Source organism: Drosophila virilis, chromosome 2 (genome assembly GCF_030788295.1).
Source record: "Drosophila virilis strain 15010-1051.87 chromosome 2, Dvir_AGI_RSII-ME, whole genome shotgun sequence".
NCBI classification, from domain to species: Eukaryota; Metazoa; Arthropoda; class Insecta; order Diptera; family Drosophilidae; genus Drosophila; species Drosophila virilis.
The window spans coordinates 13,130,267-14,154,125 of record NC_091544.1 but is presented as its reverse complement, the minus strand read 5'-3'; the positions used below and the strand labels follow the sequence as shown (position 1 = coordinate 14,154,125).

Below are 1,023,859 nucleotides of genomic sequence, written 5' to 3'. Positions count from 1 at the left end.
TTTTTTTGTTTTTTCCAAATCGACCCGCAGCACGTTTTTCGTAGTTTTGTTGTATGGAAAGTCCGCTAAGCGTGTTAATTTACAATTTTATTGTCTTTTAATATTTTGGCGAAACATTTAACTGGTTTCTCGCATAGTACCAAATGTTTGTGTGCATTATTCTTGGCGTTTAAACGAGCATTCGGAAAGCATTGCCCAACGCGAATGCAAACGTAAATGTGAGAATGATTTGCAATATTAGAAAATGGCGCTTGACTTAACCGTTATTTAATAATCATAACAGCAAGTGCAACAGCAACAACAACAGCACGATGCATGTGTTGCTGCAATGTGGCTTCAGCTGGCTTCAGCTGGCTTCAGCTGGCTTTGTCTTTGAATTTGAAGCTTGAAGAGCTATTGAGGCTCTGGCAGCGCCAAATAAACGCATCAATCATTGAAAATTGCACAATGTTAGGCCAGGGGTGCGGCTAGAGGGGGGGTGGGGGGGTGGCAGCAGCTGCCAGTTACTGCAACTTTGATTTTCCGTGGCTGCAGTAAATGTTAGCTTGCCCTAGAATATATACAACTATATAAATATATATATATTATTAATATTGCGGCATATTTGGGCATTTTACAAAACGCGCAAAAGCACCTAGGCCTTGAACTCCGCAGTGCTAGCATGTCTTATTATTGACTTTTAACTTAATAACTGGTATATGCTTAAATAAGGTCAATGCTCGTAACGTGTTTACAATAAACAAACAAAAAGTGCCAAAATATATATCTTCAAGCTAAGCAACACCCACAAAAACCAGGCCAAAAATGGACAACGGCCTTAGCATCCGAAGCATCATCTGCCAAACCACAACTAAATAAATTTCAAAAAAAAAATAATCAACCGATCCTCACTTGACCAATACATATATATATATGTATATGTAGTCATTGCTTAAGCGCCTGAAGGTTGCATAATTAGGCATACGCAGTATATGAACTTTAAAAAGCATTATTTCATACACTGGTCAATACAACAGTTGAACATTTTTTTCGTTTTTTGGCCACACAAAATGTCATTGTACCTCAAATGATTGTTGTTGCCTTGTCCGCACCGGAAGCTACAAAAAAGACACACACGCACACACGCACACACATACGGATCTCTGATTGACGAACAGAGTTGGTAGCAGGGGAGCAGAAGCATTTCAATCAGATTGAGACGAAAGATGGAGCTATAAGCCTGATCTGTAAGCCCGATGAGAACCAGGCTCCTGATAGAAAAGTGCACGGCAAAGTAGTTGGTTGAAATGTGTGAAATGTGCTGTAGCAATGTTGAAAATGTTAAGCTTTATATTATTATTAGTAATTGGGCTCAGCGTCCAAATTGTTGTTGAGGCATTGAAGAACAGTACTGTGCATATTGCATAATTTAAAGCGCAATAGATCTGGACGTTATGCAATCTTAACAATGATTTGACAATAATGTGAGCTGTTAGAAAATTAATAGGTATGACATACTTTGCGAGCAAATTCGAAATATACTCTAATATCTACACGTGTTCGATTGAACAATTCGAAATGCGAAATGAGATGCAAGTGCTGTTAACTAACCAAATGGTTAAAATGCATTAATTAAATTTTGAAATTAGCAATGGCAATGTCAAAGTTGGCATAAAACTTAATTTAAATCGCAGACATTCGAAAATTAAGCTTCATAATGGATTTCGTTTCGTTTATGATCGAGGAAGTCGCCGCTGCCCATCGAAGGTGGGTTGGCTGTTCTGATTTTGTCACAGCACGAGAGTTATTTTTTGTTTTCCTAATATTTTTTTTTCAGTTGTTCGATGAGCATTTCCGCGGTTTCGGTCATCGTTTTCGCTAAATGAACTCAAATACATACATACTAAAATAAACAATAGAAAAATGCGGCCAGCTACACATGTCGTAGTCTTCGTCTGGGTCTTTATCAGGAATTTGAAATGAGCGCAAAACTCCGAAACTGGTTTCTTCTCATTATTTATTTTCATCGATATTTAATGCACAGCTCTTGCATATGTTTATTATTATTATTATTATTCGTTTTTTTTTTTCGTTTTTCGCAAATATGCTATTTATATATTGATTTGATTATTTAATATTTGCATTCATATGCAGTTTCTTTCAAAAGTCAAATGTAGTTTCTTAAGAGCTCGCTATGTCGTCAAGGGTTAATTTATGCCGTTTCATGAGCTTTCACAGCACTTTGCACTCTGCGCTCATCGTAGCTCAAAAAATAATACTTGATAACAGCTCAATAATTAGCACTGCCCTTTTGTGTGGGTGCAAAGGCAAAAACCCAAAGAGCAACAAACAAAGAGAGAGAGAGAGCGCGCGAGCGAGCGAGCGAGCTCAGCCGAACAAGTCAAACAAAGCTCGAGAGCAAAGTCGAATGCGATTGCTCGGCAGCAGCATCCTTGTCCGAAAACTCATACGCAGCAGCACAAAGTGAGAGCGCATCGCAGCATACGCTCCGAAATACACATGGCAGATATATGAAACGCTGACAGCTGCTGACAACCTGTTGGGCTGTTGTGCTGTGAACTGAAGCTGCGCTCAGAATTTATCAAAAGCTTCGCTTCGCTCACCAAAAACGCCAGCGTCGACGTTGGCGTCGCTGCCGCGTTGCCGCCTCGTATAAAAGTAAAGCGACAACGAGAAATCAAACTTATTTCAGTGTTTTTGATTTGAATGGTAAAACGTGCGCTCAGCCAGGCCCCGGTCGAGTCCAGTTAACTCTAAAGACACTAGAGACCAAAAAAAAGAGTCCGCCACCAGTTAGCAGCTGATTTGACAGTTGGCCATCCGCAGCGAAGTTGGCAAAACGTTAGGTTAGATGTGACTGTGATTTAGTTAAAGCATACTAATATTCAACATTCAATTGAGAATACATTTAATTGAATATATGAATTGTGTTGTGCACGTGTTCAATCAACAAATTTAATAACTGTTTACAATACAAGTATTAAATTCCAATGCAAGCCCAAGGATAATAATAGTGTTTAAATAAATGCATTGAAAATTCAATAGAAGTGAAGCATTTTGCGTGTCGCTCAAAGCTTGAATAATTGCCAGTGAAATAATAATATTACACGTGCTGGAAAATTCATTCGACTGACCTCAAGCGGATCCTAATAATTGTACAAAAATGGTGAGTGCTAAAAAAAAAAAAATGAAAATGCTCAAAATTTACATGTTTCTGCCAGTAAGAATAGTTAAAAGTTAAATTAGTTTTGTTAAATTTGATTTTTAGTCAAGTCATGGCTGGAACTTTGACCAGCTAATAAATATTGATAAATATTTATATTGTAGAATTTTGAACTTTAGTTCAGTAATAATATGGAAAATTACACAATCGCAATTTGTATAAGTATTTATAAACTGCAATACCTTCTGTGGCACTGTGTCATCTTTTAGCATATACGATAAAATAAACACTTGTACGTGGTCATTAATCGTTTATAGTTAAAGATGATTAGTCGTTGTGTAAAATCTTTTATTTTCAATTTTTAGCACGAGCACATCAGGGTTTTTCCGCCCAATGTCAAGTTCTTTATATCTCTCACCTGCGTTTCGTTTCTGCAGAAATGCAAACAAGTGTAGAAAATACACAATTCATATTTATCAAGTACAAATGTTCAAAAGTTTTCAATGCCTTTACTTATAAATTTGCAGTACTGTGCACTTTTTGTTTTCATTTCTCTTTCTTTCATATTTTCATATTTCGTTTTCTACGCGACTTTGAATTATTCTCGCAGTCATATTTTGTTTTTCTTTATTGTGGTGTCTGGTTTTAAGGTATTTGCATGTTCTGTTTTGCTTAAGCCTTTCGCACTTGAACTTTTCTGCACACACACACACACGCACACGCACACACATATGCACGTACTGCACGTTCTTGCAGTAAATGTCCGAATTGCATGTTCTGCATTATTGTTTATTTGGCTGCGACTGTTGTTGACCAATCGAAGGCTGTGCTGCTCGCCTGGTCTGGCAACACTGGCTTGGGGTAGCTGCCGGACTGACAACATTTCACACGGAAATGCAATGCAACGGTGCTGACCTTGAATCTTAACTGGATAACTGGATAAGTTGCTACACGCTGTGCCATTTGTGGCCCCGGCACTTAAAACTTTTTGGCCTTATATTGCGACCATTTGCAGGTGATTGGCGATGCCTGATGTCAGGTGAAATGGATATGATTTCATGGTCAGCGTTCGGATTCGAGTTTGAGTTCGAGTCGGGACGGCCGATTGCAGCAGCCACAGCAGAAACAAGTGATTGCCTCAGTTAATGCTGTTGTTGTTGTAGTTGTTGTTGTTGTCGGTTGCTGCTGCATTGTTTTTGTCGTGCGTTTTGCTTTGCTTATTCGCCATGTTGGTTTTTTCCCTTTTTACTCATCATTGCGCTCGACTGATGCTGCGGCTGCCGTGTAGAAATCCCGTGATTTTCATTTTCATTCAGCTGCTTTACTGCAAATTCGACAAAACAAAAATACAAAAAAAAAAATAAATGAAAGACAACAACAAAAAAATGTGCCTTTGGTTAACCAATCGCAGCTAATGATCCAAGCGCGCCCATTGCACCACTTTACAAAAATGTATTCAAATCTTTGGCTTGTTTTGGTGTGTGTGTGTGTGTGTGTTGGTATTTTTCTTTGAACGATTACACCATAATTATTACAGACAGCTCTATTTTATTTCTTTCTTTTGTGGTATTTTTATTTTTTGAGATATTTTTTTTTGGTAATTTTGCATTGCGCTTTTGACACTGAAAACTTAAAGATTATAAACACGCTGACGGGGCGTATGGGCATGCTGGGTATTGGGTATGGGCCATTTACTAGGCCAGTCGCCCCAAAGTGCCAGTAATTATAATATAGAAAAATAAAAAAAAATATATAGATTTTAATCAAGCGATTTGCTTGCAATTGCTGTAAGCAACAGTTCGCCCCGCTGCCACACATAAGAGAAACAGTTTGGCGACGCTAGCGTTGACGCCGACAGCGACGTCAGCTTCGCGGCCACTGCGGCGTCTAGCGCTCAGCTGTTGCGCTATTGAGAGCGAGAGCGCGAGAGAGTGGGAGAGTGCGATAGGCTGTTGTTGTTGTTGTCAGTATTGGTGTTGGCCGTGTCGCATGTGACTCGATCGGCTTACTTCTGTTCGCTCCGTTCGTACAACGCGACGTATGCGCGATATTGTCAAGTGTCCAAGCTGCATCTGTATGCACATATATGACGAGGAGCTGCATTCGCCGCGTGTCGCAATAATATTTGCAATTTGTCCAAAGGTTTATTGTTCAGCATTGAAACTGTGCGTGCCTTCAGCATATTTTTTTTTTTTGTCTATTCACGCATACGTATGCACATTTATTATTGATTCTCTGTATGTTTGTGTGTGTGCCCAAACAGTTAACTCTATTTCCAATTTGTGCTGGTATTGGTGTAGATTCGCGCCCAAGTGCTAAAAACTGATAAAAAGTTTCGTTTTTGTTTTTGTTGTTCTCAAACAAAAAACAAATAAATAAAACAAGAGAGAGAGAGAGAGAGAGAGGGAAGAAAAACGTGCGCAATATGGCTGGGACATCGGCTTCTTATCGTGCTGTCATTGAAGTAAGTTTGTGTGTGATAATTCAATTCAATTATTGCTGGCTTAAGATTAGGGATATATATAAGAGTCGACACGTTAGTTAATGCTTATAGATAAATCGATTAAAGGGGATTGATTACATTATATTATTAATATTAAATATTTCAGCTTTTTAGTGAATATATTATTATTATAATAATTATATTGAACGGGGACGTAAACAATTCTTTAAAGAAAATTCTCGATTTCGCTCTCAACAGTCGTTTAAAATGTCAAAAAATAAATATAAATTCCGATTTTGAATATTAATTATATTGAACGGGGACATAAACAATTCTTTATAGAAAATACTCGATGTAGCTTGCCCTTAAATAAATATCAATAAATATAAATTTAAATGTGTTTAAAACTTTCCGATTTTGAATTTTAATTAAGTTGAACGCAGACAATTCTTTAAGGAATATTATCGATGTAGCAGAAGCCTTTAATAAATATCAAATTAAAAAAAAAACACACACAATTTCATTAGACTTGTATTCCGAATTGTATTATTATTTTTTTAAAAACCAGTTGGTGAAACATTGCTTAATAAATCATTAAAGACCAAATGCAAATTGGCCAGAATATAAATCGAAAGGTGTCAGGCGAGCTTTTAAATATGCACAAATTTAGCATTTGCAAAATACAACTCATGAGTATGTTGGGATTGGTGTTGAGCGTATCTGGAATGCGGGAGCGACCCCAAAAAGGCGCTCGTTTTCGTGTCAAATAAACTGGCTAATGCATTTCTCAAGCATGTGCAGCTGTGCACTTGACTATCAACTAGATTTTATTTATGAACTCAAGCAGCGGCACCGGCATGCGGCAAATTTTGAGCAACATGCAACTTGAAACGCGCCAAAAACGCGCGCGCGTTCGTTGCAAGCAACTGAATGCATTGCAACAAGCAACAACATCAGCAACAACATCATCAACAAGAACAACAACTGGGGTGTCTTGCACCAATTACGCGGCATTTTAGGCCAAAACAACGCGGCGTCCAAGTCCGTCCGGCTGCCTGATTGCCAAATTAACGCGATTTAGTTGCTCGCAAAAGTCGCGCGCGCTCAAAGTCTTCTTTAGCGAGCAGACAAACTAGATACGACAGATATGTTTATATATATATATATATTTATTTACGTAGTTCATTCTTTTTGTTTTTGTTGATTTTGGTGCATTTATTGCGGCAAGTGCAGCAGAGCGGTTTTTTGCTGAGGTGTTGAAACAATGTCTGCTATGCAGAGTCGCCAAAGTCGCGCGCAAAACGCTAGCGAATGTGGATGTGAATGTGAATGTGAATGTTGTGTGGATCGCGTTGCATTTTCAACTTGACCCACAATACGGCTGCAATTGCAACAAATGCAACATCGGCACAAAAATGCTCATTTGTGTTAATGTTTTGTTTTTTGTTTTATTACTCAAAATGTACTCAAATAAATGGGCGGCTAATTGCATGCGGTTAAGGCGTTTTGTTAAAGCCAACCAAGCAGGTGTGTCTATGTGCGTGTGTGTGTGTGTGTTGGTCCATGCGCTGTTGCATAATTTATCTTATTAGACAAGATGCCGCTGGAGTAAAAGTCTCGGACTGAACCTGAATTTTGGCTTCAAAAGCCCGCACACACACACACACAGACACACACACACACACACACACACACATGCATGTGTGATCTGTGTATGCGCTGCGCTCAACTTGACCTATAAATTGATTTTGATGTTGTGCAGGTTCCACAATTCGTTTTTTTTTTATGTGTTTTTCTTTTCATTGTCTCTTTCTTTCCTTTTCATTTCATCGCCTTATGCTTTTTGCGTCTATTCAAAGTAATTTTGGGTATTTTAATTTGTAATTTGCTTAAATAACCAAAAAATTGACCAAGTGCGACAAGAGTTTTGTTTAAAAAAAAAAAAACGCCGCTTTATCAATTGGCCAAAGCGCTGCAATCGTTTATTCAACTTTTATTTTCATTACTTTTATACACATATTTTAGTTTTTATCTCTCTTGTGGGTTGATTTAAAGTAAAAGTGTTGAGTCGCGCAATTATACGCTTTTACAAATGTATATTCATATATTTTTAATAGCATGGCAAATTACTTAGTGCCGCCCGCTGCCCGATGATACTTCTTATATAAAGGGTTCGCCAGCCAGCGCACATTAAAATAAATCAAATTCAAAATGATGTGAAAAATAAAAAAAAAGTAAATTCAACACGAAGAAGCTATTTAGCCGCAATTCCAATCCCATCCAACCCAAGACTCCGCATCCGAGACGGCATCCAGAGATATTGTTGGCAAAAATACCACAAAAAAAATCAAGTAAGAGCCCCGACTAAAGGATACCGTGTACGTTATTCTACAAACATCAAATGCAGCTCGCATGAGGTGGGTGCGGGGGGCGGCTGGAGGGGGGCATACTATTCTATAGCTATCTGTTAAATTTGGTGACTCTAGCTCATAAAACCTAAGAGATTTGCTCAAAAAACCGAATTTCGATATCGATTCTTATCGATTGGTTTCGAAATGGTGCAAGCTATCGATTATCGCAAACAAACTCGTGCAGCGTGGACTTTAGGAAGACCTACGTTCAATTCATGTCTCCAGTTCATATAGGCTGTTCATAAATACGGACAGACAGACGGACGGATAAAGGAACGTCCAAATGCACAGCCAGACAGATGGACACACAGACGGACATGACTAGATCGACTCGGCTATTGATGCAGTACAGGAATATATATACCTTATGGAGTCCGAGTTGCTTCCCTCTGCCCGTTACGTACATTTGCACAAAAACAATATACCCTTTTTACACATTTTCAATGGCTTCAGGGTATACGAAAAAAAAAAAGAAGTAACATAAAAGCCAGTCCAACTGCCTGGCCGGTTGGCCTTGTAAAGAAATATGGGTATATGGGCACAATACAAAAATTTGGACTGTCCATGTTACTTCATCGCCGCATCAACACCTTTTGATCATCTTGGCTGTGCGTGTGTGTGTGTGTGTGTGTGTGTGTGTGTGTGTGTGTGTGTGTGTGTGTGTGTGTTGTCTTCCAGTTGATGTTGCTGTCTGCCCAGTTTTGCATTTGAAACTTGTTGTTGTTGTTGTTACTTTCGGTTGGACTATCAATCTGTTGGATTCAGTTTGGAGACTCGGATCTTGATTTAATTAATTACCCAGCTGTTGTAATGTTAATAATAATATTGTTTGCAACTTTGTTGCTGCGCTTATTTATTTCTTTTAATTTTTTTTTTGTACGCCTTCATTGTTCATTGTTGCCCTTTATTAATCTTTGAATTGTTTTATGGTTTTTTGTACTTTCTGCATGCACCAAAAATGTATTTAACCTTTTATTTTGTTTTTTTGTGCATCTTTGTTGTTTGATTTATTTATGTTATTTATGTTCGCATTAAATTGAGCAAGCGCGAATAATTAAACAATATACGAAATTTATTCGTTTTGTAAGCTAGTCTCATAATTTATTAAAATATGTATTTGGTTTGTTATATTTAATTAAAAATATATTTATAAAAATATGTTTATAATAATTATGTATAAATTAATATGAGCGAGCTTTGCGCTCGCATGAATGTAATAAAAAAAAAATATTAATTTTATTTTGTCAGCTTTCAAAGCAACATTTTGAGTAAGTTTAGGACAAGTTAAATTTGCAATTTTGCGGCAACTTCAGGTAGACAGTTGTTAACATCGCTGGCAGCTGAAATGTAAGATTTGCCTGAGAGCTTTAATGAAAGTTTAAAGCTCACCGGCTTAAGACAGTTGCTGCGCCAGCTGGCGGCTATAATGTAACATTTTGCCGGAGGCTTACCTAGAATTAAGTAAAAGCTATATGGCTGAAAGCAACAATTTAAGTTTATCTTAAAGCTGAAGATTTAAGCTCTTATCTAGACTTTACAGATAGCTTTAATGAAAGCTTAAATTCAAGTTTTACTTAAGGCTCAGCGGTTCAAGACAGTTGTTGGGCCAGCTGGCAGCTGTAATGTAACATTTTGCCTCAGGTTTAGCCAGAATTAGGTAAAAGCTTTGTGGCTAAAAGCAACAATTTAAGTTTTTCTTAAAGCTTAATGGCCTAATACGAGTTGTTGGCTCAGCTGGCAGCTGTACGATTTTGCCTGAGACTGTAAATCTTCAATTAAAAAATTAGGCCTTAGCTAGAAATCAGTGATAAGATGATTAAGATTGAGATTTTCTTAAAGCTTACGGGTATGATGCTGAAAAATATGTAATAAATATAAAATCTTGTCAGTCTAAAGAGAGATGTATTTATTCCATATCATAATATCTGTTCAAATGTTACGTTAAGGCTTTCTATGTTAAAAGCTGCAGAAATTTGATTAAAGCTTTCCAGCTTAAGGCAGCGCTTGGACAAGCTAGTTGCTTTTCAAGCTCACAATTTTTACATATGAGTGACTCTGTCCATGCAAATTGTTATTTTAATAATTATTAGACCACAAAATTGAACAAGTAGCTGAACATTTAAGGGCTTACATCGAAGTTGCGATTAAAGCTTACTGCGAGCAGTCGATAATTAGAGGTACAATAGGATTTGGCCAGTTCGATTGGCATCAAAAAGACCTATTGTGCTGGCCATGCCAAAACGAATGTCTTAGTCATGGCCCCAAAGCTATTGCATTTGTGGGTTAGGCCCAGCTGAGCAGCTGGCAGTGGTCGATGTCGCCACAGCCAAACAATGCCGATGAATGATCAACGCCATCAACATGGGCTGCCGTCGCGGTGGCATCAGTACCAATAATTGACATGGTAAATTTTTAGCTGTTTGTTTGACTGCGTCTTCCGTCTACCGTCTTTCGTCTCCGGCAACTTAGCGCGCTTATGGCGCATAATGAAGCGTTAAAATGTAACGCGCAACGGCAGCAGCTGCTGCGGCGGCCACAACAATTACAAATGCCTTTTTTTACACTTGCCGCTGCTGACGGAAGCATTTTTGTGTGGTTGCTGCTGCTGCTGCTTCTTCTTCTTCTGCCACTCTTTGGGAAAGCATTTGGCAACGCGTGTGAACCAAAGAAAGCGAAAAAAGGGTCAGACAAGAGATGCTGCTTACGCAAACAGCGCCCGCTGACCGCTGCCCGCTGCCCGCTGCCCGCTGGACAGTATCTGGCTTTATGTAACGCCTGGCCAGTATAGACAGAGCTGAGGAAAATAAAAGACAAAAAATTACATTTATAACTGTGCAGATTTGCGGTGCAAAGTCCACGGCAATTGGGCGGCAAAATTGGCAAAAATTCTGACATGAACAAACAACATCAGCATGAGTTGGCAAAAATACAAATGGCAGCAATAATAGATTCTTAATATGTGTCTCTCTTCGTGTGTGTGTGCGTGTGTGTGTGTGTAGCAGACTAACGCTTAATTAATATACATTTTGTGTGTGGTGGCAAGAATTTGTTGGCCAGAACTTCCAAGACTCTTGACTTAGTTTTGTTTAGCGGCCACGCTTTGATTTCAATTATATAATTAAATAGTGAATGTTAGCCGATATTTATATAAACCTGTTTATTGTTCATTTTGAATATATTTTTGCGTATTTCGATTTGTTGAGACAAGTTCAACAAACCATTTGATGTCTATTTTATGATATAATTCAGCTGGCGGCTTGGCTTACAAATAGCCCAACAATGAGCTTGTTTCTTGTTGTTCTTCTGCTTGTTACTGTTTTGGTGCTCTGGGCCACCCAGAATACGATTGCATTTCACATTATTAACAAAATGTTGCGCAATTTATTTGGCCAGAAAACAACAACAATAAATTGACGCAGTGTGTCAACAAAGATTTTGCATAATTTTTGTTTAAACGAGTGCTTTTTAAATGAGTCAGAATGTGCGTAGCATGTAAAATTGCCTCATTATTTGTACAAAAAATTTGCCACAAAATTGAGGCGCTGACTCTCAAACTGTAACCGAATTAATGCGGATGTTTATTGGGGAAATGCAAGGCAACAGCAACAACAACAACAACAACAACAACAAATATGACTTGCGGGTTTTTATTTCTGTTGTTACTACGCACACCCACACACGACGCCCTACACTCACACACACACACTCACACACACACTTCACACACCTGCTAAATATCTGTTAACGGGGCAACGATCAATGAGCGTCAGCAATTGGCAAGTTCGTGTTCGAAGTCTTTTGTGTTCTGCGCGTGTGACTTTGTGTGCTGATGAAATCTTGTCGAATCGCTTGCTTAAGGGGCTTAAGCTCATGTTATACTGCGTATTGCATTGTATATTGATTGATTAGCTGCCCGCAGTGGCAAATTTCCGTGTTCGAATTTGTTGTGCAAAAAATTAAAACCAAATCAGTTTCTAAAATGCAAGCCCGCCAGCCCATAACTGGCTAACAGATTCTAGCTAAGGCGGCAGCATCTACGCGGAAATGCACTAACTAAACTGGCGCAATTGTTGGCCCCACAGACTGACACCGGGACAGAGAAACAGGCAAACAATTAAGTTTAATTACGCTAAGTGGCCGGCGTTGACTACGATTTAATACCAGTTAAATGTATATTATTATTAAGGCCTTAATGTGTTGACAGTGGCTGCAAGTGTGAGAAAAACTGGTTTAATGACGCGCCCTGCCCTGTTAATAACTCTCTAGTAATTTTCCTTAATCAATTTGACATAAAATATGCGAAATTAATACGTCCCGTAACTGACCTACGTTGCATATTGAAAGATATATATATATATATATATATCGATTCATATAGAACGTCTAGACGCTGGGCATTGTGTAAAAGTTTTGAGGTAAAAGCCGCGCCAAGCGGAAACACCTTTATCAAATTGAAATTTGGATTTCTTTTTCCTTTTATTTTTGTTGGTAATTTAAAAATTCAATTAAGCAGCCCGAAACACGCAGCTGATCTCGTAAGCAGCACCAGCCGCCAATTGGCCAAAAAAAAAACATAAAAAGGGAACAAAAGTGAAAATCTGTGAGCGTAATTAGATGCAATCAGCAGCGGCAGCAGCATCTTTGGACCCGGCAACTTCGGATGATAGCTTTGCGTCCCGCTCATGAGTCACGGACACATGAATCACGAGCCATGGTGACAGTTCGATATGGAGCTAGCAGCGTTGCCTTATAACGCTTCACTGGCTGCCGTACTCACAAGTTGCGACATGGCTGCTAAACGAATATTTTGCCAGTCATGCGAGAGGCATACGGTGCGTATGTGCAATGTGCAATGTGTTGTGTGCTGCCGAGCTGATATCAACCCCCTACTAGAAGTCGATTGTGCAAAAGTACAGTTGTTAAAAACTCAAGTACAGTGAAGCTCAGGCGGTCATTAAGCCAGCTAAATACAAGTCTTGCCACACACACACACACACACACACACACACAGAGACTGCATTAACAATAAAAATTACCGCACTGCCAGCCAGCCACGAATGCATCACGTAAAATGCCAAGCAAACAAGCTGATGCGGTTCTCTAACCAATAATTACACCGAACAGCTCCTCGGCACTGACCACACCCGCACAGCCTCCAGGCTGGCCTGTGCGCTGCCTAATGGCAGCCACTGTGCATTAATAAACCAAGCAAACTCCATGACTTGCCGTTGTGTGTGTGTGTGTGTGTGTGTGTGTGTGTGTGTGTGTAGTGGAAGTGGCGACAAATAAGCATTGTTTTCTTTTACTTTTGGCACACACAAACTGACCAACTGACTTGGCTCCGCATGCACATGTCTTGGCCTCGCATGCAGATGCATATGCCAACAATTGGCCAATGGCTGCGCCAAAAGGCTAAGCATGGCAATTAAGTGTGACACGGACAAAGTGCAGGACAATTAAGGCAATCGGTGCTCGTTGATTTTTGCAAATTATAAAATGTATAATTTATCTACACATATTTGACGTGTGGAATTCTTTACAAATTGCTAACTAATAAATTAGAAATTAATTTATGTTACAAAGTGCAGAACAATTGACTTGTTTAATGTGCTTAAATTGTGAAAGAAATAAAAAAATTGATTTAAGTTCGTGACAAGTTGCATTTTTAAATTAAAAATAATTTCAAATCACAAAGTGTAGAACAAGTCAATGCTGCTTGTTTAAATGATGGCAATTAAAATATATAAATTTTTTGTTAAAGCTGAATTTGAAAATTTTAGTTTTATTGGTTATTGGAATTTATGTATATTGACAGCTTTTTAATTAATAATAAATGTTTATTTTAATAACAATTAATTGCAATTTTATTAACCAATAATAATAATCGGATATAAATTCAATATTTTGTAAACAACTCAAGTCAAATCAAATGATCTTTTTTCCAATAACAATAATTCGTAATTTAGAAATTTAGATTTCGGAATAAAAGATCTCAACTCAACTAGGAATAAAGTATAATAAAATCTTAATATCTAAATTAAATTCTGAGATGTGTAATAAAACAAAACAAAAGAATATTCAAGCATGAAATATACATACTTGAAATTTATAATGCAAAACAATTTGAAATTTATTGCACAATATTTGTTGTTCATTATAAATAAAATTGTTTATGCAAATACTTATAAAAAATATCCACTTAATTTATGTTTATCAAAACGTCTTTGTAACTAGATAAAACAGATAGATAAGCTATCTTTGGGAAATTCCACTTGCAAGTGTGAAACATGAGCGGAAAACGATTGGATAAAATGTTTTTTTCTGTCAGCCAATCGGCCTTATTTTCAAAGGCAATGAAATTCACTTTTAAAAGTCTTTCACGTTTCCTGCTGAAAATTGAATGGATTGAACTCAATTTCAAGAAACTGTATAAAAAAAAAATTCCTTCACAACCTTTGGCAATAAAAAGTTCGAAATTCTGTTGCATATATATGTATATAAAGTTATCTGTGGTTGGACATCTTGGTTTGGATTATATCAACATCCATTAATTATTTAGTTTTTTTTCCAGTCTTTCCAATCTTCTCAATATCTCGATATTTCACTTGCAAGATCGTGCATACCTTACATTCCTATCGTGAGACTCTTATAAATACCGATTGTTAACATGTGTATTTTGACAATTGACATTGCAATTATTATTAAAATGGGTGGAAATTGCAAAACAGGTGAAAAATTGATGTCTAAGATTAACGTAATACATTCGTTATGAATGAATGGAATTCTTCAATGACTTGCAGCTGGCATTAGTCGCAAATACACTATCAATTAGATACGAAAAAAATTCCAGAATTTTGATTAAATTACGCTCAAGAGTAGATTCGATAACAGGCAACAGAAATTGATTTGTATTTAATTGCTTTGTATGGCAAATTACATTTGAAGTAATTGCTGCTTTTCCATATTTTTCCTAACTCATTACAATGGAATTGGTTACATTTTTCTTCGGCTGCTGACAAATGAGCACATGTCAGATATTGATTATAGATGCAGCAAATCAGAAAAACAGGTCCTATACAATTGACCCCCCCACCCCCTTCAGGCGGGTCACATGACACAAGGAAACTCACGCCTCTGCAATTTAAAGCTAATCAATTTAACCCCTTCTTGGCAGTGGGAGAAACACAGCCGTGTTTTTTTTTTTTCTTACTTTCTGTAATTACCATTGGCTCGACGATTTAGTCAATGATTAGCATTAGCATAACTGGTTTAGCACTTAGAATTTTAAATGAAATTCATAATTCAAATCACCGAGTGCTAAAGTTTTTCCTGTTCCTGTTGCATATCGAATTGTCCATTTGGCCCACTGTCAACCGCAATGCCGGGCTATTCTTTGAGCCAAGGCTGTTGCAACAGTTCAGTTTTTCAGACCAGTTTATTTTATTTTTTTTTTTTTTTGTATCTTGATTTTTATTTTGGCAACTCGCGCGCTAATCGCCAAAACGTAAATTGCCGTACGAATAGTATTATAGAAAATCATGGGGCCACATTGACTGCATACGGAAATTCACTGAGAATGTTGTTTGGCGCGCCAATTTTTCTTTCCGTCCAGTCGGGCAGCCGGTTTTTTGTCAACACACACACACACACACATGCACATATGTTGCACAAATGATTCGGTTGGAGATCAATGGGTAGGTGGTCAGCCAGACAGCTCGTATTAGCGGGCAGCTTTAATTTTGAGTACATACAATGGGCACATGATTGCACTCGACCCACGTCCAATCGTGATGGATTTGCCACAGATTAACAGGTGTTGCAATTGACTGCATTTATATAGATTTGACATTTGAACCCAGTTGCTTAAGCGCTTGACTAATGAGCATGTCTCTGTTTTTATCTGTCTTCTTGCAGGAGTATCTATCACAGTTTTACGATGGCTGGCGGGATCTTATGGACAACAAATCAGATCCCCGCACCCGTGACTATCCGCTCATGAGCTCGCCGTTCCCAACGATAGCGATCAGCTTGGCATACGCATACTTCGTGAAGGTGAGTGAAGGGGGAAGCACCCGGCCGAAGCGTTCGCCAGCTATAATTATCGTGCTGATTGTGGGGGGAAAAAACCCAAATGAACACGCAGCCAACGGCCAAAGATATGGCACTTAAGGCAATATCGGCCCGTTCTAGTTGATTCTATAGAAGCTGCATGCATTCACATTTGATGAGCGGGCATTGGCACGCGGATGCAGTCGGGTCCTGCGTCATGCAAAACTAGTTTTCGTTTAAGGCGTTGCAAAAAAAAAAAAAAAAAAAACAGAAAATGTGGAGAAAAAAAAATGTAAAAAACATGTAAAACGATAAAATAAGTTCAGGGCCAAACGCCCCATTCAAAATCAAAGCCAATCAGCGCCAAACGAACAGAGTTGATGTCGAAATTGTGACCCAAGTGGGCCAAAATTACATATGCAAAAAAAAAATAAAGACTCAAGGGGTAAAAAGCAACCGAAACGATTTCTATTTAGGTTTGCTTTACATTTTTATATACATATGAATGTAATCATTTAAATGCCTTTCACACACACACACACACGCATACAAAAGACTTAGGCAACGAACTTGTCCCAAAATCAACAAACAGCCACCGCGGATTGATTTGATAATTGCAGCATCGCACCTTTGTTTGATTTTGTATCTTAAAACGGGCAACGGGCAACGGCAATTAAAAGCAGTGCTTGCCCTCAAGTGGCATCTGCTGGCTGTGAAACGTTTTGGCCATTTGCATTTTGTGCTATTTTGAGCATTTATTAGATTTAATTAGGACCGCAAACAACTTAGAATACAAATCTATATAGCTTAAGCCGGATCTTCGAAATCTGCTAAAAACAAGAAGCGCAACAAGATTTCATTTTGGTTTTTTTTTTTCCGGTTCCACTAGACTCACATTAACATACCAATATAAACATGTGTGCATAGCATTAATTTATATTCATTATTTATAAAAATTGCAAACGGCTTTGCTTTTTAAATATTTCCTTAAGACTTCTAAATTGAAGTCTAGACAGCAAATGTTTCAGGGTGAAGCCAAAAAGCTGAAGAAAAAAAATTCTATACAGAATTGCTGCTGATAAAAAAACTTAAGATATAAAAGTTTCATTGGGAAATTTAGAGATAAACGAGAAATTAGCGATATCAGAAATTTGGCTATCCAAAGCTCGTGATAAAAAATTCTTGATAAATTGAATATTTTGTCTTGTCCGATATTGACAAGGTTTTGCATATATATGAGAAGCAAAGCGAAACAAGATATCTGGAAAAACAAAGATGGAAAACTTCTTTTCGATCGATAATACCTACGAAAACTATATGATATAGTGGTTCGATGTCAATGTTGAGATTAGTATAAGAACTGCCTGCAGTTTCTCAGCTCAGTTTCAAGATAGCTTTAAGACTGAGAGACGGACGGACAGACATCAGGTCTTTGAAAGCTGATCTAGTATATATATACTTAATATATGTACTTAATATCTACCCATTGCTATCGTCAACAGGTGCTTGGACCCAAGCTGATGGAGAACAGAAAACCCTTCGAGTTGCGCAAAGTTCTGATCATCTACAATGCAGCACAGGTTATATTCAGCGCGTGGCTGTTCTACGAAGTAAGTGCCCCAGCTCCGAACTAGCCCTGAAAGAGCAAAAATTCCTAATTAAAGAAAACAACAACAACAAAAAAAAACACTTCACATTTATAGTCTTGCATAGGTGGATGGCTGAATGGCTACAGCTTGAGATGCGAGCCGGTTGATTATTCCTATTCACCGCGAGCGATACGTGTGAGTATAATAAAGTGCTGTATATTGTTGTCTATATTTATGTAAATGGACATTTGGCATATGTAAGCGTTCGAATTTATGATTTAGCCAGCAAATGTTTGTTCACTGTGCCAGATTTATATACCAGACATAATGGCAACCAGTTTTTGGCCTAAACAAAGACTGGTTCTTATGCTAATCGATTCGATGACAAATGTCTGCGCCAATGCCGGCCGGCTACATGGAGCTAATTCACTAGATTGAAGTCTCACGTGTCGGCAAAAGAAAGTGCCAAAACAGAGCTTAGAAAGCCCAAAAGATATTTGCAAAAAGTACAACAACAACACGAACTTTTCTCTATTTCTAAACATATCCCTATATACATATATATATATATACATATATAAATATATGACTTTTGACAGACTGCATGGGGCTGCTGGTGGTATTACTTCTCCAAGTTTACCGAGTTCTTTGACACGTTCTTCTTTGTGATGCGCAAACGGTACGATCAGGTGTCGACGCTGCATGTGATCCATCATGGCATTATGCCCGTCTCCGTTTGGTGGGGCGTCAAGTTTACGCCTGGCGGGCATTCGACATTCTTTGGATTCCTGAACACATTCGTGCACATCTTTATGTATGCGTACTATATGCTGGCCGCGATGGGACCGCGAGTGCAGCGTTATCTCTGGTGGAAGAAATATCTGACCGTGATGCAGATGATTCAATTTGTGCTGGTCATGGTGCACTCGTTCCAGCTGTTCTTCAAGAACGATTGCAACTATCCCATTGGCTTTGCCTACTTCATTGGCGCACATGCTGTCATGTTCTACTTCCTGTTCTCCAACTTCTATAAGCGCGCCTATGTGAGGCCCGATGGCAAGGTATATATCTATACATCTATTTATCTATATATATACATACGAGGCAGCTGTCTAATCGATTTGGTTGCAGGACAAAGCCGCTGTCAAGGCTAATGGTCATGCCAATGGCGCCGTCAAGCAGTACAAGGATGGGGATGCTGCGCCCCGCAATGGCCATGCGGGTGGCCCCGTCAATAGATTCCACAATACGTTCTCGAAGTTCACGACCCAGATGTGCAATCCGGCGCTGAACTCGTCCACGCGACAACGTGTCCTGATCAATGCGGGCAACAAATGAAGCCGTCGCTAGCCAAACAGCCAGCCAGCCAACCAAGAAACAAAGCATAAATTAATTAAATGTAACAATTAAATTACCGTAACATTAAATTAAACATAAGCATAGGGAGTCCAAGCCTAATTCTAAGCCAAATCGACAAACGAAATTTATATTGAAACACAAAACAAACAAAAAAAATAAATTCAAGAAAAATAGAAATCCGATTTGTAGCAATTGCACGTCTAGGCCTAATCTATCTATCTATATACATATATATCTATATCTATATCTATACATATATAGCTGCATCTAGGAAATCAGAACAAAATTTGATAAGCATAGAATTTGTATGTACATTTTATATTATATTATAGTTGGATGATGATATCTTGCTATACGCTTTATACCTAAATATTATTACAAAATTTCGAGCTTTTACTGTTTTTTATCTTTTACATTTATTTTAACGGTTATGCAAGTATCGTTGGATTTTTTTGATCAACTGAAATGTGTTTTTTATTTTATAAATAAAATCGAGATTGAAAGAAGCAGAGTGTCTTACGGTACTGTTGCCGATCCCAAATAAAAAAAAGTAAACAAAAATATAAAAAAAAAATAAATTCAAGAAAAGAAAAAAAAAACATATATTGTCATAGAAATCCAATTTGTAGCAATTGCACGTCTAGGCCAAGCAATGATGTTTTTATTAATCGTGTCAATCTATCTATCTATATATATATTATAGCTATGCATACATATATAGCTGCATTCTTGGCCGCTTTCACATCGGAAAAACAAGCTAACTACTTTAACAATTTGTAAGGCATCGAATTTGCATGTATATTATATTATATATAGTTGGATCTGTATCGATATGATGCTATTCGCTTATATTATTTGAAAATTTCAAGCTTTTACTGTTTTTATCTATTTTACATTTATTTTTCGGTCATGTCACAATAGTTCTTATACGCGTTTATTTCGTTGGGTTTTTTGATCAAAAATCGAAATCGAAATTGTAAGAAGCAGAGTGGTTTACGGTACAGTTAGTTAAGTTGCCAATCCCAAAAACTGTAAGCAATTCGGCATGTGTTTTTCTTTGTTAAATGGACTTTTGTTAAATTTTTGTTGAATAGCTTTAGAGTTCTGAAAGTTTCTGGTAAAGATAATATGTCGTTAATTAAGATGCCTGCCCGAATACAACAGCCATTGGAGTAATATTGAAATTAAAGGGGGAGAGGGGCGGGAGGCCCAGTTACACGTATCACGATGATTAAGCACATGCCAGCATAAATAAACACTTTAAAGACATAAAGTAACTGACTAGGCACATTTAATTGCAGGTATTTGTGCATAACGAAGTACAATTTATAATCTATGCATGAATTTGGCTGACAATGCTTTAGGCAAGCGTTTTTTGCTTAACCAAACGATCTATTAGCACATACTCCTTCAATATACAAATATAAAATACTAAATTTTCAATTTCATAACTCTAAAAGCCGTTAAAATGTGTTTCTGATCTTTCGTACAGTTAGTTTTAGTATTTTAGTATATTTTTAGCATTAATATTAATTCAATTGCACAGTACGGTCACTCCATTACTTTAGTAGGAGCTGCCACATCATCGAAAAAACTTGTCGCTATAGTGTATGGTCGGATGCGCTCTCTTTATCAAAATACTCAACACGATAAAAATAAATGTTCAGAGCACAGAGAGCGCTCTCTTAAAGCGAGAAAGCATGCAAGAGTGACGTCAAAAGCGCTGCGTACACAATGTTTGCGCTCAAATAAAATGGAATTAAATTAGACAATACTATTAAATTATTATTTTATTTTTGCGATCATAATTTTAATTGTTCATTTCAATAATGTTAACTAAAAAGTTATGAGCCAATTAAGTGAAAAAACGCAGATTACTTTCGCGCTACCTTGTCAATATATGACCGCATGCATTCTCTGGCTTTTGTCGTTTTTCTTTTGGGTTTATTGTTTTTGTTGTGCGCTTAGTTTCATTTTAGACTTCCTTGTGCATGGTTGTTGCCGTTGTTGCTGCGATTTCTGTTCGGATATAGTTTTGTTTAATTCGATTTCTGTGCGTGGGGGTACGTGTATTATAATTAATAATACAAAATATATTAAAACATTTGTTGTCAGTATCCAGCATCAAAGCACCTAACGGCAAAATTACCGCTGTGTTAAATAAACGCGTAACGTTTTCTAAATCATTTAAACGCGCGACGATCACTTTGATATTGTGTGAGTGTGTGTGATATTCTTGAAATTTAAGCAAAATTCCAACGCTGCACGTTCGTAAAGTTCGCCGGCCTTAAATCATTGGCGGTAAGTTCGCATCGATTTTCTGTTAGCAACTTGTTGTGCACTCACAGAATATGCGTACAGTGGAGAAAATTAGTCATCAGAGTAGTTGCTGCGTGGTTTTAATTAAAATAAAAAAAAAAAATACAAAAAAAAAACGGTCTCCTGTTTCCCGCCGCGCCCAGCAACGCGCCGTAAGAGTGGCAAACAGGAAAGCAACAGCCAATGTAAGAGAGGAAGAGAGTGCACGTGCATGGGGCGCATAATTCGCTCTTTGCATGTGTGCCTGTGTGCCTGTGTGTGTGTGTGTGCGATTGCGCTAGAATGAGAGGGAGAGCACGTTAGCACGTTAGGTCGTACGTGTGCGGCGTGCCCTTTAAGAGGGGGAGCTGTAGGTGCGTTAATAACTGTTAATTGCTGTTCAGACCCGCATGAAATAAAACCACACTGGCCACAGCTAAAAAGGCAGCAGCCCTTGCGAATACCAATGAACGTTTCCTTAACAACAATATAAGTACAATATGCAAATGCGGTTTTTGACTCCGCTAAAATGCTGCTGTCAATTGCTTGGCACACATTCAGTTATGTCAATTCACATTTGTTGCATCATGCGCCTCTCCCCCAGTCAACGTCAAACTGTCAAGTACGAGTGCGAATGCGAACGCGCGCCTGCGCAGCCCTGCGGTTGCATTTTCGTTTTTGTCGATCAAAAAAAGTTTCACCTGTCAGCAATGCGGAAATTGTTGGCAATCGACAGTCGCAAGTCGCCAGTCGATAATCGAAATCGCAATCGCAATCGAGTTCATGCAATGCAGAAGGTCAGCCAGTTAATGCGCCAAAGAGTGGAGCGAATGAAAGCTTGGGGTTTTTTTTTTTTTTTGTTTTCTTCTTTTTTTTACGAGAGCTTTCGCAAGTGCGTTGTGCCATGGCATTACAACATTGACTGGAAAAAATGGCTCATTAGCAAACTGAATGTAAAAAAACAATAACTATAAAATGTATAAAGTGCAGTATGCTAATTGAATTCTAAAAATGTTGCGCATCTTAACCGAATAGCTTAACACTTGTAAATTGTAAAATAAACAAATTAAAAAAAAAAAAAAAAAAAATTAACGCTAAAACCGTTTGCCCAAAGTCAACAAATACCAAATCGAAAGTCCTAAGGTTCAAGTTCGCCCATATACACACACACACACACACACACACATACATGCATATATCGTTTTTTTTTTTCTTCTTCAGTCTGTTGATGAGATCTGCCGCACTTTTGCCTGAGAGCAGTCGCTGCACTCGCTGCCAATTGGGAGAGCGCTCAAAATATCGTATCATATAGAAATTTCATTTTAGCACCGCAGCGTCCAAAGTCCAAGCCAACTGGCTGCCGAATCGGCCATACGAATGTGTATGTATGCGAGCGAGTGTGCGTCTGTATGCGTCTGTATGTGTGTGTGTGTGTGTGTGTGTGTGTGTCTTGGCGTGGCCTGGTCTGATGATGTTTGATGCCAACGTACGCGTAAATGTATGTAAATATATCGCTTATATGTAGGTCTGAGCATCTCATGCTTGATAAGCACTCTTTGGCATTGCCTTAGCCATTGGCTTGAAGTTCTTTCAACCGGTTTACCCACAAGAAATTTGAAGAGAGCTTTCGGCAAAAAAAAAAGAAAAGGAAAACAGCTCGAAGACATAATTCCCTGTTATTGGGCTTGAAGCTTTTACTGCCCTGGAATACGAATTCGTATTCGAATTTTGTTGTTACGAAATTACGTAACAAATAAAAGGTGTCATTGTCAACTCCATGAGCTGAATATGAGCATATATATGAAGAGTTAAAACGAGTGTCTCAGTTTTGAAACATTGCCTCAGTTGACCGAATCGAAGCTTTCTATATACATATATACCATCTGAGTCTTTCGATAAAAAACTAACTATGAAAAACTAAGTACATTTTTCTATATATTTTTTGGTATGCTCGCAATATATAGTTTCTTTTCCAAAATAAATACATAAGTATGTGAATATCCAAATTCTATCCTTAGATATAGATATATAGATTAAATGAACATCGTTTTTTGTAGTACATATTTTAATATACCGCACATTTGCTGAGTATCTACAAGAATTTGTAATTTCAGGTGTTTACAAAAATTTGTTTATCTCTTTTCTTTCGACTTGCCTTTATAAATGTTCAAGAACTTTGTGTTATATATATATATTAAGCAGTATAAAATAAACTAAAAACATGTTGAAATACTTAAATAACGGAATATATAACTTGATAATCATGTTAACTGTAGATCCTTCAAAGTTCAAGTGCAGAATATAGCTCAAATTTGGGTCCGTCTTCTGCTGTCTTCCGTCTTCTTCTTATGCTGATCAAGTAACTATGAGCTTATCATGCCCCTTTTCCATATATTATGCGAGGGTATTCAAAAGTGATTCTTATTGAAATCGATCCGATTCCATGCTGGTTGCTGCGGCACGTCTTTACAGTTATTGTGTTTGACCACAAACATTTGAATAAGTCACAAAGAGAAGTTAAGAACAGTGCCGACTTCTCGACCACCTGTTGTTCGATTGTGAATACAAAAGATGCCGTTATATGTGGCTGCCACAGCACTTGAGAGTTTTCGGCGTTGCCACCCGGTTGCAAACACAACATTTGACCTAATAGGGCTTGAACATTTCAGGCGGTCGAGAAATTTGCATAATGTTTTAGAGCTAAATAGTAAGAAAGTTCTTTACCGAAATAGGTAAAATTAAAGTTTTGTCCCTTAATAGATTTTTTGTTTATTTCAGGTTTGCAAATCTTAACTGAACTTTGATCAACGTTTTGGCCATCTGCAAACAGGTTAATAGGCGAACCATCTGGAAACTGTTGCATTTCGTTTTAGCAGTGTTTGGTTAGTCTTCGATTTAAGTCTTAAATGGCTTTGACTCAATTCAAAAATGTTCGCACAATAATTTGCTGGCCTTCGCTTTGGGATTGTCATTAATTATGTATTCGCTGTGTCTTCAGCCTAACCTAGTCTGACTTTATTTGTAATTTTTTGGCACAATTTTGTCTGGTTTTTATTTATTTTTTTTTTTTTTGGCATTATGCAACACTCCAGCTGGAAGTTTCTTTTTCTCTTTGCTTTATCCTAGAATGCCGCAGGGGCGGCAACATCAATATTGGGGCAAGAGGCAGGCTTTTGAACGGTAAATCAATGTTATGCATATGGTATATGTGTATGTACAGTGAATGCTCTACTAACGAACAGTCAACTTGTGTTTCGGCAGGCCAACTTTATTTCATTGCAATCTTTTACCCATTTCAAAAGAGTACACTTGACCGCAAGGGCTTAATCAAAGAAGATTTTCAAAATGAAAATAATCGATAAATTGTTTTTCTTTTCAACAAAATTAAAAATGTTTTATCATGTCATATCTCTTAAGCTATCTCAGCTGAGATTTAAGTTTCACACAGAGAAACTCAATTGAACCAGAAAAGAAGTTCTAGGCAAATAAGCAGAAAATGATGATTGTTTGTGGTGTTATCGATAGTCGATGGTGTTATCGAAATCGCTTAAAAGGTTCTTCTGCTCCATCTGAGTTTTCCGCTGAGCAACCCAGCTGAGAGCTCAGTCTGTGTAAATTCAGGACAAAAGACTTACTTGCGTACGCTCAAGTGAGCTTTCACTGTACTTGCCCTGCCTGTGCCAGTGCTGCATAATTTCGATATTGTAAGCAAGTGAAACTTTTGATCGCTTTTATCAAAGGACTGCTCGCATGAGTATCAGGTATTCGGGCCATATTACTTGCGCTTTCGTTACAACATCAGTCAAACCACAAAAAACGGAGAAGATGAAGAAGAAGCTGGGTAAAATACAACAACAACAAAATGAAGTGAAATAAATAAAAGCTCGCTGCTGCTGCTGGGCGAATCGTTGGAACGATCGAACGATCGGCCTTTATTGTTATTAACTTTTGAAACGCTGGAATGCCAACTATTTGAGCACATTTTGGCTGTAACCTCTTGCTTGGCCTAAAGCCGCCCAAGCGTCACGCACTTGAGCTCTTTTTGGGCGTTGGGCTACTTTTGGCCTGTTTAGCTGTGTCTGTGCTTGATTTTTGTTTTACTCTGCGGCCTTTTTCTGGCCAAAAATATTTACCAATTTTTTTCTTTTTATTTTTTTTTTGCGTTTTTGCTGTTGCCAATAAAGTTTATTACTTGCGTTTATTTTTAAACTGAAACTTTTCAGCAAACACTTTACATATTTCATCAAGAGTCTTGTTATTTATTACCTTTATACAGCAGGAATTTGAATAAAGGCGAATAAATGAAATATAACTTCGATTTCTCATTCAATTTATTTAATTAATCTAGATATTAATTGAAATGCTCGCTGATATGTTTTGTGTTTAAGCGATAACAACATTAACATTTTTATCTTTTAGCGATAAAACTCGATTGTTTATTTAACTTATGGCCTATTGTCAATGGGCTTAAATAATTCAGATAGTTTTCGCTTCTTTTAAGCACTTAAATTCAGTTGGCTACAACTCCAAAGCTCAAGTGCTTGAATTTGGTTAAGAAAGTAAACAACTGTGTCAGGCATTTGAACTGTGCATTTATTTAAAAACTTTACCGACCTTAATAGCTGCTTATACATATTTAATTGCCAGCCAGGCTAAGCTTTTTTTCCGCCCAGTTTTCTTCTGTTTTGCTCTTCTCTAGCGAAATCGCTGTTGAACTCATTTCTTGCGCTAATTTCGAGCGCATCAAAAATTAATTGTCTTTGTCATTCCATACATGAGTGTGTGCGTGTGTGTGTGTGTGTGTGAGTACACAGGTAGTTTTAATCGACCTCCATATGTGTGTATGCCGAACTCATTCATGATTTAAACAACATCCACAACGACGTCCACATGGCATCCACTTGTTTCCCGATAATAATGCCTGCGAGTACGCCATTTTGTTTGCATTTCAAATCAGCGCCATCTAGCGCTAATGAGCCGTACACACACAGGCCGAAAAAAAAAATCAAAAACCAACAATCAAAAGTCAAACGAGTTGAGGGTCAGCAGTTTACATACATTGCTCATCTTCGCCTTTAAAAGACACATGTACATATATACATGTGTATGTATGTATGTATGTATGTATGTGTGTATGTGTTTTCGGCATTTGCCCTGATCCAAATCTGACCATGAAATTCATTTGCTACGTGTCATAGTTTCCGTTTTGTAAGAAAGCCAATTTGCTTTTAATGCGTCTTCTGTTTTTCGTCTCTTGTCTATGCGATTTGTGCAATTAATTTCGCACATGCCCTGCCCGCCCCACCCCCTCCCACTCTCCCACTGCGCGCAAGCAGATACACATAATACATATTTATGTAGTTTTGACTTTGACCCGCTTCGCGTGCCATATTTAATTACACGATATACACAAGTCGAACAAATATGAAAATTATTACTGACTGTAACCAGCTTGAGGGAATTTCCGATTTGTCATCCATTTTAATAAATGCTTTAGTTCTTTTACTGGTTTAAATCATAAATTGTGAATCAATTTGGCATGTGTTCCAATTAGGTTAAGTTGAATGCAGGCATTTTATTGTCCTGATTAATTATTAATTTCCTACCCGTATTTATTTATTGTGTGTGTGTGTGTGTGTACCATAGAAATTGATTGAAGTTCAGTTATGTTATTAACTGCGGTATGTATTTTTACTCTATTCTAGTATATACTATATTCTATACACACATATGACATAACTTTACACTTGAACTTTGTTTAGCTAAAAAACGCAGCACTCGTGCGAGCGTTGCCAATCGTTTACAAAATGGACAGCAGTCGACATTTGCAGCGCTAAATAAACAAATAACTGGCAACGCCCGATGCATAAATTAATAAGTACATATTCAGTTCAGCATTTGCATTTGCATTCTCCTTAAAAAAACAACAAAGAAAGATTAGAAAATAAATGAAAATACCGACGCGACATAAAAGAAATGACATTTCTAGTTGAACAAGTCTGCGCAGCTAGACACATGCCCAGACAGACCAGAAGTCAGATAACAAATTGGGTCTCTACCGTATGCATGTAACGGTTTTTGTTGCTGTTGCTGTTTCTTGAATTCAAACGAGTTCAAGCCGCGCTCAGCTCTCTCACCAATACAACACAACACACAACACACGACACGCAAACACATAAAAACTGTGCTTTCTGTGCATTCTGACGCTCTCAGCAGCATTGGTGTGGCATATTTTGAAGTCCGCTGGCTTTTAGCGGTACTTGTTGTTGCTGCTGCTGCTGCTGCTGCTGTTATGGTTTTTTTTTTTCTTATCGTTTGTTTTATTTTTTTTTTGCACACCTGTTGTGATGCATGTGGCACAGTTAACCAACGGCTGTGTCCCACCATCAAAAGCGTTTATAAACAAATGTACAAACACGAGTACGTGGACAATCATAAGCCGGAAAGCGAAAGTGATTTTGTTAGCAGCTCTAATAGCCTCAAGCGATATGCTGGCCAAAACGAATGCCTAGACAAATGGCCAGCAGCCATGCCAGTTACATCAACAGTCAACATTGCCGCAGAAGATGGCGACTTGCCACAAAATGCCTTAATTCACATACACACACACACACACACACACACACACACAAACTTACATACACACGCGCATCTGTGCATGCATGTGCATGCATCTGCATGCACGCATGTGTGAGTTGAGCAAAGTTTTCTTCTCTTTTGAGTCGCCTTCGCTTTTGCAATGCAAGCACGACTCAGCATAAACAGGGACTGGCCAGCGCACAGTCCCAGCCCCAGCAGCAGCAGCAGCAGCAGCAGCAGCCCCAGCAGCAGCAGCAGCAGCATTGGCCACTGTGGCAATAGCTCAGTTGTATTTTTGGCACGCTGGCCAACGGTTCAACAAGCGGTTGCTCTGCGCCGTCGGCTTTGTCCGCTCTAGCAACAGCGGCATCGTTAAAGCTTTTGATAAACAAACATAAATTAAATACAAAAAAAAAAAAAAAATAAATAAAGCAGTAAAAGCTGCGATTGAAACTGTTATTCTTGTTCTTGTTATTCTTGACGAAGGGTAAGATTCTATCTTGCGCGCGTTCTCTCCCTTGTTTACTCTCCCGATGGCTCGTTAGGGCATGATTCACCGTTAAGCTGTGTAATCGCTCTGCTCGTGCGCGCACTCACTGATCGATTCGGCACGTCAGTCGTCGTCGTTGTCGTCGTCGCCGTCGTCGTCGTCGTCGTCGTCGTCGTTGCCGTTGCCGCCTGATAAGGTTCACAGGCGCATCCAGCGAGCCGTCAGTTGGCTGAATAGCGCGCAAGGCGAAGCATCGCGTGAACGAAACGGTAAACGTTACCAAAACTGTCAAGTGTTTGTTGTCACGCTGCGTGTGCCTGTGTCTGTGTCTGTGTCTGTGTGTGTGTGTGCGGCCAATGTTGCTGTGATTATCTAATCGTCATAAAGACAGCAAAATACATACATACATACATGTAAACATAAAATAAATACATAATTAAAAGAAACCAAGCCAACGCCAAAAAATACTAGCAAAGAAAAGCGGACAACTTTCCAAAAAAACAGATACATATATACAGACATACATATATGTATATATATATATATATATGGTATATAAATATTAAGAAACTATAACGAACGACACAAGCGTCAGGTGCGTGGTCAAACTAACGAACTTTGTAACCAGCTTGTAACTGTATTTGTGCCCGTATGCGTGTGTGTGTGTGTGTGTGCATGTATATATGTATGCAATTGGCATTGTATAATCGCATCAAGTACGCAAACGTGCCTGGCCTGCAAACCTAACTGTGATTAGGGCGTCCGCAAAGCCAAAAGATATACATACATTCATATGTAAACATATACTAGCAAGTATTAACCGGCATTGTCCGGGCAAATGTGTTAATCGCTTCATTTAAATGTTGCACTTGCCAAAATCAACAAAATCATCAGCTTAAGGCTGTTAGAACCTCTTAAACCCTCCGGAAGGAGAATCAAATTGTGAAAACTAATCAAAAGGCAAAGAAAACACTTTAAGCAGAAACACGTGCATTTTTCTAACTTTAACGGTTCATAAAGCGATCGACAGACCGTCAAACTGTTATATTTATAACACATTTCTGTATAATCTGCCGTAACTGGCCTAATCTTTCGACTGGCCCAAATGGCTCTGCGCGACGGTTTATTGTCGTTCCAAGTAGCCGCTTATTAGTCACTTATTTTTTTCACTTTTTATCATTTCTTTGTTATCATTTCATTGCTTTTTTTTTCGTAGCTTTTTGTAATCACTCCCCAAATCCAATTAGCTCAAGAATCGTAGCATAAAAATATCATAAGCCGGAGCAGCCCAATTGGCATTGATAACTGTTTGATTATGGCCAATTAGCTAGCGGCGCTTGCCTCAAGGCAAATAGCTGTTTTTTGTTTTTTTTTTTTGGCTATCTTTTGCTGCCTGACTCAGCCAAATGGCTGATTCAAATTGGCAACGATAAGAAATTGGCGATCTCATAACCGATTATCGATTGGGCGCGAAATCGACCTATCTGTAGGCCGAGTCGTGTGACTCAGTTAACTGTTTGCTGCGTCACAAGGCTGCCTGCCGTTGCATTTGCCACTTGAACACGCCGCATTTATATATATATATTTTTTATATATATATATATGAGTTTATGCATCGATTTTGCGCTCAATTAAGCTTTCTAAACGAGCGATTATGCCAGATAAGGCACATCGCAAAATAACAATGGGTCGCATAATCCAATAGTTCATTTAGAACGCCCAAACACAACCCAACCTACCCCTCTCCCAGCCCCTTGCTGTGGCTAATTCAACGCTCGCCGAGATTGGATCAACAAACTTGAAACTATTTCTGCTCGCGTTTTTAGCACAATTTTTATATATATATATATACATGTGTATACATACCCTGTACTGTTGCAAAATGTGAGTCCATTTCTATTCGTTTTTTGTTTTCTCCAAAATTGAGTAATCCTTGATCTGGTCCAAATTCTTTTCGAATCATAGTCAGAAATGTGGCTTACGGACTTGCAGATATGTCCAGACCGATTTTCTCCTATAGAGCCCTTCTCTTGGTATGCCTTGGAATATACAGAAGATTATTATATATATATATATATATATTTAGGTTTGGGTTAGTGTATTCATGGAAATGATGTTATGGTAACTCCTAGTCGGGCATTCCTGTCTAGAGAATTGCAACTTTTTCTTGTCGTGCTCTAATTAATATGGGAAATGCAACAATGACAACAACAAGAACAACAACCTACGCTGCATGTTAACATTGCGTGCTGCTCTACATCCCCAACCCCAATCCCCATCCCCCATTCCCCATTCCCCATTACCCATCCCGATCTGCATGCCAGTGCAACACCCAGTTCTCGCGATTAATTTGCCCAGCGGCCGTGGAGCCACGGTGGGTGCGCTTGGCGGTGCACACAGCCGGAAGCAACAGGCGTCTGGCAGCGTGCGGCGTGTGGCCTGCGGCGTGCGGCATGCAACGGAGGTGGCGGGTGACGGGAGGCGGGTGACGGGTGTCGGGTGGCGAGTTGTTGTACGCCAGTTGCATGGCTCATTGATTGTTTGCTTGGGCGCCAACAATGACGATGACGTCGCGCCTGGTGACACAGCAAATGTGCAAAACAATGATAAAATAAAAAAAAAAAAACATAAACAGGAAAGAATAGCTATATGCCAAATGCCGAATATGCAATACACTTACTTTCGAAAATAGTTAACAGTTAATAGTAATCTTTAATAAATAGTAAATAGATAATGTTGATGAGATATTGGAGTCTTATAAGTCTGGGAATCTTAGCTGCAGAAGTTTCCTTAAGATATCACGAAAAACAAAATTGAATTTTCGAATGGAGTCGTCAACTTGGTATCTATTTTATGTGACCATATATACTGACATACTGAAAGTCTTTTTCAATAGATATCTCGAAATACAGAAAACAATATACCCTTTTAAACCATTAACAAAGGGTTAAGGCTAGATTAGCTCAGCTCTTATCAGCTTTATGCCAAGGCGTTACATATTGCACGACCCAACTGGCATGCTCTAGATAGTGTATAAATTTACAAAAATACCAAGAAAGATATCATCGGCGGCGCCGCAACCCGCAAACCATTTGCCCCGCCTCTTTGTTTGCCAATTTTTATTTGCTCCACTTTGAGTTGTAATTCTTCTGGGCCTATTATGTAAGCCAAGCCAAGCCAAGCCAAGCCAAGCCGAGCCGAGCCGAGCCAAGCTGAGCTGATGCTGCTGCTGTTGTTGTTGTATCTGTGTATCTGTGTTACCTGGCGCGATTTATGATGGCACAGCCCATAAATGTTTGCCTTGACAATTTGAACTGTCAACCGGGTGCGAGCCAAAACGAACTGTGACGAATCACGCTCCAGCGCAGTGCAGGTGGGGCAGGTGTGCGGCAGAGGCTGGCCGTGCCCATCAATGCCGCCTCTCGTCAATATTTCATAATTCGCAGGCAGCACATTTATTGACTTGCTTGCGCATTTTGGAGGCTGTTGCACACGCACACACCTTCAATGGAGGTACACAAAACTTGCCACTGACCCACACAACAGGCGCACCACCAACACCAACAACAGCAACAACAGCAACAAATTGCGACAACTGCTGGGACTGCGACCAAGACTGAGGCAATGCCAACGCCAACGGCAACGGTTATAATAAAACAACAACAACAACAACAGCAACAACAAAAAAACACAACCCACAGACTAGTGGCACATTTTTGTCAACGTTTGAGGCGATTGAGCAAGCGGCGCTTACGTCGCTGCCAGCTGCAATGCCCCCATACCCCCGGCCCCATCGCCATCGCCATCTCCAGCGGCAGCAACACATTGCCCCATTGCCAGTCATTGTTCATGACATTCAAAACAAACTTCAAGTGGCCACAGCCACAGCCACAGCGCACGAGTACATTGCCTCTGAATTGGCATTAGGCGACGACGACGACGACGACGACGACGACGACGACGACGACGACGACGACGACGACGACGACGACGACGACGACGACGACGACGATGATCACGGTCATGGGACTCTGCGGCAGCCGCTGTGGAAGGCCATTGGAACATGTGCGAATTGTTGCCTGGTTTAGAAGTCAATGAATTCTTATAAATTTGAGCCAATTGTTCAGTGAACATGATTCTATAATAACAAACGAGCAAGTAGTGCTAACTTTGGCACGCCGACGATTTAATACCCTTGCAGACATTTCTTTCCTTTGAGCACAGACAATTTTGTCTTAGAAGATCCTGCCATGCCACCGATCTCTCCTATAGAGCAGCTATATTATATAGTGGGGCGATGTTCATAGAATAGGGGGCATAGTAAAACCTTTGAATGCCAAGTGTTCTGTGTGCAACACAAAGGGAAAGTTTCAGGACGAAAGCTTTTCCTCGGCGCAACTAGTTCGCATAGAAACAGACAGGCTTTGGATACTGATCTAAGATATATAATTTATGGGGTCGCAGATGTCTGCTTCTAAGCCTTATACGTTTCATGACTAAACTATAATACCCTCCGCAAGGGTATAGAAAGAATCTGATCGGGATTGCTAGATTTGCAGATATCCTGTACTTAGTGCAGCTGCACGCACACAATGCCTTATTTCCGATTGTTTTCCGATTTTTAGATTTAACTAAATAGCTATCTGTCTACATATCCAAAACGAAACTAGGGTATATTTTTGCTTGTTTTGAGTTTTTGCATGGAAAAGGGCATGTTAACTTAAGTATTCAGAAGGCAGTTAGTTAAACTTGAGGATACTTTTGAGAAAAGCGGCTGCTTTTATCGATAACTTATCGACGATTGCAGGTAAACCTTAACAGCGATTAATTCTGATGAACATAAAAAGCGCAAAATGTTTCAGATTCGTTAAATTCAGCTTTTATAGCCGCAAAGAGACGAATATGTTGACTATGCTGCTTTTGCTGATGCGGAATATATTAACTTTTCTTCTTCATGCATATCTGCACAACGAAATTATATATTTTTGTTTTTTTTTTTTTTTACCAATTTCGAATGACCTTAAAATGGTTTTTATGTCGAACTCGCGGCAGCTCCAATAAATGCGAATAAAACCAACGTTTGCCAAAATCATTAGCGCAGTCGACTGTGAATCGAATTGGCATATTGAAAGTGGGAGAAATAGTTGGACATGTTTAGTATTTGGCTATATCAATAATAAGACTGCTCTAGTCGGCAGTGCCCGACTAGGAGATACCCTGAACCGCCTTCCACCGCGCTCCTGCTCCTTAGTATTTGCCTTATATTATCTTGCCTCTGCCTGTTACATACAGATGCACAAAACCATTATGCCCTTTGAATGAGTTTAGGGTATATACAAAATGAAAAGATATTAAAAATCTGGAAAGTTTTTGATAAAACTTAAATACTGATACAAGCTTTAATGCTGCTGCAGCTGTCAGCATTTATTCATTTCAATGTAAAATGATGTCTGATATGATTATTTTGAACAATTGACACTTTTCCATTCCAACATTGATTCAATTATCGATTTAGATGATTCTCGCTTCTCGCCTCATCAATCAAGGCGCAGTCTTAAGTGTAGTCTCACAGCATTGCATTTCTTTGCCCTGGCTAAGAGCACTTAATTGAACCATCTTTCGTCAGAAATGTGGCCGCAAAGTCGCTCGCTTTGAGCTCGGACAAGGGCGATTAATGAGCGCACGGCTGGCTTTGCTTTTGCTTTGGAAATGGAATTCCAAATGTCACCCGCTGCTTAAATTGGCTAAGGTCACAGCTTCCGCTGGCGGGGCACAACGTGCAGTCTTTGTCTATTCATTGGCATTTTAATGAGCGGCCCGACTAACTAAAAAAAAAAAAATAAAAAATACAAAAAGTACAAATAATTATATAAAATGCTCACATTATGCAATTTCTTCAAGTGAATTCCGCATCGATACTTGTACTTTGGGCACGGAGTAAATGCAACAACAACAACAACAACAACAACAACAAAGTACACATTTACCTTTCACACCCATAAATATTATTTTTGTTGAATTAAGTGGTTGATCGCTCAATTGCATAAATTACGTTAGATTGTCTCTGTGTGTGTGTGTGTGTTTTTTTTTTTTTGTTTTATAATTTTTATTCCCTATTGCAATTAACTTGTCGCGGCGGGGAATTACTTAGCCCCAACATATTGATTTGTCATTGCAATTTTGCTTCCTTTAAAATTTCATGCGATTCATTGCAATTGCCTTAGTTTTATTTTTCAACTTAATTTGTTGTCAGTTTTTCAGAATTGGCGAGCTCTAAGAAGAAGAAAATGCATAAAAAATAGCTTAAAATAATAAATATAAAAAGCAACTGAAGCAAGTCTTGATCAAATTAGAGTCTGTAGACGTTAACAGCGCAATAAATTACCTTTATGCCATAGCCAGATGCCAGATTTCAATGAAAAAGTCTTCGACACGCCGAAGAGTTAATACCCTGGTAGACATAGAGAATATGCGAGAATAGTCAGGCTCGCAAATGATCTTGTTAAATTGAATGGCAGCTATTTGATAAAGTGCTGCGATGTTGATCATACGAAACATAATGTTGCTTGCCTGTTGATGCTGATCTAGAATATATATATTTTATATATTCGTCGATGTCTGCTTCTATGCGTTACACGTTTCATGACTTAAGTATAATAGCCTCTGCCAGGGTATAATAATGCAAATTGCTCTAGAATTTGTTTTAATAGATGTTTAAATAGACGTTGCTTTATGGTCTACTAAATTCCCTTTCACTTTTGTAGGCTATGCCACAGTATTATTACTTTTATTATTCTAAAAAAAAAAAGTACTCTGAAAAACAAATACACATTTACGTACTTAAATTGTTGTCTAGCGTTGTCAGACGTTGCCTGAGGTCGGGCAAGCTTAAAACAATGAAAACATGTATTTTTTTTCCTGTATCCCGGAATTCTTAATTTAAGCCTATTTTGAGCGTAATCAGCTTCATTTGAGCTAAATATGGCTTAGCCTTAAGGCAAAAATGGTATGGGATCAAGACAGGCAGGTATTGATTTAAGCGCAAAACAAGTCTGTTTACAAGTCCAAAACAAACTGCGTTTATCTTAATTACAGTTCGTTTTGACTTAATCCCAATTTAAGAAGTGGGGCATAAGCATGAGCTTGCTTTAAGTAAACTCGTGATTAAAGCTTTGGCTTACGGCTAAGACATGCAGACACCTGGCTGGGATTCACCTGCACAGACGACTGGTTTACTTTGGCACATTGCCCGGGGGAAGTTCTTAAACTGAATCTCAATTGAAAGTCAATTTGTGCATTTAACATTTGAAGTTGCGGTTGTATCTAAGGAATTGATTTGACGGAACAAAAACGCAGTAGTAAATGTCATAAATGTCGAAATGGAATTCCATTTTTTTCATTAACACATTAGAAACTAAATATTTTTTAAGACCATAAAAAAACACACAAATTTAACAATGTTTTAAATTAAATTGCAGCTTTTAATTTTGGAAGCCAAACAGCAACTGAAATAATAAACAACCGACAACAGGCATTTCTGCAACAACAACAACAACAACAACAACACCTGCAACTCCAGCAACAACAGCAACAACAGCAACAACAGCAACAACAGCAACACCTGCAACAACAGCAACAACATGGATGTACTCGTGCATGATGCGTTACATTGGTACAGAGACCTAATGGACAATAAAAGTGGTCAGTATTTGGGAATTGTTTCTAAGAGTTTCAAATTGATCAAACTTAATTTGTTTATTCGTTTTTTTTTTTTTTTTTTGTCGTGATAGATCCGCGTGTCAAGAACTTCTTTCTGCTGTCATCGCCGCTGCCCACACTTGGCTTGTGCATATTTTATGCGTACTTTAGCAAATCCCTTGGGCCCCGGCTGATGGCCAATCGCAAGCCCATGGATCTCCGCAAGGTGCTGGTCTACTATAATGCAATACAGACCATATTCAGCGCGTGGATTTTTTATGAGGTAAATGATTCTGTTGTTATATTCAATTAGTTGAATGCATTTAAAAGCTGCTTATCTTTTATTCATCAGTACTTAATGAGCGGCTGGTGGGGTCATTATAGCTTCAAGTGTCAGCCCGTCGACTACAGCAACAGTCCCATGGCCATGCGGGTAGGTTACTGGCGAACTGTTCCATAAATTCAATCGTTTGTTAAATAACTTTTGCTCTTGCTATGTAGATGGTCAATATTTGCTGGTGGTACTACATATCAAAGTTTACGGAATTCTTTGACACGCTCTTCTTTATATTGCGCAAGAAGAACGAGCACGTTTCAACGCTGCATGTCATACACCATGGCTGCATGCCGTTCTCGGTGTGGATGGGCCTTAAGTTTGCACCGGGTACGTGGCCTTTGCTCCATATCAACTGTCACACATGTGTTTTATAATAAATATTCATTTGGTTATTTATCGCAGGTGGCCATAGCACTTTCTTTGCCCTGCTTAACTCGTTTGTGCATATTGTGATGTATTTCTATTATATGATTGCTGCCATGGGTCCAAAGTATCAGAAGTTTATCTGGTGGAAGAAATACCTAACCACCTTCCAAATGGTATAGGGTCACAGTTGACATAGCCTGGCAAACTGACTAACTGAATACTTTCCTGTTGCAGGTGCAATTTGTGGCCATATTTACGCATCAGTTCCAGCTGCTGTTCCGCGACTGCGATTACCCCAAGGGCTTTATGGTCTGGATTGGTCTGCATGGCGTGATGTTCCTATTTCTGTTCTCCGACTTCTACAAAGCCAAATACCTAAATGCGCAACGTCGTCGCCGTGAGGCCATCAAGGCCAATGGCCACCAATCCAACGGCGTTCACACGAACGGCAAAGTCAAGCATTTGGGCAGTGGCGATCCCCAGCTAACCAATGGCGGCCACAAGGGCGCCTGTATGGTAAGTTTTAACTGATATCAATTTGCAGGCGCAAAACCAAAACAAAAAAAAAAAAAAAAAAAAACAAGAAACATCAATAAACGCGTGGCGTAGGTAAGCAACATTAAATCAAGTAGCCCTTGAAAGTTATTAGCCGTGGCTAAGCACACAAATCGACGACGCCCGTTCCAAGTGCAGGGCCCCTCAGTGGAGCCAGGTGAGAGGAGTGCCAGTCTATGCGTGCTAGAGTTGGAAGCGTGTTGTCTTTTTTTTTTTTTCTCTGTGTGACATGATCACGCACGACGTGTTCGTATACAATTATTGTTGGAAGCCGAATACAATTTCGAAACATTCCCAAAGCACTAGCGAGTCCTTAGTTAAATAATATATGAATCATGTCTATTATATCACATCTAAATCAATTGCAGAAAAACTTCTTAAGCTCAATTTATTAGAATATTTTTGTTTTTCTTTTTATTAAAATCAGGCTAATAAATGTTGCTTTTATTGATTATTCAATCGATTATATTATCATTGTCAAACGTATACCAAGCAAGGTTCCGCGTCCTAAGATATTCCTTAACTTGCGTGTTTCTTAATTGCAATTCGCGTTTTAAATATCCGTTCTATTCCATCTCTAATGCTTACATGAACATACATGTGCGTAGTTGTTGTTGTTTTTTGATCAACTTAAAAATTCTAACTAGCTTAGTTAAACAAACAACACTCGCACACACGAGCGCAGCACCCGCAAACTCTCAACACTGTGCGGGGGACATTTCAATTAGCGTAAACATGTGAAGCCGGATGCGAAGGCCCAATCATATTGGCTGCTGGCCATTAGGAAGGCTGTGTGCCTTGCTTTGAACTTTAGCTGGAGGCCAGTTCCAAGGGGGTGTTGAGGCAGGAGAGAGCGGCAGACACGTGCTCGTCAAAAACGAATCTTACAGCATATTAATTTAATCTTTATTATCTACATACACTTGCAGCCCGTTTTGGAGGATGAATATGTGAATAGCAATGGGCATGTGAATGCCTATCAGGATGGTTACTTCAAGGAGGGCGTACTATCTAGCAATGATGCCATCCTGAATCCGGACAGCAGTAGCTCTAGTCTTCATCAGCGCAAAGTCAAATAACTACTACTAAGACGTACTACGATGATATTCATTATGTTTACTTTAAGTGTTTAGCAAGTAACTGAATTTTGATAGAGCAGATCGAAACAGGCTAACGGCAGAATAATAATGCATCCGTGCAATTATGACCATTGGCAAAAAGAAAACAAAACAAACAAAAAAAAAAAGGAAGCAACAAAAATCAGCAAACATCTAAAAAGCAAAATATTAAACCATTATTTGATTTTAGTAATTTATGATAAATACGATTGTAAAAGCAAGCCAGATGTTAGTGTATAATGTGAAGCCACATGCCTCCACATATATATATATATGTATATATATGTGTATGTGTATATGGGCAGACCAAGAACCAGAAGCAGAACCAGGGAAGCTCATTTCCCTCCACCAACAAGACCATCAGCACCACTGTAGCCGAAGCCGTCAGATAGATTAAGGAGAGGATAGCAGAAGAGAAACTGTTTTAAGAAAAAAATGTTTATATATATATATATATAGTGACATATCCATAGTCGCACCCACCCTTTAACATATCTTAGCACATAAGCATAAGCACAATTATAAACATTTCTAATATTGTAAACAAAGAGCCTGGTGATAACATCGACATTGGTCAAGATCAAACTGTCCCCCTTTGGTAGACATAAACAATTCACCCTAAATATCACGCCACTGTCAATGTTCCCATCAGAGTACTATCCCACGCATAATTGCTGACGCAGCTCAAACTTCACTCAATTTTGACTCAAACTCTCTCAAAGCGAAGTTTGCTAAGCGACCGCAACAGTTAGATAAATCAGTTCTTATTCGGGAAGCAAATCTGAATGTACTCAACAAAAGTAGCCGTTAAGTGAAAATAATAAATTGAAATATATTTTTTTATAGTAACCTAACGTGTAAAACTTAATTGGCGCAGCCGGTAGGATACGTCGGGAAAAATTAAAGATCGCTAAAGGATAATTAATTCCCAGATCTAACGCACAATCGCGACCGAAAGTGTTGTCGGAGTGTAATAAAAATTTTCTCGAATACGTATCCGCACAAGAACCTTCGGGTCATTAGTAGCTTAATAATATTGACCCTTTGGGCAATAAAGCTACTACAGTTAATAACGACTGGCTTTGCATATCGTTTGATCCCTGCAATACGTTATTACTGAGTCTTTTTAAGACACACACACAAAAAAAAAAAAAACATTTGCACAATAATCCATCACAAACTTTAACTTAAAATAAAAGTGCAAAATCAAAGAACAATAAAGTTCAAACCTACAAACTCAAAACTATTCAAAAAAAAGTGTATTACACCAAGATGACAATGGAATTATCAGAACAACACCTCAACCAGGCCCTTTCACAACTTAGACAGGTGCCAAGCTTTGACGGATCAACGGATCAACTAAACGCCTTCATTAAAAGGATAGATTACATCCTACACCTGTATCCAACCCGAGATGTTAGACAACATAGCATCTTATACGGAGCCATCGAATTGCAAGTCACAGGAGATGCTCAGAGAATATCACAAAGGACAGCAGCCAACACTTGGCAGGAGCTGAGAAACGCATTGATTGAAGAATACAAAGTGCAGACACCATTTGAAGAACTCCTTCGACGCTTATACAACACGAATTACCAAGGAAACGTCCGTAAGTTCATCGAGGAGCTCGAGAATAAATCTTTTGTTATTTTAAATAAGTTAGCACTAGAAAATATACCTAGCAATACAACCCTTTATACAAATGCTATGAATAACACAATCAAAGATGTTATTACAAAAAAATTACCAGATAGGCTTTTCATGATGTTAGCCAGACACGACATTACGTCGACACAAAAACTAAAGCAAGTAGCTCAAAGAGAGGGATTATATGAAAATAGCGTTACTGAAAAACCTAAAAATAATAATGTTCAGGGAAATCCAAATAACAATCGTAGGAACATGGGAAATTATCAGCAAAATGCTAACCCAACCACCATTTCAAGTGGTTATTCCAACACGAATCAGAGTTATCACGCACAAAATAAACAGCACAATAAGTCCGAAGACAATCAGAAAGCTCACCACGAGTTCCAACAGAAATTAAGTCAAGGTAGATACCAAAATCCCTTAAACTACCAAAATCAGTCCCATTCACGCTTGAATGCACCAAACCCTCCGACTAAACGTCAAAGAGATAGTAACAGTGGGCAGATGAAAATGGATACATCCGAAAATTTTCATCAGCAAGCCTCGGAACAAACAGAAGAAATCCATTCATAAAATTGATTATGAATGACGAAGTTCTAAAATGTGTCATCGACACAGGTTCAACCATAAATCTAATGAAAACAAACCGCTTAAATTTTCCAGTTTACAACGAAACATTAAAGGTTCACACCATAAATGGTGTTATTGAATTAAAACAAAGTATACGATTAGGAGCAAGCAAAATTTGTCCGAGCAAACAAAAATTCTATATTCACGACTTCTCAGAGCATTATGATGTTCTGATTGGGAGAGAATACCTTGAGGCATGTCAAGCAAAAATAGACTATGCACAAGGATCCGTAACCTTAGGAGAATTTAACTTTTGTTTTAGATATAATGACGAAGAGGTCGAAGAGGACATGACCGCACAAGAGTGCCTTGATCCACCCTCAACAGAGGACAGACCATTTAACTTCGCTATTAATAATGAATTAATAGAAAACAATGAGTTTAGGCTAGAGCACCTAAACTCAGAAGAAAAAGAAAAAATAAAAAAAGTTTTACATGAATTTCGTGATATCCAGTACCATGAAGGTGACAATTTGACTTTCACTAGTACAATTAAACACAAAATTCTAACGAAACATGAGGACCCAATTTACAAGCGTCCATACAAATATCCTCAAATATACGATGAGGAAGTAAATAAACAAATAAGCGATATGATAAAACAAAATATCATACGTAAATCCAAATCCCCTTACTGCTCACCAGTAATAATCGTTCCAAAGAAAAACGATGCATCTGGAAAGCAAAAATTCCGGTTAGTCATAGATTACCGCAATCTCAATGAACTAACTATTAATGATAAATACCCTATCCCGATCATGGATGAAATATTAGACAAACTTGGAAAATGTCAATATTTCACAACCATTGATCTAGCCAAAGGCTTCCACCAAATCCAAATGGATCCTGGTTCAATACCCAAGACCGCATTTTCGACTAAACATGGCCATTACGAGTACACTCGCATGCCATTTGGTCTTAAGAATGCACCTGCAACGTTCCAACGTTGTATGAACAATCTCTTAGAAGATTTAATTTTTAAAGATTGTCTGGTCTACTTAGACGACATTATTATTTTTTCCACTTCATTGGAGGAACACATTTTGTCGCTACAAAAGGTATTTAAGAAGCTTAGAGAAGCTAACTTAAAACTACAGTTGGATAAATGCGAGTTTATGAGAAAAGAAACTGAATTTCTCGGTCACATCATCACAACTGAGGGTATAAAACCAAATCCCAACAAGATACAAGCAATTGTCAAATTCCCAATTCCAAAAACCCCAAAAGAAATTAAATCATTTCTAGGATTATGTGGTTTCTATAGGAAATTTATACCAAATTTCGCTAATATAGTAAAACCATTAACACTTAAATTAAAAAAGGGAGCAAAAATCAATATAAAAGACAGAGACTACGAGCTAGCGTTTGAAAAGCTAAAAGTACTCATAACATCCGACCCAATTTTAATATACCCTAACTTCGAAAAACCATTTTCATTAACTACAGACGCGAGTAATATGGCAATAGGGGCCGTCCTTTCGCAAGAGCATAAGCCTATATGCTATGCAAGTAGAACTCTCAACGAGCATGAGTTAAATTATTCAACGATTGAAAAAGAATTATTAGCAATCGTTTGGGCCACTAAATACTTTAGGTCCTATCTCTTTGGTCGACAATTTCAAATCCTTAGTGATCACAGACCACTCGTCTGGTTAAATAATATGAAAGAACCTAACATGAAATTACAAAGGTGGAAGATCAAGCTAAATGAGTTTGATTTCCAAATTAAATACGTCCCAGGAAAAGAAAATTATGTGGCAGATGCTCTGTCCAGAATTCAATTAAACGAAAACTTCTTAGGCGAAGATACAATTAGCACAAGAGCAACAATACATAGTGCTCAAGAAGACAACAGTAACCATTTACAAATCACAGAAAGACCACTTAATTATTATAATCGACAAATAGAATTTGAAAAAGGAACCGAGAACGAAACAAAAGTTACGAATTACTTTCACAAAACCAACATAAAAATTACGTACAAAGACATGACTAATACGCAGAATTCAAAGAATTAATATTAAAAAAGCACAAAGAATTATTACATCCAGGAATTGAAAAAACTATCAATTGGTTCAAAGAAACCCACTATTTCCCAGATTATCAAAATCTAATTCAAAATCTAATAAATGAATGTGAGATTTGCAACATCGCAAAAACAGAACACAGAGATACAAAATTAACTTTCGAAATAACTCCGGAAATCGCTAATATCCGAGAAAAATATGTAATGGATTTTTACATAGTAGGAGATAAACAATTTTTATCTTGCATTGATATCTATTCAAAATTTGCATCATTAATAGAAATAAAAAGTAGAGACTGGCTAGAAACCAAACGAGCTATATTACAAGTGTTCAACCAAATGGGTAAACCCATCGAAATAAAGGCAGACAAAGACTCAGCTTTTATGTGCACAGCTTTACAATTATGGCTAAAATCAGAAGCAGTAAATATTAATATAACCACTAGTAAAAACGGTATATCCGACGTAGAACGATTTCATAAGACAGTTAACGAAAAACTAAGAATCATTAACAGCGACTCAGACGTCGAAAATAAACTTACAAAATTTGAAACTATACTCTACACGTACAATCATAAAACAAAGCACAAAACGACTAACAGAACACCAGCGGACATATTCATATATGCAGGTACACCAGAGTATGACACTCAAGCTAATAAAGAAAAACTAATAAATAACCTCAACAAAAACCGAAGAAACTTTTAACAATTTAATTGAACAAAGTAAAGAATTCAATAACCTTATACAAATCGAATACCTAGTAGAAAAATTAAACAGAGAAATAAACGGCTTAAAAATAGCCAAACGTAGCAAAAGAGGTTTAGTTAACATAGTAGGAACAGCATATAAATACTTATTTGGAACATTAAATCAAGAAGACAAAGCAGAAATTGAACAAAAAATAAGCAACTTAGCAGAAAACAGCGTTCAGGTTAACGAATTAAATTACATAATAGAAGCTATAAACAAAGGAATAGAAATCATGAACGAACTAGATCAAGAGAAACAAAAAGGAAAGAAATTAGATATCCTTATATTTAACTTACAACACTTTACAGAATATATAGAAGACATTGAGATGGGAATGCAGCTCACAAGATTAGGAATTTTTAACCCAAAATTACTAAAACATGACTATTTGTTGCATGTTAATTCTGAGAAATTGTTGAATACAAAAACTTCCACTTGGTTTAAATCAGATACAAACGAAATACTGATAATATCCCATATTCCTCGAGAAATAATAAAAAGCCCGGTATTCGAAATAATTCCATACCCGGATGAAAATAATAATATTTTGACAGAAATAGCTCATGAAAAATATTTTACCCAAGATAAAAAAGTTTATAGCAGAGAAACAAAAAAATTAATTAATAATGAATGTTTAACAGGAATTTTAAACCAAATAACATCAGAATGTAGTTATACTAAAATTTTGCAAAATTTTCAAATCAACTACATAGAACCAAATATAATTTTAACTTGGAATTTACCAAAAACTATATTAAACCATAATTGTATAAATAACGAAATAACAATAGAAGGAAACAATATAATAAAAATCTTTAATTGTTCATTGCAAATTAATGAAATTTCAATTTCAAACAATATGTTAGATTATACTCAAAGCATTTACGTAAGCAATGATGTTATAAAATTAGAACCACTTTCGTTTGTACAAACGAAACAAATTATAAATGCACATACAAAATTTAACAATGTATTCCAGATAATTACAATAACCATATTTGTAATCATATTAATAAGTTTAACACTGTATTTGACATATAAGTTCAAAAGCATACCTAAGAAATTAATTATAAAATATAAAAAACCCAAAGTAGAAGAAACACCTACAATAATAGGAGATATACCAATTGTAAAAGAAGAAAATGTTACACTATATCCAAACTTAAACACCTGAGGACAGGCACTTTTCTAATGGTTGGGGGAGTGACATATCCATAGTCGCACCCACCCTTTAACATATCTTAGCACATAAGCATAAGCACAATTATAAACATTTCTAATATTGTAAACAAAGAGCCTGGTGATAACATCGACATTGGTCAAGATCAAACTGTCCCCCTTTGGTAGACATAAACAATTCACCCTAAATATCACGCCACTGTCAATGTTCCCATCAGAGTACTATCCCACGCATAATTGCTGACGCAGCTCAAACTTCACTCAATTTTGACTCAAACTCTCTCAAAGCGAAGTTTGCTAAGCGACCGCAACAGTTAGATAAATCAGTTCTTATTCGGGAAGCAAATCTGAATGTACTCAACAAAAGTAGCCGTTAAGTGAAAATAATAAATTGAAATATATTTTTTTATAGTAACCTAACGTGTAAAACTTAATTATATATATCTTATATATTGTCGATTGTATTATTCCCCAAAATAATATTCTTACGCCCACATAAATGAACATATATTTTGTAAAAATATTTGTAGGCTAAATTTGTATTTCTCAAAACTGGCAACATATATATCACATTTATACGATAGGGCAAATTGACAAATCCCCACTTACAACAACAACAATATATATATATACATATATATAAATATATTTACTTATGTAACGACACACTCACACACATACACACACACACACACACACAAATATATAACTAGGCATTATCATTAATATGAGAATTTTGGATAACAAACTAAGACGTCAACCTAACGATAAAAGATAACAAAACATGCTCTTAAGCCTGCTTTAAACTTAAACGTTAAACTAATTCTAGCTTGTTTTTTGTATATTGAAAGATAGAGAGTGCGAGAGAGTGAAAGTGTTTGTTGCAATATTTTGTAAATGGTCGAATAGTTAAAACTTATATATAGTGCGACGTTGTAGTTAGCTAGCCAATTGCAAACAAAAACAAAAACTAAACAAATTTAGCACAAAATGCTAATGCTGCAAAAACAACAGCAACAACAACAACAACAACAACATACATTAATAACAACAAAACATTATGGAGGAATAGCTTTAGACTTTAAGTGTAAAACAGCTGAAGGAGCAGACAATCGGTTCGGCGTTGAGCCCCCCATTTAAAAATTAGATGCAAAAGAAATTTTAGAGAAACTCTCAATACCCAAAAGATTTATATGTATAACCATTTTGTTTCACAATTCATTTTTTAAATATTTCAATTCTCGGTGTGGCTTTTGTGCGTAGTTTATTTTTTTTTTTTTTTATATATATTTGTTACTCTTTATATTTGGTTTGTAAATGTTAAAATAGTTTTTTATTTGGCGCTTAGCGAAATGAAGAAGATTTAAGAGTTATTTGTACTACAGTCTGTTAATCTGTGCATTGGTTTCTTTGTTAAGTTGTGGTTTAAGCTGACAAGTTCAAAAACTATGGAAAACATGAGAAAAAAGCTTATTAATTTATATTAAAGAAATATGAAAACAACAATGTGTTTTTTATTAATTGTTATGCATCATCAGCTCGTCTCAACTTTTGGCTTGATGCCAAAAATGTTACTAAGTTTTTGAGAAATTTGGCTTGCAGACTTGAAGCTCGTATCTTGGCTTGAACCTTGACAATTTTGGCTTTGCTTGACATGAAAACGTCTTCTCCCACTTCGTGGCAAATGATTTCTTAAATTATCCGGGTTTACAAAAACCTCCCTACCAAAAACTAAACTCATTTAGGTCACGGCTCTTCTTATTTTATTTATTTTTTTCAAATTTATGCACTTCACTTCATAAATTCCAAACGAAAACTTAGCTACTTTTCCTGTATAATGTCATATTGTCTGTCTTTGAATCATAAATGTTTTGAAATGACAATTTATCATTAAAATCAACATTTTTTTAAAAGATCTTTCATTCTTTGCTTTGGGTAAATGAGATATACCGACATAACTCCGCCGACATATCTCCGCGCGGAGAGTAGAGAGAGAGAGAGTTTGTAGAACGAAATCATGTCGTCGGTCCGGAAATAGTCTTAAGGAAGCCCACAGATCCTTTTATCAATTGGATTGATACCGGATCTTCAGTATAATATAATTGTTTACTTCTTGTTTTCCAGTGCATAATTTTAGGCACTTTTGGTAATTAGTTCAAAAGAAGGAATTGATTGATCAAGCTACATTTGAGAGGGCTTAGCTCATTTAAGGCAAGCAACAAAAAACTTGTATTTCGTAGAAAACGTTAAAACGCAATTGAAAAAAAATGTTTCTTAGTTTACAGCCTCTTAGAATGTATATAAATTATAGGCAGAAAGCGTTTAAGTGTTAACTATAGTTGAACCCAAACGTCAAGTTCTCAAAGTGCCAAGTCTTAAGGGCTATTGCACAATTCTGAATATGATTTTCCCCTCCAGCTACTTCGTGGCGGTATCAAGTGCACTTGGGGCTAACCTGCGGGTAAAGTTGACTTGCAGTCAATAGACAAAAACACACAAATCGTTTAACACGCTAATATCGAGTCAATAAATATCGGAAATGGGCTGACGTTTTCACAGCTCTTGTCCCTGCCGGTGCCTGCATGGGAATTCCCTTAGACCCGCTCCCCACCCACTCCCACACTGACCTAATGGCAAATGGCAACAACAAGTTAGTACATTGCACCAAAGTGCAGTCGGGACTGAAAGCCAACTAATGAACAACGAAGGTTGTTTGCCGCGCTTGGCTGGCCAAAAGTAAAGGAGTTGCAATTAAGTAAAAGTTAATAACAATAATTTGTTGGCATAACATAAAAATTAGCGATTACTTCATAAACTAATTATTGGCAAACATAAGTGCAATTTATGTTGGCAGCTGGCCGCGTGCCTGGCAAATATTTGCCACCCACTTGACCTTGACGAAGTCGGCCACTGTGTTTGCCCAGTTAACACTCAGTCAATTCAGTTGCGGGGGAGCGCGCGGCTGGCTAGATGGATAGCTACTAATAATGTTGGCAGCATTGTGCATTCGCTGAGTGTCACTCGAAGTCAATTAGATAATCGCTGGCTGACCTGCTGGTCAACTTCGTTGCAAGTTCGTTGGTCTGTTCAAGCACTTGGCAAATGTTACGTCGTGCGCCACCTGTTGCTGTTTACTTGAACTTCAATCTGTTCGAGAACAGGAGCGCACACTAGGGCCAAAGCAATTAGTGTATTTGCTTTGTGCTTGCTTTAAGTGGGGAGGGGTTTGGCATGTTGCGGGGGTTAACTAGCTGCTGCTTCACGGAAAGTTTTTTTTGCGTTGCACTCTGTGCACTCTGTTGTTGTTGCTGTATCGTAAGTTTCCACTGTCAGAAGCTTTTTTTTGTAAGTTTTGCGGCCCAAGTTCTGCGCCTGCTCGCCAGTTGTGCAGCTTTGGCAGCGCTGCCAGCGCCAGCGTCGCAGTCACAGTTGCTGCGCAGTTGCGTCGTCGTCGCATTGCGCGTTTAACAGCCGCACCGCTCAATTTTCGCTCAGTTTCATTCAGAAGTTAAGCTTAAGCGTGTCTCGGCCGCTCGGTCAATAGACTCGCTCTGCTCATTAGCCAATTGCGAAAGAATTTGGATTTTTACAAAGTTCTTGTGAAATATTTACGTATGTTTCGGCACATTCGGCCATACATATGAGCATATAGTTATTTCAGTCTTGTCCGTGCGTTATTTGTGTTGTGGTTTTTGCGGTTTTTCAGTTCCAGTTTCAATTGATTGCAAGCAGGAGCAGCGCCCCCAGCACCAGCAACAGCAGCAACAGCAGCACCAGCAGCGTCAGCAGCAACAACAACAAACGCCAGTAGCCAACACAAATTGTTGGTAAGTTTCTTCACATACGCTTTGTGCTATTACTTCTTTTGCAACTGTTATTGTTGATTTGTTGAACAGGCTGGCAACACTGTGCCGAATAACGCATTGCCCAATATGTTAAAGCAATCACATACAGTATGTCAATAAAGTGTTTTGACTAACGAAAAAAAACTAATTTTTTGGGTTTAGTTGAAAATAAATGTACCTAAAAGTGAGAATTTTTTTTCAATTCTAATTTATTTCGATTCTATATTTTTCCTAGAACTTAATGGCAAAAAGAATTGTTAAATAACATTACCCAAACATTTTATAAAATTAAAAAACTAAAAACATTCAAATTTTATGCTGTCAATAAAGTGTTTTTACACGAAACTTTATTACTAAATAACAATGTTAAAAAAACAGGAATATTTTTTTTTAATACTTTGTGTGGCTGCCATTAGCGTCACATACAGCCTGCAATCGCCGTTTCATTGAAACAATAAGGTTTTGTATGTATGTTTCTGGAATCTTCTGCCATTCTTCCAGTACAGCAGCTTTTAAATCAGTTTTTGATTTTGGACTCCGCTTTGCGACTTTTTTTTTCAAATATGACCACACATTTTCTATTGGATTCATATCTGGACTTTGTGGTGGAGTGTCTAACACCTTTCCACAGTTGTACAACAGCCAAACTCTTACCATATGAGCTTTATGCTTCGGGTCATTGTCCTGGTAAAATTTAAAAATTGGCTTATTGTCCTCATAGAATCCAAATTTCTGTGCACTACTGACGAGATGTGTCTGTAAAATGCTCAGATATTGTCTAGCATCCATGGTATTCTCAATGAAGGTCAAATCTCCTACACCCTTGCTCGAAATACACCCCCACACCATCACTGATAGTTTTCCGAATTTAACGGTTGGAATAATATTGCGGTTTTCCAACGCTGTTAGTGGCTTTCTCCAGACTCTGGATGGCCCATCGTTGTAGAATAGCATCATCTTGCTTTCGTCACAGAATATGACGTTACTCCAAAAATCGTTCGAACTATTTACATGGACTTGAGCGAACGATAGCCGCTTCAAAATATTCGCCGCCGATAGTAGAGGTTTTTTCCTGGCAACTCGTGATGTGTAGTCATTGGAATTCAGTAATTTTCGGACAGTTTCATGTGACACATCAACACCACTTTCTTCCTTGAACTCCTGAGCAATATCCCTAAGCGAAATTTGTGGATTTTTCTCAATTTTTCTCAGAATTTTTCGCTTATCTCTGTCAGAAATTTTGCAGGGTCGACCACATACTGGCTTTGCCTCTAGCCTATCTTCCTTATTGGCTCTGTTTAATATGTTGTATATCGTTGCTTTTGATAAATTAAACATATCAGCCAGTTCCGAGACTTGACGTCCCATCTGATGGTTATAATACACCAGCTGAGCGACTTCAAAAGTTGTTCTTTTTCCTGGCATTTTATTTTTCATAAAATTAAAGCAAAACGTTATAAATTGCAATAGAAAATGACAAGAAAAGTCGAAGACACAAGAGAAGCCAAAACGCATGGGCCCAAATCTAACGGGATCACCCAAAAGAGAACGGCAAAACAATTTACCGTAGCTGTAAAAACACTTTATTGACAGCATAAAATGTGAATGTTTTTAGTTTTTTAATTTTATAAAATGTTTGGGTAATGTTATTTAACAATTCTTTTTGCCATTAAGTTCTAGGAGAAATATAGAATCGAAATAAATTATAATTGAAAAAAAATTCTCACTTTTAGGTACATTTATTTTCAACTAAACCCAAAAAATTAGTTTTTTTTTGTTAGTAAAAACACTTTATTGACATACTGTACATACTTCTACTAGAAAAAAAAAAATATTAAAAATAATCAAAATGCGGTTTGAATGATTTCACACTTTTGGGCCAGCACATAATAATTAATTACATTGGATTCAGGTTTTTGTTTGTATGCAGATTCTTATTATTTATCACCTGTTTTGGCCAGCAACCTGCCGCCAAGTGCTTTAGCCCAAAACTGTTAGCTCAAGCGCATATGAATAATGTTAAAAGAATGCAATATTCAGCATAATTTCTGTCATATTTAGCATAGATGGCATTTTTGGGTTTTCTTATGAACTGAATTTGCATTGCATTTCTCTTGTCTCCCGCCGTCAGCTGATTTCTGTTTACATTTACCAACTGACCAGGGCTGCAATTTGTGCAAGCTCAAGTCAGGGTTTTTGTTTGCATACTTATTTATTCTTTATCTTTCCCCTGATTTTCTTCTCTTAAAAGGAATCATTATATTACTTAACGGAAAGATTGCAAGAAAGCAGACTCAATGCTGCTCTTAGTTTTTGCATGCTTTGTCTGCGATGCTGTTAACTTATTACAGTTAGCTTATTTTAGTATAGAAAATACCCTGCATTATGATCGTTGGAAGATCTGTTTTATTGTCGATGCCAATTCGATAACGTTTTCGATCCAGAATTCAATTTATATGAAGTCTTGAGAAGTTTTTCTGAATGGAATAAAGGACATATAAAAGGCTTTTACGATTTTAAGATATTTGCACTTTGAAAAACTATTTTCGCCGAAGTATGTATGCTATCAAGCAATAACAACATCAACATTTACGACTTTCAGCAACAAATGTATTTAGTTGACGGCATTTACGGGTTAAACGATATTAAGAGCTCTTGTAATTATTAACAGAGTCGCGATAACAGATTGCTTACATTGCTGCAACGAGCTGCAAGAGCAGAAGAGACAAAGCGGCAACAAATTAAGCTGGGCTCCATGCACAACCTTGGACTTGACTCTTGCCACTGATGGGCAACTGATTACCTGGTCGGCTTACCTGCCTGCCAGCGCGTTGTCACATTATGTCTTTTGTTGTTGAGCGGCCTGTGGCCCTGTTGTTGTCGCGTTTTGAACAACTCTTGGAACAACTTTCAAGCTTTTATGATGATGGAAATGGGAGAACATGGCGGAATATTTTATGGCTGGAACAGCCCTTTTTGCTATATCGATCTGATATATTTTTATTTTGATGTTCGCTTCCGCATTGCTAATTTAAGCACAGAATTGATTAAACTCCTTAATTGCTAGTTAAGGAATGCACTGCATGCCGACACGACTAGTTCCTGGTTTGGGTTTTCCCCCTCAGATAGTTCGCATGCGGCCTTTGTCTGGGCACTCGTGCGCGGACTCGTACTCGGACGTGTATTGCGCAGATTTCTTCTGGCTAAAATTGCAAATTACAAATTATTGACTCTTAATGGCAATTGAATGACGCGGATTTTCGCTTTCAAACGGTTACAAATGCAAACATTTACGCTATTCCGCGTGCTTTTTCCCTTCTCGGAATGCCACGCACGTAGACCACATTTCATGCGAATTTACAGGCTTACCCTCTTCCAGTCTACGCTGCCTGCCGACAGCAGATCGTCACTGGAAGATCTGAAGCTTGCGCGAAAGAACAATTACATTCGAGGAGCGGCATACTGAATACCCTCACAAACATAGAATAGCTAGAAATAAAATTAAATCATGGTGTATCAGCTGCTTATATTGATCAAGAAGATATGGCATATCCACTATGCGATCGAAGATACACTTAAAAGAAAGTGTATCGTATTTCGAGACACAATTGTGCTACCTTTTGCTAGGGTATAAGCAGAACAGTCAGCGGTCAATGCGCTGGAGGTCTCCATCCCAACGAAAATTCCCCAAACATTTAAATGTTTAGCACTCGGCGTCGAGGGCTTCACCTGCACATGGCTCCGCTCACTCTCTATAAATAATTCAAACGCACGTTTGTCTAGAACAGGATCCGCCCTGCCAGTGCCCGTTGATCGACAGGGGGGGGCTGTGCGGCTGCCCTGGTGCCTGGCATGCTAATTTGTAAACATAACAACGAACTGACATTGACAGCCAACTGTGATTTTGGGCATTCATAAGCGATCAAAAAAGATACTGCAGAGACAGAGCGCGCCAAAGAGAATGCTTGAGCTAATGTGCCAAAATATATATTTTTTCTCAGAGATTGGCAACATCAAACCGATCAAACTAGTTGATATCACCAAAGCTACACCGATTGATGCGTCTCAGTATTGATGCGAATTCTTATTTTCTAGGGAATAAAAATTCCTAAAGAGTCAAAAGAATCTATACATGCATCTACATACATATGTATGTATACAGCTCCATTAACAGCTTCTAGTCTGCCTTTAAAAAAAGAGTTAAAACATGTTAAATTTAACAGAAACTGTAATCAAGCAATGACTGTCAAACTGTAAGATGTGTTAATATATTTCGAATTTTCTAGGCAATAAAAATTCCTAAAATGTCAAAAGAATCCTATACACGCATCTACATATACAGCTCCATTAACAGCTCCAAGTCTGCCTTAAAAAAGTGTTCAGCAAATGTTAAATTTAACAGAAACTATAATCAAGCAATGACTGTCCAACTGTAAGAGGTGTTAATATATTTCGAATTTTCTAGGCAATAAAAATTCCTTAAAAGTCAAAAGAATCCTATACACGCATCTACATATACAGCTCCATTAACAGCTCCAAGTCTGCCTTAAAAAAAAAGTTCAGCAAATGTTAAATTTAACAGAAACTGTAATCAAGCAATTACTGTCAAACTGTAAAATGTGCGTAGCTAATAAATTTGTGGCTTTACGTTGCGTACTTCATAAAACAGTTAATGCGCACACGAAGTTTGTTTAATGTACGCTTTGTGAAATTATTTGAAAAAAACTCCTGGTCAACAGACTTTGACTGCGGAGTACATACATGCACACATACATGCATACATATATATACGTACGTGGAGAACGTTCCTGTCATGATGATATAGTAAATCTTGCAATCATTGTACGATTTGTAAATATGTGCAAATTTCATTTGTTGCTGTTGCGACTGTGACTGTGGCTGTTCCTGTTTTTTTGTGTTATATTTTGTTTTGTGCTGCTGTTATGACTAATGAAAACAATTAACAGCATTTTATCTGCCTCCGACTACGTGTGCCGCATATCCAAACATGAAACGAACAGCGAGCGGCATCAGCTGACAGATATTACCAGTAGTATCAGAGTTATGGCCATACTTCTAATGCCTAGCAATGGCATCGACGAACCGACTATATAAACAGACGGCGTGGGAGCTTATAAATTGACTGCATCTTTTTCCTTTTTACTAACATACAGACATATATAGTGATGCACATGATGAATCAGTTTGCTGCATTTGGAGAATTAGTTTAACAGCCTGTTTGTAAGATATAAATGGAGATATGTCAAGATATTAACTGTTAATTGTGCTAATTAGCGAGCTAATGCACTTACAAACGAGCCACTCAATTGCAACAATAGCAATAACAGTAACAATAACAAACAATGCCAATGCAACAACAGCAACAACAACAACAACAACAATCGCGGCAACAAAAGCAACAAATTGATTTCAAAATTGTTGCCAGAGTTTACATGTGCACAATACATGCGAGTACAGTGAAAGCTCTCTTAACGAACACTTGCCGCGTGCAAAACTTCATTAATATATTTAAATTGAGCATAAACAAAAATCGCACATCTTGCCTGACATAAGTGTGTTTGTTCGCTCAAGGCAGTCTTCACTGTGCTCAACTATGCATTCGCCGTGTTAGTCGTTTTGTCAGTTGCTCTGCCAACTAATTTGTTAACCTCTGACATGATTAGCGCTTTTGGCAACATTTCCAGCTTGTAATTTGCAGCTAAAGTTAAAGTCAACAACTCTTCGGTTAATTGCGGCAGCTTTTAGCCATGTTTACAGTCTTAAGAGCCATCAAATGACTTCCCTCTTCCCTGCGTCATGACAATGCGTTAAATTCAATTCAAATGCATTTTTGTCCAATTCATTTATAAATATAATCAAAATCTTTAAAATTTTATGTTAAGTGTTGGCTTATTGAATAACTAAAGAGATTTTAGACGTGTCCTTAAGCAATTCCTAGATATTTACCGAGGCATTACCTCTATGAACTCTGTATGCTGTATAGAAACCAAGTTCTTAGCTTCTTGAATAACTAAAGAGATTAAGGGTGTATTCTGTATCTCATCCAGGCTAACTGCTTCTTGAATAACTGAACGGCGAATCCTTGAGAAATTCTCATATATCTAAGATCTAAGTATGTCGCAAAGGAACTTAGTTTCTGCACCTGATCAAGAATAAATATACACCATGAATACTCTCTCTGTTGTAGAAAAACCAGCTCACAGCTCTTCAATTCATGATTCCTTAAAAACTTGTTTCGAAAGCGAAAACAAAAAATAGATAAATACCTACCAAATAAATGGAAAAAAATATGTAATAAAAATATTTATTTATTTGAAACGAGATTTGGTATTTAGAGTTCAATGAATTCAATTGAATAAAACATGAAAGCAAATATGTTTACACTTTAGCTGGGCTATAACAAGGTACTTAACCGATTTTTGATTTCTGATTGAGTTTCAATTTGATTGAATGAATATTTAATATTTGTACAAAGGCGAAAACAAGGTGTTTACCCGCAGCTTAACAAGGTCTTAATGCCAGCTGACATTTAAGCCAGTACCTAAGGTGAGTTCTGACGAGAATATATATATATATATATAAATATCAAATGTAAGATTTCCCAAAAAGGAATTTGCCGCAAAGCCTGAATATACTCTGTGCAGCTTTTGAGCGCGTCTCGAAGCCAGAAAAGTGAAGCAGAAACAATTAGATGCTCTTAAAAGGACATATATAACTGTTGATCGAAACTAAATTAGTTCTGTAACATTGAAACGGGCAACTTTTTGGTATTTGTTAATTATTTGCTTGGCCCAAAAAAAGCAACAAAACTCAATTCAAGTTTTGGCATAACAAGTGCATCTGTGTTGTTTGTTAATGTAAAATTTCCGTTTACATTCGCATTCGCGAGGCATGTATGTAAATACTTTTGTTGCAATAAATTAATTAGGTAAATACAAGTATAAGTTCTGTAAACAAATAACATTAACTGAACAATACAAAACAAACGCACGCGTCGCTGATTTTGCAGCCAACTCATGTTTAATTGTATTGCAATTTGTATACACTGTTCGCAGCGCGCAAAGGAGTATATGCTGTCTGTTGTTGCGTAGAGCGAGGCAAACTGCAAATCCATATTTTTGACTGCAATACAGTTTGCAAGTCACTGATGCAGTTTTAGAGCCACATAACAGGTTGTTTTTTTTTTTTTGACTGCAAACAGAGCATGCTGCCGTCGTCTGTTTGCGGCTGCAACATCAATATTCTCTTATGCTATGCATTTTGAAAGCTTCCGCAAAACAAACACAATTCAATTAATTATACAAAACTGAAAGGTCAACCCCTTTTACAAGCGTCGACAATTGCCAAGTTAACATCAAATTGACGCAATTGTGCGCAAATGTTGAACATGAATTCATATATATTGCCAAAAGTGAAAAAAACAAAAAAAAAAAAACAAAAACAAAATGTACTTGGTTAAGTATTTTTTGGTTGTCAGTTTTTTAATGAACACTTTGCTCATTTGCGCCTACATTCAAGATGTTTAAAACACACGCAAGATACTTAAAAAAAAAAAACTGAAAAAAAAAACAAAAGGAAACTTCTCTTTAAGAGAAGTTTGGCATTGAAAGACCACAGCGCGACGTTGATTAAGTTGTCAAAAAGCAACAACAATTGAAAATCCCACAAGATACATTTTCTGCCGCTGCCACCGCCCGCCCGCCTCACCTTCCCCTGCGCCTCTAGCGCTTCTTCAGTTGACATTGTCTTTGTGCCTTTGCGGCTTGTGGTTTATGCGTTTTGTTTCACTATTGGACACAAAATATTATATGGTATTGTAATTTTCTGGCATATGACAGACTTTGCACACGGATTAATAACTTATTAGCAGTTGAGCCTTGGATGCATGAGATGGATATGGAAGCTGTTGTGGTGCCCGAGCTGGGACTTAGCTTGGCCTTAAGCCTTCAACAGTTAAACAGCCTTAATTGGCCCAAAACATGCTGGCATTAGACCTTCCCTTTTGTCATGTACTTGTTTTTATTGCGCTCAACTAGAATGGATACATGTGCTAGCTATGAAGCAAATTGTTTAGGGAAGTATATAGAGTTGAATAATAACAATATGCTTAATAGTTGTCTAGATAGTATTCTATCTATCTATAAACGGCTTTAAATCTCAGACTCTTAAGCCTGTTTATAGATGCAGTAATATCTGCACCGAAGGCTATAATAATCATCAGTCTATAGCTTTGTTAGAGTGCATAATAAACGAGAAAGTAAATTTATATTCAGCAAGCCGAAAATTGAATACCCTTGTAGACATTTGCCTTGCGGCTCTGCAGATATCTGGGAATAGTGTAACACGCCAATCGGAAAGCACATTTAAGAACTTCATGTCCATGTCAACTACTTATATAGTAGAGTGAAACGATGTTGATAAGATTTTGAATATATTTGAAAAGTAAAGGGAATCTAATAAATTCCATGCTTTGTTTTCTCTTGATAAACAAAGGAGTTTTTCTTTTGTTGTCTCCGTCTATGCACTAAAGAATTCATGACAACATGAATTATAAATTATATAATACCCTTTGCAAGGGTATTGTAATAATTATTTTTAATAATTACCACATTATTTTATGCATTAATAATACATATTTCCGATATACAGGTATAATATTGTTGCTGTTTTTTTTTTTTGTTTTGTTCTTAAATATTTCCACGTTCTGTAAGATACGCATCTAGTATCTAATCTCGTATATCGTATAGATGGCAAGTGCATATTGCAGGTCTCGAAGTGTTTTTCCGTTAATTGAAATTCTTTATTTCAAAATAAATATCAGGTATTGTGATTATATCAGAAGCTCAACGTTATTTGCCCTGTAATTAAGCCAACACCTTGCTGCTTTAAAATTGCACACCCTTCTAAGTTTGATAATTGCCTAACTAATCAATAACTTGTTGGGTTAAAACGTCTGTTAATTTCGCTATTGATTCGGGACTCTTCTGACTGTCTCATTAACAGTCGAGTCAATTAACGCCCTTCAACTCAATTCCAGTTATTATCATCATGCGCTAATGTTACAAAGTGCAGGAAGCGCTGTACCTTGGGGCATTCGGGACGACCGTTCGATATGGACAAAAGTCAGTCAAGACAATAAGTCGGCCAAGACTTAAGTCGAAGGTCCAGTAGATTACGCAAATATGTACACACATTGTCGGCTGTTCTGACGGCGCACATGTTACTAAAGATAGACTGAAGTGTTTTTTTAGTTAGGCACAACACAAAAAGAAAAAAAAATAATGCCAAGTACGCGTTTTAGATAGATTTTTGTTTATCTTGTGCTCGGATAAATAAACTAAAAAATTGCTCCTTGTGCGAGCCAAGACCTAAGCATTTACTTTCAATTATATTCTCATGAGAATTTGATCATTTGATCACAAGTGCTCGACTGAAAGATGCCCTGTAAACAGCTCTAATTGATGCATCATTGTATGCATGCGTGCACATAATATTCGCACCTTTCCCCACCTTCGAAGATATCTAGGAGACAGTTGTTGATTATATGCACACATACACGGGCAGCTGAACTTATTGTGTCTCGAGTTTAAAGGATCGAAATACTATATTGTATCCGTAGGGTCGAAAAGAAGGATCTTGTATGGAAAACTTCTTTGTTTAGCAAGATATCTTGACCAAAATCTTATTAACATCGGGCCACTATATCATAAAGCTGCCATGAGAACGATCGGCCGGTAAGTAGATAGACAAATATATATATATTTTCTTCAGACTCAGCATTTTCGAGCTTTACTATTCTCACGTATCTGCCGAAGCGAAAAATGTAAAGGGTATGCAATCTTCTCTCGTTTACCCATCTTAATAAACCTATTACGACTTGAAGATGGCATTCAAATATATGGATATACCAAAAATGAAGGTTTTATCTTATAAAAAGGTTGTAGGTCTCGAGGGACAAGGGCAAAAGGAATGAATTATTGTCGACTCAGCAAAAAAGTGCGATAAAAAGCAATATTAAGGTACGATCAGTAATCAAAAATTTATAGAGACGAAGGGAACCTTCTTAATTGAGACTAATTATTTATTAATTAATTTGTATTCGATAATTATCGATTTTGGGCTCACGAAAAGTTATCGAAGTTTTATTTGAAATGCTTAGTCTGTTAGTTCCACACTTGAAGCTTATTATGAACACATAGAATATATAAAGTTGAAAAAGTAGTTCATAATAGAGGTAAGTCCTTAGTCCATGGAAGGTTAAGTGGATTTGCGTTCAACTCGCATGTGTTGTACACAAAACCGAGTTCCGCAGTGCTGAGAATTAGTTGTTGTTTTTTTTATTTTTTTTTTGTTTTTTTTTTTTTATAGATCTATGCGATTCTGTTTGCTTGGCAATTGCGAAAACGTAACGCTTGAGCGCATTTTATATCCAACAAGTGCGGAGGCGACTTTAGATGTTTGCAGTCGATGTCCGCCAATTACGCAAACAGCTGGACCATTTTTGGGCGTGTCTGTTAAATATATGTTTATATTGAAGTGCGTTATATATCTATATGCTCACCTGTATGTATTAGCTGCCAAAGCCAGTTAGTACATGCGCTCATTGCGCGCTGCCCATTAGTTTTGGCCAAAATTTCACGCGTTCGCTCGAGGCTTAGAACCCGTTTTGGCTAGATCGCTTGACAAATATTTAATGGGCCAACTTTGATGGCCGCTATTTATGTTCGGTTCACTTTATGTTTGGCTCTCAGGGCTCTCAGGGCCCCCCGTATTTTTAATGAGCATTGAGAAAGCTGCGAGCTGGGCTTTCAGCACTTTCAGCCATAATATTTGGTTTGTTTGCCAAGCTTAATCATTATCATTACCACACATTAGCCAACCGTGCCTTCAATTTTGAAAGGTGTCTTTGTCTGTTGTCGTTTTCTTTCTCTTCGGTGGAACATTGTGCAACTGCAATTGCCCCGGACCCAGTCTCAATCGCGCAGTCGCAGTCGCAGCGCCTGCCACTGCCACTGCCAGCGCTCCGTGCCCCAGATCAAAGCCAAAAACCAGGCTTCGACTTTAATTTAAATAGTTTTCGTTTGTTTTATTTCACTTTGGTTTTGCTGGCCGTCATTGTCTTTGGCTTTGTTTACAGCTGTGCTGCATACATAATTCAATTTACAGTCGTTTGTCATCGTGGCGGTCACACAATCGCAAACGCAATCCCCATCACAGCCCGGACCAGGCCATACCAGGCCAGACCAGACCAGATCAGACCAGGCGGAGAACTGCACACCTCTTAATGAGACGCACTTCACTCTGCTGTTTGCTGCTGCAATGTTTGCGGAATGTTTGTCATTTTTTCTGTACAGATAAAGTTGAACATTTGGCTATAATTGGCTTTGGGTCAGTCGTTAAACGACTTGCTTAAAAATAAGTTTACCAATCATTTTGCAGTCAATCACAAGGTTGGCCTCGTTGCGTACGATGCTATTTATGTAGGGGATATTATAATTTTGTCATGCAATGGAGAAGGAGACATCGCCGACCGCATAAAGCAGAAGATATCCTTCACGTTTTCTCTAAGTTAGTAGAATTATCTTTACAAATGTTTTTAGCTAACACACATTTTTATATTAGTCTGCTTTTAAAACAGCTTTTTAGTTTAGTTACCTTGGTTTTATTCCCTTGTGTTCCCTTATTTTCAATTGTTTTTTAATTGAACTATTTAAATTTATAGCAAGAAAAGATGCTTGATTACGAACACTTTCCCAGCCTGGGGAAACAGCTTTCCCATGGAGTAGAAAGTGGGTATTACTGCTTCTCAGATTATGAAAGCAAAGAAGGGGAAAGGGGGAAGGAGGAGGGCGGCAGGTCGAGCTAGAGAGAGACTTAAGTACACAATGCTCTCTTTGCCCTGTTTGAGCATCGCTTGAGAATGCATCAGAGTGAAGAATAAACAACTCATTACAACATTTGGCAAACATTTGAATTCATTAAATAAAAACAAAAAGAAAACAACAGAAATTGGTTTGCTCAAAATTTCAGTTGTTCGATTTTGACATACATTTTTACATAGTTATTGGCTTTTGCCGAAAGCAAAGACAATTGCTGGCCTCTGGCTGCTGCCACGCCCCAAAGGTGTTGGCAGATGCGATTGGCATGGCAATGCCGACAGGGAGGGGGAGGGGGGGGGGAGTCAGCAAACAAAAACAAACTACGTGTTGGCTACGTAATTTTGTATTGTCAATGCGCTGCCAACGGCGCCCGCCCTTGACTCAATTTGTTGGCCTGGCCGTGGCGCATGCGCAGAATGCAGAGCGAATTGTTGTGGCTCAAGTGGCTGGGCAGACATGGCCAGTGCTTGGGCTTGGGCCAAGAGACATTGGCCTAGGCAGTGTTCGATCCATTAGGTTGCGTTTAAATTGTGCGACTGCGTCTAGCTAAGTTAATTGGAGTAACTAAGCAACGCCCACGACTGGCGTTAAATTGTGCAATGCACTCGGTAATTAAATCAAAGAGTTGTAAATAAAAGACGTTCGCTGCTTGGACTATTTTTAATAGCAGCTGCTGCTGCGCCGCCAAATCCCGTTTGCTTGTTTAGGCAACTGGCGTCGGCGTCGCTGCTGGCATCGCAGCTGGCGTCGCAGCTGGCGTCGCTGCCGGCGTTGATAATGGCGTTTCATTTACGAAACTTATTAATCGATTTATATGCGCCGGCACAACAGGCAAAAGTGGGCAAAACAACAACAACAACAACAGCGGCAGCAACAACCAATACACGGGCAATTTCTTTGACGCACACAGATACAGATACAAATACACACAGATACGCGGAGCATGTGTGCGCGCCCAAGGTGAGATGTAAATGTTGTGCGTGTGTGTGTGTTGGCCTAAACATGAACCGTTAGCGTTTGAGCCATGATGATGACACGAAGTCAAACAACAACAGCAGCAACGACAACAACAACTACAACAACTACAACAAGTGCAACAACATGTTGTTGCGCGCTTGACACGTTTAGTTTTGACATTGTCAAGCCAAAGCCAAAGAATATTGGCCCCGCCCCCCGTCAGCCCACGCGTGCAACATTTCGCAATCATAAGCATTTGCGCGTGCGCAACACTCTTAATATTAGTATTTGATTTCATTTATTTATATCATATTATTATTTTGTTTTCGTTTAATTTGAAAGTGCGTCGCGAGCACTTTGTATCTAACCAACTGAACAATTGTTCCGATTTTTGTTTGTCTGCCAAATTAAACGCTTTGACATGCGCCTTTCAGCTAATGAGCTAATTAGTTTGCCAGTTATTAACCATTTTCAGTCGGTTGCAGTTGTTTGCTTCGATATTATAAACTTTACAGCAGTCGCTAATACAGTGTGTGCTGGCTAAGGCGAACATCAATGAATGATAACAGGACATAAGTTGAAAAGTTGAATCTTATTCACTGAAACTTATTGCTTTCTTTTTTAATGAGTAAAATTCTATTATATTATATTATTACATTACTTTTAGTAAAAGTTCTCTTATCGCAATCATCGTTTAACCCATGTTGCCCCCACAAACTGAGCTGTATTTTGTCAGATGCAGAATAAGCGGGTAAATCCATTTGGCTTAGATTTTATTGCCTCGCTTCTTGGCAATTTCATGGTCTATTTGCCGCATATGATTGTTAATAAGTTTGCGATTTTGTTACTTCTGTCGGTCCAAAAGCATAAGCTGTATACGAAGCCCGCTAACTAAATGGGGTAAAATCATTTCCGGTTCATATCCGCACACCTTCTTCCAGCTAGAGGTGCGGCTCAGTCGAAAAAGGGCAAGCACAGAAGCAGTAAATATCCGTGTGGCAACTGAGCCATGTCCTGCTGGGCCAAAAGGGGTGGTTCGGCTACAAATTGAGGAAAACAAAATACAATGCCAAATAATAAATAAAGTAAAACACAACATCTAAGAAACAACAACAACAAACAGTTGAAAGCGCCAGGCCTCTCTCAACTTGGATGACATAATGCCAAGTGGAGTGTGTATCTGAATACGTGTGTGTGCATGTATCTGTGTACACGCTCGAGTGTAGCTGTGCTTGCAGCTGTTGTTGTTGTTGTTGTTGTTGTTGTCGAACACGCTTACTACAGCAGGCGTAGAGCTACTCGTATTTATTTTGCGGCATTTGTGTTTGGAAAACGAGCAACAACAACAGCAACAGCAAAGAAAAAAAAGAGAATGAGAAAAGTAGGCGACAACCCTTGGAAAAGCAACAAAAATGCACGTATGCCATGGATACACGCTGGCAAAGAGAGCGCCTTATCAATGGCACGCACTAACAGAGAAAGGAAGAGAGCGACAGCCAGAGAGAGAGAAAGAGAGAGAGAGAGAGCGCGAGGAGGCGAGCGAGAGTAAGCGCTTATGGCCGGCAAGCAGCCGGCCTTTTTGCGCCACATCCACATCCACATCCACGAAAATGTGCCTGTCGGGCTGGCTGAATGTATCTGTCAGATACGGAGAGGGCGCGCGTATCTGTGTGTGCGCCCGTTGTATCTGTATCTGTATCTGTATCTGCAGCTGTAGCGGTGGCAGTTTCTGTGTTGGCGCGTGACGCAACGTGTGTAGTGAAACGCGAATGTTGCCAGCGGCCATGCTTCTTCTTCTTCCACAATCGGCCGCTGTTGCGGCTGTCGCAGTCACTGTCACTGCGGCGACTGCCTGTCAAATGCCGTTCCGTCTGCTGTCTGCTTCTTGCCGCTTGCCAGCCACAAGATACAGATACACAGCACTTGGCGCTCAGTGCTCAGTACTCTTTCGAGCACTCTCTCGCTCTCCACCTCTCTCTCTCTCTCTCTCTCTCTCTCTGTCGCGCTATCTCCCTCACTCGCCGTCTCTCTTGCTGACGCACCGCATTCACTTATTTCTCTGGGGTTCGCTCGCTCTTCGCCCAATTCGTGCGCCTCAGTTTGCATTTCGCTTTGGGTTGTGTCTTGTCTGGTTCGCTTTTGGGTCAGGCCAGACCAAAAAAAAAAAAAAAATTAAATAAAATTAAATAAATGAAAAAATTCGCATTCAATTCACATTCGCGCACAAATTAATTCCTAGGCCTGCCTGCCCAACTGCTGCAACAGAAGTAAATTGCCGCAACAAAAAATAAAAAAAAAATAAAACAAATCTAAATAATGATATCATGAGTTATCTTCAATTACACGTGACTAACAAAAAAAAAAAATAATGAAAAAGAAGAAAAAATCCAAACAAATACGTTTTATTAATGTGTGTTAGGTTGATGTGCTGCGTCTTCGTTGAAATACTCGTGCCGCGACCAAGTCGCGTGTATCTCAGAGATACACGTAACATAAAAACTGTTGTCTGCCCGTTAAATGTTCCAAGTGTCAGTTTCCGCCTACAAAAAGACAGCGGCTTATCTATGTGCAACGTTTTGTATAGCCACTCGATAAATACGCCAATCCATTTGTTAAATATATCTACATAATCAGCTGCACATCCACGTAACCAGCCCAGCCTCCAACACGAGCATCCTGCACTCAATTAACTTGCCGTCCAACTCGGACCAAGTTAATTGAGTCGAAGCACTGCTGTCCAAATCGCTGGCATTGCTCAATGTTGGCCCATTGTCACCTGCCAATAATCAGTTTGCCAGCTAATTAATCAACAACGATAACACCACAAACTTCACAACAACAACAACAGCAACAACAACTAGCACATCCGCAGCCAAAGTGCACGTTTCGTGGGCAAGTGTGTGGCATTGGAAGATATGACATAATTCCAAGACATTCACATGCCACACAAAAAAAATTCATCTATATTATATATATATATATATATATATATGTATATATTTATAAAGAAGCAGGCACCCAAAGAGCGCGCGCTTCCACTCGAAGAGCGCTGCCCGCCGAAGAGTACGTCAGGTGCGCGTGTCGACCAATGATCCGAATCCGAACCGAAATCCGAGTCGGAGACGGAGTCGGAGTCGGAGTCCAAAAACCCCAAAACGAAGAATGTCTGTCCACTCCGTCCCCGTCTCTGTCCTTGTCCCCACCCTACGCACACACAATCAAAGTCATCTTGGCATTGCGATTGCAGCGTTGAATTTAATCTGTCTAGCGGAAATGTGTCTGATACACACACCCCCCCTCCCCCTCTCCACACACCTCCAGAAACCCTTTCGAATAACGCCCAACCATAACCTAATTGAAATGCATACCGGCAGTGCCCGTTTCTATATAGACATATATATTAATATATGTATGCATGTGTGTTTGACTGTGGCTTCAGATATATTTGAATATTCGCGGGGGTTTGAATTATTACAAAATTGCATTCTGCGATGGCGACCCAATAAATAACACACACACACACACACACACACACACACACACATAGATACATATACGACTGTATAGATATGCATAATAGATAAGCCATAACAAATTAGATGATTGCGACAAAGGGCGGCGCGCGTCTTAATTTCCATTTCGTCAAGTTTACCTGTTAACCGTTGTTGCTTTCGTTGTTGTTGTTGTTGTTGTTGTAGTTGTTGTTGTTGCAGTCGCTGCGGCTGTTGTTTGGCGACACACATCGCCGCTTTGACCATGAATTCGATTTAATGCAAAAGTCCCAAAAACGTGAATTTATTTTCGGGCGAAAGGAAAACAAAAAGCCGAAACCTATAAAAAAAAACCCAAAGGCATGCGCGTGCATATGTGTTCGTGCGTGTGTGTGTGTGTGTGTGTATGTGTGAAATGCCATAATAATTAATTGATCGACAAGTGCGCAGCTTTGGTTTTTTTTTTCTTTCTTTTTTTTTTTTTTTTTGTATACGGCGCGTCGCAAAGCTGCGACTGCGCGCTGCGCGTCGCGTTGCCGAAATCGAAATCGAATTCGAATTCGATATCTACGAACAGCCGCTGTTGATGGCAGCGCATGTTGTTGCTATTGTTGCTATTGCTTTTTGGGGGGCCCTTGCAACATCGAACCGAAGCCAAGTCAAGCTGTGCCAAGCAGTGCTTGAGCTTGCGACAGCGCTGCTCGCGTCGCTGCCAACGTATTCACCTGTTGTTGTTATTGTTATATCGGCAGCTCTTGGGCGCGCCAATGCATTGCAATTTACATTTCTATGAAGCTCATTTTAATGATCTAAATAAATTTCGAATATTAGCACAAAAGACAGACCCAAAAATAGGAAAAAGAAAAAAAAAAAACACCTACACATACATTTGTGTATGTATATAGACACATATCGCAGCATATTGCATTAAATATCAAAGTCTATAAATTCGTAATCAACGGCGGCGGCAACGCTGGCGGCGCCGCAAGCTCAGCTCTTGCGCGCTCAATATTGCGACTGCGACCGCGACCGAGACGCTGACGCTGACAGCGACAGCGGCCGCAGCAGCGACGATGTCGACTTTAACGGCGTCTTCGGCCTTAGTTAGTCAGCCGTTGCGGCAGCCAGTTAGTCGTGCTTTGCTAGTCGCTGTCTGCGGTTTTGCCTCTCTCGGTTTCTCGGTCAACACGTCTTGTCTCGCCTCGTCATTATTGTCCCCGTCACCGTCAACGGCAACGTCCCAGTCACCGACGCCCCGAGTCTTGTGCCTAGCGTCGCGTCGCCTGCGCCAACCGCGTTAAGCAACTGCATTGCATTTAAAGTGTATTTTGTAAAGTGCTCGGAAGGACACGCGCTTTTCGCTGCCAATTTGGCGAACTTGGCCACACTGAAACAAGACACACACACACACACACACACGCACGCACAACTACATACGTATATGTACATATGCACATAACGGTTGCCAAAGTGTGATAAGCTAGCGCTGCGAGCGAAGAGTGCGCGCCACAAGTAAATGGTGAACTTAATGGCCTTCATCGATTGCCAGGCAAATGTCAGCTGCCGCAGCAACAATTTCAATAATTGATAACAATTCTACAATAACAACAAATGCAGCAACAGCAACAGCAACAGCAACAGCGACGGCAGCAACAACAACAAAGCAACACGCACGCATATCCTTAATGCAAGCGATATAACTGATATTACGATATAACTGATATTACGATATAACTGATGTTACGATATAAGCACACAACCGACGCACACTTATAATTATAATCAATCAAATCGAATCGGAGCTAAATTCAACTGGTTTTCCTCCCAATTTCCATAGCCACTGGCAAATTGTTCACGTTTCTACTCGCATACATGCTTGCATATATTAAATAGTTATTAAACAAATTTTTGCAACAAATTCGAGCAAAGACAATACACAGGAAAAATACTGCTACGCACGCTACTAGGAAAACAAGGTAAATTTCGGATTTAAAGCATTCACCAAATACGATTTTTAATATAAATGTGTCAAATGTTGTAAATCAAATTAAATTTGCATTTTAAAAAGGATTCAGGTTAGCTTAAATTTATGCAAAAATGTCTCTTATAAGACATAATTTCGCAAATATTCATTCTAATTAGTCAAAAGTTCCTTAAATTGTTTTGGCACACAAAACTTTCCAATTCTACCTGACGTTGACTTTCCTGGAACGCACCTATGAATATTTCATTACGCGGATTACATCATCGTCCAAGTGATAAATGCCTTAAAAAAAAAAAAGAGAAAAAAAAACAATTGTCCACATTGTCCACAATTTAAGGCCCAGTCAAGCATATACTAACAAGCCGTTTTTTAATTCATATTTCGTGATTGTTTTCCGTCGAATTGAAAATACTCACGCTCGCTTTATTTGACTCGATGCGATCGTATGCAAATGAATGTTTAATTTCGCATCAGAATGCTTACGATAATCTACGCTAATTTAATGCAATTTTCGATAATTTATTTTCGAGTTCAACGGGACCTATATCTTTATATTGTTAATAACTCGCGCAGCAGTCAATGAACTATAGTAGATTCCTATTTATAATATTTAATTTATGCTTCATGTGTTTACCCACTAAAAGCCTAGACAAAGGGTATTTTAAAGTTGTGCAAATCGTGCGGATGTCATGTAAAGATCCAAAGATCTGGACAGACTACAGACTCCGAATTTGGCATGTAGGCGGAATTTCGTTTTTTAGGCCAAATCTTAAGCACATTTGCTTTATCTGAGCCGTAAATTTACCGATGTAAAACGTGGAAATACCCAAAAATGGTGGCCCAATATAAATAAATTAATAATTAGTAAAGAAACTTAAACTTTGCCGCTTAGAGGGTAGCTCTTAGTTGTGTGCTCTTGGCAACAAGCGTCTTGCTGTGATTTGAGCAAATTTCGAATTCCAATCAATTTTTAACCAGTTTTTTTTTTCTTTTGGCTGCTTCGTTGTGAAAGGCGTTCCATTGTTGTTTTTCTTATGATTTTTGTCGGTTGTCATCGATTTGGTCTATAAATGTCGCAGTAAATAGATATTAAATTAATTGGAATAAATCTCAGCTAAGTATCTAGGCCGAAATGTATGTACGATTTAAGCGAAACACATAAACCTTCGTCTAATTGCCCTTTGTTTAAGATACAGTTCATATGTATCTCATGGATACACGTGCCAGTTGTCAGGGCTAGCTGGAAAGATGTTTAGATGCTCATTTAATTACCATTTCAAATCCATTTCAACCACTTGTCATGTGCGCTGCCATTTGGCAGCAAAACACTCTAGATAATTGCAATTGTAGGCCAAATAACCGAACAACCTTTGACTGAGCCCATTCATTGACCCGGCCCGTCGAGCACTGTCAACACTTGGCAACTACCAAGTTGTTGCCATACAAAAATCAATGGGAAATCGAAAACGCGAGCTGCTTAAACAACCCCAACCCCCAGCCAACAAGCATCCCCTACCCAGTACGACACCCAATAATGCCTGGCTCAGAACGCACGTGACACCTTTTGCTGGCCAAGAATTGAGGCGAGGCCCAGCTCCTCACTTACACTCCCACACACACGCACACACACACACACACACACACGCATAATACGAGCAGCCACAACAAAAACTGAAACTACAACAACAATTACGACGAGCCACGCGTCTTTCAGGCGTCATTCATGGCGTGTTGTTTGCACATTAAACGCGTTTTGTTTTAGCCTTTTTTTTTCATTTTCTGGCAGGGCTGGCAGCAAGTGCCTAACGCTGTGCTGGCGCAGTGCTGCCAGCTGATGAAAAGCTAAAAAATAAAACAGCCAACTCCAGCAGACAGGAAACAACTAAATTTTACTTTAAAAAAATACCAATAAATATGTTTATAATTGGTATTTCACAAATATTTTTGGGTTTTTTGTAATAAGTATATATAATTACATAGCATGCAATTTTTTTTAGAAATTAACAGAGAATTGAAAAGTAAAAAAAAAGTGAACGAATTGCTAGCTAGAATTCACGCTGCGCGCAAACGGCCACACATGGCGGGGCGGGGGGCGGAAAAAGCTTAGCTGGCAACACTGTGTGTGAGTCACACCAACACCAACACCAGCACGGATCCAGGCGCGCTCTCGATAGAGCCCGATTTTCATTCAAGAAATTCGCTGCGCGACTCTGCGCAAAAGCGGACCGCAAAAAAAAAAAGCGAAGCAGAGACCAAAGAGAAACCCTAGCAAGCCGCTGGGCTGAGGGCGCAGGCTTTCATTGGAGCAGGAGTGCGGGCGGCGGGGAATTGGCCGTGGCTGTTACAGCAGAGAGTCGTCATCACGTGATTGTGTCTGTATGTGTGTGTGTGTGCGTGTGCATGTGTGTGTGTGTGTGTGTGTGTGTGACAACGTGGCGCCGGTTAAGCGGCATGTTGCCGTCTGAATTCGGCGCCCTGGAAACTCAATTCGTTGCGGGCTCGGCTTCTGTTTTGCTTTAGGGTTCGCTATGCTTGTTTTTTTTTTGTGCTTTCTGTTTTTTTTTTTTTGGGTGTCGCTTTACATGCTCGTGTGCATTGTTGCTTCATGCTTTGGCTTTTGTGTGGGCTTACATGAAGCACACGGCAACAACAGCAAAAACAACAACAAGCGCGCTGTAAAATCAGGTCAATGAAATAGCAATGTTTGGCACGGCTTTAAAGCGTCGCTGGCATCGCGTTTCGCTGCCTCTTCTTCTGGCCGTGCGAAGGTGAATCTGAGCCGCAGTGGGTCGCCTCCTATTCGTGGTGTCATTTGCTGCGCTTTCAAATCGGGCAAAGCCATTGCCACCCACTCGCACCAAAAACCCAAAGACAAAGACAAGCTGGGGGGGTTGCTTTTTTTTTTGCTTGTTTATTTTTTAGCCCGGTTGACAGCATTTTCCGCTTGCGCGCCTTCAGCTGTGCTTGTTTTGTTGTGGCTTAGTTTGTATCTATTACCAACCATCGTCCTTTGACTTTGAATTTATTTCCATTCAGCTGGCAATGGCTTACTTTCTGTTTGCTGTCGACTGTGTGTTGCCTAGACGGGGGCCTCTTTGCACCTGCCCCACGATAATTGGCTGCACCAAAACTGCAATCAGAACTTGCACACCTTTTGGCATTGAGCATGATCCTGTGAAGATCATCACACATCATACCGTGCTTTGTTGCATTTTTGTGCCAACTCAAGCTTTGATGAATGGGTCAACTCAGGTTTCGAACCGGTTAGATGCAGCCTTGAACCATGGCTGTATTGCCAAAGTCCAATATATTATTCAAAGCCATCATTGCGAAAATGTGCCGTGTAATAATGATTTCTCATGTAAATTTCCCAATATTTGAGTGTGTCATGCCAAATGAACGCTTCGGGCCGCAGCTATTAACGTAAAACCCATTTACAATATTGTAATTTAACGTTAGGCTTGACTTATCAATAAATTGCTGAGCTATAAGTTTTATTATTGCGATGTGTGTATTAACTGCTTAAACACAAGATTATTGCCAGGCACAAAAAAAATATATATATTATAGATACAAATATATATATTCGTGGCCCATTTGTGCAACCTCAGGCCGCAGTCTCTGCAGCAATGAGGTAATTGGACAAGCGAGATTCCTTTCAGCGCATATTATTTCATGTTTTTTCAGCAGTACGCGGCGTATGAGTAATGCCTCACCATGTTTACGTACATGCATGTATATGTATGTGCGTGTGTGTGTTTGTTTGTGTGCAAGTGACGTCAACAATTGCTATTCACTTGGGTCTAGATATTTATTTATGCAGAGGCCTGTCGATTGAGCTAACATGGCTATATAAAGTGCGGCGTTTTGTTTGGGCCACATTTGTAAATTGCTATGCCAAGTGCGTCTGCCATAACCGACAAGGGGCAGTACGCCAAGGGGGGTGGCAACAACGCGAATGCGCCGTCAGCAGCTGCGGCTGTTGCACTTTTCATTTGCCACACAAAATTTGTGTGTTTTGCGGCCGTTGCAAAGAGTTGCCTCGTGCCGCCTGCTTACGTGTATGTGTGTCTGTGTGTGTGTGTGAGTGTGTTTGTTGTGTGTCTGTGTGTCTTTTCGTGTATGAGTGAATGTATTTGCTTGGTCCGCTTGTTGGTCTATCCTTGAACTTTGATTGCACTTTTGCACACAAATCCTATAATATTTACTTACTTTTCGCCTGAGCAATATTTGTACAGTGAAACCCCTCTTGGCTGACCGCCTTTACGCGGTCAAGTCTAATATATTTCCCACATTTTTTGAGCAACGCTTCATTTTTGTCAATAGACCTGTTTATTAGAGCAAGAAATATGAACAAAGCACAAAGCTTGAAATATTGATTAAAGAATTTATTGATATTCACTTTTAAGCATAGAAATCTCTAAAAATGCTCATTTTGTTTCATTTTCTCTGATATATGTCTATACATATCCATCTAGCAGGATAAGAGCTTTAGTTTAGCTTTTAAGCTGCGTTTGCGCTTGGGAATGTGCTTGGACAAATATTACTCATACGCCGCCTTGTACATTTGGGGCTTTGCATGTTTCGTGGCCCCAGGCACAAAATTAATATCGATTTGAGCTTATCTGCATTGATATGCGCTTGATTAGGTGCGATATCGTATCTTCTGCTGGGGCTCAAAGTCCGCGCTTATCGACGGAATCAGAAAAAGAACCAGAACCAAAAGCCCGAAGCCGAAAACGAGAACATCAAATTATAAACAACATGTAAATATGCCGCTCAAATGCTGACTGGCATTTTTATATGAGTGTGTGTGTGTGTTTTTTTTTTGTTTCTTTGGATTTTAGTTTATTAACCTCATTTTATTGCTGCTGTTCAGCTGGCCTTTTTTTCTTAACACATATGCAGGTGCGAGAGAGAGAGTGTGTGTGTGCGTGTATGCATAAATGTATTTAGTTTATTTTATATTTATCTGCATACATGATAAATGTCCAATCGCAATAATTATTGGGTTGAAAGGCGGCCGCCGGGCTTTAGTGTTTTATTTGGTTCACGGTTTAAATGACAAAATGAAAACAAGCGCTAAAATATAGTTTATACATAACTATATTATATATATTTTACATAATTGTAATTTTCTTTTTTGATTTTCTCATTGCAGCTCGACACCTTTTGCATTGCACTAGATGCATTAAACTACTGAGCAGCTCGGAACGAACCACCAATAAAAACAAGAACAACATCCACACACACACAAACACACGCACACACACACACACACACATAGCAACAAAATGGCCTTAATTATGAAATACATCGAGAGCATAAACAGATATATGGACTCACATAGTGGTAAGTTGGCATGTGCGACTAACACTTACATACCTCTCTATATATATACACACATCTATATATATATATATATATATATATATGTTTAGGCCTGCTAATTTGTGTAACCTTGATTGTTGTTGCTGTTGTTGTTGGTCTGTCTGTTGCTCTTCTTTCTCACATTTCTCTGCAAAACGGCAAAGGTTTAACAAATGATTGAGTAATTTTTGACACCAGCTCACTAATTGCCCGGAAAGAAGAGAGCGCGAGAGATACAAACAGCAGCTCTTGGTTTGGGCCAACAAATAATTAACTGATAATGAGAAATTTCAATGTCAGTCAACGTCTTGGCCAGAATCAAATACACCAGAGAGTTACTCTCTTCAAATTTATCCTTTATCAATCTATGCATATGGATAGACATACACATATACATATATATAAGTATATACATATTTGTATATATTCTGTATTTGCTGAATACATTATGCCACACATTGACCCCCCAACCCCCTTCGCAAGCCGTTTCTGACAAATGTTTAGCAATTTGAATGCGCTAAAATTATGTTTCAACATGACATAGATACGACAACGTATACCCAAACGATTTTAGATATACTTATATATAGCTGCCATAGCTGCTAGTTGTTTTCCTGTGCGTGTCGCCAGTCTCTCTTATTGTGTGTGTGCGTGTGTATGTGTTTGTATTGTGGTTATTTTAAGGGCACACGTGTAATATGACTTATTTGCGCGATATCGGAAGTAAAATAGCCATCAAATGCCGCCACTCTGCATGCCACAGAAAAGAAAAGCCAAAAAGACAGGCATTTATTATAATACAGCATTTCTAGAAAATATGGCTTGCAGGCAATCGAAAAGATGGCAATCAGCAAGAATTATTATTTTCAATAGGAGAGAGCATTTGTGTGGCGGAAGATGAAAAAGATACCCTTGCAGATATAAAGTATCTTTCGGATATACGAACTTGTATCTAAACTACAAATACTATGATATGATACAAATACAAATACAAAGATGTGTGATAGGAGTACCAAATAGTTTATTAAAATATCTTTGAGATACAAGTATTTGTAACTTGGTGCTCCACTAATATCCCCCAGCAATATCGTGCAGCAATGAGAGTTAGCAGAAAAGCTGTGAACCATATAAATAGGTTGCACAATCATAAAGATACCTTGGCTCTGTGTCTCTTAGTATATTATACTAGGTATATACACGACGATTGAAAAGATTACACGTGGCTGATTCTCCACATAAGATCATAAGATCAAAGTAATCAAACTATATGTAATATATTTATTGTTTGTACTCATTGGAACTGAAACTTTTCTTGTCATAAGACAAGATCAAGAATATGAATAATACATTGACTATACGCTTAGCTATGCTTATCGCAAATAGTCAGTTGGCCAAGTAGAGTACCTGCAACTAAAGAAAGATAACTTGAATTTATTTGAAGCATTTGCAGACACCTTCAAAAGGTGTATATTAGCCATAAATCGTGTATTGCCTAAATCAATGCATTCTGGCACTTTTATAAGAACTCTCGAGACTTTATGGCCAGACACAGTCGCAACTTGACAGCAAAAGCAAATCGAATACATTTTTAATCGAAGACTTGAGACCGAATACATGTAGTTTATAGTTTGACACTTTACGGCTCGGGTTTGGATTGGGCTCGAGCTGATTGCGATTAGCCAATGTGATAACCAGACCTGTTAGTCCGAAGTTTCGCAATCCATTTATATTTGATATTTGGGCAACAATTTCACTTGGCACATAGCTCTTCAATCAAGTTGGAAATCTTAATTAATATTCGTTTATTAATTTTTTATTTGGACTTTTTCTTTACGGTTTGTTAATCTATTCATCAAACTGCGTCAGTTGTGCGCAGCTCATCAATTTTTGATACTTTTATTATCTAGCCTTTGATTGTTTTTCCGCTATATTGAAATATTTGCCAACGCATATATTTAATTATTATTGATTTATTTATTTATTTTGCTGCTTTTGTTGAGTTTTTGCTTGGGCAATCGAAATTCGCGTGATTATTCGTCAGGTTGCATAAGTTATTCATGAGTTAAACACCCAGCTAAATTTACGCATTTTTATGACAATTATCGCTGAACTGAATGCCAAATGAAGCGAATGAAGAAATTCCAAAGCTGAAAAGATATATATGTGTATATATATAAATGCTAAGCATTTAAATAGTTGGACTTAAAATGTAATTGTTGTGCAGTCCATTAAACAGGATGAGCTGCACGTCTCATCATCATCATCATCATCATCAACATTCTCATTATCATTAGCATTGTCATTATCATTATCATTAGTATAGCTAATGATCGCCTTGGTGACATTGTCTCAAACATGAACGTGCCACAAATGAGGGCCAATGCCCAATGCTAATGATGTACAGATGATAAGAGCAATGTTAACTTGCTTGCTTTCTTATCTAATAGATACTATGTGTATGTGCGTAGTTAGTAAACAACAACAACAACAACAACAATAACATAAACAATGCTTCAGTCAATTCAAACATATGCCCTGTGCTTTGTTTTGATGCGTGTCGACCAACGAACCAGGTTTTACTCTTGGTTCGGATCTAGTTTCTACTAATACATTATTAATATATATAATATTGTTTTGTAACTCTTCTAATTGCACAGATTCAAGGACAAAGGACTGGCCCATGATGTCGTCACCCTTCCCCACACTCGCCGTGTGCCTCACATACGTCTACCTGGTTAAGGTAAGTCGCCCACTCTGCCGAACACGTGTTTGTTTTATGGCCTCTCGATTTGACCATATGGTTAGCCATCTAATACACAGATTTAGGTCATATCAACAAGACCAGCTGCGGCTACGTCTTAATCTCAAGTGCTATTCCCATGCGGAAAACGCACAACGTGGGCGTATCCACTGATAGCGTCCACAGTTTTGTGTTTTTTTTTTTTTTTTTGGGTTGAGCAAGCTTTATTTATGGCTTACTCACAGTCAAACGCACACATATACGCATTTCTAATCATAAGGCGTTTTTATAATAGACCAACCTAATCAGCGCGTTGATAAGAAACAGACAGCACAGTGAGTCAAGCGTTAAAAAAATTCCAGGAGTATTATTCGACGATAAATTAGGACTTAAGTTTGTGGAAATTCTATAAAAAGGTCTAGAAAAACAAGCAGTCGGCAGACAAATGCGTAATAACTAGAGAAGCATCGACTCAATGGGAGAAGTTAAAGCTAAATTCCTTATAAGGCAAACGAGCCCTAAAAACAATTATGGATAAACAGGTCTTTTATATAAACAGACTGAGGATGTCCATATTGAACATGTTTTTGAGTGCATATATTTACGCTGGTTGGGCTCACATTCAGAGTGTGGAAAACAGAGTATTCACATAAACAGTCAGCGGATGTCATGCCTTGAATGTTGATGCCATAAAATATAAATATAAATAACATAAAGAACTTCTTCAGGTCGGATCGGACTAGGCCAAAACGGAATGAACGCATACATCTTTTTAAGAATATTCCCACTTTGCAATGCTAAAATAAAGTCCTGTCTATAACAAACGAGTAAATCATAAAGCGCCGATGAAAACAATTGGTCAAGCATAATATTTCTTACTGTAAAATATGCAAACTATTTGCTGCAGAGAGATTAATCAGTATCTGATCCATCAAATTGTATAGGTTCTCTAGCAAAAGCTATCAGATATTGAGCTTTTGTTAAAAAAAAAAAAAAAACAAAGAAAACCCTAGGAAACAATGAAAATCAGTTAAAGAGTATTACATCTTCGGCTTCTCCGAAAGCAACTGACTTTGTTGTGCATCTCTATGACATAATCATTAAGCGATATTCTCTTGTTTTATATAACAGGTGCTTGGGCCGCGATTAATGGAGAATCGAAAGCCGTTACATCTACAGAACATGCTGGTCGTCTATAATGCGTTACAGGTTGTATTTAGCGCGTGGCTATTCTATGAGGTAAGTGGCACTCACACCAAACCAAATAACACGACCATCAACATCAACAACAATAAGAACAACAACAACAAGAACAACACCAACCACAACATCAATCAACAACAACAACAACAACAACATCGCTGGCGTCGTCGTTTTGGCTGCTTGCTTAACTGACCTGGAAAAGCGTTTAAAGGCAAACAACTTGCTGCTGGGAACTGCCAACTGCCAACTGCCAACTGCCAACTCCCAACTGCTACTGCCAACTGCTACTGCCAATAGGCAACTGCCTTAAGGCAATTGGCAATTGCTGCTGCTTTTAATGTGCACTTTATTTTATGTTTTTCTTATGTTCTCTCTATCTCATTTTCTTTGGCATTAATCTGATTTCGTTTTTAGTGTTTAATGGGCGGCTGGTGGGGTTCGTACAGCTTCCGCTGTCAGCCTGTGGACTATAGCGATAGTGCCACATCTAGGAGAGTAAGTGTCTCGTCTTTAAATGCCAATAAAAATCTATTTGACTGTGTGCAGCAGGAACGCGCTTAGCTCTTCAAGCGTGAAAGTGAAAGTGAAAAGCCTAGGGAAACTCGCGCCCATTTAGCAGACCCTGATTCATAGATTGTCTCCACAGAACGCAGTTATGAGCATACAACTAGGCATTCATATAAATTAATATATATATATATATATATATATATATATATGATATATATATTTTGGAATTAATAATTTAGCTTATGTATATGCAAACGCTTGAGGCACAGCCATATAAATATTTAAGATTAACCAGCATTGCTTTACATAATTTACAATATGTATATTATTATTTTGTTTTGATTTTTTGATTTCTGTAACCATTTTTAGCTTTTTATCAATTAATAAATGCGCCACATACAAAATACTACACGAGGCGAGCAAATGTGTAGCTGGTTTCTAATTAGACATAGAACTGCCCTGAACATATAGCTAAAGATATATACATATATATTAAATATATATATTCTATATACATCATTTGTTTTGTATATAAATGCTAGAAAACAATTGGTAATTAATTTGTGCAAAAAAAAAAGAAAAACAAAAAACAAAAGAAAAACAATGAAAAATATCGCTTACAACTATTTGATGCTTTATTAATTAATACCATTTAAACGCTGTCTACTAACCTGGCCAAAATGTATATGTACGTGTGTGTGTGTGACTGTCTGTTTGTGTGTGTGTCTGTGTGCAATTGGCTAAATATCAATATCAATGTGTGTCTGTGTATGTGTCTGCCATGCCTAATTCTTTACAGCCCACAAACTGGAAGCAGCTGAAACCGAACGCCAACGCAAACCGATGCCAGCCAAAAACTCAAAACAACATAAATCATTTCACAACTCATGCCACAATATCCAAATCGAAATCAAAATCAAAATCAATATAAAAAACAACAAAAAAAAAAAACAAAAAAACCGAAATTCGATAAATAAAAAACCAAAACAAAACAAACACACACACATTTTACACACTCTACATTTGCAGATAGGAGTTTCCGGTTGGCTAACTGGACATTATAGCTTCCGATGTCAGCCAGTTGACTATAGTAATAATCCTAGAACGTTAAGGGTATGTGTTAAACTGACAACGAGCCGTTAAATAACGATATTGATTTGCCTCTACTGATAACGATAAGCTATTGATAACGTATTGGTGCTGTGCTCTGGTCTGTGTGTGTGTGTGTGTGTGTGTGCGCGCGTGTGCATGAGGTGTGCTTTTGTACCTGAATATTGGTTCTGGGCTTATTATATAATGTACAAATAAATACCTCGATACTTACCTTACCATACACATGTACTCAATTCGGGTTAACAGTTGTGGGTCTCACAAGTGTTAAGGTAGCACCTGTACACTCATACACATAAGCAATAACTATCTACTACATAAGTACAACTAATGCTAACCCCTCTACCCCCTTCACCCTCCCCCCAACAAAAAAAAAAAAAAAAACCAAAAACAAAAACAGATCCTAACCCAGATCGCAGCATGTGTATGCCGTAACGCATAACTGTCAGCACTTAAATGTCCTTCAAATGTCACTAAACCGAGAAAGGAGACAAGTCTTGTCGCATTGTCGTTATCTCTTACAGAATATATAGAAAACTCTGGGGCCCCTTTCCCGGCCAACATTGAACACCCCTACCCAACCCACAAGTGGGAACTGTAAACAACTCTCTTTAAACTCTTATAAACCCGTTGTACCCCGGAATATGCATTAAACTCTATTTTATAAATGGCCAGGACTATGATATTTCAAATTTCAAAACCGTTAATCAATTAATTGAATGTGTTTCCCCCATTCTATACTATATCTTCTTGGACTATCTGCTGCATTTTGAAAAATAATATACTTCTAGTTAAAGTTTTGATTGAACTGGAACCGAAGCGTGTGCATGAATGTTTCAATTGAATTGAATTACAAAAAAATAATTTGATTATAATTTAATAACAATAAAAAACATAAATTGACTCCACAAATTGAGCGTGCGCATGAAACAGAAGCGACGGCAGCGCCGCCCTTGATGTATACCCTAATTGATGGCACGAATTTCGCCTGAAACCGAACTGAAATGGTCAAGAGCTGTTGTGCTGCTCAGTTAGGGTATCCAGAAGAGTGTGTGTGTGTGTGTGTCGAATATTTGTTTGCGATCCTCAAAAACAAGCCGAGCTAATCGAATATTTAATCTCTTCTCCGCGCCGCTGTCGCCTGCCCACTCAACAAATCAGATGGTTCACGCGTGCTGGTGGTATTACTTCTCAAAGTTCACAGAGTTCATGGATACGGTAAGTGTGACCATATCTGTCAGTTAATTGCCTTAGCACCCACACACGCGATACCCTTACAGATTTTCTTCGTGCTGCGCAAAAAGACGAGCCAGGTGACGACATTGCATGTCATACATCACGGCTGCATGCCCATGTCCGTGTGGTTCGGTGTCAAATTCACTCCAGGTGCGTTAACCAGGCACGGCTAAACGACCGTCAGATACCCTATAATATATGTCTATGCCTGCATTTAGGTGGCCACAGCACCTTCTTTGGCCTGCTCAATACATTCGTGCACATTGTGATGTACACGTACTACATGTTCTCGGCCATGGGTCCACAATACCAAAAGTACCTCTGGTGGAAGAAGTACCTGACAACGCTCCAAATGGTAAGCTCCTTGTAAACTATGCTGCTCAAACCGAATCGATAACTAGTCAGATAGAAATTGGAAAAGAAACTGAGATACAATCAAATATTTAGTATAATTTCTGGATAGAATATCTCTTGGCATATTTTCGCAATTTTATGTGTTTGATTAAATATTTTTATACCCTGAACCCATTAAAAATGTATGTAACAGGCAGAAGGAAGCATCTCCGACCCCATAAAGTATATGTATATATTCTTGATCAGCATCAATAGCCGAGTCGATCTAGCCATGTCCGTCTGTCTGTCCGTCCGTCCGTAAGAGCTACAGACTTGAAATTTTAGATGTAGGTGCTCCTAGTGCCTGCGCAGATCGAGTTTGTTTCCGATACTCGATAACTTACTCCGTTTCCAAGCAATCGATAAAAATCGATATCGATATCCTGTTGTTTGGGCAATTTTGGTAAATAATAAGAGCTAGAGTCACGAAACATGATATGTTGCTTCTAAAATATTATATTTTTGTCAAGTATCTTTCATTTTATACCTATCGCCACTTCTCGGCTACCACCCCAGAGCTATAAATCCAGTTAATAACCCAACTTTTATTGCCAACCAATTTGAGCCAAAATTTATTTGCAATTGACTTTTTCAGTATACACAAATATTCTTTGATACAATAAGATATACTGTAGAAGATTTCATAAAGATCGGTTAAAAAAAAAAACAAAGTTATATGCAACTGCGCAATTGAATAGAACAGCATCTTTAAGAATTTCTGTATACATGTACAAGCACACATTCATGCGCGTCTGCTTCGCATTTTAACAGCATGGTTATTGACACTTTTTTCTGTAATGCTATTTAAGTTTCTTTTTTTATTATAATCGACAAAATGGCAAGGGGTTACATCACGTTCTTTTTTTTTTCAAAATCGAGCTCGGTGCGAAAATGGAAACTTTTTCGATGATTTTTTTTTAATATCTCGGGTAATAGCTCCGCGCGGAGATATGACGTTCCAAAACAACATAACTCCGCGGAGATATGACGTTCCAAAACGAAATAATATCTCGGGTAATAGTTACGCGGGGAGATATGACGTTCCAAAACGACATAATATCGCGGGTAATAGCTCCGCGCGGAGATATGACATTCCAAAACGACATAACTCCGCGGAGATATGACGTTCCAAAACGACATAATATCTCGGGTAATAGCTTCGCGCGGAGATATGACGTTCTAAAACGACATAACTCCGCGGAGATATGACGTTCCAAAACAACATAACTCCGCGGAGATTTGACGTTCCAAAACAACATAACTCCGCGGAGATATGACTTCCAAAACGACATAACTCCGCGCGGAGATATGACTTCCAAAACGACATAACTCCGCGCGGAGATATGACGTTCCAAAACGACATAACTCCGCGCGGAGATATGACGTTCCAAAACGACATAATATCTCGGGTAATAGCTCCGCGCGGAGATATGACGTTCTAAAACGACATAACTCCGCGGAGATATGACGTTCCAAAACAACATAACTCCTCGGAGATATGACGTTCAAAAACAACATAACTCCGCGGAGATATGACGTTCCAAAACGACATAACTCCGCGCGGATATATCACGTTCCAAAACGACATAATATCTCGGGTAATAGCTCCGCGCGGAGATATGACGTTCTAAAACGACGTAACTCCGCGGAGATATGACGTTCCAAAACAACATAACTCCGCGGAGATATGACGTTCCAAAACAACATAACTCCGCGGAGATATGACGTTCCAAACCGACATAACTCCGCGCGGAGATATGACGTTCCAAAACGACATAATATCTCGGGTAATAGCTCCGCGCGGAGATATGACGTTCTAAAACGACATAACTCCGCGGAGATATGACGTTCCAAAACGACATAATATCTCGGGTAATAGTTACGCGGGGAGATATGACGTTCCAAAACGACATAATATCTCGGGTAATAGCTCCGCGCGGAGATATGACGTTCCAAAACAACATAACTCCGCGGAGATATGACGTTCCAAAACGACATAACTCCGCGCGGAGATATGACGTTCCAAAACGACATAACTCCGCGCGGAGATATGACGTTCCAAAACGACATAATATCTCGGGTAATAGCTCCGCGCGGAGATATCACGTTCCAAAACGACATAACTCCGCGGAGATATGACGTTCCAAGACGACATAATATCTTGGGTAATAGTTACGCGGGGAGATATGACGTTCCAAAACGACATAATATCTCGGGTAATAGCTCCGCGCGGATATATGACGTTCCAAAACGACATAACTCCACGGAGATATGACGTTCCAAGACGACATAATATCTTGGGTAATAGTTACGCGGGGAGATATGACGTTCCAAAACGACATAATATCTCGGGTAATAGCTCCGCGCGGAGATATGACGTTCCAAAACGACATAATATCTCGGGTAATAGTTACGCGGTGAGATATGACGTTCCAAAACGACATAATATCTCGGGTAATAGCTCCGCGCGGAGATATGACGTTCCAAAACAACATAACTCCGCGGAGATATGACGTTCCAAAACGACATAACTCCGCGCGGAGATATGACGTTCCAAAACGACATAACTCCGCGCGGAGATATGACGTTCCAAAACGACATAATATCTCGGGTAATAGCTCCGCGCGGAGATATCACGTTCCAAAAAGACATAACTCCGCGGAGATATGACGTTCCAAGACGACATAATATCTTGGGTAATAGTTACGCGGGGAGATATGACGTTCCAAAACGACATAATATCTCGGGTAATAGCTCCGCGCGGAGATATGACGTTCCAAAACGACATAATATCTCGGGTAATAGTTACGCGGTGAGATATGACGTTCCAAAACGACATAATATCTCGGGTAATAGCTCCGCGCGGAGATATGACGTTCCAAAACGACATAATATCTCGGGTAATAGTTACGCGGTGAGATATGACGTTCCAAAACGACATAATATCTCGGGTAATAGCTCCGCGCGGATATATGACGTTCCAAAACGACATAATATCTCGGGTAATAGCTCCGCGCGGAGATATGACGTTCCAAAACGACACAACTCCGCGGAGATATGACGTTCCAAAACGACATAATATCTCGGGTAATAGTTACGCGGGGAGATATGACGTTCCAAAACGACATAACTCCGCGGAGATATGACGTTCCAAAACGACATAATGTCTCGGGTAATATCTCCGCGCGGAGATATGACGTTCCAAAACGACATAACTCCGCGGAGATATAACGTTCCAGACCGACATAATATCTCGGGTAATAGCTCCGCGCGGAGATATGACGTTCCAAAACGACATAATATCTTGGGTAATAGTTACGCAGGGAGATATGACGTTCCAAAACGACATAACTCCGCGGAGATATGACGTTCCAAAACGACATAATATCTCGGGTAATAGCTCCGCGCGGAGATATGACGTTCCAAAACGACATAATATCTCGGGTAATAGTTACGCGGGGAGATATGACGTTCCAAAACGACATAACTCCGCGGAGATATGACGTTCCAAAACGACATAATATCTCGGGTAATGGCTCTGCGTGGAGATATGACGTTCCAAAACGACATAACTCCACGGAGATATGACGTTCCAAAACGACATAATATCTCGGGTAATAGCTCCGCGCGGAGATATCACGTTCCAAAACGACATAACTTCGCGGAGATATGACGTTCCAAGACGACATAATATCTTGGGTAATAGTTACGCGGGGAGATATGACGTTCCAAAACGACATAATATCTCGGGTAATAGCTCCGCGCGGATATATGACGTTCCAAAACGACATAACTCCGCGGAGATATGACGTTCCAAAACGACATAATATCTCGGGTAATGGCTCTGCGTGGAGATATGACGTTCCAAAACGACATAACTCCACGGAGATATGACGTTCCAAAACGACATAATATCTCGGGTAATAGCTCCGCGCGGATATATGACGTTCCAAAACGACATAACTCCGCGGAGATATGACGTTCCAAAACGACATAATATCTCGGGTAATGGCTCTGCGTGGAGATATGACGTTCCAAAACGACATAACTCCACGGAGATATGACGTTCCAAAACGACATAATATCTCGGGTAATAGCTCCGCGCGGAGATATCACGTTCCAAAACGACATAACTTCGCGGAGATATGACGTTCCAAGACGACATAATATCTTGGGTAATAGTTACGCGGGGAGATATGACGTTCCAAAACGACATAATATCTCGGGTAATAGCTCCGCGCGGAGATATGACGTTCCAAAACGACATAATATCTCGGGTAATAGTTACGCGGTGAGATATGACGTTCCAAAACGACATAATATCTCGGGTAATAGCTCCGCGCGGAGATATGACGTTCCAAAACAACATAACTCCGCGGAGATATGACGTTCCAAAACGACATAATATCTCGGGTAATAGTTGCGCGGGGAGATATGACGTTCCAAAACGACATAATATCTCGGGTAATAGCACCGCGCGGATATATGACGTTCCAAAACGACATAATATCTCGGGTAATAGCTCCGCGCGGAGATATGACGTTCCAAAACGACACAACTCCGCGGAGATATGACGTTCCAAAACGACATAATATCTCGGGTAATAGTTACGCGGGGAGATATGACGTTCCAAAACGACATAACTCCGCGGAGATATGACGTTCCAAAACGACATAATATCTCGGGTAATAGCTCCGCCCGGAGATATGACGTTCCAAAACGACATAACTCCGCGGAGATATGACGTTCCAAAACGACATAATATCTCGGGTAATAGTTACGCGGGGAGATATGACGTTCCAAAACGACATAATGTCTCGGGTAATATCTCCGCGCGGAGATATGACGTTCCAAAACGACATAACTCCGCGGAGATATAACGTTCCAGACCGACATAATATCTCGGGTAATAGCTCCGCGCGGAGATATGACGTTCCAAAACGACATAATATCTCGGGTAATAGTTACGCGGGGAGATATGACGTTCCAAAACGACATAATATCTCGGGTAATAGTTACGCGGGGAGATATGACGTTCCAAAACGACATTATATCTCGGGTAATAGCTCCGCGCGGAGATATGACGTTCTAAAACGACATAACTCCGCGCGGAGATGTGACGTTCCAAAACGACATAACTCCGCGCGGAGATATGACGTTCCAAAACGACATAACTCCGCGCGGAGATATGACGTTCCAAAACGACTAATATCTCGGGTAATAGCTCCGCGCGGAGATATGACGTTCCAAAACGACATAACTCCGCGGAGATATGACGTTCCAAAACGACATAATATCTCGGGTAATAGTTACGCGGGGAGATATGACGTTCCAAAACGACATAATATCTCGGGTAATAGCTCCGCGCGGAGATATGACGTTCCAAAACAACATAACTCCGCGGAGATATGACGTTCCAAAACGACATAACTCCGCGCGGAGATGTGACGTTCCAAAACGACATAACTCCGCGCGGAGATATGACGTTCCAAAACGACATAATATCTCGGGTAATAGATCCGCGCGGAGATATGACGTTCCAAAACGACATAACTCCGCGGAGATATGACGTTCCAAAACGACATAATATCTCGGGTAATAGTTACGCGGGGAGATATGACGTTCCAAAACGACATAATATCTCGGGTAATAGCTCCGCGCGGAGATATGACGTTCCAAAACAACATAACTCCGCGGAGATATGACGTTCCAAAACGACATAACTCCGCGCGGAGATATGACGTTCCAAAACGACATAACTCCGCGCGGAGATATGACGTTCCAAAACGACATAATATCTCGGGTAATAGCTCCGCGCGGAGATATGACGTTCCAAAACGACATAACTCCGCGGAGATATGACGTTCCAAAACGACATAATATCTCGGGTCATAGTTACGCGGGGAGATATGACGTTCCAAAACGACATAATATCTCGGGTAATAACTCCGCGCGGAGATATGACGTTCCAAAACAACATAACTCCGCGGAGATATGACGTTCCAAAACGACATAACTCCGCGCGGAGATGTGACGTTCCAAAACGACATAACTCCGCGCGGAGATATGACGTTCCAAAACGACATAATACCTCGGGTAATAGCTCCGCGCGGAGATATGACGTTCCAAAACGACATAACTCCGCGGAGATATGACGTTCCAAAACGACATAATATCTCGGGTAATAGTTACGCGGGGAGATATGACGTTCCAAAACGATATAATATTTCGGGTAATAGCTCCGCGCGGAAATATGAGGTTCCAAAACGACATAACTCCGCGGAGATATGACGTTTCAAAACTACATAATATCTCGGGAAATAGCTCCGCGCGGAGATATGACGTTCTAAAACGACATAACTCCGCGGAGATATGACGTTCCAATACGACATAACTCCGCGCGGAGATATGACGTTCCAAAACGACATAATATCTCGGCTAATAGCTCCGCGCGGAGATATGACGTTCCAAAACGACATAATATCTCGGTTAATAGCTCCGCGCGGAGATATGACGTTCCAAAACGACATTATATCTCGGGTAATAGCTCCGCGCGGAGATATGACGTTCTAAAATGACATAACTCCGCGGAGATATGACGTTCCCAAACGACATAACTCCGCGCGGAGATATGACGTTCCAAAACGACATAATATCTCGGGTAATAGCTCCGCGCGGAGATATGACGATCCAAAACGACATAATATCTCGGGTAATAGCTCCGCGCGGAGATATGACGTTCCAAAACAACATAACTCCGCGGAGATATGACGTTCCAAAACGACATAATATCTCGGGTAATAGCTCCGCGCGGAGACATGACGTTCCAAAACGACATTATATCTCGGGTAATAGCTCCGCGCGGAGATATGACGTTCCAAAACGACAAAACTCCGCGGAGATATGACGTTCCAAAACGACATAATATCTCGGGTCATAGTTACGCGGGGAGATATGACGTTCCAAAACGACATAATATCTTGGGTAATAGCTCCGCGCGGAGATATGACGTTCCAAAACAACATAACTCCGCGGAGATATGACGTTCCAAAACGACATAACTCCGCGCGGAGATGTGACGTTCCAAAACGACATAACTCCGCGCGGAGATATGACGTTCCAAAACGACATAATATCTCGGGTAATAGATCCGCGCGGAGATATGACGATCCAAAACGACATAATATCTCGGGTAATAGCTCCGCGCGGAGATATGACGATCCAAAACGACATAATATCTCGGGTAATAGCTCCGCGCGGAGATATGACGTTCCAAAACGACATAACTCCGCGGAGATATGACGTCCAAAACGACATAATATCTCGGGTAATAGTTACGCGGGGAGATATGACGTTCCAAAACGACAAAACTCCGCGGAGATATGACGTTCCAAAACGACATAATATCTCGGGTCATAGTTACGCGGGGAGATATGACGTTCCAAAACGACATAATATCTTGGGTAATAGCTCCGCGCGGAGATATGACGTTCCAAAACAACATAACTCCGCGGAGATATGACGTTCCAAAACGACATAACTCCGCGCGGAGATGTGACGTTCCAAAACGACATAACTCCGCGCGGAGATATGACGTTCCAAAACGACATAATATCTCGGGTAATAGATCCGCGCGGAGATATGACGATCCAAAACGACATAATATCTCGGGTAATAGCTCCGCGCGGAGATATGACGATCCAAAACGACATAATATCTCGGGTAATAGCTCCGCGCGGAGATATGACGTTCCAAAACGACATAACTCCGCGGAGATATGACGTCCAAAACGACATAATATCTCGGGTAATAGTTACGCGGGGAGATATGACGTTCCAAAACGACATAATATCTCGGGTAATAGCTCCGCGCGGAGATATGACGTTCCAAAACGACATAACTCCGCGGAAATATGACGTTCCAAAACGACATAATATCTCGGGTCATAGTTACGCGGGGAGATATGACGTTCCAAAACGACATAATATCTCGGGTAATAGCTCCGCGCGGAGATATGACGTTCCAAAACGACATAACTCCGCGGAGATATGACGTCCAAAACGACATAATATCTCGGGTAATAGTTACGCGGGGAGATATGACGTTCCAAAACGACATAAAACCTCGGGTAATAGCTCCGCGCGGAGATATGACGTTCCAAAACGACATAACTCCGCGGAGATATGACGTTCCAAAACGACATAATATCTCGGGTAATAGTTACGCGGGGAGATATGACGTTCCAAAACGACATAATATCTCGGGTAATGCTCCGCGCGTAGATATGACGTTCCAAAACGACATAACTCCGCGCGGAGATATGACGTTCCAAAACGACATAATATCTCGGGTAATAGTTTCGCGGGGAGATATGACGTTCCAAAACGACATAATGTCTCGGGTAATGCTCCGCGCGGAGATATGACGTTCCAAAACGACATAACTCCGCGGAGATATGACGTTCCAAAACGACATAATATCTCGGGTAATAGCTCCGCGCGGAGATATGACGTTCCAAAACGACATAACTCCGCGGAGATATGACGTTCCAAAACGACATAATATCTCGGGTAATAGTTACGCGGGGAGATATGACGTTCCAAAACGACATAATGTCTCGGGTAATGGCTATGCGTGGAGATATGACGTTCCAAAACGACATAACTCCGCGCGGAGATATGACGTTCCAAAACGACATAATATCTCGGGTAATAGCTCCGCGCGGAGATATGACGTTCTAAAACGACATAACTCCGCGCGGAGATATGACGTTCCAGAACGACATAACTCCGCGCGGAGATATGACGTTCCAAAACGACATAACTCCGCGCGGAGATATGACGTTCCAAAACGACATAATATCTCGGGTAATAGCTCCGCGCGGAGATATGACGTTCCAAAACGACATAACTCCGCGCGGAGATATGACGTTCCAAAACGACATAATATCTCGGGTAATAGCTCCGCGCGGAGATATGGCGTTCCAAAACGACATAACTCCGCGCGGAGATGTGACGTTCCAAAACGACATAATATCTCGGGTAATAGCTCCGCGCGGAGATATGACGTTCCAAAACGACATAACTCCGCGCGGAGATACGACGTTCCAAAACGACATAACTCCGCGCGGAGATATGACGTTCCAAAACGACGTAATAACTCGGGTAATAGCTCCGCGCGGAGATATGACGTTCCAAAACGACATAATATCTCGGGTAATAGCTCCGCGCGGAGATATGACGTTCCAAAACGACATAACTCCGCGGAGATATGACGTTCCAAAACGACATAATATCTCGGGTAATAGTTACGCGGGGAGATATGACGTTCCAAAACGACATAATATCTCGGGTAATAGCTTCGCGCGGAGATATGACGTTCCAAAACGACATAACTCCGCGGAGATATGACTTTCCAAAACGACATAATATCTCGGGCAATAGCTCCGCGCGGAGATATGACGTTCCAAAACGACATAACTCCGCGGAGATATGACTTTCCAAAACGACATAATATCTCGGGTAATAGTTACGCGGGGAGATATGACGTTCCAAAACGACATAATATCTCGGGTAATAGCTCCGCGCGGAGTAATGACGTTCCAAAACGACATAACTCCGCGCGGAGATATGACGTTCCAAAACGACATAACTCCGCGCGGAGATATGACGTTCCAAAACGACATAACTCCGCGGAGATATGACGTTCCAAAACGACATAATATCTCGGGTAATAGTTACGCGGGGAGATATGACGTTCCAAAACGACATAATATCTCGGGTAATAGCTCCGCGCGGAGATATGACGTTCCAAAACGACATAACTCCGCGGAAATATGACGTTCCAAAACGACATAATATCTCGGGTAATAGTTACGCGGGGAGATATGACGTTCCAAAACGACATAATGTCTCGGGTAATGGCTCTGCGTGGAGATATGACGTTCCAAAACGACATAACTCCGCGGAGATATGACGTTCCAAAACGACATAATATCTCGGGTAATAGTTACGCGGGGAGATATGACGTTCCAAAACGACATAATGTCTCGGGTAATGCTCCGCGCGGAGATATGACGTTCCAAAACGACATAACTCCGCGGAGATATGACGTTCCAAAACGACATAATATCTCGGGTAATAGCTCCGCGCGGAGATATGACGTTCCAAAACGACATAACTCCGCGGAGATATGACGTTCCAAAACGACATAATATCTCGGGTAATAGCTCCGCGCGGAGATATGACGTTCCAAAACGACATAACTCCGCGGAGATATGACGTTCCAAAACGACATAATATCTCGGGTAATAGTTACGCGGGGAGATATGACGTTCCAAAACGACATAATATCTCGGGTAATAGCTCCGCGCGGAGATATGACGTTCTAAAACGACATAACTCCGCGCGGAGATATGACGTTCCAAAACGACATAACTCCGCGCGGAGATATGACGTTCCAAAACGACATAATATCTCGGGTAATAGCTCCGCGCGGAGATATGACGTTCTAAAACGACATAACTCCGCGCGGAGATATGACGTTCCAAAACGACATAACTCCGCGCGGAGATATGACGTTCCAAAACGACATAATATCTCGGGTAATAGCTCCGCGCGGAGATATGACGTTCTAAAACGACATAACTCCGCGCGGAGATATGACGTTCCAAAACGACATAACTCCGCGCGGAGATATGACGTTCCAAAACGACATAATATCTCGGGTAATAGCTCCGCGCGGAGATATGACGTTCCAAAACGACATAACTCCGCGGAGATATGACTTTCCAAAACGACATAATATCTCGGGTAATAGTTACGCGGGGAGATATGACGTTCCAAAACGACATATGTGTTTTTTTTTTAATATCTCGGGTAAATATTGTCTGATTTTAAAATGTTGATTCCTACCATCAATTGACATTCAATCAAATTAAACATCGATGGATTCAAAATTGTTAAAGAAAAAAAAACCATTAATTCGTAAAGTCAACGTTTTTGATGATTTTTTGGAAAATTTCCGTCAAATAATGTCCGATTTTGGAATTTCATACCATTTTTGACTCGTAAGGATCAGCTCTAACGATTGGCATCAAAAAAAGGAAATCCAAAATTTGGACCCTAATCGACAAAATGGCAAGGGGTTATATCACGCTTTTTTTCAAAATAGAGGTCAGTGCGAAAATCGAATCTTTTTCGATGATTATACCCTGAACCCATTAAAAATGGGTATAAGGGTATATTGTATTTATGCAAAATCCAAATGTATGTAACAGGCAGAACAGGCCTGTGCAGAACGAGTTTGTTTTCGATAATCGATAACTTACTCCGTTTTCCAAGCAATTGATAAGAATCGATATCGATATCCTGTTTTTTAGGCAATTTTGGTAAATAATAAGAGCTAGAGTCTCCAAACTTTACATATAGCTTCTAAAATAGAATATATATATGCATTGGATGTTGGAAAAAGAGGGTTCAGAGTATCCCCTAGTCGGAAGCTCCCGACTAGAACCTCTTACTTGGTAAAATATATTTTATCTGATTAATCGCCGCCTCTTTTCACTTCCCTCTTCCCACTGCAACAGGTTCAGTTCATTCTCATCATGGTGCACGCCTTCCAATTGCTCTTCATTGACTGCAATTACCCGAAGGCCTTCGTCTGGTGGATCGGAATGCACGCTGTGATGTTCTTTTTCCTGTTCAATGAGTTCTACAAGGCAGCCTACAAAAACCGTCTAATGGTAAGAGTCCCAGTGCCCCACAGCCAAGCTCAAAAAAAAACTCACACACACGAAAACCTATTTTTAAAATGCCGCAAGTCCGGAAATGAGACAGCTTTTGAGGTGCAACCGCATCTCACGTCGCCTATTATGATAATTATCAAACATTTAAAAGAAAAGATAAAAAAACCTCGGGCCTAGTCCGCGACTTCCCACGTTGGCTCAAAGCCATTTAAAGCCATGAAATGACAAACATAAAATGCGTTCGCATCCCAGATGCCGGATTGTGAGTTAATGAAAACGAAAACCCAGCGAAGTCTTATATCATAGGCATGTTCGGTCCATGGTTACGGCCGATGTCTGCACCTGTCACGAGAAGGGGGAGGGGGAGTGGGGCAGCCTATTGCAAACATATAACTGTGGTCTAAATTCATTAACGAAATTTCGTCAAGTGGGTCTCGGGGAACTGGGTTTACGAAGTCCGCTTTGTCCGACACAAAAGCGCCAAAATGACGTCGTTTAATGATCGTTCACGTTCATGAGGCCAACATTGACGTCGACCGCGACTGCGACTGCGACGTCGACTGCGACGGCGGCGACCCACAGCATCCATTGAGCGGTGCGGTGCGCAAGTGAAAGTTGAATGGAAAAGAGGCGAAATACAAATGAAAAGGCAAAAAAGAAAACAAAAATAAATAAAAATAAAAATAATAAACAAACGCTGACAAGGCATCTCAGCTGATTGCATAATGTGCGTTTCTTGCTTTTTGTGGAGCGCACACACACACACAAACACACACGGACACATACGCATATATAATAAAATTTACAACAAATGCGAACGCGTGTCGCATGCGCAATATATCTCATACGCACCGAATGCCCGCAACTAAACCTTTTTTTCACACACACATTTGCAGAAGAAGAACGCGCTGCTGGCTAACGGACACGCCAAGCCGAATGGCTACTGCAAGAGCATCAATGCCCACGACGATCTGTTCATGCCACAGCCGGCGGCAGAGACGACGACGGCGTCGACGGCCAAGGCCAATGGCAATGGCAATGCGACGCTCAGCAACGGGCATGCGAATGGCCTGAAGAACGGCTACAAGCCGCTGCCCAATGGCAATGCGGCCGCCGTGGCCAATGGCAGTGCGCACAAAACGAACGGTATCCTGCTGACAAATGGATTTGGCAATGGCAGCGGTGGCTATGCCACCAAGCTGCTGGACGATGTGGCACAGGAGCTGACACACCGGAAGACACAAAAATAATATCGGGATAATGCGGGTCGGCGCCAACATAGAGCTTAGGATGATAGCGGAAAGCACAGCAAGCGCCAGGAGCATCACTATATGCTCCAACAGTCATAAGCACACACACACACACACACACGCCCACATACACACCTACACATACACACACTCAACAAACTGCATTCATTTACATCCACATAAGCATATATATATACATACATGTTTCGGATATTGTATTGACATTGAAATAACTTTTAGTGAGAATGGAAGTGAAACAATAAGGGGCATATTGTTATTGGTACTAATTATTATTACAGAAATTAATAATAGTAATAATAATAATGCATAATAATGATGCTTGTTTTTACAGCGAGCCATCGCACACATTGCATACAATCTGCTGCACACATATTTTTATGTATGTATGCATGTATGTATGTATATAGCGTATGTGCGCATGTTTGTAGCATCTATATAAATAAAATACATTTTTGTTGCTTTTTTTCTCTTTTTAACTACTTTAGTTGTACAAAGCTTTGTATAGAAAAAACAAACAAAAACAAAAACAAAAACAAAAACAAAAAAACAAAAAATCAAAAAACAAATACAATTTATAAATTGAGCCTAATGCTTATTTAACTGAATTGTGTGTGAGCATGGAATTAATCTATGTATTTAAGCATAGAATTTAATTTATATACATACTTATATATATATATATACTTATACACATATAAATAAAGTAAATGGAAAAATTTAGTTGGTTCTGCGTAAGTCAAACAAGTTTTGTAAATGTATAAAGCGAAAAAAATATCTATATTAAAATAAAATATATGTAATTTAATATTAGTCGCTATAATTGTTGAGGAATTTAAACCAAGTCAAGCAAAAACAAAACAGAAAAAAAAACAGTCACAACTATTTAAGTCAAGCAACAAATACTACAAATACCAAGAAATTTGTGCTTCGTTTCAATCATAAACGACCACAAATAAACAAAAAGAAGAAAACAAAAACAAGCCCTACCCACATGTTTAATTAATTTATTACAAATAAATTATGCCACTAAACTGGAAAATTATAAAGTATGCAACTTTAGCTATTTGATAACGTTGCATGCAACAACATACAAAATCAAGAATCCACACAAAAGAAGAAAAAAACCATCTGAAAACCACGAGCATTGATAACAAAAGCAACATTGTTAAACGCATAAAATAAAAGTAAATATAATAAAAAAACAAATAGACTTTAAGTCCCACACTCTAGGTTCTATAGGTATTCAATTGCAATACGTTTTGTATGCGTAGTAGCCATTTTTGTGGAGCTGGAGCAGTATGTAAACAACACTATGTATGTAATTGTAATTATTATTATTATACAGAGATCACAAAAAAAAATACGAAAAACTAAAATTATGTGTAGAAAATTAGGCAGAAACGGAGTGGAGCATTTTTTCAATAAAACACTAAAAAAAATACGCTTATGCAAATTCAAACTTCTTTTGTCTATGGAATTGGGTTTTAATCTCACTTCATTTAAATTTTTAGCGTTCAACCTTTTTTTTTTATAGCTCAATATATTTAACCAAATGACACGAAACGTTTTACCCAATTTTCGGGGCATAAAATACAGTTATAGGTGAAACAATCAACTCGTTAGGGTCTCTATATGATTTTTATTAACATTTATAATTCGGATGTGTTAAGATTTTACATATTCCCGCGTTATACGTCGTGTTGCGTGGCGTACAATCCGGCTGCGGTCTATAATTTTAACTTAAAACTAAGCTTGTTTGCTATGAGCTAAGCTGGGTTAAGCTGTCCATAAGCGGTAGGCAAAAAGTAAAATGTAGAACACAGATGTCAACTACTTAAGTGATGGGCAATCGTAATGCCCTTAGACTTATGCAAGACCATTAAAAACATAAAAATTCTCAAAATAAAAATTATTAACAGCAATTGGTAGTCATTGTACTTATGTAAAGAAGAGTTATTATAAAACGTAATCTGTTTCGATTGTGGTCTATTAGCGTGTGTGTGTGTTTGAAAAACGAGAGATGGTTGCGCTGATGTTGGCCTATTAGAGTTTATCTACGTGAGTAAGCAGCCAACGGCGCCTTGCTTATTACTGTTGAACTGCAGATTGGAGATTTTAAAAACACTTATGTCTATGCCAAAAAACGATTTCAGTTGCGACGAGTGCGGCGACGTGCATTACCGGCAAAGGGCGTGGCATTAGGCGCGCCCGGATGCTGCCCGCTATACAGATTATCCAGAAACTCATGCAACGTGGCCTCACTGCGAATTAACAAATATTGAATAGCTGATCCTGATTGATTAAGTCTGGAGCGCTTACCTCACGCCACTGGCTGGGCCGCCCGGATGATGTGCATGCGACTGTGGTTGCTGCTGGTGTGGATGTTGCTGCTGCTGCTGTTGTTGCTGCTGCTGCTGTTGTTGCTGCTGCTGCTGTTGCTGCTGAGCGCCACGCACAATGCGATACTGTACCATATGCGAATTGGGCTCTAGATGCGAGAGCGCACCCTTCTGACAGTTGGCCCATTCGGTTATGTCATATACCTTGCCATCCATTAACGCCAAATATTTCCAACGCAGACCCAGCATGCTCGTCTCCGCCCATATGTCGCCCTGCCAAATGAAATACAGGTTAATATTAATGCCGAGCGCGTATGGAAGAGCTACTACTCACATCCTTGGCCGAGTGCCGTATCTTACAGGAGGCGCATTCGCGCGCCGCATAATGAGGACGTTCAGTTAGCTTGCGAGGATGGCGCTGCGCACAGGTGCTACATCTATGGGTGATAGAGAAAATGGTTTTGAGCTTGTTCAGCCTTTCGCAATTGCTTGTGTCGCTTACCTTATAGTATTGGCTGCCTCGGTCATTTTGGTTTGCAATTGCGATAGCAAATCGTGCAGCTCCGTCCACGCCTTTTCCGCGTGCAATGCCTCGGCAATGCTTTGGTCATAGGCAAGACGATTTTCCTGCAAGGAATGAATGTAAATGAATACAGCATCTTATCCAAGCAGCATTTTGTTTAACTTACCGGTTCGCCAATCAATTCAAATGCACGCTGCAGCACCTTGAATGCCTCCTCGGCGCCGGCCTGCTTGTTTTTGTCCGGATGCACCAGCACGGCGATTTTCTTATAGTGTTTACGTATTTGCTCCTGTGGGCTATCTGGCGGCACGCCCAATATACTGCAATGAAATATTTAAGTTAGTTTAATATGTATTTTTATTAAGTTGTCCTAACAGTACATACCTGTAGGCATCCTTCCCCTTGCAGTTGAGCAGCGAGTACATGGCCTCTTCGCCAGTCTGTGGCAAGCGACCCGTTTTAAATGCCTCCGCGCTGGCCTCAGGCGGCTTGCGCTTGTAGAAGCGACGCCAAAATGCCCAACGTGAGTTTTTTCTAAAGCGTGCATCAAAGCGACGCCAATAATTGCGCCACCAGATGCTCGGCTTGCCGGAATTCTGCTTCAGTTCCTTGTGCAGCTGGCGTGCATAAGCCACGCCTGCCACATACGCTGTGGTCAGCCGCTCGTACGCCATGCTGCAACCGAGCACAACAATATCATAGACCAAATAGAAGAGCCAGGTGATCAGCTTGAGCGTGTATATCCACCAGGTGTGCAAAATGCGCTTTGCTAGTTCATAATTGCGATTCGAGGCGCTCGCATGCGCTGGCGAATTGGATGACCCATATGCGCCACCCCGATTGCGCTTCGAGGAATACGAGTACGAGCTAGAATTGGAATTTAAATTCGCATTCGATGAGCCGGAGTAGCGTTTCGATGATGAGGAATTGCCATTGTTGTTGCTGTTGCTGATGTTGTTGTGGTGGCTGTTGTTGTTGCTCGAGCCAGATGAATTATTGGAATTATTCGAATTGGCGTTCGAGAAATTTGCATGCGAGCTGCTATTATTGCTGCTGCTGCTGCTGCGATTGTTGTTGCTGGCGTTGTTTGCCTTCCGGCTCGATAAATTGTTATTGCTGCTGCTGCTGGGTAAGCTGCTGTTGCTGCTAACGATGTTGCCACTGTTGTTATTAGTTGCCTTATTGTCGTTGGCTTTGGCGCTGTATCCACTTTGGTTGTTGCTGCTCGTGTTGTTAATAAATTTCATTTGGCCAGGACGCTTCTTTTCGGCATTCGGTTTACCAGACCTCAGCGCAGGCTGCGACTGTTGCTGTGGCGGTGGTTGTTGTTGCTGTTGTTGTTGCTGCTGTTGCTGTTGTTGTTGTTGCTGCTGCAGCTGCTGCTGCTGTTGTAGTTGTTGCTGTTGCTGCTGATGTTGTATTGGCTAGCGACGAATCAATAAAGAACAAATTTAACAGAAAAGTCAATTAAATAATCAACTGACTGGAGAATAGCCCACAAAATTAATGTTAAAACTCTTGGATAATTGATGCCGCAACTGAGAGTTACCTCAATGTAGCAGGGAAATAACAGAAAAAGGGTTTGCTACAGTTAAAGTTAAAGTATAAACTAAAAACTATCCTAACTATAACGTTTATGCCTTTGGATTTACCGCTTGTTGTGGTTTCTGCTGTGCTCCCTGGCGCCTCTTGCTGCGATGTCCTGTAGCATTGCCGGACCCATCTTTGATTTCGTGTAGTGGCGAGCGCTTGGAATTATTGCGCAACTCCCGATTACCGTTGCCATTGCCATCCTCCTTGCCTCCTCGTCGTTGCGTTGGATGCCCATTCTCCAAATTGTTGACTGAACGCGCTTCAATACCCGCATTGCTCCTGGCAAGCATTGTGCCCGAACTACGCAATGTGCTGCCCTTGCTCAAAACATCTGAATAGGACATGGGCATAGGTTTTACTTCGGCTACAATGCGTCTTTTGCCCTCGCTCAAGCCTGGCACGACTATTGGCGTTTTTTTAAGGGCAGCTGGTGTTGCTGTTGCTGCTGCTGCTGCTGCTATTGTAGTTGTTGTTGTAGTGCTTAAAGTTGGATTCGGGTTGACTTCTTTGTGACCAGAGCTACCAGGAGCTACTTCGACGCTTTTGGGCGGAACGACCTTAGCATGATACTCAGCTATGGGCTGCAGCTGCTGCAACTTCACAGGTGATGTCGACTGTGGTGGCGATGTTGTCGATTCTATGGGCGTGGCTTCAACATATGCGTTAGCATTTTCGGGTGGCTCGCCACCAAACTGTATATAACTGCTACCCGTTAGATTTGGCGACCAGTTATTTACAAGATTATTGATAAACAAATTAGCGCTATTGCTCGGTGCAGCAGCCGTAGAGACTGCCGCAGGAACATCATCAACCTGATGGAATTGTGGTGTCTGCTGTTGTTGCTGCTGTTGTTGCTGTTGTTGCTGCTGTTGTTGCTGTTGCTGCTGTTGCTGTTGGCTTACAATATTCATCTCGGGCTTTGGCAGTAACGGATTGGTGGCAAACAATTCATAAAGTGGCGTCTGCTGTGCTGCTGACGGCTGCGCCTGTGCCTGGTTCTGTGCAGCCGTGGCCGCTACTTGGTGATGTTGATGCTGGTTCATTGGTGCCATGTTGATATGCGAGAAATTGGCCGCCGCTTGCTGAGCGTAAACATCGTTGACAGCATTCTCTGGACAGTGATAAACCTTAAGAAAATTGCCATGACCAACAGGCAACACGGAGTAAGTTTCGGTTTGACCAGGTGGTCCGGAGTATGCCAAGTTGTACAGATATTCATTATAGACGTGTGCAGATGGAGCTTGCTGTGGTTGTGGTATCATAGGTGGCTGATGATGATGTGGTTGGTGTGGGTGATGTGGGGGAAATTGAACACCCATGTGTGGCGGCCACATCAAGGGCCCCTGCGCCTGGCCCTGTTGCTGTTGATGCAACAAATGTTGTTGTTGCTGCTGTTGTTGTTGCTGTTGTTGTTGTTGTTGTTGTTGTTGATGCTGATGTGCCAGAAAATTGGCATAATCCGAACTGTGTGGTGGCAAATTGTGGTAGGTGGCGGCAATTGCTTCGTCCTCGACCATACCCCCCGAGCAGATGCGCTCATCCTGATGTGCCCGCGCCGTCATATCCCGCAGCACTGCGCCAAAAAAAAGGCCCGTGCCAGTGCCTTTTCTTGCACTGACGCTATTGTCCTATTAGAATTTCATGCGATTGTGCGTTTCGCTTGCTTGGCGATGCATTTATGAGTTGCTGAAGTTGTTTGCAAATAACGATTGCAAACGCTGCCACACAAATTGAAATACGTTGCTACACTTCTTTCTGCAATCACTTTTAACACAAATAATATATTATGCTTGCGTATGTGAGTGTATGTGGCACCGATGCCACTCACAAGAAACGCATGCAGGGACGCACACAGTATACATTTATCGATTAACTCGAATTTGCGAATTCATTTTTGAATATTCTAGGTGGTAGCTGTTTATATTTGAATAAGTATAATGTTTGTCAGCCCTTTATATTTACGGCTGTTATATATTGAATCTTATCAAAAATGTCTAATACTTGTAGCATTTCATTAGGAGCTAAAACAGGTCTTTTTAATCCGCACAATATGGCAACCTTGCCTATGTACCTGTTACTTTTGTTTTGTTTTAATACGTATTTTTACTTTATTAAAGTTTGGGATGGCTATTCATAAAAAATTTGTAACATTGTAAATAAACGATTATGCGTCAATTTAGCATAGGTAAGTTAGCGACGTTCTAAATTAAAGTGCGTCAAATTAAATTAGTTCAGGGTATACAAATATAAGTTAATAAAGATATTTAGTGGAAAATCTGGTAGTTTTGCACTGCACATCAGGTATTTTGACAGTTCTTCAATATGGTCATACAACTTAAATGAAAAACCCAACACTGATGATTGCTTCTCTCTTGGCATTTTATTCCCTATTCTCATTCGCAATGGCCGCCAACAAGGAACGCACTTTCATCATGGTTAAGCCCGATGGAGTCCAAAGAGGACTCGTCGGTAAGATCATCGAGCGTTTTGAGCAAAAGGGCTTCAAATTGGTAGCAATGAAGTTCGTCTGGGTAAGTAAAGCCGGACACATAATTGAATTAAGAAATCAATAAGTACGCGTGTGCAATTGTCGTGTTTAACCTCAACATGGCATGGGGTCGCTCTTGCTTACATTATAAATGACCGGTTGAGGTTATATATATGTATGCATACATCTGGTTTTAGAGGTCATGAAAATGATAGCATTACATATTTAATTACAGGCTCAAAAGGACTTGTTGGAGAAGCACTATGCTGATCTGTCTAGCCGCCCCTTCTTCCCCGGTTTGGTCAACTACATGAACTCCGGTCCAGTGGTTCCCATGGTGTGGGAGGGCTTAAATGTGGTCAAGACCGGCCGTCAAATGTTGGGCGCTACCAACCCAGCTGATTCTCTGCCTGGCACCATCCGTGGTGATTTCTGCATCCAGGTTGGCCGCAACATCATTCATGGCTCTGACGCTGTTGAGTCCGCCGAAAAGGAGATTGCTTTGTGGTTCAATGAGAAGGAGCTTGTCAGCTGGGCTCCAGCCGCCAAGGACTGGATTTACGAATAGATTTAGCATGCAAGTGCATGAATCTGTACGCCACTCACATAAGTCTAACAGCGATTCTTCTAAAGAATAAAAATTCCACCTTATATATACATACGTATGTTTTATTCACATTTATATCGGGCCCACTCTGCAGTGGGCATATCGGTTGGCAATACCCAACCGTGGGGTATGCTGCTGCCACTCTTGCCGTAACTTATATAGGAATCCCAAATGAAGCTAAATGGCAAAAGACGTGTTAGCAAATTCGGCCACTTTAAATTCTCATCAAACTTACCGCCGTTGTATCAATTCTTGCGTATTTCGCTTTTTGTCCATATTCCCTTGTCTTAAAGACAGCGAAGAGCTTCCAAATATAACTCGGGCCCACTGCGCTTCGCAGTTGGTAGTGGATTCTTTATTGATTTCATCGGTACACTCCTGCAGCACACTTCGCCAAACTGTGCGCATTCTGGATAGTTTTTCAGTCAAGTCTTTGTTGCCACCGCGAGCCTTGTACAGTTTTTCCAGCAAGTCAAATGTGTGCAACATATTTGTGGCATCGTGCTGTTTTTTGAGTGTGATGTGCTCCGCTTGCCTCTGAACCGGCAAATGTGCTGCAGCTGCTACATCTGACTCGGAAGGTAGCGCTTTATCCTTGGCATTTTCTGGATTATCCCTTTTTACGCTCCTTTGCAGCTTGTCTCTTTTTTTGGCCCGTTGCCGTCTTCGTTTACGCTGGAGTTGGATGCGTGCAATTCGGTCACACGGCAACTCATTCAGTTTCGCTAGCAATTTCGTGGTCTGCTCTTTCAACTGGCGAGACTTCTTCAAATCCAAATCATCTGGTGACGCATTGCTCAAACCTTCCAATAACTGTAAATTTGCTATGACATTGCTAATATCTGTCTTTATTTCGCTTAGTTTGTGGACTTGCGGCATTTTATCTACATATAAGTGTTGGTTAACGTTTTATTAAGAGCGGTGTGCTTGTATTGAATTTTAACAGGGAAGAGTAAGGTTATTATGTGGATGCATAGAATCAGCTGATAGCCTAGGATTTTAACGCAGATTCGGCTTCTACTAGCACCTCGGAAGCTTTTGTGTAGGCCTCCGTTTCCTTGAGATCCAGTTCATCCTGTAAATATTTTTGTAGCACTTCGAACTCCTTTTGCAATCTGTAAAAAATCACACCATTATTGTTGACCGCAAATTGGTGTCATTAAATGATGACTCACCTGCGCTTTGAGTCTGGTATCATCATTTGGCACTCCTGTATCACCTCTTCCTGCTTGCGCAGCACATGATCATCGGCGCCTTCATTTTTGAATTTATCCAGACGAGCCAGCTCTGTGTTTATCTCCTTCTCATAAACTGTCTTCTCCTTGGCCAGGCGCTTCACAACACCCGTTTTAATAACCAACTGCCTAATACGTGGATCTGCCATTTCTGTAATTTTATTGGTTTATTATTACTTGTACACCTCTAAATAAGCTTTAGTTGTCAATATTAATTGACGTTTTTAAATTATTTTATAAATTTGTCGCCAATTTCTGCACAGCCGGCTGAGCTTTCTTGTTGTATTGTTTAGAAATGCCGCCTGTGAGTCAGCTTGCAGCGTTGCCACTCTTTCCAGCTTACCTTGTGGCCATTCACAATAGTTGACGTTCTGGAAAAAATGTTACGTATCAAACGAGCGGCAGTTCGAATATTAAATTCAAATAGTTTACTGTTAAAAGTAGATCCAGGTTATAGCTTTTTAATTTATTAACTAAAATATAGTAAGCGGTCCATGGGTTCGACCAACCAATTTTTGACTTTGTTAACAGCGTACAAAAATAAAAGCTAGAACCTGTCAATCGAAACAACCATTACATTGTGTGTAGTTATTACGGTTAAGCATTCTTTATTTTTATTTTGTCAATTAATACATTAAAAGATCATTTTTGTTTGTTTATTAAGCAACGTTTTCTGTATCCATGAATGGTTTTCTGTTGTGGGCTACATTAATAAGTTTCATAGTAATGACAATGAATGCACTATGTAATGTTTTGTTATGTGGTAAATCGTTTATGAGAAACATTTGGTTAAAGTATGGAAATGCCAATGAGACTCGATAAAACATTTAGAATGTTTACAAAACCGCATGATTATGTTTTATGAATATTTTTATAATACTTCTTAAGCATTTGTCTTTTTTTTTTTTCTTTTTTGGGATAAATTTTGAATTCATTGCGAATGTAGTCTTGGGGTTTTTTTTAAGTATTGTTATTAGTTGCAGAGTGGTTTATAACTAAATTCTGAAATTGCTTTATATAATATAGATTTTAAATCGAATGCCTCCGACTGACTTATCAAAAGTATAAAAAGTGTTTAAAATCTTTTGATTGAAATAATGATTAATGATTTAAAATTATGTTTAGTGATGGATAAAGGAGTGACAAGTGGGGTCGCAGTGAGGGGCTGGGCTAGCAGCAAACTCCAGTGGCGATTATATTCTGATTATGTTCAATGCGAGACTGTTTCCTGCGAAACGATTTGCGGTGGCGAAACAAGTTTAGATAGTTATAGTATATAATGATTATGAATATGATGGCGACCGATTTTGAGTACGCATGCGGGAATGATTCCAGACGACCAATGTGTCCAGGCGCCTCCTCGCCGTCATCACGTACAGCTGGCGTGAGGTGGATGGTGGATGTGCCTAGAGGTCGACCCATTATTGTTGGCGTACATATACCCTCGCCAATTGTATGTGTGTTTATAATAAATTGTAATATTTCCTCAAGTTTATATAATATTTGAATGCAGCAGTAAATAGTTGTAGTTAATGATGGTGATTGATACGCCACGGACTTTGTGTTTAGCCCCTGATTCGGTTTTGATCGTCTATGATTAATAGATACTATAAATTTTAAGTGTGTTGTTGCTCTTGCCATTTGTTGTTCGAGTGTTTGAGTGTTGTTGTTTTTGTTGTTATTTGAATTACAAGTCTGCAGACACCCTAGTTATTTCTTCTTCTGCGCCTTCTCAGCTGCTTTTGTTACTTTGCCCGAGGTCGTTTCTTTAAAGTTCACCGACTTGATAACACCGACAGCCACAGTCTGACGCATATCGCGCACTGCAAACCGACCCAGCGGCGGAAATTCTTGGAAGCTTTCAACGCAAAGAGGCTTGGACGGAACCAGCACTATGATGGCCGCATCGCCCGATTTGATGGCCTTCGGTTCGGTCTCGGTGGTCTTGCCAGTACGGCGATCACACTTCTCCTTGATCTCGGCAAACTTGCAAGCAATGTGTGCCGTATGACAATCCAGCACAGGGGTATACCCATTAGCAATTTGCCCAGGATGATTGAGAACAATTACCTATTAAAAACGCAAATATTAAGAATGCAATTAAAACGATTAACTTTCGTATGTAAATCTTACGCACCTGAGCAGTAAAATCGGCAGCACCACGTGGAGGATTGTTCTTCGAATCTCCGGCCACGTAGCCGCGACGCAACTCCTTTACCGAAACGTTCTTAACATTGAAGCCCACATTGTCGCCTGGCAAGGCCTCGGTCAGTGCCTCGTGATGCATCTCAACGGACTTGACCTCAGTAACCAAATTAACGGGCGCGAAATTTACCACCATGCCTAGAACGAAAGGTGGGCAATTTTGTAAGTAGCAACAGAGCTACACACAGCTGGAGTGCTAACATACCTGGCTTGAGAATACCCGTTTCCACACGACCGACTGGCACTGTGCCGATGCCACCAATCTTGTAAACATCTTGCAGAGGCAGACGCAACGGCTTGTCAGTGGGCCGCTGGGGCGGCATAATCGCGTCCAGAGCGTCAATCAAGCACTTGCCCTCCGTTTTGCCCTCTTTGCGTTCAACGGTCCAACCCTTGAACCAGGGCATCTTCTCGGATGGTTCGAGCATGTTGTCGCCATGCCAGCCGGAAATGGGCACAAAAGCGACCGATGCCGGATTATAGCCGATCTTCTTGATGTACGAGGAGACCTCCTTTTTGATCTCTTCGTAGCGTGCCTCGCTATACGGCGGCTCCGTGGAATCCATCTTATTAACGCCCACAATTAGCTGCTTAACGCCCAGCGTAAAGGCCAACAGCGCATGCTCACGCGTCTGGCCATTCTTTGAGATGCCGGCCTCAAACTCGCCGGTGCCAGCGGCAACAATTAGCACAGCACAATCGGCTTGCGAGGTGCCGGTAATCATGTTCTTGATGAAATCTCGATGACCGGGCGCATCAATGATGGTCACATAATACTTGGCTGTCTCGAATTTCCAGAGAGCAATATCGATGGTAATGCCGCGCTCGCGCTCAGCTTTCAGCTTGTCCAGCACCCAGGCATACTTGAACGAGCCCTTGCCCATCTCCTGGGCCTCCTTCTCGAACTTCTCAATTGTACGCTTATCGATGCCGCCGCATTTGTAAATCAAATGGCCGGTGGTGGTCGATTTTCCCGAATCGACATGGCCAATAACAACGATGTTAATATGAATCTTCTCCTTGCCCATGATGCTATGTAATCAACGACTCCTGGGTCTCTGAGCTCCAATTATACGTTGTTTTCCTTTTAGTTGTTTTATAGAACCTGAATGCAAATTACATACACACACATATATATATTTATATATATAGAGAGATATATATATATGTATATCAAATTTTGAGAGTGGGTGACAATATAGAGAGTAAGAGAGAAAAAGCAAAGGCGTGTGCTATAAGGACACGAGTGAGCATAGTCAGGACTTGCATATGTATGTGTGTATGCTTCTAGGTATATGCATGCGTGAGTGTATTTATGTATGACATAGGTGTGGGTGTGGGCGCGACTCTGTTCGCAGTGTAGAGACTGAAATATTACAACTATGTAGGTGTATGTACAGTGAAAGCTTTTCGAGCGGATGTCTACTGTCCTAAGATTTCTGTCCTGCTAGGATGATGTCCCCATGAATGATAACTCAACCGAAAATATCATTTAATTTTTATATTTCTATCAATTGAGACCAACCAAATTGACCGGTTTAAGAAGTTGCACTGTCCAATATTGGAGCCTTCACTGTACACACATTTAAATTGACTTCTTTTGCTATAGAAACTCACCTGAAAATTGCTTGAAATTTAACTTGCTGCTTACAGGCGCTCCAATTGGCGATGCACTGCAAATAGAAACAAAATTATTTACCATTTGTCGAGTAATAGGATATAGAACTTAGTATAAGTGACGACAGTTAAAATTATTATTTGTACGATTTAGTTATATGAATATTAAAATTACCAATTGCGCACGACACGTCTGAACGTTAGTAAAGGCCCGGAAAATCTGGACTTATCGTCGTATGCAAGCAAGTCTCAATGCTCGACAAGAAAAATCAATAATGAACCCAGACAAACGACGAGAGCCTCTGGAGCTGAAAAGCGAGCCAGCCGAATGACGACGTTGCCGAATGCACTCCCCACACGTCCCTCCTCCCCCCTCCTCGACAGCGTGCAGTACACGGAAAATGTACGGCCCGCAACCTTTAGGCCGGCGGCATTTGCCCAAGAAATGAAACCAGGTTAGCTATGCATACACCTGCTGACAATGGGCTTCATAATTGTAGTGTGGCAATAATTAAACAACAATTATAAATCAATTTATTTTAAGAGGCAAATAGCAGGAGGAGGGGGGTAAAAATCAATGCTGGTGGTGAAATCGGATTGCAACGGTATTTGTAAATTTTGCTCACCGCCGGCAGCTGCCGCAGTCGTGAGCTCTTTTCTGTGTTCTGAACGGAAAATTCGCGATTCAAAAGGGTGAAAAACTGCACATGCACACATACACACACAGCCATGCAGAGGCAGAATTGCCGCTGCTGCTTCGTGCTGCACTTGGTGCTCATCGTTTCCGTTGGTCGCCGTCGTCTTTGATAAACTTGCAAAAACAACAAGGAGACAAACATATTTGCATGCATACATATGTGCGTCTGTGTGTGTACTGGCTGTTTAGCGTGATTTATTTTCTAGCCTAGAAACAATTTTTACTTGCACTTTTTCTTTAGTTATTTTTAACTACACACGAGTGTATGTAATTGCATTTGCACACAAGTGCAAATTGAAAAGAAGAAGAACCTTAAAGGGAAATGTAAAAATACTTTGCAATGCAGCCTCTTTGCAGTACATTAACAGCACTTAAATCTGATGAAATATACATACACATGCATGAAGTATGTATGTATGTATTATGTTAACTCAGTTTAAATTTGGCAACATAACTGTGCAGCAAGCTCACGCACTCACACACGCTAACACATGGGAAACTGCAGACTTCTGCAGACACGGCCGCCATTTTGGAATTTGCCAGAGAGCTGGGCATACTTACATATGTATGTACATACATACATATATCTATGTCTATGCATGTATACTGTGCGTAATATATATGTATGAATACATACATATATAGACAGAATTTCTTCACACACATCCATAGATATACATATGTATGTTATGCATTTAAAAAATTAATATTTGTTATTTTTTGCGATCAATTTCGCATGCTTGTATATATAGGCATTTAGATACCGTTACATACATACATAAACGTGTATGAAGGCACGTATTATGCAAAACCTCACAATCGAGACACCGGCCGGTAAACACACGAAATTTAAGCCGACTCTCACACTTTAAACAGTTCGAAATACACAACAATAATAAACATTTAAAGCAGCCGGAGAGCTTTTTTGTCATTAAGCACACAAAAAATTAATCGATGGATATTAGTGTAAGCGTTATTTAAGGATTTTATGAAAGCTGCACGGACCTTCTATGTACGTGCACTTACCTCGAAACCAGAAAACGGAAAGACCGAAACCGTCAGAGACAGGCAGTCGGTTGACGATGAGACCGAGAGACGATCCGAGCCGATGCACGATGATGCAACGCCGAATGGCTGACAGAGTAGCCACCAACTGGGGCAAGGGATAGACATGGGATGACAAAATTGAGAATTGCGGGTAATTTTAAAAGTCAACAGTGATTGACAAGCCAATGTATTTTTGATTACGCTAGCAAGAAGAAGAACACTTGAGTTGCCGTTAGCTGTTCGTGGCGGTCAGCTGTTTTCCTTTTAATGTGTGTAACGAACGTTGATTTTATTACGGTGGAATATCTATCCTCGAGCCAGCATATTTTATTGAACGAATGCTTTCAAAGAAGACATTCAAACGATGCTGTTTTGACAGTATTTTTACACATAAATGCTTTCTGTTGAAAAAAGTATCTATAGTACTTTGAAAGGTATCACATTAAACAAAAATTGAACTTAAATCTTCGGTAATCGGCAATCTGCCATTTGTGGTGAAACTTAAATGGGAATGAAAATTTCCCTTCAGTTTAATCAAAAATTTCTGTAATATACTTTAATATAATCAACACAGAAATAAAATTTCTATCAGAAATTATTTATACATTTGTATACATCTATACGTATATGCTTAAATTCTATTCTAGGCCACAGCAATAATCATTTCCATTCACTGTCCGACTCGTATTCTGGCCAATCTGGCTTAACGCCCGTAGGAAGCTTTTTCTGCTCCAGATATTCATTGAATTGTTCTGGTATTGACATGAATCTACGTATTTTCAATCGAAATTGCCTCCATGTCCATTGGCCATGATTGCGACGATCTGTCACCATGGCCTTGTAGTTGAACTTGTGTTTGTCGAGGAAATACGAGAGCTCCTTTACCACACCCTTGGGTAGTCTAAAAATGCATGGTATTTCTAAAGCATATTAACCAAGAAGAGATATCAAATCGGCTTACCTGAACTCTGGATCGGCTCTTCGATCAATTGCCATCTGTTCTAGGTCTTGGACGACATGCCCGCGTTTTGGTTTTTCAGGCTCTGGTTCTGCGGCCTTAGAGCCTAGCGCCGCCAGCTCCTCTTCATCGAGCTGCTCCTCCGTGAAACCATTTACAATTTTAACAGCCTCAAGCCTTTCGCGCTTATAGTTGGGTATGCCCACCGACTTGTTTGGATCGCTAGCCAATCCCATTTCACTGAAATTGGTACCCACGCGTTTACTTTCCAGCCACAATTTCTTCATTTCGGGACTGCCAAGTGAACATGTTTTATTAAGGGCAACTAAATATGCTTGCGCGCTGGGTAACTTACTCTTTGATGTTTCCAGTGGATTTTCGTGTTTTGTTCATTGTTTTGCGATTGACATTGTAGCGGTAACGCTTACGCACGTGATTCTTGCGAATTTTCATCTTTCGTCTTTAAAATTGTTAACAACGAATGCTATAAAAACAAAACAATTGCACGTGTTGCGGCTGTATGCTATTGAAGTTTGAAACAATCGAAATTAGGATTGCGGCACGTTATTTCGTTTGTAATCTCATTATCGATAGCTTAACAGCACAGAAAGTGACTGCTATCGATAGGCCTCGTTTAAAGTAAACATATCGAAATATCGATGTTAACAAGAAAATATGATTTGAATGGTACGGAATATTCATGCATTTCTATGTTTGATTTAAATGTATGACAAGAATTTATCCCATGATAAGATTATATGCACTTGTGATATGTTGCTGCGATTCATTGATTTTCAAACATCTTAAATGGCGACCAGCAAAGACCGTCTGCCGCCAACATCGATACATCAACGTTTTTAATGTTTGCTCACATCACTAATTTTATATTTATAAGGAAAGATGCGCGACGAGATTTTGGATCCGCATAATTTGGTTAAAAACCGAGAAATATTATACCGGTTAATGATAAGGTAAGCTGCAATTGACCACGCATAACATGAATAAGTTATTTAAAGACTCTATTTGTAGCCAGTTAATGTACGATGGCTTGGAAAAATTTGCAATGGAGCTGTCAATGCTGGTCAAGGCGGATCAATGTGCGCCAAGTGAACGTCTGCTGCATGTCATGATATCGGGCATGCAGACAATGGCTGACAAAGATAAAACCAACACGGATGATGTGCTGCCTGGCATTGATCTAGAATTTGAGCCGGAGGCATCTGCACTGGCGCCAGAGCCGCATTCCTATGAAACTGCATATGTTACGTCGCACAAGCAGGCTTGCCGTGCTGGTGCCTTCAGCTTTGATGGCTCTCTGGTAGCCACGGGCAGTGTGGATGCTAGCATCAAAATATTGGATGTGGAGCGCATGCTGGCCAAATCGGCGCCAGAGGATATCGAGCCTGGTCGCGAACAGCAGGGTCATCCAGTTATTCGCACACTGTATGATCACACGGATGAGGTGTCTTATCTGGAATTTCATCCGAAGGAGCATATACTAGCGTCGGCCTCTCGCGATGGCACCGTGAAACTCTTTGACATTGCCAAGCCTTCGGTGAAGAAGGCGCACAAAGTACTCACCGACTGTGAGCCGGTGCTATGCGTCTCCTTTCATCCAACTGGGGACTACATAGCCATTGGCACAGAGCACAATGTACTGCGTGTTTATGACGTGCACACGACGCAGTGTTTTGTTAGCGCAATTCCATCGCAGCAGCACAAGGCAGGCGTCACGTGCGTAAAGTATTCGCCCACAGCAAAGCTCTATGCAACGGGAAGCTTTGATGGCGATATCAAAATCTGGGATGGCATCAGTGGGCGGTGTATTAACACTATTGCTGAGGCGCACAGCGGGGCGGCCATTTGTTCCTTGCAGTTTACGCGAAACGGAAAGGTAAATCGTTACTGATGATTATATGATTACCAGTTCTAATACGTACCCATTTTTGTTGTAGTACTTGCTTTCATCTGGCATGGACTCGATTGTTTACCTGTGGGAGCTATGCACCAGTCGACCCATACAGACATATACGGGCGCCGGCACCACCGGCAAACAGGAGCATCAAGCGGAAGCTGTATTTAATCACACCGAAGACTATGTACTGTTCCCAGATGAGGCGACCACGTCTTTATGTTCCTGGAACTCGCGTAATGGCTGTCGCTTGACACTGAACTCTCTGGGTCACAACGGACCTGTCCGCTACATAACCCATTCGCCCAATGCGCCCGCTTTTCTCACCTGTTCCGATGATTTCCGAGCACGTTTTTGGTATCGCCGTGCTAATAATCAATAGTTGCTAGGATTCTAATAAAACTTAAAACTATTTTACTGTTTACATTCATTCGTCTTTTTATAATTTTCTGATATGTGGCTACAGTGAACGGTTACAGGGTCTCGCATAAGTATGCTATAAATTCTAATGGTCGACCTGTCACTAGATGGCGCCAGCGTCTCTCTATTGAGTGACTATATATAAAATATTTTAAGTAAAACTAAATGCTATTTGTGTCCAGATTTTGAAATGGTTGATAAGAGATATTATTCTTACAATTTTCTAAGTTTTATTTGTAATCTATTTCAGGTGTTATTGTACTTACTATAAAAAACAATTTTAAGAAGTTTCTGATTAGGTTCAAAATTACTCAAAATTCTTCCAAACTGATTCAGAATATAAAAAAAAATTATATTTTTTCGGAATTATTAGAAATTAGAAAAATGCATATTTTTTATTTTAGAATCTTATTAATATGTTAAGTAGAAGTCTTACTAGTTTAGTGGTAATTTATCTAGATCCAGCCCAGATATCCAGATACTAAATGAAGCATTCGATTGCATTCAAAAGGATATGAGAGTACTTCGTATAGAATCTATTTATTGAGCGCATTGACAGCTTAAGTCGTAATGATTGCTTTAAGTAAATACATTTAAATAAAAAAAAAAAATACATAATACAAATGCTGAGTACTGTTTTTTTTTTGTGCGTACGTTACGTGGTGGATATATGTAGGACACTAGGCAATTATTGGGTAATAGCTAGTTGGTAGTATCCATTGTTGAGCTTAAGTAAAAAATATCAGTTAATATTCACTGGAAGTCCCTTGCGCATTTCGACAATGCTTTAATTACTATATATTTTTAAAATAACTAGACTAAATATGCTATATATATATATATAAAGTATGTGTATAAATCTAGAAAAAGTCTGCTAGAGCATAATTAAGTAGTCGTTAATTAAGTTTACAACATTTCCATGGGTTGGGCTTGCCAAACGTCACGTAGTTATAAATGTTTCACTTTCTTTTCATTTTTTTTTTTTTTTGATAATTGCACAAATAGCCAATTCATTGGATTTCCGGTTTCTTGTTTTACCAATGAAACACACCAATTATTCTACGGTCTTTGAGTATTGAACGTAATACTATATACAACAAAACGATAGACTAAAAACAAAATACAGTTTAACAAAATCACATAAGAAATAAACAAACAAAAAATAAAGTAACGAGTAGAAAGTAGCGGGTAAATTTAATTGGACGGCGCCTACTCGTTAGTTTCAAAAGCACATGTCTGTTGCATGAACGTGTGGCAAAGTAACGAGCACATTTTACTCGTTGCTGCCATTTCGACGAGTACCTAATTGCAACGAGTCACACACAAAAATGTCAATTATTAATTTAAACATAAGTTAAATCCAAAAATTATAACCATTAAGGCAGTGGGATAAAGAAATTTCCTACTAGTTAATCAGTTGCATTTGACTTAACACTAAATATTTATAAGTACATAATATCTATAGAACTAAACGTAAGGCTTTATGGACGGAATCTTGTTGAACTTATTGCTCTAACTGTAAATATTTCGCTTAACTAACGAATTTTGCTAAATGATGCGCACTAAAGAGCCTTAAGGATTAGTATTAACTATTATGCGTTTTGAGTGTTTCAAGTTCTGGCCAAGGGCGTAAGCAAAATATGATTGCAGAGGGGTTGGGCGTTAATATATTTATTATATAATATCAAATTTTTTCATGAAATGTGTTTTGTATTTAAGGAGTTATTCGTTTTTTAAATTAACTGCAGTCATTTGCCTTACACTGCTTACCCCTTTTGCACACACTCTGCCTACGCCCATGGCTCTGACAAGTGCTTAGCATTAAGTAGATTAGTATTTTACAGTTGTTTGTTTTGTTTAAGGCACGCTCTCTTTCTCTCTCTCTCTCTCTCTCTCTCTCTCTGTCTTCCTCACTCACACTGTGTCTCTCAGTTGATCCTAGGCTTAAGTCTTTACGTTGCGGTTTGCGCTGGCGGCAGGCTCTTGCCCTCCGACACCGAGTACATGGCCGGCGGTGATGGGGATGGCGATGGCGAGATTTGTATCTCGTTTTTGATGATGACATCATGCTGCAAACTGAGCATGGCCGCTGCAGCCGCTGTGGGCGTGGCTGGCGTTGGCTCCATATCCTGGTCCTGCTCTGGCTCCTGTTCCAGCTTGACAACATCCGGCAGCAGCAGAGCGTTGTCCTGACAGTCATAGGGCGACTGTTGCTGCTGCTGCTGATGGTGCTCTTCCAGCTGGCGCTGCATCTGCTCCTGCTGCTCCAGTTGCTGCTGCTGCTCCAGCTGCTGTTGTAAGTGTTCCTGCTGCTGCTGTTGCTGCTGCTGATAGAGATTTGTGTGCATATCGCCCGCTGCCGCCGCGGAGATCAAATACTTGAGCGGGCTGAAGGCGCCGATATCTTTGGGCGACGTAAAATTCTCATGCGTCATCTTCAGATGATTCTTCATTTTGTCCGGCCGCGAGAATTCCTTGCAGCACACCGGACAGGGAAACACCTTGCGATGCTTGCCCTCGTGATAGAGAAACGCGTGCCGCTGGAAGCTGTACTTGTTCTTGAAGGTCTTCTGCATGTTCTCCTTGGCGCATTCGGTGCACCGATAGACGCCCTCGACAACGCTCGCATAACGAAACAGATCCAGTCCGCGCACCGACATCTCGGTCAGATGCTCCGCCTGGTCGTCCAGCGTGGACTGCGCTTTGCGTCGCACACGTCGTCGCTGTATGGGTCGTTTGGGCGTGGCAGGCGCAGTGGCAGCCCTCGCTGCGGCGGAGTTCTCATTGTTGGTCAGCGGCGGCTCCTCAAAGCCCGGCAGTCCGGCATTCTCATCCGCCAGCGTGAGCAGCTCATGATCGGTTTCATCGCATTTGTCCGGATTGTTATCGACCACGCACAGCAGCTCCAGCTCCTCATCCACATAGTGTGCTTCGGCTGGCGGCGAAGCATGCGGCGGCGGCGCTGGCGCCTGCTGCTGTTGTGCCTGGTAATAGTCCGCCTTGAGCAGCGGATTCCCTGTGGCGGCCATGTGCAGCAGCAGCTGTTGCTGCAGGCTGGCATTGTGATTGTCGTTGTTGTTGCCGCTGTTGTTGTTGTTGCTGCCGGGCGTCTGCTGCGCCTGCCGCTCCGCCGCATTGGCCAGCGACTGCAACGCGCTGCAGCTGCTCTCCTGCTGCTGCTGCTGCTGCTGCTGCATCTCCATGGCATCATCCGCCGACAACGGCAACGGCGTTGGCACCGCCAGCGGCACCATTTCCGGATCCTTGGCCCCACCGCGCAGCTGCTGCTTGAGCAGCGAGTTGTTGTTGTGCTGCCCTCCCGCCGGCTGATTGCTTGCATTTATCGCGCGTATCTTCAGGCCCAATATGGTGGGCAGATGCAGTGAGGCGGCAGCGCCACTGTCGCCACTGGATTCGCGTCCGTTTGGCGACTCTGTTGCTGTTGTTGTTGCTGTGGTTGTTGTTGTTGTTGTTGTCGCTGTGCCAGGCGAGATATGCGTGGACGTGCCGAAAAGTCGCTGCGAGAGCTCGGGTGTGGCGGTTTGTGCTGTGGTTGGGATCGGGAATACGAAATGTTAAAAAGCATGTAACTAAGCGGAAAGCATGAGTATTCTAGTTGGGTGTGCCCGACTGCATGATACACTGTAACCATCTTTCTTTTACACACACACACACATCATGTGTGTTTCTTCTTCTCTTAACCGCAGCTTATATATGGGAAATGCTTTCTTGATCAGCTTCGGTGTTTGAGGTCCGATCTTTGTGCAATTTTCAGGGCTTAAACATGACATACAAAGCTGTCTATGTACCAAAGCCCAAGGTTCTACTTTTATTTTGTTTATTTCTGGCAAAAAGGGGTTAAGGTAACTCAAAAGAGAAATTTGTTATTTAAAAAGTCAAATAGGAGCTGCTTACCAAAATTAAATTATCTGCTATCTTATCTAAAAATCGATACTTATCGATTTCGTGTAAATAAGTCTATCGATTATTTGAAATAAACTAGAGCTGATCTTAACGATCGTTTCATTTTATTAATCGTTATTTAACTGGATCGAGGTCCAAATATATCCCGATTTATTTAGCTTTTAGTCTCAGAGTTTAGACTCGGCTAAGAATAAACATGATCGGGAATATATATATTCTTAAAAAGATCGCAGAAGCTTCCTTCTCGTGTTATAAACATTAATACAAAAACAATTTACCCATTTTGGGATATATATAAAGAAATTAATTAAAACTCAAACAACTTGTTTCTTTTTCAGAATTGTTTTTTTTTTTTTTTGCGTGTGTGTGTGTGTATTTTATTTCTCTTCACATTTGTCAGTTAATCGATATATAATAATCATTTATCGTATTTCGTAATCAAATATAACAAAATATGTTTTCTTTTTAAATGAATAATATTGCGTGATTTACTAAAATTGATTAATTTTACAAGCTTAATTGTTGTTTATTTTTTTTTTATATTTTTGCATTTTTGCTAAACCTGCGCTAAGGCCACACACGCATGTGTGTCTGCGTGTGTGTGTGTGTGTGTGTTTGTTGTGGGTATTAGCACACACACACACACACACATTACATTTGCCTTTCAACCATATTTAACTGTGCAACAAGCTCTGTTTAATATAACTTTATAATCTTTTTCTTTTGTTGTTTTCTTTGGGCATCAAAAGCATGACTGTTTAATTATAATATATATATATATTATATTATGGAAGGGATTTGATAATAAAAAATATAGTTTTTCGAGTTGGAAGTTTGTTTTATCTTTTTACTTGTTTAGGCGTGGAAATTGTTAGGGGTGCTCCCTCTTTTCTTTATGCGTGTGTGTGAGTGTGTGTGTGTGTGAATGCAAAATAAACATATTTGTATATAAAACGTAAACTAAAATTAAAGTTTAAATAAAGTACATACAATACAAATACATATTGTACATATATATATATATATATATATATATATATATATATATATATATATATATATATATATATATATATATATATATATATATATATGTGTGTGTGTGTGTGTGTGTGTGTATAGCTGTGTTAATGCCAAAAGAAAATAGATATATGTATGCATATATATATATATAGTTATTGTTGGGGTTATCGTATCTGTTGCGATTGTTGGTGGATAGAGCGTTTACTTAACTAAATTGCACTAGCTAACACTAAATAAAGAATTAAAAACAAATTATATTTAATAAATTATTGTATTTAATTATTAATGTTTAATTAATAGCTGTTTTGATTATTCTTGTTTTGTTTTTGTTTCCGATGCCAACAAAAATTGGAGCTGTATTTGTGTTTGTTTATTTACTTTTTTTTTTTTTTTTGAATGCAACAAATTCAATTTCAAATTCAATTTTTTACTCTTTGCTTTTAAACTTTTTTCAAGTTTTGTTTTTTGTTTTTGTTTTTGGAGATCGCGTTTATTCATATTTTGCATTTGTTTTTATTTGAATTGTTTATTTTTGCTGCTGCTTTGTTGAATGTACATGTTTTTCGTTTTATTTATTGTTTGCATTTTGTTTTTATTTTTTTGTTTTTTTTGTTATTTTTATTAATTTTTCTTTTGTTTTGCTTCATTTCTTTGGCGATAATTTAAGCCTCCGATATACAATATAAATTTTAATTGTTTTTTTTTTTTGCATTTTAAATGTAATTATGTAATAAATTGATAAATTATTTGCATAGTTATTTTCTGTTGCATTATATAATAAACATAATCATATTTAATTCATTATCATGTTAATTATTGTATTTAATATTGTATATAATATATATTAATGTTGCTTTTAAAATTAGTTTATTAACATTTAACGTGGACGCACACAAATCGCAACGAAACATTTGCAATCTCTCGTTGCGATTTGTGTTGCATGTTTTATTCAATTTGTTTGTTTTTTTTTTTCTTGCGATTTTCGATTTTGGTTGGGATCAGAGCCAATCCAACTTTTCTTTCAACTAGCTTCATTTGAAGGCAACAAGGTAGAACTGCGCTACGCTTTTCACACATATTTATAAACAAATTTAAACGTAAAACAAAATGATAAACATTATGTTTAGTTTTATATATATATGAATATATATATATAGGGTATATATAAATTAATTAATAGAGCTATAGCTACGCATACCAAAGACACATGTGCACATGTTTATGGATTATTATATAAATATATATATATATGTGTGTATATTATATGTATATATATATAGTTAGCATTTGTCATTAACTAAAATTTAGTTTAGTTTAGTTTTTTTTTTTTTGTAGTTTTTAGTTTTTTATTGCAACTTGGAGCGTTACAAGGATGTGCTTTATAAGGCCGCCGCGGTGCTGCATTCATTTTATCAAAAATAATATGCAAATGCCAAAATTTGCATTTCTTGTTTTTATAACTAACATTATTCTTTAATATTATTAATTAATTAATTAATTAATTATAAAATGTATTTGCTTTATATAATGTTTAAACTAGTTTGAATATAATTGCACAACATAAGTTCGTATAAAAAAATTAAAAGAAAATTATATATATATATATATATATACATATATATATGTATATGTGTATTCATATATAAATATGTATATGTAGATAGAAAGAGAGAGAAATTCTTCATGCTGTTTTTCTTTTTCTTTTCTTTTAACAAAGCCAAGTAAATAACTAAAAAACAAAAATTAACAAATTTGAAATGTTAACGGCCTCTGCTAAAAAAAAAACCCGCCCCTAGTCTATACATAATCCCCACCCTTTCCCCCCTACCCCGCAAGCCACAACCTAACCCCCCACTTAAAGCACATAAGGCACACGTAGCGCCTGGCGCTGCCTCAGGCTTTTCTTACATTCTCTTTTGCTTTTTCTCTTTCTTTTAATAGTTTTCATTTTGGAATATGCGGCTCTGTGTTTGTGTTTGTGTGTGTGTGTGTGTGTGTGTGTGGAGATTACTGCGCCGCGGCAGCAGCCGCTGCTGCCGTTGCCAGCGGCCCCAACGAGCCGCTGGACGATGATGTCGACGACGATGATGAGGTGGATAATGCATTGTTGCTTGTCGCCGGCAGCGATTGATTCGAGTTCTGTGCATTCAAATCCGGCGGCGTGGCTGTGCCAACGGCCACGCCCAGGCCCGATTGATTTGCCAAACTCGCAGCTGCCACATTGGCGAGCGCTGTGGATGGATTCTCGATTTTGTGTATGATCTTAACATGCGCCGTCATGTTATCCTTGCGCGTGAACTCCTTAAAGCAGAACGGACACGGATACACCTTGACGTTGCGCTTGTGCGAGGTCACATAGTGCCGACAGAAGTTGCTAATGTGTGTATAGACCCTGGAGCAGACTTTACAGCGATACGTATGCTCGCCCTCTTTGGTACAATAGTCGCGCACAGAGCCCTCCGTTTCGCCCTCGCCCACATTGCTGCTGAGATTGAGTTTGGTTTTTACAGTGGGCGTAACGGATATGCTGCCCGCGCCACCCGCACTGCTGCTGCTCAAATTGGGCGTGCTGCCGCCCAACAGCTCCGATTTGAGCTTAAAGCCATCGCTGCTATTGTACAGATCTAGATATTCCTGCCCAGCGGCAAACACACTCTTAACATCGCCATTCTGCTTCAGTTTGGGTCGCTTCTGTGCACGCGGCTTGGACGAGGATGACGAGGCGGGCGACACCAGCGGCGTCGATGCGGCATTCACCTTGCCAATCGGCGTCAGCTTCGGTATGCTGACCATCGACTTGCCGCCACCCGCTGCACTAGCTATGCCAATGATGTTGAGCTTTAAACCACCGCCGCCGCCTGCGCCGCCGCCGCCAGCTGTTGTTGAGGCAGCCAGCGCCGCGGTTTCCGCCTGATGTTTCCGCTGTGCTGCAATGAGGAATGCCTGCTGGCGCGCCTGCTCGTTGATGTGTTGATTGTCCGCTGATGGGTTCTGATCCTGCGACGGTGAGCTGTCCGTTAGGGGATTATATTTAAATTCCACGGGCTCATCGTATTCATCCAGCATCAGTTGCGGCTCCATATAGGATGTATCCAGGGCCTCGCCATCGCTGTCATTGCCATCTAAAAAATGTTTATTTCATTAATTGACTGTTGTGCTGTGATGAGTGTGAGTGTGTGTTTGGTGTGTGTGTGTGTGTGTGTGTGTGTGTGTAGTATGCAAAAGAAAGGCAAAAACACAAATGAACGAAGTTTCAAATCGGTTCGGAAAAGCTATAGGGATTTTCAAGCCATATTTCAACACTCTAGCAAACGCGATACGAAAACAAAATTGGTTTTTGCTTTTTGTCAGCATTTTCCATGAATTTTCATCAGCTGGAGTTTTTCTTTTTAGGTGTAACGTTTTTCTTTGGTTTTTTACGCTTTTTGTTTTTACGCGGTTTCTTTTTGCATTTTTAATTTTCAGCTACAAAATTTTGTTCAATCTATTTTGTTTAAGATTTATTTCAAGCGTCGGCCTTTAATCCCTGTGAGCTTCAACCCGATTATCAACTTGACTAATTAACTTTGATTTTCATTTTTCTTGTTCTTTGTTTTTTTTTTTTTTTTTTCTTCTACAGCATTTGTGGATTTGCATTTCTTTGGCATCGTACTAGCGTCTGTTTCTTGTTGATGTTGTTGTTGTTGTTGTTGCATTGGATACACTCACCTGGCGCTCGCAGGATGCTTCAAACCCACACAAAAAAATGCGAAACTCAGCAAATGCGCGTTCATAACGAATTCGTGTACACACTACAAAATTGAACTCAACTTTTCTCACATTTTCTTTTTTTATTTTATTTTTTTTTTTTGGTTCTGCACACCGACGCGAGAAGAAAACGTTTCGTTTTTCTTTTCCTTAGTTTTATTTAATTTTATTTTTTTAATATGAAATGCGTAAATCCCTTTTAGCTTTTCCGATAACACAATTCGAAAATGTTTGCAAATGAAGTTGTTCGAATGTTTTTCGAAAGTATTGCGAATGTTTTTCGAAAGTTTTTCGAATGTTTTTCGAATGTTACGTATTTGTATTGATTTCTTGTGCTGTGTTCCTGGATTTATTGTGATGTTAACTTGATAAGCTGATCTGTTTTGATCGTATCATTAGACTGATTGATTGATTGATTGATTGATTGATGGTGTTTTGCTTAGGACTAGCATAATAAATGTTAAGCTTAGACTAAGGGTTAGTATTGGACAAATCTTGCGCTTTACAATGTTCTTCTTGTGCATTGTTTCATAAATGAGCATGAAATGAGAGAAAAACTGAAACATTTTCCACTCACCGGAAGTGCTGTTGTCGTCTTGTTGTGCCATGCGCTGCTCTTTCCCGCTCTTTGATCTCTTTGTGGGCAGCGAGTCGCGGCTTTCCTGCAAAAGTGAAAAGGCGGTCAAAAGCCCAATCATTAGCCACAATCAACAACAAAAAAAAGAGGGCAGAAGCGGGCCACACTTACATTCAGATCGTCATTGTGCGCAGATTCTTGCTGATTGTCATCGGAGCCATCATCGTTGCCGGAATACGACTCATTGCACAGCTTGCCATTGCCCATATCCGAGTCCTATTTAGTAAATTGGGTTCAAATTAATAAAGACTCAAAGCAATGCACGTCTATAAGTTGATTCGCACAGTCTAAGCCCTTGCAGCAAGTACTTTAACAATTAGAACATTCTCATTCTCTACACTAATATAACTACAAGCTGCTAGGGTATTTGAACTGCGTGCACTTATTGGTTCTTTCTGCGCACTTACATTCATGAGGCCCTCGCGCTCAAACTCGTCGTAATCGTTGCCGGTGCCATTGGAGCTGCCGGAGAGCTTGCGGGGTCTGCCCCGTTTACGTTTGGGCATCAGGGCGGTGCTGAGCAGCGACGGCTGCTGCTGCTGCTGCTGGTGCTGTTGATGCTGCTGCTGCGTGGCAGCTGCTTGAAGAGCGGCCGCTGCGACATTGGCAGACAGCACATTTGGCTGTTTGCGCTGCTGCGGCACCAGGTACGGCTGTATGCGTTGCAATTGGGGCGGCGCTGGGGCGCTTTCTGCTGATGTGGGCTTGTCATCGTTGACCTCGGTCAGGCCCTTGATGCGGAGACTCTCGGCGACGCGCAGAAAGGCGGTGAGTCGCTCCTGATCGACAGACACCTCGCCGCGATACATGAAGTCCAATAGCGATTTCATGTCCGAATAGGGCACATCCTTCAATATGACAATCGGATGCTTTTCCGGATGATTGACAAACAGTGCATTGAAATATGGACTGCAGGCGGATAGCACCATCTGTCAAATACAAAACTAATGTTAGTTAAACATACTAAGTTCCCAGTTGATATGCCTCAATACTACAGCTAGACTAAGGCCCCCCACACGTTCAATTCATTCATTTAATTACCTTGTGCGCCTTCAGGTATTGTCCTTCGACGGCCAGCGTCACATCTGTAAAGGTTTCCGCGTGCAGCAGCTGATCAAAGACAGATAACAGATTGCTCTGATGATTGTTCCAGCGCAAACAAAACCGTTGAGATGCCATCTTCATTTGGAAGCCGTTTTTGGGGTTTTTTTTGTATTTTTCTTTTTTTTTTTCTTTTTTTAATTGTCAGTTGAATCGTTCCTTCAATTGGCGTGGAACTAACTTGGTTCGGACAATAAATTCCTTGCCTGTGTTGTTGTTTACGTATTGCATGCAATTGGTAATTCTCTATTTCATATACAAATATATCCTTGACGTCCTTTTTAGTTGATTAGTTGCCTGACATTTTGACGTTAATATCAAAGAATGCTGCAAAGGAATTCAGAGATTTCAAAGGAAACCAATTAGTTTAAAATAATGAGAATGCTAACGAGTTATTTTGTTATAGCTGCAAATTCAAAATACTTTAACAAATATGTTTTGATCTTCACATAAATGTATCCAAGTGCATAAAAGCCCTGTTCCAAAGTTACGAATCCTTGTTCAAACCATGTCAAAAGGATGGGTTCAAGGAAATTGGTTTAACGGCTGGCGGGGAGCCTACAATGAGCTTGAGCCGAGCTCTGAACGCTTCGTCACTCGCTCATAAATTAAATGCAAACCAAATTTAATTTAACAGACGACCCGCCAGGTCAAATAGACGGCAAAGGTCTGAATATTATGCAGGCAGCGGCAGCAGCAGCGGCAGCTAGGCAGGCAGGCAGGCAGGAAAACAAAACGAAAAAATACAACAACAAAAAAAAAACAACTAAATGAGGAAATCTAAATGGAAATTTCAAATGTGTTTCAAATGGGCAAATTACAACAATAACAACCGCAGCAGAGCAGCAACAACAATAATACACCCACACACACACACAGACACAGACACAGAGCACGCACCGATCACAGCGCCTCGACTGGCATGTGTTTGTTTATGTGTGTGTGTGTGCGTGTGAGTCTTCGAATATGCTTGCCTGTTGCACGACCCAGTTGAAATGGCTAGCATGAAAAGGCACAGTGAAATTCACATGCACACAGGGAAATTTAGTACTCAAGTCAAATTTCCATTCAATATGAATGTCGCAGGTGACATAAGAGTAGCAAAAACTCATTATCAAAATTTAAATATACAAATTTTCAAAGAAATATGTTTGTTTCTTTATTTCTATATGTAAATTTTAAACGTAATATTTGTAGCAAAAGGGTCTAGTCTAACAGTGGAAGAACAAAGTACCATATTGGTGCATTTTTAGTACTGTGGCAACCTTGGGTGTTGCCTTCATTACGCACTGCTTAGTTTGAATGTTGGCATCCATTCACCATTATTATTTCAAACTATGAAAGGAAGTTTGCATAAAATTTCCCAGTTATATTGATGAATTGCTTGAAGTGCTGCCGCTGCTGGGTTTTTGTGGGACGATGTGCGCCTGCGTGCGTGTGTGTGTAGACTTGAAATTTTGCCAAAGGGTGTGGAAGCTTAGAGAAACAAATTAAAGCGAAAACACACACACACACACACACACACAAACGCACGTACACAGCTTTAGCAACAGGCACGTAAATTGTGTAAAGGAGAATCAGCAAAAGTTTACACAGCAACAAAACTCATTAAATTTTCGTATAGCTGAAGTGGCAAAAGTAAAACTTGGTAGAACGCTCCAGATCCGGCATATCCAAGTAGCTGGAGACACACACACACAAGCGCGGGCGCGCACACGTTGATAAATATTGTTCATAGCACTTATCACTTGATTTATTTTGCCTTTTTTTTCTTGCTTTTGTTGAAACTCCTTAGCATGCTCGCACACTCTCATGCACACATACATGCGCGGCAGACACATACACATGCTCTGTCCGTTTTCCTTGCCCCTTGCACTTGTTGCTTATGTTTGCCAACGCGCTCTCCTTATCTTATCGCACGGCTCTGCTTTGTACACTTAATTTAAAATCATTAATTTTACAATTTCACTTGCTGTCTAATTATTACACATGCCTTTCGCTTTTTGTTTATGCTTTTGCTCATTTTCTTTTCTTATTTTCTTGTATTTTGTTATTGCAATTTTCGTAGTAATTGTTATTGTTTCGTAGTGCACTTGTTCAAATTAATTGAATGGGCTGCCAGTCACTCAAACTAAAATCTCAGAGAGCGCGAGAGTGAGCGTTAGACACTTGCCGCATATTTCTACATAAAAACATTGTCGCTCTCTTACTCTTACACACACACACACACACACACTACTGCGAATGGCAGCGGAGAGCTTTTAAAGTTCCATCGCAGCTTTTGCAGCAGTAAAAAAAAAAAATTTGCTTCGCTGATCTAGCGCAGTGGCATTAATAAATAGTTTTTGTTTGTGCGCTTTCATATGTACGTGCATATATTTTTGAAAGAAACAAATTGTGTTGAATTTATTGTTTATAAATATTGAACTTTTTAAAACAAGTGAACTTCTTACATTATGCACATTGATAACTATTTAGTTTATATTCTGCTGAGTTTTAAGTTACGCTTGCCGCTGACACGTCCTCACTTGAGCGGGCCTCACGAGCGAATGAGCGAAGTCAAAACGAATGAAATGAACAAGTCAAAGTCCTCGCGCAGGAAGCCGACTGCGCAGCCCCGACACGCACGCACGCACACAGGCACACACAGGCACATACACACACGCACACGTTCAGGCACACACGGATAGGGCGCATGATAAGCGCTCGTTGCTAAGGGGTGGGAGGCGGGCCTGCGGAGATCACTTTACATGCGCTTATTTTTACACCCCCTTGCGATGGCAGTCGCAGCACACACACACACTCACACACACACACAGTCATGCAAACATATACATACGTAAGCTATATGTTTGTATATGTATATGTGTATTTTCAGGCACTTTTGGGACATGCGCGACTTTTGATTCAATGGGGGCGGCTGGCATTGGCAAAATAATTTTCACGTACTTATTTCACATTTCTTTCTATATGCACCTTTCTTTATTGGCTTCCGTTAACTGCTGACGCCTGCAGTTTTCCTTTGCTTAACTTTTACTTGTATGTTTTTGCACGTTTTGTTTAATTTTAACTTTGAAACTGCTTGTTTTTCTTGCCGTTGTCGGTGCCCAAAATTTCCAAATGGAAATTTTCACAATTTGGTGCGAGTGAGAAAGATAGAGTGGGAGAGGGGGCGCGACCGAACGAACGAGCGAAACGCAATGAAAATCTCTTTGCCGCCAAATTCGTCCGTCTCGTTTGACACCAATACACTGACTGAGCGATCCTCGGCTCCTAAACGACGAGCCAAGCGACGACCGAGGCCTCTGCTGCTGCTGCCGCTGTTGCTGCTTCTTCTTCTTCTACTTGCCCGCTTATTAGCTTCTTGCTACACACACATAGACAGCAATCCTACATCCGTCGGTCGCAGTTGTGTAGTGCGCCAGCTGCGCTGCCAGCAGCGCAGTCAACGTTACGCTCTCACAAAAGGAACGAACAGTTGATCGCCGAGTCCCCAAGTCTCCAAAATGACGCTCTCTCTCCCTCTCTCTCTCTCTATATATATATATTTCTCTACACTTGTGTTGTTTTCGCTGCTCTGCGCTCGCTCTCTCGCGCAGTCGGACGTCGGTTCGCTGCTTGCGCCTTTGACTTTTTGAATTTTTAATTTCCCTTGCACGCGATGGGGCCTGCGAGGAGGAGGAGGAGGGGACAGACGAACGGACGTGCCGACAACGTTGACGAAACGGGGTTAAAAAGAAAAACATGATGGAAAAAGAAAAAGCTAGAAACAACTTTGGGTGCCGCGCCGCAGCAGCCGTTTTTGTTGCCCTCCATCTTCCTCTCTCTTTCTGTGTGCTTGTAATTGTAAGGGCAATAGGCGGCACTTGGGTTGGGCGGCCATCGGGCTGGTCTGGGGTTGGGCCGCAGCCGCTGTCAATGCCTTTGGTTTTTCCAACTGTGTCTGTGTGTGTGTGTGTGTGGTTGGCTTGGCTTTTGTGGCAATTGGAAAAACATGTGGAAACTTGAGCCAGCGACGCAGGCCTCATACAAAAAAAAAAAACAACAAAAAAAAACTCTAATTGTCTGTGTGTACGTGTGTGCATTTGAAGGAGCGTTTGTGTGTGAGCGCTTGTGTTGGTGTTGGTGCGGTATTACGTAAGCAACTGTAAATTCTACAAGTGAAGCGTACAGGCGAATGACGAATTTTCAAATTGGAATCCTATAAGCGCTGCGCAATTGGATTTCTGTTGTTTAGATATTGTTTGCTAGCAGCTTTTAAGCTGCCAAATGTTGTTTTACCTCTCTCTTTCTACGCTGATCCTACACACCTACACACATACTTGGCTGATGTTGTTCTTTTGGTTTTTGTCTATTCTATACTCTAGGCGTAACGGTGCCCGCCTCTGCCCTTACCGCATGCTCTTACAACGGAAGCGAGTGCTTTGCCTAATAGGCTCTCTCTAACACACAGGCGCACCTAGGCGAAGATCCATGCACACAAACACACACACATACACATATACTGAGCGCCCCAACCCAGGTGAAATAGCCACAAATACAAATACATGCATGTTTAAGTGTGCGTGTGTGTGTGTGTGTGTACACATACAGACTTACAACAACAACAGGGTAGCCACTGAATCGTAAATTCCTGTTGCTGGCTCAGCTCAGTTCGCTGCTGACGTCGCTGCTGCTGCCGCTGGCGCTGTTGTTGTTTGCCTTGCCCTATTGCGTGTTGTTGGTTGGTTTTTATTTTTTTATTTTTTTTTTTTTTGCAGTCTGTTTAATTTTTTCTACTTTTGAGTTGTTGTTTTTCTGGTGGAGCTTTACCACGAACGATCGCAGTGCTGCTGCCCATTGTTACTATTTTTTTTTACATTATTGTTGTTCTACTTAGTCGCTGATCTAATATGTGCGTGCGTGTGTGTGTGTGCGCGAGTGTGTGTCTGTATGTAAATGCAAGCGCTCTAACTTCCTCTTTAACTCCTGCTTTTCTGTGTACTAAAACCTTGAGAGCAGTTTCTTTATGTAAAGCTTAGTTGGTAGCCGTTTAAGACTTTTAAGAGCAGAGCAGAGCTTTTAAGAGCAGCCCGTTAATAGGACTTACATGAATTTTTCCCTTAACAAAGTGTTACTCAATATTTGAAGCCCAAAAGTAGGTTGATGCTTTGCCTCCAGTTTTTGTTATTGTTGTGTTGTCTAGTTTTTATGTGGGGGCTGCTGCGTGACACTTGGGACACACATGGCCCACACAGTCGCACATCGCCCCCACAATCAAAAGCCGATCAGTGTTGTCGTGCGGCGACGACGGCAGCGGCAGCGGCCCAGCCTGCGCCGTCATGGAGCTTGCGCTGTTCTCTTAATGTGTGCGTGTACGCGTGTGTGTGTGTGTGTGTGTGTGTGAGAAAGAGAGCGCTGCGTTGGAAGCTCTCAGGGTCTGTTTGATTTCCTACAGCGCTGTTGGCTGTGTAAACAGAAAAAAAAAACAAGAATGCTCTAGTCAAGTGGGCGCGACTAGGAGTTACCCTGTTAAGTTGTCGATAAATGCTCAAAAGATTGCAGCTGATTATCGTCGATAATTATCGTTTTTGGAATAAGCTAAGTTATCGTTATCGTTAGTTGAATGTCAACTTGCTGCCATATTCGGTGCATCTGGCCCTTATGAAGGGATTGTGGGGATCGATTCGCTGATGCTCACCAATAATATTAATATCCTGCTGCCTGGAACACATCTATGCACAAAAGCCATATACCCCTTTTTGGCTAAACATTGTCAATGGGCACAGGGTATACAAAAACACGAGTGAATGAGTTGGCTGCGCGCGACAAAAGCATTAGACGAACATGTCCATATCCATATGTGTATATATGTATATATATGTGTGTGTGTGTGTGTGTGTGTGTGTGTGTGTGTGTGTGTGTGTGTGTGTGTGTGTGTGTGTGTGTGTGTGTGTGGTAGCCAACTGTTGATGACTGCGGCAACTGACTAACTGGCAGGGTTCTGCTGCCGCTGCCGCTGCTTCTGCTGCTGGCGCTGCTGCCGTCACGCGGAACAGGTATCGCAGGTTGGCACCAAACACATGTACCGCCAGCCAGCCAGCCAGCCAGCCAGCCAGCCAGCCAGTCAGCACGCCCCTCCACCCCCCAAGCATCGACTACTCTAAGCTACGACGATCGTTTCGTCTCGTCTCGTCTCATCTCGTCTCGTCTCGACGTCGACGTCAACGTTGACGGCGGCGTCGTCGCTGTGGCCCGCTAACCGCCAACTGTTTCTGGCTCGGTTCCTCGATTGCTCTATGATTTTCTAATGCTTCCTCCGCCCAGCGCTCCTCCAGCGACAATTTGTTGACTGATTGTGTGAGCCGTTTGGCTCTTAACACATACAGACACAGCCACACACACACACAGACACCTATATACATTAATTTTTTTCTCGTCTTCGTTTCGTTTTCTAACGTCGACGTTCGTCATAAAGTCCCGTTGTTGTTGTTGTTGTTGTTGTTGTTGTCGCTTTTTACCTTATTCGCGTTGGCTTTGGTGCGCAAGTGTAGAAATTCCTTTGCACGTAGGCAAAGTGGTAGCAAATACAACAATGGCAGAAACAAAAAGCTTGCCTCAAAACAAAAAAAAAAAGGTCGCCACGTAAGCAGCAGCCCCCATTTACACACAACTACATGCATGCATGCATACACATACATATACATATGTATCTATGGGCATGTGGGCCGCCCAATGCCAGATCATAACAAAACACATGCACACACACGCACACACACACATATTAGTGTAGACTTGCATACATACTAGCAAAGTCCTAAGCTCGCAATGAAAGCTCTAAGCGCTGTCCATTGGGCCGAAACTGTCATTGAAATGTAACTGCGTGGGACACACACACACACACACACACACACACGCATGTTTGTGACTGTGTGAAATGGAGAAATTTAATAATAGACCCCAAAATGCAGCACAGATCAGCGGCGATGTCGCACAGTGGCCAACAACATAAGCAACAATGTGTGCACAACTTTGAAGTTCCTTGGGTACATTTTGTGGTTTCTCAAAGCACATAAAATAACGTATTTGCTTATTATTGAGTATGCACGACTAGCAGTTACCCTGCACAAACATATACATATTTAAAATATTAATATATAAGTTCGAATTTCATATTATAAATTGCATTGGAAACATTTCCAAACAAATGTCTCCACTGTTGCCGCCCTCTGCTTTTGGCATGTAAAGTTTTTCATGTTGTTGGGTTTTTTATGCTAGTTCGATTTGTGGAGGCGTTAAGACAACTAGCCCAAGCTGTGGGCCCTGTTACGGCCGCTGGTCTAGGGCTAAGGGAACGTCAATGGGCGTGTCGAGTGGACGAGTCGAGTGTTGTAAACAGCAAAAACTCGTTACAGGGGCCTGCCGCTTCAGTGAGCCCCACTTGACGACCGGCGACTGGCAACTGACAACTGGATCGTCGACTGATTTGTTAGCTGTTGGCCAACTGTCGATGGCTGGTGGCCAACTTTGGGTATGCCAATAGCGAGGCTCGATTACAACATGCATACCGTATGCAATGCATATGCATACACTGTACAACATTTGAATCTATAAGCCAATATGTTGTCGATATAGATTAGTATCCAATTTCATTTTTGTTTGCATCTAAAATCACTAAAATTAGATAAAATACATATACTATCTTATTATATATAAAAAAAAAACTATTATCTGATGACAACTTAAACGGGCGTCGAACCAGGGGTAACTCGTTTGCCAGACAAACTTATTTTAACAGAGCTGCACGTGCTTAACACGTTCTGTTAACTAAAATGGAATGTTAAATTCAAGAGCGCTGTTAAATTTCGAGATGCTGCGAACTTAATTCATATAGTTCTATATCCCAAGTTATATACTATTGTAAAATTGCATCGAATTCCGAAAAAGGTTTACATTTAAAAGACAAGGAGAAACTAAACTTTAATTTTGTACAGTGTAGGCATTTATGGCTGTAGTTTCGCTGACATTTTGTCAACCATAAAATGTTGTAGACTCACACACACACAAGACGCACACACACAGTGGGCCAGTTGCTGTTGTTTGAGAGAAGGGCGCTTCTTTCAGCCAGTTGCCCCAACAGCTCTGCGACTCCATGTGGCCTGTCAGCATTATTGATCTATGCGTTGTTTTTGTGCCAGCTTCACGCCGCGGCCCACACAACTGTGTCTGTCCCCCCGATGCCTTGTGAGCTTTTCTTTTCTTTTCTTTTTTTTTTTTGTTATGGTGTTGTCCTTAATTTAGACATGGAAATGCGGGTCATGCATTCGCTGTGCGTATACCGTAGAGAACGGGCAGACAGCGGGCAGAGGGGGCGGAGGCAAGTTTGACATAGTTCAGTAAACACGGCGCAAAAAGAGCGTTAAATATTGGAAGAAAGATCGTCGTAGATGGGTGATATTCATATTCAGATCAATGTAAAGTTGTTCATAGCATTCACTTTTTTAACATTTTCACGAACAAGCGTGGAATATGAGTGGTATGTAACATTATTTGAAAATGGAATGAAATAGAAATATAATTAATAATTATATTTTACAAGTCTAATTTATTGAATTTCTGTAGCGTAGTTCTAGTTTTCTCATGGCGATGCGCTCCCTTGATTCGATCTGAAGACGCGCCAGTCGCTCTTTGGTCTGTATTTCAAAGTATTTTAGATCTAGTTCCTTTTCCCGCAGGTGCAGCTCCAGCAGGCGAATATCCTGTTGTGAAAGCGATTTTCGATGAATTCTAACTTCTTTCGCAGCGTCGAGTTTTCCGGTGAGATGCTCCTCGGGCTGCTTTCCAATTTCAATTGATGTAGTATCTTCTGGTTGAGTGATTTGCTTAGTTTCAGGCATTTCCATATTTCCACCTTCGGGAATTTCACTCATTGGGGCGTTTCTGTTGAGCTGCGGCGACTTATCGAAGATGTCGTGCAATTCCTTGTATTGCGGACAAATTTCCAGTACTTCTGACATGGGAAAATTCGTGTTGACATCTATTAGAGTTTTTGCGTTTTTATACGCTTTCACAATTTGCTTGACTTTGGATCGAATTACGTTCGCCTCGAAGTCAAACATAAAGGTTTTCGACAACTTTCTGTAAAAGTCAAAACTATTGGGCTGCTCGTAAGGATTTTTTCGCAAGAAGTTAAGCAACTTTTTAGACTGCCTAGATGTCCATTTGGTTGGCCTTTTACGTTTGATACCAGTTGGTTTCGACATTATTTATATTCTATCTGATGCTGTTGCGTCCACAGCTGCGACTCGACAATTTGTTGGAAAGGTGAAGCGCGTCCTTTTTATAGCGAGAATTGTTGAAATTTACCTGGCTTTTGCGTGGGCCTGCCTGCGAAGTAGATTTAGATTTGGGTAGACTTGAGTGACTTTTTGGGCAATGCCTACTCCTTGTCAGGTCGGGTATACGTATGCATGCAAAGCTTTTATGATCCTTAAGATATCGGCGCAGCTGTTTGATGATCGTTTTGCGGTGGATTAGGCATATAAATACGGCTTACCTGTTATACGGGCATTTCCACAGAAAGGGTCGTCGGGGCGCATTAGGTAATAAACGCTTTTCATCTAGGTTGTGAAAATGAATTTGATGCCAATTTTCAAATTTGTTTTTCCAACAAAAAGTGGATTTTTCGAAAAGTGTGGAACATGTCTCATATGAACTTTCATTAAAATCCTTGCATTTTCCATCCAGCAGTGGGAATATTACAAAATGCCTCTCAAATTCCGTTGTACAAAGATCTTTAAACGAGTGGAAAGCAACAAGTTTCACACAATCGCGCTTTTTCACATTTGCGGGTGGAAATTCCCAAAACCCATTTCGCAAGCTTACAGTTTCAATTGTGGATTGATCACCAGTCCTTTTCGATTTGCTTTTGAAACTAGTTATAACATTAATAAAGAATCCACCTACATAGGCGGTAAATAGGTGGAAGAGAGAAAACCACAAAGCCAACCTGCAATAGGTCCATTCCTCAGGTGGAAGCTATTGATGTATTAAGTCATTTTGGAGTAATTTTCCCCATTTTGAAATATTATGGTGTATAATATAATATATAATAATGGTGTATAATTTCTAGTACTTCGGATGAAGCAAAATCCGTATAAGATCTATCACAGCGTTGGATAGAACTTAGTATTTTTCCTTGACTGTTCCGTTTGTTTATTTAATTAATGCTATTAAGCATCAGACTATGTATGATCCAAGCCCGATTGAAACACATCGAAAGTGATTTATAAAAATGCTTAACAAAAATTATAGTGAATAACAGCTGAAGCAGTGTTATTCTTATGGGCGCTGTTATGTCTTGCTGTTAAGTAACATTTGCCGTTTATTTGCAGCACTTTAACAGCCGTGTGACAGATTATGGTGGGGGGTGAGAATTGTGCTTTGGCGAAATCCAATTTTTTGTGGTTTTCTCAACCCGCAGCACTGATAACGTACGCTTCAAGGAAGCTCACACATACACAGAGGTATGTGCAACTGTATTGCTTACATTCATGCACGCTCTGTACAGGCATGAAAGATAAAAGCCACTCACAACTGCAACTCATGAGCAAAGAATTTTGCTGTGAATTGAAATGAGCAACAAAATATGCCTTTTGCTAGGAGCAGGAGAGCGCGCGATCTTAAAAGCTTCATGCACTGCGACCAGCATTGATAGCAACCGGCCAGAGCGGGAGTGAGCAATAGAAAGCGAATTTGTGGAGAGCGTCTCGCGCTCTCACGCGCACCGGAAAGCGACATATTTAGTTACACACATTTTTTTGGGATTGCCAATGACGCAAAGCTGCGCGCACACACACACACACACACTATTTAACGAGTCTGGGTGTATGTGCCGCTTCCTTGCGTTCTGCATGGCAATTAGAAATGTATATTTTTAAAAAGCTGACCCAAATACAGCGTCCAGCAAGAAATCCTCTGGAAAGCATACATGCGTGTAAATACCAAAGCACACACATTTCTATACTCATAAGTGTAGAGTTTTATTAAAACAGCTGCGTGAGCGGCCGCCGGCATGTCCACCCGCACCGCCCAGCTGTGAACGAGGCGAACATGAGGATCGTTCGGCCCGGCAGCAGCAACAACAAACAAAAGAAACGGCAGAGACAGCGACTATCGAAATAAAAGCACGCAGCAGCGTTCGCCGCTTTCTCTTCGGGTGCTGGGGTTGGCGCTGGGGGCGAATTGACGACGTCGCGACGCGTCGTTGTCGCTGCCTGCGTGTATGTTTTTTTTTTATTCTCCTTATTGCTCTCCTGGCGTGTTAGCGTATATTTGTATGTGTATGTGAGTGCTACGCCTGTGTATGTGTTTGTGCAATCGACGTTTGGCCCCTTGATAAAATTGTGTATGCCTGCCGTTCGCTGCTCTGCTCCACCTTAGCTGCAGCCGCAGTCGCAGTCGCAGTCACCACCACCAGTCGCGCACTCAATTAAGCTTATCGCGCACTGTGCGTGCGTCTGTGTGTGTATGCGTGCGCCTGTGTTGGGGATATGTATTTGTGCTGAGTGCTTTAGAGGTGACTTTCCTCTTGTGCGCGCTCCTTGACGGCTGAGAAAAAAATTTGCTTGTTTCAGTTTGTTTGTCTGCCTGTCAGTCTGTCCGTTTGTGTGAGTGTATGTGTGTGTGTGTGTGTGTGTGTGTTGGTGTCGTGTGCAAAAGGCAGCGACGCAGCGTTAAAAATCCTCTTTGAGAGGATTAAATATACAACACACAGCTTTTGCTTATTGTCATGTGCTCTTTGCTTTGTGCGTGGTGCACAGTGTCACAAATATGCTTTGCTTAGCATAAAAACCAAAATTGTTGGGCATCCTAATTGACAAATACGTTTGTCAACCACTGTGTCTCTGTACGCCCTCCAACTGCACAGTTGTCACTGTTCCATAAACGGACAATGTCCCCTGGCAAGAGCTTAAGGGTAGCAGCGACAGCGGCAGCGGCAGTGACAGCGACGCTTTCAATTACATTTCATTTGCATTTCGTAGTTGCTTATTTGTATATGTATGTATGTGTGTGTTTATTTTTGCTGATATTGCCTTTTTCTGCCCAGGCACATATACACACACACACACACACACATGGATAAGTCCTCAGTGCTTTTTCGCCGTTGCTTTGACCAATCGCATGCAAAATAGGAAACATTTTTTTCGCCTTGCCACAACTGGGCGAATACTTGACGCGGACATTGGACATTGAGCTGCGACGACAGTGACGCCGGCGGCGTTAATTGAATTAAAGCGCTTACAAAATAAATAGGCTTCAGACGGATGTGCGCAACTCTCGCGCTCTCTCTATTGCTCGCTCGCTCTCTCTCTCCCTTTCTATTTCAGTCGTTTGCTGTTTATGAGCTTAGCAAAGCTTTGGCTGGTCACGTGCATGTTGAAATCCTTCTGGCAGACGCTGCAAATTTTCGACTTTTAGCCCACTTCCTTTGCTAAAAAAAAATAAAATAAAGCGAAGAAGCAGCGAAAAGTTTAAAGAAATTCGTAAATGTTGTTCGTCGTTTTGTTGCTATCACTTCGCTTGCTTTTTGCTACATTCTTTTCTGCTTGAAGCTTTACTTTTGTTGTTGTTGTTGTTTTTGTTGGTTTTGCTCAATTGCAAAACATATTTTGGTCACTGACCTTTTCTTTTATTTTGCCTGCTTTTAGACTCTTTTTTTTTGTTGTTGCTGTTTGTGTTCCACTTTTTAAATTCCGCTTTTGCCGTTGTTGTTGTTTTTTTTTGTAGCTGTAGCTTTTCCTTGGGGCGAGCTACTGTTGAGCAACTGTTGCGCCGAAGGCTAATATCGCGCACAAACAATTGCATAAAACCTTAAGAGAACATGCGTATTCATGTGAGTGTATATATGTGTGTGTGTCTGTGTCTGACACAAGTTGATGAGCCGCTTGAGATAAAAGCGCAGCACGTCAAGTGATAAAAATCAGAGAACCATTCAGCAACAACAATGCAAAAAAAAAAAAAACTAAGGAATTCAGCCGAAAGGAAAAAGATGAATACAAAAAGTAGCAGCAGAAGCAACTGATATGGCAATATTCTGGATTTAAAGAGCATTGTCAATAATTCCCTGTTGTTGGCCATTTTTGTTTTTGGGAATTTTTGCTCTTTTGATCGAATTTCTTAAGGCAGAGCCTTACAGCTGCGATGACTTAAATAAATAAAGGCGAACAATAACTAAAAGAAAAGATCAAATTAGTTAGCGAGCGCATTGTGCGGCATTTATGAATAATTTTGTAAATTGTGGCTTAAGCAAGATGTGCGCCAAAAAAAAATCCCTGCAGCAACTAGAAAAAGTCCCAGGCAAGAGTTGCCGGGAGAGCAGGTCTGCATGTTTGCAATGGCTGTGTGTGTATGTGTGTGTGTGTGTGTGGGTGGCAGCGCAGCTGACGTACTTTTGTTTTAGTTTACAGTTGTCATGAATGTTTTTTGTTTTTGTTTTTGTTTGGGTGCTGCAACAGGCAGCTAAACAGTAGCAGCAGCAACAGTTGAAAAGTGTTAGTCATGCTGGCGCGACTGTGTTTTGCGCTCTCTTTAATTGCTCGCGATCACCGGCTGAACAACAGTTATAATTTGAGAATCATTTTTTTGCGCGTGAGCGCAAGTTGTGCGCCGTTGAAAAGCTCGGCCAGAGAAAGACAGAGTGAGGGAGAGAGTGAGAGAGAGAGAGACAAGGCGCTATTATTGTTTTTGCTGCTGCTCTGTTTCATTAACAAAACAACAGCAATATTTATGTGTGATTAGTTGAGCGATTGTTATTATTGTTGTTGTTTGAGTGGGTTTCCTTTGCGCTTACTGCATACACACACAAACATGTCAACATGTGTGTGTGCGTGTGTGTGTGTGTATGTGTGTGTATGTGTGTGTGAAGTAGGTTAAGCTGACAAAAAGCAAATCGAGATTGGAGATTGGGATTTGTTTTTTGTTATTTTTTTTTTTCTACAATTTTAATGTGATTTGCATAATTTGTGTGTGTGGCCCAAACGCACAGGTGTTGTAGCTGGTCGTACGCCAGGGTTGTCATGACGCCGCAGCGGAAGTGATGACGACGCCGCTGCTGGGAATTGCACTAGCAGCTACTTTACACAGAGAGCGAGTGAGACAGTGCAAGAGACGCAGAGAGCGAGAGGCAGCGAGAGGGAGATGTATTAATGCTTATTCGAATGTATGCATGCATGTATTTATGCTGCTCAAAGCATAGATCGCGCTCTCTCTCTCTCTCACACACACGCACACACACAGACACGCACTCGCTCAGTTCATTCAGAAATTACGCGCTGTTGTGTGTTCATACCCTGCACCCATTGAGAACGGGTGGATATGTGGGTGGCTTTTGTGCCATTGAATAAGAGCAAGTTTTTATGTATTTTGACAATGCGACTATTTGTCGCATTATTATAGTTAAATCTACAGTTTAAATCATGTGACTTTTGGCTCTCCAAACAAGAAATACCCTAGTTCTTAGAGAATGCATTTTCCCATGTTGTATGTATGTATGGGTGTGTGTGTCTACGTATAGATGAAAGTAGGAATTTAGGCGAACGCAATTCGTAGCTGTGTGCAGGGTATCGTCTGGTCGATCATGCCCGGCTCAAGTACCGTTGCTTTTGCTATTGTGTATAGACATGGACACAGTGGCCCAGGCAATGGAATGTGTCAGCCAGCTACTGCACGCGAATTGGGGATCTATTAGATTGCTGCCCGGCTGCCCCGCTGCACCATCCCGCGACCTCGCCCCGCGCTTGCAGCGCGAAAGGGGTGCGGCCGAGCTGACTGTCGACGACGACTGACGAGCGCGGGCTGGGCTAGTCGAAACGCCGAAACGCCGAACCGTTTTCAATTGCGATCCGATCCGATTCGATCCGATTCGGATCCGATTCGGAACGTTGTTTGGGATTGGGCCGAGTCGTTTGTGTGTTGGAAAACAAAAAGGAAATGGCAGAGGGAAAATGACAAAGATCACTGAAGCAAAACCGAAAAGCAACAACAAACCAATTTCTATCTATGTATCTATGTATCTTTGTATCTATATAAAATGCACAACTACTTGTTTGTACTATGAGATACAATATGCCCGACTGCCTTCGCGATGTATTACAAATGTTGGCATGGATTTAAATATTTCTATACTTTTTTTCACTTTGACTTAAACTTGAATTAAATATACTAAAAATAAATTTATTGAATTTAAATATTTATTCGAGAATCAAGTTCATCTTAAGGACTAAATAAGATATTATTTTTGAATCCCATAGAGAAAAGTCGCTTTGCATATCGTTTTTTATTTCCGAATGTCGGATATTATTAAAAACATAATATTTATATATTCATATTCAACTTAGATTTAAACAAAGAACAATTCTCTTCTTACCTGAAAGTCTAAAATATATAACTTTCTGATGAGAGTATTTATTTACTTTACATATATTCATTTAAATCCTAAAACCCCGCAGAGAGTAAAGATACATATACTTATTAGCATGTCATAAAATCTGCAACTACTCAAAACATAAAACTTATTTTGCACAATTTAAGCACACGTAAATAAGTTCTAGATACAAATTTGGAGTCACAAGTTGAAGTTGAAATTCTACGAAAAACCCCCAGAGATGCACTAGTTGGAGACCTGTACGACTCTACATGGAGAGGTGCAAAGGTGGACAGGGTCAAAAGTTTGGTTAGGTCGGGTCGGGTCGGGTCGTATTTGGTGTAACATATTCATTCATAGATTTGTATGTAATTGTAACTGTTTGTTGCATCTTTTCTATGCACCAAATAAATAGATACATATGTGTGTGTGTGTGTGTGTGTATATCTATGTACTTACCGTTTCTTGGAAGCTTTAGTAATCCGCTCGTTGCTGTCTTTTTCTGGTTCTTCTTGTTGTTGTTTTTCTAGGCGATGGAAAGTTTTTGCTAAAATAACTGTAAGCACAAACACTTGAGGCACTGTTTCAGATTGGTTTTCTTGAATGCTCCGTTATACTTTGTATTCTTTTACTTGGTTATTCTTTTGTTATTGCAAAAAGCATAGTCAAGAGTTGCAACAGTTGTGAATAAGTTGAAAACGGAATTGGAATTGGAATTGGAAAATAACTTAATATAATTCACAGCTGAGCTGAGCAATTGCCGCGTGCAAGCAACGGCGGCGCACGAATCTCCAATCAGAACTGAAACGTAGGGATGTCGACGCAGACGCCGTCGCCGTGTTGTCGTTGTCCCTGAATGTTAATATTTGTTGCTGTCGCTGCTGCTGCTGCCGCTGGCAGAGTCGCGACGACGTCGGGCACGAACGAGAGCACGATCACGAAAACCGAACTGTTAGCGGACAGGGCGGCAGATTTGGGCTGTCGGTTAGGGGAGGGGCGGTGGTTGGGCGGAAGAGTTGGTTGGAGCCGATGTGCGCCTTAGTATGTGTTCAAGTGTACAAATGAGCGACTGTGTATGTGTGTGTGTGTGTGTGTGTGTGCGTGTGTGTGGGTTTCGAGGGGCTGCCACGACGACGAACACGCGCGCCTGTTTTACGACGTTTGTTGGTGTTGGTATCGATGTCGTCGCCGTTGGGTGGATAATAATATCGTCGTCTACGCTCTGCTCCCGTTTTGTGTTATTGTAATGGCGGCTTTCAAATGTGATAAATAGCCGAGTGTTTGCATGTGTGTGTGAAGCCGAGTCGCAGCCTTCGTGTGCGCTAGAAACCGAAAGAAAAAAAAACGTTAAGTGGGATGTTGACGGACGCGGACGAGCGGATGAAATGGAATGAGCGTTTGAATTGGCTTGGCGGCCAGTAAAACCAGCCAAAGTGCTAAAGCGCCGCAGTCGGCCCAGAGCAAAAAAGAGTGAGAGAGCGAGAGCAAAAGAGCAAGCGTAGCAGCCAGCAACATTGACATTTTGACTTGCCGCTCACTAATACAATGATATGGCGCAATGAACAGCAATAGCGGCAGTTGCCGCTGCGTTGGCGCTCTTCTCTGGCGCTCGCCCTTTACGCTCTTGACTCTACACACTTAAGCGCGCGCTCTCGCACTCTCTGGCCTGATAAGCGCATGTCGAAATCAAGTGAGCGCCAGCCAGCAGCCGCGCACTGCTCACCACTTTGGCTTCCTCTTGCTTGTTCGATGTGACTTGCTATTGCCGCGCTGCGCGTCTCTGCCCCCATGTATGTATTTTCATGCTGTCGCTGCCTCAGCGTATTACGAAATATGACAACAATGCAGTTTTGCGGCAGCGCTCGTCTGCTCGTCCTCGTTTCGCTCTGCCGCTGCCGACGTTGCTTCTTCTTGGTTAGCAGTTACTGCATGCTCAGCATAAAACTGTGCTCTCACGCTCTCCACGTTTCGCTCTCTCCCGTTCCCGCTCCCGCTCTCACTCTCTTCGCAAGTGGGTGGCTCTTTGCTCTTGTTGCTCTGTTTGTTTATTTATTCTCGCATCACTTGCAAATTGATTGCATCTCGATGAATTTTTTTTTGCTCAACAAAATACATAAGCTATAAATAGTAACAGGGAAATTTTCTAACGTGGCGCATTCCGCCACATCTATTTTATAAATGCCATCCCATTATAAAAAATAAAACGGGTTTTCGATCAGAACGCGTGCCCCGCTAGCTGGCGCGCGTCTAACTGAAACCGAAATCAAATTGACTTTTCCCCGCTTCACACTTGAGCTTAATTTTATGTGCATACAAATTTTACAAGCGGGGGAACCCTAAGTCCCTACCTTACCGGCCGAGTCTGTCCGGGGCCCGCAATAAATGGTAATTCAATACAATACAAAAATGTATCGGGGCGTTGCCCAAAACAGATTGCAAGGCCTTAGATAATGCAAGGATCAAAATGCATGAAAGCTCCTTTGGGAATATGGCTATACCCTTTGAAAGTGTGTCGCATAGGGGTATATGCACCAAATGTTGTAGACTCTCATTTATTTCAGTACACATCAGGAATATCTCAAGTTTTAGGAGATAAATCCCTGAGCTTTGGCATGGACACACTTTTGGTACCACATTTAAACCCTTCCTTTTAGATCGCACGAAATACGGGGAATTTATTTACTTAAATATGCAATTTTCATAGTGTGTGGCTGAGGGAAGAAGTTTACTCAAATTTGAAACTGGGCAAAGGACATCTTCTAATCAAGAATTCTCGATATTAGTTAAGCTCTAAATGACCCAAGGCCCTTTCATCGAAATTATATCATGTTAAATTTATACCTATTATCTTCTTGTCTTGTGGCTTTAATTCACGGAATTCTAGATGTAATACCAAACCGGATCTAATCGAATATATATATATATATAGATACAACTTTGAGTTGGGTTCAGTTCATGGAATTTAACTTCTTGTTAAGAGATTTGCACAAACGAGACTCGTCTAAAAATTGATTATTTATTAAGTATTTCGTCATAGTCAGACAATAAGTCAGACAACTAGCAAATGAATCATTTGAGTGAAGATGAATCATTCGATTCGTCAGAAAGGGCGTTTCTAGTACATAGCACAGGCACCCTGTATTTCACGATCAATTGTCTCTAGATTTGCATTATCTTTCAAGCGTTAAAAATCGTGTATTCATACAAAAATTGGCATCTGCTAGTGTCATAAAAGTATATAAATAAATTATATTCAATATATATATGTATATATGTCGGAACAGAGAAATCACTTTCTTTGCAATTAGGCATACTGGCAGTACAGCAAGTCCCGAGTGTCGTTATAGTCACAAAATAATTATATTTTTAGGAGCGAGCACGTCTGTTCTCTATGACTTCCACTTTTAGAATGAATAATTTTCATCGTCCTCGAGCATACTACTCATGCTCTTGTCATTCTATATTCTTCTCTGACTTTTAGTACTGTTAGTGAACATTCAACACTATAGCAAACTGGACGTTATACAACACACTCGGGCCATGCTCGGCAGAGACTATCTTTTTTTGTCTCACACCATGCTTTCAGTAGCAACCCTAATACAAGTAGGACAGTTATGTTAAATAGCAGTACCTTCTGTCAAATTCTCTGATTCTTACTAACACTTAATCGTTAGCATTCAAAATAATACTCACAATAATTTATTGGATACACGACACGGCCTTCCTGACATTTCACACGTCCTCGTGTGTACATTTCGCTTAGATCATGCCATAGTCAAAATTGTTGGGTAAAATTTATTAGTCATTACTTTACTTTAAGAATAGCTTTACAAACAGCAGTATCATCGGTCATTGTAGGTTTTATTTTTTTTTTTTTTTTTTTTTTTTTTGTTGTTGTTCTGTCATCACACGTCTATAGGCTCTTGCTGCCCAGCAACGATAATATGGAGCGGATCCATACAGGTCTTTCAACCTCTGACCCCCGCCATAATATCACCCGCTTCAGCACGCCATGATCGAGCACTTGTGCACGGCGTGAGTATTATGGTGCGGTCTTAGCCATCGTGTATGAGCCCAACCGCACTCTCTCTTAGTGCCACAGTGTCTTGAGCAATGTCCTCAACATTGTCACACTCATCATCTCTCAAATCTATCAACTCCTCCGATACATTGTTGCTTGGAAAAGCTCGCAAATACTCATGTGCATACTTAAACGTGCGCTTACTCGTCAATGACTTTAATAAATATCTGTCTCCATCAAGTATTTCGATTATCACAAAAGGTCCCTTAAACTTGGGATCTAACTTCGTTTGATTTCGTTCTTCCCTCTTGAGTAGGACATGATCACCAAGCTTATATTTTACAATTTTTGCTTTATTTTTATCAAACCTAGCCTTATCATATTTAGCGTTATTCACCATGTTATCTTTCGCTTGTGCTCTTATTAAATCTTTATCAATTGTTTTTTCATCTGATATTGTTATCATTCCTAACGGCCTTGCCTCTTTACCGATTAGCAATTCTAACGGACTATATTTCGTTACACGATTTGTCGTGCAATTTATTGCCAGCTGTATGTCTTTTAAAGCGTCTTGCCAGGATCGCTGACTACTCTCAACCGCTGTGAGCATGCTCTTCAAGGTGCTCATGACACGCTCTACTTGGCCGTTTGCTCGACTGGCGCCCGTCGCAATCAGGTGTAAACCTATCTTCTGCGAAGAACAAAATTCCCTAAACCTTGTGCTAGCAAAACATTTACCCTGATCAGCTATGATGCGTGCCGGCACTCCGAATAGTGCAACAGTTTCTTTGACTGCCTTAATGCAGTTTTCCGTATTAAGGTTCAGCGTATGTTGAAGGTGAACAAATTTTGTGAATGCATCAACTTGAACTATGATGTACTCTTTTAAGTCGTTTTTGCCACTTAATTTTCCGGTTATATCAATATGCACAGTGTGCCAGGGTATGTCATCTTTAGGAATCGGGTGCATTTCTATTTGTAGCTTACCAGATGGTGGTTTTGACACTCTACAGGTAATGCAATTTTCTACAAACTTTTTCACATACTTGGACATCTTCTCGAACCAGTAGTTGGCATACATTTTGTCTAGAGTTTTCTTCCACCCTAAATGCATTATGGCTTCGTGAACATTGTTAATGACTGACCATCTAAAGGCTCTAGGTATTACAGGCAAACATTTTGTGCTGCCATTTCTTTGAATCCTTCGATATAATACTCCTGCTCTCAATTCGTACGACGCTGAGATAGCTTCTCCCATCTTATGGTTTCGCAATTTTAAGGTTATGGAAGCAATGTCAGAATCTCGTTGCTGTTCGGCTAGAAGCCAATCGTCGGTTATCTCAGCTAGGTTTATGTGCATTTCAACCGTTTTCGCTGAGGATTTATAATCAGTAGGCAACGGATTGCGCGAGAAAAAATCAGCATGTAACATGCGTTCTCCCTTCCTGTATTCAATGCTGAAATCAAATGATTGCAGATATGCCCACCATCTATGTACCCTTGGGGTAAGGTTAATTTTTTTGATACTTGCTTTCAGGGAGTTGCAATCTGTATGCACAATAAATTTTTGACCATGTAAATAATGGCGGAAGTGTCTTACTGCGTTGTAAACTGCGAGGGTCTCAAGCTCGTATGAATGATATTTTGCTTCAGCCATTGTCGTACATTTGCTGTAATATTCAATGACTCTGGGTCTATTTTCTATCTTGTGCATTAAAATAGCACCATATCCAATAGAACTTGCGTCTGTATGTAATTCAATTGGCTTTAGTGGATCGAAAATTGTCAAAACGGAGTCATTAGTCAAAATTGATACGATTTTTTGACGAATTTCCTCATATTCCGGCTTCCAGACAAATTTATTATTCTTGGAGGTGAGATTATATAAAGCTTTCATCTGCTCAGAAAATTTTGGTACGAATTGCCTAAAATACGAGGCTAGGCCTATGAATTGTCGCACCTGCGTTACTGACTGCGGTGACGGCAATTCGGCCAACGCTTGTATCTTGCGTGGATTTGGTCGAATTTGACCCGCTTCAACCAAGTATCCTAAATATTCTATGCTTGTTTTCAAGAACGAGCATTTTGTAATGTTAAATGAGAATCCAGCTCTAGACAAGTTTTCCAAGACCGTTTGTAGCCTTTCAAGTGCCTCTTCCTTTGTCTTCGCTAGAATTAACACGTCATCTATATAGACGATGGCATACGTTTGAGCCAAATCACCCAATGCTCTCACGATTGCGCGCTGGAAAATCGAGGAAGCATTTTTTAATCCAAAAGGCATGGCCAAAAATTCATACTGTCCTTCTGGCGTGACAAAAGCAGTGCGCTCGATAGAGTCTGGGTGTATTGGAACTTGGTAAAAACCACTTGCCATGTCTAAACTGGAGAAATATTTGCCTTCACTCAGTCTATTAATTTGATCAGAAATCAAAGGCAGCGGATATTTGTCAGCGACCGTATTAGCATTCAGTTCCCGATAATCGACACATAGTCGATCGGTTCCATTTTTCTTTCTTACCATCAGCATTGGGCTTGCAAATGGAGAGCAACTAGGACGTATAACGTTTGCGTCTAACAATTCTTTTACTTTATTTCGCACGACTTCTTTTTCTTCTATGCTTAACCTATACGGACGCCTTTGTACAGTTTTATTTGGGTCAAGCAGGCGGATTTCAAGTTCACCCGTAGTCACTCGCGTTTGAGGAATACCCTCAATAAATTTATCAGCATAGTTTTGCAATAATTCTAGCAGACGATTCTTATCAGTGTTGCTTAATGCTCTATCGTTATTCAGATGCTCTACGTAACTTATATCTGGCACTTTTATTAGTACATCAACAGTTTTGGTTTTGTACATTTCAAATTTGTCGGCCTCGATGGAGACTCCAAAGCCTAATCCGAGTATATCACGGCCTATCAATACATCGTATTTCAAAAACTTATCCATTATTACATGGAATAATATTTCTAAGGAGTACTGATCAATTTTAACAGTAGCCAAGATTTGCATAGTGCTATACACAGGATTTTCTCCAATACCCCTCAAAACTATCAAATTATTAATTCTTTTTCCGGAAAATTTCTCGGCACAACTCTCTCTGATGAGCGTACATTCCGCTCCAGAGTCAAAACAAAATGGAACGAGCTCACCAGATTGACGCAGGATTCCTTTTGGCTCGGACACACAACAGATGTTTATACGCTTGTCATGTGATCCAACACCGCTCGTAGAAACTCCTTTCGTACATGAAGACGCAATGTGGCCAGCATCGCCACATTTGAAGCAGGTAACGGCAGATCGAACTTTAGGTAATGCTGAGTTTTTTGACACGTTGCCTTCTTCATACTTCCTCTTGCGACATTCGACCATTTTGTGTCCGAGGTTTCCACAATGATGACATTTAATGCCATATGTTTTCGATCTCTTGCGATCTGGTTCCATTGGGATATTTGGCTGTAGACCTCCATTTGACCTTCCATAAGCATAGGCCTTCAGATGCTGTTGCATCTCGTCTTGACTTTTAATATTAGTCGTATATAACATACGTTGCAGACTTTTGTCGATTTTCGATGTATGTGCCAAAACAACTGAGACTGCAATTTCCTCCATGTTCGCTGTCTTCCATTTGGATAAAAGTGAGGTCACAAGACGGCTCGCATATACGGAGAGGCATTCGCCATCATTCGGTCGGCCATTAAAAATGTTCATTAAAGTTGCCGCCGATGTTTCCATTCCCACGAAACGTTGCAAAAACAATTCCTTAAAATTTTGCCAGTTCATTCCAGTATAGCATATTTGAGAAAGCCAGGGCGAGGCGCTTCCTTCTAGGGAGCCGCTGAGGGTCATCACCAGTGTACTGCCCTCAATAGGATTATCGTCAAGTATTATGTCCACAGTTTTGCACCAGGCATTTGCATCTGCGCCTGCAATGTCCGGGTTGAACTTTGGCAACGAGATGCTCTTCTTTGTTGAGGATGCTGAATTTGACATCTGCATTGCTTTAATAATCTCAAGAATATTTCGATTTTGAGATTCCAAAAGCTGACGCCACGAATCGTCAGAATTGCCTCGTGGAGGGGCATCGCCTAATCCCACTTCTGATGTCGGAACAGAGAAATCACTTTCTTTGCAATTAGGCATACTGGCAGTACAGCAAGTCCCGAGTGTCGTTATAGTCACAAAATAATTATATTTTTAGGAGCGAGCACGTCTGTTCTCTATGACTTCCACTTTTAGAATGAATAATTTTCATCGTCCTCGAGCATACTACTCATGCTCTTGTCATTCTATATTCTTCTCTGACTTTTAGTACTGTTAGTGAACATTCAACACTATAGCAAACTGGACGTTATACAACACACTCGGGCCATGCTCGGCAGAGACTATCTTTTTTTGTCTCACACCATGCTTTCAGTAGCAACCCTAATACAAGTAGGACAGTTATGTTAAATAGCAGTACCTTCTGTCAAATTCTCTGATTCTTACTAACACTTAATCGTTAGCATTCAAAATAATACTCACAATAATTTATTGGATACACGACATATATAACATATTAATATCAAATTAATCAAATTTAATAAAAAAAAAAAAAACAACAAAAGGATATATTGCCTCGTGCGTCGAACCGAGGACCTCCCATTTGTCAGCTATGCTTCTTCCACTTTTTCCCCGAATCCTTCTTTTTTAAATGCAACTAAACTTCTTATATAAGATAGATAGATAGAGAGAGAGAGAGAGAGAGAGAGAGAGAGAGAGAGAGAGAGAGAGAGCGAGAGTGCGATTAAAGTGGGAGAGTTAGAGCTTTGGTGTAGAATGCATTCCAATTTTGGGTTTCTCCAAGCCCGAAATAAAAATTGATTTTAAAGGAATTCATATTAAATAAAGGGTAAATTAAATAAAATTGTAAATTGTAAAAATAGTTAAATTTAAATTTCTTTGGTTTAAAATTGCAAGTGTCAGGATACTTAAATGTATAGACGGAAATGAGGGTATATTTCAAAGCAATATAATATATGGGTACTGCCCAGCGAAATACTGGATCTTCAAATAAACTCTAATAGCTTGGGGGATAAAGTACCTGGGTACTGCCCAGCTAAATACTGGGTTCTGCAACTGGGTTAACCGCGTTGTGGGACACGTTGATCAACAGGTTTGTGGGCTCGCGAGCTTGTTTTTTCCCCGCGGCTGATATAAATTAATTGCTTAATTGTTATAGTTGCTGTTGCTGTTGTTGTTGTTGTTGTTGTGCGCTGCTTTAGAGGCATGATTTGATACGAAATTTGCTTTTAATTAAAAAACTCTCCAATCGGCTAGCGGTTCGTGCGAAGGCGTTTCTCTCCGTCTCCCTCTATCTCACTCTCCATCACACTCTCCAACTCACTCTCTGACTCTCTCGCTCTCGCTTGGTGTAGATCAACCTTCGTTGCCTGTGCGTAGGGGTTTTCGTTTTCCTCTCAATTATTTGCCCAACCCCCCCTCTCGCGACGACTCACCCCTTCTTAGACCAAAGTCGTGCACTTCGTTAACGTTTGCCGAATCCGTTTTCGATCCGATGACAAAAACAAAAGCGAATAGGTATTCTGCGTGGGATTCTCGAATGCGTCAACATTTTCACGGACTGTATGGACAAGTCACATACCCTGTATTAAAACAGGGTATGGAGTAGTCGAATGTGATCAGACCCAACGCGACAGAGTCAAAGACTGCTCAAATTGAATTAACGTATATATATATTGTGCATAAATAGGGTATTTGTTAGTCGAACACGTTTTCTAGCTGTCTCATTCGCTTGTTTATAATATGGATTTTTGGCTAATGCCCAGCTAAACTGGTTTGCACTTGGTCAACAACGTTTGCCCATCAAGGAGTCGCTAGACCCAATTTGTTTATTGTTATTTTCGGAACGAAATCGAATGGTTACCAAATTTAAAGCGTATACGATTTGAATTTAATTAAATTCCGTTGCCTGTTTAGAATGACGCACTTTTCATGGATCATTTGGAGATTTCTAATTAGCATACTTCTTGTCTTTTCGATTATTCCCAGTAATAAACATTGGTTAAACTGTCATAGGGATTTTGTTGTGGGACATTTTGCCGAACTCCACACGCCTGAAATTTTCCCTGTTTCTTTTTGTTGTTTTTCCCTGCTGTGTGATGCTTTTGAAACATCTAAATCTACGTATTCCCAGTAGAAATATGTAGGATCTAACTATCTAGCTAATCTATAAAAGATATAAAGCTAAGTCTAAATTATGCAGCATGTAAAGGGAATGCCGTTCGCTATAGTCACAGCAAACTGTGTAAACAACAAGAATACTAAAAAAAAAAAAAAAAAATCAAAATAAAACTGAGAGAGTTCCCTAAGCTGCAACGCATTAAAATGCTTGACCTGAATTCCAGGCCCAACGCGCCGCAGCGAAACTAACCAAAGATGTGGCCAGGGAAATAATGTGAAGCCCAAAAAGTGAGACTAACTTGGCTTTCCTTAACGGAGTTGTTTCAGTGTGTGTGTGTGTGTGTGTGTGTGTGCGCGAGATTTTCCTGCTAAGTTTTCTAGCTTGTGGATCGGCCTGTTCCCAAAAGCTATTCCAATCGGAATGCAATGGGCCAGCTGCAGCGCATTCCCGTTTGCTGTTGTTGCTTTTGGCTGGCAGCCATTTTGCTTTTGCCTTTTTTTCTTCTCATAATGAGCGCGCCCTTTTTAATGCAGTGCTCGCCTAATGTCTAACGGTAAGCTCTCTCAATCGTCTCATAGTTTGTAGCTTGCTGTAATGGCCCGCCTGCTGTCATCTTACACTGTATTGTGACCATGCGGCCTGTGCTTGGCTTTGGCTTTGGCTTTGGCTGTTCTGGAAGCTTCTCTGCTGCTGCTACAAAAAAACGGACGTACATTTTTGCTTTTGACGAAAGCGAACACAAAGTGGAAAACTTGAGTGCGCTCAACTCTTCGCGCTCTTCACTTTGCTTCAAATGGATACATTTCGTGTAAAATAATAAAGCTGCCATCTAACGGTTAAGTGCAGTATGTTATATGTATATTGTCAATAAGCTTTTGACTTCCTTGGCTTGGTAATTGCTGGAAGTTTCGACGAAGAAGCAGCGTTAAGAACCAGAACCAGCTCCAGCTAGACAAAAGGCAATGCAATAATCATAATTACAAGTTAACCTTAAGAGTGACACAAATCCGGCCACAGCCACGTTGTTCGGCCTCTCGCTCGTTCCCAGCAATTAACTTCAAATGACACAAATGCCACCAAGGCACGCCAACAAACAGCCACCCGCCTCTGCCGCAGTCGCAGCCTTAGTCGCAGCAGCAGCAGCAGCAGCAGCAGCGGCAGCAGCCTCAGCCGCCCACATTTCTGGTGAACGGCAACTTTGATGACGCCCACAATGATGCGAAGCAGTTGCGGTTCATTTGATCAAAGCTTTATTTTTTCTCAGCTTACATACCAAGCAGCTCTGTGTAGGACTAGGCAGAGAGAGATAGAGAGCGAGAGAGATGGAGCGAGAGAGAGAATCCAACTAATGCAAAGAGAGCGCAAGCGCATTGTCTTATGAATTTTGTAATTGCCACTCATCTTCGCTTTGGCTCAACATACACACAGACACACACACACACAAATACAAATGAACAGATGTGTAAAGTGCAATTGCAGCAGCTCTGCCGACAACAGCTGCGGGCTGTAGCTGCGCTGCTCAGCTAGCTCAGTCAGCTTCATTGAAAAACTGTGTGAAATTTTGCCAGCGCCGGAGGATAATGTGCATGTGTGTGTGCGTGTGCGTGTGTGTCTAACTATTACAAGTGCTGGAGCTTTGCTTTGTCTTACAATTCGACTTCGACTTCGACTTCGACTGCGACTTTACCTACAACTTCGGCTCATTCAATTCAAATAACTCGTGATTTCGTAAGCCTGTTTTCTGTTACTTGGGAGCTGCAGCTGATTCGAGGCCATTTAAGACAGCGACGCTGACGTTGGCGTCGACCGACAGCAAGTGCGACTGTGAAAAGTTGTTATTGTTGCTTTGGCGCTGCAGTTAGATGCCAAAGCTCTATAGTCTGCATGTTGTTGTTTGTTTGTTTGTTTTTTTTTTTTTTTGTGTGGTATTGCAAGCGTGATGACCTTGAGCCGCTCATTTTAACCAAGTGCTTTGTATAGCTAATGCGTGTATGTGTATGTGTGTGTGTGTGTGTGCTTGTGCATATGTCTGTTAGCCAGTCCCAGTTACTTTTGGCATCTTGTTGAGCGCCGCTCGGTTTTATCTGCTTACCCAGACATTCAAAAGCGATCGTAACTATTTTGTTTTGTTGTTGTTGTTGTTGTTGTTTTTCTTTTCACATTTGCATTTGCTTGTCGCTTCAGGTTTTTTGCTGTCATCTCTTTTGCGCATTCATTCATCGATTTAGTGACCACTTCGTGTGACAGGCCAAAGTGTTGACCATTTGTTGCTGTTGCTGTTAACAGAAATTCTCCACTCTCAAGGCTTGGAGATTTCTTAGATTTCTAACTGTGACAAATCCCATGCTGGCAATTTAAAAAGTTCTCCACCGCACAATTACATTGTGAGCTTTTTTTGTTTTTGTTTTCGTTTTCGTTGTTGTTATTTGTTTTTTTTCATGTTCTTTGTTTCGATACATTCATTCATGAATACTGGGAACAATGTGCGCCAAATGGCGTCACAAGCGGCGTATGAGTACACATATCTTCAATTAATTATTATCCGATCAACGAAAGTTTGAAGTGTTAAAGGGCACGTACTTAAAATAATGAGATAATTTAATCCTGACTAAATATGTATGTGCATCTAAAGTTGCATTCATAAGGCATATATCACAATTTTAATGAAATAAAAAAAAGCGTTTTCCATTACTTCGCTGAGCCTGTTAAGTTGGCTGCGCCTGCTTAGTTGGCTGCAGTTGTTAAGTTGGCTGCAGTTGTTAAGTTGGCCGCGCCTGACTATATCATGGATTGAAGCATAAATATTTTCTTACAGCTACTTTTGTATGCTCTAGATTAATTTGCATAGCTCTGATACGCAAAGGGAGTAATTCCTTACAGATCAGTGTAATTATCTGTGCTAAATTCCAAAGTGATTAATCAGATTAGTTTGGGCAGGCAATTTGATATGAACTGAAGAATATCAATAAAATGCCAATCGGATTTACCGACCTTTAAACAGAGTTTTTTGTAGAGTTTAGTTTACGTGATTTAAGACCAGCTTTAGGAAAATGAAAATGATGAAAGTAAATTCGCTGCATTTGCAGTCCAGAATGTGCGGAGTGCCAAGGCAAACAAACAAAAAGAAGATAAACAAGCCGAGGCAGAGGTAGCAAAAGAAGAAGAAGAAGAAGTAGTAGTGTAAGAAGAAGACGAAGTCAGAAGTGGACAAAAGTCGTTCGCATTATTCGATATTTGTTGCTTAAGCAGAAGTCGTAGCCTCGCCACGGAGAAGGTCGAGAGGGACGGAACGGGGCGGCAAGGGCCCTCCATAATGTTGACTACATTGAAGGTGAAGCTTGACCGTGGCGGGTAGAGGACGGAGAGGGGGAATGGACTGACTGGGGTGAGGCTCGCCTAGCTTTAGTTTGGGGCTGTGTCAAAGCGATTTTCTGGCTGGCAGCGCATTTTTTGCTGCCGCAGTTCTTTTTTACCCAATGCTGTCGCGAAATTGTCACAGCGACTGACCCAAATATCTAGGGCAGAGGGGGGGCAGGGGGCTGGCCCGCTGAAGCTTGGGTTTACTGAGTTAGCAAGAAATGCCGCAAATGTTGCAACTGGCAATCGTGAATAATTGGAGCACTCAGCCAAGTGCGCGGCACGTTTTGTTTTGTGTGTGTTTTGGTGTTTTTTGGGAGTCTTCTTCAGCCATAGGAAGCCGCTGCCAAGGTAAGCGTTGGCGTTCGCATCGCTATTAACGTTGGCCATATGCCCGACCTAACACGGACCCGCCAACCAAAAATCAATATGGTCACAAAACATCAAAAGCAAAAAGGAACAGATCTCTGTTACACGCCGCAGATGAAATACCCTTGCCGAAATGCAGCTGACAATTGAATTCCGAGCAGAAGCTGTTGGATATAGCTTAAGGGGCATAAAATAGTTCGTAGTTCCTTAATAGAATCCATTGAGAAACAAATAAATATTTCAAGCAAAAGATTAACCCTTTAATCATATAGAAGCTATAAGCTATAGTGAGCCGATCCGGCTAACACCCTTATGAATAAAGTAGAGTTTCACAAAGAAATCTTTCAACAGTTTCTACAGACAGGCATGGCTATAACGACTTGTCTGCTGTCATTGATCAATAATATATGCATATGTTTATACTCTGCGGCTTTGCAGATGTCTACTGCAATGCGTTACACAGTTTGTGACAAAATTTGGCTACTCTATGTTAGGGCATTAAAAGCAGCCTGACTGCTGACTGAGGCTTATCGGCAGCGAGGGAGCACTGTTGTCCTGATAAGTCCTGTTGCTGATAAGCAACACGTGCAGATAAAACGCAAATCAGCAATACGCACTTTGATAAGCCAAATCACAAAACACAGGCGTCCTGCTAAGAACAGCTACAAACACACACACACACGCACACACACACACACAAGCACAAATGCTTATCAACAGTTCGTTGATTAACTCCTGCGCCTCATTATTGCAGTTGTTGTTGTTGTTGTTGAGTGTTTCACTTGCCAGCCTGGCCCAGACTGGAGCGAGTGCGTTCACCCAGCTGGACTTTAGATGGGAAGCATTTCTTAAACAAAGAAATAAACTAATTTCAAAAAAAGTTTTGCTTAAGTACCCCAAAAAAATACAACTTTTAAAATCATAATTAAATGATGCAAATATTATTATCAAAGTTCTAATGTGTTTTATAAATTTAGGCATTACATGTCAGGTCCTAAGCAGTGCCTTTTGCATGTATGTGTGTATGTCATCAATAAACGGTAAATATTTTAATGTATTCCTCAAGCATTCTTTTGTCATGTGTGTTTTCATGTGTCCTTTAAGCAGATTATTGTGTTTATAATTTCTTTTCTTATTTTTAATCGCTAGCATTTATTAAAAATTAAAAGAGAGCTCATCCAGAGAACTATTATTTAAAACTTTGATATTTATATTTTTATAGAGACAGGGTAATTGGCAAAATAGCCCTATTATCTAGATATTAAAAGAATGTCTTTCCATAAACTTGACATGCATTCCGCATGCATTCTTTTAGCATGTCTGTTTTCAGGTGTGCTTCAAGAATCGCTGCCTCAATTAGATACATCAAATAGTTAACTCTTTCCGACTGGGTGAGCCCCAAGGTGTCATCGATATGTCTATAAAATGTGTTCGCTGTCCCTCTCCCTACCTCCCTCTCTCTCTCTCTCTGTTTCTCTCTGTGTGAGAGCGAAGCACAAACGTGTTTATTATGCTTGTATCCTGGAACTGTGTGGGTTCCATTTAAAAAGCAAACGAGCCCCAATAAGCTAAGCGCAATAAACATAACTTGTTGTTTTTTATTGCCTTGCAGAGGGTATTTTCATTTTATCGGTAAATATGTAACGCTAAGAAGGAAGTATACTCGATTTCATAAAGTATGCATATATATCTATATCAGTATCAACAGACGAGTCATCTATCTGAGTGTTCGTCCGTATCTATTCAATCTCCGCTTATGTAAGAGTTCGTCGGATTGGATCAGTATAGAATGTAGTTTCCATGGGAATATTTATTTGAATGTTGAATTTTTAGATGATAAGAACTTAGTTAATCTAAAAATTAACGACCATTTCATGATTTTAGTAAACTCTATCGAATTACTTTATTATGAACTCTCCTTAGGTTGAATCTTATGTAAAATTAGTTTCCTTTGACAAACCTTTTCTTTTCACATGATATCTTGATCAATGTTGGCATTTACGAGTTTTGCGAGCATAATTCGTTATAATCTATATCTTTACCATTCAAATTCCACATCTTGACAATATCGGATAGCTCTAGTACAAGTTCCATAAAGAGAATCGATGGAAGAGTAGGAAAAAGTCTTCGGCGCGCCGAATGTTTTTTTTGTTTCACCTATCTTTAGTATGAATCACTCGACTGAGGCACATGCATATATTTCCCTGCTATATCAAATTATTTGCCCAATAAAATGATATTTATAGCTGGAAACGAGAGCCTTGGACCAGCTCGAGGTTTCGTTCGCATTCGTTCAACTCCTGGAAATTATTTTTGGAAATTATCTGTGCGCCTTTTGCGGGCCGTGGCGTTTGAGGGGGGCGTTGACCAAAAGGCAAACAAGCAAATGCTGTTATCAGGCGGTTAAAGAAATGCTCCGATGAGCCGGGCGAATGCATTCTGGAATACGACAAATACGAGCAATGCCCCTGGCTGGAAATCCTCTGCCGGGGCGGAAGACCCGCAGCGGCTTATCAGAATCGGGCGAGAAAACAAAACGCAATGCAGCAAACACAAAGTACGTAAATAGAAGGAAAATGTAGCGAGAAAAACTGTATGTGGAAATTGAGAAAAGTTGAGTTTTCCTTTGCCACAGCGCAGCGAAGCAGAAGCAAACAACGCGAAGGCGATAGGCAAGCAGGAAAAACCTTTACAGGTCGCAGGCAAAGTGCATTCGCCCGAGGAGGCGATGATGCAAGCAGGGGACGGAGGGAGGAGGGGTCATAGAGGGGACATATGCCAGGAGCTGGACAATGATAATGCCGGAGGCCGCGGAGAATCCATTAGCAGTCGATGGATAGCCGGGGAGAGGACGGGTTAAAGGGGCAGCGTTCAATGGGTACGGGACAATGCCCCCCTTTTTGTGCCCCGAGAAGAAGAAGAGGAAGAAGAAGAAAATGCACAGCGACTGTGAGGCAGCAGAAAAACACAAATAAGTGCGTCAACCTATCGAGAGTGCCGACTAGCAGATGCCCTGTAATTAGCTCCCAGCTGGCTCAACATAAGCTCTTACATAATACCTAATCTCTCCGTAAAACTTCTTTTTTTAAATAGCTTGAGTAACTATGCAGGACCTATAAATGATATACATGTATGTGTACATACCCAATATCAAGAAGATATCTCGCTGTTTTTTATTTAATATCGGAGTTTGTTAAACTTTCTTGATATGTCTTCAATAAATATTCACCAATATGCAAAATTTGCTGTCCCAAGCTATTATATATTCTCGAAGATATGATCAATAACTCGATACTAAAAATCGATATATATCGTACTGTAGGAAATGGGATAAGATATTTATCTAGATATCTATCTATTTAAGATATACTAGAATCTAAATTCTAGATGTTTATTCTTGTCAACAAAACTAGGACTAGAAATCGATATTTATTGGTCATAAACTTGTTTGGCACTTGATGTGATGTGATATCGATATTAATCGATTGTGTTATGTAAGAGAAAGTGAATGAGCACACATTTCAAAAATCTGAAAGTTTATTCTCGATATTTATCGATTATTGTGCTATCGGAAAAGAGACAAGCTTGCGCTGCGTATTATGCAAGAGAATCTAAATAAATTGATTTGCCGATGCCTTCTTCTGCCTGTTGCATAGATTAGCACTCAACTAATATACCCCTTTTCACCAAGCACAGGGTATAACAAAAAAACAGTGTGTGGAAATGGAAACGGGAGCATGTGGAGCCGCCAAGTGGCTGCCCAGGCGCAGCGTGCCACCAAGTATTAGTGCTCCCTGTGTGTGTGTGTGTGTGTGTGTAAAGGGTTCAATGCACGATTTCTTTATTTTTCCCAGCCGCTGTCGCTGTTGCCATGGGAAAATGCGACGCGGCAAATGGAAAACTAATAAATGTTGCAACTCAAAATGTGCCCGTGCGGCAGGATCAATTTGCTTGCAACCCCCAAAAACAAGCCGCGCATTCAATTTGTTAATTGCCACACAATTAAAAAGCCGCGCGAGCAGCTCTCAAGTCAAAGCCAAGCCCGAAAATGAAAATGAAGAGCAAATTCTGCGGGCTCTCTAAAGGATCGTCGCATTTGATTGGCCTTAATTGAGGTCAACAAGAGTTGCCTCTGAATAAATTCTTCAACAAAATCATCGCCACACACGCGCCGCCTGACGAGCTGCCGCACATGCAACAAAAATTATGCAGGATCGGGCGGTCGGGCAGGGCTGGCGGGTGGGCAGCCAGTAGCTAATACGGTAGTCGCCGGGCAAAGCATGTGGGCAGGATCGATATTGGTGGGAACTGCACAAAACTCAACTACAAATAGAAGCCACACGGAACAGTTGTCTGTAAATGATAATATTTTGTGGCTCAGTTGACCTTAGTTGAGATTTCGTAAAACAAGAACTACTTTCGAGCGAAATCTCTTTTTTCCATCCGATTGTGCCTATAAGATACATTAGTCCCATTTAATACGAGAGCTCGTAATTCCTCATCCTTCGATCAGGATAAGTCGAAGAACAGTCAAGTCGTCCTCGCTAAAACTCATTTGTTGAACATGCACAAAAAGCATGGTAAGTCTCGCTAATGCCAAGATATCTCCCTATGAGAGGGTCTAAGGCTATACCGGTTATAGCAGAGGTTATTCCAGTTTCTAATATCTCAAATCTATATAGTAATAAATAATATGAATAACAGGTAGCCTAACATCCTCCCGAATTAACCACAAAAGTTGAATGAACCAACTGAAAAAAGATCTTAAGGAAAAACAATGGAAAAACTGGTTACAAGCAACAGCTCAAAGCGATTGTCCTGCTGTGAGGATTAAGGTGTAAACGAAGGCTGCGAGAAATCAAAAGATCAGCAAAAGTTAATCAGCAAGGCAGCATGAATAGGCACAAAAGGATCGAGAATAAGGATAAAAGTGAAAGGATCAGCTTTGTTTGGGAGATGTGCGTGCTGCGATACGCGTGTGTTCCAGGAATAGCACACACACAACACGCCCACGCCTACGCCCAATGAAACTCGAGCCCGCAGGATCTGACAACACTTTGTATACCCTTTACCCGTTGCAAATGGTATGAATGGGGCATGTTGGTTATGTGCAAATGTATGTAACAGGCTGAAGGAAGCATTGCCGAACACAGTGTATTATTAGACATTTTTTAATTGATTTATCGATAGCTGCGCCTATGTTCACAGTATCGATAAATATCGATTAAAAGTACGTGTTTTTTTATATTGCGGAAATAAGTTCTTGACCTAGCTGATCACAATATATTCTCTATTTTATCGATCGATAAATATGCTTAGTCAAGTTACACAGTTTATTAATATTCTTACTTGTATTAAGGAATACCTTACATCTTGTCTGGGTACAGGGTATATTCTAGTCGTGCACTCTCGTTTGAAGCACTCTTGTTTGAAAATTGTTGTCGGTGTTGAGTAATTTGTGTGCCACGCTCACAAATCTGTTAAGCGGTTAACAAAACACAAACAAAAATTGTCTCAGGTTCTACTAGGGGTCTGTTAGGGGTTGAATTAACCCCTAGCACGTTGCTGTTGCTGGCTGAGAGAAGAGGGAGTGGCGGGGGCAGGACTACCGAACGGCGGCTGATCATATGCTGGTGCGCTATTTCTGTAATATCAGGACGGGGCCAGAGTCTCTGTGCGTCTGTGCGTCTGAGGGTAGCGAGACCCACTTGAGTCCCTATGTGGGCAACCCTGCTCGAGGAGAGTTCGAGGCAAAATTGTTATTTATATCATTGTGTGGGCACTGTCAATCTTAATAATGATTTCCTTAATGCCCCTTTTTTCGCTTTACATAAACACAAGTACCCGCAGCTGAGACGATTCTCCTTGGCCAGGATAACCAATGCAATTGCAATTGAAATTCGGCACTCGAAACTCGTAATTCGTAATTCAATTCAATTGAAAGTTCCCACAAAACGCACAAAGGCAGCCATTGAATTGAAGGCTGCTTTGTTTTCTTCCTTTTTTAAATGATGCGTAAGTGATAAATTATTCAGCTGATGTTTTGAGAGAGAAAGAGTGGAAGAGAGGAACAAAAATCTATTGATTTAAATCAAACATATTTTCTATAGAGTATTCAAAGTCGTTGATATTGATAAATGAATCGCATGCGGCTGTGATCCTGTATTGATCTCATACCTATTGGTTTTTATATTTCCTAGTCTTCATCTATATTAGATAGGCTATCTCAAATGATGAGAGAACTTTAGCTCATAGAGAAAATTGAGAGCATCTGCTTTGATTAGAAATTTATTCTAAAACGATTGAAACCATTTATATCGATTAGGGCTATGCCACCCTTAACATAGATAAAGGGCAAGACAATCGAATTCGATAAACAAGCTGATCGATAGTTTTGATATTAATGGAATTTCTGATCCCTACGATCATAATAACTTTTATGGTTTGGTTCAATTGCGCGCTGTTTAAAGAAACTTATCGTGTACATTCAATCGATTAATCGATAGCACACATGGTTGGAGCTTTCCATTGATGAGTGAATTCTAAAAGTTGACTCGATTAATCGATAACATTCATCGATATACATAGTTGAATTGAATTGAATTGAATTAAGATATTAGATACCGCTAGACACGTATAGATAACCAGGACTTTTTTTTTGGTATATATCACATAATTTCGAAGTAGAAAAGCGTTTCTATTAAAAGTAGTTTAAGAAGACCCAAGGATCGAAAATAGATCGTTTGCCAAATAGAAACTTGAATGGATCTTTGATTGATGTAGTCATCGGTCAAAGATCAATTCAAGTTTCTTTTTGGTCTGAGGGCTACCTTTAAACAATTCCAATTTTAGCCATATGCGATGCGATTTGTGTATTGGGATACGAATGGGATGCGTACACTCCATGTATCCATTGGGCCACTTGGAATGCCTAAAATTAGATCAATCGCAACCAAAACTTTTTCTATTTATATGCAAATTAATCAAGCAAGGAGAGAAGAGAGAAATTGAGAGACGCGAGAAAGTGAGAGAGAAAGAGAGGCACATGCGAGGGATACGCGACGGGGCAGCTAAAAAAGATACATTTGCATTTGCATTTACTTTTACGCATACAGATACAGATACAGATACTCAGATACATGCAGCTGAAACAAAAGCTATTAGAGGCGAATTCCTGTTCCTTTGTCTATGCACAAGTTGCCGACAAGAGCTGCTGCCTGCATCCGAAAGATACGCGCAGCTAAATTGCATTTTTATCTATTTTTATATATGCGAGGAAAATGCCGACGTCGCGACGTCAACCAGCCAGCTGAGCAGTGCGGAGGATTATTGAGGAAAATGCATGCACAGTAATTTCCTTCCTGCTGCTGCGCACAAAATAGCTGTAATAATAAAAAATAAAAAAAACCGAACTCAAGCCTCGATGCCTGCGCCTGTTTATGGCCCGACGATCAGCTTTGTGGCTGCTGCTGCTGCTGCCGCTGCTGAGGATGCAGCAAGAAAAGCAGGAAAAACTCCTTGGTCACGGCCACACACAACCAAAGAGGGCCCCCAGTCGGAGTCCCAGTCATAGTCGCCGCTGCAGCCGCAGTCTCAGCCTCAGCTGCAGTTGCAGTTGCAGTTGCAGTTGTCCTCCTCCTATTGCATGTGGCTGCCACAGATCGCTGCTTGCGTGTGTGTGTGCGTATATGTGTGTGTGTGTGTGTGCCTAGCCTGCTGCCTGTCGGTCTGTTGCCTGGTTCAATGAACTGCCGTCACCTCTGGACGCTGCGCTGCGACTGCGACGCGTACAATCCTTTTTCTTTATACCCTTGCCGAGGGCATTTTTATTTTCTTACGATTTAGGTAACGCCTTGAAGGAGAGATACCCAGCGCCACGAAGACTATATATTAGCTAGCTGGATTGTATTTCTGTATCTAATTTCGATCCCACTCTAATAGCTGCCACAGCTGTAATTGAAAAACTATTTTGTTTTTCAAGATATTTTAGCCAAACTTTAAGATACCTTAGATAAGCTCGGGAATTAGAAGACTTTGAATGCCTACAACTTCCATATGAATAATTGGTGGAAGGCGGAAAATTTCTTTAAAACGAACCCTTACAGAATACTTATATATATTTTATGGGAACAATCGTTCGAAAATTAAGTTCGTTTACGAAAAACTTTTGTTTTCTTAAGATCTGGTCATATTTTAACATGCTCATTTGAAAACTGGAATCCCACATAAAGTTACTGATGTCTGAACTGAATTGGTCTTAAGGCCCATCAATATCAAGCAGATCTATATCATACAGTTGCTATAAGCATGTTGCTATAAAAATGGATCACTCATTTGCTTTGCGAGGGTATTCAGTGTTCGGCAACCCGCAGATAAATATTGTGTCTTGTTTTTCTTTGGATTTTTCTTGGCTCACCCTTCACTTGATCTCTTCTGACTTCGCCTCGCCGCATGCCGCTCTCCGCTGCCTGCCTCCAAGGAGCTGTGCAGGAGTTGCTTTCAAGGGTTTCGGTTTATTTCAAGACGTTGCCGATGTCGTTGTTGTTGTTGTTGTTGTTCTTGTTGTTGTCTGGGGGCTTTGGATTTCACTTGGCGTTGGCTTCGCGTGGGGAAATGTAAACATTTCATCGTCGTCATCATAATCGCTGCTCGCCGTTCGCCAGGCTGGTTTATTTTGTGTGTGTGTGTGTGTGTGCGTGTGTGTGTGTGTGTGTGTGTGTGTGTGTATATTTGCCTTTGCTCTTGGTTGCCCCCGCTCCTGTGCGCCTGCCCCCACCCCATACCCTTCTTCTTTGCTTACTCGGCGCGCGTATCCCTTTTTTTTCGCTGGAATGCGCTGATTGTTTACTCAAATAAGTATTTGATCTTCTGTTTTTTGTCACTGTTGATCATTTTTTCTTTTTTTCTTCTTCTTTTTTTCAGATCTTTGCCATCTTTGCGTTACATTTGTGTTTATCTACAAGGATTTTCAAGGAATCGAAAGCGTGTTGATATTTTAACACATTTGAGATCGCGTTTTCAGTTTTTCGACAGAAACTGCAACTGAACAGCTAACGACTCAGTTGAGCAGGATGTGAGATCAGTGGAATATGGAATATATGTGTATATGCATATAAATACATATAATACTTGTTAAACAAATCCTTAATAAATATGGCTTGATATTCACATGCTAAATCTTGTTTAAAACTTGTTTTAAGGCGCAAGTATTTGGGTTTTCAAACTAAATAGTTCTTTCTTAAATTTTACTGTTAGAGAACTTCTTTTTTAAATCCGTAGTAGTTGAACCAGTATAACAGTATGAAACAGATCGAAAGGAAGGCCTTTGTTTTTTTGAGGAAACTATATATACAAATTCCAATAAGGATTATTAGAATGCTTCTCATTTAACACTCATTAGAGCTGGATATAATGTAATTAGTGAACAAAAAGATTTATTATTGATATTTAAAAAAAAAGTATAGTTCCTTGTCTTAGATATTAATTATATTATATTGAGCAACTCACATCTATCTGCTACGTTATAATTTAATAATAATATAATAATAATAATAATAATAATAATAAAAATAATAATAATAATAATAATAATAATAATAATAATAACAATAATAATAATAATAATAATAATAATAATAATAATAATAATAATAATAATAATAATAATAATAATAAAAATGATAATAATAAAGATAATAATAATAATAATGATAGTAATAATAATAATAATAATAAAATTGATGATGATAATAATAATAATAAAAACGATTTAAACTTATGTAGAGTCTAGCACAAATAGAAAGGTAGCGCACTTGACTGGCTGGAGCCTAGCTCCAGTTTGCAGTGGAGGTACAGTCAGCACCACAAACGCTGTCAGTGTAAAGGATCGTGGCAAGGGACGTGCCCTGCAACAAGTCTCAGTCTGTAGCCAAACAGAGAGAGAGAGAGAGAGAGAGACACAGGGAAGGGGGAGGAGATAGAAAGAGAGAGAGCGGGAGAGAGAGAGAGAGTCAAGTGAACAAAGCCAGGCAGACCAAGTGCGCGGCACAGCAAACAAATCGGCTACCACCACTAGCAGCAGCCAGGAGCAGGGGTCGGGGGATCGGTGCAGTGGCAGGGGGCCAGGCAGCGTGGGGGCCTGGACCTTGACTCTGGCACTGGGACTCTGTTGCGCATATCCTCCACGCACGTACACACGTCTTGGGCGATTATTCAAGACTTTATGGACTTGGGTAGAAGGACATTAAAATTGCTTTTACGCCAACTCATCGGCAGGCCAGAGGATCAAACTGGTTCTGCTTTGTATGCCACTCACAGTCGCCGGTCGCCGGTCGCCAGTCAGCAGTCACCAGTTGCCAGTTGCCAGTCCCAGTCTCAGTCCCAGTCTCAGCCCAGTTCCCGTCTCGGGCATAGCCAGAAAGTCGGGCCGCTCCTTTGCCGCATGGACTTGGAATCTGGCGAAACCAGTTTGTGGTCTCCTCTACCTGTTGCCTGGTCGTTGCCTGTTGCAACGCGGCTCCCACGAAAAAAGGGATACTTGTGAGCAAACACACACACCACACACACACACACACACACACACACAAACACACTGGCACACTCGCACACTCAGGCATACCATGACGAAGCCTTGTTTATCCAATTTTATGTGTTTGCCTTTGCGCAATCCTTTCGTCCTCGCCACCATCACAGATTGCCGCACTTACCTTTTGTACGTTACTTTTTGTGTGTGGACCGTGTTCTCCTTTTTGGGTTTTCGTGTACAGTTTCGAGTTCAAATGAAACTACTTGACAGATCTGGATAAAAACTTGGCGCGCTTCAAGTTGGAGCAAACAGGTCTGAAAAATATGTTTAGAGAAAAAATATATATAATATTCAAATCTTTTTGCGAGTCCTTACAAATGATACTTAACATACGATAAAAGCGATATTTTTACCATCTTCCATAATGTGTTCTTAGAGAATATATAAACACTTTTTAAATGATCATTCAAATGTTATTTTTACCTAAGTATTAGTTTTAGACGAGATCTTAAGTATTATATGTGATACATACGAATGACCATTTGTTTATAATTTAGGAATCCGTTCTATAACTGATTTGTAACATAAATAATCAATTCGAATTTAAAAATTAAATATTTCTGTATGATGTACATATTCGATTGAGCACATGATCATTTCGATAAACTAATTTTGTTTAAGTTTTGATTTAGTTAGTCTATTATGATATGTATATATATGATACAGATCATGTATATATGATACACATGAACGATCATTTAATATGTAAACATTTTATTGCACAATTGATGTTTATAACTGATTTCTGCACAAGCCATCCCTAGATCATTTTGCAAGCATTTAGTCAATTATTTGATCTTGCCTGTGATATTGATTTAGAATATATACCACACATGTGATTAAGCAAGTTGATTTGTTTGCCAAATATTATTAATAAATAATTTTCATTGAAAAACACAGTCTATAAGAGATCTTAAGTATAATGAGTATAAGCGATCGTTTGATAAAGTGATCTCTAATATGAAATGCAAGCGATCATTTGATAATTTTGCAAAGAGTCATCTAATTGTTATTGACTGTTATAATGATATACGATATAACTATAAATATATATGTATATAGTATGTGTATGATCAAGCAAATGATTATCATAATGCAAATAAAAGAATATTCCTAAGTATTTGATATTGGATATGATGTTTTCAAAGATAATTTCCAAGCAATTTTATGTATTTATAAAGGAAAAAGTCTTATTAGTGATCTTTAGCGTCATTTGAAATCATTCACAAACGACTTTGTTTTCAGATCTTGGTACAATAAAATGTATTAACTGTATATTATTATTCGATCATATTATCAAATGTATACATAAATATGTATTCATATATATACACAAATTATGATCCATCGGTTTAGCAAAAGAAGTTGTAAATATGTTTTTATTACTTAAGAATTGGTTTTACACTGATAACTAATAAAATATCTAATGAATTGATTAATGATAATGAGCAGGTTTAAAAATGTTAAAGTTATTTTATATTCGATCTCAACAGTATTCTGTATAGAATAACAATACGATAAATAAAATATAAATATTTCTTTATATTATTATTCCATTTTATTTATGAAAAGTATGCACGAATTATGATCGATTGGCAAATATGTTAAATAGAACTTGTAATTATATAATTAATTTTACTTTTGTATACCCTATTCTGAATAAAACTAATCTAGCATGAATCTCTTTAGACGCCACTCACATTTTTGGTGGATGACGTTTTATCTCAATCAGGATGGATTAGCTATTAAGCGCGTAAATGGAGAAATTTGTCAACTTTGTTTGCCTGGGCTCAACTTTGTGCGGTGCATATTAAGTAAATAGGTGTGCATGTGTGTGTGTGTGTGTGTGTGTGTGTGTGGAGCTTCCTCAAATGGCTTCTGCTCTGCAGATAACTCTTTGTTGTTTTTGTAAGCCAAGCCAAATGGCAGTGGGTCCAGCTGTGGAGCTGTGGATCCATGCCAGCAAAAGCCCTCGAACGGCATTTGCTTAGAGAAAGGCACTTGAGCTGAACTTCAACCAACTGTGTATACCCTGTACGCAGAAAGCTCATCAAACAGGGCATAACAATGTTTGGCGAAATACAGAAATATAGCTAAAATATAATAAGCCATAAGCTGAAATTCTAACTAGCTTTGCGCTTAGGTTCTATTGTATTTGGTTGAAGTCTATTTTGCATTTTGTATTTACATTGTATATGCAAATAGTATATCCAAAATTTCAATTGAATTCGTGAAATAATAAAATGGTTATTACAAAAAATGTTTATATTTATGTATGTTGTATTATATTGTTGCATAAGTGCTGAAAAAGTACAGGGTATTTTGCTAGTCAAGCCCACACAGACTCCTCGTGGTTTTTTTTTATTGTTATGGAAAATAGTGCGCAAACGCAAATGCGAGACAGCAAAAAGGCAACGGCAGGGCAGAGAAAATCCACATCCACACAGAGAGCAACAACGGCAACAACAACAACAACAACAACAGCAACAAGAATAACAACAACAACTCGAGCAACAGGCAGCCGTTGGGCGCAGGAAAACAGCAGAAAAGGGCGAAACACAAATGCTGGAAAATATTGTGTGAAAAGTCTCTTCATGTGTGTGTGTGTATGTGTGTGTGTGTGTGTGTGTGTGTGACTGTGTGTGTGTGTCTGGAACAAGTTGAATGCCCTGCTTATGCCTGCATGTTTGCGGGGCTCTAGCCCCAGTTTTGCCGCGGCAATTGCTCGGGTAATGAAGGGTTCTGTGCGCTCCTCGCCTGGCCAGTCAAGTGACACAGCCCAAAGGGAAGCGGAACGGGGTCAGCCGGAGGGGCAGTGTGGGGAAGTTGGGTTAGCCAAGATTAGAAACGTCATCGGCTGCGGTGGTGCTGGTTGGCTGGTGGTTGGTGGACTTGGCAACACTTCACCTGTTGCTCAGGTTCTCAGGATGCCAGCAACAATTGGTCGCTGGTGGCGGATCAGCGCCTGGGAAAGCACTTAAATGGTTTTTCATGCTAAGTCAGCTTTCCCAAGGAAATTGTCTATAGCTCTTGCCTTTGCCGATTGCCAGTTACCAGTTGTTTGTGTTGTTGCCAACTGCGGTTGCATTGAGCAATGCCTCTTGCTTCGATTGGTGGGCTAGTGGTGGGCGGTTGGCGGGGTGTGGGCTGTGGGGGGGCTGCCCCCAGGAAGCTGCTGCCACAACCACAAGCACTGCCGGCATTTGGCTACCCGCTCAGCACCGTATACGTAATTTTGTGCCAAGACCAAGAAGGAATCGCAACCACAGCGCCCAGACTCGATCTGCAACGAGCTCTGAAACCCCATTTGAGCACCATTGCGGCATCTGGCAAATCGGCTGCGAAATTGCTGAAGGAAACGCACGAGTGGTGCAAAAGTGGCGCAGGAGAGAGCCAGAGCCACAGACACAGACACAGTCATAGTCACATTCGCATATGTATGTGCCCTACTCTCTTTTGGTTCATTCAACTTCAGCACAACAGCAGCGAGCAGCAGCTCCAGCTCCACTACTACACTGCGAGAAATCTTATGCCAACTCTAAAGTTTATATTTTTTTGGTTTTCTTGATATTTATATATAACTATAGTATATTCATATTTAATTAATGTCAATCAAATTATTATTTGAAATTATTTTTACAATACAAGAAAGTAAGTAAATATAAAGAAGAGTATCTTGTTTGGCCTGGTTTCATTGAACCAACAATATTCTGTTCTTGAGCTTTTAATTCTTGTGATAGTTTTTTAAGATGAAGTCAAATTTATCAGAGCTATCCAGAAGTTAGCAGCTATTCAACACATGGTTAATATAAACTACTAACGACTATGCAAGCTTTTCATTTTCATAATCTTTATACTTTTGTTTTCTATTTATTGTTGGATATGTTTAATGTTTAATAATTGTATTTTGTATAATCAAAAGTAAATTTTAATAAACAAAAATTTCTATATTTCATCTAAGTTCCCTTACGATTGTCTGGTCTACCAAACAAAAATGTCTTTATTTCATCCAAGTTTCTTTCTGATCGTGTCTGATTTCTCACAGTGTAGCTACAGCAGCTACCTAGCCTAGCTGGATGGCTGCTTGGATGGATAGTCAGTTGGATGGACTGCTGGATGGATTGCTGGATAGATGGTTAGTTGGTTGGTTGGCTGCTTTGGCGCTAGCTGCTTGGCTGACTGCAGCTGGCTGCGCAGTTGCCAGCGACGTCTAATGCCGCAGCCGGCAGCTGGCAGCTAGCTGCTGGAGCCCGGCTGCCAACTGGGAGGTATGACCACACCGAGACGAGAGATCAAGAACCAGAAGGATGGCCAATGGACTTGGCAGCGGGACTGCAGACCGCGTACTGCCGATTGGAAGCGGTGCATTGGCCCGGTTTTGGCGTGGCAGCAACTCAAATTGCAACAGCAGCAGCAACAGTTGCTGCGGCAACAGCATGTTTTACAAATGGATTTCATGTTCAGTGCGTTATGTTTCTTGGAAAGGATTGCTTTGCTTGGCTTGTCATGGCCAAGTCTGGACTTGAAAAAAAAAAAAGTAAATAAATAAAATGCGACACGAGTCGTAAACATGAAACATTCAAATGCACAAATGCGGCTCAGGAAGCGCTGCGGCCATCGCTTATTTGGTAGCTGCCACAAATGTTTGCCACATGAATGCGGCCAGTCGAGATCCTGCCACCAGCAGCCACCTTGGTGGTCAGCTGGGCGCCAATGCACTTTGATGTGCTGCTGCCGCTGCTGCTGCTGCTGCTGCTGCTGCTCCGGGGTCAATTGTCAAAGCCATAAAAACTGTTAACAAAATGCTACCGCGTCGTCTTACTCCTTTTTTTGTTCTTGTTTTAGCCAGGAGCAGAGATAATATATAAAACGCAATCAAAATATATTTTTTATGGCCTTTCCCACAAAATGCACGGCAAGCGCATGTTTTATGTGCAAAGGCAACTGCGTAGGGTTAATTAGGCTGGACCTCAACCTTTCGCTGAGAAAATTTCAAAGGAAAATGTTGAAATGCAAGAAGATGCAAGCGATAAACAGCAGCAGCAGCAGCAGCAACTGTTGCTGTTGCCACAGACAGTAGCAGCAGCAAGAACAACACACAAAATTGATATAAATTCAGGCTGAAATTTCATTAATTCTTGACGTCGGCACAAAACGGGCAGAGGCCATAAAATATTCAAATATCGCGCACGGCCTCATATGCTCACATATATAAATTAAAACGAATTGCAATAAAAATTCAACTCCCGTTTCAACGTGCTCACATGCAACATACACACACACAGACACACATACATACATATATAAACACATACATATATATGTGCATACATACATATGTATTATGCGCATGCAAGGATTGATCGTCTCCTCGAATGACATATTATTTAGCAAATTGAAAAGGAAAGAAAAAAAAACGCAACAAGTAAGAGTTTTCGTGATCGACTAAACGCATACCCTGCAATCAAGCAATATTCAACATGCAGACCTTATGGATAATATGCATGCGAACACACACATGCGCACACATGGCAGTCACTGTACTTGTTCTATTCCTTTCCCCTTCATCACTTTATGTAAAATTCATTTTGAAACATCTCGTGTATTTTAAAAATTAGTTCTATGTAATTTGCAGCACTCATGAGACACAGCTAGAAGTTTCAAACTACTTTCAAAATTGGAATGCATAGACTTGATTCTCGCATGTTATATTAACAGCAGTTAAATGTAAGAATTGGAGTCGTCAGGAATTATCAGATAAATCCAAAGTGTTGTGCCTATAAATTGATTTTGATCGAGTTTGGGACACACAAAGGAACTGTGGAAAATAAGATAAACATGCTCTGCTTATGATCTATGAAAATTTAAGTATAGATCACATATATATATATATAACTGGTGACCAATTTTTGTGGTCTGTAGCTCATGAAATAACCGATATAAACTTAAAATATCGGACCTTGAAATCGATATTTATCGATTTTGGTTTACCTAGCTCTTGTGAACGGAAGACAGACGGACGAATCAGGGCATATCGACCCGTTAGGGAATATATATATGCTTTCTGCTGCCTGCCATAGCATTTGCACAGCTGTAATATACCCTTTTTAAGCCCATTCGCAATTGTCTTAGGGTATGCAAAAAAGTTTTCGAGCTGTGCAATTCGCACGTTACAATTACGGCGAGTCGTCTGTCAGCCGCTTGCCCCTAAGTCGCCTACCCCTTACAGAGAAGGAGACAGGGAGCAGGGCAAAGAGAAAGAAAGGAGAGAGAGAGAGAGAGAGAGAGAGACGCAGAGAAAGAGAGAATAAGATGGAGACAAACAGAGGGCGCGCAACGAATGTAGGGCTTGCTTTTTGGGTTGGGCCCGCCTTGCCACACACTTTGGAATGCAAATCAATGGCTCCGTCGCCGGCCCCGACTCCAACACCGTTCCTGCCACAGTCACAGCCCCTGCCATGTCTCGGGCCCCGTTCCAGGCACAGGCGATAAAAGTATCCTCTGGCTTTCGAGGCTGGCACGAAGCGGTGCGCAAAATAAATAACTTCGGCGCGATCCCCCCACAAAGGCAACAGGCAACAGGCAAAAGCTATAGTTGTGTACTTTTTCTTCTTGTTTTTTTTTTTTTTTGTATCTGTATCTGTAGCTGTGCATTTGTATCTGTATCTGTAGCTGTGTTTGGCCACACTCGGCTGACTCTGCGGCCGTCTTCAAGCTGCACCCTGTGGCGGCGAGAGCCAATTGTTTGCCGCACGTCCTCGCTACGGTAGGTGCTCGTACACACACACACACACACACACACACGCACGCACACTCACACACACATATATATCTCGCATATTTGATCGCTGCTTAGTGCTTGAGATTTCATATGAGCGCAGCCCCAGCTCGCAGCGCCCGACTCCGTCTCCGTCCTCGGCCCAGCCTCATATATATTTGCCAGGGCAACTGGCGACCCCTTCGGCTCCACGCGCTGATTGTCCCTGCGCCTGTTACTGTCCCTGTTCCAGTCCCTGTCCCTGTGAGTGGCGCAAAAGATAATGAAAGTCAATGTCTTGGCAAGGGTACAGGATATGCTGTATACCACGTATATATACATATATATATATACTTCTGCTTCGCTTTCCTCTTTGCTCCACGGGCAAACATCTCGCGCACAGGCACGCAGCGCTTCAGACAGTGCCAGCTCTTTGTTGTTCAAGTGCTCCTCCCCACCCTAACCACTACCCCACCCCTTAAAAAAAAGGCAAAGAGAAGACGCCAAAGCGAAGGGCACCGATCGCTGGGAACTGTTTTTGGGGCGATCGGGCAATTCAGTTTATCTTTCCCATGTAATTCCCTCTTGTGTGCATTGCCTTGAGCGGGCTGCTTGCCCAGAAAAAATTGTTACCGCTCCGGTTCGGGATTCGAACCTGGTTTTGCTCAACATTGAAGCCAGTTTTTGGCCTGACACATTCTATATATATATAGTCCCTTCGACGGACTGATTGCCAGATTGATGATCAGGGCACAGTCAAAGCCGTAAGAGTTAGTTAGTTATAAAAGCTTAATGAAAACGCGTTTCAGCCATTTCAGAAATTTCACCCGGAATTGTGGAAACGTAAAACGGATATATAAAATATCTTTGCTTACAATTCGATCGATGGAAGACCTTGATTAAAACTTTGATTGCGTGCAAAAGTAATGTTTCAGCTTAAAGGGGGAAACAAGTCCCAAGTCCCAAACCTAAGGATATCTTCGGCATGCCGAAGATTTTATACCCTTGTAGACATTTACCTTTTGCAGATATGCAAGAATAGCGCAGCTCGAAAATGCTGAGCTTGTTGAAATACCTTTAAAAACAAAAAATTTTGCTTTATAAGAGTCCACTATTCCACCGATCTATCCTTTAGCAGCTATATAATATAGAGAACCGATGTTAATCAAATTTTGCATACATACGAGAATTATAATGGAGCTAATAAATACCGTGTTTTGAAACTATATAATATATTGGTTCGATTTTGCAAATAATACTCTTTTTAAGTGTATAAAATTTGTAACCCCTTCTGTTCAATGCCAGTTTACAGTCTCGATCAGACGAGCAGTTGAAGATCTTGGCCGATCCGTCAGTAATTACGCAAAGGAAGAAAGAAAGAAAAGAAAGAACAACTGCTGAGGACCGTTTTTAAAAATCAACCAACAAATATGACAAACATGATGAATAAACGAGGTTTATTTTTATGAGGAATAACAAACCCGTTCAAATATTTGCCTGTAATGATGGCCAGGTGTTTATGTCAATATACCAGCTATTTGAAGAGGATCGAGGCTCGAGGATCGAGGATCCGCGTTCCCAGGCAGCCAACGCGACTTAAGAAACTGATTGCGTGTAAATAGCGCTGCGAACGGGGGAAGAACACAGTCGAGGGGGTGAAAAAAGAGCAGCGACAGCGATACATAAATATCAAATTGTATCTAAATCGGGGTTGCATTGATCCTGTGTCAAGGATCGACGCTGCCAAGCGACGTGGGAGAATGATTCAAGCAAAAGAAAAAGACCGAGAACTGGACCCGGGGCTAAAAGTTCGTGCATGTGTGTGTGTGTGTGTGTGTGTATCTGTGTTTGACAGGCCTCAAATAAGGAAAGAGTTGAGTTGAAATGAAGCGAAGTCAAAGGATATGCCACGTCAAGGTACATTAAGTAGCTCCAGGCCCATTAAAATCGAAAAATCAAAAATAAAACCATTCTGTGTATGGCCGACAGGCAAATGCTCTGCCATCAAACTGCTTATGATCTCAACCTCTACTCTTAAAATGTTCCAGTTTCAGTCGATTGTTATCGATTTTGATGGCATGTAGAAGCTTAGAGATGTGCCAAAAATCGATTCTAACAATACAAGTATACAAACACCTAAATATCTAAATGTGTGTCATCAGCCCTTCAAGCCACAGAGATATGTCCATTAAAAACCGATATATATCGATTAAGAGAACATACGAGTGTTTGCAATATCAATTAATATCTATAGACGTACGATGGTAAATCGATAGTTATCGATTTTGGGTAAAAGCAGAAGCTATAGAATAAGGTGAGGTGTGAAGAAACAATATCTAAAAGGTTCAAGCTATCGATACATTTATCGATATCAGATCAAGCTGCTCAAAAAGAATATACACCGATTTATTCTACAAGGAACTGACATGCTGATCGAGGCCACATTAACTAAGCTGACAATCATACTGCCCGCGAATATATATCTCCTGTACGCATGTCATTGTCTCTTCTAAAGTGTACGCTCTCTTTTCGTTCCCTCTCAATATGTAAAGGGTATTCGTAAGGTAAATCAAAATAAAAATGAAATCTTGAGCTGTCGTTCACATGCGAGACTCCTGCTTCTGGGCCAGTTGAGTAGCCCAAAAAGGAGATCATGGGAAATTTTTATTTTGGGCACTTGGCTAACAAAACCAGTTGAGTGTGTCTTGATTTGGCTGTGGCCTGTTGCCCAATTGCGGGCAGGGGTGAAAGTCGCTACTTGTTGGCCCTAATTATGACAGCGTGACGGTGGAGCGATCGAGGGGTGGGCGAAGGGAGACAGGATAACGAGCTGTGTGTGCGCGCAGGTGCCTCTGATATGTTCATTTCAATTTTCACAGGATAATCGGGGGGTGAACGCGACCCAAGACGCGTGAAAATTATGCACGCTCCGTAAATGGACGCAGCTCACCAAGGCAACCCAGCCAAGAATTTTATGGTAATTTAATGGTCCTTAAGATGCGACTACCGGACAGCATGTTGTCTATGAATTTGGTTCACACGCGTTTTACAGGTACAGTCTGTGCCCGGTTTTTGATAGTGCTTGGTCATATCCGGAAGAAAAGGGCCACAATACAATGTTTCCGGATTTAAAGCCCAAAAAACGTCATTAGCCAAGTTAGAAAAGAAGTTGAGTGTGCGTGTGTGCGTGTGTATGTGTGTGCGTATGCGTGTACAGCGCATCGGAAGTTCCCACAAGACGACAATTATGACGCAACATTATTTTCTTTTTGGCCAAGACTTTGTCTTGGGGCAGCAGCTGCTGAAAATGATCCGTTGCGATGACAGAACCAAAAGGCCTGGCGGCTGCGCTTCGACCGCTAATTAAAAAGGAATTTCTGTGTCTTTACATACGCTGTTCGCAAACTGATAAAGGGTATATAGGTTTTATGCAAAGTTTGTTGGACATAACTCTCTGTTAGGAAACTGATCGGAGTATGAGCTGATTGACACTAGGAATAAAATCTACTTTTATGCGTAAAAATATTGAATATTTAATATTTTAGCTTAAAACAACTAGTTTCAAACCCTTAGCTATAACCTGAATCGAACGAACGATAAGTAATGGGTACTTACATATTCGATTTTTATACTATATCTTGTGCTTCAATTGTGAGCTCAATCGTGAACTGAGTCCTAAACCGAAGTACATTGAAATATTACAAATCGATTATTCGAAGCAGTCAAGAACTAGTTTTGATTGTGTAATCGAGCCTGGAGTGAATCTTTAACCGAACCAACGATCTGTAAACAGGGTATTGCGCAGTTGGGTTGCAGTCGGCTACATTGTTATATTTCACTCGTTCTCTTTTTACAAGCAATTAGAAATGTCAAGGGGGTCGGGTGGTCAGGCATAGAGGAGGGGGGCTGGGGCGGGCCAGTTACAGCAATCAGGAGAGTGCTAATTTAGTAATCACAAGTCACAGTCGCAGTCGCAGTCAACAGCAACTGCTGCGGCAGACGCAGACAGCGGCTCGAACCGGTTGTTAGATCCTCAAAAACTACAAGATCTTTGTCGCTAGCCAGGCCCCCTCGACAGAGCCACCCCTCCCCGCTGGCCGTGGTTGTGCTGTGTTATTGTCTCTAACGGGTCACAAGGTGTGAAATATCTGTAGATCTTCTGGTGTTGAATCAGGTGCCGTCTGCTGCCAGGGCGCTGCTTGACGTCGTGAGCACACAATAACTGAGATCCTCCCCCTGCCAAAAACAAACACACACACACGCACACACACAACCGAGTCGATAATTTAGAAATCTTTACAATATAATTTCCAGCTCTGGACAGCGCAGAGTCATCTAAGCGTAGTCTCATCTTCAAAGATTGATAGAGAGAGAGAGAGAGAGAGAGAGAGAGAAGCCGCAGGCCAAAGCTAACAGCGGAACCCTTCTCGAGCTCTAATGTATCTTTGAAGTTGTTGTACCTCTGGGATTCTCGAGTTTCTCGAGTTTCTCGGTTTCTCCATCTTTGTTTTTTTTTTTTGCCATTTGTCTAATTCATCTTTGTGTGAAAAGTTGTTTATGAACATTAATTTTTTTTTTATATCGAGATTATCCCACAGTATTTCTGTAAGAGGAACTGTTACACAGAGTTTTTGTGGATTTGAAAGTTTTGTGGTATTTGTAAGATGCGCATAGAAAATCCAAAGAAACTAAATTTAACTAACTAAAAACTTGGATACTGAGTTAAAGGCTCGAAGCTTCATAAAATTGGTTTGTTAATATTCAGTTTTTTATTAATTTTAGTTTTTTTTATGAGATAAAAACTGAAATGAGTTAAAAATTTTGTGGTTTACTAAAATCTAGTTTCAAATTTCTATGATCAATAGAGAGAACTCAAGACACCCGAATAAAGTATAACAAAACATGCTGTCCAGTCAGAAGAGTGAAGCCTAAACAAATTGGAAACCTTTGGGGTCAATAATGGACTACAGGAAAGTAAACAAAACATCAATATCCCTAGCTATGAAGGGCACAAATGGAATCCTCAACTAATTTACAACACGTGTAATCAGACGGAGGTCGCTGACCGCTGTCGACGTCGCCCTGGGGCACACATCTAGGCAGAGCAACCCAGATTGACAAACGAGACTCAAGCAGAAGAGGAGGATGAAATAGACGAAGTAGACGTTGAAGAAGAAGAAGCAGCAGCAGCAACAGAAGAAAAGTTAGGGAAAGCAGCAGAGCGTAAAGGTAAGGACAGAGGCGAGGTAGGGCGAGCCAGGAGCCTGCCATAGACAAAGTAGCCACAAATGGAAAACAAAATACAAAAGAAGCCAAATGAGCAAGAAGAGAGAGAGAGAGAGAAAGGGAGAGAACAACAAACATAGAGTCATAAATAATATTGTTTACACAAATGGTTCACGTAGGCGGCGCGCGGTGACCATGTCCGCAACTCCTGAAACTCCCGAAACGGGCGCGTTTCAGACAAAAAAAATATGATTTTTTTTTTATTTTGGGTTTTATTTTTGGGTCAATGGCTGTAGATCCTCCACGCACACACACGCACACACGCATGCTCGCCAGCTAAAAATAAAGATGAGCTCAAGTTTTGTTGATTACGAGAAAAGTTATAAAGTTTCAGGCTCAAGCATGAATTCCAGCTAACCCTATTAAATGAGACGGCGCTGTGCGTGTGTAATGGGCGAGGAGCAGGCGGTGTAAAAGGGGAGCAGCAGGCTTAAAGCCACTCAGTTCACATAAAACCAGCAACAAGAACAACAAGAACAACAACAACAACAACAACAACAGGCAAACAACAACAGGTAGAAATCAAATAGAAAATGGAATAGACAAAAGGCAAATGGAGGAAGTGGCAGAGCTAGCAGCAGAGGCAACAGAGTCAGCAGCAGAGGCAGCATAAACAACGGACACCATCAGCACCAAACCACCGGCACGTAGCCACGCACACTTACACACTTACACACACACACACACACACATGCACGCAACTAAGTTTGTCTATCTGCAAAGTTTCATTTTATGTTTTGACCCCTTTTAAGTTCAAGAACCCTTTTCCTCACAACCTCGCACACACACACACATATACACGTAGCCAGGGCAGAGCAGCGCAGCGCAGCATACACGCTCACACACAGCTCTTGAGCGGCAACTGAGCGCGCGCGAGCGACTCGTTAGAGATTTATAATGCAGCTCCGTACGCCAACAGGCAGCCAAGCCCCACGGCGACGCCACACTCTGCTTTATGCGGGCCACACCAATACAACGTCAACTGCGCTGCCACTGCGCCGTCGCTGCCAAGCGTTGAGAGCGCAAGTCTACACAACGCAAAGCTTAGCTCAGCGCAGCTCAGACCTGTGTGTGGAGAGTTGGAGAGCGCTGCCACTGTGGCTTGTTATTGTTTTGGCAGTTGCTCTTGATGTTTATTGCTGTTGTTGTTGTTGTTGCTGTTGGTTTTTGGGGTGTTGTAGAATGCCAAGTCACATTTATTTCGGCTTCGTTTTCAATACTGGGCGCAACAAGTGTATTTCGTTGTTGTTCTTGTTTTTTTCTTTTTATTTCTGATGCGCCTGCTGCTGCGGTTCTGCTTCGAATTATTAATTGATTGATGAAAACTAATTATGTTAATTGGATAATGAAATGAAATGTGTCAAGACAAAGTTTGTGGCTTCATTTCATTCAGGTTACGGTATTTGTTGCTGTTGTTGTTGTTAAAAGCTTTGGAAACGTTCGCTCGACACAGGTGACGCACGCTCAATTGGCAGGAAAAAGCTTGCCGTTGCGCAAGCGACTCTCCGCATAAAGTTTAGGGTGTGCTTTAACATTTGGAAAGCCCTGCTGATGTTGATATCATCAAAAAAGCTTCTTATCTGCGAGCACAGCCCATCTATCTTGTTTCTAATGAACAGTTACATCCTCCGCAACACAAAATCTACACCAACAGCAACAGCTGAAAGAGCCGTTCATGGTCATTGTGCCACAAATGGCAACGAAACGAAATTGAAATTAAACAAATGAGTGGGAACAGCAGACGCGACAAAAGGAAAACAAAACTAACGAACAGCAACAACAAAGAGCAACTCGAAAACAAGTCGTCAAAGTCCAAGTCAAAGATGCTGTCTTGTCTAGCATTGAAGGCGGATGCGCACCTACAAACCAAATGAGGAAGAGGAGCAGCAGCAGCAACAGCCGCAGTCGCAGCAGCAGCCGTGAGCTGTAGCGGATGCTGAGCCAAAGCTTTGAGCTTCAAGTGGGCCAACAAAAAAAGAAAAAAAGAAAAAAAAAAACAAACAAATAAGAACGTTTGAGTCGAGTGCAACCGACTGCGGAATACTCTTCATCGCTTCACTGTGTAACTGCCAATTAAATGAGTCGTAAAGGGTCTGCTTGATTATTCGCTGGTGACTCTAAAACTAAGTAAGCCCATAGCAGCGACTGTCAAACTGTGACGTTGACAAATATTAATTTCCCTGCGTACGAACATTGCATGAAACTAATATACTCTCTTTGCATTTTTGAACAGGGAAGCAAAATCAAGCCACTGCGCAACTGGCTGCTCGTTTGTCTGGCAGGTTCTCGCAGGCCTTGTATTTGTCGCTGGTGGCACTCGCATTGGGCCACATGTCCCACGCGTTAATTTACATATCACGAAAGAAAAAATAATCAGAATCCAAGCAGCCTAACGGTACATTTTTACGCAATCCCCAAAACACAAGAATGCAACAACGAAAGCGTCTCGGCAAAAGGGAGAGAAAGGGTTTCTTTCTTTCAACTTGAACGTATCATAAAAATACAAAATAATAAAGAAATGCGCGACGCTTTTAACATAAAAAACACACACACATACACGCACACACGCACACACGCACAACTTACATCTATAGCGAGACAAATACAGTTACAAAACTGTATGAATGAAAGACGTGGCTGGGCGCGAACGCATGTAAATTGGCAGCGGCCCATGCCGAAGTTACTTTCCACTTTTGGGCCGGCGACGCAGAGTCAGGTGGCCCACCGCCAGCCAACTCAAACGGACCAAGCACAGTGGAGCAAGCGCTATGGTTAATTGGCCAAAATTAGTATTGCAGCACTTTCTAGTTAATTAACAATCCATTTAAGCAAGTTGAGCTTATTTTTGAGGATATATCTCCTATGCATGTAAGATTGCATGCGTAAGTATTACAGTTATCCGATTTTTAGAAAGCATATAAATTCCCAGTTGTTTCCCTGACATCAGATATAAGCATTTGCTAACAAGGCTTTTCTTTGTAACAAAAATATTCGGTCTGTCTTGGAAAGACTCAAAGGTCAATGAAATTTAAAAATACTCTAGGTACTTCTAATGATATAATATTTGGGTTCCCCATACTTTTTCAAGTGTATATATAATATAAAAGATATGCCTCACTATAGCGAATTATAGAATTTTTTGCATAGTTCTTTAAGTGTAGTTTCTATCAGATAACTCCTGAAAATTTTTCGAATTAGAGCGGGATAAATAGATATTTTTCAGTTTTCATAAAGCGTACTTAGTTAAAGAAAGAAACGTATAGCTAGCTTATATGAACATTTTTTGGTTTCCATGCATAACTAAGATTTCAAGACTGTTCGACTATTTCCAGGAATTATTTGTCAATGATTTTTAAGATCTTTAGCTATGTTTTTACCATTAACCGTCTGCCTGACTTAGCAAGTACGAAAGTTTTCCAGTTTCATTTTGTGGGCGTGTGTTCCCATTTATGGCCCTGCCCCCCCCCTCCCCATGCCAGGCGACAAATAATAAAAATACGCGTACAGCTTGCGGGCGGAGTCCTAAGCGCGGCTCTGATTTGAGGCCAGTGCATGACGGACCTGGCCTTACCTACAACAGGTACAGGTTGCAACGCATTATTTGAGGCGCTTTTATATATATACATATATATTTTACTGTTACGAAGTCTCGAAAGCAAAGATCTCACTTCTCTCCTGCTGCCTCGCTCGCTCTCCTCGCTCTCCTCGCTCGCCCAGTTCAATGACCGTAAACGGACGGCCGTCCCTCTTTTGTTGTTGTCGCTTCTTTCGCGGTTCTTCCTGACTGCCTTCTTCGCCTGCTGCTTCGTCTAGCTTTCTATTGTTTGATGATTTCCAAAATAAAAAAAATAGAGAGAGAGAAAAAAGAAACGCTTGTGGGTTTTAACCCTACAATGGGAATGGGAATTGGGAATGGGCAATTGGGTGTGGGGAATGGGAAGCTAGCGCGCTGCCCACATCCACATTCCAACCTGTGTGTGTGTGTGTGTGTGTGTGTGTGTGTGTGTGCGATAGTTTCTTCAGTCTTTCTCTCTATATCTTCTGGTCTTCGCTGAGGATTAATAATGCGAGTGGGCATTTTTGATCTATTGACGAGCTGTTGCCGAAAAAGTCCAGAGATTTGTTTTGGACGCACGGTTCATTGACTTTTACCAGGGACTTTATCAGCTTGTGTATACCTTAAACTGAGTGTGGCCCCCATAGGGTACTCTATGATTAATGGGTTTCTTTACAACATCCAACGAAATTAAATTTTGTGTAGCCTGGCACTCGCATTATTAGTACACACACGTTTACACATCCAGTTAAATGTGATCTATCATTATTTGAAAATCACTCGGATTTCTGAGCGGGAAGTTTATCTTGAAGATCTACTCAGGCTAAACTCCAAACACATATTATATGTTTTGCTTGAATATTTAAATTGCATTTAAGTCTGCTTCGCGTTTTGCCTGGCATCCTCATATATCACTAGCTTAATGTTTTCAATAAAAAATTCCATCCAAAAAACACTGCAAGCCAATTTATATAAAACAAGGTCTCAATAGATCTTTCGGTTGACCAAATGTTCAATAATAAAAACTTCAAAAATACATTTTAACAAATTGGGTTGTCCAAGTTGCTTAATTCCATTCGCATTCTACGATAGCCTTGGCCAGGCTATGCTATTATTATAATTAACATTAGATAGCATTTTTCTCGACCTTAAAGACTCTATACCATATTAAGCATATATGATCTGCTGGATTCTGGAATATTTTCCAAATTTTTACTTTTAAACTTAAAAAACCCTATTAATTTTTATATATATTTTAGCTTTCTAGCTTTTTTAATGTTATCAGATCAATAGCAAATTATGACTTTTAAATATTTGCAATTTCAATTAGTACGATTCGGAATGTTATAAGGGGATCAATGTTTGAGAATTGAATATTTGTTCTTATTCGGTTTAAATAAGTCTCTCCTATCTTGCTTTTTTTTAATTTTATATAGATTTTTAAACAATTTAACAGCGTTGCTTCTCAACTCTGACAACTACCTAGCAATAGATGGCGCCACCAGAACATGCCATTTAGTCTCCAGATACTTTTACTATTATGAGGCAGCTTGGCGTAGTAGATAATGGTTAGTTCGAATGAAAGTCAATGTCTATCAACAGCGTGACGAGTGTTCCTTGGCCAACTCATTAGCATGTACCAAGCACAGAGGCCCATTAAATGAATTGTCTACCCTCATAAAATCAGGTAAAACATTGCGCAACAAGCTCGAAATGCCAAACAGCCAAAAGATTTAACTGCACTCTGTGACCGCCGTTGTCACAGTCATGGGAAACTGTCAGCTAGACCACCTACACCACCAATAAAAACCACCATTGCAACCAACTCCACCCCTCTCCAACTACGGTTAACTGTAACAGGTTCACGCATAGCGCACCGCTCATAAATCCCAGCCCAGGCTTTTCATATGAGAGTCGCAAGCGTAACGAATGCATTGAAATTCAATGAGAACTACAATAAAGTTATATCCGATTTGGCGAATATTAAATACACTATCAGATATTTGAACAGCGGATTTGCAATGCTCAGCCACACAATGAGCGCTAAATGAAGTAACTCAATGTTCCATTTATATAGCCTGAATCCATTGAATTAATGAAATGGTAAAAGGTTTTAAAAGGTATTCTACCTATGTCTATTTAGCCAAGTCTGTCTGCCAACCTGTCCTTAACTCGGAAACTAGAGACATGCAATTTAAGATACATGGATTGATATCTGCTCACGTTTTCCTAATATCGATAAATATTGATGTTGACAAATGCATTTTTAAGCAAAACTCAAGGAATATAAGAAATAGATAACCCAAGCTTTGTAGCTTAGGCATATTTCTGTTTTTGGATACATTTATCCTATTTCCCCCGAAATGGAAAAGAGTTGCGCCTTATTGGGTGCCATAAATATAAGTATATTCTATTTGAACAGCATGTGGTCAGACCTACGGATAAGACTATATCGATGCAGATGTTGGTCAATAATGTAGAAATATAATCTGGAAAATCAGACGTGTTACATATTTAAAGCTAAAATTAAAGTAACCCTCTGCCAGAGTATTAAAAAGCATTTGATTTTTGTCAAGTGAATATTTGAAGAATTATAAATAAAATTAGTTAGAGGCGATTTTTCTGTTGGGGTAAATGCAACTGCAACAGGCGCTGGCTATAGACAAAAACCGTTCTCTGTTTGAATTGGTAACAAGCGCGCCCCTGGCAAGGAATCAATGTAATTATTCACCCCTCGCTGTGAGTGTGGGCATTTCCGTTTCAAATACTAGTCTGGGCATGTTGAATGCCCGCACATTGGACCATGGGCCGGGCCGGGCCGGACCCTCGCATTTGCGCCCAAGTGTCCGGAAATGAGATGCAAATATTATGTGGGATTCATGACCATGTCCTTGTGAAGCTCATAATAGCAACAGCAACAACAACAGCAACAATAACAACATCCGCGAAACACACCCCGACAAATTCGTGCCCCTGGACAGCAACAATTAAAACGGTGCATGCGCCGCTGACTTTTCAACTGAGGGTTGCACATGCCTCCACATGCGCCTCCTCGCATTATTGAAATTTATAAATGAGCTCATCTATTTACCCTATTGTACATATATATATATATATATTGTGTGTATATATACTATGTAGGAGGGCCACGCCCTTTGGCGGACCAAGAAAATTGTCTTAACGTTATGCACGTGCATTTTCCACGAAGCAAACGAAAATTTCCCTGCTTCACTGGTTTTAAACTACGTAATTTAGTCAACGACCGAGAGGTTCCTATGATAAGATCTATGCGAGTAGCTATGACAAAATTTTGTAGAAATTATGCAAACTTCTTGAACAGTTTTCTTTTGATCCTAAGAAATAGTGAGTAGACTTTAAGAGAGAACTTCTGTAGATTATATTCGGTAAAATAAGGATTTTAGTTCTTGAGAGTTTCTTTTCAGATCTTTGAAATCTGTTTAAAGACAACTTGATAATATCAAAAGAAGGAAGCTCTGTTATATGGTAAATTATCATCCGTCTTGTTTAAGAATTGCATAGATGTCAAGTATTCATAGAAGGATGTAGTTTTAGTTAGTGATCCTGAGATTTATTTACTTATTTAGTATTTACTTATTTAGAGCATAATCCAGCGATAAGTTCCTATTCAAATAGTTATAGCGAGCGAAATTATGGCATTTTTTCTTTCAATTTCAAGAAATACTAAACTAAAAATAAACTAGCATAAAATTTGTTTTAGATAATTTGTGTAGCTTTTGACTAGCCAGTCTCGACGAAATGTAAATTGAAAAAGTGTTTTCGGGAACATCTTCTCCAGCTGATTTAGGTCAAACGAATGATTGCAATAAGTAAAAACAGATGAGTTCTATAAGAGATTGCACCAGCTATGGCAAGCCCTGAGAACAACTCCCTGAGTCAACGAATCTTCACAGTCGGCAACAAAAGATTGAGAATGGAGCTGAAACTGGGACTGCGACTGGAGCTGAGACTGAGACAGAGACTGAGACAGGGACTGAGACTGAGGCTGGAGGGGGTGTGAAATGATGTGATTAACAGATTTTCATTGTGTGTACTTTCAAAGAGAGAGAGAGAGAGAGCGTGAGGAAGATCGTCTCATTATTTATCATCCTCAGCAGCAGGAAAATAAGAATCTAACCCCCGATTTGGACTGAGCGGCAATTGCGTCCAGAAACTAGGCGCAAATCAACAGCCGAGAAGTTCAACGAACCTAGCCGCATGTAGCACTCTCTCTCTCTCTCTCTCTCTCTCTCTCTCTCTCTGCTCCTCTTTTTCCACACACATGTGTGAGCAAGCGCGCCTAGATTGTGTCCAAGCGCAACTACAAAAGCATCCGAGTGTGAGGCAGTGGCAGGGGCAGGGCCCGGGGCCCGGGGCAGCGGCGCATCACGGACGAAACGAAAGCACAAAGCGTTACAATGTTAATGGATATGGATACCCCCAAGCCCGAGGCGCTGCCAGCTCCAGCACAGAGCGCACATTCCATTTGGCCCTGGGATTTGTCGCTGCATAGAATTCCATGGAAAGCTCGCCAGCTGCGCATCCATCTGGCATTCACGAGCAGTTCTTAAAATTATCCAAGTTGATCTGATATGTCAACCCCTACTGCCAGACCTGATGTACTTTAAGGGGCTTTAAGGCCAAATAGTTGTGTGAAAGAAAAATTTTGCAGAATACATTTTAGAATATTATTCTAATATTAATCCTGCATATTTCAGATTCTGGTTTCTGATGAGACTAAAATATCATACAGAAGCTAATGAAACGGATAGATAAAAACATCTGTTTATTCTTCTCAGCAATTACGAGTTTAAATATGATCTAAAAAGATTTGCCAAATCTTATCAACCTGGGAGTAAAATATATTGGAATCCAATATGAACAATCATTATGAAATGTACATTTTAATATTCTAGCCAAGCTCGGAGCATACAATAACCAAACTCATAATGAAACTCTACAAAAGCGAATAATGTTATATAAGAAGATATAGGCTGAACTTGTTATCGTAATCAGACTCACAATAACTTTAATTTCTAGAGGAAGGATCAGTGGAAAATTGAGTTTCATACAAATCTGATAAATATCTTCAAGAGTATTAAAACTTCGGCATTCCGAATATTTCATATATTGTTATTCCTGTGAAATGGCTTGTGATTATCTAAAAAAACCAATTATTAGGGCTATATTTTAAATAAAGATATATCTGAACATTTAAATGAAGATTATTCAGTTCTAAAGGAATGGAAGAGTTTGTGCTTATAACAGAAATAGACAACTTAGGAAGAACTGAAAGTTCCTAATGATGAATCCTTCGGAATACGGAATTATTATTGAATACTATTCACAGGTATGAAAGGCTTAAGAGTTTGTACTTAAAACAGAAATAGAGAAACTTGGATAAACTGAAAGTTCTTAATGATAAAAGCACTGCAATACTTCATGTTGTGTAATTAATTCATTTCTTTTTTTAGCACTAATATATATGTAACTCTTTTGTTCTCTTACCCATAAATGTGGTTCCTTTTGGTTTTGTATGTTTATTAGTGCGATTGTGCGGGTCCTTTGAATGGGAAAGTGAATTGATGGGCACATTTGTTCAATTCAGCTTCCCTTTCTTCCTTCTTAATTGCCTGGCATCTATCAAGCGGATAATTTCCACTTTTTCTTCATTTAAATTAATATGCACATATCTCGCTCTCTCTCTCTTTCCCTGTGGATGTGTGTGTGTGTGTGTGTGTAGTTATGTAGTTTTATGAATGTATCAATTGTCAGTTTCCTTTATGCATGCCACTCACTCGCCTTCAACACTTGGCGACTGGCTCCTGACTGTGGGGCACCACTTAAATCTTGAGCGGGTCTCTCGCTGCGTTTTGTTTCCTTAATGCTTTCTCTTCTGCTCCCAATTTTTGTACAATATAATTTCACCATCCGGCATTGGACTCATAATTGCCAGTCGCCATGCCGACATACCCCTGCTGTCGCTGCCTTAAGACCCCCAGCACCCCCCCTCCCACGATAGGGATTGCGACAATCGCATTTCAGTTCTGGTTTTCTGGTCCTTCTGCACTTTGTTTCTGCTGTCAAGTGTTCGCTTCCCCTCTGCTGGCGCAGCTAGAGAGAAAGAGAGAGAGAGAGAGAGAGAGAGGATCAAAATTGGGGCAAAAGTGCAGGAAATATTGAATTAATAATTATGTTGATATCTAGATAAAAGTACACCTAGAGAAAATAGATATTCTAAAGTCAAGTATGACTAAATAAGATATTATCAGTCTCCACGTTAGCAGTACAAATAAATGATATATATTACTTAAATGTATTTTATATTACTTTAATTTAAATAATTTTAATTAAGAAAAAAATAATATATGACTGATTACTGATGTACCATATTTTAAAAAAAAAATGTTAAAAAGCACTTGGACTTATTTCGAATAATAAATACTAAAGCTGACAAACTTAAAATTAGCTTTTATAGTTTTGAATGGAAGTACTAAATTTCTTAGATTAAGCGCAGATCTTTTCAATTTACGAAATAAAATGGTCATTATCTTCTTTATAAAGAATTTGTATATTTGAAGAGAGTGAATCTAAATTTGTTTTAATTTCTTCACAGATTTAATCGAAATTATTTATAGAGATTTTTAAAGTTTCGTAATTTTAGATGCCCGGTAAAAAATTCTGGAAATAATTAAAGTCAACCTTGACTGCTTTCAACCATATTTGTACTTCATTTGGTAGCAAATGCTTGGTTATTTTTCTGAGTGTATATATGCGGATATATGCAATTCTTGGGCTTATGCAGCAACTGCTGCTGCCACTAATTAGGGCGCCGTCTAGGCCTTCGCTAACGGTCGCAATCAGCTCAAGCGCATCCGCTTAGGACTTTGCACTTGACGTGCCGCGACGCGATGTGGCGTGTTGCATCTTGCTGGCGTTCTTCCTGCGGCACCACTGCCAAACCACCCCTGACGACGACGACAACATTTAAATATTCAAACGATCGCTTCACACTCGCAAAGACACTGTGATTCCACCACCGAGAACCAGCAAGGAACCACCATCAATTGCTTACCTGTCTCAGCAGCTGGCTAGGAGGGTTGCTAGACCATCTAATTATCATTTCTTTTCCAGTGTGCCTCTCGAGGCACGCTGAGGTTAGCTGGCTGGCAATGGCTCAGGTGTCGGTGTAGTCATCATCAGGTGTATCTGCTGCACGTCTCAAGGATTTCGGCGACGCACCGCTGCGCACAAACAAACGCTGGCCATGCCCTTTGTTTGCCATGCCACAACAGACCCTGAGTCCCGTCTCCGTTCTCCCGACTCCGACTCTGACTCTGACTATGACTTCGAGTCTGCGGCTGACTTTCGTCCTGACTGCCGTTTCAATTATTTCAAAATGCGTTAATGCTTTTTGCCTCTTCTTCGTTTCGCCTCGCGTTTCTTCAACGTCTTTTGTGATCCTCATAGGCTCCCCTAAAAGGTCGCTTTATCACTCGCTCGCTGGGCTCTTCCCTTTGTCTCGGTCTCAATGCCCGCCATTCCCATTCCCGGTACGTTACAGTCGAATCGGCTGGGCTTTCGTTGTGCCGACATATCTGATACCTGCACCCGCATTGCATATGGGGTAGCTAAGGCTTGTGCTCACAGCTCGGAAACTAACACAAAATAGCAGCTCGATTAATTTTTGAGTTGAAAGTCTGTAATGTAAAATACAAAAAATTAAAAGAAAATATTATTAATATTGAAACATTTAAATTAAATTTTTAGTTTTTGATCATATCAGAAATAAAAACAAGTTTTATTTAATATACTTTCTGATATTAATCAAAATTAGATATTCAAATTAAATGTTTATATTAACAATGCAATATTTTTATAATAAATTGATAATTCTTATTTTAAATTATTTTTCGATACTATATTTTCTACATTTTTTTATTTGTTAAAATATATCATAAACTGTATTTAAATTGATTCTTTAAAAAAAGCTAATAGTATTATTAAATTTATTGAATAAATAGGATAATAATTTATAATAAGCAATAAAAGAAAGTTTATAGTAGCCCAAAAATCAATTTAAATAATTCCTTAGTATAAATTTAAGTGACTTTAACTGAATTGAGAGTCTCCAAAGAGAAGAAGAGAATAAGGGAACAGTTTCCATAGCTTTGTCGTACTGAGAAAATATAGGATCCAAGCTCGAATGCTCACTTTGATATTCCCATCGATATTGCAGACGCTATAAAACATACTTTTTGGAATACATTTTGAATATCTATTTTCCATTCGAATTGGGTGCGGGTATATACAAGTCGGTCAGCGCTGGCTTGTTTTTTTTTTGTTTTGTTTCTTTGTTGTCAATCTGAGTGGCAATTGGCGCTATTGTTGCTCCTGAGCGACCCTCGCTCACGTTTATTTATAATTTTATTTTTTTGAGTGTTGGGCATTAATTTCCTGAGCATCCTGTTGCTTGGTCTTGCGTGAAACAGGATGCCAACGACCGTGTAAATGCACGGGCTTTATTTATTTTTTTTATTATTTTAACTTCGCTTTATTTCTGTCGATTTGGCTTTAACCCCATGCGAGAGAGCATTCAACTGTTGCTAGTTTTGTTTGGTTTCTAATTTGATTGCCTGTTGCCAACAAACTATAAACTTAATTGTTTAACTCTTGTTGTTGTTTTTGTTGCTCTTTTTACAGGGTGTGTTGAGCGGACAATTTCCGCTGGGCGTAAAAACTAATTGACGTTTACAGCTGAGGAGTTGCATTTTAAAATGATATTTGATATATAAATTTAAATAATATTATGATTCATTTTAAGTCTGCAATTCGGCTTTGAATTGCAATAATTTGTGCTCGTTTTTCAATAAATGGGTATAAGGGTATATTGTATTTATGCAAAATCCAAATGTATGTAACAGGCAGAAGGAAGCATCTCCGACCCCATAAAGTATATATATTCCTGATTAGCACCAACAGCCGAGTCGATCTAGCCATGTCCGTCTGTCTGTCTGTCCGTTTGTCCGTCCGTCCATCTGTCCGTATGTATGAACGCAACGGATCTCAGAATTTATAAGAGGTAGAGATCCATATCCTGTTTTTTTGACAATTTTGGTAAATAATAAGAGCTAGAGTCACCAAACTTAACATAGGTTCTAAAATAGAATGTATATATGCATTTGATGTTGGAAGTGTATCCCCTAGTCGGAAGCTCCCGACTAGAACCTCTTGCTTGTTTACTATAAATCCAAACCTAATCCTGAGCACAAAAGAGTTTTATTTTTCGCAAAAAAATTGTAAGTACTAGAAATATGTGAAATTTACAAATGTTAAAAAACTAAAATATTAAACAGAAAATATCATGTACTATATACATACATATGAAGTTTGCAAGCCCAACAAATCCCTCAACTGAACTATCAAAAATATATTTTGGATGTTCAGCTTTTACTTCATTTTGATTATGATTATTATTATTTTATTTTATTATTTACTCTTTAAGTTTTTGCCCAAAGCGTTAGCTTAAACTTCACAAATTGGTAGAAGTTATAAATTTAACCTCAAGCTAAAGGAAATGGCAAATAAGACAAAAACTAACACAAAAACAAAAAACCAACAAATCAAAATCAATTTGTCAAGCGGCACTTGCCACTGTAAATAAAAGCGAATAACAGCAGTAACAACAACAACAACAACAACAACAATAACAACAACAAAGACGGGCGAAGAGCGAACAAAAAAAGACGCTTGAAACGGCAATCAGAAATCAAAACAAAAACCGCTAAAATAACAGAAAAAGTCACAAAATGTGGCTCAAACGAGTTTCGTTCCCAAAGAGCAGCGGGCGGATGGGTTGCGTGGTACGGGGTATGAAGGGGAGGTGGCTTAACGTGCGGCAAGCGGTCAATCGGAATCAGAATCAAAACTTACATACCCTGTAGACCATTAAAAGTGGCCAAACGAGGACATAATAGTTTTGTGCATATGTCTGTAGCCGAGTATATACATAACGTTCATATATATATTTGATCAGAAAGACGCGCAAAATCGATCTAGATATTTCCACATCAATCAAAACTGGCGAGTATTAAGAGTATATATATACTAGAGATTCTGGAAGAAGGTAATGAATGTTGCCCATTCTAAAATTTCAAATGGCATTTTGAAGACCTGAAAGTTTCTGTAAGATCGGACTATAAGAACCGAAGATAACCAGAAACGCATTTTCCATGCATAGAGAAGGGCGGGGGGAAGAAGAAGCACAACAGCAACATGAGTGTGGCCTTTGTAAAGAAGAAAGCTGGATGGTATATAACGTCAGATTGGAGCTGGGTTCAGGGTATCTCCTAGTCGGGCAGTCTCGACTGGAACACTCTTCACTGCTTCGTTTTTTTTTTAGTTTGTTGCCGGCGAGCGGCAAAAGCGTGGCAGCAGCAGCAGCAGCAGCAGCAGCAGCAGCAGCAGCAGCAGCAGCAGCAGCAGGCGCGGCACACAAGTGCAGCTGGCAGGGAGCCAGCGGAGCCCCACGTAGGGCAACCCATACAAATGAGTCAGACAGGTCGCCGCGCCAATTGAAATGGAGTGCGGCGGGGGCAGCGGCGCGGACAGGCAGGATCCGCTGCAGTCGGCAACAATTGTTGAGAAATGCAAAACCAGTGGCCAAAGTAACTGGACAGCATTTACAAGTGACCGGCGGGTAGGAGGCGGGCGTGCTCAAAGCGACAACTTCATTTGTCGCCAATGCCAGAGCTGGGGCATACAACGGAAACAGCAGCACGGGGCAGCTGCAGGGGAGGGGCAGGGGCAGCGGTGGGCAACATGCGGCACGTCGTCAGGCAAATTGAGGTTAAGTAATGCAGTCAAATGCGTGAAATATATCAAAAAGAGCAAAGAAAACGAACAACAATCCGTAATTTGCATGGGCAACAGGAGGAGCTGCGGGCGGATTCGCAGCGCGGTCTCTGATCTAAAAAGGAGGACAACAGCGTGCGCTCATGCGCGCAGCCCAAAAGCCAAGCCCAAAAAAAGGAGGTGCCTTGTAGGATCCGCTGCGTGACGGCAACATGAAACGAGACACGTTGCCGGCAACAACCACAACAACAGCAGCTGCTAGTCGGTTGCCTGACTCTGAGATACCCTGTAGATAGCTGCGAGTTGATTCCAAATGGATTTCTTCTTTCTTTAACATAACTTTATTATTATTTTATTCCCTGTGTTTATTGTGCGATCTTTATGCTCTTGAAATATATGAGATATGTACAAAAAACAACGGCAGCAAATCGATATTTATCGATTTCATTTAAATTTCTCACTGTATCTCTAGATTTAAAGATACCGGGAACGAATAGATGGCTTTGGTTTAATCGATTTAGATGCTGCTGCCAATCAAGAATATGCATACATTCTGTATGTCACATACATCATGTACAAAACGATCATACCCCAAGTCTTAAACACTTTCAATGCGTATAGGGTATAGCAAGTGATGTTGTCATCGTTGTCTGCGCACATTCCTGCAATTGGTTTTTGGGGTCAGGCGAGTTGCTGGTAGCAACAAAAGTGACTCATGTCAGTCACAAGTCAAAGGGGGGCTTACCTCTAAGGCCACTTGCCCCTCCCCGCCCCCTAAACCCAAGCGAAGTGTGGTAATTAATTTTGGCTGGGCACCTACATATTATAGCTGGCACCTGTGCCGCGATCCCAGAATCAGCAAGGCCCCATCCGTTGCAAAACTGGTTGCTCACGCGGCTGCTGTTGTTGCCCCCATTGGTTGCAAATGCCGTTTGCTCTTTACGCGCAACTTCTAATCCGCTGGAATTTCAGACACGCCAAACTGGCACACAGACTGACGTTAGACACTGTTACAGTCGCAGATACAGACTGTGCCAGCGACAGGTTCAGCCCGTTGAAGCTGCTGCTGCAACCGCCTCAAGTAGCTGTCTACTTGTGGCATGGTGGCTGGGTGGCATGGTGGCATGGTGGCATGGTGGCATGGTGGCTTGCTGGCATTGGCTGCTTAAACGTCTGCTGGCAAAATGTCAAAAGATTGTCTGACAGAACTGGGAACATGCATGGAAAGTGCCCATGCAATTGGGTTTTGGCCTTTGGAAAATGTTAATATAAACCCAAATACCAAATTTGCTAGCTCTTGCTCTCTGAGATCAACGTGTTTGTCTGAAGAGTTGGCTAAGGTTAAAATATTGTTTAAGCATATGCCCACATAAACTCAATAATGGCTTTTGGAATTTGTATTTTCCTCTGTCCGTTGCTTACTTTTTTATACCCCGTTTACAATTTATGGACTTACTAGGAGATACATACTGCACAGCTCTAAATAGCTTTGACATATATACTTACATACATACATTCATTATATTGACGGACGACGATGTATGGAAGTGCATATGGAGCAAAAGTAGAGGAAGGGTTGGAGAAATGAGAGGAATGAAGCGGGCGACAGACAGATTGAGAGAGAAGGGCAGAGAGAGAGGGCAGAGATAGGGAGAAAGAGAGAGAGAAGCAAAAAGAGAGTGTGCAAATTAGCAGAGAAAAAGTTTATTAGTGCAACACGGAAACACTTATAATCGAGCCTTTAAGCCCGTAGGGCTTACCACAATTTTATGAGAATCGCAGAGGAAGGTAACAACATACAAAAGAAACATGTATTCCAACCCAAGTATGTGTATACATGCATGCATTCATTCATTCGTACATATCTACACACTTGGCTACATATGTACATATATTAAAACACAAATGTCTATACAAAACAATGAAATACTTTTAGCACAAGCATGAACATCTGCAATGCTTACTTGAATTCCTGAGAATCGCAAAGAAGGACCATGGTTAAAAATACGATTCTTAAATTTGAAGCTTAAACCCCTAGCAGTCAACGGTTGGATTATATATGTGACTTTTCAAACAAAAGAAAAATGTATTAAAACTGTAAATAGATGAGATAATATTAATATTGGAATTTAACGACATGAACCCTTTTCTGTCATGCCTTAGCTTATGCACTCAACCGTAACATGTTTTCAAAACTGAACGAGGCCCAAGAGCAGCTCAAAGCACGCGTTTATAATGGGGTTCATGATAAATAATAACAGCTGTGGGATAGCTCAGACGTACGCCCCCCAACTCCAGAGCCAACTGACAGATATTGCGCAAGCCAAAAATAATAATAAAAATAATAGTTGCAATGATGAAAAAACAGCAAAACCTGAATTTTCACGCAAGTGAAATGAGCAGGCGTCTAGCAAAAGCCAGTTGCACTTTTCCAAACAGCAGGGGAAAATGGAAAAACGAATTTGCCAAATAGCGGCAGAGACGTACAGTGGGACCTTTTGACATTTTTCGTGGCAAAAATCATGGATTCCAATTTAAACAATATATTGTTATTGCTTAAAAAATAGAAATAGAAAATAGATAACAGAAAATTCTCAAATAAAATCAATGATCACACAGGGTGCATAGTTTACAGAGTGTATCAAAAGTTTTTGTTCAAGCTTCTGTATGACGCGCAGATATGCCAAAATTTAAAAGCTATTTTTAATAAAATAAAATTTTAAAATATTTAAATAAATTAAACTAAGTGGTTATTTTTAATTTGAGTATATGTATAACTTTTAATTTTTGCCAAGATTTCGGTCTAAGGCCCCACTGTGCGGCGGCGGCAGCGCGAACGCGCAACCAGTTTCGTATTTTGCGAAAGCAAAAACAGTTTTAATTTCAATTTCATTCGAGTGTCGAACGTTGCGAACGGATTACGCAGCTCCCTAGATAGAAGAATCTGAAGAAAATCAGATTTTCAGAAATCATTTGAATCGAAACATACAAAACCGAAAGATGAAGTTTGCGGATCTGGATAAGCAATATGCTCGCTTTCCGCAAATAAAGCGCGAGGAGATGCAAAAGTTTGTCGATTGGATACATGCCCAGCCGCACATCTCCGCCCAGTTTTCCGAGGAGGAGGCGCTGCACTTTTTCCACGCCTGCAAATGCAGCATGGAAATGGCCAAACAGGTGCTAGACACAAATCTGACGGCACGCACTCACCTGGACGACTTCTTTGTAAATCTGGACATTGAGAGCAACGAACTGAAGCGTGCCATGAAAACGGTGTAAGTTTTTGACACGGATTTGACTATTGTCTCCTCCAGTATTACCTAGTTATCATTTGCAGGTCCATAGTTCCATTGCCAGCCGCTACGCCAGAGGGTTATCGCGTCATTGTGGGCAAGCTGGAGGATACGAATGCATCCAATTTCAATTATGCGGATATCATGAAACTGTAAGTAGGAGAAGAATTGCCAAACATTTAATACTCTATCAAATAACCAGATGAAATGGAAAAACTCTAATATCGACCGATTGTACCCATAGGGGGTATGTGATATTGCAGCCTGTTGTTCATAAGATTTTTATATTATTTCTAGACAAAATCAGCAAGTTTTTCGTACAAAAACAAATCTTTTGACTGATCATTCCCATGAGGGCTATAAGATATAGTGCTGCGATTCGGTGGCTCCGATTTCGTATTGAATATCTTTTATATTTCGATCTAGATAGAAACAGAGAAAGTAGTTTTAACAGACGGACTCCGCTATATCCCGACCATGATTATAGATTCTTTATTGGGTCGTACATACATATTTTCTTCTCTGTGGATCAGTTGGTTAAACGACGAAGCTAAACATGACGCGGATATACGCGAAATGGTAGCTCCCACAAGCGGACGGTTATTTACTTTGAATGCCTTTTTGGATCAAAAAATTGTATTCTTATAAATTTAAATTTCTGCGGCATGTAATTTGCATTTGGTCCACTCAGTAAACCAGCAAATAAAATTAGGAACTGGTTATTTTCAGGTTCTGAGGGTTTCGCAGCATTTCGGTTTGCGTCAACAGCTTACAGTGCAAAATATATATATATTAATTAAATGCAATTAAAAAATTAAAGAAAAAAATAAACAATTTTGATGCTAGCAAAAAGTAATAGCACTGTCATTAGGTTTCCGTTTAGTTTAAGTATGTTTCTTAAAGTTTAATTATTTGTATGACTGACATCTGAAATGTTCAATAGCATTCATAAGTGCTAATAACAACTGCTAGTGGGCTACGTGTTGCGACAAGTCAATTTCGAGTATTGTCAGCCATAATTATGACATGTAAAAAAAAGGGTTTAATACATGGGATCCAAAGATCAAAGTGCTTAAAGTCAGTAGCTGGTGAAAACGTCAGAGCAACAAATCAAAAAACAAAACAAAAAAAAAAAAAAAACGCACAACTCATTACACGACCAGGCACAGATTCAGATACAGTAAGAGATACAAATACAGATACATATGCTGGCACAGATTCAGATACAGGTACAGTAAGAAATTCAGATACAGATACAGATATAGTAAGAGATTCAGATACAGATACAAACACATGTACAGTTAAAACTACAGATACATATTGACAGATGCATAAAATAAAAAAAAACAATCTACTGTTTAATGACTAGTTATTAAATTATTATTGTTTAGTAACGAAAATAATGCAATTGCCGAGAATTAAACCGAGAAAACTCATATATTCCAGCTACTGCATGGTTTTCGATTATTGGATGTGCGAGGATGGCATACAGCCGGGACATGTGATTGTTATTGACCTCAAAGGCTGCTCCTTGGGTCATGTGGCGCGCATCGGTTTGCTTCAGATGAAAAAGTTCCTTTTCTATGTACAGGTTGGTTGCAAATTAAATGTCACATATTTGATATATCTATGTATCAAGGCGAACAATCGACTTCTAAGACCGTAAAAACAAATCGTTTTGATTTTGAGTTTAAATAAAATGCATCTATAAGAATAGCATTGTCTGGCACCGAGAGACTGTTGCACACTTTTGCGCTGCAACTGAGATTCACAATTATTCATTTCTACTGCATACTTTTCCGCTAAAAGGATAGCCCTGATATGTTGCATTAGAATTGTAGGGAACAACTGTATTAAATTGCATTAAATTTGTAATAAAATAATAATTAATTAAGAGCCATTTGGCCCTTAGGTGGCATCCATGCTTTTTACAAATACCTCGACACAAAACCTTGTTATGAAAATTTGTTAACATACATAAAATCTTTCATTTAATATATTTACCCATATCTTAGGAAGCGGCTGCCATAAAGCTGATCGGTTTCCATTTTATCAACATTGTGCCCTTTATGGACAAGATACTGGCGTTGATGAGTCCATTCATGAATAAGGAATTAACCAGCATCCTATATTTGCACAGCGATATGAACGAGTTCTATAAATTTGTGCCGCGCGAGCTGTTGCCGCAGGACTATGGTGGACCACTCGACGAGGCCAAGGTGTTGAGGGGTAAGACTACACAAATACTAAAAATAAAATTATATTTATATCTAATACATTTTCTTAAACAGATATATACTATAAGAAATTAATGGACAATCGAAAGCAAATGCTTGAATTTGAGACACGCCATCAGGTAAACGAAAAGTTGAGACCTGGCAAGCCAAAGAACGTCTCAAGTCTGTTCGGCATCGAGGGTAACTTTAAGAAATTGGATATAGATTAATAATAAGATAATACAATTATTTTGTTTTTTGTTTTCTGAATCTTGGTGTTTTTTAGCTAACAATAAAGTTGTCTTAAAGTAGTAATTAATTTATTCTTTTAAATGATCGATTGGAACATGTCTTCATTTCATTCAGCTTAGAGCTATATATAGTAAGTTCAGTAAAATATTTCAAGATATTTTGATGCCTTGATACATAGAATGAATGTACACATGCTTTCGAATGGGTTTGACGTCTGATAGATAGATGATCTTATAAACTACTAAGAACTAAAATGTAGTTGCCCGCTTGCGGCAACAGTAAATTATTATAAAGTCCATCTTATGGTTAATCATAATTTACGTGCTATGTGAGCCTGATTAAAACTAACAATATATATATATATATATGTCAATATAATAAATGTCGCGTAGCGTTCTTACATCCTAAACAACTAATTATCTATTATTGTAAATGTGGTTAAAACATTCTGTGAATTTTATACAGTTTTGCGCCAGTTTCAGCTTGCGACGAGATCCAAGATCTTCACTTTAGGAAAGTCACCTGAAAATTAATTTAGTTTTAGTATCATTTTAGTAGTATTTTATTAGTGTAAGTTCTAAGTAGAACAGGTTTTAGCCTAGCCGATGGATTCCTGATCTTTGTTTAATATCACAAACCGAATAATTGGAAAGCAAGAATTTGCATAAAAAAGAAACCTCCCAGTTCTTCAGCTATAGGATATAGAAGGTCTACGCTGATATTTTCTTACTCAATTTAATTTTATATGATAAAGGTAATCCGAATTGAGTGAGCAGCGGTGTTGCTCTTTCTTCCATTTGCTCTACACTATTTACGGAAAAATGCAATCTTAATTAGCTACGGTGTTTGAAGTCTCATCTTGATTTAATTTCCAGGGCTCACATATGGTACCTTTGAAAATGTCAGGTATCTGATTTTGGGTGTTATGGAGGGTGGTTCCTAGAAAGTGGGTCTGTCTACTAAATGCCGTGTATGTTTATAGAAAAAATATAAAAAAATATGTCAGACAGACATCGAGCTGATATATGTTTTATCGGGTCGTATATGCTTCCTTCCGGCTTTTGCATACATTTGTACTTATATACCCTTCTAAAAACATTGGAACTCACTGCTGAAAAACGTGATTGATTTGGTTGTGACGCAAGACCTGGGCGTTTGAATTGTTGCTGTTATTGTTAACGGGATTGTTGGGATTGCGAGCACGACTGCTGTTCTTGAGGGAACTGCGGCCCGTGGACTTGGCCACATGCTTCTGATGCTGCTCCGTTATGTGCCCGAAGGGCGCATTGCTGCTGACTGTGATGGGCAGCTACGAAAGACAAACACTCCATTAATTAAGGAATTTCAACTAGAATAGTTTAAACTCACGGGTATATTATACCGCTGCACGGCAATGGGCTGCGGTTGCTTGGCACCGTAGCTCATGTTATTTCGCTGACCCGTCATGATGGTGTTCTGCAGATGTGTGGATGTGGAGGGCGCTATGAGGGTGACTGGGCTAACAATGCTGCCGGTGTTGGCAGAGGGCATTGTTGAGGGCAGCGAGACCGGCCGCAGAAATGTGTTGTTGGGCAATTTGAGCACCTCGGTGGCGGGCGGCGTGGGATTCACCAACGATATCATTGACTGATGCGTCCACTTTTTGTTGGCGTTGCCCACAGTGTTCGCTCTATTCAGCTGCTGCTGCTGGCTGGGATTTGGCGCTGTGCTGGTCACCTGCTTGTGCTTGCCACGCCCCGCATCCGCCTGCGATTGCGTCTGTAGTGTGGCCGCCTGGCCGCAGCTGGCCGAGTGTCGCTGCCAGTGCATTTGCTGGCAGGGATAGTCACAGTACGACGTATTCCAGCAGCAATACAGCTGTGCCTCGCGCATGCAATTCGCGCACCATTGCTTCTTCTTAGCCTCCTCCACCGCACGCATTCGCTCCAGAGTGCTGTGCTGTCGCAGCTCGCTGATCACCCGCTTGTTCTCCTGCTCCATGGTCTTGCGCATCTCGGCGATCAGCACATCTGTCGAACGTTGCATTTCCGCCATCTGCCGTTCGTAGTGCTGCTTGAGCCGCTCGTTCTCCAGCGTTAGGCCAGCAATGCGAGCCTGCAGCACGCTTGGCTCCCCGCCGGCCAGATCGCTCAGGGTGTCCTCAATCACCGAGATGAAGTAGTCCGTAATCTGCGTTAAACAGAATATGAGTATTTAATTGATTGCATGACTGATGGATTGACTGACAGGTTGGTTGATAGACTAGATTAGCTGAACGACTGTTTGACAGTTGCATTGATTATCTAACGGTTGACTGATAGATTGACTGACTGGCTTAAAGACTGATTGATGGGATGACTGATTAACTGACTGACTACCTGATTTAGGGTAGATTGATAGATGGATTATTGGACGCGACTGATAGATGACTGATTGACTGGATCGACCTAATGACCTAGTGACTGATTGACTTACTCATTGAATGACTGATTGATTGAATCGATTTACTGATCTAGTGACTGATACAGTGGCATAGTAATTGATTGATATATGATTATTTAGAGATTGGAAAATTACAACCGTAATTACAGTCTGAAATGCTCGGTTGTTGTTTGTTTAATTAGCTTTAAGCCAATTCTTCAAGAAAACTATTTAAACTTTTTTTTTTAAATGTCACTTTAGGCGTTTTTCCGATTTTAGAAAATCCAACCCCCGATGAGTGGAAATAGAAGTTCAAGAAATAAAAGTTTTGTTAGTTGCCTATACAAAAAATGTTAAAGAATAACACATGGATCGGGCAAAGACGGTTAACAGCTGCAAATAGTGTATATATAGCTTAACCCCTCTCACCTTGTGCGCATTCTCCTTTAGTCTGGTGGATAGCGGTCCCGCCTGTGACGGATAGATGTTGGAGCCATCTGACTGCAGCGGGCCGCACGGGCGCAGCGTTAACTTAGGCGGTCCTGAGCGCAACACCAGCTCACTTAGTGCGGTGGCCACGCCGGGCACGATAGTCTCCGCCGGCGTCGACTCACTGACCAGGGTATCACTGGGCAGGCCGTTCAATGCACTGGCGAGCAAACCAACCGGCTCCGCGCCACCGGCCACTGGCCTTATCGTTGCCGTTGTCGCCGTGGTGAGTCCGGCCAGCGGTGGAGGCGGCAGCGAGGATGAGCCGAATACAGGCGGTGGTAGGGGCACAGCTGTGATGGCTGTCAGCGCGCTGCCGGGCTGTTGCAGGGTACTCTTGGATACAGCTCGCAGTGGCGGCACCGGTATGCTCATCAAATTGGAATTGTTGAGTTGGCAGCCAAGACTGCCGCCGCCGACGACGCCGCTGTTGCTGTTGCCACCGTTGGTGTTGCGTGGATCCATGGGTATGACCACCATGTTGGACTTGAGTAGACTGGATGTGGGCGTGACAGCCGGTGGGTGGGGCGCGGGTGGCGGTGTTGTAGCATTCAAAGATTTGTCGCACTTAACGCGCAGTTGCTGAGCAGCTGCTTGCTGCGTCTTGGGTGGGCTTTGTGCGCTTGGGCGTTGATTGCTGCTGGATTGACTATTACATGGCTTGGGCGAGGTCGTTGAGGGTGTGGGCGTGGGCGAAGCCGGCGCTGAGGGGGGCGGCGTGGAATTGGGCGAAAGCGCCGAAGCTGGCAATGGACCATGCGGCACACCACGCAACGAGCTGCGCTTTGGTGTCGTCGTCTCAGCTCCTTTGGGTGGTTGCTTCTGGCTCAATCTCTGAATGGTCGTGTCACCCACAAAGCGCACAAAGTCTTCTGGAGCAGCTGCAGCTACGGCTGCTGCATCTGTAACTGGATCTGTATGAACTGGAGCTGTTTGGCTTTCACGTGCGGGCAAGGCGACCTGCGGAGGCGGCGGCATTGCTGGCGTAGACTCGTTTTTGTTGTTTTCCGTGTCCATTTCCTCCTCGCTGAGCACCTCTTCCTTGATTTGAACTGGTAGAATTGCGGCAGCTGCTGGTGCTGCTGTGGCTCCAGGTGCAGCGGGCAGGCTAGTTTCCAGCACAGGCTGCTGCTGCTGCTGCTGTTGCTGCGGATGCTGCAGCTCGTCTGGCCTAGGCGGCGCTTCTGTTGTTTGACTGGGCGCCTCTTCGGCATCTTCCGGCTCGGAGAGCACTTCCTTTTTGATTTCTATAAAGGGCACCACCTTGCTGATCAGCTGCTGCTGCTGACGCTCCACAGCACGCTGCTTGGCTACCGTTTCATCCACAGCAGCGGACTCTTGGGACTTGACTGCTGCAGTGGGCAGTTGCGAGCGCTGTAGCTGTTCCTGTTCCTGTAGCTGCGCTGGCTGGGGCTTCTGTTGCTGTAGCTGTGGCTGCTGCTGCTGATTTTGGTTCTGCTGTTGCAACTGCAGCTGCTGTTCCCGCGGGATTTTGGTTATGGTCACGCCTTGTCGGCGACGCACCAGCTCCACTACCGAGTCAACAGCTGGAGTGGGTTCGGCGGCCGTCACTCCTGATGCTGCTGCCTGTGCCGTGTCCAGTTTTGACTCCTTCGTTTCAGCGTCTGCTTCCTTTTCTGTCGCTTGTTTCTGTTGCTCCTCCCGCTCCGCTGCAGCAGCTGTCTTGCGCGCATGCTTGGCCCTTCGTCGCTGCTCGGAGGAGCTGGTGCCCTGCTGACTCGTTTCGCTGCTAGCATCACTCTGGGAATGTTTCCGTTTGATTGTAGACAATGTCTCCCCGGCTGGCATGGATGCCATCTTGACCATGGTTTTACACGTCTCCAGGGATTTGCGCTTGAGCACCACAGTGCAGCCGCGAGATTCCCTTAAAGCGTCGCCAGCTCTGGGTATCACCTCGTAGTTGCTGCTCTTCGGTTTCGCGTGCTCGTTGCTCAACGGCGGTGGTGCCGTCGACTCGGCTGAGTCATGCATGGACTTCTTGATGGGACTAACAGCTGAATGATCGGACTCATTGCCCGATTCGGTGGCCTTTGTCTTCTTCACAATGGATAACTTGTCTCCGGCTGTTTTACGTATGAGAAACTGCAGCGGTGTCTTGTTAGCCGGCGCCAGTTGTCTATTGATTACATCATTCACGCCCGGCATCATTTGCTCCAGCTGGTGTTGCTCCTCTTGCGGATCGTAGGGCATGCGATATGGCGCATAATTGAAGCAGCCAATTTTAGTTTTGATATTCTCAATGTGCACCTCCACCTCGCGTATACATTCGGCCAAATCACGCGCGGAACGTCGACTGGTCTGCGTATTGGGATCCTTTGCCGAATACAGAAAACAATCCTTCACAGGCACATTGGCGCGATCGTGTTTGCCAAAGAACCGGACATTGACCACCGCATTGGGGCCGGCGCCCATGGCCTTAGCGGGCCAATAGGGAAATCCCTTCAACTTGGCCCAGAGCAACAAATGCGGCTGGGTGCACACCTTGACGAACCATTCATCACTGGAGTTGGCGTTCAAATAGCACTCGGCGCAGGTATCTATCTCGTTCGCCTCCTGTCGGCACACCTTGACCACCGCCTTGGAGGCTTGCTCCACTTTAATATCTGCCAGGGTATCAATTAATTAACAATGGTCACATTTGAGCAACAGAGGAGAAGCACTTACCCCCACTGTCCAAGATAAGGGCGTTGTGCTGCATCCACTTGACCTCGCTGAGAAACTCGTCGACGCTGTGAAAGGCGCGATTTTTGATGCGTTCCGCTAAACTTTCAAAGTTCACTGGATTTACAAAGTATTTGCCATAGTTTTCCGGTAACACTTCCTGTGGAGAACGCAGCTTGTAGACCTAAAAGAAAAAAACAGTAAGAAACAAGGTTACCAACTGCGAAATACTCTGTTTATAGTTTATTTACACCGAAAAATAGATCAAAAGGAACTCTTAATTTTTCACTTATTAAACTGTTTTTTGGGATATATACATATATATAAAATTGTTAATCGTCTAATCGTCTGATGTATAAATAACATTTTTGTCCGGCGTCGATGAGCCGAAATACATATGGAATGCAAGATGGACATTGGTGACAGCCAATATACCCTTTTTCACTTTTTAAACGGAGCATAACGAAAAGAGCGGTAAACAGATGAGACTGATAGGTGCAGCACCAGCAGCTAGACAGCTGGGCAGCAATTCGCCGCTTAAGAGCGCGGCAAAGAGAGTCGCGCAATTTCTATTGTAAACAAACAAGTTTGACAAGCGAAGAGCAGCAACAACAACCAAACGCAGAACAGTCAAATGTCAGTATAAGCGCTCACTCCTATGGCTCCGTGCGCGCGTGTGTGTGTGTGTGTGTGTGAGCGTAACTAACCTCAAATTACACAGCGAACATAGCTAAAGCGGCAATGCCAGGCAAATATAAATTGCGCCATTGTAGTCGCCGCACCGCAACCTCCTCTGCGATGACGCTGCTTTCGCTGAATTCTTTTCTGGTTATTTCGCTGCTGCTTTGATTTGCGGCGTGTTTGTTTTCTTCCTGCGTCTATTCCCATAAGCAGACGTACATTACGTACATCAAATGCTTGTGTAGACATGCATACATATCTGCATGCAATGCATCAGCCTGTACATATGTATACATGTTAATTTGTCTGCGGTTTTCACTTTGTAATTGTTTTTAACGCTCATTGCTAACTAACGGTCCAAACATTAAATTAATTAATTCACTTCCCGCACATTTTACCCTAGACAGGGAGAAAGAGAGCGAGAGAGGGAGGGAGAGAGGCGGTGCGCAGCATTAATTTCACACTTTATGGAGTGCTTTTGGCCTAGTCTCTGTTTCATGTTCAAGCATAAAATTGCCCTGACTCCCAACTAAGTAGGAAGCAAAAGCCACAAATAATATCCCTAAGCTTTCATAAACTTGTGTCGAAATGAGCTGCATTTTAACATTGGCATGAAAAAACACGTATTTATTCTACATATAAGCACATGTGTATTTGAATTATCTTTGCATCCAAATTTTAAATGAAGAAGCTTCGTTGAATATGTTCTAACCATAAATTCGCGATACTTGAAAATTGCTATTCAAATATTCTCTGCAATAATTTGCATTTATCAGTTATAATAGGACTACAAATTCTTCTGCCTTGGGTTTTAGTGTTTGCAAATTTGAATTCGTATATTCTGGGCTCTCCGTTGGCATACTAATTACAAATGAATTTCATTTAACCTCTCATCCTTTGCATGCTGCTATTCATAAGATTAATTCTATGCATGACACATTTCTAATGAGAAATATACATACATACATGCATGTGTACATTTGTCATATAAAATTCAAGCTTATTTAATGACATTTTAGTTATTTTAATGTAGCAATGAGTCCCTGTATTTATTATTACAACGGACATATTTGTGTGCATAGATACATATATTGTTAATATATGTCAGCCCAGCAGCAGAGGGAAAATGCCTGCTCAGTAAAACTAAAAAAAAAAAAAAAAAACCCAGCAAAAGCAACGAGAACGAGACATTTCAGGTGTCTACACGTTTCGGCAGCGAGAGACAGCGAGCCGGAGAACGAGAGAGCGAGCAAGAGGATGAGAAAGCGGACCAGCGACGGCAGCAGAGAACGCAAACCGAAGACCTACATACGCATACATACATACATACATACACATAAACACGCAAAGACGAAATAGTCGCCTCTTTATGTAATTGTGTTGTGTGAGCGCAAATATTTCGCGTGTTGTTTTTAAGTGACAAACGAACAAACGAACGAACGAACATGAACCGAGGCAAAGATAATGAAAACAGCGATCGGTTACGGAAAGCGCGTTATATATGCATGTATGTACGAATGTAGTATGTATGTGCATGTGTGTGTATGTATTCACTCACCCCGCGCACATGTTTCATGCGCTCCAGCGCAAAGGTGAGCAGCTGACTGAGCAGATCCACGGAGACATCGTTGCGACGCGGCCTTTAAATCGCAACAAATAAAGGGAAATTAATTGATTGAACTATTGAACCCAACTTGAAATTTACCGCTTGGGCGCGCTCTCGATTAGCACACATTCGGGACACTTCCAGGTGGCATCGAATTTGGTGGATGCGGGTCGCACGCAGTAGTTATGAAAGGAGCGCAGGCATTTGGAGCAGGGTGCCAAGTTGCCGCAGCCGCGGCACTTCCAGCAGAAGGGATCCCATCCATCCTGCAGCAAAGCAAACATGCATATTTAATTATAGGGGGAAATTTTGTACGATAGACATTTATCGATAAATTACCCTAGGCGCTGGCTGCCACACCTCGTTGAGCCTTTGCTGCAGCTGCTCGCGCGCATTGCTGGCACTGGCGCTGGGCGCAGGCTTTGTATCATCCGTGGCATCCGAGAACATGGACAGATTGGGATCCGTGTCTGCGGTTGAGCTGGTGCGCCACTCGCCACTGTCCGCCTCACCCGCCGGCGTTGCCTGCTCCAGCGGATCGAGCGTGTCGTTGATGAAGCGATTAAGGAACGCGCTGCGTTTGCGGGCAAAATCCTCGTTCTCGGAGCGCATATTGCCGCGTCGCGGCTGCCGCTCTTCGCTGCTCAGCGAGACGGTCTTGCTGCGGGAACGAAAGCGTGTGAGGCTGCCGCTGGCCGGCTGGCTGTTGCTGCCCTCCCCAACTTCCTCCTCCTCCTCCTCCTCCTCCTCGCCGGCACTCAGATCAGCCAGCTGCTGCTGCTGTTCATCGCCGGCGAAGACCGCATCATCGTAGGCCACGGAGTAGTTGCGCCGCTTTGTCTGCTGCTTGCTGCTGGACGTAGCCTGCGGCTCCTGCGGCCATTCATCGTCTAGTGAGTCCCACATGGGCGCAGGTATGCTCTTGCTACGCTTCAGCGTTGCCTTGGACATCGTCGTGGCGGGCAACGTGGTTGAGTGGCCGCTCGACGACTGCTTAATGAGCTGCGCTGCAACGGCACGGGATTTGCGCCTCTTCAGCTTGGCGCTGTCGGAGACATAGCCGGTCAGCACCTGGGATTCGTTGTGGGAGCGCTGCAAGGCAATCATCTCTTTTGGCACACGCACCTTGACCTCCTGTCGGGGCGTCGAAGTGTGCGCGGGCTTTGGCTCGGTCTGCTGCGACGTCGACGGCGTTGGCGTTGGCGTCGTCGACGTCGTAGACGTCACCTTGGTCAGCTTCATGGTGAGTGAAGCGTGGCCGCCAGCTGCAGCGGATGCCACTGGCCAGGCGCTCGAGTTGGAGGAGCTGCTGCCATTTGCCGAGTCCGGCGGCGAGCTGACCACGTACTTCAGCCGCTTGTTGGTCAGCGATTCACGCTCCTGGCCAGTCGGCCACAGATCCGGCGGCGGACTGTCAATCGCCGAGGTCGCTTCATAGATGGGCCGCGGTATAGACTTGGCGCTGTCGTCGTCGTCGCTGCTGTCCATGTGCGAACTGTATGTGACTGTAAGGAAAATATATACCATATAGTGGACGATATGTGATTTAGTCAGATGTTAAATTCTGCCCAAAAATTGGCATCATTATGATATACCGAGTCGTTTTTTGTACCCTTTAACAAATCTTTAACAACTTTTTTAACTTTTGTATAAAACAAATTTAGTATTGCATTTTTAGCGCACACAACATTTAATCGGACAGTGTTAGGAAAATATGAAAACCGCAAAACCGCAAAAGCAGGGAAATTAGTTTCAATATTTAAACGTGAACCCAGTAATTTTATTTTACTCGTCAACTGCTCGCACATGCATCGGCGACGAGTCTGTCAATTCGCTGCTTTTCTTTGGCAGCAGCAACATGATGGAGGGGGGAGGGAGGCGAATAAATAAAAGCCTCGCGAATGCTACTTACCAGGATTTGATTTTTAATGTCGCCGCATGCCAGCACACACAGACATACAGTATGTATTATGTACGTATATGTATGAACTTTTACTTTGTAGTCTTTTTTTTTTCTGTTGCTTCTGCTTTGATTTCACGCTTGTGCCTCGTTCTGCATTGTTTTCTCCCAGTTGCTTATTTGTTGTTGTTGTTGGTGTTGTGGTTGCCACTCGGACGTTGCTGTTGTGGTTGTTGTTGTTGTGCTACGTGCAACTGCAATATGTACACAAGATAAAAAAAACGTACAATTGTTATGTACAGGCTTTTTTACGCTGCTGTCTACATACATGTACGTTCGTATGTAAGCATGCACACTTTGTATATGCGTATTTACATACATATGTATATACATACACACATATGCAGACCTAGCGTTTATAATTTGTCTTACCAATCTCCCAATATTTATTTCTGGTCTGCAGTCCACGCCATCAAGTAGCACAGCGGCTGTTGCATCGTTTTCCTTGTTAATTCATTATAATTTAATAGTTATATTACAATATTCTTTGATTTAACTTTGCATTTAGCCGCACTAGAAAAAAAAACAACACCAAACTCAATGCGTCGGCAAAGTGACTGAAAATGAATTCGCCTCAATCGCCCATTTCGCTCGTGTCAGTCAGATGTTGACGCTGTTAGCGCTCACTTCATGCCGCTCTCTCGCTCGCGCTCTTTGCCACTTGCGGCTCAGCTGCTCTTAGGCGGCTCTCTTTGTGCCAATGTGGTGGCATTTTATTTGCTCATCATTGATTATGATAATATATGAAAAGTACATATATATATTTGTGTACATATTAAATAAATACTAATTTCAATATACGTAATATGTGCATTATTAAAGGCACTTTAGTTTCTTTCTTGTTAAACAGATGATGGTTCGATTAAACAGATGTACATATGTATTTATATGTACATACATACATACATACATACATACATACATAAATGTATGCATGCTTATATTGGACACTGTGTACAATCATCGATGGTGTCTATTGTGGCATTAATTTATTGCATTAAGCAAAACTTGCTGCGACAAGTACTTAATCATGTGTATATTGATTTACATGCTGTGCGATGTATATTGTACATATGTATATATACATACACGTGCATACATAATTAGTCAAATAAAAGAATATACAGAGCAATCAATATCCCAAAGTTTGGTAATACTTAAAATAAATTATAGGCACTGTTATTTTAAATAATTAACATGTACTTGGAGGAAAAATCACAGATGTACATATTTTTATTAATCTTCTTCTAAATTTATAATTATTTCCCTGTTTTTTAATACTTAAAGTTGTTAATATCCCTTCTATATCTTGAACTATTTGTGGTTATTTGGAACTTTACGTTTCCCATGTAAGCTTAGTAATTAACTAAGCCTAGGTTAAGTTTCCAGAATGATGAAGATTACAAAAAGGTTTTAGTTTTCCAGAGCGAATTCGAGAATTAACAAAATAATAAACGTCTATACGAATTAATTTTTTAATTAACTGATTACCCAAAGTTCTCCGCCAAGACTGCATAACTTAGACCAAGCAATTCTCACCTTTCGATGTGAAAAACAAATTATTATTTTTGTCGATGCTCTTGTTAAGCTGTCGCCATAAACAATACAAAATTTTGACAGTCTTGGACAACTTTTACCATCCAAACATAGACAAAAAAAAAACCGAATAGAGCAGTTCTCATATATTCATGGCAAATGATGGCGGCGAACCCAAAAAGTTGCCACACATGAACCCATGCAGAAAGGTCGAACTAAACAGAGCCCTTATGCGACCCTATTTCGGCATAAATTCGATATGTGTGTGTGTGTGTGTGTGTGCGTGTGTGTACCTGCTGCTGGAAACATGTCAATGAATGGAGATTACGAGCATAATTTGTATTCCAAAAACCAAAAACTGTTCAAAAAAAAAAAAGTTACTCGGCGCGCATTTTTTACACTCTGCACATAGAGCGAAATGGAGTATATTGGTTGTGATTGATTGTGAATGATATAAAGAGATTTTCAGCTAGGACTATATGCTTGGATCTAGCTGGGTCAGTTTTTTTTTGACTAGCTCCAGGGTAAAAAAGATGAAAATATTGCATAACTATGTCTTTTTATTCACAGTTTGAAAGTCACACTTAGAGTCATCTAGACAAATGTACAACCTAAAACCATCTCCGAAGGGCACAGTTCAAAAATCACTAGTTTAAGCTTACAGTCTAGGAGTCACTTGGCTTATAAATGAGCTAGGTCTCCACCACCCCCACTATAGCCAAATATGTTTTCTCCACAAGTTCGCAGTTTGAAAAGAAATATTTTGATTGTACAGTTGAAGAGTCGTCTATACAAACGATAAGACGAGATATTGACATACCTAAGCCCCACAAATTATAATTATCGAGCTCTTCTAACTTCACAGTTTAAAAGACACTGCCTTGCAGTTTTGGATTCATCAAGTGAGTAAACGAGAAAAACACAAATGTTTAAATAAATTAAATCCCAGTCTGAATGTAACTGCATTGGCCTTACAGTTTTAGAGTCACCAAGCGACTTATTTGGAATTGCTTTCAGCTGTTATAACACTGCGAACAGAGTATTGCGTAGTCGCTTACGCCCGACGCAACGTTCTAACTTGTTTAACATCTTTTTTTTTTTTGGGTTTGTATTTGTGTTTTTTTTTGCACGGGCAAAAGTTAGCTTTCTGCCTTTGCTAGTGTTCCTTGGGGAGCAATTGGGTTAATATTTGGCACATAAATTTGCAAACGAAACACTTTAATCAATGCTCAGTCGGGATGGGTTGAAATGCACCTTTCGGCCGTGGGCATATTGATTTGACAAACAAACAAAAAAAAAAAACAAACATAAAAAGCCTGAGGCATGCAGCTAGCCACGGGTTGTCCTGGCAAGGTTGCGGGTAGTCCTTTAAAGCACAGAAAGAGAGAGAGAGAGAGAGAGAGAGAGAGAGATTCGCCTGCCATTTATAACATATTGCATTTCATTTTGTTGATCTTCGAGCCACAGGCAGCTTTTGGCTGACATTTGCCTCAGGCTTGAAGCGACTCGCATAATCGCTTAAATGGAATTTATAGAAATCCTTGCAGCACCTGAGCCCTAAGCTGGGCCAGCGGCGATGCAGAAACGAGTGGCATTGATGCGGAGAGTGAGAGAGAGACGAAGGCCACCTCACTGACCAGCTGCACTCAGAGAAAAACGTCATTCAAAATGCTTATTTAGCTGCGACATAATTAAAACCCTTTGGTTTCTAAAATGTTGAGCCCATTTTGTTCAATATTCCTTGATTTCGCATGAATCAAGGCTGTGAGCTGGTTTTGGACTAAGCCGGTTAAAATTTCAATATTCGGTAAACTGAGCGTGAAACTAATTCCATTTTTGGCTTAGTTTAAGAAATTTCAATCTTGGTTGCATTTTAAACATGGCTGTAAGTGAAGTAAAAGTATACTCGGTTCATGGTGCAAAATAAATTGGAATTCCGGGCTCGAATCGGTTCGGCTCATAATCGGTTGTCAGTCTTAATTTAATTGCAAAATACTTGCGCTTTTCGCTGAGTGTAGGCATTGCCAATTATTGAGCGCTTGCCAAGTATTGGGGCATACTATATAGCCCAGGACGAGCTGCAGCGGCTGCTGCTGCTGCTGCTGCTGTGGGGCGACGCACTGAAACAGGAGCAATAACTGTTTGGCAAACAGATTTATTTTGCAGCCTCTTCATTGTTGCCGCCTGCTTGCCTGCAGCTGCCTCCGTTTCCTCCTAGCGGCCGTCTTCTCCTCTCTAATGCCTTCACTTACTGCCTGCTGCCTATTCTTGCTGCCTCCTCCTCCTGGGTGTTACCTCCTCCTCCTGGCTACCTTCTCCTCTTGTCTCTTGGCTGCCGGCCTTCTTCTAGCTGCCTCCTCCTCCTCCTCCTGGCTTTCTCCTTGCTACCTTCTCCTGCTCCTGCCTTCTCTTGGCTGCTTCCTCCTATTACTTCTCCAAGATACCTCTTCCTCCTCTGTTCTGGCTGCCTGCCGCCGCCGCCTCCTCCATACTGCTGCTTTCTTCTGGCTAGCACAAATATTGGTTTCTAAATTTTCATTGCCAATGCGGTCTGGCAGGATGTGCGCCTGTTACGACTCTCGACTGTTGCAGCTGCATTAAATGCATGTTTTGGCCGCCGCATTCAGGATTCCTTTGCCTCATGTGGCCTGGCTTGGCGTCCGCACGGTGCAGTGCATCATTTTTGCATTAGAAAAGTGTTCGCTCCCAGCTAGCTGTAAATAAGCCCAACGTTACGATGCCAACTGGCTGTTCCAGTCGCAGTAGTACTCTCAGTCGCAGCCTCAATCCAACTCCCAGTCCCAGTCGCAGTCCCAGCTCCCAATGGCGTTGCCATTGGCTGTTCCAGCCGCAAATTATGCTTGTCAAAAATGAATGTTACATTCGCAAATGTAAAAGGGGCAAAGATGTGCAGGAGAAGATGCTGCTCCCCAGGAGTGGGTGTGCGCCGGTGTGTGTGGGTGTGTGTGGGTGTGTGCGGGTGTGCATATGGGTTTTTGTGGTTGCAAACGCTACGTGCTCAATGCGTCACAATCTCTGGAGGACCCGCAGCCTGCACAAATGAAGCCAAGCCATTGATGGAGCACGGTACAGGCAGCCTGTGTGTGTCTGAGTGTATGTGTGTGTGTTGCTCTGACTGACTTGGTGGTTTGACTTTGCCGCAGTCACCACAGCAGCACAAGCAGCAGCAGCTCCTGCAGCAGCTCCTACAGCAGCTCCTGCAGCACCGGATGCTGGCGGCGTTTCGAGGCAGCTGCTCGCAACTTTGACTAAATGTGTTTTGAGTGCATTAAGATGAAAATGTTATTACGGTTTTTTTGTTTTCTCGCTCTCCCTCTCTCTCTTTCTTTATGCTCGGCTCTCCACTCTCAGTTCGCAGAGTTCTCTGCGGCTTTTTCCCTCGCCCTGGCACTCATTATTGCCACATTTGATGTCGGCGCCACATGGAAGCGGCGGAGATTAAGCGCGGAAATGCTGCAAAATGTGAGTGCAGGAACAAACATGAAACCTGATTGAGACTGTCGAGGAGAAGAGGCAGGGACTCGGTAGGTAAAACTGGTTAAAGGGCTTGGCTGAAGGTTGTCCAAACAAAATCGAACGGAAATTTATGCATACAGTTGCAAGCTAGATCAACAAGTGATAGAAGCCGAAAAGGAAGCGCTTTGCTCAGCCAAATTATGTAGATTAGCCGAAGGATATGCCAGGATATGCAGGCATATGAAGCATAGGAAATTGCCAGTTGCAAGCGCAATTGAAAAAATAAACAGTGCGCCAGGAACTGGAATTGAAATCAGGTACACAGCAGGAGCTGTTCCAGAATTTTTGTCAGATCTAATGAAAAGCAGGTCATGCATTAATTTGAAATATTTTCGAAAGCTCTGCATAAATGCCACTTGCACAGTAAATATCCAGGAAATATTCTGCACAAAGACAATAGACAAGCTATATGTAGCTGCTCCTATACACTCAGAGAAATCTGGCATTTAGTACTCAAATCTAGCGATTTTTTAAATAAATGTCTATTGTATTGAATCAAAAATAGCATAAATATTTAGTACCACACAGGTGATATTCGCCAAGTCTGGTTGGGTCCTTAGGTATTATTTTTTTATTTGGTTTGTACCTCTTCTAAGCCCGGTTCTCATATTACTGCAACTTTAAGCAACAAGCTTGATTTGGTACTATTGAGAAATATTTAATTCTTTTTATACTGCATTACTTTTAACAACCGCTTACCTCTAAGCTCTAGTACATAACCCATCCACTTTCCATCTTCTCAGATAAGTTGCGAGGCTTATAAATAAGGGCGTATGACTTCCTGGAAGCAGGGTCACCTATACATATATCATAATTTAATAATAATTTTAGGTTCTTTGCAGTTTAATTTCATTCTGCTTTGGCATTCTAACGCCATAAAATATGCTTTAAATTTGAATTTAACTCGAATTTATTGCGTATACGCAATGTGCGCATTGTTAAAAGCTGTTTTCTTTACTAGAAATGGAGAGAAAAGCTCTCGATTCATTACAAGAACACAGAAATAATAAATTGTTACTGTATTTAATTTATACTATATACCCATGGGTGTTTGTGATAATATCGAGATTATAACTGAAGAACTTTTATCTTCATATGTATATGTATAAAGGATGTTGATAATGATATAATAATAATATATATATGATAATAATAATGATAATGATAATGATAATGATAATGATAATGATAATGATAATGATAATGATATTGATAATGATAATGATAATGATAATGATAATGATAATGATAATGATAATGATAATGATAATGATAATGATAATGATAATGATAATGATAATGATAATGATAATGATAATGATAATGATAATGATAATGATAATGATAATGATAATGATAATGATAATGATAATGATAATGATAATGATAATGATAATGATAATGATAATGATAATGATAATGATAATGATAATGATAATGATAATGATAATGATAATGATAATGATAATGATAATGATAATGATAATGATAATGATAATGATAATGATAATGATAATGATAATGATAATGATAATGATAATGATAATGATAATGATAATGATTATGATAATGATAGCTTTTCTGATAATATCGCAGGTATACATATGTATAAGTTTCTTGATTCTTTTCCCAAATATATTGTTGATATAACAGGGCATCTGCTGGTCGACCAATTGCGATGAAATCGTCGACAATCAGCAATCAAAATTGAATGAAATCACACATGTATTTTAGTTTTTATTCAATTTATTTCATATTTCCGTTCGTGTTCATTATTTTTATATTTATTTCATCTATGTTAATATAGTGTGTTGTAAAGCTTGACAATCTATACCAAAGAATAATGCTATCTTTATGTATTTGAGTTTACATATACATATATATTTATTATTTATTTTTGGCAATATTTTGTCATGTTTTTCTCTCTATGTGTGTGTGAGTGACTGTGTGAATGTTCTTTTTGATTTTTTTTTTTTATTTTCGCTTAGGTTAAAACATGTGAAAGAAAATACAAATATTCTGAATGTGCGGATTGCCTTTTGCTTAAAATGAACAAAATTCAAAAAATGTATTCATTTTTGCACTTTTTACGCAATTGTTATTTTTTACGTAATTTACGTACGCAGCAGGCGATCCGGAACACCGAGCGACATTTGTAAAGGTAAAAAAGTTATACTACGGATTCTGCATTTGAATTTATTTATTTTCTGCATGCTGATGTAAGTCAAACATAGTTGATTTCCTTTTTTTTACACGCTTTGCATGTTGCATGTTAGCAGTTGCCTCTGTAATTGCATGCGTCTATTACACGTGGGGTTCTGTGTGCACTAGAGTTGAGCGCGTGTCGTTACACTCAGAGAAATGACTAGGGTTTTTATTATCTAATCAAGTAGAAAAGTTGTCAATACGCTCTCATCCAAAAATACCTTAATTCTGGCGAATTAAATTGTAATTGTCTTAAAGATTTTTTAAATCAAATTCAAATTATTTGTGAATTAACATATAGTAATATTTTACGTTTATAGTTCTTATAGTTTCTTAACTTCAAATATAAAAAAAATAAGGGTTTATAGTAAGTTAACTAATAGCCTACAATAATTCATTAATGCAAAAATAAGCAAGAGGTCATTAAACGTGTGCCATAAAGAGTATCAATATGTTTAACCTTTGCATGCGCCTGCCCATGTTCTTTTTCGTGTTTCGTTTCGCGCACGACACGCGCTCATCTCTAGTGTGCAGCTCATTGGCCTTCGATGTGCTCGCACGCATTGTGCGGCGAGTTGATTCCACTTGACTTAATAAAGGGTATTTGGTATATATGGAAGCATGCGGAGCGTACTAAGCAGTGTAATTAAAATTATATTTGCAACATTCGCAATGAGAATGTGTGTGTGTGTGTGTGTGTGTTTTTAAAAGCATAGTTTGAATGTTGTCTTTTCAGAGTTTAGTGCTGTTTACATGTGCTGTTTGCATTCTGGCGGTTACCAACACTTTTTAATTAGTTAAAACGATTTCAAAAGGTAGTACATGGCCAGTTTTTTCTTCTTTTAGCTCGGTTATTTTTTGTTACATTTCATGAGAGGGATATATATATATATATAAATATATATAGTTTTATGTATATATGTACATTGTTTTTTGTTTCTTTTTTTGTTTGTTTGCAGTATATAAGTTGAAGAGGTAAATAAATATGAGTGTTGTAAAACAAAAGCTAATATCAGTTCCATGCCTTATAGAGCCACAACAATTTAAGCAAAAACTATAGAGCTGTATATATGTATAAATGGATAAATGTGTTGAAATCAAATTGTAACTGAATTGCAAAGAATTTTGCATCTATACACTGAGCTTATCTCTCTATCCGTGCAGCAGCTAGGCATTAAATGTCTATATATACGCATATATATGTTATAACTTTTGGAGAACTATGAGATCTGAAGGAAAAAATTCGCTATTTATTGACATTTATCTCTATTGATTTATTATTATTAATTTGTTGAATTTCTCTTTATGTTACGTGCGATTGAAATAGTTTTGTATGTTTCATTGTTTGTTTATCAAAAAACAAAAATCCCTTTGAGCGTTTGCCCACAAAATACCAAAAAGAGGGCGTGTACTGTGTGTAAATATTTGCTTGCATAGTATTGTGTATTCGACGCGTACTCATATTTTTGTAAACAATTTTTTTTATTACATTTTTTTTATTTATTTATTTATATTTAAATGTGTTACTATGTTGCTAGTTATGCAAGATTTTTTTTGGAGTACGTAAATCCGCCTGTATACGACAATTGGCCTTACATTATTTAAACAACAGCTGCTAATGCATATACATATATATATATCGAAAATTGGTATACTCACAGTTGCCTAAAAGCCGGTAGACCTTTTGTGAGTTTGCGAGTAGAGCTTAATATTTTCTGCTTTTTCTCGACTTCATTCGAATCACAATCTAAAATCCGGCTCTTTTTTCATTTGAGCATTTTGCAACACTGGTTTTGAAGGTCTACCATTAAATAACTAGGGACTGGTTTGCCCAGAAGCTGAGAAGACTTTGAAAATTTCGTGTTTCAAAACTGCCCTAATGCACTTTATACAGTTTGGCAGCCAACTGTGAGTACATCAACTATATATGTTGGCTTTAGCTGTCTCTTAAAATGTATTTTATGCACTTAAAATTTAGTTTAAGTTTATAATTTACATTTACATTATCAAGCTCGAGTTGTAAACATTCTACACAAAAATTATTCTGCTGCAATTGTTGGGCTACACATGCGATTATACATGATATACATATACATATATATATATACTATATATAATACGATATACTCATACATTGTTCTTACACCCATGCATATTTCAATATAATAAGTAAAATTTTCGTTTTCAACTAGTTTGGGTTCTTTTTCTTTTTACATCCATATACATTGAATTTGTGTAAGGAGTGCGTAGAAATCAGTAAAATAAATTCGTAATGCAAACAGTTTAAGAAAGTTTTGAGCAGCTGAGGCAAAGATTAAATTAATTCTGTTAAAAAAAAAAAACGTAATAAGTTTTTCTAGATAGGTACTCAATGGTTTTGGCTGGGATTTTCACGTTTGTCTTTGGAAGAACTAGAACCTAGGTGTATATATATCTAAGTGTGCTGATTATGAACTTTTAAAAGCAGCCCGCGGGCGATAACAATTATGTTTAACATTTAAAACAGAGCTTTAAAATTATTTTTGGCATCATTTAGCTTTTGATATTGAGCTGGGCTTTAAAAACAATGTTTTGATTTTAAAAATTCTAAAATTCATCTATTTACACAATAATTTTCTATTTGAAAACTAAAAATATACCCTAGGCATGGCTAAAAGGGTGGCATATATACGTACATTTAGAAAATTGTTAATTTCAAGTTTCAGGTATTATACTTGGGAACTCTAAGGTCTATATATATATATATATCAATGTGGCTACAGTGGATTATACAATGAGCAGTAAAGTTTCTAACACTAAAAAAACGAATTTGAAAATCAAAAATTCTTCAAGCCCATGCAGCTCGGTATTAGGACTATGTCCTTATTTTCCTAATACACATACACATATACACATATATTTATATTTACATATATATGTGCTGTTACGTTTTATACACCTTTTGGGAAGTATTTTTGGTCTAGTATTGTTTTGGTTTTTACGCTATGCATTTTAAACATTTACCAAATTAGACAAACTATGGAATATTAATGACAAATTCCACTAGCAACATTTCAAAATGAATCAGTATCAAACATTTGCCATTCACCATTGGCAATAGCATACCCAAATTAACTGTTATATTTCCCAGTGACTGGCAAAAATATGAATGTTGACCAGCGGAATACGTTTTAAATTTAGGAATGGGTTACCATGAATCTAGATATATATAACTATTTATATATATATATATTTCCATGTGTTTATGCGTCTAGTTAAGCTACGTGTTTTACTTACGAGTGTCAAATAAAATGATTATTATTTCTGCACGCTGTTAACATAACATTCTCATCTTCTCACGGTTGTTTTTAGTGTTTCTTTTTTGATTCTATATAAATTGCTCTTGGATCGCGCGTTCTTCATCTTCTTCATGTACATACAGCTTCATTAAGTCTGCGACAGTCAATAGATTGGTTTTATATATTTCATTAATATTTTTTATACTGAATGTTTGGTTTTGTAAAAAATTACTTGAGAAGAGTTTGCTGATATGAACAAAACGATTGCCACGATGGATTTATTTTTGACTCTGTGAACTGATTGTTTTGGCAGCACAATCTATTGACCGACAGATGGCGCTAGCGCGCCGGCAGCACACTCTATTGGCCGACAGGTGACACGCTTTACACCTGTGTACCATAATACTAGAGGGAGACAAACTCGCCACCGCCAGCATTACCCTTATCCATGCCTGGCGCTGGCTCCGTCGTCTGCATCTGATGATGATGATGATGATCCTGTCCGCCCGTGTTCTCCGCCTCAGCCATGTTCGACTCTGCCGTGGATTCGCTGAACAGAGTCTCGTTCTCGTCAGGCAGCGACAGCGTCGAATTACCCAGCCCGCCGCTAGCGGTGATGCGACGTCCCATATTATCGTATTTGGGATAGGCGGAGCTGTCACGCAACGGCGTCGCCTCCACGCCAATTGGCGGCGTGCTGCAGGCGGACGTGGGTGCATTATTGATGCAGCTGGCGCAATTGGACGCGGACATGGCCGGCGCCGCTGACGTCGGATGATGGCATTGCACCACTGCGGTTACAGCGGGCGGCGGCGGTGGCGGCGGCAACGGCAGCTCCATGTCACTGCTGTTGTTGCCGCTACAATGATAGGCGCCCGTTTCCAGATTGTACGTAACAATCTCGTCATGTGGATAAAGATTCGTGGCCGCTGCCGCCGTTGACGCAGCTGCTGCTGCCTGCAGCGAGGGATCCTTTTTGAGTATGCCACGGCGTGTGGTGTGACGCGGCAGCGTGGCAAACTGTGCCACAGCCGCTTGGCCATCGCCGTTTGTGCCTGCAGCGTTGGCATCGGCTGAGCATTGGACATCCTGCAGTCGTTTGGGTATGTTCAGCAGATCCGGATACATGTTGATGTCAGCGCCATCCAACATATCCTGTGTGACCGAGACGCGTATGAATATGTTGCCAAAGGTGGGATTCGGCACAATGTTGGAGCAGAACTCCGGCGGTGGTGGAAAGACGCCCACATTTAGCGGAAACTCCTCCGACAGCTGGCCATGGCCATGCGAATGAGCGTGCGAGTGCGTCGGATGCTGCAGCTGATGCTGATAGCTGGCCATTGAGGTGGGCACACTGATCAGGCCACAGGTGGGATCCTTGACGGTCATCAGCTGCTGTCGCATATGCTGTACAGCCTGAGCCTGGCTGGCAACGGCCGCCGACTGCTGCTGCTGCTGCTGCTGCTGTTGCTGCTGTTGCTGCTGCTGCTGCTGCTGGGCCAAGGACAAGCCCGTGCGATGGTGGTCGACGGCATGAATTTCGATCTGATTGAAGCCGAGGCTGGAGTCGGTTTTGTTGATGGAACTGGGATTGTTGTCAATGCCATAGCTATCGCCGCGATCATTGGTTGTGGTTGTCACACTCGAATCCAACAGTTTCTTCTCCTGATCATTGAAGCTGACACTGGTCTTGACGCCCGCCTTATTGGCATGCCGATGCTGGCGCGTGGTCCGTTTGCACAGACACACCACAAACGAGATGGCGATGAGCAGAAAAACGGTGCCAAAGATGCCCATGATGAGGCCAAAATACCAGAATGTCTCCGGCGTCTTAACCAGCACATGCTGCACAATCTCGCTCAGATAGATGCTAATGTTTTGGGTCATGGACCCGATCAGATTGCTGCCCGTGCAGGCATATGTGCCCGCATCTAGGCTGCTCACGTTGAACACGGTCAGATTGCTCCACAGTTTGTCGGAGGCAATGCTCTCCGTATCGAAGAGCACATTATCATTGTCCAGAATTTTGCCATTCAGCTCCCAGCTGACCTCGGGCAGCGGATCACCATAGACCAGGCAGCTGAAGGTCGTATTGCTGCCAATGTCAATGTTGGTGGCCTCCTCATTGTTGAAGATCTCAACGCGTGGCGGGCAGCCAAACAGCTCATCGTCCACACTATCCCAGGTGCGATCCTTTTGCGCTGGCGGTCCTTTGCACACCAGGCTCACCGAGCTGAGTCGGCTGCCCACATACCAGCTGCGAAATTTGCGCAACTTGCAATTGCATTGCCAGGGATTCTCCTCCAGGGAGAGCGTCTTCAGATTGCCCATGTGCTGGAACACATACTCACTGAGGCTCTCCAGCAGATTGTTCTTGAGATTGAGAAATTCCAGCAAATTTAAATTGGCCAACGACATGGGATCTATATAGGATATCAGGCAGTCATGCATGTCCAGCGTACGCAAATGCGGCAATATGGGAAATTGATAGGCGGACAAACGCTTCAGAGGATTACCATTCAGATACAAGATGCGCAGCCGATCATTGCCCATAAACGTGTCCTTGTCCAGCATCTCCAGTTTGTTATCGGACAGATCTATTTCCACGAGTATTTTCAGATTGCGAAAACTTTCCTTGTGTACATATTGGACCTCGGATTTCTTAAGATAAATGCGCTGCAAATTGAGCAGGCCCAACGCGGAGAACTCCTCACGATTCAGATATGGTATATGATTATCATTGAGCACCAGCACCTGCAGTTCGGTGCTCAGCGTGGTCGGTATACTCGTCAGCTGTAATGAGCTGCATATGGCCGACTTTTTTCCATTGGTCCACTTGCAGGTGCAGTTGGAGGCGCAGCTTTGCGACCAATCGTCCGCCCACGCCCACCCGAAGAGGCAGGTGAGGCACAGGGCCCAAAACAGCTGCTGCCAGGCTGCAAAAAAGGCGAAAGAGAAGATTTTAAAAGACATAGATAACAGGGCAAAGCGAAGTAAATACGTAAAAAGAAAGAATAGCTAGCTTTAGCATGGCGAAGATTAAATGCGCTTGTTTAGAAGGAATTAAAAAAAAAAAGCGGGTTCTTTCGATTTTATCCAATAAAACAGGAGAAGATGTCAGTTTTTAAGGAGCTCCTAAATATCAACTATAGTCAAAATATCTTGAAAAAAAAATAATAAATTTTGAGCAATATTTTTATTATTATGTATGTCACATTTTCATTCAATTTTAGTTGAGTAAAGAAAATCAATTTAGGCAAAAATTAATATATCTCTCAGATGCTGTCTCTAACAAATCAACTGTGGTTGTTCCTATTTTTTTGCCGCCACTGTAGCTTGAAAACTGAGATACAAGCTTGCATAGACAGAGACAGGCACTCAGACTGACGGACATGGCTATATCGACTCGACTCTCGACACAAATCAAGAATATATATGTTTATTGGGTTCAAAGTTGTCTTCTTCAATGCGTTACACAATTCGTGGCAAAATAATAATACCCAGCGCAAGGGTGGAAAGAGCAATGATTGACGACCTTTGGTTCAGGCTTTTGTTTTATGTGCAACTCACCTGGCAGCCGGATACTGCTACCCCTGTTGCTCCTGCTGCTCCTGCTGCTGCTTTTGCTTCTCCATTTTGCCGCCATGCTGTGCATTTGTCCCGCTGCGTTCTGCCCCACGCCTGACCCTGTTCCTGTCCCTTTGCCTGGACCTGTTCCAGTGCCGGTCGCGACCTCGCCAATTGATGACTCTAAATGGCTTTGGCTGATTCGATTGCCATGTTTCACATCATGTTGCCGTCGCTGGCGAAAGGGGGCTCCATTACATATTACTCGGCACTTTGGCTATTTTACTGGGACAAAAGGCAAATTTTCCGTTGCACTCGACTGCGACAGTTCCTTATCGAATTTGATTTTTTTTTTTTGTGTGGAGGGATGCTCTCTTCTCGCTTCACTAAACTTCCACGCTCTCTTTAAGCTGGATTCAGTGCGTCCAAACTAGTGTTGGCAAGCTAAAAAGAGCATAAAAAATTTCTTCTAGTTAAAATTTGCTGCCAAAATAAGTTTAAAATTTATTATTAAATTTAGACAATATTAGGTTAGCTGCACGATTCGGACAAGCAAGATTTTGTTTTCAATTTTTGGGGGAGATATTCAAATAATAAAATATTCTTAATCTTAATAAATTAAGCGTATCTAGCTCTTATAGTTTTGAGCTATTTACCAATTTTCATCGATACACAAAAAACAAGAGACAAACTCTAAATTGAATATTTTCAGACCCACAGGCAGACAGACATGGACAGATTGTCACAGCGTGTCGGTCTGATTAAAAATATATGTTATCTATAATATATATAATTTCATGCTCAAGTATATATATACTTTATGGGTTCGAAGATGCTTGCTTCCGTCTGTAGCATACATTTTTTAGGGTTCGGCGCAAAATAAATTCAAACGATGATTAAAATACCTTAACATTTTAAAAGTGGGGCTGGATTACTTTCTTATGGATTGGACAATTTATTAGCCATTACTGTTTTAAGATAATTTAAAGCTTATATGATTTACACACGTCACAAGGGTTAACAACCTTTCAACTTAAACAAGTTGAAGCTAGGCAAGCTTATGTACAGAAGCTCCCTTTTGCAAACAACATTTCCACAAGCCTATTACGCCTTTGACTTTGTCTGCAAAAAGACACAAAAAGCTAGAACTAACGAAAAAAAATGAGCGTAATTGGCAACACTGGCCGGCATTCGGATTAGTTTTCAGTGTTGGCAGTGCTCAAAGCTGAAGTTGCTGCTCCTTAAACTCTTAAAGAAGACGAGCATGTATTGCGGAGGCCGCAAAAAATCGGCTTTACTTAGAGCATCATTTTCAGGAACAATGCGCATTGTGTGCCCATGTTGTTGTTGTTGTTGTTGTTGTTGTTTTGATTGTAATTGTAGTTGGCTCATTGGTAATCTCAATTTACCGAAGCTCGGCCAGTAAATGGAATGCCAAACAATGGCCGTTGGGATCGGCCTTTAGCCAAAGCTTTAAAATCGCCTATCAACAACAATTTGTAGTTTGTTGTTCATGCCAGGCGTGGGTCTGGGTTTGGGTTTGGGTTTGGGTTTGGGTTTGTCGATTCAGTGGTTGGGCGGGTGTTTCAATAGACCAACTCATGCCACTTGGTGCCGCACACAGAGAACAACGACGCAACAATGCGGCGCAACAGCCAACAGCTACCCGTGCCACGCCCTCCATTTGCGGCTGGCAAAGGCATCTTCACAAAATCAGCATCAAAAGCCTGTCGAATGATGTTTTTTGCTTTACAAGTTTTTTTCTTCTATTTTTTTTTTTCTTTTCTCATATTTTTTGTTTTTTGTTTACGCTCAAAGTAAAGCAGCAGCTGGAAAATGAGGCAAAAGTGAAATTTGCCCCTTGCTGCAGCAAGAAAATTCTGCACAAACTGCTGAACTACACCTACACACACTCACACACACACTCACACACAGATAGCAGCCCACACACAATGGAAACGTAAAATGCTCTGAAGGTTCATTTGTCAATTTGCCATTTGAATTTGTATTTGAGAAATTCACTTGGCCGCTTTTGCGCTTTGTCCTGCCCGCACACCAGGCCCCCTTTCCCCTTCCCCGGAACATGCATCGACAGCCTTATTCATAGCGCATCTTTCTCTATCTACTTTTCTCCCTCTGTCTCCCTCTCTCTCTCTCTCTATCTCTCTCTCTCTTTCTGACTGTCTGTCTATTTTGCGCTCTGACTTGGCTAAGATGCTTTGGCAATGCGGATAATATTTCCTGTGCCAGTGCAGCAGTTGGCGGGCGCAATTGCAACGGCTGCGCCTGTTCGGGCTTCATCCGACCCCACAGCCAACCCTTCATGACGGCGCCTCTGCCTCTGCTCTGGCAATTCAACTGATTTTCCCCGCCTGCCTTTTGTGGCTGCCACTGTGTCAGTGTCTGTGTGTGAGTGTGAGTGTGAGTGCGAGTGTGAGCTGTGCCTTACAATCGTCGACAGTTTTATTTGTGCAGCTTTATGAGCACTCACACTCGCACTCACACACACACAGACACACACATACTTATATTTATACACTCACTTGAAGAGATCCGCAGCGGTAGACACTCGACGTTGGCTCGTTGATATATTCATAAATGGCCAATTGCCAAGAAAAAATCTACAAACGATTGCAGAATATTAAAAAAAAAAATAGATATATATTATGATAGGATCTGCGTTTATAAATTTGAAGCCAACTGCAGCCGCATGTCGCAAGGCAAATCAATTAACTGATGCACCCAGGCATAAGCTTAGATAAAGATCAATACATTTGTGCTGTCTAAGCAGATTGAACTGCCAAATGCAGTGATATGGTTAGATATAGATATATTTCTTGTAGTTAAGCTCTTGCGAGTGGTTAACAAAAAAGCTGGCCAACAAAATCAGTTAGCCGTTGGCCATAATTGGATTTCTTTGTGCATCCACCAACAATATTTGTGCCTGCCATTGTGCCAAAATAATTTGGTTTACCTAAATTCAGAAAACTAACAAATATGTTGGAAATATATTAAAAAGTTAAATAAACGAAACAAAGTCAATTTGGTTATGCCCCGTAATTTCCTCTATTTGAAGCGAGAATTTCGCAGATTTAAGAACATTTTTTCAACTATATTCCGCCAATCGATTTGATTTCTGTGGATTTTGAAATTAGTTTTATTAATAAACCTTTGGCTCTTCGTAAAATAGCAAAAAGTTTTCATTATTTAATAGAGTGAAGAGAGGAAAACAAAGTTAAATTCGATCAAAACTGTTGCCTATTTAACATTAGCCCAACATTTTTCACGCCGGAACGTGTATTTTCGAAAACTGTGATACACGATTTACAAGAAATTTTACTTAATTCTTTTGAAAATTACAATAAAATCAATTATTGTTTATTTTTACGTCCTTGAAGATGCAATATTGAAATCTACAAATTTTAAATTAAATTTAAAGCCAAGTAAAAAGTATAAATTTACCCATACAAATAAAAGACAAAGTCATTCTCTTACATAGATTTCCAAATTGAAACTACCCATTTGACAGCACATTTGTAGGGTATCGCTTTTGTAAACAGGGCAAGGCAATATATTTTATACAGAATAATAACAAAAGCATCGAATAAAACAAAGCGAATCATTTGTGAAACCAAATCCTCAGAGATTTCAACAGAAACGCTCGCAATACCAAGAAACGTATAACTTTTTAGACTCCATTACAACAATAAGTGCACATATTGAAGTCAATGCGAATGTCGTTTACAATCAATATTGACACGCCCGGAACATTAAATATTAATTGCCATTTGAGCATGTTCATAAAACTGATGTTCGATATGTTTTGCAATGAAAACACACACAGCCAACGAGGCGTATGCGTAACTTAATTAATTGACATACAACTAATTTGTGCGTAGCTAAATAATTTTCGAGTCTAGAGTCTAGACTTTGGGCAAGCATCATGCATGAATAAATCCAGCTAATTAGCAAATGCAATTGCAATATGAAATGTTTGAAGAGTGTTTATACTATTATTGTCATTAACATTCATTTTTAATCATGGTCAAAAATATTAAACTTGAGAAAAAAGCATAATTGTAAATTATATTGAAAGTGAACCTGATTTTCCACATCAATGAACCGCATGTGCTTCTTCTTCCTTTTGCCCCACACATGGTAAATGCATTCGTGATGAACTTAAATTTTTGTAGTTCTTTATGTTTTCAGAGTATATTACTTAAATATATATCTATATAAATAGTCAACATACAATACTCAAACCAAATCGAGAAGCATAAATAGCCGCAATTTGATCAAAGCTCATAAAACCACACAAGATATGGTCTTAAATTTAATTCAATTCAATTGATACCATTTTCTTATAACTTTTTGTATTGAAATAATATCCAAATTGTCTGGCCAGACCCTTGACCTCGGTCGTGCCAGGCGACAGACTGAAAAGACGTCTCTGAGGGCAACAACTCCGCCTCTGTCTAAGTCGTGACGCCTACGGGCCAGCACATGCACCTCTGCCACCTTTTTTTGGCATAAAAAAAATTACATTTCAAAGAATTTGTTGCGTTTCTTTTAAATAAGCTGTTACTCCCAGAGCTGCTTTACAATTTCAAAGAAATTTAAATCAAGGCTGCAAAGCGGCTTAAAACTCAAACGGTTCGAAACAGGAACTTCAAATCTTTTCCAACCAGAGCCCGAATTTAATATGAATCGGCAGCCTAACCAATAGCCCCGTGTAACAAATAAAATTGTTTTAGGTAAGATACAACATTTCTTACACATTTCTGAAAATGTCACATTATTTCAAAATGTGTAAAATGCGGCCTATTCGTTACCCCATAAGAAAACACATTTCACACATTTTTCATTTCATTCTATTGATGTCGTGAAAAATGTGATAGTAACATAACCGTAAACAGCTGATATATCAACGAGGGCATAAGAAAATAAGAAATAAAAAAGAAATTTTAAATTCGAATAATTCCACAGTTCTTAGAATTTCTCAGTGGCGCTTATGTAAATTAAAGCAACTCGATCAGCGGTTTATTTAAAGAAGGGGTACTTTTGCCACTCACATGTTACCGACAATCGGTAGAACACCAATATGTGAAATTAGAAAATGTGACATTATTTAAGCCAGTGGACAAATGGTTAAAAATGGTTAAAAAGGCTATAATGTTTTCGTACAAATGTTTACAACAGGCAGAACGAAGCATCTCCAAACCGAAATTCTGATTTTTAAGCAAATATCTTTGTGTTTAGAAGCTAGAGTTGCCAAACTATACATGTAGCTTATGGAATAGTATACTTATATAGCTAAAAACTTGATTTGTGATTCAAATCATGTATAATCTAACTGCTCCGAATTTGTAAGTTCCTTCTAGTCAGTTGTTGAAAAGCCGTTGAGCGTAACACACAAACATTTTATCTTATTTAAAAAAAAAATATTCAAGTTTTTTTTAAATAAATAATATAATGATATTTGTAAATTTATAATACACATTTTGTTCTACAACAAATTTAATTTACATAGCAAAAAGTCTACATTTTTGAAATAAAAATTTTTCAACAGATATTTTACTTCTTACTTTAAAAGAAAACTAAGAAGAAATGATTTGTTGTACATTTTAGTTGAAATGGCAGCACATCCAATATTCAATATCTACAAATTGAACACATTCATCAAATTGAAAAAGGATTTCACACTATATGCATTCTCCTTTTCTCTCTCTCTCTCTCTCTTTCTCATTTTCTCCTTCTCGTTCACCTTTAATAAAATCCCTGAAGAGCTTATTTTCTATGCGACGCGTTCGTAAATAATTTACGTACAGGGTATAATTTAATTAAAATGCAAGACAGGCGTAATGCATTGAAACCCTCATTTTTTCACGACTTTTACATAATTAAATACATATGTGCACTGTCGCATAACATAAACTTATATATATTTATTTGCCTGCTCCACAATGCCACACTTGGCCCCAAACTTTGGCCGCTCGCAATTCAATTGACATGCAATTTAAACTGCGGCCCTGTATGTAAATTAAAACTTGCCACGCCCCGCTCATTTGTGAAACTAATGAAATTGAAATTCTAGAGAGGCGGAGTAAAATATAAAAAAATAAAACCGAAGCACAATTTATTGTTCAAGGACCAACAATTAGAGGCGTCGCTGGCCGACGCTGCATTACCAAATTAAAACTGAATAAAAGTGCAAAAAACAAATAGTAATAAATAAAAAAAAAAACAATAACAACAACAAAATGTACACGAAGCACACAAAAAATAAACAAAGTTTTGGCAAAAAAAAATAGAAAAAAAAGTTTATACATTTATGTATATAAGAAAACTTTTACTTTGACATCGTCCAGCTCGTACCACGGTGCGTATGCAAATGGTTTTCCTTCTGCCTCTGCCACTTGGCAGCGCCTCCGCTGGCGCCGCCCATTCGCATTGTTCTTGCCGCTGCTGCTACTGCTGCTGCTGTTGTTGTTGTTGCACGCGGGGCGGAGACACAGGCTGAGGCACGTGCGAATGCAAATGGCGATAGAAAACTTTTTAAATTGAGCAAACATTAACGAAAAGGCAAAACAAGCGCTAAAAAAAAAAATTAAACAAATAACAGTGCAACGGTCGAGAGTGCTTGACTAGTAGATACCCTCAACACAGCAAACTACCTTCTAGTGCACAGCTCGAGGCTGGCCATACGAGAATCTATATGCCAACTTTGGTGTCCCTAGCTCTTATAATCTTTGAGATATGTTCCAAGAGACAGAAAGCTGTAATCGATTCTTATCGATATTGGAAGACTAGAAAGAGTTGTCGAAGGGGCCAACCTAAATTTCATTTTATGGAATTAAGTGTATGTATACACAATGTAGGCTCGGAGGCAGCTCCCGGTGCCTGTTGCATGCATTTCCACGAAAACCAGCATACCCTTAACCTGTATTCATTTTTTAATGCGTACAGGGTATATGTATAAGAAAAAAAAATGATGAAAAAGTGGAGCAGGCTGCTCTTATCGCACGCCTATTTGTTTTGAACGCTAAGGCGCGGCAATCTTTCAAGGACAACAAGCCAAGTGTAAACTGCAAAACTTGCCCATAAGCAGGAGGGTAGGGGGGGGGGGGGAGGGAACGGCAGGGGGAGTCGCCTCAGTAAGTTGGCAGGCAAGCAAATCCCCGCATATAATCGGAAAATGTCACAGAAAAATAAAATTAATGACACTTGGCCGCCTCGGGCGCAGATTAGTGACCGTGTTGGGAGTTTTATTGCTGTGCGGAAATGGAAATGGTTTCATAAATACACACACACACACTCATGCACACACACACACACATGCAGAGTGCAATGCAATTATCTGTCAGCAAAGTGCGCGCTGTACGTGAGCAGCAAGAGGAGATGGAGGCGCAGAAACTATGGCAGGACATTCGCCTTTGGAGGCCAACAGCAGGAAGATGCTTAACCCCTGCCCAGCTGTCTGTTGTTGTTGTTGTTGCCTTGTCAGAGCTTACAATTGTTTGCCATTGTGTCCTCGTGGCTAACTGCAATTCCGTTCCGAGCTGACGCTACAGCAGCAGCTGCGCTGCACTTGGCAGCTATACAACTGAAAACCATTTCAGTTGACAACGAAGCTGCCGCCGGACCCGCTGCCGTCTCCAGTTTCAGCTCCAGCTCCATCACCAACTCCGTTTGCTGCTCCGCTCTGCACAACAGAAATCATCGACGTCAACGGCGACGCCAGCGACATGGACATGACCTCAGCGACATGGCACAATTTGGTAGCCAGCAGGCGGCCAGCTCCTTTTGTGTGTCTGTGGCCGTGTATGTGTGCGCAGCACTGGCTGCACGGGCTTTGGGCTTGCCAGGGAGCACTATATTTGTGTGCAACCGCAAAAATACACAACCAAACGCAATAAGCAAGTGTGCTTAAGTTGAGCCTGAACGACTAGCATATACCCTTTATATAAGGTTGCAAAGCCATTCGAAAAATAATGCTCGGAGTCTCTCAAAGCTAAGCATTAGAAATATGCTGTGGACTAAAATTTAGCTGAAAATCGATATTTATCGATTAAAATTAAATAGAGGATCGATGGAAGTACTTCTAATCCAAATTTGCACTTACTAGTGCATAGTCTCCGATATTGATGGACAGGCAGATATGTGGGCATCGATAAATTCAGTCAACTTTATGGAGTAACATATGTCTGTCACAGCCTGTTACAGACTATGGCAAAAATCCAGTTTATCTTTTTTTTAAACGTTTGCCATAGTTACAGGGTATAGACAACAACCACAACGTTGTATCTGTTTGACGAGCAGAAGCAGTTGAGCCAGCAGCAATAACAACAACGTGGGGCAAATGACAATAAACACAACGATTGTAGACGCACACAGACACACACACACACACACACACACACACACAGACAGACAGACAGATATTGTGTACACGGCGGTTATTTGTATGCATACAGCCACACACATGCACACACATATATTTCGTCAGGACAGACAATTACAATACAAACAAACGTGCAACAGAATGTGAAATGCCGCAACCGGAAGTGGTAGATGCAACAGCGACTCTGGCATAAGATGGCGGCAGCGTTGAACCAGAAGAAGAAGAAGCTAAAGAAGCAGCATGCAACAATGACAACGACAGCCAGGACTAAGGCTAAGGCTGAAGCTAGCCGGAGTTCTGCCACAGAAAGATAAGAACATGGCCAGACGTGCGGCCAAAAGGAAGAGGCTAGCCGTCTATTACGACAGTACACATAGTTATCTCACACATACACACACACACACACACACACACACACACACACTAATGCGCACATGGATGCATAGATACATCCATTTTTCACACGTTTGTACATTTGGTTAAACGAGGTATGCTTTACAAGTTTATCGATGCAACTGTCGATGGTTTTTTTTGATAGTCGAAGTATTTTATCAATTGGTTTTTCATTTGATAGTGCAATAGTGCAAAATGCGATAGTCCTTGGCATAAACACTGAATATTTTGTATGGCCCAACTATATCGGAACGTTCTTTCGATACAATAAGCCCTCAATATGTTAATAACATTTATATTGTATAGCTTACTAGTTGGAGAACCCATTTTCGATTGAGATATCGATGGTCTTGATCATTTTTAATAGGTTACCTATAGCAGAAATTCAAATCGATATCTCAAAAGAAGCCTTTATTATTTCCACTTGGTTAACTAAACTACAATTTCGAGATCGATATTGACGAGAATCGAAAGTTCTTCAGATAGACCAATATCCTTAATAGGGTAAGCCGTTCGACTTTTTTTCGATACTAAAGTACAATTAATGTTGTCTAATGAAAAAAATAATATAATAATAATAATAATATAATATAAAAAAGAGTTATAAATGAAAAATGAGCCCTAATTTTGAGGGACATTTATTTCAAAAACTGATGGGAAAAAAAAAGTTAATTGTTTGGAGTTATATGGTACACCTCGAATTTACATAGCTCATTCATACGTAAGAATGTGTACGTACTTATGTAAGTATGTGTATGTGTGTGTGTGTGTGTGAAGCACTGCAGCGGCCATTGAGTAAAGTGGAAGTGTGTTAAGCAAACAGCAGCAGCAGCAGCAGCAGCAGCAGCAGCTGCAACTGCAACAACAAGAACAACAACAATAGTTATTCAGCCTCCGTTTTGCTGCTAACCAAAAAGGATGTTAACTTGGTTTTGAGGAACTGCGGTTATTCGTATAGCATACTCATATATTCATTTACTTGACATGGTCGAGCCCACAGGATTTCAGTCCAGTCCAGCACCAGCCCCAACAGCAGCTGCTGCTGCTGCTGTTGTGTGCGCAAATTTTATGCATGCAGCCTATCCAAAAATTAGTTGCATTTCCTTAGACCCGGTGGGTTTCTATAGGTGGTTCATAACCCGGCCGCAGCGAACTGTGGTGCAGCCCCTGAATGCGGCCAAAGCAATGCGGAAGAATATTAAGCGGCTTTTAAGTGTTGCATATTACAGAAGGTAGGCAGAAAATAAAAAAAGAAAAATAAACAAAATAGAAGAAAAACAAACAAACAATGCCTACAACATTTATGGCTCAGGTCAAGACCCTAAAGCAGTCTCCGGTAGCTGGTCACAACTTTGGATCATTTGGCGTTTTGCAAATTAACTACAAAGCACTCAAAAAAATAACAATAAAATCGAGCCAAGCGGGTGTGGGCGACTGAGAAATACTCTGTATGCAATGTCTCATTACTGAAGTTAATTGAAAAGAGTTTGTTTTATTGTTAGCTTCGTGACTGTAAAACTAAATCAGGGACTTTTAAACTGTAAGAAAATGTAGGTTTGTGGAATTTTAAGGGAAAGTCGTGGGACACTCTAAGACTTAAATCCTAATGCAGTGACTTGAAAACTGTAAGCAAATCTGACAACAATAGTAGTCGTCCTTAAAATTTGATAACTAGCCTCAATGCTTTGTGGTTACTTAAGGTTTAATCTAAAGTAAATTTATACTGTTTTAAGGGGTAGTTGTGGACGTGGCAAAACAGTTTTTAATCATACTTAAGGAGGGTGGCTTAATGACTCTAAAACTGTAAGCCAAACGCAGTGACAAATATTAAGTTTTGGATCAAACGTGGCTTCAATATTTTTGTCTCGATTCTTTAGAATTGTTTATTCGCAAAAATTATTGTTACTTTTTCTAAACCTTTCACAGATTTCGATTTAAGTTGCCTTGCCCCCCATTTGTCTGATGTGAATGTACACAAGAATATCTATATGAAGTAACGAAACCGAATCTAAGCAAACAAAGCCGCATGAATCTTCAAAACTATCATACCCCTTTTCACATTGTGAACAGGGTATTGAAATGTGGCATAGCATGTTGCAGAAACAACAACATTAACTTCAAGTCAAACTCTGATAACAATCATCAACCGGCAGCTACCAGCCAGTTCCTCCATTCCAGCAAAACGGAAGAGTGTGAAAACTTTTCAAGCATTTCTTATTTAACTTTTATTTGGCTTTGTTTTTTCACTTCTATTTGTTTTTTTCTTTTTTTATGTCTCTCTCTAATGCTTCCTCTGGGATTCCTGGTTGCATGCAAAAAAAAACGGAGCGATTAAAATTTCAAACCTTTATTTTTATGTTTTTTTGCCCTAGCTCACCTTTTGCCCCCTGGCTGTGCCTGGCTGTGCTCGTTCGCATTCATTTATTCACATCGGATAAATCACAAAACGTTTAATGTGTCAAATAATTACAGAGCAGCCGACGCCGTGAAAGGGTTGATTTTCAGTTAATTAAAAATAACATTAAAATATATAAAAACACGCCATATAAATAGAAGGAACGAGCTGTGTTATTGTCGCATTTCTTCTAATAATAACATATTTATCCGGACTTAAAGTTATAAATCGCCCGAATCTCATCTTTGTAAAGTTTAAGATTTCATAGTAAATGATTTGCTCAACCTCAAAGTTTTAAGACTTTGTCAAAAGTGAAGCGAGTTTTACTTTTGATATCATTTTGATCATGGTTTGACTTCTTGTCTGATAATAATCATAGTTTCTAATGTAGATTCTGCTTCGGATTTGAATATACAATTGTTAGGTCTTTTTTTTTATACCATTTTATTTTATAAATTAAGATTTTGAATCTTTGACCATTCAATTACTATCTTATCTGCACTTGATTTTAATTAGGCTTAATAATCTTCGTCTGCTTATATATTTTTGTTATTTGCCGGTAGCAACCAAAGGGTAATCCTTTAATTGGCAACTGTTCACTTGAGTGATTTGGATTTCCTTAGAATTGTGTGCATCGGAGACTTCAGTTAATTACAGCACGAATTGCTGGCAACTGCATTGGTCAATGGCCAACCTCCGCCAACTGACCCAATTAGCTGAAGCAGCTCAATGCGCAAAGGCAGCAGGAGCAGCAGCAGCAACAGCTGAAGCCATCTAAAAGCGACATTCATTTCGAATTCTGTTTATGGAGTTTATAGTTAAGTAGTTTCTCATTTTTTGGTATGAAACTTCTAATACCCTTTTGTAGAGGCTATGACCATTTCATCATGCAATTACTGACGTTTCGTTGAGTGTATCTGAGAATCCAGAAAACCTATTTCTGTTTATTTCGAGTCAGCGGAACAATCAAATAATTTATCGACTAAATAACTAAACGTGAGTATAATTTAGTTTTCGACTCGAAAAAGAATAATTAAAGATATACATATTTATATGTCAGTTAGTTTTGTAATAGAACACAGATAGTTTGTACTTTCGATAAGATGTTCGATACATTTTTTTTTTCCTCAAAATTTAGCAAATAATTATAAGAGATATGAAAGCTCGCAGTTTTAAGAACTATCAGATATTTTGCAGCAATTGGGTATAAATCTAGGGAACAAGTCGTTTGTTTTGTATTCCATGCAATCATAAGGCAGTCATTATGATTAGCAAGAGGAATTTTAAAGAATCTATTAATTCCAAAATGTTAATCTCAGCAGACTTCACCTGTTGAACAAGCTGTTCGTGACAATTCCAGTAGCAAATCGGTTCTTCTTGATATTGTTAGGTGTCAACGTTTTTTATTTAACATTTCGATTAAATTTTAACAACTTACATGTGGTCAAAGTTAAAATCGGAGAACTACATTTTGTAATTGATGAAGCTGATAGGGAAACAAATGTTCCGAAACAAAGTTTCTGGCTAACAAAAAATAAGTTTAAACAATTGCAATTGCAAGGGTATTTAAGCGCCGTCGGGTAGATAGGAACATGGCTTTTCTTGCTGTTTCTGCCATTTTCTTACAACGAAGCAGCATTAGATTTCAGTGCATATAGCTGAAGACATGCCATTTGGCTTGTCACTTACAAAAGCAGCCAGGAGGAGCGCAGAGCAGACAACTCAAACTAAGTTTAGAGAAATTGAAAGGCGCAAAACTTGCCGACCGACAACTTTTGTCATATACACGAGCTTTATATATAAATATATCCTCTTTATCTTTTTTTTTGGCACGCTCGAAATTAGCTTTTAAACAGGCAATCTCAACAATACGTACAACTAAATTTGTCGGAGGCGGGCTGCAGGGGCAGCATTCATGCATCTTTCATGCAACGCTTTTTCAGTGGGGCAGGGGGGAGGATCCAGCAAAAATAACTTAACAAAGCTGTAAATATGATGAACTGTTGCCGGGCCCGGACTTCATCATTGTGTGCCACAGTTGCGAGTCTGAAGGCGACAAACTTGGCCAAGTTTACGACTGCCCAGCGGCGGGCAGCTATCGCTCTCTCTCTCTTGCTCTCTCTCTCTCTATCTCGCAGCAGCTAAAAAGCTGAAGATGTAGGCTCTAGCTGTAACTGTATAACAGCAGCGACACGCCCACTTCTTCTGCCGGTTTCTTATGCCCTTTTAAAATACCCTTTCTTATGCCATGTGTAACGCATACTAGGAGACTTTTTCATACTCAAAGAGTGTATATTTATAAGATAAGATGTTGTATATGTTTGCTTGTCTATTGCGGGCAGAATATATATCAAAATGGGCTGCATCGGTACATTATATTGAAGGTGCAGTAGGAATACTCCGTCGAAAGTTCAGTTCTGGTATGACAAAAACTTACAGTTCCTCGTTAAGTTCTCATTTTCTGACAAAACTTGGCGTTTATTAGTTTAGCTGTACTGCTTTTATATGTGTCAAGTCTTATCAATGTCGGATCACTATAGCATATAGCTATATTTTCATATCAACGGATTAGTTATTTAAAATGCATCCCATATACGACCACCTTAAAGTATGGGAGTTAATTTCCAGAAATTTAGAAAGCTAATCCTAAGATTTTTAAACGTGTATTAATGTTTCAACGTTTTCGTCAGCAACACACTCCTGCCTCGACGTTAATTGAACATTTCCGCTTCCCAAGAAAAGAAAAGTCGCTTGTTGGCAACTCGCTACAAGCCTTGAGCTAGCTGTAGCTAAAACCATTTGAGAATTGCAAACGAAAAGGCACGCATTTCTATGCAACATATCTACAAGAGCATTTCATCTTCGTCGTGCCTTAGATAGGTGCTCTTTTGTGTGTGTATTTTTTTTTTATTGCCGCCAGGCTCTTGGCCTCCATAGAGCAGAGGAAACCCAACTAGTTGCCCGGTCTCCAATCGCAACAGCGCCAGCAGTTGCTTTAGTTTAGTTTGATTCAGTTAGTAGTTTGAGAGAGTTAAGTAGTTTTCTAAAGTTTTATGAATTATTAAGAGGATTTTCGAGTTTTCCTCTAGCCTTTCAGTTACCCAAACCGTCCAGCCCCCGCCCCGTGTCGCTCAACCATCCGCTGTCCACTTTTATGCTCGTCAGCAAATGCCTGAAAAGCTGTCGAAATATGCAATTTTCAGTTTGTTTTTTAATTTTTCATGACAAATTCTGGCGCTCTGCTAGCCCAATGTGTCCTTGTTGTTGCTGCTGTTGTTGTTGTTGTTGTTGTTGTCGTTAGGAGCAGCATTAGTTAAAGTGTTGACTTGTTGGTAACTGGTTGACGCCCGCAGCGTGCCAAAAGAGCTCAGAGCTCAGAGCGGCGGCAGCAGAGAGCTCAGCAGCATGAGGCCATCAGATTTTTGGGCCAAAAATTAAATACTTTTTATTGTCAATAAAATTATAAATGCAAATTATAATTTTGTGCTGCCGTTGGCCAATTAGCCAACATTGCCACGCCCACACGCCCGCAGGGTGGGCTGCTGGCAGCAACGAGATAATGCGCGCACAATTCCCCAAACAGCTCGTTGCCCAACACTGGCTCTGGTTCTGATTCTGACGTCAATGCCTGTATTCAAAGTTGAACATGTCGCCGCGACTGGTGTCCTTTTTTGGCTGTGCGGCGGTGGAGAAGGGGCATGGATTTTGGCTAACTACGTGGACGCTGGCATGTTAATTCACTTTGCAAATTGTTGCGTCGTTGTGGCTTTGCTCGGAATGCTAATCATGCCTAGGTGTGCACAACAACAAAAACAACAACAACAACAAATGCGAACAACTTTGTTGATTTGCTAAGTGAAACTTCGATTAGCCGCCGCACACACACAAACGGCGCTAACAAACTGTTGACTGGGTGCACACTTTTTATACACTGTTTACAGAGTGTACAAGAGAGTATATTTTGTATGCTTTATGATACTTGATATAATTTATATATTCAACTAACTGCTTGCTTTAAAGATGGGTTCGTGAAGCTGAAGTTCAAAACCTAATTTTTTGTATAGTTACCAAGTTAGAATGAAATGAATTTTGTTTTAAATTAACAATTGCTCGTTCTACCGAAAATGTTGCAATAATTAAAACTGATCGCTGCGAAAAGTTGACAGCTACCAAAATGTGGTTAAATTAATGCAATTATTAAGGCCTAAGCTCAAGCAATTTGCATTGAAAAAATACATATAGTTCCTTTTTGATTTAGCTTGAAATTCGGTTAGTAGTAAAAAAAAAAACTAAATTTGAACTACGGGTTCGAGTCGGATCGCTTGAAATCCGCTTAGCAGCCTTGGCTAGAGTATTGGGCGGTCGTTTACGCCCGACTAGAACGGCCTAACTTGTTAGCTTCAGCTTTTTGGGCCGGATTTTCTGGCGGCTCAAGCTGCGGCTTGTGGCTGTAAAGCGGGCTGGGCTGTGCATAAACTTACGCCTCGTGAAATTTGTTATGCTCTATTTCGTTGCAAAGCAATTACCGACCCACATATACAGCTGCCTAAACAAAAAAATAAAAATAATACACACACACACAAAAACATTCATTGATAGGCAACCAAACGAGCGCCTATATGGGTGTGTGCGTGTGTGTGTGTAGAGCAGCAATCGCTGCACACACACACACACACACGCACACACACAGAAAAGCACATAGGCAACGGAAACGGCTGTGAAAATTAAATTGGTCCATATATATTTAGCCTTACCTGTAGCACAGTGAAACCAATGCAATCAGGATCAGGCACAGGTTAAAGCTGCAAAGAGAGAGATAAAAGAATGAAATAGAGTAAAAAATCAGTGAAATTTAGAAAGTTAATATAGTTTCAGTGTGTTCGCTGAGCTGCTATCTGTGCTACATGCTAGATCTGCTGACTTGCGATCTATTTATATATACGTATGTATCTATACATATAAGAGCTTGTTCTGTCCGAACACTAAGTTGGGATTGGATAAATTCGATCTGTAAGTGGGTAAAATCTGTGGTCAAAAATAGCAACAGCAGCGCTTCCTTACAAGTTTGTTTGCCGAACGAGAGGTATTAAGGCAGGTGTCTAGACGTTGCACTCAAAGGCAAAAGCGAATGCTGCAAATTTTTAAAGTTAAAATAATTTTTCAGTAGTTTATTATTATTGAATAAATTCACTGTATTCTTTTTTTTTTTTTTTGTTTTTTACATATCTCTGTTTTTATTTTCTTTCTTATTTTATTAATAATTAAAATTGATATTTCGTTTGTTTTGTCAAATGCAATGCTGTCATGCGAATTCAAAGCGAATGCTTGAGGGTAAACTGCGCGGCTTTGTATTGAAATTGTCGTCAAACACACAAACAACTGCGTTAATTTCAATACTCACATTAGAAGCCAATGCTTTCACTTTTTTTTTTTTAATTAATGTAAGCTTGGTATGTCCCCTTATAATTAAATAAAAATATTAAACTCATGCATTTGTAAAAACATTTCTTTTGAATACTTGCAACAATTAAGTCAATCATGTATAAATTTCATTAAATTTAACCTGGGGCAACAATTGAAATTATAAATTGTTTGCGTTTTTCATCAAGCTTAAAAGTCGAGCTCACAAAAAAAAAAGTTAAATTGTAAAAAGAATTAATTATACTTAAAGTTGGCAAGAATTTCAAATGTACAGCAAAAAACTCAATATTCTGGCCTTTTAATGGAGGTGCCTGTTAACACTGTGCGGCACGCGGCAGCAACAAAAAAGAAGATGGAATAAAATAAAGAAATTGAGGGAAAATGGGAAAATTTTGCAGGTTTTGCATTTGTTGCATTACGAGCACTATACAAATAATCGATAGCTTTTACGCAATAGACTCTCCCTCCACCCCGTGACTTTGCAAAAGGAAGCCATCATCGAAATACGATGACGGGGACTGGTTTTAGGCTTGGGGTTGGTTGCCCCACTGTGTGTGGGTGTGGGTGTGTGTGTGTGTGTAGGTGAAAATTTGTGCAGACAAAATTTATAAGCGCATTACAAGAGCTCGTGTAGTTTTTGTGATTTGTGCGAGGGCGCGAGGGCTGGTCGCCCGGTTTCGGTCGCTGGACTGTTAAATGGGGTCGCTGGGGCAACGGCATATACAAAGTGCTTACAAAGCGTTTGGGCGATTAATCAGTTTGGCAGCCAGAGCAGCAGCACCATAGCACATTGATGGTAGCTAGGGAGTAGAGCTATTATACATATACACTCAGAGAAAAGGCAACATATCCTTGTACCCAAATAAAATGCCACCGTTTCTGCAAATGCGAAAAGAATCCTATTTTGCAAATGTACTTTCCAAATGCTAAAACAGCCTAGTCTTTTTGAAAATAAAGAAATACTGAAGTGAGAAAGAATGTTTCTTTTAAATGAATTTGAAGACGAAACATCACCCAACGAATCTTTGTTCCGATTCCAATAAGAAATTATAGATTTCTTTGATGGATCTCCTTGAGCCTTTGTTCAATTGACTTTGAAAAAAGATCATTGATATTTAATTTGTGGTCAATTGTTTGGTAAACTAAAAAGTTGTCTACAAACGTTTTTCGCGATGTTTTCACACTTGCGGGTGGGATTTCCCAAAAGCCCAACTTTACCACATAACATAACTAAGTACAATGAACATTTCAGCTTCCTAGCTTATGCGAAAAAGTAATGAACGTAATAATTGGAGAGCATGAAATCTCATCCATTCAAAGTTGAATCTATAATGCCTTTCTTTTTTCGCTGAGTGTATACACTTATGTATGTATGTATGTGAGTGTGTGTGTGTGTGAGTGTAGGCGAGTGTGAGGTGAGTCCTTGAGGCAGCGCCTGCAAGGAGCGCTGCAAGCACTGGCAGTTCGCACGCAAGCCAACAGCCAAGCCAAACGTCGTTTTGGTGGCTAATTAAGGCAATTATGCACTTAAAGCTTCAAGTGGCGTGCAGCAGCAGCAGCAGCAGCAGCAGCAGACGTTGCAGCAGCAGCAGCAGCCGTTGCAGTTGCAGCAGCAGCAGCAGCAGCAGCCGTTGCAGTTGCGGCCACGCCCCAAATGGTATGGCTGCCTTCAGTCAAACATCAAAGCTAGTCACGCTCGCCAGGCTCGTGTTATGCCATCTCACTCCAACTGACGGACGCTTCTGGGTTTTTTAATAATAAAATGGCTTCGTACAGGAAATAACTCATACGCGCCGTATGCCGCACTCGCCATACATCAGCGACAGTTGCTGTTGCCGCTGCCGTTGTTGTTCGTGTCGTTGTTCTTGTTGTTGTTGTTGTTGTTGTTGGTGTTTGGTGTTGCCTTTGTTGTTGGCATAAGGACGTGTTACTTACTTACGGCCTTCTTATATATTACGTTGCCTATACATATGCACATATACTATACATGCATATATAAGTTGCTATATAATATGTATATGCCTGTACATTATTGTGTGTGCGGGTGTGTGTGGGTGTGTGGCAGACACAAGAAACGATTTATCTCAATTTACATACTAAATGACAGGCAAAGGCAGGCTCATGCAATGCGCCTTTTGCTGTTGGAAAGAGGCTGGGCAGACGGCGACACAGTGGATAAATTGCACATAGCTCGTGTTGTTGTTTTTCTGTTTTTCTTGCAGTGTAATCGGCCTTCAATACACACAAAATGCAACGACATTTGTGAAATGAGGCCCAGGCATTGATATCAATTGCGGAGTAAATGAAATTCATTAAACCCACTTATCGAGCCACAGAAGGTCTGAAAATCTGTTAATTACAAGCTGGTTATATCATTATTGAAGTGCGGCTTTGCCAAAGGCAATTGTCATCAATTTATATATGCATCTATTTATATATATATAACGTGTATATATGTGAATGTTTCAATTTGAATTATTTAAATTTTAATTAATATCGCTTGAGAGTTCAGCATGTTGCATGGCATTCAAAATTAACTTATTTAAAAGGGAAGAAAAACAGATGCTTCATATTAACAAATATTTCTCTTTAAGAAACTATGACTACTTAAACTTAAGCACTCTTCGTCTTAATTTCATATTATTGGATGGTTTCAAGTGTTAAGCGTGGCCATATTACTCTAGTTTATATAACCTGCTTTTTGTCCTTTTGTTTTCTTGCTTTCTTATGTTTTTGGATATCTTTTAACATATTTAAACTTTAATTTTAATATTATCCATCCGATTATGCTATCTATTGTTTAAGTGCAATAATCGGAAACCGAAAAGAAGACCAAAATACGTTATTCCCTTATATTTTCTGGTTTCTATTTATTACTTCTTTACGTATCAAGTAAGAATTTGATGGGATCTAAACAATTATTTATCGAAATTGATGAGGTACATGGGGAGTTGTCTTTATTATTTTTAAAACGCATTAACTGGTAAAATTTGGTTATATTTTGCGTATAGCTGTTATACACTACTGTAATACACCACTGTTATACACCACTGTAGTAGACAACTGTTATAAACCACTGTTATAAATCGCTGTCATAACCCACTGTTATACACCACTGTAGTAGACTACTGTTATAAGCCACTGTTATACACAACTGTTATTTTCCATTGTCTTAACATTTTCGCACACTGTTTGCGCTAGCTTGTGCCACTGTGCAACACCCACGCTGAAAACGCTCGTCACTTGTCAGTTCGCTGTGGATGTAATGAAGGCGTTCGATGTAATAAATGCAAAATTTTTTTGTGACGCCAAAAAAAAAAACACACACAACAAGTAGAAAGTGAGTACAAAATTACGTCGAAACAGCAGTCATCAGACAACAGATAGACGGACAGGCAGACAGCCGGACAGCTGATGGCGATGGATTTCTCATATTACAAAGCTGTCCCAAAGTCGGCAAAAAGGAGAAGAGCAAAACCTCAGACTGAAGCAATGCTTAGCCTGGGCTTTGCACGCTTCAGTCAAAAAGTTCAAGTAATTCCCCCGAGTGGCGGCACGCACATGACTTTTAATAAATATTAAAGAGGGCCCACCACAAGAATTCGTCAATCTGCCAGGGCTGACAAAAATAAAAATAAGAAAAACAAAAAGCGAATGAAACAAATATTAAATTAGACTAATAAAATATTGAGCAATTGTTCTTGTTGTTGACGGCTTCTTAAAGCTGCCAACTTGTGGTTCGGCAATTTGACAAATGTGCCACACACACACACACGTACATTTATTGTTGTTGTGCCCCCGCCCTCACCATTCACATGTTTCCCGCTGGATAATTTAATGGTCTTTTACTATGAGTTTTTGCCGTCCATCTGGGCAGCATTTTGTTGCCCCTTGGTTGCGCATGTTTCAGGCTAGCTTTTTGTAAGCTATTTTCTTTTTACAAAAGAGGCGCAAAGTTGCGTAAATTATTGTTAACGGAGGCGTGTGCATTGGATCCTGCCGAGCGTCCCACCTTTTACGTTGTGTTTTTAATACTCTGTTTATAAAGTATACAGGAGCATATTCGTCCTGTGCTACGTCTAGAGAGCTAGAGACTTGACACTTAAAATATATACTCGTTTCGCATTGAAACGACGTACTCCTCCTCAAGCCCCTAATCAGATAAGCAGATAAATAATGTAGTCTAAAGAGCCAAAAATGTTTTAGCCACGTCTATTGTTCTGGGCTTAGTCATCGAGTCGCCAAGAACAACATTAACCAGACTAGCTGCAAACAAAGTATGGCCCAGTCGCTTACACCCGGTTGAAATTTTGATACTTGTTTTTTTTTTTTGGCCAAGTCGATGGCAGCGCTTTTGTGTATTTGAACTTGGCAGTGCGTTAAATTGTAAAGACCCAGTAAATGCCACATGCTAACACACATACCCGCACGCACACACACACACAAGCATAACAACACACACACGGTCTGGTTGGCATTCGTATGACTCGACTAATCCCAGGAAGTTGCTCAGATTTGGCCACAGAGATTCCTTGGCGCATCGAAAAGTTTGCCCCGGCTCTAAATGCCTTGGTTAATCATTTCCAGCTAAAAATACGACTCGATTAAAGATTATTCTAATGCAGCATTTTGATTAGGCACGTGTGTCTGCGCGCGTGCGTGTGTTTGTGAGCGCACTGGTTGCCTCATGTATCTATTTGCAAGGCGAAGCAAGGCAATTGCAAATACAAATACAAATACAAATGCCCTCAGATCCTTGGCTAACTATGAATATTCATGAGTGAGTGTGTGTGCGTGCGTGTGTGTGTGTGCCTGTGGAGTGCTTAAGTTAGTTGTGATCCACAATGAAACTCGAGCTGCCTTTGACCAGCTTCAATGTCATGTTAAAAGATTAACGCACACCTAATGAACCTATATAAATATCGATTATTGTAATCCATATACCTATAAACGCATTACGGGCTTGCAGAAACTAGGGTAGAATTATAAAGCTCGTAACTGATGGGTTTGCTGAAGATATCTTAAGCGACAAAAAGTTTTCTATACTTATTTTACGACCGATTTTTCCCATACATATGATGATAACATAAGCTCAGGCTTATATATACAAGAAGGATAGTAGAACTTGCACATGATAATATATCTAAATATACCGAAAAAAAAAGGAAAGAACTAAGCCGTTTTTACACAAGAACTACTTATTGTGCCTGGCACGCCCTAAGTGAGCAACAGTTCCTTGACCTCCCTAATCAGTGCTCTCTTTGCTCTGACCTGGTGAGACAATCTCTTTGCCCAGATGCCTGCCTCCTTTCCTGATTTGCATAATTGATCCATCTTCTCCCAAGCAAAACACACAATCTGCGCCAGGGGAGAGGCCTGTGTCTTATGTCATCTCATGAAAGGTTACCAGTTTTATAAGCTAGCTACGAAATGGAGTCTCTTGCTTGAGTAGTGAAGCCAGCATAGATTTTGTGGAGAAGCACAGGAACCAGTTAAAAGTCTTTTGGACCAATATGGAAGGAATCTGATCCGGCTTTTGCAAACTATTTTAGTTAACCAGCAAAGCGTTACGTTTATTTAAAGCATGCTTTTTGGCTAATCCTGGGCACTTACAAAATTTGTAAATATTTGTACGCATGCGTCAAAAATATTAGCATTTATCTAAAGCGATTATTTGAAAGAATATATATAAAAGTATTATTATTTGAATTATTATTTGGTCAAAGTAGAAGATGTGATAATTTGTATTGAATAAATTAATGCATAAAATGGGTAAAAGTTAAATTACGCGTTGAAATTTATTGCAAAAATTAATAAATTATTTAAATTATTTACTTTGCATGTATTTGAAGCTTGAACAATTGGCAGCTTTGTGAAACGCGCAAATTAGAAAATTTGGCAATTTCATCAAGTGCAGCAAGTTGCAAGCTGACGTCCTGACTGATCGATGTGCCTTTTATGGCAACAACTGCTTTGAACTCTTCTTGCCCAAAGCAGCAGCTCTGATGGGTCAGCTTAAGGGTGTCAATCGCACAATAGCTTAAGCTTTTTCGTTTCTTGGTATTTTATTCACTTAATTTAAAAATAACACTGGCAACTAAGCCATTGGACTTATGCCAGAAGGATTTTTTATTTTCTAAATATTTTTCTTTTATTATGCAGCTGGTGGTGGCGCCATCTATTTGTGATGCCAGCAGAATTGGAATATTTGAACCAGCAGCCTGGTATACAAACAACTCCTTATCACAAGACTTTTGTATTTCTATATAAAGGTATTTCTATATTCTATTCAGCTCACATTCGATTCCGTAATTATGCGAGATATAGATCTTTTCAATAAGTTTCTAATGCAATCAAATTATAGTTTATAGCGAAAATGCACTTGGATGATAATAAAGCAATTAAGATATATGAAATTAAAATCCAATTGTTTTCTGAAGAAAACTAAAACGCACTAAAATGGGGCTAAGGAGGATGCGCAATCCTTTTCGCTCGATTGGGCGGCTGGGCTGCCGGTGACGTTAATGACCGTCAATAAAAGCCGTGCTTAAGTGGCAATAACGGGACATGCCTTTAGGACTCGAACAATGCCAAAAAACACGGCCAAGCAATTAATGTCAAAGTCAATATGCCTTATCGTGCCGTTAAATGTAAAGGGTATTATAATAAAATAAATAACGCAAAAATCAGCAGCGCTAAAATTAAATCGAACATCAACAATCTGTGGAAAACAACAAGCGAACCAAACAACTTAACAGTGCTGGCAATCAGCCTGGCAACCACGCAGAGGAACGGTTGAAGGCCACATGGCCGGAAGGCCGGACCGGGTACGGGGTCGACACCGGAGTTGAAGTCGGCAACGTTGTCGTCGTCGGGGCCAAAGGAATCAAGCGAAATCAACGAGGCATCTAGCAACTTGGTTATCCATTGCCATCACCAGCGTCTACGCGGAACGCCACAAGCATTTTCTATACCCTAGCAAAGGGTATTATTGATTGGCACGACATGTGTTACACGCGGAAGGTATATATATTCTAGATCGGTAGCTGCAGACACAAGTTGAAAAGGCTTTCTGTCCATTTATATGGTAACCAAAGCTATCATGATTAGACTTGACAGAGATTTGTCTTCCTGCTTAAGGCAATACAAAGTGTCGCAGTCGACCAAATCGGATAAATGTATCATACAGCTGACATAAAAACGAATTACATTAAAGCTAAATCTTATCAACATCGACGCATCGAATTATCTGAACAATAATCAAAACCTATGTGCTTCAAAATGTTCCTAATAAATACAGCAAAATATTATCACAAAAAAGGAATCTTTTATTCCCAAGTGAAACAAAACGAAATATTTAAAGACTTTTGTTCAAGATATCTTTACCAAATCGTACTGATTTTGGCAATATCGGATTATTATTTCAGAAAGACTCTAATCAAACAATCTGCCAGAAAGTTAAATTTATTTTAAAAACGAGCCTTGTCTATTAACATGTTCTAGTGAAAAATCATACCAATTTTTGCGATTGCACTTTTTTCACACTTTTTTCCTTTCCTTTTTTCAATAACACTTAATAAAGCTCAGTTTGAAAATTGATTTTTGATTTTTGAATTGTTTTCTTGCTGTTTTTAACGAGACATTTTTACATGCAACTTCTGCAAGGGTATTCAAACTTCGGCAGTACGTAAATAAATTTTCCTTAACGTTTCTGTATTTTGTTATTTATTTTGTATATATTTTCTTTCTTTTTTTTTCGAAGTGCAGCTCGTTAGGCACGAACGAGCAGACAGACGAGCAGACAGCGTGGCAAGGACATAAACAGCAATGGCAGCCTCATCGAAGGGGGGGTTTATGGGAGGATGGAGAGGGGGACGTGTTGGCCCCTGAGCTGGATGCTCCTTCCACAAGCGAGCGGGCCAGGGGCGTGTTGCTGGTGTCGACACTCCGCGCGCGCTTTGCCGGCTTTGGCACGGATGCTCACAACTTAAACGTCAATGTTGAGCGCTGCATTTGCCAGTGAAAGCCATTGCCCATTCGAGGCGTCTGTCCAGCAAGGAGCCAATCTGCTTGCCACTTTATCTGTCGCCTCCGTCGTCGCTGCCGCTGCCGCTGTCTCTGCCGCTGCCATTGCCTGTCGACCCCAATTTACAATGCTTTTTGTCTGGCTTCAGCTTGAGATGCCCGCCTCCAGCTAGCAATATTTTGGACTGTGCGGCGAAAATCGCTGACAGCCAGGTCCTGCTGTGGACAGGCCACCACATTGGCAGCTGTTAACAGGTAATCCCCTTACCCAGCTGTTGCGGTGCCACGCCCCGCCATTATTCAAGGCAGCTCACGTAAATTTTTTAAGTTTCGTCATTAAGATTATGGGGGACTAACGAATATTTTCGCCAGAGCATGCACAGAATTTTTCATAAACTCGTTTAACGAACGAATGGGCAAAGAGCTATACGCCAGCGAGAGCTGGTACAATGGGGGAACGCGCACCAAATACCGCTTAAAAAATAAAACTCTCAACAGTTTAGCTGGGACACTAAGAACATAAGCAGCTTAGAAAGCGAAAGCGCTTAAAATTGATTTATTTTCTCGATACTTTGTAATACAGGGAATGCCATTGAAATTGCATGCATTTTAAAGCTAAGAGGTTATCGATAGTATTGATAACATAGCTTTCAAAGTTATTGTAAGTTATCGACAATAAGGATTATCGTTGCATATTGTGAAAAATCGAGATTATAGGAAAGTCACAAAAGCCGCTCTGCCTGACTTTATTATATTGATCGATAAATCGATTTGTTTATATTCTTAAGCTATCGAAAGTTGTAGAAAGTTATGCGTTTACCTTGCCATCACGTAATTTGAATAATCACTGCTGAAAATTGCATTAAGGATACTCCCGTTCTTTATCGGGACTATCAAAAGTTGCATGTAGAATAATCGAATACTTTTAAAGCTACCATAATTATCTAAATTACAAAATAGCCATTGATTAACTGACAAGAGAAGAGTGAAAGCTATACTAAATATATTTTGGCACCTAGCTATGTCTAATGCTAGGTTTTATTTATCGAGACTCTCAAATGTTGCATTAAGGATATTCCCATACATTTTTCCTATCAGCATAGAAACTATATGATGTAACAATTATTTAACTTATATGGTCGAACCTATCGAAGTTTGTTTCGTTACTGCATAAATTGTTTTCTTGCTACTATCAAATGATTATATTTTGAGCATTCTTGCCGGCTTAAAAACTTTCAGTTATCGAGACAATCGAAAGTTGCACTAAGGGTATTCTTATACATTTAGGAAATGTTAATAAATAAATTTTAAATTAACTTTATTGATGAAGGCAAACACCATTCACTCTCTCGTTCTCGTCTATTTCCCTTCCCTTGAGAGACGCACGTCCATGCCACTTAGGGGCTGAATTGAAAAGCTACGAATTTTCTTTGGATTTTTCTACCCCCCCCCTCACTTGAGTATTGTACAGCCAGTGTTCGAGCGAGCGAGCAAGCGACGTCAACACGTGCCGCAAACCTTTTACCAAACCCAAAATGAGAATCCACACCCAACTCAACTTGAGCGAGCGATGCTGTTGCTACTTTCTGTTTCTTTTGCGTTTTCTTTTCTTTCTTTTTTTCGTCTGGTTTTCTTTTCATACCCTGTATCTATTGAATATTTGTAAAAATATGGTATAATGGATTTTAAGAAGTTAGCTGTTTGTATCTAGCCATGTCCGTCTGCCCATCTGTCTATCCAAGGAGAACGCATCGAGTATGACTACTACTTGATTTGGAAATATATATTTTCGTAAGATTAGTTTATTTATTTTTTTTTTTTTATATTTTTTGCAAATTTTAAAATGCCGATAAATATCGATAAGTATCGATATTTAGAAACATGATTTCTTAAGCATCCCTCGAAGATTATACGACTTCGATTCACCAGATCCCTCCTTTAGCTTATTTTTGATATCTCACATCGTCCCTTACTTTAAACACCGAACTGAAGAATTTTTCAAATGCCTTTTTTCAAAGTCTAATTAAATTTTGTCATATAATATAAATTATTTTCCATAAGGACTTTTTTTTTCATAAGTACTTATAGTTTTTGGAGAATAGTTTTTATATATTTTCAGGCCAAAGAAACAAAAAAAAGAAATAAGTTTAATTAAACTACGAAATCAAATATACACACAGTTACTATCAAACTGAATACTTTTTTAATCCTCTGGATCCTGCGTTTTTTACAAAAATGCAACATTTACTTTTTAGCGGAGTCCAGTTTGGTACAGGGTAACTGCCCGTTGGGCACTCTTGACTAGAACACACATATTTGTTTGGTTTTCTCTTTCTGGTTTTTCTTGAACATTTTGCTTGTATGCTTATTCCTGTTGCCGTGGTTGTTGTTGGTTGTGTAAGCAAATTGCCCAATTTTTCGTTGTACTGTGGGGTCCCAACAAGATGCTGGTCGATAGAGGATGTAGAGGATGCTGGCTGCGGGACTGGGGCTATCAACGTATTATCTTGTCAAAGGAGTGCAGTTCGAAATTGTTATGGCAGTAAGAGAAACAGCCGCGGCAACAACAAAAGTTGCCCGTGTATGGGGGTCTATGGGGTGTTGATGGTGCGTGGAAAGTGGATTGGTGGGTTGGTGGACGCGGTGCTAAGGGGGGGGTGGACAACTAAAGTGTGTGGCAAGAATGCGCAAAAGTATCTCTGGCCGCTAGTTGGGTGCGCTCTAGACTAGAGCTGGGCTGTTGCTGGAAAGCAATAATCTAACATTTCAGCACATTTTACAGTTCACTGAATTAAATAAAGAAACTTTGAGCACACACACACACACATTATTAGTGTGCGTGTGTGTGTGTGTATGTGTGTGTGAGAACAAGTTCTCTCAAATGTATCCACAAACTCAAACGGGACAGTTAACAGAAGACAAGCCTGGGCCCGAGCTTCGGTTGTGCCTTCAACTGCGTCTTTGCCCCTAAAACCCTTGCGCTCTTCCCCTCTCGCAGTCGACCCTGGTAACTGCCAAGCAAAGCAATTTTTATGGAAAATGCTACGAAAATTCCACATTATGAGACTCTGAGCTGTGAGCTGGGCACAAGGGCACACACATACACATACAAAAAAATGCTGAGCTAACGATGTGTGATTTTTTTTTTCTGTATGGTTTGGTTTTGGGGCAACAATTGGGCGCTGCTGCCTAGGGCGGGATGTCAGGGTTTGGGTGTCGCGAACCCGGGCATAAAAAAATAATAATAAATGAAAGTGTTGGCGCTGGGCGCAACGTTGTCGCCGACCCCGACCCAACCCACCCCCCCTCCGACGCAACCGAAGCTGCTGCTGCTGCTGCTGCCACGTATAAGTACGCCAAGTTTAATCTCTCAAAATGCTTATGCAAAAAAAAAAAAAAACGAGTAAAAAAGAGAAATAAAAAGGGCAGCAGCAAGAAAAAATTAAGCAAGAACATTTTATTCGCGACTGCACAATACTCTATTTACAGCTGAGCAAAAGCTTTAAAGGGTCATACGCACACACGGCGACTCTAAGACCTTAAGCCCAAGGCAGTGGCTGTCAAACTGTGTCTGTTTGCGTGGGCGGGGCTGAGCGAGACCACAATAGTTTGAGCTTCATAGAATGAGCACATCCTCTTCTAATGATTTGATTCCTTAAAATTAATAATATCGATTAATATCGATTTTTCAAACAAGTAGTTTAGAGTTCGACTACTAGTTATTCAGCATTTCTTGCACATCTGCCCCCATTGTCAGCTAATATGTAAACATATTTTTACAGCGATCCTTAGAGAAGCTCAAAGTTATCAATTCTAGCTCTAGGTCTGTGGTAGCTATCGATTTATGCGCTTTGTGCGCACCCTAATGAGCCAAGTAATGTTAACTCTTTGAGGCAAAAAAACAGCAGCATGAATTTTTTAAGTTTCAAGTCTTTGTACACAACCAACAGACTGGCTTTCACCTTGTTAACAGAGTATAAATATATATATATATATATGCACATAATACTACAGCGAAATGTGAGGGTAATTTACGTTTAAAGCCTGCAAAATTATTCAAATTAAAATTGTAAGTATTCCAATGCGTTGGACTGCGTCAGCAGTTGTAGCAGCTTGTGGCAGCTGGGGCAGATGGGGCAGCTGCGAGCTGAGCCACGCAGCTGGAGCTCGTGAGCTCTCTGGACGGCATTGCTAAATTAGCTGGGACACTTAATTTCTGTTGACGCGCACATTTTTCTATGGAAATTAACGCTAAATAATTTTTGGGGAATCATTTCTGTTGTTGCCCCAAGGAGTGTGCCAGACGGTAGATAGAGGGAGAGGGGTTGGGGCGCGGTGGCTATGTGGCGGCAATTAGGCCCGGGGCGTTTGAATTAGTTTCGTGTTTTAATGAGTTTCATAACTTTTTGGTTCCGTTTTAAATTGTAAAGGCAGAAAATAAACGCACGCACAGCAAACACAGCGAATGAGCAAAATTTGGAGTTGAACCTATTTGTATATGGGTATACATATGTACATATATATATATATATATATATATATATATATATATATATATATATATATATATATATAAGCCCAGTTGACACAACCAGGCAAATGGCATTGGAACAACAACAGCAACAACAACAGCCGCTTTTAAGCCGTGAAATATGCAATGATTTATGGTAAGAAGTCAAGAGTAGAGTCTCAGTTGTGGGGCACGTGCATGTTAATGACATTTTAAAAGTGTCTCCTACGGGGTTTTCATTTATTTATTCTTTTTTTTTTTGCCATATTATGTGGTCATGTGGGGCTTCGCATTGGACTTCCGCTCGCCCACCCTACAATAGACACCGCTTTGTAATATGATTCGCTTTGCATTTAGCATACTTTTTGGCGCAACATTTGTGCTTTGCATTAATTTCAGGTTTTGGGTGCATTTTTACGGTTTTAATATGTGGGACATTTGTATACCCTGTATGGCTATGGGTATATCACGTTATCCATCTCAAAAATTTTAATTCAATTTAAGGTTTTATCTTCCTTCGGCATTCTTTTTTGCTACTAGGCAATTAATCATCGATTGAAATCAATGTAAATATATTTTACCTATTTCTTGGCGTTACGAATCAATACAAATCGATAATAATAATCTATAAAATCACTTATTTTGAATCGATAAAAATCGATGTCAGTATACTCCGACTGAAGTAAAGTCAAGTAAATAGCAATAAAAATCAATTTAAATAAAGTATAACCCATTTATGGGTACTACTAGCCAATACAAATCGATGCTAATAATTGATAAAAATCGATATATTTTTTTAAAGCAGATTATTAATAATCTTTATTATCGATAAGATCGATCTTATTTAATAAAACTTATTTTTCGTTGCGTATACTCAATTAAAACCAAAATAATTATCGATTAAAATCGATGCAAACAAATTGAAAGTCATGTCTTGGTGGCAGGAAAATCGATTATACTTATCAAATCAATAAAATTCGGAGTATATATATATATATATATATATGTATATGCATGTATATACGCACTTATATAAAACTTACTTCAGCGTATCTTCTAGTTAATCAGCATTGGGTCGAGCAATCTGATTTGTTTTGCGATTGGTCTTTCGCCTGCGCTTTATTCACTTATACATATTTAATGCCCTGCAATTGCAATATTTAATGGCTCTCTCATTAATTAAACATTATGTAGTCGAGCATAAGGAAAAAGTCGAAAATGTACTTTAAAAATAAAAGACAGAAAAAATATTCAGCACCCAATGACAAATGGTCCACGTTGAATATTTGTTATAGAGCTTTTGGGCAGGGCACAAATATGCGCAAACTGCGACAAAACAAAAAATAATATAAAAAACAAAAACAAAAAAACAGAAAGAAAAATCGAAAAAATATTTGGCCAGAAAATCTGGCTATCTCATTCGTTCAGTCTCTATGCCTCTCGCTCGCACTGCTGCTTAAACAACTTTTGTTTTTAGTCACAATTCAACTGTAATTACTCGGCATGTCCATTACCCACCCGCTCAGTTAAAGCTATGAAAAATAAGCTGCTTTTCGGGCAAAGGGCACAAAAAAATACTTTGTATTTTCTTTTAATTTTTCATTGTTAAATTGCCGTTTATCTGGTATTTGCCTATATATGGCTAAGTGAGTGTGTGTGTGTGTGTGTGTGTGTGTGTATGTGTTTGTGTGTAGAACGCGCGACAGAACGGAGAGCAAAAGGATAAAGTAAAATACCGCACCACACTGCACCACAGCGTCAAGTACAGTAAAAACAAAGAACAAAAATAAAAAAAAAAGGTTGCCTTTGGAAAAGCCTTTCAATGGCTAATGAAATTGTATAGGAAAACTGATATTGCCGCACAGACAGAACTCGGGGCTAGTACCAGATATTATGGCCATACAGAGAGATACACAGACACAAATACACTTGCACACAGATATATGCCGGCATCGCAAAAATAACCATTAGCAAATACATTTTTTTGAAAAACTTTTCGCTTTGACCTAATGAATGAATCAAAAGCAAAGCACACAAGAAGTACAAGAAACTTTACTGTTGCAAGCATACGAATGCTAAATACCCTGTATGCAACAGCGAGATGTTTTAGTTTTTCCAGGCATCATTATATTAATATGAAGAAGTCAACGAGTTCTCCTAACCTAAGCTTACCTAAATGAGGCATGAAGTTTTATTCTAATTTACAGCTGGCTGGTCTACTTACATAAACTTGGCTTAATCATTCCGGAATGAATAGTTTTTTGCTGTTAAGCTGTTTGGATGGGGAATGGGCATGAGATCGAACAGGCTGAAATCTGATTTTTAACCCAGTATATAGCATTTTGCTTAGCCCCAGACTCGCTTCAAATCAATTGCTTAAAACTCAAACGTAGCATATTTAGAATTAATATGTTTTTCATTATATCAAAATTTTTGTTTGGCTAAATAAATAAATAATAAATCAACAATTAAATAAATAATAAATAGAATGAATAACTTTCATGATTACAGAGAATTTTCTAAATAGGAAAACATCAGGTTCTAATCATTTTTTTTTTAGTGTTCGGTAAACTATTTAATAGGTTTAGTAGTATATGCTGCATTTATTAATAAACTAAATTTTTTGATTAAAAATGTGACGAGCATAGATTCCAACCAAAATCTGTGCGCGAACACCAACAGAAATTCCAATTTTAGGGCAGCTAACATAAAATTGAATATTTAATAAATAATTGTGTAGCATATAAGCAACGAACTCTTTCAGTACAATTGGCAAAATGCGAATATGTGTGCAAACATTTGCGGCACACAAAAGATACAAGATACACACATCACGCGGTGTGCCTGTGCGCCTGTGTGTGTGTGTGCGTGTGTATCTATATGCTGTGGTCCATGCTGCAGGCACTTCTTTTTGAGCGGCCCGCAAAAGAACAAAAATCAATATGTTGATTTCAACTTTTTGCGTACCAAAAAAAAACAACAAAAACAAAAAGGAAAAATCAAACAGCAAAAAAAAAAAGGAAGGCAACAAAAACATAAAATTTTGCTTGTTTTTTGGACCAACAAAATCGAGCAAATAAGTTGTAGAACGGCGCGGAAAAGGAAACTAAAAGACGGTCATTATCTGTTTACATATTCATGCGGCCCGAAATACACTTATATATCTTTTATATATCTATATATAAATATGTATGTTATGTATGCATATACTTGTTCACATACTTAAGCGGATATTTTTGACACTTTAAAAATTGGTATACGGCATATCTGAGGCGCATTGGCGACAGGCAATTTCTCACAGACGAGCAAAAACCTTATCAAAAGTGTTTTTGGCCCAGCTGAGACCAGACCAGGCCAGGCCAGACCAGGCCAGGACCAAGCCAGAAGCAGCTACAGCAGCCGCCTGCTCCTTATGCGCAAATCACAATCGAAACAGATGGGCGATGTTGAGCCGCGCCAGCAGCAAGTGGATATGTCATGTAGATGGGCTCAAAGTCTGCTGTATCAGTTGTGTTTGTGTTGTTATACACTAACTGAGGGTACTACGCATTAGCCATGATATATGCAACGCATAGGGGATGAGTTCTTTTAATGCATACGTACATATACTCTTCCCAGAAGCGTTGTTTTTTTTTTTTTGTGAATCATGTAGAAATTTTTAAGAGCAAATTTTATTTAAAGTTTCAAGATATTCTTGCTAACTCCTGCCACAGTCTCATCCTTTTAGCAAGTTCGACACAGTATATCATAAACATTATTATGATTTATTATAGACACAATTTGTTATTATAAAAGCACAATCGGAGTTAAGTTGTTTCATGAAAAACTATGAGTATAAATTAATTATGAAAACGGGAAAGAAAGAAAATTGATCCGTTGACGGTTCAAATCTTTCCATTATCGTAATCGAATTATTTGTATACTCATTCACAGAGTAAAAAAATTGAAATATTCCCCAAACATTTCTGTGTTTTTGCTAAAAGTCTATGTTTATATATTTTGTAGGTTTGTAGGCTTAAGTTTCGGTACCTAATGAAATAAAAACTGAGATTTTCAGGCTTGATTTTACAGTTGTTAGATTTAAATTTTAGATTTTTTGTATTCAATCGCTTCTAAATAAGGGTATTTAAATATTGGCAGCCCGCAGCTAGCTGTTCTTTCTGGTTTTTCCTATAAACACATAAATACTTCTTTTTTGCGTTGTCTTTTGCGTTTTTATTATTTTGCAAATATCGATAAGAGAATAGCGAGCTGAGAGTTGGATGTTGGGAGGAAAACAGGAAGCGCTTCGCCTGTATCTATATCTTTATCTTGTATCTGTGTCTTTGTTGCTTTGCCCCAATGTTAACTTAATACGCTCAGTAAATAGGTGGCGGGGGGTACATCCATGCCACCCCAACACATTATGCACACATACATAAATTTATGTGCGCGTCTTGCTTAAGCGACATGTGGGACACGCACAAGGACAGAGGAGACGCCCATTTCCCTAGGGATGGAGCGAAGCGAAAACGCTTACGTATATTATTAATGTATATATATTAAATATGTAAATGCGCTCGCGTCAATGTCAAAAGGCATTTTTGATGAATTTCATTATTATATGCATGCATATGCATACATACATAATTGGGTCAAGCACAATCAAAAGAACGCACGCTGCGTATACGTAATGAGCTCCAGTGTATTCAATTGTTGCATGCCACACATAAGCAATACATAAAATAATAACAAGTATCAAGAACACAACACAAACAAACGCTTCAATTTGCTATGCAACATTACAAAACTATTAAAATTTCACATAAATAAATGAAATGCATTTTAATTGTATTTATTGTATTTTAATTAAAATCAATTGTACTCTATAGTTTTTTTCAATCTGAGTAAAAATGTGCTGCACAATATAAAACAAACACTTTGCTAACCGAATTGCTGATGCTCAGACTCCGAAATAAACAAGCCAAACTACATTCGTATACATACGCCCCACCACTCCCACTCATTCACTTTAGCCCTGAATTTTTCAATCGAGCTGTTGGAATTTTGCGTAACATAACATACAGGCATTATGCAACACTGTTTCATGAACTTGCTTTAGTATAGAAAAGCAGAACAAAGTATTTTAAGACTCTTTCTAAGTTGGTTTTAACAAATAATGAAAATAAACAAAATACTTAAAATATACGAAAAATATTATATTACTTTGCGGAAAATGGCTAAAAATCTGACCTCTATATATTTTCAAAAGATTTGATTCCACAAACTATCAGCAAGGGTACAGCAAATTCGGCTAATTGTAGCTAGTTTGCCTGTTTGTGATTTTTTGTTACCAGGCTGGCTTCACACACATATGTGCTTGTGTGCGTGTGCGTGTGTGCGTGTGCGTGAATTGTGATTGTTGTTGCTGATGTTCATTAGGTTCGCCCTCTCCAAAAAATGTGTGTGTATGTGGCATGCAACGCGTCACAGCCATGAAACTGCAGGAAACTGAGGGAAAACAGTGAGCAAATGTTTTGGCCAGCAGCTGCTTAGCGAGTTGATGTTGCCGACGGGCTAACTGGCTGACTGAACAACTGAGCAACTGGCCAACTGGCCAAACGGCTAACTGGCTGACCGAATGAGTGAATGACTGCTGGTTGGGTGGGCTTAAAGCTCTGGCTACTTGCCTGGGTGATTGTTAGATATTATCGGCAAAGTTATTGGTGGCTGCTGCTAAGCATAAAATTTATTAATGCCCCAAACGAGCAGGAGATGTTGTTCTTGTTGTTGTTGCTGTTGTTAGCTGCTTGGTGTTCTGGTCCGGCCACGTAGACGCTAACGGAAGTTACGTGACTCGTGGGAATAAGCCGCAGCAAGCAAATGGAACCACAGCTAGCAGCAAAAAAAAAAAAAAACCAAAAAAAAAATCTCGATGCCACCAACTCAAATTGCACTTTACCTTGGCTCCAGCTTTTGCACTAATGCGGCAACAAAAGGGCGGCAGTGATAAATCCAAGCTAGAGGAAGCTCAAATAAAAATGAAGTAGCCAAAAGTGCTTGGCCCAATGGATTTTATGCGGCTAGTTGGGGACCAGAACATATCATCATAATGCTTGGCATAAAACCAAAAAGCAACAAGGCTACCGATTTCAACCTGGATACAACTTACTTTACAGTGTTCTCTTCGTGTTTAATTTTTAATAATAAATATTATACAAAATTTTTTCTTTATATTTCTGTTCAAAAATTAGCCAAAAACAAATCTGACATAAGTCTTAGTGAATCGAAGGAGTTTTTTTGTTTAAAAGCAAGCCTAAGAAGGCTTTCCTTAAATATAACATCTATCCTGACTGACTGATTGACTAATTGACTGACTGCCTGATTGACTAGCTGATTGATTGACTGATTGACTAACTAACTAACTGCCTAGCTACCTGACTGACTGTCTGAAGGACTGACAGTTTGTTTGACTGATTAACTATGCAACTTATTAAGTACTGGCTAACTAACTTACTGACTGATTGACTAGCTAATTGACTGACTAACTGCCAAACTAACCAACTGACTGAAAAACTATCTGACTTTCTGTCTTTCTACCTTAGCTTTTGTGATATAAATGCACGCTAAGACGGCATGACACTTATTTGCTTATCAGCCAAGGTTTGAGTCTTTACTTAAGAATATTTATATATAAATCAATAAGCATAAAGATAAAACTGGTCAGTCGTGACAGGAAGCCGATAAGCCTGCTAACATCATGCTGAAATGTCTTTCCAAAGGCTTTTTAGGAGGAAAAGAAGCTTAGGAGATGATCGAGTCAGGCAGCTCTTTAGTCAATTGAGATTATTTAGCCGATCGGTTGAAGTGACTCAAAATTCATCTCAAGAGCCCTATGAAATGTGCTGATCCGCAACATACCATGGAAATCTAGTTATTCAGTATGGGTCTGTAATCGCTGGACCCTGCGACGGTGTAATAAAGTGCAAATTAAGATTTAATTTTATAATTTAAGCTTGGATGTCTGTGACGAACCATGACACAGACCAAAACCTGAATTCATGGATGTTGAAAACCAGTTTTGAGATATGCACCAAATCGCTGACAATATTTCTCCTGATTTTCTGCAGTTCAGAAGACAATAACAGGCAAGGACAAACGCGTAAAGTGCTCATAGTTATGTAAATAGCATTGTGAATTACATAAATTGCGTATACGCATCGTTGCCGGCATACGCTATAAATTTTGTATATACATTGAAATGGAAGCACTTGCCAAGCATTTGCACAACATTTAGATACACGACTGTAACCGTGTGTGCGTTTGTGTGTGTATGTGAGGGCCATTGATAAATGTAGAAGAAAAATAAAAACAACAACACAAAAGGCCTGCAAATAGCGGAAAATGTTAAACGCTCGCCGCTAGCGCAGCAGCGTCGGCGTCGGAGGTGCGCAAATTGATATTTTTCTACAACATGCAAATAACAAGAGTAATGCGTGGCGACCTTCCAGCAGCAGAGGCAGCAGCAGCACCAGCACCAACAACGGTCCCGCAGGCTGCCTACCCTAGTCGACATAAATGATCTGATAAGACAACAACAAACGTAAAAATTTATGCATACCAACTAAAATATACACACACACGGGCACACGGACACACGCACACACGCACACACGCACATACACGCCTGCGTGTGGCAGGCACGTGTCGGATGCTGTGGAAAAATGAAATAAAGTTAAACAGGATATTTCAACATTCAAGAACACAAAAACTCAACAAATGAACGCAACGACAAATGAAAGTAAAAGGAGACGCTGGGTTGGTGGTTAGGGGGAAGTGTGTCGGCTTGGGGGGCTGGGCTCTACAACGACGACGGGACACATTCCGATTCGGTGTGTTAAAATGTAATAGCAACGTTAATGAACACGAACGCAGTCGCAGCACTGTGGAAATGGTCACATAAAAAGCAGCGTTTCTTGCAAGGCTGCGACCCGCCAAGCTTCAGCTCCCCCTAACCCTGCCCACTTGCTGTGGTTGTAAAACAAATACACACACACTCACAAGGAGACACTATATGTATACATGCCGCACATTAGGCCGCGTGGGCGGTTCTGCCTGCCTCAAACGCAGTGCATAACAAATCTCAGCAAAACGCACGTACTTGGCAGCGCCACCTAGCGCCCAGCGTCTGTTTTGTTGGTGGCCACACAGTCCCCAGTGCTGTCCATGCCGCTGATTTTCCGTCAAATCTGGCTTTTTTTAATTGCAGAATTTTTGTTCCTTAAAGAAATAGTGGGCCACGAAGTCTGCTTTTCTTTTTTTCGTTTTTCTTAATTATAAAAAAGTGAAAGCAAAATCAAACAAGGAAAAACTTAAAGCTGATATCACCAAGTTTATCAAGTCTTAGCCTCTTTCAAAGCTAAAATTTAGTTTTTTTGCGTAGCAAATGAGGAAAAGCAGTGCTATGAAAAGCTTTCGAGGCGGCTTAGTATCGGAGGCTTACGGATTGGATACGTACGTGACCTAAAGCTGGTCACTGGATAATTCTTCAAATGCTGTTGCTACGCAAAAGAACAGCAAACTCTAATTCTCTATCTCCCTCCCTCTCTCTCTCCCCGTCTCTCTCTACCTCTCTCTCAGTCTCTCTCTCCCTCTCTCTCTCGCATTGCCAAGACAAGAATTTCCTTGCCTTATTCTTGTTTACTGTTTAATTTCACAAATCAACGCCTCAAGAGAAAACATCGAGTTTCGTGCAAGCCGCAGGGCATACTTAAGTGATACCTCTCTAAGAAGACTGAATAAATTTGCAGCAACAGCATTTAAGCTAAGGCTAATAAATATAGATAATAAAGGGTATGTATTTTGAGCAAGTAAAACAAATAAAATACCGACCGGAAGTTTTTTTTTCGGCTTTTTTTTTTTTTGGCTTCGCCGTTAAATACGATTTGCCGCTAGAATTTTCTTTCATTTGCCACTTAAAAGTTGGCACCACTGTTTTAAACAGTCCCGAAAAAGCAATTGCGCCAGCGTCGCATCGAGGCCAACGCAGGTCGCTGTTAACAAAGAAGAAGCAGTAGTAAAAGCCGCTCATCAGAAAACCCCACTTTGCACCCAATACCGAGCAGACAGACAGACAGCGCGCGCTTTTCATTGGGTCTCCGAAACATGCACATACATACACACATACATATACACATATATACACAGATATATTCATTTAGATATGTATATAGAAGGTAAGTTGTGCTTGGAGACGTCGCGCAGTATTCAATGAGGCATTTTACACCATTCGCTTGGCATTTGATGAGCATCTCGCGCCACTTTGTCAATGTGCGCCCCGCTCCCCCTTCCCCCTACCCCTACTCTCACTGAGCACTCTTTGTGACCCCCTCGCAAAAATTGGTCGCCATTGCCCGCTTGTTGCTGCCTATTTAGCCGCCCTTTAAGGCATTTTTATGTCATCGGATGCGTTCACAAAATTTCCAATATGCCATTTGGATTTTCGTGATGCGGCTCAATTTACAAAACCCCGAAAATGACAATATTAAAAGGTTTGCCCTTACATGCGCACAAGTATCATTAGCAAACACAACAGGGGCGTCGCACACGGAAGGGTTTCAAAACGACAACAACTAAAAATTAATTACAAGGCACAACAAGTTGTGCATACATGGACAAAGTTTTCAATCCAACACTTAGCGAAAAAGATAGCAGGTACTTTAATTTCCGCTTAGTTAAAAAATGGGTTAAAACTAAATTCTTATTTTAAGACGTCAAAAATATTGTTATTGAAATATGCCTTTTTCTATTTTCCAACTATTTTTATATTTTTATAAGATTTATAGTAAATTTTTAAGAATGAATGTTTAAAATTCTTCAAAATTTTCAATTTTTTTTTTTTTAATTTGACTGACTTTAAGAAAATTCCGGCATCGAATGTACTTTTTATTCGGGCGTTGAAAATTTGTATCAAATATTCTTAGCATTAAAGTTTTTTTGTATTTTTTCAATATTAACTATAAGTTTTGGAATCACGACTCAAATATTATTTATCATCGATTTTTCTCTCAGTGCATACATATCATTTTAATATCAGTTAAGAATCCGAACTACGCCCCTGGGCCATCAGGTAGCACAGGACAAGCTAAACGTTCAGCATACGCAACAATTTATGAAAGACCCTAATTCAGTTTGTTGTAAAAATGTTTACATGCCAAACAAAATGAAATGAAACAGGATGCTAAGCAACATGAAGCGGATAACGTGTTGCCAGCAACAGAAAGAACAACGACGACAACAACAAGAACAACAACAACAACAAGGACAACAACAAGGATAACGGTGACGTAGACATTGCCTCCGCATATAGCCATCAAATATTAAATGGAATACCTACGTAATTAAAGTGAAATGAATTTAAGTACACAAATTGAACGTCAAGGCAGTCAACCATGCCCCAAAGTGCCCCGCCAGGCACGGTTGCTGCTGCCACAGCTTTGAGTACTTGCCACGTGGACGTGACTGTCCCACGCCGTATGCACACACGGATGTTTGTCTGTTTCAAGCACTCGTATAAGGCAGCCGAGCAAACACACACAACACACACACACACACACACACACGCACACAACAAACAGCGACGTGATTGTGGCCAACATGTCGCTGGGCAAGGAAGTTGCCGCTGGACGCTTCATTTGACTTCGACCAATCAAAACGTTGTTGCTGTTGTTTCGCAGCGATTTTCAGCTTTAATAAGTGGCTATGTAAATGTTTAATCTGTGGCTAAGAAAAAGTTTGTATATCACAGCATGTACAACAGGTGAGAGTGCTCTAAACGGAAATGGCCGGCTTGGAGATACCCTAAGCCCAGCATCTAGCTGCCATTAGCAACATTCTAGCTGCCTTCTATATATGTGACATACACACAGGAGCTCGGCTGTGCTTTTTCACTTTGCCCTAGATTATGGAAAATATATTTTCCTTTGCGTAAACTTGCGAGGTATGAGTTTAAAGTTTCTGATGCCTCATGCTCATAGTAGGCTGACATATGTTAAAATCTTATCTGTCACGAATATACACGAGTATATATATATCAAGTTTCTAGCTAAACTCTCATTCATTTTATGGTTGGGGTATGGGCATAAGACGCCAACCAATTAACCATTGAAGCAATTGGCTAGAAATGCATATGGAATTGCTAGCTAATACTCTCTGGGCTCAATTGGACTTGTTGACGCATAAACACATAAATTTCAATAAAATCCCCAACGTAGATAGATGTGTATGCAAACAGCTCGATGAGCAATCATGTGCTTGATTAAATTCTGTTTGAATATTCTTAACAAACCCGAAAGAAAAATAAAAACAAAACCAAAAACCAAAAACGAAAAGGAATATTTATAATCCGGTTGATGCATGCTTTTTGTAGAACACACACGACGCTTTGCTATGATAACAAAAACTCAATCTTGGGCTCTGCTGCTCGAGCAGCGGCCAAGGAAAACAGTCCAAAATACACACAGACACATCCCAAACAACTTGGTAACACTTTCCGCTGTCGATACGTATGACATACACACATACACACACTTGCACACCCGCACAACAACGTTGTCACAGTGCCGACTCCTACACAGCTTATCGCATGCATTGGCAAATTGTCGCCATCATTGGAGGCCACAAAAGATACCAAGTCGCGGCAGCGATCCACAGTGGCCAAAAACACAGTTTAACTGCAGTAGATGAAATAACAGATGCTTAGAAGAAAACTCCAAGTCAACCTGTAAAATAGTTCTACAGGGTTGCCTGAAAAAGGTTCAATTTAACAAAGTTTAAGTTTCAAATTTCTTAATAATATGTCATTTACATCTGAAAGACTTCTAGACTGATAAAATAACTAACTTAATGTTAATCAAAAAGCACCTACTGGTAAAACATAGGCGAAGCTATCACATGTGCTTATTGTTATCGATTTCAAGAAATCCTAAAGTAGCCTATCAAATTTTCTTAACTCAAAGTAATCTTTTGTATTTACTTACTCAATAATTTCAATAAGGACCAATACATAGAGTTCTTTTCGACTATAGATTATTAACGTTATTAAAAGAAATATATATAATTTATTGAAGAATACATTATCCATCCAAACGATTAACGAAAACCGACTGGTAAATATATCGCAGTAAACTTACCAGTTATTGATTTTCTATTAGACCGCTCGTCTTTTAAGTTTAATTATCGACTTTTAATCGATTAAATGATTGTATAAGCCTAACGTTTATTGACGGAACTCACAGTCTATCATTTCTAGACGTTGCCGTTGAAATAGTCATTTTTGCCTCACTGTGCAACATCGGCATTTACGTTGCCAGCTACTTGAGAAGCGATTTTCTCTTCGTCTTATACTCATTTTGGAACCCCAGCCCCCGCACGCGTAAATGCCCATTCCCAGTTCAACTGCGGTTTCATTAGCCGCGGTCTGTCGAGTTGTTGTTGTTGTTGTTGTTGTTGTTTTTGTGGCTCTAACTGCGGCTGTGGTTGTATCTATGGGCTTTGCTGCTTGGCTTCCTTTCATTTCGTTAAGTTTGGTGGCCGCAGCAACGGCTATTGAAATTTTTTTCGCATTTAATGCCCCATAACCATAACAAGTTGAACCCACAGTGCCAGAGAGCAAGCGTTGCGAAGTTGTTGAGAACTCTACTTTAGTAGCACCGGCACCGGAACAAGCCACCCATCCAAATGCCACTCCCCACCGAGCCACGCCCACTGCCCAGCACCACGATTACAGCTGTGGCTCGTTTTTAGCAAATGCAATTAACAAAACACGCTTCTAGCATAAAGTCATTAGTTATTCCATTTCATGAATACGAGTATGGCCCTCAAATTCGAATGCTTCAATGAGTGCGCCAGCGAGTGTGCGTGTGCCTGAGTGTGTGCGAGTGTATGTGTATGCGAGCATATGTAGCATATATGCGGGCTTCGACCATACGAGGGCCGGCGGTAGAGTAAAAGGGCTCGACAAGATGACCACTACAATGTCTCCTTTGAGAGCAATACACTTATTCTAGCGCTTCACTTCTGCCCGATCTAACCAGTCCTCATCAAAAATGCTTGCTCCTCTAAGTTGTCCAATTTTTAATAGTCGATATCAACGGCTTAACATTTCTCTTCAGTATTGAAAAAGAAAAGCTAGGATTTCTAATAGTTGTGGCCGTGCTTATTCTTAGCCCAGCCTTTGGCAATTGCTTTCTTCATTAACGTTTTTAGATTGATCTTTCAGAACCCAAGCGAGTTAGACCTTTTTCTCATTCTAAAGAGCTTGGTGGAGATATACACAAAGTGAAATATTCCTACAATTATTCCCTGTGTATAATACAATAGAACGTACATTCCAAATTTTGTCGTGCAGATCAAGAATATATTTAGATTAAGTATCCGAGATGGTTCCTTCTGCCTGCTACAAATTTTTGCATAAATTCTAAGAAAATAAGACTCTCTTTAGGCATTTTGAATGGGTTCAGGTCTGGTTGCGAACGCTACTTCGTGTCGAGCCCAATTACTTTTCAGCCTGCCCTCTTATGTGTATATGTGCGTGAGTTTATAGTTACAGCAGTATTTTGGTGGATTTTGGCCAGCGTCCGGGCTGCTGGCCAACAAACGAGCACCAATAGCCAATGGCGACAACCCTACTGCCGGCAACTGCGCGACGACCCTACGCTAAATTGGCGTCCAATGTTGCCCGGCTGGCCGGGTAAAATGTTGTTGTACATAGGCCGTCCGAATTGGTATTCCGGCGCCATGTTGTTTGCTTTCACCTCAAGCAGAGTTCGGGCAAATATTTTGAGGCGAGTGAAAAAGGGATGCCAGCCGGATAAAGTTTTCGGCGTGAGTTCTTACTTATATAGTATATGCAAAAATGGTATTCAATACTTAAAGATTTATGAGTCTATGAATCTTGCATGCTATCTACGTGTGTGCGGGTGTGTGTGTGTATGTGCGGGTGTGTGTGCGGTCGGGTGTATGCATGGCGACATGAAATACTGATACGCCAAGTCCCCATAGTGCCCCGCAATCTGTTTTAGCCAAAGTCCGACGCACTGGCGGCCACGCAGTGGCTCAGACTCAAGCTGCGGCACATATAGGGCTTTGCATAAGCCAGAAGAGCGTCGGCCAAAGCCGAAAGTCTAAAGCAAACACCACAAATTAGTCGACGCAAAAGCAACTCTCGCTCTCTCAACAAAGAAAAAAGCGGTAGAAACAAAAAGAACAAGATATTTAACTCAACTGACTAACTAGCAGTTACCCTCATGGCTGTCGGCCCAAAAAGAATTGACGGCGGCTCGAACCTTGCTCTTTGCAAACAAACACAAGCTCAGGCTTAAGTTTGAGTTTAGGCTTGTCACATATTAAAAAATATTTCGGCTTAGGATTTTGTCTCGGCTGTTAAAGTTTCGTTTAATAGTGCACTTAAGGCAAAACATGCAGGCTTCGAGTCGTTCTGGTACAAATCCGGTTGGCAGCTAAGTCAGTGTCAAGCAACTGCTTGCACCAGGCTTTTACACATTACAGGGTATACGAATCAAGCAAATTCCTTAGGCCCTGCGGCTCGAGGCAAAAACTTTGGCACAGCTTGGAAAAGTAGCAGCTGCCAGGACACATGAATCAGCACAAAGTCCTGGAAAGTTTTTCAATGATTTAATTAGAATTCTTTAAGGTAAATATCTACGAAACGTCCTTTGTGTGTGAGTTTAATTATGAAATTTTCAAGGTGACACAACAAAGCGACAATGTGCGTTTGTGCTTCAGGGGCGGGCGTGCCAAATTGCCAACGTTCACCATTCCTCAAGGTCTTGCGGTAAATTAGCCTGAGATGGTTATATAATGTGTTAACATGAAATGTTAAAGATATACTGTCTTTGATTAGCTAACTGAAATCGTTTTATCAAATGGCGTTTACAAATTAATTGGTGTCTTTAGCTCAAGACATGACCGTGGGCTGTTGCGATTCGAATCGAACTTGGGGGATCGAACCCGGCTGCAAGCAAATCAACCGGATCGAACCGGGCTGCAAGCGAATCAACTGGATCGAACACGTTCCTAACCTTTAATTTTGATTCGTGAACACGATTTTGATTCACGTAACAAAACAATTTTTCTTTGGTGCTGTTCATTGTGCCAATATACGACTTCGCCTTAAGGCCCATTTCGTATTTATGGTTTCCCACAGTACGGACTTTAAACCTTAATTTGTTATTGTGTGCTCAATCAAATTAAATAAATAATTCAATACATAATTAATATCAGCTCTAATTTAAATTTAACTAAGAAGTGGATATCGCCTTTCAAATTAATTTGTATGATGCTTTTAAGCTCACAACATTTAAGTTTAAGGTGGGCAAACAGTTCAAAAGCGCTTTACAGCCTTGCTGGAAATAGATCCCAGCATTCTTAATCAACACGAAATTCAATGAAAGTCGCAAATCCTTTGCTTGCAACCACAGTGTTGATAATTGCAACCCAGCTTAGTTATGCCTCATCTTTCAACTGTCGAAATTTCTTGGAATTTGTGTGCTACCCAGCAGTTTCCAATGACAACACGGCATCAGGCTCTTGACACTGATAATTGGCATCTCATGCCTAGCACTTCGCCTGCTTCGATTAAACTTCAATCTTTTATCGAGTTGGCAGCAGCGACAGCCGTGTGCAAATACGCAAATGGCGCTGGATGAAGGCAAAATCACGTCAAGATTAATGTTTATTGATTTTCGCGGCTTGTGATAATATTGCGCCTGGGACCAGGCACAGCAATCGAAGGGATCCTTTTTCGTTGGCTAAGTCTACTAGGGATTTGCAAAGCCTATTTAAAATTTGTCTTGTGCTTTGCTGAGTTTCGTTTGTATTTACATTTTACTGAATGCTTTTGAAAGCATCTTTTGGTATTGGTTTTAGACTTACTTCAAGTTTGGCGCCCTTGCGAAGAGTATTTCTCGAAGCTCTTTAGCTGTAAGAAAAACAATAGGTCAAAGTCTTTGAAGGGATTTTCAACAGGCAATGATTCTTTAACATTCACGAAAATAGCTGTTAGCTAGCTAAGACCTTGAAATTTTTCACGCATCTTCCACCGCTGGGTGTGGATTTGTAAATATCTCTGTAATAAGTCACATGCGAATTTTGTAATAATGTAGAACGCATAAAAAAAAAAACTATTTTGCCAAACAAATTTTTCACCCACATTCCAATTTTGCGCGTGGAATTCGTTCATATTTAACTTAAGCTTAATCTTAATGAAAAAATAATGTTTCGCAAACAGAAATAATTAATTCCAGGCGATAACTGATAGTTCTCTCTTTTGCTTTATATTTTACATCTGGTGAATATGAATTTATTGACAAGCTATCAACGCGTGCCATTGCTCGGAACTACTTGGATTCGCCTGCCAGACTAAGTGGCTTGTCCAGTATGACTAATAAACCGCACGCGAAATCTAGAAGCTAATCGTTATCTGATGAAGAATTGATATTGATTTTGTCCCAGTTATTGCCAAAGCCGTTGCTAGTTAGTCATACAGCGGTGGCTAAATGATTAGAAATGAGATAATTTGAGGCACATTCTAGTTCAAATTCAATATACCCTTGAAGGATTTTGGGGGTCGTCGTCTACTAAAGCAATGGACATGTTGGCATAATTATTCCTACACTTTATATGAGAAGCTCGATAACCTGGCGTTTTAGCCAAAATTCAGATGATGAATCACTTAAAGTTAATTGTATGTATTATTTGATGTTCATGCTCAATAATATGGAAAAGCATGACTTGATAAGCTATCAGCTAAGGTGCTTCAGCTATATCTTGGTTAAGGCTTCCTACCTCCATACGCCACGCTTATCGCATTATAATGCTTGATATTAGGCTCACATATAAGGGCTGCACCTAACAATACTTTGTCAAATACAAATTCGCACACGACATGGATATAACCATTGGAACGCTGCTGCTCTTCGGGCTGACTTTGGTCAACTCCTTACAACTGGATCCAGCTGACTTGGTCTCCATGAAGGATTACCAAAGGATTATGGAATTTCGTCCACTTGCCGTGGAGTTCTCGCAACACTTTCGGAATATAACACAGGAAGACTTGGATTTAGAGAGTACAAGGTTACCCGACAAGCAGGATTTGCAGTGTCTGGCGGATATGACTCAGCTGATGGCTGGCCTGACTTCTGGCAAACTCTGGACTATAAAAAGTAGGTGTACCTTAAAGACTAGAAGAACTTCAGTTGACTTTTAGGCTTTTACTCTACGGAAACCTGATCGACATGGGAAACTACGATGAGTGCGTCGGGATTAACAAAGCAATTTCCGATAACTATAATATACAAGGAAAATACTGCCGAGCAAAGCTAACTTTAGTCGCACCTACAACAAAGCTGCAAGTGGGAATTTGCTTACCGGCTTCCTGCTCGGCCGCAAATATGAATACATTTCTAAAACAACTGATAAAAAAGCTAATTGGCCTCAACATCAACACCCAATTTGTGAGCGAGGATGCCTGCAGGACTTCCGATCGAGAACCTTTTGACGGTCTAACCATATTTACCATGTAAGTGAAACTTATTTAAAAATCTATCTTCCCTCATTCAGTTTGTTTTCTTTTCAGTGTACTACTTTCAGTATTGGGTGCTGTCGCAGTTCTGGCCACAATTTGCGATTACTTTCTTTTTGAAGATCAAAGTGAGTCCTTAACAAACTAATTACTGAAAATATAAAATTTCTTAATCCCCCGTTTCGTAGAACAACTTCCCTTTTTGGTAAAGGCCTTCTCCATACGCGCCAATTCCCGAACTCTTTTCCGCCTGGTGGAACCTAATTCGAATCCCAATGTCATCGACTGTCTCCATGGCATGCGATGCTTATCCCTCATTTGGGTCGTCTTTGGACATCAATATTTATTAGTCATTCAAGCGCCAATTATGAACATGCTGAACTTCTACTATGTAGGTATTCCTATCAAGGGTGACTAGTACCCAATATAAACCGCATTTTGCTTTAACAGTGGGTAGAAAAGCCGTTTACCAACTTTATAAGTCATGCTGTGTTCTCTGTGGATACCTTCTTATTCCTCAGTGGCTTGTTATTGGTCGTGATTTCCATGCGTTCCCTGGAAAGGTAAGTTTGGAGCGCCCTGCAAATCCATCCATTACAAACCACCTCTTGTTTATCAGAACTAAGGGAAGGTTAAACATTCCATTGATGTATCTCCATCGATATTTGCGACTCACTCCGATTGTGGCTGTGGCCATACTTATCTATATGAAACTGCTGCCTTACTTGGGAGATGGTCCCATGTTTAACAGCATTCATTTTGATGACTATAGTCGCTGTGAACGCACTTGGTTCTGGAGCTTACTCTATCTCCAAAACTATGCCACTGCAGAACTGGTAAGCTAACCCAAGAAGACTGATCAGAATAATCCCAACTCGTTGCTCCGATTTTAGTGCCTCAATCACACCTGGTATTTGGCTGTGGATATGCAGCTTTATATACTCTCACCGATATTTCTGCTAACTTTGTATAAGTGGGGCAAGAAAGCTGCAGCTGGAATATTTGTTTTCATGCTTCTGCTTTCTGCCTGCCTCTTCAGCACGATGATGACCAATAAGTATCCCTCTTATCTGGAGTAAGTTATTGGATTAATAATGCATCTATATGTTTATGTTGCTAATTCCGCCACTCACTCTCTTTGCAGGCATGGAATAATTGGTATTGGCCAGCGAAAGCTATATTTTGCCACCCATAGACATGCAGCTCCTTGGTTGATCGGCGCTCTGTTCGGCTATTTCCTGCATGTGAATCGCCACAAGAATTTTCAGCTGAGCCGCATTATGATCTGGCTAGGCTGGCTCATTAGCTTGACACTGATATTCACCTCTATATTCGCCCTCCACGCATCTGCTCAATGGTCTGCGCCAAACCTGACCTTGCTGGAGGCGGCCTCCTACTATACACTAAGCCGCATCGCTTGGCCTCTGGCCTTGTGCTGGGTGGTGTTTGCCTGCATGAGGGGCTATGGTGGATTGGCCAATAGCTTCCTTTCTTCTCCAATGTGGCAGCCGCTCTCGAAACTGTCCTATTGCGCCTACATCTTTCACATAGTCATACAACAAACCAACGTTGGACGCATACGGACAAGCATTTATTTCTCCGACTACGATTTGGTAAGAGGAACAAAAAAAATGGCTCCTTGATCTGTGATTTATGTATATTTATGTTTTCGTCTGAAGATGCTTATCTTTTGGGGCGCCTTTGGCTTTACCGTTATTTTATCTTACGTGATGTACATCATCGTAGAGGCACCTTTTGGCGTGCTGGAAACCATGCTTATGCCGAATCGTAGAACTCCTCCAAAGGCTAATACCCCAGTCGAGTCACCTGATGTACCTCCAGTTGAAGCTACCCTTGAAGCCCCTAAAACAAATTTAGCAACATTGGAGGAGCAGCATATGGAAGAACACACTTCAAGCACAGTGGCGAATTAAGGCATCCAACTCAAATATAATATTTATATTTAAAGGTTTTAAAGAAGATCCTCCTTACCATTTTCTTCGCTGTTGAAATATATATGTATCGTGTCTTTGGCAGCCAAAAACATGCCAAAAACATGTCAATAGCATAACATATTATGTAAAATGTAATGTTAACTTATTTTGATTAATCAAAAGTTGAATCATCAGTAGATAAGATATTTGTTTTACTACGAAATTACAAGTAATCAAATCCCGAGAAATCAACTCCCGACTAATCAACACCCCGCTTAAGTGTATACAATCTTGGTGTAAGCGACGTGTAAAAGAAAAAGCAAAGGCTATAATAAAATGTCAGGTCAATTACCTTAAACAGCAACATTATTTGAGCAAACATCTTGTTTAAATTCAATAATCAAAAATACATTTTTTTAATTAATTTGATTCCTTATTTTTCAGAATTTTCGACTGCAAAGTCAAGTCAATTACATGTACAACCAAAAGTCCAAATCAGATATAGAATATGAGCTTAAGCAATTATTAGAATATTTTCAACTCTTCAGAATTTCCTTTGAAATTTAAATTTAGTATTCCATAGAACTCATGTTAATTTTTTATTTGATAAATTATCAATACAAGTTCTTTAGCTATAACTCGGAACTGTTTGTATTTACTTGTCAGATGGCTTGTCGAGTGTGACCAATATGACGTATAAGAAAACCGAATAGCTAATCGCTTGATTATTTAGGAAGCGATATTGCTTTTTTCGAGCTGTTACAAAGGCCGTTGGCAGTAGCTTTTGAGCGATAAGGAATAATTAAAATGTTGTAGCGGACACCTTGTTATCGAAAGGGACCAAAGAAATATATATAAAGAAATATACCCTTGCAGTCTTTTGATGCTCTATGCCTATTTGCAAGACATGAAAATATTTGCACAACTGTGTATCAAACCTGTATATCAAATTTAAATTCATGAGCACATGACCTGAAATTTTCTGCCGAAATTTGTATTATGACTGACGTGATGTTGATAGTATTATACAGAATCTCCTCAAGTCAAAAGAATCGGACGAACAATAAAAAAAGGCATTGCTTGATAAGGTATCAGCTATATCTCGATGAAGGCTTCCTATCCCCAAACACTATACTTATCGCCATACTTTGCCTGATATTTTCTGAATATAAAAGGGCTGCACCTAACAAAACTTTGTCAAATATAAATTCGCACACGACATGGATATAACCATTGGAACGCTGCTGCTCTTCGGGCTGACTTTGGTCAATTCCTTACAACTGGATCCAGCTGACTTGGTCTCCATGAAGGATTGCCAAAGGATTATGGAATTTCGTCCACTTGCCGTGGAGTTCTCGCAACACTTTCGGAATATAACACAGGCAGACTTGGATATACCGAGTACAAGGTTACCCGACAAGCAGAATTTGCTGTGTCTGGCGGATATGACTCAGCTGATGGCTGGCCTGACCTCTGGCAAACTCTGGACGATAAAAAGTAGGTGTACCTTAAAGACTAGAAGAACTTCAGTTGACTTCTTATGATTTTAGTGTTCGATTCGTGGGGCTCATTTCCCAAGGGTTTACTCTACGGAAACCTGATCGACATGGGAAACTACGATGAGTGCGTCGGGATTAACAAAGCAATATCCGATAACTATAATATCCAAGGAAAATATTGCCGAGCAAAGCTAACTTTAGTCGAACCTGCACTTAAGCTGCAAGTGGGAATTTGCTTACCGGCCTCCTGCTCGGCCGCAAATATGAATACATTTCTAAAACAACTGATAAAAAAGCTAATTGGCCTCAATATCAACACCCACTTTGTGAGCGAGGATGCCTGCAGGACTGCCGATCGAGAACCTTTTGACGGTCTAACTATATTTACCATGTAAGTGAAACTTATTTAAAAATCTATCTTCCCTCATTCAGTTTGCTTTCTTTTCAGTGTACTACTCTCAGTATTGGGTGCTGTCGCAGTTCTGGCCACTATTTGCGATTACTTTCTTTTTGAAGACCAAAGTGAGTCCTTAAAAAAATAATAACAGAAATGAGTCTATTTCTCAATCGTCCTGTTTGCAGAAAAACTTCCCTTTCTGATAAAGGCCTTTTCCATACGCGCCAATTCCCGAGCTCTTTTCTGCCTGGTGGAGCCCAATTCGAAGCCCAATGTTATCGACTGTCTCCATGGCATGCGCTGCTTATCCCTCATCTGGGTAATTTTTGGACATGAATACATAATAGCCATGATAGCTCCAAATATGAACTTCCTGACCGTATATAGGGTAAGTTTTTCAAACAGCGTGGTCTAGTTCCAAATATATATTTTTACCTAAACAGTGGTTCGAGAAACCTTTTAGCAACTTTATAACTCGCGGTGTATTTTCTGTGGACACCTTCTTATTCCTCAGTGGCTTGTTATTGGTCGTGATTTCCATGCGTTCCCTGGAAAGGTAAGTTTGGAGCGCCCTGCAAATCCATCCATTACAAACCACCTCTTGTTTATCAGAACTAAGGGAAGGTTAAACATTCCATTGATGTATCTCCATCGATATTTGCGACTCACTCCGATTGTGGCTGTGGCCATACTTATCTATATGAAACTGCTGCCTTACTTGGGAGATGGTCCCATGTTTAACAGCATTCATTTTGATGACTATAGTCGCTGTGAACGCACCTGGTTCTGGAGTTTACTCTATCTCCAAAACTATGCCACTGCAGAACTGGTAAGCTAGCCCAAAAAGACTGATTAGAATAATTAGAATAATCGTTGCTCCGATTTTAGTGCATTAGTCACACCTGGTATTTGGCTGTGGATATGCAGCTTTATATACTCTCACCGATATTTCTGCTCGCTTTGTATAAGTGGGGCAAGAAAGCTGCAGCTGGAATATTTGTTTTCATGCTTCTGCTTTCTGCCTGCCTCTTCAGCACGATGATGACCAATAAGTATCCCATTAATATGGAGTAAGTTACTGGGCTTTAAAAGGCATCAATATTGGTATTACTAATTATTTGACTCTCTCTATGCAGGCAAGGACTCCTCGCTGGTGAAGGTCAACGCAAACTTTACTTTGCCACACACACGCATGCAGCTCCTTGGTTGATCGGCGCTCTGTTCGGCTATTTCCTGCATGTGAATCGCAACAAGAATTTTCAGCTGAGCCGCATTATGATCTGGCTAGGCTGGCTCATTAGCTTGACACTGATATTCACCTCTATATTCGCCCTCCACGCATCTGCTCAATGGTCTGCGCCAAACCTGACCTTGCTGGAGGCGGCCTCCTACTATACACTAAGCCGCATCGCTTGGCCTCTGGCCTTGTGCTGGGTGGTGTTTGCCTGCATGAGAGGCTATGGTGGATTGGCCAATAGCTTCCTTTCTTCACCAATGTGGCAGCCGCTCTCGAAACTGTCCTATTGCGCCTACATCTTTCATATAGTCGTACAACAAACCAACGTTGGACGCATACGGACAAGCCTTTATTTCTCCGACTACGATTTGGTAAGAGAGAGAGCACAAGGAAGAAGAATGACTCTCTGGATTGTGATTACATTTCATACATTATTTCTTCGTCCTATAGATGCTACTCTTTTGGGGCACCTTCGCCTTCACCGTACTTATGGCATACGTGATGTACATCATAGTAGAGGCACCCTTTGGCGTTCTAGAAACCATGCTAATGCCCAATCGTAGAGCTGCTCCAAAGGCTACCAACCCCGTTGAGTCATCAGTTGTGCCTACAGTTGAACCCACAATCGAAACCCCAAAAACAAATTTAGCTACAGTGGTGGAGCAAGATGTAGAAGCATCAACAGCTAGCGCAACGGCAAGTTAAGGCCCTTAGCTCAACTCTTATTTAAACTTAGTTTAAGGATTGTCACATCTATAATTTAATAATATAATATTGTGCCTGAACCTGATGTCAATGCTCATAAACGTATCTCATATAACACCAATTCTGATTATTCAAATAATATACAGCTTAATGTAAGCCAATTCAACATAATCTTGTTCGAGATGCTTTTTATGTTAGGTTTATACCTTTTCAGTATAAGAGAGATGAAAAAGCTTTTATTAATCTCGCTATATTACTGATATTTGGTGAATATATAAGGGCTGCAGTTAACAAATGTTGCTGCTCTTTGGGCCAAATTTGTTCAATTGCTTACAACTGGATCCAGTTGAATTAGTCTCCATGGAGAATAACCAAAGAAATATTAAAAACGCCCTTTGCCTCTATATAGAAATTATTCATTATGTTACTGAGTCGTCTCCCGCAACCCAGGTCGAGTTCCGATGTCATCGACTGTCTCCGTGGCACGCGCTGCTTGTCCCTAATCTGAGTCATCACGTTAGATTTTGTTTATTGGAAACGAAACTCAATTAAGCCAGATTTGCTACTATTTTCAGTGATTGGAACCAAGATAGAGCCGCAGACAGCAGCTATCCCAGAGATGAGCCAATTGCGCAGTCAGTAGCTAATCTATAAAACAACAGGTGTTAAGCTCCAAACATAGACTGATTTGTACATAGATATAGTTCAAAAGAATGTTATTTAAAGAGTTCCACGATTCCCAAAGCAAATCTAATCGCGTTCAGTCCATGAAACAGAAAGTGTGTGTGACAATCAGGCGCAAGAAGTAACGTGAGTTCTCTAGTCCGCAGTGCCAGACTAGAAGATGCCCTGTGCAGAGAAATACCGATGTTTTTAAAATGGAACGATATATAAAATACTTTTATGATAAACTCGTTAGATATAGGAGAATATATATTCAAAATTACAAGTCTGTATGTTTTCAAATTTCAGAGATCGACAGACCTGGCTAAATCGACCCATTTTTGGTCCTGATAAAATATTGATATGCTTTTTGGGGTCCAATTGCTACTTACATTTGCACAAAACCATTATACCCCTTTTAAGTGGTTACAGGGTATAACAACCAACTTAACGTTAATGATCCTTATATTAATTATCCTTAATTAAGAAGCCACAAAATTACGCGGCGTAACCCAGGTTTTTATTTTTTATATTATAATCATATTATATTGATATTATTTGGTATTATTATATGATACAGTATATGATACAGTTGTTGGCAATACTAGATGGTCAACTGGGGCCGATAATCAATCATTTCTTTTTTACAACAAAATGTCACTTGTTATTATACCCTGAAACCATTAACCATTAGCCGAGTCGATCTAGCCATGTCCGTCTGTCTGTCTGTCTGTCCGTCCGTCCGTCCGTCCGTATGTATGAACGCAAGGATCTCAGAACCACTTAGAGCTAGCGACTGAAATATTAGATGTAGGTGCGCCTAGTGCCTGCGCAGATCGAGTTTGTTTCCGATAATCGATAACCTATTCCGTTTCCAAGCAATCGATAAATATCGATAACGATATCCTTTTTTTTTTGGGCAATTTTGATAAATAACAAGAGCTAGAGTCACGAAACTTGATATATAGCTTCTAAAATAGAATATATATATGCACTTGATGTTGGAAGAAGAGGTATTCAGTGTATTCCCTAGTTGGGAGCTCCCGACTAGAACATCTTACTTGTTATAATGCTCCTTTTGTTTACAATCAGTAAAATAGTTCAGTGATTATAATCATCTTTAACACTGCAATACTATTAAATGATTATATTATTTATGTACTAACATGACATAACTAAATAAATGGCAATCAAAAAGTCGGTCATTGCGCTTTCCCTTAATGACTCAGCCACATAAATAACTGATCTACGATATACTAGTTAATTTATAGATTAGTCGTGACGTCGAGTTCAATAAAATCGGTCCCTTTTAGATTAGATTAACTGCAAGTTGCACAGACTACCTATTAATTGATATGAAAACGCTCAAGATTGATCTAGTCGGGACTATCCGACTAGGAGCTACCCAGCTCTAAAAGATTCATGCCAAAATTCAGAGGCAAACTCACTCTCACTCTAATCAGCATTATAGAAATATGCTCAGAAAAGTACAACTGAAAATCGATGTAAATCGATTTTTGAGTAATTGGCGGGAGCTTTTGATATAAATATTTGTACTGCATATATTGCAGCTCGTTTACTTTCAGAGAAGAACGGACAGACGGAACAGGATTAATACGATAAGTATTCTTTTTATGCATCCTCAATATTGGGTATCAAAATAGCACTCTAAAACAAATTGATAATAATCTGCACGGTTTGGAAGGGGTTTCACGCCCCGATAAGCCCCTAACTGAAGTACTTCAAATATATCAAGCGTATTTGAGCGAAAGTTTTATTTTTGTGCCAACTTAGAAGCTTATCAGGATTTTTTGGAGCGTATATAACGCGTGTGTTTTTTTAGAATTGGCTCAATACTCACTAAACAGCTCTACTATGGACATGGTAAAAATAATTGTTGCGCTTTTGCTCTTTGGGCTAGCTTTGGTCAGTTCGCTGCAGCTAAAACCAGATGACTTAGTTGCCATGGAGGACTACCAAAGGATGGTGGAATTACGTCCACTTGCCGTCGAGTTTTCACAACACTTTAGGAACATAACTCAAAAGGACCTGGATTTGCCGAGCACACGGCTACCCAGCCAGCAGGATCTGCAGTGCCTGGCAGATATGAGTGAGCTATTGGGTGGCCTTACCTCTGGCAGTTTCTGGGCCATAAAGAGTATGTCGTATACACATTTAAAAGTACTTGAATTAAACTCTTAAGATTTTAGTGTTCGATTCATGGGGCACTTTCCCCAAGGGCGTGATTTATGGAAACCTAATGGACATGGGCAATTACGATGAGTGCATTGGCATAACCAAGGCCATTGGCGATAGCCATGCCATAAAGGGCAAGTACTGCTTTGCGGGCCTATCTTTGGCCCAACTTGGCATTAGGATAAGAACCGCCGTTTGTTTTCCCGCCTCCTGCGCCGCAACCCACATGGATACATTCCTGCAACAATTGCTGCAAAAACTTCTTAATATCCAAATAACGCAGCCCTTGGTCAGTGAGGATAGCTGCAGGACCTCGGATCGTGAACCCAACGACGCTCTAACCATATTTACTATGTAAGTATGCAAATCAATCAGACGCAGTCGCAGTTACAATTTCAAGTTTTTGTTTAACAGTGTTTTAGTCTCGCTTCTGCTTGCCTGCGTCATCTTGACAACTATCTATGATTATTTCTATTGCGAGGATCAGAGTAAGTGGAAAACAAATGGGCAATACTTTTTATACCCTGTACACACTGCGGTTGGGTAAAGAGAGAGAAAAATAAGACAGAATAAGTCAGACGACAAACTGATTCGATCGAGCCTGGCCGGGTGTCCGCTTCACGAATTTTTCGGTCTTTGTGTCCTCCGTATGTCACGGAAAATGAAGATCTTAACCCAAATTATCGATAACTCAACTCAACTAAAATAAATCGATACGAAACGAATTCGATATCCATCGATTTTAAGCACAAGCTATTTGCTATTATAAGCTTAAGAATATCTAAATTTTGAAACGCCTCCTTGAAAATTGCTTTACAATCGCATGAATGAAGCTATTTACAGGGTATGCTCTAGTCAGACATTCTCGAATAGAGCAAAAGTATTTGTTTTTCATTATCTTTAACTCACGCAGCGCAACTGCCTGCCTTGATTAAGATCTTCTCGGCACGTGCCAATTCCCGAGCGCTCTTTCGCCTGGTGGAGCCCAATTCGAATCCCAATGTCATCGACTGTCTCCATGGCATGCGTTGCATGTCGCTCATCTGGGTTATCTTTGGACATCAATACCTGTTCGCTTTGCTAGCGCCGAATGTCAACCAATTTCGCTTGAAATGGGTAATGGTTAACAGCTTGCTGATTGCGTAAATACGGATGCTTTTATAAAAGACTTTTGCTTTCTCTTTTAGTGGTTCGAAAATCCGTACACCAGCCTTGTCCTACATGGTACGTTCTCCGTGGATACATTCTTCTTTCTGAGTGGCCTGTTGTTAGTCATGATTTCTATGCGTTCGTTGGAAAAGTAAGTTTAAAGTGAGCCACAAATCCCCTAGTTTCCAGCTACTCTTTGTTTCGCAGAACCAAGGGAAGATTAAACATTCCATTGATGTATCTTCATCGTTATTTGCGGCTCACGCCCATTGTGGCCCTGGCCATACTCGTGTATATGAAACTGCTTCCACTTTTGGGCGATGGTCCCCTGTTTGATAGCATTAAATTTGATGATTACAATCACTGCAAGAGCACCTGGTTCTGGACTTTGCTCTACTTGCAAAACTATGCGACTCCAGATCTGGCAAGCTTTACTTCTATAGAAACCAAGCGACCCTATGAACCTAACCCGTCTTTTGCTCTCCTTAGTGCATCAATCATAGCTGGTATTTGGCTGTGGATATGCAGCTTTACATACTCTCACCCATATTTCTGCTCGCTTTGTATAAGTGGGGCAAGCAAGCTGCAGCTGGAATATTTGTTTTTATGCTTCTGCTCTCCGCCTGCCTCTTCAGCACAATGATGATCAAGAGATATCCTATATTTTTGGAGTAAGTCCAGAATGAATACGCTAAGTATAAATGCAAATGCCTGTTATTACTTTCCACACAGAATCGGTCTCACTCCAGATGAGGCTCAGCGTAAGCTCTACTATGCCACACACACACATGCAGCTCCTTGGCTAATCGGGCTACTCTTTGGCTATTTCCTGCATGTGAATCGCAACAGAACGTTTCAGCTAAACCGCATTAAGATCTGGCTGGGCTGGGTTGTGTGCTTGGCTTTGATTTTCACCTCGTTATTTGTGCTATATCCCTTTGCCGATTGGAGAAATCCGGCGTTGACCATGCTAGAAGAGGCCCTTTACTATACACTGACCCGCATCGCCTGGCCCCTGAGCCTGTGCTGGGTGGTGTTCGCCTGCATGAGGGGCTATGGTGGCTTGGCCAATAGCTTTCTTTCTTCGCCACTGTGGCAACCGCTGTCGAAGATCTCCTACACTGCCTACATCTTTCACATTTTCGTACAGCAAATTAATGGCAGACGCATGCGAACGAGCACTTTTTTCTCCGACTACGATGTGGTAAGAGGAAATATGCCTACAAACGAGTCTTCCCCTATAATACTCATTCTATATGTATTCCATTGACAGATGCTGATTTTCTGGGGCGGCTTTGGCTTTATCTTGCTGCTGTCCTACGTTATGTATATCATTATGGAGGCACCCTTCGGTGTGCTAGAGGGCATGCTTATGCCCAAACGCAGACTAAATCCAAAGCCTGCCGCCTCCACTGAGCCACAAATGGAACCGAAAATCTCTGAGACGAGCAAAGCTGCTTTGGAGCCACAGCTAGAGACTGATACAACAACAGATACAACAAGCTCTGCGCCTTCCAGTTATCATTCCTAAACTTTTTACTCACTATTCAATTAGAATAGGTTTCTATTTATAAAACAATTTACTTTTATTTTTCTTATCAACTTGTTATAAAATTGTATTTCGGCCTAATTCTGCACTTGTGAGCTGTCAAAAAACTCAAGAGATAGTGTATCGTTTTAGTCTAACTGAACCTTGGACATGATTGTAGGCCTTTGAAAGTTAAATATTTTAGAAAACCCCGCCGCCTGCTCATTTGCCAGCGCCACTTTATCAAACAATTATTACGAACTGATTTGTTATATTATGCCGATTAGTTTATCTTCTAAAAGATTATATTTATTAATACACGTTTTGTAGGGCTATTTATTCAAATTTTAATATCGAACAAAAAATGACTTTCTGCTCCTCTAGCGTTTTGCTGCATCTAAAGCTTATGTTAAAATCCCATTGTTTAATTAATTTTGTAAGTTGTTTCGATCAAACCTTATCCCTTAGACTTGTGCTTGTGTATTTTATTTATTTTCTCATATTTTAACATAAAATAGCTTCAAGTTTTTTCGAAAAGAAGCGCTTCATAAATCCCTTAACTATATATGTTTAAAATCTCTTGAGAACATTTGAATGTCGAAATTTATATTTATGATCTAAATTGCTTGCTGGAAAAAAAAACTAAATGATTTATGAAATATTCTCGAAGAGAAAACTAACACTTTCTTGCTCAAGGTTCAATGTAATCGAATAAATGTTTTGGTAAATTGAAAAGAATAAAAATGATTTTAAGATTTTAAGGATATTGAAAAGCGAAGACTTGGCTGAAGCCATGTTATACCTTTGGTTTTTTTTTTTTTTAATTTAAACGTATTTACTTTGTGATTTGTGGGCTTTTATGCAGAGATATCGGCCTGGCTTTTGCCAAGCCGGGCGCCATAAAAGTAAACAAATAAATCGCCCAAGAGGTAAAATGTGTCAACAGGGCATATTGTTTAACATGAATTTAGGCGAGATTAACTGGAAGTGAAATCGAAACCAGAAAACTGAAAACTGAAATTGCGCGAATTGGCAACAAGGCAAAACCAAAGTCAACCTAGTTTTTGGCCGACGCAACAGACGACAACGAATGCAAAGCGAATACATTTGATATGCTATTGGCTGGCAAGGGTGTGTGTGTGTGTGTGTGGTGCGTGTGTGTGTGTGTGTTGGGGTAAGGGGGGGTCGCTGAATTGGCGCCCTGTGGCGGATTATTGAATTTTCCAACATTTGACTGACACTTGGCGCCTGATGCGCTTCGCTTACCTTATACGCTCTTGTCCTTGTTGTTGTTGTAGTTGTTTGTCCCTGTTCGTTGTAGTTGTTGCTGCCGCTAATGCTGCTGATTTAGATGCGTGCGTTGCGTTGACAAAATTCCAAACGCGTTTTTACATAATTTACATGTTTTTGAATGGCGCAACGGCCACACTAGAATAAACACAATGCCCCTTTAAATACATATATGTGTGTATTTGTGTGTGTGCGAGCGTGTGTATGCGCGTGTGTGTGTGTGTGTGTGTTTGAACGTTCTGATACATGGAGCAACACAATAGGCATAGAAGGGGGGGCAGCGGCAGCCGCAACGAAATGTATACCCGTTTATTTAATTATTTTTTTTTATGCTGGCCAAGGAAGACCCACTTTTTGTTTGGCAAATTCGTAGCGAACGCGTATAATTTTGGCTATTATGCCGCTTGCCATAAAATCTGGCAACACTTGAGACACACTCACGCAAAAGGGCGGCGTAGATGGAGGCGTGCGTACATAGACGCAATTGTTGTCTTTCTCCACCTGATGCGATGCGCAGTGTATGTGTGTGTGAGTTGTTTTCAATTAAATGTGATTTAATTAATACGGGAATTGGCGGCGGCACTGCACACTGGCACGGTCAGCTGCCTAGTTTAGCACTCGACGCGCAACGAACAAATACTGAAGAAACTGGCGATGGTTGGCAAAAGGAGCAACGGTAAAATTCTTTCGTTTGTGCCTGATGCTGCGCGCTCTTTCGTTGCGCAGTGAACAGTGCTGCCCAGCGCGGCGAATTCGGCTTGCGCGTGCCTATACTCGCCGCGGTTTGTATGCGTGCATGTGCGTGTGAGTGTGTGTGTGTGTCCAAGGAATGCGATAAAAAACGAAACGTTAGAATGAAATGAAAATGTAGCATAATTTATGACTGCATTGTCTTTTAAATAATTGCACGCACACATTAATACACACACATATAAACTGGCACACGCTTACAAGTTAAGGTGAAATTGTTATTTTTAAAATGTGTTTGAATTTGTTTGGCAACTCACCTGCACAGCGTAGTCTCATCTTTATAATGCCGTTAACATATTTCATCTTTTCTAATATATAACTCTTATAATTTTTAATATAATTTTATGGTATTTTTCAAAGCTTAACGGTTCTATTTGCATTTTTCTTACATGCTTGTATAACTGGCTGACAACCCTGAAAGTTCGATTTAGAACATTTGTTTTATAAGTTCCATTTATTTTTACGTCTGTTTTCGATTCTACAAGTGTTTTATGTTTTTTTTTTTTAAATAAAAGCCTATTAATAATAAACCTTTTTCAATGAAATTGACAACTCTTTAGTTGATAAGAACTGTTCCAAATTCCGTTTCCGCGTATTTTTCAAAGCTTAATAAGAGTTATGTTTGCATTTATAATTTGTTTTATGAGTTCTCTTCCGTTTAGCTTTATGTCTGATTTCAATTCTTCAAGTGTTTTATGCGACTTCTATATAAAAACCAATTAAACAACAGTTTTTAATGAAAATGGCAACTCTGCAGTTGATAAAAACTGTTCCCAATTCCGTTTCCGTGTTCATTCCACGCAATCATCAAGTACCAAAGAGAATTGAAATTAATTGCATAATAGTCTAGACGAATTATACTTTAATAAAGTCAAGCATATGCTGGAAGAATAATGCATAAGGAACGCACATATTTATTATTAATTCCATTTTGGCATAGAATATTATGTTGAATTCGTAAGGATCTTTATTAAGTAAGTGTAATTTGAAGAGTATGCGTAGCTCGTGGTTAAGCTTAATATACATTCTTCACATTGCTGTTTGTCATATTTGAATGGATCACATTGGGTAACTGTGTAAAAGTTTGTCATGCAAGTGGAATAACCAAAAACCTAATGACGGCAATGATGATTATGTGCTTTATAACTATAATTCAACGTTGTTCAAATTGGAACCGGAGGAAGTGGGCAAGTCAACATCACTGGGCGGCACAAACGTGCCCATTGTTTGGACACCCTCGTGCTTGGCGCTGAGCTTCAGCATCTCCGATTTGAGTTTTTCAAGAATGGCATAGTTTGGTTGATTCACAGCCGCCTTGCTCTGCAACACGGTTATCTCCTGCTCCTCGAGTTTCTTCTCTTTAAACGTTTTGATCGAATTGTTGCCATACAGACGCAGCAGCGAGCCCCAAGTTTGAATGTGCGGATGCAAAATCTACAGAAGAGTGTGGAAAATAGTTAAAAGACATTATACAGAACAATCAATCTTTTCTTGGTGTCCACATTTAACAATGATTGAAGATATTTAGCAGAATATCAAAGACAAGAAGGAATATTTATCCCCAGCAAACCGGAGATTAAATGGCCTAGTAAAGCTTTCTTTCCGACCAATTGTTATGGAATTATTAATGAATAAAATGCTTGCCCATAAAATAGGGATACAATTTTAAGAAACTTTGCTATAGCAGCTTATTAATAAAGTGTCTAGAACATGTTGAAGACTGTGAGACTAGCTTGCGTAGAAACAGACAGACAGGCAAGCCTATATCGACTTTGGCTACAGATACAGATCAAGCAGATCAGATCTTCTTAGACATTGCGGGACATATTTCTAAGACACTCTGCTAGCTTTTACCTGCAGTATGGCCTGCGATGCCAATTGCTTGCCCTCGCGCTTGTTCTTGCAGACCACCTTGGCCGTGTGCTTGCCCACAGTCATCGTGAACTCGTTTTTGTTATTGGCCGTACGATTGATCTCCTGGGTGATCTGCACATCGCTGCCGTAGTTGCGCTGGAGGCAGGTTAACAAGATGGCATTGGGTGAGGGCTCTGTGGTCTTGTTGCAGAACTCGGTGACGCGTGGATCCTCAATGCGTATGTCATCGAAAACCTATAAGGCAATATTCAATTATATGTTCTTTGATATAGATGCCAGGCCCACTTACAGATAGATCGCTTTGGGTTTTCTTCGCAGTGCCGCTTTTCACATCCTTATTATTGCCCGTTATTTTGTCCTTTACATCGGGAATGAGTATCTCGAGTGTTTCGCGTGCTGCCTCCGATTTGGCCTGCTTTTTGCTGGTGCCATAACCCGTGCCGTACTTGAGATTGTTCACCGAAACGGTTGCCGAATAGGGCGTTGCTGCGTTCTGCAGCTCCTTGAATTCATAGGTGGGCTGCGTCTTTAGCGCATGCTGCACATACTCATGCAAGATGCACACAAAACTCTTGCCATTCGGATTCATGATCCACTCTTTTCGTCCACGCGGATTTGTGGCACCTTCTGCACCGCTGGCCGCCAAAATGGGAAACTTGATCAGCTTGGTGCCGTCGGGCAGCGTTGGTCGCTGTATATTCTTGATATGCTTCCGATTTTTTGTGAACTTGCGCCGTGCATTCCAACTACGAAAGCGCAGCACGCGTATTACTTTGAACCGGAAGAGCTTCTGGCAGTACGTGTTCAGCTGCTCCGGTGTCACCGACTCCTTTTGTGTATTCTCATTGACGGTTACGATTTTAGCTGCTGGTATTAGTGACTGCAATGCCTCAGTGCTTGGCTCGCCCGTTTTGGACTCTGCATCAGCCGAATTTTGGTTCTCTTTGCGATCCACATCCATGGGCTGTGCTGCATTTGCTGTCGCATGAGTTACAGGACAAACGCCCGCAGTCATCACCTCATTATTGTTGTCTGTAGTCGGCGCATCGTCCGCATTGCGCAGCTGTTGCTCCGCAACTTCCGTTTCCTCGTCCAGGGCACGTCGATAGTTCAGACAGGGTATGGCACCCAGTGGCACCGCATGTTTGCGTGCACTGCCCGTGCCAAGAAAATATGGACGTGCGGCACAGCAGACACGCGACTTGCGATGCAAAAAGAGGGGCATGCCGCTATTGTGCGTCACCTGCACCCAGCCCTCCGGCAGCACCTCGAAGTGGTTGTGGCGCTTCTCTAAAATGTGCGGAAAGAGGTCAATAAAAATAGTCTGAATCTGTGCAGCATAATTCACACATACCTTCAAGCACAGTCTTGAAGCGCTGTTCGTATTTTGGTCGCTTGGATTCGCGCAGATCTTCGGGTAGCTTTTCATCCAAAAGATTTTCAATTTCTTCATCATCAAAGTCGGAAGAATCATAGTCGCCGCCATCACCTTCGCCCTCCTCATCGTCAGCATAATTCTCACCGTTCTGCTTGTCGCTGTTGTCATCTGCGAAGTGTGTATGGAAATGGTTTTAGATAAGTATATTCATTTGAATCTAAAAGTAAACCTGATTGAAACGTTAGCCTTTCGTTTAGCTCCAGGCGCACAATGGGTATCATGCGCATGTTTGCGCGCAGCTCAGAGATTACGACTTAGGGATCACGTATTACAGACAAGTTTCTCATTGAGCTGCAGCTGCGAGCAGCTTGAAAATATTGAAGCAAATGGGCTCGGTAGATACAATCATCCATTAAATGAATCTGGCTGGAAACTACAGTGAAAGCTCTCTAGAGCCGACAAACTACGATTTGTTTGCTCGCTTTGTTGTGGTAAGCGAGCTGCTCTCTTAATATGTGAAGATAAGACAACAAAATTGACCCTGCTTAAGGCGACCTACGCCCAAATGTTTTCCCGGCCGTTAAATGAGATTTTCACTGTAGTTAGTTATCAGCCTCCTTGGCGTATTGTTTACACAATGATAAGCTCTGGTAAGATCTTCAGATAAGACATGTAGAAGCTGTTTCTTTGCATTTTATGGCTAAGGCCATGTGCCTGTCGTTGGCTAGTCAACAAGAATGTGTATACTCCATATAGTAAATCTCTACTGTGTGCGAGCTTATCGCTTACCTGAATCATCATCCTCACTGGCGGTGCCCACCTCGTCAAGCACCTGAAACTGGCGCAGCTGCTGATCAATGGGCTCGGATAGCAGCTCGGCGTCGCGTGTCTGACGCATTTCCTCAATGGCGCTAAGCGAAAAGCCAGCAACTTTCAGTTCCTGCTCCTGCTCCTCATCCAGACGTGGACGCTTGCGTGTGGTAAGTGGCTCCTCCGTGGATAGCTCTACAGCTGACGATTGAGCTTCAGCCATTTTCTATATGTATGTACTTAGGTGTGTGCTTAAAACTTATGCTATTTTGTTAGGTGTCTTTTGTTGTTTATTTTATTTTTGGTTTCTTATAGCTGTGTTTGGGTTCTTCTGGCCAATAACCAATACTGAGAACATCCAACGATTTCGAATTGATTTTTCATTGGAAGTGCCACATTGGTTAAGCTAGAAAACCCAATCGCTCGCTTTGTCGTCGAAAGGGATTGGCTTTCGAGAAGCTCCTCTCTACTCGTGTTTCAAACGCACTTCACAACATAATTAGAGCATGCATCAGCATAACACGTTTTCTGTTTGGTGTTGTAATTTTTTAGCCGGCTACGCCTTAGCAGCTGCTTTTGCAATGGATTCTGTGCTAAACAAAACACCAAGGCAAAAGTTGCTTAGCCTGACCCACTGTTTTTATATTTATAATGGATTCAATTTGCATAATGTACTATATCTAAAATATTAGTTATACGTATAAAATGCCTTGACTAGGGCCACGCTCAGACATTTTGTAAAAACAGATCAGCTGTAAAGCAGCTTTGCAGCGTTGCCATATCGCTTTAATTTCCCTGCTCATCGTCTGTGTCGCTTTTCAATAGAGCGCTTTTAATTCAAATGTAGACTTTACCACCAGCTTACGGATTCCAGTTTTATACTTTTCTCTTTACGTTTTCTTTTATACATTGCAAATCATAGTTTTTTTTTTGGATTGAAACAATAGGTTTTTATCCTGACTCACTATACTTGCACTTATATATTTGTGTGCTTACAATGCATGAACAGCTGTTCTCTGTGCTTAGAATTCAAATGTCTTCAAAATAATCAATAATTGCTGTTTTTATTTATGGCAGCTTATTCACCAAACGTACAAAATATATAAAATGTTTTCAAGAATATGTAAAATGCCGCAACTTTGGCTACTCTAGGTTAACAGAGCTGCCACCCTGCTCAAATTTCCTCGTTCAGCTTCGACAGTTCATCGCTTATCGATAAGGCGCTCAGGATTCAAATTACGATAAATATGAATAAGGTTAATTACCTACCAACACAACATTAAGTACGGAATGTGATGAGTTAACGGGCTCAATCTGTATAGAATAACAGCGCTATAATCATTTAGAGTACATATATAACTTATATATTCACAGTACCTCGTTAATATCATCTGATACACACGTGCCGGATAGCTCCAGATGAAATGGCAAGCGACGACAATTGGAAGAACGCATTTCGTGCCCCTTCAAGTGCTGGATGATAAAGAATATAAAATCGTTACCAAGATCCGTGCATTGAATGACATATAGCGTGGCCAGGTATTTAAGATGCATGATCAAATGCCGGAAATCATGGTCCCGCAATTGCTGAGCAGATGTTATGCTAAGGACTCGCAAGTTGGCCAATTGAAGGACAACGCCGTTAACGAAATGATAGCAAGGATTGTATATGTTCAGGAGCGTAAGACCACGCAGATAAGCAATGTGCTTGCCCTGCTTCATTGTTATTTCCGAACCAATGCGTAAATGCTCCAAAGCATCCGGACGCAATTCGGCAAATCTCTGGAATAGCTTGTCACGTGGATTTACAAAATAATCAATATCCAAACTTTTGAGACGCCTTAACAAAACCAAAAATTCATAATTCGGATGACTGGCACAGTCAATAACCAGATTCTCCAGCTTATGCAAATGCTTACAAACCTCAATAATTATATCGGGCAGCTTGTGATCAATACATAATATCAGCGAGCGCAGGTTCTTCAGATATACACACACGTTTATCATATGATTGGCCTTGCTAAGCAGCGGCTGCTCAAAATATTTGTCATGCAAATCCGATACGGACAACATGCGCATTTTGTGGCCATTCAGCCTGAAAAATGCCTCGATCTGCTGAGCGGTCCAATTGTTGGTCGGCTCGAACCAGGTGAAACAGCGAAAATGTTGCCTATGCATCATTTCGTAGATGCACATAAAGCGCTGACAGGTAAACGCAAAGTTACACTGACTCATCACATCCAATTGCTGGAGCACCCTCAGCAGGCACTCGTCGGGCATGTCCATAATGTGTAGGGAATCCATTTTTTCCAGAGCAACTTTTAAGATTTGTTTACTTAAAAACTACACGAATATGTACAGATATATATTCTATAAATAGCAGCGACTTAGAAACTATGTGTGCTACGCTTTATGATCTCTAATTCTAGAGTTTATACATTAGTTGGACGACGAATACTTCTTTAAGAGACCTTAAGATACCCTTGCCATGGCCACGAAATGCGCTCATGATTCCAGTTAATATTAAGATATATATAAAGCAAGATCGAACGAGATTTATAAAGAAAAACAGTGTCATAATTTAATATATGTTAGATGTTCTATGAGGCATACGAAATGATCAAATTAAAGCTCTAAAACGGACAGTCGCAGTGCATAACGAAACTTCTAGCTTAAGAAATTGCACGTTAGGTTTCCGCTCAAAGGAGCTGTTTCTATCTGCCTGGCAATTTTGTTATTTGGGAGTGACATACAGAGATTCGAATTCGATATTGTATTAATTGGTTTTATCAGACATTTTCAAATCGAACAAACAATCATTAAAAGAACTACAGCGAGTTAATTAGCCGCATTTAAAATGTATGCTTAGGTCTCAAATGGCAAGAAGCTGCACACCATTGACAAATGTCTCTTAAAATAAGCTTAAACAAAGTGATTGCCACCTAAAACGACTTACAAACTAACTAAGCCTAATTACAGATTCTATTGTAGCACATTTTCTATATCGATGTCCACATTGTTGGCCAAATCAGCGTAATTTTGTGCATTCTGCTCGTGGCCCTTTGAACGGTAATGGGCATTCAGGTGTGGGCGTCGCATGAAAGATACTTTGCATATCTCGCAGCTGTAAAAGATAAACAGAATTTAAGCATTTAAATATAAATGTTTTACGAATAAGCAAATAATCTGTGGGCATTTATAGATTTTTTTTACAATTTAGGAAGAAACGCGCACAGTTCCAAAATAATAAATGTTTCAAGGCAAGATTCAAATCAAAATTTGGGTCCAGTGAATGAAGAAAACCAGGTTCATGAATCGATTTTAAACCAAAAAGGTTTCTATGGGTTTTCACGCCTTATGCATGTTATACTCACTGAAAACTACGCACGCCGGAATGGCTAAGCATGTGCCTCTTGAGCTTGTTGCTGACGACAAAGGCCTTGTCACATTTGGTGCATTTGTAAGGCCGATAATTCGTATGGCGGCTGTGAAATGGTTGCATTATGAGACTTATGGCATAAATTGGACAATATTTGATCACATACTTGCGTTCGTGCTGAATGCGTCCGCTGTGATCGGCAAATGTTTGGCCGCAGTACTGGCAGGGATATGGCTTCTCACATAGATGCGCCAGCTCGTGGCGCCGCAGCAAGTGCGGCGTATAGAACTTCAGGGGGCACTGTTTGCAGGAGAAGTTTTTTACGCCCGTGTGCCGCAGCAGATGCACCTTAAAGTTGCTGGGGCAGGTAAAATGCCGGCCGCACAGCTCGCAGATGCAGTCACGCTTGCGGCGTTCGCGCTTAAGTGCCACTATCTCATCCTCCGACAGCTTGCTCCAGTTTATACGAGGCGTGTTCCTAGCGTTGGTCGCAAAGTTGACCGTGGCATACAGTTTGGAAGGTGGTCTGCCCGGTCGGCGTGGCGTATTTGGCATTGACGCAGGCACATTTGCAGGCGGTTCTAACGCTGGCTCATCGGTTTTCGTGGTCTGCACGGACTCATCGGATTGATCATTCGCTGAGTAATCTTCATTTGCCTCCCCTACATCTTCCGAGCTTTCGTATTCCTCACACTCGTATTCTGTTATGTCCTCATATGTGTTAAATAGCTCCACCTCTTCACCATCTCTCTCCAGCTTGTCCAGCTTGTCCACTTCAGCCTTGTCAATTTTTTGGAACGCATCCGCAATGTTGTTGCTATTTAAAAGCAGCTGTTGTGTTTTTATAATGCGTTCGCGAAATACGATGGCTTCGCGCAGCGCTACTTCGCAGGGTCCGCAAATATGTTCAGGAAATTCCATATGCTCTGGTAGCTATAAATAATATAAGATGCTTTATAAATATTTGCACTTGTTATTGTTGAATTGCATACTGACAAAAATTCCAGTTAACGCTGCAATTTGGTGTAGCATGATGTTGTCGGGCTGTTGAAATAAATTCTTTGAGTTTAGACAATAAATAATTTTGCCACAGGTACGACAGCGCGTCGACATTTTTTAAATCATTTTCCAAATCAAACCAGCTATTTACTTATTTCCCTTAACAATTCGCGTCGTTCGCGGGAATCAGCTGTTTATGTTATCTGGCAACGCCGCGACCTCTGTGAATATCGATATGCGCATTCAATATACGCTCAGCTGTTTTATATAGAACCATACATTTTTAGAAAGATTTAGGTCTATATCAGGAGAAGTATTTATACATCAGTTATAAAATATTTGATAATTTATTTCATTTGCAATCAGAGAAGAAAATCAACTAAATATTGCTCTAATCTAAAATTAGTGACTGTCTATCGATATTTGACTGCCGCAGCGCCCATCTCTATTGTGGAACTTTACTGCATTTGGATTATTGTTGGTGTTATTTTCGAGCCCATGCGCTTAAATGAGCACACAAAACTGCTTGGGCAGCGTGTAATTCTGGTGCCCTACGAGGCCCGTCATGTACCCAAGTATCATCAATGGATGAGCAGTCCTACGCTGCGTAGCCTGACCGCCTCGGATGAGCTCACCTTAGACGAGGAATATGCAATGCAACAGAGTTGGCGACAGGACGATGATAAGCTCACATTCATTGTCCTTTGCGCTGAGATCTATAAAAAGACCAACGATGAGATAACCGCTATGGTGGGCGACACAAATCTATTTGTGCGCCACGATAAGGAGTCTCAGCAATATGTGGCGGAAGCGGAAATTATGATCGCAGCACCCGAGGCGCGCGGCAAAGGATTCGGTCGCGAGGCTATGCTACTTATGTTCAAGTACGCCCAACAGCATCTGCCTCTGATCAAATTCGAAGCCAAGATCGATATGGACAATGCCATATCGTTGCGCCTCTTCGAGAGCTTTCAGTTTGCCGAGGTGCGACGCGTGGAGGTATTCCACGAGGTGACCCTAGAGCGGCTCATAACAGACGACTGGCTCTCCTGGCTGGATAAACAGGTGCAGCTAAGAATTGAGAAATATGATGATGCTTCAAAATGATGTACACTTAGTTAATGTTCTGTTTATTACATTTATATTACAACTACTTTGCCTTTAAGATATTGCATTTCTATCTTTGCTCTGGCTGTAGTCGTTGCGTAAGTAATGCTGTGTGTGTGTGTGTGTATGTGTGTGGCAGGAAGGGCATTGCATAAAATGCAGCCCAACTCGAGTTATCAAATTTATATGAATATATATATCTGGCTGTCTGTATGATACATAAAACTAGTTGACTTAACGTTTTACAGCGTGGTGTTTCAATTTTTTATAAAAATTATTATTAAATAATTAAAGGCAAACATAATTGTAATTGCAAATCAAAACTAAATATTTCATATCCTTTTTTTCCTTGTTTGCACTTTTGCTTAACTTAACGATAGCTGCTCAAATTGTATCCTTAAAACTAACATTTAGACGTGGTGTGCTTCTTGCTATGAATAATAAATATGCTTTTGTGTGTGTGCGTGTGTGTATGTGGGTGTGTGGCTGTATGTGTGTATGGTCGGTTTGGGAAGCGCCATTTTTTCTTATGCAGCGGCTCCATCGATGGGCATAGCATGCAGCACCTCGTCGAGCAGCTGCAGTGCACGATGCAAATGCACTTCTATCCAGCAGGGCGTCTCTTTAATCGATTGACGCGGATAATCAGGTCCCCAGCCCTTCACAAAGCTCAGCCGCAATATGCACAGGCGACGCAGATCATCCACACCAATGCCAGCGGCAGCGGTAATGCCTACAATACAAATAGATATACATATATAAATAAAGTTTGCAATTATCTACATCTACAACTCCGTCGGCTTACTTCTGCCGCCGCCGCCCATTTGTTGGTTGGAGACACCCGCGACGGCAGCCGCTTGCGCTGCAGCAGCGGCCTGTGCATTGGTGGCCAGCGAATGCATCTGCTGATGGCATTGACGCAAGTCGAAGACCTACAGAAAACATGATTCGGTTAGTTATAAATCATAAATTTGCATTTGTTTAGCATTTACTTTTATGCAAGCGGCTGGGTATATTTTGTGCACTGCATCGCCCGGCGTACGTCCCGCCTCCCGATCCAGATAATAGCTTTGTACGAACACCGAATTATCGCTGAGGCAGCGCAGCCAGACATCACCCTCGCCGCGCAGATCCAATTGCACACCCTTGCCTATATGCAGTCTAAAAATGGTGAAAAGTTGTTAATATCAAGAGCAAGAGCAAGCTAGAGTAGCTCTGCTCACCTGGCCCGCTCCGATTGCTCGGTGCGATGCACATTGCTGAGCGCGCCCAGACAGAAACGATTTCCGCCCGACGGATCCACATAGCCGTCTATGATGACGTTCGGTTTAGCCGAGGGCACTTTAAATGTCTCGCCCACTTGTGTGTCCAGCTCAAAGTACGCTATGGAGCACCAATATTCTGGCGCCGGTTGGCGAGAGAGCAGGCGCTGTTGTTGCTGTTGCTGCTGCTGTGGCGGCGCCTGCTGCGGCGAGGCCAGATCGCCGGGCAGCGGCGAGTTCCCTGAAAATGCATAAATGCTCAGCAATTACAGAAGTTGGAAGGGTGTCATCACGCCAACTTACAGTAGCTACCGGGCAATGAGCGCGGATCTGGCGGCTGCATGGACTGTGTGTAGGTAAGTGTATTGGGTCCGGTCCAAGTGCCTGCGGCACCACCACCACCACCACCACTGGCTTGTGCAGCGCCGCCAGCATTGGGTTGGCTACCGGCTGTCGCCTGTTGCTGCGCGGACGGCGTCTGAGTCGAACCATAGCTGCTGGCGCCTGTGCCCTGACCGCCTGACTGCGGCACATAGCCATTCTGTTGCTGGGCATGCACAGTGGCTGGACCCGAGCCGCTGCTGGCGTTGCCGCTAAACTTGCCCACATCGTTGCCCACGCTCTGCATTTGAGCGCCTGTTGGCCCCGCTCCATAGTACTGACCAGCGCTGCCAGCAGCTCCACTCGAATTGCTAGCAACGCTCTGGCCATTGGGTCCCCCGCCACCCGGCGGTGGTTGCTGCTGCTGCTGTTGCTGCATGGCCAGCGTGGCAGGATCTGTGGGTGAGCTGGCCTGTGCATGATGCACGCCATTGCCTTGTGCGCTCTGTGCTTGTGTGGGCGGGGGTGGCGGCGCCATAACTGGACCGGGGCCGGGATTCATGGCGCCCATGCCCGGCATGCCATGAGGTACGGCTGTAATGAATATTAAAACAAAATGTTAATGAAAGCTTGACACACAAAGAGCTAGTCCCACATAGCTAACCAAAATCAAAGAACTAAAGAAAAACGCTTACAAAGAGTGTGCGGCGCTGGCTGGGATTGGGTTTGTGGCTGCTGCTGCTGTGACGCCGCCTGCTGCTGCTGCTGTTGCTGCTGCGCAGCCTGGCTCAACGGCGTCGGCGGATGCCGCAACATCCACGCACTACGCACTGGCCCGGCACTGTCCGTTGGCTCAATTTTTGGTATTGCGCGCCCGGCAGCAAACATTGCACTCATTTGATTAGCATCGGGAACTACAAAAACCAACAAAAGATAAAAGAAAACAACGCAAATCAGGCAAAATCAAAATTAAAGCAAAATCAAGCAACATCAAATCATATATATACATATCTATAACGTAAGCAGATTTCTGGCAAAACAGCAACACAAACTTTATTCGGCGCGCCGAAGATTCAAGACCCTTGTAATACGAGGAGAATTGTAAAGTCCGTAATTGTTGAGTCAAGTAATCTATTAAATGACAGATTTGAGTTCTTGTTCATGCAAGATCTTCATTTTCGAGCGATCCTTGCTGTGACAGATATGTAATATAGCAGTCCGATCCGACCGAACAGAAAGACGAACCTAAGGAAAGGGTCAGGTCATGACTTATAGACACAGACAGACGGACAAGTTCATATCGAGTCGACTGTTGATAGAAATCAAAAAAATATATATATCATTCGCAGTCTCAACAATGTCAACTGCAATAGACTACAATAATGTGTGGCCATACCGTACTCACCGGGCCCGGGGCCCTGTGGCGGATAGCCATAGCCACCCGGGCCGACCATCTGCGTGGGATGATGTTGTATGGTGCCAATGTCGTTGCCATCAATGTCCATGCTGCCAACCAGAGAGCCAGCTGAGTATTCATCTTTGACCAGGCGACTGGGGCCCGACTGCAGGCTCAGACCGGACAGATCGATGCCCGGCGAGACGACGCGCTCGTAGTGGTAGGGATTCACGCACACCGAGTCGCACTTGAGATCGAAAGCAAAGGCGCAGTATTTGACATGCTTTAGCTCGTTCTTGTGCAGATCTGGCCAGCGCCAGATGCGCGCATAGATCACATGAGGGAAGCCCTTGCGACCGGCAACCTGCAGTCCGCCAAAGAGCAAGAAAACGTGAAACGAAAAAATGAAATTAAAATCGAATAGTAAACACACGTACGCGTCGCATATCGCAACCGGAAATGCCACAGCGTAAACAAACAAAACAAATTGAGTGCACTACGCTAGCGTGCAAGACTACGAGATACCCTGTACCCAGTGCAACTGCCTAAAAACTCGTATATACCCAACTCAATAAGACATGAAGATTGAATATTATAAAAAAATTGGTGTGGAAAAGTGAGAAATCGCATAACAATTCAGTTGTCTCTGGCTAGTCAATTGTTCGATACGCTCTAAAAATCTATGCTGCAAATCTATGTTTATCATTATTAACGATTTCATATTATATGAAATAAAGCCTGAACTGAGTATGAAATCGGCTCTCTTGTTATGTTTGTACGATTTGTTTTCCTCTGCCTGTTACATACATTGCTAAAAGTTCCAATATACTCTATTTACACTGGGTACAGGGTATTGTAACATATAGACCCCACACAATGCGCGGCGATAAGAGGCGTAGCTGAAACTGAAGCTGACGCTGACGCTCACCTGCAGTCGGCCGTCGAGCGTGCGCTGTATGGTGACGCATTTGCTTGGATGGGCGCCGTTCGTGGTAATTGCCGTTATCAGCGAATCCAATTCGTCGCGCTTCTCCTTTAGCTTCTTAACGAGCGACTCGATGGCGCGCTTGGCAAAGCCCTCGCTCTCCCCGCCCTGGCGATGGCACATCAGCGAATGGACAATGCTCAGGCAGGCATCCGCTGAGGTGGGCGCATTCGAGGGTGGCGGTGGCGGCATTTGAACCATGTCCCGGACAATTACTATGAGAAGCGGAAACATAGAGAGAGGGCATTAAAAGCAGAACATAATTACGTTTAGATAATGGGCTCCACTTACTGTCCTGTTGCGCTATGGCGCCGTACATATGTGCCGGCGGACCAGCGGCCGGTCCGGCCATGCCAAAGTCCTGGGCAATGCCCAGGCCACCGCGTGCATGTGCATCCACTTCGGCGTTGTTGGTGTCGCCGCCGTCACAAAATCCGTATCCAGCTGATGGCCACAAAGCGAAGCTGTCGCCGCAAGCGTTGCACACAAAATAACAAAAAAGAAAAAAAAAACACGCAGCGACCAGCCGAAACAAAGAGAAGCACGCGAATGTGCGCACAAAACAAACGGCAAGTCAGCGAACGTCCACTCTCTCTCTCTCTCTCTCTCCCCTTGTTACTGCTTCCAGCAGTTATTGTTATTGTTGTTGTTGTAACTTTACAACAGTTTGTGCCAAAGAGAGCGCCTTTGGGGGTGTTACGCACACATTGAAAATGCTTGCACACACACACACACACACACACACAGAGGCGCGCGCTGTTAAACTTGAACTCCCACAAAGCTGCCGTAATTATGGCAACAGCAAGGCTTTTCTTTGCGACTAGGAGTGCTGCTTCTTCTTATCTCTTGCTCTCCGCTCCTCTGCTCTTGCTACTTCTTTAGCTAAAGGTCCGGCAGCAGCAGCAGCAGCAACCGACACAGACACACACACTCTCGCGCAATTAGCGAGCTGTTGTTTTTGTTTGCGATTTTGTTTCTGTATATTTGCACTATTTGTACTTTATTTAAGTTGCAGCGCTTTTAATAAACGGCACCAAAAATGCACTTAATAATTTTCCGTACATCCATAGCCAGTTTTCCACCCAATTTGCTTTTCTATGCTTGTGCTCTTTCTAGAGATGTGTGATTTTTATATGTGTAACTGTTACTTGTACAAGTAACGGATCACAATAGCTTAGAAGTTCGCTCACATAAGAAACGATTCCAATATTTATTGAAATAATTTAATTTATTATCTTGCACGTACACATATTTTAAAAAATATAAATAAAACTTATGCAACATAATTATAAACATTTAAGAAATTTAAATACTGGTTTTGCTTGAGTGCGATTTAGTGTTGGGTGCGTATCGTGTTTTATATCGTTATACAAGCACGCACGAAAAACCCAAAAAATATGTTTATTAAATACATACATGCAAAAACAAAAATATATTAAAAACATAACTTTTATGTAAAAATAATATAGTAAAAATAATTATAATACAATTAAAATATTGATTCCACGATTTAGAACGATATCAAAGAATTTTATAACATAATTTATAAACTTTTAAGGGAACATGGAAAAAATCTAAAAAAATATATAATTTAAATAAGTTCTCTTATTTTAGAAGAATAAAACGCAAACAAATAAAAATATATACATACTCCGAAATTCGTGCCATTCGTACCCATCTCAATTGCGCACCTTGCGCAATGTCCATCGCTTTTTGTTGTCTAGTGCAGCCCTGGTCTAAATTATTCTTCAAGCTGTTGCCACTGACGATTAGAGGCTAAACTATTTTTTTTGTGGATAAAATGAGCACGCCTGCTAAAAACACTGGCACTGGCTTGGAGGATGTTAACATTCCGGGTCAGGCATTTCTGCGCGAAGCGCTCACCTCATGCACGGATCCACTGAAAGCCATCGAGAGCTTCCAGCTGGAGAATGGCGTCCTGTTGCCATCTCTGCGTCCGATGCTGCCGCTGTTGGATTTGCATGGAGTGCGTCGTTTGGACTTTCACACATCGCTGATGGAGGAGCTGCGCGACAAGTTGATTGCGCATATTAACGAACTGGGGCAGAAGGATCCGCGCGAGCGCGAAAAGAAACTGAAGGAGCTGCTGGTCAAGAGTTTTCCTGTGGTGCGCGTCAAATACTTGCGGCCCGTCGTGATGGCCATACTCCGGAATACCCAGCACATCGATGACAAGTATTTGCGCATTTTGATGCGCGACCGGGAACTCTATGCGGACACGGACACCGAGGTGAAGCGCCAGATTTGGCGCGATAATCAATCGCTGTTTGGTGATGAGGTCTCGCCGCTCCTCTCGCAATATATACGCGAAAAGGAGCACATCCTGTTTGATCATACCAATCTGAATAATTTGTTTTTCCAGCCGACGCCCAAGGTGCGCCGGCAGGGCGAGGTTGTCCAGAAGCTGGCCAATATGATTGGCAACAGCGTCAAGCTGTACGATATGGTGCTGCAGTTTCTGCGCACTCTGTTCCTACGCACACGCAACGTGCACTATTGTACGCTGCGCGCGGAGCTGCTGATGGCACTGCACGATCTGGAGGTGCAGGAGATCATATCGATTGATCCGTGCCACAAGTTTACCTGGTGCCTAGACGCTTGTATACGCGAGAAGAATGTGGATATTAAGCGCTCGCGTGAACTGCAGGGCTTTCTGGATAACATCAAGCGCGGCCAGGAGCAGGTGCTGGGCGATCTGTCTATGACACTGTGCGATCCATATGCCATTAATTTTCTGGCCACCTCGGCCATCAAGATACTGCAGCATCTGATCAATAACGAGGGCATGCCGCGGGATAATCAAATTTTGATTCTATTATTGCGCATGCTGGCGCTGGGCCTAAGCGCCTGGGTCATGATCGATTCGCAGGACTTCAAGGAGCCCAAACTGGACAATCAGGTGGTGACCAAGTTTCTGCCGGCTCTGATGTCGCTCATGGTGGACGATCAGTGCCGTAGCCTGCACGCCAAACTGCCACCCGATGAACGTGAATCCGCATTGACGACCATTGAGCATTCGGGACCGGCGCCCGATGCCGTGGAGGCCTACATACAGGAGAGCTCGGTGGCCAGCATTCTGGCCATGTACTATACGCTGCACACGGCTCGCGTCAAGGATCGCGTCGGTGTGCTGCGCGTCTTGGCCATATTGTCCGCCTGCAAGGATGATCGCGCCTATGAGGATCCCTTCCTGCACTCGCTAATTGCCCTGCTCATACCCATGAGCGAAGAGTTCGCCACAGAGGACTTCTGCACCACGCTCTTCGATGAGTTCATCTTTGCGGGCCTGACGCGCGAGAATGTCACCTCGCGCCACATGCTCAAGCTGCTGTGGTATGTCTACAACAAGCTGCCCGTTGGCCGCCTGGCGACACTGATGAAGGCCATGCAGCCGACCACGGCACACAACGAGCACATACACAAGCTCTACGAGACGCTGCAGGAGCGCATCGGCACAGCCGTTGCACCAGAGACGCCCATTCTCGACCAGCCCACAATTGACTTTGATTCGCCACTCAAGAGCGTGCCCACGCCGGGACCACATTATAGCGCACAATAAACTGAATAGCTTATAGATTCTTAGATTTTAAGCACCAAGCTAGTCTTGTCTATCATATAATACCTATATATATATACAATATATACCATAAACATATGAATATGTATGTACGTTAGCTACATACAGAGTCTCATAGGAAAACACGGCATCAATTTGTTTAGTTTATATAGAAACCTGATCAGTTGCTAATTATATAATATATACATACTGAACCCATATCGACAGCCGAATCCCATGCTGGGTTCTATCTATGTTAACAGAATCAAATTATCTTTCTAGACTAAATTCTCTAATTAAAATATTGTTTACGTTCGGCATTAGAGTTATGTAAGAATTAAATAGTTTATACTTAAATTTCGCTGCTCATGATTATATAAAGAAGATCTGACTACTTTATCACGTAGTTTCCATGATCCCAAACAGATTAGTGCAACAAATAAATGAATATACAAATATTTAATTCACTTAAAAAGGCCACAGGGAACAGTTTGTGATTGCTATTCAAACTAATTAGGCTTTAGCTGCCACGTCCAGGGCATTTTTGATGTCATCTATCAAATCTGCGGCGTCCTCCAAGCCCACCGACAGGCGTATCAGGGCATCCGTAATGCCCAAAGTCTTGCGATCCTCAGCGGGCACCGAGGCATGCGTCATAATCGATGGCAATTCGGCGAGACTCTCGTAACCACCAAGGCTCTCGGCCAGGGTGAACACCTTGAGAGCCTTGAGGAATGCCGTAGAATGCGCAAGACCACCCTTGATGTAGAAGGAGAAGACACCGCTGTAGCCATAGGTTTGAGCAAGCGCTATCTGGTGTTGGGGATGAGAGGGCAGACCCGGATGCAAGACCTGCTCGACAAAATCATGTGATTCCAGAAATTTGGCCACTTGCAGTGCATTCGCCTGGTGCTGTTCCATGCGCAGCGATAAGGTCTTCAGACTGCGATTCACCTGATAACAGTCGAAGGGCGAGGGTACAATGCCCAACGAATTTTGCAAAAACTTCAGGCTGGCATGTAGCTTATCGCAATTCATTGTGATGCCGCCCATGACAACGTCTGTGTGGCCATTCATGTATTTGGTCAGGGAATAGCAGACCAAATCGGCGCCCAGCTCGAGGGGTCTTTGAAAGTAAGAGGTTAGGAAGGTATTATCCACAGCAATAACAACCTCGCTGCTCACTTCACGACAGATCTTGACCAAAGTCTTTATGTCAGCCACTTTAATCAAGGGATTCGTGGGCGACTCCAGCCAGACCAGCTTTGTCTCCGGCTTGAAGGCCGCTCTAAAACTCTCCAAATCGGTGGCATCCACAAAAGTGGCCGTCAGACCAAAACGTGTTGCCACCTGGCGAATCAGTCGATTTGTTCCGCCGTAGACGTCATCGCCCATAACGATATGATCGCCACGACTGAGCATTGCCAGGACAGCGGTTGTTGCGCCCAGGCCCGAGGAGAAGGTCAGACCGTACTTGGCATTATCGAGCGCGGCCAGGCACTGTTGCAGGACATTGCGCGTGGGGTTGCCGCCTCGCGAGTAGGCATATCCACGATGCTCGCCCGGCGCATCCTGCTTAAAATTCGTGCTCGTGACAATGGGCGGTATAACACAGGCGCTCTGCCACTGCTCCGGATCCTGGCCAACGTGTATGGCCTTCGTGGCGAAACCTTTTGGTTGTTCCTTGAAGCTCATTTTGCTTTTCGTTTCTGTTGCAAATAATACCGCTACACACTTCGGCAATCAACTTGAGAATAACAAAAGATTGATCAGGCTATCACGCCTTTATCTATTTATAGCATGGAAAATACCACACCTACGAGTAACAGTGGCCATTAACATTAACATTTATGTAACTGTTATCTTTATATCAAAATAAATATATTGTGAAATTCTTTTATCGTTTTAAAATAAATTGAAACAGCTAATTTGTGTTCAAAATTAAACAACAATAAACATTTTGACAAACAATTTAAATTCATTTTGAGCGCAACAATTGTTGGTTCATTCGCTCGCTCCAGTTCGGAACCGGTTCTAAAGAACTGAATTGCTGCTTGCCAGCCCTACGCTAGCTCATTTCATTTAGATATTTACATATATTTGGTCGTGTCGCAGTTCAGAAAAAAGAAGACAAATACTGATTAAAACACAGAGGCATCCGGGTAAGTTATTTAAAAAAGTGTATAAATATTCATCTAACATAATGGTTAACTGTGTTTCAATGCGAAAAACGACTTTGTTGGCGTTAACTTAACTGAGTTTTGCAAGTGACCTGCGCCACGCGTTTCTTCCAATAAGAATGCGTGTGTGTGTGTGTGTGTGTGTCTGTGACGAAATCTAAAACGGAGGTTATTGCTTATTTTTCTTTGAAATATGTCATTTAAGTGGATTGCTATTGAAATATTAATTTAAAATTCTTCGTCGATTGCATTTGTGCATTCGATTTCGGTGTAAATACAGTTTATATTTATATATCAAGCATGTTGCTGCAAGTTTCTGGAAGCACGCACACGCAAGCGAATGTGTGAACGTGCATGTATGTGTGCGTATGTGGAATAGCAAATTCCCTTCTCCCCAACCCCGCTAGTTCATTCAATAAATCGCTTAGCAACAGCTTAAATAAAAAAGATTTTCACTTTTCTCAATAGCAATGAAAATGTACAGTGAAAATTATAAGCATAAAAATACGTCGTAAATATGTTCAACGTGATATCAGGGAAAATTGACAAGTTGAAAGATTGGTAGATGATAGATAAGTATTATGTACTGCTATGTGAATTATATTTATAGTCATTTACAGTAGCTTGTGAAATTAGGTATGCTTAATCACTAATTTTATGAGCATATATTTATGTATTTCTTTTAATCTACACTTTTGGCTGTATAATTAATTTAAAAGAACCGCGCTTTCTAAAGGCTGCCACCCAACGGAGTTTTTAATGCAGGATTGCCAATACGTAGAAAATTTCAAACAACCACCTAACAAGTGGCCATATGTATATAAAAAGTACGTATTTGGACAAATTTGCGGTATTTAAATACCAAATTGCATGTCAACATACGCGCTCTTGTACACAAGTGTCTCAGCATTAGCCAGCAACATTTTCTCGCTCTTTCAACACGTAGCATTCGTAGCAACACAAGTGAGGCAACATTTGAACGAGTGAGGCAACATGCCCGTTCTGTTGCCAAAGTCTGTTTTTCTCCTCTTTTTGAAACGTCAGTTTACATTTGGAAGCAACAAAGCAAAGTACCGTTTGGACTGTAATAGAGCGCGTGTGTTTGTACTTGAATGTGTGTGTGTGTGATTTTGCATAAAAAATTGTGTATAATTTGAATTTGAATTTACTACATGCAAGATCAAATGTATATTTAACATAAAATAAGACAGTAGCAAAGTCCACAATAACAGCAAAGATGTTCAGCTGATGGGAAAAACCTACCACTTTTAAACTAGTGCGTGGGAAAAATCGATCCACAAACTGTTTGCAAAGAACATGAAAAATGTTGGCTTAAACGAGAGACTCTGACAAAAACAACAACAACAACAATTTAACTGTGATACATTTTTGCAGTACAAATTAGATAAAAGAAACACTTAGAATAGAAATAAAGAACTAAACGACAACTCCAACTGTACACTTATTTTTTCAAGTGCAATAATACAATTTTCGCCAAGATTCTCAAGTAACTAATTCATCTCGAAACATTCCTGCGCAACATAAAAACAACAAAATGGCTGTGAAAATGTAAGCATTACTTATATAAAAGAACAAAAATTTCATTGCGTTTAATCAGAAAAGAGGCCTAGTTTGCGTTCCCTAGTCAATTGTTTTTAATAGAGTGTGTGTGTGTATATGTATGTACATTTGCACTCATACATAAGTACATTTGTATGAATGCAAAGCAACTATGTATGAAGAAAAAAAATTGTAGAAACAATTTACGTGTTTGTTTCAATTCTCAATCCGTTTCCCAGCTGTTCGAGCATAAATGTATATGTAGCTGTATGTATGTTCGTGTTCCTATATGCATTTCATTGTGCGTGTGTGTGTTTATGACAATGGGTAGGGGGGCAGTGGAGCAGCTATTCATAGGTGTTGCTGAGAGAGACGTAAGAGAAACTATGCTTGTATCTCAGTAGTAGTAGTACAGTTATCCAAACAATTACGCACAACAGTTGTGCTATATACAATTTTCTTAACTAGCACACATTGATTCTCTGCATATTGAATTAACCTTATACTGTTTTGCAATTTGATTGCAGTGGTTATTTTTATTGTCTTATATTGTTTTCAACGAACTGTGCGAGAGCTCCAACAATTATGGCAGTGTTTCAGTTCCAAATCGTATCATTCGTTTCTCTCTCTCTCTCTTTCTCTGTCAACATATACACTCACAGTGCGCAAACAAAGAGTTTTCTCTGTGTGTGTTATGTTCGTGTTCCCATTTGGTTTTTGCTTTGTATTCTTACACCAATACGAATGTATGTTTTCTGTGTGTGAGTGCAAGCTCAAAATTGCGTCAGCCAATTGAAAAAATTTATTTATACTTGCACATATTTACATGCCCCAAAGTCTGCCAGTTTTTAACTTGTTTTAAGACTGTGTTTAATGTCTTAAAAATATTTAAACCGAACGTAAGTCTCACGGTTTTTTTCTTTAGTTTTTATTGGTTGCTGTCTTGCTCTCGCTCTCTGCTTGATTTCACCTTCAGCGTTTTTTGCTTTCTGGGTCATATTTGTTGATTTCAATTTGTTGGTGTTGTCGCAGCAATCAAAAAATGTTGCTATATTTTAAATTTTGTTTCTCTTTATTTAGCCATGGACAAATAACCTCCATAAGGGCTCCTACACATACTAATTTGCATGCGTTCGTGTGTACACATATATATATATATATATATATATGTACGTGTGTGTGTGTGTGTCTTTGTGTGGGTGATGCTTTGCTTTGCGTACCGTTGTTTTTGTTTATTTCCTCATTTACGTACGCCCCTTTTACATTCTTTTTACATTTGAAATCTTCAACTTTTGCTTTGGCGTCTTTTTGTTGACTTTGAGGCGTTGGCGCGCATTTCGTGTTTGTTTTTTATTGTTGCGTCTTGTACACAATTTGATTTGTAGCTTCCTCGGCTCATTTATGGTTGTGTATGTGTGTGCGTGTGTAACGGTTTGAAAGAGTAAGCGATTGAGAGACAGAGCAGCCATCTTGATCTTGACTGCGGTCAGCCGCCCCTTAAATTGCACGTAAATTCCTCTCTCTGTCAACAGAAATTTCACTTGTAGTGATGCACAGTTATGTTTCGTATCTACCTGTATCTTCGAATACTAGTCAAAAAATATTATTTTTTTTAAATATCCCGTTACTTGCCTGGCAAATTTTCAACAGCTGTCACTCAAGTGAAACTTGAGTCTACCTAAAAAAAAAAAGTTTTTAAAGGCACAAACAAAAAAAATTAACAACACTGGACAGCTGTTTGTGATTTGGGTACAGTGGTCACAAAAAAAAAAGTGACGCATAGTCCAAAATTGCGGAACGGTTTGCTTTTATCTATTCACCAACTCAGCGTAAATGAGCTCAATAAGCATTTCAAAATGCGCACAGCGAAAGTTAATCTATTGTCAAGCCCAGAACCGCCGTTGAAATAGACTTTTTCAACCCCCCGATATGCATATAGTGGTAATCCGAGTTGCCCCTGTCAGCAATAGACGTCAGCTCGTGCCAAGCCAAAACGACTTTCGAGGGTCCACCCCTTTTTCAATAGCTGCTACTTTTTATTGTTGATTTTTTTTTTTTTTTTTTTTTGTTTTGTTTGGAAGGTGCGTCTCTCTAATTCAATTGAGAGGGTGCCAAAGCATTCCAATGCAGCTGCTGGTTTCCAACACTGGCAGCTGCTGGCTCTTCATTCCATTGTTATCGTTCAACGGTTTTGTGCCAGCGGCTATGTACTTGCAACTGGAACTGGAATTGATACTGTGAATGCTAATGAGTCAATCCTTATGTCGAGCGATAAGATCGAATTGTTTTATCTCAGTTTACGTCATGGAATGCTACAAGACTCTGACTGAGTACAGTGGAAACTTTTGAAAGCGGACACCCATTTTTAAATTGAATTCCTGTTGATTTTGCTGCAGGCTGTTCGTTAGCAGAGCTTTCACTGTATATCACTGCCCAAAGTCAACTTTGGCCATAATAACATTTAACTCATTATCACTTCCGGCGAGCGTTTACCTTTATCTAATGTAATAATTACCCAATTAGATTGGAAAGAAACATGCATAAATATTGAAAAACCTGATAAAAGTACATTCAAAGCCCGCTTATCAGCTCTTGTAGTTCGCTTTGTTTTCATTTTGGTCTGGTACAAAGTGCACACAGTTTCGTTAAGTGTAAGGGCTTATCTGGCCAAGTTCTCAAAATGCCTTTTTACCAATTACCTTTAAAATTGAAAAAAAAAAACACACGACTGTCATGGCAATTTCTATGCACAAGAATGCCTCGATGCATTTTTCTCATTCTCATTCTCGATAATGAAAACTTAAGGTATTTGCTTGTGCTATCTTCATTTCGTTTCGTTTTGTATGCCAGCATTTGGTGCATAAGTCAGGCGATAATAGAAATGCAAATATATTCGTGTCTGTGCTATTTAAGCGCGTCCGTTGATAGATTGTCGAGACAGCCAATAGACCGCACATAAAATACGTACATAGGATAGTGAACGGCAATTCCGTCAGAGCGCGGAACTAGCGAGAGGCAAAGTTCGACGAATGAACTTGCGAACGGGTCTGAGCGGAGGAAGTCGCGTGATTTGGAATCAGAAACAATATTCAAGGGAAGGAAGGAAGAGAAAGAGCGAGACGCAGCGTACCGCGACTTTGATAACAAATAGTTGAATAGTATTTTTTTTTGTTTCTTAAATTGTTTAGATTAATTTTTTTTTTTTTTAATTTGTTTAGTTTTTCTGCATTGTTTAGATGCGTACGTTAAGGCTATATAAACATAGGCATACCTACAGACAAAATGAATAGTTCTTCCCTCTTTTGTTTCATTCGGAATGCAATAATTTATCTTCTAGCTCATGCCAGAAGACAGCTGCTGCGCTTGCGTCCTGTCAACGGGCAGCATTTGATGTTTCCGCTTTGGCTGCGTTTCGCTTTCATATTTACATATGCCTGTGAATGTGTGTGTGTATGTGTGTGTGTGTGTATATGTGTACGTGCTAGTGGGGTTGAAAACAAATTTTGGACGTCGCGACGTCTGTTTGGCTTCCTTCCTGGGCCGTGTTGGCAGCAGTCATTGGTGGGAGGGGGAGGGGGTTGCTTGAACCCGAGTCGGCGGGCCCTTAACAGCTCGTTGCACAATTTCGTTTGTTAATTTCATCAAAGCCAAAGCTGTTGCCAACGTGTTGGTTATTTTAAGCTTAAGAGGGTTGGTTGCGCATATGCAAAGCATGGAGGGGTTTTGTGTTGGCGTCCTGTTCACATGTCATGGCCAGCTCCAGCTGTTGTGTACCTGTTTGGCGTCACGTTTGACTGCGAAGTCGCTGCGTGCAGCGTGACGCAAGCAGCGCCGAAACTTCCCGAGCTGCTGCAACGGCTGTTGTTGTTGTTGTTGGCGCAGTTAACTGTTTGCTCGCACTCGAAAGCTGTCTTCGTTTTTTATTTATTTTTTTTTAACAGTAGCTCCAATTGGCTGTCATTTGTTGACCTTCAGCAGCTTTAAATACGCAGCCCAACATCAATTAAGCGCTGATAAATGAATAAACCGTTGAAAGGCAACAAAAAAAAAAAAAAAAAAAATCAACACAAAAATTGCTGAATAACAAATGCTATCTCGCTCGTGCAGGTGTTTGTACGAAACTATACACGTCCCTGTCGCACTTGCGTGTGCGTCTGCATTTGTTAATAAAACAGCGACACAAATAAAAATGATGGAAAATATTTTGCAAGCTTTTAGCTTGCCTTTGTTTTGATTTCGTGCACTTTAGCTAAATTAACGGAGAATAGACAAGCACACACACACACACACAGGCACATACAGACACCACTTTCGTTTTCTAACACATACATAGAGAGTATGTGTTTTGTATGTACTAAAGAGATCAGCGTCTCTCGCTCTCTCTTTCTCTCGCGCTCTTCACTTATTTTAGTTGAAACTCGTTGCATGAGCGTATTTATGCGCATGCATATGCATGTATATACAATCATATTTTCATATTTCACACCTGAGCGCGCCGGACCACGCCCCCACAATCGCTGCCGCCCATTGCGGTCGTCTTCGTTTAACGTGCGTTTGGCAGTTACGAAAATAGGCAAAAAGTGAAATTTTTTGTAACAAGCGCTCGAAAACGTTGGCTAAGTTGTGCAGTCAATAACAATAACAACAAGAAGCAGCCTAGGTAAAGCTCATGTATAAATAAAAACAACTACACACACACAACTGTCACACATACATGCCTCCATATCAGTGTGTAAGTGTAAGCGTGTGTGTACGTGCTTTGCGTCAGCGGCGCGCGCGTAATACTTTTTGTTTTTTTTGTTGACCAAACCAAAAGGCAGAAACTTAAAAAATAATTCAATTTAGAAACTGTTGAATCCAATTGGGAAATGTGTATGCACATCACGATAGATATGTATGTGTGATAGAATATTTTTGGAAAATATGATGAGCCTTGACAAGATCAATAGAATGTGTGCCCCTCTCTCGCTCGCCATCTTTGTTTGCATTTACATCACAATCCAGATTAACAGATCAAGCAACACCAATACAGACGCATGCGCACAACTCTTTTCTCTTCAAGCTTTAGTTTTCTGATCTACTCATTCGCACTCTCATCATTCGCACTGTTTCGCCTTGTGCGCAGCTTTATGCTCGCCGTAGCGTACAGTTGAACTTTGACTGGTGCCGTTAGTTTGTCGCTTGTCAGATTTTAAGCTCTATGGCATCATTGCAGGGCTGCAGAGTCATGCTTGAAGCCCATCTAAAACTAGTTTCTTGGCTTGACGACCTTGAATTGAAATACTGGGCTCTACAGCAAGTGGGTTTATTGTTTTGTTTCGTGAACGGAAGTCAAAAATAGCATGATTCGTCTGTTTTTATTTATAAAGAGTTGAAGTTTTATTTAAATTCTGCATATGCGTCAGATATGTTGGTTATGCCCTCATCGGTTGGGTTCGGCTGATTCACATTCGAAATACGATTAAGGTGCGGTCGGTCGGACTTTTGGCGAAAGTTCAGCCGAATTGATCAACACATTCTTAATAATATGTACATATATACTTTTATATAGAGAAAACACATTTTGAAATTAACTAAAATTAAAACGAACTTGAATTATAGCTCATTTAGGTATTTTAAATTTTGTAATGTTCAGCCTTGTAAACGGGGTCTTAAGCTGCTAGCCATGAGGCAGGTTAATGACAACTGTTTTGAAACAGACGATATACACTTGTTATGGGGTTTTTTCAGGGCTGCATGTTTACAAATTAAAATCCCCCATTCAACTATAAATAGCAGGCAATATCAAAATTGTCTTCAACACCATATCCCGCTGCTACTTTAAATAATATTTCATACGTCAATTGCAGCATAAACATGCATCTCACACTCTCAAGTGGCTCCGCTCAGCTTCAGATTTCGAAACTGTGTGTTTTCTTTGTTTAGTTGCATTTATCATTTATCAGCTAGCCTCTATACGAGTGTTTAGATTATTTAATGTTTTGTTTTTTTTTTTTTTTTTTCGCTTCCTCCATTACAATTGCCAGCACACCAGCATAAGCATTAGAGAAAGCTCGCCTGAGCTGCGGCCCAGCCCTGGTACTGTTGTTATTATTGCTCTTGCTGCTGTGTTATCTCTCAATCCCAGCGTAGCCGCAGTCTTTGTATTATTAGCTGTAAGGCGAACGCTGAATTGGAACAAGATGGCGGCCACTTTGTTAACTCAAGTGCGAGCAATGAGCTTCTTTATTTTTTTTTGTTTTATCTTGTGTTCTTGTTTTTGTATTTATACGAATTTTCAAATCGGAAATCAATCATTGTGGACGCCTCAGGGAAATCAATATTGTCTTAAATTCTTAGACAATATACACAGCCAGGCTATTTAAGTGGTTCGCCTTGAGACGGCGATCGCACACTCCCCCTCCCACATCTGTCACCCCCACCCTCACCCCTTCTCAAGCAGCCTTGTGTCATGTTTGTGATTTGAATAAAAATGTGTACAAATTTTTGAGGTCAGATATAAATCAAATGTTTTCCAATGTCAGAAGTCCGTTTATTACGCCCACCTGTCTCACTGTGCTGTGCACTTGGTTTTATGCTCAGTTTTACGCTCAATCAAAGTTCGTTCAACGCATTGTAAACAGTTGAGTATTTTAAATAAAATACAAAAAACAAAAACAAAAAAAAAACACCAAAGAGCAATGCTCTTGCCATATTAACAATAATATGAAATTAATGAACTTCATTTGACATTTAGCATGTACACTTAAAAAAAAAAAGAACCACGTATTTTTTGTTAACATTTTTATTTATTTATCCTAATAATTTATTTTAATGTGCTTGCATAATTTTTGCAGCTCGTAAGTTTTTATATATTTTAGCTAAAAGAGAGATTTTTCCACTCACTACGAGGAAAAATTTAAGAGCAACATTAATAGTTCAAGAACGAGCTACTAAATAAATACACTGTAACAAATTTTCAGCGTCTCGCGTTTATTATCGTAACAAGCACTGAGCGAACACATAATAAACCACATTGACGCTAGAAATTATATATATTTTTACAAATTTGGTAAAAGAAGACATTTGAAGAACAGCGTACGTTAAGACTGACTGATAGACACAGAATATATATATATATGATATAGATATATGTTCACAATTTGTCATCGTTATTGTCGTTAGTACACTGCGCACATTTGTCACTAATATATATTGATATATATATATATATAATTGTCAATATATATGCACATTTCATTGTTGAGGGCGTTTTGTTTGTTTAACTGTTTGCAAATTGTTGAAAGAATTGCATTAAGGTTTTTGCGGTCATTAACAGAGCTCTAAAACCAAATACGACTCGTATTCGATTTTACAATTTTTAATATTGTTTTCGGCTCTGGGCTACTCAAACCGGTGTGTGCAGCACAAGTAGCAAACAGTTCATTTTATTTTCGGTTGCATTTGCGCCAGCAGTGGATTATAATAATAATTATACAAAAACCTATATATATATATATATATATAATCCCTGAAGCGCTGCATTTTCGGTCTTAATTTCGAGCTGCAGATTGAGAGCGCACTAGTTTTTCTTTTTTTTCTATACAAGTGCACTCGCTGATATCTTGTACTTGGTACTTGGCTTGAAATTACGTTTTGGGCTTTTGCTGAAAATAAAATCATATCAAACAAGTTGTTTAAGGGACAACCCAATTTATTTGGCCTAAACGCAAAGGGATTTTTGTATCGTTTGCGTTTTATTATACATATAAGAAAAACAAAAACCTTGCCATATACAGGTACTAGGCCAGCCCTCACAATGTCTGTCCCTGTACGCTACTCTGCTGCCGCCGAATACGCCGTCGTCGTTGATAGTGGTTTGGATAATACTCTAACCCAAGAAGAGCAATACCACCAACAACAACAACAGCAGCAGGAGCAGCAGCAGCAACTGCAGCAACAATTCGAACAGCAGCAATACGCGCAATACCAACAGCAATACGAACAGGAGCGGGAGCAGGAGGAGGCTCTTTTGTATTGCCAATTGCAGCAGCAGCTGGAGGCGGAGCAGCAGGCGTTGCGGCAGCAGCAGCAGCAGTTGATGCAGCAGCGGTCATCGATGTTGATGTCCTCAACGGCTATGCCAGCACTTGATTTGCCCAATAATAACAGTATAAATAACAACGTCGCCAGCATCAATAACCATCATCACAACAACAACAACAACAATAACAACGTTAATAACATGGATGCAATTAGCATCAATGCTATCCTGGTCGATGATGAACAACCATCAACATCGGCTCAGGCAGCGGCGGCTATTTTAAGGGGCAAATCAATGGGTAATGGCATCGACGGGGGGGATCAGAATGCAGAGATGCCAACTGATTGGATGAGGATTGCGGACGAGGGCCGGTATGGGACACCGGGTGCTGCTGGCTTGGAATATCAAAAGTACGAACAACAAACACTGGAAACTGAAGCTGGAGCCGCAGGAGCTGGAGCAGCTGGAGCTGAGCCGACAGCGCTTAAAAAACTAGAGGATCAATTACATGCGCTCAGCTCGGATGAACTGTATGAGACCCTAAAAGAGTACGATGCACTGCAAGATAAATATCATACGGTATTGTTGCTGCCCAAGGAGTCGAGGGTAAGTCAAAGATTCTATATATTCACATATGTATTTGACTGACTGACTAATTGATTGAAGCCTAGTAGCTCTGAGCACATAATTAATGTATAGGTGTTTCCCCAATTGTGGAATACCTCAAAACCGACGGGCGGGATATGGACGAAAGAGAAACTATATGAATTTTGTACATCTAGAGCTCATATGATGATCTTATTGTTTACAGCGCGAGGTTACCGCCGGCGGACGTGATGGATCAGCGTATGTGCTGCGTTGTCTGAAGATGTGGTACGAGCTGCCGTCGGATGTGCTGTTCTCAGCCATGAGCCTGGTGGATCGGTTTCTGGATCGCATGGCTGTCAAGCCGAAGCATATGGCCTGCATGAGCGTTGCCTCCTTCCATTTGGCCATCAAGCAGCTGGACTTGAAGCCCATACCTGCCGACGATTTGGTAACAATATCTCAGGTATGTCACACACACACACACACACACACACAAATACATAATATCAGGTATATACAATTGTCTACTATTATGCTTATATAGTGTGGTTGTACCGCTGGCGATCTGGAACGCATGGCCGGGGTTATTGCCAATAAACTGGGCGTACAGATGGGACATGCGCCCATCACATCCGTTAGCTACCTGCGCATCTATTACGCACTCTTCCGCAACTTGGCGAAGGAGATTGGCGGTGATTTCTTCAAATTCTATCAACAGCTCATCAAACTGGAGGAGCTGGAGAATCGTTTGGAGATATTGCTGTGCGATGTCAAGACGACGGTCATAACGCCGGCGACTTTGGCTCTAGTGCTCATCTGCCTGCATCTGGATTTCCATATTAAGGAGTCGTACACACGCGGCAGTCCCGAACTGAAGCATGTATTTGAGTACATACTCTTCCTGCAGCAATACATGAGGGTACGTTCAAATAACAACAATTTTATATTATTTATATAATAATTGTGTTGTTCGCCTTGCAGATTCCCGATCGCGTTTTCACCTGCGGTTTTAGCATTGTCTCGGGCATTCTGTCCCACTACAATGGACAGAATAAGGCGCCCTACAAGCAGCGGCTTGTCTGGAAATTATCCAGTCGCACGCTGCGCGTCCTGCGCCCGATCAATCGCTTCTCATCCGATTTGCCCACCATCGAGGAGGGTATATCGAATGCCCTAGATGATGGCCTGCGCTCGAGGTAAGTTCATATATAGAATATGTATAAAACGATTGTTAACGAAATGGCTAAGAGAGAGAGAGAGAGAGTTGTAGCCATATTTGAACCGAACCGGGCCACGACCGGAATCCCAGTTTATTTTTAAACTATTATCTATAAACTATCCGATCCAAAAATGGCAACAATTTGAAAATATATGTATATAAGAAAGGCTTATCAAAAGCCAAGTTCATGGATGACTAAAACCAGGCTCACGAACCGAATTCAAAGCGTAAACCGAACCGAAACCAATTTGTTCTTTGGCTTGCAGCCCTGGTTGTTCAGTTCCTTGGATAGAAGACAAACGCAATATTCCATTCTAGAACATTTTCTGTTCGTTTGTCTAGCGGAAAGGCTGAGGGTCCGTTATTTATTTTTAGCACTCTTTGGACTCGTACGTATGTAGGCGAGTGTATGTGTCGGGTTTTTGGCGTAAACAAGTTTATAGAATTGACGTGATTTTATTATCACAACAGCAACAGCGACAGGAACAACAACAACAGCTAGCATAGAAAATCATGAGACCCAGTGGCTGGTTTTGCCTGCCCAACTCGTAGCATTTGCCAAAAGTGGTCCGACAACAACAACAACAACAACAACAACACCTATAGCTCGACAGCCCAGACACATATGCACATGAATATGTATGTGTCTACTATATACACACACACATACCTTTACATATGCACATGTATTTATATTACTTTGTTTTGTCGCGCTGTGTGCGTGTTGTTTTTTCAACAACAATCTTATCAGAGAGCCCGCCTAAGCAGCAGGGCACACACACGCGCCCAAGCACTCGTAAGAGGGTCGCCGTTACAGTTACCTAAGAGAAACTTTTGGAATTCGCATCATTATGAAATTCTCCCGCCCCTGCGTGTGCGTCAATCGCTTGGCGTGGGCCGTGCTCTTCTGGCGTTCGTCCATCGATTCTTGCTATATGTACATACATACATACAAATATACAAGTTTCAATATCATTGCAAGACCTTGACACTTACGCCCACATACACTAGCCAAAGTGGGCATATCAGATATGACAGCGCGTTTGTGCATTGCTTAGAAAAAAGGATGTGTGCATATGTAAATAGAGTTTTTATAGATTTTTATTAGATATTTGTAGGTTATAGGTTTGTTATTGATGTAATAAATGAATACGGGAAAGAGCATTGCAAAAAAATTACATTTATTATGCATATATGCATATATGTATAGATATAAGTTCTACGTACAATATTATTAGACCTTTTTTTTTTTAAATGTGTTTCAAATACAAAATAAACTGAAAGATTAACCTTTTAACGATTTTTTGCATATGCACAAAACATTTGCAAACATGTTTGTATGTGTGTATATATTTAATTTGTTTTCACATGGATTAATTAGTGCTCTTGACATTGAGTCGTCAGCTTTGGAGCAAAGTGTGCTAAGTTTAAAGTAAACAAAAAACAAATACATATATTTTTTTCAGTTTTTGGCAACGGCATTCAAAATTCAGTGCAATACCAAAAAATTGATTTTATCTTTTTTTATTTTGCTTTGTTAATTTGAAGGCCTGTTGTTGGTTTCTTATCAGGTGAGGTGGGTCTTATGTATATGTATATATATATATATATATGTATGTACATATTGCTTCAGATTAGTCACAAACACGTTCAAGTTCAATGCCCGGTACGACTTTCGCACTGCGTCAAAAAAATGAATTGCACTTGTGCAAAGTTTTGTTCGAAAGCAAAAATCAGCTGATCTGGCCGATAGAGAGTCGACCTTCAACTTGATAATGCTAACAATGATATAATACTTATTTAATGGCACTTCTTTGTCTTTGCAGAACCGAGAGTATTAGCTCCGAGGAGGAGGAGGACTGGCCAACTTCACCCATTATTCCAATTTTCGAACAATGTTAGTAGCACCCAGCAGCAGCAAAGCAGCAGCCCCCAATAATAGGACAACAGGGGCAAGGGATTAAAACAGCAGCAGCAGCAGCAGCGGCAGGCAGGAATCATCATCATCTATGCGCACAACATTAGCAACAACAGCAGCAACAGCAGAAGCAGCAGCGGCAGCAACAAATTGTGGCAGCAGTAGAAAAGACATATCTACAGCTAAAACGAGAACTGAGTAACTGCTCCACAATTCGTGTGCGTGTGCGTGTGCTAGTGTGTGTGTGCATGGAGTGTGCGTGTGTGTATATATTGCTAAAAACAAACAAACAAAATGATGCATCATAATTCGTTTAGCATACGCATATATATATATATATATATTATTTACGCTGGTTCTACCATTTAAGAAACTATTGAAAAATGCGAGGTCAGCCAGTCGTCAGCCCAGCCAGAGCTTGATTTGCTTTAGGCGACAGGCAGCATATAATTTTTCAATTAACATTTGCGGCAAGACAAAACAAAAAATACGTTAGAAAACAACAGAAAAAAAAAAACACAAATGAAATGAAAAAAAAAACCAACAAAAAAAAAACAACTATTATATAGAAATGATGCGGACCATCATACAAAAGATTGATGTCGTTCCGGACCATTTTGAGATCGGTGAAAGAAAACGATATGAGAATTGATAACGAACCGCACGCCCACTAAAAAGGGCGGGCACAGGCATACGGAATATGACAGCAATTTTTTGTTTAAACAATTCGAAAAAAAAACACAAAAAAACAAAAAAAAAACAATCTACCACCCGCGCCACAATTGAAATTAGTTTTAATAACTCTTTGTTCTCCATGTTTGTTTTGTAAACACTTAAAAACTGGACCTAAAAAAAAAACTAAAACAAAAACGAAAGAAAAAAAAATCAACAAAAAATCTAAAAAAGTACAAAAATTCATTAAATATAGACAGACTATTAAAATATAAGTTAAATGTTCAAGCCCGATAGAAAAAACAAAATAGTGTAAACATCATTTTTGGCCGCGCTCAGAATTCAAGAAAAACTATGACTAAGAACTCGTAACAGTTATAATAATTAAAGAAAATCAAAGCAAACTAAAACTAAATCCCCAATATGTAGTTGTGTGTGTAGTCGAACATATTTTTCTGCTCTATATATAACAAAAAAGAAAATTCTTGCAAGCGATTTCGGTTTGCTGTCAAGTAGAAAAAAAAACATTCTTCATGAATTTGTTATTATTTGTTTAACAACAAGAGCTTTTTTTTCTTTGGGCAGGAATTTCGCCCCTTTCTGAAATGTATTTAGAACAATGCAAAATACACAAAAGTGATCAATTTTATATAGATGCATATCTAGTTTTTTTTTATTATTTAAATATGCATATATATATATATTTATAAACTTTTCCATTTCTTTTTTGTTATATAATTTAATAACTATTTAATTTATTTCATGCAAAAACAAAACAAAAAAAAAACACTTGTAAAAACGAAAACAAAAATATAAAACAAAAGAACCATGCATATGTTGTACTAAATATACGATAGATATTATTATAACAAAACTCCAACCAGCAAAAAAAAACAAAAACAACAAAAAATCAAAAAAATTAGCAACTATATCTAACAATATATGTTCTACATTTTTTTTCACAATTGAAGCGCGGCGCTCTCTGATTACAAAATTATGATGCATTATATAGTAAAAAGTATATATATATATACACGTAAAAAAAACTACAAGGAAATCGGGCTCTACTCCTGAGTTGAGCTGGAAGGAAAATCTAATTAAAAAGAAAAACAACAACAACTTGTGCAAGAACTACCCGCAGTATGACAAAAAAAGAAAAACAAAAAAAGAAACAAATTTAAAATTTTCTCTTAGAATTCTTTCATTTTAACAAACATTTAAAGCAAAAATGAAAAAAATCAACGGCAAGAGTCGTGCGATTTCTTACAATTTTCTGTAAATTTGAATAAAATGCGCGTGTCACTGTGCACAGTGGCACACAAATTTCTGATGAAATATTTGCAAAAAAATCCAAATGTTTTATTTACCTTTGTGTGTGTGTGTGTGTGTGTGTACGTGTGCGTGCTTGTGAGTGTACGTACAGCAAACTCCAGCCAGACTAGACGAAGCGACCCCCCAACCCGCCCCCTTGGAAGTGCCGCCTCCCCTCGTCTGACCAAATGTGAGTACATTTCGAAAGCGCAAAAACAAAAACCTAAACAGGTCGCACTCTGCACACTCTACAAATGTAAATAAAACATTATTTTCTGTAAAGTTTGAAAAAAAAAAAATAACATTTTCTGAATGTGCAATAGCTTCATTCTATTTATTTATTAATTTTAAATCTTTGTCTATAAACATTTCAAGGCAATACTCGTGTTTTTTAAACTATTTTAAGTATTTAAGCGAGTCAGAAACAAATTGTTTCTTTTAAAATCTTAGTCTAACTTTTTATAATGGCAAGTGACAAATAAGACAAAGTAACAAAAAAAAAACAACAACAACAACAACATAAGGAAGTATAGACTTAAGACTTTCTACAAAATGCCGAACAAATATGCCGCCAGTCGGTTATTCTGACATTAATTGTAAACATATTTTAAAACTAGCAAATTTTACACATATTAAGTGCGGAGTTAGTTAAATATTTGCAAGGAAAACTATAAACAAAAAACGAATCATTTTAATGAACAAAGTGCATGCAAAACAAATCTATATTAGTATTGTACAATTAATTAATTTATTAGTACAAATAAGAACAAATCATGTACGACACTTGCGCGCATACATTTTATTTATAGTCTTAACATGAGATTTTAACTTTAATGTTATTTTGTATGTTTGATGCACTGCAAACAGAAAAATAAGAAGAAGACAAAATGTACATTTCTCAGCTCTGAGCCTTGTTTAAGTGCGAGAGGTTTTTAGTTTTAATTTGAAATTTAAACTAAAAACTAAAAAAAGAAATCAACTCATCTTGTAAATTATCTATCATTCATTTATTTAATTTATTTGTATGTCGAGTTGTATTTAAGTTTTAAACGATTCATGACAGGAAAAAGAACAATTAAAACAATTGAGGATTGTGTATAGTGTATGGATGGAGCTGTAAAGGAACAACAAAAACTCGTGATTTAATTCATTGTATACACATGAGAACAAATAAATGGAAAAAAAGTATTATTAACTCGTAAATAAATGTTTCAAATTCAATTACTCTGCAACAATAACAAAATGGAAATAGTAGGAATCGATGTTAGATTTATTATCGATAATCAACCAGTGCTCTAAAGGGCAGTGTTGAAAAGTGTGTTAGCAAAGAGTTGCATTAAAGTCTATCGATAGCACGCATGCAGTGTTTTTGCTTGGTGCTGGCAATGCCGTGACACATAACCTTCCTTTTCTAAATAATTTTTGTGCTGTGTACACGTGTTCTCCACAATGGCACCCGTCGAAAAAGCTAAAAAGGTCGCCAAATCGGCCAAAAAGGGCAAGAAGCACCCCCTGAACTCATACCTCAAGGGTGGTATTCTGCGATACTCCAAAGCCCAGGTAAAAACAGACAAAAACACATTCAGAAAATATGCTAACAAATGTTGGCATCAAATGTGACGCGCTTCCTTCGCCTCGTCCCGCAATCGATAAAGTGTGTGGTACTTGTGTTTAATATATTCACTTGCTGGCTTACAGATGTACAAGCGCCGCGCGCTGTACCGCCTGAAAGACAAGAAGCACCCTGTCGTGCAGAAGGAGAAGGTGCCCATCAAGAAGGTCAAGAAGATCGGAGGCCCCAAGAACGGAGGTGAGCGTACCGTTTATCTGCGCAAGCCTAAGGCCAACTATCCAACCAAGACTTTCGTGAAGAAGCGCCCAGGCAAGGCTAATTTCAGTGAGCACAAGCGCAACACGCGCCGCAATCTGCAGCCCGGCACCGTGCTCATCCTGTTGGCTGGCCGTCATCAGGGTAAGCGCGTTGTTCTGCTGAAGACGCTGACCTCTGGCCTGCTGCTGGTCACCGGTCCGTTTGCACTGAACTCGTGCCCACTGCGTCGCGTTTCGCAGCGTTATGTTATTGGCACCTCGACACGGGTGGATTTGGGCGCATTCAAGGTACCCGAGCATCTGAACGACGCCTATTTCCGTCGCCTGAAGGCTAAGAAGCAGAAGAAGTCCGGCGAAGCCGACATCTTCGCGGCCAAGAAGGAACGCTTTGTGCCCAACGAGCAGCGCAAGAAGGACCAGAAGGAGATCGACAGCGCCCTGCTGAAGGTGATCAAGGCCCACCCAGAGGGTAAATTCTTCAAGAAGTACTTGCAAAACATGTTCGCTCTGCACTCTTCCCAATACCCACACCGTCTGCGCTTCTAAGCGTGCGGCCCAGACAAAACTTCAATTTAAGGATTTTTAAATACTTTGATTACAAAAAATTTTGTAAAAAGAAAATAAACTATTACAAAATCGTAACTAAATGTGTCGAGGTACGAGGAAAACGAAAAACTAAGCGAGTGTTAATTATTTTGCAGTTACCTTCCCCACCTGACAGTCTTCATTAGCGGGCTCGGGCACATCCAACTGCAAGTTGAGTGCGGTCATGAATTTGCGCCGCCCATGTATATACCAGAGCATCTCGCGATACGAGCCCGGCAACACTTCATCCACAATAGAATCCGTCTGGTAGGTGAGATAGAATACGTTGGTCGTTGTGTTCTCACCGCTTTTGGCATCCCAGTTTTGAGCAACTGTCATCAATTGGATGTAGTTCTGCGCGGTGTACACAACATGGGCGGTCATTTCCAGGAACGCGGTTACCTGGACCGGCTGCATGAAACTGATGTCCGATATGCACTTCAAGATGGGCCGACCTCTGATATAGATGCTGGCCATTATGAAGCTCAGCTCGACGGCCTGACGCATCACATACCCACCGAAGATGGTGTTGTGTGTATTGCGATTCTCTGGAAAGGGATTCATTATTGTGGTACGCTGACTGTCCGCCATCCAGCGGCATTTGGGCGGCAATATGCGTTTGTTTAAATCGAAGCTATCCGGCGGTGTGGTCAGCTTGAGCAGGCCATACATAATGGCCTGCTCGTGCTCCAGTGGTGGCGAAATGAATACACTTTCGGTCTTGGAGGTTTTGCGAATCTCCTGCCGCTTGTCCGCCTCCTCCCAGCATTGCTGCTCCATTTTGTTGGCGGGCTTTATCTTATTTACCGGTGCAGGGCCCGTGTTGGTTGCATTGCGGGCGACCATCAGAAACAACGCCTTGGTCACGTTCAGATACTCCCCATCCAGCAGCTGGCGCACATACATTGTTATCTCCATGGAGGTGCGACCCGCCCAGGATACAAAACCGCTCAGCTCAAGATCCTTGTTGACCTGCAAATCAACAATGTTTGTGAACTCGATGCGATCCACCAGCAGTGTGACAAAAGTGTACGGCAAGCACACATCCTCGGGCAGCTCCGGCACATTAACGTGCCGATGGCACAGCCAAACTGGCAAGCGAATTGAACAATAACATAAACGGGCTGCTTTTGGTGCTCTGCTCACCCGCAAACATGTCCATGTCCTCCATTAGGCGACCAATACGCATTCTGCCCAGGTGATTGATGTAACGCTCTCGTATGATCTCATCCGCGCTTAGCGGTAAGGTGACCGTCGTATAGGAATCCTGCATGCTTCGCGGCGGCAGCTGCTCCGGATTGGGCTGATGCTTCAGCAGATGCCTTCGTGACTTGGGCACGATATGATAGCCTATTTCCGCGCCCACTCGCTTACGTATCTTTTCCACAACTGCAATTGTATCCAGTCTAAAGTCAGGCACAGCGTTGGTATTGTTGGTATTGAAGCTTACTTTCCGCCATGGTGCCCGAATAGTGGTCCGATTGCTCCTTCAAAAATTCACCCATCTCATAGTGCCGCACAGCATAAGGCAGGCGGAGCCGTGTTTGACCACTGCAAAGTATCTTATTTTCAGAGATTCCAACAGCTAGCTATGCCTCACCTGGACAAATATTGCCAAATTGTGCCCGGGAACATAGGTCGCAGTCCTCTCACACGTTGCATTTTAAAAGTTTGTCTAAAAATTTGTGCCAAGATAAAAAGCAAAATAAAAATGAAAGATTTAAAAAAAAAATAAAATTGATGAGAATATTTGCATAGAGCACTAGACAAAACATTTCTCTTTAAGACGTCGCAGCAAGATAGCGGGGGGGGGGGGGGGGGGGGGGGGGGTGATACCAACTACTCTCGGATCTTATATAGCAGACATATCTCAGGCAGTCACCAAGTCGTCTGTTTATCAGTCTCCAACAGGAGCATTGCAACAAATAGGTTTTATTACAGCAACAACAAAAAATACAGCGTAGTTTTATAAGTACATACATATACAGTGAAACCTGCCTATGCTGACCGCTGAGTATTTGGTTTTTGCTTATACTACAACTGTTTAGTTAAAGCTTTAAGAGTTAAGCTGTTTACTCAGAAATAAGGATTGTCTAAAAATCGGAGTTGACATATTTTAATACCTTATCTAAAATTCGTTTTCTAACTTTGCGAGTGACCACTTTTAAATTAAGCACAGTTTGTTAAGGAAACTTAAGATTTAAGCTATGACATAACATAATATTAGTTTGGCTTGAGAAAAAACAAGGTACGGCATTTGAGTACGGTCAACTTTTGGGAGTCTTCCCTGTGTCTGTAGTATTATTGCCAGCGAAGCGCCTCCTTATCATAGCCTCGCGTAGTATTTAATTATCATTATTCGTTTACAATCCTCAATTTATGTCTTCTTGAGACCCATGCTATATTCGAACTTGCGACGTCCCTGAAGATACCACATGGTCTCGTGATAGGAGCGTGGCAGCACCTCGGTCACCGTATGCGGTGCCGAAAAGGTGTAGTAGAAGGTATTGGTGGTCACCTGGCTGCCGCTGTGCGGATCCAGCACTTCGGCCACGGTCATGATCTGCACATAGTTCAGTTTCGTGTACACCACATAGGCTGTCATCTTAATAAACGAATCCACGCTCACGGGCTTCTCAAAGCTAATGTCCGAAATGTGCTCCAGCTTCGGACGCGTCTTGCAGTAGAGCACCGCAGCCGCCCAGCTAATCTCTAGAGCGGTGCGCATCAGAAACCCACCAAAGACCCGATTATGATGATTACGATGCTCGGGGAACGATGGTATGGTGCTCATCTGATAGGAATCGGACATCCAGCGGCAGTTAGGCGGCAATATGCGTTTGTTCAGCTCCATGGTATCGGTGGGCGTGGTGCGCTTGTACAGCTCGTACATGAGCGTCTGCTCCGGATCGTTGGGTTCCACCTTGAAGATGGACTGTGCGCACAACAATTGACGCTGCCTTTTGCGATCTATGCCGCCGGCTAGAATCACCGACTCCTCCTCGTTGGCTGGCTTAATGGGATTTACGGGCGCCGCCGCCGTATTGGTAGCATTGCGCGCGGCCATAAGGAACAGCGCACGGGTCAGCTTCTTATAGCCGCCGTTTTGCATCTGCTCCAGCCAAACGACCACCTCCATGGAACTGGTGCCCACCCATGAAACATGTCCGGAGAGGCGTATATCCTCGGTGCCGGAGGCAACAGTGTTGGCGAAATCAATACGATCCACGAGTATGGTCACAAAGGTGTACGGCAAATGCACATCTGCGGGCAGCTGGGGCACCACCAAGTGCTTGTGGCAGCACCAGGCTACAACGAAAAGCTAATTACATTGATAAACCAGATTAATTAAGAGAGAGTGAGGCAAACCAGCAAACATGTCCATGTCCTCCAGCAGCCTGCCCATGCGCACATTGCCCAAATAGGTCACATATTTGTCCTGCAGCGAACGATTCGTGCTGAGTGGTATTATGGCCGAAGTAAATGAATCCTGCATGGCACGCGCCGGCAGCTCCTCCAGCTTTGGCTGATATTTAAGCAGATGCTCCCGCGATTTGGGCAACGGCTGATAGCCCGGCTCCAAACCCAGACGCTGCATCATCTGCTGCTTGACTGTGCGAACATAGAGCTTACTAAGCTTATACACCAGAGATTATGGATGGACTTACTCTCCGACATGGTGCCCGAATCGTTGGGCACCGCCGATTGTTTGATGTGCGTGGGCGGCGCATAATGTCGTCTAGGCAGTCACAAAGTTTTCGTTTAGTTAGAGCTGTTATTTAAACACTTCGCTACTCACATGCTCAATATTGAGGTCAGAGGCGCGATATGGGCCGTGCATAATTTCATAGACGCCGCCTGTGTACATTTCCTGTTAACCAGGCCCAAATACTTTTGTGCTCCCACGAAAGTGCGCAACATTTTGATTTTAATGTTGTTAAAAAATTGAATAAATTGCGATTTTTCGTTGTGCGTTTCAGTTTTGACCCAGAACAAGAGGTTGCCGTGGCGTTTATGTACACACATTCAATGCACACATACATATGCATATGTATGAGTATGCGTGTGAACAGCTGATTTTTGGCTGCGCACCGTGGGCCAAGGCAAAACATTGATCGCTTCAAATGCGTTGCGGCTAAAAATTGAAGTATGACTAGATTTTGCTTATAATTTAGTTTTCTCTATTTTATCTTATCTTGTTTGATAAGTAGTCCTTATATCTACATTTATTATCAATTAAAATGTGCCCACTTGCTTGCATGTAATTAAACAATGCGCCTGCAGCTAATTAAATTAAATGCTGTATTTGCTCCACTGTTCATTAGCGGCGTTTCGTGACGTCATTAATGCCGTTAATATTTGTTGATTAGCGATAAATTTAATTTGATTGTGATTGCTCGAATAATCTAATAACAAATCAAATGTTGTTAGAAAAATTAATTGAATATAATCAATATCTGTGTATGTATGTGAACTTCCGCAGATTCAATGGGTTTTTATTTTTTTTAGATGGGTATACCTAAATGGAATAATAGCTGAAAGATAGACAATATAGTGATCCGATGATATGATTTTCTTTATATTGTTAAGTTTTATTTAAGACAAAAGTATTTTTCATATGAAACCCCCCTTTTAAATCGATGGGAATGCTTCTTCACATTTTAATGCTACTCTAATCTTAAGATTACACTAAGTAGGAAAGTATTCAATATGTATTCAAGTTAACAAATTCACATTCTATATATACTGATTGACTCATATGATGCACTAGAGATTCAATTCCTTCAGCGCAAAGTTAAGAACCATTGGTATCAAGCCGGCATCCTCCAGCTCCAGAATCTGCTGGCGCAAATTGTCCACATGTCTAGACGTAATAAGCTGCAAATACAAAACGCGATTATTTAAAGAACAACATTAATGTTATATATATATGTATATCTCATGAACGTACCTTCTTTATCTTTTCGCGCTGTTCGGTGCTTTGACAGTAAATAAGCACCGTAGCGGCCATATGTGGACGATGAATGAGCATGCAGAGCTCGGCAAATTGATATAGATTGAGTGCGTCCACCACAGGGCAACCCTGCAGACGCAGCAGTGTTTTCTGCAATCGCTCCTCCAGGGCAATTGAGCGCGTTTGCACTGCATTCTTGAGCGGATGCGTCAACACACAGTCCCAGGCCAGTGCAAGACCATCTAAATGCAAAAGCTGCGGCTTGCAGCTGAGCACATCGACCAATGCATTTAGCTCGCGCACCATATTGAATATAACCATGCGTTTTAGTATACCATTCCAGATCTTGGGCAAATGTATATCGAAGCCCAGGCAAATGTCAGCCATCACCTCCAGCGAGAGTGGATTCTGTGCATTGCGCTGCCAGACCATCTTCAAGATGTTAATCTTATCGCAGTTGTCATCAGCGAATTTCTCTATATTGGAATTGTAGCCGAGAGCCTTCAATTTGTGTACACACTTGATGGTGATGAACTCGCGCTGATTGATGGTGTTGCTGAAGGAATTGCTACCATCGTTGAGTTTAGAGTAGCACTCGTACATCTGCAGCTGTGTGGAGGTGTTGACAGGGCTGCCAAAGCAGAAGGTTATAAACACAGATACAAGATCACAACTCCGACGGTTGGCTTCTAGCTTACCCGCCCTTAAAGATGAGGCCCACCAGGAACTGCACCGCCTCCGATTTGGGCCAGCTGCTGAGTAAATAAAATGCGCGCACAACATTTTCGCTGGCATTGCCGGTATCATCGCCATGACCGTTGCTGCCATGCTCCGGCCAGTTCTGATCTTCAAGGAAAGTCTCCTCTAAGATAGTACCGTCTGTGGTCTCCATTGTCACCGACAGCCAGTTCTGCAACAGCTTAAACTGTATGTTACTTAGTGTGAGCTCGTGCAATGCACAAATCTCTTTGACCAGCGCATTGATGTCCACCTTGCTGGACTTGAGAATCAGTTCGTGATGGTATAGGCTATGTATTAGCTCTATGGGATGCTCGACCAGACGCAACAGTTTCTCATCGGTCATGCCATAAACGTAGAGCAAATGTTGTGTCTTTTGTATGGGATATCTTCGCTTGATTTTGGCCAACTGATCTTGGCACTTGGGATCATTGGTAAGTGAACCATGGTCCTTGGCGTATTTCCAGCACTCATAGGAGGCCTCCACCTGATCGGCACCTTCAGGCGCATAGCCGGCAACAAAATACAGGATAAGGAACACCTTGCTGGGACTGTGCACGTTCTTAACCAAGCGCAGTATCTGTAAGTAAAAAGGGCTTCAAATTAAACAGCAAGCTGTGGGAAATGAACCTTAAGTTCGTACCGATTTTAGGAATGCATTATTGGTTGGATGCAAGCTCCAGGATTCAGAATCGTTTTTCGATTTGTACTCGGCAATAGAGTTCTTAACGGCTGCCATACAAAAGTAGTCACAATTCTGCGAAATATCCTTGGAGTTCTTCAGCGAAGTGCACATAAGTATGAGGGGGAACCAGCTCTGACAGTTGTCCACGTTCAGTTCGCTGTCTGCAGAAGAAAAAAAATATGCTTTGTAAAAAAATATGCTTTAAGCATCTACGACAACAACCCACCGAGTATGTCTTTCAGAGGCTTCTCCACAATGGGCTTAAAGGGAAGGCGATAGCGCGCAATCTTGGGCAGCACTCCGTTCTCCTTTTGCGACTGCAGCCACATGTCCGTTTCCAGTTGACCAGGTCGATTGCGACGTCGCCTGATCATCTTGTGGCGCAGGAAATGTAAAATATTTATCCAGGTTTCCATCTGCTTGGGCGCTGCATCGAAAAACATTAGAATCTCAATAACGCATAGATACAGCTCATAGAAATAGATGTTGATCTCCTCAATGAACTGCTTCAGCTTAGAGGTGAAGAGCTCTACATTCTTGATTTCATTTATGTAGGGCTGGCACATATCCCGTATCTCGTGCACGTTGCTTAACATGACCAGCTCTTCGTCACCAAACGTATCCGTCTTAATTTCATAGCGCAGCTCTTGTGCATTCAATATGCTCAATATTTGTGTGATGAGCATCTTTTGATAATCCAAGCCAAAATCGGTGCTCATTCGTTCTAGCAGCTGCACGTTGAGACGCTTGTTGTGAAATTCCTTTAGCAGCTGATCAATGTTGTCCACATCAGCATTGAATTTGCCTTTAATACTCGGATCCTGTTGACAGAACTCCAAATAGTAATACAGCTTGTTGCGTCTGTTGAAATGCGAAAGTCGGATTAAACATAACAAGACCCCAGAATTTAACATACTTGGCACGCAATATTTGTACATAATCCATTTCGTCAATGTGCTCATTGTACATGGCGGAGAGCGTAAGAAAATGTATTTTCTGCTGATCCGTTTTCACCTCCATGGACAGCTTGTCCAGCAGGGCCCGGGATTCGGTATCCGCTACCAGCATGGTGAAGAGCTCTGTAAGAGTTTGAATCAATTACAGCGGGAATTAGGAAAACGGTTGAGAGTTTTACCAATCAAGTTGGCCTCTTTGTTGTTCATGGCATTGCGCAAGATGCGGCGTAATTGCAGCGTTATGAAACCCTCGTTAATGATCTTCCCGCTGCGATTCTGTTTCTGATATTCCAGCAGATACTGTGACATTATGTACCAGACGTCGTGCTCCTTGGCCTTGGTCAAATACTCCAGTGACAAAAAGAAATCGGAGCGAGCGCCATCAATATCGCCCTTGACATTCTCCGGCAACAGCTGTTGCAATTGCAACAACAACGAATTGTTTTGTTTTGTCTGAATGGTCATCAGAAGCAGTGTGCGCGCCAAGAACTTGACAATGGGCAGACTACCGGTCATGCGTTTCTAAAGAATATACATATTGTTATCAATTTTATAGTTGACTTAGCGAAATAGCTGTACCTTCTGCTGCGGCTGCTTCTGTGGCTGCACATCGACATCATCGAACATAGACACGGAGTAACGCTTCTTCGTCGTTTGCTCCACAGCCGATTTCACCTCAATAGACTCATTGAGCGCCGTGGAGAAATTTAGCGTTGTCTCGCCCAGTGCAATTGGCGCGCCATCCAGCGCGCGACATATTTGATCATTTATGCTCTTCTCCTTGCCCAGATAGTGCGTCTCTATGACATCCATCGGATAGTGTATGACTGCGACGCGCACATACTTAATCAGCTCATTAAGATCACGCTGGCGACTGCGCTCGTGCAACAGCGCCTCAGTTAACAGCTCGTATGCCAGCGGAAAGCTTAAAGGATCACTTTCGTTCAACATCTTCAGCGAAGAATACATCTCTGTTGCGAGAAAACAAAGTATTTAATTAGTTTACTAACAAGAATTACTTGACTTTCCCTAAGTCTTAATGTGTTTCTGTTAGTTTAAACTAACACTTTTCCAGCTAGTTTTCGTTAGTGGCGCTCAATTTATTCAAACTAAAAAAAACGGATACAAAGGAATTTAAAGCCAATCGGACAAAGGTAGGAAAATTATCCTTTATCAGCTTTCTGCTTGTTTTTCTAAAGTGGACATTGTTTTTACATACATTTGTAAATGAGTCTAGATACGATTATTTATAGATCCATCATTAATAGACTAAATACTTACCAAGACCATTATTCTTGGTCTCGTTAATTTGCTGCACCAGCAGTTCAATGGCAAAGTTGATAAACTCAACGCTGTTCGCTGGCACACAGTCGATGAATTCCAGTACGTGATGAGCCAACGCACAGCTGAGCGGCAGACAGCCCATGCGCTGACTGATGCGCAACAGTCCTTGCACCTTTTGCAGACCAAGTGCGCAGCATAGTTCAGCCATTTCATTGACTATAAAAGCGCATACATTCAATGCGGCCTGAGCGCGTGACATGATCAGCTCGATGCCCTCATCGAGCAGCTCCAGGCGTCTTTGCAGCGATATCAGATCACTGCTGGCGCTTAGCTGCAAATTGAACTTTTGGCGCAATTGAAAGCAATTTTTAATGAGCATATAGCGCTGACTGTATACAGAATCCACATGGGGCAGCAACAGCTTGAATAACTCTAATAGATTAACATGCTCCTGCAATTTGGCTTCATTCACAAACGATCCCGAGCTCATCTCGAGCAGATTGGCCAGGATATCAACAACATCGCTGCCTTGTTTTTCAATATATTTGCATTTTAGCGACTTGAAGAACTCATAGGCTAACTCAATTTGACCACGTCGCGCCATCTGATAGCAGCAATTGAAATTGGCGCTGGTTGAGATCTCTGGCGCCGCTTTTGTCAGTGTATGTATATCGTCCAGCATGTCAGGCAAATTTAGCTTAACAATGCGCATCATAAATAGCTCCAGATTGATGTCAGCCGCGCTATCCGCTGGCCAGCCATACTTGACCTTCATGATCTTAATGACCTGTATCTCGTATTCAGCATTGATCTTCGCGCTCAGCGGATGCGTGGAATTGCGCAGTTTAATAAGCGGTGACAGCGTTTCTGGCCACGGTACTGGGGCGTTTTGTAGTATCGAGAGGGCGCACTCCATGCGACTGTCCTCGTTGTGCAGCAGCTCTATGCAGGCCATTGCGCGCTCCAACCAATTGCTAAGCGATTGACGATTGCCCACCAATTGAGCTATATACTGTTTGATGACATTTAACGGCTGCCGACCTTTCTCCTTATAGATGGGATATAGAAAATCCTTTACCAGATTCTGTAAATTATCCAAATGCACGCGCTGTAATATGCGCAAAGCTTTGTCATCTATGGAATCCTGCATATAGTTATCCAGTGTAAAGACCAGCTTATAGCTCGTTTTTAATACTGATAAATCCTGGAGAGCATTGACCAGATCGCGCAGCTTGCCAATGTTGCGCTCCTGCTGGCGACCCAAATGGCTAAATAGAGCAAAAAGAGTTTCATTTCGTTTCAATAATTATCAGCAATAAAAAACTCACGAGTAGATAAATTGAACTTCCTCGAATATTTCTAAAATATTGCTCGCAAATTCGAGACCAATATCGGGCCAGTGTTCGCTATATTGCAGCTTGCGGGTCATCTCAATGCTCCAGTCGGTAATAAACGGCATAATGGTTGGATGCGTACTGCTGACCATGGGCACGAATTGGCGCAACCACTGTACCACATTAAGTGGTTCCGTATTGCTGGGTATAAAACCCAGCAGTGTGCGCAATTCATCCTCGCTGAGATGCGGCAAAATGCTGCTCGAGTGACGCCGCCAGATAAGACAGGCGGAGGGCATATCATTGCTAAACATGCCCTTGACCACCCTCACTAGATTCGTGTTGTATACGAACTTTTGCCACTCGGTGTTGCACTCATAGGGATCAATGATGGCCAGCGTTTTGAGGCGATGCAGTTGCTCATCTATTTCCAGCATGTGCACCTCATCTTCCTATGTGCGAATATTGAATATATATGTAAGCGAGTTTCGGCAATCGTTTAAAGGCTCACCTCAAAGTCCAATCTCTTCTGTATTTCCTTTAAATAACGCTCCAAAATTTGACGCGAACTTAAATTAATCATGCGATTGTTTTTGATAAACGCTTTGCTCTCAATCTGACCCAGCAATTTAAGCAGCATTTGAAACTTCTCTTCCAGATCGGCGGACTGCACATTGTGGGTATTCGAAGTGCACAGCTCGATGAGAATACGTTTGGCTCTGGCCTCGTAGATGGGCTGCAAACACAGCTCAAATTGCTTGCCAAAGTCCTGAACGAATTCGTAAAAACAGAGATATAATAAAAAACTAATTTTGTACTAATAAGACAAAATCAAGCAGCTACCTCCGCCTCTTCCAGACGTCCCTTAGCAATGAGTTTCTTCAAACGATCACTGGGATCTGTCTCGGAGACCATCATCATTTCCAGCTCGGAAGGAATTTCCCTCTCACTAATCGCCCGGGCCGCCAGATAATACAAATTGACGGCGCTCTTCGGTTGCCGTATGAGCCAGGCGTGCAGCGGCACCTCCACCTCGTTTTTGCACTTGAGCGCTATAAAGTTGACAATCAATCGTGAGCCGGATCAGTAAATCAGTAAAATTTTGCAATTATCTGCTTCGAATATTGGAAACACTTTAAAATTAAGCATCGCTCTCGCTTCTGCTTATGAGAAAACCAGAAAGTCGCAATCAAACCCGAAGGCCAAAAAGAATTTTTAGAAGTTTCCGTTATGCTTTTCTTTAAGTTCGACCTCTAACGGACCAGCTAGTACTATGAGCAGGATCAAATACGAATTAAGTCAAAACTTACAAGGATATTCAACAATTTTAATGAAACGCTCGCCATCTGCTGTGGGCTTGGTAAGTATTAACAGCTCCACATGCTCCTCGCTGCACTCCATGACCAGCATGTCCTCGACGAGCAGCATGCGATTCAACGTCGACTGACTCAAGCTGACGGTTCGCGTGAACGGGCAAATCTGCAGCAGGTGGCCAGAATGGGTCAAGGCAATTCTGCGGGCATGGAGAACATCTAAATTGAAAATATGCAGAAATTTTTATGCTCAAACCTACATATAATGTTCCGCATTGTAGATGTCCTTTATGCTGCCCAGGTGCGTAGGCAAATTGATGCGAGTGACATCATTGGAAGCGCTTTTGAAAGTTAGTGTGCCCTGTGCGGCAGTTATAATCAGATCATGAGCAGCAATCAGCGACTCCTGATTGTTGATGGCATAGCCGAGGCCTGTCGGCTGCTTGAGCAGTAGAGCGCTATCCACGCTGTTGACAGCACGTCCAGCGGATGTGCGCTCAATGCTGATATCATCCAGCAGTGCAGCCATGTTTTCGTTATCATTTAACGTAACATTGGATAGTGATTCCAGCTGGCCTTCGTTGAACTCACTCAGACTAGAAACGTGAAAGTGGCAGAGCGTGATAGTCTCCATATCTGAGTGCGGTTTCTACTCACCAATAGACGCTGCCATTTTTGCAGGTAAAGTAGAAGTGCTGTTCCAATTGCTGTATGCTTGTAAATGTGCCGCTATTGATGCTCACATCCTCCATTTCGATGCAAACACTGAACAGCAGCAAGCCCTTGATATATACGCCATGGACTTCGCCATCCGTTAGGCCGCACACAATCAGATTTCCGCTGTTGGATATGGCAATTGCATCGATCTGTGCACCAAAACTGAGAAAACTGCACTTGGCCACCAGCTCATCCTCGAGCAGCAGCAGACTCTTATCTATAGATATGACCATTTTGCCACTTTGCACGGATGCTTGAATAGCAGGATATTTCGCAACCTAGCAAACAAAATTGTTTTAATAATTGCTTTTTTAGTTTAAAGTGTGTTTCACCTCATCTTCGCTGCTTATTTTGAAAATGCTGCGCGAGGAAAATGCGTTGGAAATGGTCTCATCTTCAACCGTAGATGCTTCAAAGTTGCTCCACATTGTTTAGCACGTAAACTTTTAGTCGATACAAAAAAAAAAAAAAACAAATTTAAATCAGCCAGCGCCAAAATTGTAAGCGTCACTTGCCGATAGAGATGCGAGTTAACATCATCTAATGGCGATAGTTTCGATAGTTCTATTGAGTGGGCATAAAATTGCTACTAACCACTTTTTATGCAACTGAAGACCAAATAGTAAGCAGATTTATTTATATATGTTATTGCTATATGGTTTACAAATTAATGTAAGCCATAAACATGTATAAAGTTTTTGCTTATCGATATTATCTAAATGGCATATCGATGGGCTGAACATGCATATGGATTGATGGTCACCCTAACTATGAAATAAAGAATGGAATTTTGGTATTTGGTTGTTGTCGAAATACGGTCACCTTGGCTGGCAGGCGAGGAAAATTATTTATATTTTAGAATCCACGACGCTTCGCATACGAAAATTTGCCGAATTATTATAGTTACGCACAAATTTTAAACGCATCGGCGTGCAAATGTCCAAGTGTGCCGCTAAACAACCCAAAATTATGTGTTATTTGTGTTCAAATGGTTACGCAGCAACCAATTCACACATAAAAATATAGTCGGACACCGCGGCCATCAACAAAAAACGAAAACCTGGAATGAAATTTGTGTGCGCAAACGGCAATACTGCATGCTGAAAATTAAAAACGTGCAAATCATTTCGGATTGCCGCACATAAGAATGCGCTCAAAATTTGTAGTGTAATTTATTAAAAAAAAAGCAGCAAAATTGCTGCCGCTGCTTTGCGGTGGTGGTGCAAAAAGAACATTAAATCGGTGGCAAGAAGAAGAGCCAGTAAGTGAGAAAATTGTAATTAAAGAAGAAAACGAAAAGATAATCATCGCTGTGTCTAACAAAATCAATTAATCATATCAAATAAAAAAAAATAAATAACAAAACGGTGAATTATTGCAACGTGCAGCCCATATCGCATATTGTGTTATTTGTGCTGCAGGTGCTGCTGCTGCTGCTTGGCGCTACGCTGCTCAGAGACGCTGCCAACGCTGACGACATGCGCGCGTAGAGTTGCCAGCTCTGAAATTGCCAAGGTAGTCGCATTTGTGGCGGCTTCTGTCCTCACAGAGATTTATATATATTTTTTGGACACTTTTCACATTGGGATGCAGTGGTAAATGGTGCAGCAATTAATTAAAATCTATAGAACACTCAAGGAGCTCCTTTTCGCACAGGTTGGCAGCCCCGCTCGGCTAAAGGAAGCAAACATTGAGTGCCGCATTTCCATACAATTTGTATTTTGAATAAACGCGTCGTGATCCCGCGGATCGACGACGCCATTAGATAGAAATTTTCGTTCGCCCCGTAGTTAAAGAAAAGCTGCCACCATTCGGAAGAAAAACACTTCGAATATGACCCACAATATCGGTATGGCGCCATATCGTTTGCCGGGTCCAGCGGGCGGTCTCTGTCCGCCTGATTTTAAGCCGCCGCCACCGACGGATATCATCTCGGCGCCGAGTAATCCGAAAAAACGACGGAAAACATCAAATGCGGCCAATTCGGCGGCGGCAGCTGCTGCAGCGGCGGCAGCTGCGGCGGCTGCCGCTGCCAATTCGATGCAACAACAACAATCGGCGCCGCCAACACCGCAGGATTTGTTGCCACCGCCGCCGATGGGCGGTTTCGGTGATACAATCGTCGCCTCCAATCCGTTCGATGACAGCCCCCAGGTATCTGCCATGTCCAGCTCAGCAGCCGCTGCGATGGCGGCTATGAATCAAATGGGCGGCGCCGGCGGACCCGGCGGCCATTTTGGCCCGCACCCGCATTGGGAGGAGCGCATGGGCATGGGCATGCATCCGCATATGCATCCACATCCGCATCATCCAAGCGCCGGCGGCGGACCCATGGGCCATGGGCCACACGGACCGCATCATATGGGTGGGCCTCCACCCATGCGCGGCATGAGCCCATTGGGACCTGGCGTGAGCCCCTTAGGACCTGGCGTGCATCCGCATGGCATGGGCCCCGGCGTCGGACTGCCGCCTCACATGAATCATGGTCGAGCCGGCGGAGTACCCATGGGCAGTCCAATGGGCGCAATGGCTGGCATGGGCGGCATGAGTCCAATGGGCAACATGGGAGGACCAAGCATATCCCCACATCATATGGGTATGGGCGGACTATCACCCATGGGCGGTCCGAACGGGCCTAATCCGCGTGCAATGCAGGGATCGCCCATGGGCGGTGCTGGTGGACCGATGCCCGGACAGAATTCGCCAATGAACTCGCTGCCAATGGGCTCGCCCATGGGCAATCAAATTGGCAGTCCACTGGGTCCAGGACCTGGGCCCGGGCCGGGCCAACAACAACCAGGAACCCAACAGCAGCAGCAGCAGCCACAAAACCCGCAACAGACGCACATGAACAATGGACAAATGGGTCCGCCGCCCCTGCACAGTCCACTGGGTAATGGGCCAACAAATCACAGTCACATGTCCGGTGGACCAGGTCCAGGCCCGGGTCCTGGGCCGGGCGGTTTAGTTGGACCCGGTGGCATGTCGCCAGCCAACAGCAACAACAACAATAACAATAACAACAGCAACATGATGGGTGGCAATGCGGCCAACAACAACAATAGCAATAATAATAATAATAATAACAATAACAACAATGGCAGCAATCCCAACAACAGCAACAACAATCAAAATCCTCATCCACATCTGTCGCCAGCGGCGGCAGGTGGCCGTCTGGGCGGTGTGCCCAATGCAATGCAATCGAACGGTCCAATGCCAGTGGCGTCTTCGGCAGCATCGACATCGGCGACGACGACGTCAACCTCGGTAACAGCGACCACATCAGTGCCTACGTCCTCACCAGCGCCGCCCGCCATGTCACCGCATCATGCGTTAAATAGCGCCGGTCCCAGTCCGGGCATGCCCAATTCTGGGCCCAGTCCGTTGCAGTCGCCAGCTCTAAGTGGCGGTCCTGGCAGCAACAACAGCAACAACAACAACAACATGAGCAACAACAATGGACCCATGATGGGCCAGCAAATGAATCCAAATGTTCCTATGCAGCAGCAGCAGCAACAACAGCAGCAACAACAACAACAACAACAACAGCAGCAGCAACAACAGCAACAACAACAGCAGCAACAACAGCAGCAACAACAGCAGCAGCAACAGCAGCAGCAACAACAACAGCAGCAGCAGCAGCAGCAGCAGCATGGCCCCATGGGCGTCCATATGGTTGGACCACCGGGCGGACCAGGTGCACCTGGTCACGGCCCTGGTGGTCCCATGGGCATGGGCATGAATCAAATGCTGCCGCCTCAACAACCGCCACACCTTGGAGGACCACCGCACCCGCAGCTTATGAATCATCCGCACCCGCATCATCCGCATCCAGGTGGTCTACCTCCACATCACATGATGGGACCTGGACCGGGCATGCATGGTCCCGGTCCTGGCGGCATGCCACCCCATATGGGCGGTGGCGGCGGTAATCCGCACATGATGGGTCCACACGGCAATGCTGGCCCACACATGGGTCATGGTCATATGGGCGGTGTGCCCGGACCTGGTCCGGGACCAGGCGGCATGAATGGACCGCCACCGCATCACGGAATGCCACCTCACCACGCACACTCACACCCACATCATCACAGCCACGGACACAGTCCGATGGGCGGGCCGAACATGTTTGGCGGTGGCGGCGGTGGTGGACCCATGGGTCCGGGTCCAATGGGTAATATGGGTCCCGGCCCCATGGGTGGTCCAATGGGCAACATGGGCGGCCCTATGGGCAAGCCCATGACAATGAGCGGTGGCAAAATGTATCCACCGGGTCAACCAATGGTCTTCAACCCGCAGAATCCAAACGCGCCGCCCATTTATCCATGTGGCATGTGCCACAAGGAGGTTAACGACAACGATGAGGCGGTCTTCTGTGAATCCGGTTGTAATTTCTTTTTTCACAGGTAAGCAACGTGTCATATAGCATACTAGCAAGTATTGCCCGGCCTTGCACGGGCGACTCGACTCGAAAATACATGCAGCCATTTAGTTTTATATATTTAAAATATTGCAATGTGAAAAATGCAACTTTCTAGATCCTACCCTTTGGGGCAGGATCATGATAATGGATGAATCCTTCATTTAAATGATATTCTATTTTCTAGAACCTGCGTGGGACTGACGGAGGCGGCCTTTCAAATGCTCAACAAGGAGGTGTTTGCTGAGTGGTGCTGTGACAAGTGTGTGTCTTCCAAGCATATACCCATGGTCAAGTTCAAGTGCTGAAGAACCACCAACAACAACAAGAACAACAACGATGATAACAACAACAATCACCACCAGCTAGCACTCATTCACTCTGTATAAATATATCCAAGCATTAACTATTTTAATTGTAGGGTTTAAGCAGTTTAAGGTAACCCCCCACATACATCATACCGCATGCGCTCAGAATAGTCAAAGGTCCCCAACGAAACCCTCAATTTAAATGCAAAGACTCACTATATATATGTATATACTATATATATATGTGTGTGGCCGGAGCAGTGTTGTGATTTTTCGCTTCGGCCAGGCTCAATGCGCGCATCCTTAACAAAAGCAAAATCAAACCTTAAGCGACACTGAAAACACAAGATATGTATGCTAATTGTAATATAGTATAGCATAGTATACATATATATATATATATATATATATAAATCTATATCTGTATCGCATGTGAGACGATTCGTTGTTGTCAGCCTAGAAAGCATGATAAGCAGAAAGTAACGGAAATGGCAGAAAACAAAAGCAACAGAAATCTGAAATACACACTGAAAAAGGCGAAACGTCGATAACGAAAGCCAATATCAATCTACTCTAGTGTGTATTAAAAACAAAAAAAAAAAGGCAAAATTATGAATTAAAAAAAAAAAATCGGGAAATTCAAGAATGAATATAACGTTAAATTCTTAAGCAAAATGATAAGGAAAAGCAGTTTAGAAGCGAACACAAAACGTTATTTTTACAATTTGTTTTCGAATTATTAGAGTTTTAAGTGTGTGTGTGTGGAGTGCATGCAAATACTATACATATATATATATATATAATATACACACATAAGATATCTTTAAAATTAAATATCGATCTGACAATGAGCATACAAATTGTAACGTAAACAAAATTTAGCCGTGTGTGTGTGAAATTGTTTTCAACAAAAAGTCTTTCGTGTGGTGTTTTTTACTCTTGCGTCAATTTTGCATAAACTTTTTAAACAAAAAAAAAAAAACTAAAGAAAGAATACTTAATATGTATGCTAAGCGAAAGAGTATTGACGTATCGATTGAACTGATAAGGCGATTGGGTATTTACAAATTATTAAAGTTCGATAAGCAATATATAGAACACGGAATGCGAGTGAAATCGATTGCGAACAAAAGAAAGCACAAGAAATTATTAAATAAATGCAGCGAAACAGAATTAATTTAAGCATTAAAAGTTAACGCGTGAATTCAAAATGAGAAAATTGTATAAATTGCAACTTAAGTTATTTATAATTAAATAAAAAAAAAAATATACATACGAAGTAAGTTGAAAACTTTTGATCGTGTTTACTCGCAACGTGAGAAAGTGGGGGGAGTACGATACAATCAAAACATGTAATGTCGTGACTTCTCTCAAATGCAAGTAGATATGCCATTTTTTGTTATGAAAACATGTTTTTTCAGTTACCAATTAATAACAAATTACCATAATTTTTTCTATTGCCCAAGACTTGACAACGTTTCTATACCAACCCCTGCTATTCAAACCTATATTCTCGTCGTCTCTGAATAATTGAGTTACAATACTAAATTGTTTACCGAGATGGTTGGCGTATAGAAGGTGAAATATTCAATCGCAAAGGGTATATATATATTCCTGATCACTTTCAAAAGTCGATTCTCATATAGCCATCAATGGCTATGTAAACTGATCCATTAATCTGAAAGCTTTCTAATAATTCCTTGCATAGATCCGTTCCTTAGTTGATTTTAGTACATAAGTTGGAGTTGTCAGGATCATACTACTGTCTCCTATAGTTGTCAGGTACGATAAGCGTCTTTTTTTTTCAAGATATTTTAAGAAAATTCCGCATTTACAAGTTTCATTATCGTTGTATTAAAAGTCTATCGAACATCATGTTGAAACTCTTCAGTTTCTGTAGTGTTCCATTTCGGATGCATCTCCTCTCTCTGAACCCAGAAGTTACCTAGTTTCTGCAGCTACAAAAATAAACTAGTTTCTCTTGTTTGAATACTCCATTTCTTAGTTTATCTTGTATATATTGTGATTGTATTTCAGTTTTGCAATACTTAGACTAACACGCACAGGTTAAATCTTTAATAAACAAATAATAATATAGATTGCTAGAATGAGTTGCTATGGAAAAACAACAAAAACCCTTTTAGAAACTCACACAATACCCACAAATTATGATTTAAGTGGAGACAACTCACAAAAAAGTGGGCGAAAATTGAAATGGTTTTGAGGGCGCCGCTTAAAGCTACATTATATATTTTTTGATTACATTTAACTTTTTCTTTAATATACTTTTCATAATCATAGTATTTGCAGAGCACGCAGAGATCCTATTAAGTCTCTGCATGGCGCGTAGGTTTATCCGATGGCTGCCGTTATGAGCTCGGCCACATCCTGATCTGTGCTACGCACGGTTAGATTCAGCGTGACACCCTCGGAGAGCGCCAATTTGGCACGCACCAGCACCTCAACGCCGCCACGGAAGGTGCCTGTAAAATAATTAGAATTATTATCAAATGCAGGTTAAATAGTTGCTTTTATCATACCAGAGCAGTGTACGGTGTGCAGATGCGTGCCCTCGGGCACTTTTTCGGAAAGATTTGCAGCGCCTAGGCCAAGTATTTTAAGAATAGTGTTGACGGCATCCTGTAGATTGTTAACGGCCGACAGTACAAAGGTGTCTTCGGCTTGTAGCCACTCTGTAAGAAATGAAAGAATAATGTTAGGTTAAAAGTAAGAATGCTTAAGCCAAGCGACGGACGTGATTATCTTTGATGTTACTTCCATCAAACCAAAAAGTGAAACATTCAAGATCTGTGTATGCTTTATGAGAGCTTACATGCTAAATTTGGTGTACTTTTATAAATTTGTAAAATAATCGGGATATCTTGGAAACAAAAATGATTCGGTTCTTTGCCTAATATTATTAAGATTGCATATAAACAAATAGCAGATGGACATGGGTATATCGAATTAGTTAGTGGTACAGGTCTATAATGTATATACTTTATGGTGTCAAGGCTGTCTGCTGCCATTCGCGTATACATTTCATGACAAGCACTCTGCCTGGTCATAAAATTAAATATATATATAAAAAACTGACCCTCACTATCGGCCGCATCCCAGGCCACCTGGAAGTTGTTCTTTTTCGTTTTCTGTATTTGGTCGGCGACTGTGATGTCTAAGTCCTCCAGCATATACTCATCATCGTAGCCCTCATCCGAGTCTGGCTCGCCAGTATTTGGATCGCAATCCTTGACCACAAATCGCAAAGTGGCGCCAAATGTAGCTGTTAAAAAAAAAAAGGAAAATTCAAAAATTGACTATTACAGAAAGTTCAGCTAGGACTATACCTATGGAACTGCTGGCATCCGGCGGAAATTCGACAATTACGTATGTTGTCTGTAATTCGTTGTAGGCCAATTTGGGACAGGATAAGACGGCACGGGCCGTATAGCCCTCGGGTAGCGTCAGCTCGACGCGCACATTCTCCAGGAATTGTTCGGCGAGCGTGTTAAGGCAATCAAATTGGAATACAACATGCTGTGCAAAGATATGCTTTATACACTGAACCGTATACTCTGTTTCGCTCTCGGTTAGCTGTATGGGCGCTGTGCTGCGATGAATGGGACCCAGAACTTGTATGCCCGGCAGCTGAGCCAAACGTGCGGCGCTCTCCTCCTCTCGCGTAATTTTTGGTGCACGCGGCGCACTGGTGACCATCATCACATCGTTGGTGACCTCTGGCTTAACAATAGCGGCCTTGGGCACAATGGAAATGTCAAAGTGATTTTGAAGTTCGCCATTTAAATGATCCGTCAGCGCCTTCTCGAGCAGCGCTATTGAGCAATTCTCGCGCTCAATGATGTAGTTCTTGTAGAGCTCCGGCTTGGCCGAGTTAAGTATGCTTAGATAGTAGGTGGCACGATCGCGCACCTCATCATCCGGATCCATTTGGCAGCGTCCCAGTAACACCAATATGTTGGCCAGCAGAGCGGGACACGAGGCGCCGAATTGGGCCAATGCAGTCACCGCAGCAGCGCGCACAATGGGGCTTTCAAGGATGACGCGATTATAGATGAAGCGTATGTACTTGGAGGGCGTGGCCGCAAATGGACCTTCCTTGCCAAGCAAATGCAAAATGCGTACGGCCAGCGAAACATGCTCGCAATCTTCAATAAACTCGCACAGATGCGACAGACCCGACTCCTTGGCATCGGCATTCTCCTCGATGATCGTTATAATGGTGTCCACAATTGATGTCTTGTACTCCAGACCGCCCTCCTCTCGCAGCATACCGCTCAAGAAGTTCATCAGAACTGTATGCTTACGTGGATATTTGGCGCAGAGTGCGCATATGGCATGCACCACCACCACCTTAAACTCATCGGAGATCTCGGCCACAAATGTGGAGATCTGCTTCATTAAACGCTCCACAGAGGACTCCGCGCCGGTTTTTAAGAGTGTTGTTATGGCCAGCGTGGCCACTGAACGATTCGAATCGGTAATCAGACTCTCCAAATCCAAATTACATGTGGTCACGGCGGCCGGATGTGTCATGGCCACCTTGTTCAGGGTGCGTACAGCAGCAAAGCGCAGAGTGGCCTTAACCGAACTACAAAACAGCTGCAGTATGGAGAAGGCAGGCGAAAGCATGCGTGGATTTGTGTTCTTCAGATTGACAATGGCATGGGCGGCCTCATAGATGACCATTTCGCTCTTGTGCCGCAAACAAGATTCAATGAAGGTATACAAGGGCGAATCTGCGAGCTCCTCGGCGGGTATGTCCTCCTCCTCGATCAATTTGCAGGCGATACGTATCTGTTTGGGTGCGATATTATAAGTTTTAGTAGTTGCAATTTAACAACATCCCATCCAGCTTACCAGCATACACACTGCGTAGGGACTCTTGAGCGAGCCGCGCGTCAATTTGTTGACCAACTTGGAGACTGCCAGGCGATCCGATTTGCGTATATGATAGAGCAGGCCAAGTGCATGATACTGCACCATTATATTATCGCTATTCAAGGCCTCCTGTGCCTCATTCGCCCAGCGTTTGACAACATCGCCGGCGGTGTTGGCCAGACGAAGCGAGCTGACCAAAGCGGCACATGAAACGGCCGCATTTTTATCCACAATGCATTGCTTCATGTAACGCTCGACGGCCTGAAGCATGGTGTGATCTGTTATGCTGCAAAGGGCACGTATGGCAGCGGCGCGATAGAGATCTTCTTTGCCTGTCATGTCCTTGGTCAGCGAACTGGTGACAATGATGACATCCTCGGCTACGGAGCTCAGCTCCTTAATGCCGAGATAGACCATGCGGCGCAGAACAACATCTTTGGACTGGAACAGCTTGGTCATGGCAAAGAAACAATCGGTTGCCTCGCGCGGCACCAGCTGCTCGCCCTGATTCATCAGGTAGAGGATCTTGGTCAGTATGTGTATGCATTTACGTGCATTCACTGGCGTCTCATTGAAAATGCGAGTCTCCTGCAGCACCGAGGTCTTCTCCAGATTTTGGTACGCGTTCGTCGGACCTATGCGTTTGTTTAGCGAGTTCGAAATAAAATATTTCATTTTTTGATGTTTTTTTTGTTGAACCGGCCGTAGGCAATATATAACGTTAGAACTTTAAAGCAGTTTCTATGTGTGTTTTTCGGGTTATCTCTGAGACTGTGTGTGTGGGTGTGTTAATTTTGTTGTACTCCTGTTTTATGCTCTTTTTGGCTGCCAGCAGAGCACCTTCTGCGGTCAGCAGTGTTGGCAGTTGTTTTGTTAACGCTCCGGCGGCACTGTTAGTATTATTTAGTTGTTACCCAATTACTTACCGTCCTCCTCTTCATCCTTCTCGCGGCGAAATGAGCCCATTTTATGTGTTGCTTACTTCAGTAACGTGTGAAACAAATGAAATTGTAAAATTTATTAAAGAAAAATATGTGATTTTTCGCTACGCGTACACGTCACACTACACAGCAAGAAGAAGTTCGATATTTACCATTCAGCTGTAAGCGTCGTTCCCCGCATTAACATTCGCCTAACAGCCGTGTTGCTCATATGTTTTGCATCATCGATAAATTGCTAAAGTCATTTTCCTACATCGATATATTGTTCGATTTCCGTGCTTGAGTAGTGTTAGAAACGTTATAAAATGTATGTAAGTTTAAAGTTTATTTAAAAACTCTTACATGGAAAGTTTGGTTCTAGTCTCAATAGTAAAAATAAGTGCAAGCAATGAGATATCGATGTTTTTGGCATCGTACAAAGCTAAGTTATCTAAATATCGCACATTCTGTTTGCAACTATCGATACATTATTACGATATTAACAGATAGAGTCAAACGTTTGGCAGAAAAATATTTTTATGCGCTAAGAAAACAAATATTAAATATTTCTATATAAAATGCGCTCTCGTAGCAGGAGCCGTTCACGCAGTCCACGCAGAGATCGACCACGTGAGATACGTGACAGCGGCAGATCCCACGTGCGTCCGGACAGGCGGGAAACACACAAGCCGGCGGCTAAGTCTGGGCACAGAGACCAGGAAAGGGAACGGCCGCAAAAAAATGGCTATGAAAACTCACCCGTGCGTCGAGAGGGTCGCAATTCAAAGAGACGAGATTCGCCACGACGACAGCGTTCGCGGTCCCGCTCATCTAGCACGGACAGCAGCAGCAGTGGAACAAGCAGCGACGGCAGCAGCAGTGGTACAAGTAGCTCTACGTCACGCAGTCGGAGTCGCAGTCGTGGTCGTAGTCGGAATCAGAATCGCAGTCGGAGTCCGGTCAAACAGAAACAAAAATCGGTGGAGCGCTGGCCCAACGATCGTTATCACGAGAACAATGATAGGCAAAAGAATCCCTTTAGAGGACGTGCACCGGAAGGCAGCTTTATAAACGATCCAGCCGAACGGCCAAGTCGTAGTCATCACCCACACCGGGGTGGCGGTCATCCTAAGGATTCAAAGGCCTTAAGTGCGCGACGGGCGCAGCGTGTGCGCATTGGCGAAGAAGGCGTTCCAGAAGTGTGGGGCACCAGTCCAACACGGACGCACCATGATGTGGAGCTAGTCAAAGGCTCCTATGTGGGGCCCAAGAAAAAGAAAAATCTAAAGAAGAGCAGTAAAATGAAGAAAACCAAGTCCAAGAAGAAAGCAAAAAAAATCAAAAAGAAGAAAAAGAGCAAACAAGTTTCCAGCAGCTCATCCGACACATCCTCAAGCTCATCCTCATCAAGCTCCAGCAGCGAGTCGAGCTCCTCGAGCGAAGACAGTTCCGAGAGCGAGGATGACCAGGAACTTTGGCTGGAAAAGACAGCGGATGGTATTAAAATGCCCCCTAAAAAGAAAGTCAAGAAAAGCACAAGCAAAAAGAATAAAAAGAACAAAAAGAAAAAGAAAAAACGAAAATCGGAGTCCGACAAAAAATCCTCATCCAGTGCAGCCAGGTCCAAATCGAAGGCGAGTGCTAGCAAAAACGAAGAGGATGTGGGCCCATCCCTGCGCAGCGGCGGCAGCCTGAATCAAAAAGACTTTGGGCGCGCCCTGCTGCCGGGTGAAGGTGCCGCCATGGCTGCCTACATCGCGGAGGGCAAACGTATACCGAGACGTGGTGAAATCGGTCTCACATCGGACGAGATTGCCAACTTTGAATCGGTCGGCTATGTGATGAGCGGTAGCCGGCATCGGCGCATGGAAGCTGTCCGTATACGTAAGGAAAATCAACTATATTCGGCGGATGAGAAGCGCGCCCTGGCCATGTTCAGCAAGGAGGAGCGCCAGAAGCGGGAGAATAAAATACTAACGCAATTTAAGGACATGATTCACTCCAAACTGCAAGCTAAGGATAAGAAATAGTAAATAGTCATTTGTAAAGCAATACAATTAATTTTTTAACAGTGCATTAACTATTTGCAACAAAAAAAAAATAAAAGTATGTATGTGTTTATATAAGTATTGTGTATATAAGAACTTATGTATGCATATATTATGCATTGATGGAATGCATTAATATTTAAATGAATGTATAAATATATTTGGTGTGTTTATATGCAACACCAAGTTTACCACCAGTTTATTTTTACTTCAAAAATAATAAATCCAAAAAGCCGTTAGTTTGGTGTACGATTAACAACCAGCCCGATAATATTGCTATCACAAAACGATAGCAAAGACATAATTTCGATATATCTATGTATCGAATGATATCAATCTCTTTTTCGTCTTTTCGTGCTCCGTAACGCGTGCAAATTGCTTATAAGTTATTTATTTAATTAAAACTTTCCGTGCTGGCAATACAAACATATAATTTAATATTTAAAATAAATCAACCAGCAAACAGTTACTTAAAAAACGTCGAGTACAAATTTATTAAGCGAAATTTATATCTTTTTGCAAAAATTCAATACATGTGCGTGAAACAGAGGCGGGATTACAACACGGCGTGAGCGACGCGGCATTGGTTAGAAAGAGCTAACGACAGATGTACGAAGTGGGTTAGCAAAACAATGAATGAAATGAGAAAAGAAAATTGCTAACCGGCGGATTAGCGAGTACGGGTATGAAGACATAAATTCACTATAAACTAGCAAATGTCACACCGTACATCCACACCCTCAGGCACACAAACACACACACACGCACGCAAACATACATACACGACACGCACACGCACACTGACACCTAATCATACTAATCAAACGGAACAACGAGGCGACACTCCTCTAGCTAGCTTAATTAATTAGCTGGACACACCACACAATCACAAGTCAGTTTATTTTCGGTCAGTCTGGTTTTGTACTTGGAGCGTAGCGTGCGTGGCCGGCAGAAGCGCTCCGCAACACAATGGCGTCCAATGATTTGCAGTCACCGTCAAGCGAGATGGTGTTGCTTACACCGAACACTGAAAATCCGCCCAGCATTGCGGCAGCTGTCACCAAGGATAAGGATGCCACGCGGGAGGGATCTGCGGAATCGGACAACAGTCGTGTTGCGATGAAAAAACAGTTGGGCCTACTTGAGGGCGTGGCCATTATACTGGGCATTATCTTTGGATCGGGCATATTTGTCTCGCCCAAAGGTGTCATACGGGAAGTGGAGGCCGTCGGCACATCGCTGATTATCTGGGTGCTATGCGGTCTGCTCTCCATGATCGGCGCCTTGTGTTATGCGGAATTGGGCACAGCTATACCCAAGTCTGGTGGGGATTATGCATACATCTTCGAGGCGTACGGCTCGCTGCCAGCATTTCTATATCTGTGGGATGCAATGATGATATTTGTGTAAGTATTTTGATTGTATTGCCTATACCTAGCCTCATTTTAATCCCTACACTTATCATATATAGGTAAAAAGGGTACAATGGTGTTTGAGTGTAAAAGCATGTAACAGGCACAGGGAAGCAACTCCACAACCATTAATAATACATATTCACGTTCAGGGCCACGAGCTGGTCGTAGTCATGCCTTTCTGTCCGTTTCTGAAACAGCACGAGCTGTACTGTACCCAGAACGAAGTAAACATATTATTGATTGATCTTGAGACGTTTTTTTTAAGCATAGCTTGCTTTAAGAATAGAACACACATATTATTTCAAGGGTTGAGCCATTTCCCTTGGTATATAATCACAGTTCAATATATAAGAACTAACATAAGGGTGGGACTTTAAGCACCGAAGTCATTTAAGAATGCATGTTATATACATAGCCAAGGGAAGAAGCTCAGGGCGCAATATAAAGTCGGGCACTCCCAATTAGAGCACTCTTCTTATTACATTGGGTCAGACGAACGTCTCAAAGAATTGTGTGGCAGCAACTCGTTAGCTTTTTGCGTCTTCAGTTTCAATTAAGGCATCAATTGAAACTTACAGATTGACGTCTCTCAGTTTTGTATGCCCACATTGAGCCACTGGATAAGCTCAAAGCTGTCAGTTTTCATTCACTTTCATTGAATAATAAATGCTCTTATCAGTTAATGTTTATGTGTGCAGTCAATTGCTGCAAGATTGCATTAACAACTTTATTATTGTTATCATTATGCTATTTTTATTCACTTGTTTTCGATAAGTATTAGCAAAATAATCAGAAAGAACCGCTTTCTTTTGCTTGTCGAAGATTCAACACCCTTGCAAAGCAACACAATAAGGGCTTCTTGATAATGGCTATCTGATAATGTTAATTAATATTAAGCGTAGTCAATCTATGTTTCGAGATTCGTTAAAATATTTCAGACAACAAAATAGTTTTGAGCAAAAAACTTCAGTTTTCTACTTATTGTACCGAAGATAAGTAGAATTGATAAGGGTTCATCAAGATAGCTTTCAGGCTGAGAGAAATGAATAGTTAACTCAGACAGACAGTCGAACGTGGCTATTAGGGCTCGGCTTTTGATAATAGATAATGCATATATATATATGCTTGTTTTTTATGTCTCAATTTGCGTGTGGTACCCATTTCGCGGTAATGTTATAATATCCTCTGCAAGGCTATAAAATTGAAAACATTTCCAAACACTTGCATTCATAAATACTTCTGAAATTTAAGACTAATGTATGTCTGTTTCTTACAGTTTCTTGTTGAATTGATATCATTATCTAAATATTTTCTGCCTTACCACAGGCCCACGACGAATGCTATAATGGGTCTGACATTCGCCTCTTACGTGTTGCAGCCTTTTTTCGATGATGGCTGTGAGATACCAAAACTCGCCCTCCAGTTGCTGGCAGCCGTTACCATTTGCTTTTTGACCTATTTGAATTGCTATTACATGAAAATCACAACGAAAATGCAAAATATTATTATGTTCACAAAAATTGCGGCATTGGTACTGATCATTGTCGTCGGTGTGGTTTGGATGCTAATGGGCAATGTTGAGAATTTCAATCAACCCTTCGAGAATACTGAAACCGATCCCGGCAAGCTGTCGGTGGCATTTTACTCGGGCATATTTTCATATGCCGGCTGGAATTATTTGAATTTTATGACGGAAGAGCTGCGTGATCCATATCGCAATTTACCGCGTGCCATTTATATATCACTGCCACTGGTCACGGGCATTTATGTGCTGGCCAATATGGCTTATCTGGCCGTACTGTCGGCGCCCGAAATGATCGCTTCCAATGCCATAGCAGTGGTATGTAGGACATGATTAACAATTACCATGTGATTTTATTGATTCCTCATTTTTGTTGCTTGCAGACTTTTGGCAACAAGATCATGGGCAACTTCTCGTTGATTATACCCATTATGGTGGCCATCTCAGCATTTGGCGGTCTCTCTGTGCATATTATGACCTCGTCGCGCATGTGTTTTGTGGGCGCACGTAATGGACACATGCCCGCAGTGCTATCCCACATTAGCGTTAAGAGCTATACGCCGCTGCCATCGCTGGCTTTTCTGGTGAGGTTTCGTTTGGATAATTGTTGCACAAAAGAAGTTGCTTAGTTAAACTTGTTTGCTTTGCAGTGCCTGCTCTCGATTGTGATGCTGCTTGTGAGTGATGTGTATGTGCTTATCACATATAGCAGCATCGTAGAGTCGTTCTTTATAATGCTCTCGGTGTCGGCTGTTTTGTACTTTCGCCACACACGCCCCAATATGGAGCGTCCAATTAAAGTGAGTTATGCCCGCTTTTCAAATAGTTGTACACATTTCATATATTTTTCTTTGACAGGTCTCTCTGTGGATACCCGCCGTGTTTGTCATTGTGTGCGCCTTTCTGGTGGTCGTTCCGGTATACGTCGCACCATTTGAAGTCTTCATGGGCTTGATAATAACGCTAATTGGCATTCCATTCTATTTCGTTGGCGTCGAGTGGAAGAACAAACCCAAATGGGTGCATGACGCGATTGGTGCGTATACAAGCGGCGTTCTAACCTTGACAATTGCTACGTTTGGACATTAAAACCTTTATATTTACATAATCGCATATGAACAGCGAAATATCTACTAACCTATGTACTTTGTTCAGATTCGATGACATTCACGTGCCAAAAACTTTTCTTGTCCGCCAAGGAGGAGAAACAGGATTAACCGAATCCCGGATGTAACTGAATTTAGCCTTATCAACATGGGAACTCATCACATATATACTATAAATCACACACAATACATCACAGAAAGAAAAACAGGTGCAAAGACATCGAATATTAGGTTTCTACTAATTTTGTTTTGACGCATTTGTGGATTACGCGAATTGTTACGAGTATCTGCCACATGTGCCACTTATCTGACAAAAATGTTGATCCACTTCACAAAGAGAGAATAACTTGTTTACATAACCAACAATTTGACCATTATTGAAAATCAATCTTAAAACTATGAGCTTTTCATCATTTATCTTAGGATATAATTAAATATTTTGCTAGATCGCCAACATGTGTGAACTTAGCTTTATATTAATTATATTAGTTACCAAAGTACGCCAGTAATATGCCAAAGTCCACAATACATTATTAAATTATTAATTACAGACTTATTATTATTTATTTTCTTTGAAATATTTGCTGCGTTTGATATTAAGTTGCGTTATTTAATTAATTTTTTTATAATTACTCAAACTTGTTAATTTGAGATAAATTAATAAAAAAATTTTATACGGGAGTATTGCCATAAGATATTTTTATATCCATTGTCAACTTTTAGGCGGCACCTCTTGGCACATAAAAAGTATGCTATGGAATATGAATTACAGTAAATGATAAATTTTTTAACAATCAGCCATGGCATTTATTGTTACTGTCAATGTATGCCAATCCATTATAACTGATAAGCTTTATTAATAGAATGTTATTATATTTAAGCTAAGCCCCAGTGATTATAATGTACGATGCTAGGCGATTTGACAGGTTTCTCTAAAAATAAACCCTAACTATTCTCAATACAACATTTTTGGACATGCCTGGCACGTCGCCTGCCATGACGACAGCTTTATGGATTGTGTCTAAGAACATGTACGTAGCACATGTACTCTGTTTATACATATATATGTCAGGCATGGATGTCAATTTCTAGGTGTTTTTAATTGATAAAAGTGTAGTGCAACTTTTGGCTGTTTAAGATGCCATTCAGGTGCTATACATTTATTTATATCTGGTCAAGATTTTTTTTATAGTATTCGCGTGTCTATGGCTGAGTATTTTGTATGGGCCTGGCGCTCACATGCGCCAAATTCAGCGCCGACTTTTGGTTTTTTTTTAATTTTTTTTAATAGCTTTTTAAATATATGCCAGTGACAAGACGAATTACTTAAGTATTGTTAGATCAGTACCATTCAATTTTATGACTTTCTTTTATGTTCGCATAATTGTGCTTTGATGTGCTCATCATTTCGGATGTGGCACGGCTTGCATGCCAAATGAGTGGGCGCTGCGCCCAAAGCTCTGCGGATTTATTTGATCTATACTGACGTTACAATAAGTACTTGAACCAACCTAATCGACTTATATCAATTAAAAAACAAAACTTTAAAGTGTGCCTATAGTTGACATGTTTTCAAAGAATGGATGGGTAGTTATAGAGAAAGCTATTAATCATACGGGAATTTCATCTGAAGTGATTGCTTGTTAATATATTAGTTGCCAGTGTAATGACTTAGTAATAAAATTCAAAAACATTGCGAAAAATTTTTCCCAGATGCAGGGAAATGCGGGGTTCTTTTATGCTTTTATTTGAAGATACCCCTTATTCCAAACTGAACATCCCTTAACTCGAGCACGCATTCATCATATGTCTCCGATTAACACGTTGTAAGGGTATCATTAAAAAAAATCGTGTCTAGTCATTTAAATAACAATTAGCACACGATCCGCGCTATACAGTCGGGCGTAAATTCAAGCTAGATATTGTTTATCAAATTATTGTAAATTTGTATATAATTGATAACTGTTATTCTAATTGCGAAATTTGCAATAAATTATGAAACTCAATCAAAAAAGAGTTTTCGACACAAATAAAATAAAATGTAGGTTATCTCTATTTATATATACATATATACATATATATATATATGTATGTGAGGATAACTACTAATTACTTGAACTGTTTTGCGCCAAGGTCTAGATTGCAGTTCGGAACTGAATTTTATTTAAAATGTCAACTGTTTGCGATATTATCATACAATGTTCAGTTGTATTCGAGCTCATAAGTAGATGAACATTCAAATGCATTCATTTTAGACTTGTCAACCCCTATCAATAGCTCGTTTTGCTTTGTATTCTCCATGTATGTCACGAGTTTCCGACACGCATGTAAATGAAAAGTGAACGAAATTTAAGTAAAACAATCAGAGCATGTTTATGCCAAGAAAATCACGATTACTACTGATTTCAATTAATTTAAATAACATTTGAGAAGAGTCAATTTTTGCTATAACCAAATGCTAAATTGGCTACACTTTACTTTCAAGTGAAGACGTGGCTAAATTTATAACAATTATGTATTGGTGTATTACGTGAGTCTATATCTGTTTACTATTTAATTCATTTTATGCCAGGTTTACTTTATGGATGTGTATCAAATAAACCATATATTTATATTTGTGTCTGTTTTAAAATTAAATAATATGAGGAATTATTTGGAAATAACGTTTACACAGTCTAATGAATTGAGTAAATATTACTTATAGACGTCTGCTTGTCTTGCCACTTCTGATAGTAATATTTATACATGGTATAAACGTAACAAAACACTTACTTATGTTTTAAGCCGAGCAGTAAGCGTGTGAAAATCGCTCAATGAATTTGTCTGGCCCATCGAATTCCATTTGAAGCGATAGCCACGCGATCAATTAGTAGCTTACTGCATGATATTGTCAATATTTGCCCGGTATTAGAAGTCGCGCTCCTCATTCAAGTATATGAAATGTTTGTAGGCAAAACAAAATATTATCGAATGATTGAAAGCCGTTTCCTCTTGTGTTTGCGCTGGGCATTAACTATGTGGGAATTATGACGAATCAAAATTTGAAATTTTCTTTGCTGCGGCACTATTCTAATTAATGTTAAGCATACGCACTGTGGTGCAGTTGGACTACTTCAAATTCAATTTCATTAAGTGGACGCATTACAGAAAAGCTCCAACAGCTCAATACTTCAATACCTCAGACAAAACGATCGATGGATCGTGTGCTCGTCCGTCGTCCGGTATTTTTCGTGCGACTACGATTGAGCATGTGTGCGGCTATACCCTGTACCCAAGTTAAATGTGTAACGAAGTGTCTCATACTTTTTTGCACATATATGTAACAGGCAGACGAAGGCGCTTTGGAGCTAACACAGAACCAAGATTTGACTGATCCGGCCCGATCTCGGCAATTATTTTGACTTGAGAGATTATTGAGAAGATGTCCAGCCTTATACTTATACAATCTCATTTTGTAATTCAAATTTGTAAATAGATTTTATTTCTTAACTATGTCTTTCATATTAAATAAGACGAGATGTTTAGGATGTTATATGATATATTTATATTTTTCTTCTTAATCTTTTTATAAGATATCAAATGTGAAAAACTCTTCAGATCTATTCAAGAATCTACGAATATTTGTTGCGACAGCTCTGAGCTGTGTACAGGGTAACTGCAAGTCGGGCATACACGACTAGAGTATCTTGTTTTTTATGGTTCGTGTCAGAGTGTGGAGCGCGCGCTATACGCGGGGATTTAAGCTTTCGAATTTTCAATTAGTTCGTTGACGCTTGGGGAAGTTGTGAAGGTGCTTCAAACGCCAAACCTCCGCACAGTTTAGAATCAACCGGCCAAGCGCAAGGTGTTGCATTTGCCAAGTGCTCGGGAACAGGAGCTCAGTGGACAAGGAATTCATTACAATAAATTGCAAACAGTTGACGCCTGCCATGCACTTGATAATACTGCAAGCTGTTTTTCTTGTGATCTGCTGGTCTCAAGGTAAAAAAAGAAAAACAATAATATTGGTAATAAGAGTTGTGTCTGTGTGTGTGTGAGTTATATAACAGCTGGCAGCCGGCTGTGGTCATGTGATACTTTTGTCATTGTACCAAAAGTGCAATAATTAAATAAATCAAAGGAAACCAAAAGTGATAATCATATTGAATATACTAGGCAAGCCCAATCAATATCAATTTCAAGCTAACATACAGCCGCACGTTCTATATAAACAAAATATTTTATAGTACCTTATCTTTGATAGTTCCATGAAAAGCGTGCGACCCGCCATATACCAGGCTGTTGACAAATGTCAAGGCTGCCTGAATCATGTGCACCCAAAATAGCTAAAGTTCTGTGGATATTGGCCAACCAATGATATCACGTTTCTAAGTACTCTTAATTACGCATTTTACAAAGTTTATTGCATTGGCTTTATGGCATTTATGCCACTCGAAATTTTTTGACTTTTCGAATGCCAATTAATACATTTACTGCTGTCATTGATTTTGATTAAGTGCACTCCAGTGATATAATATGGGCAGTAGGCAAATAATTATATAATAGACATATCTGTTGCGTGATCTGACAAAAGCTCTTACAAAAATTTAATATACTTAAGTGTTAATTTTCGAATAACAAATTAATTAGCTAGTCTAAAAACGAATGGCCGAATAACTTAGTTTTATCTAAGTTTACAAATTTGTTAACACATTTTTAGAGGTCTTCTACACTCGGGATATATTTATTTAAACATTTTGATCACGCCCAATAAAGGGTTGTAGCAAGTGTCGTTTAAATTTGTAGCTAAAATCATATTCTATGTTACTTGAAGCAATCGAAAAAATGGTCAAAAACATAAAAATGTGTATATCTAAAAGTCATAGTTTGAAGGTCACTGTGTTGGGATTACAGTCTTAGAGCCAATTATCATTATGAAGATTCATTAATCTGCTTTAAGTTATGATATTTTAATTGTTTTCAATTGTTATAATAATAACAATGGTAAGAAAATGATTCAATTGGTATATTGAATTTTTATTATTATTACTATTATCATTATTATTGCTACTATTTTATTATTACTACTTATTATTTTTGGTTTTATTATTATTATTATTATTATTGCTTTTATCAATATTATTAATAATACTCATATTAATCACATCAATGTTACTACTATTATTAATATTATTAAATGGTGATGATTGATGATTATTACTATTTACTTATTGGCTAGCTTAAGGTAATTATCTAGTTCAAATAAAAAGCTGAACATTTGGCCGTCCTCTTATTATTATTATTATTATTATTTATTAATTTTATTATTTATTTTTATTACTATTATTATTTTTATTATAAATATATTTATCATTATTACTATTACTATCATTCTTATAGTAATTATTCTTAGAACAAAGTGAAGACCTGCTTTCGCTAGTCTATGATTTTAACCCTTAAAGTTCAGTTACCTCAGTGTCGCGTTCGCTAAGTCGATCGAAATATATGCATTGCTATATATTTTACTTATTTTCATTATTATTATTATTAATTATTCGAATAATGTCAATTAGTATAAATTCTAAAACAAATACCTTTCTGTCTGCCTGCTAATTGAGAGCCGTAGAAATGTGCAATTGTCATATGATATGCATGCTAATAGTCAGATCGCTTGGCCAAATAAACCAATTATCATAGGCAAAATAGCGCTTAATTTTCCTTTCCAACTGTATGCCATTGTGTGAGACTTAGTCAAACGTGAAGTCAGACAAGTGGTGAAAATTATGGAAAAATATTTACCTTCGACACTCATTATCTATATCAATATCAATAATTGTGCCGATATCTATATTGTGTTTAGTGTGCCCTTGTATTTTCTTTCTAAAATGTATTTATTGATTTATCTATTTGCTGAGCAGCAAACGGTTAACATTTGTTTGCTATCGTCCCATTTATTTGCCATAATTCACAAGTGCTCGTATATGTCAGTGATAAGCTCTATCTGCGGGTTCCGGGGCAGACATTATTGTGCGGGGCACGTGATCGAACGGGCATACAATTCAAATGTTTCGGAACTATTACTAGTATATGTTTACAGTTAGCAGCTAGTGCGCGTCATACGGCAAATATTCATTAATTTCTGATTTCAAAATTTTGATTTATTTTTCTTTCTAATATTTATTATTTATAGTGGTCAACAGTCATGTTTTTGGCTACTCGGAGCCCAACCAGAGGCGTTGGGCGCGTCATCATGGACACTGTGCCGGCAAGACACAGTCACCCATTGCCATCACCTCCAGTCATGTAAGTTTTCTTGAAAGAAAGTACTCGAAAGTAATATAAACCTTTAATTTCTTAAAGTAGTGCACTTTTTACTTCAAGTAGTTTTTTAATAACGAAATTTCTGCATACAATACTTAAGTAAAGTAATCTAGTTAAGCAGTTTTTACTTACATTTCCGGCGTGATTCTTTTTAAATATATATATATATATATCTATTTTTTAAACTGAATGGTGTTGTTTTAATATCCAGAATGTCAAGGACTTTGTTCGTTTGTTCTGTTCCTGTTCTAAGCCAGTTTTAGTTCGGGAACTCGGGTTTTCAGGTCCTTGAACCATTTTTGATATTTACAAATAGAAAATTTCATGTTAATATAAAATATAATAAGTTTGAAATAATACATATTAAATATTGATCCAAAGTTTCCAAATTGACTAGAATTCCAGCTTTAATTTGAAGATTCAAATTACATTAAATTAAATAAAAAAGCAATTAAACAAGAAATGTAATTGCCATTTAAGAGAACAAGACGGTTTAATTTTTAATTGATATCATCAATCTTAATAAGAAGTGCAGTTTTCTCTCAGTGTGACAGCTGCAGCCAACTTAACTAGCTGCTAATTACCCAAAAATCGAACCATTTCAGACAATACCCGTGCATATGCCGGCTGTGGACATGATTGGCTACCACAATCTGCTGCCCTATCCGCTGAAAATGATTAACAATGGTCACACTGGTAAGTCGGATGGCTCAAAGTACCATAATTGCATTGACTAATTAGCCCATTTGGCTCTTTTGACAGTCTCCATTGGCATACCCAAGCTGAATGAGAGTGACGACCAGTTTGAATTCCTGCCCTACGTACGGGGCGCCAAGCTGCCCGGCGAGTTCGAGGTGGAGGGCCTACATTTCCATTGGGGTGATAAGAACAATCGTGGCTCGGAGCATGTCATCAACGATATACGCTACACCATGGAAATGCATATTGTGCATCGCAACAAGAAATACGCGACGCTGGGCGAGGCCCTCAATCATCCGGATGGTGCGGCGGTGCTGGGTTTCTTTTTCAACGTAAGTGTGGCTAGTTTTTGGTAAATACGATGCAGCTAACTTGACATTCCATTGCACAGCTGGATGAGGATGAGGGCCAAGGCTTGGTAACCATCAATCGTCACCTGCATCTGATCGCCGATGCCAATCAGGAGGCGTCGCTTAATGTCACCTTCTCGCTATCCTCGCTAATATCCAATGTCGACGTGGACAAGTTCTACACATACAAAGGTGAGTGTCTGCGGGTCGGATAATTGACTCTTCACTGGGTGCAGCCATACGTTTAGCTGTCACTGTGTCATGTTCGATTTGCATGCCTGTTCGATTGGATCACAGTATGAATTAATAAGCGCCTTAACTGTCACGTCACGTATTATGCATTGCTTGCAGGTTCGCTAACCACGCCGCCCTGCTCCGAGGCTGTTACCTGGATACTGTTTCCCGATCCCATACCCATATCGCCCAAGCAGGTGAGTGCAAGGTGCATGATGCGTGGCGTACAGAGCGTATGAGTTATGCTTCTTCTGTTTGTCTTTGACAGATCTCACGCTTCCGCCAGCTGTCGGATACCCAAGATGGCGCCTTGGTGGACAACTTCCGCACCCTGCAGCCGGTGGGCAATCGTCGCATATTCGCGCGCACTGGACACGTGCGGCATACATCAATTGCGGCTCTAAAGCACGAGGGCGATTATCTCAAATATGATTGGTTCTATTGAGCGGCTAACTGAATGCGGCCCCAGACCGTAGTGCTCTGTGCCATGAACATATATGTGTATATGTATATAGATTAATTTAAACTAAGTTTTTGCATTTAATATTTAAATGTAAGCTAACAACTCTCACTCAATAAGTAAACAATTCTATGCTATTAGCCGTGTTTTGCGACCGTAGAGCACCAGCGAATTGGGTATGTCCTCCACAAAGAAATTGGCTGGCATCACATTGAACATCTTCCTCAGCAGATCGAGCAATGTGTGCTCCAATGTTTCTACAATAAGTGGACGCAGCGTTTCATAGAAATCTTGCCAGTTTTCATTGAAGAACTCATTCGTGCTGCGCTCCACCTCCTTGCTGTGGCCATTGAACAGATTGTCCAAATATGTCCGAACGCGACCCACTTCCAGCTTAACGGTCACCGCGGTCACATTATAGAAAGTGTATCCGCCCTTCTCGTACAGTCGCGTCTTCGCTTTCATCAGTATGTCCAGATCATCTGTCATAGAGGCGGAGGAGGAGGATATGAGTCTCTTTTTTACTTGTAATTTATAGTGTTTAGCTATCATTACCAATCTCTATAAATATGCTACCGGATCCGTGAAGGGGAATTATTAAAATGCGTCCGAGCATCTTGTAAGTGCCATTCATGCGCAGGCGTGGTATATAAATTTTGTCCTCCCAACTAAAATCCTTCTTGCTTACCCTGAAATGTGGATTAATAATTTTCTTATATTTATTTTTTATCGATGAAATATATGAGAGTGGGTTTGTCTGAGAGCTATCCTGTGCATTTGCAGATTTGTATCTTTAGAAATGTTTTAAAAGTCATTTATTAGCTTATTTATCATATTATATCATATCATCAAATATGATACAGACAGAATCTTTGTATTCAAAACAATTTGTTTTTAAGATGTTTTAACCAAGCTTGCTAAATTACGACTTACACAATATTTTAAATATCGCAGTCAAATTTTATAAACATTGATCTTTTATATTTTATAGCACCAATGGGAAAGGTCGGTCAAAATTGAGTTTAGACATGAGAGAAATTCTTGTTTTTTAAGTTATGTTAACTGAACTATTCAATTATTATTATATGCCCCAAAGAACCCACACATGCTTAACATCAGACAACTTAATCATATATCGTAAGAAAATATTTGCATTATTTAAAATCAACAGATGGAAAAGTCCGAAGTTATGTGGCATCATTTGTAAGATTTACTAAACCCGTAACTCTATCAATCAATATATTAATTTTTCTAATTCTCAATTCAGACTAGAAATGGCATGTGTCTATAAGCTTGAGGGAAAAAATGACATTAATGAAACAAGTCGCCATGTGACCTTAACGAGCTACCTTTATTATGCATTAGCTCAATATTAATAGTTAGGCCGAGCCGAGTGCAAAGTGTGCTGAGAACGTCATGAGGTACTCACTTGCTCTCCTTGACAACCATTTTGCCCAGGCCGCGTACTATTAAATTGGTTAGATTTGCCGAAATGGAAGCCACATCGCTGTCCTCCTGCTTGAATGTCAGCTGATCTTGTTTCATTGGATCTAAGGGTCCGAAAGACTCTTCAATTTCGGGTATGCCTGTTTAATTTAAATCAAGCTGTATTTGTGTGGCCTTGAAGCATTCAATTAGCAGCTGCTCACCTTTGATGACCGCATTGAGGAATCCCTGAATGGAACGCGTTGAGCAGTTCGTAAAGTCGGGCTCATGAATGCGACACGATTCGATATATGCGGCTGTTGTTGTTGTAAGTAAATTATTTAATTAATTCACACATTTTTCGATAAATCATAATGTATTTAGGCTGAAAAACAGCCAAATCACAAGCACACACTTTTAATTAATCAGTTCGATATAATTAAATCAATAGCCACTGGACGCACTTACGCTTTTCCGTATAGTATGCCAGCCCCTCGACATATACGAGGCCCACACACATATAGACTAAACCAATTACGAGTATTCGTGTGCTGGTCGTTTTGAACATCGTTAAAATAGGAATAGAAAATAAATAAAAAAAAAAATCCGTGTTTTTTGCCGTCACTGTCACCAGCCAATCGAGTTAGCCGCGTTCAAATGAGATATATTTCCCCGAGTAGCTGAAACTTATATGTCCTATAGCATCTAACTGCATTGACTGGTTTAAGTTTTTATACCCTAAGCCCCTTGAAAGTGAGTAAAGAGGGTATAATGGATGTATGGAATATACAGCTCCGACCATCGATAAATATCGATTATCATTTTGATTTAGAGTTAGATTCAACAAATGTTGTAAGTGGGTTTACGTAAAGTAAATATTCATTTAAAATATTTTACAATTTTTAAATTATGTTTTATGTTGAAAGGTAGCGCCTTGCACTTTGGAATACACACACAGTTGAATGCCATATTGAAGACCTGACAAATTTTAAAATTATCGGACTACATACACCGAAGTTATTCAAGTGGTATATGTGTAAGATAAAGGACAGCGTTATGCGTATGCGCATGTGTGTGTTACCGAGCTTGGTGCTGCGTTTAGGGTATCCACTAGTTGGTCACTCTGTTCTCAAGTGCTCTAGCACTCGGACTTGTTTCCATACTTTATATGAATATTATAACGACTCGACATACTTGCCCTGAGCGCTGACTGAGTCTGTAGCGAGTCGGTCAATTATTTTTATATAATTCTGGAAAATACGTCGACTAGTTGAGCTTTTCTATCTTTGTAGAAACAAATATGTTTTTCATACCTGTACTAAAAGAGTAGATATGCACGATGCGCTAAATTGTTTTTTACTCTATTCTGAATCAGAACATTATTTTAAATTATAAAATATTTTAACTAATCAATGGATATGACGCAAAATGTATGCATATATGGCAGCAAATTGGTTTAAAACCGAACTATTTCGAACGTCGTATAATCAAATTACTGAATCAGGAATAGGTTTATTTTCGCTAAGAAGAAACACGCCTAACCAGATTTTTGTAACAAAAATGTTGTAAAATTAGATAATATTTTCTCAAAATATGAAGAGTGATTAAAACTAAAAAAATATATTTATGAGTGTTTCATAATTCGCGTACACGAACAAAATTGGATTACAGTAAATGTGACGCCAATGCAAATAAGGGGAATTTCTTAAAAATATATTTATATAAATACATAAATGAATGAAAGAAGATAGTTGGTATATTTTTGCAATTAATATGATATAATTGAGTCACACAACAAGTATTTATGTGCTTAAGTTTCCATTTATTGTTTTGTATACACTCCACATGCTTCCTCTAATAGCTGTTAATCGGGCGACTATATATATTACGAGTATGACGTTTCATGGAAATTCCACTAGCCTAGTTTACAGATATTGCTTTAACGATTACTCGATGTTCTTATACTTATGTATACATACGTGCCTCCGTTTTGTTTTGTATTTAGTATATATTTTTATGCGATTGTAGTAAATATTACATGATCATCATTTTCTTTGATACAGAATGTGACATACTTTGTAACCTAATAAAATGGATTCAAAGCTGTTTTTATAGTTACTCTAAACCCCAATTGCAGATATCCAACTGTCACATGAGGCTTGGGCTTTTTTTCTTATTTTAGATTTATATGCTATGTACTTACAAATTGTATTGACTCTACTATACAAGCTGTTGGATAAGTGTATTCAAAGCTTCGGATAGAATGATTAGCAAGTTCCATCGTGGGCTTGAAATGGTAGATATGGGTAGCAAAGTTCAGGCGTTGTCCGCATGGTTAAATTTGCGATAAGAATTCAACATAAGTATACAGATACAACTGCACTGTAAAAAATTTGAATACACAAACATTTTATTTATATAAGTTAAGTTTAAGAAGTTGCCGCAAAGTTGAGAATATATACAGCTTGAATAACTGTTGAAAATAAGAACCAGTATATATATATATATATATATACTTTGCAAACTAGGGAATAAGCGTTGTGTGCAAATGTTGTAACAGGCAGAGAGAAGCTGACTATCGCTCTTATATAAATTCCCGATCGGGATAATGTGATGTGTTTATCTGGCCTCCCGTACGTAAAATAACATTTATCTCTGGTATTAAAGGCATATCTTAAAGCTTCAAGGAGCTGAAGTTAACAAACATTTTACTCAGATCCATAATTGATCACTTGCTGTATTTCTTCTAATATTCTACCTTTATTTCAGCAATAGAATGTTTTCAGGAGAAAATGTATTTATTGTCTTGTATATATGTTTCTTAATATCGATAAATATTTGCACAAGTAATTTAAAGGCATATCTTGGAGATTGTATGCCCTTTACTCAAATCCTAACAAATATCACTTATTGGAATCTTCCCGCATTCTCCATAAAAGTAAACTATAATGTAAGCAGACTAAATAAGTAAGTAATTTGAAAGTATAACTCGAAGTAGCCTCTCCCGTTGGCTAGAAGCAATCTTATTTTGAACGCTTATTTCATTTTCTTGCAATTTTCCTCATTTGATTTTGCAAGTGTAAGATTTTGTGTGCGAGGCGCATTTAGGCGGGATCCAAGCTATGCAAAACATTCTGCCAACTGTGCGATATCTCCACGCTCTCGAATTCTTCCCGCAGTCTCATTTCTTAGTGGATCAGATCGGATCAGAGCATTGCTGCACAATGTTAGTTCGGCATATACTCATACATATTGTATTGCCCAGTTTTGTGTTGGCACAAATTTGTGTCCGAACGGATCATAAAAAGGTTAAAGGCAAAACCATAGTAAGTTAATTAATTAATATAGAATTCTGCCATAAATCATTTCATAATTAAAAACTTAAAAATACATTTTAGAATATAAGAGTAAAGTATTGCTGCACGGGCTATAAACGTCTGACGGGCAACATTTTAAGGTGTGTGCCGCAATGTCGTCAGAATTGTGGCAGCGGCATATGCTCAAAACCAAATACATGCAGCTGTAATAGGGGCTATGAGAATCTCAACCATTTGCCATCCAATCGGTAAGTTGTAGACTTGAAGTTAATAACATCCATAAATCTGATCCTCGCTTTCAATTCCAGTTGCGTGCCCCAATGCAAGGGTGGCTGCACGAATGGACGTTGCATATCGCCGGATAGGTGCATCTGCGCCAACGGGTACGAGCTCGATGGGGCAACCGGATATTGTCTGCCAATCTGCAGCGGCGGCTGTGCCAATGGCCACTGCAAATCACCAGGAAACTGCGTCTGCAATAAGGACTACACCTTAAATATCAATACTAAGATATGTCAACCCGATTGCAAGCCTGGTTTCCAGCTGAACGAGACCTCAAACACTTGCCAACCAATATGTAGTAAGGGCTGCGATAATGGAATCTGTCGTGCCCCGGAAACTTGTGAATGCAATACGAATTATCAGAAAGGTCCCGATAACAGCTGCTTGCCCATATGTAAAAACGATTGCCTAAACGGCAAATGCGTGGCCCCAGGAATATGTGAATGTCTCGCAGGACACGTGAAAATAAGTGACTCCATGTGTTTGCCAGACTGCAAAAATGGCTGTATGAACGGATTCTGTAGTGCGCCAGACGTGTGTACCTGTAATAGTGGGTACACAAATGAGACTGGGAACAATTGTCAGCCGGTATGTGAAAACGGATGTGAGAACGGATATTGCAGTGCGCCAGGTGAATGCACTTGTGACGAAGGCTACAGCAAAGTCAGTGAGAACAGATGTGCTCCTGTGTGCGAGGAGGGATGTGAGAACGGATTCTGTAGTGCGCCAGGGGAATGCACGTGTCATCAAGGATATTCTTCAGTGAGTGCGAACAGTTGTGCACCAGTGTGCATGGACGGATGTGAGAACGGATACTGCAGTGCACCAGGTGAATGCACTTGTGACGAAGGCTACAGTAAAGTCAGTGAGAACAGATGTGCACCTGTGTGCAAGGACGGCTGTGAGAACGGATTCTGTAGTGCGCCAGGGGAATGCACGTGTCATCAAGGATATTCTTCAGTGAGTGCGAACAGTTGTGCTCCGGTTTGCAAGGACGGATGTGAGAACGGATTCTGTAGTGCGCCAGGGGAATGCACTTGTGACGAAGGCTACAGTAAAGTCAGTGAGAACAGATGTGCACCAGTGTGCAAGGACCGATGTGAGAACGGATTCTGTAGTGCGCCAGGGGAATGTACTTGTCATCAAGGATATTCTATAGTGAGTGCAAATAGTTGTGCTCCAGCTTGCAATGATGGATGTGAGAACGGATTCTGTAGTGCGCCTGGGGAATGTACTTGTCATCAAGGATATTCTATAGTGAGTGCGAATAGTTGTGCTCCAGTTTGCAAGGATGGATGTGAGAACGGATTCTGTAGTGCGCCTGGGGAATGTACTTGTCATCAAGGATATTCTATAGTGAGTGCGAATAGTTGTGCTCCAGTTTGCAAGGACGGATGTGAGAACGGATTCTGTAGTGCGCCAGGGGAATGCACTTGTGACGAAGGCTACAGTAAAGTCAGTGAGAACAGATGTGCACCTGTGTGCAAGGAGGGATGTGAGAACGGATATTGCAGTGCGCCACGTGAATGCACTTGTGACGAAGGCTACAGCAAAGTCAGTGAGAACAGATGTGCACCTGTGTGCAAGAACGGATGTGAGAACGGATTCTGTAGTGCGCCAGGAGAATGTACTTGTCATCAAGGATATTCTTCAGTGAATGCGAACAGTTGTGCACCAGTGTGCAAGGATGGATGTGAGCACGGATATTGCAGTGCTCCAGGTGAATGCACTTGTGACGAAGACTACAGTAAAGTCAGTGAGAACAGATGTGCACCTGTGTGCAAGGAGGGATGTGAGAACGGATTCTGTAGTGCGCCAGGGGAATGCACGTGTCATCAAGGATATTCTTCAGTGAGTGCGAATAGTTGTGCTCCAGTTTGCACGGACGGATGTGAGAACGGATTCTGTAGTGCGCCAGGGGAATGCACTTGTGACGAAGGCTACATTAAAGTCAGTGAGAACAGATGTGCACCTGTGTGCAAGGAGGGATGTGGGAACGGAGTCTGTAGTGCGCCAGGGGAATGTACTTGTCATCATGGATATTCTTCAGTGAGTGCGAATAGTTGTGCTCCAGTTTGCAAGGACGGATGTGAGAACGGATTCTGTAGTGCGCCAGGGAAATGCACTTGTGACGAAGGCTACAGCAAAGTCAGTGAGAACAGATGTGCACCTGTGTGCAAGAACGGATGTGAGAACGGATTCTGTAGTGCGCCAGGAGAATGTACTTGTCATCAAGGATATTCTTCAGTGAATGCGAACAGTTGTGCACCAGTGTGCAAGGATGGATGTGAGCACGGATATTGCAGTGCTCCAGGTGAATGCACTTGTGACGAAGACTACAGTAAAGTCAGTGAGAACAGATGTGCACCTGTGTGCAAGGAGGGATGTGAGAACGGATTCTGTAGTGCGCCAGGGGAATGCACTTGTGACGAAGGCTACAGTAAAGTCAGTGAGAACAGATGTGCACCTGTGTGCAAGGAGGGATGTGGGAACGGATTCTGTAGTGCGCCAGGAGAGTGTACTTGTCATCAAGGATATTCTTCAGTGAATGCGAACAGTTGTGCACCAGTGTGCAAGGATGGATGTGAGCACGGATATTGCAGTGCTCCAGGTGAATGCACTTGTGACGAAGGCTACATTAAAGTAAGGGAGAATAGTTGTGAACCAGTATGCGAAGACGGGTGCCCCAACGGTTTTTGTGAATCTCCTAATTGCTGCAGCTGCAATGAAGGCTACATAAAGTTTGAAAATGTTTGCACGCGTCAATGGGATCACACAAAAAGATCAACTACCGGAGCTCCGGCGCAAACGGAAGTAATTGATATTTGTGAGCAACGGTGCTGGAATGGAACCTGTGTGGATGGCCGATGCAGTTGTGGGGAAAATTACAGACTGACAGAAGATCCACGGAATGCTACAAAATTTCTTTGCCTACCCGAGTGCGAGGAGGAGTGCGTACATGGCTATTGTGCATATCCCGGCGTGTGCGTCTGCTATGATGGCCAGACGCCACAAGCAGGTGTTGAATGTCCAAGTTTTAGAGGCACAGAAAATGCAGGTCGAACTGCCAGCATGAATATTTTCATCAAAAATTGGTTATTTTTGGCCTTAGTGGCCGTGGCTGTGGTGCTGGTGGTGATCATATACGTGATCATGTATGCACTTAGGCAACGGGACTACAGAGTGGACGAGAAGGGTGAGTAATATCGGCAAAGCTGCCAGATCTATAACTCATGAGTTCTTCTCTCTTCTCTTCTTTACAGAACAAAGATATGGCGTTTACTTTTCGGCAAAACAAGCTGATATAATACGTGCCTGAGACTACGTAATGTGTGTGTCAATCTTTCGAGAAGTGCACAGAAATGTCGTACTTACCTTAAATTCTAAAAGAAGACAGTTAATGAACTAATTACTGATTGATGTATATGCTTTGGCAAATTATAAGCTATATTATACACATGTGCATTCGAATTAACATCAGTATTACGAGTTTTAAATTTTCTAAGCTGGTTTCTAGTTTTTATAATGAAATATATATTAGTGAGTATTTTATTTTTATATGCACTCTACCCATTGAAAAAAAAATCGAAAAACGCTTGAACACACAGTACAGGCTTGATTTTTAGTTAAATATTCCATTACGATCGGAAAATAAATACACAAGTTTTCATAGTTTTTGTGTTAAACGTAACGAATGTATTAGGCGAAGCTAGGGAATTTCCAACTCGGACACGCTCGACTAAAGCATGCATACTTGTTTTTAGCTGACTGAAAGGTAGCCTGTTTAATATTTATGATTTATCACCCACTTTGCCATAGAGCTGCTGCGGCGTAGGAATATCCTCAATAAAGAAATTAGCCGGTATCAGGTGGAATACCTTTGACATTACATCAAAGAATATGTTCTCTACAGTTTCGAGAATAAGCGGCTTCAATGCCTCGTAAGATTCGCGCCAGTTGTCGTTAAAGAACTGATTCGTGCTGCGCTCCACCTCTTTGCTGCGTCCATTGAACAGATTATCGAAATGGCTGCGCACACGGGTCATATTCAGCTCCACCCGGACGGAAGTCACATTATCGAAGGTGAAGCCACCCTTTTCGTACAGCACCGTCTTGGTGCGCAGCAGTATGTCGAGGTTCTCTGCAAAAACATATTTGGTAATCGAATTTATCCATATACATTTTTGGCATTAATATATACCCACACTTACCCATCTCTAGGAACATATTGCCTGTACCACTTAGTGGTATTAAAAGTATGCGACCAGCCATCTGATACTTGGCATCCAGCCGCATTTTGGGCAGAAAGATTTTGGTTTTCCAGCTAAAGTCCTTTTTGCTTATACTGAGAATACATAAATAATGAATATATTTATATATAGGTTTTTTCTCTTCCATCCATGTATTCTGTGTGCTGTTTTCGTGTCAATTATAATTCGACACTTATTCATATAACAAGTAAGATTGACCCAGTTGAGAATGCTCGACTAGAATATACCCAGCTCACGCAGCAGCTGTGCTGCTTCCCTCCACTATGCGAAACGCTCAAATGTGTCCAAATATCAATGCACAGGACAATTAGTCCAAAATGTAATTTTTGTTTACAATTTCGTGGAGAATGGGGATGGTATATAAGAAATGAAATAATTTTAATCCGTGTATCCCGCATGAATACCTATATAACAATTTTGAAGTATTTAGCTCTTATAATCTTCGAGTATTTTCTAAAAACCGATATGTTAAAGTAGATATTTATCGAGGAAAATGAGCGCAGATATCGCACATGACTAGATAGTTAGTTCCTTGTTCCTGTAACTTTCATTTGCACAAAATTCATTTCACCTCAAAAATCTTGTTACGCACCGGCTTTCTTTGATCTTGGCACTACCAAAACCCTTTACGATCACCTCGGTCAGATTGGCTTTTATGGTGGCCACTTCGTTGTTATCCTGTTTGAAATGAATGTCCCTCACGTGCATGGGATCGTATGTTCCGATGCTGGCCACTATCTCCGGTATGCCAATGGTCAGCTGATCCAATAGCTTCTGTACGCTGTGCGTAGAGCAATTGGTAAAGCCCGGCTCATAGATGCGACACGATGGCAAAAACGATGCTATAATTGACACATAATGTCAGTTGAATTGGCCACAATTGAATTCCATCCATGGCCAAACTTACGCTTCTCCGTGAAGTAGTCAACGGCGACGACTCCATTTAAATGACAAATGGCCAGCAAGCCGCAGCAGAATGCAAGCGTGCCTTTCATGCTGACAGCAGGCGAGTATCTAAACGCTAATCCAACTGGCGGCTACTCGATTATATTCAATCTGGGACCAGACCTTATATGAGGCGAACGGAGTGCACTCGGAACGTTCTCGTCGCTGAGCTTTGAGCGCACAATTAAACAGCAAAATGTTAATGTCAAGCGGTTTTATGTCTACTAGAGATCTACTTAGATATTAGCGACAACAAGGTTCGTCTAAGCAGTTAATACGAGCAGCTATATATATATATATACTATACATGAAAAACCACTATATTTATTCATTGAAAGTTGCCGTTATGTATTTATAATTTCTGATTTGCAAATTTTGAAAATCTTTGATAAAACTGTTGCTTAACATCATGTAAATGCAAAATAAATCTATTAAACGAGTTTATAGATTAAAATCCCCGAAATATTCATATGCATAAGAAAATCTTATTTTTTGTTGTATATTTATTCACAAGCGTTTTCATTTAGTTAAAGCAAATTCGCATTGGACAATCAGTGAAAGTTGTGGATAAAGTAGGTGGCCGGCACATAGGCAAATATCTTTTTGGTACGATCCAACAACACCGTCTCAAAGGTCTGCTCAATGGCCGGTCGGAGTACATCGTAGAACTGACGCCAGTTTTCATTGAAAAGCGTATGGGCTGTGCGATCTAGCTCTGCATTATTGCCAAACAAATTTTTTAGCTTAATGTGAAAGCTGCCGATTTCCCGGAAATACACTTTTACACGCTGCACATCCGCAAAAGTGCCTTCGGGTGCGCTGCGTGCTTTAACTGCAATTTCCAGGCCGACGACAACGTTCTCTGCAATCGTATACAATTGGGGTTAAATTACTTTTTGGTATACTTTGCTTACCAGACTCAAAGTAGCCCTTGCCCTGACCATTTAGGTTTAGGGCCAGCACGTGACCCTTGACCTTATAGTCGAATTCGAATCGCAATTTGGGCACAAATATCAGAGCTTTGGCTACATATTTAGATGGGCTGTAACTGAAAAGTATATAAACAATAAGTTGACGATAAACTGGTTTTATGGTAGAAAGTGGACTTTGGCTTATTTTTTCGTCGCCAATTACAATTCACAACTAGTTATAGCTGCAAATGAGTGGGCATGACGGGTGTGTTGGGAGAAAAGAAATGGATGAAACAGAACTTTACTTGGCCTCCTTGATCGTTAGCTGGCTGCTGCCTATCACATTAACATTCTGCAGGTCCGCATTGAGTGCAATGGCATTGTTGGCATCCTGCGTGAATTTGACGCGCTTCAGAAAGAGTGGGTCCATGGAGCCCACTGTATTGGTGCCGGGTATACCATCCTTCCACTGTACGAAAATGCCTTGCAGATTGGTCGCCAGGCATTTGTTAAAATTGGGATCCTCCAAGACGCAGGGTGTCAAAAAATTTGCTAAATCAAAAAACAATATTCGAATATAACAATGATTAAACCAAATATGTTATTGTTGTTCGTACGTTTCTCGGCTAGATAATTGGAGGCCACGGCAAGAGTTGCCAGCATGGATACCAGTAAAAGGCCCAAGAAATTAAAAATTTGTATATTATTCATTATGAGGCTGAGATCCAATTAAAACTGTTAGCTTGGCTTGAAAGCGCCGAATGTTCTGACGTTTTGGCGTAGAAGTCATTTTATTTTATATTCTAAATGAAATGCAGAAATCCAGAAAGCGTAATATATATCTATGTATATAAGTATATATAAATAAATACATACTTATACTTTTATATATTTAATTTGATTTGTTTTCTTTGTCAAGTTCACAGTTTTGGTTTAATTGAATAAACAGTAAACAAGTTTTCGTGCCATTAGACTGGTGCTTAATATACAGGGTGCCCTTTTAATATGAGCATTGTGAAAACGCACTCTGCTCTATGTCCAATTCGCAGCTGAGTGCCTGCTACCCTTGACATCTTTTGACAGTTAAGTTGCAATTACATCTGTGCTACTGTGCGACCTTGACCCTTAAACATTGTTTAGCTTATGTCTGGCTTCTGTCAATTAGCTTAAAGTAAACTGGTTTTGTGAGCTAATATTAATATTACTTTAACTAAAATTCAATGCTATTCTATCAATTAAATGTAAATATTTTGTTCTAATCATGCAGAGAGATTATGGTTTCTTAGAGCTTATTAGCTTATGATATTGGACATCTATTGGTTTTTATACCCTGTAACTATACAAAATTTGTAAAATGCAGTATGTTGTGGTTGTGAAAATATATGTAATATAGTAGAAAGCATATATAATTCCATAGCATCTGAGACTATAAAAGCTAGAAGCTTGTGTGCTCAGAGTTTGTTAACATTATATTATATATTTTCGAAAATTCGCTTGTTCATATTATTCTTGTTCAAATGGATAAATATTGATTTTGAGACTAGGTTTGGTTAATAAGTAGTTGACTTAAGCATCGATTAAGGACTAGAGAAATCTTATTACACGTAGATTAAGAGTACTGCACTTTACCTGTTCTCCAGTTTCTGACCATATGAATAGAAATAACATCTCTTATAGGCATAGCCCATAACTTTGGTATATTTGTACACAATTGGATGACAGATTCGAAATAGATCGGACAGAAATCGGAAAACTTATACAATAGTGAGTTTTTCAAAAGTCTTTTTCGCACATCCGTATGTTTAAATAAATAGAGATAATATAACAGAAATTCGTGCTTGGGAACAGGGTAACTCCGCGTCGAACACATACTTGTTGCAAGTTTCATTAACATCACATATGATTTACTATGCCACACAGATCAAGGTCTTCGGTTGACGGGTTGATAAACTCTCGCTCTGCTTACAACATATGCATAAGCTGAAGTCGAACCGATCAAATAAAAAGTTTTACAGCCATTGCCGAATGCTTTGCTTGAATAGTTTATTTTATTTTGTTGATGACCAGTCCACGGTGAGCAGCCAAGTGAAGCGGTAGCAATGCAGCTCCATATGCCAGTTGCTCTGTGGTTTAGCCTTCTCGCACCACTGTGGCTTGCTGCGGTGCAAGCGCAACAGTTTTTGCAGGAACCACGTGTGTATTTGCCTTATAACTTATTTGTTTTTAAACTGATTTATTGTCTGCTTTTAGCTGCCTTTATCAAGCCATGCCTGTTAAAGGATAGCCTCAGCAACGACTGTTTGACTGCCAACATAGAGAGCCTTTTCCAACACTGGCGTAATGGTAAGCCTTAACCACAGTTAGGTGGGTAGGAGTTTTTAGTTATAAAATATTTCCTAATTATAAACAAAATAATCTGAGAACGTGTAAGAATGTTAAAAAAAAAGTGCAGTTATCTTGATGAACGTGCGTGCTTTTGAATTGTGTTTCGTTTTGAAAAATTCCCATATTAAGCTTGTACCTTAAGAGCACTGGAAATCCTTTTGTATAATTACAGGCGTGCCGGGGCTGCACGGCGTGGGCTCTTTGGATCCATTTCGGGTGGGAAGATTGCGTATTGCCCAGCGTGTGCCACCAAATGTGGATGTGAGTGTGGAGCTGCGCAATATGAGCACAATTGGCCTAAGCCAAGCCAAAATACTGAACAGCACGTAAGCAGCCAGTGGTTAATTGTGACTTGAAGTATATTGAAAAGCATTAAAAATCTGCAGCACGCTGCTCAACTCTGGTCAGTATACCCTGGGCTTTCATGTGCATCTTACACGGATCAACATCACGAGCAACTATAAGCTGAAGGGACATGTGCTGCTGCTGAATCTGAACAGCGCTGGCATTTTGAGCGCTGATTTGGGTAAGTTTTTCACTTTTTAATTAAAACAAGCAACTGTTTTTAAGTAATAAAATCTTATAGATAATTTGGAGTTCTATGTGGCGCTGAGAATGCGGCCACAGTCGGCGGAGGGACTGGTCTTTATGAATGTCACCGCCATTAAGACGGACATTGTACGCATTGACAAGATACGGGTGAATCTAACGAATCTGTTTGGAGGCAATCAGGAGCTGGAGCGCAGTGCCAACGAGCTCTTCAATGAGAATTGGCGCGTTTTGTTCGATGTGCTGCGTCCGGTGCTGACAGAAACTTTCGATGCGGTCCTCCAGGATCGTTTTACAAAAATATTTCGCTATTTGCCAGCAAAGTATTTGTTCGAGGATTTTGCGTAACACTTATGCCAATTTGTATGACACCTGAGATAAGTCATTAGCATGTAGAAACACTTCAATTAGACCAAACTCACAAAACGAGACACACATATTAAGTATACGCCACATAAAGCAAATCAATTTAAATAAAACAGGAATCGTTTTAAGTGCTGTAGTCGACTTGAAAGTATCCTATATTATATATTGATTCTCAAATCGGTAGTACCACCAGTTAACAAACAGCTCTCAATTTTTGCATTCACATTTAGAAGATTTATCCAAAATCCTGTTGTTCTTGCTGTTGTTGATGCGAATAACCGCTTTTTTATCTTCTATGGGCAGGGATGATATCTTATCTGGCATCTGGAAAATACTGTTGCCTGATAGAAAACTAAAGTTGCTTGGCTGCATAATATTTAGAAGTATCCCCTGGAAGATACATTTACGATAGCAGCAAAAAGTTTATTGCCATTATATACAAATATAAAATGTCGTCAAAAAACAAAACGTTATTCCCTGAACTCATTGAAAATAATCGATAACTAGCCCGTTTCCAAGTAATCGATAAACATCTATATCGAAATCGTCTTTTTTGAGCATAGCTCTTAGGTTTTAAGAACAAAAGTCAACAAATTGTACATTTAGCTCCTAGAAAAATATATATAAACTAAATGTCTTTCATTTTGCAGCTATTGCCACTTTTGGAGGAAGAAGCTTAAGGGTATCCCCTAAATAAATATTTACAGGGTATATAAACACCCATATAAAATCAAATTTGATTTAAATTGTCAGACAAGACTAGACTAGACTATAGATATTGAACGTACATAAGCACAACTTTGTGATACCCTATTGCATGATCATGCTGCGTCCAGGGTATGTATGTACACTATTTACATTTCTTTGGTGCCCTGCTAGCAACCTGTTTTTGTGGCTATTGCCAAGCATTGACTAGGTCAGTGGACTAAAAGTTTTTTTTGTGAGTGCAGTTAGCATTTAGTTGTGAAAAAAAGCCAAAAGAAATTGCCAATAGCTAAAAACTAGAGCCATAAAGTAGTGCGAATATTTTAGCCATTTTAAGCTACTTTGTGAATGGCCAAGAAGCGAGCTGTTCACGCATATGCTTTACATAACTTAAATCGTTTGACTTCTGAGTAAGTGCTGGCTGATCGAGAAAACTTCCGTATTTAATACCCTGCATTCCGTATGCAATACGAGGATAGCTTATGGCATATGCGTGTGCGCGGGCTGACAGCATAAATTGTTAGCGTCGAGAATTTTGTTTTGACTTTAATAACCTGATTGGTGCTGTGGCGTTCTTTTAAAGGCGTTGGGCAGGGAGGGGGCAATCGATAGCTTTCGATTTCTATGCGGCATTCCAAAGCACACGATTCTGCTCGGGCTCAAGCTTCGTATATAACGTGCAGCTGATCGCACAACTTTTGCCCTGCGCCCGCCCGTAGCAAGTGTCCACCTGTCCCATGTAATTTACTCTCGGCCGCCTTCGGCTCGAGAGTTTTACTTGAAATTTATTTATTTTTAGTATTATTTTGTACTCACTTGTTCGATATGCGGACTCGTGGTATAAAAGCGTTGCACGCCCTGATTTTCTTTTGAGTTGTCGTTTCGTTGCGCAGAGTCTCGAGTCGCATTTTCAAGTTAACGCAAGACGTGAGATTGGTGAAAACGATTTGAGCCAACTAAAATGCTAAAAATGGTGAGCAAAACAAATGACAAGAGAAGACAATAAATAATACAAAAGTGTGAAATACGAACTCGTGAAATGCACTTAGAATAAGCAAAGTTTTAGACTGCATACGCAACCGGTTTGACAATTTGTGTGAGATTTATGTAGATCACAAAATGCTGGGCCTTAATTGCAGCTCTTTTAAATATACAATTTGTATATTATTACCAGCGACGACGTCCTTGAAAAGCTGCCATCGGAATGCTGTTAACTGGAGTTAATTAAATATTAAATGCTTATCGATTTAATCCAGCTAATTGCAAATATAATTAAGGAAATACGCGCTTTCAATTTATTTGCAATTACGTCGTAAATTAAAATAAATTGGCATATTTAAGAGTTACACAAACAAACAGACCAAATTGTTCAGCGTTTCATCATCTAATAGTTTACCTAATCAATTTATTTAATTTAGGCTAAGATCATTTGATCTCTCCAATTTGTTAGCAATTCTCATAATAAGTATAAAGTTTATAAAAATCCATCAAAAATCTTGGAGCTTTCCTGAACATTTTTAGGCTACTCAAAATCAATTTTCAATTACAAATTATCTTTTTGGCATAACGAAAATCCGTTCTTAAATCTTTCCAAATTGATTATCTCAAAAAATCTTCAAATATTATCATTTTTATGACGATTTGTTTCCATGCCTCAAAAAACGATGTTTTGCTAAAATAAAACTCACATTTTTAAGCTTTACAAAGTTTGCAAGTGAAAATCTTTAAAAATTTTAAATAATGTATATCTATAATCTATTAAATAATCTAAAAATTAAATTATTTACATTTACAAAATCGTTACTTTTGTAATACTCATGTCTTTCAAGTTCTCAAAGTTTTTAGTTTTACCTAAAAAGAAAAATTCGAACATTTTTGCTATGCAAACTCAAGTACTTAATCCTTTCCAGCGCATTAAGGATTACCTTTTGCTCTTGCTGCTGGCGCACATTGCGTATGCGCAACATCAGGATTATACTACGCCCGTGCCGATATTGAAGCAGATCGACAAACACAATGATGACGGTTCATATACCTACGGTTACGAGGCCGCCGATAAGAGTTTCAAAATCGAAACAAAGTATCCGAATGGAGAGGTCTATGGAAAATATGGCTATGTGGATGATCAGGGCAAGGTGCGTGAGATAGAGTATGGGGCGAGTAAGCGTGGCTTTGAGCCCGCTGGCAGTCACATTAATGTGCCGCCGCCAACACTAACGAACAGCAATCCCTATCCGCTGGGACCCAATGAGATAGACGATGGTCAGTACCGTGAAGATCCGGCTGTCTACTACAGGGATCAGAAGTACAATCGCCCCATTGCGGCCAGCAAGTTTAGCCTGAGCGATTTTGGTCGCGGACAGCAGCAGCAACAGCCGCAATATGCTCCGGCTCCGGCTCCGGCACCAGCACGTCCCTATTACAATCCCACGCCGCAGTACTATAACCCTCCTGCACCACAGCCGCGTTACTATCAGCCGCCAGCACCGCAGCCCTACTATGCACCACAGCAGCAGCAGCAACAGCCATATTCTGGCCAGCCGGAGCAACATCATCCGGCGCTGCGTAATCTGAACATCTATACGGGCTCCTACAGCATCGACTATACGGGCAGAAAGTAGACGTTGGACCCTGGTCAATATTGTGTTGGATGGCAGGCGATTCGCCCCCTCCCAAGAGAGATAGCGACTGATGTCCGTGGACAATGTCAATTTTGTTACTGCCAAATAAATCAGTCACTCCCGATAACAATCTATATATATATCTATATGTCTGTAATTATGAGTATGTGTGTATGTATATATAATGCGTAATATACTGCCGAATAACCCACGATGAGATCTATAAAATAACCACCGGACTCTTTGTTCATTCACAGCTAAATGCACCAAGTTTGGGGTTCCGCTTCAATTGGAGCCGGCCCCAATCAGAGCCCAAATGAAATATCCAGCAATAATCGCGCACATTACGTCAACACTTGGCGCTGTTCGCTTATAAAAAGCGGACGGGCCCAAAGAATGATATAGAAAAAAAAATGTTACCGATTTAGATACCATTAGAAACCAGGTCTGCTTGTTGTTATTGTTGTTGTTGGTAATGCTTGTGGCTGGCCGTTTGTTTGTTGTTGCTGGAATTTGGTGCACTTATGCAATGGCCCAAAACCACTTTCAAATGCACCGCCAGAGCCACAGACAGACAGACAGCGGCCAACAACAGCAACCAGTTAGTCTGTGGGGCACTGGACAACAGCAGCTCCAACTGGGCATGTTTGGGTGTACGAGCATATTATGCAGGGGCGTTTGCTGGTGTCATGCGGTTGTTGGGGGCCTGATTCGCACTGTGGGTACAAGGTAAGAATTTTATGAAAAATTGTTTATGCCTAAAAGTGATTTAGTTAACAGTGGGTAATTGAGCAGAAATTAAATAAAAATTGGAATACTTTAATTATTTGAAAAATCAAACCTATATTTGAGGGCCAAAAAGCCAAAATCAGCAATTTTATCGGTTCTATATAGGTTATCTCTTAGTTTTAAAGCTAGTTTCATAAGGCGTGTTTCTTCCAACAGTATATATATTTCGAGGTCGATTAATCGGATTACTATATCATATAGTTGCCATAGACTATATTCAGATTAGTTTATGAGCTGTTGTATGCCTTTAAGTTTTTCAAACAAAGTTCTGTAAGTGTATAAGCTTTTATTTCTTGTTAAGTTCTATTAATATCAGGCTCCTATATTATTTTGTTCGCAAAGGAAGGATCGGCTAAAATAGTATGTCTTATTTTCAGACCTTTATTGTTATTCATAATACCTTATCCATAATTATCATTTAATAGCCTTCTTATGCTACATTTCATAAAAGTGTATATTTCTTTCAGTATTGACCGCGATATTATATAACTCCCATGGCAAGTTAGAAAGCTGAATTCTAGTGTTAAAAGCATTTTCTTTTATATGGATACCTTGACAAAAAAGGGTATTTATTAGTTTTACTATCCTCTTAACATTCTGGCGCAATCTAGCCAACATCGGAAGACTATATTATAGCTGGCATTAAACTAATCTGCCAAAATTAAATTCAGATGCGCTTTTCAAGATTTTTGATTAATAACGACATATTACATATTAACCAAATCTTTGCTATTTGTGGTTACTATATCATATAGTATTTGAGCTTTATACAATTACGAGCTTTATGATTACCCTAGAAAATTTTCAATGCCTTAAGTCATGTGTTTAAGAGGTAAATTAAGCTTCGGCATGCCGAATTAAGTAATTTGTAATTATATTATGGTCTGGTCTTTGTCATTTTACTCCACTGTGCGACTTGGAAGTTTTTGTAGGCAGCAGCACGAAGAATCAAATGCTGGTTGACTGCACCTATTAAATGCACACACCAACCGTCATACGCTGCACACACACAAATACACACACACACACACACACTTTATGGCAATGGAATTATTTTTGCCAGCGTTTATATAATTTTGTAGAGCAAATATTGCTGTAGCTGCTGCCATGAAAGTGAAACTTGTCTGGGCGCTGCCAGGGCGTTGGCATGCCTCAAGAATTTCCTGCAAAACATTGTATGGTATTTTTATTTATTTATTTTTTTTTTTTATTTCTTACTGACTCTCGACACTGCACAGCAGCTGCTGTTTGGAATCATAAGTGCAAGGCGAGCAGGCATAATAAGGCTTTATAACATTTACAAGTTCAACTCTAAGGAAAAGCGCACAAATATCGAAATAAATGCATTCAAAAAGGTTTTATATAAAAATAAATTCATTTTTAAAAGCTCGAGCTGTACAGATTTTATTCTTCTCTTCAAATATTTGATCACTTGAGTTGGAATTGAGAAAACAAAGAACTATTGCAAATTAATTACTGAGAGGCTTAAAACAAAAATTTAGGCGCCTGTAAAACTCTTGAGAGAACTGAAATGTATTTCGTTTCAAGTTTTTAAAAGACATTGCTTAACAAACTGAATTGAGTAGTCGTTTAGAATGTTTTGTGACATATAAACTTTATAAATTGATTCTGTAAATTTCTGAGAGACCTTACATGGAAAGGAGCTTCCAATTTTCTTAAAATATATTTTTAGTCAGATATAGAATCTATGATAACAAATTCAAGCTTTATTGCAATAATTTAACGACATGCTTACCTTTTCAATTATTGTCAATTTAAAACAACAGGCAATATTTTGTGTTTTCGCTTACATACAAATGGCTGTAATAAATTCTGTAGTACGTTATAGCATACGCAGATATTTTAAGAATTTTAATCGCAATTTATGACCTTCAATATGCGTAGATATGCGTACAAGTTCAGGTGCACACGCAGCTTAAAACTACCTAGCTCTATCCCTGTTCCACTCATGGTATTACCTGGTCTATATATAAAAACCAGTCCAGACCTGAAGCCGCACTCAATACGCATAGTGTCAGAACTATTGACGCAGCAACTGCGTCATGGGTCAGACTCAAGAGTTGTTGTTATTATTTCTTTTTTTTTGGTTTTGGTTTCGTTTCCTAGTGCGCTGGGCGTTGCAATTCCGCCAACAAGTTTAACTAACCCAAGGCATGTATCTGTATCTCACAGATACAGGCAGGCACACATTTGTATCTTGTAGCTGCAACAATAACGGTGACTCGCTCTGTCATTACAAGTAATTCCAACGCAACGGCAAGGCCATGTCCACTTTGTGTGTATGCGTGTGTGTGCACAGCATTTACCGGAGCAGCTTTCAATTCTGTAAGCTATTTGGTCTGTCTGTGCAAATAACATGCCCCTGCCGCGACCACATGATGCTCCTCCCCCCCTCACTTTGTTCATTTACATGCAGCACAAAACGACAGACACAAATCAACGGAAATGTTGGCATTACGCATACGTACCGTTGCCAGGTAGCTGGAGGCAGATGCACAATCAATTTGTGACCACTTGATGAGGCAATCTGCTGCTATTTACATTTGATAACAATAGGGAACTAAGCCAGATATTACAGCCAATAATGCCTTGAGATCTTTGAAATCCTTCTGTATATATAAGAACTGTTTTCATTAACAAACAGTTTTGTTAAATATACTTTAATTTTATTTTTTTAAATATGTGTATAATGTGAACATTTAACATATAAAAAAAATTTTTAGATTTTCTTTGGTTTGAAGATTTAGAGTTACTTTAAAAGATTTTTGAGAACATATATTTTATCCTAAAGATAGAATAGTTAAGATTGGATTTGGAATTTCTCTGGGTTAATCAACTCAAATCAAATTTTTTTTTGTTATTATAGTTTCAAATATCTTTCTGGTTTTATATTGCACGAATTTAATATTTCTAATATTTTCTTAAGCTCTTCAAAGTTGTGTATTTCTGTGACAACTAATGCCAACAATTGGTAATTTGCAATTGCCCAACATGAGCTATTTTTATACCAATATTTCTTTGAGTTAACTTGACTTTAAATTCATTCCATATTGTCGGCTCATTCCTCATTCACACACTCATTCATTAGCTGTGCCGCCGCCTGTCGATTTAAGCAATTTTTCACATATATGGAGCTCGCACTTTTGATTAATTGTGTCTCAATGAGCTTTGTTTGATGTATTTTCGGTCGTTTTATAGCGTGCGAGTTTTAGGAGAAGTATCTGCACTGCTTTTGGCTGTGAAGGCAATTTATTAAATTGTTGGCTAAGTGAATGGGTAGAGACTGCTTTCTAGCGATAAGGTAAGGGGCCTTTAGTTTTATATATATACAATATATATATCTAAAATATATATTTATTTATTGAATCATTTTTTTTGTTTTGTTTTGGGATTGTTGTGGACTCGAGCTCCCTGTGCTTCGAACCGGATCCTTCATGGCAAGCTGCTTGAATTGTCTATGTTAGTTCAACCAACTCTCTCAACTAACTGGGCTTATAATATATTTGATTTGAACATATAATGTCTCATTATAAATTATTTTATATACTATGTAATTTCAACTTATTAAAGAATTTAAATTGATAAGATTACAAATTTGGATATGAAAGACATCTAATCTAAAACTATGAGTTTCGCAGCGCCAACCACTTCTTGGCCTTTCCAGTTTTTGTGGTGGTTGCGGTGGCGCGAAAAAGCTCACTGAAAAGCACAGAGAGAACCACATAAGAGGCAAACTTGCCCAAGCTGCCACTTGTGCTCACTGCTGTGTGTGTGTGTGTGTGTGTGTGTGTGTATATCTAGTGTATGTGCATGTGTTGTTGTTGCTGCGATTGGTCTCTGTCCTTTTGCGCATGCGCCGCCGACTCGTTGGTGAAGTTTTGTTTGTTGGTGTTGGATCCATTGGTATGGAAAAGGTTTTCCTCTGGCCAGAAGCGCGGTATATAAAGCGAAATACAACAACTTGGGCGGCTCAGTTGCTGTCGGTCTCAAGTTAATGTTGGCGCACCGCTAAACGTGATTAATAATAAAAAAAAAAAATAAATAAATAAAAAAATCAACAATTTCAGTTTCAGTTTCAAGTCCCGGTTCATTAGATCAATTGAAAGTGATTTTTGGTGCCATTGTTGTTGCTGCTTTTTGGGGCTGGGTTGTTGCCAGCGAAGGTCTTTTGCAATTAAAGCCGTTTAAACGCTACGAAATAGCTGTGAACAAAGCAAAACGCCAGCTGAAATGAAAGTGGTAGGTTCCAGAGAATGTTGTGCAAATACTGACAATAGGCACTGTAACAGCCACTACATGCTGCACTTGGCAAAGGTTAAAGTTGAGCCCCAATGCGTGGCAAGCCAGGCCAATCAAATGCAGTTAGTTGTAATGCCTGTCTGGCTGGTTACGTCATACGCCTTATAGACAGTGCCGTGTACTGTGTGAAAATATCGCATTATTTGCTATGCAAATCGAGTCAAACCGTTAATTTTGCTCTCCAACCACATAGTCGAGCAATCGCTCGATTTTGTGCACCCAATTTGGTAACTGGATTTTGTTGTACTTTTCTATGCTCATTGAAAATCGGATGCAAAAGGGTATATTGGTTTTGCACATATGTAAGTAACAGGCAGGAGTCATTTGAGAACTCTTGATGTATGTAGACTTTTAATCAGTCCATTTCTATGTCTACCAAAAGAGAGTTTAAAATGTAATTATATATTTGTTGTTGTTGATATTTCATATTCCTGTAATATCGATAAATATCCTGCTCATTAAATGATGGTAGATGAGACTAGATCCTTGCGTGTTGGAATATAAACACAGTTTGGTTTCATGAGAAGCAGAATTACTGAAGTCTTTTAATCCCCTTAAGTGGAGCTAAGGGAAGCTGAAGCAAAGCCCCTGCTTGAAAGCTTGTGTGTGTATGGAAATGGATGCTTTTGTGACAGCGATTCGGCTTCTTGGTTACTTAGGGTATCTACTAGTCGTGCATTCTTGTCTTTTCATTTTGAGTCCAACACATAATTCATGAGCTAGAGCCCCTGCTGTAGACGTGTGTCTCGTAATTGCGTTGAATTCTATTGGAAAAAAAAAATGGTTGCAGGAACTTCAATTTCAGAAAAAGTTGCGCTAACAAGCGCACTTCAGACTGCGATGCCAATGTGCTGCTAAAACAATCTCCAAAACCCGCCCTCTCGCAAGCCCCTCTTGCTCAGAGCGCAAATATCAAAGGCAGCTCCAAATGCAGTTCGCACGCTGCGATTCGCAGCCAGCTTTTACGGTCAGTTGCTGTCAACAAAAAAAAAAAAAAAAAAAAGAATAAAAAATTGCAGAAAAATTGGCATCAACTGAAAACGTTGGCTACAGTAGCTGCTGCTGCTCTGCAGCTACTGCCGCTGCAATGTGGTCCAGTGTCCATGTCCATGCCAGCGGCAGATTGTCCAACAGCTTCACAACTCCATGAGCCAAGGCTATAGCATATGCTAGATATATGGAGCTTCAGTGAAAGGTTTGCCAGACAAAAGCGTAGTTGACATCGAACGGGAATGGCGCATACGTATAGACGGTGTCTTGTTAAGGACCAAACGTCCATTGAATCCATCTACAGTTGGGCGAATTTGTGTGTCTGTTGCTCTAATTTGGTTAGCCAGTACAAGAGCCGCAATCCGTGCGAATCTTGTCAGCCAAAATCTGTCAAGCAACAGCCAAAGAAGTAGTCAATCTGATATACCCTACAAAGCAGTAGAGTATAAATAGTAGATTTTATTTAACACCAAATTATTTGATTGCCCTTAGAACATTATTATAGATACAGGGTATAACACAGGCTCAACTATATAACTATCAGTAACTGTTACTTTATGTTTGTTTTTTTTTTTTTAATAATATCCTAATATCCTTTATTCCCATTTCATTTTAACAGGCTATAGTTATAATTTAATTCCATTTCTACAGGGTATAATAGGAGTTGAAGTTAGTTTGTTACAGACTAGAAGCTGTTTCTTGCCAATTACATGATTTTTAACAACCCCATTTATCACTAATTAATGGTTACGGGGTATAGCAACAGCAGTTGAATGCCGGCTACTTTGGGGTACACCAATACCTGAAATTTATGCTTGACAGGATATAAGACTCCAACTCCTTGGTTGACTGGCTAGATGATTTTTTCAATCAGAGAATTTAAAATGTAAGACTGCTTTATTTTTATGTATATTGGGTATGCTGTTGGTACACCCTGTGAGTATAATGTAGTAAAAGGGATACTTAATTTTAGCCTGAAGCATTCTTTTTCCTAAACCTTTTAAGATTTACAATCAAACGAAAAGATTACTTTGCTTAGTCTCTTGCACAAGCCAGCACAACTCGTGCATACCTATTGCACCAATTAAATGTTTACAGGGTATATGAATCACACAACCTCGTACTCAAGCGTTTGGTACGCTTGTCAAGCTGTCGACTGACAGTCTTCACTTGGCCCCCTCTCTTTCCTCCCACTGTCTGCGGCTTTTGTAATTTCTTTAGCATTTGCATGCTTGAGATGCATCTTTCAGATACTTGTGCAACATATCACCGATTGGCATGTGTGTGGGAAATTTTCCTTTTGCATCTTCTATTCGCTGCAGCGAGTGGAATTCCCGCAGTTGGGCATCATTTGTGTGCACTCGAATTATTTAACCAAATAGCAACAACAACGCGTGGGAGTTGCAACGGGCAAAAATGAAAAATTACAGAAAAAACTTTTCCATGCATTTCACCTGTGGATATTCAATTAAACTTTTGCCCATTGACTGTGGCCATCCGTCGGCATATCGCGTGTCGCTTGGGCTTTATGCAACGTTGCGGCATACCTTATGCCACGTATTCACGTATCTATTTGTCGCCATCGGTTCCTGCTTGGCATTGAGGGCGTCCCAGTCACAATGACAAGCGACTCGATACCCAAGCCGGTGTCATTGGCCAGTGGGCAAAAAAATAAAATGTATTTATATATATTATAAAAAGTGAAAGGTAGCCTGACTTAAGACTTTTGTAGACATCAAACCGTGGCATATTCTTTGCCGCCTGTGCACTGTCAAGGTGTACGGGCTACTCATAGTGGCAGCTGCTTTGTCTGGCAATTAGCAAACCGGTTGCCATTTGAGTGCGATAATCTCACGTTCTCCTCTATTTCCAGCTACAACGTTTACTGTTAATCGGCTGTCTGCTTGGCAGCCTAGTCAGCGCTCAGGACTATCAGGATTACCAGCCGAGTGCACCACGAGCGGCGCCTCATAGACTGCATGCCAGCGCACAGGAGGAGACGCGTCCCACGCCTGTGCCCATACTCAAGCAGATCAACAAGTGAGCTCTTATATCCAAAATATATACAACTTCTTGTGTTGTTTGATTGAACGATTGACTGGCTGACTGAAAATCTAATCAAGTGACTGACTGACGGAATAACAGATAGCTTAACAATGATTAAGAACTGGCTAATGAACTGACTGGTTGATGCTCTGTCTGGCTGATGGACTGACTTATTAAAGAGCTGACTGACTGACTGATGGATTGACTGGCCAACTGATTAATTAACTGACTGATTGACTGGCTGGCTGAGTGATTGACTGACTGGGCTGGCTAGTGGACAGACTTATTGATTGACCGTGTGACTGGTAGACCGACTGATACTGATACTAATTGATTGGCTGGCTGACTGAATGACTGATTGATTAACCGACTGATTAACTGGGCTGATAAATTGATATATTGATAAGCTTGTAAGTCTTTTTGTTCAATACCTAATCCTTAGGTTTTAAGTGATCACTTTCCTTCTTGCACTTTTAGGTTCAAAACTATTAACAATTGCTTATATGAAATCTCTGTTTTTTTTTTTCAGGCACAATGAGGATGGCTCCTATACGTACGGCTATGAGGGCGCCGATGGTTCCTTTAAGATCGAAACGAAGCTGGCCACGGGCGAGGTGAAGGGCAAGTATGGTTATGTTGATGCCGATGGCAAGGTGCGCGTCGTGGAGTATGGCGCCAACAAGTATGGCTTCCAGCCCTCGGGCGAAGGCATCACCGTAGCACCACCCACGCTGGTCGATGAGTCCACCAAGGAAGAACCCGACTACGAGGACGAGCCTGTGCAACGACCCCAGCGTCCCTATGTAAGTTTAGTAAATCTGATCGATTCACTTGACATTAAGCTCTGCTTGCCCCACAGCGCGTGCAACGTCCGCAGCAACAGCAGCAGCATCAGCCACGCCCACAGCCCCCACGTCCACAGCCGCAGCCGCAGCCGCAGCCGCAGCCACAGTATGTGCAGTATGAGGAGGAGGAAGCGGAGCCACAGCGTCGTGTACAATACGCACCCCAACCACAGCCGTCGGTGGGTCCAGCACCACCTCGCCTTCAAGTGCCTGGCGCTCAGCGCACCACAGATGTGCTCTACTCGCCGCTGCAGCGTCCCGCCCGTCCCGAGCCTGATTACACGCAGTCGCAGAGCTTCGGCGAGGGCCCCTCCAATGTGCGCATTTCCCGGCCTGTCTATGCGCTGCCTCCCGCCTCGCCGGCGCCCAGCAGCGCACGCGCCCAGGGCTTTCTGGCACCCGCCTCGGGCGGTCGTCCGCTCCTAGAGCCCGTGCACTTCGGACCCAGCCAGAGTGCCAGTGCACAGCCCGTGCAGCAGCCACAGCAACAGCCACAGCGCAGCTACCAGCCGCAGGCACAGGGTCGCATTGGAGGTGGCGGCGGGGGCAGCCTTCTGGATCAACTGGCGCGCGATTATGCCCTGCCCCAGGGCAATGCTCAGCCGCTGCATGACATTACCTTTGGCTATTACTAGAAGTGAACTAAGGAACTGGTATTGGGTAGTTAGGCGGCGCATTTGCCGCTCCTTTGAGTCAGGTGCATATACAACGATAATCGTGTAGTTCCCCTCCTTCCCCTACCCAAGCTCCTTTTACATTTCTGTTCCAACTATTCGCCAGTGATTCCTTGCTTCTAGGTTCTAGAATCTTTAATCTATATGTATATTCCATTCGTTTTATACTTAATAAAAAATCAAACAAGTTGTGTCAAACAAACAAAAAACCAGCCATCTTTAAGTTGAACGAATGACTTTTGCTATATACAATTTGTATTATTTTATTCAGCCTTGTATATTTTTATATATTTATGTAGAGCCAGAGAGATTCCGCAACATTTAAAGTATTTTTTTTTTGGTATTTTTTGCTTCTGATAAATGTTGGTATAATTTTAGGAAGAACAAAAATGTTACAAACATCTTCAACATACATACAAAACTGAAACGTAGAATATGTCTAGAGCAAATGGAGAATGGAAAATATATAGAAGTGTATTTGACATATAGAATTTTAATATTATCGGAAGCTTCTCAAATAGACGGGAACCTCCCTTTATAGATAATAGAAATTTACATAGTATACTTTTAGGCGTTAAATAAAATGTTAACCATTTTTTTATAGTGTTGTTCAACGATTATTTATTTGTATTATTAATATATATTATTATAACTTTAAATACTTAACAGTAAGATAGAAAATTTCGATATTAGTTCGCAGCCAATAGTTTGTTTTTGTGTGTAGAAGTTGAGAATCGTCTAAGCTAAAGATGAAGTGTGTAGAAAGGCGATTTGCTAAATCTATAGAATCGAAAGTGGTTGTTAACAGAATTGGGCGTGGTCCACAGTTAACGCCCTTAGGCAGGTTGAGGGCTGGAAGAGCTGGTTCCACGTGACGACTACTGCAGATACACTGTAAAGAGAGCGTCAGGTCAGATGTGTTTTCATTGAGTAGAATAGCTGTGACAGCCGGTTGCCAGGTGGTTGTTGGTGGTGGGGATGTTGGAAAATGGGCGTGGTGGTGCAGTGTTGGGATATACATAAAAGCAGTGCAAACAGAGTGTACAAGAGCTGTGGTGCTATAGATGCATGCCGTGTGCATTGGTTTTCAAACTCGTTTATTGCTGCTCGAGCTGCGAGTTCCATAAATATATGTAAATATATATATATATATATTGACTACGCTGGAGCTTTTGGAAATTTTAGATAACATAAATAAATGAGGTTAAGATGAACTATAGTTAAATGCTGCATATGACTTAGTGGACTATTTAACTAGTGTTGAGCCAGTCCAGCGCTGCCTACGACTCCAGCAGGCGATTGAACATCAGCGGATCCTGTATATCATAGTCCTGCACCCGGGACATGGATGTGCCGCCCAGTGGTCGCTTGGCTGCCACATGACGTCGCACCTTATAGCCGCCGCTGTAACTGGGCCTGGGTGGTGCTGGCGGTGCACTGTAGACATATTTGGATTTCTGCACCACAGGCGGCAGATACTGGAATGGCGTCACCTTGTGCACTTGCTTTTCAATGGAGTAGCTGGTGGATCCACTGCTGCTGGGTCCCTTGCGTTTGGCCACCTCCAGGGCGGCTATAATGGGTGACAAATCTCTGAGTGCATTGCTCTTGCTCGCATGATAGTTCTCCACTTTGTACTCGTTGTTGGACGCGGCCGGCGGTGCCGCTGGTGGCTGTGGTGGGTAATCGTAGCCCTCGTTGGGATGCTTCTGTATGTATGCTTCCTCCGCTGTTTGCGGCCGTTTGGCCATCTGATGATAGATATCGGCGGCTCCCTGGCTAGGTGGCGCATATGCCGCTGTGATGGATTCCGTGTGCGACAGAGATTCCAGTGTGCCCAGATTGTTGGGCAATGGAACACCGTAGCTGTTGTACAGATCGGCCTGCTCCACATGAGCTCCACTGGCCACTTGATTCGTATCCAGCGCCACTGTCTTGGATGCGGTATATTCCGTCTTGCCATTCGGCAGCATGCTCAAAATCTCCTGCAGCTGCAGTGCCGCCCGGCGCGCCTCCTCATCTGAAAGTTTCTTGTTGCGTCCATAGACGTTGAAGTCGTCGGTTCCGGCGGTTGGCACTGCGTCCGGGGTTTGGTTTGAACGGTGATGTCGGTTTTGTACGTGTTTATTTGTGTGTGTGTTTGTTGTGGTTTTTGTTGTTGTTGTTGTGGTTGTTGTGTATGCAATGAGTGAGATTTTATTAGATTACCAATTAAATATTTGAGTTGGTTCGTTAAAGTTTCTATTTACATTTTGTTGGCATTTGACTCGCTTTTTTGTGGGTGTGAGTGTGTGTGTGTGTATGTGTGTATGTGAGTGTATGAGATGAGTTTTGGGCTTCGATACAGTTTTGTACAGATGTTCATGTTTTATTCAAGTTTTGGTTTCTATGATATGTTTCTATACATTTATGCCCTTGCAGCAATATATAATACATATATGCACATGATTTTCTAGTGCAAACAACAACTTTTTCTCATTTTGCTTTAGGCAAGAGTTGATTTTTTGTCAGGCCCCTTGCCCACAAGAAAAATCTATTTAACAACGGACCACTATATCTTTTAGCTTCCATCGGAAGGTCGGTCGAACATTTTTTGAATATTTGCTGTTAATATATATGAAAATTTTGAAGCGTCTGCAAGGGTATTTAATTTTCGGTATACCGAAAGCATTTTTTTGCATATTTCGGTTTTAGTTGAAAGTTTCGATTTAGTTGAATAACAATATGCTAGTACTTAAAATAGATACATGAATAAATATAAAATGCATATAAATTTATAATTTTTATTTTTGATAAATTTTTTTTTTTTTTTTTTTTTTAGGGCTTAGGCCATATTATTGGTTTTTAGCCATTTTATAGCTAAATATATACACATGATATTAAGTATGCGACATGTTGTCGCTTTTAATGACGCTTGGAATGTCATGAGTGCTAATGTTGGGCTATATACACACACATATAAATGATAAAATATGTACAAAAGTAATTAATGATATATTGAAGTAGAAATGATTATTACTAACGCTTATTTATTATTATTTTTATGTACATAAAAAACAATAAACGCTGCCTTTTCGCCGCTTGCGCAATGCCATTTAAATTGTGTAAACCGCGATTGAAACTGAAAGTTAAAGCCACGCACAAGTGTGTCATCGAAGTAAACACGCTGCTTGCCATACGGGTTAAAGAGTGCTACACGCTAGATTTCAATACACTGTGCTTGAATCAGCTACGAAAATTTACTTAAAATCTGAATATCAGTATTCGGTAATTGAAATCAAATTATGTCAGATCTATTTCAATGTGAGCAAACTGAAAATAGTTTGAAATCACAAACCCAATTCTTAATTGCCCCAAAGCTAAGCCATATTCATCGTATAACAGACAGATTAAGGCTAAGAGTATGGTTCGAACAAAGAAATTCAGAATTTAAAAAAAGAACATACTTTAATCAAGTTTTTTGTGCTTAACTAAAGTACGAATCTATGTAACTTTTATCAGTGCGGATTTTTAGAATTTGAGTGTGTACAGATCTATGTTTGGAACACAAATTTAACTACAAATTTGATCAGTTCAAGCAATACAAAAGGAGTCCAAAAATATCCAATTCAATTTTCTCTAAAAATAATCCCATACTGCTTCAATGGACACCGATTTTTAGCTTAAATTAAGCAGATTTACGGTTAAACGAATAAATAATTATTTTTATAAATTGAAATTAAATACGTTTAATTGCAGTACATAAAATATGTGAAGGGATTTGTGACATTCCAATTTAAATTACTTTTTTCTAAGACAATCTGACAAGATGGACAATTTTCAGCTTAAATTGAGCTGTGTTACGCTTAAGATGTGCTAAACTAAAGATTGTCAAAATTTAAGCAGCGGTTTATAAGATATTTCTAGTGTATTGAGTAAAAAGTAAGAGAGTTTGATTGTGTGATTGCGAAGTTAAATGCGAATTATATGATTTTTTCTAGTGTAGGGTATTGAGCATAATGTAAGTGAATTACAAATTTAAAAAAAATTAATTTTTTGCTGAAATCAAGCTGATTTGTGATACGGTCAACTTTAAAATTTTGATATTGTAAAAATGTAAGTATGAAGAGACTGTCAAATGAATGTGAATTCTTTAGTTTTTTCCATTGTAGAGTATTGGGGAAGATGTTTTTTTTTTTTAATCTACGTTGGGTTGTTAAGATGTGTATTTACAGTTGTGTCAGACAAATTATGAGCACTTGATGCTTTCACTTTTTATCTGTTTGGGTATGTACGGAAGTGAGACCTCGCTAGAGCCAGCTGCCGGTGGAGCTGGTGGTGCGGTGGTTAACAACAGTGGTTGATGTTTAGCGATTGACTGGACAACGCCTTGTCATTGTTATTGGTATTAAAATGATTGTGAGCGACTGTGGGGTGAACTTTTGGCTTATGGGCGTTTAGTGAGAGAATGCAAAGTATTTACAAAGGGGATGAGGTATATACAGTTTGGTTGGGTTACATTGATTTGCAGACTACGCACCATCTTGTCCATAGGCGGAGGGCAGATAGTTGCTCTGGGGCGCCTCGAATGCCGCATGGCCAATGCTGAACGGCGCACCGCCGCTGCCGCCGCCGCCATAGTTGGAGCCAGCCGGTGGCAGATATTGATGTGTGGCGCTGCTAAATGTTGGCGGCTTCGATGGAGGCCCATAGTTAGCATGTCCCGTCGGTATCTCATATGTGGTGATGGCTGCAACAAGACACGAGAAGTGTGTGTATGTGTGTGTTTGTGTGTGTGTGTTAGTGAGCAGGTATGTGGCAAAGTCAAAACAAACCGAAATAGGCTAAAGCATGCGAGACACGGCCAAAAACCGGGCTTAGGCCGTGCCGCCAGAGAAAATGAAAGTGGAAAAATGCTGCAGGGGGTCAATGCACGGTACCATTTGCAATTGCTACGGCCAACTAGTTGGCTGTTGGCAGTTAGCTGTGGGCAGCATTGGGACTCGCCTCTTCCTCTTCGAGCAGCTTGTTAAACCTTTCAATGTTATGTTGCGAGCGATTTAATTATAATATAGACGTACATATATATATTGTTCAACAGCCGATGGACAATAAATGCGTATGCGTTAGCAAGTTACATAATGACCTTAGTTTACATTTCACGGTCCGCTCGAATTGTGGGGAGGGGGTCAGAAGACAAGAAAATTGATGTTTTGCAGCAGCTGGCGGGCATACTCACTCTCTGAATGGAGCACGGGTCCCGGCGCCGAGGAGGCATGCTTGCTGCCGCTGCTGCCGCTGGATGAGGCGCCCGACAAGGAGCTCAGCTTGGCAAATGGATGTACATAGCCGCCGCCGCCGCCGTGGCTTGTGGCATAGGTCTGTGAATTAATGTGTGCCGAGTTGATGATGGATTTGCCCACATCGGTGACCTTGTCGCCGGAAGCGGCCACCAGATTGCCGCTAGCGCTCAACGCATAGCCGCTGCCCTTGATCAGTTGACCTTTGAGTGCGGTGACGCCGCCCGTGATGGCCTTGACCGCCTGGAAGATGGTGTTCAGCACGGATTTCTTGAACGACCAAGGATCATAGTCCACCGAGTTGCCCTGCAATTGATTGGTTTATTAACTGCCCGACTCAATCTGGAGCCGTTGCCAACTTACGTGGACGACAACCTCGTGGGATTTATAGCTATCGCCGCCGCTGCTGCCGCCGGAGCTGCCGGAGGCAATCGAGGCGGATGCCTGTCCTATGCTGCTCAACAGGCCGGACTTCAGATGCGCCACATAGTCAAAGCTGCCGGACCGTTTGGCTATCTGTGATTCCTTAACGCTCTCGCCCTGCTCATTGTCCAGGTCTGTGTCCTCCAGTGATAGCGATTTGTCAGCCGCTGTGCCGCTTGCAGCCGGATAGGCGTGGATGAGCAGTGGCAGCAACAGGCACAGGCAAAGTACCTGCAACAGGGTAGGGGAGAGCATTAAGTGGCAGCTTACATAATCATAAAACATAATTTGGCTTTTCACTGAATTCAATTGCCAAAAAGTCAGTCGCGTTGCATCATTGCAGGCAGCGTTGCATGCGGCATGTGGCATGTGGCAGCCATTAGCCTGTTGCAGCCATGCATTCATTTGTCAACTGGCACACACACACACACTCGCACACTCGCACACACATGCACAGCTGCCAAAAAATTATTATGCACTTCACATCAGACTCATAATAGCATTCACAAGACGAGTTTTTGAGCACTTGCTGTGGTCACAGCTGAGCGAATTTTGACGCAATTGCCACATATTGGGCGGGCGGGGCGTGGCGTAGGCGTTGCCTGCCACGCCCGAGCGCCTGCTGAGCGCTTTACAACTGTTTCATGGACCATCAAGCAAATTGATTAGACCTGATCTGAATGGCTTCATTTGCCTAAATGCTAAATCAATGAATACGTTAATTATATACACAGAATCGAACAGAACGTATTATTAGTAAAATCTCTTTATTTCCTTTTGAGTTGTCATCAGTTATCTACGGGCAAATATTATTTACATATCTATCTCTTATATCAAAGCCAAGCTTGAATTGCGTAAGAAATCTTCAGCCAGCTGTGAACCAAACTGGTTTAAGCCTATAAACTAATTTTTGTTTTATTATGAAACGAATCTTAAGCCAAAGCAGTTGCAAATAAAAAAGAAATAAGTTTGAGTGGTCTAGTCGGGTGCGTGTACTGCTTCTGTATGGGAAATGAATTCCTGGCTTACTTAGGATATGAAAGTGAGATTTTTCTATAAATCTGAAAACTTGAATAAGGCTTAGTACAATGTGCATATATTAAAGTGCAAGGTTCTGCCTTGAAAAGTTAGTGTTTCCTTGTTTTAGGGGTAATTGGTGTAGACTATACAAAAAATTCACTACAAAGTTGGTGTATCTATACTTAGCGAGTTATGCCGGATAAACCATATCTCAAAATCGATATTTATCGATATATCTAAATATTTCGAGTTGAAGTCGATAAACTAATTACCTAAGGCATCTATTTAAAATCTTGATTTTTTGCTATGGAAAATCAGGCTTACGAGCCGCAGCTTAAGAGGCATAGATGCGGATCGCAAAGTGAATCAGCAAATATATGTTTTTTTTATGACCCTGATAGTTAAAACTATAAAATAGAAACATTATTATGTCAAATATTATAAGGTAATATGTATTGCATATGAGATCCCAACTGAACTTGAATTTAAAAATAATGCAAAAATATATATATAGTACCAATCAAAGCGCATAATCTGAATAGATGTATATATTTGTGATTTTAAGTTATGATCCATTCAAATATAAATTCAAAACGCATAGCATAAATATACATCAATATATGACTTTGACTTTTGATCCATATAAAAAACTGGGTGAATTGTTGTGCAATGATTCGCAAGGCACGCGTTGAAATATTATAAAGGTTTCGGCTAAAAAAGATCATTTTTGTTGAAGCGAATTTGGGTCGCGTAGCACTTGAGAAATGCAGACAATTAGTGTCGAGTATTGGATATATATGTACAGATATTTATTTTGACAAATGCCTTTTCTTTTGCTCTATTTTGGGATTGCCCTTGCGGAACCGCCCTCGAAAAAAAAAAAAACAAACAAAAAACCTTTTCTTTCCCCCAGTCAATGGCTGGTGATTTGTGAAGTCCATAAATGATATTGGGCGCAGAGAGTTTGGTTTTGCCTTTAAGCCTAATTGCTTTAGCCCTCGCCGTGCGTAATTGGTAATACCATTTGCATACAAATGCACAAATTAAATAGCAAACGCACTCTATAGAAGCCTCGGCCAGGGTCTGGACTTGGAGCTGACTAGTGTATATTAATAATGCCTGCGTTTGCAACCATTCAAATTGGCTTATCGTTGTTGCAATGTTTATTCATTTTTTTTATTTTTAAATTTAATTTAATTGCATTTGTTTTATGTGCTATAACGATTTTTTTGTGTTATGTGATGCGCAACGTGGTAATTAATAAAATTCCAATCAGTAGATGGCCAACATTTCATAACCGGTCGCAAATAAAGGCAAATTGCATTTGGTTAATGATATTTGATTATTTTTTTTCCTTTTTTTGTTTGGCCAGCTTAATTGTCTCGGATCAATGGCATATTGAACTCCATGTTGGCCAATCCACTTGGCCAAGACTCTCTTATTTATTTAAGCCAAGAGAGCGCTTCGTATTTGTGTGCTGTCATCGTTTGGCGAATGAGTCTTAAATGAGTGTGTTTCGAATGAGTCGAAGAGAGTGAAAGTGTTGCCGGCTGTTGCTTCTTCTTATATTTTGTCGTCGTTGTTGTTGTTGTTGTTTTGTGTGGCTTTCAATTTGCATGTTGCTCAATTGTTAACAATATGAAAATATTTTGTTTATATGCGCGCACAGTACTCACGTAGACGTCGTTTGGTTATATCCACTAATTGTGGTAGGTTCAGTTTCGATACACTTGCTGTGGCCATTTTAATTATGTCATGCTGCTTGTTCGTTTAAATTTGAGTCTACTAATAGCAACAACAGTTTATTAAATATTAATAAATATTATAATTAAAATTCAAATTATATTTTTTAGTTAAATTTCCAAACAAATTTTCTATATACTTTTAGAAGCCCGGCGCTATGGTTTGTCCTGAGATACACAAATTTCGAGCCTTACAAACCGTTTTAATAAATAAAAACAAATCTTTTTATCTCAACTTTTTTTCGGATGTCAATCTGAAGGCTGACTGGAGCTGATTTGTACAGAATATTGTAATTATGTAATTTTTATTTAAACATTGCTTAACTTTACTGTCGTTTCAAAAAAATATTCAAAACTCGATATATGTTTTTTTAAAGCTCTTTTACAACTAGCTCATAAATGTTTAATTATATTGTTTTTATTTATGTACACGGCAATTGTTTGGCAACTAAATGAATAAATTAATAACAGAAATCGGGCTAATAGTAGGCAGTGAATATTTACATATTTAATTTTTTTGCTTCTATTTGTTCAATATAAAAATATTGCGAAGAGCATTTGCAATTCCAAAAGTATAACGATTTTACATAACAGTTCAGATAACTTGCTGAGCTGTGCCAGAAAATTAGACGAGTATTCGGGGTGAGTGTGAAAAATGAAAAGAAAAGATTGTAGGCCTTATAAATCAAATTGCACAACTCTTTTAAAAGTTTAAGTAATTTTTTATATAGTATAGATAATCAGAGGGATAGACGTAATCGTGCGGATTAGAGAACTATATCATTTAGCTGGCATAGCAGCGATTCGTCAGAAAATAAGTTTCTTCTTTAAAGAAAGTTTATTTTGAATTTGTATTCTCAAGATATCTTTATCAAATTTAAGAGCCAGATGAACAATCAATTACTATAACATATAGCTCCATATAAGGTACCACACCTAATAACTCTATAGGATGAATTTGCCGAAAGGGGATTCGCTCTGGTTTAGATTGAAGATTTTTCTAAACTGAGCAACAGGGAGCATCTGCATTTTGCTTAACTATCTGCACGCTTATCACCAATTTATCTACAAGGGTATTATATTTTCGGCTTGTCGAAGAGAGCCATTCTGTCTGGTTTTTTCGTAATATACGCATTAATTGTCTTAACAGGCGGCTTCTGTGCTTTGCACATGTGCTTATTCATTCGTTTAAGTCGTTTGCTTTGCTCAGATATTCGCAACATTTTAGGCAAATTTCTACATCACTTTTTCGAAAGCCGCAACAGTGACGACAACAATAATAATAACAATAACAATAAAAACAACAACATGAAAGACTAGACAACGTCTGACATAATAATTATGCATGACATTTTGAGTTCGCACTCATTCAACTGGGCCGCATTTTTGGCGATTGGCTACTGACATAATCTTAAGCGTTGAACTTTTGAGTGTATTCACAAATATATTCACAATATGTGCTGCTCGTGTGTGCGTGTGAATTTCAGTTGTAGCCATATCAAATGCATTTCATGCATCAACGACCAGGGGCAGATGCCTCAGGCGCATTTTGGGCTTTGTTACGTTACGCTGGCTTATATAATCGAATTAAATCTTGTATCTCATGGATGCGCTTTCCTATGTTTGTTTGGCTAATAAAACGCAGCTGAAGCGCAAAACAAGTTTCCTCGTTTTGTGGCGCGTGCACTTGAACTTGTTTTTGTGGTCTTCCAAAAAAAGATGTTGCATATTATTGCGCCAATTTGGTCATTTGGTTATTGGCACGAAACACTTTCACTGGACACTGGGATGAATCAAACTTACCTTCATGTTCATGTGTGAGTGTGCTTGTGCGTCGGCTTGGGGCTGGGCTTTTGATTAGCTCGGGTCGCTAATCGTTTGGAGCAACCGCTTCACACACTTGTGCCTTGGCTTCAATATGCTTTACACAAACTTTCCTCTCACTGAACACACTTGCAATTCGGCACCAAAATTTTGTCGTATCTTTTCGCTTTTGTTTTCTGTGTTTTATTATTTATTTATTATATATTTCGACTCTTTGGTTGTGGCCACAAAGCACACATAAACACACAAACACACACACACACACTGATTTCACTGTAACGCGCGGCGTTCGCGTCGACTTTCGCTTGGCTCTGGATGCGGGGGCTGGAGCGCTGTGTTTTGGTTTCTTAGAGGTGGCTCCTCGGCGACGTCTGCGTTCGAACTGTAGTCAAAAATCTGGCTGTGTGGCTCTTTTAAAGAAAACTCACTGAGAGCGCCTGCATGAGATTTTGTTTTTGTTGCTCTTAGTGGCTAGGCGAAGAGTCGCCGACGTTGTCGTCGTCGCTCATTTGAAAAATACGAGACTGCATTTTTTATTTTGGCAGCTTTTTTTGAGAGTCAATTGAGTTTGGCCTCAGTTGAGGGGCATGTGGTTCGCCAGTTGCTGAGTTCAATGCGTTATTTATTTTTTATTTCATTTTTTTATTTTTTTTTGTTAGCTTGCAACACAAATGTGCAGCCGGCTCATTAAATGTGCGGCTTGGACGTGTTTAATTGCATAGATTTGGCCATTCGATTTGTTGTTGGCTTTATTTTTTTTCACTTTCGTGGCATGACCAAAACAAATGACTTAGGCAACGAACTTGAAGCGGTTCGGCCGCTTTGTTTGACAGCAAGAACTGCACACAACTCGAAATTTAATTTAAAAAGATGTTTCTAATTAGTTTCGATTGATTCTTTTTTAAATGCACGCAGTCATCTGGTGTTAAATAAAAAATAAGAAAAAACTTTTTTTTTTGTTTTTTAATAGTTAAGATTATTTGATATTCAAAAACTTTAACATATAATTGTGATTACATTAGTATATTGAAACAACTCATTTGTATTTTTTTTTATTCTACATTTATATTTAATTTACTTCTAGCAAGATCATCACTGAATTTGATAAAAGTGTGCAATTTTCTTAACTTCAAAATATTGGTTTTTCATGAAATTATGCATTATTTGAACAAATAAATAAATATTTATTTTCCTATTCTAATTAGAATATATTCCGGGAGATCGAACCATAAACTATTTGCTATAAAAAATTGTGCTGTTAATAACTTTGTCCATTTGATATAGCGTGAACTCTACATATATCCTATCTGCCATGTTATAGCTAAAATTGCCGGCAAAATTTTAATTGATAAATTATTACAAACTTTCCCATAGCTTATAAGGCCTCATATATATTATTTATCTTAGCAATAAGAAAATTTAATCCCTGCTGGCTTGTATGCATTGAAATTGTTGGTTTGTTTATGAACTGGCCTATTTTGTGGTTGCCAATTGCGCCAACAGCCTTGAACCATGTCGCATTGCAATGGGCCACTAAACTGAGCCCCGGAGAGCAGAGTTCGAACCTCTGAGTATGGTTCAGGGCATTATTATCTAATATAGCAACTAATTGTTTTAGCTTAGTTTTAGTTAGGTCACAGTTCACTGTCACTGAGCCAATGGTGACCCCCAAAGGGTCAACAGCAGCGGCTCCAACGCACAGCCAAAGTCAACAATAAAAGCAACGAAAAGATCCATAAAAAACTATTCAAGAAACAACTTCAACTGGCTCAAGACTCACGAAGATGTGCGCCCGCCCCCCTCACCAAAGTGTAAGTGACATGAACTGTTCCCATTTATGTTGCCCGGCTGCCCGGTCGTCGGTTGCAAAAGTTATGCTGCCAAAGAGGGCAAACGTTGGCAATGACTGGGCGAAAAGTTGACATAACTTGGCTCTGGCTACTGTCATTGTCCTACGCAGCGGAGTGTTCAGTGCACAATTTGCTGACTGCAGTTAAGCTGCTGCTGCTGCTGCTACGTTCCCTTACCCCTCCCATCCCTGCATGAGTTGCCGTGGACGGCGGTTATCTAACCAAAAGTGAAATGGGCGCAGACAACTGCAACATGAAAACATGGAAAACCGTAGCCAAAATACAATATGTATGTACTTGCAGTTAACAAACTGTAAATTTGCTGAAAATGCAAAGGAAAATGAAGGCAAAATAAATAAAAATAAAATCAAAACAAAGTAACTAAGGAGTGCCTTCATCGAGAGGGTTCGCCTACCAGATACCCTATAGTCGATGGCTGAGTGAATGCTTGTCGAGGTATTCGCATGGAAAACGGGCTAAGGTATGGATAAAGCCAGCTATTCCAAAATTTAAGTCCCTAGTTAAAGACATCTTCTAGATATATTTAAAAAGCACCTGCTTCAATATCGATACCTATCGATATATATGTATATTGATTTGACAGCGGTCAGAAGTGCAATCAGCTTTCCTATCAAAGAATAAAAGCTCTTAAATATAGAAAAATAGACGTGTTCAGGTCAAGTGAGCTCGTCGGCTTGATTGAGAATTTATATACCTTACGATGGGAGCAGCATGTTTCAATATCGATATCTATATAGTCAAACAGACGTGGCTTAATCAAGTGAGCAGCCTCACTTGCGCCCTTAGCATACCCATTTTTCATGTGTACAGGATATAAAAGAGGCCTCTCATGTAATAAACGTTGCAGTTGGCACACACACTCGAGGCATTTGCTAGCTGCCCCCAAGCCAAGAAGCTGCAACTGACTGCCAGGCCGGCCATAACCCATAGATAATCGATTTACTGGAGATCACAAAAGGTTTATTGCATTTCTTTTGAACAACTTTTCATTTCTTTTAGTCTATGAACTGTTTTAATTTCTGTTTATTTCAAAGTGCGTCTAGTTTAGCTCCGTCAACAATTTGCCCGTTCAATTGTTTTATTATTCAGCTGCTTACTGAATTGTCAACAAGTCATGCAACTTATGCAGAGTTTCCGAGAGCTGAAATACAATTGTTTTCCAGCGATTTGTTTTGACCATAGCGCCGGGCCGACCATTGTGTGCCAACCGGATCGATAGTCGCTAAACGAGCGACTGGCTACGGCACAGGCCATCAGTTTCAGCTGATTGCACATCTGGTTATGATAAATAATAATAATGAAATTAACGCTTCACATGTCCAACAAACTGCAAATGCAAGAATGGCATACAAAAATCAAATAAATTACGTATACGACACCGTCAAACCGGTCGAGTGCAGCAGGAAGGCAGGAAGGAAGCAATCAAATCTAGTTTAAACTTTAACAATTTTCTCACAAAAAAAAAAAACATAATTGATGCATATTTATGCGTTGACAAGCTGTTTATTATATATTTGCATGTAAGATAGTTTAGTTAAAATTATATCTAATCTAACAAAAATATGGCGCTGGCTACTGAGGCCAGGATCTACAAGATCTAGTTGTAATTTGGGGTATATGTATAAGTTAGCTTATGAGTAATGCATTATTTTTACAGGTTAGAGTGAGGTTTGGAAGTTAGTATATATTGTTGGAATATTCAGATAAGTTGGTTGATAATTACCTTGGGATTATGTTATTGCATAAATTCAATTTAAATGAGAGTTGAAGCCATTTTATTGTTTTTTAAAAAGGGCATCGAAAAATTAATTGAAAATCAAATTAGAAATTTTAATTATTTTTAAATATTTTTAAAAAAGTCTCTGTTTAGCTTGGGAGGTACATTTAATCCAGCTTAACAGGTCTAACTAAGCTTATACAATATGGAAAAGTGAAAAAAATTACCCCCTTTTTTCGTAATATATATTCGATTTTATACATATTTCTTATCAAATTAAATATATTTATTATATTGGTATTTATAAATAACAAGTTTATTCTTAGCTGTCTCAATTTTGTTGAAACGTATATTTTTCCTTAAAATCAATTTGTTTCTGACTCGGAATCAAACGTTTTCGCTTCGTCAAAACATGCAAATGCAAATTGAATTAATACTTATGTATATTTCCTGATTTCCTAATGTATGGATACAATTAAATTGAATTAATATATTTCTCGATGCTCTATTCTCCAACTCTGTTCTAAAGTTTCGTGAATATAAGAAATCAAGTATCGAACCAGATCCTGTATAAAAAGCTGTCAAATGACAGAATCCGGAAGCAGATTTTGTGAGTCATTTAAAAACAAGGTTAAAGAAAATTACCCAATTTCCATCTACTTTTCGTAAATACAGTCATGCAAATAAAATGCATAACATATTGCTTAGCACCAATTGCTTCGATTTCTTGTTAAATAGTTGCCATGCAGCAGCTCAAAAAGCGGCTTTTCATTTTTCACTCACTCGTTTCGGTAATTGACGTGGTGCAATTGAAAACCAAATAAAAATTAAAATGAACAGAGCAGAGAAAAAAAGTCTGTCAAAAGTTTTCAGAGTGTAACGAGAAATGCGATAACAGGCCGGGCGCTCGCCTTGACAGCACTTGCAAAATGTTGCAACGTTAGAAAAATAAAAAAAATAAAATATGAAAAAAAAAAAAAATTGAAAAAAAGAAATGATAATGGCATCCCCGACGACTTTGTGGACTTCCTGTTGCGTTGCGCAATGAACTTCAACTTCAAAAGTCGCGCTGCCCGAACCGAACGACGAAAATCGAAATAAAATTAAATTTCGGAAATGGACTCGTTTCTTTGCCATTTAGCGGAAGTGGCCGCCGCCATCGCATAATCAAATTTCCACAGTCGCGTCCAGCTCCAGCTGAGTAACTGTGTCTGTAGGATCGTGCAGCTGGAGCCCATGAGTTGAGCTTCTTGTTGTTGTTGTTGCCGAAAAGTGAAAGCCTGCGCGCGGCGTCTGCGCCAGCTCCAGATCGATATGTTTTTTTTTCTTTGTCGGCATTCCGCGGATGCGACTGCCTCTATCCTCATACATTGTGCCTCTGAATGTGGCAGCTAATCCAGTCGATGATACAATCGCCTATTGCCGGCTGACAAATTGACTAACTGGAGGCGCCGCAGCAGCATCCTGCCGCATGCCAGCTGTTTAGTTTGTATACCCTTGCGCATTGTATTACAATTTTGTCATGCAGCGTGTAGCGCATAGAAGAAGATGACTTTGACACCCTAAAGTACGTATATGTATCCATAAGCATATAGCTATGAGCATGTCCCCTTTCTTCTTAGTCTCTTTTTAGTTGTTATTCAAGTTGTGAAGATTTTTTTATCAGACTTGAAACAGATACGTTCTTTTATTACAGTCAGTAATGAGTGAGCAATATATATATGATATTTAGATATGATATGATATTTAGATATGATCGAAAATTTTTAAAATAACTCAATCAAAATTGTTTTTCACTAGCTTCACCTTACTCCTAATATATATAAAAATCGAATATTCAAACAGTTTTTAATGCAAGAATTTATTTTTAAATTTTTTTTTGTACATCGAAGCTTCATCCGGCTGCAGTAAATTTTATGTACAAAATAAAAATATTCAAATTATTATTAAATAAAAAGATTTAAATATGGAAAGGTCACGAAAATCATTCTGAAAATTTTCAATGTTAATTGTCTTAAATTTAAAATTTTATAATATCTTATGCCTATACTCTCTAGATATATCTAATGCCTATACCCTCAGTCGAAAGTTAAGGTCTTTTTAAATAACATATCTAATAGCATATTTGCTAATAAGTCTGGAAGGGTATTTTTTTGGGCGGTTCTCTGGGGGTTTCTTTTGCCTGCGAATTTATTGCCGAGCCGTAGGTAAATGTGCGGTAGCACCTGGGCAGCGGCAGCATTGCGTGTCGTCGAGCTGCTGTCATTGCTGGAATTGCATTTGTTGCAATTGCCACACGACGACGTCGACGACGACTCGCGGTGCGTCCACATTTTTCCAGCTGGCGGTTTAATTGTAGCTCGTTTTATTTAACTTTACGAGTGGCTTGTGTGCTTTTTTCTTTTTATTATTATCGGTTTTTATTTGCATTGAATGCGCAATGCAATTTCATTATTTATCATTTTGTTGTCGGATCGCATAAACCAGCATATATTACGAGCCATGGCTATTTCACCATTTTCTCGCTAAGTTTGCCCCGCAATTTGGTTTTCATAATAATTCTCGATTTGCTCTCGCATCTGTCTGCTGTGACTAATTAATGAGCTCAAATAGTGACATTTCCTAGCTAATTTATAAGTATTAACTTTTTTTTTTGGCCATTCGCTGGCTCAGCAGTTAGCCAAATAGTCAAGAGCGTGGCAAGTAGTTGAAATTAGTATAAGGCCTTTTTCGGGTCCATTAATTTAATGGGCTCGAAGCTGTTGTTGCCTCTGATATCTCTGAACTAAAAGGTCAACAGTTTTTTCTGTTAACTACTTGGTAATTGGCCCCAAATTTTAGTTAAACGCGCCACTTGTTGCACTAATTTGAAGGCACCCAAAAAATATGCAAATCAAAATTGCGCTCCCTAAAAGTATGCACAAATAATTTTCTGTGACCGAAATTGGCAGCCTCAGTTTAATTTCTTTAGTTTAGTTACGATTTTAAATCTAAGTATATATATTTTGTTTTTGATGTGTTTTGTTTTAAAATATAAAACTAGCTAAATATAAAAATTGCTATCAAATTTTTGGATAAGAAAAGTATGTACGTAAAAATTTTTAAATTCAATTAATTTAAACGAATATAAAGAAAATTAATGCTATCATCAACCTAACGATAACAGAGAAAATTACAATCAATGATTATCTTCCGATCTGTACACATAAATATTTTATTTTTCCAGATATAAAGTATTAACAAAAATTATGAAATGTATTTATTATTTAATATCTATTTATTGACTTATCTATACAAATTCAGCCAGTTTCCATTGATAGCCGATTCTAAGTATTTCAATTAAAATTGGATTGAATATGTTTGTGAAATACTTGGAACGCAAGCTTAAGATTATTATTCACTCGCTAAAAATCAAGTCCACGTAAGAGGCCTCTGCAAGTCGAGAAGTTTATGACTAAATGCATTTTAAATTCTGACTATATTTAACTTTTGAGTGTGCTACGTCAGTGCTACCTTTTTGTTTTTGTTTTTTTTTTTGCCAATATGCCTTTTATTGTACGCCTGCGGCTTAACAATGAGTGTGGATATTCCCAATGAGTAATCGTCTTTCCCAATGGATAGAGAACCCGCTAAGTGGCTTCGAAGATCGTTGGCCAATTGCGCCAGGTGACGCGTGCTGGAAGCGCGCTCTGTAATGTAGGTGTGGTTGTGTGTGTGTGTGTGAAGCTTGATAAACTGTTTAGTGTAGCAATATGCTAAGCCAAAAGCTTCACTTTTCCTTTCAGCTGTAAAACAGCTGTTTGCGTTGCTGTTAAATAAGCTTGGGTTTCTTACGTATGTTAAGTATTTCTTGGTAATTTTCAAGAGCTTCCATATAACGACACAGCTTACATAGTGACGTCACGCTGTAAGCATCTAGCATAGACAAAAACAGCTGTAACAGCTGCGATCACTGCCGGTCTGCCGCCAAGCGTTCACTCTTTCTCTCGCTCTCTCTATCTCTCTCCTTCTCAATATGGTTTGCGTTAAGCTTTGCTTAAAGCTGCACTTGTACATTGTCTGAGCTTCAACTTGTCGTTCAGTTGCTTTCTTGTCGCGCGCAACGATAAGCGTGTGTGTAGCCAGTTGCTGTGTGCTCTCGCTCTCGCTCGCGCCGCCGCCGCCAAACAGTTAAAGCTCATGTGCAGTTGAAATTAAATATTAATGCTTATTATCAAAGACGCGCGTCTCCCACACGACTTATACTATAAATATTCCACCGGGGAAAAAACACGCGCGCGGAGACGCGAAGACGGCTGCTTAAAAGCGCTTGCATCGCGCCAACTGGGCTTCATTTTAGGCAAGGTCAAGCCTAGCGCAACACCACGGGCTGCGAACCATCTCGAAAGCAAAAAATAATAATAAAAAATCAGAAGCAGCAAATACTAAAGTGAAAAGCAAAGCAACTAATTCAAGTGTCGTCGGTAGCTGTTTGCAGGCACTGTGCAAAGGAAACAATAACAAAGCGGAATAAGCAAAGAGGCGGCTGGAAACATTTATGAACAACAACAACAACAAAGACAGCAACAACTAAAAGCAGCTTCGACACCAACTACAATATTAAAAAAAAAAAGAGGCAGAAAAAACAGTCAAAACAAAAACAACAACTACAACAGCGGGCAAATAAAGCCCGGCAATCATTTTAGTCGTGCCAGTTTGTTTATTAAATATACTACGTAAAGCGCATAAAAATAAACACAGACAGTCAAATACACACACACACTCACACACACACAGTCTAACAAGCTTGCCCGCAAACGTGTCTCAAAACAGACGACCAGCTACCCTGTAAAAACTTGGCAATCTTTTTGTAAATAAATATTAATTAAAAACAAAAAAAATCGTAGAGCTAATAAGAAAATGCCTCCCATGTGGTGGAAACTGATCAAAATTATGCTGCTGCTCTTCGCGCTCTTCGCCACGGTGAGTTTTTAAATGTTTATAATTTATATTATTTTATAGCTGAAGCTTGCATAAAACGCTTTGCTCTTACCTTTTAAATAAATTTGAAAAAATATGAATGTGCATCAATGGTTGTGGCTAACATTTAACATAAATATTTTAATGCATATACATAAATTTATTAAGCTAACTGCATCTGGTGTATATAACGCTCGATCATAATACACACATATATCTATATATATATTAAAGGGCATATATCCTGTTTTTCGTCTCGCCACTTTTCCCCACCTTAATTTCATACAACTTTCTTACTGTGAACTTGATTAATGCGCATTCGAATGGGTATTGCAATAATAGTTGCCCCGACAGACAGCTCGCACACGACTTTTATAGTTTATTGATTTGTGCAATAACAATGTTTCAACTAGAAACTTAATTACAAATTGTATTCCAATTGGAATTTGTTTGCACAAATTTGAATATCCGAACAGCAAACATGTTCAAAATGAGTTGGGGAACAGACTAGTTTTCCAACAATTTCAATATATACTTGCCACACGCTTATCACTGCGCTTGAGGCGATATCAGTCGAAGCAGGGTCAAAGGGCTGACGCTTGGCTGGAGCAGATTATCTGTAGGGCGTAAAGAAAGTTCATAAGTTGAAAAATCTAATTATAAATAAAAAGATAAATCGATTTGATATGTACTTTTGCTGTGCTCGGCAGTTAATTGCTTGGGAAAAACTATCCAGAAGAAATTTGTGTAATCTAGCCAGAATCAATTTTATTACCTTTAATTAAGCCTATTTATAGCTCGAGCTGAAGTGGGCGGGCAGATTTATAAGAAAACTTTATGGCAGGCTAAAGCCCAGGTTAAGCAAATTGAAATGTGCGCACACATTTCAGCGACTTTTGTGAGTTTCCAAAACTTCTGTTTTGACTTTTGTTAGCTATTTTGTTTGTTATATATTTATAGCTATTTTTTTTTTTTGTTTTTAGGTTTGTTTTTTATTAAGTTGTTGTCTGTTGTTGTTGACACATGCAAGGCAGCTGCCAAATAACAATTATATTAGAGGCTGCCAAAGAGGTAAACAAAAAATACAAGTAAGACAAGTTATTGCCGACGCATAAATACCCTTGCCTAGTCAGGCGAGGTAAACAAAATTAAATGCAATTAAGACTTTGCAGCTCGCGGCACACGGAGAAATATGTAGAAAGTTGCGTTTTGGTTCAAGCTGAATAGAAATTGGAATATATTTGAATTTAATATTTTAAGTGCAATAAATTTGTATATTGATTGAATCAAGTGCAAATAACTAAATATTTAAGCGATTGAGATTTTGAGATTGTTTTTGTTTTATTTGCGAACAAAGTATTTGACTTCTTTTTCGCAGTGTAATGGCTGTTCTTTGAAAGTAAAGGTTTTACGCTTCCATATCTATACAGTCATATTATATAGTGAGTTGATCTGATGAACTTTTTTATATGTGGTGAATGACCAGTTGGCATTGAGGCAGGCAAGCTATGTGCTTGCCTCGACTGTTGACATAGATCAGGAATACATATTTACAGTAAAGCTGCATTTCCTGACATCATTACAATACCCCTTGCATAGGGTACATAGGGTATAATATATCTAAACTTGTGAGAAATGTGCGTCTGTGCATATAAATGCGAAACAAATAAAATCATTCTCTAGTTCTTCCTTCATGGCACACTTTATATACTATATACCATATACTACCTACATATGTATATACCCAAGTACCCAAGTATTCGTATAATCATAACCTATGGTCGCCAGGCACTTACGCATATGTACATATGCTGATTACTCAAGCGCGGATCGGTTTGTGTCATCGGCGAAAAGCAGTTGTTGTGATTGTTGTTGCTGTTGTTGTAATTGCCAAATGAAATAGTGTTTGGGCAACATTTAGCAGTTGCGGCAGTCATCGCTAACTTATTTGCTTCTTCCTTTCCCACCACCCCCTTACCCCTTTCCAGTTACCCCTTTCCGCTTTCCACGCTCTACTCGTGTACAGTCGGCAATGTTGATCAATGGCAAACAAAAACCTTCCACATGTATCTTTCAGATAGTTTGTATCAATAGCGAAATGTCGAAGCGACGCAGTGAGGCAGCCGCTGCAGAGGCCAACAGCAGCTCCAATGAGACGATGTCCTTTGTCTCCGACAATCTACTGAACATGATGCGCACCAAGGTGCAGGAGCAGGCGCTATCCAAGGAGCAGCAGCCGCAACAGGATCCAGGCGAGGTGGAGGTCTGCCCCGAATTGCTTGTCCTAAATGTTTAAATTAATTTTGAATGCGTTAAATGTTAAATGTTGCATATGTATATGTTGCGTTTTTCTGTTCTTTGGGTTTTCTATTTTCTTTTCTTTCTACTTCTTCTTCTTCTACTTCTAATGTGCGTGCCCTTGACAATTTGAAAACTAAACGTTTTCCCACTTTCTTGTTTCGACATTTTCACTGCAGCTGCCCGCCGAGGATATTGACGAGCGAGTTCGTTCCATATTCAAAGTGAACGATGGCCATGGTTTGATGCTTTTTAATGTAAGTGTAAGGATGCACCCGCACATCATATCGGATCCACATTCCGCATTTCACATCAACTCATCAACTCGTCCACTAACCGTGTTTCTGTGTGTTTGTGTGTTGTGTGTGCTTCGTTTTGATTCGGCTTAGCAAAGAAAAAAACCAAAAATAAATAAATAAATAAAAAATGAATAGGCAACGAAAACAGAGATAACTAACGCAAAATTTACACACACAGACGACGGCCACGAACGATGATGCATCCATCATGCCCATATCCGCTGAGCACCAGGCAACCGAGTCCTGGCCAACACCCACTCACACTCAAACCCAGTCTCAGTCTTCGTCTCAGCCCAAGCCCAAGCACTATCATCAATATCAAAGCTTGAATCATCAGCAACAGTCGTTCAAAGTGCAACGCTCACCGGATGGCAAGCTGAATCTTGTCTTTAATGAACCCATCGTCTCTTTGCAGAGCAACGCACAGCAGCAGCCACCGCAGCAGCCGCCGCAGCAGCCGCCGAAGCAGCAGCAGCCACAGCAGCCGCGTCGCCCCATCTCAGACAGTGAGTAGCCCAAGTTATGTAAAAACATTGCAGTCTGGTGTAACCGACTGCTTAATACTCTGTTCACAGTGCAAAAGCATTTGAAATTAATCGAAAAACTGTTTTTGCTTCTCTCGCTCGTGAGTCTAAAACTGTAATCCCAATGCAGTGTCCTTAAAACTGTTACTTGAATGGGAATTATAGCTTGTTGATCATTGGATGTGTCTCAAACTGTAAGCAGAATAGAGTTCCAATATGAAAGGATATATTTGTGTGTGACTTCAAAACTGTAAGCCGAATACAGTGCTTTAAAACGGTATTTTGAGATAATAAGCCCCTTAAACATTTTTATTAAGTCTGGATTACTGATTTGGTGGCTTTCAAACTGTAATCCGAGTGCAGTCCTTTGTGACTTGAGAAACAATGCATTTCTAAGGTTCATTTTGAACATTTCTAATGTGTATTAAAATGTCGAATATTGGATGGGTGAATCTAAGACTGAGTCTAAGGTAGCCACTACGAAGCCGATCCACAATCTGAATACTTTAACTGCATAATGGGATAAACGATTTCAATGGGTATACTCTATACTCTATATAAGTTCGTAACTAACACTGACTAAGCCAATTTCTGTTAAACTGTAACCTACTTATAGATTGATTTTGGTACTTGCATATATTTTTCAATGTCACGTTTCAAACTCTGCAGCAAGACCAAAACAAATATGCCTCTCTGCACCTTGCGAACAGAGTATCAATGCTTACCTCAAAAAAAAACATTTCTATACCAATTACATTTGATACAACTTAACAAACTAAAACAATATCATGCTCGAATACACGTTCAACTCCCTTGGCGCTTGCATAACGTCCAGTTATCGTGTTTCCCGACTCTATAGATAAGTATCGACCAGCCCAACCGGCGCCAACCATCGATACGGGGGATCTGCAGTGCGTGGATGGGTTCAATCAGAGTCGCTCCTTTTGCACCAAGGTGAACAACTATCCGGATTTGTCCGGCCTGAAGGGCATATTGTCGCGTCGCTTTGCCAATTTCTTCAGCGATGAGCCGCAGCCCACGGATTTCGGACTGCGAATGAACGATGACGAGCAGTATTTGTGCAACAGCCATGTGCGGTACTTGTACCCAAAATTGGGCCAGAGATTGGATCAGTCCTGGCAGTATATAGTCAACACGGATGAGTTCAAACAGGGCATACTCATCGAGGAGTGCGAGTAAGTGCAAGATTTAATTTAATCTGCTAAAAGGATATCAAAAAACTTGATTTCTCTTTCAGTCACGAGGGCGAGAGCTGCCAATTTCTGGACAGCTTTCCCAACAACTATGTGCCCGTCTGCAAGCAGCACTATGTGATACGTCATCTGGCCACCATCAATAATGCCAGCAGCGGCCAGCCCGAGGTGGCCAATGAGCCCTTCAAGATACCCTCCTGCTGCAAGTGCGTCATAAAGAGCAAATTTTCGGTAGAGAGCAAACCCTGAGACTAAGCAAAAACCAATCTGAATGTTGATTTTAGAATGTCGAGCCAATTTCTGCACATGTGATTTTGATGTAAGCAATATATTTAAACGATTTGCTTTAAATGCTCATAATGAAACGGCACACAAAATTTGGACTGGCTATATATATACACAAATTTGTTAGGCATATATAGCTTCATTTACTTCACTTGATCAACTTCCGCAGCGTCCAGCCCATGGCATAGAATCCAACCAGCTTGATGGCCATACGCTTGCCCTCCACATTGCTCAGCTGCTTAAATCTTTGGCTCAGGTTTCCAAACATACCATCCATTATCAGTCACTCTTAAAAACAAATATCCCTCTCGATCAAAAAGCAATAGGAGCAAAGAGTTATATAAACAAAATTTAACACAAGCGAACGTAAAAAGTTTTCGATTTTCGTAGATTTTCTTTCCCGATACTTCCGAAATATTTATTTGTTTGCTGTAACTTATAAGGCATATCTATAAAGACTACAAGTGTGTGTGTGTGTTTTTTTTTTTTTTTTGAAAACGAAGTTGATGGAGTCTAACACAAAGCTATCTAGATCAAGCACAATGAATTGTTACAATATTTTTGTTATTTTATTAATATTAATTGTATAATTTCTTGTTTTCATTTGCAGCAACAAGTTTCACCCACCACAGAATGGCAGGCCAAACTGTCTAGGGTCTTATTGTTTTTATAATCTGTAGACTAGTTGTTTTATATGCACATAAAACGTATCTTAAAATAAGTATAAATAATCAGTACTATATCTAATGCCTAATAATAATTGCAAACACTCATTGATTAGCCATAAATTTATTATAAGGTTTAGTATTTACAAAATATTACTTATTGACGCTGCGCCTATGCTAAAAACAAATTCATGTCGTACTTTTCCACTCGGCTTAATTTCCGTGTAAAGTCTAGAATAAATGCATGTTATGAGTATTAGTTATATAAAAAAAAAAAAAAAAAAAACAGAAAAAATAAATCTAAATAAAGTAAAAACTTTAAAAGCTATGTTAAAATATCAAATATCACGCACAAAAAAAGTAAGTCAAAAAGTTGCGACCGACTAAAAAACACCCTGTTTGTAGTGTATAATGCGTCGAATAGACTCTCTCTGATTACTTTAAAACTGTAAACTTAAAGCAGTGAATTTTAAACGGTGACTCGAGTATATAACGAATTTGGTAATTTGGTTAGTCAGATTACCTGCTAAATTTAGAGATATAGTCAGATTAACTGCTAAAGTTGTTGAATTTAATGGTAACTCTAAAATTGCAACAGCAAGACAATCAATTTCAAACTGTGATTAGAAAATGTCAAAAAATTTAATTCTTTAGCATGCTTAATGCAGGATATCAAAGTCCCCCCTAGTGGATATAAGCGATATACCCTTTCTCAATGCTCGCACAGAGTACAACATGTGAGATTCTCGTCAGTGGGCAATAGTAAAGTTCTTTGAACTCCATTGTTACCCAACTTGAACACGATGTCAAAGTAAATAGCTGAAACATTTTTCTTTCGGCCAACTAGCCACATGGCCAACAGTATGCAGCATGTAAACATGCATTTGCTTATTAATAATAATTCTGAGCGCACGCTGTGTAAACTAATTACAGCTGATGTGTGTAAATATACACCCACACATACACACACACACACACACACACACACGCACACAAATACATTAGTTATTTGCTGGCACACGGGGCGTATGCGCGTTGTGTCCGTTGCCTGCATTTTTGGTTTGTTAGCTGTTGCCCCTGGTGCGCGGCAAATCGATATTATTTATCGATTCTAGGCGCAATATATCCTAGTAAGTATGTCAAAGTTAGGTCGAACAATGCGAATGACTTGGCCAAATGTCTGTGAGAACAACAAATATATATATTAATATGTAGTTAAGTAGGCATTTGATGACAATTATTTTGTCTTACAACAGACATTGGGGTATTGCACGACCATTAATCATATGGCTTACACATATTTTATGTATATATCTATATATATATACCCATATTTATCAATTATATGTGGTTGCCTTCACCCGGGCTCCAATTCTAATGGACTTTTTTTTCCCGATTACGACACTTACCCTGCCAATCAGTTGGGTTGGGCAATTTTTTTTTTGATTTGTTACCCAGACCAAGCAGCCATAAAGTATAGGAAAAATACTGCTACGTATGCTAACGAAGATGAAATACTCTTGCTAAATTATTGCATATTATGTATACGATTTATATGGAACCTTTCACAATTGTATATATATTCAAGCGAGCTGAATATGTCTATATAAATATATAAAAGAGCTCACAGCTTAAACGGCAAGTACAAAGACGCTGAATTTTGAGCTGAATTTGAGCTTGTCCCAAAAGTGAGCACTTACATGTAAGTTCTTTACTCTATTCGGCGAAAAACGATGGTCAAAGTTGTGTGTGAAAAATAGAGCAACGGGATTATATGAGTCGGACTAGCGTGCGGAAAGTCACAGGCTCAAATCTATCGGTTCATAGACGTTAACGTTTACGGCTTTGTTTATATTTTATGTATATCAGTAATAAAAACTATATACGAATATAAAAAGCCAACACATATTCCTTGCCAAAAGAAAATAGTTTTTATTGTCTGTCAACTTCGATGTGGCCTACAAATACTCTACTTGGCTACACCAATGGCATGAGAAAGTAGACATGCCCCACGTGTCCTGCGAGTGTAATGTAATGTGCTGGACAGTCAGACAATCGCATTGTTGTTGTTGTCATTTGTTGTTGTTACTGGTGCTGGCGAGTGCTGGGTTGTAATTGCCGCAGCACATTTGCATGGCAAAAGGAGTTAATGGTGGTTGCCTGATTTGTTGCTGTTGTTGTCGCTTGTTGTTATTGTTGTTGCTGTTATTGTTTGTTTGTTTGTTGCTGTCGCTGGGTCGCGCGGCCTTATAAAAACCTTCTGTTGGCCTCAACACGGCTTCAATACGCCGGCAGTCGGTAGTTCAGTCGTATACGGTGCAAGTGGCCGTGCTGGTTGGGTCTTCATATTTATTATACGATATTTCCTATGACTTTTACAGTGGCTGCAGCTCTGCTACGCTTTATGCACAATTATGCAACTGACTGCATAGGTCAAAGGCTAAAGAGAAGCTTTGGAATTCGTGTGTCGACGCCTTAATCTGCGCCAGCAAACCGCTTGCAACGCTTCATTTATATGCGCAACATGTGGTGTGCGCCTCTATGTGAACCACATTCAGCGACTGCTAACGCATATTAATGAAGCACATCACAATTTATACGAGCGTTCATTAAAAAAAAAAAAAATAATAACAAATAACTAAAAAAATCCCACGGGGAAAATGAATAAACGATTTAAGATCAACTAAGTTGCGGTTTCGCAGCAACGGCGACAATTCCAATATGGATGCTGCCCCACCTAGCACACGTAATCGCATCTGGACAACGGCCAGCGCCAACAATGGCTACTTCGATGAGAATCTGCAGCAACAGCCGCTGCCGCTGCAGCGTCTACAAACGCCGGGTGAGTCACGGCTAAAAAGTCCACTTCAAAAACATATATACTTAGATTGCTGTCAATCCGCAATTTAAGTACCTAAAAATGATGTGTAAGAAAGGCAACCGAACAACTTGAATTGATTTATAACAATACTAGCGGGCATTATCCGGCTTTGCATGAATTATATTTTGTTTTTCAAACTCTCATACTCCATTTTTATAAATATTTTGATTTTGATTTCAAACGAAGATTTCACAAATTTTCCACAATTGGTGGTGAAAACTTGTAAGGCCTTAGGTAAATAATGATTGGACTGTGCGTTGGCCATCAAGCAGTCCTCATAGTTATATATATATATATATACATATATTTATAAGGTAAAGTACTTCTGAATGAGCAAAATAACTAAATGTTTATATATGCTATATGTACATATACATACACCTTATCCATAGCAATTAAGAACTTTCGAGTTACAAGCGGTGCATTGATTCATTAGGCAACCACAATGGAACGCAAATAGCTTGACTTTAAATATGTATAGATTAACCTGAAGTAAGCGACCGACCGTTCGCAATAATTATTCACTTGATGACGAATAAGAATAATATCATAATATTTAACACTTAACCCTTGCCTTTATTCATATACGTTCTGATGGGGAATATGAAAAAAATCTACCAAATAATGCTGAATGTTTTACACTTTTTAACTATCGACCTTTATCTGTCTTGTCTCTGGCTCTTTTACTGCATTGGACAACATTGTTTTATCATTAGCTTTTTCTACTTCTTTATCTGTTTCTGATCCATATGTGGATTTTTCTGAGTCTATATCCATTAGCTGTTCGCTCATCTCTTCAGTTTGCTTTTGCTGTTTTTTTGATTTCTCCAAGAGCTTCGTCTTTTTATATTTGGAAACACAGTTTATCAAGTACACAGCTAGAGCTATAGTTAGAAAGCCGGCCCATAGCTCCATGACACATTCCAAGGGATGCAAAAAATTTGTGTTTAGCTTTTCAGCACGATGCATATAGTCGGTGATACCAGATACGTCCTCAGCCATGGCGTATATATTAACTTCCAGGTTAAAAGTTTCATAGCCAAATAAAGTTAGAATTTTCGACATTTTTAAAAAATGTAATTTGTTTCGAAACTTTTGAATGCTAACAAATTTCTGTTCCTTTTTGTGACAAATAATCCCAATATATATTGTTAAATTATGTTTATAATTATTGTTATATATTATTATTACGATTGTTTACTATTGAAGTGTATTGTTTGTTGTTGTTTTGGACAGAATTGGTGAATACAAATTAGATTAAAAATGTTTCTTAGCAAGATTCTTTTTTTTCATTTTCAAAATTGTTGTTGGCCATTTATGGAGATAAAGTTGGGTTAATTAACGGACTAAATCAGCGATATATCCACATTCATTTATGAGACTTTATTTTGATGTCTTTAATAAAGCAATTAAATAGATCAACTTATATGGATTATCAAAGCTCTTTATTCTATATGCTTAAATGAGCTTGTCAAGGATAACTGACTGTCTGTGATCAAGCGAATGGGCGCTGGTTCAAATCTACTAAAGTTTTCCATTTGTATATGTGTGCACTATATTTGTAATTATACAGACAGATAGAATAGTCTAACTTCTATTAAGAAATGGAAATGAAAATGCGGGAAGAAATCTTGATACCCATTACATTTCCAACATTATTCATTTGATCCGGACAATGCCGGATATTTTCTTTTAGAGAGTTAAAATTGATTTTACAATTTAGTTTTATATACAGGATACTTAAAGTTCCTCAATTACCACGAAAAATGAATTTTTGTATCTATATATAGTACATAGATATAAAATGCACGTTTGGGGAATAAACATATCAGCTACGCTTCAAAATTAGTTTAATGTCGCTGGACACGCAAAACTTTTGCAGTGCATTGAACCAATGGATAATGCATGTTGCAGCTGAATGTGACAGGTTAATGCAACATGCCACACGTGTCCGAATTGCAAATAGCCAACCACCCACTCGTCCATAGCCCGGGCTGGAAAAGGATTGTTGCACTCCTGCCTAATGACGTGCACAGCCAGCAAATGGATCAAGATTGGACAGCAATTTATGCGGGAATAAGGAGCAGGGCAAATGACAGGCATCTAAACAGACAAGAGCAAACTAATTAGTTTAAAGTAAGGGGTACTACGAATTAATATTGTCGTACGATTTTTGAATACGTCAAACCTATAATACCCTATGATCATATAATAAATTGCAGTGTATTGTTATAACTAACTCCATGTAATGTATGTCCATTACAGCTAATCGGAATCTATTGTCCGGCCAACTGGCACCAGTTCGTGCTTTTAGCGAAAATGGACAGGCGGACAGTGCCCAAAGCAAACAGCTACCCTACGAGACCATCAACTCCAATCTGATTGGCGTGCAATCCAAGTATGTACTCAACATTTCTTATGAGTTCTTACTAAGACATTCAATCGAAGGACTTCTTAAGAGGTTCTTTTTGTGAAGTACTTAATAGGGATCTCTTAACAAGGAATTATATTTAATGAAGTTATTCTAAGGGATTCTATTAAATGATATCTTGCTTATGATCTCTTACAAAGGATCCCTCAGTGAGCAATTTTTTCAAGTTCTTAATATGCAGCTCTCTTAAAAAGAAGGTCTTGTTGAGCAGCTCTTACAAACAAGTGTCAAGGAGTTATTACTAAGAAATTCTGACGAAGGAATTTTGATTTTTTTTTTTCTCACAGATTTCGTCGCAGCTATTATCACAAGGTCGTGCTGGGCATTTTGGCAGCTCTGGTAATCATTCTGCTGATAACAATCATAGTCATAAGCATAACTTGTGAGTATCTGGACAATATTTAGAACTCCCACAGGTGGCATTCTTTATAATCAGCTGCTTTTTGGTTCAGTTAAGAAATCTAGTCATGTATGCCGTAGTAAGGAGTGCATCCGCACAGCGGCCAGCCTCATTTATGCCATGGACGAACAGACTGATCCTTGCGAGGACTTTTACAAATTCACCTGCGGCCGCTGGGCCAACGAACATCCGCGTCCCGATTCGGCCACCTCAAATGATTGGTTCCGGGAGCGACAGGCGCATGTAATGCGTGTGGTTCGCTCTTTTCTGCAGTCGAATATTAGCAGTGAGGAGCCTGCTGCCGTGGGCATGGCCAAGACCATGTACAAGGGCTGCATGGACACAGATCTGCTGGATGAGAGGGACTTGGAGCCGCTTGTGCACTATTTGCAAAAGTTCAAGCTGCCGGTTTTGCCCTCGGCCTTGAATCTGACCCTCGGCAGCGGCTCAAAGTATAACACGGTGATGGGCAACTTTAGCTACAATTGGCTGGACTCGGTGGTGACTATCAAGCGGCATCTTAGCCTGGATTTAATTGTGGGCTTCGATGTGTTTCCTGATCCCTTAAATCGCACGCTCAATCGTATTGCGCTCGGCACGCCCGAAACCGATTCGGCATTCCCCTTGTGAGTAGCAAGGGATTAATGTGTTTAATTACCAGCTTAAATTGAGCCTTCATTTTCACTTAGCAACAATGATGACTCCCATAAGATGCTGCGCAAAATCCACAGGAAGACCATCTACATGGAGAACCTGGACGAAACTGATGACAGCGATGATAATCACGAAACGGACGAGGAGGAGGCCAGCAAACAGACAAGTTCCGGCATGTCCGCCTATGTGGCGTATGTGCGGAAGATCATTGAGAAATATTTGCTCTATGTGGATCCCGATGTGAACCAGGAGGAGGCTACAGTGGGCATAACCGAGCTGGTGAAGCAGGCTGTCAAAGTGGCTCGCAAAATTCATTCGGTGTGTTTGGTTTATGTCTAAGCCAAACTCTGTTCAGTTAATTGCTTTCGTTTTTATTGCTCGCAGCTGAAGGAGGAGGCGGAGAACATGACAAAGCCCTCCAAGAATCCTGTGGAGGATATTGTTTACATTTCTCTACTGGAGCTGCAGAATCAGACGGATAAGAACATTGCGCCGCAAACGATGCCCATTTGGTTGCGCTATATGCAGCTCATACTCGAGGATACAAAACATGCGTCCACAGCGGATGCCATAAAGAATACGACCATTATAACCAGCCAGACGGATATATACTATCTGCAGAACATTGTCGAATATATGCACGAGATGCCCGCCATGTACATTGAATCGTATTTGTGGATAAGCGCCTTGGAGGAGCTGGTGCTGCACACGACCAGCGACATGCGACTGCTCCATGCGGAATATATGCGTCTAATCATTGGCACCGAGGGCAGCACACCGCGCTCCCTGTACTGTGCCCATGGCGTGAATACTCTGTTTGGCATGGCCGTAAGCTATGTGCTGGCTGATGAGCGTTTTACCAGGGAGACCCTGCCACGTGTGGAGCGCATGCTGAGCGATATACGACGCTCGTTTGATCGACTAGTGCGCGCCACTACATGGATGGACGCGGCCACCAAGCGACGGACAATGCAAAAGTCGGCCGAAATGAAAAGCTTCATTGGCTACCCTCCGTGGCTGACAAATGCGACAGCCCTCAATAACCACTATGCTGGCGTTAAGGTCAATGCGAGCACTCATTTGGAGAATCTAATGGGCTTTGTGCACTGGGAAATGCTGGCCAAAATCAATGATATGGACAAACCGGAGCCCATCGGCTGGGCCACGTCGCCATCCAATGTGAATGCTTTTCATACGTTTCAATCGAATGCCATAAGTAAGTCGAAGGCATTCGTGTGTTCATTATAATCGTTTTATTTGTATACCCTGTAGACATTGCAATTGGGTGAAGGTATAATGGCTTTGTGAAATTTGTGTAACCGAGCGCATGGATATTATTATATATTCTTGATGCCGTCTTTAGATCTAAGCATACCTGTCCGGCTCAGAGAGTTCTAATTTCGAGAATAGGCACAGTACATACTCTCTTGATTACACACCGATTGTCGGACCCATACACAGATCAAGCTGAGTTCCGATATTTAGTGGCACCTTCAATTTATTTAGTATCGATAGGCCCATATTTATACCACTGCTAGAATTATAAGACCTAGGAAATAACTGATTTGATATTCAGACTCTAGACGTCAATAGATTCATTAAGTATACTCCACGGCTTATATACCTTTCTCTTGCTCCATAACACCATATCCAAAAAAATCAATAACAATCGATATTCACTTTTTTTGGATCTAACCTCGGAGCTAATGCCAAAAATAATTTTTCAATTCGGCAGTGTCTACATGGTGTCTACCAGTCGGTCATTATTACTCTTTTTCATAATCTCTTTATTGTTTTTTCTTGCAGCTGTGCCCATTGCCATACTGCAGTATCCTTTCTACGGCCTAGGACTCGAGTGAGTTACTACTACAAAAAAGAAACAATCCAAGCACATAGCACCGAGACACATTTGTCTGCACTCCGCACCTTGCACTCCACGCTATGCACTCAATCTTGGCGCTTTAAGCCCTTAAGACAGCAACTCAATTACATTTGTTCGAACGCATCTTTATTAGAGCCCTGAATTACGGCTCGATTGGTACGATATTGGGACATGAGCTGACGCATGGGTTCGATGACAGCGGGCGGCGATTCGACAAAGAGGGCAACATGGTCGAATGGTGGTCCAACCAGACAATCAACGAGTACGTTAATCGGACTGATTGCTTCGTGGAACAGTACAGTCGCTACTATTTGTCGGATATTGGCGAATACGTAAGCATGGCAACGGAAGGAGAGAATTACGGGATAAGCACAATAAATATTTCTGTTTGGCCTGCTTGCAGATTGATGGCGAACTGACGCTGGGCGAGAATATAGCGGACAATGGCGGCATGCGGGAGGCCTATCTGGCGTATCGCCTTTATGTGAAGGAGGTGGGTCGCGAGCGCCTTAAGCTGCCCGGCCTGGAGCATTACACGCACGAGCAGCTCTTCTTCATCTCGTTCGGCAATCTCTGGTGTGAGACATATACGCCCGCTGCATCGCGCTATGCACTGGAGGATTCGCACTGTCCGGGCCAGATACGGCTGAAAGGTGTGCTTTCCAATTCGGAGGAATTTGCGCGCACCTTCAAGTGTGCCCGGGGCACAGCCATGAATCCGGAACAGACCAAGTGTCGCGTATGGTGATGATAAAACCAAGTTAAGTGATTTTTCTACGTACATTTTTATTTGTATTAATTAGTCTAGAAATTGATGAAGCATACCTTTAAAACTGCTTTCGGTGCGTATTTTTATAATAGTATATGCAATAAATGGAATTTTCTGATGTAGCTATTCATTTTTATGGCTGCTTTACTAATTGAATCGTGATCAATATTACGTATACGCAATTTACACGTTGCTCTTTGAAGTATGCAACACATTTTACGCGTAGTTGGTGCTCCGTTGGCATAAAGTGCTGCATACTTTTGTGCATTAATTAAATAAAATTCCACCACGCACCTAGGCATTTTGGGTCTGATTACGATGCATTTTGCGACTGGAATGGAGCGGAATAAAAATAAAGTTTCTGTTAATTTCCATTATGCACTTTTTATTTTGCCTGCCATGCTGTATATATTTGTTTTATATTTTTACATATTTCTTTTATATATTTATTATATAATAAAATTAGATTAAAATTTTTTATTTCGAACGTCAATTGTATTTCTATGCACATTTATTTTTGGATATTTGTAATACATATTCTATTCATTTACATTGAGTCAACATTTACAATAATACACTTAGCACTATAAGTATGTAGACACATAACTAGCTTTGCATGCATGTACTCTAGATATAGTATATCAATGGAGATTCAGCACATCTTTGGTTCAAACTCATTTATTTTAAGCTTCTGTATTTCAAAACTGTGTGGAGCTCAGGTAGCTGGCGCTGTTCAGGTGAAATGAACCAGTTGGTTGGCGTGGCTGGAGCCTTGGTTTTGGCTCCTGCGCGGTGCCGGGAGCTACCGCAACACTGTGGTCTCGGCACATGAAAATTGGCTCTGTAAGAAATATAGTTATATGGCTGTATAATGTTGGAAAGAGCTCTACTCACCATTTGCATAGAATTCGTGCGCAGCTTTCGTCTTGTGCTGATGTAGGTGGTGCAGGTGTTCACACGATGTAGGTGGAATGCATCTTCGGTTCCTTTTCAGGCGGCGTGGAATACAGAAAAACAACAACAACAGCAATTAACAATTAAAAATTACAAGAGTGACAAAAGCTTTCATAATAAATTGAATATGTAAAATTCTGTGCTCACGCATGCAGTGATAGGGTTTTTGTGCTATGTGTACAACATGCATGGGCATATGGAAAACTCGAGGAACTAACTACCTAGGGGAACTAGCTAATCAGAATTGTTAGGCTTTTTGTTTTAAATACTCGTTCACAAGGTTTCAGGGGGTTTAGATAAAAGTCTAATATTATATTGATATATAAGCTCCCACAGTTTACAAGCTGGAACCACTGATAATATTGAAATACTTCAAAGAAAAAATAAATAAATATATATGTAAATCGGAAAAGTAAATATATCGTAAATATAATATTGGCTATTTAGCCTATTTCAAGCAATTACTGGACTGTGAACGAGTATTTCGCAGTCGGTTAAGCCCGCCTGCAAAACTTGTATTATTTTGATATTCACTTATTTTCTTTTCTTTTTTTTTTTTGGCAAACGTCAAGACAAATAGATTTGAAATACATAATAATGTACTAAAGAGATAAGGGAGGAGGCACCTAATGCGTATTTTAGGTTTCCTGACTAGACCATCACCATTTCGGCGATTGTATTTGGAGGTCATCTCACCGGTTGCTTCATAGCTGCGCTCGCCGCGACTGCGCAAATATCGATGCAAACAGCAGCAGCGCCGCAGGCCGGGCACACGGTACATTATCTGTAGGAATCCGCCACGGAAACGGGCATTCATATAGCAATAGATGATCGGATTGTAGCAGCTGTGCGACATGGCCAGCCAGTGAAAGGCGAACCACACATAGGGCAACGGTTTCCAGTTGGCGAACTCCTCATCGTTAAGCATCAGCTGCAAGGGAGAGAAAGAGATGGGGAGGGGGTGAAGGTTTAGAGAGAAACTCAATCAATGGCAAGATTTGTGCGCCTTGTGGCTAATTTGCTGCCAGGGCAACCACCGAACCACCGCACCACCCACCTGTAGTATGTTGAATGGTAGCCAGCAGCTGGTGAATACAATTACAACAGTCAGCATCATTTTAATCATCTGTAAGAGCAGAGAACAGAGCAAGAATTAAGGCGAAATGTAATAAAATGTTTATTTAAGCCAAGCAGATGTGCCCCCGTCCCCGCACTATGACTGGGCTTCCAAAGTAATGTCCTGCCTCAAAGGATGTTTTGACATTTGCTGCGGTTCAAAGTTCATGCACCTACGGACGGACACGCTCATTTTGTCTGTGCTGCCATATACGAGCATGCCTCACATTGTGGCAGCACCATATGCGGCAGCATGGCGTCTGTTCATAAAAGCGGGGTCAACGTATAACCTGATTTATACGCAACGGAAGCAGAGGCCAGACTTGCAGCCAATTTATCAACTGCTTCAACTTAAAGCGCTGCCCATGGCTACACTGTATGAGAGGATTTGTCGGCTTCGAGCCCTAGCCCCGACTGTGGCAATTCACATATGCACGTGTGTTGGCGTCTGAGTAATTATGAGTACATGAAAAAGTTGCAGAAAACGCAGCTGATTTCATCAGCTAAAAGTTAAATAAATACTTAATGCTGTACTGCTCAGAAGTACTACCTAATGTGTTCGTATGCTAGTGTGCGTGAGTGTGCATATCCTGCATACATTTTGAACATCACAGCTTTTCGCCAATAAAAGCAATTTTTATGTTGCAGCAATGCCGGGATAAACGCGGTAGGGAAGGGTGAATTTGTATTCTGCTCCCCATAAAATTATTATCCATAAAATGGCTAAACGATTTTTGCCAAAGTTGTGCGAACAAATCATCAACACTAGGATGAAGGCATGCACTATGCGTGGCATTTATATATGCTCGGTCTTACTCAGTCATACAACAATCGATCAAAATATCTGTGAATGTATTCAAAAGTATTTCATCTTCTGTTATTTAATGTTGCTTATAGACTTGCTAGCGCGATAGCCTTATAATACGTCACTGAATAAAGCTTTTAAGTTATTTAGCTGTTTTTTCAGGTTATTTTAATGCAAGCTTAAAGATTTTCCTGACTGACAGACTAAAATTTATACAGACGCTTCCTTTTTGGTCGAAAGTGAGCACTATGGCTGTGCTAAGGAGAACTTGACCTTCAATAGGGAGCCAGCGGTGGCAAGAGCTTGAAGAGCTAGAGTTTGAACTACAATGCAGTCATGCAAACCTGATATGATTTATTTGTCTGAGCGTCGGACCAATAAGCTCGCAGGTTCAAACCTAGCTGCGATTTTCCATTAATATATTTTATTGATTAAAGTGAAATTACACAGAAAAATAAACATAATAGAACTCAAACATATTAATAATAACAATGTATCTTCAGGTGTTCTCTCAATTAGCGCACAAGGCAAGGCTAGATTTTTGGATAGGTAATTTCAACACACCGTATAATAGTTCGCTCTCCTTTAATGGTTCAATAAAATGTTCTAGCCAATTTGAGACCAACTAATATCCATGTTGAAACTGCATAAGCTTTTAGCTCAAATGGCAGCTGACGTAATAAGCCAAGCCTGACTACTTACATATAAGCCGTCGTTTCAGTTGAGTTTTATGATGTGCACATCATTGGGGCACATTTCACGTGTTTACTACCTTTAGCCAAAGAGGTTGCACGACATGGCTGTTAAACGCTGTTGCGAGTCCGCTGACTAAGCTGCCAAAAACTCAGCGGCACCGATATGTGGCAGCCACCAGAAGGCATGGCACAAACGAAGCGTGCGTGGCAAACAAAATGACAATAATCGAATCATATGCGAAATTCGATTGAATTTTTTGCTCGCCAGCTAAATGTTTATCGCATAATCCCGCAGATATTGCGGCCATATTTACATATGCGATTTCTGCTAACTGTATTCTGCGGCATCTCTACCAACTGGCTGACAAATAAAATTTAAGGCCAGATGTTGCGCAGAGTCAAGAGTTCATTCGTAACATTCGCTGGTTATTGCGCTGTATACATAAAGTGGGTATATTAAGGTTATATTAGGATTGTGTAAGATGGAGACATACTCATTGACGCTGAAGATCATCTTTATTCTCGATTATAACCCTATCTATATATACATTTTAATACATATATATATATATTTATTTCCAACATTGGGTATATATGCAAGTCGAGCTGCATTCATACTTCCTTAATACTCTTTTTATTTTTGATCACATCAGCAAAACGTACAATGAATGAATGAATCATATTCCATTACGACATTCATAACTTTTTGTTTAATTAGCATGATTTTTATAGAGCTCCCATTGTTATGTGCTGGCATTGCACGCACATAAACGAGTCCTTAACGAGTGTATTAGCTTCCTCTTTAGCGCCTCCTGCAAATGCATTTGGCATTGCGTGCGCAGGGACAACATTAATGATACGCCATGATGTACGCACAGATAGACGTGTTAGTGGGTCGGCATTCAGAATAGCTAAACATGTCAATATGTATTGCTGTTGCCTGGGCAACTGTAACACTTGTGGCAAGTGTGGCAAACAACGAGGTCGAACTGTGAATAGAAGTCAATACATTGACTATCCACTACTACACAGAAAAAAAGAAAACATAATTAAGTTTTTTGTACTCATTTTTTGGAAAAACAACTACTATAAATGTGAGCCACGATTTGGGATAACTTCTTAATAAAGCAATAATTTCGCAAAACAAATAAAAATTTCTTACATTGAATTTATAAAAATTGTAATGTAAAAATGTCATATTGCCTGCTGCTCGATTCATGTTGATTTGCGCCTTAAAATGTGCCTAAATTCAGAGTTTTCAGGAGGATTTCAGAAAACATACTTGCAGTCTCTTTACGTCTAAGAGAATTCGAGATTTTTTTCAGTGTAGGAGCTTATGTGGTGGTAAAATTGTGAGGAAAAGGGTTTTTCTACCTAATTGAAAGACCAACTTGTAGAAACCACTAAAACTTTGGTGTTGCAAATTGCATTTTATGAAAATATCAGCTCGCTAGCGCTAATGCAACAATGAATTAGAGGCATGCAACGAATTGTGGCAGCTTTAAATGTTTATGTTTAAGGCTGACCTGGACTGAGCCAGCTTGTGGAATGTTGGTTAGTTAGTTAGTTTTGTTTTTTTTTGGCAACATTAAGATTTGTTTCGTTTGGCTGCGGATAATTTGATTCAGATTTGGCTTTTGGCGGCAGCTTAATTGTTGGCAGTTGCCACAGCAGCAGCACCAGCAGCATCAGCAGCAGATCGCATCAACTATTTGACACTTTGACTTTTAGCGCGGTCACATGAACCGGTTACGGTAACGTTTACGGTTACGGTTATGGCTACGTTTATGCCCACTGTTAGCTATTATGTCCACCCATAAAACCGAATGCCTTGTCTGGCGCTTACATAAAAAATGAGTTCGTGTGCTGTATGTTGTAATTCATTAAAAATGATTCGAGCTTCATGCGAAACACGCCCCCTAAAAGACAAAAGCAACAGCCAGACTGACAAATGATTTTGAATGGCTCTGAAGGGCCGAGCAACGAGCCAGTGAGAACTGACTGATTTCTGTTTTGATTCGCAGCGAAGGCAGGTCCATTTGGCCTACAAAACGTGCCCCGAGGGACGCAAATGAGGTGCAAAGTTTTCTGTCAAATTATGCGCTAATTTAATTTCTTGGCACGTCGCATTTGTAAATAGACTCGACCTGTGCAATGTCTACGGGTTGCCATTTAGTTTGATTAATTAAAGTGATTAAATGCTACCAACTTGATTGATATTTAAGTGCTCGGGAATTTGATTTCAGGTGTTAAGTGTGCATTTGGAGAATATACGCCAGAGTTTTTCACTTAAATTTAAATTTAGCAAAAATAATTAAATAATAAAAATTCTCTTTTCAGGACAGTTTTCTTAAATCTTTAAATTTGTAAGCATAAGTTATGATACAAAACATAATATAAGACGAGTTAAAAAATATAGAAAAAAAAACATGTAGCAGAATAGTGCGCTTAGGAATTATATCCCAGTTATGCGAATAATTAAAATTTCACATTTTCTCTGAGTGTGGGTGTTCTCGCAAATGAAGAGCTTTTATTGTTATTGCGCCTGTTAAGTCATACGAATTGGACACGATGCATTACTCGAGCGTGATACATAACATATGAAGGCAGAAATCTGTAGTAACAATCGGATAAATGTCAAATGCAAAGTATGACGAAACATGAACAATAAGCCCCAACTTTCATCTTTCAATTGGCCAACCGAAAACAAAAACAAAGCAAAACTGATTTCCACTGATTTTTTAGGCATTTCTCAAAGGCTTAATTTCGGCAGCTGGCCAGCCAGAGAGTCGGCCAACCGTCTAGACATCAAAACTGTCCAATCAGCTGAACGTGAGTCCAAAAGCGGTCTCAACTTCCGCAACTGCCCCTACGCCTTTTGGCGGCGTGTGAGGCGAGGTAAGCTCTTAAAGCCGCTTGATTGCAATTTTTTCTCTTTATTTTTGGGCAAGTCCCGTAATACCATTGTACGCCTGTAGTCATTGTTCACGCCGCTTTTTTAGATTTACTTTTATTTGTTTACTGTCTGCGGCTGGGAACTGGCCATTGAAAGCGCAAAGGCAAGGGCAGAGGCAAAGACAAACAGTCACAATTATATTATAATAAAAAATTTAATTGAAATTTTAAGATTTCTTCTTTCATAAACAAATGCCAAGTTTAAGTAGAGTTCAAACCTTGCCCGAAATGTCATTTAATTTAATAATAGGCTCAGTTTGGACAAAGTGCAGGCAGCTTGCAGGGCGTTTGGTATGGATATAACAAAATAATATGCATACTTTTCATGCGTTTTAGGTCTAAAAAAGAAATAACTAAAACACTTGGAATATAAATTATGCAAATAATAAAGTGTGTATCAACTCAAAAGAATATTTAAGACAATTTTTTTTTTATTCTAAACTCGATACAAACAATATTTATTTTAAATATAAGAAAAAGGATATTGTATTAACAAAAAGTTGGTATTGAAAAATTGAATCTTAAAAAAAAACCAGTAAATGATACGCTTGAACATCAATTAAGTTATGGCAAAAATATACATATTAATTGGAAGCAAAAATAAAGAGGGAAAGAAAGACAATGAGAGCGTATGTGAGAGAGATAGAGAGTATAATAAGCTTTGCAGCTCTAGGCTAACAAAAAAATAGAGAAAACGCTTAATCAAAACGCAAATTGGTTTATAGAAATGAAACGAGCAAAAAAGTGTTGTATTAAACAGTTCATCACTGTCAAAATTGTATCTAAAGCTATTAATCAATTCATTCGCTTATCGATTAGCGCGTGCTCGAGGGTTGCCCCCGTTGTCCAAATGAAACTTTCTTATTGAACTGTGGTAACCCGCATGTCGCACGTCCCAAAGGCGTTGCAATGAAGCACAGTGTTAATTGCAAAACAATTACGAAAGACTTAAGTCCCCCTCCCCCACACAACGCATAAACATAATAAGCTAAAAAAAAATATGAAAAGCTTGTTGGCCCGTGAAAAACGCTTTGAAGTGCAGGCAACCCAGTTACAAGCGCTTTTCATCAAGTGATTAAACGAAGTGCAGCTAAACGTTAAACAATGCCGTCGCGACTTAAACTAATCAGCAACTAATTTGTTGGGCACAGTTTATTGCAAAAGTTGTTGGCCCCAAATGTCAGACAGAGTCTCGACTGGGCCAGGTTTTTACATTTAATTCGCCAGGTCTACGGCAAAATGAATATTAAGATATAACAAAATGATTGCAGGAAAAATAGCGTCGTAAAAATCCAAAAGTCATAAAAAATAATCATATTAAAAACAACAGCAAGGAGCTCTATTTGATGGAGGGAGGACACTGCTCCTGAAGTAGCCAAGCTGTAAATGGAATTTTTGTTGTGCAATTATAGCCGTGGCAATTTATGGGGCAAGAACAAAAGCTGCGTCCATTGACCGGACAGCCAGTCGGTAAACCATATTGGGCGATAAAACCAAATAAAATTAAAGCCAAGTATGGCAACAGTTTCTGGTGGGCGTGGCAGCTCAACTTTGATGCATGTGCACGGCCCTTGCGGGTCTTCCCTCGATGTACGTGACGCGACTTTTACTTTTACGACAAACATACATTATAATTAAGGTTCAACTGAGGTAGGGGGCGCAACGTGGGCGTGTCCACACCAAAAAAGGGGCTAAGGAAAACGCGCAATTAATTATAACGCCGAAAGTGTCATAAACTTAAAGCAGCAGCCAGCAGTGCGGTCAGAGGGAGTCAGATGCGAAGCCGCCCAAGAGCCGCCTGGCTGCCAATTAAATGTGGCAGCCGAAGCCGAAAATCCAGGTCCCCGATGCTGTGCCTCGGGTTGCCACCCAGCGCCGGTGGCAAGCCGAACCTCAAGGAAAGGCCACTTAAATAAGGGTCATACAGTTTTTCATCTATCACGCGATATTTTGCGCACGTTTCGGGTTTCTGTTTGAAGACATGACACAAATATTCACAAATGTTTTCTGATGCCCTCGCTTGAGGGCATACTAACAGAGGGTATACTGTGTAATGTAAAGAAAAGGTTCTGTTTGATATCTTACATATGTAGATATACAAAGTGTATAAAAACCCATATGCTCAAAAAAGGGGAAACAGGTGTGCCTCCCTAATGTTGCGGGCTAATGGAATTACCTTGTCTTCAAATTAATTATTCTTTCTATTGGTTTTAGTGACATTTTATGTAGTGTGCCAATAATTTAGGCTGTCCGACTCGCGCATAATATTAATTATTATTTTTGTATAAATAATAAGCAAGAAACAACAAAGTTTATTGGCATAAAATTCACAGAAGTTGAACTTTGACTTTGATCTTAACGTCGCTTGATGCTTATAATTCCCGACATGTTATAGCTGAGAAAGGGGGAAAAAGTGTTGATTTTCATAATATGCGTATGCATCGCTTAATATCGAGCTGAATTACTTTCTTTAGTATTCCGTATAGACGTTTCATATATAATAAATGTAAAATTATATTATTGCAATATATATATACAAATAGCAATATATTTTATAATATAATAATCTAATTGATGCTTAGCTTGTTTTAAATTTATTATATTAATAACTAAAGCAATTTATTGCTAAAAGAAGGGTATTCATGGTGCGTCAACTTGAATAGATCTATATGTATTTGTACTTCGTCTTTCTTGTTAGTCTTTTAACGGACCACAAATTGAATTTTAAGCATTTCCCTTGAAATTTCTAAATCGCTTGTGCTATTTTTTTATTTTATTTTATTTTTTTTAATTTTGATTGATTACTTTTGACAACGAATCGCTTTATTGTAAAATGTTTGCAGCTGGAATATGTTTCCAGTGAGTAACCACATTCTTGAGTCATTAGGGAGCTCTTGATAAATTAGCCAAGCTAACTGCTTAAATGGGAACATAGCTGAAAATTGTACTCGAGATGTCCAATACTAAATCAGGCAAATGCAAATGGATATCGAGGCCAAAAGCTTTGCCAAATGGCTCACAGACTGTTAAATGAATACATCGGAGGTGCAAGGTCCAAAGGGAGAACATATAAATTACAAGCACATGCCGTTCAACTATATGTATTTGGGGCAAAAGGACGTACAACACATTTTCAAGTGCCAAAAGCATGTAAGGCATTTGCCACAAGGGAAAAAATCGCATGAGTAATTTGATGCCGCCCATAGGAAAGGAACAGCCAAAGGATATTGGCGAAGTGCAGCAACAGCAACAACAGCAGCCGCAGTTTTGTTGCCAAATGCCACAATATAGAACGAGCCCGGACCGGGCTATCAGAACGTTTCCAACTACGACAATGTTGTGGTCGAAACTTGCCACACACACACACCCGCCCACATACATGTACGTATACACATGCCACCCGTAGCTGATTAATGTACGTCCGGCTATCTTGCAACATGCTAACAAACCCAACCAAAAAGAAAAGAGAAAAAGGAGTTTGGCCTTTTTTTGGAGCATGCAACACACTCGCAACTTTACGACCAGGCAAGGAATACTTGATTAAAGTGCGGCTGCTGTTATCAATTTAATTGTGCTTTGCCGCACTTTACGAGCGCCGCCAGTGTAATTAAAAATTTGGACCGCATAGTCAAAGGCAGCCCACAACAAACGAATTGGGTTGTGTCTGTATGACTGATGGCCCATTGATTAGGCGTACAGCAAAGGCAACAACAACAGCAACAACTTGATTGTTTGGGTCAACATTTGGGGCGTCACCTGTACAGTGCGAGATGTATATATGTAGAGAGACAGAGATCCGGAAGCCTGGCATGAGTAAGAGCACAAAATATGTGACTGGGAACACAAGCTCATGGCTTGGGGCCACCTACAACAACTGTTGCGGCCAAAGGTAACAGCAATAACAACAACAACAATAACAATAACAATAACAACAACCACAGGCAAAAGTGAAAGTGACAAAGTGTAGCGCAGAGGAGGAAACTGAAATTCGAGCGACAATGACAATGCGAATCGGCGGCGGCGGCGACGGTGTATAACGCTGTGTATTTAAAGCATTAAAAGCATTACACCAAAAAAAAAAAAAACAAAAAAAAAATAAAAAAAAAATCACAAAGAAACAAGCAAAATAAACGCAGATTGCAATGTTTAAAAAGTGAAACAACAACCAAACGAAACTTGATAAATGATAAAAAAGCAAAAAAAAAAATACCTAGAAAGTAAGTTTCAGCTTAAGACTACCGAATATGAAACACCCTAGGCAGAGCTGCTAAGCACGTTAACGATTTGAACCAATGCAGAAGTTCAAAACGAATGTGCAATCGTAAACAGAAGCTGATGTTGACAATCTTCAATTTTTTTAAACAGATTGAAACTGATTTACATTTAGAGATAAACATATTTTTTTTTGTGGCTTAAATACGATTCTTTTGTAAGCAGAATTTCTTCAATAGGGGCTTGTGAAATTATTTGTAGTCAATGGCAAATTCTGGTGATTATAAAACAGTTTATCTTTTGTCTTCGAATTTGAGGTGTCTTCGTTTAAAAATGGGTTAAAGCTTTACCTTAGACAGGTGTACATATAACAAATTTGAAATATTATACTTCCAATTGCTCATTGAGGTCCACTTTTCGATATAAATCAGGATTTTATTTTTAAAGGGAATTTTTTGTGGTATAACTACATTCAATCATATACATATAATAATTTATGGAATTGTTATATAACAATAATTTTTCTCTACTATTCTGAGTTTTGAGTATTCGACTGAAAATAAAATTACATCAACATCTTGAATTCTTAAAAGCTGAGCGAAAAACTTTAATGGGAAAAGGCCTTTGTTCAACGTATCTCCAAATTCGGAAGAACTGTTCACACCATAAAGGTATTAAATATTCAATCTAATGCAAATGTTGGTGGACTTGCTGAGGTTTTGTCGCCTGGCCTAGAAAAGTGTTTTGGAAGAAGCGGAGATGGGGGCGCTGTCACTAACTTTAGCTCTAGTTGCGGCTTGTTGCCAGTTGCCAGTTGCCATTTGCCAGTTTCTCATTTACCAGCACCTTTGGCTGGGGCTTCCCCGACTGGACAGCTGTGCTGGCTTTAAGCGTGGCAATCGCAGTTGGGCCAGGTCCTCTGGGCGACCCACACCATGCCCGGCAGTGCACTGTGTCTGTCTGTTGAGTTCAAACGGAAAACTTTCGGAAAATCATTCACACAAGTCAACTTAATTAAAATGGACTTGTCCGCCTCCAGCCCCGCGTACTTGGCCCTTTTGTCTTCCTTGTAGACCGCGTTGCCTAAGTGGCGGAAACCGTTAATTTACCTTCCCTTGCAAAAGATTAACCAAAACGAAAAAAACGGTCAAAGACAAATGACTGGCAATGTGGGATTAGATATATAAGTGAAAAAAAAAAACTATAAAAAATAAGTCAGGTTTTCTGTGGTTTTCAAACTCGATGTTTAAATTATAAGCGTAATGCTGAGAAATTACTTTTTAATTAGTTTCTAGTGGGCTTCCAGAACTTCTACACCAATTTTCCGTTCGCTTTAATTAATTTTTTCCCGTCCTGTAAGTGGGCCAAGTTTAAGGCAAGCCCGAATGATGCAAGGATAAATTGGTTTTTCAGCTGACCTAAAATCGGCCACACTTTGTGCTACATCTGCGTGAAATCAAGTTTAAAGTCGAAAAGCATCTCCCAGCTGGCAATGCCTACTGCCCAGGCATTGTTAAGGATTTTCATTCAGAGCTGAACGCACGTTCTTATCGCCTGGCTGGCAGGGACGTCCTATACGACATCATTGACGTCAGTAATCCGCATGTGGAAGCAATGCGTGCCCAATAGGTAAATATTAGAGAGGCGCACGAACAATAAGAATGCAAGGGACGAGCACAAAAATCAATTTCTCGGGCGTGTACTTTATGCTAATGGAAAAACGACTTATACACTTGGAAAATAATATAAGCCCAATTTAGAAGTTATTCTTGGCTTCAAAATAAACGAAAAGATTTCTAAATATCAGAAGAGCCTTCTTAACTTAAGAACAAATTAAGTAAATTTTTGTTTTTAGAAATTTATTTTCTAATTTATGATTCCAGTCTTTGCTGAAATTAGCCCTTGTGAGACAAAGTTTGTAGAAAAGAAAAATACTCTTGAACGATTTTTTTTTTTTGTAATTTTGTCACCGTTGTTTTTTTTTATTGTGCATAAAGTACTTAAATCTAATAATATAATTAATGTATATTTATATTTATATGTATGTATTATGTATTATGAATGGATTTATATCTCAACTTTCGCATTATCATCATCTATTAACTTCTGCTTCTTGTTCTTTTTTTTTCTGATGCCCGGATGCCAAGTGAAGTTCCCTTCCCGGGGAACTCAGCACTTGTCATCTATTAGCTAATTGATTTTTTTTCATTTTTTTTTCTGGTTAGGCAAGTGAGAGGGAGAAAGACAGACGAGATAGTGTGTTCGTGTGTGTGTGAGTGAGACAGAGATAGAGAGAGAGAGAGCGAGAGAGAGAGATGGAAGTGGTGATATATCGAATGATGGTGTAGTTAGGATAGTCGGAAACATTTTTTTATATACAAAAGTTTTGGACGAAAGTAGCGCCCAGTTATGTGAGCCTGAGGCGAGAAAATCGTCTTGTGTCGGACGTCTCTCCCGTCCAGAGATTGGGTCAAGTCGCAGTTTGTGGGGTTGAGTGTGGGCGTGTCTTTTTTCGGAAATATTCGAGTGTTAGCGCGTCAAAGACAGGACTAGTCAGCAGCTTGAGCCGAGTGTGTGTCTGATTGTGGTTAGATCGAGGTGAGTGTTCATCTTGTTGTTGCGGGGATGCTGCTTAGTAGGGGCCAGACTTGCCGGGTGGGCCGTAGTTGCTGGATGGCGCGGAGATGCTACCGCTATCACCACCAATGAAACCGCCGTCGCCGCCGCCAGTTGTGTAGCCGCTGCCAGTGTTGGTCTGAGTGAAACCACCGGTGCCGCCGGAGATGCCGCCGCTTTCCTTTTGGGTCTTGTATTTGATGAAGTAGACCTCGGGCTTGGAGGGTTGCGTGGGGGCGGGCGTGGGAATGACAATATCCTGTTGATCCTCGGGCTTCTTGACCAGCACATAGACCAGGGTCTTCTCTTCGTTCTGGGGCTGCAGCGGGATGACTGGAGCCTGGTACGAGGGTGGAGATGGCGCCTTAATAAAGATGATCTTGTAGTGCTTCTGGGCCTGGCCCACTGGCAGATTGGGGCGCTGACGCACTTCCTCTTGCTCTGGTGGTGGCACATGCACGTAAATGTGCTTCTGCACCAAGGTGGTGCCGCCGCCACCACCGCCGCCACCGCCGCCTCCGAAACCACCGCCGATGCCTGCAAAATTATCCAAGATTAGCTGGGAAGTTATTTAAGCTTGATGATTGTCGCACCTCCGCCGAAACCACCGCCGGATCCACCGCCGAATCCACCACCTGAGCCGCCGCCAAAGCCGCCTCCTGAGCCACCGCCGAAACCACCGCCGAAGCCGCCTCCTGAGCCACCACCGAAGCTGCCTCCTGAGCCGCCACCGAAGCTACCGCCACCTGAGCTGCCGCCGAATCCACCACCAGAGCCGCCACCGAATCCAATGCCAATGCCGCCACCGCCGCCGCCGCTGCCACCGTGGGAGCCACCGCCGCCACCGGGACGATTATAGTTGTAGCCGGCTTCAGGGCGCGCCGCGGCCAGCGCCAGGCAGGACATTAAGATGAAGGTTTTCATGGCTGCTCGAACACGCGCTCTCTTAGATGGATGTATTGTAATGTATATTCACGGATTGGCACGCACACACTTGCACTGTCACAGTAATCCTAGGTCTGTGCCGTGTATCGGTGTGTGTTGGGAGTGTAGAGATGGGAAGAGATACGATTGTTAGGGATGCCTGGCCAAACTGTGTATGTATGGCTGAGTGTCTCACGTTTGTTGTTTTTCTCAGTTATCCTCGCTGCACTCTCGACTCTAGACTCGGACTCGGACTCGGTTCACCGATGTTTATTAGACCAAATCAAATGCTTCACTGACGAACCAATGCAGCCGCATCATCAATTTATACAAAAAATCCAAGCGGCATAGATGCCACATTCGCACAGAGCCCGAAACACAGTCGGCCAGCGGCACACACAGATACACACACACACACACACACACACACACACATGGGCAGAGGTTAGCGATCATGATGATGCGACTCTTGTGCATGTGTGGCCCAGGCCCGTAGCTGGCCAGCGAGCTGGCCAATAATATCCAGCCCCCTGCCTCAATCTCTTCTCACTCTCCTTCTCTCTCGCTCGCTCTCTCTTTCTGTGTGCGAGTCTCTCAGCGTTTGCGGTGTAGGACGGGCAAGTGAAACAGAAATTACCGCACAATCAACTTATTACCGCACAGGCAAAGCCAGAGCTTCACGATTTCCCGCCTGTCGGATGTGGCGCAGACTGAGAGCTGCCTCTGCTACTGCTTCTCTCACTCTCCAGCTGATGAACCCAATGTCGTGCACTTTCGCTCTCGCTGGCAGCGAGACCAGCTCGCAGCTACCAGTTCGCAGCTCCCATCTTCGAGCTGCCACAGCGCTTGGGACGCGCACTTGAGCTGTGGCAGGCCAAGCGTTCGGCTGCGGCTTTCCTCGGGGGCAAATCGCAATGAAAATGAAAACATGCGCTCACGATCGCATTTTGGAGCTGGGCGAAAAGTGAAAATCATAAGAAAATGCCTTGGAAAACTTAAAGTCTCAGCCTGAAACCGATTCAGTTGTTCAACAATGGCAATTTGAATAATTTCGTGCGCGTGTTGTGGGTTTTCCTACCATTCGAATTTGGGTTGCCATTGTGCGGCAATCTTTACTATACATTCACATACTTGTATGATAAATGAGAATATGTGCAGAATAATGTTTACAACAAGAGCAAGTGGTGTGTGCTTAAACCTAACTCATTGTGATACTTAGCGCGTACTGCTCACCAATATACAGTAGAAATTGACTAAGTGCAATTGCAAAATGGCAATCAGCAGTTGCTTAAGAATGTAGCAATTTTTTAATTACTTACACATATTTTTGTGAACATTTATTTCAAGAAATTTTATTTTCATTTTAATTTTATTTGACATTTTTTTTATTGTTTAATATTTTTATGTATTGTTGCAGTTAACTTTTTTTTTATTCTTGCCTGTTGTACTTTTTATTTTACAGTCGAACAAATCATAAGTAAATTGTTTTATATGAGATCAGTGACAGCATGTTTATATACATATAAAATGAGCTTCCCAACCAACAATGGTCACTGTACACACATACATACACACTACAAGCATGTTATCACTAATCTTATATAAAATATTGGGTATTCATACCCAGCCAATGTCCACTGTACATAGTTTGCTCAAGTTATTTACAGATTCCCGACGCGTCTTCCAGATTTTCAGCACAGATAAAAACGCCAAAAACCCGAGTCGATAAAACAGTTGTGAAATGCAGCTAAGGGCCCGTCAACAACTTCTGCGAAAACTTTAAGTGAGGGCATTCAGCAGTCGTGCAACACTCGAAAACTTAATATTCTTATTTGTTAGCGTTGCTTTTTATAACTTTTATTTATAGTCGTATAGCTTTTACGATTTGGCAGACCTCACGCTTACGCATCGCAAATTAGCTTCTTGCGTAATTTGGCCATAAAAAATTCAAGAAAAATAAAAAAATAAAATAAACTAAAAATGTTTGAAAAAAACATTTTGCAAATTGTCGCCGCGAATCGACATTAAATGCAATTTTATTGTGATTACTGATTGCTCTCCTTGTTGTTATTGTTGTTGTTGCTGTTATCGATATTAAAACTGCGTTTTTCTTGATTTAAAACTTTGCCTTTTCTTGTTAATTTTCTGTTTGTTAATTGCATTGAGCACTTAACCGCATAACGAAATGGTCCAATCGATGGCTCGTTCGTTGAACTGCGCCAAAAATTGGTAGAGAAAATTGTATAAAGTGCCCAAACGGTTTTTTTGGGTTGATTTTTTTCAATTAGTCGGCAATTTTCGGGTCAACCAATTCAATTGTTATTTTTTTTATCAAAGCGATTCGTTGCGATTTTTAATTTTATTAAATGTTGTACAATGGTACGTTTTTTGCTGCCTTTGGCATTGTGCAAAAGGTTACAAGATAAACCCCTCGGATATATTGGATGTTTTACATTTCAAAAAACAATCGAACAGAATTTGTGCAATACCAAAAAATGTGGTAATTAAATAATATATCATACCTTACTGCAGGAGAGACACCACACAAGAGGTCTTTAGCTTGATTCTAGAGCTGTTTTCTAATATAAGAGAGATTCCCTTACAAAAAGTTTAGCTTAACAAGAAGCAAATAAATATAACATTATTAAAAAGGAGTTACCCTTATTTACTTAATATGCAATTTTCACTTAATATTTATGTTAAGTTAAAATCAAAACCTGATAACTTTTATCGCTTTGGGCGTCAAAGCCTAATTAATGGAATAACAACAAATGTTTAGTCTATGGCTAAAATAGATTGAGGAATAATCGTCGAAATTAAATGCAATTACAATAAACTGTCAATGATATTTCAATAGTTGTTAATGTCTGAAACGTTGCCCAGCAACTGCATTTCCGGCCTTTTAGCCAAAATGCCGGCGATTTCACCTTGAAAAGCGCTTGCGTAACCAGACTCCATCCACATCCAGAGTCAGTCACGAGCAGCTCCTCTTGGCCAAAACGTATGCAAAAAAAGTAAGCAAAAACTTTTTTTTGCTAACGAACATCGAGCTTCGAACATTGAGCGACTTTTCGACTTTTCGACTCTTTGGCTTTAAGTGCTTTTATTGTACGACAATAAATTGTGCGAGTGCGAGTGCCGCACAGAAATGTGGGAAATACTCAAATCAATTGAATGCCAAACTCCTTTGAAGTCGAGTTAACCGAGAGATGCTGCAGCTGTGGCCACCGTCAGCTCCAATCGTAGAGCAAACAGCAACACCTCCAAATGAGCCGCCGTTGCATTCCGATTCCGATTGCCAGTGAGATTTGCGCAGATTGCGGGTCCATTGAATTTACATTTACAATTTGCATTCAAGTTCACAAACAACACCAAAATTATCTGAATATTTCATGAGCCTAAACGTTTCACGTTCAATTTCCGATTCGACAATCGCCAAAAGCAGTTCATTGAGGAGCAACCGCTAGATAAATCTCACGCTTATTCAGTTGGAGAGACACACTCTAAAGGAAAGTTATTATTGTCTGACATTGACAGTTTCGGGGTTAGTCAGATCATTGAATTAAACATATACAAATTTCGGCCATGATGCAGAATTTAAGAGAAGTCACGGCATTGCAAACTTTAATAAATAAATACGTTGGTATATATTTTTGGATTGCCTGGCAAATGTCTTCTATATTCTTCATACATACATGTAAAGAAGATTTTTCCCAATCGGTGAAACACATAAATGTTTAAAAAAGGTATGCACAAAGCGAGTGCATATGTGTGTCAGCAGGCAGACAGGCGATTTTAAAGTGTATAACCTACTCGATTTAGCCACGTCGTCGATTTAAAGAATATAAGAGGTATATACTTGAGAGTTGAAACATAGCTTCATTTAAAAATAATCGATAAATTATCTCGGTACAATCAAATCGATCTAGATTAATCTCTTACTGAGGCTATCACTAGCTAGTAACAAAAAAATCTGGTATTAAGTCTCTCGTGTAGTATACACAGATCCAAATTCAGACTACTTTTTGCATATTTTTTTTGCATAACATTATTCTATGGTAAATTCGTCAATTGTTGGAAACCATATTTAGAAATACATTACTCCTGCTGTAGAAAAGTACTTCTGGGCTTTACTTAGTTCTCCACTTAACTTAGTTGCGTCAGTTTTATGGTAAGCGCTTATGTTTTATGCAAACGTAGATGTAGTTTTATTGAGTATGCTTTAGTCATTTAAGTTGGCCCCTGTTTATGGCCAGTCAATTAGCAGTTAACCGCAAAGGATTAAGCACAGCACGCAAATTGCATAAGAAATGGGAGGAAAGGGGCATCCTTTGCTACCGGGCAGCACGATTGGGGGTGACTGCGCCGTTGACACTGAAAGATGAAGATTGCAGCGATTCACGCAACTAGCTGCGCGCTCGGTGGGTGCTGTGCATCGCTGGGGGCCAGTAGGAGGAAGTTGGAGCCAATGAAGACGAAGACGCGGACGAAGACGACGACGACGGCAACAACAGTTGTTGCTTCCTGCATCTTTTTGTCGCTGCTTATTGCTGCTGTGTGTGTGTGTGTTGGTGTGCATGTGTGTATTGGTGTTTGTGTGTGTATGTCTGATGAGGCAGTGGCATCTCCAGCAAGAGCAACAGCCACGGCGCCACTTCCTGCTTGTTAGGCAAACACACAGCGACAACAGCGTGCAAATTTTTGAATTGTTGTAGACAATTTTTATTTCTTTTTTCTTAATTTATTTCAGTCAATTTTGTTTTTTCTTGTTTGCTTAAAGCTTGGCTGCTGCACTGTTTCGCTTTTACATTTGACATTTTTGTGGCCGTGTTGCAGCCGCAGCATCTTTTGGCGATGCGCGCTGCTGCTCAACGAACGACAGATCGACATGCTGTATTCATAGACTTGTTATTTATTGCACTTGACAGCATGTTTGTAATGTTCGAATGCTCGCCACTGCGCTGTAGTAAGTAGTTGCAGCGGCAACTTGTTGCCAACTCTTAAATGCTAATTAGTGTCAACGACTTTTTGCTGTGCTAGCCAAAAAAAAAAAAACAAAAATAATTCTATAACGTTTGACCATTTGGCAATTGCAACCTGAGATTGTCAAGAAATTAAAAGCTTACATGTTTTCGTTTTAAGGCCTTAACACTTATGGATTGCAGCTTAATTTAAATGCAACATTTAGTTGCTGTCAATTAAAAGTTGCAACCAGCCAAGTTTTCATCTGCCGCTAAGCCTTTGGCAAACCGAAAGTTTAATTTTAAATTAAGATTTTATTAACTAAAGAGTTTTCCCAAGTCTAACTTGCCTCAAGGCTAGATATGCTGTGTGTTTAACCCCACAGGAATCGATACCTTCAGTTTCTTACGGACTACTCAAGTGCGTCTCAATTTACTGCAATATTCTTTATTAACTTCTTGCTCAGATTTGCCGTGTCACTAAGGTATTTGTTTACAAAGTCTATTAAATAAAGTAACTTGATGCTAACGAATAGCATTTAAGACTATCCCTTTTTAGATTTAGAAAGCTTTTCGCGCACTTTTCTTTCTATTGAATTTGGCGTGCATTTTTCTAAATGGGAAACATTCCTGGAACTGGCTCGGCTGCCTCGTTAGCTGATACTTTTAGCTGCTGCTAGAGATGAGAAAGTTTCTAATTTTCTAAGCACGATGTGAAAGGTTTTATTAATTAAAATGCTAGATAATAAAACGAGAATTTAACGATTTGATTTGGCATTTCACTTGCAATGCATTAAAGTTTAATATTTTTTTAACTAAGCTTCGATTTTTCTTAAACTGTCGGTAGAAGGAGAAAAAGTCATATTGCATTTAAATTTTTTTAAAAGTATATTATGCCTAAAATTTCTTCGTACGAAGTAACTTCTAGTTCGGCTAGTTCGGCTCTCAAATATGATAATTGATCGAATATGTATAAATTTAAACAAAATTTTGAAATACATATTCATGCAGAGTGTTATCTGTTAATAATTTATCTAAATAAATTAAGTCACACTTGCAACGAAACATCGTTTGGCCTTTAAAAGAAATGCAATTTTGAACAATTTTGTCAAAAATGTTAAGCGATTTCTTGTCAAAATCTGGTAAATTTAGAAATCAAACATATTTTGTTCGCCTTTATAGAATTAGCCAAATTGATTTGAATTCTTTTAAGTAATAATATCTGAAAGTATCGGTTTAGAGAGAAAATGCAGCTCAACTTAAGTCGAGCATGCACGAAACTAGACTTTTTAAAACATCGTATAAGGTATCGTGTTTTTGTTTTTTATTATAATTAAAATGAACACGAGAAGCGGCCAGCTCTAACGACGCGAGCTGCAGTTGCTTTAACGTTTGGGTGGCTGTCGTCCTTTTAATTTAATTGCAAGGACGTGCCTCACATTTGCTGGCGTCGCGTGGTTTCCCCACTCGACATGTGCAAATTGTGCATTAAGTTCGCATGACGTTGACATTTAGCAGCTGTTGTGCGGGCGGTTGGGTGGTCGGGTGGTCGGGCGGGCGGTGGAAGTGCTTTTAATGCCATTTGCATATTAATGATATCAATTGTGCGCAAGTATTTCAATTTGCCAAAAGGCCCGGAGTCTGTTTAGGATCTGGCCTAATTGCTGGGAGTGAGCCTACAATTTCTTGGCGAAACATGTGGAGCCTCTTTGTTGGATTATTTATGATGCGGAAACAGTTCAGGTCTGGGCCTGAGTGCAGGTCGTGGCCGCGGCCATGAATGAGACGCAGCTGCTATGCATTTAACGCCAGACAGTTTTTTATTTACTTTTCACCAAATTATTTTCTCTTGTCTCGACAACGGCAAAACGCACTTTGGCGCAAGTTTCTTTGAAGTAGAAAGTAAATATTTCTTTGAAAACATTGAGGAAGTCAAGAGTTGTGGGTTGAAAGTGCAACACGCTCGATAAGAGATTTGGCAGTCTGTAGCATGTGTGTGTAACATTTGCTGCATTGCAATGGTGGGAATATTAAAGCTAACACATGGCAAAACAACAGGAAGAGTAAGGTGGAAATCGGGCAGGAGGGAGAGCAGGCAACCTGGTTGCCAGCGGAAACAAGTTTCAATGCTCTAAATCCAAAAGCGGGCGCAGAATGTGGGCCATGCGTTGTGTTGGGTTGTCGTCGGCAACGCTTCCAACTTCAATTAAGCGAATTACGAGCCAGTGCAGCATGTCTGTCAAGGCAACACTAGCAGCCACAACAACAATCACTGCAACTGACATAAACGCGGCCGCGTCTGTAAAACGAGCGAATTACTTGTTCGCGCACAACGCGTCGTATGCGTAATTTATTTTTTCTCCTATAAATGAAGCGCACAGCGAATGTTTAAAGCCCGTCGTCCCTCATTTGCCTATCGACTGTGTGAAAAGCACAAAACAAAAAGAAGAAGAAAAAAATAAACTTAACGTGGCTAACAATTGTTGCCAGCTATTTTTTTTTTTTATTTAAATCGTAAAAGTTGATGTAATGAACGCGTAAAGTCAACGACAACCGCCGCCGTCGCCGTCGCCTTCAAGCATTAAAGCACTGGAGCGAGTGTCGCCTGAGAAATGTTGCCAAATGAGCGGAAATGTCCAACCTAATGGTGGGCTAATTTAAAATGACAAAACCCATTAAAAATAAAAGAACACAGCGAAGGGCATGCCAGGCCTTGGCTGTGTCTTAAACAGCGGCAGTATTTTTATGCCCCCTGTAGAGGTTATCATAAATGTTGTGCGTCAGGCATTGGGCTGGGCACTTTCAACGTGAGCGCCATCAATTATATATATTCGAGTTGAGATACATAAGGTGTATATATTTATCCAGTAAACCGAGCGAGTGGGTCTTAAAGGGTCTTGTCATTTTGCAGTGTATTAGAAAAAGGCACTGGGCTGAGCCAGCAGATTGTTTTCTGCGACTAGAAACCTCTTTAATCCTTAAAATGTCTTTTCCAATAATTTGCATTTCTGCAGCTTAACCGACAGACTCAGAGATCATCAAGCTGATAAGCTGCTGAAATTAAAGGGCCCAATTTGGGATTCATTTTTAATATAAAGAAGATTTTTATAATTTGCTATCTCAGCATTATTTTAAGTGCAAAAAGATGAAGGCTGATATTTATTATTATTTTATGTACAAGCAAGAAATTGGTGACACAATATAAGATAAAAAAACCTTAGAATATTGCTACAAAAAAGGAGAATAATCGAAAACTGAGAGTGAAAAGGGGTAAAGAACATATGTAGGGAAAGTGAAGAAACGGAAGGGTTTATAAAATAAAGAATAGAGAGAGATAGAGAGAAAGGTTTGTGTAGTATGTGGTACTGAGGAATGTTATTTATCCTAACTTGTTTTATAACATAATTTGATTTGGTATATGAGAACATCTCGCAAATGGATCACTCATTAGTGGGATACGCAATTGTACCTGCCTAGGACTTGCCAGGAGCTAATATTTACCAATTTGCTTTAATCAATAACCAATTTGCATTTCATAACAATAATAAGCATATTAATTATAAAAGAGTTTTTAAGCTTTTGCGCACAACAGCTGGCAATTCTTGCTGTCCTTATATAAATTGGAAAAGTCAGTCGCTGTTTAGTTTGCAGTCTTATAAAGTTTTCTGTTTGCTTTCAATCAGTGGCAACTGCAACTGAAGCTGTCGGATTTGCCACAACCCCACACACACCCCCGCCCTGGTTTCGCTGAGGTTGCCGAGCTGCTCGGGTTTTCGTTTGTCAAAATTTTATTGCACTTAAAAGTGAATATTTATTTTTTTTTTAGTTTTTTATTGTTGTTTGTTTTTTTTTTTTTTTTTGCCCATTGTCGTGCGATTCGTGCTGCAGTTGGTTGGCTTTAGCGTAGCCGTTGGGAATTTTAAATATGTATGTTTCACAGCTGCTGCTTTGGCACTCAATCGAAGCGAGTCAACTTGGCATCCGCTCCCCCCTTGGAAGTGCCGCCCCCTTTTTGCTACACGGCTCAAATCTGCGAACAGCAGTGAATAATAAAAGTCGAACCCAAGTGAAATCGCGGAATTGGATTTATGTATATGTATATATATATATGTATGTAGAGTCTGGGCAGTCGTATAATTTATATTTACTGTGGGAATGCAAGAGATGATGAGCGTAGCTAAACTCCATGGGATCGCGGTCACAGAGAGGTGTTGCCATGGATCAAAGGTGATAATGTCAAATGGACATATTAAAGTTGGTTTAATGCTCCGATTATTTATATATTAAAATACGCTTTTATAAAACTCATCTAATACTCTTGCAGAACTTTTTATAATATGTAATGCAAAGAAGGAAACATCTCTGATCTTATCTGATCTCTGATATTTTCTTTGATCAGTATCGACAGCAGACTCGACATAGCCCATTGTCTCTGTGTATGTAAATTAGTCTGTCGATGATAGTGTAATCTTCATAAAAGCTTTCAGAACCGTTCGGATCGGACTGCTATATCATATTGTTGTCATGCGAATGATCTCATCAATTTCGGATGAATTTATCTATGTGAAGGATCGCTCGAAAAATAGGACATAGATTGAATTTTGTTTTTATTTACAAGAAAGCACACACCACTCCTGACATACCTGTAAGCTCCGAAGCCACTGAAAAAGGGTATTTTAGGTTCGGCGTGCCAAAACTAAAATCGTTCTTGGAAATTGTAGTTTTAATCATTTTGCAAAGCAGGTCGCGCTCAACACTCGCATAACTGTGGTATTATTTTCCCATTTCCTGGGCTCATTTCTTTGAAATTATCTGGTAATTTTTGAGGTGTTTCGACGCTTGCACGTGCCCAAACACAGGCGGACAACAACAACAACAATGGCTGCAAACATTAACAAAAAATCGACAACATTTGCATATCTGACGAAACAACTTGTCAAGACAACATCAAGCGCCAGTCCAAGCCCCCCCACACACATACACACCCCTTCTCGCTGCGTCGCTCTCCCCCCCTCTATCAGCTTTGTGCCCGCATCCCTGGGCTATTCGCTGCTTTTGTGAATATTTCGTGCAATTTGAAGAACTGGCAACTGATGAGGAAGAAGAAGCAGCGGCAGCAGATAATGCAAATGGTCATTAGACACAAAGCAAACGCTGTCGCTGGCCCACTCGCTGCAGCACTGACTGGCAAACTGACTGACTGACTGGCTGACTAACTGACTGACTGACTGGCTTGCTGAGTGAGCCCCCCGTTCATTGTCCGGCTATTGTGTAATCGTGTCTGTTTGTTGGAGCTAGAAGAAACCACAATTATTTACATAAATTGCGCGTGGCTTAAAGACCTCTTACTTTTTGCCATACTAGGCAACGTCAATTTGTATCTGTATCTCGGCGTTTGTATCTTTTATCGGCAGTGCGTGTGTGCGTGAGTTGCCTTGACATCCGCTCGAGTGATCGGCCCATAAATGACATGACAGCCAACCCCTGGCCTGGGGCAGCTCTCATTTGTAGTTAAGCTAACTGTTTAATTTATATTAGCTTCGGCTTTTGAGCCTCTTTTCATGCTGACATAAATGTCCTTTTTAATTTCGCCACACAGAACTTCATTTGGACTTAAGGAGCTTGTAATTGAATTTATCCAGCAGAAGTACTTCCGTTTCGGCAATGGAAACAAAATGAAATTAAGTGCACTTCAGTTATATATAAATGTCAGACCGCCTGTTTAATAGTTGACAGGGGCAAAGTTTTACAAATTTCGTTGGAATTTAAATTAAAGACCAACTTAATAAATAATTGTAATATGCGAAATTGTTTCGCTTTTTCACGTTTGTTTGCTTTTTGTTCAAGTTTTACAAGTCCTGCGTAACGAAATTATAATTTGCATATAATTTTAACACTTGGGCTCAAGATATCTGCCCGAACAGCCGGCTGGCCAAACAACGGTCAAAAACTTGAGGTCAGAAGATTGATTAAGCATAAAAAAGGCTCAAAAGAGGCAATCGAATGGAAAGCTGGCCAGCTGGCGTCCAAGGCCATGTAGGATTCGCACAAAAGTTATCAAAAAAACAAGAAAAAAAATACACAGAAACAAAAATGCAGGCCCAAAAGAACAACAAAAGTGTTTTTGGGAGGTGCCCGACTAGGAGATACCTTGCAGCCAGCGCAAAATGGCAATCCATATATGTGCATACATGCTGTGCTTCTTCTTTATGAAATTAATTCTAGAATAACCTTCGTATATATTGTCCGATTGTCATGAAATATAGGTATGAAATATGGTATCAAAACTTGTGTATATACCAAAAAACAGGCATTTTTGCCTTAAATACTGAAATATTTTTAAGCTGTGTGGCATACACCCCTAATGGCTTACTTGGTTTCTGTAGTTCTTCAACTCTTCGGTTGGCGTTAACTGATGAATATATAAACGAACCTGGCCAGATTTAATTGCATACACAATATTATGCCCGGTTGCACTCGGTTTCAAAAATGTATAGGGTATTGAAACATGCGAAAATAAGAAACTTATTCAAATCAATTAGGGTCAACAGCAGTAAAACGGAAAGTCAAAGAATGCCCCACGAATGACACTTCGTAAATTGATACCCAGGCTGTGGTTAACCTGTGGTCAACCTGTGGTTACATAAGCTTTTGCAGAATGCAAATAAAAGCTGATGCAACGATATATGTGTAAAGCCGCGCGCGATAATCAATGCGATTTATGGCGTCATGGCAAAAACGCGTGGCAAACGCGCTAAAAGGATGCACAGGCGGGATTGCCCGCAACCCGGTTGGGACCCCTCTCCCCCCCCCACAACACGCTGCTCCCGCACAAACGAAGATTAGGTAAGCGCAAATTGAGCCAAAAGATAAATGGCCATTCGACGGGCAGAGATTGAGATTCCCAGCGTTGTCGAACGGGCTAAGAAACTTTCGCTTTTTATTTTTGGCTGCACTCACGCAGAGAAGATGTTGCGGTTGTGGCTGCTACAGACAGCCCCGATCCCCTCTTCCCACTTCCATTAGCTTTTGCAGTTGTCCAAGATTAATTTAAATGTTCGGCGCAGGATCCGCTGTCAGCCAAATGCAAAGCAAATGAGCTGTGACTCTGCTTTGACAGCCGTCTGCGATTTATGCTGTTGTCTGGGCCAAAACACTTGGTCATGCCTGTCAATTGGGATGCATCTGGCATGAAAATGTTATTGCCAAAGTTTGCTTTATACTCAGTCTAAGAGTGAAAAGAGTATATTGGTTTTGTGTAGTAGCCTGAATTAGCCAACCATTTTATTTTATTTAAGCCAGAAAAATCTCAGGAACATATCCTTGAAAATACTTTTTAAAACAGAAAACTTAAAAATTAGTTTATATTTGAACACAATGACTCCGACGCTATAAAACCTACAAGTTTGATATTTGTAATATATTCTCTTGCATATTCCGTCCAGACAAACTGTTAAGCCCCAAATTTCCATATTTCCCAGAGTTGTCTAGCTTGAATCACGACATTTTTATGAACTCCACCAGCCTCCTGAATGAAGACTTCCGATGAACTCTCCTAAACAAAGATTCAAGCATATTTTGCAATGGTTTGACGATTATTCTGTTGCAAGCTGCCATTGGACTGTGAACGAGTACTGTGCAGTGGGTTACACCCGACTGCAGCATTCTTGCTCGTTTATTTTTACTGCTGCAACTTGGTACTGCATAAAATGCTTTTTAAGTGCCGCAACAGGACCTGTGACAAGAGCAGCAGGTGAAAAGCGACGCTTGATTTGATTTTTTCTGCTGCTCATTTTGTATGCAAAAATCACATTGTTGAAGCAGTTGTTGTTGTTGCTGTAGTGTTTGTTGTTTTGTTTGTTGCTGCTGCTGTTGTCATCGTTTGGCTTACAGCAACTGCTTCAATTGGCAGCGTAAATATTAATGAGCGAACGTGTTTGAGTTGCAGTCACTGCTGTTGGCACGACTAAACGAGGCAGCGAGGCTCGCATATGGATTTGTGTATATAAATTATGGGGTGATAATTATGCTCTAACGAAATGACTTCATTGAGTGCCGGAAAAGCACTGTTTCAATTGACCTGGGCCCCAAAGGGAAAACTCTTGAGTCATGCTGCTGCCGCCTTTAGATTATATGACATTACAGCTGTGGTAACAACTCTGTGGCAAGGTCGCACAACTTGTCTGCCAAACGGCTGGCTGCATTTGTGAAAACTTTAAACAAATTTTTGCAAGTTTCTATTATTTTTATATATTTTTTGTTTATACATAAACTATGCTTAGTTATTGATAGCTGTGGTTACGCCTCCGTCACCCTCGCCGACGCCGCACGCACCTGACATACGGCTTGATTGGAGGCATTTGCAATGGATTATGAAAATTGTGTGCATGCCGCACAAAAGGTCACTAGCTAAACTGGTTTGCTATCGTACATTTGGAGGCAGCTTGCAATAGTTAGCCCGCTTCCCCCCTGACCGACCCCTATCCCACTGTTTGACTCTCCCTCTTGGCTGCACATAAAACTAAAACAGCAACCGCAAGTGGTTGCCTTAACTAGCCGCTCGGCCAGCACCAACACACTTAACCTTGTAGGCCTTGCCACAGTTGCAAATGCAACGCAAACCACACAACAACAGCAACAGCCACTATAACTGCATCTACTGAGACTGTCTGGCCAAGGCGAAGGAAGTCAACGAAAGGCGCTTGGCGCTTGGCGCTTGGCTCTTAACCTTTCAACAGGCGCCTACATAACATGCCAGGAAATGCACAAATCAAGCACAAGGCCCAAGGCAAAACCAATTCGAAGCACATTCAACTGCCTAGACAGTACGCTAGATGCTTTTATTTTGCCAAGATAAGTCGTTAGCAATTGCAGGCTATATTGGCCACAAAAAAAAATTATTTAGAGCAAACGAATTAGCATCTGTATAATATATCTGTAAAATGTATCTGTATAATATATCTGAGTAAAATGAATAAAACAAATGCAACATTTAGCGCAACTAAGCTTTCCTTTTAAGCTGAAACTTGAATGTAAGTATCTTAAAGTTTTTTAATTCAAGAATGCTTTATAAGGATACTCAATTTAGATTTATAAATAAATAATATGGCAAAATCTTTCTATAAGATGCGATTTTTTTTTCAGATTCAAATGCAGTCATTCTAAATGTTAAATTAAGACACGACAGCAAATATATATATAGACATTTTATAAATATGTTTATCATTGAGATGCATTTGAGGGTTAAGCATCGTGCTAATCTTAGTTGTAAGGGAATACAGCCAACAACTAAGTGTTACAAGTATCTTTAAGATACATTTGAAAGATATGTTTTTTCCGAAGAAAGCCAAAGACAAATATTACATTTTGCTTATCCTTAATACATTAGTCATAGCATTATCAGTTATTAATCAGGGCAACTGAAAAGATATAAATATCTTTAAGACGCATTTGGGCAACAAGTCTCAAAACTGGTTTGTGCTTAAAAAAAGCAGTCAGTACCTCCAGACCAAAAGATATAAGTAATTTTAGGATATCTTTAGGATTTAGGTAATATGTCTCTTCAAAAACTAGTTCCTGCCTCAAGAAAGGCAAAACAGACGAGTTAAATTGTAATCAAATGAGTTTAAGTGTATTTCTGTTATAAAAAGTAATGCCTGATACAACCAATAGATACAAGTATCTCTAAGATACTTACAAGCAACAATCTACCCGCACTTGCTTTGCCGTGGATGTCTCATGCATAGAATGTATTTCAGCTGCGCTTTTGAAACTGTAACCGAATTTCCCCATTAAATTAAGAGGCCAAACAAAACCATTGTCGTGGACGTTACGCAATTTGGCAGCATATTTGCTTCGCAGTCGCACACAAGATGTATCCCATGGATGCAAATGGACGCCGCGCTGCTGCGCGCAGCTTATGCAAGTTGACTTATGGCCAGGGATCCATTTATTTTCGCACAATTACGCTAAATGCTCAGTTTGTCGATGTACTTAGGGATCCTGCTCTAATTGCCGCCATGAACGCAGCGCTAAGCTTGGGTCATGCGTGGCCAACGGCTCCATCTGTGCCAGCTGTTAATTGCAACTCATGCTGCCACGGCAGCAACACCTTTAATCAGGCGTGCAATTCATTATAGCAATTGCTCACGTTTTAATTAAACCGACGACTGCCAGCGACTGCGTTTCGTATCTCATGAAAACAAGTGTTTGTCCGACTGCGTGTGGAAAACGCAGAACTTTTATTTACTTGCGAATAAATTACTTGTTCGCAGCGTTTCCTTCAAATTAAAATTAAATATATGCATTGTTTATTTACAGTGCATTTCTTGGATTTTCATTACTACTTATCAAAAAAAAACCTTGACCTCATGAAAAGCAGACCAGTTCATAAATGTTTTAGTTCTGATTCGCTTAGTTAAGGGAACTCCAGTTTTGTATATGATAAGCCATATGTTGAATCCAAATAAGCCATACTCTTTACCAATTATTATATTTAAAAAACCGCTTGATCAAAATGTTCTATTGAAAATTAAAAGAATTTCGTCGATTTTCAAAGCCAGTGAACCATGATTTAACTAGAAATCATTTGCATTGCTACAGTAAACCAAATTTTATATAGACCATGGCATTGCCTGATTTGATCAATAAATAACAAAACATTTCTGTAGTTTTCAATTTTGTGCATTTCCTGCGACTTGACCTTTCGCAAGCAGAGAAAGCGTTATTTTAGTCAATTTAAATGAGTTTTTATTATGAATTAAATAACGATTTATGTACTTAAGTGCAATTGCTTTGCACTACATTTATAAAATAAATATTTATAATTTATTTAAAATATTTGTAATTTATATTTTCATTTCTTTGTTTATAACTGCTAGTCAGTAATTATTATTATATTTAAATAACATTCAGACAACTTAACAACAACAACAACAACAACAACAAATACAAGTTTCATTTATAAATTTAATTTCCTTATTTGTTTAGCAAAGAAAAGGCTATTTATTTTATATATTTTTATAACAATATATAATAAACATTTTATATAATATTTAAAGCTAGTTAAAAATCATTTGTTAAAAGCAACCCAAAAAACAAAAACTGTTGTTCAAATTGTTTACAATTGTTTTATTTTGCGGCCATTGCACATTGGAATTCAAAATTCAGCATTAATTTAAGAGCTCCAAGACTTGAAGACAACAACAAACACACACACACACACACAACAGCAAAAAACAAATGCAAATGTATATATTGTTTATTTAATTATATTTAGCTTTTATATACTTACTATATATATCTTTATATGTATTTTAACACTAGGCATTTGCAACTGACCAAGCAGCGTCGGTCAACTTAAAAATTATGTTTACGTTTAGACAAGAAAACAATTGATTTATTTTATTAAATATATATTGTATATTTAAAGAAATACTTAGCTATTTTTCGCAAGCAAATAAATTATAAACAGACAATACAATACAAAAAACGAGAATGAAAGGCTATCTTCGGCACACTGAAGATCTAATACCCTTGAAGACCCAACCTTTTCATAAAGCTTATAGTGCTTTGCCCGTATCTAAAAAGCACAGGGAAAATAGTAAATGCCGAGAAGGGCAAGATATCTTGATAAATAAAAAAGGTTTTTAATCAATAACCTAGTTTTTGACAGATCGTTTTTATGGCAGATATATGATATAGTAGTCCGATGTAAATAAGATTTTGCAAAAATTAAGGGAGCATAGTGAAATCTTTAAAATATCTTGAATGACAAATAAGTTTTCAATACAACAACTTAATTTTAATTTCATAAATATAGCTCTAAAACTGAGGGACTTGTTCGTATAGAAACAAACAGACGGACAGACGGTCAGACAGACGGACATGGCTCGGACAACTCGGCTGTTGATGATGATCAAGAATATATATACTTTATGTGCTCGGAAATGTCTCCTTCTATGCGTAACATATTTCACGTCAAAATTATAATACCCCAAATTTGAGCAACAAAATTCGAGCAACAGGACATATTTTTTTAAATTCGTCCTGTGTATTATTGATGCTGAATATGAAAAAAGGTCGCGAATTCGCTCTCCTTTTCAGCAGCCGACGTAGCAACTACGTGTAAGATGTCTGAAAATTTATTGAAAATTATATATTTAAACTTTTTCTTTTATTTTCAGGACCGTGCTCAAAAGATCATGGACTTTTGACATGCCTTTCAAGGCAGGACCTGTTTGACTGGGATGATGAATCAAATATTTCGACCGAATTGTTCGACCGAATTGTTGCCAACAATAAGTCGAACAATAATTCTTTAAATGAAAAAATTAAACCTAAGTAAGCTGTAAGCAAGAAGTCGAAGAGGCAATTCGTAATGTTTTTATTTACACTTAAAAAAATGTAAAACCAACATCTAGTATTGGCAAACATCCAATAAATTATGGATTAAATAAAAATAAAATGAAAAATAATTTTGAAGTCTTTTTTACTCTGGGTAAATTAAACAATTGCATAAGCGATAACGCTGTAGTTGAAAAAACGACATGTCGTTCTGAAACAACATGTCTTATTTCCGATGTTAAAACGGCGGAGATATGTCGTTTCAGAACGACATATCTTATTTTCGATATTAAAATGGCGGAGATATGTCGTTTCAGAACGACATATCTTATTTTCATTATTAAAACGGCGGAGATATGTCGTTTCAGAACGAAATATCTTATTTTCGTTATTTAAACGGCGGAGATATGTCGATTCAGAAATGACATATCTTATTCGCGAAAATTAAAACGGCGGAGATATGTCGTTTCAGAAAGACATATCTTATTTTCATTATTAAAACGGCGGAGATATGTTGTTTCAGAACGACATATCTTATTTTCGAAAATTAAAACGGCGGAGATATGTCGTTTCAGAACGACATATCTTATTTTCATTATTAAAACGGCGGAGATATGTCGTTTCAGAACGACATATCTTATTTTCGTTATTAAAACGTCGAAGATATGTCGTTTCAGAAAGACATATCTTATTTTCGATATTAAAACGGCGGAGATATGTCGTTTCAGAACGACATACCTTATTTTCGTTATATAATCGGCGGAGATATGTCGTTTCAGAACGACATATCTTATTTTCAATATTAACACGGCGGAGATATATCGTTTCAAAACGACATATCTTATTTTCGATATTAAAGCGGCGGAGATATGTCGTTTCAGAACGACATACCTTATTTTCGTTATTTAATCGGCGGAGATATGTCGTTTCAGAAACGACATATCTCCGCCGTTTTAATTTTCGTTTCAGAACGACATATCTTATTTTCATTATTAAAACGGCGGAGATATGTCGTTTCAGAACGACATACCTTATTTTCGATATTAAAACGGCGGAGATATGTCGTTTCAGAACGACATATTTTATTTTCGATATTAAAACGGCGGAGATATGTCGTTTCAGAACGACATATCTTATTTTCATTATTAAAACGGCGGAGATATGTCGTTTCAGAACGACATATCTTATTTTCGTTATTTAAACGGCGGAGATATGTCGATTCAGAAACGACATATCTTATTTTCGAAAATTAAAACGGCGGAGATATGTCGTTTCAGAACGACATATCTTATTTTCGTTATTTAAACGGCGGACATATGTCGATTCAGAAACGACATATCTTATTTTCGAATATTAAAACGGCGGAGATATGTCGTTTCAGAACGACATATCTTATTTTCATTATTAAAACGGCTGAGATATGTTGTTTCAGAACGACATATCTTATTTTCGAAAATTAAAACGGCGGAGATATGTCGTTTCAGAACGACATATCTTATTTTCGATATTAAAACGGCTGAGATATGTCGTTTCAGAACGACATACCTTATTTTCGTTATTTAAACGGCGGAGATATGTCGTTTAAGAAACGACATATCTTATTTTCGAAAATTAAAACGGCGGAGATATGTCGTTTCAGAACGACATATCTTATTTTCATTATTAAAACGGCGGAGATATGTTGTTTCAGAACGACATATCTTATTTTCGAAAATTAAAACGGCGGAAATATGTCATTTCATAACGACATATCTTATTTTCGGTATTAAAACGGCGGAGATATGTCGTTTCAGAACGACATATCTTATTTTCATTATTAAAACGGCGGAGATATGTCGTTTCAGAACGACATATCTTATTTTCGATATTAAAACGGCGGAGATATGTCGTTTCAGAACGACATATCTTATTTTCGTTATTTAAACGGCGGAGATATGTCGATTCAGAAACGACATATCTTATTTTCGTAAATTAAAACGGCGGAAATATGTCGTTTCAGAACGACATATCTTATTTTCATTATTAAAACGGCGGAGATATGTTGTTTCAGAACGACATATCTTATTTTCGAAAATTAAAACGGCGGAGATATGTCGTTTCAGAACGACATATCTTATTTTCATTATTAAAACGGCGGAGATATGTCGTTTCAGAACGACATATCTTATTTTCGATAATAAAACGGCGGAGATATGTCGTTTCAGAACGACATATCTTATTTTCGTTATTTAAACGCGGAGATATGTCGATTCAGAAACGACATATCTTATTTTCGATATTAAAACGGCGGAGATTTGTCGTTTCAGAACGACATATCTTATTTTCATTATTAAAACAGCGGAGATATGTCGTTTCAGAACGACATATCTTATTTTCATTATTAAAACGGCGGAGATATGTCGTTTCAGAACGACATATCTTATTTTCGATATTAAAACGGCGGAGATATCTCGTTTCAGAACGACATATCTTATTTTCATTATTAAAACGGCGGAGATATGTCGTTTCAGAACGACATATCTTATTTTCGTTATTAAAACGGCGAAGATATGTCGTTTCAGAAAGACATATCTTATTTTCGATATTAAAACGGCGGAGATATGTCGATTCAGAAACGACATATCTTATTTTCGAAAATTAAAACGGCGGAGATATGTCGTTTCAGAAAGACATATCTTATTTTCATTATTAAAACGGCGGAGATATGTTGTTTCAGAACGACATATCTTATTTTCGAAAATTAAAACGGCGGAGATATGTCGTTTCTGAATCGACATATCTTATTTTCATTATTAAAACGGCGGAGATATGTCGTTTCAGAACGACATATCTTATTTTCGTTATTAAAACGACGAAGATATGTCGTTTCAGAAAGACATATCTTATTTACGATATTAAAACGGCGGAGATATGTCGTTTCAGAACGACATACTTTATTTTCGTTATATAATCGGCGGAGATATGTCGTTTCAGAAACGACATATCTCCGCCGTTTTAATTTTCGTTTCAGAACGACATATCTTATTTTCATTATTAAAACGGCGGAGATATGTCGTTTCAGAACGACATATCTTATTTTCGATATTAAAACGGCGGAGATATGTCGTTTCAGAACGACATATCTTATTTTCGATATTAAAACGGCGGAGATATGTCGTTTCAGAACGACATATCTTATTTTCATTATTAAAACGGCGGAGATATGTCGTTTCAGAACAACATATCTTATTTTCGTTATTTAAACGGCGGAGATATGTCGATTCAGAAACGACATATCTTATTTTCGAAAATTAAAACGGCGGAGATATGTCGTTTCAGAACGACATATCTTATTTTCGTTATTAAAACGGCTGAGATATGTCGTTTAAGAAACGACATATCTTATTTGCGAAAATTAAAACGGCGGAGATATGTCGTTTCAGAACGACATATCTTATTTTCATTATTAAAACGGCGGAGATATGTTGTTTCAGAACGACATATCTTATTTTCGAAAATTAAAACGGCGGAAATATGTCATTTCAGAACGACATATGTTATTTTCGATATTAAAACGGCGGAGATATGTCGTTTCAGAACGACATATCTTATTTTCATTATTAAAACGGCGGAGATATGTCGTTTCAGAACGACATATCTTATTTTCGATATTAAAACGGCGGAGATATGTCGTTTCAGAACGACATATCTTATTTTCGTTATTTAAACGGCGGAGATATGTCGATTCAGAAACGACATATCTTATTTTCGAAAATTAAAACGGCGGAGATATGTCGTTTCAGAACGACATATCTTATTTTCATTATTAAAACGGCGGAGATATGTTGTTTCAGAACGACATATCTTATTTTCGAAAATTAAAACGGCGGAGATATGTCGTTTCAGAACGACATATCTTATTTTCATTATTAAAACGGCGGAGATATGTCGTTTCAGAACGACATATCTTATTTTCGATAACAAAACGGCGGAGATATGTCGTTTCAGAACGACATATCTTATTTTCGTTATTTAAACGGCGGAGATATGTCGTTTCAGAAACGACATATCTTATTTTCGATATTAAAACGGCGGAGATTTGTCGTTTCAGAACGACATATCTTATTTTCATTATTAAAACAGCGGAGATATGTCGTTTCAGAACGACATATCTTATTTTCGTTATTTAAACGGCGGAGATATGTCGTTTCAGAAACGACATATCTTATTTTCGATATTAAAACGGCGGAGATTTGTCGTTTCAGAACGACATATCTTATTTTCATTATTAAAACAGCGGAGATATGTCGTTTCAGAACGACATATCTTATTTTCATTATTAAAACGGCGGAGATATGTCGTTTCAGAACGACATATCTTATTTTCGATATTAAAACGGCGGAGATATGTCGTTTCAGAACGACATATCTTATTTTCGTTATTTAAACGGCGGAGATATGTCGATTCAGAAACGACATATCTTATTTTCGATATTAAAACGGCGGAGATATGTTTATTCAGAAACGACATATCTTATTTTCATTATTAAAAAGGCGGAGATATGTTGTTTCAGAACGACATATCTTATTTTCGAAAATTAAAACGGCGGAGATATGTCGTTTCAGAACGACATATCTTATTTTCATTATTAAAACGGCGGAGATATGTTGTTTCAGAAAGACATATCTTATTTTCGTTATTTAAACGGCGGAGATATGTTTATTCAGAAACGACATATCTTATTTTCATTATTAAAAAGGCGGAGATATGTTGTTTCAGAACGACATATCTTATTTTCGAAAATTAAAACGGCGGAGATATGTCGTTTCAGAACGACATATCTTATTTTCATTATTAAAACGGCGGAGATATGTCGTTTCAGAACGACATATCTTATTTTCGTTATTTAAACGGCGGAGATATGTCGATTCAGAAACGACATATCTTATTTTCGAAAATTAAAACGGCGGAGATATGTCGTTTCAGAACGACATATCTTATTTTCATTATTAAAACGGCGGAGATATGTTGTTTCAGAAAGACATATCTTATTTTCGTTATTTAAACGGCGGAGATATGTTTATTCAGAAACGACATATCTTATTTTCGTTATTTAAACGGCGGAGATATGTCGATTCAGAAACGACATATCTTATTTTCGAAAATTAAAACGGCGGAGATATGTCGTTTCAGAACGACATATCTTATTTTCATTATTAAAACGGCGGAGATATGTTGTTTCAGAAAGACATATCTTATTTTCGTTATTTAAACGGCGGAGATATGTTTATTCAGAAACGACATATCTTATTTTCATTATTAAAAAGGCGGAGATATGTTGTTTCAGAACGACATATCTTATTTTCGAAAATTAAAACGGCGGAGATATGTCGTTTCAGAACGACATACCTTATTTTCGATATGAAAACGGCGGAGATATGTCGTTTCAGAACGACATATCCTATTTTCGAAAATTAAAACGGCGGAGATATGTCGTTTCAGAACGACATATCTTATTTTCGTTATTAAATCGGCGGAGATATGACGTTTCAGAAACGACATATCTCCGCCGTTTTAATTTTCGTTTCAGAACGACATATCTTATTTTCATTATTAAAACGGCGGAGATATGTCGTTTCAGAACGACATATCTTATTTTCAATATTAAAACGGCGGAGATATATCGTTTCAAAACGACATATCTTATGTTCGTTATTTAATCGGCGGAGATATGTCGTTTTAATTTTCGTTTCAGAACGACATATCTTATTTTCGTTATTAAAACGGCGGAGATATGTCGTTTCAGAACGACATATCTTATTTTCGATATTAAAACGGCGGAGATATGTCGTTTCAGAACGACATACCTTATTTTCGTTATTTAATCGGCGGAGATATGTCGTTTCAGAAACGACATATCTCCGCAGTTTTAATTTTCGTTTCAGAACGACATATCTTTTTTTCGTTATTAAAACGGCGGAGATATGTCGTTTCAGAACGTCGTTCTGAAACGACATATCTTATTTTCGATATTAAAACGGTGGAGATATATCGTTTCAGAACGACATACGTTTCAGAAACGACATATCTCCGCCATTTTAATTTTCGTTTCAGAACGACATATCTTATTTTCATTATTAAAACGGCGGAGATATGTCGTTTCAGAACGACATATCTTATTTTCAATATTAAAACGGCGGAGATATATCGTTTCAAAACGACATATCTTATTTTCGTTATTTAATCGGCGGAGATATGTCGTTTTAATTTTCGTTTCAGAACGACATATCTTATTTTCGTTATTAAAACGGGGGAGATATGTCGTTTCAGAACGACATATCTTATTTTCGATATTAAAACGGCGGAGATATGTCGTTTCAGAACGACATACCTTATTTTCGTTATTTAATCGGCGGAGATATGTCGTTTCAGAAACGACATATCTCCGCAGTTTTAATTTTCGTTTCAGAACGACATATCTTTTTTTCGGTATTAAAACGGCGGAGATATGTCGTTTCAGAACGACATATCTTATTTTCGATATTAAAACGGCGGAGATATGTCGTTTCAGAACGACATACCTTATTTTCGTTATTTAATCGGCGGAGATATGTCGTTTCAGAAACGACATATCTCCGCCGTTTTAATTTTCGTTTCAGAACGACATATCTTATTTTCGTTATTAAAACGGCGGAGATATGTATGTCGTTTCAGAACGACATATCTTATTTTCATTAATAAAACGGCGGAGATATGTTGTTTAAGAACGACATATCTTATTTTCGATATTAAAACGGCGGAGATATGTTGTTTCAGAACGACATATCTTATTTTCGAAAATTAAAACGGCGGAGATATGTCGTTTCAGAACGACATATCTTATTTTCGATATTAAAACGGCGGAGATATGTCGTTTCAGAACGATATATCTTATTTTCATTATTAAAACGGCGTAGATATGTCGATTCAGAACGACATATCTTATTTTCGATATTAAAACGGTCGAGATATATCGTTTCAGAACGACATATCTTATTTTCGTTATATAATCGGCGGAGATATGTCGTTTCAGAAACGACATATCTCCGCCGTTTTAATTTTCGTTTCAGAACGACATATCTTATTTTCGTTATTAAAACGGCGTTTCAGAAACTACATTTCTCCGCCGTTTTAAATTTCGTTTCAGAACGACATATCTTATTTTCATTATTAAAACGGCGGAGATATGTCGTTTCAGAACGACATATCTTGTTTTCAATATTAAAACGGCGGAGATATATCGTTTCAGAACGACATATCTTATTTTCGTTATTTAATCGGCGGAGATATGTCGTTTCAGAAACGACATATCTCCGCCGTTTTAATTTTCGAAAATAAGATATGTCGTTCTGAAACATCATATCTCCGCCGTTTTAACAACGAAAATAAGATATGTCGTTCTGAAACGACATATCTCCGCCGTTTTAATTTTCGAAAATAAGATATGTCGTTCTGAAACTATTTCTATTGCCAAACAGTTCGCTATTTTTACCGGGAGTCCAGTAGATATACAACTTGGAAGCGAGCTCACTTTAATAGCTCTAATAAAACGTGCCGGCAATAATGGAAGCAGAAAAAACTATCTGAGAATGCAAGTTCCTGTAACACTGGCGATTAAAGAGAAGTGGCACCTCTTGAGGCATACAGCGCAGCATTTTGATGCCGGCCACACGCACTGTGAAAGAAAGGTAAAAAGCATTCAAAAGGGCAATGATAGCACAATATTATTTCCGTCTGGAGAGCCACTAGCGAACCGACAGACAGACCTGTAAGATGCGACAATGGAACGTGCGCGCAGTTGTTGAAGAAAGTGCCAACTGAAGCGCCACTGGGAGAGCAATATTTATGCTTTTATTTATAAGAAAAGAAATTATTTTTATACCCTGAGCCCATTGCAAATGGCTAAGATGGATATAACCTTTATACCAAGGAGAAGGAGACTTTTCCAACTAAATAAGGACTATATATAAATAAATTCCTGCCGAGTCGAGCTCTAAAATATCTAGTGCATACGTTTTTTTTTTATATGTTTTTGAGCTATTCACACTTTAATTTTCGACATTATAGTTCTTGGCTTTGGTACACACTCGGATGACATATTAATGGACTGAAAATTGTTTTACGATCGCACAACAAAATTTAGAGCTATTCCAGAACACATTTTCGATATTGAGGACTCAAAAAAAAAATAATCATAGGCTGCTCCGCGTGAGTCGTGAGTGATGATACGAAGAAGAAATGAGCATAGGTTCTAGTCGGATATACCCGACGTGTTGCTGTTAAATTGAGTTGAAAATAACGTGACGGCAGCACAGGTAATTCCAATTGTAATTCCTCTTCAGGCTTCAGCTCCACTAGCCTCGAACAGAGTTCACTTTGAGCTGCCACAAATCCCAGTACCACACGGCACAAACTGACTTTGGAGCCATTAGAGCCACAAATCATTTTGCAACGATGCGACTTTTTGGCTGGGATAGAGCTGCAGTTGGAGGTCTGCATTTGCCGCTGGCCAAAGGGATGGGCGACGTAATATAGCTGTGTGGGGAATTGGTGTAAGTATGTGTAAGTGTGTGTGTGTCTGCGCGTGTTTGTGTGTGTGTTTGTGTGGGATTAAGTAGAGCTAACTAAAACAAAAACTCAAAACATTAAGTGTGTTTTTGTGTATGTGTGTGCCTTTAATAGTATTACGACACATTGCAGCTCAAGATTTATGCCGCAATTACCGCAAGTGTAAACTAATTACGGCTTTCAAGTGGTTGCCGCTAAAATAATGCTCACAGAAAACAACAACAAAAACAAACAACAAAATAAATTCAAGTGAGCGTTAACTAAAAACCAATCTTGCGAATGATGCAACTTGCTTAAAATCAACTCCTGAAAATGTCTGCAGCATTTCTCATTATTTGGCGCTATAATTTATGTAATAATAACATTTTCATTGGCTCGGTTGGAGTTCTTGCATTTCGGTTTGTTTTGTTAAGCTCCAATACACTTATGTACTCGTTCTCATTAAATCGACTTTAAAGGAAATTCTATAGAGCTACTTTTGCTTATTAACTTTGATCAATCTTGTGCTTACTTTGAATATTGTTAATGAGTAAATATTGTTTTTAATCAAATGCTTTTTTCCACATAAAATTCGGTTCGGGCTCAGCTTTGATTGATTTGCTTAGTTATTAGCTGATTACCCGCCTTAATTTAGATTTATAGTTGTTTAATAATTATAACTATTCCGCCTGCATTTGAAGACTTAACGACATTTATTGTAGCCAGCTATAAAATGTATTAAATATATGCAACATATGTATGCAACACTATGTATAATGTTTTGTTGCACATACAAGCTATAAGTAAAGCTTTAATATCCATTATTAAATTTGTGGCCCTATATACACAGAAAACTCCACTCTAGGGAATCTATTGAAAGTTTGGCATGTTGGCGCGGAGAGGGGAAGGCAAGTAAAGCCCGCTTGAGTTGCGCCCACCTTTTGGACTTCTCTCAATTTAAAATGTACATCGATTCGGTAGCCTTTTGTTCATTTCATGGTGTTGTAAACATTTTAATTACAACAACTTTGACCCAACGGAGCGCTCCCCACCCTCAATGTTATTTTTTTCACTCGCACTTTTTCATTGTTTCCTGGCTTTTTCGAATGCCTCGTAAAAAACCGGGTTAATGCGGCGCAAACTGTTGGCGCCATTTAAGCTTTGTATAGAGCCTAAAGTTCGGGATTAAATCGCGAAAAAATATTTTTGTTTCGTTTTTGCTTTTGCTGTTCACAAACCGCAAAAATGATCAACTTCTGAGCTCAGTTTTGATAAGTTTTCTGTCTATGTTGCCTCCTCAATTATAAGTACTCTATATAATTGGATTTCAACTATTATAAATTGTGCAAGTTAAAAGTCATTAGAGGTAAATACATTTCAAGCTAAGCCATGATTATTGCAATGTATTGACCACAATACTCAAAGCTGTAACACTGATGATGTTAGGGCTCATAGGTATTTCAGAGGAACACAAACACAATTTGGCAAATACAACGCGCTCTGCCTGTCGTTTGTTACAATCTTACTTATCCCTTCTTGATTAGATTTTGTTTATATGTATGGAGCATGACAAAACACGCCTCTATCTCCATCTTTTCGCTATACATATGGTTGTATTTGCATACATTTTCCAAGATCTATCAAAAAGACTGAGCCGGACACGCCGGCTATGTTCAGATATTATAAATATGAAATACTGACTAGTTGCTGTCCCCGCTAGCCATTGAAATTGTGCTGCTGTTAATGTAATGAGAAGATGTGCAAAGTGTTTGCCATGACGATCGCACAGACTTGAAGCTGAGCGGTTTTTTTTTAGTGCGTCACTGACCCGAATTTGGCGGAGCTACAATCCAAAAAGTTCAGCTGCTAGTCCAAAGCCTTTCACTTTTCGCTGTAGAATAAACTTGTTCGGGCGTCCAAACAAACAGTCAAGATGTTTCTTTATGTAATACAAACAACAACAACCGCGGCACCAGCAGCAGCAACAACAACAGCAACTGCAACTGCAACAACAACATCAACAGCAGCAGCAACAATGAGCAGATGTAACAACAAATGCACCGACAGCTGTCTGGCAAATGCAGCTACCAAAGTCGCCCCTGTCGGCTCAGTCAGCTCTCAGGAGCTGCTTCTGCTTCTTTATTGAAATGGTGCCAAGTCATGCTGATGGGCTTAAAGTGAAATTATATATCGGGTATATAAAAGAAGTTTTTACGTTTGTATACGCGTATTTGCAGAGTAACTTATGACAGCTGTTGCTTGATTTACTGCAGCCACTGTTTAATTTACGGCCATTAATTGACTAATTTATGGGCCAATAGGCCATGCAAAAGCTCACATTTCATGTTTTACTTAGCTAGTCATTGAAAAAGGTTAACCTACGACAAAAAAAGAAATACAACTCAAATATCAATAACAATTTAATTATTTCATAATGGCTGCATTAATTTATTTACAGAACTTATGCTTCTAAGTCACCATTTAATGACACAAATGGCCAGAAATTAATTTGCTTAGTTGGGACTGACCATAATAAATTCACAGGAAGCAGAAGAAACTATTAAAATGACTGAAACGAACTTTAGGTTTGGTAGGGATTGATTTAGATAAGCATAGGGCATATAGTTTTCAAGAGCTATTTAATTAAGATGGGGGGAAACTAGCTTAGAAACTTGAGCCTTATCCAATAAACTGCTTATAAGAATATTTTTTCTTTCTTTATTCTGGAGTATTAGATATATCATACATCTTTTTTAAATTCTTAGGTGTAAACGACATACGAATACCCTTAGGTATCCTAAGTTCAGGCGATTAATCGGTTAATCGATGCTCTTTTATTTGTCTAATGTCTTCACATTTATCAGAGCTAGATGACGTTACAGAGAATATAAGTATCGGGTATGTACCTGACAGTTTTTCTTTCTGTTTCTAATAAGCCTTATTTTATCTTTCTCAAATGTTTAATTAGTCAAAAATAAAATATTAAGTATCCAAAGTGTAGGCAAGTTATCTGTTAATTCTCCGATGTCTGTACGTTGCGTTCACCAGAAATAGATGGCTTTGCAGGTAACTTTGTTAATATTAATCGAATATGTTTAAAAAGATAACAGACATCAAAGAAAGCGAGCTGTCGATTAATCGAAGCGAGTTTCTCGTTCCGATCCCTCTGCCCAGCTTTGTAAGCGCACCTTAAAGACCACAAACGGGTTTAAATATTTAAGGCTAGGCAAACCTGACTTGGTTTATATACATAATATATAGATATATATGCATATGCACGTGCTGATGTATGTCGCTGCAATATCCTCTGCAAAAAATAACTTATCCCATCTCACAGTTTGTCACGTAGCCCTTGGGCGATGCTTTCAAAGCGGATGTTTTCAATGGATTTGCAATAATGCACAGAAATGTTGCTCAAGTAATTTTTGCATTGATATATTTGCAGACATTATTTAGGAGACGAATTCCAGTTATGAAATGTTGTAGCAACATTTTTGACAACGAGACAAATTTCAATTGCATTTGACTGGAACAAATTGCAACGAAATGAATCAGTCAAAAGCCAAGTGCAGCTCTGAGGACTCAGGAATGCGCGAAAACTTGTGCCGCGAGAATGAACAGCAGCCAGCAGAAAGATACAAATAAAAGCAAATGTGTATGTGCGTGTATATCTGTGTGTGTGTGTGTGTGTATGTGCGGGTTGAAGTCTTTGTGTGGAGAGGGGGACAGCTAATTGCAGTCTGTGTAACTGTTGTCTGTAGTCTGCCGCTGCGCGTCAGTGATATCTTTTAATTTGCCACAAAACGCACAAAATGTGCAAGCCATGTTGTTGTGAGACTGTGTGTGTGTGTGTAAGAGTGGGTGTGGATGTGGGCAGTCAACAGCCAAGCAGCTGTAGCCCTGGCCAAGCCTGGGAATCCTCTCACTTTTATTCCCATGCACATTGCCATTGTCTGCGTGAGTGTGTGTGTGTGTGTGTGTGTGAGTTTGTTTGTTTGTGTGTGTGCAGCGATGATGAAGATGATGCGACTTGGGAGTGCAACAGAGACTCAAGCTGCTGTTGGCCCAGCCCCTGCTCTATGCCCCGCCACAGCCGGGCTGCCCGGCTGGCTGGATATGACACAGATTACGTAATGCGAAATTAACATTTTAACACAATTCAAGAGACGAGGTTGCAACTGCAGCAGAAGAAAGAAATTGCTGCAAAGAGACAACAGCAGCAGCAGACAAAGAGGGAAAGAGTGAGTTAGAGAGAGAAAACAATACATGAAATGAGCCCGTTGCCGCCTCTGTTTGGGCATTTGGCCATGTCTGGCTGATCATCAGTCTTTGTTGTGGCGTGGTCAGCAGACACCTAGGATCAGGCATATACAGACTGGCCAATACACATACACATTGGCACACACAGACAAACTGAACAGCCGGTTGCGCCTCATGTAGCCAATTATGCAATTAAAGATTTACATGCGAACAAGTAGCAATTGCAGCCAAATGAGGCAAATTTCCAATGCGCTGGCGTCGATTTGACAAAGCGACAGCTGCTCTAACACCACAGCACCCCTACCCCCGCCTCTGTCTCTAGTCCCCGCCCTGTCACTGCTCCTGCTGTAGCCAACTATCAATGAGTGGCCACGGGGCAGCATTATGCCTCTTGCATCTTGTTGCTTGGCAGTTATTATATACATATTTTTTTCGTCTTTCTTTTTTTCGTCCGACTGACTGTCAACTGTGACGTGTCATCGCCGTAAGTCAGCGGTTTTATTATTACTTTTAGCTGATTGTTTTTATTGCATTATTTTTGGCTGTTGCCGCTGTTTTTTCCCATGACCAACAAAAACGGCGCTGACGCTGGATCGGCTGGAGCAATTAGTCCGTCTGTGATTTGCAGCTCGTGCAAACGATATTTTGGAGGCATTTCGAAAAATATTGAACAGCAAGTTAGAACAGTTACAAGTTTTAATATACTTAATTAGAAACTACTTCCGACAGTTCCTTTAACAATATGATATAGTAGCCGGGAATCTCCGGCCTTCAAATAAGAAGGATTTTTCACCCGTGTTAGAAACATAGTAAAGTTAGTCAAACCTGAGCGTGGTTAAGAGATATGGATAACAAAAAGTATATTTATAAAAGCATTCATTAACGGCCTGATTCTTAAACTTAAACCGCATTAAATAGTATCCCGATTTTGACAGGATTTCGAAAATATGTAAGGAGCATTACAGAAGGAGCATGAAGTAAATTCTGATTCTCGGATTCCGAACATTAATGCTGTCTGCTCATAGTAACATACAGTTAATATTATCTAAGCACCATAAATTCATTCACACCCACTTCCCAGTCTATTAGGGGGTACAGCTCACCCAAGAGTGTTCACTGTATATATTGTTAAAATATTTTAGATTTTAGCCCCTTCACATTTAACAATTTGACAGCATTTTAATCCACTTTGCCCTTGCGGCAACAATTTGGCAAGGGGAATGCAGAAGTCGTTTCATTTGCCGCATCACGTATACGCCACGTGCATGGCACAATTTGGCAATTTGAGCTTAAAAATAAAAGTAGCAGCAGTTTTTTTTTTTGTGTAATTTTCATACATTGGCTTTTAATAACAGTCTGATGGCTGTCATCATTATTATCGTTAACAAGATGATCGCGTTGCTGTTGCCGTAATTTGCTAATCATTTCAACTGCCGCTTGGCCAACTATTTGAACAAGGAAGAAATTGTCAACCGTTCAAGTCATGAGAAAATGCCAGTAAAATCTTCAATGCTGGTTATTTATTTGGTGCCACCAAAGGATGGTCTCCAGATTGACCAACAGTCGACAGACAACAGCAAAAAGTGAATGGCAGATGCGGCTGCCGCTGCTGCTGCTGCTGCCTTGGGCTGGAAATTGGGCAACATTCGCGGCAGTGGGCGCAACTGTCCAGCATTATTATGGAGGAATCTGTCGCTATTGGTATTTACTTGTGTTTAATCAGCAGATGCACATGCCTGACTGAGCCAGGGCAAAATCTGATGACCATAATTGGTCGAGTAGTGGATGGATAGATGGACGGATGGATGGATGGGTGGGTGGATGTGCTTCACAATGGACATGTCTTAATTAAGCATCGGCAAACGTTAATTAAAATACGCCAAAATTGGGCAGCTGCTGCTTTTACTCTGCGTGGATGACTGGCAGAGGTCAAGTAGATAAATTTGGTACCCTAACTGGCTGTGGCTTTCTTTGTGGCAGGCGTGGAAATTGTGGAAATTCCACAATTCGATTGGCCATAAAGCGCAAAGGCTCGTTTAACAACTAGTTACGTGGTCGTCGTCACCCGCCGCCAAAACGCTTCCTGGAAACCGCAAACTGATCACCGTCGCGACAAAGGTGGCATCTGCCACCGCCAGCTGCCGCCTCAGCTGTTAGGCGTCTCACGTACTGGGCAACAGGTAAGCCTGCTGCTGCATGCGCTGCATAAATCTTTTCTCATTTATTTATTTCAAATACAATATATACACTGCAAATGCATCCAGCTGCTTGGGTTGGGTGTCTGCCAAAGCTGCAGATGCGCTTGGGCCTCAGACGGTTGATTATATGTGCATTTTATGCGATTTGTTATGCCGACAAGCTTCACCTTCAGTCGAAATGTTACCTCCGCTGGAGGCAGTTGAACTCTTCAGGATATAATTGGAAACCAATTGACTTAATGTCTAGCATTGACTTTTGCCTGTACAATGACATTTAATGTAAGTTGTGATCTTTTGCATTAAAATCTACTGGGCTTAAGCTTTTTGTAAGAGACGCTTTACAACTTATAAAAATATTAAACACAAAAATCACTAAATCTATTCATAGAAAACTGTTTGACTCAACTGACTGAGCCACAAATAACTTTTACTCAGTGTTAATTTTTGAGAATTTCCAAAAAAATCTTCTCACTAGCTTGTCTTACAGCTAATCGTTGCCAACTTGTAACCTTTCTTCAAACTTCGAAAGTCGAAATTCATGTTCGCTAATTTCTCGTTCAAATTCGCGCAGCTTTCACTCAATTATTCAAGTCATCGCCCTAACAATCTATAATATTTGCTTCAATTATCTCAGCTATTCTCAGCTCACGGAATCTGTGCTATGTTTGATACAAGAGCGGAGTACAACAAAATGTTAACTGGTCCTGGAAATATTTCGCATTTGAATAAAAGGCAAATGCAAATATTCAGATAATCGCAGAGGGGTATTCAGTTGGAAAGTGCGCAACGTAATTTGCATGAGGCGGTGCGCGGTGTGGAGCCGGGAGACATGCTAAGTATTTAAAATAGAATTGCACAAGAAATTTCCATAGCTAAATATATATGACGAAACACTGTGCAATGGGTAAAGGACTAAAAGGATTGCGAGTGGTCATTCCCATTTGCAGTTTATCTAATAGGAATTTTGGTTGGGTTCTATCCTCAGCTAATGACCAAATCCATTTACCCACAAATTAGTTTTTGTGGTTGCTATCTGAAAGTGGTTTTTGGGCTATCGGTTTCTGAGCGTGGGTGGACTTACCTTGCGCTTGGAGCGCGCCATGCGCTGGTCGCGTGAATTCTCCGCCTCGCCCGGCGGCCGCTTGCCCCACACGGCGATGGCAATCCGAGTATAGGTGAATATTAGCACCAGCAGTGGCACGATGAACTGCAGCGTGAACAGAGCCAGCGTATAGTAGTAATCCTGTTCGGTCGAGGGCCAGACCTCGCGACAAATGTATCTGATGTGGCAAGGACAGAGCAGGATGCAGCGCATGTCGTTGTTGTTTGTGAGTGGCATGCAAAATAAAAGAGCAAAGCCGGACGCGGCATAAGATTGCGTTTATTATATGGCATGCAGGCGGTAAGGGAATGGAGGGGTGCACAAGTGCTGTCAGTTTGTGCCAACCATACGAGACGTCAAATGCAAGCACACACTCACACACACAAGCTGGCGCAATTTTATTTTATGTTATGTGCCTGAAAACTCTTCACTCTATTATGGCAGAGAGCAAATGCGCCAGAATTTCGCGACCATTTCGCAACTATATTTTGTTGCTCTTTTGCACATTCATTAATTTGTTTCTGCATATTTTACATTGGATTGACCCCTCTTAAAGGCCTCTCAACTATAATGACAAATAAAGAAAAATGCCACAATTTCAAAATAATTTTATTAAATTTGTTTTCCATATTTCAGGTCTCAGCCTCTCAACTACAGTACAACAAAATCGTCCACATGCTCACTACCATTTCGGCAAAAATTCGGTACCTTTAGTTAATTTGTTTTCGGCATTTTGTAAGTCTTAAGCTAGTCCCCACTTTCAACCCCCCTAAGAATAGTGGCAAGAGCACAAAGTGAAAAAAGCGAAATCGTCACAATTTCGACACTACTTCGACACTACTTCGCCAAAAATTCCCCAATATTTTGCGAAAATTTAATTAATCTTCATATTGTTCGTCGAACTCTTAACCGCCTGAACTTAAATGGCAGGAAAACAAGTGCGTTGCCATTTCAACACCATTTCGTAGAATACTACTCTCAACCGCCTCTACTTAAAAGGCAGCAAAAGGAAGTGCACCATTATTTCGCCACAATTTCGCTATCATTTCCCCGTTGTTGGTTAAATTTTCAGCATTTTTTACAACTTTTGACTTTTGACGTACAAATAAAAGAGGTGTTTTATTTTATAGTGTGCATCGTTTGCATAATAAACGCTGCCATTTGCCCTCCTATTTAAAGTGCACTTTATTGCATTTTATGCCCATGGTGCTGTGTCAGCATTGCCTGTTTTTGAAGGTCCACTAAACGAAAGCTTCTTTTGTTCGCCGACCAGCTGATGTTGCGGTAATTAGGCACGTTCTTTTACAGCACACGAACGCCCGCAGCTGTTGCCATAATTGTGCAACAAACTAAGCTGCCCGGCGGTAATTGAATGCGAAATGAGGCGCAACTTTCGCTTAAAGTCAATCTAAATTGTATTTGGCCAGCTCAAAGGGTTTCGCGAAATTCGTTTTATTTGCAATTCTCTCGACAGTGTGCCACAAGCTACAAGGCATCTTCAACTGTTGACACGAATGTGGCTCTTGGTTTTGAATGCTCACTGAGAGTGTGGCAAGTAGCCCATTACAGGACAACAACTGCAAAGTGCTTGTCTACTGACTATCGATTTCAGCATGTGGCAGATTTAGTTGCATGCCACCATCCAGCCGGGCTGACGAGCGGACCAAAGGCACGCGCTGCGTATGACTTGAATGTGCCCACATATATTTGCCCAAGCGCCACTCGTCAGACAATGCCATGGTCATATCTTTAATGCTACACTTGAAGCACACACACTCACATAAGCACGCACACACAGTATTTGGTTGTTAATGGTTTCTACTCACTTCTCGCATTTCTCGTGCCATATGGAGCTGGGCACCATCAAGCGGGAGACGACGGGAATGGGAAATGCAGTTGCCAGCGCAATAAACCAAACGCCAGCGATAATAAATTTGGCGTAGCTGCAAATAAATAAATATAAGGAAAAGAGTTATATTAAAATATTTAAAAGGAGACCCAAAATTACGCTGACGCACGCATGTGACGCGCGACTCCTGAAACGTGGCGCATGACGCGTAGCGTGTCTCTTGCATTGCGCATACGCCCTGAGTGCCAGAATGCGATCTTCGTGTGCCCGAATTACAGCCAGCCTGGATAATTATAAACCGTATTTATTTGGGTGCCACACAAATATTTGCACATGCCACGAAAGCCTCGCTCCTTAGCACGCACTCATTGACAGGGCGTGACATAAATGCTGCCGGTTCCGCACCCCTGCACGGCCCCTACACACTTAGCCGCCATTAGCCATAGCAAAAGTCAGCTAGCTGACAAGTGGCAGCAGTGAAGGGGAGGCCATTCTGTGTATTCAGTTACAAAGCAAATTGACGTTCAATGGCAGCCAGCGGCGCGGGCTTGCAGGATTTGCAGCAGAAGCAGCAGCAGCAGCTGCCGCACTGCGTCCGCCTCGTGTCTTGGGTTACTATTTAAACCAATTAACACGACACAGTTCGCCACCCCCTTGTCCGCTTCCCCTCCTTGCGTCTAGCGTTCGTGCTGGCATTGCGTGTTTTTCAAGTCTCTGGGGGCGAGGCCTTCTTTCGGTCAAGTGCGGCTGGCAGCCAAATGCCTAAAGCACCAAGCACCAATGCAAATACGCCGGCGGCCACTTTACGGCGCCAATGTCCCAAATACCTACAACAACATAGAGCAACAAGAGCCCTAGCAAACGGCGGGCTTTCAATTAGTTTTTATGCGCCTTCAATTAACTCAAATGCCAGCTTTGCATACTTGACTAAGACTCAACACAAAAGTAAAGAACCAAGTTTGTAATGCTTAATGGGCGACCCGCAGTCAGGCTTGACTTCGAAGGATTTTTCGCAGTGTTATCTACATTGTTATCTAAAACTCTTCTTAGCGCAATTTTCCGCTTGCATACTTTTTTATTCAAACTGTGACAGAATCTAATATTGGAGAGGACTCGAAAATGTTTTTCAAAATTTAAACTATCATCTGAAATAATTGAATTATTGTTAATTAATTGTTAATTAATGATAGTTTTAAAAAAAAAATAATAATAAATAAAAGTAATTTCTAAAATATAATTTCTAAAATATAAGGTGGCATTGAACAGATTTTTCTGATCAATTTAATTTTCATCCACAAGATGTCCACTTAATTTGATCTCTATCAACGATTGGATTGGATTAAGGTTTGGTTCGTAGAATGCAATGATTGGATTTCTGGGCGCGAACTGGTTTAGTTTAAATACGGCTTGAAACTTTTTTCTTAAAGATGAATTGACCGTAAGTTCCTTTAGGCATGATATTTAACTCCATCATATATCGAGAATTTAATATTTGTATTTGTTTAATTATAAGGCATTGTTAAAAACTTCAAGTTCAATGGTACTTCTGTAGCATGAGCAAACGAACAAAAAATGCATTAAATCTAAACAGCCAAGCATATCTGTAAATCCCAATTACCCACAGTTATCAAAATTTAAATAGATAAATATTATACATAGACATATGGATATACATTAATATACGCACCGTTTTGTGATGCGTGGACGCAGGGGCCACATGATGGCTATGTATCGATCAATACTGATGGCCACAAGAGTGTAGGCGCTGACCAGGACGGAGACCACCTGCGAGTAGTTGACAAAGTGGCACAGGACAATGCCAAATGGCCAGTAGTTGAGAATGTACTGCGAGATAAACGAGGAGGGCACACAGAACAGCGACATCAGTATATCGCCCAGCGCCAGATTGGCTATAAAATAATTGGTAACCGTGCGCATGCGCGGCGTGGACTGCACAATGTAGCAGACGATGCCATTGCCCAGCAGGGCAAATATAAAGATGGGTATATAGAGCAGGTAGACGACGCTCTTGAAGTAGTCGCTTGACCACAGATCATCCGAATGGGAGCTGACATCAGTGCAGCTAAAGTTTAGCAATACGGTCACATTGAAGTGCTCCGTTGCGGGCGTCGACGATATGTAGTCGGCGTCCTCAGCGCCCAAGGACAACTCCGTCGAGCTGCTATTGTACATCAGCGCCCCAGCTGTATCCTGATAATCATCCTCGTTGCGCAGCAGCGGCTGCTGTGGCGCAATATAATACAAACGCTCGTCATTTAACACGGTCCGTTGCAGGTCCAAACGACGTCGCTGCCAGACAAAACTGTTAAACTCCATTTCCAAGAATGTTTTTGTTGTTGTTTTTTTGTAAGCAAAGTCCTTGGACTTTTTTGTATAAGCAAACAACTTTTGCTCTTGTAACTTAATCTAAATACTTTTTTGCATAAGCAAATCCTAATTGCAGCCTCATTATAATCAAGCAGCTGTTATTGCGCTCGGTTTGCGGATTGAATTTAATTTCCACAGCCAGCTGAAGGAGCCTGCAAGTAAAAGGATATGAAATATGTAACGGCATGTTGAAAATATTATACAAGTTTCAAGGCATTTTTTGTGTGGATAGCTCTATTTATCATACAATTCAATCAAGTATTATATACAGCCTCTTTCAAAAATCACATACGAGAGGTTAACCATTTTTATACTCTGAACCCATTAAAAATGGGTATAAGGGTATATTGTATTTGTGCAAAATCCAAATGTATGTAACAGGCAAAAGGAAGCATCGCCGACCCCATTAAGTATATATATTCTTGATCAGCACCAACAGCCGAGTCGATCTAGCCATGTCCGTCTGTCTGTCCGTCTGTCCGTCCATCCGTCCGTATGTATGTAGGGATGACCATTCGATGGCCTTCACAAGCACTTGAGTTCTTTATGTTCATATTATTTTATTTAGAGAAATTGGTGAACAAGCGTAAACTTATGATTATTGTACATTTTCCGACATGTATTTCAAAGACAACGAGCAACAGCGAACACATCTTTTCATTGACTCTTCTAGCTTACCACTGAGCTTCTCCTTCTTGTATTTTTATCGATAAATCTATCGTTGATTAAATATCCATAGCAGGGTTGCATATGATAAGTGATTTTATATTACCAAATGAGTATAATGCCAACATTATACTCGCCTGTTTAATTTAACTGATTGTAAGTTCGACCACTCCTAGTTCTGTTTCCAACTCCTACACTCGGCCATCCTGACTCTTCATTCGACCCGAATGACGACTCTTCTGTTAAATTAGCATTTGGCTCCCATTTTTTCATGTATTCTGCTACAGTTGTAGTTTTCCCTGGACCTTCGTGGTCGCCTACCTTTTCTACGTCATATCTACCATGGTTTTGAATCTTTACTATTTTATATGGACCAAAGAATTTAGGTTTCAATTTTAAACCAGTACCATACTGTGTTCTCTTAATGGCTACAAGTTCGTTTATTTTATAATTGGACTCTTTTTTGCGATGTTTATTAAAAGATTTTCGGTTTTCCTGCTGTATTTTTGCTATATTTTGCCGCGCTTCTTTACGAACTTCTTCTCTTTCGTTACTTAGCTCCTCTATAGCAGCTTCTTCTAATAGTTCTTGCAAGTCCGATATTCTTTTAAGTTTCATCTCCACACCAGTCAACAATCTAAACGGTGAAACTTTAGTGCTTCTTGGCGGCGTACTGTTGATTGTTTGTTGAACGATATCAATATGCTTATACCAGCTACAAGGATTTTCACGACATAGTTTAGACAACATTGGTATTACGATTTTGTGTATACGTTCTACCTGGCCGTTTCCTCTTGGAACTCCTGTAGCTATCGTAAGATGCTGTATACCTTCTGTTTCACAGTACTCCTTGAACAGGTTTGAAACGAAAGCTGCACCCCTATCTGATATTATGCGCTTAGGATTTCCAAACACTGCTGCCTGCCGTCTTAGTCGATCTACAACTCCTTCTGCGGTGGTATTTTTTGTTGGATAGAGCCAAACAAATTTTGAAAACGCATCGACTATCACTAGAATATAGTTATAGTTTTTACTTGTCTGTTCTATTGGACCGACATGATCCACATGGTACGTGCCTAAGGGCTTGTCTTCTTTGTCAATTGGTGCCAAAAACCCTTCTTTCTTGCCTGATTTGCTCTCAGATATTATGCATTCTACGCAACTTTTTACAATTTTTGGCACTTTTGACGATAGCTGCGGAATATAGAATGTCTTCTCGATTGCTTCTTGAGTTCGTTTTGCTGAGAAATGCCCTTGCTTGTGTGCAATTCTTATGATTTCGTCTTCCATCAGCGATGGTACTACTATAAGTTCCTTGATGGGATCCTTGTATAAAATACCATGCCTAACATAAAAATCTTCGTATGTGCTACAATCCAAAACAGTTAGCACCGCTCGGACCCAATCATCTCTCGCTTGTGCTTGCTGCAATCTGTGCTGCAGTGAGTCTTCAAGCATAAGACAGGATACGCGGCTTAAAGCATCAACATGCCTCATTTTGCTGCCATTTCGATGCTCAATACTGTAGTCAAAATCTTGAAGGAAGAGTGCCCAACGCGAGACTCTCAATGGAATATCTCCACGTTTTTTCATGGTCAAAGCGAAAGCGTTACAGTCGGTCACAATCTTAAATTTTATGCCAAGTAAGTAAACGCGCCACTTTTTCAAGGCCTCGACTATAGCCAGCACCTCAAGCTCATAAGAATGATACTTCTCTTCTGAGGGTTTTGTTTTCCGACTTAAATATTGAATTGGATGCAACAATTGATCGTCCGAGTCTTTTTGCAAGAGTACACCACCATAACCATTCATTGAGGCGTCCGTATGCACTTCAGTCTTGGCTTTCGGATTATATAATCGCAATACTGGAGTACTAACTAATGCTGATTTTAATTGCCTGAATGCGACTAGTTGTTCTTCATCAACTTTAAATTGCACGTCTTTCCGTAACAAATCGGAGAGCGGTTTGGCTATCAGCGCATAGTCTTCTACAAAGCGCCTAAAGTACGATGTTAATCCGAGAAAACGCTGCAAACTCTTTCGGTCATGCGGTATAGGAAAATTTTGAACTGCCTGGGTTTTTCTTGCAGATGGTCTTATTGTGCCTCCCTGTATAACGTACCCTAAAAAGTCAACTTCCTTCATGAGAAACTGGCACTTGCTCCACTTAATACGCAAGTTAAACTCTGCTGCTCTGTCCAGTACGCGCTTTAACTTTTGGATACCTTCATCTATATCCTTGGAGGGAATTATAAGATCATCCATATAAGTTACGACTGTACCATCCTGTACCAGATCTACAAGAATTGCATGAATGAATCTGGAAAATACAGCTGGGGAGTTCGATATTCCAAAAGGGACGAACAGGAATTCATATTGCCCTGCACTTGTTACAAATGATGTAAATTTTCTCGAATTTGGCTCAATTGGAACATGAAAAAATCCGTTTGCGAGATCAAGTGTAGTAAACACACTTTGGCCCTGCAATCTCTCAATCACATCGTCTATTAAGGGCATTGGAAAATTGTCCCTCGCGATCTTTTCGTTTAAACGCCTGTAGTCACAGCACAATCTTTTGGTACCATCTTTTTTCGGAACGAGGACAACAGGAGATGCATACTCCGATGTACTTGGCTGTATGATCTTTTCTTCTAGCCAAGTTTTGATTTGCGAATCGACAATAGACTTGTCCGCATGTGATATGCGCCTTGGGCGTTCGAAAACTGGACGCTCATCATTTAACAAAATTTTCATTTCAATTGGACATTTCTTCTTCATTTCAGGTGAATAGTTTTTAATTATTGCTTGAACTGCGTCTGCAACAGGTTTTTCTAAGTGATGTAGATCGATCTCAGCCTCCTGATTTTCTGCAAAAAAGCATACATCTTTGAATTCTTGTAAAAGCTCTATGTCTGGCTTCTTATTTTCGACAGTATCTTCTGTTATTGTTGATGTCTTGTCAATTACTCTCTCGTTTGCATTGTCCTTCACTTTGGGTCGAAATTCTACGAAATTTTCCGATACTATTAAGTCCGCTTGCTTCAATACGCTGTTTCCTATTACAGCTGAGTATTGGATGTCGTCTCTGCTCGTAACATGAAAGGTTATATCCAGTAAGATACCATCAACTTCGACTTGAGTGACAAAGCTTCCCAGTGTATTTAGCTCACTATTACAGATACCAACAAGACACTGTTTTTCATTATTCAGTTCAACTTTTCCTAGCTCTTTAAGGATATCATCGCGTATCAGACAGAGGTCACAGCCTGTATCGATTAATGCAGAGAAGCATATGTTCTTACAAGACAACTCCTTAAAAATGCATTTTCCACTACTGTTGGCCTTGTTTATCATCGTGTTCGCGTTTTGGCCTTCTTTCTTCTCCACTGCACGCGATCCTGAACAGTTAGCTGCCTTATGCCCTGGTTGAGCACACTTGTAACATTTTATTGGCTGTCTACATTCTCTGGCTAGATGTGATGGATCGCCGCATTTGAAACATTTCTTAATTCGTTCTTTATTCAAGTCAGGTTTCTTTTCTTCGGTATCGTTATGCATCCTACCCGTATTAGACGCTTGAGGGCGACTACTACGGATTTTCTCATATACCTTGATTTGTTCTTTTAGTTGCTGCAGAGTCTTGGCCTGATACAGATTACTTTTGTTACTCCTCGAGTCAGGTATTCCCTCAATAAAATATTCTATCAGGCTTGAGTCATCCAGGTTAAGAGGTCCGCCAATTTCCATAAGGCTATACAGATATTCTATATAATCTTCACCTTGACGCTTACGCCTATTCCGCAACATGCGGTGGACGTCTATTGATGAAACTACCGTCCCAAATTCTTCCAATAGCGCTTGCTTTAAAGATATCCAATCTGAAATTCCATGCTGACTGCGCACGAATAATTTTGCTGCACCTTTTAGTAATTGCTTTGAGTAAATAAATTTCTGAAGGTCGTTCCACTGCACTGCCAAAGCGTTATCTTCAAATTCATGAATCCATTTTTCAACAGCTGGTTGATTTGACCCATTGAATTGCGAGAGTGAATCTTCAATGTCGCGTAATGTAAACGTTGTTCGGACTATCTGCATTGGTGAGCTTTGACGGGTATGAGCCGACCCAGCATCGTCATACTCAGATTCATTATCGTCAACCTGCAACCCATAATATTCTAAAAGTCGGTCTTGCAAAGTTTGCTTTCTACCTGTTGTTACCAAACTAAGTGCCGATAACTTTTCTTTTAATTCGTTAACTCTTAACGCCAAAATTTCGTCTCTGTTCATTTTGTTATCGTCGTTGCTCGCTTTTCACAATGCTTAAAATTGAATCTTACAAATAAACAATTCAATGTACTTAACTTAATGGTATAAGTAATTAAACTCTTATGAATCAAATTTTAGTTTTTTTTTTTCAGCAACTTTAGAAATTATTAAATTATTATATTCGTCTGTCTTAACTTATACTTTCACTTTGTGTTTGCTTACACTTAATTTCTTCTTTGTTATAATTTGATTCTTTGAAAATTTTTTACTGATTTAACACTCTTTACTCAACAACTAGTTAATTATTTTCATATAATGACGAAATAACATACTCTGTTGTTGATCTGTAACTTGATACACCCTGTGATCATCGTTGTCGTGTTGAAGCACGTTCCAGTCACACGCTCTTTTATTGAAAGATTCCGCGCTCTTCGCTCTTCGCCTCTTTGATCTGCAACTTCTTATTTCATCACGAAGTGAAAATTTTGCGCTATCCAGCCTTTGCTACGCAGAATTTAAAACATCGCCTTCTCGCTTGCGCTTATCGACCACTGTCACGCAATACACGACTGTTTGTCTCGCTCTTACTAGAGCTCTCTAGGCATACTTCGCCGCTGTCGCCATTAATCCTAGACGATTCTTGACTTTTTCCATTTTTTCCAGGGCATACGAATTTTACTGAATTTTCATGCACCCGCTTCGTTTTATGCTCCGATTAATAGTCTTGCATACGTTTGTACTCGTTAATCAATTTACGAATTTCACAATTTCTGTCTATCCCACTTCTGACACCAAATTTGTAGGGATGACCATTCGATGGCCTTCACAAGCACTTGAGTTCTTTATGTTCATATTATTTTATTTAGAGAAATTGGTGAACAAGCGTAAACTTATGATTATTGTACATTTTCCGACATGTATTTCAAAGACAACGAGCAACAGCGAACACATCTTTTCATTGACTCTTCTAGCTTACCACTGAGCTTCTCCTTCTTGTATTTTTATCGATAAATCTATCGTTGATTAAATATCCATAGCAGGGTTGCATATGATAAGTGATTTTATATTACCAAATGAGTATAATGCCAACATTATACTCGCCTGTTTAATTTAACTGATTGTAAGTTCGACCACTCCTAGTTCTGTTTCCAACTCCTACATGTATAAACGCAAGGATCTCAGAACCTAGAGAAATTTTAGATGTAGGTGCTCCTAGTGCCCGCGCAGATCGAGTTTGTTTCCGATAATCGATAAAAATCGATATCGATATGCTGTTATTTGGCCAATTTTGGTAAATAATAAGAGCTAGAGTCCCCAAACTTGACATATAGCTTCTAAAATAGAATATATATATATATGCATTTGATGTTGGAAGAAGAGGGTTCAGGGTATCCCCTAGTCGGGAGCTCTTTAATCTTTAATTATGACTGCAGACTTTTAGGCTTAAGCTACAAATCAATCAGTGTAGCCAGAAAATAATTCAAATAATTGCAAGCTTTTGTGCTGCACCCAAAACTGACAACTTATACATTTTTTGCAAGCTCTTATACTTGCCAATTCAACAAAAATATAACTCAACCTTGGACATATCCTTGCGGTATTCTAAAAGAACAAACAAAAATAACAAGGTCCAACTTCGTCCAAACACATTCAAACATAATGTGCTCAAAGTTGCATGCAGTTGCAGAAAATTCGACAACAGACTCGCCAGCATTTTGGAACTTGCCCAATTACTTCTTTATAAAACTATCTTTTCATATCATTCAGGCAGACTTTCGACTGTGACACAGATGGTAAGAACTTGTCATTGGCAAACAAACAATTTAATTTTAAACATAAATATAAATTTAAAACTTATAATTTTGTATAACACTATGAATTGATTAATGGTCCTGAAGTAAAAGACCTACCTCTGTGCAAGCAACAAAACTGTTGCATACTTTTTCGCGCGTTGGCAGTATAAGACTTCACTCTGTACGAGCGAACAAATGGATGTGGACAAAACAGTTTTGGCCACTTGAAAAACGTGTGTGGCATGGCCAAAACGCATGTGAATAAATCACACAGGCAAAGAAAATTGCGAAGAAACCAGAGAGCATAACAACTGCCCAAAATACAAACAAACCGCTTCAGGGTGCAGAAGCGGTTGCTATGATAAATGGGCCGCAATCGCATGCCATTTTATGCTGAAGAAAAAGGAGAAGCCTTTGAGCGATGAGAAAGTAAAAGCGTTGGGAATTGCAGAAAGATTGCCAATATGCATAGGTTTTTGAATGCCCACATATGAAACCAGAAATTTCAAAGTCAATAAGCTAAAAGAGATTATTCCAAGTTACGCCTTCTCAATCCAGCCAAAATGTTGTGTGCTGCATAAATTGTACTGAAAACTACATACATTTTTCGAATAACTAACCAAAGCATGTTAGCAAAAGTAATGCTAAGACGAAATAAGGAGAAGCAAATACCTTTTTTGTTTATACCCCTGGATCTATTAATGATCATCAGTATTAATATCGGCAAACAAGTCTCTTAGTTTCAAGCTATCAATGATAGTTTGCATATTTCCTTACTTTTATTCTATAGCTACTTAAGGAACAATCGGTAACATTTTTCCTTATATGAAAAAGTTTTATTTTATTATTATTATGCATCCTAGATTTAAACAAAATTAAACAAAACATATATTTCAACAAGGGTATTTATTCTTCGACGTGGCTAAGATGGCAATTTTCCCTCACTCTTCTCACCAGCTTGAATTGGAGAAACTGTGGCATATTTTAACTTTAATGTGCCGCAGGCGGGCGGATGCTGTTTGGCTGGCAAACAAAAATTCAGCCGATTGGAATGCATGGCTGCTAGGCCTACTTTATATATATTTATATACATATCTATATCATTTAGCTATATGAACATTTCTATTTACAACAAGGCATTAGGCAAATGAAAATGCGAAGCAGATTTGCGTGCGCGAACAATTAAGGCCTGGCAACAAAAGACAATTGTTAAAGATAATATGAGAGCTGTAATTTAATTGCCAAAACTTATTATTGTGTGTGCGAGAGTGTGTGTGTAAAAATGTGTGTTAAAAGAAGTCATTTCAACTTTTACTGTCGCATCGTTTTAATGTACCGCTAAATAAACTCCGACACTGACGAAGTTACGGACGGACTGACAAAGCACCCTCGTGTGTGTGAACGCTTGCTGTAAAAGCCGGATAAGGATATCAGGCAAGTAAATTGCTTATCTCAGCGCAATAATGAGGTACTTGCTGAGGTTCAGACCGTACGCTCAGTGTATGCATGTGTGTGTGTGTGTGTGTGTGGGCGGGCTGTGGGTGTGTCTGAGTGTGTGCGTGACTTGAGTTTTTGTCACAGCTAGTAGGTCTACTCTTTCTGCTGCTGCTGCTGCTGCTGCCATACTTTATCAATTATCTGCCCAAATTCCGAAATCCCTGCGAGGCTTCATAAAATTTCAACAGACGATTGCCTGCCTAAGGATTTGTTATTGGCATTTTTGTCAGGCATGCGAGACACAAACAAAAAAAAAAAAGAAAATAATAAAATAAAAGCATTCTCCTAATTCCTATTTGCAAGTGATTTATTTTTTAATATACGCATATATTTTAACATTTTGCACATAACATCTATTAATTTTTAAATTAAAAATCGACCCAAGGTGAACGACATGCGCGCCAGCAAATGAGAAATTGGAGCAGACTGAATCGCTTGACAAGCGAACAAAAATATATTAAAATAAGTACGAGTGCTAAGTCGGGTGTGCTCGACCACAATATACCCTAAGGACAAACCGTTGAACAGCCACGTACTCTTTAGGCAGCGCCACTTCGGTGTTCTAAAAGTTAGAGTTCTCTAGTTTTGTTTTGATTTTTAAATCGAATCAAATATAGCTAAATTTTCTTAGTCTCTGGGTTTGATAAACAGTTTACTGGTTGAGAGATACCTTTTTCTGCCTGTTATCTACACTTGCACTAGCCATTATACCCTTCTTATTCATCTTCAATGGGTTCAGAGTATAAAGAATTCATGAGATTTCCAGATGTGCTTGCCAGATTTCAATTGCAGAAAAATTCGCTTTGATTTGGCTTCAAAAAAGGAAAAACCTCACGTTCCCATCACTCTCCAAGAGCTGCGCTCGCAGTGTCCCGGTCGAATGGCTCATATACATCTCATTAAACATGGGCCCCGGACTGAGTGTATTAATGAAAAGTCATCAATTTTATATTAGGCCAACATGTTCATGTGGATGTGAGCGGCATGCCCAAGTAAATAATTAACACGGGCAAGCGAATCCCCAAATAATTCCAATGCATTGAATCCTCCGGATTGAAGGACGAACATCGAATGCAAAATGCGGGGTAAGGCAAATCTTTTCGATATAGAAATCTTTTGCCGCAGACATAAAACACGCAAAAAAAAATTAAATAAATACTGCTAGGAAAATGGCAAAAAAATCACGTACAAAAATGTAATCACAACACGTGATGCAGACGAGGGCTGAGCACAGAAAGCGGTAGCTAACATAGCAAAAAATATATTTACGCAGAGTATAAGACGGGCCCGAGAAAAAATTGGGCCGAAAAAAGCGGCAAATCAGATTTGATCGGCTTAGTTGCATGTAAATTCATTTAGCGCCTTTTTAGGCTGAACGCGGAAATGGAAAAGGAAGGCGAGCGGCAAGCGGCAAGCGGCGACAGGCGGGCGACAGGCGCGAGACGTCACCAAATCAGGTGCTACGCACATAAATTCAATTTACAAAAGGCGATGTGCCAAAAAAAAAAAGAAATATGACTGAAGGAGGCAAAAAAAATTATTAAGCCCACAGTAAATCTTCAAAGAGAGCTAACCATAGCTCATATTTTCATTTGCCATCATTGTATTTCAGGCTTATGCTTTGGGATTAGCTTGCGTTTTATGTCCGGCAAATTTCGAGGCAAGACTTCTGCGTGGAGCATCAGAAAAAGCAACATTGGTAAAAAGGAACCCACAAAAAGCCAAAATGCAGCAGTTTCAGCTTCAGCTTAACCAGACCTGAGCACAGTCAAACAATTTTGAGAGCAGAAAGCCAAGCGAACATTTGCTTTTGGCAAATTGCTTTTGAAACCGCCACAAAGTGAAAATAGTAAAGGTCCCTGCTCGGGCGCCACACCGTGCAGTGGCAAATATTTTGCCAGCTTTCGCTACTGTTTGTCTCTACTTGTCGATGGAAGAGATGAGCGAAGCAAACATTATAAATCGATCCGAGTAACAGGCAAAAGAGCTCTTGTCGGAAGTAACCGACTACCAGAAAACTTTCTATATTTCATATATATTATATCTGTAGAAAAATACCCACGCATACACATCCTCACGCACACTTTCGAAAACGTTTTCCTAAAGGGGAGTTTACAGTCCGATCTTTGGGAAATTTTGATGAGCCGACAAAAGTATATACATAAGTATATACCAAAGCGCAAAGGTGGGATACTTTTAAAAAAAGTATTTCTACAAGATTATGGAGACACTTAATTTATTATTATATTTGTTGTGCTTGTCCCTTTCGGTCAGGTTTCTTTATGTTTTCGAGTTGATATTCTCTGGCTGAGCAACACGAACACGTCGTGCTATAACGTCTCAGGCCACGTGCCCAACTCTAGTCTCCTGTCATATGACTGATTGCCTGCTGCTAACCACAATGTCGTTGTTCCTTTTAACCTCGTATACCACAGTCTCCGTTACCAACACCATCATATTAGTCGAGTCAGTAGGTTGCGTTTTTCCGAGTGCTTGTAATTATAATTAATGAGCTATGTGAAGCGCACTTGCCGCTGCCAGAGCTAAGTCAAAGGGCAAAAGGCAAAGGTAAGGGCGGCATACTTAGCGAAGGCATTGTCACTTGTGGCATGCCGTGGCATGCGTGGATGTGGGCGTGGTCGTATCTTAGGAGTGTTTGTGATAGTTTTTATCATTTGACTCATATTTAAATGGGCAACCAACAGCGCCAAGAGCTCAGCAGGAAGTCACCCTTCATATGTGTTAATTAGCACAGCTTCAAATGAATTGCAGTGTTTGTGTGTGCGTGCCTTAGCCTTGTTAATGCTTTATGTATTTGTTATTTGCCTCGAGACAGACATTTGTAGTCGTGTTTGTCGTTTATTATTTGAGCATAGAATATTTTGATGTCCAGAGCTTATTGAAAATGCTCTTTAATCGTGGCAACTAAAAGAGCGAGGCACTTTAAATATTAAATATAAGTGCACATCTATTGCAAAAAGAGTTTCTCATTTTGTGACAATATCGATGCGTCCTTTTGTATTTTGTATGTGTGTGTGTGTGTGTGTGTGTGTGTGTGTGTGTGTGTGTATGTGTATTGAAGGAAGCTACGTTCGGAAAATCTGCTAGTCGTGCACTCCCGACTAGAGCACACTTACTAGAATTTTTTCTTGATATTCGTACGCATTTAGCCATGTATGAATACGGCAAATGCTTAAATTCTTTCGCTTCAAGCAATCCTTAGAGCCGCATTTTATTTGCTGATAATGCTGATTTATGCGTTGGATTTAAAAAAAAAAAAAGTTGAATTGAATTTTATGACGGCCACAAAGTCCACAAAGTCCGCTCAGAGCGTTTGTAAGCATTTAAAACCAAACTCGTGCCGAATGCTCCACAAGTTCTTGGCCCTGGGCTGACCCTAGCTTGGGTTGAGCCTACCCTTGTCAAATATTATGCTGACTTCATGCGCCGTTTCTGCGACAATGAAATTAATTAAATGCATTCGATTTCAATCGGGTGTGAGTATATAATATGTAAATAGGCGCCCCATTATGGCATATTAATTTGGTTAATCAAATGCGAAAAAAGCGTTGTGAAAAAGCTGTTAAACGAGACGCATGCCACACCCCCATGCTCCCCTCCTCGTGCTCACAATCAGTTTGAAATGTGACACTTTTAAAAATGCGATTAATTTGAATTTCATTGAATTTTGTGCGCGTCACCCCTCACTCCCCTCAAACACCACTCACAAAGGCAACTCCATAAAATATTTAACATAATTAAACGAACGTGCCTCCGGCCTGACCAGCTGCATACCTTGTCAAGGACCTCACGCGGGTCAGAGCTCATATTTTAATTGAGTTATTTTTTTTTAATGGTGTGCAACAATAGGTGCAAATTCAAGCGAAATGTGTTAATTAAATGCAACGAACGCCATGCGACAATATTTAATTAAGCGTCTGCAACTCACTTATAGCGGGTTGCCACTTGCAGGCGTCACTCTTCATTTTTCATTTTTTCACACCGCTGCAATGTTTTTTACACATATTTCGCCAATTTTCTTTAAGTATACAAAGTATACAAATCCGAAGGGCTCTTCGCCGCAGAGTCATTGGAATTGTGCCTCCAAACTGCCAGTATATATTATTCTAAGTCTTCGAGCTCTAGCAACGCCGATGAAAAGAAACGTTTGAGCTTCATGACATTTCAATATTGTATTGTTTCTGCATATTATAAATTTTTTTTGTTGTCAATTTATTTCATTAATATTAGCACAAGTAATGATTATATGTCGAGTCCCAAGCTGTTTCAAATTTCTGTTTAATATCATGGCCAAAAATTACGACAATTTCAAGCTTGTAAAGTTCAGTCAAAACTCAACCGTCTATTCGCTTTTTTGTCTTTTGGGCATTTAATTAAACTCTAACTTCTGCATCAAAAATATACTTATTCAATATTGTAAAGTTAAATTTTTTATTTTATCCCAATGTAATTCACCATATTTTAATTGTGGAACGAAAAAAATTAAACATTTATTATAAGAAATAATAATAATAAATAACAGATAAATAATAATTTTTACTCAATGGGGAATGTCTGCTATTCTGCATGCTTTTAAATTTTTAGGGTGACCATATCCTCGCCAAGTAGCGCCAAAAAGTATGCCACGTATTTTTTATAGGCACACATATTTCTTAAGCATTTTCGCAAGTCATTTAATTCATGCGCTCAACCAGAGGCCAATTAACACGAACAGGATAATCAGCCATGGAAAACTCATTAGCGGCATAATGCAAGTGCAATCCAAATATGTAAACACAAAAAGTGGCTGCTGAACGGGGGGGTGGTGGTAAAGTGTTAGGGCGGAAGTGTCAAAGCACATTGAATCATTATTAGCCGGCTTTTGTTGGGACAGCCGAGCAAATGTTTACTGTGCTCGTTGACACTTGCGATTAGCCAAATAATAAGTATATTAAAATATAGAATATTTAAGTTCTGGCCGCTGTCAGTTTTGGCACAAGAGCTCGCCCACATACTCAAGCGATAAATCGAGGCATTCAAGGCATTCAAGGGTGCCGGCAATTAAGCCCATTTGAGAGGGTCACTTACAGCCGATTAACGAGCATTAACTGTGGAGTGAGACCAAATGTAATCGATCTTGATAGGGTTAAGGCATGGGCCGGACATGTAATGCTACCACCTGATAAGGCACAGCTCGCGCGGCTTGGCTGTCGATTGCGTCAATTCCAAAATATGTGATATTTATACCTTTAGGAACATTTAATCACAGCTAAGGCATCTAAAGCACATTCAGCTTGCATATATTCTAATCAGGGAAAGGTACTTGACGGAGCCTATTTTTAACACCCACTGTACCCCAGCAAAGTCCGGTAATAGTACTCGTCTTATTGCGCGGCATGAAATGGCAATTAAAAGATAAATAGTTTAAAAACACTTGGAGAACTCATTGCATAGCTATCAGATGCTAATTTCTGTGCCTAAGCTGGTTATCGAGTGCCTGATTAGATGGCTATGGACATGCGATATGGCCTATAAAAGACCACTGTTGCTCGAAACTCCTTATCAGTCGAAAGACACCCCCAGCAAAATGAAGACTATTTGGCTTTTGGCTTTCTGTGCGCTAGCGGGTAAATGTTACCATTTTGTTGGATGAGAATCCTTAGCAATTACTTTGAACTCTGAAAAGCTTCGGCCTATGCTATCGAGGAGTCCGACCGTGTGAATGGCGAGAACGGCTGGTATGTGCCAAAACTGGATGGCACCTTTGAGTGGGTTGATATGGATGAAGCTGAGGATTGGCTGGATCGCCAGGAGATGATGGAGGATCGTGGACTTTCCACCACACCTGTCAAGTTCTATTTGTTCACCAAATCGAACCCAACCAAGGGCACCAAGATCACAGCCACCAAGAAGTCTATCGATGCATCACACTTCAACCCCCAGCACCCAACCAGGTTAGTTTAATATTAAATTAAAAAAAATGCCGATTATCCCGAACTTGGACCACATATTTTTACACCTGTTGATTTTTCGAAATTGTTGGATCTTGTTCTATTGGATATTATTAATTTTTGCCCATCTTTTGTCCGTGCGGTAGACGTTTCAAAATTATGTCATTTGGTTTAGTAAACAGAGCTTTAAGAATTCCAAGCCCAATCCAACATGATATGAATCTTTGCACTTACAACCCTTGAACACCTGCCAACCCAGTCAGCTATCTTGCTGTCAAGACAAACAGAATTATAAATATATAAAATATAAGCATAGATAAAGCCCCATTTTATTAATCTTTAACACAGATTCATCATCCACGGCTGGACTCAGAGCCGCTCATCTGGCATGAACAAGGAGATTCGTGATGCCTGGCTGAGCCATGGTGATTTCAACATTATTGTTGTGGACTGGGCTCGTGCCCGCTCAGTCGAATACGCTTCTTCCGTTTTGGCTGTGGGTACGGTGGGCAAGAAGGTCGCCAACATGATCAACTACCTACACTCTGACCATGGCATGTCTCTCGGCGACCTTTACGTCATCGGACACAGTCTCGGCGCTCACGTGGCCGGCTATGCTGGCAAGAACACAAATGGCCAAGTGCACACCATCATCGGTCTGGACCCCGCCCTGCCTCTGTTCAACTACAACAAGCCCAACAAGCGTCTGAACTCCGACGATGCCTTTTATGTGGAGTCCATTCAGACCAATGGCGGCACCTTGGGATTCCTCAAGCCCATCGGCAAGGGCGCTTTCTACCCCAACGGTGGTAAGAGCCAGCCTGGTTGCACCCTGGATGTGACTGGTGCCTGCTCCCACGGACGCTCTGTTACCTACTACGCCGAGGCCGTTACCGAGGACAACTTTGGAACCATCAAGTGTGGTGACTACGAGGCGGCTGTCAATAAGGATTGCGGCAGCACCTACAGCAGCGTTCGCATGGGCGCCGACACCAATGCCTACATGGTCGAGGGTGACTTCTATGTGCCCGTCAACAGCAAGGCTCCCTTCGGCAACATTCACTAAATAACTATGACGCAATTAAAGAATTTATTACAAAAACAATCAACTCGTGTTCTGTTATGGGAAATAGGTGCCTAATACCTAATCTAATAACGCGACTTACTAATCTAGTTGCGTTTACGACCTTAATCATAAACTTGAATGCCATACCTTGAAATATAAATCCCTCGCTTAAGCTTATATGCCTAGAAGTGAAACTGTAATTTTAGCAAACGATCAGAAATCACTTTATTCCCAGACAATATACGGATCTGCCGCCTGCCACAGAGTACTTAAATCAGCCCAACATCAATGAATGCTTCCATTGATAAAGATTTATTATCAGTCAAATTCACGGAGGGAAGTGTGATTTTTAATCAACACAATCAACATTATATGACTAAATTTAATCAATCTGAAGTACTTTGAAAACGGCGTAGATGATGAGTTCAATTTTATTTAGAACTGGGACTATAAATAGGCAGGGACCGCATTCTCTATGACAGTTTTACTTCTGTTTCCAAGATGAAGGCAGTTCTTATAGTTGGGCTAGTAGCGCTATTGTCTGCAGGTAGTTGGCCCTTTTAGTCCAGTAAGTAATTGCAGTTTCTGAAGAACTCTGTTGCCTTTCAGTGAGCGCCCTACCCGTCGATGATCGCGTCAACGGTGAGAATGGCTGGTACATACCCAAAGAAGACGGCACCTTCGAGTGGATTGATTTGGACGATGCGGAAGATCTGTTGTCAAAGGGCGAGGATATCGAGGGTCGCATCAGCACCAATGCAGTCTCCTTCTATCTGTACACCCAGTCCAACCCTACTAAGGGTCAAGAAATAAAGGCCAAGGCATCATCCATAGATGATTCGCATTTCAACAAGGATCATCCCACACGCATTGTTATTCATGGCTGGACACAAAGCTATAAGGACTCGATGAACACAGAAATTACGAAGGCATGGTTGTCTCGCGGTGACTTCAATGTCATCATTGTCGACTGGTCACGTGCTCGTTCCGTGGATTACGCTTCCTCTGTGCTGGCTGTGCCCGGCGCTGGTGCCAAGGTGGGAAACATGATCAAGTATCTGCAGGAGAACCACGATATGTCTCTGGACAGCCTGTACGTAATTGGTCACAGCTTGGGTGCCCAAGTTGCTGGTTACGCTGGCCAGACAGTTGGCGAAGGTAGAATTCACACCATTATTGGTCTAGATCCTGCCTTGCCTTTGTTTAGTTATAATAAGCCCAACAAGCGCCTGTCCTCCGATGACGCCTATTATGTGGAGTCCATTCAGACCAACGGCGGCAAGCTCGGTTTCCTCAAGCCCATTGGCAAGGGAGCCTTCTATCCTAATGGCGGCCAGAAACAGCCCGGCTGTGGATTGGATGCCACTGGCTCCTGCTCCCACAGTCGCTCTGTGACCTATTACGCCGAGGCCGTCACCCAGGATAACTTTGGTACTATCAAGTGCGGTGACTACGAGGCAGCCGTCAAGAAGGATTGTGGCAGCACCTACAGCAGCGTTCGCCTTGGTGCCGACACTAATGCGTACATGGTCGAGGGTGACTTCTACGTGCCAGTGAACAGCAAGGCTCCCTTCGGCAATATCAACTGAGCAATTGTAACGCAATTAAAAAATTAAAGAATTTTTAACAAAAAAATATGAAATCAAGTTTGGTTATGGGAAATAACTCGACTATCTAATATAGTTGCGTTTACGACTCTATTCATAAAGCTTAATGCCTTGTCTTGAATTAGAAAACCCCTTTAAGAATGTGATCCATTTATTGTCTGGGTATAAAGCGATTTCTAATCGTTTGCTAAGGTGACAGTTTTATTTCTAGGTGTATAATTAGATATAGGTATATACTTATAAACCTAGAAGTAAAGCTGTCATTTAAGCAAACGATTAGAAATAACTTATAATCACACAATATATGGATCTGTCGTTTGCCACGGAGACTTTAAATCAGCCCGGTATCAAAGTATGCTCTCACTAATAAAGATTATTATTAATAAAAATATTATCAGTGAAACTCATACAAGGAAGTACAACTTTAAATCATAAGCATCGACGTTATTGGAGAATGCATTTCCCGCACAATGCAATATGACAGCGTAATGTGAATATTTGTTTAGTGTATAAATGCACACTAAGAAGCTAGCATATTGACTATGGCAGCTCAAACTGGTTGTATAGGATGTTAAAACAACATATGCCTTAATCAGCGCAAATAATAAAATTGTAGATTAACTTAGCCAAGCGTAGAGTCAAAGGTATTGAATCAAATTAGTTATACATTTGCAACGGTTGCTATTATGAAACCCAACACTTATATCTACATAAGGGGTGAAGTTGCCAACCAATTCGAAAGCCTTGTTTACGAGCCAAAATGAAAGTATTGCTTGTACTAACTGCTCTGCTAGTCGCTGGTTAGTTACACTTTTATTTTTACAAGCAAATGCATTTTCTTATGTATCAGCCACTGCAGGCACTGCCCTTTCCATTAAGGAGCGCATTAATGGCGAGAACGGCTGATGACGCCTTCTACGTGGAGACCATTCACACTAATGGCGGCGTTTTTGGTTTCCTGAAGCCCATCGGCAAGAGTGCTTTCTATCCCAACGGCGGCATCCGACAGCCGAGGTGCGGTTCCATCGGGTACAACAACTGCTCCCACAAACGCTCTGTCACGTACTATATCGAAGCCATTACCCATAAGGGCTTTGCAGCCATCAAATGCAGCGACTACATATCAGTTATCGAAAGGGATTGCAGCAGCACCCACAAGCACGTTCGCATGGGGGCCGTTACCAACGCGAATAGGGCTGAAGGCACCTACTACGTTCCTGTGAAACAGAAAGCACCGTTTGGCTACAACAAACTACCAACTGATTTATAGAAGAGTGTATTTTTGTGAAACACTTCGAATATAATAGTTTTAGTTATGGTATAATTCATAATGTTTCTTCATAACAATCAGCGTAACTAACTTACATTTAGTCATGGCAGAAAGAAGCATCCCCAACACCATATAGTATATATACTTATTATTGATCAGCATCAGTGGCCGGTTGTCTGTACGTATTAACGCAAGGATCTCAGAACCTGTAAGAAAGAGACACTTGAAACAAATACTTCCCGGAGATATGACGATATGAAGGCGACATAGCTCTGCCCAACTAAAAACTACATTATTTCACACGGAGATATTTCATGCTACCACTGAATTCTAGGTATAGCTGTGGAGTGTGAAGCGGAAACGAATTTGAATGGAAGTTTTGAGATCGAGTCCGATAAGAGAGAACAAACTTTTTTTTAATTTTGTATGTGCTTAAGTTGGAAGAAACGTGCTCAGGATCTGCCCTAGTCGGGAACTCCCGACTAGATTCTCTTACTTGATTAATTTGACATTGATTAAATATTTTTTCAATTTTTGTCGAACTGATAGATGCGTGTTTGTGGTGCGATAGAAAACACAACACGAAACCACTTTACATCGTATCTAGGGATTGGGTCAAATAGTTGGCTAGACTTTGAGATACGTGCATGGTTTTGAATATCGTGGCTCTTTAAACTTGTAATAAAGTTAAATACAGCGGCCAGAATCAGCCCAGCTGTGGATTGGATGCCACTAGGGCCTGGTCCCACAATCGGTCTTTGAGCTACTACGCCGAGGGCATTCCCCAGGATCACTTTTGAGCCATCTGGTGCGATGACTACCAGGCGATAAGAATTGAGGCAGCGTCTTCATCAGCGATTGCCTTGGTGCCGACATCATTGCCCACCATGGTTGTGGGTCATTTCTATGTGCCCGTAAACGTCAATTTTCCCTTCGGAAAAATCAACTAGATCATTATATACTATCAGATCAAACTTGTTGCATAGGAAGTTAAGACAACATATGCCTTAATCAGCGCAAATAATAAAATTGTAGATTAACTTAGCCAAGCGTAGAGTCAAAGCTGTTGAATCAAATTAGTTATACATTTGCAACGGTTGCTATTATAAAACCCAACACTTATATCCACATAAAGGGTGAAGTTGCCAACCAATTCGAAAGCCTGGTTTACGAGCCAAAATGAAAGTATTCCTTGTACTAACTGCTCTGCTAGTCGCTGGTAAGTCACACTTCTAGTTTTATAAGATAATGAATTTCCTTATGAATCAGCCCTTTCAGACACTGTCCTGTCCACTAAGGAGCGCATTCATGGCGAGAACGGCTGGTATGTACCGAAAATAGACGGCACCAGTAAGTGGATGGATCTGCACAAGGCAAAGAAGCTGTTGATCAACGTAAAAAGATTCGTTTTCGATGCTGATGTCTCCTTCTATCTTTACACCAATTCAAATCCAACCAACGGCAAGAAAATCAGCGCCTCGAAAGCATCTATTTATGCTTCTCACTTCAACCAAGATCATCCGACGCGTTTTGTTATTCACGGCTGGACGAAGAGCTATTTGGACTCGTTGAGCCGTATAATTACCAACGCTTGGCTGTCACGTGGGGATTACAATCTCATTGTTGTAGACTGGGCGGGTGCTCGCACTATCTACCTCGCCGCTGTGCTGGCTGTGCCCGGCGTTGGCGCCAGGGTGGGTAAAATGATCGAGTACCTTCACGATAGTCACGGCATGTCCCTGAAGAGCCTAATAGTCATTGGTCACAGCCTGGGCGCCCATGTTGCTGGTTATGCTGGCAAGACCGTTGGTAGTGGTCGTATCCATACCATTATCGGATTGGATCCTGCTCTGCCCCTCTTTAGCTATTACACGCCCAACCGTCGTCTGTCTGCCGATGACGCCTTCTACGTGGAGACCATTCAAACTAATGGCGGCATTTTTGGTTTTCTTAAGCCCATTGGCAAGGGCGCCTTCTATCCCAACGGCGGCATCCGACAGCCCAACTGCAGTTTACTCGGCTTCTGCTCCCATGTTCGCGCTGTCATCTACTATGCTGAAGCTGTCACCCACAACAACTTTGCAGCCATCAAATGCAGTAACTTCATAGCAGCTATTGGTAGGGATTGCAGCAGCCCCTACAAAGAAGTTCGCATGGGGGCCGTTACCAACGCGAATAGGGCTGAAGGCACCTACTACGTTCCTGTGAAACAGAAAGCACCGTTTGGCTACAACAAACTACCAACTGATTTATAGAAGAGTGTATTTTTGTGAAACACTTCGAATATAATAGTTTTAGTTATGGTATAATTCCTAAAGATTCTTCATAACAATCAGCGTAACTAACTCAATTTTAGTCATGTGTAACGTGTTAATAAATGCTTCAAGTTAATAAGTTGACCAATATGCAGAGGGTATTTGAATTTTGTCTCTAAATGTGCAACACATAGAAGGAAACATCTCCGACCCAATAAAGTATACATATTCTGGATCAGTATCAAGAGCCGAGTCGGAATAGCCATGTCCGTCTGTCTGTCTATCCGTCTGTCCGTATGTATGAACGCAAGGATCTCAGAACCTTTAAGAGCTAAGGACTTGAAATTTTAGATGTAAGTGCTCCTGGTGCCTGCGAGGATCGAGTTTGTTTTCGATAATCGAAAACTTACTCCGTTTCCAAGCAATCGCTATCGATATCCTGTTTTTTGGGCAATTTTGGTAAATAATAACAGCTTGAGTCACCAAACTTGACATAAAGCTTCTAAAATAGAATATATATATATGCATTTGATGTTGGAAGAAGAGGGTTCAGGGTATCCCCTAGTCGGGAGCTCCCGACTAGAACCTCTTACTTGTTTTAATTTCTGTCGTACTGATATATGCGTGTTAGTGGTACGATAGAAAACACAACATGTAATCACTTCACATCGGATCTATGGATCGGATAAGACTTGTAATAAAGTTAAGCATGATAAAGCCCATTGATAGTTTGTCATCATCTATCTATCGTGTCAACGAACTAATTTAAAGATGCACTCAGGTAGCGACCTTATCAGCGTACTTGGCAAATGGAACTGCCAAAGTGGGATTTCCTACAGAAGCATAGGAATTATCTGATTGAGCGATGACAAGTTTAAAGTGTTATCAAAATCTGAAAGTGATTAGCTTTAACCGTGTTTGGGGAGTAGCTATAAAAGGGAGCGAACTGCCAACCAAATATCAAAACTAGTTGAGATCACAGAATGAAAGTATTCCTTGTTCTAGCAGCAGTGTTGTCCGCTGGTAAGTCCCAACTTTATCCTAATAACTGAATGGAATTCCTTACGTAGTTGGCCTTTCAGTCAGTGCCCTGCCCATTCAGGAGCGCATTCATGGCGAGAATGGCTGGTATGTACCGAAAATAGACGGAAGCAGTGAGTGGATGGATTTGGATGTGGCCGAGGAGCTCTTAGCCAATGGTGAAATGATGGAGGGCCGTATTAGCACAAATGCCGTCTCCTTCTACCTATACACCAAATCAAATCCCACCGACGGCAAGGAAATCAAAGCCTCGGAATCGTCTATTCATGATTCGCACTTCAACAAGGATCACCCCACGCGTTTTGTCATTCATGGCTGGACTCAGAGCCACTCAGACTCGATGAATACCGAAATAACCAGGGCTTGGCTGTCGCGAGGTGATTACAACATCATTGTTGTGGATTGGGCGCGTGCCCGCTCTATTGACTATGCATCCTCGGTGATTGCTGTGCCCGGTGCTGGCGCCAAGGTGGGTGAAATGATCAAGTACCTGCACGATAGTCACGGCATGTCCCTGGACAGCCTGATGGTCATTGGTCACAGCCTGGGCGCCCATGTTGCTGGATATTCTGGCAAGACCGTCGGTGATGGTCGTGTTCATACCATTATTGGTCTGGATCCTGCCCTGCCCCTATTCAGCTATGACAAGCCAAACAAGCGTCTATCCTCCGACGACGCTCATTATGTAGAGTCCATTCAGACCAATGGCGGAAAGCTGGGTTTCCTCAAGCCCATCGGCAAGGGTGCCTTCTATCCCAACGGCGGCAAGAAGCAGCCTGGCTGCGGTGTCGACGCCACCGGCTCTTGCTCCCATGGCCGTTCTGTGACCTACTATGCTGAGGCCGTCACTGAGGACAACTTCGGCTCAGTCAAGTGTGGCGACTACGAGGATGCAGTGGCTAAGGAGTGCGGCAGCACCTACAGCAGCGTTCGCATGGGTGCCGATTACAATTCCTACATGGTCAGCGGTAGCTTCTACGTGCCCGTGAACAGCAATGCGCCTTTTGGCAAAATTGAATAGGTTTTCCTATCTGTATATCTGAATAAAGTGTCAACTGAACAATTGAATTTTGAAAGTGTGTACTCCTAGCCGTATCGCCATCGAGATACGATACTCTGACAGACCACTTGGGGTCCGTGCGCTGCGAATCAAGTGCACGGGCACACGTCAGAGATTAGCGAGACGCGTCACTCGGTGGGGGCATGAATGGGGATTAGTTTGTTTTTTTTTGCGTTTAGCACATTCTATAAATACAATGGGAGAGTTGTTTACGCTTGCATTGCTCGTGCTGACAGGTAAACTGATTGGTTTGGAATTCATCAGGCGATGAGATTTTTGATTGCGAATACTGATAAAACCCGCTTGGGCCAGTGAATGGGAAAAGAGTTTAAGCCTTCTCGGAACATGGCATTAGGCGAAACAGTAATCCCGTGAAGGGGCAACAGCTCAACCAGCATGGTTCAACTATTAGTAGCTCACATTTTCATGCGAAGCATGCAGCAAGTTTGTCAAACACAAGAATATCATGAACTACAAGAATATCAACGCCTGGCTGGAATGGGGGGAGCTCAACAGGATTGCTTTGGATTGGGTAGACGCTCGTACAGAAAACTCTGTGAGTATAGCGACGGCTGTGGCAGGCTTTGGAATGGAACATAGGATGGCGGACTTGCCAAAGCTCTACGAGATACAGCTGGACAATCTGTGACAGTGGCTTGCTTTGCGTGGCCACAAAATGCACATAATTGTGGGCTAAGACCCGGCTAAGCTTCTTCAATTCTGCCTCTGCAGCTATAGCAAGCCGGCCTATTCTGGCCAACACAGATGCGCACTCTTTGGAATTGGACTGTTGGCACCTTTAATCCCAGCTGTGGGCTGTGCCAGCTGGGACCAAGGACTGTGCCAATCAATTTGGGGGCTGACTTTAATGTGCTCCTCAAGAATGAGGCTCCTTTTGGCCGTATTTGCTTAGCTGGCGAAATAAATCAATTTTCTCTATCTGTTAAACGATTGCGTTTACCTATCAGCGCATGGGCGTAGGAAGAGGGTGAGAGCCCCATTTGAGGCCTATTTTTATCGCTAACATCCCAATCAGACACGTGTCAGTAGGTGAAGTGGCCAAACAATCAGAACACATGATCTCTACTGTGTAGAGTGCCCGGCTAAGAGATACCCTCTATCCAGCTACTGTAAGGCTCAGCGCCTTACTTGGGCTCCCTTCACTTCGAACAGGCATTCTTGAATAACTGATGTATTCATATCCGAACAATTATTTGGCTTAACGGACTCTAAGAGGGCATTCACATTCGGGTATATAATAAAAAACAAAACTTTTTTTTATGTGTTTTATTTTTGCGCTAGAATCGATGAGTGCCTGCTGATTTCTACCAAGCGCTTGACTAAGGGAATGATGTGTAGTTATTTTAATGTAACTCAGTGATACACACAATGAAGTTTCACAATGATGGGAAAGGATACGATTAAATAATGCGCCTCGTAGGTAAGTCATCAGGGTGCAGCTTTTGGAGCCGCGTCAGCCTGGTCAACTTAATGGTTCCTCCAGCGAACCGTAGCCGTTACACAGGCGGACGTGGAACGGTTTATGAAAACTCAATGATACATTATATATCGTGGGAAGAATCCAAAAGCGCTATTGGAGATCAAATTATCAATTGCTTATTGAATCCACTTAAATTACACGTAATGAAATATCGAATAAAATGTAATTAACTTGATATACGAATGGTAATCGAGAGCGTAGGAAGATTAAGAACATGCTCGTCTGTTGATTAAGAACATGCACATTATGTATTCGTAGGTGCATCCTGCACAGATGTAACATACCCTATATTAATCATTTAGCCTGGGTATGGGGCAACAATGGCAATAGCAAGAGTCAATGTTCATTCGATTTTAAACTTGCTTAATATTTGCGTTCCGATTACGCGTCCAAGCTGCTCGTTATCATACCTATCAATAGAAGGAGGGGTGGGCCACTTATCAATCAATTGGCCAAATCTCAAGTGGCTCTGCAGAGCCTGCCTGTGATTTGATAAACGGCGTCCATATAAAGCCCCAGCCAGCGACAGGTCGGAACATCAGTTTAGGTGGACTTTTGTTTAGCGTCATGAAACTGTTTTTGGCTCTCGCATTCTGCGTGTTGGCGGGTAAATTTCTGGAAGGATGTGCGTAGTAATCCATAAGTGCCAATCCAATCTCTTTAATTTATTCACAGCCAGCGCCGTGGAGCATAAGATCAATGGTGAGAACGGTTGGTATGTGCCCCAGGCTGATGGCACCTTCGAGTGGGTAGACAAGGATATGGCTGAGGCCTATCTGGCCGCCCATGCGGAGCGTGAGCGCAGCTTGTTGAATCCCGTTACCTTCTATCTGTACACAAAATCCAACATGCACTCACCCCAGGAAATCAAGGCCACCAAGTCAAGCATCTCCGCCTCGAACTTCAATCCCAATAATCCCACTCGCTTCACCATCCATGGCTGGACCTCCAGCGCCGATGACTATGTCAACTATGGTATCCGCGATGCTTGGTTCTCGCACGGCGACATGAACATGATCACCGTTGACTGGGGTCGTGCCCGCTCTGTGGATTATGCCTCCTCGGTCTTGGCCGTGCCCGGAGTCGGTGAGCAGGTTGCCGACCTGATCAACTTCCTGCGCACCAACAATGGTCTGTCCCTGGACAACACGATGATCATTGGCCACAGCCTGGGCGCTCATGTGTCTGGTTTCGCCGGCAAGAACGTAAAGAACGGTCAGGTGCACACCATCATTGGTTTGGACCCCGCCCTGCCCCTCTATAGCTACGACTCGCCCAACAAGCGTCTCAGCTCCACCGATGCCTACTATGTGGAGTCCATTCAGACCAACGGAGGCACCTTGGGCTTCCTCAAACCCATTGGCAAGGGCGCCTTCTACCCCAACGGTGGCAAGTCCCAGCCTGGCTGCGGTGTTGATTTGACCGGTTCCTGCGCCCACAGCCGGTCTGTGATCTACTACGCTGAGGCCGTCAACCAGGACAACTTCCCCACCATGCGCTGCGGTGACTACGAGGCTGCCGTCTCCAAGAACTGCGGCAGCACCTACAGCTCTGTGAAAATGGGCGCCGTTACCAACGCCTATATGGTGTCCGGTGACTACTATGTGCCCGTCAACAGCCAGTATCCTTATGGCTATGGCAACTAGACTGAATATGTTTATTAAACATTAAAATTGTATAGCAAACACTAAAGTTTATTGAATTGAGTTTCATTGTGACATCCATCAGAAATGCGTTAAATTAACGCAGGTCTATTTTTATTTCAATATATATTACAAGTATACTTTGTCTACCCATGAAGCAGATATAGATTAAGTTTACTTGTTCTATACATAGGACAATCACGATAATTGCATGACATTAATAATACTCTACAGTGTCGAAGATTCTGTCAGTGCATTTATTCAACCCATTAACCACCACTAAACATTTCTCTACTACAGGGTATTCATATGTTGAGCAGAGCCTTACTGCTGCTTTAACTTATACAAGCTTTCGCAAAGCTTTCACTCAAATAAAAATTTGAGTCATTTCTGGCCATTGAGTGTTAAACGTATGATTTATACTCAATATGAATAAGTACACAGCAAAAAATTTGATCAATATTCAATGCATTATTCTTGTTATTCTTATTAATATTATTATCAATATTTGTTGAAATATTATTAACACTAATATTATTGTTATTATTATTACTTTTATACAATATACAATATACAATATCCTGGAAATTCGAAGGTTGGGACTCTCATCCTAGAAGTGGAAGTCGACGGTCTACTCGTTCTCTCTCCCTTTCCCGCTCTCTATGTTAATCCTCTCTCTCTCTCCTCTCTATTTTTCTCACTTCAATTAGGATTAGAAGTTGAGTTTCCACTTTGGCGAACAAGTGATTTATTAAAAATGCATCCACTAGAAAAATAAGATGCATCAAATTGTGCACAATTATTTCTTCTCCCATACTATTTAACTGCTACATTTTAAACTCTTAAGTTTTGGTTTTTATTTTAGAGTATAATTCCGCCCTGTGCATTGAGTATTCGAAAGTGCTCAATGGATATTACAAGCAATCTAATCGGCGTTTGCCAATCTATCGTCTAGAGAGATTTGCACTTGGATTTAATTTATGGTAGCCGATCCAATTTGGCAAATTCCTATAAATACTGGCGTTAGCGGCATTAAGTGTATCAATATAAAAGCAACCATGACATTGTGCTTGTTCCTGACAATTTGCGTGCTGACTGGTAAGTACTTTGCGCTTCCATAAAAGTTCATTTGAGTCATCATGATTTCAGTCAGTGCGCTGCCCATTGAGGAGCAAACGGGACGCATCCACGGCGAGAATGGCTGGTATGTGCCACAGGTGGGCGACGATTTCAAGTGGCTGACCACAGACGAGGCGCAAGGTCAACTCGCCGCTTATGAAGCGCTAAATGACATGGAGATCGCTGAGCGTATTTCCCTGAACTCGGTTAGCTTCTATTTGTATACGCTGCGTAATCCCAAGGAAGGACAGCTCATCAAGGCCACACGCAGCTCCATTGATGACTCCAACTTTAATGCCGCAAATCCCACCAGGTAGTGCATGTCCGTGGCACAGTCGCCCGTTTGCTCATGCTTGGATTACATTTTCAGATTTACCATACACGGCTGGAACTCCAATTACAAGGATGGTGTCAACAGCGGCGTACGAGATGCTTGGTTCCTGTCCGGCGACTACAATATGATAGCTGTGGATTGGTCGCGTGGCCGTTCGCTGGAATATGCCTCTTCGGTGGCAGCCGTGTCGGCAACGGGCAAGAAAATTGCCAGCCTAGTGGACTTTCTGGTGACGGAGTACAGCATGTCTCTGGAGACGCTCGAAGTGGTGGGCTTCAGCCTGGGTGCACATGTCGCCGGCTATACAGCCAAGCATGTGTCCAGCGGCACTGTGCAAAAGGTGGTGGGTCTCGACCCCGCCTCACCGCTGTTCAGCTACAACAAACCGGAAAAGCGCCTGTCCAGCACTGACGCCATCTATGTGGAAACCATTCAGACAAATGGCGGCACTATGGGCTTCAGTAAGCCTATTGGCCGTGCTACTTTCTATCCGAATGGTGGCAAATCACAGCCTGGCTGTGGCCTCGATATAACCGGCAGCTGCGCCCACACACGCGCCGTCTCCTACTATGTGGAGTCGCTGCGAATGAACAATTTTCCCACCGTCAAGTGTCCCTCATATCAGGAAGCCCACAAAAATGATTGTGGGAGCACCTACAGCACGGTGCGCATGGGTGCAATTGAGAATGAATATATTGCCGTTGGAGACTTTTATGTGCCTGTTAACAAGGAATCACCTTATGGATTGGGTGAGCCCAGCGAAAATGGTCAGGATGCGAGTACAACCCCGCAGCCCACTACGGTTACAGATGGAAATGATGTGACAACTACGCCAACCGATGATACTACAAACAGCTCCAGTGCCACAACCCCTGAAGAAATTATAACAACGTCCGCGCCAGAGGATGACAAAGACAACGGTAGCAAGACGAACATTTATATCCTCAATTTAATATTCGTCAATGCGCAAATCAACAAGCGCAACGACTAATAGCCCAAAAGTGGGCTGCCAAGAAGGCTTCCAAGTTGTTCAATAAAGTGAAAATGAAATCGAACCGAACTTAATTGCAGATGGATAGCCTTTGATGTGCGCTTAGCAGCAGCCGACTTGCCACGCCCACAGCTCAAGTTTCTTACAATTCAAGGCAAGGGTATAAGAAATATCTACGCCGCTCACAGGCAGGAGGAATAAGCTTGGTGCTCAACAAATATAAATGTATATTCCTGACCATCAGTCTATTTAGCCTGTATATACCCATGTCCGTATACGGACATATAGTTATGTCTATTTAATTATTTGAATTTATCGATAGCTGCCACCATTTAACTGATTTCCGTTGATATCGAGCACAGTTCTGGGATAAACAGGCTTAGACACACAACAATTTATTCGTGAATTTTTCGTTGAGCATACGTAATTGAAGAACATTTAGGTTAAATCTATGTAAGAAGATAATTCTTAGAGATACTGTCTGGATATTTGGCAGATACATTCACTGAAATCCCACTTGTATGACCTGGTTTATTCCAAAGGGAAGCCGAGGAAAGCCTAAGTGTGTGTCAAATGGGTACTGTATGTGTCGAGTACAGGGTACTTTCTAGTCAGCCACTCTCGAGTAGAGCACTCTTACCTGTTGTTATCTATGTTTGTGCCCGGCATTAATTACGAAATCCTCGCTGTAATCGAAAGTACTTTGATGTATTTTACTGCAAGCTTAAAGCTAGCAATTGGTTAGAGGCTGCACTGCGGGAATTCTCTTAATTAAGACCAGATTCAATCTGATGCCCAAAGACATTGAAATATGTGCATAAGTAATGTATAACAGCGAGCCATGTTCTTCCTTTCCATTGGCTTTAAGTAACTGCCAATTACCGAAAAGATCCAATCTCTAATCATCTTATTCCTAATTAGGACACAGCTGATTTAATACCAAGCCGAATTAAACTGCTACTAGTTAACGCTGCTTACATTAAGTAACTGCTGCCATCTAGCTATCTAGCCGGGAATTGGATTTATATGCAAGCTACTCATTCAATTAGAAACACATGTTATAATTCTTGTTTTCCATTAACCACCACCAGAATAGCTCAGTTAATAATCGCAGCTGTTCGAAAAGCTATGTCAGCAAAAACTTTGCATCCAGCCTTATGGAGCATATGAAAAAAGTCTCTATTAACAATACCCAGGGAATATATTTGGCTTATCGTTCTCTAGGCCATAATTTGTTTCGTTGTAACTTAATTAATATAAATGTATGTGTGAAGGAACTAAAGAAATTTAACATATTATTTATTTAATCATGGAAAACTGGTATTGCCCTTAGTTTGCCTGCGTTATACAAACACATTTCTCATCCAAAATACAGGCTTTTATATCTACATCAAAGTAAGTGCCATTTACACATTTCTGTGCTATGAAATCGCCAGCGATGCACTCCATATAGGCGGCACAGTCGTCAGGGTCTGTCTCACGTTCACCTTCCTCACATTGATCTGACAATGGAGTGCAAATACCTTCATCGTCCACGACACAGCTCTGAAGAGTTGTGTGAAAATAGCTTCCATATGAGCAGAGTTTCTTAACCAATTCGCCGTTGATACACTGCAAATAGCCAGAGCAGTCCTCGGGATCGTGTCTAACCTCGTGATTTGCACATTTGTTACCAGCCGACAAACAGATTCCATTCTCATCGATAAGACAGGTTTTTAAAGTAGAATTATAATAGCTACCATTAGCACATATCATTTCTACCAGGACTCCATTGAGGCACTTTAGATATCCACAATTATTCTCGGGATCTACCTGAAGCTCACCCTCTGAACATTTTGCTGGAATAGGAAAACAGATTCCATTTTCGTCAATCTCACAGGTCTGAAGAGTAGCATTGAAAAAGCTACCACTGGCACACTTCTTTTCGATGTAGCTTCCATTAACACATTCCAAGTAACCAGAACAATCCTCAGGATCCTCTTCCAGTTGACCTTCCGCGCATACAGGAAGGGAAGAACATATTCCGTTCTCATCGATCTCACAAATCAGGAGGCTGGAATTGAAGTAGCTACCAATATCGCACTTCTCCTCCTCAAGGCTGCCGTTAATGCATTTTAAGTAACCGCAACTATTTCCGGGAATCTCCTTAATCTCATCTTCCAAGCATTTTTCATGAGTAGAAATACACACTCCATTATCATCGATCGTACAGATCTTAAGTGTGGAATTAAAGAAGCTACCATTGACACACTTTTCCTCGATAAGGCTTTCATTAATGCACTTCAGGTAACCGGCACAATCCTTAGGATCCTCCTCTAGTTCACCCTCTAAGCATTTTATTGGATTTGTAGAACATATGCCGTTCTCATCGATCGCACAGATCTTAAGAGTGGAATTAAAGAAGCTACCATTGACACACTTTTCCTCGATAAGGCTTCCATTAATGCACTTCAGGTAACCGGCACAATTCCCAGGATCTTCCTGCAATTCTCCTTCCGAACAATTCCCGGGAAGGTTGGTACATATTCCATTCTCATCGATCTCACATATCAGGAGGCTGGAATTGAAGTAGCTACCAATATCGCACTTCTCCTCCTCAAGGCGCCCGTTAATGCATCGTAAGTAACCGCAACTATTTCCGGGAATCTCCTTAATCTCATCTTCCAAACATTTTTCAGGAGCTGGAGTACAGACACCATTCTCATCGATTTGACAGATCTTAAGAGTGATATTGAAAAAGCTGCCATTGGAACACTTTTCCTCAAAGAGACTTCCATTAATGCACTTCAGGTAGCCGGCACAATCTTCAGGATCCTTCTGCAGCTCACCTTCCGAACAATTCCCAGGAAAGGTGGAACATATTCCATTTTCATCGATCTCGCAGATGCTCAGACTGGCGTTGAAGTAGCTACCAATATTACATTGCTCTTCCTTGAGACTGCCATTTATGCATCGCAAGTAACCGCAACTGTTCCCGGGATTCACTTCTATCTGGTCTTCCGAACATTTTCCAGATGCGGAGGCACAGACCCCATTCACATCGATGACGCACACTTCGTAAGTTGCATCAAAGTAGCTGCCGTTGGGGCATGCTTGAATTACAATTGCTGAATTTAGACACTGCAAATAGCGGGCACAGTCATCTGGATGAGACTGGACAGCGCCCTCAACGCACTCATTGCGCTTGTCTAGATCGATGTTCAACGCTAACAGTGGACACCCAAAGCCGAGTACGAGCAATAAAAGAAGTACTATCCAATGATAAATATTATAAGGCGTTGCCTGGCTAAAGCTGCAAAATTTCTAGCTTACCATTGTTATTCTTCCAAACTGGATGCGACAACATTTTCAAGAACTGAGTTTATTTCAACTTGGGGGCTGCTTTTATATTTTCTAATGCTCTTAACGTAATGAATTTTCCTGTCGAATTGTTGTGCTTTGATAAGAGAATGCCAATATGGGCCTTATCAAAGATTTTTAAGTGTTGCATGTGTCTAGTCATGCCAAAGTAAACACACCTATTGCTATTTGTGCATCACATCGGAAATTACACAAAAACAAATATTAGTAATATATCATTTGTAAAGCAATGCATTGCTTATATGGCAGGCGAAAACGAAAGCAAATGAATTTACTGAGAAACAATATAGATCCACAACAATTCCTGTGTGACAAGTTTTTAAGCCTAATAATTCCTCTAAGGTTTTTCCACTCCCCAGGCAAATTAAGGAATTTCAAACAGATTTAATGGCTCAAAGGTAAAAGGCCCATACATATATAAGGATCACTTCGGACCTTTGTATGATGACGTTGGTTTTCTTGCTAAAAAAAAAGAAAAAATTCATTTGAATAGGAACTTAGACGAGCCTGAAATTGTGTGGAATGCCAGAAATTCGTGTCGAGTGATTTGCATATTTCTTTCCTGCTTTCTCCGTCAGTTTTTCAATTTTTCACTTAGCCTGCGCTGAGGTCCTTGTCTCGAAATGCCTCGCATTCATATTGTTTTACATTGCCCCCAATGTCCCACACACATACACCTTTAACGCCTCAACTTGCCTTAAGGGCAGACCATCAATAATGCAGGGAACAATATTAACATGCCTAACGGCACCGCTGAGCGTTTGTTGCTTGCCCCACCAACAAAACACCAAATAAAAAAAAAATAATAAAAATAAAGAAAATATAAAAAGACGTATGCGAAAAGGTCAGACAGCTTAACGGCCCAAATGGAGTTCCGTGCAATGCACCGACAGGAGACGTAGAATACACGGTTCGACGCTTGAGAGCTCATTACTCACCATTGCGAGGAGCTACACGTGTGGTAAACGGACTTGCCTACGGCGTGCTTAAAGCCTTTAAGCCCACGCAGCCATGCCACATCATTGTTTGTAATATTAATTTATCAAAAGCTGTTCACAGTTGAACGCCTTCGGTTTCACATGCCAGCATACGCAGGCTTCTGATACCCTGTACATATACCCAGTATATGTAGGAAATGTAACTGGCTAATTTAAAAACTTCCCGGCTCTATCATCGGCAGTCTCAGTGTCCCCAGTGTTTATTATATTTAATAAATTTTCATTTTAATAATGTTATAATTTATTACAGCTGATTTTTAGCCGAAACGTTTTCTGTTTTGCGAGCGAATACTGCAATAAGACCCAATGTTATTTGAAAATCTACAAAGTGAGTCAATGTACCACAGTTTTGTACACAGAGAGTATTCCCTAAGCTTGGCTCCAAATATATATATAGTCTATGGTCTCAAGCGTATAAAGAACTAAACGTCGGCAATAAATATTAATGCTGTTTGTGCTGATTTTCAAAAGGAAATTGTTTGGCTATTTTGAGTGCAAGTGTTTTTTATACCCTAAACTCATATAAAATGGATATATTGTGTTTGTGCTTATATATGTAACAGACAGAAGACAACCTTGTACATGTTCTTGAGCAGGACGATGAGCTCTCCATCTGGCAGTCCACTATGAAATCGCTTCGATTTCGCTAACTATAAAAAGTAGACGATGAGATTTCAAATAAATATTCTAATTTGTTTTCGATATTTGCCATGTTCATAATATCTTTAAATACCGATTGGTTGTTTTAAGGCATAGTTCGAGCTATATACCCTAAATTTCGTATGTGTGTTCTTGTACAGTATGTGCAGATTAAGCACCGAAGTTATAAAGCTGAAAATGAAGCTACACCGTTTATAGGGTCAGCCTGACGCTAATTTCAGGGCATTTCCTAGTCAATACTGGCTCTTACTTATTTGGGCTGCCAAAAAGCTGCCCGACGTTTGGCTGAGTGGCCACAGCGGCTAATGAGGGTTGCCGCCGACCGCCGCAACTAACACAAATGTGTCAACTGGCCATTGTTCTGTGGCGGTCCCCAATGACTTGGCCATGGAATGTGGTCGAGCTCGTCGAAAGGTGCACTAAAGGACAACAGAGAATGCTGCGTGAAGGGACATTTGCAGTAAATGAAATTGGCAGCCGTCGTTTAAATGGATTGTTATGGTAAAGCATGCTAAAATAAAGGTAACATTACAAAAACGAAGTATCTAGATTTGTATTTGAACGCTTGAACAATCTTTTAGGGCCGTTGGGTTTCTTCAATTGGCACACCAGCGAAGTGTTTCACAAAGCACCCCCCCCCCCCCCTCCCTCTCTATCTTTCCCACCATTTAAGAATAGCCTGTGAATGCTGTTTACCCATGTCTTCAGCTTGGATGAAGCTCAATAGAAAACTAAAAGCAATAAAACCCAACTACTTATCTGTCTGTCAAAAGGTCCTGCGAGGCATAAAGCTGCTGCGGCCTGACGCATTCCCAACCCAAATCGCGCACAATACGCATAAAATTTCTAATTTTATTCGAATTAATTTATGATTACATTTTATTTTATAGTAGTCGACCCCCGAACGCCAGTCAAGCGTGCAGATCGGGACGCAGTGCAGAGGGCCGTCTGTTGCATGCCTCACTGCACTTAAGCACGGGTATGTAAATGTTTATGATGCATTGGAAAAATGCGAAATGTCTGAGAAATAAATATAAAAAATGGCCGAGATAAACGCGACTCCTGAGCCAGCAGTCAAATATAGCCGAAATTTCAGATGAAAACAGAAACAGTTCTGTTCGAGGTGCCGCATTTTAAATACCCTTTTCAAATATATATCGAACAGACATTCAGAACTTTTATACAATATACACAATGGAGTGCGTCATATCTATGCAGAGCTCAATCTACTCATGACCGCCTATGCAAATAACTTCCTCTGTTGGGAAGCTATCATGCTGAAACTATATAAAAATTTGACATTTTGTGGAAGTTCAAATTAAAGGCGATTGGGTCGAACCAATTTATCATAGGGTGAACATAATAACAATGACTTGAAAATGGAGTACTTGAACGAAATGAGTTTTTGTTTTTTGAAATATGTTGAGAGAGGAAGGTGCGGTAAAAGATACTTGATCTATATATACTATTCTAATGAAGAATTTGGTGACTGTAGCTCTTTAAACCTAGGGGATAAGGTCAAATGCAGGATTTCAAATCGTTTATTATCGACTGCTTTGAAACGGGGCAACTTAACGATTACCGGAAATAAACTCGTACTGCGCTGGCACTGGGATGAGGTACGTTCAAAATTTCAAGTTTCTAGCTTTTATAAATTTTCAATGGCAATGTGTCAATGGGTTGAGGGCTTAAAATTATGCCCGGCATATGCTTTATGTCAGCCAGGGTATTTAATCTTCGATGCTCCGAATGGTTATTAAGTCAGCTTTTGACAATTGGCTGATATGAAGCAAAATGAGCTTTATGCGAAATTCATTATAAAATTGTAATGTGCCATACATGTTCACATAATAAGCAAATGGAACTGCAATCCGATAAATCCATAAGAATAGCCACAAGATATAAGCAAAATAAAACATTCAAATATGTTTGCTTAGCTCAAATCGCATTGTTCGTGATGTGTGTAAGCAGAGCATAGGTCTGATAAACATGCTCAGCCGGAGGCAAACAAACAAAAGGTAAAATAATGACACATTCCGCATACGCCATGTTGGCCCAAGCTATCTGTCGAAGTTACTTCCACAGACTCTTACAGTTATACACAATAATTCTAATCACATTTCAAAAATAAAAATAAATATAATAAAGAGTATTTCGCCCTCACAACCAATGACCACGGAAAATGTTGAAAACACAAAGCAGCTGGAAGCAGAGATAATAAAAAATGACAAAATGAGAGAAAACTTTGCCGTTTGCAGAAACACACCCGCAATAAGGATAAAAGTAAAGAGTAAACTTTGTCAAGGAATTTTTAATATGGCCGCTTGAAAGTTGTATCATTTCGAGGCGGTTTCATCGTTTTTTTTCCCCCTTGCAGCTGAATATATTGAAAGGAGCTCGTTGCATCTGGCAGATTGTTTTTGGGATTATTTTTAAAGCAGTTCTAAATATGTAAAAGCAAACCACGTGCAAAAGAGTTGTCTCTCTCTCTCTCTCTCTCACTTCTCACTCTGTCTCTCTCGCTATGAGTGTTTTTCTGGCAAGAAAATTGCATTTTATAAACACCAGACCGGTTTATTATCACGAGTTGCCAACTATTTTAAAGTTCTTTGTATTGAGTGTGTTTGCTTGTGCTGTGTGTTTTGTATATGCATGTGCAAACAAATTGAATTTGTTGCTGACGTTCTAGCTATTGCTCAGTTTCAAAAGGTGTTCTTGCTGCATATTGTTAAGTGCTTTGAAAAAAATTTAACTAAAATCAAGTAAGGCCGCACAGGAGAACCAGGTATGGCCGGGAGTGCTCGACTTGAATATGTCTTATGTGCAGCGTCGTGCCGCCTGCCAACATTCTAGCTCACTTCAGGCACGCACCAACACACACACAAGCAAGCAGGCGGTGTGCTTCTTCTTTCCTTGGCCCACTATGGGAAATGCATTCCTGATCAACTTAAATGTTTTTGGCGACAGCCAAATTTATGGAAATAGCACAGCTCAAGAATTTGATTTTTTTTTAGTGGAAATGAAAGGCTTTCTGCAAAATGAACTGTTCCAGATGTGTACGTAGCTCTTCCTATTTTGTATATATTTTTAAAATGCAGGGAGATATCGAAAGGAAAGGATAAGCGGACAGACAGACACGCCGACAGCCAGGCGGACAGACGTACTCGGCTAAAGCAACTAAGTTCGTCGTTCTGATCATAAATAAATGACTGTTACTTATTTTTGCACAAAAACAATAAACCCTTCTTAAGGTTCAGGCTGTTAAAAAGTATTAAAAATAAAGTGCTGTTAAATTAGGTAAACTTCCAAAAAAATAGATCATGCTGTAATTGAAGCAATTTTTGCCAATTTTCAATTTACGCCAATAAAAGTCTTCAAACAATACAAATTGCCCAATTTAATGCCAAGCATGGATTCATCAATGAGCAGGTCTTTAAAATTAAAATTTAACAAATAATCTTCTTCGAATAGATGCTAATTATAATTATATAAAAAATGAGATCCATGACATACAAGAGCTGGCACACTTCTCAAGGCGAATGCCTTGTGTTTGGAATATATTGATCAAAATTTGGAATTAAACATTCTAAAAAACAAAGAACAAGTTTTTTTTTAAACATTAGGCTCGAAGCCAAACAAAATTTTTTACCTAATTGTGCTTTAATTGCTGCGCAACCTGTATTTAAATGATTTATAAACATTTTTCATATTTTCAATCAGAAAATAGAACAGATTAATTAAGTGTATTTTTGTTTTAGCTAAACAAAAGGAATTCAATAAGCGGAGTATGAAAACTTATACCCTCTCTGTGATAGTTAAATATAGATATATATATATATATGTGTAAATTTTATTTACTCAAGCTAAACTGCTCCGAATTCAAATTTTATTTAAAGCATATTATTTACTCAAGCTTAAATGCTCTGAATTCAAATTTTATTTAAAGCATATTATTTAAGTTTTTTAAGCTTTGCCAGATTATGAAATATATAATTGAACGCATTTCCCTTTCACCCATTTAAATTAATTGTCACGATCTTCCAGTTGAACTATTAATAGACAAACGTGCAATATTATTGTTGCCACCAAAAGCGGAAACTCTGCAGCAATTTTTTTTGATTGTTAAGTATTTTTTTCGCGCTACTAAAAAGTTTTATAATAATGATGAGGCCCAAAGATGGATAGCGAAAAGCTACCGGAAGCGTAATAAACATTGATTAAGTGTTTTATTGATTGAAATATTGATTCAAGTAACGACTGTGCTTTTGAATATTTACAAACATAAAAGGCCATAATCTGCTTTTGTAAATTTAAGCGCTGCAACACATTTATTACAAAAACTCAATACACTAAGAAAAAAAGTATTTTTTGCCTACATCAAAATTGTTTAACAGATCCGATTAAATTTGCAACGCCAATATAATGCCAAAATTACTTTAAACTTTGTCTTTGATATAAGAAATGTTGTAGTTTAATAAACAAATTTTTTAAGTTTTCTAAATATTTGCGTAATTATTTTACGTGTTCAAATGATTAATTTAAGCTCAAGACTGATTCAACTCTTATTACTCAAGGTCAACATTCTTTTCTGCCAGTGTAAATGTCTGCCAAAAACAGAAACGGCAAGCTATAAAATCTAAGGCAAACAGATGAACGCCCTCATGACACGCATTGACATTAAAAATGGTGCAATAAACCAAGCCAAGTCTTTGAGGAGCAAGCCAAACAAAAGAAAACAGCCAAACAATGGCCAACGAGCCGTTTAAAGACCAAAAGCCAAAGGGCATTAGGCGCGGCTCAGACAAAAAAAAATAGCCGCAGGCATTTAAGCCAAGGGGATTCAACGGTTAATTGCTGATAAAATATGCGCTCACCTGCAGTAAAAGCAGCAGCAGCAGTAGCAGTAGAAGCAGCGGCAGTAACAAAACAAACATATGTGTCTGGCGCTGTGCAATTGTCAAGGCAGCGGCAGACTTTCATGTGCCGTCCAACACCTCCTCCATTCCCGCCCCCTAACCAACATTCCCGCACGGATCATAATTTATAATTAACTAACTGCTCGTATTTTGTTGCCAGCTGTCGGCACACAAAGTAGCCAAGGGCTTAAAAGGCTAAAAAGGAAAACTCTCTCGCTTTTTTGCAGCCCAACGCGGCGTATGCGTAATATACCAAATACTATTTTCCTATGTCACTTCCGGTGCTCCTTCACAATTCACACACAACGCAAATGCAACAATAACTGTAAATTGAGCAGAGCTGATTTATCAGCTACCGATTGAAACATATATCCGGCTCAATGCAATCAATAAATAAAGATATACAAGTAAATTTAATTATAATAAATGGCTTTTGCCCCGTTGACAGATATCAGCTTGCAAGGAGTGCAGAAATTGTTGACTTGGTAAACACATTCTTAGAGCCAATTGATATAAACAATAATCAACTGTAGAAAAGAAAATACAAATCTGGTCTTCAAAAAACTTAAAATGCTGCACAGAAATCACTTTAATATCAACAAATATTCCTTCAAGTCTATAAAAGTTTAATGGTGTATGAAATTATAAACATTTATATTTCGAAAATTTACAAGGTACAATTCTTAAACATTTTTGTCATATTAATTAAATTCCGTTAATATGAACTATTTATAAAAACTTAATATTTGAATTTAGCAAACAAGTTTCACTCAAAAATAGGAACGCAAAACTAGTAAAAATGTCTATGACCCTAAGAACTATTACAGGTGCTCCTATACCCAGGACAACTATGATATTTATTAAGACCTAAATATGCTCCGTGTTAGTTGTGCTGTGAGCTATGCAAAAAGATTAAAAAATTATAAAAATAACTTGGCTCAGAATCTCTTAGACAATAAAGGGACAAACAGAGCTTAAATAGATTATATGGGCTGGATCTTTCCCACATGTCATAAATTTACCAAACTAAACTAACTAAAATATAATATAATCACACATTGTCTGAAACTTTTTTACATATCATAAATTAAGCCTAAATAAACAAACTAAATTAGAATATATATTGTTTGAACTCATTGCTAGCTTAATTTATTTTCCAAGCAATTTGATTATTGTCCTAAGACAGATTACAAATGAAAGCCGAGTAAAAAGAAAACTTTAACCTAGAGGAAAAACTCTTACAAAAATTTCTCTTCATTTTTAATGCAAAATAAATTAAATTAGCACATTTATTATATTTCACCATATTCTATAATACATAATTAAAAAAAAACACATTTTTCTCTTTTTATGGGCTTTGGTTGAAGATCGGCTTGCGGTCTATAACTTAACGATTTACTATAAAAAGTAGCCAAACTTGTTTATTTAATTATTATCTGATTTATTAAAATTAAATGTATTTATGAGACTAAGCTGCACAATCACAATTTATTTGCAGTTAAATAAAAAAAAAATATGAAAGGCAGCAAATGAATTTTGACAACTAACCCACTTATTAAGTGGTTCAGTGACAAGGGTTGACCACAAAAATGTCTAATCTAGGTGCTCCCCAGGGTCGAGCCTAGTTTATTACTCGCTGCATTAAAATAGGAGACCGACACGTGTTAACGGCTGACAGCTAAGAACTGACAGCTGCCAAGTGAAACCGCACGAGAAGTGAAATATCGAAATAATATCTGAAATACTTTGGCATTGTTGTACAGTGAAGCCTTGATAGGCGGCAGCGGAACTAGAAAGTTCACAATGTACTTATTGAAAAGTTTTTCCGTGATTGCAAACATTGTGCAAAAGTTATGAAAACTAGGCAAATGCCAACAATGGTCGAGTTGAAAGAAAATGTTAAAAGGAACTAGCCAAGTGCAGGGCAAAGCTTAACAGGGCTCATTAAAGTGTCACTTATAAAATGCAGGCGCTAACAGAAAAAAGAAGTGGTAAAATTAGTTGAAATGTTGCAGTCGGGTGTCACCGACTGCGCAATAATCTGTTGACAGTGTACAAGAAGCTGATTCGATTGATTTCAGAGCCTTCTTGATAAATGGGTTAATGTTGTCTTCTAAAGTGAATGTGATCAATAAAAATTTAGTTGTCAGACCAACAATCGGCAAGACGAACATTAAACAGAACTTATATACTCTTCAACAATGTGAGAACAGAGTAACAAAAGTAACACAGAATGTGCAAAAATATGGCAACAGGAGCAACAGCTCGTTTAGCACTTGAATAATGACAGTGACATGGTAGGTGGATGTGCTATATGGTATATAGAGGCTGTACTTACCGCCCCACAATACTGACACACAGTCTGGCTTGTCGAGTTGTTGAGCTCCCAGGTGACAAAATTAGCATTTAACGGCAAAACACAAGTACGGCTAACTCACTCGACATTTAGTTATGTGCACAATTTTTTACTTATGCAGCAATTGCTTAAAAGACGCACACACACACACATATGCGCAAATTGTTGTTACAACACGCATACGACTCGTTGGCCGCCTCGCACCTTTGGCAATTGCAGAAAGCGTCTTGATAAACAGTCAATTAATTGCGGCGTTTATTGTGCGCATTGTTCGCGTGCTGGGCACACTCAAATTGGCATTTAAAGTAAACAAATCGCCTGAATTGCGCGAATTATGCGTTTATTGCGCCCAAATAGTTTAATATCAAATGGAGCAAAGCACGAGAAATACCCGCTTAACGGTCAGCGGCCAATTAGAACTGAAGGCGTTTCGAAATGACGCCAAAGCCTCAGGCAACAACAACGGCAATTCGAGTAGAACCAGCAGCAGCCGCAGCAGCCGCTAAAACGTTGCGTCGCGCCCGAACACAAAAACCGAACTGAATGCGGCAATCCGTGACTGGCGGAAGCACCCGCAATGACGGAATGGAGATCAGCCGGCAGCAAAGTTCTAGGCGACACGAAGTAGGGACACGAAGTCGACACACGAAGTCGGGCGTTCAGCCTTCGGCTGCATTTGTTGCACACTCTGCGCAATTGCTAGGATTTTGGCGCCAAAAGCAATCAACTAAGCAACATGTTGCTGAGCACATTCTGCTAAGGCACATCGCATGTTGCTAGTCCTTCAAAAGTTTTATTCAAAAATGTGGCGTTTTTGCCAATTCTGGGACAGTTTCTTGCTGTTTGTTTTAAACTAATTGCTCAGCAATGTTTGTTAGTATAATTATTTAGCCAGTTTTCTTGACTGAAGCGTCAGCACCTGAAGACCCTTGCAATATGTAGCTGGCAGCATGTTGCCAGTCAATTTTCAATTTCAGCCGCGAGGTGTGTTTTAAACGTAAATCAAAGTTTTTGAGCTCAGCTGGATAATGAGTCTATTAGTCATAACATAGTGGCAGTTGCGCTGTAAATATTTACCAACATTTTTTTAAAAGTTAACTACAGAATAGACAAATCATAGGGCTAAATATTTGCAGTTCCACTTTAGAAACGTTCACATAGTGGAAGCCCACACTTTCGCAAGGTTCTACAAATTTCTAGAAGAAAAATGAGAAAATATATTTACTCAGATATTGCTGACTGAATGGGAAATAATTTTTGCAGACAGACATTGCACAGAACCTATATACCCTTCTTATTTAATGACAGTGTACATGAAAAAGTCAATTGGAAGCTGTACGTACTTAAAAGAAGTTTCTATTAGACAACCCACCATTTTTGACATAACTATTTAAATTGTTAATAATTTTTGGCTTTATTGTGGCACGCACAATTTTTTTGCATTTCGAAATAAAAATGCCTACGCGGAAAATCGTGAAGCAGGTTCAAAATTAACAAAACGTAACCAATTAAAAAAAAAAAAGAAACAGAGCTCATAACGACGCGACTTCAAGGCCTGAAGGTCAAGTTTTAAGCGTATGACAGGGCCAATTGTCGTTAACTTTCAATAACGTGTTAATAAACGGCTTAAATAAACTCGCTTTTTATGCAATTGCAAAAAGGGAAACGCAAAAAATGTTTAGTAAATTCGAATTTTATTGACTACAAACAGTTTAACAAACAATTTAACAAATTTTATGGAAAAGCAACACGCGGCGATATGTGCATGGGTACGGAGCAGTGTGTGAGTGTGTGTGCGCTTGTGGGCGTGGCACGCCATTTAGACTAACTACAAGATTCACTATGGGATTCACTATGGGATTCACTTGAGCTTCTTCAGGAAGTAGCGACTTGGTGGACCGTAGTTGGAGGCGGGCACATGGCCGGACGTCGGTGCTGGCCCCTCTATGGCCTGGCGCTGCTCGGCGGGCTCCTCGACAACGATGGGCGCCATGGAGGGATCCTCAATGTTGCTGAGAGCAGCGGATGCCGTTGCAGGCGGCAGATATTGATGGGCGGGTGCGGTCAGCGTTGTTTGCACCTCCTCGCCCGTGTAGGCGGGTGCGGTGGGCGGGCCGTAGTTGGATGAAGGCTGCTCGGGCTGCTCCGACTCAGGTGCGCTGGTTGTGGGCAGCACATCGGCCACATCGGCCATGGGTGCAAAGTCCTCGGCGGTGGACTGGCGCGGTTCCATATCGGCAGGCGGTGGTCCATAGACGGGCGCCTCCTCCTTCTTGGTCTTGTACTTGATGAAGTAGACCTCGGGCTTGGATGGTTTGGTCGGTGGCGGTGAAGGTATGACAATATCCTGTTCCTGATCGGGCTTCTTGTGCAGCACATAGATCAGAGTCTTCTCCTCGTTCTGTGGTGGCGGTGGCACAACTGGTGCACGCAACGCTGGTGCCGATGGCGCCTTAATGAACACAATCTTGTAGTGCTTCTGTTTGGGTCCCAGCTCATGATGCACACGTGGCTGCACCGCATCCTCTTCCTCAAAATCCTTGGGCGGCACATGCACATAGATGTGCTTGTGGACGCGCGTCTCCTGTGGTGCATTGTTATAGCCGCTGGCATGTTGCACGCCCGACAAGCGATGCGCCATGTTGTAGGAGTCATCATAGGCGCTCAGTTGCTCAGCGGCGGGTGCCAGCTGCTCTTCCAGCTGCGGCTGCAGGTGCTGCTGCTGCTGCTGCTGCTGAACGGGTGGCAGGTAGTTCATTTGTGGCTGAGCAGGCTGTGCGGCAAAGTTAGCGAACGATTGCTCCTGGGGCAACGCCTGGTAGATGTGTGACGGCGCATTATGCACTGCAAGATCCGTGATAAAAAGAGAAAGAGTTGGAGAAGGCAGAGCTAGGATGCGGGCTCAGCGGCTGGGTAGTGTCACGGACACACTCACCATTCAATGGCAGCGCACGCTGACTCTGCTGCTGTGGTAATCCATAGTAGGGCGATGGCGGCTCAGGACGGGCCTGGACAGCGCCGAGCAGGGCGACGCAGCCAACAAGGAGCGAGAAGGCACGCATGGCAACGGCAATGACAATGGCAAACGCTTGAGTCTTTGGGTCTCTTTTACACTTAGCTTAGATCACGTAATCCTTGACTTGTCAGCGGGGCAACTGCTTCTGCTGATGTTGTGGTTCGATTGGAAAGCACAAATCTCGACTGATGCCCCAGTGAACTGAGCGTCGAGCATTTATATGATTCGATTGGGAGAGAGAAGCGAAGCAGTCAGCAAAAGCAAAGACAGCAACACGCTGAGCAGCAACTGGCCAAAATCTCATTACAAAAGGCCGCGGCAAAAATGAATTTAATTAAACATCAAAAGACGCTAACACACACGCGTACACGCACACACTCACACTCACACGCGAGCTCAGCTACAACAAAAAGAGTTCGACGCTGGACAGGAGCTAAGCTGAAGCTCTGTCAATGGCAGCCCGCTTGTCTTTTGATGTCTCCAAGCGAGAAATTGAACCAAGTTGCTAACTAAATGCACAACAAAAACTGGAAAAATACATTTATTTACCGCTAATCGAGTGTGTGTGCGTGTGTGTATGGGTCAAGCGAGTGTGTTCCCAGGGTGGCCACTTGAATGTTGCCCAGGGTCTGTCAGCCTGGCAACGACACCAGCTCATGCTTCCTTGGGCTCACACTCTGATCTTAAGGCCATCAAAAAACGTGCCACTTTTTACTACATACACTCAGCGAAAATTAAATCAAATGTGTTGTGCTTGAAAGAGACACAAAATGTGTTAAAGCTTAAAACATCTTATGCTGAAAACGAATAAAAAAAGCATTTTATTCTGAAACTACTAAAAACAAGACTGAAAGACAACGCATCCCAACACTACTGAAATAAAAAAGAAAATATTTGAAATAATTATACATTAAAAAAATTTATGGTATTTAGTACTTTCACTAGAAAAGAAATTATTGATTCAAAAATTGTTAACTCATGAATATAAGAAATACTTAAAAATGATAAATACTTAAAAATTATAATATAATATAATATTTGGGTATAATAAATAATGTGTAGTAATATAAATTCTAGATTCGTGAATTTATTAAATTTAACTCAAAACCCTAAATAAAACAATTTTATGCAGACAACTTAAGAAGCTGCAAGCTTTCAGAACGAACTTCTTGCTCTGATAAGTTCATATAAATTCCAAACACTTAATTTCATTAATAATAAATAAATACTATAAGTAAAGTCACAGCCTTAAACTTAACATCTTGTATTTATATATATTTATAGGACATTTTTCACGCTTCATTTAAAAATTTAGTTTTTTCTCTCAGTGAATCTATCAAAAGTTTCTTACGGATGCGCCGAGAGACAGACACACACACACTCTTACACACAACAACAACCTTCGCCTGAGTGTGCCAAGTGTTATTTTCACAATTGGAGCACTCTCAAAAATGTTGTCTTGAAAACGAAAGTGACCCACGATTACACACTTGGACTGTGTACAACATGCCACCGGGCCCCTCTGCCCCTTCTCACATGGACAACATGCCCTTCCATTGATGAATCTTCATTCATGACCCGTTGTGGTTTGCCGCCGTTTAGCGGGGATTTACTTTAACTGTTAATCAGCCAAACACTAAGCAAATATTTGTGCCAACAGAAAAGTGAGTCTAGTTTAATCTGAGCTGGAAATGGCTGCCTAGACAAGGCCGTTGCGCATACGCCAAGTAGGCCCGGCGCAGCGTTAAAACTGTCAACTGACAACACTTTCAACACCTACAACAATAATTTTAAACAATTACGAAACAATCAAAACAAAACCAAATCAAAGTTTTATAATTGCGGCCAAATTATTTCAAACAAGAGGGCTCTTTTCACGAGAGTTTTCGACTTGGAGATACCCTGTGCGCAGCTTTATAGCCGCCACAAGGCCACACATATGCACACACACATTCGCACGAGTCTGTTTCAGCCAAAATTTGTTGCCTCTTGGTCTCAAAATATGCGAACTATGCCAAAAAGCCGGAGCTGGCCATCGATTTAGAAGAAATCGAGAGTGTTCTCGTAGGTCTTAGTTCTTTAAGATTAACGGTCTCATACAAATTGCAAGATAGGTTTAAGAGAAGCAGAGCTGGCCATCGATATCTATCATAAAAAACTTTTTCCCTTATATTTTTCGAGAATGTTTTCGTAGGATCAATAATGCCGCCAGAAAATAAATGGGTTCTGTCTGTAGATGGAGAGAACAGAGATGCAGACATGACTAGATGGACTCGTCTGTTAATACCAATTAGGAATAACTAAATCTTCCTATGCCAGTAGCATATATCAGCTTATTACTTAGTATAACTATTTTATAGGGTATAAAAAGAAAACAAAGCTACCAAAACAAATAGATTTGATAGAGACAAAAACTGAGAAAGAGAGGCAGCGTAGCTTATAAACGAATTTAAACACTTGTCATCCACGCTGGCCACAAATTATTTAACATAATTGCAGCTCGTCTCTCGATGGGATGACCAGAGAAATTTTGAATCCATAAAATAAATATATGTGTGTACATACGTATCGTATTTAGCTGGGGCGACAGGCAACAGGTCTGCTGCTGCTTTACGTCATCGACATCAACAACGCACCATTGAAATTGGTGCACTTGGACACACTGAGGAAGCGAAGTGCCCAAAGCGACATGGAGCAGAGGGCGCACAAAGATTGCCACAAATGTAACAACAGCTGCAACACGAGGCGTCGCGTCGATTGCGACATAGCTGAGTGGGGAAGGGGGCAAGGTGGACAGGTGGGGCAGGGCGAGAGTGTCTTTAAAATCAGGTCACTTGTGCAGTAGCCACCGCCAAGTGGCAGCCAGTGCGGCGACTTAAGCGTCTCGCTGTCGGTCTTCGACTTGGTCTCCACATTGGCATTGGCTCTGCTTAACTCCGACTTATTGGCATTTGTGTTTGCCCTTCGTTCGATTTCGGGGTATGAGTTGAATGTTGCCAGCCCATTCGGTTTTGTTTTTTTTCTCGGGTATTTCCACAATATCTAGCAGCTTTAAAATAGACTGAAACTCTGAAGAATGCACTTGAGACCCGGCGTTGTTGCCACTTGTTGCACTCAAGTGCCAACTGGCCTTTCAACCAATTTTTGGTTTATCATTGCCACAGCGCATTCATGCTTTGTGCTAGTTTGCGAGGGAGCCAAGCGACGCTTTGGAGGCCCCGTCATTGAGATGCGACCCTACAAATCGATTAGTTGGTCAATGCCTCCAAGCCAGCTCGTTCAAAGATGCCGATCTCAACTCTTTTCAAATGGGACAGTCTTCAGTTTAACTGATTATTCTTATCATCAACAATTAACCCTCTGTTTCCAAATATTCAAATAAATGTATTTAACGCTTATATTAATTGCCTTAAATTTATTTTCCCTTCAATAAATTCCTAGATGTTATTTATTTAACTTTATAAACCTCAAATATTTTACGGAAGCTATTTTAATGAATTTATTCAATTTGTTTATTTTTGCTGTCTATTGTCAACAATAAACTGTATGCAAATCCCAGAAATTGTTTATAAAATTTAATTTGTATTTATTTTATTTGAATATCATGTTTATACACTTTACTTTAAAGCATTTTATGAAGTTCCCAATTTTTGTATTTAAGATTTTTATTTTATTTTATTAATTTAACTCTTTCGCTTAGCTCCAAATAAAATATAATGGAAATCATGGCAAAGTGTGTTACACATTTAAATGCTTCAACCTACATTAAACAAATTATCACAATTTTTAAATGAGTGTCATGAACGCCCCCGGCCGCCCCGCTGGTACCACCGCCGCCGCCGCATCACTCAACTGGAGGAGGTAGACTAAGCCGGGCCGGCAACTTGAGCCGGCGCGTCGTCAGTGCAAAGCAAGCCAAAATATTTGTTGACAAACCGTTCGAACAAATTACTTAATGGCTTAGCCAGTTAATGACCATAATGATGACAAACGTGATAATGATGAACAGGTAGCTGCTCGATGGGATGCTGCCTCGATGCCTCGATGTCTCGATGCCTCGATGCCACGTGGATGCGCCGCACTGTGTGCGTAGACAACTTAAAATTTATTGCATTTTAAAAGCCAAGCTTTAAGCAACTGCACTAAGGCAGCTTAAAGCGCAATTAATTTATTTGTGACCAATTAATTACTTATATTTTGCTAATATATATAAATAACATTTTATTTGATATAATTAATTAAAACTAACCGAGCAAGCGGTTGGTTGGCGCCTGCAATCAAATATATGTATATATAACAAATATTTTATTTTATATTGAAAATTTGTTCAGAATATTCTTGAATGTATTCAATTTATTTTCAAAAGCTTGCATTTATCTTAATATTTTTTAGGTAACCCACATTAGTTATCTTCATTGCTGTTTTCCAATGACCTTCAATCAGTGTGCAGCGTCTCCAACGATTATCTTGTTAATTAACGCTCAACAGCAACTGGCTTGATTTTTGTTTTTGTTTTTATTGCCGTCTCTTCATGTGAAACACTTGGCGTGCTTTCGCGCCAAGGCGAATGGGGCACAGTGGGCGGCTGGGCTGACCAAACGACTGGCGAGCGCTGCACAAGGTCATCCAATTTGCCGCTAAACGAGCACAATTATCGAGCAGCTTATATAACGTATACGACCCGTAGGAAGTCATTTAAATTCGAGTTACACGCGCACTTCTTCTTCTACATGTTAATTTTACTTTGCTGCGCCCACCGGCTCCAGCGCTGCCTGGCAATGGCAATGGGTGGGTGGGTGTGCGGCTGATGTCATGTGGAGTATCCATGGCTTTTCAATTACAATGAATAATGAATGTTAATGGCGCCGACTAACGGGCCTTAGCCCTAAGCTTAGTCAAAAGTGCTAATGGAACTCAAAGTAAACTCTATTTATAAGCCTGCATTTCCAGAGAAAGTTCTTAAAGTGGTCAAAACTAAGTAAATGGGTGGTTGGGCGTTTGACAATTGTCAAGACTCTAGCATACACTTAAAAAAAAAGGCAGTCAAATCGATCACAAGACATAAAAAAGGTTTTAATTTAAGATACATAAAATTATACTAATAATAAAAAAAAATTATAAAAAATTTATAAAGATCAAAGAAGATTCAGGACGATTTAATACCCTTGTAGACATTTCCCTTTTGCCTTTTGCTTGAGTAGGGAGCAGAGGTAAACATATAAAAGTTTTTCATACAACAAACTGCCTATGGACCGTTTGCTTTTGCAGCAGCTATACATGGTCCGATTTGTGTCGGTTCCTTCTTGTGTTGAGTAAGGCGACACAGTCACATTTGTAAGTGTACTTAGGGCCGAGATCAATAAACTTTAACGGCCCAAAATGACGCATATCTAAGCTAAAAATGCCAGTAAAAAGGTGAAAGTTCAAGAAGCGTTCTTTAAATAATTACAATAATTAAGTGGGCAGTACAAACAAACAAACAAAGGCCAATCGAAATGCTGTAGCGTAATTAAGGAAAGAGAAAACATTGACATTGAATTATAATGCCGCGTGTAGTACACAATAATAACAATTAATAATTGTTTTTTTAATGCAATGAGTGCGTATAAAAGAAGTGAAATATTAATAAAGATCAGCAAACACGCACATAATGTGCTTTTATTAACGGGCTGCTGACCATTAAAACAAACACCTCCAAGCACAGGTGGGCGGCGGGCATAAAATTCAACCAAACAACAAATCAATGAATGCAACAAAGGCAAATTGTGGACTATCTGGACGTGGGGCGTGGCACATTGTCGCCTCTGCCAGAGACTTTAATGTCAAAAGGCAAACGCGCACTTACAAATCGGTTAGTTTCACAGACGTATCTCATGGATGCCCAATGCCAGTGCATGTATCTGCAGTTTGCTGTGCCCGTGTGCGTGTGTGCGTATGTGCGTGTGTGTGTGTGTGTGTGTATGTGTCTGTGTCATGTTTCATTGAATACAATGCCCAGTTAAACACTGCTGCCGTAATTTGTATCTCGCACTTTGTTTATTTACGCTGTCATCTGCTATTGTTTGGCGCTAAGAGTGCACCCCTCCCCAGGCCGCTTGCTATTTCCCCTTAGCCTTTTTCTGTTTTGGCCAGCACACACACACATGAACACATTTACAAAGCAGCATTTTGTTAGCCATTTGCAGTCAGTCACATTTTGTGGGGCCCCGCAACAACAACAACAACAATAACAACAACAAATTCGCTTGTCAGCGCGCCCCTGGTTCAGTTTTGTTTTTGGGCACTTTAGCTTTTTGATTTTGTTGCTGTGGGGCACTTGGGGCTGCTTTGAGTCTCGACCATCATTTTTGTTTACCATGGCGCGTTTTCTGCGGCCTAACTGGCAATTAAACATGTATTTGCTGGCATTTTGCCATTGTGGCGCACACTTAAACGCAAGCCACGCCCCCTTTTTGCTGAGGGACTTATCACAATGTCAGTGCATCACAAGCGCATAGTCGAGCGGACGTTGAGCTGGCTATAGGGGAGTAATTTATATGGGCATTAGATGCATTTATCTTCAATTAAAAACTGGTGCACTTGTCGTATACGTGATGCTGTCGACAGGATAAGCTACGATGTACTAAGCTGTAGTCAATTAAATAATGTGTTTATGTGAAATGCAATAGTTGTGCTCCCTTCATTTTCTCCTATCACTTTCAGCTGATATGTCTGTCAAGGGTCAATAGTTTGTATATTTCCCTGTCAAATGTGCATATGCATTTCTCAACTAACATCGACTTTTCCTTTTGATTGTACTTGTAAGTTTATCTGCCTGTCAAAAATTAGCAGTATATTTATTTAGTGATTAGGCATGTCTTTGCACAAACTTGTACAATTGGCCACTTTGAGCTGCATTTTTTTTATCTTGCTAACGGAGAAGTCCGCTAAAGATGAATGTTGAAGAAGTATCCAATATATGTTTTTATCATTTATCATCATCTCATTGGGTTTTCAATTAATATCTTAAATATTTTTGAGAATTATTAAGGTACATATCCTATTGCTTCACGTCTTGAGACAAATTCAGTTTTTCGCTAATAAACTATCTGCTGAAAAGCTTGATTTTTTAATTTACACACAATTTGAAGGTTGAGTCAGGTTCATGTAAACGAACTGTACAGTTCGCACAGCGGCGCCATCTGTGTGTCGCGCTTGTGCGCTTATCAAAAACTCACAGCTGTGCTGCTTCGTCTTCGCCTTCCGCTCTTACTAACTACCTTGAACAAGTTCAACGCAAAAGCTTCGCGGCCGAACCTCAAGAAGCCACAGAAAATAAACAAGAAAGAGGCAGAGCGTAAAGATTGTAAAAATAATACACAGTAATACACAAATGCGAGCAGTTATCAACTGCAGTTCCGCACGAGAAGATCCACACGACGGTGCGCCTGATAAATCCAAAGAAACAACTTTCGCTCTGGACTTTTGCTAGGAAAAACTCCAAAGAAACATGGAAGTATTAGATGACGACGACAACTACAGCGAACAGGTGGGGTAAACTGTAGCTTATCTCGCCACATTCTCAAATATAAATTCTGTGCATACTCTGTTCACAAAGTGCAAAGGGGTATATTGCATTTGAGCAATGTTCAGCCAGCCGTCCGCTTGAAACATGAACATTTTTGAGGGAAGCTGTAAAAATGTATATCCTCTCCAGTTTTTTAAGCTAAAGTCCGTTTGTGCACTTCTCACGACCTCTTCTATAAGTCAAGCCAAAAAAAATGCGGTCACGCCCAAGTCTGCTTTCGACTGTTAAAAAAACAGTTATTGGAACATGGACAGAGTATTGCTCAGTTGATTAGACCCGCCTTCAACAGTTTTTATTGCTCCCTTTCGCCCAGCTCATTCTGGTGCAACAGAATCTGCGCTCGATGCCCATTGAAATTGTGCAGCGCTATGCCGAGAGCACCGAGCATTTGGATTTGAGTCACAATTGCCTCAAGGATCTGTCCTGGCTGTCGGAATTTGAGCAGCTGCGTTATCTGGTTCTGGACAGCAATCGGCTGCACGAGTCGCAGTTGCGCACGTTGCAAGTGCCACTGCCACAGCTGGAAGTGCTCATGCTGAACAAGAACGAGGTGAGGCAAGCTAATGTGCCCCGGTTATCAATTATTATATAGGGTATATCAATTTACAGTTCAGCGATCTGGCGGCAACGATTCGACTTATCAGGCGGCTCTTTCCCAACCTGCAGTACCTCAGCCTACATGGCAATCCCATTTGCCCCGACGGCCTGCATTTGCAGCCTTTCTCCAGCTACTTGGATTACGATTATACATACTACAGGTGGGCATATTTAACAGCTCCTAAGCTAATAATATATATACATATATATTGAATACTTTATTTTTTAGCAATTTCATAGCTCAGTCGCTGGGAAAGCTAAAATTTCTGGATCACGCCCCGGTTAAACGTTCCTTTAACTATGAGAGTTTTCCTATCAAGGGCCATGATAGGTCTGAAAATACACTTGTAAACACGACAAAACTTTGAAGAAAAACACATGTTCTTACCAAATTGATAAAAATCTCAATATTATAAATCATATACGTACCTGTATTTGTGTAGAAAAAGCTCTTAGCCATGACAGGCACCCATTATTATTGATAAAAGCTCAAGGTGAAGAGCTTTTATCAACAGCCGAAAAGGCGCATAAGACATAATGCACAACAATTATCATAGCACGACTAAGGAATACTTCGCAATGTCCTACAACTATTCTTAAAGGCTGACAAAATGTAGGATATCTTTTCTACATCAAGGACTTAAACGATGCAAAAATATTAAATAACTTAAAAGTCAGTATAAAATAATATAATAGGTTTTTGGTAATATATTTTTGATAATAAATGTATAGCAAGTACTAATATTAATAAAAAGATGAAGTACACTTCTAATAACAACTTGGGTTACGCAAAAACAAACGACATAAGAAAAAGTTTTGATTAGAAAAAAAAAAATATATTCACCAAATTTAATGGGTATTATTGAACTAACACAAGTATAAAGCATAAAATAATTGAAACACAATATAAAGTGGTAAAAATAAATTCTAGATAAAAGAGAGATTAAATTTGAAAGATAATAATTTAAAAAAATACCTGCACGAGAAATCAAAGATAATGATATATTAAATATGTGATAAGGTGCCGTAATACAAGAGGTAGGAACAAAAAGCACAAGTAGGAACAAAAAGCCAGCCTTAAACTTTGCAGGGTATATAAACATGCATAACAGTAGGAATACACACACACACACACACTCACGTTTCTGTTAGCCTGCGTCGCCGGCCGGCATATGTTTTGCGGAGCGAAAGACAGCACAAAAGGGAGACAGCGTTAAAAGCACGCGCAAAGGCAAATCAAATAAACGAACGCATATCAAAGGCAACCATAAAACGAATCTAGAATCCAATTGCAGCTTCAGTTAAGTGCGAACATTCAAGCAGTCAAGTTGTCAGTCGCTCAATTGCAGCTCTTCAATATGGCCAATCCCAACGCGCAGCCCAAGTACACAAAAGTAAGTAAACAAGATGTTGTTCTAATATTCAGAAGTATTTGATACTGACGCCTGCTGCTTAACGAGTGAAGAATTTCAGTTACCTGACTACAGGTGACTACTTGGTTAGGCTAAAAGCTTAAAGCCTTGAACTGCATATAAGAAATTCATGTTTTTTCTTATCGCAAATTTTAATTGTAGCACAATTTATACAACTCGAATGGTTACACGATTTTTTTGTGTTTGATGTCAGTTTAAAAAACTTGTTTTTGCCAAGAATTTACTCGCTTTCCCTTAATATATATGCATGTATGTATATCTTGCATACATATACACCTTTATAACTGTGTGTGCGTGTGAGACCGCAATATGTTTAAGGTGTTATTGTATATTTTATATAATTAATTGTGGATCCATCTGGCCTATTATTAGCTTACACTCGCTATCACACCCTTTAAGCACTATCAGGTGGGCTCTTTGTACTTATAAAAAACATTTCAGTCTAATGCATATATGTATGTACATGTCCGATTTGTATAGCTGACACGCCTGCAATATCAATTGAAAATATAATTATAAGCTTACATTGGTTTCCTATAAAGGTATTAATGTTCTTATGTATTTAGGCTAAATCACAGCTATAAAGGAATTAATGGTCTTATGTATTTAGGCCATATCTCAGCTATAAAGTTTTATTATTATTGTTTTATTGGCATATGTTATAAAAAGAGTTATCCACAAACTAAATAAAACAAATATTTCTAATCGTCGTAGATATTCGCAAATTCTATTTTACTTTCACGCATTTCCAGCTTATCTAGCGAAATGGAATTATTATTTTGTGACTGTTTAAGAAAGCAGCTCAAAACTTAAAAATATATATAAGCCGCATAATCAGGAATTTATTTAATAAATATACATCACATAACTTATGTCTGGTAATATTATACGCTACGATGCGTAAACTTTTTTATTTTTAAAGTAACCAAAGTGCTTACGAATTAATTGCAATAAGAAGCTTAGTTTTATAAATAAACATAAAACACCCTCTTAAAACATTTCTCAACAAATACTTTACAACAATCTACTCTGGGCAAAAGCAAAGTATTTCTATTCTTGAATGATGAACTCTTGAACTTTTTACAGGGTATTATCCCATCAAAATGCTTACTCTTGTTTACATTACCATAATTTGATAATCGCTGGTGGTGCTCTGATAATGGCCATTTCTGATAAGGGACGAACACAATATTAGATTAGTTGCGCTCGACTGTGGACTTTAATTGTCATATTTAGAGCACAGCACGAGTTGGCAGCTTATAGTTGGAATTCCTCTTGAATGCTTCTGTTATTCCATCATTTTATTCGGTTGCAATCTTGACATTCCCACATGCATAAACTCCAAATTAGCTAATTACTCTAAATAGCGTCAATTTCATATTCGTTTATTTTTTTCCCCCACAATCAGAACTCGGAATTTCATTGACAATGTCATTATTTGTTGAGAGTTTAATAAAGTCTAGTTAGATAGTTTTGTTTACATTGAGCGTAACTGTCGCGTGTTTGGAGACTGGCAACTGACAACTTGTTAAGTCCAAGTCAAGCGGCTGTTCGTTAGGCACAGGGCAAAGGTCGTCCATGAAGTGGCGCCAATTAGTGGCACGCCAGGTGCTGCAGCTGCAAATGCATTGCAGCAGCTCGAGCTATGAGCATTGCCCACCCGCGTATAGTCAGGTGAGGCGCACAGTTTGACAGGCACTGACACGTATATTACGTATAATAATTGCCGTATAATCTTTATTTGATTGCAGCTGTTTATCAACAATGAATTCGTTGATGCCGTTTCGGGCAAAACCTTTGCCACCCACAATCCGGCAACGGGCAAGGAGATCAGCCAGGTGGCCGAGGGCAATAAGGTGAGCATGAGCTCGCACTGATAACGTTTGCGGCAGGCGCTAATCTTATTCGCTATCTTTCAATCCAATCCCACCTAGGCTGATGTTGACCGCGCTGTGGCTGCTGCCAAGAAGGCCTTCCATCGCGGCTCCGCCTGGCGTCAAATGAGTCCGCTGCAGCGCACCAATCTGATGAACAAGTGGGTGGCCTTGACCCTTGATCCTTGCATAGTCATATAACAACTGCTCCTTTCCCCATTCCGTTGCAGACTCTGTGACCTGATGGAGCGCGACAAACAGTTTTTGGCCAGCATTGAGACCCAGGACAACGGCAAACCCTTTGCGGAGGCACTCTTCGATGTGACCATCTCGATTATGACGCTGCAGTATTATGCTGGCTGGACGGACAAGTTCTTCGGGGATACCATACCCGCCGGTGGTTTCGTTGCGATGACACGCAAGGAGCCAGTTGGCGTTGTCGGTCAGATAATACCCTGGAATTATCCACTGTTGATGTTGGCCTGGAAGTGGGGTCCCGCACTGGCCGTTGGCTGCACCATTGTCATGAAGCCCGCCGAGCAGACGCCACTCACAGCCTTGCACATGGCCGCACTGGCCAAGGAGGCGGGCTTTCCGGCGGGCGTCATCAATGTGATAAATGGCTTTGGACCCACCGCTGGCGCTGCAATCAGTGAGCACCCAGACATTGCTAAGGTGGCGTTTACCGGCTCCGTGGACATTGGACGCATTGTTATGCAGGCGGCAGCCACATCGAATCTGAAGCGCGTCTCCCTGGAGCTGGGCGGCAAGAGTCCCGTCGTCGTTTTTGAGGATGCGGACAGTAAGTGGCATAGGATCCGAGACATTAGCGTTGAGTAAACCCATTTCATGTGTTTGCCCTGCAGTTGACTATGCTGTGGAGACCGCCCATGAAGCACTCTTCTCCAATCACGGCCAGAGCTGCTGCGCCGGCAGTCGCACCTATGTGCACGAGAAGATCTACGACAAGTTTGTCGAGAAGGCGGCCGCCAAGGCCAAGGCACGCACAGTGGGCAATCCCTTCGAGGAGAGCACTCTGCAGGGCCCCCAAATCGATGAGGAGATGATGACCAAGGTATTGGGCTACATTGAGAGCGGCAAGCAGCAGGGCGCCAAGCTGCAGGCGGGCGGCAAGCGTATTGGCAATGTGGGCTACTTCATCGAACCGACCGTCTTCTCCGACGTCAAGGATGACATGCGCATTGCCCAGGAGGAGGTATAACCAGCACATTGATTAACCTAAGCAAGTGTACTCATGTCCTGCTCTTTCAGATCTTTGGACCCGTTCAGTCCATCTTCAAGTTCAGCTCCATCGAGGAGATGATTGAGCGTGCCAACAATGTGCAGTACGGCCTCGCCGCCGGCGTCATCACCAACGACATCAACAAGGCCATGAAGTTCGCCAATAGCGTCGATGCCGGCTCCGTTTGGATCAATTGCTATGATGCCGTCCTCCCGCAGACACCCTTCGGTGGCTACAAGCACTCCGGCATTGGTCGCGAACTGGGCAAAGATGGTCTGGACAACTATCTGGAGACCAAGACAATTACCATGAAGCTGCTGTAAGGTGGAGAGCATCTGGTCCTTTATGATTTTTGTTTGTATATGGAATATTTGTATTTTATTTGCACCTTCTGGCTTTATGGTTAGACTATTGCATTTCAATTAAAACTATTTGTTGGAAACTAAAATCGATTATATTATAAATTAAAACGAGGCACGAGTTTACTTAACTTAAGCTTAGATAATATCATTCAATTGTTCGAAACCTTTTTTTTTTGTTGTGTTGGAAGTTTAGCAGACTTCAAGTTGGAACTTGAAATTGCCTTTACCCTTGCAGAGAATGCTATTATGCTCACGGGCAGACTTAAAACTGATATATCTATACATTTATCGGAACATCATATAACTATATCATATAGCAGCGAATCGCCTAATAAGGGAAAAGTTTTTTCTGTTTCAAGATATCTTGACCAAACTGGAACTTACTGTGCCTAAAGTCTTATCCACATCAGACACCTATATCATATAGCTCTATAAGGGCTCCAAACAAGCTTAATTATTGACCGATAAATATTACCTTTACCAGGTACGTGTATTATTAAGTAAATTACGCTCTAGGGAAAAAATCTTAAAATCCACCTGCTTTAGCAAGGACTTCTGAAAAGTTGGGTATGTCAACATTTTTGAGTTTCAATATTAGATTCCGAATTGAGCGCAACATTTTTTTAAATCGGACTACAGAATTAATAAGCTTCCTTGGGAAGCCCTCTGCAAGGGTACTTAATATTCGGCAAGCCGAATGTAACTTCTCTTGTTCGCTTGTTTCGTTTTGTTCTAGTATTTGTTCTTAATCCCTGCTTTGTTCTCCAAAACAATCGTATATAAAAATAAACCTGAGATTTCTGATGTGCTTCAGTTTGTGACAAAGTCAAGCCTTAGGCGACAGTTGTTAAGTGTGTTTGTTGCCGTTGTTGTTGCTGTTGTTCCTGGGCTTTCAGCTCGAGCAGCGGCATGGCCACATCGCTAAGCCGTGACTTGGCGCTCTGATAATCATCCTCCGACCTGGGTCTCAACTGCTGCTGCTGATGCTGTGGACTGGACTGCAGCACCTTGTTATAAATGGGTTGTATGTGCTGAGCGCCAGCTGGGCGATGATCGAACATATCATCGATATCAACCAGCTGGAAATCAAAGGCATATATGTAACGCAGCACCATGACCAGCAGCGCCAAGAGCCACAGGATCATGCTAATAATATAGCTGCAACGGAAGAGGTCCAGATACACATCGTGCGAGACGCTGTGGTCGTGGATGAGCGGCCGCAGCAGGGCAATCGCATCGCCACAGCTAAAATTAAAGGTTACTTAATTTGGTTTAATCAAGTGAGACACATGTAGACCCACCTGATGGCCTGGGGATTGGTGAGACCCTGCCGCAAATGCCCACACAGACGTCTCAGATAGCCATTGGTCAGTATCGTGTATGCAGCGCTGCCCAGGCTCATCAGCGTGAAGATCAATATGGAGGGCACCACAATCCGCCAAGGTTTGGGCAGTACACTGAAAAAGTTTAAAGAAAACTTAATTGTTGCCGACTGCCAGATACTCTATTCACAGTGTAAGTAGAGCTTATAATCAATTGAAAGGAATCTTCTGAATTGATAAGATTGTTAGCTCTGCGCAGTTGCAGAAGATTTTACTTTATTGTAGAAGTGCCCATCAATCGGCTCCCTAATGAATCTAGCTCCTCTCACGGGTAGCTCTACTCCCTATGACACGACTGTATATCTTACAAGTTTCATGAATAAGTGAATAGATCAATACACGCTCTATCTCTTTGTGAACAGAGTATAATAAGACAAAAAGTCAGACCTGGCTAGAATGACTGAGCTGGTTGTCCTGATCAAGAATATTTCTACTTTATGGGGTTGGAAATGCTTTCTTCTGTTAATAAGCACGAGAAACATTGGACCACTAACTCATTTTGAATGGGTACAGGGTATACAAACTAAAAGTGGTAAGACACTCACGATGTTTTCTTGTTGCCTGTTTGATAGATGAGACACATGGCCGTCCAGATAATGGCCACAGCCTCGGATATCAGTGGAAATGTGTAAACAAACTGGGCGCCAATGCCGCGACTCCAGCGAGTGGCATGTGTATCTATGGACTCTGCAAGCAATCAAATCAGATCAGATGCCGAACTTCTCTATGATCTTCTCACTATCTACTCACGGCTAGCCAGAAATTTGCGATCCGCTTCCGCATTGGGCACCATCTCAGGCGGTGCACTTGTTGTGGTTGTTGTTGCCTGCAGCGCATTTTCCTGCTCCCTTTCGCTGACCAGCCGGGCCAGCAGGGGCGCATTATCTTTGGGCTCGTAGATATGTTCGAATTTGTATTTTGGCTTTTTGGTTTCTGCTAAAGGGAATAATACAAGTTTAGTTATTTGACTTAGAACATGCGCCAGTTTACTTACGGCTGTCGCTCTTCAGCGATTGCGGCGTTTCATTTAATTCATACGGAAGCTGTGCCACTTTTTGCAGATCCTGCTGGAAGATCTCCTTGCTTCTGTTATCCATTTGGCCATAGTCGCGATCCTTAAACATTATTTTGGCACTGATGATTCCATCGTAGAAATCGCCGGATAGCACATGCAGTGAAACGCTCCACATAATGGAGAAAATTGCCACGAGCACCAAGAGACATATTACTAGAACTGCAAAAAAGAAAAATTAAATAATATTTCATATCCATTTAGACATTTTCCTTTCTTATGTGAGAAAAGTGAAGCTGGTAAATGCTCAGTTTAATGAAAATATCTTTGAAAACATGTTTTGCCATATAAGAACCTACTTTTCGACCGAACTTTGGATGTTGATTATTAATTTTGAGAAGGACTTTGAGATCCTAGTGGAACTAATAAATCGCTCAAGTTATCTTTTATTGAGAAAGGGCGGCCGTTCATTTATCAGCTTTCTGATATGGCAATCAGATCTGGTTAATTCTGAAATATATAACACTGACAACTCCTTTTGGGTTTGTTTAAATGGTTCTTAATTAAGTATTTATCCCAAAGTTTAACATTTAATATGTTCTTGAGCAATGTTTGTTAATATAAATATAAATAATTCTATATGTTTAGACCTCCGAAGCATTATCTATGACAATTATTTTCACCTACTCAAACCGTTTGCATTTTTTGTTTGATAAATATATTATAAGTTTTGAAATGATGATCTATTAACAAAACGAGAAGAAAACTATGTTTAGAAAACCTGAGAATTATGTGATGTGCTTGGATTCTATTACAACTATTTAAAGATAAAGGTTAAGGTCTGAATAATTTCAGATATAGAGGTAATACTTTTGGGCGAGCTTAAGCACAGATGATAAATAGTTGGCCAGGCCTTGGCAGCATCCATTTACAATAGAAATAGGTGGGGCTTGAGGTTGTGGGGGCGGGGGGCTGCCGTGGCAGAGACGTGGCGGCGTCTACTTTTGTATACAGATTCGTAAATTTACTAGAAGACATCGTGAAAACAAACATAGACAATGCACAGTCCATAAACTAGCTGGCCAGAGTTTATATTGGAGGCATGATATCATGGCAGATGTTTTATATGGTTTGGTTAACGAGCCACGAAAGCAACAACAACGACAACAACAGCAACAACAACAACGGCAACAACAACAATTAAAAACATTTGCCGATGACGTCGAAATTAGCGACGGAGCTGCTCAATAAAATCCATTTCAATTGATGCTAAATTTCCGACATGCCAAGTTCACAGAAATGCCGAGCAAAATATAAATTTTAATGGAACGAAATGAAAAATGCATTGTGGCTAAAAGTCAAGAAACATATTTACGAATTTGATATATATGTTATGTGTGTGAGCCATCATAAAAGTCGAAATCAAAATGGGTTTTTATTTTTGTTGTCACGCCAAAATGGGAAAGTTTTCATGTTCCAAGCTCCGAGCTCATAAAAGATATATATTCTTGATCAGCATCAACTTCCGACTGCCAGAAAGAACAGGTAGAAAATAAAATTGATATTCGAAAAATTTTTAAAGGTGAAAGCCCGCATTAAGTTGAGCTACTTTATTGTAGGTTCCTATGGAAACAATCGACGGGAATAAAAGCTTTTGTTTTAAAGAACGTCTATGTCGTGTTCAGGGTATTCAATAGTCGTCGAGCCAAAGACAGCGCTTGTTTCATTTATAATTTTGCCCATTTTTATGATTTGCAAGGATTAATAAAAAAATCGTAAACATAATGACAAATAGACGGACTGTCAAGTGCACCCGTGAATGGGGCGAGCAAATGAATAATGAATATTTTCATGCACAAGCGAACGCATAAATTAGAGAAAAACATGCATTCATTTATTAATGCTGTATTCATAAATGTGTGTGCCACTCGATATTGCGAGTTGCAGCAACAGCGATGACATCATGCCCCATCTCCAGCTGGGTGTGGACCAGGGTCGCGTACCGGAACGTTAATAGAACCATGCCTTGGGGCATTGTTGCTGCCAACAAGAGACTACTTCATCTGCCCGAAATCAGCTGTGCTTCAGAGCGGGGGGGGTAGCACTAACAACTAACTGAAATGCTAGCCCAGAGTGTCATTAGCGATGATGGCAACTATTTTCGGTCAGTCAAATTGGCGATTTGTGTAACTGAATATGGCTCACCGGGGGCCAGACGATGGCGTAATTCTATAAAGCCAGTCGAGCGAGTTATAAATAAATATTACGGCTCGAAACTTGATTTGAAAAGAAAACAGAATACAATTCAAGTATTGTATTCATGAGCCGCCAAATAAATGTGCGCCTAATATTCATAGAATTCAATTATGCATAGAAAATAAACCATGGATAGATTCATCACAAGCCCTTTGGATTCTTTAATAGCTAATATTAAATCCATGTGTATTACAAATTTCTATCTTTAAGTGCTACCTATATATAAAAGTCCATTCTCACTTGGCTGCATTACATGCTTAAAACATACAACTCATCGTCTTGATCAGGAATAAATATATGCTTTGTAGATTCAGAGATGCTTCCATTACATGCTTAAAACACATTTTTCAATGGGCTTAGAGTATAAAAACATTTTGCTTACATATATACAGTCGGAAGCTGTTTCAGTTTATTTGCAGTTGCCACTTTAATATGAACCACATGGCGTATGCGCATTCTTTTATAAACTACGCCCACGCAGCACTTGGCGCCATTAACTGCACAATCTTAATTGTTTATCAATATCTCAGCAAACATAAACAAATAGACAAACGTCAGAGCCGCCGAAAAGTGGTCAAAATGCGAATGGCCAGGAATGAAAGCGAGGGGCTAAGCAGCAGAGGGCGGTGCCTCCATTCAGTGGCCAATTAGCAGTCCACATAAAAAGCAGCACAAATTAACACATTTGCAAAGCCTTTAGGCCAATTTAGCACCTTAAACTATTTGCTTACGCCTATGGAAAGTCTGTGAGTACATATGTAATGCTAAAAGTACAAGTTCGTAAAAGGTCTGGCACATATGTATTCATATCTAATTTGAAGAATGAGGCCTCAGGCTCGTACTGGTTGTTGGTCGTACCTGTTCGAACTTGGATTTTCAATTTCAAAATCATATTATTATTAATAATACAAATCAGAAAAATATACACATAATTATTTATATTAATAATAATAATATTAAAAAAAAAGAAATTTAAATTAAAATAAAAGAAATTATTTTGAAGTAGAGCTGAAGGACTGGACGCTAGTTGTTGTAATTAATTATAGTATTATTTATAATATGAATGCATTATGGTTAATCTTGATAATCAAAATATCAATATCATCACCATCATCATAATAATAATAATAATAATAATAATAATGATAATAATAATAATAATAATATTAATAATAATAATAATAATATTAATAATAATAATAATAATAATAATAATAATAATAATAATAATAATAATAATAATAATAATAATAATAATAGTAAGAATAAGAATGAAAATGTTGTTGATTTATTTCTAATGGCTAACAAACTCAAGTGCGTTCTTGTCAAAATGTCAAAGTCATTCATCAACAATCGTTTGCACATTTTCGTAACATTATTGATGAAAGGCGCATTCCATACACATGACAGACGTGACGGACGCGACAGACGAGAGTCGTGAGAGGCGACAAATGGGAAGGGGGAGGACAGAGAAGGGACAGGCAACATGTTTGCCATAATTGATAAAAATATTTTTTCTGTCAATTTGTTAACCAATGAAGGCGCCTTCTAAAAAAATTCAATTAGTTATGTCAACGGCACGCACATACTTTTATATCTATATATCTTTCTTTCGGAATTATATATTCGGCCGAAGGTTGTTTTCACACAGCCCTTTGTGGGCTAAGGCCCTAAAAATGAAAGACTCGTCTGTCTATACACATATATTTAAATTACATTGTGACGCATTTACAATTTGTGAATAGCGAAATACTTGGGCTTATAAGAATAGAAATTGTGTTAGAAATTGTTAGAAAAAGGAAAAGGAAACATACGATTCAAGTTGCGCACATCGCCAGTTGTTAACTTTCCCTGCTTGTACTTTTTTATCAGCTCCATTGTGGCATTTTTTTATTTATATTTATATTTATTTAGTTTTTTCTTTTTGGTTTGCGGTTTGTTCTTGGATTTGGCTATGCTACGCGCGGAACACCCGATAAAAGCACTTCCTATAGCAAATTTTGCATTTATTTTTAGAATTTATTTCACACACACACACTTCATTCGTTTTTGGAATTATTTACATTTCTTTGAATATTTTATGGAGCACAATGTTTCATCAATTTTTCAGATTTAACGACTGCTAATCAGCTGTTTGGCAGGCCCAACAACACAATAAACAATGTGAAGCGCAATAAATATTAGCAATAGTCATAAATGAAATGAATTTTGTGCTTGTTTGGATTTAAAGAGTCGAAATTCAATAGAGCAGGGACAATTAGGTGCGGCTTGTGGATGCACTGGAGCGAAAAAAGCTTTATCTATGTAAGTAGAAACTGACTGGTTGACTGATTGACTGACTGACTAACTGACCGATCACTGATTGATTGATTGATGACAGCAGAGGACATTAGAACTAACCCAACTGATGTCAAAGCACAGTTAGGTGAATTCCACGCGTAGCTGCGGAAAATAAGTGGAAATCGATTGTTAAAAACTTTGTTGTTTAACATGCGAACAGGCTTAATATTTGGGATAATTCAGTTGAGCAAATTCAGTTAATGCAGGTAGCTTTCCACGAGCGGAAAACTGCTTACCCGAATTGAAAGCAAAAAGCTTGTTCCAGTTAAAACTGGACAATGCTCGCTACTAATTAAAATGAATGTAAAATATAAAAAACAAACAATAATTAACAATTTTTGCCTTTGTTGATATTTTGTGTGCTTCTTAATATTTTTACGGCATTCAATTTGTATGTCATATTACGTATACGTCGTGTAATTAACACCTATTGTTAGCTTTGAGCGCGTGGCTTGGGCTCCTTAATAGCTATGGCGTGTTCTTAGGCATATAAATATAGCTTTATTTGGCGCAGACAATCAAGACGCCAACTCCTGCCATGCAATCGCACCGCCGCAGTTCAGGGTCAGTCAAACGACCCCTCGCCGAAAATACAAGAGAACAAAATTGGTTTCATTGAATATTTATGCTATTTACATTATTGTTGTTTACTTAATTTGCATAAACGCGCTCAAGCGTTGGAAAAACAAACCGATTGCCGTATCGAAATTAAATAGAAGAAAGAAAAAAAACGAAAAATACGCTCCGCACGAGAAACATCAACCGCAGCTCGACGCAGTTGCTCAGACACTGAGGCGGCGGCAGCATTTGGCAGCCAGGCCAAAGCATAATATTTCTCCAGCAAATCACTCAAACAGGGGGCCAGAGCGAGAGAGCAAGCGGGAGAGCGGTTGGGAGAGTGAGGAAGCGAGAGCGTTGGACAGCGCGAGCGAGTTTCTTTTTGAGTTTTGTTTTGATTTTCTCAGCCTGCAACTGGTTATTCAAGTTGTTGTTTTCACGTTTTGTTTTGCTTTTGTTTTCTCATTGTTGTTTGTTATTTTTCGCATAGGCCTGTGCGGCAGCTACCTATTGTTGTTAGTTTTCTTCTTTAATTTCGAATACGATTTCGGTGCGTTGGAGGGGGCGTATGCGTAATATATGCTTTGTCTTATAAATCTGAGAATATTTGTAGCTATGATTATATTATAAATTTGTCATCAAATAATATGCATTATATATACATTCTCGGCCACTATCAACGACCGAGTCGATATATCCATATACGTCTGCCTGTTTCTATGCAAACTTATCTCTAAGTTGGAGAAGAAAAAATACTTTAACAACGCTACTTACACATTAAAGCATATTATCTAGTTCTGTAGACTGCAACGGTCTAAAAATTGGTGTTTGTTTTTCAAGTTTTGAAAAAAAAAATGTCAATCAAATTTAGACACTTACGACTTTCACAACACTGCAAAATATTATTACCATCAGGTCATTGTATCATCTTTTTCAATAGAGTGTATTGGTTGTAAAAGGAGTTCTTACAGGAGATATTTTTATGTGTTTTGCTTTTAAAGCATTTATTCGTTAAATTCTGCGTGCTACAACTCCTTGCTGTTGATATTTGTGAGTTTTTACGGGCGCAATTATCGGCGATGACCTTGAAAACGAAAGTCGCTTCTAGGCTCAAGGTGAGCTTAATTAACAACCACAATGTGTGTGTGAACCTGAAAGGGATATATGTGTATGTACTTCCATCGCGTGCTAGGCAAACGTCTAGGGTTCTTTGTTTTACACCAACTACAACTGGCAGCCGCTTTATATTTCTCTAGATTTCCAAGTATTGTTCTTTGCATTTTAATTGTATTTTTTTCTTTTAAATTTACAAAAATATCTTATCGCATACAATTTGTTTAACTGGCAATTCTAAGTATGTTAACATGAAAAAGGAAACATTTAATGATACGAGTTTTATTTGAATGGGAATGTTTAATCTCTAACCTAATATCGTACTTCTTGGGCACTCGGCAATTTATATTTATTTTTATACATATAATATGTGTGTATAATAACAATAACAAAAAAACCGCACACGCAATATAAACATGTCGACATGATAACACAAATGTTTTTGCCAAAAAGCATAATCTTTCGAGCATTATAATACCATATCTAAACAATATAATCATGTATTTGCAAGTTAAACCAAAAATTTCCAACAGTCAGCAGGAAGTATTACCTGAATTCATATAAGTCAATTGTTTTATAGCCCGATTAAATATGTTTCATTCAATTTCACTTGAAGGTATAAAACACATTTAATAATAGGAAAACATTATGATAAATACATGTTATCACATAGTTCCACACAATATATGACCTTTACATATGCCTACAATATGAAGATATATTGTTATTTATATATTCTATTAATATTTTCTGTTTACCTACGAATATGTGCGAAGCCCGTAATGTGGCTTTTAAATGGGCGATGACGTTGTTCGCTTATGCAAATTAGAAAATGCTGTGAGTAAGCTTCATAAATTTGTTACAAAGTTACAGCCAACGGATACATAGATACAGATACGAAACAAAAAGATACACAGCACCAAGACAGTAAATAACATTTGGCGATCAATCACATTGGCATGATTAAATGCAAATGCTGCCACTGAAGGACATAAACCGCTCAAAATAAATAAGAATGCTCTAGACGGGTGAGCTCGACTAGGAGATGCACTATTCTATAGAGTTGGAGTTTACTTTGTTTGATCTTAAGGGATGAGTAGGGAGCATCCAAAAAGTTACATGTTCTTAATATCTGTATACTCTACGGACACCTACATCTTATATTTGATATCTCTAGCTCCTTAAAACTTCATAATATCCCAAAAATATAATTGCTTGTTAACATGAGGGTTAACAGACGGATCTAAGTTTTAAATTTCAAGTGTCAAGCTTAAAACATACTTTATAGGTTCAAATATTCTTCCTACTGCCGGTTATATATAATATAATAGAATCAATTGAAGAACACTTGGTGCAAAAGTTAACATGGCGTATGCTTGATATTCATATTTATGGTTTAAAAGCTGTATGTTTGAGCCTAAGTAGAAAATCGAATACAAATTTAAGACACATTGACCAACTATTACTAGACTCTAATCTGATTTTAGCTTTTTATCTTTTTTTTAAGATACCTTTCACAATTTAGGTATTAAATTTATCGTGAGGATAAAGTACTTACGCTCACAGCGTACGACCCCGTGATGCGCCTCCTTGGTCAACATTGTCAGACTTTCGCCTATCTGGCGTATCCTCTTCGGCGTGCTCATTAGCGCACTTGCGGTCATTCTGAGCTCGTAGATTTAACAAAACTGCTTCAGTCATATTTTCCACTTCGTTTTTGTGCCCCCTACATGAGGCAAACAATTAACAAAATGGCAATGCAAAAACTTAGCACTTGGCTGCGCATTTTTCTAAAGTATTTCTGAATTTAGCGGAGCACTCGAAATACAGCCAACACGTTGACGACACGTTAAATGGAAGCGAGCGCGTTCAAATTCACGTTCAAACGAAGCGAATGCTCGATGTGAACTGCGCGCAGCAGAAGAAGCGCGACATAGTGGGCACGACTATGTGTGTGTGTGTGTGTGTGTTGTGTGTTGCTTGTGTGCGTGTGGCAAATTCAAATTTGGTGGCGTCACTAGCCTGTGGTAAGTAACTGAGCATAGATGCCAGACAGTCAGGTATTCTGTCAGTCTGGCTAGGCAGAGCAGCTGTCTATAGGGTGTGTGTGTGCGTGTACGTGTGTGTGAGTGTGTGTGTGTGTGTTAGTAACAAGTCACCCCTAAAGGACCTGCACGCACCGATGCCAATGACCGACCCAGTCCGCGTTTTGGGACACATTTTTCAATCCCCGAACTGGGTATTACGTGTGCATTAGAGTGCCCAGCTGAGTTGACTGTTAATTAGCACAGCCCTAAAAAACAACACCTGGCGTTTGTTTGGGCCACTTTATAAAATAAAAACAACTGTTAGTCAGAAAGGCTCGACTAGAAAAAGCACCGTGTCCTTAACCAACATTTCCAATTAATTTTATACAGACTAACTAGGCTAAATCGAATCATACGTTAATCCTGCTCTCCTTAGGTATACTAAGTTATCCAATCGACAATAAGGATTCTTGGCCGTCTGCTTCTCTATAATATCCTACATAAAAGTATAATATACAGTAGCTGTAATGCAGATAGCTGCAGGACACTAATACAATCTTAAGCTAACATTAGATTTTATATCATTTGTCAGATTCCATAAAGTAAACGATAAAATAAAACTATATACATTTTTAAGCTATTTTCAATGGATACAGCGCATAGAATTGAATTGCATTTTTATTTTATGAAAAATACTCGTTTGTTTCTTAAATAAATTAGTAAGTAGATTTATAATATTAGTTTTTGTATAATGCGTGGTGTACTTGGTGTTAGTTACAAAAAATTGTCGTTTGCATTTTGCTTAGGTTACGATATTTTTGCTTTGTTTTTATTGTTTTTGTTTTTGTTTCTTTTTTTTTATACAAAAAATCTTACACACATAGATAATTACTAAATGTTATTGGTGTTAATTAGACTAAAAATTTCATAAAACATTTGTGCAACAAAAACGCATTGCAATTAATTTGTTGTTGTTGTTTTTTTTTTTTTTTACTTGCCCGCTCGATAAATAAATATAAAATTAACATATATATGTATGTATATATATAAATTTGATCAATTTGTTGAAATTATTCGCCGAACAATATAGTAAAAAGTGTTCGCATTTCTTTAACAATTTGTTGCATATAATATTACATATACATATATAATTAAAACCCGATTGTTTGAACAATTGTGAATCGATAGATCGACTCTCACTTTTGGATACTTATTAGCTAGATTGTCTATACATAGAGCTCGACTACATATAATACTACGAGTAAATCTTGCTTGATTTAATATGGATTCTCGAATTGTAAAATGTATAAATAAATTTTGATTTTGTTGCTTTTATCAACGAATTCTACGAATCTATAAATCAAACATTGAAATAATGCAATTATATAACATATATATAGATCGAACTTGAACGAGTCCTGGGAACTCCCTGATTCATCAAAAAAAAAAAAAATATGTTAGTGCATGTTAAACAAAACTACAACAAACAAAGCTGTGCGAATAATAAAATCGAGTTAATTATAAATTGTAATATAAATTATGCACTCATATGGGTAAAGCTCAAACTATATAAAATTAATTAAAATCAATAATGTTATTAGATTAAATTTGCATAATTAGATTTGAGTGGACGCAAGTAACATGGAATTGCTTTTGAATCGAACAATTTTATGAATTAATACCTAACTCTTGTAATTCCAGTGCGCTTTGCAGTTTAGGGAATTGGAATTTTGGCAAATAAATAGTTAAATACAGTGATAAGTTAGACTAAATTAGCAACGAAATGAGTGAAATAAATTACAATATAAATAGGAAATATATAGGAAATTTATAAAAACATAACAGGAAACGTGTGTGTATGCGTGTGTGATTTGCAAATACTATTCATGTTTCAATAGAACTCCGCGATGGCTATTCCAGTAGCCGCCTTGGACAGGCTTGCTTGCAGCGGGGAATGAGTTGAGTTAGGGGATGGTATTATATAGTAGTAGTAGTAGTTGTGGTAGTAGTAGTAGTATTTGTTGTTGTTGTTGCAGCTATAGCCAGTGCGTGTTATAGTCTATTTGATGCGACGCAGCGGCAGCGTGGGACTCTCTGGTGGTGTATCGCCGCCAGCCGCACTGCCACCGGAACTGCCGCCCACGACAATATGTTGCAGTGAGTGCTTCTTGGTAACGCCCTTGAAGGGCGGACCCAGCTTGCGTGGACCACGTGGCGATGCAGAGCTTATGCTGCTATTGGAATTGGCCTCCATGGCCGCTGTGGAGCCAGCTGAGGCGGAGGGCGCTATGCCAAGCGGCGGCGCCACATCAATGGATGCCTGTACCCAGCCTGCAAGCAAACACATGTGAGTTTAGACAAAGATTCGACATGTTCATATGGCATTGTAGTTACCTTTGACAGAGGCGCGATTGGGATCAATTAAAGCGGCTGCAAGGGGCGCGCCAGAACTACTCGCATTCGACTCACGCAATGTGCTTAGCGTCGACAACGGCATTGGATTGTAAATGCGACTGGCAAAGTCCTCGAATGTAGTGCTCTCCTTGTAGCGCGACGAGACGCTGTCCAGCGAGCGATTGCGCTCCTCATAGCTGTCAGGAAGAGAGCAACAATCACAATAATTACAACAATTTGTCAAAGTTAGCTTAAGGTCGATTACTCACAATTGCTGGTAGAGCGGCAGGGCGGCGCGCTTGGTGCGACTCGCATTGATGGCCGTCGCTCGTATGAGCGTGGCCAAGCAGGCGCCACTGACGACTGACTCATTGGCAAGTGGCCCAAACCAGGGCACCTCCGGCTTCCGATTGACCGTCACACGAAACAGTCCATTACGCAGAGGATAGACAACGATGAGCACATCGCAGAACTCCGTTGGCAGAATGTCGCGTCTGTAGTCGCGATGATGCTCGCTCCAGACAATATGCACCTCATCGTTGCCCAGATGACGCGTCTTCAGCAGCATGGCCTCCGATGAGTCTGAGGGCATGCGCGTTGCCACATGATAGACAACCTCCAAAAAGGGCGTAGCATAATATGGCGCCGTAGCGCCACAACCCTGACGCGGCAAGCCGCCCAGAAAGCCATTGTGCGTCTCCAGCTCTATCTCCCAGCCGAGCGCCGAAACGAACATCTCGTACATGCTGCTGCCATTGGTGTTGCGCAAGATGCTCGTCTTGTCCTCCTGCCCGGCGGCCACATAAATGACAGCCATTTTGTGCGTTTCACGGCACTTTTGCAAATCAACGTTGCGCAGCTCGCGCAACAATTTCTCGCTGCGCTGCAGCAGATGGGTGCGTGAGCGTCGTTCCCAGCCGGCCAGGCCCAGATGGGCAAAGAGCAGGCGACAGTATTGAAATGGCGTCTCGACACGACCCGGCAAACTACCACTGCCGCCGGCGCCCGTGAACGAGTCAAACGAAGCGGTTGCACTGTGCAGCGAACGTTGATCCGGTTGCTGCTGCAGCAGGGATGAACTGGAGCCCGCATGCCGCAACGAAGCAGCCGTGGGCGTCTGTTGTGATTGGCGAGCAACAAACTCCTGTTCCAGCACACGCTGATTGAGTATGATTGATATGGCCTGCGCCTCCTGGGCGCTGCTCAATGGACTGCAGCTGGGCGCATTCAGTTCGGCGACCGTGGGTGGCACACATTCCGGACTGGTGTGACCAATATAGGCCAGCATATCGTCCAGCTGATCCAAATCGGGCGCCGCATCCTTGGCCAGCGGCAACACACCGACTGGACGATGCCGCAGTGTGTGTCGCGGCAATTGCGGGTCCTGGTGCGCTAACGAATCCATCGGCTGACACAGCTTTGTCAGCCGCGACGGTCCATCGTAGCGTTCCGAGCTGTACTGGGCGTGCGCGGGCGCTGGCACAGTTTCAGCCTTGCGCGGCTCCGAATACAGTATGGAGGCATCCCAGCAGGCTTTGCCATTCAGATCGCGCATGAGCACACGCACCTGCTTCTCGGCGGTAACCAAGCCAGCCGTAATGCCACCACCAGGCAACTTCAACGTGGGCAGCTCTATAAAACTGGCTACCAGGCCCGAGTTAAGCATGAAAAGCTGCAGATTCTGTGCATTGACCACCGAGGGTAGCTCCATGGAGTCACGACGCTCCAGCTGGCTGCCGCCGGCGCCGCTGGCGCCATTGCCGACAATATCATCCTGCTCCTCCACCATGGAGCTCAGGCGTGATGCACCAATGCCCATGGGAAAGTGGCCCAGATGCGTAACCAGATGCATAGCAACCGCTCGGGCGCACAGCCTTATGGCCGAGATGCAGGCCTGTATCGTCTCCGATGTTTGATAGTTAGCCTCCGGCAGGCGTCCATCGCCCTGCAGATCATCGCTGGCAATGTGCATATCGAAATCCTCATCCGAGGTCAGTTTGACGCGTTCGTGACGCGGCGCACCGGATGCCACCTGGAGCAGGACGCGCAGCACCTGCAGCACCAGCGTATCGCCCTGGTCATTGTAGGGCGTCAGCATCAGGGTAGCTGGTATGGCCATGCAGAACTCGCCGAGGCAGAGCATCAGCGATGTCAGCACCACCTTGTCTGCATCCTTGGGCTTGGACACGTTCTGTATATCCAAGGCACGACACAGTGCCGTTATAATCAGGTGCGGCACACGTTCAATGGCCGCCAGTTGACGTCCGCGCTCCGCGCACAACTTGAGCGCATCCACTGCGATGACAGCGATGGTGTGATGCTTGAATTGTAGAGCCTGGAGCAGCACCTGCAGCACCTCCCGTATGCGCGGATGAAAGCTGTGCGCATGCGATTCCTTTGGCGGCAGCACATCCTTGGGATGCGGCACCGATTGCTGAAATGGAACACGCTGCTGAGCGTTGCGTGTGGGCTGGGAGAGACGCAACAGCAGCCACTGTCCCAGCTGGCAGAGCGCAATGCAGCGCGCCTTGGCCGAGGGTTCGCGACGTGCACAGCGCAGCATTATGTTGAGTATATGATCCTGCAGATCGGGACATTCCATCAGTTCAAATTGCTGCGGCGTTGGCTGCAGCACGGGCCGCGGCAGCAGCGTTGCGGGATATGCCAGCAGCGAGCCCAACAGGGCGGCCACCTCAGCGCGCGGCGTTGTGCGTGTAACCTCAAGGGAGGTCAACAATATGGCGCTGGCATGCACCAGATCCAGCAGCAGCAACGTGTGCCCCGGCAGCAGTAGACTCAGCAAACGCGGCCCCTCCAAATGCTTCATAATGGCATAGATCAGATCCCGATCCTCGCCGGTGAGCAGCTGATGCAGCGCATGATAAAACAGCGGCAGCTGTTGCATTCCAATGGCACCCTGCAGCGCCAACGAGCAGAGCAACTGCAGCGCCCACAGTTTGCCCTTTTTGAAGGAACGATCCAGGGTGAGAGCGCCGTAGCACCAAGGTGCTACCACAGCAATGGGCGGCACCAGCGGCGGCGGCGGTGGTGTACTTTGGTTATCCGTCGAGATGCCCTGATTCTGTTTGATCTTGATGAGGTTTTGGGTCATCTCCAGCAGATGCTTAAACACTTGCGCATGCAGCTCCGATTTAGGTATGCGATTCACATCGCCCAAGGCGCCCAGCATGCGTTTCCACATAATGGACGTGGAGTCGGGCAGCCAGCCGGTGGCCGTGCCGCCGAGCATAATCGAGCGACGCTCAGATCCATAGCCACCGGTGCCAAAACTGCCGGAATTGCCATCCTCCAGGCTGCCCGAGTCCGCGGCTAGCACATCGATCTGCAGCTGGGCATCCTTAATGGAGCCGCCTTCAATGCCGCTGCTGGCCGTGGGCGATGGACTGCGCGAACCGGCTCCACTTTCAGTGTCCTCCACCGCATCCTGATAGCCATCCACATCGTCCACCGCCTGCTGTGAGCCGCGACGCCGCCGACTTTTGCGTATGGGCGCTAGCGAATCCAACGACATGGCGCGGCGCATATCCTGGACAGTGCTCTGCGCCTCCAAAGTAGCGCGTATGCCAGCTGCCGCGGCGTCTGTCTTAGGCGGCACGGGTCGTCGTCGGCGTATACGTGAGTTGCGCGCCGCCGACGCCAGGCTGCCCTCGCTATAGCTGCGACTCAGCATTGGGGTAAGCGGCACAGGACGTACACCATGGCCGGTGCCGCCATGTGATTGCGAGTGCTGGTGATGGGTGCGATTGTTGGGCTGCAGCAACGGCGCCTGGCTATTGCCGCCCGCCTGCGAGTTCTCATCGGAGCGACTGCTATTAGATTCGGCGATGCTTTCACGCTCGCGGTGGAGCGCGCTGGTCGCCACGCTGGCCCCGCTGGCACTGGCACTGCCCGATCCCTGCCAGACGCTGCCAATGCGTCGCCGCTTGCCACGACTCTCGGCCACACGGTCCAGCGGCAAATCTAGCAGATTAATTCCATAGGTATAGCGCGAAAAGACGCGCGTCAATGTTTGTATCGTCTTACTCCACTCGACGATGAGCTCCTCGCGATGCGTCAGCGACTGTAGAACGGTGAGAAACTTCTCCCAGAGCATCACATTAACGGGCACATTGGTGTGCGCCCGTATCCAGGTTACGATAAGCGTTTGAAATATGGCCGAGCCGAGAATGCCGCCCAGGCTGGCGCTCTTGGAGCCACTGGGCGGCGGATTCTGATGCAGCACAACGGCGGTCACCTGCAGCAGCACAAGCAGCATTTGTTCCCACGTGCGCGACTCCATGCGTGTGTTCATCACCATGGTGCGATACACGTTTAGTACCTTCTTGCATATCTCCGTCTGCTCCTGCAGCGGCGTCGATCGATAATCCCGCGAGCGTGTGGGAAAGCATATGTTCAGATTTGCCGTATTTACAAGGAACACATTCGCCGCATTGGTAACAAACACCTGCAGCACATTCTGCATGCCCGCACGCACCACCTGCTGCTGCTCCCTGTTGCCCTGCATGGCGCCCACGTAGGAGGGCGTGCGCAAGCGTTGGCTTCGCGGCGTGCCACCAGGCGGCGCCGTCGGTGCGCCCTGTTGTTCATCATTTGGCTCCAGCAGAAATGGTGGCGGTGTGCTGCCCGTCATCCAATCCCGATAGACAGCAATGGCCGTGCGTATAGACTCGATTTGCGCTTTTGATGTGAAGTTCAACAGAAACGCCTGCCGATAGACCTCGTGCACAAAGTTGATGTTCTCACGGCTCACATAGAACACATCGCGCACAATGAGGCCCTGCTGATAGCCCAGCAGCCGCGCATGATCCACGCCCTCGATGTGCAGGGCACAGTCCAGGCGGTGGCTAAGCAGACGCTCGTGTGTGAAGCGTGATACCCAATTGATGAGCACCACCACGCAGGAGGCCATAACCTCCTCTTTTTTGTGTATCGAACGCATGACAGGCATCTCCAAGCGGGGATTGTATATCGAAGTGCTCGCATCAAAGCTGGGCGAGAAGACAGGCAGAAATACGTCCTTGAAGCGCTGCAATAGAAATGCAAACGCTCGATGATCCTTCTGGGCACGATTGTCGCGCCAGCGCAGACAGGCGGCCGTTTGCACCATGCTATTGAGTAATATTTCCAGTCCATCGCGTGGATCCGGTGGCGCTGACTTCTCGCTGGACGAGGGCGGCAGCAGTGCAACCACCTCAGAGCTCTGCACGGGATGTGAGAACGTATTGTCATGGAAAACGGAGGCCATGCCGCCGTCTGCCTTCATGTTGGGATGTGTGAGAAAATCCGTAGCACTGAACTCCGTATCGGGCCCCACAATGCCCTTCTGTGGCACAATCAGGCCGGGTATCAAATCCGCGTACATGGCGTGCACATAGCCTGGCGCATTGTCGCCCAGAGTCTGGTACCACAGCAGAAAGTATCTAAAAGTTTAAAAGGATTTAGTTGACTTCCAAGCTCGTCAAATTTCTAAAACTTACTTCACACCCTCGCGTCGCAGCTTGGGCGAATTGCCCAAGTGCAGCAGCTTGGCCATGATGCGGCTGAGCGAGTGGCATTGCCAGCGGCGAGCCAACAGCTCCGGCAACAGGCACAGTATCTTCTCCAGCAGCCATAGCGAACCATCCAGTTCCTCGCGATGCGCTTTGTGCACTGCATAAAGATAAAGGATAATTGTGGATTAAAGAGCCAATCTCAGCAAAGTAAATTCCTGGATCACACAATCTGAGAGAGTCCTAAGCAAGCACATGCCAATGGCGGGACAAGCACAAAATGCAACGAAGCGAGTGCGATAGAGACGAGGCGAGTGGAAAAAATTAATGAACAATTTTATTTCATTTAAGATAATTTACACTTTAAAGAACAAAAAATTATAAAAAAAAAAGCTTAGAAAGCTTTTTTACATACAGCTTTAAAATGAAATATTTTTAAAAAGCTTTAAGAAACACTGGAATTAAACGAAGCAATATGTGATTGAGCTAAAATAAACTTTTAAAATGAAGCAAATGCCAATGGAAATGGAACAAATTCCCACAATAATTGATATGTAAATGCTGTTAGGAACGCTGGGATAGAACACTGTTTCTACTAAATGAAACATGTTCATGAAAATTACACCATTTTCAAATACCTAGATAGAAATGGAATAGACTTCTATACTATACTAGATATTTATAGAATGGCATGTGAAATTTTTAAATATATTTCTAAAAGGCTTCTTAATTAAAATGCAAATTTAAAAAATGCCTAATGGAATGTTGGAATGAAACAGACAATTCACGATGGCACATGTGATAATTTGATTGTTTACTTCTATCAAAATCATATGAAATAAAAATTACACTTGATATTCTGACATGTTCTTGTGACTGGAATGGAACGGAATGGAACAGTAACAAGCTCTGTAAACGTAGTGACAAATAGAAAACAGAAAGATGAATAGAATGAAACAATAGTAAACAATGTAGGGGAAATTTAAATTTAAAGCAATGTCGGAATGTGATGAATTTTACTGGATAAGTCAATAGAAGACCACGCCGCAAACTTACCAATGTGAAACGGAAGTTCTGCCGGTAAAAAGTTATACAAAAGAGAGGGCAAAAACAAATTTAGCAGGAATTGAAATTAGAGTATTTCCTTAAACATAATCATAGTAACTTTATAATTCTTTTGTTTTTTTTTTTAATGAGAAGTAACGTATTAAGCAAATGTAGATACGTACATATATTTGTAGACAAAAGACACAAACAAGAAGCAACCATTAATTTTAATGCGGTTTGCTTTCTTAATTGGTAGGGAAAAGATTAACAAGTTGAAAGCGGACAAAAACAAGTAAAAGTGCTCTAGTCGGGAGTGTCCCACTAGCAGATACCCTGTACCCTGTAAAAGCTAAAAATAAAAACTATATTTATCGTAGGAGGTTAACTGTGAAGAAAAGTTAACTTCTTTGTCCCACCTTAATTTGAAGTTTTTGTTCTTATAGAGTCTGAGGTCCACAGACAAGCGAATGGTCGAATTTCGGAAATCAATTAAACTTAGTGATCAAAAATATACTCTATACTTTACTGTATCGCAAATGTCTCTTGGCTGTTACAAACATTAGAGCAACTGCAACACACCCCCTTTTTTTCAGGTACAGGGTACGTAAACTAAACGTAAACGTAAACGTTTTTAAGATTTGATGTGCTTAATTACCTTTTTGCTTAAGATTTGCCTCGGCCTGAATGAAGGTGTCGTAGAGTATAAAATAGACATGGCTATAATTTGTCTCGAACAGCGACTTTGACTCCTCATAATCCACATTATCTAAAAAGAGAAAGATATATAGGGAAATAATTTAGCACATGCTGTATGCACACATATAAAAACAAATCCGAGTAACCCAATTCCCGCTCTGATCTGATAAGCACAGCCCGCTTCCCACTTGAGCAACAGGTGGTGGACGCTGACGCAACGTCAACATTGATTGGCCAATAAACAAAGAGCATATCGCCGATAACGATAGACATGTCTGTACGCATATGTAAGTATATACATACGCATGTGCATATGTATATTTGCATGCACTTGCATGCAGGCGATTTCCATAGTTCCGTTCTGGTGCAGACTCGAGAAAAGAAAACCACACATGACGAATGGGCGAAAACCGCAGAAGCGGGCTCAAAAATGCGTTGAAAAAAAAAACCAACATTTGATGAATCAGTGCCGGAGCGGTAAAAGGGTTGCAGGGGGTGGAGAGGGAGCAGGGGGGGCAGGTAGCTGCTGCTGCCGGCATGTGTAGCTGTCATCAGCGAAACGCTGCAAAACAGAAGAAAGCTAAACGTTGAGCGGAAAGAGTAGGCCAAGAAACCTTTAAAACTGGTTTCATAGAAGGCCAAATGCGAGGCGCGCTTGTTGATAAAGTAACAAACAATTGGAAAAAAGAACTAGCTACATATGTATGTATGTATGTATGTATGAGTGTGTGTGAGTGTTTGTGTGTGTGTGTGTGTGTGGCACAAACTGCGTGTAATTTGCCGAGTAAAAACAACAATAACAATGGAGCCGAGCGGGTGGGCAGGCACCTGTTGGGTGCTTTTTTTTTTTTTTGTAAATAGCTGCGTTCAATGACACAAAAAGAAAGTTACACAGCCACATACATACATACATGTACATATGTACGCAAGTATATACGTAGGCATGTGCATTTGTATATGTATTGCATGCATGTTTTTTGGCTGGTGTTGAAATTGTAGCAACAATGTTGCCACTCAGTCAACAGTTGCCGCCAGTTGGTAAGCGCCGTAATAATTGTGTGCCGCGTTTATCATTTGACGTTTTTTCACACATTGCGCGTTAGGTATACATGTGTGCGTGAGTGTGCGGTGTGCGTTTGTATGTCTCATTTTTGCATACATTAGAGTGTGGTTGCCATTTGTTAAGTTATGATATTTAGTACGCTGTTAAATTTAACAGTTGGGAGCAGAATAACAAATTAAGTATTACAATTTAGTTTTAAAATAAAATGTCTGTGTGTGTGATGTGCCTGTCTACTTATGTACAGCTATATATTTGCCATTTGATGAGTTATGCCTTTTTTTTTATTTGTTTAACGAAACATCAACATTAGCTAGTTAACAGAGTTTGAACAAAACAATGAACAGTGGGAGTAAATGTATTTGCATATGTAAATATGTACGAATTGTGTGTGCTCCAACAGGAAATAGCATTAAGCGCTGTGGGCCGCAGCTATAAAATAATAATCAACATTTGTCGCTTAATATTGCTACATTTTAAATGGCAGCGACCACGGTCAAACGCCCACCTGTCCACTCCAGCAGCAAAAATATTAATATACATATATATGCACATATACAACTCGTTTGCATAGTTTTTTTTTTTTTTTTTTTTTTTTGTTTAATAATTTATAGAGAGGCGTTAATTGGTATTCAAGTACATTACCTAATATTGTGCGCAGGTGGCGCAGGCGGGAGGCCGAATCCTTTTTGCAATCTTGCAGCTTGGCCGTCGACTTTTTAACATCCGCGTGGGATTTCTTGGTAAACATTTTAGCACTTTTGCGTTTCTTATAATTAATATTTGCACACAAACATTCTTAAACTAATTCGTTTGATTTCGTTGCTAAACAACATAAATAAATCGCATGCACGCACGCACGCACACACACACACACACACATATACACAGCCGCACACTCGCACACTCACTGTATATACTTTCTTTTCGCACTTTGTCCAGCGGAGCACCAGATGCGCGAGAGCCCCCGGAGAAATTATTAGCATCGACCGCCCGACCAAGCAGCGACCATCCGTCCCAACGAAGCTGACGTTGCTGTTGGGTGCGCTGCTGCCGCTGCTGTTGCTGCTGCTTTTCGCAGTTCGTTGTAAATTTTTGCTTTTATTTCATGTCTACACATTCGCTCTCCCAGCAGCCAATTGCACATAGACGAAGCGGAGTCGCGCAATTGCCAGATTGCAGTTGAATTCATTAATTTTTGTTAAATTTACCGTTTCACTGCACATTATTAAACATTTTTCGCTGCAGCACGGACACGGAAGAGCTGGTTTTATGCGTTTTTACGAAATACAAATTCATCTGCGACGCGTTTGTTGGACTAAAATAAAAATTCGGCCAATCAACCAGGTGGAATGTTATTTAACAGCTAGACATAACATTGGCAAGAGCATTAACATCCGCTCGTCTGTTATTAACAGAGAACGATAAATACTTAGTATGTTTTTAAGCTAACACTGGCCCTGTATATTTATTAATTTGATGTAAGCTGTTGTTTACCTATAACTACGGTTTGTTACTTATTTTTATATAGAAATAAGAATTATAATTTCAAATTAGAGCTCAAACTTTGGCTGCAATACTATCGTTTCTTGTCTTATACTGTTAAGATACGACTAGCAAACATATCGATATATAAAATGCATAACTTATATTTTAGTTCTGCTTCTTATATTTAACTTATTGAACAGCCCGCAAAATAATTCAAAAATAATGGCAAGAATAAAACTAGCGATATAAAAACTTAATAAATGTATTGCAATTTATTTTATTTAATGCTTTTGTAGGCACTATACAGCAGGAACTGCTCTATATGCACTTACTGCACGTCACACAAATTTTACAGCTACTGCTGACAGTTATTCAAACTGCTGAGCATCTACTTTCTCAAACAGTTGGGCAACCTTGTTTCAGCTGTCATTTGCAAAGACCGGTGTTCTAATTTCGTTCCTTTGCTTTTCAAACGTCAAAATCGTTAGACGTGATTTGCAGTTTTAAGTCCGGTGAACGCAATAAATTTGCTTCCAATTGAAATTTGAAAAGTCAAGCGCTATAAAACCAACGCGAAATGTCATCCCAACCAGCTGGACGTCCACCGCTGAATGATGAGCGCGTGAACGCGTTATCCAGCTATCGCACGAAACTCCTGGAGCATCGCGAGATCGAGTCACGCTTGAAATCGCTGCGTGACAAGCACAAGGAGCTGCATTTGGAATTCCAGAAGTCCGAGGATGACCTGAAGGCACTGCAGAGCGTGGGCCAAATGCTGGGCGAGGTGCTCAAGCAGCTGACGCCGGACAACTTTATAGTTAAGTCTGCCAATGGGCCGCGCTATGTGGTCGGCTGTCGCCGGCAGTTGAACAAGGCGAAGCTTAAGCCTGGCACACGAGTCGCCCTGGACATGACCACATTGACCATAATGCGCTATCTGCCACGCGAGGTGGATCCACAGGTGTACAATATGACGCACGAAGATCCTGGCAATGTCGACTATTCGGCCATTGGTGGTCTCGGTGATCAGATACGCGAGCTGCGCGAGGTCATCGAGCTGCCCCTAATGAATCCCGAACTATTCATACGCGTTGGCATCAATCCGCCCAAGGGATGTCTTTTGTATGGCCCGCCCGGCACTGGAAAAACGCTGCTGGCACGCGCCATTGCCTCCCAGCTGGATGCCAACTTCCTGAAGGTCGTCTCCTCGGCCATTGTGGACAAGTATATTGGCGAGAGTGCACGTCTCATACGCGAGATGTTCTCCTATGCACGCGACCATCAGCCGTGCATCATTTTCATGGACGAGATCGATGCCATTGGCGGGCGTCGCTTCTCGGAGGGCACTTCGGCGGATCGTGAAATACAGCGCACACTCATGGAACTGCTGAACCAAATGGATGGCTTTGATGCTCTCGGCCAGGTGAAGATTATAATGGCCACCAATCGTCCGGACACTCTGGACCCGGCACTGTTGCGTCCCGGTCGCTTGGATCGCAAACTGGAAATACCATTGCCCAATGAAATAGCCCGTCTCGATATACTGAAGATTCATGCAGCCCCTCTATCCAAGCAGGGCGAGATCGACTATGAGGCGGTTGTAAAGCTATCGGACATGTTCAATGGCGCCGACCTGCGCAACATTTGCACCGAGGCGGGTCTGTTTGCACTGCGCGAGGATCGCGAGTATGTCATTCACGAGGACTTCATGAAGGCCGTGCGCAAGACTGCCGACAACAAGAAGCTGGAAACCAAATTGGAGTACAAGCCACTTTAATGCAGCAGATACATCTGATAGACAAACGACAAATGTAATTTATATGTGACATAAAATTTAGAGCTAGACGGCTTTACTTTCTTTCTTTTTGTGATTTTAGTTAGCGAATTTCACTCTTAGGCATGGAAAATGCATGGAATGGGATTGACACTCAACATAAAGAGGTGGAACACAGTTTTCTACAACATAATCTACTTAAAGAGATCTATATGAAAACTGATTAGGGACATGATTACCATTCACTGTCATGGAAAACAATATTTCATCCATTTTAGATAATTCACTGTTAAGCGTGGAAATGCCAAGAGAGATGAGGATTTAGGTTCCATAAGCGAAAGTTTAATATTCTTTCATAGGGCTTAAGTGTATGCCCAGAGTCTCTACATGTAAAATGGAGCAGTACTAGGTTTCGCGAATATTGGCATAATCACGCCTACAGGCGGAAAATGGGTGAGAAAGCAGACTTGCTAGAATTTTAATAAAAAACTACTATTTAATATGACATTCGAACAGATTTTTGTTACTTGTGACCTTTAACTACGACAATACAGTGGATACCGGATTCTCATTACTCCGTAATTAACCGTTTACCAAGTAAGTCAACCTTAATTTGTTAAGTGCCTTAATTATGCATCGCATGAGATAAGGACACAGCTTAATTAAGGTACAATTAAATCGTTGCCGGTGCACGTCAGTGCCATGCAACACCTGAAGGCGGCAACACGCCGCATACGCGCCTCCTGGCGGACGCCTCGACTGCGCAGCTCCTGGACGCTGACCAGCCGCGTGGTGATGGGCTGTTTGATAATTGCCATAGTGCAGAATATAGTGTATGGGATTTTTCCGTGTTGTTTCGATTTCAAGCACAGGAAGTTTGTGTTTTGCAAGACTTTGGCCATTTACTGCTTTTCGGTGGCCACGCTAATTGGCGCCTTCTATGTGACCCAGATTTGGGTGGCATACAGCGAGAACAAAATCGATCTGCGCGATCCCATTCAGATCTATTGCTATATGAATCTGTGCGTGGCGCTGCTCAACTATGTGACCCAATGGGCCATCATACCGGAGATCTTGAGTTTTCAGAATAGTTTGCCATTGTTCAGCACCCTCGACTCTTTTACCATCTCGCTGAGATCGGTGGGCCGGGCCACGTCTCTGGCCAGCCTCAAGATGTTTGTCTGTCCGCTGCTGATGCATTTCACCCTGATTATATACCAGAGACATAGACAACCCGAGCTCAATTGGATGAGCACGGGCAAGTTAATGCTGCCCATCTACTTGGGCAATCAGCTGAACAACTGCTTCTTTGGCGGCATTGTGATCACCAAGATTGTGCTCGTCGAGATCAACAGGCGATTGCGTGAGATTCGCAACGAGGTGAACAGATTGCAAACACCACTGGAGTTGCTGCTGCAGAAACCCTACTATCGTATGCAACGCTTTTGCTATCTGGCCGATCGTCTGGATGAGCTGGCGTCCAAGTATGCGCTCTCAACTGGTCGCTCCATGACCTATATGCTGCTAACCGCCTTCTCACTGGTCTCATCCATGGCCATTAATTTGATTATCACGACGCTGGGCTTCTACACGCAATATCAAGCCTTTGCTGATCACATTCTGCTTGAAGAGGCCTATGATATAGCCCGAGCATTGGCACATTTTGTGTTTCTAGTGGTTCCCTTCACAGAAATATGTTTGGTGGCGCGCGTCAGTCAACAAGTGCTGGACGAAGTAGTTGGCCGAGCTGTCTGTAAAATTTAAATACAAATAAATATTGACTTTCTTGCAGGCTAAGGAAACGGGTAACTTGCTGCAGCGCATCAACTTGGAGCACGCCGACGTGCGCTTCAAGCAAACTGTGGATGCATTATGGCTGGAAGTGATCACAATTAAATACAAATTAATGCCAATGGGTCTGCTTGAGCTGGACGGTTCGCTGATCAACAAAATATTCTCAACAGTTGCTGGCTTTCTATTGTTTCTCATACAAAATGATCTAACACAGCGATTTTCGTTAAAGTAATATTTGTTAATTTATCAGCCTTAAATTCAAAACTTAACTGGCGTCTATCGATAAAAGCGCACTTATCGCTTGTGGTGGCTATGCGATAGGTAACTAGGCACTTACCAACACTAAGTTCTTGGGCTACGCAACACTGTTTGCTTGTATCGAACGGCTGATTGTAAATAAAAGCGTTGAAATGCAAATGCGCCTTTTTATTATTAGTTTACAAAATAAGAGCATAAGTTAAAAGTGAACACAATGGTGCGCATTACCTGGCGCACAAACTCCACACAGAGTCTAGTGTAAGTGTTAGACCGCTTGTTCGATTATCTTTCTGAAGTAAACCTTGTTATTCTCCCGGCAGCTCCACATTTCGCCTACGCTGGAGCTATATGAACCACTGCTGGCACTCGCTCACCTTTAATGCGCACATGAATTCCAGCTATGCCACCGACGTGTGCATGACGCCCATCTTCTGGGTTGTGGACAACTATACACACTGTCTGGGACCAGTACGTAATGGCTTTTCAATTTGTTTACAAGCAGCTCATGGGCAGCGTTGCCAACTGCCTTTTTAAAAAAGCTGAATTGGCTAAACCAAGCTAAATTACTGACAGCCAAAAATAGTTGTTTCTGGCTAAATACATATGAAAATAGCCAAATTCAACTGGTAAATAGCTTAACTAAGGCAATGGGCAGCACTGCTCGCAGATTATATATTCACTCAGGTCCAATTGTTCATAAATTCTCTTGATCTGTATAGTTACTAAGTTAATTGGCTAACCCCTAGCTAAAAGTGATTTCTTGTTTGTACTTTCAGTTCTTCGTTGTGGGCGTGGCTATACTGACTACTGCCGTGGTGGGCATCGCCTATTGGATTGGCCTGCCCTTTTGGTGGGCCAAGAGCCAAGTGGCAACAATACTGCTGCTTATTGTGGGCAACTGGCTGCTGCTAAACATTATTTTCCATTATGTGATGGCTGTGATAACGCCCGCTGGACAGCCACCAGAAGGTGTTAGCCATGTGGAGGCCGTCAGCATGTGTACCAAATGCATTTCCCCAAAGCCGCCGCGCACGCACCACTGTTCCGTGTGCAATCGCTGCATATTGAAGATGGATCATCATTGCCGTGCGTATTGGGTCTGTCTCCGCTGTTTATACTGTTTACAGTAAAGTTTACTTTTAGCCTGGCTTAATAACTGCGTGGGTTATGCGAATCATCGCTACTTCTTTCTATATATGCTGTACACCACGCTGGGCTGCCTGTTTCTTATTGTGTGTGGTCTGGAGATTGGCTACAAATATCTCTGGCTGGATCACAGCGAGCACTGGACGGAATTGGAACCGCTCGAGGGTCATCCAGTCAAATTTAATCTAAGCGGACATGCCATACTTGTTGTACGTTTATTCAATTGAAATATTATTTCAACTCCTTTTATATATATACATATTTATGTGGTTTGCAGACGCATCCGCATGAGTACGATGACATCCTGTTGCCAGCAGCTGTACATCATTTGCCCACGCCCATCGCGGACACGCTGGCCGACTCCACGCCCACACGGCGTCGCATTTTGTGGTTTATGGCCGTGACCAATGTAGCTGTGGTGATTGCCCTGGGCACCCTTTGCACCTGGCATGCCAAGCTGATCACGCGCGGCGAAACCAGCGTGGAGGCGCATATTAATGAGGCTGAACGCAAAAGATTCTTACAACTCAAACGCATTTACATTAATCCCTATAATTTTGGCACCAAAAAGAATTGGAAACTATTTCTGGGCCTTGTGCGTGGCAGGTAATTCCTGTCGTTAAATACATTCGTCACTTCTTCTTCACTTACTCAATGCGATTTCTTTTCAGATCGTTTTGGCGCACCGTGTTGCTGCCTTCGTGGCACAGACCCGAGGGCAACGGTCTTAGTTTTCATACTGTGCACGATGCAATCTTCGAGGATGAGTGGCCATAGTCCGTGCAGCTTTTGTGATGTCATCTTGGCGAATTAGTTAAATTATTAGGCTTAAGTCAAGCATTTCCATTAGGGTGGCATGCCAAGAATATTTATTTAGTCATCTATTAGTATAAGACTTGATTAGCGTTTCCATAGAGCTTGTGAGCTAGCTATGTGTATCTTCTATCCAAATAAACAGAACTGCCGTAATTTACAACCTTAAAACCTGTTGATTGAATACGTTGCTAGGATATGCCTCGCGATATGCGCCGGTATGGCAACTTGTTGCCAGGACGCCAATTTATATACTTTTGGGTTTAGTCGATACGAAGAATTAGCTGAGTTGAAGAGAATCAAATTTTATTTAGCCAAAAATGTCCAAGGCTTCGGGTTCGGAAGACGAACCGTTGGTGCCAGACGACTTTGATGATGACTTCTTCAGGGAGCTCAGCGAGAAGATACCCGAGGTGAGCAGCAGCTTAACGAGAATCTGGACGTTCTAACAATTGCGTTAAACATTTGCAGGCAACTAAGGCGTTACGGCAAAAGGATACGCCCAACAATGCGGACAATGTGCAGCGTCTGCTCATCTGTGGCACACGCTACAAGAATGATCTGCGCATGGAGGAGGGTCGCTCGCAGGAGCTGCGCGAGCAAATAGCTGCGCTCGAGGAGCGTCTTGAAAATGCGGCGAACATAAGTAAATTGGATATGGCCACCATTGAGCAGCTGCGTGGTGTTATAGGTGAGTGTTTAGTGAGAAAGAGAGTGGAAGAGAGAGAGAGAGAGAGAAATATCTATCAAATACCATGTTACCTGCACAGAGGGCGCCTGGAAGCAGAAAGATGCCTCGCAGATACGCGAGCAGTCCGCACAGGACGAAGTGTTGAGTCTGCGCCAGAAACTGGATGCTGCCGAGCAGATGGTCATGCACCTCAACGAAAAGGGTCGCGCCAAGAGCAACAAGCGTGATGATAGCAAAGAATGTGAACGGCTCAATGATGAAATTAAGGAGCTAAACAAGCGGCTTCAGCTGCAACGCGCCTACGCGGCGGAGGTGGAGGCCACCATACAGGCGCTGGAGGGCAAAAACAAGGATATCCTCAAGCTGCTGGATGTATGTATGAGATAAAGCTGATCACCAAACTTGGCCTATAACAGATAATTGCTCGCTCAGGAAACCTCCAGCGATGCGTGCAATTTGAAGCGCAAGAGTGATGCTCTGTCCAAGGAGCTGGCTACCATGAGAAGCGAGGAGACCAAATATCTGGAGCAGATAGCACACATCAAGACGACCAATGAGCATCTGACCAAGGTCAAGGTGCGTCAGAATCTGCAAATACTCTCGCTGAAGACGAACATGGAGCATCTGAATACGTTGCACAACAGCACCTGCAATAAGCTGGCCAAGATTACGGTGGATCTGGAGTATACGGTGCAGGAGCGGGACAAGAACAAACGTGCCTTAAATCAGCGCATCAATCTGCTTAAGGTGCGCGAGGATGAGCTCATCAAGCTGCGCCAAGACAACGCCAAGCTGGCCAAATCACAGGAGACCATCGCACGCAAATATGGCGGTCTGGAGATGTCCAAGCAGGAGGTGGAGCAGGAGAATATGCGGCTCAAGTAAAACCTGCCACATCCTCTATATATAAATATGGAGTATCTGGAATACATTAATTAATTTTGCCTTTACAGAACCCAGCTGGGCACCCAAGACAAGGAGCTGGAGTCCATGCGTCGTGTGGTGCATCATTTCGAGAAGAACAATGAGAATCTGATCAAGGAACGCGATGTGCTCAAGCGGGATCTGCAGGGCGAGCATCAGAGCGCTGAGAAAAACGCCGCCCTATATCAGGAGTCCCAGCACGAGGTGCGCGCGCTTAAGGACATCATCAGCAGCATGGACTTGAAGCAGAAAAAGCTGCAAGAGGACGTGAAGAAGCAGAAAAAGGAAAATGCCAAAAAGCTGGACGAGATTCAGCAGTGGGTTGACAAAGTCGATCTGCTGCAAAGTAAGTGTGCTGCTGTATGGGAAATTTAGATTAAAATTCATGTCACGTCCGCCCACAGATGAAATTCACCTGAAGGAGAATCAAGAGATCGAGCTGAAGCGCACAGTTAGCGATCTGGAAACCAAGTGCTCCAAGTTCCAGCAGCAGCACGATCTTTTGTCCAGCGAGCGGCAGAATCTACAGCGTTCGCTGCAAGCCGCGGACGAGGAGCGGCAAAAGCTGCGGGATCAGTTAATTAATCTGCAGTCACAGATCGAGACGCTCAAGGGCAAGATTAGCTATCGGGATGGGGAGCTGAGCAAGCTGCAGCTGCAAATTGATCGCATGGAGAAGGAGCGTCGCCTGCTGCGCAACGATGTGCGGCATGCGCAGTTGGGTCAGCAGCACACCAAGGCGGAGCTGCTGGACAAGCGCAAGGAGAACGATCGTCATGCCAAATCGCTGCAGGAGGACGAACAGCGTTTGGCACGCCTGCGCAAGGATGTCGACAATCTGATGAATGAGAAGAACTCGATTAGTGCGGCGCTGACCAGGCGCAACGAGGAGTACTCCAAACTCCAGCACAATTTGGAGAATCTGCAGACCGCCCACGATCAGACGGAGCGCCAGTTACTCCAATGCCAGGACGATATGCGTCTAATGGGCGTCGAAATTAAGAACTTGCGCACGGAACGCAATGTGCTTCGCGCCGATCGAGAAAGTGCCGCCGATTTGCGTCAGGAGCTGCTGCAAATGCATCGCCTGCTGAACCAGGAACGCATCAAGGCGCGCGCCCTGCAGGACGAAATGATGACGCCCATGAATGTGCATCGCTGGCGTCTGTTGCGCGGCAAGGATCCGGAAAAAATGGATTTACTCGAACGCATACACATCCTGCGCAAACAGCTGCTCAGCCAGAATGTGGCTGCCCTGGAGCAGGAGCGGGCATTGTCCGAGGCCCAACAGCTCTATGCGGCACTCAAGGAGTTCATGCTCAAGCTGCCCAGTCACAAGGTGCAGGCGGAGCTCAATACTGTCAAGGTGAGCGTGGTTAAGGTGTGCCTATTGGGATATTTACAGTTTACTGAAGCTCAAACCCGTTTTGGTTTCTCCATGGCCACATTATTTATCTTTTCTGTATATTGTTTTCCTACCTTTTATCTTGATTATTTTAAAGAATTACCCAAATGCATCACATGTCACATGAAATATTGACCCTGGCAAAGAACAAAGCCCTCTTCGTATTAAAAATATAATCTGTTCGTAATAAATAATAGTTTACAAATCTTCATATTCTGCCGCAATTGTGGAATTGTGTGTTCGCCTGCAGGCCTGCCTATCCGCCAAGGATCGTAAGCTGAAGGTGCTCATGGCCGAGCTGAGTGCCCGGGAGGCTGGCGAGAAATGCAACGCACAGCAGCTGGTCGAGCTGCGCGGCAGCCTGGCGCAGACCAAAACGCAGCTGCTGGAGGAGAAGCGACGCAAACAGAAGCTGCTGGAGGAGCGTCAACTATGGGAGCAGATGCAGGCGCATTGCTACTCGGCACCGGCTCAGCTGCCACGCACGCTGGGCGCCGGCTTTAAGGTGATCAGCACGCTGCTCTAGAGGATTGGCCTAAATAAATGCACATATGTATACCAGTAAAAGCCACAATCGTTGGGGTTTCCTTTCAAGCGGCAGAGTATGCAAATTCGCCGCATTGCACGCTGCTATTGGAGCTCATGTGGAAGACCTGCTGGTGCTTGTTGGCATGGCTTTTGCGCGATACGGAGACGATTTTAAGTAGCTTATCGATCGCTTTGTTGGGCTGCTGCAGCAGCTGCTCCTTTTTGATCACCTGCTGAAACTCATCAATGATCAAATCCCGCGACTTCAGATCAATCTCATTGATGGCCAGCTCGGCTTGCATTGCCTTCACCTTGCGTCTCTGCCGCTGATTGGCGCGCTGCTGCAGCCAGAGACGGTTTACGGTATTGGGATCGGGCATATGCTGCAGCTGCTCCTTGAGCGTATCGTACAGTCGCTGTATGTCCTGCAAGCGACGCTCCATATTGACACGCTCAACGCTGAGCCGTATGTTGCGCTTGAGCAGCACCTGAATTTTGCGTATCAATTGATATTTACCCGGATCCTTGCCGATTAGCACACGCCAGCGATGTATGCGATATGGATACTTCATCTCCTCCGTGAACGCGGCCACGTGCAGGCGTTCACGATTGAGCTGACGCTCGAGCCGCACAACCTCGTGGCGCATGTTAGACTTATCGTTGATTGCACGCTGCAAACACGCATTGGACATGGACAGATTGGTGATCTCCGTTTTGAGCAGCCGTATATCGTCCACCCGTTGATTGTACTGCATGGTACCGCGCTTGATGGCCAGCTGCATCATAGCGAGCTGCTCCTGCTGGATGCGCAGTTCGCCGTTTCGTCGCACCATTTGCTGGCCGACCAGTGACTTCTCCTTGTTGACCTCTTCCAGGCTGATGGAGATCTGTTTGAAACGCTTCTCATCCTGCTCGATGGTGTGCTGCAGTTGCTCCGCATGCATTTTCGTCTCGCTCAGATCGGTACGCACGCGCTCCAGATGGCGATCCTTGGCGTGAATCTCGTTCTGCTTGTGCTTCAACAGATTGTCCAGCTGATCGATGCGATTCTTATGGGCAGTTATTTCCTTCTCGTTGGTGGCCAATTGCTGGCACAATTGATTTATCTGAAAGCTGAGCTTGCCATTGATATTCTGCAATCTCTGTCTCTCCCGGCCGCACATGTCCAGATTCTTCTCCAGCATTATCTTCTCGCTGTGCACGATTTCCATTTGTTTTTTCGCCTTCAGATAGCTCTCGTGCTTATGATCCAGCTTCTCCTTAAGTTCCGTCACTTTCTCCGTTTTTCTAGCCACTTTTGCTGTAAGTCAGTGAATCGGTGTGACTGAGTCTTTGTATGTTTGTGTGTGTGGGTGTGTGTGTGTGTGTGTGTGTCTGCTTACCTTCCAATGACTCGATTGTCTTGTTCAGCTCATTGCCCTCTGCCTGCAGCTCATTGACCTCCCTCTTGATCTTGTGTATCATGCAATCCTTGTCGTCCAAAAACTTGTTTGCACGACTCAGCTCGCTCTGCACATCATGGGTGCGATGCCGTTGCAGGACCAGATCGTGCCGCAATGCAGCCATCGCATCGTTATGAGTGGACACCTCCGTTTGCAACTTTTTATGAGTCCGTGTGATATCCTCCTTCTGCCGTATCGTATCCTCCAGTTGCCCATTGGTCACCAACAGTTTCTTTTCGAGCGCAGTCAGCTCGTTACTGAGAACAGTGGGGAAACAGTTGGAGAGCTTTTAATGGAGATTGATTGATTGAATGACAAGCCGGATTGGTTGGCTAGCTGACTGAATGAATGGCTGATTGATTGAACGATAGACTGACTGACCTTGATTGACATACTGGATTATATACTGATACACTGATTGATTGATTGAGGCTCTGACTGACTTACTGCCGAATTAGCTCATTGACTGATTGACTGACCGGCGATCTGACTGATTGACAGACTAACTGACTGTCTGATTGACGGACTAACTGACTGTCTGCTCGATTGACCGATTGACTCAGTGAATGTCGGACTGACTGACTGCAGGAACTATTCGACAAAATGGGAGCTCAATTGACTGATTGACTGACTGATTGCCAGGATGTTGATCAATGCACAGCTCGAACTAAAGAAGCTCACACAACGACAGTGTTTTGATAAATTGCTCCCTCAAATCTATCTTTATGTTGATTGACACTTACTGTAGGTGCGCCTCTTGCTCAGCGTATTCGGCGTTCTTCTTAGACAGCTGATGGAATCGACGATTGAGCAGCAGATAGATATCGGCTTTCTTTTTCTTATCGGCCAGACTTAGTCGAATTGATCGCTCCAATTCATCCCTTTCGTGCAGCAGCGCTTTATTGGTGGTTTCCAAATTTGTGAGCATCGCTTTGAAGCGGCGTTGCTCCTCGTCCATTTTATGATTGATCTTTATCAAATTGAAGTTCTCATTCGAGAGCCGATCTATTGTCTGTCGTAGATTATTATTAATGGTCGAGTGCTCATGAAATTTTTTCTCAAAAACGCGCAGTTCCTGATTCACTGTATTCATATACTCCATTTCCTTGCGCTGGCTGATGACCTTATCCTGCAGGCTCTCCACAAGTTGACGATTCTTGTGCTCTAGGCCAAATAAATCCGATTCGAGCTGCTTGACACGATTTTGCTGAGACTTGATCGTCGTGCGATGATCTAAAATGATGGCCTCCAGCGAAGAGGCATACACGCGATTCGTTTCCAGACGCTTTTGGTATTCCTTCAGCTCTCTGGCCAGACGATCGCGTTCCCGAAAGACAACGCCGCGTATGCGCATTTCCTTGCTGAGGGAGATAGGACAGACAGAGGCAGAGAGCACGTGAATGGAAGAGATATCTTATCTGGATCTTTACTTACGTACGACGACTGTCAGTGGAGTTCATTAACCTGGCATGATTCTCCTTCGTGGTATAGTCCCCTTGAGCGTCCCGCGACAGGGCCTCGCGATATTGGGCCGCATCAGTTGTGCGCCAGGCCTCGGCCAACGATTCGCGCAGTCGTTCCATCAAATTCTGCGAATCGGCAGACGCCTCAATGGCCAGCTGTAGCTTTTCATTTGCGGAATCGACCTTCGCCTGCGTATCCTTGGCAGCTTTCACCTCATCCACGTAGTATGCATGCAATCTGGCCAAAATGTCAACGAAAAGCTTCATCTTGCTGGCCAGAAAGTTATTGACAGGCACTATATTCTGCACTAGCTCGTACGATATGGCAAAGAAATCATCGTTTAAATCCTCAATCAGATTCAACTGTGCCGCTTCCACCTGGTCATCGTACTTTGGATCGAGCATCAGCGAACGCCAATGTGCCGAATCTGATTTTTCAACGATTTTCTTTTTGCGCAACTTCCGGTCCGGCATGGTCGCTCTTTAAGTCTGGCGTGCGGCGAATATGAAAATACGTGAAACTAACGCAACAGCAAAAATAACTGCAATCCAACAAATGAAATTGGTAAAAAGCGTGCAACAAAAAAAAAACCCAAAAAAATAAAACACGCCTATGAAAAATTCAAAACAAACAAAACGAACAGAATTAAAATGCAAACTAACTTTAAAATCTCCAAAAAAAAATACAAATATTTGAAATTTGTTTTTACTGAAAATCAGGATTGGCATTGGATTGCGTTAAAGTTGGTAACTACTATTAACGTTTGGTTGAACTTTCTATTTCTCGCTGAGTAAAAAATACCCTATACAAAATACCCGTAAAGGGAGGGACAAGGCACAAATTGACATATGTTCTTCACCTTAGACAAAGTGATTAATGGAACGCGGTAAATATTTGAATTTTTTAACTAATTTTAGTACATAGCGATTGCTAGATACATATGCTAACTAAAGCCTCCTTATTTCTACTATATATATTTTTATTTATATAATTATTTTATTTTAATTAGATAATTTCGTTCAGCCTTCAATTAAGACTAAACAGTTTTCTTACGAATACCTTCTGATTCCTGGAGCATAATTTGGCCTGGCATCTTACAAAAACAAAATTTATTTCCGATTGTGCCTATTGAAGCCTCATATTCCAAAAATATTTTTAAATACAATTTTTCTCAATTTTTGAGCGAGTTAGACAATTCTTCCGGATTATATAAACTTATTATAATACCCTCGACAAGCGTGAGCAAAATAACTTTCTATCAATTTTCATTTCAACAGATTTCTTTAAGATATATTATTAACATACTGAACACCGCCCAATTATTTAGAATTTCGTTTTATTGATTTAAGCAAAATATGATATATGTATTTATTAAACAGTTTTTTTTTTATTAGTTTTTATTTCAAGTCAGAAAAATATATATGTAGGCATATATGTATATTATGTGTAAAACTGTGTTTTATAAAGTTGAAATCAATTTTCCGCTAGCTTAAAGAAATGTTAAACATAAAATGGATTTCGTATAAAGTAAGAACACAATAGTCGGTTCATGCCGACTATATATATATATATCTGTATATATTTATATGCCCTGTACATAAAGTAAATGTTATTTTTAAATTTAATTGTTAACGCGTATTGTTGGTGCTTTTTGCGGAAAAATAATCTTGGGACTAATACAGGGTATATAAATAACAATAAATCACAATAATGTTATGCAAATTTTCGCTAGAATTTATGTCTATTATTCTGCTCAGTTTGCTGCACATGCTACAAAAATATATATACATTATGTACTAAAGTCTAGATCTTAAACGTGACACGAGAACAATTTCAATTTAATAGCTACCCCAGTCCCAAAACCGAAAATGATCTATTTGAAATGCAGGCCATCATCTGATGTAGACATATATAGAGAAATGGGTGTGTCTGTATGTATATATATATTCTATATGTTGCATTGATACATATGATATGAGCTGAAAGCATTTGTTTGCAGTTACATATTTATAGGTTTACCGAATGGTACATATATAAATATATCTATATATAGTAACATGGATAGTTGCGTATAATACATAGATCGAAGCTTTATTGTACAGTTTTGATACGACACTCGGATTGGTCAATTCGTTAAAAATAATAGAATTTAGCGGTATATCTATATATATATCTTATATATATATATATATATTTATGGGGTATATGCGGACTTGTTGTCTAGGAATTGAAAATCTTTCTCTTTTCTTTTATGTTACAAAATATAATAAAAAACGAAAACAATTTTGACGAACGATTGCGTTTCACAGTTTTGCTTTTCCCCCCATTGGGGCGGCGCCAGTGGAGCTGGGCACATATTTGGTCTCGGCGTTGGCAGCGCCAATGGCCACTCCTAAGAGGCGCTCGCCGCCTGCGGCCTGCTCGCCTGGCTGTGCGCCTGTGTACGGGACGAGCGCACCTCACGCACATAGCATTCGCGGCAGACGCGCACCGCTTTGGTCAGACCATATTTGGGCAACGGTGCGGATGCATTCGAGCAGACGCCGCAAAAGACGCCGCCGCAGTTGCGGCAATGATGACGTCGCCGGAAGGCAGTGAATGGCGTCTGGCAGGACATGCAACGCGGTGCCTTGCCATCGGGTATCCAGGCAGGTGGCGACATTGTCGTTGTTGTTGTTGTTGTTGTTGCTGATGTTGTTGTTGTGGCGGTGGCTGCTGCTGTTGCGGCTGCTGTTGTCGCCGTTGAGCCTATGGACGGCATCGATGCCGAGTTGCTATGCAGTCGCCGCCGGCTGCCACTGCGCGTGCTTATGGGTGAATTATGCTCCGAGCTGGAGCTGCTCGAGGAGGAGCTAGAAGGAGAATTGCTGCCAACGGAATTGTTGCGCTGTCGCTGCATTTGTAGCTGTAGTTGCGCCTGCTGTTGCTGCTGCTGCTGCCGTTGTTCCTCCTGCAATGTGCCGCTGGTGGCTGCCTCCTGATCACCCAAGCTGCGACTGCGCGCCACATGACTGCGTGCCACTGTCGAGCTGTTGGAGCTACTACTGCTGCCGCTGTTGTTGTTGTTGTTGTTGTTGTTGTTGTAGCCGCCACCGGACAAATCTATGGTATTGTTGCGCTGCATTGCGGCGCCCGCGGAGTGGCGGGCTGCATTGGTGCCACCACCGTTGCCGTTGCCCATGTTGAACACATTGTCTAGCTCCGGATTGACCTCCTCGGCTGAGTAAATGCTTTGATTGGAGCCGGCGCTCTCCTGTATCACATCGTTTTCCGAGGCACGAAACTCGAATAGCTCCGATTCCTTTGTCTTTTCTGGTATATCAATATCCTCCTGGGACGAGGACATATTGATAAGGAACACGCTGCGCAATATCTGGCGCAGATCAGAGGCAAAATTTGTCTGCAGCTGATCGGCAACACCAGCAATGCAAACGAACAGACGATGCAGCAGATTCTCAGTGCTCCTGTGGGCAATATGATGATAATAGGTTACGAAATTGCCGCCATATATGCCAATATATATATTAGAAGGATACTCACTTGAACTTAAGGCGAGCTGTGGTATTGCGCATGGCCAGCGACACATCATCGGAGAAAGACGAGGCATTGCTGGTATCGGCACTGGCCAGGCCATGGCCATGATCAATTGTTTGCTGCTGCTCAGCGGTCGTCGACTCCCAATGCTCCTGGCTGCAACGTTTGCGTGCGCTGCGACTTGTGCGATGCGGATGCGTCTGATGGTGATGATGATGACTGTGCTGCTCCGCTTGTGCTGGCTGATGCTGCTGCTGATGATGATGCTGGCGGTGATGGTGATGGTGGTGATGGTGTCGATGATGATGGTGGTGACTGTGGTGCCGTTGGCGTTGGCTTCCGCTGCGCATTGGCTGCCCGCCGCCATTTGGTGTTTTGATTGTCGATTGCTGATTGCTTCCGGTCGTTTGCTCGTTCTCGCTGCTGCTGCTGGGCAAACGCAGACGCTGCAGTGTGCGTCGTGCGGCCAACATGGCAGCACTGGTGCTGGGCTCCTCCTGCTGCTCTGATGATGGCTGCAGTTGCTCCTCTCGTTGCCGCTGCTGCTGCTCCTGCTCCTGTTCTGCGCCAAACTCATCGTCTTCGCTGGCCACGAAGTTGTCCGTGAGTGGCGCCGTTTGCGGTTGCAATAGATTGCCCAGATTTGTATTGGGTATTAGATAGCCGGAGGCACAATCTGCTGCTGCCACAATGGCCTTCAGTTGTGCCTCAATATATTCATCCACGTCGCTGTCGCTATCATCATTCAAGTCCTGCTCATCGCTGTCCAGCATACCACACTCCTCCTCATCGTCTTCCCTCTCCTCATCATCATCATCATCATCCTCGCTCCAGTTGGCCGGCGGATTTGTGGACGTTGTGGCCGCCGAAGAGGTGGATGCTATGGAATGCGAGGGTGTCGGCGAGGGCGCTGGCGAGGCTGTGGGAGTGCTGCCCGCTGAAAGCGACAACATGGACGGAGAGCGTGCGACGGCCTGTGTGGCTGCACTCGCACTGCAGCTGCTGCTGTTGTTGTTATTGCGATGATCCACCAGGCGTTCGACGGCTTTGTGCGGGCTAGTTGTGCTGGTTTTTGCGCTGCCGCTGTCACTGCTGTTGGAGTTGTTATTGTTGTGGTTGTTGCTGCTGTTGGGCTCAGGACTGGGTGCCTCAATGCTGCTGTAGCCTAGTGGCACCTGCAGGCGAAATCAGAATAGATAAATATAGGCTTCAATTAAAAATTTAATGAGCTGCCTTACCTTCGTGTTGATCTCCTCGTTGGTGCAGAGCAGTTTCTCCAGCTGATACAGTTCCTGTTTGCTCAGGTTGCGCAACAGATCCCTGATCTTAATAAGTATTGTGCGAAATGGACGAAACATCTCAGAGAGCTCATCGCCCGGCATATCCATATTAAGCGGACCCTTTGCATAGATTACTAAACCGGCCACAATAGCCAATCGTGGTATGGAAAACATAAGGCCCGGATCGAAAGCATCCACCATGTCCTGATCGAGCAGTCCGATCTTCAGGGCACGCTGCAGCGTTTCCGAGAAGAGCACACCAATCCATTGCTGCATCTCGTATTCGTGACGCGACTTCACCTGCACCATGGCGCTCACATAGCTCAGTTCGAACTCGGCGAAGAGATGATCGAAGATCTTGAGACTCTCGTACAGCTGCTCGGTGGTCGAATCGTTAAAGTCCAGATGAAGCGTCTTGCTGTTGGGCACATTGTTCCGCAGGCATTGATCGCGCAGCAGAACTCGCACATTGCTCAGACTTTTGGTGACGGCTTGGGCCAGCGGACGCATCTCTTTGCTCTCGGATTCGCGATTCAAAATCGATGAGCCGGCGGCAAGGCACTCGGCACCAAACCACAGCTGCCCGGCCAGGTTCTCCTGCAGCACTTCTTCCGGGAATTTGGCGCGAAAGGCACGCGGATCACGTTCTTCGCCCAGCAGCTCCTCCATAATCAAGTTGGTTATGGCCAACACTTTGTCCTGCAAGAGATTAAACATATTAATTATGAATCGTTTACTAGTAGGCGTGGCACTCACCTGATTCTGGCGGAGTCTGCTAACCAGGCGCGTGCACCGATCCGGCTCGGCGCGTCCATCGAAGCTGTCCAGCTCACTGGCCACGGCGGTCAGCGATCGATCGGCATGGTAGAAGCGTGCCAGCAAGGATTTGTCATCGGCCTGCAAGGAAGCAAGTGCAGACAGATGGGCATTACAAAAGGTGCTCTCTTATCAATGCAGTAGGACGCAAGCAAAGTGACGCAGCATCACACACACATGCACACACACATACACACATCTACACACACGTACATTTGCTAAATGCGTTGCGAATTCATGTATTTCACAAGCACCGCATCACGTAATGGAACAAACAGCCAAACGCAGCTCAGGTGAGTAAGCGCCAGGTAGCGATAGCTACTGGCAACTTCTGACGATAAACATGTACAGTCCTCGCTCGATATAATGAGCTACAATGGTAAGATGTGATACCCTTGCGAAAGGCAGTGAACCCGAAATATGTAATATATTACTGCCTACTTTATAAAGTATTTACAAAAATTAAAAGTAAATCAATTTGGCTTTAATTATTTTTTTTTCGATATATCTCGACGACGATTCAAATCCATAAACATATATGTATATTTTTTATAGGTTATAGGTTACATCTATCTTTCTCTCTCTCTCACTCTCTTTCGCTCTCTCTCTTTCTCTTTAAAACCTTGTTGATGAATGATGAATATTAATAAAATAAGTTTTTCAAAATGCAACGATTTTGAATAGATAATCGACGAGATGAATGTCATTAGCTCTTGTCGAAGAGTGGAATCAGAAAAATGACCGTTTACCTATGAGAAGTATCTTTAGATACTTTTTGCACTGGATCCAGATCTTTTTAAAAAATCAAATGCTATGCATAAAGCTTATTTATTTTAATTGTGTACAAATCCCTTTCAATCTGATAATTAAAATAAGTTAAGCATTCGTTGCAGCCAACTTTTGGCATAAATCTGGAAAACCTCAGTGAGAGAGGCACTCTTCACTCTTCTGCTCCTCTCTCTCTCTCTCGCTCTCTCGCTCTCTTTCTGTTGGCAAGTTAACGGCAGCTGAACTTGTTTAATTTTTGCTCTGCTGCTTTTTTGTTTTCTTTCCTTTTGCTTTATTTATGCATTTGTGATCTGTTTAAATATGAAATAAAAAGCGAACGAAAGGCAACAGAGCTTAAATGCTAAATGCGTTGGAAGGAAACAGAAAACGTACGACAAAATGTGTTTATTATAAAGACAAACACGTCGAAAGAAAAAAATCGTTGACTCCGTCGAAAACTGCGCAGTTCGACAAGCCAAGTCAAGAGCAGAACAGAGCATTAAGAGTGTAAGGGGGGGCAGCAAACGGGGCGAGGCCAAGGCAATTGGAAAAGTTTTGCGTAAAAGAAAACTAAAGCAAAATAATGTTTAAAGGGAAATTGCGGCAATAAGAAACAACCACGTCAGAGAGAGAGAGAGAGGGAGAGATAGCTTAATTACCACGTTTCCAGTTAGTTTTTCAGTGAACGGCAGCGAATGTCCAATAAGAAAACTAAACCAAAACTGAAAATGAATCACGCGCAAATCGATAAATGTGGAATAAGTAATAAAAACGTATAAAATGAAGTTAAGAAAACGATATACGTACATATACAAAAAAAAAATTGAACCGAAAGCGACTCAATGCCGACGTCAGCGTCAGTGCCTACGTTGTGTTCTTGTTGTTGTTGTTGTTGTTACATGTGGCAATTCCATTTGTTTACACAACAATTAAACGTGCAATAAGCGAAACGCTCTGTGAGTGTGCGTGCGTGTGCGTATTCGTGTGTGTATGTGTGTGTGTTCGTTTGCTTGTGGGCCTCTTGACTTTCGGTTCTTTGGGGCCATGTCTTAGGTAGAAGCATTATGTCTATTATATATGTATGCAAGGTCGTGAGTAAATAGTTCAATGACTGCCGCCACACAAGTTCTCACAGCCGTTCTCGCCCCACGCTCCCTCTCATTAACGTTCTCTCTCTCTCTCTAACCGTCTCTTTCTGCTTTTGGTCAAAAAGCGACGTCGCAGTTGATCGACCATTTGTTGCTTAGCGCCAGATTTATTATGGACATTCACTCCACGCCATTGCGACACTACGCAACACGTTTTTATCGAACTGCGCATCGGCTTGGCTGAAACACAACTTGAACGTCAATCAAATTTGATTGATAAAGAGCGTTACTTTGGTGAGCAGTGCTCTTCTAGCGGATGCCAACAACCGTCCCAAAGGTCCACAGCAAACACGTAATTAATTAATTAATTAATTGCACTTAGCTTATATTAAGTTTAATGCACGAATCTCAATTGCAATTAAAAGCAGAGAGTCGCAGGCCTCGTACAAAAACAACAACACACGGATGTCTAATTAAATATTCCAAGTGTGTGTTTTGGCCAAGTGTTATATCGTTAGGTACAGCTAATGCCGGTTAAGGCGCCGTCAGGTACACATTAAAGATATTTTCTTAGCTATAAAATTGAGGAAATCCAGCTTTATATTCATTATAGATATATGATAACGCCTTGAAGTGTGTCATTTGTGTGTGTGTATATTTCCAACTGCCATCCAAAGTGTACTCTATATAAAATGTTTTTGTGTACAACTTACACACTGGCTCATCGATTTTCTTAGGTACAAAAGTATTAGAGTTCCGCAAATTTCTGATAATAGGGCTTAATGGTAATTTTGTAATGTCAATCGCATGAAATCAGTTTTTTTTTAGTTAATGATTGCATTGTTCGAACCAAGTAGACTTCAATTGGTCAATTGCTTTTCCGGATGCTCAAACATGTATTATAAAAATGTGCCACCATATTTGAACTTTAAAAATTCCAAAAAATTATAAGAGATCAATTTTCGGCATGTTAGCTCAGTCCTTTATTCAATCTAATCAAACAGTATTTAAGAATTTTCACATTTAACTATAACTAATGAAAGGGGCAGCATCAATGTTGGCAACATCAAATTCTGTTGCATAGTGTAATTAGGGGTATTCCCCATTGCCCAATGCTATATTAATTGTAAATATGCATGTTTTTGTTTTCTTTAGCAAACATGATAACAAACCGAGATAATATATAAACAAATGTGCAGAATGTACAAATTCAAACTCTTATAAAATAATAGAATTTGAATAAAATCATGAAATGCAAAAGAAAATTCGCTTCCATGGAATGCGAATGGATGGCAAAAATCGATATCTACACACATTTGTGTAGCCCGATATTGAAATGCTTTAAAATAATACTGCGCATAGAAGGCCCGCAGAAGTCTTATAAATACTAAAGCCCATATGTTTGGGTAGTTTCAGTTATTTTTGGGAAATAATGCACAAAATATTTGAATTATAGCCCCAACTGGTTGATTGCAGCTTATCGCAACAACAGCAAAAAATAATAAAAAAAAGGGGCAATAATAATAAATTAAATGTGAGTAAGCGAATCGAATGTTGCCGATAATATGCACACACATACACATACACATGTATATATATACATATATATAGCCACACTTGCAGTAAACATATCAAAAGTCCAGACAAACAAGACAAGTGTTTGTGGGCGCATGTGGACGACTTCGGGTGTGCGATTGCAATTCGTATAAAAAGCATGAAAATGAGACAAAAACGTTGAATGCCAAAACGTTAGTCAATCATTTTCAGGCAACAGCAGATGTTAAGGACACCATTTCTGACGTCACACAAGAAGCGACCTCGCTGCCACAAAATGACCAGCAACAGGCAACTGACACAGGTCCTTGAGCCGCCCGGTACGAGGACGAGGACGAGAACGAAGGCGAAAGTACGAGCACGGGCAGGAGCAGGAGCCGGTGACAGGCTTAAATTGCACGCAGTTTTTAGCCTCGAATGCAGCTGGAAAAACGAATGAGGTGCTCACCGAGCAAATCCCCCTGCCCAGATTGCACTCATCAGAAGCCTCATGCGGTGGCGCCAAGTCGACTGCGAGTTTCCTTTCAGCAGCTGTTCGTCTATCTATTGACGCACTTGACATTGAATACATGCTGTGAGGTCGCATCTTTTCTGGCACTCAATCAGTTTAACAATCGGCAGGGGGTGGGAAGGGGGCAGGGGTACAAGTCAAAGAAATAAGAGAAAAATATTAGCAATTGAAAGCCTTGATTACACACAACAACAAGAATGCGAATGAGGTGGAGACCCAATGTTAACCCCACAACATGACCTTACGAGCATGAGTGCACACACACACATATATACATATATATACACACATATCTGAACGATTGTATAACAGAATAAAGCAATATTTTGTGCGCTTCCCTGAGGCGCTGGCACCTGCCCCAAAACGGTTAATTGCCAATTAGCGACGTGTGTGAGGCCGGGGAATAGGGGTGGAGGGGGTGTGTGATTTCTATTGAAAAATCAATTGAATTTAATTGCTGTACAATTTATAACTAGAATTAGAATAGTGTCAAATTTAATAGACTCGCCAACGGTGAGAAAATTATCAAACAACTAGCAGCTGTTCTAGTTTGCCACAGGCCCCAGGTCCCAGATAACTGTTATCAGTAAGTATGCTACAAATACACACACACAGACACACACGTGTATAGATAGATTTGCATTATAATCGGCATTCGAAGCAAAACAAAGAGCTTCAAATTTAGTAATCACCTCACACAGCACTTGACAAAAGCCAAACACAGATAATTTTGTAGGCTTACTTTTATGAATTTCAACTATGCTCTTACCATAAAAATATAAATAAAATATAAAGTTGAACAACAAAATGCGTCGCAAATAAAATAAGCCAAACAAAAGTAATAAATTTGAAAGTGAAATCACGAATTAAAAGCATGCAACTTAATAGAAAACTAAGACTAAGAAACAGTGCAAATTATCATAAAAGTACATTTTTCAGTTGAGAAAATAGAAAAAGGAATTGTCCAAAATCTAGAATATACCAAGATCAAGACGGAATTGTGAAATGTGTAACGCTTAGAAGAAGACATCTCCGACCCCATAAACTATATACAAATATTCCTGATCAGTATCAACAGCCGAGTCGATAAAGTCATGTCCATCTGTCTGCCTATACAGAAATGCCTCTTTCTGTTGCCGGATCGGACCACTATATAATTGCCATAGGCAGCAGCTCGGCATTGACTATTTTCTCTGCCCTTACGGGCAGCATGAACATTATAAAAAGGTTGGGGGGTCTGCAAGGGTATTAAATCTTTGGCGTGCCGAGTATTTCCCTAGTTTCTCGTTTCGATTTACGAGGGACTTCTTTAGATAAAAATAGGTCAAATATTTTTCATGTGTGACTTTAATTGAATGTCTTTTTAATTACAAAAAGGCATCAATACAATTCAAATAATTATACAATTCTGACTAATATATGTCGCGAGAGTCGCTTGGGGAAACGAGGTTCGATTTAGTTCCGTACCTGTTCACGATATCGATCTAATTTATCGATTACATATGTTTATCAAACAATCGAAAGTTATCGACTACAATAATAGAAAATATAATCGATTTAATCGAAGGTTTCGATAATAATCGTTAATATATAAAAATATATATAAACCATCATAAAATATAGGTAAACCTAAATGAATAATTGAAACTAAAATAAAATAAATCCATAACCGAAAACGTTTGTTATCGCAGAAAAGTTAACAGAATTGGGCATATCATTGACCCATGTAATACAAATTTCTATAGCATTTGGTAATTGTTTCTAATTACGATTGTGCTTAATGAGGGCTTCCGAGGAATTAAATTAGCTTTACAATTTGATTTGCAGGCATTAAGTGGCACGCAAGCTCAACTGAAATTGAATTGAATGTAAATACATATAAATGTATTTATATATATGTTTTGTTTATATGCACACAAAATGTATGCCTAGATATTCGAACATATATATAATATATGTTTTCACTTTCGATAAACAGGCAATGCACGAATTCGAACTGAGTGAAAAAATACAAATGCGATTGTGAAATTGTCGCCTTTGGCAATGGTGTCGATAATTGGGGAACTGTCTCAACAAGGGAAATGAGCGCAATTTAATGAGGCGGCAAAATGTGAGTCATGGTCAAATTAATTATATAAATAAATGATAATCCCTATATGCATATATACATATAAATATATGGACGAATGCACAGCAGTAGCCACTACAAAAGATTAACAGAAACAAAACAATGCAAACCCCACCTCACAGCATTTGTCTGGAACAATTTATAGGCGCAATATTTAAGCCGAGTGCAAAGACAAAGACAATAAGAGAATATTGAAGCAAAGCTGAAAAAATATAAATAAAAACATAATGTATGAAACGAGAAAAACGCATGATTCAAACGAATTTGTTCATTATTGATCTGATACAAAAAAAGGCAAATAAAAAAGTTTTACTTTTATTTCCGGGCAATGCGTAATGCATTGCCTCCGGATTGCGAGTGCATTCAACTTGCAAAGCGAATAATATAACTATAAAGGCAAAAATAAATGAAGATTCCCTTAATATTCGACAAGCATAAAATGCCGAATCCGGTAAAAAGTAAAACGGAAGTAAAGCTAACTCTCAGGCATATAACTCTCTCGATTCAAGTTCTATTTGCCGAAATTTCAATGCAGCCCTGTTTAAAAGTCAACAACAAGTGGCAAAAATTAAACATTTTATTATGTCACAATTTATTCAATTTGTTAACAAATAAAAGGTCACATTTGCATACATTTCCAAACAAACATGCAAGCGATAGAAAGCGACACACAAAGAAAGAGAGAGAGAGCGAGCGAGAGAGGTAGAGATGGAGCGAGTCAGAGAGAGACAGTCAGAGAAAGAGAGAGAGAGAGAGAGAGAGAGGGAAGTATAAAGAGGGCTTGAGATAGACCGAGTAAATAACCAAACAAACAAACTAATGCGGAAGAGGCGACAACAGGCGAACAAACAGGGCCAACAACAAAAGCCATTCCAATAAATTGGATAATAACCGCGTTGGGTCTGGGCCAGTTTAGGCCGCAATACCAGCTGGGCTAACCCGATTACATATATTCATGAATCGTAACAAGGGGCGACGACGTCTTCGATCATATTATTCTTATGTCATTTGTTGAAATCATTTTAACTTAAGTAGAGTATCTAAGAAAAGACATTTTAAATAATTTCTGAAAATTATTGCCTTGCCCTGGTCTAGTCGGGAGTCGGGAGTGCCCGACTGGGAGATGCCCTATAATCCTTCCAGATTCCTAATAAATTTATATAGATAGATAACTACAAATACTTTTCGCTAGTTGCGCCTTTCCGCACACTAAAAGAAATTACCTTCGGTGTTTATTGTCCGATCTTTTTTGGAACATATCTATGTCATCAAAACGAGCCTAAATAAAGGGTAGAGTTATGGGCATCCCAGAAATCAAATACTTTGTTCAATAAAATATGTATTTACGCTTTTCGAACTTTAGAAATAAAAGCTGTCATTTGTCTGTCCAGAAGAGATTTGTTTTTGCTTGTTTCATAATATAATCATTGAAAATACATTCAAAATAGTTTTCATCTTATCGCCTGCATTTTTGTTGAATACTTTTAATAGCTATCAGTACATTGAGACTATTAAGCACTATGGCAATCTCTTTATATAGAGACAACAATTGCACATCAGTGTGCATTATCAGATTTGCATGCCAAGACACACACGTAAATATAGATAAATTATATAGGTTTATATTAATAAAGGTGGCGCATTCGCAGCTTAAGCTACTGCGTGAATATAGTATTTTATTAGCCCCAGGCCTAGTCAGGCAAGTTTATAGTTTATAAGTAGTTGTATTAACTAAACGTAATAAATTGTATTTTAAACAATACTGTTTTCTTCACATTCCATCTTCTGGCATGACCTTCCTGCGCGACTGGCGACCCACTTACAAAGTCGCCTCGAGTTGAAGTGAATTTTGCAAGCCTGAGACAAAAAGCGGGTTAAACCAAACATTAACTGGCTCAGGGGCTGCTCGGTTCAGCCGCGGATCTGTTGTGTTTATAAGGCAACGCTTTATTCCCATCCACCAGGCGCCACAGTTTGTTGCCCATTGATGACAAAGATGATGAACCGCAAACGCTTTCACTTTTCTTTACGTTTTGTTTATTTGTATACCCTGAACCCATTGCAAATGTTTAAATGGGGTATTATGATTACGTACAAGAAGCATCTCCGACCACATAAAGTATATTTGGTTTGTTTCATCATTAGATTGGACCGTATCCAATAAATCGCTACAAATCGATATCAAACTCCTGCTTATTAATCTTTTAACCCAGCTTTTATGAACTAGCGTATAAACAGATCCCAAATATTTCACCTGTTGGATGCCTCCCTACTTTTCGAGGAACAGTCTGGGGCTTTTAATTTTATACACATTTGAATTTCAACGTTAGGGCCTGAAAATTAGTTAAGCAGGAGTGAGAGCCTAAGCAAAGAAGAAGCACAGCAGCGTACAGTTGAGTCAGGGTATCTCCTAGTCGGGCACTCTCCACAAGAGCACTCTTGCTTGCTTTTACTTGGGCCCCTCACGTGGGCTGAGGTTAGAGTGCACGCTACGCAGCGTTTAATCATTCCACATGCGTTGTCCGCACTCGGAAGTGACGCGTCGCTAATTGAATAGCCAGAGATATTCTCAGTTTAGCCAGCAAGTGGTCTGCGGGGAACGATGGGGGGGCGTTGCTTTGTTCGCAGCACGCGCAGCAGTTCCAGTTCCACAGCACCAAATAGAGCTCCCCCCACCCACCGACCCCCTCTCTCTCACTCTCTGGCTAGCTTTCGCATCTCATTGATATGCCGGGCAGAGCGCGTGGTCTTATGCAACTGCCGCTTTAAGCTATTGATAAGGCTGCTCTGTAGGGCACACTGTCGGGCAGTCTAGCCTGTGCCTCACTCTGTTCGTGAGGATTAGGTAATATATGTGTATGTACGAGTGCCTCGGTGGCTATTCGAAAGTAGGAGATTGGCTGCTGGCCAGTGCATTGCACTGCTCGCAATGCAGACGCCGACGACGACGACGATGCGACGAGATCGATTCGATGTGAATGGTGAAAATTTCACCGCTTTTACTTTTCCCATTGCACACGGTCAGCGGTCTGCTTGGCTATAAATACTTATATATATATATATTTTTATTTTTTGGTTGGAAAATGTTGCTGTCAGCGCGCGTCGGGTAAACACGTAAGCCGTAAACGTAATAATTGACATATTGGCGCAGACAACGCTGCGCCAAACCACCTGCAGAGGTGGCCAAGCCAGAAGATGGCCCGGACTGGTCGCAGTAGTGAAAAGGAAAAGGGGGGCTTTTACTTTGGCATAAAAATGTATTTAATTGTAACGTTTACCGTTTGCAATCAGATCCCAACTAAGTAGGATCCATCAACAATCAAGCACAGACAGCTGTCGGTGTGAGCGTGAGCTGTATGTGATAACGGAGAGCTGTCAAATAAGCTCGGCAATTTCAAAAAAAAAAAAAACTAATGGGATTAATTTCAGAAATCAAAACTCAAGTTTTATGACTGACAAACTGAGATATACAACGATAATGGCTGGCGAAGCCAACTTAATAGGTGCACTTCATGTTGCCAGATCGGTGTAAGAAATCAAAAATTTCCTTTACTTTTTTGTGCCGCCTGTAGGCATGGCGTTGCCCAAAGGGTAACTTTACAGCAAAACAGAAAGCTTGGATTTGTTGTAAGCGTACTGGCGCAGCCAACTTAACACAGACACACTGTTGCCAGATCGATAGAAATTATAAATTGTAATTCATATTCGTACATTTATTGCTACATTTTTTTTCTCCTAACACCCGCCTTTTACTTTTCAAAGTAGCCGAATGAAGCTCAAAGTTACGACTCTCACAATCGCCACTCTCGCATAAACTTATGAAAATGTCATGAAACGTTATTCAATAGCAACGTTAACAATCTACCATCGACTAGACAACTTTCGTACCTTGCATTATCGCATTAGATGCAAGATTTATGTAGATTATGCCAACAAATCGCAGCTCTACAAAAAAAAGCAAACAACTTTGCCAGGCCAATTAACAGCCAAGGATTTTGTTCAGTTCGAGATTTTCACTCGTCAATCGTAGCTCGTAAATAACCGATTAAACATTCACACTCTGTTAATTTAGCCTATGTATGTCTAAGTGTATACACATGCAATATATTTTCCGAAATGCTCAACTGACTCAGATGTGCGCTGTTTGCGCCTCCTTCATTCATTCAATACTTTTCACAATTCATCAATTCTAAGTGTTGTTATCACTTGTTTTCATAGTATTTGAGCCGCATGCGTCACAAAGGGCGTACTAAACAGCGCACTAAGTACACATACACACGAACACAATTGATTACTTTTATTAATATGCATGTGTAGGGTTTTCATAGTTCCCAATGGAAAAGTTACAGATACGCAGAATATTTTACACTGGTTCTTGTCACTTTACACTTCTTCTTTGTCGAGCTAAAGCCTCAACTGTATGTACATTTTATTTGGAGATAGCGACAATTAAATACCCTTTTGAGAATCTTTCTATTGATAAGAGTGAGCTCACATGGTGTCAAAATAAACTGAAAACTTGGTGAAGATATATTGTTGAATTGTTGAAGAATAAAGTTTTTAAGAAACTTGACTCGTAGTTAGTAAGTATATATATATATATAAAAAGACCTTATTGAAGCTCAATATTTAAACATACACTTAAACATTTCTTATCTAATAATAATCTGATTATCTTATTAGGAAACTGTTCGGAAACAATAAGGTTAAACTCCAAAAGGTAAATATATAAATTGTTGATAGGTTCAAAGATGTCTTCACCAATGCGTTACATTTCAAGTGAAGTATTTGAAATACCCCACTGGAAGTGTATTAAGAAAACACTTTAATTCACCGTCGTATCACAACAAATAAAATGGTTAAACCGCTTACGAAATTCTTTACAGCGTTAAAAATCACGTGCAAATCATTTGGGAAAAAAACACAGTTCAGCGAATTAATTTGAATGATATCCAAGTGCAAAAGCATGTGAAACACTCGTGAATACAACAAATCAAAATCGTGCATTTCTCTATATTATTTATGTGCGTGTGTGTCGTAATATTCAGATAACATTTTCTGGGCTTTACTAGAAGAACCAACCAAATGGGGCCAGCTAAAACGAGCGCAGAGCAAAAGTTGTTAACAGACGGCGGCGTCAACAGTGGCACATGTCAATATGGCCCAAATTGTATGAGCCAATGGATAACAGGTTCTTCTTCTTGTTGTTTCTGTTGTCGTTGCTGTTGTTGTTGTTGTTGCTGTGGGCACGCGCAACAGGCCGCGTCCGCCATTCACTTGACGACACCAATAGCAGACGCACACACATGCACATAGACGCGCACACACATGCACATAGACGCGCACATACATACACAGAGACACGCACACAGCTGCTGAGGTCTCATTTAGATTAACGGTGCGTATGCGCATCGCACTCATTCATAAAGTCTATTTGCTTATTGTAAGCGTACACTGCAAGAAAATCAGATGCACTGCGTTTTTATTAGTCGAAATGTGTTAAAAAAAAAAAAAATAAACATAGTCTATGTCGGATTGAAACAATAAAAAACACAGTTTAAATCGGACTATTAAGAAAATTAATATAAACTTAGTTTAAGTCTGAATATATAAAACTAAAAACAGGGTTGCCACTCGTTAGGCCAAAACTCTCTGACACTCTTACAAATGACGAGTTCTTCTCTTTGTTTTCTTTCCAGTGCATAAAATAGTTTCATTTCTGTCGCGTGTGTGTGTGTGTTTGTGTGTGTGTAAATACAGTAGCTGTGGCAGTAACATTACCAATATTAAGTATACAATTAGCAACTGTACTTTGCCGCTGGTCTTGAGTATTTCATTTCATTTCATTTCTATATTGTTTCATTTGCTTCCTCAACATCAAATATACATGTTGCGTTTGTGGTTGCTTTATAAAATTTTCACGCATTATGTTGTTGTTTTTGTGGCTGATTTTATAGGGTTAAGAAAGCGTTACGAAATGAATTTTCAACAGGCGGTCTCGGCGTTTTGAGAATGACATGCAATTCGACCTCCATTACCCTGCAAGTCAGTTACTTGCAACATCTATCTCTCGTCTCGTCTCTCTCTCTCTCTCTCTCTCTTTCTCTCTCTCTCTCTTTTTCTCTATTGCTATCTCTTCAGCAGAAAGAAACCTTTTTGGGCCACCGACATTTGTGTCAAAAATGACTGTTAAATGTTTTTATATTTATTTTTTTTTGTACTTTTTTCTTATTGTAATCGTTGCCATTCCGCCTGCTCATGTTTTTTCTTTGCACAAGCAGCATTATTATCGCGGCAGGCAGAGTTTACTGTGTTAATGGACGCTTTGTGCTGATGGCGCGAACTTAAGTGTTTTACCCTTGCAACATACCCCGAATTGTAATTGTGGACAAATTAAAAAAAACTGTATGTATCTACATTTTTGTATAAACGAAAACCTTAACCAAGACCAAAAATAAACCAAATATTAAATACCCGAGATAGCGGAGTATATACTATAACTATCTCCTTCCCTGAACATTTTCTGCCAACTTTGTAATACCCTATAAGAAGCAATTGAAGCCAGATTTCACTTTTTATAACTATCTTTTTTTTCGCTGACAAGCTATAATACAATTCAATGCCAACATTAATCGAGTTAATGACACACAATTCAAATAGGCAAGTTTTAAGGCAGTATAAAACGTTGAATGCGTATTACGTATGTATAATAAAGCAATTCGAACAGATCCCAACAAAGTGTAAAACTAGAGAATTGAATAAAATCGCAAATTGTGATTGTTCACATTCCGTGCTTCGTAATTAGATCAACAACAGGTAGCAGGCGGTCCAAAGACGTTAAGGTCGGACAGGTGGAAGGTAGCCAGATCGACTCAATTACTGTTATATATTATAGTATTTATTCGGAATCATCACACCCACAAGCAACATATAGGCTTATGGATAAATAAATATAAGCCACGTGTACATTTCATAATTTGCATATGCATATGTGTACATAGAAGAAAAACAATATCTATTGAACAGTTCTACACTTTTAAGCATATACACGTAAATTACGATAGAGTGCACATTGAACTCTAATCTTGTTTATGACATAATGCTTACAATAATACATCTAGCCGGAGTATAGTAGGTGTATTTACGATTGTGGCCATTTGTTAATCAATTTCAAAACCTGGTTGCAATTGTTTTAGCTTTTACTGGATTTGTTTTGGCTGTGCTTTGTTTTTAGGTAAATTTGCAATGTGTTGTTGTTCATTTTTAAATATAGCGTTGCCACATCGTGAAAATGTCATTTGGAAAACCTAAGAAATCCGGCAACTATTGCGCCGAATACTTAACTACCAACAACACTTGTATTTTTAAGTGTGTGTGTAAAAATAAACAAACTTACTTTGGCCACACTTGCCTTAATTTATTAGCCAGTGTCTTCGCTCAGAATCGCAAGACAAAAGCAAAACAAAGGAAAGTTGCCGCAAAGCCACAAAAACATAAAAAACAAGACACACACAAACAATAACGGCAACAATGAAGCACCAGGAAGCATCTGACGGATTACACATGTGCAGTCAATGAAAGAAAATGAGTGAGAGGGCGAGGGAGAGGGAGAGGCAAAAACTATGCTGCATTTTCTATTTCATTCATTCGGCTGCTGATTTTGCCGCCTCTTCTACTGCTTTGATGTTGGAAAACGTAACGTTATTTACGAGGTTTCCAAGGCAAGAGTAGGCAAACAAAGAAGTGTGTTAATGAACAGCGCAAAAAGAAAAGCAAGACGAAAAAGAAATTGCAACAACAACAACAACAACACTAGCGAAGCAACCGGAAAGTGAAGCAACTCAAAAAGCTGCTTTATTTTATTTGTATTATATACATAAATATGTGCAAAAACCAAATGGAGAGAGAGAGAGAGAGAGAGGAACAGAAATTAATTCCATGATGCATTAGCATGCGCATGCATTCGTACACACATGCACATACATATGTGCCTTTCCAGTGGCTTATGTGCATATAAAAAAAACTTTAATGAATTTATTACATTGCAGTGCAGCAAGCGTAGAAATTTTCAATTAAACGCAAATGAAAAGTGCACTATAAAAACAGCTATAAAAATTGGGTAAAGCAGCAGAAATTGATAAATGGGAAATGGGAAGCACCTAAATCGATTGAGCCATGCTTGGCTGAACCAAACTGATGCGCATGTGTGTGTGTGTGCGCGATATTAACTTGGACGTAGGCCCAACTTGTGGGTAATACCGAACGAATTGACCGTATATGCCGTTAGATAATCACGTATATATAATCTAACTGCATTTGCCATACCCTCTAATGTTCCAGACACAAATTATTGAGATGTTTAACTGTACCTTATACATACGTACATATTTATAGCTATGCATATGGTCTGTCATATCGCATTTAATCAGGCGAGCTCTATTCCATTGAACCGATTTTAAATCTTATCTAATCTTTACAGTTATTTTCTACGCAAGCGAGATAGAAGCAAATCAATATTACAAATACATAACGGACTGTCGATAACTTTCTTATTTCTGTAAGTTTTCAACAATTATCAAGTTAGGTTATTTCTTTACATCATTTCGAAAATGACCTCGAATTGGCGAGGTCACAAATATAAAACTCTGATTTTAAACTGATTTTTTAATGGATTTTAGCGTGTAAATTGTTTCTAATTTTATTTCATTTTATACACTCCACATTTATACATATATATATATATATATATATATATATATTTGAACATAGCTTGTGAAACGAGCAGAGCGTACGGCAATCAAAACGTCAAGCGGATTGATGGATTGACGTGCGATTGCAGTTAAGAGCAACAGGGGAAGATACAACACTTAAATCGTGAGTGTAAGGGGGGGAGTGAAAACTTATTTTTGGAACAGTATAAAATGAAAAAGATCTTAACGGGACACATTATATTTCCAGGCAGCACCGTGAGAGCGTCAAGCGATTCGTCTTACGCCTAAATTTAGAATTCAATGAATTTGTATTTGGAAATTTCTTTTATTTTGAGTGATGTTTGAGGCTAAAAATAACTAAAACTGAAAATGCTCGCTATCTAATGAGACGCTAAGACGCGAGTCGATTTGTGCAATGCTTATTATAATTGGAAGAGTTTTCAATTGGAAATTCCAGGTTTTTTTCCATTGAAATGAGCTGCCTGGCAAAACAACAAAAATTCCCAGTCAACGCGGCCATTTTCAAAGTCGTCTCAGGCAATTACATACGTACATACGTATATATACATATATATACGCGTATTACTAAATACGTATACAGACATACATGCCTTTATTAAAATCAAGAACAGAATCAAAATTACTATACGTAGTTCGCAATTTACAACACGAACAGACCGATGGCTACTGTTGTTTCTTTTTGTTGTTTTTGTTTGTGCTGTATCAAGTGTTGTGTTCCGCACATGTTGCCAATTTGTATAGTGTGGGTAACGTATGCAGTTTTCACATGTTAATGCAACTGACTGCGCGCTAGTGTTGGTAAATGTTGCGACTGTTGTTGTTGTGCTAGCTGGCTTCCAACTTCTGCCAACGTCAGCGAATTAATCATGCAAGCCCCACTGCCAGCGATTACAATAGCTAACTACGAATGAGGGAAATAAAAATTGCGGTTAAAACGCAGCTGGCCGTGTGTGTGAGTGAGAGGAAAAGAGACTGAGCCAGCCAGGGCCAAAGCAGCGCAGCGATGACGTCACAAGCACACACAGCCGCACGCTACATCTCGCTGCTTGACACCATTTGCGCTATTGCTCTTAATTAATTACAGGTCTCCTTCATTGTGTTTTTTCTTTGTAATATATTTTTACGTGATAAGCAGAGACCAACACAAAGTGAGACGCACCAACTATTATCATAATTATAGAACTGAACTGTGTGCGTGAGTGTGTGTGAGAGTAGAGACAAATGTAAATTAGGTTATCAGCAATTTGATGTTGCTTTCTGTTGGCATACGCACCTTTGGTTTATTTAGCCACTTGCGAAATGTATCCATGGTTCAGCTTGGCCGTCCCGTTACCGTCAGCTTAACAGCTGTTAAAACTTTAACTGAGCCACCGTCTCTCTTCGCTCGACTACTACACACCGATGACAATTAATCTGTGTGTAAGCAGGCTGTCAAATGACTAGCAGTTGGCGCCGATTTGCTCCAATAGATGGCGTCGTTGTCGTCCTTGCCCAACGCGCGCGGATCGCACACAACAACAATAACATAAACGAAATGGCGCGTATGACAAATCCAAACAAAACAATAGCAAATATGCAAGAGAGCACAATAACAACTATGTGTCTGGGTGTGCGTGTGTGTGTGTGTGCCTGTGTTTTGTTTGTGTGCGTACGATGTTCTGCTAACTGCTTGGCCACACTGCGTTCAATACAAGCGCATATGCATGCGTGTGTGTGTTGTGTGTGAGTATGTATGTTCGACTTTGTGCGCTACTGTTGCATTCGCGTTGTTGGATTTTCACTTCTCGGGCATTTCAATGCACTTTATCGAATTTTACACTTTTTGTATAATTTGAAATTGCTTCGTCTCATGCTTCCTTTTATTTTGTAACTTTACAAGTGCTAAATTAATTTTCTTTTCTTTTTTTAAATGCCTTTTGCACTTGGCTTCGTGTATTCGTATTGGGTTTGCTTTCAACACACACGCGTGACTGTTGCGTGCTCTTTCACTATCCAAAACTCATTTGAACTGCATTTCTTTATGTGGAAATTGCGTCGATTTGTTAAAATTCTTAAATTAGGTTGAATCTATACCAGAACACAATGGGAAAATATGTTTTTTTGCGAAAAAACCATTAAACTCGCGCAACACTTATCCGCCCTACCGTCTAACCAAGCGATGCATGTACGTTGCGTTCAAAGATTTTTTTTCGACTAACATATGTTAAGATTTTTTGTTATTTAAAATAATGTAAACGGAATGTTAACACGCTAACCATCGATAAGATATTCGATAGCTATCGATGATAATGCATGTTGGAAATGGTATGCTGGTCAAACATAGATTATCGCCTACTCAATTAACTTTGTTTGGAGAATATTGCTTGCTCAAATTATGTTGCTATTCGAGTGGTTAATGACTGAACATTGTTAATTTGTTAGCGGATTCCGATTTATCACTTATACTTTACTCGATGAATGCTAAAAATATTGTGAATTAACAGCTTCTTAACATGCTCTTATTTGCGTTATCTACTCATATTTGCGTTTACATGCCCCTCGCGTCAAAATAACTGTTAAACACCAAAACGAAATTACGTTCAAGACCTATCAGTAGAATATTATATATATGTGTGTGTACATTATGTATATATGCAAATTGTAGTGGATATAATGTGTAATGGCAGATAACTTTTCTTATTAGAAATTTGGTTTCGCCTTGAATCTTAAACATGCCGTATCAGTCCACTTAGAACTTTCATTGAAACAGCTGGCAACTACCAGCGAAAGGTGTGCGAACGAGACAGCTATATGATGTGGCGCCAATATTTGAAAGATTAAATATATTATGCGGCCATTAAATGTATTTCAATGTACAAATTGTGTGCAGAATATTCTAAGCTAGCGAATTCTATTTACTGCAAGGCAATGCGTCGAAAATGATTGTTGAGCGGACCTTCGTCCGAGTAGCCAGCGATCTCCTGTGGTATAATACCCGATTCTTCAATCGAGGTGCACGGGCGGCACATGCACTCCAGCGGCGCCTTGGTGAGGACTTTCTTGAACTTCCGTTCACCATGCTTGACCTTGGGACAGAACAACGAGACGGCCGCCTCACGCTCACCCGACTCCTGGCAGCACATACAGGAACGCTCCATTTGCCAGATCTTGCTGCCCGACACCTGGCAGGGCAGAAGAGAGTATCCATGGATTGTGATTGAATTAATTGATTGATTGTGATTCGATGCCCACCTGTATATAGCTGGCACAGCGCCCTACACATGCAAACGAGGGTATGGGCTTGGGCACACAGCCCGGATACTGCAGGACATGGATGACGGGCGTTACCTGGCAATCGTCGCCCAGATGTCCGATATCTGCAGATGCAAGCAAAGCGGATCTGAGGGCTATAGATAGAACCATTAGCTAAATCTATATCATATATTTTTACCGTTATCGTTGGCACCCGCCGCCGCGCCGTCCGCCTGGGCCATGCACAGCTTCAGTAGGCTAACCAGGACGCAGTACAACAGAATCAGCACGAATATCCTGTTGTTCTCGTGGCGTAGCACATGGCGCAGCATTTTTCTGTTGTCCAAGTGTCCCCCAAGTCGCGACGCCTGCAAATGGAAAACGCTGCCAGCCGCCCAACGCTTTTTATAGTTGCCGCTCCAAAGTGGGCACCGTGGCCCGCGGCCGGCCGCAGCTGTCGCCTTAATGTCCTCTGCCGGCCCATGACTTATGGCCCAATAAAGGCGTCGCGGCCGGGGATAAACCTTTTTGCCTAGTAATTGCATACATGAAAAGGGCATTTGTCCCGCTGCGCTGCTCTCGCGCTCCTCACGCTCATTTATTGCCCCACTCCCAATCACAAATCACAGCTTAAGCAAAAACCCGACCAGCGTCCACATCATCATCATCAACGGCATCGTCAGTCCAGCAGCTCCATTCCTCTGGGCCAGAAAGCTGACCAGCTTGCCCAAGCGCTGCTCTGCCCATTGCACATTCGAGTCCACCGTGGCCAGTGCCTGGCTAAGTGTGACCGCGGAGCTGCCGAACAGCGTCTGACTCTCCTTGTAGAAGTTCGAGAACAGCTGCTGCTGCTCCCGCGTGGTGAAATAGTCCGTCAAGTCGCTCAGCGCCTGGGCAGTCTTCGGCCAGCTCTCCAAGCTGCAATTGATCAAGTGTTATCTAACTAATTTGGAAGTGCCAGAAACTAAAGCTACAAAAGAACTTACGCCTCAGCCAGTTGTGCGATGTCCTCGGTTATCATTTGGAAAATGGGCGTCACCAGGTCGGGATTCTGCTCGTACAGCTGAGCCAGGCCAGCAATCTTCAGGTCCACGCTGTTGCCCTTGCCCAAGATCTCGTTCTGGTAGTGCGTCCGATAGTCCCTCGTACAGCTGGCGGCGCGCCAGTATATCTCTCTGTCTATATAGTTAGTTTCCTTTGCATAGTATTCCAATATGCGAGAATATCCGCCAGATCTGGAGGCTGCGCAGTAGAATGTCTCCCGATAGTCTGGAGATGGCTTTTCCATGCCGCCTTCAAATAACTCCTTTACCTGGTTAGTGCAGTTGGAATTCTGGTACTTGCAGAGCCAGGCGACCTGCTGGTTGCGATTGTAGACATCCAACACCTTGTCCCCGGAAGTCCAACCGACACCCAGTTTATCGAGGACCGTAACTGCGATATCACTTAGATACTTGTTAAAGTTGGGCAGCTGCTGTGGGGTCAAACGCTTTGCTATCCTTTCCATACCCACATATGCCGCATACCAGGGTATATATTCGGTTTCTGTGCTCATGTACTCCATGAACTCGAAGACCTCCACATAATCAATCAATCCAGCGAGGGCAAAGTTGAAGAGATCGTCAATAATCGCTGCACGATTCTCGACGGGGATTCCACTATGTTCAGTCTTGGTCAGGGCTACTTGAATCCGTCCAAGCAGCGGTTCGTTGTAAAAAACTCGGTAGTAGTTGGCTTGTTTTAGATTAACGATAACCCAGTCAATGGGCTCGTCCGACCAGTAGTTGTAATCATTTGATTTTTTTATGTAAAAAGCAGGCGTTAGATTTTGGAAATTGGGCGACAGATTTGTGGTGTAGGTGATGGGCACCGTGTAGCGCAGTGTGGGATCGCTACCATCGCTGGCATTCAACAGAAAGCGTTGCTGTTCCCAAGATAACATATGGTCTTTCAGATTCAGGCTCACTATGATCCGTGGGTAGCCCACCTGTATAGTGAAGTCGTAATAGGATTGATTTAATACGCTCTCCTGCACAGGCCAGTGATCGTTGAGAAGTACATATAAGCCAGTGGGCGACGTACTGCTCAAGTAGCTAGTGAAGAAAATTCAAGTAAGATATATTGGGCTTGATTTAAGGCATTTGTACTTACTAATGCTGAAGGAATTCTTGGATGGCCAAATTAAAGTGCTCCTCACCCATTGCGATGCGCCACATACGGATGACACTAGCAGCCTTATCAAATGTGAGTTTGTCGAACTTGTAGTCAATATCCGCAGGTGTGAGGATGCTCCCTAACGGGCTGGTCATAGGCTGTGTGAAATTTTGAGAATCCCTCAAAAGGGCATTATGAAGCTTGTGCACAAGAAATTGCTGGTCAAGCTGATATTCCGGGTATAGCTAAAACGAAATTTGTGGTATATTAAAGACATTTTGATATCTAAGCTTATAGACTCTAAGGCAACCTCGTGTCCCATAAAGAATTCATAATAGCGGGCGAATCCCTCATGCAACCAAATGTAACTCCACCATTTGCATGTGACGCTGTTGCCGAACCACATGTGCGCGTTCTCATGGACTATGTTGCGAATGGTGAACTCCTTCTGCGTCCAGCCATCCGTAACGCCTGGCTGTTCCAGGACGACCTTATCCCTGAAGCATTAAAGGAATTGTATGAGCTTAAGCCGCGTTCGTCATATTAGTCCCTGGCTAAACCTACTTGAATATGACCAGGCCCCAGTTCTCCATGCTGTTGTGGGGAAAACGAGGTGTGGTTGCATACTGCAACAGCTCGTTCCCTAGCTGCTGATAAGATTGCTGGAACAGCTCACCGAATGCGGGAAGAACGCGCTCAGCCACGCTGTAGCTGAACTCCGTGTAGTTGTAGTACGCCGGACGGGTTAATATGGACAACGAGCTGTTGCCCCGTGCCTGGTACTCGGAGACCACGAAAGCCAACAGATAGGTGGACATGATGGGCGTAACCTTGAAGTGATCCGTAAAGCGATTATTCCTGCAATTTTAAATTGGTTTAAATGTATCCTCTGAAGGAACTATCCGTTGAAGCATACCCCTCGTCTGTAGTTCTGGTTAATTCCGTGTTACTGACGACGCTCAAACCACTTGGTCGGCCAATATGCACCTCGAACTTGGCCTTGAGGGCGGGTTCGTCAAAGCAGGGAAAGACCAGGCGTGCGTTGATGGGTTGCATCTGAGTCAATAGCACCCATTTGGTCTTCATCGTAGCCTCGTCTATATAGCTGGCGGAGAAAAGACCCACTGTATCGGACTGAACTTTCCCGGTATACTTGAAGTACAAGGTGTAGTTGGCCTCGACAGCTAAGGACTGCGTCAGGGGCACTGTCAGCTGCTGTGTCTGCTCTTCAGTCGTCAGCCGAGCGTTAAGTCCACTCTCCACCAGCTGGTCAGCAGCATCATAGAGTGAGCACTCTTCTATATTGATGGATATATCCTTGTGCAGCGTGATTTCCTTCACATCTGCCAGCACCGCCTTCAAAGTAATGAAGACCTCGCCATCGAACTGCGTACCAGGGTTGTCGGCATCGCCGCGTAGACCTATGGTTAGGTTATAGAAGATAGGCACTACGCTGCCTTCGAGCCGATAGTTGAGGGCACACTCATTGCTCCCGATCCAGGCTAATGAGAGAAGTGCTATTAAGGGCCAAATTCGGATTCGACAACTGTTCATATCGAAGGCGGTTCCAAAACTGATTTTTGTTTCGGTCAATTCTATTCAGATTGGCTTATGAAAATCTTTCCAACAAAGGAAGATAAGATTAAAATCTGATCTACGATGAGCAATCGGCCAACTAGTTGACTATAATAATTAGTAGATAGCTGTTTCCAACTGGGAATCGGTATAAATGGGGGATATCTGTGGGGTTCCAAGCTACTGATACGAGATATATTTATGAAAATTGATTAGCTTTATAATTATCAGAATTGATAAGCAAAACATTACAGCTGAGACGTATATATGATTAATTTGCCTTACTAGAAATCATATACACTTTGTCAAAAGATTAGATAAGGTGAATTATGGTTTGTTTTCATGTTTTTGTTTTTCAATCAATAGGGGGCGTGTTTGAATAGAACCATAAGCTGTTTGGCGCGTCTAGTGTAAAGGATATCTAAATATTAAGTTACGATATAGCTTGATATACAAATATAGATGAAGATATATATACATATATGTACATGTTAAGCTTGATATTGATCTGAATATAATTAATTATGAATGAAAGTATAAGTATTTTTGTTTTATTTAACCGGAATTGCCCGGCCTTGCCTGCGGAAGGGTTTGTGCTACCAATTTTAGAAGTTATCTTATCACGTCACGTATCTAATGATTCTTCTTATAGATCTTTGGAAATAAGTTTGAACACGAAACGGAAAATTTCAGCTACTTAGCTCTGACAGTTTAAAAACAAAATCTATCTATCAAAGTCAGGAGAAGGCATTTTTCGTGCAAGTGAGGAAAACATTCCAATCGCCTTCTTGCCGCCTTACAATAGCCTGAAGGGACTGACCTGTAAGAAGTTGGAAAGGAGGGAAGGTGGAAAAACTTTATGCCCCAAGAATTCATACATTCTCACTAGACATTAGTGAAAATTTTAAAGCAAAGCTTTGCAGGGACAGCTAGACACCAGAAAATGCGAAAACAAGAAGACTTTTCTTTAAGAAATGCCGCAGTAGAACGTACTGGACCAAAGTACTGGAAAAATCGACCAGAAAACTCCCCAAAACAATTACAAATTGGGCAAGAACTTAAGTTAAATCTATTATGGTCTCAACATCTACGAACCACAGGCTTAAAGACAGTTGATAATGTTTTTCAAATGAATTACAATCTTTTAAAACTATTTAAGCCACAAATTCCAAAGTGTGCACATCATCATTAATAAAGAGGATACCAACGTCAGTCCAGCAGCTCCATTCCTCTGGGCCAGAAAGCTGACCAGCTTGCCCAAGCGCTGCTCTGCCCATTGCACATTCGAGTCCACCGTGGCCAGTGCCTGGCTAAGTGTGACCGCGGAGCTGCCGAACAGCGTCTGACTCTCCTTGTAGAAGTTCGAGAACAGCTGCTGCTGCTCCCGCGTGGTGAAATAGTCCGTCAAGTCGCTCAGCGCCTGGGCAGTCTTCGGCCAGCTCTCCAAGCTGCAATTGATCAAGTGTTATCTAACTAATTTGGAAGTGCCAGAAACTAAAGCTACAAAAGAACTTACGCCTCAGCCAGTTGTGCGATGTCCTCGGTTATCATTTGGAAAATGGGCGTCACCAGGTCGGGATTCTGCTCGTACAGCTGAGCCAGGCCAGCAATCTTCAGGTCCACGCTGTTGCCCTTGCCCAAGATCTCGTTCTGGTAGTGCGTCCGATAGTCCCTCGTACAGCTGGCGGCGCGCCAGTATATCTCTCTGTCTATATAGTTAGTTTCCTTTGCATAGTATTCCAATATGCGAGAATATCCGCCAGATCTGGAGGCTGCGCAGTAGAATGTCTCCCGATAGTCTGGAGATGGCTTTTCCATGCCGCCTTCAAATAACTCCTTTACCTGGTTAGTGCAGTTGGAATTCTGGTACTTGCAGAGCCAGGCGACCTGCTGGTTGCGATTGTAGACATCCAACACCTTGTCCCCGGAAGTCCAACCGACACCCAGTTTATCGAGGACCGTAACTGCGATATCACTTAGATACTTGTTAAAGTTGGGCAGCTGCTGTGGGGTCAAACGCTTTGCTATCCTTTCCATACCCACATATGCCGCATACCAGGGTATATATTCGGTTTCTGTGCTCATGTACTCCATGAACTCGAAGACCTCCACATAATCAATCAATCCAGCGAGGGCAAAGTTGAAGAGATCGTCAATAATCGCTGCACGATTCAGTCTTGGTCAGGGCTACTTGAATCCGTCCAAGCAGCGGTTCGTTGTAAAAAACTCGGTAGTAGTTGGCTTGTTTTAGATTAACGATAACCCAGTCAATGGGCTCGTCCGACCAGTAGTTGTAATCATTTGATTTTTTTATGTAAAAAGCGGGCGTTAGATTTTGGAAATTGGGCGACAGATTTGTGGTGTAGGTGATGGGCACCGTGTAGCGCAGTGTGGGATCGCTACCATCGCTGGCATTCAACAGAAAGCGTTGCTGTTCCCAAGATAACATATGGTCTTTCAGACTCAGGCTCACTATGATCCGTGGGTAGCCCACCTGTATAGTGAAGTCGTAATAGGATTGATTTAATACGCTCTCCTGCACAGGCCAGTGATCGTTGAGAAGTACATATAAGCCAGTGGGCGACGTACTGCTCAAGTAGCTAGTGAAGAAAATTCAAGTAAGATATATTGGGCTTAATTTAAGGCATTTGTACTTACTAATGCTGGAGGAATTCTTGGATGGCCAAATTAAAGTGCTCCTCACCCATTGCGATGCGCCACATACGGATGACACTAGCAGCCTTATCAAATGTGAGTTTGTCGAACTTGTAGTCAATATCCGCAGGTGTGAGGATGCTCCCTAACGGGCTGGTCATAGGCTGTGTGAAATTTTGAGAATCCCTCAAAAGGGCATTATGAAGCTTGTGCACAAGAAATTGCTGGTCAAGCTGATATTCCGGGTATAGCTAAAACGAAATTTGTGGTATATTAAAGACATTTTGATATCTAAGCTTATAGACTCTAAGGCAACCTCGTGTCCCATAAAGAATTCATAATAGCGGGCGAATCCCTCATGCAACCAAATGTAACTCCACCATTTGCATGTGACGCTGTTGCCGAACCACATGTGCGCGTTCTCATGGACTATGTTGCGAATGGTGAACTCCTTCTGCGTCCAGCCATCCGTAACGCCTGGCTGTTCCAGGACGACCTTATCCCTGAAGCATTAAAGGAATTGTATGAGCTTAAGCCGCGTTCGTTATCTTTGTCCCTGGCTAAACGTACTTGAATATGACCAGGCCCCAGTTCTCCATGCTGTTGTGGGGAAAACGAGGTGTGGTTGCATACTGCAACAGCTCGTTCCCTAGCTGCTGATAAGATTGCTGGAACATCTCACCGAATGCGGGAAGCACGCGCTCTGCCACGCTGTAGCTGAACTCCGTGTAGTTGTAGTACGCCGGACGGGTTAATATGGACAACGAGCTGTTGCCCCGTGCCTGGTACTCGGAGACCACGAAAGCCAACAGATAGGTGGACATGATGGGCGTAACCTTGAAGTGATCCGTAAAGCGATTATTCCTGCAATTTTAAATTGGTTTAAATGTATCCTCTGAAGGAACTATCCGTTGAAGCATACCCCTCGTCTGTAGTTCTGGTTAATTCCGTGTTACTGACGACGCTCAAACCACTTGGTCGGCCAATATGCACCTCGAACTTGGCCTTGAGGGCGGGTTCGTCAAAGCAGGGAAAGACCAGGCGTGCGTTGATGGGTTGCATCTGAGTCAATAGCACCCATTTGGTCTTCATCGTAGCCTCGTCTATATAGCTGGCGGAGAAAAGACCCACTGTATCGGACTGAACTTTCCCGGTATACTTGAAGTACAAGGTGTAGTTGGCCTCGACAGCTAAGGACTGCGTCAGGGGCACTGTCAGCTGCTGTGTCTGCTCTTCAGTCGTCAGCCGAGCGTTAAGTCCACTCTCCACCAGCTGGTCAGCAGCATCATAGAGTGAGCACTCTTCTATATTGATGGATATATCATTGTGCAGCGTGATTTCCTTCACATCTGCCAGCACCGCCTTCAAAGTAATGAAGACCTCGCCATCGAACTGCGTACCAGGGTTGTCGGCATCGCCGCGTAGACCTATGGTTAGGTTATAGAAGATAGGCACTACGCTGCCTTCGAGCCGATAGTTGAGGGCGCACTCATTGCTCCCGATCCAGGCTAATAAGAGAAGAGCTATTAAGGGCCAAATTCGGATTCGACAACTGTTCATGTCGAAGGCGGTTCCAAAACTGATTTTTGTTTCGGTCAATTCTGATCAGGTTGACTCGTACTCTTTTCCGCATAATAGGTGATTTTGTTGAAAGATAAGATTAAATTCAGAGCCACGATGAACAATAGACCAACTAGTTGAATTTGACACATGGTTGCTAACTGTGAATCGGTTTTCTTACAATCTTGGGAAGGATTACAAATCGGTTGTCAGTATCAGAATTGATAAGTATTTACGTCAATGTATATATGCTAACGGATGTTACTTAGAAATAATATTGTCACCTTGTTGGCTGATTAAATTATACGAATTTCGCCGATTCGTTTTTATCGAGGTGTATGTATTGTCTTAGAAGCTTAAGTTATATGCAGAGATATAGGTACTAAACATTTATATGTCATTATTAAAAATATGAATATGGATAAGGGCGATAAATAAATTAAGCAATTGGCTCGATTACACAGATTAAAATATATATATATATATATTAAAATAAATATATATATATATATATAGTATATATATATATATATATATATATATATATATATATATATATATATATATATATAGCAATCGGAACATCGACAGTAAATTTGTGAAAGGATGTTGGAGTTTCCTTAAAGTAGATGTGCGAGGCAAAAGCTTTTGAAGAACTTTGACCTAACGCTGACAATTCTTTACTTTCAGCGAACTAAAGGCGTCATGAAATTCAGTTGCACGACATGCTAGGGACTAAAAGGGACCAAAACCGTGGGCCTATAACATTTATGTCAACCAGCTAGAGACAATCGAAAAACATACAATAATTGCTTAATTATAAAATGTCGAATGAAAAGATCTTGTGTGTTTGGTATAGAACATAAAAATGATTTATTTTCATTCCTATCCAAGCAGGAAAGTCAAAAGTGGGGTCATCACCAGCAAGGCCGACACCAAGGTCAGTCCAGCAGCGCTGTTTCTCTGGCCCAAAAAGGCGATCAGCTTGCCCAAGTTCTCCACTGTCCAACTCACATGCTTGTCCACGTTGGACAGTGCTTCGGTAAGTGTTTCCGCCGAGCTGCCAAAAAGGTTTTGGTTTTCATCAATGAAAGTGGAGAAGAGCTGCTGCTGCGTCCGTGTGGTAAAGTAGTCCGACATACTGGCCAGCGCCTCGGCAGTCTTCGGCCAGCTGTCCAAGCTGTAATTAATAGAGTGGGATGTTATTTTTAAATAAATACAAACTCTAGTTGGAATCTTTTGAGGATCTTACGCCGTAGCCAACTGTGTGATGTTCTCAGTTACGGTAAGGAAAATCTGTGTTATCATGTCGGGATTCTGCTCGTACAGCTGTGCCAGGCCAACCATCTTAAGGGATACGCTGTTGGCGTTACCTAAGATCTCCTTTTGGTAGTGCGTTCGATAATCTCTTGTACAACTGGCAGCGCGCCAAAGAAGTTCTCGCTCGGTGGGATGGGTTTCGTTCGCATAGTATTCCAAGATGCGTGCATAGCTGCCCGATCTGGAGGCTGCACAGTAGAACGTCTCTCGATAGTCTGGCGATAACTGTTCGGAGCTGCTTTCAAACTTTTCGCGCACCTTGCTGTTGCAATTCTGGTCCTGATATCTGCAGAGCCAGGCCACCTGCTTGTTGCGATTGTAGACATCCAACACCGTGTCGTTAGCCCTTAAACTGACACCGAGGCTTTTCTGTACCGAAGCTGTGATATCGCCAAGATATTTGCCGAAATTGGACAGATGCTCTGTGGGTAAGCGCTTGGCCACGCGTGCCATGCCCTCATAGGCCGCATACCAGGGCACATAATCGACTTCCCCACTCATATACTCCAGGAACTTAAAAATGTCCGCGAAATCAAGCATTCCAATGTATGCAAAGTTGAAGAGGTCATTAATGATTGCCGCACGATTCTCGACTGCGATCTCACTGTGGTTGCTCTTCGTTAGAGCCACTTGGATGCGATTCAATAGCGATGGCTCATAGTATACGCGATAATAGTTAGATTGTTTTAGATTGAACACAATCCAGTCAATGGGCTCAGGCAAACTCAACTGCACAAAATCCACAGACTTATCGAAGTACGTGTAGGGTGTTAGATTCTGGAAGTTGGGCGACAAGTTCGTGGCAAAGGTGATGGGCACCGTGTAGCGTAAATTAGCATCGCTGCCATCACTTGGATTCAGCAGGAATCGACGTTGCCGCAAGGTGATCGTGCTGTGCTCCCAGCTAATGTTCACCATGATCGTTGGAAAGCCCACCTGCTCGGTGAAGTCATAAAAAAACTGATCTAAGCTTATATTGACAGCTGGCCAGCTCGTCTTGAGATGTGTAAACAAATCTTTGGGTTCTGTGTTACCCAAGTGACTAACCGAGAGAAGAGATATGAGATTTATGGGTGTAGATATAAGGAACGAGTACTCACTGCTGCTCGAGGTATGTACGGATGGCCGTATCAAAGTTGGCACCGCCCATAGCATTGCGCCACATGCGAACTATGCTGGCGCCCTTGGCGTAGGTAATGCTGCTGAATTTGTAGCCGATTTGGGAAGGTGTTTGTATGCTCGCCTCCGGGCTGGTCAGCGGCTGGGTGCTGGCCCTGGCATCGGTTGCAAAGATCAACTGAAGCTGGCGTACAACAAACTGCTCGTCTAGTTGATACTCTGGGTGCAGCTGTTGCAAAAAGAGCGTGGTATGCGTGGCATATATCTGAACTGATATTTCTTCCATATATATGCTTACCTGATGCGCCATGAAGTACTCGTAATAGCGTGCAAATGCCTCGTTCAGCCAGAAGTAACTCCACCAGGAAAAGGTCACGCTGTTGCCGAACCACATGTGCGATGTCTCGTGAGCCGGAATCCGTATGGTATGCTCCTTGTCATTCCAGCCGTCTGTGTAGTACGGCTCATGCTCCAGCACGGTATCTCTGAAAAGTAAAGCCATATGTTGATTATTAAGATGCGGTGCAGGAAAAAACGGTTAAATGCACCTATGGCTAAAATGATCGTGCTTAATTTTGAACCTATTGATCCTAAAGTTTCCATATAAAATAGTCTAATACAGCTTTGCAGATATGCGAGGAGATAGTGAAGCTCTTGATAGCCAAAAAGCAAAAAAGTTTTCCATGATATTAGATAATGTAACAGATAATAGATGGCTTGTCTTTATCTATTTAAGAGAGGAGTACAGATTCAGATTACCTTCTTTTTAAAAATAGATATTACTCATGGACTTATTTGACGCTGTGGTATCTTCTAGTTGGTCTCTGGCTTGGCACTTACTTGTAAATAATGAGACCCCAGTTCTCCATGCCATTGTGTGGAAAGCGCGGCGTGGTCGCATGCAACAGGATTTGGTTGCCCAAATCCTTATAGGAGTGCTGGAACAGATCGCCGTAGGCATCCAGTACACTTTTGGCCACATTGTAACTAAACTCGGTCTTGTTATAGTCTTCTGGCCGAGTTATCACTGCAATTTCGCTGATATTGCCACGTGCCCGGTACTCGGAGACCATGAATGCCAATAGGTAAGTGGACATTGGGGGCGTCACGTCAAAGTGATCCGTAAAGCGATTGTTGCTGTAATTCAAAATTAATCAAGTATAAGCAGGCTCGGGCATTATCTTCAATTTTGTAACTTACCCCTCGTCAATTGTTTCGATTAGCTTCGTATTACTGGTCGCATTCACGCCGCCTGCCCGGCCAATGTGCAACTGGAACCTGGCCTTGAAGGCGGGCTCGTCAAAGCAGGGGAAGACCAGGCGTGCATTGATGCGCTGCAGCTGCGTTAGGAGCATCCACTTGGTTTGGCCCGTCTGCTGCTCCACATAGCTGGCGGAATACAGGCCCGTCATGCCGCTCTGCACTTGTCCAATGTACTTAAAGTGCAGCGTGTAGTTCCTGTTGAGGGTCAATGTCTGCGCCAGATGCACAGTCAGCTGCTGTGTTGGCTGGTCATAGGTAAGCGAGCTCTGCGCAATATCCTCCAATAGATCACCAGTATCATTATATAGCCAGGCACCATCTGCTATTTCAATGTCATCCTTGTGCAGCGTGATATGCTGCACATCTGTCTGCACCGCGTGCAGCGTTATTTGCACCTCGCCATCGAATGTTGTGCCTGGATTATTGGCATCGCCCCTCAGACTTATGGTCAGGTTGTAGAATGTTGGTAATACGTTGCCTTCCAGCCGATAGTTAGCGCAACCAACGCCGGCAAACAGGGCAATCAATGATAGAAGGCCGACGTGCAGCCAGTTGCCCGGTCCAAAACTGTTCATGCCGAGAGCAGGTACAATACTGAGCAGATACTCATGCTAAAACAAAAATGCTAAACAATCAGCCAAGCACAGATGATGTCGCTTTTTTGTTGATTAGATAACACGGACAATGGGTGTCGATGCGATGATTAGCCACACCCCGCACAGCAAAGTGGTTCTTGTAGTTATTTGGGTTGTACTTGTCGCAAAACAGTGTAAGACAAATGCTACTCTTAACCCTAGGCCTACCTATTTGTTGACAAAAGGCTATTTACATGTAAACAACTAATAACAACAAATTTCCATATATATATATCAAGCATTAACTGCTTGTATTTGACATATGTACATTCCTTAACCGATCTGAGCACGGTTTGCTTTTAAAAAGGTTTGCTAACCAGTTTTGAATGGAATTACGAGATTTGACTGTTTTCTTGTTGTATGGAATATTTTAGCATAATTGCGCAATTTACTGAGTGTAAAACCTAAACACTTCTAAATTGACGTACATTGTTTATGCACATAAGAATAGATAAGCATATATATAAACCTATTCATATAACCTTATCAAATGTTCTCTCGATGATGCTGATAATCTAAAGAAAGTCCCCCTAACTGTACTCATATGTCTTATCGCTGTTAATAATAAAAAAAAAATAAATTTGTATAAAAGCTAACTGACTGGTTCGATTATTATTATTATTAGTTTTATAGAGTATATTTGTAATGGGTATAATAGTTTTGTGCAAATCTATGGAGCAAGCAGAAGGAAGAGTCTCCAAACCCATATTTTTGCTCATCCGGGTCGATCTACTCATGTCCCTCCGTATGTGTATGCGTATGAGACTATAAGAGTTATAGACTTGAAATCATGGATGGCATACCTTTTTTCCATGCGTATCTAATAGCTTATAAGAGCTTTAGATGCAACTTTTGGGTTGAAGACCTTGGTATGGTGTTCCGGATCTTTTTTAACTTTTTATACATTTCCCTGTTCCCCCAAATATATTCTTAATGTTCACATTAGACTAAGATAAACAACGTTTCTTATGAACTAATGATCAAAAATTATAGTTATAATGTATTGAAGAAGTTTAAAGCCAATGAAAGTAGTTCCTAGTTGCAGAGCAAAAATAATATTCAGCATAATTTGCAGAGTGTGATCAAATGTAAAATTGAAAACTATAAAACATGAGTCCCCTTCCATAAAGATTAAATAAAATTGTAAAATTTTTTATTGTAAGTTTTAGCCGATAAATGTAGTTTTACTCAAAGCCATCTTATCTGGCTTCTTTATTGCCTCTTGAACAGGCGGTAATTGTACAAATACTTTTTGTTGGACGAATACCCCAAATGCAGTTGGCAATTGGCTAATCTTGGCCTTAACGCAGCAACGTGACCAGGGCCACCAGCAGCAGGGTGAGCAGACTGAAGCCGCTTAACATGGCGCTGCCGTTGCGTTGGGCCAAATATGTGCGGAATGTGCCCAGCTTGGATGTGGCCCACTCCAGATTCTCCTTCACGGTCGCCTCGGCTGCTAGTAATGTGGCTGCCGAGCTTCCAAACTTGGCGCTGTTCGCGTTATTGAAATTTTGCAGCTCCTCGTACTGCGACTGCTCCGTGAAGCGTGCGGCAATGTTGGAGATGACTGTGGCCACCGAGGAGTAGCCACCCATGCTAAGTGCGGCAAAGCAGAAAAAAGAAAGATATTTAGATATGCTAAATAGGTTGGCAAGTCAGCTGGTTACTTACGCAACGGCCAGTTCCTCGAATCGTTTGGTGACCAGTTCGAAGACGGGGCCAACATTCTCGTTGTTCTCAGTGTACAAGGTGCTGAGCACTGAGGATTTGTCCTGTCGTCGAATCTCATCAGACACCGTCAGATTGAAGACACGTTCGATGAGCGTGTTTTGTTTCACACAACCGAATGAGTTCTGCAAAAGTGTTTCCTCTGTGGCCACCTTCTCGGTCTTGAATTTCTCATACAAAGCCTCAAACTCAGCGCTGCCGCCTTCGCGCAGCGCCACACAGTAGACCACGGAGCGTATGTTCTTGGGCACAGTGGACAGCGATTTGAAGTGGCTCTGTGCCTTGCTAATACAATCGGCATTGCCAAAGCGACAGCTCCAGGACAGAACCTTGGTGCGCAAATAGATATCGAGTGCGTCGTCATTAGAGGTCTCATTAAAGCCCAGCTGGTTATAGGCCTTGTTGGTCAGCTGCCGAATGTAGTTGCCGAAATGGGCGGTGTCTGTGCCCAGTCGTATGGCCAAGTAGTTGAAACCATTAAACGCCGCTGTCCAGGGTATATAATTGGTTTCCGTTTCCAGATACTCCAACACCTGCAGTGTCAGATCGTAAAGAATATGTCCAGCGCGGGCCAAATTGAGCAAATCGTCAACCACCTGGGCGCGATTCACCTCATGTATATCGCTCCAGTTGGTGCTGGCGAGCGCGGCATGAATTGCATGCCAATTGCTCTCAGTGTAATTGACACGATAGTAGCCTGTCTCCTGAATGTTGGCCAGCACCCATGTGACTGCATTGGTGAATGTAACTGTATGTGGCGTGCTCGCTGCCAGCACAAACTTCGGCTTGGTGTCCGCAAAATTCTTCTCCAGGCTGGTAGTGTAGCTAATGGGCACCGTGTATGTCAGACTAGCATCTGCGCCATCGTTTTCCTTAAGCAGGAAACGCTTTTGACTGAACTCAACACTCTTGCCATCACTGCTCAGCTTGGCATTGATCAGTGGATAGCCCACCTGGGTGGTAAAGTTGTAAAAGATGTGCTCCGAGCTGCTGTTGAATCGATCATTGGGCCAATTGGCCTGCCAGGCGCCCAGCAAATACTCCGGCACCGATGACTGATATTGGCTGTGGATGGCAAAAACTATTACTATCTGTGGCCAAAACAAGCAAGAGTGCTCTAGTTGGGAGTGCCCGACTAGCCCGACTACCCTGTACCACATCGCGCTACCTTTATAAGAATTCCGATCTTAATAAAATTTGTACTGCCTTTACAAGGCTTTAGCTTTAAAAATGTGTTTTTTTCCCCAATTTTTGGTAGAAATAGGAAAGGATGTATCAAGAAAAGTTCAACACTTTAGATCTATGTATAATTAATGAGAACCTACATACCTTGCTCTTAGCTCTTGAAAAATATTATGAAAATGGGTTATACTCGTTTTGCCTAACGTGAAAAAGTATATTGTTGTACAATTTCATTCTCTAGCTCTTGTAGTTTGATAGAACGTTAGAAAGTTGACTCAGAAGGTTAGACTAAAAAACTCGCCGCCCTGATCAAGATACAAGGTGAGTGGATATATACTTCCTTGTGTCTATTACACCCTCTTTACCTATTTTAAATGTAGACATGGTATAACAACTGTAAAATTTACTTACTATTTGACAAGATATTCCTGCAGCGATTTACGGAAATTCTCAGAGCCCATGGTATGCTCAATCATGCGTATAAAGGTGGCACCCTTGTTATAGGAGATGCTATTGAACATGCGGCTCAGGTGAGCTGGCGTATAGGTATCTAAATCGCTTAGGGGATTTGTGGCATTGGTGGAGTCCATGGCCATTACCGATTGTATTTGATCGACCACAAACTGTTTCTCCAGTTCCCATTCGGTTTCGACAAAGGCAGTACCAAAGTATTGGAAGTAACGTGCAAAGCCCTCATTCAGCCAGGTGTAGCTCCACCATTTGCAGGTAACCAGATCACCGAACCACATATGCGCCTGTTCGTGGGCGACAACTGCAGCAATTGACTGGCGGGAAGAGAGCGTCGTGGCGGACTCATCCACCAGCAGGCTGCGCTCTCTGTAGGTGAGCAGACCCCAGTTCTCCATGGCGCCTGCTGAGAAATCGGGTATGGCAGCCATATCCATTTTATCATTGCCCAGCGTATAGTAGCTCAAGTTCAAGTATGTGCCCATCTCCTCCAGAATCAGACGACCCACATTGAAGCTGTATTGCGTCTGCGGATAGAACTCGGGACGAGCCAGGACACCAAACTGGTCATCCTTGCGTACGGTAAACTCGGAGATGATAAAGGCCAGCAGATATGTTGACATTTTGGGCGTGGTATTATACACATCCAAATAGTATTCGCTAGTTTAGGAATATAGTTAGTAGAGCATCTTCAGGAATTCACCCATAACTTACTTATTGTCGGTGGGTGTGCTGGACAGTTGTCTGGTATTACTAACCGAGGTGAAGGTGCGATGACGTTTCAGGGTCACATCGAAGGTGGCCTTGAACTGCGGCTCATCGAAGCTGGGAAAAGCGCGACGTGCATGATTTGTCTGGAACTGTGTGGAGCCCAGCCATCTGTTAAAGGAAAATTAAAGCAAGCCACATTAGCTCCTCCCAGCTTGGCAACAAACAGAATCAAACCCACTTGGTCTCATTGTTGTCATTCACATAGTAGCTGCGATAGAAACCATGCATATCATCCTGCATCAGACCCGTATAGACGAAATGCAGTATATAACGTTGACTGGCCTCCAGATCCACTGTCACAGTCAGATTTCTAACATCCGTTTCATCGCTCTGTGACACTAAGGTCTGCGCTGTGCGAGTGACTGTGGCGCCCTCTGTCGCCGGCTTGGTCCAGTATTCGCTGAGCGAATAGGTCAAATTTTTCGAGTGCAGCACCACATATTTTGTTTTTACCACTGGCTCAATTTCAATCCAAACCTCACCGTCAAAGGTAAAACGCTTGTCGCCATCGCTTTCCAGCAAATACGGGCGCAACGATATGTTATAGTTAATGGGATTAATGATCTCCGGCAGTCTGTACTCAGAGTTTTCGGCGGCATAGCTGGTCGGTGGCTGCAGGTCCAGTTGCTGGCGTGGCGCCGCGAGCACAGCGCACAGGCAGGCAGCCCAAAAGACAGCCAAGCGCAGGGCAAACATTGGGATTTTCCATCGATTAGCGGTTCCCATAATTAATAGTCCAACTATTTCACCACACGTTATGCAATTGCTAGGCACTTACTTTCGATTCTTCTTGTCACGACTAGAATATTTTTCGCACAGCCTGCGGCACGCGATTCGAAAACTTAACTAAAGTCAGCTGCCAATCGACGGTACTATATATGAAGCCTTTAAATGGCTATAACAGCGATTTATCTCTAACCTTAAAACATTTTATTTGACTCAAGATAAGTGCGCATTGCTTATAGATTATATGACGATTACGATGAGGCTCCGATAAGAGAGTCAGGCGTTGATTTACGCCCTCCGTGTGCATTTGCCAATTAAAAACTTAAGCATGGCCGACAGTTATATATTGATAGATTTAATGCTGGACTTTAATCCAGTTGCCATAACGGATATGACTCAGAGCACATAGATCTTCGAATTGGGGAAAAACTGTTTAATCGAACAATCTTTTTATACCTCGGACCTATTAAATTGGAAAGTAATAACTGTGAGAAGAGCTGGTAAAATGCTATGTTCGCAATGAAGACATGTCTGATCCTATGTATTCACTACTTGATTAATGATATACTATTCCAGTCCAGTTTTGAAGAAATAGAGATAGCAAGCTTTATCTGCAAAATGTTCTCTTGTTGATATTTAAAGATTAGAATTAGGTATTAACAAATCTTAATATACATGTGTTATAGAAGCTGTCAAAGATGGACAAACAATGCTCGCTTTACTTAAATGGTTCTAACGATCAGAACATTAACAAAAATATATAAAAACAAAAATTCTTTATAAATATGCATATACTTGATTCTCTTTTAAGTCCAATTTACGACAACAGGGTATATAAATAATCTTTGCAAAGATAATGCTTTTATTAGCACATATATTTTTACCTTTCATCCTGGTGTGCTAGAAATATCATTGTGATCAGATAGCAGGCACTTCAACTTAATCTTCGATCAAATATGCCATGTATATGTTATTCTTAATTAACTATATATTTTAAAGCATTTTATACCATACGATTATTATATTCTATATTTTAGTATATAGTTTGGGTATTAATCATTACAAAATAAAAACTATATTCATACATTAGGAATTTGAAATGAGTCACTTTGCAACTTATTTACCCTAAAGTGTGTTCATACATGTTTACATATTTCTCTGTAAGTGATAGTTGCTTGAAATAAAATGAACGAATCTTTATCTAATCGCTCCAATCATAAATTGAAAATATAAGAGGCATTACATGCAATTTTGTCTAATAAAATAATATTATGAATTGTAGTTTTTATGACCAATAAAATAATGGTGATATGGAGTTTGTTTCTAATCTATCGCCTGCGTCTAGACCACTCGGAAAGAAATGCTGCTTACTATGGAAATTTTTTCAAATTCGAATTCGATGCATTTCACGAAATAATGTTGTACATAAATCTTAATGGAATTCGAAATATAAATAGGATTTTAGATGTCATTCAATAGCGAAAACCTAAATTCAATGTCAGCAGCTGATTAAAAATAGAAAATGGCGCTTGTCACGAATGGATAAGCCAATTGCCGATTGTTCGTTATCGTTATCGTTATCGTCATCGATGATTTATACTTAACTGTTATTGTTGCCATGCGATCGTATTGCTCGTATCGAGCTATTTATGATGAACATAAACGTAAAATTTCTGGTAAAAAGAAAATGTTCCTGCCCGAAAGCTTCATAAATACTATAATATTTTTGCTTAAGAGTAAATAATAGTTTCTTATCGGGCTACATAGAGCTATAACACTCATAATAAACTGAGCGACATAATCTTAAAGTATTTGGCAATGACATTACCATTTTTTTTATTAGCAAACGGAAATGTAAAGAATTTGTGTATATACATAGCTGCGAAACGAGGAAGACCTTAAGCTAACTTAGTAGCTCCTTAAATAATACCTAGAACAATTTAGCGGCCAAAAAGCACAGGGCTAGGGCCAGCACAGATGCGGTCATAGCGGGACTGCCGTTGCGGAAACCAGTTACCCAGGAAATGATGGGCTCCCGATTGGTCGACAGCCACTCCATGTTGGCCGCAATGGTGGTATCCACGCTGTCTTGCAATGTGTCGGACACAAATTCAGAGCCTTTGACCGTATCGATCAGTAGCTGCAGCTTTTGCTTTTGACTCTCGGTAACCACATAGGCAGCCATGCTCTCAATGTCAGCGGCTAGTGGATTATTACCACCAAAGCCAGGATTCAGATTGCCATACTCCTGCCAATGCTCGAGCAAGAAATCAATGCAGACGAGCAGACCGACTTCACCACGAGAATAGGTGGGACTGAGCAACGTGTAGCGCTCCTGGGTGCGCAGCTTGTTGGACTGATCAATGCTGCTGGACACATACTTCATCAGCTGATCCTCGTTTTGGGAACAGCCCAGGGCTGAGATGAGTAGACGGCGCTCGGCCTGATCGTTGGAGTCCATTAATTTATCATAGACAAAGTTAAATGTCTTATCATCGGCCTGCTTGAGGCCATTGCAGTAGACGGGCGTCTGTAGATTCGGTTCAATCGGAGTGCCCTGATTGACCAACGCCTGTAGCTTAACGTTTGTCTCGTCCAGACAACTCTTCAGACCCGCCAGACAAGCCAAATTGATGACCACGTTGCGGGTAAACTTGACCAAATGTTGCTCCCCATCGATGTCATTCACGCCAAATTTGTCGAATTGATCGCTGACCAATGTGGCGACATAGAACTGGAAATGTTCGTAGGACTCATCGCTGCTCAGATACCGATCGAACAGGGTAATCGCGGTATTGGCCGCTGACCAGGGTGCATATTGATTCTCTTGCGGCAGGTAGGTGAGCAGCTGCAACAGCAGAGCATGTGACAAGCGATTGCTCGTAGCGAAACGATATGCATCGCTGATCAGTTGGGCGCGATTACGAGGGTGAATCTTATGCGAGCGATTGGCCAAACCCTCAATAATCAGCTGCCAGTTGCGCTCATCGTAATTGATGCGATAGTAACCTGTCGACTGTTTGTTCAGGATCAACCAATCATCGTTGGTCAGCTGGGCGTCGGCAACGCTCTTCTCCGTCTCATTGAGCAGATAATGTGTGGCCTCAGTATTTCGGAAATCAGGATTCGATGCAACCGCATAGTTAACAGGCACATACCAGAGCTTCTCGCTCGTAAATGTCTTATCGTTGGTATACTGCTCCTGCTTGATGGTGAAGGAGCCATTGTTATAGTTGCGCTCCACAGTGATCAGTGGGACACCACCCTGTCGCGTCCAGCTGGAGAGCATGTCTCCGACGAGAGCCGGCACAGCATAGTTCAGCTCGCGGGCGGCCAGCGAAATGGCATCAAATAGATCTGTCTCATTGGCAGCAGAGTAGGCCCTAGAAGATACATGTTTTCATGATTTTTCCGTTGCAACTTACAGAAATCCACTTACTTGGTCACTAGATAGTTGTGCAGACCTTGCTGGAACACGGTGTTGGTCAGCGCATGCCTCCACATGTCTAGGACCGAGCCAGCCTTGGCATAAGCAATGGAGTCATAGAGCTGGGAAATTTCCGAAGGCTTCTCCACAAATGTTGTCATGGGTCGCACATTGGGGTTGGCATCAGCAATGAGAGCGCTCTGATAAGAGCCAGCATGGAAGGTTTGGAATATATCCCATTCTGGATAGGCCTTGGACAGAAAATCAATTGAAGTTAGGAATAGGGTAATCTTCAGCTAGCCACTAGGTCACTTACCAAATGAACGGCCAGATTCTCAAATAGCGTGGCAAAGCCCTCCTTGAGCCACAGATAGCTCCACCATTCGATGGCAACCAGGTCACCAAACCACATATGTGCATCCTCATGCGCCTCGATTGTGGCAATGTTCGTCTGCGTATTCGTAGTAGAGTTTTCGATATTGTACAGCAAATACTCCTCACGATAGGTGGCCAGACCCCAGTTCTCCATGGCACCAGCTGCAAAGTCAGGTATAGCCGCCTGATCCAGTTTAGGTAAAGCAAAAGGCACACCGAAATAGCCGGAGAGTCGCTTCTCGACCAGCATGCCTGTAGTCAGTGCCCATTCCTGCTCATGCTCGGTGCCCTTGCGCGAGAAGACACGCTGGGGCAACCCATTCAGCTCACCCTCCGAGTACACAAACTCCGATACAATGAAGGCCACCAGATAGGTGGGCATCTTGACAGAGGTCTTGAAAGCTGTAATACCGGAGCTAAAAAAAGTAACAAGGAATTAAATAGGAATCCAGTTGATATTCCATAGGGATTTCTTAATAATTTCATTGCAATTTCGTAGAAGTTCTCAAGGAATTTCGTAAAAATTCTATAGAAATTTAATGGGAATACCTCAGGTGAGGTTTTCACATTTTGGCTGGCATAACAAACCTGGTCTTAGAGTCATCCACTGGCATATTGCTGATAGCATTGTAGCTGGGATCGTGATGGATGGTAATCGTAAAGTTGGCCCGCTTGGCTGGCTCATCATAGCAAGGGAAGGCGTGACGTGCATCGGTGCTCTCGAACTGTGTGGTGGCCAAGTATTTGGTAGCACCATTCTCATCCGTATACTTGGATAAGTAGAAGCCCCCATTGTCCGTTCGCAAATTACCCTCATACTTGATAGTCAACAGCCAGCTGGTACCTTCCTCAAAGGTAAGATCCTTGGCGGACAGCTTTAGGAACTCACGATCTGTATCATGAGTGATTTCCAGTGCAGTGTCAGTTGTCTCTCCATCCTTGCGTATGGTCGCCGTAAAGTTTTCCAGCTGTCGCGCATGCACCACAATAATTGTGCTGGTCTCCAAAACGTTTATGCTTATGGCAACCGTGCCGCTAAAAGCTGTATCGCCCGTATGAACATTCGTGTGCAGCTCGACGGTATATTCCACAGGTTCCGTGTTGTTGGGCAACCGATAGGTGTCTTCGTCGGCACGTGGTGCTAAACGCGAATTGGGATTCTCTAGCTGCTGCAGCTGCTCAAAAGGGGGAAAATTCCGTACAACGGCCGCGTGGGCTGTGGTGGCCACCACCAGCAGCAGGGCCAAGATCGTGACAAGAACGCGAGCCATGTTGTCAACGGTGCGGACAACTGGACAACAACTAGGTAGTGCTTGGTTGCTTTCCACTTTTAAGCCAAATTGTCGCCCCAACCGAGACAATTTTACGCCCGTACATATGAACTAGTGGAGCTCGTCTTATCGCCTAGCCAGGCATAAAGATTATTTTAATCATTCAGGGCCGCCCCTAAGCCTTGCCACGCCCCAATTCAATTGGTTGGCCAACAAATGCCGTAAATCAAAGAAACGATCTTTGAATTGGCTATGTTAAGTGGAACGCGTGCGCCTTGGCGTATAGCCAATTGAACTCCTTGAATACGGTTGTCAGGTGTGGATGAGAGGTTAGATAAGAAATGAAGTGGACGCCAATTCAAGATACTAATGTCATTTGATGATAAGTAGTTATATTACCTATTAAGATAATGTATCTCCAATTAAAAACTATAATAAAAATTCTAGTGAAGAAACCTAAATTTACCGACTATTTGAATTTAATTTATCAGTCAAAAACGATATACATATAATTAAGAAAATACCGAACAAATCGGCCAGTCACGTGAGAATCAAAGGGCATATACGAAAATGCAAAACTGTTCGACTAGAAGATACCCTACACATAGTTTAAAGTTGCCAAGTATCATAACCATTTCCCCCATTTGCAAATATGGTTTTAATATATTAAAGAAAAAAACAATTGAGCTATTCCCAATAAAAACAAAACCAAAAAAAAAACCAGTAAGAGACTTCAGTCGGGACTTCCCGACTAGGGCATACCTTTAACACTCTTCTCCCAACACCAAGTGCAGCTTGCGCTACCTGCTCGCTTGCCTTAGCAATAATAAAAATAAATTATAAAAGAAAATCTTTCAATGAGACTCGAACTCGCTACAGACAGCACTGCCTACCACAGCCTCCACTCAACAGCCAAACCAACAAAAATTGCTCTTGAAGATAACGAATTAAAAAAAAAAGACATACATATCGCAATTGCAATAATGTTGATAAAATGTAATAAAGACGCCCGTAAATGTTTGTGTACATGTATGCCGAAAAATCGTGCAATTTGTGATGGCTGCCGCGAACAGGTGTTCAGCTAAAGCACGTTTTGCTTAATAACTTCTGTGTTTCTTAAACTTGATGAAATTTTCAACAGTAGATCTTATTGTACTAGAGAATATTCGTATAGTCTCAAAAAGACAATTGCATTCGTACTGCGGGGGCATTAGGAAACCCAAATTTCATGTCTCTAGCTCATATGAGCTCTTAGGACATACAGAGCGGAAGAAGGATATGACTTGATCGACTGGGATATGAATGTCGATTTTAAAGAATATGAAAACTATCGAAAGATAATCAAAATATTAACAGGTTATCGTAGTTCGGGTTATCGAAAAGCACAGCTTTTCTTTGAAACTTGGAAAAATCCAGTTAAAGATCGATTTTGATGCAGAGCATCACAGTCCTAAAGGATCTTCATTGTAATGTCTCAGATTGTCAGATTTTCAGATGAACACGATTCGATCGGATACCAGTTTCTTCAATACGTACAAATAATGGACTATATTAAGGCCTATTGAATCAGGTTTTTTTTTCCAAAACCGAATGAAATTATGACTCTGCCCTTGACAAGCAGCCACTCGAAGCATTCAAGGCTTGTGCGGTTCATAAAGTTCGAGTATTATCGGAATTATGGCCGAATCATGATGTGTACATATGGCAATGACAATTTTATATAGGTTTTAGTCGCAACTATCACGGTTATATTAGTGCTGTGTTAAAGGCGATAAGATTGATCAAACTGAAGTGGGGCCAATAAAACCAAATTCCAGTTAATCAAACTATAGCAATTATTTTTAAAGGTGCTGCTACAAAAAAAAAAAAAAATGTAAATATTTCACCACATTTTAAAATACAAAAGCTGCGAAATATATGTGTATACTATGAATGTATTTACAAGAATAACGGAGGGGGAATTACTTAGATTTGTTATCGATTTATTTTCTATAAATATAAATTCAATTGAATCTGTACAACAGCAGAGTTACGAACATTGCCAGTATGGCGAATGTGGAGGCAGAGAGGGAGCTGCTGCCGTTGGTTCGATAGGCAACTAACCAGTTTATGACCGGCTCACGATGCACATCCAACCAATCAAAGTTGCTCTTCATGTTGGCCTGTACAGCGGTCTCTGTGTTATCTGCAAGATACTCAGCTCCGTTGGTCCTGACTGTGTCCACCAGCGCATTAAGCTGTAATGAAAAAATCATGAAAATGTGGCACTATTTTTAATAGAATTTTTAGCTTACGCGATTCTTTTGCGACTCGCTAACCACCGAGCTGGCAATACCGCGCAATGCTGAGTCCAGTGGCTTTTGAGTGCCCGTGCCCAGGTCGCCGTAAGCCTTCCAATTCGCTTCCAAGAAGTCCAAGCTAGCCGTAAGACCCGCCTCGCTCCTGGTGTAGGCAGCACTCAATACGGAGGTGCGCTCCGAATAGCTTAGATTGTTTGTCTCATCGATGGAGTACGCTACAAATTTCTTTAGCTGGTCAGCATCCTGCGCGCAGCCTAGCGAAGAGATATATGTGCTGCGATCGGTGGCATCATTGGAGTTCAGCAGATTGTTAACAACTAAATTAAAGGTTGCATCCTCGGCCTCGCGCAGCCCGGCGCAATAGGCCTGTGTCCTCAGCGTGGGCTCGATGGGAGCTCCATTATTCAGGGAATCCTGTAGTTTTTTGTGCGACTGTTGATAGCACTTGGAACTGCCCACCTGGCACGCCAGACTGACTAGGGTCACGCGCAGATAGTTGTTTAGATAGTGTTCGCCAGGAATTTCGTTAACGCCCAGCTTATTGAAGATATTCTCGACCAGTTCAATTACGAACTCGCGGAAATGCACGTAATTTACATCACCGCGCAGATATGTATCATAAATAGTTAAAATGCTATTGGCTGTCGACCAGGGCGCATACTGATCCTCATTTCTCAGATATGCCATCAGCTGAAACAGTGTGGCCTGGCTAAGGCGACCGGTATCCACGAAGCGATACGCATCGTGCAACAGCTGAGCCCGATTGCGCGTATGGAAGGCGTAGGGCTGCTCTAGTAGACCCTGCGAAATTAGCCGATAGTTCTCCTCATCGTACAATATACGATAAAAGCCAGTGGATTGCTTATTTAGAATCAACCAGTCGTCCTTCGATATTTGCACATCGCTCACCGTCAGCTCCTTGACTTTGAGCAAATAGTGGGAGGCGGTGGTGTTGCGATAGTCGGGATTGGAGGCAGAAGCACAGTTAATGGGCACATACCAGGTGGCCTCATTTGCAGCATCCTTGTCATTGAGATAACGTTGCTGTTTAATGGTAAAGGTGCCAGTCTCATAGTTGCGCTCCACGGTTAGCAAGGGAAAACCAGCCTGTGTGGACCAGCTGGAGAATATGTCAGGAACCCCAGCGGGTAATTTGAGGCCAAGCTCATCGGCTGCTTCCTGCAGTGAGGCGAACAAATTCCACTCGTCTGTGGAGTTGTATTGACTGGGGGAAACAAATATTTATAATTATAAGTAAAAGCTAACAAACACATAGATCTTTACAAATAAAGCTTCTAAAAAATTAGTTCGAAGGTTGGAGGAGAGACAAATTGTACTTTCCCTTATACAACCTTAGTTCTATTGGAATTTCAAAAAGCACGATCATCAGTCATCAGTTTGTCAGTAAATCGGAACTAATAGAACTTCCATTTGAAATACTCACTTTTCTGTTAGATATCTGTTTAGGCCACGTTGAAACACAGCATCGGTAAAGGCATTCTTGAACATGTACAACACACTCGCTGGCTTGGCATAGGATATGGTACCATAGCGTCCCGATATCTCATTGGGTGTTTGGACATAGTGCGACATGGGCGTAGATATGGATGCATCATTAATCAGGGCGCTGTTGTAGTCACTCACATGAAAGATCTGATAGGTATTCCATTCGGGAAAGGCTATATTATTGGATTCATATGAAAAGAGGGTGGCGAAACCCTCTTTGAGCCACAGATAGGTCCACCATTTGAGCGATACCAAATCACCAAACCACATGTGCGCATACTCGTGTCCAATAATATTAGTAATGCTCGTTTTGAGATTAATCGTGGATGTCTCCTTGGTCCACCACATGTACTGCTCCCGATAGGTGGCTAAGCCCCAATTCTCCATGGCGCCGGCTGAAAAGTCCGGTATGCCCGCTTGATCTAGTTTGGGTAGCGCAAACGGCACACCGAGGTATTTTTCCAAGCTTGCCTCAACTACTAGGCCGGACCAGAGTGTCCACTCCTGTTGATCCTGCTTGCCCTTGCGCGAAAATACTCGTTGCGGTAAACCATTTAGCTCGCCGCCTGTGGATTCAAACTCCGAGACAATAAAGGCTATTAAATAGGTGGACATCTTGGGTGTTGTTAGGAAAACCGTTTTGCCGTTGCTATCATAAGATCGATGTTGATTAGAAAATCGTCCATAACCCACTTGAAATTACACTTACCTCGATTCGGCTTCGTTCACTGGCATGTTACTGATGGCATTGTGGCTGGGATCGTGATGGATGGTAATCGTAAAGTTGGCCCGCTTGGCTGGCTCATCGTAGCAGGGGAAGGCGTGACGCGCATTGGTACTCTCGAACTGTGTGGTGGCCAGATAGCTGAAGAGTAAGCCGTTGAATTATCAAATCGATTCATTCATATACTTCAATACCAATGAACTTACTGTACGACATTGCTGTCATCCGTGTAGGTGGATATATAAAAACCGCCCATATCGTCGCGCAACAGCCCCGTATAGTTGATGCTTAGCGTCCAGTTACTGTCTTTGGCAAAGCTTATTGTGCTGTCGACCGGCTTGAAGGTTAGAAATTCGCGTGTGAGTTCATAATCCACATTCAGACTTATCGGTGCACTCGTCGCAGAATCCTTGCTTTGAAGTACGGCTTCAAAATTTTCAGTTTGACGCGCATGCAGAGTAATTGTATTGGAGGCCTCGACCACCTGCAGGTCAATAGAGACACTGCCACTAAAGTTACGAGTGCCATTGTGAACCTGTGTCCACAGCTCCACATTGTAGGCTATGGGCACCGTGTTGTTGGGTAATCGATAGTTATCCTCGCTGTTGTTATCCTCGCGCGTTTCAAACGATCCCGATAAGGCCTGATATCCTTTGGTTTCCAGCTGCACCACATCCTCCACCGGCGGCAGCCAAGCCTGTTGACTAGCCGCAACCAGCAGCAGCAGCAACGGCCACGAATTCAACATCCAAAGCGCCATGTTGAGCGCTCTAAATTTAAATATATATAAAGCTTCGGCTACACAATGCTCTCGAATTTATAGAAAACTTCATATCTTATCCTGCAGGGCAATCATCATATAGATAACTCCCTGATAAACGAACGATAAAGTACACTTAATGCACTCATTAGTCCAAGTAGTTAAGTTGGTTCGGTATTTGCTACATGAGTAGTTATTGGCTCGTAATAAAATCGATTGTCCATCGGTTAGCCAGCTTATCTCTAGACGTGGGCTATAAATGATTTCAATTTGGTTGCTGCATTAAAATAGTTTACGCGTACAATTGCACTTGTGTATATAGAAATTCAACCTTACAATCATGATAAAAGTGAATGACTTTTAATTTCTACCTCATTTAGTTTCACAATAGTATCAGCAGCAGGTCATCAATGAGTGTATTATATTATTTAACGTGCATTGAAAATTCCCTATAAACAAGTACGCAGCTTTATATGGTACCTGGCAAATGATAATTAAGCGAATTGGTTAAAGTTAAGGAATTTAAAAACTCTATCAATTCATGAAAATCACATAGAAAGGTGATTTTTATGAGCGAGGAATTAAGAGCGATAAAGTATGAGGGAGAGAGAAAGAGAGAGAGAGAGAGTGAGAAAGACAGAGAGAGAGAGGGAAAGTACCCTAGAGAAAAAGACAGAAAATGAGACAGAGATTGGGATTGGTTGGGGTAAATATGAGAAACTGATGGAAAAATGACAGAGAGAGAGTGAAAGTGTCTGAGCATAAGAGAGAGGAGTGCAAAAATATATAATAAATTACTAAATCAAAACCATTCAAGTATACACCGATAATACACACTACAAAATATGTAAGCCTTTTTATAAATGATAAAAATCGCATGGGGTTCCGAAATTTAATGCATTTTTTTGGATTTTTGGAGGGGCAGCTTTCCGGTTCATTTTTTTTTCCTAAACTTCATTTCGATTATTTTGCTACTTAGTTAAATTTATTTTAGTTAACTTTCGACTTAAATTACACACTTAATACAATGGCTAAAACTGCAGCTTTACGCGTAACGCACTGCGTACCATTTTGCTGGCCGCACTCAATAGGCTTGCGGGTCGATTGGATCCGTTGGCCACGCTGAGAGATGCTGCATAGGTGTTTTCACTGCCATTTGGAGACAGTTCTTTGAGCAGCCAATTGTGTATTTGGCGCTCGAATTTCTCCAGAAATTGTTCGCTGTTGCGCATCTTCTTGCCCACCCGCCGCGAGTCTATAGATATCAAAGGCTGCTTGGGACTGAGATGTTCCAGTTGCAGATACATATCAATATTTTGACGCAGCGTAGCAAACTAAAAGTAAACTATGTTTAATAAAAAATGGCTTATTTAGATAGTTAAAACTTACATGGTGTTTTTGACGCTCTGGCACGAATTCGGTAATATCATTAAAGAGCTGCACAAAGAACGTGGATCGCGCGAGCAGTTTATAGTTATGATCTATAAAATGCCAGATAACCGAACGTGCCGCCATATTCGATTTGAATACGTAGGACAGATACATCATAGCCTCCCGTTCGTTCAGCAAAGTATACGTGGAATTCTCGCCCAGCAGCAGATTTAAATAGTGTCGCATATGCTGATGACTTTGTGTGCAGCGCAGCGAATAAATCATATCATCATAGTAGGCAGAATTTCGATCCGTAACATTCAGCAAATCGATTAATCTGCCGAACTCCTCATCGCTCAGGTGTCGCACACCCATGCACAATATGATATCGTGCATGGCATAATAATCCGGATAATCGCTCTCAAAGTTATTATTCTTGAAAATATACTCATGCGCCAACCGATGCGTATAGTCAAGGCACTCGGGCATATCCACACGACAGGCCATGTGTAAGATATCGGAGCGTGCCAGTATGTCCATAGTTGCCTCTCCAGTATCATCTTTGTTGAAGAGACGCAGAAATGTGGGCGCAACCAGGCGACGCACGAACTGTTTAAACAGCGAATGGGCTGTGGTGCCATACAGATTGCAGTCGAGAAACTCTATGGTATTGGCAACCTGACTCCAGGGCGTTAGATCATCTTCAAATTTCAAATACTTGAACAGCTCAAAGAGCACATCAACCGATTCAAGCTCATTCCGTTCGATCAGTGGAGCCAGATCCTGAAATAGAGCTGCGCGATTCATGGCATGTATAAGCGAATGATTCTGCTGGAGCTGCCGCGCAATCGCCTGCAGATTGTCCGTATCATAGAGCACATGATAGAAGCCCGTTTGCTGTTTATTAACAATCAGCCAGTCCCGTCCTCCCAGCTGCAGCTGCAGTTCCTCCAGACTCAACGTATGCTCCATCACCGGCGGCATAAAGTACTCGGCATGCGTATGCTCAAAGCTAGGCGACTGGGCGCTGGCAAAGTTCAGTGGTATCCACCAGTGTTCACTCTTCGAGTGTATCGAACGTTGTCTCAAGGTGATTGTATCGTTCTCATAGTTCCGTATGACCGAGACAATGGGAAGCCATTCACTGTGCGTCCACGAGAGCATAATGTCACGCACCATATGCGCCCAGGATTGCTGCTGGAGTTGTACATCCTCCAGCACGGACTCCTGGATGGCATCAAACAGATCCTGTTCGCTGACAACGCTGTATTGGCTGGAAGATCGTTAAACTTATGGCACATCAATTGCAATTAATCAGTTCATTGGCTCCCCTCCGGGACTTACAATTTCTTCAGATAACGGCTGATGCCCTGCACAAAGGTCTTCTGATGGAACGCGTGATGAAACATCTTGATGACGCAAGCGGCACGCTTATAGCTTATAATATCAAAGACATGCATAATATCCGGTTCGGTTTCCACGTAGTATGTCATTGGGCGCACATCAAAGAAACTGCTGTAGCTATAAGCATGCTCCGCTTCATCTCTGATAAATATGTCCATGACCCTGTCTTCGGGATGCAGCTGTAGGCGGATAATTTGGTTAATACTCTTAGCAGTAGAGGGATATGTCTGGAAGAGTAGTCGATCGTCCGCGTGACATTCATCCTTTTTACAATCACTTACCAAATCAGTTATAACATAGCTAAAGTAGGTTGCAAAGCCTTCGTTTATCCAGACGTAGGACCACCATTCCGGCGACACCAGATTACCGAACCACTGATGCGATATCTCATGATTCTGCATTAGTTTATTTTTCAAGCGCTTGTGCTTGTCCGTTACATCCAGTGACAGTAGACTATCGTCCCGGAAGGTGATTAGACCCCAATTCTCCATGGCAGCGCCCTGGTTCTTTTTAAGCGCCACGTGATCCAATTTCGGCAGTGAGTATTTGACACCAAAGTAATCCTCCAGTGCGGCCACAGTAAGCACTGCATTCTTCAGTGCGAGGCGACCCTTGTCCTTGCTTGTGGGCGAGGAATAGATGCTCTGCGTAACGCCGCGATATGTCTCCGAGATGTGCTCAAAATTGGAAATAACAAATGCTACCAAATATGTGGACATGGGCGGTGTTGTCTGGAAAGTGGTTGTTGTCAGCTCGCTGCACTCAATACGAAATCGCATTATAACTAAGTCAAAGATTAGGCTTCAGAAGGTACTTACCCACGATTTAGCACCTCGAGCACTGGCATATTTGAAACGGCCATCAAGCTGCTGCTGTGCGTCAGTCTGATACTATAGTTGGACTTGAAGGCGGGCTCATCATAGCAGGGGAAGATCAAACGTGCATATGTCGGTTCCGATTGGGTGGCTGCCACATAGCTGTAAGCAATTGAAATATTAAATTGTATTTAATGTTCAGTAACACTGGAAAACATTCTTGTTCACACTAATTTTTTATTTTTTAATTAGGAACTGCTAGTTCTTTGAAAGGCAGTTCCCAGCGTTATACGAATCGCTGTGTAAAGCCAAATCAAAACAAACACATTGCCTTGTTTCCATCGAGATTCATTGAGAAAGCGCCAATAATAATAAGTAATCTATTATATATATTTTGTTGTTGTCAGCGCCTTATCGAGGCTGCTGCTCAGCTGTCGACGTCGATAAGGGACTGACAAGAGTCGCAGCCAGATTTTGTTGTGGTCACAGTCATGCCCCTTTATGAAGAAAACCATTGAGCCATTCGACACAATGTTTGTGAGTCTATAAAGGTTTGTTTATATGCAACGTGAATGACGCGCATAACGAATATGAGTACTCTACTATTGTGTGATAAGGCCACGCTTGATTTGTGACTATCAACAAGTGAGTGTGCTTGAGATAAGAGTGTTTGGCCAGACAAATACCCTGTAATCAAGTCGAAGGGAAGAGGATGGATGAATAGCAATCTTGAATCAAATAAACTTACAGTTAAGTGCGTTTTTATAATATTTGTAATTCAATATTTTTATCTATGTTTCGTATATAAAACTCCACGTATCGAATTTCCCAAAATTACACTATTTATATGACTGCTACCCTATTTTAGTATTTGTCTGCTAGCAGGGTATAAAAAGTGAAAACTAACAAAAGCAGAAAAAAAGCAAAAGTTATAATTATGCGAATATCATTATCGTTTAAATAAAGAGTTGTGATTATATAATAAGAAAGCACGCGCGCGCGTTTATAGAATACGTTTTTGTAATTGTGTATGTAATGCAATTGCGCCTTTGAACCTAGCTACATAATGAGGCTTATCAAACCGGAACAACAACAGCCAGAAACAACAACAGGTATAACTCACACAGTCTGATTGTTGAGCGGCTCCTCATAGGCCATCCAATACAGACCCTTGGGACGAGTGCCCATCAGGCCCGTGTAGGAGATGTGCAGTCGATATCGCTGTCCGGCTTCAAAGGCCTGATAGTTAACGAGCGGATGTACGATGAGAAATGTGGTATGCGGATCATACGTATGCGTAATATCATCCACAAGTTCACCCAAAGCCTCTGGCATTTGTGGGTCAAGTAGTCGCAGCGTTATCTGAATATCGCTCAAGTTCTTTGCATGTAGCACAATCTCATTCGTTGAACGCCTAATCTCAATGTCTATGGTGGTATTTCCGCTAAAGCGCCAATCCCCAAGATGTATATTAGTGCTAATGTCCAGCTGATAGCTCAATGGGTACGTATCGTTCGGCAGGCGCAGTGATCGCGTGGACAGCAGATGTGGCGATGGGGTTGTCGTTGCCGTTTCCACTGTCTCGACTGCCCCAGCCTCCTGCGACCAGCCGAGTGCCGCAAATAGCACAATTATAATACTAGCACACGGAGTAAGCATTTCGGCAATGTGATTAAGCAAGCACACACGTTGGCTACCAAAACTCGACTAAACGTTGCGTTGGGGCGACTGCGGTTAAGCGTTTAAAGCCTGCTGTTTGCTGCTGATAAGATAACAACTGATTGATCGTATAAGAGCGTCGAGTGCTGCTGTTGTTGCTGTCTTATACATTTGGAAAACGAAATTGTGCTCACGCCATCCACTTGCGACAGGTCAGTGCACAATCCTGACTCTCCTTTGAGCTAGGTCCTCTTAAGTACTCTCTTTAGTATTCATTTTCCATTCTCAAACAGCGCACAACGCTGAACTGCTTGTGTGTTATTGTGCACTGTGAGAAATTGTCAGCGACCTGCACAGTTCTACATGACATTTCAAATTTTATAATTAAATTTAAAATCAATCATTTTGACTTGAACAAGACCGAGCAGTCTCTGCTCGTAAATATGTATTAATAATTATCACCTATTTATATATGCAAAACAAAATAAAAGTAATAAATGTAAAAAAAGAGCTTACAACTTAATTATAATATAGTATCAAGGCTACGTATCTTAGTACAGAATGTATGCACGAGAATTTAAATCAGAATATACAAAATTATATAAATATAAATTGTTATATAATACGCTATTTTATTTAAATATTAACTCTACTTATTAAAATTATATAAAATTAAATATTTTATAACATTTATTATCAATAAATACTTTAAAATATTTATAAATAAATACTCTACTTATTAAAACCACAAAAAATATTGTCTTACACTCAAATTCAAATCGATCGTTAATGTGTTTGGCACCTGTTCTTTTTTTGCGGTGTATGGCCTGTGCTAAATATACTGCATTAATTGCCCTTGCGATTGCTTCGGCGAATCGTTCGTTCGCATTGTTGTTTTTGTGAGCAAAACACCCGATCGAATTTGGGCCATAGACGGGCGTGCGACAACATATATCATCGGGTTGCACAAGCCAAACGCTTCAGTCGATGCTTCACTCTCTTAACGTGAAAATGTCAATTTGCCGCCGTCTTAAATTACTGTCGATATGGACATTACTGTGTGTTTGTATTATGCGCCATGTGCAGGCGCGTCAAGATAACATAGTAAAGCGCAATTGCTCTGAGAATGGACAATATGTGAGTATATGGCAAGATCAGACAGTTTAAGCATAAACAATAACAATTTATATGCACATTTTAGTGCCAAATGCATATGGACTGTTGTTCCCGGAAGTGCATGACATATATGTACAAGTGCGCGCCCAGAGTGCCAGAGAAATATCCTGAAAGCAATGGAAGCCCAACGGGTTTGAATTCTCTCCCAGACTTTTGGTGGCCTCTATACCATGCGAATATACCACTCAACGAAGATCTTGAGATAGTTACGCTGCAAGATGATAAGACCACAACAAGAACTGAGCTCGTTGAGAACAGCAGCCAATCAGCTGAGATAGCGGGCATAGCATACGATATTGTCAATCCATCAAGCACTGCTCCAACTTCGAGTGCACCCCGCTGTAAACGAGTTGGCGATGTGGTAAGCGAATGAAGGGCATCTCTTACTTTCACTCTTATATATTTATATGTATATATATATTTATTTGCTTTTCAGTGCTCAGTTAGCAGCGAATGCTGTACAATGCGCTGTCACACCTACCTCCATAAGTGCGTCACCTGATGTCACAAGCCCGCTTACTAACTGAACCTACCTACATGTATTTATATGGCATAAGTTTTTGTATACTGATTCTGTTTTATTATTAAACAAATTTTTGCAAATATTTATAAATGAATTTTTAATTTTAATAAGGGCTCAGAAGCAGCATATTATTTTCTTTAACTGCATTAAATTTGATGATTAATAACTATTAGAATTCACTATACGAAACGTATTTGCGTGCAATATTCTTTGATTAAACAAACACTACTTGTTTTGCAACCAAATAAAATTAGTTAAAGTTTAAAATTTAAGTGTGACAAATATTACGAATGCAAATATATGAGAAAAGAAACACCTTGTTTTGGCAGTACTTTTGTTTATAACAAGCATATATAAACGATACAGATTATATATAGATACTTATTTATATATATATATATATATTACATTAATTTCATCTTAATTAAATAAACCAGTTCACGATTCTTCAAAGTCAGAAGTATAAAACTATTCATTACGACTTTAAGTGTGGGAAGAGTTTGTATTCGGAGGTTGCGATCTTTCTGATAAAACTCTAAAGCCCATAGATAGAGAAAAGCCAATGAAGCCAATTCGTTTCATTCTCATTTTTTTAAGTCTTTCATAATCTATAATAATGAAATTTGATATATTGCCATATTACGAGGTGGACTACTATATCATATACCTCCGGCAGGAATAAACATTCAGACGTGAAAGTTTTGCGTTAAAACCCTGCATAGAGATAAGTATAACGAGCGCATACTATATGCATGCGTAGTGTATATAACCTTCGGCTCTCGGAAGATAGCTGCTCTTTCGTTTTTTTTTTTTTTTTTCATTTATTCATTTATTTACTTGTTTTTTTTTTTTTTTCTATTAGTATATTTCAGAGCGGCTGATAAGAGGTATATAAACAAAATACCCATATCTGAGTATGTAAATGCAACTAATTTCATCTGCGGTTTTTTCGAGTCGTAGCCCGCACTTAAGTATTTTAATCAGCATACAGTTTAATTTGCGAATTCCCCGCTCTACGCAGAATACGACAATAGCTCATTCAATATACATAATGATAATTTCTGACAATTCAATAAAGTTTAAGTTAATTCATGCAGTGAAAAATCATTTGGAAAGACCATTCTTTCTAAATTTCAACCTTTTAATATAACATACGCAAAAAGTTCATAGATATTTGTAAACAATGCCCGCCATACGCGCTGTATGTGGCACGTTTAACAGCGACTTTCTTCATAGTTTTCTTTTATTTAATTTTAAAGACAATTTTTGTATGTGTTGCATATTGCATGCCAAAAATGCAGTACCCGCTGCATAAGCATAAGAGTAGCACTTATGCCACTTTAAATGTAACCCAGCTACCTTAAGGTCAGGCATCAGAGCAGCATTGATTAATATGTAAACAGTGTTATCTGTAACTGGACTTGGTTTGTTTGGTTGACTTTAAATATTTGCCCAGTAATTAAACTGAGGAGAATATTCAATTATCTCGAACTCTTGACACAGATGTTATCAACTGCCTTGACTTGGGCAAATAGCAATTGGAGTTGCATGTCAAACGAGCAAAAACTTGCCAATTAATTATAGACCGGGGTCATCTAACTAAAATCTGCTCTTAAAATCAAGCTCCAATCGGCTGAGCACTTCAGTTCACTCGAAGCTGCACTAGAAGCAGACTCACTGGGAAAAAAAATGATGCTGATGCCACTGCTGCTGCTGCCTCTGCTGCTATTTGATGCTGCTGTAAGTTGGCATTTGAGTCTCATATTGCTTAGCTGTTTGATAGGGACTTCATTCAACTCAGCAGAATGCTAAGGCCCTAATGCCGCTCAACGCCACAGGCAATGCAGCGAACAAAATTCCAATTTTCCCGCCGGCGCAACAGAATTCAGCATCGGTCAATCCGGAGGATATTAACCTCTTCACAAACATGTTCCTTAGCCTATTGAAGGGCACTGGCGATTGGCGCAATCAGGTGGCCATCGATACGGTGCAGAGTGTGTGGCAAAGTCCGCCAATTGTTGACTACAGCCATCGGCTTTTTTCCACTTAGTTTTAAAAATAATGTATAACCTTATCGGGGAAATGAAATTGTAGACAAATGTGTTTCCAATAAATAAACGAAATCCACACACCCAAAAGCATTCCATGCATTCCGAATCCGCCTATAAAAGCAGCTGCAAATTTTTATTGCCAGTTAGAAAAAAATCGCCATGCAACTATCTAGAAGCACCCTGTGGCTGTTGTTCGGTCTTGGAGCATTGTTTAATGTTGTACTCAGCGGAGTTGTCAAAAATATCACCAGTGAGGCAAAAGTTCCAGTAGTTTCAGATGCTGTCGATTTTGATACGAGTGCCAGCATAAGGAAATCAAAGGCCCAACTTCCTCAGGTATGATTGAAATACATATACATATTGTTTGATAAATTGTTTATAATTGAATTACTGTTAGAATATGGAAGAACCAGAAACCCCTGACGCCGAAATAATTCCCTTCAGAAATGATTTGACGCAGGTGCGATTTAGTCTTCATTAAACACATTTATCATTGGATACTATATTGTCTATTTGATTATTTAGTGGAAGCGCATGGAGTTAATGGACACCTGCAAAGGAATTGGCACCAACTGCACGCGGTCCGAGGAATGCTGCACGCTCCAATGTTTAAAAGTCACCAAAGTGTGTTCCTTCTAGTAAAACCAATGTAATGAATCGTGTTAAATAAATTGGTTGCTGTGCACCTTAATTATTTCATTAACAATTCAGCCCTAAACTGTGGGTTGTATTAGCCAATAGCCACAGTCGTATGGGGAATGTCCGACTTGGAGACATCCTACACCCAGTAAAACTCTAGCGTCTCTTTATACATAAAATACACAAAAACACACATTGTGTGTTTGCCCTTGGCAAGAAACAATGGAAAATGCAATCTTAATGGGAATTGGCTTTTATGGTTCGATACTTTTGTTCAGGGCCTTCATTTATTGAAATTTTGGCGAAACGGAAAAGACTTCCAAGGAGTAAAATATTCTGAAATTATTAAACCTTTACAAGAACCTAATTCCAACGTGTAGTATCTCTTGCTTTTATAAGCCTCGATGTTCCGAAAGACAAAATTGAAAAGCGATACATATACATTTAGTTTAAACGGGATTAACTATAGGCCATATGATTTCTTTTCCCTAGATTTGCGCAGAACAAATATATACATTTTGAACACTGGGTTCGGGACATTAAAATAAATAAATTTCTCCTCCCTTCCCTTACTTAAGTAAGTATATATTCCCAAAACTGGCATACTAACTATACTGCGATTTTAGCAATATGGCAAAACTCATCAATTGCATTTCTTCTTTAAGTTGGTTAAACCTGAATATTTTGTAAGGGGTCAGTGTATGTTTAGAAATTTATTAGGCATTTTTCATTCTATTGAATCTTGAAATTGTTCTGAAGCATGCCTAATAAGAGATGAATGCATGGCTTTTTTATACCAGTTGCAGAGTATGTTATATCAATATCGATTGATTGACAATTTGTTTGCCATCTGGAAAAAATCTGCCATCTTAATATGTTTGATTAAATACCCGTTGGAGTGTTAAAGTTAAGTAGTAATTATTCTAATAAATGTGAGTTCGTTTAATATTCAACATAAATCGGGCAAGTCAGATATTTACAGCATGTTCACAGTATAATGAATGAATCAACCTGCATTAAAATAAACAAGTAAAACTGAGGAGGAACGTGGGGAGGTCTGACTAGCATATACTGGGAATCCAGGGTCTTCAATAATGAAATATTCACATGGTGTGTATAGCATATAAATCTCTATTACTTACAATGTCCGAGATTGATGTGTTCGTACATGCAGACGGCGAGATGAATGGACAAATGTTTGTTCAAACAGGCGAACATGTCTAAATCGACTCAGTTGTTGCTACTGGACAAGAATCTATATATTCCATTCGATGTCAAGTTAACCAATATCAATGGCTTCAGGGTATATTATTTTATATATTGTATATCGATATTGAAATCATTTTCTTGAATAAACAAAAAAAAAAAAAACAAATGTAAACCAGAAGTACATATGTTATAAAAATTCATACGATTCATGTGGCCACTGTTGCCTATAAAAGCTCAAAACTGTATGAATTGCTTACAGTATTAAATGTGCAATTATTGTATTAAGAATGCAAATAACTTTGTGCGCATTGTTTTTAATACATTCTCTGGGAATGGTGCTACTTGTAGTTGCGGAAGATGATTTTCCCAGAATATCGTTGGATATGATTCCGAAAGTTCGGTATCCCGCTCTAAAATTGCCACAGGTGCAGTCTACATATGCATAGGCATAAGCAATGTATATTACAAAAATGTATACATATATTTTATACTGCTTGTTGTCCTGTTTATTTCAGCCAAAACGGGTAAAGCCTTTTTTAAGGTACAGAAACGACAGCAAAGTTATGCCCCTCTCCAAGCATTTGTCACAGGTATGGATTAAATTAGGGTCCATTTAACAGTCGCAATTCAAATTTCTTCTTATAAATTCACTTTTAGAGAGAGCGCTTGACAATATTTGAAGACTGCCAGTCAATAGGTGGATTGTGCAAAGTGCCCGAGGAATGTTGTACTCTTAAGTGCTTAAAGCTATCCAAATTATGCGTTATTTAAAATCGGATTTGGTCTATCGAAATAAGGTCAATCACGAGATAACTGCTTTAATTATGTATATATTGTATATCCTATTTATAATATTAACATTGAAGTTTAAGGTTTAAATATTACTAATAAACAGAGAATTTGACAGAAGGTAATGTTGTTTAATATCGCTGTCCTACTTGTATTGGGGTTGCTGCCGAAAGAATAGTGTGAAGAAAGTCTATGTCGGCCAAACCGAGCATGGCCCGAGTATGTTGTGTAGCGTTCAGTTTGATGTCCAGTTCACTAACAGAGAACTGAGACCATGAGGAGTTCGCTAGAGGAATAGGAAAATCTTCCTATTCGAATGAGCAGGTCATGGTTTAACGAAAGTGCTTTTGGGAAGACACTTTGTGCTGCCAGTATGCCTAATTATAAGAAAAATGATTTCTCTGATCAGAAATATATACAAAAACAAAGCAAATCAGTAGCAAATTTTAAATTTTCTATTTGATAAAATTCAATTCAATTCAAGCCATAGTCTCGAGAGTGCGAGACTAGAGGAAACAACGTTCACACTTAGAAAAATAGTTCCCTAAAATACTTGTATATTAAAGATTAAAGATCAATTTGATTCGCGGAACTACCACCAATTTAAGGTACAATAATAATGGAATTTGTCGTTTTGAGAATATACGAATATTCTATAGCATAATAAGATCTACTGTTGTTTTTTCATTATCTGCCTCTCTTATTTTCTTTTTTCCCCTCTGTCTCTCCCAGCCTCTCTATCTCTCTTTCCAGAATAAGATTCTGAATATCTCTTTATCTCCATCTTTCTTTCTCACTCTCTATTATTAACTGCCAGGCTTTTACTCTCTCTCTTTCTATTTCTCTCTTTCTTTCTCTGTTTCACTGTCGCTATATCTCTGGCATCCCCTATCTCTCTCTCTCTTTCTGTCTCTCTGTCCCTATGTCTGCCTGTCTTTCCATATCTCTCTCTGCCTTTCTCTCTCTCTCGCTCTCTCTCTCTCTCTCTCTCTCTCTCTCTCTCTTTCTCTCTCTCTTTCTCTCTCTCTCTCTCTCTCTCTCTCCCTCTCTCTCTCTCTCTCCCTCTCTCTTTCTCTAACTCAGCATTCAGTCATCTGGCATTAATAAACTGTATCAACTGACACGCCCATCAAGCACCCATTGACAGTAATGTGAAATGAAGCACAATCAAATGGCATCTGTTCATCAATTTGTGTGTGTTTGCAATACCTAGCCCACACACAAACACTCAAACATGCAAACACTAAAACACACACGCATACACACACACTACAAGAGCAAACAATATTTCCGCCATTGCAGACAATGCGACTGAGTCGTCATGCAAATTTTTATATGCATAGACATGCATTGACACATACGCTTACATACACAAGCGCAGCTCTTCCCTCCAGCTATTCACACACATATACACACACACATATGAGATACACAGGTATCTCAAGTGATATATTTTTTTGCGGCAACACACAAAACCAATACAATGAATTTAGACAGCAATTGTTTGGGTTTGTTGTTGTTGTTGTTCAACTGTTAGTTGGTTCTTTTGTGTATTTTATCGGCATATTCAATATGACAACATATTTGTGGTGTATTATATTATTACAGCTGTAAAATTTTAAGCCCCAATGAGAAGTTTATCTAAAGCTGTTTAAGCAATTAGCAATCGATTAAAATGCAGCTTATGCGTATTATAAGGCTTGGGCAGCTGTTGTTAAATTAAATATGTTCTCAATAAAATTTATATAGACAAATACAACACAACTATATGGTATATAAAGCTGCGATTTGTACTTGAACAAGTGCTCTAATTCTAAACTAAATATAAGAGAGCTTTGATGGCTTTCAACTATACTTTGATACCCTTCTTATAAGTCTGATTTTATATACGAAAGAGGTCGTCTTTATTGATATATTTTTAAAGCTTACACAGATCTCTGGCATTCTAGATCCTGAAGACATCCCTCAATAACTTGGTGTTAATGTTTCGATCTTTGTCGAAAATGTGTGTATACCAAAGTGCAAGACTAGACTGTTGGAATACTCTTTTTTTTACCCATTTCAATGGAAACAGAGTATAGCCCTTTTATAAGTATTAGTAATTGATTATATTTGTAATTCCTTACCTAAATAAGTATATTTGTATCCTCTCTCTACTTGTTCAGATAAAATATTTGATACATTCCAAGGCTATAATAGTTGCTGCTATCATATTATTGACTTGTTTTATTTATTTATTTATATATATAAATACATTTTCATTTATATTTTTGTGTTGTTGGTTAGACACACGTGCTGCTGGTGTACATACGCTTCGAATATTTGCATACAAATCGCATTCATAGCTAAAATGTGGACCACTTGAGTCCGAGCAATTGAGCGGGGAAGTGCAGTGGCAGGAAGGGATGGGGGATATAAAATCCAAGGGCCATCAAGGTAAATAAAACAGCAGTCCGTGCCACGATTTGGGTTGCCCGGCAAACGGAGCTCAGCACGTCTTTCGATTTAGTGGCTTGGATTTTTGGAAGCAAGCGCTCTCTTTTTTACATCTTCTTCTTATTATTATTTTGCGCTTATTTTTCGTGTTGGGAGGAAGACATAAAATCTGCGGAAGTCTTCAACATATCCGGCATGCATTGAAAAGCTGTTCTACCCGCTGCCCGTCCTTATGCTACCCTATTCACATCATTGCGAGCGATAAGAGGTCGCGCTGCGCGACACAGTTTGCGGGGCAAACATATTTTTTTGTGCTCGGGTTTTTTCGCAGTGCTGCAAACCGGGAAATCACTTTTCATGGCAAGCTTTTCGGTGTCTCAATATCGATTGCGTGGCCCATCAAAATTCCATATGCACACAATCGGCTTCAGTTTCATATGCTTAAGCATTCCGCCTTAAAGTATGTAGTGAAGAAAAAAGATACGCGTGCAATTTGTCATGTGTGGCAAGTGCTTTCACCCCACCCAACCAGCAACCACCATCTTATTAGGGATTGCATTTGACAGTTGCTGTTGAATGTGTCTTTGGTCTGTGTGTGCCGTGGCTCAATTTGCTTTCCTTTTGTGGCTTATGTGTGCGTTGGTGCATAAAACTTTTACATTCGCTCTGTTGCCGATGTGGCAGACACTTAAATGTTGAATGAATAATTTCACATGCCACGACCCACGGCCTCCGAAACTTTTTGCCGCTGACGTCAGGTGGCAACTGGCTTGAATTTTATGCAAGAACTTTGCTTAATAAGTGGTCGCAGTTTCCCTTTGCCATTTGAGAAACTGTTTAATTGAAGTTCCACAGCCGTTGAAAACGAAATGTATCCCACATAAAGAAACCTTCTCCTTATACATAATTTTTTTATAAATAATTTTCTAAGTGTTTTCATATCAATTTCACTACTCCATTTCGTAAGTTGTTTCTTATTTAAAAACTACGCTTAGTCTCACAAGCGACTGTGTCATTTCTATTAAGTTTTCGCCAATTATTATACTTCCCTTAAGTATGATAAAAAACAGCTAAGATTTAATAACTATAGAGCAGAGATAGTTGCAATACTCAAATGTTGCAAATTTAATTGTTGCTCTAGTTTTACCTGAATATCTAACCATTTGCTAAAAAATATTTTAATAAAATTAATTTTATTATTTTTAACATAATTATATATTTCTATCTACATAGCCTTGCCATCAATAAGTGCGTATGAAAGGGCATTGCCATTTTCGTTTATGGACTACCATTGCATTTACCAACACTGACAGCATATACAACTCTATTTACATCCTTGCAAGCTTATTTAAAATGTGTTAGAAAAACAAGAAGGAAGGATCTTCAATTGATGATAAATAATATTTACAATTGAATTGCTTAAGTTTAAATAAATGGTAGGGCTAAAGCATGTACATAATTATCTTTTCCAAACTTTATTAAGAATCTATAAACGAAAAATGAATAAATTTTTGTTTCGTTTTAAATATGACCAACTACTTGTTTGCAGACAGATTGGCTGACACTCGTCAGTTCTTCGCCCTCCAGTGGGAATATATAAATGTTACCAAAAATAATAATGTAATAAATTTATATTGTGCCGCTTGGCACGACTTAAATAGAATATTGATTAATTTATTACTTCCGTAATAGTGTGCAAATGCATTTAATCCCCTGATAGTTGAACATATTTTGTATTTGAACTCATAAAGTCAATGCACGACTGGCGACATGTTGCCAGTGCCATGGTCCGTACCCAGCCTGCGGCCCAGGCAATGTCAACATGACCCAAATGAACTTTTGCTTCCGCCTGGTCAGAAACAGGAAGCGTTCGCCGGGCATTGAACCGGCACAAGCTAAATGCAGCATGATGCAACTAAATTTCTATGCTTGACTGGCTTATCAGCACTGACCTTCATATCACCGAGCAAACCACGGAAGTGGGTGGTTCGAAAGAAAAGAAGTATAAAATAAATGACAAAATGCTGCAAAAGTGTATTTAACAGCAGCTGTGTGTAAAAGTGTGTGTGACATGTGTGTGTAAAGCAGGCAAAGAAAAAGCACATAAAAACCTGTGCACATGCTTATGTTTGCATATGTCTAAGCTCTGGCGGCCCATTGGACTTGACAGCAGCAACAAAGAGGACACTGACTCAAAAAAGGCACGAATTTGCTGAACTTTTTCATGTTTGGAAATGGATTGCCACAAAAATTGATTTTAAATGTAACGTTGCCCAAAGCGAGGTGTCAATGAGGTTTGCTGTTCCCCAGCTTAAACACAAAATAAAAACCTAGATGCATAAAAAAGGCCTGTATGCGAGCGAGATTAAGTCTGACATAAGACTAGGCCGAGTGTTTTTGTTGTTCTTCCAACCACACATATGACATCAAATGGCAACTCATTATGCGGCTTTGCCCGGGCTTAAGCAAAAAAAAAAGGCTAAATCACATCAGCAGCCGCCGTAGCAAATCAAAGCGAATGTCCATCAACATTATGAGACTTTAGAAAGCAACCTGGCAATGTGGTTGCAAACACACACACACACACACACACACACACACACACGCACACACCAGCACCTACGGCAGCTATGTGACAGGGCACAGTGTCAACGGTTGTCGCTTTGTTTGCCAGCTGCGGCTTTGGTCTGGACAGCGAATGGCTTTGAGCATTCAAACGAAACTCATTATATGCCACATAAGTACTTGTACGAGGATGGGCTTTCCCTTTTTTTGTTTAAATCGAATGCGCCAGTGTAGCAAACAATTTTCTTTTTTATACCCTCTACATAAAAAGCGCTGCAGTAGTATGATTTCAAACTGTTGTATAATGTTACAGCAAACCAAAGGGAAGAATAAGTTTAGTTAAACTGTTATTTACTAAAGAGATTAATTAATAAATCAGTTTTGTTTTTACGTTAAGTTTGTTATTATATTAGTCAGCTATCTTATTAGGTGTAAAGAGATAATGATATACATAAAAATTAACTATTTTCATTAAAAGTGGTCTTTATAAATAACTATTCTTTCACAATTAGGCACGGATTAAAGAAGTCTGTCCTCGTAAAAGGTAATTATAATTAAGTCATGTCCTCCATCAACGCATAAAAAAGCAAAGTTCAAAGCATAAAGTTATTCAAGTAGCTTTGTCTATAGCCAAGAGAAACTGTGAAGCATTTGCATAAAAAAAAACTGATGCGATAAAATGTGAAGAGCCAAGAAAAACTTTCAATTTTCTTATGGGTCCTTGAGAAGTTTTTCTGCAGCTCTTTAAATTTGTAAATATTATTGTTAATATATTATTATTAATTTTTAATATTTCGATGGACCTAAGGACTATGGTTCGCAGCTTAAAGCACATTATAACGAAAGAAACTTTGAATTTATTATTTATTTTTTTAGGAAACAAAATGTTTAGTGGTTAATTGAATGCTAAACTTTACAAAGCTATAGGGCATCCTTTCGTCAAGCAATCTCTACTTTATGCCAATACATGTATTAATACAGATTTTGCATGCGTTTCATTTGCTTTTGTCAGACGCAGCGCTTTGATGTTCAATAAAGGCAGGGAAAACTTTTTAACTGTATTACAAAATAAATGTATTAAAATCACATGCGCCCTTAGGTCACCTTGATGTTGTCTTTGTACATTAATTTTTGGCCAGCCTTTAATGCAATTTAAGGCCAAGTTGTAGTTTTAATTGGATTAAAGCCACTTAAAATGCATGTACTACTAAAAAATTTGCATATGTATAGCAAGTACAGCTAATGGCAGTAGCCCCCGTTTTGGCGCCACATTCAAATTAATGAGCCATTAAACAGCTGCCTCAACAAGCCTGCCACGTGCCCCAAGCGCCAGCTTAGACTGGCTCGATTTGGTCATTTTTGCCTGTTGAGTTTGTATACCCTTATAGAGGATATTACAATTTTCTCACGAATTGTGTAATGCATACGTCCTTATATATATACGTAATCAGTATCAATAGTTGATATATAGCCATGTCCCTCTGTTTATATGTAAACTAATCTGTGAATAAAAATATTTTCATCGGATCCTCTTTTTGTTGCAAGTAGGACTTATGTCGGAAATATGTCGCAGTCGCAGTCGACTCAATCAAATCATGAAGTTCTTGTAAGAAAAGCTATTCGCTTGATTGATGAGTAATTTTTTGATCAGCATCAAACAGCTATACGTCTAAGTCGAAAAATGATTTTTTGAATGGATATTCGGTTTTTTTTTTTCCAACAAGCACAGCAACTACAAGGAAAAGCCTTACAAGGATATTAAATCTTCGGCATGCAACGATAGCCGTCCACCTTAAATATTTTTTTGTTCAACTTGTGTTAATTGAATTGGTCAAAATGACAATGCGCAGCGCGTTGTAGTAGTAGCCGCCTTTTGTTAGCCCACGGCCTGGCTGTCAAGTGTGCTTCAATTGCTCGGGCTAAAAGTGCTTGTTACGCATACGCCCCGTGTGCCAAACAAAACTTTATGCATGTCGCATACAAAAAGCAGCTTTGAAGAGCTCTCGTGATTTTGGTTTTTGTGGCAGCACACGCACGTCCACATGCACAGTTGTACCACGCCCATTTAAATGCGAATTATATATATGTGTGTGTATGTGTGTTTGTGTACGTGTGTATTTTGGCCAATATTTGTTGCAGCGCCAACAGCGTTAACAACTTTTTGCGCTTGTCGTTAACATTTTATTCAGTTTGTCAGTTGCGCACGACAGTTTCAGCAAAAGTAGTTTGACCTTTGGGAATTTGCTTTGGTTGCCATCGAAACTAGCAACAAGCATGTTAAACATTTCCTTTTTTTGAATTTATTTACTTTTCTATTTGAATTACATTATGATTTGATTGTGCTCACGTGTCAGTTACGTCGCCTTCAATTTTCGGTGTTGCACAACCGACAAGAGCAAACTTTCAATGCGTTTCGCAAATGTTTGTCAAATCATTTGCAAGTGGCTGCAGCTTCTTTGACGTTTCCTGTAATAGGATAGTTTACAGATTGTATGTAATGAAAAACTATTAACACATTTATATATTTGACTTTGGAGTAGAAAGACATCAAAGAAAACAGTTTTGACATTGAAGAGCATGACAAATCGAAAAATATAGTTTACCTGCTGCCTGGTTTGGTTGGTCAGTTATATATTTGACTCTTGAACTCGATACCGAACATTTATTTAACAACCTAACAATATTTGACCATGATATTGTAATAGCCACAGTGATTTTGAAAAAAAAGGAGCATTATGAAACGATAATATTTTACTGTCTGTTAAGTATAAGTATTAAACAGTGTACGCTCATAGTTCTAACCACGCACAGCCTGGTTTCGATTTGCAAAATTGTTATTGACTTCTCAATTGTATGCAACTTTGGAGCATGACCAACACTTTTTTAGCTTCATAAATGTTTCAGCATAACTGTGCTGCAGGCTACCCACAACACCACAAAAAAGCATCACAAAACAAAGCAACAGAAAACAACTAAAGGCTTCAACACCAGCAACCGCAATAATAATCATAACAGCAACTACAACAACAGCAAAACTCAATATGCTGTAAAAGGATTTTCTTGTCAAAGCCTATGCCAAAAGCAAGTCAAAGCTCTGTGACAATACACACATACACAGTTTAATATGCGCACACATGCACACACACACACATACACAAGCCCAAGACACAGACAGACGCGCACATCGTGTATACGCAGCATGTGCTCGAGTTTATTTGCCTGCTGGCTTTAATGAAATTATTTTGTGCAGCTCGGTCAAAACTGTTGCATTTAAAGCTGCACATGTTGCCACATTTAATACAATTTTCATGGTAATCCCATTTGCCATCAATTATGCAACAGACCATGGCCAAATACATAACACACACACTAGATGGTTTTCTGTTCCACTCAATATTTTTACTTTAATGGCAGAAATGCAACAGTACTAGCGCTTAGACAGTAAAATAAATCTGTTGATTTATTTGGAATTTAATGTTGAATGTGATCATAATGGAGCGAGTTTCGTGTCTATTTGAAGGTAAATTGATGGTTAGCTTATTTTGGGAGTACTCTATGAGTAGTCTATTTAAACATATGAGTGTGTTATGAGAGCCCAGAAGAAAGGTCAAACGTTTGCTATAAACTCATACTTCTGGTGCGGTTTTTTACACCCCTTTCTCCGGATCCAGTTTTTTGCTACATATAGCAACATTTCCAGTTCCTCGCCAAGGAACACTTCAAAACCTACGTCTATAAATTATTATTTTACATATGCATACATTATTTTTTGTTTAAATGAAAAATTGAATAAATTTAAAAGCTAACAATTGCAGTTGAATTTGAACCGGAGACCTCTCACTTTTTAGCATTTTTAGTTTTTAATGCTGAATTGATTTGCCGCATATATGCTCACTTTTAACCTAAAAGATAGCTTTAGTAAAAATTGTAGCTACTAATTCTTCCGTTGAGTTAGCCAGTGATATTTAATTGATATGTAGATTCCTTTGACTAACTACCTAGCAAACGAATAATAAACACATCCTGCTCCATGATTGTCTATAACTATGCCCTGTCTTAGTTTTAGCGCTTAGGCTATATCCCGATGTCATTTCTGGTTTCTAGTGCCTGATAATATCTGCTATGGCAACCAGATGTGTTGCCTGGTCTTCACTAAACTTTAAAGCTTGAGATTGTCAGAAGCTGTCAGGGCTGCAACAGTATGCAACAAGCATGTGGCAAGGACACACGCATAGCATGCTTATAAGCCGTTCGGCTCAGTTGCTGCCAGTATAAGCCGTTGGAAACCAGACACCTGCATGAGCAAAAACCTCACTCATTCACTCACTCCCCCACACCCTTTCTCTCTCTTCCTCTCTCTCTCGCTCGCTCTTTATCTCTGTCTGGCTGCTGCTGTTGCTACTGCTGTAATCCTTTCGCTGCATTTATCAAAGCAACGTTACGCCACGCAATTAATGGAAAATGTTGGCAAGTGAAGCACTGGCAGCTGGGTTTCCGTTTGTATGCAGCTGTGGTTTGCTGTCAACACTAATTACCCGCTCAACTAGTTCAATTTTCAAGAGATTTTCCAATGAACACAACGGTTATGAAACCACTGCAAGGCACAAGCATTTCCTAACCGTACCCCCCGACCACAACACCGCTGTCTGCCCAAAATTCATTCGTGGAACTCAAAGTGACGCATTTGATTTTAGTGTATGCCGCATTGTATGCCATTTGCCACATTTAGTGCACCACACTCAAATTTCCACAGTTTCAACATAATTTCCTTGCAACCGAGTTGCCTGTGGTTTTGGCATTTGTCAATGACTGCTTATTATGCCACTCGTTAGAGCTGAGCGTGTGTCCTGCTTGATGTCATGACTTAGCGTTCCATGCATATGCATGACGTTCATGATGTTCATATACCCTTCACAAATCCAATACGCGCTCATCTCTACTACAAACTGGGCACTAAACTCGATTTAAATTCGTAGAAATTACAGATTAGTTGCACCATTAAATGGCACTTATTGAAATGCCACTAGTTGCTTCTCATTAGATATTTGGCAGCTTATTAATGGCGAACCATGGACGTGCAGTTGTTGTCTAGAAAATCAATGCGTTGCTGCTCAATCTGTGGCTATTTATTATGGCGCCAGCTTTTGATGGCAGCTGTTGAAATTCTTTGATCTAAGGCGTAGTCATTAATCATACACACACACAAACAAACACACTCACACACATAAACACACGCACAGCTTCAAGTGTCACTCATTGTTGGTGGCAGATAACTGTCATAAACTTTAATTATATTTTCATCATGACAACGGCGACAACGACAGCTCGCTGTTGATGCGCATGTTGCATGCCTCTCGCGCTTCCTCTTTGACTCTTGCTACTTGCTCTAGCTGATGTGACTAGAACAGCCAGCACGTGCCATAGGCGCTGCCTGTTAAAAGCAAAAGTTGCAAAAAAAAAAAAATGAAAAAAAAAAGGAAAAATTGGCAAAAGTACCAATTTCTTGTTCTGCTTCAGTCTTCACCGTGGCCGGCTGAAGTATTATATCTGCGCGCTGCACTGACAGGCCAACTAGTTGCATGCCAATAAAATTGGCATTCAATTTCAATTGTTGCCGCCATTGGCGTGTAAATGACAATTCCAGTTATCCCTTACAGTTTTTATTTGATTTTTTATTATTTCCTTTTTTTTTCAAATTAAAAGCAAGCCACTTAATCCACCACAGTCTGCGCCAAAGTCAATTAAACGAAAAACCTATATATAAAATGATAAGAAAAAATGCTCTAGACAAGCGTACTTGACTTGATGATACCCTATACAAAGTGATAAGCAGAGGTAAGCTCAGTGTTTTAAAAGCGTTTAGATTTACGGTATAAATCGCTGTAATTCAAAATCCCTGTAAGTCTCATACATCTCTAGACGTATTTATCAATAATCTAAAATGGTTTTTTTCATAGAAGAGAAATATTACAACCCTTTGTATTATATTTATTTTTGATTCTTGTTAGATAATTATTATTATTTTTATTTAAGTGAAGCTGAAAGGTTTTAGGCAGGCTATATGTAAGTTAATAACAAAGGTTCCAAAGCTCCCAAAGGTCTCTGAAAGCAAGGTCCCAAGTTGAGTAGATACCATTGTCAGCTGATCAGAAATATCTACTTTATGAGAAGATACCATTTTCCACCTGTAGCACAAAAAAGCACGGGTATACAATGCTCTTTTAAATCAATTTTTAGCACTTAAAGGGTATGCAAAAATTGAATGTGTGTGCGTTTGTATTTGCCGATTTTTATTCAATTTGGACCCTTAGCTGGCATCCACCATAAAGCGAACTCAAATTACTTCTCGGTCAAATATAAAAAAAAAAAAACAAGTAAGACGCTCTAGTCGGGAGGTCCCAACTAGGGGATACCCTAAGCAATTTTCTACTTGCACCAAATGCAGCTTGCATTAAAAGTGTGACTTACAATACACAATTCGAATTGGTTTATTAACTTGATTTATTGCTATGTGGTGCTTTATGGGGTTGGATTTGCTTCCTTCTGCCTGTTACATATATTTGTACGAAAACATTATACCCTCTTTACCTATTTTTAATGGGTTCAGGGTATAATTAAGAAAAAAACCGACGAGCATGTTCGATATATATACGAGACCTACATGCGTTGTATATAAATATATATATATATAAATATATATGTGCGTTGCCATAAGCTGTAGGCCGACATTGATTGCCATTTAAGTGAGTTAATAAAGTTATTGATGGAGTATGCCGCCCGTTATACGTGTAACGAGCCTAACGACTTTTTTAACTTCAACTCAATTGAAATGTGAAATAAAAGCGTGTCCTTACAGTTTAAATAATTGCTTCATTAGTATTAACACGGCGTATACATATTTTTAATATCAATGCGATGCTGATCAATCAGATAGGGCAAAGGGGTTATCTTATTTAAGTGTCAAACAAACAAAATCCAATTAACAACGAGTGCGACAAATAATAGCCAAGACTTGGCATAGAGATTGGATTAAAAGCGAATACGTTGATTGGGTTTCGGATTTTATTTACTACATTCAGTGGCCATTCAATGCGTTGCCAGGCACACACATACAGCTGGCAAAGCAACAGGCGGTTGTGTTGTAGGATGTGCATGAAGGATGTTGCATGCAACTTGGCGGGCAATGTGTGGCATGAGGGAAGCTGAAGTGCAGGTTAATTGCTTTGGAAATTACACACAGCGCAACATATGGCAATCGGTTGGTTGGCTGCCATACACAACGCTAATCGATTTATAGAGCAATTTTGAGTACGTTTAGCGAGAGTCAAACAAGGATGATGTGTTGAGTAGCTGTGCGTGAAGTGAGGTTAACGTGTTTAGCAAATTAAGATGTTTAGCTGCAAGGTGCTTATGATTTAATTAAGTATGTTGAGCATTCAAGGTAAATTTTAAGTTTTTATATCAATTTGAAAGAATTATTTGATTAACTCAGTTATTAATTAATGCCAAGACAAACATCTGACAAAAGCTCGAAAATTTCGTCTAATTTCGTCAGCGCAAGGTAAATTCACCTTAAATACATAGATAGATATAAATGAAGTATAAATACAGAAAAAAAAATATATATATAGAAACAGATTGATTTTAATAATCAGGTAAGAATCAACATCTATATCTAGATCTTTCAATATCCAAAATGAACACATGCTGAAGGACCTGTATTTTAAATTTTCGGGCTATGGCATTTTCAGTTACTAAAACCAACGCCCAGTCTCTTACGGATAAAAAATCTTCTCCATCGACAATATATGGAAGTTAAGTTCAAATATAATAGTAATAATAAAAAATATTTGAGTGTGATCGGTGCAGATGACCACAGCTCTGATTGCCAGAGAGCTTATATAGACACACGACTGAACAGCAAAAAAAAAAAGTCTTAAAATCGGTAAACAATAAAAGGATTTTAATAGCCGTAATCTGAAAAGCATATATACAACATATATATATTTCTCTGTTTTTTTTTCACAGTTTTAACAGTTGAACACGACAACTCATAAAAAAGCAGAAGGAAATTTGCAAACTAACTGTGTGGGCTGTTGGGCGGGCCAAACGGGCGGCATATACATATATATTTGGAAGCGTCATTCGGCTCAAATGATAACTGTCAGGCGCTAAAAATGACAATAGGTTTAGTGCTGTGTTGGCCATGTTTGTTGATGCGTCGTTAAACTTTTTAGCCTCACGCATCGCACACATAAAGCCCTATGGGGCACATATCAATGCCTTATGTAGGAGCATATATCCGAACGCGGGCACCAGGGCAAACGCAACGGCTGAAATTGAATTATAGCTCTCACAGATACACACACACACACGGACGGACGCATACAAGCACACGCACACACACACACACACACACCAACACAATTGTATAGCTGAAGCCTGACATATCGAGCGAGACGTAATGAAATATCTGACTCTCCGACTGCATAACGCTGCGATGTCGACGTCGCAACGGCGTCGTAACGGTAACTGAAATAGAAACGGTCGCACAACAAAGTGGGGCGGGGCCATGGGCCATGGGCCTGGCTATGGATGTGGATGTGGATGTGGCTGTGGATGTGGCTATGCAAACAGCAGCAGCCATGCCACATTGTTAGACTCTTTCATTTTCAGCTTCGCATTTATGTATCTCGCACGTTTTTGTTGTTTGCTGTTGTTGTGGTTGTTGTTGTTGTTGTTGATGTTGCCGCTGTTACTGTAAAATATGGCTACGGCCGCAGAAATATAACAGCAAATAAAATCAACAAAGAGAAAGAAAAACTCTTTTATTCGAGTAAACCGAAGATGTTATACCCTTACAGACATAGGAATTAACAGGTGCAACATATATAAGGAATTTGCTTTCAGATGACACGACTTTGCTTAAAACCGAACAATAACCAAAACAAGAAATGGTCACATCAACTTTTTTTTATTTGATCTCCAAATTTAAATCAAGAAATATGATTCGACATTGTGAAATTGGGTTGTTACAAAAGTTGCAATGCAAACCAACAATAAACTTTTTAATTTAATTAGTAATAATTTTTATAGAAACGTTGAACGTTGTATTGAAAAAATTGTTGTACATATTTTCCAGCATATGCGTGCCCTTAAAAGTTATATATTTGAAACCTATGGTTTATCCTTTAGACAAATATAATTGGACTTCGTCGAATTTCGGCTCGGCTTAACTTTAATTTGACATAGACAAAGACATAATGTTGAAAACGAATCCCTATATGAAGTGGTTTCATTCGCTTTAAAACAACAATTTCTCATACAATTGCTGAATAATAACAATATTAAATACATTTTTTTCTCCATGTGTCACAGATTTGGTTTTAAAATCCAAATGCCCTGTTGCTAAGACATAAATAAGTTAGACGAAGCCAACGCAACTGCAGGAGCCAACAACCTGTGCAGGAATCTGAGTTGGCCCGCTGCTAGCCTGGCACCGGCACCGGCACCGGCACCCCGGCATCAGCATCAGGACTAGCACCGGTATCGCCATCGTCATCAGCATCAGCATCAGCATCGGCATCGGCATCGTCGTCATCGGCTTCGTTTTATTCTATTGTTTCATTTCATTTTATTGTCGTATGTCATACAATGGCGTTACATTTACATTTCCCATTAAACTTTTTGCTATCAGTTGTTCTCTATTTGTTGTTGTGCAATAAATTTAAATGCTTTGTAAGCCATTTTCATGAATTATGTACAAGCAAGTCTCTTAGTGTGTGTGTCTGTTGGTGTGTGTGTGTAAGTGTGTGTGTAGCTATGCGTGCAATAGGCATATAAATAATTCCAATATAGAAGCTTGTTGCAAATAATGTTTTTTCTTTTAAATGCTTTCTCGATAAACCAATTTTAATCGTTTTTTTTTTTTTTTTGACACCTTTTAAACAGTTGTTATGATTGTTAAGATATGTTTATCTTTGTGGACGATAGAGCTTTGATAAATTTAATTGATATTTTCAGCGTTCACTTATGTGTTTTTTCTGTTTCAACTTCGATTTAATTTGGTGTATTTGGATTCATATTTTGCTCTTTCATTAGATGAAATAAGCACCATCGCCCGGCAACCACTCGCTTTTTAGAAGACTCTCAGATGTCTCAGTCACCTCACAAAGTTCGCCTATATGGCTTCGTTCCACGTTTTCTCCTACTTGCACGTAGCATTTTCGAAAACTACGATTTACTGCTGACTCTCGACCCAGCTTAGATAGCTTCTGTACAAATGCCAGCGTCATAGCCCTTCCTGTTTAATCTGTGCGTCATCAATCTGTCACTCAGTCATGACAAACACTTTTATATTTATAAACTATTTTATATAGAGTGTCTAGTAGAAATATGCAAATTAAGTAGAAATACATTACAATCCAATCCATTTACAATTAAAACTTGATGTGAGAAAGCCTAAAAAATATAAATTGTTTACATATTTCAAAAACGACTTTTTTGCTATAGTTTTTGTTACTTGCATTTTTATACTTCGTTATTAATTTGTATAACTACACATTTTTCATTATTCCTTTGCGGTGTAGTAGCTGCTGAAATCAAATGACATTATTCCTTAAATTCCTAATGCAAACGCTTCGCCTGGTTCCAATAACAATATGTAGCGTTATAATGTGTGTGAAAGGAGGCGTGTGCGTGTGCGCTTGTGTGCGGCCCACAAAAGTATGCATCAAAAAACAGCCGAAATCACTCAGAACAATTTTGAGTTGAAAAAAGAAGCAAATGAAATTGCAAACAGTAAACGGAATATTGATTCAAGCTTGCACACAAGCATTCCTCACGTGCAAACACACACACACACACACACACACACACAAGCACTAACACATGCACACCATACCACACACACCAGGTTGTCAGGTCGCTACTTGCAGATGCAACAATTTGTCATTGAAATGCAAGCGCATGAAAAACTAAAAACCAACCGAAAAATAAAAAAAATAGCCGACACCGACACCAGCGACGACGGTGCTGTTGCTGGAAAAGCTGTTGCTGCTGCTGCTGCGGCGCATTCTTCGTGGCAGCAACACGGCCGCCACAGCAACAGCAATGGCAGCAGCAGCAGCGACAAATACGAAGAAGGATACGGCCGAGTCGCGGCCATGGCCGTGTGTGCAATTGCCGAGCGCTTTATATCGTATACGATAAGCGCACGACCAACAGTTGCTCGCAACAGGGAGCTGGTTGATAGGCAGCTTGGCGGCCAGGCCAGGCACAGTCCACACTCGTCCGTTGGGCTGCACAGACGCGTTGCACGGCAGTTGACAGGTGTTTTTCTCAAGTGTCGCGTAACGGCTTAACAGAGATTTGAATATAAAACATTGACTTTTGTGAGAAGTGCAGGCAAATAACAGTTTGCAAGTGCAGTTGAACGTTTCGCAAATTCAAAGTTTCGTTTGCTGTTGATGGCCGTGGCGCCTGCGTCGAGGGCAACTGTTGCTGCAGCTGCTCAAGTTGTGCATGTAAGTTGCAATACACACACACACATGTACACGTATAAAATCATATAAATATACAAATACATATATAAATAAATAGACAAAACAAAGCTGAGATTGCGCCATCAATCCTGGCATGAAATGAGATCAATCAAACTGGTTGTGCTACGATATGTGTAATACTATCGATTTACAGCCAAGCACACACAAAACACACACACAACCACAACATACATGTCCAACAGACACTCAGCTAGACAGGTGCCAAGCTAAGGTACATCTGCCTAGAAAAGTATTCTAAAAATATGTAAGCTCACAAGGCAGACGACAACAGCCTCCGGTTGCGCTGGCTGTTGGATTAAAGCCCAAGCCTGAATGCAGGAGGCAGGAAAATTGCGGCAATCTAAAATTGAATTTCAAACTAACGGCTTATAAATAAATTAAATGTATGCCAAGCAGAACGATTTCGACATAGATTGGCTCAAAAGCATACACTCAAGCATTTTCAAGTTAGCCACCCACTTTTAAGCCATCAACTCATATTTAATTTGTATTCAAATTGCAAATCAGATAAATAAAAAACCTGAACGCAATTTTAATTCAATAATTTTCCATTAAATTGAATGCGCGAATATTTAAATTAGTCTTATACTAATTTACATACCTTAATCACATTTCCTAAAACAAAACAACAACAAATTGTCTGTAATCCAGTTTTCTTGAAATAACCAAAATATTTTTTATCAAATGCCCAAAAAATTCCACTGACCGCAATATCTAATTTACGGGCTTGCTTTAGTTAACCCATTCCATAACATGCATTTGGTAGACTATTTTAAATTTATATTTTCCATAATTTAAACTAATAAAACATAGGAATCTAAATTTTAATTTGTTCTCATAGTTTTTTGAGCTCAAAGCCATTCTTAAAAGTCGGTACGGAAACGGGATCAAAATCTAAGCAGACATCATACACTTTTAATCACGAACGGTATTTTAAAAGTCTGTTTAATTTACTTTTTTTGAAGAACCAGGCCTAAATGCTTACCAAATAATGTGCAGTTTAGTTTAGTTTAGTTCGTAGAGCCTCTACGATCTTTTTTTTGTTGACAGTTGCAAACGGCAAGCAAAGATATTTGATTCATTTGCATTACTTCGATATGATTTGAATTGTTTAAAGTAGTTCGGTAAGTAAAATTTGCAACTAAATCTTTTTACAATTTTCAAGTGTGCTTCATTCAAGGAATTTTATATATTTCTGGGCAAAAAAAACCTCAACTCATAGCTTTCCTCTCTTAACTAAAGATCTAAAGTGCCGCATTATGATTAAGTTGAGCTACTCTGTAAAAGCTCGTTTTAATACCTTCCTACCTAGTTGCGAAAATGCATTTAACATTTTTACATGCTTGTGGGCCAAGTTGTTCAATATGTTGGCCAACAGCACCAGGCAAAAGTTTCCAAAGTGCTTGACCGCTGTGAGCTTCACCTGTGGCCAGCTGAAAAGCAATAAGCAATGAGCCTTACCCACCCGGGCCCCACCCCCACCGCCATCAACCCGTTTAATCAGTATAGCTGCCTTTCAGGGGCCTGTCAGCAGCCAGAGCGAGTCTGGGGGTTTTATAGGGGGCAAGTTCTGGTATGCCCCTCGCTTGCTTCCGACTGCCAAATTGGAGACTATAGTATCTATATCCATTCAAGTGAATGTCACCCACAATGTTGTGTAAAAGTTATTTGAAAACGGGCTACACCGAAATGATTTCCGTGGAAAGAAATGTGCTTAAAGGCATGCCAAAAATCAATGGAAAGCGTCTCCGCCCCAGGGCCAACTGAAAGGCGGCATTTAATGCACAGCAAATGCCGCTGGTAGGCGTGTCAACGCCCCGCACTTAAATTACAACTTCACACACTTGTATAACGTGTAATAAGAACAAATATAAAAAGAAACAAGATTGAATAGCTATCATCAGTAAGCAGAAGATTAAATACTCTTTTTATCACGTGGCAAACAATTGCTTCTTTCTGATCGATTGTTCCTATAGAAGTTATATAATATTGTGATCCAATATGATAGAGTTTTGTTAGGCGTATAGCTAAGCGCTTCATTTCTGAATTCGGTCAAGATTTCTTGAAAACAGAATAAAAACTCATTTATCAGAAAATTTGCTTATAAAACTATTTGGCACGTAAGGCATTATCTAGATTGGGCAAGATATCTTGAAAAAATGTTGTTCAGAGTAGAACTTTGTTCGGATCGAATTTCCTTGGAAATTATATGTTTCAGTGATCTGATTAGGAGGTTTCTTTAAGTTTTTTAACATTAGATTAAAAATTGAGAAAGAGTTTACGAAGAAACAGGCAGTCAAACATGGACCACCGATTAATAATAAATATATAAATTATTATAAAGGAAACGTCTGCTTTTATGCGCTACATATTTTCCGACAAAACTATAATACCCGCTGCAAGGGTATAACAAGCCACAACACGAAAAGCGCAAAAGGAAATCCAACAGCGACCAACTGACAGAGGTTGGTGGGGGAAATAGAGGGGCCTCCCAGGCAAGCTAGTCATCGACATGTTGGTCATAGTCATCATCTTGGGCCGCATTTCCAGCGTTTCGCTTAAGGAAATTTGTGTGTCAAAAGGAAAAAAAATGAGGAAAAAAAAAAAACAAAGTATACAACTACTTTTTTTTGGGAGGCGTATGGAATGGCGCTTTACAGTCCCCAGCGGCCTGATTAAAGTCGTATGCCACAGCCCAGTTCGGCCGCAAGAAGAAAAAATGGCCAACCGCCAAGAGAGACACTGAGGCTGGCACAGGATGCGTCTAGTGCGGCGCGCAAATGATGAAATAAACGAAACTAATCCAAAAGAAAGCCCAAAACGCGAGCGCAAATTCCAAAATATTTACACTGCCAGCCGCAGCCGCCACTGGCCACCGCCACCGCCACGTCCTGCCCTGTCCCTGCCCCAGCAGGATGAGGCCAACCGGCTGCTGTGATAAACATCTTTGCCAAGTAAGCAACAATTTTTGTGCCCCAAATTGGGGTTTTCTCTTCACTTGGCTTCTTTTTTTTTTTTTATTTTCGGTAGGGTGGCTGATTGGATGACGAGGCTTAGCGCGTGCAGGCAAATATTTTTAATGATTTTTCCGTTCAGGCGCTTCGCTTCGATCTGAGCGTTTGTTTTTTACGCCCCAGTTAGTGCAAAACTAATTATATTGAATGCCAGCGCCAGCGTAGATATGGAAACAGAAGCTTGGACAAGAATTTCCAATTACGAACAAAACTCAGAGATCTCACACACTTTTCGACATTTTCTCGCCTTCAGTCAGCGTCACTCAACAGAGTTACATTGCTTGACAATCCGTGCCCTATGTGTGAAATTTAATCGAATCACATAGCAGAGCAATTTTTTAAAGCTGCGCGAAATTTCTGATATCTCAAAGACCTGAAGTTGATATACACTGTCTTACACTAAGTACATGCACGGTTGAACCAAGCCTGTAAAACGTGCATTGATAAACTGACATTTTCATAGATATTCCAGATTGATTATTTTAGTTAAGTACTATATTTTGAAATTCATGAAATAAGAATTTCGTTACAATAACCGATTTTTTACAATATTGTTACTTGATTCGAGTAAAAGCATTGCTACATTTCTCTGGAAGTTTATATTTCATATAAATAATACATATGATCAGTCAATTAATTATTGTTTTATTTTATATAAACTTTTATTTTTATATTTTTATTTCTGTAATATAAATCAGCCAATATATATAATATATATATCATCTATCCCCCTTTTCGTAATTTCGAAAAATGTAACCATTTGAAAATGGGTTTCAAGCATAACTGGATAATTATAACAGGTAGATACACACCGTATATACACAGTTTGAAAATACCTCCTCCACTCCACACAAAGCAAATTTTCAAATGCAAATCATTTTCAAATCCTTGAGCCTAGATTAATTCATTAGACATCAGACATCCCTCTGGTTCAACTGCATCACAAATCGTTGATGCCTTTGGCAGTGTGTGGTTCAATCGGGCACCACGTGAGTCCATTTATTAATTTTTTTCCTTTACTTCTTATTTTTTCTTCTGCCTGCGCTGCATGCAAATTTGTATCACGTTCGCGGACATTTCCAATGAAATGTGGCAAGCAGAAAGGCTGGCATGCTGCTCTCAGCTGCTTCTTGTTGCGTTTTGTTGCCGCTGCTAATGCAAAATTATGGCTTTCAGCTGAAACACGCTTCTACATTTCCGTTTCCGTTTGTGCTCTTGTAGTTTTAATGCATAGCACGCAAAACTGTGTGTGCTTCGGTGTGTGTGTGAGTGTGTGTGTGTGGGCACGTGTGTTTTTGAATGAGTGAGCAACACGTTTCCTTTGACATTGATTCACTCGCGTGTCAGCTGGAAGGATAATGTTTATCCTTTAGCCTGTACTAAACATGATCAAAGTCAGCATTTTTTATTCTGAAACTTGGAATAAGCCTAATAAAAAAGCCGCTTTAAGTGGAATTATGCTTGCCTAACTGCTTTTTTTATTCGTGTATATGGCCATTTTTTTCCACCTACACTTTAAATATGGCACAGCCCTTAGCTGCACCCGCTGCAGGACGCGTCTCTGGCCAACAAGCCGCACATCCTTCACTTGGCCAGCCAATTAGGCCAACACTAGTGGCCAGAACGTGTGCTTTCACCCACTTAACAGCTCCTGGCCGGGCTTAGCCTTTGGTCAAGCCCTACTCCTTCATTGTGGGACAACCCTTCCACCCAGGCAATTACAAAATGCTGCCGCCTCGTTGCCATGGCTAAGACGCGTGCCCTCTGTCCCTTGGTAGATTGAGCTGGCGGCATAACTTATTAATTAGTTGAATACATAAAGGCGCGTCAATTTCAATGCAAATGCACTTTTAATTAAATTTGAAAATAAAAAGTAAAAAAAAAAAAATTGCTTAGAACCCCAGCTCAACGCTAATAAAATGCAAATAAAATGCTCGCTAATTTAATTTCCGCTTAATTGTTAATTAAAGTGCAATAAAAAACACGCTAATTGCCGGAGAGTGATGGGGAAGCGTAGCATCGTGCACAGCTGCTGTTGCGAAATGAGTAAGCTAAATACATACTAACTTGCAACATTCCATTTCAGAAATTGCGATTTCAGAGTCCGACATTATAATTTGCTTATAAATCTGCACGAAGTTTTACAGCTAACAGTTTCAATTCACAAATTACAAACTCTAAGTGCAATTAGGAACAGGCGTGTATGTGTTAAACAAGCTGGTATTACATGCCGCACACACACACACACACACACGCTCACACACACTCACACTCACACTCACACACACATACACACACACACACACACACTCTCACCCACTCATGCACATACTCTCGCATCGCACTCAAGTGAAAGACAACAACAAAATCCAATTTGGGTCTGTTGGGTACCCACAGTGTGTGCCACCGAAGCAGCCAGTGCCACACCCACAAAAGCACTCGAAAACAAAAAACCAAAAAGCCAAAAAAAAAAACAAAATAGAATGCAAAAGCCGTTAGATTGTGGCATCTCAAAAGCAGGCACGACTCGGTCTACAGGATGTCCATGTTTTTGCCCAGCCAAGCCGATTATCTTTTCATGCTACATTTGTATCTCAAAGTCAAATGGCACTAATCCAAATTTCACAAAAGGCGAACAACAAATTCAAAAATATGAGCTAAACGCATGTGTAAGTAGGTGTGTATGTGTGTGTTTGTTTTTGTGTGTGAGTGTGTGCTGGGCCTTCAAAATATTGCAGCCTAAGCGCAATGGCAGCAACATCAGGATCAGATTTTGCCTCGCACTTACATGCGTGTGTGTGTGTGTGTTTGTGTGTGTGTAAATATGGGTGTTCTAACTCCAAAAATTAATCTGACATTTTATAGTGTGGTCCTTTAAATACTCTAACACACTGCTGGGTAATGTTTTCCTGTAGCTTAAAATATAACATTTTTATATTATTATAAACACAATTCTCTACAAAATATTTCATATTTTATATAGTTATGTCCACATATTTAGCTTATGATCATCTGCAAACTTAATACTATATAATGTATGCAATACTATATAATATATGCAAATAAAGTAGTAGATGCAATATTCGGTGTTTTGCATTGCTTATGTTCTTGTTTATTCTAACGCTGGCATTTTTCCCCTACTGTCCTTGTCGTTTGTGGCCATTGCCAGCCACACATGTAAAGTTGAGTTTATCTCAAGAATGTAGATTGCCTGTAAAATATTTAATTACACACTGCGGTGCCGCCGCAGACGCACAGAGAAAAAGCCTGGCAAGCGACAACGACAGCAACAGCAATGGCTAACCAGAGAGGACATAACACGCATACGCCATGTATGGCTGGATGGCTTGTGCTTGTTCACTTGGCAATTTGCAAGTGTTGGCAACTGTGGAGTGTGCTACACACAAGTGACACTTGTATGCATGTGACTGAAGAGCTCTGCCGTGTATGTGTGTGTGTGTGTGTGTGTGTGTGTGTGTGTGTATGCTTGTGCAATTTTCTGTTTATTTATTTGCCCTACAGACTTACGGGTAACCTGGCTGTCAGCTTTACAACCAAATAGTTAAGCACATTTTGCATTTTTAATAAACTGTAGCAGCTCACTTTGCATATGAAATGTGTATTGTAGAAAGAACTTCACAATGTTTTCCGCACATTCATTCATTAGTCGCCCGGCCACGTCGGAGTGCCAAAATGTTAATTATGTTTATTGAGTGCCCAACAGGGCAAACAACTCATAAGGTAACTGGCAAACAGTGCGCGTCACATGAATAGCTACACAACGATGCCAAAAATCACAAAGCTTATGTGAATAAAGTATTTGTCATCCTGCTATACATACACAACAGTAACTATCAGTACAATATTTGTTCAAATTGTTAACTTTATTTTAAGGCCAATTAGATCTCGGTAAGAGCCTTCTACTTAAAAGATTTCCATAGCTGAAGCTTCTTAAGACGCCCCCATCGTAGCAAACAAATGCAACTAAAGTACTTAAAACCTATTTTCTTATGATGAAAACGTTTTTACGCGACTTTTTTCTAATAGCTAGGTCGCTCCAAATATAAATTGATACAAAGTCTTTTGCAAGCAACCTAATCTATGTAATAATTAAAAAACTCTGGATCTAAATGAAGATGCAGACAATTGAAAGGAAAGTTTAAAAACCCTTCTCAGTATGTCTGACCATCTTGAATTTTCAGTTTGCCTTCAATATAAGTACGTTGAAATAGACACAATATTCGCGATTTTTACTCCAAGTGTAGTCCTGTATATTCCTTAGTTCTAGACAGTTGCCACTAAATCGGCTTTGACCTTTCCTGAGAGGCAAACGCGTTACACTGGCTGCAGGAAACCTTTGCATTTGATTTGCGCGAAGGTCGTTTTAAAAATAAGCAGGCGCCAAGCCAACCGCAAGCCACAAGCGCTGACACACGGCCTGTCGATCAGAGCGCGTCAGTTAGTCAGTCAGTCAGTCAGTCAGTCAGTTAGCCAGTTGCTTGGCGAAAGCCATTTCACTGTAGCCTTGAGCGCGCCCAGCGGCGTTCAGTCTTTGCATTGACATTGGGTGTGGCAGAACCAGGGGCTGGGCCACGGTTCGTGCCACACACAATCTGACGTGCGTCGAGGTGCTAAATGGCGCTCATTGGCTACCTGGCTGCTAGACAGTCTGTGTGTGTGTGTGTGTGTGTGCGTTTTTGTTCGAATCCCTGGCAAGCACATAATTAAAAGCGACATTTGTTTGGCTTTTGTGGCATTAGAAAGTTGTTGCAATTAGAAAACTTTAATGAGTGCCGCACATAAAATCAGACTCGATGTGCGTCTAATGAATGATTGGCTATAACATAATTAGAACAGCGCCAATTGTAACTAAATCCAGTCAAAGTAACTGGACCCACAAATTGACTGAGCCAACATGGGCTTAATATAACAACTCCAATTTGGCATTGATTCTGCTGCTATAAATATAAATGGGGTATCAGCAACAGCTTTGGTCTCTGACAAACTTAGTTATATTGTTACTGGATCCAGGAGCTGCAACAGCTTAAACTGACCTTCAACGCTGGCATTTTATTTATTTTATTTGCCACCTTTGCTTGCGTGTCGCTAACAATTTTCGTAGATATATTTATTTATATAGTTTGACAACAGCAAGGTGTACAAATTGATTATAGAATTTTTCGTAATGTTCATTTATTAAAGCTTTACAGATTATGTCATTTATGCATAACTATTTGCAACAAAAAATGTCCACATTTTATTTTGCTACAACAGACTCAATATTAAAATGCTTTCATATGATTGCTTTTTGAACCCTCAACAAAAAACTAAACAAGAAAAAAATTGAAAAACTTTTGTGAAATATTTGAACTATGTGTTTTGTCAGGAGCTTAGCAAAATGCGTAAAGGGCAGCTGTCTACCTGTACTTGCCGTTGGGGCTATTGTTACACTGAAATGGAAATATAAAATACATGAAATATTTATGAAAGGGAATTCGTTTATTATAAAAATGAACAATACGCCGCAGACTGCAACACACAACTTTAAAATTCGCATCAACAAAATGAAATTTCATAAGGAAGATTAGTTTCAAGTTGCTCCTCAAACTGCTTAATTAATAATTATCTTTATATGATATATCATTTCTACTAAGTATAAGAAATATTGAATTAAATTGAGCAACTCAAAACTTCCCTCTCATCTACCGAACACTGCCAGATGCATGATAATGAAATATATATACCATACATATACATGTATACTAACACATATTCATCCGTAATATACTTTACTATCTTTATACTACACAATTCGTAAGATAGCTGGATAGCTACATACTCTAAGGGGACGACTTACCTTGGCAAAGGTGATTTAATTGGATTCCATGAATACGCAAAGGAAAGGAAATACATAATTCAATTATTATATTTGTTGGAATGCAAATTAGATATTCGATATGTTGCGTAGTCAAATTAGAATTTCAATGCAATTAAGTGCACATTCAAAATAACTCATACGCACTGTTGCGCTGAAAATCATAGCAAGAAATTGCTGTAACTTAATACGTATACGCTACGTAAGCCAGCAAAGCAAAAATCTAAACTTACGTGTATTGACATTTGTCCAAGTGTAAAGATTTAGCAGTGTGTGTGTGTGTGTGTGTGTCTATGTGTGGGGTATGGCTGTCGTAGGGTGAGGCCAGCTAGTGTCTAGAGTTGGACAATAAGCCAGAAGAAATGGCTTAGCGAAACGAAAAAGTGCTGCAACACGAACGTGTCAATGAGGTTTTTAAGCTTCTTGCTGCTTGACTAACAGTAAAGCACACTGACTGACGCAATGTGGGCAATCTCCAGCCAACAAACTAGCTGCCACCTGCCACCTGCCACCTGCCACCATGCAGCTGCCACACAAGCTGTACTGAATCCCTGCCTGCCCTTTTGTTATAACATATTACTTTGCTGCTCAACATGTTGCGGCTGTGATGGCAACAGCATGTAAACAGACAAAAAGCGAATGCAGCAGCCAACGAGGCCAGATAAGACGAGCCTGCAACATGCTGTGCGTGGGTGTGTGTGTGTGTGTGTGTGTGTGTGTGTGTGTATATGAAAGAAAAACACAAACAGCAAAGTACACACACACACGCACAGCAAACGGATTATTTGTTTTCGGCAGCTACTTCTTTGTTTGCTATTCATTTTTTCTTTCACTCTTTGCACTGTGCAACGTACATAGGCCTTTATCTGCAGTCCGTGTGAGCACAACTGCCACCTGCCTCTATACATACACACACACACACACACACATATGCATATATATGCATGTATATGTATGCACAGCATGAATAAGCTAAAGTGTTGCGCCTAAGCTTGAGGGCTAGTTTAGTGTTATATGCCAAGTGAAACTAATTTGGCAACAGCTTAGCAACTGCTATCAGACCTTTGAGCGCAATACTCTATATATATATATATGTATATATATAGTATTTACATATAAACATATTTATGTATAACATATACATACATATACAGATATGGTCATCCAGTCAGAATGGGATGACATAGTTCCATAGCTACGCCTGTGTGCCTCATTATGGCTTGGCCAGAAATTAGTGCGTCAGATATGGTCGACAGCCTTTTTTTGCAGTGTTAATAAAATCACAACAGCTACTGGCCGCTGTGGATGGGCCAAAACCACCCACCCCAAAGCGGTGCCACAACAAACGCGACATTTTCAATATGCTGGCCAAAAGCAGCGCGAGGCGTTCAGCAAACATTGGTCGGGTTCGTGCTTACATGTGCGCCTGGCGTGGCATAAACAAACAGAAATAGCCAACAGATACACACAGACAACACACACACGTGCTGTTGTTGTGTTGTTGTGTTGTTGCTTTTTTTCTGTTCTTGACGGTCCCGCTGGTCGGCCTTTAACGTGTGCAGAAGTCAATTCCCGTGCTGCCAAGGCTCGCCTGGTCGCGGCTGTGGTCATCACACAAGCTGACGCTAACAATGTTATTAAAAACTCATTCAAAGTCAATGTGCGTGTTTGCATATATCTCAGCATGTGTGTGTGTGCCTCGGTGTTGATAACGGGCATCAGAGCACGCTCGATATTCCGGTAAAAGTTGTCGCATCTGTTTTTGCAATCGACACGTTTCAATTAGCACATGCACGCAGTATCAATCATCATCTATTCTGCTCTGCTGAGCAATTGGTCGTTTTACAGCACTGGTAAATGAAAACAAGAGCGTACGAAAAATAAAAATTTGCTGAAAAACGTGCATGACAAATCATTTTAATTTTCCGTTCAGTCTTCTAATTAACCAATATTTATGATTGATGATATTTTTCTAATGATTTTTCATATGATTTGACCTATATAAAAAACTGCATTAAAAACTCGAATTCCTTTATAGTTATATAAACATTAAAAAAATTCTGAGGAATATATATTTTTTTTATAAATAAATTTATCAAAAAGCCAGAAATAACAAATATGTAGACAACTATCATTTTTCGTTCTAGTTCATGCTTTCAAACTCTATAATTTTGTCAAAACTCAAACTGAATATGTACTATCTTAATTTTTATATTTATATCCAAGCTGAGTCACAATATCCCAAATGTAATTTCCAAAATTTCAATTGTTATCATTTTTCCAAAACTTCGTTTGGGTCATAGTTGGACCCTTACTTTTATTGTAGATAAATTTTATTTATTCTCCGTTTAGTCGGATATCTACTGTGTTACCCAGTATATTAACACAATTCTATTACTGCCATCTTATCCGCATCGAAATATTTATTAATTACGATAATAATTGCCAAAGCATAAACATTAGCAAGGGGCAAATGAATGTAGGAAACTAAAATATTGGCTGGCTGGCTAGCTGGCGGGCTGAAAGACATGGCATTTAATTTCCTGTAGCTGACAATCAATAAAAAGTCAACTAAAATGGACTTATTTGGTGCCAATGTCTACGGAACATAAAACCCAAAGGGTCTGCGAAATGAACAAGCGCCAAAATAAAATGTTACCAAAAACCTTTAGCCAAGGATTTGCGGCAATGACGATGAACTGATTAAATTGTTGACGGAAACGGAGTTGGGCTATGTCGCTGGGGGTTTATTTTTCTTTCTTTCTTTTTTTTTTTTGACTGTGCACATTGAAACTAATTCCGGCAGCGAAGTGCTGCCAATGGGTAGCAACCGCACCCTACTCCCCTGCTCCCAGTCGAACTTTATCGATAAGCGTTGAAGCGCGCTGCACAGCAGGAATGTCTATTTTCGGCACGTCGAAAATTTAACACACTTGTGGACAAGTGGCTTAGAAGTGGTCAAAACATATTTCTAGAGAGCTATATAATGAAGTACTCCAATGATTATATGATATGATGTTATGGCCCACATGAAAGGTATATAAAAAACATTTAAGTACACAATTCTTCTACCGATTCTTACTCTAGAGCTCTAAGATTTAGAATCGCCTGCAACAGTAAAGGGGATCTATGCATAGTCTCATGATATTAGATTTTTAACTGCGAGACGCAATAGACAGAGAGAGTATCAACTCGGCTATTAATACTGTTCCGGAATATGTATAATTCAAAAATTTGGAGTCGCCCCATCCGGGGCGTTACACAATTCATGACAAAGATGTAATACCCTCTACAAGAGTGTCAAAAAGAAAAAAATAAACATGTTTGGGCAGATCTTTGCTGGCTAAAGGGAAATACATTTTTATGGACAATTTGGTTTTTATGTCAATTTTCTGTTGTTGCCCAGTGTAAATATGTACAAGACAATTCAAGCAGTTGCACAGCAAATTCCAATGCCAATACCCAGACCCACAATCCGAAACCAACGGCCAGACCCAAAGCCTGAGCTTCAGAGTTCCAGTCAAGTTGGCGCACATTAAAAATGGGCGTTGTGGGGCGCATCGCTCACTGTTTGCCTGATTGGTTGCCGCATTTTGTTGTACGCTGTTCGTTTGGGTATTATTGTTAGTGTGGCAGGATGGCAAGGACGATGACTGCGACACGATGTTGTGATAATTGCCAGCAGCACTGTCAAGCAAAGAATGGAATGTGCCTGCTCTCTTCGCCCCACACAGACCAGCCCTTGGCTGTGGCAACTGTGGCACGCTGAGACTTTAAAGATTTTCCCCGTGGCTTGCCGAAAGATTTCAGTTTTGTGGCAGCTGTAAACACACAGTCAGGGATTTGCTGCTAAGCCGCGCATAAAGCGTTGACTATGCTTCATACAATGCGCAACGTGCTGTAAAGTGGCAAGTCCTTTATGGTTCATAACTTACGAGTCTGCACAAAGCAGCAGCATATTATGAACCCAGTCAGAGATAAGCATTAAAGCAAAGCAATTCAATTCAATATTATTCTGTTCAAGAATATCAAATATGTTTTTTTCTGGAATACAACTTTAAAGCCAGCGGTTTTACTTAGCAGGCGGCTGGAGCTATAAGCTGAGGGTGATATGGTCTTAATTGTACAATTTTTTTATACCACACTTATTATATATTCACAGCAATGAGTTACAATTTTTAAGAGCATGATCCTAATTAAAATAAGCCCTTAAAAATATGCTATATGATCTTCGATTTCAGCTTTCTACTTACCATTTGTTCTAGACTGGAACTTCAACCCCCAACTCTTAATCCGAATATTCTATAAAAACTATGTTTTAATATTTATTCACATAAAAAAATATTAAACGACAACTGCTGACAATTCGCTATCTTTCTTTCGCAACCATCGACTTTTACTGTCGAGCTTGCGAATCTTCATTTTTATACCCTGTTCCCATAAAGTGTGTGTTTTAGGCAGAAGAAATATCTACTCTATAAAGCATGGCTCAACTTAGTCCATCCAACTTTGTCCGATTATCTGTTTGTCTGCACGAATGCTTCTCTCTTAGAGACTATAATATACATATATTTAGACTTTCAATTCCGATTGCTGCCCTAGGAGCTATAGGGTATTTAGTAATCGAGCTTTCTCAAATCTAGCACAGTTGCTTGTTTTATTATATTCTTTGTTTTCTTTTTTTATTGAGGTCGCATTTATAATTCATTTTGCGCTAATTTCGACTATATTGTTGCTGACCAACTCTGTTGGGCGGCCTTTGATTTTGCTGCAACTGCCGACGCACACACACACGCGCACACACACACACACACACACAGAAACCCTCAGCCACGCACACACCCACACAGAGAGAGAAGCATGTGTGGCAGCAATTTCTCATTTTTATGCCTCGACATGTTGTAAAACCACATTAATGCGATGTAGTCCTTCAACAGAAACAATTACAATAACAACAACAAGAACAACAGCTGCCGACAGCGGCGTGTTGCATGTGGCACTCATATGCCTCCCGTGCCCCGTCCCCCGTCCTCCGTCCCAACATCATGCCGTCTACTATCTCTCGTTTGTCTAAGCTGAATTATGACTTCCTGGCAACACGTTTTTACATTTCCGTTTCCGTTGTCTGAAATTATTACCATAAAAGTAAGCAAAACTGCCGCAATAGCACCACAACACCACCCACACCACATATAAACCACCCACTAAAGTGCACAATTACGCGCAGCAACTCATGGCGTGTTGGTTGGTTGCCCATTGGAATTTCAAAATAAATCTTTAACGATGCACTAGGGGCTCACGTGCTAGCCAACAGCTCGTCCTCCTCCTTGAGCTATATATGTTGTCATCGGTCGCTTGGATGGTCCGTTTGTCTGTCTGCTGTATACTAAAGTGTTTGTATCTTTTTGCTCACACAATTCGCTCGCTAAGGCTCAAAGCACAACACAGCGAATGTAATAAAATGGGCCACAGCACGTTCTCAAAAAAAAAAAAAAAAACGTGGCTTCAAGTGGAAGGACTCAAGGATGTGATATTTTGTTTCTTTGCTGCCAGCCATTTCTCATAATTTCATAAATAATTACATAATGCGTTGACAGCAGCGACAACAGCAACAACAACAAAATAAAAATATATAAATTAAAAAAACGTTTTTTGGCGCAAGCAGCAGAGAGAAGCACTTGATGTGTACATACTTATATATGCGTATTACTTATGTGTTTGAATATTTGTGCGTAATATTTAAGCATTTCGTGTTGGCAATCGAATGATCCATTAGGCACAGGGTCAGATTTTTTTAGATTTTCTTATCAATCAGCAAGAAAAATGCGATAAGATTACATTTTTTTCAATATCCAAAATAAATAACTTCGCTAAAAAAAATTATTTATTGCATGGATAAAAATTGATCTATTAATCAAATCCCTATGTGAACGAAACAAATAGAGAGTGAGTAAAGAGAAGTTAAATGAGAGAAAGAGGGAGGAGGAGACAAAGAGAGAGAGAGCGAGAGAGAGAACAAGATAAAGAGAGAGCTTATGAGCACACAACAAGTTTATTAGATAGCCAAAACAAGTTATCACTTATAATCAAAGCATGCAAGCACATTACGTATTACTTGAGTTCATGAGAATCGCATAGTAGAGCAGTAAGTTAAAACACATTGTTTCACTACGCAAAGCTGGCATTAGATAGCTTACGTGCATATGAAGACTATAATTAATGTTCTTATCTTTATTTTAAATTAATTTTGATGTTGAGCATACTCAATTTTAATTAATTTCAAAATCAATATTAAAATGTAAATAAATACTTTTTATACGTGTTCTATTTTGTTAATTGCCTATGCATATCTTTGCTTATCATGCCGTTTCTATCGCAAAAACTGTGTAGTTGCATTGTGGCAGCTGCCGCTGCTGCTGATTGTCACATATTTTAATAAAGCACAATTTTCTGCACAATTTATGCAGTGCGATGCCTCCACGGTTCTCAATCAGCAAAAAAAAAATAATAATAAAAATGAATACAGAAAGGGAAACACTGCGAATCAAAATGCAGCCGCGCAAATGAAAATCCATTTCCCCCGAGCGAGCTCGAACTGTGCTGGGCAAATGGGAAGAAGAAAAATACTATAAAATACAGTAGATTCGTTTGCATGTTGCTGAAATCCTTTAATGTTGAGCGCACGCCTGAAATTGAAAAGCCAGACAAAAGGCATTGCTCGAATAACGGAAAATAACTGGAAAACATGAAAAACTACTCAACAGCAAAATTATATGGAGGCATAATATAATAATGGCCCGCCCCCAACCCGCCAGCTGCTCGCCAGCGATTATCCACTTACATTGTGTAGAATTGCCTGCAATTTATAATGTACATAGATTATGCACTTAATTATGCTCTTGATGTACTTGACGTCTGGCAAATGTTTAATGATTGCCTTTATTTTCCCATGTACCCTGTACATAAGGCTTGCATTTTTTATAACGTATAAGTTCTGGATCAGTCAGATTTAAAAAATTGCTAACCTTTATGGAAAAACTGAGATCACAGATGGTATTAGGTAATTTAAGTGTTAAAAGGTTAAAATCATATTCAAAACTGATAAACCACAATGGCGATAGCTTTAAAGTGAAAGATACATGTTATATATACTCTTCAAGAAGCTGCATATTGAATATTTTGACGCTATCTTTTATAACTAAAAACAGGATTTTCATATCGATTATCAGAGTTATGTATCAATCTCTTGCTCTTATAGCTGTTATAGGATCTGAGATCCTTAGGAACGGACAAACGTAGAGACGGGCAGACAAACGGACATGGCTACATCGACTCGGCTATTGATTCAGAATAAGATTAGATATACTTTGGGGGATCGCAGTTGATTTCTTCTGCCAGCTACATACATTTGCACAAATATATTATACCCTTTTTACACATTTTCAATGGGTCCAGTCAAAGTCAACGACTATAAAAATGCTAGATGTATTAAATATTATTTTTTGCTTGACATCTCAGCCTTTAGTCAACAAATTGGGGCATAGAAAACTGTGTTGGTCGTTTTGGTTTGTTGATACTCGTTCATTTAAACAGCTGTCATCTAACGAGGTCAGCATATTATAATTGAAACTGTGCGAAACTTTTTATTTTAAATCAGTTTAATGCACATTTTAGCTGACAAATCGCAAATAATTAAATTAGTTAACAGTAAAAGGCTGTTAATTTGTTGTCAGCGACACCCACAGAAACACACACACACACACACAAAGCAAATAGCTTTTACTTTGAGCAAAGCTCATTTCCCAGCTAAAATCTATTCTGAGGAACTCATTTCCGCTGCTCAAGGATTTACAAAAAATATGCCACGTCTCCCGCCCCGTTGTTGATTCTTTAGGCGCGAAAGTCATATCAAGGCTTCATTAAGTAGCTACGCGCGTAAGTCCTTACATATAAGTTCTGTAGTACGTTAATGTGCAGCACTTCCCATTTGGTATATGGTATATTGTATACCGTATACTCACCAAAATCGTATGTAGCATATACAAATTGTGACGAAAATGAATGATCAGCAAGGTATACATTTTCAGGTATTAATACACGTTATGCATTTGCACATACATGCGTTACACGTTTCACAATTAATTTGTAAGAAGGAAGAGTTTAAGAAAATTAAGTAAATAGATATCTTGTTCAAGCTCAGCATTTATTATTATCCTCATAAATATTTTTAATATCGAACCACTATATAACATGGCTACCATAGGAACGATTTTAGATTTGACTCTTGAAATATGTGCAAAGTTGATGTTTAGTTCTTAATTTATTGCAACAGTTCGAGATAGAACCGATATAAGCTACGATATTCCCCATATTTGTGTATGTATGATTTTTTCGTATTTTTTGAGTTAAGGCTTAAGCCTACACGGAGCTCAAACTCGCACTCTGTTTCGTCCGAGCCTTAGACGTGTCTGTTCCACTGCATACGCCATTTTCTGCAGCCCAATCTATAGACAAGTTATCTCCCAGTGAAAACCACTCAACTGTCATTTTTCTGCTCATTTATTATGTAAATTGTCGAGCGAGGACAGTTATTTGTTTAGGCCAAGCTGCACGGCTGCAACTGCAGCCTCAGTGCCTGCATGAGTTATGAGTTGAGTTCAGCTGTGAGCTTCAGTTGCGCCACAGCTTGTTGCATTTAATTATGAAGGGAAAAGTTTTGCAGCGGCCCTGCCGGCTGGGATGCGAGAATTTTGGGGTCAGCTAGAATCGCCGGCTGGCAGCTAATGAAATCAACAATGGTAACAAGTTTTCCAAACTGTCATCGAGTTGTTGCAAGTTCAGCGCAATCGTTATTTAACGCTCAACGCAATGCAAAGCCAATTTGCGGGATGGTGCGGCGAATGGCTAGCAACAGAGCTGGGAACGTCAGCAGATGTCCTGCTGCTACGCCATGCTCCTATTGCTTGTGCGCTGCTGCTAGCAGCGGCACGTAGCTGCGCTACCATAAATCTGTTGCATAAACTTGGTTGCTGTGTGGCAAGCAGCAACAGCAGCAGCTGCCAGGCACATTAACGACATCGTTGTGGCACCCATGAAAAATGCATGAGACACAGGCGCGTGCAGCAACAATGCCGCACAAGCTGTTTAACTAACCTGCCCCACAACCCTGGCCGCAATCAACGCTGGCCAGAAAACTTACCTCCCAGCACGGCAAATACTTTATGCGATTATAATAAAGTCAACTCTATAAAGTTGTCATATATTCAATTCCCCAACGCATGAAGCGGCATAAATTAGGCTTAGGCCGCAAGTAGCAAGCAGGTGTGGCACGTGGGGAAAGTTGGTTTTGGGGTGGGAGTGCGTTGATTGTATTTCATGAAAATTGTCATGTTTCTCGCTGTTATTGCAGCTGCCTCATTGATCGATCGATTTGACATGAAAATGTCAGCACAATTAAGGCACATTGGAATCATTTGGCCAGGACTCAGCTCAACCCTATAACGGATGCAGCACGCAATATTTGCCGAGCTGAGCGCACCAAGGCAAAAGCCTGGTGTTCACAGTCTAAGCCTTTAAGGCCTGCTAATTGAGTGCTTATCGATTAATGTGCGGCAGTCCGAAGTCCCTCCATTAATTATGTGAGCACGCAACGGTCTGTGGCAGATGGTGGGGGACTGGGCAGTGAAGTGTGCTGGGGGGGGGGGGGGGGGGGGGGCGTGTAGCGTTTCCACACGGTCTGCCTTTTAATTTGTGTACTCAAAAATTCCGCTTGCAAACGCATAAAATATGGCGTATCATAAGATATATAGCACAAGCGTTCACGTTCCACACAGGATGCTGCGCAGCAGGATAACAGGATAAATAAAATCGGCAGCGCCTGACTAGGATATACCCTGTGAGCAGCTGTGAGTCTGCCCACAATGCTTTCACTTATACAGATACAGTGAGAACTCTCCTATCGGACCCTCCAATTAGACCAAACCATCCATCTCCAGCCATTTTAAATCAAGCCACACCCATTCCCCCTACATTCCCTAAAAGCCTAAAAACAAAATATTTGACCTAGAAATCGATATATATCGACTTAGACGAGACAAGCTTGCTCTTTACTGGGCAAACAGGCAAATAGACAGATCAATTCGATCAGTATACCCTTCTTTGGCCAATTGCAAATGGGTACAGGGTATCGAGAGCAGCGGCATAGTTAAGGTTGTTGACAACGGCAGCTGCGGCAAAACTTGCACAAGGATAACGCAACTGCTCTCCATGATTAATGCCATTATTAATTTCGGACACGTTAATTGCGCAGCCAAAAAAGGGAGAGTAGACAAAGGAAAATGTAAACAAGTTGCCTGCACATTGCACATACGCACCGTTGGGCTAGAGACGCTGCCACGCAACATTCAATTAACAAGCAGCAGGCAGGCAGCACGAGGCATGAGGCAAGCTATTCGAGTCGGTGGCATCATCAAAAACGCATCAGTGTCATTAGGGTCCGGGGTGGCAGGCATTTGCTCTGTCATTTTATGGCCATGGCGACTCTTTCTTGCCCAACCCCCTTTTGCTTCCATACTGCCATCCGGTGCCGCATGCCAGCCGTTTGTTTACTTTACCTTTTTTTTTAGTTGCTCGTATGGCAATGACTACGTCAAACAGCAGCAGAACCTGAGCTTTGAGCAGCAACTGTGCCAAGCAATTTTCAGCTCGAATCGCGCCAAATGAGCGCAAATCGGCTTGCACGTTGGATGGGCGGCTGGGTGCGAGGCGGATGGCTGGCAATTTGCAGCAAGTGTCGCCAACGCATTTTGCAGTTGTTGCACAAAAACAGTAGGCGGTGCCAAGTTTCATGGCATTATCATTGCCATAATCATAAAAGCGTATGGCAAAAGACAACAAATGAGCTCGGGGCGGAGCTGAACCTGTGCAAATCGAGTTACCCGGCTCGACAAGTGTCAACATGTGGCGCATATCCTTTTATTACAATCAGGTCCTTTTACAATAAAAAAAAGAGAGCAATTTCAAATTGAATACAATTATTTACAAAATATATAATTTAATAGTTATGCTTTGCTAAAGAGGTTTTTTTCAGCCGACTAACTTAAAGTTGGTTTCAGTTTCTAATATAAATGCGGTCAAGACAAGTGTCATACTTATATAAATAATATAAATTTCATCATGTAGAAGCTTGGCGAACTTCTTTGTCATAATTCTAGATAATCACTTTGTATCAAGCACAATAAATAAACAGATATCCTGTGCGGATGAGCTTAGCAAACGTTGGACATTAAGAAAGAATTCGTTCAAGTAAATACGCCGACCAGTGTCCTTTATGAGTATTCTTGTATGTGTTACACATTTAGTAACAAAATTATAATATCCACAAGAAGAGTATAAAAAAAAAACGCTTAAAATGAGAAACTCGCTTTGTTGTCCGCGCAATTTGCACATTTAAGTGTCATTGTGGCGGCATTTTGCATTTATGCGCTATCTTTCTGCCGGATATAAAACTAACAGCACACACAGTTTATGTGTGTGTGTGTGTAAGAGAGATATATAGAGGGAGTATCTGTGAGTGTGTGCTTGTTTGATGATGTTTGCCACAAAGACAACGCCACGTGGCCTATGGGCGCAATTTTGCCATTGGCGCTCGTTAAATTTGCATGCGGAAGCGCGGTGCTGCCTATGTGTGTGTTTTTGTGTGTGTTTGTGTGTGTGTGTGTGTCAACAATGCTAAATGAGCGCAACAGTTACACACTCTGCCACTGCCACAACGGCAACGACAGCTTGTGGCTGCGGCACACGCGTCTTGGTGTGTTCTTCCGCAAGCCCAGCTTCATTTGGCATGCAAGAAGCGTGCCAAGGACAAGTCAGCTGCAGCCACGCCTCCAAACGCAAGTGAACTCTATATATATGCTGTTTGTCCAGGCGAAATTGAAATTGTCTGCGCCAGAGACAATTGGCAGCATAGCAACAGTCAAAAGGGGCCAACGTGTCGTATGCGCAACATACGCGTCTATTGACTAAAAGCTGACTGAAAATGAGGAAAACTACTGAAATTATTCATCACTCTGGCTGGGCGCTAATATTTATTTAAAATGTCGCTTTGATTAAAATGCAAACGCCGAAGCCAAGCCAAGCCAAGGCACTTCCTTAGAGAACAATCTAATGCCAGCCTTATGAATTAAACAGCAACGCCCGACAACAACAGCAATAACAACAAGTTCAGCTACAAGAACAACTAAAAGAAGCCGAGTGACGCGTTTTGTAATTAAAACTTGCCAAGCGCACTTGCAAAAGTTTATTATGCGAACCACGCAACCCGCCCACAATCCAAAACCTGGCCAGATTCTAACCCCATTCTGGTCGGGGCATGCGGCTGTCAAATTCATAATCTGTGGCATAGCTGCCGCTCGGCTGGCTTTGACCCAAAAGAATGGCCGCTGCTGTTGACAGTTTGGCGCCCGCACTAAGCACAGGCTACGGTGCAGCCAGTTGGTCGAAAAGAATGCGAAAAATGCTTTTGTTAGCCAGCACTGATATACACCTGACGTGGCTGGCCGACTCTGTCAAAGCTGGCGTGGTTATTAGCGCATGATTGAAAACCGCAGGCTTTGAGCTCTACAAACTGCACGGCCTGAAAATTAGGCGGGTGCCCAGAAAACCCAAAAGAATAAAAAAACACAAATAAGAATGCTCCAGTCGAATGTAATCGACTAGAAGATACCTTACATACATTCTAGATGCCTTTAAAACATTAAGACCGATTCTTAGCAGTCTCTCATTTTAAGTCCCCAAGTCTCAAGATCTATAAAGCAGAATATAAGAGTTTATAAAAGACGTATGTTGCATAAAACCAATATACTCTTGTGAAATTTGTGAACAGAGTGTAAAAAAAAAAAACAAACAAATCTCGCTCTGAGCCCTCATGCAGCTGGCCCAAAATCGAGCGCTTAGCCGCCTCCGCCCATCAATTTGCATTTGACAAGCGGCCGCATTGAGCTTTGACGCAGTTACCCTCTTTTTTTGCAGGACCAGGTGCTGCTCACCTGGCCAAACCCTTTTGTTATCGGCATTGCTTGCCTTTTGTTTGCTTGATTAAATTATTTTTCATTATTTGGCAAATAAAAGCAGCAGCAGCAGCAGCGGGAAGACACACTCGAAGCAGCGCAACAGCGGCTGGCTTACAAATTTAATAAGTTTATTATTAGCGAACAGCAAACAGCAAAAGGCAAAAGGCGGCATAAAGCGCACCATTATGAGTATAAAAAAAAAAAAAACGCAGAAAAATGAAAAATCTTATCTAAAGGATGGCTTAAATTGCGCACAGGATTTGTCATTTTGAGTTGTGTCAACAGCGAAATTCATTTTCATGCCCAGCAAAAATTTGTATAAGGGGTATTTCAGTACAATCAGATCTTTTTGTTTGTCTGTTATAATATGTAATTCTGTATATATACCCTATAATTTCTTTCCTTGTCATTTACCCGATGTGCTCAAAAAACATGATTTCGATATCGATTAGGCGGAACGACAGCTAAATTCCAGTCTCTAGCTCTTATAGGTTCTGAGATGCTTGCATTCATACAGCTAAGCTTACGGCCAGAAACAAGTATTCATTAAGTTCTTATGTGATAAGCCTATCGGACCAAACTTAAACATAAGACCTCATAAAATCCATCAAGAAAGCTTCGAATGTGCGGAAAATGTGAACACGTCTCAAATGAATTAATATAAAGTTCCTTGAGGATAAATTTCCGTAAAGTTTGAAACATGCCTGAAATGAATTTGAACAAACAAAAAACATTCATATAAACGTTTTTCACGAGTTTCTCACAATTTCGGTTGGAATTTCCCAAAAACCCGTCCTAATTACAGTAAAAGTTTCAGAACTAGGCTTGGACTGTCTCTCAATCAGTCTAGTTGTTGGGTTCATCCAAAGGAGCCGCACACTCGACACCTTTTGGTTTTGTCATTAGCTGCTTATGCCTGCGCTGCCTGCGCTCGGTGCTAAACAAATTATATTATATTATTTAATTGGCGCACTCTCAACTTAAGACTCACTCGTAGGGCTTGAGTAGTGCAGCTCATGTTTGCATTCAACTTAAAGAGCTGCTTTTGGGATTTTAAAGCAAATACCATGCTGGGCATCAGCATCAGCTTTTGTACTGCAATGCTCAATGTGGAGATCCGCTTGCGGTTAATTTGCAGGCAAAGCAAGCAAAACCACAAGGCCAACAAACGGTTTTGTGTCAAGGCGTTCCACGAACCTCCCCACAAAGGCAATTTGCTGCACATTAGTCTGTTGAATGGCAGGGATAACTCATATTACCTTGAGCTATACGTAGGCGATAACTGTTCATGCCTTTTCATATATTTACTAGCTGGTATAACCCGGCCTTGCCCGTGGCACGAATGAAATCAATGTAAAACTGACTTTCATAAACACGTTTTCCAATATATGAAAAAATAGACATTCGAAAATACATTCAATCTAACTGCAACACCTGAATCAAAGTGAATGTCAGGACAAGATTCAAATACTATTTAGCATAAACATGCTTTAGCACTGTCAAAGCTATGCAAGTTGAAAGTCTAAACAGAATATTTACCATAATAAATTGTAAATGTCCAAGTCTTAAGTCGAAGGTAAGTTTTTCGATTCTTTTAGGCAACAGCTTTGACCCATTTCAATGTTGGGGCCAGCATTTTTGTGCAGCTGACATTCAAGGCGACTGAGCTCCACTTTTGATAGCACTCAATTACCATAGAAATTGGGTTTTGCAGCTTGATTGAGGTGCAACTGATTCAAGAAACACAAGTTTTTTTTTTAAGTATTGAAAGCCCGATTGTGCCGCCTCTGCGGACATGCTGCACAGGATTACATAAACATGCCACAAAGGCCGAAATCAAAGGCCTAACTTTTAGAGTAAAGGCAAAATAAATGTTTTTAATTGATTTAAGTAATTGAATTTCCAGGCAATCAACAGGCCATAATAGGTCAAAGCAACAACAAAACAACAGGCATAACAAACTAAATTGGATACCTGTAAGTGAGATCCAGTCGGGTGTGCTCGACTGTAAGATAGCCAAAACCTAAACACTTATACTTAGTCAAATCCTTGTGCACTTCGTAGGGTCCAAACATTACACCCTATTGAGTAGGCTATGCTTTCAAAATTTTATTTATTCAATTAGAGATCGATGAGATCGGAGATCGGTGAGAGCCTATATACCAAATTTGGAGTGAGCTATGCTTCAAAATCCCCAACTTATAAACGATATTTATCGATATTATGGAAATTAAGAAAAACTTATGATAAATACAGCAAGTTATGTGAGAGCTTAGAGAGATGGAAAGGGCAGCTCTTCATCTATAGCATAAACACACTTCATGGTCTGGGAAATGCTTGCTCCTCTCTGCGACATATATTTGCACAGAAGCATTATGCCCTTCTTACGCATTTTCAATGGATTCATGGTAAAAAGAAAATATGTATGCATGTTTGTGCATGAGTAATTGAATTTAGTTCCCGAGAAATTCGCCAAGACAAACTTATCGATTTGTTTGAAAATTATATTTGAAAACTTTGACTAACTCAATTTGATGTTGCAATTTGTAGTCCCGGGTAGTCCGGGCATCCGTGCATATTGGCAGCATCAAATGCAACAGTCTGCAGCGCAAAGTCAAGTCGTGGACAAAGTTCTGTCAGTTTCCTGAGAACACTTAGTTTTAAATAATAAATAGCATTAAATGGGAAAAGAAAAAAAAACACTACACACTCACACACACAGAGAAAATCAGTGCAGAGTGGAGAGCGGAGGCCACTTCAAAATCAAGTGGCATAGACGGCACAAATCGTGCCACATCATAATGAGCACCAAGGACAGCAGCAGCAGCAGCAGCAGGAGCAGGATGCAAATGTCGCCGGCGAAATTGCATTCCCTGGCTACATTTGGCTATGAGTTTGACTTCCTGCCCGTTTCCAGTTAACGGCCACAAAATTAGTTTAAACTTGGCGGAAGCAAACGCAAAGGCCAAGACAGCGGCAGCAGCAGCAGCAGCAAATGCCTAGGCAACTCCTTTAAATGATTTGTTGTTGTTATTGTTGTTGCCTCTGTTACAGATGCTGCGCACCTCCACCTGGCCAGAGACAAGGCCAGCCACACAGACGTCAGCCAGTACGATGGCCAACCACGAGTAGATGGACAGCGACAGCAACGAGGAGCAGAACCTGGAAATTAACATAAAGAAGTAGAACAACAACAATAACAGCAAATTGGAATAGAAGAAGAAGTTGAAAAAAAAGCACTCAAAATGCGTACTCTAGCCAAAACATCTGGCTTTAATGGCAGCGATGACTATCTAAATGGTCTGGATGCTGCGAATAGAACCGAATTTATATACACTATTAAGTCCAACTGGATTACGGAATGGTAAGAGCAATGTAAAAATTAAAGAAATAATAAATTGTATCATTATCATTAGTAATTAATATAATTAATACTATTATCATTACTAATGTAATTCTCTTCATTATTATTGATATTCATGCTATTAGTATTCTTTTCATTAATGTTTTTATTATTACTAATATCATTTATATTGTTATTCTATTCAATTTTATTATTATTTATTTATTTTCTTTATTATTATTGTTAATTTTGTTAGTATTATAATTAAATTTAGCATTATTACTATTAATATCATTATTTTTAATTGTTTTTATTTTTACTTCAAAATATACGAGTTCAATCTGAATCGAATTCGACTTAGTAATATTTTTAAATAATTTTGTGTATTGCTGAAATATGTTATAAAAAATAAAACGAAGTTCTTGCATAGACCAACTCGATTTATATCGAGTTTTCAATATAATATCTACCCTATCTATCGTCGCTTGTTATAGATCACAAAGCACTAATCGATTCCAACACATAATAAAAATTAAGAGAAAAAAAGAACAACTAATTTTTGTCCAAAATTTGTGTTACGTTTAAATCTCTTTCTTAAGGCGCATACGGAAGGAGCGCGAGAATCTCTGCCGTGGCCTCTACAATCGGGTCATAGAGCACGCGGAGTGTAAACGCCTGTTGGAGGCGGCCAAGATCTATGGCGAGATTACGGACTTTAACGCTTGGTCACCCAATGAGCAGCTGCAATGGTATCGCAATTTTGGTTACAATTTGACCAACTTTGGCCGTAACAGCTCGACGGAGACAAGTGCCACGCCCGTCGAGGTTAGTGGGCCGGTGCCCGTGTTGCCGCCATTTGAGACCTGGCAGACAATTGCCATTGCCTTGTGTTTGTTCTTGTGCATCATTCTGACGGTGGGTGGCAACATTCTTGTGCTGCTCGCCTTCATTGTGGATCGGAATATACGACAGCCCAGCAACTACTTTATAGCCTCACTAGCCGCAACGGATATGTTGATAGGTAGGTAAAAACTTGGACTTATCTCTACGCAATTATTTCATTAGACTGACGCTTAACTGAATGATTGACAGAATCATTCACAGAATGATTAACTGAATTATTGAATTTCTGATTTACTTACTGAATGATTGACTGACCAATTGATTAACTGACTGAATGATTGCCTGACTAATAGAGTGACAGGTTGATCGTCTGCTTGACTGTTCAACTGCCTGATTGATAAAGTTACTGACGGACTGAACGACTGACTAATTGACAGATGGAACGACTGACTGACTGACCAATTAACTGATGGATTAAATGAACGACTGACTAATTGACTGGCTGTTTGACTGACTGAATGTCGGAATTATTAGCTGCCTGATTGACTGTTGGATCACTTGATTGACTGACAGACTGATTGAGTAATTGACTGATTATTTGGCAGACTGACTAGTCGGGCCATCTGACTGACTGATTGCCAGTTGATTGACTGAACGACTGACTGATTGAATTATTGAGAAACAGAATAGCTGACTGATTGATTGATTGTCGAAAGGGTCAACGGACTGACTGACTGATTGTGTGATTGACAGACTGACCAGCTAACTGATTTAGTGACTAACTCGTGTTACTCGCCCTAACCTTATTTTTATGGGCTACACTAATTTTTAATATATTTGTGATAATCTTTTCAAGAAGGATCTATATATATGGAGATTAGACTGGACTAAGACTCTAATTATGTATTTATTAATGCACACGTTTCTCTGCAGGAACCGTTTCCATGCCCTTCTATACGGTATATGTGCTGAAGGGCTACTGGGATCTGGGACCTTTACTCTGCGACTTGTGGCTATCTGTGGACTATACCGTTTGCCTGGTCTCTCAATACACCGTCTTGTTGATAACCATTGATCGCTATTGCTCGGTGAAAATCGCAGCAAAGTATCGCAGCTGGCGCACTCGGACACGGGTCATTTATATGGTCTCCATCACCTGGATCATACCGACGCTGCTGTTCTTCATCTCGATCTTTGGCTGGGAGCATTTTACGGGCAAGCGCGATCTGTTGCCGGGCCAGTGCGCTGTGCAGTTTCTCAAGGACCCGGTCTTTAATACCGCATTGATCATTGGCTATTATTGGACAACATTAATTGTGCTGTTCGTGCTGTATGCGGGCATCTATAAGACGGCCTACGACATGCAGAAGCGGAGCGAGGCCAAACAGCGCAAGATGCAGTCGATGGTGGCGCTGAGCGCTGGCGCCATGTCCGGCATGGCTGGTCATGCTGCGGGCATCGGTGTCATCGAGGAGAAGATACTGAAAACTAAGGTGCAGCTTTCGGAGGTAGATAACAGCGGCTGCAACACAGCCGTAAAGCGTCTGAGCGGCTCGGGCCAAGCCAATCCGCTGGCGCAGGCCACCGAAACAGTTGCCATTGTGCAGATGACACCCGAACAGCGACGCGCCTCCGAGGCCAAAATTGAGGAATCCAAGCGTGCAGCGGCCGAGGCAGAGAAGAGCGAACGCTCCAGCAGTCCAGCCTTTGATTCCGATGAGGAGTCCTCGGTCAACCAAACACAACAGCTGCTCAATCAACAGAAGCTGACCAATCTGCGCAAGCGTTCGTCCATCGGCCTGGTGTTTGGCGCACAGGCGGCGCTGTTGGCGACACGCAGCAAAGGTAACTTGCAACAGAGCACCAGCAACTCCAAGTCAATTGAGGCCATGCACTCCATGGGCGCACGATCGCCACACCATCACCCAATTAGCCAATCGAACTTGCAGCGCGCCCAGAGCAAGGAGGAGGTGGGCATGGGTCATTATCAGGCGCATACACCAATTGAGCGACCCAAGCGCACCTCCTGCTCCACTTTGTCCCAGATAGCCGAGCATGACCGTCTCATTGATATCCATCAACCCTCGATACCAGCCAAGCCTGACCCGCTCTCACCCGTGGATCTGGCGCCCATTGAGGTGCCGCGCGAGCAGGTACAACAGTGCCTGGTGCAGGCCATATTGCCGCCGCCCGAAGCCTTTCAGTGCCCCACACCCCTGTCCGATTACTCGGATCGGCCCTTTGGCAACAGCTCCGGCAACAGCGAACTGGCCATGAGCTACGATCTGATGACGAACAACTCGGAGATGCGCTACATGGATGAGAGCTCCGCCATGATGACCGCCACCAATGATAATAGCATAAGCTGCTCTCAGAGCAGCGCACCACGCACCGCTCCACGTACCATGCCCGTTTCCACAGCACAGCGAAGTGCCATTCCACCACCGCCACCCGCACGTAAACAGCTCCAAAGATCCAGCTCCCCCATTGTTCCAGCGGCTAAGCCCAGCCAGAGCCGGAGCGAGTGTAATGAGGAGAGCCAATCCCAGTCCCAGGAGCAGGTAGCCATTGAAAAACGTCTTCTCGTCTCATACACAGGCATCGAGGACTTCGCCAAGGGTCGGCGAGAGAGCTGCATTGAGGCCATTTGCCTGCTGGATGTGCCCGGGCATGGCAATGATCGGCTACAGGCAGATTGTCCGCCGCGTCGCGCCTCCAGTCCCATGGAGACGAGCAGCAAGGATGCGGTGCTCTACTCTCCCATGCCACCGCCGCCGCTTAAACCGATGCCAGTCACAGGCAATGCTGCCGCAGGCGCAGCTGCTGGAACCGCTGCTGCAGTGGCACCACCAGCACCGGCTGCTATTCAACTGGAGCGCATTGATGAGCGTGAAGCGTCGGACTCAAACACCAATAAGATGCCCTCCACATCGGGCACCACCAGCAGCTCCGCTGGTCTGGCCGGCGGCATGAGAAAGGATGCCAAGGAACTCGATGAAGATGGCGGTGTCTCGCGTCGTGGCTCCAGCAAACGGCATTTCATGCACTCCATTGGCAAACATTTCAAGAGCAAGAAGGCCCTGCCCCTGGTCATGGGCATGGGTGGCAGCCGGCAAAAGTCCAAATCGGAGAATCGTGCACGCAAAGCGTTTCGCACCATCTCCTTCATCTTGGGCTGCTTTGTGGCCTGCTGGACGCCGTATCATGTGCTGGCCCTGGTCGAGGGCTTCTGCCGGAATCCGCCGTGCACCAATGAGCATCTATATATGTTCTCCTATTTCCTGTGCTATGCCAACAGTCCAATGAATCCCTTCTGCTACGCATTGGCCAATCAGCAGTTCAAGAAGACATTTATGCGCATTCTCAAGGGTGATCTGCACATGACCTAAGCAAACCCCACAAGCTGATGATGATGATGACGATGAGTTTTGGGATGAGTTGAGATTGATCGAGATGGCACGAGCCGGATCCGGCTTTGGCATTGCATTTGTCAAGTGGTACACAACATTTCCGAGAGCCCCGCGGAATGTTGAGACCCAATTTTATGCTATCTCTAGATTTTGGTTAAATGCTCCGCCAAATTGTGGATCCCGCCCCTCCCCACTCTGTCGAACACCAATTGAATTCAAAATTTGAGCGGTGTTTTTGTAATTTAAGGTCAGCCAAAGGTGTGTGTTAGTTAGCGACTAGTAGAAGCTATTAGAACGGAGTTGTAGTAAAAGTTGAGGCAAATGTTTTAGACAATAAATAAATTAATGTTTATATATTATTAAGCTATGAGCCCAAAAAGTGGTAAATAGTAGAATATAGTAATTAGTCTATGCAGCTAAATAAATGTATACATAATAATGATAACAATAATAATCATAATGACTATACTCTCCCGATACATACCATATGCATTACATATCCCAAACTGAAGAATTTTTTTTCATTTATCATAGCATATATATTGTATAACACGCATAATATATATATATATATACATACTACCAACTGTGAGATTGCAAATTATATGCAAATATTTACACAAATTGCATTCACAAAATAATAAATAAATGAAAATAAATAAATAAATATTCTATATACAGAGGCATACGACCCATCCGACCCAACTGAACAATAAGTGTTAATCAGCAACAAAATCAGAAAATATATAAACAAATACAAAAGATTGATGTAAAAAAAAAAAACAAAAAACAAATAAGTATTTAACAAATATACAAAGTCACAAAAAAACGCTCTTATATGTAAATCTATATATGTATTCAAATAACCGTGTATAAATGTCAATTTCTATTTGAATATCGGGAACCGACAACTACAACAACTGCCCAACGGGCTAGTATCGTGCTCTATATAAATATACACACACACACACACACACATATATATATATCTAAATATATTTGTATTATAAGTGGAAAAGAGTTATATATAGATATATATATATATATATATATATATATATATATTATATTTCGCGTCTATGCCGAGCTGCCTGAATTAGTTGACTTTGTTACACTTAACACATACGTATTAATTAATATATTATATTATATATTATAAAAAACTGTTATTTGTTTAAATATGTCTCGAAATGTTAACATATTGATTATTGTCACTTTAGTCCATGCCAAGTCCATGCCTAATTGGTTTGATTTTCGTTTAAATTTAACTCAACTCTTCATTTACCTTCCAACATAATTAGTTAGCTTAAGCATTTCGTTTGTCTTAGTCCCTAAGTGAAGCATGTTACAATAACTACAGCATTAAATAAATAAAACATTTATGTCAGCAGAAAGCAATATGAAACTACATTTTCTAACAAATTTAGAACAAATGTCAACTCAAAAGTGAGGCTCTCTTCTTCTTCTTTACGTAATATGATATGATTTTGAGTCTAAAAAAATTTAATTACCGCCATATTATTAAATCCACGCTCGGAAAATGGGTGGAAAAATGTTAACTTTTTTTTTGTACGAGCAAATTTAATTTATTTGTATTCGAAATCTGGTTCACAGCTCAAATCCATTCCGCTGAGTACAATGGAGCTTACAAAGTAGCAAATTTTTAGCCCAGAAAGGTTTTTAAGTTTTTCAAGAACTTTTTAAGAACTTATGATTAAAACTTGACTAAGGTGAGGCCGATAATTACAGCTTTGTATGTTTGCATAGCCTAAAGCTAGGAATTTTGAAAAAGCGCCTTACTCTGCGATTCTCATGAATTTATGTCATACTTAAAGACCGCGTTGCACGTGAATAAGATGTATTATATATACAAATTTATGTATGTATTTATATAAAGTATTGTTTATTAACATAATACCAAATTAAGATACATATAGATAATATATATTCCTTATTTGAAATGGGCAATTAAACAGAATCTAGATTTGATCGCATTAAAAAGCAACACGAAATTTGTTATCCAAATTTTGCTTTCCAGCCCTGGCTGTCATCAAAATTGTGGCAATTTGCAACACTTTTAAAACCTGACATCAAAATTCAATTGAAACTATCCGAGCTAATTAATTCGGAACTCGGGTGTCGGGGCAGCGCGTAGTCCGCTTTCAAACGCCAAAGTGTGCAGTAAACAACAATTGGTGGCCAGTTGGATACCCATCGAGCAAGTCCAGAGCATAGCGAGCATTAGCAACAACGCGATATCCACTTCCAATTGTCGGAAGCTCAAAGTACGAAAAACAACGCATTTGAATTAGGCCCACCTGTTGACCCCGTCTGCGGTCGTTGTGCGACACCGAAACTCACAATGGATTTATTCATACGTATCATGGGCGTGATCCTGACCTATCTGGGACTGTTAATAAATAAGATACTCGAGTTTCTGATACTACGCAAGCAGCCCGATTATCCGCCCATCCGGAATCCCATACTCACAAAAGCGGTTGTGCAGCTTGTGACGGATTTGCGACGTGGCCAGGTAATCGAAATCGTGAAATTGTGAAAAACCCAACTATGCAATAATTTCCGCATATTCTTAGCTCACATCCGAGCAGCTGGTTCGGGCGTATATTGGGCGTGTGCGTGAGGTGAATCCCTCGCTGAATGCGGTCATTGAGGAGCGCTTCGACGAGGCGCTCCGTGAGGCCACACATGCGGATACGCTGATCGCCAAGGCGCCCTCAGAGTTTGATCGCGTGGCGCTTTATACACGATATCCCCTGCTGGGCATACCCTTCACCGTGAAGGAGTCCTGCGGGCTAAAAGGTAAGCTACGGGCTATTCAACTCTTTTATACCCCAAACCCAATGAAAATAAACAGGCCGTAGTAGATTTATACATCGCCTTTAAGTATATATCCAGTCCGTACTTTCGCTTCGATCTCTGGAAATCTTTCGATATCCTCTGCCATTTAAAAAATATCTATAAATATCAACTGGCAGCTTTGATTTGTTAAACATATGTTAGCCAAAGAATCTTAGCGTTATAGCATACACAGACTAGGAATATTTCACCTTGTGAAAACCTTCCCTAAAGAAATCATTTTTAAAGAAATAATCACACTTGGGTATATGTGGACAGTTGGGCAGCATATTGCGGATCCAAAAGTTTGACAATAATCGGACCATAAACACCGAAGTTATTTAAGAACACATTTCCCATAAAGTGGGGCTAAAGTGCAGAAGAGCAGCGTGCGTTCATGCGTGCGTGCGTGCGTGCGTGCGTGCGTGCGTGCGTCCGTTCATGCGTTCATGTGAGCGCGCGTTCATGCGTGAGTGTGTGTAAATATGTGTGCTTTTCTAAAGGTATGCAGGCAAGTGCAGGGTATCTGCTAGTCGAGCACTCCCTAGACTAGACCATTGTAACCATTTGTGGCATATTCCCTGCAGGACTCTCCTATGCGGTGGGCAGCGTTGTGCGCAAGGGCATGAAAGCGCCCAAGGATGGGGATGTCGTGGAGCTGGTGCGTGCTGCTGGCGGGATACCGCTGCTGGTATCCGCCAATCCCGAGTTCTGCATGAGCTTCGAGACGAACACGGTGGCCAACGGACGCTGTGTGAACCCCTATGATCTGGCACGCACCTCAGCCGGCTCCTCTGGCGGCGAGGGAGCCTTAAATGGCGTCGGTGCCACCACATTTGGTGTTGCCTCCGACATTAGCGGCTCCATACGGCTGCCGGCAATGTTTTGCGGCGTCTATGGCCATAAGCCCACGGGTGGACTCACCTCTGTCAAGGGTCACTATCCCTACTCGCTGGTGGACAAGAATTTTCCCAGTTACCTGCAAATAGGACCGATAACGCGATTCGCGCGCGACTTGCCGCTGCTTCTGGAGATAATGGCGGGCGACAATAAACACAAGCTGAAAATGCAGGAGCCGGTGCCGCTCAAGGAGATTAAAGTAAGATGCATATAGTCTACAGATATATACTCTGTTCACAAAACGAAACAGGGCATATTTGCTATGTCCGTCTTGCTGTCATTCCGTCAAGTTCTGGGCGAGTATTTCGCGACATTAAAGTAGGGTTCAAGCATTCTAAGAATACTCTGTTCCTAAAAGGAACCAGGGCATATTAGTTAATTTTAATTGTCTGTCTTGCTCTCATTCCATCTATCCGGCGGACATAACGCGGCAGATCGTACTCTGTTCACAATAGCTAATATGTATACCCTGTTTACAAAAGTGTAAAGGGCATATTAGTCTTGCTGATATTCCAGTCCTAAGTATTCCTTGAAAGGAGAACTGATTCCAGCTCGAATAAAAGCAATAAAGATATAAGCCTTGTGACATTAAAGTAGGGTTCAAGCATTCTAAGAATACTCTGTTCACATAAGGAACCAGGGCATATTAGTTTATTGTAATTGTCTGTCTTGCTCTCATTCCATCTGTCCGACGCACATAGCGCGGCAGATCGTACTCTGTTCACAAAAGCTAATATGTATACCCTGTTTACAAAAGTGTAAAGGGCATATTAGTCTTGCTGATATTCCAGTCCTAAGTATTCCTTGAAAGGAGAACTGATTCCAGCTCGAATAAAAGCAATAAAGATATAAACCTTGTGACATTAAAGTAGGGTTCAAGCATTCTAAGAATACTCTGTTCCCATAAGGAACCAGGGCATATTAGTTAATTTTAATTGTCTGTCTTGCTCTCATTCCATCTATCCGGCGGACATAGCGCGGCAGATCGTACTCTGTTCACAATAGCTAATATGTATACCCTGTTCACAAAAGTGTAAAGGGCATATTAGTCTTGCTGATATTCCAGTCCTAAGTATTCCTTGAAAGGAGAACTGATTCCAGCTCGAATAAAAGCAATAAAGATATAAACCTTGTGACATTAAAGTAGGGTTCAAGCATTCTAAGAATACTCTGTTCCCATAAGGAACCAGGGCATATTAGTTTATTGTAATTGTCTGTCTTGCTCTTATTCCATCTGTCCGACGCACATAGCGCGGCAGATCGTACTCTGTTCACAAAAGCTAATATGTATACCCTGTTCACAAAAGTGTAAAGGGCATATTAGTCTTGCTGATATTCCAGTCCTTAGTATTCCTTTAAAGGAAGCTCATTTGAAAACAAAAAAGATATAAACTCTTGTGACACTGTGAACAGAGTATCGCTCAGTTGGCTACACCCGACTGCAACGTACTTCTATTGAATTTGCACCTGCAGATCTACTACGCCTACGGCTATTCGGGACTTAACGGAATAACGCATCCGTATGTGGACACGGACATCAAATTGACAATTGTGCGTGCCATCAAATGCTTTGCCAAGGCTGGCATTCGGCCGCAACTGGTGGGTCCTAATGCATGTGTAAAACGCAACATTGTGTAAGACATAATCCTTGATCAATTTATATAGCTGGATCTCAGTTTTCTGCGCAACTCCTTTGAGGTGGCGATCACGGCGCTGGTCGACCTGAAGGGTCTGCCGAGCATTATAACGCAGCAATCGGATCGGCCGCCGCATATGAAGATGCTGCTGATGGAAATGCTCAACAGCACCTTTGGCCACTCGCTGTTCACCAAGGAGGCGCTTTTTCTGGAGCTCATGCAGCGCCTGAATGGCATGATGTCCGCCAAGAATATGGAACAGTATCGCCAGGAGGTCGGGCCGCTGAAGGCGCATCTAACGGTAATGCATGGGCCGCATATATTTGATGGAATAGAATACTCGATTCGTTTCTTTTGGCTTACAGGAATTACTCGGTGATCGGGGAGTGCTCTTCCTGCCCACATTCCACACGAGCGCGCTGTGCTTTCACACATCTTTGGTGAACATCACGGGCATTGATAATCTGCTGCTATTCAATGTGCTCGGCTTTCCGGCAACGCACGTGCCCATGGGCCTGAATGTGCGCGGCATGCCCGTGGGCTTTCAGGTGATAGCGGCGCCATATCAGGACAAACTCTGCCTGCAGATTGCTGCCGAGCTGGAGGTCGCCTTTCATGGCTGGGTGCCGCCCGTGTTGCATCAGCTGGTCAGCCCGAGCTCGCAATAATCAATTTCCTAGACAATTAAGTATAACGGTTAGCTTAGGTAACGGGTCACAAAATAAATGAACAACTCGTCATTTATATCGTAACGGCTGCGTGTATATTTTCTCTATCGATATACCATATACTGTTACTTTCACAAAAGTTTTAGTGTTGGCTAACCTGAGAGTGAGTTCGGCTTAAATTAAACGCACACTCTCTCGACTTAGCTCTCTCTCTCTCTCTGTCTGTCTCTCCCTCTCACAGTATCGTCAACGCACACTTACATTTCGCGCTCGCTCTCGCCCACTCTCTCAGCTTTCGGCGCAGATCATTTATTGACATACATACACAAACATAAACAGCCAATACGCAAGAGAGCTTCCAATAGCTGTGTGTGTGTGCTTTATCGATATCACTTTTTAATACGAGATAGAAGAGCTTTGCTTAGTTGCTCTGTAAGCACACACACAAACATATCGCGTGCACGCTCTCTATATCTCTCAATTGGCCTTGCACTATGTAAACAAGTCTTTGGAGCTTGTTCATCCATTCATTCGCACTCATATAATCAGTAAGCTGCCTGCATTGCAGGAAATAAGTTCGTTACGTGTTTTGCTCATTTTTTTTTTGTCGTACTTTATGCATTATGGAACTTTTACTACGTTTGCTATTAATATTCATCAAGTTCATCGCATTTGTTGCGCACGCGCTGCAATATGTATTTATCTGGGCACGAGGACGCCAGATAAAGCCAAATCTACCAGCTAACAGTAATCCTCTGCTGCTGCTTAGCATTCAGGAGCTGCGCACGCGACTGCGCAGCCGCCAGGTGAGCTACTTCAGAAGAGGAAGCGCAAGAAAGAACAAGAACAGTTAGCCGGCAGGGTATCCCTCCCCTCGCTTCTCTCTCCTCCTAATTAATCAAACCTTATGGTCTGCACATGGTTTTTCCCCCATGAGTTACATGCTTCTCGACAAAATCATAATACCCCACTCTTGTGTTCTAGCTGACCTCCGTGGAGCTGGTGGGCGCCTATATCGAGCGCATAAAAGTCGTGAATACCCTGTTAAATGCCGTGGTGGAGTCGCGCTTCGATGCGGCGCTGCTTGAGGCAGCCTCTGCGGATCAGCTGATAGCCGCTGCCGGCGGCGATGCGGATCAGCTGTTCGCTAAGCAGCCCCTGCTGGGTCTGCCTGTCACCGTGAAGGAGTCATGTGCTCTGTCCGGCATGTCCTTTGCCGTAGGCAGCCTGGCCAGAAGTGAGCGGCGAGCGGATCAGGATGGTGTTGTGGTGGCACGCATACGCGCCGCCGGTGCAATACCCTTGCTGGTATCCGCCACGCCCGAGTACTGTTATTCCACGGATACGGATACGCTGCTAAATGGACGCTGCCGGAATCCGTTTGACTTCGAGCGCACGCCGGGCGGCAGCTCCGGCGGTGAGGTGAGTGGACGCTAGTAAAAGCTGTCATGCAATTGCCTAATCCTCGCTTAGGGTGCATTGAACGGTGCCGGCGCCTCGCTCTTTGGCATCGGCTCGGACATTGGCGGCTCCATACGCATTCCCAGCCTCTTTTGCGGCATCTTCGGGCACAAACCGACTGGGGGCGTGGTCAGCGTAACGGGCCACTTTCCCAACTCCAGCGATGCAGATTTCCAGCAGTATTTGGTGCTGGGTCCGATGACCAGATTTGCCGTCGATCTCGCCCAGCTGCTGGAGCTGATGGCTGGGGCAGAGGCGGCGGCGCAGCTGCGTCTGCACGAGCTGCTGCCGCTGCGCCAGCTACAGGTGCACTACGCCCTGGGCTTTGAGGGTCTCAACGGCGGCATGCATCAAGCTGTCGAGGAGGACATCCAGACGGCCATACGCAAAGCTGTGGTGCATCTGCAGACACTGGGACTGCCCGTGCAGCGGGCAAGGCTGGCCGGCTTTGGCGATTCCCTGGAGATTGCGTTAAGCGGCATTGCGCGTCTGGGCCAGATGCCTTTTGTGCTGGACTGGGAACGCAGCCAAGTTTGGCAAACCGTGATGCAGCTCTTGCGCAGCCTGTGCGGTAAATCCCGTCATACAACGAACGCCCTGATCTTTGATCTAATGCGTCGCACCAACGCCTTTATGCCCAGCCAGCGGCTGGAAAGTTATCGCCGCGAAGCTCAGACTCTAGCTGGCCAGTTGACTGTGGGTATATCCAATTAAGAAGCTGCTGCGCTTAACCCAAGGTTTCTCTCTAATCCTCCAGGAACTGCTCGGCACAACCGGCGTCCTGCTCTTTCCCACAATGCATGCGCCTGCCACAAGGCATGGCTGGACGCCCCTCCAGCTGTGGGGCGTGGATTATACGCTACTCTTCAATATACTGGGTCTGCCGGCTACGCATGTGCCCATGGGCCTAAATGGCCAGGGTTTGCCCATTGGTTTCTCGGTGATTGCGGCACCTTATCAGGATCGCCTGTGCCTGCGTGTGGCTGTAGAATTAGAGCGTGCGTTTGGTGGCTGGCAGCCACCAAATGCCACAAGATCTGGTTAGCTAATAAGCTCAATTTTATTCAATGTGTGCTAAGTCATAAAAATGGAATATTCAAATTTAACGTATTTTAATTTTAAACTGCTTGCTAGCGCCATCTGTCGATAGAATTAAGAAAAGCAAATGCGTTTTGGTTCGAAATGTACAGCAATGCACTAAAAAATCTCGAAGAATAAAACAACAAATAATCTATTCAATGCAAGTTGTTTTCTGCGATTTAATTATACTTTAATTTAAATTTTATAAATATTGAATGCTTACCAAAATCGTTAAGCGTTCATTTTCTGAGTTAAATAAGTATTGAACTATTCGCTGTGGGTGTACTACAGCTAGTTAAATAATAGTAGAAAAAAATATACATAGTCTGGCTGCGGTTGGCAGCGTTGTTTGTTTATTTATTCACGTTTACTAATAATTTTTTATAAAATAAACTTATTTGGCGCCAGTTAGATTCATGTGCCGTTCATTTTTAGCGCATTTTTCTCAGCTTTTTTTTTTTGGTATTTTTTGTATTGCCGCTCACGAACAGATGTTGTCGCGCCCCTCTCACTCACTCTCTCGCTTGCACACGCTACTTGCATCAGCCACTCGGTGTGGTAGTATTAGTAGTATTACTGAGCTCGCGTTTGTTTCGTTTCGTGTGTGTGTTCGGTTTCGTATCAGCGTTACTTCTGTCGGGGTTCCCTTCGTTTGTTGTCATAACGCGAGAGACTTTCATCGAGAACGGACGTATTTTTGTGTACGCCGAAACAAATTGACAATATTGTTGGAAAAATATTCCGCTGAAAATATATCGGAGACTATAGAGCATGGGCACTTAGCGGATAAGCATAATAAATACGTGTCGCAATTTAGGCAGCGAAGTGATACGAAATTTCAAAAAATAAGAAGAAGAAGAAGCATACAAAATCTGAAACGTGATCTTGTAGCGCAGTGTATCACATAACCAAGCTGCTGGTCCAGAAATTGCCTTTTGCGCGTGTAATCGTCACTTAAACAGAAATAGAAACGAGAACGTACAAAATTTGTACAACAATTAAATAAATGTGCGCGTGTTCAAAATTTTGAAAACGCAACAACAAGTGGAAACACAACTACAACGGCAACAAGAACGGGAAGTGCTCGCGGCCGCTCAACAAGTGTAACAAATAAGCGCACTGGGATTATCTAATAAACCAATAACATATATATGCATATATATATATATATATACAAGAGTCGGGCTCGCACCTCCCCAAATAATAATAAAACAGATTATATACCAAATAGGCAGCATAAATATTAAATTTAAGCCAGTCAAGTGTTTGAGAGCGTGTGAGTGTGTGTTGTGTGTGTCGTGTGTATGAATGTATCTGCATGTGTGTGTGTGAAACGAGCAACAGCAGCTACAACTACAACAACAACAGCAACAATACGGCAACGTCAACAACACGCAATTGCTGTGAGCGCGACGGAGACAGCAACAGCGTGAGTCATAAAAGTGAAATGAAAATGCGGATAAAGAGAGAAGCGCCGTGTCTACTGCTATTTATGCCAATCCAAAATAACAACAACAACAACAATCGCATTGGTGGTAAGTCGCAAAACAAAATGCAAACCACACAAACAAAAATAAATATTTAGTTAATATTAGCTAGAATTACTCACAAGTCTGTTGAGATTAAAAAACGAGCCAATTTTCCCGCTTGGAATGCCTGCTGTTTACTTTATAAACTTTGCGCGCTCAAGCGTAGACCGCTTGTGTGCAAGGGGGCAGCGGCAGCAGCACACACGTAAGCAGCAGCAGCAGCAGCAGTAGTAGTAAGCAGTGCTGCCATTTACGCTTTTTTTTCCGTCAAATCTGGCGTTCTTTTGTAAGGCAATGGGCAGCGGAAATTCCAGCTTGCATTTTGAATTGTGTTTTGCACAAATATGTCATTTTTGTAAGCGTAAATTAATGCCTGTCAGTAAATTATCAATTGTTATCTGTGCACGGAAATCGCATAAGCATTTCTTCCGCTTCTGTTCAATAAAATGTATTTGGTTTTTCACCTTCTTTTGCACTGGGAACTAGCCATAGTTTTTTTTGCTAAAAAGCTGGCAGCACTGTTGTTTAGCGTAAGCGTCGTCAACGTTTGTCTGCCGTGCGGGCCAACGCCTGCCCCTGCGCCCTGTGCCCTACCGACAAAGCATTTTCAACGAGTCAGACTTGAAGTCAGAGGCAGCGGCAGCGGCAGCAACAGTGTCGGAGCGTCGGTTTCTACTTACTTCATACGTGACTCACATTCGCGTGTCTTTCAGAAATAAAAGCAAACGAAAAAAGAAGCTTTTTTTTTTTTTCGTTGAGAAAAAAAATGTAAAGCAAAGCAGGTTTGTGCGACAGACTGGCAACGCTGGCAACGAAACCCGCTTTGAAACGACCTTTCGAGTACGAATTCGTCGGCACAGCAACAACAACAACAACAACAACAGCAGCAACAGCCTCTGTCGGCAGCGGGCAGCAACAACTTTAAAACTTGGCGAAGTTTCAGTACACACACACACACACACACACACACTTGCATGCATGCGTGTGTGTGTGTGTGTGCAGTGCATTGGCATGCGATTTGACTTGTTTCTGTTAGCCACAGCAACAACAACGGCCACCACAACATTTCCTGCCGCGAGTGAAAACTTTTTTTTTTCTGTTGGTTTTTGGCTTTTGAGGCTTTGAGGTCGCTCGACACTGATAAGCGAAGTTTCTGCTCTATACAAATTGTTGCGCGTTTCTGTTTTTTTTTTTTCTTTTCTTTTCTGCCTGGACAGCATAAAAGCCACAGCCACTAGAAACTGTTTATGCGGTTGCGACTGATAAGGTTTCTACTCCATACACACAGACACTAACACACTAACACACATGCGTTTGCCTATTGCCTGCCATTCATTCCAATGATAAGCGCTTTCCAAGCTCTTGTGCCCTTTTTTTTTGTTTTTTGTCGTAAAGCTTTGCATTGGGCCTCGCTTTGGTTACGTTTTTGCCTCGCTCTGACGCTGCGTTGTGCGCTAATCAAGCTGCGTGCCGAAATAAATGTCTTACGTCAGTTTGTCAAACAGCAGCAGCGAATATTTGCGGTTGTTTATTTGATGTGAATGTATGCATGTATTCATGTATTCATGTGAGTCGGCGCGACAAGTTTTTAGGTATTGGTTCACATCGAAAGCTGACGTCATTTGATCGCAGCGAAACCAAAATCAAATTAAACAAATCTTAATATAATGTATTTGCTCTGCATTGCAGCTAATCACAAGGACTATCCCAACAACAAACGGTCCAGGGAAAATCTGGCATGTGACGAACAGCAGCTGACGGCGACGTCGACGTCAACGGCAGCAATGAATGTTGGCAGCAATGGCGGCCGTACGCCGCCGCTCATGCGCAGCTGCTCCAGTCCGGCGGTATACGGTGAGCAAATAACTGTTTCTAAATATGATTATATATATATATATATATATATATATATATATAGATAGATGTAGATATGTACAGATGTAGTTTATGTACCGCTGCAAGTGTTTGGCACATTTTATATAAACCAGTTTCGGTGCCAGTTGCAGTTACAGTTTCAATTCCACTTCCACTTCCAGTTATCTATTTAAACTGTCCATCTATCAGCTGTCAAATCTGTTATCTGCATATTTGCATGTACGCTGTTTGTGCTTTTCATTGCATTTCATTTCCTCGTCCCAGCCGAGCTTAGAGAGACCTTCTCCAACACTACACACACTACACATATGTACGTATGTATGTATGTATGTATCTCTCTCGCTCGCACACGCTGTGTAAAGCTCTGCTTAACATCATAAACAAACAATGTTGTTTTTGTTTTAGCACGTGCTGCCAGATAAACATGACATTTTTGCTCTCGTTCAGATTGTTTTATTCATTTTGCACGTTATGAAATACAACATATGCACACAACCTGCAAAACATGCACAACAATAATAACAATAATTGCACTTGACAAAAGCAAAGACAGCAAAAAAAAAAAAAAAAACATACACACACAAAAACAAAAAGAAATGCGAAGAGAAGAGAAGAGAGCAAAATGCTCAATGTCAAACTTTTGGCAGCTGTGTTGGCAAATGCAACAAAAATACTCATTACTCTACACTATTTGCTGCTTGCTGAGCTTTCTGCACAGTGTAAAGTTTGTGCTAAGCCTTTAAGCTCAGCCCTAAATCTAATTGCTGAATGGCCGGCGGGGTAAGAAGGCGGCTGCTCCTGCTGCCGCTGCTGCTGCTGCTGTCACTGGACGGGCATGTGATCGCGCTATGATGCAAATAGATTTCAATGTCGCGCTGCTGTTATGACAACAGCGCTGAGATTTGTTATTGCGGCCAACACTCTGCTGCCCTCCCGCTCAGACCCACAGAGGCTTGCGCGTTTTGCGCTAGCTTTCACGCACAGGTCATTTGAGTTGTTGTTGTTCGCTTTTGCAATGCATTTTCTATTCCTGTTTACGTCACAAACGCTTTGAGTCATAAAATTGTTCGTGTTTGTTTCTGTAATTTAATTGCATTTACTTAGTTTTTTGCACTAACTGTTAATATGTTTATTATCAGTAGATAATTATTGAAAATACCCCGCATTTTATATCATGACAAATCACATATTTTTTTGGGCTACTTGTACATGTGTGTGTGTGTGCTTGTGTGTGTGTGTGTACTTTGATAGGTCTCACCCCGAAGGTGTATGACTAATGCAATTGATTTCCGTGCCACACTGTGACCCACAAACGTAATTACATGTACTAAATACAACTGTACATGTCTGTGTGTGTGTGTGTGTGTGTGTGTACGCCTGGGTGCATGGGCCCGAAACATTGGGCCAGTTGTTGCCTTGGCTATCAATTAACACGCGAACGACAGAAATAATCGATGAATTGGAAACAGCCAGCAGCATAATGCGCAGCCAGCATATAACTAAGCATAGAGCCACAATAGATACATAGATACAGATACATAGATACAGATACATACCTACAGATACATAGATACACAGCTATAAACTGAACGATTGTGCGCCTCATTGAAAGTGCTACGAACCCAACAAACGACGCAAAATATTGTGAGATGGCAAAGCAACCACAACGTGGACGGGGGGCGGGGGCGGGGGCGGTGGTGGTGGCGGGGGCAGCACCTCCACCCCCAAAAGACCCGCCCAGCGAGCCAGCCGCCACCCTGCTTGGCCCGCAGCCGCCCACAGCAACTGCCAATAAAACTAAACTGTGCGATTGCTCGCATGACTCATGCAACAACAACAGCAACAACAACAAGCGAAAGGAAGGCGCAGCAACAACAAAAATAAACAATTTGTTGTAGAAAACGTAGACGTAGCTATTGTAAACACACACAGATACACCCGCACACACACACACACACTCACACACAACAATAGATACACAACGCTGATCATCATGAACATCATTTGTAGCAACGGCTCTTTTGTTGCATGACATCGCAATTGGCAGACCGAATGCGAACCCCTAGAAACGGCTAGAGATACACTCAGAGAAAAAAAAATGAGTTGAATTCAATACAACAATTTTTCCATAGAAACTGAGTACAAATATTTACAGATCAATGATCATTTTAGAGAAACACAATATCACTAAATATAGAAAATTAGTTTATAAAAAGCAAGAGAAAAAATTTCGGAAATCTACGAAGTTGAAGAAATTGGAAAAATTATTTTAATGAGGAGAGAGGAGACTTCGAATAATAAAAAGAAATTAACTTTCTATACATCAGAAATAATAATATACTTATCTATTAAGTAAGTAAAACAATTTATAGAAAAGGCTATTCAGGAACTGAAATGTAAAATAAAGTATCTGATGTGCTTATAGTTTTCTTTAAGTGTACAGATCTAAAAACGAAGATCTAGATTCTAGATTTCCTGGCTAGTTTCAAGATGTTCTACAATTGCAAACATTTTCGATATATAATTAATAATATATGTTATCGATTATTTCATTTTCAGATATCGAAACACATCCCGCCTCGCCAGTATTCCCACATCTGCTGCTGGGCAATGGCCGCGATGCGGACGATCCCAGCAGCGTGGGCGCCAATTGTGTCCTAAATGTTACCTGCCAAAGTCCCAGCGAGAGTCATCTGCAGGGCCTCAAGTATATGCAAATACCTGCCAGCGATACGCCCCATCAAAATATTAAGCAATATTTTCAGGAGGCATTCGATTTCATAGGTAAGTTCACAAACAATCAATCCATAGCCAGCTATTGGCGAGCTTATATTGCGCCTAGTCATCCAAGGCTGATAAAACGTGACTGGCCGAAAGGGCTTTATTAGGCTCTGGGCGGGGTAGAGGGAAAGGTAGTAGGGGGGGGGCATTTGCGTAACGGTTTTTGCTGTGGCTACCACTTGGAAAATTCGTTTGCCTTTGTTTAGTATTTTTTTTTAATACCACGAACACACTGCGAACGTTTAAAAAGGGGTATATTGGTTTTGTGCAAAAGTTTGTAACAGACAGAAGCCATAGAGTGTATATCTTTTCCGGATCAGTATGAAGAAAGCTAGAAACTTCAGATTTCATATAGACATTTTTCTATTATCCGAAAGAACTTATTAATTTTTAACGATATTTCCTTCCAAAGAAGAAGTACATCAAATTGTGCTGGATATTTCCTAGTCGGATACTCCCGACTAGGCTTACTTGTTTTCTGCTGCCACAGGCAGTTTTTTCGTTTCCCTCTTTTTGCAAGGCATATTCAAAGAAGCTCGCATATATTTAGTTAATTTTAAGTGTAATACGGATGTCTATACGTATATGTATATACCAACAAATATATTTATATATATATATATATATAGGTATATGTATCTTTTGTCTGTGCATAGTATCCATAGCCATGGAATATTTTGCTGACGTCAATCGCATTTTTCCATTTTCGTTTTTCTCGCGGGCTAAAGTTGTGTTCTACGCTTTTGTACATTTATAATATTTATTTTTTTTTTTTTTGGTATTTTAATTTATTATTTTATGTTTTTTCTTTTTGTTGTATTGGCAGCTTTTATGGCTGAACAAGTCTCGGCACGTGTGCTTTGTTTTATTATAAACATATTTTAGTTTATAACAATTGACAAATGGTCCGTGACAAGTTTGATTGACTTTTGAAAATCTCGTGCAGCTTCTTGCGAAATGAAATTATGTATTTTTAGTCAGTATTTGCAGTATTTTAACTGAAGACATGTCTTTAATCTGACATAAAGGATTTTACACGCACAACTTTTCCACTTCAAAAAATTGCCATAAAAAGGATTTACACTAATTGTGTGCTCTATGAATGTGGATATGCCCTTGCATTTCGCTAACTAAAATCACAGGGTATGCAACAATTTGTCTGCCTGCGTTCAGAAGGGTGGCAAACGTAACTGTTGTAGGGCCCGCCGCCGCCACCTACTTCTCACATCCTCTGAGCGCCTGCCAGCTCCTACGCTTTCCACTCCATTCGTCGGCAAAGCGACGTCATTGTTGTTGTTGTTGCTGTTGTTGTTGTTGTTGTTGCGTGTTGGCGTTGGCAGACAGCATGGCGGCTGCGACGACGTCGCCGTCGTCATTGTTTGTCGTCGTTGTTGCGACTCGGCTGCGACTACGACTTTGACTTCGACGGCGACTGTGCTGCTCCTGTGTTTTGGTTTTGGTTTTTGTTTGTTTTTTGCATAATGGGCGATGACGCTGGCGTCCAGCACAGAGTTACACATTTACGCCATTACGCAGATATATCTATGTATGTATGTATGTGTGAATGGAAATTTTATGCAAATTAGGAGCGGCATTAACCGCAAACGTCCTTTCTGCTAAGGGTTGTCACCCTGCCCGAGTGGCCTTTCTCTTCATGTTCTTGTTGCTGCCGCTACTGTTGGTGTTTATGTTATTTTAGCCGCCACTGTAACCATGTCGCATGACTCATCGTTCGGCATGGCGCACAGTGCAATGTGGAACAGCGCGCACACACGCACACACACACACACACACACACACACCGGGGGCACACTCCTTGTAGCATTCAGCCATCCGCATCGATTTTCTCGTCTTATTGTTGCTATTTATTGCCGCCACCGCCGCCGCCAGCGGTACTTCACCCCCGCTAGCTGCCGCTGCCGCTGCCCGCCGCGCTGCTGCGTCGCTGCTCTTGCTCTTTGGCATATGTTCTATTTTTAAGCACACGTCGTAGTTCAGGACGACGTTGTTGTTTTGCGCTCGTCGTTTAGTTCCTGTTTATGAGTCATCGCGTTCCGTTTTTGTTGGCATTATCCTTGATGCGTGGCCTCGACAATGCGCTGACGTTGACGTCACAGCCGGCTGCCGCTGCCGCTGCCACAGCCGCTGCCACTGCTTTTGCTTGTCAGGTGCGTGTGCAGCAACAGCTGTTGCTTTAGCTTCATCTTCTCCATTAACATTTGTCTGGCTGTTTCAGGAAGAAACCAACACTCACACACCCCCACCTCCTGTCGCTTAGCTCACAAAGCCAAAAACATGTTCAAGTATGCATTATTTTTGTAACTGTTCTGTTCGGCGCTCTCTCGCCACCATGCTCTCGTGCTCTCCCCACACTCACTCACTCATTTGCTTGCTTGCTGGCTGTGTGTGTATGTGTGTGTGTGTGTGTGTGTGTGCTGCCAAAACACATTAGTACTCAGGCACGAAATAAAAGAAGAAAAAAAATATTGTGAACGAGTGCTATGAGTCATGATTTTGGCTCTGCCGCCACCCGCCCGATCGCCCGACCGCCTGGCCACTGCCACTGCCGCCTGCCTTTTGCGCATTCGTTTTCTGTCATTGTTGTTGGCTCCGTCGTCACCTTATGCTTATTATTATTATTGCTCTTATGATTGTCTGTATTTCTTACACTACTTATGATTTCTCATTGTTGTCCGTTGTTGCTGCTGCGTTTCATTCATCATAATATAACAGCACTTGGCGTGCATGTATGCGTGCGTGTGCGAGTGCAAGCGAGAAGGGGCCAAGCACCGCTAAGTGTTGCTTGAAAGCTTCGTCTCATTAGAGCGAATTGTCGTGTTGCTCATGTCTCATTATGCTTGGACTCGAACTTTTGTCATTAACACCAACCGAGCATAAATAGGTAAATGAGCTTTTCAGCACTAACCACTTGGCCTAGAAACCAATCAAAGCAACAACAACCCACGGCACACGATAAGCGCCAACCAATCAATTTTGAAAGTAACGCCAGCCTGTCTGATTAGACTGTACCTTAATAACGCACTATATATGTATGTATGTGTATGTATATGTGTATGTATATGTACAGTATGTACACAGTAGCAGCTCGCTAATTAATACACTTCCAATTCACAGGTGATTCTAATTTGCGTAATATTGTTATATCTGAAAGATCTATTTTTCCAAACAATATATCACAAATCAATATCAATTTATATAATGTAATATTAATATAATCATTTATATAGACTCTATGTTTCGAGCGTTTACTGTACATGTACATACACTTAGGCTTAAATAGCTGTACACACATACATATGTGTGTGTGTGTGTATATAGTATTTGTGCAGTTTTCTTATCAAACTTTACTATCTGGCCGCCAACAGAGGCCTCTTTTGAGGTGTACTAACAACTAGCCGAGCCATTTAAAAGTTGACGCACAGCTAAACAAACTCGAAACGGAGCCCGAACCATTTGTTTATCTTTCAGCTGATATATATGTATGTATGTATATATAGTATCTATATTTGATATTAACACAAGCGCAAACACACACAACTAAAATGCTGACTGAAGTTTTATCAGACAGGTCTGACGAGCAAATAGATTAGATAGCGAGCCAAGTTTACATGCACCCCATAGACGGCCGTAATAGCAGCTATTCTCTAGATATATTTCGACCAATCCAAAGTTTCCCAGTAATCCTGTACGGCTGTGTTGCGATCCCGGGGCTCGCTGGTGACTAACGCGGCCTCGGGGCGACATTTCTGTTGGCCCCGTGCACATAATTTCAATATTCGTCAGCGAGCTATTTATAAAAACAAAAAACAAAAAACAAAAAAAAACAAAACCAAAAGCGAAAACAACAACAACAAAAACAAATCTCTCTGTGTGCAGGAATTTATTTATTTTTTTTTTTTTTTTGAAATTTTTCAGTCTGTGCCGGGCGCAAGAAAATTTATAAAAACACTTCATCATACACTGTATTTATTACAAGAAAGGCATACCTAACACGCTGCCGCGCCCCCCCGCCCGCCCCCTCTGACTCTTACTCAGAGCTATCGGGGAGCTGCCCGCGCAATTCTCGAATTTGTTTATGAAAACTTTTCGCGTATTATGAATCACAATATCACGAGCCGGTCACACAGACATATACATGTGCAAGCCCACCCGCTGCCCCCCCCCATGCTCTCTGGCCACTTATTATTGGGTTGAAGGCAACATCAAAGTGCAGCCAGGCAGGCAAGGCAAGGCAAGTCAAATCTCCAAGTCGGACTTGGAGCCGCTTTGTTTCCGTATGACTCGCCGTTTGTCAAGTTGAAGGTCAGCGCTGAGCGGCGCTTCATCAGCTGCTTGACGGAATGATTCATGTTCGGGCGATCCTGAGAAGCACCTGCCGCGTTTGCCACACGGCGAACGGTATTTGTTGATCGCTGAGTAAGCGCTGCGTCTAGCGCGGGCGTGCCCGACTATAAGGTACTCATAACGCACACACACACACAGCTGCACCTGAGATCTTTGCTCAGCTTCACATTTTGGAAATTACAGACTTGAATAACTCTTGTCTTTCTTGCCCGATTCTTATGAAACTTTCAGTTATTGAAGTTGGCATTTGAGTGTGTGCTTTGACCTTTTACCTCTTGTTAGGGTATCCAAAAAGATGAACATACACGAAATCTGATTATTGTGTCCTTAAATTTTGATTTTGAAAAATAACAAAATGCGACTGAAGATCGATATTTATCGGTTTTAGAGTAACCAAAAAAACTTGTTAAATATTATTATCGAAATATGGTCAACAAAACTGATTCGAGCTCAGAGCAAAGGGCATACGCTGTCAAGAACTTATCCAGACAGACATACAGCCAGAACAACCCTACTGATCAGGCACATATAAATCCTCTGTCAGAGTTGCCACCTACTGAATATTCCCCATTTTCAGAGCAATTTTAATGGCTACAGGGTATTGATAGCAACTCGAAAGTAATTAAATATTTTAAAACAAACAAACTACTTGTTGCCCGGCGAGACACAGACATCACACACACACACACACACACACACACACACACTCACACACACACAGATACAGAGCCAGACACATACTTAGGAACAGTCATATAGCGATATCATGTTGCCGGGCTCTGGTCTGGTGGTTGTTTCACTCTTTCTGCGTTTCGGTTTCTGTGTGGGTTTCTGGCCATGACTCACAGGAGTTGCGATGTGTGTTGCAAGGTAACCCGAACAGCAATCAGTGCGACCCTTGCGCCTTGGCTTAATCATCATGATCATCATCATCGCCAAAAGTGAGAATGATTTGAGGAATGGGCACAACAACATTGTCCGCACATAGGCCCGTCTGTTGGCCCAGTTCTCTCTGTGACGCACAGCCGCCGCCGCCGCCGCCGGCTGCTGTTGCACTTAATCATCGGCGCACGGTCGGACGGTCGGACGGTCGCACGGGCTACTTTGGCTACCCAAAGTTGGCATTACGCATCAGCCGCATCGCCGCCCCAAAAATGGAGTCACGACGTCGTCGGTGACAGCCCTATGAATGGCCGGGGACGTCGCTTTAATAGACACGATTCGAGCCACTCATCGCCGGGCTATGCGCGGCACACTGTTTAGTCATAAGTGTCGCACCGTAATTGATGATTACTAATCACACTCCCCCGGCTCAGCCCTCGCATCACACCATGCACAATATCGCATGAACAATATGCATATGGCCAATCCATCGACAATTACCATCTTAACGCCTTTTCCGATAAATTCACCGTTAACAACAGACGGTTTCCCCAATCTCATGCTACAGTCCGAGTTCCGTTTTATATGATGATGACCACATAGCTTCCGTTGAAGATATTTGTCTTGGAATGCCTCGTCTCATCTAATAGGAATGTGTTCGTGTTGCAACAGTTTTTTTGGAATAATATCATATTTTTCTCCAAAATTATGCAAAATGCTTGATCTTTCGCGGATTAGAACATTCCGCTTCCAAGTGCGTAGAAGAAGAAGCTAAGAAACTATGAAAGAGGAAGAATATGCAATCTGTATTATATAATCCTCGAGCACAGAACTCTTGTTTTTCCATAGGAAATTACATTAATGATCGCTTGTTTCCATGAGATCTCTAGATGACTTGGTCAACTTCGTAATCAAGATCTATTTTTTACTTATCCACAAAATCAAGTTTCTTCTTATAAACTTCAGGTATATTTCAAATAACCTATTAGTCAGTGCTGGAGATTAAAGATATTGCTTCAATATGCGCATGAGTTGCATAATAAAATATGAAAGCACAAATAAGGATCTGTCAGTCTTATCTATAAAGCTTATGTCATATAGCTTATGAGTATACCATTGCTTAATCCAAATAAAATCTAATCTCAAGATTAGCCAAGACAAATTCCCGGAATGACAGTAAAATTCATTTTAACTCATATTTCAAACTCAAATTGTGCCATGGGACATTAAAATGTAACGAGAAAAACGATTTTTCAAGAAATCTGAACCATATGACTATATCATCCTAGATCCTAGCGAAGCATTAACTATTATATCATTCCTTTTCAATTATTTCCTTGCTCTAGTTAATTTATTATATTATGCATATTTCATGCGATTTCCTTCATCTGAAAAATGCATTATTCTTCTATCTGAAGTATCCACTATCCTTATCAATTGATGCTTGAGCTGTTCTATTACTCAACTGTGATTAATGAGTTAATTCCGAGTTCCGCTTAAAATGATCTCACTGTACAGCAAAAACATCAAGTTGTTTGGCAAGTTCTTCCCCCACTTCGAGTGTTGCCTGTTTCGCTGCGTAAATCTTTAGCCTAGTCCAAGACGGGCCAATACTTCTTGGCCCACTGTCTGAGACCAATCTCTCTCTTTCTCTCTCTCTCTGTCTCTCTCTCTTGCTCGCTCTCTTTCGAATGTCTGTGGGCAATGCCTGGCAAATGAGTCACTTGGGGCAGGCGCGTTTTATGCGCGTTTTTAACTGTCTGAGCGACGGGGTCATTAACTAAGAGGATTTATGAGCACCATGAGCACGGTGACCAGTTGTCTGCTGACGACAAAAGACACACACACACACACACACACACACACACACGTGTGTGTGTATCTCTGATGAGTGTGTTTATTTTTGGCTAGCCTAGAATAGCGAATTTATAGACACCATCGAAAGCCCAAAAGAGGCAGCTGATGTGCTCGAGAGCTGCTTTTGTAACTAGCCACTTGTATTATTCATTATCATTGTCATTATTATTAGCATTATCATTATTATTAGCATTATCATTATAATTATCATTGATTAATTACAGTAAAACTCTAATAACGAACAGCTTTAGGGGAATAACTTCTTTTCTTCGGCTTATTTTCGTATTTCCCAACTTTTTATCATCTGAAACTTAACCTATGAATTTTGAGATATGGTTTTCGAAAATAATAAAATTTAGATACATTCGAAATATTAGGAATATTTCACTTCCATTACCCACAAATTAGACTAGAACTAGAAAAATTAGACTAGAACGGACTTTAAACGAAGTTACGTAACATTTTATTCGAATTAAGGGAGGGGGGTTGGAAAAGGTAAGAGGACGACGTACTATCTTAGTAACATTTCAGGTGTTCACTGTACCTAGCATGCGATTATCATTATTATATTATTTATGACTCTTATTATTTATTATGGTTTTTCCATCCTTACGACTCATAATTGCAATATCATCGTTGTTTGCCCAGTCGCTTGCCAATTCGTTCGATTTTTTTTACGGTTATCATTGCTTAGTGCTGATAAGCGTTAACTAACTTGATTTGATTTTTCCGGGCCGTACTTGAAACCCCTATGGAATGAAAGACAGCTTTTTTTTTTTATTTTTGCTCGATGTTGTTTTTAATACCGTTACTCGTAGTACGTACAGCAACAGCAAACAGTCAAGCTCGTTTCTTATCAGTCCAATACTTTGCACTCATTCATTGATAGATCGAATTTGCCTCTGTGTGTGTGTGTGTGTGTGTGTGTGTGTGTGTGTGTGCGTACTGCGCTTGTATTGCGGTAAATTGACTTTGCGAACCACTCGAAATTTCCAGGCGCAATTGCTGGCGGATTTACACGCGATGTGTAGCTTCCCAATACGCTTATCACTGATAACGATTATTGGTTGTTTGGTTTTCTGTGTGCTGTAAAAAGGGGGCAGGGTGGGCGTAGTGTAAATAACGGCTGGACGATCCACAGGGGCGCCAGCCAGGCGAAGTGTCCGCTGACGACAAGCGATGACTAATACCGATTGACTGACTGCAAGGCTCAAAATGCAGCTTATCAGCTGCGCTGCGTGTTTGGAAATCAGACAAGTGTGTACACACATCTTTATATATACAAACAAATGCATACATGTGTGTACAAGTGTGTCTGTATGAGTAATCATTGATTAGCAAATGCAAGGCCTGCGCTCGCGCCCCCCTATTGCGATTAGATAGCCAGCCACACAGGCATAAATGTTGCGCTGCGTAGGGTGGTTGCTATTTGAGCACCACCCCAAAAAAAAAAAAAACAACTCGAAGCTGCGAACGCTGCCTCGACTGGCTTATCTTCTGCCCAAAAATAACAACGTAAATTATGAGTTAATGTGCGCGCGCGCGCGTGTGTGTGTGTAAATATTCTCGATTGCTGTGTTTGTCAATAAAGCAGCAGCGCTTTGCGTCTGCATGACTCATCCATTGCACAGCAAACAGTTCACACACACACACACACACACACACGCTAGCGTGAGAGCAATATACGCATACAATTACAAATTATTGACAGCACTGAGCGAGCGCCAATATCAGCAACAGCAACATCATCAAAGCTTAAAAGCCCGCGGCAACAAAAAGTTTTCACCCAACTCAATACATGCGCAAGTTTGTGAGCGGCACAGCCTGTGTGAGTGTGTGTGTGTGTTGGAGAGGAAGAGAGAGCGCGAGAGCGCGAGCAGCGCATCGCGTAGGTTGGCAGCAATCATTTTGCGTTCTCGATACATTTTTCGAACTGCTGCTGCCGAACTACAGTTCTTATTTATTTATTAATTTATTTTTTGCATGGCGCAACTAATTGGCATTTGTTGATGCAAATTGCGGCGCCTTATCAGCTGATAAGAAAGTAATTTTCAAAAAAAAAAAAAAAACAAAAATGCTAAACATGCACTCCTCTCGCTCTCTTTCTTGCAGAGGATGCACGCAAAACAGGTTCGCGCGTCTTGTTGCATTGCCATGCGGGCATCTCGCGCAGCGCCACCATCGCCATTGCCTACGTCATGCGGTACAAGTCGCTCTCGCTGCTGGAGGCCTACAAGCTGGTGAAAGTGGCCCGGCCCATCATTTCGCCCAATCTGAACTTTATGGGCCAGCTGCTCGAGCTGGAGCAGAGTCTGCGCAAGAGCGGCGTCCTGGCGCCGCTGCCCGTAACACCCGTTGCCAGCAGTCAATCGCCGCAAGTACCGTTAGCGGCCACAACTAGTCAGCTCGTGGAGCAGCCCGAGCAGGAGGCGGCAGCTGCTGTGGCACATCTGGCGCCAACGTCGCGCCCGCTGCACAGTAAATCCAAATCGGATAGCGAGGCCATGGATGAGGATGTCTATGATTATGATGATGTGGATAGCGGTGCCGGCAGCTTTGCCGGCAGCAATTGCTCATCGCGCCTAACCTCACCGCCCGTCACACCGGACGAGACGCCCTGCACTTCGGCAGCTGCGGCTGCCACCGAACTGGACTCACCCTGTTCCAATAGCAGCAGCGGCATCTACTCCATGTCTGCGTCGCGGCCCTTTAGTGCGCCCAATAGTTATGCTGCTGCCACGCCCGCACCCGCCGCTACCACGGCAGCGCCGGCGCTGCTGTCGCCATCGCGGCCGCTGGCGCTCTTCAAGCGTAACTCGCCCGTCAAGCTTAGGCTCAATCTGGAGTCCAACTATACGCCAAACATACCAAAATCCATATCCTGCATATCCATACACAATGCCAGCCTGCGCAGTCCGCTGCAGCGGGAGGCGCCAGCCACGCCCAGCTGCGAAGCGGCGCCCACTACGCCCGGCGACAACAACTGCAGCAGCAGCAGCAGCACAAGCAACAACAACAACCTGGTGGCAGCCACGTCGAGTGATTGATCCATCAGGCGGAGGCGCCACCGCCGGCCCTTAGCTGTGAATAAAATAAAACTTATGTGTACATTTAAGTGATGCGAAATTTGAATGTTTCTATAGAGAACACTGGATTGATTGAAAGGATAGATTGATTGATTGATTGATCGCTTGATTGATCGATCGATTGATTGACTGTTTGATGTGAGCGTGTATATTTTGTACCTAAATATGTTTACCCATCCAAAATTGGGGCAAAATTCATTGAGCATAAAACGGAATATATAGTCTAATTTGTAATTTGTAAATCTTTTGTAATGTATTTTAGAGCACAGCAAAAGAGAAAAACAAAAAAAAAAAAAAACAGAACGGAACGGAAAGAAAAGAAAGCAAGAAAAATAGAAAACTTTAAACGAAAAGCATCAACTTATTAAATCTTGTGCTGCTATTATAAATTGTTTAAAAACCTCGTAATGTTTAATTTAGTATAATTTATGATAAGCCAATCTTAACTATACATATTAAAAAAAAAAAACAAAAAAAGAAACAGAATAATCATATGCATATAAAAAAAAAAAAATAACAATGAACTTTACAATCGCACTGCAAATATTTCTGCTCACTTGCCACAGAACGAAATACCCTGTACCGAAAATTTACAAATCCAAATCAACAATTATAAAGATGCGTACTATCTACTATATTATCAAAACTGTTCTAAGTTTTATGCGACTTCTGTTCCCAGACACACACACACACACACACACACACACACACACATACACTCAGTCACACTTTTGAAACTTATTATATTACTTATATGTATTGTATATTTTAACTTTTTAAAGTGAGCAAGCAACATTGTTTGGTTTGTGTTTGTGTTTTACTAGTTTTAGTTATTTATAAAAACAGATGATCGAGAGAGAGAGAGAGAGAGAGAGGGAGCGAGAGAGTTGTATGCAATCTGAATTCATTTGGTTTAGTTTTTAAGCATATTTTAATTTAAGGCTCTACACCCAAAAAGTGTAACACGTTAAGTAAATAGAAAACATAAACAAGTAACCAAAAAAATATCAAATGATTTTTATTCAAACTTTATCTTTTGGCGGCGCTTAATGGATTCTTACAAAGCTCTGTTACATATCCCTGAGCAACTCTGTTCGCATACAGCCCTGCCTACGATACAACCCTGTCAAATTCTCGTGTTCATCGCGAGCGCCTGTTTGATTTGTATTGTCGACTTTGCCTTGCTGGAAATTGTGTGTGTAATATGTAAGGTATTTATTTGTAATAAATAGATTAATTATTTACAGCCCAGCTACATTAAACATATTACTGTGACTCAAGCTGACTCTGGCATTACGCTTATTGCGTTTTATTGCCATACCAAAGGGAATTTACCGTTTAAACGCTGACCTTGCAAGTGCTCGAATTTAACATTTTCCCAACAGCGAGGATTGAAAATAACATAAAAAAAAAATTAATTAAAAAGCAGCTCCAATTGCAAAATGTCTGAATTGGATTGGGATGATCCAAACTACGTGGAGCCGCCCGCAAAATACTCGCAATCCACATATAACGAGAATTACAACGACGATTATTCTCGGGGTCGGCGCAGCGGCGGCAGATATGACAGCCACAATAAACGCGACAGAGAGCATCGCGAGATTTACAGTAACAAGCGTCGCGATAATTACGAAAGAGATGGAAACGGCTCCATGAAGAGCGCTGCCGAGCACGCTTTCAGCGAATCGCTTAAAATCTCCACGGACATGGTGGGTCGAGTCATTGGACGCGGTGGTTCGAATATAACGCGCATTCAGAATGAGTTCACAGTGCGCATCAATGTAGATAAAATCGATCTATTGGTCAAGGTGTCTGGTAATTTTCAACTAAATGTCAGCGATGCTGTGAACGAGATACGCAAGCAAATCAGCGGCAAGGGTGGAGGAGGAGCGGGCTACGGCCGTTCCAACGATGGAGGCTATGGCCAGCCTGATGGAGGCGGCGGCAGCTATGGGCGTTCCCATGTTGCTGGCTATGGTCGCTTCGACGAAGGAGTCAACGACTATGGTCATTCCAACTATAATAGCAATGGCGGTGGACAAAGCAATTATGAGTTTACAGCGCCGACAGCACGATCAGAAACTGCAGCCGATGGCGACTTGACGGGCACCATCGACTGGGAAGGCCTGAACAAGGCTTCGGTAAGTCACAGCAAAACGAAGAGTAGTATTCAACTAATGAAACCATTGTTAACAGAAAATAGCCCAGGCTGCACGCTGGGCCAAATGCCCGAAATTGACAAAGGATTTCTACAAAGAGTTGCCGGAGGTGGCCAATCTGTCCGAGGCAGAGGTGGCACGCATACGCATGGAGAACAACAATATTAGTGTTTCGCATGTCTTTGAAGCGAAGGATGGCGAAACCCCAACGCCCATACCCAATCCTGTATGGACTTTCGAGCAATGCTTTGCCGAATATCCTGATTTGCTGGGCGAAATACAGAAGCAGGGCTTTGCGCATCCATCGCCCATACAGGCGCAAGCTTGGCCCATTCTGCTCAAAGGTCATGACATGATTGGCATCGCTCAAACGGGCACGGGCAAAACGCTTGCCTTTCTTTTGCCCGGCATGATACACACCGAATACCAAAGCACGCCACGTGGCACACGTGGTGGCGCCAATGTCCTGGTCTTGGCGCCCACACGTGAGCTGGCGCTCCAGATCGAAATGGAGGTGAAGAAGTATTCCTTTCGCCAAATGAAAGCGTAAGTTCGGCGTTTGCTATTGCGCTTGGAAACAGGCATCTGTCCATAAAGTTTCTATAGATTGTTGTCTTCATTTTGAACAGTGTTTGCATCTACGGCGGCGGCAATCGTAATATGCAAATTTCGGATGTGGAACGTGGCGCTGAGATTATAATCTGTACGCCGGGTCGTCTAAATGATTTGGTGCAGGCCGGCGTTGTCAATGTGTCGTCAATAACCTATCTGGTGCTGGACGAAGCGGATCGCATGCTGGACATGGGCTTTGAGCCGCAGATACGCAAAGTTCTGCTTGACATACGGCCGGACAGGCAGACCATAATGACATCGGCCACCTGGCCGCCGGGTGTGCGACGTTTGGCACAAAGCTATATGAAGGATCCGATACAGGTGTGCGTCGGCTCACTGGATCTGGCCGCTACGCATTCCGTTGAGCAGGTCATTGAACTTCTAGAGGACGACAGGGATAAGTTCCATGTGCTTAAGTCGTTTGTCAAGAACATGTCCAAGACGGACAAGATAATTGTATTCTGTGGCCGCAAGGCTCGCGCCGATGATGTCTCCAGCGATCTATCCCTGGCTGGTTTCGCCACACAATGCATTCACGGCAACCGGGATCAGAGCGATCGTGAACAGGCTATTGCAGATATTAAATCGGGCATAGTACGCATATTAATTGCCACCGATGTGGCCTCGCGTGGTCTGGACATTGAGGACATAACGTGGGTGCGCCACAATTATATCATATCTATAACTGTTAATCCTGCTGTCTGCTTTTAGCCATGTCATAAACTACGATTTCCCACGTAACATTGAGGAGTATGTGCATCGTGTGGGTCGCACGGGCAGAGCTGGACGCCTTGGCACGTCCATTAGCTTTATTACACGCGACGACTGGGGCATAGCCAAGGAGCTGATTACCATATTGGAAGAGGCTGCACAGGAAGTGCCCGAGGAGTTGCGTCACATGTCCAAACGTTTTGCGGCCATGAAACGTCGTGCAGCCGAAGATGATGCGGTTGGAGGGCGGGGCGGCGGCCGCGGTGGCGGCCGTCGTGATCGTTATTAAATCTGACGAAATTTGTATTCTGCTGTAGAGCAACAAGGATTATTGTTTTCAAAACAAAACAAGACAACGCATTGAAGCGCTCGAATTTATAGTTTTAAATATGTACTTAACCAGCATATGCAATCAGTTCCTAGATTTCCAGTGTATAAAAAATACATTAAACAAAGAGAAGTGTAGGAAATGTATTATAAAAATGTAATTAATTTGCAACTCCTGCGTATTTTTGCAATAGCTCCTGCTTGCGCTTTCGCAGCAGCGCCTCCTGCACATCCTGTTGTGTGGGCACAGGTACATGGGCAGTGAAACGTGGCGCCAGCAGACCGAGCGGATCATTTTCCGCAGCACGTGTTTTGGCATCTTCGGCAGCTTCGCGTGCTGGCCCCGAGAGCGGGTAGATTTCGTCATCATCCTCCTCCTCCTCGTCGATAATGCGACCATCGCGTGCCATTTTCTCGCGCCACTCCTGCACCGCCTTTTGCAGGGCGGCTCGCTCAATCTTCTCCTCCAGCGGTATCAGGACGCCGTCCTCGTCGTCGCGATAGCCATAGTATTCGGCGTCAATGTCTTTCATCAGTTCGGCGCGCGTTTTGCGCGGCGGAGGCGGTGGATCCTGTTCGAAGAGCTCACGCACACCGGGCAAATCTTTGGCCGCGCCAAAGTATTTGTAGCCACGATTGCCCGGCACCTCACGGCCCTCGGCATCAAACATTTTGGGGCCATAGCGACGATAATGTGGACCGCCTAGCGCTGATATTTGATTCTCCCAGTGGCGCTTCTCGCGCAGCAGCTTGTTGATCTCATCGTTGAGATCGCGTATGCGAAACTCGCCCAAGCCAGCTGCAATCTGGATGTTAGCTTAAAGATTCCACATAGACAATATAACCATCACTTGCCATTTTGAATTTGTGCTACTTTCTTGGATATTTCACGTATAATCTCCAGACGAAATTTCTCACATTTGGGCAGGCTGTGACACTCCGATGCCAAGTAAGGGCGTCGTTCCTTTTCACCCGATTCGACTTCCTTGGCGGCTCGCCAACGCGCCAACGTTGTCCTGCCGGCAGCAAAATAGGTAAGAGTTAAATGCAGGTGTTTCTTTTAATATACAGCATACTTACATTGCCTTTTCCGCATTTCTTGCCTGAAATGAAACAGTTTTTATTGAACATTATAATAGTTTGATTAATTAAACGTTTACTTACCATTTTTATTTATTGTTTATATTTCAGATTGTGGTTGTTGGTCGATAATTGATCGAAATATAACGTGAACTGCCATTCTCCACGAAATACATATTCGATTACTAACATCGATTATTGTTCTGCTGTTAAGTAACAGCTGGCTCTGTTGTGGACTTTGACTGCTCGCAGCTGTTAAGTTCAGTTCGTGGCTGAACGCCTGCATGAAGCAAATTTTTATATCGTTGTTCTGCAGTAAAGTGCATACATTTTCGAAAACTATTGTGTACTATTGTGTAAAGTGATAATGCAAAATATATAACAGAAAAGGCTGAAGAACATAGTATTTGTAGCGAACTAGATGAAAGAACAATATTGCCATTCGCTCATTTGATTCAGTAGTTCGATTAAACGTGCTCCGATACAACTTTACTGCTGTTTCGCCTACGCCATTTATTTGCAAGGAAAAATTAAATTAACAAAACAGAAGAATCATGCTGGCGCTTATCAACAGAATCCTGGACTGGTTTAAGAGCATCTTCTGGAAAGAGGAGATGGAACTGACGCTGGTCGGCTTGCAATTCTCAGGCAAAACCACCTTCGTCAATGTTATTGCAGTGAGTATGCTTTTTTTTTTTTTTTAGCAAATAAGTGTGTGTGTGAGGCGGCGGCTGTTCTTTGCGGGCGCGGAGGTAAGCAGAGCAGTGTGCCGCAAGCTATGCCAATGCAATAGCCAGAGGAAGAAACCAATAAACTAAATGCCTTGGACAGAAGGAGAAGCGCGGGGCGCCAGACACAAATTGTGACAAATCGAGCGTTGTTGTTGTTTGGCCGTTTTCTATTGATTTGCCTTTGTTTCTAAATACGTCATGCAATTATCAACTTTTTGTGCTGTTGATTTTCACAGAGTTAACAATTGACGCTCTGCTAACTTCTTTTAGCACTCATATTTATTGTGTCTGGCGTTAATCAATACATGGCATACACATATTTGCATAAATGACGACATTATCAGCTCCCCAGCACATAGTCTGCTCCATTTACTGATAAGCAACGATTCGGACTTAAAACCTGGCATCTAAGCTGCACACAAAACAAATAATATGCGGACGCCTTTGTTGTGAGTCATGTGGCTGCAGCTCTATAGAATGTTTAGGTTAATTAAACTCCCACAGTGTTACCTCTAGAGACGAACCAGTTGCCCAGCTGCAGCAAAAAATCTTAAAACATATATCTTACATTTTATATAATATGGGATTTAGAAAAGTTTGCACCATTAATTTATAATACATTGAATAACTGTGCTGTAGAAATCTGAAAACCTCAAACGAAAACCTGGGCTTATAGTTATGGAAAACAAAAGTAAACAATCGAATCTTAAGACGAGCAAAGGGCTTGAGCTGTGAACCCTACATCAAACCCTTTGGTTGGCATAAATTCTGTATATTTGTGATAAGTTATCTCTTAAGCTTTAGCAGGGTATGAATTTAACTTATCTATGTATGTCTCTTTCACCCGCAGTCCGGTCAGTTCGCAGAGGATATGATACCCACAGTTGGTTTTAATATGCGCAAAATCACCAAAGGCAACGTGACCATCAAGGTCTGGGATATAGGGGGCCAGCCACGTTTTCGTTCCATGTGGGAACGCTACTGTCGCGGCGTGAATGCAATTGTGTAAGAAACTCAGCTTTATCAAAGTTTTTTTGTACACTCACATTACCCGCCTTATCTTTTATGTATTTTAGTTATATGGTCGATGCGGCCGATTTGGACAAATTGGAAGCGTCACGCAATGAGCTGCACTCGCTGCTGGACAAGCCGCAGCTAAATGGCATTCCAGTGCTCGTCCTGGGCAATAAACGTGATCTTCCAGGCGCTCTCGATGAGACCGGGCTCATTGAGCGAATGTGAGTGCTTGCTACATACCATATCTATATATATATATATATATGTATATATATCTTTAATTTCTTGCTTTGCAGGAATCTGTCCAGCATACAGGATCGGGAAATTTGTTGTTATAGTATTTCGTGTAAGGAAAAGGACAACATCGACATAACGCTGCAGTGGTTAATTCAGCATTCGAAAAGCCAAAGTCGTTAGATTATAGCCTAACACACACACACACACACACACACACACAAAACACAAACACACACACATTCACATTCAGATATAAACAAATTTATGCACTCTCTCGCATACACATTGAACAACTAACTTAATTTGCAGTATATTAATTTAAAGTAGACTGTTAATTGATGTATGAGAATGATTCTATGAGCAAAAGTTATTGCAATGGCTCGTTATGATTGTTGGCATGTGTGTGTTTGTATGATAAATTGTAGATCGTGTTCAAGTGTTGATGGTGCAGTGCATAGAATTCGCGTTAGGTGGGCGGGAGTAGCTCGTCGTTAGGACCAAAAATCTCGAATTGTAATTCACAAATGACAAAGGACTAATGAAATATAGCCAACGGATTCTGTATAAAAATGAATATAAAAACGCAAGCATACACACATACCTACACACACACACACACACACACACACAAATATATATAATCTTGACTTATACAATCACATTGTACACAGCGAGAAATCGCAAAGTATTTTGCATAATGATGTGCTTTCACCTCATACAGCCGTTGAATTTGGTGTCTATCGATTTGTTGCTTGTATGAACAATAGTTAGGCTTATGTTTAGTGTTTTATTGGTGTGATTATAAACTATTGATTTTTTTATCATTTTATATATATATATATATATACATAGAGATATACAAATACAAATTATGATTTACATATGTAATAAATATGCAAATATTTATATTTATAGTTTACATTTTTGCTTAGCGAAAATTTTTTAAAAATGAAATAAGTTTGAAAATATACACAAAGTACATACTTGCAACACAAGTCAACAAATAGAATGTTTGCGAGCTTAAATGACATTGCTAAAGAAAAACGTATAATTATCAAAAACTAATATTTAATACTAATTGATATCCGTGTAAGATACGTGCGTATACCTATTGTTCTGTTTCTGTATCAGCGAATTTTGTGAGCGTTAACTTTAAATGCAAGCGCCGGCACGCTTTATGTATGACATCTCATTCACACACACACACACACATAAACACAGACGGCTAAATCAAGCTTATGTACTATAATTTATATTTTAATATGCAATTCCAATTATTAACAACATTATCTAACTGACAAAGAACACGCCCAAGAAGCGAACAAAGCATAACTAATAAAGACTATTATAAAAGAACAGCTAAAACATAGAGAATCCTATTAAGACAATGATATTCATATGTGTGAGATGCGCTGCAATTATTTCAACAATAAATATGTATGTATGTGTTTTGAGCTAAGCCCTAAAGTATGCAATCAAAAGACAAAAGTATGCTATAAGACGAACAGATAAGTTACTTTTGGTTAAGATAAGTCAAAAGTGATCTTAATTCCTTTTTACGCAGACTGGCAATCTTATCGCATTTTAATAGATCACATGGAATGTTGTAATTCAGCTAATTAGAATACATGTTCAGAGGGAAAATATCTCAAATTGTCTAAGGCTTAAAGTTCGGCAATAAGATATTCGCCCGAAAATGAGAATTGGGCGTGCCTGTTTCATTTGCTGCCTTCAATCTATATTGTTTATTTTTGCGTGTTATATGTTTTTGAAAATTTACACAAATTTGAACAAAAAAAATGTTATTCATTGATTAAATTTAAACTCTTGTTATGTTCGTTAATTATATCAAATGGAATGTAAAGTAATTCAATTTTTGTGAGAGTCTTAGTCGACTTTTAGCATTAGTTTGTGTTATATGTGTTCCGGAGAAAGGAAGGAATCCATTCTAATTTCGCCGATTTCTGCTGTCAAAAGTCAGGATAAGCGCTTCAAGGAGTTGAGAACAAGGAATAAAGAATGGACAACAGGTATGTTTATTTTCAATTTTATCTTGTATAGAATATCATACTAAGCTCTACTTGGTAGAATCTCTATATTAAACTAGACTTACTTCGTAATGAAGCTTTCTTCGGGGTAAAGAGTGACAGCACTGAGACGGGGTTGGGCTAAATTCGATCTCATTGAGGGAGTGTGGACAAAATGTTGAATATTTGCTCATTTACTTTTTTATTATTCATAAAGAAAAAAGTTCTAATAATACATTTAAGTTGGGCGTACATCGGAAGTTAATGAAGTTATGCTCAACATCGAACCCGTACGATGCCGGGTAATTTCTGTATATTTATCGCATTTAAAAAACACTTAAAAGTAATTTTTATAATTTTTATACATAAGTATAAGCATGAGTGCACATTATTATATATTTTTCATGCGCATTCGTGATGGTTCCAGTGCGATAAGAACACTGCACACAACTCTCAGACCCATGAATCAACGAGAAGTGACAACATATTTTGTTAGCCTAGGCCCTAAAAAGGGTCATCAGCTATTCCGAGCGTATATTGAACATAATTTATAGCCGCATTTGAGGCGCTGCACAAGACTGGTAGTTGGCCACCCAGTTGTCGGAGCAAGTCAACAATTGATCGATGCCACAAATGCGAACGAATCTGAACGCATAAATACTCCTAACTGAAACCCAACACAGACCAGAGCCCTTTGGCATTGCAGGCTGGCAGGCTGGCTGGCTAATTAGAAATTCTGTGTGCAGCGGCCGTGTTCCAGGAATACGTGTCAAGTGCCTGGGCCCAAGTGCACTGACTGCGGCTACGGTAGGAGCCAACTGTGCGACACGAGCCGTGTGACTCATAAGCAAATATTCTCATGTCTGGGCTGTTGGTTTCCTGCTTCCTTTTCGGCCGCAGCCGCGTGCAATGCGCAACAAGTTCGCTGCCTAAGTCTTTTGTTTTGGTTAGCCCCCCCCCCCCCCCCCCCCCCCTGCGCAACCATCTCAAATAATTCAAATTGAGTTAATTACACTTTTAAATGCTGGAAATTAACATTGCGCCGATAAGCATCTCAGCTGCTGATATGCCTTTTTGGCTGGCTTGCTGTTTGGCCGCAAGCCACAACAACATAACTGGCCATAATTTGGCCAAATCCAACAGCGACAACGGGTCGCTTGTGCTCGTGCTCATAAATTTTCATAAACATAACAAAACATTACGCATACACGAAAGAAATATGCTAGCCAGAAACTAAATTTCAATTATGTTTTGTGGCTATAAAAAAAAAAAACCAAAAAACAAAACTTAAACTCTAGCTATTTAATGCGATTTCTTGTGCGACTTGTGCTGCTTATATAATGACATTAAAAACATGCCAAAAAAAAAACAGACAAAACTAAAATGCTGCTGGCAAGCAACATTTAAATATTTTTGCATGCCAGCGTTAAGCACAACACAACGGGAACGCAATGATTTGTATGCGCCACAGACGTCAACGCCAGGCACCAGCCCAGCCCAGCCAGCCAGCCGCGTGACTCCTTTGATATAAAGCCGTCAAAGCCAAAAGCTGGTCGGGGTGTTGGCCATAAATATGCGCAGAGCCAAACTATTATATATTAATAACATATTAATTAGCCAATGTCAATGCAATACATAAAGCATATCACATATTATATACGATCTAGCCAAAATACTTATCTGCCAGTTGTACTGCGGCCTTATAATGCCTAAATATATTTTAATTGCAAGCACTGTGGGTCTCCACAATGCTGGGCCCACCAAAAGTGTGTCTGTGCCCAACATGCTGTGCCACCTGAAAAGTTCCTGGAATTGCAGCACTAAAAAGAACAAAAAAAAAAAAAGAAAAGGAAAGGCTGGCTAAAACAATAAGCCCAAACAACAATAACACCAACAACAACAACAATAACAACAACAACAAGAACAGCAGCAGGCATAAAGTTCAAACCTTAACAAGATGAACAAAAGACCGAGCCCAGACTGCGACTTGGACTGAAGCTCGAACTTGGACTCGGCCCGGCTGGCTGGCTGAGTGCCTGGCTGGCGTACTTGGCAGACTCGTGGGCAACAATTTTCATGTTTTTTGGGCTGTCAGTAGCAAATATCGCTAAAAAGCAACAAAAACAACAACAACCAGCAGAAGTGCTCTAGTCGGGCAGATACCCTGCATATCAGCTGCTTTATAAAGCATATACATGCGGCTATGCTGCTTCTTCCCTTTGTACCACGCCAGTTCGGCTCTGATATTTCGATTTATATGAAAGCGTAAACATTTAAATATGGCTTAAAAATGTATGCCTCATCACTTAAAATGATTTATTTTTTTCTTTTTTTTTTTTTAAATGTTGCTTTTGGAAATATTTTTTTAAGGGGAAATGTTGACATCTATTTAAATAGACAGCCAGTTTATTGTATGTGAGTCTTAAATTTTTTGGGCTAAGCATAATAATAGTATTATGAAAATATAGGAATACATCGAAAAAGTGGAAGATTCTACTGAATACGAGAATATATATTTCAAATTGCAAGTGTTTAGGTCGTAGTTTCTGAGTAGGTGTCCACTTCTCACAGACATAGCTGGATCGACTTAGTTTAACGTCCTTATAGGAGGTAGATGTTGCATAAGTATGCGTAAACACATCATACCCATTTGGGGCATATGCAGTGGGCTTAGGGTATAACAACAGGATACGCTGACAAGAACTTGGCCTGACAACCGGGCAAATGCAAATAAGTTTGTCTCACTGGCTTTTCTGCTGAATTGGCCAAGTTAAGCTTAAGCAGCGCCCGCCTATGCTTGATTTCCACCTTCGGCTGCAAGTGTGTGCCGCACTCTCTCTCTCTCTTTCTCTCCCGCTCACTCTCTCTCTCTCTCTCTCTCGCTCGCTCTGTTTCTTTTGCGCTGGAGAATCTTGGCCTCGTCTGCCTTTTGTGTGATTTATCGTCTTTTATCGGCTGCGCCATTTGCCTTAGCCGGCTGCAGCACTAGGCCATAGGTGAACCATAATTCACGCAGCAATTGCCAAAGCCAGGGCAGTGGCAGGGATCGTAGGAGGAGGAGGAGGAGCAGTCGCAGCTCAATCCCCATTGCTGCACTAATAAAGTGCTCAGGTGTGAAGCTGCGTCGCAGCATCTGCTGCCAACGCTTGCTTTAATTGATGACAACATCTTGGAATTTTTGTTGGTATTTCTGCGCTCAAGTTTGTCTTGTCGCCTTATTTCACACTCGCATTCCAGCAGCAGCAGCAGCAGCAGCCAGACCAAGGGCAGCCAGCTGGACCGGGCAGCCAATAAGACTTCTTGGCGTCTCTCCCTCTCTTTCTCTGGCTGAGATCTGTTAAATAATGAAACATTTGCACGATACTGGAATCGTATCTGGCGCTGGCAAAGTAGCCATTGCCACAACAATCCACATCCAACATCCACACAATCCGGCATAGCCCAGCCAACTGGGCTGCTGCTGGAGATGTTGGTGGTGGTGGTGCAACATATCGTACAAGATTTCCGGGAATTGAAAACTGCTAAAAATCGTGTTTGATTTTATACGTTTCGCTGTTTCTCTCCTGGCCTGGAGTTTGCCTCTGGTGCATGCAACAGCAGTAGAAACTGTAGCTGTGGTAGCTGCGGCTGCGACAGCGACTGTGGCAGATACCTGTAGCATCTACGATATGCGTCGTGGTTCAACATGCAATCGCAACAAACGAAAGCAGCTTGTTAACTAATTAAAACCGAAATATATGCAAATCAAAGGACGCTGATACGACGAAATCCAACACAAAAACCAACCAGCCAGCCAGCCAGCCATCCAGCCATCCAGCCAGCTCGTAGCCAAAATGTTTTTGGCTACCGTTTGGATGTTGTCCTACCTATCCTGGTCGCAGGCACTTAAGTGGAGAGCAGCTGCCAACTGCCATAATGCTGACAACACAACTAAATAGCACAAAGCGCATTGTCCAAAAATTAATTGCAACATTTTGGTGGTCTTCACCCACAGTGCGCATTGACGAGTCGCCACCAGAACCGGACTCGAATATGCAATCAATTCAAATGGATTTCATACGAAGCAGCAGCGATTTACGACAATGCCCACAGAGTCCAGGCCCAGGGCAAGGTCCAGGTCCAGACGCAGCCTGCCTTTTAGAGCGCTTTTATTGGGTTCATTGTCGAGCTACGTGCAGCATCCCCAAGGGCCTTTAGGGTCCAAGTGGTGCGGGCGGGCTGACCATCGTCTTCGTCGTCGTCGTCGTCGACTTGGTCCAGCTTCTTGGTCGCCAAGGTGCGGGACATATGTAAAACAAGCCATGAACAACCGCAGCTTCAGTCTGGCCAGGCAGGCAGCCAGCCAGCTTGCTAGGCAGTGGGGCAAAAAGGATTCGGAAGTGAAATTTATTTTGCATATCGCCGCCTGACAATGCCCCCAGTTGCATTGTCTCAGCGTCCAAAGGCAAGTGCTCCTGGGAAACTTTTGCGCATCGCATTTATCAAGCTGCAGTCAATTTGGCCAGCGAGCTACGGATTGTCGATTGTCACTGGGAAATTATCCAATTTTGTGCCTTCGGCATTCAATTGCGCCTGTCAATTTACAAGCCAGATTCGCGGACCCCGGACGAGTAGCTGTCAGTGTGATGAACGGGCCGAGCTGTGTGGTCGGCTCTGCCTTGAGGGGGAGCAGGAGGCATCGAGCGGCATGGTGGTGGCAGTAGGGAGTGTACAGCGGGCCTGTATTGGCTTGTGTTGTGCCATCTAAAATCATAATCGCTGATCAGCCGCATTGCCTTAACCCTTAGTCCAGAACAACTTAACCCTCGCTCCCGACATGCCCGACAATTGCTTCCGGAGATGCGTGCCAATTCATGCAATGCCGCGGCAAATATGCTCGCTGCAAAGGGTATTCTATATATATCCATGGTATTTGTACTACGTAGAAAAAGACGTCAGCGAAGCCACAGATAATATATATATATATATATATACATATATATATATAAATGCCTGATCAGTCGATATGTCTGTCTGTTTTTCTGTGCACAGCATTTGCTCTATTCGCATGAAACTTTCGAAAGGTCCGTCTTTTTGATGCAGGCTATATCTATAGCTGCCTAAGGAATGATCTGTCGAAATTTGAGTTATATTTTAATCTTAAGCACGCTTGCCACTTATATAAGCGAAATCTTAACTCAACTTCGGACAACCCTATCATATAGCTGCCATTGGAACTATGAGTTGAAAGGAGACTTATTGGATGACTAATGATATCTGTTTGTTTTTCAAGATGTGTTAGCAAAGTTCAGCCCTTGCAAGCTTATAAGCAAAATCTTAGTCACAGCAGACAATCAAAGAAATACGCAGGCCGTGTCTGCTAGGGTATTCAGTCGTCGGTGGTACGATGCACAACAGTTTTTAATCGTTTGCTTTTTTCGGCATATTTTGTTGCATTTTTTATTAATTGCATCAAGATCAACTGCAGCAGTGAACGCCGCCAGCGCCAAACTTGTGAAAATATGATAAAAAAAAACGAAAAAAAAATTCGCTAATGAGTATTTACCTTTCGCACAGGCATGGCTGTGGCTAAGAGGGGGACGGTGGTACGGGGTAGGGGGTACGGCTACGGGGCGTATGCTTAATACTAGATTAATATCGCAAAATTTCATGTGCGCTGAACTTAACGGCTGATCGCTCATAAAATTAATCAAGCTGCTTTAGGCTACTTTAAACGTTGCCAACATTTTACATTTATTTTGTTATTTTTTTTTTTTGTTGCTCGCCTGCCTGTTATTATTTTCACATACTTTGGTGGGATTTCCTTACGTTAGCAAATTGCTTTTGTTATCGATGCAAGCGGGCGAGTTGAATGCACTCAGCATATATCCATATCCATATTGTTAGCTGCGACGGGTCTCACGTACAGGCGAACGGGCGATCGACTTATCCCGATCCCCGTCAGGTCTATGGCCCTGTGGACGACGTGCCATTTGTTACATTATAAAATATAATAAATTTCTGTGTGTATGTGTGTGTGTGTGTGTGTGTGTGTTGGCTTGGATTTGCCCATAAATATCCTAGAAGACGCCTGATGGACTCGTCGATTGTCGCTTGTGTGTGGGGCCAGCATTTGCATAAGTTCATCGGCGAAAAATGTCAATTTTAATTGAATTTCTATTGTAAACGAACCGATCTTGACGAGCAATTCGATTTATGTCTGCCTGTTCGCCTGTCCGTCTGTCCGTCTGTCCCTTAATGGTAATAAACATGTCAGCCGCAAAGCGAACCAACTAATTTGAGCGCTAGTTTAAAATGCTGCTGGTTGCTGCTGGTTGCTGCTGGCCATCGGCAAACGGGAAAACCTGCTTTTGGGCCAACACAGATCTTGTCTTGGGATGCTGCTGCCGCTGCTGCTGCTGCTGCACCTCAGCTGGCAACGCGTTGCACCAATCCCAGGCGCTAGCTTAATGCCATAATTTATGCGCAACAACTCGCTTTTAAGTTGGCTCCGCCTTTTGGCCAATCAGCGGCGAGTTTTCAGCTTGTCTATTCGCTTTTGCCCCCCTCCCCCCCCGGTCCGTGCACTGTATCGGCATCTGTTTACCTGCACTTGCCGCAAACAGATTGCAAATCCTGTCCGGTAAATGGTGTGAAAACACTTTTCAATACCCTTACATTAGGCACACTCACGCTTATCTGTCCATTTCGGGAATAGGAATAGGGCTTGTTAAAAGCTACAACAATATTCACAATTATATTGCAATACATGTTCTAATTGAGTTCTAATTGAGCAAGAAACTGTAGCAAAATAATGTTACTTTCTGAAAGCGGTTCGGTTTTCAGAAAGAAATCTTATAGGAAAATTCCTAATAGATCCAAAGAGAACTCGATTGTTTCGCTTTAGTTTTAATAAGCAGGGCCCGTCTCTATTGCGGATGTGGCAGATGTACAAGTCATATTTTCTTCATTTCTTGGCATAATTTTTGACCGTCAAAAAATCAACTCATGATGCCACAAATTAAAATTGATGTACATTAATAACGAACATTTTTGTAAACGCTGATGCTCTAACCTTGGTCAAAATGTAGAAAAACAAGAATTAAAGATTTCTTCAGTACGAAGATTTAATACCCTTGCAGTATCTTGGTCACATACAAGCACCTACTTTTCGATTGATGGTAGCTATATAATATAGTAGTCCGATCTGGCCAGTTCCGTTATGCGTACGTGCAAAGAAGGCTGACCTATATAAAGTGCCTAGAGGATAGCTTTGAGACTGAGAAACTTGTTCACATAGAAATCGACAGACGGACATTATGACATTATAATATCCTCTACTGAGGTATATAATTTATAATAAATATTTTTAAAATTTTCGTAAATTAGGTGCACACCATAATTAAAACGGAATCAATGATAAAAATCGATTCCATTTCGATATGTTGCATGATTAAAACTTAGAATGTAGAGTATAGAATTTGGTCTTTTTTAACATGATTTTTGAGTCTTTCTAAAATTGAAAGAAAGTGAAAAGCAAAATATTATGACTAAATTTAAAAAACTTTTGTTTAAATTAATTAAATATTTCGAGTTTAAGGTCTAACTAAACTGGTTTTATTTATTCGAGTCGTTTGAGTTTTGGCCAATTTAAGAACTTGCCCATTTTTATTAAGCGGATTTTTTGTCAGTCGGGAGATGGATATTTCGCCCAATAAAATGACATACATTTTTTAAAAATTATAATAAAGAATACGTAATATCTTAAAATAGAAATCGGAGACGTCTCTAAAATGTCTTAACTTAAAGTTGTTCGAAATTCAGTAAATTAAAAGATACATTTGCAAATATTATTAAAGAATGCAAAACTTAACATCTCTAAGCGATTTGTGCTGCCTATAATTGCTGGATTAAACTAAAATAGTTTGGTTAGTGTGTATGAAATTCGTTTCAGTTATGCTAGCTTTCCCTTTTATTATTTTGACTTAGTTGCGGCTTCTTGCATTTGTTTTTGTTGTTGCTGTTGCTGTTATTTGGTGGCACGCTGCGGAAACATGAATTACAAATTTCAGTTCCAATTTGGCTCGCACGGAATTGCACCTGCCCGGGCTGGCCCGAGTGTTGCCCCTGCGGCCGTTACGCAAGCGATGCTGATGAAGCAATAAAAATGCAGCGCGTGCCACAAGCGGCCAAGAAGCCGCCAAAAAAGGTGCAAGGTGCATCCAAATGCAGCGCATCCATACCACGTACCACACACTCACACACACACACACACACACACACGCACACACAGAGAGAGAGAGTGAAACAAACACACAAGTATAATTAAATGTCCGCTGCCAATGAACCCTGTCGAAAAGGAAACCCGCTTGGGAATGTTGACTGTGTCCCGATTTGATCCTAAGCCCTGCTGCGCCTAGCGGATTAATGAATTTCTCGTTATGCGCTTGACTGACAGCGAAAACCGCAACAGTTTCTGGCCGGGCGGTAGGGAGGGTAGACTGAGCGGGCATTATGTAGAGCAATGGGATTCCGGAATTGTGGCTCGCTTTGATTTGTACAGCGATTTAACGCCTGATTGGCTAATGGGCTGAGCGGCTTTCAAGTGGTTGCAATTGCCAGTTGCAATTGTTGGTTTCTTATTTGTTATTTGTCAATTGCCAATTGATCTTTTGGGCAATTGATCCGCTTTGCGTGCGAAAATCCACAAAAAAAAAAAACTGAAATAAGAGACGAGGAAAAAAAAATGGGGAGTACCTGACTGTGAGATACTCTGAACTGCTTTTGCCCTACAGCTTGTTTGAAAAATACATTCTTGATTAACTTCGATGTTTAAGTAATAAATATATATTGAATATATCATATGAACGTGTGTACACAACTAAGCGCAAGGCTCTATATTTAAAGTTTTGAGAGATATAAAGAGAAAGAATCGAAAACTGAAACATTCTTCATCTGAAATATTCTATAGGGTAGGCAATCGTCGTCTTTCTTAGCTATGAGCAAATGGAGTCGGGCTTGCCTCCTTCTGCCTGTTACATACATTTGCGCAAAAACATTATACACCCCAATATACCCCATTTACAATTTATACCAGACACTTTTAAAAGCGCGCACATTATTTTAATTAATTTCCAGTTACCGATTGGCATCTAAATGTTGTATTAATTGTTGAGCATTATGTGCCAAGTGACCACAAGATATGAGCTCTGTTCCAATCACACTCCCTCTCTCCCGCCGCCCTCATGCCCGATCACTTGGCTGCCTGGCTCAGATAGCTGCGTGCTGTTACAAGGTGGGGCCGCATAAATCTGCTGCCTTAATTGCAGCTTACAGCTTAGCCTGGCTTAGAGCTGAAGCTTGGCGCATTCCCGAAATTGATTTCGAATACGTTCATATGAGTTTACGAGGTGCCGTAAAAAATCGCATCAAATCGAATCAAATGCAGGCAAATCCTGGCCAGAGCCAACGCACGTGTAAATAAATTGCTACAGGGCAAATAAAGAAAAAAACCGGTCAACCCTTTGACCGTCAACCGTTGTCCTTTATCGCAGCTGCCCAAAAGCTGACCCAAAGGGTTCGGGCCCCTTCTCCATATTTGTGCACTAATCCCGGTCAATAAAACACAATTTTTGCCACTTGATGGCCGATGCTGGGTATATGCAGCCAGCGGAAAAGCTAAATAAAGCTTAGCTACATTTACTTTTCAATTGCGTTACGGCGTTGTCTTGAGTGGGCTTGAGGGGTGTGTGTGTGTGTAGGAAGGGAGGGGGGGGGGGGACGGTTTTGGGGCATATCGGCACAGTATAGCTAAATAAATAAGAATTGTGCCAGTTGAACTGTGCGACAACAACGACGGACGTCAAGTTTTATGTTTGTTTATCGCCAAACTGAAAGCTGGACACTCGCAGCTGGATAGCTTGGACAGCCGGATAGCTTAGCAAAAGGGACAGTTGGACACACACTCAGTGCACCACCCACATGGCTGGTGGATCTGTTGTTGGCTGCAGTGTTGCCAAATTTAGATATTTTATGGCTGCTTTCAGAGTTTCTCAGCTGAGAAGCTGCAGCTGCCTGCGATTCTCGATGCTTTCAAAATCATTTAGTTAAACGCTAAATTGAGGCGAGGCAATAATAAGGTGGATAAAACAAATCTGGATGCATTGGGCAAACTATTAAGTTTGCGTTTTCAACTGTTTCAAAAGGAAAGAAAAAAAGAAATAAAGAAAAAAGAAAAAAAGAAGCAAGCTGCTTATCCTTTGTGACTCAACATACTTATAACACTACATTACATAGCCGACTCTTGCCAATATAGCTTAGCTATTTCTAGCTATTTCTAACACTGGCTTCAGCTAGAGTGGGCAGCACTGGTGGCTTGGTTCACAATTTGCCTCTGGATTTATGCGTTTGCCATTGGCTATTTATTTTCTTCAGCTATTTTCTTGATTTGGCAATTTTCTGTGCATTCAGCCATGTAATTGAGTTGGCAATTTTTGAGAATTACGCAGCAAATGTGGTATTTTTCTAGAGGCCCATCAAACTGGTTGGAGCTTAGTTAGAATTCAGACTTTGGTGCAGGCAGATGCATATCGCGTGAGAGACAGAACGCATGCAGAGAGAGCCTAGCCTAAGCAAAGGTTTTTTTTTGTTTTGTTGTTTTTATGGCTCATAACTGCCCTAATTAAGGCCATTGTCAAGAATGGGCCGCGGCAACAGCAACTTGCAACTAGCAACTGGCAAGTTGCAATTGGCAGATTTCTGCTGTTGCATGTCGCCAGGGTTCAGTCGCCCATTTAATTGTCATGTTGTGCATTGAGAATGACAGCATTTTGGGCGCTCAAATGCGGCAGTCGCACGTGAGGCGACAATTATGCACAAACACACACTCACTCACACACACACACACCCAGAGCATAAAAGCCTGGCAACATTCTGAGCCAGCAACATTTGCTGCTGGCAACATGTTGCTGCTGCTGTACGCATATTGTAAATGAGTTTGGGACCAAAGCTGACACAAAGTGGCATAATTACATGTTCCGATGACAAGACCTGCTAGGTTTGTTCACGCGCTCGTCTGGGGTTAAGGAAGCAGAAGGAGGGGCCAAGGCACAGGAATGCTGCTGCACGAATGACCAAAAACCAACTGGGCAGGCAATTGCATTTTTGGTTACATTTCGCTCACGTTTCGGCTGCAATTAAAAACGAACTGAAAAATGAAAGAGCCAGCGAGGCCCAGGGCCAGGAGTTACAAACAGCCTAGCGGAGGCGCAAAAGGCCGCGTTTAGCCAACTATGAAGATTTAGATAAGCGCCTCATTTTGCTGGCCGCTGGCCCAGGCCAGGCCCGCTTGGCACCAGCTCCGACTCCTACGGCTACGGCTCGGCCCTGGTCAGTTTTGGGTTCGGTTCTGTCTGTGTACACGTTTTCCATTTCATTTCGTGTGTGTGTGTGTGTCTGTGTGTGTGCCCCTGTCAGGCGAGCGGAGCGTGTATTGGCTTTGGGTTACCATTTGGTCTAAATTGTCGCGCAGACCTTGAGTGTCCTACACTTGCATTTAAATTACAGCAGACATTTTTTATGTTCTCTTCTTTATTCTTCTTGTTACGAGGGTGTAAAATGTATGCCCTCCAAAAATTTATGTGTCATAATGTAATTTTAAATGTTGCCTTTCGCATTTGCTAATGACTTTTTAGCGTCGGCATATTACATTTAAATTGTACACAACAACACAAGCTGCAAATGGAGAGGTGGGAGAGGCGCATTTTGTACAAATTGTATGCCACCCAATCAAATACAAATCGGCACCCACCACGACAGACCACGCAAACGGCGTTGATCCACAGTGGGCCAGTCGTGGTCGTTGGCAATCATCGCCGGGCTGTAATGATTGCAAACACAATCTGGCCATGTTGATCTCTGGTGGCTCGAAAGACTGGAGTCCAAGGCACACGGTCGTTTCGGCGCGCGCACGCCGCAAAAGTTTTCCGCAGAATTTCCCTCAGTTTTCTATTGCCCGCCGCTGTGGTCATGACTTGAGCGCGACTGCATAGAATTTCAACAATAATCGCAGCGAGCGGCTAACAAACCAGCAAACAAGGCGAAAACAACACACAGACAACGCCAACAACAACAGGAACAACAACATAGCAGCTGGTATCATCATAATCATAATGCGCATAAGCCGCATGGTTAGGCTAAAGGCGGGCTAAGGGGCGTGACGTGGTATGACCGGCGGAGGGGGGGGGGGGGGGGCAGCGGGAATTCATTCCAACGAATTCGCAATTCTGCGAAATCAAATTGCACAAATATTTCTCTTATGCAATGCAACAGCAGAGAGGTGCATGGGGGGCACGGTAGTGTGTCGATCCCCCGAGCTGCCATTGCCAGATGGGGCACCCAACTAAGTAACTAAGCGAAGCTGAAGCTCCAGAGCGCACTCGCGCTGCCAGTCGAGGTTGCCCCGCTGCCATTGTGGTGGCCATTGTTAGACATAGACACACAGACACCACAGATGGTTGCCAAAAGCTTGTTCAGGTTTACACGATGTTACTAAATAAGAATTAACTATTTATATGGTAAATATTGAGGTCTCAATAATAAATTAATTTACTGATAACATTAATGAGAAACTGTTAAATAAAAAAAAATAAAAAGTTAACTCGCCCCCGGGTGGACTCGAACCACCAACCTTTCGGTTAACAGCCGAACGCGCTAACCGATTGCGCCACGGAGGCAGTTAATGTCCAGAGGGCAAATTATAAACTTTACACGAATACTAAATATAAATGCTTAAAGAATAACGAATTATAAATTCTTTTTGATATTTACTAAATATTTCCCTTATCTGTTTCTTATCGTAAGAAAATCTTTAACGTTAACGTTTTCAGCCTTATCTGTCAGAAAATAAATTAAATACAAAGTAACTAATAGCAAAAAGTATTGGCACTGAAATGTTTTTAATAATGCAATTCTTAGCGGTATGCAATATTAAACTATATAAATTATACTTACAATATAATAATGATCGCTACCAAACTCAATATCATATTTATCTCATGCCCACGCCGTATACTAATATATATATATATATATTATACGAAGGAAATAAACAAACACTAAGTCGTTTGGTTGTGACAGCAATTATATATATTTATAAAAAATAAAAGTAAATTTTACAAATCTCGATCCTGCCAGGAGTCGAACCTGGAATCTTCTGATCCGTAGTCAGACGCGTTATCCATTGCGCCACAGGACCGCTTGGCAATGTTGCTCTTTATTGCTGTCGATGTATATTTGCAAGCAAATTGATAGTTCTATAAATATACTGAAATGCTTATGTGTTTATGATAATTTTTGTTTGTGGCTTGCGTGCTAACGAACTTATTTACATATAATTTTCATATCTTATTGAGTTAAAAAAAACTTTGAATTATTGTCATATTCCGGTTCACACTCAGTTTTCTTTACGACGTTGCTCAGAGCTAGCTGTTTTCAGTTTTCTGTATCATGTGTCGTGCATGATAGGTGTTCTCAGTTTTGTTAAACTTGTTCTTTACGATAAGTGTTCGTAGCTTTCCTTATAAGTATTATGCTTGTTTATGCACACTGTTCTCACTAGTTTGTATCATATTAGTTAATGCAAACTAATATCAATTTTGCTAATTTTGTTCTTTACGAGGTATGTTATATAGTTAGTTTTCCTTAATATATATTGTTCACATTTATCTTCATAAATTTAATGCCAATTGTTCTCTGTTGTCAATGGTTTTCAGTTTCTAAAGCTTCTATAGCTTCTTCTTTAAAAATGGTTCTGATGTCAACTTAGTTTTTTAAACAAAAACTCATATTATGTAAAATATTTTCATCTGCTAACATTTTTTTCATAAATTCAAATGATGCCACGATGCTTGTTTTATTTTTATTTATTTTCAATTACCAATTACCAGACAAGAAAACTTCATAATTAAAAATTTTAAAATAAATACTATTCGTTTTTCACGATCTTGAGATTTGGCCATTTCGTGTAAACGTTGGCAGCGTCTGGCAGTCTCCTGTGAACGTGATAAGCTCGAAATCAACCGCATCGTCATCATCTTTGTCGTGGTGGCGGTCGCAGTTGCCACTACTGCTGCTGGCAGAGAGTCCAATCGGCATGGCCAACTCGTCGTCGTCGTCGTCGTCGTTGGAGCAGTGGAATTACAGCAACTCTAATCTCTCGACAATTGTGGGCGCACACAGCGCGCAGGCGCAGCGAAATCATGCGAAGAGGAAATGAAATCGCGCAACTGCAACTGCAACTGGCAACTGGCAAAGTGGGGCCCTGCGCTGGCGGGGTGCTGCGACGGCTGGACAACCAGAGACCCCAAGCAGTCTGCGAGGCCTTCCTTAATGTTTCGGTGTTTGTGACTCTCCGTTTTCTGTTGCCATGTAGAGTCCGGGTCCTGGTCGTGTCTGGCTTCTAACTTTGGGAGAATTCCTTTAAATGGTTTTTTGGTGCGGCTGCTGCTCAAATGAATCATCCCAGCCGAGCTGAGCCGAACCGCGCCGAGCTGAGCTCCTCCCTGCTGTGGCGTCGAGTGCTGACACAGCCAGAGACCTGCACAAGATGTGTGAATTTTTTGTTTTTTTTTTTTCAATGTTGAGTTGCCCCAGAGACTCGAGCTGCCACATTGACTCGATCTGTGGCGAAAGGAGTGAAAATTTATTGAGCTGTGGGCGCGCATTATTCATGCTGCACTGCACCAGCAAACGGGCTGAGGGGGGTGGAGGGTAGCTAAAAGCGAACGGACTCTAAGCCAACCAACCAGCGTGTACCCGAGTCTTGGCACCAAAAAGTAGGCGACACCAGTCGCCGCGCGCTGTTGCTTGGGGACTTGGTCGCCGTCAGTTTGGGTTAACAGGTTAATGTTGTCCACCGGTCTGAAAAGCTAAACTAAAAAACAATATATACATATATAAAGAACTATGCGCTATTGTTTCACATGAGCAGCTCGAGACCAGGCCACTTATCGCCTGTCAAATGTAATCGATGATATTGTTGTTGCTGCGGCTGCTGCTCCTAATGATGACGAAAGTTGCCGTTGTTGCTGCTGCTGCGGCTGCTGATATCTGCATCTAATCATCTCACTGTTTTACACTTGCCAAAGGTGTTGCACGCTTATCACCTGGCCCAGGTAATTACAACAGAAATGTTGTCGAAAACAATAATTCGTTTGGCTTAATTTCTGAGAAAATGTTATTTATGCCTGCGGCAGGGCAGGGCTGGCTCTTGGGGATACGAGCTGCATGCTTGTGGCGCGTTTATCGTGTTGCATCAATAAATTGCCCAGTCGAGCAGCAGCAGCAGCACCAGCAGCAGCAGCAGGAGCAGCAGCAATCGCAGGTCTCAACATTTCATAATATTTACAATAAACATGCAACTGCTGAACAAGAAGGATTCTGGCCATGCGAGTTGGCAGCAACAACAATTGTTGTTGCACAGTTGCTGGCAACATTTAGCGCATCATGTTGCGTGAAATTTGACACTTTAGCCATGTTGTTGCCGTTTGTTTTGTTGCTGCTGCTGCTGCTGCTGCTCTTAGCAATGACGACACAGTCAAACTGCCAGACACACGGGCAACACATTTGAGTTTTGTCTTGTTGCTGCTGCCTCTGCTGCTGCTGTGTCTGTTGCTTATTTATGTGCGTCAGGTTTGCAGGTTTGCAGGCTTGCAGGCGTGCGACGGTACAGTAAAAACTGGCTTTTGGGCGCTACCGAATTTATGTGCCTTTGTCATATTTGCTGGCGGCCTTATAACAATAATACACAAATATGGCCAATGCGTTGTCAACAGCTGCAGGCTCCAGCTAAAGACTCGCACACACTGTGTCTCTCATTGCATGCTGCATGCTGCTGGCTGCATGCTGCATACAGCATGCTGCTGGCCCATGCAAAAACGCACACAATCAAGCGACAAATTGATCGCACTCTGAGATAGGCATACTCCCAGCAACAAGCTGATGGTCTGCTTAGGCCTACAAGGCAATGGCCCAGGGACAGCGGACAACTGGACAACGAAACTAATATCTGTGCAATTGCCAATGCCAATTTTCGTATTTAATATGCCACGAATTGACATGGCCGTTGCCATTAACCATTTGATATGGGCAACTGAGACCACAGAGAGCCAGAGTTTTAGGTTTTGTGGTGCGCGCAACATGGGAACAGGCTGTCACATTAAAACGGTCAATTGGCATTGGGCCTTAATTTAATCAAATTAGCTGAGAAATGAAATTGTTTATGGCGCCAGTTTGTTCAGTTCAGTTAATCGGAATCTAAAACAAATTATGAGAGAGCACAAATTGCAAATTGCAATTGCAATTGCTAATTGCCGACTGCAATATGCTCGGCTATAAGCCAAATGCTAATGCAATTTAAATAATTAATAACGCACACACAATTTAATTTCATTAGGATAATTCTAATTAGAAAGAGGAGCTGCGGTAGTTGCTGGTTGTTGTTGCTGCTGTTGTTGCTGTTGTTGTTGCTGTTGCTGCCGTTGCCCTATCGCCTGTGTCCAATCGCTGCCTACAAAAGCCCAATTTTCGTTTGAGTGTGTGTGTGTGTGTATGTGTGTGTGTGCATGTGTTTAAGCTGAATTTTAATTGAAATTGTGGCTGTCATTGTAAAATTAATGAATAGACAAGCAGCACACATATACACACGTACACACACACGCACACACTCTACTGCACACTCATAGAAAAGCAATTACATTTAACAGCTGCCTGGGCAACTGCATTGATGAGCTTTGGCTCTGATGCAAGTCTGATAAATAGTCATGCACATGCTATATATACTATATACCACATATATTTGTATGGTACATTATGTAATGGCTTTGCAGATAATAACGCAACATGGACACTGGCTAATTAAATTGGTTTCCAGGCGAGGCGTCGGTGTTGAACTGTGCTATATTAAAATCCATTTAAATCTAACAAATGTATCGATATTCTTTTGGACCAATGGCTACAGTGTCCTATCATAGTTAATCATCTAAAGAAGCATTTTGTTTGTTTGCCTGTAACTGTATGTGTGTGCTTCTATACTTGTGTGTGTGTGTGTGTGTGTGTGTTGGTGTGCGTGGCCGTTTGCTGTGTGTCGCCATTGTTGGCCATACATTTTCAATCAGATAAACCTGCAGCCCAAACGCACGAGCGCACAAACCATGGCAATGGCAGGGACAAGAGGAAGAGCAACAGCAGCAGCACCAACGGCAGAGGAGCAGACAGTAGCAGGCGAGGTGGCAGGCAGAGGCAGAGGCAGACGGTAGGAGGCAAAGGCCCAATGTTATCGGAACGCTGTTGCCACTGCCACTAATTAGTTAATGCATGACCAAATAATTGTTGCCATCGCTGCTTTTGTTTGCAACTATATATATGAATATATATACCTATACATATACATATATATAATCCCTTATTATATGACGCACCAAGTGCCTTAACCAGTTGAACGGGCTTATTTGAATTCTATCTCTTGTCGAAAATTACATAAAAGCTGGAATGAAGAAAAATTACTCAGTATTCTAAGAGAAAAGTAGCACAATATTCAAAACTATATATTTGATATAGATAGATTTATGATATCAAATTTCATATAGTTGCCTGAAGAAAGATCTACGAAAAGTCTAGATCTCTAACAGCCAACTGTCATTGACATATGTTATGCCTGCTGTAAATTTACGGATACCAAGTTCATTTATTTTTAAAAGATGAATACGAGAAAGACTGTCTAACTTCGGCGTATCGCAAATCCTTTGAAGACATACACCTGACTAAGAGCAAGGCTTGGCCTATGCGAGTAGAGCTAAAAATCTGAAAATCTCTGAATTTGGGTGATAATATTTTGAGAAGAAATAAAAGAAATATATATTTTTCTGTGCAAAAACTAATTTTTTGAGTTATTCTTCGTAAATACATATATATATATACATATATATATGATATAGCCGTGCGATGCTGATTGGACATTAATTAAAGTAGAGTATAGTTACAATGCTGTGTTGCTTATAAAGTATTTAAATGGAGGGGTATTAATTTAAAACCTGATAATCTCAAGCACTTAAATAATGCGCCTAGTTGTTAGGTTATAGAGATGTACCCTTGGGAGGCGCATCTCTCTAAAGGTTAAATATCTCTTGTATAAGCCTCTTTTTCGAATAGTTTTAATAGCCGTTGTTGAAATGGGCAAATATTGCAACTCTATGAAGAAATATTAAACTTTCCTCTACAAAGCCTCAATTTTCTAGCCAAAGTGTCGGATACTGGGACGAGATATTAAAGCATAAGAACCAACATGCTTAAATTCTTTTTGTTCATCTTTGAGGTGAAATTGTCAATACTCCTTTATGGCAAAATAAAAAAAAAAAGGATAAGTTAATAATTCGAATTTTGAAATCGTACTTTTTTTATAGTTCAGAAAGTGTTAAAATTGGTATGTAATAAAAAGCGCAGCCTTCTTAACTGCAATTTTTGTTTAATGGAATGTTTAAGTGTATCTATAAAAACAATTACCTAGGCACTTTTTATATGTATAGTTAACAAGTCAAAAAACCTTTCGTAAAACTTTACTATTTGTTCTTCTTTCTATCATTTATCTAAAGATCATTTTTAAAAGAAGTTACTGAAGGTTGCTTGCGTTATTTCTAATATATATTCCATTCTAGTCAGTTATATTGATATAGTTGTCAGAAAGAGGACTGCGTTTGTTGATTAGCATAAGCTGTTCAGCTTATTAGCTATAGAAACGCCCCGATCACAGATACTATAAGAGCTAGCAGCAACAAATATGATATGTCGTTAGTCACATACCGAGCATAAACAATTCAACTGCTACCACATGTTCCCAGCTATCTATTGGATAATCATAAAGGCCCTACGTTTGTTCTATTCCTGTGCGTTCGACCTGGCCTAAACACTAATTAGCTAATGCATGCCCAAATATTTGTGACTGCCGCTGCTGCTACTTTGTTCAGCTAGCCATTGATTTATGCTGCCATATTGTATTTTGGGCTGGTTTATATTTTGGTTATGGTCAGCTGCATGTGGCACGTAGCTTTCCCAGGCACAGCACATATGAATATGCGGCCCACCAGCGTTTATCGCAGATGCTGATTAACTGATTTATATATGGCCAGTCATTTGTAATGCATTGATCGCTGCGTTCAAGTTCTGCGACTGTCCATAACTGATAGAGAACAGTTCAACTAATGTCATAGTTTTATTTGTGATTATTACAAGTTAATTGCGCACACCCCCCCAAAAAAAGGTACCGAATAACAATGTAATTATATAACAATTATGGGCGTGGTCAGGTAGAAACATTGACACATGCAAACTTGAATGCAATTAGACAAATGAAGGACCTCCCAAACGGGACTCACGCTCATGTGATGCTGTGCAATTTCTCTGACATAGATCTGCACAATATGGCGTCTATATAAGAGATTGTTGTTGTTGCTGTGCTTGGCTGCGTTTAACGTGCATTTAATTGTCGGCTCAATTACACTGCCCAAAAGATGCACTCGCCGTGATAGGCTAGGTATTTGTATATATTGTTATTATTTCATTAAATAGATTCTTGATGAGCCTTGCGTGTGAATGCAAAAACCAAAAAAAAAAAAAAACAAAAACAAAATTGGCACAAGGTGCAACGGAAGCGGATGCCCGTTGACAATTAATGAAATTAGCCAATGCGCATTGATATGTGGCTTTAAGCACATACAAATTCGCTTAGCTGGATGCCGACTTTATGGCCAACAGACACGCGTTGGCCATTAATTAGCGCCATGCCCATAAAACCAGGGGGCAGTCTAGTTTTTAACTACTCATAAACTGAGTGAAGGTACTTTGCATACCTGGGCTTATTTGCAGTTGATGTGCGCTTTATGACCAGCCGGCGCACTCGTAAAACAAAAGACTTAGGCAACGAACTTTGGCGGCTAATGCTTGTGTATGTTTTTACTGTGCCTGCGCTGTCTGTTGGCTGGAGTTGCCGTTGTCGTACCAATAAATTAACATGCCATTTCACGCCTCAATACAAGCAACTGCGTCTTCAGCTCATAACTCATGCGTTCAATATACAACAAATGCCGCATAACAAATAACCAACTGGGCCAAAAGACGTTAGAACTTCGGCGTTGGCCAACACCTCGGCGGCGGCAGAGACGGCCAAGACGGCAAAGACGGCGCACGTTTTGTATTGAAGACGCATCGAAATTTAAAGAGCAATTCATAAGCATAAATGGGCATTATAAATACATTGCTTCCACACAATTGTCTGTCTGCACAATTGTGCGCCTCGGCTGATTTCGATTTCGATTTGTGTCCAATCATCTGGCCGCAATTAATCAATCTTTGCCGTCAGTTACCGTTCTACAGTTTCACTAACACAATTAGAGCCAACTCGCTTTTTTTCATAAATTATTTTATTTATTTTTTGTTGTTTGCTTGTTTTTGTTTGTAGTTTTTTGTTTTTATTTTTTTTTTTTTTTGTATTTTTATATATTTTTTTCTGATTTTTGTATATCTTTTCTGGTGATTGCCTTTAAATTTAAATAAACGTATGTTTTTTTTTATATATTCAACTATCAATATGGCCAATTACAATACATTTATCGCATATGCTTACAACATATATATCTGTAGCTCTAGAAGTAAGTATACATATACATATTACATATTCTTTTTTTCCATTTTGCTTTTGTTTTTGTTTTTTTTTTTTACCTCACACGCACATAAATTAAGTTTAACACTAAATTTGTAGTATATGTACACAGAACTTAAGCGGTTAGTTAAAGTTTTATAAATACTTTTGTTTTGTTTTTGCTAAAATTATACAAAAATTGCTAACAAATGTTTTTTTTTTGTTTTCTTTGTTTATCGTTTTTTTTCCTCATATTTTACAAATTGCCTTTAACATTGAATTGATTTAAATGTATATTATGTTTATTTTTAAGACTTAGCCATAAACATTGAACATTTATATGTACATATATAGTATGGGCTTGTGTGTATATGTATATGTGTATGTATGCTTTATAATACATACACTGTCCTACCATTTGACTTCATTTTGTTTTTTCTTCCTTCTCTTTGTCTTGCTATTAGGTTAAGTATGTGTTGTTAAAAGTTAATTTTACATTTATTAAACTGTTTAAATTTATGTTTCTTTTTTCTTTTTGTTTATCACGTCTGTTTGTTTAATGTCTAATAATTTAACTAATTTACAGTTTAAAGTATTTTGCAATTTACAATTGCATTGCGTAATAGGACAAAGATTTTCCAGTTGCTTTATACAAAACAGTTTTTCAGTTTTTATGCGTGTTTTCTTTTATTTATTTTGATTTTTTTTTTTTTTTTGGACGTGCATTGAGTTAATATTAATGCTTATATATCGTTAGTTTCTGTGTGCTTGTTGTTGCTGCTCTTGTTTTCAGTTATAGATATACATATATACATATTAATATTTATGAAATTCCGTTTGTCGGGCTTTTGCTCATATTTAATTTGTATTTTTTTTAATAAGTTTATATCATATATTTTTGCTGATTTTATGGCAGTTCATAAAGCACAATTAAATACGCCGAAATTGCGTCAAGAAATTAAATTAATTAAGCGAAAAATAAAACAATGAATACACACAATCACTAACACACACACACACACACACACACACACACACACACACACACACACACACACACACACACACACACACACACACATACACACACAAACGAGCGCAATAAAAATAATATGTGCGGCCCTTTAATTAATTTTAATGGGCTTTGTTTTAGCTGCTGGCCGACAACGACGAAAACTTAAATAATTAAAAATTGCACGCAATGTTTACAATTAGGAATAGCCAGCACTTGACCAGCGAGCAGCAGCACCGCCGGCACTTCCCGCAAAGATAAGCTAGGAGATCTACGGATGTGGCTCCTGCCTGCTTGTAGGTTCTGACGCGCTGCTTCTGCTCCTGCTGCTGCTGCTGTTGCTTGTGCTCTGGTCAAGTGGCTGCGAAGGGAGAGTCCTCAGTTTGGCATTGTGTTTGTTTGGAAATCAAGTCAGTTTACAAATCGGCGCTGCTCTAGCTGAACAAGTTGTTGTTCAAATTGTTCCCGCTCCATCACGTGTAGTCAGTGCGCCAAGTGCCCTGCAATTGTAGAGAGGGGAAGAGTGGGGAAGCACCCAAAATGGAGTCATTAATAAACATTGCGCCACGCTCTCGCTCTCTCTCTTTTTCTCTCTCACTCTCTATCTCTCTCTCTCTTTCTCTCGCTGTCTTGCTCTTATACAACTCGTCTCTTATACTCACCATTGAGCTGAGACCCAAGTGATAGGGCTGAGAGTGCGGCACAACGCCGCCGCCCAGTGAACCGGCCGTGGAGAAGCCACCCTGGAGTCCACCGGAGGCGCCCAATGCGCCCATGCCGCCGGTATACCAGCTGCCATGCATATGCGCATGTGCCGGATGCAGCCCGCTGGAAAGGTGTCCATGTTGCGCTGGAATGGAAACAAAAGGCGATATATGTTTAGCATGGCATTGGACACGCTGGCTCATTGTTGCTTACCCATGGAGGCCGAGAAGCCGCTGCCAAAGCCCTTGGACGGATCAAGCGGCTTGAAATCGCCCATGCCCAGATGTCCGCCAATTGGCAGACAGCCGCCGCCTAGGCCCTTCTTCTTCTTTGACTTGGAGCTGAGTTTGCGATTACGCGTTTGTATGCCCTCCTTTTTCATGGTAAGTGGACGATTGACCTGCAACAAGAGGAACAAACACAAATGAGGCAGCTGTTTAGTGGGTGTGTTGCAAATAGGCGGCAAAAAAAAAATCAAGAAACTGTGTCTGCTGCTGCGGCTGCGGCTGCCCAGCGGCAACTAAAATGGGTCAAATTTATGCAAATTCATGGCGCGGCCCTTTTTGGCCGGAAATGCCGCTAACTGCACACGCTGTCTGTTGCAACGCACTGTGCGGCACAAAACTGTGCGGCAGCAGCAGCAGGAGCAGCAGTCGGGAACCGGGAAGTGAAAATGAAGTATTACAAGCATTTCTACACGATCAGATAAGCGACATTTGCGAATGCGATTAGTTGGCGCTGATAGCAAACGTCGCGCTGCCAGAGGGGCGAGCGGCAAACGAAGCTACTTTTTATACCCTGTTTTTTTCGCTCTCTTTAGTGCTTTTTTGTTGTTGTGTGTATGAGTCCATTGTTGAGGCTGCCTGCCTGCCGCTTCATATGCAATTTCCTATCACTTGCGAACATCTAAGCGGCAACAACAGCGCCTCATTGCGCTACAATTACAATATTGAGTTACCCATTCGCCGAGGCTGCGTTGACGACAAAGAAAAGTTACATTTTCTCTAAATAAAAACGTATATATATATATATATATATATATATATATATATATATATATATATAAGCAGTAGTTGCACTTAATGGAGAGTGGAGTGTGCAGTCCGGGACTACCTGGGCGTGAATTACGACATTGTTTGTGGCCCTTTTTCTGTTGTTGTTGCTGTTGCTTGTTGCCCCGAAATTGTTAAATTGCCGGGCAATTGTTTGTGTGAGCCGCTTGACGAAAGATTTTTAGAGGCGGAGGGTTGAATTGTGTAATGCAGCGAAAACAACGGCAAACAAGAGCAAAATGTATCAGTTACAGTGGGCACACAGAGGGATGGCTTTAGGGAGGCGGGTAGGGGCGAGGGATGCTGTTGCTGAATTGGACGATCGGTAATTGATAGTCTCTCTGGTCTTCGCCGCCTCCCTAGCGTTTAGCGCAAATTGTGGCAATTAGCAGCTCAGCAGCAGCTGCTCAAAAGCTTTAATTGATATGCAGCAGCAGCAGCAGCAGTCGCAGCAGCAGTGGCAGCCGCGGCGACTAAACAAAGCATAAAGTTGTTAATGCGCTGGGGCGCACAGGCCTAGCTCATTAAGGAATTCAGCAGAAACTCCAGTCGCAGCGCAGCGCTGATTTTTATGCATAAAATCTTAATCGAGCGTGCGAGCGAGCGTTTTGCGTTTGGGGCATGCAACATGGGGGCAACACGCGCCGCTGCAGCTCACTTGCAATCTGACAGGCTGCCAAAGGCAGCCAAGTGGGTGGGCTGCATGTCAAAAGGGGCGAGTCGCACAGAGCTGTTGCCTGTTCTTGGCAAATTGGCTGAGACGGCGCCAGGCGCATGTCTCTAATACTGCCACAGTTAGCTGTTGCAGCTGCAGCTGTGACACAACAGGATATTCAACAGCAAGCGCGCAGCAGGAGCTGATAAACAGTTAAACAGGCTGTGCAACAGGACGCGTGCTTGGGCGACGGCAAGTGTCTGATTTTTGGTCTTAATTAGCGCACTTTTCCAGCGAACAGCGTGAAGACACGCGCAACGACAATCACGCAGAGAGGCAGAGAGAGTGAGAGGGGTGAGTTGCACTAAATGCAGTCCACATTTCCATAAAATGTGCCAATCACATGGCCAGATCGCTCAGCCAAGAGGCCCACACAGGCTGACGACGTCGACGATGGCGGCCAAATGACAAACGAATTGAATTGAAATGAACTGCTAGAGCTAGGCAGCAACAACAACACGAACAACAACAACAACAACAACAACTATAGCACTGAACACTGAGCAATGCAAAAAGCGCGCTGATTGGCATCTTATCAAGATGGGACACTGTCCAATTGAAAGAAAATTTTTGCAAAATAAATTTCGCCGCTATGAATGCACAGGCTCATGTGTGTATGTTTGTGTGTAGGCCATTAGCTGGCAAACACACACACACGCACACACACACACGCACGCTCACACGCACACATACACGCTCGCGCGCCACCCAAAGCGTGCACATTTCTATATATTTTTCCTTTTTGGCGCATTGCTCATACGCCACGTTGCAAGCGGCCGCCGCTTTTAGTGTTAACATGCCTACACATCAGATTAGATTTATATGGAGCATATATGCACAATGTATATGGCTTGTGCTGCACTTGCTTTGATATATATATATATATATATGTGCCCCACTCCGACTTCGCGCAATTAACACATTTCGCCGTCGCCAATTGCCGATTGCCATCGAAATCGAACTGCAGTTTCAACAGTTGCAGCTGCCACACAAATAAAATGGCCTCCACCGCAAAATTAATTAGCTTGCGGTCACACAGGTGGCCCATCAATTTTGGGCGGCCCACACTGACATGTAAATGTGCTAAAAGTTCAAGTGATTTCTCTCAAAGTTTTGCCACATTCACTGAAACTCATTAAAAGCTCACTGGCGGGCATTACAAAAAGCAAGAGTATAAAATAAAAAAATAGAAAAAATAAAAACAAGAAAGAAATCAAAAACAAAGCAGCGGTGTCTAATGTTGCGAGTCTGACTAGGCAATGCCCTGTAACTACAGATTCATATTAATTTTTTTATTATATAATATTACCTAATTTTTAATAAGTTTGATACTAGCAACTGACACAACTGACTACATACTCTATCATAGCTCTACTTTTTCTTACGGATCCTTTTAGTAACTTGAAACAGTAGAGTATTTCTGGTTATAGAAGAGTTATCCATTTCAAAGCTTCTATAGAAATTTATAACTTTCTAAGATCTTATATGCTTATATTATGAGCTTAGAATATATATGTTAGAGAGTTCTAGCTGTTCTTAAAGCATATTTATATGATTCCTAGGTAATCCATAACGAACATAAACTTTTCATAGCCAGAACTATAGCAGAAGAATTGCCATGCTATTGAATTACACCTAAAAACAAAGATCTGCTTATTGCTTTCATAAATCTCGAAAATATACCATACCTATAAAAACCAGAAGATGACTTCCCAGAAGTACGACACCTCTTAGAATATAAAATCTATTTAAAATATAATTATATTTATATTTAAGGCAGCAATAGATTGTCTCTGTTTTGAGAGACTCGCTCTATATAGTTTTTAATCATATAAAATGTAAAGCACAACCTTTAGATAAATTTCTTAGCTCAGAAGTATTACTTTTATAGGCGCCCTTTTTGCCAGCCACAAACTAAAGCGCCTATAATACCCTATCTAGCCAGTTTATTTTTACAGGGTATCGCATATCCTAAGCGCTAACGTTTATGTGCCGTCGTGGCTAATGAATATTTAATAAGCCAGAAGTTGGTCAAAACAACCCTCTAAAGCGTGGGGGACAACAGGGACGTCGGCTAGCCCCTCAGGGCGCGAAAATGTTATTAAATCTCGTTTCCACATGGCTCGACAGCGTCTATATCATTGGCTGCATTTTAAGGGGGGCGCACAGAGGGGTAGTCAACTCAGTGAGCCGTAGTCTATTACATAAATTACGCCAATTTCTGGGCGCTCGTCGCCGGTTGCCGTCGCCGTTTGCCGGCGCACGCGTTAGCCATAATAAAATCAAAGCTTATCGCATTTTCACAGCCAAACACCAGACGCTTATCTTGCAACAGCAACAGCAACAACAACACAAGCAACACGAGCAACAACCACGACGGGCATCTTTAAATAATCATCAACAATTCATCATCGGGGTTGTTGCTGCTGCCACTGTTGCTGCTGCTAGTCCTGCTGCTGCTGCAACCTGCCACCCTCTCGGGGCGTCTTACAAAAAGGGGGCGTTGGGTGTGTGGTACACTTCATTTTTGTCACTTTTAATCTGTGTGTGTTTCCCGTGCGCTGCTTCCGCTGGAGAACGCTTGAGTGGCCCGAGCGGCTGTTAAATGTTGCGTTAAATCGCTTAAGCGCTTAACGAGGGTTAAAAGCGAAGCCAAACTGATCGCAAATCACAAATCGATGGCCCGCTGGGCCAACCTCTGATTTATAGACAGCTATACACATACACATAGATATATATACAGGACTTAACTATAGCTATTTGACTTTTTACTTACATTGTGCAGCTTGTAGTACAATCCGCAGGCGTTGCACACAGGCTCGCCGCTGGCATTGCGCCGCCAAAGGGTTGTGGTTGTGGTCTTGCAATTGGCGCAGGATGTGCCCGCCCGCTTGGCCGCGCTCTGCAGCGACTGTAGTGTCTGTAAAAAGAAGGAAAAAATTAGAATTTGATTAGTTTAGCTTGGTTAGATTGGTTATGCGCTTGACTGCAGTCGCCGTTTTCTCCCATCTTTTATTATTGTGCAATCAGCCAGCAGTCGAGCTTTAACAAAATAATTGAATAACTAAAATAAGTTGAGGAACCCGACGTTTTATTGGAGTTTCAAGAGAGTGCTCTTGTGGGAAGTGCCCGACTAGGTGATGCCCTGAACCTAAGTAGCACCAAGCTGCTCTAACTTCGGTGCTTATAGTCTGATTTGTATGAAATTCGGAAGTCTTAAATATGGCTTAGAGAAGTGTTCATATATCGAAGCGCTTGTCTCTGCATGAGATTTTTCTTCAATAGTGGTGGGAATGCTGAGCGGGTGTATAAAGAATTTTATTCTATACGAAAATCCGCATACTAACTAGTACGTATCTTGCTCTTATTGTCTTTGGGTATGCTAAGTGTCTCAAAATCGATTTGTTTTTCTACATTCTGGACAGCTGCCAGGTTCTCAATTGACATGTATTTTTAAGTATGCCAAAGAAAATATATGTTGGGGTTTGCGGAGTGTTAATTAGTGCATGACAGTGGGGCTTAGAGGAATTTTTCTGGAGCAGTTTTCAATTACATTGAGCAATTCTTGTTGCCCATCAGCAGCCTGAGTCATGAAAATTGATTCTGCTTATGTCACACGCCCACAAATATGCTGGTCACGCTAATTGAACGGTGCCAAAACTAACGCAGCTATACACACACACACACCCACATACACACATACACACACGCACACACATAAACAGGTATGTGCTTAGTGGTCTGTTCAGGTCCTGTTCTCTGGATGGCAAACAAAGTTGCTCGACACACCAGGCAACAACATTTTTTAAATGGCATGTGGACTCCAAGTTGGGGCCTTTAACAGCAGCATCAATTCATTAAAATGACAATTTTTACAAAACTGCCCAAAAACAACAGCAGCAACAACAACAATAACAACAACAACAGCAACAACTGGGGAGCATGTCTGCGCCACGCTTAAATTTCCACGAATTGGCTACAAGAACCGTAGCCCCAAACTCGAGACCCAAAACATTGTCTGCTGTGCCTCGTCGCCGCAGCGAAGAGCCAGAATCGAGAATCGAGAACTCAGAACCAGGCAGCAGGCAGCAGGCAGCAGGCCCCAAAGTCGTCTTGTGGCCTCGCATCTGGGCTCTGCAGCTACATCCACAGCTACAGCTTCAGCTTTTGGCTTATGTTCATGTTGCTCGTACAGCAACAACAACTACGACAACAACAATAAGAACAACAACAAGAACAACGCAAACACATTGCAACGCGGCCCTAAACTGGCGTTGATCATGTTTGACTTTGATTTTTAATTGTTGCCTCCTGCCTCTGCGCTCTGCTTGTGGCTCACCTGTTCTGGTTTCGCCTTGCTGCCACGCTGCCATTAACATAAATCAGAGGTCATGCCACAAGACTCTCCCCATCCCAACTGCAGTCGGACTCGGAGTTGGAGTCCGTTGTCGCAGTCGCTCTGCAACAGTGTCTGCATATTTTTTGGTGGCACTGTTGTTGTGTGTTAACGAGCTTGTAACAATTTCACATACAGACAGCTGCGACTTGCGGCCAAATCGAAATCGAAATGTGCGAGAATTCAAAATCCATTTGCAACGCCTACAAATGCTGGCTCCACCAACAGCTCCAGGTAATTATCTGGCCAGGCCAAAGCGACTTTATATATATATATATAAATTAAGTTGTTAACATGACACTGCAACAAAACGCACTAAGCAGGCGAATGCCACAAAATGTTGCAAGTCTCAATTCGTAATCCCTAACCAGGCCAAACTGGTCGCAGTCAGTTGTAGGTGCTAAATTGCAGCATGTTTATTTGGGACTGTTTAAGCAGGCGCTGTGTTTAGCTAACAGTGCCACAAAATGTGGCACATAAATCAATGTCAAGCCGGGCGGATTCTGGCTGTTGCGGGGCAGGTCGCTTGGGGCGGCAGCATCGTATTGACAAACTGTCAAACATTGTCAAAGGGGCGCATTTTAATTGAAATGCAAAAAGCGCAAGCGCCAACACTCAAACAACAACAGCAATAACAGCAAGCCGTATACAAGATGGCGCTTGCGATAAATAATATTATACAAAAGCAGAAGACAATACAGCAAATTCTCATATATATCCATATATACATATGTATATAGTTATATGCACGTATATATTGTCTTGAATCCATAAATTTTAATTTCTCAATGCGCTTAAGCATGACAAAATGCCCCTGCATACCCTAACCGAGGGTATGACAATTTTATAAGTTAAATAAACTTAATTAATGGCTATATTTACAAAAATCTCAGTCGAATAAAATAAACCAACTGTATATATATAAATAAATTGATCAGCAAAATCACAGACGATTCAATATTAGTCCCTTAGTTTTGAAACTTTTCTGATGAAACTTATTAAACATAATTTGTTTCTCTTCCACAGGCAGAAATAAAACAAATAAAAACATGTGTTTAATTGACGAAACAGTTTTTTATATCTTGCGATATTTTAAAGAAACTCATAAATTACAATTAAAACTTCAATATCATCGGACGAATATATCATATATCTATTAAAGCCGGAACAGGTAAGTTTTTATTTAAAATCTTTTTTATTTTTTAAGAATTCTTGAGCATTATACTTAACTATACTATACTTAACAAAATCTCTGACTACAAAGCTGCCTTGAAACGTGGAAAAAGAAATTGTTTGAACAGCAGCTTTTAGTTTTTCAATATATCTATCGCAGCAAATGGTCACAAGAAAATTTGGAATTCTTAAGCTTTTATTTATTTAATGAGACCGGAAGATATGCAGCTAAGGGAAATTGTTTCAGGCGTCTTCCTGCAAAACATATATTAACCCTAAATCAAGTTTGGTGGAGCTAATCAAACAAAAGTTTTATTGGAAGCTGCGCAAAATGTAGACAAATAGTTTTATTTTTCAGCAAATCAACAATTGCTACTTCACACATCGAAGTACTTTATCAAATGCTGTCTAAGAAACTATTTAGTGCATTCATCATTTGTGCAAGAGTATTTCATCTTCGACATGCCAATGATGAATTCCACATTTTTTTATTTTTGTTTGCTTTATTGTTGCCACCTTGCATTGATTTATATGAGTTGCAGCAGCGCAACAAAATGTCTGCAGTTCACAAAATGGCGGCTGTTTGAATTGTTGCTATTTACTTTTGGGTTTTGAATTTTAATTGTTCATTTTTGAATTGTTTATAAAATGTATGCAAATTATGCTTTTATTTACACAAAGACGCATTTGAATATTTAATTGAAATTGGAAAAACAAACGCAATAACAAAATGTGCCACGAAAATTGTGTAAGCAAATGAAAAGCGTTGCCGACAAAAGTAAATGCTTTTGTTGTAAGAATATATATATATATATTTGTATAGTATATAGCGAGGGGGCAGGGTGCGACAGCGTAGTCAAGAGGTGCTGGGTCAGACAGCAGAGCTACAGTTCTATTTATTGCGCAGCTTTTGTGCGCTGGGGATGGCAATGCCCTTTGCCATCTTAGATATCGCACCAAAGACGCAGGCCAAGGAGGTGCTGGCGGGGGGAGTTGGTTGGGGCAGCTGAACAGAGGGAGAAACAGAGAGAGAGGCAAAGAGTGACAGAGAACGAAGTGTGGAGGTGGAGGCAACAGCAGCAGCAGCAACAGCAGCCCCAGCCGGTTGCCCAGCAAATGTTACGTTTATCTCAGTGTTACATCTTTTACTTGGGGGCACACTCAGGCTGGGTGTGTGTATAAGTATGTGCACTGTATCTGTATCTGTAGCTGTATCTGTAGCTGTATCTGTATCTATATATGTGTGCGTGTTATGTAGCTGTATCTGTATCTGTAGCTGTTTTTGTGGCTGTGTGTGTTACCCCACTGCCCACACAGCGCAGACATTTTATCAGCTCATTTTTTTCTGCTTTATTTTATTTTTTTTTTCTCTGCTTTATCTGACAAAACATTCATTAAATTGTTCGCAGCCAGCGCAAAAAGTCGTTTGCAGTTGCCAACCCTCAGCACTGAATTGCCCTTTGGGGGTTGTTTTGGAGCAGCCCCCACAAGACACACACACACACACACACACACACAAAGAGAAGATGGCAAAAGATAGCGCCCAGATCTCAGGCAGCAGCGCAACGAAAATTTCTATATCTGATGCTGACTTTGACTTGGGTAACTGTCAGTTGGTGGTTGGGCGGTTGAGTGGGGGACCTTTTTTTTGGGTGGCTGCCAGCGCAACGAAATGAAATGAAAAGCCGAGGCATCGAGGCAAGCGCCAACAAAATGTCCGGGCCATAACAGTTACACATATTTACATATATATATATATATATATATATATATATATATATATTTAGCTACATATATATTTTTTTTGATCATGTTGTGCAGTGTTTGTAACAGAAATAAAACTTGTGCGACTGTGAAATTTAATTTAAAAATTCAAATTTCGTTTGCGGCAGCATAAAATGGACTAGGCTCGTGTATACCCTATTTTTCTGCTTTTTTGCTTTTCTTTTTTTATATCCTGGGCTCATTTCCTTTTTGCCAAACGGATTCGTTGAGCACAGCCACATGCTGTTAGCAGCTTTCGGGCGTGGCAGGGCAGGCTGTTGCTTTGGAATTTTGTGTTGGTTTTTATTTTCGATATTTATTTCAAGGGTTGCTAGCACAGCTCGTTGATTGGCTTCGTGTTTTTTTTTTTTTGTATTCTTTTTAGACACATTTGCCTAATTAATACATCAGCTTGGCTCATTTGCAGGCACGCACAAAGAAAGCGAAAAACTATTGCTAAAAATCACACCTGCTGCTTGGCTAGAAAAATCAATAAAATGTTTTTACTGAACAGGTATAGCAACAACGACAACAACTTCAGCTACGACAAGCTATTAATGTCGCTCATTAATGGTGCTCAATGAATTTTACGAGCCTTTTGGAGCTGTTGTTGTGCTGGCCACAACTTGTCGTCGCATGGAAATTTGTCGCAGACAGCGCCCAAAAGGTTTCAGTCTTGTGCATTTTAAACAGCAGCAACAACAACAATAACGACTACAGTGACAGCAACATGGTCAAGTCTAGGCAAAAATGGGGCCCCCGCTCCTCCAGCCATGGCCGCGATTTGTGAAGGCATGAAAATCGTCATTAATATTTGTCACTGGACATTGCAACTGCACATATAAATTAAATAGAACCTGGTCCCCTTTTGGCCAGCTGCTGTTACCAAAATGAATGTGCTCTAAACACGCGCTTTTTACAGCATTTCGGACTGTGGGGCTGCGTGCCTGACCACATTTTCATATATTGTCTGAGCGAAAATAAAAGGGTTAGAAAATGCAACCCTTTCGGGGCGCAGCTTAGCTTTTCGGGCCCAGTGCAAATTATGCCTTTGCATATTAAATAGATTTATGTTATTTTTATTTATTTATTTTTCTTTTTTGTTTTATATTTATTTTCAACCCGTTCGTTTGCCTAAAAGCTGTGGCCAGGGTCGTCCTAACGAGCGGCGGAATATAGGCCTTAATCATCTGCGACCCGCGCACAGACTCCGAGCTCGCACACACACTATATCGCTGTCTCACTTTCTCTCTCTCTCTCTCTCTCTCTCTCTCTCTCTCTCTGCTGTTGCTCGCTGTTTGTGGCTTGTGTGAGCCTGTTTCATTATATTATTGGCACGCCCAGTTTTGCGGCTGCGGCTGCGCTTCATATCGTTAATTTTTAATTGATCTGCTCTGCGGCACAATGTTGCAGTTCGTCAGCTTGTGCCCCAAGCAGCAGCAGCAGCAACAGCAGCAACAGCAGGACATATGTAGCCCGCTGCTCGTTTCCAGCCTCAACCTCAGCCTCGCCCCTTAGCCTCTTGCTGGCCGGTTCAAGTGCATTTTAATGGCATTAGGCTGCCCACTTGATGAAATGAGCGCACTCTTAACAAGATCCTAGCGCCCCACAAAATAAAAAAAAAAAAAGAGTATAACAAGTGAACATATTGCTCTGGCCTCTGGCCGAGGCACAGCGAAAATGTCCGGGCGACTTAATGCGCTCGATTGCGTATACGCCCCGTTTGCCGAACGTGCATTGAACTTTTAGTTTGGCTCAGTTGTTGATGTTGTTAATGTTGTTGCCGTTTTTGCCTTTTGCTTTAGTTTTGATACGTTTTACTGCTGCTGCCTCTGTTATTCTTGTTGTTGTTGTTGTTGTTGCTGTTGTAGTTTTATCGATCGCTTTGACTTTGACTTTCATTTGGCGCGCATTTTGGTAACTTGATTTATACGTGAAGCGTCTGCGCCTTGCATTTAATTTTTGGCGTAACTGCCTCCAGAATTGTTGCCCCGTTTATTGTTGCTCTTCGCTTGGCTTTTTTAATTCGCGTTATGCGCGAAATTCCCACGCCAAAGGGCTGCCAATTCAATTCGATCCAGTTCTTGCTTCGAGCGTCTATCGCACATATGGCGCACACACAAAACACGCTCAGCGAAAATGTGTTAATTAGAATTTCGGCTGGTTTTTGTTTTCTTTTCTGAGCTTTTGATAAGCATAGCACACAAGCTACCCCATACTCCCCCGACTACAACAAAAACAAGCAAAACTGTCGAGTCAGCGTTTGTCAATCACTTGACGCCAGTTAATTTTATTGATGATTCTGGCTCAGCTAGTTGATGTTGTTGTTGCTGTTGTTGTTGTTGTTGTCGTCGTTGTGGCACAGTGGGGTGCCTAACATTTGAAACACCGATCTGAACACAAAACACGTACTTTCTATGGCAACACACCGATGCTCGGTTGCTCTGCCTAACAAGTTCTATTAAATAAAAACTATTTGAAACTCTTTATGATAATTCTGCAAAATTTTTGATGCCGATTTGCAAGGCCGAAAATTGAATTTTTAGTATATTTTGCAGTACCTGATTTTACAGATTTTTTTGGTTGAAATCAGCTTTTATTTAAAAACAATTTTATCCAGACAATAACCAACTAAGACAACTTGACTTATATGGCTGACCCTGTTTTTCGCTTATAAAACTCCTGGGATTCTAAAATTTTCCAAATTTTTTCCTTCTATAATAATATATTTTATTTACAAGTTAATTTCTATAGAGCTTTTTTTATTCAAATATTTCGGCTGCTGCGGGCGGGCTGCCTAAGACAAGCTTTTATGAGGGGCCGCATATTTTAACTGTCAGCATATTAAATAAATGCCTGCCTTTTTATGTGTTTAGTTTTTTCAAATAAATCTATGACTAAGTTAGGGCATTCCAAATTGAAATTGATGTATTTAATGCCCGTTAAATGGCGGCTAATGTAAAGTGTTGTTGTTGTTGTTTTTGGCGTTGAAATACGCCTTTGATAAGTAATTAATTAAGCAGCTTTGCGGGCACTTAAATAATACATTTATAAATGATTGTGTCAAGTGTTGATGGGTTTATTGTTACAGCGTCGGCAAACAGCAACAAAAACAACAACAACAAAAACAAAAACAGCAACAACTGCAGCCACAAAGCTTCAAATGGCAATTGCAAGTTGTAGTCTTTGCATTCAAATGATATAAGGCAACGTAATAAGCATAAAAATAAATAATTTTGCAGCGCTTAACAACAATTTATATATATACGAATGAACAGCAACAACGCCAACGACAACAACAATAGCAAGAACAACAGCCAACGTTTTGTTCAATTTATTGTGTGAAAACTCGCATAAATTAAAAATAACAACAAAACAACAACAACGAAAAACCGACTGCGGCATAAATATTATGCAAAATGCAAGCAACGCCCGTGCCCACAACCCTGGGCCTCCTCCGCCAGCCCCTCAGGGGCTTGACTAACACATGTCGTTTATATTTATATTTATATAAGTCACGATTGCGTTGTTGTTGCTGCTGTTCGCTGAGATGCGCCCGGCAGTTGCTGACCTTAACAACTGTGTTCCTAAGCATTTAACATGCATTTGCAATTAGCCATAGTCAGAATAGCCTTAAAGCCAGCTACGTATGTGACAAATCCATACTGAAGGTTGGCTAGCCAATTGGGGCTTGGCCTGGACTTGCCACAGAGCCTGCGGCAGCGAGTGGCGCACAAAACATTTGTGGCCTTATAATTAAATGCAATTATTGAAACGCCAGCGGGCCAAGCGGGCAGCCAAAAAATAAGAAACAACAATGAAAAAGAGCAACAACAACTGCTAAACATATGTAAGCGAAGGCGACTGAATCGTTGTTGTTGTTGCTGCTGCTGCTGCTGCTTGGTTTGCGGGCTAAAATACATAAATTAAAAATTTGCATTGTTCTGTTTCAGCAAGAACAGCAACAACAAAGCACAATTTTTGTGCTGCTCAAAGTTACGACTTGTTGACTGTTTTCATACAATTCGGAAATTTAATTAAAGGCGGCCGAGCAGACAATGAGATGCGCAAGCCGCAGTCGCAGTCGCCGTCGCAGTTGCCGTCGCAGTCGCAGTGGGGCAGGTGCAGTTGCAGTTGCAGATACCATTGGCCAGTGGCCCGCGTTGTATGCAAAACGCAGAGGCAGAGCAGTCAACACAGTCTTGACCCTCTTGCGAAATCAATACAATTGCCACCCAGCGCGAATTGAAAGCGAGTCTCCAGTCAATATTGTTGGCAAAACAATTGAATTGCATTTCAGCCGCAGGCGATGTGGCCGGCCCTTCAAAAAGGACATTGATGGGCAGCATCCTGTGGCATTGGGCAGCTCGGCCGGCTTGCATACACCAGTCGCTGCCATAAGTCCAGCGTTAGGGCATATAAATTTTAATTTGTTGCATATTTTGTCAACGAGAAATCAACAAACACTTCGTTCAACCACAAACAGACAAACGCTGCGTTCGCCTCCAGCTGTGAATTTCTTGGGAATTCCCTGCGTTTGCCCGCGCTGCCACGTCAGTAGTATGTGCTGCTGCTTCTTCTTTTTCTTCTTATTTGATTTGTTTGTTTTTGTTGTATTTTTTTTTTTTTCATCCAATAATGGTTTATTTATGTTAATGTTATGCAATCAAAATGCATACGATTTAAATGCCAATAAAAAATCAACGCGAACAGCTACGAGCCGAGACACAAACCCAACTGCAGTTAACAGTTGTTTGTTGTTGTTGTTGTTGTTGTTGCTGCTTATTTTGTTTTTACGCATGTTTAATGGACTAATTTTGTATAGGCCCAGCGCAGTAAGCCGTCTTGCTTTCTCTTTCACACGCAGTGACAGCGTGTGAGTTCGTTGCTTAAGTCTTTCGTTTGCTGTTCCTGCTGCTGCTGCTGTTGCTGCTGATGTAGTTGGCGCCAGGGCAGACCTTCGGACGGACAGCGTTACATATATTTTCATAGTTTGTTGCTGTTGATGCGTGCGTCCGATAAAAAACGATAATGTGCCTCGGCCAGCGACACAGACAGAGACAAAGAGAGAGATAGAGAGAGAGAGAGAGAGAGAGAGAGAGAGGGAGAGTAGAAGTTGTTTTGTGGCATCTCCAATAACCCACACAAACAACTGGCTGCTGCCTGATTATGTTTTTAGTGCGTTAAGTGATAATGATGATGCGCCTTGATTGTTATCAGCCAAAGCGTTCACTCAGCTCTGCAATCAAGACGCCAGCTAGTCAGAAAAATGATAATTAAATGCATATACGCATGTGTGTGTGTGTGTGTCAGAGTGTGCTGCGTTATGTTCCTGGAATTATTATGACATTTGAGAACTTTCACGCTGCTTTTTATGGCTTTTGGCGACAGAAACGTGCGCTGAGATTGATGCGCCAGCGAATTCCCAGGAATACAGTTCATAAATTTATTGATCAATTTGTGGCAATGTGTGGAAGCTGCACGCAGCGGGTGGTTCAGTGGGTGCGGTTGGACAAGGGGAGGCTGTATTAAACTAGCATTTACACATTTTGCTGCAACTTACCAGTCTTCGCTTTGGCTTGATCAGCGGTCGATTCTGTCCGTTCATTTTATAGTAGAGGCCACAGGCATTGCACAGATAATGTCCAGTGCCATCGCGTCGCCACAGCGGCGTGGAGGTAGCGCCACAGTTCACACACTCGCGACCCTCTGTAAATATACAAAAAAACAATGTTTGTTAAAACTCAAATATAATATGTGCTTAAATTTCGCTTAAATTAGAGTTTAGTCTGCAGTGCAGTCAGCAGGCAGCTTGTTGGGCAACAACAACAACAACAACAACAACAACAGCAACAACAATACAAAGTATCTGCGGCAACAACAACTCGCTGCGGCACACATTTTTCAGCTGTTTCTCAGTCTTGTTTTTTGCTCTTAGTTTATATTTTTTTGTTTCTGCTCTTTGTTGTTGTTTTTTTTCTTTTCTTTTTCGTTGGCATAAAACGCATGGAAGCGGAAATGATGGATTCGCTGGCACTGGGCGCTGCAGCGCTGCTTTCCTTGCTGACTCCACACATTTTAATTAAGCAGCGGCCGGTTCTAGTGGCTGCAATCGGCCCCGACTAGCCCCTGCCCTGGCACTAACTGTTTCGCGGCAAACGCAACTCATTTGAATAACTTTAGGCATAATTTGTAAGCGACTTGACTTGACTTGGCTTGGCTTTGAAAATGAAGTTGCAAATGTAACGCGTTATTAACGTTCGCATATTACAGTTGCCTTTGTCTTTGTATGGCATATTCTGCTCTCGCATTTAATGACGCCACTAAATGGGCTTCATTATATCGTTTGTCTGTCCGTTTGTTGGTTTGTTTGTTTGCTCGTTCGCTTCATATTAAAATTTAGTCATAAAAAAACCAAAGAGGAAAACTTGCGGCGCATTCTGGCTAAAAGAGATCTAACGCTACCCACCAAAAATAATTAGGCCAAATTGGGCTAACATATTTTTGGTGCATTGTAATTAATTAACGTTTGCGCTTTACATGCTCGCATAGGCATAACTTTCATGCCTTTTGCCATGCTGGTTTTTTATTGAATATTAGCTGGTCACACCCAGTGGCTAGTGGCGGCTCATTAAGTGCGTTGTCAACTCGTTGCCTGCCCAAATGCCATTAGAAACATTTTGATGACAGTTTTTCTGTTTCGGCTTTTTAAGAGCCTTACGTGATTTGCTGCTGTTTATACGCGCTTCGACTGCTAGAAAGAATGCTCAAGCCCTGGGCCTCACTCCTACCAGCGTCTGGCTGCGCAGCAGGACAATCACACGTGTGTCCTGTGTCCAGCTGGCATGCCAAGCATTTTGTTTTTGAGCTTTCAAAGAAATTAAATTAAACGTTCTGCGTGTTTCGTATCCCCCCCCCTCGCGACAGCCCGACAGCCGCATTGTCCACACTAAAGCTGAGCCCAGCACCACCCGGAGCCACCCCGCCCACGCACTCGCCAGGGGCGCGTTAAATAAACAGTTCATTTGTTTTCATTTAATCGCAACTTTACCTTGCTTTTTTTTTTTAGATATGTGTATATATATTTATATCTGTATATATATTTATCTTTTTTTAGCGCGTGTACTTGATATGTTTGTGCGTTTCGTTTCGTTTTCTTTTTTGTTTCTTTCTTTTCTTGCTGTTTTTTGTACGACTTTTTTAATTGCCGCACATTTGGCGCTGGGCGTTATTTGCTTTACAGTTTCAGTTTTTCTTTTTTCGGTGAGGCGCGGCAGGGGGGACTGCGTAACAAAGGCCCCAAGCCAAATTGCCGCCAATCAAAAAAGTAACACCCACTGTATAAAAATTGCATAAATTATTTGAAAGCCACTGAAATCGTTAACAGTTATTTGTTTGACTTGACTTTGTTTTTAATTTTTTTTTTTTTTTTTTTTTTAACGTTCTACAAATAACTTTCAATATTCGTTGTGACAACTTTTATTAAGTTGCTAAAGTTGCAGATCGTGTACTATGGAACTCTTATAGCTGGTTGAGCACTTAATTTGCACAAATTTTGCACTGGAAAAGGGTTTTTTTTGTTTGTTGTTTCTCATTATCGCAGTTTATCAATCCTATATTACTTTTCACAAACACATCAGGTTTTCTGGGTATATCTTCTTGATATTATATATCTAATTAAAGCAAATGTCATAGTTCCAGATACTTGATTCTTATATCTTGTTGGGAAATTCATTTTGTTAGCCTTTCTATAGCTTGCATCGAATTCGCCTTTACGAACATATGTATTAGTTCGGATAGCTCGAACTATATAATATGTACATATTTATATCTTGTGGTTTCCTTAATATCAACTTGATTTCTCAATAGCTGTAGAATTTATATATAGTCTGGGTTACTTAATTTCAATTAATCCGTTTCAATCCAATTTTAGATTTCAATTTTCTTGTTAGATGTTTTTAAGGCAAGTTGTGAAACATAATTGTAAAATTTGGAGTTCTTTTAAACTATTTGCTCTAAAGCAACATAGCCTGTCATTCGATATCATCTTGATTTAATATTCCACCTCAATTTCGACTGATTTGACTATTGTCGAATGTCCTTTACCCGCTCAACAGTCGCGCACAGTAGTCGTTGAGTGCGGAAAACTTTATGCATTTATTGGCTGTTATAAATCCGAATAGAGGTCGAGTGTTTTGTTGGGCTGCCACATTCAGCCCATATTAAGCCATAAAGTGTGGCTTTGTGGCATTGTGAGTGGCTGCTGTTGCTGTGTTGTTCTTTTTGTTGTTGTTGCTTTTGTTCTAGCACAATTCCAATGAAGTTCGCTGTGGTTGCTCTGTTGCTGCTGCTCTAAGCCACTCGCCAGTTAATAAATCAAATGTGTTAATGATGTTTTTACCCAGTGTGCCCACTTTTGACAACAAAGGCAGCAGAAGAGGGCCAACAACGACGGCGACAACTACAGCCCCTGCGAGAAGTATTCGTATCCGTAATATGAATCCCACAAAACTCTATATGGCATACACAGCGCACGCGCACAGCCTCTCTTTCGCTCTCTCTTTCTCGCTCTCTCGCTCTGACTCCCGATCTTAATGTGCCTCTCTGTCTCACTCCAGTGCTGGCCTCTTTTGTTTTAGTACATTTTTATTTGATTCTCTGGGGCTGATCTGTAGAGGATCCTTGTATTCCGCTCTCTTTCACTCGCGTTCGCTCTTGCTCTTTCGCCGTGTGTGTGTTTTTTTATGGCCATTAAATTTTTTTTTTGTTCTTTGTTGTTGTTATTGTTTTCCAGCTTTGTTTTGATTTCAATTTGCCTGTCACCGGGCTGCTGTCTGCAGCATGCCCCCGCCCATGCCTTTGACAGTTTTTCACAATTTTATTTATTTTCATTTTCATTTTCCACACAACTACACGTAGCAGGTTGGCCAGATTCTCAGTTAACCTATGATTTAGTAGCATGTTATAACTGTTTCTCTTGTGGTCCAGCCACAGTCGTAGTTGAATCCGGAGCCGGAGCCACAGCCACATCCACATGGGCACAATCATCCACAGCATTGCGTTGTAATTTCTTGGAAATTTGTGCACACTTTGGTATTTCGTTTTCGTGTGCTCTTCTTTGGGTTTGGGTTGAATTTTTTTATTTTGGTTTTACGGCCACGGGTTCGTGTGACATTGTCTGGCCATGGGTCTGAACCCAAAACGTAGCCCAAGAGACACCGGAGAGCATCGGTTGAACCTGTTTTTAGGGCCTGATTTGGCATTAAGAAGGTCTTGGGCATGTGTCTGAGTTTAAAGGTCTAACTAACTGTGCTCGCTGCTTGATTTGACATTTGGCGTCAGTGGCCATAATTGTCTAGAATTTATGTCTTGTACCTTTTCAGGAGAAGAAAAATTCCCTTTAATTTGTTAGTCGCAGTCGTGGGCAGGCCCAATGTGAAGGGTCAACTGCAGTTTTAATTAGTTGCCGTTGTTTGTTGTTGTTGTTTGTTTGTTGATATTAATAAACATTTATACTAGTTAAAGGTTACTTAGAGATACATAGATATATAGAAAGATAGTTACAGCAACAGAGCGAGAGTGAAAAGAGAGATAGATATATATATATACATATATAAATATATATATATTTATATATATATATAGAGAGACGTTTACTGGTGAACAAGACAAAAGACACATGTGGATGTGTGAGTAAATAGTTGTTGTTGAATTTGATAGATATTTTTCTTTTTACTTTAATGAAAATGAAAATGTTTAAAAAAGTCACAAACATAAAGAAAATAACGTTTAAAGTACAATAAAATCGAAAATAAAATGCAAGCTGAAGCTGAATAAAATGTATGCGCTTAGTATGAATAATTTACACAGGAGAGCAGGAGAGCGGACAGGAGAGAGCTCGATTCAACTGGGAGTTCGTAGGCCTTCGCTGGCTGGCATTGCCGGTTAACGCCTGTGGCCATGCCACGCATGCCTCAAATAAGCGGCAAGCGCCTCATTTTAAGGCCACAGCTGTCAAGGCGCTGGGACAAAGGAACAATGGACGCGCGCACAAGAAGCTCATCCCCGCTGTTAAGCTGTAGCTGCGACTGCGCCTGCCGATGGACATGCGGCCGCACAGACCCACAGGCCCACGGACAGCATGGCTGATTGAGTGAAGGCTGCGCGTACCATAGAGGTCTGACCATGGACTCGTACCCATATCAATTACTTAAAGCTCATTCACAACATTTTTTATTTTCACCTGACAAAAGCCCAAATGGCATCCAATCAATTTGGCCAAGCGCTGGCCAAGCATAAATCCAGAGTCGAGCCAACTGCACAGTGGACTCGACTGAGACTTGGGGAATGCGCGACTGGCGACTGTCATTGATTTTTTGGGGGGGCAGTGGCAACAAGAGCCAAGAGCACCCAACACATGTTCTTGCGCCCCGAAAAAACTTATCGCAAGCGATGCGATAAACGATAAATAAATACAAAAACAGCAAACGGACAGACAGAGAGACAGACGGACAGTGGACAGTGGACAGTGGACAGTGGAACGTCGGATCCTTGGCTAACGAACGCGCCCGCAGCCACAACAATAATGTCGCAGACAACTTTTTGGTTAGTTAAACAGCAACAACAACAGCAGAAAGTAAAAAACTGTCGAGCAAATGAAATAATATGAAGCGCAGGCAAAACATTTTGTCAGCCCGCAGCTTCCTACATCGCGTACAACACACAGCTCAGAAGATGCAGATGCAGATACAGCTACAGATACAGATTCAGCTACAAAGGCCGAGATACAGATACAAAGACGTTTGATACTTAGTTCACATGGCAACTTTTTGCTTCCTCATTTGACTTTTGACTGTTAAATGTGCGAATGCTTTTAACAGCAAGCTGAACATAAACATTTCTGTAACGCTCTTTTAACAGTCTGTCACTTAACAGCTGGCTGTTAGTTAAGCCGACTTGTAAGTTGCTTCGTATAATACTTGGCTGCCTTTGCGAGGGGTTGCAACTGCAACTGCCGCAGCGACCCTCAACCCGCAACCTCTCACGCATTACCGAGCGGGTATAAAGTTGTCGTTATTGTTGTAGTTGTTGCTGCTTTTGTTGTTCTTGTTATTGTTGTTGTTGTTGTTGTTGTTGCTGGCAGCGACATGCGAAACCGGCTGAGACGGCGACTGCGAAGCAGGTGCAGCGACAAACTTCCGCAGCGAATGCCAATGTGTGTTGGTGTGCGTGTGTGTGTGGTAGCAGCAGCAACATGAAGTAATTAACAACTACAACACAAAATAACAACAACAACAACAACAGCTGATGACGCAGCGCAGCACAGCTAAACCGTTGACAATAGCATTGAAGTTTTTGCAGCAGCGGCAACTGCAGTTCACTCTCTGCTGCTGCTGCCATTTCTTCTTCAACTTCTTCGTTGTTGTTGTTGTTGCCATTGTGCTGATTTCATGGTGAGCGCACGCGGCGTATACGCAATGCTACAAAACTGCCGGGCAACAGGGGGGCGTGTGTAAATCTGAATCTGCCTGACTGCATACATATTTTAAGAGTGGAGCAGGAAACATGCCCAAGTGGCGGGAATGTGGACAGAGCTAAGAGAGAGAGAGAGAGAGAGAGAGAGAGAGAGAGGGAAGGAGAGTGGGAGGGATAGCGGGAGAGGCAGAGAGGAAGCACACACACATGTCAAGTGCCGCTGAAAATGTTGAAGAGTGGTGCCACAAAGTGCAGTTAAGTGAGCGAGCTTCCCACGTGTGTGTGAGTGTGTGTGTGTGCGAGCGTGTGAAACAAATGAAAATCAAAAGCCAAAAAGAAAATAAAACATATGAACTTAGGCTACAAAAACTAAACTAGAAACCAAAATCGATAAGTGTTTGCATACAACACAGATCTAATTATAATTAAGCAAATCGTTTATCGATCAACAATATTTTCTATCGTTCATCGATCGAACAATTAACAATTATTTATCACCCACACCAATATCGCAACAGTGTTTGAAACTTTTGTCTTGCTTACCAGCACTGGTCCGGGGCTTTGTGCGCACGGGCTTCACATCGAGTCCGACGCCGCCAGCGCCTCCACCACTTGAGCTGCTGTGACCGCCGCTGCTCATGGCGCTGCCCATGCCGCTCATGCCAATGCCGCCGCCGCCGCTGCCGCTGCCACCGCCGCTGCCGTGCAGCCCCGCAATGCCGCTGCCGGACGCGGAGCCGGACGCACCATGATGATGACTATGACTGTGATGGTGATGATGGTGCGCCGCCGCCGCCGCTGCGGCACCCATGCTATGCCGCACAGCGGCCGCTGCCACGGAGGAACTTTGGAACATGTTGGCCGCGGCAACAGCAGCCTGATGCTGCGCCGCCGCATGATGATACGAGGCATAGCTGCTGTCATAGCTGTTGGCATTGTTGGCCGCATAGTGGGCCTGGGCGGTGCCATCGAATAGGCCGTTCGACGTTGAGGCGGAGGCGGATGAGGAGGCATTGCTGTTGTTGCTTTGCTGCTGCTGCTGCTGCTGTTGCTGCTGCTGCTGCTGCGGCGCTTGGTTGCCGGCGCTGCTGCCGTTGCTGCTGCTATTTGAGCTATTTGTATTATTGTTGTTGTTGTTAGTACTACCTTCGCGCTGCTTGGGCGCAGACGATTGCGCCGGTCCAGCGCTGGCCGCATGCGCTGCAGCTGCGCCGCCATTCTGTATGGAGGGCTTGATGTCCAGCGCACAGCTGGCGTCCGTCAGTGAGGTAGAGCCCGTGGCCTGCTGATGCATGAAGGCGTTCATCACGGCCTGTAACGGTATCAATCGCAAAATTGAAGTGGATAAGCAAAGAGAGAGAGAGGGATAGGGGGGCAGGGGCTTGGCTTACCTGGTACTCGGATGGGCCGGTTTGTACTGAGTCGGGCGTGGAGTCCTTTGGCGGTGTCGGTGGGAATGGAAACGAATGCTGGCCGGCCGCCGTCGTCTGATGGCTTTGGCCCACCTGGCCCAGTTTGTGCTCCACCTGCGGCTCCTGGGGGCAGGCGAACTGACCCATGCCCCAAGCGCTGGCGGGTGCAAACGATTTGTGCTCGCTGGTCAGCCAGGGACTGAGCGGCGGATGAAAGTGCGGCCTGCACACTTGGGACGAGGCATGTGAGGAGGGCATGCGGGATGCTAAAGGAAAAGTAAACGAAAAAAGAGCAAAATACAAGGATAAGAATTTAATAAAACGCGCTAAAAAATCAAGTTAAATGCAGCATTAAATCAATTATGGCCAAAATTTATAACGAAGATTAACAGCCTAAGCCGAGATGAGAATCAAAAGGCAGAGTGACTGTGGTAGAGAGGGCAGGAAGGGGCAACGCGCTCAAGACAGAGACCAGAAGCGATAAAAAATTCATAATAAATGACGTTGTTCCCTTTTTTCAAGGCGGAAAAGCTGCGTTATAATTTATGAAACACCAGCAACAGTTGCTGCTGCCGCTGCCGCCGCCTCTGTCGCTGCTGCTGTTGCTGAGGCAGGCAGTAAGGCACTCGGACCACGGACGCTCGCGGCCTTAGCGCAGACTGACTTTGCATATGGCCAAGACTGCGGCTGCTGCTGCGGCTGCTGCTGCTGCTGCTGCATTGTCATAAATTGTTTAATTTGTATCATAAACAATCGCGTTAAACTTTTGTCCCAAAGCTAAAAAGATCGATCAGCAGCGGGCTTCGAATGCGCCTGCGCCGACGCCGCCGCCGTTTTTGCTGCTGCCCTCAAACCCACAAAGCCGGGCTTTGGCTAAAAGTGTAGCCTAAATGTCTGGCAGTGTATAATTTAGCGGACACCAAGTGAGATTTATGTGCGCCAATGCTGCCGTTTCCATAGCGCTGCAACGCATCGTTGCAACGTGCCACGCCATCTCATATACATGCATACATATATCCTGCAATTGTTTGCGGCAGTGGCAGTGAGGTGCGGGCAGCGGGGTAGGGGTGGGGGCTGGTTGCTCTGCGCACTTATTCTTATTATTATCATTAATATTGGTGCCTCGGCTACAGCTCCAAACAGCTCTGTGTTAGCTTTGGGGCTTGTTTGTATGTGAAATTATTTTTGATTATGCAGCAGCCGCTGTCGAACGCTGACGCCAAAGTCGACTCCGACTTTAACTCCAACTCCAACTTCGACTCCGACTCCGTTTGCCATGTTGCCACAAAAAGTCCCGCTTGGATTGTCTGTCTAACAGTAGGTCAGTCAGTTCAATGCTCGCCAAGATGGATTAGTTCTGCGGTTCAAGCAATAGTCTGAGCAGACGGGCAAATAAAGCTATGAACAGCAAGCCGAATCGTAGATGCTCTATCGCACAAGCACAGGCTTCTCAAAAAGCTGCTGAAATGTGCTGGAGTCCAAATTTAAAAAAGTAAAAATCTATTATTGATTATTTGTTTTAAAGCATTTTAGTATATGAGTTACACTGGGACATATAGCCCAGAATAATACACTCAAATAAAGTACAAAAATTCGTACAAATTCAGCACAAATTTTATTTCTCAGCTCGATTTTTTATTTTCATTAAGTTTTAATTTTTTTAATTAATATTTTTAAATACAAGATTAAAAAGTAATGCCCGCTTATTTTGTGCATGCAAATACTTGTAAAAAGTATTTTGATCTTAAGCCAAGCCTTTATGCCGTTTATTCTGACAATTAAATGTGATTCATAATTTATTTAAAAATATATTTATGAAGCAAATTTTCTTGAAATTTGACAAGCAAATTGACCAGTCAAATTTAAAATTAGCAGCGGATTTTTCGCCAAGTGTACAAAGTTCTGTTGGCTTCTCTTTCCCAAGGGTATTCGAAGCTTGCCACTGCCTGCTGCCTGCTGCCTGTTGTTGCACTGTTGCGGATCGATCGCTGCCTGCGATAATATCCATTTGATTATCCTAATAACAGTGCTTTAGCAGCGATATTATATGTACGTGTGTCTGATTATAGAAATTATGCACAGCAGCTCGACGCAGGCAGAGGCGCAGAGGTTTTCTTCCCAGTTGCTGCTGTCTGTTGTGAGATAGTTTTGTGGCGCAGTGCAATGCCTCAATTGTTGCGGCTTGTTACCATCCAGCCCCAGCCACAGAGCAAACTTCACACTTTGGCAGCAGAGACAATTGCTGCGACGTGCCACCAAAAAGTGCAGCTGCCACAGCCACAGATACATGTATGCAGTATGAAGAAGTTATATTCTATATGAAGTCGTCATCGACTGGCGTTGTGTATATAATTTTGGGTGCCCAAATAAGCGCATTGGACATGCCAAATTATATGTGAGGAGGCATCGCTTTCAGTGAGCCTTCACTTGCCACAAATCAATGGCAATGCAAACTTTAATTGCGGCCAATGAAAACTTTCAATTTGCGATCGTGTTGCCGATAACAGAGCGCTGTTAAGCCTGCTGTTAAGCGGTGATGATTCACTGTTATTGCATTTGCGGCTGTTATTGTTGAAGGCTGTTGGCATATTCTATTAATCTTTTATTTTTTGATATAAGACCAAATATTAAATATTTTAAAATTCCTTTAATCTTAATTTGAAGATAACAGAGCGCTGTTAAGTCTATTAAGATGAGTCACTGTTAACTGGTGTTGTTGCTGTGTTGCGGCTGCTGTTGTTAAAGGCTGTTGGCATCTTTTTTTTTTTTTTTTTGTATAAAACAATTCGCTAATAAATCAAGCTGAGTACAGCAATTAAAGTTGCAAAAACACACACACACATACAGCGACATTTTTTTGATATTGTTGCTGCGGCTGCTGTTGTCATTGTCGGTATGCAAAGCTCGTGCTGGTGAAAAGCGACGACGTCGTCGTCGTGCCCTTGGCCGTCCCCCAAAGCCAAAAGCCTGGCTGACACGTTCTACACAACAGCAACAACAGCAGCAACAACAGCAATAAACAAAGCGCTACAATAAAATCTGCCTTTAATTTTTGTTGTAGCGCACCGCAAAAACAAAAAAGTCAAATAACAAAAAACATTTTGAAGTTTTTGGCCTGCGCTTGATTTCTTCAAACTGACAGATCAAAGCCACAAAGCCGACTCGTATTTGTGTGTGTAAGAGACACTCCATAAAGCGACGCTTGGACATGTGTGTGGCGTTTTAAAAGCGTTTGACAAGCGCTCAACTCGAACTCAACTCGAGCTGAAGTCAACTTAAAGCCAAGTCTCAACTCAGCGCCTGTACGTCTAAGCCGTGTCTGCCTTAGACTCTAAACAGAAAAGCGTACCGAAAGCGCCTTTTAATTGCAGTCTCAAATTGTTGTTATTGTGGTTGTTGTTGTGGCCAGTCGCCAACGTGAATGACATAATTAATTGTATGCACAGCCAGCCGAGCACTTAGCTCGACGTGTTTGACATTTGAAGATGACAATCCCTGACAGAGCGACAGGAGCTGCAGGCAGTCAGGCAGCAACAGCAGCAGGTGATGGGGCAGCGTCGGGCCTATGGCCAATTCAATTAACCAAAATGCAGCTAAAAAGAAAAACAGGCAGCTGGCAATAGCCATGGCGCCTTATCACTGGCAGCACATCGCATTTGAATGATCAGCAACAAAAGGCCCGAACTGAAACCTCAGCCTCAGAGTGACAACACTCGAATCATTGTGTGTGCTGTGTGTGAACATCTTGATAAGCAGGCTGGGATGCTATTAGAGAGCGGCCATTGGGTAAATGTAACAGCTTTTCGCAAAAAAGGATTGCCAGCTCTTTGCTAGATTAAATTCACACCAACCGGCGGATTAGGGGTGAGAAAAAGAGCGAGAGTGAGAGTTGGAGAGCCAGAGGGAGAGCGCGGGTTTGCAGCTCGCCTTATCGCAGACAGCAAATCAAATCGCCAAATGAGTGCGCGGCGGCTCAATTGTAACGTATGTCAGTCAGTCAGTCAGCCAGTCAGTCAGTCAGACAGTCTGGCAGTCAGTCAGTTAGATCGGCTCAGTCACTCACTACGTCAATTTGGAAAATGCGTCGCCTGCTTCAGCTGCTTCCGCCTGGCATTAAGCCACAATCAATCATACAAAAGGCAGCCAGCGGCTGAGACAGTCGATCCAATGTCTTAGCCGTGGCTCAGTGAATCCTGCAATGACCCCTCGCAGTTGCCGCTGCTGCTGCCGCTGCTGCTGCTGCAGGCGCTCGCTTAATTTATAACCTGAGCGACCCTCGATTGTGGCCAGGACATGAACCGAGACTTTTCACCTGCTTCGTTTGTAGGCGCGTGGCTCCAAAATGCGGTCAAGTGTCTCTGCGACTCGAGCTGCTGCCTGCCTGCCTGCCACTTACACCTGCTCCAAATTGAAAAAAAAAAAAAAAAAAAACAAAAATAAAATGCACCAAGCGGCGGCAATAAACTATAACGGATTCCAGTTTTAGCCACCACCATGTAGCCGTGTAGCCAGGTAGGTCAGTTAGAGGCCGATGCCGCAAAAGACACCTTCAGCTGCTCAGGGAGCTGCCAGCTCTCCACCAGCTTTTGAGCTCACGAGCTGCTTAGCATTTTGCGCTCTTGTTGTTTGTTTTAATTATTTCTTTGGTTTCTTCTTAGTTTTTTTCTTGTATTTTTTATTTTTCATATTTTGCTAGCTTGCCGCATATTGCAGTTCAGTTGCGTGCCAACTGCTTGACGGACTGACTTGCTGACTGGCTGACTGCTTGACTGACTGACAGGCTGGCGGCTGCTTTATTAAGCGCAAACTGCGCTGCCATTTCCATCTATATTATTAACACTTTATTTGCGGCTTGCTGCCGCTGCTGCCCCCAAACTACACGTCTGCCCCGCCCTCTGCCCTGCCACATTTCCGTCTTCAACGCTGCGCGCTGCTCCAGTTGCATGCCAGCTTATCATTAGTCATAAGTTGTCAATTGTACTTATGATAATGCGTTTAATAACTTAACCACAAATTCTCATCCAGCTCCTGCTGCCACGCAATTATGCCACTCATCTGTGCATTGCACAACAACTCAACATAGCTCAGGTGTTTTTTGTTGCTGAATATATTTGCATGGTTTTTCAAAATTTGAAGTATTTTTTAAGTGTTTTATTTGTTATTAATTGCTTAATAATGAAAGACTCTTAAGCAAGAATTTGTATAAATAATATGCATTTAATAAGTTTTCGTTTAAAGCAGTCTTCAAGAAGATTGCCGGTTCGAATCCCAGACTAGAGTATGCATGATATGTTGGCTAAGGGCCATAGATGAAAGTGCTGTTTAAAAAAGTTAGGTAGATAGTATGTCACTGTATATAATATCAATCATAAAATATAGTTCCATGTTTTAAGGCGTCTTACGCTGAAAACTCAAACGAATATCTAATATCTTACTATTTGAAATTGATCGAAGAGCAAATGCATTTAATTGAAAAATATTTACTCGATATATTTAATTGAGGGTAACAATTGCAGAGTAGCTTACAAATGTTCAGCTAATTATCCAAGCATTTTCAAATTACATTTCTTATACGTTTTTTTTTTGATGAGGCAATAAATTATGGCTATGGATAGAGAAAACTGGAGCTGTGGTTAACAAGCATATTTAGCTTAACGTGTGAATTACGTGGCCTGACTAACTTTTGCATACGTGCAGCAATGTTGCCACAAAACATGTTGACAAGACGACAAGCAGCAGCGGCAACGGCTGCGGCAGCGGCAGCGGCAACGGCAGCAACGAGCGACAAATGTTGCCGCACTAAATAAAAACTTGCAGCAAGGCGAGGCAGCGGCAGCAGCAGCAACAATAACAACAACATGTAAAACCCAAGTTGAGGGTTTGAAATGCGCCATTTTTGTTGCCATTTGTTTGCGTTTGCTGCTCTCGTTGTTGTTGCTGCAGTTGTCGTTGCAGTTGCTGTTGCAGCCGGGCCACACCATTTTCTTGCTGCTTTTTGTGTGTGTGTTTTATTTCATTTTTTTTCTTCCATTTGTTATGGTGGGTGCTACGGCTGGTAAAAATGTTAATAATGCGGCTGCATTTGCAGCAGTTGGCAGCGTGCACGCGCACTCATTTTGTAGCTGCAGCTGTGGGTAGCAGCAGCAGTAACAGCAGCAGCAGCAGCAGCGTCCAAGTTGTAGTTGATCCTTTTTGGCCAACACGCAAGCATAATAAATTTATGCAAATGCCAGGCCGGACTCTAGGCGAGTGATTGGGCCGACAGTGTCACTCAGTCAGGCTCAAGTCATGCTGACAGGCTTTGCAGTGGCCATTCAAAGGCATGGCTAATGAGCAATACACACACAGGCACACGCACACACACTCACGCACACTCAGACACAGAGAGGATCTGCAGTCGCTGTCAGGCGCGCCTCAAATGCCTTTGGCGCACTTATGACAGTTCGAAGCGTCAGCAAAATCATTAAAATTGACAAGTTTTTATATGACACAACCAAATTTGGTAAGCCAAAAGGCTGCAGCGGCCACAACGCAACGTTTGAAGTGTTGTTGGGGCAAGTTGTTGTTGTAGATGTTGTTGTTGTTGCTGTTGTTGCTGCTGCTGATGTTGCTGTGGACCACCAGGCAGGCGGGCGCTGCTTCACATGTCATAAATAAGAACGCGTTGACATTTATCACAACAAAGGGCTTCAGGCTAAAAACAAAGCTGCGCCCCCCGCACAAAACAAAAAGCGAACTCGAAACGTTGCATAAATTCATAAGCCCTGAACTTGAGAAATTCAATTGATGCGACGACAACAGCAACAGTTGCCGCCGTTGCCGTTGCCGTTGCCGTTGCTGTTCGCCGTTTGCCGTTTGCTGCGTCCACTTTTCGCATATTAATAAAATATTTTATTAAACACACGCGCCGCCGCAGGATGCTGTGCCAGCAATATTATGCTAAACAGTGTGCCCCCAAAAAAGGCTGCAAACGAAAATCGTGCCCGGTGGGTCCGTGCAGCAGTCTCAGCAGCAGCAACAAATTTTTGGCGGCGTCTCTTGCGACACACTCGTATGACATATTTTTTTTTTATGCCAAGAACAACGCATTATTATTTCCCTTATTCTTGTTTTTGTTGTTGTTTGTTTGCTGTTGCTTTTATTGCTGCATTGTTTCGTCCCAAAGAGCAGAAAGATTCGAGCATTTATGCTAAGCAGGCGACTCAAAGATATGCAAACTGGTTTCTTGGTCGAAAAGCTCGCGAGCTTCTCAACAAATTTTTTCTGCTCATCGAATGTTAATGAGCCGGAGGGGGCGTCATTTGTTAGTTTCGCGGCCAAATAGGTATTGCCACCTGATCAGGTCAGACCAGGTGGTCCCCAGCGTGTTAAGCGTGTGTTATCCGCTTCTTCTCGGTAAGATTGTTCTATTTTGATAGTTGACGACGCTTCTTGGAAGCCATTAAACATTTACTATTAACCATTTACTATTAGCCATTAAGGCATTAGACATTAAACATTCGCCGATTAGCTGCCAAGCGTACAATGACTTCGCCCCGGCTGATTAATATGCCATTGGGGCTAGCAGTCCCTGTTCGGGCGCTCGCCCGAAAGATCAGTTAAGGCCATGTCGCAGCTCGAACTGGCAAAGTCATTTGTAAACTTGACACTGCCAAATGCAGTACACAAAAGCCAAACGGCCCAAACGGCTGCACAAATGTATTAGCAACAGTTTATCAGAAAATGTTGTTGCTGCTGCTGCGGCTGCTGTTGCTGTTGCTGTTGCGACTGCATGTTGCTGTCGTTGTTGCAGTTGCAATTGCATTGACAGCGGGGGCGACAACGTCAGCAGCAAAAGCAGCAGCAGCAGCAGCCAACAATGCGCTAATATTCAATATTGTAATTGCAGTCACAAATCGTGCTCGACGGCAGTCAAGAGCAGCAGACGGCCTGGCAACATGTTGCTGCTGCGGTGGCTGCTGCTGTTGGTGCCGTCTGTTGTCGGTGAATGTTGCTGGTTGCGCATAAAATTAATGAACGCTGCCACATTGCGCTTTGTACGTTCAGTGTCGGCATATTGACCGCTTGCTGTGTTAGACAAATCACAACAACAGCAACAACAACATTGCCTGTTGCTGGCGTGTGTTGCAGCAACATGCGTAAGCTTTGTTTGCCTCTTGTCATTATAAATTGCTACCGAGCAGCATTTTGATTTTACAAATTAATAATGAAAGCAGCAGACAACACTGTACAACATAGCAGCAACAGCAACAGCTACAGCAGCAGCAGCAGCAACACAGGGCACAGTAGCAACATTATTGATGATGCACATCAGGCACTCACACACATATACATGCCTATGTATGTGTGCAGTAGTTCCAGGAATCTGGCGCTGACAAATGACAAGCAAGCGGGCAAAAGGATGTCGAGCGCAAAAATGCCAGCTAGCTCAAAGACTTCCGGCCTAGTTCATCAGAAGAGTCGGCAAAAGCTCTAAGAAGAATGCCGCGGCCGCCATCTTGGCGAGCTGAGATTGATGCCAGCAACAGGCAACTAGCAACCAGCAACCAGCAACCGGCAACAGGCGACATTGATAGTGATTGAAGGACAGCTGTTCACACTAGCCAGGCGAAGAGCCAGCGGGCAAAACGAAATGTCAAATTAGAATGCGAAACGTGTTGGCAATGGAAATGCCAAGAACTGGGTAGCTGGTCGCTCGCTCCTCGGAGCTGCAGCTGGACAATGGAGTTTGTTTGCTGGACGTGGCGGCACCTTTGGCTCTCGGCGGCATGCAAAGTAGCCAGTTGGTCGGTTAGTCAGGCAGCCAGTGAGGCGACAACGGCAACTGTTGCTGCAGTGCAAATTAATTGAAGCATCGCCGCAATGTCAACGACAGCAGCAGCAGCAACAGCAGCCCCGGCAGCAGCAACATCACGTGTTGCATGTTGCATTTGGCGTAGGCAGTTAAAGTTGAATTCAAAGTCGGGCTTTGGGGGCCTGTTGTGGCAGGCACATTCTTATAATTATGTCATTTAATTAAGCAAAGACAGTTTGCCGTTGCCACGACTAATTAAAACATCGCGCCAGCAGCAGCAGCAGCGGCAGCAGCAACAACATGTGCAACGCGGGCGGTGCGCCATATGAATGACCGGCCACTGTCGAATGCAATAAACAATATGCAACAGCAGCAGTAGCAACAACAACAACAACAGCAACAGCTACAATAGCAATCAGGCACAACAACAAACAGCTTGCCGCTGCATCATACGATGCAAAGAATGCTTCCAAGAATTTGGGTCATAATTAATGTGGCATGATTTCAAGACATTTTAATCAAAGCGAATTGAGAGGGCAACTGCAGCAACAACTGCAGCAGCAAGAGTTGCAATAAGCAAGCTCAAGGTTTATAATACCTTTGAAAATTGTCACAGATGCACACACAGACACACTCACGCACGCACACATAAGCTGGACGAAGCGCATTTAAAGTCACATCAATCATACGCAGCGGTGGCCCAGCTGTTCAATTGCAATACCATAACTCATTTTTATAGGCCGCCGCCACGCTCCCAGTGCCCAGTTCGCTGAAAACTTGCGCACCGGGATTAAGATTTGCGGCCCGAGATTCGGCCATGCCCAGGCTCAGTCAGCTCGACGTAGCAGTCAGTAAATTACAACAACTATTACAACCAAACACACACACCAATTCACATACACACACACACATTTATTGTGGTGCCGTGCCCGAGTGTCTGGTGCTGTTGCTGTGCCGTGTTGGCCTGCCTGCAGCCTGTTGGGGCCCTGGTCTATGTCTATGGCTTTTGTGCTTTTGTGTTGGCCGTGTTGTAATTTCTTGGAAATTTCTGTTTTATGCGCGCACCACAACTTGGGCCAGCGCGAAATTTATGAGACTATGGCTGACCAAGTGCAACACCTGGTAGCCTGCCAGCCTGGCAGCCAGGAAGCGGACCAGCCTTCACTTCGCATCAGCCCCCAAAGGCTCTGGCGAGCGGCAGCGCAAATTGCATTGGCATTGCTTTGGGCTTTAAATGGACTTTGATATCCCTGGCTGAATGGGCCCGCATTTATTTGATATCCCTTTTGTGACTTTGCCACTGTGCGTGACATTTGCGTTAAGTGCGTCAAGAGTTGTGTGGGAATATTTTCAACTGCAGACAAGACACACATACTCGCGCGCACACGCTCGCACTGCCAAAGTTTTCATTTGCCTGATTTTGTCAACGCGATAAGCAACAAAGTTGCAACAACAAATGAAAATTCACGACGAAAAATATTGTCAAAAAGCCGAACTGCTGCTCACCTATTCTATCCCACACTCTGGCCCCATTTATTGTGTAGGCAAATGTGCGAGTGCAATGGCAATACGCACGGCTAAAAACCGTTAGCTTGTATGGGTGTGTGTGTGTGTGTGTGTGTGTGTGTGTGTGTGTGTGCGGTTGTAGCTTTGCTTAAAATGCATTTATTGCAGTCTCTGGCTAATTAAAAGTGCATTTAAATGATTGCAGTCGTGCAGGCGGTCGAATTCTCTTGTTGCATTCAAAGCGAAGCCATAATACCCTTTTAACTCTATTTATAAAACGCTAATGGAGATAAGATCGAATCAGATGACAATATCATAAAGTATATATACGAAAAATCGGTTTCAAATTGAATTGTTTGGTTCTCCGTATATCTTTACAAAAATCTACATTAAACAGCGAGCATAAAATTAAATGCTTATCAACCTAAGACTTTCAGTTCAGAAAGTGTATGTAGATCCTATTGGGCGGTAAATCTCATCGACAATATCATTAAATAATACAATGGCTAGTAAACAGGTTCGAAAACATGCTTAAAATAAACAAGGATAGAAAGATAAAAATTCTCATGATACTCTTCTATTTGGCAAAACTGAAATTTGTATAATGCGTCCTAATATATTTATATTCAATACATCAAATTATCAAAATTAAATCTTAATTTTAGAAAATCGCCAGAAAATAAATTTTAGAAATAAGTTTCTAAGAAATTTACATGATTTTCTTGATGATTATGCACAATAACCAAATTAGATAAGTACAAGCTCGATGACAAATGTACGAGACTCTTTCTAGTGAAGAGAACAAATGCCAACACGAAAAAAAAAACTTCCAAGTTTGCCAAAAAACAAAAAACAAAAACTAAATTAAATAAAAGTTTGTTGAGGCCATATTGTAGACTATATATATTCATATATATACATGCACATGTTCAAATACAGATTTTTTCAACGAAAAGGCAACCCAGAAATAAGAAATGAGCAACAATAAATACGCGGCCAGAGCCAAAACAATACACAAAAAATAAATAAATAAATAAGTAAATAAAAATAAAAAACAAATAAAAATCAGAAAAAAAGTTATTGCCAAATTTTCGGCATGTTTGCTTTTGAAATTTAAATTTCACATGCTTGTTGCTTTTGTTGTTGTCGGTTTTTATGGCTTGTATCATAAAAATCTGCCAGTGTGTGTGTGTGTGTGTGTGTTCGCCGAGAGTGTGTGTGTGTGTGTGTCTTTGATGTATTTGTATTGTGTTTGTGTTGTGTTTAAGTGAGCGCGTCAAAATCCATTAAGCTGCATTTTCAAACACACGGCAGGCGTCTCAACGTTTGTATATGTGTGCGTAAGTGGCTGCCCCCTACACACATACACACACACACACACGCGTCCGCACACACACTTAAGCCCGCTTTACGCGCTGTTATTTGGGCTGCTCCAAATGTTAATCGCTTGAGCTAAGCACCAGAGTCATATGTGCCAGCTAAATTGAGTTACTGTTGGAATTCCGTTTTTTGACAACTCTGCCGAACGTACTCATCCGAAATGTGACACATGCAGACTAATGAATTTTAAAATCAACGCTCGCCACAGGTGCTCCAACGAGATTTCCACCAGCAACAGCAGGCACAGGCACAGCCACAGCAGCAACTGCAAGAGCTGCTCCAGCCGACAAACTGTCTGTCAAAAAATGGCAGACAAAGAGCGCGCGATTTGAATGCGCGGGCTTTAGAGTGCATGAATGGAATTACAGCAGCCGGATCAGTGCCTGCGCGTTGCCATCAAATCAAATCAAGCATCAATAAAGTCCGCATATGAATAACATGAATTAAACATAAATGCAAACGGGGCGGCGGTTGGCGGCGGGGGCAATCGGGCTGTGGAGCTAAGGAGGCTGTGGCTCGCCAAAAGAGCTGATTGATCACTTGCAGCCACCCGCTTGGGCTGTCTTTCAGTGCGCGCGTTCCACATTCCGCGGCACAGAGCAACAAAAATTTTAAATTAAAATTTTCGCACACTTGAGTAGCAGGAAATAAATTCAACGGCAGCCGCATCGATGCATGTCACACGTCCGTACTCTGTCCCGCTCGTCGCGTTTTACGTGGAACTGTCAAAATGCAGGCAAAAGCTGCGCTCAGCTACAACAATAACAACAACAACGACAATGAAAGCAACTAACAATAACAATAACAATGGCAATGGCAACTGCAGCGCAATGCTAAGTGCCAAGTGAAAATGGATTTTCGGGCAGTCAACTGTCAAAACTGACAGCAACAGCCGCAGCCGACGTCTGAGCCGCCGCAACGGTGGCACCCACTTTTTCAAATTGAAAATTAACTTAGCGGAACCCAAAATTTTTGCCTGACTTTTTGGCCCCAAAAAAGTGCTCACATTTTCGGAGCAATTTGTTTTTGTTGCAGGCGTGTGAATCTAGAAATTGTTGTCGTCTGCTGCTGCTGCTGTCTGTTGTCTGTTGTTGTTGCTGCTGCTGCTGCTGCCATAACACTAATGAGCATAGATAATTTGCTTCTATTTTTCGTATACTCTAAAAGGGCTTCATCATTTTGTTTTGAACTGTGTAAGCCATAAAGACAGACATAGATTATATATATTCTTATTCAGTATAAACAGTCGATGCGTTTTAGCCCTGTTCATCTATCCGCCTGTCTATCTCTATGCAATTTTATGTTGCAAGCAGCATATATGTCAGAACTTGTCGGATGATAGCTCTTTAACATATTGCTGCCATACATATAATCTATCGAAGTTAAGCTCTTGTTTCTTTATTAAATTATTATAACGAAACTTGTCGATTATTGGCTGCCCTACGATCCCATTCATTTAAACTAATTGTTTTTAACATCGGTTGAAAATAAAGTTCTATAACAAAATGTTTTTATTTCACAAGATTTCTTGACCAAACTTAGCAACTACGAGCTCTACTCTCTCATGTTTCACAATTCTCTTCAAATTAATGCAAGATCGTAAGTCGTATGCCCACAAGGGTATTTAATCTTCGCCGTGCCAATAATAGTCGGTTTTTTTTTTTCATTTTTTGGGTTTTCTTTTTGTGGCAACAAATTGCGCGCAATTAGAAAACATGGAGCTGCAGCTGGGAAAAGCTGAAGTGCGCCAGGTCTGAGAGCCGCCACGTCTGGGCTAGTTACACCACAATTGTCAAGCTGTAAGTGAGCTGTTTACAGTTAAAGCTAGGGCCCGTTAAAGCTGCCACATACAAACACACTTAAATCACATTTGGGGGCAGCCAAAAATAAAGCAGTTTGTTAAGGGAAAAACCAATGCCAGGGGTTGGGCAAACAGATTCAGTTAGACCAAAGTACAGCTAAGGGATGTTGCCCCTGTCGCCGTTGCCCCTCCCTCTGTGCCGCGCGCATAGCCAACAGGAAACGTGCGACAAAAAATAAATACAACAAAAAAAGAAGGCGCGAAGCAATCGATTTGTGGGATGAGCCAACCCACACACACACTCACACACGCATGACAGCCACCCCCCATTCATTAAAAACGCATTAGAAATGACATTAGGACAAATGTAGCCTCGGTGCGCCACTAAAATTACTTAAACAATAAATAAAACATAAACCTGGAATCAGAATTGGTTTGGAGGTGGAGTGGGAGGGGGTGTCTCTATTACTTACTGTGCTGATGATAGCTGGGATAGTAGCGTCGATGGTGTCCATTGCTTTCGAGCGCATAGAAGGCGCTCATGTCGCTGGTATCCAGTCCGAGGCCGGCGCCGCCAGCACCGCCGCCCAGAGCGGCACCAACGCTGCTGCCCGCCGATGAGGCGCCGCTGGACAGGCTGTGATGGCTATGGGCCAGGCTGCTGCCGGCGCTGCCCAGGCCATTTGTTTGGGGTGAACCGCCGCCGCCACCGCCGCCGCCGCCGCCTAAGCGCGGACTGTCGTACCAGCTGCGAGCGGCAGCCTCCGCTGTTGAGGTCATATCCATTTCGAGTATAATTTTGAATGTTTTTTACGTGGTACGTGGGGCGCGCAAAATTCTACAGAGAATTACGATCTCTGTGCTCCTGCTTCTGCTCCTGCTTCGGCTGCTGCTTCTGTTTTGCACTCTCTTGCTCTTAAGCTCGAGCGTGTTGAATAATTGCCGTTATTTATATTTATTTTTAGACGCTTCTCAACACATGTTTATGCGCGCGCTTTGCAACACTGCGTGTGCTGTAAATGAGGTTAAATAAGAACTTCTTGAAAACTTATTTTCGATTGTCTTCGACACTCGCAAGTGATATGATTTTCAACGGTAGCTCTTGCGTGCCTTATCAGCTTCACACCTTTTTCTTATCAGCCTCAATCAATTTTATATTTGGTTTCTAATTTCTTTTTATAGCCAGCCAGTACAGTTGGCAATCAGCTCTGGGCAGTTGATTTACAAGTACGCGGTAGCCACAACAATAACTGGGTGCATATATAGTATACATATATATACATATATTTAGTCCAGGTCCAACAGTTCCTGATTAGAATTTGATGACCACATGCTTAGCCAAAGTGTGGGAAACGAGGTATTGCATTTCGTACACACTTGATGGATGGAACAAAGAAACAGAAGGCAGGCACAGTATTTTGCAGCAGTCCTCCCGGGGGATCTAATAAACATGTCGCATTCTGAGGAGGCACAAGCAATTTTTGAACCATTGTTCTGCATTGTTTTCTCGATGTTTACAGTGCAACTCATCTAATAAACCCAAACAATGTCAAATCATGTCAATTGTGTGCCCAACGCTGTGTGAATTTCAATGTCTGGTATGCTGCTCAAGCAAAATAGGCAAGCATGTAGCAAAAGATGGAAAAATAGCCCACATTTATCAGTTATTATTAAGTCATTTTTTCAAGCAGTATTCTTTTTTTTTGTCTTTAATATTTGGGGAAGACATCGAAAGATATAAACTGGCTATCTATTGCATTTAAATGTTAATGATTATAATAGTTATTTATTTATTAGTTTGTTAGGCAGGAAATCTAACCAAACAAAGAAACTAAAAAATGCTTATTTGCATCAAATTTTATTAGTATTATGATCTTTTATATAGATATCGTCCGATCTGACTTGACATACATATGTATCGCAAGATAAAGGCAAGCTGATGGCTATTTTTTTAGTTCCTGGCTATTTACATATTTAGCTATTTCTTTTTTAATCAGGCAGTAAAATTACCAATCAAAAATGTTGCAAATAATAGTAGCTATAAAAAAATTGTATCATGAAATTTACTACATATGATTTATAATAGAAATATCAATCTAATTCGTCATACTTATTTCAACAATTTCATTTCAACAGAAGATAAGAACTGTCTCATATTTCAAGTTTCCAAGTTAAGAATTATGTTGTATTCTTCAAAGTTGTTCAAATGCTGTCATTTAGGAAGTCAACTGCCTTGAACAATCGAACTTTTGTGCGTGCAAAATTGATGCGCTGCATACCTAGCCTAAGACTGTCTGCCTTGCAGGCAGGCAAGCTGCAGTTGTGAATGCCTTTGGCCTGGCTCTGGCGCTAGAGCCCACAACTGTATTCCGAGAGCGACAACTTGTTGTGTGGGCGTTCGGCACCGACGGCAACTGAACTGTTGAGTGCACTTGGCTGAAGCGGGGAAAGGTGCTGCAATAGCTTCACCTGGCCGGCAATTAGCGCTTAACATGCGGTTTATATCCTACGCTCGACTAGGCCCAATTAGATAAGTTTTTGGGAGCTGGGGGCTGCTATCAGTCGCATCATTGAGTCCACAGCGTATATCAATATGCTAGGTATCTATTGCCGCGTTTGCTTAGACAGGTAGCTGGACACAAATGTATATATATATGTATATAGAGAGAGATATACAATTTTTGAAAAATTCTTATCTGGCATTCTATATGTGTGCCCTATAGTATCTGCTGGCTGTATCTGGCTGTGTATGTCTGTTCAGTTCTTGCCAGATTTTTATCAATAATTTTGACTACTTTTTGTTTGTATTTCATGTGGTTGTTTTGACTTTTATAGTTGTTGTTGTTGTTTGTTTTGGCCTCAACCAAAAATTATTAATAATAAAAAGACAGCAGAACTTGTTGTTGTCTCAAGACCTGTCCAGGTTGTTGTGGCTTGCTGTTGTTGTTGCTTGTTGTTGCTTGTTGTTGGGCCTCAGATGCCTATCGCACAATTGACAATTGCGCTACAAACAACCAGGCAACTGATGATAAGGCAACATAAATTTCGTCTATAAACACTGCGCACTGTTTTCAGTTTTTGATTTCGATTGTTTAAGGTTTCACTGTAAAATTGCTGGGCACCCAAAACGCAATCAATTTATCAGAGGCATAGATAGCTGCACTCGATGACATTGTTGTTGCTTTTGTTGTTGTTGTTGTTTTTGGGGAAAACACTTTTCATTAAAATGTTGGAATTGATAGCAATAAATTGATAAGCAAACTGTCAAATATTTTGTTTTTTTTTTTTTAATGTTTTGTAAGTTTTTATTGTTATGCATCAATAATAATAGTGCTGATTGTGGCACTGAGGCTGATAAGAACTTGTGTTGCAGCTGCGTTAAAATCACATCAGTTGCAAGCTTGCTGGCGTTTTGATTGAGCACTTGTCATTTAACTGTATACTTTTATAAAAATAATATTTGCATAATTTTCTTACATTTTGCACACATATGTTAGTCACACATTTGTTTTGTTTATGTTTTCTTCTGGTTTGTTTTGTTTGATTTAGCACTAATTTGTTGTTAGGTCAATTTTTGCGCGATTTTGCCGACGCGATTTTTGTAGCTAGTCTTGTTGTCGCTTGCCGCTGTTTATTACTGTCGAATTGTTGATGTTGTTGTTGTTGTTGTTGTTGTTAGAGCGTAGTTGCTGTTTATTGCTGTTGCAAACGCGACGCGCAACGTATACGTAATACGTAGTGTGCGAGCACACGAAAACGATAAACGAAACGAGCGAACGGGCGAACGAGGCACGAGCAAACACTTCAACGGCCGCAGACCAACTGAACCACGAGCGCAAAACAGGAAAGCCAGCGACAGAGACACGCGCTGCGTATGTGTGTGTGCGTGTGCGTGTGTGCGCGCGTTTGTGTGTGAAACTCGTCTGACGAGGGCCGGGCTTTGGCATTTGGCACATACAAGATGGTCGCAGCTGCAGGCGGCCAGGCCAGGCAACAAAGCGAGACGGCACTACAGTCAATACCAATATGCTTGTCACTGTTTGGCTTGCATGCGGGGCGTGTTTTTTGTTTGTTATGCACGCGGGCAGGTAAACCGGTTTGCGTTTCGTTTCGCTTGGCTCTGGTTCCTGTTGTTGTTGTTGTTGTTGTTGCTGTTGTTACTGTTGTTATTGCAGTTGCATGTTTGTTTGCTTGTATAGGGCATTTCGTTGATGTTGTTGTTGTTACTGCGGCCGTCGCTGCTGCTGCTGCTGCGGCTCGTCATGCTCGAGTGCATCGTTCAATAATCTCTGTGTGGCACGCCTCTCTGCGCTCTGCACTTGGCACGGTGCTTCAACGTCGACTCGCTCATGCGCCAGGTGAGGCTTTGGCTTTGGCTTTGGCTTTGCTTGTCTGTCGACTCTCTCTCTGCCACTGCCTCTCACTCTTTTTGTGGCACAGCGTTTCGGCCACTGCTTTCTGCCTGCTGCATGCTGCCTGCTGCTTGCTGCTTGCTGCCTTTGCCTTTGCCTTTTACCATTGCCATTGCCTGGCTGTCAAACAGTGACAACAATCATCGATCGTTCCGTTTGTGATTATGTGGTTTATTTATGGGCTTTAACATGTGTGCAGATTTGTCTGCCGATTTTGAGTTATGCATGTGAGACGCACAGTCTGTCTGAGTGTAGGTGTGCGTGTGTCTCCCGCTCAGTGTGTGTGCGTGTGTGTGTGTTGATGTGTGTATATGTGTGCTGGTGTTTAGCGCACATAAAACTTAATTTGCATAAATTAGCAGCTGGAAATTAAGCTAAATACACAATTATGCCCATGTTTATGAATATAACTGTGCACACACACACACACACAGGCACATACACTTAAGTATGTAAAATAGCTAATAAGCATAAGATTTGGCCTCCACAGCCATAGCTTTTGTTTAATTTTTTTTTTTTCATCTTTTTTTTTCTCAGGCAGCAGCATCTTTTGCTGCCACACAAACTATCTAGATACAAATTATTAATATCGAGCTCATATTTTTTGTGGTTGAACAACTTGGCAAGTTGGCTGCCGTCTTCAACTTTTCGAGTCTGAGTCTTTGTGTAGTTTGTGTTGCCTCTGTACAGCTGCTGCGCATAAACAGCAAACACACACACACACACACATACACAGAGACAAACAGAGGAAGAAATATATGCGCTTGTATATAGGAAGCTCTGCTACGTGAGCTGCCTTTTTCGGGGTTCCCGCATTGATTTTCGCTTTAAAAAGTTTTTCATTTTTGCGCTCGAAACTTTTTGGCAAAAGGGTTAAATGCTGCGATTGTTGTTCCTGTTGTTGTTGTTGCTTGCGTGCACCTGAAATTGAGCGCAAAAGTAGCGCAAAGTCTTTTGCAAGTGACTGGGCAGGATGCTCTGCCGCAGCTGGACCAACTTTCCCAGGGCAGGGCCCCGCCAAACATATTTTGAAACATTGCATTCTCATTTCATAAGTTCATGCAGCTGAGATAGAAATCTGAGTAGCTCGCTTTAGCTTTATGCCTTTAAACAGCTAAATTTGTGCCACGGCTGCCTCAAAGCAGCAGTTAGAGAGATTGCAATATGCCGCTGAAACTACGAGATACATGCGCATATTTACTTTTTGGTTAAACTTGATCGGACAGTAGAGATCGGACAACAACAAAATATGTATATATATATGTAATACAAGCTGAGCATGGGAACCTGTCAAAGCAAAGCTAGGCTGGGTCATTTGTAGAGGGCATAACCGAAGAAAGACATTATTAATGCAAATGGGCGAACAAACGGAACTAACCAATACAAATAAACACTTAAAGATAAACCATATGAGGTCTATATTTAGGTTGACTTCTCAGACAACAACAATTAGCAATAGCTGTGGATAATCAATATATTTGGCAATTTGATAAGATTAGATACTTGGCCTCTATATTAAATGCTGAAAGGAACGAAACTATACGAAATCTTTTTAAGGTTGGTATCGATATCATATAAGTGAAGTAAGTGTCTGACGCAGGGATTATTAACTGAAATTTCACAAAACGGAAGTGCCAGAGAAAAAAAAAAAAAAAAAAAAACTTAAATTACGTACACAAAATTTTGATTCCTTTTCGAATGAGTTGAAGGTATAAAATTGTGGCTTTGATTAAAGTTGACTTGTATATTTAACTTAAGTCTGTTGTGAATGCATTTTACTTTCAGTTGCTTTGCAGTGTGGGATGAAAGGTATGTTAATTTCCATTAAACGTATTAAAGAGCTTATTGAATGTATTATCAAATGTTTGATAAACTGGAATTGCTATAGAGCCCAATATAATCATATTTTAGCTTGTTTAAAATTGTTGAAACTTAATTGTTTTTTATTGTTTGAGAAACTTGTTTGCATTTAGCTGATTTTAGATAGCCTAGCATTCGCTTAGTTTAATATGAAGCTTAGTAACTGGATTTGAACCGATCTCAACTTGAACCTCTATTATTCAACTTAACGGTTCTTTAGCATGTTACTTTTTTCCTCACATTTTCTCCGACTTTCTTTTGATATGCTCGCAGTCTACGCAGAAATCATCAAGCATATAAATAGCTTGAACTGTACAGGTCTGGCACCCACAGAGACACACACGCACACACGCACACAACCATGGTGGAAAAGTACTTCTAATGCATATTTTTCCAGCACGTGCGCAGCTTTTCCGGCTGTGTTCGTGTCGTTGTCCATGTCCAAAACTCTGCGTCGTCGTCAGAGCGGAGCAAAGCAGAGACAAGGCCAGCCCCCCAATAGAGTAAACCATGTGCAGCGCAGCGTATGGAGTTACCCCCTACTATAAGCCTTCCCATACACACCACCCCCCCATACAAGAGAGCCCGCACTTAGATCTAAGTATTCCTGCATTGAATTGAAGCCGACGCACGTTGCGTGTAATTTTGATTTTAATCGCATAAAAATGTTTTGTTTATATGTATAATTTAGTTTTAGCAATTTATGTTAACCTTTTGTTACCATTTTTAATTTGTTATTGTTGTCGTCGTTATTGTTGTTGTTGTTGCTGTTGTAGTAGCTCATAAGCAGCAACAATTAAATGCGCCATAAAATTGGTTTAAATACGCGCTCGCTATTTAAATGTATCTATGAGTGTGTGTGTGTGTGTGTGTGTGTGTGTGCTGCTGTGTATGGATAGATATATATAGTATAAATGTGTGCTACGCGACATATAGACAGTTATTATTATAGTGGCAGTTGATGTTGTTGTTGTTGTAATTGTTATAATCATTGCCATGCGATAGAAATCAGCGACATTTTTACAGCATTTAAACAAAGCATAAATTCTGATTTAGCTTCAAAACTGTCGCAGCTTCTGCCCGACTCTCTGTGTGTGTGTGTGTGTGTGTGTGTGTGTGTGTGTGTGTGTATCTGTGTGCTTGTGCATCTGTTTGCATGCAATATGCTGCTCGAATATAATCATAAAAATTGTGCGGCAGATTATAAATAAAATCAACAAAATAAAATGCTATTTAAATTGCCACTTGTAATTGCAAAATCCCTTCTTGCGCCCCGCCCAGCTCCTAAACCCAAACAACGTTCCACATATTATTGAGGCCATAAATATGCATGTCGCGTTCTATGTACGATCGACACACACAAACACACACACACACACTCAACCAAACTAGCTTTTTATGAATGGCTTTTAACATTAAGATTAAACAGATATAGCTAAAATGCTTACATATGATACGCTGGAATGTGGTAGATAAAATAGTTTTCTATAGAAATGATGATAATTATAGACGCTGTGTGGGTAGTATATGTATTTGAATATGACATGGCTAGACGAAAGTAAATTGTTTGTCTTTCACTTTTAAAGAGCCGTTCTTTCATATTTTTTTCTGAGCCATTTATGGTGGTACAAATTTGTATTTTAATTATTTATTTTTTAAAGAAAAGAGACTTAGTGGAAGCATATTGAATCTGGAACCTTAGATCATATAAAGCGAAGAAGAACGTCCATTGTTATACATCATATAAAAATATTCTTCGAATTGTTTTAAAATTATTTCAAATTTAAAAAAATCGAAGACAATGACAACGGCCAATTGTTATATGTAGCTGAGCTTTATATTTCCGTTTCTTTTCGAATATTTGCGAATTGAAAGAACTGGGGAAATTACGTTTTCTGATAATAAGATATCATTAAATTAGGTTAACTGTTTTTGAATAGGCGCCTCTTTAATCTTATCTGCCTGTGCTCAAGGCTGATTCAACGTACTTGAACTCTTTTTTAAAGATATAAGTATATCTTTTCTTAATCATATCAATTAGCTGGTGCGATGTAGCCATAGCCTGTCAGTACATCCGTTTGTCAATAAATGCGTTCAACTGTCAGGCTGTCTGTTCTTATGCCAACTAATTCGCAAAGTCATATATAGATATCTTTATTTCATTTCAGTTAGATAGCTTATCATTGTCAAGAGTTACTTTTCATTGTCATACAAATGAAATAGTCAGCCGAATTGCAATAAAACATAAGATGAAGGCTGAGTTACCAAAGATTACGATATAAAATATGTTATATAATAGATATAGTCAGTTTGATTGAAATTAGATATCTGTGATTTGTGCTAATTCTATTATCAGCTACTTATTAGGGATGAACACAAGAAATGAAAGGAAATTCCGATTAGATCTATAGGAAAAACTCTTTTGCGTTAATCTTAAAAAATATATTTATAGTTCGATTTAGTTTTAGGTTCGGCCTCTTTCGTATCCAATGCATTCGTTTCAAGCTTCGGCTTGTGGTAAATGAAATAATGATAAGTATTGATAGTTATTAAATAAGTACTTTATTTATCTTTAAGCCAATCGTTAATTAGCTCAAAGGGAACCATCAATAGTCACTTGCATCACCCTTGGCAATAATCGGCAAACATTTTGTTCAACTTTGCTGTTGATTTTCTGTGTATATATAATTTAATAACTATAACAACAACAATTGCAATAGACGCCGGGGCAGTTCATATGTCATGTGCCAGTTTTGCAACTGCAGTGCAGCCAGCGCCCTACCTACAGCCCCATACCGCCCAGTGCCGCCAAGCTAGTCCACTTGGCCACGCTCTAATTTCATAATAAACTGGCTGGCAGCCATTGCAACAACAGGAACAACAAGGCGCATGCATGGCGGCCAACCTGCAACGAAAGGCAATTCAAATTGACTGAGGCGCCTACCCAAACCGCAATGGGTGTAAATTTCATGGAGCGGCATAGCAGAGCCTGGCGGCACATCCTGTGCAGCTCGTAAGCACCTCATGCGCCAGGCTATAAATGTAAATTGCCTAAATGTGCAAAAGCTCGAGCATAGACCATACGTTGCCCGCACACTGACACTGGCCGTGGCGGGGCTGGGGATGGGTTAGCGGGTAGGGGTTGCGAGCGGGATTGCAGCAGAAGAGGTGGGAAGTTGGGGTTGTGCGGCCCGTAAATGAAATCAGTTGGTGCGCGAATCCTGCATGGGTCAATTATGCAAATGTCCGAGCGGCTCGTTCTCGACCTCGTCTGGGCGCGCGCACACACACATGCATGCGAATGCACATGCACATGCACATGCACATGCCCATGGAAGTGGACGTGGACATGGACATACCATGTCCTGGCCAGGACATGGACACCTGTGCGGCATGGCGAAAGTGATTTGTTGTTTGGCAGCGCAAATCTGTTTTCATATTAAGTATTTTAGCGCAAATTAAGTTGAAAATGGCAGCCGAAACAAGCGATCCAGACATTTTTAATGGTCTAGGCCCTTGGGCCCACAACTACCAACTGCTCAACAATGTCCAAATGCCCACAACTTTCACTACCCGCCCGCAGTGCTTTCCATTTCGCAGCAGCAGCAGCAGCAGCCGCCGCATTAGCAGCCAAACAAATGCCCGGGCACGTATGCAAAGCATGACGAACAGGATGGCAAAATAGACGAGGGTAACAGAGGTGGACGAATGGCGACTGAGGAGGGAAAGCAGACGCAGTGCAGCAGCTACAATGTGCTAACACAGCCAGCTTTCAAATACGACCTTTTGGAATATATATATGTTTTATATATACTTTCGAGCATCAGGGGCGGATTAGAAGCTTTCGATCGATCTTAAATATGAAAATATAGAGCTGGGTCTGTCTATTAAAAAACCTGAATGATATAATTCAATTTAAATAATAATCTAAAATAAAAAAAACATCTCCGAAATTGAAATAGTAATAAAAAATAAAATGCCGAAACTTGCACACAAATAGTTATAACAAAATAACAAATAATAATACAAATAATAATTAAACTTCAGCTTAGATGTTGCCTGTTTATTAAATAAATATCACCCAACATGTATATATATTTATCTATCATGATCAGACTTTGTTGTTGACTCTAGAGTTGCGAACGCCTTGTTTCCTTGGCGAAGCTTTAACTTTTTGGGAATTACAAGAAATAGATATATATATTTTTTTTTGAGGAAAGATTCTTGTGCCTAATTCTCATTCTTATGCTTAAAGTGTGTTTAAGTAAGCGGCGATTTAGAGCTATTCTTAACTCTTGTTGCCACACGACTTAATAATAAATCGTATAAGTCATTAATAGCTTTATTAATTTTCAAGAAAGATTTATATACTTATATACTTTGTTATACCAACTTACAGATAGCTTTAGTGCAGCATGCAATCCTGGGCATTTATATACCCAAGTGCTTGCTCGCTGCTCCACTCCGTCCCTGGTTGAGTCTGGGGTCTAGAGTCTAGAACAACGTCCATTGTTTGCGCAATGTCTGCGCGAAGTTTTGCCAATTCATGAGGCGTTGCCCGTTAGTCTGTGCCCTGCCGTTAGTTCTGCTCCAGCACAATACGCTTGGCAAATAGCGGACAGCCTGCCAGCCATATATGCATGCGAGTTTTCCGCTTTTCCGGCTGGTAAACGTAACGAACTACGTGCAGGCAGGCACACATACGTGGCGCGACCAGTAGACGGACGTACAGACAATCAGACGCGGCAGTCGTCCCAGCTAGGGCTGGACTGTGGCTGTGGTTACTTCCGCTCCTGCTCCTGCTGCTCCTGCCGCTCCTGCTGAAAGCTTGGCTAAGCACCTGAGCAAACTTATTGTTGGCCTGCGCATTGTTTGCCGACGCCGTCGCCGTCACCGTCGCCGGTAGCTCGAAATGAAACCAAAACCGAATACGTCAAGGTTAACGTGAGTGTGGCGTGCCCCACACCCATTGCCCTCCCTTTCTAACTCTCTAGACCTTTGGCGACTAAATAACGAGGTGTCTGCCAGGATAATTTTACGATTTCCTTGCTATGCAGTGCGAACAAAGCGAGCAGCCCGACTTGCATTTGAGCCCCCTTTGCTTGGAACTGGAACCGCTGCCCATTAAGCAATCTGGCCCTGGCCCAGTGTGACAATCCGTTCAACACCTACATGACTGCAGCTGAGATGCGGCGCAATCTTCAAAACTAAAAATAAAAAAATATATATAACAAGGGAAGAGTAGAATGAAGCAGGCAGATGAGGCACATTCATGCGCATAATGCGAATCTCTTTGCAAATTACTTTAAACAACAACAAAATCTCAACTGATGGTCGAGGAGTTGTTGTTAAAAGGCCGCCGAGAGAGATGAGACGCGAGCGATAAACGTGAGCGATAGACGATAAGCGATAAGCGCTTACGCATTTCTGAGTGCGAAAGACGCGATTCGTATGCCCGGCCAAGGGCGAGGGGTAGCCGCTGACAACGGGGCCATATGTGCTAGAGCATGCCGCGCGACAACAAAAACAACTGAAATGTATTTTTTTTTTGTTTTCGAGAGAGTTTTGCGATTACGCTGATCAGATAGGCGATCGTGTGCGACGGGGCGTGCGGCAAAGGGAATGCCAAACCGAAAAGGGAACCGAGAGCTGCGAACTCGGGCACTGGGAACGGGAACTGAAACAGGGTTTGTCGTAATTTGATGTCATATTGTGTCACACAAACACACACACACACACACACACACACACACAGACACCAGTGTGCGATATGAGTGAGAGATAGCGAGATCCTAGCTAGCCGGGCTATGTCGACTGCGATTTACCTGCCACAAGCGGCAACTACACAGGATCTAGGATATGGTACATAAGATCTAACTACCGTTTAGATATTGGCGCTATCTTTGAGACTGTGTGTTGTAGGCGTAGTTGAGACGATCTGCCACTCGAATGATACGTTCATCTGGGCATTGGTTACATTTAATGTTGGCTTGAATCCAATTTCAGTTTGGCTTTGCTTGGATATATCTGTGGCTGGGGCCAAGCACGCGTGTCTCTCATTGCTTTTGGACGGCGGCGCTACTTTAATGGATACTCTTGTTGTTGTTGTTGTTGTTTTTGTGGGTTTAACTCGGATCGTTTACGAGCTCTGCAGTTGACTCGGACTTTTATGATAGTCGTTGCGCTGCGCATACAAATGATTTGATTTTGATGTGATTTTTGGATGCGTGTGCTCCGCTTTGGCCATGATTTGAGTTACTTCATTTGTCACTTGGCCATTTAATGCGTTTTCCTGGGAATTCCAGACAGCGACCGCAGCAGCCGACATCGTGTCGGCTATTGACTTTGATTTTTATGACGCAGACAGCTCCTGACGAGGCCATCGCCTAATTTCACTTGAGCTATGAGCGCTTCAACTCGCCCGCTCAGCACTTTCTTTAACCGTTTTGATTTCACTGCAGATTGTAAGTGGAGTTGTCTTCTTTTTGTGTTCGACCTGTTAATGAGTTCATTTTACATGGTCCACATTTGGCCATTGGCTATTGGACGCTCTAATTTGGTTCGATTTGTATCTGAGCTGAGCGCTGTTTAAGTGCCTTTTAGCTGTGATTAGTTTTAATGACTAGTTTTTCGTTTACTGCTACTATTGAGGTTTATGTTTTGGTGCCCGATAACGCAATAGAGCGTAATAAATTGACTTTTACCGCGGCCAAAAACTAGAATGCAGCACTCGACGCTGTCATTTAAATTAAATTGCGTTTACAATGAGACTCAGCAGACAACAAACGTAAAACACAAACAAACGCAGACAAACATTTGTTAGCCGCATTGATAAATGTCGGCCAAAAGCCGTTGGCACCTAATAAGCCAGTTTTTGACAGCAGTTGGCAACTTGTTTCAATGAAGCAATTAACGCGCTGCGCTCACCAACAAACACAACAACAAAACAACAAAAACAACAACAGCAACAGCCACAAGCGAGCAGAAAAAAGCTGTGAAAATTGCCAGCAAATGAATTGAACCAAACATTTTGCGGAAGGACATCAAAAAGTAAACATAACACAATTTACATGAGTGTGAGCGTATGTGTGTGTATGTGCGTGTGTGCGCCTAAAAGGCTGCAGCTGTCGACGTTTGGCCCGCATAAAGCAGACGCAGCGCTTATCAGAGATGCAAATAGCAAAAAGTGCGACAAACACAGCGTGCTCATGTTTATGTGTATATGTATGTATGTGTGTGCGCGTCGGCTGCTTTAGGGCAGCTAATGGAGACAAAAGATGTCACACACACTCACAGCAAGCCAATGCAAATATTTTTGACGTTCACTGAACTTTGCATAGAAAATTATGCAAGCCGCCGTCTCTCTCTCTCTCTCTTTCTTACTCGCCTCGCTCTTGCGCTCTCTCTGTGCTGTGTCTGTGTGCGTGCGAGTGTGTGACAGCTGTGTGACCAAAATTATAGCAGAAAACTGCAGCTAACAATAAAAGCGAAACGAGCCACATCCAAGACAAAGTTTTCTGGCTGCTGTCGCTGCTGCTGCTGCTGCTGTGGCTAAATGTACCATTTTTAATTTCTTGCCGTCGACAACAACGAACATCTGCAGCGCCGTTTCAGCATAGATGTTCGGCACATTGCGCATGCCCGCGGCCAATGAGAGCGCGTCTGGCAAACGCCGCCCAAATCAAAAATGGCGAGTTTAAAACAGAGAGCACATGCCTCACAGCTATAGCTGTCTCGCTTTAGCACACGCGTACGCAGGCAGGCAGTCAAGCACAAGCTGGCCTTTTGGCAAGCAGTGCATGTCAAGCAGTGCAAACGGATTTGTTTGGCTGCTGCGACAAGCGTTTTGCTTATTTTTGCCGGTCATCTCGGGCAGCTCATCATCGAAATCCAACGGGCGTTGTTGTTGTTCTTGTTGTTGTTGTTGTTGTTGCTGTAGCCGTTGCTGCTGCTGCAATCCTTTTGGTATTTGATTTCAATTTCAATTGTGGCGCATCCTTTGACGTCGCCATTTTGTTTGTTATCAACAACGAAAGCTGTCGCTTTTGTTTTCCATGATAATTGCATTTGTATATGTATTGACGTTGCCGCTCTCCACCTGCCCGCACTCTCACTCTTCCTTTGACATTTATCAATTTTTGCTGATTTCTTGTTTGCTTTTTTTTTGCCAGATTTTTGCTCGTTGCTTTCGTTGCAAGCTTTTGCTCGACAAAGCGTGCAGCGCATGCAGATTAACTTTTCACCTGTGCACGGGTTGAAGGTGAGTCAAAAATTGCTGATTGTGTGTGAAAGGGGAGAGGGAGCGGGACTCTCAGCAATCAGCCAGAGTTGTCATTGTCGCAACCAATTGTGTGGGAGCTGCTGATGTTGTTGTTGCTCGTTTTGATTGAATTGCTGTTTGTTTTAAGCCAGCGCTGTGGCTTTTTATTATTGCTCATTCGCAGTCAACAGAAAAAAACAATGGCAACATTTTAATGAAAATTGCCGCTTGACTTCATTTGAACAGTTGGACATTTCATAAAAGCTCTCTCTCTCCCCCTCTCTCTCCCTCTCTCTTGCTCTGCCAACGCGTTTTGGCCATTTTCATAATAATTGCGCTTAAATTTGCAACAATTGTTCATGCCACAAATGCCACAGAAAGTGGCCGGGCTGCGATTTTGGCGCCAGATTAGAGACCGCCCACCCACACAAACCAGATATGATACCAGTCAGCAACCACCGATTGCAACCCCCAAGCAAACAGCCCATCGACTGACGACAAATCCAGCACCAGCAGCAGCCACAATCCCAGTCTCATATCGTTGATCGCATCGTTCTATTAAATTACCAAAAGCTGTCGCTCGTTCAAATGGGCAAAGCCCGAAAAAGGCAACCTCGACGTGTGCAACACAAGTTGCAGGCTTCACTTGCTGTTGGGTGGATGGCGGTGTTGCTGCTAGTGATTGCCAGCTGGGATTGCCTGGTCACAATTCAGATAAGATTGCCCCAGCTGAGATACAAGATATGTCATGTATCGCACGTTTGCCTCAAATGTGCTCGGCAGGAGCTGGACGGGGGTGGTGGCATATCGAAATGCATCAAAACCAAATTACATCAAATTCAAAGTCTCTTAACGTCGTCGACGGCAGCTAAATAATTACGACAGCCACAGCATCAGATCGAAGATAGAACAGGCATAGAATATACACACAAACAAGCTAAATAAATGTGTGTGTACACATACACACACACACACACACATATACACACACCTAATGCATTGGGCGTGCATAATAGAAATTTGCATGCGCAATTATTTGAACAAACCGCAGCAATTATACGCCAGCAACACGACGCACAGCAGCAACAGCAACGGCAACGACAGCAGCAAATGCCAGACAAGCTAATTAGAAAAGAAGAAGCATCGGTTGAGGTCCTGGCAGTGTTTTTGGCCCGTGCTACCCGCCACTTCTTACCAGCCGCAACGAATCGATTTTTGTATTTTATTGCGCGTGCAACGCTGCTGTTGCTGCTGCTGTTGCTGCGAGCAATTTGTGGCTCGTTAAGGGTTAGTGCAACGCCAACATCGCCCCACAATGTTTTGATTTGTTGTGACACTTACTGGCTGGGAACGTGGCCCGAAATGTTGTTATGCAAAAATTAGGCGCATAATTTTATTGCAATTTTTATGATGCTGGGAAACTTGGCCCGGCTGATGGCTATTTAATTGGGTTTTGGGCAACTGGACTGTGAGAAAGTTGCGCGTGCCCGTTTCGGCATCTAAATAAAATTATGGCCATTTCAGGACAGCTTCCCACAATTATGCGGCATGCATTTCTTCTTCTTATTCTACTTGCCTGCCTTTAAATATGTTGATTTCACTTGAAAATCCTTTCTGCCGCAATTTGAGAATCCCTTTCTCAGCACAATAAAAGAAGAAACCTCTACACCTGACATAGCCCAAATAAGAGAAGTTGGATAAAAGATTGATGAAATGCGTTTCATGTTTGGCAACAGCAACGGCAACAACAACAACAGCAACAGCAAGCGCTGATTTCAGGCACTTAAACAACATCAACAAACAACAACAACAATGCCCATCAGTGGGTTCTTTTCCCTATGCTATAACAATGCGTGGAAAATTATGAAAATTGCGTTGAAAAACTGTCACATCATCGTCCGATTTGTAGCACTCTTTGTCGTCCTGCCGCTCGCATTGCATTTGCTTTGAAGCTGCACATCCTTTTGTCTGGATGCATTAGAAAAAGAAAAAACAGCACCGAATTCTAGGGGAGCATAGGATTACACAAATGGGCACGACAAAAAATTGTTTCATTTAGTGATGGCTGCGTGACATCGTTCATATAAATGGAAAATTTATCCATCACGAAAATTTTTTGAAAATGTTTTATATAAATAACAATAAAGCAGGAATTTAAGCTAAATCGTAAAAATTGATTGTAAAAAAAATCCGCCGAAACGCAACACACATCGATTTAGATAAATCTTCTTTTAACTTTTAGAATCTAAATATCATCAGATTCACGTCTCTGATGCTATTTAGATAGAAACAGAAGAAACAGTTTCGTAAGCCGAACTAAAAAACATTGGTTCGGTTCATGAACCAGCAACAGTTTTTTATTGCCTTTGCAGTTTGTGAACCAGTTTTAATTATCAGATTCAGAACAGCTCGTGTGCTCCTCTCTAATGCTGCGTGTCGCCTACCAAATTCTGCCGCAGTTGTCGCCTTTACCTTCTGTTATTGTTGTTGTTTGTTGTGCCCAAGCACTCGACATAGTTTTCATTAGGGCGTTGCCTTTGTTGCCAAAAAGAAGAGTGGAACAAATACAAAAAGTAGGGGAAAATTATTGAAATGTCGCTGCGATGGCAGTCAACACTATGTTGCCTGCGAGCAGGTTGCACTTGAGCGACGCTTCGGGCGATTTCTACAATCAGAAAGCAGTTCGCTGTTGTGCCCCGCTCCAGCCGCCCTGCCGCTTGCCACATAGATACATCTCTGAAAGCCATAAATTCTTCAAACAGAGCAGCGAACTCCTAAACCACCACCGCTGCGGCCTCAACCTCCGCCTCCGCCTCCATTCAGTTATCCGCTTGGCAATACAACAAAAACAATAAAACGTGGCAACGGCAGCCGCCACCCGAAAAAAACATCAGCAGCAGCAACAACAGTGCCCCGCCCCCCATGGCAAACCTGCCCACAAGTTGGAGGCCAAAGTTGCCGTTGTCGTTGTTATTGTTGTTGTTGTTGCTTCTTTTGCTTGCTTTTAGCTGCGAGCACACTGTACGCGCCATTTTCCGTGCGATTGCCAATGTTAAACGCAGCAGCAACCACACAGAGCCAACCACCCTCAGCAGCCCCAACCCAGCCCAACCCACCGCCGCCCGACCTTTGCGCTGGCGTGGGCGTACTTCGTCCTTGCTCCGTGGCTGGCTGCTGTTGTAGCTCCCTCTGGACCAGAAAAAGAAATGTTTCGCATAAAATGTTATCGCAAAGATTTACGACCCGACTTTTGCGCATCACACGCCCGCTGCCCTCCGTACTCCTCGACCAGTTCTACACTCAACCCACACAAATGCGCCCCGTTCAGCCCCCTCCTCACCCCTACAGCCGTAGTATTGCAGCCCTCTCGTCGCATCCAGCAACTTGTTTTATGATAATATACGAGCTTTCTCCGCTGAAATATAAATGTTGTGTGTATGAGCTGACTCGCTGTGTGCTCGTGTGTGTGTGTTTGTGCCTCCTTTGCGCCATTTTTGTTGCTGGCTGCCTTGTCATCCTTTCAGGAGGCATCACATGGCAACGCTATCTATTTATCTGCGCATTTGTACATATTTATTTTAATGTTGAGCAGCCACAACGGCAACAGCAGCAGCATCAGAAGCAGCAGCAGCGGCAGCAGCAGTTGCTACAATTGCGTTAGCATCCACCTAAGAAGTAAATCTACAATAAAAATGGCTGGCTGTATCCATAAGATACATGCTACTGATTTTGGCAGCGCTTATCTCACAGCTAAAGCTGCGCCTAGCACACTTGATATGTTTAGCCTCGTCCTGCGAGTGAGCTATGCTGCTGTTGCCCCAACCTTCCTGCTGCTGCTTCTTCTTCTTTTTTTTGTGTGTGTGAGTGTGCGCCAAGAATCGTAAAATGAAGATTTTTCATGTGGATTGGTGAGGCGCATCCTTGTCGCTGTCATTGTTGTTCTTGCTGCCGACTTCATGGCTAATGCCAAAAGCTGCTTCTGCTGCTGCTGCTGCTGTTGCTGCTGCTGTCGTTTCCCCAACGGAAGTAATTTATGACTTTTCGTTTTGCAAATGTTTAAATCTAAACATAAATATCCAAGCTGTATGTCCTAGCTCGCTTTCGCTTTGTATCTCTATCTCATGTGTGTGTGTGTGTGAAACATATGAGCTGCGTTTATATTTATTTCGTTTTACGCTACTTTTATTTGCACTGATAAATTGTGCAATATATATGATAGCCATAAAAAGCCAGCTGAAATTGGCTTAAAGCGTACCAAAAATAAAAGAAAAGAAACTTAAAGATACAATTTCAAGTCAAGCAGCACTCGCCATGACAAAACAATTTTGACTCGTGCCCACACACACGAGGCGGTTACACACTTAATCAAATTATCTGATATGTCAACTTTATCCGCGTCAAAACATACACGCAGCTAAGCCGGCTACAAAAGCAACTGTTTCGAGGCAGCAGACAAATTAATGTTATTAAAAGCAAATATTGAAAAACTATATAAACTAGTTATGCAGCCCACACATACAGAGAGACAGAAAGAGAGAGAGAGAGAGAGAGTGAGCTAGAAGGATAGAGAGAGAGCAAGAACGAGAGAGGCCTTGAAATTAATGAATTTCCAGCGATTATCCTTGCGACATCATCAGCGTCAATATCAATAAAAACAAAACACAATTTCAATTACTTATGCCAAATAAGTCGAAATGCTTAAATCAACAAAACTACACAGCCTAGCCACAACCCACACACACACACACACACACACACACACACACACACCCATCGATAAGGTCGATTTGTGAGCAACTGGAAGGCTATCTGGCAGACAGTGGCTGCAGCCCAGACAAACTGATCAAATATGCTTAATTATAATTTGATTTGATTTATGATGCTCGTCGATTTCATGTGACATTTGTAATTATTCTTGTCGCGCCCGAAACTACCTCGGCTCACGATCAACGAAATCACAACAGCAACAAGCACCAACAGCAACAACGGCAGCAACTCCAACAAGGAACAACATCATCATCATCAGCGACAATTGTTGTTGGGGGCCACATGATCAACGATGTCGTCGCTGACAACGACGAGGAGCAAGCGACAATCCTGAGCTGCATACGAAACTAGAAACACACACACGTATAGGTGTGTGTGTGTGTATATAGATCTGTATGTTTATAAAGAGGGAGTTGCGTACTCGTTTGTCTCGCTAATGTGCCTCACGATGATATTTATGTATTATGGGTAGATATATGAGCACAGTATATGACAAAAAATGAAGCTCTCGACTGCTATACGTAGCGACCAATTGGTTCTGGAAAGCCATTTGCTGCTTAATAAAGCTATTAAGTAAAGGTTCTGCAAACCTTAAACTGTAAGCGGTTCGGTTCAAAATTTAATTTTTGTTATGTTATGTTGTATGCGCCTTAGTCTTGAGGCTGGACTTACCTGAAATGCTTTGTATTTCTTACTAAATTATTTTTAAAATAAATTTGGTTTGGGTTTCGGTTCGGCTGTTTGTTTTAAGCTTCGGTTCACAGATATAATGAATTGGAACCGATCCGCTTGAAAACTGGTTTGCAGCCTAGAATAAATACATTTCCTTTTGCGCTTAGCTTAATATTTTATAACAATACGGAAAAGATTATCTTTGTATTTATAAGATTGTGTGCTTATAAATATCTCAATATTTAAGAGACCAAATAAAATGTATTCATTAATATTATAATATTTGTAGGCATAAAATGTATTAATATAACTATTTATCTCTATTTATATACCACATTTTAAGATTAAATTTATATAGAATTTCAATTAATTTAGATTAGATTCAAGATTAGATTATCTTTATTTAAGATGGAATATAATTTTTCTAGTGTATTTAGAATTCGTGGCGAAACTTCTTTAAAATAAGAACCCATTTTTAATATAATAACAATTTTCATCGCGTTGCTTGGGCTTGTTGACTGCTCATTATTATTATGGCAGAGATCACATACTCATAAGAATTATAGCTGAAGAGACTCCAGGCTGTCAAGTCAGCTACAGCTAGAGCTACAGTGCTGGAGTCTATGGGGAATAAATCAACACGCTGTGTGGCTTCGTCAACGATCCATCTTTCTTTCTTACCATACTCATATTGCAGATCTTGTGGCGTGGCCTGCTGCCGTCGATCACAGCCTGTTGATCGGAAATTCTCGCCTACGAACGAGTGACAACGTACAGAAACACAAACAATGCAACAAAAACAAAGTAAACATGACAAAAATACCTATATATACATTATATAGGTACGTATGTATATGTGTATTGATATCTATGTGGATATGTAGGTAGGCTGGCCCGCGTTGCTTTTGATCAATGGATCGCAACAACGCCCCAGCGCCCGGTTGTCAAGTTTTATATACATTGAATACTCTAACAAAGTGTTCTTTAGCTAACGGGTTAAATGAATTATTTATTGAGTGCAGAAATTTATAAAAACAAAGGTGTAGGCTTATGCAGCTCATAAAGTCAATTTCTACCAGCAAAGCTGATGGGACTCCATCATTTAACATCAAATATCTTTAGTTTAAATACAAATTTTAAAAAGAAACACTTTAACTAATTATCTGCAAATAGTACTCCGTTAAATAATTGTAATATATTGAATCAACTCAGGACCTCATAAAAATAAAGAATTTCTAAATTTTACTAAAATCATATATACCACCTTAAAAATGATTATTTTCAAAGATTATTTTGGCTGGCTCGAAGCTCGAACCTAAAATTAAAAAAAACAAATATTAATTATTACATTAAAAAATAAATATTATGTAAAGTGTATTTCAATTTCGTTTTAAGCCCATTTCTACGGCTGTTGTGAGTGGTTGTGTGTGATTATCACGGCTCGATCACAAAGTTCGATCAGTTAAGGGCAGCGCACTTTTGCGCTGGATAATAAGCCGAATAGGCGTATGACAATAAGCCATGTAATTAAGTGGATGGCATATCAAAGCGGAGCAACTGGGGCGGCTTTAGCCCGGGGGATTACTAGGAAATGCGTGGGTCGAGCGTAACCCAAAACCCTAGCGGGGCCACCTCCAACCTTTATGGAATGTGCACGTAATTGTGTTTGACAAATTGCAGTCCAAATATGATAGATTGCGCAAAAGCAATGACTCTTGAGAGCGAGACAGCCAACCACCTGCTATTGCTTCTCTTTCTCTCTTTTTCTCCCTCGCTCGTTCTCTATCTTTTTGCCTCTCACTCTCTCCAGCTGTCTGTCTGTCTGCGTCGGCTGTTTGTGGTCTTTTAATTAGCATGTCATGTGTGTCAGTCGGGCACTTCAGCATCAGGCCCCAGCCTCAGTTTCAGCTCCTGCCTGCGCTTGGATATGCCACGCCCTCTGTGCTGTGCTGGCTTGGGCTGGGCGCGAAATGCATTTCGTTTCATGACTTGCACTAAATTCAATTTACTTTTTAAATATTTTTCTCAGTTGTTTTCATTTTTGTATTTGCTGGCTGGCTGCCACTCAGCCCGGAGCCGCTCCTTCAATGATCGGCGATTTTTGGGCCTCGCCAGTTTTACGCGGAATTGAGCTAATATCGATGACTCGACCATTGAGTGGCCACTCTCATGAATGCAGACTGTAGACGAACTTATGGACGCATTTATTAGCCCAGGCCACTTGAACCCAGCGTTTGCGTTTTTAATAAGCGGTTGTCGTCTGAACCTTCTGTTTCCTGGGCCACTTTTCAATTAGCCCGGCTTTTTGGCTGCTTGGCTATGCAGCGCCCGGGGCGCGGGCTCTCTGCACTTTAATTAATCGCCGTGTCTAACAAAATATGACAAGCGCCATAAATTAAAGGAAGGCTTCTACTGCTGGCTGCCAGCTTCCAGGCAGCTCTCAGCTTTGGGCAGGTGTGCGCCACAAAATTTGCGTGTGCGGACAGCTAAACTGCTACTGTGTCTGCTTGTAGCTGTCGCATATAAATGAGAGATGTTTAACTAGGCGACAGTGGCTCCAAAAACAGCGCACGCATTGCATGCAACCATGCGGCAGTGAATGCGGTAAGCTGTGGGCAGGAGATTCGCTGGTGTAGGCTGCCCACTGCTAGCTGAGTTTAGGAAAACGGTTAAGGCTTAAAGGAATTCATTTTATTTTATTCAAATTATATGCTTGAAGATTTTTAAGATCGATAAATTGACAGCTTTATCGATAAGTACATCAATAAGTCAGCGATACGATTGTCGAAAAGTGTATCAATTCGTATGTTAATTTTTATAGCGATAAGTCCACAGATATATATATATATATATATATATATATATATATATATATATCAAATATAATAAATATTTATGTTGATAAGTATATCGATATCTCCATTGATATATTTATCGATGACTGTATTGATATGTATACTGAATACCCTATCTATAGATATAACAATAGTTTGTTTTAGCTCAAGCTAGTTAATAAGTTAATTCGATAACTATCGGTCACTATAAGCTTACTCGATAAACTTTTATACAAATGGTGCTCCCAATTGTGACATGAGTGGTATATCGATTTTTGTTTACATAGATAGCTATGTATATCTATGTATAAAAATCTGTCGTTTACTGCTCTGATAAGTATGTATCTTGTCTATTAGTTAACTACTTTTGTGTTTTACAATGTTTGGATTTTACTCAGTGGGTTATACTTTTCAGCCTTAAGCAATGGTATTAATTCGATCTATGCCCTTTGGTAGTATAAATATTTCTGCAATCTGTTCAATTGCAATGCGGTTTTCCCTAATGGAACTATAACAAGACTTTTAGTAACCATTTGCCTCGGCTTGGGTACTATTAAAGTTACATTGGATACATTTTCGTCTCCTTTACTCCTTCTTTATTTTGTACAATTATATAATATAGCAATAAATTCGCTTACAGCCGTATATAAATTAAAAAAACAAAAGGGTTTGACCAAAACTCATGGTGGTGGGTGTGAGAGGGGTGGGGCTACCTCAGCGCCACACAAGCCACAACCACGCACATAACTCAAGGAGTTTGTGACATTTTTATGGCATAGTATGCATATATATACAGGAATATTTTATACGTAGATTTTTCGTCGCTTTTGGGCATTACGCGCTCAGCCACAGAGCAGGGACCAATACAATTAAAACAAAAAGGACACATTAATCCTTTTTACACAATATCCTGTATGCAGTGTGCAATGTGGGCGGCTCCATGGATCACCAGTCGTATCAGCAGCCGTAGCGAGTGTTGGCAATTCAGCCATTTTCTAGCTAAATTAGTTAGAGGGCTCGGAAACTGATTGAAATATTTCAGAAATTACAACGAGTGCCGAGTTTATTTGTATAAAAGTGCCAAAGGAACATGGAGATACTTGGACGGATAATCCAAAATAGAAGCAGTGCATTACAGAAGGTGTAAAGAAGATTTGCATTGCTTGATTGGATAAACACTAAATAATTGGGAGTTAAACAAGTTAACCTTTTCAACTGTTTCATTTACTCCTGTTATATTTACTCCTATGTACGACTATGCCAACATAATTTAGCTATTTGTAGCTACTTTTTTATTTTTTATTTTGAAGCGACATTTGGCAACACTGGGCATAGCAGCAGGAGCAGCAACCGCAACGGGAGCCTGGTCGGCCATTTTCTTTTGCCAGCTGCCATTTTTATGCTCATTTTTTGCGTTCTGCTTTTAACTGTTGTTGTTGTTGCTGTTGTTGTTGCCGTTTTTGTTGCTTGGCATTAAAAATGTTTTATGTTGTGCGCGATTTTGCGCAACCTACTTTACACATGCTTCAATGTTGGCCCAGAGAGACGCAGAGGCAAATGTTAGCCGGTCGGTTGGTTTTGTAATATAAATAAAAATAAATACCCCTTCGCTGAGCCACAAGGGGTATACCCAAAAGAAAATTTGCAGCTGACAAAAGCCTTAAAAAATAGTGAAAGAATAATAAAAATCATTTGAATTAGGCATAAATGACTCTGAATCAACTGTCCGATTAATGGAAACATAATGTAAAAGCTGTGAAACTGTTTTATATCACTTGCAGCACATCATAGTTACGATATATATATTTTGCTAATCCCCCCATTTTTTTCGTTAAAATATTAAACAGATTTTACAGACTATAACTTTAATTCAGGTCAATTTTAAATTTTAAAGAGCCAACAATGGATATTCTTATAGCTGATCAATCCCAGCAAAGAAATTTTTACGGGTCTATAAATAAATGTAAGTGTCTATCTACACACAGCTAGGATGTGAGCTCGTTTGTTTATGTAGAAAGGCTTAATTTGTACAGAGCACCGCACACACACACACACACACACACACACACATAAGTTGGTGATGTGGATGTGTGTAGGTGTGTGTGTGTGTGTGTAACTTTTGTCTTAGCTTTAACTGTTTTTATGGCGCATTGCGACTTTTTATGGCCTTGTCTTGTTTTCGCTTTGCCTATTCTAATGTGTAGCACAGTCCTGGCCACGCCCTCGTTTGCCCACAAAGTAAAAAAGAGAAGGATAATAATAAAACTGTGGCTTATCGCAGATGCCGATGTGAACGCCGCTCGCTGTGCGTTATAATAAAACAAATGGCAGGCCATTTAATTGCTGGCCATAAATGGGCGCCCTTTATCCTTTGAAGGATGAAATGAATGGATGCTACCAAAACAGTTAGCTGCTGCGACGGGTGGGGCGCAGCGCTGTAAGCAGGAGCTGAAGCAGCAGCAGGCGCTGGCGTAGCATGCGTGAGGTTCTTTTTGGTTTTTGGCCAACTCGGCTTTTTATTATTATTAGTATTTAAATTTATTTGTTGCTTTATAGCGTGCACAGCAATGCGATAAATCTGAGCAGCGGCGCTTGTCGTTTTCATTTTTAATGGCCCCGGCCGCCATAAAAGGTAAGCCCAAAAAATTACATATAATATAATTTGAGCACTTTTTATATGCGCTGCACATAATCAAAGCAACTTAAAATTCCATTTAACATTTGCGATATGACATAATTGAGTGGACGCTTATCGTGTTGGCCAAAAAGAAAATGAGAAAAACCAACAGAAACAGGTTAGAAGGTTCCAATCTGCTGCAACCGGCTGCATAATATCCTTTCACAGTTCTACAACAGCTTACAGCAGGCTATCCGCTTCGAAACTTTTATGTTTTCTGACAGAGAATAGATTTTTGAATCGATCTTCGTATCAGTAGACTTCATTTCAATTTTGTTCCCATTAGCTCTAATACTATAGTAGATAAAGATTTTCCCGAATTTTCAATTTTTAGCTGAGCGTGTGTAACATATTTTTGACTGATCTTATAGTGTATTAATCAAGGTGTCCGGTTGCCGCTCTTCTCTTTCCATAGACGACTGTTGAAAAATTTTCCCTCTTTAAATACTCATTGAATCATTTATGCCTTAAATATTGTTAAAAAAAATACGTTTTGGATGAACTTTCCGGGTTCTCTGTTAGAATTCCATAAGCATAGTCTCAGTATGCAGCGTCTAGACTATAAGTATGTATATGAGAAAATTCATTCTGAAACGAGCACGAGTAGCTCAAGTAATTCCGAATATAATTAAAGAATCTTGAATCCGTAATTTTACTTGAAATATGTCTTTCCTACTTAAATTAAGTACGAACGAAATAGTGCAGTTTTTGGGATCTTATTTTAATTTAATTTAAGTACAAGATACTTGATCTCCGCTGAGTATAGTCAATGTCTGAGTGAACGAATAGCCAGACGGGCACTTCAGAAAACCAATATACTCTTTCCACTCCTCGTGTGGAAGTATACAAGGAAAATAGAGAATATTGGCTTAAATTGCAGCATATGCAAGGCCCATTCTGTGGCAGGGCAACCCGTGGCTTTTGTATTGCCCAACTGCAATGCAATTAATGCAATTGTACAATTGTTATTCTGCCACCGCAATCAAATTGGGTGCTTGACAAGAGCAACAACAACATCAAGTTGTGGCGGGAACAACAGAAGCAAAAGTTGTTGAAAAGTTTTGTAACATTTGGCACATTTGTTTTTATGACTCAATTACGCAACTAATTCGTGGGGAGTCAAACGACTGAAAGATTCACCGCGTATCTGTATCTAATAGATAGCACAACAGAGAGGCTGAGAGGCAGAGCCGCAGCAACCCTTAGCGCATGCCTCATTAATTGCGTCTGTTGCCACAACAATTACAACTGCATTTGTTATGATTTTTTTGAGGTTGTCTTGATTTCAATTTCAGTTAGCCGTTGATTTATTCAGTAGCCACACCTACTCGTCCCGTCCGGGACAAGATCTGCCCTTAGCCCATGATAAATGAACATACGAACTGGCGCTCACCTCAGTATCTGTTAGATGCTTATCCGTGGCATTCCTGCCGCCCAAAGTGTCATTGTTGTCGATCATTTTTATGTGCCTCAGCTCCATTTGATTGACATGCCCAGCATACGCAGAGCCCGCAACCGTCAGATCTTGTGGCTGATCAACTTTCTTGCCCCAGCTCCGCCTCCCGCCTGCCGCTCGCCATGTTTGGGTTTCAGTTTATGGGCAAACAACTTTTGTGTGTCGCCTTTTATGATCCGTCTCTGAGTGATTTTTATGAGCCAGCATCCAAAAGTTATTAACATAAAATACGCATTAATCATTTTATGAGCTGCACATAATGAACTGTGCGCTTAGTTGGTGGCCAGTTAGTTGGCCCAGCCCCAAAAGTTTGTTGTAAAGGCGGCTCGGCGCCAAATTGCCAAAAACCAGGCGCAAGCCAGCATTGATGGGATTTATTATACCCTGTACCCGTTGCAAATGGGTAAAAAAAGGGTATTATAGTTGCGTGTGCACGTATGGAACTGGCGAAAGAATCCATAAAAGAGTTGTGTATTTATAATACTTACATATAATATATACTTATATTTTGTTGAGGTTTATCCTACAATTTTTAAATTATTGATAATTATCGATATTGCGCTTTTTAAACAAAGCTCGAAAACTTCAAGAGCGAGATAATGCAAACTTGGTTTGTTGCCCCTATACCTTATATTCTTAGTAAATACCTGCTCTCATTTTCCCCGAAATTGATTAAGGTTTATAAGGTGGAGCCGGAAAATTAAATAACGATCGGCCTATAAACGCTGAGGTTCATGAAATAGTGTGGGGAGAAGATAAGAATATAGCGTCATGTGTATCTATGTAAACTAGTTTATTTAGGAGGCTAAAATATATGTGATGTCAACTCGGCGCACATGATATCTACTAGTCGGGCCCTCCCGACTAGAGCACTCTTACTCGTTTTATTTTAGTTTTTTTGCGCCGCAGTCTGGCAGTGGTTTTAGTTCTGGGTGACTAGCACTTAATCCTGGCGCACAACTATGCCGTTTGCATTGTTTCACGCACAATGGACACAAAGGACATGTTTGCACTGATTATCAGATTAGGCCATTGTACGTACAAATTGATATTGTCATGTTTCAAGTGCCCAGCGCCGCGGACGGCGCACACAGACCAGAAAACTCATTGAATGCTGTCGCCAGTGCCGATTAAGAGATTTTTTTGTTTTTCGCACTCGCAGCCAACCAGGCAAGCAGCCAAACTGGGAAACAATGGTACGCCAGCAGGCAGAGATTTGCAATATTTAGGCACACAGCCCAACACATACACACACACACAACGGCACAAGATTTTTTGATGAAACAATCGCCAGACAATGAGCGTTTGAGTGGTTTTTGCACTGCGGCTGCGGCCAAGGCCTGGTCTAGTTTTTGGTCGCACCGATCATTAGCATAAAGCCACAACGGCGGCAGACACTCGAACTCCCTCTCATCAGCCGACCGTCTGTGCAGGGCGTTAGCCGAGCGTGAGCAGAAGGATTAGCATCGACTCGGACTCGGATTCGGATTCGAATGCGGACTCAGACTGAGACTTGAGGAATGTGCATATCATTCTCGATCAGCGGCGTCACTGTGTCCATTCAGTGGGTGAGTTCTTGCTGCAGATCTTTTGCCCCTGATAGCGAGCTGCCTAGATTGCCGATCAGACAAGTGCTTATCGTGTGCAGTAGGCGTTATGCGCATTCGATCATATCTGGCCCAGAAAAACTCGGCCATATCATATCTGATTTCCCGGGAAATCTCTCAGCTCTTAATCGCAGGGATTTGCCTATCAATTGCATTGAATCAGTTCGGCAATTGTGCCGACACCATTGCCATCAGCCAGCCAGACAAATAGTCGGACCTCAAATCACATGCAGATGTGCTGAACACAACAATAAAAACCTAAGCCAACATCGGTCACATGAGCCATGTACAAATTTACAACGTCTTTAGTTTACTGATGCTTGATAAGGTAACAGCTCAATAACTGTCTTTCATCTATGATCTATGATATCTGATCTGTGTGAATCAACATGTTCAAGAAATATTTATGGAGAAGTCAGGTGGGTGTCTTTTAGTATATTTTTCATATTTGCTCGGTTCTTAACTTAAACACGATCAGTGTAATAATAATAAATACTTATATAAACCATTTTACAGCTTAGACTCTAAATTTCCTCCACGATCGATCAATGCATTAAATTGGTATATATAAGATTTATCAAATACCTTTCAAGTAAACTTTGTAGCACTTTATTTAACAAATGGCTCATTAAGCCATATTATAACGATCAGATGATCGTTTATAATCTTTTATTTCGACGAAGTCGACAACTTTCTTAATCTGATACCAGAATATTATAAATACTTAAGTAAATTCCATCACGATCGGTACTACGCGATTGCTGCGTTATTAAAGTACTAAATAAAATAAAATATTATATGCGCATTAAATATAATTTAGTAATATAATAATATTGTTTAAAGTTGTAGACTTATCGAGCAATATTTTAGCACCTCATCAAATCAAAAGTATTTAAAACAATATCATTTCGGTCGAATGAGCTATCAGTCTTTATATTTAAACGTGCTGAATAACTTGCTTAAACTCCGTTAACAAATATCTAATAAATACTTGTGTAGACTATTTTACGGCTTATCCCGTTGAAATCCTGGCGCCAGTAGGGTATTTTTGGCTCTGCACGATCGCCGCATGATATTTGAGCATTCGAAATGCACTTGCCAAAATGCCTTTCACAGCCTCTATTTGGTTGAGGTCCTAGCGCCGGGTCATAACTCTTAACGGCCGCTATTTGTATTTCATAAATTTTCTACAAGCGGCAATAAAAATATTGGCCTGCCTTCGGCAAGTGCGCAAGAGCACAAAAGAATTGCACCATAAAATGTATACACAATGCTCGCATATGGAGACAGCAGCACGGGGAACAAAGCGCCGCGCGGCTAAAACCATATAGCCTTTTGTCTCAAAGAACTCAAAACTAGTGCAACACTTTTGGCTTATAGACAAAGCCAGCAAACCTGTAACCTGCAACCTGCAACCTGCAACCTGCAACATGCTACGTTATATGTGCAACGGTGCAAACTGCAAACTCGAACACAGACCTGAGACCCGGGCCAGAGACATAGGCTGGCCATTGTCTTCGCAGAAGTCGTTAGTGTGACAGGTTGGATTTGTTTTGTGTACGGTGCCTAAGTCTGTCATCATCATCAGCATAAGACTTGTCTGGCGCCAGCATTAGGGACAATATTTTCGACTAAATATTTCGTCACAGGCAGCATAGCAGCTGAGGGCGTAGGTCTTGCCTCTAAGATGCAGGGCTCCGAACTCTGTCCACTGAGGTTCAAGGCCCAATGGCATGTAGACGGCACTGCGGGCGTTTATTTTGGTAGATTTCTACTGACCCCTTAAGGTGGTTCCTTATATTTTTGTTGTTTTTATTGCCGTTGCATTCATGATTTATGCACATACTAAGGTTACCCTCCATTGGCTCAGGTAGGATCGATAACGTTATCGATAAAAAAAGAGATTTCATTCAGCTGTAACTTGACTTTGAGCCTTGTGTTGGACAGAAAGAGACACAAGCATTTCTAGACGAATAATACAAATTTTAAGCCTGAAGCTAATCTTATCTAAATTACCAGACAATTCCCTGGTGCCCTACGATGCTCTACGAACCATGTAAAAATACATGGCCATGTTAAAATTTAACTAGTTTTTATGTCTGGCTTGATTTTGATTCATATTCTAATTTTAATCTGCATCAAAAATTATATATGTATTTCAAAGGACATTTTATGACATGAACATATCTTTGACACTTAGATTCTTAGTTTTTGTTTTTATTTGATTTCTAGCAATTGAAATAGTTCCAAAAACATTCAACATTTTTACCATTCTCTCACAAAATATGGAAAAATTGTGGAAAATTTGTTAAGTTTGAATATCTAGAAAAAGAAGAGAACTTAAGTATAAGCAGTTGAGAGCTTGCCAAACATTTGAATTTGCATTAATGTGTTAGCGACAAATGAAATGGTATTTCGAAGCCTCAAAGCTACAGTTGAATAAGATTGTGATTAAAATCGGTTGCCAACACGTATTAAATATGGAAATATGCAAACAGGCATCGATGTGTGCTCTGTGTCCTTCTGTTCGCCTCCTGCCAATGGATGCGATGGCATGTGCTACGGTTCGAAGTTGAAACATATTGGGACACTTGAGACGGCACGGCCTGGCAGCCTAGGAGGTGTTCGCCAGGCACGCGCGTTGCAACACTTGAACTCCAAGCACCAAGTGCTGCTGTAGGTCCTGCAGCACAGACAGATCGACCGGGTGGAGGGTGAGTGGGTGTGGGGAGTGGGTCTGGCTCGAAAACTTTTTAACAGCCGCTTTTTTACTTGGCAAGGAGGAGTCGCACGCTCTCCATTGGAATTTGCACAATGAAAACACTTGAGTTTTTTCCTTCATTTTTTGTTTTTATTGTGCCGAGACGTGTGGAGTAGCTGCCGAGCTAGCGGGGTGGTCTGAACTTTTTGGTATCAAGAACAATGGTTCAAGAGCTGCTTGCAAAACAAAAAGCGTTTTAAGTTTTAATTACAGCAGGCACAAAAGGTTGTAACAATATGAACAGAGGTAGGGAGGGAGCAAGGTAGCGACACGTGGTGGTCCTTGCGAATAAGTCCAAAGGGGGTTGAATCAGGAAATTGTATTTAGCTTGAGAACTTAAGCTGAAATTGACTAAGCTAATGACAGTCCTAAAGCATATTTTGGGCTCTATGCAGACAGCACTTGTGCTTGGCACCAAGCTTATCATCTAGCCCAAATCTTTAGCCACCTTTCTAGCTGTCTTCAATGGGCCAACACCTAGCCACAATATGGCGGTTAGCATGACGTGCCATCTGAAGCTATCTATCAAATACAGGCAGCCATAGCTTGTCAGCGATTAGATTTCCAGCTCTCAAAGCAACTTCAGCCAGGTAAATGCAGCAACAAGTACAAAAAAAAAAGAAGAAACTTATAACAAATTTCTCAATTGTGACTGATTAGACTTTGTTTTCAATTTGTTTTTGGTGGTGCACGGAGCGCTGGCAACAGAATGAGGCAGAGGGGATGGAGCAGCTACTACCTCTGCGTAAAGTTTTTAATCAAAATTGTACAGGAAATCAAAAATCAGTTTGAAAAATAAAAATCACAGTTTCTTATCATGATGTTTTCTAACGCCTTACCCCAATTGCTATCCCCCTGCCATCACGTATTTCTGAATACCCTGTGTGAGCAAGGGAGTGGGGTATTTTGTTCATAAATAGAATGATTGAATGAATGAAGAGGGTTAAAATTAAATATCTCAATTAAAGATTATATATAATGTTTATAATATCTTTGGCTCTATTATAAGAGCTTAAATTGGGCTTACAAATTGTTTAAAAGTATATTAAATGAAGTTTCTTATTATAAATGGTATAAAAGAATAAAGTTAAGTTCATTAAATAAGCTCATAAATTTTACATATTTTTATGTAAAAATTTATCTGAGAAAAAGGAATTTGGTTCTAGATTCTTGCCTTTGGTTTGTGCATAATTCGGATAATTGAGAAAAATATTTTTAAAAATGTAATCAGTTCCAAGTTAGCACAGGGCATTTGCTGGTTCAGCATTTAAGCTTAAATTTCGACTTGTTTCCTTTACATTTTTTTGGGTTTTTTTCAGCCGTTTCTACGATTGTCTAAACAATGGGCTGGTAAAGACTCAGCGGGCCCTTCTTGGCGTGTAATTTGAAGTACGCAACGCAGTAGCTATGAAATCAATTACGCGATAAAGATTTGACAGCACAAGCGCAGCAATGTGGCAGTCGATAATTAATTTTAACGCTTTATCGCATTGAGGTGCGCCCCGTCTGATAGTCGCTGATAGCTGATAGTCGATAGTTGCTGGCAACAACAACAACAACAACAACAACAACCACAACAACGTTGTCCGATTTGATTGAAGTCTGTCTAAAGACGTTCGTTAGTTTTTTTTTCTTTTAATCTGTGACACAATTGGAAAATTATGAGTATGCCGCATGCCTATGAATTTATTATTATATACACATATATATATATATATATATACATTTTTAGGTTTTTTATTTCATTCTTCCTCTACTTTATGGCTGCGCCGCAGATGTTTCCCATGATATGCAAACGAACTCAATTATTTATTTTATCACAAATGATTTTGCTTATCAAATCTAGAAATCGGCTCGTCTTCAACAAACCACAAGCAAACCTTTTCTCAGCTACCAAAACTCCAAACTCAAAAACTCGAACGGAGTTCGCTCTCTCATCCCATCTCATCTCATCTCATCGCATCCCATCCAAAGCCAACCCATTCCAACTCATCTCATCTGTTGTGTGTTTTATGTTGTACCCTCTTGAGTTTTTCTTACAATTGCTTGGGTCCAAACGTGGCCGTCCTGTTCGTGGCCGCCATTATTCAAGGAGTAAGCCAGAGACTGCGACTCCGAGTCTCTCATTCGCAAGCGGTCGTCGCATCTTTTGGCGCTATCTTTGCGTTGAAATCTCACAGTTCATGTCAAATTTCTTGTGTTTTTATATATCATCGCCATGGCAGCCTTTCCTTGCTTTCCTTGTAAGTATGTAAATGTCGTTTGCGTCTCCAGTTGCCAGTTGCAAGTTGCAAGTTGCGAGTGGCTACAGCTGCGTTCTTTTTTTACCTTTATTTTTGTTGTTGTATATTTTGCACTTCCCCCGCAGCTGTGACTGATTGTCGTACGTTTATCTTTTGATGTGGAATAGCTTCTGTGGCCAAAGATATATCTCCACTGTAAGCCGGCGTTTGGTTAATTAAGTTTCAAGCAGGTTCCGCCTGGTCGTCGCCAAAGTCAATTTTTAGCACCTATTGACATGCAAAGCGACTGCGGAGCCACGGCAGAGTAGGCCTCTGGCCACACAGGCTGCAATTGGCCCAGCAAATCAATCAATTCAGCACGCAATATAAGCCGCATTCAGATGTAGGCAACCAGTCCGATAATTTCTCTATTTTGACTTGGCTCCGGACCGGGCTCCGACCGAGGACTGACAATAAATAATAACTCAATACAAATCCCAATTACAGTCGAGTGCCACCCGCCTAGTTGGGCCAACACGAAGACAGTCACGGCTGAGCAAAGGCAACCCCTCGGCTTACGTGTGTATGTGTGTGTGGAAATCCTTGCTAGCTACCAGGCAACCTTCTGATTGTCCTTTTTGTGTGCACCTCAGTTTTAACCCCCAACCCCAAAGCCATGTGTGTGTTCGTTTTATTTGATTCGATCAGCGGGGTTTCGCCTACGTTGACGCCGTCTAGCGCCGGGTTTTTCGGTTTATCCTGCCCTCGACCGCCACATAAATCGTTTGTTTTGGCCGGGACCAGGCCTCGGGCTGGATTGTGATTTGTGTTTGTGTGTGCGAGTGTGTGTGCGGGTCTTTTTTATTTAAATTTTCATTTAATTTGTTATTTGTTTACATGAAATACACCGACGTGCGACGACAACGGAGGCGACATATGACAACATTCTCAGCCGGCCACAATTGCCATTGTCTGCCTCTCGACGCGCCAATTCAGGAGCAAGGGGCGCGCTTCTATAGAGCGGTATATGACCACACACACCTGGACAGTCTGCTGCAGTTGGCCACTGTTTTGGCAACTGTGTCTAATTGCGGCCTTGACGCACACGTCTATTCCTTGGAGAGAATCCTGTGTCCGATGAAACAAACCGCAAAGCACACGATTCGAGAACTAGACAAAAGGGCTAAATGGCGGTTGGTTTGGTTAATTGTCGAAGAGAAAAACCAACATTGTAGAACCATATAGAGATTTTATTCAATGGAAATAACTAAATATTTTATAACACATTTACTTATTATAATAATATATTATAATATATTCAAGGAATATATTATAATTTTATTTAAATTTTTTCAAAATAATATTCTAGTTGCATTTTCTTAATAAAAACTGTTTAAAATTCTCATATAAAGTAATATGCACTAACTAAATGCTATTGTACAGCAAAGTATACAATACATCTGTAATTTCTATAAAGTGTGAGAAAATTTTTTGTCTGCCATAAAGATCTATCCGCTCTATAAGATTTAAATACATAGCCTTATTTATATAGCTTCAGTTATCTTAATCAGAATCTTCGGCGCAGCTTGTGAACTCTTTAAAGATATGTGTATAAAAATAAAATATTAAACTCACTGTTATGCTAAATGCATTATAATTAAGTTAATTAAATACATTTAATTTAACAGATTTGGCAAATGCTCAAAGTATACCACTTAAATCTTATCAGTTGGTTATGCAAATGTCGTACTTTATTTTAATGCTTTCCAAGAAACATTAAATGCATTTTTTTTTTGGTTTCTAAACAAAACTATTTCTGTTTACGTTTACGGATGAAAATTACTTCAGACAAAAAAACCAAACTTCTCTATGATAAACAACGGCTCATAAATAGCTGTTAAAATCCGAACTGAGGAGCATTTGTAGTCGAGCAGGCTTTAAAATGCGGCAAATCTGAACAGCATCTCGAACAAATTAAGTGGACAATAATAAATCAGCAGCTGACGACGAAATTCAAATGAAAAATCAATAAGCTGAAAAATCTATTGGCCAAGTCACAGAGCGCAGCTCAGAGACGCGAGCCCAGGCCCAAGCCCCGAGTCTAAGGTAAAGGTTGTTATTGAGAACGAGCTGCGTGTTTAACAACAAACAATTAAGATGGCGACCAATTGATAAGCTGGCAGCCAAATCATCAACCACAGCAACAACAACAACAACATCGACAACATCAGCAACAGCAACAATCACAGAAGTTGTGGCCAATGGGTTTGATGAAAGAAATGGCTATAATGAAATAATTATGGTTGCGCCTTAGGGCTGACCATTTATATGTTGGCCAACAAGACACACGCTCCGTTACAGCCAACTGAGACCTAAAACGCATGTTAATCAAACATTGATTGCAACAGCAGCAGCAACAGCAACAACAATGCTTGCCACTTTATCGTTACAATATATCGAGTTGGTGTGTGTGTGTGTGTGTGTGTGCTGCAGGATGCTCAGCAATGTGTGGCAGGCTTTGCTTATCGCCGCATTGGCATCTGCCAGTTGCCAGTTTGATGACTTTGATTACTGCTTTTGGCCATGCGTGATATTTATTTGTTATTTGACACAAGCTGAACAGAGCAGAACTCAACTGAACCGAGCCAGGTCCAAGTCCGTGCCACCTTGTGGCATGTGTCGCCAGACACAATTGAGTGACCAACATGAAAAATGAAACGCAGCTCTGGCCATGACAAAACCAAGCTCGCAACATTTTTAATTGTGAGACAAACAAAAAAACGAGAGAGCAAAAAAAATAAATAAAACAAAAGCGAATCAGAATGTTTCAGTCGGGAACAACCGACTGCGTAATACTCGTTCATAGTTCACAGACAGCTGCCCCCTGATGTACAGATTTCACATTTAGAAGAATCTAAATTTTAATTCTCTAAATATCAAAAGATTTATTTCCAAATTTGGTCGCCTTAGTTTAACAGCTTTAAAACATATCGATTTGCCGAATTTCTCACACCCCAGAAGGTTTAATATCCTGACCTTCATTTCAAAATTGATTACTTTAGCTATAAAACTCTGGAAGATGTTAAGGCGATCTTTAGAGGAGATCAACATTTATCTATCTTCGAAATTTGTTGACTAGCTTACAAAACTGTGGGAGAGAAAAAATATAATAATATTATATGGCGAAACTTTTTTAGCCCAAGAAATAGTATTTCGAAGTATTTCTTTTTTGCTCTTAGCTTTGAAAAGTATACATTTTATAAAATAAAAGTATAGAAACGCGTAAAGTTCGTTTAGTCTCATACTTGCATCTGAGTCCGAAGTTCTACCAGGTAAAAACCAATACACTCTTTTTACTCTCTATGAGCGTGTATACAAAATAAAAAGGAGCAACCAAATTGTAAACATTTTTGCGCGCCTGCATCAAGATAAACAACAAACCGCAACACAATGCACACTCCGGGGCCAGGGGACTATTTGGCCAGCGAGAAATTAGACACGTGATGGGCCATGCGACTGCAACTGCGAGATGGCCAGGACAAAAACCCAACTGATAATCGACAAGAAACCAACAGAGCAAACAAAAAAAGTATGAAAAAAAAACGACTTCACTTCTTGTTGGACTGCGCCAAATGCAGCTAAAGACTTCCGAGATTAAGGCCAGAGCCGATGCCATCTCATCCAGCTCATCTAGCCATCATTTGAATAGGTGCGAACAACGATTCAAATGTTGCGATAAGCAGCACGAGAAACAGGAAGCCATCGGAAATCGAGGCTGCCGCCAAATTATGACTAGTCTGGGCATAGGGGACTAGCATTCAGTCTTTAAATTGTTCAGTTTGCCACAGTTGCCACAGTTCTGGGGGCACTACGGTGGCATCCAATTAAATTCAATTTTCGAACAAGCCCGAGCGATGCTACTGCGATAAATTAAGCAAACATTTTTGTCGTTCGCGGCAAACAACAAGTTGAAGTCATATTGTGGCGCGACCTCATGCATACCCCATAAATCTTTATTCTACACATTTTCAGTAATTTTAGAGGCAGTCCTCGAAAGAGAATTTATTCAGGAAGGTGAGGAGTGATGTTGCCAGTTCGAAACTCAGGTCTAGTGTATATTTAATACCTTTTAATACTTAATATATATATATATATATATTTTATATGAAAATAATATTAAAATAATCAGAGTAAGCCAAATCAAAATATATAACTAGCTATTTGATTGACTAAGATGGTCTGAGACATGAGACACACCATAGATACTTAGGCTGGGGGACGATCTAATCAGAAACTGTCATTTAGGAAGCCAAACTTAAATATTGGGATTCTTGAGGGTACATTTCTTTAGGTCTCTTCCGATTGGATTAATGGTTTGACTTTGTGTGGCAGGAATCAGCTGGAGATCAAGCTCCCACCAGATAGGCATTGCTGCATACAGTTACAACAAAGTAGAGCTTCTATAAAAAATAAACAATTTTAGCCACTTTCAAATCACAATACTAAAATTGGAAACTTTATTTAAGTAATCAGTTTTACCTAAAACTAGGCAGGTTCATATTCTAATGCCATCAACTATATTCTCCGAGTTCCAAAAGTTTACGTCAAAAGGTAACTATACAAAGTTCGAGCATTATTTCCATACAAAATAACATGAATGAATTATAAAAAAATTGTTCAATGTGAAATCCTAGTTTAAACTTTCCTTTCACTTAATATGCCCCTTATGGCTGACACAGCTGCAGGGTATACAAATCAACACACAAACAAGGCACACCGTACAAATACCGCAAAGCGAGAGACAAACACACAACGCGCTGATTATCAAAATTTGATAAAGCATTAGATACCAAAATACACACACACAGGGCACCAGCTCGAGAGGACTTCTCAGCCAGGTTGCGGTTCACTTGCTCCGCTAGAGAAAAAAGAAAAACGAGGATACACACGTAATTTCTAACGCGCGCTACAAGTTTATTTGTGCGTAACAAATATTTATTGGAAAGGTAACACTTGCCCCACGGCTGTTGTGGGTATGGGTGAAGGGAGCGGGGCAGATTGAAGGGTGACAGGCAAAAACAAGGTCCAACTGTTGCCCAATTGACCAATTAAGAGTTAGCAGCTTGATGATGTGTGTCGCCAGATGTGTGTGTTTCCACTGGCACTGTTCCAGGCCCAAGCAACGTCTACATCGATTTCCAACGCTGTCATTATTTGTGGTTTGTTAGCATTAAGTTGGGGTTACACCAAACGCGTCACCTTTTTAAACGGTACAGTGAAAACTAAATGAAATGGAACCATTACAAAACCATTAACAACAAATTAATCAAGTTCCTATGCTATTTGTCTAACAAGTCTTTTAATGAATCCGTTTTATATTAAACATTAATATGGGCAACTGTTTGCAAAGAATAAAGATCAAAATTACATTAAATCGAATTAATCACAGAAATGGAACGCAATCTATTTTTAAAAGGAACTTTATAGCATCTCAACAGTCGGTAAATGAGCTATCAAAATATATTGATTTCAGAGTTTGCAACTATACGTAAATTTCTAATATATTCTAAAAATAAGTAACTAAGATACTATGGACTCTTAATATATATGTGAAATGAAATAAAATTAAAGATAGCATTTAAAATAATTTGTAGTAACGTTTAATAAATTGAAGTACATCAACTAATAGTATTCACTGTGATAGTTACAATCATTTCTATGCGGAATTGTCAAATTGCTCTTTCTCCTCCTTTACTCTTGCCCCGCTCTCTCGCTCACTCTCTCTCCCTCACACACTCTTACTCTCTTTCTCCGTCTCTGTGACTTGTTTTCTGTCATTTGGAGGCGCCAGTGACGATGACTTGCACTATGTTTGCCATTTTGGTCTAACAACTTTGTAATTTTTTGTTTACACGCTTAAATTGTGGCGTAATTGCTTTGGGAAGTGGCAATTGCTATGTGTGTGTGTGTGTGTGTGTGTGCCTCGGAATATAGGGTATTGTGTGTGTGTGTTTCAATTGTCAAGCGCTGCGAAAGCACACACATGTCACAAGTGGAGTTTGCCACGACTTTTGAACTTGGTCAACAAAGGCCAGTGGACAACGACTGCTCGTACGCACTGTCAAAAGCAGCAACAGCAGCAGCAGAGTTCAGAGATAAAACAGATGCTAACTTTTCGATAAGCATGTCGACTGCGTCGTAATTCGTGTAATTATATTCTCAATTACTTAACAAAGCCGAGATTCAGATGCCCGATGCCAGATGCCAGATGATGTCGTCTCGATTAGAGAGTCGAAAGCGTTTTTCCTAAACCAAAAATATGGAAAAATCAAAAGCAGACCAACAACAAATATAGCTATGAATGGGATAAACTTCTAAATGCTGCTCACTCATGCACACTCCAAGCCAAACAAACAAATCCCAGCGGCAAGGGGAGTGGCGGTGTGGATGGGCATGCCGCTGGGACACAGGCACTGATACATACATATGCAAATGGCAGTCATCCTGCGGCCTGGACAGGCAACTTAAGTGGTTTCTCGGCAGCGATGTGATGCCTACAACGATATGATATGATTATGTTAAACGCTCGTTTTGTTTGCTCTCTCACTCACATGCACATGATTCGGATGCGGATTCACGGTGGCAGTGGCAGAGACAGCGGCACAGACAGAGGCAGAGGCAGAGGCCACATGCTGCCTGCTGTCATTGGTCATTGGCGTAACGCGCGGGCAGCTGCTGTTGCTGCTGCTGCGTCGTCATGCTCTCTTAACTGATTTTCCAGTCTATGGGCTAAAAGGAGCAGCAGCCAGGCTGTATTCAGCTCAGCTTCAAGTTGACGATTTCATAATTCAATTTACAAGATAAGGCGCACAAACCAACCAACCAGCCAACCAGCCAGGCGACCAGCAACAGAAACAACAACAACAACAACACATTTTGGGGCGTGTTGTGCGCAGCAAACAAAACAAAAACACAACAATCAAAACATTAAAAAAACCTTTCAATTAATTATGCATCAGCGATTGCGTTTAAATAAAACACATATCAGTCAAATCTATCTATCAGAGATTTTCACATATTATTTCTTTTATTTTTTTGCTTTTCTTCTTTCACATTTGTTGTCAGCAGCAACGGCAGCAGCTGTTCCAAGTTACCCATACGCCCTGTTGCACATATATGTAAAACGATATATATTACAAAATGATGCGCGCCTAATAAGTCAGAAATGAGCTGCTAATTTAACTTAGATCTGATCAGAAAAAATAGACACACGATTTATAATAACTACTCTTCTGGCTTTTAATGTTGACATTGAGGCTTGAAAGTGTGATTTCAGAGGTCGATCCAATATATCATTAGGCAGCCATAGAAACGAATGGAATGAACAGAAAGAACGTTGATCTTGAATGCGAAATATTTTTCCCTTGCAAGACATCGCACTTCCAAGTTATGATGCGTAATTCATTTATTCATCTGATACGGATTTTTGAGAGTCTACGTTGAGGTATTAAAACAATAACAATAAGCATTATTTACTATCCTCGATCCTTTCTGTGCTAACAAATGTATGGAAATATCTTATCAAAGAAATTCTATTATGTATATAACATGTATATTTAGTTTATATATTGTTTTTCAAGAAGTTGGTACAAAATTCACCTATTAGCGAAATCTTCTAAGCATCCGACTATCATATCATATATATTCTATATAAAGACAAAATTGACCCAAAAATGACTTTTTTTATGAAAATATGGTTCAGCACAAAAGATTAACGATTGCGTATTACATTTTTGGCCAACCTTGCTAAATGCGTTTTTACTTCTCTCTTATTGTTATTATCAAAGAAGACCCTAACAATTTCCACATAAAAAAGTGCGAGTTCTTATGTTAACTGTGCAAATACGCGAGATCCTTTAATTCCGTGCATAATTTCAAATCAGACAAGCGTTAAAAACATTTCATTATAACGCTACACAATCGGAATATTTAATGATTTAATCGGCCAACGAAATCAGCCACAACAGCAACAACAAGAAAGAGTCTGAAAGGCAACAACAACAAGAACTGCACAGGCAACACCTAAGCAGAAGCAGGAGCTTAAGTTGAGGCTGCAGCCAACTGCAGACAACGTGGCTCGATTAACTGCTTCAAATTCACAGATTTTAAATTTAAAACGTAGCCACAGAGCGCAGAACATGTAAAAAACCCACAGTGAGATACACTTTACGCCCCCCTAGCCGCCTCGCCCTCCCTTGCCAGTCAGATATAATGGCGCGAGTTTCATGTTTACAAAAAAGATTATGCAGCGCCCAGCAAACGTGCTGAAGCGCTCTGGAGCTGTGTAGTTCAGTTCTTTAGCTGGAGTTCTAATTAAACAATTCGTAGAATTTCGCGTTAATTGCGAGAAAACGAGTTGAACGTGCAACAGTGTGGCAGCAACAGCAAATGCGAATGGGGCATGCGGCTCGGAGCCATTGCATTTTTGTGATTTTTTATTTATTTTTTTGTCGTTCTTGTTTTTGGTGAGCTGCACCTGAGAGACAGAGCTGTGACACGTCTTAAGCGCAGTGAGAAAGCTCTGAACTTTGATTAGCTGCCATTATGCCTATGATATGGCATAATTATGTGGGCAGCGGCTCTAGCTGACCCGCATCTAGCAATGAATTCATCAAGCTCTATAATTAAAGCACACGTGACATGCCAGGCAAAGCGGTAGCGGGCGCGGGAACACTGACGGGTGGAGAACTAGCAAGAACTGAGGATCGCAAACGGAGAAAACTCAATTCAAATAATCGGCAAACAAGATCGACAGATGTTCAACAAAAACCCAGAGCACGGACAACAGCAACAACAATGAAGACGACAACGACTACGTCTCGGAGGCAGGAATGAAGGAGGACTGCAGAGGTCACTGGGGTGCACCGACCGTTGTCCAGATCGATCGAACCAAAAGCCAAACCAGTCGCACGTTTCGCTGAGCAAATAACGCCCCATTTGTTGCCAAAATACTAAACTAAAGCCCTTAATCTAAACCACTTTGGGCAATGAAAGGGTACAAGCAGGAGCAGCGGCAGCGGCAGATCGGTCTGAGCGATCGACATTCGACAAAAGCCACGCATATTTCGCATAGCCCAGGCACACCTTTTCACAAAAGCTTCAAACAAGAGAAACGCACCAAAAAGGGAATAACCACAGCGCAACCGCAAGCACCACGCAATCGGGCGTACCCGACTTAAATATACCCTATACCACATTCCAACTACGTTCTATGCGTACAGGGTAAAAGAAACACACGTCTGTCGGTCTAAAACACAGAACGATGTCGGCTATGTATGGAAATGCAGCTGGCCAAGCTATACCCCCAAACAAAGAGTTTCTACAATTTCAGGGGTAGAGCATTCCAAGAAGGGAATTTCTCAGGATTTATGTACACTCTAGGAGAACCTGCACACCAAAGATATATGAGTTGTGCTTAAAAGCCCTAGTTTGAAAACCGATATTTATTTATGTGATAAAGGAGTGCTTTATCAAATATAAGCTAGATATACTTTCAAGTCCCTAGGCTTTATGAAGTCGCAGATGTGTTCTTCTGCATGTTACATACATATATTGGCAAAAAAAAACCTATATACCCTTTTTAACCAATGGGCTTAGCATATTAAAAAGCATAGAATATGAGTATGAGGCACACACAAATGTACTCATGTGTGTGCGTGTGTGTGTGTGTGAGAGTGAATGTGTGTATGGGCATTGTTGAAGTACCCAAAACCCGCACGCAGTCAACGTCAACGCAACGCTACCGTCGATCATCATCCTCGTCATTGCGGCTCTCGTCATCAGTCCAGGCAGACGCACAGAGACTGGAGGACAGACAGACTGAGAGACACTCGACGGGGCAAACGGGGCTGCGCTTGCGCGCTTATCAGCAGCGATTAATCTGCATCGCTGTTGCTGATAACGCCCTGGCGACCCTGTCGAGCTTGTAGCCCAGTGTCGAACGCATTTGTACCTCAGCAGCAGCAGCGGCAGCCACAGCTGAAGCCTCATCATTGTTAGCCGTGCGCAGTGGCAGCCAACACTCATGTTGAAATTATGATGGCTTCTAAGTTGCGCCCCGACTCCGTTCAGCGAAGGCAATGTCATGTGCACGCATTCATACACACATAAACAAACACACACACACACACACACATGTATATACACACACATATTTATGTGGGCATATGGGCAGCTCGATCGTATCGTGCCTTAGATGTCATCTTGATGATCTATTGACGATATGTCGGCTCACAAAAGCGCAGATTTGTTCGTTCTTTTATAATCAGATGCTGTCAACATTTGAAAAACTTGTGGCTATTAACATATTTATGTATACCATATATATATATATATATATATATATATAGATGTTTTCGACCTAACTGAATTATTGACAGACTGCGAAATTGCCGTTGTAATTTTAAAGAATCTTTATGAAAACTAATTTCAGAAGCGTTTTCAACTATTTCCGAAGAAAATTCGAATCACAGATTTCTTGAGCGAGTTTTAAACTAATTTTCAAAGCCCTACATAAACACCTAATGATGCTAAATTGGCGGAAAACGGTTGAACGAGAGTTTCTTATTTTTCAAACTCATTTCCAAGGATCTTTCTTCAAATTCATCTGATACCTGATCTGATAGTCGGGAGCTCCCGACTAGAACTTCTTACTTGTTTCAATTTGCAGCTTGGTCTTGCATGTATACATGCAAATGTACATAAATACATACATACATATGTACATGCATAAAACAAACAAACAAAATACATATACATATATACAGAGACATCCATACATACATACATTTATGCATATTGCTGGGAGTACCCCTTCTTATGTTTTTATTTTTTTTGCGTGTTTTATAAGAGCTATGCGATTCTCGTGAATTCAAGAAAGACTCTCTCTCTCTCTCTCATCTCTCTCCCCATCTATATCTCCTCCCTTTCTCTCTCTCTTTCGTATCTTATTAACATTTCTTTCTCGTGCTGTACAAATGCTCTACCCCATCCGCTCTATATAAATAAAATTACTGTAGTACATCTTAAGAAATGGAAGTTGTTAGCGATATACTTATAACTAAACTTGCCTAACTTTTGGAGCATGCAAAATTAAAATCTTTTCATTTTACTAATATCTTACACGCCGGACCTATACAGTTGGTCGCGAGTGCATTTCTTTTATTCAGCTGCCAAATACCAAAAGAAAACAAAAAAATTAAATAAAATGTTCAATTCAACATTGTTGCTGACGAGCCATTTGGGTGTTCGAAGAGGTTCCCAAAGGGGAAATAATACACACGCTTGTTGTCCGGCTTATCTGGGTAAGCATATAAGTAAATGGTAAATCATCAGCGCGTCCCTCGCTCCCCGCCCGCTCTCTCACTCCATCAACACAGCTGCGCCTGGCGATAAGCCCGCAGCAGCCGTCGTCGTCCAGGTCGATCGTGACTTTAGTGCATTTAGCGCGTTTTCAAGCGTCGGTTGTAGCGCTCACAAAATCGAGCAGAATATAAATATATATAGTATCGGAAATATCGGAAGTATTGCAGTAATGTATAAGCTATGTCTGCTGCTGCTGCTGGGAACACAGTGCCTGCCAGCAGCACTCGTCTACGATGACAACGAACGCCTAAACTTGAGCGCCAGCTGTCCGGACGCCGTCTGCCGTCTGTGGGAGCTGCAGAGTGACTATCAGCGACCACTGCGTTACGTGAGCGGCCAAGTACCGCAATTGCAGCAGCTGCTGCTGGGCAACAGTCGTATGCGTGTGCTGCCCGTGGAGCTGCTGCGACAGGCGCCCAATCTGCGCAGCCTGATAGTGCAGAACTGCAGTGTTTACCATGTGAACAAGGAGGATTTTCAGGCGACGCCACAGCTGAAGGAACTGCTGCTGCAGCGCAATCACATCGCACGGCTGAAGGAGCAACAGTTTGGGACACTGCAGCAGCTGCAGGTGCTCCAACTGGACCACAATATCATACAAGTTGTGCACGCCCAGGCCTTTGAGGGCTTGGCGGAACTGCAGCTACTGGGACTGCAGGGCAATGGGATCACGCAACTGATGGAGGGTGCTTTTGGAGCACTCACAAATCTCAGACACCTGGATCTGAGTGACAACGAGATTAGAGAGATCAATGGACAGACCTTTGCCGGCAATGGCAAATTGCAAACGCTCCTGCTGAGTGGCAATCAGCTGGCACAGTTTGAGCCCAACTCCTTGGCAGCACTGTCTCAGTTGCGTTTGCTCGATCTGAGCAATTGTGGCCAGCTTGAGGAGCTGCATCTGCTGGGCGCTCAACGGCTGCTGCTGGAGGGCAGCGGTGTGCGGCGCCTAATCATCGACGGCGGCGTTATCAATCTTCAGGCGGGCAAAAATACGCTGACTCAGTTGAGCATTGGCGATAAGAGTGCCGTCATCGAACTGGACCTGCATGGGAATCAGCTGAACGGCAATGCGACATGGTCGCTGCTGCAGGGCATGTGGAATCTGCAGCGTCTGGATCTGGCCAAAAACCAAATTGAATCGCTGTCTAGTGCGGACAGCTTGAGCCTGCTGCTGCCTAGTCTCACCCATCTGAATCTGGCCCACAATCAGCTACGCAGTCTGCCACCAGATACGGCGCTGCTGCCAACGCATCTGCTCCAGCTGGACATATCCTACAATCATATGCTCGCGGTGAGAGCACAAAACTTTGCAGCACTGCCGCGCCTACAGCGTCTGCATATGGAGGGCAATCGCTTGCATCAGTTCGATCACGAGCTCTTCCATCGGCAGCATCCGCATCTGCAGGAGCTGGGCATCTGCGATACCGAGGGCAGCTACAGTTTTATGCACAAGATGCTGCTCTACCTGAGCGATCGTGGCGTCCACCTGCCTGTGCACTGCCTGCACAAGCCTGACAGCAGCATGGACGCCAAAGCAAGGCTAGATGATCCAGCGGAGCCGAATGCGGCACAAGCTCAAACAAGAGCGGGTGTCACCGGCATTCATCCATATTGGACAACACGTGATGTCTTGGCTTTCCTCACCCTGTTGGTGGTGTTCATCATCTTGCTGATGCAACTCTATCGCATCCTGGAGGAGGAGGGCTGGCTCCGACGCATGCACCACTGGATCATGGGCAGGCAGCCAGCCGTGACCAACGGCACCAGACCCAGGCGCCTCGACGAGCAGGACTCTCAAGTATGAATTGGCGTTTGAAATTTTTTTGTTTTATTATTTTTTCTTTTTTGTTTTGTTTTTTTTTGTTTCCACTTTTGCCCCCATCCAACAGAGCTCAAGTGATTAAATGTGAGAGCAAACATGCACTTAGAGAAATCTTTAGCACATATCAATTGGCCAACGCAAGGTAAATTTTTTTAAAAACATTATTTTGCTTTTTTTTTTTTAAGAATAAAAACAAATAGAAAAATGTATAAAAAAAAATGCGCAAAAAGATATATAAATAATTGTAAATATAATTATATATTAGATAATATTATAAACTATGTGAACTATGTATGTAGGGAAGATCTTTATTATCACGACCAAAACTTTTGATGCTTGATTTTAAGTTTTACATTTCCATCTTCGCACTGTGTATAAACTTTAGTCAAGCTGCAAATATTTTATTAAAATTAATCAACAGCAGCTTACAAATTTCATAAAAGTTCTAAAATTATTTAACTTATCTATAATTTCAAACAGTCTCATGTTGCAAAGAAAATGGAATTCCCGCTACAAAAAATTAAGCAGAAATTTTGCAAGCTCAGAAAAGTATTTTATTAAACATTTATTTAAATTTTTTCTGCACTGTACGCCTATTCACAAATTTTTCAAGGCTCATATTAAGATTCAGATCTTAAGTTTTTTATTTCTACTTTCTCAGAGTGTATGAGCCTTTTTTAATATTCAAGAAACATTTGTTACACTTTAATATACAATCCCACTTTATTTTAGATGTATTTTGACATTTTCGCCCAGTGTATGAACTTTGCTGTTATCGGCAAAGATTCGCAATATATTTTTCAACTGTTCGCACTTATCTTGCTCAGTTTCCAAGTTTTCAGCACAGTGTATAAACTTTATTGCAGCCACATGTTGCAGAGCAGCATGTTGCCAAGCATTTCAAGCTGCATGAACTAAACGACAATTGCTGACAATTTAGCGCTAGTTAAAGTTGCATGCTGACATTGTTGTTGCCATTGCTGTTGTTGTTGTTGTTGTTGTTGTTGTAGATGTTGTTGCTGCTGCTGTGGCTGTTGTTCTTGTTGCATATTGGCATCTAGGTTTGCATATGAAATGTTGCCCAGGCACACACAAGGCAGTCGCAGAGACAAGATGCATTTGCCAGATTCGTACAAAATACGAATTTAAGTTCAAAATAATTGCACGGCATGAGGCAGAGGACAAGTCGTGTGTGCAACATGTGACTGCCTCGCGGTGGCAGCCAGTTGTTGTTGCCTCCGCCTGACCAATAACGACAACACATCCCAACACAGGAACAACTTGAACAACGACTTTTCCGCCTCCGTTGCCGCCTGCACTTGCGCGACTCTGCCTTGGACCGCCCCCTTCTGGCCAGATTTGCCTACGACATGTTTTGGGTGGAAATTGTGACCATGTTTAGAGGGTTCTGCTGGGGAACAGGCCACGGGCCGAGGGCCACGGGTGCTGGGGTTCGGACTTGGGTGCCAGTGCGCACTCGCACTCAAGATTTTGATATGCCATCGCAATTTCTGAGAAATTGTATTTTGATTTATTTATAATGTTGCAGCGACATGCACACATAGCACAAAATGGGACAGACGGTTTTTGGCCAGAGGGGCGCGTTGGTGGCAGCATTGCACGGCCTTGCCTCATTGCATTTGTTGTTGTTATTGTTGTAGCTGCATATTCAATTTGGATTTATTGTTTTTGTGGATGTTGTGAAATCATTTCGATTAAATTAGAAATATGCAAATTATGTGCAGCGCATTAATTATGCAAACAGGCCTCGCTCCCTGTGCATCACCCCCCTTGCCAACACACACACGCACCCACTCGCCTAATCAAGTGTAAAGTTTAGAGCGAGACAGCATTGAAATTAGTTTAAGCTACCCCGCGTTTTCCTGCCGTTTTTCGCACGCTCTGTGTTAGCGTTTTGGGACGCGCGCAAAACGCGCGGCAATTAAAAAAAAAACTTCACACCAGCGCGTTTCTTGTGGGCGTTCAAAAGTAAAGCGCGCGCGGCTTTTTCTGTATGAAAAATATTTCAACGATTTGTAAGCACAGATGAAATAAAATCGAAAGGCAGCGATTGCAATTGTGCCACAAGCGACCAGCAACGTGCAACGTGCAACTCGCAACGAAAAACAGAGCAGGCAAAGAAATTCAACGGGCGGAGGGGGCGGTCAGCGCAACAATTTACCAATCGTTCACGCGTCCAGGAACGTCCAGTTCACAGAGCATTATTGCGTGCCACTAGAGTAGAGCCTGCAACCCGCAGCAATGCTACTCCCCGCCGCCGCCGCCGCCGGCTCACCCCTTTTGCCGTTTTCGGGGTGGGCGTTGCCGTGGAGGCTGTGCAAAGTGTAAATTTATGATCATGCGATTTTTATCGAATGTGAATGTGAAAAAGAGTACAACGTTTTTTGCACTTTATAAAAGAGGCAGCACACACACACATACATAGAGGAGACACACAATCACAATCACATTTCGTGCCACATTTGGCGGCGCAACCACAACCAAATCCAGGCACCGCCGTTGGCCTGAACGCATTATTAATACTCGCACGCCGTCTGTCATGTTTTGTATTTAGTCAATTTTTACTTGGATTTTTTTATTGAATGGTTTTTCTTTATGTTTTTTGTATTTTTATTTTATTTTTTTTTTTAAATATTTTTTATGTATTTTATTTGGCTTAGCTCGCATCGCCGCCTCCTGCTTGTGGCTCGCTTCATAAATCATGGCGCGCGCTCTTTTTTTTTTGTTGTTTTGTTGTTTTCGGCTGCGTTTATCAAATTTTCGCACACTTGGCTTTGGCTGGAAAATGTGATTTTCCAAGCGTTTTATGAGACACGCCCCAAAGACAAAGTGCAACAGCAGCCGCCGGCAGCTCCCAGACATTTTGGGCCCGGGCGGCACGACGATGACACGGCGCGACCCCATGCCGACGAACGGCCAGAGCGTCAGTCAGTCAAGCAGTCAGGCAGTCAATCAGTCAGGCAGTCAGTTAGTCAGTTAGTCATTTAGTCAGCTCACACGTGGCTGAGGCTCCATTAATGCGATTATTTCAGTGCACTTTTGGCAGTCGCCAAGTTTATGGAATTATTTCCAAGTCAGTGAATGGCATACGTCCAGGGATGGGTTGGGTGGTAGGGTGGTAGAGAGGGGCTGGGTGCCGCATTAAAGACATTTTAATGATTTGGCAGCCTGAGTAGAGACAATGGCCAACCACAAGCGATTTCCCACTGCTTGCAACATGTATCAATAATTTTTCTGTTCATTCTGCCACATATATTTCACACCATGCTTAGGCGCGAATTTGTTGTTCTAATCCTTGACAGCGTCGCTGTCTCATTAGCGCCCCACCTTCCCCGCCCGTGGCCCGACCAAGCCGCAGCAAAGTGCGCTAAGCGCTGCGTGTTGCACGTTAATCGCATTATTTACAGCAAACAGGATCAGCGGCATGACTTTTGCGTCTGAGCGGACATGGGCCAGACTGCTTATAGCCCCTGCCCGCCCCCCTGCCCACTCAAAAGTCAAGGCGACAAGCACTCCCACGGGGATATCAGTGACATATGTAAAGTGTAAGCGCACCCAAGGACGTGCAACGTGCGGGGGTTGAGCTACTGTCAAAGCGGCGGCGCGTGCCGGCGTGCGGTTCGTGTAATGAATATCCGCTTAGCTGGTGCTGCCCAGGATGCTGCAATAACGGGGTTGCAAGTGCGCCCAAACGTGCACCAGCCCAACAGACAGCAGCCACCCTAGCCGCTGGCCGCTGGCTCTGCCAGCCGTGCCGGGCGTGCTATGGGAAATTGATCAGGGTGACGTCCAAAATATGCCAACGTTCAGTTTCTGACACTATTCAGAGCTGATTGACTTGCCAGCCCAGCCAGGCACAACAAAAAGGGCAATCTCTAAAACGATTTTAGTAGTGTGAGAAAAAAAAAAACACATTAAAAAATACTTTAAAAAATATTAATGCCATGATTGAGTGTGCTTGACTGGGAAATGCCTGGTGTCGAGATTTAAATTTGGGGTAAAATACTATTATTATCGATTTTATTATTTATATATCTACATATATACCAATCCATCCGACAAACAGCATTTACAGCATTTAACATTTACTGCTAGATCTCTGAGACCTATATATTACTCCCATTGTCATTTTTTTATCATCCATTTCTCGACCCAATACGTTTCTTATGACATAGTCAAGATATTGTCAAAATCGTATCTGCCACGGTCTATATGTACTTCTATATAGTAATATGTGCTACTATATACTACAAATTTTTCGCATAGAAATTATTTAATTTTGGTATAAAAAAAACACAGTTGTGTAAGACCAGACTCCAAGACTCCAATAATCTAATGAACAGATGTCATGTATCTCCAAAATTCTAAAAACTGCAACAATCCTAAGATAAATATTCAATCTTGAAGAAAGCTTCTTCGACCCCACAATGTATATATATTCTCGATCAGCATCAATAGCCAAGTCTGAAGTATGAACGCGTCAAACTCAGAACCTTTAAGAGCTAGAACCTTAAACCAGAAATTTTGATTAATTAATATATCTTTACAGCTCTATTTTGTGATGCATTCTTCGTCGTAGTTCCTATGTAACATTTAAAACCATAATATAATAGACTTATGTTTCCCGGATTACTTATTTTCAATTCAACTGGTTCGTTTCCTTGGCCTTGCTTTCGGTTCTAGCCGCTTTTCACAAGCTGCGCTCAGCTAATTCCTGGAGCTCAAAGAACGTTGTTGCAGTTGAACTCTTAACCCAAGCCCCCGCAAAGGTAAGTCTGGCGCTTAGCTGCTTGCCTCAGTTCTGTGTTATATGATATTTTTTTCAGGCACTTCTCAACAGAATAGAAACAAATTAAAGCTCATTGTTCGGCTGTGCCGCTTTTGGTGGCAGCGCAATGTCTCAGATTACAGTTCCAGTTGCAGCGCGCAGCCTCAGCATGCGATTCCCCACAAGGTCCTTGCCAAGGACCGACCGCCCGCCCGCGTTGGCTTTGTCAGTTTTCGCATCTTTTTTATTTTAATATGCTTTTTTTTTTGTTTTTCGTAAAGCGAGTCACGTGCCACAATGACGACACTTCTGACATATCCGGCGGACCACACGCCGTCGTCAACCCCCGTTCCCCCACCCAATCGCCCTTCCATTCCATCGCCCTATCCTCGCTCGAAGCTGCGGGCAAGTGTCAGAGCAAAAATTAGCGCATCACGTGCGCCTGTGCCGCAATATCCTTTAACTGGCTGCGTTTGCTATCCTTATCCTTATCGCTATCGATTTCGTTTAATATGTTAATCTGTGCCAACAGCGTAGCCGTCGCCGTCGCCGTCGTCGTCGCTGCCCCGCTACCCCTCTCCACCGCGTAAATACGCTGTTCATTAGCTGGCAACAATAAGAGTTTCTTTTTATTGGAGCACTCCCCGTTGGTAGTCCATTAAAATAGCCATACTCTTGTCCTGGCGTCCACTTAATGGCCGCCACTTTCGGGAATGTTATTTAAAACAAGTAAGAGGGCTTTCCTCGGAAATGAACGACTAACAAATACTCTGTTACAGACCTAGTAGCTGTCTTCTCTGCATTCTCGTTGAACTGCGCTGCTTATTGTCCGATCTTTAAGATATTTTCAGCGCTTCAATATGGCTCTAGCCTTTCGCAAGTGAAATACCCAATACTAATCGTTATATAAAAAACCGAAGAAGATGTCGAATAAAAAAGTACTACTAAGTACGAGAATATACATTTAAGACTTCAAGTCTCTGGCTTATGAACATATAGCTAGATGGATCAGAATATATATATATCAATATTTATATATGTATAATGATTTCTTCCGCCTGTTACACACATTTGCACAAAACTAATATGCTTCTTTTACCCATTTTCAATGGGCTCAGGGTGTAAAAAAACCAAAAGAGCCAAAAACGAAATCAAATAAAAATAAAAATCAACGAGAAAGGCTTTAAATGCGCCTCGCTTAAGAGACTGGGCAGCAATCGGAACGCATTAACTTGGGGAAAAACTAATTACTGGCATATCTCTGGCACTGTCTCGCTCACTCTCCCAGCGCCACCCTCTCTCTCTCTCTCTCGCTCGTGCACTCACGCTGTGTTTAATGCCTGCGTTAATTACCTGTGCTTGGGGATTTTCACCGCTTACTTGAAATTTAATGGCATTTCTGTTGAAACGCGTGAAAAGTTCTCAAGTAGTCAAATTAATATTTGTTTTCCCAATTTTAAGAGAGACAGTCGCTGTTGCTAAGTCTGTTGCCAGTGCCGTTTAAATAATCTGTGCCTTAAAAAACTGTTCAAGTAGAGATCATTTATTTAATTTCTTTTGGCTTATATGTAGGACAATTAAATTGAAACTATAGCTAGTCTATGAAAACTATACATATATGTAGAAAGCTGAGTAACTCATCTAAACTCAAACGTAATAAGGTCGATACCCAGGATTATTTGGTTCGCTGTTCGAACCAGCTGGAAGGTTTCATAGGTTCGGTTTTATAGCTAACCTAATAAAAATAAAATGATGTCTGCTAGGCCTTCGGCTATGTACAAGATCTTTATGTATATACATCTATTGTATAAAGCCGAGGGCCTCAACCCGATATTTCTCAGTTGAAAAAATGGTTTTCTTTATCCATCATAGAAAGGGCTTGAAATAAAAAACAATACTTGCAAATAAATAAATAATAAATAAATATATGAAATGATATATATTATATATATCAATACATATGATATAAATATACACATCGCATTGCATTATCAGAACATACTTTTTCTATACATACTTAAAATATTCCAATTAGTCCATTATTTAGAAATTTCAATAATAATTTACTTTTAATGTAATGAAAATATTTATTGATTGTCATGGGAAAACTTTATTTTGTTAGTAAAATTGTTTTCAAGGTCCGAATTTTCCCATTGTAGAAATCATATGCAAACTTTAACAGGGTAATTCTAAATGTGTTGAGAGTTTCTAAAGGTTTTGTTAATCTTTCTTAAAAGTATACAAAATAGATAAAAAAAATAATGTAAAAACAGTTGTACGCTTGAACAATATGCTTATATTGTAAAGCATCTCTTTTTGAGCTAGAAAAAGAAGCCAATATTTTATGTTTTTCTTTTTTTTTTTGGTTTATTTCAAGCAGCCAGCTTGAGTTGAATAAATATTAAAACATGAATTGTTATAAAATCTGTGAAACATAATGCCAGGGTGATTAACGATTAATGGCAGCTGCAGGAGGGCGTTGTTTAGTGAGCAGCCAATCCCCTGCCAAATGCAAAATAGGCGCAAAAATCACAGCAACAACTGTGGTCAGGCCGCTCTCATAATGGGCAACAAGTTTTTCTGTTGTTGTTGGCCGTTACAACTGGCGAGGCCAATGCGAAAGGATTGCATGTGATTGGATCTTTTCGCTGGCACTGGCACTGGCCCAGGCCCAGGCCCAGGCACTGGCACTTGCAGCAACAGCGGCAACAAGAGCAACAACAACGAATGGAGCCCGAATTGATGCAGATGCAACGTGATGCTTGTTGGTAATAAAATTGGTGCTTAAACGAATCCACTCACAGCCATTTAGCAATATCAGACATGGCTGTAAAATTAACAGAGCAACACACAACGAACGATGCTCCAAACAACCAGCGAGGGAACGGCCCCAAGTATATCCGTGCCTGCTGTTGTTGCTGCCATGTGCAATTATTTCTTTGTTGTTGCTGTTGCAATTGCCTTTTGGCCGCGCTCGCTGCGCGTTAATGATGCAGGAGGAGCTGGGGCAGCGGTTGGGCGCGCGCTTGCAAGCCAGAAGAAAAAAAAAATGGCAGACTGGTTCCGCAAGCCCGAGCTCGGCCAGAGTAGACCCAAGCCAGGCCTGGCCAGCCATTGCGTCTGCAGCATCAGGCACTTAGCAACACCCACTTTAAGATCACGACAACGATGACAACAACAATAACAAGCAAGCGTTATCTAGTAGAAGAGTGCTTGACTAAGAAATACCCTATAAAAGCGTGTAATGGGAGACACAGTTACTACATATCGTATCACATCACAGTGCATGAGAATAATCTGTGAGATTAACTTAAGGAGAGTGTTTAATAAATCGATACTTATCGATTTGTTTGGAGTTATCGAAATATACATTTACATGTATGGCAAACTAAACAGGACACTGTAAAGAAAACTTAGCATAAACCTGGAGTAAGTACCTGTATATCGAAATGTGGAAACACTTTCCTATCTAGTATCGGTGATTTATCCTACTGGGATCGATAGTAATCGCTTTCCGTGAAGCCGTGCAAAGTTGGCAAACAGGAATCTATACGTCAAATATATGTTTCGTGGCGGATTTTCTTCAACAACGGAAACATCTTTAGCTGTTATGCAAACTTAAGGTATTCAGATACAGATGGATGCATTTTAAGAAATACAGGGTATAACAAGGGCCAGTGCAACAATTTTCTGTGTCAAAATTTTTTTTTTTTTTGGGGTCCCAAGCCCAGCTGCAGGAAAACGTTTCGCCCCTCCCAGGCTCCCTCAGCCAAGTCTGCCCAGTGCTAACTGCAGAGAAATTTATGACAAAAGCTCATGAGCTTTTGATGAACCAAACGGGGCAGTTTTATAAACACTAAACCCCTTGAAAATGGCTTAAATGGGTATGATGATTTAACGCAGCACCTCGGAAGGCTCTCGGAAGTCTAGTCAATTTCAATTTATCGATATCTTAACCCCCTTTCGAGAAAATCGATAAAAATCGACATCGAAATCCTTTTCTTATATCATATATCTGGAAACATTTCAGAGCGAGAGATAATAGATATCATATATAGAATCTAGTAGTATGCACAGATACCTCTCTCTGTTTCCCGCGAAAATTGTACATATTTCCAGGTATTTACACACATTTAGATGTGTGTGCGTACGGATAGATGGCAGTACGAATGTATATAAAGGCGGCTTAGCACTGGGTGCAGAGTATCTCTGTAGCCGAGCATTCTAGGCTGAAGTGCATTTACTTGTTTTATTGAGTTTTTGAAAATTCTGACAAGCGTTTTTGGGGGAGCTCTTTTTGGTCATGTGAATTGCAGTCTGAGCCGTGCACGATCGCATTAATTTATTAATTTAATGGCAAAAACGTTATGCGGCTCGCGGGGCAGAGAGACAGGAGAGGGTAGAGTGTGGTAGAGTGGTCGAGGGGGGGCATATTTTGAAGAACAAGTGGGAGGATGCGGAGTACCTTCAGGCGAACAGCGCATACACACGGGGCGTTTCTAACAATTTTATGCCAGATGAGCGCCTAAATGATCGCGATCAGTTACCTGCCCCAGCCCCATCCATCCAGCAGCTGGAGCCGGGGCACCAAGACAAGACACAGAGGCCCGGCAAACGTGCGTCCACTTAAACCGCAGACAATCTTCATTATGGACACTGCAGGGCACACAGCTGCAGCAGCTCCGATTCAAGATACACCCGAAGATGCTGATGCAGTCGCAGTCGCAGTCGCTGCTGCTGCTGCTGCTGCTCATGATGTTGTTGCTGTTGCTGTTGCCGCTGCCAGGTGAGGTGTTTATTAAGGTGTAATGCAATTTTTCATATTTCCTTTTATTTAACTCGCGCAGCGCGCGTGGGCGGAGCAACTGGAAAATTGCAATAATATGTTTGTGTATCTTTTCCTTTGGCCAGCAACAAAATGGATGCACAATGCAGGCCACGGAAAAGCGGGCGGCGGGAAAGCCGCGGCAACACGGCAAACGGGCGAAACGGCGCAAAAACTGTGGCAACATGTTTGAGGTTTTCGCTTTTCCGACATAAATAATGGTCATAAATTGAGCATGGCCGGAGCTAAAAATTCAGTATTTATAGCCAAATGATAAAAATAAGATTTATTAACATTTTGCTGCCCCGCACTAGCCGCACACACACACACACGCAGTTCTCTTGTGATTTTCACACACCCCGAAAAAAAAAACTAAGAACATTGCAATCGGCTGTGAATGACTGCACAATACTCTGTTTAAGTACTAAAGGTGAACCCAAAAAGCAAATCACGGCTCGCAATTTCGAAACTTTGGTCGAACATAGTAAAAAATTTGTAATAAATCCAACGCTTGCAGGCTTTCAGATCGATTCTATCTGGCTTTCCAACTGCAGCTCGACTGTTGTGACTTTCAAACTGTGTGCACAGGCAAGCTTGAGAATGTAGCTTCACCTCAAGATGCGTTCTTCAAGCTTTTGGCTGTAAACGTTACTGATATCAGTTCCTAAATTGATTTAGATATCAATTCCTATCAACGGGTATATCAAGTCAAGGAAAACATAGATTCGTACAGACAAGCCCAACCTTCTCTCTTGCCTCTGTGAACAGGGTATTCAAGTAAGCAGAGAGGATGCGGCGCTGATGCCGGGCAAGAACATCCGTTTCGCTTCGCCGTGTGGCTGATCCTGCGCCCAAAGTGTTCCTATAAATATTTAATTCATTTTTTTTTTATAAATTTTTGCGTTTCAGTTAACGCTTGACTGGAAAGTTGGCGAGCAACCAACTAATTAGTTTATTTTTTTCCCAATTTTTTTTTTTTGACTAAATTGTAAATGTGCCAAGTAGCTGAGCTATTCTTCGGCGCTGGCCTTGCTTTAGAGCTCTTGGACAGCTATCAAACTGTGGACGCGCCTTTTATGGCGTTTCACAATTAGTGCAACGCAGCGCCTGCGGCTGCGGCAGCGGCTGTGGCTGTGCCACAAACAAGATTTCAATAAGAAAATCAGAAAATCAAGCAAATGTAGCAGCCAAAAGCCAAACAACAGCAACAACAACAACAACAACAACTGCGACGCACACGCAGCCTGATTTTAATCAAATTCACAGCATTGTTTGCCTGTCAAGCAGCAGGCAAAGGGCGATTATCACAGTCGCAGGACGAGCGCCCCAACGAGGACGAGCACCACCATGAGGACGACTAAGAAGGCGCGACGACAACGCAAAGGCCTGCATATTGTTGGAGTTCCTGTTGTTGGCGTTGTTGGGGCAAATTCCAAGCGCATTTCATACAGCACCACAGGCAAAAAAAAAGAAACGAGAAATAATGCTCTAGTTGGGAGTGCCCGACTAGCAGATACCCTAAACATAGCACCTATACATATGTCATATTTATGTGTAGACAAAAACAAACACTTTATAGCACTTGCGCCTTCAATATGTAAGGGTAATGCATTGTTGATTAACTTCGGTCTCCGATATGAGTAAGGTATAATAGAATATATATTTCAAATACGACTTTCTCCAGCTTATTGCTTCTAGACAGACTCGTTCACACAGTCGGAATCGGCTAAATCGACTCTGATCGTCATTTTGATCTAGTTAATCTAGTTAATCTAGCCTCCAACTACTTGTTACATACATTTGCCCACAGCCTTCATACTCTCTCTAGCCATTCTCAATGGATTTAGGGTATTAAAATTATAATAACAGCAACCAGCCATAAGGCTGCTTGCTCCATATTGTTGCAACAAAGGCAACGGCATCGGCATCGCGCGTGACCACAGCTGCCCCCAAGCGCTGCGGAGCCCACCCACTTATCGGAGCATTGCTTTATGGCATTTTTTGCTGCTGACCGACAAACAACGTGCCTTCATCATGTAAAATATTTAATGGAAAACTCATGAATATCATTAAGAAAGGAAAAAAAAAACACCATGAACAGGCATTAAATTGTTGTAATAACAATGGAAATTTGATGAGCCGCGGATAGTGGTTTAAATTTAGATTAACCACATTTTCAAATGTGTAACGGCGCCAGGTCAATGCTGACGTCACATGCTTTTTATATTTTAAGTCAGCTGGCAGTCTTAGAGTGCTGCCAGATCAGTAAAAACACAACATCACATATCGCCAAACGGTCACACTCTTAACTATTGCACGCAGTGAGTCGATACATTTGTGTGTGGAGGCATTCGATAGAATTTATCGTTACAAATTATTCGCAAACGTTGACGAAAGTGTTGTCGATGCGTTGCGCTGCGATTAGTTTATTGTTTGTTAAAAGGTAAATAAATGTAATAAATGTTTTTTCGTAGAAATTGTTATGTTTCTAAACATCATAACAAACAAATTGTGTCTAGTGTGCAAGCAGAACGGTTCAATTATGTGACCAACTATTAACTATGAGTGACAATTTTCTCTTGCCCAGCTCGATTTACTGTATAATTTGTGCGTCATCATTGTCTTGGCTAGTGTATTGTAAATATGTGCAATATTGTTGACGAACTAAACAATTTGCCGGTGCACTGTACATCTTGTTTCGCATGTGTTTGTTTGATTAGAAAGTCGGCTGCCGATATTGTGGGTGTGAATACCGTGCGGGACGCGAGGCGCAAGCAACAGCAGCTACGAAAATTTCTCATCGTACGTCAAGGCGAACTCCGCGCTAAATAAAAAATCATAATATAATCAGCGCTCGCCGACACCCGCTGGCCTAGAGCTATGCTTTTTCCCTCTCTCTTTCTCTCTCTCTCTCTCTTGCTATCTGCCGCCTGACGGGTGCTACGCGCTCAGTGACGAAATATTCTGCTCAACAACGACGCGTCGGCACGCGTAGCTCTTTGTAAAGGTCACGGGTGGACGCAGGAGGCGGGCGGTGGTTGTTGCGCTTTGTTTTGTTTTGCGGCGGAAAGAACGCGAAAATACGATAATACAAAAAATGTTTTTCGGGTGCAAGCTACCGCTTAATGCTCTGTTTTTATTGTAATAACAGCTAACTCTAAGACTGCAAGTCGAGATTCGACTAGGAAATAACAGTTTGAGCCATTTGTGGACGTGGAAGGGTCGGCAAGTTCCTGATACATTTGGTGACTTCAGCCTACCGCGATATTGGCATTATCTGATACGGAATATATGCATATGCCAAGTTTTATACGAGCCACATATGCCCTCTTTTTCACTCAAGGAACAGAGTATTAAATTCGCCTTTTGTTTTGTTGTTGTCAGGCGGCAAGATGGATTTCGCCAGCGTACTAAATAAGAGCGAACCACACCAGCGCACCATCATCCACCTGGACATGGATTATTTCTATGCCCAGGTGGAGGAGCTGCGGGATCCCACACTGCGCAACCGGCCGTTGGCCGTTCAGCAAAAGAATTGTGTGGTCACCTGCAACTATGTGGCACGGGCGAAAGGAGTTACCAAGCTGATGGGTGTCACAGAGGCGCAACGACTATGCTCGGATCTGGTGTTGGTTAATGGCGAGGATCTGGCACCATATCGCCTGATGTCCCAAAAGATATTCGATCTGCTGCTCAACTACACTCCAGATGTAGAGAAGCTGGGTTTTGATGAGAATTTCATGGATGTGACGGCGCTGGTGGATTTGCGGCAGGCTCATGCAGCCGAGGCACAGCGTAAGCCACCGATTGGACACATTTACCCGGCGGATGGCACAGCACTGACCGCCTGCAGCTGTGGCTGCGCCCAGCGCCTGGCCATAGGCACGCGCATAGCCCAGGAGATACGTGACGAGCTGCATCTGCGGCTGGGCATCACCTGTTGTGCGGGCATTGCCTATAATAAGCTGCTGGCCAAGCTCGTGGGCAGTCGCCACAAGCCCAATCAACAGACTGTATTAGTGTCCACCTATGCGGAACAGTTTATGCGGGAACTTAACGATTTGCATAGCGTCACAGGCATTGGCCAGAAAACGCAAACGTTGCTGTTGGAGGCGGGCGTTTCTACTGTGGAGCAACTGCAGCAATGCGACATGGAGTTTATGCGCAAGAAGTTCGGCTTCGAGACGGCAACCAAACTGCGCGATTTGGCATTGGGACGCGATGGCAGCTCAGTGCGTGCGACGGGCAAACCCAAGACGATAAGCGTCGAGGATGCCTGCAAGACCATCTCGGTGCACACGGATGTGACGGACAAATTTCGCATGCTGCTCAAACGACTGATGGAGCAGGCAAGCAGCGGCGTCCCAGCGAAAACAATTTGGAAACTCATTCTTTTATCCATTCACAGGTGGCCGAAGACGGTCGTATACCCATTGCCATCAAGGTAGTTCTGCGCAAGTTTGATTCCCAGAAGAAGACCAGCCATCGCGAAACCAAACAAGCTAATATATTGCCCTCCCTCTTCAAGACCTCGGTATGCCCTGGCGAGACAGGTGTTTGCAAAGTTCAGCTGGCGGATGGCGCATTAGATAAGCTACTTAAGATCATAATGCGTCTTTTTGAGCGCATTGTGGATCTGAAGAAACCCTTCAACATCACATTGGTTGGCCTGGCCTTCTCCAAGTTTCAGGAACGCAAAGTTGGCTCCTCGTCTATAGCAAATTTTCTAATTAAAAAAGCTGACCTGGAGGTGCAGTCCATTACATCTCTAACGAACACGAGTCTCACTAGTCCCACGTCAGAAAGCAGTCCGACAGCAATGAGCGGCGATGAAGCCGCCTTTCGTTCCTCGCCCACAACTTTCAAACCAAGTGATCAGTTTTATAGGCGACGCGCGACCACAGCGTCACCGGTGCCCATGCTCTGGGACAACGGCTCCGAATCGGCGGCTACCAATTCGGATTTTAGTGATTTCTCTGAAACCGAAGTGGAGCCCTCGCCGAAAAAGAGTCGCATTGGACGTGTGCTGGTCAATAAGCGCAGTCGCCTGGCAGTAGATGCGGCGGACACAGCCGCCGATGTGGCTTCGCCGAGCAAATTACGCGTATGCGATCTGCGGCTAAATTCACGCGACAGTGAAAAGGATTTTCCCATGAGCCCCATAGCGGCGTCCACGTCTGGAGCAGCTGCAGCGCCACGCTTTCGCACGATTCAACCACCCAATACGCTGCTCAATCGCATCGATGGTAGCCTGCGTTTTATACCCACACGCACGGCAAGTCGCATGAGCTCCAATGCCAGTTCAACGGCATCATCGCCACTGCCCTCGCCCATGGATGATACGGTTAGTGCGCCTAGCACGCCCACCATGGCGCCAGCGTTACAGGTGGCCGCACCAGCGCCCAGTGTTGCTGACAGTGGCGCGACAACAGAGGCAGCCACTGGTGATTCACTCGCAAATCTCGCCTGTCCCGCCGGTGTAGATGCGCAGGTGTTCAAAGAGCTACCCGTTGAGCTGCAGAACGAATTGATCGCCTCGTGGCGCAGTTCGTTGGTGGTAGCTGCAGCCAATGCTGTGGAGCAGGCAACAACAAGCAGTGGCAGTAGTTCAGCCAACACCGGCAGCAGTAGCGGCGGCAGTGGCGCCGGCAGTAGCACACAAAAGAATACCCTATATCGTTATTTCCTGAGGAACAAGTGATGTCGTGTAGATGCGTTCAACGCAAATTCTGCCTATTTTAGATTAAAAACGATCAGTGTTTGCATATATAATACTTTATATTTTTATAGGTTTGTGGTATTAGCATGTATGTTAAATGTAAATGTCTATTGATGAGCTGCTGATGAAATTCCCAATTTGCATTATTCAGTACATTTATTAATTCATATACACTTCATTAAATACTCACATATGTGGCCACATACATAATTGTTAAGGTGCCCTACTTAAGCTTACATTTTTAAATCTTGTTTTTTAACCATACAAACAATGCTGAACTGGAACTTTTGTATGAGCTCTCACATTTTACATTTATAGCATATTCGTTAAAAATACAAAAACAAGCGTATTCTTTGTCTAAGAAATTATGGGAATCTGTCCGCTTGACTTGATACAAGTTAAATTTAAATACAAATAGGAGTTTTGTAGTTTACCTCAAAATGGCAACAACGAAATCTGTACAAAAAAAAAAATTATTTATATATCGAACAATATAAAATTTGTTTAGGGCGACCTATTATCATACATTTTAACTATATAACTACATAATAAAATAAAGATTAATTTCAAGTCTTTGAAGCAGTGATTCTCAGTGTGTGTGTTTCAGGGAGATGGCAACAACAGCAAAAACGACGACAGCAACATCGCTTAGTTCAGTGGCTCAGCCAGCCGCATTTGATAAAGAACTTGCGCAACGAGATTTCCATGGGACTACCCAAAGATGGAGCACCGCTCAGGCATACCGTTTTAAGGGATAGATACGTTGTGGGCGTAATGTTGTGCTTTTTGCAAACATCCAGCTCATTGTGCGTAAGCAAATTGCTGCCCAACGGCTCTGGTAGACGCTTCAACTCATCCAACTGGCTACGCAGTATGTAACTCATACTGGGCGGCTGCTGCTGCTGTTGCTGCTCCTCTGTTGCACTATTGCTGCCGGCGGCGGCCTCGTTTAGCTGCGACGGCATTTTTGCGCCGCTTTGCAGCAGCTGCTGCTGATGTTGTGGGTTGCCCTTCGCTGCTGCTGTCGATTGTGGCAGGTTCGCCTGGGCTGCCGTCATCGTAGCCGTGGAAGTCACTGCCGTCGCTGTTATTGCCGAGTCCAACGTCATCCCCTGACCCATGCCCGTGTTCAGCCCCATCGCCGCCGCCGTCGCCGTCGTCATTGTCGTCGGCAGCATCGTTGTCGTAGCTGCCGACGATGTCCGATAGCTATCCAAGTAGCTTCTGCTGGGCAATAATGCGCCGGAGCAGGTCGGGTCGCCGATGTGGTGCATGCTTCTTGGTGCGATTGAACTTGAACTTGCCTCGGCGCCGCTTAACGGTTCGCTGTAAAATACCAAGCAATAGATTTATATACATATATGTATGTGTGAATTATTTCATGGAATAGGCAGACTTACGCCTTTCTGGGATTCGCTTGAGGGGAGTGCAAGGAAGAGCTTAGCGGCCGATGACTTCCACTGTAAGGCTGTGTGTTGTCCTGTGGTTAAACATTGTCTTATACAACCATTCAAACGCTGCGAGTTGGGCGCGTTGATAATACAAAGGAGCTGAATATCGTGAAAGTGAGACAAGAGACAAGGAGAACAGTTTCATTTCGTTGCGATTCAACTAACATAGCTAAGAACCAGAGCTAGAAAACAATTAAGCTACTTATTAATCGACTATCGATCGATAAAACTACAATTTCCAGTTGCCATATTGTTTTCCAGCTCTAGCAGACACGATATTCAACTCGCCATGCATTCAAATTTGGGGGGGACACGAAACAAAGAACATGGCCAACTTACTGTCTTCCCATGGCCATACGGTCCCGTGGAGCGATGTGTTGCTACCGCCGCATGCTGCTCAAAGTGCCGGCAATCATCGATCTTGGTGATGCCATTATAGCGATAGCGATACAGCTCCGACTGCCTTATGCGGAGCTCCTTCTCGCGCTCCAGTGAGCCCAACAGGCGTTCGTACTCATTGCAGGAGTAGAACTGTGCAAAGACACGAAAACGATCACGGAATTCCTTCTGCTCTTTGCTCAAGCCCGGATGCAATGCATAGTTGCGATTGCGAAAGAAATTGGACACTAGCTGATAGTCGCGCACCATGCGTTTTCGCCGTGCACGCTCCCGAAGGCGACGTGTATAGATATCAACGTGCGCTAGCTTAAGCATGACATCAACTTCTACATCCTCTGAGCTGAATGTAATAGTAGAGATCAACTGTTCAGCAGTTGGATCATATTCGCGTTCAAAGCTATCACGATTGGGCATATAGCCCAGTTGAAGCGCTTCCTCGTTGCTTATCTCTAGCGGTGGCAGGCGGGCAAGTGCATTGGCGCCCAAGGGCCCAGTATCATCCTCCGTATGATCGATCAGGATAGGTCGTTGCAATTGCGCAGGCGTCCATGTGGCCTTGCCAATGGTGCCGTTAACAAACTTGTTTACATACTCCTCTTTGGCATCCTCAGCGGACTTGGTTTCAATATGTTTGCTAATGTCCTCCCAGTTTCCAAAGCCATACTGTTCAATGGCATCCAGCAGACGAATCTCCTCACGTGCCGTCCAGGCGCCTTTGCCGCGGAACACACTCAATATGGCAGTGCCGGTGTCCATGAACTGATATGCGTGATTGTTTTGATGGGCGCCAATCTCTGCGCCAGTAGCGAAGCACTAGAAGAAAAATGCAATTAAAAACGTTTTCGGGTGTTGCTGACTGCCAAATGCTCTGTTCATAATGTAAAAACAATTGGTTATTAATTTGGTTATGCTAAGTAATCCACGAGTCGCCGAACTTTTGACTGTGACTAATAAATATCGATCTCGAAATATAAAATAATCAGTAGAATATCTGCCAAATCTGGTGACTCTGGCTGGAAAACTATTAGATATCGATTTTTTGTATCGAAAGTCTAACATTATTTCAACCTGACATACGGGAGCATATATTCCGAGTTTCAAGTCTTCCTTGAAATGGACACCAAACCAATATATTACACTATGTGAACAGAGTATAAAAACATAATCAAACACATACACATACATATACATATATATTTTAACATTTTCGTCGGTGCATATACAAAAAACAGCTGTTCAAAAACAACATTGTGAAATCGCCCGGCTATATGTACAGTTTTAGATGCGTCAGCACAAACACACATACGGGGGCCAGCTCTTTTCGCGATGTCTGTGGCAGTGTGCGTCAATAATGTACATGTAGGTGTGGTAGCGTACACACACACACACATATACATGTTCTTATACTTACTTGCAAGCACAGATCGAAATTTTCGCACTCAGCACAATGCACACGTATGCCCTGGATATCATCCTGGCAATTAGTGCAATTATACTTTGTGAACAAGTCCGCAATTGTGGTCATTTCGACTCTTAATAGCGCTTTTTCTTGAATAAATGAATATGCGAAAAACGCACTATGCGACAGACGCCATCTTGGCCCAAGAACAGAGTTGCCATATCGTTCGAAACATGCAAACACCCTTGTTTTGCTGGTGTGACCAGCGCAACATTAAGCGACCAGCTTGCGCGCGTAAATTAAAATATCATTTATTTTTGGTTACAATATAATATATATTTATTAAATTTCAAAATTTTAATTCGAGAGTTGCCTTTTTCTTGTAATAATCAATTTGTTGTTACGCTAATATCACAAAAATAATATATAAAACTAAAATATGAGAAATTGTTGCATAATATCAAACCGAAACCAATGAAATATATAAATACAAATTTATATATATGCATATAAATACCGATATAAATCTGTGTTTAAGCTAAAAACGAAAATAATGTAAAAATGGTAAGCAATTAGCTGAATATAAATACAACGGTGGTTACGGGAAGGAACACTTATAAAATTATACAAATTTAAATAGCGATTAAAAAGCAATTAAAATTAGTAATGCAAATGCGTTGAATGATAAACCGATGCTTAAATCTAAAAAAAATAAGGAAATAGGAATTGCGCTGGGCTTTTAACGTCTTGTCGGAATTACAATGAAGCTTGCTAAGATAAGGTTATATTAAGATTGATTAATATTGGTTAGTTTTATACGTTGAATATGTTTTATAATATTGCTGTGTCCTTCCGAGCAGCAGCCGCTTTGGTGTGAGGGGGTTCTCAGGACGAGGACTAGTTTCTGTTTGGTTACTGTTGTTAGTTTGCTTAGACAAAAACAAAAAAAAAAAAAAACTAACATAAAAAAAGATAAAATCACGATATGAGAACTTTAACATAATTCTTATGGCAAGATGTTGTACAGCTGCGTTTTAAAAACGCACACTTTACATAAACACTTCAATTCGAATACCTAAAATCATCTAAATAAGTCTATTTGAGCGCCAAATTCGTGTTGAGAGTCGCGCCTGCTTGTGCGAGAGCACACGGCTAGAAATATATTTATTTGATTATCATATATATTTGTTTGATGCTTATCGAGATTCACAGGCGAGCAAGTATCTGGCAGTTGGTCGCAAAATTTGTCACAGTTCACAGTTGTCTCTATTCGATATTGATTGCGATTTTGTGGCGTAAGGAACTAAGAAATACGATCCACACACTTACAGGCGCGACGGCAAGCGTTGTCATGTGCGACAGGCAACAGCCCCAAATAAAATAGAGCCGCCTCCTTGTCACCGCAACGAAACTCATAAGTAGTTGTTGATTATAATGCCCTGGTCGGGGCGAACATAAAGAAATGCAAGAGCTTTACCTAAAACATAACTATTAACTAATTTGGTATGTAAAGTCTTTGTGTCTTTAGCCACAATTTGATTATGATAAAAATTCCATGGCGTACAGTAACCGGCTAAGCAAACTAACAACAGCAACAACAAATAACTACCAGTTAACTCACATGGGGATTCCTTGATTATTATTAACGGATCACACTCCGCGGCTGCTATATTGCTCGGCTCTTGTTGTTGTCCTGTTGTATCGTCTGTTACGTTCTGTTGTGTGGGTATTGGCAAGGAAGCATCTAAACGTTGGCTAAGCATGGCTACAACTGGCGCTATGGCCAGACGGGGATTGTGATTGGGGTTGGGAGCGATGTTGGCTTGGTTTCGAGTCACACGAATATGCAGCTCTGTGCATAAATTGTGCCCGGAGACATTCTGATCGCATTGGCTGCGGCTGCATCGTTCAATTCTAGGTGTCGTTGGTGCGGTATTATTAGGTGGTTGTGGGTTAAGTTGCTTCTTGATAAAATACTTGTGGGTTTTGTTCATCTTTAGTTACGGTTGAATCTGCTTCTTGGGTTTTTTTAACTCAGCATCTTCGTCACGCTTAACTTCAGTGTAACGCTCGCCCTTAAGAGATACAATCTTATTATCACGATAGCGCACTAGCTTGCGCGGCTCCATTTTGGGAACCACCGGCTTATACTCGCGCTGAGTGGCATTTTTGTCCACATAGGAGTACCTAAGGAGCAACAGTTACGTAAGTAAAAAGTCACATTTAATTTTGATACAATATTTACCTTGCTATTATGCGATTCTTCAGCTCATTGTCATCAACCACGATATTCTTCTTCATGCCCACAGTATGAGTTTTGTCGGTCAGGCTCTGATTGGTCTCCTGGCGATGCAATAGGATTTGAGTAGCGCTATCAATGTCGCCCTTGGATATTGCAATGCAATGCTTTATCTGCAAACATATTATATAATTGTATCCATTATGCTATACTACTAAGCGACGAATTATATTGTGTAAATTCGTTTCTCATAGCACCAAAAGGAACAGTCGGGTTATAAAAGTTTTTGTACGAAAATATCGTCAATTATGTAAATGATCCAACATATAAAAGTACACGGGGCATTGGGAATTACTCCTGCATCTAAATACACTACAAACTCACCTCTACGTAGGCGGTGTCGGGAAACATCTCCTGCAGCACCTCAGCCTCATCCAAAAAGTAATCGCAATTGGAGCTAGAGCTGTCAGTGGAGCCGCCATCACTAGTCTCAGACAAGTGCTGAGAACGCTTGCTGCCTCCGCCACCAGTGCCACCGCTGCTGCTGCTGTTGTTCGAAGATAGTTCGTCCTTTTCGGAGATGGAAGAGTTGCGTGCACGCAGTTTTGACTCTGGTATGATGCTGGACAAGCTTAGGGCGCTGCAAGGTGTCACACCATATACAGAGAATAAGGCAAATGAAAATGATCGACTAAAACGTCATGACTTACTGGAGCGATAAATTGACCGTGTTGTGGTTGCCTTGATTCTTTTCCATATCGGTTAGCTCGTTGGCCAGCTTGTATATCCATTCGCATATGACGCCCTGATCAATGGTGGAGAACTCTTCAAAGTAGGCGCCCATCATCTCAACAAAGCCCTCCACATCAAAGCAAGGATCCTGCGAAGCTTCCTCAAGTATAGATATAATATAGGAGAGCACAATCTCATCCACAACGCTAAAGTCGGCACCTGGTATGTGCGCACTGACGAACTGGACAAGACTCCGCTTCACCATCTCGTGTTGCTTTTCCAAATTTGTCATGGTTGCACTGTTGTTTAGCTGTTTGTTTTGTTGATTTAATTTTTTTTCTTTGCTGTTCGGCGAATTTCTGTGAAGTATATATGTGTGAGTGTGTGTGTGCAATTGGTCAGCAGAGCCTAGTGGCATTTAATGCAAAAAGTGTCGCTTAGTAAATTTAGTGTAAGACATTAATATCAACTGGACTTTAAGACAAACTTGAAAACCGAATACGGTTTAAATAGCGTACTTTTTGCTTGCTGCGCCTTTCTTTTGCTGCTGCTGCTTCTTCTTCTTCTTATTTTCAATCAATAATACTTTTGCAGCGCAATTGTGATGCATGTTATCGTTATCGATAGAAAAATACCATACACAAAAAGTATCAGTATAATACCGTATATGCGTGCAAAATTTGAATTGAAATACAACCACTATTCCAAGTACCAATAAACTAAATAAAGTCTCATATTCATGGCTATAATACTTGACGCTTTCGTCATGAAAGCTGATAGAAATCTAAAGCGTAGCCATTAAAGATATTTAACAGAAAATATTCTATATTTATATATATGATCTATACGTTTCACTGCAATGCAGTGTAGAGAAATGTACAGAATCTTGTACTTTTAGCTCGTTAAGAATAGGCCGTATTGTATTTTGTATATATCAGCGATATCAAGTCCGTTATTGATACTAAGTAAGAAAAAAAAACGTTTCAGATAATGAAAAGTATCCTCACTGGTCGACGGCGGCCAACTAAATTCAATTTGGCAAATATCGATATGTTTTCTAATCATTTCCAATTTGGTCCGATAGGTATTGGTGGCGACAGTTCTAAGGCCCACTATTTTGATATATTTTACAGCACTGATAACAAGAGCTAGCATTCAAATTTCTTAAAACACAAGTGCGCTTTGTAGCTTCTCAGTTTAAATATATTTAACAACCATGGGTTATTATTGGACACAAAACGTTCAATATAATGAGAAACCTTATTAACAAGCTGTAAAAATGACGTAATAGCTGCACACCACTTCGGCTTTCACTCGGCACAAATATGATTACAATTGTTAGCAATTGTTACTTGCAGGTAAAAAACTAAACCAGGTCAACGTTTTAACAAAGTCAAGGCATCGTTCTGATAAACTCACATTAGCCGGAGCTAGCCAAATCTCGGCCAAGGAGCTGCTAAACCAGCCGCTGAACTATGTATTCGTATCAGTATTGGTTGCTAGTACCGGTAAACTCTATCATATTAAACGATGATAGTATTTATATTGAAGTTCAAGGTCTCAATCGCTGCTAGACAAAAGAGAATCGAGAGAATCACTAATTAAAAACCACACGAAGCGCATACCAATGATAAACATACTAAATATGTAAATACGATTCGGTTTTGAAACATGTATTTTAAGACTAAAGACCCGGAAGACTGGTGAGCCGGTATTGGGACAATTGAATTGCCTATTTGGATTGGAGCAAATATTGGTCCATGTAGTTAGCGTTTGGGTTTTGGGAAAGCTCTGACTGTTCGATGGGCCATTTTTCCCATAAATGAAATGTGTTAACTGGCTTCGCATTTGCGTAATTTCACATAAAATACCGTAATGGAGCAGCAACATGTCATAAGAGCTGCCTTTTTAGTTCGTGCACTTACATTACAATTTGTTGCCGTGACAATGATAATAAATCAATTAAGTGGAAGCTATTTTTACGCTTCTTAGCGTTTGTGTTAATATTGTTTTTGTATATTTCGACGGGCATTTATTTTGGATTTTGGATTTACCGGGCGATATCATCTCGATGTACAGCGCGTGACTCTTTAAAAAGAGGTTAATAAACTTTTTAAAAATAAACAACCAAACATTTTGCACAAAATGGCAAATCAGAAGAAAAAAATAACAGTTTTGCTTTCTTTTGGCCCGTTTAGCATTCGCATTAATTGCTTCAAACTTGACCTTACCACCAAAAAAAAAAATAAAAATGAAAAACGCAAATATAACAAAAATAAAATAACCCTCCGCAACTCAAATCGGCAATTAACGCGACTTCCACTTGCATCAAGCCGAACAACAAAGAAACGGCAAATGGATTGACCAAGACCAAGCCGAAACCAACGCGACAGGCCTGGGCCTGGGCTTTTGGTTTGACTGTGTGCGTGTGTGTCTGGGTCTGTGTCTGTGTCTATGGCTTTGTCTCTGGGCCTGGCTCCACGTTCTGGCCGCTGCCAGCGCTGGCCGCGCAGCGTCGTCAGCGACGTCAACGCTTCGGCCGGCGGTTGAGCGCGCATATTTTGTTTATTTATACAGCCGAGCGTGTAGAACTCCGTATTAGTGTCTTCTTGGCGTTCGCCGTTGACGGTTTTCTCGTATCTATTTTCCCAGCATATCCAGTGTGAGTTTCTGACAGCAGCTCAGTGGCTTCGTGGTGCAGTGCGTGTGTGTGTGCGTGCGTGTGTGTTTGTGTCCAACGGGATCATCGCAGGCAGTCAAAAAGTACAAACAGGTACGGAAGTGTCTCACTTGAGTTATCGACAATAGACCAGCGTGAAAGTGAAACCTATCGATAACACATGCATAAATTAGTATTGCCCAATTGTGTGCAGCTTTTGACAGCTGGGCAGCGTCCCCAAAGCAAACAGTGTGGGCAGTGCCAAACTGGCTGCTAAATCATTCTGTCAAACTAACCTGCATTGCTGTGCACACAAAGCTGGTGATATTTGCACCGACCTGGGCTCCAGTTGGTCGACGGGGCACAGCTTGGCTGCCTTGACTAATTTGTCGTTAGTTGCAATTTTGTTGCTCTTTGCTAATGCTTCTTTATTGGTGCTTGGCTCTGGCTGTCTGATTTTTTTTTCTAGTTGACCTTAACCCAATGCAATGCACATAGATTAAGTGCTGAAAACTTGTCTGAGGAGCTGCTGCTTGGCTGCTGCTGCAGTTGCAGCTACTTGTGCTGCTGTTGCTGCAATTTTGCCAGTCAGCCAAGGCCAAGACTGACAACTTTGAGGCGGCCAAAACTAAACGCTTTGAACTTGTAATCAATAAATGGCGATTGCATTGCAGCTGCACCAAGATCAAATCTAACCAGCTACCCCCGCTGCCGTCGCGCACTGCCCCGCACACACACCCAACTTCATGGCTAGGCCCACAAATGGAGCATTCGCTTTCGAGCCAAATCACGTGCAATAGTCACAAAAGCCATTGACAACATGTATAGACCCAAATAGTCAAAATCCAATTAACGCTGCAAATATTTACTAACTAATTAAACACTGCCTCTTTGCCGAAGACGAACCTCAATGGTTAGCTGCCCTATTGCCAACGCAGCGTTTCGGCTAAACTTTGGCCCGACAGTCAAATTAATTCGTAGTCAGTAAATACATATAACATATGACCGCGTGTCTGCATTTGGCGCTAGCAAAACTAAATGATTAACCTCTGCACTATTCCCAACTAACGCACAAAACGGTTTATGCAAAGCAATTTATGTATTTGGTTTTATAGTATTACCATGGAGCAAGTGCTCTACGAGCCTCATTTCCATACGATGTACTCACCGTATCGTGCCTCGTAGAACCGTAGACCGTTGACTACTACCACAATAAGGAAATCTATTAAGTCCAAGTTGAACAAAAAAAAAAAAAAAAACGGCAACACAACACATTAATATAGCTCATAATAGGTTTAGCCAAACTTGAAAATGCAATGTATTAATGTATATATATATACAATTTTTTTCATGTGTGCATATATATATTTTTGTATATGTGCAGAAATACTACATAAGAAAAGCGAAATATATATATTCAGAAGTTTTATTTTTCGAAAGACTTCAACTTCAATTTATCAATAAAAGTTTCCAAAAGTACTTTAAAAAAAGTACACATAGATTATCATTAAGCTTAACTTTGGTTCAAAATGAGATACTGCAGAACTTCATCTACATCTTTGGATGAGTCATAGAACAGCAGATGACGTCTGAGTATATACTATCCAACTGGCATTTGCGCACTTGCATCTTGTTGTTCTCTCTGTGTATATAGTGCTATATGGTGCTATATAGAAAAGTCGATTGTTTGATTTGACTTAGCATATATGCGTGTGAAAATCTCGTTACAATGTATGCGCACACCAAACATCCGTGCCGGGGCTTAGATCTGGTGCTTTTTGGTGGTACTTTGAGTCTGAGCTTGGGGGTCACACGGCATTTGTGTGAGAAACGACAGAGGGAAAATTATACAGACAAAAAAAAAAAAAAAAAAAAAATCAACACATTTGTCGCCCATTGGCCTGTAATTATTTGCCCAGTGCAATTATCTAAGTGCAACTAGCGAGCTGCAGATGCAGCTGCACTAAAGATCATTTATTGCGGCGTGTGAAAAAAACAAAAGAATAGCTTTTCGTGTATATACACGAATCAGTGCCAGCCGAACTGCGCTTGTGCGACCTTAGTTCACTTGGCTTAGTTGGTTTTTTTGTCAGCTGTGGCTCACTTTTTGTTTTGTTTTCGCTAGCTCTGATTTCCCCACAATAATTAGATGTCAAGCATTTGGAGTAGCTTCAGTCTGGACATGATTTTTGACACGAGTTGTCGATGCTGCTGTAATGAAAAAAACGAAAGAAAAAATAAATGAAATAAAAATCGAACTCAGCGATTCTGACAACGCTGCGATTTTATTGTTGTTTTTGTAGTTTGTATTTTTTTAGATAAGCAACAATTCGAGACAAATACACGCTGTTAAAGGCTACGAAATTCGCAAAATCAATTATGCATACAAATCAATTTTGCGCTGCCTGCGCTGCTGTTTTGTTCCCCGCCTCCCCCCTCTACTCATCCATTATTGCTTTCATTTGTTTATATATTTATTTATTTATGTATTTGAGCAGTTGGTTTTTTTTTTTTGTTTTTTGTTGCTCTCAACTAATGAGGCGGAAGAGCCTAGGCATATTGACAGCTCAGACTGCACGGCCAGCGGCCTTTTGGCTTACAAAACGATGGCAAACTGTAGCAGCTCATAAGGTAGCGCTGCCCAAACGGGGCAACTGGACAAGGGCAGGTGCAGTAGGTGTCAGCTGTCCAGCTGTCCAGCTGGCCGACTGTCCGTCGTTTCGCGTCACATTTTTGGTCATGATAATGCCGCGCAGCCCATTTTCCTGTCTCCAGTGTCAATCTGCTGCTGACGCTAGCAGCTCGTCCCAGCCTGGGCTTGCATACAAATCAGTTTCGGCGGGGCTCAACAGATTTGCCAGCGTCACTTGGTACGCTTCGCTTCGCTCCAGGCACAGTCCGGTCCACCATAGCTGGCCTTTGGCGCTGTGAATTGTCTGAGCTGCAAATGTGGCACAGTCGTTGGCATTGCAGCGTTCGTGTAAGATCAGTTTGATAGAGTCATCAAATGAACACAGGTGACAACAGCTCTGCAACTGTCACAGTTAGCCAGCTCTTCAGATGCTGATGCATATTGACACAGAGATATATATATCAAGCATACGCCAGGTGTGCTGTACGAGTTTTTTAAAGTTCGCGTGTCGCCCATTTGCATAACAATTCGTTATTAGAGCAGAGTTTTTGATTGATCAGCTAGGCTTTGGATAAAACGTTTAACAAAAACAACAAAAATAATAATAATTATAGTATATCTATAGAAGTTTCACAAATTAATAAACACCAAGTTCAGTTCAATAATCGCGGAGGCCCGAAGCTGTTGGAATTCCAGCCGACAAACTGGAAATTTCCAAGAACTAACACAAAATACAAAACCAAAATTAAAAATACATAATCCAAAAACAAAATACTGGATTCAACGGCGGCCCTAGCGAGGCCGTCAACCGGAAGTGTTGGCTATGTTACGGTTCTAGGCACTAGATCAAATACGTTTACTCAAGTTAAACATAAAACAAGTTACCCAACGGGGCTCACACAAAACGAAACGTAAAGTAATTGCAAATTAATGCCTATTAATCATTTTCTAAGCACATTCAGTTAAATACAAAACAGAAATCCCCCCTCCTAACCCCAACCAAAAATAAGTGTGCTCAAATTTGTTCCGCGTGCAATTTAAATAACAAAAAGGAATAAATCTGCATATATATTATTTAAATAAGCGAGCCATAAGCGATTTATACAAACAGCAGATGTTGCTATGTAAATGCTTAGAACATTGCCTTTATGTGTCGCGGTATCCGTGTGTGCGTGTAAGCGCGCGCGTGTGTGTGTGTGTTGGTGTGTGCGCCTGCGCCATCTTGAATACTAAAATCTCACATGTGTGTAGCTACAGTTGGCATCTGCAAGATGAATGCCAAAGTTATACGACTTTAGTGCCAAGGCGAAAAATTCAAATCTAGCCTTGTAGAATGCCACTACACACACACACACACACACACACACGCGCGCGCGCACACACTAATACCACAGCACAGCTTGATCAGGTCTTTCAGCCACCAAATTGTGGTCGCTGCCGCAGAACCACTAAAACCAAAAGCCATCAAGAAGCCGCGCGTTTTAATTATGCGAATTCTCTTATTATTGATTTTTTTTTCTAGTTTCATTTTAGTTTTTTTTCTTTTGTTTTTTGTTTTTTTGTTTCATAGCAACTGCTTGTTGCACCGGCTTGGCATTGATCAATTGAGACACTTGTATAAGTGCTTGCTGCAGCCTCTGTGTGGCAGTTGCTGGCGTCATTTATTGCTCATACGATTTTGGGCTTGCCGTCCCTTGCCGGCAGCGGCCCCTTTTGCATATGGGATAAGCATTTTCTTTTCATTAAATAAAATATTTGCGTGCTTAACTGCATTCCTATGCCGCGCACGCTCACCTGGCGAGCATAATCAAGCACCCGGCTCCAGGCAACAGCAATAGCAACAGCTCCAACCCGTCTCCGTCTCCGTCTCGGAGCTGAGCCAGACGTGCGCGGCCTGTCTAAGCATCGGTCAGCTTAGAATATTTCATTCAATAATTTGGCAACACGCTCTACAGACGTCAAGCGGCCAATTCATAAAAAAAGAAAAAAAAACACGATCGAGCTAACGAAAGTTTCTAAATGTTTTGCGATCTCTTTTTTATTGCAGTCGTAGCTAAACTAAAATGACGACCTACATGAAGATATTCGAGGAGCGCATCTCCGGTCTGGCCAAGGGTGTGGGTAAGTGTAGCCAACTTGATCTACATATTGTTCAATTTTAATTAAGCCTTTTACTTTATTGGGACAGATGAAACTGTGGATAGCTGGTTTCTGATGAGCTCACCGGCTCCCGTTGTGGCTGTCGTTCTGGTTTATTTGGCATTTGTGCTCAAGATTGGGCCGGAGTACATGAAGAATCGCAAGCCCATGGATCTAAAGCGTATTATGGTCTTGTATAATGCCTTTCAGGTTTGCTACTCCATTTGGATGTGTCGCACGGTAAGTACACGTGGCGTATACTTAACAGAGACAGATTTTGAATTGTATAAAACACTCTCTCGCCTACAGTCCATCAAGGAGAGCAATGTCATGGCATCGATATTATCAAAGAAATGCGAAATAAATCGCACACGCGAACAGAATTTGGCACTGTATTCGGGCGCCTGGTTCTATTTCTTCTCGAAGATCATTGATCTGCTGGACACCACGTTCTTTGTGCTGCGCAAGAAGAACAATCAGGTCTCGTTCCTGCATGTCTATCATCATACGATCACAGTGCTCTTCTCCTGGGGCTATCTAAAGTATGCGCCCGGCGAACAGGGCGTCATTATTGGCATTCTCAACTCTGGTGTCCACATCATTATGTACTTCTATTATATGGTCGCTGCGATGGGACCCCAATATCAGAAATATCTGTGGTGGAAGAAGTACATGACCAGCATTCAGCTGATTCAGTTCGTTCTCATCCTTGGCTATATGTTGACCGTCGGCGCCAAGGGCTGCAATATGCCAAAGACACTGACCTTCTTCTTTGTGGGCAACACAATCATCTTCCTCTATCTGTTCGGCAATTTCTATCGCAAGACCTACAACAAGAACAAGAGCGTCGATGCCAATGGTCATGCCATGCGCAATGGTGGCAGGAGCCTGAACCTGGCGCAGTCGGCGCTGCGCGCTGCCGGCGGCATGGGCTGCATGCCGATGCCCTCCAAGAACAACAACAACAACAACAACAGCAGCAGCGATTTCAAGCCCTACATCGATCTGAATAACAACAATGTGAAGCCCCTGAAGATGGAATGAGCCATTTGACTGTGCACGGGGCTTGGTGGGGTTTCTTTGTTTTTAGTTTAACTTTACGTTTTGTTTAGAGCAGGGCTTAAGTCTAGTGTTAAATGTTTAATCCATAACCCTAACTGTATATGAAATGATTCTGAATAATGAGCTTCTTAAATGTAGAATGTATAAAGTTTATGCCAAACAGCAGAAGATTACATCCAAATACCTAGGCGTGTAAGTGTTAGTGTGCGAGTGTGCGTGTGCCTGAGTGTGTGTGTCAGTGTGTGAGTGTGTGTGTGCGTGAGTGTGTGAGTGTGTGCGTGTCTGTGCATTGCCCTAAGTATTGAAATGCAAGAAACTTATTGTTAATTTTTTATTCGAAATTTGATTGTTTCCAATTATATGATTTCTGAACAAAATAAAAAATCCAAATTTATTTGAACTTTTTTTTATAAACGAAAGGAAAAAAAATCAATTTGATTTTTTATTACTATCTCAAATGTGTTCTATGCGTTCTAAGCCATTTTGGCCTTCCAGTTCTTTCTAATCACCTGACAAACCAGTTGTCTTTCAATATTTATATATATATACATATATATATATAATATGTATGATGGCCGCAGGGTTCCCCCAAGCCCCTGAAATTTGAGACTGAAAGACTGAGCTAAAAATTAGCTCGTGTCAAGCGATATACTAAATTTATGCAGATCCCAACTGCTGAGTTTCTATTATTGCAGTGATTAATACCCAGACAAATCACAGGCCTTCGACACGAAATCGACTCGCGTGCCTTATAATTATGCAATTGTTTCTTATTTTATTCGTATTCTTTTTTTATCTGTCATAAAAACAGGTTCATCCAGCGACTCGCAGAGACATTATGGCGACTCTTAAGAATCACCAATTCAAAAGGAAATTAAAAATTCAAATTCCTTTTATTTCATCCGATACTCAGCTAAACATGGGGGCAAAGGGTATATTATTATTATTGTGGCCTGACATATGTATGATGCAAAAAATTGTTTTTTATTTCAAACTTTGTGCCCAAACCGGCGAAGAGCTGTTCTGGCATGCTGTCCGTTACGAGTCCATGCCGACTAGTTATTCCAGAAATAAAATTGCGAGGGACTTAACAGAGTCGCGCACCCTTGTTTAGGCAGTATATTATACCATTAATCAGCACATATGCAAATGAATTGAGAATGTTTCTCAACGAGTTGTGTCTTCCAGAGATCAAGCATACATCGATTTGTCTATCTTATTTTTTGGTAATCTTTATATATAGACTGACAATTTGAAGGTGGAATATTTTATGTGGTTGGTATTAGAACCTGAATCTATTGAAAATTAGTAAAACGGGTATAATTGTATTATGCTAATTGATGTAACCGCAGCTGAAGACTTCTCCATGCCCATAAAGCATACATTTGCTCTGCGTCATCGGCCGAGTCAATGAAGCTATGTGCCTCTGGCCTTATGACACTATAAGAGCTAGAGTCCTGCAATTTTGAACGAGGATCCTCCTGTTACACGAAAAGATTAAGATTATATTGGAACATGGAAACCTTGCCCCGTCTCTACAAAAACGATAATAATCGATATTGCCATCTCGCTTTTTGACCATCTCCTGAAGCTTATAGCAGCTAGATACTGCAAATTTGGATACCTTCCACCCTGCCCCAAAATATTGAAATACAAGCAATTTTTAAAATATGCTATAGCTTTGGTTTTTCCTATTAATGCATGTCTGGATGACAAACTTAAGCTCTTCAAATCTTATCAAGATTTCAGTTGCCTGAAACTGTAAGACTTATTTATATTTTGGATTCTCAGTTTCGCCTGATGCTCATTTAAAAGCCTGCATAGCAAAGGGTCAGCAGGTCAGCAGCATTTCTCATATATTTAGTTGAAATTTGAATTCGCGACTCAAAAAATCTGGCATACTTTGAGGCACAATTGAAAATGTATGGAAATGAGTGCAAAAAATGAACTGTAAAAATGACAAGTCTTATTAATTGTGCTCGATAACGATTTGGCACTAAGCATATTCAATAAAAGATAACATCACTATTATATTAATCTCGCTCAAGATTTGTTTTTATTTTTTTTCGAAGATGTAGCCTTCAAATCTGATTCATAAGTGATTCCAATTTAAAACTAATTACTGATGAAAATCAAATATAATAACAATAAATTTAAATACTCACAAAAGACTAATTTCTCTTGCACCAGCTTAATAGTCATTGAATATAATTTTCAATTAGATCAAAAGCCTTTCAAATACAAACAAAAAATTATCATCATGAATTGTTTGGGCGACCCCAAATCACGACCCTGCGCTGAAATCTGCGATAATCTCAACAAAATCAAAAGCAGACCGAACATTGAAGATCGAAGAGACAAAGAGTCAAATGCGCAGACGCTAAGACGCTAAGAGTTTGTGGTCAAGATCAAGGCCGAAAGCAGAACCGGCTCAAATGCTACTGTTGGCAGCTCTTGATGCTCAGAGATGCTGCTCGCTGTTCGCTGCCCGTCAATTATGCTTTAAGCTTCCGCTTTTGGTTTTAAGGTTCCGTTTTTCAAACAAATTGATCAATAAAAGGTTGTGTGAAAAACCCATGGCCTGTGCGCATCAAATAGTATATATGTTTTCTACTTATGTGTATAATATATATATAAATATTCTCATCTCGACGGCTGTCATCCTCAAGGTGAGCTTGAAATCGGTTTATGTAGAATGCCTTTGGACTGCCTTGTCGGGTTCTTAACAATGGCAATATCTGTTCTGCAATTATATTAAAATTCATGAGCTTGATCAATCTGCATGGCAAGCATCGATCTAGCTCTGGGACCTGTTCTGGCACGCCCAAGGCATTTATCCAAAGTTTTTTGTCCATGTCTTAGATAAAGATTTAATGCTTCCGCTACACTCAGCTGCGATATCCGTATGATTAAGATAAAATTGCAATTCATGGAACACCAGAAATTCTACGCAATGCTTGAAAATAATTCAAAAATTCTTTTTAGAAAAATATGACGTATATTTCTTTGTATTTGTGGTTTCTTTTCGTTTATGCCTAAGTACTTTACATGCCAATATCTATGTATATATATATATATATGTATACTTTATTTGTATAAAATCTAAAGGCACATTTGCTTATGCCAAATGCGTATCTTAACTTATTTACACAACTAATTCCGGTCTCTTCTTCTTCTTCTTCTTGTATTCCTAGGGGTGTGCTTAACTTAAATCAAGGTTTTTGTTTTTTGGGCCGTAAAACATACAACTTTCATTTGTGTCAAACACACATCAAACGAAGCGATGGCTGCGAAAAGCATTTGAATGTTTGCCTTTTAACTCGAACCGCAACTTCTCAATATTTTCATTTGTTTTCTTCTTGTTGTTTTTTCAGTTTTTTCTTTTCTTTTTTTTTTTTGTTTTTTTTTGGCGACGGCGGCGGATTACTTAACAAATTAGTCAACAAAGTTGTGCATAGAACAACGCCCGCTCCATAGACTTAAGATTTAGATGGTTTAATTCCCACACTCGAAAATGAAATGTTTTGCCTAAATTTTAGAAAGTTACCATCAAATCTGAATCGTTCTTAAATTTAGAAAATTGCAATATTGCACATTTTGTGTAATTTTTCTAAATATGGGAAAATTAAGAACTTGGTAAAATAATTATTTTATGACGACTTTCTAAACTTTAGATAAACCATTTTTTCAGTGCATATATAAATTTTGTATATGAGTTCCCATTACGTATTTGTGTGTTTGTGTGTGTGTGTGTGTGTGTGTTTGTGGTATTTTTGGAGGGGTTGGAGCGGTTAGCTGCTCTACAGCACCTTCTTTTGTTGTGCTGCATTTGTGGCTATGGCGGCATTTAGATTCTTGGCACAGCTGTCGTTGTTGTTGTTGGTAATGCTCTCCTTATCGGCCTTGGCCTTGGCCGCTGCCTGCTTCTTCTTGTAGGACTTCTGGTAGAAGTCATTGAACAGGAAGTAGAAGAACACGGCATTGGGCAGCGTAAAGCAAACGGACCATCTCGGATAGCCGCAGTCGGTGTAGAGCAGTTGGGTTTGATGTATAAAAGCGCAGCAGAATTGAATCTGAGTGGAAATAAATGGACACGATTACATATATATAAATATACATATACACTGATCTATACTGCGCTTACCATTTGCAGATTGGTGATGTGCTTCTTCCACCACAGATACTTTTGCATTTTGGGTCCAAATGCAGACAGGAAATAGTACGAGTACATGATGATATGCACAAACGAGTTGATCCAGCCAATGAAGGTGCCATGGCCGCCAGGGTAATACTTGGATGTGCCCCAGCTGATCATGGGCATGACTGTGTGATGATACACATGCAGGAATGTCACCTGACGATCGTTCTTGCGCAGCACAAAGAAGATCGTGTCCAGCAGCTCGGTGATCTTGGCCAGATAATAAACATAGACAACACGCGCCTCTCTGTACGCTTTCGGCGTGCGTGACCAGTCGACCGGCTGGCAGCGCCAGCTGTAATACTGCCAAATGACCACGCCCTCGTAGACCATCCAAACGCTGAGCACCACCTGAAAGAAATTGTAGACGAGCAGCGTGCGCTCCAGCTTGAAGGGTTTGCGATCCCGCATAAAACGTGGACCCCACGACAGCACAAAGTACAGATAGAAGGCCAGGATGGTCAGCAGCGGCAACGGCGATTTGATCAGGAACCAGTCATTGGTACGCGGATCTATATAAGAGAACATAAAATATAATTAAAGAAGGTTACGTGCTTGAATCCTGCTGTCAAATCCTGTTGCCAAAAATGACACTTACCGGCCAGCTCGATGAACAGAAAGTTCCAATAGTCCGTTTGTGTTGCGTTAACGGCCGCCATTTTTAAATTTTTGTGTGTCAACTTCCTCTGCTGGTTATCGTGTTTTAAAACAAACCTTTGGTGGGTTACCGGTGGGAAGAGGGGGGAGTGGATGAAGAAGTTGTTGCTGTGTGTGAAATTTAAAAATCTGCTAAGCGCGCAAGCGTCTAACACAAAATGCTCGAAGCGAACGAGTTTTGTCCAATGTTCTGCAATGGGTAGGGAGAATTCATATTGAAAATAAGTTAAGAAAAAGTGTGCGTTTTTCAAGTTCATAAATATTTAAAAATATGTTAATGGTTAAATCAAAGAAGAAGAAGCAACAGCACCAGCGACCAGTTACTTTGCCATTAACAAGATCTTTTGGGTCTTTTTGTTTTGCAGCGGCTGCTGCTGTTGCTGTTGCCGAGCGGGCATGAGTTGGCCAAAAGCAAAAAAAAAAAGAAAACACGATAGCAGTTGACTTCTTAGTTGCGGCACGCTCAAGCGGCTAAAGATGCAAATTGAGATACAGGTACAGATACAGATACAGATACAGATACAGTGTGTTGTGTGATGTCAACGCTTTGGGCGTGGCTATTAGACAAACGCAATGTTGGCACCAAAAACTAAAAACTAAAACACGTAAGAATTGCTAGCTTCGACAGGCCGAAGATTAAATACCCTTGAAGACAAATGGCTTAAAGCTTGCAAGATATGCGAGGAGAATTGTAAAGATCGTATTTGTTGACGTTAATGTTGACCTTACGTTAAACTAACTCGTTAAACCGTTGAATATTGAGTAAAACTCTAAATTTTATCGATTCTTTCTTAAGGGTAATATTATAATGTAGCCTGAGGTTGATAACGCTTCGAACATATATGTGGAGCATGGCACAACTAATTAAGTTACAGATAAACAACAAAGTTTTTCACACTTTCAACCAAATTTTCCTGTGGAAACTCTATGATATGCTGATCAAAAAGATACAAATAGGCGGACCTGTGTTTCCTGAGGGTCTATTTCCCATACTGATCAAGAATATATATTCATTTCATGCGCTGCAAATCTCATGACGAAACTAAAATACCCTCTACGAGTGTATATAAAATATGCCCTGTATATGAAAATAAACCCTGGGCTGCTGAAAGCTGTCGCCGTTTACTTTGGGCTGTTGTTGTGCCTGCTTGTGTGTGTGTGTGTGTGTGTGTGTATGTCTGTCATTGCTGTGCAATGCAAAATTATCATGTAACCGAGTAAAAGTAAATTATATTCATTATTATGAATTAAACAAGCGTAGAAAACAAGTTGCTTCACAAGATCACAAGTAATTGGGCGACGCAGCACAAATTTTGGGCATCCACAAGCTCACGTGTGGCACAGTGGCACGAAACGAGCGAAGCACTAACAAATTGTACGTTAAATAATTAACAAAATGCAGCAACCACAAAAAAAACCCTCTAATAACTGTAAACTAGCTAATACAAGTGGCTACTTGAACTCCACAAAGGCCACCATTTATCAAACGGCTATTAAGTGGCTCGGTTTTTGTTTTTTTTTTTTTGGCCATTTCCGTGAATGCGTTTTTTGGTTAGCACCAATATTCTGGGCAACTTCATCTATTTGGCTCGATCAAAATGAAATATATTAATTGTATGTTGAAGGGCAAAGCTTGGCTCTAACCAGCCGCAAGCTTTAAGCCAACTGGTTTGGCTCATTTCCTGCACTGGCCGCTTGTTTGATTTTTGTTGCTGCAACAATAAACGCAGAACGAACCAGAAAATGAGCTGTGACCAAAAAAAAAAAAAGAAACGAAAAACAAACACCTTTAAAAATTGAGGTGCTAAAAGGCCCGTGTTTGGAACGAAAAAAAAACCGTATTTTCGGCCCAAAAACTATGCCGCACAGAATCGGGTTTTCAAATTATCAATTTTAAGACTGACAAAAGTCAAATAAACAAATAGACGCGCAAATGAACCATCAAATTTGCGCTTGGCTAATGAACAAATGATGCCTAAGACCTTGCCATATTTGTTGGTTTTTTCGTTCGGGCCAGCCCATTCTGACCAATAGCCACACGGCGAGACCTGTGCCTTAGTGGGAACCCACAGGCGGTTGTACTACCCAAAGACAAGGCATACAAAACGCTTTGCCTTGCGTTGCGCCTCCGATCATCTAGAGATTTGGGTGTGTGTGTGTGTGTGTGTGGTTCGCCGCATTTCCACTTGGTTAGTCATTTGTTAAAATGGGATTGAAGCTATGCAGGGGCAGGCAGCTTCTTCTACCTGGGGCCTTGGCTACGCCTAAGGTGTGCAGCAAATTGTGTCAACAATTGCCAAATTGAAGCGACAACATTTCGTAAGAACCATGCGTCATATTTGTGGCTTAATTAGTGAGAGCTGTGTGTGTGTGTAGGGGGAGGTCTATTAAAAGTTGAATGACCTTGGTGACAACCCTTTGACACGCGTGTGCCGTTCAATTTTTGCATATGATTTACATAATAATTAGCTAAGCGCGCAGCTCTAAAAAGCGCCCAGCTCTCAGAGGTGCCCCGCTGCGGCTACTTGATAAACGCATGCACTGAAGTTCTACACAAGTTCTAAAAGTCTTTTAAAATCTTCTTTATATATATTTAAGCACTGACAAATCGGAGCACAAGCACCTGTCGCAATCGTCGCAGTTGACAGTTGCCTTCTCCAAGATTTACACTTAATTTACAGCAGCAGCAACAACCACAACAACAACAACAACAGCAACAACAACAACAACAGTGATTGCTCTTAATGCTAACACCATGACAACTGTTTTTTCTTCATTTTTTTTTTTGTTTTTTGTTTTTTTAGTTTTAGTTTTAGTTATTTTGTATAATTATTGGTATATTAAGGGAGAGAGACCTCTGCTGGCATCCGCTACCCACGAGACTTGTACGCGTACTGAACTGCTACGCCGATTTGTGTGCTGCTATGTATAAAAATTTCGTCTATAGCTTTTGAATTTTGTTTTCGAAACTGGCCCTTGCCCCCTCCCGCTCACCAATTAGTTGTTGTTGGCTTAGTGGTGGTGGTTTCTTCTTGGCTAGCTGATGTTGCTGCTGCTGCTGCTGTTGCTGCTGGCAATTGTTGTTGTTGTTGATGATGCTGCTGCTGCTGCTGCTGCTGCTGCTGCTGTTTGTTGTCTCATCTGCTGCTTAAATGTTCTTTTGTGTCGCCTCATTTGCTTGGAAGCTGCGTTTCATTGCGTTGCCTGGTCTTGTTTTGTTGTTGTTGTTTTTTTTTTTTTTTTGTTTCTATTGATCGCATAATGACAACAGCCTTTTGGCAACAGCTCAGCTGGCATTTGGTTTATTGCTGGCTCTAGAGTGTTGTCAGCTTTGCCGGTTATTTCAAATAGTTGTTGACTGAATTTTAATTGATTTTGGCGCATACGTTTGCAGCATTTGTATAATAATTAATGCTTACCATAATTGTTGTTATTGGCTGGAAAATATGGTATTCGCCGAAAGAGAGCATGCAAGAACTCGGAAACATATTCTTTATATACTATATATTCACGCATTAAGCTTTAGGTACAGCTGCTATTTGGCATACCCAAACCTTGTTCCATATTTAAGCTTTAAACACTTTCTGGCTTTAGGCCCACAAGTATTACACGCATTGACCTCTGACTAGAGCCGAGCAAGTGCTGAGTATTTAGCATGTTTAAACATGTTGGAATATCTGATTGTGTCTATGGACAGGGAGAGGAAATAGAGCACAATAAAAAAAGTTGAAAAACAAATCTTCATGCGCTCAAGGTCAACATTTGGCTGGCCATTGAGTTCCGTTGATTGCGGCTCTATTCAAGGAGACACCTGATCGGGTGAGACAAAAACTAAAACCAGTCGAAAAATTATTATATCATTTTGATAATTTACATATGAATTCTTAAAGCCCAGGGCGCAGTTCTTGAGCACAGCACACGAGCCACACGCCGATCGCTATTGCGCGCCAATGTCACTTCCGGGTCAAGTTTGAGGCAAACTTCGTATCAATATGAATTAATGGCCAATATTTGCTGTTACCTAGCTGGGGCTGGGGTCACTTGAAGTTGAAATTTGGTTAACTGTGTCACCGGCAAATTGAACTTGACCCTGCCGGACCAACGGCAGATTTTTATCGTTTTTTCTTTTTATGGCCTGCAAAACTCGTCCAGTTTGGCATGGACTGGTACCAGCAGCTGTGGGCCAAGATTGCCACTTTTACGATTAGCCGGCTTAGACAGCATGCCTACGGCTGTGAATGATAACAGCTGTTCGTCACCTATCAATATTTAATCCTGAGTCAAATAAAAGACATTACTCATACGCAGCGTAGCGCGCAGTCTTCCGGCCGCAGCAGCATTCAACCTGATTTGTCGCTTGATTTTGTTTGCCGTGTCTCTCACAATCTCCGATCGTTCGGACACACGAACACATATTGTGATCATTTGTTGATTTGGTTTATTATCGTGCTGCAGATGTTTCCACCTCGCTGAGGAGGCGACTGCCGCGTGCTGTGAGTCGAGCGCCGCAAGACACGGACCACTTGCAGACTATGCTAATTTCTTCCGCAACTATTTACATATAAATATCGTCAAAAAAAAACCGTTAACAATTATTATTGATTTTTAATTATTAATTGTGATTCTTTATAAACTTTATAAACAAGACGCGCAATTAAATGTACACATTTCTTGGACTCTTTGTTTGCCCCTTTATCTATTTTTATTCAATTCCCAATTTGACAGTGTCAAGTTCCTAGTAATTGTAAATAATTTATTAGTTAATTTTGCCTTACACATTTATTCTGGCCACAGCTTGCGATAGATTCTCATATTTGTCAAAAACTGACAAAATGCAACTCCCCAAGCCACCTTACAATTAATTAATAAGGCATTTTTCATATTAATTTCCTAAATACAGCATTAATATGTTTATTACAAGCCGTAAATGACAAGTTGTTGTAATAAAATGCTTAATGTATCGTTTAATTGCTGTTTGCGCATTTTTCAGCTGCTTTGCAGCATTGTTAGCGCCATCTACAGTTCATTGCTTTTAGCTTGGCTTAGAGCTTCCACAGTTGTGACCAGATATTTTTTCAAAGTTAAGCTTGGCTTTGATTTTTTCACTGTTTAAGCAAAAGCTTTAAAACTGTTTTCGACGCCTTAAAGTCTACTAATAATATTATTCTTCACATGGAGTGCAGCAATAATAATCTGCAATAAAAATATAAAACACCAATTAATTAATCATAGATTTAAATCATCTCTAACAGGGTCGTAAGTAATCCAAATTTTGAAAGTATTAAAATACTATTATTGGCAAATTAATTATCTGCATTTTTACATCTCTGCATATTGGATAATAAACATTGAAAAATATTGAAAAAAAATCCTTAAATATAATATGTTTGTTTTTGAACTTCAACTTGACGATGATTACGCCAAAATAAATTTTATTTTAATTTCGTACTCTATCATTGATGTGGAACTGTATATTGTTGCACACACATATGTGTACCTTTTTGGAAAACAATTATGTTTATAGCCATGCTAGAATGTTTATAAAAATTTAATTTCCGTCTTTATTAAACGTTGATTTCCAACATCAAAATAAGTATCAATGTAATATTCAAGAAATTAATTCCAAATGACCGCAGATTTTTGACGGTCTCTCTACTTGCCTCCCTCCCTCTCGCTCTCTCTCCCTGTCTCTTTCTCTGTCTCTCTCCCTCTCTCTATTTCTCTTTCTTTCCATCTACCTCTCTTCCTATATATTTTTTTTTCTATCTCTTTGACTCTCCCTTTCGCGCTATCTCTCTCTTTCTCTTTCGCTTATCCATAATTTCTGCCAGTCCCAGTCTTTGAAGTCCCATAATACACCTATTTTAATGTGAGATACCTCTTTGGCCATGGTTTGATATCTAAATCAATAAACCGTTTGGCATTGTATTGTCTTATACTAGTTAAATTTAAATGGAGTTCGCACACGTTTATCTTCCACTATCACATTTGGGAGTAAATATTTGAAATACATGTAAGTGTTATTTGAAGCCCTTGCCTCTTACCAAGAACACGTGAGAATGTGTTTGTAAAAAGTCATTGCACTGCGAAACAGTTCTAGTCTTATCTATTATTAGTCCAGTCTTATGCTGTGAACTGTGGCGCATATTAAACTTGTTTTAAAGCACGGAAATACCGTCTGAATCTATCAAATTATATCACGCCGTGTAATAATTTAGTGTCTGGTCTGGTGTTTTGGATCGATCGAGATGGCAAATGTAGCCTCAACGCTTTTGCGGCTAATCGAAATCAGCGAAATACCGTTGAGGCTGCGTGCCCTTGCCAGAAACTCGTTTAACGCATTGAAAAAAGATTAGTTAACAGAAATTAAAAAAAAATCATTTAGATACTTCCGTTTCCTGATCGCAAGCAACTGCGAAAAAGCCGATAAACCTACTTACAGTTAGACGATTTTACATATTGCGCTAAATGTATAGCATTATGCAAACGTTTTGCATTTTACTTGATTAATTTATAGTTTTATGTTTTTTTAATTCTAGTTGGCCAATTTGAGGTGAGCAGTTTTTCGATTTAATGAAGAAACGCAAGAACCCAACTATGTCAAGTTCAAGCTGAAATTTTGTTTGGCCAAAGACGGCGAACTATTCTTGGACTCGCTTGCGCTGAGCTATTATTTCGAGCATATATTAAGAAAAAATAGAAAAAATAAACGCTGTTCAAGTTCAAAGTCGGGGGTTAAATGTTGCCAAGAACATTTCCAGTTTGCGGCTTTACTTGTGCTAACTACACGTTAAACGTTTATGATTTTGTCTTCACTCCAACTCCAAAGTCGTAGAGACTTATATATGTTTGAATACCCTGAACCCGCTGAAAATGGGTATATTGCTTGCATGGCAGTGTATGTAACGGATATCGCAAGCAGCCCCATAAACTTTATATATTCTTGATCAGTATAAAAAGCTTAGTCCATCTAGCCATGTCCGCCTCTCCGACCTTCTGGCTGCACGCGCTGGTCTTGGAGACCTAGAGTCTAATATAACATGTGCAGAGCAAACTTGATAAATTTCTGATATATTCTCATATTTCTATAATATTTATCCTATAAGGCTTGGTTCCTTAGCATAGCTCGAAGACTTTTAAAGTTGCATAAACCGAATTTTGTATCTAGGTTCTCGTATAGACTACATTTAACTTTCTAAATACCTCCGAAATTTCCACATGAATGCCGAAAATGTCAAGATCGGACGGTAAGTCGAAGCTGCACTTTGTGTAATGTGTGGCTGTGAGAAGATGGCGTTGTATATAGAAGGAGGCTGTGCTCAGGGTATCTCCCAGTCGGTCACTTCTACTAGATCACTTTTACTTGTTTATTTTTTTTCTTGGGCTCGCTTAACACGAGCCATACTCACAGCTTGTGCGGTTGTTGCTCCGTCATGACGCGATTCATGTACTTTGACTGGCCTCAAAGTGAACGATGATGGGTACATGCATAAATATGACGTTCATTCAGACTCAGTGGCATTTGTAAGCAACGCATATATGTATGTTTGGCCAACTGATTAGCAGCCGGGCTTGCCACATGGCCACACGGCACTTTTGGGCAAATTAGTGAGCGTCGGGAGCTGGCCGGCCATCAATAGATCTATGGTTCGGGGATTGTGAATACAATGTGTGCTATGGCCTTTCCTAATGTCTTTACTACTACTACTGATTCTTTGGACCACGCCGTTTGCATTGGGTATTGCCCAACTAACTTCTCAGCTTGTGTTATCAATTAGTATCAAAATTTTGTTTGTGTGCTTGCGAATATATGAAAACAAACAAGAACAAACAATGTTGAGCTCACGACTTTTAGATTCCCTATACAAAACATATGCATATATGTATATCTAATGTTAATTTTAGTTTCAAAAATTGTTTCACATGTAACCATACTCGTGATGTCATAAGTATAATGTAATCTGCCTTTGTACTGGCATATACTTATAAACAAATCCTTTCTAACTATACCAGGCGTATACATAACTTTCGCAAAAGCCCCACAAGACGCAAAAGCTGCCATCACAACATTTTGTTTATTTTCCTTGTTGTTCAACTATTTTGCACTGTTTAGCTTAATTCGCAAAGAGTATTATAATTGATTGAGAAATGGATACGCTACAGCACAAACAAGATTTATTATGATATGTTATGATGTATTAAATAATAGCTTTTTCTTAGTTACGTATAGTATAAATTATATATGTACATATATTATTAATAACAAAGATCCGGGTTCAAATTCTAGGCTAGTATCTGGCCAATATAAACCAACTATAGCAAGTATACAAAATGATATATAAAATATAATAATAAAATACACAATAATGATAATAAATATAAAGATAATAATAATAATAATAATAGTAATAATAATAATAGTAATAATAAAAATAATAATAATAATAATATTAATAATAGTGATGTGAGCATTAATAATAATACTAATCTAAATATTACTATTAATTGTAATATATAGGATTAAAAGGGATTATAAAGCATGTCTGATAGCTATCAAAACAATATTATTCGATATGCAACAAAGCACAGAATAAGCTATAATTTGTGAGCCGATAAACGTTTTCAAGGTCACAATAAACCGACTAAGCAGCGGACTCTTTCGGCTAATACGAACAAGAAGTTGAATTTACATTTATCGTTGCAAAAGCCAAACGAAAATCCAATTGAAAAATCTAACTGTTTCTATGACGCTGGCAGTAAAGTCGTGTAACATTGTTAACAAACTGAATCTAGTTGTTTAATTGCAAATCACTGAATAATAGCATATACATATATATATATATATATATCTGTTGATTCGGTTAATAGCTGCTTATTAATATGCCAGTCAACAGCCAGAGGGCCTTTCGAAAAGTTTCCGTTTATCAATGAAAAAAAGCACCTGGGGGTTAGCGGTCAAGTTGGATAGCCCACGCCCCCGGCACGTTGTGCTAATTTAATTAGAAATGTATTGATTTCATGTGTGGTTGCTAATTAAAATTATTGCATATATTACCTTATTTTTGATTGCTATTAAGCAACATGCTTTTGTTATTGTTTTTTATTTTCCTTAGTCTGCTTCAAACCAGAAAGTTATTAGCCGGCTAATGACGCTGCACTTTTGGAGCATGACTTTTGAAAAGGCTCCAAACTTTATATAGGGTATATGTATATGAAATTTGGATAGAAGTGAAATTGAAATGTTTCAAACAGTTTGCGGCGCTGACAAACTGCATCACCTTGGCTATTAATCAAAGACGCGCATCTGCAACAACATTTAATATATGCATAAGCATTTTAATACACAAATTATTATTAGTTATGAGTCAAAAGCGTTTTGCCATGGGCTAAGTGGAGCTGTGAGGCGGCGGTAGCTAGATTGTTTCACCGCGTACATTTATCATCGATGTTGGTCAGCTGTTTTTTTTTTTTTTTTTTGTCGACATTTCAGCGACTTCCGACAGCCGGCATCTAACCAAGACCTAGACCTAGACCGTGAAAGCAAAATAAAAAAAAAAACAGACACACACACACACCGGCTACAAATCCGGCTCATGCCAAATGAAACGAAACTCATGGTGCGCAGAATTGATCAAGCCTTAGACTAAATCGTGCTCATTATGATAACCGTTAGCAACAGCATCGACTGCAATGTCATCCTGCTGCCATTGAGACACAGTTCGCTGTGGCTTTGCCAACATGGCCGAAATAATCAAGTGCCAGAGGGTCAAGCGCACTTTAAAGAACCATTTTGGACAATGTTAATTTGTCAAATGAGAATCATTGTGTAAGTGTCTTAGCAGAGCAGTCAGTCAATTGTTGTTGCACGCGCACATCTCAATGGCATAATTAAGATTTTATTTTGTTTACAAAAAATGACAAGCGATTGCGACCTCGTCCATGCACGTCCGCGCCCTGCCACGATCCACAAATACTCACATACATTTTGTTATAAACGAAGGGTCTTACGTTCTTGGTCACACGTAAAATTTTGGCTCAGAGTCCAACCTGAGTAGTTTATAGATCTTAACGCATGTTGATCGATAACGAGACGCTTCTGGATGCCACTTTTATTTGTTGATCACATATTCAAATGATTTACGCCAAGGGTGTGCATAAAAAAACTGGCTTGGAAACATCGAAAGTCTAAATATATATGAATGGGCAACCAGAATTTAAAATTAGACTTGAGCTAACAACAGCAACAGCCGGCGAATGGCTTATATTATACCAAATTCTTGTTTTGGTTTCACTATTTCATTTTTTTGTTCTTAACAGTCTGGCATAAGAGTCGATTATTTCGGTATTAGACTTAACTTTGACATCCAAACATACTTATTTGAAAGTTTCAGTTGTTGCTATTATTATCCACTCTCATATGAAAATACTTACTGCACTTATTATCAAATTTAATGTTAAGCACAAAACCTTTTTTTTATTATTTTAATACTCATCACATAAGCCAAAAAGCTGACATTTGTTCCATAGTTCCTGAACTGTGTGCATGTCTGTATGTATCTTATGTGAACCCGTTTTATATATGAACACTTTTTGATCTTCGGGAAGACTTAAAATCATTTATAAAAAGCATAAAATTCTAAAAATGTATATTAGCTAGCAACGCACAACCGATTAGGAATGTTGCACTTAAAACCCAAGAAATTTTATGCACAGTCTTAGAATAGCTAATAAGTAATTAATTAGATTGTTTTATGAGTAAATGAAACAAACTACACAACTATCGCCTGGACATATGCATATGCATATGCGCACAGCCCAGCATAGAGATGAAAGAAAATAAATATGCATTTAACCAGTTTTGTGAGTGACAATAATTAATGATTTTTAGTGCAAAACTCAATTCAGGCAAGTAACAAGTCTGACTTAAATGTTATTAAGCCAAACGCATTTGACCTGTTTTTCTTTGATTCGAAATATTATTTTAGTGAAACAATCCTTATAATATTATTAACATAAATATTGCCAAAAATATTTTACTTTATATTTAAGTTTGGATTTACCAGTAAAGTGTGTTATAAAATTGATATTGAGTATATATAAATATTGAGTTAAATTTAAATAAATTTGTATTCAACAGTTTAAATTTACATACTGTATTTAAGCTAAGGTTTTTGGGTTTTTAAATCTCACATTGATCCAAACTAGTTTATTAAGACCATCCCCCGTTTTGTAGTGCATTGACCCATAAAAATTGCAATTTGCCCGCTCATGAGCACAACAACAACAACATGAGCAACAACAACAACAACTGCAAAGTTGAATGCCATTCGGAACTTGCTAAATCAGCTAACACCAGAGCGACGCTCAGTGGGCCAAGCCAAGCTGCACACACAAACACAAACACACACACACAGTCACGAAATAAGCAGCGCTTAGAGCCGCAAACATCTACACATGCACACAGAAACTAACACAAACACACACACACAAGCGTCGAATTTAACGAAACTTCCGCCGTTCTGTGTGGATGTTAACAACGTTCGTCAAGTTTTTGTGCTTAGGCCAGGCGAGCCAATCTACGAATATGTGTATTATTGAGTGGCCGTGTGTGTGTGTGTGTGTGCGTGTGTAGACTGGGGTACATACCCGTGCCTACTTGCACAGCGCTGCCTGCGTTGGCGTCGCTGCCGGCGCTGCTGCTAAAAACTTACTTTATCTTGTGATTGCTGAGAAGTTTTAGATTCAGTTGAGCATAAACATTTCTACGGTGCGGTGGTTCAAATTGGTGGCTAACTAAAATCAGCAAATGCTAAGCAGCGCGTGCTAATAACGAGACTTACAAATCAAATCAGATTCTATTAAAAAACAATCAGAAGTGCTGTGAATTTGTGCCCGTTTGGCCAAAAATAAACGAAATCTTCAAAACTAACTAACGTGGCAGCATGTCGTTTGCTCTTACCAGCTGACATTGACTAAGAGGCCTGTTAAGCGAGCAACACTCAAATAGGATACAGGATATATAAATATATATATATACATATATATAGGAATAACTTATCGTACATAGAGTTTATATACAGTCCAAAAAAATGGCTATGCAATACCACAACTACAACAGCAGCACACGCTACGAGATGGTCGTTGAGATAGCCAACATTGCATTAGATGAGTTTAAAACACATCATCTGACCCGCAACTACACGGGTCTGGTGCAGCGCTACTACCAGCTCGTCGAGGAGGATTACGGCGGTAGGTGTAAAATGTTAAAATGCTAAAATGCTTAAATGCTTAAATGCAAATTGCAGTTAGTAGCGCCCCTTGGCCATATCAAATGTGGGCTAATAATGAAACAACAAAAAAAAGCCCCTCATAAAGTTCAGCACATGCACAATGGGGTACGTCTGATGTCATTGCTAGGCCATCAAAGTGTTTGTCGAACACTCCGGGAAGTGGAAAACTTAAATGTTAGCCCATCTGGTGCACTGTCTCAATTGCCAGCTTACGCTGTAAGATCACAGCTAAGCGAAGACTTTAAAAAGCATACAACACGATGAGTTGCCAAATTTGATAGGATTTTGTTTTTTTTTTTTATTTTGCGTTCAAGCAAATCGTAACAACACAAAAATTGGCAAGCTACAAATCGGCAACAACACGAAGCGACAATAACAAACTTCAAAAAAACCTAAAAGTAACCAAAAATAAACAAAAAATACTTCTAGGACAATTAAAAAAGGTTTCTTTTGTGTATTTAATGGCGACCTTGGCAATGCCAATTGTATTTTTGACAATTATTAACGTAATTAAAATGTATTTACATAGTTGAACTTAAACATTTTTTATGACGCGACCGTCGTCATTTGTTGTGTGCAGCTGAGCATGTACAGTACATACAAAATGTATACATACGCATCCGTACAACAATAATAACAATAACATTTGCTGAAGATGATGCATATGCCATATGTGCTTACAATACGATTTATTTAGTCGTATACCATTTTTTTTTTCTATATTTTTGGTTGGTTTTTCGTTTTCTTTTTGAAACGTGTTTAATTATACACCAGACACACACACATACACACACAATCGCACACATCGCATATTGACATTCTTGACTGCCGCGCGCGGGTGAAAAGGTCAATGGAAGGTAGCAGCAATTAAAAGCAAAGCCGACAGCGTGAGCCATGCCAAACGACATAATATACATATAAGCAATAAATGCGAATGCCAAATGCTCGAAAAGTCCGCAATAAACTGAGAATTGAGGAAAAGAAAATTTTAAAAATCAAAAGACTTAGAACACAAACTTGACATGGACGACAATAGACAATTTTTTGCAATAGCTAAGATGGGGAAAATATCTAGGGTACAAGCATAAAAAGCAGAAGATAAATATGCATACATATAACTATATATAAATAGAGATAGATGCAACTGTAAATGGAGAAATAGATATTTAAATTCGAAGCTAGATATTCCAAAATATTTGGATATTGAGATATATATTGATTTAGTTGCAGATATTGATGTTGACAAAGATATGTATATATAAAGTTATGTACAGATATATAAAGATAAAGATATCTATTTTTAATTGAGATATTGAGAATTGACAGGAGATGAAGCAGATATAGATATCCATAGTGATATGGAAATAGATATCAATATAGATATTGATAGTGCTATATATGTAAAATATATACATCTACTTAGACGTTATTTGGGTTTGGATTTTAATGACCTGATTTGGATTTTAATATTTGTGCTACATATATATATACAGACACGTGTGTCTTTGATTAAGATAGACCTAGTCAGACGTGATTTGGTTATAGTTTTAGTCAGAATATAAAGGCACAAACTAATTAATAAATCAGAAATCCAAGCAGCGTATATAACTTTCAATTAGTTTAAAATTTTTATTCAAAATAGTTTTTAGAGCTCAATAATAGATTGCATAACATTAACAGAGGCATAGAGCAAATAACTCTTTTAAAATTCAAGAAATGCAAATTTTTTGACAAACACAAATTAAATATTTAGTTTTTACCTGAGATCCACATTATGTTAAATAAGGTGTCCAGCTCGTTAAAACCTTATGCTATGCAAATTTGTTGACAAAAATGTAGCTAATTAATTTGCAGAGCAACTATTGCAAAAAGAAACAGTGCAAGTTCTTCACAGTTCTAAAAATTTGAGTTGACGAATTGTTGATAATAAATTAAAAACCTTTGGACTCCATCTATAATTACGAAAGTCCATGTGCAGTCAATGACTGCGGAAAGGCTTTGCAGTGGAAAATTTCTAAACGAAAGATTTGTGATTAGCTTGAGGAATTTATACCGGAAAATTATTTATTTATGACGGAAAATTGATGGAAAAATCAATAACAGATTTGTAAATGGGGTTCACTCATAACAATCAATGACGACATTGCCGCCTAGTCGTAATAACTAAGCCAATTTAGAGCCCAGTACGGTTCCAGTAAAGTGTTACCTGCAAATCCGGTTTAAACTAATGTACTTCTTGTTGCTGTTGTTGCGGTTGTATTCAAATAAAACCCTAAGTGTAAACAAGTTAATTGTCCACTTGAGCCGCTCGCATTACACCCCGAGCCACAGAGAATAGTCAATAGAAACAAACAAACAATCCGAGCCGGCATATTGTTTAAGTTTTATTGTAGCTGGCCACGATTTCATTCATTCGTGCAAATTGGCCACTGACTTTAAGATTAATTCTACAGATTTATAAACGTTGAGTGCAAATAATTAAATGCCATTGACTCTACAATAACACACGGAATACGTCAGCATTTGCATAAGACGAAAGACGCGACAGAAGCGAGAGCGAGAAAGAAAGATGATTTAAATTTATAATTAATGTGTAATATATGTTATATATAATTTTATTCTGACTTGACAGATCCGCGTGCTGTACGCTTTCCCCTTATGGAGCATCCACTCTTCACATTCGGCCTGGTCGCCATCTATTTATCCTGGGTGCTGGTGTTGGGTCCTTTCTTTATGCGAGACCGCAAACCCTTCCAGCTGCGCCGCACACTTGTCGTATACAATGCCTTCCAGGTGCTGCTCAGCGGCTACATGTTCTATGAGGTAAGCTTTTGATTGCACTAGGAAGTGGCTTTTGTTTTTAACAACTTTATTAACGGGTTTCTTTTATTCTACAGCATTTAATGGCAGGCTGGTTGAACTACTACAATCTGAAGTGCCAACCGGTTGACTATTCGGATGGGCCCATGTCTAAGCGGGTAGGTTTCAAGAGACTGCATATACGCGAAATATTCGATTTTTATTAGCACACGCGGCAAATTCTATGCAAGCTATAAAAATTAATAGTTGTTCCCAGTTTTATTAACTTAACATTTGCTACCCCGAGCCCATTAAATAAGTCTAAAACAGACAGAAGAATAGATATTTTTGATCCCATAAAATAAACAAATTCTTGAGCAGGACGATACAACAAAAGCGAAAGCATTTTATTTGTAATGAAAATTCTCCTATGCCATACGTCAATCTTGTAAGTCTCTTTCAAAATTATTAGAGCTAGAGCTAGCTTTACCAAATATTGTATGTAGTTTCTTATATAGTAAAATATGTAATTCTTTAGATAGCTTTGTCCTCAAAAAGGGGAAAGAAAAGCCTAGCGCTTTGGTTTAAGTCATGCGAATTTCATAAAGATCGAAGGTTAAACAAGACTGCATTTCTTAGAAATCATGTGTGTCTGAAAGAAGTAGTGAAGCACAATGCAGAGTATCTGCCGGTCGTGCACGGCCGACTCGAGCACTTTTACTTGTTATATCTTTGCTGTCTGCGCAGCAGTTCGTTGCCTCTGGATGAATCATTGGCCACGTTCGTTTTCAAGTTCAGGCACAGACAGTACACAAAGCGATTTTTGACCAGTCATTTGGTCAGTCGTTTTTTTTTTTTTGTTCATATTTTTGTTGCCAACATTAGCTTAATTATGGCTTCTGGCGCTGCCAAAGTCGAGTAGAGCCAAATTGAATGCGCGTTTTGGTTCTTGCTAATCAACGCGCAATTTGTTACGCCTGTCGATCTTATTGTTCGCACAGAAAGCTCTCAAGCTATTCAATTTGTGTGGCGTAAAAGCATTTAAATAAATAATTGGTTAATAAGCGTTTGAAGCTTAAATGCATAATTTGGCACCAATTTTGTAAGGCATAAAACCTAAATGGCGAAGCTGAAGCTGAACTAAAAAGTGCAACAACCCAAAAAAAAATCGGAGAAAAAAAAGCAAAAAAAAATAGACAAAAAAACACATAAATTTACATAGCTGTTGGAAACCAAGGCTGTGCATTTTTATGGTGCTTAGCAGTCAAAGTAAACCACATTTGTCAAAAATATAATCAAACACTTTAGGCCCAGTTTGGGCTCTTGTTTGAGCCGCAAATCAATGAGCTGCGAAACTCATAAAATTCGATATTGGCCGTAAACCAGGCGCATATTAACACAAACCCGAAGACACGCTGCTCGCAGAGCATAATCCTCCACACTCTGATATATTTCACATCCGCCAGGGAAAAATCGTGACAAAGAAAACAGTCCATAAACTGAAGGTCAAGTGCTGGATGCCACAAATTTTCAGCTGCGGCGCTGTTGACACCGATCGTAAAGCTTGTTTGTATTGCGCATACGCACTATGGCCCGCACAAAATGTGACAACACGGCGAAATGCTTGAAATGGAAATTGTTTGCCAATGTCATCAACAAGTTTTAGCCACGCTTCAAGAATTGCTCATCAATACGACCTTGCCGCCAGCTAAGGCCCAGCTCTCAGCCTCTCTCACTCTCTCTCACTCTCTCTGACTCTCTCTCTCTCTCTCTCTCTTTCTTTATAGATGCTGAATCTGTGCTACATTTATTATCTGTCCAAGCTAACCGAGTTCGCCGACACCGTGTTCTTTGTGCTGCGCAAGAAATCATCGCAAATAACCTGGCTGCATGTCTATCATCATTCGGTGACGCCGCTGGAGACCTGGGTGCTGGTCAAGTTCCTCGCAGGTGCGTTGAGATATATAATAATAAATAAATTCCATACAGACTTGACTTAGTTTCAATTTGATTTACATAGGCGGCAATGCGACATTCCCCAATCTGCTGAACAACTTTGTGCATGTGTGCATGTACTTCTACTACATGATGTCCGCCATGGGACCGGAGTATGCCAAATTTTTGTGGTGGAAGAAATACATGACGGAGCTGCAGATCGTAAGTGTCGCCAAGTCATCATTATCAGAATAAAATCTGTTCCAGCATACCATATAGTTAGTTGGCTAGCCGCCACGCGAATCTACTTAGAAACTTGTTTAGAAGTTTGTCTTGGTCGAAAAATGTATATTATATATATATATATATAAATAGTTAACTAAGGCTCCGGCAGAGCCCATTGGCAAACCTGTTAGACCTGACCGCCGTCACATAAAATGGTATTAAACGTGCTGGATATACCTATTGCCAAAAACCCCAAAAACCAAAAAAAAAAAACAAAAAAAACATGTTACTTAATGCTTCTAACTGTGTCTTGCAACTGGCCAGGCCAAGTCACACTCAGCTGCAAGTGGAAGTGGTTTGTGTTTAACACACACACACATACACACACACATACACGCACACTCAGGCAGACAGCCAGACAGTCAGACAGGCAGCGACTCAGTCAACGCTTCAGCCAAAGGCCAAGTTGGCAGATTTTCAGTTTGTCTTTTGTTTTTATTTTTGGTTTTTTTTTTTTGCGGCTTACATAATTTGTGTCCGTTATGAACATCGGCTTCAAGCACTTGGGGTTCATTGCGCCGCTTGTCACTTTCTTAGCTGGCCTCAAAACGCCCCACGAACTGTGTTCTACGACCTGTTTATTGGGCACGACAACTAGTTAATGTTTTAATGTAATAACTAAAATATCTAACTATGCTGACCAGTCAAGTGGGTTTTTGTTTTCGTTTTCATTTTCGTTGTTAATTAAAGCTCGATTTTACTTTCAGCTTTAGTTTTAGATTTCAATTGGCTGCTTGTCTTTCCGTTTTCTCAGTGGCGATGGCATTTGCGCCACTCCACTGATTTTCCATGCAGTCTTCCAATGTGTGTGTGTGTGTGTGTAAGACCAATACACACACACACACATGCACACATGGTATGTATTCGTCGGTAAATACGTTTTCATTGCAGTATTTCAATGTTGCGAAATTCTTGAAACGCATAAAACTTGCCGAGTTTAGTTAGTTCTGCTACTGTTGTTATTTGTAAGTTGTTGTTATTATTGTCGCTGGCCTGCTTCTAAGTATTGTCTGTGTGTGTCTTGCCTTGGGGCTCACTGGGCTACACAGTTGAGTTGTCAAACGTTCGGTCACTTTGTAGGCATTAAAGATGGGCTCGTCTCCGATCTTGAGAACACGACACGCAGCACAATTCGGAAATATGACTCCTCGCATATATTGTTGTTTGAAAATGTATAAATTAAATTTTTTTAAAAATAATTACATTATTTCTCATGCCTAAAACGTTTGTTCAATATAATTAAAGTCAGCTTAATTTACATAGAATATTTCTAAAGTTTTTTGAAATTTATCGTGTTCACGTGCTCAACACGTGTCACGCACGAAGTTAGTCTTTTCTCGTGTTGACTCGTGTCACGCTCCCAACTCTAATGTAGATGCATGCAAAATGCACATTAGACGCACGGCTATATATGCTCGTCTAGATACATATAGATGTACGCCTCATGTTTAAACTTCGCTTGATTCTTTGAGCGCAGTTGACATTTTTTTTGTTTTTTTGCTTTAATGACACGGCAATCAAATGCAAACTGCATAAGCAGATAAACATGGGCGCATCAGGCGCATAATTTAGCTGCCGCAGTGCGCTGTTGTTGCAGCAGCAGCAGCAGCAGCAGCTCTTTTTGTTGTTATTAGCCACAATTGCAGCCGCCACAATATAAACAATATTATGAATAGCACAAACACACAGTCTAATTTGGCAAGAGACGAACAAGTTTAAGTTCCAATTAGCCAATGCTGGTCACTGCCGCTTCGGCTGCGCCTGCTGTTGCCCGCTTTTGTTGCAACATCCTTGCATTTTGGTTGCTGCGCCAATTCCACAAATTGCCACATTTTCGCGCGCTCCGATCCGACCAGTTTCGATTACATTATCTTTGGCTTGGCATTCGCCATTTGCTGTTTTTGCCGTTGTTCCGTTTTGCGGCAATGAATGTGCCTCGTGCTCGTGCTCGTTCGCCGCGTTCACTTTTATGCGCCGCCGCAGCGAACTTGCCACACCGTGTGAGTGTCTATGTCGACGACAGCCAGCGCCAGTGAGCCATAGCCACAGCCACTCCATCCATGTGTGTGTGTGTGTGTGTGTGTGTTTGTCTGTGTGCATTTATGGGTAAAAGTTGACCGGCAAATTCCCGCTTTCGGTTTCCAGGCGCCTGTTTAGCCCGTTTGCTAATCCCAACACTCGTTCACATTACAAGTGCAACTGCATATTTTCCAACTGCCACACTAGACCTCCCGATTGCGCAACCAATTGTGCAGATGGCGCCGGCGCCGTCGTCGTCGTCGCAGCTGCCACAGTGGTATTCAGATCTGCATCTGCTAAACAATTCTCTTAATACTTAAATTCATTTCTTGGCCAATGAACAAAATTGCATGCGCAACAATTCTTACACGTTGGCCAAAAACAAATCAGATCAGTTCCATATTCATAGCCCGGCTATATCATTAGTAAAACACACCTTGGCAAATTATGCAAGAATTTCGCATAATACACAATCATTAAAAGTGGCTAAGACGGGGTATGCTGCAGTTGTGCAAGTGGCAGTTTTCATTACACACGCCATTTCTAATCGCCAGATCCGGGGTATGTGCTAGTTGGGCTAGTCATCTCTGCAGATTCCTCCAAATACGTCATATCAAAGAAATTGACTTTTTCTATGGGCGTCAAAGACTCGGAATTCACACTCCAACTCAAAAAAGTATTTCCGCTCTAAGTGCTTAGGGAACGAATTAAGATCTAGCAGTTCGGAAAATAACTTATAAATATAGCCTATATTCATATTCATAGTAATAATACTAATACCAAATAATAATATAATTCAAGTTTTAAAACCATGAATATAGGGTATGTATGTATGCTAAAGCAAAATTCATTGACTATGTGACAGCCTTTGTCCTCAACTGCAAATGATGTCAAGCACTTGCAGATTAAATTAAGTTTAATAATACTTGTCCAAATAATACTTATGTTAAGAGCGAATGTCAAAATTGAAAATCTAACTAATTGAAACTTGAAAGCAATAGAAAATAATATACAGCTATAGGGAAACTTTGGGGCTTTAGAAACCGATATCAGACCGACAATATTGAAGGCGTTTCCATTGTTTTTTTTGTTTTTTTAATAGCTGCTTCCGATTTCACAGAGGCCATCAGTTGGCTCTAGTAATATGTTTGACTTCTTAACTCTTTGCGCACAAAAGCAACTACTTACATCCACCGTGCACTCAGATGCACTTGTACAAATAGACACACACACACACACACATGCAGACACTGAAACACACACACATGTGGCTGCAATTGCGTGTGTAATGGAGCGCTTAAGCGTTGACGTTTGCTTTCAACGTTCAAATGCGACCAATACTGCATTTGGCCAAAAACGAGTGGCTTTTTGGCCAGCCAACTCTTGGTCCACTGTCTCTGTGTGTGTGTGTGTGCGCGTGTGTGTATGGCTGCTCGTGTGAATCGTGTTGTTGGCTCAGTGACTTTGCAGCGTTTGGCATGGCTGTGTTAATGGAAACTTGCAGCGCTTGGTTGACCAACATGTTGCTCGTTGTTTGTAGGTCACAAAAAAGCGCAAGTTGCCAGCTAGCTGAAAACAAGACAGCAACAAAAACAAAATAAGTAAATAAATAATAATAATAATAATAATAGTAAAAAGTCAAAAACAAATAACTGGGCGTTCGCAACGTGGGTGTGTGCAGTCGCATTGGGCGAGGTGATGCCCGGCCATTCAATTTGCTAAATTGAAAACTGAAATATACGTAAATTGCCAGCCATCAATATCCATATTCATAACAATATCGATAATCGCAATCTGAATTATGGCTTGCATAAAGCGCACACTTATGGGGTGTCGCAAAAAAGGTCAATGAGAGCAGCAATCAAAAGACTTAGACAACGAACTTGTTAGCCGCAGACAGACAGAGAAGCGTGCAAACCAGTCAAAGTCAGCGCCAGACAAACAGGCAGCAATACACTGGGCTCTATATACTAGAAGCCATGCCTATATGACATTACAGTTATTATGGCAAATTGCAGTCTGTGTGTTTATAATGCACATATTCGTACACTTAGCGAAAAACACCATTCTAAATTCTAGTGTTATCGTAGCACACAGTTTGCATGCCTGTAAATGTAAAATCTTCTCAATGGAAGCACACAAGTCTCCACTCTCCACTTCAATGCTCCCCCCCACATACACACATTCTACTCCTGTTGCTAGCTGTAGATTTACAAACTTAGTGTTGGTAAATGGTTTATGTAACAGTAAAAATAAGAGTGTGGTCAGACTGTCTTCAAGACTTCGCAAAACTCTTGAGTTTTCTCCAAGTGTATGTTGGCCTGACAACAAGCCAAAACAACAGAAGCTGCGCTTGTAAACGATTTTTGATTACCTTGCCACGCTCAAGGGTGATTACGGCCCATGAGCGCGTAATTTGCCATTTGATTTGCGGGCAATTAAAATGTTCTGCGCCTGGCCACACTTCAGGGCTTACAATTTATTTTTGTGTTTCCTTCAGTTGTCGGTTCCGCTGCGAACCACGCCCCCAATTTAACTTAATGCCAGCCCTAGAACATATTCCCAGTATTGAAAGCCAGACAATTTCTAAACAATTCGCCTGAAATTCTCATCCTAGCTTTACAATTTAATTATATTCTTAATTTTATTTACAGGCGCAGTTTGTGCTTTGCATTGTGCACACCACACGGGCGCTCTTCAGCAATCAGTGCCAGTTCTCCAAGTTTATATCGGCGCTTCTGCTGCTGAATGCATCCATATTCTTCTGCCTCTTCATGAACTTCTATATGCAGAGCTACCGGAAGTCCAAGGCTCAGCAGCAGCAGCAGCAGCTGGCGGCGGAAGCGTTAAGCTCGAAGGCCGATGGCAACAACAACAACAACAACAGCGCACTACAACAGGATAAGCAGCAGCAACAGGAGCAGATCCTGGCGCACAAATTGAAGGCCCACTAGGCGCAATAGACAGACAAAATAACAGAGAGAACAAAAAAATGCCTCCAAGAGCTGCTCGCTTGCTAAAAGCTGTAAAATACAATAGAAATTGGTGTTGGTTCACAAAGCGGGCAGCTCGCAAATTTGGAAGTCGTTTTTGGTACAAAGGTTTTATTTTAATTCAAATGGGGAGCCATAAATGTGTTTAGCTAGAACTGCAAAAAATGCCCAACAAAAAAAATAACAAAAAAAATAAACAAACAAAAAAAAACGGAAGAGAATAAAAAATCGAATGCTTAGCCCGCATAGATTTTGATTTTCTGCCAGGGGTTATGCAATATAGTGTAGATAGAAAGATAAATATGTCTGGGTTTAATTTTGTTGCACCTACTGACCATATAGATAACTTTGCTTGATTGCTTGTCAATGTATCTTAGATAACTATTGTAGAACTGGGTCAATTTTTACGATCTTAAGCATAAGTTTAAGTCATTTAATTTTAGAACCTCGAAAATGCGCGCCGCTAACAAATAGATACATAACTATATGTATATATATGCATATTTATATATATATATATATATATATATAAATATATATGTATATATATATCTCGAATTTTGCCCAGTTTGGCAAACGTAACTCTTAAGTGTTAATTGTAATGTGTAATATGTGAGTTTTGTATATAGATTTTGTAAATGTTAAATGTTAAATATTTGTAGACGGTAAGCATAGCCTAAGCCAACTAGTCTTAGTTACAAAATGCGAACGAACAAACAGAGCAATAATAAAAGTTAAGACAAATATAAAAGAATAACAAACCGCGAACACATTCATTTTGCCCGTTTAAATGGGCAACGACAGAGACGCTTACAACAAAAAAAAAGAAATACAGAAAAACTAAAAAGCGTATTACACAATCAAATTTAATATTTGAAATTTTTTCAATAATTCCTTTTGTTTATTAAAATTGAATTAAATACAAAAATTGCCCAAAAATCGTAATGGGCTTGTGTCTTGACTTGAGCGGTCTACGCTTAGGCCATCATTGTTCGGTTCTGTTCTTCGCTGTATTAGCGCAGCCAACTTCACAGCTAAACAAATTGAGCAACTTGCAACCAAAGTCACCAGGGGGCGCTGTATTCCAACAACCCAAATTATATTTTAAGTTTGCCGCCAGGTGTCGCCCGCTGCTTAAGTTTCTTGTAATTTACGCTCGGTATTTTAACATTTAGCTGTATACTATGTTAATTTGCCAGTATGTAATTTAACAGTAACATTATCTTTTGTTAGCGATGTTATCAAAGTGTTTTCATACTCTGTAAAAAGAGCATTGTTTTATTGCGATTGAGTTATGAACAGATTAGTCATTCTGTCAGCAAATAATATTATATTAAACTTACTCATTGCTTGACATCTATAATATCAACTGTTCAGACTTGATGTAAAGCTGATATGTAACTGGCGATTCAATTGCATAGGGTATCTAACAGTCACCAAGTCACGCCAACAGTGGCATTCTGTCTTATTTTAACAGCTGGCTGTTAGTCTTATTGGACAGCTGCGCGAGTGCGGTTGTGAGAGAGAACTCGGTTGGCGATTGTATTTGTGCGAAAAGAAAAAAAGCGAAATACAATAAATTGAATTAAAAGGCGAGGCTTGTGCCAGTCAGCGCATTCGCTGAATATTATTTATTAGGGCATAGGCGAACAAATTCCAAAAAAAAACTCAACACCAAAAATTAATATTGATTTTGTGGCGTGCACAAAAAAAAAACTAACAAAAAAAGGCGACAAAAAGCAACCACTACGACTTCCAATAAGAGCCAAGATTATCTGTTGGTCTTGTTGAGAAATTTGCCAATTCTGCGACCACAACAACAGCAACAACAACAATGTAGACGCGTTTGTTGTTGTTGCTAGTAAGTGTTATTAACTAAGTCGAGTGTCAGTGTCGTTGTTAAAGTGCGAGCGAGAGCGAGCGATAAATGCAATAACAACAACGCCAACGCCAACAAAAGCAAAAGTTCAACACTGTGTCTGTGGTTGTGCGTGCGTGTGTGTGTGTGTGTGTATTTGAGAAGATGCAAAAGGCACACAAGAAAATGTGTTCAGCAAATTCAAATTGTCATTGAAAGTTGCTCGCAAAAAGCATACAAGAAAAATAAATAAATAAAAGGCGACCTAACCGGCAGGACGGCAGCTTTCTGGGAGTGGCCTTGGACTGCGCCTTAGCCATATTCCAATTGGATTGCGACCAACAAATAAAAATATATATATAAATACGCTATGTGGATACCATCGAACAACAAATACGGCGTCGGTGAGTAAAACAGTTCAAAAATTGCGTGTGCTTGTGTGCGTGTGTGTGTGTGTGTTTGTGTGTGTGTGTGTGTGTATGTATGTGGCTGTCGCATCCCTCGCTTATGGCCAAGGCCCAACAGCACCCCCTGAGCCGGTGTAACGGAGGTTTTGCTAAGCGGGGGGGGGGGGGGTCGGTGCGGTGCGCTGCGATGCGTCACGTGCACGATTACAACGCTTTGTTGTTATTGTTGCTTTGTAGCTGTTGTTGCTGTTGTTGCTGTTGTAGCCGTGCGTTGATTCACAGTTTTTTCCGCGAAACAGCGTGCAGCATCACAGACAGACAACCCCCCAGCAGCAGCAGCAGCAGCAACAACAATCACCTCCAGCCACCCACTGTAGCGGCGTGCCGGAAAGGCGGAAAAGCGATTTTTCTACTTATTTTTATAGCATGTTCGCTGCCGCTGCTGTTGCGCGCTTTCGTCCTCTTCTTCTTGCCATTTCTTTAGGCTTTTTATTTGCTGGCAGCGACGAATCTCAAAGAGATTTCTGTTTGCTGTTGTTCATGCTGTTGTTGCTGTTGTTGCTGCTGCGTTTTGATGTGTTTATGTTTTCATTTGCCCGTTAACCGCCCCGCCCCGCCCCGCCCCGTTGTCCGCCGTCCGTTCGCAATTGGCATCAAGCTCTCACTCGTGTTGCCAATTGTGTTGTGCGCCAGGTGTTGCCAATTTAAATGCCGCTGTAATTACCTAGCAACTGGCAACGTTGTTGCGGCTGCCACTGTAATCGTGACACTGGCGTCGTACAATAAACTTGTTTTGATAAGACTCGAGACTATGTACTGCCAGCAAATAAAAATGTATCTTTTCCTTTTCATACTCTACACAGGAAAGTATTATAATGTTGCTACGAAATGTGTAACTGCATAATAAATGTGCTATAAAGTATCAGATGCTATAAATTAAGCACGTATTTCTTCAGTCTAAGTTTTTATAATTTTCCTACTGAATATTTGCATAGGGTCGACATTTTGTTGTGTTGACTAGATAAATTACCAAAGCTCAAAATCAGACAAGGTCAAGGCGATGACGACAAACTACAAGAAGTTTCTTGCTTAAAAACTTATTTGTTTTTCAAGACTCTTTACTCATACTACACCTAATATTTTGGAGAGTATTGTTCAGCATCTTGTTACAAATAATTTGGAGAGACAATCGGCCAATGTTTAGTTTGCACTTATATCGGAATACTATATAGTTACTTTTTAATAGAATATGTGTAAGGGTATTTAAACTTAGGCATTTCGCAAACACAGTTCTTTCTCAGTTTTCACAAAGCTTGCTTGCAATTAGGTTATTTTTGTTGTTGTTGTCGTTTTAGTTGTTGTTATTGTTGTGTTTTCTCTGCACTCCATTTGTCTGTTTTATTTTCACATTATCAACGCACTCGTCATACTTTTCGCTTCAATGGCAACGCTTTACAAATGACAATTGCCTCGAAAGAAGTTGCCGCTGAAGCTGCCCCCGAACCTGCCCCCGAAGCTGCCCCTGAAGCTGCAGGCTTCACTTCCGTCTGCGCTCTGTGCCAGATAAGCGTAAGCTGTCATCTATATTTGCTTTGCTGCTGCTGCTGCTGCTGCTCTAGTTTCCACTTTTCATGCATCTGCTGCTGATTTGTGACATGGCAGCCGGTCAAAGTTTACTCAAATCAATCAGTCAGCCGTCAGCGAGGGCGTTTGGGTGGGGAGATCATCGACCAATGTAAACGCCATTAGCGGCTGGCACAGCCCAGCGAGCAACGCCCTAACCTTGCACAACAAACAGCCGCAGCGACTGCGGAACTGACTGTCATCCGACACGTGCTGCTCGGTTGCAGCTTTCAGCTTTCGATGCCTGGGCAATGGCTTCATTAACATCCGCATGCCGCAAGTCCAGGCCCGTCCAGGCACAGACCCTGGCCCGGCACACGTTCTTTGTCTGCTTTTGGAAGTAATTGCCAGCATTGTCAGGGCAACCAATCAGAGATTTTTAATACCCTGTACCAACTGAGTACCAGAGATGAGGGTATAATAAACTATGGCAAACAAGTGCAGCAAGCAACTAATTTCGCATGTCAAAAACAAACAGCTAAAGAATATTTTAATTCATGTTTATATTTATAAATACGTATAAAAAGTTTCAATTAAAATTCCAGCTTTTATATTAAAGTCAAACTCATACATAAAAGTTATAGGTAATATATCTTTTTCTACAAAAAAGTTTCTTATTTTTAGATAAAAGTAAAAGTTAAAAATTAAAGTAAAAATATTTTGGCTATATCTTTTTAATAACTTCATAAAATTATTTTTATATATTTGTTTTAGTTAACTTTCAATTCAATTCATAGTGTTTTACATTTATTCAGAAATTGAAAAATAAATATTTAAATCTTTAAAAAATAATAATAATAATATATATAATGAGGTTCAATTTGTATTTTGAAAAGTGATAACAGTTGCAGTTCCTCATGTAAATACAAATGTCTGTTGTTTGGTGCTGTTTTGCAGGGCATCTTATAGCCGTGCACACTCAGCTGGAGCTATTCCTTTTGCTCGCTCTCAATTACGCAGCTAGTCGGCGACAGTTTTGGGTGGTTGCATGCAACTGAAGCTGCTGGCGGCATTGTAGCTGGAAGTTGGTAGTTGGTAGCTGGGCCATGCGGGCAGTTTTATTTGTGCGCAGCGAATTGGCACAGGCCGCAGCTACTGAAAACTCTTGGCGCAACTTTGCCAAAAAAAAAAAAACAGAAAAAAAAACAAAATTCAAAAAATTTGTAGACAGGCGCAGACCGGATGTTGCCGATGCCTTTTCCAGTGAATTCCGTTGTTGTTGCCGCTTGCCGCTTGCTGCTGTTGCTGTTACTCCAAAAGGGGGCAAATTCGTTTTCAACTTTAATTTAATATTCATTTTATGCATTTGGCCACTGGCTGTTGTGTGTGTGTGTGTGGAGTCAGCGCACAAATTTGTGCAGCGTTTCCTTTTCGTTATGCAAACACAGATACATCGATGTGTGTGTGTGTGTGTGTGTGTGTGTGTGTGTGAGTGCGCATTAAATTGATTCATATTCATTGTTTAATATGCTTGGCGGCAACTTTGTGTTGCTACGCCCTACCTCGACCCCCGCAGCCCACAATCCTAACCCTCACCCTCGCCCATGCCCATGCCCCATGCCCCCATCTGTACTTTGGCTTCAATTCGGCATTTGCCTAACCATTATTTGTCTTTAACGATGTATTTATGATTTGTGCCATAGCACCATAGCACCTGTCTATGATTAACTACGCACACACACGCACACATAGGCACCCACACGCACACACATTTATCGCACTTCCGATTTGTGGCGCATTATCAGCCAGTTTACCGGATGAGGCACGTTTCTGTCGTGGATCTCTCTCTCCCCGCTTCTGCTTTACGCATTTATGTAAATGCAGTCCAAGAACTGATATGCATTTGTGCCCTATACGTTTCTATGAGCCACAGTTCCACCTTGCCTCGCGTCGGCCCCACAACGTCTGATAAATGTCTGGGCGATAAGACAGGCAAGCGCGCTCATAAAATCATAAACAAAATAAATAAGCGTCCAAATACGGGAATGCACGACTGGAATTGCGCGTTAGCCTAGCTAACAGCTAAAGATTTTATCTATACACAAAAACACGCAAGCACAAGCTTCCCTTGGTCCGATACACGGTAGGCAAATGCATTCTTTTTGAACTTCGCTGCTTAAAGTCCGATCTCTATCAAATTATGTGGATTTGGATACAGCATAGAAAAGTGTGCGTATACCAAAGCCTATGGCTATATCTCAATTAATTCCTGATATTCTCATACATACTCTATGAAAACTAGCTTCTGCCTGTCGCATTCATTTGTATCAAACCATTATACCCTTTTAACGTAATTCTCAGTTAGGGCAGGGTATTAACAGATTGTCGTCTACTTACTATATAGAAACTATATATACTATAGATACTATGACTTATACGCATGTGTATACAAATAATTAACAAGTTAATTGCACTTTGCTTCTGCTCGATGCCATAAAAACTGTCAACAATTTCGGTTTTTTGATAAGCAATTGTAAATTCGGGGTAGGATCTTGCCAACTGGCCACAATTCAAACTGATTTCACGCTCAAATTTGTGGGTTTATCTCATAAATAAATGTGCATTCAAATGTGAGCAAACATTTTGATTGCCAATTGAGATATTTATCATGCGGTCTTCCGCATTTGATTTTTATATTATGCAAATATTAAATACACATATGCAAATATTTAATAGGCTGCATATTTTTCATTGTGCGATGCACTCAATTAAAGTCCATAATATTGGCAGGCGTTTAAAAAACAGGCCGAAAAGTTGGCGCCGACTAACAGATGCTCTGTCAGCATTTCATAGTGAATTTAAGTTTAGGTGCAAGGTTAAAGGTCGTTTGACACAACAGCTTTAAATAAAATATTTTCCACCAATTTTCCGCCCGTATGGGTGGATTTATTCACAGCTTAATCTTCAATATTCTAGTATAAGCTAAGCTTAAGCAATGTCTGTTAATGTAAACGTCTGTTTCTATAAGGATTTTCTTTTATTAACAAACAAATATACCCTCTGAGCATAGGGTATAGAACTGCATATTGCTCGTTTTAGCAGCATGCTAACACGTTCTCATATAGGTTCTGTCTGAGTATGTGTTCGCATGCATATGTGCTTGTGTGTGTGTGTGTGTGTGTTTGTGTGCCTGTAGGAAAACATGATGTCAGATGCAGTAATGAAAAGCTGCTCGTCAACCAGAGAATGGAGAACGTTGAGCAAGAATTAAACATTTGATTTGCTGCTACTCAACGGGAGAGGAAAAGTAGCTGACAACTGTTTTGTTTAAGTATTGCGCATTCCGTGACCAACTCCAGCATTTAGTGCCTCGTCTAATGACATCTGATTGACATTGAGGCCACGTTTCCTGTGGGCGTAGCTCGCATCAATGGATTGATATATGAAACGCAGCTAGATAACTTTATGCCCAGCGAAATGTTTTTTATTCATCATTTCAGCTTTCAACACTTCGCCTGTTTATAAGTGCCTCGAAAACTATCTTCAGCATGTGTAATACCCTACGAAATGTGTGCGAATGGGTTTGGCATAGCTCTTAATCACTTCTTGTTTTACTCTCTGCGCTGAGCCCCTCTGGTAGCTGCTTGACCCATTTACCAGCTCCCTTTAGGCTAGAACAATGCCCCGCCCTTGCCACATGACCAAACTGGGTGCCAAACAACACAATTAATTAATTAAATTCTTGAGCCCTCGGCGCGCAGAAGGGTCAAGTGTGAAGATTCTCCTTTGTGGCTTGCCAGCTCCCAATGCTATTATTCGCATGCCCTGCATTGTATACCCTTTAGATTGAGTACCTTTCGGCTATGATTGACTACCTTGGCATAAGCCGCTTTTGTGGCCCACTCCATTTTATATTCATATTTTGTTATACAGTTGATGGTTTATTTAAAAAAAAAAACAAAATTAAATAAAAAATAGCCCAGTCATAAAATGTCCATTTCAAACAAACGGCAGGTTGCCGGTCCAAATTTCATTTTTTTCCATACTTAGATTTGTTTATTTACTTTGTTATTTTACTCACCAAGGAAAGGGCAATAATAATAAATTTTAAGAAACAAAGAAAATTCAAATGAATATGTTTTGACAATAATAATATAAATTGTTCTTTTGTTTGATTTTTTTTACGACAATGGTGTCATATGTCGGACTAGAAATTTAGAGATCAAACTCCGTGATGACACAATTTCTTTTTTTTAGTTAAAATTAAAAAATGATGTGTTTTTTTTTTTGTAATATCTTAAAACAGAAGTTGTTTGTGCAATATATTAAATAACGCGAGGTGACAATTCGAACGGCCTTTTATAAACATGAAGTTGACACGACTTGCATTTGCAACATTATTCATTTGATTTGTTATGTCAACGGGTAATTTCCTTTAGATTATATATGTATATTCATATAAAGATATCCATATACTCATATTCATGTGTTTATACATTCATAATCTTTTTCATTTTGCCATACATATTCCTGTTCATGTTCTAGTTGACATACCTTAATAAATACAAATCATACGTATATCATAATCACATTTACATTGTCATATCTATTCAACATATTCATGTTTATTTTCAAATACATATTCACAGTAATTTCTATATGCATAATTTTATATCTAGCGTTCATTTTACCACTAGAATGCAAGCCTAGATCCTATTTTAAGTGCATTTATAAATGAAAAGTAGTTCTCACAAAGGAAAGGGTATCTATGCATCTAGTTTGCTTATAGCTTATTTTTTTCTGGTTTTAATCCATTTGATGACGATGCGGCAAAAACTGACGTACAAGATGCCTTTTGCTATTTCGTTTTTAGAGAGAGACAGAGAGAGAGAGAGAGAGAGAGAGAGACAGGAAGGCAGAGAGAACTTGGACTGTAATTTTATAGAAGTGCTTATGTTCACATACATATGTATTTACGTATACGTATGTATGTAATAAAGGGGTTCCATGCTTTGAGAGCATGTGCATGTATGAGGCGCTCATTGCGCTAATGCAGCCAGCTCTTTTATTTAATTTAAAATTATTTTCCAACTGTCGCTGCCGTTGGCTCTTCTTGTGTTTTCTTCATTTTTGTTTTTGCGTCCACTTGGCTTAACGACTTTTTTATTTAAATACGTTTGTTGACATTGCGGACTTGTCTTGCTCGTTCTATCCCGCTCTCTTTGCTCTCTCCATCTCTTCTCTTTATGTTTGCGCTTTGTTGTTGCTGAACAAAGTGAAACTCTGGCAAATCCCATTTGTTGTGCACCTGAAGTACTTTATCAAAAGCGCAATTAAAGGGCAACGGTAATTATCTGCCCTACCCGCTACTCCCCTCTCCACTCGTATATGCCCTGGGGCCATTCTCAACTATTTCAGGCTATGAAATATTAAAATTTTTTCCGCATTTTCATTAAATGCGCGTTGATGTCTAAGCGACGGCTAAAAAATGCTCATTAGAATTATGCGCGGCTCTAAAGCCGGATGCTTGTGGGTGGGTGGATGGGCTGTTAATATATATACATATATATAATGTGTGAGTGTGCGTGTGTGTGTGTATATATATATACATACATATGAAGTCGTCGCAGGGCGGGGCGGGCCCAGCTCGACGCCTGTCTAATGTGACTGACCTAAATAGTGCGACGGTTGGCACTGTGCCCGCCTGTAACTGCCACAGTGTGTGTGTGTGTGTGTGTGTGTAGTGTGTGTGGTGTGTGTGCTCATTTGCTTGAGTGTTTGCTTGCGCAAGTTGAAGTGCCTGAAGCCCAAGCTTAAATCCAAGCGGCCCTCCCTCGCTGCCGCATCCATTTAAATTATAAAATTTAGCTATTTAGCAGCTTGAAATCCATTTAAATCCGACGGCGACTCCAGCCAAGGCGGTTGCAAAAGTAACGCGGCAGCCACGAAAATGCTGAAGCAGGAAGACGCAGATGAAGTCGCGGCAATCATAATGCACAGCAGCAACAGCCACAACATTAGCTACAATTTAATGTTGCTCGACCAAAAACTACCCTGTGTCCTGACACATATTCGTATTGAATCTGAAACAAACAAAAACGTCTTTCAAGCAAAATCGAACATTTCAAGACAAGTTTGTGCATATTAAACTTGACAAGTTCGAATTCATTATGATTTCGGTATACCCAAATATATATAGAAAGGTTTTCTATAACTTCACCATTTTTGCATCATTTAATTGTTAAGAGCGGAATCATATACATATTTTATATGTTAGAATTTGAAATAAATTAATCTTGATGTTATAACGCTTTATGAATCTAGCTTTATATGACATATTCTTAATAAAGAAAGATTGTAAATGATCGTATGGAGTCGTCTGGAGAAAATAGTGCAAGATTTTAGATGTTTGAAATCAATAATATATACCATATTAGCGGCTCTTACCCAGCTTTGTCAGAGCACATTTATATTTCATTTAGTTTTTTAATCATTAAAATTTAATTCGAATTTAATCGGATTCTATACAAAATCTAAGCTTAGCGACCTCAAAAAATCGACAGACACATGAATCCACAGTTCAGTTAAACTCGACGTTCTGCTCAAACTATCTTTATAAGAACGAAAGCTTCGTTGATTTTGCAATTATTATTATACCCGCTTTCACTCACTTTTTATAGGGTACGTGGCATAACCGCAGCAACAACAGCAGGAAGCAGTTTGCCCATTTTCATCGCATTGAAGCATTTCATTTGACAGACAGCCAGACAGACTGACAGACAGCCATATAGCACTTACATACATTCAAGTATGCCCCCCTTTCCCCCTTCCACCAACCTATACTACACTGCCCGCTCTCTACGCTCTGTCTTATGCCTGGTTGTGCGTTTTATTAGCTCCTTTCGTTGATATGCTAAGGCCGTGCTCGCTCGTTTGTCTTTCAGCGCGCGCAAACACACACCAACACACATATACATATACCCCTACACACACACACACACACACGCACACCTACAGCCCGCTTCCCTGGCAGCGGAGAGCAACATGCTCTTGCGGCGCCGGCCGGACTCCAGTGCGTGCCTCGCATATGTAATTGGCTGGCATGGCGGCCACGTTGCGGATTTATATGTCTACTTATCAGCAGCTTCCCTGGCCGAAGCTTCAGCACCAGCTTCGGCTTCAGCTGAAGCGCTCACTCTTTATTGTTCATTGGTTGCAAGCAAAGTGTTCAATTGCTGGCGTGCCCAAGTGCCAAGTGCTGCTTGTGGCAGTTGTTGTTGTTGTGTTATTGTTGCCGCTGCTGCTCCTGTCTGGCTGCCTGGCTGCCTGGCTGGCAGCTCTTTGGGAGACACACACCCCCTATATGCATGAGTATTTTGTTTCCAAAGCCATTTGCCTATTTATAGTTGAAGTATTTATTGTTGTTGTGCCACTCGTGGCATGCTCAAGTAGCCACTCATGGAGGCACTTTAATTGCCTGCAATCGCCTGACTGTTGCCTGGCGTCTTCCGCCCCATCACTGGCAATGTCATGGCCAACTGGCGCAACTGGTTGTTATCAACGCATCTAAGATTTATTCCAGCTCATTCTCCATTTGTTTTTTTTCCAGCCATACACAACTGGCATGGCGACGTGCGCTTCGGCCTGCCCCTGGATGTGGGCGACTCTGTGGATATTGTTGAGGAGTGCAGGCACTGGTTTCGCGGCTCCTGTCCGCGCAGATCACGTGCCGTTGGCATCTTTCCCAAAACCTACATACACATCAAGGATCTGTCGAAAATCGATCCTGTCGTTGCCGAGTGCACCCAAGTGCTGCGCGAATGGTCAGAGATCTGGAAGCGTCTCTATGTGGTAAGTGTCTGCAGATAAATGTAGAATCATTTTTAATTGACACTTCTTCGGACAGGATCGCGAGGCGTACAAGTTTCAGACGCTCCGCAAAGTTATGTACTCCATTTTGGAGAGTCGTCGCGAGCTTCTAGGCGCGACCATGACACAGGATCAAACGACTGAGCTGCAAATGGTTGTGGTCTCCAAAATTGACTGGGGCAATCGGTAAGTCAGAGAGCTAACATTATTCAAAAATATGCCCAATATTTGTATACAAATTTATATACATTTAATTCTCCAAAATCCATTGCAAATAAGTTCTACCAGAAATTTTTCTCTGTACTAGGCCTATAGAATTACGAGGAACTCTAAGATTTCAGCTGCTATCAAAATTTCGGTTCAGTTCGAGGTTTCAAGATCAACATTTCCAGTTCCCGCCTAGCAACCCAATCTCAACTGGTTCCCTAAAGTTAGTTAGTGTTATACAATTATGCCATACACATACATATTCCCCTTTGTTTTAAAATGTCAAGCTATACTGAGAGACTCTTGAGTATATATATATATTCATAATTATGCAATATTTGAGTGAAGCTGAGTCAAGGCAAATTTCAATTACGTCATGCTTCTTAAAATTTGTATTTAAACTATGATATGTATATCTTAATATAGTAAATTTCAAGAGCATATATTAAGTGGGGCTCTATAATGCTGAGTCATGCCTTGCCCTGATGTTGCCCAATTCTAATAAGTCAATGGCAAACGATGAAGAATTTATAAATATATATATGTATATATCGAATTGAGGGTGTTCTTCAAAAAATCGATCCAAACGAATATATCTGTGCAAATCATTTTGAATTATGCAAAATCTTCTTAATGAAATAAACTGCAAGATCTTCATAGATCTTAATTGCGTACCCGGATGTTATAAGTCTCATACTGAAGTTTATCATTTGAAGAATTCTAAGCACATCTAGAGTTTAAAAAGTATCCTCAGCCTCTCTGGTACCAGATATATGGGAAACCCTCTATTCGAAAATATGCTTCTCTGAAACGTTTCAAACGTATTGAATTAGACGGAAATTGAATAGACTCGTATTTCATATTTATTACAATTTAAAACTTAGATAGTTTGTTTTCTTTTTATGTAAAATGTGTTCTTTTCTAGCAATAATCACAATAATTTTGTTATAAACAAAATTGCTTAAAATTACATACATATGTGTGTGTGTGTGTGTGTGTGTGTGTATACTAAACGTTAAGACAAAAATAGCGAGAGCATTTTGCTTTTGTTTTCATATTTTGTTATTGTTTTTTTTTTTTTGTTGTTGTTTATAATTCGATCACTACAATATAGTTGCAAATATGTCTCTTCTGTGTATATATATATATATATATATATAGATCATATACATATGCATATATGTAGATCAACGTTTCGTGAGCTGCGATCTTGGCTTGATCAAAGAGCAAAAAACTATAGAGCTAAGCGGTAAACTAAATTGTATATATTTAAATGGCGCATCATTGTTAACTTTACTACGGATACAATTTTGTATTGGGTAGTAGTATAAGCATATATCGGATAATTCATATTCATTATCGTTTCACAAATCCAACCTACAAATTGCACGGTCTGCCTGTGTGTGTGTGTGTGTGTGTGTGTGTATGTGTGTGTTTGAGTGTCTCTCCCTCTCTCTATCTCTCTCTTTTTCTCATTTAACTTGCACTTTCTCAAACTCTCTCTCTCTCTCTTTAAGTGTGTGTCTAAGGGCTTTTGTTTTATATAGGCGTTAAAATTTTGCTAAAGAATTCTTTTTGTTTTTTTTTTTTATGTTTGTTTCGTTTTGTTTTTCTTTTATCTGACGTTTCCTCGAATTCCATGTTTCCACTTAAAAACAGTCTTAGAGATGTACATACATATGTTGTATATATTATATTAGAAAGCCTAAAAGCCTAGAACACCTACGACGAAAAAAAAACACCTTCGAATTGGTCACATCTCTGGCTACAAAATATTATTGAGAAATCATTGAAATTGTATATTAGCGCCAAATAGTTGCTATAGCGCCTATGTCTCGGTCTCCTTGCCGCCGAACAGCTCGGCGGGCGGATAAATTGAATGGCTAATGGGATTCATTTCCAGTGTCGAGGGGGCAGAGGGTGTGCGTGAGGCGGCCATCAGGCTGCACAACTGTTGCAGCATATCGCCGTACGATCGTGTGCTTAGATTCTGGCTAAGGAAGTGCAAGATCAAGAAGTCGCCAATCTGCAGCAAAATACAACAAAGGGATTTAACATATCTATAGCACAAAGTTTATAGTCGAAACGCACCTCCAAACTCCGCACCAGTCCGGCAATTTCCTTGCGCTGACCCGAGCGATAGGAGCGCTTGATGATCGTCTCGCGTGTGGTGGGCATCATGATAACCACCAGGGAATAGAGCACAGCCACGCCCGAAATTGTGGCCAATATAATGAACCAGAACCTGTTGCATTAGGAACTCCATTAACAAATAATCTCGATTTGGTTTTGTGTCTGATCTTACCACAGGAATATATAGATCTTCTCATTGAGTATATTCAGAGCTAGCACACAGAGTGTATCGTGTTTCTGTAGGGAACCACTTGGACCAAACTTACGGAATGTACACTTGGTCAGCCTTGGAAAGATCTCTATCATGGGATCGAAACGCATATTCTGATCCATATTGGAGAACTTGACGACATCCGTACCATAGGACATAAAAGCACCGCCCAGAAACTTATCCACCATAAAGATATTGACGATCACATTGACAAAGTTCAACACCTCGCAGAAGAAATATGCAAACGAGTAGCCATTGTGCGTGTTGAGACTTTCCATAAAGTATTTAATGATGCGATCCTGTCGATCCTTTCGATAGTCCTCCGGCACCGAGATCATGCCGCGCAAGCCATCAGTTATCATGCGTATTTTACCATCCTCCATATTCTTCCAGATCCAATGGGGCACATAAAACATAAGACCCTACAAAATAGAACGCATTTAGTCAACATTCAATTTAGCGCTTTGGACACGCAGAGTTACCTGAAAGAACAGCACAAAGGGCACCCACTGATAGTAGCTATGATAGCGCTTCTCCTGGCCATACTCATTGCCCAGACCATGGCCGGCGACATCGGTGCCAATTTGCCTATGCTGTTGACCGGGTATCGTGAAGGTATATGTTATCCAGCAGAATGTGTTGATCACATGCATGGGTATCGAGCCATCGTTGATGCAGCTAATCGGATCACCTGCAAGTGCATATTAATTATATATAAGCAGGCAGTTGGCCGTGTTTTAAACGAAGTACCCCAATGGATTGATAGCTCATAACTATAAGCTTAACTAACAATAATCAAATGCAGTCTTTAGTAGATGAGTGGACCCAGTCTATGACTAACAGCTGAACAAGAAAGTTCCGGGGTCGGATCCCACGCCTTGGCTTTGCAGACGGCCATAGTTGCCAGTGTTATGCAAAATATTTGCTTGATTGTTTTTAGCTATATGCTGCACTTACAATAATAATAATATGAATTAGTTTTTTGTGCTATGCATATCGGGAATTTGAACCGGTGACCTCGGTCGGTGTGTACATCTAAATCAAATGCACTGTATGTTGTATTCCTCATTCCATTTCATTTGAGTGCAGTCAAATTTCGTTCATCAACGTCAAGTGGCATTAAGCCAATCTAAATCTCTAACCCTGGTCATAGGAATGTTCTCTATGGGTGCTGACAACCTGATGATGGGTGTGCCGGACCAGCTAGAATCATGCGCGTGCTCTCCTTCCCCCCCCTTCCCCCCTTTCTCTCTCTCTCTCTCTCTCTCTTTTGCTCTTGCGTAAACAACTAGCTAATGTAATGAAGGGGGAGGGGTGCGAAGTGCGCGGTGCTTTGGGGTTTGTATGAAGTTTCCTAGAACCCAATTGTCAATATTTATATTGGCACCATATACGTTTGGAGCGCTTCTTTTAAATGCACAAACATTGGCTCTGGCTGCGTCTTTTGGCCATAAATCAACTCCGCAAACGGGCTCAGACGTGCGGTTGTGGCTGGCCACACGAAAAAGCTTGTTGTCTGGCTTGTTTCATTTATTTCGGACCGCTACATGGATCTTCACACAGCCACGACACGCAACCACCCGCTGTGACTCACACTGTACCCATTTGACTCATTCGAGTCATTTGAGTGTTCGTCTGAAATCTGATGAACGTGCCACAGGCATTTGCGGACCATTGAGTATTGGGCAAGCGCAAATGAGTTTCAAAATTCAATAAGCAGTAAGTTGCTTTCTACTCTACTTACAAAAGGCAAGCAGGGTATATTCGGTAAATTGGGCAATGATGTTTCAGTATTAGGATATGAACTACCTGTTTTATTAACCTGCTTTGTTCGGCTGCTTTTACATTGGGTACGGTTCGTAGTGGGTACGATCGTAAAATATTAACTAGCAGCTGTCTTCCCTTCTGTTTTCAGCTGTTTTTACACTGGGTACAGATGTTTCTCAGTGTTAAGATATGAACTACCAGCTTTATACTATACTATACTCAGCAGCTTTTACACTGGGCACAGAATGTTTCGCAGTATTAAGATCTGAACTATCTTCTATATATTCTTCTGTTCTCCATATCTTTTACATTGGCTACAGCGTATGGCGTAGTCGTGTATGGCCGCACACAATCTTTTTAGTTCTTTTGTTAACTCTTTCTGCTGCCTTAGCGCATTTCGTGTAATTGCATGCACAAATATGGCCAAATGCATGGCTAACACATTTGCATAGACTGCACTAATTTTCACAGGTATCGAGGCGAGTCGTGTTTAAGAAAATAACAACAAAAAAAAAGCACTTACCAATCAAATTGTTGGCCGTAACAATAATGCAACAGGTGAAAAGTATGGCTGTGGTAATCCTATAATGACAGCGAAAGACCATATTATCGATGACCGCCTTGTCCAGCAGATAGCGTATCTTGATGAAGCTGGAGACAGCCGAGACCATGCCAAAGACTGCCATGATTCTAGCTGCTTCTTCTTCTTCTACTTCGGATTGTTATTGCTAATTGATGTTGTTGTTGTTGCTGTTGTTGTTGTTCCCAGCTAAGCTGTAAATAAGAGGAAACATTTATGTTTTTAGTTGCCGATTATGCAATTAGACGCTGACAATAGGCTGTAATGTGGAAATTTATATGGTGTAACTGTGTGTATATCTCTCTGTGTGTGTGTGTGTGTGCGTCTAAGTTCTGCGTTATCTGGCACAACACACAACGTGACATATTTGAAATGATGATGCACGACTACAGCACACATTTCCGCTGGCTGCCTCTTATCGGCAAACTACAAGCCGCACTTACAATTAGGTAAGTGCTCGCTCTCTCTCTCTCTCTCTCTCTCTCTGTGTCTGAGGCCCGAAAGTCAGGCATAGACAGATCTGTTTTTTTTTTTTTCGTTTCTTTAACTATTTTATTTATTTTGTGGCACAATCTAATCTAATCTTTGTCTTCTGTGCACACACACACACACACACAAGTTGAATGGCCTCAAAGCGAGTCTTGGGCCACCAGCAGAACCGGTAAATTGTGGCTCTGGTTAAAGCTTTTGTCAACCCACGCATAAATTTCACTTTGGGGCAAGTCTGTTTATATGTCTGTATATAAACTATACGCATATACAAATCTCTCTGTGCACACACTTGAAAGTCAAAACTCTTGTATAGTCCTCAGCTATATATATATACATATATATGTACATATATGAGCTAACGACTCGAATTCGATCATATAAGATCGAGATCAGGTTCTGTTTGGCTTTTGTTTTCTTTTTTTTTTTCATTTCTTTTCAATTTTTTTTTTTTTTTCTTTTGAGTTTCTTAGCTACAAAATTCTTTGGCGCTTTTGTTTATATGCAAATTTTGTCGTGTTTGTTGCTGTTGTTTTAAATTCGAGCTGTGTGTCTTTCATTTCAGCAGCGCATATCGCATAAATCTCCAATACACACACACACACACACACGCGCACACACATAGAGTCGTCTCTGTCGCACACACGCTGCAATTAAAGTCAAAATGTATCTGCATCTGCGCAGCGGCCGCGGCAGCTACTCCTTTTTTTTTCAAAATGCAGCAGCTTCTGCCTTCAGCACTGAGCATTGAAAGTTACACATAATGCTTCATGCCCTGCACACACACACACACAACACACACACCCATGCACACACACACCATGCACAGAGGGAGAGAGAGAGAGAGAGAGCCAGGCACTTCATTTTAACTTCAATTCTTTTGCTGCTGCTGCTGCTGCGGCTGCTTTTTTCTTTTTTTTTTTCGATAAATTTTTCAAAAAACTGGTTTTTAGGTATTTTCTTTTTTTTCTGTGCGAGAGCGAGAGGCTTCCAAGTTCGGCTCGGGTCGGGTCGGTTAGTGTATTGCCACTGTTGCGCTTTGCTGCCGTTTTTTCATTTTTTTTTTTAAGTTTTTTTTTGCGCTACCAAGATTAGCTTAGCCTGGTTGCAGCTTTTTGGGCCGCTATTCTTGAAAGTGATTCCTTTGCTGCTGCCAATTTGGCATTTCGCGTACAAATTTATGGCCACTTTTGACACATTCAAGAAACTTGTTTTAAACGCGTTGCGGCCCATTAATTTCGCGGCCTTTATTATTGTTAATATTTATTGTTGTTTCGAGTTTTTACACTTTGTTGCAAATTTTGTTTGGGCTATTCGCTCACACATACACACACACGCACACACACACACACACAATCGCCTCAGCTGTGTTGGTTGCATTTGTAATTGCATATGTATCTGTATCTACAAATGTGTATGTGCGTGTGTGTGTGTGTGTTTTTTTGTGTGTAATGTAAAACTGCAGCTTGATGTTTGGCTGTGATTACCGTTTTCTAAATATGTGCAGCTGCGCTCAGCGGCGTTCCAAAACCTACTGAATCTGAGCCGAAACGCTGCCAGGTTCGAGCAGCAGCAGCAACAGCAGCAGCTACACACACAGATACGCGCGGTCTCTCTAGAGCTCAGATACACCCCCTCTCTTGCACTCTCTGGCTCTGGTGGCTCTCTCTCTCTCGTCGCTCTCTCTCTCTCTCTATATCTCTGGGAACCAGTTGCTTGATCGCAATCGCCGACTGGTTCCGGCTCATGTCTTGGAAATAACGCTCAGATTGCATTTGCACGGCCTGGTTACCTGGGCGCAGTATCGGCCACCACCTCCAGGTAGAGCGCTTGCATCGCTTATTTATTTAGCCCGGCATTAGAGCAGGCAAATGGCATTCAGCGTTGATTTACTTACTTGCTTAACCCCCGACCATGACAACATACCTACATACATTCATATGCATATACATATATCTGGATCGAAAGTTATCTTGCCTCGCTCCACATTGTCAGCAACAGCCGATCCAAAATTTATTGCTTCATAAGAAACCTGCTGCCGCGACTGCGCCCACTGCCACAGCGCTGTGTACAACTCTATCGGTTCTGGCTTGGATCTGGGCCTGGTTTTGGTTCTGGCCGCGGCTAAAGCACATTGTCTGAACGCAACGTTAGCCGAAATAAGTGAACAGTCGCCTCAGTTTGGGTTTGTTAAGCCATTGAATACCCTTTGCGACACGATTAGCACAGCTTAAACAACTCATAAAATTGTCTTACTTAAAGTTAAACTGAACTTAATCTAGCTTTATCATCTGTAACCAGACATTAGATTCGATTTCTATCTAAATCAAAACTCAAAAAATTGTTTTTTCTATGGCCATTAAAAAAAACAAAGCTTTTGAATGTCTCAGTTGAAGGACTCTTCAGTGCTCTTTAAATATTATGGTAATATTTTCCAAATATGCTGTATACTGATATTGTTAATATTTAAGAGCATAAATCCAATTACATGGCTTAGATCTTTCACAGAAGCATTAAAACATCGAAGCTCTCAAAGAGAGCTGCATTCCTTTCTGGTCCTGACCTCTTCCGCTCGAAAGCCGCATTAACTCTTCATTCCTATCTTTGAATGTCAAAATTTTACTTTCAACTCAACACACAAACGATTTATATCATCTTTTATTTTTATTTTTATGCATCTAATTAATTTGTATGCATCTATTATACATTTTTTGAGCCTTAGAGAAAACTAGGAAAATATCAAAATACTTTTTACTCGACATATCCTGGTAGAGTATACTAGAGTTTTGTCATGATAATATCATGCAAATTATGATAATAAGCAACTTTTCTGTATTTCAACTTATCAGGACAAAAATCGGCATTAATTGGTTTTACTAGGCGGCTCCTATGAGCTGTAGGTCTTCAAGGATATATGTATTTCAGCTTTGCGTGCTTTCTTGCTAATGATCTTACTAAGATCTGAAGATCTTATAGGCATGTTAAGCCCAGAAATAAACTGTTTTTAATACCTTAGTCATTATTTTGAAGAGCATTCATGTTTCGAGCCAAGTTGCCTAGACTGTGTTGCCTACGTGCCTGCTCAAGTGCGGCGGACCAAGTGCGTCTGTGCGTACGTTGCGCTCTCCAGAGTTAAAGTGTGTCGCTGGGCTGTCGATTGTTGCAGCGGCGCACACACCAACACGCACACACCATACACACACACGCACACGCACATCTAGTGCAATTTGCATGCCGAGAACTAGTGGAGCCGGCTAGAGCAAAACAGGCGACCAACTTGTTGCCAGGCGTAAATGCCCAACGCCTGCTCCACCTTTTGGTTAACCCCTTTGCTGGAGCTGCTGCTGTTGCGGCAACTTGTTGGTCAGATGACTCAGCCATTTCGGGTTGGCTTTGGTCGTTTTGGACTCTGCCATAATGAAATGGCATTTCGTAATGGCTGCTGTTGCATGTCCTGGTCCGATCGCTTGTTGTTTGTTTATTGTCTGCGGCTGTTGCCCGTTGCCTGCCACAAGTTGCCTGTGCTGGTTTCTATAGCTGCTTGAAAATGTATCTCACAGCTACACACCTTTTATAAAGACATTAAATACGAGATATATGGCATGTGTGATTGTGATAAAAATGTATCTGTTACTGCTGCGACCTGTAGATGCAGATACAATGCCCAACAACGTGTTGCCCTTGTTGTTGTCGTTGTTGTTGCTGCTTGTGGTTGACAGCGCTGCTGCTGCTTATCGATGTGTAAATAATTAATTTTTTTCTCTCTCTGTATCGCCTTTGCAACGCCTTGCCTGTTGCTTCTACAGCTTCGAGCTGTATCTGCTTTCGTATCATATCTTCAATAGAATTTTCAACACTTTAAATTGAAATTGGTTCTCTACGCCGCATGACGCCTAATTAAACAACAAATTTGTGAATTTATTAAGATAAAAATTATAAATCACGCATTTACACGCACACACACACACACACAGGCCAAGCATCTTTTTGTTTTAGATACTTTTGCTTGTTCACCTGTTGAGCTGCGTTGCGGGACTTAATTAAAAACAATTTAAAGGGTTCATTACGCGTTTGGCTACCGTATGTATCGCTCGTTCGTTCAGCATTCGGTGGCAGCTCGGGGCAGCTCGGGCGCAACTGCGCACGCGCGCGCGCGTCTCGCATTTTGCTCCTCTCATATTTTGGTATCCATGAGATACATTTTGAGGCGCAAGGCATTTCTTTTGCTCACGTCAACTGCACACAGCTACCCAGTTGCCAGTTGCCCAGTTTAAGGCGTAACAGAGGTGGCTCAACGCACACATATGCACACTCACACACACGCACACACAGCTATGGCAAAGAGCGCGTTGCTCTTGGCCGGTTCCAGTTCCAAAATGGAAACCACATTGTTTTTTTTTCACTCTTAAGCACTGGTAACTCTCTCGCGCTGGCCACCACTCTGGCGCTCTCGCACACTCTCCCGCTCTCGAGCAGCAGAAGAACAACAACAACGACAAAGTCGTTTAGGCCTCGTTAACAAAAAAAAAACGGCTTCTTGAGCTGCTCTGGCCAACGCGTTGGAAGACTCGCCTAGACACGCTCGCTCACTTGCCATCTCTCTCGCTCCGCCGTCTCGCTCGCTGCGTAAGCCAGGTAGAAAACTCAAGCGTAGCCGAGGTAGCAACATCGTCGACGACGTCGGCAACATATTGCTGATGACGTTGGATGGGCTCTCGCTGCTGTTGCTGCCGCTGCTGCTGCTGCTGCTGTGGCTGTGGCTGGCAGGTTAAGTCGCGTATGCGCCACCGGAATGCCGTGAACCCATTACCTGTGCCTGTGCCTGTTGCTGGTGAATGTGTATGTGCCTCGTTGGCTGGCCCGGTCGAATCGGGTTGGCCGCAAGACGGGCAGCTACTTTGTAAGCCAAATTTATGCGTCATATCATGCGGATCCAATGGCAATGCGAGAGAACTTTAACTTTAACGTTAACGCCGATCATCACAATCTAAATATCTCTCGGTTTTTTGTTTTTCCTTCTATTTTTTGGTTTTTTTTTTTTTTTTTTAGCCTGAAACTGAAACTGGAAGCTGTTAACACGTTAGAACCTAATTTATAAGGCTAGCGGAGCTGTTGTTATTAAGATGACAATCTTAATTCTAGCTTGACATATTCTTTTTGTACGAAATGTATTCGAAATGTGCAGATCTTTGAATTATGATGAAATTGAAGCATTTCAGAAATGACCCAGTTGACCTTTTAGATTGGAAGGTGATGACAAAATTAACATTGCATACACTCAAAATAATAATATATATTATCTATATATTACAAACTTTAGAAATATTCCAGATTTAAATTGATTTTTATGTATTTATCATACTGTCATTATCATTATTATCATTATCATTATTATATTATCTTTACTTGGATAATACAAAGAATTACCTCAATTTTCTGAGAGTTCTCAATATCCTTTCAATAGTATCCTTCCGCAGCATTGGATTTTTGAATAGCTTTTTTTCGATTGGGATCTACAATTTCAATAAATACTTATTTAAGCTCATAATTTGTTTGATCTAGAATCGTGGGGCCTATAAGAATAGATGTAAGCAAACCTTCAATGCTGCCAACGAAGGCATCTTCCAATATGCTCATTGTATCTCATAGATATTCTCCAGTATTTATATGTTTTCTCACAAAACTGCCAAACTCTGATCAAGCGTAACTCTCGAAATCACCTAGTGTGAACAAAATTAGCCTCACTCCGGCGAGTTTTTAGCTATCTTTGCAGCACACCTTTTGTTATTCATTTTAATGTGCCTCTCGTTTTATGATACCCATTAACCAAGTGTAAAGAGTATATCGGCTTTGGGCAATACTCATCTTGCTATCCCTCCGCCTATCCAAGCGTAAAGCGTCCGTCCGTTCGTTTGACTGTCCGAGTAGATCTGAAGTAGATCCGATATAGATAAGACTATAAACACCCAAGTTTCCCGAGAGTGCATTGCTCATTCATATAGCCTGGCAGAGGAAAGAGGAAGCACATATGCCTAGGAAAAGATTTGAACTTCGAATAGACATAGGGTATCTGCTAGTCAATTCGACTGCCGACTGGAGCAAGTATTGGGCAGCGGGTTGCACCCGACTGCAGCGTTCTAAGATATTATTTTTGGGAACACTCTTTGATTTATGATACCCAGTGGAGCCGTATGGCGCTGACTGACCAAATTGAATTAAAGTCGTTGGCATACCACTCGGCTCCACTGCGGCAATTAATAATGAATGCGTCAAAGTCATTTAAGCTCCGATAGTTGCCCAAATAAACGCAGCTGGTTTGCATGCGGTGCTCTCCCCCAGCGACTGCTTGCTCCCCGCCCACTGTGGATTCATTTTCAGATTACATATCAAGCAGCTCGGAACGTGACTAAGTGGCAAAGTTATTTTAGCTGTTCCCATTTGATTATATTGTCGCCTCACCTATCGTTTGTCAGCGACAATATGCTCACCCATTTTTTGATTGATCTTTGATCTTTAATCTTGAATCGGTTGCAGCAAACTGGGTCTCGATCTGGTGCCGCGCGTGGGTCCATTGGCCGTTGATCCGCATGGCATTGGCATAGTGAAGCTCTACAATGTGCATGTGAGCAGCGCGGATAATGCCAAGGCCTCATCGGTAAGTACCTAAGGGCACAATCGGGCAGCACTTAGATTTAATGCCTAACTACCATCCACTTTCTCGCAGAGCCGCGGCACGCTGCGAAGGAAGACCCAGCGCAAGATACTCAGCCATCATTTGTACTTTTGCATGCGAGATTTTGGACATCGGATTGGCGGCGATGATGCGGAGGTTTACTTCTTTTTGTACGATGGCAATCGCATGCGACCGGTATCCGAGCGTTTTCTCGTCAAGATCTCCAAAGATGGTTTCTCCAATTACATTGAGAAGCTGCACAGCAATTGCAGCGTCTTTACAGATCTGGGTAAATGTTGCCCAACTACAACCAGTTGCAGCTCATCTAACTCTGTGTCTTTTGCAGGCGCCGCTGATCTCAACGAGGAACTGCATTTGGTGGCCGTCGTTATGCGTGTGGGCAAAATAATACAATCAGATTCCATAAAGAAGACTGAAAAGAACAGCTCCTGCCTGACTGGACCCACCTATCGTCGGCCTTTCGGTGTGGGCGTGCTCTCCCTGGCGGACATCTGCCAGTTTGACAGCAACCTGGAGCAGCAGTCCACGGAGGAGCGCGAGTATAGCTTTAAGCTATACCAGAGCGAGGAGAAGGATTTCCATGTGCTGCCTGAACTGATTATCAAGAAATCCAGCGGCAAATATTCACCCATACAGCCGGGCAATCAGAGCACCCAGGGCATTGTCGTCTCACTGAAACTGCTGCACGGCGGCTTGGGGCAGGCGCGGCAGGAGCAGCCGCTGCTTTTTCAGGGCACCACAATTACACGGAAAATGGGCTTTCCCGATGTCATCATGCCGGGCGATGTGCGCAACGATCTCTTCCTCACGCTGGAACGCGCCGAATTCGAGCGCGGCGGCAAGAATACGGGCAAAAATATACTGGTCACCGTTGTGGTGCTGGATGTGGCGGGCAATGTGCTCGGGGACTGTTTGTGGGGCGCCTCCGGCATGGATGCACTGCCGCAATACCGCTCGATGATATTGTATCATCAGAACGCGCCCAGCTGGAATGAGATGCTGCGCCTGAGCGTGCCCATCGATAAGTTTGCCACCGCCCATGTGCGCTTCGAGTTCCGGCATTGTTCGACGCGTGAGAAATCGGAGCCCAAATTGTTTGCATTCAGCTTTGCTCGCCTCATGGACACCAGCGGCGCCACATTGGGTGACGGCCTGCACGAGCTGTACGTGTACAAGTGCGAGGATCCGGCCAAGCTGCAGGCGGCCAGTTACTTGCGGCTGCAGTGCCGCCCCAGAGATGCGCAGGCCAAGCTGGATTGCGGTGGCTGTTTTAGTCGCAGCTCCAAGGAAGTCTTTGTGCTGCGCTCACTGCTCTGCTCCACCAAATTGACGCAGAATGCGGATCTGTTGTCGCTGCTGCAGTGGCGCGCACATCCCGACACCATACAGGACTCGCTGACCGGCGTGCTGCGGCTGAACGATGAGGAGCTGGTCAAATTTCTGCAAGATGTGCTCGATGCGCTCTTTGCCATGTTCTCCAACGAGGAGGGCAACAGCACACAGCACTCGGGCCTGGTCTTCCATGTGCTCGTAAGCATCTTTAGCCTGCTGCAGAGCAACAAATTCCAACATTTTCGGCCCGTCATGAATGAATATATCGAGAATCATTTTGCCGCGGCGCTGGTCTACAAGGGTCTCATCACCTCCGTCGAGCATATGGCCGTCTTTATGACCAAGGCCGAGCATCCGGATCCCTTTCAAAAGTGCTTCGGCTCGCTGGAGTATATATTCAAGTTATTGATTCAATCGCGTCGTTTGTTCGCACGCGCCACTGGTGGTCAGTACGAGGACTCCTTCAGGCGAGATCTGCACTCGCTGTTCACGGCGCTGAACGGGATGTTGGCGGTGCCGTCGTACGATGTCATCATACCCACCCAGGAGGCGCTGCTGGCCTCGACGGGCGTTGTGCTCGAACAGCTTAAGGATACGCTGCCCGCACCCGAGCTGGGCATGCTGGCGCGCAATATGCTGGATGCCATACCGCGCGGTGCACCCATACGGCTCATACAGGCCAAGCTGCAGGCTGTCAAGGATCTAGTTTCGGGCGAGCTCTTCCATGAGGATGGTGAGTTTTGCGTTGCTTGTGTTCTGGCTCTGACTAGAAGAGCTCACCGAATCCTTTTACCTTTTTCAGATTCCCGCACCGTTGTCCTGTCGGTTGCCTGCAAGCACCTGCGCATGCATCTCAGCCGACGCGATGAACTGCGTCTCTGCGCCGAAATTCTCTCGGAGATTCTCACCCAGCTGTATGAGCTGCAACGCGAGCAGCGCGACAAGGTGACCAATACGCTGCAGCATGATCTGGACTCGCTGTGCAAGAACATTCTGGGCATACTGATACGCACCATTAGCATCATAATGGAGGGCTCCAATCCGAATCTGCCACAGCTGGTGGCCTGCCTGTTGGGTCTGCTGCAGCTGCTGGACGAGACGCACTACAAACGCTACTGGGACGAGCTAACGCCCAACAAGGATCCGCGCGATCTGAAGGATTTTCTAAGCAAATCGCTGCTGGTCTATGAGGAGCTGCTCACCCAGGATTGGCTCGTCTTTCCCACCGACTGGCTGATCATGAAGCTCGCCGCAAACGATGTGCTGCGCAAGTCGCTCGAGGAGTTTGCCAAGCCGCTGGTCTATCGTTTCCTCGGACCACAGGCTTTTGACTCACAGCTCTGGTGGAGCTACTTCAGCCTGGCGGTCACATTTTTAACCCAGCCCTCGCTGCAGCTGGAACAGTACAGGGAGCCGAAGCGTCTAAAGATCTTGCACTCACACGGCGATATGCGCGTCCTGATGGGCTTTCAGATACTCAGCATGTGGTCGCAGCTAGGTGAGCAGAAACTACACTTCATACCCTCAATGGTGGGCCCATTTCTGGAGGTTACCCTCGTGCCCGAGCCAGCGCTGCGTAAAGCCACCCTATCGGTCTTCTATGACATGATGCAGTGCGAACAGGTAAGTGTGTGGCTCCTACGTTCCCTCTTTCTGAAATCTAATCCTTCCTCTAATCCTCCAGGCTGCACGAGGCTCCTTTCGTCTGGTGGAGAGCGAGCTCATCGACAAACTGGATCTGCTGATAAGCGAGAACAAGGGCGACGATGAGTACCGCGAGCTCTTTAGCACCATGTAAGTACTCCCAGCCATATACCATATATGTATATATCTACTCGTTAATGTTTGTTCCAATATGTATATATATATATATAAATATATGTCTGTATAAATGTCTCACCTCAATCACTCATTGCAATCGCCATCCATATAAAAAGGGAACATCTCAGCTTGGTGTAAGTTCAACTCGCATTTATTTGCCTTTGTCGTAGATACTCCTTTTGTTAAACATAGAAATACTATATGACGCCTATGCCTAAATTAAATCTTGATTTTCTTTTTTTGTATTCCTTTTTATAACCTTGTAGAAATAATTATAAATTTGTGTCATGCTTTGAAGAAGAAATACTCAAACCCTTCAGGCAAATACATATATGTTTTGAATCAGTGTAAACTATCCGATCCATCTGTCTGTTTCTACGTAATATACTAATCTAGCTTACTGTTTTGCTTCTAAATCTTTTGCGATCCCGTGAAATCAATAGTGTATTTACAAAGTAGAAGTATTAAAATGTTTGCAATACTTTTCCAAAAATCATATTACATATGATATAGCTACTCTGTAGAAAACCAGCCAAAAACTACATTCTTTATAGAACTCAACATTTTCCGCGAATTCATAAGTTCAAGTTTATTTTCAAAGCACTGCATAATAACTTAGGGAATACGTGATTGCGCATTTTCGCTAATTCCACACGCAACTGTGGAAAATTGGCGGAAACGGTTGTATTTGGGTTTCAAAATATGTCTGCAAGGGTATCTAGTCTTCGGCAATGCGAAGATATCAATTTTAACTCACTTTAAGTTCCTTTAATAATATCAAAAACACAAAACTGCCAATTGGAAACATTTTTAACATAATTATCTATTTTTCCGACCAACCAGTTTGCTGGAGAAGGTGCAAACGGAAAATCCGAATTGGAAGGATGCGGGCACTGCCTTCATAGCCTCCGTCACACGCTTATTGGAACGACTCCTGGACTATCGCAGCGTAATGCAGGGCGAGGAGAACCGGGACAAACGCATGACCTGCACCGTCAATCTACTCAACTTTTACAAAAACGAAATCAACCGCAAGGAAATGTATCTTAGGTACGTTCACTCAGTCCAAGTCAATCAATAGCAATCATAATCAAATATGCCACCAACAGATACATCTACAAGCTGCACAATCTGCATCTGCAGGCGGAGAACTACACGGAGGCGGGCTATACCCTCAAGCTATATGCCTCCATGCTGAGCTGGGATCGTGAAACCCAAAGCTTTGCGCCTTTTGATAACAGCGGGCAGCCGGAGTGGCAGCGCAAGGAGCGGCTGTATCACGAGGTAAGTGACAAGTAGTTGGGCATGGCTTGTGGCTTGGAAAATCCCACCCAAAAGTGTGGAAAATTGGCGGAAATCGGTTACTTGAATTATTTTGTTAAAAATTCAATCGGAATTCAAATCGCCCTTAAGCTAATTTTCCAAAATGTTTGTGAAGAATCAAACCTTCCCTCTGATAAAAATAGAAGTTAGAGATTCGGTGGGGAAGTTTTGATTAGAAACGTGTACATAATCCCTTTGCCTCTTGCAGATACTCAAATACTTTGACAAGGGCAAATGCTGGGAGAAGGGCATACCATTGTGCAAGGAGCTGGCACAGCTTTATGAGACGCGCCGCTTTGACTACAACAAGCTGAGCGACATCCTCATTCTGGAGGCCAAGTTCTTTCAGAATATATTGACGCAGCTGCGTCCGGAGCCGGAATACTTTCGCGTTGGTTTCTATGGCATGGGCCTGCCGCTCTTTGTGCGGGTAAGCATTTAGTCTGTTTGGTTAACAGTTCGTTATTATTGAGCCGCCGCCAAAAAACTTTCACAGAACAAACAGTTCGTCTACCGCGGCTTGGAATACGAGCGCATTGGCGCCTTTACGCAGCGCCTGCAAACGGAGTTTCCCAGCGCGCAGATACTGGCCAACAATAGTCCGCCGGAGGCTTCTATACTGAATGCACCCGAGCAGTATATACAGATCAGCAATGTGCGGCCGGTGGGCGATGCGCAGGCTCTCAAGACAGCGATGGTGCCCGTGCCGGAGAAGATAGCCCGTTTCTATGAGGTGAACGATGTGACGCGCTTTATCTACGATCGACCCATGTACAAGGGACCCATTGACAAGGATAACGAGTTCAAGTCACTGTGGATTGAGCGCACCACGCTGGACATTGCCAGTGCATTGCCTGGCATTTTGCGCTGGTTCGAGGTCAAGCAGAAGTCCGTGCAGGAGCTAACGCCAGTGGAATATGCCTGCGAGATAATCAACAATGCGGGCAAGGAGCTGGCTGATCTGATTGTACAGTACAAGCGCGATCCCAAACGCAATATCAATCCCTTTTCGATGCGGCTGCAGGGCACAATCGATGCCAACGTCATGGGCGGCATCAGTAAATATCAGGAGGCATTCTTCTCGGAGCAGTTTCTCAAGTCGCCGCAAGGCGCTGGCCAGCAGGCCAACGTGCAGCGGCTCAAGATTCTAATACTGGAGCAGATACAAATTCTGGAGCAGGCACTGGAGCTGCACGGACAACTGGCGCCCGCCGGCGTACAACCGCTGCACAACCGCCTGCTGGAACGTTTCTCTCAGCTGAAACAGAGCCTCTCCGGAATGGGTCGGCTCAAGCGTCAGCCCTCGGAGAGCATTGTGAATACACCACTGCCGCCGCTGCCCACGGAGCAGCGTTCAGCTGCCCAGCAGCTGGCCGGTGGCCAGCCGAATGCCAATTATGTGTATGAGCTGGATGAGATATATACGCGACCCGGCGATACGTTGCGCCCGGTGGAAACAATGAATTCCTATCAGACGCTCAGCAAAGAGAGCCTCAGCATACAGCTGCCACTCGCTGAGCAAGGCGATGCGCCGCCCGTGCCGAATCGGCCGCGTTCACAGAACTTTGTGACAACTAGCAACGGCGCCATGGACAGTCCGGAGGTGCCGCCCAAGCGTCAGCCAGCTAACAGCTCACCCAGTGCACCGCCGTTGCCGCCGCGTGGCATTACGCCGGACAAACGTGCCTCAAATCCTTTGATCTTCAACGATTTTGGCGGTGGCATGGCAGATGCCGCGGCGCGCCGGCACTCGGCCCAGCAGCAGCAGCACGGCCAAAAGTATTCCGTGGTCGACATTAGCTTCGATGATCCCGAAGCGGATCAGCAGCCGCACTCGCTGCCTCATAATCTGCAGGAGGCCGGCAACCATTTGAACGTTTGCTTTGCTCCCAACGATTTTCGTGACTCGGGCATCTCCACCACCAGTTCGCGTGAGCTCAATCAGCTAAATAATCTGAGCGAGGAGTCATCCAGCATTTCGATGAGCACCGTGCATCATCGTGAGCACTGTCGCATCAGCTCCAATGGCAGTCTGGAGGTGCATATGCATGCGTCCTCCATGAATATAACGCAACGGGACAGTTCCACCAGCTCGTTTGATGTTGAGGATATACCCGTGCCGCCGCCTCCCATACCGCCCAAATCTCTGGGCGTCGCAGCGAACGGAGTAGGCGGCGTTGGCCTAACCAGCGACGAGGCACACTCACCCAATACACATCCATCGCTCAATCATTCCATAAACAATCACAATCATCTACACAACAATCAGCTACAGCAGAATGGCGACAGCGTTGGCGTTGGCGTCGGCGTCAGCGTCGGCTCGCCGGAGCATCAGTTGCCCAATGGCAATGGCCTGGCAGGTAGCCTGCTCGCTGCGCCGGCGTCCACGGCTGTGGAGGCGGCCACAGCTGCAGCCAGTCATCCACACGATGGCGGCACTTTTTGAGTTACAATATGTCGCTGCCATCATCCACCCGATCAGCCGCATCAACCACACAAACCATCCTCGTCCACATCGACCTCGGACAGCACGGCCACGGAGACGGCCACCGAGAGCAGCGACTCTAGCGGCTCCACAGAATCGTTGACACCACCAACACCACCGCCAGCACCACCACCACCGCCACCAAATACGTCAGCTTTGTACAATCATTTCCATGCGACACACAGTCACGTGCATGCTCCAACGCCTGGACCGTCAGCGCACTACTGCCAGGATTGCCTGTCATCGCCATCACCGACGCCCACAATTATTACGGAGCAGGCCCAGGTGCATGCCATGCCGGCGACTGCGCCGCTGCCGCACATTGAGCACTGCTCCTGTGGTCTCAGCTTTTCGGTGCAGGCACATGCAAACTCCACGCTGGAGCGGCACACCTATGGCTACCAATTGGAGCAGCAGCACAGCTGCCAGCATCAACATCATCAGCATCATCATCATCATTATCAGCAGCAGCAGCAGCAGCAGCAACAGCAGGTGCCATCAGCCCATGCCCACGCCCAGACGGACTGCGTCTACGAGCCACGCTGACTTGAATGAAATCCAACAGAGTTACCCGCAAAGAGTGAGGATTAGTTTCTTATATGATAACAAGTATTGTGTCGATATTAATATACATTAATCATTAATCATTATTAATTTAAATTTTAATTTTAATTACATGCTTGGTGCCAAATGTTCGCTGCAAATCCAAAGCGCAAGTTGTAAAAATAGGTTGCTACTCGAAATTTATAATTTAATTAAACATTTTTATTACATTTATTTCAGTTAAGATTATGTTATAAATTGTATATCCAGAAAAGGGGGAATTGTCGCTAAAGTTACTAAGCCGCAGCAATAAAATAATTAAACTAAATATAAGCTACAACAGTTTCTAGATCTAAGCAAATAAAGATCAAATTTCTATAAATATATCTATATACATATATCGCATATGGGAAATCAAAACTCTAAACCAAAATATTAAACGCTAATCAAAATGGTCAAGCAAAATTTACACACACCGACGAAATGTGCAATGCAGTTTTTACTTTAACAATTAAAAAAAAACACACACACACAATTATACATATTTAGCGAAAAGATATATAATACATATATATGTATAAACAATCAACATGCGTTTTCCAATTTTGTACATTTTCTAAATATATAAGCATAAAGTCCCTCTATTAACGTAAGATATATCAGCGCATGTACTCATATTTATAAAGGCAACTAAAGAAAATAACAAATTCAACAATTTTCATAGCTGAAAAGCATGCTAGTCAACAACAATGAAATCTTTTGATATACATACCTATATACATACATCTACCCTATATATTCGTTCAAGCGCGCATATAGAGTATAACAAAAAATTATGAATTTACTAGAAATCAATAAAATATCAATCATTTACACATAAATACATTTTTCAGCGCGCAGACGTTTCGAAACGTCACATCTCCCCGTCAAATAAACAGCGGCGGAGCTATGTCGTTTCGAAGCGTCATATCTCTCCGTCAATTCTAGAGCGGCGGAGCTATGTCGTTTCGAAGCGTCATATCTCCCCGTCAATTCTAGAGCGGCGAAGGTTATGTCGTTTCGAAACGTCATATCTCCCCGTCAAATCTAGAGCGGCGGAGCTATGTCGTTTCGAAGCGTCATATCTCCGCGTCAAATCTAGAGCGGAGGAGGCTATGTCGTTTCGAAGCGTCATATCTCCCCGTCAAATCCAGAGCAGCGGAGCTATGTCGTTTCGAAGCGTCATATCTGCCCGTCAAATCCAGAGCGGCGGAGCTATGTCGTTTCGAAGCGTCATATCTCCCCGTCAAATCCACAGCGGCGGAGCTATGTCATTTCGAAGCGTCACATCGCGTCAATTCTAGAGCGGAGGAGGCTATGTCGTTTCGAAGCGTCACATCTCCCCGTCAATTCTAGAGCGGCGAAGGTTATGTCGTTTCGAAACGTCATATCTCCCCGTCAAATCTAGAGCGGCGGAGCTATGTCGTTTCGAAGCGTCATATCTCCGCGTCAAATCTAGAGCGGAGGAGGCTATGTCGTTTCGAAGCGTCATATCTCCCCGTCAATTCTAGAGCGGCGGAGCTATGTCGTTTCGAAGCGTCATATCTCCCCGTCAATTCTAGAGCGGCGGAGCTATGTCGTTTCGAAGCGTCATATCTCCCCGTCAAATCCAGAGCGGCGGAGCTATGTCGTTTCGAAGCGTCATATCTCCGCGTAAATTCGAGAGCGGCGGAGCTATGTCGTTTCGAAGCGTCATATCTCCCCGTCAATTCTAGAGCGGCGGAGGTTATGTCGTTTCGAAGCGTCATATCTCCGCGTCAATTCTAGAGCGGCGGAGGTTATGTCGTTTCGAAACGTCATATCTCCCCCTCAAATCCACAGCGGTGGAGCTATGTCGTTTCGAAGCGTCATATTTCCCCGTCAAATCCACAGCGGCGGAGCTATGTCGTTTCGAAGCGTCATATCTCCCCGTCAATTCTAGAGCGGCGGAGTTTATGTCGTTTCGAAACGTAATATCTCCCCGTCAAATCCACAGCGGTGGAGCTATGTCGTTTCGAAGCGTCATATCTCCCCATCAAATCCACAGCGGCGGAGCTATGTCGTTTCGAAGCGTCATATCTCCCCGTCAAATCTAGAGCGGCGGAGCTATGTCGTTTCGAAGCGTCACATCTCCGCGTCAATTCTAGAGCGGCGGAGGTTATGTCGTTTCGAAGCGTGACATCTCCGCGTCAATTCTAGAGCGGCGGAGCTATGTCGTTTCGAAGCGTCACATCTCCGCGTCAATTCTAGAGCGGCGGAAGTTATGTCGTTTCGAAGCGTCACATCTCCGCGTCAATTCTAGAGCGGCGGAGCTATGTCGTTTCGAAGCGTCACATCTCCGCGTCAATTCTAGAGCGGCGGAGCTATGTCGTTTCGAAACGTCATATCTCCCCGTCAAATCTAGAGCGGCGGAGCTATGTCGTTTCGAAGCGTCATATCTCCCCGTCAATTCTAGAGCGGCGGAGTTTATGTCGTTTCGAAACGTCATATCTCCCCGTCAAATCCACAGCGGCGGAGCTATGTCGTTTCGAAGCGTCATATCTCCCCGTCAATTCTAGAGCGGCGGAGCTATGTCGTTTCGAAGCGTCATATCTCCCCGTCAATTCGAGAGCGGCGGAGGTTATGTCGTTTCGAAACGTCATATCTCCCCGTCAAATCTAGAGCGGCGGAGCTATGTCGTTTCGAAACGTCATATCTCCCCGTCAAATCTAGAGCGGCGGAGCTATGTCGTTTCGAAGCGTCATATCTCCCCGTCAATTCTAGAGCGGCGGAGCTATGTCGTTTCGAAGCGTCACATCTCCGCGTCAATTCTAGAGCGGCGGAGCTATGTCGTTTCGAAGCGTCATATTTCCCCGTCAAATCCACAGCGGCGGAGCTATGTCGTTTCGAAGCGTCATATCTCCCCGTCAATTCTAGAGCGGCGGAGTTTATGTCGTTTCGAAACGTCATATCTCCCCGTCAAATCCACAGCGGTGGAGCTATGTCGTTTCGAAGCGTCATATCTCCCCATCAAATCCACAGCGGCGGAGCTATGTCGTTTCGAAGCGTCATATCTCCCCGTCAAATCTAGAGCGGCGGAGCTATGTCGTTTCGAAGCGTCACATCTCCGCGTCAATTCTAGAGCGGCGGAGGTTATGTCGTTTCGAAGCGTGACATCTCCGCGTCAATTCTAGAGCGGCGGAGCTATGTCGTTTCGAAGCGTCATATCTCCGCGTCAATTCTAGAGCGGCGGAGGTTATGTCGTTTCGAAGCGTCACATCTCCGCGTCAATTCTAGAGCGGCGGAGCTATGTCGTTTCGAAGCGTCACATCTCCGCGTCAATTCTAGAGCGGCGGAGCTATGTCGTTTCGAAACGTCATATCTCCGCGTCAATTCTAGAGCAGAGGAGGTTATGTCGTTTTAACCGTCATATCTCCCCGTCAAATCCACAGCGGCGGAGCTATGTCGTTTCGAAGCGTCATATCTCCCCGTCAAATCCACAGCGGTGGAGCTATGTCGTTTCGAAGCGTCATATCTCCGCGTCAAATCCACAGCGGCGGAGCTATGTCGTTTCGAAGCGTCATATCTCCACGTCAATTCTAGAGCGGCGGAGCTATGTCGTTTCGAAGCGTCATATCTCCCCGTCAATTCGAGAGCGGCGGAGGTTATGTCGTTTCGAAACGTCATATCTCCCCGTCAAATCTAGAGCGGCGGAGCTATGTCGTTTCGAAACGTCATATCTCCCCGTCAAATCTAGAGCGGCGGAGCTATGTCGTTTCGAAGCGTCACATCTCCGCGTCAATTCTAGAGCGGCGGAGGTTATGCCGTTTCGAAGCGTCACATCTCCGCGTCAATTCTAGAGCGGCGGAGCTATGTCGTTTCGAAGCGTCACATCTCCGCGTCAATTCTAGAGCGGCGGAGCTATGTCGTTTCGAAACGTCATATCTCCGCGTCAATTCTAGAGCGGAGGAGCCTATGTCGTTTCGAAGCGTCATATCTGCCCATCAATTCTAGAGCGGAGGAGGTTACGTCGTTTTGAAGCGTCATATCTCCCCGTCAAATCCACAGCGGCGGAGCTATGTCGTTTCGAAGCGTCATATCTCCCCGTCAATTCTAGAGCGGCGGAGGTTATGTCGTTTTGAAGCGTCATATCTCCCCGTCAATTCTAGAGCGGCGGAGCTATGTCGTTTCGAAACGTCATATCTCCCCGTCAAATCCACAGCGGCGGAGCTATGTCGTTTCGAAGCGTCATATCTCCCCGTCAAATCCAGAGCGGCGGAGCTATGTCGTTTCGAAGCGTCATATCTCCACGTCAATTCTAGAGCGGCGGAGCTATGTCGTTTCGAAGCGTCATATCTCCCCGTCAATTCGAGAGCGGCGGAGGTTATGTCGTTTCGAAACGTCATATCTCCCCGTCAAATCTAGAGCGGCGGAGCTATGTCGTTTCGAAACGTCATATCTCCCCGTCAAATCTAGAGCGGCGGAGCTATGTCGTTTCGAAGCGTCACATCTCCGCGTCAATTCTAGAGCGGCGGAGGTTATGCCGTTTCGAAGCGTCACATCTCCGCGTCAATTCTAGAGCGGCGGAGCTATGTCGTTTCGAAGCGTCACATCTCCGCGTCAATTCTAGAGCGGCGGAGCTATGTCGTTTCGAAACGTCATATCTCCGCGTCAATTCTAGAGCGGAGGAGCCTATGTCGTTTTGAAGCGTCATATCTCCCCGTCAATTCTAGAGCGGCGGAGCTATGTCGTTTCGAAACGTCATATCTCCCCGTCAAATCCACAGCGGCGGAGCTATGTCGTTTCGAAGCGTCATATCTCCCCGTCAAATCCACAGCGGCGGAGCTATGTCGTTTCGAAGCGTCATATCTCCCCGTCAATTCTAGAGCGGCGGAGGTTATGTCGTTTTGAAGCGTCATATCTCCCCGTCAATTCTAGAGCGGCGGAGCTATGTCGTTTCGAAACGTCATATCTCCCCGTCAAATCCACAGCGGCGGAGCTATGTCGTTTCGAAGCGTCATATCTCCCCGTCAAATCCACAGCGGCGGAGCTATGTCGTTTCGAAGCGTCATATCTCCCCGTCAATTCTAGAGCGGCGGAGGTTATGTCGTTTCGAAACGTCATATCTCCCCGTCAAATCTAGAGCGGCGGAGCTATGTCGTTTCGAAACGTCATATCTCCCCGTCAAATCTAGAGCGGCGGAGCTATGTCGTTTCGAAGCGTCACATCTCCGCGTCAATTCTAGAGCGGCGGAGGTTATGCCGTTTCGAAGCGTCACATCTCCGCGTCAATTCTAGAGCGGCGGAGCTATGTCGTTTCGAAGCGTCACATCTCCGCGTCAATTCTAGAGCGGCGGAGCTATGTCGTTTCGAAACGTCATATCTCCGCGTCAATTCTAGAGCGGAGGAGCCTATGTCGTTTCGAAGCGTCATATCTGCCCATCAATTCTAGAGCGGAGGAGGTTACGTCGTTTTGAAGCGTCATATCTCCCCGTCAAATCCACAGCGGCGGAGCTATGTCGTTTCGAAGCGTCATATCTCCCCGTCATATCCACAGCGGCGGAGCTATGTCGTTTCGAAGCGTCATATCTCCCCGTCAATTCTAGAGCGGCGGAGGTTATGTCGTTTTGAAGCGTCATATCTCCCCGTCAATTCTAGAGCGGCGGAGCTATGTCGTTTCGAAACGTCATATCTCCCCGTCAAATCCACAGCGGCGGAGCTATGTCGTTTCGAAGCGTCATATCTCCCCGTCAAATCCAGAGCGGCGGAGCTATGTCGTTTCGAAGCGTCACATCTCCGCGTCAATTCTAGAGCGGCGGAGCTATGTCGTTTCGAAACGTCATATCTCCGCGTCAATTCTAGAGCGGAGGAGCCTATGTCGTTTCGAAGCGTCATATCTGCCCATCAATTCTAGAGCGGAGGAGGTTATGTCGTTTTGAAGCGTCATATCTCCCCGTCAAATCCACAGCGGCGGAGCTATGTCGTTTCGAAGCGTCATATCTCCCCGTCAATTCTAGAGCGGCGGAGGTTATGTCGCTTTAAAGCGTCATATCTCCCCGTCAATTCTAGAGCGGCGGAGCTATGTCGTTTCGAAACGTCATATCTCCCCGTCAAATCCACAGCGGCAAAGCTATGTCGTTTCGAAGCGTCATATCTCCCCGTCAAATCCACAGCGGCGGAGCTATGTCGTTTCGAAGCGTCATATCTCCCCGTCAAATCCACAGCGGCGGAGCTATGTCGTTTCGAAGCGTCACATCTCCGCATCAATTCTAGAGCGGCGGAGGTTATGTCGTTTCGAAGCGTCACATCTCCCCGTCAAATCCAGAGCGGCGGAGGTTATGTCGTTTCGAAACGTCATATCTCCCCGTCAAATCTAGAGCGGCGGAGCTATGTCGTTTCGAAACGTCATATCTCCCCGTCAAATCTAGAGCGGCGGAGGTATGTTGTTTCGAAGCGTCATATCTCCCCGTCAATTCTAGAGCGGCGGAGTTTATGTCGTTTCGAAACGTCATATCTCCCCGTCAAATCCACAGCGGTGGAGCTATGTCGTTTCGAAGCGTCATATCTCCCCGTCAAATCCACAACGGCGGAGCTATGTCGTTTCGAAGCGTCATATCTCCCCGTCAATTCTAGAGCGGCGGAGCTATGTCGTTTCGAAGCGTCATATCTCCCCGTCAAATCTAGAGCGGCGGAGCTATGTCGTTTCGAAACGTCATATCTCCCCGTCAAATCTAGAGCGGCGGAGCTATGTCGTTTCGAAGCGTCATATCTCCCCGTCAATTCTAGAGCGGCGGAGTTTATGTCGTTTCGAAACGTCATATCTCCCCGTCAAATCCACAGCGGTGGAGCTATGTCGTTTCGAAGCGTCATATCTCCCCGTCAAATCCACAGCGGCGGAGCTATGTCGTTTCGAAGCGTCATATCTCCCGGTCAAATCTAGAGCGGCGGAGCTATGTCGTTTCGAAGCGTCACATCTCCGCGTCAATTCTAGAGCGGCGGAGCTATGTCGTTTCGAAACGTCATATCTCCGCGTCAATTCTAGAGCGGAGGAGCCTATGTCGTTTCGAAGCGTCATATCTGCCCGTCAATTCTAGAGCGGAGGAGGTTATGTCGTTTTGAAGCGTGATATCTCCCCGTCAAATCCACAGCGGCGGAGCTATGTCGTTTCGAAGCGTCATATCTCCCCGTCAATTCTAGAGCGGCGGAGCTATGTCGTTTCGAAACGTCATATCTCCCCGTCAAATCCACAGCGGCGGAGCTATGTCGTTTCGAAGCGTCATATCTCCCCGTCAAATCCAGAGCGGCGGAGCTATGTCGTTTCGAAGCGTGACATCTCCGCGTCAATTCTAGAGCGGCGGAGCTATGTCGTTTCGAAGCGTCATATCTCCCCGTCAAATCCACAGCGGCGGAGCTATGCCGTTTCGAAGCGTCACATCTCCCCGTCAAATCCAGAGCGGCGGAGGTTATGTCGTTTTGAAGCGTGACATCTCCGCGTCAATTCTAGAGCGGCGGAGCTATGTCGTTTCGAAGCGTCACATCTCCGCGTCAATTATAGAGCGGCGGAGCTATGTCGTTTCGAAACGTCATATCTCCGCGTCAATTCTAGAGCGGAGGAGCCTATGTCGTTTCGAAGCGTCATATCTGCCCGTCAATTCTAGAGCGGAGGAGGTTATGTCGTTTTGAAGCGTCATATCTCCCCGTCAAATCCACAGCGGCGGAGCTATGTCGTTTCGAAGCGTCATATCTCCCCGTCAAATCCACAGCGGCGGAGCTATGTCGTTTCGAAGCGTCATATCTCCCCGTCAATTCTAGAGCGGCGGAGGTTATGTCGTTTTGAAGCGTCATATCTCCCCGTCAATTCTAGAGCGGCGGAGCTATGTCGTTTCGAAACGTCATATCTCCCCGTCAAATCCACAGCGGCGGAGCTATGTCGTTTCGAAGCGTCATATCTCCCCGTTAAATCCACAGCGGCGGAGCTATGTCGTTTCGAAGCGTCATATCTCCCCGTCAAATCCACAGCGGCGGAGCTATGTCGTTTCGAAGCGTCACATCTCCGCATCAATTCTAGAGCGGCGGAGCTATGTCGTTTCGAAGCGTCATATCTCCCCGTCAATTCTAGAGCGGCGGAGGTTATGTCGTTTCGAAGCGTCATATCTCCCCGTCAAATCTAGAGCGGCGGAGCTATGTCGTTTCGAAACGTCATATCTCCCCGTCAAATCTAGAGCGGCGGAGCTATGTCGTTTCGAAGCGTCATATCTCCCCGTCAATTCTAGAGCGGCGGAGTTTATGTCGTTTCGAAACGTCATATCTCCCCGTCAAATCCACAGCGGCGGAGCTATGTCGTTTCGAAGCGTCATATCTCCCCGTCAAATCCACAACGGTGGAGCTATGTCGTTTCGAAGCGTCATATCTCCCCGTCAAATCCACAGCGGCGGAGCTATGTCGTTTCGAAGCGTCATATCTCCCCGTCAAATCCACAGCGGCGGAGCTATGTCGTTTCGAAGCGTCACATCTCCGCGTCAATTCTAGAGCGGCGGAGGTTATGTCGTTTCGAAGCGTCACATCTCCGCGTCAATTCAAGAGCGGAGGAGGTTATGTCGTTTTGAAGCGTCATATCTCCCCGTCAAATCCACAGCGGCGGAGCTATGTCGTTTCGAAGCGTCATATCTCCCCGTCAAATCCACAGCGGCGGAGCTATGTCGTTTCGAAGCGTCATATGTCCCCGTCAAATCCACAGCGGCGGAGCTATGTCGTTTCGAAGCGTCATATCTCCCCGTCAAATCCACAGCGGTGGAGCTATGTCGTTTCGAAGCGTCATATCTCCCCGTCAATTCGAGAGCGGCGGAGGTTATGTCGTTTCGAAACGTCATATCTCCCCGTCAAATCCACAGCGGCAGAGCTATGTCGTTTCGAAGCGTCATATCTCCCCGTCAAATCTAGAGCGGCGGAGCTATGTCGTTTCGAAACGTCATATCTCCCCGTCAAATCTAGAGCGGCGGAGCTATGTCGTTTTGAAGCGTCATATCTCCCCGTCAATTCTAGAGCGGCGGAGTTTATGTCGTTTCGAAACGTCATATCTCCCCGTCAAATCCACAGCGGTGGAGCTATGTCGTTTCGAAGCGTGACATCTCCGCGTCAATTCTAGAGCGGCGGAGCTATGTCGTTTCGAAGCGTCATATCTCCCCGTCAAATCTAGAGCGGCGGAGCTATGTCGTTTCGAAACGTCATATCTCCCCGTCAAATCTAGAGCGGCGGAGCTATGTCGTTTTGAAGCGTCATATCTCCCCGTCAATTCTAGAGCGGCGGAGTTTATGTCGTTTCGAAGCGTCATATCTCCCCATCAAATCCACAGCGGCGGAGCTATGTCGTTTCGAAGCGTCATATCTCCCCGTCAAATCTAGAGCGGCGGAGCTATGTCGTTTCGAAGCGTCACATCTCCGCGTCAATTCTAGAGCGGCGGAGGTTATGTCGTTTCGAAGCGTGACATCTCCGCGTCAATTCTAGAGCGGCGGAGCTATGTCGTTTCGAAGCGTCACATCTCCGCGTCAATTCTAGAGCGGCGGAGGTTATGTCGTTTCGAAGCGTCACATCTCCGCGTCAATTCTAGAGCGGCGGAGCTATATCGTTTCGAAGCGTCACATCTCCGCGTCAATTCTAGAGCGGCGGAGCTATGTCGTTTCGAAACGTCATATCTCCGCGTCAATTCTAGAGCAGAGGAGGTTATGTCGTTTTGAACCGTCATATCTCCCCGTCAAATCCACAGCGGCGGAGCTATGTCGTTTCGAAGCGTCATATCTCCCCGTCAAATCCACAGCGGTGGAGCTATGTCGTTTCGAAGCGTCATATCTCCCCGTCAAATCCACAGCGGCGGAGCTATGTCGTTTCGAAGCGTCATATCTCCCCGTCAAATCCAGAGAGGCGGAGCTATGTCGTTTCGAAGCGTCACATCTCCGCGTCAATTCTAGAGCGGCGGAGGTTATGTCGTTTCGAAGCGTCACATCTCCGCGTCAATTCAAGAGCGGAGGAGGTTATGTCGTTTCGAAACGTCATATCTCCCCGTCAAATCTAGAGCGGCGGAGCTATGTCGTTTTGAAGCGTCATATCTCCCCGTCAAATCCACAGCGGCGGAGCTATGTCGTTTCGAAGCGTCATATCTCCCCGTCAAATCCACAGCGGCGGAGATATGTCGTTTCGAAGCGTCATATCTCCCCGTCAAATCCAGAGCGGCGGAGCTATGTCGTTTCGAAGCGTCACATCTCCGCGTCAATTCTAGAGCGGCGGAGGTTATGTCGTTTCGAAGCGTCACATCTCCGCGTCAATTCAAGAGCGGAGGAGGTTATGTCGTTTTGAAGCGTCATATCTCCGCGTCAAATCCACAGCGGCGGAGCTATGTCGTTTCGAAGCGTCATATCTCCCCGTCAAATCCACAGCGGCGGAGCTATGTCGTTTCGAAGCGTCACATCTCCGCGTCAATTCTAGAGCGGCGGAGCTATGTCGTTTCGAAACGTCATATCTCCGCGTCAATTCTAGAGTGGAGGAGGTTATGTCGTTTTGAAGCGTCATATCTCCCCGTCAAATCCAGAGCGGCGGAGCTATGTCGTTTCGAAGCGTCATATCTCCCCGTCAAATCCAGAGCGGCGGAGCTATGTCGTTTCGAAGCGTCACATCTCCGCATCAATTCTAGAGCGGCGGAGGTTATGTCGTTTCGAAGCGTCACATCTCCCCGTCAAATCCACAGCGGCGGAGCTATGTCGTTTCGAAGCGTCATATCTCCCCGTCAAATCCACAGCGGCGGAGCTATGTCGTTTCGAAGCGTCATATCTCCCCGTCAAATCCACAGCGGCGGAGCTATGTCGTTTCGAAGCGTCATATCTCCCCGTCAATTCTAGAGCGGCGGAGCTATGTCGTTTCGAAGCGTCATATCTGCCCGTCAATTCTAGAGCGGAGGAGGTTATGTCGTTTTGAAGCGTCATATCTCCCCGTCAAATCCACAGCGGCGGAGCTATGTCGTTTCGAAGCGTCACATCTCCCCGTCAAATCCAGAGCGGCGGAGGTTATGTCGTTTCGAAACGTCATATCTCCCCGTCAAATCTAGAGCGGCGGAGCTATGTCGTTTCGAAGCGTCATATCTCCCCGTCAAATCCACAGCGGCGGAGCTATGTCGTTTCGAAGCGTCATATCTCCCCGTCAAATCCACAGCGGCGGAGCTATGTCGTTTCGAAGCGTCATATCTCCCCGTCAATTCTAGAGCGGCGGAGGTTATGTCGTTTTGAAGCGTCATATCTCCTCGTCAATTCTAGAGCGGCGGAGCTATGTCGTTTCGAAACGTCATATCTCCCCGTCAAATCCACAGCGGCGGAGCTATGTCGTTTCGAAGCGTCATATCTCCCCGTCAAATCCACAGCGGCGGAGCTATGTCGTTTCGAAGCGTCATATCTCCCCGTCAAATCCACAGCGGCGGAGCTATGTCGTTTCGAAGCGTCACCTCTCCGCGTCAGTTCTAGAGCGGCGGAGCTATGTCGTTTCGAAGCGTCATATCTCCCCGTCAATTCTTGGCCAGCGAAAAAGCTAAAACCGCTTGGAAATGTGCTAAAATAAAAAAAAAAAACATATTTTAGTTTCATTAATATATTTCCAATCATAATCGGCATGTATAATAATTAAGCTTAATTAATCAACTTATCGCTAATGTTTGGGTATGTGCGCAGCACGTGGAAAGGATCTAATGGGCAGGTCCAATGCCTGTCATTTCCTTAAGCTCTTTGATAAGATGTTTGTTGTATTCCTTGTAATTGATGGGGGTCATCGATTGAACGGTTAGCTTGTTGCGCGTCATGTCGCCGTACATTTCATTTTTGCAGCGCAATTTGAAAATGTATGATGAGAAATTAATGTCGGCAAACATTTTTTCAGCAGCAGCTGGATCGTTCTCCAAAGCCTCACCAACTTCCTGAGCGTTGTGCTTGAGCAGCTGTTCGCCTGTCTCGCTGAAACAGGTCACCCAGCGGTTCGAAGTCCAATCGCCAATGCTCATCTGTAACACAAAATATTTCATATTAAAACGTTGAATTAAGCTATATATATATATATAGAATAGGGGACTCACATTAATCAGCAGGCGATACTTGAAGTTGGGAAATGCTGCATTGCAGCGCTCGCAGCGGTACTGGCCATTGCCCTCATCGACAACCTTCTTGTTGCAGTCCGCTTGCGGGCACGCCTTGTAGAAGGCGTTCTCCTGTTTAACAATGTGCACAACTGCCTTGCACTGGAAGTAGTCCGGTTTGTCACCTGACCCAAGATTGCGCAGGCGAGCATCCTTGAGCGTTACCCAGTCAGTACTGAAGCTTCCACCGCCAGTGCGCGCGGAGACCATATTGCTTATATTATCACCGCCACCGTTGTCAAACCAGCCGCGTAGCTTGTGGGCCTCCGGAATGTCGGGATTAATTTTAAGAATTGAGCCACCGCCCATGCTGAGACTTTTGCCGCCATTGAATTCATTGATGCGCGAACCCTTGACCAAGATGACTGGCTGCACATGTCCATCGAAATTGACGGCTTCATCGCCCCATAGCGTTAGAGTGACGGCGGCATTGCTCATGTCCACCAAAGTGAGTTCGCGTTTTTTAAACTCCTTATTGGTCGTACGCGAAGTAAAGGCCTGCAGTTCGCCTACTTCCTTGCAAATGCCTATTGTATCAACGGCCTCCTTGTTTTCCATGTTTGCCACTTGCGAAATTGGCACCAAATCAAACTTAATTTCGGGTATGCCACCATTGTCCTCATCATCGCATGGCTGCACCATTGTCTCGTTGGTGAAAGTCATCTCGTAATCATTTTTCAGCTGTGAATACTGCTTATTGGCCGGCTTAAGCTGGCACTTGGAAAAGAAATAGACATTGTCCACCTCGATAAGATCATAGAACTTATCACACTGCTCTTTAAAGGCAGTGGCGCGAATTTCGCCGGATTCGTCCATTAAATCCATGCTAAAAAGCTTGCCCTCGCCGCGCGCATTACTCCAGGTCCGTATGGCCGTCTTCGAGGTAACACGTGCCTTGATAACCCATTTGTTCTGATACGGGCTCAGACTGGAAATGGGATGTGTGAGGCTGGAGTTGAGTGTTCCGTTCAACGTGCTATTCATTGTGTGGTTATTATTGTTGTTGTTGTTGTATGACTGTTCCTTTTTCACTGGGACACTTGCCGCAACAGCAGCTGGCTTTGGAGCGGTGTCCTGTTTGGCCGCATTCTCGTAGGTGACAGGGTCGCCTATTTTGGATTTTACTTCATCGCCCGAGTTCAGCACAGTAAGCTCGGTAACAATGAGCACGCGTCTAAGAGAAACATATGATAAGCCTAACATTATCATCCAAATTCAAAATACGACTTACTTCCCGGAGCCTTCTTTGCCCACCATGGAGGTCATGTATTTATCCAGACGCACAATGGTGTTCTCATTGAGCAGTCCCCTGTTCTGCATTTCATTCAGTTGGCTTGCTAACATGGCATAGCTATTGTAATATTTGCCATCGGACATAAGCAGCCGGTAACGTTCCTGATCCGAATTGGTATTAATTCGTTTGATGCCCAAAATTTGCAGCACCGGCTGCGACACATCCTCCCCATTCATGATGCGCTGCAAGCAACGCAAAACCAATTATTACGTCTTACAACACAAAGAATCTACAAATATTTACCGCAATGACGCCTGTGCTAAGACTTGCAATCGGTGCCATTATAAACTTTTAACAAAACTTATTTTTTGCCAAAAACTAAGGTGAATTTCACAACAGCGGCGCAATTCCAAAGTGAGTGATGCCCGAAGTGGCGGGAAGAGTAATGTAAAAAACTGTATTCGATGATTTTATCGATATAACGCAGTGCTCTTCAATCAGCGACGAAAATACAACTCTGTTCTGTAATGTCTATCGATGGCTTATTGACCGCAGGGCTATCGAAAAGTCATCGTAGGCTGAACTGCAGGCCTGTCGTGCTCGTTTCTGTCGTACCTGCCTGGTTTGCAAATTAATAAATTTTGCTTATCGTGCGGATTTGCAATCACATATGGCAACAAAGTTGCCAGAAACCCAATTAAAAGTGAAACTGATGAAAAAGTGTGTGAAAATAAGGAAGAAAACTTTATGAAATTTTCAGCTGCCAATACGAAGCAAGGCACAAAGAGCAAACAAAAGAAACAATGAGCGAGCGAAACAGCAGGCCCCAGTGTGATAGCTAGTGCAACTCTTCTTTCCAAATAAAACAAAACAAATGAGAAACAAAGGATAGAAACCCCGAAAAACTCCGCACACACACACGCACACCAATACATACAATAGGAAGAAAAGCAGATGATGAAGCAGGCAAAAACTGGCCGATAAACGACAATAAAGTTAATAAAAAATGTACGACTATAAACTCCTATTTTTATAAATCAGATTGAACAAAAACTAACTGTGAACAGAGTGCTTAGTTTGCAGCAATGCATGCGAACTGCAAGTGAAAGGAGAAAATCCGTTGTCATCGGCTAATAAAACTGTTTCTCTGTCTGTGTCTGTGCCTGTGCATGTGTATCTGTGTGTGTGTGCGCGTTTGCAAGTGTGAGTGTGTGGAATTGGGTTTGGGGTTGGTAAATTGTGAAAAGTGTTAAACGCCACAAGGCTTTTCCCCCGCACTCCTCCCGGAGCAAGAATTTTAATTTCAAAAAATGCCCAGCGCCTCGTTCACATCATCGCGCACCTATGTGCGCCGCTCCAGACGAAAAGGAGCCAATCGCATTGCCATGCCAAATCGCCCCACTGGCAATATAATGGATCCCATGCTGCAGCAGTCTGTGCATGCCCAGCAAAACAATGCCGCAACCACAAGCACAGCCTCCGTGGCAGCATCAGCAGCTGGAAGTAGCAATAGCTCCAACAATAGTAACAGTAACAACAATAATGCAGCTCCTGGCAGCGCCAACTCCACGGAGTACTTCGACAGCGGTCAGTCGACGAGTAGTGCCGCTGGGGGCAGCAGCAGCAATGGTACAACCGGACCCTCCTCTGGTCTTAATCAAAACCAGAGCATGAGTAATATCTACAATGCTGTGCAGATTATGGACACCTCCGACGGCAATTCCGCTCTGGCCAGCACCTCGTCGGCCGCCGGTCCAAGCAACAGCAGCAGCAACAGCCTCACCTGCAACTCAAACTTTCCCAGCACATCGGCTGCCAGTCAGAATAGCAGCACCTCCTGCTGCCATCAGTCGCCATATGATCTGCGTCGCAAGATATCCGCTGTGAACAACCACGACCAATGGTGCTCCACAGGCACCAGCGCTGGCCAATCGGTGGCCATAATGGTTGGTCCAGCCAGCAGTTCGCCACCTCTATTAAATCCCAGCACATCACCTGCCAGCAGCTCCTCAGCTTCAAGCTCGTCATCAGCCTCGTCGTCGTCATCGCCATCGGCCATTGTGCAGGCACCATCAACCAGCGCCACCTTTCCCGTAAACAATGCGCCCACAACAGGTGCAACGCTTGCCCAGCCACCGAATGTGCATAGTTCCGTGCCGCAGCAGCAACATTGCGGTGCGCTTCCAGTGGGCGGTGCAGCAGCGGTCATTGAGGAGAATAATTATATGTTGCCGGCACGCAAACGCTCGCGACGCCTCTACACGCAGAGTGGGGAGGCCGACACGGCGGCAATGCCCAGCATGGAAGCGGGCAGTGGCGGTAGTGCGGCGAGCGGAGGTGGACCCACGGCCGCCCAATATCTGCAGTATGAATTGGCAGATGAGGTGCTTCTGGCCATATTCTCTTACCTGCTAGAACAGGATCTGTGCCGACTGGCTCTGGTGTGCAAACGATTCAATACCATTGCCAACGACACGGAATTATGGAAGCGTCTCTATCAGTCTGTCTTTGAGTACGATTTACCTCTGTTTAATCCGGAGCTGTGTAAATTTGTCTTTGAGAAGCCCGAGGAATCTGAATTTGCCAATCCCTGGAAGGAGAGCTTCCGTCAGCTCTATCGTGGCGTTCATGTTCGTCCTGGCCATCAGGACAGACGGCAACCTGGTCGCAGCATTGTCTTCTTTAATACTATACAAGCAGCTCTCGATTATCCTGAGGAGCGTGCCGCTGCAGCCTTTGCCTCGGGCTCCAATGCTGGCGCTGGCGCTGGTAATCTCAATGCTGGTCTCTCAAACACCAGTAGCGCCGGCAGCGGAGGCGCCGCCAGCGTCAATGCCCTGGCCAACATATACGAAGAGAATGTGCCGCCAGCGGAGCATCCAGGTCCACTCATCTTCCTGCATGCCGGCCACTACAAAGGAGAATATCTATTCATTGACTCCGACGTGGCACTCGTAGGGGCGGCGCCCGGCAACGTGGCCGAGTCTGTGGTGCTCGAACGAGAGGCCGGCTCCACTGTGATGTTTGTGGAGGGCGCCAAATACGCCTATGTAGGCTACCTGACGCTCAAATTTTCCCCAGAGGTCACGTCCACGGTGTCGCATCACAAGCACTACTGCCTGGACATCGGTGAGAACTGCTCGCCAACGGTGGACAACTGCATCATACGCTCCACATCTGTGGTCGGTGCCGCTGTCTGCGTTGGTGGCGTCAGTGCCAATCCCGTTATACGCAACTGTGACATCAGCGACTGCGAAAATGTTGGCCTCTATGTAACGGACTATGCCCAGGGGACCTACGAGCACAACGAGATCAGCCGCAATGCCTTGGCCGGCATTTGGGTAAAGAACTTCGCGAGCCCCATAATGCGTGAGAATCACATACATCATGGACGCGATGTGGGGATATTCACCTTTGAAAATGGCATGGTAAGTGCTAAATGATTATAATATTATATATATGAGTTATGCCAACGAAGAGTGCTCAGTCGGGAGTGCCCGACTAGAGGATACCCACAAACAAGTGCCGAGCTGGCATTACAAGCACGAATATTTCTATATTTATCTCTTTGCAAACACACAAATATGTACACACACACGAGCAGACACCCCATTTACTGCGCACTTCCGCCAGTTTTTCAATTTTGGTGGGGGAAATGCTGGGAAGGGGTCTCGAAATGTAAAATATACGTACGAGAACCTGCATACCAAGTTTAGCTATATGTCCCAAAATCTATGTCCAAAAAATGAGCAGAGAATAATGATAAAATCTTCGTATTTCATCTTTCTAACCTCTTACCCATTTTCGATTCAATGTAACAGGCCATTAAGGTACCAGGTAGCAGGGTATTTCAACTCAAGCAAGTCTCAGTCATGGTCATATGACAAGCTTTATATTTTAGTTTACACCTTGCTACCCAATTCTCATCTCAAGCCACAACCTAACTTTAAGCTACACCTGAAAATAGGTTCGGTCATGGTCGTAACTACATTGATTGCTATCATTTCAGGGCTATTTTGAGAAGAACGATATACACAACAATCGCATTGCTGGTTTTGAGGTCAAGGCTGGAGCCAATCCCACGGTGGTCAAATGTGAGATACATCATGGACAGACGGGAGGCATCTATGTGCATGAGAATGGACTGGGACAGTTTATTGAAAATCGAATACACTCGAATAATTTTGCAGGTAAATATTCAATTAATATAAAATATAGCTACTAGCTACTAGTTGAGCTACAGAAACCAAAATGTTTATAAGGAATACATTAAGATACATGGAAATATAACATTAATTTCTGAGTTCTAGACTTAACTTTAATACGACGCTGTAGTTTGGCTATCTAATCAATTATGTTGTATATACAGGCGTGTGGATAACATCGAACAGCAATCCCACCATACGCAAGAACGAAATCTATAATGGCCATCAGGGTGGCGTCTATATCTTTGGCGAGGGTCGCGGACTGATTGAGCACAACAACATCTATGGGAACGCGTTGGCTGGTATTCAGATACGGACGAACAGCGATCCGATTGTGCGGCACAACAAGATTCATCATGGCCAGCATGGCGGCATTTATGTGCACGAGAAGGGTCAGGGTCTGATTGAGGAGAATGAGGTGTACTCCAATACATTGGCTGGCGTGTGGATAACAACGGGCAGCACTCCAGTGCTGCGACGTAATCGCATTCACTCCGGCAAGCAAGTGGGCGTCTATTTCTATGATAATGGGCATGGCAAGCTGGAGGATAACGACATCTTTAACCATCTGTATTCGGGTGTGCAGATACGCACTGGCAGCAATCCGGTGATACGTGGCAACAAGATCTGGGGCGGCCAGAATGGCGGCGTGCTGGTCTACAATGGCGGACTGGGTCTGCTCGAGCAGAATGAGATTTTTGACAATGCCATGGCCGGCGTATGGATAAAAACCGACTCGAATCCCACGCTCAAACGGAACAAGATCTACGATGGACGCGATGGCGGCATATGCATATTCAATGGCGGCAAGGGTATACTCGAAGAGAACGATATATTTCGTAATACGCAGGCGGGCGTCCTGATCTCTACGCAATCGCATCCGATACTGCGACGCAATCGCATCTATGACGGACAAGCGGCTGGCGTAGAGATAACCAACAATGCAACAGCTACGCTAGAGCACAATCAGATATTCAAGAATAAATTCGGTGGCCTGTGCCTGGCCAGCGGTGTGCAGCCAATTACGCGCGGCAATAACATATTCAACAACGAGGATGAGGTGGAGAAGGCCGTATCCAGCGGCCAGTGCCTGTATAAGATAAGCAGCTATACATCCTTTCCCATGCATGACTTTTATCGCTGCCAGACCTGCAATACAACGGATCGGAATGCTATATGCGTGAATTGCATAAAGAACTGTCATGCCGGACATGATGTTGAATTTATACGACACGATCGGTGAGACATTTATTTAATTATATATGTACCATACATCATTTAATTGCCTGTTGTTTATTTGTGTAGTTTCTTTTGTGACTGCGGTGCCGGCACCCTGTCCAATCAGTGTCAGCTGCAGGGCGAGCCCACGCAGGACACGGACACGCTCTATGACTCGGCAGCACCCATGGAATCGCACACACTGATGGTTAACTAGGGCATCAGCAGCAGCAGCAACATCATCATCATCAGCAAGAACACACTAATGGTATTTTATGTTTTCAATTAAGCTTACAAGCTCTCAACTGTTTAGACTTTAAGACGCGCTCGGTAAAGAACAAAAAAAAAAAAAAACAAAAAACAACTCCCATACACGTGTTGCTGTACATATTCACTGAAACACATACACGCTCACTATAATACAATTCATTGTATATAAATAATAATTAATCTGCGTTCAAAATTTAAATCAATGTGCAATTTAGTTTAAACTAATTCAAAATACAATTTATGGAAATGCTTCGCTTCTCCCAATATCCCACACAAACTGTCACAACGAAACAAAATACAATTTCAAAATATTGCATTTCTTTTTGTACGAGAAACGAGATACTTGATTAAACGAAGAGACGAGCATATGATTTACGGCTGATAAACAATGATATAAAAAAAACCCTAAAAAAAAACCCAGTGAAGAAATCGATTTTGTAATGTAGCTAAGTAGAGTTTTTTTTTGGAACTTCCAATTTAAACTAAAAAATAAAGCGAAATGAAATGTATTTTAAGCCGTTGACAAACGACAAAAACAACTACAACAACAATTCGAAAAGCAATTTTAAGTATTAATAACAACTTAGATGAACGAACAGCAGCCGCTTTTTGCTTTAGCAACAAAACTAACAAGCATACAAATATATAGATATATATACACATTTATATAACTAACTATACATAAATACAGTTTACAGAATCAAAAGCGTTTAATAAGCATCAAAAATAATGAGCAATATTTCATGTCTAAATGTCAAATTTATAGCGAAAAGCATAACGAATATATTTGTGTCATTTTAGCCACTTAAGCTTCAACAAAAAAAAAAAAAAAACAGCACTGTTTCGGTTTGCGGCAAGTATTCAGAGTATTCGAATAATGCAAACTCATTATTTTAACTATAAACGTTAATACTAAGTAGCATTATACTATATGGGTAAATATATATATGTATTTATATATATATATATATATACAAATATCGCGTATGTTTTGTAGCAATACAAAGCATTTAGTTTTTTTTTATATTTTATACATATGCGCAGCGTAGATGAGTTTTTTATTGCAAATAATTTGTGCGTTTGAAATTTTTTTCTTATTAAGAACCTAACTAGTTTTGTTTTTTCTATTAATTTTTTTATATATGTTGCCAATATGTTTATTTATGTTACAATTTGCAATTCGCTTGTTTTTACATAACACAAATATGAATTAATGAAGAACAATTTAAATTTAACAAACAAAAAAAAACGAAGAAAAAAAAACAAATCATATACATAAAATACATATATGCTATATATACATACTTTACTTATCTAAATTTAGGCAAAAACAAAAATACACACACACACACACATACAAGCGCAAACACACACACATATTTCAAGTTTATAAGCGTATTAACTAACAAAACATAAAACATAAAATAATAATAGCGTTGTGCATACTACTATACACACACACATGTATTTGTATTTCGATGTAAGCAAAAGCAACGACAATTTTGAATTGTAAAACATGCACACACTCAGACACACACACAACACACATACACACCACACCACACACCTATATTATGTAGAAATGAATTTTAATGTGTTACCTACGCATCGTCGTCGTCATCGTCGTCGTCGTCGTTGTCGTCGCCATTGACTTGGACTCACAGACAACAAACTAATTATACATATACCAGGTATAAGCTAAAATTATATTTGAAATTATTTCACATAAAACAAAACAAAAGAAAAACAAATATCTTTTTAACAAGAGTGCAAACCAGTTTTGAGCCTAACCGGTTCGACAAACCGGAATTTCAATTTGATTTTTATTATGAACCAGTTGCCAAAATGGCATTCATAGCATTTAACCTTGTCGCATTTTATATTGGAAAAATTGTTCTCTTGCATTATTTTCAATTGTAAATTGAAAAAAGGAATTGCATACAAATTATGAAAATCTAAGACAACCTGATGTAGTTACCAGCTATAGAAAGTGAGCCCAAAGGCAGGAAGTTGGTTCGAACTGCGCAAAGAACAGAAAAGAATTTCTTTTGAAAATGCTCTTCACATATCGAACCAAGTTGCCGTATTTGGCCATTTAATTATTCGTCTTTTGATACAGGGAATTTAATTCTGTTTGCTTGCACATAACATGGCCACAATGTCACAATGATTGCCCACCTTGGCATATTGTATAGGCCCCAGGCCGAGCGAGTCCTTAATACTGGGATTCTCATAAAAGGGCAACAGATATTTCACCACATCTGTTTTGCCCAGCTGGCATGCATGATGAAGCGCTGAACGACCGGTGCCGTCGACTACATCTAGATTTGCACCCGCCAAGCGATAGGACTCTAGACGTTCGATTCGGTCATGCTCGGTCAGGGAGCGCAGTTTCTCTGCCAACTCCACTGGCTCTTCCGGCAGCACAGCGCCCTTCTTTAGCAATAGTTGAATAATCTCATGATTATCCGAATCGATGGCTTCGTGCAGTGGCGTCCGATTGAATCGATCGGTCAGGTCCACGGGAGAACCCTCTGCCAGCAGGCACTTGACGCTGTCTTGTTTGCCCAGAAAACAGGCCAGATGCAGTGCAGTGCGTCCCTCGGTATTGGTATCGCTGAGGTTTGCACCGTATTGTCGCAGATTTTTCAACTTAACCACATCGTCATCCCTGACGGCTGCCTCGACAAGCGCCGGAAAGAATATGGAGCACATTTGATGCCGCTCGCTGGACATGGATAAATGCAATGTGCGTGCCACGCCCTCAATGAAATCAATATCGTTTATTTTTGCCGCTTTGTTGGTGGTCATCTCGCCGCGCAAGCTTACCTCCAGCATATTTTTTTTATTGCAAAAGTCCCATTCCCTTTTGCCAAGCACATAGGCTAACTTTGTTAACGCAGCCTCCTGTGTCATATCACAGCCCGAGATCACGCCCGTTTCCATCCAAGTGCCCGCCACGTTAATGGGAGAAACTGAGCCCTTTGGACATTGCGATATATTCACAATCAGGACTCCACGTTTGACGGCCTTGCAAATCTCATCCATGAGTTCGTCATCGTTGCTGGGCAAATTGCCGACCCCAAAGCTCTGTATAACAACGCCCTTCATGGGCTCGCTGAGAAAGGCTCGCACTGCAGCTGCAGTGATGCCTGGATAGATGCGCAGCAAACCCACATTAGGCTCCAGCTCTGTGTGCAGCGAGAAGGTACCCAGATTGCAGGATCTAAATATTTTGCGGCCATTAATGTCGATATTTGCGCCAATTGTTCCGAGAAACGGATGATTGGGCGATTCGAATGCATGAAATGAGTCCGGGTTAACCTTTGTGCTGCGGCAGCCACGCAACACCCGACCACCAAAAACGATCAACACCTCGGGAATGTTATAGTTGCCCGCCAGCATCAACGACCCAATAAAGTTGTCCCGTCCATCTGTTCGCATATCGAAAATGGGTAACTGGGCGCCCGTAACCACAACGGGTTTACCCAAATTCTCCAGCAAAAAAGCCAGCGCAGAGGCCGTATAGGCCATGGTGTCCGTTCCATGCAGTATAACGAAACCATCGTATCGATGGTAGGCGTCCTGCAAATAAAAGTGCGCTTTAGTTAAGCTTTGGGTTGGAGTTGGGCTAATGCGTACGCCCACGTCGTTGGCTATGCGTTGCCAGTCCTTCGCGTTCATGCAGCTAGAGTCCGTTACCGACGTATATTCATCCAAATCATACAGCACACGTAATTCGCCTTCCACTGTTGGCAAAACCAGCCACTGATCTTCATTTTCGCTGGACTGCTTGTAGGTTTTATCGTGGCAGCAGGGATATTCGCGCAGTCGGTTGAATAACTCATTTTTTATGGCCACCAAGGCTAAAAATGTATTTGATTTCTTTTAATTTGCAACAATTATGATTTTGTCACATACCGCCCGCATCATTGCGCATCATGCCAATAGAACCTCCGGTGTAGATGACATGCACACGCGATTCCTTTTTTGAGCTGCACAGACATGTGGCGCTTGCCATCTTTTCCTACTGCCACGGAACTCTACTTGAAAAAGTTATCTAAAAGTTTGTTTGAAAACTTAACGTCACAAATTTTGCTAGGCAACTGACATAGTTTCAAAACAACAAATTTAAGGCTTTCCGTTAGGTGGCACTGCCAGATGCACATAAACAGAAGAGAACTGCCAATGTTGATACTATGACCAACTGTTACTTTACGAAATCCCATATTACATATAATTAGGCATTTGAAAGATATTGGAGCTGTTGCAATATTTGTTTGCATTAAATATTATTATTTTAAATATTCGCTTATACAAAATACAAGTAGTATAGTTTTGATTGCTGTTAATAACAGTTTACATATGTTAATATGAGCAAATTTTCTGTTAAGCCACATTTGCGCCTAGCTGCCGAGCAGACTAAGGTGTGACCGTATTTATAAACATGTTAGATGTGTAAACACACATATGTGTGTGCACACATGTAAACAAATTGGGAAGCGTTGAAAGCGGCAATCGCATGTGCCGGGGCCAAACAAATAATTTAAACGAACAGCGGCATATATTTTGGCATTGATTTACAACTGTGTGAAAGCGTCAGGCGATATTAAAATGAGTTCGCCAGTTGCATGCAGAGAACAGCAAGCGTGTGTATACAAATTGTTAAGATCATTGGGCGCGTTTAGGATCGCTGTCAAACAACAATGGTGACGTCACGTGCTACTTCTTTTTATGAGTAACGCACCTGCACAGACTTGAACCTATGCCATGAGGCCGTAGTTCAGGTCTCCAGGATTCTATTTGGATAACTAAAAGGAAAACATTCGCATAGCATGATTCGAAGTCGACCAACTTGCTGACAATATAATTAAGATATAAAACAACAATTTGCAGCATGTCATTAATTAATTAGAGCAACAACAATGGACTGATGCGAACAGTTGTTGCCGATGTCTGCCAAAAAACAAAACAAAAAGAAAATCAAAAAGAAAAGAACGAAGCATGCAACAGCAACATAAACAGCCCAGTGGCAACAACGGCAACAACAAATTATTTGCTACAATTGAGCAATTTGCTAGCTCTGTGTTACATATAGGCAATATTAAAAATAAAGTACGAGCGCCCAGCGAAAAGGCAAGAGCACATCACCTGGTCGCCCCGCCCAGAGTGCAGCTAATCGACTAGGAATCCCGTTTAGAAGATGAACAAACGCGGCATCATCATTTTGTGCATCATTGCCACGCTGCTGTGCATTGGACTCGGCGCCAACTTCTACTTCATGTACTACCTCAATGCCGAGGAGGGGCAGCTGGCGAGCGTGCGTGCCCTGGAGAACATGATCCGGCACAAGATACGACATCTGAAGCCGGCCTATCTGAATCGCAATCCGCGCTTTTTCATGTTTCGCAACAAACTGCTGAAGAACTATAAACAGGCAGCATACGAGAATGCCAGCGTGCTCTGGGAAATTGCCAATTGGGTGAGTTTGCTATTCATATGCCAATATTTAGAGTTATTCAAGTCTTTTTTAATTGCTTGCAGTGGCCGCACGAGAACGAGATATATCCATTGTATGACTCCTCCATGGGTCAGCTGCTGAAAACGCTGCGGGAGGAGCCCATAACACGAGCCAGCAACCTGGCACGCGGCACACAGCTGAAGCTGCTGTTGCGTCTCAGCCAGCAACAGAAGGTGATCTTCAAGCCACAATGGTATCCGCGCGACATTGTGATCGAGGGAGTGGTTTATAGTGGAAAAGATCGTCATGTGGCAGAAGTGTATGCCTTCTATTTGGGCGCTGTATTGGATCTACGCTGGACGCCCATTGTAGTGGGTCGTGTGGTGAATCTCAAGGATGAGATCTATGCACATGGCGATCAAGAGCTACAGAATACAATTAAAATAGAAGTGGACGATGAGGGCAAGGAGACATATTGTTTGTATGGCAAATGCCACTATTGCAACGAGGAGGAGTCCATCTGTGGCGATGAGCAGCATAACATTGAAGGCGTCATCATTTACATTGTGCCCGGTACGCTGGCCAAACGCCGCTCGCCTTGGCAGCGCACCTACAAGGAGGATAAACGTGCCGTCTGGGAGGATGACATGACCTACTGCAAGTAGGGAGAGACTCATCGAGTTAATATCGATTCTAGTTCAACTTATTTGTAATTTGCAGAGCGCTCAAAAACAAAATGGAAACTATTCGCCTACTGGACCTCATAGATGTGGCCATTTTCGACTATCTCATACAGAATGGGGATCGGCATCATTATGAAACGAGGGAGGAGCGCGTAGTGCTCATCGACAATGGCAAGTCATTCGGTAATCCCCATAAGGATCATCTAGATATTCTGGCACCGCTCTATCAGTGCTGTCTGTAAGTTAGAACTGGGCAATCCTTGAGTTTATTGTCTAATTGGGTATTTGTTATTATTTTTTTAAGCATACGTAAATCCACCTGGGATCGCTTGCAGGTTTTTTCCGGCGGCGTACTAACCGAAATAGTTGATCGCCTATCCAAACAGGATGCTCTCTATCCGCTCATCACAGACAAGCACAAACGTGGCGTTGAACGAAGATTACTTGTTGTATTTGCTGTTGTGGAGTACTGCATGGATAAGGAGGGTGACAAGATGTTTAAAACGCTCTAGTTCTAGTACCAATTAGATAAGGCCTAGGTTGTTATTAGTTTTAGTAAGCAGCTTGCCAAATCAAGTGCCAAAATACGCGCATCAATCATAGATAATGACAGTGAACGATTTCTTAAAATATTTAGAGATTGATTATGTATCGATTACTTCAGACCAATTGAAATAATAGTTTATATGCACAATATTGTTTAATTTCATGTCACACTTCATTGTAACTATTAGTTTTATTTATAGTTAAGATTGTTGCCTAGTATAAACAGAATACAAATTGAAAGAAAAACAAAACTAAATATTCTCTGAGTGTAGTTTCCTTTACTACATATGTCGGTATGATGATCGGTTCGAAATGTTAACATTTCTCTCATTTACTTTTTTCGCTCTTTATTAATTTTGCTGAAAGTAAACAGTTTATTAAACTGTTTATTGTTGCGATTGTTGTGTCGACTCTGCAATAGATCAAACAAAATTAATACAAATTTTTATTTTAGTGTTTACATTAATTTAAAACCTACCTTGCCGCGCATTTGAGATTTGATCTCTGTGCTCTGTGCACGTTTAGCGCCGCCTTGAAATTGTCGAAAGTCCACATTCTTATAGTCAAAGTTTTGTGCCGTTGCAGTATTGGTAGGCAGCTGCACGGGTTTATTGGAGCTCTGTGCCTGCGTGCGTGCTTTGGCCTTAAAGCGCTTATTCTTCTCTTGGCGTTTCTGCTGGCGCCTACTTAGAGCAGGAGTGGGATTTTCCGTAGGACTCTTCTCGATGGGCACTTCGATCACTGCATCATCGTCACTATCCTCTGCGTTTGGGGTTTGGTCAATGGCAGCCATTGGCTCATTCTTAACTTTTGGTTTTGCGCCTGACATAGACGCACTGGGCTTCTCTTCATTTTTATTGCGTTTAGCCAAGCTGGGTTGATCCGCTGTAGGCTGATGTTTACGTTTCAGCTGTTCTTTCAGTGGTAATTTATATACGGGATCCTCATCTACTTTTGTAGTGCTTTCCAACTTTATGTTTACTGGCGCAGGCTCTGCGGGGCACAGGCGCCGTTTGAGCAGCTCATTGTTCTCCTTAGCGGTCTGCTCTATTTTCTGCTGTTGCATGAGCGGCAAAATAGCCATGTAGCGCTTGTAAGGCATACGCATTGTCTGACTCTCCTTGCGAGCGCGCAACAAACGCAACTGATCCTCCTGTGTTGATGCCGTTTGTCTTTTGAACAAGGAGAGAGTCGGCGCAGCCAAGGGCACCGAAGGTGCTTCAAGTCTCGGTTTGCTAGGACGCTGTAATTTGCCCGAACCGTTGAGCCCAAGAAGTGTGGGCAAATCATCGCGTGTCTCCTCCTGATGCGAAAAGTCATGCGGACAGTTCAGTTTGCTGTTGTAATCTTTGTTCGTTATTTGTAAAAGAATGGGTCCAGTGATGTTGTTGGAGGCCTCTAATATGGGCTGCAAATAGACAAACAATGCACAAGGATGAGGTAAAGTGAATGTTAGATTTTCATGGGCATGCAGTGACACCACTTTCGACAGGATTAGGACTGGAGGACTTACTTTAACAAGTGGTTGTTCGCGCGCACGTAGCACGATTTGATGCAGTGTGTGGAGTTGCTGGCGCACCAGTGGCGGAATAGGATTGCAGCAGGCCAATATGCCTTGCATTTCACGGGGCAAACTCTCGGCAATCTGAAGCATCATATGATTGGGCAACACATAGCCATAGCTCTCATCCTCCTGGCGTGCGGTCGCATCGCGCCACACAAAGATGCCGCGGAGTGCAGATAATTGGCGATTGTCAAAGGAGCGCTTCGTCTTACGCACCAAATCCAGATGTGAATCTGGACCAATGTGCGGCTTGGTGTAGCGCTTCTTACAAACTTCCGTGCTCATCTGATAAACCATGCGCAAAGCCTGCGGTCCTTGCTCTGCTTGGAGCAAATCGTTTGTGAGACGCTCGTACACATAGATAAGGTAGTGTGTGTCCTGGCGCGCATAATCAATCAGTTTCTGAGGCAGTGGGCGCATACGCCAGTCTGCCAGCTGCAGGCTTTTATCCACATCAAGATCAAGGTAATGTTTCAGTAAAAATGCCAGCGATAGACGCGCCATATTTAAAGCTTTGGCAGCTCGATGCGTATCAAACATGTTAACAATATACAGGGAGAGATCGCGTTGCAGCCACTCGATATCCAAATCGCCACCGTGCAATATCTTTAAAACTTTGGGATCGGTGAGCACAAGATTTAGGATGTGCATGTCTTCGCGCAACGTCAATGTATCGAATATATAGTCTTTTGTGCGCGTCGACATTTGCACCAGACAAGTGATGCCCATAAATGTACGATACGAGTGATGCTCCACATCGATGGCTATTTGCGGCGCCTGACGCAGTTCTTCTAAAGCCTGCTTCAGTGTTTCTACATTGTCCACTAGCATCAGTTCGGTTTGGGCTGGTGGCGCCGGCAACAGCGGCTTTTGCTTCTGCAGCTGCTCCTTGGGCGGCTCGAACTTCAGCAGCTCAAACTCATACGGATGGAGGAAAGACACTACGTTACCTGCATCATCATATTCTGGCAGTAGTGCCAAAGGCTTCAATGAATTGGGTTTCTCCTTAAGACGAGGCTTAAAAGGGTTTTGTGCGCTATTGTCTACAGGCACTTTAAACTGTATTTGCGGCCGCATAATATTCTGCGCTGTAAACAGACGGGCTGAGACCATGCTGCGAGAGGGTGTGGCCGGAGCTGTGCTGTACCGATTCCAGCTACCAGCACGAGGTGTTTCCTTTGTTATTGTTGATGTTGCGGCTTTCGATGTGGATTGAACATCGACCTGGGTTTCGACCACCATGTGTGGATTGCCGCGTCTTAGGCCGCTTATAATGTCTAGATTTGTGGTGATACGCTCGAATAGAATATCATTACATTCCTGCACCAATTCCAGCTGCTCGTCGCCCTGACACCTATGTGTGTGTGTGTTAAAAATTTGTGAAATTATGTTTGGATATGTCTAAATGAAAATGATGCGCACCGTTTAATATCCCCTGAAATATTCTCCGTCTTTAAAACCTTGCTAATCAGGCCCAGCACTCGCTGCGACTGCTCCTCCAACATGCGTGCATAGCCCGGGTAACTCAGATAAAGCGAACGCGCTGCACCTTGGGGAAACGCATTACAGTTGCGTGTGGCAGCTACAACATTGCGAAAGGCCTCCTGAATGTCAAGATAAAGGGTAGTTATCGTGGTTAATATTTACTGCATACACTTACCGTGGTAAAGCTGATCAAGTCTGTGGGCTCTGAGCTGGTTTGGGCATTAGCATCCACTTCGGGTCCTGTCGACTGCTCTGGCTGAGTCGGATTGTTTCGCTTTGGTGGCTGCGGCATTGTGTGTGTGTGTAATTTTTTGCAGTTATTCTATATTTTTGTTTTGAATGGTCTTGGAATTGCGGACTTCTTTGATGTTGTTCTCTTGTTGGTCCGGTGATTTGTTGGGTACAAAAATGTGCGTTTCTTCTTCTTCCCAAAGAATTGAAAACACCGATAATTTAGGGTTGTCAATACTACTACCAGCGACAAAATTTTAGCAACTCATTGAAATCAAAGACTATTAAAAACGCTCCAATTCGAGCTGGCCATTCAATTTTACAGCGAAAAAAATTATAAAAAATTGAATGAGAGATTGGAATGATTTCGACAACATATTCGACCGCATCATGTTTTTAATCTGTCGACTGACAGACCTGGCTATTGTTATCGTCAGACAATTAAATATCGAAAGTATCGAAAATCGAAAAATCGCTCAATACTGTATACAATTATTCAACACTGATTCCAAGCAGTAGAATGATCAGCATGAGGTGTGTTTAGTTATTAATATTTTTCTAGCACTTGCTGAGGTTGCTGCACTTTTGTACGATTATCCTAAAAACGTGTTGATCGATTTTTATACTTTTTTAAAGATTGGTTACTTGAAACGATAGGTCTGAATCGTGTTTATGAAGTTTTCGGGGTCATTATCTCTGAAATAAGCTATCTCAAGAAACCCTTGGCTTACCCGTATCACAAAAACTAATAAATGTAGACAGTAAATAAATTCATTTATTGCAACTCTGCAATTTAATTTTCTAGGTTTTGTGCTTGAAAACATAAATAAATGAATTATAAAGTGACCGATTCCTATTCCGATACCAAGTACCTAAACTCGATGCTATGTCACGCCGCTAACTTGACGTACATTTAATTTGGCGCCCATTTAAGCACATGAGTATTTCGTGTACCGATAACTGAAAATGGGCGCTCGCATCGAATATCGATACCAAACTCAGCAACAATAATAACAAGCTTGTTGTTTTCTTTATATGTCTAGTTAACATGTCTTCAAGACCGCGACGTCTGGCAGCTAAACAATCGGTTATTATTGACATATCCGACTCGGAAGATGATACCGCTGGAGCGGAAGAGAATGATGAATACAGGCCAACAGAGACACGACGTCGTTTTATAGATCGTGCTGCAGCATTAGTAGCATCTGGCTCGTAAGCCCCTCCATATTTAAACAACATTTGATAAACAATTTACATTAACTATTTATCTTAACATAAGGGATACAAGAAAACGTAAAAAGGAGCCCCAGAACAGTGTCTGCAAAGACGACGCTCCAGCAAAGAAAAAGCGCGCGAAAAAGGACAAAGAGAATGCAATCCCTAATCAAGGCAGCGATGTGAACGATGCAGCCGTAGAACAGCCATTATCAATAGCATCAGAGCCAGATGGAGGCGCACATAGCCTAATTCCAGTAACTCCTAGTACCTCTACGGGTCGCAGCTCTTTCTGGGAGCGACGCAAAGTCTGGAACATACATGAACTCTTAGCCGAGACAGAACACATCCAACCCACAGCGGCACGGAACATTGTTCAGCTCTTCGAGAATGAGAATACCATTCCATTTATATGCCGGTATATTTAAAATATAGGTTTTCTTGATTAATATATATATCATGGTATTTATGTGTCCATCGTTAGCTATCGACGGGATTTGGTGGATCACATAACACCAGACCGATTGCGTGACATACGAAACACTTACACGGAGATTGTGGATCTGCGCAAGAAGGCAGAGAACATCGTCAATCAGCTGGAGCGCGAGAATGTGCTCAATACGGAAATACGTGAGGAACTGTTGTGCGCTAAGACCACTGAAGAACTTGAATTCTTGTATGCACCTTATAAACCGGCTAGCAAGGGCACTTTGGCAGAGCGTGCCAAGGCTTTGGGACTGCAACAATATGCTGATGCCTTACTGTATGGAACAGCGCCAAAAGTGCAGTTGTTCTCGGTTGTTGACCCGACCAGCAAGGACTTGGCCACAGAGGAGCAGGTAATGGTGGGCATATGCAACATTATGATACACAACATAAGCAAGAACACAAGGATACTGGAGGAACTACGACGGCTGTAAGAGCATAACAAGAGCTGGACATATCCACACACCCCCTAAAATGTTATTTTTTTAATTGCCAGACAAAACGTACAGCGTATTGTGCTCACGTGTAGCAAAGCTAAAACGACGACAGTCTCAAAGGCGGCGGCTGGCCGTAAACCTGCTTCTAGTGGCGTTGCGGACAAGAAGCTGGACAGCTCGAAATTCGAGAACTATTTTAATTTTCAATGCGATATAAAGACAATTAAGCCACATCAAACCCTGGCCATTAATCGAGGCGAAAAGCACAAATTTCTGTCCGTAAAAGTGCAGACTAGCAATTATTTAAAGAATGATCTCATGCGTTTTATATCGCAAGAGTACATGTCCGAAGGTCTTCAGTATCCTTTGCGTAAGGAGGTATTCACTCGCGCACTGGAAGAGTGCTACACAAAGAAATGTAAGCCAGTACAGAACAACATGAAGCAACAATTGTAATAAGAAAAACTCTTGCTAGTACAACCGCTGCTCTGCCGTCAGGTGCGGGCCGAACTTAAGGAAAGAGCTACCCGGGCAGCCATTGAGGTTTTTGGAAAAAATTTAAAGCAACTGTTGCTGATGTCGCCGTTGAAAGGTGAACGAATATTGGGCATTGATCCCGGCTATATTAATGGCTGTAAACTGGCGCTTATATCGGAGACAGCCGATGTGCTGGAAACAGGAGTCATTTATCCGCATGGACGACATGCCAATCGAACGGAAGCCGAGCAAAAGCTGGTACAGCTTCTTAGCAAATACAAGTAATTCGCTTACTTTGTATAATTTGTGATTTATTACTAATTGTCTTTTGATATATTACAGTTGTGGCGTTATTGCCCTAGGAAACGGCACTGCCTGCCGAGAAACAGAGATGTGGCTGACATCTCTCTTCCAGGCAGGCATTTTGGACAGTCGCAGCATTCGCTATAGTATTGTAAATGAGAATGGCGCCTCCATTTACTCGTGCAGCGATGTGGCCAGCAAAGAGTTTCCCAAGATGGATATGAATGAAATTAGCGCAGGTTTGTAGTGCACAAAATGACAACCATGTGAAAGACAAAATCATAATCTAAAATCTTTTTAGTGTCCATTGCACGTCGCCTGAATGATCCGCTAAGCGAGTACGTGAAGATTGAGCCACGTCACTTGGGCGTTGGCATGTATCAGCACGATGTGAACGAGAAAACGCTAACAGAAACACTCAACGATGTTGTCTCCGAGTGTGTGAGCTATGTGGGCGTGGATCTAAACACGGCCAGCCTCAGTGTGCTAAAGTAGGTATCATAGATCCCAACAATCTATATCTATCTATATGTACAATTATATGCAGACACATTGCTGGTCTCTCTGAGAAGAAAGCCGAGAAGATCATTGAATATCGCAACAAGAAGGGTCCGTTTCAGTCGCGCAAGGATCTGCTCGCTGTGCGCAGCATAGGAGAGAAGACGTTTGTTCAATGCGCAGGTTTCGTTCGCATCGAACCGCTTAGTGTAGGCGGAAAGATAACTAATCCGCTCGACTGCACCTGGGTGCATCCGGAAAGCTACAAATTGGCGGAAGCGTAAGTTACACAAAATATATTTCATTTTGCCAAAAAGGAAAATGCGTAAATTCGGCACATTTACAAATTTTTCAAACTAACTTAAATTCTCATTTAACTTGTCTAACTCGGCCTGCTGCATTGAGGTGTCACTGTGCTTCTCCATATGTCCACTATCGCTAGAATCCAGTTGAGCCTTAGTTTCTGAGTGATGCTGCACCAGTTTAATATCTTTATTGCGACGATCGCATCCCTGACACCAGCAGGGCAAATACGGCTCAAGTGGATTTTTGTTTCGGCAACGCTTGCAGGTGCAGTGTTCGGTACCAGCGCGTTTAAAGCTCTCGAAGTCGCGCTCATCGCGCAACAGGGCCAAATAGTCCTCGATGGAGTGCTCCTGGGCGGCATCGATTAGCTGTGCCCAGGTCTTGTACTTGCGCACCACCTCAAAATAGTAATCGTAGAGATCTTGTATAGTTTGCAACACCGTTTCCAGATTTATTAGATACGGACTGTCCAGCGTGCGGTCCAGCTTGTCCAAACGGTTACGCAGCTCAGGCATGGCGTCACGTATGACCAAAACAGCTGCAGCCAGCTCGGCGCTGCAGAATGCAAAGATAAGCGAAGGGAATTTTGAATGTACAAGAAAGTTTACTTGGATTGCTTGATGGCATTATGGGCCTTTTGAAATTCGCAGAGCGCGCGCGTGTCTGCCATCTGGCTTAGGTACTCTGGATAGATCTTTATGCCACAAGCAGATCCAATCAGCAGGCGACGGCGTATGGATTGATAGCGCATTTGTTTGGCCATCTCTATTTGCAGCGTCTTGGCCTCTGCCAGCTGACCCTCTAGATTCGCAAATAGTTTCTCAATGAGCAGTATCTGCTGATGCACACACTGCTCCAGGCGAAAATCGCAACGTGTGTAAATAGTCTGACAGTGATCAAAACTGGGCATAAGGAAATTGGGTGGAATGGTGGCACCGCGACATGGCGGCGGCAATGGACGACGCTTGTAACGTTCAGGCGGATAATCCCAGCAGGGGCCGTAACGTGCATCCGCTGTCATGGCCATTGGAGACTTCCAACACGGCATATTAGTCTTCGGTATCCCATAATTGGGATTTTTGCCACAAGCAATAAAACGAATCTTGGGCACCTTCTGTGCCGGCGGATAACTCCAACGCTCTGCGTATAGCTTCTTGAGCTCACTGATCTTCATTTTGGGCGACATATTTTATCAAAACAATTGAGAATATTCCTCTATGCAACATGTACGAAACTGAAAACTAAAATAATTTCGTTGGTCTTACAGCATTATACAGGAATGTGAGTTAAAACTCTCGGATATTGGCAAGGCTAGCTTTATGAAGCGCATCAAGGAGTTCAGCAAGTCGCAGCACAATCTCGAACAGCTTGCCGAGCAGCACAAGCTGCACATGGAACGCGTAAGTACGGCTGCACCTATACCATTTATGATCGTCCACTAATTCCTCTCACTGTTTCCAGTTAAAGTTTGTGCTTTTTGCCCTTCAGCGCAAGCTGCTGCAGGATTACCGCGTCGATCTGGACAAACGGCCATTGTTCAAGCAGGGTCTAACACGCCTGGATGAGCTCAGCATTGGTGATGTGGTCACAGGTGAATTATTTAATGCAAAATCAAATATAAAACTTACAAATAATAACTGCTGCTCAAACTCTTCACTAGGCGCAGTCACCAACGTAACGCACTTTGGCGCTTTCGTGGACATTGGCGTGGAACGCGATGGCCTCATACACAAAAACCACATGAATAATTGTGATCTTAGCATTGGGGATCGCATAATTGCTTCCGTGCTAAAGGTGGACATGCAGCGACGGCAGTTGGGCTTGCGTCTGGAAAACATGCTGCAAGAGACGGACACATCCTTTACGTTGAAAACCGAGTAAAACCGAAACACATTTGGCGCATAGTTTTTGTTTTAAGTTTTTAATGAATTTCATTTTAGGTGAATGGTTGTTACCTTAACCATACATTCTTGTTTGTCTAAATAATATGTATGTCTATATAATTAGCACTTAATTGTCTCATCGAGCGGCTTTGTTTAACGAAAATTGTTTTTTTTTTTTTAAATTTCTAGAAATTTGAGTTTACAAATGAGGTTTGTTTCTGCGCAGCGATTAAATAAAATATATATACATATTCTTCATAAGCAGCATAAGTTTTGGGTATTCTTTTTTTTTTTGCAAATATTTTGTTTCATATTTCAATTTATTGCCGTTTCAATAGAATTGTTAAAAATAATTATAAACAATTGTTATACAGTTTACATTTACATAATTACACAATATAATATATATTAAAAAATACACATACGTATGTAGTCAAAGTTATTGTATTTCGTTTTATTTGTAATTCTTATGTGTGATTCATTCTCGATTCTTTTAATTTCATATTCTAACTACGTGGACTTGTCGCGTAATCAACCAATTGTTGTCATATAAATAATTATATTTATATATGTATTTGCAACCGTACAAAATATTGGAGAAACATACTTATCGCAAAAGGCCAATCGAGCAAATTATATATATATATTTATGTAACCTTTGCGACATAATTCGCTGTTGTTGTTATTGATGTTATTGCATATAGAAAAAGTGTTTCAATAATTTATTTTTATCATTTATAATGATAGCATAGGTAATGTTGTAAGTTTCTTTTGTTTTTTTTTTTTTAAATAATAAGTATTCTTGATGTGAATAAGCAGGGATACAGAACAAATTGCCGTTCAGCAGAGTCCATTGCCAAATAATAGAACAAAGGTAATTTTAGGAGCGTAAGCGGCTTCTTTAAGACTTCAATTAACAATTTAGGTGAAAACTAGGGGTTAGGACTTGACTGGCAGGGTTAAGCTCTCAGCAAAAGTGCCTGCAATCATAATGCGATATATAGTTAATATGCTATATATTAGATTCTAAGACCGACGTGGGTTAAATTTCATATTTAAAAACCAAATAATTGGGCTGTAAATCTTTTTTTTTTTCGATCTTTTTAGTACTCTGTTGAACGAACGTTTTGTGTACAGGATCCAAAGACCCTTAACAACTTGCGATTACAAATAGTCATCATCATCATCATCATCATTATGTTTTATGTAGCTTAATAAATGTACATAAATTCTGTTATTATTGGCAGACTGTTTTGGGCGCCGCACGGCACAGCCGCAAAGCGCGAGTGTTTTTTCTTTTTAGTTAGTCTCTAATCCCCCCTCCCCCGATCCCTTGCTCATCGTCATCGAGTGATCATCTAGTCCCCCTCCATGTGAGTGATGCATTGGTGTGCGAGTTGTGTGTGTGGTGTTTTGTGTTGTGGCAATTGGAGTATTTTATCATAGACATGGGCTGCATTAAACAGAGAAATAAGCACAAATTAAAGATTTATGAATAAGTTATCTATTTGATTTTTATGGTTGCGGCACTTACCAATTGCCAAAGTGTTTTTTTGTGTATAGTTAAAATGATGAAAATCAATAGCGAAACGAAAATGCGTAATTATTTCTTTTTCTTCTCTTTTCTGCAAGTGAAAATCAAATTTGCTATTAATACAAATTATATACAAGTAAAAAAAAAAACGTATATATGCATTGTTGAAATATAAATAATAAAAAGAATATAATCAGATAATATATAATAATATAAATATATATATGTATATATACAGCCAAGCTATACAAACTGGACAGTTTACAATAACGTTAAAACATTGAAATTTTGCATTTGACTTGCTCACATTTGGGGCGAGCCATTTGTAAGGACTGATTCTCTATAGATTGCTTGTTCTTGCAGTTTGTTGCTGGAGTTGTTTTTTTATTGTTGTTCTTGTTGTTGTTGTCGTTGTTGTTGGCTCCAATGTGCAATTGTTGCTTGTGATTGCTGTTGTGGGGGGATTTGTTGTTGTTTTTGTGTCTTCGCTAATCGAAAAATGTGACAAAAAATTGCATTCTTATATTTAGCTTTTGAAATAGGAGAGCAATTGCCGCCAGGGCGCCAGACAACAGCAGGTGCCATCGAACCATCTGTAAAAATTTAAGAATTCTTCTTTTTGGTTTTTGCCATTTTGCTTGCTTGATATGAAAAATAACGCAACAGAACAGGGTATATGCTGAAAACAAGCAGCATTTGCATATGAGTTGTCCACATGGTTAGCATGACTCTTATATATTCAATAAATCAGTTGTTCTTTATGTAATATGTATATGAGTGTGTGTGAAATATGTTTGTCTAACAGCTAGGCCAAAATTACATTGTTTTTTAAACAGCAACATTAGGGTGTGTGGGTGTGTGAGTGTGTGTGTGTGTTTGTGTGTGTGTGCGCGCGCATACGACTCAAAGAGCTCTATTTATATTAATTGAATTGTCATACTACAACTAGTTACATTAAAATGTATTCGCTTTATAAACGACTTTACCGATTTAGATGTATATTTAGAATGCGTTTAGGCAAGGTATAAACAGTAAACTTTGCTACATTTGAACCACATTAGTGTTTTTTTTTTTGTGTTATTTTTTCATCTAAAATTTTTGTCGAACGCCAAAAACTGTTGTTTGCTACGAGTGCTACAAAATCTTATTTCTGTTACAGTTTTTCTTGTTATACTAGGCGAAACTTTTCTTTCTTAAACTCTTAATAAATGTTCTATTCACGAGTTTTCACAGTAAATTGTGTGGCTTTAAAAAAAAAAACAGACTTTAATACAAAAGCAAACAAATTGTCATATTAACTAATTAGATAAGGCTTCTTACAGTTTTAAATGCCTACGCGCATCAATTTAGACTGAATTAATTATTTTTTAGGTTTTTGTTTTGTTCTAATTTATGATTAAAGCTTTCTGCATGGTCTGACAATTATAATATCGATAGGGTCATACGCCTTGGACACAGGAATAGGGCAAAGCGTAACAACAAAACTTTTAAAACACAGGACGGTTTGTATTTACATAAATGTTTGTTGAGTTAGTTAGACGACTAGCCGACAAACACAACAATTAACAAAGCAACACAAGCGGAGGAGTGTAACAACACAGAAAACAAGTAAAATTAACAACACACAAAATAAACAAGAATATAACTTATTAGAAAGGGCATTAAACCACACAAGCTGAGAAAACTCCCATTACGCGTCAGCCAATGTCCTGCTGGGCATTGCCGCTAGAGGAGGAGTTCCTGCCGCGCTGTTGTTGACTATACCTGCTAGTGGTTGACGGCTGTGGCTGCTGCTGCTGCTGCTGTTGTTGAGTATTAATACTTTGCGGCGTTGTGGGCATGCTGCCTGTGCCCACAGGGAATGTGTCCGCGTCCTCCTCAAGTGTTGGCGGGGCTGCCTGCTGACATTGCAGCTCCATTGGCTGCTGATCGGTGAGCAGTTTGGCGGTTAAAATGTTTACATAAGCCTCGTAGCGACGGAGCTGATAAATAAATACATTAGTTAATAGTTAGGGCCAAACTGTTGCCCGTCAGGACCTACCTCATATTGCAAGTACGCCTCCTTCTCCTTGTGATTCTGCAGCGGCAAACCTTTGCTGGGCACGGGCGTCTTTTGATGCTCCTTCAGTTCATGCTTTAGTTGAGTAACTTGTAACTCATGCGATTCAAGCTGCTCCTTCTGGATATTTTAAAGGAAACGAATAACTAAATAAATTTATAAAATATAATAGCGTTGCACCCACCATCAACAGTTTAGTTTGTGCACTGGGCAACAGCGGACGCTGGAAACGCTTTTGACTACCCACACCGCCTTCTAGAGGCGGCGCCGAAAACGCTGCGCACACATAGTTGATGGTCTCTACCCAGGAGTGCAGCTCCTTGGAGTCGCTGGTCTGAAACAGATACTCGGCCTGATCGGCTGTTTGCAGCCGGAACACATGTTGCTTCTTAGTGTAGTCGTTGGCCATGGTGGCCAGTGCGTGATGTATGCGTATTGCATTATGCAAATTGTCGGACATCTGGAAAGGAAAACAGACGAAGGGGTTAAGTTGACATGAAACTTAATACACCCACTGTCTAACTCACTTGACTTTTGCGAAAGCCGTGCTCGTCCTTGTGCAGATATAAAACAAGATCGCGCAGCGTTATAAAAAACATTTTCCAAGAGCGTTTTCCAAACGGTGCTATAAAAGAAATTTGCTATTGCTATTGATATTTTTTAGATTGGTATTTAATTGGAAACGCACTCTTCTTGAAACTAGTATCGTAGCAGCACTTGCGCATCACATAGCCCTTTTTGTACTCCACCGCCGTGGCCGATTCAGGTGCGTCCAGGAAAGGATTCTGACTAACGCCAGTCAGTGCGGTACTGTTGTTGGCGCGCTGCTGTTGCTGCTGCTCCCCGGTCTCTTCATCGCTAAAAGCAGGGCAGAACTTTAATTAGGAGAGGTGGCTAAATAACTAATTCATTTGCTTACAGAGCCCATTCCAGTGGCTTGGTTTTGATGGCCTGATACAAATACTTGAGCACATCCTTCGGAAAGTTTTCGCCATCGTTGAGATCGGCCAAATTGTCAACGAATTCGGCACAGCTCATCTTGCGATTCATGTTTTGACCATGCAGATCTGTGTTGAGCAGCATAATGGCGCATGTTAGAGTGTGCACAGCATCCTGTGAGTTAAATGTGCCGGGATTGCAGTCCAGGAAACGTTTCGAGAAATGTACCAGCACGCGTTCGCGCTCCTGTGTCTCGCCAGATAGCGAGAATTGCTGCAAAAATTCACGCAGCGCCAGATCCAAGGATTTCTTTTCAAAATTAAAATGCTTCAAATACTCATCAGCTACAGCGCGGCTAAAGTCGTTGCTGCAAACAGAACACGACATTGCGTTAGGCCCCAGAAATGAATATCAAAATAGTAACTAACTTTTTGCTTAGATGCCGCGACACATCGCTCTTCTTGAAACCATCGAGAGAGTACAGTCTTTTGGCCAGGCGTATGGCCGAGGGCATGTCCACGGCTTTGGGCGAGTAGTGATACGAGTGCAATGACTCAACATCGCTGCCATCATCCGAAACGGGCGGCGATCCATCACGCGCCCCAATCGCTGTAAGCGGCTCCTCTGTTAGTGTGTTGCCATCCTCTTCAGATCGTGTTGCGCTGCTGGTGTTGCTATTATCCATGCCGCGCACCTGAATGACCAGCTTGTGCTCGGACGGATCTCGTTCACGTTCCCGCTGCTGTTGCTGGGCGCGCAACTGTTGCTTCAGCTGCTGCTGTTGTTGGCGCTGCTGGGCTGCCGCATCCGACACGAGTATGGTGGAGTCAGAGTCGCTGGGATCGCTAAGTACCATGCCGCCTAAAATATCGCGAGAACTCAATAAGTTATCGTCGTCTTGATAGTCGGGACTAGAGATATTTGATATGGCCTCTGAGACGCTCTGATCGTTGCCAAAACCACCACCACCATTAGCACCATTAGCACCACCACCATTTGGGCAGCCCAACAGACCCGGCACAAAAACAGATGGCTGTTCCCTTTGCTGCTGTTGCTGTAGCTGATTTTGCTGAAGCTGCTGCTGTGCGCTTTTCGAGCCTGACGAGGACATAACGGACGAGGACACCGACGTGGGCGAGGCCGGACTGCCGGCTGCCGAATGCTGTGGCGACGAGCTAATGGAGCTTGAATGTGAATTTGAATGCGATTGCTGACCGTAGTATTGCTGCTGCTGTTGCTGTTGCTGCTGTTGCTGCTGTTGTTGTTGCTGCTGCTGCAACTGCTGCAACTGATGCGGCTGCAGTGGCGCATTGTAAGTCCAAACGATGCGATCACGATTCGATGCCTGCATTGAGAGAACATTAATTAGAATGAGGTCAATTGGTATGATTCTTAAAACTATAAATGTATATATTTTTTGCATATGTATATATATTATATGGTCGATTTGTTTAATTTCCATATGCCGTTGCCCAATCTGAGAGGACCCTCAATAATTGCCAAGTGTAGCCGTTTGTGTGTATGTGTAAGAGTATCTGTGTGTCGGTAAGCGTTAGTTTTGTCTACATACAAACGTTTGGCACAGGTGCAGGCAACAAAGCATAAAAAATTTGCAAATGATAAACGCAGTAAGTCACATTAATTCAGAGCATGCCATGCTTAACAAATGGCAACCTTTTTGCGTAAAATATAGTTTAATTTGTTGCTGCAGCCGCCGCTTGTTGTAGCTGTTGTTGTTGTTGTTGTTGCTGTTGCCGTTGCTGGTGACAATTCGTTGTTCTCATTGTTATTGTTATTGTTGTTGCACGGCTCACTTTCGTTGTTGTTCAGCGCCGATGAGTTGTTCTTAATCGTTGATGCAGTTGTCGTTGATGTTGTTGTTGACTGGAAAGCGCGTTTTTTGTTTTTTTTTTTTTGTTTTTTTTTTTTTTTTGTCAAGAATTTGAGCATTGATTGAAAAAGTTTAGGTAAAATACGAATCAACAGAGAAAACGAAAGGAAGGAAAGAAAGAAGAAACACAAGTAAGAGTAAGATAAACAAGATAGAAGTTGTTAATTGTTGTAGAGTGGGAAAGTAAATCGTAACGAGTAACGAGTAACGAGTAAATAGTAAAGAGTAACAAGTAACGAGAGTAAGTAAAGTGACTACACAGTAATAGAGAACATTTTGTCTAATGGATTACTGTGTATGCAAAATACAGCGGATGGTATATACTAAATATGTATATTATGATGGAGTTGAACAGTACTACGTGGTTAGATCAAGTAATCCTAAGTATATTAAGGAAACCAACCATAGCTAGTTATACACAACAGTCATTACACTACAAAAAGAGTATATACTACAGGCAATGTGACACTGTGCGTGTTCTGGGGCTGGAAGTTTTCAGCTATCTCTGTTTATATGTTGTATTTTCGGCTATATTTAGGCCTGCATATAAGGCCTCTCTATAGCTATGTACAATTATTAGCTTGGGCTAACTCAAGGTCCCTTGATCCAACGCTTACCTGGGAATCTTCTGAATCGTGACGCGTATCCAGCAGCGTGTTCAATGAGCTATTCACATCCTCATCAATATCAATGGGTATCACAGCCGCAATGCCCTCGCGCTGTACCTGCTGCAGATGATCCTCAGACTTGCTGGTGCGAAAGCCTGCAGCGTCACACTTGCGCACCACGTGACCATTGTGGCGACGCACCACAACGGCCCCAACGCCAGCGGCCGCATTACTCGACTCGGCCGCCAGTGAGCTGGGCTCCGGGCTGGTGGGCACCGAGCTGGCCGTCTCCTTATCAATTAGAGGCGTCGACAGCGAAATTGGTGACGTTGGCACTGAGAAGGAGGTCTCATCCTGACCCAGGCCCAGAACCGCCTCGCTTTTAACCGTGCCAGATGAGTTGGATGTGGACGCCGAATAGCCAGCGGTCACACGTGCAGCACAATCAACGGCATCGCGATTTCGCTGTTGCTGTTGTTGCCGCATAACGCTACGCTGCTTAAGCATACGCATACGCTGCTTGGTTGAACCGGAACCGGAGCCTAATGAATTTGTAGAGTATTCCTCATCGCCGGCATCGTTGTCCTCCTCATCATAGTCATCATCATCGTCTTCATCAACCAAACACTGGCGATCGCTGTCGTCCTCGTCACCGCGACCCAAACCACTCTGGTACGTTTCGATGTTTGTGATGTCGTAATGTGTTTGATCTTCTTCGCGTTCATCCTGATCTGCCTCCAGCTCATCTTCGTTTTGGTAGTACTCATAGCGCTGTTGTTGTTGTTGTTGCTGCTGCTGCTGCTGCTGTCGATAGCGCTGTTGTTGTTGCTGTTGCTGTTGACGTTGCTGCTGGCGTTTATTGTCCCCATAGTCCGTAGTGGCATCCTCATCGCGCTCCAGCTCTTCGCACATTAACAAAGTGTCGTTGGTCAGCGAATCCCGACGATTGTAGCTGTTGTTGATGCTGTCGCGTTCCTGTTGCTGCTGCTGCTGCTGCTGCTGTTGTTGCTGCTGGCCACGGTGAAGCCTTGCCTCACGTTTATTGGAATCCGAACTAGCCGTATTAGTTGGCGAATCAACCGATGAAGAAGATGTCGGCGATGACTCGCCGGAGGCACGCGGTGCTAAGGCGCCATTGGCACGTGCATTCGCCAGATTGCGTTTCGGAAAATCCCGCAGACTGTCCACCTAAAAGCAAATTGAAAATGTTAATAGATGCGGATGAGGAAGGTTTTATATCGAGAACCATTTGCCGGGATAAATTCTGGTTTGCCCTTGGGCATTACCTTCTTGGCTTGAGCCGTTAGCAAATTGCTGGATTGGGGAGTTCTTGATAGATTCAATATTAAATCACCGGTCATCATATAAGCCTCAAAGCGTGGCGCCTTTGCCGGCTGCGGCGGTGCCGAATTCGGTTCCGGCTCTGGCTCGCGTTCCGTGTGGCGTTGCCGGGAAACGGCTGGGCTCCCGCTGTAACTGTTCGAGTGCTGTAGCGGCTGCAAGCCGTTGCCGTTAGCTGCTTTCGTTGGTATTTGGGAGGGGCGTGGTCGCTTATGCTGCGGCGACTGCACTTGTGGCACTGGCTTTTGGGCGGCGGCTTTGAGCGCCTGTGGAATGCGTGAAGGGCGAAATGTGGGCGAGGTAGCGCCGCTGACAGCTGCAGTGGGTGATGTGGCAATGTTACTGTTGCTAATGCTCGTCGTAATTGTGGTGGATTCCACCATTTGAATCTTGGTCGAGCTGGCGGAAGAGTTGCGGCTGTGCGTGTAAATTGAGGTTGTAGTGGACGCTGCCGCAATTGACGTTATCGCTGTTGTAGTTGGCGAATTCTGACGCAACGATGGCAAATGCGTGGGCGACTTATAACGCAACGCTGGCGAACCAGCATTTGTGGGCGTAGTTCCGCCCTTCTGATGCTGGCGCTGATGCTTGGGAGAGGCAGCGTTCGGGCTGCTGCTGTAATCGTAGATATTGACGGGAGATTCAATGTCCACGTAATGCGGACTCTGCGTATTGGCCAACTGTTCTTTAATGCGCGCCTTGAGCTTGGGATCTATCAAAAAAAGAAAAAGAAGTAAAACAAATGTTGGGCTATTTTTGTGCTTGACACTTGCCTCGTTTCAGTTCCAAGGTTACTAAGTTCTCCGATAGACGCAAACATTTAAGCACTGTCAATTGAATTAAAGATTAATAAATGGATAGCTATAGAGATAACACCCTCACTTACCTTCTTTTGTGGTGTGACGATGCACGTCGATGCCATTGACCTTCAATATAACGTCGCCCGCTTCGACCTGCAAATTAGATATATATATAAATATATTTACGCAAATTTGGCAACATTTGAGTAGTTTCCCGTTTAGAAGTGAGCCGAAATGGGACTCCAAAAGTATTATTGATTTTCCTTTCTATTTTTTTGTTTTGTTTTCTTTTTCTGATTGCTTGGAAGCGACAGAACACGCGGATATATCAGTCCAACTTGTCGGCGCTTGTAAGCTATTTTTAATTCTTATTTTGCTTCGCATCAACGTGTCAACAACAACAACAAGAACAAGCGAATCAGAATTGGCGCCTTATTCGCCTGTTCTGACGTCAAGAGATTGTTCACCAGGGTGGTACGCACTTCTTTAGTCAAGGCAAGGCACATAGTTTATTCCATAAATTTGATAAACATGCTGTTTAAAATATGAGCCACTTAATCCTTAAAATGAAAATCCGAGCGCATCGTTCCGAAAGGTAAATGCAAACAAGAAATTGCTTTTATTGCATAATTAATGGCGCGCAAGTGCCTTTATTTGTAGTCGATTTTATAATTTATGCATACGCGTCTAAGTTGCGACACTTTCGCTACTTTTGTCTGTCTTCTCAAAATGGCATTTGACTCGCAGCGATGCAAGTAAATAAACTTAAAAATTGCACTAATTTATGCGGTATATGCACGTTTCGTTCACAATAGTCGACAGATGAGCGCAGAGTTGCATGAAGCTCTTGCCTGCGTCTGGTCTGCACAGCAAAGAGAGCGCAGCCATTAAGCGCTGCGATGAAGAGAGCGAATGCAGCGCGCCTGCTATAAAAGGCAACGTCATTGAAATGCTGATAAAAAATTAAATTCAAGTTCCTTGGTTTGCGGGAAACAAACATGTGCATGTGTCTCTGTGTGTACATTTACGTAATTTGTTTGGAAAAAAGCGAAACTACAACAAAGAACAAGAGGTCTGAAATTTCAAGTCTATAGCTCGGGTCGGAGATGCTTCCTTCTGCCTGTTACATACATTTGGATTTTGCACAAATACAATATACCCATTTTTAATGGGTTCAGGGTATAAAGAGATAAATGAATGTGAAACATACATATCTAATGAAAAAATACGCTCTGTGCGTTCTAACACACACACACACACACACATTTGCATACCACTGATAATAGTGTGTGTGCGTTGCGTTTAAAATCTCATTGATGGTTTATGCTAATCTCATTGTTTGTAAATTTGTGTAATTAAACATTTATGTATACAGTAAAGCCGCCAATAACACTTGAAGCAATTGTTTGGAGCTTTTCGCTTTGTAACTTGGCAGCACACACACACACACACACATACACATATTGTTGCCGTTAGCCAACACAACACTTTCCTATAGATCGCTGGATCTATCGCTAAAATTGAGATATGCATGCATGCACATATGCTAGTATGTTTACGTATAATTTGTTTGCAAATTGATTTGATTTCACGACGCTCAACCTTCTTCATCTCAGTCACGTTTTTATCGATGATGTCTACTTCGTGTAATCGTGTAACGCTAAGCTAAATACCTAGTTTACCGTTGATTAGGCGTGTTCATTTGTCTTAAGAGAGTCGTGCTGCGCTCGCAAGAGAAAATACATATGTATGTATGTGTGTACATCACAAGTCAGCGGCTGGCATTGAGCAATTAAACTGTTCAATTGAACAGTTCTTCAATCGCAATCAATAAAACCTTAATAAATAAGTTGTTCATAATTGTTGGTATTTTTAGTATTTAAAGGCTATATAGCAAACGCGTTTAAATCAAATTTAATCGCCATAAACACTGATAACGTCTAGAGTTGAGGCGCCTTGAATCGATTAAATATTCACGCCAGGTTTTTGTTATCTACTCCCACATAAAAACTTAATGCACCAATTAGTGTCAAAAGCTTTGGCTTAATATTATAGATATATTAATATTTATTTCGGCTAATTTTTTTTTTATGGCAGTTGTCTTTTCTTGAACTCATATTCAATGACGCTTATTTGTTGATTGCAAATCAGTTTATTGTGCCAGCAATATCAATTAACAACAGCAACAACTGTACGCCCACCCAATCACAACCTGGCCCGGCTGGCGGCAGGCTGGCAGACAGGTATGCAGGTAAACAAGCCAATGATTTGATTGTATTTGTGTCAGCGCAATGCCATCCATGACGACGTTGGCGACATGGCGTTGACCTAGTCAAGTACGAAGCAGTGCGGCACGAGCATTGCCTTCACCGTTATGCGAAAGCATTGGGGCGGCTAACAGTGGCTGCAAATATAGTTGAACGGGCGTCGTGCTTAATGTCGTGACACGAACACATAAGACCCAAAACGTGCTCGTGTTTAACTCTTGGGGAAAAACTAACAAAATTAAAATAATTATTGATTATATTTGTATTAAACACGAAAGAAATTCACATTTCCTGATTAGTTTTTAAATAATATTTGTTTCCATGACCTGTTTTTATATTGACAGCAAAGTCTCATAATGTTAAAAGGTCTCTCGAAAAAGCTAAATGGCAACCCTTAGTGCATATTTGCACCTTTTTGTTAGAGGAAAACCCCGCCACGCGTTCATCTCTAACAGCACAAAAAATAAACACTTTCTTATGCGTCACTCAGTCAGTCGTTTGAAAAAGAGACATGAAATTTATAGAAAATCAATGTTGGGTTAAAAAACAAAAACAAGGCTTAACATAGGCGTCAAATCCACTTGCAAGTGCTGGCAATGCCACCTGCCCCTAAACAGCCATAGAGTGGCGCACTATCTACAAAAGGTAAGCAAACACAAAACAGGGCAACGCTGTGCTTAAGTGGGCTACGAGCTGGATAGCTGCGGTTCAGTCAATTTTAAACTGTTATTAGACTAATAGCTTTGCCACTTCGCATGAACGTACTTCTTTTTCGCTAGCTATTGTTTTGCGGTGTTGCCATGCAGCAGCAGCAGCAGCAGCGGCGTCTCCTTTCTCTTTCACTTGTGCTCATAGCGTGAACCATTGTGAATAGGGTGACCACTGCACAGTCACAGAGCTGTCTGTCATTTATCATCATGCTTGTCAAGCACAGCAGTCTATATCTGTCAGTTTGTCAGTCTGCAGTGACGTTTCATTTAAATACGCTGCATATACATATGTATATTATAATTTTTTTTTTTTATTTTGCTTGAGCGTATATCTGCCTAATTCGATAACAGCAGCACTGCGCGGTCGTTTATTCGCATTCATTCAAAATGTTTAACACTTGTATGTTTGTACATGTATTTGAACGACCTTGCCAGCAATACGAACTGTCCATTGTGTGCTCCCTACCGTTTAAAATGCCAGCAAATAAACACAAATTTCGTTTTATTAATACACTTTCCGTTCATAGGTGTGTAGTTGTGCAGCCGGCAAAAGAACGGAAGTCACAATAGGAGTTATAGCACCGCTTTCGTTGTGCTTAATTATGTCACTCAATTTGAGTGTCGGGTTTCCCCTACTTAGCATGTTGTTAATTTGGACGCGGTTGTATGTGTGCTGTTTCACACAAAGCTGTTTGCGAAGATTCGAATTGAGTTATTAACGCGTTGTGCGCTCCAGTGAGCTTAGTAAATACGCACATTTAAAGATCTAAAATACCATTACCGTAATTCGTTATTTAAATAAACCGTATCGCTTTGCTCCAGAACAAGTTTTTTGCGAAATTTCTAACTGTGCATTCTCATGTACATACATATATACATGGCACTTGAGTTGGCTTTCAGTTTTAACGACAATTTCACAGCTGCTTAACTTTTTGCCTATTTTAGTGTGAGACGCAGAAATAAAACTAAAAATAACAGCCGAGGCTGAGGAATTAGCACGATTCGTAACCCCTTCCTCCAACGGCCGCGCAATGTGACCTGTATTTGCATTTGTGCAAGGCATAAACTACAGCACGAGCAAACCACCCAGAAAATGTTTTTAAACAAAGCAAGAAGAAGAGAGGAAAAAATAAAAACAAGTTTATTTTTGGTGCCCGTTTTGCTATTGATTTGCGTTCGCATACAAATTCGCGACTGCACTGCACATTGTACATGCCCAAATAGCTAACCAGGGCACTAGAGGTGGGGGAATAATCCAGTCGACTACGCCAATCAGGTAGGTAGCCGGCCGGCTCGTCGGCCACTTTGCGTCTAATTGAGCATTCTTACAGCGGCAAGCAGAGGGAGCGCGAACAAAGAAACCAAGAGACAACAATAACATAGATACACACACACACACACACACATGCACGTGAAAAGAACTCAAGACGGATGACAACTACAAGTGCTGCCACTCAATTTGCAGACAAGTGGCAACACCGTCAGACAAAGTGCAGCCATTTATACATACATACATACATACATTAAGTGCATTATAAACATACATGCATACACATATATATATATGTAGTTACATAGTGTTTGGTAGCGTCTTTTGCGCCGCTTGAACGCACACAAACAAACACATTTTTAATGAAATGCTCAGATTTAGCGCAAAGTTTACTGCACACTGCGCTTTCTTCGGCTGCTTTTTGCTAGTCGAGTGCCTGTGCCTTATGCACTCATTGTTCTAACTTATTATTTCGTAAATGCTTGTTGTTATTGTTGTTGCGCTGTTCGCTGTGCCGTGGCGTGCAACGAACCGCAGCGTGCGCTCAACGCCGCCAACAACCTCTCCATAGGCCGCCCCCCAACTCAGCTTACCTCACACTTTAGTCTACTTCACCCGTTGAGCTGCCATTAAAAACTAACATAATAAACGCGCGCAATTTTTTTTTTTCTTTTACTTTTGTAATTCAATTAAAGCGAATTTACTTTAGTGTGTGCACTTTTGACTTCCAGCCCAACCAAAGAAAACTGAGAAACGACAAACTCTCTTGTTCATACGCGGACCGTTGACATTTATCGAAATGGCAAAAAGTCGCGTGCACGTTGCTTTTGTCGTATCGTGTCGTGACCCACCCACAAACTCGCGTGCTACGCACGTTGAACCCACAAACGACAGTTTGTTCAAATTTGTTGTTTCTGAGACTGAAACTGAGCTTCACTTTATATTTAATGACAATTTTCTATAAGTGTGAAGATATGTACATATGTATGTATGTATGTACGGGACGCTCGTTCGCAATGCTGACCAATCCGTGCTTAAATGTGTGTGCGAGTGTGTGTGTGTGTGTGTGTGTTTGTTTGTAAAAGTTGCACTTAGATAAAAAAAAAATCAATATAGCCTTGTGCTTTTCTTTTGTTCCTTTTGTTTGCCCGCCTGTCTGCGGCAATTAATTTCTTTTCAGACATCACAATAACAAAAGTCGTTAGTCACTTCCAGTTAAAGTCTAATTAAGCTTAGCGTTAGAATTTTGCAAGACCGAGGGACAGACGCATACATACATACACACATACATATGTACAAAAGATGACAGACAATCGTGAAAAGGGGCTGGGCAAGGAAGTGGGTGGGGAAGAATGTGGCCACAAAAATATGCAACCATGCGCGTTCAGCGGGAAATGTGAATGATTAAAGCTGTTAATGCGTCTTTTGGACCAGTTTGGAATAAGCACACACACACACACACACACACACACACACACACACACACAAACGTACGCACATACACAGCAATGTGCATACATATGTAATTGAAATGTGAACTCTGTTCTCGTTCTGAAACTGGTCTCTTTTAAAGCCACAGTCGGCTTGTAGGTAGAAATTAAAAAGCAATTTAGAAGAGCACAAACAAATTCACCAAAATGTAGAAGAACCCAGAATTTGATTAATGACGGACTCTGTATGCATGTTTGTCTTTACGTATAAGCCTGTGTATGTGTGTGTGTACATAATGTTGGTATTATAATGAAACTAATATACATACATTAATGCACATGCAGGTGCGAGTATTTATAGAAAACGAAATCACTTAAATGGAAACAACATTTGATATGGCAAACAGATTACCAGTTCTTCAGTTTTCTATATTTAATGCAATTAATACAAATTTGCCGTTCGTTGTCGTATCAAATTGTATCCAAACAAAAGCAAGCAAACACATAGAAAGTGCCTCAAGGGTTCCAACTTACAATAATAACAATCAGCTGAATAGAATGCAATAGACAACAACTTACAGTTACTTTTAGAATTAATGTACAGCAATTGGTACATTTTCATGCAATTTGTAATGGGACTAATATGTCTTATCATTAGAATTATGCAACAAAACTCAGAAAATATTTTAATTTGTACATACATATTTGCAAGTACAATTATTTAATACTTGCACATTATCTCGCTTAAAGACCAAGTAAGGGAAACGCAATGTTTTTTACAACATGTGGCAACCCTCTCAATCACAGTGTTCACAAACTCATGCATACATACATATGTTAATATTTACACATTTTAATATGGTGGTCCCAAGTCCTGTTATTTAAAAAGCTCCCTACATAGTCTCGTATATTTTGCATTGCGAATGCAAATAGAAATCGTTTTAATTTAACATTAAACTATCGCTTTAATCACGATCCAGCAGATAGCTCATATTTATACATGGACTTTACACAAGCGCATGCTTACATATTTACATGTACAGCGCAGAGTGTGTGAATTGTGCGAGATTCACAGCCCATTGAAAAAATATTGTGCACCCAGAACAACTGAAACAGGCACAGCAAAAGGCAACAAACGTAAAGACGTCGAACGAGATAGACGACAAAAATAAAAACAACAACAACAATAGCATCCCCTTTTGAAAGCAACAACAAGTTGTAAGCGAAAGCGATAATAACAAATTGAAAAAGTGCGTGCCGCTGCGTGTGTGTGTGTGTGTGTGCGTATATGCATGGGTATGAGTAAATGTGAGTGTGATTACAACGCCGGCAACGAAGTCGGCGAGTTGGTTGCTCTGTTAGCGTCGACGTCGACGTCGACGTTGTCAACAGACTGCAGGCCACGTTGCGGCTGCTCATGTTGTTGTTGCTGTCATTGTCACTGTTGCTGCGACTACGTATGCATATATTTTTCTCTTTTTAATCATTTGTCAAATTACTTAATATTTTAATTTAAAATTCCAAACACGTTTTTTGCACCCGACTCTTTGTGTCTGTGTTCCTTAACTCTTTTACACATTTCTCCTGTTGTTTGAGTCGTGCGAATAAATTTATTTTTAATAACCAAAAAGAAGCGCTCGAAAAGTCAAAAGCAATAACAATAATCGTGTACAAACATTATGTTGCCTGTTTGTCTCATTGTTTTCGGTTTTTATTTTCTTTTTACATTTGCTAAGTCTGATAACTATACACTTGCGTGTATGTGTGTGTGTGTGTGTGTGTGTGTGTCTGTTGGTGTCATGTGTGTGTGTGTGAGTGCGACTTATTTTTATAATTTTGTCTTCGCTTTGCTTTTTATAGCTGCGCTTTCTGCTTGTTGTTGTGATTGTTCGATTACTTTGCATTTCATTTGAAAACCAAACTGTTTCAACGAACTTTGTGCATTTGAAGTTGCGTTTAAAATGTGCGACACGTTCGGTACCGTCTAATGCAACTCCCGGTACGTGGACATATCCCCAACGAAGCATTTCCGATTTGTGTTTGGGATTTTCAACACATATCTTTAATAATGACCTCTTGAGGGAATTAAAATGTTTATATTCTGTTCGTAAGTTTCTAAGATAAGGAAGTCATTACACTTATGGGCAAATGTGCGTATGATATTAAAACTTCCAGAACTTAGAATGGATTGTATCAATGCATTAGACGAGTGTCTTTCTTATTTTAGTGAATATAAACATCGATTATCAAAGCCCTTTGTAACTTTTCTGTAGTATTTAGTTTAAATATAGCGTATTTTTATATATATCCACGATTTAATAAACTATATTACGTTGACTAATGCATTGTTGACCTTCGACTCATGGAGATCATAAAAAACGAATATCCTGTGAGACAAACCCTTTATAAAAAACTGAAAGTGATTGATGCGCAAAGCAAAATTGTTAAGAATCCAATTTGAAGAGTAATTAAAGCTAAGAATAACTCATTTGATAAGAAAAGGTTGTGCTGCACAGCCCCAAGATAAAAGATACTTCAAAGATATCGTCTAACAGAATTAATTTTTCATTTTCAACAACAAAACTGTTGATTAATCTCTTATCTATTAATAGCTCGCTTATCATAAGGAGAGAATTCTCTCACGACTAGCAAATACTAACTAATTTTTAATATATTATGCAATAGCATTTTGAGGTACATCTTTTGCGTCACGATTCTACAATGCAAATGATTTATTGGCTTTCAGATTTATTAAAATGGAAATGGAAACTTAAATAAATATATAGAAAAATGAATTGCCAATTCTCGCATTTTATTTTTTACTGGCTGTGCACACACCCAGACAAACATTCATGTGTTTATATTTTTTATTAAATTGAAATCGAAATGAGCAAATGGGCAATTCATGGGAATTTCAATAACAAAAGTAAATAGAAGTGAAACCCAAACGAAAATTGATACATAGCGGTAGTTCTGTGTATGTGTGAGTGTGTGTGTTTGTGTGGTTTATACTGTGGAGCTGTCACTGCGCCCGGCTAGTCAGTGCCAGCGCCCCCAATAAAATGGCAAGTGACACGATGACATCACAGTGGGCGTTATTGAAGATGGGCAACGCCGATGACTGCGTCGAGGTCGCGGTTCGCGTTCCGCGACTTCTGGCAACATTTTGCCTGCAAAATTGAGTGCTTTTCACACACACACACACAAACACACACACACACAAACACACACACACACACTCAGAAAATCATCAAACGTAAAAAATGCGCTTATCAACAGCGGCAAATGCGACGAAAAGAGGGTGTTGCTGGGCATATTCACTACTTGAGTCCCTTATGCTACCTCGGTGGTTGATGAAGTCATAGGGCAGTCTCAAATGGGAATACGGCAACGCCAAGTAGGATAAGAGAGTTTGCGGTAAAAGGCGATAGAGTGCAGTCTTGGCATGGTTAAGCAGCGGAAAGAGTGTGTACATATGCGAGGATTACTTACCGCACCACAATCGGCGGCCGGCGAATTCTCAACAATGTCGTAGATGACATGCGGCGGTCCAGTTGTGCCGAGCAGCGAAAACCCGAAACCGGAATGCTGCTCACTGCGACTGCGGCGCAGCACCACTTTCAATTCCTCGGTCATTGCGCGACGCTGACGTTGTCGCCCACTGCTGCTGCTGCTGCCGCTCCCTGTGCGGGTGTGAGTGTGTGTTTCTGCTGTTTTCGTAGTCGTTGTTGTTGTTGCTGCTGCTGCTGCAATTTGCTGAACACCTGGAACTGCTGACCGCTGCTTACTGCGGTATTTCTTTTTTGACTTGTATTTAATTTGCCAATGTGTTTGGCGCTCTCGTCATTTGCACTTTGTTTTAATATTTGTAGCGTTCTACTCTCTCGTAATGCTTGACTGAAGTTTTGGGCTTGGCTGTCGCTGCCGCCACTTCACAACTTCTTTGCGCACTCATTTACAATTGCTTTTATTTCACTTACACGCAGGCAAAAACGCACACATAAACACGCACGCAAGCACAGACACAAACACACACACACACACAAACACACACACAAGTACAACTTAAAAATTGGCTGCTAGTTTGTTGATCATATTTAACAATTCAATTGCTGCCCAGGCTTTAGCGCAGCTTTCTTTTAACGCAATTTTTCAGCTGCCGCATCTGCAAACACAAAAACTTGTTAAAGATTTTCGGTGTTTTTTTTTTTAGAGATTTTTTCTCTCTCTACTTTCAACACTTCGCCGCAGTCGCTGCTGCTTTGCTGCCACTTCTGCGGCATGTAGTTTAATTTGTCATTGCGGCGCGCGTTTGTACATTATGTTGTGCTATTAACATAAGGGCTAACTTACTTTGCATTAATTTAATTAATTAATTTTCGAAAAAAAAACTGATGCGGATGCGCGACTCGCGAACCGAACACCACGGACGCCTTTCTGTTGTTGTTTCAGTCTATCGATATTTAATAGCCGCATTCGTTTATATTCACCTAGGTATGAGAGTGCATATCGAATGGTGTATCCATTCGATTTTTTATACATGGGAGCATTTTCATATTATCGCTTGTCAGCAGGCACTAATTAAAAGGGGTCAGAAAATATACAATTTTAAAAAGGTGTAGCAAAAAGCCATACTAATTTATTTCTAATTGATATAGGCAAATCAAAAATTGATATTCAAAAACAGATATTAATTTATTTTTTATTTACTTATATCAGTATTTTAAGAGTTGAGTCCATTCTCTTAATGGCGTTGCCAGATGTTGTGTGCTGTTTGGCGGTTTTGTTGCGAGTTTAAAATTCAAATATGTCACTAAGTTCCGAGATTATTATTTTATCAACTAAACTTTAAAAAAAACTATGGTTGCTTTGTATTATTAATATTGCAACTTTTAGAATAATGATGACATCAGGTTGCATGCCAACTAATAGACAAGTTGCGGTCAGTGGGTAAAGTTGAGGAAGTGGCACAACCAAATGATGCGCGAAAACTAAAAAGCGCGTGCAATTGGCAGTCAGTCATCTACTATATAATACCCCAACTGACGATCGACTTTTACGAGCGATATTAAAATTTTAGAGTTCTTCAAAGCGCACAAAGCACTTGACTCATGTTTGTTTGTAGACCTAGAACCACACACATGCGCGCTGCAGCTACTTCCGTTTTTAGTCAGTTTTCTTTGTTTTGTTTTTGAGATCAGCGGGCTGGTCATCCGAGTCTTAGAAAAACAACAACATAGTTTGTGGGTGTCACAAGCGCTCAAAGGCAAAGCAGAGCACGCGACGTTACGGCTGGTTGGTCGAGCCGGCGGTGTGGGGAGCTGTGTGTCCAGATGTTGCGCACAATTATCATATCAGCAGCACATCATTTACATTTAAGTGGAAAAACAGATTGAGCCAATCGGCTGCGGAGAGTGAGAGCCAATCAGCGGCTAGCAGAAAAGTCGTTTTAAGAGGCATCTTCATGTGGTCGAGCGTTCAGTATTAATTAGAGTGTGCGCCCAGAAGGAACTCCAATGAAGAACTGCAGCGCCAGCAACACGGATCCGACCGCTTTCTACGTGAATGACACAAAAGGTTGGCCCAACTACGACGGCTATGCGGAGTATGATTACAATTATGAGCAGAGCAATGCATCCAGCTATGAGGATTGCGGGAAAAGGTTCTGGAACAATGCTGCGCCAAATGATTACCACGCATCCACAACGACTCCAACGCAGCCAAATGCCACAGCACCCATCGCTCAGCGCAAGGAACGCACTGCGTTTACGAAAGCCCAACTCAAGCAACTGGAGGCTGAATTTTGCTACTCCAATTATTTAACCCGGCTGCGTCGCTACGAAATTGCCGTCGCCCTGGAGCTGACCGAGCGCCAGGTGAAGGTTTGGTTTCAAAATCGTCGCATGAAATGCAAGCGCATCAAACTTGAATTGTCCGAATCCACAAAAGCACATTAGCTTAAATTTACAAAGAAAAAAAATAATCATTTTTTATACAACGTTTTGTTTACTTAACTATTATGGTAAAAAATATACTATAGTTACTTCTTCAGCTTCTTGACAACTTTTTTTTGCAGCGGCTTGGCCAACTGCTTGGCCGCGGCCAGCTGCAGCGTTTTCGTGGCCGCATTTTTGGTCACTTTGGACGCTGCAGTGGGCTTCTTTTTCTGCACACCACCCGTGCCGGGTTTGCGTTTGAGCAGCTCAGACTGGCGCTCAGCGCTAGTGTTTTTCTTAAGCGACTTTTTAGCTGCTGGTTTTGGTTGCAGCTCTTCCTCCATCTCATCATCGTCATCGTCGTCATCATCATCATCTTCAGCGTCGTCGCTATCATCTTCAGCGCTGTTCAGCTCCTGTTCAGTATCATCGTCACTTGCATCTACATAGTCCTCATCATCCGAGTCTTCGTTGATGGTGTTGCCCAGCAGATCTGCCAGTTCCAGTTCTTTTTCCGGCGCTTTCTGTTTGCTGCTGTTGGAAGGTTTCGATTTCTGTTCCGTTACCTTTGATTTTTTGACAGGTTCGACAATAAAATTGGAAAAGTCAAGTCCCAAATGCTTAAATTTGTTTTGCATCTTCTTTAGTTTTTTGATGCCCAAAACAGTGCGTTTCTGGCAGGCACTTTCGTTCCAATCGTTTTGTTTCTTGACACTGCGCTGCGTAGCTTTGGTTACATCCGAAACATAAATCTCTTTGCCAGCCTGGAAACCACAATATTAGGCACTATGTATATTCAATCTTTAACCGTTGCTTACCTTATTTGTGACTTTTTTCACTGTTTTCTTGAAGTAATTGAATTTTTGCTGCTCGGGCGGTATGTACGAGGCCTTGACCACTTTCTGAAACATCAGGTAGTTGTCCATGGTATCTGCCGCTACTTTCGCCACCTCCGGATATTCGAACTCAACAAATGCGAATCCTTTGCTACCGCCGGTGCGCTCGGAACGCGCAAGCCGCACACGCGTTACATGTCCGAACTGTTTGAAATATTGACGCAATTGCTGCTCAAAGAAGCCATGTGGCAAATGTTTGATGAACACCACACCGCGCTCCTGCTGCGCCTTTGGCTGTGGCTTGGCGTGGTTCAGTTTCTTTTTCAACTGCAAAAATGGTGGCGCATACAGTTTGGGCCCCGTTATTTGGAGAGACTAACTCACCTGGCCGGAAATTACGGTTTTACTTTGGTCGGGCGATTTGGACGGTGTCACTTGTTTCTGCATCTTAAAGGGCTTGGGTTTCTTTACAGGCGGCATCTTGACGTTTACTATTATTTAATAAACAAACACAAGAATAGGATGAGACAAATTTTAAAGCTGCAGCCGCACGTGGAATATACAGCAATAAATCGGCTGATTCGATAACGATAGTTAGCCAATGTTGAAAAATATATTAAGCAAATTGAAACATTTTTTTAGTATTTTTTTGAGTGCATAAATGTTAACAAGGGCAGTCCTGTTAGAGCAATTACGCGAATCCGCTTAACAGCATGACGAGCATGCACACAGAACTGCAAAACTGAGGGTATTTTAATAAAAAAGTGAATCAACAAATTAGAACTGTTGTTATAATTATAAATTATTATTATTTAATACATTTTAATCCCAGCGCTAGTGTGACCAGCTTAAAGAAATACATCTTTCCGAAGCGCCATTAAATCAAATTGGAAAATGACGCACATGGCAACACTGTAAATCAGATGTTAGTGCAATCGCGTCGTCCGCGCGTGAAGAAGCAACAAGCGAGGTGCAAATCTAATATAACGGGCACGTGTCGGTTTCCATCCATAGCGCTTAAATACATTTACACATATATATATATATTTGCAAAAAAAAACAAAAAAACAAATACTCACAAGATAAACAATTGTAAATTGCGCACAAATATCAAGACAGAATGTTCTATCTAATTGGACTCGGTCTGGGCGATATCAAGGATATCACAGTGAAAGGCCTTGAAATTGTAAAGCAATGTAGTCGTGTGTACCTGGAAATGTATACCTCAATTCTAGGCTGCAGCCTTGAGGATATGGTGAGTAGGGACAACTGTGCGTGAGGCGCAAATATTAAATCTGTATATGTATATATATATGCGATTAATATACGTTTTTTTGGTTTTACATTGTTGTTGTGTTGTTTTTTTATTTCTGTTTTGTTGTTGTTGTTGTTGTTGTTGTTTAGCAAGAGTTCTATGGACGCCCCTTGCTGCTGGCTGACCGTGACCTGGTGGAACAGGGCGCCGATGAGATTTTGGCTGGCGCTGGTGAGACGGACGTCGCCCTGCTTGTTGTGGGCGACCCCTTTGGCGCCACAACGCACACAGATTTCATTTTGCGCGCCAAGGAGAAGAACATACCCTATAAGGTTATACATAATGCGTCCATTATGAATGCCATTGGCTGTTGTGGCCTGCAGCTGTACAAATTCGGTGAAACTGTCTCTATACCGTATTGGGATGAGACTTGGAAGCCGGACAGCTTTTACGATAAGATTAAGCTGAATCGCCTGCACAATATGCACACGCTCTGTCTGCTGGACATTAAGGTTAAGGAGCCCACCCTCGAGTCGCTGATGCGCAAACGCAAGGAGTACATGCCCCCGCGTTTTATGAGCGTCGCCGAAGCCGCACAACAGCTGCTGACCATTGTTGAGAAGAAGGATGCTCTGGAACGGAATACAGTGCTAAATGAGCAGTCGCTGTGCGTGGGCCTGGCACGTGTTGGCCAGGATACGCAACAGATTGTTGTTAGCACCCTGCACGGTATGCGTGCCACCGATCTGGGCGGCCCGCTGCACTCACTGATCATACCCGCCAAGGAGATGCATCCGCTGGAAGTGGAGTTTTTGCAGCAATACGCTGCCAACATTAAATTGGACGATTATAATCATTAGAGAATGGCCCACCGCATGAACTTTATGTATTTAAGTGTTTAGGACACATTGAATTGAATTTAAGTAGCTTGAAGCTCTATGAAGGATGAGTAAGATGAGAAAGTGATATGCATACGTATGTGGTTTCCCCCTGCTTAGTTCCAACTGTGTGTAGTTTGCAAACAATAATAATAAAAAATCGAATTATCAACAGAACAAAGTATGTATTCTGGCTGGCTATGTGCAATTTATCTAGCGAGTTTTCCCATATGGGGTTTTACATAAGAACTTTTGATGAGATTTACCTCTTGTAATTGCTTAAAAAATGTTTCCATAGAAGTTATATAATATAGCGGTCTGATAAGAGATTACTCAGAGGCTCGTAATTTTCCAACAACATTCCAATTTAAAACATCAAAATTAAGAATCTGCGAAGAGTTGTATCTAGTTAGTCACCTGGGACACCTATGACTATATCGATCTGGCTTTTTATATGGCTCAAGTGTAGCGTCATGGCTGGCCTCTGAGCTTTACAAATTTGGTGAACTGTACCAGGTAATATACAAGGAACAACTGTTTGACATTGTGGTGTTTTTCATTTAATCGGCAGCAATTCAGAATATATATAAAATAAATATCTCTCCATATGTCCGCTTAGGGATAGAGGCCACGCATGCGCCGCGATGAGCCCTGACGATCGTAAAGCATATTAAATTTGTTGACAAACTGATGCATATCGTTGCAGCCCTTGGTCAGCGTGCCCAAATAGCTGATCAGGCCCACATCGTTGCATTGTGTGTAGAGCTCCTCCTGGAAGGCGGGCACCTGCATTATGGGCAGACGATGGCACAAGGCATACGCCTCACGCAATATTTCCTGGTTCGCCTTTAGCTTGCCCGCCTCGACATCTTTGATGTATTGCAAAACGATTTTAATGCGCGTATTTAACATTTTAATGGCGCTGTCCTGGGCAACCAAATGCTCAGCGACCACACTCTTTTCGCCCGACTCGTTTGTGGTCATGCGTGCCACATGATCCACACCAATGCGTTCGGCCTCCTCGGTGGCCAGTGTATAGGTAAGCGGAACAAATAGCATGGTGGCCTCGCCGTCGACCAGATCGATTAGCGATTCGAATAGCTTAACAGGCAGCTGGTCCACGCTGCGTGGCAATGGGTTCAATTGCAGCATGATGGGACATTCATTAATCTCGGCTATTTGTTTTTGAATCTTTATGTCGCTCGCAGTGGGACTGTCGCCCGTTGTATACCAGCCAATGAAGTCCAGATCGCTGAACACCTGCAAACCACAAGTACTTATGAACTGGCCACTATTTGGATTCAGTTAAACACAACTAACCTGCTTGTACTGCTGCTCCTTCTTGTTATAATAGTCCTTGTTGATGATTGTTTCCTCCGCAATTTCATCGGTTTTGAGCTCAAACGAATTCATAACCTCGATGTTGCGACCCTTTTGTTTGCCTATCAGTGCGCCATACACTTGACGTGACTCGCCGTGCTGTGCCCGGAAGCGTGTCCAATGCTCCGATATATTCATTATGACCAATGGATGCAATGAAATTGTTACCGACGCAATTGTACCAGACGCAGCCATAATATTGCCTTTGATTTGCTGTTGTTTGTTGCTGGCAGCATCGCCAGCGGATGAAGTTGCTGCCGCTGAGGCTGATGTGCTCGGCTTGGCGGTAAGGTCAACATCAACGTCCATTTGTTCCATGCTGTCACTGTGGGAGATTTGCGAACACGAAAATGAAATTACAAATGATTTGCAATTTAATCTATTTTGTGTTTGCTGTTTTATATAGAATTTATCGACTAGCCGCCACCGCTTATCGATTAACGATAACGATATAACAATTTTGATATGTTTCTTTGTCTTGTTTGTGCGCTATTTAGTCTTGTTTTATATGAATGCAATTTGTTATTTTATTTTATGGCAATAACCGCTTACTCTAAGAAATGACTCTAGCCCCAAAGGCTTACCAGCAACTTTAATTTACGCAAAGTAGCTGATTAGTTTATAATTACTTGCAACACCATTGGGGCGTACTTAAAAAATCCTTTAAAAAAAAATTCTATTAAACAGTAACCTGAAGAGTATTTTAAATATAGGCATTTTACTGAAAGCTGTGATTTTGAGCAACTGTTAAATTTAAAATTCGAGCCAGCATTTGGTATTTTTTGTCTCAAGTGTTCGCTGTTAATAACAGTTCGTCGAAATGTTAAACTATAATCGTTTTGTATAGTCCATCACTAGTTTATCACCAATAAGATTTGGCTGTGCCACGGATAACCGCTGAGTACGGACGGTTGTCGTAAAACAAGAAATATACGTGCGCTATTATTTGTTTTATCGCGAAATGTGTAAGAATTATAAATAAATGCAATCGCTCAAAGTAAACATTTAAGATAAAGCATGAAATGTGTCTAATCAAGGCAGCAGCTGTTACGAGCCACTAAGAACTTTTGGTCAAGGTATGCACTTAACTTGTCGCTGTGTGGGAGACTCAATAAAATCTTCTTTTTATGTATGTGACAAAACCTACAAGATTTTTCGAAACACTAAATGTTTGAAGATACTTTGTCGCTCATATGGCAATCTTAATTATAAGTAGATCATTAAAGCGAATGAAGAGCTTGACAAGTTTTCAAGTTGTTAGCGTTTTTCGTTTGCGTTCATCTTTCCTTTTACAGGAAAAATCAATAAAATCCAATTGGCGCGCGTGTAAGTGTGCGTGTTTCAGTGTGTGCGAGCGGCTGCGCCGTGTGTGGGTGTGTGCCTGTGCATCTGTATTGTCTTTTCAAACTGCAGGCTCCTTTATCAGCTACTTTGGTCGTGTGCGTACCGCTGCAATGTCGTTGTTGCTGTTGTTGTAGGTGCTGTTAAGTGAATGTGGCACAGCTAATTGATAAGTTTTCATTTATATTTAGTCATTTTTTCCCGCTCTTATTGACCATAATTAATCACTTTGTCTATGTCTGCATTCGCACTGTGGTTGCATTCGCAAATTAACTGTTAAATGTGTGCATGTATATGCGTATGTACACATGCATACATATGCATGTTCATGTATTTATTTATTATGCATGCTCTGGGGGGTTTCGCATGTCGCTGTTGTATTTTTATTGTTTTGGTCGAAAGACCGACGAGAGTCACAAAATAGATAAACTACTTGCATAGTTAAAGTATTTAGTTTCCCTTTTACTTTGCTTCCATTTACATAATCATGATCTCTGCTTGCAAAAAGAAAACTGGACAAGACGAAAATTAAAAAAAAAAAAACAACAACAACAGCAAAGGCGAACGACGTTCATTAAAATAACACATACCTACATACACACATACTGGCATGCGCATACATACATACATACATGTACGTTCATATTTATGGGAACGGGCGCGTACTTTTATTATGCCACGAAGGGTACTTTAGTATTGTCTTCGAACGTGTAACGTCTTGAACGAGGCATTGTTTTTATATGCAGTTCTTATTAGTAATACAGTGGATCCTTACAAAAAAAGCCATTTATTACAGAATTGATTCTAATTTTCAAAACATTTGAATTTTGTTAAAAATGCTAATAGTTTTAATTGTCCAACATTATTGACAGTATTTAATATCTTTATAAGTAATATATGAATAATATCTTTATCACATATTCTCAACCTTCTATATTTATGAGTTGTCTGTTTCACATATTATTTGAACCCAGAATCAACATTTATCAAAATAATATATTTACTGTTTAATTTGTCTATAGCATATGTGCTATTAATCAAATTTTGTATTTTTGAATGAAGGATTATCATGCGGATAAATATATTTGAATTATTTTGTAGAATAGGCAAGGGCATTTGCTATTCGCTTGCTTGCGATATCTTTGTTTTCGTGCTGTTTTTTTTTTTTTTTTTTTGCGCACACTTCCATTATATCTCTTTAATGTCTGTTGCCTGCCCATCTCATTTCTCAGTCTTCAATCGTCTACTACTTGGGCGATAGTTCTGCTGTTTGGATTTTTGGTATGCAAAATGTGTGCCAAGCCAAAACGTCTCTTCCTTTTGTGGTCTGCACATATATATGTGTGTGTGTGTGTATATGAATGTATGTATGTATGTATGTATATGTAGCTGGTCGGTTAATGACATGCAAGACAGCGGGAGTTGCGGCGGCAGAAGAGACGCCGGGCTAGACAAGTGACGCATTCGAATTCTTTCTGATACTTGCCAACAATAAGCGCAAATATAGTACACATACATATGTATCTAAGTATGTACAACTATGTACATAGGCTTTGACTAATTGATGAACTGTTGATTCATTCGGCATGCTAAAATGCCGGCTATGTACGTAATGTGCACATGTGGGAATGTGCTCCATTTATCATACCCAGCCAACTAATCAGAGGCCGTTGCTTATCAGACTGCTCCGAATTTGTATAGCTGCGTATTATATTTCAGAAAGGGTTGCACATGGATTGAGTAAGCAGTTTGGGGCTAAGTACTCGTTGGCAAATGTACGTCATTTCCAGGTCTTTCTTCATAAATGATTTCCAACTGTGTGACAGTTCTAATTGGCATTTTATTTCCAGTATCAGTATCACCTTATAGCTTGAGGTTAATTTCAATTCAATGTACTTACTATATTTGAAATACAAATACTTTATTTCTAAGTACCAATTCAAATGGATTTTTAAAAAAATGTGTATAATATTCTATTTCATGCCATGCAATTCGGATCATGTCCAATTGGAGCGTTGTGCGAATTCGATTCTGTTGAGTTTGCCAATTGGAGCCTAAAGCATTTGATTTGTAGGATTGTCCCAATTCACAGACTGCTGTTCATTTGTGAGAATAGTTAACTTAACCGTGTCATAGATCAAAGCACACACATTTGTTCATATATAGACATATATATGTATTTATATTCATGTGTATACGCACATATCCAATTATACGGCGCATGCGCCGCTGCCATAAGAAATGCAGCTCCCAATTGCACAGCGCATAACTCAGCGGCAGCTCAAATGAAAAATATAACAGCAGCAGCAACACTAACACTAACAATAACAATAACAACAACAATGAAATTAAGCAGCTGAAAACGCATCTGTATCTTTTTCATGCACTGGAAATTCCGCAAAGACGACGCCGATCCGCTAACTTTCTAAAAAACAAAAAAAAAATACATGCAGCGCGAGCTAATCATGATCATAATGATTGTATTAGTAGTACAAGGTAACATAATCAGAGGGTATATTAAACTAATGATGCATTTGGTAATTGACTAACAGTGATCAATGTAACACATTCCGTTATCTTGCGATAACGCACTGCCTTTCTATGCGATTTTCAAATCGCTGACTAGGACGATACGCATTTCAAAAGGAACACTGCAGTTTTTCTCATTATTGGGGACTTACTGTGGCAGAAATTAGATTTATCTCAAAAGCTCGAAGGGAATTACAACAAACCAGTTTTATTGCGTTGCATTCATAATTGCATAAGTAAATCTTATTAGGAAAAGGGTATCTGGTAGCCGATGTCAATTTGAGCTCAAAGTTGTAGCCGTTTATTACCTGTTGTAGACCGCAGACTTGACTTTACACCTGATATTCTGATGCCTCGACTGTTGCTGCATTCGCCAGCGTCTCGCTCAAGGGCCCAACTTGGCCAACTGGTGGTGGGCAGAGTATATACTATGTATATTTATGTATGTACATATATGTATTTGTCGATATAAATAGAAGTGCGCCGACTCGACGCCCAGCTGATCAGCCAACTCATCTTGCAATTTATAACCAACGCCTCTCACTCGTAATTGCAGGGCATGGCGCATTGACTCTCTGGCATACTTGGCTCTAAAAACCAAACCAAATCCAGTTGAGCTGGGATCATGTTGCAGCCAACGCTGACGCCAGAGCTGGAGGATGGCGGCGGTCAGGACAGCATTGTTCTGGGCATGGCTGGCGTTTGCCTAGACGACACCGATGTGGATGTGGATGTGGACGTGGATGTCGATGTCGATGCCGATGTGGAAGTGGATGTGGATGCGGTTCCCGATCGTAAACCACATTTCTTGGACTATGATGCCGCAGTGCCGCCAGATTACGAGGACAACTATGGCTATAGAACCGCCGCTGGGGAGCAGCTGAAAATGGATAAGAAATTCGAGCGTGATGGCGAGATTAGCGACTATGAGCTGGCCGCCAGTGGCTATACCAAGAAAGAGTTCACCCAGGACGACAATACGCTGCATTTTACGCAAAGCAGCGGCGCAGCCGGCAGCGCCAAGAAGCCAGCCAAGCACTTTCTGGACGAGAATCCCATACCGCCCGACTATATGCTGGCGCAGGAGCTGCGCGAGCATCGCAGCCTAGATCGCAATTTTGAGCGACAGTCGGCGCAGCAGCAGCAGCAACAGGACCTTTTGCCAGCGCAGCGTTTGGGCTCACCAGCTGGAGGAGCAACTACATCAGCCGCATCAAGTGGAACAAGCGTCGCAAGTCGCGTTTCACGCAGCAAGGAGCCCTCGTATACGCTCTCTCGATTTCTGGATGCGGATGCGGCGCCGCCGCCGTTGCCGCGTCTGCCTAAAGGTGCCGCCTGGACCAGCACAAGCGATGTGGATGCCACGCTCGGCGCCAAGGTCGAGTGCGTCTACTCGCTGCTCTCCATGCTGGGCTCCAATGATCCGTTGGAAATGTCCAAAAAGTTTCTCGAGCTCTCCGGCAACAGTCAGAGCTGTGCAACATTGCGTCGCTCCGGCTGCATGCCGCTGCTGGTGCAGATGATGCATGCACCGGACAATGAGCAGGAGGTGCGCAAATGCGCCAGCCTCGCGCTGCACAATGTGGTGCACAGTCATCCGGACGAGAAGGCGGGCAGGCGTGAGGCCAAAGTGTTACGCCTGCTCGATCAGATTGTGGACTATTGCAGTTTCCTCAAGACGCTGCTGCAGAGCGGCGGCGAGGCCATAGCCGATGACTCCGATCGTCATCCCTTGGCGGCCATTTCGTCCCTGATGAAGGTCAGCTTCGATGAGGAGCATCGTCATGCGATGTGCGAGCTGGGCGCACTGCAGGTAATACCCAATCTGGTGCATTTGGATCATGCTGTGCACGGACCGAAGCCGGAGGATCAGTGCTGCAATTCGCTGCGCCGTTACGCACTGATGGCACTCACCAATCTCACATTTGGCGATGAGAACAATAAGGCACTGCTCTGTGGCCAGAAGCAGTTTATGGAGGCGCTGGTCGCCCAGTTGGACACAAGCGGACCCGACGATCTGCTCCAGGTGACGGCCAGTGTGCTGCGCAATCTCTCCTGGCGTGCCGACAGCAACATGAAGGCGGTGCTGAATGAGATTGGAACCGTGACTGCACTGGCCAAGGCCGCCATGCGCAACAAGAGCGAGAATACACTGAAGGCCATACTATCGGCATTGTGGAATCTTTCGGCGCACTGCAGCACCAACAAGGCGGAGTTCTGTGCTGTTGAGGGTGCACTCGCCTTTCTGGTCGGCATGCTCAGCTATGAGGGACCCAGCAAGACCCTGAAGATTATCGAGAATGCTGGCGGCATTCTGCGCAATGTTTCCAGTCATATTGCCGTCTGTGAGCCCTATCGGCAAATTTTGCGCCAGCACAATTGCCTGGCCATACTGCTCCAGCAGCTCAAGTCGGAGAGTTTGACGGTGGTGAGCAATTCGTGCGGTACACTGTGGAATCTATCGGCACGCTGTCCGGAGGATCAGAAGTTTTTGTGGGACAATGGCGCGGTGCCGATGCTGCGCTCGTTGATACACTCCAAGCATACCATGATCTCGGAGGGCAGCTCCTCGGCGCTGAAGAATCTGCTAAATTTTCGGCCCGCTGTACAGAATCAGGATCAGTTAGATCCGATTGCCCGCTCCATGGGCCTCAAGCAGCTGCCCACGCTGAAGGCGCGCAAGCAAAAGGCCCTGCAGCAGGAGCTGGGCGAACGACATGCCGAGACCTGTGAAAACCTGGAGAGCAACACCGGCAGCAGCATTAGCGCCAGCCAGACGCGTCGTCATCCAGCACCCACACGCTTGTCGCGCTCCGCCCTGCTGACTAAGAGCGAGAGCCGTGACTCTGTCTATTCGGCCAAGTCGGACACGGCCTATGAGCACTTGATGCGCTCCGATGCCGCACAGCGACAGGGCAACTTTGAGCTGGAGCTGGAGCACGATGCGGAGGCCACTGAGGAGCAGCCCATTGATTATTCTGCCAAATATAGCGAAGGTGCTGCCAACAGCAGCAAGACAACAACATATCAAGAGACGGATTTGGATCAGCCCACAGATTTCAGTCTGCGCTATGCGGAAAATCAACTGGAGCCCGATTTAAAGTCAACCACGAGCTGTACGCCGGCTGCCAAGGCAGCGACGGGCGAAGGGCAAGAGATACTGCTCATTCTGGATGACAGCGTCAAGTGTTATCAGACCGAGGATACGCCCTATGTCATATCGAATGCGGCATCTGTCACGGATTTGCGACAGGCGGCCAAAGCGGAAGCGGAAACATCGCCGCCTGCTGAACCCACCATCAAGCCCAGCGAGGCGGAGATTGAGGCGGCGGCACCGCCAGCGCCCATCAAACAATCATCCGCAAAGCTGTCCTCTGCTCTGCCATCTGGCACCTATACGCCCGAGAAGCCCATCAATTACTGCGAGGAGGGCACGCCGGGCTACTTTAGTCGCTACGATTCGCTCAGCAGCCTGGACGAACCGGGAAAATCTGCATCGAAAGCAGCCAAACCCGTCAAGCTGGAGGAACAGCAACCGCAACCGGAGCTGCAGCAGCAGCAGCAGCAGCAGCAGCAGCAGGAGGAGGAGCAGCCAATACCGGCCAAGCCCAATTCGGCGCTGGAGACGCCGTTAATGTTCTCCCGGCGCAGCTCCATGGACTCGCTGGATGTGGATGTGGCCAATTGTGATGACAAGAGTTCGGTGGTCAGTGATTTTAGTCGTCTGGCCAGCGGTGTCATCTCACCCTCAGAGCTGCCCGACTCGCCCACGCAAAGCATGCCGCAATCGCCCAGGCGCAGCAGCATGGCAGGCGCTAGTGTTGTCCTGCCATCTGGCGGGAACGATCAGCGACCCCTGCGCAGCGTCTTCGAGGATGATCTAAGCAAATTCAATGTGGAGCACACGCCCGCACAGTTCTCTGGCGCGACCAGCCTGAGCAATCTGAGCATTGCGGATGATGATAAGCCCCTGTGCGTGGTTGACGTCGAGGATAACGATGTCGAGAAGGAGGATGAGCTGCTACTGGCCAGCTGCATCAATATGGGCATGCAACGCGCTGCGGTAGTGAGCACAGCTGCAGCTGGAGCTGCAAGTGCCACAGCAACGGCAGCAGCCACTGGCGAAGAGACCACGCGCAGCTATTGTACCGAGGACACGCCCGCGCTGCTCTCCAAGGTGGGCAGCAATACCAATCTCTCTGCCATATCCATTAGCTCGACAGCCGAAACGCAGCCGCAACGCTGCTCGCTCAATCTCTCCGACGATGTCTCTTCCAATGCCTCCGATTGCGGTGGCGGCGGTGGCGCTGCGGCCGTGCTGCAGCAGTGCATTCGAGATGGCATGCAGAAGCACAATCCTGTTCCAGTTGCCGCCTTGAATGCTGATCCCATTGCCATGCTGCGCAGAGGTGGCAATTTGCTGCCCCCCTATTTGCCCGTCAGCGATGAGATGAGCAAATATCTGGTGGAGGATAGTCCCTGCAATTTCTCTGTCGTCTCCGGTTTGTCCAATCTGACTGTGGGCTCTAGTCTAGTCGGACCTGCGGTGCAGCTCAAGGAAACAGCTGGGTAAGCGTGACGTTTTCTAAGCTCGATGTTTATAATAGTTTTTATTGAAGTTGTATTTCATTGTGAAAAATTGTTGAAAGTCTGCTTTAGACCGATATCGCAAATCCACCGACCTAGGTGGAATACAGAATTTTGAACTCGGGAAATATTGTCAACGCATTTTATAGCCTGAACCCATTCAAAATGGATATAAGGGCATAATGTATTTGTGCAACATCCAAATGTATGTAACAGGCAGAAGGAAGCATCTCCGATCCCATAAAGTATATATATTCTTGATCAGCCGAGTCGATCTAGTCCGTCTGTCTGTCTGTCTGTCCGTCCGTCCGTCCGTAAAATTTTAGATGTAGGTGCTCCTAGTGTCTGCGCAGATCGAGTTTGATTCCGATAATCGATAAATTATTACGTTTCCATGCAATCGATAGAATCGATATCGATATCCTGTTTTTTGGGCAATTTTCCCTAGTATCCCCTAGTCTCTAGCTCTCGACTAGAACCTCTTACTTGTTTATATTCCATTCCTTTCGCTATGTAAAATTGTATGAAGAAATGTCTTTTTAATTTATGGAATATCTACAGGACTCTAGGTCTTAAATTTAAAATTAATAAATTAATGTTTCCAGCGATTTATATTAATCCACGCACACGGGTGGAAAACGGTTAAATGACCATTGAAAGACTTTGAAAGGTTTTTGTTTTTATCCAATCGAATTCAAAAAAATGTCTATATATCAATATAAAAAGGATTTAAAGGATTGGAAAAGTTCTTGTACCCGAGCATATATCTAAAGATCTTTGTTGTTTACAGCATTGCCGAGGCAACTGCAGCGAAGGCTGGCAGCCAAGCGGCAGCCGTGGCACCCCAAAAAGAAGAGAATACCAGACGTCCGCCGCATTGGCAGGATGACTCGCTGAGCTCTCTGTCCATAGACTCCGAGGATGATACCAATTTGCTGAGTCAAGTAAGTGCAGCGGATTCATATAGTATGTAAATGAATTAATTGAATTTACCGTTGCCCTTGCACAGGCTATTGCCGCCGGCTGCAATAGACCCAAGTCGAATCTTGGCTTCAGCACGAGCGCAACGAGCAGCAAGCGTTCCAGTTCGCTGTGCTCCACAACGCAGCCCATAGCCATCAATGCAGCCACCTCGGCGTGCTCGCTGAATTCGGCGATTAGTTCGCGCAAGACGGTGCAACAGGAATCCTACAGCTCGGTGGATTCCAGCGACTCGAATGACAATCAATCGAAGTCGCTGTTCGAGCTGTGCATACTGAATGGCATGTACAAGTCCAAAGAGCCGGGCAAATCGCAGCAGCTGCAGCAATTGCAGCAGCTGGGCAGCTCCTCGGCACAGTCCAATCCCAATCTCAAGCAGTTTGATTCGCTGCCCGTGCAGTTGCCAGTGCAACCGAAGCGCCAGCGTCAGCATCATCATCATCATCATCATCATCACCATCACCAGCATCAGCATCAGCGGGAACGGGAGCGTGAACGCAAGGATGAGAAACTGCTGCTGGAGTGCATCAATACGGGCATATCCAAGAAAATCAATGCCGTGCCAAAAAACGCGCAAGCTACGTCTGCAGCTGCATTGGAACCGTGTCACCCAATGGCGGCTACTACATCAGCAAGTGCCAACAGCACAGCAGCTCCAGACGTAGAGCAGAAATCGCACGCAATATCAATCCCATACAGCAGCCAATTGCCCAAACAGAGCAGCCTGCCCAACCACGACATCGACACCGACACAGACGCAGCAAAAAGTCCAGCTCAAAATCTAGAGATCGCGAACACGATCGTTCACATGACCGTTATTGGGTCTAAGTTGCCGGAGAACGATGCGGATCGCTCCAGCGACGAATCGAATCAGTCGTTTATACTGGACACCACAGTCCGGCTCGATGAAATTTCGGATGCCAGCAGGCAACGCATCAATGCCAGCTGCAGTTCAGACAAGCATAAGGATCCCGATCTAATGCTCAAGTCTGTGGAGCGGCTCACCCTAGAGTTTGTGACCTCCGCGGAGCAATTGCGCACGGGCAATCACAGTCACAGTCACAGTCAGAGTCACAGTCAGAGCAACAATCACAGTCACAGTCACAGCCAGAGTAACAACACCTGGAACGAGCACACCTGTCCCAATGATGTATCCTTTCCCAGCATTAGTCAAACGGCGCCAGTGCTGGGCTCGCTCAGCCTGGATGATGATGATGCTGACGCGAACGATGCGGATGCCACACAGGCACCGGATCTGCATGACTTCGCCGAGATTACGCCCACCAATGAGACGCATATGCCAAGCTCATTGGGATTGGTTAACGGCGAGGCAGCAGCAGCAGCGGGCTTGGCGCAGACGCAGCCCAACTCACTGGAAAGCCACACTCTAACCGAGACCTTGCTAGAGCAGCAGCAACAGCAGAGTCTATCGTCCGGCCTGAACTTCCAGCTGGGCGGTCAGGTGCTGAGCGCTGCAGTGCGCAGCTGCGAGCAGCAGCAGCGGCTGCTTCTGTTCAATGGCACCAGCGCCTCCATGATGACCAACTCCACAATGATTGCGTACGAGGCGCGCGCTCTGGCCGAGAATCTACAGCAGCTGCAGGCGTGTGACCATGACGATGCCATCAACCATGATGACAGCACAGCACAGCAGTTAACGTTCAGCATCAATGGCAGCCTGGATTTGGACAATGTGCGGCCGCCTTCTGGCATGGAATCGCTGAACTCTGCCTGCAATACGCAGCCCAGCTCCTTGCGGTTGGCCTTGCCCAGCAAATCACCCAGATTTGCGCGCAAGGCGTTTCCAGCTGGTTTGATGGCCAGACGTGCGCTCGGTCAGCTGGCGGGCAGCGCTGAGAGCGTAAATTCCAGCTGTAATCTGCTGGATAACATTAAGCCGCCATCGCTTATGGATGAGCTGCTGGACTCCATGATCAGCGTAGACAGCATACAGTCCGAGGTGGCGGATGCCGATCAGGACTGCAGCATGGCTACAACCATATCGGTTTCCAACTACGAGACGGCCGCTTGTGACGATCAAACGCTCACATTGACCATGCTCCAAAGCTGCTGTGACTACGATGACGAGGAGGATGCCACCATGAACGAGGACTTTAGCTCGGCGGAGTCAACGCCCAAACAGGGCTCGACTCCCTCGCCAAATCGACGCACACTAACGCCCAAGCAAAAGCGTCGCCTGGCCAAGGATCGCTACAAGACGTACACCATCACGAGCAGCGCTCTAGACGCGACAGAGGCGAATGAAACATTGCGTATTGAGATTGAGGAGTCTGTGCAGTCTTCGGCAGCGCCAGCGACACCATCGCCACGGCTTAATGGCAGGCGACGCGGCAGTGCCGAGCGCTACAAAACCCAGCTTATCGAATGTCCGCGCCAGCTGCTGCTCTTGCAGGATGATTGCGCCAGCGAGCAGCTGTCCTCCATGCGCGCCATGATGCAGCAGTTCACTTACATTACAGACATCAACATTGGCCAGCCCAGTCAGCCGGAGGAGGAGACGCCCGCTGCGTTGGATGATCCGCCCAGCTGTGAGGGCGATCAGAATTCGGAAACGGAATCCTGTCATGGTCGCGGCCAGTCACCGCCAGTCACGGCAGCGTCACGGCCCAAGCCGCTAACGCTCAAGAGAGCGACGCCGCCGCCTGCTCTGGAGCCAGCCGCGGCTGTCAAGGTGGTGCGTGGACGCAAGAAGCCCGCCTACATCTCGCCCTACAGCATGCAAAGTCAGCGCAATAGCAGCGCAGCCGCCGTCGCTGCCGCTGCTGCTGCCAAGAACAAGACGAAGACGCTCTCGCCGACCATAGCCAAGCGTAATGCTTTACCGGGCACACGGCTGCCGGCCAAAAAGAAGACAACTCCGCCACCTGCAGGCACGCGTCTGGAACGCCAGGGCACGTTTGTCAAGGATGAGCCCACAAATATGGACGCACAGGTGCCCATTGTGGAGGCAGTGAGTCCCACGCAGCGCGCCTCTAAGCTGCCCACAAAGCGTGCCACACCAACAACAACAACATCGGCTGCTTCACCCAAGCGCGTCATAGCCAAAGCCAAAGCAGCGCCTCGCGTGCTGCCAACCCAGCAACGTGCCAATACCAATATACGCCTGGCCAGCGCCAAGGCGGCCGCCGCCTCACGCGTAGCCGCCCAAGCGTCGCGGGTGTCAAGCACAACGCCGCCCTCGCGCAGCAATTCCAATTTGAATGGCGGCAGTGCAGCCGCTGCTGCGGCGGCGGCGGTCAAGATTAATCAAGCGCAAAGTCGCATAGCCAACATTTGGAAGCGTGTGGATGAGGCCAAAACCAAAACGAAAACCAAGCAAACAACCAATCTGAAGACACAGCAAACGAAATCTTCCAATACGCTGAACGGCACAGCGGCGCGTACCATGGTGCTGCGCAGCTCCACATTCGACAACACGCCGCCAGATGCTGGCACGGTCAGTCAAGCAGCCGGAGCAGCAGCTGCTGCCCGATCCCGGCTGCCCGTTGGAGGTGCGCGCAAATAGAAACGAACGCACAAAGCGAATCCCGTCTTGCATTTTCGCGTGAATAGCAGATAAACGGAATCAAGGAATGTTTATTATATATATTCAATAATATATATATCTTACAAACCTATATAGTCTTGATATATATATATATATACATATATCTCCTTCTTCATTTAGCGGGTAGCTAGATTTGTTAAGCGTAGAAACTATATCTAATCCAATTCACAGTCAGAAACGAAGAGCCTAAAACACATTGAAATCAGCTCCAAGTTCGTGTGTAGCCAAATGTATTGCATTAAAATAATAAATTAGATATTACTTCGGGCCTTTTCAGATGTGTACAACCTATATAGAGCATATCTATATCCTATATACCTACGAAACATATATCAGATAATACGATATTCAAAGTTGTAATATTTATCAATATTATTTATAGCAGGTATATAAGGTCTATGTATGTTGGGGCTTCTTATTCAAATGGGCCAAAATTAATCAAAAAATAAAAACAAAAAAAAAAACAAAAACAAATTTTATACACATAGTGAGCGTATTAGCCGGTCGGCTTTCTTTCTGCAAACCAAATATTATTTTGAGAATGATTATTGTAACACATTTGTAGTCATTGCTTTTTAATTATCATAATTTTATAAATCTTTATTTGATAAGCGTATTTGTATCTCGTTTTTAGCCGCTTTCATGGCGTTCTTTAGTTTAGCTTTGATTTAAGCCGATTTAAATTTCTAATAATATATTAAATATTAATAAAAACGAAATGTTTTCCAACAAAAAAAAAGCATTAAAAATTCAATTTATTATATACGTATAAATTGTCCGATTGTCCTCTTATATTCATAATATCAACAAAATTGGGAGCACTTCTCTTTTTTAAAGCAAGAGCCTTGTGCTTTGGTATAAGCCCTGAACATTTCATCAGGTTTGGATAGTACTTGGTAGACAACTGAGGCTAATTAATGTAGTTAAATTCTCATAGTCAAATAGTTTCTCAAGATTTCACTCCCAAGTGGAATGGATTTTCCGAGAACGTGTGAAATACCCCTCAAATGAATATGAACCAAAGGCTCGTTGGAAATGAGTTACCTAAAGTACAATTTTAGCTTCATAGTTCTTGAGGATTGCATTGGTCATCAAGCAGTCAGTCAATCAGTCAGTCGGTCAATCGTCAGTCAGTTGGGATTAACATCATTCAAGTGCTCTGAGAGAAAAAAAAAAAACTTTAGATTTTTGAATTTATTTTTAGTTGTTAGGTGGAATTTAGGGCAAATGGTTCTGTCAGGCATCGGTCGGCCTATAGGTTTGCCAACTGAAATTCCAGCTCTTGCGGCTGATTCACCCGTTTTGAATAGAGAAACCGACGAAGAGAATGCCGATTATGTGTATAGGGAGCCCTGGTATGCGACACTTGGCCAGATACTTATACCGTTTATCATGGCCAGCATGGGCACCATTACGGCTGGCGTAATGCTGGGCAAGGTGGAAAATTGGACCGTTTACAAGGAGATGAACGAGCTGTTTGTTCTGGTGCCCGGATTGTGCGGCCTCAAGGGCAATCTGGATATGTGCGTGGCGGCACGACTGTGCACCCAATCCGCCATGGGGAATATGCGCGAAAAATCCGATATACGCAAAATAGTTATTGGCAATTTGGCCGTGGTTCAGGTGCAGGCCATTGTGTGCTCACTGTTCCTGGTCATCTTTACGGTGGTGCTCAAATCCATTATTGGGCGCACGCTAATGGTTCAGAATCTTTTGACCCTGGCAGCCTCAGCCATTATTACGGCATCCACATCCTGCATAATACTGGACACAATGCTGCTGCTGATTATATTGTTCTCGCAACGATATCGCTTCAATCCCGATTATATGGCCACGCCCATGGTGGCCTCCATTGGCGATGTGACGTCCGTTAGCTTGCTGTCATTCACAGCCGCATTTCTGTACGAGATGGATAAGAGCTCCAGTTGGGTTAACATACTTATCCTTGGATCGTATGTGGTGATACTGCTGCCATTAATGGTCATTCTGGTGTGGCATAATGTCTATACGCGACCGGTGCTGATCTATGGCTGGATATCTGTGATTGGGGCACTGTGCATAAGCGAGTTTTCTGGGTTTGTGCTCGGCTCATCGGCGGAACAATATCGTGGATTTGCCGTCTTCTCTCCTATTATCAATGGGAGCGGCGGCAATCTGGGATCTGTCCAGGCGAACAATATGAGTTCCTTGCTCTACCAGCGCAGCGGAGTTCTTGGCAAATTGCCGGAAGGCACGCGAATCTGTGAGTCGCCACATCGTGTACTTTGCTATGGCACAATATATTCGCGTGTTTCCCGGATTGTCATTGCCATTTCGCTACCCTGTAATTTAATGCAAGTGTATCTGGCCGACTACATTTACACGCTGAAATCAAACGTACATATAGTGTTTGTTGCCGCCTTTGTTTTAGCGAGCTTATTGCAATTGCTGATCCTGTTATGGACCGCACACTTGCTGGTGCATATGCTCTGGCACTGTAAAATCGATCCGGATACCTCGGCCATACCGTTTTTGACTGCCTTTGGAGATAGTCTTGGAACGGGCCTTTTAGCGGTCATGTTTTACATTTTACAGTTCACTAGGTATTCCTATCGGACGAACTAATTTCAGTGAATACAAATCCATTCACATAAATGTATATAGATGCGCGTGAAAAAGTAGATTAAACAGATAGTTAAAACAGAAAAACTTATATTACTTTTAAATTAACGGCAATGCTCGTGCGGGGTTTTCAATTCGCGGCGTGGTAGCCCTGTGCGCGGTGTTATCGATAACGATAGCTTGCATATAAAATCGGCCCTATCGAGGCGCAGGCAACTCTTAAGCAATTTTCTATTTTCAGTTTGCGGTCACACTGTGCTGGTATTTTAAGATTTTTATTAAAATAAAAAAAAAACAAGCTATCCACAGGCAGCGAAAAGCAGCAACAGCAACGAGTGAGCCAAAGTGACAAACAAACAAAATACGTGAAAAAAAAATAAAAACAAAAAAAATCAATAATTATTATTGTGCGCAATATGCAGCCACGCTAAAAGACCTTGAGAAACAAGGGAGTGAACAGGGCTTGTGCTGCTGTCTGGCAGTTTTTCAAGCGTCTATTTACATTGCCACCCCACCTGGAGCAGACAGGTGTTGTTGTTGTTGTGTGTGCTGCTGCTGCTGCTGCTGCTGCTGTTGTCATCGATATTGTCATTGACATCTTCAGTTAGCTGCGCAGTGTCGCGTTTTATTGCAGGCCAAAAGTGAACACCTTGTGTATTTGTTAAATAACTTTCAACGCGCACACACACACACACACGCACACACAAATGTAGATACATTCGTAGCTAATCAGTTGCCAAAGATAACAGCCAGAGCGCATTTAGCCAGGCCAAAGCTAAAGCCAGTGACAGCGACAGCGACAGCGCCAGCGCCTTTGCCCACGTTTTGTACGCAGCTGGCCAACTGACTGGGCCAACTGTGACTCAACTTTGGCGTTAACAGCCGCTGCCGCTGCCGCTGCCTCTGCTGCTGCTGCCGCTGCCTCTGCCTGCTGCTTCTTTGCCAGCGCCCCAATATTACAATAGTCTCGAGTCTCTGTTAGCGTTTGCTGTCGCTGCTGCTGCTGCATCTATTATTCATAGTCAAGAAAAAAACAAACCATAAATTCAGTTGACCAAAATTTTCGCCTTAACTGTGATTTGTTTTATTTGGGCCTCACTGTGTTTGTGCTTATTCAATTAATACATTTGTCTCACAATTCGCCGTTATTGTGTGAGTTGTTTTTTTTAATAAATGCATATACGTTACACAGCACAGCCGTTGCGCCGCCGCATAAATGATTAGTACGAGCAGCATGAGGTCACAGGAGGGTCAACAGGCAGCCGGGCTGCCGCGACCCAAAAACAATGCGTCCAGCACACAGCTGACCCAGGATGAGAACGATGCGGTCTTTAGGCTACTGGGACGCAAGTGTCAGGTAAGTCAATTGATAAATACGCACACAATAATACATTTATGCCACAAATATAGTTATTTAAACGTTAAGTATGTATGATTAATGCCGTGTGATTAATGTTGCAAATTTGTAAAACACTTTCGACAAGCGTTGGCGATAAAGTCGTTTACATTTTTTTTCTGCATTTTAGTGCGTCACAATGTAATCACACACACACACACACACACACACACGCACGCATCTGTAACTACAGTGCGCCTTCGTTATGACAAACTTACTTTTCACTTTCTGTGAAATCAAACTTAATGTGAACTAAAAGCGTTAAAAATACTTCGTGGAATTAAAAAATTATAAGGACTTTTTCTGATATTTGAGATTTTTCAGGTTTTCTAGGCAGTTTTCTAGGCTACCCCATAAACTATTTAAATTATATTATAAAGCTGACTTACGAACTATTCAAGGGCAAGCTTTTACGTAAATCTCTTGATCTTCAAGATAACTCAAGCAAATTGTCATTATTTCTTATTTTCCTTGATACCCTATCTATATTGTTAAAATTATTCAAAAGAACTGCCCTGTCCATTTGTCTGTCGTTTCGTAGTTAACTATATCGAGGTTGTATGTCATTTGATGTTCAGTCTAATGAAGCATTTCCTGCGTGGAGGCAGTAGCTCAAGTAACACCTAATGATGATCCATGAACACATTTGGTAACATTAGATTCGTTGTTCATTGAATTTGCAATTCATATGATAGATATCCCTGAATTTTGTTATCAGCAATTGCTTTGGGACTTAGGTCTACAATGAATCGCCCAGCGACATATTTACAAAGTAGTTTGTTTTTTTTTTTTATTCGCACCGAAAAATATTGAGTCGAGGCGAAAACAAACACAAGCACAGACATGCTTAAAGTATTCAAAAAGTTGATTAGCTTTTGCAATTGATAAACTCTATGGAACAAATACTGGTCAGACTTATCTTATCGCAGCCATAGTACATCCGATACGTTCCCTAACCAATGCCAAAACAAATTACAGATAGCAAAGTTGGGGCCTTAAAGAATAAATTGAAACATGGTAACACAAAAAAAAAACACACACAGCAATTTCTCACTACACTCTAAATATGATGCGATCCATATCTGGCTAGCTATGTATTTAATTATAATGCTCACACGATATGTAAAAGTTGTTGTGTCTTGTTTTAATTGTAATTCACGCTTTGCTAATTTTCGACTTTCCATTGACAAATATTTAAAATGCTTTTGAACTCAGAAAAAAGAAAAACACGCTAAAACAATTAGATCTGGCTTAGTGTAAGACGGTCCAACTGACGAATACCCTGTAACAGAGACGCGATTAAACAGCATTTAAGAAGACCTGGGCTTAGTTTTGGACAAAAAGGCTGAAAACAAGCAGAAAAGGCTTAACGCGCTTATCCCCCCTGTACTCATTTCTAGAGCATTTTACATAACATAACACATTTATTATGAAATGAATTTTCCAAATTTTAATTTTTAACGGATCGCACATATTTATATAATAACATTCCATTCTAAAAGGTGGCAACCTGTTAATTTCGTCTCATTTAGCGAACTCCACCCCCTCCCCCATTTAGTGGGTGCCGTGTATAAAATAATATCAGCGCTATGTTAGTTATAGAACACGCCTCCATCTCGCCCCTTTAAAAGCTGTTTGTGGTTAATGACACAGCTGCAGTTGCAGCGGGCGTCGACGTCGACTGCGACGTCAGCGTGTGTCATAACGTTAAAGCTGAGCAGAATTACCTCACAGTCTGTTGTTGATGCAGCTCTTGTTATTGTTGTTGTTGTTGTTGTTGTTGTTGTTGCGGGCCATTTGTCGCTCGATTGTTTGCATTTATTTTGTATAAACTTATTTCTCGCATATTTCTGTACGTTGACCAACTGTGCCAACTGGACTTTCTAATTGCTGTTTTGTCTTTTGTCTGTTTTCGTTGTTGCTATTGCCGTTTTGCAGACGCTGCTGCTCTCGTTATTGTTGTTGTTTTTATAGCTGGGCTTTTAATGCGCTCCATTGCTCCCTTGCCCTCCTCACACACACACACACCACAGCGACTTAGCAAAGCTGCGCTGTGACGGCCAGTTATTTTTGTTATTGTCGCTTGTTGTTGCCATCGATTTTTATGCCTTGGCAACAACAACAATAACTACAGCAACAACAACAGCAGCAAGCTTGTCTTATGTAGTATGCACATAGAAGGCAAGACATCATTTTACAATGCTACTTATGTCCACACACACACTTAAACACACACACACATACACACACACACACATTTACAGCTGCGCTTAAACATCAATAAAAATTCAAATATGTTCACAATTTCGCACTTTGCGCCGCGTGGGCAACACATCAACGTCAACATCTCTTTCATCTCAAACCAGCAGAGGTCAGAGAGGGATAAACACAGAGAGAGAGAGAGAGAGAGAGTTGTTCAGCTGAGCTGCCATTAGCTGCTAATGTAACCCATATTACATCACATTTAGCTTTTTCTATAACTAACAGCTACTTAGTATAAACATTCGTACCGCCGTGGCCCATGGGAAAAGTGCAATCAATTAGAGTCATGCACGGCTCGGTCAGGGCCGACCATTTTTGGCCAAATGTCAAGTGTTGTGGCCATGGCCGGCAAGGCCCATGAGAAAGAGCAGTCTTTAGACATAAAACCTATGTTTTCGATTACATTCAATATACATAGGTATTTTATTAACAGCTAACGTTGTTTCAGTTTATAACAGCCATTTAACATTAAAGATTCGCTTTTAACAGACAATTAACATTATATGTTAGTTATTAGAAGCCACAAACTTTAAAGTCGCTTGCAAATAAGAACGCTTAAGTTTCAGAGTGCATTATAAGATTAAAAGTAGCAGATGGCAAGGGCATTACTCTTTTTGCATAAAAGGCAAACTTGTACTTTCCAAGCTTTTAAGAACGCAAACTGAATGGCAATGTTTAACAGCCTTCTATCATATAAGTTCTTGTTCTTAAAACTTGTTAACATAACATGACCATGTAACATAGCGTCCGTTTTTAACATCAGCTCATTCAAATAATATGCCCCATTCGACATCATGAAATTTGGGCTTCAAATTCACAGCTGAATTTTCACTCCAGCAGCTACCTTAACAATATACATTTTTGTTTACAGCTTAAATAAACAACTATTGCAAATGCAGATATTTTATTGGCATAATAAACAAATAGAAATCACCTTGAGAGGCAAAGGGTTTTTAACATGCTTTCCATTATCTTCTCATCCGCATTATATTTAAGATCTTTTGTTTGGTTTTTAGAAACTGTTGAAAGTTTTCTTGGCGATTGATTCAATGATGATGCGAGAAACTGGCGCCGCTTAAGCTTTTTTTTTTTACACAAATTTTTATAGGCACTTTTGGCAAGGATTTTAATTGCGGCAGTTTCGTGGCCCTTGGCGTTGCGGCTGTCGCCAGCATTTCCTGCGCTGCCAAATAGTAATAAAATGAAGAAAAACGCAGTCTTAAATCACCACAAATATCATTTCCGTTGCGCACAGACAGAATAACGCAGTGCGCATTGTGCAAGTCCGCACAAAACTAGCTTCCCCCGACTCCAATGGAGTCCATGGCGGCTATCAATTTGTGGCCCTACGTGCTGGGCATCCCAAGCGTGCGAGCGCTGCAGTTGCAGCCAGGCAACTCGCATGATATGCTAATGTATAGTGAATGTGGCTAATCGGTATTCAAATAAGCAGCGTATGGCCAAAGACCTGGTCTACGACAAGCCAAGTGCCGGAGCGCGAAACTGAAAGTCAGATGAGTTTCTCAACTCAATCGCGACGGTTCACAGTCTTTGGCCGCTGCATTCAAATGAGGCGCAAACTGAAGGTGGGGCTAACACGATTAGATAATAGATGGGCTTTGTTTTGTGCTTGTGGGATTAGGGACTGCCCTAATATTTGGTAACCGATCAAATGCTAATCAAATTGCTACATCTTTACAGACCCTAAACACTGCCGTTGTGCAGATCTACAAGACGGAGGGCAATGCGCACTCGCACTGGAAGAAAAAGCACACGGGCGTCGTTTGCTTTGTCAAGGATAGCGCCATACGATCCTATTTTTTGCGCGCCTACTGCCTGATCAAAAACGAACTGATTTGGGAGCATGAGATATACGATGGCATGCAGATTGTCAAATCGCGTCCCTTTCTGCTAACCTTCGAGGGCAGCGTAAGTGGTCCAATAAACTTGAAAATTGCAAAAACTTATCTTGTACATTCCTCTAGGACGGCAACGTGGGCTTAAACTTTATCTCGGAGGATGAGTGCGATTCGTTCTTCCGCGTCCTGGACGCCACAATAGAAACCCGAAATCGCAAGCGTCTGGAGAAGCGTAATAGGCAAAAGTCCCAACAAGCTCCCAATGCGCCAATGCCGCCAGTGTCACGAGAGCCAGCGCGTCCGCCCTCCATTATAGGCAAGAGCCCGATGCCGACGACAACGACGACGGCAGTAGATAGCGGTGCCGTGCAGCTGCGCAACAATAAAATCAACTCGGTAACGCTGACACCGGCGCCCGCGCAGCCACCAACCAAAAACTTCTTGTCGAGCAACTTTGGACTGAGCGGCTCGGCGGGCAAGGATAAGAAACGCAAGGTGACCAAAGCGGATATTAGCCAACCGACGAATTTTGTGCATATCAGCCATGTGGGCTGGGATGCGAACAAGGGCTTCGATTTGACGGGCAATGAGAGCGATGAGATGCTGACCAAGTTCTTTGCCAAGGCTGGCGTCTCCGAGTCCCAGCTAAACGATCGAGATACACGCGCCTTCATCTATGACTTTATACAGAGCAATAATGTGCTGGCCTCGGTCAAGCAGGAGGAGATTGAATCGCCCACGGAACCAACGCAGCATATGCCGCCACCGGTGCCGAGTCGTCATCATCCACATCATGTACGTGACACTCACTCACACTCAACACATTTGTATTCCAATTAACACAAACTTGAATTTTTCTGCAGTCACAGAATGGCAACCAAAGATCCGCACCGCCGCCTCCACCGGTGCGACAGCCGCCGCCACCATTGCCGACAACGGCACCGGGAGCAGCACGCGCACCACCGCCACCCAGCAGACCGCCACCCATTAATGCGGCTCCACCGCCACCGCCACCACCAACGGTCTGCCCGCCCGCAGCAGCGGTAAGTTATGATTTAAAATGTATTTCGATACTTAAAACTAATGTCATTGCCTTACAGCCGCCTCCACCACCGCCACCACCTCCAGCGGCTGCGCCACCTCCTCCACCGCCACCACCACCCATGGCCGTGGCGGAAGTGCCGATTATTGCGTCAACGCAACCATCGGCTCAGGCCAGTAAAATTGCGCCCGAAGTGGACACGCGCAATGCGCTTATGGATGCCATACGGAAGGGCAAATCGCTTAAGGTATGTGCAACACGGTTTTATTTTTTGAGGAATCATAATAACCATAAATTGTCGTTACAGCCGGTGGAGCCAGTAGCTACGAGCAGCAATAGTGTTGATCCGCGCAACGATCTACTGGGTCAGATACGTGAGGGCTTCACCTTGAAGCCAGTGACTGAACGTAAACTACCTGAACAGCGGATCAGTGATGGTAGCGCTGGTGCTACCGATGCCCTGGCCGATGCACTGCGTCGTGCACTTGCGGCACGTGGCACAGTCATGCATTCAGACGACGAGGAGAGTAGCACATCCTCGGACAACGATTGGTCCGAATAGATTAACAACTAGGCGGCCATTAGAGATGATTGTTGGCAAACACATTATTCCAAATATAAGCAATAATTTTATTTGTGCTTTGGCATTTTGATTTATCGCCAGATAAATCACTGTAAATACTGTTTAGTGAATTTTTCATACCTCTTTAATTTAATTTTTCTAAAAACTGTTAAACAACAAACAAAATACGCAAATTTATTAACACAAGTTAAAAAACTAAAGAAAAAATAACGAAAATAATTATGATTGCATAAGAACTATTTGTTTTTCACTACCAATTCACATATGCATATAATTCCTTTTAATTGCTCAAAAAGAAACGAAATTCATAATCAAAAATGACTTAAAATTATCAAAAACAAAACAACAATATTTATGTACATACATATGAATATGTATCCACAACAATAAACCTAAAATATATATCTGCATGTGCTTAACTTGTTCAGAGATGTGCCAAAAAGAAAAACAACTATTAATATGCCCCTGTCAAAAAACAAAAAAAAACCCGAAGCAAAAGTCTGTATATAAGACCTAAGATATATTTTCTGAAAATATGCTTAATTAAACTAGTTAGTCGCGGCCCATTTGGAGTTGTCTTATAGAACTTGAACTAAGCCTAGACAAATGCGCGAACTGAGGATTTTTTCAAATCAGCGTTATAATAACTAAATGTGAATGAATATGTATGTTTTATTCAATTTAATAACAATACTAATAAACATAAAATTGTAATTCAAAAAATTGAAATATTGCAATTGCAACCCCAAACTGACTAATCGAAATTGCAAATTTATTAACATTTATTAAACAAATTTTTTGCTCAAAACAATAAAAAATTCAATAATTAGCAAAATTGTTTGAATAAGTAACAAGATTATAATAATGGTGTATAATACCCCCAATATAACCAGACCATAAGGCTTCCTAATCTTCTTCGAAAGATAATAATCCCCAGTTGTTTTTCTGAACCCACAACTAAGGGAATTTCGAACTATTAACTAAACTAATTCCAAGTATTAATGCTTTTAGTTAAAGTGCATTAAATGCAAATTTTTGTAGTCATTTCATTAAACAATACACACATGTGTTGAAATTAGAATAATTTTTTTTTGGACACTTGAGAGGTCGATGGTCATGTTGTATTAATGAATCGTTAATCTGTATGTGTGTGTCCACGAGTCGAAAGAGAGTTTTGTGCGATTTGTGTATTTAAATAAGTACATCTACGTACATGTATTCTATATATATATATAGTTTTACATACATATATATTCTATAGTATTATATAAGCCATTAATTTATGTAATTTACGTAAATAAAGTTGTGTATATCTAACTTAAACTAATTGCCGCTTTATATGCATTACTTTATTCGAATTTTGGTAAAGTATATATTTATATACATAATACGAGTATTATGCGTTTAGGTTAAGGATTCAGCATGGAATATATGCATTTCATATGTACAAAGTGGGTCGATTTATGGCCTCTATAAATGTGAGCGTATGTTTTTGCTTAACTATGTTAGGATTTATTATCTAGCTTATGGTATAGGGTTTTCCTGAGCCACATTCGCATCGTCATTGAGCTCCCGTTCGATGTTGGCATTATTATTATTTTCGGCTATTTCATTGATATTCGAATCATCGTTGACTGCCAACCGCGGCTGCTGCAGTGGCTGCAGCTGCTCCTGCTCCTGCTGTACTTGCTCCAACTGCTGCTGCTGTTGCTCATTGATGCGATTCTCAGTCTCTTCGTTGGCGCTGCGCTCGTCTTCAGCGAACGTCTCAATATAGGCTCTTGTTGTCGATGCTTCTGTATTCGCCTCATTCACCTGCTGCATTTGAACACTTGCAGACAGTTCATGGTTCAGCACATTCTGTTGCTCCTCAGCGCAAGAGTAGTTCGATGAGCTGGCAAAGAAAGGCTGCGCCAGCGTTTCATTATCCTTTGGCGCGCTAAGCGTTACAACTGGACACGTGTTTTGCTCCTCGCTATTTACGTTTTTCTCAGTTGCTTCTGCCTGAGATAGCTCCTGGCCGTTGTTTGCGCTCGTCTTGTTGTTACCTTCCATTGGCTTCTCCTCTGCCTGACTACAAACGCTGGTGATGACAAAACTAAAAAGTGCTGCATTGGCTGGTTCCTGTTCCGGCTCCGTATCTGCACTCTCAGAAGCCAATTGTGGCACTGATTCATCTTGCGGCTCCAAAACATTGTGCTCCGTCGCTAGAGCAGGCTCCGACTCCTGTGTCATATCCTGTGGCTCTATTTGCGCAGTTTCTAACTTGCTTTGCGTTTCTGCAAGATTTTGATTTAATGCGCTGGTTGTTGGCTCCTGTACCACATTCTGTGCCTCTCCTGGAATCATTTCTGTGCGCGGATCCACTGGCAATATTTCCGTGTGCACCACACCCTCAGTTTCCATGGGCAACATTTCTGGCTGCGGCTCTATTGTCATCATATCTGATTGCGGATCCACGGCCAATATTTCCGACGTACTTTGCGCTTCTGGAGCCGGGTTTTTACTTGGACTTTGCTCCTCCAATGGCGGCAGCTCAATTTCACGATAAATGCGCTCCTCCGGTTCCTCGTACGTGTCCATGTTTTCCTCCTCAGCTTCATCCGCAGACGATGCGCTTCCATCGTCATCCTCATCCTCGTCGCTGTCCTCACTCTCGTGCAACCCATTGTAATGTATATTGTCAGCTTCGCTGCCATTGATATCGACATCGGAGATATGCAAATCCTTCTCCTGCTTAATAATCACATTACTGAGATCTAGACTGTTTATATAGGCAGACTCTTCGTCTATTTTCTCATTGTGGTTGATCTCATTAGATTTTTCAGCTTCGTGCTGTTCTGCTTCTTGTTCGCCTTGCTCACTCCATTCCTGCTCATCCGCATAGCCACGGTTCAGTGGCTCCGGCTTGATGGCAGCCGCATTGAAGGGTACCGAGGCGCCACTTTCCACTGCCACAATTTGTGGTAGTTGCAGTTCAGATGGCCGTAGACTTGAAGAAGATGCAACCTCACGTGGCACGCCACCGCCGGTGCTTTTACGTGCTGTGGACTTGGTTGCAGTTTTCTTGAGAGGCTTTGTTAGTTTCTCCATGTGATCTTCGTTGGGCACTGCCTCCACGGCGCTCTCTGGGGGCATTGCCTCCTCTGCCATGACCACACCGCTGGCTATATGCGTTATTTGCATTATACGGTCTAGCTCTAAGCGATTCGGTTTTACATCTTCCAGCTCTGCCGTCGCTGTTGACGCCTCTTGGTTTAATTCACTGTAGTTGCCCCCTAGCTGGAGCATGGGTATGCTCGTCATAACCGTGGCCTGCGGTTCGTACTCGACCTGTGGCACACAATCACCCGCATAGTTGTCATCCAAACGCTCCTGCTTGATGGACACAATTGCGCTGCCTGCAGCTTCTACTGTTTTTTCGGTTGGAGATTCATTGGGTGCTGTAGCCGTTGGCGTCGCTTTGTCGCCAACTTCGGACTCCTTATTACGCTCCTTATGCTTTCGTTTCTTTTTCTTTTTAGCACTCTTTGACAGCACCTCGTTGTCATCATCATCTACGATGGATGAATTGAGCTGCCCATGATTTTTGGTTATCTTTAGCTTCAGCTTGAGCGGCTCTTGTTTTATTTGTACGCCATCGCTGCTGGACATTGGCTGCTTCTCATAAGATTCATCAAATGACTCCTGCTTTACAGAGACAATTGGTGCAATTGCTACTGCATTGGCACTGCCACTGGCCGCATCCTCATCGCTGTCATCGTTGCCTGCATCTGCGTGGAAATCATCACAGGCAGATGGGTCGTCATCTGGCTCGCTTTCGGGCTGCTCCAATGCAAGCGGCGGTCCGGTATCATCGATGTGCACCTCCGGCTCATGTTTAATACTAACAAGCGTGCTCATTGTATTTTTTAGCAACTGATCGACGCGCTTCAAATACGTTTTAGATGACACACGATCACTGCTTCGGCCCAGCGAGCTGGCCACAGACGATTCGCGCAATAGCGGGGATGCTAAGCGTTCGAGTACGACTACTGGCTGCATGTCTCCCGCCTGCGTGTATTCGATGGACGAGTGATTATTCTCCTCGGCGTCCACATCGTTTTCATTCTTAATGCGCATCTGCGCTTCATTGTCAGCTGCCTCGGGCATTATATGCTTGGAGTGATTTAAATAAATCTTAGCACAGTGCGGTGCATGGCGCATATAGGCGATTTCACTGTTGAGCAGACGACTGCAGCCACCACATTGGCGTGTGCGCCGGGCACAAGGATGTGTATTATAAAAGAAATTTGTTAGAAACGTTTTCCTGCACAGCGGGCACTCGCGGTCAAGCACCAGCGATTCGATGGGCGTGGGCGATGTGTGCTCCCGCAGATGTCGCGTGTAGGCATAGTTATTTGCAACGATTGCATCGCACAGCGGACACTGGTATGGCGTCTTTGAAAGTTTATGCCAGAGCTGATGGGCTTTGATATCGCTGAGACTGTGGTGACTCTGATTGCAGGCAGTACAAGTGTAGCGCAATACAGTGGGCACATGTGATGTCGCCTTGTGTTCCTCGACCAGCTCCTTGTTCTCAAAGCGTTCGCCGCACACGCTGCAACTTGCCTTACGGGCTTTCTTCGCGGACATAGTAAATTTGACAACCTCTGTGGGCTCTTCCTTGCTGCGCATGAAAATAGTACATTTTTAAGATTAGGATTTATGTGGTTCCCATAAGTTGCTTACACTTCAGTTTTGCTCGGAGCCAGCTGTTGGTGCTGCAGGCGCAGCTTCTTCCGCCAGTTGAATGGCTCATTTTTGACGGCATCCAACGCAATATTCATCGTTGTGGACTTTGCGCTGGTGCTGGGAGCTGTTAACGCAGAGTCCTCCGTTTTACGTTTACGCCCACGCTTCGCAGGTGTAGCGACTGTTAGCGGCTCCTTTTTAAATATCGGCTTGACATCCAACATCTGTGAATGGGACATAATTCGTTGATGGGTCGGTATGATTGTGGACTGTGGGTACTGCTTACCTTTTGTGTATCCACATCTTTGAGGCCAAGTAGCTTCCGCGTTTGATTGTTTGTCGCGAAACACATTTCTCGAAACTCGTAAAAATCATTGATTTTATCTACGCATAGGCTGCACATTGTCTGCGGCATTTTATCGTCCTGTGTCACCTGCAAATGGGGTGTTGTTTTCTAAATTACGCCACGCCCCTTAAATGGATATATGTGCCTTACCACAAAGCCGACCAGCTCATAGACTTTTTGGCTCAAACTGGGCTCGTCCAGGTCTATAACATCGCTTTCATTGGGTAGTATTGGCACCTTGGACGGATTATCGATGCCGCACAGACGACAGATCTTGTACAAGTTCGCCTTGAGAGCCGCATCAATCTTGAAAGCGAAGCGCTCCATGATGATGTCGCGGTTTATTTAACTTTCTGCTTAAGTGCTTATGCTACATATTTACTGTTTAACTTGCAGCAAAACTGTTCATTTTTTTTTTGTTTATTACCCATCAAAACAAGTGTGGCCAGGCAATGGTTTGTGGCATAAGTACGGTCACTCTTGCCAGGGCTGCAGTGGTAGCAGGGAAGCAGGTTTAAGGATATAAATAAATCAGTGGTAATAAGAGATATTGGTAATGCAGTTAGTATAAGCTTGAAAAAAATTATAAACAAAAGAGTTAAAAAAGTACGTAAAATAAGCATGTTGCCATTTGATTAGAATGCCTAAAAGTGCTAAGCAAAATTATAGATATTAGATGCAAAGTTGCACACATATTTTGATTTTTTTTTAAATTTAAATCTAAGTTTTTTTTTAACAATTTGAACTGTGCGGTAAGTGCGATATATTTCTTGCAATTATTAAATCCATTCAAGCATTTAAATTAAAAGTGCCAGTTGCAACAATGTCGATATTTAAACCAGTCACAATCAGGGTCAGGGCTGTCACATGTTTATGTTAATCTGAAACCGTACAGAACTTATAAATGTAATAAAGCTGGCCTTTGTTAGGGGGGGAAATTTTGTTAATAAATTATTTATAAAATGCAATTGGTTTTAATTAAATTGTGCGCAAAATCAAATTGAACTGAATGTGATTCGATGGTTCGCAGTCACCGGTAACAGATTTACCGATATTGACATCTCTACTCTGTCGTAAAAATTTTGTATACACAAGCCAACAGATCTCCTGAAGGGGCAACGAGCTAAACGGATTGTGCACAGAATAACACCATGGATCAGTATCTGAGTCGGCGAGAGAGCTGCTGGCTGCATCAGCATAAGCACACGGGCGATGAGAACTTATTGATGCGTCGCATTTACAGCTCGATGGGCATGTTTAACAGTTACCATTCCAATTGTAAACCTGGCACAGCCGGACAGGACACTGGTGCCATATTTAATCTGGAGTTTAATGCCGATGGCAACATAGTTGTTGCGGCCACGGAGCGCAAGTGCGTTCTGGTCTTTGATGCAATCACACAAAAGGAAATCTTCAAAATACCAGATGCGCACACAGACAGTGTCAATTGCATTAAGTGAGTATCCTTGGCTTTGAGCATCGTTTTCAGCAGCGCTTGTTATAATATTGTTTATAGATTTTATGATGATCGTCTGTTTGCTACTGGCTCGGATGACTTCACAGTGGCCTTGTGGGATCTGCGCAATATGAAGGAAAAACTGCGCGTTTTGCACGGTCACTCAAATTGGGTGAAAAACATTGAGTACTCCTCAAAGGACAACCTGCTCGTTACCTCTGGCTTTGATGGCAGCATATTTACATGGGACATCAAATCGCAGACAGAGCAGGGCCTTATCTCACAACGTGTCTTTCATGCCAGTGGTCTGATGCGCTGTCGCATCTCACCAGCTGGCGATAAGCTTGTCTTGTGCACCAGCAGCGGTTACATTATGATCGTGCATCACTTGGATCTGACCACATTACACAAGGATTTGTGTGGATTTAGAGTGAGTGACCATTTCGTTGAACTTCTCAAACTGTGCTAACTGGCAACTATGTGTACCCTTTTTAGCCTGGCATCTATAGACTTATGCAGCTGGGCGACCAGTATATACCTCAGGCCGCTAAATACGATCATGTATTTTCAAGGCACCAGAAAAAGAATCGCGTGGAGCTCGTTACCGATTTTCCCGAGCAAAACGATGCTGAAATGATAATGGCGCTGCAGATACATCCACAATGTCGCTGCATGCTGACGCGTAATGTGAGCTGCGATGAACAGAGCGAATGGACGTGCATACACGATATTAACGAGGAGCCCGAACCGATTGATGACGATAACGATGACGAGGACGAGCCCTTGACAAAAAAGAAGCGCACACTATTGCCACAGGCCAGTGACACAGACCAAGATGAGTCCGATCAGCGTTCACATGCACGGTCTCAAGTACGCCGCATCTTTTATCCACGCAGAGTGAATGGCACCATGTCGTTGGTCAGTGCGCGCTCCGATAGCTTCATACCGGACATCTGGGCGGCTGAGGTGACAGTGCAGGAGCGCGCCATACGCCAAAGTCGTGCACGCAACTCCACCAACCATGTCAGCGGCTATAATTTTGTGTACGCCATCAGTAGTGGGGTGCTGCCACTGCGTTCCTCGTTGGCCAGTCGTCTGCTGAGTGGTGCGGCACGTACCCGTGTTGCAGCTGGAGGTGAGCCACCAGATGCTCTAACCACAGAGACACCTGGCAGTCGCAGCAGTAGTAGCAGCAGCAGCAGCAGCAGTAGTAGTAGCAGCAGTAGCAGTGGGAGCGGCAGCAGCAGCAATGAGACCACCACAAGCCTTGACCTTGGCGTACCTTTACGCATGCGACCGCTCAGCAACATCTCTGCCGCTGCAGTGGCATCCTCGGGCGAGAATGCTGCACATACCATATTGGTGAATGCCAAAAAGCTGCTCTACTATGCCTCCGAAACGAACAACAAGCCTGGCTTTATCAAGGAGCCGGGCTTTTCAGCGGATGGCCGCATCATTTGCTCGCCTTATGCCAACGGTGTACGTCTGCTTGGGTACCAGGCTGACTGCAGCGATTATCCCAGTCAGCTGATGCTGGACCAGGTCAAGCATAATCCACGACAGCTGGTGGAGTTGGCCAACATTATTGAGCATCAGGATGTGGTGCTGTGTGCCAAGTTTAGTCCACGGGAACCACTACTAGTGACTGGCTGCAATGGTGGCGAGGTGGCCTGGTATCGACCATGTCTCTAAGAGCGCCTCAACTTGCTGCAAATCTGTAAATTTGTTTTATTCTTAGCTCCAGACACGTTTACTATTTACGCGAAAACAACAATAGTAATAATAATTGCCAATAAATTGTAAAACCAAAAGCAATTAGAGTGAACCGATTAAATTAATATCCTTTATTAATATTGTATAGAATTTGAATTTGTATTGGTTTTGTGAGGTTTCTTGTAGGCGTGGCTGTTTGCACATAATATTCACATATGTATTTAAGCACTTAGATGCTACATATTCTTTTAATTATGTATTTTTAGAATCAATTATAAAATTACAAATATCTTTACACTAGAGTTCAACGTAGCTTACGCTGACACTAACAAAAGCTGTGCGGATGCGGGGAATGACAATGACCGACTGCTAGACTGTCTTAGTAGTAGTTGCCATAGCCGCTCCACTGGCCATAATTGTAGCCGGCACCACCGGCACTGGCGCCCCCACCAGAACCATACCCACCGCCCCATTGATTATAGTAGGAGTCATAGGATTGCTGCTGCTGCGGCGGATAGGCTCCGCCGCTCTGCTGTGCATAATACGCGCCCGAGTTAACAGAATTGTAGTTGTAGTTGGCATTGGCTGCCGTCGGGCCCCCATTGTTGTAAGCAGCTGGTGCGGCAGATGAGCCACTGGAGGCAGCGGCGTTCTCCTTGGCGTTTGTAGAGTTCTTGCGACTGGGACTGCTGTCATTGCTGGTTGGGGATAAGAAAAGAAAAAGTTAGTTTCTTTTTAGTTTCAGTTCAGTCTAGTCGTACCTTTTCTTTGCTTCGCTGGCCTTGCTCAGTGCCAGTTGTAGCGCCCGTTGCGCATCCTGCAGTCCCCTGGCAGTGCTGCCGAAATCCTCTAGAAACTCGACTTTGCGCTGTGCAAAAAGCACCTTCTGATCTGGCTCAATGTCAGCGCGTGCCATAAACTTGTCCATAATCTGTACCACCTCCTGCTCAACAACTTGTGGCCGCTGCAAGCACAAATCAATCATTTGTAAGGCAACGCGTGTGTTGGCAGGATCGCGCTCTAACGCTTGCTGCAGTGCAGCCAGGCCAGCATCTAGATCATTGCAGATCTTATTAAGAAATCGGGCATATTTGATGGCCAAGCTGCCGGCAATGGCTTTGTTCTTGCTGTGCTCTATATAATGCTTGTATAGCTCACGGGCTTTGTCTAGGGAGCCGCGACGTCGCTCCACGTTAATGCGGCGATAGGCAATCTGTAAGAGATTAGGACAACGCTGCTCTATGCGCTCTAGCACTTCGGCGGCGCCATCAAAATTCAGCTGGCACTCCTCGAAAGCGGCCCACATTAAATGCAGACTCGGCTTCTCTGGATGATGGATGCGACAAGCGCGCCGATAGACATCGCGTGTGATATTCAATATACTTTGACTTTGGTCATTCAGTGACTCCAGATAACGCAGCATCTTCAGCCAGAACTCATCGTACAAGGCGCAGGCGATGAGACAACGTTCAAAGAGAACCAAAATGCGTTCCCGATCGCCCTTTTCGATCTCAAAGTCAAGATAATCTTTCCAGTTTTTGAGCTGTGCACGTTCCAGTGGCTTTACATGGAAATACGGCCGCTTGATACCCTCTTCGAAGGACCAGCGTGCAGTGACCGCACTGACCGTCAATTTGTGCAGCTTGCGGCGCGCCGATATGGCCTTGTCCTTGATGGCAGTTATCTCCTCCTCGCTTAGCGTGCTGAGATCGCTGAAATCTATGGGCGTCGTCTTCGATGCGACCGCGGATAATGACTCGCTTACGGTCAAATCGGTTGTAGTTGCTGATTCATCAGGCGTTTCACTAGTATCTTTGGGTGACTTACCACCAGTCGCTTCCTTATGCTTCGCATCGCGATCGCGATCACGTTCGCGCTCAACTTTCGAATCCTTTGAACTGGCGCTGTCGCGGCGACTTTTGGACGATGACTTGGAAGATTTGTTTAGCTGGCGTTCGTGCCATTCTTTTCGCAAACGCAACAACTCCTCGTTGCTAAGCGTGGCAGTTATTGCATGTTGATTTATGATATCCTGAAAGCTGCAAAGGGAGACAGATAATAATAGTCCATTTAATTTTTATAAAATCTAGCTAAACACTTACTTGTCAAAGTGGCCATTGTAGCCCTGGGTGGGTATGGTGAGTAGGCGATCGTAGATCTGGACGACGCGCTGATAACGCTTGGATTCGTTCTCCCAGCGTATGTACGCATCCCAGAGCTTGTCGGAACGAAACTCCAGGCCGCACGCCTGTACAGCTCGTTCGTATTGGCTGCGAATAAATTGTTCCTCGTCGCCATGATGCGATTTGATGTGCATCAAATAATGTATCCACAGATCCACCGACAAGGGTATAGCTTCCAGACCACGCTCAAATACCTACGTTTTTGATTTTTGTATTTTTTTTAAACAAAGTTTTTTTTTTTTTTGTTTTTTGAAACGGTTTCAGGTTTTTGATTGTTGAACGTAGAGAAGAAATAGAAATGTTTACAAAGATTTGAAAAATACTTGAACAGCTTCCGGACTTAACACTTAAAAACTAACTCGGATTGTTCTTGTTGTTGTAATTGTAGTGTGCCTTAGATGTTAACTTAATCAGCTTAAATATGCCTAATTAACAATACATAAATACATAAGTAATATAGACACACACACAAAATATAACACACGTTTTTGTAAAAAATATTTTAGATTTTTTTTTTTTTTTTGCACAGTGAGACTTAAAAATTTCATTTAAACGCCATTTGTACTTACTTACGGCTTCACGAGAGAACGTGTTGTAGGAGTTGAAGGAGTTGTATGGTGATAACGATAACGATAACGTGCGAAGTAGAGCAGAGAAGTTGATAAACGAACAGGCGACTAACTAGTCGAATGCGTGGGGTTGGGTTTACTTTTATATATATATATATATTTTTTTTCTGTTCTAAAACAACGTACGTTGTGGAATACATCGAATTTGATGTGTAACTGCGTCCATTTCGTATGAGCCACAATATTACTAGTAAAACTAGACCGATAATCGTAAGTGATGTGTTAAAACAATAGTGAGCTTGCTTTTCTATCTAGAGTAACAGCTAAGTGAACACACATAGACAACATGAAAAAAAAAAATGATGTAAAAGACACACACTGAAAAGGACGACCATTAAGATCCCAGGCCTACGATTGAGTAATCCAAAGGTTATGCGGGCAATTCGAAGATCAAGGTGGAGTACTAAGCTTATTGGAGCGTTTGCTCAAAATCTGAAAATCGCAGAGTTTAAAATTGTTCAAAAATCTTTGTCTCTTAGTTCGACACTCCCGATTAAGTGTCTCATTAATTTGTCTTTCAATATTAACAACTAAATTAAGTAGTTTCGAAGGGATTTTCAAAATTATTGAATATATTAACAATACAAATACAATTTAAATCAAATGTATTATATTCATGAATTTTTATGAATCAAAAGAAAACTAATTCAGGACTAAGAAATCAAAATCACCTGTGAAATCCAGCATTTTGCTCTTCATTATGCCAGGTTCCAACAGGGCGACTCCGATTTACATTTAGCACATGTATTCAAGAGCATAATTTACGCGATTTTAAGAAGAAACTCCTTTCGGAACACTATATTGAGGGTGTACTGTGTACACACAACGGCATAACCAGTGGATTGGGCAATCGGGATCCTGTCCTATGCTGAGACTGACCCTGACACTGACCTCTGACTAAAGGAGATGGATCAGTTGTGTTCTATATTATCTTGTTTGTTTTATTCTTTCTGCAATTTAGTTTGTTTTGTTTTGGTAATCGTTGCTTTTATTGAATGTAGATTTTTTATTCAGTTATAATAAATTGCATTATAACAAATATGAAATATCAATTGTCGTAATCGTAATAGTAAGCATAAAACAAAGAATCGCAAAGTTGTTTAATTGCATTGAATTGTGTGGGGTACTCACCTTATAACAGTTGGCCTTGATGCCCTTGCGCTTCTCATAGTCCGCATACTTGCGCCAATAGCCATAACAGTAGGGATAATGCGACAGGAATGTGTCGTAGGCCTCGCGCGCCGCCTCAGCATCGGACTAAAATTAGAGATAACCGAATTACAAGTTGATTAATGAGTCTAAAGATGAGGATATGTGTGCGCCAACCTCGCTGTCCACGTATTGGAGCAAATATGTCCAGCCTGTAAAATCGGATGGATCGTCTTTGACGACACGCCAATATTTATCGAGATCGGGCAACTTTTTCCGTTCTTTATCTTTTTCCTTCTCTTTATCTTTGTCCTTCTCCTTCTCTTTGTCCTTTTCCTTTTCTTTGTCTTTATCACGCTCTTTATCCCTTTTTTGGCTATCCTTTTCCTTTTCCTTGTCTTTGTGCTCAGCATCTGTTTGAGAAATTTATAGATTTGAAAACAGTTTTTTTTTTCTAGATTTATTATCAATTCTCCCACCTTCATCAACTCTGGGTCGCTTCTCTGAGGGCGGCGCATCGTTACTCTCTGAGGTTGGACTTCCGGGATTGTATTGTTCAGTTTGTTTGACTTTTGTGTTCGTTTCGCTGTTGCTTTGCTGCTGCTCGTCATCAATTTTTTCGTGCGTCTCATTCGCATCTCTACCCGCTTTACGCTTCCCGCTTCCTTTTGACTCGTTATTGTTGTTGTTATTGTTGTGCGTGGGTAATTCATCTTCGGATATGACCTCGGCATCGGCGGGCAGCTCTGCACGCTGTGGAGCTGGCAGCTCCTCATCGGATACCTCTTCGGCATCATTGATCTCCGGTTTGGTGGGTGGCGGTAGTTCATCTTCTGAAATTATTTCCGTGTTTACAATTGTCGCATTGCTTGTATCCATATCATGGTCAATTTCATCGCCTAAGCTCTCGGCAATGGCATGATGCGAACTAGAATCTTCAGATGAGTTGTGTTTGCCATCGGCGGGCTGCAGTGCATCTGACACATTTGACTCAAAGTTAGCTTTTTTTGTGTTCGTCTCGCTCTCATCATTGCCGCCCACAGAGGGCAAACTGTTGGCATTATCGCCGGCCAATGAGGCCAAAAGCGAGGTATCCACACCTTCTTCGGTTCGACTCTCTTTGACTTCATCGCTGGTTTCTGAATGCTGATCGGCAACAGCACCAAAGGGAAATGAAGAGCTCTTCTCATCTACGCCGGCGGTTGTTTCGGCTGTGGCCAACATTTCCACATCGTCGTCTAGATTTTGCTGCAGTTGCGCAAGCTCATCATATTGAATCTCCTCAATAACACTAGTAACTGGTGCTTCTGTTCTAGCCTGCTCCAGTTCCTCCTCATCGGTCTGCACCATAGCTGCCAGATTATTGACTTCGTTTTCCTCCTCGTGATCGCTTAACTGAAAGAGAAGAACTCTTTTTAGATAAAACTGTCGTCCAATGAGCTTGCATTAGCTGCCTCTCGAACTCTTTTCTTGGTTTGATTTATCAGTTGGCCCTTGCAGAGAATCACGTGGAAACCATCATTTGCGAATGGAACAACGCCACATCCGCATGAAGATGCATGTTTTTCATCAAATACAAACCGTACAGAAAATTGTTTGGGCAAGCATATGAATGTGTGTGTGTGTGTGTGTGTGTGAGATACTGACCTGCGCTTGCCGCTTAGATGTGCGACGCGTCGTGCGCGATGGCGCTGGTGTGGTTGCCACCGGTCTGCCGGAGCGTGTGCGCCGCGCTAAAAAGTGTAGAATAAACTATTAAGACACTTATGATAAAGTAACCACGTTTCTGTACATAAATTGTAAATATGTACATATGTATGCGTAAGCAGAGCTCTGCACAATGTGGTGGGTTTTTACGTATGCACCGCGTGATGTTCACGTTTTTTCAACATAAAAATGCTTTACAGCTGCTGAAATATTTACGCTAAGCACGAAATAACACAATAGCAATATGATTTATAGTTCACAGCGCACTGCAATCCAGTATATTGCATGTTTTTCGTGTTATTTTACCTGAATTTTCTATCACAACGTTTTCGTCTTGTTCAGACGCCATTTTTGTAATTGTGGCACACGCAATGTGGTCACACTATTATAAAACTGGTAACAACAACAGTGTGGCTGTAGCGATTTAAGTAAAAATGCTTAATGCTTTATATAAGAGCAGTCTATCGATAAATATCGCGTGTGCAACCCTTAGCCGCAAAGGCGTCGCGTCTTACAACACTGTTTGTCAAAATGGCGACTTGAGAATTCATAGCGTGACAAAAACAAAGCGCATTTCACAATATTTTTGGTGTTTTTGTGCAATATTTAATCGTTTTATCGTACAAAACCATCCGAAATGTGCAAATTAATAGTGCTGTGACTGCAAACAATAAACCAGTGTATGAAATTGACCGACGTCAGCGCTAGAAATTAAGAAACGCCGACCGCATAACCTTTACGTGTCGCAGTTGCGAATGGAGTGTAAAGGAAAAGCAAAGAGAATGAAAGAAGAGGCGCCAAGCAAAAAATTGCCGCCTAAATTATATGGCGGCGACTATGCGGCTAATGCAAGCACACCCACCAAAGCAGCCCACGATGAGATACTCAGCTCCCTGCTGCGCATTAATAATTTTGACTCCATATCGAGCATTAAGGACGAATCACTGGACATTGATCTGTCCGCTTGCGTGACAATCAGCTCCGCGAGCTTCATCAACGGCAACAGCCTCTCCTCAACGGACTTTTGGCGTGTGCTAGACGAGAGCGCCCAAAATAACACCGAGCTCAATTTATCTGCCGACGTTGGTCGCGATGAGCTGACCGCCGCCAGTCCCAGTGCAAGTTCCAGTGTAGCCAACGTGGCGAACCTATCAAATGGCAGCGCCAATGACAATACCAATTCGGAGTTTAATGTTACGTTTTTGCGGCCGGAGCCGCCAAATGCGTTTACCAATTCACCCTTTAAAAAGATAACAACGACGCCAGTGAAGGTACCCTCACCTGACCAAATGCAGGTGCAGCCGGGTCAGCCACAGCAGCCGCAGCGGAAGACCCGGCTGCCAGCAGCCACAGCGCTGCGCTTGCAGGTATTCAAGGAAGAGCCGGCCGTGGAGAAAACCGCACCAATGCAGGCCACAAAAGCACAGGTGTTGACCAAAGTGGAGCTTTGCGAGACGGAACACATGCCCCATGCATTTACCATATTCCAACAACAGCAGCCGAATGAAATGCCGCCACCAGCAACGCCTTTGGAGCAGAGTCCGAAATTGGAGGTGGAAGCGCCTCCGCCGCCACTCTACAAGTGCCTAGACTGCAATGGCTTGGTGCTGGATAATCAACAGCTGGTGAGCACACACAAGGCAGCCGCGCACCGTTTGCGTATTACCTACAATTGCACCGAATGTCAGCGTGAGTTCGAGCTGCTGGCGGGCCTGAAGAAGCACCTGAAGACGCATCGCAGTGAGGGTCGTAAGGATACCTGGAAAAAATGCCCCGACTGCGGCAAATGGTAGGTCCAAAACATCAGTCAATCATTTGAGCTAACATCAATGAAAACATTTTCAAATTTTCAGCTTAAAACTGGGCAGCATGTGGATGCATCGCAAGATACACAGCGACAACAAGAAGTACCAGTGCGATATCTGTGGCCAGAAGTTTGTGCAAAAGATCAATCTGACGCATCATGCGCGCATTCATTCCTCGGAGAAGCCGTACGAATGCCCCGAATGTCAGAAACGATTTCAGGAGCGCTCACATCTGCAGCGCCATCAGAAATATCATGCCCAGACGCGCTCCTATCGCTGCGAGAAATGCGGCAAAATGTACAAAACCGAACGCTGCCTAAAGGTGCATAACTTGGTGCATCTGGAGCAGCGTCCATTTGCCTGCACCGTGTGCGACAAGAGCTTCATTAGCAACTCGAAGCTGAAACAGCACTCGAACATTCATACAGGCATGCGGCCCTTTAAGTGCAACTATTGTCCACGTGACTTTACAAATTTTCCCAACTGGCTGAAGCATACGCGACGTCGCCATAAAGTGGATCACAAGACTGGTGAGCATCTCGAGAACATTCCCTCCTACTGCTCCAAGAAATCAACGACAACGAAGGCGCAGAAAGCAGCCGCCGCCGCCGCTGCCGCAGCAGCAGCAGCTGCATCAACGTCTGCAGAGGATCCACTGGGAAAAGCTGATGCAGAAGCTCAGCCCAGCAGTGAAACAGCCAAGGCGCCAGTTAGCAACGCGTCCGCAACAGGAGTTAAGCAGACACGCAAAAAGAAGCAACCGCAACAAGCTACACTGGCCGCTTTGGGCATCACATTGCCAGCGGGCACAGCACTGCAGCAGGTGCATCCGCCGCCGGACCGAAAGTTGTCAACTGCTGCGATGGCACAGCTGCCGCCACCGTCGCCATCAGTTTCGTCCGCACCTCCCAAGCAATTGAAGGCCAAGCGCGAACGCAAACAGCTGGCGCCCAAGCAGTTGCAACAAAAGCCACCGCCAGGCACTGGCGCGACCGTAGCAGTGCCGCAGATTAAGAAGGAGCCGTTGCAGACACAGGGGCCGTTTCTGGATTTGCACGGCCTCAGCTTGACGTCAGCTGAAGAGCTAATTATGGAGCAGGCGCTGGAGATGGAAGAGTGTGGTCTATATGATGCGCCCGTTGTCAGCACAGACATGGGTACCTCTGACAATGCCATCTCCTCTGAGGCAGCCGCCGCCCTGCACTTTCAAATAAAAAACGAATTACCCGATGAACTGCTACCTGACGACGATTTCTGTAAGTCCTTTAGTTGTGAATTCTATATCAATTATATATTAAAGTGTCATTCTTGCTCTTACAGTGCCTCATAAGCCGACCAATGGCAATCGTTTAGCTTGTCCCTCGCTCGAATCATCACCGTTCTCTTCGCCCGCATCCATGGAATTGGCAGCGGTCTCCACCAGCAGCACAACCTGCTCGACATCAACGCATGTGAGCACTGGTCGCACCACCAACTACTATCTGCCTGCCTTTACACTAAATGCGCAAGGCAAATTGGCCAGTTGCACGAGCACTGGAGCTGCCATCAACAGTTCAGGGCCCACCACGGTTTCGGTGGTAAATATGCCCCTATTGGTGCATTCGAATCAAATGTTACCCTCGGTGGATACACTGCTGTTTACTTCGCAGCCAGGCAATCGATTCTTCTCCGGCAAGCCAACCGCTGGCTCACAAGCTACGGCGGCCGCGCCACATATGACATGATCGCACGACGGCTGTTAGGCCGTCGTCAACGTTTCAACGATCTCCTGTGTCTTAATTAAGCTAGGGTTTGCGACCACATCCGCTTTGCCAGAGTAAAAGGCAATGATTCGGATTATCTTGAGTATAGTCCTTAAATATTTAAGATAGATACGACGCTATGTTTATTTTAGTAATAGACCGTAAGCAATCTTCTATATAGAGCTAAGCAACAATGTACATAGAACTATACACGCAGACATATGTATATATATAGAAATGCACATGTGTGACAGGTCTATATATGTATATGTATATTATGATTTACCACCAATACATTTATTATTTCTACGCTTAACACCAATTACAATAAAAAACAAAACAATAAAATTCACATTTTTATATATTTTTAGTAAACATCTGCTCAGTTCCACTGTGCTGCTCTCAAGCTGCTTGTCAAACTGTGTGCGTTTACCAAGTGCTACAAAACTGTATTCACTGCAGATTGCATTCGCTTGAGGGTATTCATTGTATATTTTACTTGTGGTTCGCCCTGTTGTTATTGCATCACCGACCCGCCAGTGCGCCGTTCAAATGGACACATATCAAAGGCAAGCGAAGCACTTAAACGCTTTGCCTCCGGTTGGGGTGGTTTTTGTGAGGCTTAGGGTGTCGTGGGGTGGGCACAGTGGCAATGTGGCCTGGCCTGGCCTGTGCCTGAGCCTCTGCGTGGCTAATAGGACGCACGACTTAACAGTTCAAACGATTTCTAAACAAAAAAGAGTATATATCTTTATATATATATGTTTTTTTCCTTTTTGCTACAGCTCATTTCAGCCTGAGCCTCCATAGATAGGTTGTGGCAACGTTTGCACTGGGTGGGCTTTATGTTTTTTTCTTTCTTTTTAGACCTTGATCAAAATTATATAATGCATCCACTGTTGACACATTATTTAACTAAATGATTAAGATCCCGTTGTATGTTCAGATCAGCTACTGTAGAGCACGAGCGTTGTGGGTGAGCGGGAGGGGTAATTCATATGTGCATTGCGCTCACAACATTGGTCGTAAAATATTTTATCCCGTTACCTTCGTCGTGAGCGGGGTGAGAGTAAGAGTTATATACATACATAGGTTGCGTGCTCTTGGTTGTTAATGTATTGGTGCTAAGGCCGGCTTAGAGACTATTTAGTTTGTGCAAGCTTCTGCCGTCGATCGTTTGTATCCCCTGTGCGTGTGTATAAAATCGTTTGCTAGCGAAGTTAACTTACATTGTTGTACATGTTTTATTAGTTTGTGCTCTGTGTAATTGGAAACTGATATATAAGACGTCTTCACATTCCCCGGCCTTAAAGGTAGATTTTAAAACAGTATAAATAAGTACATATGTATATTGGTAGTCGCTGAGTTTTGTAACAAAAAAAATTGGCGCGCTGTTGAGCTTGCGAGAGAAAGAAAGAGAGAGAGAGAGAGCAAAAAAGTATTAATGGTTAACAGCCGAGCATGCTCTGCATTTTTACAGAGTGTTAAGTGTCGTAATGTAAACGCGCAATGTGTAGCATATGCGTGATCAGATTGGAGAATTCGAAAAAATTGGGTGGATATATTTTTCTATGTATATAATTATCAATATAATTGCCCCAGACTCTCAAAAATTGTTGAGCACTTTTTCAATTTATGTGAGTCAGTCAATCAACTTAACAATGAGTTTCCGAGCTACGCCATCTGGTGTAGTATAAGGATTTGGTCTTGTCATTTCTATGTTGTTAGCTTAAAACATTATTTTATAATAACAAAAAATATTTAGGAAATCTTTTCATTTTTATGGGACTTACTAAAGTTTGCTTGAGACACTTGTGGCAGCACATGGAAATACCCAAATTCAATTGATTTATGTGGGGAACAAATATAAATTGAACCCAAATGCTACAAACATCGTTTTACATACTATATACATATGTTTATGGCAAATCTGTCGAGCTGCTTGCCATATTAATGAAATATTAAGGGTTGAGCAATTTGAAAAGCATAAAATTATTATGGCATGTGTCATACACGAAGTAGTTGAACCCTTTCATGTGGACAATCCGTACCGCCCCCACCCGCTCCGACACAACCCGTGCAGCAAACAGTAGCAGCAGCGGGTGTGAAGGGGTTAGCGCACAAAGGCAACGGCAATGTTGCTGACAATGTCGCGACAACAGAAATGACAGCATAATAATAATAAAAAGAAACAGTGAGTGTGTATGTGTGTGTGTGTGTGTGTGTGTGTGTTGTGGGTGGTGTGGTGGGTGTAGGTAGCTGTGAGGCATTGGCAACAGCAGCAGCAACAACAACCACAGAAATATCGAAGAGCATAAATAACTTTGCACAGACGTGTGGCATGTAGTTGCGTTTGTGTGTGTGTGTGTGTGCGGAAAATGGCAACGAGCGAGTTACAGTTAAACAACAACAACAACAACAAGAACAACAACAACAATGATGATGAGCAACGGTACAAGTGTAGGCGCCTGGCGTCTGTTTGCCAACGTTTTTGGCGCGTTTTGTAAATATTTACACATGTAGCAGTTACCTGTGATTGTTACCTATGTGCGGATGAACGGACGCCGCTGTTTATATGTAAATACATGTATTACGAGGGCAACTCAATGCGTTACCAAAATACTGCTACTTTACTCTATTATTATAATTCTATATTTGTATTACAAATTATATTTGTATACCCTGAAACCACAACAAATATGTAAAAAGGGTATGATGTTTTTGTGAAACTGTATGTAACAAAGGGGAAAAGGAGCAATAAAGTATATATATTATTTATTAGCATCAATAGCCGGGTCGATCTGGCCATGTCCGTCAGTCTGTCCGTATATATAAACGCGACACTCGTAAAACCATTAAGATTTAGAATCGTAAAATTATGAACGTAGTTGCTAAAAGTATATATATATATATATATCGAAATCCTTCTTTGAGAGCAAATCTCCTTCGTTAGTCGCCAAATTTGACAAGTAGCTTCTGGAGTAGTACTATATACAGTTGAAATAAATAGCTTTCATTTTATAGCCACCGACTCCTTAATATACCGTCTTATTTGCTTAAACATTAACATTAACATTAATATTAACATTAACATTAACATTAACATTAACATTAACATTAACATTAATATTAACTTTAACATTAATCATATGAAAATCTTGCTTATCAAAATATCGTAATTTGTTTATTTCTTTAGAAGATCCAAAAAATATAAAAAAAAACCAATTATTTTAATAAATTCCAATAAATATTAGTATTTTTACTACAAAAGGTTACCCAATTGTCAATATTGGTCTTAGGCAGTCGAATATAGCACAAACTAGTTTATTTTCATATTTTTGAAGTTCATCTTTTGTCTCTAAGTCATATTAAAGGACATCAATAAATACGATGTTTGCTTCGAATCTTGGTTTTCTATCTATAAGATTGATTGTATCCTTAGCCCCGGCTCAAGTTTCTGCACGAATGCCAGAACTTTAATTGGATTAAAGGTATTTTGCTGTTGCGCATATTAAACTTAAATATCTTATGATAAATAAATATTTGTATTAATATTATTGAGCCAACCCCTGGCAAGAGCTCAAAAGTGTACGGAATTCGTTGAGTTGGGTTGAGTTTCAATATTTGAAGTGAGCGGCGACATGTTTGTTAAAGACTTTAAGGCAAATGCCGTTATTGTTATTTATTATGGCTTGCCGATATTTTAATTAAGTTTATAATGATTGCTGCTGAAACATACGTGAATTCTACAGCCTAAATGGGCGTCAAAGTCGGCGTTGTCTTCGTTGTGGGCGTGTGCGTGACATTAGCGCCTACCCATTTAGAGCTGGTTGCCCGTTTGTGCTGTCTGCTATTGTCCTCGTCGTTGTCTACACAAAATCAAAGCCAACAAAAAGCAATAACACACCAGGCACGTGACTTGTTTACCATATTGAATTATTTGTCTATACGGTTTAAATGTGCCAGTGCACAAGACACACAAACACGGAAAACTCCAAAAAAAAAAAAAAAAAACAAAAACAGCTCCATATCCTTGCCATACTTGCGCGTAGAACAGCCACAACTTTCGCTGTGCCCTTTGCAAAAATTGAAATTATTACGCAAATATTGTTTGACATTGCCATTTTTTTTTGGTTTGTGTCCCGCCAGTTGCCAGCTACGTGCGTGGGCGTGGGTCATGCCTCATACGTTTATCCAAAACTCAATCAGATGCAAGAAATGTTGAAATGTTGTAAATGCCACGAACTCTGAGCTCAATGCCTTATCAATAGTTGAAATCGTTAGTGCTTTTATTTGGTTTTATTATTTATGCTTTGATTTATATACTTATCGATTTGTTTTATTTATGTTTGCATTCATTTAATATTCTTCATTTTGTCAACAGCTTAAATATGATGAGCTTAAAAGTTTTGTGGTATTGCCGAAAAAGAAATGATTCTGTTTTATGTACTTTGTTTAGATTTCTTTCTATAGAGGGTATTATATTAATTCCAAAGTTTAAATCACTTCCACCAATATTAAGGCCACCTTCTCTTCTAATTGAACTGAAGCCTACGAGACTTACTTGAACTTATAAGATTCGAGTAGATTCGCTTAGTAGGGAATAAAGGATATGGAAAACATAAACAAAAATCTTGAATTCTCATAGCTGCGGCTGGACTTTCCATTATCAACCTTAGAGCCGCGTTTATCACCGAATGTGTGAGGCACTTGTTAGTTGAATTTAAAGAAGGATCTTTCGAAATAAGTTTCAAGCTGATCGGATGTTAAACAAACAACTTTCACTTAGACAACATTTATATTTATCTCAAAATCTTTGATCCATATTTGCCACCGGATTGGATTGCCCGAAAAATGTAAAACACGTCTTTAATGAATTTTCATAAAGATTCTTAGAAATTTCAATTTCAATCTGGAACTTCACCCATGGAATGTTTGAACCCCGATTTCACAAATAAATAAATTGATTTCGCAAAAGTGCTCAAATTTTGGTCTCCTTAAATGTATTTCACGGAGATTAAGGGATGAGTTCGAAGCGAGTACACATTATTATTGTATAAAAGTTTGGTATGCATTTGTTATGTGTTCCATATTCTATAATATATTGTCGATATCTGGGGGTCATCGACATTTGGATGAGTATTCGCACAATCGAAAGAGGTTTGTTTTTACATGCATCGCTTGTGGTTGTTAAGAGTCTAAGGCAGCTCGTTGAAAAGCTACAAATTTTTTTTAGATGCTCGTCTTGCATCATTTTTCATTTTTCATGGCATACATAAGAGATTTTTGCATATATTTCACACAGTCAACTGACGACGTTTTTATTTCTTTTTATTTTTTTGCACAGTGCATAAATCAATTTATCAATTTCAAAGTTGCTTCGTTGCTTTTGAATAGTTGTTGTTGTTCTTGTTGTTGTTGTTATTTTTGTCGCTTTGGCGAGTTTGTAAACGTTTGTCAAAATGTTTTTACTTTTTGCCACTGCGACCACGCCCACGCCAACATCAACGCCAACGCCCACGCCCACGCCTGTGTCAACAACAGCAGCCACAAAAAAAAAATTGCAAATGCATTTTCCGCGAAACGCATAAAATGCATTTTAGTGGTAGTTGGCCGGGTGGTGCGGGGTGTGTGGGTCGTTTGATATAAACCGCCCTCCAATTCATTTGTCATTTTGTCACATTAACGCAATGGAAATGCAATATGCTAATGTCAAATTTTATGAATGAAAGAAAAATTATTTGCCTTGCAGATGCACTTGGAATAAATATTAAAATAGCCATAAGGAAACAAAGAGAGAAAGAGAGGGGAGAGGGAGAGTGTGAATGAGTGAAAACGGGGAAAGAGAGATGAAAATATCCAGAGATAGTTCCTTAGTTTAAAATTGAGTATTCGTCTTTGAAAAAATCTGAATAACTGAATACACACAAAACGGTTAAGGGTCATTCACTTCATTCACTTAATAAAGCTTCTGATATTATCATAAAACGAGGAGTTTTATTGAGAAATAATTTAAAATGAAAGCATGTAAAAGCATTCACAGAAAAACAAACAAGTTCCATTCAAAGCGAGTAAGGGGATCCCCCGACTGGGATATACAAATGTATATTTATATGCATATGTATTTGCACATAAGCCATAAAAGTTTATATGGACGGAGCAGAGTGACAGGACATGGCTCGCTGGATAGGATCGAACAGAAGTCACTTTCCGCCCAATTTTCAATGCGTTCACAGTATAAAGAGTAGCAATTTAATCTGCTAAAAAGTTGGCTCTTCAACAAAGTCGGTTTCTTTGCATTGATTACACCAGTTCACAACTGTTTCCCAAAGGTATACAAACACGAAGGGCCTTTAACCAAAAGCAGGCAAACCCCCACCGAGCAACCACCAACCACCCAAGTCAACCACCAGCCACAAGGCACCAGGCAGCAGTCTTAGCCTGGTGCAGACAATTAACGTTTCATATGGCACGCATTTAAGTTTTGCATTCTAAGTGAGTCGCAAATCTCCAAAAGCTAAAACTCAAAGCTAACTTTTGTGAGACTGTGCGTGTGTCTGTCTGTATGTGTGTGTGTGTCTGTCTGTGTGTCTGTCTGTGTGTGAAATATGGAAGTGAAATCAGCTTTTCATTAACCCATAAAGCGCAGCGCAGCGAAGGGACACAAATTGAGAGGCAGCTTCTACGGCAGCCAAAAAGTTTTGAAGGACGACATTTCTATTCATTAGCCGCAGCAGCACAACTGCAAACATACACATTACCACACACACGCACGCACACACACACACACACAGCCACACATACACTCACACAGGCAGATATAGGATTTGGTACCAAGGGCGCATTGATTTGGTATCGTTCGGTATCCACTTTGAGGAACAAAATGGCGCACGCTTTATTAGCTTGATGAAAAGTTATGAAAACTTTTGGCCAGACCTCAGACGACTTAGCCGGCAAATGATAAGCCGGCAACCGGCATGTGAGAAAATCCTTCTATTGACTTTGTCTGCGCTGTGCACTTGGCATATATGCCAAGTATGTGTGTGTGAGTGAGCGTTTCCATAAATCTGCATAATAATAATAATTTTAAATAAACCATATAAATACAGTTAAAACGTATTGTTTCTGCCAAAGTCATAGCCAGTAGCTAGCAGCCGACATGAACAGCACTCAGCCAGCAGCTAACAGTCATCTGCTAATAGCCACTGTTAACAGCAACCAGCAAACGTTAACCTTTCCATCCAGCAAAATAAACCTACTTGTATCATGCCACTAAACGCTAACATCGCTGCTAAAATTAACAGCCGGCAAGTGATATAACAGAGCTCACTTGCTCATAACATGCTGTTAGCTACCCCTCCCACAAGCGGGGCAATGTTCGAAAAGGGACAATGCAGGGGTCTCTGTTCTGTTGACTAACATTAACAGACAGCGCAGTCTGCTGCGCTGTTATGTTAAGGCTAACGCTATGTTACAGTCCACTTACTGTTGGGATAACATTGAAACTGTTAGCTGTCGCTGTAAATACGTACTGCAGTAGTAGGCAGTGAGATATGAGAAATGTATTTTTGTATATGTAAATATTATTTAAAGATCTTTCTATAACATATCTGGCAATTTTCAACATTTTCAACGAGAGAACCTACATATTTACATAAAGCAACAAGATATTAATAAAGTACATTAGCAAATTGATAATAAGCATTTGCTTAGTATTTACTTTTAATGTGAAAGATATAAATAAATTCCCAAAGTTCCCTTCCAAATTGCGGTTCGAGTTGCAAACATTTTCTCGAGCTGCACTTATATTTTTTTAATGCCATAATTTTTGGGCAACTTTTCTAAACGCCTTGCTTTGTAATTACAGACACGTGGGGATGTCTTCAGTGAGAGTATAATAAAAATAAATAAACGCCTTCAGGTCTGGTGCACATTTCATATTTTGGCTACAAATGGCAGTCATTAGGCCGGGGAATTGCTTTTCGTTTTGAGTGGCAGCTTTAAAATGATTGCCAAATGGCAAATGAAATTTGAAGCCTTTTCATTTTGTGTATATAAATATAAGTATACATATATCTACAGATATATATTAACAGACTCGTATACTATATGTGAGGTGAAATGAAGTCACTGGCAATGCGCTTAATTTGCCGCACAATGCACAAATGCCAAATGCCGGCAAAGTAAAAGGACGAAAACGCGAGCTCTTCAATGAATTCAGGCGCAAACGGGCGAGAGGGGGAATTGTGGCGGGGCGAATATAGAGAAATTGTTTTGGCACAAGAAGTGCATAAAAATGACAGTGCCTTGTGTACTCGTTTACTCGCAATTGAGTGCACAAAAGTTTTCATAAATTGCATCAATTTGCAGTTGCGGAGGGATGAAAAATATAGCTAGGTGCCGGGGGTGGGAGTGTTGGTGGGTAGCACGGGCAGACATACTTCCTGTTCTCATTCTGTTTTGCATGCGAAAGGTAAAAGCTTGTTGATTTTCTTGATGCCTGCTCTGACAAGTCTCCGCCGCACAGACACATGCAGAAAAGGAAATCCTGTTGCGCCCTTGCGCGGCATATTATTTTTTATGATTTGATTTGGCCCTTTTTTGCTCATCTTTTTTTTCTTCTTCATCTTCTTATATATTTTTTATGTCGCTTTACTGCCGCCCATCGCTGCAAATGAAGTCTAAAATGCTGTTGATTGTGTATTGAATTACTGAGAACGCTGCGCCGCATCCAATACAATGTGAAATCATGCTTACAACTTGATTGAACTCATCAGCAAAGCATCCAGTCGGCCCAGACCCCAACCCCAGCCTCAGCCTCAGCCCGCTTTATGTACATTTGCAACGTTCTTGCTCGTGTATAATAAATGTGAGCAACTTAATAATATCAAAGGAAACAGCGCACGCGATTATTGTCTTGAGTACGTGTGCATCGCGCCTAACTTTAATTGATTGCATTAGTATACAATTACGCTTAGTTAGAGTATGCACTTCTTTGTGCGTCTTTAGCTATGCATAGTTCAATTAAAACTGGCTGCGGTTTCATTAGCTTTCGCTTGATACTCACATATCCTTGGCAATTAGCGTTAGCTGTTTAGGGTGGGAAGCGTCAAGGCGGGAAAGGACATTCTTGAAGCTAAAAGAGCGAGTATTTACTGTGCCTGCAACAAATGGGGTATGCATTGTAGCTTGTATTTAAGAGTCAAATGTTGCTGCTTTTTTCCAAAAAGATCTGTGAAAAGTGAGTGCATTAATCAATATATATATAAGGTTAAATATATAAAAACAAGAGAAAAATATAAAGCTTTAACTTCAGCTTGGTCCTTGAACCCAGAATCTGTTCGCCCTTTTGGGTTTGCTATATTGCATTATTATTTATGTGCCTATACAAAATTAAATTGACAGGTAATTTGATTTGTTTTTTGGCTTATTAAATTAGTTTTGCTGCCAGACAGGCTCGAGGCGCTCGGCAAGGCTAATAAGCCCTGACCCAGGACACGAACCAATTTGATTGATTGCCTGGTGTCGCCAAACTACTTACATGCTATTATTTATGTTATTTAGCTGTATGTTATATTTTTCTTATCGAGTAAAATTTCCAAATTAGCATAGCCGACTGGGTTGAGGGCTGTTTAAATATAAATAAGACTCATTTTGCGCTGCCGCGTTAAATATGCCCATGGCCCACGCTGTGGCACATAAGTCTTAAGGGCCGCAGCAGCAGGCGCATCACCATGTGGCACGTAGTATGTGTGTGTGTGTGTGTGTGTGTGTGTGCTGTGCTCGAGAGCAAAGTGATGCGATTATCTGGCGCAGCGAAGAAAAATGTACTCCTAAATCTATGAAAAGTCAACGGGGCGGTAAGTGCGACGTGGCAGGTCGCGGTGGCACGTGCCAAACCGACTCACATTTAAAGGGTGTGTGAGCAGCGAGTACATGCGAGCACAAATGTCCTTCTGAGTGTGCGTCTGTGTGTGTGTGTGTGTGTGCGAGTGTGTATGTGTGTGCACTTCTGAGCACTCTGCCAGGACAGGCAGCAGATAATGCTCGAATGACAATTAGTTTTTCTCAGTGGCTGCCACTTGACAGCTTAAAATATCATTTACTAATTAAAATCGTATTAGATAACTCTTGACAACGATTTGCAATTCTACCCTGTAAAAAACTGTGAAGACAGCGGGCTATATAAGCTATAATGCTTGTTATAATTATCACAGAGGAGTTGTTAGTTGAATGCATGAGCATATAAAATTAATACCGAATCGGAACTGTTTGCGCTAAATGATTGAGTGATTGACTGATTGATGAACAATGCACAGCGTAAGTCGCAAGAGCTACACATTTTCGCACTATCTACGTTTCGTGGTTATTTCTTAATAAACTCGTTTCGCAAGTGTGAAAAATGCGTGAATCCAATTGAAATTGTTTGAGACGTGCTTCGCGGTTCAGTGGAAAAAGCGTGAATAGTTAGGCTTTCGTTTGATTGTCTTAGAAAATAATAAACTTGTGTCAAGTATCTGCCTTGTATACAAAACGAGCAGAGTTATGCGATATCAGTTAGTTAATAAAATAATACTAAGTAATAAATATATAATAGTACAAGTAATTTATTATTTCTACAATAAAATAGGTATTCAATTATCTAGTCATTGAAAGGATCATCTGTTTATAATGTCTTGAACTTAAAGCTGATTTTTTCTGTCCTCAAGGTCTAAAGTTTTGCTTCGAACTACTTTCAGCTTCGCTTTTCTTGCCATGTGATAGCCTTGCAATTATGGTAACCGACAGTCGAGCAGAATTTTGCGTTTAAACATTTTGTGACACTGCAATTTCCGTTTAGCTACTTATGTATCAGCTAGAAGGTAAGTGGGGCCATGCAATTTGTATGGCATTGACAGGCAGCGAAACGCTGCGCATGTCGTGTTGGTCAAGTGCTAATTTCCGCTGCTTCTTGGTCATTAAGGGCTTACTTTGTGGATGCTAATTAAGCCCTGTGCTTGATTGCAACTCAATTAACGCGTGACATTTGCATGCAATTAGCGGTTGCATTCTCTAAAGTCCTGTCGGCGATGTGGTTGCTCATTTTCAACCGAACAGGTGCTAAATGGCAAAGTTGAAGACCTTTTTCTTAACAACTAGAAGCTACACAAGCTTGAAACAATTGTTTGGCATTTACATTATTATTCGTAAAACTTCAATTGAACGGGGCGGCAAACTTTGTCGCCTGCCTTAAATGGTTATGGGAACATTTTCGTTGCGTTCAGTTGGCGTTTTATTGCGCCAAATCTTCGGGCGAAGTGCGAGCTTATAATGGCAATGCCAGATGTCCGCTGAAATTTGTTTTGGGGGTTTTTCGCCATTTCGTTGGGAGTAGGTGTTTGCGGGTTGCGAGGCATTCATCATTTTTCGACCGCCGTTTCCGTTTCCGGCTCGCACCGATTTCTGTTGTAGGTGTGAATGCGGCCGTTTTCACCCCCCGCCTACCCCTCCCTTTTGCAGCGCGTGTGGGCCACAACTTTTTATAAACCTTAAGTGGAAAACTTTTATTTAATACCCAAAGCAGTTGGCACGGCTTCTCTTGCTGTTTGCATTGTATTGTTTATGCCACCAAATTCGATTGCCTTCTGTCTGCTCGAAATTTAAAAAAAAGAAATATGTAGGCCGCACAAGCGACTTCTCCCTTTGGCCGTGTCACGTCAGGCAAAAAGTTGGTCTAAACGATTTTAACGCCTTTTGCACATTTTTTTTTTATAATATTTTTTTTTAAACTTTTGTGTAGCAGCGCGCGCCAATAACAGTCTGAAAGTAGGCAATAAAAATTGTCAAACAAATAAATGCTTGTAGTACAGTGAGGACTCGCTGCGAAAGGCCAAAGCTGATTTGTGAGAATGTCAAAAAAACTGAATTTCTTGTTGCTCGGTAATAAATAAATTTGATTTACAACCCGGTTCGATTTGACGGTAGTATTTTCTAATATAATATGTAAAGGCATAAGATTGAGTAATAAGTAAGTTTCATTTACAATGTTTTTGTTAACGAGGCTCCACTGTAGATTGCCGCAGGTATTAAATTGGGAATAACATTGAGCCCCGAACAACATTTTGTTATATTGTTTTGTCAGTATTTGTTTATATTTTTTTATTTCAGTTGAAATCCGAGTTTTTGAATTCTGACATATTTATTTTAATTTGACAGTCGGGAGTATGGCAGCATCTATTGAACCACAGCTGCTGATGAGGGGAGAAGGGGCAGACGGGAAACTTGGCTGCGGCAATCAACGTGTAGTGTTAGCAGCGACAACAAACAAGTTTATTTTTTTATTAATATTAATTTCTATGTACATAAATTTTGTTGTCGTCCGCGTTAGCCACATTTTTCGACAGGCTTCGTTGCATTTTAATTTGACGTGCTGGTGCTCTGGCGGTTCACCAGCAGAAGTGAAAGTTGCTGTCAAACTGTGCTGCAATGGAAAATGCGGCATATGCGTGAATGCGGATGTTGGAAAGTTTTTTTTTACAGGAATTTCAGCTGCATAGCTAATGTTTTAATTATATTGAAAAAAAACTGAAAGTCGTTAATAATGTAAATGTTAAATTACGCATCACATCGTTTCCTCTTTAAACTAAAGGAAAGGGCATGCGAAAATTCGTTGCGCCGCTTGCAAAATACTTCTTCAACTCAATGTTTCGTTAGTTTATTTTTTTATTTTTTTTTGAATCCCGTTGTAAATTTTAATTTATTTATGTTCTATATGTATTTGTTTTTGTTGTTTGCTAGCGATTCGTCCTAGCTGTGAGGACATGTGCATTTCTCGTGACGAACTGTATAAATTTTACCGCCAACTGCTGCCCGTTGCCCGTATCCCTTTGCCCCTTTGCCCTTGCTGCTGCTGTTGGTGGTGTAAATTTCAAGCCAAGGGTAACACCTTTTTGCTGTCATGCTGATTAAGGGGGTTGCTTGTCGGTTGTCGGTTGTATCTGCGCGGATTTTCTATACGCTGAACCCACTGAAAATGGGCAAAAAGGGCATAATGTTTTTATGCAAAGGTATGTAACAGAAAACAGGTGCTCAATAGCAATAGCTAAACACGTAATTCTTAAATATATATCTATGTCTTTTCCCACATATCTTCTTCTTCTTAAATATATATCAATATATTCTCCCATAACATGCGCCTGTCATTTGTTTCGATATCAAAACGGATTTTATTATAAGTACCTTCCCCATTCCCATCAAGCATTTATTTATTAAAGATCGGATATTAGGCACCGTAAATATTAAATTTGTGTGTGTGTACGTCTTTTTGTATATAGTTAAATGAAGTATTTGTTAAGCCTGCTGCTTAGGGTATCGCCTAGTCGGGCTTATCTTATTCAAGACCTCTTTGTTTTTTTTTTCTGTCGTATTTATAACACATAAAAAATAGAGTTTTTGTTTATTTTGTTTTGCATTTTTTGACGCTCCAGTTTAAATTTATTTAACTGAAAATTGTTAGAGAAATAAAATCTGGTTTGTTTCACTTTTCGTGGCACGCAGCCGTTCAGCACGAGGCGCGCCCCGTGTGCTTATGGTGATTGATTTGTTTTGCACCGTTTTAGATTGAAATATTTGGCGATGGTTTTGGGCCCGTATTCAATTTGTGCATTTAAAGTTTGCTATGATTGTCACATGATATGCATTAGTTTGAATTGTTTCTCCTAGGCGCCGTAGACAGCTTTATTGTTAAAGCCTTTAAACAATACTGTATGGAGCTTTAATTCTCTGTATCGTTTGAATATATAAACGCTTTCGTCCACTTAACTATCAATAATTCTGATTAATACATAATTAGCAATAGTTACTAATGCTGTGCTGAGCCTACGCTGCGAGTCCTGGGGCTGCTTTTGATGGCCAAAAGCTGCTGAAAGCCAACAGAATTTAAATCAGTTCGTCTGACTTTTGTTTATGACCCATATGATCCGCTTGTCAAAGCAGCAAACGTTAGATTTTCCAGCACACGTTGCGTATGCGTAATCAAAATGTTTTGCCTGGCGAATTGAAAACATAAACACTTGGCTGGGCAGTGGGCCGGACTATGAGCCGGATAGTCGGCCAGACTATTTTCCGGCCTTTGCTGCGTGTTGAGAACGTGTCATGTGTCGTGTCTAATGGCCAAACAGATGCTGCGCAAATAAACAGCAGAATTTCGAGCTATTGGCCAGGCTCTATGTGGATGATTGGGCGTGTTAAGGATAGAGCATCTCCTTTTTTATACACTGTTCACAAAGTAAAAACAGGATATTGGTTATTTGCAATGTTTGTTTTGCTTAAAGCTAGACACTTTATACCTATTTTCGTTAATATTCCCGTCAGATAAAGTGTTGGCCCGCGCTCTAGAGTTAAATAATTGGTGGAAAGACGATTGAAGACCTTATCTAAGGAACGACCCAAAATTATTGCAGCCACACAACATGTACAACTAAGTAGAAAGCCCCATTAAATGTTTTAACTGATTTTAAATTGTTAATAGAGTATTGCGTAGTCGCTTCACTCGACTCCATTCCATATAATCAGGTTTTCGATTGTTTTTAGCTGTTTTTCAAATTTTACCTTGAATATATTCATCATTATTATTATTATTGTCCTTTTTTTTATCATTATTTATTTTTTACATTCCTCGATTTCTTTTTCTGCATCTGAAATAAGTTTTGAATAGATTGCCTGATTAATTTAGATCTTCTATTTAGCTAACACTTAAGCTATAAAACTAAAGTTGAACTAATCAATCAAAGTAACTGAGTTGATGAAATTTAAGAAATATTTCACTACATTGAATTAGGCGGCGCCTTTGCTCATTTGTTGAATTTATGTGCGGCACTTAAACTGAATTGACAATCAATGGCCAAGGCCAAAGGCAAGGGGAGTGGCTGGGGGAGTGGCATAGGCCATTGGCTGGACCAAGACAAAAGGCAATACAAGCACCAACTAGACCAAAGCTCATAAACAATGCGGCCAATTTACATGCATTGGGCCGACACACGCATTGTGTGTGTGTGAGTGAGTGTGTGTAAGCGCTATGGCCATGTTGTTGTTGTGTTGGGAATAAAAAATTGTCCCTTTTGTTGCATATAAAAACAATGGTCCAAAGAACTTGAAATCAATTTCAAACGTTTTAGCCAAAGCCAATTGATTTATGTGTTTGAGTAAATGTGCGTGTATGTGCGAGCTTGTGTGTGTGTATGTGTGTGTGTGTGTGTGTACTGTACATACATATGTGTGCTCATTGTGTGTTTGCCCTGAACTAAGGCCACGAAAGCTCATACAACTGGGCAGCTGGCTGAATTGTGGATTGCGCCAGCACTGAAGGCCAAAAAGTTTGACCCAAAACAATTAACACTGTCCAACAAAAGTCAGTGGCTGGCATAGTAAGTAGCATTAAAGGCATTTACTTACACTTGAGAAACTTTTTATTGCTTCCAAGCAATTTAAATTTAATCTCGAATAACAAAGCAAACAGTACCAATTGCAGCTACTGAAAAACTGAACCAAATGACAGAATTTTCTACTGGTAATTGAATAAAAACAACGCGCAATGCGCAAAGTAAACAAGGCGCAAAGGCGCTGGCCAAGTCGAGCCTCTGTCTGGCATATGGGTCAACATTGGCTTTGGCTGCCCTTCGTTTCCCTTTTCTGTTTTTTCATTTCTCTTGGGTCGCCCTTGTGGTTTGTTGCGTTTGATTTGACACATCTCGTAATGCAATGGAGCATGAAATAAATGAAGAGCCAGTCGCAAGTCGCATCCTTCAGCTGTACCAAAGGTCCAAAGCAAGCCCATGTCGGCCGGGAGTGAATGCTTTGCCAACACCCCGTCCCCCCAACAGCGCCCATTTACCAGCTCATCCAGGCACTCTGGTTTCGCATCCGGGACAGTTTTGACATTTTTACGCCTTTTATTCAGTTGACTGCATAAACATTCTCGCTACGCATTTTAAATGCTGTTGCCGCTTAGCTTTTGTTTTGCCAGCCATTGGCTATAAAATTGAATTGAAAATGGTCAAGAAAAAAAATGGACTCGAGCATTTCATACACTTGGCTTCTAACTATAACTGCATAATGACTAAGACTCAGGCTGAAAACCCAAAATAAAATTGTCTGTTCAAACCAACGCCTCGCCTTAAGACTTGGCTTTTTAACTTGGTTTGAAATTAAATAATTTAGTTTAAAGTTTTTATATGTAAATTTCAATATTCAAACTATTTGTTTGAGCTTTGACAGAAACTGCAAAATCAATATTCAAAAAAAAAGTGCATTATTAAATTTTATTTAATTTTATTTTTTAATTTGGATTGGGTTCTTTTTAGGTTCGGCCAGGTCATAATCTAATTGTGAATTCCCGGCTCAAGTTGGATGCGTTTTTAATGTTTCCATTGCTAATGTGCATTAAAGTAAATTATGTAGATATTTAGCTCATATTCATTAATTAATTTATGCATGCAATATCTTTAGTTTCCAAGTGCACCCTTTCTTGGCAAAGGGTGCTTGCGTCAAGTATTAAACTAGAGCTGAGTTAGGCATGCTAAAAGCGGTTGCTTAAAGCTGATTTTTCAGTTACGCTTTTTGGTTTTGGCTTGGGCTCAACTTGTTGCCCTTGTTAGCAGTTTATGGCCCTCGAGCGTTGCTCATTATTGCAAATTTGAAGCAACATGGAGGGGATCATGGCCAGAACTTTGGCATCAAGTTTGATTTGTTTACACATGCGCCTTGTTTTCGTTAGCTGGGGGAATGTTTTGCTGGCAGCTAACAAGTTGTAAATTAAGCTAAAAATGTATGTTTTGGCAAATGTGCCAAAGAGTGGAACTTCAGGCGACCCAAGGCAGAGGGGAAGGCCACAACTTGGCCACACACACGTACACACACACTCGCACACACTGGGATATGTACGTATTCATGTAAATGAGAGAAAAAACCGCAGAGCCAAACGCTCTAACAAGCGACAGTAATCAGTGTTACAACAACTGCAACAACAAAAACAACAACAGCAGCAACAGCAACAACAGCAACTTTTTAAGGACTGTTTGGGCTCTGCTGCACTTGCAACACACAGGAAATTACATGCACAGGAGCTGAAACAATGACAGACTCTGGCTAGTTCTGCCAAGCCGCTCATCATCAACATTCGTACTCATCATTGGGGGCGTGGTCAGAGTCAGTCGACCCAATTTCTGGGAAAACAATGGACGTGCAAACTGTAGAAATGTTCAAAAAAAAAACATGACTGCTCTATCGGGAGTGACTGACTCGAAGATACTCTATATCCAGCATCGAGAAAGTAACTGCTTTTTATTCCCTTAGACTTTGGATGTATCAATGTGTTACATGAGAGTTAAATACAGTGTCGAAAATTAGCATTCCGCCTGTTAAATACATTTGCAGAGAACCTTTTTACTCTATTTCATTGGGTTCAGAGTATAAAAAAAAGCAAAAGAATAGCAAAAATTCGGTTGAAGCCAAAACCCACTTGAAATGCCTTGTCGCGAGCGTCTGGACGGGCAGCATGCCAAATGTTTTATCTATGAGGAATGTGTTTACCACTGGAACACTGGCCAATGTCGTTGTCCGCCTCAGTTGCCGTTCGCTCATTTGGCAAGGGCGACAGAATAAGTGAAAGTTTATTGCCTTTTGCTGCTCGCGCCCTGTGTGAGCTGGTGTAAAGTGTTCGAGGAAAATCAATAAAATGCAATTGGAAATCAAATGACCCATATAACCAGGCCCAAGCTCCAATCGTGCTGTTCCCAAGCGCTCCTTTGGGTGGGCGCAAGGAGTTGCATGCGCGCGCCTGTGGCTGTGGCGTAATTGTGCCAAATTATAAATTATTTCGCATTTGCAATGGAGCAAACGATGCGCTAAGGGTCAGGACCAGGGGGCGGTGACTTGGCTCGCCTGCAATTAATTTTGTGCAGCGCCAATTGAATGCTGAGAATGGAGCTCTAGCCCTAGCTTGAGGGCCAAAGGCTAAGCGCATAATTTAAATTTTTAATTAACAGTCAAATAAATTGTGCTGGCAGCTGGTGCAGCGCCGCCGCAGCAATTGAGCCGCTTCAACTGATTTTATGGCCAAAATGCTCATTAAATTAACGGCAATTTGCTGCCATAGACAAGATTGGCGCCAAGGTGTAGCAGCAGAACCGGTAAAAGCCAATCGAATACTTTTGATCATTTACGTAGCATCCAGGAAAAATCGAAGTCATTTTAATTGCGGTGGCGCATTATTGCCATTTTGATTGCAGAAAACGCAGTCATACACCATATAATTCAAAAAGAAGACATCTTTACAACACTGACATTTGCAATCGGCTTGCATCCATTTAAGCGATCGATTGTTCGATTTTTTCGATTGCCCATGATCCCTGCTAGTAGTAAAAGTTGATTGTGCTGCTGGTCACACTGACCGCAATGAAAATGTCTACATAAAGTCCCTTTTTAATAAAGCAGTGGGAAAGAGCCATTGCGAACATCCTGCAGTCTGATTTGCTTTGGTCACATTAAAAGCTAATTTTTTAGCCATGCTTATTGTTCGTTTTTATACCCTGAACCCATTAAAAATGGGTATAAGGGTATATTGTATTTGTGCATAATCCTAATGTATGTAACAGGCAGAAGGAAGCATCTCCGACCCCATAAAGTATATAAATTCTTGATCAGCATCAATAGCCGAGTCGATCTAGCCATGTCCGTCCGTGCGTCCGTATGTATGAACGCAAGAATCTCAAAACATATAAGAGGTATAGACTGGAAATTTTAGATGTAGGTGCTCCTAGTGCCTGCGCAGATCGAGTTTGCTTCCGATAATCGATAATTTACTCCGTTTCCAAGCTATCGATAAAAGTCAATATCGATATCCTGTTTTTTGGGCCATTTTGGTAAATAATAAGAGCTAGAGTCACCAAACTTGACTTCTAAAATAGAATATATATATGCATTTGATATTGGAAGAAGAGGGTTCAGGGTATCCCCTAGCCGGGAGCTCCCGACTAGAACCTCTTACTTGTTTTTTTTTTTAAACCTGAGTTACCCACATCACGCACGCATTTAGAGCTATTTCTATTAAAATTCCTTGCTAATTAGCTGTCCAGTTTGTAGTCTTATGCCAGGAATAACATATTGAAATCCTTTGTCGGGGAAATTTTGTTGCAAGTCAAAGGAAATGCAACTTAATTAGTTAAATGCACGCAGTATTACACGCTGCATGACATGCATACTAGCGGAGCTTGTTTATTTGTCAGCCACGGGGCGTGCCACCGATTGTGTTGTTTAACACTAGTTCAGTGTTGATAAATAAGTGTTAATAACCAAGTTTATGAGTGTGGCTGTGTGACATTTGAGGGAAGAAATGGGTTTGACATTAAAAAAAAAAAAAACTGAAATCAAAAGTGCAACATCAAAGTAATGCAAGTGTATGAAGCACAAATGGAATTGAATTTCTTATCAGTTGGCGCATTCGCTTTTTTTACGCGCGACATGTGGCATAGCCATGTGCCTGCCAGCGGGCTGTGCTGCTGCTTCGGCAAAAACATTCAATTAGTTTGATTTACACATCTGAGGCAATGCACCCTGCCTCCACATTCTCTCCATCTCCGTCTGGCTCATGCCCCCTCTTGCTCTCCACCTCTGACGCTCGCTTTGTGCCTTTGTGCGACTGTTGGCATTTCCGTTTCCGCTGTTTAACAAGCAACTTTTGGCATCAACAGCAATAACAACAACAACAACAACTACGTGAAGCGTTGGAGCAGCCGCTGCCAAAAACTTGTTCGGCTTTGCGTGCCAAAAAATGCGGCGCTTGGAGCCGCTCAAGGCAGTCAGCACGAGGAATAGGCAATGTTGCCACCCCAGTTGCCCCCACTACTGCTATTGATGCTGCTTCTGTTGATGCTGCTGCTACTGCTGCTGCTGCTGCTGCTGCTGCTGCTGCTGCTGCTGTTGACGCCTGCCGGAAACAGTTTGCTGCGCGCTGTCTCAATATTAGTTTGGACGGCAGCAAAACGCTTCCGGCAGCCAAATGGCAACGTTGCCTGTTGTTGATTTCGTTTGCCCGTTACACTGATGCCGCTGCAGTCTCGTCCGATGATTTTTCAATTTGCATTTGACACAGCGGCAGAATGTCAAAGACTAAATTGAAATGGCAAAGGCTGCTCGGCTACAGCCCCCCGCTCCACAAAGGAGTGCACGGCTCGAAATGAAACTTATAATCGTATGCAGTGCACACAGGGCTCATGGAGCCCAGAGCCAAGACTGACATGGGCAGCATCTTTGGATTTCTAGATTTTCAATTAGGTAATTGACAGGCGAGTGTTTTGAGTAAGAATAGCAGGTTGGGTTGAGGGGTTTGGCAAGTTTAAAGCCATGGCAGTCATGGAACGTGGCTCAACTGTAAACTACATGGCGTGTCATATGTAAGTGGCCCATTTAATATGGTCAAAGTTATTTCCAAAATTAAATGCAAGCCAAAGTGCACAGCAGCATTCCATGGTTGAAAGAGTCGGCTGCGGGTAGGGAATTGGTTAAGGGCCGAGGAAAGCTGAGGAAATGGAAATGCGTCGAGTTCGCATGTCAACTTCATTTGTTGAATGACATAAGTTATCAACGAAATTGCAGTGAAACTGACCTCGAGCAAATTGCTCTGGCGCCCCTTTATCTTGCGTATGGTAAACCTCACTTACACACGCAAGCACACACACCCACACACACACACACATAGTTACACAAAGAATAAATACCAAGGACGAAGCGATTCATTCCATTCCATTTCACTTACACACAGACAACCAATAAGCTGCACGTCACAACGTCTGTTTGTTGAGTATATGTATGTATGTATGTGTATGTGCGTGTGTGTGTGCGTGTGTGTGTCTGTGTTTGGTTTCATTTCAATCTTTTGCCACTTAACAAATGCACACCCATTTTTCCCTAGAGAGAAAGCGTTGCAGGCAAGTGCATAAGTTTAATTTTATTATACGAAAACAATGCAACAATTGTTGCAGTCAACTAACATACAAACACACAGACACGCACACAGATACACACATAAACATACATATACAAATACATATGTATTTACTATGCCAACTGTTGTCGAAGTAGTACAACAATAGCTGTGCAACAATATGGCAATTTGTAAAACGGATTTGGCTCTGCATTTAGAAGCCAATAAAAGAAAGTTAGCAGGAAAAACTTTGAGGGTAAGGGGCAAGTGGCGGAAGATCTTTTATTGGAAGCAGCTGAGATGTGTGCAAACAGGCATCCAGATGAAAAGAACATCTGATAGTAGGTGCCTTCGAGATAGGAGTTATTTGAATAGATATTATAATTGAACGTTTATTCGATTTTCTAGTCATTTGTCAACCGAATAAACTGCTACAAATTCAAATATTACTTTAAAGCAATTAAATGTGTTTTACGAGAAAATTAACAAAAAATGTATTTGGTTGATTTTAATAGTTTCCCAATAGAAAATCGCTTTTACTTTTGACCAAGTTGCAAACGTTTCAACCTGCTAACTTTAAGATTAAGCATATAGATAGGTGTAATATGACTGGAGAAGTTTACAAATCAATTATAATTCAAATAATTTATAGAACATTTTTTTTCAATATTTGTTTAAGTTCAGATTAGCTGATGCAATTAAATATGAGTTATATATTAGTTAAATCCTTCCCAAACAGCCTTGGATGAGCCCTTAGATAAATAAAAGAATACTTTTTAAAACTTTCTATATATGAAATCGGAAAAGTGTAAAAGCTTAATTGTGCTAAGCTTTGATCGGTTTGGTCCTTATATTGTCCTTAGTTTTGGCCATAAATATTTATTTATATTATCGATTTGCTTGCTGTATGAAGATAGTTTCTTTGAATTTCGAATGGGTAACGTAATAAATCGGTTCTGCAGTCATTAAATTGAAAGAAACGAATCTCTGTTCTTTATTTTTGCTAGCCATTGCTTATTGCGCATTATACGAGTTATTTTTCATGTCACTTTAATTGGGCAGGGCACGCGGTTTGCTTCGTTGACGTTGTCTCTGGTGTGGGCCACAGCCCTGTTGCAAGTGGCAGTCCCAGTGGCAGTGGCAGTGGCAACAGCAGCAGCAGCAGTAGCAGTCGCCTTCGTTTTTCATTCGTAATTTGCCATAAAATAAGCATAAATTGGATCAATTTACCAAAAGCTCAGTTACAAATGCGCAGCAAAAGGCAGTCGGGAATGCAATATACAGTTACAGTAAGTATTCCAGCGTTTTCTAGACTACTCAAATATTGTGGGACGGATTGGTGGGAGAGGGAGAGAGGAGTGCGTGGTGTTCTTCATATTCAGCCCGCCCATCAACGACTGCTGCAGTGCATTGTAATGACCACTCCAATAGCACCAGGGAGGATCTGAAGCCGAAGGAGCAACAGTGCTGACAGTGCTGTGGTCGCTGTCTCCGGCTGTCTCTCTCCGTGCAGGCCGAGTGTCACGTGCACTGAATCCGAAGCCCTCGGTTGCATTTCACTTGATGCTCATGATGGCCACGATAGCGCTGTCATTTTCATTCGCCTGCTCGTCGTGGTTGTCGTTGTCTTTGTCTGCGCTCTGCTTAATGTCAACTCTTGGCATTTCGTCTTAGCAGCCACATAAAAAATTCAATTTATGATGAAGTTGCTTTGGAGTTTCTTGCTTTCAGCCCTTTACTGCTGGCCACGCAGATTTCAAGAAAAAAAAAGCTCCTTTGCATACTTGGTTTCATTTACAAGTAGTTTAGCAAAATTTTGTACATTATGCATTTGGCGACACGTTGACAGGAAATCTGAGAAGAAATAGTTGCTGGCGCGCTGTTTGCTGGGTCAACCTCATTTGCCACATTCGTGAAAAATTCATCACATTTTACCTCTACTTTTAATTATTGAATCAGATTATAACTGTTGAGAGATACACCAATATATATTTTACGAAATTACAAAATTGTTTCAAAGTTCGGTTCATATTGACTAAAAAAACGAACTGACTTGCATTAATTCGCTTTCAGCTGTACGTTTCAGCTGAATTGTTAGCGAAAATGTTATCTTTTGCTGAAAAGCATAATTTCGTTTATGTTGAGGGCCATTTGTCAAATTGCTGGGTCACGCTTCCTGCCCGAGCGTGTTCCTTGCATGTGAATATTCGCATTTACTGGCCAAAAGCCGTGCCGTCAGTTGGTTCATTACATTTGGTAGCTGCCTTGCTGCATGTTCATAATGCGGTTGCACATTTGGTTTTTAATAATTTTAAATTTCGCCACACACACACACACACACACATACATATGCACAGACAGAACAGAACACCTACGTGTAGCCGTGCTTCCTGCTCAATATTGCCGGAGCTGGGAAAATTTTTGGGGTTTTGAAAACGCGACCGACACACATTTGGCTTGTTTGTCCCAGACTCGAGTTTTATGATGTTGTTTTCTTCGCATTTCGGTTTATTTATGCAGTCATGTATGCGATGCGCACCAGCAAATGTGTTTGTTGGCCATTGCATTGCATTAACTATATAATTTTCGTTGCCAAAATCAACATGTGGCACTAGCCATGTCCATGTACGTCCATGCACTGGGTCCATTCTATGAAAACAAGCGCCAGGCGGGTGCCCATTATTGAGCTATGTCCCAAAAGCCATGCACACAGAGACCTTCCAGTTGGAGCACCCATTGCCTCAGTGCACGATAAATGAATTTGTTTAGTTGAGTCGCGTCGGTTTTGAGCGTCATTCATAAAGACCCCCCCACTCGCCCACACTCCATCGAAAATATCGTATTCATATTTTAATTAAATTAACATTTTGTTGAAATTCTAAGCTGAATGTGCCACCAAATATGCTTTCAATGGCCGTGTACAGAGAAATGTGATGCAAGTGCTTAACGAGCTGGCCCTTCGCTCACTACGCAATCTCATATTAAAACGCATTTAAGGAATATATGTATGTATATATTTAGACGTGCCTTTTAGAGATGCATCAGACCATGCAGCCTACATGCAAATGTATTTAGCCGGTCTAGGCAAATGGAAAGGTATGGAATTACATTTGTACATGAGTTAAACATACAACATCGTATTTGTTAAGCATGTTTCGACTTGCTCTGAAAGCTTACCCAAGCTTTAGTTAAATTTAGTTTAATTAAGTCATATCTTGGGCCTTTTAAATATATTATATTCTAAAATGTTGTTCAAGACGATCTTAAATCATGGAAACTACGCTCTTTGTTTGACTACAAAGCAGTTTAGATCAAAAATCGATAGACAACAGCACTGTCGGTAATGTTTGATTGGAAGATACCCTGTACTAAAGTACATCTGTATTTAATTACCTCTGAGATCATACATATGCAAAGCTGGGCATTTGAGGCAGCGCCTGAGCTGCTTCTTTCCTTAACTCCATATATTGTAAAATGTATTGTTAATTAAATTCTGTTTCGAGCATCGGTTCGTCAACAAAATCTGTGTTCATACTTAAAAATATGGCATCAGTTAGTATGCCAAGCGAGACAGACAGAAACTTGCCTTAATCTTCAAACGGGTTATTCAGGCCGGGCTTACTCTCTGATTTTGACATATTATAATTAACGATGATTTGCTTAACCCCTAAATATGTCTTTCATGATTATATTTTTTAAGTATGTTTTAAGAGTTTTGTATTGTTCCTGCACCTTGGGCTATAAAATATATATTCTTATGTTACCGAGATCGATTCATTTGACTACACATACAATAATTGTATCCGCCACTCAGAGCCAACTCACTTGAGAGCTTACCAAATTTGCCAGGGCAATGTAAAATTTATTTCCTGCCTTGCCGCAGGCAGTCGACATTGAAAAACAACCAAAAAACATTAACTTGGTTCGGTTTGTTGAAAAAGGGCAATATTCGCATTTAGGCACCCACCTGACCGTGGAGCCAAAACTGGTTATATGTGTGTTTGTGTGTGTGTTGGAGTTCTGTCAGTTGTAGCAATTTGAAGTTTACAGGGTCACTGGGGAGCCTGGCAGACCATAAAGGACGAAGACAACAAAAACTTAAAGACAATGCTAGCCGAACACTACAAAAACCTAATCTGCTCAACAACTTACTTTCGTTAGTGGTTGTGTGTGGGTGTGTGTGGGTGTGTGTAAGTGTACTGTGTGTGTGTGAACGTACTCAGTATTGTCCTGGGCATTGCTGACTGGTTTCGATTGGAAGACGACAGGCGACAAGTTTGCCAATAAAACCAATGCAGCCGACACACTTAAGTATGAACAAATAACAAACTAAATAAAATGCCAAGGATATCAGCTGGGGGGCTGTTCAGTGGGCGGAGTCGAGCGCAACAGCAACAACAGTCAGAACAACAACCGCAACAACAATAACGATTAGAGTGGGGCTCGAAATGTGGTTGGGTGTGCGGGTGTGGTTTGTTTGGGCTATATGAAAATCAACTTTTGCTTGCCATGCAAAAATTGTTACTTAATTTTTGTTGGCTTTTCTTTTTTTTTGTCTTTTTGCATGCAGCATCAAAGTTTTTGCTACTTGAAAATGTGAAGCAGATAAAAATAATGGAAAAGTTTTGCTCGCTTTTTGTACGAATCCAATAGCAAGCCCGAGAAGCGGCAAGGGGCCCACAGAAATACGAAATATAACGAGTCCGCGTAGGAGTACAAGTGGGAGTACGTGTGGCGGTATTAGGCTAAAGGCCCTCCCCCCCACTGGCTTCCCCGCGCACAACAAACTGCAGCAGCTGCAGCGACTTAAGGTGCTACCTACTTAAAGTTTGGATTTAGCTTATTTAAGCTTCTACTGATGCAGCTTGGCGTGTTAAAGAGGGTGTGTGGGGGGGGGGGGAAGGGGTGCTGGCTGGCGGCTGGTTGAAGGAGCGGCAGGCACTGACACCTTGGTTACAAGGCCATTTTATTTATTATCCCCAGAAGCTAGGCAATCGGGCAAGGCTGCGGAGCATGGCTTACGCTTCAGTTGTCAGCCTGGCTACCTATACACTTCCAGGGGATATTCCATATATATTAGATAAAGGTTAATCAAGACATATATAAAAGCATGTATTAACTACCTAATTAAACATTACTCTATACAGTCATGTCTGATTGTACCTTGGACAACTATACTCATGCTAAAAGAACATTAGAGAAAAAGTCAATGGGTTAATACTCAAATCAAGCTCGGCTTCAAAATTTTAAAGCTCTCTATAAATATAAAGATAATCCCTTTTTAATCTTACAGCTAAGTAAATACAAGACTTAAGCAGAGTACGACGATTATGATATATTTTGCTCAAATTGAAAGCATTTTAAATTTTGGTAATTTTTCAAGTTGTTTCTTGAGCTTTCAAAAATTTGTATACTTAATTCTTAATATTGTCCGATAAGCTTTTGGCCTAAAAATATATATATATATAATTTTTTCAAACTGTACACAAGGGTCTTAAATCGGCGCTATAATTGTAGTTGTTGTTTTTTTTTTTAAGTACTTTGCTTAAAACTCTTGCATGCTTTTAATCTAAAAAGGTCGAAAGTTTTGAAAAAATTGCAACATTGAATACTTACAAGCTTGATATTTGTTGGCAAAAGTGCAACACGGATCAAAGCTGCAGAGTCAGATCAAATCGTTTCATGTAGAAGCGAGAAGCGTTCGTAAGCCTGCCACACAGTCGGGCCAACATACAATGCTGAGTGACTGTAAATTCTGACAAATTCCAGTTACGTTAATCCTCTGGCGTCCAAACATAAAAGCAGCCATTGTGAATGTGAACGCTGTTCAATCCGGCAGCAGAAAACTCGGGCAACAATGCAAATGCAACGCTGCGGCGCACACTGAAAGCGTGTTTGTGTTTGTGCTATGTATGTGCATGTTTTATGTGTGTGTGTGTGTGAATTGTATGTGCTCTTTGTGTGTGTGTGTGTGCATCTAATAAGCCTTTAACAATGCGCACACGAGGTGTTAATACCGCCACTTTGGCTTCAGTTACGTCTGCGGCACTGAGGCACTCAGAGTTCGTTGCCTACTTTTGGGAGTTGCACTAACTCAACAGCTACCTTGCCACCCTTCGGGTTGCCCCTGGTGGTAGCTGTGATTTATTTACCGTTGAAATTATCTTGTTTTGCGGTTTGATGCATCGCATTGCCAAAGTAACTTTATTTTGCACTCGAAACCTTTTTGCACTCTGCTCGCCGCGCAGCTATATAAAAATTTACGTTTCGGCCTGTTGTTTTTCCTTTTTTTTTTTATTTTCTTTTAGTTTTTTGGCTTTGCCAACTTTTTAACTAACGTCGACTTGAGTGAAAATTGACTCAACGTTGTGCGAGCTGCTTTGCCTGTGGTCGGGGCTTAGGCGGTGGTGGTGCGGCTTCTGTTGTAGGGGGTGGGAGTTTTTTTTTTCTACCCTTGCATGAAAGTTCTTCTTTTTCGTTCTCTTTTTTTTTTTTTGTTAGACAATCAATATTTGCGCCTGTGTGGGCCATACTGGGCGCGGGGGCAGGAGGCAACAACTTAGCCAACTATTTATCTATCTAGCTACAGTTTTGAAGTTTCAGTGCGCAGGGTTTGCGAACCTCGAGCTGCCAGCCGGAGCGCTAAGCACCACACTTTAGCTTAATTGGCAACCACGCGAATTGTGTACATTTTTAAGTAAGAGTTAATATTGGAGAGCAGCAGGATGCTGTTGCAACTTTTGAGGCTTTAGTTTATTGCAATTTGACACTTGAGCTTTCTGTGTGCCCGGCTGCCTGGTTGCCCCGACTGCCCGTGGTCTGCATTCAATCCACCTGAGTGCTGGGCAAATAGATGCACCGCCACGAAAGCTTTTCCGGTTCTATTTGTGTTGTAGTGTGACGTGGCTTAGCTAGGCAAGTTGTCCGGCTGTTGGGCAATGCCACAGACATGGAAAACCAATATCAAAGCCAACCACATATCACAGTCACAACACTTTGCACACACACACACACATACGTACGTACACATTGGTTAGCCTGGCTAAAAGTTGTGGATCAGCGACAGCCATGTTTAATTTTTTGTTTTTACAGCTAATAGCTGTGTGCCTGTGTGTGTGAATGCGTGTGTGTGTGCGTGTGTCTATGCTTATCAAGCGTAAATGGCTTACACAATTATTGCATTATTATCCGGGTAATGCATTGTTTTGGCTGCCAGAATGCCGCCGCATTCCGGCCAAGGACCGTAAAAACGTAAGCCCCGATCTCCGTTGATAAAGTATGGGCTAAATGAAAAGTAAATGCCCAAAATTTGGGCTAATATCGATTGCCACGAGCTGATTAGTCGGAATAGAGATTATTTCTATTCTTTTTCATAGGAATAAAACTGTTTTTACCTAGCTAGAAAAGCTAGTTACAACATTCTTTTAGTTAAAATATGTTTTAGTCTTTGATCATTTATGGATTTCTATGGATTTGGGAATAAGGCAGTAAAGAGGGAATAATGCCTAATTTCATAGCTTTTGCTAAATGCTGAAAAAAAAAAAAAAACAATTTTCGCAACTTGAAACTTGTCAATGATTCATTAAATTTGATAAATAATTTTACACCTTTTGTCCACTGTGCGCAGCTGGGCTTAAGCTAAATACTTTTGTTTGTAATTTATTTGAAAATTGATTATAAATTATGTACTAAAAAAGCATAAAATGCGAGCATAACAACAACAACAGGCACTTGAATGGTCTGCAATTTTAATTAAAATAAACAAACGTCGTTCGGTGCTATAAACAACTACAACAACTACACACATACGCTTATATATAGAGCTGATTATATTTAGGGTCGACGTACAACTTTTGGCCATAATTGTAAGCCGAGTCTGCTGTTGTTTGGTTTTGCTGTGTACTACCCTTTGTTTTGTTTTATTTTGTTGATTTTTTAGTTGTACGTTGTAGCTGTCATTATAAATTGCATTTATGCCAAACGTTTAAGGCCGTTCCTGCGTTAGCTTTACTTTAATGAGGTGACACCGAAAGTTTGCTCTCAACCAAAAAAGTTGTTTGCTTATTATACATAAATTGCTAATTATAATTAATTAATATGCATAAAAATGCCACATATTTTGATTAAAATATACGTAGAGTATATTTATAATTCAAAATTTATATTAATATCTAAATACACTCTTGTTAATAAAATATTAAGTAAAAATTGAACTACCTCAAGTGGAAGATCAATACAAACATGTATGCATTTATGTGCATGTATTGCATGAACATAATGAATACTTTTTCAGCGACTAAAGGAATTCGATTGTCGGCTGGAAACCGATTGGCCGATTAATAATTTTTTTAAGAATCGTGCAAGGTCCAGTCCCCCTGGCTGGGAAACTTGGATCAAAGCTGGTACGAACGAGAGATCTTCAACTTTAAACTCATTTTCAAATATCTTAAAAACCATCTAAATCACATTTATTAGCCTTAAAAATTAAATTAAATTAGGAATTTTTCAAAAGACAACCACAAGTTTTTTTTTTCTATTAATAGGGTTTGGTTCAGCTTTAGATTCAGCATCTTTAGAGTTGCCTAAGGGCTATTCAGGGTTCAATACAAATCTTATTTTTATCTGAATTCCGGTTTCATAACTTAAAACCGGGTTGATTGCCTTACACACACAGCTCAACCAAGCTAATGATATGCTAAAAGAAACCCCCGACTTTTATTAATTTAGCCCATTACGCTTCACATAATGAGGTTTTTCTGGCAGCTGTCACGCCCCCATTGCGAACAATGACTATGCAGGAAGAAAACAAAATGGTTGACCAAAAATGACGCGCAAATGTTGACAGCATTAAATTAAAGCGTCATAAAATGGCGCAAATCACACGCAAAATATATGCATATAAATCAGGGGAACAGCTCCAATTTCAGCAACAAAAAAAAAATGCTCGCAGCCTTAGCTTACAACCTCGCGCTGATTGACGTGAGCCTGACCAGGCAACTACTGCTAATTTGGTCGAAGCAACGGCGACAACGTCGACTCCACACTTGGCGAGACGATAAAAAAGAAGAACCCCAACAACCAAAACAAAACCCAAACCCAGCCAAACCAAACAACAGAAAACAGAAACAACAACAGCAACAGCGGGAACAAAATGTGCTGAAATTCCATCAAAGCGACGTTTTACGGATAAAACATTTGCATATTTTGATTGGACACGCCCAGCTCGGTGTAGGGCAAGTGGGCGAGCAAACAATAAGGCAGTCAATGACGATGCCGATGCCGATGCCAAAACAGAACCAGAAGCCGATGCCAATGCTAACGCCAACGCCAACGCCAACGCTTTTGACCAGTTTGGCATGCGGCTAACAAACTGCGACGTGCGCTAGGTTTCGCAACAACAACAATGGACACAATCGGGCCGATAAGCGAGCCAAAGCCTCGAGCTGGTCACTCCCATTGTTAACCGCCCACTCGCTGGCTGGTTGGCTGGCTGGCTGACTGGCCTATCATCCGGCTGACGTGACGTGGCAACGATTTTTACACTTTGCACATTTTTGTGCTCCTGACGCGTCAATTGCTGTTGCCACACCCTGCAATTGTAGCCTAAGTGGGTTACATGAGCTTGTGTACAAAAAAAGAAATCATCAATTTACGCAATTAAATAGATACCGCACCAATTCAACGGTAGCAGCATAAAACTCTATATTTGTTCAGCCAGGACTCGAACCAATTGTCCAAAAAAAGCAGCTTCACATAAATATGAACCCTTTTATTTAAAAAATTATTTTACTAAGAAAGTTAATTTTATGAGTTATAAGATTTTTAGTTGTCAGCTTGAGCCAAACTGAATTAGAATTTTTAAATATTTGCTTTTGTTATAAATGCTGCATTCAAAATAAAAAATCTATTTAATTTATTGGATTGCCAGTTTCGTGATTTTGCTGCCTAGTTTACAGGGTATTTTGATGGCTAACAATTGCATTTGCATGCCTGTTGTTGTTGGGCGTTGTTAGAGCGCGCTTTTTAGTTGAGCTTCAGTTTTTGTGGCACATTTTGGTCGCGTTGTCGTTGCGGGCAATAAATCTTCATTTTCGCTATTAAAATGTTGTAATATTTTTCGTTTTTTTTTTTACTTTTTACTTTTTTTCCTAATGCTTTGACGATTGTCCTTGTCGCGGTGCGTTTGCGCGTTTATATAGCCGTACATTTTGAAATTTTAGCGGCCATAAATAAATAAGAAAAAAAAAAAAATATTAAAAGCTGGCAACTAGCACGTTTCTAGCGTTTTATTTTGGGCTGCAGTCTAGATTTGATGGCTTTAAATGGATTTATGCCTTTTAATGTAGACGCTTTAAATGTTCTGCCGGTAGAAGTAATTGATCTTTAATCTGTAATTGTGGGCTCATCCAGCTCTGGGGACAATTTAAAGTTTATGGCATTCTGTGAGCCAAGTGCCCTTTAAATTTTTTTTTTTTATGAAAACCGATTGCTGATGGCTGATTGCTGACATTACGTATACGCAACGTGTGACGCGAAGTTGACTTGTGCGGCAAGTTGTCCACAGCTACCATTTGGCAATTTGCTAGCTGTGTTAATGCAAGCTGCCAGTTTATTAAATTAAAATAAATGTCACACAATTGAAGGCGATTTGCAAATTGTATTGCCAACTGCCAGCTCTTTACGGATCAGGTGTGTGCCAGGCACCAAATTGTCGGATAACTCAGCAGGTGACAACAATTTGACGCTCTGCATGATTTTGTGTGCGTGACAAAATATTCCATTTGCATGCAACTTTACTCATTCAGTCAGTGCTGCCATAGCTCACAAAATTGTGTTGCATGTTGCATTTTTGTTGCTCGTCTGATTATTAAGTCAAATTGGCGTACTGTACAATTTGATATTCTTGTAATTCTGGCACAAAATGTGTTACGCATAGAAGGCGACAAATTTGGCAATACCAGCCGAGTTGATAAAGCATTGTCAGCAAAACAAGAATCTCAGTTGCAAATTAAGGGTTCATCTTTCTGTTTCAGGCAGCACACAAATTTTAAAAATGTTTGTTGTTGACCAAGCCTGGCGTTTACTTCAAGTTATTCATAAGCCTTTCATGTGGCCAAATTATATATACTGTATAGAAAAAATCGTTTTCAAACTAAACTGCTGCCAGCAACATTTTTCTGTTCTTCAAGATTTCTTCACCAAACACAGAAACTTTTATATGTAGAGTAGTATTCGACCTCTATTCTTTCTTGCTCTAGAAATTTGAAAAAAAAAATTGCCCTAACAGATTGCCTTATCATATGGCTTATGAAGCACTGATACAAGTGCATTTAATCTTCGGTGTGTGTCTCTAAATTGTGATTTTTTCGTGTTTATGACGAGTTCATCTAATCATATAGCTGGCAGCCAAGCGTGTTCAGTATATTTCAAAAGTCTGAATGGTCCAAGAAAAATACCTATTAAAGAGCCAAAAGCCAAGCATAGTAAATAGCTGGAATCACTTTATTCGGGGCAATAAATCAAACTGTCTAAAATGGCACAAATAAATTTTCATACTGAAAAAGGCATTTGCGATGAAATTAATACGCTACGGTATATAACTAGGCACACACACACACACAGACATATGTTATCCTCTATATGCTATATGCATATCGCCGCTGTGATTAATGCTTAGCGCGCATTCACGGCGTATGGGTAACATTTTGCTGGCTGTCTTTATTAATGGACGCTGATTTTCACATAAAGCAATATTCGTTCACTAGAAAAGCCGTCTTTGGCAGCAGGCTTTATATGTATATAAGGTGTAAGGCTACAGTTAAGACAGGAGCTGCGGCTTGTTCATGAGAACTTACTGAGTGTGTGTGCGTGTGTATATGTGTGTAAGTATGTGGCGAGCTTGAAGAGCAGTCAGGCCCAGTACAGCTAGGGCATTGTTGTAGAGTCATTAAGGTGTAAATTATACTTCTAATTAGCCATTAAGTAGCAACAGCCGCCAGGCAGCAGTCAACGTTTAAGAGCAGATGCCAGGCCAGCAAAGCTGCCTCAGTGATATACATATATATATATATATAAATAAATGTGTGTGTGTGTGTGTGCCTGTGGCGTGGCTAGAACTATGAAAATGCAATAAAACTTAATGAGGTAACATAATGTGAAAATAAAAAGTAAATTAAAGCAGTCTTAACTTTGTGCATTGAATTTTACTTTGACATGGAGTAACATGCAAACCGAATTCCGTGTTTATTTCCCTTAGCAGTTGCTTATTATGTGCCCTGGTTTAAGTTTCAGGTGGGTTCAATCAAATTTCAAAGGGCCCAGAAAAAACTTACAGACGTTTTTTTTGCTGTTGTTAAAGCTGCACAACAAACAAAGGCATCAAAGTCCCAAACACATAAAAATAGTTAAGAAAAGACAATGCACTCGAGTCAATACCAAATGTGTAGGAGTGTGCACGTGTGTGTACGTGTTTGTGTGCCTGTGAGTATCTTGAATCTTTTACCTATAATGCTTATAAAGAGAAGGACAAACAACAACCATAGCAACAG

General features: G+C 41.3%; 112 protein-coding genes, 3 long non-coding RNA genes and 5 other non-coding genes across 193 annotated transcripts; 61 read left to right on the top strand and 59 right to left on the bottom strand.

The window, feature by feature from the left end:
* The first annotated feature begins 2,687 nt into the window (after nt 1-2,687).
* On the top strand, nt 2,688-19,882 carry Elovl7 (ELOVL fatty acid elongase 7). 2 transcript variants are annotated; one of them, XM_002053828.4, is made up of 6 exons: nt 2,688-3,166; nt 15,932-16,069; nt 17,569-17,676; nt 17,770-17,850; nt 18,255-18,716; nt 18,787-19,882. In XM_002053828.4, exons 1-6 carry the CDS (start codon nt 3,164-3,166, stop codon nt 18,991-18,993), a joined length of 999 nt encoding a protein of 332 aa, XP_002053864.2. In that variant the 5' UTR covers nt 2,688-3,163; the 3' UTR covers nt 18,994-19,882. The 2 variants fall into 2 exon arrangements, with proteins under 2 accessions (XP_002053864.2, XP_015027552.1); XM_015172066.3 differs by lacking the exon at nt 2,688-3,166 and adding an exon at nt 5,574-5,627.
* Nucleotides 19,883-20,995: 1,113 nt separating this feature from the next.
* Nucleotides 20,996-45,108, top strand: LOC6630978 (very long chain fatty acid elongase 7). 3 transcript variants are annotated; one of them, XM_015172068.3, is made up of 8 exons: nt 20,996-21,315; nt 35,860-36,082; nt 36,172-36,362; nt 36,432-36,512; nt 36,581-36,743; nt 36,819-36,955; nt 37,017-37,298; nt 38,267-45,108. In XM_015172068.3, the coding sequence occupies exons 2-8, from the start codon at nt 36,022-36,024 to the stop codon at nt 38,414-38,416; spliced, it is 1,065 nt and encodes a 354-aa protein (XP_015027554.1). In that variant the 5' UTR covers nt 20,996-21,315; nt 35,860-36,021; the 3' UTR covers nt 38,417-45,108. The 3 variants fall into 3 exon arrangements, with proteins under 3 accessions (XP_015027554.1, XP_015027553.1, XP_002053866.1); XM_015172067.3 differs by lacking the exon at nt 20,996-21,315 and adding an exon at nt 28,501-28,650; XM_002053830.4 differs by lacking the exon at nt 20,996-21,315 and adding an exon at nt 28,960-28,976.
* Nucleotides 45,109-48,197: 3,089 nt separating this feature from the next.
* LOC6630979 (very long chain fatty acid elongase AAEL008004) lies at nt 48,198-93,902 on the top strand. 4 transcript variants are annotated; one of them, XM_002053831.4, is made up of 11 exons: nt 48,198-48,305; nt 48,400-48,520; nt 72,032-72,222; nt 74,898-74,980; nt 76,112-76,219; nt 77,723-77,806; nt 78,965-79,021; nt 79,084-79,189; nt 79,258-79,394; nt 91,020-91,175; nt 92,075-93,902. In XM_002053831.4, the coding sequence occupies exons 3-11, from the start codon at nt 72,165-72,167 to the stop codon at nt 92,426-92,428; spliced, it is 1,143 nt and encodes a 380-aa protein (XP_002053867.2). In that variant the 5' UTR covers nt 48,198-48,305; nt 48,400-48,520; nt 72,032-72,164; the 3' UTR covers nt 92,429-93,902. The 4 variants fall into 4 exon arrangements, with proteins under 4 accessions (XP_002053867.2, XP_070063065.1, XP_015027557.1 ...); XM_015172071.3 differs by lacking the exons at nt 48,198-48,305; nt 48,400-48,520 and adding exons at nt 63,458-63,662; nt 66,724-66,862; XM_070206965.1 differs by lacking the exons at nt 48,198-48,305; nt 48,400-48,520 and adding exons at nt 66,029-66,862; nt 76,598-76,678.
* Nucleotides 93,903-94,068: 166 nt separating this feature from the next.
* LOC6630980 (putative uncharacterized protein DDB_G0282129) lies at nt 94,069-98,734 on the bottom strand. 2 transcript variants are annotated; one of them, XM_070206962.1, is made up of 7 exons: nt 96,964-98,734; nt 95,696-96,717; nt 95,478-95,631; nt 95,291-95,415; nt 95,123-95,225; nt 94,769-95,061; nt 94,069-94,710 (listed from the first exon to the last, which is right to left on the bottom strand). In XM_070206962.1, the coding sequence occupies exons 1-7, from the start codon at nt 98,464-98,466 to the stop codon at nt 94,599-94,601; spliced, it is 3,312 nt and encodes a 1,103-aa protein (XP_070063063.1). In that variant the 5' UTR covers nt 98,467-98,734; the 3' UTR covers nt 94,069-94,598. The 2 variants fall into 2 exon arrangements, with proteins under 2 accessions (XP_070063063.1, XP_032290714.1); XM_032434823.2 differs by having other exon boundaries at nt 95,696-96,735; nt 96,964-98,733.
* A 512-nt stretch (nt 98,735-99,246) lies between these two features.
* Nucleotides 99,247-100,049, top strand: awd (nucleoside diphosphate kinase). The gene is made up of 2 exons (XM_002053833.3): nt 99,247-99,435; nt 99,628-100,049. Exons 1-2 carry the CDS (start codon nt 99,262-99,264, stop codon nt 99,958-99,960), a joined length of 507 nt encoding a protein of 168 aa, XP_002053869.3. The 5' UTR covers nt 99,247-99,261; the 3' UTR covers nt 99,961-100,049.
* LOC6629329 (uncharacterized) lies at nt 99,283-100,878 on the bottom strand. The gene is made up of 2 exons (XM_002053834.4): nt 100,235-100,878; nt 99,283-100,176 (listed from the first exon to the last, which is right to left on the bottom strand). The coding sequence occupies exons 1-2, from the start codon at nt 100,876-100,878 to the stop codon at nt 100,062-100,064; spliced, it is 759 nt and encodes a 252-aa protein (XP_002053870.1). The 3' UTR covers nt 99,283-100,061.
* Tbca (Tubulin binding cofactor A) lies at nt 100,820-101,533 on the bottom strand. The gene is made up of 2 exons (XM_002053835.4): nt 101,175-101,533; nt 100,820-101,114 (listed from the first exon to the last, which is right to left on the bottom strand). The coding sequence occupies exons 1-2, from the start codon at nt 101,381-101,383 to the stop codon at nt 100,991-100,993; spliced, it is 333 nt and encodes a 110-aa protein (XP_002053871.1). The 5' UTR covers nt 101,384-101,533; the 3' UTR covers nt 100,820-100,990.
* A 523-nt stretch (nt 101,534-102,056) lies between these two features.
* Nucleotides 102,057-106,798, bottom strand: eEF1alpha2 (eukaryotic translation elongation factor 1 alpha 2). Of its 2 annotated transcripts, none has more exons than XM_070206963.1 (5): nt 106,780-106,798; nt 105,057-105,112; nt 103,645-104,544; nt 103,372-103,577; nt 102,057-103,304 (listed from the first exon to the last, which is right to left on the bottom strand). In XM_070206963.1, the coding sequence occupies exons 3-5, from the start codon at nt 104,465-104,467 to the stop codon at nt 102,945-102,947; spliced, it is 1,389 nt and encodes a 462-aa protein (XP_070063064.1). In that variant the 5' UTR covers nt 104,468-104,544; nt 105,057-105,112; nt 106,780-106,798; the 3' UTR covers nt 102,057-102,944. The 2 variants fall into 2 exon arrangements, with proteins under 2 accessions (XP_070063064.1, XP_002053872.1); XM_002053836.4 differs by lacking the exon at nt 106,780-106,798 and adding an exon at nt 105,232-105,306.
* An 11-nt stretch (nt 106,799-106,809) lies between these two features.
* On the top strand, nt 106,810-107,197 carry LOC116650645 (uncharacterized). Its single transcript, XR_004303662.2, has 2 exons — nt 106,810-106,951; nt 107,007-107,197. It is a non-coding gene; the product is annotated as an uncharacterized lncRNA (long non-coding RNA).
* A 132-nt stretch (nt 107,198-107,329) lies between these two features.
* Nucleotides 107,330-108,298, bottom strand: LOC6629332 (nucleolar protein 16). Its single transcript, XM_002053837.4, has 3 exons — nt 108,114-108,298; nt 107,762-108,052; nt 107,330-107,701 (listed from the first exon to the last, which is right to left on the bottom strand). Exons 1-3 carry the CDS (start codon nt 108,209-108,211, stop codon nt 107,461-107,463), a joined length of 630 nt encoding a protein of 209 aa, XP_002053873.1. The 5' UTR covers nt 108,212-108,298; the 3' UTR covers nt 107,330-107,460.
* A 276-nt stretch (nt 108,299-108,574) lies between these two features.
* On the top strand, nt 108,575-110,094 carry CstF50 (cleavage stimulation factor subunit 1 Cst50). The gene is made up of 3 exons (XM_002053838.4): nt 108,575-108,729; nt 108,788-109,652; nt 109,714-110,094. The coding sequence occupies exons 1-3, from the start codon at nt 108,659-108,661 to the stop codon at nt 110,050-110,052; spliced, it is 1,275 nt and encodes a 424-aa protein (XP_002053874.1). The 5' UTR covers nt 108,575-108,658; the 3' UTR covers nt 110,053-110,094.
* A 920-nt stretch (nt 110,095-111,014) lies between these two features.
* On the bottom strand, nt 111,015-123,787 carry ttk (zinc finger and BTB domain-containing protein ttk). 4 transcript variants are annotated; one of them, XM_032434829.2, is made up of 6 exons: nt 123,472-123,787; nt 120,463-120,849; nt 119,829-120,350; nt 119,533-119,637; nt 119,362-119,446; nt 111,015-113,637 (listed from the first exon to the last, which is right to left on the bottom strand). In XM_032434829.2, the coding sequence occupies exons 2-6, from the start codon at nt 120,604-120,606 to the stop codon at nt 112,043-112,045; spliced, it is 2,451 nt and encodes an 816-aa protein (XP_032290720.1). In that variant the 5' UTR covers nt 120,607-120,849; nt 123,472-123,787; the 3' UTR covers nt 111,015-112,042. The 4 variants fall into 4 exon arrangements, with proteins under 4 accessions (XP_032290720.1, XP_032290717.1, XP_032290729.1 ...); XM_032434826.2 differs by having other exon boundaries at nt 123,499-123,787; XM_032434838.2 differs by lacking the exon at nt 123,472-123,787 and adding an exon at nt 122,976-123,084.
* Nucleotides 123,788-125,250: 1,463 nt separating this feature from the next.
* Nucleotides 125,251-137,322, bottom strand: LOC138910900 (uncharacterized). Its single transcript, XM_070206966.1, has 2 exons — nt 136,385-137,322; nt 125,251-129,888 (listed from the first exon to the last, which is right to left on the bottom strand). Exon 2 carries the CDS (start codon nt 129,762-129,764, stop codon nt 129,102-129,104), a length of 663 nt encoding a protein of 220 aa, XP_070063067.1. The 5' UTR covers nt 129,765-129,888; nt 136,385-137,322; the 3' UTR covers nt 125,251-129,101.
* Nucleotides 137,323-159,623: 22,301 nt separating this feature from the next.
* On the bottom strand, nt 159,624-190,337 carry LOC116650358 (uncharacterized). Of its 2 annotated transcripts, XR_011416029.1 has the most exons (5): nt 190,234-190,337; nt 183,135-183,759; nt 181,858-182,173; nt 181,568-181,772; nt 159,624-160,696 (listed from the first exon to the last, which is right to left on the bottom strand). It is a non-coding gene; the product is annotated as an uncharacterized lncRNA (long non-coding RNA). The 2 variants fall into 2 exon arrangements; XR_004303328.2 differs by having other exon boundaries at nt 159,625-160,696; nt 181,568-182,173.
* On the top strand, nt 189,788-192,737 carry LOC6629461 (alpha-tocopherol transfer protein-like). The gene is made up of 5 exons (XM_002053842.4): nt 189,788-190,188; nt 190,251-190,358; nt 191,653-191,797; nt 192,222-192,435; nt 192,498-192,737. The coding sequence occupies exons 1-5, from the start codon at nt 189,914-189,916 to the stop codon at nt 192,650-192,652; spliced, it is 897 nt and encodes a 298-aa protein (XP_002053878.1). The 5' UTR covers nt 189,788-189,913; the 3' UTR covers nt 192,653-192,737.
* On the bottom strand, nt 192,451-203,058 carry Zmynd8 (Zinc finger MYND-type containing 8). The gene is made up of 10 exons (XM_002053843.4): nt 202,865-203,058; nt 202,445-202,686; nt 200,872-202,037; nt 200,632-200,798; nt 200,485-200,566; nt 198,249-198,429; nt 195,504-198,187; nt 194,043-194,843; nt 193,784-193,983; nt 192,451-193,196 (listed from the first exon to the last, which is right to left on the bottom strand). Exons 3-10 carry the CDS (start codon nt 202,018-202,020, stop codon nt 193,193-193,195), a joined length of 5,268 nt encoding a protein of 1,755 aa, XP_002053879.2. The 5' UTR covers nt 202,021-202,037; nt 202,445-202,686; nt 202,865-203,058; the 3' UTR covers nt 192,451-193,192.
* Nucleotides 203,059-209,265: 6,207 nt separating this feature from the next.
* On the bottom strand, nt 209,266-276,580 carry kek6 (kekkon 6). Its single transcript, XM_070207035.1, has 4 exons — nt 275,916-276,580; nt 232,559-232,606; nt 216,619-217,059; nt 209,266-215,984 (listed from the first exon to the last, which is right to left on the bottom strand). Exons 3-4 carry the CDS (start codon nt 216,701-216,703, stop codon nt 213,454-213,456), a joined length of 2,616 nt encoding a protein of 871 aa, XP_070063136.1. The 5' UTR covers nt 216,704-217,059; nt 232,559-232,606; nt 275,916-276,580; the 3' UTR covers nt 209,266-213,453.
* LOC6629464 (U4atac minor spliceosomal RNA) lies at nt 230,425-230,552 on the bottom strand. Its single transcript, XR_049142.2, has one exon. It is a non-coding gene; the product is annotated as a U4atac minor spliceosomal RNA (small nuclear RNA).
* Nucleotides 262,723-265,404, top strand: LOC6629465 (nose resistant to fluoxetine protein 6). The gene is made up of 8 exons (XM_032435147.2): nt 262,723-263,338; nt 263,396-263,469; nt 263,530-263,732; nt 263,792-263,904; nt 263,961-264,177; nt 264,235-264,416; nt 264,486-264,954; nt 265,021-265,404. Exons 1-8 carry the CDS (start codon nt 263,055-263,057, stop codon nt 265,273-265,275), a joined length of 1,797 nt encoding a protein of 598 aa, XP_032291038.1. The 5' UTR covers nt 262,723-263,054; the 3' UTR covers nt 265,276-265,404.
* Nucleotides 266,496-269,210, top strand: LOC6629466 (nose resistant to fluoxetine protein 6). The gene is made up of 9 exons (XM_032435153.2): nt 266,496-266,772; nt 266,826-267,165; nt 267,223-267,296; nt 267,357-267,559; nt 267,615-267,727; nt 267,784-268,000; nt 268,060-268,241; nt 268,308-268,779; nt 268,859-269,210. Exons 1-9 carry the CDS (start codon nt 266,496-266,498, stop codon nt 269,111-269,113), a joined length of 2,133 nt encoding a protein of 710 aa, XP_032291044.2. The 3' UTR covers nt 269,114-269,210.
* Nucleotides 271,658-274,659, top strand: LOC6629467 (nose resistant to fluoxetine protein 6). The gene is made up of 9 exons (XM_002053847.3): nt 271,658-271,934; nt 271,987-272,326; nt 272,387-272,460; nt 272,886-273,088; nt 273,160-273,272; nt 273,329-273,545; nt 273,611-273,792; nt 273,854-274,325; nt 274,395-274,659. Exons 1-9 carry the CDS (start codon nt 271,658-271,660, stop codon nt 274,650-274,652), a joined length of 2,136 nt encoding a protein of 711 aa, XP_002053883.3. The 3' UTR covers nt 274,653-274,659.
* Nucleotides 276,581-277,633: 1,053 nt separating the features above from the next.
* On the bottom strand, nt 277,634-281,491 carry pasha (partner of drosha). Of its 2 annotated transcripts, none has more exons than XM_002053848.4 (5): nt 280,732-281,491; nt 279,919-280,110; nt 278,854-279,854; nt 278,544-278,798; nt 277,634-278,123 (listed from the first exon to the last, which is right to left on the bottom strand). In XM_002053848.4, the coding sequence occupies exons 1-5, from the start codon at nt 280,973-280,975 to the stop codon at nt 277,836-277,838; spliced, it is 1,980 nt and encodes a 659-aa protein (XP_002053884.1). In that variant the 5' UTR covers nt 280,976-281,491; the 3' UTR covers nt 277,634-277,835. The 2 variants fall into 2 exon arrangements, with proteins under 2 accessions (XP_002053884.1, XP_070063230.1); XM_070207129.1 differs by lacking the exon at nt 280,732-281,491 and adding an exon at nt 280,172-280,301.
* Nucleotides 281,492-281,790: 299 nt separating this feature from the next.
* LOC6629743 (uncharacterized) lies at nt 281,791-283,380 on the bottom strand. The gene is made up of 2 exons (XM_002053849.4): nt 282,130-283,380; nt 281,791-282,066 (listed from the first exon to the last, which is right to left on the bottom strand). Exons 1-2 carry the CDS (start codon nt 283,054-283,056, stop codon nt 282,010-282,012), a joined length of 984 nt encoding a protein of 327 aa, XP_002053885.2. The 5' UTR covers nt 283,057-283,380; the 3' UTR covers nt 281,791-282,009.
* Nucleotides 283,381-283,523: 143 nt separating this feature from the next.
* LOC6629744 (transcription factor Ouib) lies at nt 283,524-285,411 on the bottom strand. Its single transcript, XM_002053850.4, has 4 exons — nt 285,128-285,411; nt 284,298-285,064; nt 284,127-284,237; nt 283,524-283,876 (listed from the first exon to the last, which is right to left on the bottom strand). The coding sequence occupies exons 1-4, from the start codon at nt 285,242-285,244 to the stop codon at nt 283,735-283,737; spliced, it is 1,137 nt and encodes a 378-aa protein (XP_002053886.1). The 5' UTR covers nt 285,245-285,411; the 3' UTR covers nt 283,524-283,734.
* Nucleotides 285,412-285,488: 77 nt separating this feature from the next.
* Mnat9 (microtubule-associated Nat9) lies at nt 285,489-286,295 on the top strand. Its single transcript, XM_002053851.4, has one exon. It carries the CDS (start codon nt 285,629-285,631, stop codon nt 286,235-286,237), a length of 609 nt encoding a protein of 202 aa, XP_002053887.1. The 5' UTR covers nt 285,489-285,628; the 3' UTR covers nt 286,238-286,295.
* Med (Smad/Smad4 homolog Medea) lies at nt 286,240-291,326 on the bottom strand. Of its 2 annotated transcripts, XM_002053852.4 has the most exons (9): nt 290,493-291,325; nt 290,145-290,416; nt 289,217-289,580; nt 288,516-288,734; nt 287,803-288,414; nt 287,461-287,740; nt 287,230-287,398; nt 287,043-287,169; nt 286,240-286,970 (listed from the first exon to the last, which is right to left on the bottom strand). In XM_002053852.4, exons 1-9 carry the CDS (start codon nt 290,551-290,553, stop codon nt 286,765-286,767), a joined length of 2,310 nt encoding a protein of 769 aa, XP_002053888.2. In that variant the 5' UTR covers nt 290,554-291,325; the 3' UTR covers nt 286,240-286,764. The 2 variants fall into 2 exon arrangements, with proteins under 2 accessions (XP_002053888.2, XP_032289610.1); XM_032433719.1 differs by lacking the exon at nt 288,516-288,734 and having other exon boundaries at nt 290,493-291,326.
* Nucleotides 291,327-291,863: 537 nt separating this feature from the next.
* On the top strand, nt 291,864-294,236 carry LOC6629747 (negative elongation factor B). Its single transcript, XM_002053853.4, has one exon. It carries the CDS (start codon nt 292,003-292,005, stop codon nt 293,779-293,781), a length of 1,779 nt encoding a protein of 592 aa, XP_002053889.1. The 5' UTR covers nt 291,864-292,002; the 3' UTR covers nt 293,782-294,236.
* On the bottom strand, nt 294,223-295,550 carry LOC6629748 (cystathionine gamma-lyase). The gene has a single exon (XM_002053854.4). It carries the CDS (start codon nt 295,471-295,473, stop codon nt 294,292-294,294), a length of 1,182 nt encoding a protein of 393 aa, XP_002053890.1. The 5' UTR covers nt 295,474-295,550; the 3' UTR covers nt 294,223-294,291.
* A 256-nt stretch (nt 295,551-295,806) lies between these two features.
* Nucleotides 295,807-310,392, top strand: CycG (cyclin G). 2 transcript variants are annotated; one of them, XM_015172072.3, is made up of 6 exons: nt 295,807-295,940; nt 305,297-306,147; nt 306,353-306,592; nt 306,674-307,048; nt 307,111-307,325; nt 309,175-310,392. In XM_015172072.3, the coding sequence occupies exons 2-6, from the start codon at nt 305,317-305,319 to the stop codon at nt 309,248-309,250; spliced, it is 1,737 nt and encodes a 578-aa protein (XP_015027558.1). In that variant the 5' UTR covers nt 295,807-295,940; nt 305,297-305,316; the 3' UTR covers nt 309,251-310,392. The 2 variants fall into 2 exon arrangements, with proteins under 2 accessions (XP_015027558.1, XP_002053891.1); XM_002053855.4 differs by lacking the exon at nt 295,807-295,940 and adding an exon at nt 296,995-297,527.
* Nucleotides 310,393-312,648: 2,256 nt separating this feature from the next.
* On the top strand, nt 312,649-313,754 carry RpL6 (ribosomal protein L6). Its single transcript, XM_002053856.4, has 2 exons — nt 312,649-312,809; nt 312,948-313,754. Exons 1-2 carry the CDS (start codon nt 312,699-312,701, stop codon nt 313,623-313,625), a joined length of 789 nt encoding a protein of 262 aa, XP_002053892.2. The 5' UTR covers nt 312,649-312,698; the 3' UTR covers nt 313,626-313,754.
* LOC6629751 (acyl-coenzyme A thioesterase 9, mitochondrial) lies at nt 313,322-315,412 on the bottom strand. 2 transcript variants are annotated; one of them, XM_015171575.3, is made up of 4 exons: nt 315,265-315,412; nt 315,115-315,215; nt 314,811-315,053; nt 313,322-314,755 (listed from the first exon to the last, which is right to left on the bottom strand). In XM_015171575.3, exons 1-4 carry the CDS (start codon nt 315,324-315,326, stop codon nt 313,770-313,772), a joined length of 1,392 nt encoding a protein of 463 aa, XP_015027061.1. In that variant the 5' UTR covers nt 315,327-315,412; the 3' UTR covers nt 313,322-313,769. The 2 variants fall into 2 exon arrangements, with proteins under 2 accessions (XP_015027061.1, XP_015027060.1); XM_015171574.3 differs by lacking the exons at nt 315,115-315,215; nt 315,265-315,412 and having other exon boundaries at nt 313,322-314,636; nt 314,811-314,951.
* Nucleotides 315,413-315,891: 479 nt separating this feature from the next.
* LOC6629752 (acyl-coenzyme A thioesterase 9, mitochondrial) lies at nt 315,892-317,697 on the bottom strand. Its single transcript, XM_002053858.4, has 4 exons — nt 317,464-317,697; nt 317,333-317,403; nt 317,034-317,276; nt 315,892-316,973 (listed from the first exon to the last, which is right to left on the bottom strand). Exons 1-4 carry the CDS (start codon nt 317,688-317,690, stop codon nt 316,042-316,044), a joined length of 1,473 nt encoding a protein of 490 aa, XP_002053894.2. The 5' UTR covers nt 317,691-317,697; the 3' UTR covers nt 315,892-316,041.
* A 535-nt stretch (nt 317,698-318,232) lies between these two features.
* Nucleotides 318,233-326,157, bottom strand: rod (rough deal). Its single transcript, XM_002053859.4, has 16 exons — nt 325,978-326,157; nt 325,586-325,923; nt 325,189-325,524; nt 324,926-325,128; nt 324,459-324,667; nt 324,127-324,384; nt 323,610-324,067; nt 322,279-323,549; nt 321,577-321,968; nt 321,177-321,519; nt 320,958-321,120; nt 320,268-320,902; nt 320,000-320,202; nt 319,317-319,936; nt 318,616-319,249; nt 318,233-318,542 (listed from the first exon to the last, which is right to left on the bottom strand). The coding sequence occupies exons 1-16, from the start codon at nt 326,071-326,073 to the stop codon at nt 318,432-318,434; spliced, it is 6,270 nt and encodes a 2,089-aa protein (XP_002053895.2). The 5' UTR covers nt 326,074-326,157; the 3' UTR covers nt 318,233-318,431.
* Nucleotides 326,158-326,445: 288 nt separating this feature from the next.
* pygo (pygopus family PHD finger) lies at nt 326,446-331,656 on the top strand. 2 transcript variants are annotated; one of them, XM_032437944.2, is made up of 3 exons: nt 326,446-327,240; nt 327,302-330,051; nt 330,253-331,656. In XM_032437944.2, exons 2-3 carry the CDS (start codon nt 327,479-327,481, stop codon nt 330,371-330,373), a joined length of 2,694 nt encoding a protein of 897 aa, XP_032293835.1. In that variant the 5' UTR covers nt 326,446-327,240; nt 327,302-327,478; the 3' UTR covers nt 330,374-331,656. The 2 variants fall into 2 exon arrangements, with proteins under 2 accessions (XP_032293835.1, XP_032293833.1); XM_032437942.2 differs by having other exon boundaries at nt 326,446-330,051.
* A 926-nt stretch (nt 331,657-332,582) lies between these two features.
* On the bottom strand, nt 332,583-336,353 carry gammaCOP (coat protein (coatomer) gamma). Its single transcript, XM_002053861.4, has 6 exons — nt 336,199-336,353; nt 335,252-335,907; nt 333,721-335,188; nt 333,471-333,656; nt 332,914-333,066; nt 332,583-332,856 (listed from the first exon to the last, which is right to left on the bottom strand). The coding sequence occupies exons 1-6, from the start codon at nt 336,236-336,238 to the stop codon at nt 332,726-332,728; spliced, it is 2,634 nt and encodes an 877-aa protein (XP_002053897.3). The 5' UTR covers nt 336,239-336,353; the 3' UTR covers nt 332,583-332,725.
* A 327-nt stretch (nt 336,354-336,680) lies between these two features.
* Nucleotides 336,681-338,431, top strand: LOC6629756 (NKAP family protein CG6066). Its single transcript, XM_002053862.4, has one exon. The coding sequence runs from the start codon at nt 336,771-336,773 to the stop codon at nt 338,220-338,222; it is 1,452 nt and encodes a 483-aa protein (XP_002053898.3). The 5' UTR covers nt 336,681-336,770; the 3' UTR covers nt 338,223-338,431.
* A 173-nt stretch (nt 338,432-338,604) lies between these two features.
* Nucleotides 338,605-343,986, top strand: gb (solute carrier family 7 member genderblind). Of its 2 annotated transcripts, none has more exons than XM_070207499.1 (7): nt 338,605-338,923; nt 339,153-339,646; nt 340,982-341,495; nt 341,561-341,761; nt 341,828-341,977; nt 342,036-342,213; nt 342,333-343,986. In XM_070207499.1, the coding sequence occupies exons 2-7, from the start codon at nt 339,210-339,212 to the stop codon at nt 342,392-342,394; spliced, it is 1,542 nt and encodes a 513-aa protein (XP_070063600.1). In that variant the 5' UTR covers nt 338,605-338,923; nt 339,153-339,209; the 3' UTR covers nt 342,395-343,986. The 2 variants fall into 2 exon arrangements, with proteins under 2 accessions (XP_070063600.1, XP_002053899.1); XM_002053863.4 differs by having other exon boundaries at nt 338,985-339,646.
* A 2,117-nt stretch (nt 343,987-346,103) lies between these two features.
* Nucleotides 346,104-350,463, top strand: CAH9 (Carbonic anhydrase 9). The gene is made up of 7 exons (XM_002053864.4): nt 346,104-346,264; nt 348,453-348,565; nt 349,189-349,279; nt 349,346-349,614; nt 349,674-349,824; nt 349,984-350,063; nt 350,135-350,463. Exons 1-7 carry the CDS (start codon nt 346,213-346,215, stop codon nt 350,309-350,311), a joined length of 933 nt encoding a protein of 310 aa, XP_002053900.1. The 5' UTR covers nt 346,104-346,212; the 3' UTR covers nt 350,312-350,463.
* Jhbp11 (Juvenile hormone binding protein 11) lies at nt 350,383-352,401 on the bottom strand. Its single transcript, XM_002053865.4, has 5 exons — nt 352,220-352,401; nt 351,976-352,068; nt 351,756-351,912; nt 350,882-351,015; nt 350,383-350,808 (listed from the first exon to the last, which is right to left on the bottom strand). Exons 1-5 carry the CDS (start codon nt 352,317-352,319, stop codon nt 350,456-350,458), a joined length of 837 nt encoding a protein of 278 aa, XP_002053901.2. The 5' UTR covers nt 352,320-352,401; the 3' UTR covers nt 350,383-350,455.
* A 2,517-nt stretch (nt 352,402-354,918) lies between these two features.
* Nucleotides 354,919-358,888, top strand: eater. The gene is made up of 4 exons (XM_002053866.4): nt 354,919-355,077; nt 355,150-355,316; nt 355,377-358,546; nt 358,614-358,888. Exons 1-4 carry the CDS (start codon nt 354,976-354,978, stop codon nt 358,667-358,669), a joined length of 3,495 nt encoding a protein of 1,164 aa, XP_002053902.2. The 5' UTR covers nt 354,919-354,975; the 3' UTR covers nt 358,670-358,888.
* Nucleotides 358,889-358,969: 81 nt separating this feature from the next.
* On the bottom strand, nt 358,970-360,744 carry LOC6630239 (protein takeout). The gene is made up of 4 exons (XM_002053867.4): nt 360,529-360,744; nt 360,214-360,463; nt 359,562-359,695; nt 358,970-359,491 (listed from the first exon to the last, which is right to left on the bottom strand). Exons 1-4 carry the CDS (start codon nt 360,614-360,616, stop codon nt 359,142-359,144), a joined length of 822 nt encoding a protein of 273 aa, XP_002053903.1. The 5' UTR covers nt 360,617-360,744; the 3' UTR covers nt 358,970-359,141.
* A 322-nt stretch (nt 360,745-361,066) lies between these two features.
* Nucleotides 361,067-362,234, bottom strand: LOC6630240 (uncharacterized). The gene is made up of 4 exons (XM_002053868.3): nt 362,095-362,234; nt 361,783-362,029; nt 361,481-361,614; nt 361,067-361,428 (listed from the first exon to the last, which is right to left on the bottom strand). The coding sequence occupies exons 1-4, from the start codon at nt 362,186-362,188 to the stop codon at nt 361,118-361,120; spliced, it is 786 nt and encodes a 261-aa protein (XP_002053904.1). The 5' UTR covers nt 362,189-362,234; the 3' UTR covers nt 361,067-361,117.
* Nucleotides 362,235-363,513: 1,279 nt separating this feature from the next.
* On the top strand, nt 363,514-364,925 carry LOC6630241 (circadian clock-controlled protein daywake). The gene is made up of 5 exons (XM_002053869.4): nt 363,514-363,670; nt 363,728-363,820; nt 364,035-364,188; nt 364,249-364,388; nt 364,449-364,925. The coding sequence occupies exons 1-5, from the start codon at nt 363,577-363,579 to the stop codon at nt 364,757-364,759; spliced, it is 792 nt and encodes a 263-aa protein (XP_002053905.1). The 5' UTR covers nt 363,514-363,576; the 3' UTR covers nt 364,760-364,925.
* A 1,374-nt stretch (nt 364,926-366,299) lies between these two features.
* Cpr97Eb (Cuticular protein 97Eb) lies at nt 366,300-368,334 on the top strand. Its single transcript, XM_002053870.4, has 2 exons — nt 366,300-366,455; nt 367,393-368,334. The coding sequence occupies exons 1-2, from the start codon at nt 366,444-366,446 to the stop codon at nt 368,101-368,103; spliced, it is 723 nt and encodes a 240-aa protein (XP_002053906.2). The 5' UTR covers nt 366,300-366,443; the 3' UTR covers nt 368,104-368,334.
* A 4,553-nt stretch (nt 368,335-372,887) lies between these two features.
* Nucleotides 372,888-377,983, top strand: Cpr97Ea (cuticular protein 97Ea). The gene is made up of 4 exons (XM_002053871.4): nt 372,888-373,152; nt 376,076-376,242; nt 376,778-377,051; nt 377,108-377,983. Exons 1-4 carry the CDS (start codon nt 373,144-373,146, stop codon nt 377,726-377,728), a joined length of 1,071 nt encoding a protein of 356 aa, XP_002053907.1. The 5' UTR covers nt 372,888-373,143; the 3' UTR covers nt 377,729-377,983.
* Nucleotides 377,984-378,360: 377 nt separating this feature from the next.
* On the bottom strand, nt 378,361-388,431 carry LOC6630244 (uncharacterized). Of its 2 annotated transcripts, none has more exons than XM_070207066.1 (5): nt 388,035-388,431; nt 383,410-383,700; nt 382,986-383,352; nt 382,287-382,496; nt 378,361-378,659 (listed from the first exon to the last, which is right to left on the bottom strand). In XM_070207066.1, exons 1-5 carry the CDS (start codon nt 388,044-388,046, stop codon nt 378,646-378,648), a joined length of 894 nt encoding a protein of 297 aa, XP_070063167.1. In that variant the 5' UTR covers nt 388,047-388,431; the 3' UTR covers nt 378,361-378,645. The 2 variants fall into 2 exon arrangements, with proteins under 2 accessions (XP_070063167.1, XP_070063166.1); XM_070207065.1 differs by lacking the exon at nt 378,361-378,659 and adding an exon at nt 378,696-379,844.
* Nucleotides 388,432-395,717: 7,286 nt separating this feature from the next.
* spz (Spaetzle domain-containing protein) lies at nt 395,718-402,160 on the top strand. 16 transcript variants are annotated; one of them, XM_070207047.1, is made up of 8 exons: nt 395,719-396,605; nt 398,680-398,865; nt 399,080-399,157; nt 399,378-399,551; nt 399,615-399,705; nt 400,583-400,919; nt 400,982-401,143; nt 401,833-402,160. In XM_070207047.1, exons 1-8 carry the CDS (start codon nt 396,543-396,545, stop codon nt 401,900-401,902), a joined length of 1,161 nt encoding a protein of 386 aa, XP_070063148.1. In that variant the 5' UTR covers nt 395,719-396,542; the 3' UTR covers nt 401,903-402,160. The 16 variants fall into 16 exon arrangements, 14 of the variants coding, with proteins under 14 accessions (XP_032291171.1, XP_032291172.1, XP_070063148.1 ...); XM_070207046.1 differs by having other exon boundaries at nt 400,559-400,919; nt 401,833-402,159; XM_032435280.2 differs by having other exon boundaries at nt 395,718-396,605; nt 398,680-398,859; nt 399,378-399,705; nt 400,559-400,919.
* Nucleotides 401,250-401,697, bottom strand: LOC26530893 (uncharacterized). Its single transcript, XM_015172353.3, has one exon. It carries the CDS (start codon nt 401,497-401,499, stop codon nt 401,371-401,373), a length of 129 nt encoding a protein of 42 aa, XP_015027839.1. The 5' UTR covers nt 401,500-401,697; the 3' UTR covers nt 401,250-401,370.
* Nucleotides 402,161-404,146: 1,986 nt separating the features above from the next.
* On the top strand, nt 404,147-411,018 carry Nep5 (Neprilysin 5). The gene is made up of 9 exons (XM_002053874.3): nt 404,147-404,729; nt 407,034-407,166; nt 407,487-407,581; nt 407,652-408,225; nt 408,289-408,571; nt 408,638-409,469; nt 410,060-410,108; nt 410,269-410,467; nt 410,539-411,018. Exons 1-9 carry the CDS (start codon nt 404,609-404,611, stop codon nt 410,881-410,883), a joined length of 2,631 nt encoding a protein of 876 aa, XP_002053910.1. The 5' UTR covers nt 404,147-404,608; the 3' UTR covers nt 410,884-411,018.
* Nucleotides 411,019-411,397: 379 nt separating this feature from the next.
* RYa-R (RYamide receptor) lies at nt 411,398-503,721 on the bottom strand. Of its 2 annotated transcripts, XM_002053876.4 has the most exons (8): nt 503,182-503,721; nt 462,149-463,001; nt 460,439-460,555; nt 458,592-458,790; nt 412,916-412,984; nt 412,555-412,789; nt 411,799-411,890; nt 411,398-411,745 (listed from the first exon to the last, which is right to left on the bottom strand). In XM_002053876.4, exons 2-8 carry the CDS (start codon nt 462,796-462,798, stop codon nt 411,707-411,709), a joined length of 1,401 nt encoding a protein of 466 aa, XP_002053912.2. In that variant the 5' UTR covers nt 462,799-463,001; nt 503,182-503,721; the 3' UTR covers nt 411,398-411,706. The 2 variants fall into 2 exon arrangements, with proteins under 2 accessions (XP_002053912.2, XP_070063033.1); XM_070206932.1 differs by lacking the exons at nt 411,398-411,745; nt 411,799-411,890 and having other exon boundaries at nt 411,923-412,789.
* Nucleotides 423,752-425,515, bottom strand: TwdlT (TweedleT). Its single transcript, XM_002053875.4, has 3 exons — nt 425,378-425,515; nt 424,851-425,276; nt 423,752-424,794 (listed from the first exon to the last, which is right to left on the bottom strand). Exons 2-3 carry the CDS (start codon nt 425,179-425,181, stop codon nt 424,274-424,276), a joined length of 852 nt encoding a protein of 283 aa, XP_002053911.1. The 5' UTR covers nt 425,182-425,276; nt 425,378-425,515; the 3' UTR covers nt 423,752-424,273.
* LOC6630452 (phospholipase A1 VesT1.02) lies at nt 476,550-478,127 on the top strand. Its single transcript, XM_002053877.4, has 3 exons — nt 476,550-476,698; nt 476,758-477,025; nt 477,371-478,127. Exons 1-3 carry the CDS (start codon nt 476,596-476,598, stop codon nt 478,086-478,088), a joined length of 1,089 nt encoding a protein of 362 aa, XP_002053913.2. The 5' UTR covers nt 476,550-476,595; the 3' UTR covers nt 478,089-478,127.
* LOC6630453 (phospholipase A1) lies at nt 478,548-479,730 on the top strand. Its single transcript, XM_002053878.4, has 2 exons — nt 478,548-478,635; nt 478,698-479,730. The coding sequence occupies exons 1-2, from the start codon at nt 478,590-478,592 to the stop codon at nt 479,675-479,677; spliced, it is 1,026 nt and encodes a 341-aa protein (XP_002053914.1). The 5' UTR covers nt 478,548-478,589; the 3' UTR covers nt 479,678-479,730.
* On the top strand, nt 480,442-481,513 carry LOC6630454 (phospholipase A1). Its single transcript, XM_070207000.1, has 2 exons — nt 480,442-480,495; nt 480,555-481,513. Exon 2 carries the CDS (start codon nt 480,585-480,587, stop codon nt 480,963-480,965), a length of 381 nt encoding a protein of 126 aa, XP_070063101.1. The 5' UTR covers nt 480,442-480,495; nt 480,555-480,584; the 3' UTR covers nt 480,966-481,513.
* Nucleotides 482,050-483,352, top strand: LOC6630455 (pancreatic triacylglycerol lipase). The gene is made up of 2 exons (XM_002053880.4): nt 482,050-482,184; nt 482,244-483,352. The coding sequence occupies exons 1-2, from the start codon at nt 482,145-482,147 to the stop codon at nt 483,218-483,220; spliced, it is 1,017 nt and encodes a 338-aa protein (XP_002053916.1). The 5' UTR covers nt 482,050-482,144; the 3' UTR covers nt 483,221-483,352.
* Nucleotides 484,143-485,329, top strand: LOC6630456 (phospholipase A1). The gene is made up of 2 exons (XM_002053881.4): nt 484,143-484,243; nt 484,303-485,329. Exons 1-2 carry the CDS (start codon nt 484,204-484,206, stop codon nt 485,280-485,282), a joined length of 1,020 nt encoding a protein of 339 aa, XP_002053917.1. The 5' UTR covers nt 484,143-484,203; the 3' UTR covers nt 485,283-485,329.
* Nucleotides 487,340-488,514, top strand: LOC6630457 (phospholipase A1). Its single transcript, XM_002053882.4, has 2 exons — nt 487,340-487,429; nt 487,498-488,514. The coding sequence occupies exons 1-2, from the start codon at nt 487,390-487,392 to the stop codon at nt 488,466-488,468; spliced, it is 1,011 nt and encodes a 336-aa protein (XP_002053918.1). The 5' UTR covers nt 487,340-487,389; the 3' UTR covers nt 488,469-488,514.
* LOC6630458 (phospholipase A1 VesT1.02) lies at nt 489,484-490,973 on the top strand. The gene is made up of 3 exons (XM_002053883.4): nt 489,484-489,563; nt 489,615-489,897; nt 489,955-490,973. Exons 1-3 carry the CDS (start codon nt 489,524-489,526, stop codon nt 490,907-490,909), a joined length of 1,278 nt encoding a protein of 425 aa, XP_002053919.1. The 5' UTR covers nt 489,484-489,523; the 3' UTR covers nt 490,910-490,973.
* LOC6630571 (multiple epidermal growth factor-like domains protein 10) lies at nt 492,179-494,270 on the bottom strand. Its single transcript, XM_002053884.4, has 2 exons — nt 494,222-494,270; nt 492,179-494,160 (listed from the first exon to the last, which is right to left on the bottom strand). The coding sequence occupies exons 1-2, from the start codon at nt 494,253-494,255 to the stop codon at nt 492,239-492,241; spliced, it is 1,956 nt and encodes a 651-aa protein (XP_002053920.2). The 5' UTR covers nt 494,256-494,270; the 3' UTR covers nt 492,179-492,238.
* Nucleotides 503,722-504,989: 1,268 nt separating the features above from the next.
* TwdlC (TweedleC) lies at nt 504,990-506,395 on the bottom strand. The gene is made up of 2 exons (XM_002053885.4): nt 506,135-506,395; nt 504,990-506,043 (listed from the first exon to the last, which is right to left on the bottom strand). Exons 1-2 carry the CDS (start codon nt 506,259-506,261, stop codon nt 505,061-505,063), a joined length of 1,110 nt encoding a protein of 369 aa, XP_002053921.1. The 5' UTR covers nt 506,262-506,395; the 3' UTR covers nt 504,990-505,060.
* Nucleotides 506,396-513,571: 7,176 nt separating this feature from the next.
* LOC6630573 (leucine-rich melanocyte differentiation-associated protein) lies at nt 513,572-514,813 on the top strand. Its single transcript, XM_002053886.4, has 4 exons — nt 513,572-513,743; nt 514,096-514,332; nt 514,392-514,540; nt 514,609-514,813. The coding sequence occupies exons 1-4, from the start codon at nt 513,705-513,707 to the stop codon at nt 514,745-514,747; spliced, it is 564 nt and encodes a 187-aa protein (XP_002053922.1). The 5' UTR covers nt 513,572-513,704; the 3' UTR covers nt 514,748-514,813.
* Nucleotides 514,814-515,616: 803 nt separating this feature from the next.
* Nucleotides 515,617-519,377, top strand: LOC6630574 (aldehyde dehydrogenase, mitochondrial). Of its 2 annotated transcripts, none has more exons than XM_002053887.4 (6): nt 515,617-515,773; nt 517,564-517,668; nt 517,747-517,847; nt 517,917-518,488; nt 518,553-518,902; nt 518,959-519,377. In XM_002053887.4, the coding sequence occupies exons 1-6, from the start codon at nt 515,738-515,740 to the stop codon at nt 519,250-519,252; spliced, it is 1,458 nt and encodes a 485-aa protein (XP_002053923.1). In that variant the 5' UTR covers nt 515,617-515,737; the 3' UTR covers nt 519,253-519,377. The 2 variants fall into 2 exon arrangements, with proteins under 2 accessions (XP_002053923.1, XP_032294346.1); XM_032438455.2 differs by lacking the exon at nt 515,617-515,773 and adding an exon at nt 517,348-517,486.
* LOC6630575 (uncharacterized) lies at nt 518,065-529,852 on the bottom strand. Of its 5 annotated transcripts, none has more exons than XM_032438464.2 (7): nt 526,918-527,057; nt 525,756-525,929; nt 521,668-521,907; nt 521,424-521,609; nt 521,219-521,360; nt 520,593-520,748; nt 518,065-520,536 (listed from the first exon to the last, which is right to left on the bottom strand). In XM_032438464.2, exons 2-7 carry the CDS (start codon nt 525,817-525,819, stop codon nt 520,125-520,127), a joined length of 1,200 nt encoding a protein of 399 aa, XP_032294355.1. In that variant the 5' UTR covers nt 525,820-525,929; nt 526,918-527,057; the 3' UTR covers nt 518,065-520,124. The 5 variants fall into 5 exon arrangements, with proteins under 5 accessions (XP_032294355.1, XP_032294353.1, XP_015027058.1 ...); XM_032438462.2 differs by having other exon boundaries at nt 525,756-526,071; nt 526,918-527,052; XM_015171572.3 differs by having other exon boundaries at nt 521,424-521,606; nt 525,756-526,071; nt 526,918-527,051.
* Nucleotides 529,853-530,926: 1,074 nt separating this feature from the next.
* LOC6630576 (probable Rho GTPase-activating protein CG5521) lies at nt 530,927-542,054 on the bottom strand. 2 transcript variants are annotated; one of them, XM_002053889.4, is made up of 7 exons: nt 541,332-542,054; nt 539,586-539,696; nt 538,940-538,957; nt 537,872-538,043; nt 532,643-537,814; nt 532,374-532,570; nt 530,927-532,310 (listed from the first exon to the last, which is right to left on the bottom strand). In XM_002053889.4, the coding sequence occupies exons 1-7, from the start codon at nt 541,435-541,437 to the stop codon at nt 532,039-532,041; spliced, it is 6,048 nt and encodes a 2,015-aa protein (XP_002053925.3). In that variant the 5' UTR covers nt 541,438-542,054; the 3' UTR covers nt 530,927-532,038. The 2 variants fall into 2 exon arrangements, with proteins under 2 accessions (XP_002053925.3, XP_032294344.1); XM_032438453.2 differs by lacking the exon at nt 538,940-538,957.
* A 564-nt stretch (nt 542,055-542,618) lies between these two features.
* Nucleotides 542,619-544,023, top strand: Rpt4R (Regulatory particle triple-A ATPase 4-related). Its single transcript, XM_002053890.4, has one exon. The coding sequence runs from the start codon at nt 542,752-542,754 to the stop codon at nt 543,949-543,951; it is 1,200 nt and encodes a 399-aa protein (XP_002053926.1). The 5' UTR covers nt 542,619-542,751; the 3' UTR covers nt 543,952-544,023.
* A 447-nt stretch (nt 544,024-544,470) lies between these two features.
* Gr97a (Gustatory receptor 97a) lies at nt 544,471-545,981 on the top strand. The gene is made up of 2 exons (XM_002053891.3): nt 544,471-545,682; nt 545,741-545,981. Exons 1-2 carry the CDS (start codon nt 544,651-544,653, stop codon nt 545,972-545,974), a joined length of 1,266 nt encoding a protein of 421 aa, XP_002053927.1. The 5' UTR covers nt 544,471-544,650; the 3' UTR covers nt 545,975-545,981.
* Nucleotides 545,982-546,094: 113 nt separating this feature from the next.
* Nucleotides 546,095-548,130, top strand: LOC6630579 (palmitoyltransferase ZDHHC16). Its single transcript, XM_002053892.4, has 6 exons — nt 546,095-546,258; nt 546,321-546,468; nt 546,777-547,086; nt 547,144-547,355; nt 547,424-547,752; nt 547,818-548,130. The coding sequence occupies exons 1-6, from the start codon at nt 546,215-546,217 to the stop codon at nt 547,921-547,923; spliced, it is 1,149 nt and encodes a 382-aa protein (XP_002053928.1). The 5' UTR covers nt 546,095-546,214; the 3' UTR covers nt 547,924-548,130.
* A 57-nt stretch (nt 548,131-548,187) lies between these two features.
* Nucleotides 548,188-551,505, top strand: LOC6630847 (cilia- and flagella-associated protein 58). Its single transcript, XM_002053893.4, has 7 exons — nt 548,188-548,372; nt 548,431-548,650; nt 548,730-549,022; nt 549,083-549,531; nt 549,604-549,920; nt 549,979-550,940; nt 551,230-551,505. The coding sequence occupies exons 1-7, from the start codon at nt 548,280-548,282 to the stop codon at nt 551,503-551,505; spliced, it is 2,610 nt and encodes an 869-aa protein (XP_002053929.1). The 5' UTR covers nt 548,188-548,279.
* LOC6630848 (cilia- and flagella-associated protein 58) lies at nt 551,138-555,029 on the bottom strand. The gene is made up of 4 exons (XM_002053894.4): nt 554,384-555,029; nt 553,693-554,310; nt 552,890-553,206; nt 551,138-552,807 (listed from the first exon to the last, which is right to left on the bottom strand). Exons 1-4 carry the CDS (start codon nt 554,884-554,886, stop codon nt 551,570-551,572), a joined length of 2,676 nt encoding a protein of 891 aa, XP_002053930.1. The 5' UTR covers nt 554,887-555,029; the 3' UTR covers nt 551,138-551,569.
* Nucleotides 555,030-555,776: 747 nt separating this feature from the next.
* Nucleotides 555,777-577,024, bottom strand: LOC6630849 (lateral signaling target protein 2 homolog). 2 transcript variants are annotated; one of them, XM_002053895.4, is made up of 5 exons: nt 576,098-577,024; nt 559,984-560,124; nt 559,186-559,926; nt 557,954-559,122; nt 555,777-557,877 (listed from the first exon to the last, which is right to left on the bottom strand). In XM_002053895.4, the coding sequence occupies exons 1-5, from the start codon at nt 576,131-576,133 to the stop codon at nt 556,806-556,808; spliced, it is 3,159 nt and encodes a 1,052-aa protein (XP_002053931.1). In that variant the 5' UTR covers nt 576,134-577,024; the 3' UTR covers nt 555,777-556,805. The 2 variants fall into 2 exon arrangements, with proteins under 2 accessions (XP_002053931.1, XP_015027057.1); XM_015171571.3 differs by lacking the exon at nt 576,098-577,024 and adding an exon at nt 561,471-561,635.
* A 460-nt stretch (nt 577,025-577,484) lies between these two features.
* Nucleotides 577,485-578,615, bottom strand: Burs (Cuticle-tanning hormone bursicon). Of its 2 annotated transcripts, none has more exons than XM_070207327.1 (3): nt 578,270-578,615; nt 578,056-578,210; nt 577,485-577,985 (listed from the first exon to the last, which is right to left on the bottom strand). In XM_070207327.1, the coding sequence occupies exons 1-3, from the start codon at nt 578,613-578,615 to the stop codon at nt 577,719-577,721; spliced, it is 768 nt and encodes a 255-aa protein (XP_070063428.1). In that variant the 3' UTR covers nt 577,485-577,718. The 2 variants fall into 2 exon arrangements, with proteins under 2 accessions (XP_070063428.1, XP_002053932.2); XM_002053896.3 differs by having other exon boundaries at nt 577,500-577,985; nt 578,056-578,180; nt 578,255-578,615.
* A 58-nt stretch (nt 578,616-578,673) lies between these two features.
* On the bottom strand, nt 578,674-581,764 carry LOC6630851 (membrane alanyl aminopeptidase). The gene is made up of 6 exons (XM_002053897.4): nt 581,126-581,764; nt 580,774-581,067; nt 580,520-580,706; nt 580,207-580,454; nt 579,042-580,148; nt 578,674-578,973 (listed from the first exon to the last, which is right to left on the bottom strand). The coding sequence occupies exons 1-6, from the start codon at nt 581,761-581,763 to the stop codon at nt 578,679-578,681; spliced, it is 2,769 nt and encodes a 922-aa protein (XP_002053933.2). The 5' UTR covers nt 581,764; the 3' UTR covers nt 578,674-578,678.
* Nucleotides 581,765-582,515: 751 nt separating this feature from the next.
* Nucleotides 582,516-586,000, bottom strand: LOC6630853 (membrane alanyl aminopeptidase-like). Its single transcript, XM_032436169.2, is given in 7 exon segments — nt 582,516-583,232; nt 583,301-583,950; nt 583,952-584,384; nt 584,443-584,690; nt 584,756-584,942; nt 585,010-585,303; nt 585,362-586,000. Coding segments are annotated over 7 exon segments (2,748 nt in total). The 5' UTR covers nt 586,000; the 3' UTR covers nt 582,516-582,934.
* An 848-nt stretch (nt 586,001-586,848) lies between these two features.
* On the bottom strand, nt 586,849-590,276 carry LOC116650851 (membrane alanyl aminopeptidase). Its single transcript, XM_032435712.2, has 6 exons — nt 589,639-590,276; nt 589,279-589,575; nt 588,737-588,923; nt 588,420-588,667; nt 587,252-588,361; nt 586,849-587,179 (listed from the first exon to the last, which is right to left on the bottom strand). The coding sequence occupies exons 1-6, from the start codon at nt 590,274-590,276 to the stop codon at nt 586,885-586,887; spliced, it is 2,775 nt and encodes a 924-aa protein (XP_032291603.1). The 3' UTR covers nt 586,849-586,884.
* Nucleotides 590,277-591,472: 1,196 nt separating this feature from the next.
* On the bottom strand, nt 591,473-595,323 carry LOC6630854 (membrane alanyl aminopeptidase). The gene is made up of 5 exons (XM_002053900.4): nt 594,664-595,323; nt 594,429-594,593; nt 593,658-594,374; nt 592,008-593,129; nt 591,473-591,932 (listed from the first exon to the last, which is right to left on the bottom strand). Exons 1-5 carry the CDS (start codon nt 595,209-595,211, stop codon nt 591,638-591,640), a joined length of 2,847 nt encoding a protein of 948 aa, XP_002053936.2. The 5' UTR covers nt 595,212-595,323; the 3' UTR covers nt 591,473-591,637.
* Nucleotides 595,324-597,012: 1,689 nt separating this feature from the next.
* LOC6630855 (aminopeptidase N) lies at nt 597,013-600,323 on the bottom strand. The gene is made up of 4 exons (XM_002053901.4): nt 599,602-600,323; nt 598,955-599,429; nt 598,651-598,889; nt 597,013-598,594 (listed from the first exon to the last, which is right to left on the bottom strand). The coding sequence occupies exons 1-4, from the start codon at nt 600,282-600,284 to the stop codon at nt 597,142-597,144; spliced, it is 2,850 nt and encodes a 949-aa protein (XP_002053937.1). The 5' UTR covers nt 600,285-600,323; the 3' UTR covers nt 597,013-597,141.
* A 1,922-nt stretch (nt 600,324-602,245) lies between these two features.
* LOC6630948 (aminopeptidase N) lies at nt 602,246-605,595 on the bottom strand. Its single transcript, XM_002053902.4, has 5 exons — nt 605,021-605,595; nt 604,800-604,955; nt 604,029-604,739; nt 602,579-603,809; nt 602,246-602,521 (listed from the first exon to the last, which is right to left on the bottom strand). The coding sequence occupies exons 1-5, from the start codon at nt 605,572-605,574 to the stop codon at nt 602,288-602,290; spliced, it is 2,886 nt and encodes a 961-aa protein (XP_002053938.1). The 5' UTR covers nt 605,575-605,595; the 3' UTR covers nt 602,246-602,287.
* A 942-nt stretch (nt 605,596-606,537) lies between these two features.
* LOC6630949 (endoplasmic reticulum aminopeptidase 1) lies at nt 606,538-610,877 on the bottom strand. Of its 2 annotated transcripts, XM_002053903.4 has the most exons (6): nt 610,288-610,876; nt 609,168-609,326; nt 608,631-609,105; nt 608,290-608,528; nt 606,964-608,218; nt 606,538-606,908 (listed from the first exon to the last, which is right to left on the bottom strand). In XM_002053903.4, the coding sequence occupies exons 1-6, from the start codon at nt 610,821-610,823 to the stop codon at nt 606,606-606,608; spliced, it is 2,967 nt and encodes a 988-aa protein (XP_002053939.1). In that variant the 5' UTR covers nt 610,824-610,876; the 3' UTR covers nt 606,538-606,605. The 2 variants fall into 2 exon arrangements, with proteins under 2 accessions (XP_002053939.1, XP_015027056.1); XM_015171570.3 differs by lacking the exon at nt 606,538-606,908 and having other exon boundaries at nt 608,034-608,234; nt 610,288-610,877.
* Nucleotides 610,878-611,799: 922 nt separating this feature from the next.
* On the top strand, nt 611,800-612,604 carry LOC6630950 (uncharacterized). Its single transcript, XR_011416076.1, has 3 exons — nt 611,800-611,960; nt 612,025-612,360; nt 612,436-612,604. It is a non-coding gene; the product is annotated as an uncharacterized protein (transcript).
* Nucleotides 612,605-613,989: 1,385 nt separating this feature from the next.
* Nucleotides 613,990-615,279, top strand: LOC26530810 (uncharacterized). Of its 3 annotated transcripts, none has more exons than XR_011416117.1 (4): nt 613,990-614,262; nt 614,324-614,909; nt 614,971-615,033; nt 615,099-615,279. XR_011416117.1 is itself a non-coding variant. In XM_015172342.3 (3 exons), the coding sequence occupies exons 1-3, from the start codon at nt 614,733-614,735 to the stop codon at nt 615,210-615,212; spliced, it is 354 nt and encodes a 117-aa protein (XP_015027828.1). In that variant the 5' UTR covers nt 614,717-614,732; the 3' UTR covers nt 615,213-615,279. The 3 variants fall into 3 exon arrangements, 1 of the variants encoding a protein (XP_015027828.1); XR_011416118.1 differs by having other exon boundaries at nt 614,014-614,262; nt 614,327-614,909; XM_015172342.3 differs by lacking the exon at nt 613,990-614,262 and having other exon boundaries at nt 614,717-614,909.
* A 1,415-nt stretch (nt 615,280-616,694) lies between these two features.
* On the top strand, nt 616,695-617,324 carry LOC26531730 (uncharacterized). Its single transcript, XR_011416168.1, has 3 exons — nt 616,695-616,846; nt 616,937-617,011; nt 617,079-617,324. It is a non-coding gene; the product is annotated as an uncharacterized protein (transcript).
* A 16,180-nt stretch (nt 617,325-633,504) lies between these two features.
* Nucleotides 633,505-665,195, top strand: mAChR-B (muscarinic acetylcholine receptor). 2 transcript variants are annotated; one of them, XM_032436982.2, is made up of 5 exons: nt 633,505-633,736; nt 658,789-659,098; nt 659,677-660,098; nt 660,854-661,765; nt 662,519-665,195. In XM_032436982.2, exons 2-5 carry the CDS (start codon nt 658,980-658,982, stop codon nt 663,307-663,309), a joined length of 2,244 nt encoding a protein of 747 aa, XP_032292873.1. In that variant the 5' UTR covers nt 633,505-633,736; nt 658,789-658,979; the 3' UTR covers nt 663,310-665,195. The 2 variants fall into 2 exon arrangements, with proteins under 2 accessions (XP_032292873.1, XP_032292872.1); XM_032436981.2 differs by having other exon boundaries at nt 660,854-665,195.
* A 257-nt stretch (nt 665,196-665,452) lies between these two features.
* On the top strand, nt 665,453-669,475 carry LOC6630953 (fatty-acid amide hydrolase 2-B). The gene is made up of 6 exons (XM_002053907.4): nt 665,453-665,863; nt 665,925-666,150; nt 666,774-667,285; nt 668,560-668,685; nt 668,752-669,024; nt 669,089-669,475. The coding sequence occupies exons 1-6, from the start codon at nt 665,693-665,695 to the stop codon at nt 669,389-669,391; spliced, it is 1,611 nt and encodes a 536-aa protein (XP_002053943.1). The 5' UTR covers nt 665,453-665,692; the 3' UTR covers nt 669,392-669,475.
* Nucleotides 669,476-669,935: 460 nt separating this feature from the next.
* Nucleotides 669,936-671,953, top strand: LOC6630954 (fatty-acid amide hydrolase 2-A). The gene is made up of 4 exons (XM_002053908.4): nt 669,936-670,197; nt 670,376-670,813; nt 670,865-671,548; nt 671,610-671,953. Exons 1-4 carry the CDS (start codon nt 670,015-670,017, stop codon nt 671,895-671,897), a joined length of 1,593 nt encoding a protein of 530 aa, XP_002053944.1. The 5' UTR covers nt 669,936-670,014; the 3' UTR covers nt 671,898-671,953.
* A 614-nt stretch (nt 671,954-672,567) lies between these two features.
* Nucleotides 672,568-689,182, top strand: puc (puckered). Of its 2 annotated transcripts, XM_002053909.4 has the most exons (4): nt 672,568-673,467; nt 675,151-675,315; nt 677,896-678,120; nt 687,334-689,182. In XM_002053909.4, the coding sequence occupies exons 1-4, from the start codon at nt 673,251-673,253 to the stop codon at nt 688,266-688,268; spliced, it is 1,542 nt and encodes a 513-aa protein (XP_002053945.1). In that variant the 5' UTR covers nt 672,568-673,250; the 3' UTR covers nt 688,269-689,182. The 2 variants fall into 2 exon arrangements, with proteins under 2 accessions (XP_002053945.1, XP_070063864.1); XM_070207763.1 differs by lacking the exons at nt 672,568-673,467; nt 675,151-675,315; nt 677,896-678,120 and adding an exon at nt 687,246-687,265.
* A 261-nt stretch (nt 689,183-689,443) lies between these two features.
* On the top strand, nt 689,444-692,288 carry LOC6631001 (probable ATP-dependent RNA helicase DDX43). The gene is made up of 5 exons (XM_015172079.3): nt 689,444-689,518; nt 689,589-690,448; nt 690,504-691,012; nt 691,096-691,731; nt 691,790-692,288. Exons 2-5 carry the CDS (start codon nt 689,750-689,752, stop codon nt 692,076-692,078), a joined length of 2,133 nt encoding a protein of 710 aa, XP_015027565.1. The 5' UTR covers nt 689,444-689,518; nt 689,589-689,749; the 3' UTR covers nt 692,079-692,288.
* LOC6631002 (pre-mRNA-splicing factor ISY1 homolog) lies at nt 692,236-693,372 on the bottom strand. Its single transcript, XM_002053912.4, has 4 exons — nt 693,281-693,372; nt 693,197-693,219; nt 692,972-693,132; nt 692,236-692,915 (listed from the first exon to the last, which is right to left on the bottom strand). Exons 1-4 carry the CDS (start codon nt 693,281-693,283, stop codon nt 692,278-692,280), a joined length of 825 nt encoding a protein of 274 aa, XP_002053948.1. The 5' UTR covers nt 693,284-693,372; the 3' UTR covers nt 692,236-692,277.
* A 101-nt stretch (nt 693,373-693,473) lies between these two features.
* Arl8 (ADP-ribosylation factor-like protein 8) lies at nt 693,474-696,338 on the top strand. The gene is made up of 4 exons (XM_002053913.4): nt 693,474-693,873; nt 694,778-694,932; nt 695,004-695,165; nt 695,241-696,338. Exons 1-4 carry the CDS (start codon nt 693,751-693,753, stop codon nt 695,359-695,361), a joined length of 561 nt encoding a protein of 186 aa, XP_002053949.2. The 5' UTR covers nt 693,474-693,750; the 3' UTR covers nt 695,362-696,338.
* A 13,509-nt stretch (nt 696,339-709,847) lies between these two features.
* TRNAN-GUU (transfer RNA asparagine (anticodon GUU)) lies at nt 709,848-709,921 on the bottom strand. The gene has a single exon. It is a non-coding gene; the product is annotated as a tRNA-Asn (tRNA).
* Nucleotides 709,922-710,369: 448 nt separating this feature from the next.
* Nucleotides 710,370-710,442, bottom strand: TRNAR-ACG (transfer RNA arginine (anticodon ACG)). Its single transcript has one exon. It is a non-coding gene; the product is annotated as a tRNA-Arg (tRNA).
* A 7,296-nt stretch (nt 710,443-717,738) lies between these two features.
* On the bottom strand, nt 717,739-758,893 carry grn (GATA binding protein grain). 2 transcript variants are annotated; one of them, XM_032435734.2, is made up of 9 exons: nt 758,539-758,893; nt 755,535-756,074; nt 741,560-741,846; nt 740,712-741,480; nt 734,257-734,402; nt 724,137-724,280; nt 719,807-719,993; nt 719,551-719,738; nt 717,739-719,388 (listed from the first exon to the last, which is right to left on the bottom strand). In XM_032435734.2, exons 2-9 carry the CDS (start codon nt 755,845-755,847, stop codon nt 719,362-719,364), a joined length of 2,061 nt encoding a protein of 686 aa, XP_032291625.1. In that variant the 5' UTR covers nt 755,848-756,074; nt 758,539-758,893; the 3' UTR covers nt 717,739-719,361. The 2 variants fall into 2 exon arrangements, with proteins under 2 accessions (XP_032291625.1, XP_032291630.1); XM_032435739.2 differs by having other exon boundaries at nt 717,740-719,388; nt 741,315-741,480; nt 758,539-758,892.
* Nucleotides 758,894-800,095: 41,202 nt separating this feature from the next.
* Nucleotides 800,096-802,452, top strand: LOC6631007 (insulin-like growth factor-binding protein complex acid labile subunit). The gene is made up of 2 exons (XM_002053915.4): nt 800,096-801,814; nt 801,906-802,452. Exons 1-2 carry the CDS (start codon nt 800,183-800,185, stop codon nt 801,918-801,920), a joined length of 1,647 nt encoding a protein of 548 aa, XP_002053951.2. The 5' UTR covers nt 800,096-800,182; the 3' UTR covers nt 801,921-802,452.
* Nucleotides 802,453-813,810: 11,358 nt separating this feature from the next.
* Nucleotides 813,811-818,533, top strand: PolI (DNA polymerase iota). The gene is made up of 3 exons (XM_002053916.4): nt 813,811-813,895; nt 814,837-815,801; nt 815,861-818,533. The coding sequence occupies exons 2-3, from the start codon at nt 814,845-814,847 to the stop codon at nt 817,151-817,153; spliced, it is 2,250 nt and encodes a 749-aa protein (XP_002053952.1). The 5' UTR covers nt 813,811-813,895; nt 814,837-814,844; the 3' UTR covers nt 817,154-818,533.
* Ada2b (Transcriptional adapter 2B) lies at nt 817,631-820,633 on the bottom strand. 2 transcript variants are annotated; one of them, XM_002053917.4, is made up of 4 exons: nt 820,433-820,633; nt 818,962-819,834; nt 818,572-818,651; nt 817,631-818,497 (listed from the first exon to the last, which is right to left on the bottom strand). In XM_002053917.4, exons 1-4 carry the CDS (start codon nt 820,544-820,546, stop codon nt 817,825-817,827), a joined length of 1,740 nt encoding a protein of 579 aa, XP_002053953.1. In that variant the 5' UTR covers nt 820,547-820,633; the 3' UTR covers nt 817,631-817,824. The 2 variants fall into 2 exon arrangements, with proteins under 2 accessions (XP_002053953.1, XP_015027055.1); XM_015171569.3 differs by having other exon boundaries at nt 818,355-818,497; nt 818,572-818,721.
* A 210-nt stretch (nt 820,634-820,843) lies between these two features.
* LOC6631010 (CUE domain-containing protein 2) lies at nt 820,844-823,986 on the bottom strand. Of its 3 annotated transcripts, XM_015171568.3 has the most exons (6): nt 823,910-823,986; nt 823,370-823,750; nt 823,044-823,299; nt 822,666-822,832; nt 822,398-822,607; nt 820,844-822,334 (listed from the first exon to the last, which is right to left on the bottom strand). In XM_015171568.3, exons 2-5 carry the CDS (start codon nt 823,681-823,683, stop codon nt 822,421-822,423), a joined length of 924 nt encoding a protein of 307 aa, XP_015027054.2. In that variant the 5' UTR covers nt 823,684-823,750; nt 823,910-823,986; the 3' UTR covers nt 820,844-822,334; nt 822,398-822,420. The 3 variants fall into 3 exon arrangements, with proteins under 3 accessions (XP_015027054.2, XP_002053954.3, XP_070062836.1); XM_002053918.4 differs by having other exon boundaries at nt 820,846-822,607; nt 823,370-823,799; nt 823,910-823,969; XM_070206735.1 differs by having other exon boundaries at nt 820,848-822,607.
* A 2,015-nt stretch (nt 823,987-826,001) lies between these two features.
* Nucleotides 826,002-832,277, top strand: bond (james bond). 4 transcript variants are annotated; one of them, XM_015172082.3, is made up of 4 exons: nt 826,002-826,164; nt 830,730-830,803; nt 830,871-831,061; nt 831,131-832,277. In XM_015172082.3, exons 2-4 carry the CDS (start codon nt 830,746-830,748, stop codon nt 831,863-831,865), a joined length of 984 nt encoding a protein of 327 aa, XP_015027568.1. In that variant the 5' UTR covers nt 826,002-826,164; nt 830,730-830,745; the 3' UTR covers nt 831,866-832,277. The 4 variants fall into 4 exon arrangements, with proteins under 4 accessions (XP_015027568.1, XP_015027567.1, XP_002053955.1 ...); XM_015172081.3 differs by having other exon boundaries at nt 826,026-826,053; XM_002053919.4 differs by lacking the exon at nt 826,002-826,164 and adding an exon at nt 829,273-829,593.
* A 2,599-nt stretch (nt 832,278-834,876) lies between these two features.
* Nucleotides 834,877-839,634, bottom strand: sit (stuck in traffic). Of its 2 annotated transcripts, XM_002053920.4 has the most exons (4): nt 839,594-839,634; nt 836,680-836,928; nt 836,028-836,593; nt 834,877-835,956 (listed from the first exon to the last, which is right to left on the bottom strand). In XM_002053920.4, exons 2-4 carry the CDS (start codon nt 836,738-836,740, stop codon nt 835,684-835,686), a joined length of 900 nt encoding a protein of 299 aa, XP_002053956.1. In that variant the 5' UTR covers nt 836,741-836,928; nt 839,594-839,634; the 3' UTR covers nt 834,877-835,683. The 2 variants fall into 2 exon arrangements, with proteins under 2 accessions (XP_002053956.1, XP_070063353.1); XM_070207252.1 differs by lacking the exon at nt 839,594-839,634.
* An 8,861-nt stretch (nt 839,635-848,495) lies between these two features.
* Nucleotides 848,496-859,556, top strand: LOC6631214 (very long chain fatty acid elongase 1). The gene is made up of 6 exons (XM_002053921.4): nt 848,496-848,987; nt 851,661-851,851; nt 851,926-852,006; nt 853,615-853,777; nt 853,848-853,984; nt 858,721-859,556. The coding sequence occupies exons 1-6, from the start codon at nt 848,828-848,830 to the stop codon at nt 859,018-859,020; spliced, it is 1,032 nt and encodes a 343-aa protein (XP_002053957.1). The 5' UTR covers nt 848,496-848,827; the 3' UTR covers nt 859,021-859,556.
* A 1,004-nt stretch (nt 859,557-860,560) lies between these two features.
* Nucleotides 860,561-891,222, top strand: spg (dedicator of cytokinesis spg). Its single transcript, XM_032433709.2, has 13 exons — nt 860,561-861,321; nt 870,497-870,738; nt 870,794-870,942; nt 882,678-882,798; nt 882,868-883,105; nt 883,163-884,902; nt 884,972-885,792; nt 885,854-885,963; nt 886,107-886,124; nt 886,834-887,040; nt 887,100-887,274; nt 887,522-887,743; nt 887,810-891,222. Exons 1-13 carry the CDS (start codon nt 861,288-861,290, stop codon nt 889,757-889,759), a joined length of 6,027 nt encoding a protein of 2,008 aa, XP_032289600.1. The 5' UTR covers nt 860,561-861,287; the 3' UTR covers nt 889,760-891,222.
* On the bottom strand, nt 872,475-877,721 carry Inx3 (innexin 3). Its single transcript, XM_002053923.4, has 6 exons — nt 877,631-877,721; nt 875,598-875,848; nt 873,790-873,998; nt 873,269-873,729; nt 873,055-873,208; nt 872,475-872,989 (listed from the first exon to the last, which is right to left on the bottom strand). Exons 2-6 carry the CDS (start codon nt 875,758-875,760, stop codon nt 872,792-872,794), a joined length of 1,185 nt encoding a protein of 394 aa, XP_002053959.3. The 5' UTR covers nt 875,761-875,848; nt 877,631-877,721; the 3' UTR covers nt 872,475-872,791.
* A 10,727-nt stretch (nt 891,223-901,949) lies between the features above and the next one.
* RPA1 (replication protein A 70) lies at nt 901,950-904,202 on the bottom strand. The gene is made up of 4 exons (XM_002053924.4): nt 904,041-904,202; nt 903,735-903,979; nt 902,444-903,677; nt 901,950-902,371 (listed from the first exon to the last, which is right to left on the bottom strand). Exons 1-4 carry the CDS (start codon nt 904,077-904,079, stop codon nt 902,060-902,062), a joined length of 1,830 nt encoding a protein of 609 aa, XP_002053960.1. The 5' UTR covers nt 904,080-904,202; the 3' UTR covers nt 901,950-902,059.
* Nucleotides 904,203-904,281: 79 nt separating this feature from the next.
* Nucleotides 904,282-909,524, top strand: FBXO11 (F-box protein 11). The gene is made up of 4 exons (XM_002053925.4): nt 904,282-907,165; nt 907,747-907,927; nt 908,107-909,181; nt 909,248-909,524. The coding sequence occupies exons 1-4, from the start codon at nt 905,048-905,050 to the stop codon at nt 909,375-909,377; spliced, it is 3,504 nt and encodes a 1,167-aa protein (XP_002053961.1). The 5' UTR covers nt 904,282-905,047; the 3' UTR covers nt 909,378-909,524.
* A 1,972-nt stretch (nt 909,525-911,496) lies between these two features.
* LOC6631219 (L-asparaginase 1) lies at nt 911,497-913,540 on the bottom strand. Its single transcript, XM_002053926.4, has 3 exons — nt 913,352-913,540; nt 913,073-913,296; nt 911,497-913,015 (listed from the first exon to the last, which is right to left on the bottom strand). Exons 1-3 carry the CDS (start codon nt 913,449-913,451, stop codon nt 911,555-911,557), a joined length of 1,785 nt encoding a protein of 594 aa, XP_002053962.1. The 5' UTR covers nt 913,452-913,540; the 3' UTR covers nt 911,497-911,554.
* Nucleotides 913,541-913,907: 367 nt separating this feature from the next.
* On the top strand, nt 913,908-916,376 carry LOC6629529 (glycosaminoglycan xylosylkinase homolog). Its single transcript, XM_002053927.4, has 4 exons — nt 913,908-914,912; nt 914,975-915,552; nt 915,612-915,812; nt 915,879-916,376. The coding sequence occupies exons 1-4, from the start codon at nt 914,634-914,636 to the stop codon at nt 916,084-916,086; spliced, it is 1,266 nt and encodes a 421-aa protein (XP_002053963.1). The 5' UTR covers nt 913,908-914,633; the 3' UTR covers nt 916,087-916,376.
* On the bottom strand, nt 916,271-919,786 carry Rrp6 (exosome component Rrp6). Its single transcript, XM_002053928.4, has 5 exons — nt 919,345-919,786; nt 919,107-919,288; nt 917,634-919,038; nt 916,599-917,528; nt 916,271-916,532 (listed from the first exon to the last, which is right to left on the bottom strand). Exons 1-5 carry the CDS (start codon nt 919,459-919,461, stop codon nt 916,452-916,454), a joined length of 2,715 nt encoding a protein of 904 aa, XP_002053964.1. The 5' UTR covers nt 919,462-919,786; the 3' UTR covers nt 916,271-916,451.
* A 600-nt stretch (nt 919,787-920,386) lies between these two features.
* On the top strand, nt 920,387-925,447 carry LOC6629531 (S1 RNA-binding domain-containing protein 1). 3 transcript variants are annotated; one of them, XM_070207272.1, is made up of 13 exons: nt 920,388-920,612; nt 920,680-921,033; nt 921,100-921,531; nt 921,598-921,956; nt 922,014-922,296; nt 922,358-922,557; nt 922,620-922,809; nt 922,866-923,096; nt 924,390-924,522; nt 924,584-924,713; nt 924,783-924,999; nt 925,063-925,111; nt 925,195-925,447. In XM_070207272.1, the coding sequence occupies exons 1-12, from the start codon at nt 920,449-920,451 to the stop codon at nt 925,064-925,066; spliced, it is 2,697 nt and encodes an 898-aa protein (XP_070063373.1). In that variant the 5' UTR covers nt 920,388-920,448; the 3' UTR covers nt 925,067-925,111; nt 925,195-925,447. The 3 variants fall into 3 exon arrangements, with proteins under 3 accessions (XP_032293050.1, XP_070063373.1, XP_002053965.1); XM_002053929.4 differs by having other exon boundaries at nt 925,063-925,447; XM_032437159.2 differs by lacking the exons at nt 925,063-925,111; nt 925,195-925,447 and having other exon boundaries at nt 920,387-920,612; nt 924,390-924,526; nt 924,783-924,922.
* Nucleotides 923,098-924,390, bottom strand: LOC6629532 (uncharacterized). Its single transcript, XM_002053930.4, has 2 exons — nt 923,731-924,390; nt 923,098-923,677 (listed from the first exon to the last, which is right to left on the bottom strand). The coding sequence occupies exons 1-2, from the start codon at nt 924,306-924,308 to the stop codon at nt 923,173-923,175; spliced, it is 1,083 nt and encodes a 360-aa protein (XP_002053966.2). The 5' UTR covers nt 924,309-924,390; the 3' UTR covers nt 923,098-923,172.
* On the bottom strand, nt 925,286-944,330 carry Efa6 (Exchange factor for Arf 6). 11 transcript variants are annotated; one of them, XM_070207267.1, is made up of 17 exons: nt 944,208-944,329; nt 943,347-944,019; nt 934,264-934,330; nt 934,151-934,204; nt 933,323-934,089; nt 932,046-933,224; nt 931,212-931,421; nt 930,552-930,882; nt 929,966-930,398; nt 929,518-929,904; nt 929,287-929,456; nt 929,126-929,223; nt 928,783-929,058; nt 928,581-928,718; nt 928,304-928,521; nt 926,540-926,630; nt 925,286-926,458 (listed from the first exon to the last, which is right to left on the bottom strand). In XM_070207267.1, exons 2-16 carry the CDS (start codon nt 943,488-943,490, stop codon nt 926,609-926,611), a joined length of 4,494 nt encoding a protein of 1,497 aa, XP_070063368.1. In that variant the 5' UTR covers nt 943,491-944,019; nt 944,208-944,329; the 3' UTR covers nt 925,286-926,458; nt 926,540-926,608. The 11 variants fall into 11 exon arrangements, with proteins under 11 accessions (XP_070063368.1, XP_032293025.1, XP_015027046.1 ...); XM_032437134.2 differs by having other exon boundaries at nt 929,966-930,882; XM_015171560.3 differs by lacking the exon at nt 931,212-931,421 and having other exon boundaries at nt 944,208-944,328.
* Nucleotides 944,331-944,479: 149 nt separating this feature from the next.
* On the top strand, nt 944,480-945,811 carry btn (buttonless). The gene has a single exon (XM_002053932.4). It carries the CDS (start codon nt 945,371-945,373, stop codon nt 945,809-945,811), a length of 441 nt encoding a protein of 146 aa, XP_002053968.1. The 5' UTR covers nt 944,480-945,370.
* A 1-nt stretch (nt 945,812) lies between these two features.
* On the bottom strand, nt 945,813-947,203 carry LOC6629535 (MKI67 FHA domain-interacting nucleolar phosphoprotein). Its single transcript, XM_002053933.4, has 3 exons — nt 947,011-947,203; nt 946,609-946,953; nt 945,813-946,554 (listed from the first exon to the last, which is right to left on the bottom strand). Exons 1-3 carry the CDS (start codon nt 947,104-947,106, stop codon nt 945,895-945,897), a joined length of 1,101 nt encoding a protein of 366 aa, XP_002053969.1. The 5' UTR covers nt 947,107-947,203; the 3' UTR covers nt 945,813-945,894.
* A 346-nt stretch (nt 947,204-947,549) lies between these two features.
* On the top strand, nt 947,550-948,940 carry Dph5 (diphthine methyl ester synthase). The gene is made up of 2 exons (XM_002053934.4): nt 947,550-947,881; nt 948,031-948,940. Exons 1-2 carry the CDS (start codon nt 947,747-947,749, stop codon nt 948,739-948,741), a joined length of 846 nt encoding a protein of 281 aa, XP_002053970.1. The 5' UTR covers nt 947,550-947,746; the 3' UTR covers nt 948,742-948,940.
* Nucleotides 948,941-949,296: 356 nt separating this feature from the next.
* Nucleotides 949,297-950,706, bottom strand: CSN6 (COP9 signalosome subunit 6). The gene is made up of 3 exons (XM_002053935.4): nt 950,692-950,706; nt 950,080-950,464; nt 949,297-950,019 (listed from the first exon to the last, which is right to left on the bottom strand). Exons 2-3 carry the CDS (start codon nt 950,455-950,457, stop codon nt 949,375-949,377), a joined length of 1,023 nt encoding a protein of 340 aa, XP_002053971.1. The 5' UTR covers nt 950,458-950,464; nt 950,692-950,706; the 3' UTR covers nt 949,297-949,374.
* A 288-nt stretch (nt 950,707-950,994) lies between these two features.
* On the top strand, nt 950,995-963,864 carry Apc (APC-like). The gene is made up of 4 exons (XM_002053936.4): nt 950,995-951,215; nt 954,566-958,578; nt 959,387-959,540; nt 959,606-963,864. The coding sequence occupies exons 2-4, from the start codon at nt 954,635-954,637 to the stop codon at nt 963,101-963,103; spliced, it is 7,596 nt and encodes a 2,531-aa protein (XP_002053972.2). The 5' UTR covers nt 950,995-951,215; nt 954,566-954,634; the 3' UTR covers nt 963,104-963,864.
* Nucleotides 963,865-964,537: 673 nt separating this feature from the next.
* Nucleotides 964,538-965,727, top strand: LOC6629692 (solute carrier family 41 member 1). The gene is made up of 2 exons (XM_002053937.2): nt 964,538-965,387; nt 965,720-965,727. The coding sequence occupies exons 1-2, from the start codon at nt 964,538-964,540 to the stop codon at nt 965,725-965,727; spliced, it is 858 nt and encodes a 285-aa protein (XP_002053973.2).
* Nucleotides 965,728-965,989: 262 nt separating this feature from the next.
* Nucleotides 965,990-973,723, top strand: WASp (WASP actin nucleation promoting factor). Of its 2 annotated transcripts, none has more exons than XM_032436856.2 (7): nt 965,990-966,007; nt 966,939-967,103; nt 971,106-971,333; nt 971,390-972,058; nt 972,127-972,306; nt 972,364-972,552; nt 972,613-973,723. In XM_032436856.2, exons 2-7 carry the CDS (start codon nt 966,963-966,965, stop codon nt 972,865-972,867), a joined length of 1,662 nt encoding a protein of 553 aa, XP_032292747.1. In that variant the 5' UTR covers nt 965,990-966,007; nt 966,939-966,962; the 3' UTR covers nt 972,868-973,723. The 2 variants fall into 2 exon arrangements, with proteins under 2 accessions (XP_032292747.1, XP_032292741.1); XM_032436850.2 differs by lacking the exon at nt 965,990-966,007 and adding an exon at nt 966,011-966,081.
* A 270-nt stretch (nt 973,724-973,993) lies between these two features.
* On the bottom strand, nt 973,994-978,439 carry LOC6629694 (centrosome-associated zinc finger protein Cp190). The gene is made up of 4 exons (XM_002053939.4): nt 978,119-978,439; nt 977,909-978,055; nt 977,620-977,846; nt 973,994-977,557 (listed from the first exon to the last, which is right to left on the bottom strand). Exons 1-4 carry the CDS (start codon nt 978,293-978,295, stop codon nt 974,413-974,415), a joined length of 3,696 nt encoding a protein of 1,231 aa, XP_002053975.1. The 5' UTR covers nt 978,296-978,439; the 3' UTR covers nt 973,994-974,412.
* A 422-nt stretch (nt 978,440-978,861) lies between these two features.
* On the top strand, nt 978,862-981,244 carry LOC6629695 (DDB1- and CUL4-associated factor 10 homolog). Of its 2 annotated transcripts, none has more exons than XM_015172085.3 (4): nt 978,862-979,004; nt 979,064-979,424; nt 979,485-979,854; nt 979,920-981,244. In XM_015172085.3, the coding sequence occupies exons 2-4, from the start codon at nt 979,120-979,122 to the stop codon at nt 981,114-981,116; spliced, it is 1,872 nt and encodes a 623-aa protein (XP_015027571.1). In that variant the 5' UTR covers nt 978,862-979,004; nt 979,064-979,119; the 3' UTR covers nt 981,117-981,244. The 2 variants fall into 2 exon arrangements, with proteins under 2 accessions (XP_015027571.1, XP_002053976.1); XM_002053940.4 differs by having other exon boundaries at nt 978,882-979,004; nt 979,071-979,424.
* On the bottom strand, nt 981,240-987,247 carry Prp39 (pre-mRNA processing factor 39). Of its 2 annotated transcripts, XM_015171559.3 has the most exons (9): nt 987,112-987,247; nt 986,746-986,831; nt 986,199-986,493; nt 985,578-985,931; nt 985,276-985,511; nt 985,081-985,206; nt 983,240-983,514; nt 981,899-983,176; nt 981,240-981,835 (listed from the first exon to the last, which is right to left on the bottom strand). In XM_015171559.3, exons 1-9 carry the CDS (start codon nt 987,152-987,154, stop codon nt 981,517-981,519), a joined length of 3,012 nt encoding a protein of 1,003 aa, XP_015027045.1. In that variant the 5' UTR covers nt 987,155-987,247; the 3' UTR covers nt 981,240-981,516. The 2 variants fall into 2 exon arrangements, with proteins under 2 accessions (XP_015027045.1, XP_002053977.1); XM_002053941.4 differs by having other exon boundaries at nt 985,578-986,493.
* A 92-nt stretch (nt 987,248-987,339) lies between these two features.
* Nucleotides 987,340-990,706, top strand: wdn (wings down). The gene is made up of 3 exons (XM_002053942.4): nt 987,340-988,594; nt 988,659-989,866; nt 989,931-990,706. The coding sequence occupies exons 1-3, from the start codon at nt 987,561-987,563 to the stop codon at nt 990,332-990,334; spliced, it is 2,646 nt and encodes an 881-aa protein (XP_002053978.2). The 5' UTR covers nt 987,340-987,560; the 3' UTR covers nt 990,335-990,706.
* Nucleotides 990,707-998,024: 7,318 nt separating this feature from the next.
* Nucleotides 998,025-999,959, bottom strand: LOC116651362 (uncharacterized). 3 transcript variants are annotated; one of them, XR_011416148.1, is made up of 4 exons: nt 999,664-999,874; nt 999,420-999,584; nt 999,110-999,361; nt 998,025-999,041 (listed from the first exon to the last, which is right to left on the bottom strand). It is a non-coding gene; the product is annotated as an uncharacterized lncRNA (long non-coding RNA). The 3 variants fall into 3 exon arrangements; XR_011416147.1 differs by lacking the exon at nt 999,664-999,874 and adding an exon at nt 999,894-999,959 and having other exon boundaries at nt 998,026-999,041; XR_004304329.2 differs by lacking the exon at nt 999,664-999,874 and adding an exon at nt 999,894-999,959 and having other exon boundaries at nt 998,033-999,041; nt 999,110-999,294.
* Between the last annotated feature and the right edge of the window lie 23,900 nt (nt 999,960-1,023,859).

Bases quoted from the DNA above. Each gene is read 5' to 3' on its own strand.
- Elovl7 (XM_015172066.3), top strand. From the start codon at position 5,589: ATGGCTGGGACATCGGCTTCTTATCGTGCTGTCATTGAA. The intron at 17,851-18,254 runs GTGAGTATAATA...GACTTTTGACAG, and splicing joins ATTCACCGCGAGCGATACGT to ACTGCATGGGGCTGCTGGTG. The intron at 18,717-18,786 runs GTATATATCTAT...ATTTGGTTGCAG, and splicing joins ATGTGAGGCCCGATGGCAAG to GACAAAGCCGCTGTCAAGGC.
- LOC6630978 (XM_015172068.3), top strand. From the start codon at position 36,022: ATGGATGTACTCGTGCATGATGCGTTACATTGGTACAGAGACCTAATG. The intron at 36,744-36,818 runs GTACGTGGCCTT...TATTTATCGCAG, and splicing joins GGGCCTTAAGTTTGCACCGG to GTGGCCATAGCACTTTCTTT. The intron at 36,956-37,016 runs GTATAGGGTCAC...TTCCTGTTGCAG, and splicing joins ACCTAACCACCTTCCAAATG to GTGCAATTTGTGGCCATATT.
- LOC6630979 (XM_070206965.1), top strand. From the start codon at position 72,165: ATGGCCTTAATTATGAAATACATCGAGAGCATAAACAGATATATGGAC. The intron at 79,022-79,083 runs GTAAGTGTGACC...ATACCCTTACAG, and splicing joins TCACAGAGTTCATGGATACG to ATTTTCTTCGTGCTGCGCAA. The intron at 91,176-92,074 runs GTAAGAGTCCCA...ACACATTTGCAG, and splicing joins CCTACAAAAACCGTCTAATG to AAGAAGAACGCGCTGCTGGC.
- LOC6630980 (XM_032434823.2), bottom strand. From the start codon at position 98,466: ATGACGGCGCGGGCACATCAGGATGAGCGCATCTGCTCGGGGGGTATG. The intron at 95,416-95,477 runs GTAAGTTAAACA...CATTCCTTGCAG, and splicing joins TTGAATTGATTGGCGAACCG to GAAAATCGTCTTGCCTATGA. The intron at 95,062-95,122 runs GTGAGTAGTAGC...TTCATTTGGCAG, and splicing joins TACGGCACTCGGCCAAGGAT to GGCGACATATGGGCGGAGAC.
- awd (XM_002053833.3), top strand. From the start codon at position 99,262: ATGATTGCTTCTCTCTTGGCATTTTATTCCCTATTCTCATTCGCAATG. The intron at 99,436-99,627 runs GTAAGTAAAGCC...ATTTAATTACAG, and splicing joins TAGCAATGAAGTTCGTCTGG to GCTCAAAAGGACTTGTTGGA.
- LOC6629329 (XM_002053834.4), bottom strand. From the start codon at position 100,878: ATGCCGCAAGTCCACAAACTAAGCGAAATAAAGACAGATATTAGCAAT. The intron at 100,177-100,234 runs GTAAGTTTGATG...TTTGCCATTTAG, and splicing joins CAAGAATTGATACAACGGCG to CTTCATTTGGGATTCCTATA.
- Tbca (XM_002053835.4), bottom strand. From the start codon at position 101,383: ATGGCAGATCCACGTATTAGGCAGTTGGTTATTAAAACGGGTGTTGTG. The intron at 101,115-101,174 runs GTGAGTCATCAT...GATTTTTTACAG, and splicing joins ATACCAGACTCAAAGCGCAG to ATTGCAAAAGGAGTTCGAAG.
- eEF1alpha2 (XM_070206963.1), bottom strand. From the start codon at position 104,467: ATGGGCAAGGAGAAGATTCATATTAACATCGTTGTTATTGGCCATGTC. The intron at 103,578-103,644 runs GTATGTTAGCAC...CTTTCGTTCTAG, and splicing joins AACGGGTATTCTCAAGCCAG to GCATGGTGGTAAATTTCGCG. The intron at 103,305-103,371 runs GTGCGTAAGATT...CGTTTTTAATAG, and splicing joins CTGCCGATTTTACTGCTCAG to GTAATTGTTCTCAATCATCC.
- LOC6629332 (XM_002053837.4), bottom strand. From the start codon at position 108,211: ATGAAAATTCGCAAGAATCACGTGCGTAAGCGTTACCGCTACAATGTC. The intron at 108,053-108,113 runs GTAAGTTACCCA...TTCACTTGGCAG, and splicing joins TCCACTGGAAACATCAAAGA to TCCCGAAATGAAGAAATTGT. The intron at 107,702-107,761 runs GTAAGCCGATTT...ATGCATTTTTAG, and splicing joins AGAGCCGATCCAGAGTTCAG to ACTACCCAAGGGTGTGGTAA.
- CstF50 (XM_002053838.4), top strand. From the start codon at position 108,659: ATGCGCGACGAGATTTTGGATCCGCATAATTTGGTTAAAAACCGAGAA. The intron at 108,730-108,787 runs GTAAGCTGCAAT...CTCTATTTGTAG, and splicing joins TTATACCGGTTAATGATAAG to CCAGTTAATGTACGATGGCT. The intron at 109,653-109,713 runs GTAAATCGTTAC...TTTTTGTTGTAG, and splicing joins AGTTTACGCGAAACGGAAAG to TACTTGCTTTCATCTGGCAT.
- ttk (XM_032434829.2), bottom strand. From the start codon at position 120,606: ATGAAGATGGCATCTCAACGGTTTTGTTTGCGCTGGAACAATCATCAG. The intron at 120,351-120,462 runs GTAATTAAATGA...TGTATTTGACAG, and splicing joins AATACCTGAAGGCGCACAAG to ATGGTGCTATCCGCCTGCAG. The intron at 119,447-119,532 runs GTAAGTGTGGCC...TCACTTTTGCAG, and splicing joins CGCACAATGACGATCTGAAT to GAAAGCCGCGACTCGCTGCC.
- LOC138910900 (XM_070206966.1), bottom strand. From the start codon at position 129,764: ATGTCGAAACCAACTGGTATCAAACGTAAAAGGCCAACCAAATGGACA.
- LOC6629461 (XM_002053842.4), top strand. From the start codon at position 189,914: ATGAAGTTTGCGGATCTGGATAAGCAATATGCTCGCTTTCCGCAAATA. The intron at 191,798-192,221 runs GTTGGTTGCAAA...CCCATATCTTAG, and splicing joins AGTTCCTTTTCTATGTACAG to GAAGCGGCTGCCATAAAGCT. The intron at 192,436-192,497 runs GTAAGACTACAC...TTTCTTAAACAG, and splicing joins CGAGGCCAAGGTGTTGAGGG to ATATATACTATAAGAAATTA.
- Zmynd8 (XM_002053843.4), bottom strand. From the start codon at position 202,020: ATGGACAGCAGCGACGACGACGACAGCGCCAAGTCTATACCGCGGCCC. The intron at 200,799-200,871 runs GTAATTTATCGA...GCTTTGCTGCAG, and splicing joins TGTGGCAGCCAGCGCCTAGG to GATGGATGGGATCCCTTCTG. The intron at 194,844-195,503 runs GTGAGAGGGGTT...TGTTTAACGCAG, and splicing joins TAAAGGAGAATGCGCACAAG to ATTACGGACTACTTCATCTC.
- kek6 (XM_070207035.1), bottom strand. From the start codon at position 216,703: ATGCACAGCATGGCGGCAAAATGGAGAAGCAAAAGCAGCAGCAGGAGC. The intron at 215,985-216,618 runs GTGAGTTGCACA...CCTTTTTTGCAG, and splicing joins TAGCAGTATCCGGCTGCCAG to CCTGGCAGCAGCTGTTTTGG.
- LOC6629465 (XM_032435147.2), top strand. From the start codon at position 263,055: ATGGGAAACTACGATGAGTGCGTCGGGATTAACAAAGCAATTTCCGAT. The intron at 264,178-264,234 runs GTAAGCTAACCC...CTCCGATTTTAG, and splicing joins ACTATGCCACTGCAGAACTG to TGCCTCAATCACACCTGGTA. The intron at 264,417-264,485 runs GTAAGTTATTGG...CTCTCTTTGCAG, and splicing joins AAGTATCCCTCTTATCTGGA to GCATGGAATAATTGGTATTG.
- LOC6629466 (XM_032435153.2), top strand. From the start codon at position 266,496: ATGGATATAACCATTGGAACGCTGCTGCTCTTCGGGCTGACTTTGGTC. The intron at 267,166-267,222 runs GTAAGTGAAACT...CTTTCTTTTCAG, and splicing joins GGTCTAACTATATTTACCAT to TGTACTACTCTCAGTATTGG. The intron at 268,780-268,858 runs GTAAGAGAGAGA...TTCGTCCTATAG, and splicing joins ATTTCTCCGACTACGATTTG to ATGCTACTCTTTTGGGGCAC.
- LOC6629467 (XM_002053847.3), top strand. From the start codon at position 271,658: ATGGTAAAAATAATTGTTGCGCTTTTGCTCTTTGGGCTAGCTTTGGTC. The intron at 273,089-273,159 runs GTAATGGTTAAC...TTTCTCTTTTAG, and splicing joins ACCAATTTCGCTTGAAATGG to TGGTTCGAAAATCCGTACAC. The intron at 273,793-273,853 runs GTAAGTCCAGAA...CTTTCCACACAG, and splicing joins AGATATCCTATATTTTTGGA to AATCGGTCTCACTCCAGATG.
- pasha (XM_002053848.4), bottom strand. From the start codon at position 280,975: ATGGCTGAAGCTCAATCGTCAGCTGTAGAGCTATCCACGGAGGAGCCA. The intron at 278,799-278,853 runs GTAAGTGGGCCT...ATTGCCTTATAG, and splicing joins AAACCCAAAGCGATCTATCT to GTTTTCGATGACATACGCAT. The intron at 278,124-278,543 runs GTAAAAGCTAGC...ACTCTTCTGTAG, and splicing joins CATCGCAGGCCATACTGCAG to ATTTTGCATCCGCACATTCA.
- LOC6629743 (XM_002053849.4), bottom strand. From the start codon at position 283,056: ATGGATTCCCTACACATTATGGACATGCCCGACGAGTGCCTGCTGAGG. The intron at 282,067-282,129 runs GTACTGTGAATA...TATTCTATACAG, and splicing joins TATCAGATGATATTAACGAG to ATTGAGCCCGTTAACTCATC.
- LOC6629744 (XM_002053850.4), bottom strand. From the start codon at position 285,244: ATGTCGACGCGCTGTCGTACCTGTGGCAAAATTATTTATTGTCTAAAC. The intron at 284,238-284,297 runs GTATGTGATCAA...ACCATTTCACAG, and splicing joins CGCATTCAGCACGAACGCAA to CCGCCATACGAATTATCGGC. The intron at 283,877-284,126 runs GTGAGTATAACA...TATCTTTTACAG, and splicing joins TCCGGCGTGCGTAGTTTTCA to CTGCGAGATATGCAAAGTAT.
- Mnat9 (XM_002053851.4), top strand. From the start codon at position 285,629: ATGCGCTTAAATGAGCACACAAAACTGCTTGGGCAGCGTGTAATTCTG.
- Med (XM_002053852.4), bottom strand. From the start codon at position 290,553: ATGGCCGGACCGGCCGCTGGTCCGCCGGCACATATGTACGGCGCCATA. The intron at 289,581-290,144 runs GTGAGCGTCAGC...GGCGGACTGCAG, and splicing joins CGCTCGACGGCCGACTGCAG to GTTGCCGGTCGCAAGGGCTT. The intron at 287,170-287,229 runs GTAAATGCTAAA...TGTTTTCTGTAG, and splicing joins ACCCAGCCGCTTGCATAAAA to GTCTTCGACTTGCGTCAATG.
- LOC6629747 (XM_002053853.4), top strand. From the start codon at position 292,003: ATGAGCACGCCTGCTAAAAACACTGGCACTGGCTTGGAGGATGTTAAC.
- LOC6629748 (XM_002053854.4), bottom strand. From the start codon at position 295,473: ATGAGCTTCAAGGAACAACCAAAAGGTTTCGCCACGAAGGCCATACAC.
- CycG (XM_015172072.3), top strand. From the start codon at position 305,317: ATGTCTGTCCCTGTACGCTACTCTGCTGCCGCCGAATACGCCGTCGTC. The intron at 306,148-306,352 runs GTAAGTCAAAGA...TATTGTTTACAG, and splicing joins TGCTGCCCAAGGAGTCGAGG to CGCGAGGTTACCGCCGGCGG. The intron at 307,049-307,110 runs GTACGTTCAAAT...TTCGCCTTGCAG, and splicing joins TCCTGCAGCAATACATGAGG to ATTCCCGATCGCGTTTTCAC.
- RpL6 (XM_002053856.4), top strand. From the start codon at position 312,699: ATGGCACCCGTCGAAAAAGCTAAAAAGGTCGCCAAATCGGCCAAAAAG. The intron at 312,810-312,947 runs GTAAAAACAGAC...GCTGGCTTACAG, and splicing joins TGCGATACTCCAAAGCCCAG to ATGTACAAGCGCCGCGCGCT.
- LOC6629751 (XM_015171575.3), bottom strand. From the start codon at position 315,326: ATGCAACGTGTGAGAGGACTGCGACCTATGTTCCCGGGCACAATTTGG. The intron at 315,054-315,114 runs GTAAGCTTCAAT...ATACAATTGCAG, and splicing joins TTCGGGCACCATGGCGGAAA to TTGTGGAAAAGATACGTAAG. The intron at 314,756-314,810 runs GTGAGCAGAGCA...TTCGCTTGCCAG, and splicing joins GGACATGGACATGTTTGCGG to TTTGGCTGTGCCATCGGCAC.
- LOC6629752 (XM_002053858.4), bottom strand. From the start codon at position 317,690: ATGTGTGTACATAAACGCCACGGCAACCTCTTGTTCTGGGTCAAAACT. The intron at 317,404-317,463 runs GTGAGTAGCGAA...GTGACTGCCTAG, and splicing joins CTGACCTCAATATTGAGCAT to ACGACATTATGCGCCGCCCA. The intron at 316,974-317,033 runs GTTTGCCTCACT...TTTTCGTTGTAG, and splicing joins GGACATGGACATGTTTGCTG to CCTGGTGCTGCCACAAGCAC.
- rod (XM_002053859.4), bottom strand. From the start codon at position 326,073: ATGTGGAGCAACTTTGAAGCATCTACGGTTGAAGATGAGACCATTTCC. The intron at 323,550-323,609 runs GTGAGTTTTTTA...TGCTCTATTTAG, and splicing joins GAAGTTCAATTTATCTACTC to CCATTTGGGTCGCCAGCAGG. The intron at 321,969-322,278 runs GTAAGTATTTAG...TTCTCGCAACAG, and splicing joins GACCAAGAATAATGGTCTTG to AGATGTATTCTTCGCTGAAG.
- pygo (XM_032437944.2), top strand. From the start codon at position 327,479: ATGACCCACAATATCGGTATGGCGCCATATCGTTTGCCGGGTCCAGCG. The intron at 330,052-330,252 runs GTAAGCAACGTG...TCTATTTTCTAG, and splicing joins TGTAATTTCTTTTTTCACAG to AACCTGCGTGGGACTGACGG.
- gammaCOP (XM_002053861.4), bottom strand. From the start codon at position 336,238: ATGGGCTCATTTCGCCGCGAGAAGGATGAAGAGGAGGACG. The intron at 335,189-335,251 runs GTAAGCTGGATG...GCACCCAAACAG, and splicing joins CCTACGCAGTGTGTATGCTG to ATACGTATCGCCTGCAAATT. The intron at 332,857-332,913 runs GTATGATAAAAG...ATTATTTTACAG, and splicing joins GCACACCGTACACTGCTCTG to GCACCTTCCGTGGCGGCGTT.
- LOC6629756 (XM_002053862.4), top strand. From the start codon at position 336,771: ATGCGCTCTCGTAGCAGGAGCCGTTCACGCAGTCCACGCAGAGATCGA.
- gb (XM_070207499.1), top strand. From the start codon at position 339,210: ATGGCGTCCAATGATTTGCAGTCACCGTCAAGCGAGATGGTGTTGCTT. The intron at 341,496-341,560 runs GTATGTAGGACA...TGTTGCTTGCAG, and splicing joins CTTCCAATGCCATAGCAGTG to ACTTTTGGCAACAAGATCAT. The intron at 341,978-342,035 runs GTGAGTTATGCC...TTTCTTTGACAG, and splicing joins ATATGGAGCGTCCAATTAAA to GTCTCTCTGTGGATACCCGC.
- CAH9 (XM_002053864.4), top strand. From the start codon at position 346,213: ATGCACTTGATAATACTGCAAGCTGTTTTTCTTGTGATCTGCTGGTCT. The intron at 346,265-348,452 runs GTAAAAAAAGAA...TATTATTTATAG, and splicing joins TGTGATCTGCTGGTCTCAAG to TGGTCAACAGTCATGTTTTT. The intron at 350,064-350,134 runs GTGAGTGCAAGG...TGTCTTTGACAG, and splicing joins TACCCATATCGCCCAAGCAG to ATCTCACGCTTCCGCCAGCT.
- Jhbp11 (XM_002053865.4), bottom strand. From the start codon at position 352,319: ATGTTCAAAACGACCAGCACACGAATACTCGTAATTGGTTTAGTCTAT. The intron at 351,913-351,975 runs GTGAGCAGCTGC...TAAATTAAACAG, and splicing joins CCTCAATGCGGTCATCAAAG to GCATACCCGAAATTGAAGAG. The intron at 351,016-351,755 runs GTGAGTACCTCA...TCCACATTTCAG, and splicing joins ATGGTTGTCAAGGAGAGCAA to GGTAAGCAAGAAGGATTTTA.
- eater (XM_002053866.4), top strand. From the start codon at position 354,976: ATGTTAGTTCGGCATATACTCATACATATTGTATTGCCCAGTTTTGTG. The intron at 355,317-355,376 runs GTAAGTTGTAGA...TTTCAATTCCAG, and splicing joins AACCATTTGCCATCCAATCG to TTGCGTGCCCCAATGCAAGG. The intron at 358,547-358,613 runs GTGAGTAATATC...TCTTCTTTACAG, and splicing joins CTACAGAGTGGACGAGAAGG to AACAAAGATATGGCGTTTAC.
- LOC6630239 (XM_002053867.4), bottom strand. From the start codon at position 360,616: ATGAAAGGCACGCTTGCATTCTGCTGCGGCTTGCTGGCCATTTGTCAT. The intron at 360,464-360,528 runs GTAAGTTTGGCC...TGTCAATTATAG, and splicing joins TGACTACTTCACGGAGAAGC to CATCGTTTTTGCCATCGTGT. The intron at 359,696-360,213 runs GTGCGTAACAAG...ATGTATTCTCAG, and splicing joins GCCAAGATCAAAGAAAGCCG to TATAAGCAAAAAGGACTTTA.
- LOC6630240 (XM_002053868.3), bottom strand. From the start codon at position 362,188: ATGAATAATATACAAATTTTTAATTTCTTGGGCCTTTTACTGGTATCC. The intron at 362,030-362,094 runs GTACGAACAACA...TTTTTGATTTAG, and splicing joins CAATTATCTAGCCGAGAAAC to CAAATTTTTTGACACCCTGC. The intron at 361,615-361,782 runs GTAAAGTTCTGT...TATACTTTTCAG, and splicing joins CTAACGATCAAGGAGGCCAA to TTACAGCCCATCTAAATATG.
- LOC6630241 (XM_002053869.4), top strand. From the start codon at position 363,577: ATGCAGCTCCATATGCCAGTTGCTCTGTGGTTTAGCCTTCTCGCACCA. The intron at 363,671-363,727 runs GTGTGTATTTGC...GTCTGCTTTTAG, and splicing joins ACAGTTTTTGCAGGAACCAC to CTGCCTTTATCAAGCCATGC. The intron at 364,189-364,248 runs GTAAGCAGCCAG...AAAAATCTGCAG, and splicing joins GCCAAAATACTGAACAGCAC to CACGCTGCTCAACTCTGGTC.
- Cpr97Ea (XM_002053871.4), top strand. The intron at 376,243-376,777 runs GTGAGCTCTTAT...TTTTTTTTTCAG, and splicing joins ATACTCAAGCAGATCAACAA to GCACAATGAGGATGGCTCCT. The intron at 377,052-377,107 runs GTAAGTTTAGTA...CTTGCCCCACAG, and splicing joins AACGACCCCAGCGTCCCTAT to CGCGTGCAACGTCCGCAGCA.
- LOC6630244 (XM_070207065.1), bottom strand. The intron at 383,353-383,409 runs GTAAGTTGGCAA...AATCAATTGCAG, and splicing joins CCCACGAGGTTGTCGTCCAC to GGCAACTCGGTGGACTATGA. The intron at 382,497-382,985 runs GTGAGTATGCCC...GTCTTGTTGCAG, and splicing joins ACCCGTGCTCCATTCAGAGA to CCATCACCACATATGAGATA.
- spz (XM_032435279.2), top strand. From the start codon at position 396,543: ATGCCTCCCATGTGGTGGAAACTGATCAAAATTATGCTGCTGCTCTTC. The intron at 398,866-399,079 runs GTCTGCCCCGAA...TTTTCACTGCAG, and splicing joins AGGATCCAGGCGAGGTGGAG to CTGCCCGCCGAGGATATTGA. The intron at 399,706-400,558 runs GTGAGTAGCCCA...CATAACGTCCAG, and splicing joins GCGTCGCCCCATCTCAGACA to TTATCGTGTTTCCCGACTCT.
- LOC26530893 (XM_015172353.3), bottom strand. From the start codon at position 401,499: ATGGATGGTATGTTTGGAAACCTGAGCCAAAGATTTAAGCAGCTGAGC.
- Nep5 (XM_002053874.3), top strand. From the start codon at position 404,609: ATGGATGCTGCCCCACCTAGCACACGTAATCGCATCTGGACAACGGCC. The intron at 407,582-407,651 runs GTGAGTATCTGG...TTTTTGGTTCAG, and splicing joins CATAGTCATAAGCATAACTT to TTAAGAAATCTAGTCATGTA. The intron at 410,109-410,268 runs GTGAGTTACTAC...CATCTTTATTAG, and splicing joins TTCTACGGCCTAGGACTCGA to AGCCCTGAATTACGGCTCGA.
- TwdlT (XM_002053875.4), bottom strand. From the start codon at position 425,181: ATGAAAACCTTCATCTTAATGTCCTGCCTGGCGCTGGCCGCGGCGCGC. The intron at 424,795-424,850 runs GTGCGACAATCA...ATAATTTTGCAG, and splicing joins CGGCGGTGGTTTCGGCGGAG to GCATCGGCGGTGGTTTCGGA.
- RYa-R (XM_070206932.1), bottom strand. From the start codon at position 462,798: ATGGAGTTTAACAGTTTTGTCTGGCAGCGACGTCGTTTGGACCTGCAA. The intron at 458,791-460,438 runs GTGAGTAGAAAC...TTGCCACATCAG, and splicing joins TGGCACGAGAAATGCGAGAA to ATACATTTGTCGCGAGGTCT. The intron at 412,790-412,915 runs GTGGGTGGTGCG...TCTCCCTTGCAG, and splicing joins TACCATTCAACATACTACAG to CTGATGCTTAACGATGAGGA.
- LOC6630452 (XM_002053877.4), top strand. From the start codon at position 476,596: ATGGCCTATAAAAGACCACTGTTGCTCGAAACTCCTTATCAGTCGAAA. The intron at 476,699-476,757 runs GTAAATGTTACC...AACTCTGAAAAG, and splicing joins GGCTTTCTGTGCGCTAGCGG to CTTCGGCCTATGCTATCGAG. The intron at 477,026-477,370 runs GTTAGTTTAATA...TCTTTAACACAG, and splicing joins AACCCCCAGCACCCAACCAG to ATTCATCATCCACGGCTGGA.
- LOC6630453 (XM_002053878.4), top strand. From the start codon at position 478,590: ATGAAGGCAGTTCTTATAGTTGGGCTAGTAGCGCTATTGTCTGCAG. The intron at 478,636-478,697 runs GTAGTTGGCCCT...GTTGCCTTTCAG, and splicing joins AGTAGCGCTATTGTCTGCAG to TGAGCGCCCTACCCGTCGAT.
- LOC6630454 (XM_070207000.1), top strand. From the start codon at position 480,585: ATGGCGAGAACGGCTGATGACGCCTTCTACGTGGAGACCATTCACACT.
- LOC6630455 (XM_002053880.4), top strand. From the start codon at position 482,145: ATGAAAGTATTCCTTGTACTAACTGCTCTGCTAGTCGCTG. The intron at 482,185-482,243 runs GTAAGTCACACT...CAGCCCTTTCAG, and splicing joins AACTGCTCTGCTAGTCGCTG to ACACTGTCCTGTCCACTAAG.
- LOC6630456 (XM_002053881.4), top strand. From the start codon at position 484,204: ATGAAAGTATTCCTTGTTCTAGCAGCAGTGTTGTCCGCTG. The intron at 484,244-484,302 runs GTAAGTCCCAAC...TTGGCCTTTCAG, and splicing joins AGCAGCAGTGTTGTCCGCTG to TCAGTGCCCTGCCCATTCAG.
- LOC6630457 (XM_002053882.4), top strand. From the start codon at position 487,390: ATGAAACTGTTTTTGGCTCTCGCATTCTGCGTGTTGGCGG. The intron at 487,430-487,497 runs GTAAATTTCTGG...ATTTATTCACAG, and splicing joins CGCATTCTGCGTGTTGGCGG to CCAGCGCCGTGGAGCATAAG.
- LOC6630458 (XM_002053883.4), top strand. From the start codon at position 489,524: ATGACATTGTGCTTGTTCCTGACAATTTGCGTGCTGACTG. The intron at 489,564-489,614 runs GTAAGTACTTTG...TCATGATTTCAG, and splicing joins GACAATTTGCGTGCTGACTG to TCAGTGCGCTGCCCATTGAG. The intron at 489,898-489,954 runs GTAGTGCATGTC...TTACATTTTCAG, and splicing joins AATGCCGCAAATCCCACCAG to ATTTACCATACACGGCTGGA.
- LOC6630571 (XM_002053884.4), bottom strand. From the start codon at position 494,255: ATGTTGTCGCATCCAGTTTGGAAGAATAACAATG. The intron at 494,161-494,221 runs GTAAGCTAGAAA...ATCATTGGATAG, and splicing joins AGTTTGGAAGAATAACAATG to TACTTCTTTTATTGCTCGTA.
- TwdlC (XM_002053885.4), bottom strand. From the start codon at position 506,261: ATGCGTGCCTTCTCGCTCCTTGTTGGCTGCGTCGCCCTGCTCGGCGCT. The intron at 506,044-506,134 runs GTGAGTGTGTCC...CGGATCTTGCAG, and splicing joins GCGTGCGCTGCCATTGAATG to TGCATAATGCGCCGTCACAC.
- LOC6630573 (XM_002053886.4), top strand. From the start codon at position 513,705: ATGGAAGTATTAGATGACGACGACAACTACAGCGAACAG. The intron at 514,333-514,391 runs GTGAGGCAAGCT...ATCAATTTACAG, and splicing joins TCATGCTGAACAAGAACGAG to TTCAGCGATCTGGCGGCAAC. The intron at 514,541-514,608 runs GTGGGCATATTT...TTTATTTTTTAG, and splicing joins TACGATTATACATACTACAG to CAATTTCATAGCTCAGTCGC.
- LOC6630574 (XM_032438455.2), top strand. From the start codon at position 517,391: ATGAAGTGGCGCCAATTAGTGGCACGCCAGGTGCTGCAGCTGCAAATG. The intron at 517,487-517,563 runs GTGAGGCGCACA...ATTTGATTGCAG, and splicing joins GCCCACCCGCGTATAGTCAG to CTGTTTATCAACAATGAATT. The intron at 517,848-517,916 runs GTGGGTGGCCTT...ATTCCGTTGCAG, and splicing joins CGCACCAATCTGATGAACAA to ACTCTGTGACCTGATGGAGC.
- LOC6630575 (XM_015171573.3), bottom strand. From the start codon at position 529,616: ATGACCGCAAGTGCGCTAATGAGCACGCCGAAGAGGATACGCCAGATA. The intron at 521,361-521,423 runs GTGAGTAGATAG...GATTGCTTGCAG, and splicing joins TCGCAAATTTCTGGCTAGCC to AGTCCATAGATACACATGCC. The intron at 520,537-520,592 runs GTGGGTCTACAT...CTTTAATTTTAG, and splicing joins ACCAATCCCCAGGCCATCAG to CTGTGGCGATGCGATTGCCC.
- LOC6630576 (XM_002053889.4), bottom strand. From the start codon at position 541,437: ATGTTTACCAAGAAATCCCACGCGGATGTTAAAAAGTCGACGGCCAAG. The intron at 537,815-537,871 runs GTAAGTTTTAGA...TTAAACTTTTAG, and splicing joins CTGCGACGCGAGGGTGTGAA to ATACTTTCTGCTGTGGTACC. The intron at 532,571-532,642 runs GTGAGTAATCGA...TCTTCCTGACAG, and splicing joins CTGCCGCTCTACCAGCAATT to CTATGAGGAGCGCAATCGCT.
- Rpt4R (XM_002053890.4), top strand. From the start codon at position 542,752: ATGTCATCCCAACCAGCTGGACGTCCACCGCTGAATGATGAGCGCGTG.
- Gr97a (XM_002053891.3), top strand. From the start codon at position 544,651: ATGCAACACCTGAAGGCGGCAACACGCCGCATACGCGCCTCCTGGCGG. The intron at 545,683-545,740 runs GTAGTTGGCCGA...ACTTTCTTGCAG, and splicing joins GTCAACAAGTGCTGGACGAA to GCTAAGGAAACGGGTAACTT.
- LOC6630579 (XM_002053892.4), top strand. From the start codon at position 546,215: ATGGTGCGCATTACCTGGCGCACAAACTCCACACAGAGTCTAGT. The intron at 546,259-546,320 runs GTAAGTGTTAGA...TTCTCCCGGCAG, and splicing joins AACTCCACACAGAGTCTAGT to CTCCACATTTCGCCTACGCT. The intron at 547,356-547,423 runs GTACGTTTATTC...TGTGGTTTGCAG, and splicing joins GCGGACATGCCATACTTGTT to ACGCATCCGCATGAGTACGA.
- LOC6630847 (XM_002053893.4), top strand. From the start codon at position 548,280: ATGTCCAAGGCTTCGGGTTCGGAAGACGAACCGTTGGTGCCAGACGAC. The intron at 548,373-548,430 runs GTGAGCAGCAGC...AAACATTTGCAG, and splicing joins TCAGCGAGAAGATACCCGAG to GCAACTAAGGCGTTACGGCA. The intron at 549,532-549,603 runs GTAAAACCTGCC...TTGCCTTTACAG, and splicing joins CAGGAGAATATGCGGCTCAA to AACCCAGCTGGGCACCCAAG.
- LOC6630848 (XM_002053894.4), bottom strand. From the start codon at position 554,886: ATGCCGGACCGGAAGTTGCGCAAAAAGAAAATCGTTGAAAAATCAGAT. The intron at 554,311-554,383 runs GTAAGTAAAGAT...TATCTCCCTCAG, and splicing joins TCCACTGACAGTCGTCGTAC to CAAGGAAATGCGCATACGCG. The intron at 553,207-553,692 runs GTAAGTGTCAAT...CACTGTTCTCAG, and splicing joins GAGCAAGAGGCGCACCTACA to TAACGAGCTGACTGCGCTCG.
- LOC6630849 (XM_015171571.3), bottom strand. From the start codon at position 561,620: ATGTACGTATATCGTTTTCTTAACTTCATTTTATACGTTTTTATTACT. The intron at 560,125-561,470 runs GTAATTAAGCTA...GCTTCCTTGCAG, and splicing joins AAAAACTAACTGGAAACGTG to GCCGATGACAAATCCTTGCT. The intron at 559,123-559,185 runs GTAAGGCAGCTC...TTTCGCCTGCAG, and splicing joins ACGAGGAGATCAACACGAAG to GTGCCACTAGGCTACAGCAG.
- Burs (XM_070207327.1), bottom strand. From the start codon at position 578,615: ATGCCCTTTTCATGTATGCAATTACTAGGCAAAAAGGTTTATCCCCGG. The intron at 578,211-578,269 runs GTGCCAACGATA...TTCTATCTATAG, and splicing joins GGCGGACGGCGCGGCGGCGG to CCCTCAGATCCGCTTTGCTT. The intron at 577,986-578,055 runs GTGGGCATCGAA...CTGCCCTGCCAG, and splicing joins GCTGTGCCAGCTATATACAG to GTGTCGGGCAGCAAGATCTG.
- LOC6630851 (XM_002053897.4), bottom strand. From the start codon at position 581,763: ATGAACAGTTGTCGAATCCGAATTTGGCCCTTAATAGCACTTCTCTCA. The intron at 581,068-581,125 runs GTATGCTTCAAC...TTAAAATTGCAG, and splicing joins ACCAGAACTACAGACGAGGG to GAATAATCGCTTTACGGATC. The intron at 580,707-580,773 runs GTAGGTTTAGCC...TTAATGCTTCAG, and splicing joins TGGGGCCTGGTCATATTCAA to GGATAAGGTCGTCCTGGAAC.
- LOC116650851 (XM_032435712.2), bottom strand. From the start codon at position 590,276: ATGAACAGTTTTGGACCGGGCAACTGGCTGCACGTCGGCCTTCTATCA. The intron at 589,576-589,638 runs GTAAGTTACAAA...TTTGAATTACAG, and splicing joins ATCGAAACAATTGACGAGGG to CAACAATCGCTTTACGGATC. The intron at 587,180-587,251 runs GTAAGATCCTCA...TATTAATTACAG, and splicing joins ATCACACAGTTGGCTACGGC to CTTGGACAGCTGGCCGAAGA.
- LOC6630854 (XM_002053900.4), bottom strand. From the start codon at position 595,211: ATGGGAACCGCTAATCGATGGAAAATCCCAATGTTTGCCCTGCGCTTG. The intron at 594,375-594,428 runs GTAAGTTATGGG...TTCCTAAACTAG, and splicing joins AGCACACCCACCGACAATAA to CGAATACTATTTGGATGTGT. The intron at 591,933-592,007 runs GTAAGTAACCAG...TGCCGCACTTAG, and splicing joins TTCGAGGAACTGGCCGTTGC to CATGGGTGGCTACTCCTCGG.
- LOC6630855 (XM_002053901.4), bottom strand. From the start codon at position 600,284: ATGGCTCGCGTTCTTGTCACGATCTTGGCCCTGCTGCTGGTGGTGGCC. The intron at 599,430-599,601 runs GTTTGTTATGCC...TACTTTTTTTAG, and splicing joins GTGGATGACTCTAAGACCAG to CTCCGGTATTACAGCTTTCA. The intron at 598,890-598,954 runs GTAAGTGACCTA...TTTCTGTCCAAG, and splicing joins AGAATCTGGCCGTTCATTTG to GCCTATCCAGAATGGGATAT.
- LOC6630948 (XM_002053902.4), bottom strand. From the start codon at position 605,574: ATGGCGCTTTGGATGTTGAATTCGTGGCCGTTGCTGCTGCTGCTGGTT. The intron at 604,956-605,020 runs GTAAGTTCATTG...CTTACTCTTCAG, and splicing joins GATGACAGCAATGTCGTACA to CTATCTGGCCACCACACAGT. The intron at 604,740-604,799 runs GTAAGTGTAATT...ATCTTATGATAG, and splicing joins GTGAACGAAGCCGAATCGAG to CAACGGCAAAACGGTTTTCC.
- LOC6630949 (XM_002053903.4), bottom strand. From the start codon at position 610,823: ATGCTTACTCCGTGTGCTAGTATTATAATTGTGCTATTTGCGGCACTC. The intron at 609,106-609,167 runs GTAAGTACCTTC...TATTGAGTGCAG, and splicing joins CTCGAGGTGCTAAATCGTGG to CGAGCTGACAACAACCACTT. The intron at 608,219-608,289 runs GTAAGTCCCGGA...ACGATCTTCCAG, and splicing joins AGCCGTTATCTGAAGAAATT to CCAATACAGCGTTGTCAGCG.
- LOC26530810 (XM_015172342.3), top strand. From the start codon at position 614,733: ATGCAACTATCTAGAAGCACCCTGTGGCTGTTGTTCGGTCTTGGAGCA. The intron at 614,910-614,970 runs GTATGATTGAAA...AATTACTGTTAG, and splicing joins CAAAGGCCCAACTTCCTCAG to AATATGGAAGAACCAGAAAC. The intron at 615,034-615,098 runs GTGCGATTTAGT...TTGATTATTTAG, and splicing joins TCAGAAATGATTTGACGCAG to TGGAAGCGCATGGAGTTAAT.
- mAChR-B (XM_032436981.2), top strand. From the start codon at position 658,980: ATGCGTACTCTAGCCAAAACATCTGGCTTTAATGGCAGCGATGACTAT. The intron at 659,099-659,676 runs GTAAGAGCAATG...CTCTTTCTTAAG, and splicing joins TCCAACTGGATTACGGAATG to GCGCATACGGAAGGAGCGCG. The intron at 660,099-660,853 runs GTAGGTAAAAAC...GTTTCTCTGCAG, and splicing joins CGCAACGGATATGTTGATAG to GAACCGTTTCCATGCCCTTC.
- LOC6630953 (XM_002053907.4), top strand. From the start codon at position 665,693: ATGGATTTATTCATACGTATCATGGGCGTGATCCTGACCTATCTGGGA. The intron at 665,864-665,924 runs GTAATCGAAATC...GCATATTCTTAG, and splicing joins CGGATTTGCGACGTGGCCAG to CTCACATCCGAGCAGCTGGT. The intron at 667,286-668,559 runs GTAAGATGCATA...TTGCACCTGCAG, and splicing joins TGCCGCTCAAGGAGATTAAA to ATCTACTACGCCTACGGCTA.
- LOC6630954 (XM_002053908.4), top strand. From the start codon at position 670,015: ATGGAACTTTTACTACGTTTGCTATTAATATTCATCAAGTTCATCGCA. The intron at 670,198-670,375 runs GTGAGCTACTTC...CTTGTGTTCTAG, and splicing joins CGCGACTGCGCAGCCGCCAG to CTGACCTCCGTGGAGCTGGT. The intron at 670,814-670,864 runs GTGAGTGGACGC...ATCCTCGCTTAG, and splicing joins GCGGCAGCTCCGGCGGTGAG to GGTGCATTGAACGGTGCCGG.
- puc (XM_002053909.4), top strand. From the start codon at position 673,251: ATGTGTGTGTGTGAAACGAGCAACAGCAGCTACAACTACAACAACAAC. The intron at 673,468-675,150 runs GTAAGTCGCAAA...TCTGCATTGCAG, and splicing joins CAACAACAATCGCATTGGTG to CTAATCACAAGGACTATCCC. The intron at 678,121-687,333 runs GTAAGTTCACAA...TCTTTCTTGCAG, and splicing joins GGAGGCATTCGATTTCATAG to AGGATGCACGCAAAACAGGT.
- LOC6631001 (XM_015172079.3), top strand. From the start codon at position 689,750: ATGTCTGAATTGGATTGGGATGATCCAAACTACGTGGAGCCGCCCGCA. The intron at 690,449-690,503 runs GTAAGTCACAGC...CATTGTTAACAG, and splicing joins AAGGCCTGAACAAGGCTTCG to AAAATAGCCCAGGCTGCACG. The intron at 691,732-691,789 runs GTGGGTGCGCCA...GTCTGCTTTTAG, and splicing joins CTGGACATTGAGGACATAAC to CCATGTCATAAACTACGATT.
- LOC6631002 (XM_002053912.4), bottom strand. The intron at 693,133-693,196 runs GTAAGTATGCTG...TGCTGCCGGCAG, and splicing joins AGAAATGCGGAAAAGGCAAT to GACAACGTTGGCGCGTTGGC. The intron at 692,916-692,971 runs GCAAGTGATGGT...TCCAGATTGCAG, and splicing joins AGTAGCACAAATTCAAAATG to CTGGCTTGGGCGAGTTTCGC.
- Arl8 (XM_002053913.4), top strand. From the start codon at position 693,751: ATGCTGGCGCTTATCAACAGAATCCTGGACTGGTTTAAGAGCATCTTC. The intron at 693,874-694,777 runs GTGAGTATGCTT...TTTCACCCGCAG, and splicing joins CCTTCGTCAATGTTATTGCA to TCCGGTCAGTTCGCAGAGGA. The intron at 695,166-695,240 runs GTGAGTGCTTGC...CTTGCTTTGCAG, and splicing joins ACCGGGCTCATTGAGCGAAT to GAATCTGTCCAGCATACAGG.
- grn (XM_032435734.2), bottom strand. From the start codon at position 755,847: ATGGATATGACCTCAACAGCGGAGGCTGCCGCTCGCAGCTGGTACGAC. The intron at 724,281-734,256 runs GTAAGTTGCAGC...TTCTTTTTACAG, and splicing joins TCAAGCCAAAGCGAAGACTG to ACACTACAGTCGCTGCAGAG. The intron at 719,389-719,550 runs GTGAGTATAAGA...CTACAATTGCAG, and splicing joins ACTTGGGTCTCAGCTCAATG to GGCACTTGGCGCACTGACTA.
- LOC6631007 (XM_002053915.4), top strand. From the start codon at position 800,183: ATGTATAAGCTATGTCTGCTGCTGCTGCTGGGAACACAGTGCCTGCCA.
- PolI (XM_002053916.4), top strand. From the start codon at position 814,845: ATGGATTTCGCCAGCGTACTAAATAAGAGCGAACCACACCAGCGCACC. The intron at 815,802-815,860 runs GCAAGCAGCGGC...ATCCATTCACAG, and splicing joins TCAAACGACTGATGGAGCAG to GTGGCCGAAGACGGTCGTAT.
- Ada2b (XM_002053917.4), bottom strand. From the start codon at position 820,546: ATGACCACAATTGCGGACTTGTTCACAAAGTATAATTGCACTAATTGC. The intron at 818,652-818,961 runs GTAAGTTGGCCA...GTTTAACCACAG, and splicing joins CGTATGGCCATGGGAAGACA to GACAACACACAGCCTTACAG. The intron at 818,498-818,571 runs GTAAGTCTGCCT...GGTATTTTACAG, and splicing joins CAAGCGAATCCCAGAAAGGC to CGAACCGTTAAGCGGCGCCG.
- LOC6631010 (XM_015171568.3), bottom strand. From the start codon at position 823,683: ATGACAAATTTGGAAAAGCAACACGAGATGGTGAAGCGGAGTCTTGTC. The intron at 823,300-823,369 runs GTAAGTCATGAC...GACACCTTGCAG, and splicing joins ACGGTCAATTTATCGCTCCA to CGCCCTAAGCTTGTCCAGCA. The intron at 822,833-823,043 runs GTGAGTTTGTAG...ATATGTTTGCAG, and splicing joins CCGACACCGCCTACGTAGAG to ATAAAGCATTGCATTGCAAT.
- bond (XM_015172082.3), top strand. From the start codon at position 830,746: ATGACGACCTACATGAAGATATTCGAGGAGCGCATCTCCGGTCTGGCC. The intron at 830,804-830,870 runs GTAAGTGTAGCC...TTATTGGGACAG, and splicing joins CGGTCTGGCCAAGGGTGTGG to ATGAAACTGTGGATAGCTGG. The intron at 831,062-831,130 runs GTAAGTACACGT...TCTCGCCTACAG, and splicing joins CCATTTGGATGTGTCGCACG to TCCATCAAGGAGAGCAATGT.
- sit (XM_002053920.4), bottom strand. From the start codon at position 836,740: ATGGCGGCCGTTAACGCAACACAAACGGACTATTGGAACTTTCTGTTC. The intron at 836,594-836,679 runs GTAAGTGTCATT...TCTCTTATATAG, and splicing joins TCTGTTCATCGAGCTGGCCG to ATCCGCGTACCAATGACTGG. The intron at 835,957-836,027 runs GTAAGCGCAGTA...ATTTCCACTCAG, and splicing joins ACATCACCAATCTGCAAATG to ATTCAATTCTGCTGCGCTTT.
- LOC6631214 (XM_002053921.4), top strand. From the start codon at position 848,828: ATGGCTATGCAATACCACAACTACAACAGCAGCACACGCTACGAGATG. The intron at 853,778-853,847 runs GTGCGTTGAGAT...TGATTTACATAG, and splicing joins GCTGGTCAAGTTCCTCGCAG to GCGGCAATGCGACATTCCCC. The intron at 853,985-858,720 runs GTAAGTGTCGCC...TTTTATTTACAG, and splicing joins ACATGACGGAGCTGCAGATC to GCGCAGTTTGTGCTTTGCAT.
- spg (XM_032433709.2), top strand. From the start codon at position 861,288: ATGTGGATACCATCGAACAACAAATACGGCGTCG. The intron at 885,793-885,853 runs GTAAGTGTGTGG...CTAATCCTCCAG, and splicing joins ACATGATGCAGTGCGAACAG to GCTGCACGAGGCTCCTTTCG. The intron at 887,275-887,521 runs GTAAGTGACAAG...TGCCTCTTGCAG, and splicing joins AGGAGCGGCTGTATCACGAG to ATACTCAAATACTTTGACAA.
- Inx3 (XM_002053923.4), bottom strand. From the start codon at position 875,760: ATGGCAGTCTTTGGCATGGTCTCGGCTGTCTCCAGCTTCATCAAGATA. The intron at 873,999-875,597 runs GTAAGTGCTTTT...ATGCACTTGCAG, and splicing joins TACGGCCAACAATTTGATTG to GTGATCCGATTAGCTGCATC. The intron at 872,990-873,054 runs GTGCGTTTCGAC...ATTTTGCTGCAG, and splicing joins GACTGGTGCGGAGTTTGGAG to ATTGGCGACTTCTTGATCTT.
- RPA1 (XM_002053924.4), bottom strand. From the start codon at position 904,079: ATGGCACCGATTGCAAGTCTTAGCACAGGCGTCATTGCG. The intron at 903,678-903,734 runs GTAAGTCGTATT...TGTTTCTCTTAG, and splicing joins GGCAAAGAAGGCTCCGGGAA to ACGCGTGCTCATTGTTACCG. The intron at 902,372-902,443 runs GTGAGTCCCCTA...TTTGTGTTACAG, and splicing joins AGTATCGCCTGCTGATTAAT to ATGAGCATTGGCGATTGGAC.
- FBXO11 (XM_002053925.4), top strand. From the start codon at position 905,048: ATGCCCAGCGCCTCGTTCACATCATCGCGCACCTATGTGCGCCGCTCC. The intron at 907,928-908,106 runs GTAAATATTCAA...TTGTATATACAG, and splicing joins ACACTCGAATAATTTTGCAG to GCGTGTGGATAACATCGAAC. The intron at 909,182-909,247 runs GTGAGACATTTA...TTATTTGTGTAG, and splicing joins GAATTTATACGACACGATCG to TTTCTTTTGTGACTGCGGTG.
- LOC6631219 (XM_002053926.4), bottom strand. From the start codon at position 913,451: ATGGCAAGCGCCACATGTCTGTGCAGCTCAAAAAAGGAATCGCGTGTG. The intron at 913,297-913,351 runs GTATGTGACAAA...ATACATTTTTAG, and splicing joins GATGCGCAATGATGCGGGCG to CCTTGGTGGCCATAAAAAAT. The intron at 913,016-913,072 runs GTACGCATTAGC...TTTTATTTGCAG, and splicing joins GCATAGCCAACGACGTGGGC to GACGCCTACCATCGATACGA.
- LOC6629529 (XM_002053927.4), top strand. From the start codon at position 914,634: ATGAACAAACGCGGCATCATCATTTTGTGCATCATTGCCACGCTGCTG. The intron at 914,913-914,974 runs GTGAGTTTGCTA...AATTGCTTGCAG, and splicing joins TCTGGGAAATTGCCAATTGG to TGGCCGCACGAGAACGAGAT. The intron at 915,813-915,878 runs GTAAGTTAGAAC...TATTTTTTTAAG, and splicing joins CCGCTCTATCAGTGCTGTCT to CATACGTAAATCCACCTGGG.
- Rrp6 (XM_002053928.4), bottom strand. From the start codon at position 919,461: ATGCCGCAGCCACCAAAGCGAAACAATCCGACTCAGCCAGAGCAGTCG. The intron at 919,039-919,106 runs GTGCGCATCATT...ACACACACATAG, and splicing joins ATTTCAGGGGATATTAAACG to GTGTCAGGGCGACGAGCAGC. The intron at 916,533-916,598 runs GTAGGTTTTAAA...GATCTATTGCAG, and splicing joins AATCTCAAATGCGCGGCAAG to AGTCGACACAACAATCGCAA.
- LOC6629531 (XM_070207272.1), top strand. From the start codon at position 920,449: ATGTCTTCAAGACCGCGACGTCTGGCAGCTAAACAATCGGTTATTATT. The intron at 921,957-922,013 runs GTAAGCCAGTAC...AACTCTTGCTAG, and splicing joins AGAGTGCTACACAAAGAAAT to TACAACCGCTGCTCTGCCGT. The intron at 924,523-924,583 runs GTAAGTACGGCT...CACTGTTTCCAG, and splicing joins ACAAGCTGCACATGGAACGC to TTAAAGTTTGTGCTTTTTGC.
- LOC6629532 (XM_002053930.4), bottom strand. From the start codon at position 924,308: ATGTCGCCCAAAATGAAGATCAGTGAGCTCAAGAAGCTATACGCAGAG. The intron at 923,678-923,730 runs GTAAACTTTCTT...TGCATTCTGCAG, and splicing joins AATGCCATCAAGCAATCCAA to CGCCGAGCTGGCTGCAGCTG.
- Efa6 (XM_032437124.2), bottom strand. From the start codon at position 943,490: ATGACCGAGGAATTGAAAGTGGTGCTGCGCCGCAGTCGCAGTGAGCAG. The intron at 934,205-934,263 runs GTAAGTGAGGGT...TTCAATTGACAG, and splicing joins TCGTCACACCACAAAAGAAG to TGCTTAAATGTTTGCGTCTA. The intron at 931,422-932,045 runs GTAAGCGTTGGA...CGCGCTTTCCAG, and splicing joins ACGATTCAGAAGATTCCCAG to TCAACAACAACATCAACGAC.
- btn (XM_002053932.4), top strand. From the start codon at position 945,371: ATGAAGAACTGCAGCGCCAGCAACACGGATCCGACCGCTTTCTACGTG.
- LOC6629535 (XM_002053933.4), bottom strand. From the start codon at position 947,106: ATGCCGCCTGTAAAGAAACCCAAGCCCTTTAAGATGCAGAAACAAGTG. The intron at 946,954-947,010 runs GTGAGTTAGTCT...CCATTTTTGCAG, and splicing joins AAACCGTAATTTCCGGCCAG to TTGAAAAAGAAACTGAACCA. The intron at 946,555-946,608 runs GTAAGCAACGGT...TGTGGTTTCCAG, and splicing joins TGAAAAAAGTCACAAATAAG to GCTGGCAAAGAGATTTATGT.
- Dph5 (XM_002053934.4), top strand. From the start codon at position 947,747: ATGTTCTATCTAATTGGACTCGGTCTGGGCGATATCAAGGATATCACA. The intron at 947,882-948,030 runs GTGAGTAGGGAC...GTTGTTGTTTAG, and splicing joins GCTGCAGCCTTGAGGATATG to CAAGAGTTCTATGGACGCCC.
- CSN6 (XM_002053935.4), bottom strand. From the start codon at position 950,457: ATGGAACAAATGGACGTTGATGTTGACCTTACCGCCAAGCCGAGCACA. The intron at 950,020-950,079 runs GTTAGTTGTGTT...TGTGGTTTGCAG, and splicing joins AGGAGCAGCAGTACAAGCAG to GTGTTCAGCGATCTGGACTT.
- Apc (XM_002053936.4), top strand. From the start codon at position 954,635: ATGTTGCAGCCAACGCTGACGCCAGAGCTGGAGGATGGCGGCGGTCAG. The intron at 958,579-959,386 runs GTAAGCGTGACG...TGTTGTTTACAG, and splicing joins CAGCTCAAGGAAACAGCTGG to CATTGCCGAGGCAACTGCAG. The intron at 959,541-959,605 runs GTAAGTGCAGCG...GCCCTTGCACAG, and splicing joins ATACCAATTTGCTGAGTCAA to GCTATTGCCGCCGGCTGCAA.
- LOC6629692 (XM_002053937.2), top strand. From the start codon at position 964,538: ATGGCCAGCATGGGCACCATTACGGCTGGCGTAATGCTGGGCAAGGTG.
- WASp (XM_032436856.2), top strand. From the start codon at position 966,963: ATGATTAGTACGAGCAGCATGAGGTCACAGGAGGGTCAACAGGCAGCC. The intron at 967,104-971,105 runs GTAAGTCAATTG...ACATCTTTACAG, and splicing joins TACTGGGACGCAAGTGTCAG to ACCCTAAACACTGCCGTTGT. The intron at 971,334-971,389 runs GTAAGTGGTCCA...ACATTCCTCTAG, and splicing joins TGCTAACCTTCGAGGGCAGC to GACGGCAACGTGGGCTTAAA.
- LOC6629694 (XM_002053939.4), bottom strand. From the start codon at position 978,295: ATGGAGCGCTTCGCTTTCAAGATTGATGCGGCTCTCAAGGCGAACTTG. The intron at 977,847-977,908 runs GTAAGCAGTACC...TCCCATTCACAG, and splicing joins AAGATGTGGATACACAAAAG to ATGTTGGATGTCAAGCCGAT. The intron at 977,558-977,619 runs GTAAGCAACTTA...TTTCATGCGCAG, and splicing joins GCTCCGAGCAAAACTGAAGT to CAAGGAAGAGCCCACAGAGG.
- LOC6629695 (XM_015172085.3), top strand. From the start codon at position 979,120: ATGGATCAGTATCTGAGTCGGCGAGAGAGCTGCTGGCTGCATCAGCAT. The intron at 979,425-979,484 runs GTGAGTATCCTT...TATTGTTTATAG, and splicing joins GACAGTGTCAATTGCATTAA to ATTTTATGATGATCGTCTGT. The intron at 979,855-979,919 runs GTGAGTGACCAT...TACCCTTTTTAG, and splicing joins AGGATTTGTGTGGATTTAGA to CCTGGCATCTATAGACTTAT.
- Prp39 (XM_002053941.4), bottom strand. From the start codon at position 987,154: ATGGCGTCTGAACAAGACGAAAACGTTGTGATAGAAAATTCAG. The intron at 983,177-983,239 runs GTAAGTGTTTAG...CTCCCTTTGCAG, and splicing joins TACAATGGCCACTTTGACAA to CTTTCAGGATATCATAAATC. The intron at 981,836-981,898 runs GTACGACTAGAC...ATCCCCAACCAG, and splicing joins GCCAGCGAAGCAAAGAAAAG to CAATGACAGCAGTCCCAGTC.
- wdn (XM_002053942.4), top strand. From the start codon at position 987,561: ATGGAGTGTAAAGGAAAAGCAAAGAGAATGAAAGAAGAGGCGCCAAGC. The intron at 988,595-988,658 runs GTAGGTCCAAAA...TCAAATTTTCAG, and splicing joins TGCCCCGACTGCGGCAAATG to CTTAAAACTGGGCAGCATGT. The intron at 989,867-989,930 runs GTAAGTCCTTTA...TTGCTCTTACAG, and splicing joins GCTACCTGACGACGATTTCT to TGCCTCATAAGCCGACCAAT.